Raw genomic sequence first — 1,124,778 nt, 5'->3', positions numbered from 1 at the left:
TGGAAAACAAGCCCACTCCATCCACATGAGAAGAGTGAGGAGTGGAAGTCTTATCTATCATGGGGTTCTGACATGGAACCACAGAGCTAATGAGGCAACTGTCCTCCCCACCACCTTCATTTCTTTTTTTTCTCCTCCAGTCCTCTTTTTCTCAATCCCTCTTTTCTTCTATCCCTTAACTCCTTAAACTTGCCACTACTCTCTGGGGACTTGCTCAGCCCTAACAGGAGTCTATGGTATTAAAAGATTGCTGGCCATTGGCATCAATGGTGACAATATTGGTACAAAGACAGCCTTTTAATGGGCTCAGCCAGGCCTAGTAAGGAGAGAACTAATGGACAGAAACCCCTGACCCAAAGGAGACTGAAGCTACGAATATGCGTGAAGAGAATGGATCTGGTCCCAAAGCTCTGGTGACAACCAGGGGAAATAACTAGGCATGATCCACCTAAGAACTATAGAGGAGAGGGAGAATGGGGAGTGGAGGATCTGAGGGAAGAGGATGGATGGTATAAAACCAAATTGAGAAATTCTAATGTGTAGAGAGGGCCTTTCCTCAAAAGACCTTTTCATGGACAAGATCCCCTGCAGGAGCCATGGAAGCACGTCCCCATGGGCATGGCAATGGCCTTTTTGGAGGGTCCCCAGTAGGGCTGGAGGCTTCCTTCCTCCATTTCTCCCACATTAACCCTTGAGTCAAGCTCCTTAACTCTAATGGAGATAGTGTGGAAGAAGTAAAATATATATGCATATAAATATATTTTTAATTACATATTGTGTCACAGTGACTTTCAGCATACAGTTTACACAAGTCAATCTAAAGCGCTTCCTGGCCGATCTGAATTAACCATTTAAGCCGTTTTCTATATCTAGTTGCTGCTACTTTCACAGACTTGTGAAAAGTGCTTCAGAGATTTAAAATAAGCCTATATTCTGGGGAGCCTTCCTGAGGGAGAATTATCCAGTGAGAACCTCTATAGGCAGGTTGAAGCAATACTCTGCCCAGCCTCAGAGAGCCCTGATCTCCCCACCCTGAGCATGGGGCCGTTCCTGGCCTTCGCCTGGTGAACTGGGGAAGACCCAGTTTGACCTCTGAATGTATTCGAGGGAAACCTTAAACAGAGGAAAACTGGATCTTTTTTCCCCTAAGGCTTCAAATTTCGCACTCAGATGACCACAACTTTCTGAGAACATTTATGAAGCCAAGCCACACCAGCCGCGGTCATCCTATTTAAGCACTTTTCCCAGTGGGCCAGCCAACCCAAGGGTCAGTTTTTATCAGTTTTCCTTCTAGAGAGATGAGGTTGCCTTCCAGCTGTGGCCTGGGGCTGCATGGTTTCAGTCCCTGAGTCCTGAGCTTAACTAGGTGGGAACACTGGAAACCCACTCTTCTGGAATGACTCTCCAGACCATTCAGTCTTCGATGTTTGTCTTGCTGTCAGCTGCTTTGTCGACTTAAAAGTTTGCGCATTGTTCTGTCTACCCGTGTAAATGTAACTGTTAACTGAGGTGGTATTTATTTCTTATTTTATTTTTCTAAGGGATGGAAGGGATTGCTAGTATGTCACTCGCTGATGATCATAACTTGAGAATCTGCAGGAGGCAGAACCCCAGATGACCAAGCCATCGGCCAGGGCCAGGGTGGCAAGGCGGGGTGAGGGGAGTAACCCCTAGGCTGTGGTCAGGGACCAGTATCTGGTACCAGGGGTGGTCACTCTTCTCTCAGGGGCAGGGGGAAGGGGTCGACAGTGGGGAGTGAGACTCCCCTACCTGATCTAAGGTGCACCTTGTTGGGGGGCTGGCCTGGGAGTGCACAGAGGATCAAAGCTCGAGTAGGTTCACAGAGCCCCTTTTTCATGAAGTTAAGGCTTATAAGGACCTCTTCCTTCACATGCACCATTTTTCAGCTGGACCCCAAATACCAGTAGGTTTAATAATTTAAAAAATGAATCCCACCCCCTAGCCCAGTGTGTGTCCCGAAGGAGAAGCCTCTTGGCGATCATTCAAACCCCTTAATGGCTTGGATGAGGACCTCGGGTGAAGCTTGGGGTGCGGGGTCGGGGCAGGAGAGGCAGAGGATGGGCCCCCGGGAGGGAGAGCCAGAGCCTGGGCTGTCAGCGGGGCAGCTCCCAGCACAATTGGACGGGTTCAGTCCCTGGGACAGGGCTTCCAGACAGAAGGTTTGCGTTTCCTCCCGGTCCCTTGGCCTGTGGCTTTCCCCGGAGCAGTGTTCTCGTGCAGACAAGGAGGAGACACTCCTGGGGAAGCTTGTGATTCAAAAGGAAAGGGATGAGCTGCATTGAGGTGCTGGGGGGCGGGGGCAAGCGGTAGGTTCTCCAGCCCTACAAAGACGGATCACCCCCAAAAGACCCGGCCGTTTATTTTTCTTAAGGCGACGTATGCTTAATTTTTTTCAGCGCCCTCCCGGTCGGAGCTTCCTCTCCCCACAAGCTTACACTCAGTCTGGAACCTTCTGCTTGTCCCATCTTGTCGCAGGGCTGGTCACAGGGGGCAGCCTCACCCCGCCGCCTCCAGAGATGCCCCTGGGGAAAGGAGGCAAGGACGCGATGGGGTGGGATGGGGAGGGGAGGGGAGGCTCCGACTGCCCCCTGGAATCATGCACATAAGAGAAGCTAGGGAAGGATAGCATATCTAATTTATTGTGTTGAAGATAACATTTTAATTTAATCATTGATCATATTTGTTAAACTAAAAATTTTTTAAAAGAAAATGCAAGGGTGGGGTGGGGGGTGGGGGAAGCAGTGATATAAGGGCCTGGGAAAGGGCGAATCTTATTGAAGACTGCTGATACTGAGACAAGACAGTGCTGAAACGCTGTATGCTATGAAATACATTATCTGAGTAATAAATGTTTCAACCCTGACATTGCATCATCCCTGTTGAAATGTGCTTCACTTCTGTTTGGAAGGGCTTTGTGGAGGGAGGAGACTGGTGCTGAGCAGTGGTTGCCACAAGCAGCCCAGGGGCAAGGGGGCCGGAGGGCGCCAGGGGGACCACAAGTCCCGCTCTGGACCCTGCCGCCACCGATTCTGACAGAGGGACTTTGGACGAGTCAGTCTCTCTTTGGGCTTCCTTCACTGAAAAATGACAGGTCTCAACTAGAGGATTCCTAAAATCTCTTGGCTCTAGCATTCTATGATTCTGGGTTGTAGGGGGAGGGTCCTAACTAGGACTTTTCTTTGATCACCCCCAAATTTCAGTTTCCAACTTGAAGGAAAGGAAATCTGAAACAAATCTTCATTAAACCCTGCAGAGGGCCTAGTTAGCCCCAAAGGGCCAATGGCATCTACACACAAAAAAACTGATATTGTCTTTGCTGTGGGGATGGGAGATGGGAGGCTGGAGAAAAGATGTCAGACACAAAGGGAAAAAAATGCTTAAATAGGTTGTTTTTCCATCTTTGTGCTCCTAGCACAAAGCCTGTAGATAAATGGTATGTAAGGGTATGGCACCGGCCTTGGAGTCAGGAGTAGCTGGGTTCAAATCCTGTCTCAGACACTTAATAATTACCTAGCTGTGTGGCCTTGGGCAAGCCACTTAACCCCATTTGCCTTGCAAAAAACTAAAAAAAAAAAATGTAAGGGTGAATTTCAGGAAATCAAAATTAAACAATCATTTTTCTCCTTTGAGTGATATCTACAGCTAGACCATTCCCACTCCCCAGATACGGCAGCTCCTGCACTGATCTAGTTCTGAATGGGACAGATGATTTCTACTCCAACCCCCACCTCAAATGAAAAGCACATCTTAAGAGATCAGGACCTCTTGGGATGGAAGGGGAGATGTGCCCATTTATCACTATAGTAAACAGAATTCATTTATCACATAATAGGTAATGCAAAATAGGTAAAATAGCTTTCTGCTAATACCCTGAGTTTTCTTATAGTTTCCTCTCCCCACTGGTGACCAAGAGGAGCAACTAAGATGATGAAAAAGCATAAAATCACAGAATAAATAAATTCTGAAATCATTGCTTAAAACTGAGAATGCACTCTCTTGTGGAAGACTATCTCTTTTTTAAAAAAAGAAAAGTTCATTATTCAGAACTATAAAGATCTGTAATTATTATTGCCCCAAATTATTGCAGCTGCTTTGGGAAAGCAAAGAGATTTCCACAGAAGAAGCAAACCAACCAACGTACTAAAAACAATAGGTCTTTATTATTAGACTCATTTTACCCCTCATGAAGAAAGGCATTTAAACTGGAGACGCCCAAAAGGTCATGAAGAGGGAGAAATGGGAAGAGGAAGCAAAGCTAGGCTAGGGTACACAGTCACTCAACAGAAAAGGATATTACCAAATTTCTATTCCCCAGTCTGTCAAAAAGGAAAGTCTTGGGTAAGATGACCTTGAAGTTAAAATGAAAGAACTACCAGGTCCCTCCTCCCCAGTTTGCTGCAGGTATACCTGTCTGTCTACAGCAAGGGGAAGGGGAAGAGGAATGGAGTCTCACTCAAGTCACCTCTTATTGAGGTTTCTCACTTCCACCATCATAAGCAATTAAATGCCAATTAGTCAAGAAGCTAGAAATTTCCCACAAGGAAAAAAATCCAGAAATAAAGGACTCAGAAAAAAAGAAAGACAGGGGCCAGCTAGGTGGTGAGTGTATAGAGCACCAGCCTGGAGTAAGGAGGACCTGAGTTCAAATTTGACCTCAGACACTTAATAATTACCTAGCCGTGTGGCCTTGGGCAAGCCACTTAACCCCATTGCCTAGCAAAAAAAAAAATGTAAAGAAAGTAAAGACAGGCTGTCAGTCTAAAGAAGGAAGCATCTCTAAAGCTGAGACCTGTGGGGGGGTCAGGGACTGACAAAAACAGGCTCCCTTTCCCATAAAAAAGAAAATGGTTTCTCAAGCCATTTACATCAGGGGAAGTTACTCCACTAATTTATATCAAAACCCTCCACACGTTGATTTATGGTCTGTGTGAAACACTCTGGCCAAAAAAACTTATCACTTTGGGTGCTGAGCTTCTCAGATTTTAATTAGATTCATTCTTAGACAATATGTATGGTGTCTGGCCCTGGATTGACTCACACTTGAAACATTTCCTGTTTAGTAAGATTTGCCTATACTTTTATTTTGCTCCCCAAACAGATTTGAGGAGCCCCCCCCAATACATGACCCATCTCCATACCACAATAAGACATCCTTGGTTGTAAGAAGAGTTAGGAGTCTGGCCTTGGAACTAGTTGCCCACCCTAGGGGCAATCATTACTGAGATAATCCATCCACCTGACCCATTATCCATGATTGGAGTAAGTGATGATAGAATAATAATGACCACTCTTGCTGCCACCAGCTGAAGGTGCCAATTACAGTAGAAGCAATGGGTCGCCTTGATAATTGACACAGAAAAAATGATAATGCTTTTATGATAATGTTATTATAGTCATGTCAGAGTAAGACTATACACTTCTTAGAATGTCTGAATTCAGAGTTTGATAATACATTGGGGAAGTTCTCAGGATTCCATGTCCCTCGAGCCAAAGACACAGCTGAAGTGTAAGGCATTTTGGAGAAGGACATAGTAGTTTAATGGAGATTTTCTGCTGAAATTTGGAAACCTATAGAGATCCTTTGGGGGGGGGGCATTTGAAGTGGCAATGGCAGCACCTGGAAATCTGAACATTTAGGAATGTCCTTTAGAGATGATATGATGGTATACATAGGAAATCCTAGAAATTCAACTAAAAAGCTACATGAAATTAGCAAAGTTGTAGGATACAAAATAAACCCACATAAATCATTAGCATTTCTGTATATTGCCAATAAAGTCCAGTAGCAAGAGAAAGAGAAATTACACTTAAAACAACTGTAAATAATATAATAAACTCTATGAACAAAACTCTAAAATACATTTCACATAAAATCATATCTAAACAATTGAGAAAATATTAATTGGTCAAAAGTGGATAAAGCCAATATAATAAAATTCTACTTAAATTAATCTATTGATTCAGTGCCACATCAATCAATCAAAAAATTATTTTATAGGGCTAGAAATAATAGTAACAAAATTAATCTGGAAGAACAAAAGCTCAAGAATAACAAAGGAATCAATTTTAAAAAATGCCAAAAAAGATCTCATATGCCAAACCAGATCTCACAGTATTTATAAAGTAGTAATCAAAACAATCTGAAAATGGCTAAGAAATAGAGTGGTGAATCTGTGGAATAGATTAGATAAAAATTATATTATCTTAAATGACTATAGTAATTTAGTACACACACACACACACACACACACACCCCAAAGAGCCAAACTTTTGGAAGAAAAATTCATTATTTGACAAAAAAAATACTGGGAAAACTGGAAAATAGTATGACAGAAACTAGTTTTAGACCAACATCTCACAAGAGAAGGTCAATATAGGTACAATATTTACACATAAAGGGTAATAATAATAATAATAAGCAAATTAGGAAAGCATGGAATAATTTATCAGTCAGATTTGTGGATAAAGGAAGAAATTAGGACTGAAGAAGACAGAGAGAGAGTGTTACAAAATATAAAATAGATCATTTTGATATAAAATTTAAAACTTTTTGCACAAACAAAACCAATGAAAAGCAAAAAACTGGAGAGAAATTTTGCAACAAGTATCTCTGATAAAGACTTTATGATAGGGGTGGCTAGGTGGCACAGTGGATAAAGCACCGGCCCTGGAGTCAGGAGTACCTGGGTTCAAATCTGGTCTCAGACACTTAATAATTACCTAGCCGTGTGGCCTTGGGCAAGCCATTTAACCCCATTTGCCTTGTAAAAACCTAAAAAAAAAAAAGACTTTATGATATATACAGATATCTACAGAACTGAATCAAATTTATAAAAAAAAAAAATACAAGTCATTCCCCAAATTATAAATGGTCAAAGGATATGAAGAGACAATTTTCAAAGAATCTTAAAGAGACAAACTGGTTGGAGATACTTTGGTAACAGAATCCTGGCAGTAGATTCACAGGTATATGGTATAGTGGTTAGAGCATTGTGCTTGGAATCAGAATAGACTAAGTTCAAATCTAGCCTCAGATACTAGCTATGTGAACCTGGGTAAGTCACTTAACCCTGTTTACCTCAATTTCTTCTCTAAAGTGATTTGGAGAAAGAAATTGTAAACCACTCCTGTATCTTTGCAAAGAAAATCCCAAATGGCATCATGAAGAGTCAGACATAATTGAACAATAGAACCATAGGACTTATGACTCTTATTCAGGAATCTATCTTTGGAATATTGTGTCCTTTGTATTTCAATCTGAGTAGATGCCACCAAGCACAAATGCTAGCACAATCACACCTGTCTTATCCTAGATTATGTCTCCTCTAAATCAAATAGAATCAACAACCAGAGACTAGAATGGAAATTTTTAACCTTTGGCATATCTTGGACTGTTTTGGCCTATGGTTTGCTTCTCAAGAAAAATAAACATTCACAATTGAAAAAAAATGCTAAATTTCAGTTAGGGATCAGTAAAACCTTTTTATTCCTATCAAAGTCCAAGAAGCCCCTGCAATATTTCAATGAGTCAATCCACTGAGGGTGTGTGAAGCCCCAGGTAAGAATCCCTGTTCTAGAAGTATCTGTGGGTTTCACACAGTACTAGATGCTAAAATACAGAACCATTCCCAAGGAGATTGCAATCTTGCTAGAAGGTGGAACTAAAATATATCCAATATAAAAGAATTAGTATTGTGGATATTGATGAAACATAGCATAGTACATAATGAGCCACAGGGGTAGTCAAAAAGACCCAGGGACAAGTCTCATATCTGGTATGTCTTGTCTGTGTGATCCTGGGCAAGTCACTAACTCTCAATGTTCTGGCCAATTCTCTAAGACTATAAATAAGTGAATAATTTTCATTCTTCTCCCCACAAGTTGTACCTCAAGTTCTGTGAAGTTCCTCTTAGGAATGGGAGTGAAAGAAGAGGTGAAGAGGAAGAAGGACCTTGAATCTCTTCATTTTATTTTGGTTAAATGGTTTGTGGTCTCCCATTGGAAAACCACTCCCAAATAAACTCTCTTGCTCCTATACCCTTCCTTACTTCCCATGTACCTTGATACCTCTGCTAATTCCCTATTCTCTTTCTTCCTTAGCTTCAGCTAACCACAGTAATACATAAATAAACATTTTTTGTCCCTAAGGAAAAAAAATTTGAAGTGTGGTCATCTTCTCTCTAGGGAGAATTACCTCCCCCCCCCCACTTTGTTAAAGGGAAAGTTTCCTCATGGTGGGATTTTCCTAGAGCAATAAAATAACAGATCTAGACTGTGGATCTTGGCTAAAAAAAAAAAGGTTAAAAATTAAGTAACTTTTATTTATCTATAATTTTGCAGGTAGACAAAGCAGATATTATCTGCTTATACAAATAAAAAACTGAGGCTGAGAATTACAGTGAATTAGGTGCTCAACTTTGCATAGCTAACAAATAGTAGGGCTAAAGCTAGAATAATAATAATAATAATAATAATAACCAGTATTTATCTACCACTTTTTAGATTTTCAAAGAGCTTTACAGTTATCTCTGATCTCCAGAATAATTCTTGGAGGTAGGCACTATTATTATCCCCATTTTACAGTTGTGAAAACTGAGGCTAAGAGCTATTGAGTTGCTCAGGGCCATCCAACTAGTAAGAATCTGGGGCAGGATTTGAACTTAGATCTAATACTGTGTTCAGTGTACCACCTGGATCAGTGCACCATCCTTTAGGTTCTGGCTGTTGTGCAGAAGGAAGGAGGACTAGGGCACCCACTATACAGCAAAAAGATCAGTCTGATGTTCACTCAGGATAAATGCAGCCATCTCTGGTTGCCCACTGGGACTTGCAATAGCCAGCTTCCATCAGACTTCAGGGGTGGCTCACCCAGCCAGCAGCAGCTCTAGCCCAAGGAACAATGAGGCGCCACTCTAAAGGCAATTTGGAGAGGCCAGGCTGGAGCCTTGGTGAATTATGATGATCATTCATACTGTGCCGGGAAGAAGTCTCATTGCCAAGCAAAGAGTAGCATTGGAAGTGGCTGGCATAGGCAGGGGACCTGTGTGAAGTAGTCCGAGAGGCTCTGGGCAGCTCCCATGCACTGAAGCATAACTCTGTCACAGTGCCCGGGATACCACCATTACAACTTTATTGCTTTGGGTGAAAGCATTTTCCCTATGAAAAAGCATACCTCCATTATTTTCCCTCCTCCCCAATCCCATTTAATATAAATTAGTTTACCAGATGTTTTCCTCCTTGATGGCCATCTGGAAGCAGAAATATGTTTCATTGTACTCATCCATAGTGACTTTTTATCAGTCTTAAAAACTCTTCCTACCAAAAATCCTTATTTCTTAAAACTTACAAACTTAAAAAAAAACTGATTCCTTCTTCCTGTACCTGCTCATCCCACCTTCATATTCCTCATGCTTCTTCATCATCATCTTGCCCCTTCTCCTAATAAAACATCCTTGAGGGTAGGGACTGTTCCATCCTTACTTCATGTCACCAGCACCTAGAAAAGTACCTATCATGGGCATTTAATGAATATATGTTGACTCACTGAATAAACAAGGGACTTACACTCCACCTGGCTCTGACCACAAGACTGGTTATGTAAGCACAAAGGATATAACAAAAAGATGTGCAAATATAAGCCATAGGATGATGTATGCAGGGCCCTTGGTGATTATCAAAGAGGGTCCAACCCTCTTAATTTACAGATGAGGTAACTGAGGCCACAAAATGTGAAATGATTTTGCACATGACTGTGCAGGAGCTTCCAGATGGAAGCTCAATTCTTCACTCCACATTGTTGCCTTTTTTATTAATCTATCTCTCCATGTGCCTTTTTTTCCTACCCTACCCCCCCAAAAAAAAACCCCCAGAAATTCTGTGTAGAGAAAGATTAGATTTTATTAAGTCACATACAAGAAGTGAAAAGGAAGTAATATTTACCCCAGGAAGGACTAGAGGGGGAACTGGAAATGGAAACATGGGGAGTTGGGGAGGTGGGAGAATTTTCCAAACCATTCTTCAATGAAGTAATTAAAGAGATTCCAGACCCTGGTCTCTATGGTTCTCTCCTTCCCCACATCCCCCAAGGTGACTTCATGAAACTCAGGAGTTTCTACCTCAAGGAAAGAAAAATTAAAAGATCAGAAAATATATTTTGTTTCTTTTTTTTAAGACTTCTAAGATTTTGGGGGTGAAGAGACCTTTTAGCTCTCTTTTTCTGAACGTTCCCTCTCCTGCATGGAAGCAGATCCTAAAACCTGGTCATTAGGGCTGCTTTAGACTTTTCTGTACCCATAGGCAACAAGTCACAAATTCTAGGACCTTTGGGAAGATATAATTAAATTAAATTCTTTTCTGCATGTATTGTCATCTGTGAAGATGTGACATTCGAGAGATAGCATTTTACTAGAATTAAATCCCACATGTAAAGATGTTACATAGACATTGGAATTTGCTCAAGGTTTCATTTAGAGCTTAGAAGTCCCCCCCCCCCGCATTGTCTTTTAATAATATGCATTCAAAGGGGCGGCTAGTTGTCATAGTGGATAAAGCACCGGCCTTGGAGTCAGAAGTACCTGGGTTCAAATCTGGTCTCAGACACTTAATAATTACCTACCTGTGTGGCCTTGGGCAAGCCACTGAACCCCATTTGCCTTGCAAAAAAATAATAATAATATGAATTCAATAAATATTTTAAGGAGAAATGTCTGTGAATTGGAAAATCCTTTATGTGTTGGAGACAATCTATCCCAATGCAATAATGCCAAGGTCATTTGCAGCAGTGTGTACTAGAATGCATTCACAGAAGGACTCTCTGGTTCTGATAGAGAAGATGGAGGGATCTTGGCAACAATGGATGCCCTTTTATAAAGCAACATTAGTATATGTGTGCCTCAAAATACTTCAAATGAACCTTATTAATGCTATCCAAGGTCTAAGGGCTTTCTTCTAACAAAGGACTTTGGCTCTGGGATCCATTGGACTCATCCTGAAGGTGGCTTGATCCCACACTCTTTTCTTCCTTATGGCCTTATCCTAGAGTTCCCGAGAAGTCTCTATTAAAAAAGTATGGGGGCAGGTGCTGCAGTGGATAGAGCACCAGTTCAAATATAACCTCAGACACTTAATAACTAACTGTGTGACCTTGGGCAAGTCACTTAACCCCATTGCCTTGCAAAATAACAAACACAAAAACAAAAAAAAAAAAACCTTAGGTATGGCCTCCCTAAGGGAAGTAAAAGAACATTTCTAGACAAGGAACTCAAAGTCAAAACCAAGTATAGAACAGCTAGTTAATTCTTCCACCAAAAAAGAAATACTCAAAACTTAAAAGACTACTAGGTAAATATGAATAAATACCTAAAAGATAAAATGATAAGCTATCATACCTGTTGCAATCTACTGGGAAAGACAACTTTGTGAGAATGCTGCACAGATTTTTCTCATTCATCTCAACTTTATTTTGAGTCTGAGCAAGTTAAGATGTTCTGGACAGTCAATGGTAATTATGTCGGTGGTCCTCTTCTTCAGAAGTCATCTTTGATGGCCCCCTATAATCACTGCAAGGCTTTGAGCTAGAGCACACATCCATCCCCAGAAAACCACAGGAAATGCCTTGGCCCAGGAAAACAAGGAAAATTCCCCAAATTACCAGAATTATATTAAAATATTTTTTTCTGATTTTCTCCACCCCTATCCCATCTACTCTGTATTTTTATTTATATACCTGAGTTTTTAAACATGTTTATATACATATTGTCTCCCCACTTTGAATGCAAGCTTCCTGAGGGCAAGTATTAATTTTGCTTTGTCTTTGTACTGCCAATGCTTAGCCTGGCACATTGTAAATTATTCATTTATTTAGCACCTACTCAGAGCAGCTAGATGGCACAGTGGGTAGAGTGCAATGGATAGAATACCAGGAGGACTTGAGTTCAAATCTATGTCAGATACTTTATAGCTGTGTGACCTTGGGCAAGTCACTTAACCCTGATTGCCTCACATCCGGGGCCATCTCCACTTGTCTTGATTTCTATCTGACCACTGAACCCAGATGGCTCTGGAGGAAAAAAATGAGGCCAGTGACTTAACACAGCACCCCCTCAGTCAAATGCAGTTCATGTACTTGTCATGGCATCACTTCCTTCCCTGATGTCATAGTTTTCTTTGAACATGAAGGAAAAGGAGCAGGTAGTTGGGACAGTGGATAGAGCACTGACCTTGGAGTCAGGAGGACCTGAGTTCAAATCCAGCCTTAAATACTTAATTGTATGATCTTGGGAAAGTCACTTAACCTCATTTTCTTTAAAAGAAAAGAAAAGGAAAGGACAAACATCACCATACTGGGGATACAAAAGGAGGTAAAAGACAGTCCCTGCCCTACAGAGTTTATAATCTATTGGTAAAATCAGATGGTTGAACTAGATGATCTCAGAAATCTCTTCTAAATTCAGTCCTCTGATCTGATGATCCTACAATTCCCGTTGCATGTGACAGCCCTTCAAATATGTAAAAATAGTTTTCATGCCCCATCCTACTCTCCAAGCCCTGCCTCAAGTCTTCTTTTTTCTAGACTAAATGTCCTCACTTCTTTTAACCAAGCCTCTTATAATATGGTCACCCTGCCATGCTGGATACACTCCAACTAAACAATATCCTTCCTGAAATGTGGTGCCTGGATGTGATATGGGCTGAGTCGAGTGTGACTCTCTCCTCCTTCCTTGTGGTTCTGTCTATGATCACAAAGATTCTCTCACAATGACAGAATCAGGATTAGGCCCCCCAGGTCTTCTCTCCCCTAGTTCAGGACCCTTTCCCTTGTCCCTAACTATTCCCCTCTGAATGAGGCTCACATTCAGCATCCATGAATCCAATGAAACTGCCAACTGTCTCACTTTCACAGTGGTTGAAGCCTGGCATCCTTCTGACCTATGTCTCTCTGTCTCCGTTACTCAGACCAAAGGAAGGCCTGAAAGAGAAGTGGGTTCTCCTGAATAAGGAGGCAAAAATAGCAAATTTTTACAGGGGTTTACCTCCATATATGGAGACGATGAACAACAATAGCCAAGGAGTGAACTGCAGGGCAATGTAGACAATAGGTTTTGAGGTAACCTGGAGATGAACTACAGCTTCCTGGATTTCCTAGATGTGTGGCCAGGTCTGAGAGGGGCTGCAAAATATGATCTTACTGGTTCAAAACTGAAAAGACAGGGTAGTATTGAGGAAAAAAGCACTGGATTGAAAATTAGAGGAAGATATTTAAGTCATTTTTTTTCAGTCATATCTGACTCTTCATGATCTCATTTGAACTTATCTTGGCAATACCAAAATAATTTGCCATTTCTTTCTCCAGTTAATTTTATAGGTGAGAAAACTGAGGGTCACATAGCTGAGGTTGGATTTGAACTCAGATCTTCCTGACTCCAGGTCCATCTAGAGGACAGAAGCCCAAATCTCAGTTCAGTTGGGAAAATCATTTACCTTCCCTGAAGCTTTAGTTTCTTCTTATGTAACATAAGTACAGAGGAGTTAAACATTAGACTATGTGATTTATAAAGTCCCTTCTGGCTCTAAATCTTATTAAATGATTAAATGAAAAATCTAATTTCATTTGAAGAATTTCATTTCCTTTTTCAAGCTATTTCTTGTACATAGGTAGACCTCTCTTGAGCAGCACTGTTTAACCTTCATGTCTCTCCTCTAATAACAGGAATTATATTTGACACTTTAAGATTTGCAGAGCTCTTAACATATATGGTCTTTCTTTCTCAAAACAACACCATGATGTAGGTTCAACAGATATTATCCCTCTGTGGATGAGGAAACAGACTTGGAAAAGTTATATGACTCGTTCAAGGTCGTAGCATCATTAATCTAGACTTGAATACAGATATCATTCAGAGTTGTGGAGAGGATTCTTAAGACTTTAAGAGATCAGAGAAAGGGGAGATCACTGCAGGCTGAAGAAGTCCAAGAAGATTTCTTGTAGAAAGTAGAACTTAGTGAAAATGCTCTTGGAGAACCCCCTTTCCATGCCACTGATGAATCAGGATGGATAATATTTTGTTTAAGAAAATGGTCTCAGAAACATTAATAGGCTTTAAAGAGGACAGGGGAACAAAGACAAGAAGATGAGACTGAGTTTAGTATATGTGGAGGAAAGTGAGGAAATCAGCTTGACCCTAGTAGATGTTTATGGAGGAGAGTGGTGGGCAACAATGGACAGATCAAAGACAGGGAGGTGCAGTAGAGTCAATCTTAGAGTCAGGAAGACCTGGGTTTAGGTCCTGCCTATGACACATACTAGCTGTGTGACCTTGGACAAGTCACTTAACCTCTGAGTGTCCTAGGCAGTTCTCTAGAATGAGCTGTCCCTCTAGGCAGGACCTTATCTCAGGCGTCAGTCAAGACAATTTACATACAGTAATGAAGCATAGGTGTGTCTGAATAAAAAGATAAGGTAGAGACAGAGTTCTGTAGCAAGTCCTGGGGAGTTTAGGTTCAATGGGAAAAGCACTAGCCATCAGAGACCTTTGAACAAAAGAATGACAATGGAAGTTGCCCTTCCTGCTCCCCCCCACTTGTTTCACCACTCCCTCAGGATTTCCTTCAATAGCTCCTCTTTCTCCTCCCATCCTCTCAAGTATGAATGTTTCCCAAGGCTCTTTCCTCTGCCTTCTTTTCTCTCTAGACTCTCTAAATTAGACAGCCCCCTCATCCCTATTTATTCAGTTATCATTTCTATTCAAATAATTCCAAATCTATAGTTCCAGAAGCATGGTAAGATGGAAAGACCACTGACCCTGAGTTCAGAGGGAAGGCATTAGAATTTCTGATCTGATACTATCTGATTTTTACATGTCACTCCACCTTCCTGAGTCTCAGTTTCCTTATCTATAAAACTGAGGAGAGGGGAACTAGGTAGCTTCTGAAATCTCCCAGCTCTACACCTGTGAGTCTATGATCATACTTGACTCTTTCCTGCCCCTCATCCCCTCCTCATCCAAATTAGTTGCCAAGTCCTACTGATCCTAACTCTTCACTCTCTCCCACATCCAACCTCTTCTTTCCATTCACCTAGAAACCATCCTAGCCCTTTAGTGTAACCTTCTAGCTTGTCTCCTTACCTTTAACTTCTCAGCTTTCTCTTTTGTTCTTTATAATTGTATGAATTTGCAGGTCAACCTTGTGTTCATTCCTCCCACTCCATTCTCATCACATATAAAATAACAGGTTTTTTTTTGGCGGGGGGCAATGTCATGAAAAGGGACACTGATAGTGTTTGGCCATCTATATACAAGACCCAAACTACTCTTCTCTTTCTACTTTAAGACAAAAGATAAATATTTCTGCAGCCCATTTCAGGGGAAACAATGAACCAAAGGGTAGAGGAAAGATCACTGGTTTCTCGACTCTGCCTCTAATTTGTGGCATGACTTTCAGCAAATCATTTTCACTTTCTGAGTCTACAAAGTTCCTCCCAGCCTTAATATACTATGGTAGAGTCTTCAGTGAATTTTAAAAAGGCAAAGGAAAACTTTACTAGGTCCTCATCATCCCTGCTACCCAAAAATCCACTGACCATTCTGTTTTTCCTCCATCTACTACAGCTGAAGTCGGGTGATATGCACATAAATCCCTATCTTAGATGTAGAGAAACAGGGGCATAAGGGGTGATGAGATCAGTTGGAGACATTTGTAAATCTTTTGTTTGCATTGGGTTTTTTGTTTGTTTTTTAATTTTTTTAGGTGTTTTTTTCTTTTTTGCAAGGCAAATGGGGCCCAAGGCCACACAGCTAGGCAATTATTAAGTGTCTGAGGTCGGATTTGAACTCAGATACTCCTGATTCCAGGGCCGGTGCTCTATCCACTGCACCACCTAGCTGTCCCTTTTTTGTTTGCATTGTTGAGGGAATCTTCCTCCTTCCTTTATCAACTAATTTAGGCCACACCTGAAGGCCTGACCTTCAATCTGATTTGGATTGCATTGTCTTCTGGTGGGGCAGCCAGAGAATGCAGGCACTGGAAACAACCAAGATCACCCAAAAGAGACCCCTTCACAGGGGGCGGCCAATGGCCATATCTCCACCATCCAGATGAAATTTAGACTTCCCAGGATGGTTTTCAAATACCAAGAAACTGTAGCATGCATAGCAGCCTCACCATCTTCAAAGATGGTGTAAACCACATTGAGAGTAACTGAAAGATTTAAGACCTATATGTGAATTAGGGGGTGTCTACTCTAAACTTGTGAAAACTTAGAGGAATGAATGAATGAGAACAATTTATTCCCACAGTCATGAAGTCAGCTAAAGTTGGTGCTGTGGAGCACTTGGAGGTTGGTTAGGCATTAAAGTGATCCATTGAATCCAAGGTCTTGGCCAGTCATTCTGATTTTTGCGTTGCTATTGGACTTCATTGAAGAGAGTGAGGATAAGATCTTTCTGCAATTCTACCTCACTTAAACCTAATTCACACAGAAGTCAGGACAATGGCATTGATCTTTGAAAATGAAGGATAAACTACTAAAGGAATCATGAAAACATGCTTTGAGGTATTTTAAAAGAAATCAGATGTTATAAAAAAGGAATTTAAATGCTCATACCCTTTGACTCAGATATCCCACAATTACAGAAAGAACAACCCATAAAATATTCATTATTATAGCACTTTTTTTGTGGTAGCAAAGAAAGAAAAAACAAAGTAGATGACCAACTATGAGAGAATAACAAAACATCTTGTGTACATGTACTATTATAAGGGACAATCAATATGAAGAATTCAGAGAAACATTGAAAAAATTTCATTTACTGAGTCACAGAATTGCAAAACTCTAGAGCTTCAAGGGACCATCAAATCTAATCCAAACAGGAATTGAATCATCATCAAAGCATGCCAAAGAACAGGTCATCTAGTACCTCCTTGAAGACTTTACATAAAAGAGATTCTACTCCTCAAAGAAACCCATTCTACTTTTGGATTGCTATAATGATTATGAAGTTTTTTTTTTAGTTTTAGATAAATATTTTATTTGTTTTCCCATTAAATACAGTAGTAGTTTCTACCAATCATTTTCTTTGCAAGGTTTTGAATTTTACAATTTTTCCCCCTCCTCCCAACAGAAGGCAGCAATCTACTAGTCTTTACATTTGTTTTCATGATATGCATGTATCAAAATTGAATGTGTTGAGAGAAAAAACATATCCTTGAGGAAGAAAGAAATTATTAGAGATAGTAAAATTATGTAATACCTAAATTCAATTTTTAAGAATTGAAGATAATAGTCCTTGGTCTTTGTTTAAATTCCACATTTCTCTCTGGGTTCAGATACTATTCTCCATCACAGATTCCCTAAAATTGTCCTTGATTATTGCATTGATGGAGTGAGCAAGTCCATCAAGATTGATCATCACCCCCTTGTTGCTGTTATGGTGTACAATGTTCTTCTGGTTCTGTTCATCTCACTCAGCATCAATTCAAGCAAGTTTTTCCAGGCTTCTCTGAAATCCTGTCCCTCCTGATTTCTAATAGAACAACAGTGTTCCATAACATACATATACCACAGTTTATTCAGCCATTCCCCAATTGATGGACATCCACTTGATTTCCAATTCTTTGCCACCACAAACAGCTGCTATGAATATTTGTGTACATGTAGGGTTTTTACCTTTTTTCATATCTCTTCAGGAAATAGACCCATAGTTTTATTGTTGGAACAAAGGGTATGCACATTTTTATTGCCCTTTGTGTAGCATTCCTAATTGCTCGATTCCAGACCCTGGTCTCTATGGTTCTCTCCTTCCCCACATCCCCCAAGGTGACTTCATGAAACTCAGGAGTTTCTACCTCAAGGAAAGAAAAATTAAAAGATCAGAAAATATATTTTGTTTCTTTTTTTTAAGACTTCTAAGATTTTGGGGGTGAAGAGACCTTTTAGCTCTCTTTTTCTGAACGTTCCCTCTCCTGCATGGAAGCAGATCGTAAAACCTGGTCATTAGGGCTGCTTTAGACTTTTCTGTACCCATAGGCAACAAGTCACAAATTCTAGGACCTTTGGGAAGATATAATTAAATTAAATTCTTTTCTGCATGTGAAGATGTGACATTCGAGAGATAGCATTTTACTAGAATTAAATCCCACATGTAAAGATGTTACATAGACATTGGAATTTGCTCAAGGTTTCATTTAGAGCTTAGAAGTTCCCCCCCCCATTGTCTTTTAATAATATGCATTCAAAGGGGCGGCTAGTTGTCATAGTGGATAAAGCACCGGCCTTGGAGTCAGAAGTACCTGGGTTCAAATCTAGTCTCAGACACTTAATAATTACCTACCTGTGTGGCCTTGGGCAAGCCACTGAACCCCATTTGCCTTGCAAAAAAATAATAATAATATGAATTCAATAAATATTTTAAGGAGAAATGTCTGTGAATTGGAAAATCCTTTATGTGTTGGAGACAATCTATCCCAATGCAATAATGCCAAGGTCATTTGCAACAGTGTGTACTATGAATGCATTCACAGAAGGACTCTCTGGTTCTGATAGAGAAGATGGAGGGATCTTGGCAACAATGGATGCCCTTTTATAAAGCAACATTAGTATATGTGTGCCTCAAAATACTTCAAATCAACCTTATTAATGCTATCCAAGGTCTAAGGGCTTTCTTCTAACAAAGGACTTTGGCTCTGGGATCCATTGGACTCATCCTGAAGGTGGCTTGATCCCACACTCTTTTCTTCCTTATGGCCTTATCCTAGAGTTCCCGAGAAGTCTCTATTAAAAAGATATGGGGGCAGCTAGGTGCTGCAGTGGATAGAGCACCAGTTCAAATATAACCTCAGACACTTAATAACTAACTGTGTGACCTTGGGCAAGTCACTTAACCCCATTGCCTTGCAAAATAACAAACACAAAAACAAAAAAAATCCCTTAGGTATGGCCTCCCTAAGGGAAGTAAAAGAACATTTCTAAACAAGGAACTCAAAGTCAAAACCAAGTATAGAACAGCTAGTTAATTCTTCCACCAAAAAAGAAATACTCAAAACTTAAAAGACTACTAGGTAAATATGAATAAATACCTAAAAGATAAAATGATAAGCTATCATACCTGTTGCAGTCTACTGGGAAAGACAACTTTGTGAGAATGCTGCACAGATTTTTCTCATTCATCTCAACTTTATTTTGAGTCTGAGCAAGTCAAGATGTTCTGGACAGTCAATGGTAATTATGTCGGTGGTCCTCTTCTTCAGAAGTCATCTTTGATGGCCCCCTATAATCACTGCAAGGCTTTGAGCTAGAGCACACATCCATCCCCAGAAAACCACAGGAAATGCCTTGGCCCAGGAAAACAAGGAAAATTCCCCAAATTACCAGAATTATATTAAAATATTTTTTTCTGATTTTCTCCACCCCTATCCCATCTACTCTGTATTTTTATTTATATACCTGAGTTTTTAAACATGTTTATATACATATTGTCTCCCCACTTTGAATGCAAGCTTCCTGAGGGCAAGTATTAATTTTGCTTTGTCTTTGTACTGCCAATGCTTAGCCTGGCACATTGTAAATTATTCATTTATTTAGCACCTACTCAGAGCAGCTAGATGGCACAGTGGGTAGAGTGCAATGGATAGAATACCAGGAGGACTTGAGTTCAAATCTATGTCAGATACTTTATAGCTGTGTGACCTTGGGCAAGTCACTTAACCCTGATTGCCTCACATCCGGGGCCATCTCCACTTGTCTTGATTTCTATCTGACCACTGAACCCAGATGGCTCTGGAGGAAAAAAATGAGGCCAGTGACTTAACACAGCACCCCCTCAGTCAAATGCAGTTCATGTACTTGTCATGGCATCACTTCCTTCCCTGATGTCATAGTTTTCTTTGAACATGAAGGAAAAGGAGCAGGTAGTTGGGACAGTGGATAGAGCACTGACCTTGGAGTCAGGAGGACCTGAGTTCAAATCCAGCCTTAAATACTTAATTGTATGATCTTGGGAAAGTCACTTAACCTCATTTTCTTTAAAAAAGAAAAGAAAAGAAAGGACAAACATCACCATACTGGGGATACAAAAGGAGGTAAAAGACAGTCCCTGCCCTACAGAGTTTATAATCTATTGGTAAAATCAGATGGTTGAACTAGATGATCTCAGAAATCTCTTCTAAATTCAGTCCTCTGATCTGATGATCCTACAATTCCTGTTGCATGTGACAGCCCTTCAAATATGTAAAAATAGTTTTCATGCCCCATCCTACTCTCCAAGCCCTGTCTCAAGTCTTCTTTTTTCTAGACTAAATGTCCTCACTTCTTTTAACCAAGCCTTTTATAATATGGTCGCCCTGCCATGCTGGATACACTCCAACTAAACAATATCCTTCCTGAAATGTGGTGCCTGGATGTGATATGGGCTGAGTCGAGTGTGACTCTCTCCTCCTTCCTTGTGGTTCTGTCTATGATCACAAAGATTCTCTCACAATGACAGAATCAGGATTAGGCCCCCCAGGTCTTCTCTCCCCTAGTTCAGGACCCTTTCCCTTGTCCCTAACTATTCCCCTCTGAATGAGGCTCACATTCAGCATCCATGAATCCAATGAAACTGCCAACTGTCTCACTTTCACAGTGAAGCCTAGCATCCTTCTGACCTATGTCTCTCTGTCTCTGTTACTCAGACCAAAGGAAGGCCTGAAAGAGAAGTGGGTTCTCCTGAATAAGAAGGCAAAAATAGCAAATTTTTACAGGGGTTTACCTCCATATATGGAGATGATGAACAACAATAGCCAAGGAGTGAACTGCAGGGCAATGTAGACAACAGGTTTTGAGGTAACCTGGAGATGAACTACAGCTTCCTGGATTTCCTAGATGTGTGGCCAGGTCTGAGAGGGGCTGCAAAATATGATCTTACTGGTTCAAAACTGAAAAGACAGGGTAGTATGGAGGAAAAAAGCACTGGATTGAAAATTAGAGGAAGATATTTAAGTCATTTTTTTCAGTCATATCTGACTCTTCATGATCTCATTTGAACTTATCTTGGCAATACCAAAATAATTTGCCATTTCTTTCTGCAGTTAATTTTATAGGTGAGAAAACTGAGGGTCACATAGCTGAGGTTGGATTTGAACTCAGATCTTCCTGACTCCAGGTCCATCTAGAGGACAGAAGTCCAAATCTCAGTTCAGTTGGGAAAATCATTTACCTTCCCTGAAGCTTTAGTTTCTTCTTATGTAACATAAGTAGAGAGGAGTTAAACATTAGACTATGTGATTTATAAAGTCCCTTCTGGCTCTAAATCTTATTAAATGATTAAATGAAAAATCTAATTTCATTTGAAGAATTTCATTTCCTTTTTCAAGCTATTTCTTGTACATAGGTAGACCTCTCTTGAGCAGCAGTGTTTAACCTTCATGTCTCTCCTCTAATAACAGGACAGGAATTATATTTGACACTTTAAGATTTGCAGAGCTCTTAACATATATGGTCTTTCTTTCTCAAAACAACACCATGATGTAGGTTCAACAGATATTATCCCTCTGTGGATGAGGAAACAGACTTGGAAAAGTTATATGACTCGTTCAAGGTCGTAGCATCATTAATCTAGACTTGAATACAGATATCATTCAGAGTTGTGGAGAGGATTCTTAAGACTTTAAGAGATCAGAGAAAGGGGAGATCATTGCAGGCTGAAGAAGTCCAAGAAGATTTCTTGTAGAAAGTAGAACTTAGTGAAAATGCTCTTGGAGAACCCCCTTTCCATGCCACTGATGAATCAGGATGGATAATATTTTGTTTAAGAAAATGGTCTCAGAAACATTAATAGGCTTTAAAGAGGACAGGGGAACAAAGACAAGAAGATGAGACTGAGTTTAGTATATGTGGAGGAAAGTGAGAAAATCAGCTTGACCCTAGTAGATGTTTATGGAGGAGAGTGGTGGGCAACAATGGACAGATCAAAGACAGGGGAGGTGCAGTAGAGTCAATCTTAGAGTCAGGAAGACCTGGGTTTAGGTCCTGCCTATGACACATACTAGCTGTGTGACCTTGGACAAGTCACTTAACCTCTGAGTGTCCTAGGCAGTTCTCTAGAATGAGCTGTCCCTCTAGGCAGGACCTTATCTCAGGCGTCAGTCAAGACAATTTACATACAGTAATGAAGCATAGGTGTGTCTGAATAAAAAGATAAGGTAGAGACAGAGTTCTGTAGCAAGTCCTGGGGAGTTTAGGTTCAATGGGAAAAGCACTAGCCATCAGAGACCTTTGAACAAAAGAATGACAATGGAAGTTGCCCTTCCTGCTCCCCCCCACTTGTTTCACCACTCCCTCAGGATTTCCTTCAATAGCTCCTCTTTCTCCTCCCAATCCACTGAGGGTGTGTGAAGCCCCAGGTAAGAATCCCTGTTCTAGAAGTATCTGTGGGTTTCACACAGTACTAGATGCTAAAATACAGAACCATTCCCAAGGAGATTGCAATCTTGCTAGAAGGTGGAACTAAAATATATCCAATATAAAAGAATTAGTATTGTGGATATTGATGAAACATAGCATAGTACATAATGAGCCACAGGGGTAGTCAAAAAGACCCAGGGACAAGTCTCATATCTGGTATGTCTTGTCTGTGTGATCCTGGGCAAGTCACTAACTCTCAATGTTCTGGCCAATTCTCTAAGACTATAAATAAGTGAATAATTTTCATTCTTCTCCCCACAAGTTGTACCTCAAGTTCTGTGAAGTTCCTCTTAGGAATGGGAGTGAAAGAAGAGGTGAAGAGGAAGAAGGACCTTGAATCTCTTCATTTTATTTTGGTTAAATGGTTTGTGGTCTCCCATTGGAAAACCACTCCCAAATAAACTCTCGTGCTCCTATACCCTTCCTTACTTCCCATGTACCTTGATACCTCTGCTAATTCCCTATTCTCTTTCTTCCTTAGCTTCAGCTAACCACAGTAATACATAAATAAACTTTTTTTGTCCCTAAGGAAAAAAAATTTGAAGTGTGGTCATCTTCTCTCTAGGGAGAATTACCCCCCCCCACTTTGTTAAAGGGAAAGTTTCCTCATGGTGGGATTTTCCTAGAGCAATAAAATAACAGATCTAGACTGTGGAGCTTGGCTAAAAAAAAAAGGTTAAAAATTAAGTTACTTTTATTTATCTATAATTTTGCAGGTAGACAAAGCAGATATTATCTGCTTATACAAATAAAAAACTGAGGCTGAGAATTACAGTGAATTAGGTGCTCAACTTTGCATAGCTAACAAATAGTAGGGCTAAAGCTAGAATAATAATAATAATAATAATAATAACCAGTATTTATCTACCACTTTTTAGATTTTCAAAGAGCTTTACAGTTATCTCTGATCTCCAGAATAATTCTTGGAGGTAGGCACTATTATTATCCCCATTTTACAGTTGTGAAAACTGAGGCTAAGAGCTATTGAGTTGCTCAGGGCCATCCAACTAGTAAGAATCTGGGGCAGGATTTGAACTCAGATCTAATACTGTGTTCAGTGTACCACCTGGATCAGTGCACCATCCTTTAGGTTCTGGCTGTTGTGCAGAAGGAAGGAGGACTAGGGCACCCACTATACAGCAAAAAGATCAGTCTGATGTTCACTCAGGATAAATGCAGCCGTCTCTGGTTGCCCACTGGGACTTGCAATAGCCAGCTTCCATCAGACTTCAGGGGTGGCTCACCCAGCCAGCAGCAGCTCTAGCCCAAGGAACAATGAGGCGCCACTCTAAAGGCAATTTGGAGAGGCCAGGCTGGAGCCTTGGTGAATTATGATGATCATTCATACTGTGCCGGGAAGAAGTCTCATTGCCAAGCAAAGAGTAGCATTGGAAGTGGCTGGCATAGGCAGGGGACCTGTGTGAAGTAGTCCGAGAGGCTCTGGGCAGCTCCCATGCACTGAAGCATAACTCTGTCACAGTGCCCGGGATACCACCATTACAACTTTATTGCTTTGGGTGAAAGCATTTTCCCTATGAAAAAGCATACCTCCATTATTTCCCTCCTCCCCAATCCCATTTAATATAAATTAGTTTACCAGATGTTTTCCTCCTTGATGGCCATCTGGAAGCAGAAATATGTTTCATTGTACTCATCCATAGTGACTTTTTATCAGTCTTAAAAACTCTTCCTACCAAAAATCCTTATTTCTTAAAACTTACAAACTTAAAAAAAACCTGATTCCTTCTTCCTGTACCTGCTCATCCCACCTTCATATTCCTCATGCTTCTTCATCATCATCTTGCCCCTTCTCCTAATAAAACATCCTTGAGGGTAGGGACTGTTCCATCCTTACTTCATGTCACCAGCACCTAGAAAAGTACCTATCATGGGCATTTAATGAATATATGTTGACTCACTGAATAAACAAGGGACTTACACTCCACCTGGCTCTGACCACAAGACTGGTTATGTAAGCACAAAGGATATAACAAAAAGATGTGCAAATATAAGCCATAGGATGATGTATGCAGGGCCCTTGGTGATTATCAAAGAGGGTCCAACCCTCTTAATTTACAGATGAGGTAACTGAGGCCACAAAATGTGAAATGATTTTGCACATGACTGTGCAGGAGCTTCCAGATGGAAGCTCAATTCTTCACTCCACATTGTTGCCTTTTTTATTAATCTATCTCTCCATGTGCCTTTTTTTCCTACCCTACCCCCCCCAAAAAAAAACCCCAGAAATTCTGTGTAGAGAAAGATTAGATTTTATTAAGTCACATACAAGAAGTGAAAAGGAAGTAATATTTACCCCAGGAAGGACTAGAGGGGGAACTGGAAATGGAAACATGGGGAGTTGGGGAGGTGGGAGAATTTTCCAAACCATTCTTCAATGAAGTAATTAAAGAGATTCCAGACCCTGGTCTCTATGGTTCTCTCCTTCCCCACATCCCCCAAGGTGACTTCATGAAACTCAGGAGTTTCTACCTCAAGGAAAGAAAAATTAAAAGATCAGAAAATATATTTTGTTTCTTTTTTTTAAGACTTCTAAGATTTTGGGGGTGAAGAGACCTTTTAGCTCTCTTTTTCTGAACGTTCCCTCTCCTGCATGGAAGCAGATCGTAAAACCTGGTCATTAGGGCTGCTTTAGACTTTTCTGTACCCATAGGCAACAAGTCACAAATTCTAGGACCTTTGGGAAGATATAATTAAATTAAATTCTTTTCTGCATGTGAAGATGTGACATTCGAGAGATAGCATTTTACTAGAATTAAATCCCACATGTAAAGATGTTACATAGACATTGGAATTTGCTCAAGGTTTCATTTAGAGCTTAGAAGTTCCCCCCCCCATTGTCTTTTAATAATATGCATTCAAAGGGGCGGCTAGTTGTCATAGTGGATAAAGCACCGGCCTTGGAGTCAGAAGTACCTGGGTTCAAATCTAGTCTCAGACACTTAATAATTACCTACCTGTGTGGCCTTGGGCAAGCCACTGAACCCCATTTGCCTTGCAAAAAAATAATAATAATATGAATTCAATAAATATTTTAAGGAGAAATGTCTGTGAATTGGAAAATCCTTTATGTGTTGGAGACAATCTATCCCAATGCAATAATGCCAAGGTCATTTGCAACAGTGTGTACTATGAATGCATTCACAGAAGGACTCTCTGGTTCTGATAGAGAAGATGGAGGGATCTTGGCAACAATGGATGCCCTTTTATAAAGCAACATTAGTATATGTGTGCCTCAAAATACTTCAAATCAACCTTATTAATGCTATCCAAGGTCTAAGGGCTTTCTTCTAACAAAGGACTTTGGCTCTGGGATCCATTGGACTCATCCTGAAGGTGGCTTGATCCCACACTCTTTTCTTCCTTATGGCCTTATCCTAGAGTTCCCGAGAAGTCTCTATTAAAAAGATATGGGGGCAGCTAGGTGCTGCAGTGGATAGAGCACCAGTTCAAATATAACCTCAGACACTTAATAACTAACTGTGTGACCTTGGGCAAGTCACTTAACCCCATTGCCTTGCAAAATAACAAACACAAAAACAAAAAAAATCCCTTAGGTATGGCCTCCCTAAGGGAAGTAAAAGAACATTTCTAAACAAGGAACTCAAAGTCAAAACCAAGTATAGAACAGCTAGTTAATTCTTCCACCAAAAAAGAAATACTCAAAACTTAAAAGACTACTAGGTAAATATGAATAAATACCTAAAAGATAAAATGATAAGCTATCATACCTGTTGCAGTCTACTGGGAAAGACAACTTTGTGAGAATGCTGCACAGATTTTTCTCATTCATCTCAACTTTATTTTGAGTCTGAGCAAGTCAAGATGTTCTGGACAGTCAATGGTAATTATGTCGGTGGTCCTCTTCTTCAGAAGTCATCTTTGATGGCCCCCTATAATCACTGCAAGGCTTTGAGCTAGAGCACACATCCATCCCCAGAAAACCACAGGAAATGCCTTGGCCCAGGAAAACAAGGAAAATTCCCCAAATTACCAGAATTATATTAAAATATTTTTTTCTGATTTTCTCCACCCCTATCCCATCTACTCTGTATTTTTATTTATATACCTGAGTTTTTAAACATGTTTATATACATATTGTCTCCCCACTTTGAATGCAAGCTTCCTGAGGGCAAGTATTAATTTTGCTTTGTCTTTGTACTGCCAATGCTTAGCCTGGCACATTGTAAATTATTCATTTATTTAGCACCTACTCAGAGCAGCTAGATGGCACAGTGGGTAGAGTGCAATGGATAGAATACCAGGAGGACTTGAGTTCAAATCTATGTCAGATACTTTATAGCTGTGTGACCTTGGGCAAGTCACTTAACCCTGATTGCCTCACATCCGGGGCCATCTCCACTTGTCTTGATTTCTATCTGACCACTGAACCCAGATGGCTCTGGAGGAAAAAAATGAGGCCAGTGACTTAACACAGCACCCCCTCAGTCAAATGCAGTTCATGTACTTGTCATGGCATCACTTCCTTCCCTGATGTCATAGTTTTCTTTGAACATGAAGGAAAAGGAGCAGGTAGTTGGGACAGTGGATAGAGCACTGACCTTGGAGTCAGGAGGACCTGAGTTCAAATCCAGCCTTAAATACTTAATTGTATGATCTTGGGAAAGTCACTTAACCTCATTTTCTTTAAAAAAGAAAAGAAAAGAAAGGACAAACATCACCATACTGGGGATACAAAAGGAGGTAAAAGACAGTCCCTGCCCTACAGAGTTTATAATCTATTGGTAAAATCAGATGGTTGAACTAGATGATCTCAGAAATCTCTTCTAAATTCAGTCCTCTGATCTGATGATCCTACAATTCCTGTTGCATGTGACAGCCCTTCAAATATGTAAAAATAGTTTTCATGCCCCATCCTACTCTCCAAGCCCTGTCTCAAGTCTTCTTTTTTCTAGACTAAATGTCCTCACTTCTTTTAACCAAGCCTTTTATAATATGGTCGCCCTGCCATGCTGGATACACTCCAACTAAACAATATCCTTCCTGAAATGTGGTGCCTGGATGTGATATGGGCTGAGTCGAGTGTGACTCTCTCCTCCTTCCTTGTGGTTCTGTCTATGATCACAAAGATTCTCTCACAATGACAGAATCAGGATTAGGCCCCCCAGGTCTTCTCTCCCCTAGTTCAGGACCCTTTCCCTTGTCCCTAACTATTCCCCTCTGAATGAGGCTCACATTCAGCATCCATGAATCCAATGAAACTGCCAACTGTCTCACTTTCACAGTGAAGCCTAGCATCCTTCTGACCTATGTCTCTCTGTCTCTGTTACTCAGACCAAAGGAAGGCCTGAAAGAGAAGTGGGTTCTCCTGAATAAGAAGGCAAAAATAGCAAATTTTTACAGGGGTTTACCTCCATATATGGAGATGATGAACAACAATAGCCAAGGAGTGAACTGCAGGGCAATGTAGACAACAGGTTTTGAGGTAACCTGGAGATGAACTACAGCTTCCTGGATTTCCTAGATGTGTGGCCAGGTCTGAGAGGGGCTGCAAAATATGATCTTACTGGTTCAAAACTGAAAAGACAGGGTAGTATGGAGGAAAAAAGCACTGGATTGAAAATTAGAGGAAGATATTTAAGTCATTTTTTTCAGTCATATCTGACTCTTCATGATCTCATTTGAACTTATCTTGGCAATTACCAAAATAATTTGCCATTTCTTTCTGCAGTTAATTTTATAGGTGAGAAAACTGAGGGTCACATAGCTGAGGTTGGATTTGAACTCAGATCTTCCTGACTCCAGGTCCATCTAGAGGACAGAAGTCCAAATCTCAGTTCAGTTGGGAAAATCATTTACCTTCCCTGAAGCTTTAGTTTCTTCTTATGTAACATAAGTAGAGAGGAGTTAAACATTAGACTATGTGATTTATAAAGTCCCTTCTGGCTCTAAATCTTATTAAATGATTAAATGAAAAATCTAATTTCATTTGAAGAATTTCATTTCCTTTTTCAAGCTATTTCTTGTACATAGGTAGACCTCTCTTGAGCAGCACTGTTTAACCTTCATGTCTCTCCTCTAATAACAGGACAGGAATTATATTTGACACTTTAAGATTTGCAGAGCTCTTAACATATATGGTCTTTCTTTCTCAAAACAACACCATGATGTAGGTTCAACAGATATTATCCCTCTGTGGATGAGGAAACAGACTTGGAAAAGTTATATGACTCGTTCAAGGTCGTAGCATCATTAATCTAGACTTGAATACAGATATCATTCAGAGTTGTGGAGAGGATTCTTAAGACTTTAAGAGATCAGAGAAAGGGGAGATCACTGCAGGCTGAAGAAGTCCAAGAAGATTTCTTGTAGAAAGTAGAACTTAGTGAAAATGCTCTTGGAGAACCCCCTTTCCATGCCACTGATGAATCAGGATGGATAATATTTTGTTTAAGAAAATGGTCTCAGAAACATTAATAGGCTTTAAAGAGGACAGGGGAACAAAGACAAGAAGATGAGACTGAGTTTAGTATATGTGGAGGAAAGTGAGGAAATCAGCTTGACCCTAGTAGATGTTTATGGAGGAGAGTGGTGGGCAACAATGGACAGATCAAAGACAGGGAGGTGCAGTAGAGTCAATCTTAGAGTCAGGAAGACCTGGGTTTAGGTCCTGCCTATGACACATACTAGCTGTGTGACCTTGGACAAGTCACTTAACCTCTGAGTGTCCTAGGCAGTTCTCTAGAATGAGCTGTCCCTCTAGGCAGGACCTTATCTCAGGCGTCAGTCAAGACAATTTACATACAGTAATGAAGCATAGGTGTGTCTGAATAAAAAGATAAGGTAGAGACAGAGTTCTGTAGCAAGTCCTGGGGAGTTTAGGTTCAATGGGAAAAGCACTAGCCATCAGAGACCTTTGAACAAAAGAATGACAATGGAAGTTGCCCTTCCTGCTCCCCCCCACTTGTTTCACCACTCCCTCAGGATTTCCTTCAATAGCTCCTCTTTCTCCTCCCATCCTCTCAAGTATGAATGTTTCCCAAGGCTCTTTCCTCTGCCTTCTTTTCTCTCTAGACTCTCTAAATTAGACAGCCCCCTCATCCCTATTTATTCAGTTATCATTTCTATTCAAATAATTCCAAATCTATAGATCCAGAAGCATGGTAAGATGGAAAGACCACTGACCCTGAGTTCAGAGGGAAGGCATTAGAATTTCTGATCTGATACTATCTGATTTTTACATGTCACTCCACCTCCCTGAGTCTCAGTTTCCTTATCTATAAAACTGAGGAGAGGGGGACTAGGTAGCTTCTGAAATCTCCCAGCTCTACACCTGTGAGTCTATGATCATACTTGACTCTTTCCTGCCCCTCATCCCCTCCTCATCCAAATTAGTTGCCAAGTCCTACTGATCCTAACTCTTCACTCTCTCCCACATCCAACCTCTTCTTTCCATTCACCTAGAAACCATCCTAGCCCTTTAGTGTAACCTTCTAGCTTGTCTCCTTACCTTTAACTTCTCAGCTTTCTCTTTTGTTCTTTATAATTGTATGAATTTGCAGGTCAACCTTGTGTTCATTCCTCCCACTCCATTCTCATCACATATAAAATAACAGTTTTTTTTGGGGGGGGCAATGTCATGAAAAGGGACACTGATAGTGTTTGGCCATCTATATACAAGACCCAAACTACTCTTCTCTTTCTACTTTAAGACAAAAGATAAATATTTCTGCAGCCCATTTCAGGGGAAACAATGAACCGAAGGGTAGAGGAAAGATCACTGGTTTCTCGACTCTGCCTCTAATTTGTGGCATGACTTTCAGCAAATCATTTTCACTTTCTGAGTCTACAAAGTCCCTCCCAGCCTTAATATACTATGGTAGAGTCTTCAGTGAATTTTAAAAAGGCAAAGGAAAACTTTACTAGGTCCTCATCATCCCTGCTACCCAAAAATCCACTGACCATTCTGTTTTTCCTCCATCTACTACAGCTGAAGTCGGGTGAGATGCACATAAATCCCTATCTTAGATGTAGAGAAACAGGGGCATAAGGGGTGATGAGATCAGTTGGAGACATTTGTAAATCTTTTGTTTGCATTGGGTTTTTTGTTTGTTTTTTAATTTTTTTAGGTGTTTTTTTCTTTTTTGCAAGGCAAATGGGGCCCAAGGCCACACAGCTAGGCAATTATTAAGTGTCTGAGGTCAGATTTGAACTCAGATACTCCTGATTCCAGGGTCGGTGCTCTATCCACTGCACCACCTAGCTGTCCCTTTTTTGTTTGCATTGTTGAGGGAATCTTCCTCCTTCCTTTATCAACTAATTTAGGCCACACCTGAAGGCCTGACCTTCAATCTGATTTGGATTGCATTGTCTTCTGGTGGGGCAGCCAGAGAATGCAGGCACTGGAAACAACCAAGATCACCCAAAAGAGACCCCTTCACAGGGGGCGGCCAATGGCCATATCTCCACCATCCAGATGAAATTTAGACTTCCCAGGATGGTTTTCAAATACCAAGAAACTGTAGCATGCATAGCAGCCTCACCATCTTCAAAGATGGTGTAAACCACATTGAGAGTAACTGAAAGATTTAAGACCTATATGTGAATTAGGGGGTGTCTACTTTAAACTTGTGAAAACTTAGAGGAATGAATGAATGAGAACAATTTATTCCCACAGTCATGAAGTCAGCTAAAGTTGGTGCTGTGGAGCACTTGGAGGTTGGTTAGGCATTAAAGTGATCCATTGAATCCAAGGTCTTGGCCAGTCATTCTGATTTTTGCGTTGCTATTGGACTTCATTGAAGAGAGTGAGGATAAGATCTTTCTGCAATTCTACCTCACTTAAACCTAATTCACACAGAAGTCAGGACAATGGCATTGATCTTTGAAAATGAAGGATAAACTACTAAAGGAATCATGAAAACATGCTTTGAGGTATTTTAAAAGAAATCAGATGTTATAAAAAAGGAATTTAAATGCTCATACCCTTTGACTCAGATATCCCACAATTACAGAAAGAACAACCCATAAAATATTCATTATTATAGCACTTTTTTTGTGGTAGCAAAGAAAGAAAAAACAAAGTAGATGACCAACTATGAGAGAATAACAAAACATCTTGTGTACATGTACTATTATAAGGGACAATCAATATGAAGAATTCAGAGAAACATTGAAAAAATTTCATTTACTGAGTCACAGAATTGCAAAACTCTAGAGCTTCAAGGGACCATCAAATCTAATCCAAACAGGAATTGAATCATCATCAAAGCATGCCAAAGAACAGGTCATCTAGTACCTCCTTGAAGACTTTACATAAAAGAGATTCTACTCCTCAAAGAAACCCATTCTACTTTTGGATTGCTATAATGATTATGAAGTTTTTTTTTTAGTTTTAGATAAATATTTTATTTGTTTTCCCATTAAATACAGTAGTAGTTTCTACCAATCATTTTCTTTGCAAGGTTTTGAATTTTACAATTTTTCCCCCTCCTCCCAACAGAAGGCAGCAATCTACTAGTCTTTACATTTGTTTTCATGATATGCATGTATCAAAATTGAATGTGTTGAGAGAAAAAACATATCCTTGAGGAAGAAAGAAATTATTAGAGATAGTAAAATTATGTAATACCTAAATTCAATTTTTAAGAATTGAAGATAATAGTCCTTGGTCTTTGTTTAAATTCCACATTTCTCTCTGGGTTCAGATACTATTCTCCATCACAGATTCCCTAAAATTGTCCTTGATTATTGCATTGATGGAGTGAGCAAGTCCATCAAGATTGATCATCACCCCCTTGTTGCTGTTATGGTGTACAATGTTCTTCTGGTTCTGTTCATCTCACTCAGCATCAATTCAAGCAAGTTTTTCCAGGCTTCTCTGAAATCCTGTCCCTCCTGATTTCTAATAGAACAACAGTGTTCCATAACATACATATACCACAGTTTATTCAGCCATTCCCCAATTGATGGACATCCACTTGATTTCCAATTCTTTGCCACCACAAACAGCTGCTATGAATATTTGTGTACATGTAGGGTTTTTACCTTTTTTCATATCTCTTCAGGAAATAGACCCAATAGTTTTATTGTTGGAACAAAGGGTATGCACATTTTTATTGCCCTTTGTGTAGCATTCCTAATTGCTCTCCAGAAAGGTTGGATTAATTCACAGCTCCACCAAAAATGAATGCATCAGTGTCCCAGATTTCCCACATTTCCCTCCAACCTTGATCATTATCCTTTCTGGTCATATTGGCCTATCTGGGAGGTGTGAAGTGGTTATCTCAGAGGTGCTTTAATTTGCATTTCTCTAATCAGTAATGATTTAGAGCAATTTTTCATATGACTATAGATAGCTTTGACAGGACATTTTTTCTTAACATCTAGCCTAAATTTATTTCTTGGCAATTTTCAAGTTCTCCTTATTCTACCTTCTGTGCACAAATAAAACAAGCCTAATCCCTCCTCTATCTCTAATCACATCAGTTGTCCACCCAAAAAACCTTTTGTGGTTCTCCATTGCCTATCAAATGTCACACTAACTTCTGTTCCTGGAATTCAAAACCCTCCCCAATCTGGCTCTTACTGATCTTTCTAGCCTTCTATCACTTCATTCCCCTATGTATCCAACATCTAGATAAGCTGAGTTGTTCTCTATCTCCTGTTCTGGCTCACTTGGATCACAAGGTCGAAAAAAGTCACACCACACACCCAGCCTTGCCCACCATTCTCCACCTGTTCCTCTCTTTCTTTAAAACCAGGTGCACCTTCTAATTGAAGTCTATATAGCTAGGTGGTGCAGTGGATGGAGTGCTGGGTCTGGAGCCAAGAAGACTCATCTTCCTAAATTCAAATCCAACACAGACTTATAAGCTTTCTGACCCTAGTCAAGTAACCTAGCCCTGTTGGCCTCAGTTTCCTCATCTGTAAAAATGAGTTAGAGAAGGAAATGGCAAACCACCCCAGGATCTTTGCCAAGAAGACCCCAAATGGGGTCATAAAGAATCAGACACAATGGAGATACCTGAATAATAAAGGAATACAGTGATGAAAAATGACACAGGCCCATAAAATTATTTGGTCCAGTGCTACCAAGGCAACCACAGGTAGGACTCAAAACTCAATAAATCTAGAAACTTTTTACAGATGAATTAATTGTTTGATGAAATATATAGCAGGCTAATTTTTAAGTTGATAATTTTGTATGGTCTGAAAATGATGTTATAAATATCCAAATGACCCTTGGCAGAAAAAAGTTCCCCACCCCTGTGCTATGTAAATGTGAATCACTGTTACTGATTACCAAGATCAAAAATAGGGATCAAGAAAGTGAGCAAAGAGACATGACTTGGACTCAGACAGCAGGAGGTTTGAGCCAGAGATAACAGCAGGAGGTCTAAGTTTTACAAAAGTCAGCTTTATTCAAGCTTTATGCTATATAAGATTAATCCAACTACTAACTCTATACGGTGCTACTAGTGACGGCTCCCACTGCAGTAGTACATGTAATTCCACACAGAAATAATCATTTTTAAGTAGTGGGAAATAGGTGGTAACAGTAGGAAAGATCAATGAAGATGATATGGGCTGAGTACTATTTCTTTGGATAATTGGGAGTGATATGGAGATGGAGATGTCAATTTGGAATAATTGTCTCAGAGGCTAGGCAGGTGGCAGAAACCTTTAATTTATTCCTCTTAGAGAGAATGCTTATTGTAGTTAGGGAGGAAAAGTCAATTGTGAATGGTAGTCTTCAACTAATAAACACTCAGCACTGTTTTCTGAGCAAAGATTTTCAATCTGAGTTCTGTCCTCTCTGATGAGTTATATCCTTTCTCTGTGATTTTTATCTTTTCCCTCACTGTTCGGGGATCCATGATCAGTTTCCACTTTGGTTATTGTGTCTGCCTCTGGCAACTCCATAACATCTACATTTCCTGTTTCTAATACGTTATATCCTTGCAAACAAGATAGCCAAGAATGATTAAAATAAAAAACAACAGACTGAGAAAGAGGGTTTGAGGAATTCACCCATGAGTGAGTTGGTGGCCATCAGGATCAAATCAGGAATATGCTAATTTATCCCTGAAGCCTCTTTGTCTTCTTGCTTTTTGAACATCCCCTCCCCAGTCTAATTCTTTACATTCTTTACACTGTCTTCCTCAAGTCAAACAAACATTTTTTGACCACTTTCTCTATGCCAGTTCAGAGAATTAAAAGAAAGTCAAAAACATCCCCTATCCTCAAGGACCTTTCCATTCTATTTGAGGAGACTATGTAAATAACTAGGTAGATATAAGATATACAAAGAAGGTGGAAGACATTCTGAGAAGAGGATTCAAGATCAAAGGGCAATGTAGACTTGAGTAGTTTCACTGAAGAGATTAAGATTGGGAAGGAAAGAATGTTGTCAGTATAAGGGTGATGTCTGGGAAAGAATCAAGGGTTTAAGGGAATGAAAGTCAAAGGATTTTGGATCTTAAGTCAAAGGGAAAGACAGAATGATAAAGGATTAGGTTCAGATAAAGAAATTTAAGAATTTGTAAATATTGAAATCATGGATAATAGCAAGATAAGGGTATAATAATTGTGTGTAGAAGATGTGGAAAGGAGAAGATTATGAGAATTGAGTAGTTTGAGGAATTAAGAAATCAGGGTATTTGAGGGAGCCTGTAGGTTGAAGTGTCCCACTGTGAGGACAGGGGATGTAAAGGAGAGAAAGACTGTGATCCAAGGAAAGAAATCACTAAGGAAGGAGGATGTCCTGAGGGCTAAAAGATAACAGTCACCAGGATCTGGAGATGATGATCAATTTTAAAAGTACAAACCTCAAAAGAGAAGAGATAACTCAGTGAAGATGGTAGCGGAAGACTAGAAATGGCAAAGGGGAGAAAGGAGTGATCAAGGAGTTGAAAGATATTAGAGAAAGGAATAGCCAGTTCTGGGACATAGGGGTGTTGAGGGAAGTGGTGGCAGTCAAGTCAGTGAGACCATGAAGAGAGAAGAAGTAATGACAGGAAATTTGGAATAATGGGATAGGCATTCTAAAGGGCACAGGTGAAGGATCAGTCAGATCTGGAGTGGGATCTTGGGAGGTGGATAGGACTGAGGGAGCAGCTATTTGGGGATGAGAAACAGGGTCTGTACCATGGAAACCAGGGATTCGGAATCATGGGCATGGGAAATAATTAAAGAGATGGTGGTGTGCTAACCTTTACAGAGTGAGTCTAAACAGAGAGGCAATGGTTGGATGGAAATAAGCCGTTGAGTAAGGCAGGAAATGAACAGTATAGATCCTCCCTTGAGGTTCAATATGGTGACAGGTGGTGATATTTTGTCCCATACAGGCTCCAGAAGGCCTGAATCAGAGCAGACACGAGGAGACAAAGATATGACAACCTGGTCAGGATGCCAGAATGCCATTTGTCCTGAAAAAGGCCTGGGGGCAGGGAGCGGGGGAAGGGAGAAGAAAGAACCAGTTTTATCCCTGGATAATATCTTGATTCTGGAAATGGGCCTGGAAAAGGATGCCATAAAATGGCAGGTGGGCAGCTAGCTGTGATGAAGAAGGGGTTGATAGGAAGCCTGTCCTGTTAGAAACAAAACATCTGACCAATCACCATCTTTTTAGTATGTATTAGTTCAGTGTGATTCCCCTCTAGGGATATTTGCATTTTACAAGAGAAGTCTAGAGAAGGAGGCAGATTCTGGCTCACCATATGGAAAAAGTTCCTAACAATTATAGCTGCCTTCAAAATGGAATGAGCTGCTTCATAAGATAATGGTTCCCCTGTGATTGAAGGGTCTTAAGAGAAGGCAGCAGATGACCCCTCATTAGGGATGTTGTAAGACACTCCTATTCAGGTAAAAATTGATTGGATGAGGTGCCCTCTGAGGTGACTGAAGCTATCACTGTGGGTTTGCAGGCCCTTTGGACAGATTTTTTTCCCCTTTTCATTTGAGTAAGGAGATTTTCTCAGATCCCTTCAAATCACACAGCATAGATGTAATCACTGATTTGCCCCTGAAGGTCAGTCTTATAGTAACCCCATCTCCAATTCATTCAAGATCCCCAGGAACAGAAACAGGTGTTTGTTTTGGGGGGTTGGGGTTATTTTTTTTCCTTTTTTTTTTTAGGTTTTTTGCAAGGCAAATGGGGTTCAGTGGCTTGCCCAAGGCCACACAGCTAGGTAAAGATTAAGTGTCTGAGACCGGATTTGAACCCAGGTACTCCTGACTCCAAGGCCGGTGCTTTATCCACTGTGCCACCTAGCCACCCCCTTACTGCGCCACCTAGCCGCCCCGGGGTTATTTTTTTAAGTTCCTCTAAGAACCCCCTTTTTTTACCCAGTCAAAGCCCTTTTAGCAGTTTGCCCAGAACTTCAGTCATTGCATTTCTGAAGTGATTCAGTGGGGCCAGGGGGATTGATCTTGGACGCTTTCCTTGGTTGCTGCCATATCGATTCTTTCAGTCTCTTTTTTGCTAGGGATATCAGTCTAGTGTGTTCCTGGGATTACTGCATTTTAACCTCTCACCCTAGTCTAGACACACTTCAGTTTCTGCTGTCCCTTTGAAAGGAGAAGATGGAGCCCCTTGTGGTCCCCCGGAGCCGGCCAGATTTCCAGGAACAGATGGTGGGATCGCCTGGCGGCTCCAGCACCGCCAACCTGCCTCCCACCAAACCCGGCTGAGTGAATTATTAAAGAGGCAATTTCCTTTCGACTTTCCAGTAAAATCTCTCCATGTACTGAGATCCCCTGCATTCCTGTCATTGCCCTGGGTAGGGGCACCCACATGGCCTTCAATATAGGCCTGCCCTGCCTGGCCCCTAACACAGAGAAGAGCAGCAGGAAGCTAGAAGCTCTGGGTCTCGGGGAGGAGGGACAAGCATTAACTGGGAGGATCTGGGAGTCCTGGGAATCTCCAAGGGAGGGCTGTGGGTAAAGATATGGTAGAAGGTTAGAAATTGAAGGAGTTTGGGGGAGGCTAGGTGGCCTAGCGGATAAAGCACCGACCTTGGAGTCAGGAGTACCTGAGTTCAAATCTGGCCTCAGACACTTAATAATTACCTAGCTGTGTGGCCTTGGGCAAGCCACTGAACCCCATTTGCCTTGCAAAAACCTAAAAAAAGAAAAAAGAAATTGAAGGAGTTTTAGGAGTTCTCTGGTCCAGCCCTCTAACTTTGCAGATAGGGAAACTGAAGCCCAGAGAGTTAAGGTTGGAATAGAGTATCTCCACATATGGTACAGCAGAAAGATGACTGGATTTGGAATTAAGGCACCTGGGTTTCAATTCCATCTCCACCACAGATTAACGATGGGACTTGGACAAGTTACTACCTCCATGGACCTCAGTTTCCTCATCTGTAAAGTGATGGGATTGGACAAGATTACCTCTGAGATTCCTCAAAGCTCTACTAGTTCATGATTTATCCAGCATCACAGAGTTAAGTGGCAGAACTGTTCTTCATACCCCATAGCATTCTTTCCACTATGCCACATTTTCTGCCATTTGAGAGAATTGAACATTTATTAACAATCTACCATGTGCAATGCATTCTGCTAGGCACAGAGAACAAAGATGAAGCAATTCAGTATTTGTCTTCAAGGTATTTATAATTTACCATTTTCTTGGCAAGGATACTGGAGTGGTTCGCCATTTCCTTCTCCAGCTCATTTTACAGATGAGAAAACTAAGGTAAACAGGATAAAGTGACTTGCCTAGGGTCACAAAAGCTAACAAGATTCCAAGGCTAGATTTGAATTCAGGATTGGCACTCTATACACTTCAAGATTTAGCTGCCCCAGCAATATTTTAACTTGTATTATATTTGAGTGCATAATCAAGGTCCTGAAGCAGAAGAACTAGGAAAAGCAGGGAAGACTTCATGGAGAAGTTGGCAATGTTCCTTCTAGGGATATTTAGAGGATAGTGAAAGCATTGGATCTGGATGTCAGGAGACCTGAAGCTATGAAACCTTAAGCAAATCACTTCTTGAAACCCCTATTTCCTTATCTATAAAAATGTAAATAATAATTCTTGTGCCTCACTTCATAGACTCAGAATAGCAGTAGAAGTGGATGTGAAAGGAATTGTATCTAGACCAATCTCCTCATTTTACTAATGGGAAAACTGAGGCCCAGAAAAGTGAGAATCCAATAAGAGAATGGACATCAAATACTTCATAAAAGTTTTAGTTTTAAATGTTGGCTATAACTCCTCATGCTGTCTCCAGTGTTTCAAGGAAAACTCCATTTTTCATAAAGTCCTTCATCTCCTCTCCCCCCCCAACACCCCCCCAGAAGCCTCTTTGAGAAAAACATTTCACCAATGAACAGTGACATGATTTAAACTCCTTATCTTATTGAGGAGGTTTTTGAATGCAATTGATAATCATTGCATTTTATTTTTCATCTAGTATTTCCTCTTATTTCAGAGGATTTAGGTAATTATACAACCATAATTATTATTATCCTCTGCATGGATTTTGCTGCTTTTTTAAAAAAAATAATGATTTATCATTTTATTTTTTCCTAATTACAAGTAAAAAAATGATTTTTAACATTTTTTACTTTGAATTTCAATTCTCTCTCTCATTTCCCTCCCCTCATTGAAAAAGCAAGCAATTTGAATTAGGTTATACATAGAATACCTCTTTTTTTTTTTAAACATTTACTGCTGGCTACAAGCCTTAGGATTCTTTGTGGCCCTGGGTTCCCAATTTACAATCCTCAAGTCAGCTTAGTCCCTCATTCAAAACTTTGTTCCATGATCCCCTCCCCCAGGGTATCTTTCTTGAATAAGCCCATGCAACTTTAACATACCTCAGTTCTTGTAAAACTTCAGAATGTTATTGAGTCCTAGATTTAGAACTTAATGGAGACCCTAGGAAATAAATACTTGTGACTGACTGATCCAACCCTTACTTTACAAGGGAAGAAACTGAGACCCAGAGGTCACACAACTGTTTGTTGTTGTGGAGTTGTTTCAGTCATGGTGGACTCTTCATGACCCATTTGGAGTTTTCTTGGCAAAGATAATGGAGTGGCTTGCAATTTCCTTCTCCAGCACATAAGAATTAAGTGACTTGCCATGGGTCACATAGCTAGTAGTAGGAGGAGGCTAGATGTGAACTCAGGACTCCAGTTTTGGCACCTTATGCACTATGGGGCCACCTAGCTTCTCCTAGTTCTACACAATTGCAAAATGGTAGAATCAGGACTTGAATTCAGATTTTGAGTCCAACTCTACACATCTTCTCTCATTGCTCTTAAGGGGGTTGGAATAAATAATTTCTAATAATTTATGTAGCTGATCCTGGAGAAAGAAATAGAAGTTGGAATCCCAGAATCTGAATTCATAGTCTAGCTCTGCTATTTGACATTGAAAAAGTTGCACAACTTTTCTGGGTTTCAGTTTCCTCTTCTGTAAGTGAAATGTTTAGACTCTTCAGCCTCTAAAGTCCTTGTCAGCTCTAAACCCTATGAACCTTTCACAGAAGGTAGAATCAATTCTGATTACAAAAAAAATGTAGACCTTTTTTGTACAAAGGAAAAACCAATGCAGCCCAAATTAAAAGAGAAAAGCAGCTAGGTGGCACAGTGATAGGGCATCAGCCCTGGAGCAAGGAGGACTTGAGTACAAATCTGATCTCAGATACTTAATAATTGCTTAACTGTGTGACCTTGGGCAAGTCACTTAACCCTATTATCTTATTTGGGGGGGGGTTGGGGGGGTTTTTGTTTTTTTTTCTATTATCTTAAATAAATAAAATTTAAAATTAAAAGAGAAACAAGTATATAAGGAAAAATCTTTGCAGAAAACTTCTCCAATAAAGGTTCATATTCTAAGATGTATAGAGAACTGGTTAAAAATTATAAGAAAATGAGACATTCCTCAATTGATAAATGGCCAAAAGAGAAGAAATGATAGTTTTCAAAGGAAGAACTCTAAGCTATCAAAAACCATATTTTTGAAATGCCCTAAATCATTAATAATTAGAAAAATGCAAATCAAAATAATTCTGAGGTTCCATCAATCAGACTGACAAAGTTGATGGAAAGGAAAATGACAAAAATGCTAGTGGAGCAACATTGGGCAGGATTTGAAACTTGGTATATATATATATATATATATATATATATATATATATATATATTCTCTTGGAAAGAGTAGTTAGTATTCTTTTCACTAGGTTACAATGACACTTTTAAATATTTTGAAGGTAGGGGACATGATCCAAACTTAGAAGAGGGGAAAACACCATGGGGAATTTGGGGGTCACTCTGCTATTTGTGAAACTGTTAACTGGTTCCTTTATTCTAGCCATCAATCTGGAATCTAACTCAAAAGTTATTAAACTATAATTTTCCTTTGATCCATTGAGACTCCTACTTGATTTTTACTCCTAAAAAAAATTAAAGAGAGAAAAAGGACCTATAGGTATGAAAATATTTATAACAGCTCTTTTCATAAGAGCAAAAAACTAGAAATAAGGAATTCATCAATTTGGGAATGGCTAAACAAGCCATGTATATGAATGGAATGAAATACTATAATGCTGGGAAAAAACAATGTAGTAGATGGTTTCAGAGAAAACTAGGACAACTTCTATGAACTGATACAAAATAAAGTGGGTAGAACTAGAACAATTTTAACAATAACAACTTTCTAAAGACAACTTTGAAAAATATAAGAACTTTCAGTAGCACAATCACTAACCATAACTACTCCAAAGAACTCATGAAGAAAAATCCCACCTCCCTTCTGACAGAGATCCGGAAGATATGTATGTCTATATGTGTGCATTCAGGTATCTATATTACATACACCTATATGTGTGTATATATATTTTGCTCACATATGTGGACATATAGACATATTATATGTGCATGCATATTTGTACATCACCACTGACTGTATTGCTTGATTACATATGTTTGTAATTAGTGTTTATTTTTCTTTCTTTCTCAAGGGGGATTGGGAGGAAGAGGAGAGGGAGATAAGTCAGAGTTTGTTTAATTGAAAAACAAAATTTTGAAGAATCCTATTCTTTCAGCATCTAGGTGAAGTTAGACCTATAAAGTATGGAATAAGATAGCAACATCTGTTGGGGGGAGTCAGGAAGTGTCTCATGGAGGAGGCAGCATCAGCTCCTGTTGGCTTATAAAGTGCTTGAAATAATTATCTGATTTGATCCTCTCAAGGATTGGGGGGGTTGGGGGGGGGAGAAGGGTATCCTCATCTCCTTTTTATAGAAGAAACTGAGAAGACTGAGAAATTAAACTTCTTAATGGTCACCTAATCAGTAAGCATAAAAAAGCAGGATTTGAATCTGAGTCTTCTCAGATTCACTTTATCACTATTCAGGACTCCTCTCTTCCCTGGGAGCATCAGCTGGTGGGCAGGAGGCTCCTGCCTCTACCAAACCCATGTCATCCTCCCTCCAAACTCTATCTCTGCTTTGTGGAGCTCCCCTAATTGCTAACTAGATAAGAATTTCACCTGAATAGGAAGAAATTAGTAGAATGATTTCCTTGAGGGAAAATATTGTTTCGTTTTTTTTTGACATTGTAACCCCAGTATCTAGTACCTAAAGCCTAGTTGACAATGTCTCTGAAATTAAAATGAATATAGTTGGGTTCTTTCTACATCATTCAGAACCTTGCGACATCAGTATCTCCATTCTTACCCAATCCAGTCCAGTCTAGTCTTCTTTGGGCACCTGAGCACAAAGTAGGTATTCCATAAATACTTGTTGGTTGGTGTTTGAATGAAAGTCATGCAAGCCAGAATCCAGAAGACTCCCACCTACCACTCACTGGGAGTTCCACAGGAGCATCTGACCACGCTGTAGATGGTCTCACTCTGAAGGCTGGTCATGGAGGTGTCTAGAGAGGGGAACTTGGTCTCCAAAGACTAAAGAAATCCTGTGGATTACTGCATCCATGAAATGGGAATAGGAATAAACATGTAAACCCTGGGAGTAGCTCCTTGTAATACTTTTCAATCATCAGGACTTCACATTGTAGGCACTCTATCCGGGCAGATAGCAGGCTCTGGCATGCTTTGATAGGCTTCCATTAGATTCTGGTACCAAAAAAGAAATTCATCTCACGGCATCCAACTCTCTGAAGATGGACTTCTCTACCCTCAACTGGATAGGTCTCCAGAAGAGGGGCTGTCCCTTAGGCAAAGTTATTCCAGCTCTGGAGGACCTGCTTGATTTTTACCCCACTGGCACTCCCACATTTTTATGAGACATCAGAGAAGGGCTTCAGTGAAGGATGGTGCAAAGTATCTATATTAATAAACTTGGGAGAGGCAGTCTTGCCTTGATCATAAACTGGTTAAGTGACCCTAAGAAAGTCACTTAATTCCTCAGTGTCTCCAGTCACTCTCTAAGACTGTAAGTTGCAGAGCAGTGTTGCAATCTCTAGACTAAGAGTTCTCTACCAATAAAATCACAGGTCCTATCAAAAAATAAAAATAACAAAGATTATGTACAGTCATACCTTGGAGATATTGTAGGTTCAGTTCCAGACCTCTGCCATAAAGCAAATATCACAATAAAGTGAGTCACATAATTTTTTTGATTTCCCAGTGCATATAAAAGTTATGTTTACATTATGCTGTAGTTTATTGAATGTGCTAGAGTTTTATGTCTAAAAAACAATGTACATACCTTAATTTTAAAAATGCTTTATTGTTTAAAAATGCTAACCACTATCTGAGCCTTCAATGAGTTGAAATCTTTTTTGCTAGTGGAGGGTCCTGCTGGATGTTCATGATTGCTCTCTGATCAGACTAGGTTGTTGAAAGCTGGGTTCTCTGTGACAATAATAAAGTTTGCCTGAATAATTGATTCTTCCTTTCACTTGAACTTTTTTTTTTTTGCAAGGCAGTGGGGTTAAGTGGCTTCCCCAAGGCCACATGGCTAGGTAATTATTAAATGTCTGAGGCAGGATTTGAACTCAGGTACTCCTGACTCCAGGGCCTGTGCTCTATCCACTGCACCACCTAGCCACCCCCACTTGAACTTTTAGAAGTCATTATAAGGTTATTAGCTGGTATATCTCAGGGAATAGAGAGGCCTGAGAGCATTGTGTGTCTGTGTGTGTGCGCGCACGCGCATGAGAGAGAGAGAGAGAGAGAGAGAGAGGCAGAGAGACAGAGAATGGTTGGTCAGGGAAGCAGAACACACACATTTATAGATAAAAAATAATTAGAAAATAATTTGGGGTACCAACTGATACCCCATTTGAGACATTATTTTTTTCATTGGTGATAGAATAGATCTTAGCCAGGAAGTGATCTGCTCTTGACTGCTCATTGGTCCACTGCAACCACATTAAAAATGGATTGGGACACCTCCATGGAACCAAGTGCCTCCCACACACATACATTCAGAAAGAGGAAGCACATGACCCCAAGAAAGGAGGAAACCAGGTGGCCCCCACAAATGACAGCAGCTGAGGAAGTCTTGAGGAACTTGGAACTAAGCATTCTTCATAGAGGAGTTCTGAACAGACCTAACATGAGCTGGAACAACTGAGCAACAAGAAAAAGCTTATGAAGTAGTAATAAATACCTAGCCTTACTCCACATTCCAACTGTGAATTATACAGAATTTGTAGGAATTGTGGAAATAAAATTGACTCTAGAAACCCCTAGTTCTTTCCCCTCACTGAGGGTGGCTGGGCTTCGATTTTATCATAGCACTCTAAGTCAGTTGGGTTATATAGGTACCTAGGGGCTCACTGAAGAATTGCAAACTGGAAAATCATGAGAGAGGCATAGATTCATAGACTTAGATCTGGGAGTAACCTCATAGGGCATCTTGTCTAATTTTAATAAGAGACCTAATCTTATTTTCTAGATAAGGAAATTGAGACACTGAAAAGTTAAGTGACATCCAAATCACATAGTAAATAAATGACAAAAGCAGGATTTGAACCTAGAAGAAGCAGCATTTTGATTCCAAAAACAGTGATCTGCTGGTATCTCAGTAACTCAATCAACTCTCTACTTGGTCTGAGACTTGTCCTATTTAAGTCTTGGAATTCTTGATTATCCAGGAACTGCTCCTCTGTGTTCAGTATTAATCTGCTTATCAAGGAACCCTTCCATCACTCTACTACAGCTAAAATCCCTTAATTCACATTGTTTCTTCCTCTTCTGAGACAACATGTATCTCTCTTTCTCTAGGGTCATATGATTTTCTAATGTAAATTCTTAGATATACAACTGAATTCTGTGTGTAGCCCTTTTCCCTTCTTAATGTTTCTTGTTCTTTTCACTTTCTAGCTCCCATTTTTAATAGCATTTCATTTTTCCAATTATATGCAATTATATTTTAACATTCATTTTTTAGAAAACTTTGAGTTCTAAATTTCTTTCCTCTTCTCTCCCTAGGATGGTAAATAATGTGATATATATGTGGAATTATGTAAAACATATTTTCATATTAGTCATGTTATGAAAGAAGAAATAGAAACAAAAACCATGGGAAAAATTGAAAATATTATGCTTCGATCTTCATTCAGACTCCATCATTTCTTTCTCTGGATGTGGATTACATTTTCCATCATGAGTTCTTTGAAATTATCTTGGATCATCATATTGCTGCTATCCAGCTTCCTTTTTTTTTGAAGGCAAAACAATTTTATTTCCTTTAAATATACTTCATTTCATTGCTCAAGTAGAAAACCAAGAAAAAATAAAATTGGAAAAGATGAAGTACAGGGTAATAATATAATTACACTTTGTTTCCCCACAGTCAAATTATAATTAGTTCTACATTTTGAAAGTAAGGAAAATATTCAACTGGATTTAACATATTTTTAGGTTTAGCCTGTGGTAGAAATTTCATTAACAGATTTCCTTCTGCAATGGTGGCCCCTGCATCTTTGGATCTGAGTGACTCTGGTCTTGCTTTGGCTGAATGAGGGGCCATGAGAGCAAAAATGGCCTTTAGAGGATGATTTTGAGCTCCTAGGACTTGCTATGTGATTTCTCAATTGTAGGTACTTGCATATCCTTGGATGGGTCAGGGAAGATTTGATGACAGATGATTTGGAGGTTTCTGGCTGCTCTGACTAGAATCAGACTTTCTATGGTTAATAGTCTCTATCTGTTGTTTAAGAGGATGCCATCAAAGGAGTGTTGTCAAGGTGAGGAGTGCTAGATAACTTAATCAAGACCACCAGAAAGTCAATGGAAGCAAATCTATCATATTCCCAGACTGTCACCTCCAGTGTTTTCTTCTTGAGTTGCTCTATGGAATTAATTTTACAAATTATGATTCCATTCTGGATTAAGACTTTTTATGAATGTATTTTGTTCTTCTCTTATATTCAGCACTTTTCCCTAGAAGAATATGCACCTTAACCAGAGGATCAAAATAGCCATTGTTGTCTTGAGGCACAAGGTTTCTTGCTTGAAGAATGTGAATGATAAGGTTTCCAAGGCGTTTATCATGGTTGATTTGAAATTGAATTTCTCCAGTAATTGGATGGGAGACAGACTTTGTTGTATAAGTGGGTTTGCTGCTGTGCCTTTTTTTTACTCACAGAGAGTTATTCTGGTTAACCAAGACTAGGAACAGCATTGGATGCAGTTGATGTAGGGCCAAATTGAATATATATATATATATATATATATATATATATATATATATATATATTCCCTTTTCAACAAAGAAAGAATCAATGATGACTGTTGGAGAGAAACTTTTTGGAGTTTGGCTGCCAGCTGCTTTGGATCCACACTGGGGGATTCTGCTTTTTCTATAGCCTTTGGTAGTTCATGTTATTTCAGGTACCAGGGATTCTCAGACTCTAAGAGCATGTTGATAGGCATTCTTACACATATTTTTGCTTCCCCATTTTGTTGACTATGATATTCTGAACTTCTTCATAGATTTTAGGAGTCAGAGGAATTCCATTCATTCTAACACTTGCATTCCTGAAGGATCACCCCCCCCCAAGAGTGGGATGATCTCCCAAAGGAAGATGAGTCCTAGCTCCCAATTTTAAAGTCCTACCTAACCCAAGCATGTGACCTTCTGACACTACCAATGAGTCATTCATTCACCCTTTATGTGGTGCCAGTGGGACAATGAGCATCCAAGCAAAATTTATACTTTGACCTAAGAGATATCAACAAAACCAGAACAAACTCTCACAGAATCCCAGAGATGGAAGAGACCTCCACAGTTCCTTTTAGATCCATCCAATCTAGATCAATATAGGAAAAGAACCTCCACTACAACATATTTCACAAGTGATCCTCCAGCCTCTCCTCAAAGACCTCCATGGAGGAGGATGTCATCACCTCCTGGAAAAATCCTACTTTTGGTCAGGGTCATTGTTTAGAATCTGTTCCTGACAATAATCTTCAATTGGTTTCTTTGTCACTTCTACCCATTCTCCTCTGAGTACAAAACAGACAACCCTTCAAATACTTGAAGATGATGATCTTGCCCTCTCTTAGTCTTCTCCATCCCCAGTTCAATGACCCTATTCTCACATATCCTCACTTTGTATAGGGAGTCAACTTCAATCACAGAATAAAAGACTTACACTTTAACCTTCTCAATCTGGAGCAAACTTCTCTTCCCAGGCACACCCTCTACAAATGTATACAATAAAACTTTTAAAATTCATATAGCATTAGAAATGATAAACAAGCAGATTTCAGAAAAGCTTGGAAAAAATTCCATAAACTGATACAAAGTGAAATAAGCAGAACCAAGAGAACACTGTACACAGTAAGAGCAATATTGTATGATGATCTTTTCAGCAATAAATGATCCAAGACATTTCCAAAGAACTCATGATGGAAAATGCTATCCATATCCAGAGAAAAAACTGGTGAAATCTAAATATAAATTAAAGCATATTATTTTTACTTTATTTTTTCATTCCCCCCTTTTTGATCTGTTTTGTCTTTCAAATTATGACTAAAAAGAAAATGTTTTACATGACTGCACATATATAATCTATATACTTACTGTTTTAGAGAAAAGTGGGGAGAGAGAGAGGGACAGAAAAAATTGGGGAGTCAAATTTTTTTTAAATGAATGTTAAAAATTGTCTTTATGTGTAATTGGAAAAAATAAAATACCAGCAAAGAATCCACATAGCAGCAATCTCTAAACAAAGCTTTATAGTTAATTATAGTCTGAGCTCAGAGATGGAATCACAGATTTGGAGTCTGAGCAAACCTTAGCCAATTTGGGTCTGGTCCTCTTATTTCACAGAGAAGGGAAGGGAAAGAGATTGGTAGCTTTCCCAAGGTCACATGTGGGTAAGGATCAGAATCAAATTCTCTTGAAGCCAGATCTTCTGACTTCAGAGACAGTGGCCTTTCTACAATACCACTCTACTTCCCACAAGTTTCATATTTGGATGGGATAATCAGATGGAGATTTTCAACAAGTAATAGGCAATGGGGTTTTATAGCTCAGTAGAGAAATTAAAGATGGATATAAAGAGCTAAAAGTCATCTACATGGAAATGATCATTGTACACAAAGGAGTTGTTTAGATTATGAGAAAATGTCAATCATTCAATCAGTAAGAATTTATTAAGCATTTACTAAAGATAAATGTGTTGCAGACAGAATAAATAGGAACTAATCAAGAAAGAGAAGGCACTAGCATTAAAAGAGTATGGGAAAAGTTTTTGGGGAAATGATGGGATTTAAATGGTTGCTTAAAGGAAGCCAGGGAATGGGGCGACTAGGTGACACAGTGGATAGAGCACCAGCCCTGGAGTCAGGAGTACCTGAGTTCAAATTCAGCCTCAGACACTTAATAATTGCCTAGCTGTGTGGCTTTGGTCAAGCCACTTAGCCACATTTGCCTTGCAAAAACTTAAAAAAAAAAAAGGAAGCCAGGGAAGTAGAGATAAGAAGGGAAGAGCCTTCCAGGCATGGTGGACAAGTAGTAGGAACACATAAATGTAATGGGCAAAAGATGGATAGTGACACAGTCAAGACCAAGTAGGTACATTTTGACATGTAAGAGGAGAATCAAAACATCAGTGTATGAGGAGACAAGGGAGGGAAGAGTATCTAGGTAGGAGTAGGGGTCAATACTGGTAAAAGCTGCAGAGAAGTCAAAAATTCTAAGACCTGAGAGAAAAACCTATCAGATTTAGGAGTTAAAAGGTCATTTGTAAACTTAGAAAGAGAAGTTTCCACTAAGTGTTGGGTTCTGAGTCAGAATAAGTGCTGGAGATATAGGTAGGATATAAGAAAATAGAGACATTTGACAAAGAACATCATTTTTTTTTAAGTTTGGCTGTGAAATGAAGAGGTAACTAGGATGATAGCTGAGGTAAGAGAAGTATCAGGTGAAGGTTTTTCCAAAAACAGAAGGGACTTGGGAATTTTTATAAATAATTTTCATAAATACAAGATTGAATGTGAAAGAAAGAGAAGTCTTGATCCAGAGGACAAGATCCTAGAGAAGATGGGAAGAGAGGGGATCAAGAAGACTTGGAAAGAGAAAAAACACATAGAGAAGGCTTGACCCTGACAAGAAAACTAGGGACAGTGGAAGTCTTCCTCAGAGACCAAAGCAAAGAAGAGAATGGAGACTCATTTCATTCTCTTCCCTTGCCCCATCCTCAATCAAGGTGGGGGGGGGGAGGATATGTTACAAGTACTTACAAGATTACCACTTCCTTGAATTACCCCAACATATAGGTTATCTCCAAAGCTCATGAAGAAAAATCTCATTCCTCACAATATCTTAATGAAATGGGCTAAGAGACTTACTTTTATGTAGAAAAAAATTCAAGAGAAATAATGCTGACTTTAATTTTTTGCCCAACACAACTGAATCTCTTGAGACTTCACTGATGAGAGTGAAGTTAATGTGATGTCACTAATTAGGACATCAAAGCTGGAAGAGTCCCAAAAGACCATCAGAAGTGCCCAGTGCCTTCATTTTACAGGGAAGAGACTGTGGTCCAGAGGTGAAGAAAATTGTCACTCAGCCAACAGAGCCAAGTCCCATCTCCAGTCACTGTAGGCAACCAGTTCTAGAACAAAAATTATTATCATTATTATCATTATTATTAGTGTTATTAATACCTTAAGTGCCATTTTCAAAGCTTTTTACCTATCCTGAAGAACAACCCTATAAAGGTAGATGAGGCATTTTTTATAATTTACCAGTAAGGAAAAAGGAGCTGAGAAAAGTTAAGAGCCTTGTCAAGGGTCACTTGGTAAATAAATGGGAAGGATTCATAGGATTATAGACTTAGAATGAGAAGGGACTTTAAAGATCATTGAGTCTAACATCTTCCTTTTACAAATGAGGTAACAGACCCTTAGAGAGATTAGGTGACTAGTCCAAAGTCACACAGGTAGTAAGTAGCAGAACCCATTCCACTGTCCCTAGTTTGCTTCAATTTCTAACTAAAATCTCACTTTCTCCAGAAAGCTCCTCCCAATCTCTTTTTAATTCTAGTCCCTTCCCCCTGTCAATTATTTCCTATTTCTCTTGTTTGTAGCTTATATAGCTGTTTCTCTCTAATTAGATGGTAAGTTCTTTGAGAACAGGAAATGTCCTTTGCTTTTCTTTGTAGCCCCAATACTTAACACAGTGCAAAATGTTGAATATTTACTGGCTGACTGCAGATAGACACCAAAAGTGGATGAGCAATCTTGAAAAGAACTCAGCAAGTCTTCACATCACAAATGCTAGTCCTCTTTGAGCACTCCATTACACCTCAACTCTCACCTATAGCTCTAAGAAGCTATAGTATATACAGTGGCTTCATCCTAGTAAAAATATCTTGACAGACAGGTCAAGTTGAGGGTATCAGACAGGCCTAAAACCCCTCAGTGAGTTAGAGGCATGTCTACTCTAAGTATGTGAAGACTTCACCCCAGTAGAATGGGAGATGAGAATAAATTGTTCCAATAGTCATGAAAGCAAGTAGAGCAGGCAAATGGAACATTTAGAGTTGGTCAGGCATCCAAGGTCATCAAGTGCATACTGAGCCATCCCAGTCAACTCAACTTTTGTCTTGCCACTGGACTTCAGTGACTCTGGAAGAAAGAATGAGGCTGATAACTTTGTATTCTGTCTCACCTAAATCCATTTCATGCACAAGTTAAGACATTATGGTCCTCTTCAAAAAAGAAGGAAAAACAAAACTGATGGACTGTGTCCCAGAAGTGAGGGTGATTGTCCATATTGGCTGGATTTCCATCTGCCCCCAATTCATCTCAAAATTACTGAGATATTTGGGAACAGACCTCTCTCTGTTTTCATTTCTCCATTTGGGGGGGAGGGGAGGAAAGATTGGTTCCTGTTTCCTCCCAATCTTAAGAATCTAGGTTGAACCACTGGATATGACTTTGATGATCTGAACTAACAACATGGAGTAAATGGGAGGACTCAATTACACAATTAATTGTTTTTCCTTATTGTTTGGCTCAAACTAATTTGAAATTCTGCAATAGTAGTAAACTTTTCTCCACGTGTGGGTGGCAAGTTATTGAACAATTTAACCCTTGATCCCCCAATAGACATCCCCTAACAGCATGGGCTGTTTTCGGAGAGGAAAAGAAATTATAGAGTAGGATATTTAATCTTTCTCAATATGTTCTCCCCTACTTAGGTCAGATGCCAATGAAGCGAATCATTGAGGGCAAACAATAGGAAGGTTTTGTGGGTTCAGTATAGACCCAGGTCTTTCTACATCCCACAAAATCCTTTAGAGGCCAAATCAAAGATGTATAGCAAAATGGAAGTCACAGGGAGGATGTCTTAGGGACTAAGAGACATCATTTCCCCATAATTCTAAGAAAAAGGCAAACTAATTTACCTTCTCTCCTTCCCCAAACATATTCCCTAGAACAATAGATCCCATTTAGATAGTCTATTTTAAAATTAATAATTGTTTCTAGTTCTTCTATATTTGTTGTTTCCTCTATTAGAATATAAGCTCCTTGAGGGTAGAGGTTATCTTCCTTGTTTCTATTTGTATCTCTTAGTATTAAAAATACCTGTCTACAAATATAAGTATCTCTCCATCTATTAACCTACCTATTCTGTCTAGCTATTCATCTACTTATTACCTATCAATCACTTAACATCTACCTACCTACTAAACTATCTATCTTCCTATGCATCTATCTATCTCACAAAAACCCTGTAACACTGGTAGTGCAAGCATCACCCCCCCTTTTATTTTTCAGTAAATGTAGCCAAAGTTCGGAGATGCTAAGCATACCTCAATACTTACATTCCAGGTTCTACTAATTATTTCCTTTGTGATTTTGGACAGGTGATTTTCCTTTTCTGGACCTTGGTTTTCTCATATGTAAAATGGTGGAATTAAAAGAGAGAATCCCTTAGGGTCCTTATGGTTGTAAATCTTCTGACTTGTTTAGTCATTCAGTTTCTAAGAGGCAGGACCTGGAGTTGAGCCCAAGTCTTTTTGACTCAGATCCAGTGTTCTTCCCTTTGCACCACCCTGCCCCATGAATCACAGGGCCTTCTATCTCATTATTACTGGACATAGCCCTTAACTTGTTTGGATGAATGTCATTTGACAATAAAGGCATTAACACATTTATCCCCCAAACTTTCTCTTAACATGAGAAGCCCTTCAGTGCTGCAATGTAAAATCATTAGACAAATTCTGATTTACAATTCTATTTCTGTGAAACTAGCTTCCTGAAATGTTCTTTCTCCTAATATTGTGTTGATAGAGCCAAAGGTACAATTTTAGCCAAGAATCCAGACTAGTTATATGTTATCATCTGTTTCATGGGTTTCTGTCAAAGGTAGGGGGCCAAATTCCTGACTTCTGTTTTTGTGATAAAGATAACAGAGTAAACAGAAAGTAAACAAAAAGCCCTTGAAGTTCCTAGTAACATGCATAATAATGTATACCCACCCCCAACCTTCACCAACAGAAAATGCTTTTGAACTAACAGATTCCACTTTTAAAACACAAATGTCCTTCTCAAAAGTTAGTCATAGCTTAGTATGAATTACTTTAGTCAGCTAATCATACTATTTTCTTTTCAATAGGCATTGAGGGGAGAGATGCTGTTAATGTAGAGAAAGTCTAAAAGAAGGATTTTTAGCTTTTTTTATATAACAGATCCCTTTGGAAGTCTGATGAAACCTATAGTCTCAGAATAAAGTTTCTAAATATATACATAGGATTACAAAAGAAACCATTTATATTGTAATATAGTTATCAAAATTTTTTTAAAAAACAAGTTTACAGACTCCAAGTAAAGAATCTTAAATCTAAAGTAAGATACACAAGGGGGTGAAAGGACAAAAATTACATCTTAAGAGGCATAACACCTTTGAAGGATCTTTAACCCCCAAAAGAGAAAAGACCAGACCAGAATAGATCAGACTTAAGGAAGATGTGATGGTTGTCTTTAAGTATTTGAAGAATTGTTTGGCCCCAGAGGGCAGAAGTCAGAGTAATATTCAAAATTACCAAAGGGTAGATTTAGTTCAATATTAAGGACAAGTTTCCTAATAGATATTTCAAACCTAAAATTTAAACCAAAGTACCAGAATACTGAATGACAAAGACATCGAGTTCAAAGAATGAAAGATTTCTTAGATATTATTGAATTCCACCCTTTCATTTTACAGAGGCACAAAAAGCCAAATAACTTCCCATAGTCACACAAGTAGCAGAATAAGACCAGAACCCTGGTCACCAATCCGGTGCTCTTTCTACCCCTACCCATAGTCCACTTCAAAGGAGTAGCTGCAGAGTCTTATATTGCAAAGTGGAGAGGGAGAATTAAATAGGAGACTCACCCCAGAGGGACCTTGACAAGGTTTACAAAGCTTTTGCACATATTATGTTTTCCCCCCAACATAAATAGAACTGCCTAGAGAAATCAGTACATTCTTCCCTTGCTCCATTTGAATGAATGAATGAATGAATGAATGAAATGCATAAATTTACAGTAGACAGAGAGAAGATGAGGTGTGTATTTCAGGATCCTAGATAATACTCAGTTTCCTAACTTGTTTTTTACTTCATATTGCTCTCCTTTCTCAACAACCCTGACAAGGTCATTCTCTTCATAAAAGGCTGGAGTCATGATGCTAGAATGCATCAATCAGCTGACATTTGCCAGGTTTCTATTCTATACAGGGTTTTGTGCAAGGAAACCCAGTGTAAATACTTTATACTAAAAAGAAAGACATATTGGGGTTGTTTCTGTAAAAGGGAGTGAAATGTTAGATAAAGTTAAGAATCAGTGTGAGGGGTGTTACCATACTACATCCTTTCCTTCCACATCTGTTGGAAGGCAAAAAGGGCTGAAGTGGCCAAAATGTAAATGCTGATTTTTGGCATCAGGGTCCTGGGCTAAATTGAAGAAGGAGAGTCAGATTCCTCAGGGAGGTGGGGTGGGGGTTATGTGGGCAAACTGAGCACAGATCAAGGTGGGAGAGTGGAGGGTGTGAAGGTGACAGATTCATTGTATGGCTCTGCTAAGATAGAGCTCTCTAACAAAAAAAAAACAGAAGTGAGGAGAGACAGAGACAGAGAGAGAGAGAGAGAGAGAGAGAGAGAATGAGACAGAGAGATTCATGGAGATAAGGACAGGAGGAAGAGAGAGGGAGGGAGGCAGTCTGGCAAGCAGTAGGAAAAGTGAGACAGACAGACAAGTTCACAATCTATTTATGGGGGGAGGGGAAAGAGATCTTTGAAAAAAGATAAGAGAAGGAAGAGTAATTTCTGTCCCTTCTGGGCAAATTATCTGGCATTCTTCCATTCTTTTGGGATCTAATGCCCTCTCCTCCTTCTCCAGTGTTTTCTCACATGTCTCCTTCACTGCAAACTTTCCCTCATTCTCTCTTCTCTGGTCTAAATTTCTTCAGTTCCTTCAACAAACCCACCACCCATTACTGGGTCATTACTACCCCATGCTTCCTAATGCTGCATGCCCTTCCTGCCTCTATTCAAAACTGGTCCTTCTATCTACCAGTCCTGGAGAGTCCTGCTGTCTTCTAAATGACAATAAGTGGTAAGATGTGAATCAGATAGTAAATCCTAGAATCTCAGAGTAAGAAGGGACCTCAGAGACCATCTACTCCAATCTGGTGCTATGAGGAATTCCCAGTTTGGTAATTCCCTCTATCATACCAAATTGCAATCTTAAAGAGTTGCCAAAGGCAGTACTTTACCAGTAGTCACATAGCCATTATGTGTCAGATTTTGTTGTTCATTCATGACTGATTCTTTATGACCCCATTTGGTCACAGATACTGGATTTGTTTGCCATTTCCTTCTTCAGCTCATTTGACAGATGAGGAAACTGAGGCCAACAGGATTAAGTAACTTGCCCAGGGCTACATATTTACTGAGTTTCAATGACCAGATTTAAATTCAGGAAGATGAGTCTTCCTGGCTCCACCTGCCTCCACCAGACTCTGTACAGTATGTCAGAAGCAGGACTTAAACCTAGTTTTTCCTGCCTCTGAGCAGGATTTCTACTCCCTTGTCATATTGCCTCTCACCATATGAATCATTATAAATATAAGGAAAATGCATCTGGCCAAGGCTTTAGGAAGTCCACCTAAGAAGGAGAGTTCTAAGTCAATGGGAACATATTTTACAGCAGACAGCATCATCACTGCTCAAGGCTCATAGACTCCGATGTGAGGTTCCTGGAACCACTCCTAATGCTTAGATATCTAAATGAACTGAACTGCAGCTGCCTTTGAGCTGATCCTCTGGTGGAAACTTCTCCCTCTTTCCTTTCTCACTCTACCCATCACCCAGTCCTGCCATGCAGTCTGAGACCAGAGGAACTAGGGAAGGGGAGGTGGGAAGGGCAGCTTCCCACAACCAGACTTGTGCTTGACTTGGATGAGAAAGAGGAAATGATTAAGAAACCAAGAAAACTGAGAGAAAATAGTACCTGGGGTGGCCACAGGGTGAGCCAAGGGCTTTCAGTTGGTTTGGGGGGGGGTGTGAGAAATCTTATGGAAGCAGGTGCAAGTCCTAAACTGTTAAACCAAAGTACCAGAATACTGAATGACAAAGACATCGAGTTCAAAGAATGAAAGAGTTCTTAGATATTATTGAATTCCACCCTTTCATTTTACAGAGGCACAAAAAGTCAAATAACTTCCCATAGTCACACAAGTAGCAGAATAAGACCAGAACCCTGGTCACCAATCCGATGCTCTTTCTACCCCTACCCATAGTCCACTTCAAAGGAGTAGCTGCAGAGTCTTATATTGCAAAGTGGAGAGGGAGAATTAAATAGGAGACTCACCCCAGAGGGACCTTGACATCTTCTAATGGGAGATGACTTGACTTTTAACCAACCACAAATATTAAAATCACAGAATCTTGACCTGTTGAAGGGTGTGTGTGTGTGTGTGTGTGTGTGTGTGTGAAAGAAAGACAGAGAAAGAGAGACAGAGATAAAGACAGAAAGACAGTCAGAGAGAGAGAAAGATTCTAGCTACTCAATAATTATTCATCTTTCATTGTCCATTTAAAAATTCTGACTCCTCCAGAAAAAAATTCCTAGACTTTCCCTTCTTTTTTTCTCTCCTTTCTGGATATTATTTGCATTCTTCATTTAATACCTATTACATAATAAATATTATCATTCAGCTCTTCATTTGTGTGAATGGCCTATAAGCCATCAAAAAACAGGAGGTTTGAGGTTGAGGAAGAATGAAGATAACAGATAGCTTCAGTATTGTACAGGTACCCCTGGAATCCTAAAAGAGAGAATGAAGGCCTCTAGTGCACTAGAACCATGGAAAGCTATTGACAAGAATCACCCAGGTTGACAACATATAGAGAAGTAGACTTGTGAAGAAAATATCCATATAAGTATAAATAACAAATTCACTAAAGTGTATAAATACATTTTTGTATTTACTGAGTCACAAGCTTCTTGAAGGCATCAATGGAAGCTTCTGCTTCTTTATTCCATCACACACATGCACATACATACTCACACACATGCAAACATACACACAAACACCCCCACATACCCACACTGCTATGTGCTTAGGAAATATTTGTTGAGTGATAGATAGAAATGAGTACATTCCCACCCCAATTAATCACCAAAAGCCTGTTATCTAGATTAAATCAATCAAAAGTAAACTAGATGTGTAGAAGTTCTTAATCAGTTTGAAAGGATCACAGGAACTTTGGGTCTTAAATAAAGAGAAATGGTACTACTGGAAATATCTTGTAATTGTTTAAAGAAAATCAAGTCAGACTTCGTGGGAAAACTAGTTAACAACAAGCTAGTTTGGAGTCAGTCAATTGAGAAAGGACTACAAATTTGGGGAGATGAGGATTCCAGGGTGCACTGCCTCCAAGAGTAGGAGGAGACTATGCTTCCTTCTCTCTTGTCTCCATGTTATTAGGGGTGTATGGAATGTTCAAGGAGGTGTAAAATTTCTGATGTGAGGGTTTGCCAAACCCCTGTCAGGACTACTCATCTATCTTTGGTATCTATTCAACTCTCACCTATGGCTCCAAGAAGTCACAATGTAGCATGTACAGCAGCCATATCTCAGTAAAAACCATCTAGGCAGATGGGTTAAACCAGGTTGAGGGTAATCCATGCCTCAAATGCCTTGGTGGATTAGGGAAATACCTAGTCCAAGCATGTGAAGACTGCCAACAACTCTGAAACTGGCTGAAGCAGGTGTATGAAACCCTTAGAACTTAATCAGGCATCAAAGGCACCAAGGTCATCCTCTGCATTCGGGGCCATCACCAATCATGCTGATTTTTGTCTTGCCACTAAATTTCTGATGACTTTGGAAAAAAGAGTAGGCTAAAGACTTTGAACAACTGCCTCACTTAAATCCAATTCCCTCAAGAATCAAGACATAATCCTATGATGTCAAAGTTCCGCTTTGAAAATGAATGAACAGGGCGGCTAGGTGGTGTAGTGAATAAAGCACCAGCCTTGGAGTCAGGAGTACCTGGGTTCAAATCCGGTCTCAGACACTTAATAATTGCCTAGCTGTGTGGCCCTGGGCAAGTCACTTAACCCCATTTACCTTGCAAAAACCTAAAAAAAAAAAGAATGAACAACAACTGGAGAAATTAGACTAATAGGAAGCAATATCCACCTGGAAAGAGAAAGAAACAAACTGGAGGCAAATAGGTCTCTCAAGAAAAGGCAACTGAGCATCTAGAGACAATGAGTGAGTTATGACTTTGTGTACCTTGAAAGATCAGAACCCCTGCAGGTTCCCTTAGTAGGAATATTCTCTAGAGCTAGTAGCAGGGTTCCTAGGGACCATCCAATGTCAGCAGTTGCAGCAACATCACTCATTAGTGTCTAAGAGTCATTCTAAGGACCCACTAAACATCCTAAGGAAAGGTGGTTTCAGAACTCTGCAAGGGCTTTAACCCATAAAGTTCAATAATTCAATTCAATAAACATTTATTAAGTACCTACCATATTCTTGGCACAATGATAAGCCTAAGGAATACAAATAAGAACAAGAAAAATAGTCCCTGACTTTAGGAGCTTACAATCTAATAGGGGAAGACAACATAAAAAAGGAAGCTGCAAAGTGGCAAAGGATACACCAAATAGTAGGAGTTGGAAAGTAGAGAATGAGCTGAAATCAGGGGAACTTTGTAAGGACTACATAAAGGGACTCCCAGGAACCAGGAGTTTTAACTTATTTCTTTGGCATATGAATTCCTTATACTTCTGCCACACTCTTTTTTTTTTTGGTACCTTATGTTGGAATTCAATTTCCCTAAGGACACTATGTATACAGAAAGTCTGTCCCTATTGGGGATAAAGTAACAACTGTCTTCATGATGTCTACATAAAAATATCTTTTAACAGTTCATTAAATCTAGTTAATAACCAAAGGGAAACATGCCAAAGGGGGTTCAATGAGTGACAACACTAGAAATCTCAGTGACCCTTAGAGTTACTTCTAGAATCCTCAAAAAAAGAGAAGCAGTAGTTGTCCTTAGGGGACCAGGCCAACCAATGCAAGTAGGAGCTAGAGAAGTGACCCTGGAGTAGACTTCATGTATGAAATCAGGCTAGAGGGGAAACCTGAAGGTCAAATAGGATGAGCAAGGCAATAAAGATAAGAGAGACCATTGCAGGCAGGGGTCACAGTATGAACAAAGGTGAAATTAAGGATATTCCATTTGTGGACCACAGAAAAAATTTGCCTGCGTGGAGTTGAGAGTCTGTTAAAGAACAGGGAAAGGCCCATTTCCTTCCTTTCCTGCATTTATGGATCAGTGGGACAACTGATTCTTGCCAATTGCAAACTCTGAAGTCTGCCTATCTGAAAACTACAGCAGATGCTCTAGAGAAAATTCATATTTTATCCAGTTACTTGATATTACTCCTCAGCTTAATTTAGTCTGAGTGTGGGTAAAGAAAGGTTCTGATTTATACTTTAGACTCTCTTTCCCCCATAGAAGAGTTAGAAAATAGCCCATTTACCCCAAATGTGGAAGAAAAGCAACAGGCTTGAAAAATGAACTTCTAAATAATCAGTTTGGGAGTCAATTTTTTTCTGAATCTGCTAATCAGATTGGAATGGAGAGGGGAGCAGAAACCTTTCAGGATTAACTCTAGAGTAGGCATTCTTAACTGTTTCATTTCAATGACCTCTTTGGCAATCTGTGAAGCCTGGGGACCTCTTAGGAAGTTTTAAATGAATAAAATGAAACATATAGGATTACAAAGGAAATTAATTATATTGCAATTTTAAGAAACATTTTTTAGGGATTTTTTTTTTGCAGGGCAAAGGGGGTTAAGTGGTTTGCCCAAGGCCACACAGCTAGGTAATTATTAAGTGACTGAGGTCAAATTTGAACTCAGGTCCTCCTGACTCCAGGGCGGTGCTGTATCCACTCTGCCACCTAGCCATCCCAGAAATATTTTTGTAAACAAATTCACACCCCTTGCTCTAGAGGAGTCTTGTTTCCATAAGACTATTATTTGTGTAAATTATATTAATTTAAACCTGCTAAACTCTTGCTCAATAAATGTTTTTCTGAAATAAATAAATTTATTTTTCATTTTTCCAGCAAAACTGGAAGTACCTGGAAGGCAACGACTCTCCTCTTTCCTTTGTATCATTAACCCCACCCCTTTCAAACCCATCCCCTTCCTTCCTCCTAGGCTCACCACAGGCTTTTCTGTCTAGCACAGAATACCACAGAGTTTCTCAGTTCTCTCAAGGAGCTATCAACCAATAAATAAACATTACAAACTGCCAACGATTTACCAGACACTGGGAGATACAAAAAGAGGCAAAACACAGTCCCTGCCTCAAGGAGTATATAATGGGAGTATGGGCATAAACCAAACAAGAAAAACCCATCTCATGCAAAGTAGACTGTGAAACCATATACTTCAATTAATTATCAAGTGTTCTTTATTGCAATACTTGCAATACAAGAACATGCTGCATTAGACAAGATATGTGATTGTGACTTGAGTTCAGTATTTTCCAGTAACTAATATCTGTAGTTTTAAATATCAACAATGTGAAGTCCTACTACTCCAGCTCTGCTGGGTTTCTCTCTTGGTTCCAGTAGCCCTGCTCATTTCTGCAGTAAGGAGGAGAGAGATTCTGCATCTCTAGAGATCCGGAACACTTTTGGATCCAGGTCCCACTAGGGATTTCTTCCTCCACCACAGGAAGCAGTCAAAATCTCCTCACTTGGTCACAGACAAGTACACTCAGGAACCAATCAAAAGTGAGCAGGTGAAAAAAAAAGTGAGGTGGAGAAAGGGAAAAAACTCAGTTACCTAAGGGACAAAGCAACCCTGCTTGCTCTATCAGCCTGGTTTGGCTTCCCTTAACTTGTCCAACATACAATAATTACATTATGCAACATTATGAAACAGTATTTCATAGAGGCTGCTACTTCTATGAGAACAATGTTTAAAATAGGAGGTGTTTGACCTAGAGATCCAGATACTAAGAAATTCCTAAGGAGGTCATAAAGAAAAGTCCCCTTTACACTAAAATTTCATAATAGTATTTTTATGATAGAAAAAAGGCATTAAAGTAAAGCTCTACCCATCAATTGAGGAATACCCAAGTATACTATGGAAAATATTAATGGAATATTATCATGCAGAAGGAAACAATAAATATAAAGAACTCAGAGAAGTATGGGAAGATTTATATATACTAAGTGGTACAACATGAAGTAAACAGAACAAAAAAAAATGTCTGTCATGATATTTGGAAATGTCATGGAAATGGAAAGAATGGGGAAAAAATGAAGCCAAATATTGTGAAACTATAATGACCAAATTTGCCCCCCCCCAAAATAAAATGTGCTCTGCCTCTTTTCTTTGCACAGGTGGTTATTATGGGTATGGAAAACTACATGTGTGCCAAACAGTTGGTATGATGGTTAGTTTTGCTGAATTGTCTTTTTTCTCTTACTTTGAAATTCTTTGTTGCAAGTAATAATTTGGAAAAGGGGAAATTAGAAAATGAAAATGATATAAAAACAAGACTTTTTTTTAATTTATATTTCAATAGGAGATACATTTCTTGTTGACCAAAATTTAGCTATAAAAGATTAAAATAATTACCTACAGAGGCTTAAACAGAAATGCAAGATTGAACAGAGCTGAGAGGGAGAGCCAGACTAGTCTCTTTTCTAGTAGTTGGACAAAGGATGTTTTATGGGGTTTCTCAACGTTTCAGTGGGGATTGATTAGAATATATTAAAGATATTGTTATGAAACAACAGGGGCTAGCTCAATAGGATACAGGACATGCCTGTATTAGATCAGATATGTGATTCTGACTTGCATTCAATAACTTTAGCCTTGACCAGAGAAGTCTGAAAGTCAGTGACTTCTGTACATCTTCTTTGAGGCCCTCCTCATTTCACTTGCTGCTTGAGGGACAAAAGTTGGTCCGGTTTCAGCAGGAGAGGAGACCTCAGAGTCATCTTATTCCTTCCTTCTCCCTCATCCCCTTTATTCAGTCACTTGCCAAAGTCTTTTTGACATACCCTACCACCTGTTGATCCTTCCTCACCCTAGTAACAGAAGACTTGAAAGTGAAGAAAATGAAATAATATACAACATGAGTGCAATCATGCAAATCAATACCAAAAGGAAGTGAAATACAGAAGAAAGGTAATAGCCAATGTTATTTCCAGAGGACAAATGAGAAAACATATCTCTCTCCTCCTGGACACATGGGCAGGATAGGTACCCAAAGGGGTATATATGTTAACAACACAGTTACCGAGCCAGTAACTTTTGCTTGTTTTCCTTTGTGACAATGGAGGGGTCTATGGTCACTGACTGCTCCCTCCCCCCCCTTTCTCTTGCATACACACACACACACACACACACACACACACACACACACACACACACACACACTGTTACAGTTCTTTCCAGATGGGAGGATGGATGCAATATAGGGAAATTTCTGAAGTATAACAATAGAAATCAATACAACTTTTAAAAGGAAAGAGATAGTTAAATGAGATTATCTCTAGGGTCCCTAACAGCTCCAAGATCTTAAGCTTCTAAAGGAAAACTTTCATCAGGGTGGAGCTGTTAATTACTGGGTGAATGAAGGAAGTATTTTTAAGACCAACAGAGATTTTCTTCTGGTCTTAGGAGATGGTCATAACATAAGCTTGCCTGGAGACAGGGAGCTAGACAAAATGACCTCTGATTCATTTTTTCCCATCATCCCCACCAGATATCATTCTGACCTCCACTACTTCCTCCTCCCACACAAGTGGGCCTGGGAATTACCTGAGGGGAACAGTGGGGCAGGACTGGCTGCAGGTACCCTGAGACAAATATGTAGCTTGTCCAGTGGGGCCACTTTTCCAAGAGAGGGAGTCAATCATTATTTTAAAGCTTCTCTGTAAAGGTTACCATGAAGCTGGGTTACAGGACCAAGGAGACCCTCTGTAACTAGAAGGCCCTGTTCTGGAGCCCAGCCATTAGCCCCAGGAAGAGGCCAAGCTTCTCCATAGTATTGCAAAATCCTATGCTCCCCAATCCCCCCCTCCTTCCCTCCACCAGGATCCAAGCTAAGCTATTTACTTAATTGTGCCCATCTTTCTTAAATGATTATTCAATACAAATTTGTCAGACTTTGGAGCTTGTTCTAGTAAAGAAAGTATTAGAATACTAATGGAAGGAATGTATTCCTTTATCTGGGGTTCTTTGGGAGGAGCACGCGTGGCATGGTAAGAGAGAAAGTCCGCTGATGAATCAAGGTTAGTGACCAGTGGGATGCTAAGTCATAACCAAAATGACTCCACTTGATTAGGAGACAGCATAACATGGGGATAGCCTCAAATTTCTACTATGTGAAAAAGAGTAGGATAAATTTAAATGATCCAACTCTAAATGGAAGGAGCCTATGAAAGATCACTGCTGAATGGAGCAAGCAGGGAGGGAGCCACAGAGGAGGTAGGCCCTAAAATATTCTTTGAATAATGGGAAGATGGAATGGAATGGATGTATGGAGAGAGAGAGGGGAAGGGAAGAGCATAGTAGACAAGAAGAACGGCAAAGTCCAACTTAGGAGGAAATGTGTATGTCATGTCTATGGTACAGTCAATAGACCAGCCTGGGAAAGTAGAATTTTGGTGAGGAAACAGTGGGAGATAAAGCCAGAAAGGAGTCCATTTGGGGGATGAAAAGGGGAGAGGAGAAGGGGGGAAGAATGAGGGAGGAGGAGGGGAAAGTGACAATGGGGGAATGAGGCAAGCTCAATCCCAGTGAAGACTTGGGGTCTTCTCAAAAACTCAGCCCCTTGTCCCCCACCCCAACCCCACAGGCTTCTGAAGCTCCCCACGCTGGGTGGCACCCAGCCCCAACAGGACAGGGCCAGAGGTCTTCCTTCTACTTTGTGAGCTCTGCTCTCTTTGCTTTCATCAAAGGTTCTTGAAGCTCTCTGCAAACACTAATTAGGCTGCCAGCTCCCTCCTGGGATAATTACAGGCTCGGTGCAGCAGCGAGCTGCAGCAGCACCGGAGAGGAGGGGCTTAGATCCAGTATCTGTGATGGACTAGGGAAGCTTGGGCCTCTCAGAAGGAGGTGGAGGGAGGGCCCTGAGCTCCCCTCTCTGGAGAATCACCCTTAAGAGAAAAAAGATCCAAGTCAAATGGGAGGGGGAGGGACTCATTTGGATTTTTGACTGAGAGGAAAGGAGTGCTGCTAGCCGGGTCCGAGCACAGACAAGCCACAGGCAGCACATCTTTTGGGTTGATTTAAATTAAAATTTTGTTTTTACCAAAAAATTATTTTCTCTCACTCCCACCTTCCCCCCATTAGAAAAACAAAACAAAAACCCTTGTTAACACACATTCAATCATATCAATCTAATTCCTACATTTGCCAAGTCCAAAAATGTGTATCTCTGTAGGTAGCATGTCCTATTTGCCCAAGGCAGCTAGGTGGCACAGAGGATAGAGAGATGGGTCTGGATTTAAGATTAGAGTTATAACCTTGTCTCAAACTTAAGTAGCTGTCACTTGGGCAAGTCACTTAACCTTTGCCTCAGTTTTCTCATCTGTAAAATGGAATAATATGACTTCCCTCCCAGGATTGTTAGGAAGATCAAAAGAGATAATAATAGTAAAGTGCTTCACATTGTGGCTGGCACATAGGAGAGGCCATATAAATATAGCCATTATCATTATCATTATCATTATTATTATCATTATCTCTGGAGTCATGGGGCAGGCCAGCTGGGCTTTGGGGAAAAGGATTCTTTTTCCCTTCAGCCTTCACATCTCACTCCATGACTGACTAGCTTCAGTGTATACTGGTGTGAGACTTCTGTGAGTCTGAACTGATGGCCCTGTAGCTGCTGAAACTTCTTACTCCAGGGAGGGGTGTTTTGAGCCAACTGCAGACATCTGGAAAAGAATCCATGGTGTAGCAGAGAAGATAAGCAGCTTCTGCATCAGAAGACTTTACTGAACACCACCTCTGCTGGGAGTTAGACAAGTCATTTAACTCCCTTGGACCTCAATTTCCTTATTTGCAAAATGGAGACAAGTATAGCTATCCTATCAACTACCCAGGGTAGGATGATTATGAAGATGAAATAAAATGCGATGATGTGCTTGAAAATACTTTGCAAACTACAAGCATGATACAAGTCTAAAATAAAATTACCATCATAGTTATCATCTTCATTCAGGAGCAACACTACATCTTATCTTTTGAGTAGAAGTTCAGACCCATCCAGGAAATTTCTGGAGCTTCCAAGAGTTTACGGGGTGGGACTACCTTCCTCCAATTTCTATTTGGTCAAGAGACATCTGAATCCAGGAAAATTTGGAAGTACTTTTCTTGTTGTTATGGAATTGTTTCAGTTATGTCAGATTCTTTGGGACTCCATATGGGGTTTTCTTGGCAAAGATCTTGGGGTTGTTTTCTATTTCCTTCTCCAGCTTTTTACAGTTAAGGAAACTGAGTCAAATTAGTTTAAATACTTGCTCAGGGCTAATAAATGTCTGAGGATGGATTTGAACTAAGGTCATCCTGACTTCAGGGCTTCACTCTATCTACTGCACAGATAGTTTGTCTACAGAGCAAAAGGTAAAGGAAAGCAACAAAAGGGGGACAAGGGGAAAAGTTTTCAAGCCTTGACCAAGACACACAAATGTCTCATCCAGTCTTAAATTTAAGACTCTCTAAGGAGAGAAGTCTAGGAAAAGGCTGAAGATGGGAAAGAAACATCTTCATAAGAGCTTAGATGATTTTAGGCAGGTCCCTTTCCTTTTTGAACCTCAGTTTCCTCATTTGTAAAACAAGAATGTTGAACTAGATGATCCCTAAGGTCTCTTCTAGAACTCATTGAAAGTTGTATGTAAGATGAAAATGCCTCCTAGAGGAGAGGAAGCATTTATCAGGACTGACAGGAAATAGGAAACCCTAACACCTCTCCTACATGAAGCAATGAACCATGGCTCAAGATGCTAGTAGGGGCAACATCTCCCACCTGAACTACCAGACTAAACTCCTAATGAATCATCTTGCCTCAAGTTTCTTCCTTTTCCAATCCATCCACCAGACACCACTTAAAAGCTGCATAACCTAACAAATACCCATTCCTAAAGCACAGACCTAGTACCATCATTCCTTAGCTAATAAAGCTTCAGTGGCTCTCTATTCTGCTATCTCTGAATTAAAGGTAATAGTCCTTGGTCTTTGTTCAAACTCCACAGTTCTTTCTCTGGATACAGATGCTATTCTCCATTGCAGACAGCCCCAAATTGTCCCTGATTGTTGCACTGATGGAATAAGCAAGTCCATCAAGGTTGATCATCACCCCCGTGTTGCTGTTAGGGTGTACAGTGTTTTTCTGGTTCTGCTCATCTCACTCAGCATCAGTTCATGCAAATCCCTCCAGGCTTCCCTGAATTCCCATCCCTCCTGGTTTCTAATAGAACAATAGTGTTCCATGACATACATATACCACAGTCTGCTAAGCCATTCCCCAATTGAAGGACATTTACTTGATTTCCAATTCTTTGTCACCACAAACAGGGCTGCTATGAATATTTTTTTATAAGTGATGTTTTTACCCTTTTTCATCACCTGCTTATCTCTATGTCCTCCATGAAGCCCTTCAAAACCTGATCTCAGACTCTATCTTTCTAGATTTACTGAATGTTACTCCTTTTAATAGGTTATATGGTAGAGCCATAACAGCTTACTTTTACCCCACACATGGCATGCTATCTCCTACTCCTATACCTGAAACATATTCTCTCCTCATCTTTGCCCTGTAGAATCAGCTCAAATGGCCTCTAAAGTATTCCTCATGTATATGAATTATCAGATTCCTACTTTCAGCAGGTCCCCATGAGCGTGAAAGTGTTATCCCCAAATCCAAAGAAGGAAAGCACAAAGAAGAGGAAACATAGGATTGCCAAACTCTGTCAACATCATGATTCAGCAGAAGACCCATGTTGAGAGGGTATCTTTGTAATCTAATCAGTTCTTGTAATCTAGTCAATTCTTGGGGGGGGGGGTAGAAGTCTCTGATTGGAGAATGAGAGTGAAAAGTAGGTTTTTCCAAGACCTCAGAAGAAGCATACATGTCCACTATATCTACTAAAGGTCCTCCATGGACTTCCTTGCATGGAGAATCTTCATCTGCATGGTTTCTGCAACACCCAGATCCTCAAAAACCTACTTCCTCTTTGCCTCCTATATATTCCCCATAATTCAAGGGCCAGCTACCATAGTGATTTTCCTAAAACACAAATCTGACCACATTATTCCTCACTATTTTATAAATTGCAGAGGCTCCCAATTGCCTCTAAGATCAAATATGAAATTCTCTGTTTGGCATTCAAAGCCAATTTAGTAGCCTTCCTCCTACTTTTCCAATCTTCTTATAGCTTACTCCTCACTCTCTGTACTTCGATCCAATGACACTGACCACCTTGGCCAAATGCCATCTCTTGGCTCTGATTTTCTTTGATTGTCCTCCATGCCTGGAATGTTATTTTCCCCCTTTCTCATCTCTGCCTATTGGCTTTCCTGACTTCTGTGAAGTCCCAGCTAAAATCTTATCTTCTATAGGAAGCCTTTCCCAATCCTTGTCCATTTTAATGTCTCAACTCTCTTATTTATTTCTTATTTATCCCATACATAGCTTGGTTGGATATATTTATTTGATTGTTTTCTCCCTCCATTAGATTGTAAAATCCTTAAGGACAGGAACATTTGACTCTTTTTCCTACTCTCTCCCTCCCGGCCCCTCCAGTTTTATCACAGTCTCTGGTACTTGGTAGGCACTTAAAAAATGTTAATTGATTGATAGTTGGGAGGAATAAGATCCCAGACACTAAGCAAGAAACAGCTGCTTTCTATGTCACTGTCAAACATAGTGATGTAATTTTGGTCTTCTTCAATAACAAAGGACAAAAACCAACCAACCCTCACCCCATGGCTCCTTTCCTTCTCTCAGAAAGACAGACACTCAGGACATCTGAGGTTCCTTCCAGATCTAGATCTATGAAACTAGGATCCTGTTTTATCTTGTGCCATGTTTCTTTACTTAGAGTTACCCTTGATTTGTTTATAGAGCAAAAGTTCTAGGGGCAGCTAGGTGGCGCAGTGGATAGAGCCCCGGCCCTGGAGTCAGGAGGACCTGAGTTCAAATCTAACCTCAAACACTTAATAATTACCTAGATGTGTGCCTTGGGCAAGCCACTTAACCCCATTGCCTTGCAAAAATAAAAAGTTCTAGAATCAAGGTTGCCATCGGGTGATGATCAACTACGATAGACTCAATTTATCTCAGCAATACAGTGGTCTGAAACAATGCCAAAAGACTTGTGATGGAAAATGCCATCCACATTCAGAGAATGAACTAGGGAGTCTAAATGCAGATCAAAGTATATAATTTTTACTTTTTTAGATTTTTTCTTTCTTTTGTTTTTTCTTTTGTTCTGATTCTTCTTACACATGACTAATGACTGTAGATTGTAGATTGTACATGATTGTACATGTAGAACCTTAATCAGATTGCTTGTTTTTTCTTGAGGAGGGAAGAGGGAAAAGGAGGCAGAAAAATTTGGAACTCAAAATCTTACAAAAATGAAGTTGAAAATAAAAAATTTTTAAAAAGAACAAAATTGCCTTTAAGTTACCCACTGTATGTATTATAAGTACCTATCATAATTAATTAAGACTATACTTTTTTTCTCTTTTAAAAATTATATTTTATTTTTCCCTGCTTATATGTAAAGATAATTTTAACAAGGATTTCTTAAAATTTCTGAGTTTCAAGTGTTCTCTTTCTCTCTCTCACACACACACATACCTCCCCCCTCTGAAACAGTAATTTGATATAGATTATATGTGTTCATTCATGCAAAACATATTACCATATTTGTCATGTTGTAAAGAATACACAGACCTTAAAGGAGAGACACACATACAAATACAGAAAGTTAAAAAATAGTATTCTTCAAACAGCATTAAGACGCCATCAGTTCTTTCTCTAGAGGTGGATAACATTTTTTTTTTTATCATGGAATTTATCTTTGGAATTGTCTTGGATCATTGCATTGCTGAGAATAGCTAAGTCATTCATAGTTGATCAATTGTACTGTGTTGCTTTTACTATGTACAACGTTCTCCTCGATCTGCTCACTTCACTTTGCATCAGTTAAGATAGATCTTTCCAGGTTTTTCCAAAATCTATCTGCTCATTGTTTCTTATAGCATAGTAATAGCTTCTTATATCAACCACTTATCTGTCTGGGAGCTGCTCTTCTGAAGGAGGAAAAAGGAATTGTTTGAGGAACCTTCTCATAATCATCAAGAATTTTTCACAAAGGCCAATATCATAGAATGTGAAAATGGGAGAACTGAAAATGAAGGGACCTTCATTTAATACAGTGAAGAAACTGAAGTCCAGAAAAGAGCAGCCTGCCTCAGATCCCACAATGGTAGAGATGGGACTTGAACTCATATCTCCTGACTCCCTGTCCTGTCTTCCCTTATTACCCAATCTTCTCTGTCATTTTCCTGTTCAAGGAGCTTTTATGGCTCCTTCTTTGTCTTCTCTCTGGGAGATGCTAGGGTCAGACAAAGCTGATGATGACTGTGCTTTCTGACTCACCAGCCTCCTAGATGACACCCCTCCTTCCAAAGAATACCAGCTCCTTTTAATGCATGACTGTCCTTATTAAAGGAGTAAAATTAGCATTTATAGGGAGAAGCCACCGATCAGCCAAGGAAGCTGACTTTAAGCCAGCAACACCATAGCAACCCTTGTCCATGTAAAGAACACCAGGAAATCCTTGGGGACCTTGATACTGATAACTTTTTCAGCATGTCCTCCTCACCTAACTTTTTGCTCTAGCTTGGCTGGAAGCATTCCTTCCCTTCCCATGCCTCGGTTTCACAATTACACCCTAAAAGGACAAATGATAAACAAAAGCATGGCAGAATCTTGAAAGAAGAGTCAAGAATGTTAAAACTCAAAATGAACTGAGACTAGAGCAGAATGTTGATAACAAGATGGCTTTTGAGTTATCCCAATGGGGAGGGAAGAAGATCAAAGAAGGCATAGTACTGCTGGTAGGTGATCAGGATGAAGGTGATAGATTTTTTTTAGCTAGAAAGGACTTGTTTGAGGGACTATCTAGTGTAGCCTCCTTATTTTGTGGATGAGGAAATAGAGGTCCAGAGAGGAAAATGTGGTTAAGTAGCTTGCCCAAGGCCACACAGCTACAAAATTATTAGCTAAGTAATTATTAAAGTGTCTAAGGCCAGATTTGAACTCAGGTACTCCTGACTCCAGGGCAGGTGCTCTATCCACTGTGCTACCTAGCCACCCTCACTTTTCACTCTTGGAACATTTGATGGAGAAGAGACAGAATGACTCAAATCTTATTTTGATTCAGTTTCTTTTTTTTTTTTATTTTTTCCCTGCCTGAGAAAATGATCCTTGGACTGGAAAAGACATAACAAAAACTGGAAGATATGGTTTCTGAGTCAGTGTTGATGACCTTTAAAAGTCTAAGAATACTGGGAGAGGTACTGCAAGGACTGCAGGATCAATGCTGGCTTGACTTGCAAAAGAAGAATGAGAGGGAAGTCTATAAACTACTAATTGTTGAGCATGACTTTTTTTTTGCCTTCTTTGATTCTTACTACCTTCACATCCTTTAACTAATTACTTCTCTGGGCTTCTGTTATCTCATGTGCAAAGTGAAAGGGTTGGATTAGATGGGCTCCAAAATCCCTCCCAACTCTAAAATTAAGATCCTCTAGAGCTCTGAGTAGTTAGTTGACTTATCCAAGGCCATTTAGCAAACAAATAGCAAGTCTGTACTAGAATTTAGGTCCCTTACCCTTCACTAATGCTTTCCACTCTGTATTTTTATAGTATGATTAAAGGGGCCTATTCTCACCTCTACCCTTCAATAATGATTCCCCCCCCCCCATTAGTTTGTCATGGATGTTTGGAATTTATTCCTTTGGGCTAAAGTTCTGCTCCCTGTTAAAGTATAAATATGCCCTACAGGAAATACCACACTTGGCTTCCACCAATCATTAACATCTTAGCATAAATTAATTTAGTAGAGTTTTTCCAATGCTTTGATAGAATGGGGTTGTTGTTTTTTTAAAGAGAGGATTAGAGAGATGGGTATGAGACATGGGAAACTGCCTGGCAGAAGCAGACATATGTGGTAGGCCCTAGACAGTCAAGACACTACATTGAGGGAGCATAGTATTGGATGGATGGTGAAATGAGGAAGGTGAGAAGGAGCAAAAAGGCTGATGGAGGAGGGGACACTAAAAGTATAATTTGCACTTGTAGTTTTGTTGAGAAATGTCAGCAGCCCTAATGTGAATATAAATGTTTCTATCTTAGAGATAAATGCAAAGAAGGAAAGGGCTGGGTCAACATTGAATAAGAGAAAAAAATAAGATGTAACAGAACCCTAGATTCTCAGAAAATGAATGACAATCAATTACAATTTTGCCTAAAATGATCTGTGACTTCAGTCAGGAGGAAAACTCTTTCCAGGGTGGGGTTTACAAAAACTAGAAAACATAATTTATCAATTGATTGACAAGGCATCTTCTTGAATGCTCAGTAATCCTTTGACTCTTGTCTCTCCCTTATCTCCTACATCCATCCCATCAATTGTCAAGTCCTTTTAATTCTGCTTTTCTCTGTTCCTCTTCTCCACTTGCTCTGCTACCTGCCTGGTTCACACCACTTTGAAAAGCAATCTTCTTGCCTTACAGTTGGTCCCATCGTACCATTCCCCTACTTGGAAACCTTCAAGTAATTCCCTACAGAGCAAACCCAAACCCAAACACCTTGACATTTTTGGCCCTCCCCAGACTGGCTATCTCTTTCCTTTATTTTACTCTACTATACCCAGTTTTCTAACTGACCTAGGCTCCTTTGAGTTCTAACTGAACTCCTTGCCCCACATAAAATCCCCCTCTTTCAAGGAAGAATGAATTCTTGCCTTCTTCATTTCTTCCTGTTGAAATCTTCTTCCTTGATACTCCAAACTATACATTATCTCCTATAGGAAATCCTCCCTCAACCCCTCAGGTGAAAGTGATCTCTCCCTCTTGTAGTTCTTTTAAAATTTTATTCAGATTTCTCCTCTATTCTTATCCCCTTCTACCTTATGACATATTAATATGCATACAGCAGTGATTTTCAAAGGAAGTGACAGTAAGAAATTGCCTACATTTATATGGTACCTACCCATTGTAATCAATGCTCCATATGTACTCTGATTCCTCAGAGTAAAGAAAAATGTTATTCCCTGAATTAAAAAAAACTTGAAAACCTCGAGTGGACATATTACCTACTCTACCCTCCTCAGTCAGTCAGTCAATAAATATTTGCTAAGCATCTACTACAATACAAATACAATAAAGAAAGTCTCTGCCCTCAAGAGGCTTACAATCAGAGAGCTGAAAAGCAGGGGAAGGGCAAGAGGAAGAAAGCTGGTGGGAAATAAAGAGATGGCTGGCCTGGGAGCCTTCTTTAAATGGAGACTTTGGGAGAAATTTTTGACTTTACTCTTCATCCTCCCTTAAAAGCAGAGGTTACTAACAATACTGATGAGGTATGGGTACCAAACTTGATTCACTCTCAAAGGATGACTGTCCTGTGATCTCTTCCAACTACCAGGCCCTTAAGGTCAGGAACCATACTGGGTTTTATCCTACAAGCTTTTAGATTTGGAGCTGGAAGAGACTTTAGAGATCCTTCAAACTTCCTCATTTTCCTGGAGTTGTCCAGGAAGACTGTGGAGACCTGGATCCTAGCATGGTAAGGCCAAAGCTAGCCTAGCAAAGCTTAGTGGTTCCGGGGCAGAGTCCAATTTTCTATCAGAGAAGAAGTGGAGATGATGTCTCAGATAAAGTTGGCATGGCTTGAAATATCAGGTAAGTAACTTGCTTAATGTCACACAGCTGGGAAGCATCTGAGGCAACATTCAAACCTTGGTCTTCCTAACTCCAAGGTTAGCATTCTATCTGCTATACCATGCTGCCTGTCTTATGGCTCTCTTGATTAATTGATTATTGATTGTAAGCAATACCCAACCATGAGACACTGATTTTAGCAGATAAGCCCATATATTGAGTTTACAGAGACTTTTCTCACAACAAATCTTTGGGGGAGGGAATAAAATTTTTATTACATTCATTTATCGATAGGAAAACTAAGACTTAGAGAGATTAAGTGAATGATCACAAAGTTATGAAAGAAAATGTTGGAATTGGGTTTTAGGTCTTTTGACTCCAGGATCATTGCTGTTTCCACTAGGAAAATTGTTTCTACCAGGCTGTCTAGTTTTGAAGAAAGAAAGGAATATTTTTTCCCAATACTAATAATTAAGCATTTTTGTTGGTTTTCTTCTGCCTGCTAGTCTGGGTGAGCATTATAATTTGGTTGCTCTTCAGATAGCTAACTCAGAGCAGATGGGATTGTTTAGAAAGCTCCACCTCCAGCCAGGGTGCCATGGACCCCAAGAGATCAGGCCCTACCCAGGACTGACCAGGGAATAAAGAAGACACGTCTGTTAAAATGGCTGTCTTTATAAGCTCCTGGGATCCTGGATGGGAGATCTAGGGAAAGAAAGAGAGCTGAATGGAATGGGGAAAAAATGGGGAAGCTGCTAGGGAAGTGCAAGCCTGAACTTTAATTCTATGATGTGATGGACAGTGAATTGGATTGTCATTCAGGACCCTCTTTAGAGAGGCTCTAACTAGGGCAAATACAGTTAGGAGTAGGGGATATTGTTAGACCAGTGCCTATCCATAGAAGATGCCTCAAAAATATTTATTGACTGGTAGTGATGGTGATAAAAGCATCTAAATTTAGGATCATTCCAGTGCGTGATTAAGTTGATAAGAGGAACTGGGATGCCAGAGAGTTCATAAAGCGGGTAAGGGAACAGTAATGGAGAAGCAGATTGTGTGGCACAGTGGAAAGAGCATTGGTTCATGAGTGCAAAAACTTGGATTCAAATCCTATCTTGTATTTATGTGACTTTGGTCTCAGATTCTTCAACTGTAAAATTAAGATGTTGAATCTACGAGCTGGGTATTGAAGTTAGTGGGGAAGAGGGACAGTGACCCAAGATGTTCATAAGATATCAACAAGGATTTGGACAGGACAGAATGAACTTCAAAGGAAGAAAAGTAGTTGATGGCAGACAGGGGCTAAGAATGGGTCTCTAAGTGAGCCTAGTAGGGTGAATGGGTGTCCATAGAAGACTAGCACCTCTGGTGCCAAGCCCTTTCCAGGGCTGCTCATCTGCCTTTGGTGCACACTTGGCCCTTAATTCTCACCTGTGGCTCCAAGAAACTGTAACAAGCACAATGGTCACAGCCCATTAAACCATCTTGGCAGATGGGCTAAAGCAGATTGAGGGTAACTCACAGACCTTAAACCTGTTGGTTACTTGGGTGGGATGGGAGGGGGAGAGGGTTGTGACTTCACCAAGCATGAGAAGACTTTCCTCAATGGAATGGGCAAATGAGAACAATTTGTTCTTGTTCCAACAGCCACGAAGGTGATTGAAGCAGGTGCTGTGGAACACTTAGAGCTTGGTCTTGAAGACTCCAAGATCATCCATTGCATCCTGAACCATTACCAGTTGTCCTGACTTTTATCCTAGCACTGGACTTCAATGACTCTGGAAGAGAAAGTGAGGCTGATTACACTGTGTCACTTAAACTCAATTCACTAAGTCAGGACATCACATCATGACAACTGGTTCTCTTCAAAATTGAAACAGGGCAGCTAAGTGATGTAAAGAGAAGGAGCCCTGGACCTGAGGTCAAATCCAGCCTCAGATACATGATACTCTCTAGCTGTGGGATCCTATTGCCCTCCCCAATACACACACACACACACACACATTTTTTTAAATGAAAGATAATTTACAAGTATGACCAGAGCCAACTCCTCCTCCTGACCCTTTGGGTAAAGGAGCAGTCTGTCTGAATGACTGAACCTGCTAAGAGACATAGTATCTTCAAGAGAAATCTAGGTTTTAAGGAACTCAAAAAGATGAAAGGAGTGTGAGAAGCAGAGACCTAGAATCATATATTTCTAGACAGAGAACTGGAAAGAGATCTTGTAGGTCATCTAATTCAACCTCCTCATATTGCAGACGAGTAACCTTGAGATCAAGGACATATAGCTGGTAAACAGAAGAGCCAACATTCAGAGTCAGGACCTCCCTTAATAGAAAAGGATTCCAGAGGATCCAGTGGATTATAGGAGGAAAGGCTAGGACTGAATTTACTATAAGGATGGCTCAGATCTCCAGGCTAGGGACTATATAAGGAACTTGTGATCATTCTGTATAAGTGGGGACCCGAGAAGTACCAGCTTGAAAGCCTTTCAAGGGAGTGGGGCTGGTCAACACTGATGGGGAATGAGGAGTCTGGGGGAAGAATAAGCACAAAGTGGTCCCCAGAGCAGGAAGTTCCCCTCCTCACCTTGGGATTTTCACATTTAGGTCAAAGACTCAGGGCCTGGTACTAAGTTTGTCTTCCTGCAAATTAGGTCACCTCAACAACCTAGTAAGATAAATAGAAAAGATATTATTTATTTTCATTTTATAGATAGGGAAACTGGGTGAATTGACTTCTTCAAGTTCCTATAGGTAAACAGAAGCAAAGCTGAAACTATAAACTGTTCCTTCAAATTTGAAGATATGTGATCTTCCTTACTATTTTAAGCTAAAGGATTCAATGCCCTCTCTCTCCTTGGGTGGCCTGCTATTTCCCCTGTCCATCTGCCTAGTCCCTTGCAGTTATTAGATTCTGATCTTTCCCCAACATTAAAGGCATGTATACTTTCATTCACTGGACAAAAGTCATTAACTGGCCTTTTCCTGAGTCATCATCAAAGGCTGCCACCTGAGATAGGAGGCATTGAAATAACTGCAAATCCCCTGATCTATAGAATAGGGGAAGGAGTAAGGGGAAAAAATGGGACATCTGCCCCATTTGATCAAGGAATTAATGTCTTCTTTTTTCTTTTCTTTTTGTGTTTTCTTTTTTCCATTTACATGTAAAGATAGTTTTGAACATAGCTTATACATGTTCAATCATGATTCCATAGTAGTCATATTATGAAAGGAAACAAAACAAAAGGGAAAAACCATGAGAAAGAAAAAACAAAAAACAAATTTTAAAAAGTGAAAATAATATGCTTTGGTCTGCATTTAGATTCCATAGTTCTTTCTCTGGAAGTGAATGACATTTCCATCTCAAGTCTTTTGGAATTGTCTTTGATCACTGTATTGCTGAAAAGAGCTAAGTCTTTCATAGCTGATCATCACACAATGTTGCAGATACAGTGTGAAATGTTCTCCTGGTTCTGCTCACTTCACTCAGCATCAAATTGATGGCTTCTTCTACTTGAGCGGACCATAGATACTTTTTGTAGTGACAAGAACAGTTCCTCCAAATGGCATTTAGAGTTCTTTCCGTTGACCTGGAGATAGACAAAGGAAGAGTGAGAGTATGGAGGGAAGAATTTGTGCCCCATTTCTATCTTTCTGAGGCAGAGGAAAAAAAGCTAAGTGGCCCAATACCTTGGAAATTCTGCCTAGGGGCATCATGGGAACTGGCCTAGTCCATTCTGGAAGAGACCTCTATCTCTGCTAATTGGCTGTTTTCAGTTTGAAAGCCTGGAGTATTGGCTTCTCTGGGTAATGGTCAACCTAAAGAGAGGGATGTTGAGAACTATAAACCATGAGGGAAAGGAGATCTAAAAATTTCTGCAGTTGTTCCCCTTTGAGGTCAATTGCCTACTTTAGTCAAAACTCAAGCCCATATTTTTAGCCTAGAAAAGACTAAGAAGGGAATGATTCTATCTGTATAATAGGGGGTTGGGGATCTAGTTGTAATGTTACTATCAATACACTGAATTTTCTATCCAGTCACTATCTTTTTTTTTCATTAAAGATATTATTTGAGTTTTACAATTTTCCCCCCAATCTTACTTCCCTCCCCCCACCAGAAAGCACTCTGTCAGTCTTTACTTTGTTTCCATGTTGTACCTTGATCCAAATTGAGTGTGATGAGAGAGAAATCATATCCTTAAGGAAGAAACAAAAAGTATAAGAGATAACAAGATCAGACAATAAGATATCTGCTATTTTTCTAAATTAAAGGGAATAATCCTTGAATTTTGTTCAAACTCCACAGCTCCTTATCTGGATACAGATGACCCTCTCCTTTGCAGACAGCCCCAAATTGTTCCTGATTGTTGCACTGATGGAATGAGCAAGTCCTTCAGGTTTGAACATCACCCTCATGCTGCTGTTAGGGTGGACGATGTTCTTCTGATTCTGCTCATCTCACTCAGCATCAGTTCATGCAAATCCCTCCAGGCTTCCCTTGAATTCCCATCCCTCCTGGTTTCTAATAGAACAATAGTATTCCATGACATACATATACCACAGTTTGCTAAGCCATTCCCCAATTAAAGGACATTTACTTGATTTCCAATTCTTTGCCACCACAAACAGGGCTGCTATAAACAGTCACTATCTTTTATTTTTTTTTTAGGTTTTTGCAAGGCAAATGTGGTTAAGTGGCTTGCCCAAGGCCACACAGCTAGGTAATTATTATGTGTCTGAGACTGGATTTGAACCCAGGTACTCCTGACTCCAGGGCCAGTGCTTTATCCACTATGTCACCTAGCTGCCCCAGTCACTATCTTTTTTGCAGGCCTATCAGTACCTATCCTCCTTGCCCTTTCTGTCTTTCCAAATCTTCCCAGTCTTCCCAACTCTAGCTGACTTCCTCAGGCCTCCATGACACCTTTTCAAAGTAATGATTCATACTGACTTCCCTTTGTTCTTCATTTCTATTGCTTAATATTTTATTATTTATTTATTTATTTTTTGGCAAAGCAATGGGGTTAAGTAGCTTGCCCAAGGGCCACACAACTAGGTAATTATTAAGTGTCTGAGGCTGGATTTGAACTCAGGTTCTCCTGACTCCAGGGCCAGTGCTCTATCCACTATGCCACCTAGCCGCCCCATTTCTATTGCTTAATAAAACATAATGGAATGCAATGAACAAAAATAGTTAGCCCAGAATATAAACCCTCACCTTCCTCCCTTATACAGATATCACATCCAGACACCTTCTTTCTGGTAGCTATCTATCAGTGTTCACTTGAACAAGACTTGGCCAGCATCAAGTGTTTATGGTGAGGCAGAGGGAGAGAGAACCTCCTCCATTCATATTATGTAATTTCCTCTGAACTAGAGAGGGATGGCCTTGAAGAAGAATTATGGCAGGACATCTAGATGAGGGGATGGGGCTCGATGATGGCTTAAGGTCCCTTTCAGCTGTAACAATTTGTTATTCCAGAGCAGAAGTGTCAAACATCCCTTGGTGGGTTCATGGCAGCAGGAGCCAGATTAAATGTAATTGGGATGGGGGCAGCTAGGTGGATCGAACACTGGCCTTGGAGTCAGGAGTACCTGAGTTCAAATCCAGCCTCAGACACTTAATAATTACCTAGTTATGTGGCCTTGGGCAAGCCACTTAACCCCATTGCCTTGCAAAAACTAAAATATATATATATATATATAATTGGGAAATATTTAATAAAATAAAAATACAACAAAATGGTTAAAATTACATTTTAAAATTAAATCAATATATGGTCCACAGGGATTCTTATGTACTTGGCCCTTGTTTCTATTTGAATTTCTGTTCTAGGTGTAAGTGGATTTGATCAGAAGTGCTATACCAGGTAAAAGCCTTGTGAGGGGAAAATGTCAAAACTGGACCTGTGTTCTAGTTCCAGCTACACAAGTGATATTGGCCAACTTGTTTTACCTTCCAACTAGATCCCAGTTCATCCCTTAATAAAAGTAATAATGATGATGCTGATGATGTTATCTTTATTCCCTTGAACTCAAGGGAGTTTAAGATTTATCCTATGACCTTTTTAATATTCAAAAAAGACTCAAAAACAGAGAAGTATGAGGTAACAAGAATAATCATATCAAGGAGGAAGAAAATAAGAAAAAAGGAAGAGAGTATAATAACTCCTATTCCTATAATGCTTTAAGGATTTAGAAAGCATTTTATATAAATTACCCAGTTTAATCTGATTCTCACAATAACTTTGAAAGGTAGACACTATCATTGCTCCAGTTTTACACATAAAGAAAATGAGACTCAGACAGGTCAAGTGACTGTCCAAGAGTCACACAGTTATTAATTATCTGAGGTAGGATTCAAACTCACATCTTCCTGACTACAAAGTCAGTACTCAGTGTACTAGAAACATGAATGGGTTGCAAAGAGATCATTGATAAATATATATATAATTTAATGTTATAGTAATATACCAATTATATTAAATGAATTAAATTATCACATATAACTATATTATATTATGGGTGGCTAGGTGGTGCAGTGGATAGAGTACCAGCCCTGGAGTCAGGAGTACGTGAGTTCAAATCCAGTCTCAGACACTTAATAATTGTGTGGCCTTGGGCAAGCCACTTAACCCCATTGCCTTGCAAAAAAAAAAAAAACCTAAAAAATAAAAAATATATTATATCTTTATTTAATATATTACATTTTATCATTGTATAATATATTATGTGAGATAATTTTATCTATTATATTTTTACATATACTTTATCTTATCTTATCTTATTTAAATTAAATTAAATACATCAAAATATTGATAGCAACACTGTTTGTGGTAAGGAAGAATTGAAACCAAAATAAATGTCCCCTCCCCACCACACACACACACACACACACACACACACACACACACACACACACACACACCAAATTTCTACTACTGTGCTATAAGAAACCATGAATGTCATGAACATAGAGAAGAATGAACAAATGCAAAGTGAAGTAACAGAACAAGAAAACAATTTAAAACACCACACAATGTAAGCAACATAGAACAAGATCTGCAAGATGATAAAAAATGAAAGTTGCAGACTTATAAAGAACAAACTCGGTCCCAAAAAGAAAATATGGGAAGATTCCTCCCCTCACTACTTTGCAGGGAGAGAAGGGTTTGTGGGTATGGAACATTGTGTATGTTGTCAGATATTTGTTCATGCATGGAGCTGTTTTACCAATTTTTCCCTCTTTTTCTTTAAAAAATTTATATGGGATAGCTTTCTGGGAAAGGGGAAAAGGGAGGGATCCTCACTTAGCTCAATTTCTGCTTCTCAACTACCTAAAATTCTTCTTCTGTAAATTTTATAAAATACTTATATTAACTGTGTGACAGAATGTGCAATAAATACTCATGTAAGTTTTTTTTAACTGTACTTTGTAGACAGTTTTTGTACCTTTACTCTTTATGATTATATTTCTTTTGTTTTAGATAGGACTATCTCAGAACCTAAGTTCTCCAATGGCAGGGACCTATCTTGTTACCTTGCATTGCACTAGTGCCATACATATTGCTTGTCCTTCTTTCTCGAAGAAGACCAGGACAAGAGGGAAATGTGACATAACAAGTACATGAATTGGATTTGAGTGAGAAGATGCTGTACTAAGTCACTAGCCTCACTTTCTAGGTTCAGTGAATGTAGGACGATGGTGAAAAGTTGCTTAACATTTGGTGATCAATGTGTTAGAACAAGGACCTGAACACAGATATTCTGCCTCCAAGGCCCAGTGTCACTGTCTAAGACATGGATTCTAAAACCAGAATCCACAGGTTCCCATGTGCTCCATTCAGAGATCTCGGGGGTCCATGTAGCAAGAGCCTTTGGCTCATTTTATAATCTTGTATTTTATTTTTTACACTTAAAACAGTCTGACAAAAGGTTCATAGACTTCACCAGACTGTCAAAAGGATCTAAAACACACAAAAAAAAATAAGAACCATTGATCCAACCATTATGCAAAGATACCAAACCTATCCAACAAATATTTATTAAGGGCCTACTATGTGCAAGTCACTGTTTTAGGTGCTGAGGATAAAATAGCAAGATGAAAAACCACCTTCAAAGGGCTTATATAGTCCACTGGGAGGGTGGGGGGTAGGAGATATATATAAAAAATATAAATATAGCATCATTTGAAGAGAAAATATTAACCATTTGGGGAAGCAAGAAAGGCTTCCCAAAGTTGCACTTGAACTGAGTCTTGAAGGAAGTTAAATTATCTAAGAGTCTGAAGAAAAAAGAAAGTACATTCCAGAGACTGGTGAGAGCCTATACAAAAGACAGAGAGAGGCAGGAGATGGAATGCTGAGTGGTGGGAACAGCAAAAAGAAGCCAGTTTACTGTAATATAGAATTCACAAACAGAATTCTCAAAAATAGGTTGAACAAAGATTTGTGAAGGGCTTTAAAACCAAAGTGAGGCATGTGTTACTTCAGAGGCAAAGGGGGAGTCACTGAAACTTCTTGAGGAACGTAGTGACATGGTCAGATGTACTTTAGGAAGATGACTTTAATAGTTGTTTGGAGGATGGTTGGAGAAAGGAATACTAAGAAAGAGTCCAGTTAGAAAGCTGTAGCAATAATCCATGAGAAAGATGATTAAAAAGTCTTGAACCCTCTCAGTAACTGTGTGATTAGAGTTATCTCAGGGGTTGAATGGACAAGACTTGGTAAGCCTTTTAATAGCTGGTAGCTTCCCTCATCCCTCAACCTAACAGTGGGTGTTCAATAAACATTCTGGTATTGTTTTCATTTTATTGTATTATCTAGTATTGCCATGGCCATATGATTCAGGGGAAATCAGTTCAAAATGTTTAAGGATAAGGAGAAATGAAGAACTGAGAACAGAGGTTAATAAGCCAATTTGCATTTCAGAGAGCAGTGATAACAGACTGATTAATAACTACTCTGAAACTCGAGAGGAAAAGTGAATGATGCCATCAGGAGAAGTTATTTCTAATAATTTACACCTAAGAATCAACGGAGAAGTGGCTAGACAAGTATCAGGGAAAACATTCCTAAGAATTAGAGCGGTCCAAAGTGGCATGGGCTGCCTCAGGAGGCACTCCTGATTTTCAAGAAGACTTTGAATGACCACTTTCAGGGATTTGTGGAGGACACTCCAAACCACACAGGGCTGACTGTGGCAGGGAGTCCCTCCCAGTGCTGAGATTTTATGTTATCAAATATGTGCAAACTTGGGCTGATCTACTCTTATGTGTCAGTCTTAATCTTTAAAATGGGGAGGATGGATTAGATGATCTTTAAGGTCTCTGCTTGCATAGATTGTGAGAGGCAGTGTAACTCAGTGGAGAGACTTGATCACATAATCATGAAGACCCGGGTTCAAGACACACATTGCCTGTGTGACCCTGGTCACCTATCAGTGGCCCTGGCAATTTTATAAGACTATAAACTGCGAAAAAGGTGCAGTTGGGAATCTCTCCACCTGAGAGTTCCCTACCTTAAAGAACTGAGTCCAAGTTTTATCACTCTCAAAAGAATGCAAAGCTTGGGCACCCCGAGCAAGTCATTTCCCCTATAAACCAGAAAGGCTTCGTCCGGGGTGGACTGAATGTGGAGGTGGCCTGGGATGTGGCTGGGTAGGGGCGGCGAAGAGTCCTGCCCGTTGCCCTTGCGGACCCCCCACTTCCTGGGCCGTCGGCCCAGGGCTTGGGCGCTCTCCTACGCTCGTGGGTCAGTACTTTGAGAGCCTGCCCACCGAGCGGCCGCCGGCCATCTGACCTGCCACCTTGGGCTCCCGGTAGGCGCGTCTCCGGGCTCCTGGCAGGCTGCAGCCATCCATCCATCACTGCCACCGCGCGCCCCTCTTCTCCCCGGGGCTAGGGCTGGCGCAGCTCAGACTCACCATCTCTCTCTCCTCTGGCCCAGGGAAGCCCGGCTCAGCCTGTCACATAGATCACCCCAGGAACGCGCCGCCAGACCCGGCCAGAAAGAGGCCGGACTGGAACAAAATGTACAATTTTTTTCCTCTCTCTTCCCCTGGGGGAGGGGGGAGGGGAATGATTAGGCCTGATGCCTAGTTGGGGGTGGGGGGGTGCCGAGGAAAGGGATGCTGGCTACCGTATTTACTAGAATACACGGCGCGGGTCGTTCCCACTCCACCCCCGCCTCTTCTTTCCTCCAAGGAAATACTGAATGAGATTCGTGGCATTCATTTAAATCAGAACCAGCCTTGTCCTAGAGTTAAACAATGGTCAGCAAAGACCATTTTCCCCCTTGCAAAATAAACAGAAGCCTAAGGATTGGGCTTAGAAACCATCTCCAAGGCCCCTTCTAGATACCAATTCCATTGATCCTTGGGTTTAGTGGATTAGGACAACTTTGCCACTCTGGTTATGTGACCTCAGGCAAGTCACTTGACTTCTGTGGTATTTAAAGCTGAAAGATCACTGACCACCTCCCACCCCCTATGCAGAGGGCAAGCAAACTGTAAGAGAGAGATTAAGCTTCTTGTCCAAGATCATGTAGTAGTAGCAGCAGAGAATTGGAGTCAGAAGGCAACTAAGACAAAAAAGCATCTTGTGCAAGGCCTTCTCTGCACCTTCACCAAGAAGGGGGAAAAGACTTTGTATCCAGGGCTTCTGACTCCAACTTAAAAGTTCTTTCCACCATACCAACTTGTAATGCCCCAATCAGAAGAAACCTGGGAGGCCTATGGGCTATTTTATCCAATAAGCAGCTCCTCCACATTGTAGATTCAAACCTTTGCTTGAAAACTTCTAGAAATTTGGATAATCCTCTTTAGGGTTTCTCCCTTAAGAACTTTTTACTATGTGGACCCTAAATATTCTCCTTTACAATTTTCTCCCACTAATTGTTCTTAGTTCTGCCTTTTTATAGCCAAGTAGCAGTATCTCATCTCTATTCCCCATGACAGCTTTTTTAGACTTGAAAACATCACCCCTCCCCCAATCCTTTTTTCCAGGCTAAATATCCCCATTTCCTTCAACCCATTCTATTGCATGAACTCCAAGAACTTAGCTGACCTTGGGTATCCTCTAGCTTATCAATGTCCTTTCTAAAATATGGCATCTAGAATTGACCACCAAAATATTCCGAATAATGCTAGAGAGGGCCCAATATTATTATCACCATCCTAGCCCTGGCCTGCCACCATGCCTCTCTTCATGAATGCAAGCTAGTATTGCATTAGCTTTTTTGACTGCCATATCACCTTGTGGCTCCCTATTGCTGACTGAAGCAGGAGTTTCCTTCCAGTGCTGAGATTTTATATTATTAAAACCTGTGTGCATTTGGACAATCTATTTTTTAGGTGTCAATTTCTTCATCTTTACAAGAAGGGATTTGGATTAGATGATATCTTTAAAGTCTACTTGTATAAACTTCTCCTGTAAGTGGGTCACAAAGTTACTAAGTGACTGAGGAGGGATTTGAAGTCAGGTCTTCTGATTAAACCAGGTACCACTTAGTTTTATATGTATTTTGCATTTATTTATATGTATTTGTCTTGTTTCCTTCAATAGTATGTAAGCTTCTTAAAGACAAGAATCTGTTCATTTTGGGTTTTTATGTCCACAATCTACCTAAGTGCTCAGGGTCATAGTTAAGGGCCTTACTAAATGATTGTAGATTGATTAATGTATCAAACTTCAGTACGCTAAAACTCCCAACTTATTTTTAGATACACTTCTGTCTAGGTATGCCTCTGCCATGTTATACTTTTGAAATTCAGTTAAAAAAACTTCTCTTTTAAGACTTTACATTTAACCTAGACCTTATACTAAATTTCATTATTTGCCTATTATCATCTAAGTGGCACACTGGATAAAGCTATTTTCATGAATTCAAATCCAACCTCAGACATTTACTATTTACTAAGTCACTTAACTCTGCTTGCCTCAGTTTCCTTATCTGAAAAATGACTTGTAATAAGATACCCTGTATCTTTGCTAGGAAAACCCCAAAGGGGCCATAAAGACCAAACCTGTTAAGGTCCTTTTGAAGTTGTATGAGAGAGAGAGAGAGAGAGAGAGAGAGAGAGACAGTGAGATACTTTGGGAAGAGAAATTAATTTAGAGTCAGTGGGCTTGAATCCCAGCTCTGCTACTTGCTATCCTGGTGATCTTGGGCAAGTTACTTAACCATTCCAGACCTCAATTCTCATCATGATCAGGGGTGTAGATTCAGATGGTCTCTAAACCAATAATCCTGTGATTTGTCATCTGATTTATTTTTTTTCCAGTTAATTAATAAAAAAAGTTAAACCCAGATCAAATACAGATCTCTGTGACTCTTTACTGAAGAATTCCCTCTCAGTGGACACCAAACCACTGCAATCTGCTCCAGCTCTAACATTCTATCATTCCAAGTTGAAGATTAATTACCTCCAGATTGTTCTTTTAAATAAATGCCCACTTGGAGATGTTATCAGTTATTCCTGTTTTTTACTGATCAATTGAATTCATTTATCAGATCCTTTTGTCCAGGACCATCCTAGCAAATGGACTTTTGCTGCCTCTTTGGTATAAAGACCGTCACCGAAAAACAATGTATGAATTCCACTATTAAAAAATTAAATAAGCCTGTGAAACCCTGGGCAAATCATTTACCCCTGATTGCCTTAAAAAAAGAAAAAAGTAATGAAATTAAAACCAGGAGGATAATTTATATAATAATATAAAGGAAAATAACATTGAAAACTACTTCAGATCTCTGATCAATCAAGGGTTCGGTCAGGACTTAGAAGGCTAAAGGTGGAGCATCATCTCAGGAGGGAAGTGGTGGGTTAGAACATTCCTGGACCAAGAGGGAAGCTGAAGAAGATCTAACAAGTTGCTATGGTTTCAGCTCAGAAGCGCATGGACAGAAACAAATGACGGTGTGATACTTGAGTTTATCATCTATAATTGCAGCAAGATGACAGAGTTTTGCTGAGAAATCTTGGATGTTCAGGGAATGTAATCCATGGGGACCATTTGTCACTCAAAAGAATTACTGGGACTCCCTGATAAGGAGAAAAGAAAGGATGGGCACTGTTAGCTAAGCAGGCTCTGAGGATGAGAGAATGACCAACAAAAAAATGATTAAAAAAAAAAGATGGAGCCATAAAAGAACTCAAATGGTAATCTTCCCCATGAAAAAAGACATTATTTTACCAAAACCCAACAAAGTTGCCTAGGAGTGAAGGGCATGCCAATTCAGGCAGAGAGGCAATAGAGACACCAAGACTGCAGAGTCAATCCATAGAATTCAGAAATAGCAATATAGGCACATACTCTCAGGCATAGCATTGTACTGATTTATTTTGCTTCACTACACATTTTTTAGCAAAAGAGTTCAAACTGGGAGTTTCAGAGAAGTCATCTGAAATAGATATGTAAAAATAAGAAAAGCACATCAGTAAAACAGTTACTAAAAATATACTCAACTTTCAAACTGTGAGACTTTTTTCTTTTAAAAATATTTTGTAGATTCTGAGCTTACCAAGCATCAAATAAAATGAGCAATTCCAAATACAAAAAAGAACAAATAATACAATTGTACTTGAAATTGTGGGTCTTTATTACATACAGTTCACTTCCTTTTAAGTTTGTAATAAATTAAGTTTATAATAAATTCAGCATGTACCTTTCAAAAGTTGTCCAATTTGAGTTTCTTTCTAGTCTTCCTTCCGTTCTCTGATGCATATTATTTTTTAAAAAATACTTCAATCACTTCCCATTTTTTTTTTGTTTTGTTTTAGGGAGTTAAAAATATCCCTTCTTCCTCTCACCTCACCTCCTCAATTGAAAAAATAAGACTAAAATCCTCATAACAGATTTCCAAATATGCATAGTCTGTCATTACGAAATCCCACATTAGCCATGTTCAAAAACATATGTCTCCTGCACTTTGAGCCCATCATAACCTTTCTGTCAGGAAGTAGGTAACATACTTCCTTCTGTCCTACAAATTCATGATGGGTCGTTTCATTGATCAGAGTTCTTAGATCTTTCAAAATCATCTTTCTTTACAATATTGTGATTGTAGGAATTGTCCTTACAATTCTGCTCATTTTGCTCTTTGTTCATCAGTCAGAAATCATCCCTTCTGTCATTTCTTAGAATGCAATAATATTCCATTAAATTAATGCATGATAATTTGTTTAACCATTCTTGAATTTATGGGCACCACTGTTGTTCTCAGTTCTTTGTCAATACAATAAAGGACCGTTACAAATATTTTTGTACATATGGGTCTTTTTCCTGTTTTTTTTTTTAATTTCTTTGAAGTAAAAGTCTATGAATCAATCAATCAATCAATAAGTATTTATTAAGTTTCCTGTAAGTCCTAACTAAAACCCAATTTCTACAGGAAGATTTCCCCAATCCCTCTTTATTCGAGTGCCTTCCTCTTATTTCTTATTGATCTTCTGCATAGCTAGTTTTGTCTATATTTGTTTGCATGTTGTCTTCCCCATTACATTGTAAATTCCTTTAGGACAGAGACTATCTTTTGCCTCTTTTTGTATCCCCCAGAATTTAGCCCAAGCAACTGTCACATAGTAAGTATTTAATAATTATTTATGGGATTGGGTTGCATTGAATTGGATTAGAGATGATCTCCAAAGTCCAGTTCCAAAATTCTTTACAAATGCATGGATGACTGTCATTTTGCTCCTTAAGGGTCATGATTTCATCTTATATTTTATGATATCTCTGTCAGAATCTAGAATGACATCTTGTAGGAACATTTCCTCAATGGAATTCAGATAATGACTTATTGATTAATTCTTCTTAGTTATCAAACATGTTCTGGCAGCTACTATCAAGTGAATAGTGGTATTTTGGGGAACTAGTCTGCCTGAAGTTTCTCCAGTTACACTATGATCACAGGCAAGGACCTTTGAGGTGTCTGGTCTAATTTTCTCCATATGTGTAAATATGTGTGTGTGTGGTGTATATGTGTATGCATGCATGTATGTATATTTTTGTTTATATTTATATGTATGTGGTCATATTATTTATATATTCACATTTATTCTCTAAGAATATTTATATATTTCTCTCATGTGTATTTGTTTGTGTATGTATATTTGTTTATTTACATATTTATAGTGACGTACATTTATTTTGAAAAGTAAATGATAGATACTGCCATTTTTGTCCAGAATAGAGTTTGCTAGGGCTGGTCCTACAAAAGAGGAGAGTACCTTAGGGATTTGATTTGGTGAGGAAAGAAGGGGTCACATAAAGAGAAAGTGCAGAAAGGAAAAGCTAGTTATCTCTCCCCAGCTCCCACTTCTATCCCAACACAAACTTTGCTGGTTTCCCCATTTTAAGCAGACCAGGAATAAAGTATCCTCTATAATTTCTAGTGTTTTCTCCAGAGTTTTTTAAAATTGAGGCCAGCTTTCTGTTCCCACTGTCCATATCACTTTCTTGTTCCCAGGTGCCATCGTTCCCACCTCACACTCATTTAAATAAGTGGCTACTTTATGTCCCGTAAGGGCAGAGAGGCGATTAAGTGGAAGCAGTGGTGTGGTGAGAAGAGCATTAGATCGTGGATCACAAAGACCTGGGTTCAAATTCTAAATCAGCTCTTTGCTACCTGTGTGAATTTGAGAAATTATTTAACTTGTCTAGGCCTTAGTTTATTCCTCTATAAGGTTAAGGTATTGGACTAAATGACCGCTAAGGGTCTTTTCTAGGTCTAGTCATAGAATCCTATAATGTGGTAGGTACTTTCCATGCCTTAAAACCTCTAAGGTCCAGACAGGCTAATTGGTTATACTCTTTCATAAAGCCTCAGACTGTGCCCCTACCCCTAGCCAGCCAGTCATCTCACATATACGTGTGTGTGTGTGTGTGTGTGTGTGTGTGTGTGTGTGTGTCCTTGCCAATGTGGGAATTTATTTTGTCTGACTGTGCATATTTGTTTCAAAGGCACTGTTTTTCTGTTTATTGAAATTTTTGTTTATTGAAAAAATAAATATTTTTTTCCAATGTGTGTCCTTGTTGATGAGAAGACATATCCACCTTGCACATGAGCACTGATCATACCTGGACCTCTGTTGCCCAATGAAAACCTAACTTTTGACCCCTGCCAAGGCCAGGCAATAATCCAATTTAGGGAATCAAGTGCTAGACCAGTGGGACTAGCCCTGTGAAAATCCATTCTCTCCCTAAGGAGATAAATCAAAGCTGGTACCCTACTGACATGGGTAGTGATGCCATTAGTGTACACAAATGATGGGATTCTCAATATTAATATTGCTATTCCTTATTGGCTCCCTCTGCACTGGAAAGAATTATGGTTTGGTTTTGTTTTTTTTAGGGGTTTTTTTTTTTTAGGTTTTTGCAAGGCAAATGGGGTTAAGTGGCTTGCCCAAGGCCACACAGCTAGGTAATTATTAAGTGTCTGAGGTCAGATTTGAACTCAGGTACTCCTGACTCCAGGGCAGGTACTCTATCCACTGCACCACCTAGCCACCCCCAGTAAATATGGTTTTAACTTTCATATTTAAATAGAAAAGTGTTTTTGGCTGCCCCAGGGTGAAAGGTAGTATATGATGCAGTACGTACTCAATTACAGGCAAGTGCAATTTGATTCACAGTTTCCATTCCAGATCATAGACCCAGATAGAATAGGAAACAATTTCAAAGGTCATTTTACTAATGTGGAAACTGAGGCCTAGAGAGAAATTAAAGAATGTTGGAGACAGAAGAGACCTCAGGGGTCACCTAGTTCAATGCTTTCAGCTTAGATGTGAAAAAATTAAGACCCTGAGAGGTTATAACTTGTGAAAGGTCACACAGGCACCATTTGAATACAGCTCCTCTGATTAAAATTCTCTTTGTCCAGGACCATGCTTTGTCTTTTTTTGCCTTTTTTATCTTTGTCTTTTTATCCCATTGCCTAGCACAGTGCATGAAAAATAATGGGTGCTGGAGAATAATAATTATTATTATTATAATTAACATTTATCTAGTATTTGGCCTATATTAGCTTGAGGGAGCCTAACAGCCCTTTGAGATAGATAATGTTTAGTAGATGAGGAAACTAAGGCAAACAGAAATTAAGTGACTGACCCAGAAGCACAGAGCTTGTAAGTCTGTAAGACAGAATTTGAACTCAGGTCTTTCTGACTCTATATGTCTGTATAGCTGTCTGTGAGTTAGCCACTATGCTAGAAGCTAGGGAAAATGCAAGATAAAACAGTCTCAAGGAGCATCAAGTCTAACAGGAGGCACACTAGTCCAGAAATCAACCTAATACAAAGTAGACATACAAAGTACTCTAAGAACATTTGAAGAGAGAACAAGGAGGAAGCTACAACAGCAACATTTATAATCATACTTGTAAGTTTTCCAAAGCGGTTTACAAGTTATCTCATTTGATCTTCACAAGGAGGTATGTGTTACTATTCCCTCTATTTTACAGATGAGAAAACTGAGGCTAAAGGAGATTAAGCCAGAGTTAAGTGTCTGAAGCAGGATTCACTCGAAATCCTGCTAACTCTACCTACTTATACACCTAGCTGCCCCACTTTTAGCAACAGCAAAAATCCAAATGATTTGTATTAGTTTTGAGGTTGGGAAGGAGGAAGAGGGAAAAAAATTTACTTTTCTGACCATAAACTAGTTGAATATTAATGTAAATATGCATTCTCTTTGTTTATCCTGATGGGGAATAGTAGAGGTGAGAGGGGAGAGTATGGATACACTACAGTAGGACTGAGGTAGATTTAAACTTTACCAGAATGAATACTCAAGAAAAAGAAATTCATAAAGCCCTACAACCCTTAGTATAGAGAATTAAAGGCAGAATGGTGTGCTGGAAAGAGACCTGGGAAGTCAGGAGACCTAGTCCTTGATCCCAGACTCATCCTTCCCTCCCTATTCAACCTTGGATAAGTGACGTCCCCTCTCTGGGCCTCAGTCTTTTCCTCTCAAAGAGGAGTGGTTTGGACTTAGGTGAATGTCAAGGCCTCTTTCAAGGCTAATATTCTTGGGTTCTAAGAAAGATCTTTAATTGTGCTTACAGAGTCTCCCTGGGGCCTCCTACCCTGACTTGGGTCTCCTCCCTGGGACCTATGCTGACCTCTCTTACCCTTCTAAGAGGAGAGGAGGTGGAGGCGGCATTGTCAGCAGCAACAGCAACAGAAACAACTTTCTGGGAAGCACCCCCCCCCACCCGGAACTGAGCCCCAGCAGGCCGAGGAGGCCCTGTCTCCAGCCCATTTCCCTTGAACTGAAGCCAAACAGTCCTTGTGCATTACTCACTGGCTAGGCGGCCCTGGCTGGAGGCCAAGGCAAATATGCCCTCCAGCCTGCCATTCAAGCTGGTCACTGAGTGAATGCAGGTGAAGAAGACATCCCTGGGTCTCTGTGACACACCTCCGCGATCCATCCACCCTTATCTGGGCCATACTCCCCTCCTAGCCAAAGACAACATCCAAGTTCAGGGAATAATTCCTCATCCAGATAACTGGGGCTTGATTCCAGGTCTGGGAGGGGGCAGCTGGCATGAACTGCAGAAGCCCCAAATGTCTTCATCCTGCCATTGCCCCTCCCATAGTGAATATGCTTACAGATCTGGAATGTGAGTTGCTAGGGCAAAGCCGACATTGGTAATTCCCTTCATGGGCTCCCTGCCAAGCCAAAAAGCAATGTTTCCTGCCCAGGACCTTTTAAAGTTCAGTTCAATCCATTCTGAGTGGTCTTTATTAAGGGCCTACTGGGTACCCATTCTTGGGTATTTTGTTGTGATAGCTTCTTGGAGTGGGAGGAACACCCTAGTACGTGGGGACTAGATACTATCTTGTCCAACCTCCTCTGTGAAGTAGGGATCTCCTCTTCTGAAGAAAACCTCATCCAACCTCCACAGGAATACTCCCAACCATGAACTTGGGAGAGAGTGAGTTCTCAGTTCCTAGAAATGCTCAAAGCAAATGCTCATCAGGTGGAGAGGCTATAGCAAGGATTCATCAATTAATTTTTTTTAAATATAAAGTACCTGCTATCTTTCAGTCCCTGTGCTAAGCATTAAAGATGCAAAGAGGAAAAAAAGAACAAGCCTTCTTCTGATAGGAGTTTGTACTAGAAGGCAGTCTGTACTCTAAAGAATCTATAGTTCTTTCTACCTCTACGTTTATTCCCACCTTTGCTCAAGTATAGGGGCTCTGAATTCAGTTGATCATCCACCTTGCTCATGGAGGTTTCTCCATTTGCCACAGTCTTGGTCCAGGGCCTCCACCAAAGGTGCCCTGGTCTTTCCCCTAAAGGACTGGACCCTGAGGATGCAGGAGGGGGAATATATCTTCTATAAAGTCTACAAAGTCCAGTATCCTTCTGGCCTGGGTCTGCAACCTACCTGCAGATTCAGAAGAGTCTTTGAGCAAAGAAGATGAAAATAATGTGTTAGTGAAGCTCCTGGGGCCCTGACCAAAGAAGAAAAGAAAAGAATGAAGAGAATCTCATTGAAGCATGTTTCTGAAATGCACAGAAGAAAGGCCAAAGGGAATCAAGCAAGGTGGACAATTTTGAAAGCTACACTGAATTTATGATCTATGTGCTTAAAAAGGAAAGCAGAACCTACATACTATAGAAGGAAGGATGATTGCAGGCAGAGAGAGGAAAAGTTCGAGCTGATGATTAGACCCTCAAGGGTCAGACTTGGATATTTCATGGAGGTGCCTCTCTGATAAGGAAGGGAAACCATATTCAAAGACCAAGAACTCCCTCAGCATCCGGACCCTCACCAGAAATCCTGTTTACTATCAAATCAGGACACAGGGTAAAAAGGTTCTGGAAAAGGCAGTGAGAAGGATGTTTTTGTACAACGTTCCCCTCATTATAATAAGCATATTGTACAAGTTATGCCATCAGATATATGTCAGGGTTCTCTTCAATTACAAAGGACAGCTACTACTACAACTAGCAATCTCACATACTATTCTCTCTGGTGTACAGTGGATATGGAAGATTTGTTTTGGTTGATAGTCATACAGTTCAAGGGGCAGCTAGGTGGCCCAGTGGATAGAGCTCTAACCCTTGAGTCAGGAGGACTTGAGTTCAAATCCTGTCTCAGCCACTTGACACTTAAAGCTGTGTGACCTTGGGCAAGTCACTTAACCCCACTTATCTCACAAAACAAAAAGAAAAGGAAAGACATAGTTATGAAGTTCAGATCTTTTAAATGGGGAAATTTTTTAAAATCATTTTTGAAAATGGGAGTCGGAGTTTTCGACGAACAGACTTGAAGAGTTGGTACTGAAAGGTATTGCCTTTCCCAGGTCACAGATCCCCCGGGTGATCCCATCAACACAACTCATCCTCCTTGTAGAGGTCTTCATGGCTGCTCTCACAATAGGACATTGCTGGCCTTTCTGCTCCTTCAGTAGTTTGATCCCCATCTTCCTTGAGGACTCTTCTGTTTGCTTCTATTGTCACTCACTTGCTCCACTGGCATGCATTGATGAGGCTCGTGGTGCCCTACCTTCCTCCAGGTTCATACCTCTCCAATAAAGTTCTCAAACATCACAAGTTGTCCCATTGTGACCAGCCTCAGAGACTTTGCACTCTGTCTTGATTTCACATTTGCATATTAGATACTCCCACATACCAATATAGTAGTCAAGTCTCTGGGTCTCTGACTTGTTGGTCCTGGACCAAGGTAGCTCATGATTCTTGTTCAGGGCCGGCTTTGCGGAAGTTTGACTCCTCCCATTTTCATTCCTCCCTTCTAGTACATGGTGGTCATGTTTAGATTCATGCAGGTCTTTGATTAGATGATACAACATTGACTCCTCCAAAAAAAATCTGAGGAGAAGTAGATATGGGAAAGGTCAGGAAAGACAACTGAAGGAACTCCCTCATAAGAGCTAGCATATCATATCACATATCACTTTCAAGCTTGCCAAATGTTTTACATATGTGATCTCATTAGATTCTTAAAACTAAGAGACAGGGCTCATTTAAGGATAAGAAATCCAAGGCACAGAGAGATTAAGTGGCTTGCTTAGAATCACTTAGAATTTGAACCCAGATCTCCCTACTATGCCATCCACTTCTTAGTGACTTGCATCCTTTCTAGTCTGTCTGGAGGTTTCTGTTTTCATTTGAATATTTCCTACCAAGACAGTGTCACATTCTACTCCAGGCCCTCTTCAATGTTGCCTACATCTCATTCCTGCCCATTACCAGTTCAGCATCTGCTGAGGGAAGATGAGACAGCTAGTGACATTGTGGACCTGAAGTCAGGAAATCCTGAGTTCAAATCTGATCTTAGATACTTATTAGTTATGTTATACTGGGCACTGGCATTGAAATTAGAGGTCCTTATTCTGTCCCTTATGGTGACCTTAGATACTCAACTTAATCTCAGAGTCTTGAGTTCCTCATCTATAAATGAAATCAAACTCAGCAATGGAAGTGAAAGTTCTTTGCTACTCTGAAGTCTAGAGAAATGTAATATATTCTAGTACAAAATCACATATATAATTAATGGGAGACCATTAACTTTTTTCCCTGGGAACAAATGAGTCTTTGGCCCCATTTTAATCCTTTGGGACAGGTTGACTTACTTGAGCTCTTCTTTCTCTGTAGTTCACCCTGAAGGAGATAGAAAAAAGAATGAGGGAACTAGAGTCTCAGGATCTGGATTCAGATTCTTCCTCTAATATTTACTGCCAGTGTGACCAATGAAGAAGGTCACTAAACCTTTTTCAAATTCAAGTTCCTCCCCTATGAAATAAGGTGGTTGGATTAGATGAGTGCAAAGTTCTTTTCCATTTCTAAATCTATAATCTACCATGTATCCTGACCTGTTTCTCCAAGGATATAGGAAACCCCTGAGGGCAGATAGGGACCATGTGTTTTGATTGATGTTTGTCCTTTGTTGAAGAAGAGCATGACATCAGGGGAAGTGATGCCATGACAAGCGCATGAATTGGATCAAATGAGTGTGTGCTTTGTTAAGTTACCAGCCTCAGCTAAGTTACCTTACTCCTCCAGAGTCATCTGGATCCAGTGGTCAGATATGAATCAGGACAACTAGAGATGACCCTGGATGCAAGGCAGTAAGAGTTAAGTGACTTGCTGAGAATCACACAACTAGCAAGTGTCAAGTTTCTGAGGTTGGATTCAAACTCCTGTGCTCTATCCACTTGGTTTTACTTTTTAAAATAGTCATCTAGGTATAGGGTTGGATACAGAGAAGACATGAGTAGATAGTGAATGAATGAATGAACAAATGAATGAATGACGATATGAGTTAGCAGAATCTTGAGGAGTCAATAACATCATCCCACTCACAACATTTCCCCTGATTCATCCTCTGGCCTTGGGCAAAATGCTCCACCTCAGTCTTCCCAGCTGGGAAATGGGGACAGTCCCCAGTCCCACCTGACCACAGAAGGACCCTCCCCAGGTATAATTAGATGTTATATGTTATTCACTTTGAACTTCATGGAAGACGGGCCACTTAGTGGGTTGAAAGAACAACAACACAACACCCCATCTTGTAATAAAGTTAACACCCAGTATGACAACCCTACAAACAATAACACTAGGTTAAGAGTCTCCAGTATCTCTCCTGGCCAAAAAAAAAAAAAGCCACCAAAATGCGACATTAAACCAACATCAGACCTGAGTGATGTCAGCCCGGGAGACCTTGTTACATACAAATATCTTTTATTGATTCTCTGCCCACTTCTTTCCCTGATCCTGGGTCCCCATAGTCTTCCCTTTGTGAGGTAGGGCTTGGCAGCTGTACAAGAGCTCAGGAACCACACCCATGGTGTTGTCAAACACCAGAGCACACAAAGTTGCCTGTAGGGGACCCACAATGGGGAAGCCAGAGGTTGGCATGCTGGGGAACAAGCACAGCTGAGGAGTTCTCCCATGGCAGGGTGGGTCTTGGAGCCTCCAGAACTCTATAGAACATCCTCTGTTGAGTCTTGAGTCCATACGATTTTTGCCAACTCCCTATTGATCTAACTGCTCCTAAAAAGAGAAAAACCGATAAACTTAAAGTTTTGTCTTGGTGACAGATGATAGCTTGAAAATATTGTATCATAAAATATCAGAGCCAGAATGGACCTTAGAGATCACCAAATCCAAAGGCTTATCTTACAAACGAGGCACAGTGAGTTGCAATGGGCAGCCCAAGGTCACAAGGTCAATTGACAGTCTGATAGTAAAACTTGTACCCAAACCCAGATGTCTTGACTCTAGGTTCAGTACTCTTTCTTTTAATTTTTTTTTTAGGTTTTTGCAAGGCAGTGGGGTTAAGTGGCTTGTTCAAGGCCACTTAGCTAGGTAATTATTAAGTGTATGAGGCAGGATTTGAACTTAGGTACTCCTGACTTCAGGCCTGGTGCTCTATCCACTGCACCACCTAGCCAACCCTTCTTTCTTTTAAATTTTTGAAAAGTTTTATTTCATTAAAATGTTCCAATTACATTTTGAAAATATTTTAAAATTTCTTTTTTTGTGCCCAGGGCACACTACTAAGTGTCTGAGTTTGGATTTGAACTCGGGTCCTCCTGACTCCAGGACTGGTGCTCTATTCATTGGATCACCTAGTTTCCCTTTAACATTCGTTAAAAAAAATTTTGAATTTCAAATTTTCCTGCCCCTCCCCCATCCTTTGAGAAGACAAGCAATATGATTTCACTAATACATGTGAAATCATACAAAATTTATTTCTATATTAACCATGTTGCAAAAACACACATATACACTCTTCAATCTACACTCAGAGTTCATAAATTCTCTCTCTGGAGGTGGATAACATTTTTTACTGTGTGTCCTTTGGAATTGTCTTGGGTCATTGTCTTGAGCAGAATAATTAAGTCTTTCACAGTTGATCATCATTACAATATTGCTGTTATATGTACAATGTACTGGTTCTGCTCACTTCACTCTGCATCAGTTCAAGTAAATCTTCCCAGACTTTTCTAAAACTATCCCCTCATTGTATTCCAAAACAATCATGTCCCACAACTTTTCAGTCATTCCCTAATTAAGGTCCTCTCCTCAATTCCAGTATTCTTTTCATTTGGAGTATCAGCCTCCTAATTCATAATGCTTTTTTTTTAAATGCCAAGTGGAATTCAGAAAACTGAAAGACCTGTTCCTCTGAGGAAAATGATGGTCAAATATTGAGTCTAGAACTAACAACTCTTTCACTTTCCCCTCTATCAGCTTTAAAAAGCCCACTTGAAAAGAAAGAAAGAAAGTCCATGTGGAATCCAAAGTGCTGGGTTCTAGAACAAATAAGTTTGCTATATATGTACTAAGTTGCTTCTTTGGCCTCAGTTTTGTCAAATAGATATCGAATAATGGAGGCTTCCATATGCAGTCTTCTTTCTCTGTACGTCAACTATGGAAATGTTTAAGTTGAATCAGTGTTTTTCAACATATATCAATAAAAAAAATTTTAAGCTGGAGATAATAATATCTATCCTCTTTCTCTCCTAGGATTGTTGAGGGGCTCAAATAAGCTAATGAAAATAAATTGTGCTGGAACAGATAATGCACCATACACCTGTAAAAGAGTTCTTATTCAAAGGGAGCCTAATTGGAGTCCAATAGAAGCTCCCTCACCCCAACATTGGCCAGAAACATACTTTGGGCCAGTTGCTGTTAACCTTTGACCCACTTGGGAAGCAAAACAGTTTGTTATGAGAGGCAGAGTCATGTGGTAGAAAGAGCCCTGGGCCTGGGATCAGAGCCCGTGTTTGAGTCTTCACTTTACTAGTTGTGTGGCCAGATGTGAGTGTCTTGGATTCTCTCAGTCTCACTTTCTTCCATTATAAAATGTGAGAGATTATACTTTCCATGACACCACTTTACCACCTAAAAAAATCAAAAAAAGATTTTGAAGAGGACAAAAATATTAACTGCATCTCTTATGGTGGCAAAGAATTAGAAACTGAAAGAGATGCCTTCATCAGTTGGGGAATGGATGAACAAACATGGTTTATGAAAGCCATGAGAAATTAAAAAGATAGTTTCAGAAAAATCTGGAAAAATTTTATGAACTGATGTAAAGTGATGTGAGAAGAACCAGTGGAACAACAACATGCTAAAGACAAAAAAATTGAAAAGTGTGAGAATTCTAATTAACCAACCAGTGTTTCCAAAGGACCCCTAAAACATGCTCCACACCTTCAGAGAGCAACGGTGGACTCAGGGTACAAAATGAGACATATATTTTTAGATATGGCCAATATAAAAATTAGTTTTGGTTGATTGCCAATTATTACAATTTCTTTCTTTTTGTTTGTTTGGTTTTTTTTGCAAGGCATTGGGGTTAAAGTGACTTGCCTAAGGTCATGCACCTCCATAATTATTAAGTGTCTGAGGCCAAATTTGAACTCAGGTCTTCCTGGCTCTAGAACCAGTACTCTATCCACTACACCACCTAGCTGCCCCAATAAATTTAATTTTAAAAAAAAAGCCATTTGGAGGTGAGAGGGATAAAAATAGATTTTCATTCATTAAAAAATAAAATATTTTTTAAGGTTTTTTTTTGCAAGGCAAATGGGGTTAAGTGGCTTGCCCAAGGCCACACAGCTAGGTAATTATTAAGTGTCTGAGGTCAAATTTGAACCCAGGTCCTCCTGACTCCAGGGCCAGTGTTCTATCCACTGCGCCACCTAGCCACCCAAAAATAAAATAATTTTTAAAAGAGAAATAATAATTATGCTATTTTATGTAATTGTGATTTTTAAAAAAGTACTTTGCAAACCTTCAAAGACTATAAAAGTGAATTGTACTTCTATGATGTTAAGTCATTTATGTGTTGAGCAAAAAATGCTATGGTATCTCAGGAATGATGAAGCCCTCTCTAGTAAACCTTAAACAAGACAGCATTTACATGGAAGTTACGATTACTCTTTTATTAACAGAAACATACCCAGAGAGTCTATAATAAAATTAATATTCAGACTTCTTAGTGTTTTATTTTACAAAGTGCTTTCTTCATAACCACCTTATGAGATGGTTAATGTATTATTATCTCCCATTTTAACAGGTAAGGAAATTGTCCCAGAGACAATATGCAGTTGCACAATATTGGGGGCAGCTAGGTGGCACAGTGGATAGAACACTGGCCCTGGAATCAGGAGGACCTGAGTTCGAATGAGACCTCAGACACTTAATAATTACCTAGCTGTGTAACCTTAAGCAAGTCACTTAACCCTATTGCCTTGCAAAAAAACAAAACAAAACAAAACACATTATATACACCTGCATACAATCACAAATCCTCAAATATACACAGGCAGGCACATACACATATACAGAAAGCCCATATATCCAAATACACAACCCCAAACTCATATTATTGTACGTAGATTTATTTGTAGATCCCTATTCATTTCCTCATATATTCAAACCCAGATATCTTCTCCATAGGAGGGCCACTGTGTCAGAAAGATATTGCACAAAAAACATCAAACAGATAGCATCCTTTGATAACAGGTGAGGGGGGCATTGTGTTGCCCTTCTAGTGCAGACCTGCCTTCTTTTTTTCTAAAATGACTTATTAATCTGCATTGAGACTGTAACTATGCCATCACCTTATAGAGTCTTGTCAACAAGTTGGAACATGGAGAGGGCTTGCAGAGATGTTCGAAAATGAAAGCTAATCTTTCCCCATGACCACAAAGCATCTCCCCCATTCCATCAGGTTGTGGCTTTTCCCTGTGTCTCTGTTTCTCTTCTGTCTCTTTTCCTTCTTCTTTTCTCCTCTCTTTCATACCATAGTCCCTTTTTCCCCCTTTTGTAAGGGATACCCCTTGAAGCAGAATACAGAACTCCCACTATGCAGACCTCATGAATAAGGGGCTTAATTCCAACAAAGAGTATTCATCAGACAAACTATATCCATCATTAAGCAGTCACATGACACCCCCCCCAAAGGTATCACCCCAGAAGTCAAGGGCAGTATGGTAGCCTTTACAGCTTAAGGGGCAGCTGACTTGGGGGAAAGAAAGCTTTCCTGTGTTTCTTCTCCATTCTTCTTTACATGCTGCTTGTCCCCTGCTCTCAAGAGACACAAATAAGATAGTCAGGATATCAGTCATACTATAAAAACAGATTTGAAGAATTCAAAGAACTTGGGAAGAAGTAAGTAGAGGTGAACAAATTTGGTTCAAAGGATTTTTGTACACAATAGCAACAACTACAAAAAACAAAGACCATTTTAGGCAGCAAGCAAACACAGATGAAAAGCTTTGGACAAGCCTGGGACTGACTTAGGAAAGCCCTCACCCATCATTTTTGTTAACTACTTATATGCCTATACTATCAGTCACAACCAGATCTCGAGTGACTATGCTTTACTCTTTTCAGGGATTATATAGTGGACAGGATTTTTTAGGGGATCCATGAGATCTTGCATGATGTTAAAAATAAAACTTACCAATAAAAACAAAGGTTTATTTTCTTTTGAAAGTGGCCTCATTAGAGTGGGATGGGTTGGGAGAAGTTTGTGGAGAGTGGTTGTCTTTTCTGACCAGGCTTTATCTCTTGCTCCATTAATATTCCCTCCACTGCAGACAAAGTGGACTCCAGACTATTTCCTGAACACACCCTTCTTCCTGTTCTCATCTTTGAGGCTTTGCATTTTTCTCTGGTTGTCCCAGACTCCTTCTTTACATTTATCATAATCCTGTCCACCCAAGTCTCACCTCTACTTCCGTGACCAGCCATTCCGCAACAATTCTTCTTCTGAACCCAAGCCCTTAAATAACTGTAGCTCTCCTGTGTCTGTTGGCTTGTACTATGTGTGTGGTTAAATATTTGTGAACATCCCTTCCTCTTTCCCAAGTAGAAAAAAGTTACTGGAGTGTAAAAACCCTTTCTTAACCTTGGAACTCCCACCAATATTAACTCTTTTGGTGCAGGAGCATGTTATTTTGAAAAAATACATGTTCTTGCCAAGTTTTATTTGGTAATTAGTTTTTTTAGGATCATTTTTAGGATGGTTAGGAAGAAACCAACATAAACTGTAACTAAATTGAACCCTTGTGAAATTCATATTTTGGCCCAAATTTGGCCCAAAATAATCAGCATTGGAACAAAAGAAAAATCTTTTTCAGCACCAAAAGAGTTAATATAGATAGGTTACATAGAATATCAATATTACGTACATAATAGCAATATTATATGCAAGTTACTTAACATAAATAACTTATATATAATATCAATATTATATTCATAATACCTCTATTATATGTAGGCTACTTATTATAAATAACTTACATACATCAATATTATATATATAATATCAACATTACTTAGTGTAAGTAGCTATGTAACAATATCAATAGATATTGAATGAAAAAATGAATGAATTCTATTCATAGGATCATGAAGAACTAAAATGGACCTTAGAGGTTTTCTAGTACAATGCTCTTATTTAAAAATGAAGAAACTGAACTTTGACTAATCCAAGTACTTCAAGCTTTCCTCAGGAACAAGTTAAGGAACCATAAGCGATGCAGTTATTATTAGTGTCTCTGAGCTGATAGAGAAGGTGGTAAGAGTAAAATGGTGGCTGGAGATTTTACTAGGAAATCTTTCCTAACCAGACTCTGTTCTTTCCCTTCTCAGAAGCAGAAGGAAAAATCCTGACTATAGAGTCATAGGACTGGGCTCAAATCTCCACTCTACCACAAAGCATGAAGTTAAGCAAAGATCTCCAGGTTAAAAGATTTGCCTAAGGACACACAGGTAGTAAATGTTCAGAGCTGGGATCTGAATCCAGTTCCTCCGATTCTAGCATGTGTTTTTTCCACTCTTAAACTGCCTCTGAGAGCCCGTCTACTTCCAGGAGCTTATGATTCCCTTTGCCCCCAACTCTATGTAGTTGTTCAGAAGATGTGCCTAGGACTTGGGAATCATTGACTGGAAGGATAAGTCTTGATCATGTCATAGATTTAAAACTTGAAGTTACTTAAAAGGCCCATTGAGAACAACCGTCTGCTTTACAGATGAGGAAGTCAAAATCAGAGAGAGGTGAAGGAACTTATTCAAGAATATATCAATTAAGAAAACAAAAAATATATTGGTTGTCATTGGAAGAGCTAAAATTTAAACTCAGTTCCTTTGGTCTCTAAGCCTTGCCTTCTTCCACTGAATCACCATTTAACCAGGCTTCAAATCAAGTAAATCTGATAAATGGTTATGACTGCTGGTGACTAGGATAACAGATTCTAAACCTGTTCATTATGGAGGAGGGAGAGAGAATGAAGGATAATGACTTACTAGAATTCAAAGTCAGGTTTAAAAAAACCTCCAACTCTAGGACGCTGCAGTCTTTTTTCCTGAATTCTGAGTACAAGCAAGGTGATAACCCCAAAAGGATAATCTGTTGCACTAAAGGGTATTTTTCCCTGTGACTTGTCCTTTCAATACCCCAGGCTACTCTCCCAGGCTATAAATTATAGAGCTTAAGATGTCTCATAGATAAAACTCATTATTCTTCCTCTTCATGCCATCAATGTTTCCAAATTTTCCTGTTGCCGTGGGGAGCATTGCTATCCTCTTCACCTCCCAGAATCATATCTTCAGTGTCATGCTTACCCTCACTCTCCCCAAAATTCAGTCCATTACCAAATCTTGTGATTGCTACTTTCCCCAAATTTCTCATAAATGTCTTTTCTCCCATTCACAAAAGCATCACCTGGTTTCAGAAAAACCTTCGAAGACTTATACTAATTGATGAAAGTGAAGTGAGTAGAACCAGAACATCATACACAATAGTGACATTATAATGATGATCTTAAAAGACTTAGCTACTGTGATCAACATTATGATCCAAGACAATTCCAAAAGACTTGAGATGAAAAATGCTATCTACTACTTCCAAAGAACTGATGAACTCTGAGAGCAAATTGAAGCATATTATTTTTCACTTTATTTTTCTTGCTTTTTTTGCAATATGGATAGTATGGAAATGTTTTGCAAGATTTCATATGTATAATAAAAATCATGGTAACATTGCTTTGCATGTTAAATTTAAGGTGTATATTGGTGGAAATGTCTTGTATGCAATTGGAAGGGCACCACAATGTAGAAAAGAGCTCAAAGAAAAAAAGTAGAGATTTGGGAATCTTCTTCAATGTTAAAATAATAATAGCTAGCATTTACAAAGCACTTTACTTGTATTATTTCATTTGATCCACCCAACAATCATCAATGGTAGGGAGCTATTATTAATCTTCATCTTATAAACAAGGAAACTAAAGCAAACTGACTTGAACTGTGTCATGGCTATTAAGTGTCTGAGAAAGGATTTGAACTCAAGTCTTCTCCATACTAATTAAACTTCTCACATTTAACTAGGGGTCTAATCCTGGACAAATCACTTGACCTCGATGTGCTTGAGAATGTCATGAATGGATTGTCTATTTGTGTTGGAGGAGAGAGTTCCCCACACCAAAGAAAACAAAATTCCTTATAGTAACTCCAACAAAGTAATAACCCAAGTTCCTTCCGTGTCCCTGTTTAATCTTTTATTCTTGTATTTTGGTAGAGACTTGGTTGCTATTATAATTATCTTCTATTGTTAGAGTTTGTGTACACAGTTATTTCTTATGATACAATGCTATTCTAATTAGGTCAATGTACTACAATGTACTCAAATTGTCTCCCAACTGGAGGTCCTCTGAATTTTTTTCCACTTTTTCCAAAAAATACAACCATTTCATGATGAGTTTCCAGAGAAGAACTGATATACTCATAAAGTAAAAGGAATCAGAATTCAAACCAGGAAAGAAGAGGTAGAAGGAGAAAGTAGTAAAAGAGAGTAGTAGAGAATTAAGAGAATCAAAATTTAGTGTAGTAGAGGAAGGGGAAAGTTTAACCAAGGAGATAAAAGCATTAAGCAATTAACACCTTGATGTGAGAGGCAGCTAGGTGGCACAGCGGATAGCACACCGACCCTGGAATCAGGAGGACCTGAATTCAAATCTGATCTCAGACATATAATAATTACCTAGCTGTGGGACCTTGGGCAAGTCACTTAATCCCATTGCCTTAAATTAGTAATAATAAATAAAAAGAAATATAACACCTTAGTGTGAATTAGCATTTTAGCTCTTTATCCAGAGGCCAAGAGGCTCTGGAGAGGGAAAAAGAGGAGGCTGAAGAAAAGGGTATTCAAGGGGTGGCTAGGTGGCACAGTGGGTAAAGCACCAGCCCTGGAGTCAGGAGTACCTGGGTTCAAATCCAGTCTCAGACACTTCATAATTACCTAGCTGTGTGGCCCTGGGCAAGCCACTTAACACCATTTGCCTTGCAAAAAAAACCTAAAAAAAAGAAGAAGAAGAAGAGCATTCAGGAGGAGACATTGTATACAAATTGTCCAACATTCAGTTTTGCCTGGGGCACCTAGTTCAGTAAGTACAAACTCCCACTTGGCAATAAAAACTATTCTGGTCTTTCCTTACTGCCAGAAGCTCACAGAAAGATCATTAATATGTTGCATCTTTGCCACTGCAAATATTCTCATCATCAAGACCTCCAAGTCTGGTCTGGCTTGTGTCTTCTGCAGTCAGACTTAAAATGCAAGAAGGGCCAGTTAAAATGTGGTTCTGGTAACATCTAATGATTCCCCTAATTATAGATACGTAGACTACACCTTCATTTTTTTCAAAACTGATGAACTGGTTCATATAACACTCCAGGTAAGTGTGGAGAAATCAAGACAGAGGCCTCAGGTCACATCAAGTGTCAAGATGAAATCCATTCCTGAGTTGTTTCCTGAGTTTGGGCAATGAAGTTAATCCAACCAGCCCTGAAATGTCCTTTAGAATGACTCTGTTCAACCCTCCCCACTATTCTTCCCACTCCACCACCAGCCCCAACCTGCACACTTAATTATAACACTCATTCTTCTGTTCCAAGTTCAGACTTTAGATAGCAGATGAATTTTTTTTTCTTTCAGTCCCATTCACTCATTTTCTATCCTCCCTAGAAATCTTTGTCTGAGTCTCTGTCTTTATATGTCTTTGTCTCTTTGTCTGTCTCTGTCTATCTCTTTCTCTCTTTCTCTTTCTTCTCCATCTCTCAGTTCTATTAACATTGTGGTAAATATGACTGATAACTGTTTTAAAAGATACTCCTCCCAGAGGTCAAAGTCTTCCTTAGACCATCTTTAGAGGGTACAAGCTCCAAAAGCCACACTGTCCAATATTCTTATCCAGGTGAAAGAAAAACTAATGTGAAGGATAGCATGGAGATTGGAAAAAGTAATTCCATCCTTTTACCTGAGGAAGGAATTATTTTATAAATTTAGATAATGTTTATTTGGTAGGTATATATTTCCTCATAGTATTACTTCTCCATTTAGAGTCTTCAAAGTTTAATACAATTTCTCTGTTTAACTCTTTTTACATTATTTTTGTCTTGCTGTTGTTTTATATGAAATTATAATTGAAAGTCTTGAAATTGATATATGGTAAATTTTTGTTCCATTTCTTCATTTGAATTCTTTATGTATCTTTATTGTTAAAATATATTTCTCATATACAGCAAATGCTAGTGTCTGTTTTTATTGATTCTGCTTTCTCTTTTCTTTTACTTAGGAGTTTAATCTAGTGATATCTGATATTATAATTATTAGATTTGTGTTTTCCTCTATTAAATTCATTCTTCCTTTTTTTTCAATCTAATAACCCTTTATCCTTGTGGTTAATTGTGCTTTAATTAATTTGCTCCCAATCTTCTCTTCTTCCATGGATCTTCCCCCTTCCCACCTCTCATTTCTCTGTTTTATACAAAATTCTTGATTTCAATTAAATTATTAATCTCCTTTCTTTTTTTTTGTTGTTAACCTTTCCCTCTCCCTGTCCAAAAAGGAGCATGGTTCAGAATCCCATATACATCCATCCTCTTAAATTATTTTATAAACCATTTAGTTATGGTCTTGTATTTTAGAAGTGTTCATTTACCTAAAATCCCTCTTTACTTTTTCCCTGTATAGACTACTCTTTTTTTTAAGGTTTTTGCAAGGCAATGGGATTAAGTGGCTTGCCCAAGGTCACACAACTAGGTAATTATTAAGTGTCTAAGGCTGGATTTGAACTCAGGTCCTCTTGACTCCAGGGCTGGTGCTCTATCCACTGCCCACCTAGCTACTGCGGCCCTCCCCCCCATAGACTACTTTTAAAATTTTTGTCCATTCATGGGATAAATTTCTACATGTTCTTTGTCATTCCAAGTCCCTCATACGAGGTAGGGTTTCCAGAAAACAAGATTTGCTCCTTCCACCATCCCATATTAGCAATTAGAGATCTAAATTACCCTTCTTTCCCCCATCTTTTGTTTTGTTCAGTTCTTTAGGAATCATATTCTGTAAGCCTCATTTTTAGAACTATCACTTGAAATCACTATGAAATCAGTTGTGTAGTATGATAGAAATAAGTTGCTTTGTATCCTAAATCAAGGTACTAGGTCCTACTACCTACTAACCAACTCAGAAGGAGTATCCATTCCCTTCTTCTCCGTCCCTCTTGAGTCACTTCTTGAGTCATAGTCCAGTCACCAAAAATAAGAAAAAAGAGATTCTTCCTCCAAAAGTTGAAGGGTCAGGAGCACCAGAGCAGACAATCATTTACTACTCTCCATGGTACTTGAAGTTTAAAAAACATTACTAGTTGAAAATAAGAGAAAAATGGTGACATTTCTGCCTTTGGTCTGGGGATAGAATAGACAGGAGATGGATCTTAGAGCTAGAAGAGACCTGAGAAGTCATCTAACTTAGTCCCTTCACTGTATAGATGAGAAAACTGAAACCCAGAAAGATTAAGCCAGTTCCCCAAAGTCAGTGAAAGAGGTAGGATTCTCCACACCTGAGCCCATGTTCTTTTTGCTATATGGATCTATCCTGTGCTTCTGAAATCATATCCCACAAGCATATAAACTGGTCAAGAGAAGTTTCTTCTGTCTTTCATTCAGATCTGTTCAAGTTGGTTATTTAGCACCAACTTTGCTAGTTGTTGGTGATGCCAAGATGACACATGACAGTTGTGGAGTTTACAACTAGTAAGAAAGTTACAACCTAGGTCACACAGGGGATAGAGAATGGCATTGGAGTCAGGAGGACCTGAGTTCAAAACCAGCCTCTGACACTTGACCCTCACTAGCTGTGCAACCTTGGGCAAATCACTTAACCCTCATTGCCTCAAATCTAAGGCCATCTTCAGTCCTTCTGATTCATATCTGGCCACTAGACCCAGATGCATCTGGAGAAGAAAGTGAGACTGGTGACTTAGCACAGCATCCCCTCACTCAGATCCAATTCATATATGTTTGTCTTGATATAGTCTCCCCTGATGTCATGGTCTTCCTCGAGAATGAAGAACAAAGATGAAGAAGGATGTGTTAGGAACATAGATAACTGGGACACAAATTTAGATATGCTTAAAAGACTTGGGTTTAAAATTTTGGCATATGAATGTAATGCAATGTAATTGTGCAATAAGAAATGATGAACAGGTGGATTTCAAAAAATCCTGGAAAGACTTGTACAAACTGATGCTGACTGAAGTGACTAGAACCAAGAAAACATTGTACATGGTAATAGAAATATTGGGCAATGATCACAAGTGATAGACTTGGCTCTTCTCAGCAATACAGTGACCAAGACAATTCCAAAAGACTCCTAATGAAAAATGCCATCCATATTCAGACAAAGAACTATGGAGTATGAATGCAGATTGAAGTATATAATTTTAACTTTTTTTTAAAATTTGTTTTTTGTGACTTTTTCCTTTTCTGTTTTTTTTTCTTTTACAATATGATTAATGGGGAAATATGTTTCATGTGTAACCTGTATCAGATTGCTTTCTGTCTTGGGGAGGGGTGGGGAGGGAGTGGAGGTAAGGAGAAAAATAATTGGAACTCAAAATCTTGTAAAAAATGAATCTTGAAAACTATCATTACATTTAATTATAATTTTAAATGCTTTTATAAAAATTTAAAAAAGAAGACTTGGATTCAAATCCTAGTTTCACTACCTTTAACAAGTAAATTCTTTTCCTGGGTCTCTTCTTTTAGATGTGAAGGGTTGGAGAGCACTATTATAGACAGTTACTATAACTGAAGAGATCACAGAAAAGCTATTTGAGTTCCTGAAAAGCCAATACTGATTCTGGAGGAGAGATAATAAGATATGCATTTCTCATTTCCTGAGTGAGAGAGACAGTTCTGTTTGGGTATTCCACTGGAGTTCTACTAGGGTAGAATAGTATATGCCATGTGTTGTCAGAACACACATGACCTCAGTGTTCTTTTCTTTTAACTGCTTTTCTTTGTTACCAGGGAAGGCTCAAGAGAGAGAGAAAGAGTGGGATCTCTGGAAATGACTGTATTGTAAAAACAAAAAGCATCAATAAAAACTTAAAAATTTAAATGAGCAGGTTGAAGCTTGTCTCCACGGAAGAGTTGAGAGAATGCACCTCCCTCCTTTCATAGGTGGGGGCTATGGGTGTGGAATGTTACATATACTGTGAGACACATTGATGATGCTTGGGTTGGTTTTGCTGAACTGGTTTCTTTTTTCTTTTCTTTAAATCTTTGTTATAAGTTTCCATAGCATAACCTACATCAGAAAACTTGGTGTCTTTGAAGGGAGGGAGGAAAAAATCCAAACTCAAAATCTTATAAAAATGAATATTAAAATTGTCTTTACATGTAATTGGAAAAAACCATATTTACTTTTTAAATTTTTTAAAAAATAAATGAGGGTGATAGAAAAACAAAAAACATCAGTTAACTTTTTTTAATTTATGTAATTTAAGTGAGAGGGTTAGAATAGATGGTCTCCTTTAAATTCTAATACCCTTCAGTACAGAGAAGCCAAAAAAGAGTAACCTGAAAGACTCAAGGAGTCAGGAGTCATCCTTTCTCTTTCAAAGACCAAAAAAAAAAAGTCCCTTTCCTTCTGACATTACTCAGTTGTAAATAAAGACCACTGATTTTACTTAACCCTCATTCTCCCTGATCTAAGGTCATTACTTTGAGCATTTCTTACTTGTGACTATGAAGCTAAAAAAGTTCTGCATTGGTCCTTATTTTATTACAATCTCCACAGCAAGGTATCACTAGAAGATTTGGAGAACATGGGAGTCCCCAACAAGAGATTATAGATTGCATCAGGAAAAGGGTGATGTGATTCTGCTTTCTGGGAGATCCATGAGACAGTTCTTTGACACAGGAATGTTGGAACTCCTTGGGGCTCTGACCTTATCTCCTCCAATTCTCTGCAGGTCCATTCCAAGAAGATCAGAGTGTAACAAATACTCATCTGCAGGATTATTGCTGCTTTAAATGTTTGTAATAAGAGTTGCAGATTTCTCAGCTGATAGGTGATCAAATAGAATGGGAGAAATAATCATGGAACTATATTGTTGGAGAAAATTCTTGAATTTCAATCTAATCTTTGTACAGATGGGGAAATTGGGACTTAGACCAGAGAAGTAACTTGTCATAACTTTTACTTATTGTAGCTCTAGGGTTTAAACTAGGTTTCCTGATTCCCAACTTTCCACTATAGACTGGAACAAAAGCAATGAGGCAATAAGAAGCAATCACAATTATGATATGATATTATTGAAGGAGTTCACTAAAGGCTGGGCAGAAAGATCCTATATCTAGGTTTAAGAAGACTTAAAGAAGAGTCTTTTGGAGTGTCTTTGGGGTCCCTGGATGTTGAAATAGGAGAATCTCCTCATTTCCTGCTTGTCTTCCAAACAGTAAAAAACCATCAATGTCCAGAAAAGAGAGAAAGAGTAAAAAAAAGAAAAAGAAATAGAGGAACAGGAGAGAAAGAAAGAAAGAAGAAAGGAGGGGGAGAAAGATAGGAAAGAAGAAAAGGAGGAAGAGAAGGAGGGAGGCAAAGAGAAAAAGAAAGAAAGAAAGAAAAAAGAGAAAAAGAAATGAAGAAACTGAAAAAGAAAGAGAGAGGGAAAGAGGACTACTTGTGAGTGAAGATTTCCACAGAATTTGAGCTCCTTGAGTAAAGGGCTTTTTTTTTTCATTTTGTCTTTGTAAGCCAAGACCAGCATGTCTCTCACAGTGAAAATGTAGTAAATATTTGATAATGAATATTAGTTCTCCTATGGGTCATAGACTGCTCCAGAGTAGGGATTCTAGAATAGTTTTATTACAAATGATAATAATAACTCACATTTTCATAGCACTTCAAGGTTTCCAAACATTCCATACATTTGAGCAAGGCTATACAAATGTTCCTACTCCTGTTTTATAATGGTGATGATGATGATGATTCATTTAAAAAGAACATTTTAGGGCTTATAAAGTAGAGTGAAATGGATTGAAAAGAATAATAGATTTGAAGTTCAGGGTTTGAATCTTGGCATTGGACTATCTGTGTGACCTTGGATAAATCACTTTCCTTCTTAGTTTCAGTTTACTAATCTGTATCATGGAAAGATTGACTGCTATGATCTCCCAGGTCTCTCTAATCTTTATATTCTATATCTAAGAGGTTTGGGACATCTTAAATTACATTTTATAGAGGACATTTGACTGGTCAAATAACTGAGCCAGGATTCACCCAATTTCTTGTTCTGTTTCTCAGCAAGGTAATGCTCCCTTCCCAGAAGCACAAAAGGGCACACTTGGAGGGGACAGAAGGGGGGTGGGGGGTGGGGATGAAGAGGGAAGGAAGCCTTGAGTTGTAGGAATCTGAGCTTCCCAGTCTGCCCCCACCCCTGGCTTGTCCCATGCCCAGGGGAGCCCCCTGTCCCCAGGCAGAGTCAGTCTCCAGCACATTCTGGAAACTGGCCTCTCTCCCCTGGGGCAGCCTCCTGGAGGAAGGCACGCCCACGTCGGGCCGGGGAAGGCCTGCTCGGCAGCACCGGCTGGCAGGTCGAGACAGGAAGTGAACAATGCCACATTCAGTCAGCAGTCGCTGGAGGAATCTAGGCAGGGCACATGGCAATTACCCGAATAGGACTCTGGCCAAGCCCAGGGGGCTCCCACCCTGGCCCTGTTTAGGGTGCAGGTGGGATTTTCCCAAGGGACCACTCTGGTTTTAAGGATTCCCAAAAGAAGACTAGAGCCTGGGTCAATTCCTCAGAGTGACTTGCTCTTCAGTTCTGACATCTAGAGACACCTTTATATCTATCTTTTCCATTGTAATTCAATTAAATTCCATTTAGTTCATCTCAACTGACTTCTACCCAATTTAATACAAGTACTGGGAAAAAGGACTGATTGAAATGAGAATCCTACCATTGAACTTAGGATCACAGATGGAGAGAAATGGGATAGGCCTTCTAGTGTATATAGATATAGATCATAGACCTAAGATGGATCTTTGAGGTTGCATCTAGTGTATATTACCCCTTATTTTATAGGTAGGGAAACTGAACCCCCAAGAGCAGCTAGGTGGCACAGTGGATAGATGGCTGATTCTGGAGTTACAAAGACTTATTTTCCTGAGTTCAGATTCATTCTGACACTTACTAGCTGTGTGACCCTGGAAAAGTCACTTCCTCTTTTATCAAAAAAAGATGGAGAAGGAAATGGCAAACTACTCCAGTATCTATGTCAAGAAACCCCAATGAAGTCATGAAGAGTTGGTCAAAACAGAAAAAAATGACTGAATGACTGCGGGACCCAGAAGTTAAGGGAATTTTCCCAGGTCACAAGAAAGATCTGAACCCTGATCCTCTACCTTCAAGTACACTACACTACACTCAACAACCAACCATTTACTGCCTCCTAGTTGGATCTACCGACTCCTGGTTTAAGTTTCTTCACATGTCAAAGGAGGGGATTAATCTAGATGGTCTCTAAAGGTCCTTCCAGGCTAAACATCATAAATAACATGTCATCACAATTCTAAAGTCCTTTCCAGCTTTCAGACTCAGTGACTCTGCTTCTTGTGAGCCGTCTAGCCCCTGTCTGTACAGTCCTCTGTTAAGGGCAACAAGAGAGGGGTTAACAAGACTTAAACTCATGGAACAAAGAACAATACAAGACAGGATGTAACCAAGTGACAAAATGTGCAGGACAGATAATAATGGCTGTGGGAGGGTCAGGATAGGAGCCATCAATGTGGGCTGGAACTCTCTTCATATGAAGAAGGACTTGAGCCAGAGGGCAGAGTTAGAAGGAGAAAGGGGTGGAGGTTACAGGAGGGCAGATATCTGGGAGTAAGGAAAAGTCTTCATAATAATCAGTTATTCAGAAATGGGAATGAACGGCCCTTATTAATGCATTGTGCTCTTAATTGCTGAAGGTCTTCAAGCAGACTGAAGGGCCATTTTCTGGGATGTCAGAAAATGGATTCCTAATAAGATAGCATTTGGAATGAATAATCTGAGGTCCTTTCCAATTTTAAGATTTCATGATTCTATGACGAGTTTAGAATTGAGATGCGCCTGGATATAGGCAAAAGGTGCTATGTGGAGAAAGAGTTCTTCACAATAGGACACAGTGAACTTTGAATAAAGGATCTGGAAGGACAGTCAACACACCTTCCCCATTGTTCTCTGACTCTGTCTCTATCTCTGTCCCTCTGTCCCTCTGTCTGTCTGTCTGTCTGTCTCTCTCTCTCTCTCTCTCTCTCTCTCTCTCTCATACACATACAAAAAAAAAGACTAAGAAAAACGTATGATCAATATTTTTGACTAAAAAAAAAAAAGATAGTAGTAACCTAAACTGTGAATAGAATTGTGCTATTCACAAAAAGCTAGGTTCCAAACTCCTTAGGAACTGGGATAAAAACTCACTATTTCACTTCAGGGAAAACTGTAGAAATAGGTATAGATCAGCACCTAATACCATATTCCAAGATAAACTCCAACTGAATACATGACTGATATATAAAGGGTGACATCATAAGCAAATTAGAAAAGTAAGGAAGAAATTGCCCATTAGATCTCTGCATAGGGGAAAAGTTCATGACTAAACAAGGGACAGAGATGATCAAGTGGATAATTTTGATTACATAAATTTAAAAAGGTTTTATACAAATAAGTTCAATATAGCTAGGATCAGAAGGGAAACATAACTGAGGGGTAGGGGTGGGGGTAAGGGTGTGAATCTTTGTAGTAAATTCCACTGATAATATTTTCATTTACAAGGAATATAAAGTGGTGGTTCAAATTTACAAGAATGAGAGTCACATTTCCCAATTGCTAAAAGGTCAAAGGATATAAACAGATAGATCTCAAAGGAAAGAATCCATATTAAAATGCTCCAAATCACTAAGAGACTCACAAATTAAAGCAATTTTTATTCTACACCCATCAGATTGGTGAAAGAAAGAAAGAAAGAAAAAGAAATAGTGGAAGGACCATGGGATAAGAAGCACATTGATTCATTGCTGTTGGTACTATAAACTGCTCCCATCATTTTGGAGAACAATTCGGAACTCCTCTGTAAAAAGAATAGTGTCAGCCTCCATAACATTTAATATTTTTTGATTCTGTGAAAACCAAGAGAAGCTATATGAGTAGGTAGAATAGAGAACCAGCATTAGAGTCAAAAGGAGTTGGGTTCAAGTACTTCTTTCTGACTCATGCTGGCTATATGACTCTAAGGAAGTCATTTAACTTCTCCAGCTCAAGACCAGTGGTCTCCAACTCAGATAGAAACTGAGGGCCACTAACTAAACCATACATAAGAATCAGTGCCAGCTGAATACTGACTTAGTTTTAAGATGTGATATTATCTGTTTTATTTTATTTTTATTTATTTTGTTAAATTGTTCTCAATTACATTTTAATCTGGCTCAAGTAGCACCCAGGAATGTTATGTACTACCATGTGGCCAATAGCTGGTATATTTGACACCCCTGCTAGGTAACTATCTGAGACTGAGGGTTGCAGAGAAGGTACCCTCATCCAGAGGGATATGAGAATTTGTTTATCCAGGAATTCTCTCTAACAGTGAAATCACACATCCCTATAAAGATCTAAAATAATTCACTGCTGTAATATACTCCTATTGTAAATGCAATAGAAAACTGATTATTTACAGGAATCTTGAAGTGGAATAAATCTCTCTTAATGAAATATTTCCAGAGTAAATCGGTAATTCTTAATTTAACTGTTTTGTTGGGAGAAAGATGATCAAATAATGGAAAGCACATCACATTCAAAATCAGACCAAAGTCAACCCACAACTCCCAACACATAGCTTTGTGATATTGGATAAGTCACTTGTCTCTCTGACCCTCAGTCTCCTCAGCTGTGAAATGGACTTGATGATCCTAAAAGTACTTCCAGATGAGATTGTTATGAGTCTAGGTATGTCCAGATGCTCATATTTCAAATTTGCTTAAAAAGAGGCACACTTGGCTGTGGGAATACATGGTCTGTGAGTAGCCTCTAATTAGACTGCAATTTTCTGCACAGCAGAACCCCCATTCCCCTCTGGCTTTGAAGTCCCACTCACCCAACCCAAGGGTCACCCCAACCCCTGCTGCTGGTTGTCAGCAGATATTCACTGAATTAATCAGAGTGTCTATTCTAGTCCTAACTGGTCTGGGGCTTCCTCCAGTGACCAATTTGTTTTAGATAAATTAATTACAGCATTGGGCAGGGGGAAAAATCAATTTTTAGAAAATCATTACTTTGAAGAGGGGGCTCTTTGGCTAGGGGGTGAATTGCTGAGCTGGCATCTCTGGCTGTCTCTAACCTTGTGAGGAAGCACTGCAGTAAATTAGTCTTCCTCATCTTAGACAACAGGTTCCTCTCCTTTTGCTACGACTAAGGGTCAGGTCTGACAGGAGAATTATTTCATAGTTTATCTCTCTCTCTCTGTCACATACACACACACACACACACACACACACACACACACACACACACACACACACACACACAGAATCTTTAAGCCCTCAGGATTCTCCTAGGTCCCTCTAGAGTAAAGTGTCTGATAAATTCATTCACACCACACCAAAGTGTTAGAGATTTAATATTCTCCTCTTGGGAGAATTGTATTCTCAAAGAAAAAACTCCTAAATTACACATAAGGCAATGCTGAACTCAAAGGAATGAATCATGAAAGCAGGAGGACCTTCCTCTATCTGTAAAATCAAACTAAGTAGGCAGCTGCCTGCTCCATCTATGTGTAAAGCAGAGCATACTCAGGATATATCTATATTTATGTGATGAGGAGAGCCGCTATATCCCAGAACTGTTGCTTGATCAGTCAATCATCAAATATTTTTTGAGCACATACCATATGCTCTATTATTAACCCCTACAGATGGGAGGTGAATAAGAGGCAGGGGAGTGTCAGACAGCTTGCCTGTGTTAAGAAAACTAGTTTGACACCTCCCTAAACATAGCTTGCCCTCTCTCTGCCCCACTGGGAATTCATTTTATGCCAGCTTGTGGCATCTCACTTTTGAAAATAATATATTTATATATATACATACAATATATACATGCATATACATGATGTACGTGTGTATTGTGCATATATATACACATATATAAATATAGCATCTATTTTTATAATGAACTTAATAGTCATAAACAAACACAAACATTTCAATATGCGAAGAAAAATCTACAACCCATGAACTTCTGTTAGATACGGTTTGGTGTGGAAAGGAGGTTAAGTACATATTAAATTTAATAAGATAGTAACAAAATTGATATCAAGCTTGATCGTGGGTTTTGGCAAGCCTCTTTTCTTCCTTACCTTCCTTCCCCTTTTCTGCCCTCTTGTCCTTATAAGAACAAGATGCAAGCTTAGAATGAATGTAAGCTCCAGGAGAGCAGGGACTGTCTCTTTTAACAATTGATTGCTGACTACCTCAAACATAAGCAGGTCTCCAGGAAAGAGGCAATTGATTGATTCTCTTTGTAGGAAATCTCCAACCTTGTGTGGAACTGATGCCTTTAAACAAGGTCCAGATTGAACCGCTTCTCCACTAAAATTCTCTTTTATTCAGTCATCAGATTATGTGGGAGATGGCTTATATTTATTTGTCACCTTTTCTCCCAGGAGTCATATTTTTAGCTGGTTTTTTTTTTGCAAGGCAGTGGGGTTAAGTGACTTACTCAAGGCCACACAGCTAGTAATCATTAAGTGTCTGAGGTCGGATTTGAACTCAGATCCTCCTGACTCCAGGGCCTTTGCTTTATTCACTGCACCACTTAGCTGCCCCCTTCTTTTCTCCTATTAATTAGAAATTCCATAGGTGCAAAGGTCACAACATTAAGACTTTTGCTCCATATGAGCTCAAAAAAGGCTTTTTAATATAATAACAAGAGATTTATATACCCAAATTATTCTAAGGATGGATAATTAAAAAAAAAAACAACTTTTTGCCTTCAAGGAGTTTACATTCTCTTGGGAAGTATCACATGCACAAATTATTAAATATATGCATGAATATATAAGTTTTAACCAGACCTATGATTTAATTGGTGGAATTCCTTCCTATAATGATGATGGACCAGTGCTATGTAACTTTTATTCTACAAACATTTCCAGAGGCACTAAGAGGTTAAGTGACTTCACAAAGGTTCACACAACTAGCATGTGACATAGCCAGGACTTGAACCCAGAATTCCTGACTCTGAGGCCAGTTTTCCTTCTAAAGGGTTATATGATCTTTCTCTACTTTTAACATATATTTATGTATATTAGTTAACATTTTTGAATATTTTATTTTTTATAATTACATGCAAAATTAATTTTAATAATCATTTAAAAATTTTTAAGAGCCAAATTCTTCCCCTCCTTTGATCCAAGACAGTAAGCAATTTGGTATAGGTTATACTGTGCAATTTGGTATGGATTATAAATGTGCAATAAAATAATATATATTAAGCATCTACTATTTTCTAGTCACTGGGTTAGGTGCTTTACAATTATTATCTCACTTGATCCTTACGACAACCTGGGAGGGAAATGCTATTCTTCCCCCATTTTACAGATATTTTGTTCTCATCTACTCCCTTCCACACAAAACCTTTATCTTTATTACAGTGTGATGAGGATCTAGATGATGACGTTTGTCCTTTGTTCCCGAAGAAGACCATGACATCAGGGAGGTGATATCATGACAAGTATGTGAATTGGATTTGAGTGAGGGGGTGCAGTGCTAAGTCACCAGCCTCACGTTCTCCTTCAGAGTCATCTGAATCCAGTGACCAGATGTGGATCAAGATGATGAAGATGGTCTTGGATGCGAGACAATCATGTTTAAGTGAGGTACAGAACTCCAAGTAAAATCAGTTTATAATCAGTGACATGTATAACTCTTAACATAGTAGGTCAGCCTGGCAACTTCAGAAAAGCCAGCAACCCCAATGAGGAGAGGATTCTCCTTATTGACACATAACAAAGAAGAGGTCTTTGTAGAGTTGGAGAAAAAGTGATAGATTGTAGAGTTGGGGCAGGAACATTCACATTCAGTTAAGGAGTAGTAATGGTTTGTTTTTTGTTTTTGTTTCTTTAGGTTTTTGCAAGGCAAATGGGGTTAAGTGGCTTGCCCAAGGTCACACAGCTAGGTAATTATTAAGTGTCTGAGACCGGATTTGAACCCAGGTACTCCTGACTCCAGGGCCAGTGCTTTATCCACTGCACCACCTAGCTGTCCTGTAGTAATGGTTTTATGTAACAGATCACATTTTGAAGTCTTTACCAGGGGATCAAAACTATCAGACATACTATCTTGGAAGAAATACAAATTTCCCTAATTGTATGATGACAGATGAGAATAGATCTTTTGGGGATGGTACCAAGTTAAGTTGTAGGGCTTAAAAAATAGCAAATATATCCTGGAAATATTGCAGGGGCTACCAGTATGATTGATAATAACTTTTCTTGTAATTTTTGCTTTTAACTAACTCAGAGGAAAAGACAAATTCCTGAGCTCAACTCAAGGACATGGAAAAATAATGTCAGGAATCAAAGTGGTATTATTTTAATTTTCTTCACCATAGAGTTGAATTGTCATAATATGAATTTATATAAGTAAGAATTGTCTGAATATAGATTATCCATCTGAAGTTGGAAGGAACTTGAAGATTATCTAATCCAGAGATGTCAAACATAGGATCAACTTTCCCCAATACAACAGAACCAGACTAAAATGTAACTGTAAAATATTTAACAAAATAAATAAATATACAATTGAACATAGATAATGTAAATACATGGCTTCTTAGTCATTGGTGACCACAAAGATCCTTAAATAGGATTTATTGTCTCTATTTCTACTTGAAACTGACCCCACTGATCTGGTCCAAGCCTCTCATTTTAAAAGTATGATGACCTTTAAAATGACCTCTTTAGAGGTCTAGAGAGATAATGATTAAGTAACATGTAAATAAGTAGTAAAAAAGCTTCAAACCCAGGTCTGAATCAGTACTATTTTCACTTCACTATATGCCCCCTTCCAAAATCTTTCTTAGTTTAGTCACTGACACATAGTAATTACTTAATAAATAGTGATCAGTTAGTTGTGAACAGTGGTCATCTACCTTATCTAGAAAACTTCCAATAAAGGGAAACCATTCTACTTTGGGTTTATGTATCTTCCAACCCACTGCAGATTAAATATTCCTTTGTGGAAAAGTATTTTTTAAAAAAATAAACAGAGGATCAACTATAGGAAATTTATCTGACAATGTATACAATATTTTGTTTCTCATATTCCCTTATCTCTTTTTAGACACCTATTAGCCGTGTGATTCTGGGAAAGTCACTTAACTTCATTTGGCCTTGGTTTTCTGAACTGCAAAAGAACAATAATAGCACCTACATGTCAGGGTTGTTGTGAAGTTCAAATGAGATAATATTTGTAAAGTGCTCAACACAGTACCTGGCAAACACTATACAAATATCATCATCATCATAATCATTATTATTTCCAAGGTCCTGGAAACCATGTCTTCTCTTCATGTAGTCCAAAATTATATTAGACATATTGATTGTTAGGTCAGGCTCTTGACTCATATTAAACTTCTAGACCAGCAAAACACTCAGATCTTTCCCCACATAAACCTATGTCAGGCAGGATAGTATTGATACTATCCTACTAATTTTAAAACATATTTATTAAAAAACACATTTATTTTTCAAAAAGTTATATGCAACAAAGATTCATGGTCTCATATATAATGTTCTTTGTAGAAATATACACATTTGTTAAGATCATAATAAAAGAAGGAAAATTTAAAAATAAAAGAATTTTGGAAAAGCTTTTTAAAGCCACCTTTTGCCTAGCAACACACCTCCTGTCATTTATGTGAAATTGACTTTTTAAAAATTAGTATATGATTTTACATTTATCTCTGTTAAACGTCAACTTTTGTCCTAGGTTGTCAAAATCTTGAATTTGGACTAGAACCTATACTTCCCAGTTTCATACTATCTGCAAATGTGATCAGCATGCTATCTGTTCCTTCCTCATCCATCATTGATTAAAAAAAACTCAAAATAAAACATTGAACAATAGTCCAAGGCCAAGAACAAACTCCCAAGACCTTCCACTTCCTTACATAAGCCCATTAACAGTGGTGGGATTCAGCTGGTTTGCACCAGTTTGGCAAAATTGATATCTAATTTTATGCTGAGTTCAGCATACCAGTTGTTAAAATGGCTCTTGAAATCAGGATTCTCTCTAAGGTGGGAGCTGGGCAGCCATTCAATGTGGAAATCACAAATTCACATTTCTTACTCTTTTTTTTAATTTGTTTTTATTTAAGATATTATTTGAGTTTTACAATTTCCACCCCCCATCTTACTTTCTTACTCTTTTTTAATATTCATTTGTGCAATAGAATTTTCTAAGTACTTGTAGTAATGTTCACTCCGTCTATAGCTCGAAAAAATTGATGGAACTATCTAATACATACTTATTCATTTCTTAAAACATCATACCTTTGATGAAATTTACATTTAATTCCCTCATTTTTATTACTTCAGTAAACAAACATATAACATAAAGAGAAAAAGTACCAAACAAGCAGGGAGTGACAAGTTGTCATTTGATTCTGCTTTGTGTTCCACACAAAATTCCCCCCAGGTATTATGAGCGCACTGGTGTTCCCGGAATGGCAAAACCAACAGGAAGCTGAGACACAATGAATCAATAGAAATATAGATTCAAGGGATATCTTATCATCCATTTCAGAAGCCATGGAAGTAGAAGAAAAAGAGTTAGAATAGGTAGAATGAGTTTTGGATCTGCATATGTTCCAACATTGGCTGCTGGGGTCATGTGACTGCTTTCACTCTATAAGGATACATTTGTTTACTGTGACTATAACATAATCTAGTTTTGTGTACCTTTTTAATTGTTCTTATTTGAGTATTGCATGCATGAAATATTAAAGTATCTTCAGTATATATTTTTGTATACTGAAAACGATCATTAGAGCAGAGAACCAGTTGGTTTATTTGAATCCCACCACTGACCATTAATGATGCTTTTTTGGGACTGACTCATGCAACCTATTCTTTACTTATCCAACTGTACTACCATCTAAGCCAAATCTCTTTTTTTTTAGTTTTTTTTTTCTTTTTTGCAAGGCAATGGGTTTAAGTGGCTTGCCCAAGTCCACACAAATAGGTAATTAAGTGTCTGAGGCCGGATTTGAACTCAGGTAATCCTGATTCCAGGGCCAGTGCTCTATCCACTGTGCCACCTAGCCTCCCCTAAGCCAAATCTCTTTATCTTGTCTATAAGTCAAAACTATTAGTGGAGGCACCTAGGTGACTCAGTGGATAGGGTATTGGACATGTCAATCAGTAGACCTGACTGAAAATCTGATCTCAGGTTTTTACTAGCTGAATGACCCTGAGCAAGTCATTTAACCCTGTTTGCCTCTCGTTTTCTCATCTGTAAAATAAACTGGAGAAGGAAATGGCAAAATAGTTGCCAAGAAAATCCCAAATGGAGTCACAAAGATGGAAACAACTGAATGACTGAGCAACAGTACATTTGTATACAGATAACTGTTGCCTGGGTTGTATCATTTGCTTTCTTCTTATATATTGTCTCCTGGGTGTTATGACTCCTCATGACACTATTCTTATTGCCACTATTCTTCTTCCTTTGTTGTATCTACTACTCTCTATGGCATCTGAGTAGACACCACATGAGCAAAATATGTACCTAGGATTCTTCTTGTATTGTCCACTGCCACTTTAATCCCTCTCAATTTCTTAAGTATATAGATAGATAGATAGAGACATATATATGTATATATATATATATATATATATATATATATATATTAGTGTGTGTGTATATGTGTGTGTTTCTTAAACCATTCCTCTAAGCACATACTATCTCTGATTAAGTCCTATAGTTTAAGCAGCTGTATTTCAAAAATTCAAATCCTGTCCTCAAACAACTTCTTCTGAATTAGGTGTTCACTTCCCAGATCTCTTTGTCTTCTAAAATCCTTCCTTCCAATCTGAAGTCAAAATAAAAAAAAAATTACCTATATCCCTAATATTCTCAATTTCTTGTCCAAACCTTCCTAAGTCCTCCTGGATACGTATACCTTATCCCCATAACATTCATCAGCAATGGGTAGTGGTTTAGCAAGTTCTACAATTCTTGGGAGGTTTTTCCCTCACTCTCCATATATATGAAAAGACAGCAGACTTCTGTATTTGTTTTTGTTAGAAAAACTAATATCAGCCTTTTGCAAAAAGTCATTAGTCATCACTACTTTTCTCTTCTCCATATGTTCATCATCTCCAAGATGATCTTTCTAAATGGCACCTCTTTATCCATATCATCACTTCTTGAAATAGTGGGGTGCTCCCTCCTGAGGAAGACTCAAATTCATTTCCTCCAAAATGTTCAATAATTCTTTCCTTTTTTACCCTTTTCTTTAGATAACTTTCTGTTTGACCCTGGCCAAATCATGTGACTGTATCTGGTCTCAGTTTTCTCATTTGCAAAATGAAGGAGCTGGACTCAAATTATCTTTAAGGTCCCTTCCAGCTGTATCTCTGAACCATAATCCAACCCCCTGATATATAGTAGGATTATCTGCCTTTACAAATTCTTTTTCTTTTCTTTTCTTCTTGAAACATGTCCTTCACTCTTTCAAGGAACACTTCATTCTGTTTGATAACCCACATAGGAGAGAGGCATTAATTTAGATCTTTCAGCTTCTTTTGTAGGAGGAAGACCGAGGTACTCCTTGTGCATACTACTTGGCACTTGATACTATCAGAAACATAAATAAATTGCACTTCCCAACAGGACTCTGCTAAATTCTCCTTGCCTTCCATACTTGAAGCAGCCAAGAACCCCAGAGCTCTTTGATTTATATGGATAGTTCCACTAGCTGAATTGCCTAGTCCCAAATGAATGTTAGTTTGCTCAGTTGCCTTTGATCGGCAATTAATACATTCCTATAAAGCCCTAGAGCAAATAGAAATTGGTCTCTGCTTTCTGTCCTCTATGAGGTGGTTTTGAGCAGAAATGCAATGGCCTAGAAGGATTTAGCCATACTTGCTTCTTTTTTCTCTTCCCATGCTCAACTTTAATTATTTATGACCTTACTGATAACACTTTTAACCCAGGACTTTTGCCTTCAAATTCAGCATTCTTTTACAATATACAATGAGAGCAAAGAGGTGGGTAAAGCCAAACCATAGTTTGAAAGATACCTTTTCTTGAAGAATGTTTTCCTTCAGTTACCCACAGAATCTTAGTTAAACTACAGAACCCAAGTCTTTTCTATTTTTTTTAGATTGAGAAATTTTGTTCAAACATATGATACAAAGCATCCAAATCCTCATGATTAAATTCCCCACAATGTAAAATTCCCCCAACAGGTCCGTTTAACAGCATACAAGAGTGATTTGGAACAACAATATATATTCATGGAAGGGTGGGAAGAATGCCATATTTTGGATCAGGGGAGCTGAGTTTGGAACCTGACTACCAAAAATTACCTTTGTACTTGCTTATCACAGGGCTTGGACCATCAAAAACACTTAATAATTGCTTGTTTACTTAATTTGTTTAACTTCCCTGAGTCTCAGATTGCTCAGACATCAAATGAAGAGGTTGGATATCTGAGATCCCTGACACAGAGTGAAACGAGCTCTAAATCTATGATCTGGGGAAGCTTACACTTTAGTGGTTTTCCATTTACTGAAAGAAAGGGAGAGAGAAGTGATTCAAATAGTCCATCATATATGACCCAGTCATTATCAGTACTTGATACTTATCTTAAAGAAGTCAAAGAGAAAAACAAAGATCTAAGCTATATCAAAATATTCATAGAAGCACTGAGGATAGTAAAGAAATAGAAACAAAGTAGAATTGATTATAAAATGACTGAAAAATTATAATATGAATATAATGTAGTTTTATTATATAAAAAGTAAGAAATGATGAATGAGGAATTCAAAAAAGGGGAGATTTATATGAACTGATACAAAACAAAGGATGCAGGAACAAAAGATAGTATACATAATGACATATAATCAGAAAAAAATCAATGAAAAGAAGTTGAACTCTGGAAGTCCCAAGAACGAAAAATTAAATATATTTCATTCTTTATAGCCCAAAAGTATGTGTTGTTTTTTTGGGGGGGATGTTATGAGAATAGACTATTACATGTATTGTGAGACAAGGTGATGGTTGTGATGTTTTCTGCTGAATTGTTTTCCTAAGTTTTAAAAGAGGGTTCAATCAAGTTTGGAGAGAATGGGTATAGATTGTCTTTGTGACAAAAAGATAAAAGACTTCAATAAGATGTGTTTTTAAAAACATTTCCTGGAGGAAAACTAAAATAAAAGAAAGAGTGGGTGTGTTCCTTAAAAGTTAATACCAATGTTTTTGATCTATTTGGTTACCATTTAAAATTATTTTCATTTATATAGTGGTAGTAATTATGTAAATTGTTCTTTTGGTTCCACTTTGTTTATCCTACATCTATTCAAATGTGGTTCATTTGGGTATTTATAATAACCAAAATGATTTATTCATTCCAAGTCATTCTCAAAATATTGGTATTACAGTATACAATGCTCTTTTGGTTCTGTTCATTTTGCTCTTTATAATTTCATGAAAATCTAACACTAGTTTACTAAGATCATCAAGCTCATTGTTTTTTATTTCATCACAATCATATACCATAAGTTGTTTAGCCCTTCCTCAGTTAATGGACATCTCTACAATTTCAGTTCTTTAGTACCACAAAGAGATCTATGCATTTCTTTTCTTTTTTTCCCTAATCATCTTTGGAAATAGATCTGGTTGGGGTATTGTGTGCCAAAGGGTAAAGGCAGTTTGAGAATTCTTTGGGCATAATTTCATATTCCTCTCCAAAATGATTGGATCAATTCTACCAATTCCACATTTTCACCAACAATGAATTAGTGTCTCAATTTTTCCATACCCCCTCCAACATTTGTCACTTTTACCCATTTTATATCATTTTATTATTATAGCTTTCTACTACAATTTGAGATCTGATGATAACCCAATGCACTGTTCCAATTTTTTTTATTCTCCTAGATACTTGATGCCCTTAAATTCCTCCAAATGAGTTTTATTTCTTGTTGCATTAGTACTTTAATGATGTCAGGTGAAAAGGAAGTCCTAGAGGCCTTCCAGTGGACACACCAGAGGATACTAGCAAGAGTTCTACAAAACCATTATGTATAGATAGCTTTTGATTTATAACATTAGAGGAAAATTCTATATTGATGAGATCTCATTTTGTATTTGAATATAAAAACTATTCTCTTGAAAAATGTTTCATATATAGTGTTAAATTTATAAAAATTGATAAATCTGGATAAAATTATTTTTCTTATATTTGAGTGACCTCATCACAAACATTGAATATTAGCAGTCTTTTGAAAAATTATCCTTTATTTAACTCTAACAACTTTGTATTATTGAATCCATTCATTTATCCATTCTATTCAACAAGAACAGAAACAAAACAGTCGCTACTTTCAAAGAGTTTCTAATTTATTCTATTCAGGTAAGACCTCTGTGCATCTTGCTACATTAATTTCAATATATGTACTATATTTTCTCAGTTTTTAAAGTGGTATTTTGCTTTCTATCCCTCTTGATTTTTTTTGCATATTTGTTTTGTATCCTACTATTTTATCAAAATCAGTTTATTAAATTTTCTGTGACTTACTGTGTTAGAGAATTCCCTAAGGTATTGAAAAGTTAAGTGATTTGCCTAAATGACTATTTGGGTCAGAGGGAAGATTAGAATTCAGGTATTCCTAACTCCCTGATCTGGCCTTTGTCCACTATATCCACTATATCACTAGTGAAATAATACATCTACCTTTCTTTCTTTTCTCACACTAAAAAATAAGAATTAAAAAGGATATGATTAGCATTGCTAGCATTTTATCAAATAATACTGGAAACAGTGGTTATCGTTTCAGTTCTAATCTTATTTGGAAGACTTCCAGTGAGTCTTCATTGCAAGTGATTTTAGTTTTAGATATTAGATAAATGTTTTGGGTCACACTGAGTGATTGTTCATTAATTCTAATGTTTTAAACTATTTTAACATAAACAAGGGCTACACTTTACCAAAAGTCTTTTCTGCATATATTGATGTAATCATATGGTATTTGCTAATAATATAGTTTATTTTGCTAATTGTTTTCTTAATGTTGCATCTTCCTGATACAAACTGAAGTTACTGATATTAATAATTTTGAGGGTATGCCAATCTCTTTGCAAATATTTTATTTAATAATTATATTATTGTAAATTAGTGACTTGCGTCTATGGTTCTCTTTCTCTGCTTTACTCCTCCCAGATAAGGGAAGTAGAACCAAACCTGTTTCACAGTAAGAGGTTGATAAAATGCTTTCTTTCCTTATTTTAAAAAATATTTTAACAATTTTATAGCATATATAGCATTCATTTGCTCTTGAGATGTTTGAAAGAATTAATTTCTAAATGTATCAGGATTTATAAACAGTTTTCTTCCATAGAAATTCATTCATGTCTTTGCTTGATATCTCTTTCTGATATTAAGTTATTTGGGCAATCTAATTCTTGTTTTAATTTTATTATTTTTGCTATTTTATATTTTTATAGCTAATCCATTTCATTGACATTTTCAATTCAATTGATTTATAATCCAGGAATACTATTTTCTAATAATTTTATATCCTCTCCATTCTTATGAATTTTCCCTTTTTATTTTGTTAATTTGATTTTCTTTCCTCTTTTTAAAAATCAAATTAACTAATAGTTTGTCAGTATTTTTACCCTTTAAAAAACATCTAGCTATCTCTCTTAAGTAGTCACAATTGTTTTTATTTTTAATTTTATTGTTCTTTTAATTTTCAGGATCTTTTTTTACACTTGTGTGGGTTAATTATCTTGATTTTCTAGGTTTTGTGAAAATTGTAGACTTTGATTCATTAATCCTTTCTCTTGTCAGCTTTCAAAAATATTCCATTGCATGTTTATTTAAAGTGAAATAGTGATTTTTTTTAACAATTTCATAAAACTCCTTCATCCCCACATTATTAAAGGAGATTATTAGGTATATTTTCCAAATCAGAGTTGGGGACACCTTCACTGAGACCTTATTCCTTGAAGCAAATTGAGACACTGAAGTTTTGTTATGTTTGCAAAATGTCCAAAGGGTCAAAATAGAATTTGTTGAAGGAGTAGCTAAGGTCAATAGCAGATACATTTTGATTTGATGAATTTTATAACAATTGGATTTGCCTGACAGTGGGATCAGCTGCCTTCTGAGATCCGAAGATCTCCATTATTAGAAATGTTCAAAAAAGAGAAATGTTATAGTATTATAGAGGGAATTCTTGCATTGGAAGAAAGGTTGAATGAGATGGTCTCTTAGGTCTCTTCCAACTCTTTAGAAGATTCAGCATTTACTGGAAATTTAGAAGAAAAGACTCAGTTTAGATTTGGATACAAGTCTCATCATTCACCCTAGTGTAAATTTCTTGGTTATCAGTCCAAGTTATATTGTTTATGCTTTTTGATGCCTTTGTCACAAATCTGAAGTTTTTCTTCCCTGATCAGTCAGTCAATAAACAATTAGTCAATAAATAATGAATAATACTTTCAGTTTTTCAGTCCATTTAAATTTGAAGGAATCAAAAAGAATTATTAAGAGCCACTTGGTCAGTTCCTGGAGCATCACAGATACTTAATAATAAATGTCTATTGATTGATTTTTTTTAAGGAAAGTGATTGTTGCTCTGGTTTTTACTTATTGGTTAAAATAATGATGATGTTTTATGATTAAGGAATAACATTTTGAGAAATAATACGGCTTGGATCTAATAGGCCAAAGGAGATCTAAGGGGGTTGGGTTCAAAGCCAAGGTCTGATATTATTGGCTTCACTGATCTTCAACAAATCTCTTAAGCCTTTTCAAACCTCAGTCTCCTTAATTGTAAAATAGGGATAAAGATATACAAACTACCCACTTCCCAAGATTGTTGTGAGGAAAACACTTGGTATCAATAAAAGTGCTATGGAAATGTAAGTTATTACTAAATGCAAGGCATTCTGCTGAGGGCTAAATATACAAAAATGAAAAAAAATAAAAAGTGACCCTGTGGCTGCCCTAGAGAAGCTTACCATGTACTGGGGCAGAGTGGGAATATGATGATTATACAAATCAAAGCTGATTAAATTAGAATGTGATGAGGGCTTGAGAAAGAAGAGAGCAGCAACTTCAGGGTCCAAGTTTTATAAAATGTTGACAACCTGGGCTGAGGCTCTAAGGGACAAATATTGATATTCACATAGTGTTTTAATGGCTTTTAAGTCCTTTGTCCTCAACAATGAGATAGCCAGTAAAACTATGATAACTCCCATTTTGCAGATAATGAAAATCAGTTACAGAGAAGGAAATGGAGTTAAGTGGATAGGCAGTCTCAAATCAGGGCGTCCTGTGTTCATATCCTGAGGACATTAATATCTGTTTCCCCAGGCAAATTCCTAAGACAATAAAAGGCAGGACGAAGCTAGTTGGTACAGTGGACAGACACCTTCCAGAGTTCAAATATGGCCTCCAGACACTTACTGTGTGACCTTGGTCAAGTCATTTAACTGTCTTTGCCTCAATTTCCTCATCTGTAAAGGGAAATGATAAACCACTCCTGTATCTTTGGCAAAGAAAACCCCAAATGGGGTCATGAAGACTTGGACTGAAATGACTGAGTAACAGTAACTATGCTGCTGTTAAATAGAGACAGGTTATATCAATTGGACACCACCTCTCTCCCCCCACCCCCATGGAAAGATGAGAGATCAAAGTCCATAGATGTTAAGAGAATTGCCTAAAGTCACACAACAGGACTTGAACCCAGATCCTCTAACTCCAGATCCAGCTCTCTAGATAGAGTGCCAAAAAAATGTCTTTACCTCCCTCCTCCCCAACTTTGAAAGATCTTTGTAAGTCTAGCCAGGATCAAAACCAAAAGAACCTGTTTCTAAAGGTCAGAGAATTGAGATTCGTACATAAAACTTCCTTTCTTAACATAGGCTGAGATACTGTGTGGATATGCTGGATGCCTTTTTCAATTAACAGATCAGAGAACCGGTTTCCAACTGTTGATCACAGATTCCTTTCAGCATCTGTGTTTCAGGGTTCTTCTGATTTTGCTTTTATATTTGCTTCCCCTGCCTTCTCAAGCCCTACAATCAGAATACCTCTGCCTCTGATGTTCCAACTTTTTTGCCTAAGCTCTAAGCATCTCTTTATTCCCTAATAACAATTGACATTCATAGACTTGTTTAATACGGGGCGGCTAGGATAAAGCACCAGCCTTGAAGTCAGGAGTACCTGGGTTCAAATCCGGTCTCAGACACTTAATAATTACCTAGCTGTGTGGCCTTGGGCAAGCCACTTAACCCCATTTGCCTTGCAAAAACCTAAAAAAAAAATTCATAGACTCCTTTAAGATTTGCAAAGCTACACACACACACACAATATTTATACAGGTATGTGCTCAAACACATTTACACTCACTTACATACACAAAAAGCCTTTGGTATTTATATTTATAAAAAGGCATTTGATCTTCACCACATCCCTCCGCAGTATTTTCCTAATCTTGCCAGTGTCAGAATCCCTGGTTTCTTTTAACCCTCCAGTTTCACCTTCTACAGGAAGTCAATTCTTATACCCAGTTGCTAGTGCTTTCCCTATCAAGAAGGAGTGTACAATTACTCTGAATCTATTATGTGGTTATTTCTCTATGTACATGTTCTCCATCTTCATGGAAAGGAAGCTCTCTGAAGGTTGTTTCATTTTTAAATTTTGTATCTCTAGCACATTATAGATACTTAAAAAATTCTTATTGAATGAAGATAGGTTATATTAGTTTTTTCTTACAGATGAAGAAACTGAGGTTCAGAGAGTTTAAGTGATTTACCTAGAGTCACATAGCTAGGGTCTAAGACAGGATTTGAACTCTGGTGTTCCTGATCCCCCCACCCCCCAATACAACACTACTACATCATGCTGCTTCTCTCTAGAGTCCTTGTCTTGGATTGCTGTCAGGGGGAGGGGAGAAGGAAGAGAGGGAGGGAGAAAAATGTATAACTCAAAACTTCACAAAAAGATAGTTGAAAACATTTCAAGTAGTGGGAAAAATAAATACAAACATTTAATTTAAAATATAAAAAAATCTAAAGAGAGCTCTCTTAGGACATAAAATTCCATTTTCTCTCTGATATTTCCTGTAGCACTATAAAATTATGAATATCAATAGAAATAACTAGGTATCTTAACCCTAATCATTATCAATATCAAAGAAAACAAGTTAAATCCCAGTCAACTTCTTTCCAATTGACAATTTGATCCTATGCCTTAAAAATATACATTTGATTTCAATCTGTAAACTTTTCTTTTTCCTTCCTTCTTTTTGTTTTTCTTTTTCTCTACCCAATGGCCTCTTTCCTTTATTTTTAATCCTTCAATTAACGGTACAAGGTTGCCTGTTTATCAAATTTGCAGCTGGGAAAAAAAGAAATGAGCACTCCAGAGAGCAGGATTCAGAAAGATCTTGACTAGAAGCTTGAATATGGGATCAGATCTAATAAGATAACAAGTTCCCCCTTTCACGAGCTCATAGGAAGATAGTCCTAGAGGAAAAGATCCTAAGAGGTCATCTAATCAATCCTCTTCATTCTGCTAATGGTAAAATTGAGCCCAAGGCAGAGCAGCAGGAATGCAGAATCCATGACTCCAGGTATAGCACCCATTCTACATCCCTATATCATGCCCCAAGAACCTGACAGTTATCAAGTAAAGGTTTGATAACTTACTTGGCCTATTATAGAAAATTCTTGTTCAGGTATGGTTTCTTCCTATTCTTCCTATGGTCTGTGAATGGCCTGTGAAGGTTATGATAAATTTGGATGGGTAAAGGTGGAGTAAAGGGAAATAAAGTTGGAAAAGTTGGGGAGAGACTAATGACTGAGAATCTTAATCTAAATATTTCATTCTGAAAGAAATAGGAAATCAGTTTTTGTTGTTGTTTTTTAGTTTTTTTGCAAGGCAAATGGGTTTAAGTGGCTTGCCCAAGGCCACACAGCTAGGTAATTGTGTCCGAGGCCAACTTTGAACTCAGGTACTCCTGACTCCAGGGCCGGTGCTCTATCCACTGTGCTACCTAGCTGCCCCTGTCAAAGGTTTTAAGAACAAGACATAACACCTATGTCTTAAGTAGATATTATATCTAAGAAAATAATTGGAATAGAAAAAAGATCTATTAAGAAACGTTCAGTAGGCTATATGAATGGAAGAAAGGAAGAATTGGAGAAACACTGATAATTAAACATCAGGATTTTGCAACTGATTAGATCTTTTTAGTTTTTGCAAGGCCATGGGGTTAAGTGGCTTGCCCAAGAACACCCGGATTTGAACTCAGGTACACCTGACTCCAAGGCCAGTGCTCTATCTACTTCGACACCTAGCTGCCTCCTGATTAGATCTTTAAGGTTAAAAGAATCAACTATGATTTTCAAGCCTAAGTGACTGAATAGGACAATAGCCATCAATACCAAAGAGGGCTAGGGAAGAGGAAAATTATAGCAGGAAAAGATGAGTTTTAGGCATTAGAGTTTAACCTGTCAGTCACTAAGAGACTGGCAGACATGTCCAGCAGACCACTAGGGATGTCAGGTCTAAGGAAGAGTGCCAGGGTTAGAAATTATGGATCTTGAAGCCATTTGAAGAGATCATTAGTACCAATTAAATTATGCAATGAGAGTTTGGAGAAGAGGGGCAGGGACAGTCTTGTGTGGTCATCTGACCACAAGTTAGTGGTCAGAAAAGCTCTGGTAGTAACAAAGAAACAGCAAAATCAGCTTCAGGGATTTAATCCAAATTAAATGAAGTCAAATATCATCCTCCCTCATTGACAATCATAGGGTAGATTTAAGTACCCTTCCCCTCCAATCATCAAGTTAGTTATTCCACAAATTACTTAGTTTGTCAATAATAGGGGATTTGCATAAATGTGGCCTGGGTTAGAACTTCAAGTTGCTCCTTTGTACCCCAGATACCTGATTGACTAGATGCTTGTAAAAGACTGTTGTGGATAGCTTTCTACTTTGACTGAGGGAGTCAAGAACTGTATTCAAGGGGCAGCTAGGTGGCTCAATAGAGTATCAGCTTTGGAGTCGGGAGGATCTCAGTTCAAATTTGTCTTCAGACACTTGATATGTACCTGTGTGACCTTGGGCAAATCACTTAACCCTATTGCCCCACCAAGACAAAAACCCCCTGTATATACTCCAAATTTGGAGGATGAGCCAACCCAACCTATCATGCCTTGGTCCATTGAACTTGTCTTAAATTTTTATGCCCCTGCCCCCACCCCCAATCTTCCATGTTGCCCAGTTTGGGCCTATGATTCACCTTAATCCCAATCAATGAAAGAGAAGCTGGTACACAACATCAAGTCAAGTGTACATTTTAAAAATTGTTTAATGGAACATAAACTCCTTTAGAAAAACATTCAGCCAGGTGAAAACACCCATAGAAAAAACACCAATCTTGTGTTTATCTTTTTTTAATTTGGCATTTGTTATTTTGCATTTATATTAAAGCAAAGTGCATCTTTATTTTTCTTGTTTATACACATTGCACAATACATAAATAATGATGCTTATAAAACGTCTTTGTATTTACAAGTAATAATATATTTATATATAACATAAAATACATTTTTTTCTTTAATAAATCTCAGTTTTTTTCAGGAGTCCTTTCTCTCTCAACAAGCACTACAATGCTAAAGTTCCAATGAGAATGCTTCTCTTGTTCATTTAAACCTTTGTAGTTAGAAAAATAGCTTATGTTAAGGTCTAAACATGCTCATTGAGCTAAGAACAGTGTAAAAGTATCATACAAGTGTATGAGTTGTAGAAGAAATGAAAACACAGTATTCTGGGACACAAGTGGTACCTTGATAACCGGCTCTGGGTTAAGATGGACCATTGAGGGGCAAGTGGAAGGGGAGGGTAAGTGGTGCAGCAAGGGGGATAGTTTCCATTCCATTCCTTCCCACTTAGGGAGCTTCTCTTTCCCTCGCCTCCCCAATTCACTGGTGTAAACAGTGTGGTTTGGGGAGAAGAGAGGCTGAGTCAAATTTTCCCTGTGGTAGGAACAGTGGGCCTGGGAAAGCGGGCACTTTATAAGCAATACTTTAGGGAAGTCAAATTCACAGAAAAACCAAGATGTCTGAAAATGAGAAAGAAAAAAAAGAAGAAACACTTATGGCAGCAGTGAGCTTGGCAAAAGATTGGGATGACCAGGGCCTAAGTCTTGGTTCTGGTTAAGAATCTTGCTGTGTTTGTTTCCAAGAGACCTGTGTGTGCGTGGACCCTTGGCCTATGACAAGCCAATTAATAAAGAGGGCAAAAGTACCTGGGGAGGGGTCAGGTCAAAGGGCTCTGTCATGGAGGTGGTCTTATTATATGGGAACACCTAACCAACAGATAGAACCGTAATAGGGCACTAACATCCTGACCCCTCAAGCATTTCCAAAGGGCTAAAGAGCAATACACATTGTAGCTGTAGGCTTCTTACTGAAGCTCTTCCTTAAGAAAAATCCCCTCCATCTGTATCACAAAGTGTCCACACTCACCCCTTGCATAATTGTCCCCTTTCTGCCCATACAGATGGGACATGTGAATGGTGATTTGGAATAGGGAAAGTGACTCCCCTCTTTTCTCTTCTGACTCATTGGTCATTTATACCTTTTGTTTGGTGTTGTTGGTTTTTATTCCCCTTTTAAATTCAACTTACTAGGTAGCTCCCTCCCCATTCTTTTTCCCTCCCCCCAAAACCAAATAATTCTTTTCATAAGCTATTTCTTGAGAACAAAACAAACAGAAAACCATAAACAACAATTAAAAAATAAAACAACCAAAGAGTTTACATGAAAAGCAAGCACTCAGAAGGAAAATATTAGCAGCAAAGTAGTTTTAAACGTCATCTAGTCCCCTCCGGTTCCTGTTGCGTTATCGGTTGTTGAATATGACCTCCAACCAGCACGGGCAGCTGCTGATGAACTGCCTTGTGTAACACTGGCCCCAGCCTTTCACGAAGCTGATCTGCACGGTGAAGCCCGTCCACGGCTGTTGCATGAACTCGTGGTCGTTGGGCCGCTGCAAACTGTATGCTTTCTCATAGTCAAAAGCCTTGATGGAAAAACCCGGGAACACCTTGTGCACCAACAACGTCCTGGAGTCGGGGTTGTCCAGTGTGGCCGACTTGATAAAGATGGGGTAACTACTGCGGTTGTATACCCACACACCGTCTACTTCTCTAGTCAACTGGATGCCGCAGCCAATTTTGCTACGGACTTTCTGTACCAGCTGACTCTTGTTGTCCGAATTGAGCTGTCCGAGGCAAAAGCCATTCCCCTGAGGTAGATCATAGAAGATATCCAAGGAGGGCTCTTGGACAGAGTAGAGCCGACCCACTCTTGTTTTCTCCTCCCAATATGCTACCACGCACCAGTGTGACTGATCCCCAGGCTCCCGAAGAAGTTGGGAATCTAGAGAAGGACAAAGAAAATCAGATTTGTTAGAAATGGCTGGGTTTGTGTCTCTCTAATCAAAAGAACATTTAACTGTGAGTATATATCTATCAAAAGTCCCTCTCAGGATAATCTTTGGCCAACAGTTTCTCCAAGTCATCTTTGACTGAGAATTTTGTTTTGGCACTCTTTTCATGGTTCAACTCAATGGGGAAAGTGACTGATACTGTAGACATAAAAGCCAACAAAAAAAATGGGTATCTGCCTTCAGGGAGCTTATACCCCTCATGGGATGATCTTTCATAATAGGGAAACCCTCAAGGACTTTGAGGCACACATACAAAGAGCAACTCATTCACTACTTTCTATATTCCACATTTCTCCCCAGTCCCTTGTGAGAGTGTACTGAATCATGGAAAAGGAAACAACACAGCAGCTCATAAGTAAGTCTCCATCCTTTTCCTGATGAGGACCTCCAAAAGTATTTTTCAGATCCCTAGGGAGAGAGCTAGAGACAAACATCCCCAGTCAAAACCTCCAGATGGATAGGAGACAAGTCCCTCCAAGTTGATCTCCAGACTCTCAGGACTGATGAACAAAATGTAATCCAAAGTCCCTGCCCTTAAACATGGGGGACATGATGAGGCATCATTTCTCTCCACCCTGACAAACTGTCTTCTTTGGTTCTGGACAGACACATACAACTTTGGGAAAATTCTTATTCCGTCAAGAGATATAATAATATCAAGGTCTAAACCCAAATGTAAGCCAGAAGATTTTCCAGAACCAATGTGGCTGGTCAGGACACGGTGCTAGTGAGACAAGAGTGTAATTCACAGACCTAAGGGATTTTCTGTCTTCATCTGACTGAATTTCAGGCATAGACAGATCCACAGAGGTCCTCTAGACCCTAATACAAATAAGGAAACTGAGATGAAGTATAGAGAAGCTAAGTAATTTACCCAAGGTCACAGGTAAGAAGTAGAAGAGCTAGGATATTATAGTTCATCTAGTCCAATCTCCTCACCTTACCAGTAAAAGAACTAAGATTCACATGCTGATAATAAATTACTATTAATGTCATATGCCTCTCATTCAGAACAAATCCAGCCCTGCTGGTAGAGAAACAACTTAAGACAGATATCACTTGTTAAGTGGAAACCAGCAGTTGTTCACAAAAGACAGCACTAGAACTACCTTGGAATGTTTTTTTTAAATCTCTAGCTGTGTGATCTTGGGCAAGTTACTTATAACCCCATTGCCTTAATTTTTTTTAAAATTTAAATCTAGACTAAATGGGACTGAAAGAATATCCTAAGGTCTGGGAGGCCTGGCCGACAGCTCCTGACCAAAAAATGTGCCAGAGAAACTGGTCTTCAAATCCTACAAATCCCCCTCTGGAAGGAGAATGATTGGAAGGTCCAGAAGAGAAGCCTTTCATTCAACATTACAATGTGATAGGTTGCTCTCCCTCCTGTCTAGCTCCTTTCTTCTACCTCTTCCAAGCCCTGCCCCATGGGCTGACATGAAGAAAGCTTCCTGGACCTCTATAAGAAAGCCACCAGTCCAGGAGTGTTTTTGATGCTGGGGTGCATGTTTCTTTAAATAGATGTTTGTGAACATTAAAAAAGGGGGACTCGTCTGGGGTGGCTACAGCTGTAATTTACCTCTCCTCCTCATGCCTGGAGCTGGAGTAATAAATGTAAGGTTTAGACAGAGAACTATAAATCTGACTGAGCTGCAGGAATAGCTGTGGTTTTTAGCAGTAGGGTGGGGACCGGAAGTTTTGTATTTGTTAACAAAAATTGGGAAGGGGGGAGAAGTATAGAGTGTGTGTGTGTGTGTGTGTGTGTGAGAATTGTTCCTTTAACTCTCCCTCCTCCCTTTAGTCTTTTCAAGCAACTGGGAGAGAGATTAACTGATCATCAGCCAGACCAGACGGGGGAAAGAAAAGAAGGGAGTGGGTTCCAGTGCCCACCCCACCACCCTTGAAAAGGACTGTTGCCGGCAGGGTGAGGAGTGTAGTGTAGTTCAGCCCAGTCACCTCCTTCCAACTTTTACAGACATGTTTAGACCTGGGAGCTATTCAGGTCTATAAACTTAAAAAAAAAAAGGCAGCAGCAGCATTTAGCCTTGGATTTCATGAATAAGTAGGTAAGCAAGCTTATACTCCACTAGGCCTCAAAGGGGAAAAGATGGAAAGTTTATTTGCCTCTCTCACGACCCCCAATTCCCCCCTCCCCAACAAAGGAATAAACACAGAGTAGCTGAATTCTCATGACACCAGCTTGTTCCTGAAGAGCATCCATTGGCTAGAGTAGTGAACAGCAACCATCACTCAGCATTCATAGGTTAGTTTTCCCTTGGAAGCCCTGCTTGGTGGGGTGGGGTGGGGTGGGGTGGTACCTTTTGAAATATAAGAACTCAAACTCAGAAAGCCAACTCTGACTGGGAGGTGGGGCCTATGCATGGTAGTTGTGAAGAGAAGCAGAGAGGATTTGAGAGAGACTAAGTTAGAGGATGCAATGATGGGATCCTACATCTTAGACCTAGAAACTGAGAAGACCGGGAAAGGAGTGGAAACAAAGTGAACAGGAAAGAATACACAGCCAGTATATGGGAGAAAATTGTTTCCCCCTTTTGAAGGGTGAATTCTGCCTCCTTTTAGGTTGTTCGCCTTGAAACCTCCCCTTTTCTGAGCCCCACAATACTTTGTTTCATATACTTCTGCCCCACTGAAACCTGGCACCAAATAAACAGCAGGGAAGTAAAAAACCTAGGGAGGGAGAAGGGGGAAAGGCAAGCAAGGTGGAGATGCAGGCTGAGGGGAGAACCCAGGATCAAATTACCTCCAATCTAGTCCTCTGAAACCACCTCAAGGGAAGTTTAGGAAATTGGGGTGGGAGGGAAAGATGTGCCCCAAAAGGGAAAACCAGCTTCCATCTGAAAAAAGGGGAGGGGCCCACAACTACATTTCACCAGTCTGTCAGGTACCTTTTCTCTGAAGTTCTACAGGGCTTATTACACTTTCTGCCTCCCACTAAGAGTGTGTGAGAGTGAGTAAGAGACAGAGAACTCTTAGGACTGAATTTTTCTTTGTAGACTAGCCAGTCCACCCTGCAATTTTCAGCCAGACATACCCCAGGAAAGGGAAGTTTCCCGATTATGTTAATAGTCTAGGCCAAATAAACTGCAGAATGTGGGTTATCTGTCTGTGTTTAGTATAAAGACCTTTAAAGCTAACTCCCTCATGCAAAACACAGGGAGTGGGGGGTTATGGGTGCAGTCGGCTTCCTTCTCACCTGTTCCCTATTAAAGTAGGATCTTGGTAAAGAAGATTGCCTTCTCTGACCTCTCCCCACCCCCAGGAAAAATCCAAATTAAGGACTTGCCCCAGTCCTATCCAAATGTGCTTCTCTATGAAGCAGTTTAGCCATTCTGAAATTCCTTACTTGTATCACCACTGACATTTCTCCCATCATTTACAACTTTAGGGAAACCCAATACAGATCCTGTGTAGCCAATTTCCTGCCTTTCCTGGATCTGAATAGCAATTCCCACAATTTGTTTGATTCCCAGTCATGCTTGATAGTTGAATTAATATAGAATCAGTCCTGAAAAGTAGGATCCCAGCTAAGGTGGAAGCACTATCCTAAGAGATCAGTTCTCCTGCAACAGTCCCCAAAATAGGGATTCGAAAAAAAAGACATGATATGCACCCTGGACATCTGATAAAGGAGTTCCAATAATCCCTCCCTGGAGAAAACCTCAGGGTGATAATCTGGAATATGGACCCCTTCAACTTCACTCCCATTTTATAATCTATTTTATTATTGCTCTAGATACCCAACAGGGAAATCTGGTCATTTTGATTATCTCTTTCAGTTTAGGCCTGCCTCCCAACCAGAAAAAGAGGTGTTGTTACTGTTGTTTTACTGAGGTTGTTTGCTTTAAAACTAGGAAAGAAAAACTATGCTGTTAAAAACAATCAGATGCCTGCTAACAATTTTTCTTTTTTACCACAGTTTAGGGAATTTTTGGAACAACACCAGGAAAATGCTGAATCTGACTGAAATTCCTTAAAGGTGTTTTCTCCCCTTCCCCCCTCCCCCTTGAAACATAAAATCCCCCCTTTACAAGGAAAGGAAGAAGAGGGAAAGGAGGAAGGCTATTTTACCTGTGTTTGCACTAGCATTAGTAACAACCACTTAACAAGTAGCAAGTCGCTTGCTACCACTTACAAAGAGTTATTTAATTGCCCTGGTCATGAATGAACAGACCTTTATAGAAGACCAAAAGTTCATGAATGAATCTCACTTGGGGGTTGTTCAATGACATGGGGTGACCAAACCTCAAGGCCATATTTTAGGTAAGGAAGGAATTTTTCCTTTTTTATTTGATGGTGTGAGGAGGGAAAGATGGGGAGGAGGGTGAGGCCAGAAAAGGAGCCTCTCCCATCACACACTCCCACTAGAAGGGCCACTGTGATGGAAGCTGAGATGCTGGGCAGGGAAATCCTCAAATTATCCAGGCAGGGCTCTCTTTTTCATCATGCCAAAGCATGGGGACATGGCAAAGTGTTGTGGTGAGGGAAGAGTAGGTTCAGAGGCTTCTGTCACCCCAAATCCTCCACTCTGAACACTTGATCCTCTTGAAGGCACTTGATGCTGACTGTCAAAAGACTAGAAGTTCTTTATCTTTTACTGTGTCACTGGGAAAACAGATGAACTCTTTCTCAGAATAATGGTTTTAAAAATACATGAGATTACAAAGGAACCAATTGTATTAAAATATGTTTTGCTTGACTGAACTTATGATACAGGAGTTCTTTTTTCTCTTATGTGGTGGGAGGTGAGATGATGAATAAAAATGAATACATAAATTTTTAAATTAATGTGGTAATTGAATTACCTCCTGAAATCTATCCAAGAAATCCTTGGGTGTCCATGGACCCCAGGTTAAGAACTCCCTCTCTAAAGGTAAATTGTGAGAAATCAGGGGAGAAGAGGAGGACAAGCTAAAGGAGAAATGAGGATGGATGGGAAGAAAAATTCCTAAAAAGTCCAAGTCAAGTCAGCAATCCTTTCTCAATATAATGATTACCATCATATTTCTTTAGAAGTCCTATTCTCTCTAAAGGTTACAGAAGGTTAAAGAGGAAACATTTAGACAGGAAGAGTAAGTAGAAGAGCCAGACTATAGCCCAACCTCCATTTGGCAGTTAGTGTATAGAAGCATGAAACAGTTTCAAGACCATAGCCCTTGCAAGTTGATGTCCAAACGAAGTAGCTCCAGGGTTTACTTAATCAAATATATACAGGAATCACTTAAGTTCATTGATTATTCTACCCTTAACATACACACCAATGCAATATAGTCAACCTCAAAGATTAGTATACCCCCTCCGTCCAAAAAGTTACCTAACATGTCTAGGAATTAGCTACTTTGTTTCATTCAAAATAATCCTGTTATCCATCCAACAAACCAATAACACTTAGAATGTTTGACTTTTAAAATTTTACTCAAAAGCACCATAGAACTAAGTGCAGGGGGAAATATAAAAATGAAGGCAATAAGGTTCCTTCCCTCAGGAAGTTTTCAGTCAAGCAAGAGAGTATATACCAATTACACCATAGCAAGGAAGAATGTAAAATGTTTACCAGTGAGCGGAGGTGGGGAGGAATTGGAAGCATGTAGGAGTGTAAAGAATTTTGGATTTGGATTCAAGAGACCTGAGTTTAGATTCTAATTGTGGGATGTCACTTCTGCTCTCAGCCTGCACATCTATAAAATGATCATTAGGACAACATGAAATGTTAAGGTCCTATTATCCTGTGTTAGAAGTACCAACTTCCAAAAGAAATAATGATAACTCCTTATTTTCATAAAATTCTAAAGACTTAACAAAATGCCCCCCCCCATAATCATTTAAGACAGAGTAATTGAGTGAAGCCCTGAAGTGAAATTACTTTTCTTCAGGTCACTCAATTAGTAACTATTAGAACAAGGATTCAAATCCAGGTCCTCTCCTGTAGACAGCTTCTTCCCATTAAGCCATATTACCCTAAAATAAATTAATATTAACCTAAATATTACAAAAATCTTTTAAGGACTCCAAAGTCATTTTTGATCTTGCTGTGTTTCTCTCAAGAGACATCATCACCAAATGTCACTGTTTTTCAGTATTTCTGTGTGAGGGAAGAAGGCATCCTATGTGGCATAGAATGGGAGAACACAGTTAAATCATACATAAGTCTAGGAGAAACCCCTAAGTGGGGGAGGGCAGGTTATGAGGTTTGCTTTCTTATATGGAATCCTAGAAGAAAGATGATGTAACTCAAACCCCTTTTCTTTTACAGAATCTTAAGGGTCAAAAAAGGTTACACTTATAATAATGTCAATTTACACTATAAAAGCTTAACCCAAGCAAGTCTAATTTTTGGAATCAAAGAAGGAAATGACCCTCCACAATTACTTCCAAAACTTATATTCTCCCTCTTTCTACCCTGCAAAAAGCAACTATAAGAAAATAAAGCTACCTGGGATCTGTCCAGGAACTAGTCTGAAATCAGTCCAAACTCCATTCACTCTGTAGTTGTCAAAGATCATTGATATTTAAAAGTGATGACCCTCAGATGTCCCCAAAGTCCTCAAACAGCGGATTATATGATATGAATTAGTACACTCTACTTATGAAGGCTCGAAAGTAGATTCATGTTTAAAGTTTCCAAGAAAATGGGTTGAAAAATGTTTCCTCCTGTACATCTTTATATGCCCCACAATGCCTAGCAAAATACTAAGTAAACAGACAGTACTTAATATTTGAGGCCTTTAAAGTTGACAACACAGTGCAATAATCGAACCTTGGACTGGCCTTCATTTACCTGTCTTCTTTGTCAAGAACAGGATCCATAGAAACGGTTCTGTTTTTCCTCCTAGGCACCGTTGAAGACAGGTAAGAGAGGTTAATTAACTTCACCAAGATCTGATAGCACAATAGCCAGTGACTTGGAGGAAGTCACTTTCCTTCTCTGGGATTCAATTATCTGGTCTATAAAATAAAGGAATTTGTCTAGATGATCTCTAAGACTTCCCCCTCCTTCCTGCATTAACGTTATAGGATTCTAATTTGTGCTAGATTTGTAATAAAGAATGCTGATTTCATTCATTTTACTACCTTGGCTAAGGAGAGGGGAGGAAAGGAAGGTTTGTTAACTAGCTATTAAAAAAAAAGTTATTAGAGCTAGCAGAGTTCTTGCAATTATTTACCAAAGAAAAGGAGTGGGGTGGGTGAGGAGGGGCCTGGAAGTGGATAGCTATTCACCAGAAAGTCAGACATGTAGCTTTACTGTATTTTAACTTTAAAAAAACAAACTGTAAAAACATGTTTCTCTTCCTTGTCATTCATCATTCCCCGTGAGAGGGTACTAAGAGGAATTCCTATCTCCCAAGTCACTGATCCTATCTACCCCCCCTCAACATTTCCCTGCAACAGATCATCTTTTCATTTGCCAATCTATCACCCTGAAACTTTCATAAGAACAGCCCAAGAAGCTAGCAATGAAACTTTATGATCCAGCCAGCAAGATTAATTCATAAATATGACATAACAGCCAAAAAGTGATGAGTAATCAATTACGAGGGCTAATAATTATTGCCATGTTTTCCCCCACCCCTCGAAACTTTTTAAATGTTCAGCTCAAGGCTAATGTCCTGTAACCACCAATCAAACCCTAACCCCCTCCTTAAAAAACAATACAAAACAGTGCTTTGTAGTCAAAGAATACAATTTAGAGGAAAAAAGGGGGGGAGGGGTGCAAATCAAAACCGCCTGTCTGTCTCCAGTGGTTGGGCTGACTCCGGCTTCCTCTGTCCCAGCATTCAGCCCTCATCAGCCATGCAAATTATAGAGTGTACTGGCTGCTGTCTGAAGGCCGAATTCTGACTTAGCTCAGAGAAAGCCTTAAAGGAAGGGTGGGGACTCCCAAGTCAGCCAAATCCATTCATAATATTTACAGTAAATGGGCCTCCTTGGCTGTTGTTTTGTATGCATCCAGCTTAATTATTTTTTGAAGTCTGAATTTCAAGAATCTTCTCTGTCCTACCAAGGCCATGCCCACCCTCTCTCTCTCAACTTCCCTACCCTGACCCTCCAAAACTAGAGAAACATCTCAAACCTCTTTGGAAAGAGGACTCCACCTTTACACACACCCTCCTCACTCCCTTGTCTCCCTGGTTGTGCACTGCATTTATTTATCTGGCTTTCTGAAGTGGATATAGTCTTGGCTCCCTATCTCTTCCTCTCCTCCCAAGAAAATAACAATCCCACACTGTAGAGACAAGTTCATGTCTTCCAAGCCAGACATTCTCCTTCCCCCCCCAACTACCCACTCACCCAGTGTCTTTTTAGTTCCCATTTCACTGTGGGAACTACTTTTATAGTTCCCACTGCACAGTCCTGATAAAGGGATTACTGAATTCTTTAACTCTGCTTTAAAAATAAATTTTCAAATGCTCTCCAAACAAAAAAAGAAATCCCAGCTCTTCCACCACATGTTGTCTTTCCTCTGGTCTTTTGAAAAAAACTGACAACATACAGGTATGATAGTGACATATTAAGCCTTGTAAAAATTTTCAATAAAAATTGATGTATAATAGAACAGTATTCCAAAGTAGACAGAAGTTCAAGTGCACAGGACAATTTTTTCCTTCATACCTAAATGCTTTCCATATAGCTGTTCTTTTGCTATGCGTCTTTTTAATAAAGCCCTGCACTGCCCTGACCTACAGCTCTCTGAAAGTTATTACAACTTCAAAAAAAAATAGTGCCCTTCCCCCACTGCTATCCCCTACACTCCCCAAAAGAGAGCACAGCTCCAGTTCAATCCTATTTTTTTCTAGAGGATAGAGAAACCATTGGAAGACGTGGAAAAATACAGTGAGAAACAAAAGTCCTTTTCATCCCTCCCCTCCCCCGGCTCCCCTTGTTCCCTAACAATTATGAAAACTGTTTGGATGGGTTGGCATTTTGAACATTTACTGCATTCCAGCCAATAAATTCCATTCCTGAATCTGATGGAAAAGGCGGTCCCCCCTCCTCTTTCCTTCCCTGCCTCCCTCCTTCCCTGTCCTCCCTCCCTCCTCCTCTGCTCACTCCCTGCTTTCATTCCTTCTGTCTTTCTTTACAACCTAATACCCTGTCGACTGGAGGCCAGGGCTGTACTTACAGGGAAAAACAACAGAACGCCAGACTGGAGACAGTATGCAGACTGAGAAAGTTAATCATTACTTCTGTCTGCCTTCATAATCTAATCACTTCTATTCCTAAAACCAAGCTGTCCAGCCAGTTGGGCCCTCCCACCCCTCCACCCCTCCACCCCCAAAAGCACCCATGACCTCCTAAGGACCAGACTCCCTCTGCCCACTCCCACCCCACCCCCTGCCCAAAATGCCCATGACCCTAAATGAATGACAAATAAACGAATACATGCTATGGTCACACACACACACAAGCCCCTTAGACCACCAGAGTTCACCTGCTCTAGTTCCTTATGATGTCCCAATATTGGGGGGGGGGGGGAGACACCCGGGGTTGAGGCAAATTGTACACGTGGATGTCTTGCTTCTGCAGAGAAGCACCATTCCCCTTTCTAACACACTATTTGCCCTATGTCAGTTGTCTCTGTTATTCTGTCACAGGCAGAACTTCATTTCAGTGTCCTCAAACCCATCTGAAATTCATTTCAGGTCAAGATTAAACTTTGTCCAGCATTCCAAATCTATTCACTGAGCTCTGTCCCTCTGGACATTCAGACACACACAATAACTTTGGAAATTAAGAATCACACACACTAGCAGATGCCCTCTGTTGTCATGCCAGGCTTTCCCCAGAAGACTACACTGCTTCTGCCTCTAAGAACTCCAACACTTAATGAACTCTGGACAAAATTTAATGTCAGTTCAAGATAGTCTCAGAAATTCACCTAACAGCTAGTTCTGAAACCAGGTTTTAGAAAAAAGTAAATGAAGGCCCACAAGAGGGAGAAATTACTTCCAGGGTCATACACATGATTCCTCTCCCCCCTCCCCCCAAAAAACTCATAATCAGAAGGAGCTGAGTAGTCACTGTGATTTGGAGCAAAAATGGGGGTATAATTTCCACTTTTACCATGGGGGCAAGTTCTCTGGGTTCCTTAGCTAATAGATCCTGGCCTGCTTAGAGGCTCCAGATGCAGTGCTTTACCCCAAAACTGCCTCTTTCTGCAAAAGCCAAGACTAGAATTGTGGCCTTATCCATCTATCTGTCCCAGTCTCCTCCAAAGTATAGCTCTCTGACTTCCCATGATTCTCAATCATAGAAGACTCAAGTTACTTACAGAAGACTATAAAGGCTCCCTGGTGATGCTATATAGCATCTAGAACTGAGCTCAGTTATTGACATGGGGGGGGGGGCTTTACTTTTTAAAATGTCCTTGATCAATCCCCATGTCAAGGAGCTCTCCTGGGTGATTTCAATGATCTACGATGGAAGGGAAGTTGGGAGCTAGATTGAATCACTGGAAAGGGTTAAGTTATTTTGTATTCAGTTCTTATATGAACACCAAGACCCTTAACCTTTATTATCAAAATATGAAAAGTCAGGATTGAGCAAGGTAAAAAAGAATGAAGTGATTTGAAGTCGGAGGTCTTAGTTCAAACATCCACTCAAATCACCTGTATTATCTTTCTGAGTCAGTCTCCTCTAGATTGTAAAATGAGAAGGTTTGAGTAGATGACCTTTATGATCCCTTCCAACTCTAAATCTATCCAAGATCCTAACCACAAAGCCACCAGGAACCCACAGGCCTTCACGTCTGAGTTGCCTTGGGAAAGAAACTGTCCAATAGGAAACTACCACTCAAAATCGAGTTGGAATCCTCTCTCCCAAATCAACTTCCCTAGTGCCTTTGCCTCTCTATGGGGATTCCAGAGATTGAAAATTCACTGGATGTCATAGAGTTACAGAACTTAAAAGGACAGTAGAAGGTGGGCACAAAAATGAAATACTCGGCTATGGTTATTGGATGTCTTTTTTGTAATATCCCAAATTACAGGTGGGGAGACTATAGATTTGGTAGTAACTTTCAGAAAACTTTCTTGCAATGGAGACCCATAAATCTTAAAGCACAAATTTCATCACCCAAAGAGACTCCAACCAGAGCTGAACACATATGGGGTCCCTAGTTTCTTTCCCGTCTCATGTCTGCACTATCGAGACATAAAATAATACTGTTCCAGATGTTAATGAATATCCAACTGGGCTGTATATTTACTAGGGTGGAGCTTAATACATCAGAGCTTCTCAGATGTACACAAACACTCACTCTTCAGCATTTGGGACTAATTGTTTTAAAAATAATTGTCCCTATCTTCAGTCAATATCAAGATAACCACAGAGACAGAAAGGAAAGAATTGAGAAGCACGCAGAAACTACTGATAGACCTCTATCTACCTATCCTTTTACTTTTATAATAAATATTAATAAGATCTGTTAATGAACCTCTCACTTCAAGGCAGGGAATGAATGAATTTATCACTACATCTGCCCTCAAAGTACAGAGGGACCCTCTTGCACATGTCCTTTCTTGTCCTACAATCCTATTACTGATGTGCCCTCAAAGATTTATTACTTTCAGCTCGAGGTTAGGGGAACTGAACCATTGTCATTCTCATACCCCTCACCCCTCCTCCATATGCTGTACAAAAAAAGCACACCTAAACCCTTAATGGCAAAAAAAGCCATTTGTCCAATTGTCCTTTTTACTGCTAGTCTCTACTTCCTTGGGGCCACACAACACTAACTTGCAGACCAAGCCATGGCATTGGCTAAAGTGACCCAAAAAAGCTGGCTCTATTTTCTCACATTAATTCTCATAACCTCAAATAATGAAGTTGGACAAATTAACCTTGAAGATCTCCTTTAAAGCCCTAAAAGGCCACGACTCCTTGAGAATCTCCATCAGGATACAGAAAGACAACTAGGGAGGTTCTACTGGCTTCTTCTGCCATCGACCTAGCAACTAGACCTCAGAGCTAATCTAGTCCAATCCTCTTATTTAACAAAGAAAGAAACTGAGAGACAAGAGACAGAAAGTGGGTTGCTCAAACTCAAAGGAAGTAACTTTAACAGGAGTCAGTATTTAGACCCAAATTCCATGTCCTTTTCTCTATACCACACACAAATGGATCCACCTGACTCTAGTCCTCATGCCAGAGGGAGCTAAGGTGTCAGAACAGACTTACTAGCTGTGTGACCCTGGACAAGTCACTTAATTTCTCCTAACCATAGTTTCTCCATCTGAAAAATAGGGTTGTTAAAAGCACCTACCTCACAGGATTGTTATGAGGATCAAACAGGATAATAGATGCAGTGCAAACATTTTACAAACTTTTAGAGCCCTAATAAAGACTGTATCTGATTAAGGCAACTTCCCAGACAGACAGCCAAGCACCAGTGCCACAACCACCCCAGGTGGTGCTCACCCCATTCAAGAGTTTAACAGAAGTAGGTGTGGAGAGTGGGAATGAAAGATGCCAAGGTGTTCCTGAGATCTATCTTGCCATCTTCTCAACTAAGTGACTTCCCAAAAGCCTTCTTTCAGCTTGGTCCCATCTTCTATACCCTCACCGTTACCAGATACTAAATAGTGCTTTTAAAGGTACTTTAAGGCTCTCCTTGAACTGTGAAACGGATCCCTGACTGGTCTATGCATGAGAATAAAGAGCAGAGAGCTACCAGCAAGAAGACTTACAGAAACTAAGCCCCTACAACGAAGTAGAGAACAACTGGATTCTCACACTCTGCTCCTACCAGTTTTTTAGGTGGACATTGCCCCTCAGAATGGCCCCCTAGCCCCTGTGCACTTTGGTCACTCACTGCCCTAAATGCCCAAACTAGAACATAGCATTACTTCAAGTTTCCTTTTCAGCTGTAGTACAGCTCTTCTTGATGCCCTGGAAAGTCTCAGGGAACATCAAGGAACTACTGGAAGAAACAGATGCAGTTAGCAGGAAAGAAGCAAAGCTTCAAAAACAAAACAAAACAAAACAAAAACAAACAGGCAAGAAAATGAGGACACAGAACTGAAGAATAGATGGAGGTGAAAAGGGTAAGGGCACGAGTGCAAACTCTTACCTTCCCCTTCCCCCCAATCATTTCTGCAAGTTAAAACCAAGATAATGACACTGGGTGGGGGACCAATTTTGAGGGCTGAGCAGCCAAACCAAAATTAGCTCCCAGCCAAGAGCTGGCTTGGCCTCACCATTCGGGGAAGGAAGCTGGAAAAGTCATGAAAGATTCTTTAGTAAACTAAGAAATAAGGCTGCAGGAACGTTTCAACTGAAGGTGACCCTTCTAGGAAAATATTTTTTAAAATAATAAAAATAACATAAAGTCCTCAAACAGCCTCTTTCTTAAAGAAAATGACCTGAAAGTTCTCGTGGGAGTGAAGGGGAGGGGAAGAGGGAAACAGAAAGCCTTGCTTTCTCTCTGAGACTACCTTTCTCGAATAGCTGCCTTTTTTTTTAAGGTCTTTTCTCATAAAAGGAATGATGCAATTTCCTGTCTTGTCCCAATGTTTCCTGTTAACTTACAAGGTGAAAGTTATCACCCTATATTAAACCACTGTCCTAAATGCAATAGAAAGTCCCTTTCCCCACCTAGGCACAGACCCCCCCAACTCCTCCTACTCCCCCCACTCCCAATGAGACCTGAGACCATTTGTTAGATTTCTAACAAGAGAGTGATTAAAAACACCTATTCCTTTTATACCAAACAACCATGTAGCAGAGGGGAAAAAAAAACCTTTACTACTAACTACTAATCACTATCCCAGGAATGTCCTGCTACTCCCAATGGGAAAAAAAGAAAAGTTAGAAGTAACAGAAAAATAACTTGAGATTTAGGTAAAAATGAAGTGATCAAAAAGCCTTTTTTAAAAAAAAATTTCTCTGGTCTGTTAACTAAATTGAGAGCTGGGCCTCAGTTGTTAATAATACCTTCAAAGCTGAAAATAAGCTAGAAAGGAAGCTACTTTGTGACAGTAGGCAGGCAGCCAGACTACTGTGTTGGTCATTCAATCCAAAAAGAAAGGAGAAAGGGAAAGATGGTCCTGCCAATGATGACCTTCTGGCAGTCTGTTACATTAATACTATTCACCAGGCAGACACAGGGTCACAAGGTAAGAAAGGGGACAGCAGGGATGTGGGGTTCATCTTCTAAAGCCTTTCAGCCCCCAAGAGATGTCAGCATTAATCCCTGGGCCCTTGCTCTGTCCAAAAAGAGGGAGGAGTTGGAGTCACCCTGACTCTGGGACTTTTGAAGATAACCCTTCTATTAACCTTAGTTAATGGTCAATGGAGGACCATCGTCATTGCAGCATAGGCTGAGACAGCAGTGACCTTAAAAACCAGACTGGGCAGAGCCAGGGGGAGGAAAATACATAGAGAACAGAACAAAATCTGGTGAACTTCCCCTGGCAAAAAAGTTAGGTTAGAAAAATAAATCCACAAGAACTTTCCTACTTCTAATGTCTACTATGCATATATCCGAAATCTCCTAAAACACACGACTATCCTGGCTCCTACATTAAGAAGCCACTCTAAGGAAAATCCAACAAAGAAATCATTTTCTATCTTCCTCACCTCCCCCCCACCAAAGGGCAGGTTAATGAATCTCCTTTGAAAGATCATTGCTGTTTATGTTCTCTCCACTAAGGCTAAATGATCATACTTAGTGATTTTTAAAAGAATTATTCCAGCCCAGAAACACTACCCAAAACCCCACCCATTCCAGCATTTTCATTTTTCTTCTTTTCCCCCTTCCCCAACTGTGCTAGGGAATTCTGGGATTCTGGCTGTTTTCAGAGACTGCTCTTTAAGAAGCCCACCCTGCCTCCGAAAGAACTCTGCCAAGAAAAAGGCCTGTGAGGAGGAGGAGGAGGAGGAGGAGGAGTTAGAATGAAGTGTCAGAGGCCAAAAGCTACACAGAAACCTGGCTCCGGCCCAGGATCTCCCCCACTTCACTGGCCTGGCTACATTCTGCCTCAGTCAGATGATGTGTGAGGAGAACTGTGATGCCTCTAGTCTGGCCTGGCAGCTGGGTTTGCTCTAGCCTCTTCAGATGCTGTCATATGGCTGTTAACCCCTGAAAGTCCTACCCTTCTGAAGGGAGAGTTTATCTAACAGACAAGTCTATACTAGGAGAAGGAATCAAATACAATCCTTGCTTCAGTAGGTTAACAAAGAAAAGGCCAAATGGAGTCAACTCTTGCCTGATTTTCTTTTTATCTGTTCATGGGGGCGGGGTGGGGGGGTGGGGTGTCCTGGACTAGTAGACTTTTATGCTCCCATTCAGTTCTAAATTTATGATCAGAACCCTCAAATGCACTCAACTCAGTTACTCTCATCCCAGAAGTTTGTTTGTATATAATTTATCCTCAGTGAAATCATAACCCACTGGTTGTCCCTAACCATCCAAAGGAAAAAAAAATACAAGGAAAGAAATCTAGTTGTATCTCATACCACATCCATGCTAAATTATATTTTCACATATAGCTTAAAATTTCCTGTGATCAGAGAGGGATTTTCTGGATTTTCAATCAATCCTTCTCACTAATCATTTTTGTTTGAATGCTAGGTTTTCAGGGTTAATGAAGCCATGACAGAGATTACCTTCCTTGTGATCTATTTTCAGCTCTCTGTGTATTTTCATATATACACACACACATACACACACACATTTAGTTGTGTGTGTATCTACCAATATCTTATTTCTCCTGGTTTGGCACAGATAACAAAAGGCCTCAAAGGGACTCAAAGGAATGAGACATTCCTATCATGAACACTATTAATGAAATGACAGCCAGAGTACAGAACTTTTGTTCCAAAAAATGAATCAAGGGGAAAAGTGTATGTTCCATTAAAAAAAGTCAGAATATTGCCTAGAATGTGATAAAAAACAGAAGTCTTCCATATAACCCATTAATGATACCTGTCAATATTCAAAATTTGGGAGAGATCTTCCATGTCTACCCCTTTTATATCCTCCTTAAAAATCCACCAGGAACTTGTCATCCAGGTTAACACAGATCTAAGGTCCTAATAAATTTAGCAGTAAAGTGATACACAAGTGAAACACTGGCCAGCCTCCGAATCTTGGAGATTTGAATAGAGGCCATGGCAATTCTCAAATAGTCTCTAAACTTAATTGAGGAATATACCTAGAATTCTTCAAGTAAGAAGCCCCCATTTAACCATTCCCAGATCAAAGGACAGTAAATAATTAATTCCTTGTATTTATATATCACTTTAAAGGATTATAAAAAATGCTTTCTTCCTAACCTCCTGATGGAGATAGACTAACCTAATGTTAGCAAGGGAAATTAAGTCCCTTCTGACACAGGTGGATGCAGACAAGTCTATTTTGAACACATTGTTCCTTAATTAAACAGTGATACAAGTGAGGGCTCCCAGAGAAAAGTCTTTTCATTCCCTGACCACTGAATTTAATGAAGCAGCTTCCTGTGGACTCCAAGGTCCTCCCTCATAAGATGAGGCTTCTATAAGCTGAGTCAAACTCCTAACTTTCCAAATGAATACGGAGAATGTTCTCTGGAGTTTCTTGACTTTTTGAAAGATCACGCACCTCCACTGAGAGATGAGATTTGCCTATACAAATTAGCTCACATTGCTAGAGCAAATTTTGGAACTAAAATCCCACCCCCTCCCTTAAAAAAAATCCCTTTAAAAACATAAGAATCTAAGAAGAAAAACTGACCCTTGTAACAATCTGCCTATCCTAAACTCAGAAGAGGGATACCCCAGATTACTCTGGGGAACATTTTTTGTGGGTGGCAAGCATAAGTTTGCATCCCTCATATGTTACCTTCACAAGCTAGGCAATCTTTCTGTCTAAAAGATCTGTCAAAAATGAAGACCACCTTCCAGAAAGGATTAATGCATTAAAAAAAAAATCTCCCTTTCTCCAAATGGTAACTTGCTCTTCCCTTTTTTGCAATACTGATGACTGTAATTTGGGAAATGAAAGAAAAAAACACAAGTTGAGAGAAAAGGAGAGGATTTTCTTTTGAGGAATCTCAAGATAATCATTATTTTCTAAGAGATGTATCATGAGGGTTAAACTGATTGAGGCTCTATGTCTGTGAGAAGGACCTTAGTAGTAAATTCTATGAGTCCTTAAATTTATCTGGATATTTGAAATACAACTGAGAAGAATTCTTCTCCTTTGAGCATTACCTTTTTAAATCGACACATCCAAAAAAAATGAAATGGCCAGAGCATTGACTGGCAGGTCAATGTGGGCATGGGACTGGTCCTTTGTGAAGACCTCCCAAAGGCATTTCATTTTCACATTCAGCTCTCCACACCCCCCCACACCCCCTTCTCTCCTTCTTCCCTTGCCAAAAGAATCAAGGCCCTGGCTCCGGCCTCCCCGACCTTCCTCCCACCCTGAACTGAGCCCCATTCATTAAGCCTGCTCACGCCTAGGCCAGGAAGGAAAACAGAGCACAGGCATGTGAAAGAGACAGTCAGATTGGTTATTTCAAGGGTGAGGGAGGTGGAGAAGAACACTTAGAGACAACTTTTTACTGCCCTTCCCTCCCTACAAAGCAGTCAATTTCTCCATTAAAACACCCCTTTCCAACCCCCCCATCTCCACCCCGAATCCCTAAGATCCTAGGAGACATTTATAACCAGGCTACTTTCCTCATCATCTGCAGAGAAGACACACCCTGCCCAGTTGGAATGGAAAGACAAACTTCTTAAAAGGAGGAGAGGTTTGGGGTTTTTCTATTTGAAAGCACTCAAAGCCCTGGAGATGGGCCATTCAAACAATCTTTTTGATGAGTTCTGACTACTACAGTTTGTGAAGCTGAGTTTCCCCACCCTCCCCCTTTTTAACCCAATAAGACCCATCTAGAAAGCAGTTTCTGCATCCCCACTACCAGGGGAATTCTCCTCCTTCCAGAGCTGAGAAGTTACATTTGCAGTCCTGACAATGCACCTAATTAATGCTCTATCTTCCTAAGTACAGAAGAAAGGTGGGTCTTGAGTTGGAACTTTGATGCCTTGGGAATTAGTCAATCAAGACCTAAAATTCAAAACAAGTGCTCTTTCATGTGGAAGCCCTCAGCTTTTTGCCTTTGCTTTAAATCCCCCAAACTCCTGGCCCATCCCCCTTCTGAAACCCACAACTCTGGTATCAGCTCCTCATTAAACTAAATGGCTGCAATTACCTTCTCTGAGAAGGGAAAAAAGTGGTTAATGATTGTTTAAAAAAAAGTTTCTTTGCAGGATTGGAGAAATCCTTTGGGAACAAAAAGAGCACCAAACCCTCAGAGAACTGGGATTGCCATAGGCTGGGGGGGGGGGGGGAGAAGAGATGGAAAATATTTGCTGCCACTTTTTTAAGATTAAGCAACCCTCGAGAGCCCCCTTATTAAGAAGGCACTCAACCAGCCAGTTGTGTCATTTCCTGTAGCCAGGGGCCTCCTCCTCCCCCTACCCCCACCCTTTCCTTCAGCAGACTAGACAGACAAGATGTTATCAATAACACAAACCTCTCAAAGAGCCCCCCTTTCAAAAGCTACTACTTACTTCCTTTGCTTATTTCATGTGGTCCTGGGAAATAGGGCCTCCTCCCTGCATATTTCATGATTCAAAAAACAAAATTATCTAACAACATTCTTACTATGCTGCCCCCTCCCCCCTTTATTCTTCCTTGTTCTTCCTCCATTATTGGTCTTTTTGTCTCTGAGGTCCCTCTTCAGTCTTAAAAAACACAGAAGATCCACAAGTTGGATTTTTCTTCTCTCAATCCCTACATAATCTACCACTATCCAATCGGCTTCTCCCCTTTCCCTTCCTTGTTAAACTTCAATTCTCATTAGGGCTTTTGAGTCAATATACTCTTCCCTTAACTCAATTAGGATATATATTACAGGGAAATCAAAACAAACAAGGGTCCCCTGAAAGCTAGCCACACCAACAGTAATTCTTGAAAAGGGGACTTTGGGAAGAAATGTTGCAAGTTGAGTGAAGTAGATACCTTCATCCCTCAATCCTGCCCCATGGCAATAAATAGAGAATAACTGTGTAACAAATCCTGAGACAGGCTGACTTAAAAGGGAAAGAGGCCTTCAAGGATACATACACTAAGTAGATTTTAATTTTCTACACTTGGATATTGAGTAGCCAAGATTCCCTTTAGGAGAAAGGGCTCTCACCATAGAAACACTTGGCAATGCTAGTTCTTGTTTCTGATTATCTTGGCAATTGCTAGCTCTTAGGACAACCAGTTAATTACCTGTCCTCTTCATTTAATCTTACTTTTTTTTTTAAAGAATATCACGGACAGATATATATATATATATATATATATAAAAGTCACCTGTAGAAAAAGCTAAAAGAATTGGTTGTACACACCTGCTAATGAGTTTTTCTCCACATGGATATGGAGAGAGATAAAGATAGAACTCTATAGATTGCCCACGGGCACTCATTCACTTGGGGCTAGGCAGTACAAGCAGCTATTTCCATTTCAGTAACTTTCAGGAGGGCACCAGTCCAACATCCTTTTACTCTACTGGGTTAAATACTCCAAATTCCAGACCACCAGGCAAAATATTTCAAAGGGACCACCAGTCTTTCTAGCCCATTTGCCAAGAACACTGGGCAACTCCTTTGCCCAGCCATCTTTTCTGGACCTAAATTTTAGAATTTTCTTCCTTTACTCCTTTCACTCCGCACAGCAATGGGGATGGCCTACATTTTGCCTTTACCAGACCTCTAAAGTACTAAATCAACAATCACCAACCCTCAATATTGGTTGAGTTCAGGAAACCTATGGCAGAAGGGATCAGGGCAAAAATGACTTCCAAACAAACAAACAAACCCTTCATGACAATCACTGGAGAATCCCAACTTGGGGTCTCAGTTTAAAATAAATATAGAATTGGTCCAATGATCTAAATAATAAAAACCTCATCATTCTTCTGGCAAGAGGAGGCATAAATTGCTATGAGATATCCATCCAACCAGTTAATACGCTTTAACAAAAAATAGTCACAAGTCAGACTAGGAACCAAAAGGCCATCCCATTTGTCTATTTTTTTCCAAGTGGGTCAGGAAATGGCTGGGTAAATAAGGTAACAGGTCTTACCTGAAAGCCCCCCAGGGGCCAGATAATTAGTTCCCCCTGTTTCAGTGGAGGAAGGCACAGCATCTGGACACTCTGCTGCATCAAGAGTGGTAGGAGAGTTGTAAAAAGAAAATAGAAAGAGAGAGAGAGAGAGATTATTATTTTTTTAATCGTTCTCTCAAACAGTGTTAAACAGAGACCATACATTCCAAACTGTTTACTCCAGGAAATGATGCTTATCACTAATTGTCTGCTCCAGGATTGCTGTACATCATGAGACGGACCACATTAGTTTGTCACCCCTGTCTGGGCTCCATGCTACTCAGTTAATCATTAGTCAAGTCATGCAAAATTACAGACTGGCTGGAATCTCTTTTATTACAAGTTCTCCATTGAAGAAATCAAGTCGGCCCAATCTTTTCTTTTGGGGCCAAGGTCAAAGGCAGTTTTGACTGCTTCCCCCTACCCAAACTCTGGGTGTATACTGGTACTCAAATCAATTCCAAACTATGTCTAAATATTAAGTCTCTTTCAAGGGAAAACACTAACTTAGTGTATAGAGTTGGTTACTACTCTTTGGGCCCAAAGTTATACACAGAACTCAAAGCTGCTATATTGGAGCTTCTTGCACACTAGCTTTGCTGTTTAATTTGTCTTCCTTCTATCTGTGTGATGTCTCAGTTTACAAAATCTCTTGAATGGGCTATATATATAATTCATTCAAGCTTTAGATAAAGAAAGTAGCTTTGAATAAAAGGAGAAAATTTCAGTAGGCTGGACAAGTAGATGGACTCAGCATTTCTCAATTGACAAAATTTTAGGAAACAAATTAACAAAAAAAAATAGGAAAAAAAGGTTTATTTCCAAAAATAATCTCTGTACAATACATACTGTAAAGCCCAACTCACGTCTCATATTCCTCATGAAGCCTTCCTTGGACACTCCAGACCTCCCTCCTTCCTTTTTAGTCTCATAACATTTTATCAGATTGTCTTGGCAGTTGTGCTCAATATATTATAGCCTATCTTCCCAGTTAACCTTTCATGCTTTTTGTATCTCAAGTATCCAACACTAACACTTACAATAAACCTTTTGTGTTAATGATGATGCCAAAACTACTTTATACTTCAGGGGAATCTTGGGCAAAGATTACTCTATCACCAAAGAAACAAATATTCCTTAAAAATGCCTACTATGTGAGCTAAAAGCACAAAGCTAGAGCCTGGAGATATATATGCAAAAATTAAAACAGGCCCTGACTTGAAGGAACTGTAATGTTCCCCCCCCAACCCTGGAAAAATAAGATAATCACGTGTAACAAAGGTACAAGTCAACAATGGGGCCAAGTCATGACCAACTCAAAATTCATTTCTTGGTCCCTGAAAATGGGACCAATCCCAACGCCTCAGGAGAAATGCTGTATGTTCACAAGGTAATAGGTGCCTGCTGGTTAGCATAGGCCCCTTCTCAAAAAAATTCATATGCTCCTGCATAAGGTATAATGACATTCCCAACCTGTAGTGCAGACCTCTGGCTAACAAGTATGGTAAGAACATACAAAAAGCCAACCTCCAAGCTCTGCCCTAGGGTTGGGAGTGTCTTGCTAAATGAGAATCCTCCAAGTTAGGAACTGGGCTTTCCTAAGGCTGGTCCTTTTGTTAAGTATAGTTATCTTGAGTTTAAACCACCTCCAGACTAGGAAGACTATACCCTCCCTCCCTCTCCCTCCCTCCCTCAATTATCCAGGGCTATCACAGGACTGTAGGAGTCTCTTCTTGACCCACAACAAAGTTCCTTTTCAAGAATTCTCTCCTAAAAAGCAGGGGGAGAAGAATGTGTGTGTAATCTCATTTTATCAGGGTAAAATATAACTGGTAACAGGAATATACAGTTTAACAGGATACACTTAATCAAATGGAAAACAATAGAGGAGACAGGAAATGAAGTTACTTGTGAAATACTGTATACCCTACACTTTCTAAATGGAGTTTACTATGTTCCAAAGAGACAGACCCTTTTAACCCTTTTCTCTACAGATGCCTCCCTCTACCAAAGACTGTCCCCAAAATTTGTCCAGAAGCTGAACAGATTCCACATCTTCTTTTCTTATTCCATGATAGCATTTGTACTAAAGGCAAACCTAGACATCCCCCCACCCCCACCCCAAAACACTTTAGGGAAGAAGTGGTGCCCTCCAGGGTGTCAACCATGCCTCAGATCAAAGGTAACCAGGCCCTACACTGGCAAACCACAAGGGTTTTTATGAAATAGTATTTTGCACTTAGGCAGCACCTTTGATCTCAGGAAGAGATTTACAAACGTTAATTAGTTCTCCCTACCACCCTGTGAAATAGCCAAGTATACCTGGCTTGACACACCTCCTGAAGTAAACTGAGGCCGCAGTGACTGGCCCAAAGGGCCACCCAGTGAGTCAGGGCAACAAGCTCAGATCTCCAAACTTTCATGGCCCTGTTTCTGCTTGCTAATCAAATCAAAAATGTCACAGTCTCCTTCCTTAGTTATCAGAGGGTCATAGACTCAGAGCTGCACCTGCACAGTACCTCAGAGACTATCTTGTCTTCACCTTGCTGTTTTTCAGTTGTTCAGTCATGTCATGTCCATCTCTTTTGTTACCCAGTATGAGGTTTTCTTGTTAAGATAGTGGAGTGCTTTACCATTGCCTTCTCCAGGGGATTAAAGCAAACATGTTAGGCAACCTGCTCAGAATCACACAGCTAATAAGTATCTGAGGCCAGATTTGAACTCGGGCCTTCCTGACTCCAGGTTCAAAGCTCTACCCCCTGAGTCATCTAGCTATCTTAATCTTCCTCTATATCTCTGTATTTTTGATTACACAAAGGTCCATTGCAAGTTAAGTGATTTGACCATCTTGGAGGATTCTAACCCCAGGACCAGTCACTCTCCCATTGAGTGGGTGCTAGGAATGTTAGGCAGCTTGGAGGAGTTGCCTCCAAAACTCATCCAAAATGGAACTCCCATCTCTGGGTCCAAGTCTCCAAAGAAAAGCATTAACTTGACCTTGCCAGTTACTCAGTTCAGGACCCTCCAAAGCACAATGAAATTCTGAGTCACTCCCACCTTCAAAACAATCAATATTTATCAAGCATTTGAGAGACTGAAGAAAACAGAAGGCATTTCCTTCCACGTGCCTCAACAGATCCTTGGAAATAGCCTGACCTCTCAGGTCAGAGGTCTTCCTCTGGAAGTCAACAGGTCACAAAGGAAAACAGATCTGAGTTGAAGGAGTTCACTAACTAGGCTTCCTTTCCCCCAATGAGTATCAAGGTAGACAATGATGTCTTTTCAATAGACTTTCAAAATCCTAATGAGAGAAGCATAAGTGTGCAGAGTTTCTCTCACAAAATTTCTTGGGGGGGGGGGGGGGCCTGAAGAGAACGTCTAAAGCCCTGCTATGAACAGAAACTCTCAAGCTGCCTGCAGTTCTATGCAGCATGAACCCAAACTAATTAACGGAGTCAAGCCAGAGAGGACTGGGAAGTATCACTGAGCTCTTTCCTGCCTCCTCTCTGATGGCATTCTTCTGATCAGAGAGGATGCTCCATAGAAGGTAGCCTTGGCAAATCATCTCTCCTACTTTGGGGGGGGGGGGGGGGGGGCGGGGCAGTTGCTGAGAAGAGCCCTGACTACTCCTGGTTAGGAAACTTATTCCACAAGAGCAGAAAAATACTTCCAAAACTTACTCTTAGCTTCTCAAAACACTGAGGGGTTAAGTAACTACTTGCTCACACAGTCACACAGACCTGAATCCCTCTAAGCCAGGATTCTCTATCCATGAGACTTAGCCTCTCTCAACTCTCTCATTTTACAGACAAGAAAACTGAGACCAGGTCAGACCAGGGACACATAACTAGTTGATAACAGCGCTGGGACTAAGTATCAATTCTTTCTTCTGGTGTCATAGATTTGAAGCTCATTTCCCTGCAACCAGGGATTAGCAATGAAGGCTGAAACAAAAACCTCAGCCATCAAAACTTCCTAATTCACACATCTCTCTCTACCTCCATCCCAACCATGTCCTTTCAGTCCTTCAGAATTCTGTTAAAGTAAAAGGCAAGAGATACCAACTTGACCTCTCTAGATAGGAGCACACACTCATGACCCTTAGTGCTAGCTCATAAACTTAGTCAAGCCACCTATTAACTCAGTTCTCTCTAGATGGACATGTCCAACTTTCCTTACACCCTCACAACAGACTGGCAGTCAAATAGATTCAAATCCAGCCTCAGTCACTTAATCAGCTTTGTGACCTTAGAGAATCACTTAACCTTTAGCAATCTCAGTTTCTTCTTAAAATGGGATAATAACGCTACTAGCAGGATTGAGATGAAGATCAAATGAGATAACAAATATAGTGCAAACTTTAAAGTTCTAGAATAAATGCCAACTGTGACCATGGGCCAGTGATGATGCATGCCCTAACCCGGGCCAGAAAACTAGGCATGGACAGAAGTTGCGCTGTGCTCTAGGCATTTGTGAATGCAGTCGATCATTTTTTAACTATAGCAATAAAATGGCTTTTTCCCCAACCTTGATGCTTATAGCTCTTCCTAAGAAGTGCCTGTTGCCTTACCCAGGGCCCCAACCCCCCCCCCACATCCTCTTCCCAAGCCTGAGTCTCAGGGGTAGGGACTCTCTTAGTTGTTAAACTGGTTATGATTTTAACAGTTTTCCATTGTAAAACTGTGTTCCTCGTTCTCACCTAGTAACCTAAGACAAACAAATTCAACCTGGGCTTAGAAACTTAAGAGTGTGGGAGAATGAAATTCCCAGGTCAAAGAGATCAGAAATACACAAGGTGTTGATGAAACCAGGGGACAGCCTGGGGCAGGCCCATTCCCCTCCACTTCTGTCTCTGTGTCCCTTCATTCACTCCCCAAGAGCTGTCAGTAAAAGGTCAGTCCAATCCCAGACCGATATGCTTCTCTAATGGCCATTTATGACAGACCCTTTCATTTGAGGCTTCCTCTCCCTCATTGTCACTGCCCCCAAATTCTTAGGAAACAAATGCCCTCTCTTTCCCTCTCTCTCACACTCATACACTTTCCCCTTTTTTTCTGATCAAAATGTTTTGGATGAGTAATCAGTTGTTTTGAGTTTCCGATTGGCAGAGTTGATTATTTCCTATTGGCTGGTCTAGAGAACTTTCCCCCCCTTCGAAGTAGTCCATTCATGTTCTTGTGGCTTGTGTGTTTACACACATTTTGCTACCTAATGTCAACACTTGCTAATGAATAAATGTATCACTCCACTAACTGAAAATGAGGTACTGGCATAGCAAATTGGATGCTTAAATCCTGTTAATAGATTTATCCTAGTCTTTGCAGAATGTCTACATACAGGCAGGCAATCGCTCCCCTTTGCTAAAGGTTTATGCTGGCAGCTGGCCTTCCTTCCTTAGAAGCTTCAAGATTTAGCTTGCCCTTTTGCAAAATGAGAGGGAAAAACACTAGGGTCAGGGGATGACACCGAATTTCATTAATTAAGAAATAGCAAAACCTTATGACCTCAAGAAAAAGTAAGATAAATTAGCAAAGTATCCATAAATCTAAAACTAAGAAGGAAAGAATAAGATTGAGCTAAAAGGAACCCTGAAAGACATCATCTAATGTGGGGATTCCTTAGATTTTTTTTTTCCAGGATCCCTTTGGCAGACTTGGAAAGCTTAGGGACCCCTTCTCTGAATAATGCTTTCAGAGACATCAAATATATAAGCTAACAATGGAACCCAATTCTAACTCTATTAAACTAGTTATCAGAATTATTTTTGAAAACCAGTTGAAGGACTCCAAATAAACAATCATTGATCTAATGATCTAGTCCTCTTTTCACAGATGAGGAGACTGAGGTTCAGAGTGAAGTCACTAGGCAAACGTCCTATAATATCAAATATAAGACATATGCGGGATGAGAATTCTGGTCTGTTAACAGAAAGTCCATAGCTTTTTCCATTATGCCATTTTTCCTGAGGACTCAAAAAATACTCAGGTGTAACCTGTGGCAAGTTGGAGGCTAGTGAATTTCATTTAACTCTTTAAGGATACAGTGCTCAGGGGAGGCTAGGTGGTGAAGTGGATAGAGCATCAGCCCTGGAGTCAGAAGTACCCAAGTTCAAATACAGTCTCAGACACTTAATAATTACCTAGCTGTGTGGCCTTGGGCAAGCCACTTAACCCTATTGCCTTGCAAAAACCCTTAAAAAAAAAAAGGATACAGCGCTCCAAGTTATCTCCTCATTAATGACCATTTATCTGGTATTTTGTAAATCAAAAGCAAAATATCACATGCTTTGTAGGCCATCTATTAGAGGGGAGGAACGCCTCTCTAAGTTGAGGGAGATGGGGAGGAGGAAGCCCATGCTGTGGAATCTGAACTTCAAGAACACTATTCATTAAAGTATTTTCATTCATGACTACGCCTCAGAAAAACTTTTAATTAGAAGTACCATCAGACAAAATGCTTGCTGTGGTGGAGCTGTTTTAATTCCAGATGCTCAGAGGGCACTTCCAGAACTCTAGAGATACCAGTTTACCCAACTCCCACCACTGCCCAGGCTTCAGGTCTAACATGCCCCCTTTTCTCACAAACATAAAAATATGTTTGTCAAGTTTGGTCAAGTAAAAGTTTGAAAAATTCCAATGTCGGGAAAGAGACACAAAGACAATTGTGCAACAATCAATACTTTTAGTCAATTAATCTTTAGAGAGATATGAAGTGGCTCCATGAAACTGGGACTCCTCCCTGATGGTATCCACCATTCTTATTTCCCCTGCACTTCTCTCCTTCTACAATGCCAGTCCTACTTATCTACACACAGGGGCGAGCCTGCTGCCAACCAGAAGTTTATGCAGACAACCGCAACAGAGCTGGTGCCAGCCTCAAATGGGCTTCTGCCCTGGCATCCTGCCATTCAATTATAAAGCAACAGGCATGCAGAGCAAGGCCGAGAAACTTTTATAGCCCCCACTGAGAATTCTTAAGGAAACATGGGAGAAGGCTGACTTATACAGGTGACTAGGGATAGGGAAGCAACACAGGGGAAAGGGAAAGTTTTTTTTGTTCTTTTCCTAAAAACTCCACCGTACTGCAAATCACCTTTTGCAACCTTAGAAAATAAGATTCCCTCTGGTTACCAACCTATATCCATCAAAACGAAAAGAGCCAGAGTTTGTGAAGTTTGGGCCACTGGCATTTTAGTAATTTTCAAATCCTTCTAAAAATCTGTTACCTGTTGACTCCCTTCACACTTTCTGGGCCATATCATAGCTTATGCATTTTTAAACCTTGTGGTCTGGAGCGCAAAAATACTTTTGACAGAATAAAAGCATTGCTATATAAGCCTGAAAAAAAAAACACAACCCAAGTCCCTGAGCCCTAACCAGGTTGCTGGGGAAAAAAACAAACTTCCAAAAATGAGGAGCACATTCTATATCCAATAGGCATAACGACTCCCTGCTGCCTTTACTACACAGCCGGCTTAAGCATTCAATTCCAAAGACAGTAAATGTACTTTAAAAATCATCTACTCACCAGTTGGTTTGAGAAAATCCATTGGGTATCTGGAGTAGGGAGGAGGGGGAGACTCTGGAATTAAAAAAGTAAAGAGAAAATAAGACAGAGCCATGAGAAAAAGAGATAGAAACTTATGATAACAGTGGCATTCTTTTAGCAAAACTGTTTGTCTTAGCTCTGGGGGTTGGAGGCAGGGCCGGGAGGCGGTGATTGCCTTGATATTTTGCTGTCAGATAAACAAAAGAGGCCGCCTGGCGCCAGACTCGCTGCTATCTGCTACTCTGACTGTCTGATCCGGCCTCCCTGGCTCAGCTGAAACACTCCAGCTCTGGAAATCACCACGGATTCAGACTGCTGGATAATCCTCCCGAGCGGCTCATAGAACATTTCACAGAAAAGAGGGAAAGCGAGAAAATCCCTCTTCACTCCCCATCCACCCCATAACCCCACACTCATCTCCTCCCCTAACCACACACCCAAACATAAAGAAAAAAAGGAGAAAAGTTCTATCGATCTGCCTGCCACCGGCTGATCTCCATCTCAGAACCCAGCCACCCAAGAACTCAAAAAAGTTTCAAAGTTCCCAGGAGCTGCGCGAAACTCTGGGACTAGTTCAATGGGAACGGGGTTTTAAATTAGACAGCCCTCCAAGATCAATCTACCAACCAAAGACTCTGTGTGTGTGTGTGTGTGTGTGTGTGTGTGTTGGGGATGGAGCAAATGACAGCTTAGGTTTCCTATATAGAGAGCTTTAAGGAGAATCCTTCTGGACTACAACTGTGAAGGGGCAACAAATGTCATTGATAAAAACCAGAGCCGGTAATTGTCTGGACTCTCCCTTTCTCCTGGAGAAAAGGGGGGGGGGGGAATTGGGATCTTAACGTCCCAGTGTCTGGGGGTTCTTTCTTTAATGCAGGAGAAAAGCTACAGCAGGCTCCGTGGGCAGGTAGCTTTTCTCGAGCTGCTTTAGCAATCCCCCGGGCAGCCCGGCCACATAGTTCAGACTCGACTTTCCTTATTTACTCAGGGTCGGGGGCTTTGGTCCCTCGGAACCCTTCCACTTCTCTTGGAATCCATCAGCCTGCACCCCTGGGACCCGGGCAAGAGGGAAGCAAGGACACTTTCTTGCACCTTTCCCCCGTAGGAGTGTCTTTAATCGTGAACCACACGCAGACCCACGACCAATATTTACACAAGCTCAGACTCGGCGGCCTGAGGAGTGGGGGATAGCAAGGCAGGCAGGGCGCCCCCGGGCTCCCCCGCAGCTCCGCGCGCCCCCACTCTGCGGGCACGCAGGCTCCCCGCGGTGCCGCCCCCCACCCCCGGGCTCTGCCCTCCCCCCGGCCCCTTACCTAGCTCGCAGAGCCGGCTGAGGTGGTGGGGGTTGCAGCAGACCAGCTCCGGGTCGCTCTTCCCGTAGGACTCGCAGCAGCACAGCCTCTTGACTTCGGAGGAGTGCCTGAGGTCGGGCCAGCGGAACACCTTGCAGAGCAGCAAGGGCAGCGAGTAGGCCGGCGGCGGCGGCGGCGGCGGGCCCGGCCCGGGGTCCACTCTGCCGGGCAGCAGCAGGCAGGCGGTGCGGGCGCCCCCGCGGGACTCCACCGCCTGCAGCAGCAGCTCCAGCTGCCGCTCCTTCAGCCTCTTGAGCACCGAGTGCGTGAGCGCCTTCAGCTCGGCCTCCGAGCCCGCGCCGGCGCCCGCCGGAGGGGGGCGGGGGGTGGCGGCGGCGGGGCCCCTTGGCGCCTCGGGCCGGCTTGCCCAGGCAGCAGCCCGCCCCGGCCGCGCCCGCCGCCGCCGCCCCATGCGCCCGGGCCTCGGCCGCCGCGTCCCCCCGCGGCTCCCCGCCGCCGCCGCCGCCGGCGCCCTCCTCCTCGTCCTCCCCGCCGGGCGCGCGGCTCTTCCAGAGACGCCGGACGAGCGCCGATCGTTTGGTCCTGAACATGCGGGACGAGGCGGCGAGGAGGAGAGTCGTTTCCCGGCTAAGGAGCGAACATGACCTCCGCACACCATGAAGGATCCGGGCGCCGAGGTGGGGCGGCGGGCGCGGGCGGCAGCGGCAGCGGCGGCGGCAGCAGGGACGCCCCGTAACATGCGCCAGGCTCCCGGAGCCCGGGGGGAGTGGGGGCGCTGGCGGGGGCCCGCTGCGCGCCGCCCGGCCCGCCCCGCTCCGCCGGCGCCCCGCTCAGCGCTCCGGGCCCGGCGCGGAGGGGGAAGGGGGAGGCGCGGGGGCTCCGCGGGGGCGCTCCTGGCCGCCCCCCCGAGCGGCGGCACCTCCAGCCTCGGCCGCCCGCCGAGCCCGGGAGCCTGGGGGCGGGCGTCGCGGGGCGAGCCGGGGGGGCTCGGGCTCCGCTCGGCGCTATATCCTTAGTGACCGGATCTCCGCGGCTTCCATCCACGCGGGGCTGCGGGGGCCGAGGGGGAGCTCGCCCCGCATGAGGCGCCGGCCCGGGGGCTGCTACCCTCAGCCCGGGCTGTCTCGGAGTTCACAGAAGGAGGACGAGGGGGGCGGTCACCAAGTATCGCCCCAACTGTGGTGGAAACAATGTATCCGCGGGAGAGCAGGCTTCTTCCCCGGGAGCGCCGGCCGCTGCGCCTTCTTGCAGGGGTCCCCGCGCCGTGCGGCGTCTCCGGGCCGCGGACAGCTTCGGGCCGGCGGCTCCACCGCGCTCGGCAGACCGGGAGTCTCGGGAGTTCTCGCTCGGCTCCCGCCTCCTACACCCCCGCCGGAGAAGGGGGGAGCACAAAGAGCCGCCCCCCGCCCCCGCCCCGAGCGCCCCGGCCTCCGCCGGCTCTCCCGGTCCTTCCGAGGCGGATCTTGCAGAAATCGCGCCCCGTCCCCGTCCCCACTTCCTCCAGGCCCCGCGGCTGGCAGGAGGCCGGCGGGAGCACGAGCGGGGCTGAGCGGGGGATGCCCGGGCTGACAGGAGCTGCTCGCGCTGGCAAACGCGTCCGCAGCCGGCCTCCGCCTCCTCCCCGGGAGCTCCTCGCCCAGACTCCGCGCCGGGGCTGCAGACACGCAAGCAGGAGGAGGAGGAGAGGAGGAGGAGGAGGAGGAGGAGAGAAGGAGGAGGAGGAGGAGGAGGAGGAGGAAAGATCAAAAAAAGCTGTGCAGGCCGCCGCTTGTCTGGGCTCGGGGCTCCCCCGAGGGCGGCTGCTTACTTTCCGCCTCCTGCTCTTCTCCCCCGGCCTCTCCGACTTTTATTTTGCTCCCTGCGCGCCGGGCGGCGAGCCGCGAGCGAGGAAGACGCCGGGCTGCCTTCTTCTCCTCCCTTTTTTGCTTTTCCCCTCCTTCGCCCGGGCGGGCGGGCAGGAGGGAGGCGGCGGCGGGATGCCTCTGGCTCCCGGGTCGCGGGCTCGAGCTGCGGGGCTGGCGGCTCCCGCCTCGCCGCACTCGCGGACCCAGCTGCGGAGCCTGGCGGCGTGTGCTTGTATGTCTGTGAGTGTGCGAGTGTACGAGTGTGCGCCTCCTGCACACCCCCGCCCCTCCCCCGCCCCGCCCGCTCCTCCCCGGCTCCCTCCGCTTCGCCGCTTCCACTGCGCAGTGGCGCGCCCGGCTCCGGCCCGCACACGTGACCGTCTAGACACCCTGTCGCTTTAAAAAAAAAAGCGATTGTGTTTCGCAAACAACAGATCGGGTTTCTAAAAGCTATTTCTTTTTCTCCCCCCCCCCCCCACGCTTTCCCTTCCTACTCCCTCCGCCCGAATTCTGGGGAGAAAAAGAAAACTGAGGAGAAGCAAGAGAAAGAAGGGAGGCCGCGAGCAGACTGGCCCACCTAGAGGATCGGTGGCGCTATATATAGATCCTCTGTGAAACGGGGCTGCAGCCAGAGAAGAGAGCCGGGGCACGGCAGGACCGGGGGCGAGCTCGGGGCCCCCATGCTTCCTCTCCGCACCCCCTCCGGCCCACTTCATTCATTCCCGGGCTCCGGAGTCCCGGCCGTGCGACCCGGTGCACGGCTTGCGCAGCGGCCTCCCCAGGGAGGAGGCAAGGGGGAGCTCTGGCCTCTTTCAAGAAGGCATTTGAAACTGGACTGGACTGGAGCCCCAGGAAGTCTACACTGGGGAGGAGCGAGCCGAGCTCTGGCCAAGGGGTGGGGAGCCGGGGGAGAATGTGACCTCGGTCAGCTCTCCCTCTCCCCCACGCTCTTGTGCCGGTGATTACGGGGGAAGTGTGTGTTGTGAACGGCTCTGGAATGTGTTTAGGGTGGTGAGGTGGAGAGTGGGGCTTGGCTACCCCCCGCACGAAGGAGTGGGTGAATGGAGGGAGGGAGGCCCCGCCGGAGGTAGTGAGTGACCGGCAATTTCTGGTTTCCCAAGCAAATAGGTACACACAACGTTGAACCCCAAGAACACAACTTAACCAAAGGCTGAATCGCCTGCTTTGCAATGTAGGACTCTCTAGAAGAAAGGCATGGGGGAGAACATGACCTTAGTGGCATGCATGCATTCACGATGATGGCTTCTCTTAACTATTCTAATGTCGAGGATTCAGGAATTGCGCTTTTTCCATGCTTCCTCAGTATGTCAATTAGCAACATTTATTAAGCGCCTACCATATGCCAGAAATTTCCAACCCGAAGTGCTATTTACTGTCTAGGCAGCCAGCCCTAATAAATGTGTAAGTGGGTGATAAGAGTAGGAACTGAACATTCAGATGATATTTTTTTTTCTTTTGGGACTGGATTTTGATCGTATCTGGGTAGGGAACTTCCTGGAAGGAACTTCCACTTCCAAAACAGATCAGCACCTTCTCTGCAATTTAGAAAGTTGCCTGGGGCACTGGGAGGTTAAGCCACTTTGCCCTGGGTCACACGGAATTCAGAGAATCTTAATAAAATGTTTACATAAGACTTAGGTTCTGGTCTATTCAACAAACATTTGCTACCAGTGCAGTTTGGAGGGGCCCTTTAGGACACAAAGACAAATATTAAAATATTTTCTGCCCTCGATGGATTTATAGTCTTATAATCCAGAGGAGTAAAAGGATGAAGACATGGAGAAGTGAATATTAAATATATATATATATATATATATATATATATATATATATCTACAAGGCAATGTCAGACTGTGAAGGTGTGTAAAAAACTTGGGGAAGGGGATCAGAAAAGATCCTCTCCGATAGTTGATATTTAAAAATTCATATGCAAACATATGTAAGCCTAGTATTTATTGATTTTTAAAAATAAACTATCGTGCTTGATGTATTACATTGGTTTTGAGTTGTATCTGACTCTTCATGACCCCATTTGGGGTTTTCTTGGCAGAGATGCTGGAACAGTTTGTCTTTTACTTCTCCAGCCCATTTTACAGATGAAGAACTGAGGCCAATAGGTCAAGTGTTTTGAGGCCCAGCTAGTAAGTGTCAGATTTGAACTCATAAAGATATCATCTTGAGTCCAAGCCCAGTGCTCTATCCACTGCGCCACCTAGCTGCCTTTTTGACATATACAAGGGTACAAATTGCAATATGAATTTTTAAAAAGTAAATATTCAAAATAGGAGAATTCATCTAATTTAAACAAGAAGTGTGAATTTTAAGTTGTTATTAGAAAGTGGGAATTTTATGTCTCTTTTACTTGACTGTTAACTCCTTGAGGTATTTTAGTGGCTTCAAATTACCTTCAGCATAGAAGGGTGGATGATAGAATGAGATGTGAATGGAAAAACCAAATACTCAAAACACATTATCCTTTTGGGTTGTGTGATCAACCTTTAAACACACATTTCTGAAAGATGGGTTCAAGAACTGGGAACCAATGGAGAAGTATATTAGTCTATAGAATGATCAGCTGCTGATAGAGAACATGTTTCTTTAAGCTTTGTACTTGAAAGTTTTCATGAAAAATAGGAAAGGTACCCTCTTATTCAGGAAAGAAACCTGGATTTGGAATTAAAAGAACTGAATCTGAATCTCAGTTGTGTATCACTTTGTAGAAATAATGTCTTCTCTGAATCTTAGATTTAGATTTTGTACTGTGGCAAGGATTCTACCCTAGACTCTGTTAATACTAACCATAAGAACAATCTGGACCATAATTTTCCCCATCTGAAAACCCCTAAGGTTCTTTCCAACTCTAAATTCTAATGAAATAAATACCTTGGCATGTTTGGGACAACTAGATGGTACAGTTGATGGAGTGTTGGAGGTACAATCAGGAAGATTCATCTTCCCGATTCAAATCTGGCCTCAAACACTTAGAGATGGTATGACCTTGGGCAAGGCACTTAACCCTGTTTGCCTCAGTTTTCTCATCTGTAAAATAATTTGGAAAAGAAAATGGCAAACCATTTCTTTGGCATTTTTGCTGAAAAAACCCGAAATGGGCTTATAAAGAATCAGCCATGACTGAACAACAATAAGTATGTAGGAGTTTTATTCAGAAATCTAAGTTATACACAGAAGAAATGAAAAATGGGCAGGAAGAATCTGGATCCTGACAATTCAGGATCCTACTGATCCCTACTGATATTTACAGGAGATTACTTTAAAATTATTTTTAAAAAGGGTAGGAATACTATTCTGGAGGGTTCACCTTCCAAAGGCAGCCCACTGTGGGGAAAATAACACTATGTTTAGAGTGTACATTTGTTACTGATTAGCTATGACTTGAGCAAGTCAGCTCACCTATTTGGGCCTTGGTTTTCTCATCTATAAAATTAAGACACTGGACTAAATCATTTCCGAGATCTTTTCCCAGTTCTAACTTTTGTGAGACAGAACATCAGATGTTAGGATGGAATTTAATAAATAGAAAACAATGTCCTAGCTCTAACATATTTCTTGGCTAACAAAAAATCTTCAAAAAATGTTTCCTCATTTCAAAAAATTTGGAAAACTGTTAGCTTTTCTTCTAGTAATAAAATATAAGTAGTATATTTGGCAGGCAAGCTTAACAGAAATGATAAAGGTTTAATCTGATGTCATCAAGGTGGCGGAAGTTGAGAGAGTGCTAGTGTCGGAAACAGAAACACTTGAGTTCAAATTATATCCCAAATATTTACCAGTTATGTGACCCCTGGACTAATTATTTAATCTTTTTCAGCCTTAATTTATTCATCTACAAAATGGACATGATAATAACATTTATTTCATAGGGTTGTAGTGAAGATGGGCATATGTGGCATTTGTATATAAATGTGTATATGTCCTATTCTCTTGGGAGTTTTTTTGATTGGTGAGAGAAGGAATTTTTTTCCCTTGCCCATAGGGAACTCCCGATGCAGAAATTCCCACAACCAAAGCAAATCTGAAATATATTGTTTTAGAAAGTTTTCTGGGGAACTAAGGAGATTGTAATAATAGCTTTCTTAGGGGGTCACACAACCAGTGTGCATCATAAGTTGGGGTGGTTGGAGAAAACAATTCTTCCTAAGAGGTAATTTTTGGAGGTCACCAATGTCAAACTGCCTTTCTTTCTAGCTAATACTGTGTTTTAATTCAGACTTTAGATAGCTATTTCATTCTGATCATTGCTTTTCTCTTTCCACTGAACTCACTAAACCAAAACTTTTAAAAGGAGTAGAATTAGAGGGGCAAACATCAACCATTATTCATTCTCCACTCTTTCAACATCAGTGACCCCTCATCTTGATATTAATAGTAAACTTTTTCCAATTCTCCTCTCTGTCTGTCTTTCCTCTCCTTTATGGTTTCTTTGGAAGAACTGGCAAGACAAGAATCTTAAATCAGAACTTTGGGCTTCCCCCCCCTCCATATTATGTAGCCCTTTGGATAAGAGACTAAATAACTGGATTAACAAATCTTAGTAAAGGCAAACAAAGACTTAGATAATAGTGTGAATAGATTAGTGGTATTAAACTTAAAACAAACAAGCAATTTGAGTCTAAGACTGACTACTGGGTTAGGATAGGTCCCTTCTATAGAGAAGAATCTGTTGCTAGTCCATGGAAATGTTCCTTTCTATTCTTTTTCATAAATATAAATAGGAGGGATATGTGTACCTTTCCTGCTTCCTCTAGGCCTTAAAAAAAGGCGCTTGGAAGTCCTGTCCCCCCCCCCCCCCCACTATTATGAATGAATTTGATTCTAATCAGTTGCTGGCAGGGAATATGGAATAAAATATCTCATTTGCAGTTGTTTATTTCCTGTTGTGGCTTCTATTTTCATCTTTTAGTCACTTTGGTGATAGTAATCAAACACTAATCATGGTACAGCCGCAAGTCACAGGGACCAAAATAACTAGCAACAGAGTTATGACAAACAAGGATGGAGTCATCTAAAGAAACTGGCTATTTAATCTCCTATAGTTGAAGAGCCTTGTACTAACCTAGGAAGAATTCTGGCAAAAGTTCTATCCCAGCATTCATGGACTAGGAAGCTCCAGGTTTTTTAGAGGGAAAAGGGAGCAGCTGTTCTGGTGACTGAGTCTTCCCCAAATCCTCCCCTTTAACAGCAGGTTCTGATTCTTAAAATTCTGTTCCCCAAACCTCATGGGAAAGTTTCAACAGAGTGCCTAGAAAGCAAAAAAGGGGAGAAAATGCAGTGGAGCAAATACTGTAATGAAAACTACAGGAGATGTGTACAAAGCAACACATTTTACAGATTTTTATCTCATCTGATCTCTCTGAGGTAGTTACGATAGGCATTATCATCATTTTGCAGATGGGGAAACTGAGAAATAGAAAGACAATAAATAATTTGCCCAAGTTCACACAACTAGTGAGTGTCATAATTTGAAAGCAGTTCTTCCTTGGCCTAATGCTCCTACTATATTATGATCACATAACAACTAAATGTCAGAGGCAGGATTTTAATCCATCTTTCCTAACTCTCTGTCCATTGCAACCAACAAAGAAAGAGTAAAGAATCCTTGCCAAAAAATAATTGCTGAAAAACTACCATTTCATGTAATTCAACTAAATAAAATATATTTTTTTGAAAAAGTAAAGGAAGGTAGAAAGATGGGACTGGTGAGAAGAAATTTGGACATCAGAATCTCAGTAGATAGAAGAGAACTTTTTTTTTTAGGTTTTTACAAGGCAAACGGGGTTAAGTGGCTTGCCCAAGGCCACACAGCTAGGTAATTATTAAGTGTCTGAGACCGGATTTGAACCTAGGTACTCCTGACTCCAGGGCCAGTGTTTTATCCACGACGCCACCCAGCCACCCCAGGAGAGAACTTTTTACAAAAAAAAAAAAAAAAAAGGAAAACTCCTAAACAAAGACTAAAAATAAAATTTTAATACCAAAAACTAGGCAATGGAATTCCAACTCTGTTTGCCTTGCAATAAACAACTTCAAGAGAGTGTAAAAAGTAAGGTTTAGAAGTGGTATCAGCTTTGCATGAACTGATGCTGAGTGAGGTGAGCAGAACCAGAAGTATTTTGTACACCCTAACAGCAACATGGGGGTGATGGACTTGCTCATTCCATCAGTGCAACAATTAGGCACAATTTGGGGGTATCTGCTATGGAGAATACCATCTATATACAGAAAAAGAATTGTGGAGTTTAAACAAAGACCATAGACTATTACCTTTAATTTTAAAAAAACCTATAATCTTATTATATAATTTTGCTATCTCTTATTCTTTATTTTTTTTCTTAGGGATATAATCTCTCTCTCTCTCATCACATCAATTTAGATCTATGTATACTAAGCAAAATGTATACCATGGAAACAATGTAGAGACTAATAGACTTCTGCCTTCTGTGGGGGCAGGGGGGAGGGAGGAAATCAAGATTAGGGGGAAAATTATGAAATTCAAAATAAATAAATTTAAAAAATAAGAAGTGGTATCAGCAACAAAGAAAAGGGGGGAAAAATCTATACTTAAAAATTTAAAGAGGTTAAATTATTTTAAGTTTAAATGAGCCAAAAAAAGTGCTATAAAATATCAACATTTCTTGCACAATCATTCACTGAAAATGTGTGAGTGAGCACTAAGCAATTTTATTCTGGCAATAATACAAATGAAAGTAATCATTTCAGAAAGGAAGACAGCATTACTGAGACTAACATGACTCTCAACATTTCTTGGCTGTCTGCTGAATAAGAACTGAAAGTGAATGAAAAATGTATCTAATCCACAATCAAAAACCAAGAAACACTACAAACCTAGAGTCATCAAATACTTGTGCACCAAAGATATAGTGTAAATCAACCTCAGCTGAACTCTGTTGACAAGGATATGAGGAAGACAAGACTGTAACAAAACTTGCTTTGTGAAATAGTTAAGGAGCTTCTCTTCTAATAGAAGGAACCAGAAAAATAAACTGGAAAAAGAAAATTAAATACAATCTATTTATCCATTTATAAGCATTTTTTAAAGTATTTAATATATGCCACATACCAAAAAGTCAAAAAACAGACCCTGCACCAAGAATTAACATTCAATTAGGAAAAATCACAATACATAAAGTGTTGCTATTGAGTCAATTTTCTCATGATCCCATTTAGGGGTTTCTTGGTAAAGATAATGGAGTGGTTTGTTATTTCCTTCTCATTTTACAGTTAAAGAAACTGAGGAAAAAAGTGACTTACCCAGGGTCACACAGCTGGTGAGTATCTAGAGCCAGATTTGAACTCAGGAAGATTAAGTCTTTCTGACCAAGCCCTGCACTCTATCCAGTGTATCCACCTTAGAGGAGAAGCTCCAGCAACTGGGCGAAAGAAAATAAACCACTACAAGCCATGTGAAAGAGGTGGGCTGAGTCTTGAAGGAAGCCAGAAATTCTAACCAGCAAAAGGAAAGAAGGAAAACAATCTGTGGGTAAGAGGGATAATCAGTGCAAAGTTCATTGAGAAGTTGGATGGATGAATGAATGAATGAATGAATGAAAAACTTAATAGGAGCTAAGCTATGAACTGGATACATAATAGAAAGTTGGAAACAGTCTCTATTCTCAAGTAACTCAAACTATAGTTGGGGTGGGTGACAACATGTATTACAAATTAAATGAAAAGCTTCCATAATTCTTAAGATAGAATGGTGACAAAATAAATAGTATTATATTTACTTTATTTGAAAAAAAATTACTTTGAATTCAAACATCAAAAAAACATCTTTCTATATATACACAGCAAAACACGAAAAGGATTATATAGGAAATCATAATATATTTTTTATACCTCATGGATTTATTTTTTATAGTATTTAGTTTCCAGTTATTTTCAAAACTGTCCTGCTTGCTGAGGCTTCATTCTGAAATTACTTCTGTTCTCTGTACATTTTTTAAAAATGTTTCAAGGCAGCTAGGTGGCGCAGTGAATAGAACACTGGCCCTGGAGACAGGAGGACCTGAATTCAAATTTGACCTCAGATACTTAATAATTACCTAGTTGTGTGAGTTTGGGCAAATCATTTAAGCCCATTGCCTTGCAAAAACTATTAAAAAAAGTTTGAGACCTTTTTTCCCCCTTTTGTTATCATATTGCTAATGCTCCTCATACTCCTCAACTCCCCCCACCCCTTAAAAAAAAGAGAAAAAAAGAAACTCATAAAAATCAGCAGAGTCAAGGAAAATAGATCCATATGTCCATGTTAATAAATAAATGTCTCTGTATGTTGTGTCCATCAATTCTTTGTCTAGAAGAGGGTAATATGTTTTATAACAGGTTCTTTACAAAGACTGGTCAGTCATTACATTAATCAGAGTTCTTAAGTCTTTTTATTTTTTATAATTTAATATAATTTTGCCAATTAACAAAAAAAATTTTCTATCCTTTCTACCTCTTACTAGGAAAAAATAAAGAACAAAACAGTTGCAACAAATATACATAATCAAACAAAACAAATTCTCTCATTGGCCTTATCCAAATACACATTTAGAAAATTAGAGATAATGATATGTATTTTTGTATATTATGTATGTATGTAGATATGTTTTAGCCTACACCCTAAATCTATCTTTTTCCTTTCTAGAGAACAAAAGCATACTTTTTCCATGAAGTCCTCTGGAGTCTTATTTTGTCATTCTTTTGATTAGAGTTTTTAAATCTTTCTAATTTGTTTTTTTTTAACAAAGTTGTTCCCTGATTAAACTGTTATTGTTCATTACATCAAAGATTCTCTGAAATTTTCTCTTTTGTAATTTCTTAGGTCACAGTATTATTCCATTCCATTCATATTCTAGTTTGCACAGCCATTTCCTTAGTTGACAGCATTCTCCTTAAAACCAGGAGGGGGTAACCTTTGAATAGGGAATTAATTTTGTTTAATGGGATTTCTACTGATAATACCATGTCCATTTATGATGTTGAACCATTTGAAAGTGTTATGGACATTTATTGTCTTGGGGAGAAGGGAGAGAAGGGGGGGAGAAAAATTTGAAAATCAAAACCTTATAAAAATGAATATTAAAAACTACACTTATAAGTCATTGAAAAAAAATAAAATACTATTAAGGGAGGGGGAAATTAGTGTCATGGACTTTGTCAGTAAGAACATCTTTTTCCTGGAGAGAAAATTGACCTCAGCTTCCATGGGTTCAATTATCATCTCTAGACAGATGATTTCCAGATCAAGATACCAATCCTGATCTCTTTGGAACTCCAGTCCAACATTAATGCATCATCTCAAATTAGTTATTCTATAGTCATCTTAAATTCTATATATCCAAAAAAGAACTTGTTTTATATATATATATTTTCTCCCAAACCTACTTCTCTTCCAAACTTTTCTATTATTGCCAAAAACATCACAGTCTTTCTAGTAACCCAAGTTAAGAATTTCAATATCATCTTCAACTCCTTCTCATTCATCCCATATATCTCATGAGTTGGCAAAACTTGTAATTTCTTTCTCCAGAGTATCTCTTCCCTAAATTATAATAATAAAAATGATAACTAGCATTTATGACTTCTATTATGTGCTAAACATTTTTCCATAATTTTTTAAAATTTTTATTCTGTCTCATTTAATATGTTTTTCCTTCTTTCTAGCCACAGAATCAAGTTTTCTTTAGGCTTTCATTATCTCTTGTTTAATAATTGCAATAGTCTTCTAATTGGTCTCTCTATCTTAATTTCTTCTCACTCAAATCCATTCGGCATATAATTGCCAAAGTGATTTTCCTTAGCCATAGCGCTTTGACTATGTCATCCTGCCATACTCAAGAAACTCCAATTTGAGCCTATCTCTAAGATCAACTATAAACTCCTCTGTTTGGCATTTAAGGTTCTTTTTTTTTTTCTTTAGAAAGATTTTGTTAATTTTGAGTTTTATAATTTTCCCCCCATTCTTGCTTCCCACCCCCCACAGAAGGCATTCTGTTAGTCTTTACAATGTTTCCATGGTATACATTGATCACAGTTGAATGTGATGAGAGAGAAATCATACCCTTAAGGAAGAAAAATAAAGTATAAGAGATCGCAAAATTATATAATAAGATAACGGGCTTTTCTCCTAAATTAAAGGTAATACTCTTTGGTCTTTGTTCAAGCTCCATAATCCTTTCTGTGGATACAGATGGTATTCTCCATTGCAGATAGCTTAAAATTGTCCCTGGGCATTTAAAGTTCTTGACAACCTGGCTCCTTCCCATCTTTCCTATCTTCTTTACTTTTAACTTTCCTCTACATAGTGTATCCTCTAGACATATTAACTCACATGATTTTGAATTTAACTTCAAATCATAAGGGAGGAAGTCAAAGGTTTTGGAATCAGAGAGTGACATAGTAAGAGCTGTATGCTATGGGACTATCCCTTAGGTAACTGTATGAAGGATTTTATTGACTACTGAATCAATGATTATAAAATATATTCTCATCTAGCATTCCACTAAAATTTGTGAATACAGAAACAAAATCAAAGCAATCCCTACTCTCTAGGAACTTACATTCTTTTGTATTGGAGAGCAACATATACACATGTGAGGTCAAATTATATTCAAAAATAGTTATGAGATTATTTGGCTCATTGTGGCAATTATCGACAGTGAAGCCTTCAGATCAAGCTTTGAAGAAGCTAAGAATTCTAAAAAACTGAGATCTACATTAATGCATTGCTGGTGGAGTTGTGAACTGATCCAACCTTTTTGGAGGGTAATATGGAACTATGCCCAAGTTATGGCACATGAATATTATGGAATATTATTGTATAAGAAATCATAAATGACCAGATTCTATAGAAGCATGGAATGAGTTACAGGATCTGATATAGAGCGAAGGGAGCAGAACCAAGAGAACATTCTGCACCTTAACAACAACATTGTGAAGTGATCAACCCTGATGGATGCAGCTGTTCTCAGTAGTTCAGAGTTAGGATAACCCTATTAGCCTGGCTATGGACAGTGCTATCCCCATTCAGAAAAAGAAAAACCAAACCAAACAAAAAAATCCTTCAGAATCTGATGAACACTATATTCAATTTTTAAAAAATATTTCCTATGTATTTCTTTCCCTTAATCCTAATTCCTCATGCTGTAAACATGTTTAACACATGTATATGTACAATGTTAGCCTGACTATTCAACACTGAGGGGAGAGGATGGGAAGGGAGTGTGGAAGTAATTTTGTAACTTAAAAATATACATAGGCATATGGATGAATGGTGAAAAACTTTCATAATAAGAATTTGGAAAAACAAAATATCAATAATTAAAAAATAAAAATAAAAAGCTGAAATGAGGAAGGACTCCATTCTGGACTCAAAAGAAAACCTTTGCAAAAAATGACATAGAGAAAGGAGATGGAATTTGGTATGACTGGACCGCAGTGAAGAGGATACTCATAACACATTGGACATGCTTTATCTCATTTAATCATCATAATTCTAGGCAGTAGCTATTACTGATATTATTATTCCCATCATACCAATGAAAAAACTGAGACTCAAAGAAATTAAATTATTTACCCATGATCACACAGCAATCACAAAAATATTGAAAGTTTGAATCTTAGAGAAAAATGAATAAAAGTTTGATGATTTGAGATTTGTTTTAACATTTTGGTGGTGAGATTATTTTTCCAATGATGAAGGGGATAGTTTCAGAAACACCTGAGCTCACTCATGTGAACTGATGCAAAATGAAGTGAGTAGAACCAGGAAAACAATCCACATGCTAACTGCAATATTATAAAGATCTACAAAAGACTTCGTTACCAATCAACATAATAAACCATACGATTCCAAAAGGTTCATGATGAAAAATGTTCACCACCCCCAGAGAGAAAACTGATAGGTTCAGAGTACAGACAGAATTTCTTTTCCTCTTTTCTTTCGCTTTATTTCCTTTAAAAAAAATGTAGATAGAGCACTGGCCCTGGAGTCAGGAGAGCCTGAGTTCAAATCCACCCTCAGACATTTAATAATTGTCTAGCTATGTGACCTTGAGCAAATCACTTAACCCCATTGCCTTAAATAAATAAAATTTTAAAAAAAGAATATGGATAAATGTAGAAATTTTTTTGATGACTTCATATTTGTAATCAATTTTGTATTTTTTGCCTTCTCAATGGGTGAGGGAAGGATGAAGTGAGAAAGAGAATTTGAGAAAATAAAAATTGGATGAAAAAATGTTGCCCTTCAAAAAATGTTTTGGAATTTGGTTGAATATGAATCAGAAGTGATGAAACTGATGAAAATTTCTTTATGGGAAGATGGCTAGGTAGTGCAGTAGGGCAACAGACCTGGAGTCAGGTGACTCTGGGAAAATCACTTGATTCCAATTGCCTCTGAAAAGAAAATAAAATTCCTTTTTTTTTTAAATAATATAGACAAACACAGAATAATATATCTATTCATACAGTAACTAATATTATAATGTTGTTATACAATTGCTTCCAACCCTTCATGACCCCATTTGGGATTTACCTGGCACAGATACTGGAGTGGTTTGTCATTTTATCAGGCAATAAAGGATTAAGTGACTTTTCCAGAGTCATACAACTGGGAAGTGTCTGAGATTGATTTTAACTCAGATTTTCCTGACTCCAGATCCAGTATCCTATTCACTGAGCCATCAACTGCCTCATAACAAGTATAGGCAAATGCAATAATGTGTCTTTACTATAATAATAATAATAATCCATTTGAATCCAAAAAATTAGCCTTGAATGTTTAACATAAGATGTTTAGCATGGAACCTCTGAATTTCTTCTCAAAGGCTTAAAGAGAGTTGGATTTGGAGTAAGGATAAGTAGTCTCTAATACTACTTATTTGTCTTTAGGTACTTCATTTAACTTCACTGTATTTCATTTGCTTCAACTCTGAGTGTGTCTGAGTGTGTGTGTCTGGGTGGAAAGAGAGGTGGACTAGATGATTTTGAAAATTATTTCTAGCTCTAAATCTATGAACTGAAGATCAGATCACATGAATTGGAAAGTTATATGATAAGAGTTGGGTGATTTGTACTACATTTCAGAGCTAGACAAGTAGTTGGATCCCTGAAGCTATTACTTTATAGTGTTTTGCTAACAAAGAAGTCAGACATATCAGAGACATAATCATAAATAAGAGAAGCTCACCTTTTGCTTAAATTCTGATTGGTGGGGTAGAAGGGAGGGTTGTATGTGTGTCATAAATAATTAAAATGAGGAAATGCCAATCAATTGGGATGAGACATCTTTATGGAAGACTATTATGCTATAAAAAATGATAAGCAAGCTGATTTCAGGAATACCTGGAAAGACTTACATGAACTGACGCAAAGTGAAATGAGCAGAACCAGAAGAACATTGTACAAAGCAACAACAATGCTGCTTGATGATCAACTGTGCAAGACTTAGCCATTCTCAGCAATATGGTGATCCAAGACAATCCCAAGAGTCATGTTGAAAAGTACTATCTAGAGAAAAAAACCAATGGAGTGTGAATACAGATTGAAGCACACTATTTTCTTTACTTTTCAATGTTTTTTCTTTTGGTTTTTTTCTTCTTCAAACCATGACTAATATGGATAGATGTCTTACATGATTGCACATATATAACATTAAATTACCATTTTAGGTGGAGAAGAAGGAAATGTAGGACTCAAAATTTTTAAAAATTGAATGTTAAAAATTATATTTACCTGCAATTGGGAAAAATAAAATATTTTAAAAAGAAAACACAATCTAATGGAAGAGACAAGCAAACAAATTGTAGAAACAAACTATATACAGGATAAATAGGAAATAATTAACAAGCAGAAGGTAAGAGAATTAAGAGGTGTTGGAAAAAGTTTCCTATAAAAAATGAGATTTTGGTTGGAACTCTAGGAAAGTCAGTATGTGGAATAAGGAAAGAGTATTCCAGAGATGGGGAACAGTCAGAGAAAATGCCCAGTTCTGAGAGAGAGCATCTTATTTGTGGAACAGCAAAGAGGCCAGTGTCACTGGATCACATTTTATGTGGAACAAGGAGGAGAATAAAGTATAAGACTAAGGAAATAGGAAGATGTCAGGGAATTGGTTGTAAAGGTCACTGGATACCAAATAGAGCATTTTGTATTTGAGATACATCTTTCTATCTTATTAAGAGAGACATTAGATTAAATGCAGTCTCAGCCTTGAATCACTCTCACCATTTGCTATCTTTGACCCTACACATGCTGCTGAACAAAAGTGGAGAAAAACATTCAATTGCTCTGATTAGGTCCATTACTAATTTATTATACAACCTTAACTGGGCTCTCACTGCTGCTAGGCAATCCTACTATGCCTCCTTTATCAAATTACTATCCACTCTCCACAGCAGCTTTCAAACTTTTTTCATCTGTATTAAAGCCTCTTGAGGCTCATCATATCCCCCTTTCTCAACTGAGAACCTTGTCTTACATTTTATAGAAAAAATTGAATCCATTTACCACAAGCTACATCTTCTCTCCTCTTCCAATAACACAGATGTCATCTTCCATGATCTCTTCCTTTACTCTTGTCTCACATGAAGTGATCTTACGCCTTACCAAGACTAACCCCTCTACCCACACATTTCATCCTATCTTCTCATTTGTAAAACTAGAGCGGCTAAAGAACTAAATGGCAAGCTACTCCAGTATCAGTTGCCAAGAAAGCACCAAAAGAAGTCACAAAGAGTCAGATGTGAATAAAAAAATGACAGTAGATGAGGTTATCAAAGGGATGTGAGGTGAGGAAAAGGAGAGAATCTTGAGACTAGAGGACTTAAATTCTTTTCCCAGGAAAACTGAGAGGGTTAGGGAAGAAGTCCTAAGGGAGAAAAGAGAAAGTTTGGAAAAGTTAAGTTGGTAGGTAGGATAGAAAATCAATTAGGGAAGAGCAAAAGGATCCCCTTACGCAGGCCAAATACCGCTGAGATTGAATAGCATAAATTTGTAATGGAATAAGTCAGCATGATTTTGTGACTACTTCCAACTTTGTTGAGCAGTACATGAGTAGGAGCAAATGAGATAGATGGTCTAAATAATCCAAGGTTGGAGGTTGCCAAGGTGTGATCAGCAATAAAACCACAGAACTAGGGGTTTGAGAGTAGAGGATAGTATAGAGTTGAAATGGTTTACCATTTGGCTCAAATTGATAAGTGAGGAGAGCATATTCAAAAAAAGAGTAATGACCTGGGTAAAAAATAAATTTAAATTTAGAAGATTTGGAAGTCATGGTGAAAATGAAGTTTGAGTTTAGGAGTAGTAAGAAATAGGGAGAAATGGTATGTTTGTTAAAAGATGATGATCAGAAAAGGAATTTTGAATATTTTGAACTTGGAAATGGAACAGTTGTGGCTGATAGTAAAATATGACTATATTTAATTGAGGCAGAATGAAGTAGTTAATGTAAATTGAGTAGATTAAGGCACTGAGAAGTTAAGGTATTTGAGAGAACAGCAACATATATGTTGAAGTCCTAATATGAGGGCAAGTAATGTGATGAAGAGGCTGTTATCTAGGCACTAAACTTATTGAAAATGAGAAAGAATCTTAGAAATCAATAGCTAATGGTCACCAGGATCTGAATTAGGTGATAAATTTAGATAAGAGTCTCAAAGGAGAAATGATGATGGTAGAAGTGCTTTTTGGGAGCAAGAAATATTCTGACCCCTCCTACTGGGACCAACCATGGAGTCAAGAAATAGAAGATAGAATCAGTATTTCCAATGAAAAGATGACCAGAGACATAGTGTCATCATAGGGATTACAAATTGAGAACAACTAGAAAGCAACAAGGGAGAAGAGGGAAGGGGATTCTTCCTCTTTCCCCCTCAATACCTCTATCCCAAGTGCAGAGGCTAAGGAGTTTTACAGCTCAGTATCTTGTTCAGTAGGAAACAATAGAGAGCAGAGAGACGGGGTAAGAAACTTCAAGAAGCAGAGATTCAGTTATAGATTCAAGAGAGAACTAGCAGGGTGGCTAGGTGGTATAGTGGATAAAGCACCGGCCCTGGAGTCAGGAGTACCCAGGTTGGAATCGGGTCTCAGCCACTTAATAATTACCTAGCTGTGTGGCCTTGGGCAAGCCACTTAACCCCATTTGCCTTGCAAAAACCTAAAAAAAAAAAAAAAAAAAAAAAAGAGAGAGAGAGCCAGAGAGAGAGAGAGAGAGAGAGAAAGAGAGAGAGAGAGAGAGAGAGAGAGAGAGAGAGAGAGAGAGAGAGATGTATCTCTCACACTTTGGAGCTCTAACTTTTGCTCACTCTTCCTATGGGTACTCTATGGCAGAGCACATGCTACATTTAAGGGAAAGAATAGTTTGTTGCCTTTGCACTGAGCTCATTGTGACTTTAGAAGTAATTTTCAGATCTGGAACTAATACTCAATAGTAACCCCTATCCTGACCCCTCCTGATTGGAGAGGGTAGAAATGGAGAGCTCTTCCTAGAACCTTCATTTAAGGAAGGCACTCATATTGGCCACTGATTCATTTCCCAACTAGCTCTACTCCTCCTTTGCCATCATCCTCTCTTTCCTCCCACTCCAGGGTAACTAGGTAAGGTACCCCTAGCTTTTCAGCTTCTTTTTGTACTTTGTGTTCTATCAGTTTTCTCTCTCTTTCTGTATCTATCTCTGTCTGTCCTTTCTCTGTCTTTGTCTCTGTTTCTGTCTCTCTCACTCTTTTTTCTTCTTTCTTTCTCTGTTTCTCATTCTGTCTCTCTGATTCTCTGTGTCTGTCTCTCTCTCTCTCTCTCTGTCTTTTTCCTTTTCTTTCTTTCATATTCTTTTTTTTTATTTTTTGCATTTCTATTTATTTTTTATTTTTTGCAAGGCAATGGGGTTAAGTGGTTTGCCCAAGGCCACACAGCTAGGTAATTATTAAGTGTCTGAAACGGGATTTGAACCCAGGTACTTCTGACTCCAGGGCCCGTGCTTTACTCACTACGCCACCTAGCCGCCCCTCTTTCATATTCTTAGTGATTATCACAATGTCTGGCATCCATCATAGTGTGCACTTGGTAAATGTTTATCTGACTTGCTGGCTCACAACTGGGAGCTCATCAGCTCTCATTTTAGGAATGTAGAGTCATAGTAATTTATCCCTTTTTGGTAAATCACACACTCCGGGAATCTAAGAGTTGAAAGAGACCTCAGAAATCATCTAGTTCAACCTGTACCTGAACAAGAATTCTCTCTATTGCATAATTGACAAGAGATCATCTAGTTTTTGCCTTAAGACCTTCAAGTGAGGGAGAAACCTACTATTTCTCAAGGGAACCCATTTCATTTTGGCTTAGCTCCAATTACTAGAAAGTTTTTCCTTATACCCAGCCTCAATCTTTCTTTCTCCAACTTCCAAAGTTTAAAATCACAGCTATTCAGATACTTGAAGACAATTATACTGGTCTAAATTTTCTCTTCTCTGGGTTAAAAAAAACCCTACCTAGCTTTTTCAATTATTTCTTGAATGCTGTCTTTAGCCCTCTCATCATTCTGTGGTCCTTTTTTAGAGCTGTAGCAATGGCTTTTTTTGCTCTTTCTTTCCCCACTTCACTTACCCAGAAACATGTTCATTTTCATAGGAAGGAGTTTAGGGGTGGGAGGGAATCATAGAACACAGAACTCCATTCTCATGGGCTTACAATTTAGTTTGGAAAACAGGACTTACATTCAGGGGAAGGTTCAATAATAGTTCAAGTTCAAAATGTAGTCAAATGTTAAACTGCATTAATATAGGCATTAAAAGTAAGAATAATGAAAGTGGTTGAGAGTAGTTAGGAAAATATTCAGGGAGGTAGGCATGGTGGCTAGGTGGTGTAGTGAATAGAGTACCAGGTTTGAAGTCAGGAAAATTTATATTCATGAGGTCAAATCTCATCTCAGACACTTACTTACTATGGGACTCTGGGAAAGTTACCTAACCCTGTTTGCCTTAGTTTCTTCATCTGTAAAATGAGCTTGAGAAGAAAATCACAAACCACCCCTGTATTTTTTTCCAAGAAAACCCCAAAAGGGGTCACAAAGAGACATAACTGAATAACAGGATATTGGAAAAATTAAAAGATATAGAAAAGAGTGGAAAAGAGAATAAAGACAAAGGTAGAGGGGACAATCCACAGAATGGAAATGGAGATCCTGGACTCATTCTCACTAACCTCACATATCCAATTTGTTGCCAAATCTTGTTGTTTCTATCTTCACAAAAATTCTTATAAAAGTCTATTTTTCTCCATTCACACAGAAAGAACCCTAGTTCAGGCCCTCATTACCTCTTTCCTAATTGCCACCCTGTCCCTAAAGCTTCTACCCACCACAATTCCTATTTCCACTCAAAGGCCAAAATGATTTTCTTAAGACATCCATGACCCTCTCTGAATATTCCCATGACCCTTACCTTGGGATATTCTTCTGAAAGACCTGTCAGATTCTCTCATTGATGAATTCCTCCATTGGTTTCTATTTTTATTAAGGAATCTAGGCTAGTCAGCCTTCAGGGTTCTATTCCTGGTTTTCAGATTAAAACCAGGTCCAAGTCTTCCCCACCCCAAGTCTTCCCCACCCCTTGTCCCCCCTTCCTTTTGCATGTAGTCTTTCCTCATAAGATGATAAACTCCCTTTGGGTAGAGAGTCACTCTTTTTTTTAGTTTGTGTTTGTATGTTCAGCACTTTTCTCAGTGTCTGAAATACTAAGGGCTCAATAAGTTCCTTCCCACTAATGAACTTCATGACTCTACTATCTCTAGAACCAATTATAAAGTCCTCTGTTTGGCATTTAAAGGATCTTCATGACTTGATCTTTCCTACCCGTCCCCTTATTTTACTCCCCTCCATGAACTTTGTGGTCCAATCCCACTTATCTACTTTCTGATTCTTTCACAGAGTACCTCATCTTTTATCTTTGTATTTTTGCATTGATTGCACTTCATACCTAGAATGTTCTCTCCCTTTGACTTTTAGTTTCCCTCTCTTCCTTCAAAACTAAGCTTAAATCTCACCTTCTGTAAGATTTTTCCTGATCCCCTACCTACCAGTGTCTTCCCCTTTGAGATTGCCTTCATCTTTTGAGTATGTATTTTATATTTAGCTAGTTATTTACAGATTTACATATTATGGGTTGTTGACCTCATTAGAAGGTGAGGAACTATGTTTTCGCCTTTCTTCGTATCCTCTGTATTTAGCATGGGGGACCATCTCCAGTAGTCCTGCCACTGGACCCATATGGCTCTGGAGGAGAGAGTGAAGCTGGTAACATTGCACATTCTTCCTTCACTTAAATCCAATCACTTGCAAGTCATAGTATCACCTCCCAGATATCTCTGTCCTCTTCAAGAGTGAAGGACAAACAACAATGCCCTTAGCATAGTTCCTAGAACTGATTAAACACTTAATAAATACTTTTTGACTGACTGGAATCCAATTAATAAATCATTCTGGAGGAAGCAGGTGATTATCTAGAGTTATCTCTGAACAAATGACCAGCATTCAATGCACTGAGTCCAGAAAAACCACCAAATGCTAGAGAGGTTAGGCCAACATTTTAAACTAATAGGCTCCATGATGATTCCAGTTAACTCACAAATTGTTGGTCATTTACAGCCACTTTAATAGGTTAAGTACTCTTATTTCCATCACATTTTAAGAACTACAAGTTGCTCTCCTCACAATAATCCTGTGAGGGCCAGTAATAAAAATCTTCTTCTGCTCCTGGTCACATAGCTAAGAAAGGGTTGAAGCTAGGAGTCCAGTAGAAGAACAAAAAATATTCACAAACTAAATACTCTTAATACTTCTATTCCCATCCTCCAGTCCTCAGCCTTCTACTCCCCTCCCTCCCCACCTCATCCACAATCTCTAAACTTCTTTGAGCATCAATTTCCTTTGAGTCAAATGCAAATAATATCTTCATATTTACTTCCCCAAACTGTAGCAGGGTTCTGAAGAAAATGTGAGGGAAAGCACTTTGAAAAAAAAGCTTGGCAAATCCAGGTACTGGGGTTCTGGTCTAAGCTAGGTCACTTGACTAGCTATTTAACATATAGTTGTAGAACATGAGACTTGGACCTTAAAGACCTCTCATCTTGAAAATGAGGAAACTCAGAACCAAAGAGGTTTTAGGATTTGTCCAAGGCCAAAGCCCAAGGCTGTGGGAGAGTTAAGGACTAGGCACAATTCCAGATACTCACATGGAAAAAAAGTGAGGTGAACTCTTTTTGCTCTAATACTTTGGATATTTTATGTTATGAATGGGAGGGTATTGCAGGATGTGTCACATGTGTCTCATGGTTAAGTTTAAATCCTGACTCCACTCCTTAGTGGCTCTTTTCCTTTGGTCTAATCTCTTCTCTGGGCTTCAGTTTCCCCAGGCATCAAGTTAAAGTGCGTGAGATATTCTCTAAGCTTTAACAGTTTATGATTTAAACTCTATTCTTTCCTTTTCTCTCTCCTTCTTTATGAAAGTTGAGATGGTTTGAAACCTGTCACCTTTGTTTAAAATTCCACCAAAAAAACCCTCACAACTTTATTATAAAAATTAAGAAAAACTACTTAGGACCAAATTCAGTCCAAGCAAGGATATAGAACAAATTTAAATAACTTCCTCCATTTGAGTCTTCCACAGAAAACAGAGGAGGCAATAGAGGGAGCCAACATTTAGAATGCACATATTTACTTTTGCATCTAAAAGGTCCTTATTCAAAAAAAGAGACTTGGAGCCTAGAGGCTGGGGTTGATACTAATCTCCTCTCCTCTCTTCCTCCCCTAGCAGAGACTCCTACTTTCTTTAGCTGTCTGTAGCCCTGCCAGACTCCAGGATTGGCACATCATTCCACCTCCCTTATCTCCAGCTGTCTGCAAATTTGCCTATCTTTACCTTTGTAGCTTTGCCCCAGTCTGCCACTACCTTGGCTCCACCTGGCTGAAATTCTTCCCCACCCAAACCTTTATCTTCCCCCACTTGGACTGTTATTCTTACCAAGCTTTCCTAGCACCGCCTTCCTTTTTGCTATTTTCATGCCTTTAGGCCCTAAACTGAAAAGAACAACCTATTTAGAGGAGGAAGACTTGGAGTCTCGTATATTGACTATGTAACACTGAAAGTCACTTAACTTCTTTCAGCCTCAGTTCCCTCCTCTGTAACATGGGGATACTATTTGCACTTCCTTGCAGGGTTGTCTTGAGATGATGTAAATTTGCAACTTTAACAGCCACTTAAATGGAAGCATTTTGTGCTCAATAGCAGTACTGGGAAGTTTTCTTCTGGCCCACCAAACCTTTAATGGTGCCAATGTGTGGAGCCAATAGAGGTTTGAAAAATAAAGAAATATGCATGAAGGATCCCATTTTCAGATCATTTCTGTTGGCACTATGTGGCCCAGGGGGACAAAATCTGGAGTTTGTGAACCACAAATTTCATGAATCAAAAAGTGAAAAGATCTAATGCTTTCATTTCACATATAAATGAATGATGGTGAGATGAAGTCATTTCCAATACAAGGTCAAATGACCAGTAAATGACAGAGGTGGAATTTGAATCAAGGTCATTTGACTACAAGCTATCCCAGTCACAGAAAGATCCTGGCCAGTCCATGTTCTACAGATAGATGGTGGGTCAGGAGTCTCATTTTCTCTTCCTTAGAGTTAAAAGTCATTCAATCAACAAGGATTCACTGAATATTTATAAAGTAGATTCTCATATCTACTTAATCCAACTTTAACCTCTCTCTAAGACCCCTAGTCCCACATTTCCAAATGCCTGTTGGACATCTTGAACTGGATGTCCTGTAGACATTTTAAATTCTACATGTCCAAACTGAGCTAATTATCTTCCTAAATTAATTCCCTGTTACTATTGAGGGGACCATCATCTTCCCAGTAAGCCAACCGCACAATCAACTAATTAGCCTGGTCTTTAGTCTTTACTTTCTCACATCTTCTCTCCCCCCATCCCCACCTCATATCCACTCTGTTGCCACAGTCTGTTTACCCTACCTTTCCAACACATCTCTTGTATATGACCTTTTCTCTCCTCTGAATCTCACCACTGTGGTGAGGGTCCTCACCTCATGCCTGAATTACTGTAATAACCTGCTAATCCCTCTCCTGCCTCAAGTCTCTCACCACTCCAATCCACTCAGCTGACAGTTAGTCTAAGCATGGCACCCTCTATTCAATGACCTCCAGTGGGTCCAATATTATATTTTGAATAAAATATAAAACCTTCATTTGACTTTGTTGATTGGTTTACCCTCCTACTCCACACCTTTAAACCTTGTAACCTGGCCCCTTCCTACTTTTCCAGTCTACACATTACTTCCCTCTACTAGATATAGTTGTACCCTTGCTGTTCTTCTATAAGACACTGAGTTTTTTTCTCAAAAAGTTCTCTTTCTTCTCTCTAACTCCTGGCTTCCTTCAAGTCTCAACTAAAATTCGACCAATTACAAAAAGTTTTCCCCACTTCCCCTTAATGTTAGACCTTTCCAATGAGACTACCTCCAGTTTATCCTGTATATATTTTATTTCTATGCAAATTTGTTTGCATTTGTTTGCAAATCTTTCTCTCCTTAGACTGAGAAGTCCTTTGCAAACAAGGATTGTCTTTTGCTTCTCTTGGCCTCCCTAGAACCTAAGCAATAACGTCCTGGACTAAATGCTTATTGACTAGGCTCAATTTGTCTATGATGAGTGACTAACCAGTGTTCCAGTTCTAGGAATGCAAAGATGCAGTCTGGACTCAATTAAGGGGAACACTATGTCCATTCTATTTGTTCTCTCTTTAATTAGCCCTTTTCTGCAAGTGCAAGAGCCAGTCTGACACCAAATCCTCTTGATTCCATTCACAGGCTAACTCCAATCGACCTTTTCAACATTATTTCATATTGTTCATGATATCAAAGGATCATAGGTTTTGAGAAAGGTACTTCCTGGTTCCACTGCCTCATTTTCTCTCTCAATTTCCTCTGGGTCAAATGAGAATAATAATACCTGCATATTTATTTCCCTAAACTGTTGAGAGGTTCCAAAGAGAATGTTTGGGAAAAAAAATGGGCCCTAGTCTTTCAAATCCAAAGGTCAGGGTTCTAGGGAGAAACTGGGCTCTCATCCTTGAATCCCCCACCAACTTGGAGTTTGACTTTGAATAAATCCCAAAGCTTCTTTGGGTCTCAATCTCCTCATTTGCAAGATGAGAGGGTCACTAGATGGTCTTTAAGGTCCAAGCGTCACAATCTTTGACTCTAGCTAAAGAACTAGTAAGTGGCATGGTAAAACATGAGGGAGAACCAGAAAGTAGGCAAGTGTAATTGGACCACAACGTTCATGGGCGGGAGTAATGACTGGTGAGGACATGGAAGCTCTGAAAGGTTTTAAGTAGACTCTAAGGTCAAGAGAACCAAGGTTACACAAATAGTAAATGGCAGAGTTCAATTTAAACTCATTTCTTCTACTACAAATCTATTTCCTTGTTTTCATGGACTCTACAATTCAACCAAAGGAGACTACTAGCATTTCCCTGAACAAAAAATTGCTATTGACTCCAAGGCATTCACCCAAGCTTTCTCCCTAGCCTGGCATTCTCCTCTCACTTGTCCCTTTAAATATCTTGACCTTCACCTTCCTAAGTGAAGCCTTATCCAAGCAGTTGGTTCTCTCCTCCCTCAAATTAATTTCTTTGTCTAATTTCTCTTTGTCTCCTTTTACTTCTCACCTTCTATCATATTTGTGGGATTTTTTTTTACTCTCACCCACCCTAGACTCCAATAGACATAAGCTCCTTGAGGCTAGAACAATTTCATTTTTATATCTTTAGCACTTAACACAATTTCTTGCACATTATAGGTTTAATCAATGTTTGTTGCATTGAATTAAAATTGAAATGGGGGTGGGGTAGCTAGGTGGCACAGTGAGTAGAGCATGGGCCCTGGAGTCAGGAGGACCTGAGTTCAAATCCCATCTCAGACATTTAATATTACCTAGCTGTGACCTTGGGCAAGTCATTTAACCCCATTGCCTTGCAAAGATTAAAAAAAAAATTTGACATGGGCAGCTAGGTGGAAAGGGTGACTGGCCTGGAGTAAGGAAGAGCTAAGCTCAGATCTGGTCTCAGACACTTACTATCTGTGTGATCCTAGGCAAGTCACTTAATTCTATTTGCCTCAGTTTTCTCATCTGTAAAATGAGAAGGAAATGGCAAACCACTTCAATATCTTTGCCAAGAAAACCTTAAATGGGGTCACTAAGATGATTGAAATGACTGAACAACAACAAAAATGGACATTTCTGCCAACTTGCAACTGTTAATTTAGTGTCCCTGCTGCCTACCTAGGAAATCAGTGTATAAAATGCATGGGAAAGAATATCACAAAGAAGTTCATTCATCAAATGAAGCAATATCCTCTGCATCCTAGCCTGCATCCTTAATTCTAGTTCTCTTTCTATTTCCTCATTTTTCTACTCACTCTACTCTAAATCCTTGACTTTCCATTGTCTATCCTCCTTGTTTAGAATTCTCTACTCCACCTCCCTCTTTGACCACTTAAAACTCTGTTTCCATTCCAACTTCTGCAGAAAATCTCCCTTCCTCCACCATCCTTGCCTGCCCTTAGTGTCTTCTCTTTACCCTGTTTATATTTTCTATGTGTCTAGTTATTTTATTGTTCCCCCCTATAAGAATGTGAGTATAGAATGTGAAGATTATTATTAGTTCTGGCTTTCTTTGAAACCTCAATGCTTAGAAAGCTCTGAAGAAATGCTGGCTGAATCATTGACTTGACTAGCATACTTTGACTATCAGACACAAAGCGATAAAAAGAAAAACAAGATTTCCCAAATGGGAAGTGGGTCTTTTCTCTAAAGGACCCAGGTCTAGAAATCAGGAGACCTGGTTTCCAGAACTGACTCTTTTTTGAAGTAACCATGTGATTTGGGAGCATCTCTCTAGGTCTCAGTTATTCATTTTTAAAATGGGAAGAGAAGAAGGATGTCAGAGTCTTTTGGAAAGTATAAAGTGTTATGTAGATACATACTAAGTGTCTTCTCAAATACAGAAGCCAGATGAAATTATCCTTTAGTCTGACCCACAACGAAGCTACTCCATCTCAGAAAGAGATCAGACTTTATAATATTTTGTGCAAATTGTAATTCAGTCAGTGTGGATCATAGACATCTCTAAAGGGTGTATGTCCCCACTTGTGTCCAATGGTCTAGATACCACACTCTGAATTTCAGAAAGATTCAAGATTTCCTTTATCATTTATGTAACAAGACTAATCAGGGAAAGCCTCTGATTTCTGAACTGGGTCATTTACCCATGGAGCTAGCCATCTGTTGTGAACCTTATTGGAAAAGGTGAGGAGACAGCTGACACTTATATAATGCTTTAATTTAATGAAAAATATACATTTATTACCCCAATTGTGTAAAGTACAATGCTATGAAGCTAAAAATAACAACACAATACTTTACACGCATTAGCTCATTTGATTATGGAAGGGCAATGTCCAAGAGGGTGATACCAGTACATAGTTATAGGGATAGAAACAGGAGACTGGACTGGTCATTTATTTTAACAAGGAATTCTTAGATAATCTAACAATTCTGGTTGTCAATCAATTTGTATTGATTAAGCATTTAAGAAGTTCAATAGACCAGGCATTTTGCTAAGAAGGTTGGCATCTTCTCTGCAGTTTATAATCTTAAAAAGTTTCCTGTCTCCCTTCAAGATTAAATCATTTGCTCAAGGTCATACAGCCAGTGATATTTCAGAGGCTAGACTTGAGCCCAGGTCTTGTAGGCTTCTTTGAGATCAGCTCCCTACTGCTGCCTCTCATCCACGGCCATAGCACACAATATTACACAGATATTACACAGATTATCACAGAGATTCAAGACAAAGTGTGTGAATTGTGAAGGGGATGGTTGTTACAAGTAAAGAGTCGGGGAAGGCTCAGCATTTGAGTCAGGGCTTTAAGGATAGGGATGATTCATAGAATCATAAAATTCTAGATCAGGAAGGAACTCTGCCTTTTGCCCTTGACTGGCTCCTACCTCATCCAGTTCTATTTTCAGCTTATCCCACAATTAAATATCTGTGCAAGCTCACCTACTGAATACTTCACAAGATTTGTGGTTTCATCAATGTGGATGCTCTATGTCCACTGGTACCTTGCTCCTCCACATTTTTGTGGATCTTTTCATGATGTGTATATACATTAATATATTCTTACCTACATGAACACACACATACCACACACATATATAATATACAAATATACATGTGTATACATATGTATGTATAGATGTACAATACAATCCAGATCTGTGATTTCATCTGTGAAGGAAATTCCCTCTTATGCACATCAGCAAATAACTATAATTCTGCCACTTATGGTCTTAGACAATTTTCGGGGGAATGTGGAAAAGCCAGGAAATTTGTTCAAGGTTACACAACCAGTTTGTGTCAGAAGCCGAACCTGGACCCAGGTCTTCCTGACTCTGAGTTAACTTTTTATCTACTGTCCCATGCTGAAAAAGAGATAGTATGAAAGTATACATATAAACAAGCATATGTATGCATAGGCACCTACACATTCCATTTACACATATGTGCTCATGTGTACAATACACACAACACCCTAGTTTGTTTATGCATACACATATGATGATGTTTTTGTCCTTTATTCTGAAAGAAGACTATGAAATAAGGAGCTGATACCATGACAAGCCCACGAATTGGATTTGACTGGGAGGATGCTGTGCTAATTGACCAGTCTTACTTTCTCCTCTAGAGTCATCTGGGTCCAGTGGCCAGATATGAATCAGAACTGGAGATGGTCCTGGATGAAGGTAGTTCAGGTTAAGTGACTTGCCCAAAGTCACACAGGCTAATAAGTATCAGGTGTCTGGGGCTGAATTTGAACTCCTATCCTCCCGACTCCAAGGTCAGGGCTCTATCCACAGTGCCATCTGCACATACACACACACTCACACACACACACACACACACACACACACACACACACACACACAGACACCCTATTTTCTAATCAATAAGTGATCAATAGTATCTATGATATGCAGGTATTGGGTTAAGAGTTTGAATGACAAAGACAAAAGTTCTCTTTTGATAACTTATTAGGGGCTTGAAGATCATGGGCATCATGGGATCATAGATTTGAAGCTGGAAGGGAAGTCAGACACCATCTCCAACAACACTTGTTTTAGAAATGATGAAAAGGGGGCTCAATGAGATTTTCTAGTTGAGCCCAAGCATGATTCTACTAAATTGGGAAGGCTTCCATGAGGTCCAGTGATACCTTCTGGGTCTGTGACTTGAAGGCCAGGCTAGTTTGAAGGCCAAAGTAGTTTGTCACCAGTGCATTGGTCCTTTAGGTAACAGAATTTTTTCAACTACAACCACTCATGAAGGGTTGCAGTATGAGAATTACCTACATTGATGAAATCATATATTTTTGAAGTATGAGTCTGAGTACATATAGAAAGGAATGCACCTGGACTCTGACAAACTGGAACTCTGTAGTAATAAGGGGGTTGTGTTTTAAAAGCTTCTTTATAGATACTAATTTTATCAGCCAATAATGCTCTAAAGTCTCTTTCAATGGGATAAACTGAGGTGAATGAACCAAAAAGTTTTTTCATTGAAGTCTTTTAGCAAGTAAAATAATTTTTACTGGTATATTAAGAGGCAGGATGACCTAGTCAAAAGAGTACCAAGTTCAGAGTCAGAATAACCTGGGCTCAGTCAACAAACATTTATTGAGACTTAATTAGTGACAGGTACTATGATAAGCACGAGGGATTAAAAAAAAAAAAGAAAAAAGGAGTTCTTGGTCTCAAGGAGCTCACATTCTAATAGGAGAGGCAACCTGTCAAAATTTTTACCTTCATACAAAATATGTACAGTGTAAATAGGTGATCTTGGAGAAAAGATGCAACCTGGAATGAAAGAATAAATGACCAGGAATGACACCTCCAAAATGTGAGGTGTGAGCAAAATCTGAAAGGGGGGCAGCGGATGCAGGATATAAAGTCCTAAGACTCAGACCATAGACTGTGTTAGAAACAGGGAGGCCAGTGTGACTGGAGTGAATAAAGCAAAATAGACTAGAAAGACAAAGGGCTTTAAATTCCAAAGGAAATGTTTCATATTTAATCTCAGAAATAACTGTTGTTTGCCCTTTGTTCTTGAATCATTGGCATTTATTAAATAAAGGAATGATATGTTAAGATCTATGCTTTAGGAAGATCACTTTTGACAGCTTAATGGAGGAGATACTTGAGGCAGGGAGTCCAAATAGTAGGTATTTCAAGTCCTGTTTCTGAGAACTGTTGCTTGTGTGACCTTGGCCAGGTCATTTCACTTTTTAGTGGTACAGGTAACTCTCCAAAAAATTATGTATCTGCCCCAACAGAAACATTTCCTTCCTTAGAATTGTCTACTCCCAGAAATAGCAGTTCTGAACACTGAAAGGCAACCTGGTATAGTAGAAGAAACCCTGAGAGGCAGGAAAATGAGGTATTCAATTTTAGCTTCTTCTGTAACTATGTGACATTGGGTTATATATATATATATATATATATATATATATATATGTATGTATTTAGGTTTCTGTAAGGCAAATGGGGTTCAGTGGCTTGCCCAAGGGCACACAGTGAGGTAATTATTAAGTGTCTGAGACTGGATTTGAACCCAGGTACTCCTGACTCTAGGGCTGGTGCTTTATCCACTGTGCCACCTAGCTGCCCTGGGCCATATATTTCTTATCTTTTTTTCTGTTTCTCCATCTATAAATGCAGAAGACTTGTAAGTTATGGGATTGGACTTATTTTTAAGGTCTCCTGTGGCTAGAACATTTGCTCTAAAATTTTTTTTTTAACGTAAACTTATCAAGTTGTTTCTTATTGTAGTGTTTTTTTCAATTCACTTTGAGAAGGAAAAAGATATAAAACCACATAATTTTATAAACTATAAGAAATTCCAATCAATTTTATCCCTTTCTGTCCTTTCCCATGCTCTCTATTCCTTTTTCCTTGTCTTAGGGCCTTTACAACTCTAATTTATAGTATCATAGAGTTTTGTGTCTGATGAAGGGATAACCCAATATTTTATTTACCCTTTCCCAGCAAGACACAATCTGGGGAACCAGTCCAGGACTCATCTGATGCGGAGGAGACCTTTGCAAAAGATGACATCAAATAATCCAGGCAACAGCATACATTTATTAGTCACCTGTTACATTCACTGGAGAAACAAAGAAAAAAAGATGTCTCTGCCGGCAAAGAACTTACAGTCTATTGGCAGCGACAGTATGTACACATATAAATACAATATGTAGAAAGTGTACTCAAAGTAAATAAAAAGACATTTAGGACTTTGGAACTGTAATAGCTGAGGAGAGCAGAAAAAAAATCTTATGCAGGTGTCTGAGTGGAGCTTTTGAAGGAAATGGGAACTGTGAGAGTCTGCCTTCCAGTACAGCTGGGGGGGTGGGGGTGGGGGCAGGTGATGTCTATAAGAAACCATAGAAAGGTGCGCCGCAGCTTCTTTTGTTTAGTTGAGAGGCTCCTGCTTTCGCCCTTCTTGCCAATCCGCCCCAAATGAGTCAGTGGGGCTGGGGAATGCGATGCCAGGCCCGAGGTCGGTCATTTGATTTATCTGGTAGAGAATAAAGATATGGTTAGGTGGCTAGGTGACTAACAAAACTGCACACACACACACACACACACACACACACTGTACACACACATGTGCGCACACACACAGTACACACACAGACACACATAATGACAAAGACACATACACACAACGACAGGCACACAAACAATGCAGACACACAGACACACAATGACACAGACACAATGCAGACACACAGACACGCACAATGCAGACAGATACACACAATGCAGACACACAGACACACACAATGACACAGACACACACAATGACACAGACGCACACAATGCAGACACACAGACGCACACAATGCAGACAGCCACACACAATGCAGACACACAGACGCACACAATGCAGACAGACACACACAGACACACACAATGACACAGACGCACACAATGACACACACAGACACACACAATGACACACACAATGACACACACAGACACACACAATGACACAGACGCACACGATGACACAGACGCACACAATGACACACACACAGACACACGCACACAACAACGACAAGGCTGGGGTGGGGGGCAGGAGGCCATGTTGGCTCTCCGCGGGCTCCGCGGGCTCGCGCCGGGGCGGCGGGTGTGCGCGGGCCGCGGGGCACGGGCCCCCCTGGGGTGACTGGCCCCGGTCTCGGAAGCCCCCGCCCCGCCGGGGCCGCGCCCCTCCCCCAGGGGCCATGTGCCCCGCTTCCCCTGGGGAGGGGCCCGAGAGGGGATGGGGCGGCGGGGGCGCGGCCCCGGGCCCCGGGCACGTGCGTGCTTTCCCCGCCGCACCGGGCCACGTGCCCGCGCCGCGTGCGTGTGTGTGCGTGTGTGCGCGCGCACCCCGGGCGCCCCGCGGCGGCAGCCTGTCTGTGACTCAGCGCGGCGGCGCCGGCGGGGCCTCAGCGGAGCGTCCTCAGTGCGCGCGCTCGGCCTGGGCTCGGCTGGGCTCGGCTGGGCTCGGCTGGGCTCGGCTGGGCTCGGGCTCGGGCTGGGCTCGGCTCGGCTCGGCTCGGCTCGGCTCGGCTCGGCTCGGCTCGGCTCGGCTGGGCTCGGGCGCGCGCTCGCGGAGGCCCTGGCAGCGCCGCGTCCCTCCTCCCCGTCTCCCCGGCACGAGGGGGGCGGGCCCTGCCCGGCCCGGAGCCCGGCAACACCCGTGGCCCGTGACCTAAGCCCTAGGGCGGGACAACGAGTCTCCCTGGAACCCCGGGACTTGGGGCTGGGTGCCGGGCCGGCCGGGCCCAGGGGCGGCGGTCCCTGCGGCCCGCCCCCGCCCCGCCGGCCTCACTGCCCCCGCCGCCGCGCGGCCTGCCGCGACCCCCTTCACCGCAGCAGGCCCCCCACTTTCCGTCGGGGCTCCGCAGGGACGCTTGTCTGTCCGCCGAACCCAGGGAGGGAGGGGCGCCGTCCGAGCCGGGAGAGAGCACCCCCGCCGCGGAGCCCCCGCGCCCGCCTGGCAGCGCAGAGAGTGTCCGCCGCTCACCTCCGCTGCCCACATGCGCCCATGCCCCGACCGCTCACCTCCCCTGCCCACATGCGCCTATGCCCCGACCGCTCACCTCCCCTGCCCACATGCGCCTATGCCCCCCGACCGCTCACCTCCCCTGCCCGGATGCGCCTATGCCCCCAGACCGCTCACCTCCCCTGCCCGGATGCGCCTATGCCCCGACCGCTCACCTCCCCTGCCCACATGCGCCCATTCCCCGACCGCTCACCTCCCCTGCCCGGATGCGCCTATGCCCCGACCGCTCACCTCCCCTGCCCACATGCGCCTATGCCCCCCGACCGCTCACCTCCCCTGCCCGGATGCGCCTATGCCCCGACTGCTCACCTCCCCTGCCCGGATGCGCCTATGCCCCCCGACCGCTCACCTCCCCTGCCCGGATGCGCCTATGCCCCGACCGCTCACCTCCCCTGCCCACATGCGCCTATGCCCCCAGACCGCTCACCTCCCCTGCCCGGATGCGCCTATGCCCCGACCGCTCACCTCCCCTGCCCACATGCGCCCATTCCCCGACCGCTCACCTCCCCTGCCCGGATGCTCCTATGCCCCGACTGCTCACCTCCCCTGCCCACATGCGCCTATGCCCCCCGACCGCTCACCTCCCCTGCCCGGATGCGCCTATGCCCCGACCGCTCACCTCCCCTGCCCACATGCGCCTATGCCCCCCGACCGCTCACCTCCCCTGCCCGCATGCGCCTATGCCCCGACCGCTCACCTCCCCTGCCCACATGCGCCTATGCCCCCCGACCGCTCACCTCCCCTGCCCACATGCGCCTATGCCCCGACCGCTCACCTCCCCTGCCCACATGCGCCTATGCCCCGACCGCTCACCTCCCCTGCCCGGATGCGCCTATGCCCCGACCGCTCACCTCCCCTGCCCACATGCGGCCATGCCCCGACCGCTCACCTCCCCTGCCCAGATGCGCCTATGCCCCCCGACCGCTCACCTCCCCTGCCCACATGCGCCTATGCCCCCAGACCGCTCACCTCCCCTGCCCGGATGCGCCTATGCCCCGACCGCTCACCTCCCCTGCCCACATGCGCCCATTCCCCGACCGCTCACCTCCCCTGCCCGGATGCGCCTATGCCCCGACTGCTCACCTCCCCTGCCCACATGCGTCTATGCCCCCCGACCGCTCACCTCCCCTGCCCGGATGCGCCTATGCCCCGACCGCTCACCTCCCCTGCCCACATGCGCCTATGCCCCCCGACCGCTCACCTCCCCTGCCCGGATGCGCCTATGCCCCGACTGCTCACCTCCCCTGCCCACATGCGCCTATGCCCCCCGACCGCTCACCTCCCCTGCCCGGATGCGCCCATGCCCCGACCGCTCACCTCCCCTGCCCACATGCGCCTATGCCCCCCGACCGCTCACCTCCCCTGCCCGGATGCGCCCATGCCCCGACCGCTCACCTCCCCTGCCCACATGCGCCCATGTCCCGACCGCTCACCTCCCCTGCCCACATGCGCCTATGCCCCGACCGCTCACCTCCCCTGCCCGGATGCGCCTATGCCCCGACCGCTCACCTCCCCTGCCCACATGCGCCCATGCCCCGACCGCTCACCTCCCCTGCCCAGATGCGCCTATGCCCCCCGACCGCTCACCTCCCCTGCCCACATGCGCCTATGCCCCCCGACCGCTCACCTCCCCTGCCCACATGCGCCTATGCCCCCAGACCGCTCACCTCCCCTGCCCGGATGCGCCTATGCCCCGACCGCTCACCTCCCCTGCCCACATGCGCCCATTCCCCGACCGCTCACCTCCCCTGCCCGGATGCGCCTATGCCCCGACTGCTCACCTCCCCTGCCCACATGCGCCTATGCCCCCCGACCGCTCACCTCCCCTGCCCACATGCGCCTATGCCCCCAGACCGCTCACCTCCCCTGCCCGGATGCGCCTATGCCCCGACCGCTCACCTCCCCTGCCCACATGCGCCCATTCCCCGACCGCTCACCTCCCCTGCCCGGATGCGCCTATGCCCCGACTGCTCACCTCCCCTGCCCACATGCGCCTATGCCCCCCGACCGCTCTCCTCCCCTGCCCGGATGCGCCTATGCCCCGACCGCTCACCTCCCCTGCCCACATGCGCCTATGCCCCCCGACCGCTCACCTCCCCTGCCCGGATGCGCCCATGCCCCGACCGCTCACCTCCCCTGCCCACATGCGCCCATGCCCCGACCGCTCACCTCCCCTGCCCACATGCGCCCATGTCGCGACCGCTCACCTCCCCTGCCCACATGCGCCTATGCCCCCCGACCGCTCACCTCCCCTGCCCACATGCGCCTATGCCCCCCGACCGCTCACCTCCCCTGCCCACATGCGCCTATGCCCCGACCGCTCACCTCCCCTGCCCACATGCGCCTATTGCCCCTTTGCTTTACAGCTGACTGACCTTCCTGAAGAGCACAGGAGGAGTAGGGTCATGTGATAGTTTATTTTTATAGAATATTTAAATATCACAAATTTATACTTAATGTATTGGCATCATGATTTATTTTAATAGTTTTTACGATTTCCAAAGATTCACATACTTTATTATCTCATTCAATCCTTACAATAAACTTGAGAAGTAGCTGGGACTATTGTCTTCATTTTTGTTCCAGATTCAAGACAGCTTCTCCCACTACACTTACAAAGGAGGCTAAAAGCTTCCTTTATTAGGCAGGAGAAAAAGGCACCCAAGGTCTCTAAGTGGAGAATCAGCCATAGGCTATTCTTCTCTTCTTTTTTTTTATAGGGCAATGGGGTTAAGTGATTTGACCAAGGTCACACAGCTAAGTAAATATTAAATGGATTTGATCTGGATTTGAACTCAGGTCCTCCTGACTCCAGGTCACACGGTGTATTCACTGCACCACTTAGCTGACCCTTTCATTTTTTTTAGAATAGAAGAAAGCAACTGGAAAAAATATGAAAACAACTTCTCTGATGGACTTGTGATGAAGAATTCAATCCACCCAGAGACAGTTAATTGGGTCTGAACACAGACTGAGGTACAATTTTTTTTCTCTTTCTTTCACTTTGTTTTTCTGAGGTTTTTCCATTTTGGGGGAGGGAGGGGGGATTTTGCTCACTCTTACAAGACTATTTTAGTAATGTGTAAATAAAAATAAAAATTGAAAATAATAGAATATTATTTAATAATATTTATTAATAATACTTTTAAAAGATGTTTAAGAATATTTAAGAAATTAAATTTAAGCACATTTAATAAATAATATTTATAAGTATTTAATTATTATTTTAGAATATAGAATAAATAATATTTAAGATAGAAGAAGAACTTGGGGAAAGGCAGTGTTGTAACAGAAAGAACCTTGGAGAGGAGTTCAAGTATGACTTAACTTCTATGTCTACATCAATTTACCTCTGCCCTGGTCACCCTTCTCACTCCCCACAGACATGCTTCAATTGCTAGGGAACAAGTTACCTCCAGATAAGGGTCTGACCATCAGGTGCCAAGGGCTTGCTTATCATTTCTTTGCAAACTACTTCCAAACCTGTGTGACTTATCCCTAAATTTCTTTCCTGAATTCCAGTCCTGTGAGCAAATGCTTACTAAGCATCTCTTCCTGGCCATTCCAGAAATCTCAAACTCCACATCTACAAAACCAACTCTTCCCACTTAAACCTATCTCTTCTCCTAACGTCCCAATTTTCTGCAGAGCACAGTCCTTCCAAACACAAAAGTTCTCAACTAATGTGGCCATCCTTAACTGTGTTATCCATATCTAGTCTCTGTTGATCATCTCTATTTTAATGCATATATCTCTTCTTTGTAATAGGTTTTTGCATTGTCTCCCACCATTAACCTGTGGGCTCCTTGAAATCTGGAATTTTTTTTTTTGCTTCTTTCTAAACAGTCTTCTCCAAATTCCCACATTTGTGCCCACCTGTCCACTCACATGGTTACCACCATGGTGCAGGACTTTTTGTTTGAACAAGAACCTATTGATCTTGAGTTTGGTCTCACCTCTCTCCAGTCCATCCTCTGCACTGATGCCAGACTGATTTTCTTAAAACAGATTTTGCTTTGTTACTCCTACTCAAAAATCCTCTTGGTTCCTTATAGCCTTCAGAGTAAAATACAAAATTCTCATCTCAACATTTATAGTCCTCCATAATCCAACTTCCTCAAGAACTTTCTTTCTTATTATACCCCTTAATAGGACAGCTATGTGGTATAGTCAGGAGGACCTGAGTTCAGATTTGACCTCAGACACTTACTACTTGTGTGAATTTGGGCAACTCTGCTTGCCTTGCATCCAGGGCTATCTCCTGATGCACATCTGGCCATTGGACCCAGATGGTTCTGAAGGAGAAAGTGAAACTGGAGACTTAGCACAGCTCCCCCTCCCTCAAATCCAATTCACATGTTTATCATGGCATCACCTTTCTGATATCATGGTCTTCTTTGAAAATGAAGGACAAATATTAATTAAGATGGTATAGTAGATCAGAATGCAGGGACTATAAAATAGTATAGTGGATAGAATGCAGTATCTGTGACCTTAGGTACTTAATAGCTGTATGTCCCTGGGCAGCTGTGTAATCCTGTCCTTGAAGATCTTCTGTTTCTTCTGGAGAATGGCATGTATGGTATCGCATGGATACAGATAAATGAATATGATATAAAGTAGTATAAAGAAATTTCTAGAGAGGGAGAGTTAATTAATGATATGAAATTTCTGGGAAATGCTAGCAAGATTTTTTAACGTTAACATAAAGGGGTATTATTGTTTTGTCAAATAATCATATCTGACTCTTCATGACCCCATTTAGGGTTTTCTTGGCAAAGATACTGGAGTAGTTTGCCATTTCCTTCTCCAGTTCATTTGCCAGATGAGAAAACTGAGGCAAACAGAGTTAAATGACTTGCCTAAGCTCACACAACTACTTTGTCTGAGGTCAGATTTGAATTCAGAAAGATGTGTTCCTGACTCCAGTCACTGCAATGCTCCATGCATTGTATCATCTAGCTGCTTTACTAAATATGCAGCCTGAGATTTTGGCTACTTTTTTTGTATATCACATTTGTTCAATCTTTGTTGGGCTTATAAGCAACTAATGTCTGTAGAAGTTTTTCTCCCCACATACAAACTTTTCAGCCCTATAACTCTTAACCTGAATATGATTTTCTGAACCTAAATGCAGAAATTTGTATTTATCTTCATGAATTTTTATCTCATTTATAAGTACATCCTTTCCATATTTTGAGATCCTTTAAGATTCTGCTTTTATCATCCAATATATTAGTTCTCTATACAAATTTCATGACACATACAGACTCGTTAAAAATGCCCTCTGTCTTCAATACTTGTTAAATTGTTGACCAGGTCAGGTCAAGGACACAGCCTTGTGGTTCAGTTAGCTTGGACTAAGACTTGTACCAACAGCCAGTTAGCATTTCCTCATCTTGTCCAAGAGTCAATGATGAATAACTTGGTCAAATTACTTGCAGATTACTGAAATCAAAGTACCTTACTTGAAAAGCATTCATCTGATCTATCATTCTTCTTACTCTAAGGGGAAAAAAAAGGAAATTATGTTAATTTGTATAATGGTATATTAGTTGTTTTAGAATTATACTTTAACATTAATTTTATTTTTCTATTTTATTTTTTCCAATTACATGCAAAAATAGTTTTCGACATTCATCCTTTTGCAAGTTCTTGAGTTCCACATTTTTCTACTACCTGCTCTTCCATCCCCCATCACCATGGCAGCAAACAATCTGATGTAAGTTATACATGTATAATCATTAAAATTCATTTTTTAAAATTTAGTTTCAAATTCTCTCCTCTCTACCCCTATCCTCCTTTGAGAAGCAATATAATATAAATTATACATGTGAAATTCTGCAAAACATTTTCCCATACTAGCCATATAAACCAAAAAAGACAAGAAAAATAAAGTGAAAATTATATATTTTTTTGGACTCAGAGTTCTGAACATCAGAAGAACTTAAGGCTTCATCAGTGGAAATGAAATGAAAGATGTACTACCATTTCTTATACTGCTGCACCTAAGGGAACTTTGGTACTTTTTTGAACTAAGGGACTTTTCCATGTCCCTTCCCTGAAACCTTCAATACAGGTGGTCCTCAATTCATTAAGATGAACTTTCTGAGAACAAGAAACTGTCTTCATTCTTCTGTTTCAATGTTTTCAGGTATAGTAAAAGTTTAATAAAAGCTTTTGACCCTTTTGATTCTTTCATTCAACCTACTTAGTGATTAATCTACTTTGTTTCAAAAATCAAATCAGGAAAGTTTGTTGTTAAACATTTGTTCAGTCATGTCCACCTCTTTGTGACCCCATGGATTATATAGCATGCCAGGTCCTTCTATCCTCCACTATCTCCCAAGGTCTTTTCCAAGTTTGTTTGTTGCTTCCACATCACTATCTGTCCATCTCATCCTCTGCCATTCCCTTTTCCTCTTGCCTTCAGTCTTTCCCAACATCAGGGTATTTTTCAATGAGTCCTGTATTCTCATTATCTGAGTAAAGTATTTAAGCTTTAGCTTCAGTATTTGTCCTATTGAATAGTTTGAATTAATGTCTTTAAGTATTGAATTGAATGATTTGATCTTTGAATCTCAAAAGTCTTCTCTAGTATCACATTTTGAAACAGTCAATTCTGTAGCACTCAGTTTTCCTTATAGTCCAACTTTCACAGCCATACATTGCTACTGAAAAAAACCATAGCTTCTGACTATATAGACCTTGGCCAGCAAGGTGATTTCTCTTTTTTTCCCTCTTCGCCATAGTTTTTCTTCCAAGAAGAAAGCTCTTTTAATTTCATGACTGCAGTTGCCATTAAAATGATCTTTGAGCCTAAGAATGTAAAATTTGACACTGCTTTCATTTCTTCTTCTTCCTTTTGCCAGAAATTGATGGGACTACTTGCCATGATTTTAGTTGTGTTTTTTTTAAATGTTAAGGTTCAAGTCAGTTTTTGTACTTTCCTCTTTCACCCTCCTTAAGAGGCTCTATAATTCTTCTTTACTGTCAGGAAAGTGGTATCATCTGCATCGCTGAAATTATTGATATTTCTCCCAGAAATCTTAATTCTGGATTTTGATTTGTCCAGCCTTGTATTTTACATGACATATTCTAAATAAATAAGATATTGTTACCAGTATTGTCATTATCAGTCAGTCAATAAGCACTAAGTTTCAGGCACTGTGCCTGAAAGGATACATATCAAGGCAAAAGACAGGACCCCCAATCTAATGGATGGGTCAACTTAAAAACAATTATACACAAACTATGCACAGAATACATAGAAAATAATCAATAGAGGGAAGGCACTAGAATTAAGAGGCTTTAGGAAACGTTTCCTATAACAGGTGGGATTTAAGTTGGGACCTGAAGACAGGAAAGTCAGGAGGCAGAAATGAAGAGTATTCTAGGCATGGAAAATAGCTAAAGAAACCCATCATCATCATCGTTAATTAAGAGATTCTACCTCATTTGGTCTCTGATACATACTTGTTACGTGATTACAAACTGCGCTCCAGTAAACTCCTTAAAGTGATAAATTGTATTACTATCTGCATTTGATAGTGCGAGTTTCCTCACCTGGGAATGCACGGTCCAGACTGTAAAGGGAAGTGAAAGACAAAGTAACTGGGGGAATTGAGTAGGAAGAGAGAAGATAAAAAAAAAATGGAGAATGAGGTAGACTAGAGAGAGGCCCTAACTTTTTACCTAGTTCCAGTTCTTTTTACCATGACTGATAAACTCTTTAGAAAGATAACTCTGCTCTTAATTATCTGTTTCATGTCTTCATATGGATATCTCTTTACCCATGGAGGAGTGGAGGAAGGGAAAGATCATCAACCATCTTGTCCAAGCTTTTTTTCTGCCCTTGTGTAACTAGGATTATTCTAGTTTACTAAGTGCCTTTATATCCTAGGTGTCTTACTGATTTTGGTTGCCTCAATTTCTTCTGAATACATGAATTTACTATCTATGTATAATTCCATAAGTAACAATATTATTCTCCTCTTTGTTCTTTGTGTCCCATTTTCCCACTTGACAACCTCTTTGACAGTAGTTTGGGTTTGCTTCCAATCCCTCAGGAATTTTTTCTTACTTTCTTCCTGAAATATTTCCTCCATTGAATCTAAGAAGTCTTCATTTTCTCTAAAAGCTGGAAGGAAGAGACATTCCTTAAGGTCTTTCACTCTAGAAGAGAGATCAGCTGGCACCTGTTGTCCATATAATTGATGACCAGCTCACAAAGGAAGACAAATATAAAATATAGTCCTCAGTCATTGAAACAAATCCCTTGATGTTTATACTTCCTGAGTATTAAGATGAATATTTCATTGAAAGTCAGAGGTGCTGTAAGATTTTGGGGATACTTTGTAGCTTGCTGGAAGTTTTACAAGGTACTCTACAAACATTTTTTCACTTGATCCTCACAACATGTGCTATTAGCATTATTATTGACAATTTATAGACAAGGAAACTTTCAAAGTGGTTAAATGACTTAACCATCTTCCAAGGTTTCTTCCTAAAAGAGTTCTTGTTATACTCACATGGACCTTAATTGTTTTTGTCTCTTAGTACTTCATACATTATCTGGCACATAACAGACACTTAATAAATGCTTGTCGATTGATTTGTTATCATCATTCTGGCATTGAGTGATAATTTTAAACTTCCCTAACCTCATCCTTTCTTATGTTCTAATTTACCTCCTGTGAAGTGTATCGAGTATCCCCTCTCAAATTCAGACGCAAAGCAACCAAGAGAATCTCCACCCCTCAGGCACCAATCCATACAATATTAAATAACAAATAATAATCTTTTTACCTGTTTCTTCTTTTCAATGGTTGTTCCTTACTCTTGGAATTCCCTCCTTCCTCATTTCTGCTTCCTGGCTTAATTTTTCTTGCTGTTGAGCTGTTTTCAGTTATGTCAGCTCTTCATGACCCAATTTGGGTTTTCTTGGCAAAGATACTGGAATAGTTTGCCATTTTCCTCTCTAGCTCATTTTACAGATGAGGAAACCAAGACAAACAGCATTAAATGACTTGCTCAGGATCACATGACTTGTAAGAGTCTAAGGTCATATTTGAACTCAGATCCTCCTGACTCTAGACCTGGTGCTTTGTCCCCTGTGCCACCTAGGTGATCATGGTTACATTTAAGTCTTAGCTAAGATCCTGTCTTATGTAAGATGCCATTCCTAATTCTCCCCACCTTCTCAACTAATGCCTCTCCAGGAAGATTATCTTCTCTTTTTCCTCTATTATATTTTGTTTTTACTTAGTTATTTGTCTCTCCCATTAGACTGAGCAACTTGTGGAAAAAGGATGGAATGTTGTCTTTGTATCTTCAGCATTAAGCACATAGTAGGCACTTGACAAATATTTGTGACTTAACTCTACATTCTATGAGGATTCCATTTGGTATTGATCTATCATTTTTAGATTTTAATGGTTATCTAGTTTTACTTTCTTATACTATACATGAAGAAACTGAAAGGTAGTTTACTTAAGGTTATATGACTAGCAGGAGGTCCAGAAGCAAGAAGAATGGGAAGAGTGTGAGGCATGCATTTAGAAAAGACCTAGATTCAAAACCTTTTTATTGCATCTCTTAGTTTTTTGACTGTAGGCAAGTCATTTAACCCTCTGAAACAATTTCCTCATCTATAAATTGAGGATAATAATACTAGTAGCACATTTCACAGAGATGTTGTGAAGATCCAGTGGCAAAGTGCCTTGTAAACTTCCTAGCAAGTCTCAGGGTGTCCCCAAAATATTGGTACAATTCCAAGTTTCAAGAGATTAAAACAGCACAAAGACTTTTGGGACATCCTCTTTGTGCATAAATGTCAGTAATCATTGCCATAACTTCCTACCTTTATCATTAAACCTTTCCTGATTACTCCAGCCTTCTTCTGACTTAAATACTGAGTAGCCTCAAAGGAATCTGCAAAGTATTCTCTCTATTCAATTCTTAAATCTTTCTTTTTTTTAAATCCCAAGGCCTTCCCTTGGCTATAAGAGAGACTGTCTGTGTGTGTGTGTGTGTGTGTGTGTGTGTGTGTGTGTGTGTGCGTGTGTGTGCGCACGCGTACACACATGATCTGTATGAGCTGGGGTCTGTTAGGATGATAGGCACTCATTCCAGGGTGCCGATCTCTGTCTGATATTACTTATATTAGGATAAGAATGATACTGATCTCTCTCTAAGTGGTATGTGTGTGAATAGACCCACTAAAGCTTATAGATTCCATTTTCTTCAGCTTACCCACATTCATCACATCAGCAGATTTAGACAATTTATTTGTGTCGTCTTATATGTTCTTGGTTGCAGAAAATAACAACCCCAAATTCCTACATCCTGAGGATTTTTTGCAACAAGTTATAGCTGGCTGTCTCTCTGGAGTGAGACTATGTGAAAAGTCCTATGCTGGTCTCTGAGAACATAGATCATCTCTTTGGCTTTTCTCTTTCATCTCCAAAGGACACATCAATTGACTAGACTTTCCCTGATCTCTATGGCCTCCCCACCCATGTTTCAGAGCATCTGACTTCTGTCTCCCTGTCTCTTCTCTCCCTCAAAGCTGACTCCTTGTTTTAAGCTACAGTACAAATTCTCCAAGGATACATAAGGAGCATGTCTGAGCCAAGGACTTGAACTGAACCAGTCTGAGTAATGTGCCCAAATCAAAATATTTTTATTTTTTCTGATTCATGAATTGATGAGTCAAGAAGCACCCAATGAAGCTATATGAGCCAGAATCAGATCTATATATTTTTGAAACCAAGAAGACTTGGGTTCAAATTTCACCTCAGAAACTTGCTAACTGTGTGACTCTGGACAAGTCTTATAACTTCTTCTTTTTTTTTTTTAGGTTTTTGCAAGGCAAATGGGGTTAAGTGGCTTGCCCAAGGCCACACAGCTAGGTAATTATTAAGTATCTGAGGCCAGGTTTGAACTCAGGTACTCCTGACTCTAAGGCCGGTGCTTTATCCACTGCACCACCTAGCCGCCCCAAGTCTTTTAACTTCTCCAAAATGAAGTTTCCTCATCTGTAAATATGGGTAATAATCATACCTACCTTACAAAGTTTATTGGAAGATGAAATGAGATGATATAAAGCGGTTTAAAAACCTTAAAAGGCTAAATATCTCTATGTTATTACTACTATTTTTAGAAATAAAATAATCTTTCTTGATTCTATTTGCTTTTTCATTAGTTTTTTTCTCAATATATACTCCTCCCTTTCTTCTTTAGAAGTGAACTTTTCCAGAGCTCAGAATGCAACCAAGAATCAACTACCCAGCAAAACTGAACGTCCTCTTCCAGGGGAAAAGATGGACTTTCAGTCAACCAGGGGAATTTCAAATGTTCCTGTTGAAATGGCCAGAGCTGAACAGAAGGTTTGATCTTCAGGTACAGGACTCAGGTGAAGCATAAAAAGTGGAGGAGAAGGGGAAAATAAGAGGGACTTAATGACAATGAACTGCATGTATTCTTGCATAGAAAAATGATACTGATAATATTCATATGAACCTTCTCAGTTAATAGAGCAGGTAGAAGGAGCTTTTATAGATGAAGCACAGGAGAAAGCTGAATTTGAAGATATAATATATTGTAAAAATGGAGTCAATGGCTAAAAGGGAAATGTAATGGGAGTAAGAGAAAGGAGAGGTGGAATAGGCTAAGATATTTCATATAAGATTTTTTTTATTACAATGCGCTATTTCAATGATATGGAAGGGGGGAAGGCAAGGCGGAATGAGAGAACCTTCCTTCTCATTAGAGGTGGCTAGAAGAGGAAACAGTATATATACTCAATGGGGTATAGACATCTAGGGTAAGAAGGAGGGCGGGACAGGGGGAAGGGGGGATGTGAGGGAGGGAGGAGAGGATGGACCATGGCGGGGAGAGTGGTCAGAGATAACACATTTTCTTTTTTACTTCTTGCAAGGGGCTGGGATTGGATGGCCTATCCGGGACCATAGGGCCAGGTGGATGTTGGGCCTAAGGAGTGGTAAGGGGGCTCAGGGCCTCTTGGCCCCAGAGCTGGGGATCTGTCTGCTGCACCACTCAGTGACCCTACAGCAGAGTCAGAGTGAGAGGAAAGAGAAAATGTAGTACATGGTAGTGGAGAAACACAAAAGGAGGGAGTTGCAATCAGCAATGGCAACGGTGGAAAAATATGGAGGTAACTTTTACAATGGACTTATCACAAAGAATGTGATCCACCCGCCACAGAGTTGGTGGTGTTGGAACACAGACTGAAGCACATTTTTTATTATTATTGTTGTTTTTGGGGGGGTGCAGGGCAAATGGGGCTGGGTGGCCTGCCTGGGGCCACATAGCAGGGTGATCATTGGGTGTCTGAGGCTGGATTTGGACCTGGGTGCTCCTGGCTCAAGGGCCAGTGTTCTGTCTGACACCCAGCCACCCCTACTATTATTACTATTTTATTTTATGTCTTTTTTTTTTCTTTTTTTTTGGTTTTTGCAGGGCAGTGGTGTTGGGGTGGCTTGCATGGTCACATGGCTGGGTGATTGTTGGGTGTACAGGGCCAGATATGGACTTGGGTGCTCTTGGCTCCAGGGCTGTCCACTGCGCCATCTGGCCATACCTACAATTATTACTATTATTTTTTAATTTTAATTTTAATTTTTTTCTCTCCCCTTTATTTTATCACTCAAGTAAATCTATATTTTTTGGGGGGTAGGAGGTATTTGCTCCATCCACTGTGCCACCTGGCTGCCATAATAATAATAATAATAATAATAATAATAATAATAATAATAATAATAAATTTTAATTTAATTTTTCTCTTTATTGCTCATGCGTGTCTATTATTTGGGGGAGGGGTATTATGTTGACTCTTAAACAAGAATATTTTAGTAATATATAAAAAAATCAATTGTGCAAAAATAAGAATAAATAAAAATTTAAAACATTAAAAAAAGAAGTGAACTTTTCCTACCCAAATGAAAATCAAAGGATTTATGAAGGAAGATAATATCTGCTGCCAGAGAAAGAACTGATAAATAGAAGTATGTATAGTGTGGTTTGACATATATTACATATATATATATATATATACATATATATATATATATATACACACACATACATACATACATACATATCTATTTGTGTGTATCTAATGGTAGCCATCTGGGGAGGGTTATAAAAAATGCACAGCAGAGAATAAAAGAAATTGTAGAAGGAAGCATAAAAAGCAGAGTGGCTTTGAAAATGACAAGTAGCACTTATATAGCTTTTCAAAAAAAGTAAAAAGCATGAAATGTAAATTCATGATTTTATAGAGAATTCTCTTTTTGGGATGTGCTGTGTATTATGGAAATTTTTTTGTCTTTATATATTTGAGTTCAAAATGCATAAAAAATTAAAAAAAAAAGAAAAGAAAAAGACTTGAACCCTCCCTTCTATTAAAGATTTTATTTATTTTGAGTTTTACAATTTTTGCCCTAATCTTACTTCCCCCCACCACCACAGAAGGCAATCGGTTAGTCTTTACATTGTTTCCATGGTATACATTGATCCAAATTGAATGTGATGAGAGAGAAATCATATCCTTAAAGAAGAAACATAAAGTATAAGAGATAGCAAGATCAGACAATAAGTTATCAGGTTTTTTTTCTAAATTAAAGGTAATAGTGCTTGGTCTTTGTTCAAACTCCATGGTTCTTTCAATACAGATGGTATTCTCTACTGCAGACAGCCCCAAATTGTCCCTGATTGTTGCACTGATAGAATGAGCAAATCCATCAAGGTTGATCATCACCCCCATGTTGCTGTTAGGGTATACAGTATTTTTCTGGTTCTGCTCATCTCATCAGCATCAGTTCATGCAAATCCCTCCAGGCTTCCCTGAATTCCTGTCCCTCCTGGTTTCTAATAGAACAATAGTTTGCTAAGCCATTCCCCAATCGAAGGACATTTACTTGATTTCCAATTCTTTGCCACCACAAACAGGGCTGCTATGAATATGTTTGTACAAGTGATGTTTTTACCCTTTTTCCTCATCTCTTCAGGGTATAGACCCAGTAGTGGTATTGCTGGATCAAAGGGTATGCTCATTTTTGTTGCCCTTTTGAGCATAGTTCCAAATTTCTCTTCAGAAAGGTTGGATGAGTTCACAGCTCCACCAACAGTGTAATAGTGTTGGGGCGGCTAGGTGGTGCAGTGTATAAAGCACCGACCCTGGAGTCAGGAGTACCTGGGTTCAAATCCGGTCTCAGACACTTAATAATTACCTAGCTGTGTGACCTTGGGCAAGCCACTTAACCCCATTTGCCTTGCAAAAAAAAATACCAACAGTGTAATAGTGTCCCAGATTTCCCACAACCCTTCCAACAATGATCATTATCCTTTCTGGTCATATTGGCCAGTCTAAGAGGTGTGAGGTGGTACCTCAGAGACAGCTCATTATTTTTTTTTTAACTTTTCACTTAAACATTTAAAAAGATCATGACATTAACATATTAAGAGCAACCATTTCCTTATATAAAGAATCATACTAAACTGCAAATACCTACAGCCTATAGTTTGGTTTTTGCTATAACTTAAGATAGAACTTTTGGATGTATTCTTTTTTTTTTTTTTTTAGATTTTTCAAAGCAATAGGGTTAAGTGGCTTGCCCAGGGTCACATGGCTAGGTATTAACTGTCTGAGGTCGGAAGGTACTCCTGACTCAAAGGCCAATGCTCTATTCACTGTGCCACCTAGCCGCCCTTGGATGTGTTCTAATTGTCCATTTATCTGTGATTCTCTTCGTTAAAGAAATGCTCAATGACCTTCCTTATTTTTGTTTTTGGTTGGCATCACTATCATTAGTTTCCCTCAGGTAATACTTTTTATACAAAAATTTTGTTGGAAATGTCTTTATATCCAAAATTTTGATGGAGAGGAATCATACAGAAAGACAGAAAAACATGCCCTATAGTTGGCAAGGATATACAAAATTTGTACTCTCACATCTCAGTACCTGATATACCATATAAAGAAAAAAAAAGAAACAAAGCCTCATTTTTGTGAGGGCAGTTTTGTCTAATGTTGACATTCAGTCATGTATGACTCTTTGTGATCCCGTTTGGCAGAAATACTGGAGTGGTTTAGCATTTCCTTCTGCAGCTCATTTTATAGAGTGGGAAACTGAGGCAAAGAGGGTTAAATGACTTGTCCAGGGTCATGCAGTAAATATCTGAAGCTAGATTTGAACTCCTGGTCTAGCATTCTCCACTGTGCCACCTGGCTGCCCCACTACCTAATAGACAAAATCAAAAGAGATGAGCATACCTACAGAAAACAGAATATATCAAGAAGTCTACAACTCACTTTTGTCTCCAAAAGAAAGATTTTTTTTCCCTTTGGATCAAAATGTAGTGTTCTTTGTTCTCAGGGATTCCTTCTTGGGGAAAAAAAGACAGGGATATGGTTCTGGCATTAGTGATTCCTTGCCTGCCATGATAAATGGATACTGCTAGGCATGGATTAGATGCCCAAAGAATATCTCTGTAGTTATTATTATTGCTCAAACTAGAAGACAGTAGACTGTATTTTCTTGTCCTTGCCTTTTCATATATCTCTGACATACCCCAAAACACTAGCTCCTTCCAATTTAGCATTGAAGGGTATTGTTGAAAGGTACATTGGATTAGAAGAATGGCACCCCATCACTTTAGGGAGCAATGAGGATAAGGAATCCCTATTTGGTTCTGAACAACTTCAAGAATTATAAAATATTAGGAAAGCTAGTTCAGTACCTTCTTTTTATAGATAAGAAATTCAGAACTAGAGGAGAGGGGAGAGGTGAATAGATCCAGATAGGGAGGAACCAGGCTGAAATTCTTAGCCATGTGGTCTGATTCCAAATGTAACTTTGTACTACACTGTGTTGTTTCTTCTCCATGGCTAATTATGCTAGGTTATACTGAGTTTGCATTGCTACTTATCAGTTAATTTTAAATTTTTACTGAAACTCTTTTATATTATTCATTTCCTTGCCTTCTTAACAGAATATGCCATTGGACATACTTTAACCCTCCTTTTATGACTCAGAGTAATCATCCTGAACAGTAATTTCTTTGCCATTCAATAATATAATATAACATAATATAGCTATGATTTCTAGGTATTTTGATATGTATAAAGTCCCTTCCACCATGACCTTCAATTTCCTTATCTGTAGAGATGTACTAGGTGATATCACATGTTCCTTTGCACTCTAATATTATATATTTTAAAAATATTCATAAATATTTCATATTTTACATATATTTACATTTTATATACCCTTTTATTTTGAGGGGAAATAAAAACTTTATTGTAATATGTAAAAACTTCTAGTTATGCCTTTGGGATTAAGAGTCAGTTGGTAAAGATAATAAGACAGTCTATAAAAGGCCCCTTTTGCAATCTTTTCTTTTGCAATCTTCTGCTCCTCTTTGGCCCCCTGTTCTTGAGACTAGCCTGTTAGAACTCTATATGGAGATGGAGAGCAAAGATGGTGGAGTAATAGGAAGCAGAACAAGAAGCTCCAATTCCTGCAAAAAGTTCTAGAAAATAAGTCTGAATAAATCCAATGCAAAAATCTATAACAAGCCTGCTCCCTACCAATGAGGACCTTTAAAGAAATAGAGAATGATTAAGCATTCATGGTTTTTTAAAAAATATTTTATTTATTTATTTTTCCAATTATGCAATAGTAGTTTTTGAGTTTTATTCTTTTCTCCCTTCCTCTTTTTCTTCCTGACAGAAAGCAATCTATTATAAGCTAAGCATTCATGTTGAAAAGATCAAAGATGTACAGAAATTTTGATGTTCAAACACAGGAGTTGAGAGGAAACAAAAAAGGTAAATATAAGCAAAGATAAAGGACTAAACAAGGAAAAATATTACATTCTAATATACAGAGATGATATATGTTCCTTCTGAGCCCTAGCCAGGTCATTGAGGAAGTCTAATTAGAAGAGATTTGGGAACAGTTCTGTTTCTTGATGATCTGAAGAGAAGAATGGAAAAGGAGAAGAGGAAAGCAAAAGGAAAAGAAATAGAAAATTATCATTCAAAAACAGTGTGAAGGGGGGCAGATCCAAGATGGTGACAGGAGAGGATCATGTCTTAGACACTCTCTCATAAAACTTATAAACTAAGGACTCTAACTAAATTTTTGAGAGACAGAACCCACAGAGGGACACAGTGAGGCAGTTCTCCTACTCAAGGTAACCTGGAAAAGAGCAGAAAGGCTCTGCTCCCCCGGGGTTGGAGGGGCACCCGCCAGAGGGGTGGCCGCCAGAGTGAAAGAACTTCAGCCTCCCGGGGGAAGCCCCAGGGCACTGGGAGCCAGGATCATAGCTGCGGGAGGAATTTCCTGACCTACTCCCAGGGAGCACCGGCACAACTTGGGGGAACAGCAAGGGACCTCTGCCAAAGCGAGCACATGAAGCCCAGCCCTCAGAGCACACAGTGAGCAGCATGGACAAGGCAGTCCCAATCCAGGAAACAGAAGCAGGCAGAGCCTGTAAGCAGGAGCCCCCAGGGCATGAGCCCATTGAACCTAGGGAGGGGAGTGAAGAGAGAGAGACTGCAGAGCTCTGTCCACTGCTCCTGGAACAGGACTCTGGGGCTCTGACCACATTCAGATCCTGATCACAGCCTAGGCCCCCCATAGAACAGCAGGGCCCCTCCACCTCAGCCCCTGGCAGAGGGGGGCACAGACCAGGAGGGAGGACAGAGCCTCACACACTGAGACCCTTGTGGGAGTGTCCCAAAAGCTCAGAAAGCACCCCAAAAACAGGCTTAGGCTGAGAAAATGAGCAAGCAGAGAAAAAAGAGGAACACCATTGAGAAATATTTTGCCTATGAACCCAAGAAGGGTCAAAATACTCAGTCTGAAGATAAGGAAGCACAAGCTCCTCCATCTAAAGACTCCAAGAAAAACAGAAATTGGGATCAGGCTATGATAGAGCTAAAAAAAACCTTTGAAAATCAAATGAGGGAGCTAGAAGAAAAACTGGGAAAAGAAAGGAGAGAGAGATGCAGGAAAAATATGAAAATGAAGTCAGTAGCTTAGTCAAGGAAATCCAAAAGAATGCTAAAGAAAATAGCATGCTAAAAACCAGCTTAGGTCAAATGGATAAAACAGTTCAAAAAGTTATTGAGGAGAAGAATGCTTTTAAAAGCAGAATTGGCCAGATGGAAAAAGAGATAAGAAAGCTCTCTGAGGAAAATAAATCCTTCAGACAAAGAATAGAACTCAGGGAAGTTGATGAATTTTACTTCAAAACCAAAAGAATGGAAAATTAGAAGAAAATGTGAAACATCTCATTGAAAAAACAACGGATATGGAAAACAGATTTAGGAAAGATAATTTAAAAATTATTGGAATACCTGAAAATTATGATTAGAAAAAGAGCCTTGACATCATTTTCAAAGAATTACTACAGGAAAATTTCCCTGATATCCTAGAATCAGAGGGCAAAATAGAAATGGAGAGAATCCATCGATCCCCCGGAGAAAGAGATCCCAAAAAACCAACCCCTAGGAATATTATAGCCAAGTTCCAGAACTCCCAAGTCAAAGAGAAAATATTACAAGCAACCAGAAGGGCACAATTCAAATATTGTGGAGCTGCAGTCAGGATCTCACAGGACTTAGCAGCAGCTACATTAAAAGCTTGCAGGGCTTGGAATATCATACACCAGAAGGCAAAAGAGCTTAGAATGCAACCGAGAATCAACTACCCAGCAAAATTGAACGTCCTCTTCCAGGGAAAAAGATGGACTTTCAGTGAACCAGGGAATTTCAAATGTTCCTGTTGGAATGGCCAGAGCTGGACAGAAGGTTTGATCTTCAAATACAAGACTCAGGTGAAGCACTGGGAAAATGAGCAAGCAGAGAAAGAAGAGGAACACCATTGAGAAATATTTTGCCTATGAGCCCAAGAAGGGTCAAAATACTCAGTCTGAAGATGAGAAACACAAGCTCCTGCATCTAAAGACTCCAAGAGAAACAGAAACTGGGATCAGGCTATGACAGAGCTCAAGACTTTGAGATTGGAAGAGAAGGGGAAAATATGAGGGACTTAATGATGATGAACTGCATGTATTCCTGCATAGAAAAATAACACTGATAATACTCATATGAACCCTCTCAATTAACAGAGCAGGTAGAAGGAGATTTTATAGATGAAGCACAGGAGAAAGCTGAATGTGAAGATAAAATATGGTATAAAAATGGAGTTAATAGTAAATAGGGAAATGTAATGGGAGAAAGAAAAAGGAGAGGAGGAATAGGCCAAGATATTTCATATAATAAGATTTTTCTTTATTCCAATGAGCTATTGCAGTGATATGGAAGGGGGGAAGGCAAGGGGGAATGAGGGAATCTTTGCTCTCATCAGAGGTGGCTAGGAGAGGAAACAACATATATACTCAACAGGGTATAGGCATCTGGAGTAAGAAGGAGAGGGGGGGACGGGGAAGGGGGGGATGTGAGTGATGGAGGAGAGGATGGACCATGGGGGGAGAGGGGTCAGATAAAACACATTTTCTTTTTTACTTCTTCAAGGGGCTGGAATTGGATGGCCTGTCCGGGACCATAGGGCCAGGTGGATGCTGGGCCTAAGGGGTGGTATGGGGGCTTGGGGCCTCTTGGCCCCAGGACCAGGGATCTGTCTGCTGAGCCACTCAGCTACCCTACAGCAGAGTCAGAGTGAAAGGAGAGAGAAAATATAGTACATGGTAGTGAAGAAATACGAAAGGAGGGAGTTGCAACCAGCAATGGCAATGGTGGAAAAATATGGAAGTAACTTTTGCGATGGACTTACCATAAAGAATGTGATCCACCCGCAACAGAGTTGTTGGTGTTGGAACAAAGACTCAAGCACATTTTTTATTATTATTATTTGGGGGAGGGTGCAGGGCAAATGGGGCTGGGTGGCCTGCCTGGGGCCACATAGTAGGGTGATCTTTGGGTGTCTGAGGCCGGATTTGGACCCGGGTGCTCATGGCTCAAGGGCCAATGCTCTGTCTGCCACCCAGCCACCCCTACTATTATTGCTATTTTACTTTATTTTGGGTCTTTTTTTTCTTCTTTTTGGTTTTTGCAGGGCACTGGGGGTTGGGTGGCTTGCATGTCACACAGCTGGGTGATTGTTGGGTCTACGGGGCTGGATGTGGGCTCAGATGCTCGTGGCTCCAGGGCTGGTGCTTTGTCCATTGCGCCACCTGGCCATACTTACAATTATTACTATTATTTTTTTTAATTTTAATTTTTTTCTCTCCCCTTTACTTTATCGCCCAAACAAGTCTATATTCATGGGGGGAGGGGTATTTTGTTTATTCTTAAACAAGAATATTCTATTAATGTAAAAAAATTGTACAAAATGAGAATTAAAAAAATTAAATTAAATTAAATTTAAAAAAAAGAAAATGGTTTTGGAGAAATCTGAGCAGATTTGTATCAACTGATTTACAGTGAAGTGGACATAGCCAGGAGAATAATCTATACAATGATGGAATGACCAGCCACCATTCCAAAAAACTCATGATGAAACATGTTCCTCCCTCCTGGCAAAGAAGGGATGGACTCAAGAAGAATGATTGAGACTTTTTTTAGAACTTGGATAATATGGGATTTTCTTTTCCTTGACTACATGTAACAGAGCTTTTATTTTTCTTTATTTCACAAAGTGATTAGGGTTGAGGAGGTTGGTGAAAGAGAAGGTAAATTTTTGTTAACTGAAAAAAATAATTTTTTTTTTAAAAGAGTTCCTGGAGCACTGAGAGATTGAGTATCTTGCCCAGAAAAAGTCCTTATCTTCCTGGCTTAAGGACTGACTCTTCTATTCCCAGGCTGCCTTGTTTATTGTACCAATATGTACACTATTGTGTTTTGCCCTACACTGGGGAAGAAGACCAGGACATCAGGGAGGTGATGCCATGACAGGCACAAGAACTGGATTTGAGTGAGGGGAGGATGGAACTTTGAATACAGTCTCAGACATTACCTGTGTGACTTTGGGCAGGTCACTTAACCCTGATTGCCTTGTATACAGGGCCATCTCCAGTCATCCTGATTCATATCTGACCACTGGACCCAGATGGCTCTGGAGGAGAAAGTGAGGCTGGTGACTTAGTACCACATCCCCTCAACTCAAATCCAATTCTTGTGCTTGTTATGACATCAACTCCCTAATGTTGTGGTCTTCTTCAAAAATAAAGGACAAACATTATTATACTATTGTAAATTCTTCTCACCTAGAAGCCCTCTATCTTTCTCAAATGAGGGAAGAGGTATATTTCATTATCTATTCTCTTGGACCTTCATCAGTTTTCCAGTTACTCAAACACAAATTTTCTTTTAGGAATCTCTTCATTTACATTATTATGGCCCTGTATAATAGGCAGCTGGGTGACCAAGGAGATAGAATGTTGGGCTTGGATTTAGGAAGGCAATTCAAATCCTGTCTCAGACATTTGGTAGTTTGGGCAAGTCAGTTTTTATAAAATGGAGATAATAATAGCACCTACCTAAAAGGGCTGTTGTGAGGGTCAGATAAAAAAATGTATATAAAATAATTTGCAAACTTTAAAATGCCATATAAATGCTAACTACTATTACAATTATTATTATTATTGTTGTTGTAATGTTCTTTTGATTTTGCTTGTTTCCTCTCTGCCTTAGTTCATATAAATCTTTTCTGAGTTCCTCAAATTTATAATTTATTATAATAGTTCACTACATTATCCTAATTCCACAGCTTTTCATCCATTTCCCCCAATCAACCTATACTTTTTATTGCTATAGTCTCTATATATTCTTCACTTCTCTAAGAATGAGTTCTTAAATTCCTTTTCTTTTTTTTTTGGTTTTTCAAGGCAATGGGGTTAAATGATTTCCCCAAGGTCACACAGCTAGTAAGTATTAAGGGTCTGAGGCTGGATTTGAACTCAGGTCCTCCTGACTCCACTCTAAGTTTGAAATTGAGTCTATGTGACTTCAGAAGCTGTTGGGTCATCTTGTTTGTTTAAAACAAACAGCTTCACTAATGAGAAGTTTCCCAATCTCTCACATTTAAAATATTCTTAAAATTTTATTTATATATATTTATACATATATAACCAAATATAAATATGTAAATATATATATATATATATATATGTATATTTAGTTATCTCAGGAACCATTTGATAAGACTCTGAATAGGACAGTATGGTATGCTATATATCAAAGTTTTGGTTTTGGGGTCACCCAATTTTGGTTCAAGTCCCAGATCTAATATCTACTACCCATGTGTCCTTAGGGAAAAGGGGAGAAGGGAAAAAGCTTTTCAAATATTATCTCATTTCATTTTAGGCAAGGTAGTCAGATCATTCAGCTAGTGTGTATAAATGTCTGAGACAGGATTTGAACTTCTGACTCTGATGCTCCATCTACTGGATTATCTAACTGACCTTTATCTCCTTTGATCTTCAAAACCCCCCCCTCTAAGATAGATATTATTATTATTAGTTCATTTTACAGTTGAATATACTGCGACAGAAGTGAAATGAATTACCCAGGGCAAGGGACTGGATTTGAACTCAGATCTATCCTGACTTCAGGACTAATACTCTATCCAGTGTGCCACCTAGCTGCCCCTCTAGGCAAATCATTTAAAGGATCAGGCCTCAATCTCTAAGATGAAAAATGAAGGGGTAGGATTAGTAGGATTCTTGAAGTACCCTTTTAGATCTAATCAAAAGAATTCCCTACACAAAGTTATTTATCATATATATGTATATATATATATATATATATATATATATATATATATATATATATATATATATATATATACTAGTTAGTATAACTGTTATTAAATCTGAAACTGTGATGAACTGATGGTTTTTTCCTCATGGTCCTTCCCTAGAAGAACTAAAAGTTACTGAAGACACAGATACTAGAGTTTTCTAAGCCAGTCTTTTCTGCAATGACTAGAGTATTTCTACTGAAGTGATTGGCACTTTTTGGAGGAGAGATGAGGTAAAAGTGTAAAAGCAAGGGTAAGGACCTAACCCCAAATGGTATTTTAAACAAACAAGATGACCCAACAGCTTCTGGCCTTGACCTAAAATAAATTGGCCTTTATGAGCTTCTCTTTTTCTTCCTCTCTCCCTCTGTTTTTCCCCCTCCAAACCGGAACCTCTACTTAACGATTTTAAATGGTTTTAACTGGTGGTAGGAAGTTGATTGGCCGGGCAGTGAATTCCAAACTGTGTCCATATCCCACTCAGGCCAAGAGTCAATAGAACCTCTCACTGGGCTTCATGTTGCAGAAGGCTGGACAAGTCATGAAATATTTATTTTCTGTGGCTTTGAGCAGCCCTCTGCAGACAGAGTTTTTATTGAATCTGGCCCTAAAATTGCTAGGATTAGGACTTGCTGCTCAGGGAGAAATAAGTTCTCAGAAAATAAGCTGCAATCTCCCAACTCTCCTGGCCTCACCCTCTTTCCCTTCTCTGTCCCTCCCCACGGTGGTTTCCATGTTTTAAAGTTTTCCAGAATTTTGCTTGAACTGAGGAAGAGAGTCATATTTTTTTGCTTTTTTTCCTGGAAAATGCCCACCCAAATCAGCTCTACCATAGAACCAGAGTCCAAAAGTTCTTTCTGGAAAATGGGTTGTAGTGAATTATGGACAGAGTGCCTCAGGATTCTCCCCAACAAATCCAGGCTGGGGCCCTTTGCAGAAGATGTAGTCCCAGCCTTCCAGGAAGATCACTTCTAGGTATTGAAACAACCTTTCCTCCTTTTGGCTTTCACATTCTTACAGAACCTCAGAGCTGGAAAGGATCCTAGAGAATGAAAGGGATTGTATCAGGAGTGAGCACATAACACAGGGATCTTCTTTCAACCAACATGATTTGATCGATCATCTACTTTCTACAAAATTTATGGATTAGGGTTATGAATAAGAAAGTCCTGGAGAGCAAACAACTCATTGGAGGAAACTATAATTCAAAGAAGGAAAAGACAAATGATGTCTCAATTCATTTCACTACAGATATAAGAAGTGTTTTTATATTTTTTATTTAACACCTTAGTCAGGGTTATTGTTATTATTATTATTATTATTATTATTATTTAGGTTTTTGCAAGGCAGTACAGTGAAGTGGCTTGCCCAAGCCCACACAGCTAGGTAATTATTAAGTGTTTGACGGCAGATTCGAACTCAAGTACTCCTGACTCCAGGGCCAGTGCTCTATCTACTGTGTCACCTAGCCATCCCAGGAACAAGAATTATTAAGTGCCTACTACTTTCTAGATTTGCTCTCACAATAACCCTTGGAGAGATGTACTATTATGAACTCTAATTTACAACTGAAGAAACTGAGGCAGACAGGTTAAATGACAGTGCTAGTAAATGTCTGAGAAAAAATTTTAAACTCAAGTCATCTTGAATCCAGGTTCAGGGTGCTATTCACTGTACTACTTAGCTGCCAGAAAAAAAGTAAAAGTGTGAAAACTAGGAGGCAGCAAGGAAATCAGGCTGTAGCCTATGGCATTTGGAGGGGAGGGGGGTTGTACATTTGTATTGAATAATCTCATTCAAGATCAAATTCTTAATTGTTGTCCCTACCCATCACTACCCAAAGTTACATGAGCCCTTACACTAGGAGTACCCACTTGAGCCTCTCATTCGTTCTTTTATTCACCAACACAACCCACCCCTTCTTCTCATAACCCTCCTCCTTCTTCTCCCCCTCCACTCCCCCTTTAAGGTGAGTCTTAATCAGAGAAGGAGTGGGTCTGGTCAAGTAAGAAGGTTTCTCAATTAATTAAGTTGTCAATTAATGAAGATGGCACAAGAAAGAGGGAAGACTGATAGACCCAAAGTCTAGAAACCTGGGTTCTGTTTCTGCTCCTGTAATTAATTAACAAGGTGTATGATCTCACATTCAGTTGATAATCATTTCTAGCCTTCAGTTTCCTTCCTGAAAAACAAGAGATTTGATCAGAGATGATCCTCTAACTTTCAAGCTCTAGGAACTTTTCATCCAAATATTTATTAAGTGAGGCAAAGAAGCTCCCTAAAGGTATAAGACATAGTTTCTGCCTTCAGGTGATGTACAGTCTATTAGAGAAAGATGTAATAGATAAGAACTCATTTATGTAGTGCTTTAATGATTTCTTTACAAAGACTGTGAAGTGGATAGTTCAGGTAGCTTTGTTAACATTTTACAAATGAGGAGACTGAGGCATACAGTGATTCAAAGAATAGCCCAAGATCAAACAATTACTAAGTGACAATACCATGATTCAAAATCAATTTCCTGACTCCAAGATCATGCACACTGGCATGGATTTATTTATAAGAAGTAATACTACTAATAAGTAGTGATTAATAAGTGCTAATTAATAATAATAAGTGCTCAAGAAACTCTGAGGAAGGAGAAATCAGTGTGGACTTCAGGAATAAAGGGAGGCTTCATTGAGATATTAAACTGGTTCTTGGGAAATGGTAGGAGTGATTTATTTTTAAAATATTATCTTAGGCTATTGATTTACAGCTAGAAGGAAGCTAAGAGTCTGTCTAGGCTAGTCTTCTATTTTTACAGCTGAGGCAGGTGGCCCAATAGATAGATCTTTGAACCTGACATCAGGAAGACCTGAGTTCAAATTCAACCTCACTCACTTTAAAGTTATGTGATATTGGGCAAGTAACTAAACTTCCCTACTGTTTCTTCAGTCTGTAAAAGGAAGATTGTAGCAGTACCTAAGCTGTGAGGATAAAAATGAGGTAGTACTTGTAAAGTGTTTTGAAGAGCTATATAAAACAAGCTACAATTAATAGCATGAGGACCTTCAGGTTCAGAAAGTCTTAATAAATTGGCAAGGTCACATAGATGAACCAAGTAGCAGAACTGGACCCTTGGCATTGTTCTTTCAAATGCTGCTTCTATTTCTGTGGGTACTGATCCAGCTCTAGCTCCCACCCTGTCCCAAATTGTATGACGCATCATAATACAGAAAAACAGCAAAGCAATAAAGCATCTAATGAAATGATCTACTGTGTCCATGTATGTGGTGTTCTGTCCTCTGAGGCCTCCATTTCACTGTAAGAGGGGGCAGGGAAGTTTCTTCCTTTTTTTTTTTCAAAATAATTACTGGTTTTTCATTTACTCAGAGTTCTATTCCCTTTTAGTCCCTTTTTGACAGAGTCACTACATACAATGTCTTGCTGTTTAGGCTTTTCTACTTTTTCATCAGTTCCTCCAAATCTTCCCATTCCTCTGAATCAGGAGGAGAAGAGAGAGAATCTCAAATGGGAGCAACAATTTAAGCAAGACCATGGAGGCAAGAAATAAACCATCCCTCTCTGGGGAACAGTGCCAAAACATACTCCAAAAGGAGGTTTTTTCTGAGAGACCCAAAACAAAATGAAAATGTATAGGGTTCAAGGGTACTGTCTAAGCCAAGTGACTTTTTTTTTAGGTTTTTTCAAGGCAATGGGGTTAAGTGGCATGCCCAAGGCCACACAGATAGGTAATTATCTAGTTTCTGAGGTCAGATTTGAACTCAGAGACTCCTGACTCCAGGGCTGGCGCTCTGTCTACTGCACCACCTAGCCACCTCGAGTGACTTTTTAAAAATTATTATATAAATATTTTGTTTTCCAATTATATACAATAATAGTTTCTACCTATCATTTTTGTTAGGTTTTGAATTTTTTTAAGATTTTATTTATTTTGAGTTTTACAATTTTTCCCCACCCTCCCTTCACTTCCCTCTCTCCCTGCCACAGAAGGCAATCTGATAATCTTTATACATTGTTTCCATGCTATACATTGATCAAAATTGAATGTGAGAAAAACTTTTTTTATCATTTATTTAAAAATTTTTTTTTATTTATTTAAGGCAATAGGGTTAAGTATCTTGTTCAAGGTCGCACAGCTAGGCCATATTTGAACTCAGGGTCTCCTGACTCCCAGAAAGTGCTCCATCCACTGCACCACCTAGCTGTTGAGTGACTTGTTAATAGCTTGAAAAATAGGTGACCAACCACCTACCTGACCCTTGGATTTTCAGATTCCTTAAAGAACTGCCATTTCTAGGGGGCTCAGCTTATCTAGGGGTTGTTACTGTTTATATCACAGAGGGAAGGGCTCTGGGTCATGGGTGTCTGCAATAGGCTAGACATCCCTGTACTTTCCTCTTTTGCCCACAGGGACAAATTCCTCAGAGCAGAATGGATAAGATTAGGTCTCAAATTCCTTCCATAGATTCCAGGCCTGGGTAAGAATTGAGATTTAGTAGCTTAGTTTCTCTCCAAAATCTTGACTCCTCAATGCTCAGCCTCCAATTCTTGGGGACTTTATTTCCCTATCACAGACACCATCTGTGCCGTTTTTCTCTAACTTTATAGCTGTAATTAAGACTTGGAAAGCAGAGAGCTGGAGCAACAGGAGCAGTTAACAAACTTGACTTTTGTTGTTACAGTTCTTGTTCTGTCATGTCTGACTCTTTTTGACCCATTTTGGGGTTTCTTGGCAAAGATACTGGAGTGGTTTGCCATTTCCTTCTCCAGCTCATTTGATAGATAAAGAAACTGAGGCAAACACAGGGTGAAGTAACTTGCCCAGGGTCACTCAGTAAGCCTCTGAGGCTTAATTTGAATTTAGCAAGATGAGTCTTACTGCCTTCAGGCCTACCGCTACATTTGCTTTATCACCTAGCTGCTCAAACTTTATTTAGAGATAATCCAAGACTCACTATCCCAACCCAGAAGAGCTTTCGTTAGCCAAAGAACTTTCCAAACTCAATTTCGATTGGGAAAGTGATAGGCTCAGTAGAGAGTTCCTAATCCCAATTAAGTTAGGGAAAGGAACCCAAAAAACATGCTGAGAAACCAGTCCCTAAGAGTCTTACAGTTTCCTACCTCCATTGCTTTGTTCAAGCTGTTCCCTGCCACCCCCCCATCTGTAGTTCCCTTTACCTATTCAAATCCTAACATTCGAGATTTAGCTCTGGTCTACCTTTTCAACTATTTCATATCACACTGATCTCTCCTTTTTCTAATTTCCTGTAGCACTTATTGCCTTATGTCTCAAATATATGTTCTCTCTGCAACAAGTCTGTAAGGGTACAATCCCATCTAATTCATTGGTCAATACTGAAGGGCATTTTTTTTTGTACATGCTAGATGTTTATTCTGTGTTTGCTCATTAAGTGATCAGTTCATTAGATCTGGAATAACTTTAGATAATCCTATTTCTTGTACCTTAAAATGAATTTTTTCCAAATTACAAAAGAAGAAAACAAAATCCTTGTAACAAATATAACTAGTCAGGCAAAACAAATTCCCATGTTGGCGTTGTTCAATATTATTCATCACCTTTCTGCTAGGAGGTCAGTGGAATAAAAAATTATATTGTGAATCCTCCAGGATCATGTCTGATCATTGGATAAACAGAATTGTCTTTCAAAGTTGTTTGTCTTTATGCTATATTATTTAGATTTATTATATTATTATATAATTAATACACACACATTATATAGATTGCTCTCCTGATTCTATATCAGTTCATACAAATCAACCAGGTTTCTCTGAAACTGATGCTTCATCACTTCTCACAGCACAATATTATTCCATCATATAAGTTGGTCAGTCATTCCCAAATTGATGGACATCTCTTTAGTTCCCAGTTCTTTGCTACCACACAGAAAGCTCCTATGATATAGGGAAGGGATTGAAGCAGGGTTAGGGTTAGGAATTTGGATTTCTGTTTTAAATGATGCATTGTGACATGAATTGAGAAGGTGGCCACAGGAAAGATGGTCATAGTGCTGGGGTTGGTCAAAAAGAACCAAGCAGGGAGTCTTGGCTTGGTAGAATTAGACAAACAGTAAAGTTTGGGAAAATCAGCTGCTGGACCACTAGTCAGGCAAGAATCTAATCAAATTCTAACCTATTTTAGAGTACCATGACTATTGAAAGTTGTAGCCAAAGGGAGATCAGAGGTTTATAAGTAAATCTTGCTCCTAAGTAAGAGACAAATGGGGTAACTTCACAAATAAGGGATTTAAAATAGCTACTATAGCCCCACCTCCAGGCAAAGGTAGGACAAATGAAAATCTTTTGAATTGGCTTTATGATGAATTCTTAGAATGAAAACTAGATTGATGGTCTAGGCTCTTGCTCTGTAGCATTATTTTCCACTGTTTGCTGATATGGGGCATCTAGGTGGCCTGGAGTCAGGAAGATTCATCTTCCTGAACTCAAATCTGGCTTCAGTCACTTCCTAGCTAGGTGACCCTGGGCAAGTCACTTTACCTTGTTTGCCTCAGTTTTTCTCATCTGGCAAAAGAGTTGGAGAAGGAAATGGAAAATCATTCCAGTATCTTTGCCTAGAAAACCTCAAATGGACCCTGAAGAGTCAGACACGACTGAACAACAATCATAAAAAGAATAGAATATAACCTTCTGGCTCCTATATCTCAAGGAAGAAAGAACTCATTCCCCTCATTTTATATTTCCTTTATTTTATAGATGAGGAGAAATTAAGCCCAGAGTCGAAAAGCACCTTGGTCAAAGTTACAAAGAAGTAAGATGTATTAGTGATTGGGAACTTCAAATCTTTGGGCTTCTGCCAGAAATTTCATTCTGGTTTTTGTTTGTTTGTTTTTAATTTCTGTCTGTTAAAAGCAGCCTTAAAGGTGTCAACTAAATGACACTATATTGAGCACTGGTTAGAAAGACCAAAATTCAAATCTGATATCAGACACTTAATCAGCTATTGTGACTCTGGGCAAGTCATTTAAACTCTGTCTTCATCAGTTTCTTCATCTGTAAAATGGAATAATAATAGTTGTCCAGATTTATTATGAGGATAAAATGAAGTAATACTTGTAAAGTGGTTTTGCAAATCTTAAAGCACTGTAATTCAGGGGTGGGGAGCCTTTTATCTGCCAAGGACCATTTGGATATTTATAACATTTGAGGGCTATATTAAATCAAACATTTAATTAATTCACCCCTAAAAAACTACTAGATTTATTGAATTTAGAGTTCTGCCTACAGTTGCCAACAACAGACCAATATAACTAGGGCCAGAAGTTCCCTTCCCCTGCATTATGTGAATGTTAGCTGTTATCATTATCATCATTATTATTGTCTGTTAAATAAAAATTTTTCTGTGAGTTTTTTTGCATACAAATTGTGCAACAGAGTATTCACAGATTTAATTTAGTCAGATTAAAGATCTCTGGGTGAGGGTCCTCAGTATTGGGACTGGAGAAGTAACTTTTGCTTAATAACAAAATAGACTTTATCTCATCTCTTCTGGAAGAGATGGATACTATGCCCCAGAGCTAGGAACTGGCTAGCCTAACCCAATGGGGATAAAAAAGTAGGAACATAAAAGAAGTGTAATCTCTCTCAACCCAAGTCTCCAAGAAGAGCAACTTGGAAAATCAGTCATACCCCCTTCCTTTCATAGTTGAGGAGATTGATGTCCAGAAAAGTTTAGTGACTTGTTTAAAGTCACACAGAATCATAGCAAAGCTGGGATTTGTACCTAGATTATTTGATTCCCCAGTAAGCTAGGTGGAAGACCTGAGTTCAAATCCAAATTCAGATACTTTCTAACTGAGTGATCCTGAATAAGTAAGTCACTTTACCCTGTTTGCCTTCATTTCCTCAACAATCAAATGAGCTGGAGAAGGAAATGGCAAACAACTCTAGTATCTTTGCCAAGAAAACCCCAAATGGAGTCACAAAGAACTGAACATAACTGAGAAATTGTGGATGAGTTGGGGTCAACTCAATAATAACGGCAAACATCTTGTGGATAGGAGCCATGTTTTACACTTTTTGTATCCATCCCTCCTCCTCTCAATACTACCTGATGAAGGTGCTGCATATAATAGGTATCTGGCAGTTGAACTAAGAGTCAACCAAGGCATAGTGGAAAGAACTATGATTCTTGGAGTTAGAATCAATTTCTCTATCAAAAAGTATTTATTAAATACTTAATATGGGTTGAACCCTCATTATGACCTAGCTCTTGATCCTGGATAAAATCATAATTTCTCTGAGTCCCATTTCTCCCATTTGTAAAATGGGGATAATAATACTCACACCAAAGAGTGCTATGAAGGAAACAGATGGTAATGAGTTATAGTATATAAACTGTAAAATATGAGCTAATGATTGATTCTTCCTCTCTGATCTCCCTTCCCAACCCTGTGATTCTGCTTCTATGACTTGGACTCCATCACTAAGCCAGGAATGGAAGTCTAAAGAAGCCACTTTTATGAATGAAGCTGCTGAAATTCAAAACGGCCGGTAAGAAGATTCCAGCTATGAGACAAGCTACTGATTGATACTCCAAGGGAAAAAAATGGTCTTTTAAAAACCAAATCCCCCTTCCCGCTCACTGCTTACGGAGCCTTAGCTTTATATCCACACTCACATGTAAGGGGTCCCTTAATTGTCTTTATTGTCCTCCTCCTTCCCCAGAATACATACCCCTTCTTCCTGAGCCACCCTCTGTAAAATGATATTTCTATATTTACTTAAACATCTATTTAAGGAGGAATTCCTCATAATTACTCAGCCACAGATAGATGACACTGTTTGGCTGTGTTTATTTAGTTTCTATTAGTGATTGGCAAAATGTCCATGGGGGCTTTAAAAAGCAGATCGAGATGAATGACTTGTTGATGATAAAATAAAATGTGATGAGCTTTTTAGTCCTCGTGGGAAATGGCATGTCAAGGGGACACACACATCACCATCACCTTCTACCATTTCATGATAAAAATACCAAATCCAATAGTTTCTAACTAAACAAGTTTAAGAAAGCAGGCTTTTTTTCACATTTGGAAAGGACTTCACATGTTTGTACACATATCTGCTTATATATACATGTCTTTCTATAAATTTCACATGTGAACACACAAATAGACTGCTGAGTATAGGGATTAAGAAATATAACAAATGTATTTTCTCTTCAGTGAAAAATTTTAATTGACACTTAGCTTCCAACCCAACAATAAAACTAAAATAGTAACTTACTTGAATAAAAATACTATCCCAGGACCTTCTCTCTTTCTCCACCCCACAAAACTGCAGCTCTTATAGGACATGTCGCGTTTTGACCAAACCCTGTGGGATTGACTAAATTTTTCTGTTGGACTGGAATTTGGTGACCAGCAATAAGGATCTCAAAAAAAAAATGGGTCCTAAAATCTTCTGTGATGAGATTTTCATGTTTTGGCTGCTATCATGGTTATGTTGAAACATAGTTATCATTTTGACTACCTTGAAAGTTCCTTAAGAGGAGAGACCATGTTGTCAAGGTAATTAATTATAGAATTTAGAGGAAGGAAGAACCAAGAAGATTCTAGTCTAATCCCTTTATTTTACAAGTTTCCTTGTGGTTAAATGACTTGCCCAAGATCATAATAGTTATGAATGACAGAGCTAGAACTCAGAAACAAAGTCTGAATCTTTCTACTCTTATTGTTTTCATATTTATCCATTCTCCATTTCTATTCTTTCTTCCCCAGATTACAAAAGAATAGACAAGGATCCTCTTTTCTAAACCCTATCCTGAATCCTCAGCCCTTCACTTTAATCCTTACCTCCCACTTTCAACAAAAACTTCTTATTTGTGGGATATATCATATGAGTTAAGGAATGTAATTTGTTGCTTTTCAATCACATCCAACTCTTCGTGACCTTATTTGGGGTTTTCCTGGCATTCCATTTCCTGGAATGGTTGACTATTTCTTTTTCTGGTTTATTTTACAGGTGAAGAAACTGAGGCAGAGTTAAATGATTTGTCTAGGTTATGACTTCTTAATACCTCCAGAATCAAACATAAAATTCTGTTTGGCTTTTAGAGTCTTTCATAATCCATTCTTTTCCTGTCTTTCCAGTCTTATACTTTACTGCTCCCCATATTCTCTGTGATCCATTGGTGCTGGCTGATTCCATCTTGCCACTCCAACATTTTCCCTGTCTGTCCTCCAGATCTAAAACTCTGTCTGTCTCCTAGTACTTTTCTTGCCTTCTAGTTTCCTTCAATTCTCAGTTAAAATTCCCATCTTCCTCAAGAAGACTTTCCTATCAAAGGGCTCTAGATTTCAGAGAAGCCTGGAAAGATTTTCATGAATTGATCCCATGTGAGATGAGCAGAATCAGAAGAACATTAACACACTAAAAACAACATGGGGTGATGATCATCAGTGCAATAATCAAAGACAATTTTAAAAGACTTGTGATGAAAAATACCATCCAAATCCAAAGAAAAAACTGTGAAGTTTCAGTGAAGACCAAAGCTTATTATCTTCAATTTTTATATGATATCACTTTTCCCCCCTCTCTAATGTTTTCTTCTGTTTGGATCTGATTCTTCTCTCACAAGATGATCAATATGGTTCTTTGTTTAACATGATTATAAATGTAAAGCCTACATCAAATTGCTTTCTGTCAGGGGGAAGGGAGAGGGAAGGGAAGGAGGGAGGAACAATGTAGTATTCAAAACTTTGCAAAAAAAATGATTAGTAAAAACTACTGTTGCATTTGGTTGAAAAAACAAACATTTTTTTTAAAAAGAAATCTTCCTAATCCTCTTTCATTTTAATGCCTTCTCTCTATTTTCCCTAATTTATCATATATATATATATATATATATATATATATATATATATATAATATATATATCTTGTTTACACATAATTGTCTGCATATTGCCTCATCTTTTAGATTGGAAGCACCTTAAAAATATATAAATTTTTTTAAACCCTTCTTAGTATCCCTAGTGCTTAGTATAGGGCCTCCCACACAAAGAATGTGTGTTGAATGCTATCTGACTGGTTGATTCTAGTGATTTCCCTATCACTAAATAATAATCTCTCTTTCAAACCTCACCCTCCTTGATCTATCTGTTCATTTTAGGCCATAAAATGCCCTTTCTTTCTCTATACTCTCTCCTTTAGTTTCTGAGACCTTACATTCTCAATTACTTCTATGCCTTCTGTTTTCCTCATTCTCTTCCCTTTCTTTAAACTAGTGTCCCCTAAGGCAAGTCCTGTGACCCAGGATGCCTCTTTGTAGTGTGGAGGTGACCCTGCCTCCTCAAAGAAGACAAGCTCTGGCAGGTTCTGTCTGGAAAGGCTTTTGTGTATTTAGCCAGTGTGTCCTCTGAGGATCAGGTCAGCCAAGTGAGACTTGGAGAAGCACCTCACTAGGTTGGCCAGGGGATTGATAAATTGATGAATTTTTCAGTCCTAGCAACCCTCAAAGATCATCTATTGAAATTTCAGAGCTTTTAATCTGCCTTTATAAATGCAGTACTCAAACAGATGAAATCAATGCTTTTTTAAATATTGAACTATACAAGTTCCCCAGGGCTCAGTTCTTCCCTCTAGTTTCCTCTCTTCCAAAATTTCTCTTCTTCAGGGATCTCAGTCATTCATGAGGCTTTCATGATCACTTCAATGAATGAGATCCGTAAACTTACATCTCCACTTCTAAAGCTCCAAGTCTTCTGTTCCACCTAGAACCTCCAGGACTACCTTCTGACTATCTAGTTTTTCTGCTTCTGTGGATAGCATCACCAGGCTCAGAACTTCATCTACTCTGCCCAGTCCCTCAGTCAACCCCCTAATTCAATTCCTTGTCAAGTATGACCCATTGTACTTCCATAATAGTTCTTAAATTCATCCAACCTCTCCTTTTCATTTCCATTTCTATCATACTTGTTTAGGATTCTATCACCTCTCCTTTATATTACTGGAATACCTCTTAATTGATCTGCTTCCAGGTTCTACTCTCATCAGTTCATCCTTCACACCACAGCCTAAAGAATCTTCCCAGTGTACTATTTTGAATGTTATGTCACTACTCAGAAACATTCAATGTTTCCTTATTGCCAAATGAATTAAATATAAATTCCTGATTCTGAATTTAAGGACTTTTACAATTTGACTTCAACACATCTTTATAGCCTTTTTAAATATCATTTCACAGACTTTGCCTTTTAACAACCTACATGAGAGAACAGTAGATAAGGATTCAGAAGACCTGGAATCAAATTCCAGTTTTGCCATTTACTGTATGATCTCCATCAGGTTACTTCTCATTTCTAAACCTGTTTCCTCATCTGTAAAATGAAGATGTTGATCTAGATGATCTCTGAGGTCCCTTTTAGTTCTCTGCTTCTGTGATGCACTGATTTTCTAATTCTGTTTTCTCTTCTCACCTAGTCTACTCCCATCTCTGTCTCTTTGCTTATACTGTCCCTCTTTCTAGAATTGGGTTTCCCTATCATATTGGTTGGAATCTTATAATTCATTCAAGGCCCAAATCAAATGCCACTTTTTCCATTGAAGTCTTCCTTCTCCAATTCTTAAAACTAGCTATTCTTTCTCCCCCCCAATTTTTTTTTTAGTTTTTTTTGCAAGGCAAATGGGTTTAAGTGATTTGCCCAAGGCCACACAGCTAGGTAATTATTAAGTGTCTGAGACTGGATTTGAACCCAGGTACTCCTGACTCCAGGGCTGCTGCTCTATCCACTGCGCCATCTAGCTGCCCCGTTTGAAACATTTTTGATGCTTTTTAAACTTCCCAATGAAAGTTTCCTGCCTCCTTCCCCAAAAAGAACCTTCTCTTGCAAAGAAGCGCAGTTAAGCAAATCAATATTTTGAATTTGTCGGACAATATATAACTTATTCATACTTCTCTAATGAGAGGTAGGAGGCATCTGTCTTCTGAAACTAGAACTACCCATTACATTAAGCAAAGATCAAATCTTTCCATGTTGTTTTGAATTGTATGGGGAAAAAGACACTGGCCGAACTCCACCTGATATGCAATGTTTTCTTTTTTTTTTAAGCAATGTTTTCTACAGGCGCATTTGACTAAATGATAAAACTGTAGAAGGGAAAAACATTCACCCAGGGCTTGTTTTACCAAAGAAAGAGAAAAAGTTATGATATGAAGACAAAATATCTCATTATTAAAGGGAATTTTCTTCACAAAGGAAATCACAGCTCTAGAGCTACTTCCCACCCCCAACCTCACCTTTCCTAAAGAACTAGGACATAGATCATATCATTTCCTTTGATCATATGGAGCTTTGTAAAAAAAATAATTATTAAGAGTTAGAACATCAGCACATATTAACTTTTCCATGTACAAAGAAGACCAGAAATAGGGATTGAATGAATCTATTACATGCCACTTAAAAATAGATAATAATATATTTCTATCTATATTGCTTCTATATTCATATAACATTTATTTATATATTAGTACATGTATATATATATATCATATTTTTATTATATATGGTATATGTTTATATACAATGCATATAACTATACATGCATTGTATATAAACATAAAATATATAAACACAGTGGTTCCAAGATAGCCATGCTTGCCTGTTTCCCCAATTGAACTTTCTTCTATTTTAAAAATGTTTCATTGTTGTTGTTGTTGTTGTTGCTGTTTTTAAGTTTTAAATAATGTTTTATTTTTTCTTAAAAGATAAATTTTGATAGGGACATAAAGGAGTCAGGAAGGTTCTGGAACATGGGGCAGTCTGGAAGAAGAGAATGACCTCAGGAAATGGAAACCTCAGAGGGGTGATACATCTAAGGCAGAAAACATTGGAATGAGAGGCAGGAAACCTTGGTTCCAACCTTCAATTTGTCTGTAACTGTGATCACGAGCAAAGTTGATCTTCTTCATCTCCTCTTCTATCATCGAAATCTTCCTCTTCTTCCTCTCCTACAAATCAAACTGGCCTAGTTCCCTAGTCTCTTTTAGGTCTGAGACTGGAGGATTCTTTGAAGGATGACTGGCAGCAGCACAGTCAGAACACATGATCGAAAGCTGGAAAGGGAACACAGGGAGGTGAAAATCACCCTGAAGGTACCCTTGCCTGTGGATCATTTGCTGAGTTTTCCTGCTACCTTGATTTCTTAAGAGGATCTCTTGCCCTAGACCTTTAGATCACCTATAGATTGACCATAGTCATTGCTGATACTATCTGTCCTCTGAGATATGAGTCTTGCTTTCTTTTTTTTCCTTCTCTTAAATAAGAGAGATGATACCTGGTCATCATACTCCATTACCACAAGTCATCTAGGTAGCAATGAATATTTGGTTGGTAGCTGGTAGGTCAGACAGAGTCATCTAGGCTAGTCGAACTCAATCCAACAGTCACTAACTGAATGAAGGGAAGCTGGTGAGGAGGTGATCTGTCCTACATAGTTATGTCTCTCTCCCCCACCTCCACCCAGTATTGACTAGAGAAATTGCCCCCCATCTCATATAATTTTAGAACAGAGCTACTGTTATTGCTACTCATGTTACTGCAGGTTCCATTTTAGCCGTGTAATTGAGAAGGCACTAGACTTGGATTTAGGAAGATCTGGATTCAAGTCCTGCCTCAGAAACTTATTGTGCAATCTCAAGCAAGTCACTTGACCTCTCCTTGTCTGTAAAAGAAGGAGAATGGACTCAACAGCCTTCTAAAGTCCTTTCCAGCTCTAAATCTATGATCTTACATCAGCTCCTCCTCACTACACAGCTGCCTCTATTTCTAGCCAGCTCTAGGGCCATGATGTTCTCTCTCCTCCTGGGGCTCCCATGGCTCCCACCTGGATCTGTGTATATCCAACCTGCTTCTCTTTGGCTGTCTCCTTCTCTTGCTTTTTAAAGGCCTCATCCAAATATAACCCAGGGGCCTTGAATAAATCCTTCATCTTATGGTATTATGGGCTAACCAATACCTAGGTCAAAGAGTGTTCAGAGACTCTCAAAGGGAGTCTGTGAGAATATTTACCCCCTAGTAAAGGGATATATCTTTCAAATTATAAGCAAAGACCAAACTATCAAACCATTCTTCAATCTTTTTTACCTTGTTTTGTAAATAAGATCCAATCCTAAATCAAACTCTTCCTGGGCAGAGTTCTTCCATCTAGATTAGAAAATTATTTTTTCCCCTTCTTTCTATTGTCATATTTCTTTCTAGATCTCATTCTTGCCAGTGTTCTCAGACACCCAACTTAGCACTGTTGGGGGACCCTTGGGACTAAAGAGGTTCCTGGGCTTTGACCTAGGTAGTTTTTGAAGGTCTTTGCTGGCCAATAATTTTAGAATCTGGAGACCAGACCTTTCCTTGCTAAGCAACCATTGAAACAAACAGTTCATTCCAGGGCTTTCCTCTTTTAAGTTGCCTCTGTTGTTTTGGGTGGGGAGTTGTGTCTACAGATAAGCACAGCAAAATTATGACATCACAGCAATTTAAAAAACCCTCCATACCTTTTGCCCCATGTCTCTCCCACAGTACAATATCCAAATCACATTGACAACAATTTCCATTCCTTTTGAAAGCTTCCCACCCTTACTCCCCTTACCCCCATCCCTTCCCCTTAAGATACTTCTCTCAGGAGTTTTGGAAATCTTTTTCTTATTTAAGGTTTCCGTTATAAAGGTATTTGTCATCATGGAATTTGAGCAACACAGTTACCCCTATCAAGGAGCATTTTCTTCTGTAGTTAAAATCTGTACTTTTTGTCTGCCATGTTCCCTGACACGTATAAATATTTGGAGAGTGAGGGACCCTTGAAACCCTCATAAGATTCTGGAGTTGACACTTTTCAAACTTAACCAAACTGTGATTTATTCCCTTGTTATATAGTGCCCTGTCTGATACTCTGTTTGCCTTCAAACTCTGGTTGCTAGGCAACCATCTATCCTATAGGAATTCACAATCATTCTTCTAGTGCCAGACTCATGATTGAATTTCAGACTCAGAGCGCTTAGTAATGTGTAGTGTTACCATCATCGGCATTCACCAAAATAGACAGAAGTACACAGTCAAAAGTAGCTAAGGGAATTGATATCCACATTTGATCTTATTTCCCTAAAATAGCGCCCACCCCTGTTTACAGGGTTGCTCGGAGAGAGTAAGGATGGAAGCCAAGTGCTCACATCTCTCTGCTTCCCAGAATGATACTTCCCTTCTTTGGCATCACCTGAGACACTCTTGGTGAAGGTGACATCAGAATGATGTAATACTCATTGCCTGAGGGTGGGGTGAGGAGGGAGCACTTGTCATAGTCTTGGAATTTTAGGCAGGAAGGGTTCCTGGTGCCAGGAAGTACAAGGCCAAGTTCAGGTGCCTCTGAGAGTTGGAGTCAGAATCTCTGGGATCAGGGAAGCTGGCTGGACCAGGGGACTTGGAAATTAGTGACTCAGATATTCCAACCCACACATATTTTTTACCAGATACCACTGCTAATGACAGCTCTTTCCCTCCCTGCATACACAGTCAATTATCATCCTAAGCACATACTGTGATCAAAGCATTGTTCTAGACAGCATGAGAAATACGAAAAAAAAAGTCCTCATATTCAGTCACCTGATAATTAAGACTTGCTTCTCCATTGAAGCCTTTTCTGATTGATTCTCCCAGTTATCTTTCCTTTCTGGATATCAGTATCCATTTTAACTTCTAGTATCATTTCCTAATTCCTTACTTGGTTGATATTTTTTGGTTTATGGGGATTCTGATCAGAGGCAACTCCTCCTTCCAGATGGATTCACTTTGAACCTGGTTTTTGGCCTCTACTTTCCCTTTGAATCTTAGGTTCTCTTCACAATTAGTCCTAGCTTTAAAAAAAAAATCTGCCAAACTCTTGTGATAGAAGAGAAAGAAAAAATAACCCCTGCCCAAAAGGAACAGAGACTCTGTTTGAAGAGGTATGAAAATGAACTAATTAGAAGACAATAAGAGACAGAATCTGTGGGTGAGATTATAGGGCACTCATCATAAGTGTTACAGGAATTCCAGAGGGGGAAAAATCAGCATCCTCATCATTCTCTCCTTGTCCGTTGTCCAAGTTGTAGGAGATAGGGTAGCGCAACAACTGAGTGAAATAATTTCACCCAAAGTGATGTAAAGCAGGGTCTGTGAGTGCCCTAAAACATCTATGGTAGCTGTAAAGACTTGGCAGAAACCCTAGGAAGATGACCAGGTGGCTGTTGTAATTTTCCTGATTTAGTTAAGCATGCCCATCCAATAGAAAGAAACTGCTTCCATTTATCTAAGGCACAGAGAAGATTGGTCAGAAAGCAGGCTAACTCTATTTTGAAACCATTTCAATGACCCCCAGCTTGTCCTTGAGGAGAATGGAGTGAATGACATTTCTTTGTATTGTGATTCCATGAGAAATCAAAATACATTAGAACAAATCAGACATGCTAATCCCATATCTGCTGAAAGTATTTCATGGCAGCTAAAACTGACTCCTAAGGAAGGGCAGACAACAAGTCTGACAGACAACAACTGACTGAAGACATGAATACTTGCATTGTGAACCAATATTGTATCATAACAATGTAAGAAACATTTCCTGTTACTAATAGGTAAGGACTTCATACTACTTTTTGTCAATTGTACCTTTAACTCCAAGTCATATAACTTATATTCCCAACACTCAGTATAGAGCAATGATTTAAAAACAACAAAACAAAAACTTCATCTCTAAACTTGGATTAGATAAAATCAGAGACAAAACTGAGAAAATATGAAGAGGAAAAAGTTGAAAACTTAAAGTTTCTGACAATTTTTACTTCTGCAAACCCCAGAAATTGCACCTAACAAAATTGATGACAAAATAGCATCAAAATTCTCAAATAACTTGAAAAAGAGATGAGCCTTTTTAAGTAAAATTTCACTAAGTCCTTTCTGAGTTTAACATGAATGATTTCAGTTGGGAAAACTTTACAATGGGTGATTAAAAAGATGGTTAGCAATCATTTAGATAGGAAAGGGATCAAAGCTAAGAGCTGGTATTAGTTCATTAAGAATAGGTCATGCCAGAGTAACCTCATTTCATGTTTTGTCATGACTACTAGACTGGACTAGTAGATGAAGAAAATATCAAGGATATAGTTTACCTAGATTTTAGCAAGACTTTTTAAAAAAGTATCTTATATGATTATTGTGAAAAAAGTAGAAAGATATAGATTAGGCAATCCAACTGGATTCAGAACTGGTCAGAAGGCAGGACTCAGAGTGTAGTTGGTGAATTATACATTTAAAAAAAGTGCTAAGCAGTGCATACTCTCTGACCCAGCAATATCACTCGTTACTAGATCCATGCCTGCAAATAGATTTAAGAAATAAAATATGTAAAAAAATATTTATAGTAGCCCTTTTTTGTGGTGGTAAGGAGTTGGAAACTGAGAGAATGACCATCAACTGGGGGGAATGATTAAACAAATTGTGGTATGTGAAAGTGGAGTATATTGTGCAGAGAAACAGGAAGAATTATAAAATTATAAACAGGAAGAATGATAAATTATAAATTTTTATATATATATATATATATAAATTATATCTAAATTTTTATAAAATTATAAATTATAAAAATTACAAAGAATTATAAACTTCAGAGGGAAGTAGTAAACTAGGAAAATAATATATATTTATAAAAAGACAAAGAACTTTGGAAAAATTTAAGAACTCTGATCTGAGCAATTACCAATCCCTATTCCAGAGACCTGAGGCTGAAACATGCATTCCACTTCCTGATGAAGGAAATATACATTTTTACATCTTTGAAATATGACCAATATTAGAAATCTAGTTTTGCACAGTTACTATCACAATAAAAGATACTTTATAAATTCTTGTTTGCTTAATTGACTTCTTTATACATTTTTATTTAAAGCATTCTGTTTTTCTTTTTCCCCATGAATGAAGAAAAGAGAGAAAGAAAACAAATACTTGTTAATTGCTATAAAATAAAAGTGTTTTAAAAGATAGTGAGTTTAAGACTATGCCTTCCAAGGATTGTTTGACAAGGAATTAGGGATACTTAGCCTGGGAAAGAGAAACTTTGGGGCATTCAAGTATCTAAAAGGCTATATAACATGGAAGAGTAATTAGAAGTTTTCTGCTTGACCCTGAAGGGCAGAAGCAATGGATGGGAGTTACAGAAAGTCAGATTTTTAGCTCCATATGAAAGGGAAAAACTTTCCAATAACTACAGCCATTTAACAACAGCATGGATTACTTAAGGAGAGAGTGGTTTCCCCCTTCCTCAAACCTTACTCAAAAGCTGGATAGCCTTGTTAGGGATTGCTGTTGAGGGAATTTGATGATATTTGTCCTTTATTCTGGAAGAAGACCATGACATCAGGGAGCAGATCAGAGTCAATTACTTCTGGTGCTATGGTTCATGGTTCCTAGATTGCTCTGTTTATTGTCGGTTAATATTGAAGAAAACCATCTGTGAAGGCCTAATATCCTTCTTAAAAAAGAAAGAAAGAAGGAAAGAAATATTCTCAGGTTCCATTTTCTAAACGAGTACATTCTTTTTCATTCTCCTCTTCCCCAGAAAAGCCTGGCAAGGAAGTTTCCTCCCATTCCCGTCAAGGTTCCCAACTGCAAACTGAAGGAAATGGTGCACTACCTTGGTAGCTATGAGCTCTGCTCTTTAGGTCAGCATTCTGCTTTCTGGCTGCAATTCTCTTAGTGGTTTTAGAGAATCTATGGTCTATCTTTTACTCTGCTGCCTAACCTCAATAAAGTGAGCATCCTGTCCAGAAATCCACCTGTATTTGTCCTCTGACTATACTTTTTTTGCCCTCCGAAGGTCAGGACTCTTTGGGAGTCATGTCTAGTCATCTTCATGTAGCTCCTTTTAGGTTCATTCTGTTTCCTTTTCCTCTTCCCTAGGATTTCCCTCTTTTCTCAAAAATGAACTATTTCCTAAGCCCAGGAAGCAATCTTTTGGAAAATGAAATTCTGACCAAGTGGGCTTTTATATCTATTACAAAACCCATTGGTTTTGGCTTGCCACAAATATTGGCTTGTCATCATTTAACACTGTCTTTAAAAAGCCATTAAGCTGCTTTTAAAAATAAGGTTTTGGATTTTTTTTCCCCTTAGGTATGAAACCAGTAGTTAATTCTACATCGAAGGGGGAATTTCAAGGAATAACAGAATCCAGTAACTTATTACTACAAGTACAACCCATAGAGGGGTTCATATTCAAGACTCATTGGGACCTAATTTCTTTGCAAGGCTGCTAATTATCCAGTTCACATTTCACTTCCCCTGACCACAGTGGGATCAGCAGCAAGTGAACTTTTTCCTTTTGGGTGGTCTCTCTTTCTATGTTTTTCCTCTCTTCCTCCTTTCCTCTCTTTCTCTTTTTCCCTCTTTCTCTCTCTCCTACTCCGTTTCTTTCCAATCCTCTTTCTTTCTCTTTCTCCCTCCTCTTTTTCTGTCTCTCTCTCTCTCCTCTTACTTTCTCTTTCTTCCTTCCTTCCTTCCTTCCTTCCTTTCTTTCTTTCTTTCTTTCTTTCTTTCTTTCTTTCTTTCTTTCTCTTTCTTTTTTCTTTCTTTCTCTCTCCCCTCCCTCTATTTCTTTCTTTCTCTCTCTTCCTCCCTATCTCTCCTCCCTTCCTAGTTTCTCTTTCCTTCTTTCTGTTCCGCTCTCCTTTTTTCTTCCTGTTTCTTTCCCTTTCCTCCCTTTTCTTTCTCTCCATTTTTTCTCTATATATTTTTCTTTCCCTCTTTGTCCCCCTCTTTTTCATTCTGCCTCTTTCCTTTCTTCTTTGTCTCTTCCCCATCTCTTTCTCTCTCTCTCTCCCTCTCTCCCTCCTGTCTCTCTCTCTCCTGTCTCTCTCTCCCTCTGTCTCTGTCTCTCTGTTTCTCTGTCTCTCTGTCTCTCTCCTCTCTCTCTTTCTCTGTCTCTCTCCTCTCTCTGTCTCTCTCTGTCTCTCTCTCTCTCTGTTTCTCTCTGTCTCTCTCTCTCTATCTGTCTCTCTCTCTGTCTCTCTCTGTCTCCTCTCTCTCCCTCTGTCTCTGTCTCTGTTTCTCTCTGTCTCTCTGTCTCTCTCCTCTCTTTCTCTGTCTCTCTCTGTCTCTCCTCTCTGTTTCTCTCTGTCTCTATCTGTCTCTCTCCTGTCTCTCTCTCTCTCTGTCTCTCTCTGTCTCTCTCTCTCTCCTGTCCTCCTGTCTCTCTCTCTGTCTCTCTCTCTGTCTCTCTCTCTCTCTGTCTCTCTCTGTCTGTTTCTGTCTCTCTCTCCTGTCTCTCTCTCTGTCTCTCTCTCTCCTGTCTCTCTCTGTCTCTCTCTCTCTCTCTGTCTCTCTCACTCCTGTCTCTCTCTCTGTCTCTCCTGTCTCTCTCTCTGTCTCTCTCTCTCTCTCTGTCTCTGTCTCTCTCTCTGTCTCTCTCTCTCTGTCTGTCTCTGTCTCTTTGTTTCTGTCTCTCTCTCTTGCTCTCTCTCTCTCTGTCTGTCTCTGTCTCTCTCTCCTGTCTCTCTCTCTTGCTCTCACTCTCTCTCTGTCTCTCTCTCCTGTCCTGTCTCTCTCTGTCTGTCTCTGTCTCTTTGTTTCTGTCTCTCTCTTGCTCTCTCTCTCTCTGTCTGTCTCTCTGTTTCTCTCTCTCTCTCCTGTCTCTCTCTCTCTCTCTCTCTCTCTCTCTCTCTCTCTCTCTCTCTCTATATATATATATATATATATATATAATATGTATATATATAACTGTCTCTCTCTCCTGTCTCTCTCTCTGTCTCTGTCTCTCTCTGTCTCTCTCACTCCTGTCTCTCTGTCTCTTTCTCTCTTGTCTCTCTCTCTGTCTCTCTCCTGTCCTCCTGTCTCTCTCTTTGTCTCTCTGTCTCTCTCTCTCTCTCCTTTCCTCCTGTCTCTCTCTCTCTGTCTCTGTCTCTCTGTCTCTCTCTCTCTCTCTCTCTATATATATATATATATAAAACTGTCTCTCTCTCCTGTCTCTCTCTCTCTCTCTCTCTCTCTCTCTCTCTCTCTCTCTCTCCTGTCCTCCTGTCTCTCTCTTTGTCTCTCTGTCTCTCTCTCCTGTCCTCCTGTCTCTCTCTCTGTCTGTCTCTATCTGTTTCTCTCTCTCTCTGTCTCCCTCTGTCTCTGTCTATCTCTCTCTCTGTGTCTATCTCTCTCTCTCCTGTCCTCCTGTCTCTCTCTCTGTTTCTCTCTGTCTCTCTCTCTCATCCTCCTTTCTCTCTCTCTCTGTCTCTGTCTCTGTTTCTGTCTCTCTCTCTCTCTTACTCTCGCTCTCTCTCTGTCTCTCTCTCTCTCTCTCTCTCTCTCTGTCTCTCTCTATCTGTCTCTCTCTGTCTCTCTCTCTCTCCTGTCCTCCTGTCTCTCTCTCTGTCTCTGTCTCTGTTTCTGTCTCTCTCTCTCTCTCTACTCTCGCTCTCTCTCTGTCTCTCTCTCTGTCTCTCTCTCTCCTGTCTCTCTCTGTCTCTCTCTCTCCTGTCTCTCCTGTCTCTCTCTCTCTGTCTCTCTCTCCTGTCTCTCTCTCTCTCTCTGTCTCTGTCTCTCTGTTTCTCTGTCTCTCCTCTCTCTCTCTCTGTCTGTCTCTCTGTCTATCTGTCTGTCTCTCTCTCTCTCTCACCCCCCCCCCCCCCAAGCTTCTGCTGTAGAAATTGCTACCTGGCTGTTCAGATTCCCCAGCCTGGGGAAGATATCAGCTGCCTTACTGTTTTTTGTTTTTACAACTCCATCCCTAGTGAAATGGGAGGACTACGCAGGACTGAGCACTGTTTCAATTTTTTTTACTCATATCATGGGATGCCATGGCCAAATGGATTCAATTCCAAACAAATGACCTGTTGGAGAAAGGTTTCTACTTTTTAGAGAGCAGACAAAAGCTTCAGTCACCATATCCATCCTGGAAGCCTGGTAGAACTTGTCAAAGTTCAGGTTTCAACAGACTTTGAGACCCCAAGGTTGTCTCCATGTCACAATGAGACATCAGTATTAGATTCTGAGCAGCAATACACAATAGATAAATGCCAAGGATTGTCATTTAGGAAAAAGAAGAAATGGGGGAAGGAGGGGGAAGACCAGGATGGAAGGAGAGGGAGGCGCATGGATTTCCTGAACTTGAACTTTCCAAATAATTTGGTTATTCCTGAGCCGTGAAGTGTTATCCTAAGTAATTAAATCTCCCTTGTCCAGATTCCACCCAAAGAGGCACAGTGGGGTGGGTTTAGGGGCAGCCTGCGCAGCTGCAGTCTCAGTGGAGCTTGTGGGTCAGTTCCTTCAGGGGTTCACTAATCAGCCAAATTGCGTAAGGTCCATGGTGACCTCCAGCAGCCCTTGGGAGCCTCTGCTCCCAATAACCAGACCAAAGTTTATTTGACCCTTTACACAGATGCTGTGGCTCCTCTAACTTAACCCAGGATGACCTCTCCTTTTCCTCTTCTCCCCAGGCAGAGGATGAGGCCTTAAGCCAGTCTCTCAAGCAGCTGTAGCCCATAATACACCTGGGAACTTAGAGTCATGGACTTGGAAAGAGGGAACAAATTTATTCTTCCTGCCATGATGTGGCTGACTGTCCCTCTCTCTGACCCACACCTATCATCATAGACATCATCACAAGACACAACTGCACATGCCCCACACATTACCCCCACCGTACCCAATAACCACACATACCTACATCCACTGCACATGCTACAAACACAGAAGTAGGCGACTCTACATGTATTCATACCTGTCCTTCTCTCTTCCCTCACCTCAACAATGTAAAGGCTGGTGAAGAGCCCCAGCATTTGCAGTCATGCCAAAAAATGATTTTGTTCAGTATTCCAGTGACTCCAGGCCCCAGTGGAGAGAGCAGCTAAACCTAGGGAGGTGAAGGAGGGTTGGATGGGCAGAGGGAAGAGGATGGGAGCTGAGGAGGGGAGGGGACCCTCCGAGTGTTCCTCCACATGCTGGTGCCCACCCTCCCTCTCTCTGGACTAAAACAGACCAGGAGGTCTCAGGGACAACCAATTCTGCTGATGTCCAGAGAAGTTCAGAAAGTGGGTGGGGAGGCTCTTGTGTTGCATTGATTGCCTGGAATTGATTGCCTGATTAACATTTTCTAGAGAATACTTGAGGCACAAAGGAAAAGCTTGGACCTGGAAGTCAAGAGACTTGGATTCAAAACCCAGTTTGAATATTTGCTAGATGATTGGGTGTCAAACACAAGGCCACATGGGGCCTGCAATCCTCCCAAGTTCAGCACGAGCCCCAATTAAAGTAGAATTGGGAAATATTTAATAAAGTACAATAAAAGACAACTTTACATTTTAAAACCTAAGTCAGATAGGTACCTGCCAGGATCCTTATGTATCTATTAGGGGCTTCTGTTTCTATTTGGGTTTCACAACACCGACTAATCCTCTGAGTCTTACTTTTCCTCATTTGAAAAATGAGAAGAGGTTGGATTAAGTGGCCTCTAAAATGCTTCAGGCTCTAAATCTTTTCTCAGTCCCCAACTCTGAACTTTCTAAATTTCTATGGTCTCCATCACTTTTCAATCTCAGACACCCACAAGACTGTTCAACCCTTACACTTCATCTCAACTGCAAAATGTTTTACTTCTAAGCTTCTAAATTGCTAAATGTCCTCCTACCTCCCCATAGTTTCACTCTCAGTCATTATTGCCGGCCTGTATTTATTTTAGGCCTTGATTCCTTTGATCCATTCCTGTTTTCCCAGTCCAATACACTCCCTTCCTCCCAGTTTTTCCTTCCTTCTAGACATTGGCCTTGCCCTTGCTCTTTGATCCCTAGACCAGGGGTATCCAGCCTTTTAGCTGTTCTGGGCTGCATTGCTCAACAAAAACTTGTCAAGGGGCATATATAGAATTTAATGTTTATTTATGAGTACAATGTAAACCATATTACCAATGAGTATAATAATAAAATGTAATAAAGTATAATTAAACATTTGCTTTTTTTTTTTTTTTTTTTAGTTTTTGCAAGGCAATGGGATTAAGTGGCTTGCCCAAGGCCACACAGCTAGGTAATTATTAAGTGTCTGAGGCTGGATTTGAACTCAGGTACTCCTGACTCCAAGGCCACCGGTATTCTATCCACTGCACCACCTAGCCACCCCAAACATTTGTTTTTTAAACAAAAATAAGATCAAGTCATTTTTAATGTGAACACTGACTTTTTGATACCAGTGCATCTATATTTGGTTTGATAGAGGTTGTAATGATGCAAAGAATATTTTCAAGATGCTCATGTGAAATTTTTATTCTATATTTACTTTTTATATGCTTCATATGGGAAAAAAAGTTGCTCCCAAATATATATTCTCCCCAAAAGAGACATCATGAACAGGGCATGTTTGTGAAATGATATTTTCCTTCAGGCCAGTACAACTTAAAAGTCCCATAAAGACACTTGAATAAATTTTTCTTTAAGTTGCAACTCTGCAACTCTATACAGCCTATTTGCAAGTTTGCAGGCAATGTGTTGATGTCAACTGAGAATGGAGTAGCAAATTACTGAAATGCAGTTGGTGTTTTCTAAAATCTTGACAAAATAGCAATTAATGCTGCATACAGTAAAGTTGGCTATTGAAATTACAAGTCATGTAATGTTTTCAAATAAAGATCCTAATTCCCATATGCTTATCTTTTGTTTAAAAAAAAAACAAAAAACAACAAAACTGGTGGACTGTGAAGATCACACAATGTTAGTTATGTGAAAAAGTAGAACCAAGTTAGTTAAGGGTTAAGCTGCTCCATGATGTTGCAATGTTGGCTATGCGTTTACCTGTTCCTTCATTTTCCAGTTATCTGATGTGGGGGGGTCAAATAAATGACTTTGAGAGCCCAATCCAGCCTGCAGGTGAAATTGGACACACCTGCCCAATTGAGTAAGATCCACCAACTTCTAGTGCCAAGAATGGGCCTTTAGAATGTCAGTTCCCTGTAGATAGGGTCATCGATTTTTTTTTATCTTTCTTTGTACCCTAGTACTCCACACCCTTCCTAACAAACAGTAAGCATTTAATAGATGTTTTTTGGCTGACTGATTAGTAAGTAATTTGGGAGTTTGGTTTTTTGGCTCATTCTTATGATGTTTGTCCTTCATTCTTTTTTTTTGTTTGTTTGTTTTGGTTTGGTTTTGCAAGGCAATGGGGTTAAGTGACTTTCCCAAGGTCACATGACCAGGTAATTATTAAATGTTTGAGGCCAGATTTGCTCTATCCTCTGTGCCACCTAGCTTTCCCGTCCTTCATTCTTAAAGAAGACCATGACATGAGGAAGATGATGTCTTGACAAGCACATGAATTGGATTTGAGTGGGGGGTGGGGTGGGGGGAACTGTGCTACCTCACCAGTCTTACTTTCTCCTTCAGAACCACCTAGGTCAAGTGGTCAGATATGAATCAGGACCACTGGAGATCTGGTTGTGAAGCATTCAGGGTGAAGTGACTTGCTCAAGGTCACACAGTAAACGTCTGATTTCACATTTGCACTCAGGTCCTCCTGACTACCCACTGTGCCATCTAGGTGACTTGTTCTACTTCACTCTGGAAAATGTTTTAATGCATATTAATACTAGTTATTTTGCTTCTTGTTACCATTATTATTAATATAAGAAATGGAGCAGTTCCTAGTTCCATCAAACCACTGGAGGCTCCAAAGCAATAGATTGGCAAGGTCATGCCTGTGTCTCAGAGAGATTCTTTTGCAGCTGTTTAGAGGATGGATTGGAGAAGGAGGGACTGGAAGAAGGAAGACCCACTTAGGAGGCTATTATTGTGGCTCAGACCAGAGCCTGAAATAGGTGGTGGCTACGTGAATGGAGCAAAGGAGACTGATGCAAGAGACATCTAGTAGTAGACTGGACAGCATTTGGCAACTGAGTGGAGATGGTGGGAGGGAAGGGTCTGAGTGAGGCCACCAAGCAGCTGCATGGCTGTGATTAAGTCACATCACTGCTTTTAGCACCAGGGCCATCTTTGTTAAATGGAATCTTTCTGTGAAGCCCCCACTGAGGGCCCACTCCATCCTTCACCATTTCTGAGTACTGGTACAGCACGAAGCTGTATCTGTTGTTCTTTGTATTTGTCTTTTTTTTTTTTAGGTTTTTTTTAGGTTTTTTGCAAGGCAAACGGGGTTAAGTGGCTTGCCCAAGGCCACACAGCTAGGTAATTATTAAGTGTCTGAGACCAGATTTGAACCCAGGTACTCCTGACTCCAGGGCCGGTGCTTTTTCCACTGTACTACCTAGCAGCCCCCCCCCCCCCCCATTTGTCATTTAGAAGGATTTTTATATTTAGAACTGGGGGAGAACTTAGAGCCAGTTAGGTGATGAAGTAGATAGAGCCTGGAGTCAGAAAGCCCTGAGTTCAATACTTACCAGCTGTGTGATCCTGGCAAGTCACTTTAACCTCCTCTCTGCCTCAGTTTACCCAACTGTAAAATGGGAACCATAACAGCATCTACTTCACAGAGTTGTCATGAGAATCAAATGGGACAATATTGTAAAGCACTTAACACCTCCTTAGAGGCCAACTAGTTCACTCTCTCATTTTATTGAGTTTAATCCAATGCTAAGGCTGAATTAGCCCAAGGGGTCACATTGGTAGTAAATGACTGAGCCAAAATTCAAACCTCCATCCCCTGAGATTCCAAATCCAGTTTTCTTTCCAAGGTGCCATTTGTCAATCATTTATCAATCAATTTTCCTAGACACTAAAGTCCTTGGTACTATATTATAATATTGCAGGGCGGTTATGTGGCGCAGTGGATAGAGCACCGGCCCTGGAGTCAGGAGTATCTGGGTTCAAATCTGGTCCCAGACACTTAATAGTTACCTAGCTGTGTGGCCTTGGGCAAGCCACTTAACCCCGTTTGCCTTGGAAAAAAAATAATAATATTGCTCTAGGAGAGGCAGGATACCATAATGGACTGAGCAATGGATTTGGGGTTAGGAAGACCTGGGTTCAAATCCCACCTCCGACATTTACTTGCCAACATGGACAAATCACTTAACCCCTTTTCACTCATAATTTACTCATTTGTTTAAAAAAACAAAGATGTTGGTAATTGTTATAAATGGCTCGAGAATACTTAGTCCAGAGTGATTAAAATGGTTTTTATTAAGAGATCTTAACAAAATGGCACACCTCTCTTGTGGTGGGAGAGAGGGGAGGGGAAATCCTAACATACAAACTCTTTTATGCACTTTGAAAGACTGTTCCTGCCCCATTCATGCCGATCATAGGTTGGGGTCACAAATCTAATTGATACATTGGTTCATATATGTTTCCTCACCCTGCTTATTATGAGCAAAAACAGATAGATCTCTTTGAGCATGTGCAAAGGTGAAGGTCAAGACTAGGTTACTCTTAACCAGTTAAGGACTAGTTTCTTCTAATCTAGTTTCTCATCTTTGGAATGGGATAGAAGAACTCTCCCAGTTGTGTGATTGACTGGGGCCATTCCCCCCTTTATAATGGATTTCAAAGGGGGCCTTCCTCCTCACCCTGTGAAGACCAACAATGCCCTTCATTCCTCACAGTAATAATAATAATGGCATCTATTTCACAGATTTGTTTCATGGCCAGAATGAGATAATATGTGCCTTGCACTTTCCAAATATTAAGGCAATATATAAATATGACATTTTATTACAGAACTCACAGAATTTGAAATCCAGAAGGGATCTAAGCTGTTAGCTAGTCTAACCAGACCCCAAAAGAATATTTACCTTACTTAATCCTTCTCTGAGGAATGCACCTAACAATTGATCATCATCCAGTCTCGAAACCCACCTCAAGGTTTCCACTTTTTGACAGCTCTTATCATTAAGAAGCCTCATCTGTCATCAAGCTTGAATTAGCTTTTTATACACAAATTCTCATGGATAATAGGTTGTGGGGGAATTTATTCAACATTAATTCAAGAAATCATTCATGTGTGAGAAAAGAAGGGGGTAGGGGCAATAACATGCATTAAAAAGTCTGAAGCTCTGGATTTGAGACCTGGTGCCCAAACTGTGTGATCCTGAGTGAATCAATTCACTTCTTAGGATTATAGACATAGAGCTGGAAAGAACCTATGAGGTCAACTAGTCCAACACCTTCATTTTACAGATAAAGCAACTGAGGCCCAGAAAGGTGAATGTCTGCTATCTCATAGGCACACTGCCCAGAGCCTCAGTTGCCTCATCTGTAAAATAGGACTAAAAGTAATATCACATCAATTCAACTGTGAGGGAAGTCCTTTGTAAGCCTTATAGGACTAAGGAAATATTATTATTCCTGTGCTTGGCCTCTTGGGGAAAGACAATAAGAGGCTTTGGGTCTGGACAATAGTCTCCAGCTCAGACTTCTAGGTCCTTAAAACTATGATTTGCTATCCAGCAGTAAGTAGATTTAGAAGAGCTTAGCTTCTCTCTCCAGATCCCTCTTGGTCTAGGAACCATAATGTGCTGAAATTTTTTCTTTTTAACTCATTCCTACCTAAGGCCGTGATGAATAAGAATGGAATTCTTGTATTCCTAGTCCTCTCCCTGCCCCCACCACCACCAAGAAGCCCCCTTTTGGAATTTCTTTGCTTCTGGTCTACTACCAACCAGACAGCCCTTAGGAAGTGCTACCTACCCACTCATCTCCAGTCACAATCAGTCTGAGTAGAGGTAGATTTAGATTCAAATGGAAATGCATAGATATCAAGTTCTTGAGAATATTGCAGTCTCTCACCAAGGGAAGAGGCTAAAGGGAAATCTTTTGGAGAAGTATGGAGACAACTCTGGGCCTTAGGGCCTTTGATAGAAGAAATCAAACACAATTCAAGTATTTATCTGGGAAAATGCATTGTCTGCACTCCAGTCTGAATACACAGAGGTAGTAGATATACTCACAATCCAGAACTTCTCAGCAGAGAATGTCTAGTGATGTAATGTTGCTGAAAGCTTTGTAAGAACAAGTATCATTCCACTAAAGGGAAAAGAGAAGACACCCCCATGCCATTCTTTTGCAGATATTTTCAGATAATTTTGATGTATAGATAAATTTTTCTGACTTTTTCTTTTTAAAAATATTATTTGTTATATGAGATTGTTCTCTGAAAGGGAAAGGGAGAAATATCCCTGAGATATTGGGAGAAATTTTGATGATATTAAACAATACTTATTTTTCAAGAAAGTCCTTTTAAAGCATAAAAGCACCAGCTAAATACCAGGATTTAATATAAATAATATGAGAAAAAGCATCATCATGGAAAAGAGGGGTCATCTTTTTTTTTAATCACCACTAGCAACAACTTCTGACTACCTGCTACTCACTGGCAGATGGGACATCCCCAGACCAATAGTCCTGCTCCAACCCAGCATCCATTCAAGGAGATGTCTCTTTGTAGAAGTGACCTTCAACTTCAAACCAATTAAAGGCAAGTCAACCTAGCTAAACCAGTGGGAACAGCCTATGATCCTCATTTCTTTCCCAACACTGAACCCCAAAGCTTTGGGAATAACCTGTGCCATCATCTGAGGAATATGAGCTATATCCTACAGGATTCAGACATAAAAAACAATATTATAAGCAAACTAGGAGATCAAGGAATAGTTCACTTGTCAGATCTATGGAAAGGGAAGAGTTTATGTCCAAGGAAGTGATGGAGAACATCATTATAAACAAACTAGATAATTTACATTAAATTAAAAAGCTTTTGCACAGACAAAACCACTGTAACCAAGATCAAAAGAAATGTAGTAAATAGAGAAACACTGTTTACAACTAGTATTTCTGACAAAGGACTCATTTCTAAAATACACAGAGAACTGAGTCAAATTTTTCAAAAAACAAGCCATTCCCCAATTGACAAATGATGAAAGGATATGCCAAGGAAATTAACAGATGAAGAAATCAAAGCTATCCATAGTCATATGAAAATTTGCTCTAAATCACTACTTATTAGAGAAGTGCAAATCAAAGTTTCTCTGAGGTATCACCTCACACCTCTCAGACTGGCCAATATGACCAAAAAGGACAATGATCAATGTTGGAAGGGATGTGGGAAATCTGGGGCACTAATACATTGTTGGTGGAGCTGTGAACTCATCCAACTTTTCTGGAGAGCAATTTGGAATTATGCCCAAAGGGCAATAAAAATGTGCATACCTTTTGATCCACCTGAAGAGATGATGAAAAAGGGTAAAAACATCACTTGTACAAAAATATTCATAGCAGTCCTGTTTGTGGTGGCAAAAAAATTGGAAACTACATGAATGTCCATCATTTGGGGAATGGCCGAATAAATTGTGGCATATGTATGTTATGGAACACTATTGTTCTATTAGAAACCAGGAGGGATGGGAATTCAGGGAAGCCTGGAAGAATGTGCATGAATTGATGCTTAGCCAGAGCCAGAAGAACATTGTACATCCTCACAGCAACATGGGGGTGATGATCAACCTTAATGGACTTGCTCATTCCATCAGGCACAATTTGGGGGTATCTGCAATGGAAGAATACCATCCAGAGAAAGAACTGTGGAATTTGAACAAAGACTATTACCTTTAATTAAAAAAAAACCCATTATCTTATGTAATTTTGCTATCTCTTAAACTTTATTTTTTTCCTTAAAGACATGATTTCTCTCTTATCACATTCAACTGAGATCAATGTATACCATGGAAACAATATAAAGACTAACAGAATGCCTTCTGTGGCGGATGGAGGGAAGGAAGCAAGATTAGGGGGAAAATTGTGAAATTCAAAATAAATAAATAAATAAATTTTAAAAAATTATGAGCTATATACTGTGGAGATGCAGACTGGTACCTGCTATTTCTGCAGGTTCTACAGTTACAGCTATTAGAGACTGGGAAAAGAACGTTCTTGTTTCTCTCAAATAGTTCCTCATCAAAAATTAGAATATTATCAGTAGATAGATCAAATATGTTGAAAAAATAACCTGAAGAAAAAATCAAATATGATATCAGTAGAAATGACATAAAAGAAGATTAATTACATCTGCTAGACTTGTTCCTGAAACCTTCCCTATGTATTGTCTTCTTGATTGGAATGTGAGCTCCTTGAAAGCTTCCATTTCTATCACCAGGGCTTAACACACTCAGTGCCTTTTGTACATGCTTAATAAATTCTCCATTCATTTAATTCAATTCAATATTATTAGCCAGTGTCTTCTACTAAGTATAGGAGGTCCTTAATAAATACTTGTTGAATGACTAAAATGGAAATATGTTTAACATGATTGCACATGTATAACCTATATCAGATTATTGGGGGGGGGGACTAGGGAAGGGAAGGAGATAGAAAAATATGGAACTCAATAACTTACAAAAAGATGAATGTTGAAAACTACCATTGTGTATAATTGCAAAAATAAAATAACATTTAAAAAGAGAAATGGTCATAGTTAAAAAAAAACCCACCAATTTGTTGAGTTAATACAATAATGGAAAGGCTACTGACTGGATTTGGAGTCAGAGACCTGGGTTCAAATTCTGTTTGTCTAAGTTTATAGATTTACAGCTGAAAGGAAACTTGGAGGTCATCAATTTTAATTCCCACTTTTTCCTGAGAGGTTAAGTGCAGCTACCTGGCTCAGATAGAATACTAAGTCTGGAGTCAAGACTTGAGTCCAAATTTGACTTCACACCTTTTCCCTGGACTAGTCACTTAACCCTGTTGGTTTCAGTTTCCTCATCTGTAAAATGAGCTGGAGAAGGAAATGGCAAACCATTCCAGTATCTTTGCCAAGAAAAACCCTAATGGCATCATGAAGAGACAGACAGGACTGAAAGAACTGAACAATTAATGATTTGCCCAGAGTTACACAACTAATAAATGATTCAGCTAGGATTTGGATATGGTTCCTCTGACTTTAAATTCAACTCAAATCCATGCCTTCTTATGATTTGAGATCTCATCAGAGTGGTCAGAAAGATTTGGACAAAATTGCCAACCTTCACCTCTCTGGATCTCAGTTTCCTCACCTGCAAGATAATGAGATGGACTAGATGATCTTTTTCCACTGATTGAACCCCATGAGCCTATACATGAATGAATCAATCTGACATAGAGTTAATAGTTTGTTTGAGGTCTAACAGGGACCCTGGAAGTGAGCTAACAGGTCAGATGATTGTATCAAAGCTTGCTCTTGCATGATTCTTTGCTGTTCAGGCCGGTACTAGCAGAAACTCCTGCTCTCTGGGAAGTTACATTTGTGCTCTAACTTCCCAGAGGGCAGAACTCCTGCTAGTATGGAACAGTACAGAGATCAGGCCTTTCTCAAGTGAATAGATACCCTCTGATTTAATTTTCATTAGTTTGTTGTTCAAAAGCAGACCCATACCAACCCCTAGAGTCATAGTGAGATAAAAGGAAGCTTGGACAGGACCGTATGGAGTGACTCCTCACAGACTGAAGAGTTATTGGGAGAAATCTGCTTTTGAGGCATCAATGTGTTGTTCTTCATTTGGTTCCAGTGCAATGTACAGCATGATGAATGAACATACTTTCCATTGACTGATTAAATAACAATGTCTCACACATACTTATACAACTATTTTTCTAATTTTATCCATTTCCCTTTTCTTGTTTATTGTAAATAGGGCATTCAAAAACAATTCACAAACATTTTAATATATAAAGAAAAATAGAAAAAGAGGAGTCTATATGAAATGCATACTACTAGTTTTCAAATTTCTGTAGAGGCTCTCGTGATGAATGTAGTGCTTATTTTATTGAAGGTATTACTGAAATCATGATATAGAAAGGCAGTTATTCCCACAGGCTCCTATAGGAGGCCTTTCCTGTTCACCCCAGCTGCTACTGCCTCCACCAACTGACCTTGTATTTACTTTGTGTGTACTTTGTATTTCTTTATATGTAACAAGTGCTGTTTCACTTGTTGAACGTAAGCTCCTGAGGGCAGGGATTGCATCAGTTTTGTCTCTGTATTAGCACAGTGCTTAACATTTAGTAATTCCTAAATAAATACTTGCTGAATGATGGATTATGTGTTTTCCTTGTGTACAATATTATAATTCCTATCATATTGGAAACTCTACAAAAAGTCTCTAGATTAAAATTGGGTTGCTGATATTTGACAAATTTGGGAACATACAGAGGATACAGAATACAGAGGATAGGGAAGACACCCATTAATTGATGCAATGAAACCAGGAAAACAATATATACAATTTATTACAAATGTAAAAAGAAGAAATAATAACTACAAACCAACTGAAAACAATTTACAGGATTATAAAGAACTGATTTGGCCCCCAAGAAAAAATATGAGAAGATAATTTTTCCCTTCTCCCCTCTATTCCTTTTGTAGAGGTTTGGGTGCTCATATGCGGGGTATCCATAAAATCACATTTGTTTTTTCTTCCCCATCTAATACTGATTTTTTTCTTCCTCTTTTTCTTTTTTTCTTTTTTTTTAAAATGGTTCTCTGAGGGGCGGCTAGGTGGCATAGTGGAGTACCTGGGTTCAATTCCAGTCTCAGACACTTAACAATTACCTAGCTGTGTGGCCTTGGGCAAGCCACTTAACCCCATTTGCCTTGCAAAGGAAAAAATGGTTCTCTGAGAAGGGGAGATTAAAAGCAGACTGGGGAAATCTAGGTAGCAAAAAACCAAAACCTATTAAGAAAATTATATTAAAAAAAAAGTTGGAAACTACTGACCTAGTCCAACTTCCCTCTCTTTTCCAAATTTTATAGATAAGAAAACTGAAAAAAGAAAAGTGATTTCCTCAAAAGCAGATATCCCATTAGTCTTCAATAGAGACTCTTGGTCAGTGGATAGAAGGCAGGACGTAGAATCAGGAAGATCCATCTTCCTGAGTTCAGATCTGTCTTAAGACACTTACTAGCCCTATGACCCTGGGCAAGTCACTTTACCTCAGTTCCTCTTCTGCAAAAGTGAGTTGAAGAGGACGACTAGGTGACATGGTGGATAGAGCACCAGCCCTGGAGTCAGGAGTACCTGGGTTTAAATCCGGCCTCAGACACTTAATAATTACCTAGCTATGTGGCCTTGGGCAAGCCACTTAACCCCATTTGCTTTGCAAAAAAAAAAAAAGTGAGTTGAAGAAGAAAATGGCAAATCAAGTGATCTGATTTCTTTGCCAAAAAAAGCTCAAATGTGGTCAAGAAGAGTTGGACACAACTTCAAAGCTAAGGACTAGGGAAAAAGTCATTGAATTCCTAGATCAGCCTAGGATCTTTTCTACTATTTCAGGACTTGTAGAGAGAGGTTTGGGGCAATTAAATGCCTCTCAAAGATTTTTAAAACAGCAAGAAAAGAAACTTCCCTCTGCACCATCCCCCAAGAATTCCAAACCACCACAAATCTGATAATCCCTCAAAAAAGCCACAACAGCTGAAAAACCAGCAGCAGCTAGAATCACCCTGGAGTCCTCTGTGAAGGGGAGGTAATAGGGGTTCCTTCCAGGTCTAGGAGCTCTTGTTCCTATGACATTCCAAAAGATCTGACCCTCCCCCCAGAAGAATGTATGCTCCTTGAAGGTAGGGACTATATCCTAATTGTGTTTGTGTGTAGCCAATGCTTGGGTTGGAGTAGGTGCTCATGGTACACTCTTGGAAATATTTCCTGATTCACAAGATGGTAGAATTGGAAATGAAGGAAACCACTGGCCTATATAAAGGAGAGTCTATCAGAGACAAAACTCAGCACAAACTAAGTCCTCTCTAGTTTGTGTTTGTGTGTGTGTGTGTGTGTGTGTGTGTGTGTGTGTGTGTGTGTGTTTGTGTGGGTGGGGGTGATGCTGAGACTAAGATCTAGGATCTATATTAGACGAAGGTGCTTCCAGCTCTTTATGTTATGTTCCCCTCTCACCCAGTCTCTAAGCAACAGCTTCATCTATCAATGGGGGAGAAAGCAGGAGGGAGGGGGAGAAATGATATAGTAATGATATGTTGAGGAAATCTTTACTAAAAATACTAACATCTTCTGAGCATGCCATGTCATAACACGTTCAGACTATTGATCAGTTCAGACCATGCAGATGACTCTCAATGGCTCAGTGGGAAGCTGGTACTAAAGCATTCCTACCTTAATTATTTACCTCTTCCTTTCCTTCTCTGTACCCCACTGAACTTCCTTCTTTCTCCCCTGTTTCTTTTTCCTGACCCTCCAGATTGAAATCCCAGACTTGAAATCCATCTAGTCCACAACTTATGTCAACCAAGTATTTGTTAAGAGCCCAACTGATTTAGCTCTTCCTAAGAATTCAGTGAATGATTCCTGAAGATGTTGAGACCTAAATTCTGCCCTCAAGAGCTTGAAACTGAGTGTTAGACATGGACTAGTATATTTAGGTTCAAATCTTTTCTCAGACAGTCATAGCTGCATGACCCTGACAAGAGGTTTCATCTCAATTTCTATGTAGGAAATAGGACCTGAGTTGTCATTTATTTTTTGTTTTAGGAATTTTTTGAGATATTTTATTTTATTTTTCCTTATTAACATTCATTTTAAAAACTGAGTTCTGAATTCTCTCCCTTCTTCCTATTCTACTCCCCCTCATTGAGAAAGCAAGTTATTTGATGTAGGTCAAATATGTGTAGTCATGTAAAACATTACCATTAAAGTCATGTTGTAACATAGCCTCTTATACCTGCCCCCCCCCACCCTGAAACCTCTGAGTTTTAATTAAAGAAAGACAAGGTGGTACAATGGATAGGTTGAAGCAGTTACAGCAAGGTCTGAATAAGATTCATCTTTGTGTGTTCAAATTCCACCTTAGAAATTTACTGGATAAATCCTGAGTCTCTTAAACCTGTTTGCCTCAGTTTCCTCATCTATAAAATGAGCTGAGAAGTTGGTAGGCTGTTGCTAATTAAAGGTCAGAGTAATGAGGCCTGGTTCTAGGGATCTGTGAGTCACCTGTATATGAGTAACCAAATGCATGGAGTCTGATGGAACCACTAGGAGATAGATGTAAGGAGAGGAGAGGAGCTAGGTCGAAGAAGCCTTGGGATACATCCGAAGTTATGGGATATAGATGATGTAGCCAAAGTGATTGAAGAGTGAAGGTTGGAAAGAGAACCAAGAAAGAGTGATGCCATGAATACATAGAATGAAGAGTATCCAGAAAGTCTATCTCAGTCCTGTCCAATGCTTCACAGAAACCAAGGATGGGAATGGAAAAAAAGATCACTGGAGAGAGATTAATTTAGGTTCATGGGAGCAAGAAAATCACAAGGAAATGGAGAAAGAAATGGGTCTAGGACAGAGTTCTGGCATATAGATCCACAACTAAATCCCCCCAATTTAGAGAATTGAAATGTGACATTTCAGCATCTCCTTTAGAGAATTATTCTACCTGCAGGGATCGGGGGCAAACTGAGACCAGGGTGTCTCCTGGTTTGTAGGGACTTAGACTTTTGTAGGGTGGGGAAGGGTTGGGAGTTAAGGATCTTCATTTACACATTAGACTAGGGGAGTGGGAGAGAAGAGATCAGTCACAAGTTAAACTGTCTAGGACAATTTATAAGATTGTCTCTCCTCTATCTCTCTCTTTGGGCTGGGTCCTTAGACTATGAATAGAAGAGACATGTTAATAGACTTTCCTAGCCTGGGGTGGGGTCTCCAGAGAAGGCGGACAATTTTAGTTGGAGGATTTGTCCAATTCCACAAACTAGAATTGCTTTAGAATGTGAACTCCTTGAAGGCAGGGATTGGTTCACTTTTGTCTTTATCATCTGAACTAGAAAAGTGTTCTCCTACTCAGTAATAAATGTTTGTTGATTGATCTATTGAATAAGGTCTTTGGGCAGGGGGAGAGGGAGGTAAAATGTTTATTGAAAATGCTTGCTTCTATTCTTATTCTGGAAGGAATTTGTTTGGTGAGCAGGAGATTATTTGGGCCTCTTGGCTAGATGGATGAATGCCTTCAGTTCCCTCCCCTAGTTCTTTGGGACCTCAGACACTTAGGTCACCTGGGACTCAAGGTCACTTTTTCTCACCCTGTGGTCCTTGTGTCTGTTTGACCTATATTACAATTTATGAGTCCTTCCCTTTTTGCTCTGGGGTGTGCAGTGGAGGCAATATATTAAATCCCAGAATCTCAGACTTGGAAGGAATCTCTAAGACCACTGAAGGGAGAGGGTGAGGACTCCAACAACTGTGGCCAGTTTTCCACTTGAAGGCCTTCAGTGATGGGATATTCACTACAATGCATTCTACTTGTGGACAACCCTCCCTCTCTACCTCCCAAATATAGAGGATGATGAAGGAGAGCTGAGGATGAGAGATGATGATGAGAAAGTGTTGGGGTGGTGAGACTAGGGATGAAAGTGGAAGATGGGCAGTTGGGGAGGGGGAAGATGGAGAGATACCTGAGAAAAAAGAAGAGAGGTATTAGTGAGCAAGGGGGTGGTGAGCAAAGAAGGAGAAAAGTCTCTTAAGTTTGTAAGAAGGAAGTGGGGGAGTATGAGCTGGGGAGAAGGCAATTGGGATATTGTCCAAAAGAGTGATTCAAAATAGGGGGGCTGCTGGGCAAAAGGTGCTTGTAAAAGTTTAGCCATAACCAGTTCTCTGGGGGGAAAATGAGCCCACAATACAATTTTAAGTTTAATTTGCATTATTAACATTTTTCTCCAGCATTTTCTCAAGTCTAGACTGTCAAGAAAACAATAAATCAAGTCCTGCTGTTTTTTGAGGTGTAAATGCTCACATTGAAAATGTAACATTAGTTTTCCCCCCTGAGGGGGCTGCAGTCCACCTTGGCTATCTCATAGATTCAATTTCCGCATATGTGAATTGGGGTAATAGTTCTTGTCCTTTATATTTCATGGGATGTGGTGAGGAAAAAACTTTAAGATCCTGTAGAAGTGAGTTGATAATACTTTTTTAGCAGTAAGCTATTATTAAGAAGCTTCTCCTTGAGACAGGGACCAGCTTTTAAACACCAGGATTCTTACAGCACTGACAGATGGCTGAGTCATGGAACACAGTAGTCTCTGAACTATGAAAGCTGAGGATCACCCAAAGGTCAATGGAGAGGTTCATGGTGGGTGTAGACAGGTGAACAGGCGAAAAGCCCTTCCAAACAAGGAATGACAAAGGAGATGTAGTGTGACAGGAGAGAAGAATCTGGGCATGAATGTGCTAAAACAGAGAGTTTGGGGGCTCCACGGGCATCTTGGCCATGCAAAGAGAACTCAAGGAAGACCTTCAGTCCTTTGAATGAATCCTCTGAGGCAATTTTCTAGGAGGGAATGGGAAAGGAGAAAGTCAAGGGAGGAGAACATGTTTTTATTAAGCACCTATGATGTAACAGACATTGTGCTATTTCTTTGTTTTTCTAGCATTTTTTTTTCTGTTGTGTCTGTCTGACTCTTCCTGATCCCTTTTGGAGAAGTTTGCCATTTCCTTCTCTATTTTACAGATGAGGAAACTGAGGCAAACCAGATTAAGGGACTTGCCCAGGGTCACACAACCAATAAGTGCCTGAGGGCATAATTAAATTCAGGAATTCTACCTGAATTTATAAAGAGGGTCACTGGATGGACTGTGACCTGTAAAGCTGGAGGGAATGCCTGCATGATGAGATCTCAGATGCTCTGGGGGGGGATCTAAGAAATGATGCTCAAAACCCTAATACAAAGTTCTAGCCTGTCCTTCTAAGTAGTATGAGTAATGATTATATTGGGATCAGGATTTATCAGTTGATCAACCGTCCAGTTTTTATTGAGCATTGAGTATATCTGAGAGGTATAATCTAGAAGATAAAGAAATGGTTTGGAATCAGAAAGATGAGTTCAAATCCTGATTTAGATACATGTGTAACTTCAGGCAAGATGAATAATTTCTCTGTGCCTCAGTTTCTCCATCTGTAAAATAAGGGATTGAATTCAATGGCCTTTAAGCTCTTTCAGCTCTAAATCCATGATTCTTTGACCCAGTCCATGATTCTTAGACAGTGTGTATGTGGGGGGAGGGAGGGTCAGGGGAAGAGAAGAAAGGAAAGAAGGCAGATTAGAAGAGAGAAGTCTAAGATTCTAAGTCTATACTGGTCTTTCCAAGATTGGTTCTAGGTAGAAAGGATCAATAGAAGCATATCTGTGGTCATCAAAAAGTGACTCATGATGGTTTGAGGACTTACAGCTATTGCCTTTCTCCTGGCTCTCTATAAGGTAAGTACTTGGTACAGTGGATAGAGTGCTGGGTCTGAAGCTAGGAAGATCTGAATCAAGTTTACTATCTGTGTGAAGTTGGGCAAATCACTTCACCCTCTTGGTCTCAGTTTCCTCATCTGTAAAATGAGCTGGAAAAGGAAATGGCAATCCACTTCAGTACCTCTGCCAAGAAAACCCCAAATGGGGTCACAAAGAATTGGATGCCAACTGAAAACCTCTAAACAAACGCCCCATGGGCAAGATGAGGCCAGATTTTGGTGTATGAATTGAAGGGAAGAGAATATCTATAAAGACTGCTGCTCCAGCTTTTAAATATGCTTCAAAAGTCTTAAAGTCAAATTTTCAATACTTATTCACAGGCATCTCCTCTTTGCTCAACTGCAGCATGAACCCCCAACCTAATAGAACAGGATATAGGCTCTATTAAGGAATTAATACTTGAGAGCTGACATAGTTGTTTAGTCTGAATGGCTTTTTGTAGTTTCATCAGAATTCCCCAGAGCTGAGCCCTTTCCATCCCCCCCAAAGGGGGAGACCTTTACCCAAATACTTCTTAAGGTGGGGTTGGAGGAATGTGGAGAATGGAGGTATCGGAGGTTGAAGTCTGAATATCTTGGGTCAGTGTTCCAGGAGGGAGGCCTCCGACCTGCCCTTTCCAGCCCTCCTGCCCTCAACCCTGTCCACCCCTCCCCACTTTTGTTCTTTTACAAGTGGGTAAGAGAAGGGAGGGGAAAGTCTAGACAAGTTACAATTAGCAGGCCTAGGAGTGGTAGGGGCCTGCACATTCCATACCTACTGCTAAGCTGACCAGATCCTGGGATGTAGGGGTGGGGGGAAGGGAGGGAGACAGATGGAAAAAGGAGACAAATCTATGGGAAAAAAAAACGAAGGGCCTGCAAATCTTAGATTATAAAAAGGAGGGAGGGGTAGGGAAGCCAGAGGGAGAAAGAGAGATAAAGAGATAGAGATGGAGACAAAGAAACAGAGAGATAGAGACAAGAGTGAAAGAGATAGAGTGAATCCTAGAGCAGAAGGGCCCCTTAGACATCTAGTCCGGTCTGTCCATGTAAAGGGGAAGAAACTAAGGCCCTTAAAGGGGAAATAACTTGCCCAATTCCGGTAGACAGTTGTAGTTCTTCTGATATCCTGTTCAGCACTTCTTCCACAAAGCCAAAAGGCTAAGCAGAAAGTTTATAAGCATTTTTTGCTGTGGGTGAGCATGGTGCCATAGACCACACAGAGAGGCATTGTGGTGTAATGATCAGCATAGGGGACTAGAAACAAGGAGATGCCAGACATGAAACCACTTCATGCCCTTTGGTCTCAGTGGTCTCACTTGTAAATGGAATGATACCTTCTACCCTTCCTCTCAGGACTGAAGGTCACTTGAAATCTATTTCAATCATTTTGGAGACAACCAGTCTGCTATGGAGTCAGGTGGATGACTCTTAGAATCACTCTGAGATAACTCCTTGCCCACAGGGAGTTTATAATCTAGATTGGGGATAGGAGTGTGCAGACCTACATACATTACACAGATAGTGGGATGGATAGAGCACTCAGCCTGGAGCAAGGAAGACTCATCTTCCAGAGTTCAAATCTGGCCCCAGATACTCACTAGCTGTTGACCTTGGACAAGTCACTTAAACCTGTTTGCCTCAGTTTCCTCATCTGTCAAATGAACTGGAGAAGGAAATGTCAAAATATTTCTAGTATCTTTACTGAGAAAATTCCAAATGATGTCAGGAAGAGTCAGACATGACTAAACAACAAAAAAAATATTCAAAGAGCTCCCTAAATAATATAGAAGGAGGATTAGGGCTGGAGGATGGCAGAGAAAGGTAAGACTGGGGTAGTCAGAAAAGGTTTCCTAGGAAAATGAGACCCTAAGGTGGACTGAGCAATGGACAGAGAGAGATGAGAGTATGTTCCAGGCAGAGAGAGAGAGAGAGAGAGAGAGAGAGAGAGAGAGAATGAGAGAGAGAGGCCTGGACAAAGGCTTATAAGTAGGAAAAGGCAGAGAAAGCCACTGTCAGAGGCTGCAGAGCTCTTACAAGGGATCAATTAGAATAAAGACATAAAAGTTAGGTTGGCGCCAGAGTATGGGGGACCTAGAATGTCTTTGACTGGGACATTGAGTAACAATATAGGAAGCATGAAGGATCTGTTATTTTCTTAGCTGGGGGGAATTCCATCTAGATAAGTCTTCCAGAGTTAGCTAGGGGTCATTGATTTGCCCAGGGTTATAAAAGCTAATGTCAGAAGTAGGATTTGAGCCTAGCTCACCATCTAGTATGCTGCCTCTCAAGGTTAAAAATATATATAATTTTATTTAATCTTTTAAAACTATGCCCTCACTAAGTATCCTTTTTGAACCTCAAACAAGCTAGTGAAAGGGGACAGGGACTGCATCACTGTGTTACATATGAGGAAACTGGGACCCAGAGAAGCAAATCAGCTTGTCCAAGATCACACAGCAAGTCAGCGGCTGAATCAAAGCTAGACCTGGCTGCTGAGGCCGACGACTGGCTCAGCATCATTTCCCCTATACAACACTGCCCCCTCTGGTCACTGAAGCCTGCTGAGCCATCCATGCTTAGGCCTCATTCATAGTTTTAAAGATCAATCATTTATGAAAGTGCTTTGTAACTTGCCCTTCTTAGCCTAAGAGAGAAATGGGTATTATTACTTTGTCGTAAGTAGAAATTTCTTCCCATCAAACACTGTCAATCATCCACTCCTCAGACTTGTATCAAGAGCTTATTACACCTAAGCCCTCAACCTAGGATGAGACTTGAACAGAAAAATAACTCCAGAGTTTGCCCTCAGAGAGCTTAAGGTGACTCCAGGGCCAGTGCTCTACCCACCACGCCACCTGGCTGCCCTAAGAACATTTTTAAAAAGATGTCACAGACCAAATGCCTACAACCTCCAAACTATAAAAACAAAAAGCTCTCAAATATAAAAACTAGCAAAGAAATAAAAATAAAAATAGAGAGGGATTCAATGAAATACATATAAGGGAGGCTTTCAGTGAATATCCAGAGAATAAGACTTCTTTCTAATACTTTCATCCAATTACAGAAAACCTCAATTTTATTCATCTACACAATTGTTGACCGAACATTAACTGTGAAAGAATAACAGTAGGATAGATACTGGTTCTTGTTCTATTTCTATCTGAATCCCGCTGAAAAAGATGAGAAGAGTGAGATAATAGTAATAATCTATAGTCACATAATCCCCAAAAGCTTATAAAACATTTTCCTATGAGTACTTTATAAGGTTAATAGGACAAGTAGAATTTCCATTTTACAAACAAGGTTACTGAGACTCAGACTAATTAAGTAACTTGCTCAAAATTATAAAGTCAGTATTGGAGGTAACATGTGAAATCTAGGCTCTCCTATTCCAGGTCTAGCATTTTCCAGCTGCAGGATATCATGTTTTCCTAAAGTTCAACTTTAGCCAACATTTATTTAATGCCTATTAAGTGGTAGGCCCTAGGGTTACAAAGACCAAAATGTCTTCAGGAAATCTACCTTTAAGCCACATAAGCCCTGCCCTTATGAAGCTTACATTTTACTGATGTATATGAATATATATATATATATATATATATATATATATATATATACTATTAGGTAGACAAAGAAGGATATATGGGTATATATAATATTAGGTAGACAAAGAAGGATGGAGAGGAGAAATAAAGTGAATTAGGAATATTTGAGGAGAGAAGATGGACAGTTCTCATCATCTCACTCCTGGACTATTGCAATATTCTGATCTGTCTGTCTCAAGTCTCTCCCCACTCTATTCCATCCTCCTTTCAGTCATTAAAATGATTTTTCTTAAACCAAAGGTCTTATCATGTCATCTCCTTATTCAAAAAACTCCAGGGTCTCCTTCTAGCCTTAAGGCACTGCTGTCTGAGCCCCCAACTACTTCTTTTTTATTTTTATTTTTTTAAGGCAATGCGGTTAAGTGACTTGCTCAAGGTCACACAGCTAGGTAATCATTAAGTGTCTGAGGTATGTTAGAACTCAGATCCTCCTGACTCCAGGGCTGGTGTTCTAGTCACTGCACCACTTAGCTGCCCCCATCCCCAACTACTCCTTATACCTTGCTACCATCCAGTGACACTGGCCTCCTGGCTGTTCTTCAAACCAGATGCTCCATCTTTCAATTCGGAGCATTTTCTCTGCTCTTACCCCTGTCTAGAATCCTTCTTTCCTCTGCTCTAACTATTGACCTCCCTGGTGCTTCCTTTAAGTCTCAATTAAAATTTCATCTTTTATAGGAAGCCTTCCCTAACCCCTCTTAATTCTAGTGCTTTCCCTCCTTTAATTATTTCCTCATTACGCAATAGAGTTTGCTTTGTATGTATCTGTTTACATATTTTGGTGACCCCATTAGATGGCATGCTCCTTGAAGGCAGGAACTGTCTTTTTCTAGTAAGCACTTAATACATGTTTACTGAATTAAGATGAACTGCATTGGCTGTTATTGCACAACTAGAACTAGCCAAGGCGTCCTTTAATAAGGGCCAATTCCAAGAACCTCAGATCTTAGAGATTGCCGAGGCCAGGCCCCACTCTGAAAACTGCCTCTCCCAACTCTTCCTCAGAGAGTCATAGAATCATAAAATGTGAGAGTTGGAAGGGGCCTTAGTCACCCTCTACCCTAAAGACTTTACCAGGAAAACATACCTGATCGAAAGTCCTCCTGCCTACAGGAGGTAAACATGTGAGTATATACAGTATATACAGAGAAAATAGGAGGCAATCTAGAAGGAAAACAGCTAGGTGGTTCAACAGAGGAGTGCCTCCCAGGACTCAGTGAGTCGGAATCTGGCCTCAGACAATTCCTACTGTGTGATTCTGGGCAAGTCATTCCACTCTGTTTGTCTCAGTTTCCTTATCTGTAAAATGAGCTGGAGAAGGAAATGGCAAACCATTCCAGTATATATCTTTTTTTTTAAGGTTTTTGCAAGGCAGTGGGGTTAAGTGGCTTGCCCAAGGCCACACAGCTAGGTAATTATTAAGTGTCTGAGGTCGGATTTGAACTCTGGTACCCAGTATATCCTTTAAGAAAATCCCAAAGGGGCTCATAAAGAATCAAACACGATGTAAACAATGGGACAAAAACAACAATCTCAGGATTAAAGTAGAATTAAAAGGCATTAGAAGCAGGAAGTAGGTATGGGAACCAGAAAAGATCTCCTTTAGGGAGTAGAATTGGAGCTAAGTCTTCAAGACTTAGAGGAAAGATAAGATTCATAGGGAGAAGGGAAAATTATTCCAGTCATGGGGATGAGATGGGACAAAGGGAAGTTGGTGGGTTATACATAAGGAATAGCCAGCATAGTTAAATCATAGAATTCATGTAGGAGTATAAAATGTAGGAAGACTGGAAGAGTTGTAAATGATAAATGTTGTAAAGTCATTTTAATCATGTATGACTCTTTGTGACCCCATTTGGAGTTTTCTTGGCAATAATACTGAAGTGGTTTGCCATTTTCTTCTCTGGATCATTTTATAGATCAGGAAACTGAGGCAAACAGGGTAAAGTGACTTGTCCAGAGTCACATAGGAAGAGAAGTCTTCCTAAATTCAGGCCTAGTGCTCTCTATTCACTTTGCCACCTAGTTACACCCCCCCCCACCCCCAACCCTGCCATGATAAATATAAGATGATAAAATCCATCCTGGTTGTAATAGGGAGTTATTGGAGTTTATGGTCATATTTATTTTTCCTAAAAGAAAATCATTATAGTAAATGAGTGAAGGATGGATTGGAATGGGAAAAGACTTGGTGGGATTTCTGTCAGAAGCTTATTGCAGAAGCCCAGGCAAGAGATGATGAGGATCTGTCCTAGGAGAGTGGCAGTGTATGTTTGTGTGTGTGTGTGTGTGTGTGTGTGTGAATGTGAAGGAGAAATTAGCAAGATTTGGCAACAGATGGGGGAGTTGAAGGTAATATTGAGGGTTTTGAACTTGGGTAAGAAGGAAAATGTTAATATCCTCAATAGGATATTAGGAAGAAGGGAAGATTTAAGGGAAAAATGAAGGAGTTCTACTTTGGACATATGACATTTGAAATGTCTATGGGACATACACTTTGAGACCTCTAAAAGTCAATAGAGATGTGGGTCTACTCTGAATGATCTGCATAAACTTGAGAACTGAACCCAGGGAAGCTGATCCTAAGTGTGACTGTCTAGAGTCACTCCATCTTTTGTCAGCCTTTCCTCCTCAGTCCCTGAATCTTATTTTTCCTATTCATCTTCAAGATTTGGCTCTAATTTCACTTTCCATAAGAAAGCACCTGACTACTTTAGAGAGGCAATTTGCTAGAGAAGGCTAGAAAAAATATGCTAAAAATGAATGGAATGAGCATTTATTAAATTCCTAATATGTACCCGGTCATCTCTAGTTGTTCTGATCCATGTCTTGCCATTGTACCAAGATAGTGCTGGAAGAAAGAATGAGGCTGGTGACTTTGCACAGCCCTCTCTCACTTAAATACAATTCACTTGCGTGTCATGTTATCACCTCTCTGATGTCATGATCTTTTTCAAGAATGAAGGACAGGGGGTGGCTAGGTGGCACAATGGATAGAGCACTGGCCCTGGAGTCCGGAGTACCTGAGTTCAAATCCAGTCTCAGACACTTAATAATTACCTAGGTGTGTGGCCTTGGGCAAGTCACTTAACCCCATTGCCTTGCAAAAAAAAATCTAAAAAAAAGAATAAAGAAAAGAATGAAGGACAATTTACCGAGCTAGAAAAATAGTAACAAAATTCATCTGGAGCAACAAAAGGGTAAGAATAGCAAGGGAACTGATGGAAAAAAATGTAATGGAAAGTGGCCTAGCTCTACCAGATCTAAAACTGTAATATAAAGCAGCAGTCATCAAAACTGCCTGGTACTGGTTAAGAGATAGAGTGATAGACCAGTGGATTAGGATAGGTTCAAAAGAAACTACAGTAAATGACTGCAGCAGTCTACTATTTGACAAACCCAAGGACATCAGCCTCTGGGAGAACTCACTATTTGACAAAAATTGTTGGGAAACCTGGAAAATAGTATGGCAAAAACTAGGCATAGACCCACATCTCACACCCAATACCAAAATCAGGTCAAAGTGGGTATAGGATTTAGACATATATAGAGAGATATTCATAGATAAATTAATAGACCAAAAAATTATCTATCTGATCTATGGGAAAGGGATAAATTTATGACCAAAAAAGAATTAGAGCAGATTATAAACTGCAAAATGAATTATTTTGACTATATTAAATTAAAAAGGGTTGTTTTTTTTTTTAGATTTTGCAAGGCAATGGGGTTAAGTGGCTTGCCCAAGGCCACACAGCTAGGTAATTATTAAGTGTCTGAGGCCGGATTTGAACCCAGGTACTCCTGACTCCAGGGCCAGTGTTCTATCCACTGTGCCACCTAGCCACCCCAATTAAAAAGTTTTTGCCCTAATAAAAATCATTGCTGCCAGAATTAGAAGAAATGCAGAAAGCTGGGAAACAATCTTCACAACCAGGAGTTCTGATAAAAGTCTCATTTCTTTTCTTCTTTTTTTTGCAAGGCATTGGATTTAAGTGGCTTGCCCAAGGCCACACAGCTAGGAAATTATTAAGTGTCTGAGACTGGATTTGAACCCAGATACTCCTGACTCCAGGGCTGGTGCTCTGTCCACTGCGCCACCTAGCTGCCCTAGCTATTTCTTAAAAGTAGGTGTAGAAGGATAAGGAAAAGGGGTTCCTCTTCAACTCAAACCAGAATGAAGGAGAGAATGGGGAAGATATTTGAATATTCTGAGTGGAAAAGGGAAGGGAAATAATTTTTTTTTCTTTTGCAAGGCAATGGGATTAAATGACCAGCCCAAGGTCACACAGCCAGATAATTATTCAGAGTCTGAGGCAGAATTTGAACTCAGGTCTTTCTGACTTCAGGGCTAGTACCCTATCCACTGTGCCACCAGCTGCCTCTGAAATAATTTTCTTTCAGTGAAATATCAAGCTAGGGCCTCTGCAAAGTGGGGATGTGGAGAGATAATGGGAAACTTGAGAAGAGATGAAGTTTGGAACAGCAGCAGGATAGTTGAATTGGCCATGAAAGAGTAGAATTGCCTCCACACAGCAAGGGCCAATTGAGATTAGATAGACCTGATTATCATGATTTTGTGATTTCTTTTGGCTCCCTTTAGCATATATGAATATGAGGAAAGGAGTTGAATGGTGGGAGAAATCTAGTCAGGGTTTCCTGAAGCATGATTGATGATGGACAAAGAAGGAAGACTTGGAGAGTTAAGGAGAGTGTAGAGTTGAATTGGTTCACCAAGGAGCTGAGACTAGTAAGGGAAGAGAGTAATAGATTGTGCATGTGTGGTGGCCTGGGAAAGAACTAAGAGGAGGTGGGAATGAAGAGAGAAGGAAGGGCAGGTTAAGAGCAGCAAGGCATAAGAAGAAAAGTAATATTAAAAGAGAATAATTGAATGAAGTACTTTCAGAGTTCATAAACATGGAAATACAACATTGTGAAGGCAAGGTCAAAGGTAAGTTCAGCTCTCTGAGATAAGTCAATGAAGGAACTGGAAAGTTAGGATATTTCAGATACCATTAATATGTATTTTGAATTTATCTTTATTAATATAAAGGCAAGTTGAGGTGGAGAAAAAAAATTGAAATCAGGTATAGAATTCCCTGAGGATGGGGTGGCTAGGTGGATAGAGCACCAGCGCTGGATTCAGGAGGACCTGAGTTCAAATCTGTCCTAAGACACTTAAAAATAACCTAGCTATGGGACCTTGGACAAATCACTTAACCCCATTGCCTTGTTAAAAAAAAAACAAATAAAATTGCTAGCACCAATAATTTAAAAAAAAAAGAATTCCCTGAAGAAAGAAGTACTATAGGTCTACAGAAGCCTACCAGATCTGAATTGAATGAGGAGACATTTTTATCGGTGAAGTCCCCATTAGTAGAACAGATTCAGATGCCAGAGGTAGAGGGAACCCATGAGAAGCAACCCTCATAAGGGGTGGGTGTGTGTGTGTTTTTGTGTGTGTGTGTGTGTGTGTGTGTGTGTGTGTGGTCAAGAGGAATGAAGTTTCAGATAAAAATCTCTCTTTCTTTCTGCTTTTTTATTTCTCCTGTTTATCATCTTGTCTACTCAAGTGGCTTATCACTAAGCCACCTTGGTCTGGCTCAGAAGGCTTTTGCACACAGCTGCTCAACAGGGTTGATCTCCTGGGAATCTCCTTTGCCTGACTGCCCTACCCATTTTCCACTCTTACACTAGGTGCTGGATGGATAGATGGATGGGTCTTCTGCTTTTTCCAGATGGCATAACTGCCCAGTCTCTTCAAATGATCAAAGAAAGAACTGGGTTTAGATTGACTGGGTACAGCCCATTGCCCCAGGAGCCAAGATTTTCCAAAATTAAATTCTTCTCACAGAGAAGTTAAGCACAAACCCAAAGGAGTGATGTAATTAACAGCAGCTGCCTTTTTCCAAGCTCAGAGTCGTCTGTCTTAAGGTTCACCCAGGTCGTCTTGCCCAACCTAGACGGGGGGCTCAGCACTCATGGTCATAGTACTACTCACCCTGCCTCAGCTACATTGTTAAATGGAGTGACTGAGGGAAAACACAACATTTTCTTCTTCGAGTCTTTGCATTTTAAAAATGAGTAATTTTTCAGTTTTTATTATTCTGTATTTGTTTTCTCTCTTTCCCAATGCCTGTCTTCCCATTGGAAAAAAAGAAAGAAAAATAAAACTTATAATAAGCATAGTTGAGCAAAACAAATTTCCACATAAAGCCAATATTTTTTAAAAAAAGGATGTCTCATTTTATGCCCTTAGTCAATCATATCTCTGTTAAGAAGTGAGTAACTTGGGGCAGCTAGGTGGCACAGTGGATAGAGCACTGACCCTGGAGTCAGGAGTATCTGAGTTCAAATGTGGCCTCAGACACTTAATAATTACCTAGCTGTGTGGCCTTGGGCAAGTCACTTAACCCTATTGCCTAGCAAAAATCTAAAAAAAAAGTGAATAACTTGTGTTATCATCAATCTTTGGATTGGGGTTTGGGGGTTGATCACTGTATCTTTAAAATCTTTGAAAGTCTTTGAAAAGGATAGCAGAGAACTACAAATCTATGCTAAGTGCTTGACCCTGTCAAATCTGCATGGACTCAGGATGGAGGCAATCTCACTTTCCACTTCAATGTCCTGCTTTCTTTTTCTGCTTCTAGTGTTTTTTTCCTGAACACTCCCAGAAATGTTCATGACTTCAGTAACCTTCAGAATCCTGGTAAAGCATTTGAACCTCTCTGACAAAGGTCCAAATTTTCTGATATTAGATTTCATTCAATTCATCCTTCACTCAAAGGAGTGGAGGATGGCAGCAAAGGTAGAGTCTGGAAAGTGGCAATGGAAAACTAAGAGTGTTCTGACATATCCCCCTCTCCAGTGAGGTGGGGAAGGGGTAAGAGAAAGGAAAGCATGAATGAAATGATGTTATGACTCTCATCAGTAGAGTCAGGTCTCCATGAGTGCTAGAGGAAAAAAGGATGAAAAAGGAAGAGATTTAATATTTAAGATGAAGGGAACTTTATTACTTATGGAAGCATTCCAGAGAACATGCTGGAAGGAATGGGAATTTATGAAGTGGGTCATTGAGGAGATAGGATTGAGACGAAAGGGAGTAAGAGAGTGGGTAGTTGGGTTTAGGGAATGGAGCTCTGGGTGAGGTTCAGAACTATTAAAATGGGGAGAGTATAAGGGGGTAGGAGTGTGTGAACTTTTGAGGAATGAGTCTGGGCAGAGCATCAGATACCAATTCAGTATCTGGGGTTTTGATAGATCCCTGTTCTCAAGTCATTTATATTCTCCTGGAGGTGGGGTCCATCTTTAGGTAATTTCAGGGTGATGAAGAAGTATTTATTGACCACTTAGGGAGAGGGAGGAAATCAGCAGAGGCTTTTTTATAGGGAATGACACTGAAGTTGAGCTATCAAGAGTTTCCAAATTGAGGGGAGGGATGAGATGAGAAGGCATACCTTTCAGACCTGGGGAATCATTGAAGCGTCTTGCTCAGGGCATGTTCTGATCAGGTGCTTTGAAATGTCACTTTGGCAACTAAGGGCAAGATTAGCCAGGGAGGTTGATTAAGAAGTTGTTTTCAAATAGTCCAGGCCAGAGGTCTGAATTAGGATGGAGTCTGTGTAACAAATATTTCTTGAGTGCCTACCAAGTAGGTTATAAGAGGGGAATACAAAGAAATATCTTCCCATGGCCCTTGACCTTAAGGAATTTACAGTTTAGTTGGGGAGAGAAGATAGGCAGGCACAGAAAAGATAACCAAAAGATAACAGTGTACTAGACAAGGGGAATGGAGGCATTCCCTGGAGGGAGAGTTAGGGGATGGGATTGGAAAAGCCTCTTGGAGGAAGCAGGGCTTAAGCAGGATCCTGAAAGCTGGTAAAGCCTGAAAGCTAAGTGAGCCTTAGAGTGGTTGAATGGGGGAGGTGAAAGGAGAAGAGGGTGTGTTCAGGTGAGGGGCACAGGATGAGGAACTGTTTGGAGAAAGACTAAATACTCCAGGCTTTCAAAAAAAAAAAAGACGGTTAGAGAAGCACGGAGAGATCAAAATACGGAATTCTGTGGGGATCGATATTTAAACATTAAATTAGAAAGGTAGGTTGGGGAATCTGATTGTGGTAGACATTGAATTCAGTCTTTTTCTATAGGTAATAGGGAAGCCTAAAATCGGGTACCCAGAACTGCCTGTGCCCCAAATGTGATCTGCTCAGGGCCAAAAGTAGAAAGAGCTTCTTAGTCCAATTGTAAATGTGTTGTCCTAAGATCTAGGAGTGAGATGAGTTGTACGATCATTACTAGGTTTACATAAACCAATACTGAGCCCTAGTACAATTATGGGTGGGGTGTGGTAAGTTTTTAACTAGGTTTAGAAAGGCAAAAAGAGAGAAGAGTGGCATGATTAGAGGGGTGGGGAGGTAGAGGAGAGGAGAGTCATCTCAGATAGAAGCTTGGAGGTCAGAAATAGCCAGTGGTCCTGGGCAAGAGAATGATGCTGGGGCCGGGAGGCAGAGGGGTGAGGATGTTTCTGGGTTGGAGCAGAAGGACTGCAGGAAGAGAGTTGGGGTGCCTAGTTCAGCCAGTTCTTTGCAGTTCCCACGCATCTTATGCTTTGGGCTCCATCCCTAGGTTTTCTTTGGGCCCTGGAAGTCCAGCCTCCCATTCATTCTTTTAGAACTACTCATGCTGAAGTCTCTGAATCTCTCAGTCAAGCCCGGGCTCTCCCTGGGCCTTAATGATGATAATGAGGATGATGATGTATTTATAGAGCGTCTTCCTGGTGAGTAGCTCCCAGTCATTCCCAGACATGACCTCACTGCTCTTCACTCTGGCCCCAGAGGCAAAAGGGGTGGAGCAGCCCAGTTTTCCAGAGGAGGAAACTGAGGTCCAGAGAGAGGGAAGGCATTTGCTCAGTAGACACTAATTTATCTGGGTCAAACTGGATTAAAATCTCTGTGGGTTGGGGGGGGTTGGAAGCAGAGTAGTTAGTCTAAGGCCCTTTTCTTCTCATCCCGTGTATTCAGGAAAAATCAGGTCGGGGAAAAAAAAGATGTCCTTGTCCAGTGAAAGTTCATTGAGCCCCTTCCTGAAGACCCCTTCCTGCTACCTACAGGCATAATCTCTCCTTCCGCTCTTGTCTGTGTCCTCACCCTTTAATTTCATCAACATGAAACAGAGAAACCTGAATTAACCCAGGACTAAAGACCTATTCAAGGTCTTGGAATGGGGGCTAGTTAAGGACTTGGTCTTAGTCCTGGAGGAGTTCAGGGAGGGGGTCTGACTCTCGATGCCAAGGGAAAGGGGAGGAATGTTATGACTACACTGAAGGAGGATGGTAAGCAGAAGACTGGGGATATGGTGGGTGACCTAGCAAGGAAGGAAAAGAACTGAGCATTGAAGTTTCTCTGTAGGAGAGCACTTGGTATCATAACATTCAGACATCAGCATTGGACTCACTCCTTTTTTTTTTCTTTTTTTCTTTAATTTATTTAACATATTCTTCTTTACACATTTACACATATTCTTCTTTAAGAGTAAACCTCATACTCCCTCCCCCACAAAAATATAGAACCTCATGAGAAATAAAGTAAAAGGAAGAGAAAAAACTGTTTCAGCCTGTGTTCTGATACCATCAGTTCTGTCTCAGGTGGATCACATTCTTTACCATAAGTGCATCATAGAAGTTACTTCCATATTTTTCCACAGTTGCTGTTGCTGATTGTAATTGCCTCCATCCATTTCTTCCCACTTTCACCTATTATATTTTCTCTCTTCTTTCACTCTGTCCCTCTTCAAAAATGTGCTGTGGGGTAGCTGAGTAATGCAGTGGACGGAGCACTGGCCCTGGGGCCAGGATGCCCCAAGTCTACATCCCACTCCAGGGACCCTTGGTTCCAGACAGGTCACCCAATACCACCACCTTGCAAAAAGTAAAAAAGAAAATGTGTTATATCTGACTATCCCCTCCTATGATCTCCTCTATCACCCCCATTCCCCCCTTCCCTCCCCCATCCCCCTTCTCTCCTTTTTCCTCCAGATGTCTATGCCCTATTGAATGTGCATGCTGTTTCCTCTCTGAATTGGGCTCACTCCTGATCATTATTTCTGGGGCCATGAGGCTGAGCTGGAGCTTCCTTTGAGACCTCTTTCCCTCTCTCCTTGTGTGCATGCATCTTACTCATACTTTCATATCTACTTATACATAATTACTCACATTCATTATTTGCTTAGCATCTTCCCTGTTAGAATGAGAGCTTCTTGGGGGGCAAGAGACCATGTGTTTTGCCTTCCTTTACCTTTCTCTCCCCAGCCCTCAGCATAGTGATTGATTCTTGTTGTTTGTCCAATCGTTTCAGACATGTCTGACTCTTTGTGAGCTATATTGGGTTTTTTTGGCAAAGATCCTGGGTTTGCCATTTCTTCCTCCAGCTCATTTTACAGATGAGGAAACTGAGGAAAAGGTGGTCTAGTGACTTGCCCAGGGTCACAAAAACTACTGAGTGTCTGAACTGGATTTGAACTCAGGAAGAAGAGTCTCTCCGACTTTGAGCCTAGCATGCTGTCTGCTGAGTCACCTTTTGCAGTTCTAGGGATCCAAAATCTTGGTATGCATGGTGGGAGGTGAGGGGTGAGGCCCACGGACTCACATAAAACTGTCTCAGGTCTCATCACATTTCTGCATGGGTATAGAGTTTTATTTTTAAATTATTTTCAGAGCATCATCAGATGAGCTATCTGACAAAAGATGATGGAATGGTTCTCGCCTTACTGACCAGCATAGACCCTTCCATGTTGTGTGACTGGCCTGGCCACAATTTGTGTGTAAGAGGTTGGAGCAGGAAGAAAAGATTTCTTCGGTCTTCTCCATCAGAGCTTTAAATACTCTTAGCTGTCAGGGTGAAGGTGAAAAAAATGGTCATAAGAAAGCTGAGCACCTGAGCCTGAGGTGGATAGCCCTGAGCGTTTAACAGATTTTAATCTCATTTGTTCCTCCCAACAACCCTAAGAGGAAAGTGCTGTTATTATTTCCATTTTACAGTAGAGGAAACTGAGGCAAGCAAAGGCTAAATGTCCTGCCCAAGGTTGCACAGTTTGAAGCTGGATTTAAACTCAGATTTTCTTGACTCTAGGCCCATTGTTCCAGTCACTCTGCCATCTAGCTGCACAGAGACTTAAAACCCAGATCCTTAAATTAAAAAGAAAAATCTGATATTCTACCAACTGAGTTATTTAAGCCCTTGGGAATCCAGTCCTGCCAGTGTGATGGTGGAAGGCCTGGCTTGGCAGGATGGGCAAAGGGAAAGACACAGAGCCCAGTGCCTCCTTCCACAGCCTGGATCTTGGGGAGCCAGCAAGCTTTGCAGCCCAGCCTGTGGGTGAAGTCCTATGGAGGCATGCCCACCTCTGGAATGAGGCAGCTGATTGGACAAGCATTCTCTGATCACTGAGGTGTTGGAGGATATCCTAAAAGGGGATAAAAGCATGAATCCTGTCCTTGAGGAGGTCACAGTCTAGATGGTGGAAAGACAAGATCTGTGCAAACAGAACCTTTAGAGGAAGGGTGTAGAAGGGTCCCTGGATGGGCAGTAGGGAGGCCTGGACCCTAGGTCCCTGCACTGCCCTAGCTCCTTGTGTCCCCATTCCAGGCCTCCCATAAAGTCAGGGGATTGGAGCAGATGAGGAGCTCTGGATCAGGGCCAAGCTCCATGGCAAGGAGAATAAAGAGCTACGATGAGTCAGGCAGGGGAGAAATCAGTGTGGGCTGGCCGTGCACACCAAGGCTTCAGAGAACCAGCCGGTACCCACCCATTCCCCCCACGTGTGTGTGCAGGCCTGCCCTGGAAATGCAGAGTGAAGCAGAGGAAAGCCAGGCCTGCTCCCACATGGGGCCAGAGACAGTCCTGGGGCCCCGACTGGTGGGACCCAGGCAAGCAGACAATGATAGCCAAGATGCCCCCCTGGACCCCGTGGTCTGGGGGCAGGGGCGGAGGAGCTACTAGGCACAGCCCCTCCCCTGCCTGACCCAGAGCTGGCCCAACTTGTCTGCATTCCAGTTATAAATACCAGCTTCCTAGGAGCTCGCTGCTTTGGGCTGGGCTGCTGGGGGAGAACCGGAAAGAGAAGAGACCCCTTGCCCCTTTGTGACTTTCTTTCCTGGAGCAAGAATGGGGTGAATGGACCCTTGGGGTTGGACAGATCAGACTCCTCCCTCCCAGTTCTCAGAACCTGGTCAGAGCTTTTCCCAGGTCCCTGCCCAGGGCTTTGGGTTTTCCTTTGCCACATCCCTGCCAAACCAGCCCTCCTATCCCCCACCCTCCCTTCCCTGCCCAAGCCCTGACCTGTGCTGAAGGTCCACCCCACTCAGAGCAGAGTCCTCTCTGTGGCCCCAACTACTTACAGCTTCCCCAATGTACAGCCTCAGTGACACTAGCTTTCTCTAGGTCAGTTTGGGACCTGGTGCACCATTACTTCATTGAAGTTTGTGATCACTCCAGGTCAGCAAAGAGCTTTCACTTCTGAACTGGAAGTAGAAATATTAAGGCACTTTAAGATTTTAGAAGTATCTCACATATTTTACTTATTCAATCCTTAAAACCATCCCATAAGAAAGGTGCTACTTTTTTTTTTCTTTGTAGAGGAGGAAATTACTGCGGAAAGATATTAAATGGTTTGTTTAGGGTCAAACATCTAGTGTATAGGGAAGGATTTGAATTCAGATCTTCCTGACTCCAAGTTCAGCGTTCTCTCTACTGGCCCAGCTACCCCTACTTTGTGGTATTCTTTTTTTTAAGATTTTTCAAGGCAATGGGGTTATGTGGCTTGCCCAAGGCCACACAGCTACGTAATTATTAAGTGTCTGAGGCTGGATTTGAACTCAGGTACTCCTGACTCCAAGGCTGGTGCTCTATCCACTGTGCCACCTAGCTGCCCCTAGTTTGTGGTATTCTAACCACTAAACCAGAGGTGTTAAGCTGTCCTCTGCCTTCTGAGAACTGCCTAAACAAGACTGAAATATAATTGGAAAATTTTTAATAAAATAAATCAAAATGCAATAAAAATAGATCATGCTAATGTGTGGTTTCTAAGTCAATATGCATAATTTAGGTGACCTGATTTTTATTTGAGTATGACCATACTGCAGTATGCCATGTCTATCCAGCCTATACCTTTAACCTCTCATTCTTTTGGCACTTATCCAATAATACAGGATTGGCAGCTAGGTGGTGCAGTGGGTAGAGCACTGACCTTGAAGTCAGGAGGACCTGACTCAGATACTAGTTATGTGATTTTGGGTGAGTCTCTTAACCCTGATAACCTTGTATCCAGGGTTATCTCCAGTCATCCTAATTCATTTCTGGTCACTGGACCCTAGATGGCTCCAGAGAAGAAAGTGAGGACAATGACAGCACAAATCCTCACTCCAATCCAATTCACTTGCTTTTCATGGCAACATCTCCTGATGTCATGGTTTTCTTAGAGAACAAGGGACAAACATCATCATCATCAACAATAAAGGGCAGTACATTTTATTTTTTCATATCATTTATCAAGTCTCATCATTTATATATTCACATCTCTTCCATCCATCTTCATCTTTCCTTTCCCCATTCTCACAGCTACAACCCCAGTTTATTTGGAGAATTGCCAAAGCCTCCTTTCTGGCATTTCTTTCTCAAGGATCTCCCCACTCCAATTCATCTTCCTCACAGATGACAAAATGATTTTTGTTTTTTAAAATGTCTTCAAAATTTTTTTTAAAGAACAAAATTTTACTTTTCTCCTCTTCTAATCTCCCCACCCCATAGCTATACATAGTTAAACAAAAAAAAATTTTCTGAACAGCTATGTCCCCCAAAAATGTGTCTCCTGCATCTTGAGTCTATCATTACTCTGTGATAGGAAAATAACCTTGGCAGTTTAGTGGAGGATGAATTGGAGTGGAGAGAGACTCAAGGTTGGAAGACTAGTTAGAAAGTTACTTGAAGGGGCAGCTAGGTGGCGCAGTGGATAGAGCACTGGAGTCAGTAGTACCTGAGTTCAAATCCAACCTCAGACACTTAATAATTACCTAGTCCTGTGGCCTTGGGCAAGCCACTTAACCCCATTGCCTTGCAAAAAGAAAGAAAGAAAGAAAGAAACAAACAAACAAACAAACAAACAAACAAAAGAAAGTTACTTAATCAGGGGCAGCTATGTGTTTAGGTGGCCGGTGCTGGGGAGGCCAAAAAAAAGGTCCTTGCTCTCAAGGAGCTCATTGTCTAATGGAAAAGAGAGACGATATGCAAACAACTATGCTTTTGTTATTTGGTTGTTTTGGTTGTGTCCAACTCTTCCTGATCCCATTTAGTTTGTTTTGCCATTTCCTTCTCCATCTTATTTTACAGATGAGGAAACTGAGGTAAACAGGTTTAAATGACTGGTCAAAGTCATACTGCAAGTAAGTATCTGAGTCTAAGACTCAGGGAGGGGAATCTTGCTGCTCTATTCACTACTGTACCGTTGTTGCCCTGAATAGGAGACAAATATATTTCAGAAATGTGAAGATAAAAGATCTGGCCTTGCATCGCATAGATGGGGTGAGTGAAAGGGAGAAGGTGGGAATAAAGCTGAGGTTTCAAATATAAAGCTGCAAACATTCTAAATTTCAGCTCTAAATTCCTAGGATCTATAAGCAAGCCCTTCCATTTTATAGATGAAGAAACAGAAGCTTTGCCCAGGGAGGAAAAGTCTTTTGGATATAGCAAAGCTGTGTTCAAAGTCATAGAAAACCAGTCTTAAGAATCCACGTTCATTTCCTTTACACCACGCTTTTTTCTTTTTAAATTTTATATTTTAGAAATTTTAAACTTAAGAAAAACCAAATGAAATGATCATTTGTATAGAGTTTGCATCATTAGATTGTGGGCTCCTCAGGGCAGGAACTGTCTTTTACTTTTCTTTGTATTTCCAGTCCTTAATACAGGGCCAGTATGTCATGGGTGTTTAATAAATACTTACTGACTGAGTAATAGGACAGAAAAAGATCACTCATGTACCTATAAATCTCTATTACATACAGCCTACTTATCTTTAAAAATATATAATTAATCCCAACGTATCATTTTCAAAACTGTCCATGTCTATAATTCCATCTCTTCTGTTTTTTCTATCCTTCAATCTTTCTATCTACATTTATTCATCCATACATTGTTTATTATTTTATTTTAGATTTTAAATTTATTTTTTCAGTGAAAAAGTTATTTCTTTCCCAGATCTTCCTCTCCAATAAAAATAAGGAAATCAAAAGTAAAACCCTTTTCAGAGCTATACATTGTTAAACAAAACAAATTCCCAAATTTGCTATACCCCCCCCCCCCAATTTTCTCAATCAGCACCCTGACTTCACCACCTATATCACCAGGTAGGTCTAGAATCCTATCTGACCATTGTATTCATTAGAGTTGTTAAGGAGTTTCTTAAAGTTGTCTGAAGCTGAAAATGCTACTATTATATAAATTGCTTTCCTGGTTTTGCTCCCTTCACTCTGTATCAGTTTATACAAGTCTTCTCATCTTATCTGAAACCATCCCTTCATCATTTCTTATGGTTCATAATTAAATTATGGTATTTAATTACATGGGCATACCATAATTTCTTCAGTTATTCTCAAATTAATGAGCACCCCTTTAATTTTCAGGTTAAGACTCTGAAGGAATTGAAAAAGATTAGGAAAGAAGGGACTTAGGAGGGTTAGAGTTCAAATTATAGTACAAATAAATAATGATCAAAATGATTTAGTGCTAATTAAAAAGACCATAGAGGCCAATCGGGGGAACAGAATAGGTACACAAAATCCAGAAACAAATGAACACAGTAGTTTAGGATTTGATAAATCCTAAAACTCAAGTTACGGGGGAGAAAATTCACTATTTAACAAAAACTGCTAGAGAAAGAGGAAAGCAGTTTAGCAGAAATTAGGTATAGGTCAAAATCTTATAATATATGCTAAGATAATCTCCAAATAGATACATGACTTAGAAATAAAGGGTGATATCATTTACAGATTAGAGTAACAAGGAAGAAATTACTTTTAAGATAGATATATGGACCGGAGAAGAATTCATGACCAAACAATCAATAGAGAGGATCACAAAATTATAAAACAGACAATTTGGATTATACAACATTTAAATGTTTTTATACAAACAAAACCAATGTAACTAAAATTAGAAGGAAAATAGTTAACTGGGAGAAATATTGGTAGCGAGTTTCTCTGATAAAGGTCTCATTTTCTTTCTTTCTTTTTTTTGCAAGGCAAGTGGGGTTAAGTGGCTTGCCCAAGGCCACACAGCTAGGTAATTATTAAGTGTTTGAAACCAGATTTGAACCCAGGTACTCCTGACTCCAGGGCCGGCGCTTTATCCACTGCACCACCTAGCTGCCCCTAAAGGTCTCATTTTCAAGATATATAAAGAAATTATTCAAATCCATGTGAGTAAAAGTCATTCTTCAACTGACAAATGGACAAAGGATGGACAGGCCAAGTTCAATAGTTATGATACTAAACAACTGAACAATAACAACATGTTAAGAAATGTTCTATATAACTAATAATTAGACAAATGCAAATTAAGCCAATTTAAACCAACACATTCATCAGAATGGCAAAGATTATGAATAAAGAAAATAACAAATGTTGGTGGAACTGCAGAAAGACAGATATATTAATGCACTGTATTGGTTGAACTGTGAATCAGTCCAGCCATTCTGGAAAGAATTTGGACCTATGGCCTCCAAATTACTAAAGTATTTAGTAATGGTTTGACCCCTTTGACCTATCAATACCACTGCTAGGGTTAAATCCTCAAAGAGATGAAAAAAAAGATTATGTATGTACACTCATAGACACACATGCATATATTCACACACACACACACATGCACGCGCACACACAAACGTATATTTACCTATTCTGTATTTTCTTTGGTTTCACAAAATTTAGAGTCCTTGCCTAACAAGTAACATTTTGGAAGTTCTGCCGATTTGAATTTTTCCAAACTAAATGGCCTTAATAGTCATAACATTGCTTGAAGTTCTCTGATAATAATTGCTTTTAACTTTATATAGTACTTCAAGGTTCATAGTATTAGTTTACTCACTAAATATATGAGTAAACTGAGATTTAGAAATATAAAGTGATTTCTCCAAAGTCACAAAATATGTTTCAGAGGTGGAATTTCAGCCCCCAGGACTCAACTCCTAGGTCTTTTCCTATTATGTTATTCTTCCTCTCTGATTGATCTTAGGGTATAGAATGACAATTAATCAAAAGTATCTTACAGTTTGCTTAGCATGCAATTGAAGGCATTGTAGCTGATGTGAGCTTATTGACTAAGTGTTACCTATATAGGAATTTATTTTTTAAGAAGAGAGCTGGGAGCAGCTAGGTGGTGCAGTGGATAGAGCACTGGCCCTGGTGTCATAAGGACCTGAGTTCCAATTCGATCTCAGACACTTAATAATTACCTAGCTGTTGGGCAAGTTACTTAACCTCATTACCTTAAAAAAAAGAGAAGAGGAGAGCTTACTCATATTTATGCCATTGACAGAGGCCATGTTTATTTCCAAATATTTTCATTCTGTCCCCTATAGATACTGACAACAGCCCTAGTGGAAGCAAGTGTCATTGCTCATAGAGGGGACCATAGAGATAGAACTCAAGTTGATCACCCCAAAAGTAAAATAATCTAGACTAGAAGATAATGGATTGATGACATATCTTAATGCCATCATGTTTTTTTAGAAATCTGTCTAACATATGTATATGTATATGTATATGTATATGTATATGTATATGTATGTGTATGTGTATGTGTATGTGTATGTGTATGTGTATGTGTATATGTATATGTATATGTATATGTATATGTATATGTATATGTATATGTATATGTATATATACACACATAATTTGTTCATTTTTTTTCCCTTAGCATTCACTTTGTTTCCAGTTTTTTTGCTACTACAAAAGGTGCTATTATAAATATTTTTGTCTCTAGAAAATTAATCTAAATATAGTCTAATCATCTCAGTCTATCCCATGCCAGGCTGCCTTTACCTGGACGACTGTCTCCACCCCCACTAGTAACCTAAACCCTGTCCCTAGATTGCTTGGCTCTCATAGGTTAGTTTTTGCCTTACTTTGTAAGGGCAAGAGACCACTTCCCAGATAAATCTATGCCATATTAATACATGCATTCCCTCAAATTTCCTTCAAGGTACCTTTTATGTGTTGTCTTTCTCTTTAGAGGGTAAGTTCCTTTAGGGAGGGACCTTTCTTTTGTTTGTGTTTGTATTTCCAGGGCTTAACACACTGACTGCTTACTAAATGTTTTCTCTCTCTCTCTCTGTCTCTCTCTCTCTCCCTCTTTATCTATCTGTCTTTATTATCTATCATCTGTTTGTCTACCTATCTATCATCTATGTATCTATCTATCTGTGTTTGAGACCTCTACCCTTCCCTTTTTTAACTTCTTTTTTTTTTTTAGGTTTTTTGCAAGGCAAAAGGGGTTAAGTGGCTTGCCCAAGGCCACCCGGCTAGGTAATTATTAAGTGTCTGAGACTGGATTTGAACCCAGGTACTCCTGACTCCAGGGCCGGTGCTTTATCCACTGCGCCACCTAGCTGCCCCCCTTTTTTAACTTCTTTGGCGTTATATATCTAGCAGTGGTCTTGTTTGATCAAAGATTTTTGACCTTTCCCATGACTGCATGAATGGAGACAGGGAGTCCAACTCCTACATACCTATGACAAGCAACAACTTAAAAGTCTCAGCCTGAATAATGACCAAGAAATTCAACAATGGCAGCAGGAGATGACTTCTTTTATTACATAAATGCACAAAGAATTAGTCAGAAGTCATTGGTCAATAGGAAAGGAGGCCACCAGTAAAGTCAGCATCAGCACAATCAAATAAAATTCATAGATTTCTTACTTCTATGACCAGAGATAGGCCTATAAATTTTGATATACAGAGGAAGCAAGAATGGAGGGATCTCCTGAGAAAGTTCTCTGAACCCACAGCAGGAGCCTTGGAGGGCACCAGGAATGACATTGTTTGTTTTCCCATAGCTTCTCCAACACACAAATAGTTTGTATAGAAGCACCTCAAACTCATCTGAGTTATGAGGGGAGGGTGGTTAAGAGGGAATATAATTCATTAATGCACTGTTGGTGAAACTGTATATCCATTGGTATATACATTCTAGAATGCAGTTTGGAACCATGCCCCCAAAATCACTAATCTTTGCACTCCCATTGATACCACAACTAAATCTACACTCCCAAAAATATCAAAGAAAGAAAAAAAGATATAGGTATAAAAATATTTATAGCCACATTTTTTTTGGTAGTGGCAAAGAACTAGGAGTTTCTGTTGATTGGGGAAATGACTGAACAAATTATGGTGCATTCGTCTAATGGAATCCTATTGTATTATAAGAAATGATGAAGAGATGGTTTTACAGAAGCCTGGGAAGACAGAAGAACTGCTGAAAATAAAATGAACAGAACTAGGAGGACAAGTTATACTGTCACCAACACAGAAAAAGAACAACTTGGAAAGAACTGAGAAATCTAAGCAATGCAATGAGCAAGGACAATTCCAGAGGATCCATGCTTGAGAATCCTGGCCTCTTCTTGTAAAAAGTTGATGGACTAAAATGTGTAGAATGAGACTATTTGTGAACAATTTAGGAATTTGCTTTGTTTGACAATGCATATTTGCTTTTGTTTTTTGTTGTTGTTGTTGTTTTTTGCAAGGCAAATGGGGTTAAGTGGCTTGCCCAAGGCCATACAACCAGGTAATTATTAAGTGTCTGAGACCAGATTTGAACCCAGGTACTCCTGACTCCAAGGCCAGTGCTTTATCCACTATGCCACCTAGCCGTCCCCATATTTGTTAAAAGGGCTTTATTTCCTCTCTCTTTTCTAATGAGAGAAGGGGAGGGTGGGATGGAGAGAAAATAAATACTTGTTAGTTGAAAAAATTAACTTTAAAAAGTGGGCTAAAACTAGGGAAGAAATAATTGCAAGGAAATAAACTTTCAGATCTTGAAAGGGACATGGATGGTATAAAATGAAGAAAAGAACCAGAATCTAAGCATAGGAATGGGTGTTCATATAATGGGGAATGACTGAACACATAGTATATGAATGTAATGTAATATTTTTGTGCTGTAGGAAATTGCAGAAGAGATGAATATGGTGGTGTGATCCCTGTAATTCCTGTTACTTGGGAGACTGAGGCTTTGGACTCAAGAGTTCTGAGCTGAAATAGGGCTAATTTCCCAATGTGGGAAACTCTTTGGAGCCACCAGGCTACTTATGGAGGAAGAGATTGTCCCGGTGGGAAATGAACTAAGAGTTCCTGTGCCAATCAGTGATGGGATAGGCTCAGGAATGGCCACTACTCTTCTAGCCTGGGCAAGATGGCAAGATATGAAAACTCAGTCTGAAAAAACTTTAAAAGAATCTTGAGTTAGCAGAACTTGATGTAGAGTAAAGTGAGCAAAATCAGAACAATTTCTACAAGGACATTATTTTGTAAAGCAAAATGACCGAGAAATTTATGTCATCTGACTTAAACCATGTCTCTAGAGGACTATGATGAAATTTGTTACCTACTTCCTGATAGTTGACGCATTCTACATGTAGAATGAGAGGTATATTTTTTAACCTGGCCACTGTGTGGCTTTGTTAGCTTGACTGTTGTTTATTTGTTACAAAAGTTTTTTGTTTTATTTTGTTAATTTTTACTTTTGTTTTTTAATTAGGGGTATTAGAAAGGAACAGGGTTAGCATTAGGGATGCCAAAAAGAGAGAACCAGGGAAACATTTTAAATAATGCACAGAACAAAAGAGAGTTAAGTCTTGCAGGTAAGTGTTGCAGATTACATGTGGGATTTGTGATATATTTCTAAAAAGTGAGTGAAGATTCATAGTTTCATGTCAGTCTCTTTTTATGTTCAGCGTATGTAGAAATGCTCTTTCTTTGGTGATTAAATTCATAGAAAAAATGAAATAAAAGCAAAGTGTATGTATAGTTCAATGATTTTTAAAGTATAATTTGAAATTATTTTCCAGAATAGGACTAATTCACAGCCCTACTAAGGACTTATTAGTGTGACAGTCTTCCCAGCATTTACCATTTTGTTGTATTAATTTGATGGGGGCAGCTAGGTGGCACAGTGGGAAGAAAGCCAGACCTGAAGACAGGAAGACTCATCTTCCTGGGTTCAAACTTAGGTTCAGACAACTACTAGTTATATGACCCATGGCAAGTTATTTAACCCTGATTGCCTCAGTTTTCTCATCTGTCAAATGAGGTGGAGAAGAAACTAATGCTTCATCATTGCCAAGAAAACCCCAAATGACTGTACAGCAACATACCAGTTTGATAGATTTGAGGCAGAAGCACTGCTTTAATTGCTGGCAATTTGAAACATTGTATTTCTGTTTTTTTAGAACTGCTCAATCATATTCTTTGACTACTTATTCATTGTAGAGTGGTTCTCCCTTGTAAATATTTATATCTATTCTTTCTACATTTGGGATATCAGAACTTTATTAGCATCTTTTAATTTCTCTGAACTGGTTTTCCCATTTCTAAAATTGATGTAGCAACTGTCAGGAAAGAAGAGTGACCATGTATGGATCCCTATATATGGAGTGGGGTCATGATTCTGGATAGATGTGTATAGTTCAAAAGACTGGGAAATCTTAAGAAGTAGGCTTACGAGAGAAATCAGAAGAAAATGTCTAGGCTTCACGACATCTGTAGGCACCTTCCTCATGGGCTGTGATAGTTATGATAATTATAATTAGCATTCTTATTATTCCAATAGAGCTAAAGATAATATTCCTAAGGATAGCTAGCTAGATTGAGCCAATGCTTATTAAGTGGATGTGTCAGACCCTATGCCAAGTGTTGGGGATACATTTACTAGTATATGAAGCCAATCCTATCCTCAAGAAGCTTACATTCAAATAGAAGACTCAAAGAATAAAAGAGGACCTGGAAGGTGGGAGAAAGGCTGATGGGGAGGAGGTGAAGTGGAGAGTGAGTGGATGGAGCTGCACTGAATAGGGACTCCCCAGTCAGAAAAAGAGCAAGTCCTGAGGTGGAGACATCTGAAAGGGGTTAAGGCTGCTGCTATCAGGAGGAAGGGAAGTCTGGAGAGGATAATGAGCTGGTAATGACTTCACTTGTACTCACCAATCTCAGTTTTTACTATTCATATTAAAGACATCTATCCAGAACTTCTCCCTTAAGGAGGGGGCAAGGCAGTGAGGTATTGGAAAATGATGAACAAATTCCTTGAGATGTGAGAAGTCCGGAGGAGCGGATAGAATCAGCTTGCCACCCCTCTAGGATCCTCTGCCACCTTCATTTCACCTTGTGCTCCTCTAGCCCTGTCAGGTCTTAAGCCTGGTTCTCCCCTGTTCTTTTACCCATTCCTCATTTACCAAACATTCTTGGAGGGGGTCCCAAAACTATCCAGTGAGGCTGCTCCAACTCAGGTCCTTAGCAACACCCAGAGCTTCAAACCCTACAGTCTTACCTGGGGAGTGTTTAAGGTGAGGTGAGAGGAAGGGAGAATTTCAAGTTGATAGGATGCTGGGAGGGGGGCCACCTTGGGACCCATAGACTGACCAACAACTTGCAGTGTCTTTGGGACAGGAGATGGACAGGGGGCATTCAGATGGCTGCTTGGAGGACGCAGAAGACAGATTTCACAATTTTAGAAAGCACAGAAAGCCGTCCTGGATCTGGGAGGGATGAAAGGGTGTGTGGGAATTAGGAGGTCATGGGCTGGCTCAGGCAGTGTACCCCCATGTCCTTCAGTCACAACCAGCCTAGGTAGGAGGCATCCCCATGTCTCACCCCACCCCACTCCACCCCCAGATTGAAGCCTCCAGGCTATTTGGGTGTGTCTTCCCTCAGCCCCTCCACCCTTTAGCCATTTCTTTTCAGCTCCAGAAAAGAAACAACTGACTTCAAAGTCTTAAATCACATTCCAACCCTCTTTTCTCCCTTTCCTCCCTATTCACCCCCCACCCTCCAGCTGAGGCCACAGCAACCAAAGCTACAGAAAAAAGAAATCCCCAATCTAGCAACACACACACACACACACACACACACACACACACACACACGTACACGCTCCCAACATGTCACCCATTAAAATTCCAGTTTTACAAACTTGTTCTAAAATTGCCCAAAGGAACATGGAATATAATCTGCCTTTGAAGATGTGTACAATTCAGGAATGACCACAGCCCACATCTGGTTTCTGGCTTTCCCTGCTGTGTGGTTAAGGTTGTGCTTTGGGGTCCCTAATTGTTTTCTGTCAATAGTGGGGGAAGGGATGGGGTGCTAGGACATCCCCCATTCTTCATCCCCACCCCATCCCTTTATCCTTCTGCACGGCCAGTCTAACCATCCCAAGGTCTCATTTTCTCCAGCCTATGTCTGGCAGGATTGGCAGGACTGGCAGATTGCTGTAGGACAGAAAGAAGGTTCAACTAAGAACAGATGCGGAGGGGCAGGACTTCTGACTTGGGGGAAAAAATCTGAGGTGATTAGCCTGGGCCCACCCCTTCATGGAATATTAGTCTCCTTTTGCTTTGCTAGCTACCACCCTATCTTCCATCACTAAGGCTTTTGGCCAAAGCATGGAGGACACTTGCCATTCTTCTAAGAAAACAGGAGCCCTCTCCTCTCCTCTTCTCCCAAATGTCCTATAAATACTTTGTGATGATTATATATGATGATAAATAATGCTAAGGGCCACCCATTACTACTTTCATTGCAAAGGGGGAGGGTCTTCTCTTTCCTGAACTTGGAGCTCTGAACTCCAAACTTGGAGGACCCTGATAGTATGGAGTAAGGGGATAGTCCCCAGGTCCTTTGACTTCACTGTAGCTGGGAATAGGAAGTCCTCAGCATTACCTATCATCGTCCTACCTTTATAGGACACTTAGTGTATGCTCAATCTAGGGAGAAGATGAGAGGAGACTCTCTATTTCTTTACCATTTAGGTTACTAGGGATTTGAGAGTGATGACATTTAGGAGCCTCTTCCTTCCATCTTCAGGGAAGGTTGGGAACTCTCCCACTCTTGGCTGAGACTTGGGCCTAATCTCTGTCTTCCCAACTCCCTACAGACTCAGGGTAAATTACCATTTACAGTAAGCAGAACCTGTTTGTTCTTTTCCCTAAGGTATTCCCTCTGAGGATGACTTTTGCTCTCAAGTGATTCAGTCTGTTTGGAAGGACACCATATATACCCAAGAAACAATCTTGGTGGGTGAAAAGAGTGCTCAAATTTGGAGTCATCTGGCTTCAAATCATAATTCTGTTACTTTGACCATTTCAGTGCCTCAGTTCCCTTGTCTGTAAAATGAGACTGGACTGACCTCTGTTCAGTTGTAAATCATATGATTTGAATATAAGATGGAGCCTGAGTGGAAACCACTCTGGAGTAGTGTTTTCCTCCCTTGCTACAGGGCCTTCCTTATCTGCTTTCTCCACCCTAGTGACACCACCTCCAACAAAACAAAAGGAAAAAATAAAACAAAAGAGGGGGAGTAAAAAAGATGTTTGAATGCCAATATGATAAAGTGAGGTAGATTGGCATAGTGAAACCAGCATGGGAATCATTGTGAAGACCTAAAAAGAACTACCTGATGTTCTTGCTGCTGCTGCTACTACTACTACTACTACTACTACTACTACTACTACTACTACTACTACTACTACTACTGGTATACCTTTGGGCAAGTTACTTTTTCTATCTCAGGCTTCTTATTTCCAAGGCAGTTAGGTGGTATAGTGTCTAGTAAACTGGACTTGGACAGTATGACAACTCTGCTTCAAATCCTGCTTCAGGCATTTACTTGCTTTGTGACCCTGGGCAAGTCATTTAACCTGTTTTCCTCAGTTTCTTCAACTTTAAAATAGGAGTTAATAATAGCTCCTACCACATAGGGTTGTTGTGGGGACCAAATGAGATAATATATATGCAACATGCCTTGCAAATTTTAAAGTATAACTCTTAGCTATTACAATTATTAATAAAATGAGTTAGACTAACACCTACTACTGTGATACATCCTAGTTTGTCCAGTGATGCAAAGCACAGAAATCTTCTCATACCATCTGACTTTTGTCCACATTTTCCCATAAATCTTCCACAAGGGGCCAGCCCAATGTGCTGAGAATCTTCCCCTATTTTGGGGGTATGTTTGGGGTCATTAAAAGCACTGGTGACTTTCCAAAAGCAAATTTCTCCCCCCCTCCCCCCATTCTATTCTGGATCTTGTTCATCTACAATAATCTGTCCATACAACTGTTCTGTCTGGACATTAGGCATTCTACATCTATTTGCTTTTTCCTGGGCTAGATAGATTGAGCTCTTTTGATTGATTTGACAATGGAAAACAGCTTTGAAGGGCATGAGTATCTCTCCATTGCAATTTTTGAAGTTGTCTCTGTTGATTCATATCCAAGGAATCATTTATTTATTGCACAGTAGAATGAGAATTCCTTGAAGGTGGTACCCATTTTTCATTTTTGTCTTCTTATCCCCAGCATTTAGAAATATATATATATATATATATATATATATATATATATATAAAGATTTTATTTATTTTGAGTTTTACAATTTTTCCCCTAATCTTACTTCCCTCCCCCACCCCCCCACAGAAGGCAATTTGCCAGTCTTTACATTGTTTCCATGTTGTACATTGATCCAAATTGAGTGTGATGAGAGAGAAATCATCCTTAAGGAAGAAACATAAAGTATAAGAGAAAGCAAGATCAGACAATAAGATATGTTTCTTTTTTTTTTTTTTCTAAATTAAAGGTAATAGTCCTCAGTCTTTGTTCAAACTCCACAGTTGTTTCTCTGGATACAGATGGTATTTTCCATCACAGACAGCCCCAAATTGTCCCTGATTGTTGCACTGATGGAATGAGCAAGTCCATCAAGATTGATTATTAGGGTGTACAGTGTTTTTCTGGTTCTGCTCATCTCACTCAGCAACAGTTCATATAAATCTCTCCAGGCTTCCCTGAATTCCTGTCCCTCCTGGTTTCTAACAGAACAATAGTGTAGAACTATATTTTTTATGTTGGTAAGTCATTCAGTTGCATCTGACTCTTTGTGACTCCATGGACCATATCACATCAATGCTTATTCATGGGGTTTTCTTGGCAAAGATACTGGAGTGATTTGCCATTGGATTAAGGTAAACAGATATTAAATGACTTGCCCAGGGTCACACATTCTTTATGTACTAAGTGCTTAATAAAGGTTTATTGAGGGGCAGCTAGGTGGCACCCGCCCTGGAGTCAATTGTACCTGGCTCAAATCTGGTCTCAGACACTTAATAATTACCTAGCTGTATGGTCTTGGGCAAGCCACTTAACCCCATTTGCCTTGCCAAAAAAAAAAAACAACCTAAAAAAAATAAAGGTTTATTGAATTTAATTGAACACATTCATGAGGGATAACTTAGCCTTTAAAACAGTACTTTGTTCTACTGAATCAAAATGTTAAAAATAATTAATCAATAAAAATTTATTAAGTGACTTCTATGTGCAGGGACTGTGCTAAGCTGGGGGTGGGGGTGCACATACAAAAAAAGGCAAAAAACCAGTCTCTTTGCCTACAAGCAGTTTATAATCTAATGAAGGGAGATAGTATGCAAACTATATATAAAATGGATGAGGGATAGTAAAAGTCAGTAAAAAAAGCAGAGTGAGATCTTTTATTTATTATTTAACTGTAAAGATGGGAAAGGGATTAATTATATCTGTGATTTCACTGGCTCAGGGAACTCCCAGGTGAGGTAACTCCCTCTATCAAAACATGTTAGGGTCTTTTCTGCCCCTGGCAGTCTTAGAGTAGATGTAGCAAACCCATGGATTGCTTATGGCCCACACCACTCCTGACTGTAGCCTGAACCAGAATAAAATGTAATTCCTCTCTGATTTTAATGTGTTGATATATTATTGAAAAAAGAAAAATATATAAACATGTGTGGTTTTTCTAAGTCAAAATGAAGTCCACAGGGATTCTTATGTATGGTTTAGTGGCCCCCATTTTTATTTGAGTTTGATACTGCTGGTGTAGAGCAGTTTCCAAATTGTGCAGTTAGGTACCCTGAAAAATCTCATATAAAAAAATGAATTCTATGCTGTTTCTTTGTAGGCATTAAAATGATAATTTTAGAGGATTTTACTTAAGTTCTGAGAAAATTGTGTCTAAACTGCAGGAATTCTACTACTGTGAAAAACCTGGAAAACAATTGCTCTTGAAGACTGAGTGATTGTGATTTTTCTAAGGTCACAAAATTAGACTATGTCCCAGGCAGGACTTGAACCCAGATTTTCCAGATCAGTCTGTTCACTATACCACCTTGACTCCAGAACAAATGTTCTTAATCTGAGTTTAAAGAACTTGAAAAAAATTTTTTTGTGGGGTAAGGGGATTGTGTTTCAATATTTTCTTTGTAATTCTACATATTTTATGCATTTAAAAGTATTATTTTGAGAAGTTCATTAACTTCCCTAACCTGTCAAAGTAGAGGAGTCCATGACACCCACAGGTTAAGAGCCCTTGGTCTAGGATATCATTTGTTTGCTATTTTTCATCATCAATGATATCTTTTGTGTAGATTATTTTAATAAGGATTTTGTATATGTAGGAAAATTAGTATATGGAAGTTTATTGTTTAGTCATTTTCAGTCATGTCTAACTCTTCATGACCCCATTTGAGGTTTTCTTGGCAGAGATCCTGGAGTGATTTGCCACTCCTTCTCCAGCTCATTTTATAGATGAGGAAACTGAGGCAAAGAGAGTTACATGATTTGCCCAAAGTCACCCAGTTACTGACTGTCTGAGACCAGATTTGAACTCAAAAAAATGAGTCTTCCTGACTTGGTGCTTTGTGCACTGTGGTGCCACCTAGCTTCCTCTCTGGATCTGTAGTTGCTAATATTTTTTTCGGATTGCTTTTTCCAGTAAGAAGAGCATTGGTGATCTGAGTCTCCCTCATTTTTTTGGTTGTTGTTCTCCTTTCTTTTGGATAACTAGTACATAGCCCTCCCCCAATTGCATTGTCTCCAGAACTAAACTTCCTTTATCTATACTATGTCTAGTTTCTTCCCATCTTTGATTCTTTAGTGCCAATTCTAACTTCTCATTTTGCTTCATTGGTATGATTATGATGTTAATCATCCTCTCAATATTGATGAGTCCCAGACCTAGAAATCACAAGTTAGATATCAACAATGATCTATTGGACATTTTGAATTGATATCCTGTTCTAAAACTATCACGTCAAAAACTAAATTAATCTTCCTTTACCCTCTTTCTCAAAATACCTCACTTTCAAACTTGCATATTTTTATTGAGGGAAGAATTGGAATTGATTGCATAACATGGGAGATCCTGGCAAAGAATCATCCAATGTGGTAAGCTCATATCAAAGGAAGGCATTGTGCCCTATGAGAGGCAGAATTGCAGTTGCTCAGAAGAAACATGAGATGGGCAAATTTGAAGACATCTATTCTCTGAATGTACATGTGGATTATTTGGGCTTGATCTGTGGTAAAGACTTCCAAACTTGTAATCATCTGATCAGTCACAGTCAGACATAATGTACATTGACTTCAACATAATAATGTCATTTCAATTCTCTTTGAGAATGAAGGGCAATGACCAACCAACCATTTCTGTCAAGATGACCGTCATTCTTACATTCAATTTCACACTCCTCAGTCTCTCTCACCCCCATAACCAATCTATTGCCAAATCTTATTTTCTCTACCTCTTAATACTTCTTGCATGCATCCTCTTCCTTCCACTCTTACAAACATGACTTCATTATATCTCACCTGGACTATTACAATAGCCTCTTAATTCAGCCTCAAACTAGATTCAATAAATCCCAGAGGTTCCCTATTATTGCACCCCTAAAATTAAAGATAAACAATTTCCTCTTTTTTGGCAGTTAGAATTCTTCACAATCTGAATGTTTTCCTACTGTTCAAGACTCATTATACAACATTTCTCTCTGTTCATGTTATAATGCAGCCAACCTGGCTTTTTCTTTCTGTTCCTCACACTCTGTCCATGCACAGTGATGCAGTGACCATGCATTGGCTGGGTCCCATTATTAATTAGTGGGTGCTCCCTCTTCTACCTCTGCCTTCTGAGACTCTTTCAAGATCCAGCTCAAGTGCTTCCATTTTTATGAAGTCTTTCCTGGTCCCCTCAATAGTGCTAGTCCTCCTCCTGAAAGGTTACTTTGTCTTTGTTTTGTGTATTCGTGTGTGTGTGTGTGTGTGTGTGAACTGTTCCCCCCAGTAGAATGTAAACCTCTTGAGGGCAGGGACTGTTTTATTTTGGGGGGGGTTGGCTCCTCCACAACTAGCATGATGGCTAGCACATAAAAAATACTAATTGTAGCCTAAGTAGAACAGTTTTACTGTCATCCATGGAAAAAGTTGCTATCAAAATCTTTTTTTTTTTTTTACATTTTTGCAAGGCAGATGGGGTTAAGTGGCTTGTCCAAGGCCATGCAGGCTATCATAATCTTTATTAATCTTTTCCATTTTGTTGAAGGGAAGAAATCTCCTTCTTGTCCCTCCATTTTCATTCATAAATGACCTAAGGATGGTTTTTGATCCCTCATCAAGCTTTTTCTAAACTTATTTTTCTCCATCCATTGCCACAGTCATTTTGAGTTATGAACTCTTCATGATCCCATTTAGGATTTTTTTATTTATTCTCATTTTGTACAAATAATGTTTTTTATACATTAATAAAATATTCTTGTTTAAGAGTAAACAAAATACCCCCTTCCCCCCCAAAAAAATATAGACTCGCTTGAGCAATAAAGGGGAGAGAAAAAAATTAAAATTAAAAAAATAATAGTAATAATTGTAGGTATGGCCAGGTGGTGCAATGGATGGAGCACCAGCCCTGGAGCCAGGAGCACCTGAGCCCATATCTGGCCTCATACACCCAACAATCACCCAGCCGTGTGACATGCAAGCCACCCGATCCCCACTGCCCTGCAAAAACCAGAAAAAAAAGACCCAAAATAAAATAAAATAGTAATAATAGTAGGGGCGGCTGGGTGGCAGACAGAGCACTGGCCCTTGATCCAGGAGCACCTGGGTCTGAATCCGGCCTCAGACACCCAATGCTCACCCTGCTAAGAGGCCCCAGGCAGGCCACCCAGCCCCATTTGCCCTGCACCCTCCAAATAATAATAATAAAATAATAATAATAATAATAATAATAATAATAATAATAATAATAATAATAATAAAAAATGTGCTTCAGTCTGTGTTCCAACACCAACAACTCTGTCATGGGTGGATCACATTCTTTATGATAAGTCCATCACAAAAGTTACTTTCATATTTTTCCACCGTTGCCATTGCTGATCACAACTCCCTCCTTTCTTATTTCTCCACTACCATGTACTATATTTTCTCTCTCCTTTCACTCTGACTCTGCTGTAGGGTCGCTGAGTGGCGCAGCAGACAGATCACTGGTCCTGGGGCCAAGAAGCCCTGAGCCCCCATACCACCCCTTAGGCCCTGCATCCACCTGGCCCTATGGTCCAGGACAGGCCATCCAATCCCAACCCCTTGCAAGAAGTAAAAAAGAAAACGTGTTATATCTGACCGCTCTCCCACCATGGTCCATCCTCTCCTCCATCACTCACATCACCCCCTTTTGCCCTGTCCCTCCCCCTCCTTCTTACTCCAGATGCCTATACCCCATTGAGTATATATATGCTGTTTCCTCTCCTAGCCACCTCTGATGAGAGCAAAGATTCCCTCATTCCCCCTTGCCTCCCCCCCTTCCATATCATTGCAATAGCTCATTGTAATAAGGAAAAATCTTATATGAAATATCTTGACCTATTCCCCCTCTCCTTTTACTTTCTCCCATTACATTTCCCTTTTTGCTATTGACTCCATTTTTACACCATATTTTATCTTCAAATTCAGCTTTCTCCTGTGCTTCAACTATAAAAGCTCCCTCTACCTGCTCTATTAACTGAGAAGTTTCATATGAGTATTATCAATGTCATTTTTCTATACAGAAATACATGCAGTTCATCATCATTAAGTCCCTCATATTTTCCCCTTCTCCTCCAAACTCTATGCTTCACCCAAGTCATGTATCTGAAGATCAAACCTTCTGTTCAGCTCTGGCCATTCCAACAGGAACATTTGAAATTCCCCTGGTTCATCGAAAGTCCATCTTTTTCCTTGGAAGAGGACATTCAGTTTTGCTGGGTAGTTGATTCTTGGCTGCATTCTAAGCTCTTTTGCCTTCCAGTATATTATATTCCAAGCCCTATGAGCTTTTAATGTAGTTGCTGCTAAGTCCTGTGTGATCCTGACTGCAGCTCCATAATATTTGAACTGTGTCCTTCTGGCTGCTTGTAATATTTTCTCTTTGACTTGGGAGTTCTAGAACTTGGCTATAATATTCCTAGGGGTTGGTTTTTTGGGATCTCTTTCTTTGGGGGAATCTGTGGATTCTCTCCATTTCTATTTTGCCCTTTGCTTCTAGGATATCGGGGCAATTTTCCTGTAGTAATTCTTTGAAAATGATGTCAAGGCTCTTTTCCTGATCATGACTTTCAGGTATTCCAATAATTTTTAAATTATCTTTCCTAAGTCTGTTTTTCATATCAGTTGTTTTTTCAATGAGATGTTTCACATTTTCTTCTGATTTTTCATTTTTTTTTTTGGTTTTGAAATAATGAGTCCTGATTTTTCGTAAATTCATCAATCTCCCTGAGTTCTATTCTTTGTCTGAAGGATTTGTTTTCCTCAGAGAATTTTCTTATCTCTTTTTCAGTCTAGCCAATTTTGCTTCTTAAGGCATTTTTCTCCTCAACAACTTTTTGAACTGTTTTATCCATTTGACCTAAGCTGGTTTTTAGCATGCTATTTTCTTCAGCATTTTTTTGGATTTGACTAAGCTGCTGACTTCATTTTCATGTTTTTCCTGCATCTCTTTCATTTCTTTTCCTAGTTTTTCTTCTAACTCCCTCATTTGGCTTTCAAAGTCTTTTTTGAGCTCTGTCATAGCCTGATCCCAATTTCTTTTTTTCTTGGGCGTCTTTAGATGCAGGAGCTTGTGCTTCCTCATTTTCAGACTGAGTATATCGATCCTTCTTGGGCTCATATGCAAAATATTTCTCAATGGTGTTCCTCTTTTTTCTCTGCTTGCTCATTTTCCCAGCCTGAGCCTGGTTTTGGGGTGCTTCCTGAGCCTTTGAGACACTCCCACAAGGGTCTCAGTGTGTGAGGCTCTGTCCTCCCTCCTGGTCTGTGAATGACCATATGTGCCCCCCTCTGCCATGGGGCTGCTCTGTGGGGGGCCTAGACTGCGATCAGGATCTGAATTTGTTCAGAACCCCAGAGTCCTGTTCCAGGGGTAGAGGACAGAGCTCTGCACTCTCTCTCTCTTCACTCCCCTCCCTAGGTTCAATGAGCTCATCCCTGGGGGCTTCTGCTCTCTGTATTCCCTGAGGGCCGGGCTTCACATGCTTGCTCTGGCAGAGGTCCCCTGCTGTTCCCCCAAGTTGTGCTCGTTGCTCCCTGGGGCATAGATCAGGAAACTCCCCTGCTGCTGTGAGCCGGGCTCCCAGTGCCCTGGAGCTGCTTCCGGGAGGCTGAAGTTCTTTCGCTCTGGTGGGCCACCCCTCTGGCGGGCCGCCCCTCCAACCCCAGGGGAGCAGAACCTTTCTGCTCTTTTCCAGGTTACCTTGAGTAGGAGAACTGCCTCCCTGGGTCCCTCTGTGGGTTCTGTCTCTAGAAAATTTAGAGTCCTTAGTTTTGAAGATTTATGAGAGAGCGCCTAAGACATGATCTGCTCTTGTTGCCATCTTGGCCCTGCCCCCAAATTCTGCTTTTTTAAAGCATTCTTCTCCTCAATAACTTTTTGAACTGTTTTGCCCTTTTGGCCTAAGCTGGTTTTTAACATGCTATTTTCTTCAACATATTTTTGGATCTTTTTGGCTAAACTGCTGACTTCTTTTTCATGTTTTTCCTGCATCTCTCTCGTTTCTTTTATCTCCCTTACTTGATTTTCAAAATCTTTTTTGAGATCTGTCATAGCCTGAGTCCAATTTCTGTTTTTCTTGGAGTCTTTAGATGTAGAAGCTTGTACTTCCTCATCTTCAGATTGAGTATTTTGATCCTTCTTGGTATCATAGACAATGTATGTCTCTATGGTATTCCTTTTTTTCTCTGTTTACTCATTTCCCCAGCCTGTGCCTGATTTTGGGGTGCTTCTTGAGCTTTTTCATATTATTGGGACACCTCCCCCAATGATTTCAGTGTTTGAAGCTCTGTCTTCCCTCCTGGTCTGTGAATGACCACAAGCGCACCCCTCTGCCATGGGGCTGACTTGGAGTGGGGGGGCCTGCTGTTCTATTGGTGGGCCTAGACTGTGATCAGGATCTGAATGTGGTCAGAGCCCCAGAGTCCTGTTCCAGGTACAGAGGACAAATCCTGGAAGTCTCTTTCCACTCCCCTACCTTTGGTAGGTTGAGCACTCAAGGCTCAGTTGCTTGGGAGCTCCTGCTTACCAGCTCTGCCTACTTCATTTTTCTGGATCTGGGCTGCTGTGGCCACTGCTGCTCACTGAGTGCCCTGAGGGCTGGGCTTCATTTGTTTGCTTGCTCTGGCAGATGCCCCACTACTGATCTTCCAAGTTGTACTTGGTGCTCCCTGGGGTGTAGATCAGGAAACTGGCCCCCCGCCCCCCCATGAGCCATGGTTCCCAGGTGCCCTGGGACTACCTCCTGGAGGCTGAAGTTCCTTCACTCTGGCTCATGGAGCTGAGCCTTTCCACTATTTTCCAGGTTACCTTGGTCTGGAGAGCTGCCTCACTGGATATTTCTGTGGGTTTTGTCTCTTGAAAATTTAGTTAGAGTCATTATTTTGTGAGTTTGGAAATATTATAGAGAGAGTACCTAAGAGAGGCTCTTCTCCTTTCACCATCTTGGCTCCACACCCCAATAGTTAATTTTTTTAGGGTTTTTTTGCAAGGAAAATGGGGTTAAGTGGCTTGCCCAAGGCCACACAGCTAGGTAATTATTAAGTGTCTGAGATCAGATTTGAACTCAGGTATTCTTGACTCCAGGGCCGGTGCTTTATCCACTGTGCCACCTAGCCTCCCCTAGTTAATTAAAAAAAAAAACCTTTCTAATTTAGAGATCTGAGCATTGGGGTGTTGGGTGTGCCCCCTTGAAAGAAAGAACAAACCTCATTGACTTGAACCTATCATTCCACAATCACTTTCTCTGGACTCTCACTGTGCCAGCTTCTGTGGAGAATACTAGGCAATGGATAAGACATGCCTGTTTTTTCACTTACATCCAGTGGTATACTGGAGCAAGCTTGAACCAGCAAGTCAAGAGTGACAAGTAATTGTTCAGTTTTCACTGTGAGCTTTTACACCTTAGAAATTAGTAAAAACTGCAAATCAGGTCTTGATTGTTTTGCTGATTATTTAGACTTAAGAAAGTGATGGAGAGAAAGTTAATACATAGATTAAATTTAAGAGTTATGTCCCCTGTAAAGTTTTTTTTAACCCTCTAGAGATCTGATTGCTAGACATTTACTTGCATTCCTTTACTTACACCCTACCTAAATTTCTTGATAGACCTCTCTGAAGCATTCACACTACAAGACTATATTACCTTACCTCTACCATGAACTTGCTCTGAGTCAAAGGGAGAGCTGGGACACTTATTCCTATCAGTTGGAGGCAATTTGGGGTTAAGTGACTTGCTCAGGGTCACACAGGTAGTGTCTGAGGTCACATTTGAACTCAGGTCCTCCTGACTCCAGAGTTGGTACTCAATAGAACTGTGCCACCTGGTTGCCCCTCCTTTCTATCACCTTGCTGCTCCCTTGGAGTTCCTAATTCTGTTACTTTCCTGGACACTTGTCATCTTCAAGTTTCCATATACCAGTCATCTGTCTAAAAGGACAGAAACTAAAAAAAAAAAAAGTAGGATCAAGGCATAAACCAGGGGAGTAGAATTAGGATAGGACAGAGCAGTAATATTAGTAATAATAATTAGCTTCTATACAGTGCTTTAACATTCACAAATCACTTTACATGTTATTTCAGTTGATTCTGACAACTTTATATAATAGGTTCTATTATTAATATTATTCCTCTTTTAAAGAGGACGAAGTTGGGTCATTAAAGTGCCTTATTTTTTTAATTGCTTTTTTTTATTAAAGATATTGAGTTTTACAATTTCCCCCCCATCTTACTTCCCTCCCCCACCCCCCACAGAAAGCAATCTGTCTGTCTTTACTTTATTTCCATGTTGTACATTGATCCAAATTGAGTGTGATGAGCGAGAAATCATATTCTTAAGGAAGAGACAAGAAGTCTAAGAGGTAACAAGATCAGTCAATAAGATATATGTTTTTTTCCCCCTAAATTAAAGGGAATAGTCCTTGAACTTTGTTCAAACTCCACAGCTCCTTATCTGGATACAGATGGTACTCTCTTTTGCAGACAGCTCAAAATTGTCCCTGATTGCTGCACTGATGGAATGAGCGAGTCCTTCAAGGTTGATCATCGCCCCCATGTTGCTGTTAGGGTGTACAGTGTTTTCCTGGTTCTGCTCATCTCACTCAGCATCAGTTCATACAAATCCCTCCAGGCTTCCCTGAAATCCCGTCCCTCCTGGTTTCTAATAGAACAATAGTGTTCCATGACATACATATACCACAGTTTGTTAAGCCATTCCCCAATTGAAGGACATTTACTTGATTTCTAATTCTTTGCCACCACAAACAGGATTTCTATAAATATTTTTGTACAAGTGATGTTTTTACCCTTTTTCATCATCTCTTCAGGGTATAGACCCAGTAATGATATTGCTGGGTCAAAGGGTATGCACATTTTTGTTGCCCTTTGGGTGTAGTTCCAAATTTCTCTCCAGAAAGGTTGGACGAGTTCATAGCTCCACCAATAGTGCAATAAGTGTTCTAGATTTCCCACAACCCTTCCAACAATGATCATTATCCTTTCTGGTCATATTGGCCAATCTGAGAGGTATGAGGTGGTACCTTAGAGAAGTTTTAATCTGCATTTCTCTAATAATTAATGATTTAGAGCAATTTTTCATATGGCTATGGATTGCTTTGATCTCATCTGTAAATTGCCTTTGCATATCCTTTGACCATTTGTCAATTGGGGAATGGCTTTTTGTTTTAAAAATATGACTCAGTTCTCTGTATATTTTAGAAATGAGTCCTTTGTCAGAATCATTAGTTGTAAAGATTGTTTCCCAGTTTACTACTTTTCTTTTGATTTTGATTACATTGGTTTTATCTGTGCAAAAGCTTTTTAATTTAATGTAATCAAAATCATCTAATTGGTTTTTGGTGATGTTCTCCAACTCTTCCTCAGTCATAATCTGCTCCCCTTTCCATAGGTCTGACAGGTAAACTGGTCCTTGATCTTCTAATTTGCTTATAGTGTTGTTTTTTTTTATGTCTATGTCCTGTAACCATTTGGAACTTAGCTTTGTAAAGGGTATTAGGTGTTGGTCTCATCTACGTTTCTTTCATACTAACTTCCAATTATCCCAGCAGTTTTTATCAAAGCGGGAGTTTTTATCCCACTAGCTGGACTCTTTGGGTTTATCAAACAGCAGATTACTATAATCATCTCCTGCTTTTGCACCTAGTCTATTCCACTGGTCCACCACTCTATTTCTTAGCCAATACCAAACAGTTTTGATGACTGATATTTTATAATATAATTTTAGTTCAGGGAGGGCTAAGCCACCTTCTTTTGCATAAAGTGCCTTGTTCAAGGACACATTGCTATTCAGTGTCTGAAGTATATCTTCCTTTCTCTAGATCTGGCATTCTAGCCACTGTACCACCTGACTGCCTAGGTAAAGAATGGAGGGAAGAGACTGAGATAGTGAAGGAGAGAGAGAGAGGAAAATGAGAGAGGAGGGGAGAAAGTTGTAAGAGAGGAATATGAGAAACAGAAGTGGAGGAAAGAAAAAGGAAGTAGGAAAAATATACAAGGAGAAAATGAAGGAAGAGAGGATGAACAAAGCAAAATGAAAGAGGGGAAACAAATGAGAGAAGATGAAAAAAGAAAGAAAGGGAAGAATGAAAAGAGAAATGAGGGAGAGGAAAATGGAGAATGAAAGAGGAGATGGAGAGGCAGCATGTTGTTGTTAAAGGATAACTGGATATATTTGAAAGAAGACTTTCATTTTAATCTCAATTCTGTTACTTACTACCTATGTGACCTTGGATCATTTACTTCCTTTCTTTGAGTTTGGTAGGGGGTTGAATTAGATGGTCTCTAGGGTTCTTCCCAGACTGAAGTTCTATGAAAGGAGAGGAAAGAACTTGTAGGAAGGTGAGAGCAGAAAAAAAGGGATGAAGGAGTGAGGATATGGAGGAGGGTAGAAAGAAGAGATGGGGGAGAAGAGGGAAAGAGAGAGAAAGGAAATGAGAAGAAAGGAGTAATAAATGGGAAGCAAAAATGGAGATTAGAGAAATGATGGGTATGATAAAGGAGACAACTGGGAGAGAGGAAGATAGGAAGGAAAGAGAGAAGAAAAGGAATGGAGAGGTAAGGGAAGCAATCAGCTGAGAAATGCTCTCTGGGACATGGAGGGGCCCTTCTTAGCTGGCAGTGAGGCTGACCAGTCAGTGACCTGGACAAAGGGTATCCACAGCAAGGAGTGGGCCTGGTGGGGTGTTGGGTGTGTCCCCTTAATGGAAACATGCTGAGCTAAGCGAGTCATTTCTGAGCCAGGAGGAATTGTCAGAGCTGCTCACAGACATGGAATCTAAAGGTACTTGCCAAGGCAGGGTGGTGTGTATGTTTTTGGGGTTTTTCTTTTTTGTGATTAATAAAAAAAAATCTTATGGTGTTGACTTGAGGAGAATGGATCAGTCAGTCAATTGGCTAGCCCTTCCTTGGATCCCAGGCTCTGGCTGCCTCACTGGCTCCAAGGAACTGCTCACAAAGTCCTGCATCATGGGCTTGAATCCCAGAACTGTATGGAAGCTTGACTCCTAGAGGAGGTGATCCCACCCCATGCAAAGGTCCCTTGCCCATGGCTCTGGAAGCAAAGACTGTGGCCAGCCCCGTGGGAGAGCTGGGGCTCTTTACCTCGGACACTGATGCCTACAGACACCTCAGCATCCATCAGAAGGAAATTCAAAACAATTATACTAATAAATTAATATGCACAATGACTATTTTCCCCCTTCCTTTTGAAAACATTTTCCCATCTTTGCAATGCTTCCATTAGGCACAGCAGGGTTCCTTCATTTTATAAATGAGAAAGCTGAATTTCAATGTCCAGATCCCTTGATTAGTAGCCAAATGGAGGTTGTTACCCAGGTTTCCTGGTTTTCTGTACAGGAGAATCCCTGACTGGTCCCCAGCTCTTATGTGTACTTCATTCTTCCCACTTATTCCCACACATTTACCCACTTTCTCTCTCTTGTAAAGAACAAGTATGTCAAGGTTAGGGGATACTCTGGACCTGAGTTCTGTGCTACTGCATCTTGGTCTGAAGTTGGGGTGGATGATGATAATGACCCCCTTCCCAACACACACACACACATACACACACACACACACACACACACACACACACACACACACACACTCCATACACATACACCCCCCCCCCACACACACACACATACACACACACCACACACACATTACTTCATCAGCATCTCAGGGGGAAGTGATTTCCCCCCAGTGACAGTGAGGTACAGAGTTGATCCCTAATCAGTTCCATATCAGTAATTCAGGTCATATCTTCTGGAACAGTGCTCTGTGGCCCATGCTTTAGGAATATTAATTTGTTTCTAAAAGCTGTCAACTCTCAGTCATGATTCCTAAGATTTGTGTCTTTGGCCAAGTGACATCCCAGGCCTTTTTTCCCCTCATCTGAAAGTTGTAGATTTTTAAGGTTCCTTTCCACTACAAATTCTAGGATCCTCAATGATACCAGGAAACTTTATCCTAAATTCATTAATGTTGTATTGCCAGGTCTCTTTGGAGAACTGCATTTCACTGGAGTCCATGTTAAATTGAGTTTGTTCTTTAGGCTTGCACCTATTGAGACAGGTGACTTCTCACTATGCTGTGTGGGTAGGGATACTCTCTTGCTCTACATTGTTGGATGTTTTATTTCAATCTATTTGATCATTCCTTGTTAATCTCTTTTGCTGGATTTTTGTTCAGGTCATACCAGCTCATCATGGGTATCCCACAGGGCTCTAACTTGGGTCCTTTTCTCTTTTCCTCTATACTGTTTATCCAGCTCTAATTCTGGTGGTCTCTGCTGATCTCTACTCTTGAATCTCCAATTGGATGTACCATAGATATCTTAACTAAGTTTATCTAAAACATACCTCATTATCTTCCCTTTCCAAACCCTTATACCTTCCAAACTTACCTATTACTATTGAGGGCATCGTGGTTCTACCAGTCATCTGCTGAGAACTCCTCCTTCCATTCTCATCTCATGTCTCCCAGATCCTTCACCAAAATGAGATGACCTTTTTCTTTGCCAACTTAGGTGTTATCCATGGTTCCTCACTCTCTCTTGCCTCAAATCTAAAGGCAGCGAGGTAATATGACATATAGAGCACTGGACCTGGTGGTTATAATTTCCAGGACTTACAGAACTCACAGGAGTGGTATCCCAGGAAAGGGCAGGAAGCCAGAATTATTCCTTTTCTGAAAGTTCTGAACCATTTTGATCTTTGGTCCAGCCCTGTTCAATGTCTCCAGGCTATTTAAGCCTTGGGTTATTTAACACTTGAGTTTCATAATACTATCCTGCACACAAAGGGGCTACATCAGGTGGATATGGCCCTCTTCTCTTGAGGTTCTTGACTTAGGTTGGAGAATTCATGGTGGGTCATCACTTCCCTTTCCCAGTATTCTGGTGCATGATCCATACTAACAATAGTACCTTCTAACCAGAGCCAAAACTAAGGCATGCTAATCATAGTTTTGCCCCAAGGTGCTGAATTTAGTACACGGACTTTAGAGGGGACTGATGAAACTTGCAGTGTTTTCAGAAGAAATAACATTAGCTTAACAGCTAGTTAGCAAGAACAGTTAAAATAAGACATCAGATGGCTGGTTGGGATCAACTCCTCTCCTGCCCCAAAAGCTTGGTCAGCCCCATCCCAACCTCCCCAGTATCACTGGTTATGTCCTGAGATCTCTTTCTCTCTTTTTCTCCATTAGATGATCTCTCCTACCCACCCACTAAGAATATGCAACTTTCCTCTGACTAAGAGATGCTAGTTATAAATCTGCCATGACAAGTTTCAGAGGGATCCTTTAGTTTCTCTTTCCTCCTCTAGTAGGGCAGCTGGCCCATGCAAGCTATCTCCAGCTATTTCTCAAAGCTGTCTGAATTGGGGTGGGGAAGGGTCTGAGTCAGTTCTTCCTGACAAAGATCTCTATGTCATGAGAAATGGGCTTTCCCCCAAGAGAGAAATCCTTGCATTTTCTCCTATTTCTAGAAAGTTTACTGCTTTGTTCATTTATTTTAGCTTTAGACTTCTCAAAGCACACTTTTATCCATCCTATTTGATCTACCTAACATTCTTGACAAGGGAGATGGAGCAGGTCTCCATTTTACAGTTGAGACTACTTTGGTCTAGAGACTGATTTGCTTGTGACTTTCCCAAGGTCACATAGGTAGTCAGACACAAAGTAAGCCATTCACTGTTGAAATCTAGCAGTGGTCATGGCAAAAGATATCAACCATAAGTCAGAGCAAAAGATATCAACAAAAGCACAGAGTTCTGGTTCAGATGTTCAATTGTTTATTTGATCATGGCCCTGGCCTTTAGCTAGGGATCCACGTCTAACCATCAGGGTCAAGCATGGCTTGCTGGACCCAACAGTGAACGTAAATCCTTTTTCATTTCCAGTCATAAACTAGGCAAGTGGCTGCCAGAGGCTTTATAAAATTTCCTATTTGAGAATTTACAAGTTTGTTTCCATCCTGGGGAAACAGCTGGATTTCCAGAACAACTTTCTCATTAACAAGACAGTGTGCAGAACCTTGGAGGTGCTCTGACAGTACAGAGGAACATTGGTGGGACTCTTCCAAAGGGGGATCTGCCAGTTCACAGTGCTAGCTCCCAACCCAGGCTCTGCTGCCTTCAGAAGAGGCTTGTGAAGCTGAAGTTTGCTGTTCTTTCCTAAATAGCACCCAGTGATAAGTGCCAAGGACCAGAGGAAAAAATGATACTCAAGGGAAATGTGGCTCCTTGTTAATTCAATTAGGAGGGTTTAATAGGTAGATTCACTTTTTTCCTCATCTTGAGATTTTATCTCTTGTAATAAGATCTCATATTCCACATGACAGATAATTTATTTATTTTTTCATTCAATCAACAAATGTTCCTGAAGAAATAAAATACTATGTATAAACAACTATGATGAATCCTATGGAAACAAAGTAGCACAAGATCTGGTCCCTTCCCCCAAATGCTATCAGAAGTGAAGAGTTAGTTTCAGAGAAACCTTGGAAGACTTATATGAATTGATGCAGAGAGAAATTATTCAGAACAATTTATACTGTAACAGTATTGTAAAAACAACTCTGGAAGACTTAAGAATTCTGATCAACCAAGATTCCAGAGGACCACCAATGAGGAAGACTACTTATTTCCTGACAGAAAGGTGATGGACTAAACATGGAAAATGAGACAAACATTTCTGAGGATGGCCAATGTGGCAATTTGTTTTGCTTCATTATGTCAATATATTATAATGATTTTCATTTTTTTTCACTTTGGAGAGGTGAGAGGAAAAAATGCTTAGAATTGAATAAAAGGAAATTTATTCTCTAGTTGGATAGATATGTACTTATCAAAAGTTATTAGACAAAAGTTATTAAATAGAAGAGTTAAATGACAATAAAAACCAATAATGTAAGTATTCTAATGTGATCTATGAGATTCAGGAAAAAATGGGTAGAAACAATGGTGGTCTCTATTTGAGGAGGGAAAAAGTAATCAGGATGAAGTGGTTAGAGAAGACTTTGAACATAATCAAATATATGATTTTTGTTGTTTTTTAAAATTGATATAGTCAGTTATGCTTATAATAGTGAACCAGTTAGGAATTCCTGGTATAAATCTCACCTGATCACAATGTAAGATCTTTGTTAAATATTTGCAATTTCTTTGCTAGTATTTTATTTAATATTCATTAGGGAAATTGACCTATCATTTTGTTGTCTTTGTTTTAGGTTATCAAAACCATATTTGTGTCATAAAGGGAACTTGGTAGGAATCCTTTGTCTATATTTTCAAATAATTTATATAGTATTGGGATGAATTATTCTTTAATGTTTGGTAGAATTTACTTGTGAATCCATTAGTTTCTGGAGATCTTTTCTTAGGAAGCTCTCTGATGGGTTTTTCTAAGATTGGGTAATCTAAGTATTCTATTTTCTTTTCTGTTAATCTGGGTAATTTATATTATTTATATTTATAGTTTTGTAAATATTCATTTGTATCACTTAGATTGTTGTTTTTATTGGCATTTAATTGGGCAAAATAAGTCCTAATAATTGCTTTCATTTCAACTTCATTGGTGGTGTATTCACCCTTTTCATTAGTTCAAAAATTTTTTAAATTTTACTTTTAGTTTAATTACTCTCCTTTGAATTGCAAGATTTTCACTATGGCATTTAATAGGGGATTTTTAATTTGTTCTTTTACTAGTTTTAAAAGATGCATTTTCAGTTCATTGATCTGCTCTTTCTTTTATTGATATATGCTTTTAGAATGTTAACTTTTCCTTTAGTACTGCTTTAGCTGCATCCCAAAGATTTTGTTGTGTTATCTCATTGATGTCATCCTCTTTCCACAAAATTATTGTTTCTATGGTTTGTTCTTTGGATTAGTTTAGGATTAAATTATTTAGATTTATTTAGGTTCTAATCAATTTGGAATCTTGGTTGATCAGAATTCTTAAATCTTCCAGAGTTTTTACAATGCTGTTATAGTATAAATTGTTCTGAATCATTTCTCTCTACATCAATTCATATGTCTTCCAAGGTTTGATTTATTTAGGCCCTAATCAACTTTTAATCTATACTTTTGTGACCCTTTAATAAAATTTTTATTGCAGTAGGGTTTGAAAAGGATGTATTTAATATTTCTGCTTTTCTGTATTTTTTGTGATTTTTTTAATGCCATGATACATGGTCAATGTTTGTGAAACTATCCTGTATAGGCAAGAAAAAGACATTCCTTTCTAATTCCCATTCCATTTTCTCCAGAGGTCAATCATATCTAATTTTTTTAAAAAAAGTTCTATTCATTTTCTTAACTTCATTCTTATTTATTTTAGGGTTAGATTTTTCTAACTCTGAGATGGGAAAGTTGAGGTTCCCCCCAGTATAGCTTTACTATTTCATTTTGTAACTCACTTAACTTTTCCTTTAAGAATTTGGATTCTGTGCCATTTGGTGCATCTGTTTAGTAATGATATTACTTCATTGTTTATTGTGTCTTTTTGGTAAGATGAGCTTCTCTAATTATCTCTTTTAATTAGATCTATTTTTTGTTTTTGTTTTTGCTTTTACTGAGATCAAGATTACTATTCCTATCTTCTTTTAAATCACAGCTGAAACATAATAAATTTTGAGTCAATGTCTTTAAAAAATTTTTTTTTGCAAGGCAATGGGATTAAGTGCATTGTTCACAATCACACACAGTATTAGGTGTCTGAGGCTGGATTTGAATTTAGTTCCTCCTGACTTCAGGGCTGGTGCTCTATCCACTGTACCACCCAGATGCCCCCAGCACCCTTTTTCTTTTAAACTCTGTGTATCTCTCAGTTTCCAATGACTTTCTGGTAAACAACATATTATTGGATTCTCTAACTCAGTTATCCACTTCTGTTTTATTAGTGAAGTCATTCCATTCAATTCATGATTACCAACTGTGCACTTTCTTCCATCTTATTTTTTTCAGCTCATCCTTCTCTCTTTTCACTCTGTCCTTCACCAAAAGTCTATTTGCTTCTGACCATTACTTGCTTTAATAGTCCCTTCTTTTTATCACCGTTTTCCTTTCTATTATTCCTTTCTCCTCCTATTTTCCTGTTGAGTAAGTTAGATTTTTATACCCAATTAAGTGTGTGTATGTCTCCACTTAAGATTTTTTTTTCCTGGATGTCCCCCACGCTTGAAACATTTTCTTTCCTTCATATTGACTCCTGCTCTCCTTGGCTTCCACATCCCAATCCAAATCCCACCTTTTGCAGAAAACTTCCCCAACTCCTCTTCATTCTAGTGTCTCTGTCTCTAATTATTTCCTTTTTATTCTGTATATAGTTTACTTTGTATATTTATTTGCATGTTGTCTCTTTAAAAGCAAGGGCTGTCTTTTGCCTTTTTTTGTATCACTAGTGCTTGATGTGTAGTCACTACTTACGTGTTTATTGATTAGTTAGGTAACAAAAGTCATAGATTGAAGAATAATTTCTGTGACTATTAAGGATGGAGTAGAGGGCTCTTGGAGTAGTAAGGATGAGATAGGGTAGGTTCAGATTATGATGTTAGGGAAAGACAATTGGCAGGGCCTACAACTGGGGACACTTCCATCATTTGTTCTTCCTAGAAGAGTGTAAGTCAGCAGATTTCCAGAGGCCTATGCAAGAACTGATAAAAACATAGCTTGTATCTATTTCAAAGGGTTTTTGGGAGGTTCAAATAAGATTCTGAATGTAATAAATTTTTTACTTTAAAGAGTACCTGCTGTTTGTTGTGATTTTGATTTTTAATAGACTTTTATACAAGAAAGCATAGTTGAGCAGATCACCTTCTCTATGTTCTCAGTTATATGTGTCTATGGCCACCTAGACTGTCAAGAGAATGAATCATAATTTAGGCTCCACTACTTGGCAGCCTCCTAGATTGCAGGTGGTAGCTATGGGGATAGCATCTCCATGAAACCCCAATGGGGGATTGGGAGTGGAGTGTCCCAGGAGTTTGCCTTTTGACTTGTTCTATTACCTTTTTAGTAATGATTTGGATGAGCATGCATGATTCTGCAAATGATAACAAAATTAGTAGGGAAAGAGAACATTTTGGATCAAAGTTGGGAACCCCAAAAGTCCAACAAGCAATAATTGAGAGCTGATTCGAAGATGAAATTAAACATGGATAAAGCTAAATTCCCAATGTTGGTTTAAAAAATTTTTAAAAGTACAAGTACAGAATGGGGAACATCATAGCTAGACAACATGAAAACAAATCAAACCTGGGGGTGCAGATTAAGTTGACTGTAACTCAATGAATTAGTGGGGTGTCAGCAATCAAAAAAGGGATCTCAGGCTGCATGGATTATAGAAACACAGATTCATAGATAGCATCAAGAATCAGAGAGGCAACAATCCCACCATACTTTAATTTGATAGGGTCTCAGTTCATGTGCTGTGATAAGGTTATTGGTATTTGGAAGCCAATTTAGAGGAAATAAAGAGTTTGGTAAGAAGACAGGAGCATTGAAAGAATTAAGGATGTTTCATCTAGAAAAGACTCAGGGGCAACACAATAAGTTTCTTCAATACTTGATGGGCTTTCAAGTGGAAGAGGAATTACAACTTCTTCAGCATGACTCCAAGAAGTTAGAATAAGAAACAATGGGAGGAAGTTGCAAAGAGCAAGATTTAAACTCAATGTAAAGAAAAACTCAGAAAAAAAAGATATTAAGGAGGAAATGAAACCAGTTGCCTATGGAGGGTAATGGGTTTCCCCTCATTTGCTATTTTCATGGAGTCTTATTGTTCAGTCATGTCTGACTCTTTATGACCCCATTTGAGATCTACTTGGAAAAGATACCAGAATGATTTTCCATTTCCTTCTCTAGTTAATTTGACAGATGAGGAAATTAAGGCAACGAGGGTTAAGGGACTTGCCCAGGACCACACAGCTAGTAAGGGTTTTTAATCCATTGTGCTACCTAATTGGCCCTCAAGGAGAATCTAGATTAGAACAATACCTAGTGCAGGGAAGCACCAGAGTGCTAAAATCAGGATAGGTTGTTAGAAGTTTATCAGCACGTTAGAAATGGAATCTCAAGGTTTACTAACACCTCCTTAGTAAGGATAATTAAAATAGGAAACTGCTGCAGAGTGATCAGGTGGCAGAAGCCCAGATGAATCCCTCTTGGGCCTCTAAATGTCTCATGCCACTTCCATGAAGGCTCAAATGGCTAGTTACAGCTCTGCCTGTTGGAAAAATTAGAGTGGGATGCCTTTTCATCTAGGGATAAGAGTAGATAATAAAAACAGCTAATTTTTATAGAGTGTCATGCTATGCCTGTTACAATTATCATATTTAATTCTTACAACAACTTGGGATGGGGTAGCTATTATGATCTGTAGTTAAGTGACTTGCCCAGGGTCATAAGTGTCTGAGGAAGAATTTGAACTCTGATCCTGACTCCAGGCTCAACATTCTAACCATTGTTAGATGGGAGCAAGCTTCCCAACCCAGTAATTAGGTGTAGAAGTGATTCAGCCTCAAAGGGACAAAATAAATCTCAAACCTTCTCCAACCTGCTTGGATTATTGACATTAGCCTTGAAGAATGGCAGATCTGGCTTAAATCTTGCACTAAATGGATTCCAAACATGATCTCCTTCATAAGTTTACTTTTCAGGAAGGAGGTTGAAAAAAGGTTTTTTTCCTCTATTGTGATTTTTCTTCCCTTTAATATTACTTCTTTCTTAAAACTTTTGAAGGGGAAGAGGGTGGGGCAATATTCTCTTTGCCCTGAACTTCCTCATTTCATCTTTTGGAATCTTCTTCCTAGGGCCTCTTGAGTTCCTAGGTTCTGGCCTTTGACTCTCCTGTCAGTCTCGGGCTCCTCAGGAATCCTCACTGCTGATTGGCTTCATTATTCTTCCTCAGTAATATGTATGTACTGTGGGATCAGAGTGAGAAGAGCTGACTACATATATCACAACAGACTTGAACTGCGAACTGAATTTCATTTAATAATTACTAATTGTATCAGGCTGGGGAGGTGAGTTGGTCAAAGCAAAATTTTGTTCTTTTCTTTTAAAAACAAATAAAAAATGCCTTGAACTCTTGTTAGGGAATGAACTGCTGAAAGGGGAAGAAAAGGCAGAAAAATAAATATTATGCCAGAGCACTACATGGAACAAAAACCAGGCTCCATCATCACTTCATTCTCTTGGCCAAAATCAGAAGTAAATAATTTCCACCTGAGCACAAGAGCCCTGCCCAGTGAAAACAGCATAATTTTTATTATCTCCTACTGTGTGTAAATAGTAAGATTTTGACTGCTTCCCCTTCTCACCCTTCCCTATCATGCACTGCAAGTAAATTGGCATGCAAAATGAAGACAGGAGTAATCTGAGTTATTTGTTCGACTCCTCCCCCCCATTTTATTATGAGACAATAAGTCTCTCACACAGTACAGAAAAGGTGCCAAGTGGCCAGCTTTTCAAAGCCCATAGAGGGATGGTGGTGCAGGGGTGAACATGGGTGGAGAAGCCAGGCCGACTCATGCATCTTGGCTCCCATTCTCCACCACCCCTCAAGCTGGCAATATAGTTCTGGTAATTGTCCCTCTTTCCAACTTTAGTTGGAGGTTGTGGACCCAGCTGCGGTGCTGGCCTGCCGAACCCCTCCACTGTGTGGTTAATTAAAAAAGAGAGACAGAAAGAAAATGATTTGTTGGGGCACCAACTTGCTCCTCTCAGGGAACATCGGTTCCCTGAGGCCAGATGGTAGGGGGAGGGGGAAGAGCTTGGCAGCCTGGCTGTGTCTGCTGCCTCCCTTGACTCCCTAGTTTAATGACCAGCAAGGCTACTGAGCTCTGGAGAGCCATGATTTTTTTTGTGCTGAAGCCATTAAGTAACTCTTTCCCTATACTTCACTGAGGGTCCAACTGTCCAAACCAGGTTCTAAGTTTTGGGGGGCAGGAAGGAAAGTTGGGTGGCCTTGCCAACCTTCTCTTCTTGATGTCTCCAACAGGCAAAGGACAAGACTCAAACCACCACACAAAGTCATTCTGCTTGATGCTTTCAAAGCTGTGAACCCTTTTCCAAGTCCAATTTAAATGCAACTTTTACTTGTTGATAATCAATGATTTCCTCTTTCTACAAAAAGAGATCTGCTGTTTCAGTTTTCAGATGGTCTCTTTCCCAAAGCCAGCAATCTAAGGTGAAAGTAGCTAAGAAAATTATTCTGGGTATGCTACATTGAATGTTTTTATACCTTATATGCACCAATACTATGCATGCTTACCTAAAAGAGAGTTTCCATAGGAGCAGGAAAAGGGCTGTGTGTCCTGGGGGGGTACTGGATGACTAGGGAGCTTGAGCCCAAGTTCTGGTGCTGCCATGAACGAGATCAGCATGGCAGGTGTCACTGCCTCTGGATGACAGATCAAAAGAAGGTGAGGCCACCTGCTATAACTTCTGTAGTTGTTGGGAGGCTCAAACTGGGTAAGAGAGAAAAGGGGCTTTGATGGCAGAAAGCTCTATGACTGCCAATTCTCACAATGTTGACCTTCTTTTTAGAATGGGAAGAGACTGAGTTAGAAAAGCTGGTTAGAGGGCTATCTGAAAAAAGTCAGGAGACCCAAGTTCCTCTGGTCCTCTGATCCTGAAGCAAGGAGATGCTGCTCTCAGGAAGATATCAAATAATATCGTTTGAAAAAAAAGTCTCACGTATAATACTACCTGCGTGACATTTTTGCTTTTTTGGTTGAAAGGAACACAGCAAGTTTAAACATCTTCAGAAAGTTTTGGATATTTTTAAGATTTTGGGGGGGTTTTGGGTATTTTTGGGGGTTTGAATATTTTTTACAAGTTATGATGAAACCACATTCCTGTCTACAGTTTTTGAGATGAACAAGCTGCAGATGATGAGAGCTAAAGTCAGATGGTGGTCAACATGCCCACCATGGTCCCCAGTGAAGCTCCTTCCTGAGCATCCCCTCTTTGGCTGAATCAGTGGCTCAGTGTAGGGAGGCAAACAGGAAAGCTTTCTCATCCACCGGAAAGAGAAACACATAGTTTTTGTCTTCAAAAGGATTTGACTATTAGGGCTACCTCCCCTCCCTAAATGCAACAGTCTTCTTAACTTCTCATAGCCCTTTGTTGGGCTCTCTTCTTTGACTTTATCTCCCCCTCATTCATTTGTGCACATGGCCAGGAAAGGGATGGGGATTGCAATGGTTCTCATCTCCATATCCCTGGCCTAGTAGAGTTCCTAACCTAGAGCTTAATCAATGTTCACTGAATGAATTGTATTGATCTTTCCCCTCTTCTTCCCGACTCCCTGAAAGCAACAAAATAAGTTGCTTTCAAAATTAACTCCTTCCCCAATGAGCAATACATAGTTGAACAATTCACAGGAATCACCCTTGGTTTCTACTTTACTTCTAGCTCAGAGAGCAGGGGCAGCTTTAGAGCAAGGAATTATTTCCCTTCTTTGGGAAGATGGCTTGTGTAGAAGTAAAAAAAAAAATACACAAAGCTGGTTAAATAAAAGGAGATCTCCTTGAAAGGTAACCAGATTTATAAGCTTTTCAATTTAATTTCCCTGAATACTTGTTCAGTCAGCTTGTTAACTTGATTTTTTTTTCATTTACCCATTCTTAGCATTAAAACAAAGACATAAACAAAAAAATCCCAACCTCTTCCTCCCCGGCCCCCAAGTCCCTCTGAACCCTTGAACAGCATTAGTATGCTGAATTCATAAAACATCAATTCTCTGGATAAGCTCTAGATTTTCTGTTGAGAAATCAAATTAAAGGTCACATATCATACTTTTATTCTTATTGAGTTTTTTGTCCTTTCCTTTTTTTTTTGTGTCACATTCTATACTTGGTACCCTCCTACTATGTGGTATGAAATTTCAAAGTCAAAAACTATACAAGGTTAGAAAGCTCCATTCTCTGTTTGCCTCAGGTCTAGAGTTTGCACAGATTTGTCTCCTCCAGGAATAGGTAACTAGAAGAGTTGCTTTGCATGGGGGCAGGGGGTGGGGGAGGGAGGGGGGAAGCTGAGCCCAGGCCCTCAGCCTGAATCCATCGTGAATAACTGGATGTCCTGTGGGTTCCAGTATAGGGCAACAGCTGAATTGTACACAAGAGACCAGACGTAGGGGATGAAGAATTCCTCAGGCTGTTCCTCTTCCACATACTTGAACTTCAGTTCTGGAAATTTCTGAAAGTGGAATGAGATAAATGTAATTCCCTGTTACTTGAAATTGAATATTTTCAGTTCCCTCCCCCTGCCAAAAAAAAAAAAAACTGAACCCAAAACACCACAATGACTTAACCCAAAATGAATTAATGCCAAACCTAACATGTTCTCACTATCAGCCAATATATCCTTTCAAACTCTCCACAAATACAAGGACAAAAGTGATGAGAAATAGAATTCATCCCTTTTAGAAGTAAGGTGGTTGTTGTATGTAGGCAGAGTAAGTTGCTGCCCTGGTGAAGTGTTCTGTGGGCAGTATTCTCTATCTGAAAGTGTCTCCTCTACCCTTAGAGAATTATTCCTTAGGATTCTTTTGGTTTTCAAGCAGTATTGATGAAAACGTAAATATTTTCTGGAGAGGTTTAATCACCCTTTGCTAATTTATACAAGATAAAGGCCTGGAGTCAGAAAGACCTCAATTCAAAGTGGCCTCAGACACTGGGCCAATCACTTCACCCTGTTTGCTTCAGTTTCCTCATCCATAAAATGAGTTGGAGAAGGAAATGACATCTCTGACAAGAAAACCCCAAATGGGATCATGAAGACTAGAACACAACTGAAATGACTGAATAAGAACAACAACAAAAGGAAGCCTGTGGGAATAAGGAAGACACAGGACAGGTACCAAAGAGGATGGGGGCATCAGAAAACACAGGGAAATGCCAAAGAAGGGAAAAGATGTGAAAGTTCAAATAAACACTACTGACTATACAATTTAGATCTGGTCCTACCTGGTAGACATGTTATTTAGGGCATAGTTGGCCTGGAGTTGGCAGACTTCCTTAGTCTTGAATGAGGCTGAGAAACTAAAATGCTCAAGAGAAAGTTAGGGTAAATGTGGCAGTAGATCTCCCTATATGACCATGACCCACCACCCATCGAGGTCAGAGGCACACTTGCTGCTACAATTCTGAAGGACTATGAGGGAGGGACTCTGCTTTTCAGGAGGGAGGTAGTGATTACAGTGTTTGCTAGGTGGCTAGAAAGGCTGGAGCTAGTAGAAGAGTGCAAAGATAACTGATGTCCTCATTTTCTGCCAAGCAATTTCCTTGTGAAAAATTCTGCATCTTTCAGTTCCAATCGTCTGACAAGTAAGAATGTGTGAGGTATAGCAGTCCCAAGGTAGCACTTTAGATTTTAGCACCTGATCATGAGTTGGGGCTTTTGGTTTTCTATTTTTACTGCTAACCTACTTCTGCTGAGTCAAAACTAGAGCAGCTGACTTCCCAAGCCTGGGGAAAGTGGGCCTTTTTTGCAAGTGTCTCATATGAAGCCCTCCAGACCTCTGCCTGAAGGTGCAGCTGGGGAGGGGGGCTGTGAGAAGTTCCAGTCAAGGAGAGGAATAGCTCTAGGTCACTTAGGCCCGCTCTAAACTCTGAAAGGTGGTGTGGCTCAGACTGCTCTGAGTGTCTAGGTTGTTCCTGGATAACTTACGCATGGGCCAGTTTTACTCCATTTAACTCTTTGTGGAGAAGGCCTAATTTTTAAAAATACAGCATTAGATACAAAAAGGGGGAAGGGGAAGAGGGAGAAGAGAGGCATTGCTACAGTGCCTACTCTGTGTCAGGCCCTGTGCTCTGACAACCACCTTGAGAGTTAGGTGCTATTGTGATTCTCTTTCTACAGTTGAGGAGAGCCATGTGCCCAGGGTCCATATCTGCCAGGCCCAGCACTCTAGTCACCAGATGCTTACAACACAGAAACCTTCCTCTCTCTCAATCTCTCTCTCTCTTTGTTTTCCTAAGCAATTTTAGTATTTCATTCAAGAAATGTTTCTTGTGTGCCCCAAGAGGAGCTTTGATTGGGTCAGTGATGATATAAAAGATGGGAAGTTGTCTCTTTGAGAAGCTTTCAGTCTTGTAGGGGGAAAAAGAATAGATGAATATAAAATCAGTTAAGAACCATCCAGAGGGGCGGCTAGGTGGCGTAGTGGATAGAGCACTGGCCTTGGAGTCAGGAGTACCTGAGTTCAAATCCGACCTCAGACACTTAATAATCACCTAGCCGTGTGGCCTTGGGCAAGCCACTTAACCCCATTGCCTTGCAAAAACTAAAAAAAAAAAAAAAAAAAAAAAAAAAAGAACCATCTAGAGTAATTAATCTATGAATTAATATAAAATAAAATGATATCAATTATCTACCTAGGTGTAGTGGGCACCTAGAGTAGATCAGACAGAAAAACAACAGCAATCATTTACGTAGGATCTCCTTTGCATGTGCTTGGCATTGCCCTTAGCACTTTTACAATTACTATTTCATTTGATCCTCACAATGATCCTAGGAGGAGGACTGTATGATGAGGAAACTGAAACCAATAGAGGTTAAGTGACTTGCCTAGGGTCATATAGTTAGTGAGTATCTGAGTCTGCCTTTGAACTCATATCCTCCAACTCCAGACCTGGAGCTCTACAACTGCAATCATGGAGCTGCCCATTAGTGTGGGGAGCAGCTGGGCATGGAAGGCTTTTACAGGATTTTGAGTTCTGAGTGAGATCTTAAATGTCTTGCTACAGGTTGCCAAAGAAGGGGACATTCTAAGTAAGAAAAAAAGATGGGTTAAAGATCATCTTCAAGGTTCTCTCCAGTTTTAAATCTATGATCCTATACATGTTGTATGGGACCCTTCAGATGGCTAAGTCTCATATTTAGAGAGTGTCCTTTGTTAAGAGTAATAGGTAGCAGCTGGCTGCTCTGCCCAGGCATGGGACACACTGCTCAGACCTTGGGACTCTAGACCCAGTCTGTGCCCATAGGCTCAGAAACACTCTAGGCCAATTCTCAAATCATATATCAGTAGTGTAAGTGATCAGCTATTTAGTGACAAGCTTTCCTAGAAGTATGGTCAAGATCAGTTGGGGTCTGAGGCAAGAAAAACAGACTCAGAAACAGTCAGGACTCTCTACCATCCTGCTTACTGCCCCTACCATATAAAATCTGCTTCTATAGGAAAATTCCAACCTGTTCAAACTGTTGACACAGACACAACTCAAAGCCACATGGATCACTGGGAGAAGATAAAATGGTAGCTGTTACATTATTTATAAGAACATGGCCCAAACTAGGGATAAACTACCACTTGTGATGTGTAGTGAGACAGAAGAAGAGAGTTGAGGGCTGGTTTTGCCTGTGAATGAAAAGGAGTTACTTCTGGCATCCCTTGAGCTCAGTGCTTGGGTAGCTTTTTGTTGGGTCAACAGCACATTCCTATGACTGGCTGGTTGGCCACTTGGTATTCAGGTTGACTTTTACACTGAGTCCCAAGGGCTTGTTTGTGCTGGAAGGAACAACAAAAAACACAAAAATAAGTATTCAGATACTTCCCTTGTGCAGTTGTCCATGTTAACTTAACACACCAGCTCAACACAAATAATACCTACCTATACAACTTTACTTAAAACCAAAACCAGATGACTCTAGGTATGAGCTTGGAAATTTTAAAGGTGGCCCACACCCAGGAATTCCCTTTGCCCCCACCTCCATTTCCCTTTACAACATCAATATTTGCAAGATCCTGGTCTTTCTTTAACTCAATCAAACAAGTTACAATTAGTTCTTTATTATGAAAGTTAAGTCAAAAGTCAAGATTCTAAAGTTTTAAGAATTACAGTCTTTACTATTCCTTTATAACTAGGCCACCTGTCCATTAAAACCAATTGTTCAGGGATTCTGCATGGTTTCCAGCTTGCCTCCTGAGAGACAGGGATCTGATGTCACCTATCAATTATAGTAGCAGCAGTGTCTCCATTAAAGTCTCCATTCATATCCTGGATTAAGGAATTACAGAGGAAGAAGCCTTAGATATCCACTGGTTCCTTAAACTTTTCAAGTTAGGATAACTTTTTTAGGGTCAAAAAAGTTATAATCAAATTCTTAATTATTACCAGTTATTTAGAATTTTTAAATTTATTTATGGCAATGAGGTTAAGTGGCTTGCCCAAGACCACACAGCTAGGTAATTATTAAGTGTCTGAGGCCACATTTGAACCCAGGTCCTCCTGACTCCAGGGATGGTGCTCTATCCACTGTGTCACCTAGTGGCCCCTATTACCAGTTATTACCAAATTCTGAATAAAATAATAGTAGATATAACCAAAATAAAGAACAATAAAAAAATCTTCAGGGATTCTGTATATGGAGAGGGAAAGCTATTTTCATTTTCCTATGAGGAAAGGTTAATAAGTGTTTCACTTTTCCTCCTGTACCGCGTTCTTCTTGGGAATAGTCAGTGATTTTGTCAGGCAACATGTGTAAGAAAAAAGTACTAAATAGTTTTTCTTTTTCCACTTAGAATATCAGCATTCTACAAATTCATTAATAAATGGCCCAAGAATTTTTCACCACTTCATACTTTCACTGTTCCTAGGATTGTGACTGGAAGCAAAGGTGCTTTTTAAAATAAAATGACTCCTCAAGAAAATGAAAAATCTGTTCTATCCAGTGATATATTGAGGGGGGGATTTTCTCTGAAGGTCTTATTCAAGGATGTGGGAAAATATATCTAAGATTGCTGCACATAGTCTCCAAGAGGTATAAAATGGGGAGCTCAAACAAATTGAAACTGCTTACCCAGAAATTATTTTCAATGAAGGTATGCTAGCTGGGCAGGAAATATTCAATGGTTTGACATGACTTTCACATTCCTTTATGATACTGGGGGAAGTCCTGATGACTAGCTAATTAGAAAATGTTAAATAAAAGTGGGTATGAGTGAAAATACTTTCTGGATCACTAAAGATAGAGAAGCTCTGAAAATAACTTTGCCTTCCAAATATTTGATTTCCCCAGTAAAATGGTGAACAGGGAGGTGAGGCCACCACACCCTTTACTTTGGTTGTGTTTATATCTGAAATAATAATAATAATTTTACCATCCATTGGTGAAATGTGCACAAGACACTTAGCAGCAGCAAGAACTACTTAATAACTACTACACTAATCTGAAAGTAAATTACAATTTCACAATGACCTGTAAACAATTACTTTAGTTTTTTCATTAGGCAGATTCTTTTGTGTTTGGGCAGCAGCTGAAATGGGTAAGACTCACTGACTTTCTTTATATTAGTCATTATTCACCTTCACCTTAATTTTTTAAAAAAAGCATATCCTGGTTTTCATTTGGTTTATCTGCCAATATCCATCTTATGTTGATTTTATTATCAAGTCTTCACACTGATCAATGATGATGTCCCCTTCTGCTTTTCAGTGGTAATTTAATAATCAATTTAGTGATCAAGGAAAGAATGTGAAGCAGTATTCAGAAAAACTGGGGTCATCTCAACTCTTATTAGCTATGTCATTTGGGTGAAGTAATTTTGAACTTTAAAGAATCATTCTTGTCCCTATCTATAAAAATGAGAATAACATTTATATCACATATATGAGCATATTTGGAAAATTTTAAAACATTATTCACCTATGAAGGGCTGATGCAGTGGAAAAAGTGCAGGGTGTGAAGGGTGCAGAACCTAGGTGTGAATACAGTCTTGGATAAATCATAATCTCTGAGTCTCAGTTTCCTCATCTGTGAAATGAAGCAGCTGGAAACAATGACCTCCAAGTTCTAATTCTTAAAATAAACCTATGACCTCTAAGATCTTCTTTAGGTTTAACTTTATGATCCTATGATCTTGAAAGTCAAATTTAATGGTTGTGCTGGGCTGCCAAAATGTTACACCAGTGTAGTCTAAAAAATGAAGTATCAAGTTTCCTATACTTTTCTTCTTTTTTTTCTTTAGGTTTTTTTGCAAGGCAATGAGGTTAAGTGGCTTGCCCAAGGCCACACAGCTAGGTAATTATTAAGTGTCTGAGGCTGGATTTGAACTCAAGTACTCCTGACTCCAGAGCCGGTACTCTATCCACTACGCCACCTAGCTGCCCTTCCTATACTTTTCATAGCAATTAAAGATGCATTTTCTTATTTGGCTGCATTATTTGTACACCCATGAATAAAAGAAAAAAAATGATGGAAATGAATCTGGAAACTTCCTGGCTAAAGATACAGAAACAAGTACTGAAGAAGTTTACTTATATTGTTTAACTGGCTTGCTTGTTTGGTTCCTTCCTTCTTAAAAAGTATCCTTTCCTTTCTTCCTTCATTTAAAAAAAAGTTTGATTTCCACATTCTCTGCCTCCTACCTTCCCCCATCCATTCAGAAGGCAAGCAATATGTTATTAATTATACATGTGAAGTCCATCTCACAACATATTTCCACATTAATCATGCTGTGAAAAAAAAAATCAAGAAACATATAGAAAGTGAAAAAAGTATGCTTTGGTCTGCCCTAAGAGTTTACTGGTTCTCTCACTGGAGAGAATTTTTTATCATTGTTTTTTTGGAATTGTCTTAGATCATTGTATTGATAAGAGTAGTTAAGAATTCAATATTTTATTATGGTTACAACACTGCTGTTACTGCTTACAAGGTTCTCCTGGTTTTCACTTTACTTTGTATCAGTTCATTTATGTTCTTCTAGGTTTTTCTAAAACCATCCTGTTTGTCATTTCTTCTTCTTTTTTTTTTTTAGGTTTTTTGCAAGGCAAATGGGGTTAAAGTGGCTTGCCCAAGGCCACACAGATAGGTAATTATTAAGTGTCTGAGACTGGATGTGAACCCAGGTATTCCTGATTCCAGGCTGGTGCTTTATCCACTGTGCCACCTAGCCGCCCCTGAGTCAACCAGCATTTACTAAGCATTTAGTGTATGTTCGGCCTCTGGAATATAGACAAAATGAAACAAACTCAGCCTATGGAGACCTTATATTCCACTGGACGATATCTCTCCTAACCCCCTACTCCCACATAAATTATAAGCAAATAATACACAGTAACTTCAGGGCTGGTATGGCTATGGTGAAAGCACTAAAAACTCAGAGAACTAGGGGAAAAATACATCTTATGGAAGGTAATACTTTTGAGCTTAGCCTTGAAGGGAGATGGAAAAATGACCTTTAAATATAAATAATAAGCATTCTTCATAAAATTATAGGGTTAGCTAAGAATTTGGGGAAATATGTCAAGACTTTTTCATGTGTCCTGGAGGTTGAAATGCTCAGGGGAATAAAAGAGATAAAAGCACTTAGACATGTATTATCATGTATTTCCCATGAAATCCGCTTATCTGATCATAGCATCATGGCTTTAGAGATCATTTAGTTCAATATTCTACCTCTTTTCATTTTAGAGATGAAGAATCTGAAGTTCAGAGAGTGACTTGCTAAGGTCACACAGTAAGTGGCATTTGAACTAGGCCTTCTGACTCCAGGTCCAGCACTTTCTACCATACTAAATTGACCAAATCGACACCTGCGAAAAGATATTCTTTTTTGTTTTTTTAAGTTTTTTGCAAGGCAATGGGGTTAAGTGGCTCGCCCAAGGCCACACAGCTAGGTGTCTGAGGCCAGATTTGAACTCAGGTACTCCTGACTCCAGGGCTGGTGCTCTGTCCACTGCGCCACCTAGCTGCCCCTCGAAAAGATATTCTTAAGCACATCCAGGGCAGTCTGTATCCTGTAATCACCCCCTCATAACTCCTGACTCCTGGCTTTATTTGAGTGGTGGAGGGATGGGGTGTTGGGAGAGGGAAGGAGGGGTTGGGGATTGAAGAGTTTTGAGTTAACAGTTCCACAGTAGGAATCCTTTCTGTAACCACCCAGCTCCTGCCTGTGCCTCTCTGCTGAGGAAGCTGGTGCCAGCCCTCCATGGTCAGCCTCTGCCTCTCAGAGGCAGGCAGTTGCTCTGCCACTCATCTCAATGAGGAGAGATAACCCATCTCCTGGATTTGGTCTCAAACCAAAGGTAATGACAGCAATCTTGTTGATCTGCTGGCTGGAGCCAGGGGTAATGCCAGAATCTCAAGCTTAGGCCAGAACTTTTTATTAGCTTTAGTGAATCAACCTCCCACAGTGGAATATCCTGACTTCTGTCTCATAGACAAAGCAAAAGTCTGATTTAGTGGTTGGGATTTGGGGATAGAAACAGACCAAAGCCTTTAAAGACTGTCTGTGCTGTCAATCATGGGATTTGAAGAAAACCCACAGGAAGTTCAATGAACAGATGGAGAGCTAAACTGAAATAATTTTATTACCACAAAAGTTCAATGGAGTTTTTTCTCCTTCCACCTAAAGATTATACAGATAGCACTGGAAATTTTAGCAAGTACCTGGCATAGCTCCTGAAAGTTTAACACAATTTAAAATCAAATCACTACGTCACACATTAAAAAAATATTAAAGACCAGATTAAGAGCGTTTATTGACACATTGATGGGTGATCCTCTGTGGTTAGCGGAACCACATAACTAATGGCAGATGGTACTGGTTAGGACTGACTAAATAAATTACTGTAACTAGCATGAGGGGAGTCTTATGACATGTATACAGGTGCTTGCTTAGATGAAAAGTCTAACAGTTGCAAGGTACTGTCAGAAAGATAACAAGATGGATATCAAGATACAACTAATTCTTGGTTATCCAGAGTCCTGTTCTGTCAAATACTCTCCTTGTATTCCTCAGTTGATTATTAGGATCCCTAAGAAGGTTGTGCTTCTAGAGGGAGGAGATCATGAAGGTCAAAATTAGCTGTTGAAGTACTGTTGGACTATCAAAATTTCTATCATATTCATGTAACACTGCCCAAATGCCAAGACTTACCCATATTTACAAAATGGGAGAATTTCTCCAACCTCAGGACAAGTTCAATAATCAATGATATATGACTATATAATGTATGGTGAATATCTTTTGGGAGACAAGGGGTATTCATCACAAAGGCAAGGGCAACTGGGATTTCAGTGGTGGTGATGGTAAAAGGAATGGATATATGAGTGGCACTTCTCATTATTTCATGCCCAATACATAAAACAACTGTTAGTCTTATGTTTTAAATTTAAATTTAAAATTTATTTTAAATAATTTTTTTAATTAACAAAATTTATTCCTCCCCTCCTACCTCTTATTCCTCCATTGGAAAAAAAAGAAAAACAAAATCTTTGTAACAAGGGATTTTTCTTGACAAAAAGAAGAAGAAATTCTCTCATTCATTATGATCCCAAAATGTCTTGTTTTACAATATAAGTTCATCATTTCTCTATCAGAAGGTATATAGCAGTTAGCATAGTTTGATCATACAGAACAATATATTTTTAAATTTATTCTGGCCTGCCTGAAGAGGGGCTGATAAGGTTTTGAAAAGATTTAGCTAAGAAAATGAAAATGGGATTGAAGAGAGGGGTCTTCCATAAGTAAGTGGGTATTAAGTAGTAAAAGAGAACGTCTCTACTCTCATTTATTAAGGAAGATGAAGTGTTCTCAGGATGGAAAGAAGATAAGGTTCAAGAAAAAAATAAAAAATAAAAAATATTCTAAGGGGATAGAAGAATCTAAATCAGTCAGGAGGATCAAGAGATTACCAGCTGGATGAATGTGCCAAGAAGAGGAAGCATAGAATATAGACTTTGGCACACAGGTATTAGGTTCTTCCCAGAGAAGATAATTTGGGTACTTATTTCTAAGTAAGACTTAGATTTTCACATGCCATGCATATACAACCTAGAAAGTAAGGTTGTCTTGTCTTTTGCCAACTTCAGGAAGAAAAGATGGACTCTGGTGGTAAATGATTCTGTTTAGAGATTATTTCACTTGAAAAATTGGAAAATGCGTTTGTTTTCTATATAGGTGCATTTGGAATGTGACAGAGAGCCTCTTGTGGCTTATTAAATCCCAGTACCCATGATCCACTTCTGGATTCAGCTCGTAACAAATGACACCATTGGAAGGAACTTGGAAAGTCTCTGAGCAGTCAACTGAGGAGTAAAATACTGTTTTTACTACTGATGCCAATGAAAGGTAGGGACCTTAAAGGGAATCTAGGTTATGGTCTGTGAATGGCCAGCTAGAAAGATAGTATTAGAGAATGGGAATGGGGATTCTGGACTATACTGTATAATAAAGGAATGATGAGGTTGGGTCAGGGATGGAATACATTTAAATAAAACTGAGAATATTGGCAGATCTGGTAAAAAGGTTATAAAATGAAAACAAATGGAGAAAAGTATCCAGATAATGAAACAAAACCCATTAAGCGTAATATAGAAAGAACAACAAATATGAGACATTGATAAATAAGAGGAGAAAGGAATCATATTTATATGTATTTAATATATATGTATGTTTATGTTTATGTTTGTGTATATCTATGTGTTTGTGTGTGGATATACCCCAATACCTACAGCAAGAGTAATAATGAGAGCTAGATATTTAAGGATATAAATGGAACCTTACAAGCATTGCTCAGACTTGATAGGATGTAGCTAGAAAAAACTAGTGGAAAGGTACACACTGTTCAAAAGGAATAGATAACATCAAAGTGAATTTCTTGTATAGAAGTCCATAGAATTAAAGATAGTAAAACAGAGGTGATGATCAAAGCATTGTGGTGAGTACCAGAGTAAGAAGATACAGAAGATATATATTTATACATATATGCTGTGGGTGTATATTAAAGGTCTTCAGGCCAGCTGGAGGAAATGGATGATGAAATCCTGATGCAAACCACAAACCTGACATGGATGCAGGATATCATGTTGGAAGATTTCAATTATTTGGATATCTGCTGAAATGGACTGCCTATAAATTAGAACTCCTCTTCCTTGTATGTCTTCAAGCAAAGACTGGACAATTACTTGTTGGGTAGGTTATATTGGGATTTTCTTTTGAGTATCAGTTGGGCTACATCACCACTGAAGTTCTTTCCAATTCTAAGGTTCTATGAAGCCCCAGCAGCCTCAGCAAAGTGCATAATATATCTGAAACAGAATCTCTACTAGGATTACTGGACCACAAATTCAGAGTTGGAAGGGAAGTCTGAAATCATGCAGTCCAACTTTCTCATCTTAGAGATGAGAAAAAAAGAGGCCAAGAGAAGTTAAGTGACTTATTCTATGTCCTACAAGTAGTGAGCAGTAGGCCCACTATTCAAATTTTAGCCCTTGATTTCAAATCTAGCATTCTTTTAATAAAATTACTGGAAAATGATATTTCAACTTCTGCTTGAAGATCTCTGGTGAGTAAGAACCCATCAGCTTTTTGGGCAATTCATTTTACCACTAGACTCAAAGTATTCAAAAATTTTTTCTTATATCAAGTCATTTGCCTCTTTGCCACTTCTATTCACTGTCTTGTTATCCCCTCCTTCACATGACAGACTTTCAAATACCTAGAGAGAGTTCTCTGTACCCTTAAATCTTTTATTCTCTGACTAAAACTTTTTAGTATCTTCCTTTCCTTTTTCTGGACATCTAGTTTTTCACTCTTAAGTCATGGCAGTCACAATAGAACACAGTATTCAAGATTGCTATAATCAGGGAAGAGTAGAGAGGGACTACCTTCCTTTTTATTCTTGTAATTTGTAACTTCTACTTTTCTTGGTGTTGCCCAAGAACACAGTTAGCTTTTTTTGATTGCCACATCATGGTGCTGACTCATTGTGAACCTTCAGACCATTAAAACCACACATCTCCTCTCTATCCCCCAGATAAACTGTTCTCTTAACTGTAACTCCTTCATTTTGTACATGGGAAATAGACTTTTGAGCCCAGATATAAGACTACATTTCTCCCTATTAAATTTATCTTCATTGTACAATATCTTCATTCAGTCCAATACACTATTGTCTCAAAAGTTTTTGGGATTCTGACTCTTGTTATCTAAGTGTATTATTCTTTTGAGCTTTGTGTCATCTACAAATTTGATAAGTATGTTACTTATGAAATTATGTACAGATTCTAAGGGGGCTTGCTTGACTCTATCCATAGACCTCCTATCAAATTGACACTGAATTAAAGATTTCTTTGAATCTAGTTATCCAAATAGTAGTAGCTTCAGGGTTCAGTTGATAGAATCAGGACATTTAGTCAGAAGACCTGAGTTCAAATTCAGCTTTAGACACCATGAATGTGTGTATGTGACCCTGAGAAAGTTACTTAACCTTTGTTTGCCTCAGCTTCCTCATCTTAAAAGGAGCTAGACAAAGAAATGGAAAATCATTTCCATATCTTTGCCAAGAAAACCCCAAATGAGGTCATTAGCAGTTGAACATGACTGAACAACAAAAACAGTCCAAACAGTTTTGAATCCATCTAATTGCATTATTGTCTGTTTCACATTTCTCTAACTTTTCCACAAAGATAGCATGAAATAACTTCTCAAATGTTTTTCTAAACTCAAGGCAAACTGTATCAAAAATATTTCCCTGACTTACTAATTTAGTAAACTGGTCAAAAAAAGAAAGGGCTAGTGCAACATGTCTTGTTCTTGATGAAGCTTGGCATTTTACCATCACAGCTTCCTTCTTGACATCTTTACTATTCTTTAAAGAGTCAATTGAAATTTCCCATAGGAACTGAATTCAGGTTTACTGATTATAGTTTATAGATTCTATTTTCTTTTTCCCCTACCCCCTTTTGGGAAAATTGGTTTTTCTGACCTTTTCCAATCCTGTGGTGCCTCTTCTTTACTGTAATCTTTCAAATATCAGTCACAATGGCTTAGTCAGTCAGTCAACAAACATTTATTAATGGCCAGGCCCTGTGCTAAAATGCTGGAGATACAAAAAAAGGCAAAAACACAGGAGGATACCAAATTCAAAAAGTTGCATATACAAGATAGATACAATGCAAATGGAAAGTAATTTCAGAAGGAAGGCACTAGAAGAGGAGAAGGAGGATGAGTGGGAAGCAGAGGAAGGGACTGTGAAAGGCCTCTTGCAGTCATTATTTCTGCCAGTTCTTTCAGTACTTGAGGATGTTGTTTATCTGGGCCAGGTTCTGATCAAAACAATGAGGGTATGAGGACTAGGTGATGTCTAAGTTATTTGTGACAATGGTTTGATGACTCTGAGCTGACCAGTTGTATCCTCTCTCAGCTGTCAGTTATCACTGTCCTGTTCACTTTTTTTTTTTTTTTAGGTTTTTGCAAGGCAATGGGGTTAAGTGGCTTGCCCAAGGCCACACAGCTAGGTAATTATTAAGTGTCTGAGGCCGGATTTGAACCCAGGTAGTCCTGACTCCAAGGCCAGTGCTTTATCCACTATGCCACCTAGCCGCCCCTATCCTGTTCACTTTAAGCAAGTCTTTTCCCTTCTTTGATCCTTCTCATTCCCTCCAGATAATCAAAATCCCACTTTCTGATGTCTTAGCTTTTTTCTTCCAGCTGAGCTCATGGTGGGCATTAATATTCCTAAATCTATTCTTACAGGGCTACACTCTTTTGTTCACCCTCTGACTTTGATCTTTGTTTCCATTTTCTGAATAAACATTCTAAAAAATCTAAATTAATTAGTGAGTTGTGCCTCCACCTTAGTTTCTTCAGCTTACACTTTTTTATTCATCTTTGAAGAAATTATTTCTTTTTGTGTCTTCAGAATTTTATCCCTGAGAATTTTATATCCTTTTGTGGTTTTGCTTGATCATAAATATTTATAAAAGGAGTTTTGTTTTTCTATCTTTCTTAATTGGGGGTGGGGGACAGTCTGAGGAAGAAATGGTGAATTTTTTACTTAGAAAAAAAACTTTAATTTAAAAAACAAAAAGAAAAAAGCAATTATGGGATAATAATATGTTTATGTACTTTATCACACAGCATTTATGACTTGGATCATATAAGAAATTTAAACTTTTAAAATAGAATAATATAATAAGTTTACAAGTTTAAAAAGGGTATGCTAAAAAGTCCTAAGGGCATAAAGAGCAACAAGCTTGGAAATTATTGAATAAGAAGATGTCATAATATTTGTGCTGCCCTAATCAAAGCCTTTGATGCAGTTCCACACTCATGGCTTATTTAAACACTGAAAATATGCAAAACAGATCCCATCATACTGAGAATATTACTGTATTTGATGTCTCCATGGAAAACTGATCTCTATTTAAATTCATTATGATTATTGTTGGTGTTCAGTTATTTCAGTATCTGACTTTATGACCCCATTTGGGGTTTTCTCAGCAAAGATACTGGAGTGGTTTGTTATTTAGGTCTTCAGCTCATTTAATAGATAAGGAACTGGTGCAAACAGGGTGAAATGCTTTGCCCAGGATCATATGCTAAGTAAATGTCTGAGGTCAAATCTGAACCTAGGTAATTATTAAGTGTCTGAGGTCAAATTTGAACTCAGGTCCTCCTGACTCCAGGGACAACACCACCTAGCTGCCCATTACTACCTCTTTTAAATATAACTAAATATGGTCTCCAAATTAAAGAGGTAACTGAACCAAAATATCTTATAAATTATGATATACAAGGATGACATCAAACTTTCAAAAACCATTAAAAAAACCCATTAAATAGCTGCTTCACCTTGTGGATTCTTTCTCCAATAATATCTAAATGTCACTTGAACTAAATAATAGTAAAATTTTTAATACAGATCAGGGAAGAATAGAGACTAAAGGCTTTTGACCTTGAATCTAGAGGTCAAAGTGTGCCAATGGACAAAAGTGACAAAACATAAATAATAATATCTAGTACTTATATAATACTTTAAAGTTTGTAAAGTGCTTTACAAATATAACAACCTTGGGAAGTAGGTGCTATTCTTATTTCCATTTTACAGGTGAGGAAATTGTACAGGGTCACATAGCTAGTAAGTGGATGAAGTTGGACTTGAACTCATATTTTCCTGACTCCAGGTCCAGCAATCTAGCCATCTAAATATTTTGGTCTTTTCCAGTCAAGAAAAGTCAAATAAAAATTAGCAAAGAGAAAATATATATTTGAAAATATAATATATACTGGTTGAATATATTAAAAAACCAATTGGTCTCCTGAAATCAAAGCTTAACGGGAAAAACACATATGATTCCTATTATTCTCTCTGCAACCAGTGTTGGGGAATCCTTTTATTGAGTCCCTAGAAGTTGAGATTGAAATCATGCTTTTATTCATCTACAAAAAGCAGATCTTTTATTCACTTGTTCAATAGGATGTAGACTATTAAATATCTAAGTATAACAGTAGGAGAGTAATCTGTCCTAGCACCATTTTTATCTGAAATTTCCATAGAACTAAGGAAGAACAAGATGATGATGATAATAATTAGCCCTTAAATCAGTTAAGATTCAAGATTGGAATCAAAAGGTTAGTACATTGGAAACATTCATATAAACTTAACCAACAATATGCTGACAAAGAGGCACTCAACAATAGCTAAGTCATACCAATTTGCTCATAAAAATGGAGTTTATGACAATATTTCAGAATCAGTACATTGCCCCCAGAAATTACAGACAGGCTATGCTTAAGGAGCCCAGATCTATTGTTTGATGAGAGTATGCAATGAATAGTTGAAAAGCTGTGAAAAATATCACTGCAGTGTCTAATTAATATAGAAGGAGTATCTAAATATTTTTGAGATATTAGAAAGGCATGATTAGATAGTTAGAAATTATATAGCAGAAGGTCACTATCCTTTATCAGCTAACAGATGACAGATCTCAACACCATATATTCAGACCTCCAAATATTCTTCAGTATTAAACAGAAACTATACTGAAACATTTTTGCCCACAATCACCTGGAAACAATTGCAATCCACATAACAACACTTTAAATTTGATGCTGACATTCTTGAATACTCACAATCTCCAAACTGCATGGAATGAAAAACACAATATAAAAGCTAGTGAATAAAATTAAATTCATGTGGGAAAAAGTTGAAACACATACTGTCTCTATCATCTTGTTTGCTATTGGAGTTGTCCCCAAGGATACTTTCGTGTTTTTTTTTCCTTAGGATTTTGCAAGGCAAATGGGGTTAAGTGGCTTGCCCAAGGTAATTATTAAGTGTCTGAGGCTGGATTTGAACTCAGGTACTCCTGATTCCAGGGCCCATGCTCTATCTACTGCGCCACCTAGCCGCCCCTTGAAGGACTGATTGTTAAGTGGAAACAGGATTAGACAATCTGCATAGTTCTGGAGGGCAGAATTAGGACCAATATGTGGAAGATTCATGAAGGTAGATTTTTACTCAACATAAGGAAAAAGTAAAAAAATTAAAGATATTTAAAAATGGAATAGGTTTAGAGGAGACAGTGATTTCTCTGCCACTGCAGTTAATGACAAATAAGAAAGATGATTAAAATTGTAGAGTAGAAATTATACCTTTTGGTTTTTAACTTTTTTATGTCATGGAAGGCTTTGGCAGTCTAGTGAAATCTATGGATTGCTCATAAGAATATTTTTATATTATATATATATATATATATATATATATATATATATTTTTTTTTTTTTTTTTTTGCAAGGCAAATGGGGCTAAGTGGCTTGCCCAAGGCCACACAGCTAGGTAATTATTGTCTGAGACCGGATTTGAACCCAGGTGCTCCTGACTCCAGGGCAGGTGCTTTATGCACTGCACCACCTAGCTGCCCCTCATATTATATTTTAACTTTATTTTTAGGTTGGGTCGTCTTATCTTATCCAGGCTGGAAATATACTGGCCACTAACAGACCCAGCCCTACTACTGATTGTGACCAGGGCTCAAACTTATTCTGTTTCTCATCAAAACCAGTTTGTATTCTGGTAGTCCCCTGCTACAGGGGCTCTCCCTGTTGGTGCCAGACTTAAGTACTGATTTAGTACTTTGGTGCTGCTATAGCACAGAACTCAGCCCTGGTCCCCCCAGTAACAGATATTTCAGGTGTACTACCATGTTCAGTTTAGAATGTCTTATTAAATGCATAAAAATACAAAGGACAAAAAGGAAGTCAATCATATTGAAATACTGTTATAAAAATATTTTGAAAAAGCAAGTTTATACCCCTGAGGTTAGGAACCCCTAGGCTAGATAATCTGAGGTATCTTATAATTCAGAAATTCTAAAAAGGGTTCTTGATTGTTACTAGGTCAGAAAGAGATAGAGAGTCTGAGATTAGAAGATTCAGATTATCTGTATGTAAGGCAAGCCTAGGTCCAATTTGGGATACTGGTGGGAGGGTTATTTTCATTCCCCCAAATAGGAAAATGAGAAAGACAGAATATAAGGGCAAGGCCTTTCTTTACTAGCAGTTTGTGCAGGAGGCAAGCCAGTGCTGGAAGATTGTGAAAAACTAGGATTTTCAAGGGCACAGATTCTAGATGGGTAAACAATGATCTAAGTAACTAATCAGGAATGAACATTGGGAACATACCAGTAATCCAGGTAGTCATAAAGAGATAAATCTGTAGCCTATGGCTATAACAAGAAATATAGAATGAAAGAGTTCAGAATGGATGAGCACCTTGGGTTCTGAGTCATGGTTAGAATGACTTCTTATTTTGGGTAAAACAAGGCTCTGTGGTTATTAGTAAGGGACAGAGATGGTGAGAAAAACTCCAAAGTATTAATAAGATATTTGTAAAATAATAGGAGACTGAGCACACTTAACCTCACAGAACATTACAGCAAGATTTATACTAATATATAATTGTAAAAGTAAAGGGAAGAACTAGTGCATTTGTTTAAAATATATTCCTGTTATGCTGCTAGTATATATATAGTACCACTAATATTTTGCAATTTAATAATTTTGATCAATGAAATAAAATCATATTGAGTATATTTATAATAATGTTTGGCCTTCATGACATAAGGGAGGTAATACCATGACAAGCACATGAACTTGTATTTGAATGAGGGGGTGCTGTGCTAAGGCACCAGACTCACTTTCTCCTCCAGAGCCATCTGGATCCAGTGGTCAGAAATGAATCAGAATGACTCGAGATGGCCCTGGATGTGAGGCAATCAAGGTTAAGTGACTTGCCCAAGGTCACACAGTTATTAAGTATTTCAGGCCATATTTGAACACATGTCCTGAATTTAGGGACAGCACTCTACCCATTGTGTCATCTCATTGCCCTAGGGTTTATGTATATAAGAATATGAATAATGGACCAGTTTTGGACCATTCTTTGTGGATCAGACTGATGCACAGATTGCAAAGTAAGTTACTTTTTAGTATAATCTTTACAGTTAAGCATTGCCTATAAAGAAAAGAAAATGACTTAGAAACAGAACATTGCACCATAAAACAGTTAAGCCTACATTTGTGCTAGCATCTAGGATATTCACTTTTTTATGGAAACTATATCTTTTAACCATATTAGAAATGTTGGCGTGGGAGTTATGTATGAAATGAAAATCTAGAAGTACATTTGGAACAGTAGAGCTATTTTTCTAAGGGCTGGTGTTCCACTGTGTACAAGGAGTCTTGGATGACTTTACCAGGTGGGGACCTCTGTCTTTACTAATAGAATGTCAAGGAATGTTTGGGGAGAGACAGTACTGGTGATAGATAAGAAGGGTCTTTGCTTTCTTAAAGCCTCCTTTTCTAGCACTTTTAGTAATCAAGTTTGTAGCGTTTCAAGTATGCAGTATGTTCAACCAATTTTGGCAGATGTTAGAGTTTGATTATTCCTTGTTGAGTAATACTAACCTCTTATGTGAACATTCCAGAAGTGCCATTATATTTGGCCTTCTTTTCTGAGAAGACAGAGGAAAGCAGGGGATGTAACGAAATGAGCAATGAATGCAGTGTCAGAAATCCTGGCATTTAGTTCAGACTTTGCCACTGAGTGCAAAAACTTGAGTAAAAATTTACTGCACCTTATAAAACAAATAAAAGCACAATTGGTCGCCCAGTTATATAGTCTCCATCTATTCTGCAGTGATGAAGAGAAGGGGGGGGCAAGCACTTATTAAGCTTCTACTGTGTGCCAGTACTGCCCTAATTACATATTTATCTAATCTTATTTGACACAACAACCTAGGAAGGGTTCTCATTTTATAGTTGAGAAAATGGAGATAAAGTTTAACTAATTTGTCCAGGGCCATGTAGACAGTAGCCTGAGGCCAAGCCCAACACTCTATCCACTGCAAAACCAAACTAGTTACATCTATTGGTGGCAGAGAATGATAGAAATGTCAGTTTTTAGACTTGGCTGTTGTCTTACTCTTAATATAATAATCAGTAAAAGGATATGCTATAATAGAAGCTTAATCATATTGATTAAGAAAGAAGAAAGTTGCTGTTAACTGGTTCATAGATACTCTTTGGAGAAGCAAATAAAGGATTTTTCAGGGTTGATTTTTTATCACTTGGCCAAGGCAACAAGAAACATAATTTCATGGGAAATTTTTTCATCTTGTACTGGTAAGTATTTGCAAAATAACTGCAGCGTACACAACATTGGTTACAGAGGATTAGGAGGTAGAGAAATTCTATGAACAGCTATGTAGAATTCTAGTAAAATCTTCCAAATTAAATCAACATATGCTTTAATACCAGTGACTTCCATGAAAAGGTTGAAAAGTTATGAACAGAAAGATATATAGGGGAAGATTTACATCATGAGTATGGAAAGATGTACTAATTTGTTTTGCAGAAATATACATAATTGTGAAGAATAGCCTCTACTTAGGGAAATGAGGTGGAATGTTAATGGTAGTGATATATACACAAAAATCAGTAATTTTTTTAAATGTACTAAAGAAAACAAAAAATATAGAAGGTGACAAAATTTTGTTATTATTCTGTTAAATTTAACTTATGTAATATGTATATTTATACACATTATATGCATAGACATATATACACTTAAATATATATTATTATATATTATATAACTGTATAGAACAAGTTACAAGGTTTTTATTATTCTTTGTATATTGAACTGTTTGTGTTTGTAGATGGTTAAGTACACATTGTGATTTGCATGAATAATGAATTCTCTCTGAAATGTCCCTTTATTTGAATTCCCACTGTATATTTCCATTGTAATAGAATCAATTATCATATTTTATATAATTATAATTTGAATATTGGAAATTCAAATACATGTGACCACTTCAGAGGATTCATTATTCAGTCACATGAATAGGGATCTAGCAGTAAAAGAGAATCAATTAAAAAAAATTAGGAATGAGATATGTCAGAGAATTTTAGACTACACAGAAGCCTCTTACCTTTATATCATGAATACTTTTCTTCAGAAGAGAGCAAAGATGGCAGAAGAACAGGAGGTAGAGCTGTCTACCACCTCCCCACTACCCCTGCCCCCCCATTCTTCCAAACAGATCTGGAAAATACACCAGACCAAATAATGATGCTAGTGAAGAAAAAGTTATAGTGAATCATTTTTCAAGCCCAGGTCAGCAGAGGGAGACATATATAGGGAGGTCTGTGGATCCTGGGGTCTGGCTGTCTGAACATTTCAGAGTCCAGGGAGAGACTGTGTATCAGGTTGCAAGGAGACCTGAGAGAGAAGGAAGGATACCATGATAGAATGGATGCCATCTGGTAGGTTTGTCACCCACTATCCAGTTCCAGGTCACAGATTCAGGGTGAACTGAAGACGAGAGCTGTCTTCAAGTGTTCTCCACTAAGGATCAGGTCCTTAGTGCTTGGTTATGTACTGACGAGGAAGTTGTTCAGAAGCAAGAAGCAGAACACCACCTAGAAGCCTGAGATCTGACTACTAGCCTAGTCTGTAGCCCATAGAGAAATAATCAGGTTAGAAATCTCAGACCAAAGGGGAGCCTGTCGGTCTATCACCTAGCGTCAGCAGAGGTTTCCAGGGGACTGATAGTAGCTGAATCTAACAGCCTCAACTGTTTCTCTGAGCCAAACCCAGGCCAGGAACTTGCAGGGCTCACCCAAGGGGGCAGCAATCAGACTCTGCTCTGGATCAGACCACCTGGGGAGCACCTACAACTTTTAGGTCCCCTCCTCAGCTGTCACTGTATCTGAGATCCAGAAATAACTTAATACTCTTTTACCAAGAAAGCATCAATTGCATCAGTCCAGACCTTCCCTCCAGAACTGGAGTTTGACTCTTAACATAAAGTCTAAAGTCAGAAAGTAGGTTGGAAGAAGGAACAAATAAAAATAGAATGCCACCATAAAAAGCTATTATGATGACAGTAATGCTTGAACACAAAGCCAGAAAGAAGAGAGACTGACTCAAAAACATTTACAAGCAAAGTCTAAAAAAGAAAACACAGCTTAGGCACAAATTCATCTGTAATTCTTGGAAAAGATGAAGCAAGAGATTAAAAAGAGTTTAAATGTTTTTTTTTGTCAATAAAATTACAATACTAGAGGAAAAAAACTGGAAAAAGAAATGAGTTATGAAAGAATTAGAGAATTAATAACTTGGCACAAGATGTACAGCCCTTGCTCAAGCAACAAATTCCCTGAAAATCTGAATGGACAAACTAGAAGCCAAAGAGTCAACAAAAAATGTAAAAAAGATAAAAAAAATAGAGGGAAAAAAGTAAAGTATCTCACAGCAAAAACAACTAACCTGGACAACAGATTGAGGAGAAAAAAAAATTTGAGTTGCTGAACTGTTTGAACACCATAACAACAACAAAGAAAGAACCCAGATATTATAGTTTTTAAAATTTAAAAGAAAAATGTACTAATCTTTTAAGAACCAGAGGGCAAAGTGGAAATATAAAGAATCTACTAATCATCTCTTGAAAGAAACCCCCAAAAGAAAACTCCTATTAACACTGCAGTCAAAATTCTGAGGTTCTGAATCAAAGAGAAGAGAATTCAAAGTGCTAGACATAGCTCTAAATAATATCACACACAATTATTAAATTTTAACAGTAAGGAAGCAACTTATTAATGTGACAATTAGATTATTCATGTGTTGAAGATAAGCATGAACACAAAGAATAAAAATGATGTCATGCAATTGAAACAATTCAATCTTGTCCTATTCAAATGAGTTACTGAAGATGAAAAATGAGTAATAAAGATGGTAAAAAGGATGTTTATATTGGTTATAATAATTTCACATTGAAAACAGACCAATTTAAGTTAACAGCTATAATATAGAAATCAAAAGAAACTAAAAGGGTGTTAGTCAGCAAATACTTGACTTATTTGTCAGGTGGAGAGACACTGGCAGCCAAAGGCAGAAGTTAATATGCAAAATCTTACAGAGAAGGATGCTGGAAGATTTTGAGCAGCACTGCCTCAAAAAGCACAGGAAAAAAAGCAGTGGAGTATAAAGTCAGCTGAAGGAAAGCTTAGAGAACCAAAGATATTTAAAGAAGAAAAAGGAATGGTAATACAAAGGAGAAATGATTTACAAGAATTTTGATAATGAAATATTTCCCATGAACCATCAAGGACAGTTGAGCCACCATTGAAAATCTAACATTACAGTCCCACAGAGAGAAGGCAGAAATGACACTAAAGAGATCAAAAATGGGGAAGAAAAAGCTGGATCACATCAAGCATAAAAAAGAGAAGATCTATGTTGCATAGATACAATTTTGAGGACACTCAAGGACTGATGTGCAAGTTTTCTGGAGAAGAGGAAGATAACAAAAATGTGGGAAAAATCTCATGTTATTAATACTGGAAAAAAAATACTAAGAATAACACTACCAGCAAATAATCCTACTTTTCCTATCTAAATAAAGTTTTTATATGACCTATTTTCACACACACTGAAGGCATCCTCAGTGAGGGTATTAGTAGCAAGAGAACTTCTGTAGTAGATCACTTTTTACAGTCCTTTAGTAAAGAATACGATTCACTGTGATGGTTGATTTAATAGAATAAAATGATACCCTGAAGATTTATTTCCACCAAGGTGCCTCTCATTCTTTATCAAAATCACTTGACTCCTTGAAATATAATAGGGATAACCTAGCTTTAATAACTCTCTGATCAAGTGAGGCATAAGAGACAAATAATTACCAAGGCTTTCACTACTATTGTAGAATGGAATTAATCAATCAATATACATTTATTAAGTGCTTAGTCTGTACTATACTATGTGCTACAATGACAGATCTAATGCAGAGATCAAATTGAAGGGGGATTCCCTATGAATGATGAGATGCTCTAGATCAGAGATTCTTAAAATGTGTGTATTGGGGGGGAAGAGAGAGAGGGAAGGAAGTGGGAAGAGGATGAGAGAGAAAGGAGAAGGTGTACCCCTCTGACGGCCTGATGAAACTTATAGACTACTTCTGAAAATAATGTTTTAAGTAATCAAAAGAAATGATAAACTGATAGTTGGGGTTAATGAAAAAAAATAATCCCCCCCCCCCAATCCAAGTTCCTGGATCTCAGGTTAAGAACCCCTATTCTCGATTCTCCTGTTAAATGATTACACTGTGCTTGTTTCTCAAGCTCTGAACCACTGAAAAATCATTTGGGAGAGATACCTAAGCATATAAATGGGAAAAACCCAATGGATGAAGACTCTTGCTGAGACTATGACTTGCAGTTTGAAGGATAACTTATGAAGCTTGTATAGATATCTGCCACAGATAGTACAAATGTATAATAAATTTCAAATAGATTTACATGGAAGGAGCAGAGTAGGTTGGACTTGCTTTTAAGAAATTGTAAAGGGTGGGGTGGAGCCAAGATGGCGACAAGAAAGGATCATGTCTTAGGCGCTCTCTCATAAAACTCATAAACTAAGGACTCTAACTAAGTTTTTGAAAGACAGAAGCCACAGAGGGACCCAGCGAGGCTGTTCTCCTATTCAAGTTAACCTGGAAAAGAGCAGAAAGGCTCTGCTCCCCAGGGTCAGAGGGGTGGCCTGCCAGAGCGAAAGAACTTCAGCCTCCCAGAAGCAGCCCCAGGGCGCTGGGAGCCGTGGCTCACAGCAGCAGGGGAGTCTCCTGAGCTACACCCTGGGGAGCACCAGGCACAAAGTGAGGGAACAGTGGGGGACCTCTGTCAGAGGGAGCATGTGGAGCCCAGCCCTCAGAGCACACAGCCAGCAACGTGGTCTTACCCTAGCACAGATCCAGGGAACAGAAGCAGGCGGAGCCCCCAGGGCATGAGCCCATTGAACCTAGGGAGGGGAGTGAAGAGAGAATGCAGAGCTCTGTCCACTGCTCCTGGAACAGGACTCTAGGGCTCAGAACACATTCAGATTCTGATCTAAGTCTAGGCCCCCAACCCATAGAACAGCAGGGCGCCTCCCTCCCCACCTCAGCCCCGTGGCAGAGGGGCCACATATGGTCATTCACAGACCAGGAGGGAGGACAGAGCCTCACACACTGAGACCCTTGTGGGAGTGTCCCAAAAGCTCAGGAAGCACCCCAAAACCAGGCTCAGGCTGGGAAAATGAGCAAGCAGAGAAAAAAGAGGAACACCATTGAGAAATATTTTGCAAATGAGCTCAAGAAGGATCAAAATACTCAGTCTGGAGATGAGGAAGCACAAGCTCCTGCATCTAAAGACTCCCAAGAAAAACAGAAATTGGGCTCAGGCTATGACAGAGCTCAAAAAAAGACTTTGAAAATCAAATGAGGGAGTTAGAAGAAAAACTGGGAAAAGAAAGGAGAGAGATGCAGGAAAAACATGAAAATGAAGTCAGCAGCTTAGTCAAGGAAATCCAAAAAAATGCTGAAGAAAATAGCATGCTAAAAACCAGCTTAGGTCAAATGGATAAAACAGTTCAAAAAAGTTATTGAGGAGAAGAATACTTTAAAAAGCAAAATTGGCCAGATGGAAAAAGAGATAAGAAAACTCTCTGAGGAGAACAAATCCTTCAGACAAAGAATAGAATTCAGGGAGATTGATGAATTTACCAAAAATCAGGAATCAATACTTCAAACCAAAAAATTGAAAAATTAGAAGGAAAATGTGAAATATCTCATTGAAAAAACAACTGATATGGAAAACAGACTTAGGGAAGATAATTTAAAAATTATTGGAATACCTGAAAGTCATGATCAGGAAAAGAGCCTTGACATCATTTTCAAAGAATTACTACAGGAAAATTGCCCTGATATTCTAGAAGCAGAGGGCAAAATAGAAATGGAGAAAATCCACTGATCCCCCAGAGAAAGAGATCCCAAAAAACCAACCCCTAGGAATATTATAGCTAAGTTCCAGAACTCCCAAGTCAAAGAGAAAATATTACAAGCAGCCAGAAGGACACAGTTCAAATATCGTGGAGCTACAATCAGGATCACACAGGACTTAGCAGCAACTACATTGGAAGCTCATAGGGCTTGGAATATAATATACTGGAAGGCAAAAGAGCTTAGAATGCAGCCAAGAATGAACTACCCAGCAAGGCTGAATGTCCTCTTCCAGGGAAAAAGATGGACTTTCAATGAACCAGGGGAATTTCAAATGTTCCTGTTGGAATGGCCAGAGTTGAACAGAAGGTTTGATCTTCAGATACAGGACTCAGGTGAAGCATAGAGTCTGGAGGAGAAGGGGAAAATATGAGGGACTTAATGATGAACTGCATGTATTCCTGTATAGAAAAATGACACTGATAATACTCATATGAACCTTCTCAATTAACAGAGCAGGTAGAAGGAGCTTTTATAGTTGAAGCACAGGAGAAAGCTGAATTTGAAGATAAAATATGGTGTAAAAATGGAGTCAATAGCAAAAAGGGAAATGTAATGGGAGAAAGTAAAAGGAGAGGGGGAATAGGTAAAGATATTTCATATAAGATTTTTCCTTATTACAATGAGCTATTGCAATGATATGGAAGGGGGGGGAGGCAAGGGGGAATGAGGGAATCTTTGCTCTCATCAGAGGTGGCTAGGAGAGGAAACAGCATATATATACTCAATGGGGTATAGGCATCTGGAGTAAGAAGGAGGGGGGGATGGAAGGGGGGGATGTGAATGAAGGAGGAGAGGATGGACCATGGGGGGGATAGTGGTCAGATATAACACATTTTCTTTCTTACTTCTTGCAAGGGGCTGGGATTGGAAGGCCTGTCCTGGACCATAGAGCCAGGTGGATGCTGGGCCTACGGGGTGGTGTGGGGGCTCAGGGCCTCTTGGCCCCAGGACCAGGGATCTGTCTGCTGTGCCACTCAGCTACCCTACAGCAGAGTCAGAGTGAAAGGAGAGAGAAAATATAGTACATGGTAGTGGAGAAATAAGAAAGGAGGGAGTTGTGATCAGCAATGGCAATGGTGGAAAAATATGGAAGTAACTTTTGCGATGGACTTACCATAAAGAATGTGATCCACCCATGACAGAGTTGTTGGTGTTGGAACAAAGACTGAAGCACATTTTTTATTACTATTATTTGGGGGGGGTTCAGGGCAAATGGGGCTGGGTGGTCTGCTTGGAGACGCATAGCAGGGTGATCGTTGGTTGTCTGAGGCCGGATTTGGACCCGGGTACTCCTGGTTTAAGGGCCAATGCTCTGTTCGCCACCCAGCCACCCCTACTATTATTACTATTTTATTTTATTTTGGGTCTTTATTTTTTTTTTGGTTTTTGCTCATGGTTCCAGGGCTGGTGCTCTGTCCATTGCACCACTTGGCCATACCTACAATTATTACTATTATTTTTTTTAAATTTTAATTTTTTTCTCTCCCCTTTACTTTATTGCTCAAGCAAGTCTATATTTATGGGGGATGGGGTATTTTATTTACTCTTAAACAAGAATATTTTATTAATGTAAAAAAACATTATTTGTACAAAATGAGAATAAATATTAAAAAAAATTGTAAAACTCCTTTAGTTGTTTGAAACTTCTCTGAGAAACAAAGGTACAACCTTTTAATGCCAAGACTTTACAGAGCTAAGGGCTTTGAGACATGGGACATAGTAGTTTGTGAAGAAGTTGGTATCATACAAAGAGTAATGGAAAGGTACAGGATGAGTGTGATTTGGCTGCAAAATATGACAAATAAAGAGTTGTCAGGGAAATGCATGGCAAAATGGAAGATGGGATGGTCACTTGGCAAGAGATAGAAGCTAGATAGTCCTAGTATCTCCCTGATGTCCTTGTGGTGTCAGGAGAAAGTAAAGAAGTTCTTAGCCCATTGGATTTACCCTCTATAGTAAACTTGTAGACAGATGTGGACCACAGGCATGCAGGATGGATAGCCATGGATGTCATATCAACTGCATCATTGTAGGAAATGTCTGAATTGGTGCAATCTCAGAACTATGTTGAGTATTTAAATGTGGCTTTCTAGGGTTAAGAAACACAGTTATGAAATTTGGAGAGAAGGAACCTGAACTACACTCCAAATAACTTCATATTTTTTTTTTGCAAGGCAAATGCGGTTAAGTGGCTTGCCCAAGGCCACACAGCTAGGTAATTATTAAGTGTCTGAGACCGGATTTGAACCCAGGTACTTCCTGACTCCAAGTCCGGTGCTTTATCCTCTACGCCACCTAGCTGCCCCTAAATAACTTCATATTTACATAGAACTTTAAGGTTTATAAGGCAGTTTTCTTTTCTGCTTTATTATTATTTGTCAAAGAATAGAATATGATATGGAGTTGGGTCCAACTTGAACCTAATCAAGAGCACTTCCTGAAATACCAAAATAACTATTCCAAGATAATTTTACCTGTGAGGTGTTAAAAAAGAAGATGATGTTCTAGTGTGGAATGAGATAATTTACAATGCCTTTTTTTGGGTCTCTGGCCCCAAGATTTTTGGTATTAATCAGGATTCATTTAATTTCAAATGAAAAACAAAAACAAAAGCTAACAGATCTACCAGGTTGTTGGAATACATATAAGATTACTAAGTTTCTATGGTTTTCTTTTCAAACCTTCCTGGGTAGAAGAACTATTAGTAAATGGAACTTAAATTACCTCAGCCAAGTATTTTGTTAAATCATAGATCAGTCAGCTCTCTTCGGGAAGGGCAGATAATACTCTTTCCAAGGTTTTGTCAGCAATAAATAAGCTGTTACATTGTTTTCTTTTTGATTCCAGAAAGTCTATTTTGTTAAACTGATCCTGGAGGGTGGTTTTATGGTATGTAAAACATCTGTTTGCTATTATTGTGATGGGTTCTTCAGGCTTACAAAACAGATATCAATTGTGAAAGTCTCAACTGCTTGAAGGGCTCAGTGTGGGGCAACATACAGTAAATTCAGCTAGGATTGAGCAAAATGCAATTGTCCATCTCAGAGGACAGCACAGAAAGAAACAGAAAATCAAAGGAGGATGAAAATGGTAGAGTATATCAGAAAAGAAAAGAAAAAAATATGATTAGAATGCAGCTGTGGTTTGAGGAAATGCCTTTTGTTTTTTATATTGATTCAAGAAACATTTATCTTGTTCAATTTACAGTGTCTGTTGCTAAAAGATACATATAGATAATAAAAATTCAGTTCTGGTTTTCAAGGAGTATTCAATCTACTGTAGCCTCCTTTAAGTGGATAATTTGCAACCACTCCTATAATTTCATGTAGACTTTAGATTACAGATTCTTCTCTAATTACATGTCACTTAGGTTGGATACTAGCAAAAAAGCAGCAATATAAGTAACATCTACATTATGGTCTCAAAGAGACTAAATAAATGATATGATTTAGGATAGGGGTTCTTACAAAAGGATTCATGAACTTGGATGGGGAAAAATATATCTTTATTTTCAGTAGCATCTAACTGAAATTTAGCATTCCCTTCAGTGATTAAAAACATTATTCTGAGCAATCTGTAGGCTTCTCCAGGCAGACAATATAGCATTCACATAATGGGGAATATGTATTTGTGTCCTAAACAATACTTCTTCCACTATTTATGATATATTCAAGGCATAATTTGTCAAATCCTCCCTAAATCATCATCTATTTCGAATTAAGAAGACATATACCAGAAAAAGTCTTAATTTTTTATTTAGGAATGGAGTATGAAATTTGTCCCTTGGGGTATACAATCTGAAGTGTTGTATCAGTTCATTAAAAAAAAAAAACTCCCACCAGTCACATTTATGATAAGATGATGCTTAAGTTTTCCATTTAGCTTTGGTCATGTATGCTCAATTGCCTCCAGAATATTTTCACTGGGAATGTTCTACTGGTACCTCAAAATTTAATTGAAATTCATCATATTTCCCCAAATTGGCCATCCTCACTTTTCTTTCTTCTTTTTTTCCCCTGGCACAGGTGCCATACCTGTGAGTCATTTTTTTTAGGTTTTTGCAAGGCAAACAGGGTTAAGTAGCTTGCCCAAGACCACACAGCTAGGTAATTAAGTGTCTGAGACCAGATTTGAACCCAGGTACTCCTGACTCCAGGGCCAGTGCTTTATCCACTACGCCACCTAGCTGCCCCTTAATTGACCTATTCTTGCCTCTTAATTCTCCCCTATCCAGTCATTTTCTCACTCATTCATTTAAAAATTTTTTATTGAGAACCTCTTGTGAGTTCAAATTTGCAGTGTTTCCTCAAAGTAACCCTTTGAAAAAGGTAATTATAGGCTTCACATCCTCATTTTACAGGTGAGGAAACTGAGGTACTCCAAGAAATTTTGCTAGTAAGTTAATGATTTAGTAAAGGGGAAGGGAAAATTTTTATAGCAATTATTACACACTAGGACTGTACTAAGGGCTTCAACAAATATTATTTCATTTGACCCTCACAACAACCCTAGGAGAAAGGTGTTATTATCTTCATTTGATAGTTGAGGGAACTGAAGCAGAGGTGAAGTGACTTGTCCAGACTCCCATAGAAAGGGTTGTATCTACACTGGGACTCCAAGCTAGTTCTCTATCCACTGTACTCTATCCAGCTGCCTCATCAAAGAGACCCTTCATTCGAGCCCAAGTCCCCCAATTGCAAATTTGAAAGCTCTTCCTATTAATCTTAATTCCTTTCACATCAGTGATGAGGCAGGGGGATACAACATAAATGCAGCACAGTTCTTAAGGAGATGACTGTTCAGTTGAAGAGAAAAAGAAATACAACCAAGAATCATTTAAATAATACAGAATATTTCATTAAATTGAACTAAATTTATAAACAAGATAGTTATAAAGACAATCAAGAAACTATAAAAGGTTAGATGATTATAGATTATAATGAACATGGAAAGCTTTGTGGAAGGGTTAGAACTTAAGCGGAGTTTTGAATGTTGAGGCACGTTTAGAATCCCAGAGTAGAGTGGGTGGGAAGGTCCTATTTAGGCACAAGTTGGAACAAGAAAGATGACGAGGGGACAGTGACGAGAACATTTAAGTAGAAAGGAATAACAGACAGGTTAGAGAGAATAAATTTTGGTGTCATCTAGTCATGAAAATATGCATTATATGAAGAGGAAATATTTTTTAAAAAGCAAGAGAAAGAAGAAAAAGAGAAAGAGTAGGTAGGACCAACCTTTGAAGTAGGAGGATAAGAAGCTGAAAGATAAGAGTTTGGGTTACTGAGAGTCTGAGAGAGAAAGAATGATTGAAAGTGTTTCCCACCGAGCAGAAAGATTTCCTACTTATCTCTCCCTAAGGAAAAGGTAGCTCCAAAATGTAGAAAGTTTTATAAACTCTCAAGGAGTGATAAAGTAGGCAGAGAACTGCAGGTATGGCTTTTTGGCGGCTGGAGGCTGGATTGGTACTGTGAACATGACAGTATGGAAGGAGAGGCAGTGGCTGATAGATAGGTGACCTGGATGTATGTATGATAGATATTACAGTTGAGTATGAGCAGAAGAGTCAGTAGGGTCATGAACAGACAGTTGGGTGTGTCCTGATAGGTGAAGGTGAAAATAGGGAAGAACAAAGAATGGAAACCCTCAGTATCTCAGACCTGGCCATCGACTCTTTGCTTTGTGTGACACCATGAATATGGGTATAGGACCAGGTGGCTAATTGGTCCCAATGCCATGCATACCAACATGAAGTGGGCAAAGATAAAACTGGAAGATCAGATTTTTTGCCTTGTGCTTAGCTCAGCATCTGTCACATAATGGATACTCAATAAATGTTTGTGCTTGATTGAATCTAATCTGAATCACAGCTCAGTGTGCTTCTAAGTTTCTAAGAAGGAGAGTGTCTGGTAGGTGGTAGAAGAACATAGTGGGGAGGGGGGCAACTAGGAGGTGGGCTTCTTGCCCATGGATAGTGATGATAGTGTAGTAGAGCTGGGGTGTAACTCCAAGTATTTGGGTACAGACAAGTTTGAGAAGTTTCTGAGAGAAATAGGCTGGTGGCCAAAGGAAACATCAGAAACAAAAGGTTCCTTTTCAAGGTATGTTTGAAGGGACTCTATTGTGATACCTTCTTCTATATAGGTTTTCAGAATTCCACTTTTTCCCAATTCTCTTCCCATTTGATTGCTCCTTCTCTGACTCCTTTGTTGGATCCTCCTGCCCCATAGGTTTCTCTCAGGGTTCTGTCCTGCGTTCCCTTCTTTTCTCCCTCTGTACCATTCATTTAGTGAGCTCATCAGATCCTAAGGATTTAATTATCATCTTTTTTTAAAATTATCATCTTAAAGCAATGATTCTCAGATCTACCTTTCCTGTCCCAACCTCTCAGTTGACCTCCAATCTCATATATTTGCCTTTCAGACATCTTGAACTGGATGTCCAGAAGACATCTTAAACTAAACATGTCCAAAACAGAAGTCTTCATCTTTCTCCTTTTCCTACTTTCCCTATTACTGTGGTGTGCAACACCATCTGCCAATTCCCTCTGACTTGCAATCTAGGAGTCATCCTGAATTCCTCACTATCTCTCAACTCCTCCCTTCCATCTTAATAAACTTTAGTGGCTCCCTAGTGCTTCCAGGAGCTAATATAAAATCCTCTATTTGACATTCCAAATTCTTCATAATTTAGCCCCCTCCTATCTTTCCAGTCTTCTTACACCTTATTTCTCAACACATATTCTTAGATCCAGTGACAATGGTTTCCTGGCTATTGCACGAACAAGACACTTTCTCTTGGCTCTGGCAATTTTCTCTGGCTGTCCACTAAGCCTGCAATGCTTTTACTACTGACCTATCCACTTGTTTCTTTTAAATTCCAACTAAAATGTTGTCTCCCACAACCACCTTCTCTTTTCTTAAACATAATAGCCTATTTCCCTCAATTACATGTTAAAAACAAATTAAAATTTTTTGCAGTTGTGAGTTCTAAATTCCATCCTTCCTTCCCTTTTCCCCACCCCTCCTCCCTGAAAAAGAAAAAATCAGATAATGGTTATACATATACAATCATGTAAAACATTTTCATATTAGTCTTTTTGCACAAGAAAACTTGAGTAAAAGAAAAAGAATGAAAAAGTGAAAAATATCATGCTTTTGTCTACATTAAAAAAATATTAGTTTTTTTCTATGAAGGTAAATAGCATGTTTCATCATTAGTCCTTTGGCATTTTCTTGGGTGATTGTACTGCTGAAAACAGTTATTTACAGGAGGTCTTCATCTTACAACATTGCTGTTACTGTGTGTAACATTCCCCTGATTCTGTTCACTTCATTTTGCAACAGTTCATATAAGTCTTTCCAGGTTTTTCTGAAATTATCTTATCATTTCTTATAGCACAATAATAATCTATCACAATCATATCCCCAGCTTGTTCAGCCAATCCCCAATTGACAGGCATCCTTTATCTGTATAGGTTTGCATGTTATCTCTCTCATTATTGTAAATTCCTTGAGGGTAGAGATTGTAGCACAATGTCTGATATGCAATAGAAACTTAATAAATATTTATGAGTTGACTAAAGGATGAAGGTATTTGAAAAATATATCCTCTGAAATATAAAAGAAATGAAATTTTAGAATTTTATAGGAATTAATTTTTTTTTAAAGAGCTAGAAAGTACTCTAAGGGCAGCTAGTGTAACTCTAGCTTGTTTTTTTTTAACTAAGGATTCTGAGATTAAGAAAAATAAAATGACTTGCCCAAGATCATTCAACTAGTTTGAAGGAAAGCTAGGACTTGAATTCTATTTTTTTTCCTATTCTAACATAGAATTTAGGGCACAAGTGGCAAGGCCTAGACATTTGAGTAGGATAGGAATAGACTATATATTCCCTACACATAGTAGGAACATAAATGTTTGTAGAATTGCATCCTGCATGTCTTTGGCTTTGGGATTTTTTCACCCCAGAAATGGAGAAGGCAAGGTCATTTGATGAGAATAAGTAAATGAAAGCTAAGATGAAGGGGTAGGATTTGAGGAGAGAGGAAAATGCGTACAACAGCTGCTTTGGGGAATATACCAGGAAATCAAAGAATAAAGAATAGTAGGATTTGTGATGAGTGGCAAGAGCACAGAATTGAATACCATTAATATATGATATTTTATACTACAAAATACTGGACCAATCTTTCTAAAATGTTATTTTCATCATAGCACATTGCCTTCTCAAAAAGCTTTCGATTGCTATTCAGACAATATTATCCTGGCTTTTGGGTTCTTTATAATGTCTTCACTTTATTTCCTATTATCGTCCAGCATGAAATGTCTGCTTGTGACTGTCTTCTCTACATACCAAGCTCATTCTTGTGCCACAATTTTTTGATCCATTTTGTTCTCCTTGATTGAAATGTCCTCTCTGCCCATCTTAAAAAAGGCCCAGATCCTGTCCCCCACTTTGTTCTCTAAGGTTACCTGCATTGCTTTAACACACACTGATTTCTTTTTAATACTAATGAATTTGGCAAAAGCTACCGAACATTTAGGGCAACATGATTTTTCTTTTTTTTTTTTGTGCTTCCATCATACCTATTATAAACACTTGTTGAACTGAATCATTTATAACCTCATAAATGAGAACTAGAAAAAAGGGAATAATGTTTAGTAGTGATAACTGTAATTTGTACTGTGGTACAACATAGAGAAGTCATCTAAAATCAGTCCTGATTGGAGAAAGGGGCTAAGAACTTTCTAAATTCATCAGAATGAAAATTACTACACATTTTCAAAAATGATGCTGTGACCACAATCTTACTGTATGCAATAAGAATCTTTTCTATGCTGTGCCTGAATTCAGAATGCTCTTTGGTTTGGGCTTCCAACTGGTTTTAGGAAACCCTGCAATTGTTTTTTACTTAGTTTGCTTAAAAGAGAGCTTCCCCTCACCATGCCATTTATTACAGCTGAATGTCAGGCTGGTTTATTTGCTGCCATTGTTCCCAGCAATTCACATCTATGCCATAATGTGGCAAAAAAAGAATGCAAATTATTTTACATTAATGCAATCCACTGAAGCAGTACATTTGAAGATCTCAAGGGAAAGCATTTCCATTCTCACCCTTAGATAAAATAAATCCATCTAATATGACAGTGGGAAGGTAATACAATTATGATGCCTCTGATGCATCAGATATGAGCTGGCCGAAGAAGGGTTTTCCTCTAGAGTACTGAGCATCAGCTCCTGGGAGGGCATTATACACAATGAATAAACAAACAGCAAAGTAGATGACTAAATGATTAAAAATGGCTCAGTTGGTGCTAATCACTGACCTTGACGGTAGTGTCAGCTGAAACTGACTCAGTGCCTAGATGTTGACATGAGTTGGAGTTAGAAAAATTATGGGGTCCTAGTGTGGAGGTTTGGAGGTTGGGAGGAAGTACAGATAATCACAAAATCACTCTGCTGGCAATAAACCCCCCTAAACTGCTCCCTTTTTGCAGATGCTAACCAAGACAAAACATTAAGTTCCCATGAAATAGGGTGAGCCCTTAAGTATGGCTGTGGTGAGACTGAACATAGACAAAACTATATGCTCTAAATGTAGCTGCTCCAACCTCATTTATCCATTTCCTTTTCCTAGGATGGACACAAATGCTACTCACTAGGATAGCAGCTAGGAGGCATTGTGGATAGAAGATGGGTCTAGACTCAGGGAGATCTGAGTTCAAATCCAGCCTCAGATACTATAGCTGTGTGATCTTGAACAAGTTATTGAACCTCTGCTTGCCTGATTTTCCTCAATTATAAAAAAAAAAGAATGACAGCATCCTTTCGGGGTTGTTGTGAGGATTGAATGAGGATTGAATTTGTCAGTCACTTAGCAGAGTGCTCGGCACATAGTGGATGTCACCGAAATGCTAGCTAGTATTATATGACATAGACCAGTGGTATAATGGACAGAGCGCTGGGCCTGGAGTCAGGAAGACCTGATTTGAAGTCTGGCCTTGAGTACCTCCTAGCTGTGTGACTCCAGGTGAGTTACTTAACTTCTGTATACCTCAGTTTTCTTACCTATAAAGTGGGGGCATTAACCTCATATGCCTTGCAGGCCCATGGTAGGCCCTAGATAAATGCCGATTCCCTTTCCCTCCACCCTAGGAAAACAGATATGACCTTAAACAATGGCTGGGAGATCTATTTTTACTTAGGGACAGAAGGTCAGAAAGGGTGAAGTGAGTTCAGGAGATGTGCAATGATGCTAATGAAGAAGATGTCAGTCTCTATGACAAAGCACCAAAACCTAACCTCCCTGAAGGAAGAACTAGTTCATTTTCCTTTTGGCTTCTCCAGAACCTGAACCCATGTCTGCTCTGAGGAGATGTTAGATACAAGTCAGAATGGACTGAAAGGAGACAGAGCAGTAGGGCCTAGTGGAGATGATACTGGGCTAGGTGAAAGTCTGAGACATTGGACAAATCACCATCTTTATGGGTCTTAGTTTCCTCTTCTGTAAAGTATGAAGGCAACTAGTTAATTCTCTTCCAGTTCTAACATGCTAAGTTTATGAATAGGGGATAAGGCATGGACACTGGGAATTTCATTGACATGGGTCTTTTCCAGATGAGGAAACTCCCAGTGTAGGTGGGCAACTTCTCTACGTCTTTTCATCAAAGAGGGTCAGGCAAGCTGTTCAGAGTCAGACAGTCTTGAACAACTCAGCTTTTTCAACTGTTAGTCCTCTATCTACAAAATCATATTGCTTCTCAAGTTTACAAATACATTTCAGTATTCTCTGATTTCCATAGGCAATATGGGAAAAGGATATTTGACAACAATTACATTAAGGAATCACAAATTAATCATGTTTTAATTGTTGAAGTATATAATACATGCTATCCTACTTGCAAGAACAATCACTTATTTCAAAAAAGCATTCATTATTTCTGTTCTCAAGGTCTATATGTACAAAAAGACAGAAATTTTGCATTCATTATTTATTATGTTTTACAGTTTAAAAATCAGTCTCTTCTAAAACTCTCATTTTGGATCTGTGGAAACCTTAGGTAAATCTTTAATAAGAACTCTCCAGAAAAGATTCATTCCCTCTCACTAGAGATGATGGAGGGCTGGAAGATCTACCTATGAATATTTTGAATAACATCAAGTATCTCAAAATCCTTCCTTCTAACTTCAACCTCTGGGAATTCTCAATTCCCCTCAAGACTCACTCAGTCCAAGAGCAATGTCCTCTAAGAGACATTTCCTCATCTCCTTATTTGTTGGCATGCTTCCTCCTGAAATCATTTTGTGTGTATTTAATTTACTTGTCTCTGTATACGTTGCTTCCATCTAGTAAAATGGAAGCTCCTTGCTGATGTCATGGACTATTTTGTTTTGTTTTTGCATCCTAAGCATAGTAGGTGCTTAATAAATCTTTCCTGAATTAAATAAAAAAAAGGAGAAATTTGACTATACTGATTTAAATTCAATTGGTTTGATATTTTTTATTTTTGATAAATGAGACTTGAAAAAGTCTTACAATTTTGCAAATAAATTAGAATACAAGAACCAAGTCAAAATAAAGTCAGTTAAGAGATGAGAAGTTATACTTTAGTGATTCTAAGACCAGGACCTCACAAAAAAGGAGTAAAATTAAATGCCATGAAAGGCTCTCCTAGTTATTCTAGTTACACTCACCCATTCATCCATCACTTCTCTGGCACTCTCCGTTAACTGAGTCAGGCAAAACAACAAACCTGAATACAGTCTGGGAACCAAAAGACGCAAAGATACAGAGTTCAGAAGAGGAAAGGCAAGAAGATCTGAGGTCACATTTGTTGTTTCCTCAGACAAGCAGAGGCTCTGCCCACTAAGGGACTGAAGGGGAGAAAATTAATATAATCACCACTTTGAGAACCTGGATGAAATTTATCCTTTTGGATTCAAGACGAGAGAAGGCAGAGATATGAACTTATAGAACTTATTGGCCATTCTGTTCATTTAGCACTGATGTGGCACAATTTGTATTGCTACCTAACTTTTCAGACATGTTATTTAACTTTTCAGACACTGCCTCTCCTAATTAAATTTTTAGATCATTGGGAAAAGGGTTTATGTCTTATACCTTTTGGTATTCTCAAAAATCATTTGTTGGTGATGATGAAGTTAGTTCTATGGTTATAAAACCACTGTGTTGAAAATCTGACAATATTTAACTGACACACAAAGAGTAGAATGTGTAGGTGGTGTGGAAAAGAGAAACTGATAGGTCATTATCAGTCTATGGTCAGTATGTTGATTGTGCCTTGTCTAAGTTGTTCCCTGGTAGGTCACGAAGTAGAGCCCATTTTTGTGCCTCACAACTGATGGAAGGCCACCATTAACAAGAAGTAGGAGGTGGTATAAATCCCATCCCCTTCTTTTCCCCCAAAAGCTATTGTTGCTGTTTTTTCAATTTGAAGCATTAGAACTGGAACAAAACATCTGCTAGTTGACATCATTTGAAGACCTGGGGTCACCTGCAAAAACCTTGAGTATTCCAGAAGTAGATGTCTCATACTCTATACTATAAGTTTCTTTATAAAGATTTAAAGTGAAAAGTAACAAAGGACTTATATATTTTATATTTAATAATCTGTTCAATTTTTTCAGAAGACTTATCTAGTTATAAAAGATAACTCAATTAATTATATATCATAAGCATGAAAATTAAACAAAATCTAAATTTACCTTGAAAATTTTACAAAGCATGTAAAAAAGACTTTTTAATGGAAATGGAAATACCCCATTAAAGTCTAGGATTTGGGTTCAGGAAATATTTGAATGATGAATATGCATTCCCATACAAGGTATTTATTCAGAATTGAATGATGTATATATGTCTTTTTTTAAAAACAAAAACAACCCCAAAACAACTCACAAATTGATGTAAAGAAGAAAACAACTAGAATATTACAAGCCTCATCCAAAGAGAAGTATTTTATGATCCTCATGAAAGGAAAGATAATATCTGAGTTTTAAGCTTTTAGAATTAAGATTACTTTTGGACACATAACACTTTCAGAAAAGAAAGGTAGAGAAGGGAGGAAAGGTTGTTTGTTGCAGAAATATTTTATATTACTTCACATAACCATTTTCAATTGTTATTCCATTCTAGTGAAATACAAAACACAGATGAAAAAAGTAAAGCTACAAGGTCCTAACTACTTAGTTTTGTGTTGGAAACCCTCGATAGTATGGTTTCAATCTTTCTTTCTTCAGTCTTATTTTAAACTACTCTTCATGCAGTTTATGATGAAATCTTTGTTACTGTAACAAACAGATATCCTCTTATGCCTTTACTCACTCTATTCCCTGGACTTGGTGCAGAAACAAATAAATCAAGTCAATCAAGCGTGTAGTATGTTCAGGGTCCTTGCTTTTCTCTATGAAATTCTTTTCCTCGCTCACTTCTTAAGGCAACCTCTGAATTCTGATAGTTTTCTATCTCTTCTCTACTTATAACTATATTCTCTTTTGTTTTCTCTCTATATATGTATATTCTGTTTGTATTTTTATATCTCCCCTATTGTCTGTAAAGTTAAGGTAGGGGCTTTATATTGTATTTATTTCTGTTTGCATCTCCTTTATATATATCCATACCTATCCATTGATTTGTTGATATATATATATATATATATATATATATATATATATACATATATATATATATGCACACACATAAAATTGATGTTTAAAATAAATATATTTCATTGACAAAATCGAGGAATAAAAGATCAAACTCTTGAACATCTCCATAGGAAGATGAACTGTTCAACCCATGTGTTATTCTTTCTTTCCTATTTATATTATAACTATTATCAAAGATACTTTAAATTAAAAAAATTACTTTTTTACCATATATTATCACATTACTGGAATGAGTTGAAAGGAATAGGTTGATTCATCTAAGAATGTCCAAAGACCAAACCAAACAGTTTAATCTTGCACCTTTACCCAATTATCCTGGTAGCTGCTGGGTCCAAAGGTCCCACAGGTAGTCAGAGGAGAAAAATGTGGATTTGATATATTCTAGTGCTACAGCATCAAGTAACAAAATTTCTGATAATTGCAAACTATAGACTTGTCTGGTACCACTACATGTGTGTTACTATGTTGAAGATGACCTGAGATATTTGAAAAGCAATGAAATTGAAGGATTCATGGGAAAATAATATTCCTATTAGATTGGCTAAATGTCCTCCCCTCAAAATATTCCCTGACTTGTCCATCATACAGGTCTGATTCTTTCTTTTCCAAAGAATCAACTAAATGTCAACAAAAATTAATTGAGCATTTATGATGTACAAGGCACTATGGGAGATGACTCATAGAGTGTACAAAGAAGCATAAAACATGGTCCTTGACTTCAATGGGCTTCAAACCTCATTGGAGAGAAAAGAAATGATAAAATACATACAGAAAAAAGTCTTTTTTTTAAACTCAAATTTAATAAAACAAGACCCAACTGCAAGTATTCACAAAAACACTTTTATACACACACTTAATAATGGCAGGAATGTGGGTTGGGTGAGTAGAGAACTATGAATTGGCCATCCTCAATTAGATTTTGCTCTACTGCAAATTCATTTGTATCCTAGTTAGTAATGTTATGAAGTTAGCAATATTATGAAGATAAATTAGTTGATATATGGAAAGTACTACTATACCAAATGTTTCTCTCTTATTGGTGAAACTCACTTTAACTTTGGAAAGGATCTTAGTTTATGTTGAATGGGTGTCTGAGATAAAGTACTATGGTTCTGGATACAGGAGAGTAAAAAAAAATCTATTCTTAGTCTGGGGGCCTTCTGCATGTTTTTTTTCTTTTTTTTGATAGCAAGCTCATGGCCTGTAGTTATGACTAGAAACTGACTTTCTAATCATGGTACCCTAGAGGAATAGAGTCAAACTAGTTAGTAAAGTGCACCTGAAGAAAACCCCCCCCAGAAGCATACAGCAGAATCCCCATAGGAAGCAATGATGACACCCAACAGGAATTAGCAGAGGCACTGTGATGCCCAGATGTAAGACTAGTGAGAACGGTGTAAGGAAATTATCAGAAGACACAGTGGTGTTTCTAGCAGGGATATCCTTCCACACATGTGCCCTGATCATATATCTCCTATATCTGTGCCCCTTTGCAAGTATTTTTGACAATTGTGCTCCTGTGCATAATTTGTATGTGTCCAATCTTCTCAATGAATTGTATATATATTCTTTGAAGAATGTGCTTTAGGTTGGGGAGGCAGGACAGAGTGGATAGGTAGGAGGGGAAGGAATGTTTGATTATGGTTTTCCTTATTTTATTACTTCATTAAATGCTTTTGCTTAGAAGCAATTATATCCTCATGCTAATTAGTAAAAATCAACAGTCTGGGAGAGGCTAGTGATCTATGGGGTTGAGTGAAAGTAGTGAACCTATAAAGTCTTTGAACCTATGATAGCTTTTCTGGGGGGATATCATAAGGATTACATTTTTTGGGTTCATTTGAGATATCCATTTTAGATGCCCTAATTTATTGCAGGAATTATGTGGGGAATTTTTTTCTTTTTCTTTAGCCTGTGATTGGACAACAGAGTTTCCTGATGTGTGTATGTCACACATATTTTAGATCAGTCTAGCTATTGTAAAATCATTATTGTGCTAATTTGTATAAAATGCATTGAAGTGTTTTGTTTATCAACACTGTTGAATTGTTGGGAACATTGTGACTGAGTATCATCAGGTTTAGTGTGGCATGGATATTTAGGTATGACAGGCTTGGAGTTCTTTCATTGGAACTGACCTGTTCCAAGGACTAGTGTTTGTGGGAGTAACTGTTAACTGTGCTGGTGATGACATTGTGTGGGTTCTATCATTGGACTAAAAACAAACTGCAGAAATCTAAAGTGTGGGCCAAGGAATACAAGGACAGAAAACCATTAAGCAATCAACAAACATTCATTAAATATCTACTATGCACCAAGTACTTTGTTAGACAATTAGGATACAGAGACAAAAGGGAAAGAGTTCCTATTCTCCAGGAGCTAATATGTCACAAGGAGAGACAATGTATACATATTTTCAAAAGAGATACAAGGCTATTTGGGGACTTAGAGCAGTAGCAGCTTGGGGAGGGAGCTAAAGGCTTCATTCGGAAAGGAGATCTTATTGAATCTTGAAAGGAATTAAGGATGTTAAGAGGCAGAGATGAGGAGGGAGAGAATTTCAGAAATGGCCATAGCCAAGTGCAAAGACATGAACATGGGAAACGGAAGTCTTGTGTCAGAGAAACAATAAGGAGGCTGATTTGACTGTATTCTAGAATATGTGAAGAGGAGTAATGTGATATTATATATATGTTGCTTGAAATGATTCTTTCTAGCATTTCCAAAGGGGCAACTGATAATGAAACAATTTGGGAATAATTTATGAAAACTCTTATGATGATGATGGCCAGAACTTTAAAAGTTGAAACCTTCTAAGTGAGTAGGAGTGAAGATTAAATGAGAAGTTTATTACTAGATGGCATCACCTGGAGCATCTCATGATTAATTTCATCAAACCATGGTACATGGAACAATTAATTCAGATGTAACAGTGATGGCTAAGAATGGGATATATAGGCTATTTATTGTAGGATACTTAATACAGAAAGTACACCACAGTACTTTTTCACTGGGCAACCTCATTCAACAAATGTAGAATACTCTTAGTCCTATCTGGACATGTAACAACATGTGATTCAGAGGTGGTATGAAATTGAGAAAGAGGGATACATGAAATTATTGGGAGAGTTTCAGTGAATCTGCTTATGATGTACACACATTGAAAAAGTCACATTTTGAGGATATATTTGTCCAGGTGCTAGACATTTAATTTCTTATAGTACAAAAAAGCAACTGATGTCATCAATATGAAGTTCTTGATTGCCTCACAGGAGGCAGAGAAGATCTACAATTTTGGGTTAAGGCTGGAGAAGTTGCTTATAGAGTGATCAAGGGAATGAGAAATATGGTTACTAGAAATGTATTGCATTTCAATTTGATAATTTATTGATGATGAGATGCAGTATTCCATATATAAATTGTAGTTCTTGGCTGAGAAGTCAGTTTTCACTGATAAGTTTTATGTCTGGAACTTAATTTTAGGTTTTTTTTTTTTTTTAGGTTTTTGCAAGGCAAATGGGGTTAAGTGGCTTGCCCAAGGCCACACAGCTAGGTAATTATCAAGTGTCTGAGACTGGATTTGAACCCAGGTACTCCTGACTCCAGGGCCGGTGCTTTATCCACTGTGCCACCTAGCTGCCCCTTAATTTTTGGTTTTAATAGAGTATAATTCACTGACATTTTTAAATAGCACTATTGGATGTTGTCTGCCAGACAGATAGCAGCAATAAATGAAAAGTCCAGTGTGCAAAATCATCCTGGGAAGACAAAACCAAATACAGAGGTCCTGTCCCACAAGCTAGTTGGATGATATCCATGGAAAGAGTAATCGGTGAACCCTGTCACAAGGAAATGCAATCTGAGTCTGAGAATGTGCCATCAAGTTTGTTAACTTTATTGCATTAAACCAATTGTTTTGTCTCCTCTTTGGAATATTGGTTAAGAGTGCATGTCATAAACAGATATGAGAAACAATGCAGGCCAAGAAACTTTTGACCTTTGGGAACTCAAGCTTTGTTCCTTAAAGGGCGCCTTACTGTTGGGTTATATTTTGTTTTTTAATAAATTTGTTTATCTATTTTTCCAACTATATGCAAAGGCAGTTTTCAACATTCGTTTTTTGGTAAGGTTTTGAGTTCCACATTTTTCTTCTTCCCTTTCTTCCATCTCTCCTCCTTGCAACTTGATATAGGTCACACGTGTATAACCATGTCAAACATATTTCCATATTAGTCATGTTGTAAAAGAAGAAATGGAATAAAAGGGGTGGGGAACCATGATGGGGGGAAAAACTATAAATGGTAGCTTCCTGTTGAAACAACAATGGAAGCTGGAGCTAGACAATGGAGTGATGTGCCATAATTCATCTTGTATATAGTTACAGGAAGCTATCGATGCTTTTCAATGCATTTTGTTCTATGGTTATGAAAACACTACTGATGATTTTGGCCATTTAGATCAGAAAATACCAGCTAGTAAGGAAAAGATTTTACTGGTTCCAAATGATGGTGTAGATTCACAAGAATTACAAGATTTTTGCAAGATATGTCTTAAGGAAAGGGCTACAGCTCATACTGCCTACTTGAATATAAGTACTAGCAAGCTAGTACTAAAAAGTTAAACAGACTGCAATTTATTGGTGAGTTATTTGACTTCTATGGTGAGGAAGGGAGGAATAATGGAGAGTCAGCTATGTGGATTCTAAAAAGAACCCGGTTACTAGAGCTCTTGCAGAAAGACTATCAGATCTGGATAATATGCTTGGGCATAGGAAGTATGTATTTGGTTGCTGTTCAAACATATTTGGTTACTGTACATTTTTGTGCTATAAATTATCATAGACATTAAAGCTAGTTTTATGTAGTTCACAATTGTATATTAAATATATGGACTGCATTATGTAGTAGGATAGAATTTGTTCATTTATGTTACTTAGGCCCTGTGTTCACAATTGCTCAAGTGTGCCCTTCATCCTCCTTCAGGCTGCAACCTGGACTTTCTCTGCCATGCCCTCAAAAAACTTTTTAATCCTGGAAACTTTAATGTCCTGGACGACCCTTCCGCCCCTGCAGCCTCTCTTTCTTTCTGAGTAGGGCCCCGGGTCAGCCCTGTCTTGTTTCTCTTAAGGCTGCCCTCTGGGTTTCCCTATCATGCAACCATGCTCTAGGCTCCTTTCCCCCACGCAGTTCAGTCTCCTTCACTTTTAGAATGTAATTCCTGGAGGACATGGACTGCCCTTCTGCTGGCACCTGTATGTCCAGTGCTTGGCACACAGCCAGTGTATGTTGACTGACTGACTCTATGAGATTTCTTGGGACTATACACTCTTTATTGGAGGAAGAATATAGGGCAAGAGCAAAGTTTTCTCAGGGTGAAACTACAGCTTAAAGTCAGAGCTGTTGGGGGCGGCTAGGTGGTACAGTGAATAGAGTACCGGCCTTGGAGTCAGGAGTACCTGGGTTCAAATCCAACCTCAGACACTTAATAATTACCTAGCCATGTGGCCTTGGGCAAGCCACTTAACCCCATTGCCTTGAAAAATCTTAAAAAAAAAAGTCAGAGCTGTTGACAACTATGCACAGAGGCAGGAAGTACTTTGCTTCTTAAGTAAGCTGCTTCTTAGCTGGCTGTGATTCAACAATTACACTTGCACTTATTGAGGAGAGGCTTTATAGTCATAGCATTCTGGCAGAAGAGAGCCAAAGGTCCTCCTGAGGAAATGAAGTGCAGAAAATAATATCCAGTATATCTCAGGAGACCCATAGAGTGACATGTAAAAGAGTTCCTACAATCAGGGAGGAGCAGCACAGCCATGATACCTAATAGAAGAAATGGGATGTGACCCCCCAGGAGTGAGACCAGTAGAGAGTAGTGTCCAACTGGGAAGGTCACTTTCTACATAAAGTTAATTCTTCCAGTTATAAGTACTATTTCACTCCTTGAATTGCTTATCTGTATATAGTACCTAATGGAATGCCTTGCATATAATGCTTAATAAAGGTTGGTTGAATTGAAACAACAATGAAAGAAGTTTTCTATAGCAATCTAATCTCAAAATTTATCCCAGGGGAACTACCACATTTGAATGTTAATATCTTAACACCTAGTTATAAGAGAAAGTAGAAATTATACTTATAAGGGAAGGGATTGGGGGGAAAAAGTTATATCTGATCAAATATATCAGATCAGAACAAATTTATGTTGGAGGTAAATGAATTTTGACGATAATTTCAAAATTCTAAAAGACAGGAAGATAACAAAAGAATAGGGGGAAAAAGATATTGATCATGGTACCCCAAACTAAGGTACCTGGGGAAACAGCAGCAATTATTGACTGGCATATCCCTTTTTTTTCTTCACAAAACCTTATGACACTGGTTTTTATATATATTGAAAGTAATTCTTTTTTTTGGGTAAGTCAATGGGGTTAAGTGACTTGCCCAAGGTCACACAACTAAGTAATTAGATCCTCCTGACTCCAGGGCCAGTGCTCTATCCATTGTGCCAACTAACTTCCCTGAGAGTAATTTTTTTTTTAAAGTTTTTGCAAGGCAATGAATGGGGTTAAAGTGGCTTGCCCAAGGCCACTCAGCTAGGTAATTATTAAGTGTCTGAGGCTGGATTTGAATTCAGGTACTCCTGACTCCAGGGCTGGTACTCTATCCACTGCGTCACCTAGCCGCCCCCCTGAGAGTAATTCTTAATGAAGATACCTCTCTTCTGGATTGCCCTTTAATTGAGAATAGGCACTGTGCTCCTGATCTCACAAAATCTTGCCTATTTCCACAATTTCTAGGGCAAATTTCAAGTGCTACCTTTTACATGAAGATATTCTTTATTCCTCTAGATGCAAGTGCCTACTTCTCAAAATAATCCCATATCTATTTTGCATATATGTTATCTGTTCCAGGTAGGCTGTAAGCTCCTTAAAACAAAAGATTGTTTGTTTCTGTCTTTGTATTTCTACATAGCTCTTCACACCTAGCAGGTGCTTAATAAATATTTTTAAAATTATTAAGACTTTAGTTATTTACTGATGGACAAAGTGACCAAGGCTGTGAAATCTCTATGGCAACAGTTTCATTATGGTAGAGAGTGAGGGAAGAGATCAAGGAAATATATATGAATACGCATAAGACAGTCTTAACAGGAAAATTATAGTATTGACATAACATGTCAATTTTTGAAGTATATCAGGGTAGAAATCTCAGTTATTGATTGTCAAGCTCATGAAGATGAGTGTCCATTTATTTCATTTTTTCCTTTTCCACCAATAAATGAGTACTAATGGTCTTGTTCTATTCTCTCTTCCTCCTACTGACTCCAGTCTATTAGGTCTCCATCTTTCTGATATGCTTCCTCCAGCTGGCTGGCCTCTGGGACTGTTTAGCTGACTTCATACTACCTTTATGTTCATTTCAGTAATAGTTGCTGTTGAGAGCAGCTGTCAGTTCTGATTATCTTCCTGTCTCCAGATTAAACATGTTGCCTGGATGACTTCCCACATTTACAGTTCTCTTGCCCCCACTTCTTAAAATGCAAAAGAATTAGAAAAAAAGCCTGGAAAAAAGTTTGCATAATTTCAAAGGAAGATGTTTTACTTAAATTTGAACATTTCAATCTTAGTTTCCCAACCTAGTATTAGAAAATGTTAACAATGACCTAGAAAAAGAAACAGACTGTCACCAATTGTTAACTTTTTTGATCAGAAAACCTAGGAAGTAGTTTCTTAACTATGTTTGGTTCAGGTCATGCCAAGAATGCCCTTAATCAGCCTCTAGACCTTTGGCTCTGTAATCTTTGAGGACTGGGAAATGCATACATTCATTCAGTTCCCTTGAAATAATGATAAAATGTCAATAAATGATGAGCCTTGTGGTTGAGGATGACCAACTACTCATTAAAATGCAAAATGTAAAATGAATTGGCCTTGTACTGTATAGGGTTGGCATAAAAAACAAAGTTTCAACTTCCGATGTATCCAGTACTCAAAAAATATACACCAATGGCTGTATGCATTATTGGCATCTGTACCAGTTCTTAACTTTTTGGAAAGGAAAACAATGTTCTAGGGCTAACAAGTCCTACTTAGAAAGTATGAAGTCCAATGAAAAAAAGTGCAAAAGAAGGTGGTTTAGCCTTACCAGATCTAAAATTATAAAGCAACAGTCATCAAAACTGTCTGGTACTGGCTAAGAAACAGAGTGGTGGACCAGTGGAATAGATTAGGTGCAAAAGCAGGAAATGATTATAGTAATCTATTGTTTGATAAACCCAAAGAGTCCAGCTACTGGGATACAAACTCTCTCTGTAATAAAAACTTTTGGGAAAATTGGAAATTAGCATGGAAGAAACATAGATTAGACCAACACTTCACACCCTACACCAAGATAAGCTCAAAATGGACACAGTATTTAGACATAAAAAAACAATATTATAAACAAACTTGAAGAACAAGGAGTAGTTTACCTGTTAGATCTATGGAAAGGGAAGTAGTTTATGCCCAAGGAAGAGATGGAGAACATGATTAAAAACAAACTAGATAATTGTGATTACATTAAATTAAAAAGCTTTTGCAAAGATAAAAAAACACTGTAACCAAGATCAAAAGAAATGTAGTAAATTGGGAAACAATTTTTGCAACTAGTATTTCTGACAAAGGACTCATTTCTGAAATATAAAGAGAACTGAGTCAAATTTTCAAAAAAACAAGCCATCCTCCAATTGACAAATGATCAAAGGCTATGCAAAGCAATTTACAGCTGAGGAAATAAAAGTGATCCATAGTCATATGAAAAATTGTTCTAAATCATTACTTATTAGAGAAATGCAAATTAAAGCATCTCTGAGGTACCACCTCACACGTCTCAGACTGGCCAATATGACCAGAAAGGACAATGATTAATGTTGGAAGGGATATGGGAAATCTGGGACACTAATACATTGTTGGTGGAGTTGTGAACTCATCCAACCTTATTGGAAAGCAATTTGGAATTATGTCTAAAGGACAACAAAAATGTGCATACCCTTTGACCCAGCAATACCACTACTGGGTCTATACCCTGAAGAGATGAGGAAAAAGGGTAAAAAACATCACTTGTACAAAAATATTCATAGCAGCCCTGTTTGTGGTGGCAAAGAATTGGAAATTAAGTAAATGTCCTTAAATTGGGGAATGGTTTAAACTGTGATATGTGTATGTCATGTAACACCATTGTTCTATTAGAAACCAGGAGGGATGGGAATTCAGGGAAGCCTGGAGGGATTTGCATGAACTTATGCTGAGTGAGATGAGCAGAACCAAAAAAACACTGTACACCCTAACAGCAACATGGGGGTGATGATCAACCTTAATGGACTTGCAATTCATTCCATCAGTGCAACAATCAGGGACAATTTGGGGCTGTCTGCAATGGAGAATACCATCTGTATCCAGAGAAAGAATTGTGGACTTTGAACACAAAGACCAAAGACTATTACCTTCAATTTAGGAAAAAAAAATGTTCTTATGTAATTTTGCTTTCTCTTATACTTTATTTTTCTTCCTTAAGGATATGATTTCTCTCATCACATTCAACTTAGATCAATGTATACCATGGAAACAATGTAAAGACTAACAGAATGCCTTCTATGGGGGGTGGGGGGGAGAAACAAAAAGGGGGAAAAATTGTAAAACTCAAAATAAATAAAAATCTTTCAAAAAATAGTATGAACTTAGTCAGTTTGCTCCTTCAGGTAACAAAGAAAAGAAGGGTTGTCCCATGTTGTAAGATTTGCTCACTGTTGAGTATTTATTGTTTAATAAATATTTATAACTTGCATGCTGGACTATACTAGCTAGGTTCACAAAACCAAAACCAAAATAGGCTTTGCCTACATTCTTCTAATCTATCATGTATTCAGTTCTTATTGTTCTACTAAGTAGAGGAAAAATGAGAAGATGACTGGGGCACAGACTTTCATATTTTATAGATGAGGAAGCTGAGGCTCAGGATGATGACATGAATTTCACAAAGTCTCAAGGGTTAAAAAAGATAGAGCTGGGGGTGGCTAGGTGGTGTAGTGGATAAAGCACTGGCCTTGAAGTCAGGAGTACCTGGGTTCAAATCTGGTTTCAGACACTTAATAATTACCTAGCTGTGTGGCCTTGGGCAAGCCACTTAACCCCATTTGCCTTGCAAAAACCTAAAAAAATAAAATAAAATAAAATAAAATAAAATAAAAAAGATAGAGCTGGAATTTGAATTCCAAGTGTAATTCCAAACCTATCATTCTTTACCTAGCCTCATGCTGCATTGATTAATTGGAATCCTTCACAAGGCATTTTTACTTTGAGGAATGAGATGCAAATTACAGAAAAATTAGCCTTGGACAAGCTATTTATTGCATGAAAACAAAATGTTTATGAAAATAAATATGCAAATCAAATAATTTTTAAAGTGAATTTTCTCTTTGTATTTCCAAATGTAAGGACAACATAGAGGAGGTAAAACCAGCATATTATTTTGTAATCTTCATTCTGAGAATTGATGTAGAAATTAGGGTCAGTTTGCTTTCAAATCCTACTTAAAATTTAAAATCATAAAAGAAAAAACTCTGACAATAGATGCAAAGAAATTTTTAGCCTTTGTTATGCCGTTATATTATGAAGAATCCAAACAAATATTTAAAATCCTAAGTTAAAAAGTACAATTAAAGTTGATTAATAAATTGGATACTGGGTCAAAATTTGAATAAATTTTCAGATGCACAAAGTTCACTTTTTTTTCTTTTTAAAGATTTTATTTATTTTGAGCTTTACAATTTTTCCTCTTACTTTTACTTCCCTTCCCTCACAGAAGGCAATTTGCCAGTCTTGATATTGTTTCCATGGCATACATTGATCCAAATTGAATGTGATGAGAGAGAAATCATATCCTTTAGGGATGAAGCATAAAGTATAAGACATAGCAAGATCAGACAATAAGATACCAGGGTCCCCCCCCCCTAAATTAAAGGTAATAGTCCTTGGTCTTTGTTCAAACTCCTCAGTTCTTTGCCTGGATACAAATGGTATTTTCCATTGCAGAGAGCCCCAAATTGTCCCTAATTGTTGCACTGATGGAATGGGCAAGTCTATCAAGGTTGATCATCACCCCCATGTTGGTGTTAGGGGGTACAATGTTTTTCTGGTTCTGCTCATCTAACTCAGCATCAGTTCATGCAAATCCCTCCAGGCTTCCCTGAATTCCCATCCCTCCTGGCTTCTAATAGAACAATAGAGTTCCACACACCACAGTTTGCTAAGCCATTCCCCAGTTGAATTAATTCCTAATTCTTTGCCACCACAAACAGGGCTGCTATGAATAATTTTGTACAAGTGATGTCTTTACCCCTTTTCATCATCTCTTCAGGGTATAGGCCTAGTAGTGGTATTGCTGTATCAAAGGGTATGCACATTTTTGTTGCCCTTTGGGCATAGTTCTATACTGCTCTCCAGAAAGGTTAGATGAATTCACAGCTCCACCAACAATATATTAAGTGTCCCAGATTTCCCACAACCCTTCCAACAATGATCGTTGTCCTTTCTGGTCATATTGGCCAGTCTGAGAGGTGTAAGGTGGTACCTCAGAGATGCTTTAATTTGCATTTCTCTAATAAGTAATGATTTAGAGCAATTTTTCATATTACTATGGATCACTTTGATCTCCTCATCTGTAAATTGCCTTTGCATATCCTTTGACCATTTGGAATGGTTTATTTTTTTAAATTTGACTCAGTTCTCTGTATATTTTAGAAAATGAGTCCTTTGTCAGAAATACTAGTTGTAAAGAATTTTTCCCAGTTTACTATATCTCTTTTGATCTTGGTTACAGTGATTTTGTCTGTGTAAAAGTGAAATCAATTTACTTTAAATTTTTTAGGAAGACTTTCTGCAATGATGAAAACTCAAATAATTTCTGTTTCAGCTTCTCTGGTCTCTTTACCTGTAAACACAATTTTACTTCTCATATTCTCTCTATATAAATCTTATAATGATTTCTGGTAGCTATTAATTTAAGTCAAATTATGACCAAATATTGAAATATAACAAAACAGGTACCACACCACTGGGGGGGTTTGTGTTGCATGTCTATATATATATATATATATATATATATATATATATATATATATATATATATATATATATGTATATATCCGTGGAAAATGAGTCTTTTCTTAATCTTGTTGACCTGTATCATATAAAATTGGATATGTTTTTGTTTGAAAGTACTGAAGAGTTTAAGGTTTGTTGAAAATAGTGTACAAGTTAGACAAATCAATGCCAGACTAGGCAGACTGATGGAGTTAAAACACAAACCATACAGTGCTGCATAAAATTTTTTCTATCTTAGTAATTTTAAGATGATTTTTTTCATGTTGTACATGATTGCACATGCATAACCTATATCAGATTGCTTAATGTCTCAGGGAGAAGGGATGGAAATGAAATTGAGATAGAAGTTGAAACTTAAAATTTAAAAAAATTGCCAAAAATTGTTTTTACATGTAATTGGGTGCGGGAGGAAAGATATTATTTGAAAAAATATAATACTTTTTCCAGCATATCACTGAAATACAGTCATAAAACTAGTCTGTAATATATGTACAGTTTACTAAAAACAGAAGTCTTGTTTTATCTTTTCTTTTCCACACATTCCTTTTCAAATATTAATTGCTAACTTCTTATTCATGTTCTCTCCCTCTTGATATTATGGGTAATATTTGTAATTCTATTTAAAAAAATTTAAAAAAAGACAAAATAAGGTGCTTTTTATGTGGGACATGGAAGGGTGGAAGCAAGGGGAATCTCAGATGATAAGAATTCATGTTTCAAAGAAATCCACATCATTCAAATTTCTAATACTTTTAACATGAGGCATTTTAGTCATTTTTTAAAAAAAGCAAAATTCAAAATTGCTCCCCACAACAGTTGAACCACTTAGTTTCTGTCTCTCCCAATATTGACCATTTCTATTTTCTGTCATCTCGTCAGTTTGTTGGGTATAAGGTAAAAACTTCAGGGTTGATTTGGTTTGTGTTTCTCTTATCATTAGTGATTTAGAGCATTCCTTCATATGACTGCTAATAGTTTGAAAATTCTTTTGAAAAATATTTATTCCTCTCCTTTGCCCACCTAATCATGACTTTTGGTCTTATATGTGTGTTCCTTATAAATCCTTAATATTGAACTCTTTTTGGAGATGAAACACCAGAATTTCACTTTTGTAAAAAAAATCTAGTTGCATTAATTTTGTTCTTGCAAAAACCTTTCAATTTTATGAAATTTAAATGATCCATTTTGTTTTATATGTTTTCCTCTGTCCCTAGAATTCTCTCTAGAGCAATACTATAAAAGATACTTCTAACCATTTCCCTCCCATTGAAGAAAAACAATGTGGCTTTTTATATCTAAGTTGAATACTTATTTGGTACATATTAGGGTAGAAGATGATGACCTAGACTTAAGTTTTGTTCTAATTTTTATAAATTTTCTTTAGGAATGTTTTTTTTATGAACTTTTATTTTGATAGTACTTAATTACCTGTTTTTCTGTTACTCTTTCAATAATTATTCATACAATATTTATTTCAGGCACAGAAAAAGGAGAGACCACTTTAAGATGGAAGAATGAAGAAATGCTTTATGGATGAGGAGGGGATAATCTTAAATAGGTCATAGGGTAAACTTCTGGAGGCCCTGGAATCACATGTAATTCTCCAGTATGGTATGTGTGATGTTTGAAACAAGGATGAAGGGGAAAAAGTCAGAGACTCAAGTTTCAATTCTAGCTCTGCCATTCACTCCCTACCTATGACTCTGGGTAAGTGACCTCATCTTTCTGGTTCTATTTTATTATTTTGTAATTTGAATTAGATCGGGTCCCTCTGAGTTCTAAGTTATGCTCTTATGATTAAAAAGTTATTGTACCACTGTGAATGCAGAGACATGTGGTACAGTGAAAAAAAGCAAAACCATGACAGCTCATGTCACTCACACTTTTTCTCTTTGGGCTTCTATCCCTCATCTATAAAAATGAGGATAATTGCTCAATCTCACTAGGGTTGTTAAGAAAGCACCATGTAACTATAAATTGCTATTATTACTTTTTAACCCTAATGGAAACATGGAAAATACATTAGAGATTTGAGGAAGGACGGACTTAGTGTTCCTCCTACTTCACTTTGTCACTTTGTCTGAAGAAACTAACAAAAAAGAAAAGAAAAAATTGCCATGGATTGACTTAAATAGCAATTTAACTAAACATGCAAGGGAGTGCCAAGACTTCTCAGAACTACAAATACTACGGATTTCATTATACCACTAGATACTGGCTACCAGAATGAAATATACATGTCATCAGTTTTCCTTAATATGCATATAAGAAAGTTGGGGGGAAAAGGGATATAATGTAACCTACAGTTCAATTAAACACAGGAATGGATAAACAATTACTGAACTCAATTTTTTTTCTTTAACTGCAAAAGGTGAAATTCCCCAAAACTCATGAGAATCAAGTGTTATCAATTACTGACAGACACTAATTATAGTATTAGAGATAGAAGTTGTTAATTCCAATAATTAAATTTGATAATAAAAGTATAAATTAATTGGTTTTTCCTGCATTGAGGATAGCACAGTTATATGAACAATGAATATGGAGTTGGAAGCCACTTATTCCTTACTGACTGTGCTATCTTGAGCAAATGATTTAATCTCTCTGGGCCTCAACTTCTTTAGCAATGAAATGAATAGTATGACTTGGAGAATGATCTTTAAGGTCTCTTCCTTCTAAACTGTCTTAAATACAACAGGCTTCAAATTAGACTAAAATCTTTCTCTCCATCTGCTATTCTTCCTAATTTTCCTGACTCTGCTGATAAATATAATCATTGCTTCAGTAATCTTGACTCAAAACCTGAGTCATCTTCAACTCCTCCCTCTTCCTTACTTCCCTGAGAGCTAGCTCATCAGTTGCTGAGTTTTATCTCTTTAATAGCTTTTATTTTTTCCCTTTCTTCCTTTCCACTCCCAGAGTCCTTCCATGGACTCCCCTTCCCCGGGCCCCTTTTAATTCAAACCCCTTATTTCTGATCTAGACAATCATAGTAGTTTCCTTATTGCTTCCAATCTCTCCAAGCCTTAAACCATACTTCACACCACTAAAAAATAATCTCCTAATGTGCAGATTTGTTTGCATCCTTTCCTTTAGAAATCTTTCAGTGGCTCCTCCCTGTCTACCAAATGAAATCCAAACTTCTTATTCAGTCATTTACAGACTCACAGTCCCTCGGAATAGGAAGGGACTTCAGAGGTCATCTACTCCATTTGTACCTTTACAAAAATCCCCTTAATATGGGTGGCTAGGTGGCGCAGTGATAGAGCACTGGCCCTGGAGTCAGGAGTATCTGAGTTCAAATCCGACCTCAGACACTTGATGATTACCTAGTTGTGTGGCCTTGGGCAAGCCACCTAACCCCACTGTGCCTCAAAACAACAAAAAAATCCCCCTCAATTGTATCCATGGACCCCACAATCAGTTTATTTTATTTTACATGATTCTTATGCATTCAGTGTTTCAGCCAAACTGAGCTACTCATCATTTGATCTTGTCAAGCACTCTGATCCATTTGTGAATTGTGTACTCTAATTATCCTGCCTAGAATAGCCTCCTTCTACATCACCTATGGAAATCCTCTTTCCAGGGAATAGCTCAGATGCTACCTCCTCTACAATGCCTGACTTAGTTCCCCCAGTCAAAAGGGATTCTTCCCTGCCAAGTCAATATCTCATCTTTGTTTCACAAGTTTTCTTAGGCATTTCTCACATTCTTCTGCCTTATGTTTTGCTTATCTACATTCAACCTTTATCCCCTTACTTGTCTGAAAGCTTTTTTGAGAGTCTATCTCATTTTTCATCTTTGTATGTTAAGCATCTAGCATAATACAGATAGTAGGTGCTTAGTAAGTTATAAAATTGAATTACTAGGACCGATTCTCCCATTCTGGCTCCATACGATGAAATGATATATTTGATGAAAAAGTAAAAGTCCCTATATACACAAGCCATACTATTATCATCCAAACTGAGTGTCAGAGAATTGGACTAAATTGAGACTGTTCATTAGTTCCAATTGTGAGCATGTGTCCACAGATATTATAAAAATGATACTAACATAATTTTTATGTCAAGAGAAAATAAAGGAAGTCTCAATCACATTGGGTAAACCTCTTGAGGTGAATGTAAGGGAGCATAGTGCATTTGCACAGGTTGGGGTTTGGATGATTGAAAGGACTGTCCCAAATGATCAGAGGACAGATCCATTTTAGTATCTTGAGTATTCACCTATGCAATTGGAAGCTTAGTTTGAAGATAAATCTTGTGTTGGTGTGTGAATATGAACTTCTATTTAGTGTTTGTTTTAAGATAGTTATAAACTCACTTTGGAAAATTAAATGTGCAAAACATGTGGCTAGGGGACAAAAGAAAACCTCTATAAACAGTGCTAAATGATTTTTATGGGGGGGGAAAGAGTAATTGAATTAGTATCTAATTAACATATATGATAAATACCAAACTGAAATGATCTATCTATAAAAGTGAGGTTTGTCAAAAACTCCAAATATGACTGCTAATTTTTTTTTTTATTTAGGATTTTGCAAGGCAAATGGGGTTAAGTGGCTTGCCCAGGGTCACATAGCTAGGTAATCATTAAGTGTCTGAGGCTGGATTTGAACTCAGGTACTCCTGACTCCAGGGCCGGGCTCTATCCATTGTGCCACCTAGCTGCCCTGACTGCTAATTTCCATGCTAAGTATTTATGTGTTTGTATGTATGTGTGTATATTTATTTATTTTGGTTCTTTTGTCTTTTTTGAACCATAAGCTTCACGAAGACTGGGAAAGCAGGAGTTCCAACAGTCATGTATACATAACAGTGTCTATTAAGTGGTTGCATGATAAATAACATTACTATTCCAATTAAACCTCAACTATCCAGAACCAGAGAAATTAATTGCTCTATATAGCTTTTTGAGTTCAGCCAGAAACCTTTTATTTTTAAACCCAAATTTTTTGTTTCATTTTAATAATTTTAGGTGAGATCTTTTCAAATGCATTATAAACTTTCTTACTTTCTTAACAGAACATACACTATCTTGTGATGTCCTCAGTCTATTTAAATGGGCAGAATTTTGTTTTCCCCTATTCCAAATTATCTCAGACTGTTGAGATGTTTTTATTTGGAGGGGTTTGCCTTTTATAGATTTATTTTGGTCTCTTCCCTCTCTATCAGACAATCATCTATCATGTCTTTCTGACTTTAGTATGCTTTGCTATAGGCAGAAACTTTTTTACTTCTTTTAATCTGTTTAAAGATGTTAGAAGAACAAGTTTATTAGAACTTATGAGGACTGTGCATAAAACGAGTAATTAAGAACTGAGGGGAATGCTAAGGGATGTTCTACAATAAAGTACATGAGTTTTATTGAATTGATTTTTGTGACATATATTCTGGATGTTGAGAGGACTATTTTTGCTTCCTTTCTCCCTCTTGGTTGTGTTCTGGAATATTATATACTATTATTATATTATTATACTTGTCATTTATTAAGGAAAGACATTCCTTGGCCAAATATGGAACTATCCATAATGTTCTGAATCTTTAGGGAAAAATCTAATAGGCTAAAATTAAACTACTGTCTCAGTTCTGCCAGAGGATATCTTAAAAAACTAGTATGAAATATTGTAATTTGTGGGCTTTAGGGTGCTGGTTATGTGACGCAAAGGTAATGATTTACTATTTCCTCATGGGTATAAGTTAAGGTACTTCAAAGTCCTCTCTATCACTGGCTGGCCATTCAATCCTAACTCTCATCATGTGTCAAGATGCCAGCTCTCTTAAAGTTACCTATGAGCAAAATTTGAAGTGAAATGGAGGAAGGATGTTTTGGTAAAGTATTTTGGAAGTTATCACCTTCAAAATGGAAAGGATCATTAAATCTCACCATTCAGCATCTAGCAAATATCCCTGAATACTTGCTGAATGAATGGAAAAGAAATCTAGCTTGCAAATATCTAGTTTTTTAAAAAAAATGTGGATTTTTAGCTGCTAGATTTTGTTAAAATGCTAAAATAATTTACAATGTTCAGATGTCCAAGGGCAATGGGAACACTGTAAATAAAGTGGATTGAGAGCTCATACTTTTTCCTAACATAACCCATTGTGTTCTGATATTCAACACCCACAATATTGTATTTGTTGAATTTTTTTTTTAATAGGACTGTTAATCATGCCACAGTGTATGGTGAAATAGGGGGGAAATATATGCAGAGGGCTGGCATTCAAGTCTGCAGACTTCATTTTCATATGCCATGTAGGTCAGGGTTGGGAAGCAGGACAATGGATATGAAGGCATATCTTTTAGAGCACCTATGAACTATTATTTTTCATGTCTAATAACAGGAAGAATGCTGAATGCTTGGTCTTGATAAGACCTATATTTACTTAATGGAAATATTTGTTGCAAAAAAAAAGGATAATGCAGTCTGTTTGAAAACCTTCATTAGTGGTATATTTCTCATGATCATTTTTTTAAAGACCCTGATTTCACTTCCAGGAATGTGGGTTTTTTTGCTAGACATATACTAAAAGTGAATGGAAGAAAATGAGAGCACCCCAACAGAAAACAGCTACCCACTTCAATCTGTGTAACATTCTGGGACACAATGAAAATCACAGACCCAATTCTTCAAATGCAATTGAAAATCAAAAAAGCTTATCTCCCAGTGATGAATGGTGGAAACAATTTATTCATCTACCTGTTATGAGACCAGTTCATCTCTTCAGAGTTCAGATTCTGAGCAAGGCCACTGGCTGTCACAGGCTAATGGTTGGCTTTGTGATTATAATTTTTTTTTAAAGCAAATAGGAAACATGACATTTAAATGGAATTAGTCCTTAAGAACTAAGAAACCCCAAATACAAGGTCTACAACATTACAGAATAAGAATTTCTTGCAAAAATCAAGAAATCTACAGTTAAGTATTTTAATTGTAATCCACAGATATCTCATAATTCATGAAAAGGAAAGAACAATAATTGTAAGATTACAAAGGATCCTGTTTATAGCATCTTGTCATGAGAACTAATGAAAATTAAATAAGGCTGTTTCTAGTTGCTACTGCTATCAATTAACGGCCTCCACTTCCACACTCCTAATAGCTGCCACATGCAGCCTGGGTTACCTCTGGGCCTGTTAATTCTAAACATAGGAGCTTGCAGCTACAGATTGTACTGAACATTGAGATCTATAACAGAAATGCTTCTCCTGTCATATTTTGTTTTACAAAATGAAATGATTCAGTATGTCAGAATATTTTAGATAATTTAGCCCAGTTCCGTTCCTTAAACATATGAACTAGATTACATACTTTGTAATAATTTAACCTTCCCATACCCAAACATTTTCTGTGTTATTCAACTACACGCTTCTGCTCTTCATCTCTGTTCCTTTTACTTTCAGCATCATTTAAACAATGATCAATGGTAAAAATTACAGGGTTATTTTAGCAACAGACTGGTTCACTTTGTATCACAAGTTTTAGTTTCTATACGAGTAAAATCAATTGAAACTTTAAGAGTTAAAGTTATATCAGACTGAATTTTTTAAAAATGCCCAAAGTTGTTCTTTAGAAGCAATCCTTCCTCTTTTCTTCCATTGCTCAGAACCCTATAAAATATGAGGATTCATTATCAAAGCATGATGAGATGAGTAGCAGTAAAGGGTTAATGTGTCCTTGCTACTCCTGAATTTAGGAACAAACTATATTTCGTCAGAGAGGTTTGGCAACGTGAGAAATCCTGTAACCAATTTCATTTCCTGATAAATGAATGGTCCACAGGGGAAAGTCAGCCAGCGGTTTCGGAACTGTCGAGTGCTTAGACGTTACTGAAAGACTCCTTGAAGGAGCCAGCCTGTCTCTTGCTTATCACTGCTGAGCCAAATAGCACCATGCAAACAGTGGAACTGCCAGATCCCATTTACAGCTTTTCCTGAAGCACAATGTGACAATACTTCACAAACATGTGGTATCTCTTTAAAAAAATGAAACTTCCCTAGTACACCCCTTCTATTATATACTTCAACCCATAGAGCTAGAAACACATGGCTGTTAAAGCTATATTTAGAAAAAAAATCTAACAGTCTTCATCATTTAAACTTAAAAATTATAAAACCTGCCTCAAAATTAGACTTTTTTTTTCAGGTTGGAGAATGTGCTGAATAAAAAATAAATGTAATAAAGGGAATAATAAAGGAGAATCAAAGGTAGAATGTCAACTGGAATGGCCAAACTGTTCATGGAAAGTCAAGATATTTCTAAGGATTTTAATTTAGTGATTCAAACTGAAAAGTAATGAAATAGTCTACTTGAAATGTTAATAGACTAATTGATTGGTGAGATAATTTTATCATTCTAAGATAAGTTATGAAGTACCCATCTACTGGCTAAAGAAAACAATTAGGAACCTCACCTTTAAGTGAGGTTCACGTATCAAGGGCTTCACAACAGTCCTCATTTTTCTTCCATAAAGAACTTTATGTATAGTTTGCTTTTAAAATTAAATACCTTTTATAGACTATCTCTCCCACTTGTTTAATATTTCTTTTGGGACAAAAATCAACAAAAGTTTAAGATTTTAAAATTCAAGATTTCAATTTGTTAAAAAAAAAAGAAAACAGGTCAAAACACACAAAAAGTCACATGACCCCACAAGGGAAGGAAAAAAGGGAAAAAAATAATCTTGAATAATAGCTCCAGGCTCCTCATTATTTAAAAAAAAAAACAACAACAAAACAAACCCTAAACCAGTGAGCTTTTCAAGTGGCTTGAAGGCTTAGATTAGCAGGGAAGGAATCTGCAGTTGATTAGCTACACTCTTACAAACAGATGTCACAGCAACAGTGAGAAAAATGTTGCAGGTTCTAGGGTATACAGGGAAGGAGAACATGAATTTCATCCTCCAAAAATGTTTAAAAGAAAGAAAGGGAGGCAAGCCAGTGAACCATTATGTTTCCCATTTAACTAATAATCTGAATTAATTTCCTTTTCTTCTATGATTTTGGGACTATAAGAAAGATTTTCTTTACTTCGGTTTTTCAATTTTTTGTTAATGGCAAACGAATTTGTTCCTAGGTCTAGATTGAGAGATGATTATGTATTGTATGCTAGAGGTATGGGAGAAGGTGATTAAAATAAAGTTTGGTTCATTAAAGTAAATAATTTGATGAACACAAAGAAAACACATAGAAGGGAGAAGGAATTTCCTAGATGATCTAAAAATCAACTTAATTATGATTGTGGCTAGACACATGAACAAAAAAAAAAGGTAACTGCTTTGGCACAAGGGCTCATCATCTGCTATACCATCTCACAGAAAAGGAGTGAAAAATGGGTTTATGGATATCATGATTATGAACTATAAGGGCTTTCAATCATCCATAATATATAATATACATGTAGTCCTTTTAAATTCAGAAAATTTTCAAGAGATAAAAAATTGTAAAGTTTAATTGTAAAACCAAGGATCATTATCCATGACAGGAGAAAAATATGCTACTAATGTTAATCAGTCTTGTTCATTCAATAAATGGGGTTCATAAAACCTGGGCTGATAACTAAGGATCATCTTCATTCTTTTGTAGCACATAGGATTACAAATGACAACCAAAATAAATAGCCAAAAGAAAATCTGAGGCCATTTATTCATCTTAAGAGTTATGTAAATATCCTTCAAAGCACAAGAATTTCATATACAATCACCTTCTATTTAAGTGAAAAATTCCCCCAATTTCTCTTTAGCACTGGCTCTTTTTAGGAACTTTCTGGGGACTTTGTACTAGAGTAAAGGTAGGAAAAAGAGGAGTGTTGCAGTGAAGAGGCAAAGAGGGTTGTTTAAAGAATGATTTTTTTTTTTTTTTTAGATTTTTGCAAGGCAAATGGGGTTAAGTGGCTTGCCCAAGGCCACACAGCTAGGTAATTATTAAGTGTCTGAGACCAGATTTGAACCCAGGTTCTCCTGACTCCAGGGCTGGTGCTTTATCCACTACACCATCTAGCTGACCCTTAAAGAATGATTATTTAAAGTGATTAAGGAAAAGAACTGACATGACTGGACTCATATAGCTCTGATAAGAGATGCCATTTTGTTTGTGAGGGGAGGAGGCCAAAGTAAATGAAGCAGGATTTCCCTTTGAACTAAAATTCCAAGCAACTATAGGCCAGGCTCAAACAATAGTCTCCCTTCTAGAGGTGGCAGGAGAACAGAGGGTTTAAAAAATTATAAATGGACAATGGATTAAGACCCATGATCCTAAGGGGCTGGACCATTAGATAGTGGAGATATTTATAGAGAGGAAGAACCAGGGAAATTCCCTCTTTTAATTATACTTTTCCTTGGCTCCATAGACACTCTTTAATCACTCAGTCAAGTTTTTGTTGATCAATGTGAGTCAAAACAGTTCCCCTGGCAAGGGTGAATCAGGTTGCTTTTACAGGACAAGAGTATCACTGCCTTAGTCTATGCCATATTTTAGATCTACATACTGCTTTTCCCCTCTCACCTCACCTCAATCCCAATTGCAAACCTTTGCAGAAAAGGCAAACATACCTTACCGAAAAAAAAGAAAAAAGAAAAAAAAGCATAGTAACTTCACTTATGAAAATTGCCTCCCAATGTCTCCATAGAAAGTTTGTTATTTTCTTAAGGTTAAAAAGTGAGTTAAACAGGAGAGCCAAAAAAGAAAAGAATTCCTGGCTAGAATCACTAGAAACTGGCTCTCACAGCCATCATTATGATGAGCTAAATAATTTGTATGCAACTTCATTCTCATTCTGAGGGAAACAGTGCTATGAAATGTAGGAATTTCTACAATGCAGTAAATGCAACCTTTTACTACTTTGAATCTGAGAAACAGGGAAGAGCAATCTAAGTTTTGAGGTGGGGTTGGCAGAAAGGGTTGAGAGACTGTTTACTTTCCTCTGTAAAGAAAAACTTTGATGAAGTGTTCTTTCCAGTTGAAGACATAATTATTATTTTCTACTGGAAAACATTCTGGCTAGTTTACAGTAAGAATATGATATTACATGGGAAGAGTTTAAACTTCAGACACTGCGGAGCTTGCTAACACATATTTTCCTCTGTTAATGGTGTAGTAATGTTTAGACTATGTTTTGATAGGGAGGTGTCAGAAAAGCATTAGTATGTTTTTAACTTCATGCCAGGAAGACACATAAAATGAAAAGTGCTTTTTCCTTTCACTGTTAGATATCACTGTAAATTCCTCTCTGAGTCTCTTTATGTCTTCCCCTTCCCCCTACTATGAAAAATATGCCAGAAGGAAACTCTTAAAACACGTTTCCCTGAAAATATTATCTTGATTCCACAAGCAAATTGTGACTATGATATAAAAGCAAACCCAATGCTGTTTAGATTCGAGACTACAGTTTAATTTAGGAGTTTGGGGAAGCCATTTTAATTTTTTATGTAAAGAATTGCTTTCTGAAATTGGAATGCAATAACTATGAACTGTATGATACTCATATCCTGAAAATACCTGAGGAAAAATGAATTGTACATCCCACTTTTAAAAACTCCTTGAAGGCAATTCATAAATATGGTATTAGTTACAACATTAATTCTCTTTGGGAGCTGCATTGAGAGGTCATGGATGCCATAGGATATACTACTTCTCTTAAACTGGATTGGCTTTGAGAAGAGATAATATGCTAGAATGGAAAGGACATGTTTTGGCACCACAACCTAAAGAAAGCTCAGTTATTGGGGAAGAGGGAAGGAAGTGAGTTGACTGGGTATGAATGATGTGACTTTCAATTTTTGGTTCATGAAATATTATTAGAGTGGTTGAGGAGAGACAAAGAAGAATGCTCTTCAATCCTTTCCATAAACTTTAATTCCCTTTTCAAAATTTCTCAACTCTTTAAACTAAGTGCAAGCTGGCTCTTCAGGTAGTAAAAAATGATCACTTTCTGCACAATTGGGAAGCCCACAAATGTAAACTTCTTCCTCTGGAGGGACTTATTCATTACCACTTCAATTTCTGAATTAAACTTGAGGCCATTTGTTTGGTGCAAATAGCCAAAGTGATTGAAAAAATCCTATCTATTTTCTCCCTTGCTCTTTTTATTCTACAAATAGCTATTGAATAGCAAAAGGTCATGGGATTTGAAGTTTGAGGATTTGTGTTCCCAGTGCTATATGATATTCGTGTGACTTTAGGCAAGTCATATAATTTCTCTATGGACATTATTTTTCTCTCTGGTAACATGAAGGGGCTGGATTAGATAATCTCTGAGGTCCTTTCCATGTGAGCAAGCCCCCTCAAGAAATGTGAAATTAAATAGGAAGCAAGTGATGAGCATCATAGGAGCAAAGATCTTTGGGAGTTAAATCGGGCCTGGGGGATGAGAGAATGCTTCAATGAGGAAATGACATTGGACTTGCAAGTGAGATCTCCAAGGAAGGTAGATTTTTCAACAGAGTTTAGGGTCACTCAGGGATGGGGTCAATATTCTAGGAGGAGGCAACAAAGACCTCAAAGCCATGGAAATGAGGAAGCACAGAGAATGGTAAGCAATGTCTGAGAGACCCAGTTTGACTGGAATGCAGAGCATGATTAAGTGAAGAGTGGAAGAGAAGGAAGAGGTCAGTATTACTCAAATATATTAAGAATCTGAAGGTGGAAAAATAATTTCAAGTCATTACTGTGCCCTGGGTTTGTCAGTTATAACTTGATTTACCTCTCTAGGTAAAAGAGATAAGCTCTGTCCCCTTCCTTTTCTATAAGAAGAGAACACTAGAATTTCAGAATATGGGGGTACTTGCAACATGAGGCAATCAGGACCACAATATAAAAGTGGATTATAAAAGATGAATTGTAGGAAGCATTTTGTGAGTTTTTTAATTTTATTTTTTTAATATACTAGGGGAGTTTACTATTAAATGGAATTTATGGCAAATACTTTTGTCAAGATAATTTATGATATAAATAATTACTGCCTAATTTGCTTTATAAGCTTAAGTCTTGTAGATATTTAAAAGTGATACATTCATAGTGATTTAAAAATTGATATATCATCCAAGAATTAGGAAATTCCCTGAAACTTATGTTCCTATTGCTATTTTTTAAGTCAGATTTAAGTTAAAGAAGTTGTCATTATTTCCAGGTTTTCAAAATAGACTAGGTTTTTGTGAATTTTAGCATATTAGATTATATACTAGTCATAGATGCCTTTCATTTTCCTTAAAAGTATTCAGTCTTTATAAATTCTGTATAGTACCTGTATAGTCTTCATTGCCAGGAAAACGGAAATTATGTTAATTAATTATCTATAACTCACTTCCAGGCATCAACAGTATTTATATTGTTAGTCTGAAAAGACTATGCTTTCAGGGCTTCAGATCCTAAGAAACTAACAAATTTGGTGCCAAGAAACTAGTAACTGACAGAGCCGGATGCTTAAGGGCATCTTTGGTATGATTATTCATTCCACATTTTCCCAGCTGCCCCAGAAATGAAACTTGGTACAAAGAAAGCAGTCATGTACACATTTTCCCTCTGTGAGCTCATTTTTATATATTCCCCCCAAAGACCAGTTTTGTTGCATGTAAAGAGCACATCTGTATTTTAGGTACCAGACTTGAGACTCCTTCAAAGTTTGACATGCTCTGGTAAGCTTCTGGAAGCTTTGGGGAAGTGTGCTTGGTTAAGAACACCCTCATCAAAACCCACAGGAGGTGGGAACTTTGTGGAGTTAGGTGGCCTCAAAGGTTTTGTCTAGTTCTAAATCTTTTACCCTATGGATGGTAGGAACATTTCTCATCTTGAACAAAAAAAGTGTGCAAAAACACTAAGATTCTCTAAATTACAGAGGATATTAATAGGAAAAAATTATAGATTAATGTCATGCTTATAGATCTGCAGGAATCATCAACTTCTAGATCTCAAGGAACCATCACTTATAAAGCTGAAGAAACTACATCTTTAAGATCTGAAGAAATTGTCACCATCTCCAGAAAGGAAAATTCTGACTTCTTTTTCCATGGGGAGCTGGGGTGAAGGGGCAGATTTCTTTCAAAATATATGTTTATAAAAGGTATATATATATATATATATATATATATATATGTATATATACACATATATACATATATTTATAAAGGACTTTCTTTTCTAATTTATGCCTATGGGTTAAAGACTTGGGCTGAGAATTACTTTGTTATTTAGATAAACATACAAATTATCATATTATATCAAACCTTATAACAATGTGTATTTTCTAATTTACAAATATTATAAAATAAATAAATTTTTATTTTAATGTGTTCTAAATAGAATTAGAAGCTAGGTTAGTTTTTCCTTTATTTTCTCCAAATAAAAAGAAAATCTGCACATAGATTATTTTTAAAAATGATTAATATTGACAAACATAATGAATATAAAAGATATTCAAATTGAATGCACTAGGGTGGATATTAAAAATTTTTTTATCAACACTTCTTAAAGTGAATATAACATTACTGTATATTAACTTCAAAGGGTATGCACAAAAGAAGGCCCAAAATCTTGTCTCAAAAGAAACAAACCATGCACAGTATAGAATTAGATTTGGTTGTTCAATACTTCAAATATCAATTTAAAACATCTTGTTGTTGATGAAGTTGATCTAAATTTTAGAAACTTTAGTCACTTTCATCTGAATTCTTCCACAAAGGCATATTTCTATGCCTCATTGTACCATGGAGGTAAGACTGAATTTTCAAAAGGGATGCCAACAGAGTATATGCATATATCCTATCAGGTTCTAACCATGTGGGAAAAGTTTGGAGTATTGTTCCAGTAACATACTGAGTCTTCTTCCTAAGGTCCAGCCTGGTACTAAGTATGGAAAGATTCATCATTAGTAAAGTAAAGTACACTTGATTCTTGTTCATGGCAACATATGAAACAAAGGAAAATTTGAAACCGATCTTTATTTTGAGGTCCCCTTATAGTTTTACAGTGATAGTGGCAATTATGGAAAAGGATGAAGAAAATGCTAAAAATCACTATTTTCATATAGTTTGCAAACAATGTAGCTGTTGGCATTCTAAATGAGGTTAGTTATTTAATGATCTGTTAGTGAACAAACTATTCACAAGGAACTGAATCTATCCAATATTGATAGTGTTGCTCTAAAGTAAGTCAAAAGATAAAAGGAAATTGTAGGGTGGCTTATCAGCTTTTCTTAGTGAGACAAATAAAAGAGTTGGTGATATTTTTTATTGCAAGAAGAAATATAATTTTATGGGCTATTTGGTTATCCAAAAAGTATCCTGATAGGACCAAATCTACACATAGAAAATTCCTACTGGTGATATACGGTGAAAGGGTTGAGGGGTAAATTCTCAAATATTAAAGGAAATGGAAATAACAAAAGTATGGAAAAATTTAGCCTTTATTATGAAGATAAGGCATCTAAGAAAGTATCATTAACTATAGATTGCAAATGTTCCATTTCTATTGTATGCAAAACTTTCAGAAAATATAACTCATAAAGAGTTTCCTTGTTGAAGGCATCAAAAGGGAACAGATAGGCTTTTGTAGGTGATATTACCTTCAAAGAATTGACTGAGTTGATGTCTTTTGACTATAAAAAAGTATTTATTCAATTGTGTCAAAGATAACTCTAAGGGCTCTCTTCCAAGAAGATTTCTCCTATGTTAATATAAAAATTCCTTGAAAGAGTTAAGTCTATGTTTGTCCTTCTCGAAGAAGAACATGATATCAGGGAGATGCCATTATAAGCAAATGAACTGAATTTGAGTTGGGGTGGGGTGGGGGGCTGTGCTAAGTCACCAACCTCACTTTCTGTTCCAGAGTCATCTAGATCCGGTGGCCAGATATGAATAAGGATGACTGGAGATGGTTCTGGATGTGAGGCAATCAGGATTAAGTGACTTGCCCAAGGGCCTTCAGCTAGTTAAGGTGCCAAGTGGATTTGAATTCCCATCCTCCTGACTCCAAGGTCAGTGCTCTAACCACTGCACTATCCTTCTGCCCAGAAAGAGACAAGAGAACTTTGTTAAATGATCTTCTGATTATTAAAACCCAATAGAACATAAAATGTTTGCCGAAGATGTTTGTCACTGGAATGAAGCAAGTCTAGGACAGAAGCATAAGCCCCAAAGTGTTCTTTGTAGATGGTGAGTTCCTCCAGGTTCTCTAGGATACTATGTTGACTATCAATTGCTAGAATGTTACAGAGCACTCAAAATGAGACCCATGATCATTCAAAAGTATTTGAACAAACCATGCACACAGGAAAAACTTAGTAGATGAAGAACACCTATTGTCCACATTAGGGCATTCATTTGGATGGTCACTGAGTTAGGTCTAGCCCTGAAGGGGAGAAAGTGGGCTGGAATATTTTTGGAAAAATGCTAAGTTCTTTAATGTTGAGATTCTCCATGAAACAAAGGTTCATCCAAGCTATTGTGTAGGACTTTAAAAGCCAAACAGAAGTTTGTTTTATTTTAGGGCATGAAATAAGTCACTACATTTGATTAAGTAGTCGAGTCATGTGGTCTGAACTCATGGCTGAAGTACACAGTATAGACTGGTATAATAAGAGGAAAGAGGAGATGAGAGTCTGAATGGAAGTTGGCAGTTACAGAAATGGAAAGAACGGATCTATATAGGAAAGATATTATGAAGGTAGAATTAGCAAAAATTTGGCAAATGATTGGATGTGTAGGGCAAGGAAGAATGAAGAGTCAATTTTAATGCCAAAGTTATGAAACTGATAGACTAGGAGGAGGTTGGTGCCTAATAGAAAATAAAGATGATGTTTGTCATCCTTTGTTCTCGAATACTACAATATCAGGGAGGTGATGCCATAACAAGCACATGAACTAGATTTAAGGGGGGGCTGTGCTAAGTCACCAGTCTTACTTCCTCTTTCAGAGCCATCTAGGTCTAGTGGCCAGATATGAATAAGGATAACTGGAGATGGCCCTGGATGTGAGGCAATCAGGGTTAAGTGACTTGTTTAAAATCACACAGCTAATAAGTGGCAAGTATCTGAAGTCAGGGAAGTTGGAAGAAATGAGGGCTCAGAAGGAAAGATAAGAGTTCAGTTTTGGATAAGTTCACTTCAAAATGCCTTCAGGTAATCCAGTTGGAATGATTAATAGATAACTGGTAAGGGGGACTTCAATTTCTGGGGCTGGATATATTGGTCTTATAGTCATTTACAAATACATTATATGTATGTGTGTATATACATATGTATATGATAGTTAACTATCATATACATACATACACACATACATGTATATGCATATATGATCGTTTACTCCCTGGGAGTAAAAAAGGGGCTTACTCAGGCAAAATGTGAAGAAAGTTTTGTACCAGTTTAAATTTAACACAGAATTGAAGATTTTTTGCTCATTTTCAGTCCTACATTCTTGCACATAATAATTTCTTCATCTAGAGAGTCCTCCCCTTTTTTGTTCATAGTTTTAAAAAATTAATGTTTTTATATAGCATTTAATTCTAAAAAAAATACATATATATATAAAACTCCCCCTCATATCCCACAAGCCTTTCCTAGTAAGAAAAATTTGAAAAGGTGCGAAAAAGGCACTTCCAAAAAAACTAATCAGTGTATGATGGCATTGGATAGTGTATGCAGCAACACAAATCCAGAATTCTGCTCCTTTGAAAAGAAGGGAGGGAAATGGTTCTCTCAGATCTTTTCCTAGTCTCATGGTTCACTTTTTTTAAAAATATTTTTCAAGGCAATGGGATTAAGTGGCTTGCCCAAGGCCACATGGCTAGGTAATTATTAAGTGTCTGAGGCCGGATTTGAACTCAGGTACTCCTGACTCCAAGGCCAGTGCTCTATCCACTGTGCTACCTAGCTGCCCCATGGTTCACTTTTATTTTCTTGTTCTTTCCCTTTACAATTCTGGAGTAACTGTGCATATTGTTGTCTACATTCTACTTTCCTCTGTATGAGTTTAAATGTCCTTCTTTAAAAAAAAATTAACTTTGTTACTGTGGATTTGATTGTCAGCAAAAACACAAACATTGTGACAGAAAAAAGAAGAAAAGGAGATTTCTTTAAATATATGTAGTTTTTTAAAAAAGTGTATATTAAATTTAACAAAGTAGTATCAAAAATTCCCCCATGAACTTTTTGATTTTCTTCTGAGTTTTTTTAATGTTTTATTGATTTTTTTCTTCTTTTGCATCTTTATCACTACTCACTAACTCACTTAGCTTCCATTTTCCATCATTCTTTTTCATTTCTCCAAATTCTAACCATTTTCCAGAATGCTTGGGGACCTTCTTTCCCCTCTGAACTTTTATAGTTCTGTATTTATATCTTACCTGTATCACTCATTTGACACTCAACTCAAGTTATCTTGTATAAGTTATCTTGGTTCATTTTTAATGAGCATGTGATCTGTCTCCCCAAGTAGACTAGTGTTTTACACTAGTAACTGTGACTGTGTCTTACAATTGGCATTTCTGATATATGCCTGACAGAGTCCTATGAAAAGAACAGATACTCAATAATTGTTCATTTTTTTAATTAGGAAAATAGCATTAAACAACCTTTACCAGATAATTGACATAAATTCATTAACTTAGGATTAGAAGGTAGTCTATTCGTTTTTAATGTTTTTCTCTTAGCAACCCCACTTTATACTCTTAAAAATTATTGGAGACTCCACTAAAGAACTTTTGTTTATGTGGGTTTTAATATTTACCATATTAGAAATTAAAACAACCTAGTATGATTATAAAAATAGTTTTTACCTTGAGGATTCCCTGAAAGGGTCTTTGGGATCCTCTGGACCACACTTTGAGAACCATTGACCTAGTTCAACTCTTTCATTTTGAGGATAAGGAAGCTAATATCCACAAGATGTGATGCGTCTTGCTCCAAGCCACAAGAGAGAAAATAATGGAACTGGGATCCAAATCTAAGACTTCTAAGATCGGATTCAACACTGTTTTCAACACACCATGTTTTATCACATATGAGGAAAGAAATGAATCCAGAGGGAAGGATGAATGGATAGTCTATGATGTGAAGGGTTTGGGAAAGCATAGAATGCTGGAACTAGTTGAAACTAAAGGGAAATGAGCTAATAATAATGTTTGAAGACGACCATGACATCAGGTAGGTGATACCATGACAAGCACAAAATTGGATTTGAGTGAGGGGGAGATGCTATACTAAATCACCAGCCTCAGGTTCTCCTCCAGAGCCATCTGGGTCCAGTGGCAAGATATGAATCAGGACACTGGAGATGGCCCTGGATGCCAGGCAATCAGGGCTAAATGACTTGCCCAAGGTCACAGAGCTAGTAAGCAGTAAGTGTCTGAGGTCACACTTGAATTCCAATCATCCTGAATCCAAGGCTAGTGCTCTATCCATTGCACCACCTAGCTACCCTTGGGAAATGAACTATGGCATATAAAGAAAAGGGAAGATGTCTTAGAATGCTATTCTGTCATCATTCACTGAGGTACTTGGGGTTACAAATAAATAAACAAGTAAAAGACATATCAATTTTAAATAGAGATAAGGTCTGCTTAAAGCTTTGGAATTATAAAGTAGGTTGAAAATTTTCCCCTTCCATTTTGGTACAGTATAACTTTGAGTGGCAGGTATTGAAGGCTGAATATTGGAAAGAGACATTAATATTTTAAATGAAGAGGAATAAGAGACATTAGACAAATAGTTGAGAATGGTTTTGGGAACCAAGATTAGATGAGCAATGGCATGAAGGATAAGAAGAGAAACTTCCCACTCCTCCAAAAAGACACTAAGCCAGCAATAAATAATTTTTGAGAGCAAATAATAATACTGAGTTTTTTTAAATTCTTGAAATTTCAACTTAGCTAATTTTTGTGTTTGCTTTGTAGAATTAAACCTTAAAATTTTTTCAGGTGAAAAAAGGATTTTGTATGAAATTGGATGCTGAATTTTTCTGAACATGATGAGTGCATTTGGTCTCTGAACTCAAATAATGCATTTCAGGTAATCAGCTATGTTTGTACCAAATGCAAAAGGGATTATTCACCTAGCTACTTGTCATTGAAAATCAGGAATTAATTTCCAGACATCAAGAGTATCATCTTTCTCACATTCCTAATCCTCAAACCAAATAGATAATTCACTAAAAGGAAGAAAAAGCAACTGTGAACTTCACTAAAAAAGGGAGGAAAGGATGGTGGTAAAGAATCAATGAATTTTGGGGGCCAATTTTCACATATCATAGTGATCTTTAAATTGCTGCTAATAAGCAAAACAGAAGCCTGGATTATGCACTGCTTGTCTGTAATGAAAACAATGCTATCTTTGAGCTGCAGCTTCTACATCAGTACCAGGAAGGCCCACTAGCTTCATCTATTTCCTTCCACAGACTAAAAGAGAAATAAGCAACTTATGATTTCAGTGTCTGTTCTTTATGTCTCTGTTTATGTAGGAAAAACTACCTAGATCTGCCTGTCCAGGCTTTTACAATATAGCAGTAAGAGAAAAATGTTTAAAATGATATTAATTCTATTTATTCTGAACAGCCAAGTTGTTTAACTGTATGGATGGACTTATCCAAAGAGTATATATTACTCCACAGGAAATTATATAAATATTTTGCAGGGTTATGTCAAATAACATTTGATTGAAAAATATTTTATTTGGTTGAAAGTCAGTTACTATGACAGGGTCCTCCAAATCTTTTTGTTTATCTCTCCCAAGTTGGAAGAGTAATTCTTCCATAAATGTGGCTTCCAAATCTCCAACCCAAGTGGCATTTTAAAAGTTCTGGCAAATATACTTTCAGCTCCCACTAGTATACCAATTTCTCATGTGTAAGGAGCAAAAATAATCCTCCCAGAAACCAAAATTGAGGTTGGAAAAGCTTTGAAATTTTCCATGTTTAATTTATGTCCTAAAAAAGAATAAATCAATAAGTCATACCATATTCTAAACTTTCAAATATAGCTTATTAAACAAGCATTTTCATTTTGAAGTTACCTATCTTTTATGTCTATCTTAAATAACAGATGCTACAATATATTCTATAATCTTTTTTTGCCAATATGCTTTAGGTATTTATCAAAAAGATTAAGATGTTGGTATGTTGGAATATTATTAACAGCAGCATGGAATAGTGGGAAGAGTGCTGGGTTTGGGCACAGCAGAGACCTGGATTTCAAATCTCACTGTCAATATTAGAACTAGAAAGACGTTAGAGGTTCATACTCTTCATTTTTTCCACCCAGAAAAGTGAAATGTCTTACTCAAAATGATGCACATAGCATATAGTTAGTAACCGATGACCAGCAGCAGAGCTTAGCAGGGACTCCTTCAATTATACAGCACACTTTCATTCTTTTATTATGTGTTAGGAGCTGTGTTAGCAGTGGGAGAACTGAAATGAGACTAGACAAGCAGGGGAATTCTCTTCCAGGTCCATATCTGACTCTTGGGACTTTTCAACATCTTTACCCCAGTCCTGTTCATCCTGGAGATGCTTTCTCTGTTCTGCTGGCCTTCTCTGATATCTGAGTCTTTGACTCAGGACTGCCATTTTATGAAATGCCTAGGCCATATGAACTCCCTTCTCTCCCAGATCTGCTCCTAATTCCTAAATCTTCTGGTTTTCTTCTCTTCCCTAGCAAACTTAAGCCACAGGGATGCCTTTTTCCCTCCACCCCTTTCAGCTTCCCTTTATGTGTTGTTCTGTCCCAAAAGAATGTGAACTTTTTGAGGGCACAGACTATTATTTTTGCTTGTATTTGTATTCTCAGCTCTTAACATAATACTTGGCACATGGTGAATGCTTAATAACTCATTGTTATCTATGTATGTTATCTGTCTGTGTCTAGGAGGAGGCAATAGTTAACAGTGTCACATGTTAAAGTGAGATCAAGAATGATGAGGAATAGCAAACTCTCTGAGGAAAACAAATCCTTCAGACAAAGAATAGAATTCAGGGAGATTGATGAATTTACCAGAAATCAGGAATCAATACTTCAAAACCAAAAAAATGAAAAATCAGAAGAAAATGTGAAACATCTCATTGAAAAAACAACTGATATGGAAAACAGATTTAGGAAAGATAATTTAAAAATTATTGGAATACCTGAAAGTCATGATCAGGGAAAGAGTCTTGACATCATTTTCAAAGAATTACTACAGGAAAATTGCCCCGATATCCTAGAAGCAAAGGGCAAAATAGAAACGGAGAGAATCCACTGATCCCCTGGAGAAAGAGATCCCAAAAATCTAACCCCTAGGAATATTATAGCGAAGTTCTAGAACTCCCAAGTCAAAGAGAAAATATTACAAGCAGCCAGAAGGACACAATTCAAATATCATGGAGCTGCAGTCAGGATCACACAGGACTTAGCAGCAACTACATTAAAAGCTCGTAGGGCTTGGAATATAATATACCGGAAGGCAAAAGAGCTTGGAATGCAACTGAGAATCTACTACCTAGCAAAATTGAATGTCCTCTTCCAGGGAAAAAGATGGACTTTCAATGAACCAGGGGAATTTCAAATGTTCCTGCTGGAATGCCCAGAGCTGAACAGAAGGTTTGATCTTCAAATACAGGACTGAGGTGAAGCATAGAGATTGGAGAAGGGGAAAATAGGAGGAACTTAATGATGATGAACTGCATGTATTCCTGCATAGAAAAATGACACTGATAATACGCATATGAACCTTCTCAGTTAACAGAGCAGGTAGAAGGAGCTTTTATAGTTGAAGCACAGGAGAAAGCTGAATTTGAAGATAAAATATGGTGTAAAAATGGAATCAATAGCAAAAAGGGAAATGTAATGGGAGAAAGTAAAAGGAGAGGGGGAATAGGTCAAGATATTTCATATAAGATTTTTCCTTATTACAATGAGCTATTGCAGTGATATGGAAGGGGGAAGGCAAGGGGAAATGAGGGAATCTTTGCTCTCATCAGAGGTGGCTAGGAGAGGAAACAGTATATATACTCAATGGGGTATAGACATCTGGAGTAAGAAGGGGGGGACAGGGGGAAGGGGATGATGTGAGTGATGGAGGAGAGGATGAGCCATGTGGGGAGAGTGGTCAGATATAACACATTTTCTTTTTTACTTCTTGCAAGGGGCTGGGATTCGATGGCCTGTCTGGGACCATAGGGCCAGGTGGATGCTGGGCCTAAGGGGTGGTATGGGGGCTCAGGGCCTCTTGGCCCCAGGACCAGGGATCTGTCTGCTGTACCACTCAGCTACCCTACAGCAGAGTCAGAGTGAAAGGAGAGAGAAAGTATAGTACATGGTAGTAGAGAAATACGAAAGGAGGGAGTTGAGATCAGCAATGGCAACATTGGAAAAATATGAAAGTAACTTTTGTGATGGACTTATCATAAAGAATGTGATCCACCTGTGACAGAGTTGTTGGTGTTGGAACAAAGACTGAAGCACATTTTTTATTATTATTATTTTGGGGGGTGCAGGGTAAATGGGGCTGGATGGCCTGCCTGGGGCCACATAGCAGGTTGATCATTGGGTGTCTGAGGCTGGATTTGAACCTGGGTGCTCCTGACTCAAGGGCCAGTGCTCTGTCTGCCACCCAGCCACCCCTACTATTATTACTATTTTATTTTATTTTGGGTTTTTTTTTCTTTTTTTGGTTTTTTGCAGGGCAGTGTGATTGGGATGGCTTGCATGTCACACAGCTGGGTGACTGTTGGGTGTACAGGGCTGAATATGGGCTCCTGGCTCCAGGGCTGGTGCTCTGTCCATTGCGCCACCTGGCCATACCTATAATTATTACTATTGTTTTTTTATTTTAATTTTTTTCTCTCCCCTTTACTTTATTGCTCAAGCGAGTCTATATTTTTTTGGGGGAGGGGGTATTTTGTTTACTCTTAAACAAGAATATTTTATTAATGTATAAAAACATTATTTGTACAAAATGAGAATAAATAAATATTAAATATAAAAAAGAATGATGAGGAATGAGAAAGGTCATTGGATTTGGCAATTGAAAGATCATAAGTAATCTTGGAGAGGGAAAAAGAAAGAAAAAGAATGGAGGCAAAGAATACTGCTTTCTCTAGTAATGTTCTGAAAAGAGAGAAGAGAATATAAGATGGTATCTGAAGGGAATGTTAAGGTAAAGTGAGCATTTTTAAAGGATAAGGAAGATTTGGTCGTGATTGAAGAAGCCAATAGATAGCAAGAGACAAAGGATGAATGTGAGAATGAACTGAAGAAGCCAAATGGGGAGTAGATCAAAGTGCCTAAGAGGATGTCAAAGGGTTCTGAGATAAAGCCTAGGGGAAATCAAGGAGTAAAGGATAGGGCAAAAGAGAGAAAAGGGTGGTATGGGAGCTTGGGACAGAGAAGAGAAAGTTCAAAATAGTAGTTGGGATTGGGAAAAGTGTAAAAATATTACCTTGTGGCAGTGAGAGCCCTCTTGCCTTATGGAAAAGACCCTTCTCGTCCTCGCTTTCCTTCTGTCTGTGATAACCTCCTACTTGCATTTTCTTGTATGTACCTACTTGTGTGTATGCAGTCTGCCCTGTTAGACTGAGCTGCCTGAGGGTAGAGGCTGTTTTTGCCTTTCTTTATATCCCCAGCACTGAGCACTATGACTGGCCTATAGTAAGACCTTAACAAATGCCTGGTGACTGACAGACTAACTGCTCAAACACAAATCTTGGCATAAATGGATCTGAACTATTTTTTTTTCTTTGAAAGCCCTTACCCTCAGCCTGTCTTTGGGTAGTGCAACAGCTCCTTGCTTGATGATTTCCAGGACTCGTTCCACTGACAGCTCGGCTCCAGCCTGTTGCAATCGTGAGCTAAAGAAGGTGATCACCTGGAATGGAAAGCAATATTGCTTAAACAAGTTGATATAGGAAACATCACTTCAGCAAACAGCTCCACATTTAAAGGAAACTGATCTTTGGCTCATAAACCTAAAAGTACAGGCTTTGCCTACAGGGCTAATGATTGCACCCAAGGTCTCCAGATTATTCCAACAATCCATCAATCAATCAATCAATCAATCAATCAATCAACATTTAGTAAGTGCCTACACCTCTGGTTTCTTCTCTTCTTTTCTGTACCTCAATTGTTTGATTTTCTTTATTTCATTTCCCCTAGAAGGTAGAAAGAGAAGCTAACAAACAAATGGGTCATCTTAGTGGCTTAACCAGTAATAGTAAGAAAAGAAGCATTGAATCTAATGGCTACAATTCTGTTTTCAGAAGTGGCTCTGAATTTTATTTTATTTTCATCATCCACTTACATGAATACTTGGAGTTCTATTGTAGAGCAAAACCATGCTATAAGATGCTAACACAGTAGCATCCTCTAGGCTACAATAGCTCTCTGATGTTTTTCAATATGTAACTTAATCCCAAATAATTTTTTTTTTTTAGATTTTCTAAGGCAATGGGGTTAAATGGCTTGCCCAAGGCCACATGGCTAAGTAATTATTAAGTGTCTGAGGCCGCATTTGAACTCAGGTACTCCTGACTCCAAGGCCAGTACTCTATCCACTGCGCCACCTAGCCGCTCCATCCCAAATCATTTTTAAACAAAAGTCTTTAAAAATTACAACTTCAATGTCATTATTATACCTTGGATGTCAATTTTTAGTTCAGGGGAAATCAAAGACTTATCAGTACCGCTTTAGATAATTTAGATAAATTAGATTCTCATGTATGTGTTTATACATAAACAGATTTGAGCTGTTTCAAGTTGAAAGTTTATTTTTAAAAAGTAGCAGCAATAATTTAATTTTTCATAGAAACCCATGTCAAATGATAGACATAATTTCTTTCATATATTTTCTTTTTAAAACTTAAAAAAATCATTCTATTTTGAATATTAATTGTTCACCAGTAATTTTTCCCCAACGTCACTCTAATGGAACAAGTGAACTGCATCCCATAAACTCTGTTAACAGCTTTTGTTCTGGAAAGTCAAGAGACCCAGCTGGAGCCAGGGACCATTAACATAATTATGCCTCACAACTCCACTGCAGTTAGTGAAAACAAAGGCAGCTGATGCCTCGATTACTTTTATCTTAAGCAATTTGCTAGCACTAGCTCCTCTGCAACATGGGAGAGTTGTTTGTTTAGTCCATACAGTGTTGGTCTTTCAATGTGTGCCAGTCTGTATACTGTTTCCCCCCATTTACAATAAGCTCTTTTGGGTATGTTCAGGATCATGTCCATGTCTAGGGCTATGTATTGCTATAAGAGGCACTTGTTTATAATTATAGCTGAAAATAGAAGTATAATATAAATGGAAGATAATAGAATAATAAATACATTATCAAAATGCTATCTTTAAAATATGTAGGATTTCTTAAAAGATTTTAATCACTAGTGTTACAAGTTTATTTTGAATTTAATTTCTCCATATTTTTTTTTAAGGTTTTTGCAAGGCAAATGGGGTTAAGTGGCTTGCTCAAGGCCACACAGCTAGGTCATTATTAAGTGTCTGAGGCCGCATTTGAACTCAGGTACTCCTGACTCCAGGGCCAGTGCTTTATCCACTACGCCACCTAGCCGCCCCAATTTCTCCATATTTTGAAGAACACACATGACATGGAACTACCCATTGCTTTTAGATGAACTGATGAATTTTTCTGGAGAAAAATAAAAAAAAAACCTATTCAAAAATATTCTATACAGAGATTGAAAAGTGAGTAATATTTTTGTCAAATACATATCTTAAAAGTAAAAATTTACATTTTAAAGATTTCTCTATGTTTGAAGCTTTTACATGCAATTTTTTTAGTATCTGATTATAAATTCTTTATTTTCATTTCAGTTGCTGCAATCAAGTATGCCTAATTTTATTTTTAATCTCTTAACTTTTGACAGAATGTTCTTGGGTTCTTTTGAATATTTAGCAACAAAAGGTAGAAAAACTCAGGATAGGTTTACTGTGGAATTCATATGTAGGCAGAAATGACTAAAATTAAATGGGAGAACTACTAAATTTTTGACAATTTTGATTTCATTGGGCTAAAAGATTATTGGCTTCACACTACAAGAAATTTTTATTCCTACCAAGCTATTGCATGTAGATTCAATTTACTTAAATGTAATATAGTCTTAACATTGGATACTATAAGATTCATCTTTTTAAATATATTTTAGGCACATTTTCTAAAAGCTCAAGTTCTGATTTATTTAACTGACATGAACTATGCAGCAAACTCATTAATCTATATTATTTTACTGAATAAGGTTTAGGGTAAGTGCTTCTGATTTTATAAATCAGTCAAAAAATTTCAGATGGAATGAAATTGAGATCAGGCTATATGTCTCTTGCAATCTCATTCATTCAAGGACTTCAGTCTGTTTTCCCCAACCAAACTATATTGTAGACACAGTAATTTTAGTGATGATAACAACAATGCTCTAGCTATTATCATTTGTCATAATAAGCATCAAAACTGTTATAGGACATCAACAACATCCTTCCCCTTAGTCTTCCCCACCCCAATATTTGCACAAGTTTTAGCCAAGAATAGAAAATTTTAAAAGCAAAATCTATGGTTAAAATAAAAATGAATGTTTTTAACATTCTAACTCAAAGCCAACATTTCAAAGGAACATACTTTTCCACAGTGGGTGTTTTACAACCTTCCTCTGCCTACCATATTTCAGAGCAGACCTTGGCTTCAACTCATGAAACTTAAGTACAGTACATTACCTTCAATTATCCTATCGGCTTTGAACAGTAATTGTCCAATGTCATGTTCTGATTAGTCAGTTGGACCTTTTGAGTAATGTCAAAGTCAAGTTTAACCCCCTGTCATGAAACATGTGGATGATGTTCACCAGATCACAGATTTACAGCAATATGAAGCTTTGTGCTTTTCTGGGGAATGAGTACATAAAGGAGTTAGTACATGCCAGGCAAGCCTTCCCTCCTGACTGGTAAAAGATTATTCTCCCAAGAGAGGGTTGGGTATTTTTTAAAAAATAATGGTGGTGGGGGATTAAAAAAAAAAAGAAGAAATACTGGTGAGTTGTATCACTTTTTTCCTTCTTCTGAAGTAGTCAAATATCACTCAACAGAAGTACTGAGCACCAACTAAGTTGCAGCCTCTGCACTGGTATATGGAATTTTAAAGGTAGAAAAAGACAGTTCTTGTCCTCAAGGAGACTACTTCCAGCTATCTAATAGGGTGGGGACTGTTGGGGGGTGCAATGTGGGGAGAGGAATGGGGCACAGAACCCTTTATAAAAATGAAAATGATGAAATACAAAGTAATATGCATAACAGCTAACAGCTGAGCATACTGATGTATACTTTTACATACTATGGCATGTAAGAGATAGTTAAAAGAAATGAGAAATAAGGGTGATTTAGATCTACACATTACAACTAGGATTCAGAGGAAACTCATGAAAAGATGGCAGATAAAAGCTGAATAATATTATTCCTTATTGGCTCACCTTATTGAATGCCAGGCACAAATTTCTTATTTTTCAAAAAATTCTAAAGTTTTTACAAAATTTCTGTTTATATTGCTCAAAATGGCTATGAATTTCAATGTTACCACACTAAAATGGGCCTTTTATTTAATCTTACCCCTAAATTTCTGTGTACGGTTAGCCTGAATTAAGCTAATAGTTTATTTTATATTCTACTTATTATTTTTACTTGAGGTTAGAATGTTTGGAATTTCTATTTTGATTATGACACAAATGGGAACTTCATATTGAGTGAAGAAGAAAAAATAGTGCCTGTCCATTACAGCTTTGTAAATTAAGAGCACTTTACAGAAATTCATCTACATAAGATTACTTAAAGAATCAGTTTGGAAGAAAACAAGATTTCACTAGGGTTAAAATGGGTTAAGATAATTTTGGTAGTAGGAATGGACTCCATGTTTGTTTCATGGGTTGAATATAAAATTCAGAATTGATGCAGAGGACCTAGGCTCAAAACATCTAAGAAAATTTGCAAGAACTAATTGACAACTTAACCCCAAATTAGGCATAATGGATGAAGGCAAGGAAGAACTTTTCTGAATTGTTTCAAGCAAAAAAAAGTCGGATATGTGGAGAACAGATGGTGATAAGGTACAAGTAGGAGACACAGGTAGAACTGACAGAAATGAAGAAAAGATTATAATCTGAAGTATAAGGAAATCGTGATAAATTAAAAAATGGAAATTTAAAAAGTCTTGGTTGTCCAAGAATAAATGTTTTAATTTTTAATTGCAAGAAGCATAGGAAAAAACTCATATTTTTTCCCAAAATGGTAATCTTCAGGGCAGACTAAATAAAGAAGTTTTTTTATATGACTATTTAAGACACCTGGAAATATCAAGAACATGAAGGCTTCAGAGCTTGGGAAAACTATAGAATTCTCCTTCTTATAGTGTTGAGCTGGCATTATGGTCTAATATGAAATAATATATGTAGACCGCAAAATGCTTTGCAAACTTTAAAATATTCTATAAATGTTTTCTGATATTCTAATGAAATTATTTCACAAGAGAGTTGAAAGTACTAATCATCATATATAACCAGTGTAGAGAAGCAAAGATGAAAGTGTTAGAAAAATAAAACAGTATGTTTGTGATCAGAAGAAACCTACCAACTGTGTACATCTCTTGGAGATGAGGCACTGGGTCTGGAATCAAGAAGACCCTAGTTCAGAGCCTACCTTAGACACTTAACCTCTATCTGCATCAGTTTCCTCAATGGTGTAATGGAGACCTCCCAGAATTATTGTGAAGATCAAATGAGATATCTGTAAAGTGTTTAACATAATGCTGGGCACACACTAGGTGCTTAAGAAAGGCATGTTGCTTTTTCCTTTCTTAACTCAACTCTGACTTCGACTCACCATCTTCATCTGAAAATCAGAGAATTTTTGTAATTCTTCTAGTAAATATAATAATCACAACAATAGCATTAGCTAGTGGTTTAAGTTTCCTCCAGTGCTTCCCTGTAGTGTGGCTAGGACAGCCCAGAAGCTGCTGGAAAGGTCCAGGGGATGTCTCAGCCCTGACTAGCTGCTCAGTGTGGAGAGGCTCATGAAGAGGAGGCTGGTCATTTGGTGATAAAGTCTCTGGCTTTGTCAGCCCATAAAACAAGAAAATATACTGGTCTTCATTCTTCTTTATCCCTCTCAATGTAGAGTTTGTGGCAGAAGGTGCTAAATAACATAATTTTTATATTTGCTTTTAGCACTTAACTTAATTGTTGGCACTATAAATATGAGATCATTGTCTGAGGACCAGTGAATGGAAATGACAATATTAATAATAATTTATATAATGCTTTAAGGTTTGTAAAGTACTTTACAAGTATTATTTCAATTAATTTTCACAACAATCCTATGAAATAGGTTCTATTATGTCAATTTTACAGATGAGAAAACCAAGGAAGACCAAGGTTAAATTACCTGCTCTGAGTCATACGTATAGCAAGTAGCTGAAGTTGGATTTGAATTCAGTTTTCCTTGACCTTACGTTTAGCCTTTACCTATCATACCACTTAGATACAACTGAAATAATTGAATTGCATCCATTTTGACATTCTCCATTTAAATAAACCCAGCAAACTAAAGGAAGGTGCAGCTAAAGGGAAGGATGCTCACAAACACTTCTTGGAGAAGCAAATGAAGGCATTGGCAAAACTGATTTTATGGTATGACCAAAGGCAATAGGAAATATCATTTTGTAGAATGTATAGTAATTGTATACTGGAGGCCTCATTCTAAGTATCTACAAAAAAGACCACATGAACACAATTTCAGCTCTCAAAAAATGGTAGTTAAGAAACATTCAAGAGATAATGAAGAGGTGCCTGGTGGGTATGAGTAGGCTGTAGCATGTGATGAAAGAGGAATTTTGTAGGAGCAGTGGTCCAAATGTCATTGTAGGTATGTGTGTGTGTTTATGTATTGTTCTCATGTGAAAACAAGTGATAAGGGATGTGTATCTACAATCAACTGTTTAACTTGATTTCAATTCTCATCATCATCCTGGAAATTTATAGGAAATTCAGCTCAGATATTGCTTCTGCCACACCCTGTCAGTACCCTCAATTCTTCCCCTCTGACTGCAGCTTCTCTTTACAGAGAGTTCAGAATGCCAGTCATCTCTTCCTTTGCCATCAGCTGCTCTGCTTGGTTTTGACTTCATCATCACTATCAACTAACTTTCACATTAACAAGATCAAAGATCCACTTGGGTAAGTTTTACAATCACTTTCTTCACAACAACCCTGAAATTCATAAGAAATATATTTTAAAGGATAGTTTTTATTTTATCATAATAAAGTGATGAAGAAATGGACACCTCAGATTACCTTTCTAAATTAAAAAATTTCAATATCTCCAAGCAGCTAAGTGGTACAGTGAATAGAGCACTTGTGTGACCTTGGGCAAGTCACTTAACCCCACTGCCTTGACAACAAACCCCCCTAAAAAACAATCTTGTATTTCTTTATCACTTTTATTTCTGAATATAGCCCTCTTCCTCCCTTGTGAATTAACCCTTATAATAAAGAATTTTTGAAAAGAGAGGAAAAAAGCAGTTCAGAAAATCCAATCAACATATCAACCAATTCAACATTACATTAAACATTTTTTCGCCCTGGAATCTACAGAGATGATCAGTTCACTCATATTTCTTTTCTTTTCTTTTTGCAAGGCAATGGGGTTAGATGACTTGCCCAAGGTCACACAGCTAGGTAAATTATTAAGTGTCTGAGGCTGCATTTGAACTCGGGTCCTCCTGACTCCAGGGCTGATGCTCTATCCACTGCACTACCTAGCTGTCCCTCATTCATATTTCAAATGAAAAGCTAGAGGTCCTGAAGTGAAGCAACTTTTCTAAAGTCACTCTGTAACTGGTTGGTAAAGTTGAAATTTGAACCCAGCTCTCTCAACTCCTTGTTTGGCAAAGCAAAAGGTACTGACTGCTCTGGATTACACAGCTATTAAGTGATAGAGCTGGGATTACAATTCAGAGTATCCGAGTCCAAGATTATTGCTCTTTTTAACATAGCAATAATAAGTAGTGTGCCTGCTATTGTCCAACACTTCAAAGGACCAAAAATAGAAAAGAACCAGACTCATTGATGGGGTAACTCTTTGTGATTTAGCCTATTAATTCAAAATATACTGACCTTACTTGAGGTCGACATGTTGTAAGTAATGCTTAAATTGTATTAGAAAAATGTCAATGTTATTAATTCCAAAATAAGCTGCAATTTTTTCATCTATATATCCTACTTTGTTTTAAAAAGGACAAAAATTTTCCGGAAATCCTTAAGGACAAAGTGTAATATACATCCTGAGAGTAATTAGTTCACTGGAAGTGAGTTTTAAAATGGTAAAAATTATACAAGTAATTGATCTGCTTTATTTGTTAGCTTTATTATTAATATGACAGCCCAGTGTGAAACCATTTTCAATTTAATAAAATTGATTTAACTCAATGAACAAATTGTTGCTAAAGTACATTAATTTATGAAAAGGATGAGCATTGTTAAAATAATTATTACATCAAAAGAATATTTGTGAAAATGGAAAACTTTCTAATATCCACAAGAATAGTTAATTATTTGTAGCCAAAAGAAAATGTGAAAAATGCAAGCCAAACTATGAAAATTCACAAGCAAGACTTGAACTTTTGAAGTTTAAAACAATTTGAAGGTACTGCCTAGACCACCCTGCACACAATTTCATGGCTTATAATTTTACTTGACCTTTCTCAATCATGAGCTATGAGAAGAGAATTTGGCAAGGTAGTATGAAAGTGAGAAAATGGTTCTGATTGGTAAAGGAAAAAAATTGTTTCAAAAAGACTCTCGCCAAATCACAAAACCAATGGTTTTTCATTTGAAGGGAGGCAAAAAAGGTAGAGATTACTTTTTTTTTATACTATAAACCACAATTGCACAGCACCTTAATGTTGCACTAAGGAAATTTTTTGATTAAAAAAAAAAACAACAAAGAAGGCCGATCAGACTTTGTTAATAATATGAATGAGAGGATATCTATTTGAGACTTATCCACCCTAAAAAATTGGGAGCTGAAAAGCAGTTAAGCTTCATATATAAGCTTCATATGTGCTACAGAGCAATGTGGCTAATGGAAATAAAAATACAGAATCATAGATACTACTGACATCAGACAGCCTTAGCCTGTCTAAGTCCATAATCATTGGTTGGAACAGACAATCCTTGAAGTCCCTTCCAATCCAAAGATATTTGTCACTGAAATGAAGAAAGTCTAAGCAATCCTAAATCCTGTTCTAGTCCTCCTACTTCTTCAGTCTCTTTAGTTGAATCTACTTCTTTCTTCTTCTTCAAGCTCATTATCCTCAAGGTTCAATCTTCTGACCTCTGCCTCTTTTTTACTCTACAATCTCTTTGTTGAGCATGTCATCAACTCCAAAGCCTTCAACTATCTCCATGAAGATAATTTTCAGAGCTCCTCCTCTTTGAGAGAAACAAGTTGCTGTTTCTGACCTCAACAAATTCTCATTTTAGTAAGGCCAACAATAATGCACACAAACTGTAATAATTATACTATTAGAATAGAATACACACTTGGGCAGGCATCAAGCCTGTCTGTCAGAAGAAGTGATGATTTCTGGTCAGCACAGGATTAGGGAGACATCAGGGAATGTTGATGGGAAATAGCAAGTGAGTCAAACCTTGACAGAAGAGAAACAGTCAAGAGGGAGGTGGTGATGAATGGTAAAGAGACTCACTGGGGCTAGAGCATAGAGAGTAACATGAAATCTGGAAAAGAAGGATGCTGACTGATGAAGATAGGAGCCTAATTTTCATGAGCAAAACTGGATCATTCTCTCTCCTTTTTCCCCTCATAGGTAATTATTAAGTGTCTGAGGCTGGAGTTGAACTTAGGTCCTCCTGTCTCCAGGGCTGGTGCTCTTATCCACTACAGCACCTAGCCACCCCAACCATTCTCTGATAATTTTCTATGCTTTCCTGCTTTGCTCATGCCATTTCTTATCCTGCTGAAGTTATTTAAAGACCCATATTTAAAGACCCATTTAAAAAGTCTTACAACATCACAAAGACACAGAAATGGAGTTAATCAAAGATTTATGAACTCTTCAGTTTGAGAAGAATGGAGATTAGGTAGTCCAGCTTCCCATACAATGACTGAACTCCCTGAGAAGTGGAGTCATCTTCTCTACTACAAGTGATGCAGCTAAAGAAGGCAGTCCCTTACATTTTTCTGGAGAGCTCTAAGAGTCAGAAAGTTCTTGTTTACATTGAGAAAGAAGTCTATCCATGTAATTTTGCTCATGGAAGCTACATCCAGTCCTTCTGCATGACACTTCTTCATTCTCATCCTGGGCAAACTTATCCACTGTTATTACTTCAATGATCATTTGTGTGTAGTGGAATAACAAATCAGTATCTCCATCTTCAATCTTTCCTCCTGTCTAAACTTGTCCCTCCCCCTAACTCTTCCAGTTCTACTGATGGAACACTGTCCTCTTGGCCACTAGGTGGTGTAGTGGATAGAGAATTGGGCCTGGGGTCAGGAAGACCTAAATTCAAATACTGCCTCAGACACTAGCAGGGGGCAAGTCCTTTAACCTTTGTCTGTCTCAGTTTCCCTCCACTGTAAAATGGGGGTCTTAGCAGCTCCAACCTCACAAAGTTTGGGTAAGAATCAAATCAAATCAAATAGTATTTGTAAAGTGTTTAACACAGTGCTTAGCACATAATAGGCACTTAAATGCTTGCTTCAAATGCTTAGCTCTCTTGACAATCATTCTAATAGTTCCAAATATTCAAAACCAAATGCATCAAAATTCCTCCAAACCTGTCCCTTCCCCTACCATTTTATGTCTGATGATAGTATTGTCACTTCCAGGTCAACCAGACTTGAAACCTTAATGTCATCTTTGATTTGCTCCCCTTTCTTTCCCCTAACCTCCACCACCAATTCTTTGTCAAGTCTTATATTTTCCTACCTGCATAATCTATTAATTCAACAATGCTATATCAAGTATTCACTTTGTAAAAAGTGTGTAAGGGTTGGTGATACAAGTAAGTACTAAGGTAAGGACACCTGAGGAGGAGAAGCACAAGGGTCCTGGGATCAGAGAAGGCTTTTTGTAAAAGTGACATATGAGTTGAGCCTTAGCCTTTTAATTAGTGGGGATGGTGAACCTCAGCAGTAATGCTCATGATTCCTTTTCCTCATCTTGGGACTAAAGAATTCAATTTATTTTGGTCAATGTTTGGGGAGGAGCTGAAGGACAGCCTTCTCCTCATCACCCACTCCCACCCTGCCTCATTTTGAATGAATGAGACCTTCCTATTCCCTCTTCAGACTGATAGAAACATGCATACAACCAAAATTTTGTCCTAAGAGAAGGTAAACTCTGGGGAGGTAGTGATTCTACTCAATATCATCTTTAGCATCCATAACTCCTCTGACGATTTCTTTCCCCTCAAAGCTAGGAGTGGGCATAGATCTCTCCCTCCCCAGGGCACTAGTGGTTTGGGGCTTAACAAAAATACAGCCAAGCAGGCACACAAGTTAGCCTTTGCTAAGTTCTCCAGAATCCCTTCTTGTGCCCTGGGGTTTCCATAACATTCCATATTATACCCCCTGAGGGGATATAACAGGTCCCTTAGTCAGTCAATGAATGAGTACTTAGGGACTGGGGAGGGGTGAACAAGACTTTAGGGATCAGGAAAGGCTTCCTGGAGGAATTGGTTTCTGAGTTGAGCCTTGAAAGAAGGAAAGCATCCTGAGAAATAGAGATGATGCAGGAACTCATTCCAGAAGCATACAGAGTGATTTGGATGATTGTCTAGAGCTGGGAAAAGGAGGAACACATTTGAAAAAATACTTAGTATGCCAATTTGGTTGGAAGGTAAAATTTGTGATGTGGAGTAATATGAAGTTAAAGAGGAGTCAGATCATAGAAAGCCTTTGCATTTTATCTTCTAGGAAATCAAGCAGTAAAGATTTTTTCAAAGGACGATGACATGGTCAAATTTTAGGGAGCCTTAGGGAGACTGTTTTGCAAAGTGAACTGGAAATGGTAGGTTTTGGGACAGGAAGTCCAACTAAGACTATTACAATATTTCAGGTTTAAAATGAGAAGGATCTAAATTAAGGTTATGTTGCTTGAGTAAAGAGAGAGAAATTAGGGTGAGAGCCATTTAGAAGTAGACTTGAAAAATCTTGACAAGATTAAGTAATGAAAAGGAAGGGAGAGGAAAAGGCCAAAAATGACTCTGGGATTATAAATATGAATAAATGGGAAGACATTGCTACTCTTTTCTAAAAAAATTTTTATTTAAGGCAATGGGTTAAGTGCCTTGCCCAAGGTCACGCAGTTAAGCAATTATTAAGTGTCTGAGGCAGATTTGAACTCAGGTCCTCCTCATTCCAGGGTTGCTGCACCACCTAGCTGCCCTGACAGTGCTACTCTCAACAGAAAAAGGGATTTGGAAAAGGGGCATATTTTGGATAGAACAATTAATTCTGTTCTGGATTTCTTGTGCTTACAGTGCTAGTGGAGTAGCCAGGAAGAGAAATTCAGCAGGGAATTAACTATGTGAAACTTGAGGAGAGGTTATATAGAAATTACATAGAAATTTTTTAATATTTTCACAGAAATGATAAGAAGTGACTGAGGAGTCGTGAGAAATATGGGGGGGGGGTGAACCAAGAAAAATGACCAGAAGACAAGAGAGGTGAATTATCTAGGAGAAAGGGGTACTCAATAGCATTAAAGATTTCACTAAGATCAAGGAAAATAAAGCCTAAGAAAGGCCTTTAGATTTTTCCCTCTGTGATTATCTTTTATTTGTTAATACTATTGTTGGGACTTTTACCCCCAAAAAATGAAAAAGAAAAGATCTTATTATACAAAAATATTTATATAACTTTTTAATGATAACATTTTTTGTTATCATTAGACCTTTTCATCAATTGGGGGAATAGCTAAACAAATTTTGGAATATGATGTAATAGAGTACCATTGTGCCATAATAAATAAAGTTATGGGGTTCAGAAAGTAAAAAAAAAATTTCAGTAGTTGGAAAATACCTTATGAATCATCTATTTAAACTGTCTGTAAACAAGAATTTACTACTAGAACAACATACAACAAGTTGTGATTCAGTTTTTGACTGAAGGCCTCTATTGTGAGGGAACCCATTACCTCCTAAATTCCACTTTTCGATTCTAATTGTTACAAGCTTTTCCTGACATTAAGCCTAGATTTGTCTCTGCAACTTTCAGTCACTGGGTCCAATTTTTGCCCTATGGGACCAAGCTGAACAAGTCTAATCCTTTTCTATATTATAGTCATTCAGATACTCAAGGACAATCATTATATGGCCCCAATCCTTCTCTTCTCCAAGACAGCCATCCCCAGATGCTTGAAGCACAGGTGAAGACATCTATTGAGAAGCAATATGGGAGGAGTGAGCAGTCATTGAAGACTATGAGGTGTTATTTAATAAATGTTGGTTAAAATGGGTACTGTGTAGTACTGAGCACATTGGAAACTTAGTATCTCAGTAGTTTGGAACAGCACATTACAAAAAAGAGTCTAGGACTTCAAGAGTCTTATGGTCACCTGTATTGGTTATTGGCTCATGTTGAACTTGGGATAAAACAAAACAAACTTCTGCACTAGATTGCACACTCTTAAGTTAGGTTTCATCCACTAAGTATTAGAAATGTAATTAAGCATCTAGTTAAATATGGGACTCAGCAAAAAAGTGAAGTATAATCTCAGTCTTCTATATTTTTAGCATTCATTTTTTTTAGATTTTTTCAAGGCAATGGGGTTAAGTGGCTTGCCCAAGGCCACACAGCTAGGTAATTATTAAGTGTCTGAGGTCAGATTTGAACCCAGGTACTCCTGACTCCAAGGCCAGTGCTCTATTCCCTGTGCCACCTAGCCTCCCTCTTTTTTTTTCATTCATTTTATTTACTTTCAGTTCCATATTCTTGCTCTTCTTTTTTCTATTCTAGTTTATTTTTCCCTCCTAATTACAGGCAAAAACAATTTTAACATTTTTTTTTCAAATTTTAAATTCCAAAGTCTCTCCCTCCCTAAGACTTCTTAAATAGATAACCTAAGAATTCTAGACCCACATCATTAACTTCTTATTATATATTTTCAACTAACTGTCCTTTAGGAATCTCAAACTCAGAAGAGAGTTCAGATTTCTTCTTCCAAACTCACCTCTAACATTCCAATTTCTGTCAAAGGCAATAGCACCTCAAGCTCTACTTTCTCTATGCTACCTTTCTGGATTTTTTTAAATATGCTTGAGCACTCCCTCTCAAACTACTTTGGTTGAACTACTGTATATTTATTCTTTATACTCTAACATATGCACTTGTTGACTCCCCTGTTAAAATGTAAAATTCTTTATGAGTAGGGACTATTTCAAGCTTTGCCTGACAGAGAACAACAAATGCTGGTTGACAATTATTCTTTCTGGTTATTCAAGTTAACAACTCAGGGTCATCCTTGACTTGATGATTCTATCAGTCCTGTGCTCAACAAGCTCCAGTGGCTCTCTATTACCTCTCTTATAAAATAAAAAATATTTAGCATTGAAAATCATTCACAAATGACCTCCAGTCTGCTCTTCTAGGCTAGCTCTGTCTATCTTGGCTATCCATCTGCAAATCTGAGGAGCAATATATCTTTTGTGCCTTTATAAAGAAATCATTAAGAATGTAAACCAGCACAGATCCTTGGTATTTAAGTTCCTCCACAATCTGGTAGCTCTTTACCTTTCCAAACTTATCTCCTAGTACTACTTCCAAGATTCCTGCCTTTCACTCCCCTTTCCAGGTCAATAACAACTTTTCTTCCTGGACTTCACATAATACATTTGTTAACAATCCAATGAACTTGCAGTGAACAGTGTTTATTTCTCAGTGCTCTCTAGACTACGGATCTGGTTCTTTCCTCCTACAATGCAAGTTATGATTTTCCCTCTTCCTCCCTCTGTATTCCACTTAAATATGCTAGAGGCCTTCCTTGTTTTCTCTGGTCATATAAAGGAATTCCTCAGGTTGGGCACTTACTGTTTCTTGTAGTCAATTTTTAAACAGTCATAGGGGTTTTTTCCCTATCATATATTTCTCTGTTGACTTTTAAAAAAATTCCTCTTTTTTTTTTGAAATTTTTCATTTATTTTAGGTTGTTGTCAGTTCACATCAACCATATGCTTCTCCAATGCCTTCTATGTTATACTTATTTTCAATTTTTCAAATATTGTTGTGTTGATATCTCATAGACATATACTATTGTATAGGTTGAATACTGATATCCAGAAAATAAGTCTTTGTGGGAAATGCTTGAGGTCAATTTCCTGAAGGCAATCTGTCCTGCTTTCTTTCCTCCTGTTAAATTCTAGACTTTGCCCATTTATACTATCTCAGTCATATCTATTTGATAAGTAAGTTCTGGAGGCAGTCTATCTAAGTACTTTTCATGATCTTGCCACAAGACATTCTTCATTCACTTGTTTTTATTTATCTGGATGGTCAGACCAAATTGATTATGGATCTCTTCTGTATTACTATATAGTTTGATGCATATCATTCATGTCATTCTCAAACAACAACATTTAGACATGTCCATAAGGACAGAAAGTCCATCTTATCTCAAATTTGTGTTTCTCTTGTACCTAAAAGACTGTTTTGCATAGGACTTAAAGCATTTGTTGAATAACCATACTGAATGAATGAAGAGCTCAGGGTACAGGGAAAGTATGTGGAGGCATTATTGTTTGTTGGCCTAATACGCTACTATGGCTAAAATAGGCAACAAAATCTTGAATACAAACAAGAAAACATTATCTAAAATGATGATAAATCTGTACTTGGAACATTGTGGGCAGTTCTGGTCACCACATTTGCCGACTTAATTTTTAAGGCTGACATCAGAGAGCAACTTAAAGTTATGACTGGTAAAAACAAACAGGTTGCATCAACCAAGACTTTAACACAATTATAGCAATGCCACTGCAACTGATAGTTGTCTGGGAACAAAGGAATAAACAATCAAACTTCTCTGCTTAGAAGGGAGTAAGGATTCCTCACATTTTTGAAGTGTTCTTTTCAGTGGAATTAACACTGGACTTCCACGAAAGTAGCATCTACTGAGCCAACAAAGGATGTCTGCATAAAGATGTATGACCATTTATTTACATTTCATGATTCTTGGGTGTGATTTCTTTTTTTTTTCTTTTTTCTTTATTCTTATTTTGTGCAAATGTTTTTAATACATTACTAAAATATTCTTGTTTAAGAGTAAATATAATACCCCTCCCCCCAAGAAAATATAGACCTTCATAAGCGATAAAGGGGAGAGAAAAATTAAAATAAAAAAATAATAATTGTAGGTATGGCCAGGTGGTGCAGTGGATGTAGCACTGGCCCTGGAGACAGGAGCAACTGAGCCCAAATCCGGCCCCAGACACCCAACAATCACCCAGCTGTGTGACCCCATGCAAGCCACCCCAACCTCATTGCCCTACAACCCCCCCCCAAAAGACCCAAAATAAAATAAAACAGTAGTAATAATAATAATAGTAGGGGTGGTTGGGTGTTGGGCGTGATTTCTTGATATTACTTTATAAAATAACAAATTTGAAGAAAGTCAAATTAGCAGTGATTAAAAATTAAGAGCTGAGGGGTTTAGCTGAAAAGATGCCTCAATGGTTTTCCATACGCAGCCTCATAGAATTGAAAGTAATCTCTAGCTAGTCCAAATCATACCTCAAAGGTATCCTCATTATAATAGAACTGAGAAGTATTCATCCAATTTCTGCTTAATGGCCTCCAGTGAGGAGGAATCTACCAATTCCTGAGGCATCTCATTCCCTTTCTGAATAGTTCTAATTGTTAGGAAGGTATCTTGACTTCAAAACTACATTTTTACACTTGCAACTTTCATCCATCGATTTTATTCTCTAGGGTCAAATATTTCTCTTACATAAGCTAGCCCTTCACTTATGTATCCCCGTCCCTCCAACCCTCAAGAGTTCTCTTCTCCACTGTAAATATTCTCAGTTCATTCACCTATCTGCCTATGACACAGACTTATGGTCCTTCACTATCCTAGATGTGTTCCCCTGAAAACTCCATAGTTTAATTATTTTCTTCCTGAACTATGGCTCTCAGAATTGAACAAAATATCCTATTTGTGGTCAACCGGGGAAAGTTTACTTGGACCATCATCCTGCTGTTCCTCAAAACTCTGTCTCTTGATGCAGTCAGGGACTGTATTAACATTTTTAGCTCCCACATGAGATTGCTGAATCCTACTAAGTGTAAAACTCCTTGATCTTTTTTCAGACAAGCTGTTATCTAGGCATGCTTTTTCGTCTTATATGTGTTTGATATTTTGCAACTTAACTATAGGGTCTTACATTTAATTCTGTTGAATTTGTTCTTATCCAACCCTTTGTTTTTAATCTGTCAGAATCTGTTTGTATCCTGACTGTGTGCTGGTCATCTTTTTTAGTGTTGTGTATCCATAATTTAGATAAACATTGTAAGCTTATAATAAGTTCTGCTATCCATCCATCCATCCATCCATCCATCCATCCATCCATCCATCCATCCATCCATCCTCTCTCTCTCTCTCTCTCTCTCTCTCTCTCAATTTCTCCATCTATTATTCCTCATTAATGGGGCCAAGAACAGATCCCTTAAGAATTCCAATGGAAAACTTCTGCTATGGTGATTTTGAACTATTTATGACTATTCTTTGAATCAGGCAATTCAACGAGTTAAGAAAGCATTTAATTATACTAACTTCTAGCCAAAATATACCTTTTATATAATAATGGAATGGTATTAACTTCATCAATTGCTTTATTAAAATCTAGATAAACTGAATTTATAGTATTCTTATAATCTACTAATTTAGTAGCTCTCAAAAAATGAAATAAGGTTAATCTCCCTGTTATTTATGAAGTCATTCTGACTTTGTAATCAATGACTCCTTTTCTAGATTTTTACTAATCATTTCTTTAATAACAATCCTGTAATATGCTCAGGAATTTCAGTCAAGCTCAACTCACTAGTCTATAATATGTAGATTCTGTTCTGTTTTGCTTTTTGAAAATCACATGAGCTCTTCTACAGTCCTATAGCACATTGCCCAAAATACCATTCATCAACTGCATGGCATTTTTTGATTTGTAAAGGTCAAGGCAGATATGAGCATGCCTAAAAATTCTAAGTCCATTCTTAGCCTCCTGTGAAACATTTAAATATAGTTGTATACCAAGTTCTATTTTATTTTTGCTTTATTATTAAGGTGGTCAGCTTATCTCAAATCTATTAATAATATATACACAGAACAGAAATATGAGATTAGGAGAACAAAGAAAAATGTACCAACACTTTTTGATTTAGTTGGTTCCTTACGCATAAAAATGAAACAATCATCTTTAGCACTTAAAGTTTACAAAATAGCATCACATTTTATTTGTAAAACAAATTGTAAGATAAATTTGGAGGTAGTTACTATTATTACTTTCATTTCAAAGATGAGGAAACTGAGGCAGTTACACAGCTAGAAAATCCAGTTTGAACTCAGTTCTTGAATCTAGATTCAATTTTTTATCAGCTGCCTCAGAAAAAAACAAGTTCAGTTGAAATAAAAAATTTGGAGTTTTAATTTTAGTTCACTTTTCCAAAGAAAGATATCATTAACTATAAAACAGTTTTGAGTCTGGAGATTTGCCGATAATGCTATAGAATCTACAGCTAGTTTCGTGTACTATGCAGGAAATAATTTTCTGCAGCAAATACATCATTAGTATTAAAATCTAGAATAAGAGGCTAATTTAGAATCCAAGACTGATTTGAACTAGGGCAAACAAGGGCATAAAAAAGCAAATAGTGCCTGCTTTATTACATTGGATTTAGCTTCCTTGAGCAAAATTTAATTTGTGTTATCTATCTATCTATCTATCTTCTGAACTGATTATAGACAATATACATGTGCATAATTTTGTTTGAACTTATCAATATATATTTTTCAAAACAGTTAAAATAGAATGAATGCTTTATTACTAATTTAGAAATCAAGAAAAGCAGCCTGGTATAGAGGACAGAGAGCTGATCTCAGAGATAAGAAACCTGGGTTCATGCTTAAACTCTGATATATTCTGGCTTTGTGTAATCCTGGACAAGTTAATCTTTCAGTTAATCACAGAAAAGTCTATAAGTTTCAGAGAGAGAGAGGGAGAGAGAGAGAGAGAGAGAGAGAGAGAGAGAGAGAAAGAAAGTTGATCTGCAGTGATAGACAAGCTTCTCACCAAAAACCCAATCAAATCCTACATTTAGTCTTTATGAGGCAGCAACTAAGTAAGGCAGTGGAGAGAGTGCTGGGCCTAAAGTCAGGAAGGCCTGAGTTAAAATCTAGTCTCAGACACTTACCAGAATAGTCATTTAATCTCAGCCTGCTTCACTTTTCTTGACTGTAAAAATGGAGATAATAATAGATCCTACCTCAGAGGTTTGTTGTGACAGCCTGGTGCCTGACACATAGTAGGTATGCTTAACAAACGCTTTGTTTCCTAACCCTAGGCTTAAAAATAGAGCACTATGAGTTGTATGATTCACTTTTTACTTTAAAAAAGAGCAAAATGTGGGTGAAACTAAGAGATCATTCAATCGATATAAGTATTCAAGATAATGTATTTATTTAGACTTGTCCAAGTATTAGAAACAGAATGAATAGTTAATGACTAATTTTAAAATAAGAGGGTTCCTTAATATGAGCAGTAGGAATCACTTTTTACTTCAATAAGTGGTAAAATGTGGGTGGAATTAAAAGATCATTCAGCTGATAAATATATTCATGATGGAGGAAATTTATGATCTAGGATCACAATGCTTCACTTACAATTCTTTTATTATATTAAATGTCATAAACTACATAAGAAAGGCTAGAATTTTGCCAGTAGTTAATCCTATTCAATTAAATGGGGAAAATTATATAATATATATATATATATATATATATATATATATATCTATCTCTTCAGTGTATCTATGTCCAAGAGTTCACTATTGACAGAGGAATTATAATATAATTTGAAAACATAAGATATAGTCCAAGGAGTTGGCATAAGTAACAGCATATGTATATGAATTATGAAAGTAAAGTAAACAAATATAATTTCATTACTAGTTTTTGAGAAATACTGATGGGAAACAATATTTGTGGAAGGGGAAATAACACACTTTTCTCTTTTCCTCTGACTATTGAGACAGAAAAATCTATTCTTGAGTTGTTATTTCTTATGCCATTTCTTTAAATGATGCATACAAGTTTCTTTCTCTTATGTCTCTACAGCTTGGATGGAAAAGCTTTTCAGGGAGTCAATAAAAGTTGGACCTGATTAGGGTTGTTTATTGCATTTCCATATCAGGATCTTGAAATCCTTTAATATGGATAAATAGGATTATTCCTATTTTAGAAACAGAAAACGTTACTCCTGAAAGTGAAGGATCAGAAGCATGGTTTCTGTGTGGACTCAGTACAGGAGATTGTCTAAAAGTCAGAGTTATTTCAGGTTCTTGCTAAGTCAAGGTAAATAATAGTCCTTTATGATGCAGAGAAGAACAGGCTACCTTGGCCATAATATTCATCTTAGCACTTGTCCAAATGCTCTAGAACCCCATTACACAAGTCACATATTGCTAATCTCTTCAATTCACAAAGGTAAGGAAATACCTAACAATCTTAGGATCATTTCCGTGAGGAAAAGAAGTAATTCAAAATAAATTAGATACCTAACTAACATGAGGTGGGAGGAAAGTCTATTAAAAATAGGTCTCTAAAAGTTGAGAAAATTTTCCCTGGACATCAGATTACTTTCAAATCCAAAGAATACTCTTAGGATAGTAATGTTTTTAGGTAAACATATTAATTTATATTTCAGCGATTTTGGTAGACAACAAATGTCTTTGTTGTAAAGCTGTAACATGTTTAACATATTTCTTTCTTTATGGTTCATTTCCCTTGTTACTTACTTTTATTAAAACTGCTGTTTGGTAACCATACGGTTTTCTTACAATTACAGGTCAAGGGCCTGGTCTAATGCCTAATGGACTAACAGTAAAAAAGATTCACTTATTACTATCAAATATAAAACACATTTGGTTCACAAATCCCAAGGTCAATAGAAACCTTTGGGGGAAAATATGTGTTTTCTATAGCTTTTATTACAGTTCTGTATTATCTAACTCAGTGCTTTTCACATGGGAGTGGGGGGACTGTTCTATAGCTCATATGGATAAAAGCAACAACAGAAGATATTATAAAGGAAGACAACCAATGTAAACACAGTAATTTACATGCTGTAGAAGGGCCAGGTAAGATAGAAAAATAAGAAATTTAAATATAAGTAAAAGAAAAAAGAAAAAACCCCAAAAGGGTGAATATGTAGACAGGGCAGGGAAAAAAGATCTAGAAACCATGATTCTACTTGATTGAACTAAAGTGTTATAAGAAAATACATTTTAAGCCTATATCTATATAAGATTGCTTTCTGTGGGGAGGGTTAGGGGGGAGACCAGAGAAAGGGAAAAATTGTATAACTCAAAATGTTGCAAAGAAAAAGATTAGTAGAAACTACTATTGTATGCAGTTGAAAAAACAAATAAAATGTAAAAAAATTTTAAAAAAGATTTTACAGATAAAGGATAAAATACTACATGGTAAAATTTAAATCATTCTTATTTTTCTAGGATTGAAAAGTGACTAGAAAGTAGTTCTGATCAAAGTTTGCTAAGTCAAATCTTCACTGTAGTCCGAAAATATTTAAAAATAACTTCTTGTAAATGACTGTGAGCTCTGTTCATACTTACCAGGTCTATGTTTTGCATTATATCCTGAAATGAAGGGTGAGTTCGAAACTGTTCAAAGAGGTCCCGTTTGTAAAGCAAGGCATATACCAGGTTTGGGTTGTGGTGGAGAGAATTTGTCAGGCAGGAATTGATGATCTCTAACATCATTCGAATAACTTCCTCAATCACATTCAGGTCCTGTGCCTTTGAAAACAAAAGGAAAATATTATAGGTTAAGTGAAGTGGTCTTTAAAATAAAAAGGAATTAGAAAGATTCAGAACAGTTTTTTTATATGTAACAACACTAGAAAGATCATTTAGGAGAAGAATTTAATGACTTCAAGTCCTTTTTTTCAATAAACTTAGTAATTGTGTTGTCAGTTTTGACTTAAAAAAGTAGGCCTATTTCACCTGAACTCAGAATAAAGTAATTAGGGATATCATAAAAATAAGGAAGTTAATTACAGAGTTGTGAGGAAACATAGAAATCATCTAGTTTTCCATTATTTTGTGCATTAGGAAACTGAGTTCAAAAGAGGTTAAGTGATTTTAAAATCATACAACTAGGGGGCAGTTAGGTGGTGCAGTGGTTAGGGCACTGGCCCTGTCAGTTCAAATCCAGTCTCAGACACTTAAAAATTATCTAGTTGTGTGGCCCTGAACAAGTCACTTTTACCCCATTGCTTTGCAAAAACCAAAAAAGAAAAGAAGTAAAGCAAACAAAAAAAATCATACAATTAGATAGTGGCAGAATCCTTAGACTAAGACCCAGGTCTTCTATCTTCTAGAAAAATGCTCTGTATTACTCTGAAGGGATTAAGTCCCTTTTAAGGTAGAAGGAATTATCAGACAAGGCAAAAACAAAAATAGATCTCATTAAAAGGAAGGAAACTACATCTTCTTAAAAGGCATCATAGGCAATGAAGTTATATCATTATCAAAATATATAAGCAACAAGTGGTATAGCATCCAAATTCTTAAGAGTAGAAGCTAAACAAATTGCAGGGAGACATAGACAGCAAAACTCTAATTAGCCTCCCTCTCTCAGAACTAGATAAATTTAACCACAAAATAAAAAAGGAAATTAAGAAGGTGAATAAAATTTTAGAAAACTTCGATATGATAGATTTCTGGAGAAGAGGGAATTGGGATAGAAAAGAATATACCTTTTTCTCCACAGTACATGGCACCTATACCAAAACTGACCATATACTAGGGCATAAAAACCTCACAATCAAATGAGGAAAGGCAGAAGTAGTAAATGCATTCTTTGCACAGCATGATGCAATAAAAATTACATGAAATATAGAGTCATGGAAAGATAAACCAAAAATGAATTGGAAACTAAATAACCTAATTTTTAAAGAAGGAGTGAGTTAAACAACAAATCATAGAAATAATCATTAATTTCACCCATGACAATGGACAGCATTGAGACATTAAACCAAAATTTATGGGATGCAGCCAAAGCAGTTTTTAGGGGAAATTTTAGATCTCTAAATAAAACTAGGAGTTGGTTTTATGGAAAACCTCCCTCAATAATATAGGTAACCCTTTAGTTAATCTGATTAAAGAAAAGGTCACTGGATTTCACAACTGAGAGAACACAATTAAGTTATTGGTGGTAAAAATTGGAAACTGGATGGTAATTGGTTAAGAAGAGAATGAGAGGAGAGAAAATGAGCTATTGTACTGTGGCTATAGCTTAGCCACAAACAGATGAAGGATATGGGGATGGAAGGATCAAGTGAGCGTTTTTTTAAGATGAGGGAAACATGGGCAAATTTGTAGCCAGTAAGGAATAAGAAAATAGATAGGAAAAGATTGAAAAAAAGAGATAAAGAAGGAATGACAGAAGGGGCAATCTGATGAAGGAGAGGGGAAGGAATGGGATTGCTTGGGTAGGTAGAAGAGTTAACCTTGGTAAAGAGTAAGGTCAGTAAGGCTACCTCAGCAAGAAAAAAGTGAAGGAAATCATGATAAAAAGCATGTGAATATTAGAAAATGAAGAAGAGGGGAGAAGAGGGACTGTAAGGTGAGGTAGGGAATGAGATTTGGATGACCTATAGGAGTATAGAATCACTGGGAGATAAAGGATATAATCAGGTGTGAAAATGTTAATCATTGAATTTGGGTGAGGTTCCACTGCAGTTCCCAAAAAATTGGGCTGAAGGCAAGTATAGTATGAGATGGGAGGCACATAGCTAGATGATCAGATGGGGGGGTCCCACTTCACTGCTCTTCTTTCTTCCAAAGGATGGAGATTAAGCAGGAAAGGGCACAGCAGAAGATGAAAGTCAAATCTGCAATGTAGGAGAAGGAAGTCCCATTCTCTACCAACTTTCATCTTCCTTTTCCATCAAGGGATAGGTATTACAAAAGATAGAAGATAGGAAGTCAAAAGGAAGGTTGTTCCTTTTTGCCCTATATATCCTGATCAAGAAATTGGGAAAGTAGCCAGCCTTGTACTGGCACAGAGAGAATTAAGTCACCTTGGAGCAGATTGAGATGTCAAGTCACTTTCCTTAGGGATATGTTGTGCCCCACCAGAAGGAATCAGGCACAAAGTCAGAGGAAGAAACATTAGAGAAGTCAGAAGAATTGAGTTTTTTTTGTCTTCTTGAAAATTCATTTTTTCAAAAGAGATCAGAATTGTCTTTTTTTCCCCTAAATAAGAAAAATGCCCCCCCCCCCCATTAAAACATGTGGAATGCATGTGGAATGTTTACCTGTGGACCCTCGGGAGGATTGCTAAGGAGATGCTTGTTCTTTGTGATTTTTGCCACATCTACTGTGGATTGTTTGTGGGCATTCTGTAGATGAGGTAGCTGGGCGACCCTGGGAAAGGAGCTGGAAAGCGGCTGTGAGGCCTGCCCAAGGTAGCCCCCAGCCTCCCCAAGAGTTCACCCAGCATTCTCCTAACATGCTTTGTTGGCTGACTGATGGGCATCTTTTTTTTTATTTTTTGAGTTTAAATTTTTATTTTATTTTTTAATTCTCATTTTGTACAAATGGTTTTTTTACATTAATAAAATATTCTTGTTTAAGAGTAAACAAAATACCCCTCCCCCATGAATATAGACTTGTATAGACTTGCTTGGGCGATAAAGTAAAGGGGAGAGAAAAAAAATTAAAATTAAAAAAATAATAGTAATTGTAGGTATGGCCAGGTGGCTCAATGGATGAAGCACCAGCCCTGGAGCCACGAGCACCCGAGCCCACATCCAGCCCCGTAGACCCAACAATCACCCAGCCGTGTGACATACAAGCCACACGATCCCCAGTGCCCTGCAAAAAACCAAAAGAAAAAAAAGACCCAAAATAAAATAAAATAGTAATAATAGTAGGGGTGGCTGGGTGGCAGACAGAGCATTGGCCCTTGAGCCAGGAGCACCCAGGTCCAAATCCGGCCTCAGACACCCAAAGATCACCCTGCTATGTGGCCCCAGGGCAGGCCACCCAGCCCCATTTGCCCTGCACCCTCCCCCAAATAATAGTAATAAAAAATGTGCTTCAGTCTTTGTTCCAACACCAACAACTCTGTCGTGGGTGGATCGCATTCTTTATGGGAAGTCCATCGAAAAAGTTGCTTCCATATTTTTCCAGCGTTGCCATTACTGATCGCAACTCCCTCCTTTCTTATTTCTCCACTACCATGTACTATATTTTCTTTCTCCTTTCACTCTGACTCTGCTGTAGGGTCATTGAGTGGCGCAGCAGACAGATCCCTGGCCCTGGGGCCAAGAAGCCCTGAGCCCCCACACCACCCCTTAGGCCCAGAATCCACCTGGCCCTATGGTCCTGGACAGGCCTTCCAATCCCAGCCCCTTGCAAGAAGTAAGAAAGAAAATGTGTTATATCTGACCACTATCCCCCCCATGGTCCATCCTCTCCTCCTTTATTCACATCCCACCCCTTCCCCCTGCTCCCCCCTCCTTCTTACTCCAGATGTCTATATCCCATTGAGTATATATGCTGTTTCTTCTCCTAGCTACCTTTGATAAGAGCAAAGGTTCCCTCATTCCCCCTTGCCTCCCCCCTTCCATATCATTGCAATAGCTCATTGTAATAAAGAAAAAAAACTTATTATATGAAATATCTTGGCCTATTCCCCCTCTCCTTTTTCTTTCTCCCATTATATTTCCCCTTTTTTCTATTGACTCCATTTTTACACCATATTTTATCTTCGAATTCAGCTTTCTCCTGTGCTTCAACTATAAAAGCTCCCTCTACCTGCTCTATTAACTGAGAAGATTGATATGAGTATTATCAGTGTCATTTTTCTATGCAGGAATACATGAAGTTCATCATCATTAAGTCCCTCATATTTTCTCTCTCTCCTCCAATCTCCATGCTTCACCTGAATCTTGTATCTGAAGATCAAATCTTCTGTTCAGCTCTGGCCATTGCAAAAGTAACATTTGAAATTCCCCTGGTTCATTGAAAGTCTATCTTTTTCCCTGGAAGAGGACATTCAGCCTTGCTGGGTAGTTCATTCTTGGCTGCATTCTAAGCTCTTTTGCCTTCTGGTATATTATATTCCAAGCCCTACGAGCTTCCAATGTAGTTGCTGCTAAGTCCTGTGTGATCCTGACTGCAGCTCCACGATATTTGAACTGTGTCCTTCTGGCTGCTTGTAATGTTTTCTCTTTGACTTGGGAGTTCTGGAACGTAGCTATAATATTCCTAGGGGTTGGTTTTTTGGGATCTCTTTCTAGGGGGGATTGGTGGATTCTCTCCATTTCTATTTTGCCCTCTGCTTGTAGAATATCAGGGCAATTTTCCTGTAGTAATTCTTTGAAAATGATGTCAAGGCTCTTTTCCTGATTATGACTTTCAGGTATTCCAATAATTTTTAAATTATCTTTCCTAAGTCTGTTTTCCATATCAGTTGTTTTTTCAATGAGATTTCACATTTTCTTCTAATTTTTCATTTTTTTGAATTCTATTCTTTGTCTGAAGGATTTGTTCTCCTCAGAGGGTTTTCTTTTCTCTTTTTCCATTTGGCCAATTTTGCTTTTTAAAGCATTCTTCCCCTCAATAACTTTTTGAACTGTTTTATCCATTTGACCTAAGCTGGTTTTTAGCATGCTATTTTCCTTCAGCATTTTTTTGGATTTCCTTGACTAAGCTGCTGACTTCATTTTCATGTTTTTCCTGCATCTCTCTCTTTTCTTTTCCCAGTTTTTTTTCCAACTCCCTCATTTGATTTTCAAAGTCTTTTTGGAGCTCTGTCATCGCCTGAGCCCAATTTCTGTTTTTCTTGGAGTCTTTAGATGCAGGAGCTTGTGCTTCCTCATCTTCAGACTGAGTATTTTGATCCTTCTTGGGCTCATATCCAAAATATTTCTCAATGGTTTTCCCTCTTATTTCTCTGCTTGCTCATTTTCCCAGCCTGGGCCTGGTTTTGGGGTGCTTCCTGAGCTTTTGGGACACTCCCACAAGGGTCTCAGTGTGTGAGGCTCTGTCCTCCCTCCTGGTCTGTGAATGACCATAAGTGCCCCCCTCTGCCATGGGGCTAAGGGGGGGTGGGGGCCCTGCTGTTCTGTGGGGGGGCCTAGACTGTGATCAGTGTCTGAATGTGGTCAGAGCCCCAGAGTCCTGTTCCAGGGGCAGAGGACAGAGCTCTGCAAGTCTCTCTTCACTCCCCTACCTAGGTTCAATGGGCTCATGCCCTGGGGGCTCCTGCTTACAGGCTGCGCCTGCTTCTGTTTCCAGATCTGGGCTACAGAAAGACCATGTTGCTGGCTGTGTGCCCTGAGGGCTGGGCTCCACGTGCTCGCTCTGGCAGAGGTCCCCCGCTGTTCCTCCACTTTGTGCCCGGTGCTCCCTGGGGTGCAGCTCAGGAGACTCCCCTGCTGCTGTGAGCCATGGCTCCCAGTGCCCTGGGGCTGCCTCCAGGAGGCTGAAGTTCTTTCGCTCTGGCAGGCCACCCCTCTGACGGCTGCCCCTCCAGCCCTGGGGAGCAGAGCCTTTGTGCTCTTTTCCAGGTTACCTTGAGTAGGAGAACTGCCTCTCTGGGTCCCTTTGTGGGTTCTGTCTCTCGAAAGTTTAGTTAAAGTCCTTAGTTTCAAGTTTTATCCAAGAGCTCCTAAGACTCGACCCCTTCTTGTCGCCATCTTGGCTCTGCCCCCCAGCCAAGAATTGAGTTTTAATCCTACTTATGTCATTTACTAGTTTCATGACCTTAATTAAATCATTGAACCTCTAGTCTAGACATTAGTTTTCTCATCTGTAAAATAAAAGGATGAGATTAAATAATTTTAAAATCTCTCTCAGCTTTAAAATTCTATAGTTCAATGAGTCAATCAACAAATATTTCTTAAGTATATGCTATCCTAAAACAAAGCCAAAACCAAAACAGTCCTTTGCCCTTCAGAAGATAACATTATGTCAGGGAAGCCATGTGTAGAAATATAATAGATATAAGATATATGCAAAATAAATGAGTGGTAATACTTTCTATGCTGGGGGTAGAAATAAAAGCAGCTGGGGAGGAACAGGAAAGGACCCAAAGAGATGGTGCTTGTGCTTCAACACAGAGGGGAGGAAGTAGTTCATTCCAGGTTGGGGGGATAGTTTGTGTCAAGGAGACAGGGTGTCTATGAGGAAGAGAAAGCAGGCTAGTTCAACTAGGAGACAGCTAGGAAAGTTAAAGGGGCCTGGAATGATAGGGATGTAATCAGATTATAAAGGGCTGACCTATGGGGGTTTTAGAATCACTGTATGTAGACTAAATATGAATCTACTTTTAAAACTAAGGATCCACTTGAGTTTTTTGAGCAGAGAGACAAGTTCAGATCTGTGCTTTAGAAATATTACTTTGAGGGGTGGCTAGGTGGTGCAGTGGATAAAGCACCGCCCTGGAGTCAGGAGTACCTGGGTTCAAATCCAATCTCAGACACTTAATAATTACCTAGCTGTGTGGCCTTGGGCAAGCCACTTAAACCTGTTTGCCTTGCAAAAACCTTAAAAAAAAGAGAAAATAAAATATTACCTTGATAGCTGTGTGGAGGACAGATTGGAAAGGTAAAGGACTTGAAGCAAGGAGACCAATTGGGAGTAGTCCTGGTAAAAGGTGAGGGGGCCTAAACAAGGGTAGTAGTTATGTAAATAGAGAAAAAGATATGTAAAAGACAAAATTTGGAGACAAGATCAAAAACAGTTCTCTGGAGATGAGATATAGTCTGAGTCTGAAGAGACAAGGAGGTGAAGTTGGGTGCCAGGGAGGACACTGATGATTTCAACAGAAATGGAATAATTAGGAAGAGCAACTTTGGGAAAGATAATGAGTTTTATTTTATATATTCATATATAAGTTGAGAAGAAAAGAAAATTTTACAATGTGAAATAGAACTATTAATTATCATATGGCAGTAAGTCACAACAATTAGTTTTTTTAAATCTACAGTTTTTAATGGAAGAATTTTTTATGAAATTTCTTTTTTTAAAAAGCACAACTAATCTACTGAGGAAAAACCTTTTAAACAATGTTTAAAACTATTTTAAAGTAAAATTGAATTTTTTTACCAACAGCTGTGGGGATTAAATGCTTTTAATTGGGCCATTACATCTTATTCAATCTCTAAAATAAATTATGCCTAAGTGAAAGGGTTTTCATCAACTTGTGACAATGTCTAATATTGCCTTAATGCTATTTCCTGAATTATAGATGAATTTTTAAAAGTTTTAGACTGCAAGTGGTATAAAACTGATAAGTGCATGAGTGGTTAAAAAAGTTTCATTCAGGGCAGGAAAGGAGGAACATTCTAAAACTTGTTCTTATAACTTTGGTTCAAATCAGATACCACAACATAATTTTTATTAACTTAAAATAATGGGCAGACAGTGCAAAATGAATTATATGAAAGAGCATGATTTTTTTTTAAAGAGAGGTAGGCTATATGGCTTCATTTATTTATTCCTTCCTTCCTTCATTCATTTATTTATTAGTTCACAGGTTCAAGTCCTAGACATACCAGTGTGTGACCATCTCTTCCTCCTTAAAGTGAGACATAAAAATTTTAAAGATAACAGAGTTTACTATTTTTAAGCATGGCATATGTTATAAACTATTAGATAAACAGATATTGGTAAATAAATTAAGAAAGTTCATTTTTCAAAGTTGCTTCTACATTACAAAATAATATTTAATAAATACTAAAGTCCTACAACAAACAGTACACTAATGAATTGTTCAGTCTATAATTTACACTTTGAAAGAATCTTTATCAACCCCTTTATCCGAAGAATTGTGTGATTTCAAACTGTATCCCCTCCTTCAAGAAAAATAATTTTTGAATGTTTATCTTTTTAAAGTATTGTATAATTGTAGAGTGAGCTTTTTAATTTTGTGTATACTTCTTATAGCAGATAGAATTTGCAATGTTTAATTTTACTACATACAAGGAGACTATGGAATATATCAGTCTAGGGCAGAAAAGCCAGGCTTTCAAATTAAATTTACATGCTACCTCTAAATTTCACAAGTTAAGCCTGAGGTACTGTTTTTTTTTGTTTTTTGTTTTTTCAAGGCAATGGGGCTAAGTGATTTGCCCAAGGTAACACAGCTAGGCAATTATTAAGTGTCTGAGGCTGGATTTGAATGCAGGCCCTCCTGACTCCAGGGCTGGTGATCTATCCATTGTGCCACCTAGCTGCCCCCTTGAAGTACTGTTTTTTAACATACATTTTATTCCCCAGGTTATAGCAGCTTTGTGGTGGCAAAGAAATGGAAAGTGAGTGAATATCCATCAATTGGGGAAATGCTGAACAAAATGTGGTATATGTATATTATGGAACACTACTGTTCTATTAGAAACCAGAAGGTAGGGGAATTCAGAGAAGCCTGGAAGGATATGTATGAACTGATGCTGAATGAGATGAGCAGAACCAGAAGAACATTTTACACTAATAGCAACATGGGAGTGATGATTAATCTTAAGGAATATAACTCATTTCATCAGTGCAGCAATCAGGGACAATTATAGGGTATCAGCAATGGAGAATACCATCTGTATTCAAAGAAAGAATTGTGGAGTTTAAACAAAGACCAAAGTCTATTACCTTTAATTTTATGGGTTTTTTTAAGTTTTTGCAAGGCAATGAGGGGTTAAGTGGCTTGCCCAAGGCCATACAGCTAGGTAATTATTAAGTGTCTGAGGTCAAATTTGAACTCAGGTACTCCTGACTTCAGGGCTGGTGCTCTATCCATTGTGTCACCTTGCCACCCCAATTACCTTTAATTTTTTAAAAAAAGTTATCTTAGTTTGCAATTTTGCTAACTCTTATATTTTATTTTTTCTCTTAAGGATATATTTCTCTCTCCACATTCAATTTTGATCAACATATACCATGGAAACAATGTAAAGACTATGAGATTGCCTTCTGTAGGGGGAGGGAAGTGAGATTGGGGGAAAAATTGTAAATTCAAAAATAAAAATAATAAAACTCCTATTTTCAATGAAAAATTGTTGACTTTTCTAGTACATACTAAAAGATATGTATACATACAATATATAAGCATGCATATATTTATTAACAGAAAAAGTCAACAAATTTGTTAGTTAAAAGAATACCTTGGAGGTGGGGAAGAAAGGAAAAGAGGAAAATGGAAAAAAAAAAGACATATGACTTACAAAGTTTAGAAATTAAGCATTGACTTTTTTCAGTATAACTTAATATTTTTTATTAAAGTTAATAAAAACAGAATCAGGCATAGCATTTTAAATTTGACCTGATCCTTCTAAATAAACCAGGTGAAATTATTTATACTGTTTTCATAAAGATAAAATTAGAGCAATACTTTTATTTCCTTGCAAATAGCAACTAAGAGATAAAATAAAACAAGGCCTACATTTTTATTTAAATCAAGAATAAAGACATTGTTGGGAAGGCTACATTATTAATTTTAATACTTTGTTTCATTTTTATCTAGTCTAGGCAATTTTGTATTTTAACATTAGGTATTAGGGACGTACATTTATGCTTGAAGGAGCATAATCTGTAATACAAATTTATATTACCATAGGACTATCAGGGCTTTTGGACACATTAAAAAAAGCATAATGCTTTTGGTAAAATCAAGGATTAAAGTATCAATTTTGTTACCCTCCTTTTAAAACACAGTAACAACTATCAATATGTAAAACTGGTATTTTGACTTCTTCAAATCCCCCCCCCCAGAACTATGAATCAGAATGTTTTCTAGTAAAAGTGAAGATAATGTCAATTTTCTCAATTTTAAATGAGAACATATAAATGTCATAAAATGCTAAAGAAAAATCTACTTACAAATTCTTCTTGAAATAGTTATAAAAAGTTTAAAGTATTAGGGGGGAGAAATAACACAAATATTGGCAGGGAGTTGGAAAATAGCACATCCAGCTAATTGACAACTATCAGTAAAATTATATCAAAGAATTTTCATATTATCTTAAGAATTCCATGATTTTGCATTGCATCCATATTGCACATGAACTCAAAAGTCAGAACCAACTTAAATGAGTTTGCTGGGAGACTTTCATCAGCACCCACAGTATGGAGTTACAACACTGGGAAGAATTCTTGAATCACTGAGATCACAGATCTATTTAAGTATTTAAGCAAATGCCAGTGAAACTGTATAGGGAAAGAATCACAAAATTTAACCCTTCCTTCAAAGGAATATCCATTTCTATGACATATGGTAAAATTTGTCATCCAGCCTTTCCTGAAGACTTCCAAGGTGGATGGGAGGGGGAAATCTATCATCTCCTTCCTATGGCACCCTATTCTAATTTTGGACTCCTTTCCACCTTTTTCCCATTGCTCCTTATTTTGCCCTCTGAAGTCAAACTATTCTGTTTATCTGTCCAACCCCTTTTCCACAGGACAGCACCTCAAATGTATTCAAATTATTATTATGTCTACACTTGATGAAGTTCATGATTTCCAGTCCATTTCTCTTTCTACAATGTGGCAATCCTGGTCAACATTCAAAATGTTTATGCCCTATTAGTTATTGTATATAATTATGCAGATACAATCTGTAAACTTTGTCTACAGTGTCATCAGATGAGCACTAGGTGAGCAATAATATCGTCATTATGGGCAAATGAATTGGGGGGGGATTAGCTAAAGCTAAAAGCATAATGAATAGATTGGCATACTTTTTTTTTCTATTTATTACTCTATTTTTTAAAAGTAAAATTAAACATGGGAACCTTAAAGAATACTATTCAAGAAATGTTTATTAGCTGTTTAGTATTAGAAATATTAAGTACCTGCCATTAGAGTTATTAAGTACTTACTGGAGATACATATATACATACATACATACATACACAACTGATATTCCTTTCCTCCATTTTACTGAAGATTTTGGGGAGGGGAGTGGTAGAGATGGTAATGATCAATAATAATGAGTATACTGTATTTAAAGATAATATATATAAACAACATTTTGCATTACTAAGTGGAAATTTGTGGGAAAATTGTGACCTAGTCACAATAGCCAAACTGATGAAGAACATATTAATAGCTTCCTTGACAATCCTTAACTGTTATTAACAATTAAATTAATGATTTATTCCTGGTTTATGCTCAAGTGTGGCTAGAACTCTCCTTTTAACTCATTATGAATCCTTAAATTGGAGCGTGGAATTAAAATTTTCTTTCAGGTTGTTTTCCTATCTCAGAGATAGAGTCGCCTAATATTACTCTTCCATGAATGAGAGGGAACACACAAAAAAAGAGAAATCAGATAGATAGATCTTGCAACTGATCTAGAAGCTATGACTATCCTTAATTAGCTTTAATACTCTGGGGGTAGGGAGGAGACTGGGAGAAGGGGAAGGAACAAAGTCATATAGTGTATCTCTGAATCATTCTACTCAGGCAAAGAACACTATAATTAATAATGGAAAAGAGATATATACCACTTTAGCTATGTTCATTGTTATTATCTACAGAAATACATGATGAGCATCTGCAAGTCTCAGAAATGGCAGGCTGACTGCCCTGTGCTGAATGTATATGATTTTTTGCTGAACTGGTAGAGTAGAAATCATAAATGGGCTCTCTTAAGCCATCATGGTAGCTTAGAAGATCTGAAGAAACTAGGTTTAAGAAAATACAAATTGTCAGAATTGTGTGGCTAAAGGTTGGGAAGAAGTTGAGAAATGAGGAGAAAGATGTATAAAATTTAAGAAATTCAGAGTGTAAGAAAGAAAAAATGTAGAAGAGAACTTTTTGAATTAAACACTTAGATAATTCTTCAAAGGAAAATATTACCATATATGGTAGTATATATGTATATGATCATCTGTTGACATCAACAGGACCATATGTTTGTGTGAGCATGTGTATGAGTGTGTGTATACACAAACTCTTAGGTGAGAAATGAGACCTTTTTATTTAAAATACTACAGTTTTCCTTTCTGTTTATGTTGCTTCAGTAATAAAAAAGACACTATAGATATAATTTGTCTCTCGGTTTTGATACCTCTAATGGCATTTATTGTTATTGGCACAAATGCACTGTTTCTACATCTTATTCCTAAAAAATAGCTATGCATTGTTTGCTGAAATACTGACTAATTTTATGGAACAAAAAGGGCTGATAGGAATTGAGAAATGCCACTGTTTTTCAGTTCTCATCTTACAAAGTTAATTTAATTTATTAGACCATTTTCAGTTACCAGAGATGAAAGCTGTTTTTAGTCATGTTTGAGTAAAAATTACTATTAAAAGTTATTGGTCTATGAATGAAATTAATTCTTTGATTAAAATAAAGCTGAAAAAAAGGTTCAACCTGTATGTGAGGATTTTGTATATTAAAAAATGAAAGCTCAAACGAATAAACTTCAGTAAAAACTAGTTCAACTACATTTTTTTACCCTATATTGTCATCTGCAGTACTTGTTAGTAAAGGAAATTATACAATCAATCATCATCAAGATGATGGGCTACAGATTTCTATCTGGAGGGCATTTAAGAAAATTTGGTGAGACATCTTAACTGTTAACTAAGGAATACATATATATATATATTTATATTAATAAATTTGCTGACATCAACAGGAACTTTTCTCTTGCAGGTCCTTATAATCTTTCAATATCAAAATATTGATTCCTTGTCTTACCACTTATTATTCTTAGAATAATATCATCCAACCTATATTTTTTAGGAGTTTTATCTAAATACCCTTAGACCCAAAATAGTTTTTTGTGACAACTCTAAAATTTTTAGAGGTCCATTCTAGAAGTTTCTTTGTCATTTTTAGATATAGTTTTTAAATTTATAGAAATAATATTGTTTGCAGTAATACTCATCATTGAGAATGATAAAGTTAGAATTTAAACATATTTTATAGGATATCAGCTTTGTGCTGAATGTTGAGTAGTAACTTCCTTATGTTATTTGTGAGAGTCTATTTAGAAAAATAAAGACAAAGTGAACTTCAACTTAAAATTGAAAAGAAGCAAAATTGTAATGCTCTGTCTAGGACACTTTTAATTGGTAATTGATATGCAAAATTAGATTAACAAGTGTATAACCTGAAGTTACAGCAACATTCCTTCTTCTACAAGGTTTTATTGTCTTCTGATTATTATATATATCTATCTGCCTTGAAAGATACGGATTTCACACAATGAAACATACTGTTTTCTCCATGCTGAGAGAAATAAATCTATGTTTATGGGCTTAATAAGTTAAGTAAACCTTGAATACTAAAGAATTCAATACCTATTTACTTAGTTGGAAGTTAGTATCTTTTTCCAGAATTCAATCTCAAACATTATTTCAGGTACAGATTTCCAAAAGTATGATCCTTGGAATTTAGACATATTTAACCTTTAGGTTGCTTGATAACTAATTGCTGAAAAGAATCGATTTCTATCAAGATCTTACTGTTTCCCGTTTCACAACTCCTTCTGCATGCACACTCATTCTGCCTTGGTTCATTCTTCATCATTTCTTGCCTAGGTGATCTTACAGGCAGATCTGATCATGTGACTCCCCTATTCAATCTATTCCTTCAGAATCAAATATAAACTATTCTGTTTAACTTTGAAAGTTCCAGACAATTTTCACGAATCTATCTTTACAGGCACAAGGAACACTACACTCCCTTTTGGACTTTGTTCCAGTCAAAATAGTCTCCCTCTTCTGTATAAATAGATTCTGCAACTCTCATTTTCTATCTTGATATCTTTGCCTGGAATGTATTCCTTTCTTCCTTCAGTGCCTCTCTCTTCCTCTAAAACAGCTCTTCCTATCGAACTATTTTATGCTTAATTATGTTACACTCACTTTCTATTTATGCTGCATATATTTTTAATATGTGCTTGTCTCTCATTAGAATATAAACTCATTGCAAGTAGGGATTACTTCATTCTTTAGACTCAGTGCCTAGAAGAGTAACTAGCATATAGTAGATCTTAATAAATGCTTGCAAATTGGATGGTTAAGGTACATTTCTATATTTAAAAAAACAACTAATTCAAAGTTATTCAAAGAGTCAGCAGTTATTAATTAAATGCTAGAAGTTATTTTGTCATTCATTTAATGGATTTAATGCAGAATTCTTGATGTATAAGTTACTTCCTATAAGTTGGGTAATGTATAGTAACATTAATAAGACTTAGTGATCTTGGTCAATTGTCACTGTGATATCTGAAAATGTACACAAAAAAGTTAACTTCTTGAGGAGTAATTTATGTGCTGAAGATTTTGGTTCAGTAGGAAAACTAATATAAAAGTTGGCTCCTGCCAGAGATATTTGGACCAAAAAACCCCATAGTAACTCATTAATATTTAATTTATCAAGTTGCAAAAGTATTCCCTTTTCAGTCCTTTTTTCCCCCCAAAGGCAATGGGGTCAAATGACTTGCCCAAGGTCAAACAGCTGGTAAGTGTTAAGTGTCGGAGATCACTTTTGAACTCAGGTCCTCCTGACTCCAGGGCTGGTGCTCCATCCACTCCCACCATCAAGCTGCGACCCCCCCCCCACTTTTCAGTTCTTACATCTTCATGAATGTATCTAGATCAAATAGCCTTTTCAAGAAATTCACTTCCTTTTTTCCTTAGTTTATTTTAGTAGTCAAAAAAGGCTCAAGTCAAAATGATCACATTTTCATATGTTCTTTGATGGCCCTTCTCTACATGCTGGCAATGAAAACCCCATACATTCTATACAAACCTGTAATTTAATATGAAATAGAAAAGTTGGTACTGGCAGAAATACTTTACCTTGTTAACAGCATTCACAATTGCTGTTCTCATTATCTAAACTTCCTTTTCCTCTTTAGAGGGAATTTATATAGTTAAATGATTTCAAATAATTTATTTTTAGGTACTTTAAGAGAAGCATATGTATCTTGTTTGTATTAGCTTTGGGAGGATTCCAAGAGAGTTGTCTAAATTTACTGCATTTTCAGCAAAAAATAAAACCTTCAACAAAATTAATGGGACTTTGCCAAAAAAGGGGGGGGGATTACACAAGAAAGCCCCTTTTAAAGCTAATCCACAAATGGCCTCCAAAGCATTTGGTGCTAGAACTCTGTTATCTGTGGGTTACTAATTTGCTGTCGCATAAACTGCATGGTTTTGTGGCTGTCTTACTCCAAAAACAGACCTATATATCAGTCATGAGGCTGAGCTTCTGTTAGGAAGAGGTTGCTTTATATTTCAGACAATGTCACATTTGCAGAATGAATCCCATTGCTTAATTGAGATAATGAAGGTTGCCTGAATAATGTATATAGGAAAAGGAACTATATCAGATAGAAAGTCTTCTGATTTTTATAAATCTCTACCTGTTCTACCATATTTCTTGTGCCATAAAATATACATCTGTGGAAAGGTCCAAAAATCTGTTCTGTTTTCTTCCTTCCTTCATGTCATTCTGTTTGTGGCTCACCAGACTAAAAAAGAACCCTGAGAAAGTCTGTCTATCTAGATGATAGAAGATGCTATTTCATTATAAGGAGGTATAGTCATTTTTAAAAATTTATTTAAGGCAATGGGGTTAAGTGAGTTGCCCAAGGTCACACAGCTAGGCAATTAATAAGTGTTTGAGTTCACATTTGAACTCAGGTCTTCCTGACTCCAGGGCTGGTGTTCTATCCCCTGTACCACCTAGCTGTCCCAAACTACTCATTTTTTAAGTCTTAAATATTTCACATTCCTCTCAAGACAGTTGGTGAGATTTGTTGTTATTTGTTCAGTCATTTCAGTCATGTTTTTATGACTTCAGACTTTTCATGACCCCATTTGGGGTTTTCTTGGCAAAGATATTGGAAGATGAAGAAACCGAGGCAAACAAGGTTAAGTTATTTGCTCAGGGTCACAGCTACTAAGTGTCTAAGGAGAGATTTGAACTCAGGAAGATGAATCTAAGGTTCCTTCTAGTTCCAAATCCTGATTCTATAAAATGTGCAAACTTCTTTTTTTTTTTTTATCCAAGGAGTTAAATTAGATAATTCATGGTTGAATTTTCAAGATCATGGGAAACTTTCTAAATAGTTTAGATTTTGACACTGAAGAAGTTACAACATTTGCAGCTATAAGCACAATCCTCTTTTTCTATTCTGCTTTGTACATAGAAATGTTCATCTTATTTGGTGGTGGTTAAGAATAAAAAAAATTAAATTAACAAAGTTAAGAAAGAAATTATAAGAGACAGATTCCATAGATATAAAACATATGATAAAGTCTTCTCTTAAACTCAAGGTTATAAAGAATCAAAGAATTTGTAACAGAAATTATGACTGCAATTAATGTGGGAAAACTACAGTTCTTCTAAATGGTCAGAAAACCTCACAGAATTCACACATAGGAATCATCTCTTGAATGCATTTTTAACATGAAATTTTATTTTATAGTCAATGAAAATCTACCTTCTTCAAAAAAAAACCCTAATCCCATTTACAGGCGAGTATAATAAAGCAAGACAAATCATTTTATTGCTCATGTTCACAAAAGATGTAGAAGTATATTTGAAAGAATAAATCTTTTAGAAAAGAAGATAAAAAGAATCATTTTTCCACTCCAGTTGGATGCCCCACACACTGACATTATATAGGTGAAGTCTGCCTAGAAGGGATGGAAGTTCACAAGAATATAATTGTGAAGACACAAAGAGAAAAAATTTTGATGTGGAGAAAAAAAAAAGGTATGTTGTTTTAAGAGACCAGTATATATATAGAGAACTCATTCACCAAGTAACAAAGTATAAATTTTTCTTTAAAAAATGCAAGGAGTGCAAAATAGATTCATAGTTTCCTATTGAAAGCTCTTTTGTGTTCTGTTTTGTATATAGTAATGCTTCTTTTTTTGTGTGTGGAGGTGTTTTCAGTTCAGAATTAAAAAAAATAATAAAGAAATATGCAGAAGATTGAAGAAGAGAGGGTAATGAAGGATGAAAATAAAAGTGTGATAGAGACTCTTCTAAGAAAAATGGTGAAAATATCCCCCACAGTTTAGAGAATTATCACACATAAATTGCAAATCAAACACTCATATTAAATTAATGGAACATCAGCAAGGGAACTCCAAAGCCAATAACAAAAGTCGTCTAAATTCATGCAGTGTGAGAAACAAGTTTGAAAATTAGAGAATAACTGTGTGTCATGTATGCAAAAGGTCAGGAATTTATAGGTCATAGCAAGGAAACTTTTTGGACACTTTCTGGTCCAAAGAAGATGTTATTGGGAGCTCCTACTTCCAAATCATTTTTTTATTTGAAGATTTGAGTTGTGAACCTAATAAATATTAAAGTAAAATAATTACAAATATTTCTATAGTATATTAAGATTTTCAAAGTGTTTTCCCTATATTATATTCTAACCCTCATAACAACTCTGTTGAGATGGATACTATAGGAATTACCCAACTTTTTTACACTAGAACAAAATGAGAATTGCATGAATTGCTCTAAACCATGAGATTATTATGTGTTATAATTTAAACTGTGACCTTTAATTCCAAATCAATTTCTCTCTCCACTATAGCATGAACTCTCCATGTATAAATATCACAAATACTAGGTAAATAATAAACAATAAATAACAAAACAACAATAAATAATATTATTAAATAAACAACATAATAAATAAATTAAAAACAAAGACATTCAAGACTAAAATTGAGGAATTATTGCCTAAAATGTATAAGACCTAAAAATCAGAGGATTTATGAATTACTAATAACTTATACCATTCACAGGAAAGGTTCTTGGGATGAGACTCATAGCTAGGGGCATACCTAAGGAGAAGTGAAAACAGGATATTTTGGTAACAAAACAGAAGGAATGTGTACAGCAAAGTAAATAATAAGAACTAGGTAGAACAAGATAAAGTCATATGATCAGTTTTCAATCTCTTGTGATCTAGTTTCTAACTATTAGTCAGTTCTTCAGCTTGCTATCTCTGTTGACCACATCCCACCTCCTAGCTACTGTCCCTTTTAGGTTTTTAAGACTCTTTTCTGTTCTGACTATGCTCCCACCCATTTTGTGTCTCCTCAGCTGAATCAATATTCACATTTTTACCTCATGAGACATGTACTAGACTTTGTTCCCTTTTTTCCCTAAACAATACTCTTTTCCTTTCCCTTAGTTGCCACAGGTTCAACTGTGAACATTTTGCAGATGACACCCAGCTAGTCCCAGTCTATCTAATAAATCAGTACTGAAACACCAAATGCCTATTGCATTTTGATCTCAAATTAGTTCTAATACAATCATCAAGAGTGATATGCACCAAATAGAACTCATTGTCCCTCTTTCCTTTGCCACCACCTTTCCTCTTTTGATGTTAAATAGTGCTATTTATGTGATACATGAGCAAGTCACTTAAGAACCACTGTCTCAGTTTTCCTCAACTGAAATTGGGGATGACAATAATAGGACCCACCTCCCAGGGTGATTGTGAGGATCAAATGAAATAATATTTACAAAACATTTTGTGAACCTTAAAGCACTGTAAATGTTAGTTATCATCATCATCAGTATCATTATCTTAGTGTTATTATTCCTAAGTTTCCTGTTTCTGGAGAAAACACCACTAGTTTTCCAGTCACTTAGATTCATGTCATAGGTGCAGGATCATAAAGTGTAGAATTATAAAGGAACTTAGAGATCATCAAATCTAACTTCTTTATTTTAAAAATCCAGTTTTATCTTCTCTCCCTCTTACCTCCTTCCCTTTCTCTCAATGGAAAAACAAGGAAAAGAAAATCCATTAAAAATGTACAGTCAAGTAAAACATATTCTTGCATTAGTTATGTAAAAAAGAAAATCTCAACTTGCCCTTTTGAGTCCATATCTCTCTGTGAATCCTCTGGAATTTTATTTTCTTTTTGCTTATGTGAGCTCCTAAATCAGGCTTGGGCACCTTCAAGGGTGAGCTCAAGAACCAATTTCCTCAAGAAATACTTACTTTTCACCCCCAAGTACCCTTTCCTGAAAAAGTTATTTTGTATTTAATAATATTAGCTTTAGTTTAGTTCTTTTATAGCTTTAAACAGTGCTAAGATTTTTACAACACTATAGATAGATAACAAATTGAGTTGTTGGTATACATTTTATTTCTTCCTAAAAAAGTCCAAAACTTTTGGTATACCTACAGAAGTGTACAAAATCTATACTTTTGTAGCTTGGCATGCTATTTCTAACATAATGCTTGACATATAGTAAGTGTTTAAAAATCATTTGCTAAATGAATGAATGAGTGCTGAATCTCTCTTGTTTCACATATAAATATTTTGTTTTCCAATTATATACAATAGTAGTTTCTACCTATCATTTTTTGATAAGGTTTTGAATTTTATACTTTTCCTCCCCCTTTCCTCCCCCCCTCACAGAAGGCAATCTGATAATCTTTACATTATTTCTATGCTATGAACTGATCAAAATTGAATGTATTGAGAGAAAAAAACATATCCTTGAAGAAAAAATAAAATATTATAGATAGCAAAATTATGTAGTATGTAAGACAACTTTTTTTTTTTAAATTGAAGGTAATAATCTTTTGGTCTTTGTTTAAACTCCACAGTTCTCTGTATATAGATGGTATTCTCCATCACAGATACCCTAAAATTGTCCCTGATTACTGCACTGATGGAATGAGCAAGTCTATTAAGGTTGATCATTACCCTCATGTTGCTTTTAGGGTGTACAATGTTCTGGTTCTGCTCATCTCAATCAGCATTAATTCATGTAAGTCTTTCCAGGCTTCTCTGAATTCCCATCCTTCATGGTTTCCAATAGAACACTAGTGATCCATAACATACATATACCACAATTCGTTCAGCCATTTCCCAATTGATGGGCATACCCTCCATTTCTAATTCTTTGCTACCACAAACAGAGCTGCTATGAATATTTTTGTACAAGTGATGTTTTTACTCATTTTCACAATCTCTTCAGGGTATAGACCCAGTAGTGAGATTGCTAGATCAAAGGGTATGGGTGCTGAATCTCTTAGGAAAAAGAGAACTGATATGGTACTTGGAATTATGAATAGAATTTTAAAATCGCAAAGGCAAGCAAAAATGATTAATGTGTAGTATAAGGCAGTGTAGTTCTCAGAGAATTGGATTTGGTTCTCTGTCAGGTGGTCAGGGCTCTGATCTCAGTTCTGCCACAACTGAACTGGGTTATATTGGGTAGATTATTTAACTTCTCTAATCTGAAATTTCCTCTTCTCTCAAATAATGTCCTGGTTAGGTCTATCAGTCTATTACTTTGCAGGTCCAGGATGGAACTGCATCTTGTAATGTTAGCAGAGTCCATTTCAGTGAAGACAGCAAAATAGATGTTAGGAAGAAATGATACATAGTTTGGACCATTTCAATCTCCTATTCAAGTAGTTCTAATGTCTCCTTCTAATATTTGTATAAAATATAAACCTTTATGTATGACATTTAAAGTCTTTCACTATCAGACTCTGGCCTATCTTTCCAGACTTTCCTGCATATTATTGCATGTCATACACTCTGCAGAAATAGGGAAGTCAGGAAAAGGGATGGATTCTTTGGGAAAGATAATGAATCCCTTTTGGACATATTAAGATTAAGATACCTAGCAAAGACTGAACTTCAAAATGTTCAATAGGCACTTGACAATGCGAAATTAGAATTCAGGGGAGATACAAAGACAGGAAATATTGATCTAAGAGTTATCTCTGTAGAGATAACTGAACCCAAGTTAGCTGGTAAGGGTACCAATGTATAAAGAGAAGGTCAGAAGAGGGTCTGACAAAAGTCAGGGGGGGTGAGATAAGGATGTTCTAACAAAGGAGCCTTAAAACGGAGGAAAAGAACCAAAAGAGCAATTCATGAAAATGCAAAGAGAGATTATCCAGGAGGACAGTATGTTGGTGAACATTATCAAATGCTACAGCCTAGGAATAGATGTAGTCTGTTGTCCACTGTAGAGTGGAAGGAGTTTTCTCAACAGGAGTACTCTATATTCATGAAATCCCAAATCTAGACTGTTTCATTTGTTTTAATGAATCCTCCCCCAAATCAGCTAAATGCTAATTTTTAATTAAAACACACATAATTCTTAATGAAGGCAAGAAATTACATTAAGTTGAAAAAAATCTAGTCAATGTAGATGTTGAAATAACAGATGAAAAACTCAAAGCATAAGAGACATTAAGAAGTAATGCAGTATCAAAGCAGCAAAACATATAAAAATGTCTGTTATAGGATAAAAATACAGAAATGACTAAAGATCTCAAATCTTCTAAGAATATAATTAATTTTCTTGCAACTATCCCACAAATTTCATTGAAACAGCTTTAGAGATTCCAATATAACTGAATTGCATGTCCCTCTGTAGAAATATGCCATTCAATAAATTAATATGCTGAGCAAAATTAAAAATATGTTGAACTAAAGGTCAATTCAGATTGTGGTACATTTCAAGGTAAATGCCAAACTTGAAGATTTATAACCCAATTATGGGAAACAAGATGAAAAGCTAACAACTTTTAAGGAATCTTGAACTCTTCCTTTATATATAGACATACCTCATTTTACTGTGCTTTGCATCTATTTGGGTGTATGGGTTTTTTTTAAAGCAAATTGAAGATTTGTGGCAATCTGCATCAAGCAAGTCCACTGGTGCACATATTGTGTCTCTGTGTCACAATTTTTTAATTCTTGCAATGTTTCAAACTTTTTTCATTATTATAATACCTGCTATGGAGATCTGCAATTCATGATCTTTGATGGTACTATTGTGATTATTTTTGGAGCACCATAAACCATACCCATATAAAATAGTGAACTTAATTGATAAATGTCATGTGTGATTTAGCTGTTCCACTGACAGGTTATTTCCCCATCACTCCCTATTCTTAGGCCTCCCTATTCCCCCAAACACAACAACATTGAAGAATATTACATAAATGAATAAAACAGTGGAAGGATTTGAAAGAATTAATTCCAATTTTGAAAGAAATTCTACTGTTGATAAAATGTTATCAAACAGCATCTCATGCCACAGAGAAATCTTTTATGAAAGGAAGAATCAATTTATGCAACAATCTTCATTGCTTTCTTCTTTCAAGAAGTTGATACAGTCATCCCATCCTAACCAGTTAGCAGTTGTCAAAATTGCGGCAATATACTCCACAAGTAAAAAGATTATGATTCATTGAAGGTTCATATGATGGTTAGCACTTTTTTAGTAATAAAGTATTTTTTAATGAAGAATGTATTGTTTTTCTTAAGATATAATACTATTGCACACTTATACTAGATTACATTGTAAACATAGTTTTTATATGTACTGAAAAACAAAAAAAAATTTGTGACTCTTTATTAAGATATTCACTTTATTGTGGTGGTCTGGATTTGAACCTGTTACATTTTTGAGGTAGGCCAGTACATTAAAAAAGCAGTTGATAGTCATCTGGATTGTTATGAAGAAATGCTAAATTGGTATTAAAAACCTTAACAAGTTCTAAAGTAGTGATTTTTTAAAAATTATTTTACAGCAATAACTATATTCTTATAAATGGGTAGTCAAAAAAATCAAGTATTCAAAGAAGGATAAATGACCACTTGTCTCCTTTGCATTTATTCCTTTATTTCCACAGTAAATACAACAAAACTGAGTTTCCTTTCCCACCAAGTTATACATCCAGGTCATTATATCATCTGTTGCTGTTGTCCTGCTCTTGACCAGAACTGGTATTCACCTACTGGAGAGAAGACCTGACCCTTGCATGCCCCTGTGCCTAGGGAACTAAATATAGAATTCAATATTTGGTATTCAAGGACAATAGTTCTTATTATATTTTGTATGCGTGTGTCCTAAAAAACCAGTTTCCTCCCCTCCTCCATTATTGTGAACCTTCCTCTTCACCAACATTGCCACCTTCCTTAATGAAACAAACTCAAATGAATTATGCTAGCTATTTCCTACTAGACAGTACTACAGAATAGTAGGTTTAGAACTAAAAGGGACAGTAGGGGCCATATAATCAAATTGATTATCCAGATGAAGAAAATGAGGTCCCGATAAATTAAATGACTTGCCCAAGATCACAAGGAAAGTGTTGGAGTTGGGATTTGAATGTAGAATATCTGATTCTAAATCCAACATTTTTTCTACTGAACTATACTACCTATCCCATTCCTTTTAATCATTTTCCTTCTGAAAAAAACTGTGAAGAAAACAGTATCATGCTCTGCAAGATCTTAAGATCTTTTTGCATCTGTTTTCCACAATAAGAGAAATGCCTAGAGGGGTATCTTTTAATAGTTCTCTGAAACTCCATGATTCCTTGCAATCTGGTTGGGGGCTTTTACACAAATGATAATGGAAAGTTTAAAAAGATTAAGTCACCACAGCCTATTTTATATGTCAAAATCATGAGATATTTGCCATCTTTTACTTATATTGACTTAATTTACAATGAGGATTTAGTTTTTCAACTATGACCATCTTCCTGCCCTCTGCTACCTTGCTCTGGGACACTATGAAGAATGCTTCATTGGTGAGAGTTTATCCCCCAGATCCATCACAATGCACTTTTTTAAGGGTTTTTTTAGTTGTTTTTTTTTTGCAAGGCAAATGGGGTTAAGTGGCTTACCCAAGGCCACACAGCTAGGTAATCATTAAATGTTTGAGACCAGATTTGAACCCAGGTACTCCTGACTCCAAGGCCAGTGCTTTATCCACTGCGCCACCTAGCCGCCCCTACCACAATGCACTTTGACCATCTTTATACTATACCTGCACAGGCTTCCAATTCTTAGGAATGCAAACTTTCCCACTGGCATTCAAAATATTCCATAATCAGACATTACTTTTTCAGTCATTCTTGTATTATTTATTTTCATGCACTCTGTTTCAGCTAACTCTACTTACTAATGGTTCTCTGAATTAGAAAAGTCATGGCCAACTTTTGATTTCATGCCAAATAATACTTTCTTACCTCTGCTTTTCAGAGGTGGATGTATATGATGTGAGACTTATGTTCTTTTCTCAGTCATGTTGTTCACTTGAACCAAATTCTTTCTTTTAAGTGCTTTTCTCTCACCTGAAATTACTTTGATCAATCTCTCCAGGAGAATGGAAGCTCTTTGAAGGTAGAGAACATTTCACCTTTGTAGGAGAGAACAGAACAGTTTGGAGCAGGAGAATAGGTCTCCCACAGAAAGTGGCAGGAAAGAGAAGGATTCAAAGAGGCAGAGACAAGACAAAAGAACATTCCAGACCTGGTGATAAAGGGCTCATGCAAATTTAGGGAAGCTCTGTCCTAGAAGCTGAAGCTCCAAGAACAAAGCCCTAAGCCCATGAGCTTCTCGTCTTCCAGCAGGCAGCAGAGCCCAGCAGCAAAGACATAGAACTCTGTGGTGTTCACTTTGGGCCAGGCTCTGGGCTGAGCACTTAACAACTATTCTCTCATTTGAACCTCACAAGAAATCTTCCAAGGAAGATCTCTTGTTATTTGCATTTTACAGAAGTGGAAAGGCCAAATGACTTGCTCAGGGTCACAGAACTAACTACAAGAGTTTAAGGCTGCATTTGAACTCAGATCTTTTTGATTTAAGACTGGATGTGAGGAAATGAATTAGACTGTAATATAGAGTTTCAGATAATGAATTTCTGCCTCACATTTATTTTTTATTTTATTATCTACTTAATTTTAATTTAGGTTATCATTAATCAAAGCTGATATGAGGTCCTAATAGAAATGGGAGTTGTCTTCTTTTACCTCCTTACTCCTTTAAACAACTAATCTTATTCCTCTACTTATACTTTATTGGCTAATATATTTTGCTGCTAATATCTTAACTAACAGCAGAGATCAATTATTTATTTTCTTGATATTTTTTCTGCAGTAAAGTACCAAGGAATAATCTTGATGTGAGGATAACCTATTGTAATTAAATATGGAAATGATATAAAGATCATAACTGATCAACCTCAGAGATCCGAGAATTGTTCAAAGCACTCTCATATTTATAACTAATGATCATGATGTTTGTCCTGCATCCTTTTTTATATAAATATTTTATTTTTTTCCAGTTACATACCATGGTAGTTTCTACCAATCATTTTTTTTGCAAAGTTTTGAATTTTACAATTTTTCTCTCTTCCCTCCCTTCCGTCCTCCCCCCCATAGAAGGCAATCTGATTTGTTTTACATTTTGCATCCATGATAAGCATAGATCGTGTTATTAGAGAAGAATCAGATCCAAGAGAAAGAAAGAAAACATTAGAGGTAGCAAAATTACATAATACATAAGACAGCTTTAAAAATTGAAAATAATTAGCTTTGCTCTTTGTTTAAACTCCACAGTTCCTTCTCTGGTTACAGATGATATTCTCCATCCCAAATCCCTGATTGCACTGATGGAATGAGTAAGTCCATCATGGCTGATCATCACCCCCATGTTGCTATTAGTGTGTATAATATTCTTCTGGTCCTGCTTATCTCACTCAGCATCAATTCATGGAAGTCCCTCCAGGCTTGGAAATCCCATTCCTCTGGTTTCTAACAGAACAACAGTTTTCCATCACATACATATACCACAATTTGTTCAGCTATTCCCCAAATGATGAACATTCCCCTCAATTTCCAGTTCTTTGCCACCACAAACAGAGTTGCTATGAATATTTCTGTACATGTGTGATTTTAATCCTTTTTTTGTGATCTCTTTGGACTACACACCCAATAGTAGCATTGCTGGATCAAAGGGTATGAACAATTTTATTGCTCTTTGGGCAGAATACCAAATTTCTCTTCATAAAGGTTGGATCAGTTCACAGCTCCAGCAGTAATGCATTAGTGTCCCAGATTTCCCGTATCCCTTCCAACACTGATCATTGTCATTTCCGGTCATATTTTGTCCTTTTTTTCTTAAAGAAGACCATGGCATCAGGAAGGTGATGCCATGACAAGTATATGAATTGGATTTATTTGAGGGAGGCTGTGCTAAGTCACCAGCCTCACTTTCTCCTCCAGAGTCAGATATGAATCAGGATGACTGGAGATGGCCCTGGATGTGAGGAAATCACAGTAAAGTGACCTGCTCAAGATCACATAGCTAGTAAGAGTCAAGTGTCTGAGACTGGATTCAAACTCCCTTCCTTAGGACTCCAAATGGCACAGCTAAGTGGCATAGTAGATACAGCACTGGTTTTGGAGTCAGGAGGACAGAATATTTACAATTTATTTTCATCTAAATGGCAAACCACAATCATTAGTGAGAAGAAAATACCTCCCATGGATTTAGTCTATGCACACATGTTGTTAAGCAACAACAGTATTTATATCAAGTACCTTGATAATTCTTGAGTTATTCCAGTTTTCTAGTTTTCTTCCCTATCTCTCACTTCAGCCAAATTGCCAAATAGAAAAAAAAACCTTCTGCATAATAGACCTGAGAAGCATATAGATGTACTTCTCCCCACTCCCACTGGTAAATATTCTTTAAGACTTAATGAGTGGTTCTCAGCAATTTTTACAACTTTTTTGATCTCATAATTTTCAAATTTACTTCTCTAGTTTGGTTCTTTCACCCGAGTCCTTGATTTTAATTCAATTCATTAAGAACTTATTAAGTACTTATTATATGCCATTCATTTTCTAAGTTTTGGGGATACAAAGACAAAAATTAAATAGTTCCAGCCCTCAAGGAGAGTATGATTTATTGAAGTAAAATAACACATACAAAGTGAATACAAAATAATTTCTGGAAGGAGAATACTAGTAATGGGAAAGGTAAAGGAAAGGCCTCAAGTAGGAAATGGAGCCTGAGCTCAGCCTTGAAGAAATCCTGAGATAGAGGTATGATGAGGGAGTGCATTCCAGGCATAGGAGACAGAGGGGAATGTTTGTAAAATGGCAAAAAAGTTAGTTTACTTGGAGCCCAGATTATGCGAAGAGAAACAGGGTCTAAAGGTCTAAACAGGTAGATTGGTCTCAGATTTTGATGGGGGTTTCACAAATCAGATGAGGAATTTATTTCTTTGCAAGGCAATGGGGTTAAGTGGCTTGCCCGAGGCCACACAGCTAGGTAATTATTAAGTGTCTGAGGCGGGATTTGAATTCAGGTACTCCTGACTCCAAGACTGGTGCTTTATCCACTACGCCACCTAGCTGCCCGTGAGGAATTTATTCTTTAATGAAAAAAGAAACCACTGAAACTTTTCAAGCAGGGCAGTGATGTGGTCAGACCCCTCACAGGCACATTAATCTGGCCACTAGAAGACAGGAGGGGAGAATTTGGAGATAGGGAGATCAATTAGGGTGATATTGTAGTAACCCAGGTAAAGGGCAAAGAGGACTTGAGTTAGTTAAGGATGAGAGGCAAGATGAAGAAAGATGACAGATGTAATAGAGGGAGAATCCATAAAAGTTGGCTCCTGAGAAATAAAGGAGGTAAAAGAGTTGAGGATGCTTTAAAGGTCATACACTAGGGCAAATATAAGGACTGTGGTCCTCACAAAATAATATAGGAAATCTGGGGACAGGACTTTTTTTTTTAAGCATTATCTTTTAGATATGTTGAGATTGAGATACCTGTGCAACATTTAATTCAATATGTCTAATAAGACTTTTATGATGTAGGATTAGAGTTCCAGGAAAACAGTGGCTGGATATACAGATCTGGCAGCAGTTTGCATCAATGAGACAAATCCTAGAAGCAGAGTGCAGAGAGAAGAGAAAAGGGCTGAAGAAAGAGCTGTTGTGTAGAGCCATAGATAAGGAGTATGGCATGGGGTAGTAACTCAACAAAATACTTCAAGGGGTAGCCAGAAAGGGGAAGAGTAGAGTCAGTGGAGACTCATGTCATGAAAAAGGAACAAGATACTATTTAGGCAGCCAGGGTAGTCAAAGTCTCAAATAATGCGGAGAGGTCAAGAAGTATCAGGACTGAAGAAAAGCCACAGGACTTGCCAATTTAAAGATTGCTGATAACCTTAGAGAGGATTTTCAGTGGAATGATAGGTTAGAAGTCAAGTTGCAAGGGATGGCAAATGCCTACGAGGTGAGAAAGTAGATAATGACTATAAACAACTTTTTTTCCCCTGAGAGTTTGGTTGTGAAAGGGAAGAGGATGATAACCAAATAGCCAAATAGGATGGTAGAATTAGGTGAAGTTTTTTGATAGGTGGGAGAGATAATGGCAATGCTTCTAAAAAGTATAGGAGTCACAGAATAAAGAGAAACTGAAAATTTATAGAGAGTGAAGGAGTGTTGGAAGGAGCCTTCTTATAGAGGGACTGGAGGGGATAGGATCACAGGTCTCAAGAAGAGGGAATGTGGTTTGCAAGAAGGGTCCACACTTCTTCTGGACTGAAGCAAGAGGAATGAATGAGGGATGATATAGAGATGAATTGAAGTACAAAGTTGGAGAGATTCACAGAGTTCAAAAACAATGGTTTCAAACTCCAAATATTTATTTTATACTACTAGCACATGGCATCTTCCTTCATAGTCAACTGTCTAAAAACAAACTTGACTTTTCTCTTGTATTTTATTCATTCTCTAAAGTTTTCAGCTGTCATTGCTGTCACTATTCTCCAAGTCACCCAGACTTGAAACTTTAGAGATGTGTTTGACTCCTTTTTCCTTAATCCCTAGATCCCAGTTGCTCAGAGCCAGTTCTGCTCTTCTCAGAACATTTCAAGCTTTATCACACCATACCTCTTATAAGTTATAGGTTATATTTTCCTGACTGGAAAGATTCCTGGTTTCCTTCAAAACCCATGTTCTGCAAGAAATTTTTCTTGATCCTTCTTAATATTAGTGCTTCACTGTTGATTTTCTTCAATTTATTGTGCATATAGCTTTTTTCTTCATAATTAACTTGCATGTTGTCTCTCCCATTAGACTGAGCTCTTTGAGAGTAGGGATTGCTTTTGCCTCTTTATGTATCCCCAGTGTTTGACTGCTTGCCTTCTCTGACTAGGCTTTCCCTCTCTCAATCCAATCTGAGTATTGTTGCCAGATGTTCCCTAACTATTCCCTATTAGGTTGCAACATCCTTTTAGAGGAGAGAAATGCTGGTCCTGAAGTTGGAAAGGCCGATGTTCCATTCCTGTCCCAAACACTTATTAGCTACATTACTGGAAGCAAGTTATTAAACTATTTTACAGAAGAGGAAAGCTTAGTTTCCTTATTTGTAAAATGAAGGGGGTGAACTCAGTGATGACTAAAATCTTTTCCTCCTTTAAACCTATGATCCTAAGAAGAGATTCATTAAAAGTTTCCATGTTGGAGTCTTGTTACCTGCTATAAGATGAGAGTTAAACTGTCTGCTCCTTAAGAAGTTCAGTCTTAGGTCTCTTTCAGATAATAACAATTCTTTGCACATGTATCTTCAGTTTCTAGTACAGTGCCTAGCACATAAGAAAGACAATAAATTGTTCTTGGATGACTGAGTAAAGTAGAATCAAATGCTGATTTTGGGATAAAATCATGCTTCCTTGGGGGCCTAAAAGTAGGATGGGGACAGCAAAAGACAGTGTTTGACTGTAAGATATGGAAGAAGGGAGATGTAAAGCTAGGAGGAATGAAACTAGAGCTCTTCTCTCTTTAGAAATTACCTGTGATAAAAGTGAAAAAAAGGATGAATGCAGGCTATTCCAAGGGAATAAGTAAAGGCATAAAGTGACAGTGAAGTACAGTATATTAATAATACTAGGCTTGGATCAATAAGACTTGAGTCTTGCCTCAGACACTTGGCCTCTCTGACTCAGGAAGTGCCTAGAGAGCTTCTCTACTGTCACAAACCCATAAATGAGATATGCCGAACCATTAATCAGTTGTTTTCCAGTTACTTTACATTGCTAGAGGTTCTAACTTTAATGTTCCAATTGAATGTTCCAAAGTAAATTCAGAATTGTACATTTTCAGAGAGAAGTTGGCTCACACATTCTACCCAAACTAACTCTTCTTTTCAAGTGTTATTAACAATTTAGAAAATTGTTGGACTAGACTTGGACATTAGCAATGTACCTTATTAAGAAGTCAAACTGAAAATCTTTTGAAGTGGCTACAAATGCAAAATGCCTACAGGTATATCCTTGTAAAGGGCTGCTGATGTGGTTTTATTTCTTTACTAAAACCTTTTCACCTCTCAAAGCACAGCCTTGGCTTAATTACTCTTTTTTTTAATCATCCCAGCCAAGGAATGGCTTGAAAAACAACAAAAAATGGAGAAATTCCAATCTCTCATGTAGCTCACAAAGCAAAATAATAAATAAATAAATAAATACAGATACTAGAGACAAATTTCTGAGTTAACTGACAGCAAAATGAACAAAGGGGGTATTTTTAAATTAAATATTGCTATTTTGACATTCTACCATCCTCTCTTAAGAACAATATAATCAAATTAGAAAGAGGTATGATTCTAGTTACTTTTGAACGGGTTAATAAGATATTAATATTAGTCAAGAGTCAAAGAGAAAAAGTCAGACATCTTTTCCCCCAAATCCAAATAAAAATACTAATATTGATAAATCAATAAGACTTATCAAGCAATTACTTTGTGCCAGGAAGTTTATTGAGTACTGGGGATACAAAGAAGGGGAAAACAGCCACAAAAACAATCCTGACCCTGAGGGTCCTTATAAGTTAATGGAGGAAACAAGATGGAACAAACAGGAACATACAAGATATACACAGATTAGCAAGAAGGGAGCCTTAAAGGAGAGTGCAGCAGGTAGGAGTATCTGCCTCCTGCAGAAAGTGGCATCTGAACTGAAGCATGAAAGCAGTTTGGGATGAGTGAGGCAGAAGGGAGGAGGGAGAACATGCCAGGCTTGGGGGACAGACAATGCAAAGGCACAGATAAGAGGAGTGCTGTGTCAGAAACAGCAAGTAAGCCAGTGCCAATCAACAGATCATAAAGTACAAGAAGGAGAGTAAAATTTGAGATGATTGGAAAGGCAGGATTGGGCTTGGCTGTGAAGAGCTTTCAATACAACCACAGGACTTTATATTTAATCCTGGTGATAACAGGGAGTCAATAAAGTATACTTGGGGAGGGGTGAGTGGGAGAAGGGTGACCTACGTCTCAAGAAATAATGTTGGCAGCTGGATGAAGGCTGGATTAGAGTGAATAGAGTAGAGGAAGGGAGATCAATTAGAAGTCTCCCTTCTACCACTGCACTGATATGGGTGAGAGGTGGTGAGGATGTGTATTAAAGTGGTGCTGTGGAGCCAAAAGAAAGAGATGGACATGAGAGATACTGTGAAGGGTGTGAGGGATGAGAGTCAAGTATGAATGAGGGTTATGAGTCTGGAAGTCAAGGAGGGTGATGGAATAAAAAGTAATCAAATGGAAGAACGGAAAGATAGAGAGGGGGAAAGATAGAGAGTTCTCTTTTGGATTTGCCAAGTTTAAGAAGTTTAAGATGCCTTTGGACTATGCAGCTTGGAATGTCCAACAGGTAACTGGGGATGTTGAATATGTTTATTTTTTTTCTTCTAAAATTTATTTATTTTTACATACATATATAACATGTTCCTTCCCTATTATTCTATTGAAAAAAATAGGGAAATTAAAAGCCTCAGCATAAATACACAGAGTCCAGCGAAACAAATTTCCACATTGGCAATGCCCCAAAATGTATGTACATTTCTGCATTTTACATTCATCACCTCTATAGCAGGAAGCAAGTGGCAGGCTTTATCTTCAGTCTTCTGGATTTATAGTTTATAATTACAATGATCAGACTTCTGAATTGCTTCAAATTTGTTTTTTTTCTATATTAGTTTTCACTCATTTCACTTTGCATTACTTTATAGAGGTCTGTTTCCTCAATCCATCTCATCATTTCTTATGGTGCAACAGTCATTTCATTACATTTATATATTATAATTTATTTAAGAATTCCCAAATAGAAGATAGCTCCTTAGTTTGCAATTTTTGGTTATTTTGAAATGGACTGGTGTGTGTGTGTGTGTGTGTGTGTGTGTGTGTGTGTGTGTGTACACATGATCCATAATTGCCTACTGGACCAGATGGTTCCAGAGGAAAAAATGAGACTGGTGGCTTTGCACTGCTCTCCCTCTACTCCCCCCAATCCAATTCACTTGCATGTCATGGCATCACAGCTCTGATATCATGGTCCTCTTTGAGAATGAGGAACCAAAAACATTTGGAAATATGGGTCCTTTTTCTCTTTCTTTGATCCCTTGGTGAGATAGATATACATATTAGTGGTATAGTTGGGTCACAGGATATACATATTTTTGATACTTTTTGAGAATAATTCCAACTTGCTTTCCAGAATGCCTAAAACAGTTCAGTTCATTATACTACAATAGCAGTGCACAATACTAATACATTAGTGTGGCTGTCTTTCCAGAGACTTTTTAACATTTTTCATTTTCCTCTTTTAGCCTCTAGCAATCTAGAACCTCAAATCTGCTTTAATATATATTCTAATTATTAATGGTCTAGATATTAATAATTATTTATAGTTTATATTTTTTCCTTCAAAAACTGTTATAGCCCTTGATCATATATCCATTGGAGAATGGCAATTTATATAAATTTGAATCAGCTTCTTACACATCTTGGATATTAGATCTTTATCAGAGAATCTTGTTGCAAATTTTCCCCCCATTTAACCTATTTTCCTTCTCATTTTAAATGTATTAGATTTGTTTGTTTAAAAAAATGCTAAATTGATATAGTCAAAATTGTCCTTTTTATCTTTTCCATTAATTATATAGTCATGAATTCTTCCCAGTCCATGCATCTGAAAGGACAATTTTTTCTTGTTCCTCTAATCTGTTTAAGACAAATCCTGGGGCAGCTAGGTGGCGTAGTTGATAAAGCACCGGCCTTGCAGTCAGGAGTACCTGGGTTCAAATCTGGTCTCAGACGCTTAATAATTACCTAGCTGTGTGGCCTTGGGCAAGCCACTTAACCCAATTTGCCTTGCAAAAATCCTAAAAAAAAAAAAAAAAAGACAAATCCTTACATATCTAGGACATGTAACTATTTAGAACTTATTTTGGTATGTGATATGAAATGGTAGTCTAAAGTCAATTTTTGTCAGACTTTACAGGATATATTTCAAATTCAATCTTAAATGAAAGAATCTTTTTTTTTAGCATTTTCCTATAGCAAGCTTGTAAAGACATAGATTTCAATTTTTTTTAAAAAAAAACAAAGTCTTGCAAGTACAGCCAAGAGGGTGGAAAGAAGTACAACTGCGACTACTCCTTGATAAAGAAATCTAAGAAAAAAAATACAGTGAGTCATTTCCCTAAGCCTACTTCAGAATAGGGAAACTGAGGAATCTATGGATACTGAGGATGGGGGAAATGCCAGATGGAGCATTCCAAAGCCAGTTCAGGGCACTGTTGTACATGAGGGCAAGGAGAGTGTCTAGATTCCCTGCAGAGGACTATGATCTTGAATGGGGTACAGTAACAGGGGTCCATTGGCAGACCTGTTATTTGTTACCTAGTTCTGGGTCACAGGTCCATAATGGGATGAGAAGGGAGAATAGTAGGATAGCAGTCCAAGTTAAGGAGCTTTCAGAGTTCTTAGGTTGTATACTGAGCAAGGAACAAGCTCATAACCAAGGAGCAGTTAAACAGAGCTAGGCCTAAATTCTAGACTCAAAACCTTAAGTGTGTAGAAGAATAACTAGGACAAGAGTCCTGAACAAAAGGAGAATACATAGTTGAGTTTGCTTTGAACCAGCAGAGTTTTTCAGTTGACTGACTGAGACTGACTGAGACTTGACAGAGGCAAGTCTACCAGTTCAAGTATACTGTTCAGAGCCAAATCCAGGAGGGGAGCTCAGAGTAGCAGGACAGCAATCAGACCGTGCCTCAGATAAAACCATTTTGTAAGCACTCAAAATCTGTAGATCCCCATATTGAATTGAACCAGAGGGACTGGAATGGTACAATACACAAGAACATTAGCAAGCAATAGTAGTACCCTACAGGACACAAGTTCAACCCAGAAATTCATAGATATTGAACTTACCAAAGCCACAGAGAAAAGAAAAACACAACTTGGGAACAAATTTAACTAAAATTCTTGGAAAAAATAAAGAAATTAAAAAAAAGTTAAAATGTTTGAGTAAATAAGAAAATAAACAAGAAAATTAACAAAAGAGATATAAAACCTTGGGGACAGCTAGGTGGTTCAATGGATAGAGCACCAGTACTGGAGTCAGGAGTACCTGAGTTCAAATCCAGCCTCAGACACTTAATAATTACCTAGTTATGTGGCCTTGGGCAAGCCACTTAACCCCATTGCCTTGCAAAACAAAACAAAACAAAACAAAACAAAATAAAACAAAAAAAAAAAACCCCAAAACCCAAACCCTTACCTAAGCAACAACTTCCTGAAAAATTAAAAGACCAAGTAAAAGATGATTTTATGAGTCATCATAATAAAATAAGGAATAAAATAAGATCAAAGGACTGAAAAAATAGGGGCAGCTAGGCGGTGCAGTGAATAGAGGACTAGTCTTGGAGTCAGGAAGACAGGAGTTCAAATCTGCCCTCAGACACTTAAAGATTACCTAGCTGTGTGACCTTAGGCAAGTCACTTAACCCCACTGCCTTGTTAAAAAAAGAAAGAAAGAAAGAAAGAAAGAAGAAAGAAAGAAAAAATAGAAAATGTAAGTTGTTTCACAACAAAAAACTGTTTTAGAAAACAGAAAAAGTCAGTGAGCAATAACCATTTATAAAGGGTTTACTTTGGGCCACGTACTGTGCCAAGTGCTAGAGATACAAAGAAAGGTAGTCTCTACTCTCTAGTAGCTTACAGTCTAATTGGGAAGACAACATGGAGCAAAGAAAAACCATTTGCAAATTAGATACATAAAGCGTAATCAGAAATAATTGACCAAGAGAAGGCACCAGAACTAAGTGGAATAGGAAAAGGCTTCTTGTAGAAGGCAAGATTTTAGGTGGAATTTGAAGGAAGCGAGGAAAGGTAAGAGGCAGAGATGAGGAGGAGGAAAAGAGCACTCCAGATATGGGGGACAACTAGAGGAAATGCCCAGAGCTAAGAGGAGGGTCTTGTTCAAGGAATGGCAAGAAGGTCAATGTCATGGGTTTGGGGAATAAGGTACAGGAAGACTGGAAAAGTGGTGTGGGTGTGTGGAAGGTTAACAATGGCTCTGAACTTTCAATTAAGGATTTTAAATTTGATCCTGGAGTTGATAAGGAACCATTGCAGGGGCAGCTAGGTGGTACAGTGGATAGAGCACTGGCCCTGGAGTCAGGAGTACCTGAGTTTAAATCTGGCTTCAGATACTTAATAGTTACCTAGCTGTATGGCCTTGGGCAAGCCACTTAACCCCATTTGCCTTGCAAAAACCTAAAAAAAAAAAAAGAAAGGAAAAAAGGAACCATTGTAGTCTGAGGATGTGGGTGACATGGTCAGTTATATACCCTTTAAGCAGGTCACTGTGAACAATTGAGTGGATGATGAAGAGTGAGGAGTAGAGAATGACATATTGTGCCATGATCAGATTATAGTTTTGAAATGTTACACATCCCAATGAGGCTTTTTCTTTGGGCAGGGTTATATGAATTTTCCTGTCATTCAAACAATGAAAAGATGAAAGCCCTATGGGACTTTGGAAAAGTCAAGACTTTGGGTTGTTTATAGTGCTCTTAGGATGAGTGAGTGGGATTCCCTCAATGAAACTCATTCACGGTCTTTGAAGTTTTAAAAATTATAAATGGAAGGACAACTGGGAATCTTTCCAAAAGATCCTACTTGGGTAAACAGTAGGATAGTCACAGGAACCAGGACTTGCAGGCAAAAGCTGAGGAATAAACAGTTTGCAGAACCTTGAACTGAGAAAAAGATAAGAGACTAGGAGGAACTTATTTATTTAGGTAAGGTTGGGTGAGGCAGAGGGGCATTAAGATGTCAAAAAAGTAGTCTGAGTCATTTAAATTAAAGCATCATCAACAACCAGAAAACAGGAATGTGAAACTAATATGGAAAAGAAGGTGAAGGATGTCTGATTTTGCAATTGCAAGTACAGTTTTTGCAAAGTAAGAATTTTATATCTCCAAGATGTAGGTAGACTGACCTTAATGATGTGATAGGTTTAGTGGTTGTAGCTAATTGAAGAATAAAAGGTAGGTTGTAAGTGGGTTTTGAGGCTGCTTAAAGAGTCAAAGAACCAATGTTCCAGGTCAGTTTTGATTCAATCCTAAAAACTACTGAAGTTCATAAATTTTATCTCCCTATACCCAAATCATTTTAGAATTTAACCAAACTGGCTCAATTCCATGATGATCTTATTTCTCTCCCCATCAAAATCATATCCTAAGAATAGATTGACCATACTTGTTATACAGAAAATATTTAAGATAATTATATTTTTACTTTTTTGCTTGCACTAATCTCCTTTAAGTAGCATTTCTCTCCATTATAGTGGTCTTTGATACCAAAATCATCATTCCCATTTGAAATCCTCCCAAATTTTTCTAGAAAATTCAATACCATCTATTTCAGTTCCACTTGAACATATATCTCTCCATTTGCCTGCCCTAAATACATCTTGAATCATCATCCTTATCAAGTCAATATTGGCATGAATTGTCAAGAGAACAATTAAATTCTGTAGATTATTTGAAAAGGCATACTTTCTTTTTTCCTTTTTATGTTATATGTTACATTTTTTTCCAATTACAAAGACAGTTTTCAATATTCATCTTTTTGTAGGATTTTTAGTTCCACATTTTTCTATTTTCTTTCCTCCTCCATCCCCATGACAATGTGTAATCTGATACAGGCTGTACAATAACATTTAACATATTTCCATTTCAGTCATGTTGTGAAAGAAGAATTGGAACTAAAGGGAGGAAAAAAACATGCGAAAGAAAAAACATAAAACAAATTTTAAAAAGTGAACATGGCATGTTTTGCTCTGAATTCAGATCCATAATTTTTTCTCTGTATGTGGATGGCATTTTCCAACAAAAGTCTTTTAGAATTGTCTTTTATCATTGAACTGCTTAAAAATGATCATGTCCAAGTGTTGCTGTTAATGTGTACAATGTTTTTCTGGTTCTGCTCACTTTACTTGGCAACAGTTCTTTCAAGTCCTTCTAAAGTCTAAGGACTTTTCTGAAGTCCAAAGTGCAAATTTTTTAAAAACATTTAGCTACTTAACATCATTGAATTTCACTCTTACGAAAACATCCTAAAAATCAGAAGCTTTGCAGGCAACAGGATCACCAGTCCTACAGATATTGTCACATTTTAAGGAGACAAGGTGAAAACAAACTAGGTCCTGTCCTCAAAGAGCCTTAAGGGAATGACCAAGAAAGAATAGACTAGGAGACAAAGAAGCAGAATGTAATGTAGTAGAAAGAAGAGTATCTCCCCCTCTTTACTGAATCAGAGAATCTTTGATTTTAATTTACTATTTTGGTCTCTTCTCTGATCCTAGTTCCTTTGTCTGTAAAATGTCAAACTAACTGCTCAAGATCCATTCTAGTTCTGATAGTTTGTGATTTTTTTTTAAAAAAATTACTCTAAGAATTTGTTCTAGAGCTACTTCATTTTCATGAACTTAAAAAAGCATATGGACTTGAAAATGAAATATTAGTGGTAAAATTTTGTTAATTTTTAGAGGAAGAAGTAGGGATTGATAGTTTTTTTAGGTTTTTGCAAGGCAATGGGGTTAAGTGGCTTGCCCAAGGCCACATAGCTAGGTACTTAAGTGTCTGAGGCCAGATTTGAACCCAGGTACTCCTGACTTCAGGGCCAGTGCTCTATCCACTATGCCACCTAGCTGCCCCATATAATTTTTTTTTTAGGATTTTTTTTTTTTTTTTGCAAGGCAATGGGGTTAAGTGGCTTGCCCGAGGCTACACAGATAGGTAATAATATTAAGTGTCTGAGGCTGGATTTGAACTCAGGTACTCCTGACTCCAGGGCTGGTGCTCTATGCACTGCGCCACCTAGCTGCCCCCCCATATAGTTTTCTTAAAAGCAAAAATAACCTCTCTCTCTCTCTAACACTCTTTGAGTGTTTGTCAGTATAAATATACAAGGCCAGGCTTAAGTGGAATAGACTGTATGTGTACTACATTACAGAAGAGCAAGGGACCCTTTTATAGTGATTATCATTTGTTTCATAAGCAGCTTATATAGGTCATTTAACTTCAGCTTGACTTTTATGGAAAAAGCATTTCTGGAAAGAAATACACTAAACCCTAAATATTAAGGAAAACCTTTCTAATATTGATTCAGCTTTACTCATATAGCCACCACCTCAATGTAGGGCCCGTCACCTCTTGCCTGCACTATTGCAACAGCATTTTAATGCTTCAAGATTTTCCTCCCCCAATTCCTGTTTGTTCCTTACAGTCTTTCATAACTTGGCCTCTCCTGACTTCTCCCATGGTTGGTATGCTTTCCTTTCTCACCTTTCCTGGGTCCCTCAATTGATAGAGCTTTTCATATAAGGCACTTACGTCTACTTCATATGTGTCTTATATATAGATACATATTTCCATGTTGTTTTCTTCTGGTAGACTGCTGGAAATTTTTCATTTTTATTTCTGTATCCCCAGAGCCTATTACAGTGTCAGGTAGGACACCAAGACTTGAATAAATAAATGGTTATTAATGATTTGATTTTTGGAAAGAAATAAACTATTCTCTAAAGTATGAGAAAATGGCAGCAACTTTTCTTTCTATATATTTAGTTTAGCTTATTACCCAACATTTTGAGTAAACTATATTTTTAGCATTATGACAAAAACTCAAAAAAATGGAATGATTAGAACAATAGAATCATTGAAAGTCTGAGTTAGAAAAGACTTTAGAAATAATCTATTTCAATCTTTATATAAACAATGAGTTCCATCGACAATACTTTCAAGAAACGGCTATTTAGTTTTAAGCTAAAAAAACACTCCAAGTATATGGAACTCCCTACTGCTTGAGGCAGCTCTGATAATTATGAAGCTTTCCATATGCTGAGCTAAAATCTGTCTCCCCACACTGTCTATCCATTGCTCTTAGCCTTGACTATCGGAGTCAATGGGAGCAAACATAATGTGTCTTTCACATGACAATCCTTCAAATACTTGAATTTAGTTATTATGCCACCTCTCCCTTCTAGGCTAAATATGCCAGTTCTATCAACAATTTCTTGTATAATAGAGTTTCAAGTTTTTTCAACTTATTGTCTTCTCTTCTGAAAATGCTCCAACTTGTCAATGAATGTTCTAAAATGTGGTATTCAAAAATGGATTCTCCACGAGTTGTCTGATTGCTTCTGAGTCTCTTTGATCACTGAGAAGAGGCTATAATATCAAGTTGTTCAAAATGATAAAACAATTGTACAAGTAAGAGGAAAGAGCTTTTAATGACTACTGAGCCTTTCAAGAGCTAACTAAAGTCTCTCAGCAGGGTTATTTTTAGCAGATTGAAATATTCATGAGTTAATATCATAAAAGGTCAAAGTAATAGTGTACTCTGAGGTTTCTTACCTCAAAATCTCAGAATAAACAGTACCTAATTAATTCATGTTAAATACAAAGAGCAAGGATTACTAACCACAATATCATTTATATAACATCACCCTTTAAAACATCTTACAAATGTTGAGTCAAGTCTTGTTGGGAGCAATCTAAGAAACACACTAATATTTATGGAACAGTGATATTAAGAAAACTGGAGAATTGGACATGATCTGGGAAAAGTAACTGTCATTTTAGAGTTTATGATATTCTTCAAATTCAGCTTTCTCCTGTGCTTCATCTATAAAATCTCCTTCTACCTGCTCTGTTAATTGAGAAGGTTCATATGAGTATGATCAGTGTCATTTTTCTATACAGGAATATGTGCAGTTCATCATCATTAAGTCCCTCATATTTTCCCCTTCTCCTCCAATCTCTATGCTTCACCTGAGAATAAAATATGGTGTAAAAATGGAGTCAATAGAAAAAAGGGAAATGTAATGGGAGAAAGAAAAAGGAGAGGGGGAATAGGCCAAAATATTTTTTATATAATAAGATTTTTCTTTGTTACAATGTGCTATTGCAATGATATGGAAGGGGGGAAGGCAAGGGGGAATGAGGGAATCTGCTCTCATCAGAGGTGGCTAGGAGAGGAAACAGCATATATACTCAATGGGATAAAGGCATCTGGAGTAAGGGGGGGCAGGGGGAAGGGGTGGGAATGTGAATGAAGGAGTAGAGGATGGACCATGGGGCTGGGATTGGATGGCCTGTCTGGGACCATAGGGCCAGGTGGATGCTGGGCCTAAGGGGTGGTATGGGAGCTCGGGGCCTCTTGGCCCCAGGGCCAGGGATCTGTCTGCTGCACCACTGAGCTACCCTACATCAGAGTCACAGTGAAAGGAGAGAGAAAACATGGTAGTGGAGAAATATGAAAGGAGGGAGTTGCGATCAGCAATGGCAATGGTGGAAAAATATGGAAGTAATTTTTGTGATGGACTTATCATAAAGAATGTGATCCACCCATGACAGAGTTGTTGATGTTGGAACACAGACTGAAGCACATTTTTAATTATTATTATTTTTTTGGGGGGGTGCAGGGCAAATGGGGCTGGATGGCCTGCCTGGGGCCGCATAGCAGGGTGATTGTTGGGTGTCTGAGGCCGGATTGGGACCCGGGTGCTCCTGGCTCAAGGGCCAATGCTCTGTCCGCCACCCAGCCACCCCTACTATTATTACTATTTCATTTTATTTTGGGTCTTTTTTTTCCTTTTTTTGGTTTTTGCAGGGCAGTGGGGTTAGAGTGGCTTGCATGTCACACAGCTGGGTGATTGTTGGGTGTATGGGGCCGGATATGGGCTTGGGTGATCCTGGCTCCAGGGCTGATGCTCCGTCCACTGTGCCACCTGGCTATACCTACAATTATTACTATTATTTTTTTATTTTAATTTTTTCTCTCCCCTTTACTTTATCGTTCAAGTGAGTCTATATTTTTTGGGGGAGGGGGTATTTTGTTTACTCTTAAAAAAGAATATTTTATTAATGTATAAAAAATTATTTGTACAAAATGAGAATAAATATTAAATTAAGGGAAAAAAAATAGAGTTCATGATATTCAAAGAAGACCATGCTGGCCATCATCAGTCAGGTGTACCAAAGCCTTTAGGAGGAGAAAGGATTTTTCTAAAGTACAGAGAAAGGATAGGTATGATTCTATAGCCTGAGATGTTAAAGGGAAAGATGACTGATGAAAGAGATAGCTAAAGATGTAAGTATATAAAAAGCTCTATGAAGTATACGAATAAGGAAGGTAAAGATGTGTTCCTAGGAAGATGGTACTTTGATACTCAAATGGATCTATGATCTCACTAATGTGTTCTCTCTATAGGACTGACTGAAAAGACATTAATATTTTCCTATCCTGTGATTTTTGTGCAGCTTTTCATAAATACTCTATAGAGGATCTCCATGAAGGATCCTATCCACATGTACTCCTCTGGACTTCTTCATCACGGCCCAGAAATCTCTTCATCCTTTAGGAGCATTTCAGTTCTGGAATTCACATCTCTTCAGCACCTTCTGCCTTTGGGGTCCTTCATTCCTGCTGAAGGAGGTAGAGAGCTCCTTCCAAAACCTCCATTTAAAGAGGGTTCCAAGTCAGACATCTCTTCATTTTCTACCCCACTATACTCTTCATATCATGCTCCTGAGATGAGTATTTTTCCACCCCTCAGCTTCCTTTTGTCTTTCCTCACTAGATTGTAAGCTTTTTGACGGCAGGAACTATCTTGTGCCTTTCTTTGTATTTTATTGACTGACTACCCAATGGAAGCCTTCTCCTAGTTTATTTATTTAGTTTTTTGCAGATTTTTTTTCTTTAATATTTTATGGTGAACTGTCCTTCACTACTGTTAAATTACCCCTCTCTCTCCTTTTCTAGTCATAAGTATCTTCAACTGATTGTATGATGCATGATAAAGAACTTAGAGCTACTCAACTTCTATTCTGCTTTCATTTTTCTTGGAGAATTACCTGAATCACATTCTATTTTGTGCTAGCTAGACCATATCTGGAGTATTGCACCTAGGTTTGTACAGTATATACTTTAAGAAGGAAATTGTCACACTTGAGGTTATTCAGAATGGGGTAACCATGCTGTGATGAGTTTGGAAAGCAAAGTATAAAGATAGCTAAGGGAGAACTGAAGCCCAAGACAAGTAAGAAGAGAATAAAAAGTAACTCAGTTGCTTTAAGGAGGGCAAATCTATCAGCCCAGTTGATTAAGTGAAGGAGGGTCAAACTTCAATAGAATCAGGGCCACTAAATCACGATACGGATACCTGTTAGCTGCATACTGACTTGGAAAACCATATTAATATGTGGTTATAATGTTAATACATTATATATGTTCTACTGTATTTTTTTTGCTAAATATTTTCCAATTGCATTTTAATCCTTTTTGGGCTGCACTGGAGAGTGTTACGATGTGAAAGTTGTGTTTGTCATCTTTGCTTTCCTGTGCCTGAAAGTTCAGAAAGAACTTGAAGATATAATTGATTTTTAAGAATTGTGGAAAATAGGAGACTACAGAGTCTTTGATGTGAATAGGGACTGAGGCATTAACCAAGTTCTGTATGAGTCAACAGTATAAAGTGGTTGCCAAAAAAAGATATGGTCTTAGGCTATAATTAACAAAAATGTAGTATCCAACACATAAGACAACACTTCTAATGTTTTTACTGTTAACTCTGTGTTAACTTGTCTACCTCAGGAGTACTGTATCCAGATCTGGACAGATCACACTTTAAGAAGACATTGATAAATGTTATTTCATGGAAGAAAATTTTGTGCTAAATTCTGTGCTGAGTACAGGATTACATGGAGAGGAGTGAGAACCTTCCTGCCCTTAAGAAAATCAAGTTCTGGTTAACTGAGACAACATAAAGAGTTCAAAGAATGGTGACTAGTATAGAGCCTGAAAACTATGTGTTTAAAAAAAAAAGTAGTTGACACAACTGGGAATGTTCTCTTCAAATTGTTGAAGGGTTATTGCCACATGACAAAATGATTAGATTTATCATGTGGTTTCAGAAGTATGAACAAAAGGTGAAAGTCAGGGGGAAAAAATTATGGTTCAATACAGTATTAAGGAAAACCTTGCTAACAAATGAAGCTGCTTAAAAAAAAAACAAATGAACTGCCTTATGAGGTTCAGCTTTTTCCATTATTGTAGGTATTCAAATAGAGATTGATTGGCTAATCCCTGGAATGCTGTAGAGGGTATTCCTAAATTAGCAGGAGGTGATGCTGAATTAGATTACTTCTATTTTTTTATTTTTTTAAATTTATTTTTTATTCTCATTTTGTACAAATGTTTTTCTTTACATTAATAAGATATACTTGTTTACAAGTAAACAAAATACCCCTCCCCCATTGAATATAGATAGACTTGCTTGGGCAAAAAAGTAAAGGGGGGAGAAAAAAATTAAAATAAAAAAATAATAGTAATAATTGTAGGTATGACCAGGTGGCGCAATGGAGGAAGCACCAGCCCTGGAGCCACAAGCACACGAGTCCATATCCAGCCTCGTAAACCCAACAGTCACCCAGCCATGTGACATGCAAGCCACCCGATCCCCACTGCCCTGCAAAAACCAAAATGAAGAAAAAAAAAGACCCAAAATAAAATAAAATAGTAATAATAGTAGGGGTGGCTGGGTGGCAGACAGAGCATTGGCCCTTGAGCCAGGAGCACCTGGGTCCGAATCTGGCCCCAGACACGCAATGATCACCCTGCTATGTGGCCCCAGGCAGGCCACCCAGCCCCACTTGCCTTGCACCCTCCCCCAAATAATAATAACAAAAAATGTGTTTCAGTCTTTGTTCCAACACCATCAACTCTGTCGTGAGTGGATCACATTCTTTATGATAAGTCCATTACAAAAGTTACTTCCATATTTTTCCACCGTTGCCATTGTTGATCGCAACTCCCTCCTTTCATATTTCTCCACTACCATGTTTTCTCTCTCCTTTCACTGTGACTCCAGACAGATCCCTGGCCCTGGGGCCAACAGGCCCCGAGCCCCCATACCACCCCTTAGGCCCAGAATCCACCTGGCCCTATGGTCCTGGGCAGGCCATCCAATCCCAGCCCCTTGCAAGAAGTAAAAAAAGAAAATGTGTTATATCTGACCACTGTCCCGCCATGGTCCATCTTCTCCTCCTCCTTTATTCACATCCCCACCCCTTCCCCCTGCTCCCCCCTCCTTCTTACTCCAGATGTCTATACCCCATTGAGTATATTTGCTGTTTCCTCTCCTAGCTATCTCTGATGAGAGCAAAGGTTCCCTCATTCCCCCTTGCCTCCCCCCTTCTATATCATTGCAATAGCTCAATGTAATAAAAAAAAATCTTATTATGTGAAATAGCTTGTACTATTCCCCCTCTCCTTTTTCTTTCTCCCATTCCATTTCCCTTTTTTTCTTATTGACTCCATTTTACACCATATTTTATCTTCAAATTCAGCTTTCTCCTGTGCTTCAACTATAAAAGCTCCCTCTACCTGCTCTATTAACTGAGATGGTTCATATGAATATTATCAGTATCATTTTTCTATACATGCAGTTCATCCTCATTAAGTCCTTCATATTTCCCCCCTCTCCTCCAATCTCCATGCTTCACCTGAGTCCTGTATCTGAAGATCAAACCTTCTGTTCAGCTCTGGCCATTCCAAAAGGAACCTTTGAAATTCCCCTGGTTCATTAAAAGTCCATCTTTTTCCCTGGAAGAGGACATTCAGCCTTGCTGGGTAGTTCATTCTTGGCTGCATTCTAAGCTCTCTTACCTTCCGGTATATTGTATTCCAAGCCCTACGAGCTTCCAATGTAGCTGCTGCTAAGTCCTGTGTGATCCTGACTGCAGCTCCATGCCTTCTGGCTGCTTGTAATATTTTCTCTTTGACTTGGGAGTTCTGGAACTTGGCTATAATATTCCTGGGGGTTGGTTTTTTGGGATCTCTTTCTAGGGGGGATTGGTGGATTCTCTCCATTTCTATTTTGTCCTCTGCTTCTAGAACATCAGGGCAATTTTCCTGTAGTAATTCTTTGAAAATGATGTCAAGGCTCTTTTCCTGATCATGACTTTCAGGTATTCCAATAATTTTCAAATTATCTTTCCTAAGTCTGTTTTCCATATCAGTTGTTTTTTCAATGAGATATTTCACATTTTCTTCTAATTTTTCATTTTTTTGGTTTTGAAGTATTGATTCCTGATTTCTGGTAAATTCATCAATCTCCCTGAATTCTATTCTTTGTCTGAAGGATTTATTCTCCTCAGAGAGTTTTCTTATCTCTTTTTCCATCTGGCCAATTTTGCTTTTTAAAGCATTCTTCTCCTCAATAACTTTTTGAACTGTTTTATCCATTTGACCTAAGCTGTTTTTTAGCATGCTATTTTCCTTCAGCATTTTTTTGGATTTCCTTGACTAAGCTGCTGACTTCATTTTCATGTTTTTCCTGGATCTCTCTCCTTTCTTTTCCCAGTTTTTCCTTCTAACTCCCTCATTTGATTTTCAAAGTCTTTTTTGAGCTCTATCATAGCCTGATCCCAATTTCTGTTTTTTCTTGGAGTCTTTAGATGCAGGAGCTTGTGCTTCCTCATCTTCAGACTGAGTATGTTGATCCTTCTTGGGTTCATTTGCAAAATATTTCTCAATGGTCTTCCTCATTTCTTTGTTCATTTTTCCAGCCTAAACCTGTTTTTTGGGGGTGCTTCCTGAGCTTTTGGGACACTCCCACAAGGGTCTCAGTGTCTGAGATTCTGTCCTCCCTCCTGGTCTGTGAATGACCATAAGTGCCCCCCTCTGCAACGGGGTTGAGGTGGGGGGGGCCCTGCTATTCTATGGGGGGCCTAGACTGTGATCAGGATCTGAATGTGGTCAGAGCTCCAGAGTCCTGTTCCTGGGGCAGAGGACAGAGCTCTGCAGTCTCTCTCTTCACTCCCCTCCCTCAGCTCAATGGCCTCATGCCCTGTGGGCTCCTGCTTACAGGTTCCGCCTGCTTCTGTTTCCGGGTCTAGGCTGCTGAAAGACCAGGCTGCTGGCTGTGTGCCATGAGGGCTGGGCTCCATGTGCTTGCTCTGACAGAGGTCCCCCGCTGTTCCCCCACTTTGTGCTGGTGCTCCCCGGGGTGCAGCTCAGGAGACTCCCCTGCTGCTGTGAGCTGAGGCTCCCAGTGCCCTGGGGCTGCCTCCGGGAGGCTGAAGTTCTTTGGCTCTGGTGGGCCACTCCTCTTCTGGGCCGCCCCTCCAATCCCGGGGAGCAGAGCCTTTCTGCTCTTTTCCAGGTTACCTTGAGTAGGAGAACTGCCTCACTGGGTCCCTTTGTGGGTTCTGTCTCTCGAAAGTTTAGTTAGAGTCCTTAGTTTATGAGTTTTTATCAGAGCTCCTAAGACTGGATCCCTTCATGTCGCCATCTTGGCTCCGCCCAAAAGCGAATTAGGTTACTTCTAAAGTCTCCTTTTCTATAATAAATTTTTTTTTCAGATTACTAGGGTACAAGAGGCAATTTTAATTATCCACCCAATGTATATGAATTACCTAACACATATCCCTGAGATTCCCTTTTATTCAAAGTAAATCCTAGACATGGGAACAAATGACTTGTTCATATTGACAGGTTATAATATTTTCAGGAGTTTTAATAACTGATTAATGCTTATTGGTCAATTTCAAACATAAAAGAGAAACATGGGAAATAATTGATCTGATTATTTTATGAGCTGGTTATTAACAGTTTTAGCTAATCCACCTACTCATGCTTGGACTTTTGACAGAGAACTCTGTAACAAATGTCCAACTTTTTTTTTAGTTGTTTTTTTTTTTTGCAAGGCAAATGGGGTTAAGTGGCTTGCCCAAGGCCACACAGCTAGGTAATTATTAAGTGTCTAAGACCGGATTTGAATCCAGGTACTCCTGACTCCAGGGCCGGTGCTTTATCCACTGCGCCACCTAGCCACCTAGCCACCCCTCTGTCCAAAGCATTTTGAAGCATAGCTTTAAACAAAAGTTTAAAATCCCCTTTATTATATTTTTCATTTACACTTTCTTTTATGCTTTTTCATTCTCCAAACATGTCTCTACTTTATGCATGCCAGGTGATATCATTCTTTTCCCTTCACTTAAATTGAACCGAAATTCCATTTATTGCAGAAAGTATACAAAAATTAACTTGGAAAGTTTTAACCTGCTCTCCAGGTTAAAAAAATGCATGACTTTTTTTCCAGCAACCCAGAAATAATGAGAGTAAATACTGAAAAGTATATACTAGGATATATTTTGTTTAATCATTTTTGAACTATAAACTTCCAAGAAGAGATTATGGACTTTCCATTTTCTACTCTTCTAAGTACATTATGGTGTTCAATTAAGCACATACATACATACACATAACTAATCAAATTTCACACCATCACCTACATAAATCTTCACAGTACAAATTTCTAAAGAAATTTCCCCAAAGTCTTTTTTTCTTTTCCTGTCATTCCAAACTATTTAATACATATTAGTTTTATTATAGTGATCTAATGTTGAGAATTTATGTAGTATCTATCCTCTTTCTTGATTGGCAAATCATTGTTTAAAGGATACAACTAAAAAATAAGGTGTGGGTAATCTCTCATGATACCATTGCAACCAGATGACATGATTACTTTAGTTAAAATATTAGACAGAGAGATTGGGAATAAAGATTATATTCTTGATTTCACCAAGATATTTAGTAATCTTGGAAAGTCAATAAACTTCTTTGTATTGATTCCCATTTGAAAAACAGGAATAATATCACTTTGTATAAATTAAACTTTGGATCTATTATCACTATACTTTATGGTTTAAAGTTTCTAGATTAGGATCTAAATGAACCAGAAGCAAGAAATTTCCTATAGAATGTCTTTGTCTTTAAATTTAAACATCCCTCCTTAGCCTTTATTCAATTACTTATCCTTTTGACCAGAATCTTCATTTTTGTCCTTCAGGCTATGGTGCAAAGTCCATTTTTTTTAAGTCTGGCTTTCCCCAGTAGACACAGCCATTCTGCTGGCTTTCTATCTTGCTCCTGTACTATTACATTTAATTTGTGTGCTTTTATAACATTGTACTTATGCCCAGAGGCTTTTGAACAATGGGCACACATTCAATAAATCTAAGAAATGACTTGATGTTTGTAAGAGCTTTGAACTCAAAGAGAGAGAAAATTCTACATAAGTAATAACACTAATACTGAGATAAAAGATAAAAAAGAAAAAAACACTTAAATCTTTTTCTAAAGCCTGAAACACACACACACACACACACATGCAAAGTCATCCTTTGTGTTACACAGTACTGTTACACAATACTCATTTCCCTCATTTGTGTTCAGTTCTTAAAATCTTCTCCTCAATATATTTTGAAGGGAAAAAATAACAAACATTTGTAAAGTGAAAACATATTTATGGATGCTTTCAAGGAGTTGAACCATACATGCTTAGCCCCAGTTTATTACCAATGTGACAGTGATTCTAAAATGTATAATAAAAATTTCCACGTCTTGAGACACAAGGAAAACAGGACAAACTATCACGTGCAGTCAGATTTCTTTCCCCCAGTGAGACAAATACCATGAATGATGAGACATATTGGGGCTTCCTACAACTTGAGTAGTTTTAGTCTTGTCTTTTTCACTTGGCTTTGTTAGCACATAAAATATGAACTGGTTATGGTAGCTTAAATGAATTGAAGTGTTCACTTAAGAAGTCTATTATGATTAGTAAAAAAAGCATTTGCATTTTTAAAGAGTTTATCCATCATCATTTCTCACAAGGATTCTGTTTAGTTGGTGATCAGAAACAGAGCCAAAGAAATGTTACCATCTCATGTAAAGTGTATCATGTAAAGGTATCATGTAAGGTTAAAAACCAGAATCTACTCCATATTTCTTCCAGTCAACACACCAACTCAAAATTCAACATCTGTTTTAATCTACTTCCACCAACTGCCTCACTTTTCAAAATATTTCCACTTCAGGCTCATAGCCTCAGCACCATTCTTGACTCCTCACTTTCTCTCTCTCTACATATTCAACCTGTTCTTTCCTATGACTTGAATTCTCTTTCACTTGTGGCACCTTGACCATTATAACCTGCCTGAAATACTCCCATGGCCTTCTGGTTGTTTTCTCCCTAGTCCAATCCATCTTCCACTCAGCTGTCAAAACATTTTTTCCAAAGTATATGTTTGACCATGCCATTCTCCTATTCAGTAAATGACAGTGGATCTTCATTACCTAGAGGATTGGATATAAAATGATTTACTTTACCATTAAAAGTCTTTTATAACCTAGTCATTTCCTGCCTTTCCAGTTCTCAAAATTTTACTCCATGGTCCAGACACTGATTAACTTGTTGTTCCTTACATGAATCTTCATTTCCTGACTCTGCCATTTCAATGACTGAGTTCCCATGCCTAGCATGTTCTCTCTCACCTCTACCCCCTTGACTTTATTTAATACTTGGTTCAATACCACCTTCTGTAGGAGGACCTACTGATCTCCCCACATTTTTCTTGAAAGTGACCTCTCACTGAGATTACCTTCCATTTACACTATATATCTAATCTATATTTTTGGTGTGTTTTATGGTTTATTTTCATATTGTTATTATTATAATCTTGTTGTGGAAATAAACATAAACCCCCTCCCCCCATAAAGATAAACCTCAAAAAAATGAAGGGAGAGAAGAAAAGTGTATTTCAGTCTCTGTTCAGATTCCATTGGCTCTGACTCTGAGATGAGTAGCCTTCTTTATCATAAGTCCATTAGAGAAGCTGCTTCAATATCTTTTCCCACACTCACTATTACTAGCTGTATTTCCCTCCGTTCTAATCCTCCCCATTCCCACTTATTATATTCTCTCTCTTTCACCTTGTCCCTGCTCAGAAGTGTTTTGTATTTGATTACGCTCTCCCACGAGCTTCCCTCTTTATCACCTATACCCTACTGAGTGCGCATGTTATTTCATTGAGTCTTTCTGATGAAAATGAAGGCTCACTCATTCCCCCTTGTCTTCCCCCTTCTACTCCATTGCAAAAGTTTAATATCTTAGCCCATTCTACTTCTCCTTTCCCTTCCTCCCAGTATTTTCCTTTCTCCCCAATGACTCCATTTTTATACTATATTATACTATTAATTTAAACTCCCTCCTGTGTCTTGTCTATATATGCTCCTCCTAACTGCTCTTATAAATGAGCAGGTTCATTTAAGTTATCAATATCTTCTTCTCATGTAGGAATACACACAGTTCACCATCATTAAGTTCCTCATAATTAGTCCTTCTGATTCACCCTTTCTATGCTTCACCTGAGTCCTGTACTTAGAGATCAAACTTTCTGTTCAGCTCTGGTCACTTCAACAGAAAAGTTTGAAAGTGCCCTGTTTTACTGAAAGTCCACCTTTCTCTCTGAAAGTGGATGCTCAATTTTGCTGGGTAGTTGATGCATGGTTATAAACCAAGCTCTTTTGCCTACTGGAATATCATATTCCTACAAGTCCTTAATATAGATGCTGCCAGAACCTGTGTAATCCTAACTGTAGCACCAAAGTAGTTGAATTGTTTCTTTCTGGAAGTTTGTAGTTATTTTCTCTTTGAGTTTGAGTTGGAATTTGGCATTAATATTTTTGGGAGTTTTTCTTTTGGGATCGCTTTCTCTTGGTGATTGGTGGATTCCCTCAATTTCTATTTTAACCTCTGCTTCTAGAATCTGAGGGCAATTTTGCCATATTATTTCTTGAAAGATAAAGCCTAGGCTCTTTTCCTGGTCATGACTTTCAAGGAGCATGATAATTATTAAATTACCTTCCCTGGATCTGTTTTCCAAGTCAGTTGTTTTCCCAATGAGATATTTCACATTTTCTTCTAATTTTTAATTCTTTTGGTTTGTTTTATTGTTTCTTGATTTCTTACAGTCATCAGTCCTTAGCTCCATTCTATATGTGAAGGAGTTATTTTCTTCAGAGAGTTTTTTTTTTTAATTTCTATTACCATCTGACCAACTCTGCTTTTTAAGGTATTCCTCTCCTCAACCTTTTAGGATGCTTTTTCTATTTCACCTGAACAAGTCTTTAACATGTTGTTTTCTTTGGTACTTTTTGTATTTCTTTCACCAAGCTGCTGATTTGGTTTTCATGATTTTTCTGCATCACTCTTTTCATTTTTTCCCTCTACTTCCCTTACTTGCTTTTCAAAGTCTTTTCTGAGCTTGTACATAGCCTGAGCCCATTTTCTATTTCTCTTGGGGGATTTGGATATAGAAGCTTTGACTCTGTCATATTCTGAGTGTGCATTTTGATACTCCATGGGATCAAATAATATTTTTTATTTAAATTTATTTTTATTAAAGATATTATTTGAGCTTTACATTTTCCCCCAATCTTGCTTGCCTCCCCCCTCCCCCCCACAGAGAACACTCTGTCAGTCTTTACTTTGTTTCCATGTTGTACCTTGATCCAAATTGGGCATGATGAGAGAGAAATCATATCCTTAAAGAGAAGTCTAAGAGGTAACAAGATCAGACAATAAGCTATCTGGTTTTTTTTTTCTAAATTAAAGGGAATAGTCCTTGCACTTTGTTCAAACTCCACAGCTCCTTATCTGGATACAGATGGTATTCTCCTTTGCAGACAGCCCAAAATTGTTCCCGATTGTTGCCCTGATGGAATGAGCAAGTCCTTCAAGGTTGAGCATCACTCCCATGTTGCTGTTAGGGTATATGGTGTTTTTCTGGTTCTGCTTATCTCACTCAGCATCAGTTCATGCAAATCCCTCCAGGTTTCCCTGAAATTCTGTCCCTCCTGGTTTCTAATAGAACAATAGTGTTCCATGACATACATATACCACAGTTTGCTAAGCCATTCCCCAATTGAAGGACATTTACTGGATTTCCAATTCTTTGCCACCACAAACAGGGCTGCTATAAATATTTTTGTACAAGTAATATTTTTACTCTTTTTCCTCATCTCTTCAGGGTATAGACCCAGTTGCCCTTTGGGCATAGTTCCAAATAGCTCTCCAGAAGGGTTGGATGAGTTCACAGCTCCACCAACAGTGTAATAGTGTCCCAGATTTCCCACATCCCTTCCAACAATGATCATTATCCTTCCTGGTCATACTGGCCAATCTGAGAGGTGTGAGGTGGTACCTCAGAGAAGCTTTAATTTGCATTTCTCTAATAATTAATGATTTAGAGCATTTTTTCATATGGCTATAGATTACTTTGATCTCCTCATCTGTAAATTGCCTTTGCATATCCTTTGACCATTTGTCAATTGGGGAATGGCTTTTTGTTTTAAAAATACGACTCAGTTCTCTGTATATTTTAGAAATGAGTCTTTTGTCAGAATCATTAGATTGTTTCCCAATTTACTACATTTCTTTTGATCTTGGTTACATTGGTTTTATCTGTGCAAAAACGTTAATTTAATGTAATCCAAATCATCTAATTGGATTTTGGTGATGTTCTCCAACTCTTCAGTCATAAACTGTTCTCCTTTGCATAGATCTGACAGGTAAACTAGTCCTTGACCTTCTAATTTGCTTATAGTATTGTTTTTTTATGTCTATGTCCTGTAACCATTTGGATCTTATCTTGGTAAAGGGTGTGAGGTGTTGGTCTAATCTAAGTTTCTTCCATACTAACTTCCAAATTTCCCAGCAATTTTTATCAAAGAGGGAGTTTTTATCCCAATGGCCAGACTCTTTGGGTTTATCAAACAGCAGCTTACTATAATCATCTCCTGCTTTTACACCTGGTTTATTCCACTGGTCCACTACTCTATTTCTTAACCAATACCAAACAGTTTTGATGACTGATGCTTTATAATATAATTTTAGATAGGGTAGGGCTAAGCCACCTTCTTTTGCACTTTTTTTCATGAAGCTCCAGGCAATTCTTGACTTTTTATTTCTCCATATGAATTTACTTACAATTTTTTCTAACTCATTAAAGTAATTTTTTTGGAATTTTGATTGGTAGGGCACTAAACAGATAGTTTAGTTTTGGTAGAATTGTCATTTTTATTATATTAGCTCTACCTATCCATGAGCAGTTGATATTTGCCCAGTTATTTAAATCTAATTTAATTTGTGTGAGTAGTGTTTTATAATTGTTTTCAAAAAGATTCTGAGTATGTCTTGGCAAATAGACTCCCAAATATTTTATATTGTCTGAGGTTACGTTGAATGGGATTTCTCCTTCTAGCTCTTCCTGCTGTTTCTTGCTAGACATATATAGAAAAGTTGAGGATTTATGATGGTTTATTTTATAACCTGCAACTTTGCTAAAATTGCTAATTGTTTCCAGTAGTTTTTTAGATGATTTCTTGGGATTCTCTTAGGTAGACCATCATGTCATCTGCAAAGAGTGAGAGTTTTGTCTCTTCCTTCTCAATTCTAATTCCTTTAATTTCTTTTTCTTCTCTAATTGCTGCTGCTAACATTTCTAATACAATATTAAATAGTAGTGGTGATAATGTGCATCCTTGTTTCACCCCTGATCTTACTGGTAATGGCTCTAGCCTCTCCCCATTGAATATAATGCTTGTTGATGGGTTTCAGATAGATACTGCTAATTATTTTAAGGAACAGTCCATTTATTCCTACACTCTCTAGTGTTTTTAATAGGATGGATGCTGTATTTTGTCAAAAGCTTTTTCAGCATCTATTGATATGATCATATGATTCCTGATAGGTTTGTTGTTGATATAATTGAGTATACTAACAGTTTTCCTAATATTGAACCAATCCTGCATTCCTGGAATAAATTCTACTTGATCATAATGTATTATCCTAGCGATGACTTGTAATCGTTTTGCTAAGATTTTATTTAGGATTTTTGCATCTATATTCATCAGGGAGATAGGTCTATTATTTCCTTTCTCTGTTTTAACTCTTCCTGGTTTAGGTAACAGTACCATATTGGTTTTGTAGAAAGAGTTAGGCAGAGTTCCATCTTTCCCTATTTTTCCAAAGAGTTTATATAGGATTGGAACCAATTGTTCCTTAAATGTTTGGTAGAATTCACTTGCGAATCTATCAGGCCCTGGAGATTTTTTTTTTAGGGAGTTCAGTAATGGCTTCTTGAATTTCTTTTTCTGAGATAGGGTTGTTTAGGTATTTAATCTCTTCTTCATTTAACCTGGGCAACTTATATTTTTGTAAATATTCATCCATTTCACTTAGATTATCAAATTTATTGGCATAGAGTTGGGCAAAATAATTTTGAATTATTACGTTAATTTCCTCCTCATTGGTGGTGAGTTCACTTTTTTCATTTATGATACTAGCAATTTGGTTTTTGTCTTTTTTTTAATCAAATTGACCAGAGGTTTATCAATTTTATTGTTGTTTTCGTAATACCAACTTTTGGTTTTATTAATTCAATAGTTTTTTTGCTTTCAATTTTATTAATTTCTCCTTTAATTTTTAGAATTTCTAATTTGGTACTTAATTGGGGATTTTTGATTTGCTCTTTCTCTAATTTTTTTAGTTGCATGTTTAGTTCATTGATTTCCTCTTTCTCCAATTTATTCATATAAGCATTCAGAGCTATAATATATCCCCTGAGAGTTGCTTTGAATGAATCCCATAGGTTTTGGTATGTTGTTTCATTATTATCATTATCTAGGATAAAATAGTTAATTCTTTCTATTAATTTGTTTTTTGGTCCACTCATTTTTTAAAATGAGGTTATTCAGTTTCCAATTTGTTCTGGGTCTATATCTCCTTGGCCCTGTATTGCATATAACTTTTATTGCATTGTGATCTGAGAAAGATGTACTCACAATTTCTGCCTTTCTGCAGTTGATCATTAGGTTTTTATGTCCTAGTACATGGTCAATTTTTGTATAAGTTCCATGTACTGCAGAGAAAAAGGTATAATCCTTCCTATCCCCATTCAGTTTCCTCCATAAGTCTACCATATCTAATTTTTCTAACAATCTATTTAACTCCCTAATTTCTTTCTTGTTTGTTTTATGATTCGATTTATCTAGATCTGATAGTGGGAGGTTGAGGTCTCCCACTATTAGAGTTTTGCTGTCTATGTCTTCCTGTAATTCTTTCAGCTTCTCCTCTAAGAATTTGGGTGCTGTCCCACTGGATGCATATGTATTCAATATTGAAATGACTTTATTGTCTATGGTACCTTTTAGGAGGATAAAGTTTCCTTCCTTATCTCTTTTAACACTATTTTTGCTGCTGCTTTGTCTGAGATAAGGATTGCTACTCCTGCTTTTTTTACTTTGGCTGAAGCAAAATATATTTTGCTCCAACCTTTTGCCTTTACTCTATATGTATCTCTCTGCTTCAAGTGAGTTTCTTATAAGCAGCATATTGTAGGATTCTGGTTTTTAATCCACTCTGGTATTTGCTTACGTTTTAAGGGAGAGTTCATCCCATTCACATTCAAGGTTATGATTACTAATTCTTTACTGTCCTCTGTGCTGTCTTCCCTCTGTTTGTATTTTCCCCCTTTCCCCCCTTTTATCCACATTCCCCAATCTTTTGTTTCTGAAAACCACCCCTTCAGTGTTTTTGCCCTCCTATATCACACCCTACCCTTTCTTTCCCCTTTCCCTTTTTTCCCTTTTCCCTTCCCTTCCTTTTGTTATTTCCCCTTATTTTCCCCACTCCCCTTCCCTTTCTCCGACACCCCCCCCCCTTTTCCCCTTTTAATACTTGAAAGGTTAGATGTTTTATAAGTTAACTGAGTATGTGTAGGTTGACTTTAAGTGAAATCTGATGAGAAGAAGATTCAGGTGTTTCTCCTCTGCACCTTTCTTCCCCACTATTACCATAGGTTTTTTGTACCTCTTAGTGTAATGAGATTTACCCCATTCAATCCCCTCCCTCCTCCCGTCTCTTTCCTGTCCCCCTTTTTAGGGTGGTAGTGTTTTTTTTTAAGATCCTTCTGTCTAAGTCATAGAAAATTCTGAGTGTCTGTCCCTTCTAGTTCAGTATATTCTATTGAATAGAGTCAAAATTCCTGAGAATTATTAGAGTCTTTCTCCCAAGTCGGGTTAAAGCCAGTTACATTCCATTGGATAGTAGTCTCATGGATAGGTCAAGAATGTCCATTATTTCTGGTTGGGTGTATTCTCTCTGTTAGATTTACATTTCTCAAGGTTTATGAGATTCTTCTTCTTCTTCTTTTTTTTTTACCCCCATGCTGGGGGTTTAGCCAATTTCAACTTATTGGATTGCATTTTTTTTCTTTTACCCCCCCCCCATTTTTTTACCTTTTCATGTGTCTCTTGAACCTCCTGTTTGACGTCCAAATTTTCTGTTTAGCTCTGGTCTTTTCATCAGAAATTTTTGGAATTCTTCCATTTCGTTAAATGTCCATCTTTTTCCCGGGAAGAGAAGGCTCAGCTTTGCGGGGAAAGTAGATTCTTGGCTGCATTCCAAGCTCCCGTGCTCTTCGAAATATCTTGTTCTAGTCCCTTCGATCCCTTAAAGTTGATGCAGCCAGGTCCTGTGTGATCCTTACTGTGGCTCCTTGATATTTAAATTGTTTCTTTCTGGCTGCTTGCAGGATTTTCTCTTTCATCTGATAGTTCTGGAGTTTGGCCACAACATTCCTTGGTGTTTTCATTTTAGGATCTTTTCCTGGTGGTGATCGATATACTCTTTCAATAACTACTTTGCCCTCCGATTCCATGATATCAGGGTAGTTTTCTATCACTAGATCCTGCAATATTAAGTACAGGCTTTTTTTTTCTCTTCAGTGTTTTCAGGAAGTCCTATAATTTTCAGGTTGCCCCTCCTCGATCTATTCTCAAGGTCAGTGGTTTTGCTTATGAGGTATTTTACATTTGCTTCTATTTTTTCTATTTTTTGATTTTGTTTAACTGACTCTTGCTGTCTCGTGGAGTCATTAGTTTCTGTAGACTCCATTCTTTTTTGGGGGGAGGAGTTTTCTTCATTAACCTTTTGCAACTCCTTTTCCAATTGGTCAATTCTACTTTTGAAAGAGCTTTCCATTTGACCAATTGAGGTTTTGAGAGTATTAATTTCTTTTTGCATTTGCTCGTTTGAGGATCTGAGAGAATTATTCTCATTTTGTAATTGTCCAATTGATGATCTGAGAGATTTATTCTCCTTTTGTGTTTGTCCAATTGTACTTTCTAAGGTATTAATTGTCTCCCCCAAATTTTTAAGCTCCTTCCTTATTTCTTCAAGGAAGTCTTTCTGTGCTGGAGACCAGATTGTATTGTCCTCAGAGGTTCCAGGTCTCTCTGAGTTGGGGTCTTTCCCTTTCAGGAATTTTTCTATGGATCCACCTTTCCGCTGACCCTTCTTCATTATGCTAAGACCTTGAGTTGGGGGGGGGGGCTGGTTCACCTGGGCTTGGGATCGCTAAAGGCTTTACTGAGTGCAGTTTCTCTGGCTGGCCAGTAGGAGGTGCTGGTTGCCCTCTCTGGAGTGTCTGTGACCTTGGTTGGGAGGCCTTCTCCCTTTGCCTGAAGGCAGGAGTTGGAACTGTTGAATTCTTTTGCCTTCAATCAATGGTGGGCTTTACCCTGGCCTGAGGTCATTCCTCAGCTGGGCTGGTTCTTTTGCTCACACACCTGGGCCTGAGGCAGAAGTAATTTGCCTTTGTTTGAGGAGAAGCCTCTGTACAATGGAGCCGTGTCAGAGTTTCTCAGGCCTGAGAAGCCTAGGGATGGTGTCTGCCTTCTCTTGTACCAGAATACTTCCCCCAGCCTGGTCCCGGAGCTCCAGGAGGACAGCACCAACAACAGAGCCTCTGCTTCCCTGCGGACCCAAGCCCCTTTCGTCCAGCCCCACCGCTGATCCAGCAGGTCAGCTCTCGGGCCCTCAGACTCCCAGTTCCAATTTAGCTGTTAATCTGGCTGATCTGGGGCAGATTCTCCCTTGGAGCCCAGACTCACCTGCCCTGATTCGTCCAAGGCTGCTGCAGGGGACAAATTCTGAGGTAGCTGTTCTTCTGGCTTTTCTTTCTAGGTTTTTTGGATCAGATTTCCTTTAAGAGGTTTGTTTCATGTGATAGATGGGGAAGAGATCAGGAGACTTTAGAACTGTGCCTGTCTTCTCTCTGCCATCTTGGCCAGAAGTCAAATAATTTTCTATGGTCAGGTTTTTCTTTTTCAGTTGTTTGCTCGTTTTCTCAGCTTATACCTGATTAATGCACTTCCAAGGTTTTTGAGAAGTTTTGGGGATAATCTACAGGGACCTTAATTCCTTCAAGGTTTTATGAGAGCCCTGACTGTTCTCTTGCCAGTGCTCTGGTCTATAGATGACTACAAGAACTCCCCTCTGCCCTGGAACTCCCCACATTTTCTCAGCAAGTTTGCCTTCTCACTGAGATTACCTTCCATTAAGAAAGAAATGATTTGATGTTTGCAAGAGCTTTGAACTCAGAGAGAAAATTCTATATAAATAAAGATAATGCTAATGATACTGAGATAAAAGATGAAAAAGAAAAAAGACACATTTAAATCTTATTCTAAAGTCTGAAAACACCCCTCTCCCCCATGTACACACAGAGTATGTATGGTAGTAGGGTTCTACGGTAGTAGGAGCTCAGACTGTAACCTGGATCTGAGTGTGGGTAAACAGCAGAGTCCTGCCCCAAGGAAAGCAGAGAGACTTCTGCTGTCTCTCTCCCCACCCCCTTACCATCTGTGGATTGAGTGTTCTCGGAGTGCTGGGTGGCTACCCAGGTTCCCAATGCAAGTTCCCATCAAAGGGCTGCTCTGTCTGGGGCTCCATGCTCACTCTGGTGTGGCAGAGTTCTCTCACCTCCCCTTCAAGTCATCCCCAGCAATCTCTGGTGCAAGAGGTATGGAAACCGCCCCCCTCTGCCATGGACTTAGGAGTCCCTAGAGACCCAACCCTGGGATGTTCCTGGAAGGTTGGAGCTGGTTTGCTCTGGCTTGCTGGGCTGAGACTCTTTCCAACCCTGGTCCTGGTGAAATAGACCTTTCCCATGGATCTTCTAAATTGTCTTGGTCTAAGAAATTGTATTGCTTAATCTTTCTGTGGGTTCTGCCCCTCTAAATTTTGGCAAGTCAAAACTTGATGACTTTTGGAGTTTTGGGGGGACAAGTTTCAGGGAATTCTTGCTTTCACACTGCCATCTTGGCTCTGCCCCAGGACATCTATACTATCTATATCTATATCTAATCTATATCTATATATCTTGAAGTACATTTATTATATATATATATATATATATATGTATCTATATATATCTATATCTTGAAGTACCATAATTTACATATTATCTCCCCTATGAGAATATGAACTTCTTGAGCACAGGAACCATCTTTTTTTTTAAATTTTGTTTTGTCTAAGACAGAATAAGCATTTAATAAATATTTGCTGACTATCTGAATATATATATATATATATACACACACACACACACATATATATATACACACACACACACATACATACACACACACATGACTGTGGGCACAACATGCTGGATGGTCTTGTGCCAATGTCTCACAATCAATTCCAAAGTTCTTCAGAGAGATCTTGAGAATGTCCTTATATTGCTTCTTCTGACCTCCAAGTCAGCTCTTATCTTATATGAATTCTCTATAAAATGATGATGATTGTCCTTCATTCTTGAACAAGACTATGACATCTGGGAAATCATGCCATGATAAAAGCACTTGAATAAGATTTGAATGAGGGAATGCCATATTAAATCACTAGTCTCACTTTTTCTTCCAGAGTCATCCAAGCCAGATATAAATCAGGACAACTGGAGATGGTGCTGGATGTGAGACAATCAGGGTTAAGTGAGTTGCCCAGGATCACACAACTAGTGTCAAGTGTATGAAGCTGGATTCAAACTCCCATCCTTCTGATTATAAGACCAGTACTCTATCCACCGCGCCACCTAGCTGCCCTCCATAAAAAAAAATTTTTTTCAGACAAATGTATGTTTGGCATTGGGGCATTATAGGCAGTTCATTAGAGTTGAACTCACTGCAATGGAGTATGGTTTTTTTTTGGTATTTTCAAGGTAATGGGATTAAGTGACTTGCCCAAGGTTCTACGGTTAAGTATTAAATGTCTGAGGCTGAATTTGATCTCAGGTCCTCCTGACTCCAGGGCAAGTACTCTATTTGCTGTGCCACCTAGCTGTCCCCTCTGCAGCAGAATCTGAATGCCTGTTCAGCTAGAGAAAGGATCGCAATGTCTAATACCTTTTCTTGCCAGCTGAGTTTTAAAATCTTCCTAAGACAATTCAACATGGCAGTGGCTTAATTTTCAGGCATGGTGCTGGTAGACTGTCCAGTTTCACAGGTATATATCAATGAGGTCAGAACAGTGGCTTTCTCTATAGATCTTCAGTTTGGTAGGCAGTCTAATACTTCGTTCCCCTACATTCTTTCAGAGCCTTCCAAATGCTAAGCTAGTTTTGACAATTTGTGTATCATCCTCTTCATCTATGTATATATCCCTGGAAAATAATACTGCAAGTGAACTTACCCAGAACATCCAAGATTTCTACATTTGCTGTACTGAATGGTTGCACATATGGATCAAAGAAGGTATTGTGCTTTATTAACACAGCAGAATTGTTGCTCAAAAGAAATGTAAGTTGTACAAATTTAGAGACATCTTCCTGCCAAAGGATCATATAGAATATTTGTGCTCAAGTTGTGGTAGAGCCTTTCAAGCTCATATTAGTATGATCATACACAGCCAGATACACTGTACATTGGCCCTAATATCGTGGTGTCATTTTAGTTCTCTTTGCACACAAAGGACAAAATTAATATGTGATTTTAGTTCCAAAGTGTTTTATACTATCTCATCTTTTTCTTACAGTTGCCAAGCAGATGTGAATAAAATATCTACATATTGTAGATGGGGAAATTGAAAGAGATGTTTACTGACTTAATTCAAACTCCTAGAATGCAAAATATAGCCAAAACCCTAATAAAAGTGTTCATTTCATGAGAACAGGGAATCTTTCTTTACCTTGTGTGGGTCAAGAGCAACCTATCTGACAGTGAACCAGCTGGAAAAGGAAGTTGTTAAATAAAAGACATAGGATTACAAAAGAAACTAGTTATATTGAGAATTAGTTATTGAAATAAAAAATCCATAGCTTCCAAGAAATTCTATACTAGAAAATGTCTATATTATTGATTTCTTCTGTACAGACTTTTCTATTTTTTATGATTCTTTTTAAAAAAAATTATTTTCATATTACTACAATCATTTTATTGTGAAAGTAAACATAATCTCCTCTCTCCCCCCCAAAGTTAGAGATATCTTAAGAAAAATATAGTGAGGGGGATAAAAGTATACTTCAGTCTATGTTCAGATATCATTGACTCTGTCTGTGGGATGGGTCACATTTTTTATCATAAGTCCATCAGAGAAGTTGCTTCAATAATTTTTTTCCCCCACAGTTGCTATTACTAACTGCATTATCCTCCATTCTATTCTTCCTCACTCCCATTTCTCTTTCCTTTCACCCTGTCCTTCCTCAAAAGTGTATTATAACTGGCTACCCTCTCCCACAATCTTCCCTCACTTCTATCACCTATACCTCCTATCCCCTCCCCCTGTCCCCTTTCTTCCATCCCTTTCACTTAGGGTGGGGCTGCCCAAAATGAGGCCAGCAGGTACAATTTGGTCACTTTGGTCACCCTGCACTACAATTTTATGCAGGGTTCCTGTGGATTTATTAAATGCTTTTAGTAAATGAAGCAGGGCTACTGCAGAACTCTTACTAAAATGGCAAATCAAAATATATTGTCTATTGTTTCAATAAAAACTGTTAAAAGTAAGGTTGGATAACTCTGTTCTAGGGTAAGAGATTCCTATACCCTACTGAGTATGTTATTTTCTCTCTGAGCCACTTCCAATGAGAATGAAGGCTCACTCATTCCCCTTCGCTTCCACTCCATTTCAAAAGCTTTATTCTTGACTCTTTTACATGAAATATCTTAGCCCACTATACCTCTCCTTTCCCTTTTTCCCAGTACATTCCTTTCTCACCAATTAACTCCATTTTTATAATATGCCTTCATATTCGGCACCCTCCTGTGCCTGGTCTATAGATGCTTCTTTGAATTACTCTAATAAATGAGATGATTCATATGAGTTATCAGTATCTTCTTCCCATGCAGAAATACACACATAGTTCAACATCAATGAATCCCCCATAATTTTCCCTTCCCATCCACCCTCTGTGTTTCGTCTGAGTCCCATATAATGAAGATCAAACTTTCTGTTAAGCTTTAGTTGTTTCAACTGGAAAGTTTGAAACTCCCCTATTTCATTGAATGTACATCTTTTCCCCTGAAAGAGGATGTTTGATTTTGCTGGGTAGTTAATTCTTGATTGTAATCCAAATTCTTTTGTCTTCTGGAATATCATATTCCAAGTCCTACAAGCCCTTAATGTAATCATTGCTAAATCCTGTGTAATCCTGACTACAGAGTTATGGTAACTGAATTATTTCTTTCTGGCAGATTGTAGTATTTTCTCTTTGATTTGGGAGTTTTGGAATTTGGCTATAATATTCCTGGGAGGGGGATCTCTTTCAGGAGGTGATCGGTGGTTTTTATTTTACCTTCTGCTTTTTGGATATCAGGACAATTTTGCTGAATTATTTCTTGAAAAATGAAGTCTAGGCTCTTCTTCTGATCATAACCTTCAAGTAGCCTGATAATTTTTAAATAACTTCTCCTGTTTTCTAAGTCAGTTGTTCTTCCAAAGCGAAATTTTACATTTTCTTCTAATTTTTAATTCTTTTGGTTTGTTTTATTGTTTCTTGATTTCTCACAGTCATCAGTCCTTTAGCTCCATTCTACGTGTGAAGGGGCTATTTTCTTCAGAGAGTTTTTTAATCTCCTTTATCATCTGACCAACTCTGTTTTTTAAGGTATTCTTCTCATTGAGCTTTTGGGTTGTTTTTTCTATTTCACCTAAACAACTTTTTAACATGTTATTTTCTTTGGTATTTTTTTTTTTTCATTTCTTTTACCAAGCTGCTGATTTGGTTTTCATGATTTTTCTGCATCACTCTCATTTTTCTTTTCATTTTTTCCTCTACCTCCCTTACTTGCTTTTCAAAGTCTTTTCTGAGCTTGTCCATAGCCTGAGCCTATTTCCTATTTCTCTTGGAGGTTTTGGATACAGAAGCTTCAACTTTGTCATGTTCTGAGAGGGAGCAAAGTAATTTTCTATGGTCAGATTCTTTTCCTTCTGTTGTTTGCTCATTTCCACAACCTATGACCTGACTTTAATGCATTTCTAAAGATTTTGGGGCGGGGTTTGGGACACCCTCCTGGGAACCTCTAGTTCTCTAGTTCAATTCCTTCAAGGTCTTATGAGAGGTTCTGATGCTCTCCTGCCTGTGCTCTGGTCTGTGGATGACCACAAGTACACCACTTTGCCCTGGAACTGTGAGGAGGGTCCCTGTTCTTCTATGGTAGTATGGGCCCCAGACTGCGACCTGGATCTGAGAATCGGCACAGCAGTGGAGCCCTGACTCATGCATAGTAGAGGGACCTTTGCAGTCTCTCCCAATCCCATTACCATTCATGGGCTAAGTGCTTTGGAAAGCAGCTGCTGGGTGGCTCTGCAGGTTCCCAGGGCAAGGCTGCCCTGAGGCCGGTGCTGGCCTGGGCTCTGTGCTCACTCTGGTGGGGCACAGTTTTCCCACTGACCTTCCAAGTTGTTCTTGGCAATTACTGGGTGGGGAGGTCAGGAAACCACTCCTACTGCCATGGACCCATGTGCCCCAGAGACCCAAGTACCCTGCTGGTTGTTTCTGGAAGAATTGCTCCATTGTGGAACAGCTGCAACCTAGGTTTCACTGTGGCTCTTTTCAACCCCAGTCCCGGTGGAATAGACTTTTCCTACAGGTCTACCAAGTTGTCTTGGGCTGGAAAATTGTTTCACTCAGTCTTTCTGTGGGTTCTGACACTGTAGAATTTGATTAGAGTCATAATTTTACAGCATTTGGAGTTTTCTGGGAAAGAGCTTCTGGGAGTTCCTGCCTCCACACAGTCATCTTAGTTCCTTACCCTCAACATTCTTTTTTTGTAAGATATTGAATTTCATATTTTTCTACCTCCCTCACTTCTCTTTCCCCTCTCTTTGAAAGCAAGTAATCTGATATAGGTTTTACATGTACAATCATGTTAAACATATTTCCATATTAGTGATGTTGTTAAAAAAAGAATCAGAACAAAGAGAAAAAAAACATGAGAAGGGGAAAAAAACAGAAAACAGATTTTAAAAAGGGATAGTATGCTTTGGTTTGCATTTAGACTTCATAGTTCTTTCCCTGAATGTAGATGTATTTTCCTTCACAAGTCTTAGAATTGTCTAGAATTGTCATAGTTGATCATTACACAAGAATCATTCTCTCTCTTCACCGATCTCAATTTAGAACAGAGAGCACCACTATTCTTGTCATTGGGATTCATAACCTCAGCCATTCTCAAATATTTTCTGTCTCTCACTAATCATATCCAATAAGTTGCAAAGTGTGGTCAATTTTACCTCATTAATATTTCTCAGTCCATTTCTTTCTTTTTGCAATCATGCAAGCCAATTCTCTAGTTCAAGCCTTCATCTTCACTTTCCTCGACAATGATATTATCTAGCTACATAGTCTTCCTACTTCCAGTTTCTCCTTCCTCCAAACCATACTTCAGCTAGATGGCAAGGCAATCTTCCTAAATCAAAGATCATTTCATAAGATCATAGGTTTACAGGTCATCTAATCCAACCTATTTATTGAAAGCCAAGAACTAGAGGGATTAGGCAATTTGTAGTAGTAAATAGTAAGTAGTAGTAAAGTAGTAAATGGAAGAGCTAGGATTCAGATACAACTTCAAATCCATATCCAAATAGACATGGGAGATGGAATATTATGGATGAGGAATAGCAAGAACAATGTCTCTAATCACAGAGTATGTGATGAAACATAAAGCAAAAGCAAAATGGAAAGTTAGGAAGGAGTCAGGTAGTGATGGGTTTTAAAAATCAAAATTATGTTTGGAGAGAGAGAGAGAGAGAGAGAGAGAGAGAGAGAGAGAGAGAGAGAGAGAGAGAGGTTAGAAATCAACAAACTGGCTATGGGGTCTAAGTATGAATGAGAAGTTGAGTATTAGATCATGACTGCAAATCTTAGTGACTACATGGTGATTTCTTTAAAAGTATAAGGAAAGTACTGGGCTTAAAATCAGGTAGATTCCTAATCATTATCCTGAGTTTAAATATAGCCTCAAACACTTACTAGCTGTGAGATCCTGGACCAGTTACTTATTCCCATTTGCCTCAGTTTCCTCATCAATAAAATGAGCTAGAGAAGAAAATGGCAAACTATTGGGAAATAATAAATGGTGAAAGGGAGAGTCAGACACAAAGAAATGACTAACAAAAAGGAAATGTGGGAAAGGAGAAGATTTTGGGAAATAAGAGTTCAGTTTGAGATATCTATGGAATGTCTAATTTATTATGTTCAGAAGGCAACTGAAGGCACAAGAGAGATCAGGAGAGAAATGAGGGTTACAAATATAGATCTGGGAGTCATCAATGTGAAGATGATAAATGACCTCACAGGAGATGAGATCACCAAACTAGATGGAAGAGAAAAGAGGATTCAGAATAGTCTTGAGGAACACTTACTATTAGTAGGTTTGTTCCTGATTAAAAACCAAGCAAAAGAGACTGAGGAGGAGCAGTCAGATAGGAGGAAGAGAACCAGGATTGGATGGCCAGATAAGGCAGGGAAAAAAATGTTAATTTTTATAAGTTGGAGATTGATCAAGGAGAAGATATTGAGGAAGATATGTGATGATTTGAGATAAAGAGGAGATGGTAGCTTTCAGTGAATAATATACAATTTAATGTGATAATGAAATTCTCAGCTAAGAGTATGGGGAGAGGAAATGGCAGGATGAAAAGATTTGCAGTAGCTGTTATAGTTAGTGGAATAAAAAATGATATAATAAAATAAAAAAAGTCATTAAGGTAGAAAGGGATTGCCTTGTTATGCTGAGGGTTTAGTTGTATACCATGAACTACATATTAGTTCTTAAAGATCAAATGTTCAAAATACAACTCCTTAGGGGTGGCTAGGTGGCGTAGTGGATAAAGCACCGGCCTTGGAGTCAGGAGTACCTGGGTTCAAATCCGGTCTCAGACACTTAATAATTACCTAGCTGTGTGGCCTTGGGCAAGCCACTTAACCCCATTTGCCTTGCAAAAACCTAAAAAAAAAAAAAAATACAACTCCTTGACAGAGAGATTGGGAAAGCAACACAAATTCAATCTCTGGGATCTTCCCTGAGTATTGTTAAAGCAAGATAGCTTTTACAAATCCTTTCTAGATTGTATTTCTCTAAAAAGAGAATCAATCCATAGTAATTAAGTACCTACCATATACAAGGCATAGTGCCAAACTCTGTAGGAAATAAAAAATTTCAGTAAGATACTATCCCTAACCTCAAGTTTGGGGGGTAGGGGAGAGATGAATAAGATACAAATTTAAATAATCAACAAATAACATCAGGCTTGCAGGTCAATTTGTTTTTTATTTTTTTAGGTTTTTTCAAGGCAAATGGGGTTAAAGTGGCTTGCCCAAGGCCACACAGCTAGGTAATTATTAAGTGTCTGAGACCGGATTTGAACCCAGGTACTCTTGACTCCAGGGACAGTGCTCTATCCGCTGTGCCACCTAGCCGCCCCTGGGTCAATTTGTTTTTAATGATTACATGGTGAGTTTTTTTTTTTTGTTGTTTTTGTCTGTTTACAACTTTAAAAGCTATTTATATACAATATGCTATTTTTCTGGAACAATCATTTATTTTACAAAATTTGATACTGATTTCACAAGATTTTGATAGATACTATTTAATTCTTTATCAGAGGACCATTTACCATTTGGTAAAACCTTTTTTTTCTTTATTTTTAAAATTTACTGTGTTTATTTTTTAATACTGTTAATTTTGAATTCCAAATTCTCTACCTCTCTTCAACTCCTCCCTCCACACATTGAGATGACAAGCAATAAGAGACCCATTATACATAAGAAGCATGACTATACATATTTGTAATAGACTTTGTTTTTCTTAACTTCTCAATGGACAGAAAAGAATGAGGAAAAGAATTTGGAACTAAAAGTAAAATAAAATTGAATAAAAAAATAATATTAGGCTAAAACAGTTTTATCCTAAGAATATAAAAGGCATACAAATGTATTGTTTAGTGAGACCAGAAGAGGGAAAAGATCATAACCAAACAAACATGAACCTGGATGAAATGGCATTTGAAGTTGAATTATAAAGGATGAGTAAAAAATTAAGAGGTGGAAGGAGGAAGAAAGGGTGTCAGGCAAGGAGACTGCTATGAATAAATCTATAGAGGGGAGAAAAACTAGGCAACATTTGGGAAACAATGAGTTGTCCAGCTTTGCTTAAGTAATCAATGAAAATTATAATGAGTGTGTACTTTGAGCTAGGCAGGGAGCTAGATACAAAGAAAAAGCAACGAAATATGTGTAAAATGTACAAAAATAAATACAAGATAATTTTTTTGGGATATGTATTTGTATCTGAGAGAATGAGAAGATTCCTAAAGGTAAAATTTTATTTGAGTTTTAAAGGAATTTCTATTTCTGAAGGGCATCAGTGAAGAGGGCAGGTTGTCTTTTTTTTGTGTGTATGTGTGTGTTTGCGTGTGTGTGTGCGTGTGTGTGTGTGTGTGTGTGAGGTTTGCAGGAACAGCCTGTACAAAGGCATGGAGAGAGGAGATAAAGAGTTACAGAATAGTATAATTTTATTAGACCACAGGGTGTTGAGGGGAGAAATGTTTACTAAGGCAGGAGAAATACTTGAAGTCAAGATGCAGAGACTTGAAATATATTAACAAAGGAGTTTAAATTTTGTTTTAGGGATAAAGGGAATATTTTTATAATTCTTTGCACAGGGGAGTTAAATGGTTTAACCTATGCTTTATAAATATCACTTCTGGCAGCTTTGTGAAAGATGGAGTAGACCCATTAGAAGACTGGATGGTTTATTAAGAGGAGATGAGGGTCAGCACCAGTTAAAGATTGTATGGGGTGAGAGAAAAAGATTAATGGAAAGATGTATGAAGGTAGAACCAATAATATTGCAAATGAGTAGAAGTGTGTTGTGTGTATATGATTATAAAGCTGGAAAGAAAGGTAGGGTGCTGTGAGATTGAAGAGGGGCTTGAGAGTGAGAAAAAGGAGTCCTTACCAACTTCAGTTGGTAGGGAATAGAAGAAACTCAACCTTTTAGTAGAGAAGAGCAGATCTCTACATAAGAACAATTATTAATAAGGCAATAGTATAGATTAGCAAAAGGATTAGAACAGAGGGCAGAGGAGTATAGCTTATCCAGGAGGAAACTTGTAATAAATAGTCCAGGAAAATAGTAAAAGCTTATATTAATATGGTGGTAATAGGAAAAAGAGAGGAAGTGACTCTAAAGGAGGAATTCTACATGAGATAAATCAATACTACTTGGTCATTAATTGGATTGAGAGAGATGTGGGAGCAGGCAGAGTCAAAGATAATGCCAATATTTTAAATATAGAATTCTATACTATATTCAATATGTATGTATCAATATGTCAATTTTATCTATGAAACACCATAAAAAACACTTCATTTAACTTTGATGAATCAGCATTTATCATCTTTCAGTAATGATATGCATTTATTAACAGGTCTTGAAATTCTTTTCAGTTGTATTCATAAATTGACCCATAAGGATTCTTGTTCTGAATTGTTCTTTCAGGCATTAGTCAGTGCTCCATGGAATTATCATTTAAAAATGCAGAACTGAATTCTCAAATACAATTTGTAGAAATTAATTAAAGTAAAAATTTTAATCATATAGTAAAGGGTAAGATTACTAGTCTTTTGTATCTCAGTTGGGAAAACTAAAATGAGGGACCATTTATAAAGTATTTGCAGCATTGACTATAATCAACTATAATAATAAGATACCAGCTACAAAAAATTCTTTTCGTTTAAACCACTTTTGTAATACTGCTTTTTAATAACACTCATAATGGCCGAATTAAAGGACCCCAACTGAAATCATTCATCCCACATAAAACAAACATTGCTTTTTCTTCTTAGCTTTGTTTTACAAGTTACATTATTTCCAGATGATGCTCGAGGGGCCTATGGTTTCAAGAATTAGATGCTTAAATAGACAGCTGCTTTCTATTTACCATATAAATCAAGGATAAATCAAAGAAAACTCTAAATAGTAGACCTGATTTGCTTCAATGACGAAATACAAACTGAGGCAAAAAAGAGAAGAAAAGGAGAGAAAAACTTCATCAAGGTACTAGAAAAATGGTATTTTATTAAAGGAAAGGCAATTTGGTGACACTGTAGGACATGAGGTCTTCAAATGACATTAGCTCTACACAGCAGGTAAGAAATTTTTCACTGTAAGAGTAAGAAGCCAAGAAAAATAAGCTTCTGATCAGTGTTTCTCACAAATCCATCACACATTGCTACTGAATTTAATATGCATGGCTTATTTTGTCTGTATTCTTTAAACTTGACTTGGAAAGTTAATTAATCATTGCCAGACTTCAATGCAGAAACATCCTATTTCTTTTTATAAGCTGGAAGAAAGAACATAAAAGTTCTTTCAGCATTTTTAAGATAATTAAAAAGAAAAATCTTGAAGAGAGGGGTCTAAGTCATCTCTGTGATCAGGACTAGTCTAATTCCAGCCCAGGTAAGAAAAAAGAAAGAAATTATATTTCCTGACCTTACAATGAATAAAATGTTTAAGTATTAAGACAAATGTTTTAAACAAATGCACTAAAATATATATGTGTCTCCAAATGAGTACTTTATATACTTAATCTTCAGCACTGGTTTACAAGTAAACTAAGAAAATCAGTCTTAGAGATAATATTTTATTTTTGGTACCTTCCCCAATTTGGCTACCTTAGATTTTAAACCATGTTATTTCTGGCTATTACCAACTTAAAAAAAAGTCAGATTTACCCCAAGAACAAAACTTTGCCAACCTTAAAGATATTTAGTCTTTAAATTTTGTAATTGAGTACTAGATCTGTAGCTTTATCTCTCATTCTCTTTCATGTTGTGTCTTGTGCTTCATTTGAAATAGGCTCATCGTTCCTTTAGTGTCTTTTATTTCAAGATTTAGATGCTTAAATAGACAGCTGGAATGTATCTGGAATGTTCTCCCTATAATGTCTTTGTGTCAAAACTTTTCAGGGTCTAGCTTAAGTACTGTTTTCTTCATAAAGATATAATACTTTCAGACAGAGGGAAGCCTTCTTTCCTCTTAACTTCTATTTAACTTGATGGTAAGTGGTAGCAGCATGGAATTTTGGGTGGATAGTCATTCCTAGAATCGGGAAGACACTGTGTTCAAGATTCACTTCTAAACATATCCTGACTGTGAGACTCATAAGAAGTCATTTAACCAATAATCTCAGTATTTAGACAATTCTCTAAGACTATATAAAATTGCAAAAGAGCTGCTGGAATTCCCAATGCCAATGAAATAAAAGGTTCAGACTGAATTGTTTGTATTCACATTCTACACTGTATTATACTTAACTATTTAATTGTCTTAGCTCTTTAATTGTCTGTATGCTCCTTGAGGGCAGGAATTATGCCTCATTTATTACTTTTTTTCTTATGTGCTCAATATGTTTGCTAATTTAGCTGAGAGTATCTTAAAAATACAACCTTTGTCAATAATTCCAAAAGATAAATTATTAAAACAATTTTTTCCCAAGGCAATGGGGTTAAGTGGCTTGCCCAAGGCACACAGCTAGTTAATTATTAAGTGCCTGAGGTCAAATTTGAACTCAGGTACTCCTGACTCCAGGGCTGGTGATCTATCCACTGTGCCAGCTAGCTGCCCCAAAACAAATTTTTTTTTAAAAGTCAAGATAATATCTTTGGAATACTGTTAACATTCAAGGAATACTATATAGTTAAATAAACATGTCTAAAATAAATATGTGATTATAATTTTGCTTTATATATTTCAAAAAATGAATTAGACTTTTACTAATTCACTGTAAAGACTTCAAAGATGTTTAGATCAACTTTCAAATGGTAGTCTCATTAAAGAATTAAAACATAATTTTAGAAAAGTAAAAAAAGTACTGATATATATGTAGGTACTATTTATTTTAGTGCTGATTAAAAGGGAAGTAATAAACCAATAAATAAAGAAAATTTCTGAAGACTTTTGTCCATTTTAAGAAAAAACTAAAAAAAATTTTAATTATATTCATAAGAAACTTTTATGGATAAGCCTAAAGGATTATGAGGCAAAAAAAGTGGAAGAGTCAATGATAAAAGATGAAGCTAAATAAGTTTCTTTTCACAGAATTAGACTAAAGGAGACAAAAGCACAAACAATCTAGGAAAATTAACAGAACAGGAAAAACCTAGTGGAAAAAAAGAATATATAGCTTTTGTCCCAAAAGTCTTACTGTAATGCCTCATTATGGGTTGGAATTCTCCAACCCTGGGTTCTCCATGGTGAGAAATGACCAAAGAACACCAGTTCTGGCAGATTTTGCCATGGCCCTGGTGAAAGAACTGACCAATTAATTATGGAAAGACACATTACTAGGGGACTGGCCTACTAGTAATGAAATTTTTCTTCTCCACTAAACAAAGAAAAATCTAAAAATGCATGTCAGTCCTGTACAGTCCTCTTTAGTTTCTACAGGGATGATGTCAGAGTGTTGGGAAAGGTGCCAAACAATATTAAGAATTAATACTTTTGGTTGATCAATAAATTTCTATTAGAGTACAAGTACTCTAAAACTGAAATACTAGTCCAATATCAACTAGTGAACATAATGCAGGAGGAGCTGGACCACTGTGGTAAGAATAAGTATATGTAAAAAGATGATCATGAAAAGATTTGTAGTTTATGCTCTAACAGTAGTTGCTTGTTAAAGATGAAGTGATAGAGAAATTTGGTGAAAGACTTGATAAGACCCTCCAGGTAAAATCAACATGTATTTTGATACTTAGTGTCTTCAATAAAAAGGTAGGAAAAAGTGAACATGAAAAAAAATATGAGAAAGTATGTTTCAAAATAAAGTCACCAAAGACTTGTAGATTAAACAGGAGCTTCCTTTGTCTATATCAAGACCTTTCTTCAAAAATGGAATTAATAGGCACAAAACTCAGAAAAAACCAGAAAGAACAAAACTGACTTCATTTTGACAGGATAAGACTTGTTATTGATGTGTTATTTCTGAGAGTTACTTGTCTGTGTACAGTCAGACCCTCAACTCATCAAAGCTAAGATCATAATTTATAAAAAAACAGAGGCGGCTAGGTAGCATAGTGGATAAAGCACAGCCCTGGAGTCAGGAGTACCTGGGTTCAAATCTGGTCTCAAACACTTATTACCTAGCTGTGTGGCCTTGGGCAAGCCACTTAACCCCATTTGCCTTGCAAAAAAAAAATCAAAACCCATAAGTTATAAAAAACAAGATAATAATGAGAAAAGGATATGATGTTTAATTAAATTGATTTTACAGTGAATTTATACAAATTACTTAAATACTAACTGGGAAATGGATAATAACAAATTTATCAGTGCTGGCTATAATAATTCCTTCCAGAAGTGTAATCAATGCAAATTAATGAGATCAAAAGAATTCAATAAGCACATTAGGTAGGCATTTGGATAGATGGAGGCTGTAGTTGGTATTAGGTTTCAAATACTATTATCTGTGCAAGTCACTTAATCTTTCTGGGCCTCAGTTTTCTCATCTATAAAATAGGGATAATAACAGCATCCACCTCCAAGGGGTATTGTGAGAGTCAAATTAAATCATAGATATAAGGCATTTTGAAAACCTTAATGTTTGCATTACATTGCAACAAAACCAATGCAGTCAAAATGATATGGAAAGCAGAAAGTAGGGATAAAGTTTTTAAAGCAAGTTTCTCTGTTCAAGGCCTCATTTCTTAAACATATAAGGAATGGAGTAAAATTAATAAAAATAAGAGCCATTCTTCAGTTGATAAATGTTCAAAGGCTATTTCCTGGAAGTTTTCAGAAGAAATCAAAGCTATCTATGGTCAATGAAAAAAGCTTTTAATGAACAGAGAAATACAAATTCAAACATTGGGTATCTCCTCAGAAAAGGTAAAATGAGAAATGCTTGAGAGTCTATGGAAAAATTAGGACACTAATAGACTGTTGGTGGAGTTGTAAACTGGTCCATTCATTCTAGAGAGTAATTTGGAACTATACCTTAAAGGCAACCAAACTGTACATATCTTTTGATCCAGCAGTGTCATTACTACGTCTGTATTCCCAAGCTATCAAAGAAAAAGAGAAAAGGCCTATTTGTATAAAAACACTTACAGCCAAAATATTTATACTTTTCACAGTGACAAAGAATTGGAAATCGAGGGGATGCTTATTATTTGGGGAAAGCCTGAACAAGTTGTGATGGAATATTACTATGCTCTAGGAAGGAGCAGGATGATCTCAGAAAAACCTGTGAAGACTTATTGAACTGATGTAAAGTGAAGAGAGTAGAACCAGAAGACAACTGCACACAGTGATGTAATGGATGATCCACTGTAACTTAGCAACTCTGATCAATACAGTGATTCAGTACCATTCCAAAGTGTTCATTATTAAAAATGTTATCCACTTCCAGCAAGGGAACTGATAAACTGACTACAAATTAAGTAAATTTTTTTGCTTTCTTTTTATGTTTTAACAAATGAATGTTAAAAACTGTTATTATATAAAATTGGAAATCATAAATTACCACTATTAAAAAAAGGGAAAAAAGATGCAGAATCACTATGTTTTTGCTTTTTGTTTTATGTTTTGCATGATTTCATACATATAATTGATTCTCCATGGATGGTGAAGGCTTAATTAATGCTCAAGTTTGTGGAAGAGTCCCCTGAAAGAAATTTGTAATGCTTCAAAGAAATTTAGCCTGTTCCTACACACAGGAAACACCAAGTGGATGAAAATGTTCTATTATGAAGATTTCAATATACATTTGGGTAGAGTCCATTCCAACAGTGTCTTTTTTAGGGACAGTAGTTATTGACAATAAGCTCTATCCAGAGGAGAAAAGAATGGGTTGAAATAATGTCAGGAAATTGCAAAGCATTTTTACTGATCTCAAGATTCCATAAGAACAAAGGACTATCTTTTTAATATTAATATTTTATTGCTATATGGCAACATTATTGTAGAACATTACTTCCCCTAAAGAACTAAAGATGAGCATCCAACAGAGGACAATGGGGGGGGGAACATAGTAAATGTATTTAGGAAATATAATAAGTATGCTTATATCAATATCTGATGAAGGAATATTTTTTTTTTAGGTTTTTGCAAGACATATGGGGTTAAGTGGCTTGCCCAAGGCCACACAGCTAGGTAATTATTAAGTGTCTGAGACCGGATTTGAACCCAGGTACTCCTGACTCCAAGGCCGGTGCTTTATCCACTATGCCACCTAGCCGCCCCAGGAATAATTTTTAATTTACAAAATCATCTTGTATAAATTTTTGAAAAAAATTAGTAGAGCATGGTGCAACTACATTGTAGTTGAGTTTTCCTCTCAGAAATAAGTTTTCTCAAAGATGACAGATTTCAGTATTAATCTTAATCAGCCTCTGAGATATTCCTGGCATTAATTGCAAAGGAAATATCAAATTAGCATTGAGATTTAAGATAAATCCATTATCATTACTAAGAAAATAACTCAAAGTCCAAAAATTACTATGGGTTAGTAGCATCATATTTACTTTAAAAGTAGCATCATATTTACATTCCCCAAGTGGGAATGGCTGAACAAGTTGTGGTACATAAATGTAATAGAATACTATTGTGCTATAAGAAATGATGGAGCAGATGGATTTCAGAAAATCCTGGAAACACTTGCATGAATTGATGCTGGGTGAAGTGAGCAGAACCATAAGACTGTACATAGTAACAGTAACTATAATAGATTGAGTTTTTCTTAGTAATAGAATGATCTAAGACAACTGCAAAAGACTTGTGATGGAAAATGCCATCTACATCCATAGACAGAACTATGGAATATAGACACAGATCAAAGAAGCACACTATTTCTTTTCAATTTGTTTTTTCTTTGTTGTGGTTTTTCTCTTTTGTTCTGATTCTTTTTTTATAACATGACTGATATGGAAATATATTCAATGATATTTTACATGTATAACTGATATTAGATTGCTTTCTGTCTTGGGGAGGGATGGGAGGCAAAGGAAAGAGGGAGAAAATTTTGGAACTAGTAGTCTCACAAAAATGAATGGTAAAAACTGTTTATAGAAAATTGGAAATCATAAATTACTACTATTAAAAAAAGGGAAAAAAGGTACAGAGCTACTATTTAAGTTAGTAGTAGATTGAGAATGAGTAGTAGTTTGGGGATTCTTGCATACTATTTCCATTTCTTCTATTGATTCTGGGTGAATCAGATCTAGTTATTGAACCAATCTGGGCCAGATTGATTTACTTCTTTTCCTTACTGGAATAGAAAGTATCAAACAGTTTCTGGAGTAATTCAAAGGACCCTTTCTGTCTTCATATGATATAAGGTAATAATACTCATTTTCTTAATTCTAATATTTATTATGAGGCCTGTTGGAACTAGCTGAGGAAAGGTACATTACTGATTTACAATAAAATAACAGTATTATTAAAAAAAAGAACAAGAATGGAGATCCCAAGTTATGTGTGATATAAATTACATAATCTTCAAAGTTAACATTCTATGTAATATATGACCAAATAGGTTAAGAACTAACAATTATAATACACTATGACTTTGGAACACCTTATTCAACACGTTAAAGAGTTAGATAGCACATACAACAAAATTAGGAGGTAGAGTAAACATCATTGTACCTAATGTTAAAGAAGAGAAAACTAAGTGTCAGAGAGTTAGAGACATAGAGATCTTGGTGGCATATGGGAGAGAGTCCTGGATCTGAAATTATAAGCTCTAGATTTGAATACTCTCTCTCTCTTACTTACTACCTTAGGCAAGTCAGTTAACTTCACTAGGTCTCAGTTTGTTCACCTTCAAAATGAAAGGATCAGAGTTGATGGTCTATAAGGTCCCTTTCAGCTTTAAATTTATGGTCCTGTGACTTGCTTCTGGTTGCAGTTAACAATGATACAGCTTGGATTCCAACCCCAGTCTTTAGACTACAAATCCTGTGCTATTCTCTTCTCTTCAGAGTTTTGCTTCAAGATTTACCATGTATTTTCCTCACAGCAATTCTGTGAGGTAAACAGAATAAGATAATACATGTGAAAATGATTTGTAAACTCTAAAGCAATTCTAAGGACAAGGTGATCTGACTTCAAGGAGCTATAATTGAGTCTATATGGACACTCCTTTTGACTGACATGTTTCTGTAGTGACTCTTCTACAATTTGATGAAGAATCTCTGGGAGTTGCTGCGGTCCCCAAATTTATCACTCCATGGCCAATCTGCTAATAAGACTTCCAACTCTGGCTGAGCTGATATTTGGAAGACCACAAAACAACTCTGTCCTTGGGACTTTATGGGAAGCTTTCTTAGATGAGTAAAGCCTACCAGAGCCCATACTTTGCTGGCATGCCTGTGAGAACCTGGGGTTGCTCACATTCTAGGATGAAGCCTCTGATGGTATTACTATAGAAAACACCTTTATTATTCATTCCTGAACTGAAAGCAATCCTATAAGCAACAAAGTATGCTCAAGTTAACCAAAATTTGATTAAGTTCCTAGGGGGATATACTAAAGAACTTGCTTTTTTCTAACTGCTCTTCCTTGCCCCATGCAAAGAGGGGACTAGAATGGAATACCCTTACTAAGCTAGTTTTTACAATATTCAAAATTCAGTTGAGATGACATTTTCTGGTGTCCCCAAAGATACCAGGGCAGACATAACTATACTAAAGTGATGGTATCAATGTTTTTGTAATTTGCTTTATGATTTTTGGATTTTTATTCAACTGACTTGTGAATTATACAGTACAATAGGAATAAAAATTTTATTAAAAAACTAAAACTTTGGGTAGAGTGTTTGTATTACTGTGAAAATGAAAACTTATGCTTTTTTAAAAGCACTTTTTAAAAATTCTTTCCTAATGTACTTCATTCCTGATGCAGAAAATATGCATTCAGGAATCCAAACCCAAATCTTGCTTGAATACCCTTTCATTTTCTTTTCCATATAAAGAAAATAAGACAAGACAAAAAAGGAGTTAAAGGATTCATGGTAAGAAAATAGTATATTGGACACTTCCCTGGTAAGAATTCTGGAAAAAATAATTTATCACAATCAATATTTAAAGAGAATATGAGAATGTGGCTTCAAAAATGAAATCCTCTTATATAGTCTTTGAGTACTGGGATTTATCAATAAAACACTTCATTGACATAGAAAAAAATTTCAGTATTTTTTAAGAACTGAGTTTCCTCTGAGATGGTTAATGTCTTCCTTTCTTACCTTTCAGACAGACAGAGAAACACGGAATGCTTCTTAGAGACTATTGGTAGTCCTGAGCTAATATTGATGATTTTTCTCTTTGAGGAGATGCTGCAGAATTCAAGTTTATAGACTGAAGCAACTCCCATTTACAGTGTATTTTCTGTCCACCACAAAAATAGGAATTTTAATGGCTGATTCAGAATGGAATTTTAAATATTATCTCCAGAAAGCACTTCATGAAAATTTTGTCCTTTTGTTTTTGACCCAGAGAAACTAGTAAGTTTTAAGTAACTCAAAATATGGTAAAATTAAGTTATTTAGTTCAAGCATTTGTCAGAAATTCAAGCTAACTTATTGTCTTTTTATTAATAATTATTTCAGAGTTCTCAGTTTTACAAATGCCCCTTTCTTAGTTGACTAGAGAAACCAAGAGTTTTCATGGCTCCCTGAAAGGGTAATGAATGCTGATGAAGAACCTTCAGGATTTTAGTTTATTCAAGAATTAAACAAAAGAGAAATGGATAAAGTTTGGTATCATCTGTGAAACACAAGAACACTATGATGCTCCAAAAAACTCTAAGTGAAAAGAGAGCAAACACAACATTATCAGGCAAACAAAAGAAGAAATCCAACTTGATATTTTCTTTCCAGTCCCACTCCTGTATTTCCATAGTTTGAAGCTTGCTAGAATGGAGTTATAAAAATATCTTATAGCCAAATCAATTCAGGTATAGAATGAACTGAGAGATGACAATGGTCTGAAAGAACAACTTAGTATATTTGATGCAGTTGCTGAATTCCTACAGAAAACCTTGAAAAAAAGTTTCCATGATTCAGAGGAGAAAGGAGACACATTGGAATCATAAACATAACATCTCAATGGGGTGACACATTATTACCAAAATAAAAAAAAAAAACACAAAGGAAAACTGGACCTAAGCAGGGCATAGATGCACAAACTTTGTTTATCAGCAGCTGGTAACCAGACTGAGTGCTGTTCCCAGTCCCTCTATCTTATCCCCCAAGACACATTACCTAGTATGCATGAGCATTTCAAACAAAGACTTTACAAATCCTTTTTTACATTTACTATAGAGTAGCTAAGTTTGAGTTGTCTTTTTAGTGTTCTCAGATCACTAGTTCCTAAAAGAATATGGTGGGCTTTGTTTGAAGAACTTTCCTGGATACTAGATTTTAAAAATCCTTCCCTAATCAGGGTTAGAACCAAGGCCAGAAGATCCCCCCCCCCCTTTTTTAGAGAGCTTTTTATGAGTTCCAGGTTAAACAAAACTTCCCTCACATGAAACAAGACCTATGGTAACTAGTTCTCAGGGCTAGGACATCAACTTTTGATTTCATAAACTCTCAACTCAACTTACCATTATTTCTCCTACCATCAGGGTCTCCTACATCATTCCTAAAGTTATGTCTATGATAATTATGCTTTAATTCTTCATCTTCAATAACTAATTTTCTTTTAAGATCTTTTAATCCCTTGTAAACAATCTTTGTTCTCCCCAATCAATAAGTTGTTGTTATTCTGTTATGTCACTTGTGTCTGACTCTTTGTAACACCATTTGGGATATTCTTGACAAAGATATTGGATTGGATTGCCATTTTCTTCTCCAATCAATATGATCTTTTGAGTCTTTCAGGTTTTATCATTCTTATCATTAAGAGAGTCTCTGAGACATTGGGTTGTCTTGCCATCATCCAACCCTTTAATTCATTAACTTCTGGGCACATCATCTCCCTTTCTTTTTTGCCATGCCAACTTTTTATGGTCAGATGCCTTTGTTTTGATAATTAAAAAAACCGATAAAAGGAGCATTCATAAATGTATTTTGTTTAAGAAAAAGAGGTTTGGTAATTATATTTTCAGTTATCAACTAAAGACAAATTATATTTTATTAAAGATGGAGCATATTTCCACTTAAAATAACCATATGTCTTCCACTTGATTCATAAATTGTGGGATAAACCTGAATTTGTAATGTTATGGAGGTGGTTATGAGAGGTAAAAAGGGAGGGAGAAAGCAGGATATCATGGGAATTTGCACTTTGTAAATGTTGCCTAATGATGTGTTATGAATAGACTATTTACCTGGGATGTAGATTAGAGAAATAAACCAGACACAGAAATATATTAAAAAATAATATAATCATAATTTAAGCTTACAGATAAATGTCCAGGGAGCCTTGTATTAGCCATAAATACAGCCTGACTGCTCGTAGTCTCTTTATCAGCCCCAGATCTAAGCATCAGGTCTCTGGTTCTGTCCTAGGGGTTTTTCCCAGAATATATTCCTATATCAAACCCATCTTCAATTGTCTATTCTTTTCCAATGGTGTTCCTTACCTGCTCCTCATTGTTGTCTTAGGCCTCCCACACCACACAGGGCTCAAATTGTCACTAGGTAGACATTGAAATTATTGGAAAACAGAAGGATTTGTTTCAATATAACATTATGTTATGTAACAATGTAACATAATCATCTTTCTTCTGCAACAAACCACTGATAATCTGACTGAATTCAATCCTCAATGGTTAGCATATTCCCAATGTGTGATAAATCTCTATAACTTCCTACTTAAACTCCAGTGAAACCTTATCATTTCTAGGAGTCTCTTCCCACTCCAATCCATTTTCCAATTAGCTGTCAAAATGATCTTCCTAAAGTGTAGGTTTGACCATATCTCCTTTTCCTCTCTTCCTCACCCCCAAATTCCAGGGGCTCCTGACTACTTCTAGGATCAAAAATAAAATCTTCTTTTTGACTTTTAAGACTCCTTCCAAACTTCCAGTGTTATGCTTTTACTCCTTTTTCCACATACTCTGACCTTTTTGTTGTCTCTCACTGACAACATTCCACCTCCTGACTCTTCCTTTTCCCAAATGTCTCCCATGCCTACAAGGTTTTCCCTCTTCCACTTAGATACTTGGGCTCCTTCAAGGCTCAGAGTCTATCCCATTCTCGATATAGGGCCTTTCCCCCCTATTCCTTTCCTTCCCTCTTGCCTCTACATGGAGCCTTGAGAGTTAGAGGCTGTTTTTGCCCTTCTCTGTATCCCCAGTGCTTACCGTAGTATTGGGAGGCACCTAAGTGCTTTCTGAATTACTGGTATCCCAAGGCACTTTATACATTAAATGAAATACACAATATTAGCAAGAGAATCAATTTTACAATTATATATTTCATGAGCTCCAGGTTAAGAACCTTTAATTTAGATGGTCAGGAATGAATGAATCCATCTGTAGATGAACATGATTCCTTGACTCCTGCTTTACTCACTTCAAAACTTATTATCACCTCCATTACAGAGCAGGATAGGGAAGAGAAAAAAGGCAATGACTAAAATCCATCCATTTTAAATGTTGATTTCATGACCAGAAGCCCTAATGAGGTCACTGTGAAACACAAAGACACCGCTTGGCACTGCATGGAGAAGGCACTGCCCAGAGACAGTTCACAGTAGTTCTAAGAGATGTTTAATTTCTTTATTTCCCCAAGTGGAGGAAATAAAATGTTAGCATTGTTTTCACCTTATCAAAAGCACAAGGCCATAAGTTCCTTTTTTCTTTTTTTTTGATGGAGGCCAGAAGAATGTTTATATGATATATTAGGGGGAAAAAAAAGTGAGGCTCATACACTTAGAATAGTAAAGAAAATTCTTTCTGCCCTAAGGAATGTTTCTATTTTGTGGTAGTCAATACACATGATTTTTGACACGATTTTATGGGTACTGGTTTTCAAAATTATAATGCTAAATGGTTTAACTTTCTAGTTTAAATTAGAAACTAATAACATGGCAAGAATTTGGTCTAAATTTGAATATTCTGACATTGAACCATGACCTCCTTTAGTAAACTAAAGAAAAAAGTGGCTGAACAAGTTTTAGATAGATACTGTACTATTTTAGGTCATCAATTCTTCTGTTTTCCAGTAAGTCATTTGAACAATTGTACATGGTCAAAATCATGCTATAAACTAAAAGAGAGATGCTATATGCTAAAAAAAGAGATGTGGGGGGAAGTGAGACACCTAGTATAATGCTTAGTGAGACAGAAATCATAGATTCTATGCCATGACCCATTCTTAAAGCATGGTTAAGTTACTAGTTGTTTTGATTTTTTTCATCTGAAAAATCTATAAAAATATCAACAAAAAAGATTGAAAGGCACACTGAAAACATGGATTTTTGAACTGCACATTTTAATTGCTGTGGAATGATATTAAAAAGGACCTTTAACAGATGTTTTGGAATAATTACAGGTGTCACAGAGCTGATCCTTTTTAGGTCTATGACTATCCTCAGACGTTACATTTTTTTAAAAAGCAAAAACAGACATATTGTTCCAGAAACTGATTACTTAAAAAATAATGAAATATACATAACTATGTGCTACCTAGTAACCTACCGAGGCCTTAATATTTTCAACTTTCAAATGAAGGGGTTGGACAGGAGACATTCTCTAAGCTCATAACCCATGTAACTATGAAGGTCATGTATTTTTCTAACAATGTCATTTGAAAACTATGAAATTACTGAATGAAGCCCCATAAGGTTCCTAGTTATGAATTATTGTTGGTTTAGGGTTGTTGGGTGGTGTGGGCTTCTCTCCCCCTTCCTCCCCTCCACCATTTATACATACATTTTTCATTTTTTTTCCTCCAATTTCAGACATGATATCATTCTTTACAAGTTCCTTTATTTGGCTATTGGTGGTTGCTGGGTCATCACAATTTCAAACATTTTTTTAAAGGAAAGAAGATGTTGCCATCTGTTAGTGTAATGTTTAAATGAAAATACTTTAACTCAGTAAGGTAAATACTTACATAATCTGGCAGAGGAACATCATCAGAACTCAGGGAACCTCTCAGGGACTGTGTGGCTTGTTCCAGAACTTTGTTGTGCTTTTTAGATAGCAAAGAAAACAAACTAAAAAAAAAAAAAGATCATATTAAGAAAACTAAAGTTCAAATTATCTAAGTTTCTAGATAAAATTATATTATTTATTTACATGCAATCTTTTAAAATGTATTTGTTGAGGGGCAACTGGGTGGTGTACTGGACAGAACACCAGTCCAGGAGTTCAAATCCAGCCTCAGACACTTGATACTTACTAGCTGTGTGACCTTGGGCCAGTCACTTAACCTCATTGCCTTGCAAAAACAAAACAAAAATGTATTGTCTATTTTTCAGATTTCTGTTAGCTGCATGTTAATACTTTCTATGTAATTAGAAACTAGACATATGTATAAATTATAAGGGCATGACAATGGGGGAAATTATGACATTACAAATTCTATTGCATATTTGGAAAAATATTTTATTGCCAGAGACTTAAAAAGTTATTTTATGTTTGTGTATCAAAATCTACCTACTTAAAATATGCACCAAAACTATATGATACTTTATTTTTCTTTTTTTTTCAAATTACATACAAAGATAGTTTTCAGCATTCAGTTTTGTAAAATTTGTTCCCTCCTAATCATTCCTTCCTATTCCCTAAGATAGCAAGTAATATGATATAGGTTATACCTGTATAATCATGTTATACATCATTTCCATGTTAGTCGTGCTATGTCAGAAGAATCAGAACAAAAAGGGAAAACCACTAGAAAGAAAAGAAGCAACAACTAAGAAACAGAATTTTAAAAAGTGAAAATAGTTTGCTTGAATCTGCATTCAGACTCCAGAGTTCTTTTTCTGGATGTGAATGGCATTTTCCTTCAGAAGTCCTTTAGAATTGTCCCTGGTTACTGTATTGCTGAGATCTAAGTCTATCATATTTGCTTTTCACACAATGTTGTTGTTACTGTGTACAATGTTCTTTTGGTTCTGCTCACTTCACTCAGTTTCCATTCATGTAAGTCTTTCCACATTTTTCTGAAATCCATCTACTCATCATTTCTTTTTCTTCTGGCTTAAAGAAGATGGTAGCTTAATAGCCAAAAAGAACCCTGAATCTATGACTGTTTTTCTAGTAAGTGTATTGGGACTAAACTGAAGAGAGGTATAGGTATATTTACCTTCAAAATCTTAAAAATAAAAATAAAAAAAATTCAATAAATTATTCTCATTTTTTCATTTAAGCAAATATTTGTTCCTTCAATTTAAAAAATATTTATTACTTCTTGACATTTTCCTTTAAAATGCTACTGCGGTTTCACTTAAATTTGAATTTAGTATAAACTCCCAGTTAATTGGAATAATTGAATGTAGTACCAGATTGACTATGACCTATGACCATCCTTAGAAAAAGGCTTTATATGTGATATTATACTAGATGATATATAAATAAAAGCAAAACAGACACATTGCTCTAGAAAATAACATAAAAATCAATAAGTATGAGCTACAGTTTCTAAGGTGATACAGTAATTTTACCACCAAATACATATGGGGTATCAATCATGTATCCAGGAATTCTGGAGCACTGAGATTTAGTAAATAATAAGACATGATTTCTGTTCTGAAAGAATTTATAATTATCCAGAGACAGAAATAACACACTTGAAATAATTTGAAAAGTGTCAAATGGAAGAGGACTGATTAAGAAAGCAGTAAAATACAGGCTCACAAAATTTTAGATTTAAAGCTGGAAGAGACCTTAAAGGTCATATAATACAATAGGGTAAAATTCAAATAGAAATGATTCTAATGAGCTATATATTGACTCAGAAAAACCACAAATTAACATCACCTATGTTGTATTATGTTTATTTATTTTGATAAAACAATTTCCAATTATATTTTAATCTGTTTGGGGTGTACTAGATCAGGGTGACAGGGTATTATATAACCTTGAAAATCAAGTAAGGGGAACTAGAGGAAAATTTGAGATGAGAAATGAGAGTAATGCAGGAAAGTCATGAAAAACAAATCAGCAGGTTGGCGAAAAATACTGAAGAAAATAACATCTTAAAAACCAGACTGGGACAAATGGAAAGAGATCCAAAAAGCCAATGAGGAGAAGAATGTCTTAAAAAAGCAGAATTGGTCAAATAGAAAAGTAAAACAAAAGTTCTCTGAAGAAAATATTTCCTCAAAATATAGAATGGAGCAAAGGGAAGCTGATGACATTGTGAGAAATCAAAAAATAATACAACAAAGCAAAAAGAATGAAAAACTAGTAGATAATGTTAAATATCTCACTGGAAAAACAACTGACCTGGAAGATATATCCAGGAGAGATAATTTAAAAATTATTAGATAACCTTAAAGTCACAATCTAAAAAAGAGCCTAGACATCATCTTTCAAGAAATTATCTAGGAAAACTGCTGTGATATTCTAGAAGCAGAGGGTAAAATAGAAATAGAAAGAATCCACTGATCACCTCCTGAAAAAAATTCCAAAATGAAAATTACCAGGAATATTATAACCAAATTTCAGAGCTCCCAGGTCAAAGAGATAATATTGCAAGCAGTCAGAAAGAAATAATTCAATTATTGTGGAGCCACAAACGGGATAATACAAGATTTAGGAGCTTCTATATTAAGGGATCATAGGACTTGGAATATATTTCAGAAGGCAAAAGAGCTTAGATTACAACCAAGAATCAAGTATCCAGCAAAAATGAAATACTGTTTCAGGGGTAAAGATGAATATTTAATTGAAATAGGGAACTTTCAACTTTCCTGATGAAAGGAACAGAGTTGAACAGAAAAACTGATCTTCAAATACAAGACTCAAGTGAAACATAAGAAAGATAAACAGGAAAGGCAAATCATAAGGGTCTTAATGATGTTGAACTGTTTATATTCCTTCATGGGAAGATGACATTGTCAACTCATATGAACTTTCTCATTTACAAGAGGAGCATACATAGAGAAAGCACAGGTAGGAGTTGAATATGAAGGGATAATATATTAAAAAGATAAGAGTTAATGGGCAAGAGAGGAAATGTCATGGGAGAAAGAGAAAGGGGGAAGGCAGAATGGGATAATCTGTTTCACATCAAAGAGGCAAGAAAAAGTTTTTGCAGTAGAGTGGAAGAGTGGGGAGTTAACTCAAGAGGAAGTGAGTGAGCCTTCCTCTCATTGAAATTGGCTCTGAGAGGGAATAATATATACTCAGTTGGGTATAGAAATCTATTTTGCATTAGAGGAAAACAGGAGGGGAAAGGGTGGAAGAAATGGGAGGGGAGGTGATAAAATGGAGGCAATATTGTGGAAGGCTAGTCAAATGCAAGACACTTTGAGGAGAGACAGGATGAAGGCAGAGAGAATAAAATAAATGGGAGAATAGGATGGAAGGAAATACAAATAGTAACTGTGGGGAAAATATTAAAATTTCTCTGATAAAGGCCTCATTTCTCAAACAACATTTCTCAAACACTGAGTCAAATTTATAAGAAAAAGAAGAGCCATCCCTCAATTGATAAATGATCAAAAGATATGAACAGATGAAATTATCAATGCTACCTATGCCAAAGGGGCTATAAAACCATGCCTACCCTTTGACCTAACAGTGCCACTACTAGGTCCACATTCCAGAAGAGATGAAAAACAGGATGGATGTATAAGAATACCTATAGTACCTTTTTTTCTTGGTAATAAGGAACTAGAGACTGAAGGGATGGTCCATTGGTTGGGGAATGACCAAATAAATTGTTGTATATAATTAAGATGGAATACTATTCTGTTATAAGAAATGATGGATAGGATGCTCTCAGTAAAAAACTTACATGAGCAGATGCAATGGGAAATGTACTTACTAGATACAAAGTAACAGCACTGTTGAAGTATGATCAGAATGACTGACTTTCTTAGTAATGCTGTGTTCCAAGACAACACTGAAGCATTTATGATAAAGAATACTATCCATCTCAAAGATTCAAATATGAGTTGAAGCATGCTTTTTTTCTATGTATTCTTTTTTTTCGGTTTTTGCAAGGCAAATGGGGTTAAGTGGCTTGCCCAAGGCCACTCGTAATTATTGTGTCTGAGACTGGATTTGAACCCAGGTACTCCTGACTCCAAGGCTTTATCCACTATGCCACCTAGCTGCCCCCTCCTATGTATTTCTTGAAGTTCCTCTTTACTTTTCTTTTTCCATGACTATTGTGGTATTGTTTCTCATGACTATACATTTCTAACCTATATCAAATAACTTGTTTTCTCAATAAGGGTTTGGGTGGGGAGGAAGAGAAAAATTCAGAATTCAAGGTTTTAAAAGTGAATGTTGAAATTTGTTTTTGCAAGTAACAGAGGATAAATAAATAAAATATTTTTTCTTTAAAGTATATAACCTAGGGGGCAGCTAGGTGGCATAGTGTATACAGCACTGGCCCTGGAGTCAGGAAGATCTGAGTTCAAATCTGACCTCAGACACTTAATAATTGCCTAGCTGTGTGGACTTGGGCAAGTCACTTGACCCCATTGCCTTAAATAAGCTAAAATAAAAATTAATAAATACATAACCTAATATGGTATTGCTTTAAAAAACATACATAAGAGAAACAAATGTTTGCCATGCAAGATGATTCAACAAATCTTTTGTGATTCTGTGGCCCCAGCCTGAGGAATCAGGAAAAGTCTCATGTAGAAGATAATTCTGAATGAAGCTGGCACCCATGAAGGAGAGGTGAAGGAACTGTTCATTCCAGGTACAAGGGATAGTCCATAGTCAGGTGATACTGAAAGTTTGCTATTTTTCTCTCGCATTTAGAAATTGAGTCTAACTATGTAAAGCCCTAATTAAACAGGTTATTTGTTTGAGTCATCTATGGTCAAACAGCTTTATTATTATAGTCCAACTTTCACAGGGGTAATTGAAATTCATAGTTTAACAAGAGATTTTAGTAAACTGTTTCAATTTCCTTCTCCAACCCTCTGCACCTAGTGCAACTAGAATATGGTAAAACTTCCTTCATTTGTGCTTTTTCTCCTGTTAGTTTCTTTACTTGTCTTCTGGGGTAATAAATTATTTTTCCAAAGGAGAAACAAAATGACTAGGTAATCTACAAAGTGAATTACAGCAAAGTAAATGCGATTGAGCAAAATGCCAACTTTTTGGGTGCTAGTCAAGGATATCATACTGATAGTGCAAAGAGTAAAACTAATGTTTACTGTGTCCCTTTTCTATTATTTCACCACAGTCATTGTAGAAGCATAAGTAGATCATATAAGACTAGTCCATTCAGTATTTTTCACTTTTTCATGGGTTGCTACGTCTCAAGAACTTAATCCCTATTGAGCAGGTGATGCCCAATCAGAAAACCATATGTGTAGAGCTTAGTAGAATCTGCTTGAGTTTGGTGCTCTGCTGGCAAAAATCTTAAGTATGTAGAGTCATTTCCATGTTGGTAAAGCTTCAGATAGTGACTTTTGTGAATGGATTGACCATATGAATATTGACATTCTTGCTATATGTGAAACTAGAAGATGAGGAGGTTGCAGCAAATAACAATCATACAAAATTATATAGTGTTTTTAAACCTTTATATACATTATCTTATTTGCCTCATAACAACCCTTTGTGATAGGCATTAAAGATATTATTATCCTCATTTTAAGGAGGAGGAAAATAAAATACAGAGAAATTTAATGACTTGTTGGTCATACAGTTAGTACCTGGGTACCATTTACTACAACTGCAATTGGCAAAAAATCTAAATCTTCCTCATTCTATACCCAGAATTCTACCCACTCTGTCTCACTGCATTTTTTTATAGAACAGTTCCAAGACCCTAATTTTTAAGGATAGGCACAGTGCCTGCCACCTAATAAATTATAACTGAATGAATTAAAATAAGGGAGTTGATGCAGTTGGCTTCATTCTGTGCAAAAAGACAAAACAAAACATCACTCCATAGGACACTATGTCTTCCAATCTTGTGGTATACATGAAAAACATGAGAAAAAGACATTAAGATAATAGCAATTCATTCAATAATAACCTATTGCAGACATGAATTTCTCTGTCTCTAGGATTTTAACAAGATCCTCCAATGTATAGTGATATCAATGAAAAGGTAGGCAAAGAGGAATATGGTAAAAATATTAGAAAACATGGTTCTGAATTAAAAAGTGAAAGGGGTCAAAGCCTGAACTCTTAAGTCTTTAATCATGTATACGGTCCTGATATAACAGAGTGCTGGATATGGAAGCACTAACCAAGATGATAAAAAATGGTGCTTATTATGTCATAACAAATAGGAAACACTTTGATACCAATGTGGGAATCATTTTGGAAATATTGGTATGTATGTAGTCAGATGAATGACTAGTTAGAATAAAGGTTAAAATCAATATCAAATTTGAAGTGAAGATTAAAATAAGATATTTTAAAACTAATCTGATCTATTCAGATAAACTCCTGATGGCAAATGGATAAAGAAGAAAACACTGACTTTGATTATCACCATTTCCTGCAGTAGTTTAATTGATGAAAAGCAATTGCCAAAAAGGGGAAGTCAAAAGTGCCAAGAAACTGCCTCAGGCAGCAAACACTTTATTGCCAAGTGGCAACACTGGTTTAGAATAGAAACTCATTTGGAAAATATTATGGAGAATGATGCCTCATAAAATAGTAAGGAACTGTAGAAGGAAAAATGAACTTGTAGAAACTTTGGTGTGAGGCACAAATTAAACTACCTCATACCAAGAGCATTTATAGGTGAAAATTGAAGGAGAACAACAAATGAATGAAAAATGGAATAAAAATGCCAACATGTTTGCAGACATATAATTTTACCAATGATGATATGGAATGTTCACATCTGGACCTTAATCCCTGATGTCTTATATGAGGAAGTGGAAATGGCATGTAAGAAAACAAAGTCTGGAAAAGCAGTTAGCCAAACTAAGTACACGGAGAAGAGCTACAGGGGAGAGGCAAGAATTTTAAAAATATTAAGGAATATATTTTCAAGCTATCTAAGAAGGGGGAAATAAATATCAAAAGAATGAAAAATCACAGCCAGTTTAGTTTCTAAAAGGGCAAACTATAAAACTATAAAAACTATAAAATCTTTATGAGAATAATGAGACTGGTATCAAAGAAATTTTTGATGAAAATATGAAAAGAGAACAGATGAGTTGTCACAAATGATTTTCTACAAGATACAACATCATCACAGCTAAACAATTAATAAAATGGTATAAAGACTATAGGATTTTAATGTGATTATTCAGTTGAAAAACATTTTCCAACCCAATCCAATAAGCATATAATAAAATACCTTTGTGCAAAGCACTTGAGATAGAAAATTAAAAGCAGTCTCTGACCAAAAGGAACTTATGTCTGACTTTTTAGACCATGTAAATTTATATGCAAAATAACGTGAGGAGAAAGAGAGGGGAAGCAAGAAAGCCTTCCTATGGGAGGTGGCACACAAACAAAATCTTAAAAGTGAAGTATTAAGAGATGGAAATTGGGGATCATGAGTTTCAAGCATGGAGTCATTCTGTAAAGAGGGAAAAAGGCAAGAGAAAAAGGTAAAATTTAGGGAAGTGCATATAAGTGCATATTTGTTTGAATGCAGAGTATATGATAGAAAATAAAGCCTGGGAAGATAAGCTGGAATCAGATTGGGTAAGACTTTAAATGGCAAGCTGTTCTAGAGGCAATGGAAAACTCTCTACAATAGCAATTATTTGCAAGAGATAAAGAAATTTCAGCTGTCCTTACAGTGTAGAACATAAAAATTCCTAAATGAAATAACAATTCAATGAATTGATAGTAAAGAAAGTTAATTCATCATTTTTAAGACCTTGGCACTCACTCCTCCCCATATACCATGATCTGGCAGCAAATTTATACAAGTGAATCCACAGGTTTATAGTAGAACTCCTCTGATCCTGTCTTCTTGGCTTCTCAGAAATTGGAAAATCAAAGGACACATGCAGCACTTCACTAAATTTGAGGGAAAAAGCCCAGCAATCAAGAAAGATCAGTTCTGTACTCCTAAAAATCATTTCTAGCAAAGACTAAGTCCTGTAAAACTTGAATTGCCCAGTGTGGGAAGAAGCTGAAATGGCTTTGAGACCCAGCCTCCAGAGAGATAGCAATTGTTCTCTCAGAAAGAGAACAATTATCCCAAAGCAGATTTTGATCAATTGGAAAATTTTTTTTTAAAAATTAAAGTTTTTTTTTACAGGTATAAACTGAATGTAGCTAAGATTAGAAGGGAAATAGTTAAGCAGGAAAAAAAAATACTTGGATCATATTTATCTTACAAAGGTCTCATTTCCAAGGTATGTGGGATCAAACTAAAATTAATTGTTAAATTATCAAAGAGTTTGAACAGGAAGTTTTCAAGGGAAGAAATTCCAGCTATCAATAGTCATACAAAAAAAAAAGTCCCATATTATGTAAATGATGTAAAGACTAAAAAACTGCCTATTGTGGGGTGTGAGGGGAGGGAAGCAAGATGGGGGGGAAAAACTGCAAAACTCAAAATAAAACATTTTTAAAATTAAAAAAAAAAGTCCTAAATAACTAGTATTTAAAGAAATGAAATGAAGCAACGTTAAGATTTCACCATATTCTTCACAGACTGACAAACTTAACAAAGAAGAAAACAATGTTGGAGAGCCTATAGGAAAATAGTAAAAGGCATTGGTGAAGACAAGTTAATTATTTTTTTTTTGTTCTTTAAGATTTGATTTATTTTGAGTTTTACATGTTTTCCCCCCTATCTTCCTTCCCTCAGTCTGTTAGTCTTTACAATGTTAACATGGTATACATTGATCTAAGTTGAATGTGATGAGAGAGAAATCATATCTTTAAGGAAGAAAAATCAAATATAAGAGATAGCAGAATTACATAGTGGCCTTTCCCCTGCTAAATTAAATGTAATAGTCTTTGGTCTTTGTTCAAACTCCATGATTTTTTCTCTGGATACAGATAGCATTATTCTCCATTGCAGATACCCCCAAAATTGTCCCTGATTGATACACTGATGGAATGAGGAAGTCCATCAAGCTTGGTCATCACCCCCATGTTGCTATTAGGGTATACAATGTTTTTCTGGTACTGCTCATCTTGCTCAGCATCAGTTCATGCAAATCCTTCCAGGCTTCCCTGAATTCCCATCCCTCCTAGTTTCTAATAGAGCAACAGTATTCCATGACATGCACATACCACAGTTTGTTAAGCCATTACCAAATTGAAGGACAATTAACTTAATTACTTTGCCACCACAAACAAGGCTGCTATGAATATTTCTGTACAAGTGATGTTTTTACCTCTTTTCATAATCTCTTCAGGGTATAGACCCAGTAATGGTATTGCTGGATCAAAGAGTATGAACATTTTTGTTGCCCTTTGGGTGTAATTCCAAATTTCTCTCCAGAAAGGTTGGATGAGTTCACAGTTCTACCAACAATGTTCCAAATTTCCCACATCCCTTCGAACATTGATCATTGTCCTTTCTGGTCATATTGACTAGTATGAGAGGTGTGAGGTGGTATCTCAGAGATAATTTAATTTACATTTCTCTAGTAAGTAATGGTTTAGAGCAATTTTTCATATGACTATGGATCACTTTGATTTCCTTACCTGTAAATTGCCTTTGCATATTCTTTGCATACCATTTATAATTGGGGAATGGCTTTTTTTTTGAAAATTTGACTCAGTTCTCTGTATATTTTAGAAATGAGTCCTTTGCCAGAAATAAAAGTTGCAAAAATTGTTTACCAATTTACTATATTTCTTTTGATTGAAGATATTAATTGCTAAAAATAATTTGGAATTATGACCCCAAGGGCAATAAACTATGCATATCTTTAGATCAAATGATAAGACTGGTGGCATATAAGAAACAAACCAAAGAAAAAGAAAAGTTCTGAAATGTACAAAAATATTTAAATTAGTACTTTTTGTAAAGGCAAAGCATATGAAATGAAAGAGGAACTCATCAATTGGGGAATGGATGAACTATGATTCTTTTTTTTCCTATTTTTAAGGTTTTTACAAGGCAAGTGGGGTTAAGTGGCTTACCCAAGGCCACACAGCTAGTGTTTGAGGCCAGATTTGAACTCAGGTATTCCTGACTTCGGGGCAAGTGCTTTATCCACTGTGCCACCTAGCCACCTTGAACTATGATTCTTAGTGTGGTTTTATGCTTAAATAATTTCAAATGTATAAATGTAATTTTTATAAATCACAGAATATTTACAAGATTAATTATTTAAAAATTTAAAATGTTTTATATTTTACTCAAATTTAACATATCCATCATCTTGTATTTCAATGCACTAGTCAATTTTCAAACATCATAAAAACTTTGAACTTGCTATCCCGTGACTGAAAGGAATGCATTTATAATTCTAGCTGTATATGTGACAGTTTTGACAAGACCTCATAAGGAAAAGTCTAATGGAGATCAAGTAATCAAGATGGCCAAGCAAGAAAATCTTTTCAACTGATCCATCTGAGATCTGAGAAGATATAACACTGAAATTGTTGCACATTTGATGAAATTGATAGAGTCCCCTCTTATTAAAATTAAAAGTTTATTATTCAAAATTAATAAAATGATACATATAGAGAAGCCTTTAAATGATATCTTTTATAACTCTAGACATTTATACTTCTGAAACTAATAAAGTCTAAAATTAGAGAGAGACATTTTTAGACAATCCTGTATGAATGTAATTAGGATTATCACTGTACCATAAAACACGAATAAAGATGTTTTCAGGGAAACCAATGCAAAGTGAAATAAGCAGAACCAGGAGAAAAATTTATATAAAAAATTTATACAGGGGGGCAGAGCCAAGATGGTGACAAGAACGGATTCTTCAAAACTAAGGACTCTTAACTAAATTTTCAAGAGACAGAACCCACAGAGGGACCCAGTGAGGCAGTTCTCCTACTCAAGGTAACATGGAAAAGAGCAGAAAGGCTCTGCTCCCTGGGGTTGGAGGGGCAGCCCGCCATTGGGGTGGCCTGCAAGAGCGAAAGAACTTCAGCCTCCTGGAGGCAGCCCCAAGGAGCTGGGAGCCATGGCTCACAGCAGATGGGGAGTTTCTTGAGCTATGCCCTGGGGAGCAATGGGCACAACTTGGGGAAACAGTAGGGGACCTCTGCCAGAGCAATTATGTGAAGCCCAGCCCTCAGGGCACATAGTGAGCAGCATGGCCAAGACAGTCCAGATCCAGGAAACAGAAGCAGGCAGGCCGGTAAGCAGGAGCCCCCAGGGCATGATCCCATTGAACCTAGGGAGGGGAGTGAAGAGAGACTGTGGAGCTCTGTCCTCTGCCTCTGGAATAGGACTCTGGGGTTCTGACCACATTCAGATCCTGATCGTAGTCTAGGCCCCCCCATAGAACAGCAGGGGCCTCCTCCACCTCAGACCTGTGGCAGAAGGGGGGGCACATACGATCATTCACAAACCAGGAGGGAGGACAGAGCCCCACACACTGAGCTCCTTGTGAGTGTCCCAAAAGCTCAGGAAGCACCCCCAAAAACAGACTTAGGCTGGGAAAATGAGCAAGCAGAGAAAAAAGAGGAACACCATTGAGAAATATTTTGCATGAGCCCAAGAAGGATCAAAACACTCAGTCTGAAGATGAAGAAGCACAAGCTCCCACATCTAAAGACTCCAAGAAAAACAGAAATTGGGCTCAGGCTATGACAGAGCTCAAAAAAGACTTTGAAAATCAAATGAGGGAGTTAGAAGAAAAACTGGGAAAAGAAATGAGAGAGATGCAGGAAAAACATGAAAATGAAGTCAGCAGCCTAGTCAAAGAAATCCAAAGAAATGCTGAAGAAAATAGCATGCTAAAAACCAGCTTAGGTCAAATGGATAAAACAGTTCAAAAAGTTATTGAGGAGAAGAATGCTTTAAAAAGCAGACTTGGTCAGATGGAAAAGGAGATAAGAAAGCTCTCTGAAGAAAACAAATCCTTCAGATGAAGAATGGAGCTCAAGGAAGCTGATGACTTTGCGAGAAATCAGGACTCAATACTTCAAAACCAAAAAAATGAAAAATTAGAAAATGTGAAACATCTCATTGAAAAAACAATTGATATGGAAAACAGATTTAGGAAAGATAATTTAAAAATTATTTGAATATCTCAAAGTCATGATCAGGAAAAGAGCCTTGACATCATTTTCAAAGAATTACTACAGGAAAATTGCCCTGATATCCTAGAAGCAGAGGGCAAAATATAAAGGGAGAGAATCCATCGATTCCCCCCGAGAAAGAGATCCCAAAAAACCAACCCCTAGGAATATTATAGCCAAGTCCAGAACTCCCAAGTCAAAGAGAAAAAATATTACAAGTACCCAGAAGGACAAAATTCAAATATCGTGGAGCTGCAGTCAGGATCACACAGGACGCAGCAGCAACTACATTAAAAGCTTGTAGGGCTCGGAATATAACATACCAGAAGGCAAAAGAGCTTGGAATGCAACTGAGAATCAACTACCCAGAAAAACTGAAATGTCCTCTTACAGGGAAAAAGATGTACTTTCAATGAAACAGGGGAATTTCAAATGTTCCTGTTGGAATGCCCAGAGCTGAACAGAGAAGGTTTGATCTTCAGATACAGGACTCAGGTGAAGCAAAGAGAATGGAGGAGGAGGGGAAAATATGAGGGACTTAATGATGATGAACTGCATGTATAGAAAAATGATATCGATAATATTCATATGAACCTTCTCAGTTAATAGAGCAGGTAGAAGGAGCTTTTATAGTTGAAGCACAGGAGAAAGCTGAATTTGAAGATAAAATATGGTGTAAAAATGGAGTCAATAGAAAAAAGGGAAATGTAATGGGAGAAAGAAAAAGGAGAGGGGGGGGAATAGGCCAAGATACCTCATATAATAAGATTTTTCTTTATTACAGTGAGCTATTGCAATGATATGGAAGGGGGGGAAGGCAAGGGGGAATGAGGGAATCTTCACTCTCATCAGAGGTGGCCAGGAGAGGAAACAGCATATATACTCAGGGGGAAGGGGGGCATGTGAGTGATGGAGGAGAGGATGGACCATGGGGGGAGAGTGGTCAGATATAACACATTTTCTTTTTTACTTCGTGCAAGGGGCTGGGATTGGAAGGCCTGCTCAGGACCATAGGGCCAGGTGGATGCTGGGCCTAAGGGGTGGTATGGGGCTCAGGGCCTCTTGGCCCCAGGGCCAGGGAACTGTCTGCTGCACTACTCTGCTACCCTACAGCAGACCGAGAGAAAATATAGTACATGGTAGTGGAGAAATATGAAAGGAGGGAGTTGCGATCAGCAATGGCAATGGTCGAAAAATATGGAAGTAACTTTTGCCATGGACTTATCATAAAGAATGTGATCCACCTGTGACAGAGTTGTTGGTGTTGGAACACAGACTGAAGCACATTTATTATTATTATTTTTTTTGGGGGGGTGCAGGGTAAATGGGGCTGGATGGCCTGCCTGGGGCTGCATAGCAGGGTGATCGTTGGGTGTCTGAGGCTGGATTCGGACCCAGGTGCCCCTGGCTCAAGGGCCAGTGCTCTGTCCGCCACCCAGCCACCCCTACTATTATTACTATTTTATTTTGGCTTTTTTTTGGGGGTTGGGGGTGGCTTGCATGTCACACAGCTGGGTGTTTGTTGGGTGTACAGGGCCAGATGTGGGCTCGGGTGTTCATGGCTCCAGGGCTGGTGCTCTGTCCATTGCACCACCTGGCCATACCTACAATTATTACTATTAGTATTTTCTCTCCCCTTTACTTTATTGCTCAAGCGAGTCTATATATTTTGGGGGGAGGGGGTATTTTGTTTACTCTTAAACAAGAATATTTTATTAATGTATAAAAAACATTATTTGTACAAAATTAGAATAAATATTAAGTATAAGAAAAAATTATACAAGAAAAGCACTACAAAAACAAATGAACTCAGATCAATACAATGGCCTTCCTTGATTCTATAATTTTACAATGTATCTACACAAAAATACAGTCATTGAGTTTTGTGATTGTTTTCATTGTGAAAACAAGAAACAATAAAAAAAATCAGAAGCATGGAAAAAGTAGAAGAAAATGTGAAATATCTCTTTGAAAAAAAATGACCTAGAAAAAAGATGAAGGAGAGATAATCTAAGATTTATTAAATTAGCTGAAAGCCATGATTAAAAAAAAGAGACTAGATATCATCTTTTAAGAAATTATCGGGGCAGCTAGGTGGTGTAGTGGATAAAGCACTGGCCCTGGAGTCAGGAGTACCTGAGTTCACATCTGGTCTCAGACACTTAAACCTAGCTGTGTGGCCTTGGGCAAGCCACTTAACCCCATTCACCTTGCAAAAACCTAAAAAAAAAAAAAGAAATTATCAAGGAAAACTGCCTTGATATTCTAGAATCAGAGGGTGAAAAAAATGCGAAGAATTTACCAATCACCTTCTTACCAAAAAGAAAACTTTCAGGAACATTATAGTCAAATTTCAGAGTGCTCAGGTCAAGAAGAAAATATTGCAAGTAGTCAAAAAGAAATAATTCAAATATCATGGAACTACAATCAAGATAATACAAGATTAAGCAGCTTCTATATTAAAAGACAAGACAACTTAGAATATGATATCCTGGAGGACAAAGGTGCTAGGATCACAACCAAGAATAACCTTTCCCAGAAAAACTGAATATTTTCCTTCAGTGGGAAAATGGACATTTAATGAAATAGAGATCTTTTAAGCATTTCTAACAAAAGGTCAGAACTGAATAGAAAATCTGATTTTCAGAGATAACCCCAGGGACCTGCACCTTGTATTTACAAGATTCAAGAGAAACATAAAAAGGTAAAATGGTAAAGAGAAACCATAAGGGATTCAATAAGGTTAAACTATTCTTTTTTTTAAATTCAGTTTTATCTAATCTCCCCACCCCCCCAACATTTACATTCAAAAACAAGTTTCAACATTCACTTCCAAAACCTTGAGTTCCAAATTCTCTCCCTTCTTCCACCCCACTCCCCCTCATTGAGAAAGCAAGTTACTTGTTATAGCTTAAATGTGTAATCATGAAAACTATTATTACAATAGTCATGTTGTAAAAGTAAACATAGTATCTCCCCCCCCAAAAAGAGAAAACTCAAGAAAAGCAAAGTGAAGGAAAAGCATGCTTCAGTCTGTATTCAGACACCATCAGCTCTGTCTTTGGGGTGGATAGAATTCTTTATCATAAGCCCTTCAGAGTTCTCTTGGGACAGGATTGCAACCTGCAATATATTCTTTTTTGTTTTTTGGGGGTTTTTTGGCAAGGCAAATGGGGTTAAGTGGTTTGCCCAAGGCCACACAGCTAGTTAATTATTAAGTGTCTGAGACCGGATTTGAACCCAGGTACTCCTGACTCCAGGGCTGGTGCTTTATCCACTGCGCCACCTAGCTGCCCGGATCATCCTGCAATATTGCTGATACTTGATATAAAGTACATTTCCAATTGCATCTGTTATATGTTTTTTTTAATTGAGAGTATTTTTCCCATAACAAAACAGTATTTCATTTCAATCACATACCATAATTTATTCAGACATTTTCCACTGATAAGCATCCCCTTAATCTCCAGGTACCCATCACTTGAAAAGAACTGCTCTAAATATCCCTATACATAGGTTCTTTCCTTCTCTTATTTCATCTCTTCTGAAATATAGCCCTAACAGTGGCTCACCCAGGCCAAAAGGTAAGTATGGTTTTATAGCCCTTTGGATATAGTTCCAAATTGTACAACAGAATTGGTGAATCATTTCACAATTCCTTCAACAATGCATCAATGTCTCAATTTCTTTACATCCCTTCCAACATTCAATATGCTCTCTTTCTGATCTATTAACCAACCCATAGGTATAACGTAGTACCTCAGAATTATTCCAACCCATGTTTCTCCTCTATAGTGAGTCAAGAAATTTTTTTAAAAATGATTTTAATAGATTGCATTGATAACTTCATCTAAAAGCTATACATAGCTATTGATCATTTGTCAATTAGGAAATGGATCTTATTTTTTATAAATTTGACTCAGTTCTTTAGTTTGAGAAATGATAACTTTATCAGAGAAACTTGTTTTAATTTTTCCCCACACTTTCTATCACTAACTGTATTTCCCTTCATCGATTCCCCATCCCCACTTATTCTATTTATTCTCTTTCCTTTCACTCTGTTGCTATTCAAAAGTTCTGCATCTGACAATCTCCTCCCACAATCTTCCCTACCTTCTATCAACCTTCCATGACACTCCCCTCTTTCCCTTTCTCCCAACACTTTCCTCTCCTATTTTCCTCTAAGGTAAGAAAAAATTTTTTATACCCAGTTGAGTGTTTGTTATTTCCTCTTTGAGTCAATTCTGATAAGAGTAAGGCTCACTCACTGCCCCCACATTCCCCCCATTCCACTCCACTGCAAAAGCTTTTTTCTCAGTTCTTTTTCTACCTCTTCCTTCCCTTTCTTTCAGGACATTACTCTTGCCTATTAACTCCATCTTTTTTAAAATATATTATCCCTTCAAATTCAACCTCAAATATCAACCTTGTCGATATATGCATCTTCTAACTGCCCTAATAAATAAGAAAGTTCATATTAGTTATCAGTGTCATCTTCCCATGAAGGAATATAAACAGTTTAACATCATTAAGTCCTTATGGTTTGCATTTCCTTTTTATTTTTCTTATGCTTCACTTGAGTCTTGTGTTTCAAGATCAAATTTCCTGTTTAACTCTTGTCACTTCATCAAGAAAGTTTGAAAGCCCCTTACTTTACTGAATGTCCAACTTTTTCCCTGAAAGAATATATTCAGTTTTGCTGGGTAGTTGATTCTTGGTTGTAATCCAAGCTCTTTTCCATGGTATTTAAATTGTTTCTGGTTGCTTGTAATATTTTTACCTTGATTTGAGAGTTTTGAAGTTTGCTTATAATATTCCTGGTAGTTTTCATTTTGGGATCTCTTTCAGAGGGTGATTGGTGGAGTCTTTCAATTTCTATTTTTATCCTCAGCTTCTAGAATATCACAGCAGTTTTCCTGGATAATTACTAAATTATCTGTCCTGGATTTGTCTTCCATGTCAGTTGTTTTTTCTAATGAGATATTTCACATTGTTTTCTAGTTTTTCATGTTTTTTGGTTTTGTTTTATTGTTTCTTGATTTCTCACAAAGTCATCAGCTTCCCTTTGCTCCAATCTATATTTTGAGGAAATGTTTTCTTCAGAGAACTTTTGTATTTCCTTTCCATTTGTCCAGTTCTGCTTTTTAAGGCATTCTTCTCCTCATTGGCTTTTTGGATATCTTTTTCTATTTGGCCTAGTCTGGTTTTTAAGATGTTATTTTCTTCAGTACTTTTTGGTATCTACTTCACCAAATTGTGTCTCAGTTTTCATGATTTCCCTGCATTATTCCCATTTTTCTTCCCAATTTTTCTTTTAATTCCCTTACTTCATTTTCAAATCTTTTTTGAGATCTTCTATGGCCTGAGATCAATTAATATTTTTCTTGGAGGTGTTGGTTGCAGAAGTTTTGACTTTGTTATCTTCTTTTGAGTGTGTATTTTGATCCTCCATATGAGCAAAGTAATTAATGATGGTCAGATTTTTTTTCTTCTATTGTTTGCTCATTTCCCAGCTTATGACTTGATTGCAGCTCTTTCCAGAGATAGCCCAGGGACCTGCACATTTTCAATTCTTCCAAATTCTTAGGAAAGATTATGGTTACTTTCCTTACCTATGTGCTCTGGTCTGTAGATGGCCACAAGCACTCCTTTCTGCCCCAGGGCTGTGAGAAGAATCCCTACTCCACTGCAGGGAGTAAGCTTTGTTGTGCTTCTGCTCCTTTTTCCTTGAGACAGGGCCCCAGACTGTGACCTGGATCTGATTATGGAAAAGAAACAGAGTCCTGTCTTAGCAATAGTAAAGAGACCTCTCTAATCTCCATGGGCTGAGTGCTCTGGTGGCAGCTGCAAAGAGGCTCCCCAGGCCTGCTGGGTCTGTGCTGGACTGTGCTCCATTTTCACCCTGGTATGGCAGCTTTTTCCTGTTGACCTTCCAAGTTTTCCTTGGCAATCCCTGGGCTGAAAGGTCTGAAAACACCACCATGGATCCAGGAGCCCTGTGGTTCTGAATGGCTGCAGCTGCAGCCCAAGCAGCACTGCTGGTCTTTTCTAACTCCAGTTTAACAGACCTTTCCCATGGATCTTCCCAGTTGTCTTGGGCTGGAAAGTTGTTTCACTCAGTCTATTTGTGGATTCTGTCACTCTAGAATTTGGTTAGAATAATTATTTAAAGGTATTTCGAGAGGTTTGTGGGAGATGTTGTAGGAGTCTTTGCCTTTCAAACTGTTTCTGTTTCTATATGACAAGATGATATTTATAACTTCTAAGAACTTTGTCATTATTAGGACCATTAGAATGAGTATTTATATAGAAAGACAGCATAGATATGGGTTGAATATGATGGAATGATGGCTAAAAAAAGTAAAATTAAGGGATGAGAAAGAGGAATGTATTAGAAGAAGGGAAAGGTAAATTGGGGAAATTATCTCACATAAAAGAGGCACAAAAGAGCTTTTATAGTAGAAGGGAAGAGGAAGAATTTGGGAGACAAGGCTTGAAGCTTGTTCTCATTGCAATTGGCTCAAAAAGGGAATTACAAACATGCTCATTTGGGTATAGAAATTTTACCTACAGGAAATTAGGAGGGTAAGAGAGTAAGAAAATGGGAAGGGAAGATTGGGGGAGATAGTGGTCAGAAGTAAAACACTTTTGAGGATGAAAGAGTAAAAAGGAGAGAGAGAGTAGCATAAACAAAGTAAAAGGAGAAATAAAGTAGCAAGAAAATAGGATGGAGGGAAATAAACATTTAATAGTAATAATTGAGAAAAAAATTTTATAGTAAGTTTTTCCATTAAAGGTTTAAATTTGCAAATAAATAGAGAACTCAATCGAAGCTATCTACAATCATGGGAAAAAATGCTGTAAATCATTATTGACTATAGAAATCTTAGATTGACTAACATGACAGAACAGAAATGACAACTAGAGCCAACATGGGAAAATTGAGACACAAATGTACTGTTGGTAAAATTTTGAACTGATGCCACTATTATGGAGAGCAATCTGGAACTTTGTCCACAGGGCTCTAAAACCATGCATACTCTTGAGTCAGCAATACCATTATTAGGTCTATATGTCAAAGAATTAAAAACAAAAATGAAAAGGACCTTTGCATAAAAACAATATTCATAGCGATTCTTTTTTGGTGGTGGCAAAGAAGTGGAAATTAGAGGGATGTCCATTAATTAGGGAATGTTTGAACAAGCTGTGATAACTAATTGTGTTGGAATACTGTTACAATATAAGAAGTGATGAGCAGGATGCTCTCAGAAAAACCTGGAAAGACTTTCATATGATGTCAAGTGAAATGACCAGTAAAAGAACACTGTACACAGTAATAGTAATATTGCGAATGACTTATTTTCAGCAATATGACTTAAGACTATTCTGAAAGATTTATGAACAATGCTATCCATCCGGAGAAAAGAAGTGATGGAGTCTGAATGTATTTCAAAACATACATTTAAAATTTTATTTTTGTTGTTTTTCATAATATGATTAATACAGAAATATGTTTTGCATGACTGTACATGTAAAAGGTCATTAAGTTGCTTTCTCAGGAAATGGGAAAGGAAGTGAATTTGGAATTCAAAAATTTTTTAAAATGAACAATTAAAAATTGTTTTTAAATGTAACTGGAAAAATAAAATAGTGAATTAAAAAGTATCATGTTAATGTACTTGGTTAGAACTAGCTGAGAGAAGAACCATTTCTTGACATCTGTAAGTAACACTATCACAAAGTGGTTAAACCTCTGGCTTGGAGTCAATTCTAACACTTGGCTAACCAAGGATATAAGCAAATTATTATTTTCTTCAACTGTCAACTTTCTTAGATGTAAAATGGGGTAATAATATTTCTAGAACTTCTTTTTGAGGAAAAGGGTTTCAAAAATTAATATACTATAGAAACATGAGTTATTATCATTATTTCAGTTTAAAAATTAAGTTCCCTCATCACATTAAATTTTATACTATAATATAGATCTAATGAACAAGGTACCCTGCCTTTTAGTTAATAAATAATATTTATTTTTATTCCATTCTTCAAAAACTTTGCAATAAATGTCTTTATCTTTGAGTTTCTTGTCTTCCCTACCACCCACATTTAAGCTAATTGTAGGAGGGGATGCTTCTCTTTTGTCTGTAAAGTGCCTAATACTCACTACTTACATATCATTTCAGTAATAGTTTCATAACATGACAGCTATAATGAAGATAGATTGATTCTAATGTAATTGTTTCAGTTTCAAATATGCCCTTAACTAGTCTGATAAAGGAGAAATTGAAAATGCTATAGCTTGCAGTTACAATATCATTTAAATGGAAACTAGCAATCTGGACAAACATGGAATCCAAGAATTTGATCTGAATAAATAATAAGTAAATATTTATTAAGCTAGAATTATACAGGCCCAATTTTCAAGGGAGAGGCACTTATTTTTCAGTAAAAGTTTTAGACAGTTATCTTAATCACAAGCAATTTCTAAACAAAGTATAGTTGTTTAGACTTTTTTATCCTTCTCAAAACACAGACTTGGAAGACTCAAAAGGCATCCACTGCTCATTTCTGTGAGACACCTATCAATAGTATCTTAATAATGAGTTAATATTACATATATAGCACTTTAATGTTTATAAATTGCTTTAGATAAGCACATCTGATCCTCCCAGTAACCATATAAAGTAGATAATATTACTCCTACCACTCTGGATGAAGTGACTTGTTCAAGGTCATATTGTTATTTAATGATGGATCCAGGACTTGAACCAAACCTGGTCTTCTTCCTCCAAGAGCAGTCCTCTTTTTGCATTGTTATTTCTCTAAGAAGCTATATCATAAGTAAGATGTTTTTTTAAAAAGCAAATGTTCACTAGGGAAAACATGAGTGTTTAAAACATTTCCCTCTATTGATTGTGAATGAAAACTTAGTTTAGTCCACAGAAAACATGACCAAACAAATGATTTCAACAGCTCAGAAAGGGCAGACTTAAGGAACTGATTTGAACTGATTTACCAGTGTCACTCAGTTTCTATATTTCTTTTGTCAGAGTTTTAGTATATGGAATGGAAAGACTGTTAGGCAGGAAATTCAGAAATCCTGAGTTTAATTTTGACTAAGTTAATTAGATATATAAAACCATGAATTACTTAAATCTCTAGATTGCAGTGTTTTCCTTTATAAAAATGGACTAGGCAATGCCTTTAAGCTTTAAACTTTTGTGATTTTACATTTTTATAGGTTTTTTTTTTGCAAGGCAAACGGGGTTAAGTGGCTTGCCCAAGGCCACACAGCTAGGTAATTATTAAGTGTCTGAGGCCGGATTTGAACCCAGGTACTCCTGACTCCAGGGCCAGTGCTCTATCCACTACGCCACCTAGCGGCCCTCAATTTTACATTTTTTTTCTGCATACTTTTAGGCAATTTTCTATATTGCAAATAACTTGCAAATGACCTTTAATAGGGCAACCTAACAATATTGTAACTGAGATTCAGAGATGAAGGAATTTATAATCTTCATCGACACTTAAATGATCATAATCAAACATTTAATAAAACAGTACTGAAATAAAATACAAATTGGAACTCCAATTCCAAATTAAAGATCGAGATAGTGCATATAAGACCCTGAAGGCAGATTCCTGAGATTCAATGGCATTTAAGTGCCATATAAATATTAACTATTATCATTACAACATTTTACTTAAAGCTAGTAAACATCTATTAAGTGCCAATTATGTGCAAGGTGCTGGGAAAAAAGCATAAGAAGAGCTTGGACAAATTGTAGAGTCAAACTTTAAATTTTGTTGTCTAGGCTGAAGGTTTTGAGATAGAGGACTGATATTATGAGATCTACTTTTAATTTATAAATTAATACTATCTTTCAATTTCCCACAAATTATTAAACATCCTCAATTTTTTTCCTTCTCTCCTCTAATTTCTATAAAATTAGATCTTAAAAAAGAGCTGAGGTAAGATAAAAAGCGTTAATAACATATTCACTTGAAATATTATTCTCAAAGGAAAAGACTCCAGTATTTACCAGAAATTACATATCTGATTACTTAGAAGTTATATTTAAATCATTTCATTTTCATTGAAAAGAATGCATAGGGGGCGGCTAGGTGGCGTAGTGGATAGAGCACTGGCCCTGGAGTCAGGAGTACCTGGGTTCAAATCCGGTCTCAGACACTTAATAATTACCTAGCTGTGTGGCCTTGGGCAAGCCACTTAACCCCATTTGCTTTGCAAAAAAAAAAAAAACAAAACAAAAAAAAACACCTAAAAAAAAAAGAATGCATAGCATACTTGGATCAGCCCACTTTTAAACAATTACATGTTATTTAACATAGAATGAATACTTTAGTGAAACTGTAGCTAGGCAGATCTATTTTCCTTTAAACATCAAATGTCTCTGTTGCTACCATCCAAACTAATAAAAACAAATGGAAAAGTCTTAATTTACCCTGAAGAAGGTACCAAACCCAACAATTATTAGTTAATCTTAGAAAAATGGAAAACTGGGCAGTTTAACTAGACTACTGAATCTACTTTGCTTAAAAAAAAATCAATTTGTCTTCAGTTGAGGTGCCTCCTACCAAACAACTTAAATTCCACATTTAACAACATTTATCACTACAACATTGTTCAGGGCTGTTCAAAATGCAGCCTGCAGGGTGATTTTATGAGGCTGGCCTGAGGGTTTACTGCATGCTTTAGTAAAGGAAGTAAAGTTACTGCAGAGCTCTCAGTAAAATGGCAAAATACTGTCTACTACTTCAATAAAAAAAAAAAAATTTAAAATTAAGGTTGGACAGCCTGGTTTACTTATAAATTAAATTGAACAAATAATGTCTTAGTCTGTAGAAGTGCTCAAAGTTGTCAGACACTATCAGTACAAAGTTGAAAAAAAAAAGCTCTGATGTTGCCCTGGAGGACGCTATTCTCTAATAGGGGCAAATATGAACTCGGGTCTTCCGGATTCCACTGCCCCAAGTAATTGCCTCTCACCTGACATCCCCCAATTCCATAATTTAAGGGATTCTGAATTCTTTTTCTTCTGCAAAAATTTCATTCAGATCTTCATTTTCTCCATATCAAATAGAAATGAAATGATTATTCTTCAGTTTAAACATAATCTAACATTCTGCTTGCCATGATATTAACATGTAGAAGGGAGGTTCCATTGGAAGGCAGACAGAAATGGGATTCAAGTAACATCAAACTGAAAATTCCAGCTGAAATACGTTTTTTTTTCAATCTGTGAAGTAAGGATGATAAATGGTTCTCAGTTTTAGAAGGGAAAAGTTTCTACCACTGGAATGTGAGAGGAGGAAGAGAACTATACTGGGAATAATGAAATATCAAAATGGGATGAGAAAAAAATTACTTCAGACTGGGAGTATTTTTTCATTTTCAGAATTTTTACTTAACATCCAGGTCATCCGCAAGAGGTTTAAAATGCTATTCCTTCTCAAAGACCCACAATGCAATAATAACAACACCTCTACATTACTTTTATGAAATGCATGATCTAGTATGGTCCAGAAACATGTTTAATTATTTAAAGCATTTTTAAGTGATACTTTTTCTACTAGAAAAATCATCTATTATTCTTTCATCTTGCCTCACCAATATGCTGTAGATAATACTGTGTAATCAATGATTAGCATTTTTGTGCCACCCCTTTGAATCATCATTTCTGTCTTTTACCTGTTCTATAGTTTTCCCTAAGAACAATATCTACCAGCATTCTTTGTTTTCATATTCTTGCCATATTTTCTCTCTAATCAGAATGCTGGCTCTCTCATCGAAGAAAAAAAGTTCAAACTTCTTTTTCCTCTTTAAATGGCTCCACAATTGTACTCTAATTTATGTGTCTGATCTCAGTTCCTCCTACACCCTGTCCTGTTTCCCATTCTTTTCTTCTAAATGCAGTCTTTGTCTCTCGCCCACTCTTGCCTTAATCTTCTTTCAAGCCACCCCCATCACTTGGAACTGCCTACCAATTCCACCAAACTGTCCTCAGATCACTTTAAAAAGTCACTTTTTTTTCCCCTTTGCAGTCTATCTGACTTATCTTCCACCTGATACCCCATCTTTTTTTATTTATGGATTGACTTCTTAAGACTTAATTTTAAAAATTGAGAACACAAGAACAGTGTTATGAAATTCAACATATTTTATGTCACAACAGAGATGTTAATATAGATAACTTTAAAATAACAAAACTTCTATGTCTATGGGCAAAAAGTATGTTGACGAAACAATATTGAAATTAGACACTCTCCCAAAAGATGCTAGATATGACATGTTTAAAAGGATGCTGAGAAAAGAAGCTGAGAAATGTGTTCTTCACTGTCATACGAAGGATGAGATTCATTATTAGTGTGCAGTCTATCACTACTAGAACAGGAAAGGCAAAAAACAGTAGAGGGAAAAGAGAGTAATATTAGAAACAACTGGATTCACTGCCTCATCTAGTTCAGCCTTTCACAAATTAATTCTATGAATCTTTCAAAATTGCTGTCCTTCAGTTTCTTTATATGTATAATAAGAATTAGAAGGTTTGGAAGTGGGTTAAGATCTTATTTTTAAATATCATAATAGTCAAATTATATAATCTAGATAGAGGTTAATGACTTCTCTGAGGACATGTTAGTAATAAGTTTTAGGGTTAGAACCTAGGTTCTCTGAATGCAAGTAGATTGCTCTTATTACTACCTTTCCAGATGACTATCCTACCAGATATCTGCTACACAATACTGTGAGAATAAAGTAAACAGTTGATCTCTAAGACTGTAATGCTTTTTTAATTCTTGCAAGGCAATGGGGCTAAGTGATTTGCCCAAGGTTATACAGCTAAGTGAGTATTAAGTGTCTGAGTCCTCTTGATTCCAGGGTCAATACTCTATCCATTGTACCATCTAGCTGCCCCATCTTTTTAGAAAAAGTAATAAACCTAAAATCACAACATGATGGTTGTTTTTCAGAATGAGAACATCCAGTGAAATAATACTTTAAAAACTGCATTAATCAGGTAAAGGAGAAGTTAACTTGTCCAAGATATCAAGATAATTGTTACGTATCACTGATTTGTTTGAAATTAAATTCTGGAGTTCAAAGGTGAAACAGTGAAAATCACTATACAATAGAGAATCTTCAAACTCAATTCTCACATATATATTCATTATCTTCTTTATAAAACTTTACCCTCTTCCAAATTTCTATTTGTAGGGAATTTCTCCCTTTAGACTGTGAACTCCTTGGAAGCAGAGACTATTTTTGTCTTTTCTTTTTTTGTATCCTCGGAATTCAGCACAGTGCCTGGCACATTTATCAGGCTCATCAGAAATGTTGGCACCATCATCATTCCGGGTTTCTATCACCTCCACAATAGCTTTGCTTTTTCTCCCCCCCCCCCCATGTATCTGATCAAACTGTAAATCAGGTATTTTCTATCTACAAAATCTCTATACATCTGTCTCTATTTCTAGTTTTACAACTATCACTTTAGTTCAGCCTTGGAATAAGGAGGTTGGGAGTTCAAATCTAGCCTCAGGCACTTGACACTAACTACCTATGTGACTTTGGGCAAATCACTTAACCCTGATGGTCTCGAATTCAGGGCCATCTCCAGATATCCTGACTCATAACTGGCCACTGGACCTAAATGACTGGAGAAGAAAGTGAGTCTGGTGACTTAGCACAGCCCCCCTCCCCCCAAATTCAATTCATGTGCTTCTCTTTGCATCACCTCCCTAATTCTGTGGTCTTCTCTGAGAACGAAGGACAAACATCATCATCTGCATCCTCAGTTGACTTCAACAGCACCCTAACTGGTCCCTCTGCTTCAAATCTCTCCATTCTATTCCAGCATATACAGTGATGTCAATGTAATTTATCTTCAGTGTTGCTTTCCTATTTTGTTTCTGGAATATAATGATGACTTTTTTTTTAGGTTTGTGCAAGGCAAATGGGGTTAAGTGACTTGCCCAAGGCCACACAGCTAGGTAATCATTAAATGTCTGAGGTCATATTTGAACTCAAGTACTCCTGACTCTATCCACTGTGCCACCTAGTTGCCCCCTGTTTCTGGAATAAAAAAAAAAATACTTCATTTTATCTCTGTGATTTGTATTGACCATTTCACATGTCTAGAAAATCCTCCTTTACCTCTGCTCAATATAGTCCCTCTCTTCCTTATAATACACATGTGAAACAATGTCTTCTGCATAAAAGCTCTTCTGGTACTGTAAACTGCAGTGCCCTTGGTCCCAAGCTACCTTTTATTTAACATTTTGCATTCTTTGAAAGAATACACATACATATACATACACATATGTATACACAAACACATACATTCTACTTCTTTCTTCCCTCATTAGAGGGGGAGAAAAAATTCCTACTACTTGAGAGTTTGGAATGCTTTCATTCTTTGTTTTTGAATGCCCATCTTCTTGCATAGAGCCCAGAAGTTAGAATGTCCTTAGTAAATGCTAGTTAAATGATTGATTTGAAACTGGATGATTAAAAATATTAACCATGTAGACTCAAGCCAAACCTAAAAAGACATCTAAATAAGATACTAAAAATAAACAATATATAATAGCATAATATAATATACAATTATATATAGCATAATATAGTATATATGCTATATAATGCACATAAAACATAAGTATTAAATATAATAGTATAATACATCACATAAATAATGAATATATAGCATAATAGTACACTTAAACATGAATAATATAACAAAACAAAAAATGATATTTGGGTGTATATATATATATATATATTTATGTTCAGGACTATTTGAAGAAAATTGTTTTAATTTGAGGGAGAAAATTTTTCTTTTAAAGGAAAAGATTTCAAAAAGACACACATGCAAAATCAGGTTATGATCTGAGAGAGAGAAACGGATTTCAAAGGGTATTTGGTCCAACCTCCTCATTTTAAAATAGAAATAATCCTTAGGAAGGCTGAGAGATTTGTCCAAAATCATACTGGTAATAAGAGCATGAGATAGTATTTGAAGCCCTGTCCTCATACTCAACAACAATTTCTCTTTCCATTGTATTATGCTGTCCCAATTTAATACATTAAAAAATATAAGATTCATATGGTTTCTTAGTCTTAACTGGAAAATGAAATCGTGAAGTCTGTGGTTTTTATTTATGAGAGATATCAAAGCAAAATGAAGTCATTTCACTTTCTGCAAAAATTCATTAATTTATTATCCACTCCTTTTTGATATTTTAATTGAAAAAGTTTTTTATTTTTTCTATGGAAAATTCAAAGAGCTATAAAGCCTTAATAAAGTATTAGCACACTGAAACAAAATAGGTCTGCTGGTTAGTAAAACAATGGATTTTAAAATTTCTTTTTAACTTTTGCAGCTTCTCTTGGTGATTATATAATTTTGGCAGTCCCACAACTTTTTTTTTTTTAGGTTTTTGCAAGGCAAATGGGGTTAAGTGGCTTGCCCAAGGCCACACAGCTAGGTAATTATTTTAGTGTCCAAGACCAGATTTGAACCCAGGTACTCCTGACTCCAGGGCCGGTGCTTTATCCACTGCGCCACCTAGCCACCCCAGTCCCACAACTTTGAGACAGAAATTAAACTGATCTGAGAACATTTGAATGGAAGATGAAAAGGTAGAAGAAAGTATACAGAGTTGGGAGTCTGGTTCTTGCCAAATATGGCTTCCCAAAGCTTTTTACATGGCAGTCAGAAGAAAAATTTATTAGGCTAGAAGGTAAGATTCTCAGAAGAAAAATTTATTGGGCTAGAAGGTAAGATTCTTTTGATGGAAGGGCAATGGGAGCAAGACTGAAAGAGCTTCAAGACTTCAAGAATGTGATCCTTTTTTGGGTGTGATCAGGTAAGCAAGGAAATGTGGATTTTTTTGTTGTTTTTACTTTAGTTTTACTAGAATGAGGAAACTTCTAAATGACACATCTGGAACATAGGACAATTAAACTTTAATGTTGTATCTACTATGCTATATACAAAGGACTCAAACATGAGATATGTGATATAAATCTGTCCTCAAGGAGTTTATGGCATTCTTATGGCAAAGAATGGAAAATAGATATGCATAAAAATATATACAAGCTAAAATTAATAACATAGTTCATGGCTAACATAGTAAGATTTGAGATTTAGAAAGGAAGAAATTATTTTTAGTTACCAAATCAGAGAAGGATTCTTGGGGCCTTGAATGAAGGAAAAGAGTTTGAACAGCATAGGAAGGGAGTCCTTACTACTCAAATGAGATGTTATTCATGGAGTAACAGAAAGAAGGGAGGAGTAGATTGTAAAATGGAGAATAATCAAGTTTTATTAAGAACATATAACAGGGGAGGAGAGTGAAATGAAACTGGGAAGGTTAAGATGTAAACAGTGGGTGGAGTACCTTAAAGGCCAGGCTAATGTAGTCAATATTTTAATTGGTAAACAAATGGTAATTCATTAAAGCCTTTTGGGTAACTAAGTAACATAATTAGATTTATACATTAGAGAGATACTTTCAAATGAAGGATGGATTGGAGAGAACGAGAATCTAAAGATCCCTGAGGGAATGAGTTCTGTTCAATGACTAGGTAATACATCAACGAATCAATCAATAATGTCAATTATGTGCCAGTAACTGTTCTGAGAAAAGTAATGGAAATGTACACATAAAAAATAATTTGATTCTTGACCTCAAGGAGCTGATAATCTATTAGAGAAGATATATCACATTCAAAGTTAAATAAATATGAGGGAGTGAGCCTTACTCTCATCAGAACTGACAGAGAGGAAATAATATACATTAATTGGGTATAGAATTTATCTTACCCTACAGAAAAGTAGGAGGGGAAGAGGATGAGGGAGGGTGTGATAGAAGGATGGCAGATTGTGCAGGATTGTTCTCAGAAGCAAAACATTTTTGGGGAAGGACAGGGTGAAAGGAGAGAAAGAATAGAATAGAATAAACAGGAATGGAGGAGAATAGGATAGAGGAAAATTAGTAGCTACAGTTAATTGTGGGAAAAAAATCTTGAAACAACTTACTCTCATAAAAGTCTCATTCTTAAAAATGGAGAACTGAGTAAAATTTATAAAAAAAGAATCATTTCTCAATTGATAAAAGATCAAAAAATATAAACAGTTTTCAGATGAGGTTTTCAGTGTTATCTATGGACATATTAAAAAAATGTTCTAACTCTACTGATTGGAGAAATGCAAATTAGGACAATTTTGAGGTACTTCCTTATCCAATTGGATTGTCTAGGAGGTTGACAAATGTTGGAAGGGATGTGGGAAAATGAGATATTAATGCACTGTTGGGTGAGTTGTGAAAGGATTCAATCATTCTATAGAGAAATTTGGAAATATGCCCCAAAGGTCTATAAAAGCACACATATATCCTAGCAATGCCACTATTAGATCTATATTCCAGAAGAGATGAAAAAACAAGAAGGAAAAGGATATGTATATATGATATGACATTATGATGGCATGAAATTTTGCTATAGGAAAGGATAAGCATGATACTGACAGTAAAATCTGGAAACATTTATATGAGTGGATGCAATGTGAAATGTACTTTAAACATTTACAAGATGATCACCTGTGAATGACTTAGCTTTTCTCAGCAGTACTGTGACCCAAGACAACTCTGAAGGACTTAAGATAAAGAATACTTTCCATCCCCAGAGAGAGAGAGAGAGAGAGAGAGAGAGAGAGAGAGAGAGAGAGAGAGAGATATAGAGAGAGAGTGTATCATAGGATGATGTCTGAAAACAGACTGAAGCATACTTTTTTTAACTTTATTTTTCTGGAGCTTCCTTTTTTTGGGGGGGTGTATGTTTTTTTCACAAGATTATTATGGAAATTTTTTCAAGATCAGACATTTTAACCTATATCAAATTACTTGCTTTCTCAATGAGAAGGGGGTAGGTGGGAAGAAGGGAGGGAATTCGGAACCTGGAATTTTATATACAATCAGGGAAAAATAAAATAGAGTTAAAAAAAAAACCCAGAAAGTAATATATATATACTTTAACCTTAAAAAGTAAGTAAATATAAGCTAGATAGTTCAGTGGATAGAATGCTGGGTTTGGAGTTAAGAACTGAATTCAAATCCAATTCCAGACATTTATTGTGTAACTCTGTACAAGTCATTTAACCTCATTTGCATTTATTTACTGGAGAAGGAATGGTGAACCACTGTGGTATCTACACCAATAAAATCCCATGGGATCATGAAGAGTAGAATACCAATGAATGACTGCCAAAATAAATAATGATAAGGAGGTAGTATTAATAAGTGAGTGCAATCAGAAAAGATTTCTTGAAAGAGATGGCTCTTGATCTAAGGCTGGAAAGGACAAAAAACAGAATGGGAGGAGGGACAATATTCTATGCCCTGAAGGCAATGAATGGAGAAAGCAGGATGACTGGAGATGGCCCTGGATGTAATAGGAGACTTTGGTCTTTTTAAAAGTCTTGTCTTTGCCAGGTCTAAGTTTGACAGAGGCAATGCTTATTTTGGGATTAAAGTTAGGTAAGAAATGAGGCAAAGAATGTCCTCTTTTACCTAGTCCAAAAAAAAAAGGGATGGAATCTGACTGGAAAAAGATTGAGTTGCTAAAGAAAAGATTTTATATTTTATCCCAAATACTGAAGTTTCTTAAACAACAAATGCTCAGACCTATATTTCAGGAATATTAGTTTGGCAATCACATGAAGATTAATGTAGGGAGGTAAATCTAAAACTGACATGAGAAATGATAAAGGCATAGGGCTAGTGTGGTGGTGCTATGATACAAGGATGGAAGAAGATATGCTATGGAGGTGAAAATGGCAAAATCTGGGGAGTGACTGTCTATGTAAGGAATTGAGAAGGTTTCTTATGTTAACTACCTGGGTGACTAGAATAACACAAGTGCCTATGCCTGGTAAAGAAGATGGATAAAAATCCTTCAAAGAAGTTAAAATAAGCAGGACTTGACACTTAGGAAGAAGAGAATAACAAAAACCAAGGAAATGGCACTATCCCAGAAGAGGGGATGGTGCATACTATTGGAAGCTATAGAAAAGTCAAGGATGAAAAAAAAAGACATTGGATTTAGTAATGAAGTGACGATTGGTATCTTGTGTTCTTAGAGAGAGCCATTTTAGCTAGCCAATGTAAACAAAAAGGAAGTCATACACGCAAAAAATATTTTAGTTGAAGTTATCACTATTATTCCAGTCACTGAGGTTTGAAATCTTGGTATCACCTCCAACTCCTTGGTTTCAGTCACATCACAGGATCTTGCCATTTTGGTCTTCACAACAAACATTAGAAAGGGGATGTGGAGGATGAGGCTGAGGGAAAGAAGAATAACAGATGATCTGAAGTTTTACAATTAAGTGATTGAAATAATCGAAGGTGCATTGGAAAATATTTACCATATATCTTTTTTCCTTTTTCTTTGAGAAGAAAGTGCATTTCCTCATTAGAATGTTAGCTCTTTTAGGTTAGAAACTTTTTTCCTTTAATTATTGTTTTTGTTACATTCACTTCTCATAGAGGAGAAAGGGATGCAAAAGAACAATCATATACCTCATGCTAACAAATAAATTTGATGCTTTCCATGAGGAAGAAGGATCTGGAACTTCTGAGGGATAAAATCCTGCTTGTAACTCTGGGACTTTATCCAGTCATAAAAATTGATCAGTAAGTCAGTATCCAGGAAATGTCAAAGAAGAGAAGAGGAAAGGAAGGGGAATAGTACCTCCTATGTGCCAGACACAATGAAAAAGCCATATTTTTCACAAATATGATCTCCTTTGATCCTTACAATCTTGTGAAATAGGAGTTGTTATTATTTTCATAGCTAAGAAAACTGTCCAAATGGAAGGTTAAGGGGTTTGCACAAGGTCATTCTGGGTGAGCCAAGGTGGGATTTGAACTCAGGTTTCCTGACCTCAGGTTCAGTATTTGCTGAGCCCTTTGTTCAGGGTACCAAAGTAGCTATTTGCAGACCTGATGACAATCATACAAAGGTCTATTTTCTTCCCAGGGCATAAATCCAAAACACAACTAAAAAATTCCCAGACTTGTCAAAGGAATGACTAACGTATATTCCTTATGATTCACAAAGGTACAAATAAGACTGCCAGAAGGATCTCAGTCAGTACTGCCATAGATTGTAATATCTTGGGCAAGGAACTGAAAATCAAAGGGACATAAGTTCTATTTTCCTCACTTGTACATTGAAGACAAGGAATGAAGAAGAGAAAAGCAGACTTTGGATATATAAACAGTCAGTTAAGCAAAAGGCCTCTGAGAATGGGAATTACATTTTTGGATCATAGCTTAAAATAGAAAAATGACAGCTTTTTGGCCAGGGTCTGAATGTCCTTAATAAATTGATAATCTAATCAAAGGCCCTCCCAAATAAAAGGTTTATTTTTTTAAGGTTGGAAAAGTAAAAATTGCTTAAGTTTATGCATCAAAATAGTTCACATAGAGAGTAGTTATAATGAAATATTTCAATTTAAAATAGATGGCAGTTATTCAGGGAACAACTAACCCAACTGAGTTATCTGGAAATTATTAGGAAGCAAAATTCTATGAAAGAAAGACAGAGACTAGCAACAAAACACATGGTCTAAAATACCCAGTGAGCAAGAAAAACTAATGACTTAATACAAGGAGGCAAATTTGACCAAATAGGCATCATTGAGACTTTGTGGGATAAAATTGATGACTGAACTATGAACTATGGATCTGGATGAGCATACTTCATTAATTAAACAAACAAACTAAGATAGAAAAAGCATGGGATGGGACAGGTTAAGAAGATATACTCATATGAGGAAATGTAGTGGGAAAGCACTGTGTCAAGCCTTTTGGTCAATATGGTACCTTGTGGAGGCAGACAGTCCAACTCCCGCATACATAGGCAAAGAGGGAAAAAAAATCTAAAAACTGAATCAGACCTAGTAATGATCAAGAAATCTAATAGGAAACTACAGTGACCTCAGAAGTACAGAAAAAGTCAGCCATCATCTCATAAAGTAAAGGAAAGGGAACCACCAGAAAAATCTAGAGTCAGAGTAGGGAATCAAACTGGCTGCCTCCTGAGACAATCTGTTGGGCCAGAGATACATGTAACCTGTAAGGTTTTTTTCTTTTGAGGCAGCAAGACCAGAGGATACTCCTGAAACATTCTAAGAGTGGTTTGAAATGTATAGAATGGATTTTGGAAGCTAAAGGAAACTGTAGTCAGTGCAGTCATAGTATTGTGGCAAACTGAGGGCTTCCAGGGTCCCTAGGAATTTATGCTGAAACTTCATAGAGGATCCAGTACTCTAAATCACCAAGATCCAGGGAGGGTAGAAACTAACAGATGATTGGGTCAAAGTGAAGCAAGGTTGACCACTATACTCAAAAAGCACAGCAGGAAGCTCAGTGTAGTCCTGGCACAAAATCCCCAGTTCGGAAAGGCTGAGAAGATATGTAAACTGTAGTCAATGATCACTATAAAGGAGTGCTGTAGATTCAGAGATGCCTAAAAATCTAATTTAGAAAGACTGTATTATTCCATAGCAACTAGAAGTAGAAACTCTGAGAAAAATGAATTTTTCACTAGGATTATATAAATATGTTGAAAAAATGAACCAAGAGAGTAAAAAAAACTCAACAAAGGAATAGGAGGGAGAATAAATAGTTTAGAACAAAAAGAGGTAAAGTTTTACTTAAGTAATAGGCTTTTGGAAAATCAAAATAGAACAAATAGAAATCAACAACACAGAAAGAAACACTAGAGAAGAATCAAAAGATTAAAAAAAAGAAAATGGAAGAATTTACTGTTAAAAACAATTGACTTAAAAAAGAAATCAAGAGGGGCAGCTAGGTGGCGCTGGGTCGGCTAGGTGGCGCAGTGGATAAAGCACCGGCCCTGGAGTCAGGAGTACCTGGGTTCAAATCTGGTCTCAGACACTTAATAATTACCTAGCTGTGTGGCCTTGGGCAAGCCACTTAACCCCATTTGCCTTTCAAAAAAAAAAAAAAAAAGAAATCAAGAGTAGATCATTTAAGAAATAGTACTCTTTCTGAAAACCAGATTTTTTTTAAAAAATGTCTTCTTTCTACATTTCAAGAAATCATAAACAAAAACTACCTAGGTCTCTAAGAATCAAAGGATAAAATGGAGATATAATCTATTGCTCATTTTCTAAAGGAAGCACCGAAGGGGGAAAAAAATACTTGCAGGCAGCTAGAAAGGAACTCAAATACTAAGAAATCAATGCCCCAGAAATCTCTTCTCCACCACTTCATTTCATATAATTAAAGTATACCCTCCACTTCTGAGGCTTATCTATTTGATTGGTCAATCCTTCTCATAATGCCCATTTCATCTTTTCCCTCCTTCAAACTCTTGAGTTTTTTCAGCAACCTTTAATAACTCATCTTTCCCATTAGAATGTAGCTCTGAGGGTAGGAATGAGCTTTATCTTTAATGTAGTGCCAGGTACTTAGTGAGTAGATCCTTAATAAATGTTTATTAATTGGTTGCTTTCTGATGAAAAAAATACCATTGGTTGAGTAGAAATAATGAAAAACAAACACAAATGCAAGAAAAATCTAGAAAGTTAAATTTACTTGAGCAATTGGAAGACATATTTAATAAAAAACAGTTCTCCCATTATAATGGGAGAAGGAAAGAAACAAATGTCCTTTCAGAAGTCTTAATGTCTTTCAGAAGTATTGAGGGAGGACCTGGGGTTGGATGTTTTGTACTGAGAGTTTTAAGAGAGGAAAGAGGATGAAGGGAAGAAATGTAAGGTAAGATGCATTCTTTCAATTTCTCTTTCATCCTCTGGTTCCTATTGGGGAATTTTTCCATTGTAATTTCTTGAAAGATGATGCTTCTTTTTCTGATCATGGTTTTCAGGTAATTCTTAAATAAAATTTGCTCAAGTTATTTCCAAGATCAATTGCTTTTCCAAGGAAATATTTCACATTTTCTTCCATATTTTTCAGTCTTTTGGCTTTGTTTTATAGTTTCTTGATGTCTCATGGAGTCATTAGCTTCCAATTGCCCAATTCTAATTTTTTTCCAATTCTAATTTTTAAGGAATTATTTTCTTCAATGAGTTTTTATACCCTCTTCTTTTTCCACTTGGCCAATTCTGCTTTTAAATGGGTTATTTTTTCAGTATTTTTGGTGCCTTTTTATAAACTTGTTTAATTGGCTTTTTTTTATAATTATCTTTCCTTGCTCTTACTTCGTTATGAAATATTCCTTTACTACTCTTATTTGATTTTAAAAATTTATGTTGGGTTTGTGTCTAAATCATATTTTCTTTTGTATTTAAATTCAGAATAATATATATATATATATATAAATATATTTTTATGTATAAAAAGAAGCATTTTGAGGGTGTTTAAGGTGAAGATCAATGGAGAGAGAAACAGAGGTGATTTTGTCATAAAATTATACCAATGAGTATGTAGACAGAAGATTACACTATAAAAAAAAGTCACAATTCATAAAATTCATCTTCCTAAGTTCAAATTTGACTTCAGATACTTGTTAGTTGTGTGACCCTGGACAAGCTTCTTAACCCTGTTTCCCTCAATTTCCTTATCTGTAAAATGAGCTGAAGAAGGAAATGGGAAATCACTCTAGTAGTGTTGCCAAGAAAAGTCCAAATGGGGCCATAAGGAGTCAGATATGATTGAAAAACTTTGGAGAGAGAAGAAAGAATCATGCTTTGGAATCAGATTGTAAATTTGGAAAAGAGTTATGATATTGATGTAGTGGTAGAGGATTCCAATTAGCCAACAATCCAATAATCAATAAGTATTTATGAAGTATCTATTATATGCCAGATTTTGTGCTAAGAGATACAAATAAGAAAAAGAGTTAAATATAAGAAAAAAAACAAAAAGATACAATAAGAAAAAAAAAAGAAAGACAGTTGCTGCCTTCAAGGAGCTTACAATCTAATAACAGAAAACAATACATAAAAGGAAACTGAAAAGTGGGGGAGGCTACATGAAGGTACCCAGTTTAGGGCAATGTTCCTAATCTGAGCAGCTGGTAGGAAACGAAGAGTTGGAAATTCTGAGCCCTCTATAAAGGAAAGTTTTGAAAGTAGGTTTTTTTTTTGTTTTTGTTTTTGCATGCCCTTCAGTCCTCAACTGAGGATTATGAAGAGTATTAAGTGTCAAAGCTCAGAAGATTTTAAAGGCTTGGAGAAGGAGTTAAGAAAGATTGTCAAATCTCAGACTAAAATTCTATAGAAAATTTCAGCCTAGAAGGAAGAGAATTACATTCTCGTGGCTTATTTTGCAGTTTTAGTCATTTATTTTTTAAGCTATAATTTTTAAAAATTCTGACTTTAAGGAACAACAAAAAAAGATACTATTTCCATATTGAAAAGAGAATGTATCAAACCTTGAAATTAGATAAAGGTTTTTTTTTTTTTTTTTTTTTTAGTTTTTTGCAAGACAAAGTATAGCTAGGTAACTATTAAGTGTCTGAAGCCAGATTTGAACTCAGGTATTCCTGACTCCAGGGTCGGTGCTCTATTCACTGCGCCACCTAGCCGCCCCTAGATAGTTTTTTTTTTAGAAAATATTTACTAGGTTAAACATACTACTTTCAAAGCTCTTCTATTTTCTACTACTTCAGAACTTCTTCCATTCTCTTCTGTGCATTTTAAAGATTTTATTTATTTTAAGTTTTTCATTTTCCCCCTAATCTTACTCCCTTCCCCCACCCCCCATAGAAGGCAATTTGCCAGTCTTTACATGGTATACATTGATTCAGATTGAATGTGATGAGAGAGATATCATATCCTTAAGGAAGAAACATAAAGTATAAGAGATAGCAAGATCAGACAATAAGCTATCTTTTTCTAAATTAAAGTTAATAGTCCTCGGTCTTTGTTCGAACTCCACGGCTCTTTCTCTGGATACAGATGGTATTCTCTATTGCAGACAGCCCAAAATTGTCCCTCACTGTTGCACTGATGGAATGAGCGAGTCTATCGAGGTTGATCATCACCCCCATGTTGCTGTTAGGTTGTACAGTGTTTTTCTGGTTCTGCTCATCTCACTCAGCATCAGTTCATACAAATCCCTCCAGGCTTCCTTGAATTCCCATCCCTCCTGGTTTCTAATAGAACAGTAGTGTTCCATGACGTACATATACCACAGTTTGCTAAGCCATTCCTCAATTGAAGGACATTTACTTGATATCCAATTCTTTGCCACCACAAACGGGTGCTATGAATATTTTTGTACTCTTCTGTATATTTTTAAAAAGTACTTCGATGCCTTTCTTTCTTCATGGGTGAGGTATCTTTCAACTCTCAATATTCTACCTCCATTACATCTCTTCTATCAGTTGCCTTTTCTCTATTCATAAGGCCACTGCCCTAAGTTTGAGCTTTCATTACCTCATGCTGGGAGAATTATGATAGTCTTGTAATTGGTCTATAGAACCTACAGAACCATCATCAGCAAATGGGATCAGGTTTTCCTTAATAGGCAAAAAAATCCATTCTTGGGACCTGATTGGATTCAATTTTCCTTGACATAGATTTTTTGGGTCATCTAAGGCACAAAAAGTCCCATCCACGTGAAGTTAAGTTTCCCCTGATTTGGTGGATGTCTGAAGATACTACAGTCATCATATCCTGCTGTGCCTTATGTGTTTTTGTACTGAGACAGGGTAGAAGGGATGGAAGATTAAGTAGGTTGGGAAGGAATAATCTATATTAGTGAAATTACCCCCCCCCCCCCATTCATGTTACATATCCTTGTTCTACTGGGGTTAATTTTGTAAACTATTTAATGACTTACATGTACTTCTTCCCCCCACCAAAACTGAACCTGATCACAATACTCATATCAGGCCCACCCTAAAACCCTCACTGCTTCTTTCTTCTACTTGTTACACTATTCAATCAGTAAATAAGTATTTATTAACTCTTTCAGTTCAGGAGAATGTTATGTTGAAAAATACATGTTTTCTGTAAGTTTTATTTGTTTTTCAGTTGTTTTAGATTCATTTATAGGGTAGATAAGAAAAAACTAACACAAACAACAATTGATCCCTTGTGAAATTTGAATTTTGGCCCAAATTTGGCCCAAAATATTCAGCACTGGGACAAAAGGGAAAAAAATATTCAGCACCGAAAGAATTAAGTGCTGTATCGATGCCAGATATTGTGCTAAGCACTAGAGTTACAACAATTAGTTTTTGCCCTTGAGCTCACAGTCTAGTGGGGGTGATGACAATCTGAATCAAGAATATCTATATACTTCCCTCATAATTTATGTGAAACAAATATGCACAAATGTGTGATATAAAGGATACAGGATACATAGGAAGCATTAGAATGAAGAGGGATTGAGAAAGTGAAATTTGAGGGACCTGGAGCCAGCAGGTGGAGTACTGGAGACATGGGGAGGAGGCCAGCATCAACGGAGCACCCACTGACAAAATTGGTATTCTTAAAACACAGGTCTTAGTGGGTTACTCCTGTTCTGAAAGATATTTCAGTGGCTTCCTTTTGTCTATAGGATAAAACATAAACTCTTCTACTTCACATATAAAACCCTGTGAAATTTGGTTGTATTGGTCTCCTTTGTTGTTCCACGGACTTGACACTCCATAGCTTAAATGCTCGTGCTATCCTCAAGTTGTACATTCTTTCCTCTATCTTCTTGGAATCATCCTTTCGAGGCTCAGCTCAAATATCTTTTTAAATTCACTACCTCTTTTTCCACTTCCTTAGTCCTTCTTGCCCTCTAGTAAGTTGTTAGTACTCTTCTAAATGTTTAGGAAATCGCTTTCCATATATTTTATATTTTACTCATCTTATTTGCTGATCTGCAGACTACAACTTTACACGAGACAATGTGTCTTCATTTATCCATGTCAAATGTGAGATAGGTTTAGGTCAAGGTGCTCATCTTTAGAGGAACCACAAATTGTTAGCATAGAAAGACATAATCTAGTCTCAAGGTATTCATTTGACTAAAATACTAGCAAAAGGAGGGGTGGAGAAAAATAGATGGGAAATATCCTTGATAAAGGTAAACACCAAAAATTTGGGCAATTGTCAGGTCATCTATTATGCAAAGTCTGGTAGCCCAGACATGATTTGTAGTTGACTCAAAATGCGAAGGCAGTATGTATTCTTAGAAAGGGCTGCTTAAGAACTAATGGAAAGTGACATGATTTCTTGTCCTTTTAAACAAAAAACCCCACAAAACCAATTAGATCAAGGGTTTATTGATTCTAGTAAAGTCTGTGAGACTAGAATGTTATAAGTACAGATATTCCTGATTCAGATAATATTTAAAATATCCACCAATATATATTTTTCCAATATTATGTTTTCAGTCAGTTAGTTAATAAGCATTTAAGTGTCTACTATGTGCAAGGAACTATTTTAAGAGCTCAGGATACAATGAAAGGCAATAGGAAATGCTGTCCTTAAGGAGATTACAATCTAATAATCTGAGACTTCACAGTAGAGCTCTAATACTATTAATATAATTAACCAAATTTTGAAAATTACAAAATTTTATTCTATTAAACATGAAGTGGCAACTTCATTTAGTGTATATTATGTGTGTGTGTGTGTGTGTGTGTGTGTGTGTAAAATGATTAGGTTTTTTTTTTACTTTTTGTTTATGGTTTAATCAATTTTTCCTTTGTAGTTTATATATAACCAGAAAGATTTTCACCTGAGAGTACAGTATATGGTTATTATGACCCATTTACAAGATACAATTTGGAAATTTAGAAATACTGAGACTTCTGTAATGCCTTTTTCGTTAACTAAAAAATGAACCTGCCTCCATCAGACACAAACCAATCCTTCTATCCATATTCAAAGTATCAGGTTGTACACAATAGTTCAGAAAGGAAGAATATGGGAATTAAATATAAAAACCTCCTTCAGGTAAAAATAATAAAATATTTACTGCAAACTATCTGTTGGCTTATAGTATATGTTATTAGAAAAAGAATTCAAATGGGAAAAATCACATATGGGTTATAAGCAGGGCAATAAAACTGCCTGAAATATCTTTTAAAATTCAAATCCTAATTATTTTATTTACATAAATAAATTCTTATTTAGATAAAATTAAATATCTTAGAAAATAATATCTTTAGCTAAAATGATACTTCAGAAGGCATTCTTTTTTAAATTTTAGAAGCAGGGCATAATTACTAATCACTAGAATTGAGGAAAGACAAGGAATCTATAAGATTGTTAGTCACCATTACATATTATGTTTTTGTCCCTCCCATTTCTTTCTTGTTTGTTTTTGCTTTTGTGGGGCAATGGGCAATGGCGATTCACTTGTCCAAGGACACTCAGTATCAAGTATCTGAGGCTGGATTTGAACACACTCCAAGGTTGGTGCTCTAACCACTGCACCACCAAGCTAACCCACTTTCACATATCTCTACACAGTGATAAATAAAATAGTAACTCATTGGTTTCCTTAGGGTTTCATAAAAAATCTGGATACAAATGGGCTTTGGAAACAGCTTTTTATTCACTAATTACTCTAAGAAATGTAGCTGCAACATAAGGCAGTCAAATCCTTCACCCAAAATTTAAACCTATTTAAAGACCTCAGCTGTAACATCAATAAACCATTTTCTAAGGCCTGGCAACTTCCCTGGGGAAGTGGCAAGAATTATAGACCTTTATAGTGGAAGATAAGACAATGAAAAAGTATCAAATTTAGACCAAAGTAACTCTTGTGCAGGGGAGAGGAAGGTCTTTTAAGCTTCTGGTTATGTCACCAATACTGAATAGTGTTCATTTAAGTGGACTGGGAACAAAATTACTCAATAAAACCTAACAATTTAGATATCAATACAATGAAAAATTAATGACTATCAATCAGGAATGTCAGACATCTACAGAGCTCAAAAATGTACCATGGTTGTAAAGATAAAATCTTAGCACCAAAGAGTTTGCAAAGAAAACTCTTTCATATTTGTCCTCTTCAATAAGTAGGCTTTAAAAATAACTTCCATAAAATAAGTCCATAGTGCATTTTTAAAATTAATCTTTTATGAACCGAGTTTTAGAAGTATCTAATTTGGTTACTTCAGTCATACAAACTGGCATGGGACCTCTTAGTACATGGTTGATAGTTAAAAATCAATATTAAGACTGAAACCCAAACTCTTAAATGATAATCTCAGATCAAACTTACAATACAGGAGTTTTAAAATTGTTTGACAGAATTTGTGGCTGGATTTAAACAACCAACCAAGCAACCAAAAAAAAAAAAAACCAACCAAACAAAACACAACCAAACCAACTTTTGGGCAAACCTAGTTTTACCTATTCAGAAAAATATGAAGCATTAAAGGGGAAGATTATTTTTTAATTTAAAAAACATTACCAGTTGACATTTACATAGCACCTTTACATTTAGAAAGAATTGTACATATCTTATTTAATTTGATTTATATCTACTTTATGGTCAAGAAAACTGAGGTTAAGAGAATATAGAACCGTTCAAGGTCTTACAGTTAGTGTCAGAGGCAAAGTTGAACCCAGAATTCTGACTCCAAGTTTAGCACTTCTGTAATTGTAAGCACAGAATCTATAAATCTATCAGATTCAACTTTTAGGAAGAACAGTTTGTCATTATGAATTTTTAACTTTTTAGTAGAATAAAAATGCCTTTAAAGAAAAAAGTCTAGTATATTCTAATTCAAGAGATTTCTTTCTTTCTTTCTCTTTCTTTCTTTTTCTTTCTTTCTTTCTTTCTTTCTTTCTTTCTTTCTTTCTTTCTTTCTTTCTTTCTTTCTTTCTTTCTTTCTTTCTTTCATAAAGTAAATTCATGAATCTGAAGCCCTGATGAAAGTCTGGACTTAACAGACAAGGGTTCTGCTTCTGGTTTGCTATGTGACTCCATGTCAACTATTTAATTCTCTCTAGATCAATACCCCATTTTTTTTGGTCAAGTGAACATAAAATGATTTTGCAATAACTTTGGCTTACAACACAAGAACAACTGTGATTCTGTAGTCAAAAGGGAATGGCATTATATATCAGATTTACCTGAAGGGTATTTTAGCTGGGCTGTGCTAGAAAATGGAATATTGGTTTCTGATTTAGTTTTCAGCATTCAATCTTTAAGCTGTAGAAATTAAATCATTGCATAAGTGCATATATACTTACATGGCAAGGCTTGAAGAGTAGGTGAGAAGACATTCTCCCATATATAGTAAATCCCTGCATGTGCAAGACTGTTAGACATTTGATAACCAAGAATATTTCTATAATAAATAGTTATGCAAATCTGCACATCTGATTTGTACACTTATATAAGTGTACAAAATTCCTTGCAAATGATAGCCTCAGGGGAATGGCTAACTCCAACCTGGAGAATTCTTCTCTGCCCATCAAAAATTTCCTATGATGGCAGTCATAATTTTGTGGCAAATTTTTTACTTTTTACATTCTCACCTCTGGGAATCCTAAAGAGTGGACGTTAAAATAAACTGGGACCTTTTATTACTAATACAACTTGGAATATAGGCTATTACCATTTGGCTCCTACTCAGATTTTATATTCTTCTTTCATTAGATTTTATCCGTTTCTTTAGTCTTTACATTTATATGCCGACAATCTGGTGAAACTCTGTTCACAGATTAAAATAACAATTTGCTTGGTAATCTTTTTGTCTTGTTTATAGATTTTATTTTCATTCTGTTTGCTTTTCAAAGATAAATAGTCTAACATAATTTTGTGCACTCTCTGTGTGGATTTCCACAGCAGGCTAAAAGCTTGTTACTGTTTACTTTTTGGTGTTTTTGTTTTGTTTTTGGTTTCTTTCTGGTTGTCTACAGTGACTGCAGGGTTTCCTGATAAATAAATGAGTTACTTTACATAAATACTTCTGAATCTTTCAACTAGTACATGACAGAATAAAACAGAATGGCCTGTAATAAGGTAATATGATGTTTTGGGAAAAGGATTAGTATAAAGTCTGAATTTTCAGTAATAAGGTATTCATATTTGTTTTGCTCTTTTTCATCTATTCCTCTAATACTGAATTCAGTTAAACACTTGGAGTTCTTCCTAAGCTGGATTTTCACTAGTATATTCTTTGTTCTGAAAAAGAATCATGTTTCAAATGACTTACATTCAAAACTATGTTGGTCTTCAAATGAAAAAAAAAAAGGGCTTTAGAAGGTTCATCAAGCCCATAAATCCAATAAAAGAAACTTTTCAATCCTGGTCCAAAGCAAAAAAGGGTAATATATCAGTTAGTTAGATTTCTTCAGGATTTATAAAGATTTAGTTTTATAGTTATGATTTAAATAGGGAGTGAGGGAAGGAACATTTTAGAGCAGTTGAAATTTTGGTTTAGATATTCTATTAGCTAAAGGAGGGTAGTTTAAAGTTATTCTTTATCTTATTCTTTTTAAAACTACTATCTTTATATATTTCTAATCAAACTTCATATGGAAAAAAACTTGTCATTTCTCACAGATTGCCTAAGTTTTCTTCATGAAAGTATCTGAATGTGCCTGAGGTCACTAGATAAGGTGTTATATTTCTAAAATGAATAGTTTAGGATTTAAACCTAATAGGACTATGGGAGGTAGGTCCTCTCTAAGTGTATTTATCCTGACCTAATATATAGTAAATGTAAAAGTGAGGAAATCCTAGGTTAATTACTCTAGTTAATCAAATGTTACTGGACAAGAAATTCAATCTCTAAATTACTTCTCTGCATTTGATCACTATTTGAAATAGGAATTAAAAAAAAGGAAGACTATGACAGGAAGACTATAAATTATCTATCTACTGCTGGTCCAGGGTAGCATGGAAGAAGGAGTTACCAAATAAAGTTCTACTTACATCTTAGTTTGGGACAGCTAGCTGCTATTTGGGACAGCTAGCTGGTGCAGTGGATGGAGCACAGAGCCTTGACTCAGGAAGGCCTGAATTCAAATACAGCCTCAGACACTCACTAGCTGTAAATGACCTTGGGCAAATCTTAGTATGCTCAATTTCTTCAAATGTAAGATAATTCCCTAGGTTGTAAGGATGAAATGAGATAATAATTGGTGATAATAATGAGATAATAATGATAAAATACAAAAATAAGATATTAATACTTAACCCAAAGTCTGGTAGACAGCATACATTATACAAATATTAGATGGTAGCTAATTATTACTCTCATTAATCCTGACTGAATTAAAATACCTAACATAAAAAAACTATCAAATAAGCTTTTATTTCTCCTCTAAAAGAACATAACACTAAATTATGCATATAATTTTAGTGAATTTGTAAAATCTTTGAAAAATGTTTTCATTACAATTCAGAATGACTATTTCTACTCTACTTTATTCCTGTCAGTCTGCCTTCTATCTGACTCTGATTAGCTTATACTATGCCCAACAAGAAGCATTTATTAAGACTGAGCAAAGCAAGTGGAATATGGGAGGGAAAAGAAACTTGATGGCTAGATCACCTAGGGAATATGTAATTCAAAGGAAAACCATAATGGTTTAAGTGGGAAGATACATTTCATTTTATGCTTTTGAAATGGCCCTGAAATCAATAAGTCTCATAGCCACAACAGAATTATTAAGGCAGTATCAAATGAGTGAAAAATTATTATTATGGTTTCAAATAATGTACATAAATGATATTTAAGAATATAGTATAAAGGGCTATCACCCATAAATTTTAAAGAGAAATGTTCAAGATAATTTATTATAAGATTATATACATAGATTGTATAAAATGAGCAAATCTATTGTAATAAAGGAGTAAGAACATTCTTTTTCTTTTTTTAGGTTTTTGCAAGGCAAACGGTGTTAACTGGCTTGCCCAAGGCCACACAGCTAGGTAATTATTAAGTGTCTGAGACTGGATTTGAACCCAGGTACTCCTGACTCCAAGGCTGGTGCTTTATCCACTATGCCACCTAGCTGCCCAGAGTAAGAACATTCTTAAAACCTAAGGTTAAATTTATATATTTATCTAAAATGTTAACTCAGGCTCTATGTAGATGAAGGTCAATAGGTATGTATTGGACTTTCTAAATGATCTGAAGAAAAACTTGCTAAGAATATATATATATATATGTATATGTATATGTATATGTATATGTATATGTATATGTATGAACATTTTAACTCATTTTTTCAAGTATTTTCTTTTCACTGTGACCAACTTTTTGTTATGCTTTTTTGGGGCAAGGTAATGGGGGTTAAGTGACTTGCCCAAGGTCACACAGCTAGGTAACAAGTGTTTGAAGCCAGATCTTAACTCAGGTCCTCCTGACTCCAGGACCAGTGCTTTATTCACTGTGTCACCTCGTTGCCCCCTACTGTGACCAATGGTTTTTATTTGTTGGACTTTATTTATAGCCTCCATAGCCTCTTTTTCTTTATCTAAAAGATATTTTGATATAATTTCCAAAGCAATAATTACATTTATTTTCACAGTGATTAAGTGGAGTACAGTGCAAAAGCTAAGGGTATGGAGGCAGAAGACCTAGCTTCAAGTCTCTGTTTTGCTGTTTACTACCTACGTATATATATGGCTAAGTCAATTAATCTTTCTTGGTCTTTCTGTCAAATAAGGGAGTTAAGATAAAAGGATTTCTAAGATTCTTTACAGTTACAAATTTTACAGCTCTATGATTTCCTCTCTCTCAACCTCCCTCTTTATCTCATGATTCTGCTTTAATGAGAATGGAGTAGGATTTAATGATGCCAACAACTGACTCTGGGCAGCCTTCATTAAACTCAGAAATTCTCACTTCTGTTTACCTTAGAAAAATGACTCTCCCAACAATCAATAGCAAAGCTAACTGAAATTTAGAGATCCTAACAGTTTGAATCCTAATTCAGTTTGAAGCTAGGCTTCTACAGTCTATAAGCAACTGGAAGGTGGAAATAAAATTCAACATTTTCCCTTCAAGTTTCATCCCTTTGATTGAACTTCCTTTGCTGCAGGGATAGGATAACTATTACAATCTCAGCACACTCCTGGCAACTAAAAAATGAGTGACAGTACATGAAAGCCTAAAAGTCCTACAACCCCTATATGGTAGATGTTAAGAAAGAAGCACAAATAAAGAAGGAAAAGAGAATAGATATTCAGTTGGGAATGAATGCTGATTGCTTCTACATTGCTCAACATTCAAGGAACTGAATTTTTTCCTCTGCCAAAAACAACCCTAAGACTGTGTTCCCAGTTTTAAGGCTACTTATGCCTAAGAATAAGTCAACTGTGTCTGTCAAGATGCAAACAGACCTACCAAAGTCTCAGTCTTAAGTTGAAAATGGGTTACTTAAAGTCTGTTAATTTTAAACAATAAAGTTTTGCTTTTACTTATATAGTTAACTCTAGAATGAGAATTCAGTTTGTAGATTGCTCATGGTTGCTAATTCTCTTCTTATTTTTCTACAACTACATATAAATACTTTTACAAGGAGCCTAACACACAACTTTAGTCTTCAGTAATAACTATTGACTTTTTTTTGTTTTTGCAAGGGAATGGGGTTAAGTGACTTGCCCAAGGACACACAGCTAAGTACTTATTAAGTGACTGAGGCCACATTTGAACTCAGGTCCCCCTGACTCCAGGGCTGGTGCTCTATTCACTATGCCACTTAGCTTCCCCCTATTAACTTTTACATCATGCTTAAATATTTACAAAGCATTTTCCTTTAAATATTTACAAAGCACAATTCTGTGAGATAAGTAATAAAAGTATTGATTCCTTGATTTTCTAGATGAGGAAAAGAGAGGTTGCTTACATAAAGTGGAAAACCAGGTTGTAAAGAGTTAAGAAGAAAAAGTAGGGGGCAGCTAGGTGGCATAGTGGATAAAGCACCGGCCTTGGAGTCAGGAGTACCTGGGTTCAAATCTGGTCTCAGACACTTAATAATTACCTAGCTGTGTGGCCTTGGGCAAGCCACTTAACCCCATCTGCCTTGCAAAAAAAAAAAAAAAAAGAAGAAGAAGAAGAAAAAGTAGAAGCAGCTACTTCAGATAGATTGACTTCTAAAGGAGTGTGGCCACAAAGGTCAGAAGATGGCTATCAGGGATGGAAGGATCAAATAAGGATTTTTTAAGAATGGGAATACACATGGGAACATTTGTAGGAAGAGAAGGAACTAGGGGATAGAGAATATTGAAGGTAAATGATAAAGTAGGGATGACATGTTAAAAGAGATGGGGAATGCAAAGGAAAGTGGAGTGATGTAAGATGAGGAAGAAGGGAGAAGAGGGAAATGGCCTCAATTTTTTCTATAAAATATGAGGCAAAGTCATTAGAAAAGGAGAAGGGGGAGGCATGGAAGGTGTCAGGAGGGATGAAGATTTAAAAGAGCCACTTTGGTGAGTGGTGTTATGGGGAGTTAATTAGGGAGGTGTAAAAGTGTTTTCTTGTAGCAATGAGAACCCAGCTGAGATTATGTAACAAATTTGTAATGTACTCTTATTGGCAAGGTTTTGTGATTTTTCTCCATCTTCATTCACCAGCATGTATGATGGAGCACGGGCAGTGAATGGTGGGAGTGATTAGAAACTTGTTAAGGCACAATTGGTGATATGTCAAGGGGTTGAGATAGAGAAAAAATTAGTGCAGAGGTGATGGCCTGGAACAGAACTATGGGATCAAAAGCGAACTGACTGAATGAATAAGAATGTTTGGCTTTGGAAAGCAGAGTGTTTGGTTATAATAGTGAAATAAAATAAAACACTACTGACAGGATAACATTACACTAGGTATACGGGATACTTTGATAGAAGATTTTTGCACTGGTTTGCTATCAGCACAGTTTGCTATCATTCTTTTTAGTTCTTTTTTCTTTTCATTTCTTTTCTTTCTTTTATATTATTACAATAATCTTGTTCTGAAAGTAAACATAAACCCCCTCTCCCTGGTTATTCTTAATAATGTATCACTCCATGGTGGTGGTGTAGTAGATAGAGCTCCAGTCCTGGAGTCAGGAGGACCTGAATTCAAATCTAAACTCAGTCATTTGACACTTCTTAGCTGTATGACCTTGGGCAAATATCTTAATCCTAATTGCCTGGCATACATGGCCATCTCCAGTTGTCCCACTCCATATCTAGTCATTGGACACAGATGGCTTTGGAGGAGAAAGTGACACTGGTGACAACACAGCACCCCCTCACTCAAATTCAATTCATGTGCTTGTCACAGAATCAACTTCCTAATGTCAAGGTCTTTTTTGAGAATGAAGGACAAACATTATTACCACTCCAAGATTTCTGATAAAAAGAGGATATCATGATTGAAATAAAATATCTTGCCAATGGCTTACTATGTTATTTCAATACTATAGTAGTGGGAAAATCTACAAATACTATACACAATGCAGTCCCTTATATAGGTCAAAGAATTTCTGAAAAGAGTAACTGGAGAAAGGGAAAACTAATGTTAATGGGACACTGAAATTATAGAAATGCAGGCTACAAGCTACTGAATGCTTATAATCATTTTGACAATATCCACATTATACAATTTAGTCCTTATTGTTAAATAAGCAAATGATATATTAAAAGAGCTCATAATATAATTAAATGAAACCACAAGCTAGTTTCTTGAGATACTAGGTTGTGAATAGACACAAATGGTATGAACACATCCTTTCCCACCATATTCTCTCCTCTAAATCTCTGTCTTGGATTTAGAACTGCCTGTTACATCAAGAACTTCAAATTAAACATGTACAGAACTGAAATCCTAATCACTCTCCCTAAAGTATTCTTTCTCCAACTTCCTAACTAGTTTGAAGCCTCAGAACTATCTTTGACTCTTCCTTTAAGACTATATGGGTTTCCAGATGGAAAGTACCTCAGAGTTCATCAACTTCAACTTCTTCATTTCACTTCTATAATATCTCTCATCAAGATCTCCTCCTCTCTGTTTAAACTGCCACCCCCCTCGGTCTTCACCACTTCACTGTTAACAATTCTCTAACTAATAGGTTTTCTCTTAGCCCTTTCTTTTACACATCTGATGGAATAATAATTTTTGTGGAAAGGATTATTACTCCTCTCTTTCAACACTCTCATTGCTCTCTGTTGTCTTTAAGAAAATCTACTAATATGGCTGGGCTCTTAGCCTGGGATTATGCTAACTTAATTTTGGGTTTTTTTTGCATAATCTGTTGTTCAGTCATGTTTGACTATTTGTGACCTCAATTGGGGTTTTCTTGGCAAGAACCACTGGTTTGCCATTTTCCTTCTCTAGCTCACTTTACAGATGAAGAAATTGAGGCAAAAAGGGTTAAAGTGACTTATTCAGGATCACACAGCTAGTGTCTGCCACCACATTTGAACTTAGGTCTTCCTTACTCCAAGTCATCCTTATATCCTTATCTAATGAGTCATTTGACTGCCCATAACTGTATTTCAATACGATTAGTTTCCTCTGGAATCTTATATATTTTATTTTATCTTATACTTTTTATATTATTTTGAGAAAGGTTTATAGACTTCATCAAGTTGTCAACGGAATCAATTTCAGAGAAAAATTTAAGAACAACTGTTTTAAAGTCTGGTATTTAAGGGCTTCCCTATTTGGGCTCCTATTTCCCTTTGCCAGACTTATTTCTACGAACATTAACATTCTTGTCAAACTAGATTATTAACTGTTCCTCAAATATGTGCATCTCCTCTTTTCAGGTCTTCATTTCTGGAATGCCTCTCCATCTCTGTTTTTCAGAATCTTTCGCTTCATGTGAGGCTTATTTCACACATATCACCTCTTCAGTGAAGACTTTTTGATAACTCCCCAGCTGAGAGTGTGCACTTCTTGTTTTAAATTCTCCTAGATAATTGTGTTTGGATTTTGTTTTCTATTATTCCTTTGTTCCCCATTTCACCTTACTTTGGATTATATCAAGTTAGGAATGTGATTTTACACACAAACACACACACAGATATATATATATAACATATATATATATATATATGTAGTTTTATATATGTAAATATGTATAAATCCACATTCCTACTCTTTAAACTCAATGGAATACAAGATCCTTGAAAGCAAGTACAGTTATTTAAAACAAAACAAACCTTAACCAGTTTTGAATTGCTATCATCCCAAAATGTGAAAATGACATTTGTTGATAGCAGGCATTCAGTAGAAAGTTGGCTAGTTTCATTACCAAGAAATCCTGGATTCAGGTCCTGCTTCTGACATTATAGCTGTGAAACCTTATTCACTTTAATCACTCAGTACTCTAGGCAACCTTAACTTTAAATTTCAATGGAGGTCTGCTCTATCCTGGCAGAAGGTGCTTCAAGGGTCAGTGTTTTTCACTTAGGTCTTAAGGAATGAAACAAAGAAAAACAAAAATCTTCAGAAGTAAAAACAGAATATTAGACCTTTTCTGAATGTTATACTTTTATTGTCCTCTTTCATTTAACAGTGCCTTCCTGGCTTGAAAAGCAAACAATATATTTCAAAGCTTTTTCATCTTAAACTATTCAGTTTGCCATTGGGCAAACATGAACATTTGTGACATCTGGATTTTTTTTCCAAGATCAGTGAAAATATTTTGTTTTGGGACAATTACAGTTTACCTAATAGGTAGTTTCTTGGTAACTATTTCTGCAAAATAGTATCTAAAAGGTAATTTGATATACTATATTTACTATGAGTCATCAAAATTGCATTTGTTTCCACTTTCCAATTTTAAGTATATGCAACCTAAGTTATTTCAGAATAATATTTTTCAATGATTCAACAATTATATTTAAACACATATCCTGGGAGTAAATTTAATTTTGGGGCCGAATATATTGTAAAACATTTTATATTATTTATCTGTAAGAATGCAAATCTACTGTTTTGCTATAGAACCTAATAGTAGTTTAGACATGTGGAGTCAATAAATACTTGCTTGCTGATGGATAAGAATATAAGCATGATTTTAATGGTGATATAGCACATAACTATTAGCAATTGCTCTAGGATACAACACAGAATAAAATCTTTTAACTCATACACTAAGTCACTTGATTATAGAACTAGGTCTGAAAAAGTATCAATATGACTGTTGAGGTCATCAGATGAGGGAAAATGAAGTTCAGAGATATTACATGATTAGACTGATGAAGTCTGAAACCAAAAGAACAGTGAGGATTCAACTAGATAGGCATGATCTTCTTATCTGTAAAATTTTCTTATCTGTAAAGAGGGAAGCGATAATCTCTAATATTCTTTCCAGTCCCAGATCTATGATCCCACCAATCAGATTGCTCTCAGTTCCCATTTTGCATTTACAAACGTCTGATGTATAGTCTCCTGTCCCTAAAAACTGAACATATTAAAAGACAAACATAATCTATCCCCCAAAACAGTGTCCACACAGACTCTTAGAATGATATGGCTTAATTGCTATCTAGTCCAATTAATTTCATATTTCCCTATTTCTGTTAATGGTGTCATTAAGTTTTTTCTCTTCAGTGAGAAACTTTAGTTATTTTCAATTGCTTACTCTCCTTTGGCTTTTACATCAGTTCCCAATAACTGTCTATTCTCTCAAAATGTCATATGAATCCATTTCTTTTAGTTTTCTAAATAGCATTTTGATCATTTTACTTACCCCCTTCAAAAATTTTACATGATTCAAAATTGCCAAAAGAATGAAGTTTGACCTCCTTAGCTTGGCAATTCAGGCAATCTGCAACCTGACCTTTCAACAGCCTCACCCATGAATTTGCTCTACATAGGCCAAAACAATTTTCTCATTGTTCCAAGATCAACATTTGTTTTTTCCTATCTCTATTCACCTGTATGTGTAAGACTTTCACCTGGAAGGCTCTTCTACTTTAGATTTCTTACAAAAGTTTTTAAGATTAAACTCAAATTCACTTCTGAGATTTCCCTGAGATTAATTTGAAATGATTTTCTCTAGCTCCTATAACCCAATATCTGTATAACACATTATCTTTTTGTGTCTATTTGTCTTATTTCTATTCTCACATTATTAATTTTTTTTTATTTAGGTTTTTGCAAGGCAATGGGGTTAAGTGATTTGCCCAAGGCCATACAGCTAGTTAATTATTAAGTGTCTGAGGCCAGATTTGAACTCAGGTATTCCTGACTCCAGGGCCGGTGCTCTATCTACTGTGCAACCTAGCTGCCCCAAAATATTAGTTTTTAAAGACACATTTTGGGGCAGCTAGGTAGAGTACCAGATAGAGTACTGGCCCTATTTTCAGGAGGACTTGAGTTCAAATCTGCCCTTAGACACTTATTAAACTAGCTATGTGACCTTGGACAAGTCACTTAACCCCACTGCTTTGCAAAAATAAAATAATAAAATAAAATAAAACATACACTTCACTTATTCTTTTTAGTATCTCCATTAGCATGTAGCAGGCATGTGCATCAAACAGAAGATATATAGATTTAAAAAAAATGATGTAGAGGCGGCTAGGTGGCAAGGTGGATAAAGCACCGGCCCTGGATTCAAATCTGGTCTCAGACACTTAATAATTACCTAGCTGTGTGGCCTTGGGCAAGCCACTTAACCCCACTTGCCTTGCAAAAAAAAAAAAATGATGTACTCTAGAAACTCAGTTACATAGAATTGTAAGGTTTAAGACATACTTTCCTTACAATAATCCTGTGAAAAAGGAAATGGAATTATCACTAAACTGAGGCTAAAGGTGGTGACACTAATTGCCTAGAGGCACATGGCAAGTAAGTGGTAAGGCCAGGACCTCAACCTCAAGTTATCTGTCTTTAAACACAAAGTTCTTTCAACTTTACTATACTTTATCCTTGCACATAATAGGTAATCAATAAATATGTGATGAATAGATCATTTTAGCCAGGGCTTCTCGATATGCAACATAGTTAACTCGATGGCTTGCCAAAGGGTTACTGGTGAAGATTTGATCAGTAAATATATAATCCTATTGAAGTACACCAAAAGTGCTAGTGTCAGTGGACAATTTTGTGGACTAGATGGAGAATGGTGATGAGGTTGGGGTATACTAGAAAGGGGAAGGAAACTTTCAAAAAACAGGTGAAAGAATAATTATGGACCAAATCAAATGAATAAGGTTTGGATAGAAAATCTTTTCATACTGAGCTTGAAAAAATTAACAAGGAAGCAAATGAAAGAGAAGTTAATTGACCTAAAGAATAACTAGAAACTCCAAACTGATTTCTAATTAATGAAGGTACAAACTTTTTTGCTTTATCTTTGAAGCCTATCTTTTTTATTAAACAGGTCCCAATGTCTTGATTTTATTTATAACAAACTATCTGTAATGAATTCAGATTCTCAGTCCTTGTGTGTTAGTAAATATTTAACAATTAGCTCTCTAAACCTCACAACTTTTAGAAGAGCTGGTTGGAGAGCATGGCACACTTTTAAGTTAAACTTGAATTATTAAAATTTTCTCCATTACTTTATTAAGTCTAGACAATGAACTTTGATTTGTAACAACTACTAATCTCCAAGATGCAAATGCTCATACTGAAAATTTAACAATCAGGGGCGGCTAGGTGGTGTAGTGGATAGAGCACCGGCCCTAGAGTCAGGAGTACCTGAGTTCAAATCCAAACTCAGACACTTAATAATTACCTAGCCGTGTGGCCTTGGGCAAGCTACTTAACTCCATTTGCTTTACAAAAAACCTAAAAAAGGAAAAAAAAAAAAAAGGAATAGTGACTGTTGGTCTAGGCAGAGAACTGTGGAGAGTAAAAATGCATTTTCCTTTAATAATTAGTTCTATTTCATAATACATAATATTGATATATTTTGTTTTTTACTTTCTGAATATTCTTAACAATAACCAAAAGGCTTTTACATTTTGCTTTTAGAGTCAATAAAGTGAGTCTATGATTGCTCTATTCAGATATTTGGGCTTTTTTCCTTTTTATGGTTATTATTAGAATGTTTCTCAGTTTTAGAGACCATCTCACACCTATGTAACACTGTGCATACAGGATGTTAGTCACTTGCAAATAAATACTAATGTTTTGTTTTTGTCAGATCACACTCGCATTCCAGCTAAGAGTCCAATAAATTGTCTTTAATACAAGCATGGCAAGGAGTGTAATTCTTTATAGAATCATAATTTCTTAGGTGGAAACCGACAAAATTTAGTTTACTGTTCATTTTATAGATAAGAAAACTGAGGATCCTAAGAGTGATTAAGTGACTGGTCTTAACTAACACATCTAGTTATTAGCCGCGCTGAGATGAAAATACAAGTCTCCTGATTTCTGGTCCAGTTTTACTATGTTATCCTGTTTTCTCCCACAGTACCAATTCCAAACATTCTCCATATCTAAGGGAGCATGAAAACTAGCAAGAGACAAAGCAAAGAGACATAATTAAAACAGTTTCAATGCAGAAGAGAGGGAATCTCAAAAAAATGTTAGGGTCACATCTTCTATCCCCAAAACTGAAACACTGAGAGAGGAATGGGAAGCTGGTAGAACTATTCTTAGGGGCTGATCAACAAGGAAGGTTCCCCAAGTAAGTGTCACAGACATATTTACTTGTTAAAGAATTCCCTATTAGATTTCAAATATTATAGAGAGAAGTCATCCTTAAAAGTATTTTCTGAGAATTATTTTTTTTAAGGTTTTTTGCAAGGCAAATGGGGTTAAGTGGCTTGCCCAAGACCACACAGCTAGGTAATTATCAAGTATCTGAAACCAGATTTGAACCCAGGGACTCCTGACTCCAGGGCCAGTGCTTTATCCAGTGTGCCACCTAGCTGCCCCTTTCTGAGAATTATTTAACAGAATTGATTATAAAATAGGCCTATATTAGGCAAAGGAGCACAAGAGAATGAAGGGTTGCCAAGAGTGGGGAAAGTAGTGCTAAAAGGGCACAAGGTAGTAAGCTTGAAAACACTATTCACCTTACATTCTAAGGATCAAACCTTACAGAGCTAGGTAAATGCTATTTATTTTCCTTCTAGGTTTAGCCCTGACTGGCAGTACTCAAGTTAACAAGGCTCAGTAGAGAAGGAAAAAAAAAATCAAGCTTGAGGCAAGAAAAAGAGAGCATTGCCTAGATATCTAGGCCAGAAACAGAAGTCAGCTATGCTGCCTCTGGTGCTGGCTTCTCACCTTCTTTCCTTAACTCTTGTCTCTGCCTTATTTTCCTCATCTCACATTTCTTGGATTCTTTCCAAAGTTATGTACCTCTGTTCCCTCCTCTGCCACAGAAATCTGAAACTGTTAGCACAATCTGAAAGAGACTGTATATTCTGGTCTAGTGCCTAAAAAACAGTGTAATTCTCTTCAATCCTCCTCCTATAAACAAATCTACCAGTTTTACCTCACCCTTACTGGCTTCTCTGAAAATCTGATCACTCCACAAAAGATTAACCAAAAGAAAATATGTTTGCTTATGTCAACATGTTTTTACATATCCATATTTCAAAGTTTGGTATGTTTCTAGATTTTATTAGCCAGTTTTTTCCTAATTAATTTTTCAATAGGTTAGACCATTTGTCTCTTTAGAAAAATGATCAAAATTTACTATGGAGTACCATATATTTTCTTTCTTACAAATTGAAAATTCTGTCCATCTGTATGTCATTTGGTCATTTTTTTTCCTGACTCCCTAAGTTGTTTCTATTTAGATTTATTCAATGGTCTATTGTTATTGTGTTTTTGTTTTGTTTTGTTTTTTTTTTGCTGGAAAAGTCATTTTTATTTTGGAGTATTTTCATGTTCTGGTTAAACATATCCTACAATATTTTCCTCTTGTTACTAAAACATTTGTCAAGGTGGATATTCTATTAAATCATCTATCCAGCTAATAGTATAGGGTGGGTATAATTTCTCCTTTGATTTATAGCAAATGCTTATTAAACAAAGGACAATACTTTAATGCCAAGGTGCTGCAACACTACACTCTTAAGTGTTGCTTTTCTTTGTTATTTGAGTTTAATGGCTTGTTCATGTTTACCACCATCATGACTCCTGATCTAAATTCTTCCATGATATAGTCAAACCATCATTCTTTATTATGAAAATAAAATGAATATGAAATGCAAAAAACCAAAATGACTGTTTCTTCATTCCTATAGAACACATCTGCTGAACTTAAGGGAACAGCACCTTGCTATTAGCTAAGAGGCATGCGCTATGGGTCACATCCATAGTTCAAAATTAGATTGCAAGTGCTTTGTTGTAGAGTTTATTTAAAATGCAGGTAAGTAGCTGCATTTCTATTTTTCTAAGCATAATCAAAGGGCTTCCATATGGTACCAAAGCATGACAATTCTGGGAAATAGATCTGTGCATACACACACACATATATGTGTATATATATTTTATACATTACATTATTGCTGAGACGATGTTGTTCTTTGAATTGTAAAGCACAGTATGAAGTTCTCAGTGCTACACTTTTAGGAATCAAAATCTGAACATCATTCATAAGAATTAAAGAAGTATTAGTTGGACTTAATTTCCAAGTCTCCCACTTTAATCATTTAGTTATCATCTCTTCCCTTAAAAAGCATGCAAAGATTGGTCCCACAGAACATGCAGCATGCAGTCAATGGACAGCAGGGATTAATAACCTGGAAGCATAGGATCTTAGAATGTGAGAGCAAGTTAAAGACAGGAGTTCCTCTCCATTGTCACTGAGGGTCGAGAAGCAATGTTGCAGCGTAGAGCAGTGAGAGTGGGGGAAATACAGTTTGTCCAGGACAGAGACATATCTCCGCAAGTGGCGGCAGGTATAACTGAAAGACAAGGGTGAAGGGAGAAAAACAGAGAGGATATTTCCTTTCAGAAACTAATTAACGTTTTACAACTAGAAAGTTTTTGTGCCACTGGTGGATAATGCTACAAGGAGAAAGTAAGTGGTTTATAAAAAGGAAATAAAGTTAAAATGGCAGGAAAAAAATGGTTGTGATGGTGTTACCATTAAACCAAATGAGCATTTGGGCAAAATTATTGAAGCCATTATCTTCCTCTGGAATTCTAAAAATAAAGTTTTCCATATGGGAAAACTGGCCCATTGAGTAGGAAAGAACCCTGGATGATTAAAAAAACAAACAAACCCTGAAAATTCGGGTTCTGATTCAGGTTCTAGAAGCAAAGCACTTACTTTCAACCTCAGTTTCCTAGTCTATACAATAGAGATTATACTATATTACCCAGAAGGCTACTTGGGACTATCTAGATCAAATGAAATGTTTGTGAAAGGTCTTAGAAAGCCTTGTCTATCTCTTTTCTTCTCTCTCGGCAGGCACATATAATACATAAATACACATGAGATATTAGAAATATTAATTTATTCAGATCAACTTCTGGTTACAAAAACCAATCGAGGAGATTCAAAACCAACTGCATTTTGAATTAGGCTACGTTAGCAATGCAAATATGCTGTCTGACTGATAAGCAGAATAAACAAACATTGAACATTTTAGAAGATCCTCTAGAGACATTTGGTCTTTGAAAACCTTGCTTTGATAATTATGAAAAGCAGTGGAATTCATTTCTACGTGAGTATTATTTTTAAAATCTGCTTATCTCAAAAAACATAGTAGTTCAGTTTTGAAATATGTAAATAGGTAAATTTCCATATATGGACAAAATTTGTGTATTTAAATTAATTTGATTGTATTAATCATTTAAAGAAGTATAAAGGGGAAACATGAGATAAAACAATGTAAAAATGCGGAGTGACCAGTTAAAAATACTTTAAAACAGGATGAAATTGTGCGGCATTAATTACCTCTTTAACATTGAGCTGAAGTTCATTCAACTCTCTGGTCTTGCCTCCTTCCTGGTTTAATATTCTCAGGGCTTTGTAAATAAAGTGCTTCCTGCATTGTTCTTTTGGACTGGGAATTAAGTTCTAAGTGGCCCAAGCTGTTAATGGGCAGAGGAGAGACAGAATGGCTTATCCTGCTTCATTAAAAATCAGTTTAACTCCAAGTTGTATTTTATAAAACTTGAAGGAATACTTGCTTTTTTAGAACTACTTTTCAATCTCATATAATTATTTGCATATATTTATCTGTGCTTAACCCAGTATAGCTGATATTAGAAACAAATTTTAACAAATCTCTCTAATTACTGAGATATTATGCTCATTCCCTAATAAAGTATCGTATAGCATTTCCATTGTTATAATTTGGCTTGATGAGCCTTTTAATTATAGAACTGTCGACCCTAAGATTTTTCTAGAGAATCTTTCTAGGACACTTTTAATCTTCACAACCCAACAATCCTTTCTTATATGAAAATAATAACCTGGAAAAGCAGAATCAGAAGGATGATTAAAGACCTTTAGGAAATACAAGCTATGCTGAAGCTTTTTTTTTAATGGGCTCAATCTAGTATATTCCAACTTTAAGCAAATATCTATTAAACTTCCTAATACTTCAAGTGTTTTTCTTAGAAATATACAAATAAAAATGTTTATAGGCTGATTCATTTTATTAATATTGCATTTCTTATTATTTCAAGAAATGAGGAAAGTGGATAAGATTACCTCTGAATTTCTTTTTGAATCCAAAGCGGTTTTTATGATACTATAGAACTAATATTGTTGATGAACATGGAATGTAATTCATTATGTATGTTTCTTTTGATGTTTTCATTATCATTGGCAACACTAGTGACTCAATCACTAATTCAGGCAAATATGGAAACTAAATTGCCATTCTGAATTTATTCAAAAACCATGGAGACTTGAGAAGCAAAGGAATTAGAGGATAGAAAGAATCCCATGATGAGGATTTAGAATATTTTTGTTTGTCTATGAAGTCATAAGACCAACCACCAAAACAAACAAATAAACAAAAAAAGGAAACTGGATTTAACAAAAAAGTTGATTTATAATGCATATATTAAGTAAAAGAACATCTACATATAGGGAAGTGCCTGAAATTCTAGCATCTCTACCAACTGGAAAGTGGTGAGTTAGATAACATCCAAAAATATCTAGTACAAAACCTGAAAGACAAGTCATCCAGAATGAACTTGAATATCTCCATTGAAAGGAAGGCAGCCAGGGCAGCTAGGTGGTGCAGTGGATAAAGCACCAGTTCTGGAGTCAGGAGTACCTGGGTTCAAATCTGGTCTCAAACATTTATTACCTAGCTGTGTGGCCTTGGGCAAGCCACTTAACCCAATTTGCCTTGCAAACAAACCTAAAAAAAAAAAAAAGAAAAAAAGGAAGGCAGCCCATTCATTTTTTGGATTTGAAAGTTCATATATTCCTTCCATAATTGGTGGCTATTATTTGTATGAGGAACTTCATTTACTGTACCCCCCCCCCCCATTAATGCCAATTTATCTGAAATTTAGCATCATAACAAGTTGTCTGCATTCTCAAAGCTACATGATTTGTCCAGGGCTCATTCTGATGCAGGGAAAAGATGTAGAGAACTGTGAACTAGCAGAAACAAAATTTGTAATCTTAAAGGGTATTAAATCATGTTAAATTGGGTGGAGATCTCCCACTCTTGAGATGTGAACTGACTATCCTGGAAAAGATATAGAGAATTATGAATGTGGCAGAAAGAAAAAATTCTAAAGGCAGTTAAATCTTGTTAAATTGGGTGATGGTTCCCCACTCTTGAGATGTAAATTGATTACCATTGTTTCATTGTTTAATGTAAAATTTGTATCCTGATCTCCTCAGGCTTCAACCCTCTACCTAATTCCAGTTCCAGTAAGGGGGAAAGGGAATTCACCTTTTGCCCTCGGGATAAGGGGCAAGACCATAAAAGTCTGGGTTGGATCTCTGCTGGGGTCAGTAGTTTCTGACTGTTTGGCCTAGTCTACTTTTCTTGACTGTTCTTTTGTCTCTGTCTCTCTCCCTTTATCACTTTTTTATGTGAGGTAACTTCTTTTAATAAATTTTTATTTTCTTTCTACACTTGCTTTCCCAGGTCTGAGTGGTGATTCCTCAGAGGCAGAACCAAACTCAAACAATCTAGTGGCTACAATAAAACTAGTATATATCAGGGGCAGAACTTGAAGTCAGACCTTCTTGCAAGCTGACTATGCCAGCATTCCCTTTCTCTTGGTCAATTCCTCCCAAAACCTCCATTTTAAGGAAAATGTTCCCAGGTTAGCATGTCTTCATTTCTCTCAAGCATTCACGTCTTACTGTAGATGTTCTTTACCATGTCTCTTCTCCCTCCCTCCCCCCAACAACTTCCCTTTTTATTTAAAATTTTTTTTATATTCCTTTTCAACGTTGATCTACCCCCACCCCACCCCAAGATATAAATTGTCTGAAAGTAGTTTTATTTGCTTCGGTATTTGTATTCCCAGAACTTATTACAGGGCCTGTCCAATATTATATACTTAATAAACACTTGCTGACTAGATGTCATAATTTTATCCATGAGGTGAAATGGACTCTCCTTGCTTCCTTTTAACACTGGTTTCAGTTCTACTCTCCAGAGTAATGCAAAATAATCCTACTTCTTTCTCTGTTTATAATTCATCTGTTATCTCAAGACATCTGCCAAATTTTCCTTTAGTTTCCTTTTCTCTAGCTTAAAGAAACATGAGTTTATAAAATCATTCTTAGAAGACAGTCTCTAGACCTCTCATCATCCTTGTTAAGAATGTTATAGTCTATTAATATTTCTTTTAAAACTTGGCATTCTGAAATGAAACAACACCTCAGATGTGGTCTAATGGTTGTACTGAGACAATGACATTTATTATTTATAAATATTATTTATATTTATTATTTATTACATTATTTATTATCTCCCATTATTTTGACATTATACTTCTCTTCATGCAGCCTAGAACTACATTAGTCTGTTAAGCAACTGCATCCCACTCTTTAATTATATTGTGCTGTGGTCGATGCAAACTCTTAGGATCTTTTTTCATGAAATTCTGTCAAATTAGGTGATATACAGTCACATTCTATACTTGTATGACTTATTTCTTTAAAGACTTTGTAGCATGCAATAAATATAAAACACATCAAAGTAATTGTCAGAAGGCCTAAGTTATTAAATTTAGGTTATGTTACTTATTAGTCATATGAATAAATTAAAACTCAAGTTTTTTAATTTCTTTAATCCTCAATTTCCACTTCTATAAAAAAGGAATGATAAGGGTTTTATGAATATGAGTATAATAGAATGAAAGAAAGTAGTAAGAGAATTGTTGAATTCTAGACCAAAGCTATAAGCTTCATCTTGTTGGGTTGGCACCAGCATTTCAATCTGTCCAATCTTTTTCTAATCCTTAGTCTGCAAATTCTATGTGGATAAATTATAGGAGTACATGACAAGAGATGAATAGGTTGAGATGATACAGTTGGGTTGTGATTTGTACCATTAGAAGAGTAGGTTACTTATATATCACTTAAGCAGTTTACTTAAATTTACTTAAGTATTCTGCCATTTTCATAATTATCCCATAATAAAATATCCTCAAATACTTTATATCTTTACAAAAGTTTTGATAAATATATCTAAGTCTTGAATGCAAATGTTAACAGAGTCAAGATTGAATACCATTAGATTATACTGGAAATCTTTCAGATTCAATTTAATAAACATTAATTGAAGCCATCTATGCTCTCTGTAGATTATCATTGTTATTTGTCTAGTGCAATCCAATTCTTTGGACCTCATTTGGCGCATACTTTGGCATGGATATTGGAGTGGTTTGTCATATCCTCCAGCTCAGTTTACAGATGAAGAAACAGAAGCAAACAGGGTTAAGCAATTTGCCCAGGTCATAAAGGTAGGAAATATCCAAGACCAGATTTGAACTCAAGAAGATGAGCCTTCTTGATTCCAGGTCCAGCCCTCTATCCTCTGTGCCACCTAGGTGCCCTCTGAATTTTAAAGTTGTCAACAAAAGTTTTTTTGAATACAAATATTTAGCCAGCTACAAATCCACATAAAAGCACCATAACTCATTTCACAGTTCACTCTTTCATCCACAAAGAAATCATGGAAGACTTTGCTGAATGTTTTTTATCTCTGTTTTTAATCTAAGGTTTTCCCCACAATATTTCCATGAATTAGATATAATTGGGAATGATCATTCCCATTTTACAGATGAAGAATTATGAGGGGAGTTTGTGTTTGTTGCTCAGAGAAATCTGTCAATCAATGATAAAGACTCAGAGTAATGTTATTATATTTACTAAAAATACCTTGTTATGCTTAGGAAAAGGAAAATTTGAATTCATAGGTAAGAATTAAATAAAGGTATAATTTTTTGTAGCAAGTCTTTTGTCATTTAAGGGAAATTTCAGGTCCTATTTCATCATGAAAATTCTTAGGAAGCAGAAAAAGGACTGGTGAAAATAAACTTAGATTTCCCTTCCCCCACACCTCCTCTAATCTCTTTTAAAGTAGTTCCTTCTTTTTGGCACTAATAATAGGCTGGGCACCAAGCCTACCAAAGGAAATCAAGAATACTTAAACAATAGAAACTATACTAAAAAAAAATTGAATCAAGACTTTAAAGGAAAAAAAAAAAGCTATAGCAGAAATTTTAATCTTTATCCAAAATAGAGAAAGTGGATAGAAGTCAAAGTTTCCTTCTGATAAACAGAACAACATGTATCTTAATATAATGAGATTCAATACTAAAGCTCTAAGATGTCAGTTTGACCTTCAGAGCTAATGTCTGGAAAATCAAGAAAATTAAAGCCTGGGAAATCAGTAAATGTGGTCTGGAGTTATCCCATTAAAAACATTTGCTATTTCTTAAGAATGAGACTGTCTTTAAAAGAGAAAAATAAAATCTCCTCCAAGTCTTTTCCTTGAACAAAATTTCCAAGATTATGCAATGTATAGATCTGAAATGTTTTTAAATCTTGTCATTCCCAACTAAATCAGATTATGAAAACATATCCTCTTAAAACAGTACTCAAATCCATTGGGGAAAAAACAAGTTGAAAACAGTGCCTAAGAAGGATCTTAGTATAAGGTTATTTAAATAAAACATTTTGTAATTCTTATTTTATACTAAAATACAGTGAAGTATTTTACTACAGATGTAGTAGATAGTCATGAAGACCTAATTTTTATTTTTTAAGAGTTTTTTTTTGCAAGGCAACGGGGGTTGAGTGACTTGCCCAAGGTCACACAGCTAGGCAATTACTAAGTGTCTGAGGCCAGATTTGAACTCAGGTACTCCTGACCCCAGGGCCAGTGCTCTATCCACTGTGCCACCTAGTCGCCCCTATTGGGTAATAACTCTTATCAGCTGTGCAAACACCACCAAAGTCACTTAACCACCTAGTACCCTAAGTCACAGAGTCAAAACATGTAGCCAGTGGCCCAAACCAGATAAAATGTGATTGTAAATATTAAAATAATTGAAATACAGTAAAATATAAATGATATTGCATTTGAAGACTAAATCAATATTCAGCCCAAAGGGATCTTACTATATAGTTTTATTTGAGTTTGACATCACTGTTTAAGGCAAAGTTCCAAAATGACAGCAACAATTAGCATTTATACAGTATTTTAAAGTTTGCAAAACATTTTACATATATTTTCTCATTTGATTCTCCTACTAGCAATGTGGACTAAGGGCTACAATTATCCCCATTTTAAAGACAAGCTGAAAAGTGCCTAGGGCAAGATTTGAACCACAAATTTCCTCACTCTAGTTATTAAACTGCTATGCTCTAATAGTGTGAGTTATAGAGTTAACATAGGTGAAAGGAGGTCCTCATATTGAAGAAATCACATGTGTAGACTAAAAAAAGTTACTGTAGCAATAAAATAATAATAGGCATCGAAATAAATTTTTTCCTGTCTAAAAAGCTCAAAACCACAATTAAGGATCAATTACTTAGAGGGTGTTGATTACTCAGAGGCTTAGAAAAAGTCATACAAGGACACTAAAGATTTCTCTTAAGAATTTTGAAATGATTGTGCAGCAAGGGAAATAATGGCACAGGACTGGCCAGCATGGTGTACCTTCATAAGAGAGGGTGCTGTTATTTATTAGCAAGGAAGAATTGAAACACATCAATGGAAATGTGAGATGCATAAGTTTAGAGTAACCATCTCAGGTATTCACATGGATATTTGTGCCCAACCTGTGGTAGAGCATTCTGTTTTTATTGGTCTGATCAGTCACAGTCAGAAACACACTATACCTTTTCTCTAACATATGAGGTGTATATATGGTGTCTAGGAGGACTACTACCATATTTCCCCATGTATAAGATGCACCTTAATTTTGGAGCCAGAAATCTCAAAAAAATGTATCACATAAAGTTATTGAACTCCAGTTTTATTCATCATAAAATTCATACAATTCCTCATCACTATCAAAACTCCCATCCATTGGCTTGTCCTCATCTGTGTTTGATGATGAATCACTGTCTTAGGAGAGGTTGTGCCTGCTCTCCTACCTGTGCTCCGGTCTGTGGTTGACCACAAGCCCTCCTTGGGCAAGTCTGGTGTGTGGATGCATGCTCAGTCCATTCCATTTCATTAACCTGAAGCACCTTTTGTGTCCTCCTTTGAAAGCAGTTACTTCTTTTTCATCAGGAATTTTTGCCTCATGCTTGAGTCTTTTTTGTGGACACAAGAATTCCACTTGCCCTTTGTGATCTTCCATCCATCTTTTCAGTTCCCTTTTGAAATCAGGCTATTTGACTCTCATGACCTTCTGCTGTCATTTTTTCAGTAGGTTTCTTCTTCCTGTAGCCAGTCTCAGATTGTTTTCTCAGTTGGAGGAGTACCAAACTGGCATTCAGCAGCATAATTTCTATTTACTTTTGCAAACTGGATCACTTTAAACTTGAATTCAGCACTGTATGAAAATCTTTTCTAAGTCATTTCTGCACAGAATGTGGCAAAATGTAACCTAACATACTGGTAACAAATTTGAAACAATGAGCTCAAAGACAACAAGTGTGAGAAAGCAGGAAATGCAAGTAAAAAAAATCTACAGCTACTGTATATGATGCTCCCAGTTTTTAGATCACACATTTTTCAAAAAAGGATGTATCTTATAGAAGGGGATAGAAGGGACATATGGTACCTCTGGTGTGATGGTTTTCTGAGCCCTTTTCAGGATTGCTCACCCAATTTTGATGTCTCACCTGTGGCTCCAATAAGTTGTAGTATACACTGACTTTCCAGAAGGCTAAAGTAAATTGAGGATAATCCAACAGACCTCAACCCTTTTGGTGAGTTAAGGAGATGAATATCCTAGTCATATGAATGAAGATCTTCCCTGGAATAGGCAGATGAGCAAAAGTTGTTCCAATGGCCAGGAAGGAAGGTAGCTGAAGCAATCAATCCCTGTTGAGTGCTTAAGAGTTTGGTCAGTCACTAAAGACATCAAGGTCATTCACTGCATCCCAAATCATCAATAGGTGCCACTGGACTTCAATGACTTTGAAAAAGGGAGTGAAGCTGATGAGTTTGTCTCACTTTAATCCAATTATGATTAATCATCAACCATGATTTTATTGATTCTCTTTGAAAAGGAAGGACAAACAACAGTAAAGTATATATGATCATGATAGAAAGGGCGCTATTTTTTTGAGTGCGACCTTAGACAAGTCACTTCATTTGTGCTGGCTTTACTTCACTCATTTGTAAAATGAGGGGTTTGGATTAGAGAGCCTAAAATTTTAAGATTATATTCAGAGTAAGAGTAATACAAAAATCTCTATTTCTTACATCTTCCTTCAGCTAGCTTTTTTTTCATTTAATTCTTGAGTAACAGACATAAAAAGTTGTCAAATTTATTTTACACATTTGAGAAAAGTAGATGGTAATTCCATGAATATATATCCATTCCTGATTGGCTCATTTTGTAGTTGAAAACAGTCTTATTATCTACTGACTACTTTTCCCCTGATTTCCCCTGATTTACTTTCTTCTTCAATTTCTTTTCTGAAGTTCACATTCTGGTAAATTATTGTGAATTGACATCTCAGATAAACATGACATAGTAGAGGACAAAGGGGAAATGAAATTCAGACTACTCATTTTCCTTTTTAGAGCTCCTACAAGTTAGAAAAACAAGAGAATGGAATAAAAGAACTAGAGTTGGACCATCTGGCACAAAAATCGATCACTTGCCAAATTTAGCTAAAATATATCATGTATCCAAGACACTGCCCTTGGCACACTATAAGGATAAGCACAGGGAGGACAGCCATGGATGGTTAAATTGATAAACTAATTATCTGACATTTGCATCATTACTGGGATTACCCAAAATGGTGAGATCCCTGACCCATCAAAATATCAAAGAATTACCACTCTCACAGGTTTTTTGGAGAAGCCCAAATGGGAAAATATGTGTGTGAAGTGCTTTTTGGCCTTTTAAAATGATGCCAGTTATTATTACTGCTTCAAGCTTAGCAACAGAAATTGAGGTGCTGAGAGATTAAATGATCTGCCCCTGATCCCATAGCTAGAAATGTCTGTGGGGATCCCAGTCCAATAGTACTGATCAAAAATCAACAACTCTGACCAATAGTCAATGTGGCTTCCCCACATCTCTCTCCCTCCTTCCTTCCCTCTCTTCTCCTTTTCTCTGTGTGTGTGTGTGTGTATGTGTATATGTATTTGAACGTATATGTTTGTATACATACAAATATATATATATATATATATGTATACACACACACACATATACGTGTATATACAAACACAATATCTATGGTTTTCCCCTAATCTAGGTGGCACAGTGGATAGAGCATTGGTATTAGAATCAGGTGGATGGGACTGCTAATTCTACCTCAGACACTTGACACTTAACTGTGTGACCTTGGGCAAGTCACTTAACATTGACTGCCTCACATCTATGGCCATCTTCAGTCATCATGATTCATATCTGGCTAGTAGATCCAGATGGCTCTGTAGGAAAAAGTGAGGCTGGTGATTTAGCACAGCACCCCCTCACTCAAATCCAATTCATATGCTTGTCATGCTATCACCTGATGTCCTAGTCTTCTTTGAGAAGGAAAGACAAAACAACAACAATAAAAATCACAACTCAAATAATACTGTCCAAAATAAAAATTTCATTTTGTGGGATTTGTTATTAGTAAACTCATTTGTGTTTGTGCCTTTTCTCTTTGCAAAAAGTATACACAAGTATAAGTTTAATAATTTTTGAACAGGTATCAAGCTTTTGATTGGCAACTTCCAAGACCAACAACTTCCCTTTTTGGAAATTGAGACAACTCACTTCTAAAATTTTAACATTTCTTTTCTCTATTATTTCATAAAGATTATTAAAAGTGATTCTGTGATCATATTTTCAAGTTCTTCCAATATTCTAGGATGTCATTCAACTATCTTAGATCTTCACCTATTGTGGGCTTCAATTCTCTTAACAAAGAGTGATTTTGCTTTCCTTCTGTCAGCTGTTACCATTACATCATCTGCCACACAGAAATACCAATAGTTATTTCACAAAGATACTTCATAGAATCTTAAAATTGGAAGGCAACTTAGAAATCACTGAGAATTCAGCATAGCAAACCAAAAGTTAGGAGGGTCAAATTACATTCCTCATATTGCTATCCTGTATATAGATTAGGAAGTAAAGAATCTGGGAGTTTGAAGAGATGGCAGACAAAATCTAGTCTAATCTCTTTTTAGCAAAAGGGTACATGCCTCAAAGAGTATGAGTTTTGTGATATAATGCTGTAATCTCTGTTAGAGTTGTATTTTAAAATTTTTCAACAATATTCATTAATTAATTTTATCCATTTCCCTGTTGTCAAATTTATTGGCAAATACTTGGATAAAATAATTCCTAATAATTTCTTTAATTTCATCTTAATTGAGAGGGAATTCATCCTTTTCATTTTTGATACTGGTAACTTGGTATTCTTTTTTAAAATAAAATTAACCATGTGCTTATTTACTTTATTGAAGTTTTCATGAACTAGTTCCTAGTTTTGTTAGTTCAATGGCTTATTTTTTACTTTTAATTTAATTTCTCCTTTGATTTTCAGAATTTCTGACTTGGTGGTGTAAACTGTTTTAAGTTTATAGTTCTTTTAGTTTGAAGTTTAATGTTTTTTTAGTTGCATGCCAAATTCACTGATATGATGTTTCTCTTTTTTTTTGATGTAAGCATTTACAGATATAAATTTTCTCCTAAGTCCTACTTTGACAGAATCCCATAAACTTTGGCATGTGGTCTCATTTTTGTCATTCTCTTTAATAAAATTATTGATTGTTTCTTTAGGGTTAAATTATTTAGTTTCTAATTAATTTTTAATCAATCTTTTCAAGGCCGTTTATTAAATGATTTTTTTTATTCATCATGATCTCAAAAGGATGGATTTAATATTTCTACCTTTTTTGACTGTTAAGTTTATATGGCCTAATATATGGTCAATTTTTGTGTAGGTGCCATGTACTGCTGAGAAAAAAGTTATATTTCTTCCTATTTCAATTTAGTTTTCTCCAGATGTCTATCATATCATATCTAACTTTTCTAAAATTTTATTCACCTTAACTTCTTTCTTATTTATTTTGTGGTAAGATCTAATTCTGACAGAGGAAAGTTGAAATCTTCAATATAACAGTTTTACAATCTATTTCTTCCTGTAACTCATTTAACTTTTCCTTTAATAGATGCTTTATGATTTGATGCATAGCATATATGCATAGTTCTGATATTACTTCATTGTCTATGATATCTTTTAGCAAATTAGTTTTCCTGCTTATCTCCTTTAAATTGATTTTTGCTGTCAGAAATCATGATTGTTATTCCTGCTTTTTTTTTCTTAAGATTTTTCAAGGCAATGGGGTTAAGTGGCTTGCCCAAGGCCACACAGCTAGGTAATCATTAAGTGTCTCAGGTCACATTTGAACTCAGGTACTCCTAACTCCAGGACCCGTGCTCTATCCACTGAGCCACCTAGCCGCCCCTATTCCTGCTTTTTAAATTTTTACTTCAGTTTGGACATAATATATATTGCTATAGCTTCTTTTGTGTGCCTCTCTTCTTCAACTTCAAGTGTGCTTCTTGTAAACAACAGAATGTCAGATTCTAGTTTTTAGTTTGTGCCATTTGCTTGTTTTATAGGTGAGTTCATCCTATTCACATTCACAGTTATGGTTACTAATTTTTTAAAATTTATTTAAGGCAATGGGATTAAGTGACTTGCCCAAGGTCACACAGCCAAGCAATTATTAAGTGACTGATTCCAAATTTGAACTCAGGTCCTCCTGCCCTCCAGAGCCAGTGAGTTGCTCCATGATTACTAATTTTTTATTTCCCTCCATCTTATTCCCCTCATTTAAGATTCTCATTCTCTCTCTCTCTCTCTCTCTCTCTCTCTCTCTCTCTCTCTCTTTCTCTCTCCCCTTCATCCTCCTCAAAAGTGTTTTGCTTCTGTCCACTGCCTCCACCAACCTGTCCTCCCTTCTCTCAGCTGACCACATCTGTTATCTCCTTCCCCTCCTATTTCCCTGTAGGGTAAAATAGATTTCTATATACTGAATGTGTTGAGCCAATTACATTTAGAGTAAGGTTCAAATGCTACTCATCATGCCTCCTTCCCAACCCCTGCATCTTTCCCTCCATTGTAAAACTCTTTCATTTTTTTATGTAAAATAATTTACTCCATATTACTTTTCTTTTTCCCCTTCTCCTAATACATACCCCTTCCTCATCCATTATTTTGTTGAAATCATCCCATCATGATCAACTCACATCCATGCCTTCTGTTGATGTATACACCTGTCTCAAACATGATAGAGTTCATAATAAGCCTTTACTTTGGCTTTTTTATGCATCTCTTGAATTTTGTATTTGAAAATCAAATTATCTATTCAGTTCTAATCTTTTCATCTGAAATACATGAAAATCTTCTATTTTATTGATTATTCATTTTTTTTCTGAAGGACTATACTCAGTTTTGCTATGTAGGAAATTCTTGCTTATAATCCTAACTTCTTTGTCCTCCAGAATATCACAATCCTAGCCTCTGATCATATGATGTAGAAGTTGCTAAATCCTGGTTATCTGCACTGTGACTCCATGTTATTTGAACTGTGTCTCTCTGGCTGCTAGCAATATTTTCTCCTTGACCTAGGGATCGCTTTCAATTTCTATTTTACTCTTTGATTCTAGGACATCACAACAGTTTCTCTTTGATAATTTTTTGAAAGATCATGTTTAGGCTCTTTTTTGAATCATGACTTTTCCAATAATTCTTAAATTATCTTTCCTGGCTCTACTTCCCAGATCAGTTATTTTTCCAATGAGATATTTTACATTTTCTTTTATTTTTTGTTCTTTTGATTTTATTTTTTCTTGATATCTCTTGAAGTCACTAGCTTCTATTTGTCCAATTCTAATTTTTAAGGAATTATTTTCTTTAGTTACCATCTGTACCTTCTTTTTAATTTGGTCAATTCTATTTTAAAAATTAACCCCCCCCATTATATGCAAAAAAAAATAAGATTCAACATTTATTTCCAAAACCTTGAGTTCTAAATTCTTTCCCTTCTTCCACCTCATTCCCCCTTCTTCCACCTCACTGCCCCTCATTGTGAAAATAAGCTACTTGATATAGGTTAAAAATGCATAGTCATGAACAACATTATTACGATAGTCATATTGTAAAAGTAAACATAATCTCCACCACACTCCACAGAAACAAAGTGGGAAAAAAAGTTTGCCTCAGTCTGTATTCAGATACCATCAGTTCTGTCTTTGGGACGGGTAGCATTCTTTCTCAGTCCTTCAGAGTTCTCTTGGGTCAAAGCATTTCTGAGAAAAGGTAAGTTATTCGCACTTGATCATCCTGAAATATTGCATCTGCTCATTTTTTTTTTTTACTGAGAGCATCCCGTTCATCATTTCTCATAACAGAATCCCATTTCATCTCAATCACATATCACAATTTTTTCAATTATTCCTAGCTGGGCATCCCCTCAATCTCCAATCCCTCCCCCATCAGAAGAGAGTTGCTATAAATATCCCCATATATACAGATTCTTTTCTTCCCCATATTTCATTTATTTTGGAATACATATGTAGCAGTGGCCACTAGGTCAAAGGATAGGCTTGATTTAACAACCCTTTGGCCACAGTTCCAAATTGCTCTACAGAAATGTTGAATCATCTTGCAATTCCTCCAATAGTGCACCAATGTCTCCGTTTCCCTATATCCTTTCCTAGATTTATCATGTTCTCCTTCTGTCAATACAATATGTATAAGATAGTACCTTACAATTGTTCCAACCCATATTTCTCCTATCAACAGTGAAGTGGGATATTTAAAAAAAATATTAATAGATTGCATTGCTAGCCTTTTTTGGAAAACTATTAATGTCTCTTGATCATTTATCAGTTGGGGAATGATTCTTATTTTTTATAAATTTGACTCAGTTCACTATGTTAAAGAAATGAGGTCTTTATCAGAGAAACTTGTTTCAATATTTTTCCCGTTCTATTTTTTAAGTTCTTTTTCTTAGTGAATTTTTGTGACTCTTTTTACCAAGCTGTTGATTCTTTTTTTCATTATTGTATCTCTCATTTCTTTCCCCAAATTTTCCTCTATCTCTCATTTGATTTTTTAAAAATCTTTTTTGAATTCTTCCTGGAATTCTTTTTCAGTCTGTGACCAAATCCCATTTTTCTTTGAGGCTCTACATGTAGCTATTCTGATTTGTTGTCTTATTCTGAGTTTGTAGTTTGATTTTATGTTAAAGTTGAACCCTGATCCTAGGGTAGAAAAAGCACCATTCCAAGTATCAGATTCTTTTGCTGCTGTTTTCAGTGCTAGTTCTGGGGTTAGAGGGTGGGGAGGCTGTCTGAAAGTTCTTAAATCTTCTAAGGCAGTATAATATTTTTATTTTTAGGGTTTTTTTGTGTTTTGTTTTGTTTTTTTGCAAAGCAAATGGGGTTAAGTGGCTTGCCCAAGGCTACACAGCTAGGTAAGTGTCTGAGGCTGGATTTGAACTCAGGTATTCCTGACTCCAGGGCCGGTGCTCTATCCACCGTGCCACCTAGCTGCCCCATAAGGTAGTATAATCTAAACAAATGCCTGGGCACTGTTGTCTTGGCCTGTAAAATCATAAAACATATTTTTTTCACCTTAAAAGTAGTCACTGATATTCACAGGACATGAGCATTAGTATACTACTGCTCCTCTTTGTCCTGGGACAACAATCTGGGGTTGTATTGTCTGAGCAATACAACAGATCCTGCTATCAGCAAAAGGTTTCCTGTAATTTTCTCCTCATCAGTTGGTCAACCCCCTTCATCTAGGGGCTGATATCTCCACAAGATGCTACCCCTGTTGTCTCAATTGGATACTCTCAAAGTCTACAACTGGCTTCCAGAGCAGGGCTTTGTATGATGTGCTTCATTCTCACTCCAGTGAAATCTGACCTTGCTGTTTTTAAAGTTGTATGAAGGGGAATTTGGGAGAGTTAAGGAAGTCCCTACCTTTACTCAGACTTCTTGGCTCTGCTCCTCAATACTGGATGATTTTTGAGGAAAAGTAAATAATTTAATTTTAGTTGATTGTGTTGATTTTGAGGTATCTACAAAACATCCAATTTGAGATGTATCATTGGCAGCTGGAGATAAGAATATGGAGGTCAGCAGAAAGGTAAGAGCTAGATAAATAGATATAAGAATTATTTGAAGAGAGATGGATGGATAAAATCATCACTAAGATTTCATAGGTGTGAGTGACAATAAGAGAAACAGGATAGAGAGAGAACAGAAGAGGGCACAGAAAAAAAAGCCCTAGGGGACACCCAACCTCTTTCATTTTTATAACTGAGAATCTATGGTAGAGAGAGAGGGTAAGGGGCTAGGATCATAGAGGTAGTGTTTGGGATAGAATCAATAGCATGCCAATAAAGTTAGAATGCTATGATAAAACTAAGCAAAGCAAATCTGGGATGAATATCAGGAAAATTGTTCTAACAGTGGTGGAACCTCCATTATTTGAGTCATTTAACTCCCTGGCAGTATAAGTCATTTTCCTGGAGTAAAATTCATTACCAACAAAGAATATCCCGGGAATCACCAGCATACAAGGATTACCAGCACACAAGGGCTGGCCTAGACACTGGAAAATTTATCATGGCCCAATGGGGATGAGATGACATAATACAACACTGCCAGGTCTTTTTTTTTTTTTAAATCTATGGACATTCTGTTCAAAAAGAAAAAGAAAAAGAAAAAGAATAAAAGAAGCAATTCAAGCAAGCAAGCAAACAAAACAAAACCCTAATAACAACTCATCATGAATAATGGAACATTTGTGATCATATATTTTTAGTCTTAATCAAAAAATCAGTTCAATATGAAGTCATTTTGATTATAATAAAAGAAATCAATTAAAATGCATAGTATTACATAAGTCTAAACTTAAGTCAAATCTGCGGCATAAGATAACATAGAACAATCATCCTAAACTGGTCATTAAATTTCAGAATATTCTGAAACAAATCACATAAGACAAAAAATGTCATTGATACAATTTTTAAATGAGGAAAATATTTTAGCTAAGTCATGAACTAAAAGGCATTTTATTAAATTATTTTTTGCTTATTCAAAACCTAATTCTGCAATATTCAATAGAATCCAGATAAATTTGGCAAGAAAATGTAAAAATGTACACTATTTCAGATATGGTTTTTGTCTTTATGTTGTTTTATAAATTCCTGAAGTAGAATATTTCTCTTTGCTAGGCTCAAGTACATATATGTCTAGGTAACTGCTGTCTTTTGTGAAGTATCAATATTCATCAAAGTTAGTTGTGGAAATCTTACATGTTCAACATTTTGAGAATAACTAGGACAAAATACTCAGAATTATACTAGCACAAATTAATTTTATAAGTTGTCAGGAGTCTAGATGAAAATAAATCAATAAATATATTTAAGTAGAGTGATAAATAATTGGTAGATAAGAACTCTATTTCCTTCCTTTCCTTTCTCTAACAATCTTTTAGTTTAAATACAATAATCCTAATAGTCCTGTCATCTATGCATGCAATTTTTGGTAGAGAAGTTCAACTCATAGAAAGGAGTCTTTTTTTCATTGAATGCATATAAAGAATATCTTTTGGAGAGAGAGATTATGGAGTATGCAGCAAAACTGTGCATTAAATGATTCCTAATACAAAATTATTTCTAGGGTACAGGGTTTTTTAAAATAATTAAATAAAAATAATTAAGTACATTCTCCTTTCTAAAATAACCAGCTTTGGAAGACAGAAAAATTCAGTTTGACTTCTAACTTCACTTATTTTTTAAATGTGATTTAAAGAAAAAGGAGACTTTAATTTTCAGAGGAAAAATTAAAATGATTATTATGCTAATGATTTCATGAGATGTGATTTAGTTTGCTCAGAAAAAAGTAAAATACAAATAGCAATACATCAGGGATTATAAATGTTTAAATTCATCAATGAATAGTTATAAACAATATCTACCAAAAAACTAAGTTGTAAAGTAATATTTTATAAATTTTTTTTAAACAAAACCGTAGGCTGATTTTGAGCTATAATAAAATTATTCAGGAAAAGTTAAGTTCTGAGCTTCAATTCTTGAAGATATATTCCATACACTTTAAGTCAGAGAGGGTAAACCACATAGGGTCATAAAAAAGAGTAATGCTGCTAAGTATGATTAAATATTTATTTCATATTATATCTGTAAGAGTTAGAAAAATACATACTAGATAAAATGCCTTACAGAGTTAGAACACTTCTATGGTCATTCAAAAAAATAACTGTCCTCAATCAATGAAAATGGGTTGATGTTATCAACCTAGTTCAGTAAAACATCTGCTTTGGGCTTTTTTTTTTGGCAGTGCTCATGAATTTAAGTAGTATTAGGTCTCTAGTATTTCTAATGTAATTTCATTTAGTTTCATTATTCAATCTCACATTATGAGGAAACGCTTTTTCCTTTTTTTTTAAGGGTTTTTTCTTTTCTTTTCTTTTTTCTTTTTTGCAAGGCAATGGAGTTAAGAGACTTGCCCAAGGTCACAAAGCTAGGTAATTATTAAGTGTCTGAGGCTGGATTTGAACTCAGGTACTCCTGACTCCAGGGCCGGTGCTCAATCCACTGTGCCACATAGCCGCCCTGAAAGGTTTTTTCTAATGGCAATCAAAAAATCAATCCACATCAACCCACCACAATTTAAAAAAAAGAAACCTTTTAACTAAAGTGAATTCTTTTCAAATTTGCATTTTTCCCCCTGTATACAGCTGCATCTGTAAAGGTAACATTATAATAATATGGATGACAGGCTCACATCCTTAAATATTCTAATCCCTTATTAGGTAGGTATCATAACAGATGTATTTAGTTCTGTAAACTTGGCTCAAGCAAGGAAATTTTGACTAAAAAAATCATGCTATTATGCCTCTTTTAATTTTCACCAAAAATTCTCTCATTTTTCATCTGAGTGTTCAGAAAACTCATAATTCACTACTTCAAAACAGAACTTAAGTCAGAGATCTGGGAACAAAACCAAATATTTCCACAGTGTTTCCTAAAATGACAGAAACTGTTAACTTCTCAAAAAGAAATTACTTGTACAGCAGTCAGACAAGTAACTGAGAAAAGATTACCACACCCTAAATACCAGTGGCTCATTCTACACAGGTCCATATATTGACCAAAAACAAAAAAAGACTTATCAGAGAAAAGTTACTTCTAGAGGTTCTTAATGGAAGTCAGAGAGGAAAAGGTCAATGACGCACTAAATATTTGATCAAAACATTCAATGTAGTCTCTTTGGTAGCTTGAAGAACATGAGTCAGAATTAATAAGATGGAAAGACTCCATGTTATTAGAAGACATTCTATAGAAGGGAGAGAACAAAATGTTTGCATTATTAAAATAAGAAAAATTGATAAATCAAAATTATAAAGATAAAAAGGCCAAAAGAAAAAATTTTTATATCATATAACTATGCTAGTGAAAGAATATAAGAAAATTAATCATATGTGGTGGGGGACTCCTTATTTGGAAAGCACATTTCTAGATTAGCTTAAGGAAGCTATTAAAAAAGAGTTACTTTTTGGGGCGGCTAGGTGGCCTAGTGGATAAAGCACTGGCCTTGGAGTCAGGAGTACCTGGGTTCAAATCCAGTCTCAGACACTTAATAATTACCTAGCTGTGTGGCCTTAGGAAAGCCACTTAATCCCATTTGCCTTGCAAAAACCTAAATAAATAAATAAAGTTACTTTTTTAATTTATTGAATCCATCCATACTTTGGCTAGGTAATAACAGCAACAGTACCTCAGACTTAAGAGTCTTATAAACACGCTCAAGAATGTTTTAAAAAAAATCTATCTTTCTATATCCCATCATACTCCTACTATACTGATCCCTCTGAAATCTGATTTTTTTCTTCAATATTCTACTGAAATTCTCCAAAGTCACCATTAATCTAAATGTTTCTATAATATTTTCTCAAACTTCATTCTCCTTAATTTTTCTTCCACAACTCAATCTGTTAATCACCTCCTCCACTCCTTAATATTATCTTCACCCTTGGCTTTCCTGACATTGTTTTCCCTTATTCCCTAAGAAACATAGGCCATTTCCATCTGACTTAGATCTGGAATCTTCTGAGTGTATTGTCTGCCTTTTAGAATGTGAATTCATTGAGAGCAGGGGCTGCCTGAATTGTCACCCAGTTAGTAAATGGCTGAAGCCAAATATGAACTCAGGAAGATGAGTCTTCCTAATTCCAAGCCCAGTGCTCTATCCACAGTGCTACCTAATTGTCTTGTTTTGTACATAGTAAATGCTTTATTCTTTATTCCATTAAATTAAGGCCAAATTAAATGAACGTATTTAATTAAATTTAATAAATTAAATTAAGGCTAGAGCCAATCAGATGTCCATATTAAGTCTTGTCTATATGAATGTCAGCAAATGTAGAGAGGGTACCGCCAAGGAGGGCACTAAGGAGGGGCAAACGAGCTTAGTTTGGAAATGGAAAATAAGCTTCTGGGTAGACTAGCAGTAGGGTGAACTCATGAGTGGCCCCACCTTTTTTTTTGCCTGGGCAAAGTAGGGTGACTCAGTCTCTTCTCTCTATCTTCTTCTTCTTGCAATGGGGTTAAGTGGCTTGCCCAAGGCCATACAGCTAGGTAATTATTGTCTAAGGCTGGATTTGATCTCGGGTACTCCTGACTCCAAGGCCGGTGCTCTATCCACTGTGTCACCTAGCCACCCCTTCTCTCTATCTTCTAATAAGGAAAGTAAGACATGAAAGAAGCCAAAGACTTATATACTAAAAAGAAGTTTCAAGGCCATATATATCATGGTAACTTTCTTCATGAAAGAAGTGTGGACTGATTGGATACGATGACCAACAAAAAATATGATAAGAAAAAAGAAAATATTTAGAACTTAACAGATAGTCAATGATTATAATTATAGAGGTAATTTCAGAATCAACTACACAGATAGCTAGTCAAGGCAAAGACTTGTCAATACAAATTTAGAAGACTAAAAATAAGATATTCCATACAGCTAGAGCAATTACAAATTGACCTATTTAAATAAGCTACTGATGGTCAAATATTTTAAAAGCAGACACTGACAACTGACTATAATCATATCCTAAAGAAGTTTAAACCATATAAACCATCATTACAACAAGAATCTGTCACTGCTTCAGTTAGTAAATACCCGTTCTCTTTGCTAAGTGAAGAAATATGGCATATGAAGTTAATAATGATTTAGAATATAAACTCATTAGTAACAGAAGAAAAAATAAGTTTACAGAAAACTTACCAAGAGATTTAGTTAACCCAAATAATCCTGAAAGAACTTAAAGATGAAAACAAAAGGAGGATAGAAAACATGATGACTGTAAAGAACTGGCAGAATTACTATATGAAACTATTCTCTGTATTGGTGATAGTGGTGTTACCATGTTTACAGCTTCATATAATAGTCAAATGTGATTCATAAGAAAGTAGAAATGACATTAAGAAACAAAGAATACATGGACTAAATCAATGGAGTACAAACACAGGAAGCTCATGTTCCTCATTTAGAGTGAACTGAGATATCAATAGTTGAAAGAAAGGAAAAATACTAAGCATCAGAAATACTTGCCAAAACAGTTTATTATCATCATGAAAAATATGAGCCAAAGGTAAGATCCAAAAGAAAGAAATATTACCTATAGATGAAGATGTCCTGCAGATAACTCCTGTGGAAAAATTTTTTGCTGTTGAATCTCTTCAATATAATTCCTTGTGACCTCATTTGGGTTGTCTTGGCTAGATACAGAAGTAGTTTGCCATTTCCTTCTTTAGTTCAGATGAGAAACTGAAGCAAAGTCACACGGCTAGGAAGTATTTGAGGCCAAATTTGAACTTTCTCCATGTACTGCACCACTTATCTGACATATGAACAATCACAATGAGCTAATTGCACCTAGTGTCAGAACAATGAATACCTTTTTAAAGTGAGATCCATAAACACTCAAAGGAATACAGTCTGACTATCTGCACTGGAAAAAAGAATGACTTTTTTCAGATGATGTTATACATTTAGATGGATAGTCCACACATTGGCAAACACCTGCAGGTGGACATTGATCAGGACTCAAATCTGAATACGAAAAGTAAAGCAGGATGAATACATCTGGGAAATTATATGAAACTTTTAATGACCCCAGACTTATCCTTGAAATAAAGGTCCCTATTTTGAATACCAACGTTTTTTGGATTGTTATATGTCTGATAAAGCAATTTACAAGAACTCAGATGACAGTTTAAGGAGCAATGGAGAGATACATAGTTGCCATCAGTAGACAACAGCATATTAACAAATAGTAATTGTACGTACTATAAGGAATCATGAGTGAGCTGACTTCAGAAAAGCCTGCAAATACTCGCATGAACTGATGCTGAGTGAAGTGAGCAGAACATTGTTATTAACAGCATTATTTTGTGATGCTTAACTATGATGGACTTGGCTCCTCTAGGCAATTCAGTAATCAAGGACAATTCTAAAAGACTGCCATCCATATCCAGAGAAAAAACTGAAGAGTCTGAATGCAGACCAAGCATACGAATTTTACTTTTTAAAACTTGTTTCATGTCTTTTTTCCTTTCTCATGTTTTTTTCCTTTAGTTCTGATTCTTCTTTCACAACATGATAAATAAAAATGTTAAACTTATATATATATATATATGTGTGTATATATGTATGCATGTATATGTGTATGTATGTACATATATACATATATGTGCGTGTACAAACCAATATCATATTACTTGGGTGTCATGGGAAACGGGGAAGGAAAACAAGTAGAAAAATATGGACCTCAAAATCTCACACAAAAGATGAATGTTAAAAACTATCTTTACATGCAATTGAAAAAGTAACATTTAAAAAAAAGAAAAAAATATTGTATAGGAAAGGTGATGTATTTTTATCGAGCAATAAAAGAGGATATGGGCCTCATTCATTAAGAGTGAGAGACTAGCAATAGGAAGTCTTGCACTCTAACGGCACCTGTACAATGTTAAAGAGATGGAAGTCTCCAGTATATACTGTGGAATCTTTGGGGAGTATTTATGGGAGGTCACTGACAAAAGTCAAGCAGGATGAGTAGAACAGTTATGACTTTTCTATTTAAGAAAACACAATGATGAGATGAGAATAGAGCTCATTTTTGCTACCTCTGCTCTCATCCAAAATGCAGTCATCTTTGAGGTATGTTTTTATGATTTTTAAAAATTTGTTTAGATCTAGTACCCAGCATGATATGTTATAAGCTGTAGTTAACAAATGTCTGCTGCTGAATTATAACAGCAAAGAAGTACAACTATTAGAATCATAAAATGTCAAAATTTCAGAGAGATTTAGTTTAACTCTTATCCATTATAAGGATTTCATATGCACCATTCCTGGTCAATGGTTCTCTATTGATAGGGAGTCCATTCTCTAGTAGAGAAACTCATTCCTGTTTTGGAGGGTTTAGTTATTCTAGTATTGTTTTGTAATAAACTGAAATTTCCATCTTCCTCTAATTTTCACTTCTTGGTTCTAGTTTTGTCCTATGAAAAAATTCTGTTTATAAAGGGTAGATCTCTGAAAACCTGAAAGCAGTCATCATGATTTTATTTTTTAGTCTTGTATAATTATTCCCATTTCACAAGTTGAAGATTGGAGACCAGCAAGGTTAAGTGCCTTGTACAAGCAAGGTAATTTAGTAACAGAAAAGCTGTCCAGACTTTATCAACCAAACTATGCTATCTTACAGATTCTATACATTCAAAATGCTCCTTACTTAATGACAGGATGTGCTTGAACAATAAAAGCACAGCACAAGGGGCAGCTAAGTGGAGCAGTGGATAGAACACTGGCCTTGGAGTCAGAAGGACCTGAGTTCAAATCCAGCCTCAGACACTTAATAAATGCCTAGCTGTGTGACCTTGGGGAAGTCATTTAACCCCACTGCCTTAAACAAGTAATTTTTTTTTAAAAGCACAGCACAAATTTCTGTGGTGGGCAGCTAGTATCAATGAGTCCTTCAAATCTGAGGTGTTTTTTTGGTGGTTTTAAAGGAGATAGCTATCTTTAAGTAGTCCAAAACACTGTTATGTGAAAGAGGGATCAGACTTGTTTTACTTGGTGCAAGAGGGCAAAACTCGAAACAAAGGGGAGAAGTTGAAGAGGCCAATGAAGACTTGATACACAGAGAAAATCTTTTTGAAGACTGCAGCCCTTCCAAAGTGAATTAGGTTGTCTCAGGAGGCCAGGAGACTGAAGGCCTTGGGTAAAGCTTGGATGAAACCTTTTCTTGGATATAATATAGGAAATTTCTGTTAGGTGCTGGCTGGATTATAAGACCTCTGATTTTTTTTTTTTTTTAGTTTTTGCAAGGCAAATGGGGTAAGTGGCTTGCCCAAGGCCACAGCTAGGTAATTATTAAGTGTCTGAGGTCGGATTTGAACTCAGGTACTCCTGAATCCAGGGCCAGTGCTCTATCCACTGTGCCACCTAGCTGTCCTGAGTTATTTTTAATATCTGAAAATCTACAAGTGAAAAAGCACCTTCTATGCATTATCACTGTTTTTATTTTTTTGAGACAGATATTGCTAACATATTGGAGTCAGAGAGCATCAGAAGTGGAATAAGGCCCTCAGAGAAGAAGCCACTACTTCTGGAGTCCAGAGTCCAGTGATTATTCAGGGATATCTCTTAATTTTGTTCCTTACTACCTTTGTGCTATTTTCTCTGGATAATTACTTTCCTCCCTCTTTCATCTACCAGCTGTGTTACTGATTCTCCCTCTAGTTTATTCCCTCTTGATGACAATTAGAAGATTACACATTACAAATAGTCCAAATCTTTCAACATCACCATATTAATTGTGTAAACAGGTGAAGAATAACAGAGGCTAAAGATAAATATTGTTTAAGCATTGTTTAAATGTAGACCTGGATAGGCTTTAGTCAAGTTCATAAAGAAAGTTGAAGATTGTCTATAATTTAAGTATCACACTTCAACTCATATCTCTTAAGATGCCTCCTGCCAATTGCTGCTTTTATCTGTTTCTCATAATGAAATAACCCTTCTCCTTGCCAAAGCAAAGCTCTTTTTATGTCGAAGGAATCTCACTTCATCCCATCTTCTCCAGGAGATTGGTCCTTCTGTCATCCCTAATCTTTCAGTTATCTTCAATCTCTCCCCATCCAGAGGCTCCTTCCCTACTGCCTACAAACAGGTCTAGAACTCTACTTTAAAAAAAATTAAACAAATAAATTAAATAAAATTGTTTTTGTTTTTTAAAGATACTAACCATCTGTATATTGTTAAATCTAAAAGTTTTTTCTTAGCCCTATTCTGCATTCTGTAGAGCATCTTCTTTTCCTTGATACTCTCTTCTAGATGCTGGGGACAACAATTTGGGATACCTGATTCTCCTCCCAACTACCTAAATACATCTCAGTCTCCTTTGGTGGATCTTCATTGGTGGATCTCTCACTTAAAGTGGGTCTACTGGGGCAGTTAGGTGGCGCAGTGAATAGAGCACTGACCCTGTAATCTGGGGGATCTGAGATCAAATCCGAACTCAGACACTTAATAACTGCCTAGCTGCATAACCTTGGGCAAGTCACTTAACCCCATTCTTTGGAAAAAAACAAAACAAAACAAAAAAAAAAGTGGGTGTTCCACACGGTCCTGGGCCCTATTTTTCATGTCCTCTCTGCTATTTCACAAACTGATCTCAACAGCTCCTTTGGATTACGTGATCATATCTAAGCCAATCAAATCTACTTACCCAGCCCTATCCTGCTTGACATCAAGATTCACAGGTCCTACTAAATATCTCAAAATGTGTGTGTGTATATGTATGTGTGTGTGTGTATGTATATATATATATATATATATATATTCTAGAAATCTCATAATCAATAAGTACAACAACTGAAATCATTATATTTTGCCCCAAATCCTCCCTTCTTCCTAATTTCCCTTTTATTTTGAAGAAGATCACAATCCTCCCAATCACTTAGGCTTGCAACCTAGGTTTCATTCTCAATTTTTCAATCTATTTCACCTTTAGTAACCAATTTGTTGTCACAAACTGTTGATTGTACATTACAATTACAACTCTCTTCTATCCTCTGACAGTGCCATCATCTTGATGCAGTCTTTCATTTTGATGCAGTCCTTCATCACCTCACATCTGGAATATTACAATATTGTTTGCTGGTTGGTCTTCCTGCTACAGTCTTTCCCTATTCCAATCCAACTTCCTCTCAACTGCCAAAGTGATCTTCCTACAATGAAGGTCTGACCATGACATCATTTTTACTCTCCTCAAAAAAATACCTATATCTCCAGTATAAAATATAAAACCTTTTGTTTGGTGTTCAAAACCCTTCAAATCTTGCCTCCTATCTGTCCTTCTAGTATGGTAAATAGCAACAACTAGCATTTTGATAAATTTTAAGCACTTTATAAATATCATCTCATTTATCATCACAATGATCCTGGGAAGTAGTTGCTATGATGATCCTTATTTTCAGATGAGGCTATTGAGGCAAAAAGAAACTAAGTGCTCAGGGTCACAAGTAATAAGGCAAGATTTGAACTGAAGACACTGCTTAAAGATATTGCTGAAATAGTTTAAGGTTATACACTGAACTTCAATGTTCAATTTTTTTTTTTAGGTTTTTGCAAGGCAAATGGGGTTAAGTGGCTTGCCCAAGGCCACACAGTAATTATTGTCAGAAGCCAGATTTGAACTCAGGTACTCCTGACTTCAGGGCCAGTGCTCTATCTACTGCACCACCTAGCCACCCTTCAAATGGTTCTTTGATTTTGATATAGATATTTCCTCAAAGAATTCAGCAAAGATCCTATCAATGCCTCCCTATCTTATGTGAATTTTGTCCCTGTCCTCTCCTCAGCTGTCAATAAGGGTTGAAATAGTAGAAGTCTCCTTCCACTTATACTGAAATTAGGATACTGATGGAGCAGACAGGCTATTAATGGGTTATCCATGGGTCTTCCCTTCCTACTGAAAGCCCAACTTCTCTGTAGATTAGATATTTCCCTGATACTTTTTACCTCTAAATAAGTCTTTGTATACAAGGGATCCTATAATTACAGTGAGGAGGGAGCTTGGAGATCACTGAGTCTCCCATTAAAAATACAAATGTGGAACTTGACACTGAGAAAATTTAATTGACTTGCTGAGGATCACACAATTAATTAGTGGTCAGAGGAAGAACTTGAGCTTAGGTCTTCTTGACTTCAATCACAGTGGTCTATCTATTCTACCCCCTTAAAGGCCTAAATGAGTTATTGTTTGCTTCTTCCTATCAAGCTACTCTACACTGTCCTATAGATAATCCTCAGCTTAGTTCTTTGGAGATTGTAGTGTTATATGACTCATGGTTATGTAACAAGACTGAAAAAAATAGCAGTATTAAAAAAAAAGATAATTATTTGTTTCAGGGAGAAGCTTGGGGTTATTTCAGAGACTCCCCTCTCCCATTTTACAATTTAAATTGCTTTTTAACTCCAATACAACCCTGGGTACATTTTTCATGTCTGTCCAAAATGTAAATATTAATGGATCAGTTTTATAGGTTGTCCATTCAAATAACAACTTAGAGACTTTTTAATATTCTAGGATTTGAAGCACATATTATGTGTCAGCCACTGTGTTAAGCTAGAAGTACAGAGGCCAGAATACTCCCTGTCCTCAAGAAATTCACAATCTTAGTGTGATGTGATCTAGAAAAAGGAGAACTGGGGGTGGGGCTTACTGTCTATAGTAGAAGTTCCTAACCTCATGTTTGTGAACCTATTTAAAAATTACCTTACATTTATATTTCAATTAGAATTTATTTTCTTTGAAATCCTATATATTTCACAGTACACATTTTAAATCATTATTCTAAGAAGGGGTGCACATACTTCAGCAGACTGCTAAAGGGGTCTATAAACCTCCCACTCCCCAAACTGCCCTTTAATTATTTTTAAAGGAGGAAGACAAATACAAATCTGATTTTGAGATTCTAAAAGGAAAGTTTTTATAATTTTTTTTTGGTAATCTAGGGAAGATTCTACCTAAGGAAGAATACAGAATAAAAATCATATAAGTTTTGTTTTTTCCTCTTAGGCAAATAATAAAGGCATTGGAATACTATGTACTATTTATTTTTCTCTAGAAAATTTCATTCTAAATATTTATGAACAGAAGTTTAAATGAATTTTCTTTCTTCAGAAATGATTTCGGACACCCTGTGCTAATGTCTTTCTTTTTTTTAGGTTCTTCTTTTTGCAAGGCAAATGGGGTTAAGTGGCTTGCCCAAGGCCACACAGCTAGGTAATTATTAAGTGTCTGAGGCCAGATTTGAACCTAGGTACTCCTGACTCCAAGGCCAGTGCTTTATCCACTACACCACCTAGCCGCCCCTTGCTAATGACTTTCTTTTCAACAGTTCCTTTAGGATTTTTCATTGGAAGAAATGATGATTTATGTGCAATAATTAATAATTATTCATTTAAAGACTAGACTTTTATAGACAAGTTTATGTTTAAATATTAATCACCTTTAGTGTTGCTGTTGTTTTACATCATTGTCAATTCCCAAAATATTCCAATTATTGTCACTTTCCTCCACCTGATTATTTAAGAGAACCTTCTTTCATAAGTCAGTTAAGTAGAACCATATGACACTGAGATGGCGCTATTCAGAATCTATAGCTTATTGTGTTTCTTATGCATTGAATCATCATAAAACAGATAATTTTTGAAATGTACTAGAAGAGTTTGATTTAAAAAATCCTATTTTAATTTCATAAAGAAAAATTAACTGTTAACTAAAACATAATAATAATAATATAATAATTACAATGACTTTGTAAGAGAAAGGAGGTATGTTTCATTATCTGTCCTTTAACTGCTCAATGAAGTTGAATTTAGTTTAGTTATCACTTAGTGATGTTCTAATTTATATTACTGGTGTCCTATTATTTCTTTGCTTCTTTTTCTTCACTTTTATCAATTTACTATGTGTCTCTGAATTCCTCATATTGTTATTTCTTAAGAATATATTACTATTCCATTATATTCATTTACTATGGATATATATATGTGTGTATATATATATATATACACACATATATATATATATATACATATATATATATATATATGTATATATATATATATATCTCCCCATGGATATCAACTTCATTTCTTCTTTTTTTTTTTGCTACCACAAAAAGTACTACTATGATGAAGATTTTGGTTCATATTTGTTGTTTAACCTCCATGGGCAAAATGGTAGATAAAATTTTGCTAAATAGACAGAAGTGTATTTATAAAAGGAATTTTTTACATACAAGGAAATCTAATTTCTATCTGTGCAAGTTCTACATAAATATACTAATTGACATTTTGGTACAGGATTTTGATGATCCATGTAGAAGGACTCCCCTTTTTTATAAGTTTCAACTTGCCAATTTCTTAAATATGGGGGGGGGAAAGGATGTAGTTTACCATAACTTACTCCCCAAAATTCTAGGTCTCCTTTTGTCTGTAGAGGTCAATTTTCTATGTGTCCATCTCTAAATATAACTTTGTCTATATATTACACATATAGATAAAATATATATATGAATATAAATCCATTTCATTTGTATTAATTTGTTTCTTAGAATAAATTTTCAAAAACTTAACTGAAGAAAGCAGGAGGAACAAAATGAAGGAAAAAGACTAAGGATAGAGGTGGAAAGGGAGGGAGAAAGGAAAGGTGAAAAGAGGTTAAGAAAGTCTAAATTGTTAAAGTGCTTATGTATTAAGAGAATGGTAAGAAATGAAGATGATCATTTAGTTTAGACATATTTTAGTTCTATATGAGATTAAAAATTTTATTTGGTTCATTTTCTTATTTTTCCACCCAGTCTATACATTGGGTCAAACAAAGTTTGAGACATTGCTCAGTAGGAACCCCCACAGATATTTTCAGAACAGAACCAAGGACCATAATTATAACTTCAAATAGTGAGAATTCAAAAACATGTGACCACTTGACAGGATACATTATTTGTACTAATTGGGATCTGGTGGGTAGTACTTTTCTTTTGATATTCTTTAATTTATGCAAGCCCAATGTGAAAAGGTTAGATTTATAGTTAATTCTGTCCTTATAAAACTATAATAGGATTAAAAAAATCAATCTCTTCTAGTACATTTCAAATATGTTTTTCAAAGATTCAATCCACAAATATTTTATGAACTCAACTATTGTACAATTTATAACATTATAGTATATTATAAGGCATGCCAACATTATTCCTATTATTACAATATGATGAAATTGGGAGAGAATCAGCAAAGGGCATAGAAGAATCTACTTTTTTTGGAAAAATATAAGATGTTAAGTCATGAGATCGCATCACTAATTTTCTATGGCATTATGGGATTTTAAGACTATAAAAGATTTAAAGATCACATAATCTAGATCTACTTTTTTGTTGTTGGTTTTGTCCTTTGTTCCTGAAGAAGAACATGACATTAGGGAGGTGATGGCATGATATGCATGTAAATTAGATCTGAGTGAGGGGGCGCTGTGCAAAGTCACTAGCCTCACTTCATCTTCCAATGAGTCTTCTCTTCCAATGACTCAGATTTCTGAGTCCAATGTCAGATATGAATCAGGATTGGAGATGGTCTGGATTTGAGGCAATCAGGATTAAGTGACTCACTTGAAGTCATACAGCTAAGTGTGTCAAGTGGCCAGGTCCCTCTGACTTTGGGGTCAATGGTCTAGCCACTGCTCCACCTTACTTGTTATAAATCTATTTATTTTATGTAGAAAATGGGGTTAAGAGAATTACAAGTATTCTGCCAAGTCTAAAGTGCTATACAAATGTTATTTTTTAGACTATTATTATTATCCAAGGATAGGTAGGGCCAGAACCTACTAATCCTAAAATTTGCCTCCTTGTTCTTTCCACACAATGTTCTATCTAGATTAAAACTGACTGTACCTGGAAATCAGCTTAGTTATCTGAGGTCATGGTAAATGAATTTGGAAAGTCAGTTCCAGAGTTATCACTGGATAGGTGTCAGACCTGGAGCAAACTATACCTCTTTTTCATTTCAACAATTGGGATGATAATAGTTTAAATAGAAGCAGTTTGTGAATTAACAAATAATTGAAAACTGGTTTGACTTTGCTCACTCAGAAAAAAGTTTCAAGAATACTTTCAGCAACATCTTCCTTGACTTTCACATCTAAATCTTTCCAGGAAAGGGGTGAAAAAAAAAAAAGGACTGAACCTCTACAATGTGTTAAAATACATCCAAGACAGTCTCTTCCCACAAGAACTTATATTTTGAACCAAAAAAAAAAATCATCATTGACTTTATAAAAAAAAGATTTTACGATAAATAGTTTTAAACCTAAGAAGGAAAAAGAAAAATATGCCAGGTCTGATAAATTCATTAAATTTAAAAAATCCTTCCTTTCATTTGACCTGGCTACCTACACTGATTCAGAAGATGTCCTCCTACCATCACACCAACTCTTCTTTAATTAAGAATAAATAAAGGAATGATGACAATTAGGGTGCATCTGTGGGCCAGTGGGAACCTTGAACTTGCACAGGTTCTCCCTTCTTTCCTCTCTAGAAGAACAAGTTAAATGCAAGATTTTAGCTGCAAAGAAAGTTTAATTGATATCTGCCAACTAATTAATGCAATTGCCTAATATAAAACAAAACACATGACTTTATTTTGTTCTCCACAGAAAAAATTCCCCAAAGATCTGGAGTTTAACTATAAGCTTCTCACAAGTATAAGGAAGGTTAGGAGTTTTCTCTCTCTCCACCCTCACAACCCCTTATATGGTAGAATCTCCTCCACACATCTATTTTTGGAATAGCTATTGGTTTTGATAATTAAGACTTAGGGATAGACTGGTAGAAATACTGATAAAAAAACTAGATTTTTTTTTTTTTGGTAAATGTGGATAGGAAGCAAAAAAATGTAATTCACATTTACATGATGCTTTGTAATTTTTACGAAGTGATTCCCTCAGAAGGGGAGGCAGTGTATTAGTGGATCCTGGTCTTTGGAGAAAGTTCAAGCTCAGCTTCCAACAAAGTTGCTTGAGGCAAATCCATTTAACTCCTCAGTGCTCATGGCAATTTTCTAGGACCTTCAAATACAGAGAAGAGGCCAAACTCTTCATTCTAGCTCCTTAAACCAAAGAAATTCTAATTATCTCAGCCTTGATTCCTATCCTCTTATGTCACACTAATCCATTGAGCTAGGAAATACAAATATTACTGTTATCATTTTAGAGATGAGAACATAAGGAGGCTTGGTGATTAACGCAGGGTTCTATGGAAGATAGGGGAGGCAAGACACACATAAGCTTTCTGACTCCAAGACCTGGTCATCAAGAAATAGTCACTATGACATTGATATTTTAGGGAAGGTGACTGCTAAATCTATTAATCCCAGTCTAATTTTTCTCCTGAACTACAGACCTGTATCCCTATAATGCTACATCTCCAACCAAAAATTTCTTGTGATACATTTATTACTTCTATGACAAAATACAAACTCCTCAGTCTGGCATTTAAGATTTTCCACATTTGGCTACAACCTATATTTCCAGGCTTATTTCAGATTATCTTCCCTTCATAAAATCTATATTTGAGCCAAACTGGACCACTAGCTCAGAGTATCTAGTCATTTTTCTCTTTGTTACTTTGCATTAACTGTTAGCTATGCCTCCAAAAAATACCTTTTTTCTCATCTATCTTATTCCTTATCTTCAAAAATTCAGCTCAGGTTCCATCTTCTGATAAGGAAACTTTCTTCTTTCCTGTCTCTTGAAAGTACTTCTCCTTAAGCAACTAGAATATGCTGCCTATTTCTATTTTTGTGTTCTTCCTTTTTTAAAAACATACTTAAAGATATCTTAGGTCTGCTGTGCACCCTGATCCTTCCACCATCCAAAAGAAGTTCTAATGATGCAGAGAATCATAAACATAGGGAATATTCAAATTAATTGAAAACAAAATTTTGTAAATCTTCATTGTTCCTCTATAATTTTGCTAAAAGACTGTCTTGACCTCCAGACTGACTTTGGAGACAATCTCATAGGTAAAACAAACTGGATTATGCAGGCACTGAAACAACACCCAAGACTACCCAGGCCAAAATCAGCAGCCTTACACCCCTCCCCAAAAGGCAAACTCTCCTGTGGTGAATTGGGCAACTCCCAAGTCACCTCCTCTTCCCATGGATCCAGAAGGGGGGGATTTAAGGAGATTTCAGGTGAGGTTCACTCTCTTGCTTTCAGATTTCTGCTTAATCTGGCAACTGGCTAGCTAAAACTAATTAACAATCCACCTGGCTTTTTTAAATCTCTAACTCCTCAATCACTTCTTTTGTGTTGTAACTTCTTTTTTTTAAATAAATCTCTATTTTCTTTTTACACCTGCATTCCTGGGTCAAGTAGTGATTCTTCAGTGGAAGTATCAAACTTAATACAACACTAGAGGGCTGGGCCAATTTCTGCAGCTTAGCCCAATGGTTCATATATATGGTATGTGTTTAATAAATGCTTATTTAATTGAAGACAATCACAAAGGCAACCAGCCACAATGGTATATAAAACAACCCCATCTCCAAGGCAAGGTCTTTTTTCATTGTGGCTTGATGCATGGAAATGATGTAAAGAATGATGAATGCAGCAGAAAACAAAATCTATAATTTTAAATGCTGTTAAATCTTGTTAAATGAGTGGAGGTTGCCCTGCTCTTGAGATGTAAACCGACCCCGTGTTGATTGTGTCCAGCATCCCCTGGACACTGTTATTTGTATCTTGTCCCCCGTTTCCCCCTTCACTTCACTTTGACCTAAATGCTGACATGACAGGAAATGACATGTTGAATTTGGGGGTTGAGCACCTTGGGACAAGAAGAACCAGTGTGTAACTTGCCATTGGAAGATACCTGGGCCAAGATGTAAGACCATTCCACCGCCCAAGCACCACCCTCAGTCCAACCTGCCACAGAATGGTATTTAATAGGAATCACAACCCCTTGGAACTCTCTGCTTCTTCCAGGCTCCCATCCAAGGATATTGGGGCTTTCTCATGCTCTTCCTTAATCCACATGAAGCACTCTCACCATACGGCCTGTTGAAACCAAACCTCATGGCTGCCCCCCCCCCAACTTTCTGTCTCCCTCTCCCTCCCTCCCTCCCTCCCTCCCTTCCTCTCTCTCACACTTCACCTGGCCTGTCCTTAAGGTGCTTTCTGCTTTTCTTACTGATTTTGGCCTGTGACCTTGTAACAATATTTTGGCATAATAAAATCCTGAGCAGCTTTAACATCCCAGACAGCTTCGAATTCTTTCACCTTTTTCAGTGGCCTTAAATCTTTTGTCTTCAATCTCTAAATCATTAATAATCAGCAACACTGTGATGATGGTCAACAAAGTACAGTTAAAAGGATTTGGAGACAAAGGACCTAAGTTTGATTCCCAGTTCTATGATTCATTAACTGTGTTACCCTAGACTAATTCCTTTTATATCTCTGGGTCTTGATTTCTTTATCTATAAAATGAGGGGTTTGTACTATATGACTTAGGAAATTCCTTCTGGCCTAAGATATTTGATCCCATGAGACAGAGTTCTCTGGGAGTTTCTGGAATAATATAGAAAAGAAGCAATACAAAGCCACAGAAACCAAAGACTAGATAAGAGAGACTGATTTGAGGTGTTCAAGCATAGGTGTGTATTCATTGATACTCAAAATGTCTGTATTTCAGTTTCTATAGTTCTGCTATAGTTGACTTTAAAGAAAAGATTTCTCTGAACAATAGATATTAACTTATTGGATCATACAACTAAAATGAGTCTTAAAAGACTATCAGGCCCAACTTCCTGATTTTTATAGATGAGTAAAGAGAATAAAACCCCCCATTACGTCACCACATAATTATAAAAAAGCTTCACTTGAGTTCAGAAATGATCATTTAAAAAGATGACCTCTTTCATTTAAAAGGATCAAATTTTCAAAGAAAATTTGCTCTTTTAAAGAAAATATCTGTAATTTCTGACAAATAAGTGACCTTTGCATACTTACACATCTAGCATTTAAAACAAATCTAATGTATAAAATATTTTGGATCAGGGAGCAATACTAATACTATACTACTACTACTACTACTACTACTACTACTACTACTACTACTACTACTACTACTACTACTACTACTAAAAAATAACATTTTTCAGTTTACAAAGTGCCTTCCTCAGGGAAACCATTAGTATAAGTGTTATTATCTCTATTTTACAGGTAATAAAAGTATGGCTCAGAATACTGCTACTATGATTTGCCATGCATTGAACAGCTCGTAATAGACAGGCCTTGAACCTGGATTTACTAAACAAGGACTCATTCCATTAAAAATATAGACCTTTATGAAAAAAATTTAAACGCCTTTCCCCCCAATCAGAATGTCAAAAATTTGAGGGAAAGGATAGTATGTTTGACTTTTTGGTATTTGGGGGGCTTATATATAATATAGTATTAGTGTTTAAAAAATGCTTGTTGACTCACTAATTATGCAATGTTGCCTTCCTAATGGGAATATGAGGATAATATTGACAGGAAAATTTTCTAGGGAGAAGATATATATTTAGGAAAGAATTATCAGCTAGCATCTTCAGTATGGGAGTAGACAGTGAAAAAGATAAGGTAGGAGGAGGGAGAAAAAAATCATTAAAACGATAGCTGTGGTGTCTGTACATTTTGGAGAGCCTCTCTTACTGGAACAGCATGAAGATTTTGGACTTCAATCAACTGTCTTCAATTATTAGGTGCCAAATGAATCAATTTAGTTATCTAAGAAATAACAAAGTATAGAAAAACTAACTTTTCTTTGTAGCTGTCTTTGGGCATATCAATTACATCAAGTTTCTGGAAAATAAGATGAAGATGCTAAGGATAAAGACAAGACTTTTGAAAGAACAAATGTTTACAAGGACAGTCTTTGAAATAGGAAGTAGACTTTTCTTTTTCACTACTACAGCAGATTGAGAAAAGACTAATTGGCAGAAGTTTCCGGAAGGTTTCAGTTATACATTAGGAAGAACTTCCTGGCAGTTAAGAGCTGTACAACAATAAAATATGCTGTCTTATCAGCTAGAGGTGAGGAAGAAGATTAGATCCTTCTCAGGGATGTTTTGATGGGATTTATCCCCTAGGTACAGGTCTAACTAATGAAAAGGTAGCTTATCTCACTGAGATTCTATGATTCAATTTTTTCCCCCCTATATGTTTGCTCAGATCTTGCAAGAGAATAAATTAGTCTATGTCTGAAGAAATATCCAAAGATGCAAATGACTTAGTGTTACAAAGCAAAAAGGCAGATGATTACCTCCTACATTCCTTCCTTCAAATCCTTCATTCATTCCTACAAAAATTGTTTGCTTTTATTCATAGCAGCTATGTTTGTGGTGGCAAAGAATTGGAAATTGAGGGGATTTACATCAATTGTGGAATGGTTTAATAAACTGTGGTATATGTATGTGATGGAACATGAAACCAGAAGGGATGGGAATTCAGGGAAGCCTGCAAGGATTTACATGAACTGATGTTGAGTGAGATGAGAAGAACCAGAAGAACATTGTACATCCTAACAGCAACATGGGAGTGTTGATCAACATTAATGGACTTGCTCAGACCAACAGGGCAACAATCAGGCACAATTTTGGGGTATCTGCGATGGAGAAAGCCATCTGTATCCTAAGAAAGAATTGTGGAGTTTGAACAAAGACCAAAGACCTTTAATTTAAAAAAAAACTGTTCTTATTATGTAATTCTTCTACATCTCATACTTTATGTTTCTTCCTTAAGGATACGATTTCTCTCTCATCACATTCAACTTAGATCAATGCACACCATGGAAACAATGTAAAAACTAACAGAATGGGGCAGCTAGGTGGCAGTGGATAAAGCATGGGCCTTGGAGTCAAGAGTCCCTGGGTTCAAATCCATCTCAGACACTTAATAATTACCTAGCTGTGTGGCCTCGGGCAAGCCACTTAACCCCATTTGCCTTGGGGGGGGGGGGGGAAGCACGATCAGGGGAAAAAATTGTAAAATTCAAAATAAGTAAAATCTTTCAAAAAAATTGTTACTTGGCACCCAGGATGTATATATTTTAGTTCAAGCTCATTAAAAACACTTCTATTAAGAAAAATTTGACTATTATTTTGGAACCCCTGACAAGTACCGAGATGTCTCCTTTAAACAAAGACACTGATAAAATAAATGTCTGTAAATAATACTGAATATTCCACAAGCATTTCACCAAGATATTACTATTTCTCAGTATTATATTCTTCCTGATGGTCCTAAACAGGTGTCTCAGTATGACAGGGAGATAACTTAGTATCCTCAAAGCAGAGACAACTGAATCCCACTTTCAGTCATTTAAACGTGGGTTCCATGGTGGATAATATGCTTAACATCAGAGCACCAGCCTGCTTGAGCTTAATTCATCCCTATGTCACTGGTCAGAATGACTCTTAAGACCTTTCTCCATTATCTGTGATCTATATTGAGGATATCTATACTGAAAAAATAACAGATCCTTGAAGTACTGGAAAAAATATTAAAGATATGAAATTAGATACTTGCCCAGATATGTCAAGGGATAGGGAGACAGTATGGTATAAAAGAAAGAATACTATATATAAGTAAGAAGATAAGTTATAGTTAGTCCAAGCTATCAAACAGCTGGACTTTATATTTGGTAAATTATTTCACCTCTTTGGGTCTCAATTTCTTCATCTGTGAAATAAAGGAGTTAGACACGATGAACTCTAAGGTTCCTTCCAAGTGCAGGATTCTATTACCTATTTTTGAAATTTCAAACTTACTGAGTATATGTTGCAATAACATTTACAAGGTTTCAGTATTCTTGTCATTGATTCTTATGCATTATGAAACATAGGATAAAGAAAAAACTATCTAATTTATTACTTTATATTATAAAAATTTAGTGCTTGGCAAATTAGCTATTTTAAGAATGGCAGATTTACATGTTTACAGTTGGATATAGTTATCATATGTATAGCCTAACAGGACTGAGGTAGAAGATTAATAATTCATGGTTAAAAGCAAAAATTATGTATTATCACTTTCTAACTTGTACCACATTACAAGTCAGTGATAATCTAAAAACTTCTAAACAAATATTTTAACTACAACTATGGAAATAACCACATAAAATATTTTTGTTACTCTAAAAGAGGAAATAATTCAGTAAAAGCACAATACTCTAAAATATGCTAGCCTAAAATAATTTTGAATAAAAAGTAGAGCAGTGAAAAACACTTGAAATTAATCTGATTTTTATAGTTCTTAGATTTCTTATCAATTTACTTAATTAAGGAGGCCTGTTCTGCAGCATGATGCATTTTTGAAAGTTGAGAGAGTTTTAAATTGATCATAATTCAACAGCTGTCTAATTTGTAGCTAAGCTGGAAAGCAAGTTAGACATATTTATATGATGGGAGAGCAGAAACGTCAACATTTAGCTGTCTTCAAAGTACCACTGGATTCAGGAAACACAGGAAGCCAAATTTTTGAAGGCAAAACACTACTTCTTCCCTGGCTGGCCTGCCCACTGCTATGGCAACTTCAAACAGTGATGATCAAAGACCAAAAAAAGCAAAGAAACTGGAACCCCTTTATTGGCTAGGCATTGAGCAACAGTAATTCTGACTTTTTAAAAATGAGTCACTAGTTCAAAAGAAGCAGTTGCATTGCAAAGCCATTGCTCAGAATGCCTCTTTGCCAATCTAAGATAAAACACACTATTATTAAATCTTGCCTTCCACAAAGCATGAAGTCTTCCTCAGGTGTCCTTACTGAAATAGCTGGAAACAGAGCTAGTGGGATAACCTTAGAGCAAGGGATGAAGAATTGTACATCTAAACTTCCATCTCACCATCTGCTTTCTGGTATCTCTCAGGGCACTGATTTCTTTTGCAGGTACATTATATAGACAAAATAAAAAATACAAAATACAAAATACAATGGTACATGATTATAATGGAAAATTTTTCTGACAAACATAATGTTTACAGAGAAGCATGGAAAGACTTATATGAACTGATGCAAAGTGAAGTAAAAAGAGTCAAGAAAAGAACACACACCATGACTACAGCAATATACATGTTTCCATTTACAACAGCAACAAAATAATGTAGGACTAAGTTTTGCCCCAAAGAAAAAAATGGGAAGATCCTTTCTCTGATCTTCTGAAGAAAAGGAGATCTGTGAGTGAGGGATGTGAGACAGAACATCAGACATTTTTAATAGAATTTAATTTTGCTGAACCCTTTTTTTCCTTTCTTCTGCCATACTTTATTTAAAGGGATAACTTCCAGCATGAGAGAAGTAATGGACTGGGAAATACTAATGATGAAAAAATTAAATATTTCAATAAACATTTGTTTTTAAAAAATCACAAACACTAGACAAATATTAGAATAATTAATTTTATGAAGGTTCATTGTTGAGATGAAAAATAGAATTTCAATGTTCAGACCAATAAACAATATTAATGAATCCATTTCTTAGACCTTATTCAATCAGACTCTTATTTTTTCCTAAATGAAAATCCACTCATTGCTTGAGTCTTAAAAAATATTCTGAGGACATGAGGATAAATCAAATTTGCAATTTAAGAAAATAAAAAGACCTATATTCAACAATTCAACTTTGGATATGACCAGTGGGATGGCTAACTTTAACATATTATAGGTATTGATTTAAAGACAGACTGCAAGAGGGATGGGCATATAACTGGCATGTTGAATTGCCCTTAAAATTTGTTTTTGTGGAGAGCATAGAGGAAAAAATATTATTAAGTCAAAAGAAACACAGATAAAGGAATCCCTGTATAATAATGCACCTAATCAACAAAAAATATTCAACTATGTCATTTATATATCACTAGTCAAATCTCACAATAATTTAACAAAATAGCTGAACGCCAAGTCAGAATGGTTAATGATCTGATAGTCTCTTGTAGCACTGCTGTACCTAATGCATTATTTTCACAAATACAATTAACACTACTAAAGTAAAAACCACATACTGTATAACTTACTTCTGGAATGCCTGCTCCAAAAGTAAGCATCTAGATATCACTTTTTTATTTTGTTTTATTATTATTTTATTTTAATAAATGTAAATATAAAGTATATTTATATTTTAGCCTTCTCTTTGTTGCTCTCTTCATCTTCTTGAACTCACTGAAACCTGGCTTCCTCCTGATTACACAGCTTTACTGGTTGCCATAACCAGCACTTGTATTTTCATTCATTTACCCCTCTTATTCATTAGTCATGGTAGGGGAGCTGCATTTCCTCTTATTTGCCACTTCCAAGGACCCTTTGTGAAGGTTTATATTTAATCACTATTTAACCCTAATCAAGATGCTATTGTCTAGAACACTCTTCTCCCTTCCTCACTAAGTTCAATGCCTTGCTCACAGTCTTTCTTTTCTCTCCAAATCTCACAATCATAATATGGGCCTTGAACACAAATATTCTTCCTCCCTCTACTTTTCAAGCTTCTTAGACCTTATGACTTTCCCTCCCTGCAATCCCAGATGCACAGCAAAGACTTCCAAGAAAAGTCCAAATGTGGTTAGACACAACTAAATTATTGAACAGGGTAAATGGGATTCTTTAGGCCCTGAAATGCTAGGTTGTATAAGTGACATGCATTACACTAAGATCCAAGGATTTCAAGAAGACCAATGAATTTGGATAAGAAAAAAAGAGTATCATTATTTACACCAAATATAACTGAAATTTAATACTTACTTTTGTTATAAACATAGGAAATAAACCACAAGGACTTGGTCATCAAAGGAAATCACAGGTATTTCATAACATTCCACAGTTGCTAAATATATCTCAGGATGTCATTTATGCTCATTATTTTTTCCAATCACTGTAGCTATTAAACCTGCTGCTAGAACATATATGTGGTTGCAGTATTCTCATCTACTCACTGTTTTTCAATATAACTGGATTTCTGTGCAATCTTATGTTTTTTATTTTGAGCATTTAAAATAATAAAAATATTACTCTGAGAAGTGACTGGTAGGCTACACTAGATACACAAAGTATAATGACATAGAAAGGCTTAGGACACAGGAAAACTCTTAGGAAAGGGGAGGGGAGTTAATAAAGCAATTACCATATAAAAGGAAATGTGCTTTTTTCCCCCAAATATTATCTCATTTGATCATTACAACATGAAGATACCAACTGAGGCACAGAGAGGTTAAGTAACTTGCCCAGGGTTACAAAGCTAGAAAGCATCTAAGGCTAGATGTGAACTCAGATCTTCCTGCTTCCACATCCAGCACTCCATCCACTAAACAACCTAACTGCTCAATTAACTATAAATCTTTAAATATATGAACGGATTGTTAGATATTTTTAAAATCTCTAAATGTGAGTTAGGATAAAATCATTCAAACATACTTTCCCTCAAACTAGTTTGAAATTCACAAGTATTTCCAAATGTAAGGCTATATAATAACAGAGTTTAAAGAAAGTCAAGAAATAAATTTGCCTTCTAAATAAATTTCAAGATGGTTGATATACAATGAAAATTCATTGTTGATTTTTTTAGGGGAAAAGAAGGAGATGAGAACAGTATTGAATAGAAAGAAATGAGATAAAGAAAGGCAATATCTAGATTATAATGAATAAACTGGCATAACATTATGAATTGGAGTGTTAATGGATCGAAGACTTAAAGAGAACTACAAAAAAATTAAATCATATATTTTTCATCTAAATTTAACTGGGAGTTATGACAAAAAGATTCATAGAGGTTTAAGATGTAGAATGAGTCTGAGAAATTGCTAAAAGAAATTCAACAATCTAGTTCCTAATCAAAGGACTAAAAGTGAGATTTGTAATATCCAGAGAGGTGAAGGGTCAGGAATCATAAAATTGTGAATTCCTTCATTACAGTGTAAGTTCTTTGAAGGCAAAGACTGTCTTTTGCCTCTTCTTATATTCTGAGCATAATAGCACAGTACAGTACCTGGCTCAAAACAGGGTCTTAACAAATGTTTACATAATGATTATTGGTAGAAAAATCATAGTTCTCTCAAAGCAAGTTCTCTATCCTATGAACATTCATCCAATAGCAATTAAATACAAACTATACTGAGAAACTGTAAAGTTTCATGTGATGTTAACCGAAAAGAATTCTTAGTTTTAAGATGAAATTCTACACTTTTACAAAAACTTATTTACCTGATAATTCTCTGGGCAGCATATTGATGAAGTGAACGAAACTGTGCTGACATATTTGCTAAAGCTGCCAAACAATTTGTATGAAGGTACTTGTCCTGTCAGAAAACATAAATGAAAGATGTACTTATATATCTATATATCTATATCTATATCTATATATATATCTATATTTTATAAAATATCTATATTTTATAAAAAAAAGTGAATTATGGAAGAAGTCAGTTCAACTGTGACCACATTTTACATGTCTGTATTGGAAGGATAACTGAATTCATCAGTTGTGCCCATTTCTCTTTGCTAGTCATCTTTTTCACAAAATCATTTCTGCTGAGATCTCAAAGCTGTCTTTAGGACTTCTATAAATGTAGTTGTCTCAAAGTACATACTTTCCTTTTTTTCTTGAAACTTCCCACTTCCTCACCACCCCAAACTTCCCCTCATTAGTCTTTTCCTTCTTTGGGCATTTCATTGCTGACACTTAGTAAAGGCAATGTACCGTTCTCAGTTGATACCCTACACCTTGTAGAAAGAGAGATAGTCTAAGAGTGGAGGATAATCTCTCACCATTCTTCACAAATAAATTTAAATAATATACTATACTATATTCTCTTCTCTAAATTAAAAAATTAATGTTTCACCCCAATTTTGTGTTATATTCTTTTGATCAAATGTCACTGATAAAAGATATTGAAGATGGTTGTTGAATAAAGATACTATATATATAACCATTACCCTTAGGGAAGCAAAGAAATCAGGTAAAACAATGATCATGAGATAATCTTACTTTTTCATATTCTATTTCATGAAAATATCAGCATTTCAAAAATTCTTATTTTACTTGAAAATGCAAAAAGACAAAAAAAATATATCAAAGGAAATTGCTGTAAAAATGCATACCCTTGTTCTTGTCATGTTGTATTGAATGGTTCTTATTACCACCAATATCAGAAGACTACCCAGTGAAATCTCTGTTAAAACCCGTTCTGAATACCAGGTAATATTTTTGAGTATCTGAAAAGAAGGGGGAAAAAAGTAAATATAATGAGATTAGGAAAGAGAGAAAAGTTAACATCCAATTTTCCACTGGTTACTACTTTAGAGATTAGTAAGTTTGTGAACAACATTTGTGGGACTTAGGAGTCTTGAAAATTTTGCTTTCTTGTTCCTATTAAAATAAATGAAGTGAAAAAAGCTGAAAATAAGAGAATATTTCAAGTGAATATATTAAGAATGCCTTGTTTGGATTGAGTTTAAAATTAAATGTTTTTCTTTCCCGTCAAGTGGGGGTTAGTTTAATGTGACTTCTCAGGTTCTTTTTTCTGCTGTTTTCATTTACATACACACACACACACACACACACATACACATACATAGATACACACACACACACACACACATATATGAAATTGCCCCAATCTAGGCTATAATTGATGCATTAAACCCAAGCTCCATTATAAAATCATACAATCAATCATTCATTTACGACACTTCTACAGAAACAACAGTTCCATGCAACATCATTTCACCTAAAGATAGTGCTAGGCAGAGCATGCTTGGATACTCCTTTCTTAAATATGAAGAATTCTTTAATTAAAAAATGTTGGAAAGAACAAGGAGGAAAGATAGTAAGTGACATTAAAACAGGTTCTCAGTTGTAGGAAAAGACTTACAATGTATTAGCAAAATATTTTACCTAAAATAGGGCTTCAAAATATTTTCTCTGGACCAAATCACTTTAAAATCAGCAAGAATATACAGAGGAGGGGCGGCTAGGTGGTGCAGTGGATAGAGCATTGGCCCTGGAGTCAGGAGTACCTGAGTTTAAATCCGGCCTCAGACACTTAATAATTACCTAGCTGTGTGGCCTTGGGCAAGAGGAAAAATACACTGGAAAAATCCCTGGATCATCATTATACATTCCTCCCTCCAAAATATAAGGAATCAATCTATGAGATTTATTTAAATGGAAATGAAAAAATGAAAAGATGTGATCTTTGTCCATTATGCTCACAATGATACTAGCAAAAAGCACTAACATAACGCCCCCCCCCCCCCCCCCGCCCCATTCCCAAGGGAAGAAGTAGATCCATTTGCCTTTGTAACACTCCTTGAAAAGCATGACCTTCTCTACTTAACTGCCACTAATACTACTTTAGGTTTCTTCCCTGTCCTGGAACTTATCAATAATTGAGAAAACCATCTTTCCTCCTTCAGTTTTCCAATCAGCAAGCATATCCCTAAATCCCTATTTCACAAATATCCTAACCCATACTGCCTGTCTCTTTTAGTATACTCTGAAATTCTCATTTCTCCTTCTTGCATTCTTTTTCAATCTATTATCTTTGATGATACTTGGCTACTATCTAAAGTCTTTGCATCACTGGGTTTCACCTACAACACTGGCTATGTCATCTCTCATAACCCTGTGTACAATAGTTCTTCAGGGGAAGTAGAAATATTCCTTACTCCCCATTGTCAGTTCCAGATTCTTCCTTTGCTTCCTTATCTCTGCAAATCTTCCCTTCTGTGAAGGCCACAAAATCAAAATTTTCCATTCAATTCAAATTATGGTAAACATAGTAGATTGACCCCCAGATCATCTTCTCTTCTTTTTTAAGGGGTTCAGTACCTGGGTTCAATATTTTCTGATTATCTCCAATTCCTCACCTTATACTAGAGAGCTACCTTCCTGAAATTCCTTAACCTTTTAATTTTTTTTTAAGGTTTTTGCAAGGCAAATGGAGTTAAGTGGCTTGCCCAAGGCCACACAGCTAGGTAATTATTAAATGTCTGAGACCAAACCTTTTAATTTCTAAGACTTCTTAAATCCCATGTCCCTTTCTCCTCCTCAGACACATACAGTGATGTTCATACATTTGATTTTATCAATACATAATTACCCATATGTATTTCACTTTCCTAATTAGAACTTCCTAGCCCTCCCCAAATCTGTTCATAATCCTCAGTGAAATTTCTACTTCCTCAATCCTAGTTCTTTCTTAGTTTAGTACTCATAACTGTGATGTCACTTTCTTCCCTTTTAAACCTCAACTCAAAAGAAATCCATTTCTGATCTACACTGTCATTTGCGTTTATCTCTTTTTCTATTTGTCCTATTACTATTCTCTTGACAAACTTCAGTCCTAGTTTTCTCCTAATATCTATTACCTCCAGTTGAATCCATAAACTGCTGAATATAGCTGAAGTCTCATTCCAACCTCAACTTTCCTGAGAAGATATTCCAAATTTTCTCTTCTTTCATCAAGTTTTGCACATGTCCACCTCAGCTGGGGACCTTATCTCAATTTTCTGAGAAATTTGGGGCCAGTTGACTTGAGCTCTCTTCCACTTTATTTCCAAAATTCTTTTAACATAATTTCTGCTTTTTCACCCTTTCTCTCAGGCTCTGACAAAGAGGTGACTCTTATTTGCTAAAGTGAGTTCCTCTAGATACATCTATGATGTCATTCCTTGCCATCTTTTCCAGTTGACTTCATCCTCAATTATCCCCTTTTCCATAAATCTTCAACCTTTTAGTATCTTTCCCCCTAAACTCTCCCCTTTTCCAAGTTTCCCTATTGTTGTCAAGAGGACCTATCGCTCTCAAACCTAAGTATTACTCTCAATTTTTCACTCTTATTCACTTATTCAATGTCACACTTGCCAATTCATGATGATTTCATCTTTGTAGTCTCTCTCCTATAAATTTTCTCTTCTGCTAACACCACCCTCATGAGGTACATATATATAGGACCTCATCAATCCATGCTTGGGTTATTGCAATGTCACAAATCTTTCCCAAATCCAATCAATTCTCCATTCAGTTGTCAAAGTGATTTTTTAAAAAGTGTATATCCAACCATTTTACCCCCATACTCTATAAACTCCAAGGGTTCCCTATCACTCTAGGATCAAATATAAAAATTCTTGCATTTTATCTATAATATTCCTGGAAATTTTCAATTTGTTTTTGTTTTCAGTATTTAACCATGGAATTTTTCAATTTCTATTTTGCCATTTGATACTAATGCTATTTGATGATTTCTTGAAATATGATAAGTTTTCTTTTGGCTCATGGCTTTCATGCAGTACAGTGATTCTTAAATTATCTTCCAGGTTAGTTATTTTTTTCTATGAGATATTTCATATTTCCTTTTTTCAGTCTGTTTATTTTGTTTTATTTTTTGATGTCTCATGGAATTATCAGTTTCATTTACCCATGCTAATTTTCATGGGGTTATTATATTCAGCAATGTTTTATAACTTTTATTCCTCAATTGTTCCACTGCTTTGTGATCCCATTTGATTTTCTTGGCAAAGATACTGGAGTGACTTGTCATTTCCTTCTCCATGTACTTTTTTTTAAACCAAGTTATTCCCTTTCCACATATTTCTTCCATAGTTTTTATATGGTTTTTAAAATAATGTTTCTCCTTTTTTTTAACCTTTTAGAAATTTTTGTTGGCCAATCTGCATTTTTTTCTTTGAGGCTTCTCTTGTAGATATTTTCAAATAATTCCCTCTTTCTGTATTTGTGTTTTGAACTTTCCTATCTCCATAGTAGGTATTTATGTCTCATCATTGTGTTGTTCATTCATTCTTCCAACCCACTTCTGATTTTGCAGATTATATTAGTGTTAAGCTCTGCACCCTTCTGGAGGGTATGTCTGGCTAGAGCTCCTGTCCTTGTAGATTCTTCTGCTACTTTCACAGCTCAGACTAGAGGACTGGAAGTTTTCACTATTCCCCAAGTGTTGTGATCTCTTCACTGCCCACTTTCACCAAACTCTGCAAGTTCCTGACCCAGGTCTGGGGTCTCTGTTTATGTGTAGCTGATTTTCAACAGATTAATGATGGACTCAAGTCACTGTTAGCCATTGCAGTGCAGTTAGCTACAAAAATGCTGGCATCCTTTGGTCTTGGCACTCTTGATCTAGTTATTCCACTGCAGGCATATGTACTGGGTTAAAGGTGAAAACTGAATCACTGCTGAGTCGAACAGTTAGGGATAGGGCTCAAGCTTGGTTAACTTGTGACTCCTTCCTGTATGCCCTGAATCTATGACCTGAAAATGGGGAGTAGACAAGAGAGTTGCTAGGTGGCCCCAATTCCTGTACACAGAGCTACCTCAGGGGTTTCCATTTTTACTCCTCTACATATGCCTCTGACACTATCCCTTCCCATCTTCTTTAGAAAATTGTGTGCTTCTTTTTCTCTGTCTCCCTCTCTGTTTTAGTCTCTCTCATTCTTAGAAAAAATTCATCAGAACCTACCATCTTCACTTGCCATCATCCTTGTCTCTCTGTGCTTATCTTAAAAACTCCTTCAAAAATTTGCTTCTACTATATTTTTCCTCATTCTTCATTCTCATTCTTATATAAACTCTATAATCTGATTTCTAACCTCAATTCCCAATTGAAACTATTCTTTCTAAATTGCTACTCAATTTCTGAATCTAATGGCCTTTTCTCCATCACCATATTAGTTTACTTCTCTACAATATTTGACACCATTGATACTGGGATACTGTTGAGGGATGTGAGATGTAAAAACAAGGAAGAAGACTGAGTTAGGTCCTGGATTTTCTTAGTAAAGAATGAGGCAAAGCACTCAAATAAGAGAGTGAGAGAATGATGTGGGAGGCTGGAGAAGAGAAAGTTTGGAACAGTTTATATGTTATAATAGAGAATTAGTGAGGAATTGATAACCTGTCTTCCATTAGTGAGGATACAGTTATGATTAGATACGTAAACTTCTAGTGGACCAAGTCAGAAAAGTTGGGTGACTTCTTCCACCTCTGTTTGGTATCATGTAGGAGTTAAGTTTGGCTGGTAAGCAAAATCCAGGGTCAGGATTTGACAAGGTCTGACTAGCAACAAGACAAACCAGCATGGGATTTGAGAGAAGATAATGTAGAGTTGAAATACTTCACTAGGGGATTGAAATTATGTATCCAGAGTAGGAGAAATAATAATAATGTGTATTCTTCATTTTGGAAGAAGACTGTGACATCAGGAAGGTGATGCGAAGCACATGAATTTGATTTGAGTGAGGGGGTGCTTTGCTAAGTCACCAGCCTCATTTTCTTCTCCAGAGTCTAGTGGTCAGATATGAATTAGGACGACTGGAGATGGTCCTGGATGCGAAGCAATTAGGGTAAAGAGACTAGCCCAAAGTCACACAGCTAGTAAGAGTCAAGTGACTAAGGATGCATTCCAACACCCTGACTGAATCCAAGACTAGAGTTTTATCAACTGCGCCACCTAGCAGTCCCAGGAGGAATAGACTAAGAAAGAAATGAAGGGTAGAAGACTTGGGCATCACTGAGGACAAAGAACACATTTAGTAGAATACAGGTATAAGAGAAGATGGAAAAATAGAGGATGTTACATGACAAAGGAATTTCAGAGTTCTTGAACAGGAAAGTGGGACATTTGTGGGTGATGGATATATTACAAATGTAGCAATCCCTATGAGTAGAGAAGTATGTTACAGGAATTAATTTGATGGGAATTGACTTGACTGAAGAACTGGAAAGTCAAGAGTAGAAAAAAATCAATAGAGAAAGCATTTTTACTTTCTTTTACTTAATTTCATCCTGCTCATCTATTTATCCCACTCATCCAAAACAACTTTCTTTTCAATGTTTATATCCTTTAGGTGGTTCTGTTCTCTTTGAATCACTGTATAAATTGTTTAATCTAATTTGCTGATACTTTGCCTATTGCTAAACAGTCCAAAATAAGCAAGTATTACAATATACGCTGAGAAAAAAGACCAGCTGGTCTGATGGGCTTTCTCTGTATGTTTTCCCACTTATAAAAAAACCAGAGACAATACTATTTGTGATATTTACTAACCAGGCTGCAAAGGGCAGTGATTTGCTGGCCTAGGTACTGAAGAAATATGAGCATTAACTATTAAATGATTGAAAGGTTAGATTAAATTAGATGAAAAATATCACAACTTCCTAGTTCTTTCCTCACTACATACAATAGCTTTCCCTTCATTTGCTTTTCATTGAAAACATGTATTTGTCATCTCATCATGAGGTATTCAGGGAACAGCCCTAATTAAAACAGAAAGTCACATGCTACAAGGTAAGATTTGCCCTATCCAGTCCTGAAAACCACTAAAGAAATGGGAAGAAGCTACAGAAAGAGTATTAGAGGAGATAATAGATAGGGAATTTCAGGTAACTATTTTTCTCTGTCTTAATATCTACCTATAAATATTATGAATATAAAATGTCAAACTGTCCTTTTCTTGCAAGCCACATAAAAATGAAGGCTTCTCATACTTGCCATATATTATGTTGATGAATATACATATATAGGTTGTGTGTGTGTATGTATGTATGTATATATATATATTTATACATATATACACATACATATGTATATATGGTATGACACACCTAAATCTTAGTTTCCCTATTCATATGACTGTCTATTCTGATATTGAGGTGAATTTGCTGTGAAATTCTCTTCAAAAAATTAAATTTTGATAAACTATCACTTAAATGATGAATGAATGAATGATAAAACATTTATTAAGTACTTACTATGCCCAGGAACTATGATAACACTATATATACTAATACCAGAAAGCAATACAATCTTTACCTTCAATAATAAATATTTGAAAGGAGGAAAAAACATAGAGAGGAGCTAGCAGAGGATGGGGAGTAGCAACTTATAGCAGTATGATTTAGAAACTGGCAAGATAAAGTATTGGGTACACTTTAATCTTTGATTCATCATCATATTCATAACTGATATTTCAATGATATTTTTAGGGTTTTTAAGATAACATAAAAATTCTCTGATAGTTAATGGCAGAGAGAAAGTTAGGATCCAAATCATCTGACTGAAGTCATCAGAAGTCATAGGAATCAGAATTAAACTGTGGATAGTTCAAAAAGGGAAAATTAATTATATTCTTTATTTCAAGCATTCTTAGCATTATACCAATTTCCTTTCTTCCTCATTTTGCCCTCTCACAGACTTTTTAAGAGAAAAATGAACAAATTTGAAGAGATGTTCATTCTTCTTTGGTCATTTAATAGTGCTAAGAATCACTTTCATTTATATCTCCTTTGTTTTTTTAAAGTTTTAAATTCTAATCACATAACACCATATGCATTTTCCTTTATGTGTATAAAACACACTAAAATCCCTTTTGTAATGTTATAAAAATCTTTGCTATGGCAGTGCTGACAGTTGAATGAAAAAATCTATTTCCTAATGTAATGAGTGACATAAAGAAATTATTTATGAATTACTCATAGTCATTTGCATGTATTCATTAGTAAGTTTGGACCAAATGCCAAGAATAGAGTCTTATTAAATTCAATAAGAGTTAAGGATTTTGCTAAGTAATCTGCATTAATGCTATAGTGATCTTTTTCCCCCTAACATGGATCTGGGCTTTGTTTCTATCATTTTATATTAGGTACAAACACAATCCTTTAAGATATTTTACAATTATATTAAGTTTAGGTCCCCTTAACACACTACTTAGTTTATTTTTATTTTCTCCTAGCTAAGAACATCAGAATAGGTCTGTGTTCTTAGATTTTTGAAATTTTATATCAAGATTTTACTTCTAAGTTTCACATCTTGAAGTAAATCTCCATCTCTTATTTTCTGGGATTAAGAACAAGAGCCAATGAGCATTAAAAAAATTTTTTTTCAACTGAAATACAAAAGACTCAAAAGAAATGCTTGTGCTCTGGAAGAGCTATAAAGGTGGACTCATCTCTTCTCTTTAGTTCATTGTTTTGGAGCAGAGCACTGAGTTGAGACCCACAGTGCTTGTTATAGTAGATCACAGAGAAGATAGGACTTACTACAAAAGCCTTGTTCTCATATGGATTTTATTTGTTTTGGTGGTGGCGAATGTTTTTTCCCCCAACAGGGGAACCCTTCATCCTGGTTGTCATGCATTCTCTTTAAACTTTTCCCTTGAACTCACTGGAGGGACTGAAATAATCAATGCATTTCCAAAGTAGTTACAATTTACAATACTGTATGAAAATGAGACCATATCAAAAAGCAGTGATGTTTTTTTTTAATTTTTTTTTTTTGCAAGTCAAATGGGGTTAAAGTGGCTTGCCCAAGGCCGCACAGCTAGGTCATTATTAAGTGTCTGAGACCGAATTTGAATCCAGGTACTCCTGACTCCAGGGCCAGTGCTTTATCCATCCCCACCTAACCGCCCCTAGCAATGATCTTTTTAAATAACAGATACCACAGATTGAAGGCAAGTGAAAAGGAGTTATAGGGCTTAGAATTTTGATAGCCCCAGAAGAAATCTACAGAACCTTGGGAACCTGTGTCTTTCCAAAATCTCTATATTAAAAAATTAAAATTACATATTGCAATTACCTTCTCTCTTTTCCCCTTCACCCCTATGTTCCCATTACTTTCTTGCTATTTCAATAAAGAAAAGTAAAGCTTTATTCCAAATTCAGACTCAATCCTGGGATCAGGTAATATAAAATTAAGGTTGTGAGACCATAAACTTTTAATATAAAGCATTACTGAGAGATAGCAACCGTGATTCTATCTAAATTACAGGAATAAAACCTTAAAATAAAATGATATATAGAGAGAAATTAAAATCTTAAATTTCTACCAAAATCTTAAAATAGTTTAAAAAAGTACTACATGGATGTCAGCTTTGATTATTACTATTATTTTATTGTCAACTTTTTCTTATTTAAATTTTTTTTTTTTATTTTATGTAAGGTAATGAATGGGGTTAAGTGATTGGCCCAAGATCACACAGCCAGGCAATTAAGTGTCAGAGGTTGCATTTGGATTCAGGTCCTCCTGACTCCAGGGCTGGTGTTCCATTTACTGTGCCAACTGGTTGCCCCTATTGTCAACTTTTTCCATGCAGAATGGAATATTATTATTATCCTGTTGCTAATTCCTTTAAATTTATCAGTGTTGTGGTATATTGCACACAATAGGATAAAATAACTATTTTCTCAAGCCAAACCAAAGTATTAGGATGGAAGTTCATCCTTTGTATGCTCACTGATACCATCCTCATGCAAATCATTCTCTTCTTACATATTAATTTCATTGGCCAATTCTCTGTAATTTAGTACTTTCCTCATTGGAAGTAGATTAGAGATGATGAATATTATGGATAAGGTAATAAGTACTAAACACAATGTTTTTTAGAATTTTAATAGATCAGAGATCTATCCAGGCAATTGTGGGCGAAACTTTGGTTTGTGATGATAGCATAGTTCCAGAATAGTTTAATGACTGAATTCTCCAAGATATTTTGAAGCCTGTGTGTATAGTTCAATGATTGATATCAGTCCTAAAAAAACAAATTTCAAATATATAATTCTAAACTCAAATTCATCAATCAATCCATAGTATTTACTAAGTAGCTACAATGTGTCAAGCAATGTGCTAATTACTAGGAATATAAATAGTAAGATGAAGCAATATATTCTAATGGAGAGGATAATGGTTACATCTATAGCAATACAAAAACATAGAAATTTGTTATAAAGAAGCTTGGAAAGAAGGACACTAGCAGCTGGAGTGATAAGGGATCACATAAGGGTAGTGCAATGAGCTATATCTTCATGAAAAGGAAAAAAAGTTCTGTAAAACTAAGCAATATCCTTAAAAGAATCTGATAAAATATGCAATCTTCTAAAGCCACAGTAGTCGACCTCTACAAAGAAGTCAGGGAGGGGCATTTTCTTTTCTCTCTTCTAGGACTAAGCCTAATAATAATAATTTCACAGCAAATGATTTCACCTTTTAATCTTTTTCTCATTTATATTTTTGCAGTCACTGGACATCTTGTTACTATTTTTTTACTTCACACTGCAGTTTATACTTCTCTAAATCTTTCATGTAAAACTATTTGTTTAGTCATTCTCTATTCAATGAAATCAAAATTGTTTCTAGTTATCTGCTACAAAAATTTTTAGTGTATTAAGGGCCAGAGAATATATGCCTATCAATAAGATCTTTGAGCCAAAGTATAAGAACATTTTATTTACTTTCTTGCCATAATTCCAAAGTGATTTCAAGAGTGGGTGAACTAATTCAGGGTTCTGATCCTTCTAACTGATTATTTCCATCTGTTTCAATTTTGTACTTTTTGGGATATGAGGGAAGAACTCAGCCTCAGTTATTTTATCTGTTTTTTCATTAATGATGCTGAGTAATTTTTCAAAAAGTTATACATAGTTTGGAAGTATTCTTTAAATATGTTGTCCTGATCCATATCTGACCACTGAACCCAGACAGCTCTGGAGGAGAAAGTGAGGCTGGTGATATAGCTTAGCACCCCCTCACTCAAATCCAATTCACATGCTTGTTATGGCATCACTTCTCTGATGTCTTCTTCAAGAACAAAGGACAAACATCATCATCATCATCATCATCATCATCATCATCATCATCATCATCATCTGGTTAGACCACCAGGGAATAGTATGGCATGTTTTGTTAATTTCTTATGTATTAGCTATCAGACCCTGATTAGAGATAAATGATGAGGTTAATTTACTCATCAAAACTTTCTCTTAAATTCATTATACTGATTTTGATTTTGCAAAAACTGTTCAAAATTATGGGAAAAAATTATCATTTATTTTTGTGATCTCTTTAATCATTTGTTTAAGAATTTTTCCTTTATTTACAGCTGTGATAAGATTTAAACAAGATCTCTTCTAATATACTTAATGGTGTGATCTTTCATATATAGTTTGCAAATCCATTTTTTTTTAGGTTTTTGCAAGGCAAACAGGGTTAAGTGGCTTGCCCAAGGCCACACAGCTAGGTAATTATTAAGTGTCTGAGACTGGATTTGAACCCAGGTACTCCTGACTCCAAGGGCGTGCTTTATCCACTACGCCACCTAGCCGCCCCAAATCCATTTCATATGATTATGATATTGGCTTAAACCTAATTTCTATCAAACTGTTTGCTAATTTTCCATTAGTTCTTTTTTTATTTAAATTTTTTTTTATTTATTTAAGGCAATAGGGTTAAGTGGTTTGCCCAAGGCCACACAGCTAGTTAATTATTATGTGTCTGAGGATGGATTTGAACTCAGGTACTCCTGATTCCAGGGCCAGTGCTCTATCCACTGCACCACCTAGCCGCCCCAACAAACAACTTTTGACAAAAGAAAATTATTCATGTTTAAAATATTATGTAGTACAGATGAATCATTTTTGATATTATAAATGCCTTGCAAAAAGCTAAAAAAAAAAAAGTTGTTTGTTCCTAATGGTGATCCAATCTTGAATTACTTATTTAGATCTAACTTGGATATAATGTACTTATTTTAATCAGATGTTTATATTTAAGTCTTTTTTAAATTTATTTTTATTAAAGATATTATTTGAGTTTTACAATTTTCTCCCCAATCTTGCTTCCCCCCGCCCCCACGGAAAGCACTCTGTCAGTCTTTACTTTGTTTCCATGTTGTACCTTGATCCAAATTGGGTTTGATGAGAGAGAAATCATATCCTTAAAGAAGAGAAGAGAAGTCTAAGAGGCAACAAGATCAGACAATCAGATATCTGTTTTTTTCTAAATTAAAGGGAATAATCCTTGCACTTTGTTCAAACTCCACAGCTCCTTATCTGGTTACAGATGGCACTCTCCTTTGCAGATAGCCCAACATTGTTCCTGATTGTTGCACTGATGGAATGAGCAAGTCCTTCAAGGTTGATCATCACCCCCATGTTGATGTTAGGGTATACAGTGTTTTTCTGGTTCTGCTCATCTCACTCAGCATCAGTTCATGCAAATCCCTCCAGGCTTCCCTGAAATCCCGTCCCTCCTGGTTTCTAATAGAACAATAGTGTTCCAATATTTAAGTCTTTTTAAAAAGTTTATTAGTGATACTGCTTTATAGGTCTTTGCTTTTCTATTCCTTTATTTGGTGATGTGTACAATCAATAATAATCAAGAAAACAGTTTATTAAATTTCTTAATAACTAGAGACTTATAGGATAATAGTTCAAATTTAATAAGGTACCTTAAAATTTATATATTTTACTTATGAAAGCAGCACAGTGGATAGAGCCCTGACCCTGGAGTCAGAAGGACCTGAGTTCAAATCTAACTTCAGATACTTGATAATTAAGAGCTAGGATGTCCTTGGGCAAGTCACTTAACCCTGTTGCCTCACCAAAACAAAAAAATAAAATATATTGTAAACATTATTATTCCCATTTTGAGGCAAAAGGATCATTGATTAAAAATTGGGATCATAAAGTCCATCTGGTAATTTTATAAATGAAGAAATTGGGATTCATAGTTAAGTAGCTTACCCAAGTTTAGACAAGTAATAACACTAAGTCAAAGGAAAGTGGCAGGGATCTAGAGGAATTCAAGATTAATGTTGGGATGACCCCTGACCATAACTAGCTGCATATTTTAAGTACTGTACTCTGGACTCTAACTTCTCCATTCTGTAATATGATGATAACAATATCTATCCTTTAAGGTAGGATCAAATGGGATAACATATGTAAAATGCTTTGCAAACTTTAAAGCTCTATGTAATTGTCAATTATTGTTTATTATTATTGATATTTGAAAGGGTCTAAAAATCAAATCCAAGGTTTATCTAATAGTAGACACTGAAGTTACTGAATTAATTTTAAACTTCTTCCAAAATTAACTCATTTCCTTTGACTTGATCACACCTGTTTTTCTATGCATTTTTATTCTTTAGGCATTGTTTTATTTATGCAATAACTTTTTTTTTTAAACCATTATGGCAATGAAAAAGGTAAAATTCAGCTGCTTTAGGTTATAAGGGCCTGGATAAAGATTTGTATATACTGAGTCATTTCATTTCAGGCAGGATCATGAATGAGCCCAGAGTTGGACAAAGAAAGGGGGTATCAAAGCTCAGTTAAGAAATGACTTGTTTGAAAGCAGGCCTAACCAGGAAGTCTGTGACCTGCTGATGTAGCCTTGTATAACTATAAAGTTTCAGATTTAATCAGAGAATGGAGAACACAAATGAAATAAATCGTGGGGTCCATAAGACCAGACTCCCCGCTAATCCCAAACTAATCTGAAGCAAACAATCTATATTAAAAGTGACTTTTAGATAACAGAGAATATTTAAAAATGCACTTAGTATGACAAGTCTTTAGATTTAAGTCAATGTATTACTGAAGAATCTGATTTTTCCACGTTAAGATTTTTAGATGATAAGTATTTTTGTTAAAATTCTAAGATTTTAGACATCTTATTAATATTCAGCAAGCTGACAAATGTTTTAAAATATACGAAAGTCAAAGTTTGTAAGAAATGTCAATCAAAAAACCAGGATTCTATCTTCAAGAAAAAGTAAGAAGTAAAACAAGTATAATATATTTTCAAAACAAATGTATGAAAAAGTCAATACTCTGTCTATTTACTTTCAAATAGTAGATTTGGGCAAACTTGAAATAGGGAAGAAAGTATGGTTACCTAAAGTGATTTAGTTATAGTGGATGAAGCATGCCTAAATATTAAGATTGACTCCATGTATGAAAACTTAAATTTGATATTTATAGTAGTATTTGATATATTAAATCTATATTACTCCTTTCCTTCTTGCCCTCAATATAAAAGTGAACATGGTACAAATATTTTAAAGTTTGAACAATTATGAACATCTTCTATCCCTACTACTATTAGAGATCTTTTTAATACCTGAACTGTTAGAGACATAATTATAGAAAAGATATTAATATTTAAGTATGTATATATAGATATATATGCACATGTCATACACACAAAATATACATATGAATACATATATATATACATATATACATGAATATAATTGCAAAGAACAACAGGTTAAACTGTCTTTACTTTATCAAATGGAAACTGATTATAAAAAAATAGTTTGTAAATAGGAAAAGGAAACAAATTCTTAAGGTCTGAATAACAACAGCATGATAGACACAGAAAAAAAACACTTAAGATTAGCACATTCGAATAAGAAAAACAAGGACAATAAAACATTGCTCCAGTTTTCTGTCAACATTCTTTGAGGTCCAGATGGCTGCTGCCTACATTGTGGACAATTACTTTACATTACTATATGTTCCACAAAGATGCAGGTCTGGCCAAAAAAGTGTTGTTACTCAAGAGGCAGTAAGGTAAGAACTTTTCTGGCATTATTTCTGCTAAAAGTACAGAAAAGAAAAAAGCAAAAAACCACAGGAAATTATAACTTTGTTAGAAGTTTAGCCAAGGTTAAGGAAGTGGTAGGAAGGAGCAATCAAAAATCTGTATAGCCTAGAAGACTAGGACTGGGCTTGAGCAAAATAAGACTAGAGGAAAGATACAAATTTAACATCTTTAAATCATTACCATTTGGAGTCTAGAATAGACAATAAAGTAGAAGGAATACCATTATAGGCAAAAATAAATAAAAGTATACAAATATATAGATATGGGATATATGTATGTATCTAAGAAATCAAATGAGATCAGTATGCTTATTACACAGAATTTGCCAGCATAAATATGGTCCTAAGGCCTGACTTCCCCAGGTGAGGAAAAGAGAACAATAATAAGATAATATGATAATATCAATAATAAGATAATAAAAAGATTTGATGATATAATACCTTTATTTTTTGGGGGGGGGAGAGCAGAGTAAGGAACTGTATTTGACTCAGCATTTTAATTTTAATTGTTCTCAATTCCTAGTCACAACTAGTGGTGAAAAGTCAAGTACTTAACCATAGCAATTTTAAGGGAGTTGACAAGTTTATTTGACAAAGAAATTTATAGGTATCCGAAATTAATGAAATTCCTTTATTTGTAAAAGTATAAGAAAATTGAAAATAAGCCATGCATGGAGGAAAATGATAAGAAAAGCAAAATTAAAAAGCAGCATCTGAAATCTGACTTGGACTAATAAAGCATAAATATGAAAAAAGATGAGTTTGTCAGAAGCTACTACCTACTTGGTTCCTAATAACTGATGCATTTTATTCAACTGTATTTTCTGTTGTTATCTTTTTACTAAATTGCAAGTATTCTCAGGGAAGAGTAATAATTATTATAAATAATTATTTTAATAACTATAATTAATTATAAATAAAATATGAATAATTATACAATTATAATTTTTAAGAAAAAATAAATATTATTACTACTTGGTCTAGCATCTCTTGAACAGGTTCCCGTTCTCTCCACTTAAAAAGATGCCACTTTGGTGCCAGCCTTTACTCACCTGGACTATCACAATAGTTTTTTTGCAATTCTCCTTTACCGAAGTCTTTCTCCAGTTCAATTTAATCTTCACTTAGCTGCCAAAGTGATTTTTTTTTCTAGAGCACAGATCTAACTACATTGCTTCCTCCTCATTAAACTCAAGTGGCTTCCTATCATTTACAGGATGAAGTATAAAAACCTCTGTTAGGCTTTTCAAGTCCTTTTCTATATAGTTACATCCAATTTGCCCTCCAGAACCTCTATGATCCCTGCCTCCCATGGTTCCTACAACACCTGACTTCATTCCCTTTTACTTGTTTTCTCCTCAGTTCAAAGTACACTCACTACTTTACCTCTGGTTCCTCACTTCCTTGAAGATTGAGTTCTCCCATCTTTGGGAGGAAGTCTTTCAGAGATCTTCCTCTCCTGACTAAAACTTTCCCTCCAAAAGTATCTTTCATTTCCACAGCATAGAATGATTTGCATGTCATATCCCCCATAAGAATGGAAACTCATTAAGAACAGGGACTAGTTTTGCCTTTCCTTCTGTCTTTAGTACTTGGTTGCTCCCTAGCAAGAGTTTTAATAAATTCTTGCTGACTGACAGATCTGGGGTTTCATTAGTATGGCGAACTCTAGATTTGAAAATTCCCTTTACCAATGCAAACTACAAAATTATCAGTGAATTAGAGCCTCAAAAATTTTGCCAGGTGAAGAGAAAGGGGAAGTTCTCATACTTGAGTGTCTGAAACTGGATTTAAACCTAGATCTTCCTGACCCACTCTATATATATTAAACACAATGTTTCACTGAGTACACTGGACTTCAAAAAAGAAAAGTCAGGATGACACAACGAAATTGCATTGCCTACTAAAGATTTGTTCATCAAATTGATGGGGTTTATAAATGAGAAATTATGGGAAATTTTATACTAAGATAAAGAAAAAGAAAAGAGAATAAAGATTTCCTTTTTTTGAAAAATACAGTTGCTGATATCCAGAGAGGTTCTTCTTTTTAGTTATAAGACCTTAACTCAATAAAGTAATCTTACAAATATTATGCAGGATAGTTTATATACATATCAATCATCTAACTACATACATATCCCCCTGTAATATTTTTTCTCCAAAACAATTCTCATAGTTATTACTTACTCAAAGTAACAGTGAGAGAGAAAAACTAGAAAAATCCTTATTCTTCTGTATTTACACTGCACAAATTATTATTTTCTTTAATTGAGAATATATTTGCAAGGCTGCAAGGAACATGTTTCTCGTGGGAAAAAGAAATACTTTATGAAAAATATGGACAAATACTATTTTCTAGGCAAAATGGAAAAGAGGAAGCATGTGGTATGAGAAAGAATGTTGGAGAGATCTGAATTCTTGTCCTGCATTTGTTATTATGTGGGCTTAGAAAAATGACCTTTCTTCACTATTCCTCAGTTTCCTCATTTACAAGATACAAGGGTCAACCAAGATTATTTCTAAGGTCCTATAAATTCCAGATATGAGCACTCTTAGTTTTTATTATCACATCATGTATCAGGTATCTGGTCGATAAACCTTCTGACTTTCCTCTTCTTAGTAAGAAACATATATTAAAAGATACTGGATGAGAATATCCACTGAAGCTCCATGTTATGTCTATTTCCTAGGGGCCAACTCAGTCAATTTTGAAAATATTCAACCCCAACTTGACTACCTAGTAGCTAATTTCTTGACTGCAGCAGCTTCAAAGACTATGAACAAAATAGTTGGAGGGTTGCAATGGGGGGGGGGGCTATAACACTGATTAAATGACAGGTATTTGAAATACTAAAAAGGTATATAAATAATCAATAATTATGGATTCAGGGAGCTAGAAAACCTATTCAATTATAATGCAAATGACTGTGGTAAAGAATGTGGTTTATGCATATAGTTCAAGTCTGTAAAATATCTTCATCTGCCCAATAAACTGAAATGCTGGATATGATAGTGCATGTAAAAATGTTTCCAATTCTTCTAGAAAGAGCTATTACAAAAACCTGAAGAGTGTTATTGTTACTGTTGTTATTATTCAAATCAGCATATTTTCAAGTGCAAGATTTTTTCAAACACATCGAGTTTCTATAAGAATTAGACACTTAGAACCATTTTCAAACTATGAAATAGTGTTCCATTATTACCATAAAACTCCATCATAGAAAACAAAACGAAGTGAATTCAGCATATTCACTTTATATACATGCACAGGGAAAACAAATATATACCTTGAAGACAGTTCAAGAAGGAACGAATAAAAAATTTCAAATATTTTTAATAACAACTGGATCATTAACCAACATGGGAGTCTGAAGGAAACCATAATGTACAATGCAGGTAGAACATGCTTTTCATAAGACTGGCCTGCCCTCTGGTGTTTGTGGGGTCGCCAAAAGGGGAAGCTGACAATGCTGTTTTCATGTAATATCTCCTCTTTGGGAAGAAATCAATCTTAAATTCACCTATGGACTCCAAACAAAAAGATAAATTGGTGGGTCAGGAAATATTTTGTAGTTATAGAACTTCTGGTCTGAATCTTAACTTCTTAGAAGTGAAACTCAAAGTCAACCTCATACCTGGAGTATCTGACAGATACTGGAATCTAGTTAATAAAACCAAAATGCACACACAAAAATAAATAAAAGAAGGTGATATATGTTAGCATATGTTAGAGAAGAGAATAAATACTACAAAGGAATTAAGGAAGGTGAGGAAGGCAACTGGGGAAAGAGAGATGGGAAAAGAAGAGAATGAAGAGAGATGGGTGAAGGAAGGGGGACAGAGAGAAAGAGAGAGAGAGAGAGAGAGAGAGAGAGAGAGAGAGAGAGAGAGAGAGAGAGAGAGAGAGACAAAGGCAGACAGAGACAGACAGAAATTGGGACAGAAAGAGAACATTTGTTTTCCTTATGGTTATTAGGAGACCCTTACAAAGAGTAAAAGGCATGGTAGATAACTTTCCAGGGAGAACTGGATATGTAAAAGTATAAAGCAAACTATAAGGCATATTAAAAGGATGCAGAGTAGAGTACACTGGCTGAAGTCAAAGTTTCATGTACAGTGCTGTAAATTGTTGTAGGGAAAATAAAAAGGGAAAAGCAGGTTAAATCCAGATTAGTAAAAGATTAAGGATGCAAAATCAGGAAATTTGGACCTAACACTGTATATGAAACCAGAGATTACTGATAGGATGAAAGCATATTTTTTTTTTTTAGGTTTTTGCAAGGCAAATGAGGTTAAGTGGCTTGCCCAAGGCCACACAGCTAGGTAATTATTAAGTGTCTAAGACTGGATTTGAACCCAGGTACTCCTGACTCCAGGGTTGGTGCTTTATCCACTGCGCCACCTAGCCACCCCAAATGAAAGTACATTTTAAGATGACTAATCTAGAAGTAGGAAAAAAAACTAACAAAGTATGGATTGAAAGTAGGTTAATAAAGAGGATAACATTTAAGACTGTGTGTGTGTGTGTGTGTGTGTTTGTGTGTGTGTGTGAGAGAGAGTAACTGTACACTCAGAATACATATGTACACATACCTCAGTCCCACCCTAAAGATTCATATGTGACTTCCTATACAGTATCAAGTCCAAATTTCCTAATGTTACATGTGGAGTATGTGTGTCCATGTGTGTTGATACACAGTGCTCAAAAATTCCAATGTATCAGTGCTCTAAATAACGTGGCATTCCTTCCAGCAATGCAGAGTGCAATCTATACATAATTGCTCATATTCATTTAGAATTATAAGGTTAACAATGGAACACTCAGGCTATCCTTTAGTTATCCTATGCTTTTTCACTCATATATTTCTTTAATGGTATCCATCACATCACTTCTCCTTTAGACAACTAATTTACAGTTTATTAGAACCTGCTCAAATCTACCATTTGGTTCTCCATTGCTCTTCTTACCATTTCCAATTTCAATCACTCACCAAACATTTATTGAAAACCTACAGGATAGATTTCTGGCCAAGATGGTGGAGAGAACACAGGCCCTGTGCTAAGGTCTCCTAGTCTTCCCTCATAAATAATAGGAAACAAACCTCTTAACAGAAACTTGATGGACAAAACCCAGAAAAAGAAGCTAGGAGAAGAACATCTATGAACAAGGGATCATGGGTGAGCCAGGGGCAGAGAGCAGAGAGTCAGTGGGGGCAGGGATGGGGTGAGAGCCGACTAACCTAAGATCAGCAGAGACTCTGACTAAGGGATCTGGGATATGAGAACCAACTAAGCCTTGGAGGCTTTGGCTACAATGGACATGCCGATTCCATCAGTGCAATAATTGGGGACAATTTTAGGGTCTCCAAAGAAATAATTGTGGAGTTTAAACAAAGACCAAAGACTATTACCTCTAATTTAATTTTTTTTAAAAAGTATCTTATGTAATTTTGCTATCTCATATTTTTTTCTTAAGGATATGATCTCTGTCTCAACATTCACTTTTGATCAATGTATAGCACGGAAACAATTTAAGACTATCAATCAGACTGCTTTCTGTGGGGATGGGGCATGGGGGGAGGAAAGTGAGATTAGGGGAAAATTGTGAAATTCAAAAATAAACAAATTAATTAAAAAAAATAAAACAGGCAACGGAGCCAAGACAGCGGCTTGAAAGCAGCATTCCCAGGCAACTCCAACCCCCAAACCCCAAAAAACAAACAAAGATGGCTCTAGCCAAAATTTAGAGGGGCAGAACCCACAGAAAGACTGAGTGATACATTTTCCCAGTCCAAGATGACTTAGAAGTTCTGTGGGAAAGCTGTGCTTTATCAGGACCAGGGGTTGGGAAAAAAGCCTCAGCACAGCCCAGCTCAGCCCAGAGATCACCCACAACAGCCTGAAGGGGCAGTAAGAGAACTCTGCTGCACCTGGGTGAGTGTGGAGTGGAGGAGCACCAGCCGCAGAGCCTGCTGCTAGAATTGGGAGAAAGCAGCCTGCACCCCCAGAGACAGTAAGGGAAGTCAGCTGAGATTTCTCTGCTCTCCCTGGGGTAGTACTCTGATGTGAGCCTACACTTAGACCCAGGTTGCAGTTTGGGCTTCCATACTAAGATAGCTGGATCCCACCTTATAGCCCCAGGGCAGAGGGAAGTACTGGGCCATCTACATATCAAAGCATGGGCTAGAGAGCATAAGACCTTGGAGGAATAGAAGTCCCAGTGGGGTGCCCCCCCCAAAAAAAAAACCAACCCCAAAGCCTCGGAAGTGCTGTAAATTAGTTTTGGATTGAAGAAATGAGTAAACAACAGAAAAAGAAGAATCTGACCATAGAGAATTACTTCAGTCCTATGTTAGATCAACACACATACTCAGATGATGGTAAAATCGAAGCTTCCCTATCCAAAACCTCCGAGAGAAATAGAAAATGGGCTCAGACTGTGGATGACCTTAAAAAAAGACTTTGAAAAGCAATTAAGGGAGGTGGAGGAAAAATTGGGCGGAGAAATGAGAGCAATGCAGAAAAATCATGAAAACCAAATCAAAAGCTTGGTGAAAGACATACAAAAAAATACTGAAGAAAATAATATATTAAAAACCAGTTTAGGCCTAATGGAAAAAAGCAAAACAAAAGGCAAATGAGGAGAAGAATGCCTTAAAAAGCAGAACTGACCAGCTGGAAAAGGAGATAAAAAAAGCTCTCTAAAGAAAAAAACTCCTTCAAGTGCAAAATGGAACTAAAGGAAGCTGATGACTTGGCAAGAAAGAAGGAAGAAATAAAATTCTTCCAAAAAAAGCCAAAAATTAGAAGAAAGTGTGAAATATCTCATTGAAAAAACAACTGACTTTGAAAACAGATTCAGAAGAAATAATTTGAAAATCTGAAAGCCACAACCAAGAGAAGAACCTAGACTTCATTTTTTAAGAATTAATATAGCAAAATTCACCTGAGATCCTAGAAGCAGAGGATAAAATAGAAATCAAGGGAATTTACTGGTCACCCCCTAAAAGGGATCCCAAAAGAAAAACTTCCAGGAATATTATAGTCAAATTCCCAAACTCCCAAATCAAAGAGAAAATTCTAAAAACTGCCAGAAACAGACAATTCAACTACCAAGGCTCCATAGTCAGGATTACATATGATCTGGCAGCATCTACATTAAGGGTTCGTAGGGATTGGAGTATGATATTCCAGAAGGCAAAAGATCTTGGTTTATAGCCAAGAATCAACTACCCAGCAAAAGTGAACATCCTCTTTCAGGGGAAAAGATGAACTTTCAATGAAACAGGGGAACTTTCAAACTTTCCTACTGAGATGACCAGAGCTGAACACAAAGTTTGATCTCTAAGTACAGGACACTGGTGAACCATAGAGGGAGTGGAAGAGAGGGACTAACTATGAGGAACTTGATGATGTTAAACTATTTGCATTCCTGCATGGGAAGAAGATATTGGTAACTCATATGAACTTTCTCATTTATAAGAGCTGTTAGAAGGAGTATATATAGACAAGACATAGGAAGGAGTGGAATATAATGGTATGATGTAGTAAAGGGATGGAGTCAATGGGCGATGGGTGAAAGCACTGGAAGGAAGGAAAAGGAGATGAAGAAGCTGAGAGATTTCACATAAAAGCAACAAAAAAAGCTTTTTCAATGGAGGGGAGGTAAGGGGGAATGAGTGAATCTTCATTCTCATCAGAAATGGCTCAGAGAGGAAATGACATACACACTTAATAGGGTGAGGAGATCTGTCTTGCCCTGGAGAAGGATGGGATGAGAGGGAATGGAGGGGAGGGAAAGGGGGAATAGGTGATAGAAGAGAGGGAAGATCGAGGGAGAGGGTACTCATATGTAACACACTTTTGGACAGAACTTGGATGAAAGGGGGGAGAGAGAATAGAATAAATGAGAGTGGGGAAGAATAGAGAGGAGGTACAGCTAATAATAATAGCAACTGAGGGAAAAATATTGAAGCAACTTCTCTGGTGGACTTATGATAAAGAAAGCAACTCACCCCAGAGATAGAGCCACTGGAATCTGAACACAGACTGAAGTGCATTTTTTTTCTCTCTCTATTCTTGAGGTTTCCCATCTTCTTGGGGGGGGGGGGTTATGTTTATTCTTATGTTTACTCTCATAACATTCGATTTACATCAATGTATGGGATGGAAACAATGTAGAGACTGTCAGACAGTCTTTGGGGGGAGGGAGGAGGGGGAAAATTGTAGAATTCAGTCTTGCAAAAAAGATGGGTACATATTACTATTGTATATAACTGGAAAACAAAATGTTAAAATCATAAAAAAAAATAAAAGTTTAACTAAAATAGGAAAAATAAGAAATCCTACAGGATAAGGGACTATGCTAGGAACCATGGGAACAAAGATTAAAAAAAAACAAAAGTAACAATTCTTACACTCAAGGAAGTAACTTTCTTTTATCATTAAAAATATACTTTATTGATACTTTTCTGTAACAGTCCGTCAAGGAGAAAAACAAAACAACTTCATGTCACATCAAACCTAAATCACCAAATATGGTAATTGCATCTAACAACATGCATAATGTCCTGCTCAACAATACTCTGCAGTTATCTTGATACTTCCTGTTATTTGGGAAATATTTTAATTCAGTACTGATCCATAAAATCTTACTATGATTCTCTAAATTCCTCATATCTATCTTTTCTTAGTGAACAATAATAATGTCATGTTCAAACAGAAAAAAATTTTAGGTCATTCCTCAACTGATAGGCACCCATCTGCTACAATTTTCTGCTGCCAGAAAAGGTGCTTTTCTGAAAACTTTGGTATATTTGACTTCTGTTTTTGATCTTCTTGGGACAGATGCTTAGCAATGGGTTAAGGAATTTAGAGAGTTTAGTCACTTAGCTCTATACTCCAATCAGTTTTCTAAAGGTCTAGTCACTTTTCTTGCATTAGTTTGGTTGTCCCAGAATTTCAACAACACTGTATTTCTAAGTCAATCTTCTGACCATTTTAAGGGAGGGGAAAAAAATCATTTTGTCAATGTGTAGATTATGATATGAAATCTGAGTTGTTTCGAATTATTATTAGTGGACTGAGACATTGTGATTTTTCTTTTGAAAATTGTTTTTGTATATTTCCTGCTTCACAGGGTGATGGTTTTTGGAAACATATATACATATATATGTATATGAAATTTATGTAAATTATATGCATGTGGGATGTCAGGCTCTTAACATTAATAAATGATAAAAACATTTTTTCCCACTTGTCGGGTTTTCTTCTTAAACCAACCATCACTGATTGCAATTTGGTATTTGCTTTTAACTATATTCTAGTAAATTTATTTATTTTTAAAATTATGATTTCTTCTCTCCTTTTTTTTAGGTTGATTGAAAATTATTTCTCAAAGTCAAAGTAATAAGAGTCCCTCTAATTTTCCTCTATTTTTTTTTACAATGAGAGCTTTCATGTTTAACAAATTTTAAGCTTACTCTGATGTATATGCTCTACAATATTGGTCTAAACCTTGAGTGTCCAATATTTTAGCTCTTCTGGGCCACATCACCCAATAAAAACTTATCAAGGGTTACATGTATGATTTAATATTTATAAATAACTATAATGTAATCTATAATACCAATGAATATAATAATAAAATGTAATAATGCTGCATGAATGGTTTTTGAGGACTGCAAGTAGCTTGTGGGTCATAAGTTGGACATACCTGGTCTAAAATCTTAGTCTTATATTTTCCAGAGGTTGATGTATTCAAAGTCATTTTAAGATCATGGGTAAAAGAATATCAGTGTGGAAGAGAATCCTCTGCATCAAGCAAAAGCTTGGAAATATTATAAGAACTTAAAAAATAGATAGTAGAATGGATAGCTAGCTGGCATTGGAGTGAGGAAGACCTATGGTCCTACCTCTGACACATTCTAGACAAGTCCCCTTAGCTCTATACTCCAGGCAGCTTTCTAAAGGTCTAATAACTGAGAAACTTTTAATCTGAATAAATAAATGAAGTTACTCATCAGGAGCTCCTTGAAGAAATTAAATCATAGGCCCAGTAGGGATCCCATGCCTTTCATAAGCTTTTAAAAGAAACAAAAAAGAATATTAAACCTTTTTTAATAAAATAATTTAGGCACCTAGGTGGCACAGTGGATAGAGCACCGGCCCTGGAGTCAGGAGGATCTGAGTTCAAATCTGGCATCAGACACTTAATAATTGTCTAGCTATGTGACCTTGGGCAAAGTCTCTTAACCCCACTGCCTTAAATTAAAAAATAAAACAATAAAAATAAATAATTTAGGCATCTAGGTGGCACTGTAGATAAGAGCACTGGACCTGGATTCAGGAGGACCTGAGTTCACATCTGGCCTCAGATACTTGATAATTGCCTAGCTGTGTAACCTTGGGCACATCACTTAACACTATTGCCTAGTAAAACTCCCACCAAAATATGCATCTAACAGGGCCTGGAGTCAAGAAGACTTAGTTTCCTGAGTTCAAATCTGCCTCAAAACTTATTAACTGTGTTACTTTGGAAAAGTCACTTTGCCTCCATTTTCTTATCTGTAAATGAGTTGAGGATTGAAGAAGAAAACCCTAAATGCGTTCACAGAGCCAGGCACAACTGAAAAACTGGAACAAAGTGCTTGATATACTTTAGGTCTATAATATGATAAATTAAGTAGTAGAAGTATAGGAATATGAGTAGAATAGGTTTCAGATGGAGGGGAAAGAGAGATAAAGTTAAAACAAAGAAAAAAAGATGATGGGATAAATAGGGACAGGTATAGATATAGACATGACACTCATGCAAAGTCAGATAGATTTTCATTAATGTGGAAACCTCTTCTATACCAAGAGAGTTGTGATATGACTACCAAAACATTCAAAGTCACATTACAATTTCTTAACCCGAGGTATAAAATGGAAGCATCAGATTTTGGCATTCTCAGTTCCCTGGACAACTATTAGTCAGGGATCACAAAACTGATGGCTACTATTTTTTTGGTTTATTTTTCATACACTACTGATCTTTTTATTCTCTGTGGAATAATCCATAGTCACAGATAATTAATATGAATGCTCAAAATGATATGCAGCTACTAAATCTCCCATTTAACTTCAGTTTCCCCCCCCCTTTTTAAAAAAGATTGAGATGGTTAAACTAGATTTTCTCTAAGATCCTTTCTGATTCCTTCTCCTTAATCCACTATCTCTTATAGACTTTGAGTTTTGATGAAATCATGGGAAGGATTAGGAGTTCTCCATCCCTCAAAGAAAACACAGAATAGCCATACTTTAGGATGAAGTCAGAAGTAAATCTAAATATTTCTAACTGAAAAGCTTCATATCAGGCCATGAAAAAAGTTTCATTAATTGAAAGTTTCTGATTTAATTTTTCAAAACACATCTAAATTATTATGATGAAAGGAAGAAAGAGCATGAGGGAAGAAGGGAAGAGAAGGAAAAAAAGAAGAAAAAAAAGAGGGGAGAGTATATAGGTACTATGTATATATTTTCTATTTATTGGAAAAAATAGAGAATTTAGGTTTAACCTCTACCAAGACGTCCTTACCAAGGAACAACAATGAAGAAAATATTATCAATAAAATATTCTCATTGAATTAAAAAATTTAAACCTTTATTATCTCTATAAAAGAACTGTCATAAATAAAAGTAGATAAAAAATCTAAATTATTATCTTTTTAAGTCTTTTCTCAAATAGGACATGCAAGAAAGGATTTATATTGGTGTCTGCAAATAAGTGTGAGCACTCAAATAGATCATCTGTAAATATTGCGATCTAAGTTAACCAAAAAGTAAGTGAAATTAAGTGGGATGTTAGCTAAGAAATGAAGAAGTCAAAAAATCTAGGAGGTAGGGATGTGGAAGAGAAAATTCCAGACAAGGCAAACTAATGAAAATGTTCAGAACTGGGAAATAGTTTGGCTTATCAGAAGAATAGATAGGAGACCAGTGTCACTGGATAAGTTCACGGAGTAAGATGTAAAGAATACTGGAAAGAAAGGAGGGAGTCAGGTTATGAAGAAATTTAAAAGATAAAGAGATGATTTCATATTTGATTTTGTCAGTGATAGAGAGTCACTGGAATTGACTAAAAATGAGAGGTGACATAATCATACTTATGAATAAGGATTTGACAGCTGAGTGATGGATGGAGAGGAATGGGAATGAAGAGTTGATGAAAGATTGGCCAAGATGTTATTGCAATAATCCAAGCAGAAGGGCATTTACAAGACATGTTACTATGGTACAAACAACAGGACTTAGGGACTTGAGGGAGACATGAGAGAAAGTGTATAACAATTATATTGGAAATTGGATAAATGGAAAGATGGTAGATAGAGAAGATTTGGGGAAGGGGGGTGTATGTTAGGGGAGGGGGAGATAATGAGTTCAGTTTGTGCATATTTGAATTTAAAATGGCTATAGGATACAGTTTGAAGAGTTTGGAGATTTCAGAATGGAAGTTAAAAGCTAGGTTAGAGTTGGGCAAATAGATAGGAGAGATATCTGTAAAGATAACTGAAAGTATTCCAGCTAAGAAGATCACCAAATGAAGTAGTAGAGAGGGAAAAGAGAAGAGGACTAAGGACAAAGGTTGGAAGGTCCAATGGAAAACAGATTTATGAATGAAGGCTGAGACTGGTTCTCCTTGGCCCAGAGGGCCAAAAGATAGAAGACAGAAATGGAAAAATTTAGGCTTGCCATAAGGAAAAGTATCTTAATATTTTCAATTATTTTAAAACAAATTGCCTAGGACAATCATTTCTTCCTCACAAGAAATTCATTCATTTTGGGGATTGTATAAACTCTCCAAGACTGTTTTCCCAGAAATAAAATGATGTGACTCTGTAAAGCATTTAGAGATTCCATTATGATTGCAATTATTCTAAAATATAAAGATAGTTCCATTAACATTCTTCAAGTTTTTAGTTCTTAACAATTCAAAATGTAGCAAGCAATCCTGAGATTCTGCGTATCCTATACTTGAAGGTGGGTAAATAGGCATGCATGAGTGTAGGAAAGAAAAACAGGGAATGGAAAAATCATGTGGATTGAGGTATTGAGGTATTGCATCAAGGTATTGTTCAAGATGAGCTGCCAAGGTTTATTAATTTAAGATACCCAGAAAAAATTTCAAGAAGAGAATATTTCAGGTAACTGAGTGGTGGCAGTGGATAGAACACTGACCCTGGAGTCAGGAATACCTGAGTTCAAATCTTGCCTCAGACAATTATTAATACCTAGCTGCGTGGCCTTGGGCAAGCCACTTAACCCATTGCTGTGTAAAAAAATAAAAAAAATAAAAAGAGGAGGAAGAGAATATTTCCAAGAAATTTGTGAATCATCTATATATACAATTTGGTTTATTACTAACATGCTAAATTTGAAGAAAAATACTTCAGTTTTAGAAATTATTTTAATATCTTAATACAATTAAATATTAGTTATAAAAAAGTTCCCCTAAAGCTTATAGAGACAGAATTTTGTTTCTTCAATTATATTTTTATATTACTATAGAATCTGACATAATTCAGTTTTTATTAAAACTTTTTATTAACTCTTTGTAAACATAGCCAATCTTTGCAAAAAAAAATACTTTCTCTTGCATTTCAAGGTACTGTGGAGTACACAATGAATAATATATAATCTAATTCCAAGATTATAGAATTCTTTTTTTTAAGGTTTTTGCAAGGCAAACGGGGTTAAGTGGCTTGCCCAAGGCCACACAGCTAGGTAATTATTAAGCGTCTGAGACCGGATTTGAACCCAGGTACTCCTGACTCCAGGGCCAGTGCTTTATCCACTATGCCACCTAGCCACCCCTAATTCCAAGATTATAGAATTCTATATTGTGATTTGAATTTGTATACCATAAATTTTCTTAAGTTCAAATACACATACAATTTTCTGCTAGAGTGAATTTTTTTTTCTTCAAAGTCATTTTGGAGAGATTTAGCTTGTCTTTGATAAGTAGTTATCTATATTTAGGAACATTAGCAATTAGCTGTAAATTTTTCAAAAGGACATTTGTTTTCTAACTAAGAAAACAATACTAGATTTAAAAATATTTTTCATATCATTAATATTTCTTTCGTTACAGACAGTTCAGATGTCTAAACCAACATACTTCAATATTTTCTATTTATTTTACTGATTTTACTATTGTCACTCATGGACAATTTAGACAAGAAATTTAGGATAAGTAGCATGTTAGGTCAACATCAAATGGGTCAAACACTTTTACAAATGCTAAACAGTTCTAATAACATTGAAGAAGAGATTAATCATTGTTACTGTTAAACATCACATTGATATTATATGTTTTTACCCACTATTTCAAAAAGACATTCTATTTAATGCTTTGCATCAGTCTCAAAGTAATAAAAGTGTTCTTAATCCTAAATAGTTTTCTATTTACAAATTAACCTAAAATAGTATTCTATTTTACCTAAAATATAGTCTGTTTACAAATTACTCGAAATCCCTCCATCCTCATGTGTATGTGCTTCACATATAGATTTTTCTTCCTTTTTCCACTTCTGAAAGCTCTGAGAAGGAATCAATAATGTAGATAAGATACTCAACAAGAAAGTCTGGCTCTTAAGAGGAAAAGTATTAAAGGATCATAGAATGTAAGAATTGGAAGGAATATACTAGATCATCTGCTCCAACCCCCTTCAATTAAGGGAAGTAATAGCAGCTAATGAGCTAATTATATACCAGGCACTGCACTAGTTGAAAGGGATGTAAGAAAGGCAAAAATATGGTTCCAGCTCTTAATCTTCTATTGGAGAAAGACAGCATGCAAATAACTAGGTAAAGAAAAGAAATATAAAACTAGAAGGCATTTCAGAAGGAAGGTACCAATAGTGAAGAGAAAGGAAGAATTCTTCTTTGGAAAGTTGGATTTGAGTTGTGTTGAAGGAAACTATGGAGAGGTAAGAAGAGAATATTCTAATCCCAGTGGACAGCATAAAGATGAGAGTTGGAGAACTGTGATTGAAAAAGAACAAGGAAGGGTGGCTAGATGGCACAGTGGATAGAGCACCGGCCCTGGAGTCAGGAGTACCTGGGTTCAAATCCAACCTCAGACATTTAATAATTACCTAGCTGTGTGGCCTTGGGCAAGCCACTTAACCCCGTTTGCCTAAAAAAAAAAAAAAAAAAAAAAAAAAGAAAAAAACAAAGAAAAAGAACAAGGAGACCACTGGAACTGAGTTCACAGAATATATGGAAGGGAATAAAGTCTAAGAAGGCTGTAAAGTATTTCTACTTTAAGAAAAGGGGACAGTTTATGAAATTCTTTAAATGTCAAACAGATGATTTTATATTTGATCCTGGCAGTAAAAATAGTTTAATAAGTGGGATAGTAGCAAAAGAATGTAGCTATTACGTATATAGAACCTTGTACATATAGATAATAACTGAACCTATGAAAACAGTTAAGATTTATCAAGTAAGATACTAAAGAGGAAGAAAAGAAGACAGTTCAGAACAGAGCCTGGGGAACTGGGTATTACCTGGATGAAGTTTAGGAAAGGTCATAAGGGTCAAAGGGTAAACTGGATTGAGCAGGTAAGGAAAACCTAATAAGAACGGAGATCTAGTAGAACAGTGCAACAAATGTTAAGAAGGATGACAATAGAGAAGAGATGAAAGGGATGAAGTGATGAGCAGAACCATAGGTGTGAATACTTCCAAATTAAGAATACTTCAATTAGAAACATGGAAAAAGTCAATTCCTTAGTTATATTGCTTTGACTATGGTCTGACAATATTCTTTTTGACCATGCCATATATCTGAATTTGTTAATGAGTGTCATTCTCTAACATAATGTTACTTTTTTTTTTAGGTTTTTGCAAGGCAAATGGGGTTAAGTGGCTTGCCCAAGGCCACACAGCTAGGTAATTATTAAGTGTCTGAGACCGGATTTGAACCCAGGTACTCCTGACTCCAGGGCCGGTGCTTTATCCACTACGCCACCTAGCCGCCCCTCCTAACTCTTTTCTAATACAATCCCTTCCCCTTTCTATATGAACAAAATTCAGTCCACATGCAATGTGGGTTTGGAACTCATGCTCAATCTACTATGTTATGTTGCTTTTCAACAACACTGATTTAATATTCTACTTTCATAGACCAAATCATTAGACACAGAATTAGATACCAACTAATCCAAACTCAACTCCATCCTGAAACCAATAAGGAAATTGTGGTCCAGAGTAGGAAGTGATTGACTTTATCAAGGTCACACAATTAGTGAGAGAACTGGGATCTGATCTCAATTTTTCAAGATTCCACGCTACATTTCAGTTCACATTAAACTCTATACTTTAATACCCTGGAGAGATTTAATGTCTTAAAAATTTTTTTTTCAAATTTCTCAAATAAGCCTATTAAGTGAGACTAACATATAGGTTCAGGAATAAGAACAAATGCAGAATTCTATTAAAAATGAAGAAATCCTAAAACATTATTCTCTGAGCTATAGGAACAATTTCTGATAGATGAGACACAAGAGAAGAGATGATGAAGCTAAATAAATTAGGTTGATCTAAGAAAATGCTAAGGGGCGGCTAGGTGGCGTAGTGGATAAAGCACCGGCCCTGGAGTCAGGAGTACCTGGGTTCAAATCCGGTCTCAGACACTTAATAATTACCTAGCTGTGTGGCCTTGGACAAGCCACTTAAACCTGTTTGCCTTGCAAAAAAAAAAAAAACCTAAAAAAAAAGAAAATGCTAATGAATAGTTTGAATATTCTGAATTATGTAAAAATGTCTTATTGAATTGAAAGAGATAAAGAGAGTTCTCTTAATATTGAACACAACCAAGATGGAGAATAGACATTTTTCTCAGATTCAAGTAACTTTTCCAACAAAGGAAGTATGCTTAATATATAAAGCAATTTGGCACCAAATAGTCAAATGAGGTTAAAAACTCAATGAAGTAACAGCAGATAATCTCTACTTTAAAGAAACTTACTCAGCTACCCTTCCCTCACTGCCCACCAGGGTTCCAATGCCAATGGTACATAAGCTACTCCATCTGCTTACAACAAAAATTCATCTCTATTTCCCTGCTCTTCACAGTAACATAGAAAACCAAAAAACTCTCTGACTACAGTACTCTGTGCCAAAACAATGTTCAGCTAGAGAACTGAAGAACAGAGAAAGAATTCTAGAATGTATGTGGATCCACCAGATCACATAAAAAAGGGCCTAGGATTTAGTGAGGACCAGTTCTGTTCCCCCAGAATTTGCTAGGGGCAGAGAATGAGGCAAGTGAAGCATATAAAATGCCCAGTACCATAGGAGGCTGAGTTGGCTTTGCAATCCTGTCTACAGGAAAGCCTAATGAAAAGAGGAGTCAGAAAGTAAACAATAGGAGAATACATACTTACACACATACATACATACATATATATATATATATATATTTGAAAGACTGAAATTACCAAAGATCTTAAGAGGAAGAAAATTCAATTAAAGATCTCAATTATAAGATAAACAAGGAAAGTATTGACAGAAAAAGAATAGGGTTTCTAGGTCAAATAAACAAGCTCAGATATCTCTGAACCAACAGTGTGAGGCAAAGGAAAATGAATTAACATCTGAGGAAGCAAAGGACCCTGTGGATGACCCTAGAACAACACCATGATATTCCTTAATGGTTTAAAAGAGAAATGAAATACATAGCAGAAATAAATGGCAGAAGAGAAAAATCTGCCAAGTCTTCTTATTAGTTAGTCAATTGGCTAATGAACATTTATTAAGTAACAACTATGTGTCAGTACTATGCTAAGTGCTAGGGATACAGATTAAAAAAAATAAAACCAAAAAAAGCTAGTTTATGCTGTCAAGGAACTCAAAATATGATCAAACAATAAATATTATTAAAGCTCCTACTATATACCAGGCATTGTGGTAAGTAAACAAAAAGCTAAACCATACTCCCTGTCCTCAAGGGGTTCACAATCTGATAGGGGAAACAATAAGCAACCAAATATATACAAATCAGCTATATGTAAGCTAAATAGAATTAAGAGGATTTGGAAAAGGCCTCCTATGGAAGACGAAATTTTAATTAGAACATGAAGGAAGCCAGGGAAGCCAGTAGGTTGGAAGGAGGAAGGAAATTGACCAGTAATGAAAAAACTTATTTACTAATCCCCAAAACAGTGTTATATCTTTTTCAAAGTGACATGTTTTCTACTTTTCATATAAAGCAAGAACAAATTAATGGAAATAATTTCTACCATGTGTTAACTTTACCAAAATGACAAACATAGGTATATGTTCTTGTTGTCTTCTAAAACAGATGGACAAGATCCATCCTACCTACTTGAAATTTGTGCCTCATTGTGCAGCTGGCACAAAAGAGATTTTAAATTAATCAAGCAGAGAGGAGTATCTAGTTAAACAAGAATGCTCAGAAAAGAAACAGAAATTGAAATGTCAGTGATTTTAGTGGGCATTTAAGGATCTTTGCCTTTCCTCCGAAAATCCTTTGCCCGGCTTTCCTAGCATACGTGAATGAACCTGCTATCCATTTAAAACCCTCAAGTGGAAAAAGGAAATGAACTTCAGAAGACAAGTGAACCTAGTGGTAGGGAGCACATTCACTAAAGAAAAATAGTTTTGATAGGAAATTTCTATCAATGGTTAATGCCTAAGGAGACTAGCAACTCATGAATCTAGACAAACATACTGCATTTCCAAGTCAGGTTCCCTAAAAACATCTATCAGGAAGAAACTACTGTGGCCAATGGTTTTGTGGTGACACACTTCTACATTGATTAATTCAATTATTATTTACTGAATGACTGATATGTGCAAAGAACAATGCTATTAAAAATAAAAGATTAATAAAACAGGGATTCTGCACTCTAGGAATTTCTAGTCTAGACAGAAAATATATAGATAAGAAGATAAATAACAATGAGAGGGAATATGAATAAAGTACTGTACAACCAGCATAAAAAATAAAAACTTTCAGATTCTGGAAATACACCCAAAGCAACCATGCCTCACCACTTCATGAATGGATCGATTGAAGCCATCATCTTCTGTCAGGATCAACAAAATAATAAGAGCCATGTACACATGGTGTGAATTCCTTTCTTCAACATGATATAGAATCTCAAGAATTGGTACAACCTGTGGGGGAGAAAAATGATAACAGTTTAATTTCAATGACATTATCTGATAAGTATAATCTTCTTTCTTTATTTTTCCTTTAATATCACAAAATTATTTTTCCTTGGAGACAAGTCACAAAAACCAACCAACATCCCTGAGAACATAGAACCATTTTTCATTATAAACTGAGTTATTTTCCTTAGTACTCAGATTTGTACTCAGATGTGATTTACAGACTATCTTCATTCAAGACTATCTAGATTCCTATACACTAGGTAAACAGAGAACCAGTTTTGCAATCTTTGCTTGCAGTCACAACATATAACTTGGGGCTGTTTGCAACCCTGTGCTTTAGGATCATACACTTGGTTCAAGCTTCTACTTAAGGAGAGTTATCCTATTCTTTCTGATGGTAAGCCAGGGCTGGTTGTCTCCCAATATCATGTCCTATAAGTCTATGGTATGACAATAAGCATTTTAGTACTTCACTTTCTCTCTCCTGTTCCTATAGATGGGGCAGCTAAGAGGCCCAGTGAATAGAATGACTGAATAGAGCCAAGAAGACTCATCTCCCTAGTTCAAATCCAAGTTCAGACACTTAATAGTTGTATGACCCTGAGCAACTCATTTTAGCATATATGTGTGTGTCTGTGTGTGTGTATGTATGTGTGTGTGTATGCCTAGTTTCCTTATTTATAAAATAAGATGGAGAAGGCAAACCATGCCACTATTTTTCCCAACAAAACGCCAAATGGGGTCATTAAGAGTGATGCAAAATTGAACATCAACTTCCTATAGTCATCTCACTTCTGAGTAATTCACAACTGGCTTAGATTGACTCTACACAAAGAGATTTGTTAAGAGTATTAACTCTCTTTAGAATCAAATCTCTTTAGAGTCTATATAGTAATGGTATAGGATTATATAGTAATGGCATAAAAATTTGGCTCCTATGTACAACTGTGAATCTGATTAAAACAATTCCTATCAACTGTGATAATAGGTAAAGATTAGATTACTTAATTATATTGATGACTAGATTGGCAACATTCTGTAGAATTTTGGGTATGTCTAGGCTTTGCCAAAAATAACATCAGTCTGAAACTATCTATTACCCTTCTTAAGGACAGGCTGACCTATTTAATTCTATTTTCTTTTGGATTATTACAGAATTGCTGCATAGCCTTAGTCTACCAAGGAGCTATCAAAATCTAAGAAATTGCCTTCCTATGACAGAATTTTAGATTCTACTTCAAAAGATCCTAGTTTAGTCAATTGTAACAGCTCTCATCCTTTTACGTAATCACCAAGGGACCAAATTCAAATGTCAAGCCATAGAGTTTGTGTGTATCTGGTTTTTGGCTTAGAGAATACAAAAAAGTATAAATTTCATAAAAAAGTTTTAATAGTACTAAAACTCTTGACTTCTATTTTTTTTGACAACATAACTGAAGATGAAAGCCAAGATAGTCTTTTGAAACAATGCCAAGGGCTCAAAAGGATCACATATTTGATTTTTTTTAATTAAAGAAATATTTCAATGAACTCACTTTGTTCTAAGAGGGCTTGCCTTGGCTGAATGTATAGAAGTCCATTTTCACAAGTTTTCAAATAAAAGTTATGGCTTTATTAACATCATAAAAATGACAGGATCACAACAGGGCAGCTAGATGGCACAGTGGATAGAGTACTGGCCTTGGAGTCAGGACAGAAGTTCAAATCTGGCCTCAAATACTTGACACTTACTAGTTGTGTGACCTTAGGCAAGTCATTTACCCTGACTGTCTGGCATCCAGGACCATTTCTAGACATCCTGATTAATATCTGGCCTCTAAACCCAGATGCTCTGGAGGAGAAAGTGAGGCTAGTGACTTAGCACAGCATCCCCTCACTCAAATCCAATCCATGCTGCTGGTCATGGAATCACCTTCCTGATGTCAGGCTTCTTTGAGGATGAAGGACAAATATCATCAAAAGTGATAGGACTACAAGAGCAAATTGCTTCCCACATCTGGTCACTGTGGTTTTATAAATACTTAAACTGGGGCAGCTAAGTGGTGTAGTAGATAGAGCACTGGCCCTGGAGTCTGGAAGACCTGAGTTAAATTCACTGAATAATTACCTAGCTGTGTGACCTTGGGCAAGTCACTTAACTCCATTGCCTTGCAAAAAAAAATACTTAAAATTTTACACTGAGGAATGGGGACCTGGAAAAGGACATTAGTCCTAGCAGTCAAAATGTCACAAACTACACCTCCATTTTGTGCCAACCACAAGTCCAAGGTCCTATTTTTCTGGCTCCAGGAATCAATGAGAATTTCTTAAGCTGGAGCTTCTATTTCCAGAAATAGAAGGTGTGCTATGAATGTTTTACAGTCAATATGGTTGTGTAAAAATCTGAAGTCATTGAGCTTTTCAAGTCTCACTCCTTTCATTTCATCCATTTTTAGCATTACAATGGGCAAAGCATTAAGTTTCTTTTTTGATTCAATTTCTTCATCTTAAAATGGGGACTATATAGTTATCAACTTTACTTCTACTGTGGAGTTTCTATTTGTTCATTTTTACAATTCCTGAAGTTGATTGTTTTAGACAAAATTTGAAACCAAATATACATAAAATATGATTTGCAATTTACATTACCATTCATACAAGATAGTGAATAAGTTTTCTAATATGACTATCGTTTGTAATAAATGAATAGTGATGAAATTTGACGTATTGTTAGGGAATAAAGATATACCTTAAAAAGAATTTTTACCTCACTCTATCAATGGTAGACAAAAGAAAATTTTCAAGTATTTCCTAGTAAATGTTTTTTTTGTTTTTGCTTTTTGTAAGGCAATGGGGTCAAATGACTTGCCCAAGGTCACATAGCAATTAAGTGTCTGAGGCTGGATTTGTCTTCCTGACTCCACAGCTGGTGCTCCATCCACTGCGCTGCCCTGGATGCTGCCTATTATATTTTAATGACAGTATTGAAAGAAATCTACAATAAAAAAATTATCCAAATATTTATTTTTTAATTTTGAAACTTTTGTATCTCCCCACAACTGAATGAATGTGTTAAATTATAACATGGATAAAAGCACAGTTATACTCTAAATGAAAGTACTTTATAGGTTAAGCCTCTCTTTCAATTCTATATGCATTTTAGAATGTACAAGCTTCTAACAGAGGCCAAACCCAAGTTTAGCCATATAAACAGGCTGCTGCCTGTACAACGGGTGCATGTGAGTTTTTTGTGGCACGCCTATTGCGTGAGCCTTTAAAAATGTCGCCCTAGGGGTTTTTTTCTTTTACAAGTTCAAGCTGAAGCTCCTTATAAAGTGTGAACCTTACTGCATCAGCCCAGAACTGCTCCAACTACATCCAACTAAAACAATCTTATTTGAAATTGCTTTATGGTGAACATCCTCAGAGCCCAAGTCATTTCTTAATCCCCAAACTGACATGAACTACAAGAGATGGCAAACTCTTTAAGCAACTAAAAACAATTTTAAAATGTTTCATTTGCTTCTTGTTTCAAAATGACACCAGCAGTGAGAAATTTTCATAAGCCCACTGAATGTATTGAAGTATTAGTTAATACAAGAAATGTTGGAAGTTTTGTTTCAAATTTGTAGAATTTTGAAATGATTTTAATAATTTTAATATATAATCATTTTAATAATCTAAAAAAATCAAAACATTGATAGGATACTGGTATCTGGAGTGCTATATTCTCAATGTTGCTAATGGGGATTTGCAACATAGACCAAGAGGTGTTATTACCTCAATAGCTCAATCTAAAGGAAATCTACTATAAATTATTTTGAAGGCAGATCACTGCCAAATTTATCTTTTTGAGGAAATTTTCATTTTCATATAGCATATTTAGTAAAATCAGGGTAGATCGGTACTTTTTCCCACAGTCCTATTCAAATAGACATTCTGAAAAAGCAGGGTAACAGGAAAGTTTATCATGAGTGAAAGGGTATAGTGTCATCAAAGATATTGATCATAGAAACTTCAGCAGTGAGGACTAAATGAAAAATAGGTAAAACAGAATAAGTGGTATAACATATTTGCTTGCATTCTCATGTATGTTATATGATAATTAACATAAGGAGAACCAAGTAAATAGAAATCCATTTTTTAAAAGGTAGATTTTTCATTATATATATATATATATACATATATATATGTATATATATATATATATACACATACACACACACCTAGTCAGAAAAATAAATCAAATATGTAAGCTTTCCCATCTTAAACAAATGACATTTTGCAAAGATGAATAAAAACATGACTCAAGACTTGCATAATGGGATTCTCTCATGAATCAAAGACAATTCCATAAAACTAAAAGGCCATCCTTTTGCTTCTTGTAAACATCCAAGAATCCAAGACCCATATCCTTAAGTGGGGGGGGGGGGGAAGACAAGTACCAACTCTAAATTATGCCTCTGCCATCTACATATATGAATACTATTCTGCTTTATCAAAACAAAACGAGAGGTGACACCAAGAAAGCAGAAAGGAGGTGTCTCCTGGGAGCTCTCTCTCCCAAACCCTTCTAAACACCTTTAAATAATGACTAAACAAACTCTAGAGTGGCAGAACCCACAAAAAGACTGAATGAAACAATTTTCCACTCTAAGACAACTTGGAAGATCCAAGGGGAGGGACTGATACACTGGGATTAGAAAGGGATACAATGTAGCTTGGGGCTGCAGAGCAAACCAGCTCCAACCACCCAGGAACAGACTGTGGTGCTCCTAGGTTCTGGTTTTGACCATAGGAGGCCCACAGTCTGTTCCTGGGTTCAAGGCAGCAGTGGCAACTTGGAAGGGGAGCGGGAAAACTGCTGCACCAGAGTGAGAGGGGAGATCAGTCCAGTTCAGACCTCAGAGCAGACCCTGCCCAGAGGCCCCAGGAGCAGGACTGGGGAGTCATCCAGCAGCTGTTTCCAGAGTGCTCAGCCAACAGATGGAAAGGGAGTTGGGGAAGATTACAGGGGGTCTCTTTGCTATCCCCGAGGCAGGACTCTTGCTTTGCTCATACTCTGATCCAGGTCATTTCCTGGAGCCTCAGGTTCAGGACAAAGAGCAGAAGACAACAGAACTTACTGTCTGCAGCAGGGCAGAGGGGAATGTTTGTGGTCATCCACAGATCAGAGTACAGACAGGAGAAAAGTTAGAGTCTCTCATAAGACACTGAAGGAACTTGCAGGTCCCTGGGGAGTGTCCCTGAAAACAGTGCATCCTCAACCCTCCACTTTCAACAAAGCTAAAATCAAGTCATAGGCTAGGGAAATGAGCAAACAACAGAAGGGGAAAAAAATCTAACCATAGACAATTACTTTGGTTCTATGGAGGATCAAAAATACACACTCAGAATATAACAAAGTCAAAGCTTCTGCATCCAAAGACTCCTGAAAAATATGAAATGTTTCAGGCTATGGAAGAGCTCAAAAAAAAGATTTTGAAAATCAAGTAAGGGAGGTAGAGGAAAAATTGTAAAGAGAAATAAGAGCAATGCAGGAAATTCATGAAAATCAAGCTAGCAACTTGGTAAAGAATTACCAAAAAATACTGAAGAAAATAACATCTCAAAAACCAGTTTGGGGCAAATGGGAAAGTCTTAAAAAGCAGAACTGGTCAGATGGAAAGGGAGATACAAACAAAGAGTGAGCTCTCTGCAAAAAAAAAAAAAAAATATTCCTTAAAATGTAAAATGGAGCCAAGGGAAGCTGATGATATTGTGAGAAATCAATAAACAATAAAACAAAATCAAAAGAATGAAAAACTAGGAGAAATTGTGAAATATCTCAGTGGAAAAACAATTGACCTGGAAAACAGATCCAGAAGAGATAATTTTAAAATTATTGGACTACCTGAAACTTATGACCAGAAAAAGAGATGAGACTTTATTTTTTTATTCTCATTTTATACAAATATTATTTAATACATTAATAAAATATTCTTGTTTAAGAGTAAATGAAATACCCCCTCCCCCCATAAATATAGACTCACTTTATCTATAAAGTAAAGGGGAGAGAAAAAAATTAAAATTAAAAAAATAATAGTAATAATTGTAGGTATGGCCAGGTGGCACAATGGAAAGAGCACCAGCCCTGGAGCCATGAGCACCTGAGCCCATTTTTTTCAAGAAATTCTCCAGGAAAATTGCCCTGATATCCTAAAAGCAGAGGGAAAACTGAAAATAGAAACTGAAAGAATTCAACAATCACCTAAAACAGATCCCAAAATAACAACTGCCAGGAATATTATAGCCAAATTTCAGAACGTTCAAGTCAAGGAGAAAACATTGCAAGCAACAGAAAGAATTCAAATTCAAATTCTACAGTTAGGATTACACAGGATCTAGAAGCTTCTACATTAAGGGCTTCTAGGGTTTGGAATATAAATTCTGGAAGGCAAAAGAGCTTGGGAGTACCACCAAGAATCAACTACCCAGAAAAACTGAATAGCCACTTTCAGGCGAAAAGAAGGACTTTCAATGAGATAGGGGACTTTCAAACATTCCTGATGAAATGACCAAAGCTGAACAAAAAGTTTGATCTTCAAGTATAGGATTCAGGTGAGGCATAGAGAAGGTGGAGAGGAAAGGCAAATCAGGAGGGATTTAATGTTGTTGAACTACTTGGATTCCTGCATAGGAAGAAGATACTGCTAACTCATATGAACCTTCTCATTTACTAGGATGGTTAGAAGGAGCATATATAGACAAGGCACAGGAAGGAGTTGAATATAAAGGTACAATATATTACAAAGAAGGAGTTAATGGGTGAGAAAGGAATTTATGGGGAGAAAGGGAGAAGCAGAATGGGATAAGATATTTCATGCAAAAGAGGCAAGAAAAAGGTTTTTCAATGGAGTGGAAGAGGGGGAAGGTGAGGGGAATGAGTGAGCTTTACACTCACTGGAAATGGCTGAGAAAGGGAATAACATACAATCACTCAACTGGGTAGAGAAATCTATCTTACCCTAGAGGTAAAAAAGGAGAGGAAAGGGATGGGAGAAAGGACAGGGTGAAAGAAGAGAGAGAATAGAATAAATGGGGGTGGGGTGGGAATGGGATAGAGGTAAATATAGCTAGCTATAACAACTGAGAGGAAAAAATATTGAAACAATTTCTTGATGTACTTATGATAAAGAATGTTATCTATCCCATAGAGTTGATGGTGTCTGAATACAGACTTTAGCATACCTTTTTTTCAATATATTTTTATTGAAGTTCCTCTTTCTTTGTGTGTATGTTGGGGGGGATGTTTACATTTAAAACATGACTTTTGTGGTAATGGGTTTTTTTTAAAAAAAAAAAAAAAAAGAAAAACTACTCAATCACAACCTAATAAATAATGGTAGTTTACATGTTCTACCGCAATTTATTGATTCACAAGTCAAGTTTCCTGGTGGAAAATTTCTAAATATCCTAAATACATGCATGCACACGCACACACACACACATACACACACACACACATACACACACACACACACAGATAATTTTAATTCACTTATATATTGGAAAATGCATTTTTGTTGGATTAAACATTGTTTAATTGGATAACTAAACTCTAGGTACAATTGAGTCCTATCAAGTTTAAATACTCTTGATTAAACAAAAATAGTACCAAGTATATTCATTTAGATAAGACCATGAATGAAGGAATGATTATCTCAAATTCAAAATATAGAAAAGATGTTACAATTATTCTTGTAAATATACCTTCCACATTAAATTGCAAGCTCTCTCTCTATATTTATATGTCATGTCTTTATAACTCCCCTAAATATTTCCTGCTCTGCTCTACTCCCAAAAGTATTTATGAAGGTTGATTCATTTTAAACTGATTCCAAGGTGACCAAAGAGCTTAGATTCATGTTAAGGTTCACAGTGATAACAAGGTAATCAGGAACTAAAAATATGAAGCCAACCGCCTGGACCAGATGGAGTGGTCAATCAGCTTTTCATAAATTACAAAGGTCTGAATTCAGCACTATTAAGTACAACTAATATTCTGATCCAGATCCAGACATCCTAGGATTTAGTTAGACCCAAGTCTCCAGAAGAAGGCAACTATATGAGTGTCCCAGGTAAGTCAATATCAGTGGGCTGATTCTCATGTCCAATGATAATTCCTCACAAGAACCCTAAAATTGGAGTCAAATAACTTTCCCTTCTAGCAGTATCTCAATGTGATTTTAATACCAAGTCACAAACTATTCCTAGTTGGGATAGAGAAAAAGATGTCTTACAGAAATTTCAGATTTAACATGTTGACTCATTATCTTTTACCTAAAACTCACACCTGCCTCAAACTTCTCAACTTCTGAAAAGGACAGCAAGCTTCTTTCAGTCACCCAAGTAATATGACTCAAGCATCATCTTCAACTCCACACTCACCATGTATTCAAAGTCAGTTCTTAATGTTTCTACCTTATCTCAAATATGTCCCCTCCTCTTTATCCATATAGGCAACATCTTTGTTCAAATCATCAAGACCCCTTATTAGAACTACTGCAACAATCTCTTAGTATTCCCATTTCATCGCTTCTCAATTCAATGCATCAGTCACAGATTCTAAAGAGATATTTCCTAAAATAGAGAACTCTTCATATCACTATTTAACTCAATAAAATCCAGGGGCTCACATTAGCCCATAGGAGCAAATAAAAACTCTTTTGTTTGACTTTTAAAGTTCTTCACAAAAATTCATCTATCTACATGCATATGTATGTATATATTTTATAGATAGTGGAGTGGGGAGAACCAGAGACAGATATATACATATACATATACATATACATATACGTACACACACACACACACACACACACACACACACACACACACACACACACACACACACACATATATATGCAGAGAAACAGATACATGGAGAAAGGAGAGAGGGAGAGATGGAAAAGAAAGAATATATATAAAACTGTCTTTCCTAAGAGAAGGTAAACTCCTCAATCATCTACAGGAGGCCTTCTCCAATGCCCTAAGGCTACTTTCCATCTCTTCTGTAAGCATCTTCTATGTAATGTTTTATGTTCCTCTATTAGACTATAAGCTCCTCAAAGTCAAGAGCTGTTCTAATTTTTTTCCTTGTATTGCAAGTGCCTGATACATGAAAGGTGCTTTAAAAAGTGTCTTTTGATACAATGAAATGAATTTGATTTGACTTGCTCACCTAAAATTCTAGCTTTCTAAAAAATGTATAACTAGTGGCTAGACTTTCAGTCAAGGCCACTAACACCATACTAACCCAGAACAGGGAAAAAAGTATTCTTTACCTTCTCAGTTAACATGATAAATGACTTATTTTCCTCATCTATAAGTCAGGGTAAACCAACCATAGTGTCCCTCATAATCTGAAGGTCAAAAAAGGATGATTGATTTGGGTTTACACCTCCAAGGACAAGGTCATATTGTAATCCACACAGTTTTTAGTCGCCATGGCAAAATGGACTATATGCTATTGTTATAGCTCACAAATTAGAATGATGAAATACTTTAGTTAAAGTAATGACTACAAAATCCAAATATATTTTTTCAAGTTAATTCAAACCCATAACCAGACAATCAAGGAATGCAGGTCTCTAATGCAAATGGAAAGAGCTAAAAATCATTATTCAATTCAATTTACACTATTGGCAGCACACTGGATAAATGACACTATAAAAGAAAATCATATTTTTTCCCCATGGTCATTAAATACAATTTGAATTTTGTGTACTTTATAACTCAAACATCTGAAAGTAACAGCATAGACAAAAGGATGAAACAAAAAGATAGGTGCTAAAAAAAGAGAAAACTGCCCCAAACTCTTATTTAAATTTAAAAGTACTTAAATATAGAGTGCCAGACCTGGAAACAGGTAGACCTGAGATCATATCTGGATACAAAAACTTATTGGTTATGTGACCCTAGATAATTCACTTAATCCTTATTTGCTTCACCTTCTTTGTCTATAAAATGGAGATAATAATAGCACTTATCTTCCAGGATTCTTGTGCAGATCAAATGAGATAATCATTGTAAAGTTTTTAACATGGTATCTGACACAAAATGATTATATAAATGTTAATTTTTAATATAACAAACAGTGAAATAGTTAAAAAGATTTTCAATTGAGGGAGGAAGGATTGGCCAGTGGAAACATCTCTACATGAAGATACAAAACCTGAATATGAATCCCAGTTCCACTTATCATATTGATGATTTTGGGAAACTCACTCAATTTTTCTGGCTCCAGTTTCTTCTTCTGTAAAATGAAAGGATTGGAAAAGATGACTTCAAAGGTGTTTTCTATTTCTAAATCTATGATCCTTGATATTAATTATTACCTTCTTAAATATCAGTGCAAAGTAGTCGGCTTAGATTGTTTCAATTCTTTCTGAAAACGGTAAATGGACAGTATAATTTTGTTTTGCAAATAACAGATGTTAAATAAATGTTTGATGAATGAATACTGATATAGTAACGTGGAGCAATGGCATGAACAAGTAGTTAAATAAGTTTTTTGAGTGAGAATAATTAAGAGAGAATCAGTCAACTAATTATCATCAATCAATTAATGGGCAGCCAGGTTAAGCAGTGGACAGAGCACTGGCCCTAGAGTCAGGAGGACATGAGTTCAAATCCAGAACTTAATAATTACCTAGCTATGTGACCTTGGTCAAATCACTTAACCCCATTGCCTTGTGCAGAGAGAGAGAGAGAGAGAGAGAGAGAGAGAGAGAGAGAGAGAGAGAGAGAGAGAGAGAGAGAGAGAGAGAGAGAGAGAAAGAAAATGTGTAAACACATACATACTTTTAGGAGTTTTTGGGGTTTTTTTTTGTTTTTTGCAAGGCAAACGGGGTTAAGTGGCTTGCCCAAGGCCACACAGCTAGGTAATTATTAAGTGTCTGAGACTGGATTTGAACCCAGGTACTCCTGACTCCAGGGCTGGTGTTTTATCCACTATGCCACCTAGCTGCCCCCACATACATACTTTTAATAGTGCACAACAATGGAAGCCAAATTGGAAGAGTAAAAAGAAATAAAGAGTTCTTTCCCAACTCTTTCCCCCACCAAAAAAAAAACAAAAACCCAAAACACCTCCAAAAAAATCTTGAAAATGCACCAAAGCAAATTGTGATCATGAAATCCAAGTAAAGGAAAACAAAGAGAGAGACCTAAGGATGTGATTAAGACAGGAACAAACTGTAAAGAAAATTCTAGTTCAGGGAAAGGTAATACACCACAGCAAGTGGAAGTTCCTGATTCAGCATTAGGGAACTCATGTGTTCAGGAACAGGTGCCAATGGGCAGCTTTGTTGCTCATTACCAAGATCACTAATAGAAGGGGGACTGAAGAGGGGACCAGCATTTACTGGTGCTCGAGGATAAAAATAAATGACTGGTCCTTGATTGTGTACTGAGAAAGATCTGAAGCAAGCAGTTGCTATATGGTTAAAGTTCCACTATTCAAGCAGGATCTCAATTCCAGATTCTAGTTCAGTCTAAAGGCTGCTGGGGAATAAAGGTTGAAATCCAGATTAAAGGGGCTATGTCATTCTGAACCAGCAGGGTTTCCTAGCTGACTTTTGGTGGTTGAATCCCACCAGCAGTAGGTCAGGAGTTAGCAGAGCTCAGATCTGCAGTGGGCCACTAGATTTTGCCTAGGAGAACATGGAAACTTTCTGGAGATTTCCCCAGGCTGACTAGTCTCAGAGATCTTCAAATAACACAATGCTAAATACTGAAAAGAAAGCAGCAGTAGAATCAATCAAGACACTCTTTCATAAGTACGCAAAACACAGCCTTAAAATTAAGTCTGAAATCAGGAAATAGCTAGAAGAATGAGGAATGAAAAACAAAAAAAAAAGAATTCCACTGCCAAGAGTTATGATGATGACAGGGGCAAACGACACAAATCGAAAAGAAAAGGTTGGCCTCAAAACAACTATAAGCAAAGCTTAAAATAAAAACACATTTTGGGCAAAAAGTTGAATCAAAAAATTTGTGAAAGAGAAAAAGTAAATTGTTTTAAGAAGACCTCAAAAGAATTTCACAAATGAAATTGTAAAACAAATTTAAGAAACAAATGAGATGGCAAGGGAAAAAAATTGGAAAAGAAATGAGAACTATGGAAGAAAGAACGACAAAAGTTGCAAAATCTAATTCAAGTAGCAGACACCGAAAATTAGAATGAATGTTGACTCATTGACAAAACCAAAAATATTAAAGCAAAGTCAAAAGATTGAAAAAAAGAATAAAATGTAAGGAATCTTATAGGAAAAACAAAACAACAACAAAACCATGACCTGAAAAAATTTAAGAATCACAGAACTACCTCAAAACCATGATCAAAAATATATCCTGCATGAGATTTCAAGAAAGCATAAAAGTAAACTTTCCAGATCTCTTAGGACAAAGGAGAAAGAGAAAAATCCACTAGTCATTTCCTGAAAAGAAATAGGAAAATGGAAAATTCCAGGATCATTATGGTTAAAAGGCTTACTCAGAAAACCTGAGTACATATTATCTTACAGGGGAAATAAGGATCATTGTGGAAATAGAAGACTTCCAAGCTTCTGGATGAAATGTCTAGAGTTACATAAAAATGATGAATTTCAAATAAAAGAGCTGAGAGAAATATAAAAGGAAAACATGAATGAACAATGACAAAGACCTGAATAAAAATAAACTGTCTATATGCCTTTTTTTTTTACTTTGTCTGTACTCTTGATATGGGAAAATGATATATTTGTCCTCTCTAAACTGTATCATCTGCTGGGGTCAGAAAGTCTAGTTTAACAAGGTCTAGGAGTGGTTCTGATATCATTTGATGGTTTAAAAAAATAATAGAAAGGGAAAAGGAATATACTAGTAGGGAAAGAGAAGTTTAGAGAAAATTATCTCACGTGATTTGGCTAGACAAGGAGAAATCTATACAAACAAAAAGGAAATGATAGGAGAAACTGATAATTAAACCTCACTCTATCTGAACTGGATGAATGAAGAAAGACAACATATACACAGAACTGAATACAGAAATATATTCATTCAATAGAAAAATGGGAGTGAAAGAAAAGGCAGAAGGGAGAATTAGGGGGACAGTAGATTCAGGGAGTTATTAGTCTTAACTAAAATTAATTTTAACTAAGGCTATATAAAATATTTAATTAGTCTTTTGAAGTAGCAAAGAATTGAAAAGTGAGGTAGTACCCATCAGCAGAGGAAAAGATGAACAAATTGCGTGATGGAATACAACCGTGTTGTAAAGAATAAAAAATAAAAAATGATGAAGGGAATAGTTTCAGAGAAATCTGGGAACTTTTTTTGAGGATAGGTAAGAAGGGAAAGCAGAATTTTGCAGATTACAACAATTAACTTAATTTTTAAAAAGAATGCAAGAAATAGGGGGCAGCTAAGTGGTCCAGTTGATAGAGCATGAACCCTGGAATCAGGAGGACCTGAGTTCAAATCTGACCTCAAACACTTAATAAAAACCTAGCTGTGTGACCTTAGGCAAGTCACTTAACCCCATTGCCTTGCAAAAACCAAAAAAAAAAAAAAGAAAAAAAGAATGCAAGAAATAACATGGACTACCATTCAGTGTTATTGGCATTTATTTGAGGAATTTTATGGAATATAAATGATCTTAAGTGGCACAGTAACAAAAACATTATTCATTTTATGGTTTAAAAATGAATTTATATTTAATTAATACACACACACACACACACACACACACACATGTATGTATGTATGTATTATTTGTAAAGGAGCCAGAGTTTGCTTCTGTATAAAAATTTCTGAAATTATAAAATGAGGAAGAGAAGAATTATTTATTAAGCACTTTCTAAGTCTCATATTCTATACTAAGCCCTTTAAAAATATTAACTCCCTTAATCACGAGGAAACTTTACCATATAACTAACTGACAAGGACGTACAGCAAGTATCTGACTGAACTCAAGTCATTCTGATTCCAGATGTAGCATTCTACATTGTGCTCTATCCCACCTGCCTTAAAAAAACTAACTGAAGCAAAGAGAAATCAATGACTTGGCTACACAATTTTCAAGGTGACATAACCAGCAAGTAATGAACGAGTACCAAAATGAACTTGAATAGTCATACTGGTTTTGCTTTCATTCCAACAGCTGTCATTAGAGTATCAAACAAAAAATAAATCAAGGCTTTTTAAATCAGATAAGGATTTAATATAATGAATTCATGCAAACTAGTAGAACGAACTTATATACACAGGACTGATTACAAGCTAAAGGAAGCTTAAGAGAGCTAATATTTTAAATGAGTAATTAATTTTAATAAAATGTCAATAATTTATTCATAGTAATAAAGAAAGAACAATGAAATAAATACCAAATGAAATAAGAAAACTATCAGTCAGTGACTTTAGTGCTATTAGAGGTAACTGAAAGAAAAACCTAGTTCTTTTCTCTTTCTTATCTCTAGATTGTATTCTTTCCTACTGGGGAGGGGAAAAAAATCATGTAACAAATACATTGGCCACAATCGAAAATACACATGTAATTCTGCATCTTGAATCCATCTGTCAGGAAGCAGGTTATGTTTTGGCCAAGATGATGGAGAGAAGTCAGGCACGGTCCTAAGGTCTGGCTTTCCTTCAGAACAAATATGAATCAAGTCTCTTAAAAAGAATTAAAATCCACAAAATCCAGAAAAAGCAAAGGAAAAGGACATTTGGTCTATCTCAGGGGAATATGGATAAGCTGGGGGCAGAGAACAAAGAGCCAGTGTGAGATGGCAGGGTGAGACCTGGGTCTAACCTGAGAACAGCCTTGTAAACTTTGGCTTTTTGAACAGGCAGGAGAGCTCCAGGGAGGTTGGAGGAAGAATTCCAACATGGAGGATAGATATCAATCCAGTCAGCTCTGCTGGCCTGGAAGAACAGGGTCAGGAGCCCCATATCTTCCAATCTAGTGCCCTCTCATCCCTGTGGGAGAAAGGAACTCTTCCCAGAACAAACATGGTAAAATCCCCCCACGCCCCCCACCCCCCCCGGCTTAGGTATGGGTAGCAGATCTCTCTCAGTACTGACTGAATAATATGATTAACTATATAGCCCAAGGACCCAGCACACATTGTTCAAGGATAATCCAGACCCTGCTGCTCCCTAAACCCCCTTCAGATCTAGAGAGAGGGTCACAAATCAAGGTCACAGACACTCCAGAAAAAGACTCTAGCACCCCCAACTAGCCAGTCCACTTGGAGCCACTAAGAGTAAAGCCTCTAAGATTTTCAAAATCAAAGATCTGTGAAACAACCCCTCAACCAACACAAGATCGTAGGAAAATAAAGAAAGGCCAGAGAAAGGAGAGGTCCATTGAAAGTTACTTTGAAGAAAAAGACCCTAACTCAGAGATAGCTAGAACTTCTGATGAGATTATGAAATGGTCTCCAGCCCAGGAAGACTTCTTAAAAAAGATCAGGAAGGAGTTTAAAAATCAATAGGAAAAATTGGGAAAAGAAACCCAAGAGAAAATTAACACCTTGTAAGAGAAAATTAACACTTTGCAACAAGAAAACAAATCCTTGGAAAATAAAATTGCACAAGTGCAAAAACCACAATTAGGCAAATGGAAAAGGAGTTGCAAAAGGTAAATCAAGAAAATTATTTTCTAAAAGAAAGAATGGAATTCAAGGAAACTGATGACGTCATGATACAACAAGAATCTGTTAAACAAAACCAAAAAATCAAAAAAACAGAAGAAAATGTAAAATACCTCATCAGCAAAACTACTGACCTAGAGAACAGATCCAGTAGAGACAACTTAAGAATCACATTGAGGACAAAAAAAGCCCGGCCTCAATATTTCAGGATCTTTTGAAGGAAAACTGCACTGATTCATGGAACTCAGAGGACAAAATAGTTATTAAAAGAATACATCAATCCCTTCCTGAAAGGAATCACAAAATGAAAACACCAAGGAATATTGTGGTCAAATTCCAGAACTATCAGATACAAGAGAAAATCCTGCAAGGAGTCAGAAAGAAACAATTTAGATACCAAGGAACCTCAGAAAGGACTACACAGGACATGGCTGCAACAACATTAAAGGACTGAAGGGCCTGGAATGCGATATTCTGAAGAACAAGGGAGCTTGGAACACAGTGAGGAATTAATTATCTTGAAAAACTGAGCCTTCTCATCCAAGGGAAAAGAAGGACATTTAATGAAATAGGAGAATTCTAACTTTTCCTGATGAAAAGACCAGAGCTAAATAGAAAATTTGGTCTTCAAACAGGAGAATCAAGAGACACATGTAAAGGTAAAAAAGAGGAAAGAAAAAAAATGCTATCCAATAAGATAAAACTGGCTATATCCCACCTGGGAGAATTATTTTCATAATTCTTGAGACTTAAAACTATTAGCAAGAATATGCTTAGTCAGAAGTAATGGACACTCATGACTTGTCTGTGATTCTGATAGAATGATTTAAAAACAATATCTCGATAAAAAGGGGGGCAGTAAAGAGACAGGAGGATGGAGGAGATTGAATGGGGTAAATTACATTACATGAAGAGGTATCAAGTGCCTATTACAAGAGAGGGGAAGAAGGGAGGAGTTGAAAACCACCTGAATCTTACTTTTATCAGATTAAGCCTGAAGTTAACATGTACACACTCAGCTAAGAAACTAATCTTACCTTTCAAGTATTAAAAGGGGAAAGGGGGAGGAGAAGGAAAAGAGGAACTAACAGATGGAAAAAGGGGCAAAGGGAAAGGGGAAAGAAAGGGAAAGGGTGTTGGCTATAAGGGGGCAAACACACCAAAGGTGGTGGTATTCAGAGACAAAATATTGGTGAATATGGATAAATTTAGAAAAGGGGAAACTAAAAACCAAGGGAAGATATCATAGAAGGCAATAAAGAGTTAGTAACTTTGAATGTGAATGGGATGAACTCTCCCAGAAAACATAAGCGAATAGGAGAGTAGATTAAAAACCAGAATCCTACAATATGTTACTTACAAGAAACTCATTTGAAGCAGAGAGATACATAGAAAGGTAAAAGGTTGGTGCAAAATATATTTGCATCAGCTGAAGTGGAAACAGCAGAGGTAGCAATCCTTACCTCAGGCAAAAAAGCTGCAAAAATAGGTATCATTAAAAGAGATAAGGATGGAAATTGCATCTTCCTCAAAGGTAGCATAGACAATGAATCAATTTAAAAACTCCATATGTATGCACCAATTGGTAAAGCATCCAAATTCTTATAGGAGAAGCTGAATGAGTTAAAGGAAGACATAATCAGCAAAACTCTACTGCTGGGAGACCTCAATCTCCCTTTCTCAGATAAAATAAAGAAGAAGGAAGTTAAGGAGAAAAACAGAACATTAGAAAACCTAGACATGAAAGACCTTTGGAGAAAACTGAATCAAGATAGAAAGGAATATACTTTTTTTTCTGCAGTACGTGGCTCTTACACAAAAACTGACTAGGTCTTATAATCAAATGCAGAAAGGCAGAAATAGTGAATACATCCTCAGATCATAATGCAATAAAAATCACATGTAATAGACCGTGGAGAGAAAGACCTAAATTAACTGCACACTAAATAACTTCATTTTAAAGAATGAGTGGATCACACAACAAATTATAGAGAGAATTAATTATTTCATCCCGAGATAATGACAGTAATGAAACAACCTATCAAAACTGATGGGATACAGTCAAGGCAGTTATTAGGGGATATATTATATATTTAACTGCTTACATGAATAAAATAGAGAAAGAGGAAATCATTGAATTAAGCATGTAATTAAAAAAAATTAGAGAAAGAACAAATCAAAACTCCCCCAATTAAATACCAAATTAGAAAATCTAAAAATTAAAAGAGAAATTAATAAAATTGGAAGCAAGAAAACTATTGAACTGAGAAATAAAACCAAGAGTTGGTTTTATGAAAAAAAACAATAGAATTGATAAACCACTGGTTAATCTGATTCAAAAAGAAAAGGAAGCAGATCATTTCTTTTATTACTGATCCTCTATGAGCTTGGCAATTACACTGATATAGGTCTTCTTGGTCTTTCAAAGGTATTTGTCTTTACAATGTTGTTATTGTACAAGTAATTCTCTTGGTTTTGTTCAATTCATCAGTTCAAACAAGTCTTCCCAGGTTTCTCTAAATCCACCCCTTTTTACACAACAATGTTCTAATAAGTTTACGTACCATAATTTCTTTAGTCAAATCTTCATTTTATGGATATGCCCTCAGTTTGTAGTTCTTTTCTATAATAAAAAGTACTTCTAGAAAAATTTTGAGTCTTTTTCTCCTTTGGAATAGAGGTCAAGTAGAAGGGTTTGCTAAAGTGTATGAATAGTTTAGGGACAATTAGAGTAAAGCTCCAAAATGGTTTCCAGAATGACTGAACCTTACCACAGACTTACGAAGACATTTTTTCTTTTCCCCATAATTCCTACAACAATCATTGTTTTTGTTTTCTGTCATTTTTGCTAAATTGACCTCAAAACTTCATTAGTATGTATTTCTTTTTTTTTCCATCTTTAATTTATTTTTTATTCTCATTTTGCACAAATGTTTTTTTACATTAATAAAGTATTCTTGTTTACAAGTAAACAAAATACCCTTCCTCCCCCATGAATATAGATAGACTTGTTTGGGTGAAAAAAGTAAAGGGGAGAGGAAAAAAATTAAAATAAAAAAATAACAATAGTAATAATTGTAGGTATGGCCAGGTGGCACAATGGATGAAGCAACAGCCCTGGAGCCACGAGCACCCGAGTCCACATCCAGCCTCGTAAACCCAACAATCACCCAGCCATGTGACATGCAAGCCACCCGATCCCCACTGCCCTGCAAAAACCAAAAAAAAAAAAAAAAACCAAAAAAAAACAAAAGAAAGGAAAAAAAGACCCAAAATAAAATAAAATAGTAATAATAGTAGGGGTGGCTGGGTGGCAGACAGAGCATTGGCCCTTGAGCCAGGAGCACCTGGGTCCAAATACGGCCCCAGACACCCAAAGATCACCCCGCTATGTGGCCCCAGGCAGGTCATCCAGCCCTACTTGCCCTGCACTTTCCCCCAAATAATCATAACAAAAAATGTGCTTGAGTCTTTGTTCCAACACCAACAACTCTGTCATGGGTGGATCTCATTCTTTATGATAAGTCCATCACAAAAGTTATTTCCATATTTTTCCACCTTTGCCGTTGCTGATCGCAACTCCCTCCTTTCTTATTTCTCCACTACCATGTACTCTATTTTCTCTCTCCTTTCACTATGACTCTGCTGTAGGGTCGCTAAGCGGCACAGCAGACAGATCCCTGGTCCTGGGGCCAAGAAGCCCTGAGCCCCCATACCACTCCTTAGGCCCAGCCCCTTGCAAGAAGTAAGAAAGAAAATGTGTTATTATCTGGCCACTCTCCTGCCATGGTCCATCCTCTCCTCCTTTATTCACATCCCCACCCCTTCCCCCTGCTCCCCCCCCTCCTTCTTACTGCAGATGTCTATACCCCATTGAGTATATATGCTGTTTCCTCTCCTAGCCATCTCTGATGAGAGCAAAGTTTCCCTCATTCCCCCTTGCCTCCCCCCCTTCCATATCATTGCAATAGCTCATTGTAATAAAAAAAAATCTTATGTGAAATATCTTGGACTATTCCCCCTCTCCTTTTTCTTTCTCCCCTTCCATTGCCCTTTTTTCGATTGACTCCATTTTTACAACATATTTTATCTTCAAATTCAGCTTTTTCCTGTGCTTCAACTATAAAAGCTCTCTTTACCTGCTCTATTAACTGAGAAGGTTCATATGAGTATTATCAGTGTCATTTTTCTATGCAGGAATACATGCAGTTCATCCTCATTATGTTCCTTATATTCCCCCCTCTTCTCCAATCTCCATGCTTCACCTGAGTCCTATATCTGAAGATCAAACCTTCTGTTCAGCTCTGGCCATTGCAAAAGGAACCTTTGAAATTCCCCTGGTTCATTGAAAGTCCATCTTTTTCCCTGGAAGAGGACATTCAGCCTTTCTGGGTAGTTCATTCTTGGCTGCATTCTAAGCTCTCTTGCCTTCCGGTATATTGTATTCCAAGCCCTACGAGCTTCCAATGTAGTTGCTGCTAAATCCTGTGTGATCCTGAATGCAGCTCCACGATATTTGAACTGTGTCCTTCTGGCTGCTTGTAATGTTTTCTCTTTGACTTGGGAGTTCTGGAACTTGGCTATAATATTCCTAGGGGTTGGTTTTTTGGGATCTCTTTCTCTGGGGGATCGGTGGATTCTCTCCATTTCTATTTTGCCCTCTGCTTGTAGAATATCAGGGCAATTTTCCTGTAGTAATTCTTTGAAAATGATGTCAAGGCTCTTTTCCTGATCATGACTTTCAGGTATTCCAATAATTTTTAAATTATCTTTCCTAAGTCTGTTTTCCGTATCAGTTGTTTTTTCAATGAGATTTCACATTTTCTTCTAATTTTTCATTTTTTTGGTTTTGAAGTATTGATTCCTGGTTTCTGTTAAATTCATCAATCTCCCTGAATTCTATTCTTTGTCTGAAGGATTTATTCTCCTCAGAGAGTTTTCTTATCTCTTTTTCCATCTGGCCAATTTTGCTTTTTAAAGCATTCTTTGCCTCAATAACTTTTTGAACTGTTCTATCCATTTGACCTAAGCTGGTTTTTAGCATGCTATTTTCTTTAGCATTTTTTTTTTTTGGATTTCCTTGACTAAGCTGCTGACTTCATTTTCATGTTTTTCCTGCATCTCTCTCCTTTCTTTTCCCAGTTTTTCTTCCAACTCCCTCATTTGATTTTCAAAGTCTTTTTTGAGCTCTATCATAGCCTGAGCCCAATTTCTGTTTTTCTTGGAGTCTTTAGATGCAGGAGCTTGTGCTTCCTCATCTTCAGACTGAGTATTTTGGTCCTTCTTGGGCTCATTTGCAAAATATTTCTCAATAGTCTTCTTTTTGTTTCTCTGCTTGCTCATTTTCCCAGCCTGGGCCTGGTTTGGGGTGTTTCTTGAGCTTTTGGGACACTCCCACAAGGGTCTCAGTGTGTGCGGCTCTGTCCTCCCTCCTGGTCTGTGAATGATCATAAGCGCCCCTCTCTGCCAAGGGGCTGATGTGTGGGGGGGGCTGCTGTTTTATGGGGGGGCCTAGACTGTGGTCAGGATATGAATGTGGTCAAAGCCCCAGGGTCCTGTTTCAGGGGCAGAGGACAGAGCTAGGCAGTCTCTCTTCACTCCCCTCCCTCAGCTCCATGGGCTCATGCCCTGGGGGCTCCTGCTTACTGGCTCCACCTGCTTCTGTTTCCTGGATCAGGACTGGGGAAAGAGGATGCTGCTTGCTGTGTGCCCTGAGGGCTGGGCTCCAGGTGCTTGCTCTGGCAGAGGTCCCCCAGCTGTTCCCCCACTTTGTTCCCGGTGCTCCTCGGGGTGCAGCTCAGGAGACTCCCCCGCTGCTGTGAGCTGAGATCCCCAGTGGCCTGGGGCTGCCTCCGGGAGGCTGAGGTTCTTTGGCTCTGGTGGGCCACCCCTCTGGTGGGCCGCCTCTCCAATCCCGGGGAGCAGAGCTTTTCTGCTCTTTTCCAGGTTCCCTTGAGTACGAGAACTGCCTCACTGGGTCCCTTTGTGGGTTCTGTCTCTCGAAAGTTTAGTTAGAGTCCTTAGCTGATGAATTTTATCAGAGAGCTCCTAAGACTCGATCCCTTCTTGTCGCCATCTTGGCTCCGTCCCCCCAGTATGTATTTCTTAATTAAAAATTATTTTTATCATTTCCCTCTAAAGTTGTTAATAGCTGTGAAAATTTATCATTCATATCTTTTAGCCATTTGTCTTTTGGGGAAAGGCTCTTGCTCTTATGTAGTTTGAGGTCTGATTAAAGTATTTTCTTCTTATATTACTTCTCTCTTAAATTCTTGATTTTTTCCTCCTTTAGATGAATATTATTATTATGATTAATATTATTATTGTTATTTTGTACCACTATGAAGCATATAGGTTAAATTCTTGATAGAATAAAAGGAGACCATGAGGATACCAGATCAAAATGCAATTAGGAAGTGTTTAACAAATAAACAGTAATATATTACACAGATGATCATTTGTGGTCTTCTAATGCAATGTATAGAAGGTAGGTATCTAATTCTGTTTGAGTTTGATACCATTACTATAAAATAATCCCTTGGAAGTTGGATTTTTATGGCATTGAATGTGTAAATTAACTCAGGTCCTACTGTCATTTTTATTATAATTTAGTATACAAAATACTGGTATTTAGATCTCCCTTTATTTTTAGATATGAAGATTTTACAATTACACCAATATTTTTCCTGTAAAGGGGAAAGATTCTGAAATATTTTCTATATTTCCAATTATTTTAAAGGAATTTCTCTTTCTACTTCTCAAATAAAAAATTTTAAAAATTAGAAATCCAAATTTTATTGACAATATACAAAATTATTGATTTTTATGAACTTCGTTTATGCACTGCAATTTTGCAATGCAAGTTAGTGTTTACGTTTTAGTCTTCTTAGTAATGTAGTCTAGTATATTTATAAGCTTCTATTGAAGTAACACAATTTTTGTATTCAGATCACTTTCATTTTTCAAAATATTTGTTTCCCCTCACCCTAGAACAGAGAATTAAATATAGAGAGAAAAAAAGAAGAGAAAAAAAAAACTTAAGAAAAACTAACCAATAAATTAATCAATCTCAAAAAATATATGCTCAACTCCATCTCTATCAAAAAGAGGATGCATACATTTATCTCTTATATAGAACCAAGTTTGGGTATTATAACATAATATTTACATGTGAATTGTTTTTAATTCACCTTGATGTGGCCATGTATATATTATTTTTCTAGTTGTGACATTTTTTCTAACATTGAAATGATATTCCATTAAATTCATACAAAGCACTGTTTGTCTAACTATTCCTTAATCAATGGGCATTGATATGCTTGAAATTTTTGCTACTACAAAAAGTGATGGTATACTTTTTGTGGTAGCAAAAAACTGGGAAAAAATGTAGATTTAAATAAATTGGGGCAGCAGAATGGAAGGAAATATTACTATGAATCAAAAAATTATTAAAGTGATGAACATGAAAATACATTAACCAATGCCAAGTGAAGTAAACAGTCAGGAAAACAATATATTCAAATAACTACAATAATACATATGAAAAGAATAACCATCACAAAACAGTTTAAATGCAAAATTATAAAGACAAGCTTGGCACCCAAAGAAGAGATAGTAAAGAGGGAAGAGTTAAGAAGAAGTCCATCAAGGTATTAATAGTGCATATATGGGCGGCTAGGTGGCAAAGTGAGTGGATAGAGCACTGGCCTCGGAGTCAGGAGTACCTAAATTCAAATCGGGCCTCAGACACTTAATAATTACCTAGCTGTGTGGCCTTGGGCAATAACACTTAACCCCATTACCTTGTAAAAACTAAAAAAAAAAAATAGTGCATATAGAATCAGAAGATTTTTTAGATATATTTATTTGCTTTACTTTGAATATGATCTATTGTTCCCTTGAAAAGAAGTCTTTGTTATAAGGAATGGTTCTTTGGGATAGGGAGAAGTGTGATATAAAAGGGGAAATATAAGTGATAAAAAAATAAAATGTCAGTAAATGAAATAAAGAGGAAACAAAAGTTATTTTAAATAAAAAAGTAGTATGACAAGTATTCTGGTGTATATTGAAACTTTTTTACTATCTATGTCCTTGGCACATATGGCTAACAGTCAAAGTAAAAAGACATTTTATTCATTTTTCTTTTTTAGCATAATTTCAAATTTATTTCCAAAATAGCTGGAATATCTCCATACTGGGAGCCAAGTGACGAAGTGGATAGAGCACCAGCCATGGAGTCATGAGTACCTACAGTCAAATCTGGCTTCATACACTTAATAATTACCCAGTTGTGTGATCATGGGCAAGTCACTTAACCCCATATTGTCTTACAAAAAACAAAAAAAACAAATTATTTAAAAATAACTCCAATATTAATATTCTGATTGTGTCATTATTACCAATTTTCTGATACAAAATGATATCTTACAGCAGTATGTTGTTTTTCTTATTACTAATATTTTGGAGCAAATGTTCAGGTGGTAACAATTTTCAATTCTTGTGAGAACTGTTGATTTATATCCATTTATCCATTAGAGAAAGGCACTTGACCATCCACTTATTAATTTTCTATATAATTCTACAAAGATATAGAGTACAAAGAATATTCCTCAATCTGTTGCTTTTTTTCTTATCCTAGTTGTGCTTAATTCATTAACAAAGAAGTTTAAATATTTCAATAAAAACTATTTTATCAATATAAGTCATGGAATTTATTTGATCCCAAGGACAATAAAAGCACCCATATATTTCACTACAAAACATCTTTCTTATATTTAAGCTATATAAATTCAATATTAATACTTCAAAATAATGATAAACCTATTTTGTTGAAAAATAAAATTCAAAACAAATTCAAAAAATACAAGTAAGCAGCATATAGTACAATACTTACAAGATTTTCCATATCTGTACGAGCCAACATATATGTCCTCACATTACTATTTTGATGTAATAACATATATAAAAGAAGAGTTGCTTGATCAGACTTCTGCTGCTCACACAGGGCTGTATATAAACTATTAAAGTTAATCTGGAAAGCATGTGGATTTGAAGAAGGAAAAGCAGTGCTGTCTGAAATATAGAAAACAATACAAAATATATTAAGTAACTATATTAATTTTCTTTGTAATGTTAAAATAATATTTAAGTATATTTTGGTTTTAGGAAAAAATTACTCATATAGGCAAATAGAGACTTTGTTCATTCCACAGATCAACTCAAATGCATATGACATGGATAAAAAAACCTAACATCTTGACAATCTTCTCAGAGAAATCAGGGAAAATTCTGGAGTTGGGATTCAGAAGAGCTAGATGACACCATTTCTGAGATAAGTGACTCTGGGCACATTTCTTGAGTTTACTCTTTCTAACTTTCAGATATTTAGATATTTTTTTTAATATATACAATCTTAGAAAACACTCTTGTACTACCCATCACTAGTAGGCATTTCCTTTTTGTAAAGAAAGTCTTTATAAATGACAAAACTCTTTTTAAATGTGAATTAATTAACCTAACAACTATTAAATTAGATTTCTGAAATTATCCTAAAAAGTCACCATCAGAAACAAACATATAAACAAGAACATAAAGGTTTTCATGTAGGCATTGACTCTGAGAACTAATTTAAAAAGAATTTATTTCTGAAATACAGGATGGAACATTTAAAATTATTTTTCTACTTTTCACTATTCACTTTAAGCCATTTATGAAGATAATGGTTAGAATATTAAACTTTTTGAAGTATAGCTAGCATTAAAAATTAGATTGAAATGGACATGTCTATCATGGGGTTCTTTGACAATAACAATCCATAGTATATCAAGAAGAATCTTAGAAAATTTCTCACTCTTTTGTGAAAGAAAACTTCATTAACCTCAAAGAACTATTCCTCATATTTTCCAAGAAAACTATCTAAGTATTCTATAAAGACATAGATACATATGAAAGTCCATTTGGGATAGTTCCTCTAATTTCAGAAGTGATAATTGCCACACTACTTAATAACTAATTAGCTTATTTTAGAAATCCAAATTGGTTAATTAAGGTGTCAGAGTAGATGACTGGATGTACTTGACTTTCATAAAAAGTCATGATCTTACCTGATTATAACAACTTTACTAGTAGCAAGGAACTTAATATTTTACCATAATTTTTTTTTATTTTTCAAAACATCAAGGGATTTTTAAGCACATAAAGTATGTGATTACTACAAAGAATAGCTTTAACATTTACACCATGTCTTCTGATGTAAAGAGATGTTACCTAAAACAAATTTAATCTTCCAGAGAATAGTCTTATACCTTCCTAGTCTTCCCACAGCATTTTTACCATTTTAATATAATCACTATTTTAAGTGATAAAGATCTTAAACCTTAAGATGTGAAGAAGTAGATGGATTATATTTTGTGAATATTCAAAGGATGCCACTTTAGGATTCCTTAAAAAAATTGTAGGTTGGTGTATACAGGTTCTCATCCAGATAGGTCAATTACCATTCTATCCATTGGCATACCACATTATATTGTGGTAAGCACAGTCACAGGTAATAGAAATGAAAATTTGAACATTGCTTTAATCACCCTGCTGTACTTCCATGACTTCAATTCTTCCATCTGTGTACCTGTTTACAAATGGTAAAGTACTTTATGTCTCTTGTAGCCTCTGGGTCTCAGTTATCTTAAATATTAATTGAGGGAAAGGGAGACCATTGTCTCTAAAGTCCTCACCAGGTTTAGCGTTTTTTTTTTTTTATGAATTAGGATTACTGGTTGATAAATAAATCCAATTTACTTTGATTGAACTAGAAGTTTATAGGGTAAGAAAAATCTTTATCATATTAGGATTGGTTTCTGAGGGCAATACTGTACCTTCAAGGTAGCGTTTTTCTAAAGACCAATATTCTGGTTATGGGACTAGAGAAAAACCATTCTGGTAGAAAGAGAACTTGAAATAATTTTGCCATATATATAATATCAGTTATTTCTTAGATCTTACTTAGACAATATTTTGCAAAGTTTCATGTTGGCTTATAATTGTTTCAATATTAACTGGCATAATAAAAACAAGCTGTCATCAAAAAACATGAAAAACTGAGAAAAGTATTTTAAAAATCTAAACCAAGCAAGAACCAGACCAGAATGTATCTTGGAAGTTTCAATTAATTAGTTGCAAATTTATAAGCCAACTACATAAAAATGAGTCAAAGTGAAAAAATATCTGGTAATGCTATTGAACTTTTGAGAAAGCTAGAAAATGCTAGGTGGTGCAGTGGATACAGCTTCTGTTATTCTAGGAACTTTTAGGCATTTCACCACACAATGAAAAAACCAAATTTTCAAACAAGATAAATACCAAAGCTTAAATCATACAGTCTGTATTAGAACTGTAATAGAATTAGAAGAGAAGAACCGCAGTTCATGTGTTTGAAATGATTTTATGAACAAGGAAAACATTAGGCTGTAAGAAAGGAATTGACTTGTGAAAGATCACACAACTAGTTTGTAGAAAGCTAGAATCAGAACCTCAATATATTGATAGTTCATCTGATGAGCTCTCCACTAAACCACGATGTTATTTGGCTGCCCTTTGAAGAAGAAAAATAGAGAGGTGAGAAACCACACAGCAAAAACTAAGCAGAAAACACAGGGCAATCATATATTAGAAATTCTTTTGAAAACATCATGTCAATAAAGATTTCCTGAAGGTTTCAGTATTTATATTTTTAATGCAGTGTAATAATAATAATAGCAAATTAAGCTAGTCGTTCTTATAACAATGATATTTTTAAAGGGTTCATCATAACAAACCAGAAGTTATTACTAAAGGGGGAATCAGTTTGCTTAGGTTCTCAAAAACATTCTTAGGAATACATGAAATGAAGTCAATATCATAATATGTGCTTTTCTGACAAGACAGAAAAACAATATGGGATAAAACAGTTTAGCAAGAAAATTCTAATACATTTGAAGTGCTACCGATTGTTCTATGTTGGGAAGGAGAATTGTTAAGATTCTCAATTTCATACTGAATGAGACTTAAGATTCCAGGTCAAATACAAAGCAAATATTAAATAATAAAAATAAAATAACATAACCTAAAGCATGAATTTTAGATCATCTGCTATTTTGTATTATCCACATGATTATTTAAATTTATTAGTGGAAATATTCAATGTTGACTTAATGGTACTATTTTTTGAAATTTTCTTTAATTTATTTATAATTACTAAAATGTTCCTGTTTAAGAGTAAACATAAGACCCCTCCCCACAAAAATATAAAACCTCATGAGAAATGAAGTTAAATAAAGAGAAAAAATGCATTTCAGTCTGTGTTCTGATACCATCAGCTTTGACTCAGATTGATCAGATTCTTTATCATAAATCCATCCTAGAAGGTACTTGTATATTTTTCCACAGTTGTTGCTGCTAATTTCCACCCATTCCTTCCCACTATCATCTATTATATTTTATCTCTCCTTTCACCCAGTCCTTCTTCTAAAATGTGCTGTGGGGCAGCCAAGGGGGGCAGAAGACAGAGCACCAGCCCTGGGACTAAGAGGACCCAAACTTACATCCCAGCCCAGGGAACCAGGACCCATCCAGGCTGTGGTCCTGGACAGGACAGCCAATCTTACCACCTTGATAAAAGTAAAAAAGAAAATGTGCTATATCTGACTATCTTCTTCTATGATCTGCCCCTCTCCTCAATCACCCACCTCCCCCTTCCCTTTCCCCTGTTCCCCTTCTCAACGTTTTCTTCTAGATGTCTATATCCTATTGAATGTGTATGCTGTTTCCTCTCTGAGCCATGTCTGATGGGAATGAAGGCTCCCTCATTTCCCCTTTGCCTTCCCCCCCACCTTCCATACCATTGCAAAAGCTACATGAAATATCTTTTACAGGAGATATCTTAGCCTTTGCTACCATTACTTTGTCTTACTCCCAGTACATTTCCCTTTCACCCATTGACTCTATTTTTATAATATATCTTCAAATTCAGCTCTCTCCTGTGCCTCATCTATAAAAGTTCCTTCTACCTACTCTATTACTTTCTATGCAGGAATACATGCAGTTCATCCTCATTAAGTCCCTCATACTTTATGTTTCTCATCCACTCTTTCTATGCTTCACATGTGTCCTGTACTTGAAGATCCAACTTTCTTTTCAGTTCTGGTCATTTCAACAGTAACATTTGGAATTCCCCCTCTCAAAAATTTAGGCAGTCATGATTTTAAGATTTTTGAAATATTCTGGAGAGAGCACCTAAGAGAGGCTGATCCCCTGCTGCTATCTTGGCTCTGCCCCGTGACTTAAAGGTACTATTACACAGAATGCTGTTTTCAGTTTCACTATTACTCAACGGGGTATAAGAATAAATCAAAATATTTAGAATGAATTTAAATAACTAGCAAGTAAAAGAGGTCTATAGTACTACTTCAATAAAGGAGATAAAGTTTAGTAAGTTTTTAATTCTTCTCATTATTATAATGGAATTGCAGAGATAAATCTCCAGTATCAGAAATAAAGATGATGGAGAACAAAGAAAACCAGATAGAGGTCGAAAAGCTTGACAAACCTTGTGTGTTCTTAAAGGACATAATGGCTTGTCTGTAGGGGTTTGGTGTATCAGGAGCATCAGTGAGATTGGCCAGCACAAGCAGTAGCAGAAGGCTCTGACTGGCAAGAGGTGAAGACTGTTCCTGATGAGGTGCTGGTTTACTTCCTACTCCACCCAGGGTGAAGACTGTCCAAAGCCCAGCTAAAAAAGTAAAAGATGGTGTTTTAAGTCAGAACTTACTGAAGAATACAAACATTATACCATTATACCATTCAACAATTTATGTAGAAATATTTATTAAAATTTTATGAACTTCTGGCCCAGATGACAGAGAGAACCCAGATCCTGATCAGTTTCCTGATCTTCCCTCATATATAATATGAAACAAACCTCTTAATAGAAATCTGATAGACAAAAGCCAGAAAGAGAAGCTAGGAAAACAACTTCTACCTCAAGGTCTGTCTTCAGGAACTGGGGGTGAGCTGGGACAGTTAGTGGGGATGTGGGAGGGTGAGAGCTAGACTAACCTAACATCAGCCCCAGAAGCTTTTCCTGTGGGAACTACTCCAAGAAACAACTAGAGAGTGGAGGTTTGGCAGTGGAACTGCCATGTCTGGGGTTTACTGGAAGGGGTGAAGGGCGAATTCCAAACTCTAGCGCCCCCTCCTGGCTGGGTGGAGATATTACACTAAGTAAGCGAACCCGCCACCACCCCCTACTGGCCAGCCCACGTGGAGCTACTAAAGCCAGGGAACAAAGCCTCTAGGGATCCCAACACGAAACCTCTCTGAACCAGCCCCTCCCCAACACAAGGTCTTACAAAAATGAAGAAAGAGAAGTGGAAAGGGGGGTGCATAGAAAAATTCCTAAAAGGAAAAGACCCTAACTCAGAGAGACGTAGAACCTTTGAGGAGATTATGATTTGATCTCCAGCACAGAGAGATTTCCTTGAAGAAATAAGGAGTTTAAAAATCAATATGAACATATGGGAAACAACAAAAAAAAATCATTGGGAAAAAATGGGGAGAGGCAAAGCCAAAATGGCAACAGGAGAGGATAGTCTCTTAGGTGCTCTCTCTCTGATATTTCCAAACTTATAAAATAAGGATTCTAATTAAATTTTCTAGAGAAGGAACCCGCAGAGGAATCCAGCAATTCTCCAGCCCAAGGTAACCTGGAAAATAGCAGACAGGCTCCACTCCACAGGATTAGAGGGGTAGCCCCCAGAGTGAAGGAACTTCAGGCTCCCAGTGGCAGCAGGGGCAGTTTCCTGACCTATACCCCGGAGCACTGGGCTAGAGTCAGAAGGGAAAACCAGCCCTCAGGGCACCCAGTGAGCAGTGGGGCTGGCAGTCAAGGAACTAGAAGCAGGCAGAGCAGGTAAGCAGGAGCCCCCAGGGCATGAGCCCATTAAACCAAGGGAGGGGAGTGAAGAGAGAGAATGCAGAGCCCCATCTCTGGAACATCACTCTGGGGCTCTGAACACATTCAGATCCTGATCTCAGTCTAGGTTCTCCCACAGAAGAGCAGCCACCGCCCCAACTCAGGCCCGTGGCGGGGGGGGGGGGGGGGTGGCGTGGGGTGCATATGTTCATTCACAGACCAGGAGGGAGGACAGAGCCTCACATACTGAGACCCTTGTGGGAGTGTCCCAAAAGTTCAGGAAGCACCCCCAAAACAGGCTCAGGCTGGGAAAATGAGCAAGCAGAGAAACAAGAGGAAGACCATTGAGAAATATTTTGCATATGAGCCCAAGAAGGATCAAAATACTCAGTCTGAAGATGAGGAAGCACAAACTCCTGTATCTAAAGACTCCAAGAAAAAAAGAAATTGGGCTCAGGCCACACAGAGCTCAAAAAAGACTTTCAAAATCAAATGAGGGAGTTAGAAGAAAAACTGGGAAAAGAAAGGAAAGAAATGCAGGAAAAACATGAAAATGAAGTCAGCAGCTTAGTCAAGGAAATCCAAAAAAATGCTGAAGAAAATAGCATGCTAAAAACCAGCTTAGGTCAAATGGATAAAACAGTTCAAAAAGTTATGGAGGAGAAGAATGCTTTAAAAAGCAAAATTGGCCAGATGGAAAAAGAGATAAGAAAACTCTCTGAGGAGAACAAATCCTTCAGACAAAGAATAGAACTCTGGGAGACTGATGAATTTATGAGAAACCAGCAATCAATACTTCAAAACCAAAAGAATGAAAAATTAGAAGAAAATGTGAAACATCTCATTAAAAAAAATCTGACATGGATAACAGACTTAGGAAAGATAATTTAAAAATTATTGGAATACCTGAAAGTCATGATCAGGAAAAGAGCCTTGACATCATCTTCAAAGAATTACTACAGGAAAACTGCCCTGATATTCTAGAAGCAGAGGGCAAAATAGAAATGGAGAGAATCCACCAATCCCCCCATGAAAAGAGATCCCAAAAAACCAACCCCTAGAAATATTATAGTCAAATTCCAGAACTCTCAAGTCAAAGAGAAAATATTACAAGCAGCCAGAGGGACACAGTTCAAATATCATGGAGGTGCAGCCAGGATCACAAAGGACTTAGTAGAAACTACATTGGAAGCTCATAGGGCTTGGAATAGAATATACCGGAAGGCAAATGAGCTTGGAATGCAACTGAGAATCAACTACCCAGCAAGGCTGAATGTCCTCTTCCAGGGAAAAAGATGGATTTTCAATGAACCAGGGGAATTTCAAATGTTCCTGTTGGAATGGCCAGAGCTGAACAGAAGGTTTGATCTTCAGATGCAGGAATCAGGTGAAGCATGGAGATTGGAAGAGAGGGGGAAAATATGAGGGACTTAATGATGATGAACTGCATGTATTCCTGCATAGAAAAATGACACTGATAATACTCATATGAACCTTCTCAGTTAATAGAGCAGGTAGAGGGAGCTTTTATAGTTAAAGCACAGGAGAAAGCTGAATTTGAAGATAAAATATGGTGTAAAAATGGAGTCAAAAGAAAAAAGGGAAATGTAATGGGAGAATGAAAAAGGAGAGGGGGAATAGGGCAAGATATTTCATATAATAAGGTTTTTCTTTACTACAATGAGCTATTGCAATAATATGGAAGGGGGGAAGGCAAGGGGGAATGAGGGACTCTGTTCTCATCAGAGGTGGCTAGGAGAGGAAACAGCATATATACTCAATGGGGTATAGGCATCTGGAGTAAGAAGGAGAGAAGGGGGATGGGGGAAGGGGGGGATGTGAGTGCATGTGGGGAGAGTGGTCAGATATAACATTTTCTTTTTTTACTTCTTGCAAGGGGCTGGGATTGGAAGGCCTGTCCAGGACCATAGGGCCAGGTGGATGCTGCGCCTAAGGGGGTAGTATGGGGGCTCAGGGCCTCTTGGCCCCAGGACCAGGGATCTGTCTGCTGCGCCACTCAGCTACCCTACAGCAGAGTCAGAGTGAAAGGAGAGAGAGAACATATAGCACATGGTAGTGGAGAAGTACGAATGGAGGGAGTTGTGATCAGCAATGGCAATGGTGGAAAAATAAGGAAGTAACTTTTGCAATGGATTTACCATAAAGAATGTGATCCACCTGTGACTGAGTTGTTGGAGTTGGAACAAAGATTGAAGCACATTTTTTACTTTTATTATTTTTTTGGAGGGGTGCAGGGCAAAGGGGGCTGGGTGGCTTGAATGGGGCCTCATAGCAGGATGATCATTGGGTGTCTGAGGCCGGATTGGGACCCAGGTGCTCCTGGCTCAAGGGCCAATGCTCTGTCCACCACCCAGCCACACCTACTATTATTACTATTTTATTTTATTTTGGGTTTTTTTTTTCTTTTTTTGGTTTTTACAGGGCAGTGGGGTTTGGGTGGCTTGCATGTCACATGGCTGGGTGATTGTTGGGTGTACAGGGCTGGATGTGGGCTTGGGTGCTCATGGCTCCAGGGCTGGTGCTCCATCCACTGGGCCACCTGGCCATACCTACAATTATTACTATTATTTTTTTAATCTTAATTTTTTCTCTCGCCTTTGCTTTACTGCTCAAGCAAGTCTATATTTATGGGGGGAGGGGGGTATTTCATTTACTCTTAAACAAGAACATTTTATTAATGTATAAAAACATTATTTATACAAAATGAAAATAAACATTGAAGACTCCAAGAAAAACAGAAATTGAGCTCAGCAAAGATTTTGACAATGAAGTAAAGGAGACAGAAGAAAAATTGGGAAAAGAAATGAGAGAGATGCAGGAAAAACATGAAAAAGAAGTCAGCAGCTTAGTCAAGGAGATCCAAAAAAATGCTAAAGAATATAGCATGTTAAAAACCAGCTTAGGCCAAATACATAAAACAGTTCAAAAACCTATTGAGGAGAAGATGCTTTAAAAAGCAGAATTGGCCAGATGGAAAAAGAGATAAGAAAGCTCTATGAGGAAAACAAATCCTTCAGATCTAGAATAGAATTGAGGGAAGGTGCTGATTTATGAGAAATGAAGGCACAATACTTCAAAACCAAAAGAATGAAAAATTAGAAGAAGATGTGAAACATGTCATGGATAAAAACAACTGATCTAGAAAACAGATTCAGGAAAAATAATTTAAAAATTATTGGGATACCTGAAAGTCATGATCAGGAAAAGAGCCTTGTCATCATTTTCAAAGAATTACTACAGGAAAATTGCCCTGATATCCTAGAATCAGAGGGCAAAATTGAAATTGAGAGAATCCACCAATCTCCCTGAGAAAGAGATCCACAAAAAAAAAAAAAAGCAACCCCCAGGAATATTATAGCCAAGTTCCAGAACTCCCAAGTCCAAGAGAAAATATTACAAGCAGCCAGAAGAACACAACTCAAATATTGTGGAGCTGCAGTCAGGATCACACAGGACTTAGTAGCAACTACATTAAGGGCCTACAGGACTTGGAATATAACATTCCTGAAGGCAAAAGAGCTCAGAATGCAACCAAAAATCAACTATCCAGCAAAACTGAATGTCCTTTTTCAGGGAAAAAGATGGACTTTCAATGAACCAGGGGAATTTCAAATATTCCTGTTGGAATGGCCAGAGCTGAACAGAAGGTTTGATCTTGAAATACAGAATTCAGGTGAAGCATACAGAGTGGAGAACGGTAAAATATGAGGGACTTAATGATGATGAACTGCATGTATTCCTGCATAGAAAAAGGATACTGATAATATTCATTGGAAACTGTTCATTTAATAGAGCAGGTAGAAGGAGTTTTTATAGATGAAGCACAGGAGAGAGATGAATTTGAAGATATATTGTGGTATAAAAATACAGTCAATGGATAAAAGGAAAATGTAATAGGAGTAAGAGAAAGGAGAGGTGGAATAGGCTAAGATATTTCATATACTAAGATTTTTTTTATTACAATGAGCTATTGCAATGATATGAAAGGGGGGAAAATGAGGGGGAATGAGGGAAACTTTGCTCTCATCAGAGGTGGCTAGGAGAGGAAACAGCATATATACTCAATGGGGTAAAGACATCTACAGTAAGAAGGAGAGAAGGGGGACAGGGGGAAGGGTGGGGATGTGAGTGATGGAAGAGAGGGTGGATCGTGGGGGAAGAGTGGTCAGATATAACACATTTACTTTTTTACTTCTTTCAAGGGGCTGAGAATGGATGGCCTGTCTGGGGCCATAGGGCCGGGTGGATGCTGGGACTAAGGGGTGGTATGTGGTCTTGGGGCCTCTTGGCCCCAGGGCCAGGGATCTGTCTGCTGCACCATTCAGCTACCCTACAGTAAATTTATTTAAGAAGAGGGAAAGAGTGTAAGGAGAGAGAAAATATAGTATATGGTAGTGGGGGAGTACAGATGGAGGGAGTTGTGACCAGCAATGGCAACAGTGGAAAAATATGGAAGTAGCTCTTGTGATAGACTTATCATAAAGAATGTAATCCACCCGTGACAAAGCTGGCAGTGTTAGAACACAGACTGAAACACATTTATAATTATTATTGTTATTTTCTTGGAGGGGGTTTCAGGGCAAATGGGGCTGAGTAGCTTACCTTGGGCTGTACAGCTGCGTGACTGTTGGGTGTCTGGGGCTGGATTGGACCCAGGGGCTACTGGCTCAAGGGCTGGTGCTCTATCCACTGCACCACCTGGCCGCCATTATTATTATTTTTTTTATTATCATCATTATTATTATTGTTGTTGTTGTTGTTATTGTTGTTATCACTATTATTATATTTTATTTTGGGTTTTTATTTTGTTTTTTACAGGGCAGTGGAGTTGGGGTGGCTTGGCCAGGGTCATACAGCTGCGTGATTGTTGGGTATCTGGGGCCAGATTTGGGCTTGGGTGCTCCTGGCTCCAGGGCCAGTGCTCTTTCCACTGCACCACCTGGCTGCACCTATTTATTATTACTATTATTATTATTATTAATTTTAATTTTTCTCTTTCCTTTATTGCTCATGTGGGTCTATTTTTTTTTTTTGGAGGAGGGGGTATCTTGTTTACTTTTATTTTTTAAATTGTTTTTTAGGTTTTTTTTTTTTTTGCAAGGCAAACGGGGTTAAATGGCTTGCCCGAGGCCACACAGCTAGGTAATTATTAAGTGTCTGAGACCAGATTTGAACCCTGGTACTCCTGACTCCAGGGCCGGTGCTTTATCCACTATGCCACCTAGCTGCGCCCTCTTGTTTACTTTTAAACAAGAATATTTTAATAACGTATAAAAAATCATTTGTACAAAAATAAGAATAAATAAAAAAATTAAAAAAAAAGAATTACATGAACTAATGCTGAGTGAAGGGAGCAGAACCAAGAGAACATTGTACACTTTAATAACTACATTACAAGTTGATCAACTGTGATGGCTGCAGCTCCTCCCAGCAGTTCAGAGATCTAGGAAAACCCGAAGAGATCTATAACGGACAATACTATCTATATCTAGTAGAAAAAAACCCCAAAACACCACAGAATTTGAATGGATACTATGTTAACTTTTTAAAAACTTCTCTTATGTTTTCCTGCCTCTTCCATTGTTTTCTTTATTTTCCCTTAGCCCTAATTCTTCATATACAAAATGGCTAATAAGTAAATATGTAAAACACAGTACATGTACAACTTTTACCAGACTGTTCACCACACAGAGGAGAGGGGTAGAAAGGGAGGGTGGCAGAAAAATGTGTAAATTATAAATATGCAAGTGGATGAATGTCAGAAGAAAAATGTAACTGGAAAAATAAAATAAAATATTAATTAAAAAATACAATTGGACAAATGCAAAAAAAGAAAATAATCCTCTCCAAACTTCAATTGGTTAAATGGAAAACTCTTTAAAAAAATAGAATTGACCAAATGGAAAAGGAGTTAGAAAAGGTAAATGAAAAAAATTCTTCTCTAAAAAAATGGAGTCTGTGGAAACTAATGACTTTATGAGACAACAAGAATCTGTTAAAATCAAAAAACTGAAAAAATAGAATAAAATGTAAAATACCTCATCAACAAAGCCGCTGACCTCAAGAATATATCAAGGAGAAATAAACAAAGAATTACTGGTCTTCCTGAAAACAATGAAGAGAAAAAAAAAGCCTGGATTCAATATTACAGGACTTAGTAATGGAAAACTGTCCTGATATCATGGAACAAGAGGGCAAAATAGTTACTGAAAGAATACACTGATCCCCTCCGGAAAGGAGATCCCAAAAGGAAAATGCCAAGGAATATTGAGGCAAGTACCAGAACTATCAGATAAAAGATAAAATATTGCAAGTAGCCAGAAAGAAACAATTTAGATACCAAGGAGCCACAGTAAGGATTACACACAGGACCTGGTTGCATCAGCATTAAGGGATATAAGAGCCTGGAATGCAATATTCCAAAAAAGCAAGAGAGCTTGGAATGCAGCCAATAATTCATTATCTGGCAAAACTGAGCCTGCTCTTCTAGGGGCAAAAGATGTACATTTAATGAAAATGGAGATTTCCAATTTTTCCTGATGAAAAGACCAAAGTTTAATAGCAAATTTGGATTTCAAATAGGTGGAGCCAAGATGGCAGTGTGAAGGCAGTATTTCCCACAAATTTGTTCCCCAATAAACTCCAAAAGATGTCAAATGATGACTCTAGCCAAAATTTAGAGGGGCAGAACCCACAGAAAGACTGAGAGATACATTTTCCAAGTTGAAGATAACTTAGAAGTTCCGTGGGAAAGGTGTGTTTTACCAGGACCGGGGGTTGGAAAAAAGCCCCAGTCACAGCTCAGCGCAGCCCAGGGATCACCTGAAACAGTGGTGAGAGAAGGGGCCATAAGAGAACTCTCTTGCACCAGAATGAGTGTGGAGTGAGGAGCAAGGCCTCAGAGCAGACCTGCGTCAAGGACCTGCAGCAGAAATCTGGGGAAACGAGCCTGAACCTGCAAAGCACAGCCCACAGATGGTAAGGGGGGTGAGAGGAGACTGCAAAAACCTCTCTGCTCTCCCTGGGGAAGGATTCTACTGTTTGCACACACACTCAGATCCAGGTTGCAATTTGGCCTTCCATACTAAGCTAGTAGGGTCCCTCCTCACAGCTCCAGGGCAGAGGGCACTGCCTGTCGTCATCTACACATCAAAGCACAGGCAAGAGAACATAAGACCTTGGAGGAATAAACGTCCCAGAGGGGTGTCTAAAACATCCCCCAAAGCCGGGGATCTGTACCAATAAGACTCAAAAACTCAGAAAGCACCCCCAAACCAGGCACAGGCTGGAGGAATGAGAACACAGAGAAAAAGAGGAACACCACTGAGAAATTCTTTGACTATGATCCAAAGAATGATCAAAATACTCAATCTGAAGGAGAAATACAAGTTCCTTGATATAAAGACTCCAAGAAACATAAAAGTTGAGCTCAGGCTATGACAGAGCTAAAAAAGATTTGGAAGAAGATCCAAAAAAATGCTGAAGAAAATAACATCTTAAATACCAGCATAGGTCCAATGGACAAAACAGTTCAAAAAGTTATTGTGGAGAAGAATGCTTTAAAAAAAAGCAGAATTGGCCAGATGGAAAAAGAGATAAGAAAGCTCTCAGAGGAAAACAAATCCTTCAGATCAAGCAAGAATGGAGGTAAAGGAAGCTGATGACTTTAAGAGAAGTCAAGACACAATACTTCAACAATAAAAGAATGAAAAATTAGAAGAAAATGTTAAACATCTCACTGCAAAACAACTGATCTGGAAAATATTCAGGAAAGATAATTTAAAAATTATTGGGATACCTGAAAGTCATGATCAGGAAAAGAAACTTGGCCTCATTTTTAAAGAAATCCTACAGGAAAATTGGCCTGATATCCTAGAAACAGAGGGCAAAATAGAAATTGAGAGAATTCACCGATCTCCAGAGAAAGAGGTCCAAAAAAAAAAAAAAAAAACCAACCCAGAGGAATATTATAGCTAAGTTCCAAGTTCAAAAGAAAATATTACAAACAGCCAGAAGGACACATCAAATATCACAGAGCTTCAGTCAGGATCACACAGGACTTAGCAGAAACTATACATTAGGAGCACATAGGGCATGGAATGTGATATTCCAGAAGGCAAAAGATGTTGGAATGCAACCGAGAATCAACTACTCAGCAAAACTGAGTATCCTCTTTCAGGGGAAAAGATGGATTTTCAATCAAACAGGGGAATTTCAAAGGTTCCCGTTGAAACAACCAGAGATGAACAGAAAGTTTGATCTTCAAATACAGGACTTAGGTGAAGCATAGAGAATGAAGTAGAAGGGTAAATTATGAAGGATTTAATGATGATGAACTGGTGTTCTGCATGGAAAGATGATACTGATAATACTCATATGAACCTTCTCTTTTAACAGAGCAGTTACAAGGATGAAGCACAGGAAAGAGTTGAAGGTGAAGAGATAATATATTGTAAAAATAGAGTCAATGTTGAAAGGGAAATGTACTGGGAGTAAGAGAAAGGAGAGGTAGAATAGGCTATATCTGTATTTCATATAAAAGATATTTCATGTACTTTTTTTGCAATGGTTAGAAGGGGGAAGGCAAGAGGGAATGAGGGAGCCTTATTGCCATCTGAAATGACTGAGAGAGGAAATAGCATACACAGCTCAATAGGGTATAGACATCTAGACTAAAAAGGAGAAAAGGGGGGAAAGGGGGAAGTGGGGGGGAGGGATGTGGGCAATAGAGGAGTGGGTAGTTCATAGGAGAGAATAGTTACATATATAACATTTTCTTTTTTAGTTCTTTCAAGGGGGTGGGATTGGGTGGCCTGTCTGGGATCTCAGGGCCAGGTGGTTGCTGAGTGTAAGGGGTGATATGTGGGCTTGGGGCCAGTGATCAGTCTGCCATGCCACTCACCTACCCTACAGCACATTTTAGAAGAGTGACAGAGTGAAAGGAGAGAGAAAATGTAATATATGGTAGTGGGGAGGAATGGATGGAGGGAATTACAATCAGCAACAGGCAACAGTGGAAAAATATGGAAGTACTTTTTATGATGGACTTATCATAAAGGATGTGATCCACCCAAGACAGAGGTGATGGTATCAGAACACAGACTGAAAAAAACATTTTTTTTCTATTTCCTTTATTTTTCATGAGGATCTATATTTTTTTGGGGGGGGGGTATTATGCTTGCTCTAAAATAAGAGTATTTTAGTAATGTATAAAAAAAATATGACCTGTACAAAACTATTCATAGCAGCTCTGTTCATGGTGGCAAATATTTGGAAATTAAGTAAATTTACTTCAATAGGGGAATGGCTTAACAAAATGTGGTATATGGAAGTGATGGAACACTACTGTTCTGTTAGAAGCGATGAGGGATGGGAATTCAGGGAAGCCTGGAAAGATTTGCATGGACTGATGCTGAGCGAGATGAGCAGAAGAAGAGGAACACTGTGAACCCTAGCAGTAACATGGGGGTGATGATCAAACTTGATGGACTTGCTCATTACATTAGTGAAACAATCAGGCACAAGAGTTAATTTTTCTTCCTTAAAGATATGATTTCTCTCTCATCACATTCAACTTAGATCAATGTATACATTGGAAACAATGTAAAGACTAACAGACTGCCTTCTCTGAGGGGTGGGGGGCGGGAAGTAAGATTAGGGGAAAAATTATAAAAAATTCAAAATAAAAAGATGAAATTGGCTATAACCCTACCTAGGAGAAAGACTTTAATAACTCTCAAGAATTGTAACTCTATTAGAGAGAATTTAATTAGCCAGAAGAAATGGACACTCATGATTTATTCAAGAGACTTATTCAAAAACTACTATCCAATAACATGAAACTGGCTATATCCTTACCTGGGAGAAAGATTTTAATAACTCAATAATTATAATTCTATTAGAGAAAATATACTTAGCCAGAAGTGATGGACACTCATGACCTTTCTGTCACTCAGATAGAATGATTTAAAAACAATATCTCCTTAAAAAAAGAGGATAGTGAAGAGATGGGAGTATGGAGGAGATTGTGGTAAATCACATTACAAAAGAGGTACAAAGGACCTATTACAAAGGGGAAGAAGGGAGGAAGTGATAACTGCCTTAATCTTGCTCTCATAAGGCAGGCTTAAAATTACCACACATATATTCAGTTAAGAAATTTATCTTACCTTTAAAGTGGTAAAAAAGGGAAGGAGGAGGGGGAGGAAAGGGGGAACCAATATAAGGAAGGGAAGGAAGAAGGGGCAAAGGGAAGGCAACAAAAGTGGGGTTGGATAAAGGAGAGCAAACACACTGAAGATGGTGGTATTCAGAAACAAAATACTGGGGAATATGGATAAAGGGAAAAAAGGGGAAAAATATAAAGAGAGGGACAATAAGATGAAGGGCAATAAAGAGTTAGTAATTATAACTTTGAATGTAAATGGGATGAACTCTCCTTTAAAATGTAAGCAAATAGCAGAATGGAATAAAACCTAGAATTCTACAATATGTTGCTTACAAGAAGCTCATTTGAAGCAGAGAGATACATATAGAATAAAAGTAAAAGGTTGGAACAAAATATAGTTTGCTTCAACTAAAGTGAAAAAAGCAGGAGCAATCCTTATCTCATACAAAGCAGTTTCAAAAATAGACAGCATTAAAAGAGATAAGAAAGGAAATTATATTCTCCTAAAAGGCACCATAGACAATAAAGTAATTTCAATAATAAATATATTATGCACCAAGAGGTATATCATCCAAATTCTTAGAGGAAAAGTTGAATGAGTTATAGGAAGATATGGACAGCAAAACTTTCCTAGTGGGATACCTCAACCTCCTGCTCTTGGATTTACATAAATCTAACAATAAAATAAACAAGAAGGAAGTTAAGGAGGTAAATAGATTGTTAGAAAACCTAGACATGATAAGACTTATGGAGCAAATTGATGAGGATAGACATACCTTTCTTTCTTTCTTTCTTTTTTTTGCAAGGCAAATGGGATTAAGTGGCTTGCCCAAGGACACACAGCTAGGTAATTATTAAGTGTCTGAGACCAGATTTGAACCCAGGTCCTCCTGACTCCAGGGCTGGTGCTCTATCCACTGCACCACCTAGCCGCCCCCTATACCTTCTTTTTTGCAGTACATGGCACTTACACAAAAACTGACCATGTACTAGGGCATAAAAACCTAAAACTAAATTACAGAAAAGTAGAAATAGTGAATACATATTTCTCAGATCATAACGCAATAAAACTCACATGCAATATCGGGCTATGGAGATATAGACCCAAAACTAATTGGAAACTAAATAACCTCATTTTTTTTTTTAGGTTTTTGCAAGGCAAATAGGGTTAAGTGGCTTGCCCAAGGACACATGGCTAGGCAATTATTAAGCATCTGAGACTAGATTTGAACCCAGGTACTCCTGACTTCAGGGCCGGTGAATAACCTCATTTTAAAGAATGAGTGGATCAAACAGCAAATAATGGAAAGAATTAATTATTTTATCCAAGATAATGACAATAATGAAACAACATACCAAAAACTATAGGATACACTAAAGGCGGCTGTCAGGGGACACAGGATATCTTTAAATGCTTATATTAATCAATTAGAGAAAGAAGAAATCTATGGACTAAATATGCAACTAAAAAATTAGAGAAAGACCAAATTAAAATCCCCCAGTTAAATAACAAATTAGAAATTTTAAAAATTATAGGAGAAATTAATAAAATTGAAAGCAAGAAAATTATTGAACTAATAAATAAAACCAAGAGCTGGTTTTAGGAAAAAAAACAATAAAATTGATAAACCTCTAGTCAATTTGATTTAAAAGAAGAAGAAAACAAAATTACTAGTATCCTAAATGAAAAAAGAAACTCATCACCAATGAGGAGGAAATTGGATTAAAAATTGGAATTATTTTGCACAATTCTATGCCAATAAATTTGGTAATCTAAATGAAATGTGTGAATATATACAAAAATATAAGTTGCTCAGGTCAAATGAAAAGGAAATTAAATACCTAAATAACCCTATCTCAGAAAAAAGAAATTCAACAAGCCATTATTGAACTACCTAAGAAAAAAATCTCCAGGGCCAGATGGATTCACAAGTGAATTCTATCAAACATTTAAGGAACAACTGGTTCCAATTCTATGTAAACTCTCTGGAATAATAGATGAAGGCAAAACTCTGCCTGTTTCTGTTACACCAATATGGTGCTGATACTTAAACCAGGAAGGGTTAAAACAGAAAGAAAACTATAGACCTAGCTCCCTGATGAGTATAGATGCAAAAATCTTAGCTAAAATCTTAGCGATATGACTACAACAAGTTGTCACTAGGGAAATACATTATGACCAAGTAGGATATATCCCAGGAATGAGGGTTGGTTCAATATTGGGAAAACTGTCAGTATAATTAATTATATCAATAACAAACCTGTCAAAAATCATATGATGATATCAATAAATGCTAAAAAATATTTTGACAAAATATAGCACCCATTCCTACTAAAAACACTAGAATAAATGCATTGTTCCTTAGAATAATAAGCAGTATCTATCTGAAACCATCAACAAGCATTATATGCAATGGGGAATAGGCTAGAGGCATTCTCAATAAGATGAAGAGTGAAACATGGATGCCCATTATCACCACTACTATTCCATATCATATTAGAAATGTTAGCTTCAGCAATTAGAGAAGAAAAAGAAATTGAAAGAATTAGAATAGAGAAGGAAGAGACAAAACTCTTACTCTTTGCAGATGACATGATGGTGTACCTAGAGAATCCCCAAAATATCATCTAAAAACTACTAGAAATGATTAGCAACTTTAGCAAGGTCGCAGGATATAAAATAAACTCTCATAAATCCTCAACATTTCTATATATGGCTAGTAAGATGCAGAAAAAAGAGCTGGAAAGAAAAATCCCACTCAAAGTAACTAAAGACAATATAAAATACCTGGGTGCCTACCTGCCAAGGCAAACTCGGAAACTTTTTGGAAACAATTACAACATTTCTCATGCAAAAAAAAAAGATTCAAATAATTGGACAAATATCAACTGCTCATGGATAGGCCGAGCAAATGTAATAAAAATAACAATTCTACCAAAATTAAACTACTTTTTTAGTGACCTACCAATCAAAATTCCAAAAAAAAATTATTTTAATGAGTTAGAAAAAATTGTAAGTAAATTCATATGGAAAAATAAAAAGTTGAGAATCTCCAGGGATTTAATAAAAAAAGTGCAAAAGAACCAGATCTAAAATTATATTATAAAGCATTAGTCATCAAAACTAGTATTGGCTAAGAAATAGAGTGGTAGATCAGTGGAATAGACTAGGTGCAATAACAGGAAATGATTATCGTAATCTGCTGTTTGATAAACTCAAAGCGTCCAGCTATTGGGATAAAATCTCTCTCTTCAATAAAAACTGTTGGGAAAATTATAAGTTAGTATGGCAGAAATTTGGATTGGACCAATGTCTCACACCCTATACAAAGATAAGATCAAAATGGATACAGGATCTAGAAATAAAAAAAAACAATATTATAAGCAAACTAGGAGATCAAGGAATAGTTTATCTGTCAAATCTATGGAAAGGAAAGCAGTTTATGACCAAGGAAGAGATGAAGAACATCATTAAAAATAGACAATTTTGATTACATTAAATTAAAAAGCTTTTGCACAGACAAAACCACTGTAACCAAGATCAAAAGAAATGTCGTAAATTGGGAAACAATTTTTATGATTACTATTTCTGACAAAAGACTCATTTTGGAAATATACAGAGAACTGAGTCAATTTTTTTTAAAAAAAGACAAGCCATTCCCCAATTGCCAAATGGCCAAAGGATATGCAAAGGCAATTTACAGATGAGGAAATCAAAGCAATCCATAGTCATATGAAAAACTGCTCTAAATCACTTCTTATCAGAGAAATGCAAATTAAAACATCTCTGAGGTACCACCTCATACCTCTCAGACTGGCCAATATGACCAGAAAGGACAATGTTCAATGTTGGAAGGTATGTGGGAAATCTGAGACATTAATATGTTCTTGGAGTAGCTGTGAACTCATCCAACCTTTCTGGAGAGCAATTTGGAATTATGTCCAAAAGGCTACAAAAATGTACATACCCTTTGAACCAGCAATACCACTACTGGGTCCATACCCCCAAGAGATTATGAAAAGGGGCAAAAACATTACTTGTACAAAAAATATCCATAGCAGCTCTGTGGTGGCAAAGAATTGGAAATGGATTGAATGTACATCTATGGTATGTTCAATTAGAAACCAGAAGGGAATCCTGGAAGGATCTGCATGAACTGATGCTGAGTGAGATGTAGCAGAACCAGAAGAACACTGTACACCTTAACAGCAACATGGGAGTGATGATCAACCTTAATGGATTTGCTCAGACTAACAGGGCAACAATCAGGCACAATTTGGGGGTATCTGCGACAGAGAATGCTATCTATATTCTGAGAAAGAATTGTTGAGTTTGAACAATGACCAAAGGCTATTACCTTTATTTTTTTAAAAAAACATATCTTATCATGTAATTCTGCTATATCTCATACTTTATGTTTCTTCCTTAAGGATATGATTTCTCTCTCATCACATTCAACTTAGATCAGTGCATACCATGGAAACAATGTAAAGACTAACAAACTGCTTTCTGTGGGGGGTGGGGGAAGAGAAGCAAAAATTGGGGGGGGGGACTGTAAAACTCAAAGTAAATAGCAATGAGAGAGATGCAGGTAAATCATGAAAACCAAGTCAGCAGCTTGGTGAGGATGATAAAAAAAAAAATGGAGAAAATAACATCTTATTATTTTTTTATTTATTTAAAGCAATGAGGTTGAGAAATTTGCTCAAGATCACAAAGCTAGGCAATTATTAAGTGTCTGAGACTGCATTTGAACTCAGGTCCTCCTAACTCCAGGGCCAGGGCTCTATCCACTGTTCCACCTAGTTGTCCCCAAAAGTAATATCTTAAAAACCAGTTTAAGACAAATGGAAAAATCAATCCAAGATGTCAATGAGGAGAAGAATGCCTTAAAAAAGCAGAACTGGACAGTTGGAAAAGGAGATAATGAAGGTCTCTGAAGAAAATAACTCCTTCAAATGTACAATGGAGCTAAGGAAAACTGATGACTTTGTGAGAAATCAAGAAACAATAAAACAAAATCAAAAGAATGAAAAATTAGAAGAAAATGTGAAATAACTCATGTCAAACAACTGACCTGGAAAATAGATCCAGAAGAAATAATTTAAAAAGTATTGGGCTACCTGAAAGTCATAACCAGGAACAGAGACAATACTTCATTTTTCAATAAATAATCCAGCAAAATTGTCCTGATATCCTAGAAGCAGAGGGTAAAAATAGAAATTGAGGGAATCCACTGATCACTTCCTGAAAGAGATTCCCCATCCCAAAAATCTCCCAGCCAAATTTGAGAACTCCCAAGTCAAAGAAAAAAATACTACAAGAAGTCAGAAACAAACAATTCAAATACCATGGTGCTTCAGCCAGGATTACACAGTGTTTAGCAGTGTCTACATTAAGAACTCCTAAGGACTTGTAATATGATATTCTGAAAGGCAAAAGAGCTTGGATAACAACCAAGAATCAACTACCCAGTAAAACTGAACATCCTCTTCCAGGGAAAAGATGGATATTCACATATAATGGACATTCAAACTTTCTTGCTAAAATGACCAGAGCTGAACAGAAAGTTTGATTTTCAAGTACAAGACTCAGATAAAGCCTAGAGGGTGGACGGGAAAGGGTAATTGTGAGAGATTTAATGATGCTGATCTTAGAGTATTCCTGCATGGAAAGAAGATACTGATAATTCATATAAACTTTCTCATTTATAAGATCAGTTAGAAGGTACATATAGAGACACAACACAGAAGGCAGCTAAGTATAATGGTATAATATATTCAAAATGGAGTCAGTGGGTAAAAAAGGAATGTACTGAGAGCAAGGGAAGGAACAGGTGAATGAGCTAAGATATTTCATGTAAAAGAGTAAAAAAAAGTTTTTACAATGGTGTGGAAGAGGGTAAGGTGAGGGGGAATGAGTGAAGCTTTCATTCTCATCTGAAATAGCTCAAAGAGGAAATAACACATTCAATTGGGTCAAGAAATCTATCTTACCCTGAAGGAAAAAGTAAAAGAAAGGGATGGAAGAAAATGGACAGGGGAGGGGAGAGTCAGTGAACATGACAGAAGAGAGGGAAGATTGTGGGGAAGGGTAGTCAGATTCAATACATTTCTTAGGAGGGACAGGGTGAATGGAGAGACAGAATGGCATAAATGAGAGTGGGAAGGAATAGAATGGAGGGAATACAGTTAACAATAGCACTGTAATTAAAAAAATATTGAAGGAACTTCTATAATGGACTGACTTATGAGGGTTTATGTTTACTTTCAATACAAGATTATTGTAGTAATGTGAAAACAAATAAATAATTAACAAAAATGGAGAAAGAAAACACAAGTACTCCACTAGCCAGCACCACACTATCCATATGCTGAACCATTGATTACAGCAAATGGAGAAATTATGAATACAGTGGATAAGTTCAATTACCTTGGCAGTATACTTTGCAGGGATATAAACATAAATGATGAGGCAGATACACACACACACACACACACACACACACACACACACAATGCCAGAGCTGGTTCAAAAGAAAGTGTGAGAGGGAAGACTTCCTAGCAAACTGAAGATCTACAAGAACTATTGTGCTGGACATTATACCAGGGCAATGCCAAGAAAATGAATCACTTCTACTTGAATTGTCTTAGGAAGATTCTGAAGATCTGGGATCCTTTTTCAAGCTAAAGTGTTAAGCATTCAAATTCTACTCCAGAAGGCAAAATTCCAAAGGAGCCACAGTATTAGATTACCAAACATATTTGCCTAAAAGACTATTTTATAGAAAAATCAGATGGTTAGATGAAGCAATACAAGGACACTCTCAAGGTCTTTCTGAAGGACTTTGGACTTAACTGTGTGACATGGGAGATACTAACAAAAGACAGTTTTTTCTCTGCCTGCATCAAAGAAGGCATTGTGCTCTATGAGAAAAGCAGAACTTCAGTAGCTCTAAAGAAACATGGAATGTGCAAATTTGGAGATGTCTCCACGCCAAATGTTCCCATGGACTACTTGTGCCTGAAATGTTGTAGAGCCTTCAGAGTTCATATTGGTCTGAACAGCCTTATAGTATACACTTTACTTTAACTCCAAGATTGTGTTATCATTTGGGATCTCTTCAAGAACAAAATAAAAGTCAACCAACCAACCAATCAAAGAAGCTGTATAACTTTTCTCACTTGTATATTCCAGCTACTTGGAATATATGTTACTGGGCCTTATCTTCTTTGTAGCTGTCTCAAAGTATCTGGTTTCTCTATCAGTCCTGCAATTGAACCCTCCTCCCTAAATGTTTTATTCCTATTAGAATATGAGTTGTTTGAGAGCAGACACAAACTTGCTTTACAATTTATATTCATGGAGCTTCAAACACAGTAAGTGCTTAATGATTTTCTTTACAAATCAATGTTTTGATTACAAAATGAGTGGAACTAATACAACATTGGTTGTTTCATATAAATTTTTTATGGAGAAATGTTCTGTATGACAGATTTGCAAATGAAGTTTTGTTGTTATGTGTATGTAAGGGACTTCTTAAACATATGGAATACTTGCTAATTATACAAAGCAGCATATTAATTAACTGAACCATCATGGTTGCATTATAATCTTTTAATTCACTTATTGACCATTAATTTCACTCTTTATTGCCCCTTAAAAGCCTTGTCTTCTGACACTTGATTGGAATTTTGCCTTTTCTTTCAAAAGATAGACTCTAGGGCAGCTAGGTGGAGTAGTGGACAGAGAACCAGCCCTGGAGTTGAGAGGACCTGAGTTCAAATCTGGCCTCGGATACGGAACAATTACCAAAATGTATGACATTGGGCAAGTCACTTAACCCCAATGCCTTCAATAAATTCAATTACAAAAAGATACTACACTAATATTTAGAGAAATTCAAATTAAAACAGCTGAGGGATCACCTCAGACCCTTCTTTGGTTAATATGACAGAAAAGGAAAATGACAAAGCAGGAAAATAGGAACTTTTAATACATTATTAGTAAAGATATGAACTTGTTCAACCATTCTGGAGAACAATTTGGCCAAAGGGTCATAAAACTATGTCTCTGACCCAGTAATAGCACTACTAGGTCTGTATCACAAAGAGATGAAAGAAAAGGGAAAAGGACCTATATGTACAAAAATATTTCTAGCAGCTCTTTTTGTAGTGGTAAAGAATTGGAAATTGAAGGGTTTCCCATCAACTGGAAAATGGTTCAACTAGTTGTAGTACAGAATAGTGACAGAACACTTTTGTGATACAAGGAATGATAAAGGGAATGGTTTCAGAAAAACCTGTGAAAACTTATATGGACTGGTACAAAGTAAAGTGAGCTTCTAGAACTAGAAGAACATGTTACCCAGTAACAATGATATTATACAATGATTTATTAAGATATAGCTACAATATAATAAACCATGAAAATTCCAAAGGACTCATGATAAAAAAAAAAATGCTAAGCACCTCCAAAGAGAGAACTGAAGAACTCTGAGTAAAGATGGAAGCATAAATTTTTTCATTTTATTTTTCTTGTTCTTCTCCCACAACATGGCTATTGCGGAAATATTTTGCATGACTTCCTATGTATAACTGGCATCATATTTCTTGTCATCTCAATGGGTTTGGGGGGAAAGGAGGGAGAGAATTTGAAGCTAAAAAGAAAAAAATTCAAATTAGAAAGATTGACTATCCCATTATAATAAGCTCACATTGAGACAGCTCTTTAAGATTAATGAAGTTCTTCATAATCCTATGACAATATAATATTGTAATGATATCCCCTTTGTATATATAAGAGAAAAATAAAATTCAGAGAAATTAAAAGATCTTCTTATGCTAAGTCAAATTAGAATGTATCAGAACTAGGACTTTGTCTCCAATCCAGTGTTCCCTATTGCTGAGAAAACACAAGCCAATTAGATTTCAGCTCCCTTATTTTCTCTACTTCTCAAAAGTTCTTTACTGTGTTCAACTATGCTCTTCTCTTTTCTAAGTTTAGATTGCCATTCTTCTTGACAAGGCCAAACCTTTCTATCTGTCCCACACAACCCATGATCTATTATCTCCTCTAGCACCTTTTCCATAGATCATTTAGTCTATGATCTTCAATCTTCTGACTACAGATATACTCAATAAACAGGAATTTCTTAAATACTTAGTATAAATCAGGCATTGGTATTTTTCTCCTCCAAATCCTGTCACTTCCCCAAATCTTCTTTTAATACTGCAACTTGCTCCCATTCACTGTTAAAACTGCAAGAAAAAACAAACTAGTTTAGAAGTATAACTAACCATTCACCAATTCCACCTTGTAATTTGGTCTCTATCTCTGTCACTATGAAAACTGATCTGTTGGCTTTAGTTTTATTCCTTAAACCCTTTGAATGTGAGATAACATTAGGTATATCTGACTATATCTAATTTCTTGATAGTGGCGCTCTCTCTCTCTCTCTCTCTCTCTCTCAGCTTCTCTGGTCTATTCTTTCCTCAGCTCTTTTAAAGGTTTTAGGTATCACTCAAGTTCTGTCCTTGTTCTCATTCTCTCTATATACACTTTTTTCATGGGCAATGTCATCTACTTTCATTTCAATTATTACCTCTAGTGAGACAAGGCCTGCATTTATAATATCAGTCTAGAATTTTTCACCAGTGACTAAAAAGTGGCCTTGAAGGATGAGAAAGATAATATTGTTTAAATTAGGGAGAGATATGGAATCGTTTCCAGTGAAGGCAGTATACACCAAAACTTGGAGAAAAGATAAGGCAAGTGAGATAGCAAAAGGTGGAAAATAGTATAAAAAGAGTATAAAAGAGTGTAAAGAGTATAAATTAAACAAAGAGCATTAAAATGAAGTAATCTAAGAACTAAAACCATATACTTTAAGGCCATAGTTTAGTTATTAATGGAAAAATTTTGACCCCTCTATATAGAAGTGATTCCTGCAACTGTAAAATTCTCAGTCCTTCACATATTAATCATTTTCTAACTTGCATTATACTTATTTTATAAGATATAAGTATTAGACCCATTCTCCTAGACCTTGATCCTAGGTTATAAGTTCCCTGAAAGCATGAACTATCTATATTTTTGTTGTTTTCATTTTAAATCAATAGCACATTATCCTGGGCACAATAGGCAGCTAACAAATATGAAAGGGAAGGAGAGGTGAGGAGAGAATGGGGGGATGAGGGGAAAAATAAAGATTAAAGGAAAGATGAAGGCTTTATCCAACAAGTTCCTTGGCTATATGCTCTTCTCCCCTCCAACTAAATAATCAGGAAATTAAATTCTGCTTTTCAAAACAAAATACAAACAAAAAAATAATTTGTAACACAGCTCACCTTCATTAGTGTGATTAAGTAAGAACTGACTATGCATTGCTGGACAAATATGGCTGAAAGAACTTATTTTTTTAATGTTAATTTATTATTTTTATCTTTTTTTAAATTCTTTTGAATCTTGATATGTTTATGAATTTTTCTACAGTGCACTGAATCATCCTGATTCCCGAGCATTTTATTTGAAATTCCCATTCTTGTTTTTTCTGGCAAATGCAATTGAGGTATATCTCCTTTCACTGTAGGGGAACATTTGGCAACCTGTCAAAGTTAATGTCCACATCCTACAGGCCTATAGATACAGCCATAATTCTTCAAAAAGAAAAATTCAGGTCTTCATATGATGCAAGTCTCTGATCTCTTACCCAAGAATTCTACTAGAACTACATTTTCCTGTTGGCAAGATTATTTTAAAAAAATAACTGAGGTAACGTTACACTATTTCCCAAAGATTTATAGTTTGGGGCCAAGAAAATTTAAAGTAGTGAATCTTCTATTGTTAGAATAAAAGTTACCCTTCAAATTAAAATAAATTTGGGGTTACAGAAATGAAAGAATGAAAAAGGTTAATCCAATGTTGACTAAGGACTAAAAAATAAAATAATTAAAGAACATTTAACCTTGGAAAAGAAAATGGAAGGATGATTTACAAGAATGATAAAATAGAAAATAGAAACCTAATGAGACAATTATTAAGAACAAATGGGCAGTGGATAGAGTACCAACCCTGGAGTAAGGAGTACCTAAGTTCAAATCTGGCCTACTGCCTTAAAGTTTTAAAAAGAACAAGTAGAAATCTATCATTGAAAGCACAATCTGAATATACAAAAACAAGACTTATGAGAATACTGTAACTGAAAACATATAATTAATCAAATCATTTCTATTAAGACAGATTTTATTCACTCATTCATATAATATTTAGCAACTTCTACTTTATAGGAAATCATGCTATACATTCTGAAAGCTACAAGGATAGACAAGACAATCCATTCACACAGAGCTTATCATGTAGCAAGGAAGATATATGCATTTATAATAGTAAAATATAAAATAGAATGTGAAATTTCAATAATGAGGAAACAAAATGCTATTCCAGTTGTCAGAAATTACAAAGTGGGGTGGCTAGGTGGCGCAGTGTATCCGGAGCACCAGCCCTGGGAGTCAGGATTATCTGAGTTCAAATCCGGCCTCAGACACTTAATAATTACCTAGCTGTGTGGCCCTGGGCAAGCCACTTAACCCCATTTGCCTTGCAAAAAAAAAAAATTACAAAAAGATTTAGTAGGAAGAACAGTATATGAACCAAACTCTGATGGAAAGACATTCTTAGAAGGAATAAGAAGCAGACAAAAAAGACACTAGAAAGGATTTAGCAGACAGGTAGGTAACAGATGTCTTTCTTTTTTGGAGTATCTGTCATCTTTGGAGTAAATGTCATCTTTGCATTTTCTCCACTATGAGCTCACATCATCACATGGCAAAACCGTTTTCCAAAGGTCACTACATCCCAAGTTTCTAAAACTACAGAAGACTTGTCAATTTTATGCAAAACTTTTCATGGAGGTGAGGGTCAGACACTTCTACTAAATTTCCTATTGTACCATTTGTCTGTCTTTACTATCTGTCATCTTACTACTAGTTGTCTCACCCAGGTAGAGCTTATACAACTAAGCACATCTCTCTTTTCTCCTACTGAAAGTCCTTGTCATGTTTCCTTTATTAAAACCCAGTCATATTGTGATTGTTACCACTGAATCACAAAGACCTAAGGAACCCGAGTTCTTCATCTAGTCCAATCAGTATCTAAATAAACCTTTCTAGAGAATGTTCCCAACATCCCCAATATCTGACCTTTGTTTGAAGACCTTTAATGAGGATAATCTACTCCCCTAGAAATACCATTCCATTTTGAGATAATACTTTACTTAGAGAGGTTGTCTCTTTCCTAACCTAAGTGTGTCTCTCTGAAACTTTTACCCATTGCTATAGTTCTGCCAGGGGGAGCCAAAGAGAATATCTCTTCTAGGGCAGTCCTTTGAGTACTTAAAGGTTTCTCTTATCCTGGTCCTGTGACTTACTAGCAGGTGATACTAGGTAAGTTACTTCCCCTTAGAGGAAATCGGTTGGTTGGTTGGTTGGTTCTTGTCCTTCATTATCGAAGAAGAGCAAAATGACATCACTATGTTTGAGAAAAATTAGAGTGTGTCCAACTTTGGCTGATCAAACCAATATGAGCTCAGAATGTTCTACCACAAATTGGGCACAAATAGTCCTTGTGAACACCTGTGGTGGATACTCTAAGTAAATAGATCAAGGGGAATGAAGAATGAAAAAATGAACTGATGATTCAGAGAGTCAATGGTGATCCTTGAAAGGATAATTTGTGATAGAGGTGGAAGTAAGGCTTGTTGTTGTTTAGCTATTTTCATCATGTCTGAAACTTCATGACCCTAGTTGGAATTTTCTGGTCAAAGATACTGGAGTGGTTTTATCATTTACTTCTCCAGTGGATCCAGTCAGGTAAACAGAAGTTAAGTGACTTGCCCTGGTTCACATAGCTAGGAAGTATCTGAAGATGGATTTGAACTTCGGCCTTCTCGAGTCAGGCCTGCTGCTCTTTCTGCTAAACCACCAGCTGCTCTAGCAAATAAGACTTAAAGTAGCTAAAGAAGGAGCAATAGCTTAAGTCAGTAGTAGAATTTAGAAAGGGTAGGAGCTAAGAAATTAAGAAATAAAAAATTGAAATTGAAAGAAGAAATAATATATAAACTAAGGACTTGGAGGATAAAAGAGGGAATAGAATTAGAAATTTTATATAGGAATCCCAAAAATCTGAGCATTATGAAACTTTTAAAGTTCTTCAAGAACAAAAACTCTATTACTCCCTAATTGCAATGATGTTTTATGTCTAGTTTGTTTTAATCAGTTAATAAATATCATAAATGAAAATGAACTAAATGCATGCCTATTTAGACTTCCAAAACCCATAAAATAAAACTAATATCAAGGAGCAGCTAGGTGTGCAGTAGATGGAGCATGGGCTCTGGAGTCAGAAGGACCTGAGTTCAAATCTGACCTCAGTCACTTAATAATTACCTAGCTCTGTGATTGCAAAAACCAAAGGGAGAGAGAGAGACAGACAGACAGAGACAGAAAGAGACAGAGACAGAGAGATAAAAAGAAAAGAGAATAAAAGAAACAAAATAAAAAGAAAGCTATGTAATAAAAATGGGAAACCTCCTAGATTTGTTAATGTTTTTATAACATAAAATATTTATAATTGACTACAAATCTGGAAAACGGCATATTCCAAAATTGCTTGCATATATATATATATTCAAATTAACCTTTCTTTTTTCTTTCTTTTTTTATAACAACAAAAACCTTCTAGTCATAAGGCTGTAAATAACAAAATGTGATAATATTAAAAAATAATCCATTAATTTTTCTATGGATACAGATAGCCAGGATATTCTGGCTAATCACCTCTCACCTTCAGACCAGTCTGACTGATTTTGCCAATATGAGGCTCATTATTGGGAAAATATCAACCTGAAATCCTCATGAGCCTTAGTATTGAATTCATCACTACCTTTTAAACTTTTAATTGTGGTGACGAGTCATTTAATAAGGAAGAATCCTATTTCTTGCTGGGATACACTATTTTGGGATTTCTCTGACTTTTCCAGTGTGCTCTCAGGTCAGATACTTTTCTCACCTCTTTCCTTCCCTCCTTCACACCATTATGTTTTCATAGTTCTTTGGTATGTTAGTTTTAACTTCCCCCATTAGATTGCAAGTTCCTAGAAGAGCAGGGGCTATTTTCTTTTTTTCATATGTCTATCCTCGGGGTTTAGTACATTGTCCAGCACAGAAGAGATACTTAATAAATGCTTACTAACTTTATGATTCTCATTTAGGTTACTGTATAAGTTTTTAGGGTTTGAGGAAATCAGGGCAGTGTAATTTACATACATGTGGGAATATTTTGAAGACTTAAGTACAATATACATATAAATATATATATATTTATATGTGGGGAGAGAGAGAGACAGAGAGAGAGAATCATTTTCCTTTTGAACTCTATATTGGATATCCTCTGAAAGCTGCAAATTGCTGTGAGCCCTTAAGAAAGTACTTGGCACACAGCAGCTGTTTTATAAAAGTTTACTGATTGATTTGTTTAGAAAGCATTCATCTCCCTAGGTAAATCCTTCTCTAGATAGTAATAAATCAGAAGGTTGCAGAACAAAGTGACCTTTAATGTTACATCTATCAAAGTTAGAAGTTCAATGATGTACTCACATGTAGTTTAACTTCATAAACAGCTTCAATTATGACCAGATAACACCAGACAATACCAGAATCTACATATGAAGAATTACTCTTTACCCTTTCTATCACTAAATGGCTATTGGATATCTCCATCTTAATACCTCTGGGATAGCTCTCTAACATGTACAAACAGAATTCTTATTTCCTTCCCAAATCCCTCTCTTCTTGACTACACCAAACTTCTTTCTCCTTTAATTTACCATAGGAAATAAGTTCTACCTTTTCAACACTTCCCCACTCAGTCTCTACCCTGAGATCCTGATAAGCTCTTATCTTGGCTATTGTAATCACTTGCTAAGTTTTTTGCCTACCTCTCTATTTTTCCCTTTGCAATTAATTTCCTAAATAGCTTCCAATATAATACTCCTAAATTGCAGGCCAGACCATACTGTTCTTCTCTATTTTAAAAAATTATAACAAAAATCTTTTAAAATTCCCTATTGCCTCTAGGTATAAATTCCTCTGCCTGTCATTTAAAGTCTTCCACAATCTGGTTCCCACCTACCCTTCCTCTTATTTCAAACTAAGAAATGAGTCCTTTGCATTCCAGTTCAACTATTCCCCGGGGTTCCCATGGATTTCCCTGGATTCTCTGGAGTTCCATGGGTTCCCATGAAACTGTCCTAAGGTCAGGAAAGTTCTCTCTCCTCAATTCAAGTGCAGTTTAGGTACCAGGTACACATGCTTTTCCTGTCTGCTCCCCTTGTTAGCCCTCCCATTATTACTTTGTGATACTTTATATGTGATTTATATTTATTTGTGTACTTGCATTTTGTTTTTGCCTTTGTATATATAGCAAGTTGTAGAATTAGAACTTAAAACATAATTGAACTGAGTTTGATGAGTTGCATAAAGAATTTTTAGAGACAGGAAAGCAGGCTTGTGGGTTTGTAGTTAATTAATATTTTCTTAATCATCTTCTTTTGATGATAATAATGGTCATTTCCCCTTCAGGACTATGGTATCTTTCCCTGTTTCAGATATCTTAAAGATTAATCCACTCATTATCACCAGCTTTAAAAACTGCACGTTTCCAGCAAGAACCTCATCTGTGTACTCTTGATTTAGTTCAGCTGCTCTTTCTCTATTTTCTCACCTGCTATGCCTACTTTATCATGCAGGACACTGAAGAGTTTGGGGTAAAACTACAAAAAAGATGGTTCTGCTATCATCAAGAGATAGTGAGAACAGCTAAAAAGGCTAAGTATTTTTAGCCAGAGGAACTGGGTTCTCTGATATTTCCTACCTATGTGGACTAGGGTAAGTCACTTAATTAAACTCTCTGGGCCTCAGTTTCCTTATCCATAAAAAAGAGGGGATCCTTGTATAACTGTGAGTCTACAAAAAGATTTTATTATGAAACTTTCTGATGGCTTCTAAGTTTCTGCTTTAAATATGTTTAGAATGATCTGGCTTAAAGTCTCTTGCTGAACTTTCTAAAAACTTGTATTTTTCCCTCCACTGCTTTCTTTGCTATTTTATGACATGATACTGCTCATAATATCCCACCATTCCCCTCAATAATATATTACAAAGAAGTTTATAGGCTCAAGCACTGTTGTCTTTGGAAGTCATATTCCTTTCGTTAGCAAGAATATCAAGCTTTTCCTGGCTCAGATGGCTCTTTTAGAATTCTCATTGTGGCAAATGGTTCATATTTGTTAAATTTAGAAAATGATCACAATCTACATTAATGCCTATTCATTTATCCATTGTCCTAATTTCTCAGCTTCTTTAAGAATGTCATGTTCAAGTTGCTTCAATACTTTACCTTCTCACTTTTATTCTTTTTTCTAATTTTGATCATTGCTCTAATAAATTGATGAGATTACAGCTATTTTGGAAATGACTTCCACAATGGTAATAAGTGATTTACAGTCTGGCAAAATATAATCAATTTTTAATCTCATTTGATATCTTTCAACTTTCTTTTTGTGGAAAATATAAATAATATAGAGGCATGAGTTCTTTTGGTACCATATCTGTTGCCAAGACCTATCAACTTTACCTTTATAACACTGCTTGCATACATCTCTTCTCTCTTTTGATACTGCCACCATTCTGGGACAGGTTACATTCTAAAATATCTCACACCTGGACATTTGTTGATTGGTCTACCTGCCAAAAGTTTCTCCTGAAAGGAGTCTATCCCATGCCTGGCTATTACACTGATCATCCTAATTAATCTATCTGACCATATGATATTTTCCTCCCCATCTCTAACTTACTGAAGAAACTCCAGTGGTTCTGTTACCCTCAGGATCAAATATAAAATCCTCTGTAGTTCCAAATCCTTCATAAGATGCCCCTACTGCACACCTTTTTAGTTTTCCTAAACTTTACTCCTTCCACTTTCCCCCATGTAGTCTATGATCTGGTGATACCGGTCTTCTTTCTATTCCTTGAACAAGTCTGGACATTTTCATTATTAATTCCCCAGGCCTAGAATGCTCTCCCTCCTCATCGCCACCTGCTGGCATCCTTCAAATTACCGTTAAAATTCCAAATTGTGCAGAAAGCTCTTCTCAATCCCTTTTAATTCTAATGCTTTGGCTCTTCTGTCTATAGAAATCTTCAATTTATCCTTGATGCCCTTTGTTTGTATACGGTTGTTTGCATTTTGTCTCCTCTGTTAGGTCTGGGAGCTTCTTGAGGACAATGTTGGGCATTTAATAACTTTGCCTATGATAATAAATAATAAATATTTAATGACTTCACTGACTTCATTTAGTCAAGAATTCTTTACTCTCTTGGATTTTTGACTCCTGAACCTTATTTCCCTATATATTTTTTACTTTCTTTCCCTTTTTTTTGCTCTGCATTGAATTAATCACATGTTAAAGAAGACACTGAGTTAATTAAATGTTTGATTTAACTAAATGAATTAACATGCTTCCTTACATTTTAATAAACTTATTCATCTAAAAAGTTCTGAAGTGATTTCAAAAAAGAGGATTTTTCTCCCTTTAGTATTTACTGATAAACCAAGCTACGAATCACCTTGAGCTTCTAGATTTCATATCAATAACATGAATTTATTTAATATACTCAGTCAATGCAAACCAAAACCGTTTAAATTAAGCACATAAAAAAATGATAAAAAAAACAAATTATACAGAGAAAAAATTATACAGAGAATGAATATTCTCTTCAGGGGGCCACTTCTTTTTCTTTATCTCTTAAGTTCCTAAGGCTGTTGTGATCCTATGAGAGAAGGGCTGTGTCTATATATTACTATTAACCAACCAGCTCAAGTTTGACCTGCTACATTCTTTTTCCATTTGGGATGTAGTATAAGTCGAATATGCAAACAGGGCATTTCAATGAATCGTGTATTTTACTATGTAAGTTATCATATGAATGAAAGGAAATCGAGAGGTTCACAATTCACTTTTTTTCTACTAAGTATAAGTTATGGAACTTTAGTTCAGGAATTAATGACTAATTGTTCTCCTTGTCTTTAGTCTTTCTTCTCTTCAATTTACTCTCCACATCTGAAGGCACAGGTCAAACCAAGATATTTCTTGTCCCCAAAAATTCCAGTGGCTCTCCTTCCGGATAAAATTCAGACTCCTCAACCTAGCATTTAAAGCCTCTCCAAGTTACTGATTATTCCTCTCCTCTGCAAACTCTACATCTCAGCCATACTTCCCTACTTGTGGTTCTCTCTCAGTGATATTTTATCCCTCATGTTACTGTCTTCTCACTGTCATTTGTACCTAGAATATACTTTCTCACCTCAACTTCTGAGGTAATTTGAGGGGAAATCAAACACTAAACGGTAGTGGGAATTGAGAAAACAATGACTCCATCTTGTGGTGTAATTCTGGATCTAGTTTCACTTCCTTTTCTATTCAATTAGGGGAATAGCCCAGTTTCTGTCCTGTGAGAAAACTTTATTCGATTATGGGAACTGTAAGAAAAAGCATATTGCATTATTTGAACCTAGTTCTGTGTGACTGGGAAGTCAAACTACCTCTACCTACTACTTTTATGTTGTCCAGTTATTTTTTTCAATCACAAAGGACTCTTTTTGACAACATTTGGGTTTTTCTTGGAAAAGATATTGGAATGATTAGATATTTCTTCTCCAACTAATTTTAAAGATGAGAAAACTGAGGCAAACAGGATTAAATGACTTGCCCAGGGTTATAGAGTTAGTAATTGTCTGAGGCTGGACTTACATTCAGGTCCAGCTGCCTATCCATTAGCTGCCCTAAATGCTGATGTAAGTATCTTTAACTGAGGACCCAAATTGTGTGGAACAGAAACCAGATCAGATCCAAAGATAGAAAGATGAAAGGAGTTTTCTAACAATTACACATCTCAAGCAACCCTTAGGTTTTATCTGAAAACTGATGCCATAATGATTAATTATTGTTTCCAAGTATTTTAAATTTATGGTCACTTGAGGGAGTAGGACACCTCTATTTCTGTTTTCAGGGAATTATATCTACTTGCTCTTCCTCTCCTAACTTGGAAAGTCCCTGATCCTTCCTCCAATTAGAAACTTGATTAATCTTGTAACCTGATTAATGGTGTGTTTTTAATTAATTGGTCTTACCTGATTATTTTTAATGTATAAAAATCTGTCTTCTCCTGCAAGCGAGTCCAGTATTAAAGCTGAGGTGAGGTCTGTTCCTGGTTTGTTGAACAACTTACATGGCAGCGTCCCAAGGATATTTCCTATGGGACTTCCTCCCAACCTTATTACTATATTAAATCTTACTTCCATCTGCCCCCTTAAGCACTCCAGTGCTTTGGTGCTGTGTTAGTCCCAGCTAACAATTCTTTTGCTTCCATTAAAGATCCTAGACTTTAATACTTTGAAAATATTCTTTATTTCAGATTGACAGTTTTTAAAACCATACACAATCATAGGCCAACCTGTCTTTTCAATCTCATCACAATTATTCCCCACCATACAATCTTGGATTCAGACAAACCACTCTTTTCTCTGTATTTCACACTTTACATCTCCCATCTCCATGTTTTGTACTGGGTTATCTCCTGTGCCTGAAATGCACTCCCCTTTTACCTCCACCTCAGAGTACTTTTCTTCCTTTAAAAAAAAGTTCAGGGATCATCTTCTTCATGAATCTTTCTTGATTCTCCCAAGTGCTAACACACTTCTTCCTAAGCTACCTTGTATTTGAACTATTTTAAATATGTTTGTATTTGCTCTCTTTGTATTTACTTTTGTTTTATATGTATTTCTTTCTGCTATTTTAAGCTCACTTTGAGTTAAAATTGTTTCATTCTTTGAACCTGTATTCCCATTGCCTAGAACAATACCAGTTTGTTTTTTTTTTACCATTTCTCAATCAGTGGGAATCTCCTTTGTTTCTAGTTCTCTAAGACCAAAAGGGAAAATATTTATATAGCATGATTGTTCCTTGATAAACTTTAGAATTTAAACTACTTTAAGGTTCCTCTTCAAAGTTCAAAGTGTCACTTCTGACTAAGAAGGCAATCTGAACTAGGGGCAATATATTAAGCAACCACAAATCTGCGCTAGCAAAACGCTGAATTCCATACTAGAATGAATAATGAACAAGAAACCTAATGAGAAAGTATAGTGATTTCTTTTTCTTTAGATGGGCATAAGGGTCATCCAGAAACTCAAGAATATTAAGGTAGAACATCAGCAAATCCAGTAACAGTGCAGGATAGCCTCTCAGTGCCATTAGAGGCAGGCTAAGAATAAGTGTGGCCTGAAAGCTGTCTGAAGAAATGAAGAGCAGAGAATCCTGAGCAAGAGCTGAAATATATGGTTAAAAATACAAAAGGTGAGGACCTTGGAAATCCTAAGGAAAGAGAATTGGAAGGAAAATCAATAGTCTAGAAAAGAAAGTGATAAACCTTGCCCAAGTAATGATTCTGCATATTAGAATAGGATACAAGAAACATTAGAATAAAATTAAAAGATTGAAAAAGAGAATATGCAAGATATGTGATTTCAAAGACAATGGAAAGTAAGGTAAGGAGAAATAACTGAAGAATCATTTGACACTCTAAAAGAATGTTTGAAAAAAAAAGCCTAAATTGATATATCTCAAGAAACCACAGAAGAAAATTACTCCATCCTATTAGAACCAGAGGAAAAGGAAAAACAGAAAAAAATCCATCAATCACCTCTAGGAAAAAATCCTAAAAACAAAAGTTCTGGGGATATTTCACAGGTAAAATTCAAAGTTCCCATATCAAAGAGAAATATACTGCAAATATATAGAAAGATGCAGTTCAAGTAGTAAAGTGTCTCAATGAGGATCACACAAGACTTATAGAGGCAACTTGTAGACAAGAGAATTTAAAACAAAACATTCCAAAAGTCAAATAGATAGAATAGCTATTATCCAATAGATGGGAAATGAATCTTTGATAAAATAAAGGACTTCCTAAGAATTTCTTATGAAAAGACTACAGCTGAATAGGAACTTGAAAATATAATCAAAAAAGAAAAGAGAAGTCTAGGAACAAAAATTTATGTAAACAAATTGAAAGGAGTTATAATGCTAATATACTAATAGGAGAGGTAGAAAGAAGTGTCCTTTCAGGATCATAATTACTTCAAAGGCTATTGAGGGAATTAAATAAACTAAAATGAAGTTATTTAATTTCCAATTAATTCTTGGTTTATCTTTCTATGACCCTTTATTACATGTATTTTTTATTGAATCATGGTATGAGAAGTGTGTATTTCTTATTTCTGCCTTTCTGTGTTTGATTCTCAGGTTTTTTGTGCCCTAGTACATGGTCAAATTTGGTATAGGTGCCATGTACTACCAAGAAAAAGGTATATTCTTTTTTGTCCCCATTAAGTTTTCTCTAGAGGTCTATCATAGCTACGTTTTCTAAGATTTCATTCACCTTAACTAGGAATTAAATAAACTAAATCTTGATTCTGGAAAAGACTGGTCCTGAAACATAATAGGTGCTTAATAAATATTTATTTCCTACCTATTCTGAGGATTTGGAGGGGAAAGTGAATGGAGGGCAATAGGAATAAGATGTGTAGAAAGGAGCAGCAATAAAGTGGGTAGATAAAGAAGGAAGCAATGAGGGACAAAATTCCCTTTTTAAAATACATCAAACTTAACTAGTAATAACAGGGAGAAAGGGAGTGGGTATTGAGAGGAGGTATAATAGAGGGAAGGAATCAGCTGCAAGCAAAACAAACTTCCTGATCCTGAAGAAGGGAGTAGAAAGGAAAAAAAGAAAGGTATTGGAATCAAACAGGATGCCTTAGATTGTTTCTAGGACTATTGGAGAAAGGCTAAAACAAATTGTGAAAGATGAAAGTACTGGAATATTATTGTATCATAAGAAATGGCAAAGTAGATAACTGTACAGAATCCTGGTTACATGAATCAAAGCAAAGAGAAGTAAGGAAAACCAGAACAAGTTATGAACACAGTATTCCAGGAATGTCTGAAGAGCGGGAGAACAATATCAGGGTCAGGGACTGGGGGGGGGGGGGGCAGCCAGAAGAGGTGACACTTGATTTCAACCTTAAAGCAAGATCAGAAATTTGAAAGTCCATCTTTTTTTTTTTTTTTTTTTTTGGTAAGGAAGTGCATTCCAGGCAGGAGGCAAGGAAGACGGAAATGGTCTGCTGACTTTAGGGAAGACAGATATTCCAGTCAAGCTAAAAATAGCAAGTATATCAAGGAAAGTTATGTGAAATAAGGCTGAAAAAGCAAACCAGAACCAGACTAGGGAAGGCCTTAAATTTCAAACAAATAATAACTATAAGAATGTATTAAGAGAAAAGATATGTTAAAGGAGGTTCAAAGTTTAGAAAAAAAGGAATAAACTTCTGACCAGGGAATTGTTCATTGGCAATAGAAGCTTCTAGGGTGTTAGCTATGAGGTTCTCATGACACACAAAGTTACCTCTCACCAGAAACAGGATTGAAACTGGGAAGGTGATAGTTTTCTTAAAGGCATTTTTATTTAAGTGAAGGCAAGCCTGCTGTGAAATGCTCAAAGGATGCATAAAGGAGGGAAAAAACTCAAGTTGTTAAATGACAAGAAGCTGTTCACATCTTAGGAAATGTTTGCCTTTGCTGACTATTGTGCTAGCATGTCAGTCATTGGGGATGGAAGGTGGAGAGAGGGGAGAAGGAGTGTTACTAATGGGCGAGTAGTTATATGCAGAAAAATAGAGAGAAAAATAATGAGGAAACAAGCAGCATGTCAAACAGTAATTCAGGTCATAAGGCTTGGAATTTGGAGTTTAGGAATATGACATGCTTTTTTTTTTTTGAGATGTCATTAAATATAGCCTGTGCTCTACACTCTTCTTTGTAAATCCTGGCAGCTCCCCAATATGGCTAAGAGTGGTGAAGGAGGAAAGGATTTACTGGCTTGGTTTCTCAGTTTAATTGTGCCACTTACTATCTGCACAGTTGTAGACAAGTTTTTTTTTCCTTCTCAGTTTTGTCATTTGTAAATGAAGGTGTTCTTCCAGCTTGTGTACAGCTTTTACCTCCAGGATCAAATAAAAAAAATCTACTATTTTGGAATACTTATTAGACAGAAAGATAGAGAAAAAGAGGAGAGAAAAGAGAGAGAGAGACAGACAGTCAGACAGAGAAAGAAATAGAGAAAGAGAAAAAGAGACAGAGAGAGAAAGGTGGAGGGGAGGGAAGAGACACAGCAACAGGAAGAGACATGTGATAGATAGATGATCTATTACATGATGGTCCCTTTTAAGATTAGGAGAACACAGGAAAGATTTCAAGACAGGAACGTGAGTTACAAGACAACACAATTATAGAAATAAAAGAGAATATTGTCAAAAAATAAACTAATGAATACTTTAATGTAGATAATCCTAATAGTCACACTACTATTTCTCTTAATGAATATTATTCAAGAAGCATGTTCAGTGAATAATACCGAAAAATATATTAATGTAGATATAGGATACAAATTAATTTTGTTTCAAAGGTCAATTTTGAAATACCTAGCCAAATATTAAAATCAGCAAATCTTAAATAGTTTGGCTGGTTAGTTAATTCATAGGGTTTGAAAAAATTGTATAAAAACTAAGAATTAGTATTGTTTTAAAATTCAATATAAATATTCCATGTCTTTTTTTTTTAATTGTGCAAAGACATAGTAATAGTAAAGGTCTCATTACAGGACAGTTTGAAGGAAACTATAAACCAACAAACTTGATGCCTCAATCCTTAAACTAAATGATCTGGCTAAAGAGGTTTGATAGAATTAAATACCAAAATGGAAACTTTTTTGGTTTCTTCAAGTCTTTGATAATGGGCAAAAAGAACCTCACCCTATCAGGCTTAAGGACTGTCCTTTTAATAAAGAGCAAAAGACTAAGAACTTCACAATCAAAATGCCTTGATGAAATCTGCCAGGGAGAGATGAAGAGAGGATGACCTCCTTGGCTGCAGGACAGGGCTGCTAATTAACAGTTGCTCCTTCTGAACCCAATGACAGCCTCCCTCTCCTAGAGTGGTCAGTCAACCTGGGAACAGGCTTAATACTCTGGAAATTATGCCATGGAGTGCATATAAGTTCCTGTTTGTTCAAATTGGGAAAAAAGAATTAAACTCACTTTATGACTCCAGTGGAAATCATCAACATGGCTAAGAGAAAAGCATCTATTCACCTTCATTAACCATCTCTGTCTAAATCAAATTCCAGCCAGCACTCAAATTGGAAAGTTGGGGTTATTTTCTGTTTTGGTCCAGATTTGTGAATTCAGTGGTGTAGGGCACTCCAAGTATGGAAACACCTTCCACCAAGCAAAATGAACAGATGTTAATGTTGAAAGAGTTACAGAAAAGACCCAGAGAATGAGATAGAAGAATAGAAGTTGGAGGTATTTTGGTGAGGCAGTAGGGAGTCATGTCTTCTTCCTTAGTCAGAACAGATGGACATAGAATTTGAAGAAATACAATGTAGAAGTTGGAGAATTAGGAGAATAAAAAAGTGAATTAGGAGAGCTTAGGTTTGAGAGGTAAACATAAGAAAAGGAGAAAGAGGAAAGAACCCATGAAAGAGACTAATAATGAAATTTTTATTTCAAAGATTGGGTGATTTGTAAAGTTTTTAAGCAGTTATTAAATTATAAAGTACCATGAAAAAATTTAGTATGAAGTAAAAAATTAATCACAGTAGTCAGAAGGGCCCATCTTGAGATCATTCAGTTGACTGCTAAAAGGAAAAGGAACAACTCTATAACACTACCAAGCAAGCAAATGATTCTTTGACCTTTGTTTGAGGAGTCCCAATGAGACTGTTTCCCAAAGAAGGTCATTCTATTTTAGATAGCTTTCCCCATACCTGAAGTAAAAATTTGCTCCCCCCTTTCAGCATCTATCCATTGTTTCATATTTTACCTATGAGGCCAAACAGAACATATCTAAACCCTCCTTTACAAGACAGTCTCTAAAATAGACAGTGATCATGTCCCTCATCAAGTATTTTCTTCTCCAGACCAAACATAACCAATTCTTTCAACTAATCCCCATGCCATAAACCTGAGGCCCTTCACGATGCCAGTGCTGTCATCTCTGATTTTCCAGTTTATCACTGTCTTTCATTAAATGTATTATCCAGAACAGAACAAAATATTCCACATGTACTTTTACCAGGACAGCCTACAACAGTTACATTATAGGAAATACACGCAAGAAGGAAACTCCAAAGAGCTTCCATTAATCATTGTAAGGAGACATAGGTCAGAACAGGAAAAAGAGTCATGACTCCATATAAAAAATGCAAACTATGACACTAGTTAGCATATGATTCTACCTAACTTAACCTGGGGTTGGTGCAAGCATGTATAATATATCTCTATTTTGCTGCCTTCCTGGACAACAGGTCACTTATGAGTAAACGGCCTCAATCTAAATGACACTTACTGATAACTAAGCTGCTATGTGACCCCTCATGCCATTCTACTACTGGCATAATTAGAGCAGGATTAAATCCACCAAACTCAAGTATAGAGTCATAAAAATCAAAGAACTTTAGAGTTAAAAGAAAACTTACAGGTGTCCCAAGTAAGCTGAATATTACTATCTTGTGTCATCTTAGAAAAATCAATTAACTCTGCTGGGACTCAGTTTTTCCAACTGTAAAATGAGCTAACTATACTTTAAGGTTTCCACCAACTTTAAATCAATACTATTGTGATCTAATCCATCCATTTTATAGATGAAAACAGTGAGACAGAGGGTTGAACCAATTTGCCCTGAGTATTGTGGCAGAATGAAGACTAGAATTCAAGTCTTATAAAGACCCATTCACAGTAGTTTCTACTACATGACACCATCCTCCCCTTCAAAGAAAAGTCAAAGAGAAACTAAAAAGTCACTATATAAAATAAAGAAGAAAAAAACTTTTGGGATAATTATAGTTTACATTTAAGTAATTTCATTTTACTTTCTAAAGGAATTTTAAGAGATCTTAATCACATCATATACCATAAAACTAAAGTTAAAAATTTTAAAAGTGCCATCTCACTTTAAGATTTCTTGAGTTATAACCTGGAAATTCCCACAGACTAATAAAATTAACAATTTTTGATTCTAAAAACAACATTAAATTTTTTTGGAGCACACTCACTCAGCTTCCTTGCTTTGGGGGCAGGGAAGAGGGTGGGTGATAAAAGAGAGGTATCTTAAGGTAGGCAGTAGTAAGAGGAAAAGCAGACTTCTGAAGAAAGGATAAAAAGAGAGAAAGAAGGATAAATTGAAAAATAGGATGGGGGAAATATACAGAAATTATGACTATGAATGTGAATAGAATGAGTTCACTCATGAAATGAAAGTGGATAGAAAACAGAATCCAACTATATGTTGCTTATAAGAGATACACGTGAAACAGAAAAACAGAGTTAAAATAAGGGTCTGGAGTAGAATCTATTATGTGTCAGCTGAAGTAAAAAAGGTAGGATCAGTAATCATGATCTCAGATAAAAGAAAAAGCAAAACTATATGTAACTAAAAGGAATAATCAGGGAAGTACATTTGTTAAAAAGTAGCAGAAACAATAAAGCAATATCAAAATTTTTTACATCAGGTTTCTCTGACAAAGATCTCATTTCTCAAATATTTATGGAGTTGAGTCTTACCAAATTCAGAGCCATTTCTTATTTGATAAATGGTCTAAGAATATGAACAGTTTTCAAAAAAACACAACTTGCTATAGTCATATGAGAATATGTTCTAGATCACTATTGATTAGAGATATATAAATTAAAAACAGCATACAAATTAAAAACAGCTATGATGGATCATCTCACATGTATCACAAATACTGAGGAGATGAGAGAAAATAGGTACATTAATAAACTGATGGTGGGACAGAGAAAGGGAGGGGGGAAAAATGAGCAATTAACAGAAGGCAGGAAAGGGAAAAGGGAAAAAGGAAAGGGGAAAGAAAGAGGAGGGGTGGATATAGGAGGGCAAACACACTGAAGGGGGGTGGTATTCAGAAACAAAATACTGGGGAATACAGATAAGGGGGTAAAGGGGGAAAAATTACAAACAGAGGGAAGACAGCATAGAGGGCAATAAAGACGTAGTAATTATAACTTTGAATGTGAATGGGATGAATTCTACGTTAGAACTTAAGTAAATAGCAGAGTGGATTAAAAACGAGAATCCTACAATATGCTGCTTAAAAGAAACTCATTTGAAGCAGAGAGATACATATAGAGTAAAGGTAAAAGGTTGGAGCAAAATATATTTTGCTTCAGCTGAAGTGAAAAAAGCCGGGGTAGCAATTCTTATCTCAGACAAAGCAGCAGCAAAAATAGTTATCATTAAAAGAGATAAAGAAGGAAACTATATGCTCCTAAAAGGTACCATAGACAATAATGTGATTTCAATACTGAATATATATGCACCCAATGGGATAGTATCCAGATTCTTAGAGGAGAAGCTGAAATAACTACAAGAAGACATAGACAGCAAAACTCTAATAGTGGGAGACCTCAACCTCCCTCTCTCATATCTAGATAAATTGAATTATAAAATTAAACAAGAAAGAAGTTAAGGAGGAAAATAGATTGTTTAAAAAAACTAGATATGATAGACTTATGGAGGAAATTGAACGGGAATAGAAAGGAATATACCTTTTTCTCTGCGGTATATGGCACTTATACAAAAATTGACCATATAATGGGGCATAAAAACCTAACGATCAAATGTAGAAAGGCAGAAATACTGAATATATCTTTCTCAGATCACAATGCAATAAAAATCATATACAAAATTGGGCCAGGGAGATATAGACCCAGAACTAATTGGAAACTGAATTAACCTCATTTTAAAGAATGAGAGGATCAAAGAACAAATTATAGAAAGAATTAATTATTTTATCCTAGATAATGACAATAATGAAACAATGTACCAAAACCTATGGGATTCACTCAAAGCAGCTGTCAAGGGATATATTATATCTTTAAATGCTTAACATGAATAAATTGAAGAAAGAGGAAATCATTGAACTAAACATGCAACTAAAAAAATTAGAGAGAAAAAACAAATTAACCCCCCCAATTAAATACCAAAATAGAAGTTCTAAAAATTAAAGGAGAAATTAATAAAAGCAAAAGCAAAAAAAGCATTGAATTACTAAATAAAACCAGAAGTTGGTTTTATGGAAAAACCAATAAAATTGATAATCGATTGGTCAATTTCATTTAAAAAAAAAGAAGAAAAACTAATTGCTAGTATCATAAATGGGAAAAGGTCAACTTACCACCAAGAGGAGGAAATTAAAGTAATAATTCAGAATTATTTTGCCCAACTTTATGCCAAAAAATTCAATAATCTAAGTGAAATGGATGAATATTTACAAAAATATAAGTTGCCCAGGTTAAATGAAGAAGAGATTAAACACCTAAACAACCCTATCTCAGAAAAAGAAATTCAACAAGCCTTCATTGAACTCCTTAAGAAAAATTTTCCAGGGCCTGATGGATTCACAAGTGAATTCTACCAAACATTTAAGGAACAATTGGTTACAATTCTATTTAAACTCTTTGGAAAAAGAGGGGAAGATGGAACTCTGCCCAACTCTTTCTATGAAACCAATATGTTGCTGATACCTTAACCAGTAAGAGTTAAAACAGAGAAAGAAAATTATAGACCTATCTCCCTGATGAATATAGATGCAAAAATCTTAAATAAAATCTTAGCAAAACGATTACAACAAGATATCACTACGATAATACATTTTGACCAAGTAGGATTCATCCCAGGAATGCATTCTGGCTCAAAACTGTGAGTATAATCAGTTATATTAACAACAAACCTATCAGAAATTATATGATCATATCAATAGATGCTGAAAAAGCTTTTGACAAAATACAGCACCCATTCCTACTAAAAACACTAGACTGTAAGAATAAATGGACTGTTCCTTAGAATAATAAGCAGTATCTGTCTGAAACCATCAACAAGCATTATATCCAATGGGGACAGGCTAGAGGCATTCCCAAAAAGAACAGGGGTGAAACAAGGGTGCCCATTATCACCACTACTATTCAATATCGTACTAGAAATGTTAGCTTCTGCAATTAAAGAAGAAAAAGAAATTATAGGAATTTAAATTAGGAAGGAAGAAACAAAACTCTCACTCTTTGCAGATGACATAATGATATACCTAGAGAAACCCAAGAAATCATCCAAAAAACTATTGGAAACAATTAACAATTTTAGCGAAGATGCAGGATATAAAATGAACCCTCATAAATCCTCAACTTTTCTATATATGACTAGCAAGATACAGCAGGAAGACCTAGAAAGAAAAATCCCATTCAAAGTCACCTCACACAATATAAAATACCTGGGAGTCTATTTGCCAAGGCAGACTCAGAAACTTTTTGAAAACAATTATAAAACACTTCTCACACAAATTAAATCAGATTTAAATAACTGGGCAAACACCAACTTCTCATGGATAGGTATAGCTAATGTAATAAAAATGACAATTCTATCAAAACTAAAGTACCTGTTTAGTGCCCTACCAATCAAAATTCCAAAAAATTATTTTAAGGAGTTACAAAAAGTTGTAAGTAAATTCATATGGAGAAATAAAAAGTCAAGAATTTCCAGGGATTTAATGAAAAAAGTGCAAAAGAAGGGGACTTAACCCTACCCGATCTAAAATTATATTATAAAGCATCAGCTATCAAAACTGTCTGGTATTGGCTAAGAAATAGAGTGGTGGACCAGTGGAATAGACTAGGTGCAACAGCAGGAAACGATTATAGGAATCTGCTGTTTGATAAACCCAAAGAGTTCAGCTATTGGAATAAAAAATCTCTTTGATAAAAATTTCTGGAAAAACTTGAAGTTAGTATGGAAGAAACTTAGATTAGACCAACACTCACACCCTATACCAAGGTAAGATCCAAATGAATACAGGATTTAGACATAAAAAACAACACTCTAAGCAAATTAGAAGGTCAAGGACTAGTTTACCTGTCAGATCTATGGAAAGGGAAGCAGTTTATGACTAAGGAAGAGATGGAGAACATCACTAAAAACAAACTAGATGATTTCGGTTACATTATTAAAAAGCTTTTCTACAGACAAAAGCACTGTAACCAAGATCAAAAGAAATGTAGTAAACTGGGAAATAATATTTACAACTAATATTTGTGAGAAAGGACTCATTTCTAAAATATACAAAGAACTGAGTCACAGTTTTTTAAAAAAAAAGCCATTCCCCAAATGACAAATGGTCAAAGGATATGCAAAGGCAATTTACAGATGAGATCATAGCAATCCACAGTCATATAAAATATTGCTCTAAATCATTACTTATTAGAGAAATGCAAATTAAAGATTCTCTGAGGTACCACCACATACCTCTCATACTGACCAATATGACTAGAAAGGATAATAATCATTGTTGTAAGGGCTGTGGGAAATCTGGGACACTAATAAACTGTTGGTGGAGCTGTGAACTCATCCAACCTTTATGGAGAGAAATTTGTAACTACACCCAAAGGGCAACAAAAATGCATGTACCCTTTGTCCCAGCAATACCACTACTGGGTCTATACCCTGAAGAGATTATGAAAAAGGGTAAAAACATCACTCGTACAAAATTATTCAAAGCAGCCCTGTTTGTGGTGGCAAAGAATTGGAAATCAAGTAAATGTCCTTCAATTGGGCAATGGCTTAGCAAACTGTGGTATATGTATGTCATGGAACACTATTGTTCTATTAGAAACCAGGAGGGATGGGAATTCAGGGAAGCCTGGAAGGATTTGCATGAACTGATGCTGAGTGAGATGAGCAAAACCAGAAGAACATTGTACATCCTAACAGCAACATGGGGGTGATGATCAACCTTAATGGACTTGCTCATTCCTTCAGTGCAACAACCAGGGACAATTTTGGGCTACCTGCAATGGAGAATACTATCTGTATCCAGGTAAAGAATTGTGGAGTTTGAACAAAATTCAAGGACTATTCCCTTTAATTTAGAAAAAAAATAGATATCTTATGGTCGGATCTTACCTCTTATACATTTTGTTTCTTTCTTAAGGATATAATTGCTCACTCATCACACTCAATGAACAACATGGAAACAAAGTAAAGTCTGACAGATTGCTTTCTATGGGGGTGGGGGGAGGGAAGTAAGATGGGGAAAAAATTGTCAAACTCAAAACTCAGAGAAACAACTGTGGACTTTAAACAAAGACCAAGGACTATTACCTTAAATTTGGGAAAAAACCTGATAGCTTATTGTCTGATCTTGCTATCTCTTATACTTTATGTTTCTTCCTTAAGGATATGATTTCTCTCTCATCACACTCAATTTGGATCAATATATACCATGGAAACAATGTAAAGGCTAACAAATTGCCTTCTGTGGGAGGTGGGGGGAGGGAAGTAAGATTAGGGGAAAGATTGTAAAACTCAAAATAAATAAAATTTTTTAAAAAGTAAACTGATGGTGGACTTGTAAACTAGTCAAATCATTATAGAGACCAATTTTCAACTATGTCTAAAGGGCTATAAAGTTGTGTTTACCCTCTGACCCAACAATATCATACTAGGCCTATACTACAGAGATACAAAAAAAAGAGGGAAAGAGACCTATATATATATATTCCAAAATATTTATAGCAACTCTTTTTTGAGGTAACAAAGAATTGGAAATCTGAGGGGATTTCATCAACTTGAGATACATGATTGTGATAAATTACTCCTGAACTATATAAGTAAAGGGGTGGGGGGGGGGGGGGTAGAGGTTCCAGAAAAAATTTGACAGACATATCTAAACTTAAGTAAAGAGAAGTGAAAAGAACCTGGAAATTATTATGAACAGTAACAAGTTGATTCCTAGGATTCAAGATGAAAAAAAGGGCAGTAAGGAGATAGAACGGATACAATGAATGGTCTGGAGCCAAGAAAATCTGAGTTCAAATTTGAATTACTAACTGTGTGAACCTGGGCAAGTCACTTAACGCTATCTGTAAAATAAGCTAGAGAAGGAAATGGCAAACCAATCTTTGCAAGAAAGCTTTTAACTAGTAAATAAAACCAAAAGTATGTTTTATGAAAAAACTAATAAAATTGATAAACCTCTGGTTAATTTGATTAAAAAAAAAGCAGAAAACCAAATTGCTAGTATCATGAATGAAAAAGGTGAACTCACCACCACATGAGGAGGAAAGTAAAATAACAATTTGGAATTGTTTTGCCCAACTATATGCCAATAAATTTAATAATCTACATGAAATGATGAATATTTACAAAAATATAAGTGGCCCTGGTTAAATGAATGGAAATCAAATACCTAAATAATCCTTTCTCAGAAAAAGAAATTCTTCAAGCCTTAACTGACGTTCATAAGAAAAAAATCTCCAGTCAGATCCAAGATGGAGGCAAGAGAACAGCTAGGGGCTTTCTCAAAAATTATTCCAAAAACCTTAAAATTTTGGCTCTAACTAAATTTTCGAGAGAGAACCCACAGAAAAATCCAGTGAGACAATTCTCCAGCCCAAGGTAACCTGGAAAATTGTTGGGAAGCTCTGTTCTATGGTGTGAAACAAGGATTCCTGTCACCACTACTATTCAATATTGTATTAGAAATGTTAGCTTCAGCAATAAGAAAATAAAAAGAAATTGAAGGAATTAGAATTAGGAAGGAAGAGACAAAACTCTCACTCTTTGCAGATGATATGATGGTATAACTAGAGAATCCTAAAAAATCATCTAAAGAAGTACTACAAATAATTAGCAATTTTAGCAAAGTCACAGGATACAAAATAAACCCTCATAAATCCTCAGCATTTCTATATATTACTAGCAAGATACAGCAGCAAGAGCTAGAAAGAGAAATCCCATTCAAAATAACTTTAAACAGTATAAAATACTTTGGAGTCAAGGCTGCCAAGGCAGACGAACAACTACATAACACTTCTCACAGAAATAAAATCAGATTCAAATAACTGGGCAAATATTAACTGTTCATGGATAGGCCAAGGTAATATAATAAAAATGACAATTCTACCAAAACTAAACTATTTATTTAGTGCCCTACCAATCAAAATTCCAAAACATTACTTTAATGACTTAGAAAAAAATGTATGTTAATTCATATTAAGAAATAAAAAGGCAAGATTTCCAGGGATTTAATGGAAAAAATCCAAAAGAAGGCGATTTAGCATGACCAGATCTAAACTTATATTACAAAGCATCAGTCATCAAAACTGTCTGATATTGGCTAAGAAATAGAGTGGTAGGGAAAAGAGCAGAAAGGCTCTGCTCCCTGGGGTTGGAGGGGTGGCCCGCCAGAGGGGTAGCCCACCAGAGCGAAAGAACTTCAGCCTCCTGGAGGCAGCCGCAGGGTGCTGGGAGCCACGGCTCACAGCAGCAGGGAAGTCTCCTGAGCTGCACTTCAGGGAGCACTGGGCACAAAGTGGGGGAACAGCGGGGGACCTCTGCCAGAGCAAGCACATGGAGCCCAGCCCTCAGGGCACACAGTGAGCATCTTGGTCTTTCGGCAGCCCAGATCCAGAAACAGAAGCAGGTGGAGCCCCTAAGCAGGAGCCTCCAGGGCATGAGCCCATTGATCCTAGGGAGGGGAGTGAAGAGAAAGAGACTGCAGAGCTCTGTACTCTGCCTCTGGAACAGGACTCTGGGGCTCTGAACACATTCAGATCCTGATCACAGTCTAGGGCCCCCCACAGAATAGCACAGTCCACCCCCACCTCAGCCCCATGGCAGAAGGGGGAGCTTATGGTCATTCACAGACCAGGAGGGAGGACAGAGCCTCACACACTGAGACCCTTGTGGGAGTGTCCCAAAAGCTCAGGAAGCACCCCCCAAACCAGGCTCAGGCTGGGAAAATGAGCAAGCAGAGAAAAAAGAGGAACACCATTGAGAAATATTTTGCAAATGAGCCCAAGAAGGACCAAAATACTCAGTCTGAAGATGAGGAAGCACAAGCTCTCTTCAGAGGTGGCTAGGAAAGGAAACAGCATATATACTCAATGGGGTATATGCATCTGGAGTAAGAAGGAGGGGGCAGCAGGGGGAAGGGGTGGGGATGTGAATAAAGGAGAAAAGGATGGACCATGGGGGGGAGAGTGGTCAGATATAACACATTTTCCTCTTTACTTCTTGCAAGGGGCTGGGATTGGAAGGCCTGTCCAGGACCATAGGGCCAGGTGGATTTGGGGCCTAAGGGGTCGTATGGGGGCTCAGGACTTCTTGGCCCCAGGACCAGGGATCTGTCTGCTGCACCACTCAGAGACCCTACAGCAGAGTCAGAGTGAAAGGAGAGAGAAAATATAGAACATAGTAGTGGAGAAATAAGAAAGGAGGGAGTTGCGATCAGCAATGGCAACACTGGAAAAATATGGAAGTAACTTTTGCGATGGACTTACCATAAAGAATGTGATCCACCCATGACAGAGTTGTTGGTGTTGGAACAAAGACTGAAGCACAGTTATTATTATTATTATTATTATTATTATTATTATTATTATTAGGGGGAGGGTGCAGGGCAAATGGGGCTGGGTGGCCTGCCTGGGGCCACATAGCGGGATGATCTTTGGGTGTCTGAGGCTAGATTTAGACCCGGGTGCTCCTGACTCGAGGGCCAATGCTCTGTCTGCCACCCAGCCACCCCTACTATTATTACTATTTTATTTATTTTGGTTCTTTTTTTCTTCTTTTTGGTTTTTGCAGGGCAGTGGGGATCGGGTGGCTTGCATGTCACATGGCTGGGTGACTGTTGGGTCTACGGGGCTGGATGTAGGCTCAGGTGCCTCGTGGCTCCAGGGCTGGTGCTTAATCCATTGCACCACCTGGCCATACCTACAATTATTACTATTATTTTTTTAATTTAATTTTTTTTCTCTCCCCTTTACTTTATCGCCCAAGCAAGTCTGTATTCATGGGGGGAGGGGTATTTTGTTTATTCTTAAACAAGAATATTTTATTAATGTAAAAAAAACATTTGTACAAAATGAGAATTAAAAAAAATAAAATAAAATAAAGTTTAAAAAAAGAAATAGAGTGGTAGATCAGTGGAGAAGACTAGGTGCAAAAGAGATAGCAGGAAATGATTATAGTAATATGCTGTTTAATATACCCAAAGAGTCCAGCTTCTGGATAAAAACTGCTGGGAAAATTTGAAGTTAGTATTTCACCATCAACATGGGGTTGCTGGTCAATCCTGATAGATTTTCTCATTTCATAAGTGCAATAATTAGGGACAATTTGGATTAGACCAACATCTCACTCTCTATACCAAGATAAGATTAAAACGGGTACAGGATTTAGACATAAAAGACAATATTATAAACAAACTAGGAGATCAAAGAATAGTTTACCTGTCAGATCTATGGAAAGGGAAACAGTTTATGACAAAGGAAGAGATGAGAATATCATTAAAAACAAACGTTAATTTTGATTACATTAAATTAAAAAGCTTTTGAATGGACAAAAACCACTGTAAACAAGATCAAAAGAAATGTAGCAAATTGGGAAACCATTTTTACAACTAGTATTTCTGACAAAGGACTCATTTCTAAAATATATATAGAACTGATTCCAATTTATTAAAAAAAAAAAGCCATTCCTCAACTGACAAACGACCAAAGGATATGCTGAGGCAATTTACAGATGAGGAAATCAAAACAATCCATGAAAAATTGCTCTGAATCACTCTTATTAGAGAAATGCAAATTATAGCATCTCTGAAGTACCACCACCACCTCACACCTCTCAGACTGGCCAATATGACCAGAAAAGGCAATGATCAATGATGGAAGGGATGTGGGAAATCTGGGACACTAATGCATTGTTGGTGGAGTTGTGAAGTCATCCAACCTTTCTGGAGAGCAATCTGGAATTATACCCAAAGGTCAATAAAAATGTGCATATGCTTTGATCCAGCAATACTACTACTGGGTCTATACCCTGATGAGATCATGAAAAAGGATAAAAACATCACTTGTACAAAAATATTCATAGTAGCCCTGTTTGTGATGGCAAAGAACTGGAAATTGAGTGAATATCCATCAATTGGGGAATGACTGAACAAATTGTGGTATATGTTATGAAAAACTATTGTTCTGTTAGAACCTAGAAGGGATGGGAATTCAGAGAAGTCTAGAAGGATTTGCAAGAACTGATGTGATGATGAGCAGGATGGGCAGAACCAGAAAAACGTTGTACACCCTAGCCACAACATGGGGTTGATGATCAATCTTGATGGATTTGCTCATTCCATAAGTGTAATAATTAGGGACAATTTTAGGGTATCTGCAATGGAGAATACCATATCTATCCAAAGAAAAATTTGTGGAATTTGAACAATGATCAAAGATTATTACCTTCCATTTTTTCAAAAAGTATCTTATTATGTAATTTTCCTATCTCTTATATTTTATTTTTCCCATAAGAATATGATTTCTCTCTCAACACATTCAATTCTGAACAATGTATATAGCATGGAAACAATGCAAAGACTATCAAGCTGCCTTTTGTGGAGGGTGGGAGGAGCAAGTGAGATGGGGGAAAATTATAAAATTCAAAAAAAATAAACAAAAGGAATGGACAAGAAAGAGGAATACAATAGGGACAGAAGGGAGAGGGAGAATATGCTAAATTATTTCACATGAAAGACCTATTACAGCTGAAGGAAGGAGGGGAATCACTTGAACCTTATTCTCATCAGTAGTGGCTCAAAGAGGGAAATCAGTTGAATAAAGAAATCTATCTTACCCACAGGGAAGTAGGGGGGAGAAGATTAAGTAAAGGGGGAGGGAGGAGGGAGAGTGAATGATCAAAGGGAGAGTAGATTAGGGAAAGTGGGAGACAAGAAAAACACTTTAAAAAAGTACAAACAGAAGGAAAAACAGGATGAGGGGCAAATATATAGCTAGTAATCATAATTTTGAATGTGAATGGGATAAATTCTCCCCAAAAATGAATGTGGAAAGCGGAGTCGATCAAAACCAAGAATTCTACAATATATTGTTTACAAGAAACACACTTGATGTAGAGAGACACACAGTGCTGGAACAGAATCTGTTATGATTCAGTTGAAATAAAAGAAAGAGCAGGGATAACAATCATGATCTTAGACAAAGTAAAAGCAAAAATAGACCTAATTAAAAGTGATGAGGAAGGAAACTGTATCTTGCTAAAAGCTATCATACACAAGGAATCTATAGTAATATTAAACATAAATGCACAAAATGGTTTATAATATTGAAATTTTTAAAGAATTTAAATGAGTTATTGGCATTATGAAACATAAAATAGATAATTTTGATTATATTGAAATAAGAGGGTTTTATATAAACTAATCCTATTCGACCAGGATTAGAAGGAAAACAGAAAGTTGGGAAATAATCTTTAAAGTAAGGGTCTATGACAAAGGGCACATTTCTCAAATATATAGAGAATTGATCAAATTTATAAGAATATAAGCCATTCTCCAATTGATAAATAATCACAGTTATGAACAGGCATTTTCTGATGGAGAAATCAAATCAATCCACAGGTATATATGGAAATGTGCTATAAATCATTTTAATTAGAGAAATATACATTAAAATAACTCAGAGGTACCACCTCACAACTATCTGATTAGCTAATATGACAAAAAAAAGGAAAATGATAAATGTTGGAAAGGATATGGAAAAACTGGGTCATGAATGCACTGTTGATAGATTTGTAAATCGATCCAACCATTCTGGAGAGCAATTTGAAACTATGCACAATCGGTAACCAAATTGTGCTACATACCCCCTTTAATCCAGTAATATCACCATTAGGTCTGTATCCCAGAAAGTTCATAAAAAGGGGAAATAACTTATGAGTGCAAAAATGTGCAACCCTTATTCATGGTGGCAAAATATTAAAAATTGAGGTTATGCTCCTTAACTGGGGAATGAATGGTTGAACATACTGGTATATAAATGGAATAGTATATGCAATAAGAAATAATGCAAACAAAGATTTCAGAAAAACCTGACAAATCTAATACAAACAGGTCCAAAGTGAAATGAGCTGAACCAGGAAAATACTGGAATCAGCAACATTGTATGATGATTGAGTGAAACAATTTTCCAACCCAAGACAAAGTGAATGATCTGTAGGAAATGTCTGCTACACCAGGTTAGAAAGAGCAAGTGTAGGTGGGCTGTGCCAACCAAACTGACTCCAGCCATCCACAGGGCAACTGGGTCCCTGAAAACACCATAGTCTGTGGCAATGGGATGTTTCCAGATCTCTCAGCCTAGGAATTATAAAGGAAAACTTTAAGAGGTCAGTAGTTAAACTCTGTTGCACCATAGTGAGCCTGGAACCCAGTCCAGCACAGATCTCAGTATTGATCTGGCCCAAGAGGCCCAGGAGCAGGCCTGGAGAACCACCCTGCAAGGAGTCACGCAGCAGTTGCTTCCAGAGCATACTACCACAGATGGTAAGGGGATCAGGGAGACCAAAGAGGCCTCTTTGCTTTCTCTGAGGCAGAAATCTGTGGCTTTGCCCCTATTCATATTCAGGTCTCAGTCTAGAGTCCCATACTGACCCTCATCACAACTCTAGGGCAAAGGGTAGTGCTTGTGGTCATCCACAGACCAGAGCACAGGCCAGGGGAAGAACTCAGAGCCTCTAATGAGACCCTGAATGAAGTCCACAACTTAACAGAAGCAGAGCGCCACTTTAACAAAGAGTTAAAATCAAGTCCTCACTTTAACAAAAATGCAGAGAGACACACAGTGCTAGAACAGAATCTGTTCAAGTCATAGGCTGGGGAAATGAACAAATAATAGCAGAAAAAAAAATCTGACCATAGACAATTACTTTGAAGCTATAGAGGATTAAAATACTCACTCAGAAGATAACAAAGGCACAGCTTCTGTATCTAAAGCTTCCAAGAAAAATAAGAATAGGTCTTAGGCTATGGAAGAACTCAAAAAAGATTTTGAAAATTCAAGTAAGGGAAGTTGAGGAAAATTTGGGAATAGAAGTAAGAATGATGCAGGAAATTCATCAAAACCAAGTCAGCAGGGAGGTAAAGGAATTACAAAAAAAAAAAACTGAAGAATATAACATCTTACAAACCAGTTTAGGTAAAATAGAAAAAGCAGTCCAAAAGGTCAATGAGGAGAAGAATACCTTAAAAAGGAGAATTGGCCAGATGGAACAGATGGAAAAGGAGATAATTCCATATATATATATATATATATATATATATATATATATATATATATATACACACACATATATATACATACATACATGTATATATATATGAGCTAAGTGAAACTGATAGTTTTATAAAAAAAATCAAGAAACAATAAAACAAAACCAAGAATGAAAAACTAGAAGAAAATATGAAATATCTCATTAGAAAATCAACTGACCTAGAAAACAGAACCAGGAGAAATAATTTTAAAATTAATTGGGCTACCTGAAGGTCAAAATCATAAAAAGAGTCTAGGCTTCATTTTTCAAGAAATTATCCAGGAAAATTGCCTGTTATCATAAAGTGGGTAAAATAGAAATTGAAGGAATCTACTGAAAGAGAATCCCCCCCCCAACAAAAAACAAGAATATTACCAAATTCCAGAACTCCCAAGTAAAGAAGAAAAATATTACAAGTAGCCAGAAAGAATCAATTCAAATATCGTGAAGCTACAGTCAGAGTAATACAAGATTTAAGGACTTCTAGGACATGCAATACGATATTCTGGAAGGCAAAAGAGCTTAGATTACAACCAAGAATCAACTACCCAGCAAAACTGAACATCTACTTTTAGGGGAAATAATGGCTACTCAATGAAACAGGGAACTTTCAAATGATCCTGTTGAAATGACCAGAGTTGAACAGAAAGTTGATCTTAAAGAACAGGACTCAGGTGAAGCACAGAAAGGGTGACAGGAAGGGCAAATTAAGAAGAATTTGATGATGGTGAACTGCTTTTTTTTAAAGATTTTTCCAAGGCAATGAGGTTAAGTGACTTTCCCAAGGTCACACAGGTAGGTAATTATTAAGGTCTGAGGTCCAATTTGAACTCAAGTCCTCCTGACTCCAGGGCCGGTGAGCTATTCACTGTGCCACCTAGCCACCCTGAACTGCTTATATTCTTGCATGGGATGATGATACTGATTACTCATATAAACCTTCTCATTTATTAGGGCATTTAGAAGGAGCATATATAGATAAGGCACAGTAGGGAGCTGATTGTGAAGCTTTAAGATATTATAAAGGTGGAGTTAATGAACAAGAAAGGAATGTACTGTGAAAAAGGGAAATGCGAAGTAGAATGGACTAAGTTATTTCAAATAAAAGAGGCAAGAAAAAGCTTTTAGCAATGAAATGGAAGGTGGGGGAGGGGGGGAATGAGTAACCCCTAACATACATACTCAATTGGATATAGAAATCTATCTATTTTCACATTACTATTATAGTAATGTGAAAAAAATAAATTAAAAAGTGCTTTTAATAATGAAATGGGGGAAAAATAAATACTATTTTAAAAAAATTATAAACAAATATTGTCAAACTACTGGAAACACTGTCCAAACAATGAATGGCTAAAAAATATGTAAATAAATGCAATAGAATACTATTGCACTATAATATGAATGACAAATATAGAGCTATATAAACTGATGCAGAGTAAACTAGAACAAGGAAAACAATATAGATGATAACTAAAACAAATTCCAAAAAACATATACACACACAGATCAAACATGGCCTAGAGCAAAGATGAGAAAAGGGATTTCCTTCTTTTCCTCCTTATTTGAAAAGGTGGTGCTGTGAGAATATTATATATTCCTTCAAACACATATCATGTGCTGATGGATTTTGCTGAAATGCAATTTTTCTCCTTTTTTTGTAACTTTTATTTGAAGGGATTTTTTTGTTGGTTAAGGGAGAAGCAAATAATATTGAGAAATGAAGAACTATAAATACAAAAGGAATAAATAAAAATAAAACTTAAATTTGCCTCTTACTTTAGGACCATATTTGTTGTGGTTTTCTTGTTTCAGTGATACTCATCTCTTCATGAACCCTTTTGGGGTTTTCTTGGCAAAGTTACTCGACTGGTTTGCCATTTACTTCTCCAGTTCATTTCAAAGATGAGGAAACTGAGGCAGTGTTAAATGACTTGTCCAGGGTCACACAGCTGATAAGTATCCGAGAATGTATTTGAACAAGTCTTCCTGACTCCAGGTCCAGTATTTTATTCACAGTACGATCTACCTGCCCCAATATAGGATTATATATACACTCAAGACTAATATGTCCATTTATTCAAAAAGCCTGAAACTCATTGAGAAAGGAGATAAGATTCTATAGGATAGGAATAATTATGCACTAAAAATTTCTGAAAGACAAAATGTTTTTCAAGTGACCAATATCTCTACAGGGAGTATACTTCATCATAGCATCATAAGATTACAATATACAAAGATATGGTCATATAACTAATTTCAAAATTTTTTGAAGAATCTTTATTGTCCACTAAATAAAGACCAAATTTTTAATTGGATTTCCAGATTCCTCTCAACCTAGTCTTAATTTCCAAATCTCAGCACTATACCTCTAGCAGACATTCGTGGTAAATTTAACACTATCTGATCTCTGTGCATTTCTCTATTTCTAGATATCTTTTCATCTGGTGTTTTCAATTTTGGACATTTAAAAATTCTTTAACACTGTCTTTACATTTAATTGGAAAAAATCAAATACTATTTATTCTTTATCATCCAAGTAAAATGCCATGTCTTCTATTAAATCTTTCCAAATTAATCCCTCCCCTAAGTCAAAACAGTTTACTTCCTTGGACCTCATTTAACACTTTATACCTCTCTTACATTCTAAACACCTTCTTACCACATAATTGTTGTGAAATTATATAATTTGGTATGTGTTTTGTTCTCCCCATAAGATTGTAAATACCAGAGCAGAGACCGCATTTTATCTTTCTATCTTCTATAGAGCCACATAGTGCTTTCCAAATAGTAGTATCTAATAAATTGTTATTGAACTGATGAATTATAAATAGTAGAAAACAAAATGTTATTTTAAGGTTCATTTTAGAAGTATTTTCTAGCATACTCCCACAAAAACTGGTACAATTTTATAACAAATTATTTTAAAATATCATCTGTGATTGTGGCACAAATATTTATAGAAATCAGAATTATGAATTGCAATGTTGTCAAGTTAAATTGTTTTTAAAAAGGTTACTGGGGATAATGTTTTACTCTCCCTTGCTTCACACCAAAACTACTAAAGGATCTATTTGTAGGAGACTTTTTAGCTTTAAGATTTTTTTGTTGCTGAGTACATAAAGGTACTCCTTCCCTTAGAGCCAAATTTTGGTAGTTCTAAAATTCTGATACTTTTGAGGAAATATAAATTGCTTATCTTTTCTTCACTAAAACTCCCAGTCAGTGTAAGTAAGCACAGCAATTGAGAGAGTAATCTTCAAGAGATGCAGATAGAATGTAAATTTTCAGGCACCCATTTCTTTTCCCCAAGTTTTCAAAGTTAAATTAGTCAAATATTTCCTTATTACAAATTTAATTTCAAATATTTCCATGTTAATTTATATCTCATCCCATTCAAGGTAAATGGTAAAATATAAACAGATTTCAAAAGAATTTATATTATTAAATTCATAAAGCTTCTGAGAAAACATCAAAGTTTTTGGGATAGATTCTGCCAACTTTCTAAAGCTGTTGTCTTAAAAAAGAACCATGTCTCTAATAAGACATTCCTAAGGGCCACTGAGAGGATCAGGTTATGTGACCTACATTAGGAATTTGACCAAATAGGCAAATTTTCACTTTCTATCCTATCATTATCTTTTTTTTTAATGTGGTTTTTTTTTTTTGGCAAGGCAATGGGGTTAAATGATTTCACAAGGTCACACAGCTAGGTAATTATTAAGTGTCTGAGGCCAAATTTGAACTCAGGTCCTCCTATCTCCAGGACTGATATTCTATCCACTGTGCCACCTAGCTGTCCCTCTTACATGTGCTTAAAGAAGCACAATCTCATTCAATTGAACAACAGTGGTTGCAAGTTATTTTTAATTTTATCTCTAACTCAGTAAGCAAAATAAGACAATCTATAGAATTTTAAAGGCTGGAAGATCAAATTGATACAGCTAATATAATTCACAGAATTAGAGGAGCCATTGAGCCCCACCCCCATGTGTCAACAGAATACATGGAAAAGTGTTTATCTAATCTTTGCCTGAAGACCTTCAAAGGAAAGAAAACTACTTCTTTAGGCATGATTCTCAGAAGATAGGAAGATTTTCCTTATATTCCTTATATTTCCTTATATTTTCCTTATATTCAACATATTCCATCACTTTCACCATTGCTCCCAGTCATGCACTCTGAGGTCAAGTGGGAGAGTCTAATCACCCCTCTACATGAAAGGCCTTCAAGTACTTAACGACTGTGATCATGTATTTTGTAATCTTCATGTATCTTTTATGTAATCTTTATGTATCTCTGAGCAAAATATCTCTAATTCCTTCAAGTGATCCTTCTGGACATAAATACCAGGGCTATCACTCACTATCCTGGCTTCCATTCTGTGGGCACAATCAAGTTCATCAATGTTTTTCCTTAAATATGGCTACCCAGAATTTACTACAACTAAAGACAAAAGGTGGAAATTCTGCCTCTTAACTTAGCCTGAGCTTGCTTTAATCTTCTTTTCTACCACATTACATGGTTGACTCATAGTGAGATTAGGACTGGTAGAGGGGCACCCTAAAAACCCTTTAACAACAGTGCCTCCCTCTATTGATTACATTCAGTTCATCCTAAAATTCCAAGTTCCCTAAAATCCTAAGACCTTTCTCAGAGAAATTATGACCTAACCATTGCTTGCCCATCTTGTACTTAAACATCAGAAGTGTAAGACTTTACATTTATCCCTTTAAAATTTCATATCTCATTATATTTGATCCAGTGCTCATCCCCATCAAGATGGTTATGGATCCTGCTTTAACTATCAGTGTGCTAATGACCGATGTCAGTTTTGCCTCAATCCAAGTAACCCAGGAAAAGTAACCCAGGGCAAAAAAAAGCATAGATACACTAGGCAACTTTCCAGTGAATCTGCCAAGAAGCCTTAATTACTCACCTAAATTACTCACAGTTAAACACTTCAGATACAAAGAAAGGCAAAAGACAGACTACTGAGAGACAAGAAAAAACAACTACATAATAAAGAGCTACAGAGCAGATTAACTGAACCTAATCAATAAATGATGGCACTACTGTTAAAGGGATTTCTTTGGCTTCCACTCAACTAGTCCTAAGGAACCAACATGACACTATCATTTTGAATTTTTTTTCTTTATTGTTATTTTGTACATATGTTTTTTAATACATTACTAAAATATTCTTGTTTAAGAGTAAGTATAATATGCCCCCCAATATATAGATCTGTATGAGTGATAAAGGGGAGAGAAAAAATTTAATTAATGATGATGATGATGATGATGATAATAATAATAATATTAATAATAATAATTGTAGGTTTGGCCAGGTGGTGCAGTGGATGGAGGACTGGGCCTGGAGCCAGGAGTGCCTGAGCCCAGTTCCAGCCCCAGACACCCAACAATCACTCAGCTGTGTGACCCCGTGCAAGCCACCCCAACCACATTGTTCTGCAAAAACAAACAAAAAAAAGACCCAAAATAAAATAATAATAATAGCAGGGGTGATCAGGTGGCAGGTAGAGCGCTGGCCCTTGAGCCAGGAGCACTCAGGTCCAAGTCTGGTCTCAGACACGCAACAATCACCCAGCTATGTGGGCCCAGGCAGGTCACCCAGTCCCATTTGACCTATAACCCCCCCCCAAAAATCATAATAAAAAAATGTGCTTCAGTCTGTGTTCCAACACCAACAACTCTGTCGTGGGTGGATCACATTCTCTAGGATAAGTCCATCGCAAAAGTTACTTCCATATTTTTCCACCGTTGCCATTGCTGATTGCAATTCCCTCCTTTTGTATTTCTCCACTACCATGTACTATATTTTCTCTCCCCTTTCACTCTGACTCTGCTGTAGGGTAGCTGAGTGGCACAGCAGACAGATCTCCAGCTGGAGCCAAGAGGCCCCAAGCCCACATACCACCCTTTAGGCCCAGCATCCATCCAGTCCTATGGTCCTGGACAGGCCATCCAAACCCAGCTCCTTGCAAGAAGTAAAAAAGAAAATGTGTTATATCTGACCAATTTCCCCCCATGGTCCACCCTCTCCTCCATCACTCACATCCCCCCATTCCCCCGCCCCTGTCCCACTTCTCTCCTTGTTACTACAGATGTCTACACCCCATTGAGTACATATGCTGTTTCCTCTCCTAGCCACCTCTGATGAGAGCAAAGATTCCCTCATTCCCCCTTGCCTCCCCCCTTCCATATCATTGCAATAGCTCATTGTAATAATGAAAAATCTTATTACATTAAATATCTTAGCCTATTCCTCCTCTCCTTTTTCTTTCTCCCATTACATTTTCCTTTTATCTCCTGACTCCATTTTTACACATTTTATCTTCAAATTCAGCTTTCTCCTGTGCTTCAACTATAAAAGCTCCTTCTACCTGCTCTATCAACTGAGAAGGTTCATATGAGTATTATCAGTGTCATTTTTCTATGCAGGAATACATACAGTTCATCCTCATTAAGTCCCTCATATTTTCCCCTTCTCCTCCAATCTCTATGCTTCACCTGAGTCCTGTATTTGAAGATCAAACCTTCTGTTCAGCTCTGGCCATTCCAACAGGAACATTTGAAATTCCCCTGGTTCATTGAAAGTCCATCTTTTTCCCCTGGAAGAGGACATTCAGCCTTGCTGGGTAGTTGATTCTCAGTTGCATTCCAAGCTCCTTTGCCTTCCAGTATATTATATTCCAAGCCCTACGAGCTTCCAATGTAGTTGCTGGTAAGTCCTGTGTGATCCTGACTGCAGCTCCACGATATTTGAACTGTGTCCTTCTGGCTGCTGGTAATATTTTCTCTTTGACTAGGGAGTTCTGGAACTTGACTATAATATTCCTGGGGGCTGTTTTTTTTGGATCTCTTTCTTGGACAGATTGGTGGATGCTCTCCATTTCTATTTTCCCTTCTCCTTCTAGGATATCAGGGCAATTTTCCTGTAGTAATTCTTTGAAAATGATGTCAGGGCTCTTTTCCTGGTCATGACTTTCAGGTATTCCAATAATTTTTAAACTATCTTTCCTAAATCTGTTTTCCATCTGTTTTTTTTTTCAATGAGATGTTTCACATTTTCTTCTAATTTTTCATTCTTTTGGTTTTGAAGTATTGATTCCTGATTTCTGGTAAATTCATCAATCTCCCTGAATTCCATTCTTTGTCTGAAGGATTTGTTTTCCTCAGAGAGCTTTCTTATCTCTTTTTCCATCTGGCCAATTCTGCTTTTTTAAAGCATTTTTCTCCTCAATAACTTTTTTGAACTGTTTTATCTCTTTGACCTATGCTGGTTTTTAACATGTTACTTTCTTCAGCATTTTTTTTGGATCTCCTTGACGAAGCTGCTGACTTCTTTTTCATGTTTGTCCTGCATCTCCCTCTCTCATTTCTTTTCCTAATTTTTCTTCTATCTCCCTCACTTGATTTTCAAAGTCTTTTTTGACCTCTTTGTTCACAGTCCACAATTCCTTCTCTGGATACAGATGGTATTCTTCATTGCAGACAGCCCAAAATTGTCCCTGATTGTTGTACTTGATGGAATGAGCAAGTCTATCAAGGTTGACCATCACCCCCATGTTGTTCTTAGGGTGTACAATGTTTTTCTGGTTCTGTTCATCTTTCTCAGTATCAGTTCATGCAAATCTCTCCAGGCTTCTCTGAATTCCCATCCCTCCTGGTTTCTAATAGAACAACAGTGTTCCATGACATACATATACCACAGTTTGTTAAGCCATTCCCTAACTGTAGGGCATTTACTTGATTTCCAATTCTTTACCACCACAAACAGGGCTGCTAAGAATATTTTTGCACAACTGATGTTTTTGCACTTTTTCAGATCACTTTGATTTTTAATATATTACATTCCTTTTCATAATATACCGGTAACAGGGAAAATGCAAAAATCAGCCAAAGAAAAAAGAACAAAAAAAGGAAAAATTAATATATTTTAGAATTTTGTCAGGAACTAAAGTCAAGATCTGGTCTACAAACTGTGGATCTCATTCCCTCATGTTCTGAAAATCAATAGTTTTCCTAATCCTGCATAAAACCTTGCAAAAACCAAAAACTTAACTTAAAAAAAAAATCAAGTTTTTCCATCCTTTTAACTAAGACAGTAAAATCACTGAAAATGACACTTGCTAGTTTTCAAGGACCTGAGGAAAACAGTTACTTGAGTCAGATACTATGAACTCATTAAGATGGATCATGCTCCCTACTTGTCATTGGCAGCAGTTCCTGTTATTCATTTGTGTTCTGTCCTTTTCAGTTTGAAAATCATTTTCAAAAGAAAAGAACAGCAAAATACAAATAAAAGAGCACTACCTCCTTCCTTTCCACCAGTTATTACTGACCTAACAATCCAAAACAGACTTTTCTTTGACATTCCTCTTGTATTTCTTTTGTTTTAAATTACAATTAAACAATCAGTTTTCTAGTATGTTTCCTTTACAAGTCATAAGTTACTTTAAGATAACTTCTGTATGGTTATATGTTTAAATAGTAATATCTAACATGCTATAGTATGTCATCTTATAATATCTACTAAGAAGCTTACAGAGATCTTTATGAACCACAAATCCACAGGTCACAAACAATGAACCCCAAATACATTTCTTTTTGAGAGTACCACACTACTCTTGGACTTTTATGAGTTTGATTTTTTTTTTTTAAGGAGACCTCTGGTTTGTGTAAGGAGGAATGGGAAGAAGGAGAAGGAAAGTGTTTGGAACAGACTGTGTGAAACATGAGTCAACAAGGGAAATTGTAAATAATCGTGAATTGAATAAAATCACTATCTTTTTAACTTCAGATATTATATATTTTAATCTCTTATCAGCAATTTTAATTGCATTTAATGGTTCAGAACTGTCTTAGCTTGGCCTGAAACTGAATCACTAAATGAGAAATGGTGGAGAGGGTTAAAAGAGGGGACCTTCTCTCTTTTTTTTCCACTCTCTTCCCTCATTAACCATTTCATTTAACAGAAGAGTTATCATACAGTAATAGATAAGAAACACACCAATGAGCAGTTCAAGTCAGTTTGAGAGAGTTCAAGGCATAGTTAAAAAATCAGATACAATCCAAAAAGACATGAATACAAAGATGCTCATAAGCAACATCAAGATACCCTCTCCAGAAAGATAGGGATGCTAGATTGTAGTCACTGAAATGCAGAAGCATATTCAAAGAACGTGCACCCTGGCATCAGAGAAAAGAGCTGATTTTGAAGAAAGAATTAGACCCAACAACTGAGAATTAAGCTATGGAGAACTTTCTCTTAGAAGGAGAGGAAAAACTTCAAGGAGCAGGAGCAACAGAAGCATGAGTTGCCTGGCCACATAAATTCCTCACAAGCTTGCCTGACCAATACTATACTCAGGCTATACACCAATTATCCAGGAATGATGTCTGTGTTTGTGGAAGACTGAGTAGTTTTGAAACTACTATGCCATTGTAGCAACTGGTTTTAGCTTAATCTACCCGTGTTTTTAAAAGACTGCAATAAGAACTCAACAGATGGAATTAATGAATTGGTTTTAGGAAAACAGATGCATAAGGACCCTAGAAATACTTTGTTATCCTTAGTTAAATTCACCAAGGTAAGGTCATTCTGAGCTTTAGCAAAGCTGACATTTCTTTACATCACCATAACAGACCTATGTTCATCCCATTATCTTGTTTCCATTTTCTCTATATCAATAAAAATTTCAGTTAGTCAACAATGATTTTTTCATATGATGATAGATAGCTTTAATTTTATTTTCTGTGAATTGCTTTTGCATATCTTTTACCATTTATGAATTGGGGAAATAGCTTGTATTATTATAAATTTCACTCACTTCTCTAAATATTTTAAAAATGAAACCTTTGTCAGAAATAATAGTTGCAAAAATCATTTCCCAATGTACACTGCCTTCCTCTTAATCATGGCTGCATTGATTTTATTTTTGCTTTTCAATTTAATATAATCAAAATTATCCGTTTTGCCCTCTATCTCTTCTTTAGTCATAAACTGTTCCCCTTTCCATATAGCTTATAGTATTACTTACTCTCCTAATTGGCTTATGATATCACCTTTTATGTCAAAATCCTGTACTAATTTCGACCTTATCTTGGTATAGGATGTGAGATGTTGGTCTATGCCTAGTTTTTGCTATACTATCTTCTAGATTTCTCAGTTTTTGTTGAAGAATGAGTTCTTATCCAAGAAATTGGAAAATTTAGGTTTATCAAACAACAGATTACTATAATTATTAACTACTATTTCTTTTGCACCTAATCTATTCCACTGAGCCATCACTCTATTTCTCAGCCAGTTCCAAAAAGTTCTGATGACTGATATTTTATAATGATTTTATATCTGTTATGGCTAGGTCACATTCTTTTGCATTTTTTTTAAAAATTTAATTCTCATGATATTCTTGACCTTTTGTTGCTCCATATTTTAGTTACTATATTTTCTAGCTCAATGAAGTAATTTTTTTTGGAACTTTGGTATAGCACTGTACAAGTAATTTAATTTAGGCATAATTCTCATTTTCATTATTTTAGCTTAATTTACCCATAAGCAATTGATATTTGTGCAGTTATATAGATTTGATTTTGTGTAAGATGTTTTATAATTGTATTAATATAGTTTCTGAGTCTAACTTGTCAGGCAGACTCCCTATGTTGTCTATGTTCACTTTAAATAGAATTTCTCCTTCTATTTTTGTTGCTAATAATTGTTGTTAGTAATACACACACACACACACACACACACACACACACACACACACACACATGCTGATGATTTGAATGGATTTGTTATATAAACTGCAACTTTGTTAAAATTGTTAATTATTGGGGCGGCTAGGGGGCACAGTGGTTACAGCACCGGCTGTGGAGTCAGGAGGACCTGAGTTCAAGTTCAGCCTCAGGCACTTAATAATTGGCTAGCTGTGTGGCCTTACACAAGCCAGTTTACTCCAATGCCTTGCAAAAACCAAAAAAAAAAAAAAAAATTGTTATTTCAGGTAGTTTTTTAGGTGATTTTCTAGGGTACTATAAGAGTTTTGTTTCTTTATTAGCTATTCTAATTTCTTTTTTCTCATTGTTAAAACTAAAATTTCCAATATGATATTAAATATAGCAGTGATAAGGGCATCCTTGTTACACGTCTGATCTTATTGGGAATGCTTCTAAGTTAGCCTCATTATATATAATGCTTGTTTATGGTTTAGGTAGATATTGCTTATCATTTTAAGGAATATTCCATTTATCCGTATCTCTAGTGTTGTTTTTTTTTAAGAGGGCTTTTTTTTGGGGGGGGGGGGGCAGGCAATGGAGGTTATGTGATTTTCCCCAAAATCACACAGGTAAGTAAATATTAAGTGTGTGAGGCCAGATTTGAGCTCAGGTCCTTCTGACTCTGGTTGGGGTTCTATCCATGCCACCTAGCTATCCCTCTCTATAGGAATGGGTGCTGTATTTTTTCAAAAGTTTTTTCAGCATCTGTTGAAATAATCAGGGCAGCTAGGTGGTATAGTGGATAAAGCACTGGCCTAGGAGTCAGGAGTACCTGGGTTCAAATCAGGTCTCAGACACTTAATAATTACCTAGCTGTATGGCCTTGGGCAAGCCACTTAACCCCATTTGCCTTGCAAAAATCTAAAAAAAAAAAAAGGAATCATGTGAATTCTGTTGGGTTTGTAATTGATATGGTCAATTATGCTGATAGTTTTACTAATACTGAACCAACCCTAAGTTTCTGGTCTAATCCTACCTGGTCATAGTGTATTATTCTAGTGATAACTTGCTGTAATCGCCTTATTTAAAGTGCTTGCATCGATATTCATTAGGGAAATTGGTCTATAATTTTCTTTCTCTCTTTTGACTGACTCTTCCTGGTTTAGGTATCAATGCCATATTGGTATCATAGAAGAAATCTGGCAGAATTCCTTCTTCAATTATATTTTCAGTATATACAAAATTGGCACTAATTGTTGCACGAATGGTAGAATATACTTGTGAATCCATCTGGTCCTGGAGATTAAAGACTTGTTCAATTTTTTTTTCTAAGATGAGGTTATTTAAGTATTTAATTTCTTTCATCCTGGGGAGTTTATATTTTTGCAAATATTCATCCATTTCATTGAGACTGTCAAATTTATTGGCATACAGTGGAGTAAACTGATTCTGAATTATTATTTTAATTTCCTGCTCTTTGGTGGTGCATTCACTTTTTCATTTTTGATAGTGGTAATTTGGTTCTTTTTATTTTTTTTACTCAAACTAACCAAAGCCTTATCTATTTTATTATTTTTTAATAAAATCAACTTTAAGTTAATTTTTTCCTTTGGTTTTTGCAAGGCACTGGGGCTAAGTGACTTGCCTAAGATCATACAGCTGGGTAATTATTGAGTATCTGAGGCTGCATTTGAACTCAGGTCTTTCTGACTCCAGGGCTAGTGTTCTATTCACTGCGCCACCCCAGCTGCCCCCTAAATTTAAATTTTTATTTCAATAGTTTCTAACTTTAAATTTTATTAATTTCTCCTTTAATTTTCAGAATTTCTAATTTGGCATTTAACTGGGGATTTTTAATTTGTTCCTTCTCTAGCTTTTTTAGTTGCATGCCAAATTCATTAATCTCCTCTTTCTCTAATCTATTCATGTAAGCATTTAGAGATATATTTCCCCTAATGGCTGCTTTAGCTATATTGGACAAGTTTTGGCATATTGTCTCCTTATTGTCTTTGTTTTAAATGAAAGTATTATTATTTCTATGATTTGTTGTTTGGCCCACTCTTTCTTTAAAATTAGATAATTCAGCTTCCAATTAATTTTAGGTCTGTCTCTCCATAGCTCTTTATTGCACATGATTTTTATTGCATCATGATCTGAAAAGGATGCATTTAATATTTCTGACTTTCTGCATTTGATTATGAGATTCTTATGCCCTAACATATGGTTAATTATGGTGTAAGTGCCATGTATCATAGAGATAAATAATATTCAAATAATCCTGAAAACTATGAAGAATAATTTTAATCAAATTATAAAAATAAAGTATTCCCTAGTTTCTTAAGTAAAAAAGTATGTAACATAAAAGTCAGAAATACAGAGAGAGGCATGCTTTATTTCCTATCATTATTCAAACAACAGGTTAAACATTTTGGTAAATTATCAGGGTGAATTATTAAATACCTACGAAGAGAGCCTGAGAAGTAGAGATAGCACACAGGTCATGAATTTGAGTGACTGGGAAAATGGTCATTCCCTTGACATTAATAGAGAAATTAGAAAGAGTGGTATGTTTGAAAGGAAAGATAATGCGTTCAATTTTAGAAGTCTATATGACATTCAATTCCAGATGTCCAAAAAGCACTTATAATAGAGAGATAAGAGAATTTCAGTTCTCAGGTTATACAGAAGCCAAGAGATTATCAAAGAAAAGATTCTCAGTAGTATAAATGCTACAGACATCAAAAAGAGTTGGTTTTCCCCCTTGACAAAACACTTAAGTTTTTATCTTTTACCATAAAGCCACATTTCACCATGTGAGCTACTCATGAATTTCAGTAAGTTCACCTTCACTCAAAGATATTTAATTAATGTTGATTCTTTTTTTCCCTCTTTGGTTTTTTGCAAGGTTTAAGTGATGGTTAACTTTTTGTCATTTATTATCATTATCATTATTATTATCATTAAAAGCTAGCATTTATATAGTACTCTAAGGTATGCAAAGAACTTATAAATATTATCTCATTTGATCTTTAGAGAAACCCTGGGAGGCAGGTGCTATCATTATCTCTCTTTCACAGATGAGGAAGAGCAAACACATTAAATGACTTGCTCAGGACCACCCAACTTTTAAGTATCTGAGGCTGGATTTGAATTCAGGTTCCAGACTCCAGAGTCAGTGTTCTGCTGCCCTATCCAAACCAAAACTTCAACCTTTTTCAACTATTTCTTTCTCAGTGTATAATCAATCAGTATTCAGTTTTTAAAAAATACACAAGTCAGAAATATATGCTGACTTCTTTTACCCCCAAATGAAGAGCCTAGCATACATTTTCCAATATTATTATAATAGGGGAAATTCTCTGGAGTAAAGGGGGGGAGAAAAATAATGAGAAAAATTTTACAAAATACTCTCACATATCAAGTATGACATTTTTCTCTTAAAATTTATTCAGGAAAGGAATACAATAAATATAAACTAGGCATTAGTTTCAGTAAAATTATGAACACTGAACAAAAGAAATTCATCTTCAATATACTCAATTGTATTATATAACAGTTAGAGACCATGGTATTAAATGAGTAGATTGATCAAAGAAAAGTTTTAAAATGAGTAAAACTCTTAACATGTAAAATGCTAGAAATTATCCTTTTGCTGATTCTGAATTCATAAAATGATGTTATTCATGTAAGTGGTGGGATAAAGAGAAAATGTGATAATTCTTTCCATTTAAAATCGCTCCAACTTGATGTGTTTCTGGAGTTAATATACCAGGACATCAAATTCCCAACCATTAGAGAGTCAGGACTAGAGGAATAAAAGAATCACTCAATATACAGGAGACCATATTAAATGTGAAAGCTCAGAAGCACAGCAATTCATCCTTCCAATGAATTAATGATGAATCTAAAGAAGCTCTTATATAAAATGTGTCTGAATTATCTTTAAAAGTTTCATATAAGAATTTGATCAATTTTAAGGAAACAAGAGTAAAGTGTTCAATGTACTACATTGATATAAATGAGAAAGGTTGCCCTTTCTGAAGTACAAAAATATTCTCTATTGTAATCAGAAAATTTTTGCATATTTTATCACACCTACACTTTTGAAAGAGATGACAATTTGTAGACTAAAAAGTCCCATATAATTATAATCTCATGATTATAATTGATGGATAATGGTCCATGTTCAATTCTGGCCAGAAACATTTAGGATTTCACACATATGAGATTATTTCCTTCTCAATTCAAGACATATTAATTGCAATTACTCACATACATAATAAATGTACTATGGAAAATATAATTCAAGTAATTTTTTCCTACCCACCATTTTATTTGTTTTTATTTTTTGGTTTTTGCAAGGCAAATGGGGTTAAGTGTCTTGCCCAAGGCCACACAGCTAGGTAATTATTAAGTGTCTGAGACCGGATTTGAACCCAGCTACTCCTGACTCCAGGGCTGGTGCTTTATCCACTGTGCCACTTAGCCGCCCTTGTTTTTATTTTCTACAGAAATCTTCATATAAAAAATTCTTGCAAGCATCAGAATGATGAGATTCAATTTTTATAATTTATCTAGCTCATTATTCTGTGAATTTGGTCCTGGATGTAAGATATTAATTTCAAATTTTCTTAAAATGCTACATTTTGTTAATTATAAAAATCAATTGAATATCTATTAATTTCAAAAGAGACCAGTTAAGGAAGATAAATGACTCAGTATAAAAACATCAAAACTGTAGAACAAATATTTGAAAAGGAAAAAAGCAAATGTGTGCACACATGCCTATATATAACCATACACAGACACATACACAGGCAATCTGTAGATAAGCAGCGGTAAATTAGTATAACTTTAGTCACATATCATATTTTATGTGTAATGTCTCCTATCATTGTGAAAACATTAAAAGAAAATAGTCAAGGTATTTTCTCAAATAAACTGGACACTTATTGAGGGAGACAGGAAAAATACCCCCCAAAACATAGCATAGGCAACAAAAAAAATTTCAATAGTGTATTAAATGTTTATTATATGAATGGCAAGTATATGTAAAACACTTTACCTCAATATAGCTATTACTTTCATAAACAGATTAATAATAGTAGTCAATGTTTATGCTTCAGAAACCTGTGGACTGAGAATAAAGAAAGACAACACTATCAGTGCTGGTTTGGCCATCAAAATGGATGTTGTTTTATGTATAATCGATTCCATTACTCAGAGTAACTATGCCAACATATTTCTTTTCTCATTTCTTAGTATGGGCCCCTTATTCTCTAAAAGTGATCTCAATTTCTGGTTTCCAAATTACCAGTTCCTTCAAGGTCTATCATTTCTTCTTCAGAATTTGTGTCTATTTTCTACCCTCCAATGTTCCTGCCCAAACATCTCAGAACAAACACACAACTGTGCCCTTCTTTCTCTTTATAAAATATTTTAGAGTTGCTTTTTCCCAGCACAGTCATTTCGCAATAAATAACTATTCAACCACTCAGTGGAATCTTCCTTTGTAACAAAAAGTCCAATGAAGGAAAATGAACAGTCATCCAATCATATGTGATAACAACACAAACCACATGGCAAACTCACAGTTCAGACCTCTCTCATGAAGTCATTATTCATCTTATAGGAGCAGATTCAAAATGAAGGGAGTAGAACTAGGAGAAGATTGTACAAAGTAACAGCAATTTGATAATGATAATCAACTACAAAAGGCTTAGCTACTCTGATCAACACAATGATCCACAATTCCAAAAGTCCCAAGATAAAAAAAGAAAACTACTGCCTTTAGATAGAGAACTGAGTGGAGATAAAAAAAAAATTTTCTACTTTATTTTTCCTTGTTTTTTTTTTTACCCAGAGCAATGTGGTTAATGTGGAAATTATGTTTTGCATGACTTCATATGCAAAGTGGTTATCATATTTCTTTTCTTCTCAATGCATGAAGGAAGGAAAAAATTTGGAACTGAAAGTAAAATAAAATAAAATAAAAAGATTATTCATTGCAATTCAGCTGTATTTTAATGCTGTTTTGATTTATACTGTTGAAGTTCATTATGTACTATGTTATTGGTTCTATTTAATATGCTCTATAATAATTAAAAAAAAGACTTTCCTATGGTTCTTTAAATGTCTTATCTTGGGGCGGCTAGGTGGCGTAGCGGATAAAGCACCGGCCCTGGAGTCAGGAGTACCTGGGTTCAAATCCGGTCTCAGACACTTAATAATTACCTAGCTGTGTGGCCTTGGGCAAGCCACTTAACCCTGTTTGCCTTACAAAAAAAAAAAAAAAAACCTAAAAAAAATGTCTTATCTTTTTATGTTTCTCACCATATAAAAATATTCCATCAGAATTTTTTCAAACATAAAGATAACTCAGCAGTGATCTAATCCAAACCACACCTGAAAATAATCCCTATATATATATATATATATATATATATATATATATGGAGATTATTTTGTTATATGGTAAGATAAAGCATTTCTCTAAGATTATTCATTATACATGGACAGCCATGAGTTCAGGGTATTATTCTGACATTTTGATGCAGTCAAATCTGTGCTTTAGAAAACTCACTTCAACAGTTGAGTGAAGATGAATAGGAATGGAGAGAAAATGAACACTGCTTAATGTTCATTCCCAACTCTGTGTGACCCCATTTGGGGTTTTTATGGCAAAGATACTAGAGTGAGTTATCATTCTCTTCCCAAGTTTATTCACAGAAAGGAAACTGAGGTAAACAGGGTTAAGTGACTTGCCAGAGACACACACCTTATAAGTGACTGAAGCAAAATTTCAACTCCTGACTCCAGATCCACCACTCTATCCATCATTCCACCTATATGGCCACCTTGCTTATAGTAGATACTTGATAAATGTTAAATGAACTGGGTTGAAATCTCAGAGTTGTTCCAGATTATATGCAGTTCCAGAAAAAAAAAATCAGTTAAATAATGTCTATTCTAGTTAAAGAGAGAAAAACTAGGGTTCTATTAAAAAGTCACTAATAAATTAACTAGCTGTGTGGCCTTGGGTAAGCCACTTAACCCTGTTTGCCTTGCAAAAACCTAAAAAAAAAAAAATTTAAAAAAGTCACTAATAGGGGCAGCTAAGGTGGCACAGTGGATAGAGTACTGGCCCTGAAGTCAGGAGGAGGACCTGAGTTAAAATCCAGCCTCAGACAAATGCCTAGCTGTGTGACTTTGGACAAGTTACTTGAAATGAAATGAAAAATAAAAAAAAAAATCACTAATAACCGTTAAAAGTTATAAAAGAATGTGTCAAATTATATGTGGTTGAGGGTTTCTTTAAAACTTGCTCTAATTGAATATGATTTCTATATATAAATTAACATTACTATTTAATCTCTACATTTGATCCCTCTGTTAGAAACACAGAGAGGAAAAGCATGGGTCAAACCCCAGTAGAAAATCTTTTTTACTCTGGCAGCAGTAAATTTAACTGTAACTTTCTTTTGCAACCTGCTTTTGTCAATAGCAGGATTTTCTTAAATTGTGTCATAGATTCCTAGAACAATCTGGTGAAATTTAAGGGTTGCTTTCTTAAGATGATGTTTTTAAATATATAAAAAAATTATAAGATTAAAAAAGAAACTATTTATATTGCTACAAAAAGTTATACATAAATATTTAAAATACACATACAATATGTATGTGACAGAACACTATTGTTCTCTTAGAAAGCAGGAGGGATGGGAATTTAGGGAAGCCTGGAGGGATTTGCATGAACTGATGCTGAGCAAGATGAACAGAACCAGAAGAACACTCACCCTAAAAGCAACATGGGGGTGATGAGCAATCTTAATAGACTTCCTCATTCCATCAGGGCAACAATCAGGCACAATTTTAGATTATCTGCAATGGAGAATGCCATCTGTGTCCATGGAAAGAATTGTGGAGTTTGAACAAAAACTAAAGACTAATACCTTTAATTTTTTTTTTAAGTTTTTGCTAGGCAATGGGGTTAAGTAGCTTACCCAAGGCCACACAGCTACAGTAATTATTAAGTGTCTGAGGCCAGATCTGAACTCAGGTACTCCTGACTCCAGGGGTGGTGATCTATCTATTGCACCACATAGCCACCCCCTAATACCTTTAATATAAAAAAAACAACTTATCTTATTATGTAATTTTGCTATCTCTTGTACGTTATTTTTTTTCCCTTAAGGATATGATTTCTCTCTCATCACATTAACTTAGATCAACGTATACCATCAGAAACACTAAAAATCCTTGATCTAGTGAGTTTCAAAATTGACGTTGTCAATTTATCTAATAGTATGCCTATGCCTTGATCACATTTAGAATACCAAAAGCTAAGGTATTATTTATGTACTGTGCTATTCTTGAAAAGATAGACACATATGTACAAAAATATTCATAGCAGATCTTTTTGTAGTGGCAAAGAAGTGGAAATTGAGGGAGATGTCCATCAATTGGGGAATGGTTAAACAAATTGTGGTATGTGATGTACACCATTGTTCTATAAGAAATTATGAGGGGCGGCTAGGTGGCATAGTGGATAAAGCACCGGCCCTGGAGTCAGGAGTACCTGGGTTTAAATCCGGTCTCAGACACTTATTACCTAGCTGTGTGGCCTTGGGCAAGCCACTTAACCCCATTTGCCTTGCAAAAAGCTAAAAAAAAAATTATGAGATGGGATTTCAGAAAAGTCTGGGAAGTCTTGCATGAATTGATACTGAGTGAAATAAGTCAAACCAGAACATTATACTTACAACAATACAGGGTGATGATGAACTATGATGGACTTGGTCATTTCAGCAGCCCAATAATCAAAGACAATTGTAAAAGACCTGTGAGGGAAAATATCATCCACATCCAGAGAAGGACCTGTGCAGTTTAAATGCAGATTATATCTTCAACTTTCAAAAGTTGTCTTATATATTATGTCTTTTTTTTCTCTCTCTAATGTTTTCTTTCTTCCATTTGGATTTGAGTCTTTTCTTATAACATGATCAATATGGATCTTTATTTAGCATGGTTATAAATGTAAAGGTTATATCAGATTGCTATCTGGTGGGAGAGGAGAGAAGGAAGAGACAAGTATGTAAAACCAAAAACTTGCAAAAAAATAATCAGTCAAAACTACCATTGCATTTAGTTGGAAAAACACTAAATAGTTTTTTTTTTTTAAAGTAGAGGGACAAAGGAAAATTCTGGAATTTTGCTTCATGAGATGCCATGATGGCCAAGAATTCATCATCAAGTAGGTGAAATACAGGTGATAAGTATTATATCAGTTACTTTCTATTTTTTATTTTTCTTTTCTTTTTTTTTTTGCAAGGCAATGGGGTCAAGCAGCTTGCCCACAGCTAGGTAATTATTAAAAGTCTGAGGTTGGATTTGAACTCAGGTCCTCCTGATTCCAGGGCTGTTGCTCTATCCACTGTGCCACCTAGCCACCCCCTATTGTATTAGTTACAACTATCCTCAAAGGTCTTTAATCATGGTAGAACCTAGGAAAGTATATGCTCCTCTGACAGGCACTTCAAAAACACAGGAAAATCTTCACACCATAATGAAGCATCACAGTAGTCTTTTGTAGATTTCTGCAAGTACATATATACACATACTTCTATAAATTAATTGTAGCTCTACTTGTAACAGCAATAAATTACAAAAAAAATGTATCCAGTAATTGGGGAATAGTTGAAGAAATTATGGTATATAAATATAATAGAATACTATCAAATCATAAGGAGCAGGAATAGGAACAATTCAGAAGATGATAAAACTTGCATAAAAAGATATAAGGAAGATAAAAAAATCTGAAAAAATGAACAAATTCTAAATACAATGACTAACAATTTAAAGGAAGACAGCACTAAAAGAGAACAAAATTTAAGTCATGTACAAAGTCAGTCATTTAAATCATTTTTCAAAAGTACATTACTAATAACATATAAAATTCAATTTTATAGAATAAAGCATTTCTTGAATTAGAAGCATCTGAAACCATTTATTTTTACTGTACCATGATGTAAATGACTAAGATTTTTTCCTAAAGTCTTGGAAGCCAGAGAAAATTTTAACTCAATTTACAATGGAAATGCTGAAAAGTTCAACAACAGGGGAACAAATCCTCAAGCATGAAGAACAAAATTTTGAAATATTTTTCAACAAAAATATAAATTAAATAATTATGTTTATGATATACTTAATAAAATACAACTGTTCTGTTGAAAGCATTGTTCCATATTTTCAACATTTATTTTTTAAGATCAAATCTTCTTAAAAATCTTATTTGGAGGTGGCTAGGTGGCGTAGTAGATAAAGCACTGGCCTTGGAGTCAGGAGTACCTGGTTTCAAATATGGTCTCAGACACTTAATAATTACCTAGCTGTGTGGCCTTGGGCAAGCCACTTAACCCCATCTGCCTTGCAAAAAAAAAATAAAACCCTAAAAAAAAAAAGTCTTATTCACAGAATAATCTACTTCATTTCTATTAAATACTAAAAATTGTTAAAATACTGGGACCTAATCTTTCTTCTCTGGTTCTGTATTATCTGAGGTATTTTACTTTATATTTTTCTTTTAGCTAAATAAAAATAAAATCTTACAAGAATCTAAAACATAACCATTCTTTTAAAGAAACAATTAAATCTCATGTAACTTAACAATTTTTCTAAGTTGGCATATAATTAAAGTATTAGTGGACTGAGAGCAAAAATAAAAATTATGAAGCTATGAAAGGTTATATATTTGTATGAACTATAAATATGTTGAGTTCATAGAAGCGATAAAAGCAATCTTTCTAGAAATCATGCTATCAATTATAAGCATTTCAGAAAAATCCAACATTAATGGTTCATAAAGGCACAACTCAAACTCTAAGACCTTCACAAATTTCCAAAGGATTCCAAGTATGAATCCAGGAACAAAGAATTTAAGTTATAAGAATCTAATCAGGACTGGGACATAGAACAACTCATGAAGATCCATTTACTAAGAATGGAGGGGGTTATGATCATCATCTGGGGATAGAGAAGCCACACTGACAAAAGCAGAGATCACATCAAGTATAAGTAATTACTATAGTTTTCCCCTGTATAAAATGCTGAATGGAAATGGCTGAATAGTACTTGTTTTGGCAGCACATATACTAAAATTGGAATGATACAGAGAATATTAGCATGGCCCCTGCGCAAGGATGACATGCAAATTTGTGGAGGAAATAGCTGAACAATTACTTGAATATAATGAAATATTATTGTGTTAAAAAATAACAAGCAGGCAGATTTTAGAAAAACATGGAACGATATATGTGAACTCATCCTGAGTGATCAGAATCAGAACATTGTACACAGTAACAATATTGTGTGATCATTGCTCTTCTCAACAATAAAATGAGTGAAGACAATTTCAAAAGCCTCATGAAAGAAAATGCTATCCACATGCAGAGAAAGAAGTGATGAAGTCTAAATACAGGGTCAAAGTATAAAATTTTCACATTTTGTTTTTTCTTGGTTTTTTCCTTTTGTACTGTTTCTTCTTTCACAATATGACTAAGGTGGACATATGTTTTACATGATTGTACAGGTATAACCTATATCAGGTTGCTTGCCAACATGGGTAATGGTGAGGTGAGGGAAGGAGAAAAAAGTGGAATTCAAAATATTACAAAAAAATTGCTGCCGAAAACTGTCTAAATATGTAATTGGAAAAAAAATGAAATATTATTTATCTAAAAAATAATTATGTGTGTTCCACAAAGTTGAAAGTATCACAATTTAAGTGAATCTATTTTCCCCATGTACTCTATTACAAATTTTTACACACACACACACACACACACACACACACCAGACCTGTGATTTTATTACAATAGAAAATTCTCAAGTAAGAACACTCTACCAATGTAGATTGATAGCTTCACTGCAATCTTAAAGCATTGACTAGTCCACAGTTTTAGGATATTTGACACTAAACTAACATGTCAGAGGAAAGCCTTGAATTCAGATCTTAAACACTGGGGTCCAACGAACAGAAGCAACATAGTTATAACATAAAGAACATTGGATCAGGGAGATAAATTCATTCCTAGTAAAAGCAGTTAGTGAGCTGTACTTAAGAGTCATGAATACCTAAGAACAAAATCTTGACTCAGACACTTACTACCTCTGTAACTGAGGAAATCCCGTTAACTTTTCTGTCTCCAAGGTCAATTTGGGCTCTAAATCTATGACAATATTATCCTCTAAGTCAGAAAAACTGAGTTAAAATCACACCTCTGGTACCATTGGTGATCTTAAGAAATCATAAAATACCTGTTAAGAACCCATTATACAATAGGCAGGGAGCTAGATGCTAAGATACACACAGGATCTTAGAAGATATCACACATAAAATTCCCTTTAAAAACTCCTTTGGTTGCATCCTATAAATTTTGGTATGATGACTCACTGTTTTCATTTCCTGGATGAAATGTTTGACTATTTTTATGATTTGTATTTTGAGCAAAGGGAGCAAAACCAAGAGAACATTGTACACATTAACAACATCGTCAGTTGATCAATCTTGATGGATGCTGCTCCTCTCAGAAGTTCAGAGAACTAGTACAACTTTGGAAGATCTGTTATGGACAATGCTATACATATCCAGAGGAAGAAAAACAATACAAAATAAAACCCTTACAGAATCTGAATGAATACCACATTCACTTTTTAAAAATTTCTCTTATGTTTCCCTTTCCTATCTAGTGTTTTTCTTTCTTTTCCCTTAGTCTTAAATCCTCATTAAGAAAATGCCTAATCTGCAACATGTTAAACACAAATGTATATGTACAACATTTGCCGCTGAAGAGAAGAGAATGGGAAGAATGGAAGGAAATTATGTAACATATAAATAGCATATACATGCGGATGAATGTTGAAAAAATGTCATAACATGTAATTGGAAAAATAAAATATCAATTAAAAAAAGTATCACATAACCTCTCTGATTCTTAAGTTTCTCCTCTTGTAAAACAGAGCATAGACTACATAGCCAGGGAAGTCTCTTCCAGCTCTACTTTTATGTATGTATATAGAATATTTATAAGGAACTTACAAACTTCATTATATTTAAATGAAATCAATAAAACTATCTATTAGGGTGAAAGGCACCAAGGATACAAAACTGCCTATCATCAAGGAGTTGACAGTAATGAACAGCAGAGCTAATAACAAAAAGATAGAATAGGTTAAGTGACTTGAGAGTTCCAAAGGAAATGTCTAAGAAATCTAAGGAAAGAAAAATGACTTTTAATTGGAGAAAAGTGATGTCTGGGAAAACTTAATAGAGTGAAAACATTTGAAAGGTGTTGATAAAGAAAAGCTCAGGGAAAGCACAGTTCAAGAGTGAGATTCAATGGGATAAGGACAGAAAGAGGAATAAGAGAAAAGAAATATAATTAGAGGAAGTAAGAATAAGGGAACATGAATAGTCTAATGTCAGTGAAATGGAGAGTGAATGAGAGGAGTATGAATGTGGAAGGATAGATTTGTGATGTAGAGAAGGAAAGAAGAAATGGCTCACTAAAAATCATCTCCAGTCTCTCAGCAAAGTATAAATCAGAGGCCTCAACAAATGGGGAGAAAGAAAGGAGTGGAATGGGAAGAAGCTTGAGGAAAGAAGAGGTTTGGAACAATTTTTGTTACATAGAGAGTGATTCAAACACTGGATTGGATAGAAAACTTAGAAGCAAGAAAAGTTAAGGTTATTAAAATAATCTAAAAGAGATGGTAAAGGTAGAAATTCCTGTTTCATTACTTTCTTCAACTGTAAAGACAAAACAACAAATCAGATATCACTATTCCCATTTCCCATGGAAAATATTTAATGAATTGAATTTAATGATAAAATAGTGACATTATTTTAAGAAAATGATAATCATTTAAGAAATGGCATCATTTAAGAAAATGATAATAATTAAAATTAAATTAAAAATTAAAATGCATATATTAGTTGTTGAAGCTTAAAACTGAACTAAGACTTTTGGGATGCCATGCATTACACATTGTGAAATTGACATAAAGGACAATAGTGCCCTCAACAGAAAAAAAAAAAAGATATAAAAGAAAGGTTCTGGGAGAAAGTCAGTTAAGTTATATTTTGAATATGATGGATTTGAGATTTTTAAGGGACATCCAATTACATGTCCAACTGGCAGCTGGTAATATGGGGAGAGGAATTGAGGCTGGATAAACAGGTTGGAAATATGGACATTGTTGCATACAACCAATAGCTGAAACCATGGGAGCTGAGAAGAGGGCCCAACAGAGAACCTGATATACATATACACAGTCAAGAAGGGTGATCCAGAAAAGGAGATAAGAAGCAGTCAGATAAGTAGCAATAGCAGGAGAAAAGTAACATCATAAAAACTTAAGGTGGAAGGACTAGAAGAAGGTGGTCTACAACATCAAATGCTGCTCGTAGAAGGAAAAGAACTGAGAAAAGGTCATTAAATCTTACAATAAATAGACAATTAGTGAGCTTAAGAAATGTCACTTGATTGATGAGATGTGAAAGATTGAGAAATGAGAGGTAAAAAAACAGATGCCAGGTGAATAAAAGTAAACAGCTTTTTGTTGTTATGACTAGGAGAAAATCCACAGGATGGCAGATTTAGAGGACAGTATTCTTTCACGCTACTTGAGGGAATCTGATTACTCTTAGAGATTTAAAAAAAAAGTAATGAGATGATGATGATGATGGTATTTATATAGTGATTTAAGTCTGCAAAGCACTTTACATGTTATTTCATTCTATCCATGCAAACCACCCTGTGAGGAAGTGATATGACTAGTCATTTCACAGATGAGGAAACTGAAGCTGGGAAATGCTAAATGATTTACCCTAGGTCAGGCAGAATTTGGACTCAACATTGTCCACTGTAGCATCTACCTGAGAAGTGGAGGGACCAATCTTTCCAAAACAAAGGTGCCTGCTATCATTACTTAGAACAAGTAGATGAATAGAGAAGAGAAACATTTCAGTCCATGTTGAATTCTGGCTCCAAGCTTACCCCATCAACTTCCACCATTCACAATACTATACTAAGAGAAGGTTTAAGCTGTTTGGGGAAGATAAGGGGGGAAAAAAAGTCCCCGGGATGAAAAAGCATAGCCAATCATTCATTGAGAAGATGTGGTCCTTTAACTGGGTTTGAAGAGCTGGATCCTTCCCCATTCTTGCCCTGGCTTGAGTGGCCTCACCTCACAACTTCCTCTCTCTGGCCATATCCTACTTAAAAGTGGTGAAGAAAACTTAGCTCTGGGGAAGAATTTTCAATTACCTGGGATAACCTAACTTTTCCAAGATTGTGAGATACCAGAAAGACCCCCTCCTTCATTTTTCTCAATACAACTTCAACTTCATCTTCCTTCACAGACCTTACAATCCAGGTCTTAAACTATAGAAATTTTAAAAATACCGGAGGACAAAGCATGATAGGAAAGAAATGTTCCTCAATTTAAGAGAGACAGATATTTCCAGAAAGGAACAGATTACTAACAGAGGGCAAAGACACAGACTATCTCCCTTCTTCTATTCCCCAGTCATCTCTGAAGGCTCCCCCCATACAATACAGTCAAGGTTAGAGATGGCTTGGCCCTTCATAGATGAATTCTGGCTCTATAGCTGGCTCCTCTCACATTTATTGACTATGAAGGGGACCTATTCCCTGGGTGACATGTCTAGCTCCCAAGATTATAACCTGCCCTTCTTCCTCAGCCCTAAGGAGAACCAAAATTTAGAATTTCCATTCCAAGAATCCCAGTAGCAACCTGGTTTCAACTGTGCTCTCACCTTCCAGGCTTAGACAGGTATCACAGATTCACACAGAACCCAAGTGACATCTGAGTTGCAATTCTCCACCCTAGGGAAAAGTTTCCCAGTCTTAATTCCTAGCCTGATAAAATCAAGTTGGCTCAACCTAGGAAAACAATCTGCCTGATTCCAGATAGAGAATCTGACAACATGGGACAATAAAATCAGACTTTTGTGGCTACAATTAAAGCGATACAGCTAAAATTTTATACCATTATGTATGTTAAGCAAAATTTCTGCTCAAAAATGGCAAAGGAATTGGATTCAGAAGGAAAAGGTTTAAATCCCAGCTCTGCTATATATTAGTTGTACAGTCTTAGGCAAGCCACTTGATTTCTCTAAGGTCTGAACTTTCCATCCATAAAATGAGGAGGTTGGACAAGAGGACTTCTTAAGTTCCTTCCAATGGTCCTATGAGCCTGGCTTTCAAGGCATGAGGTTGAGTTCATTTTTAAATACAAAAAGATGGAAGGGAAATTTCCACTGCAAAAATTAATTGCCATCTTGTTAAACATTAGAGAGAGGACAGGATGTTTTCAGATGAAGTAGTACACATAATTTCAGGAAGGAAGAGAGCACTAATGATGCGGTTATGAAATAGAACAGCAAATATACACAAGACAAGGAGACAAGATATTTCACTGGACTTGCATCAAGCTAGCATTATTCAAATCCATTAGGAAATGTGGTGCAAAGTTGTTGAAATATGAGCAATCATGATGTGCTTATTAAAAAATTAGTTTATTTAAACAACTTTCTGAACAACTCTTAAGACTACATGCAGTGAAAACTTGCTATTCAGATCTCATTCATCTATTGCTCCAATTTACCTATATCTTTTTTTTTCTGAAAACAAGAGCAAGGGGAAAAGGTCAAGAAGAAAAGAGAGGCATCTGAGAGAGAAAAAGCAGCTTGTTCTCCATTTTCACTTCAACCTGTATCTATCCCCATTCCCTGCCCACTCACTGCTTCCAATTGCAATATTCCACTACAGATTCTGACCCTACTCTAGGCAAGGATAGGTAATTGTTTTCAGACTGGTCCAGAGTTATACTACCCAACTCAAAGTCTCAACCTATTCCAGCTCAATTGCTCCAGCCCTAGACTGCTATTAAATCTAAGCAGCTTTAACCAAGACTAAAAGCATCGACCCAGTTAAGTTCGTGGCTACAAAGAGCCAAGAATATAAATGAGATAAGAGAAGGAAGGAGAGGGGAAGGAATAAGGAGTTATGAGCAAAACGCATGCTCATAAGAAGGAGTAATACAGGGAATGTTCTAAACTAGCTGCATTTTGAAATGCTTGGATAACTTTAGTACATGATGTCTTCAAAGAAATTTTCTACTATTTAAATTCTTAAAGGCAATACTATAAATACTAAAAATACCAAACATTAAAAAATAAGCTCTCTCATGAAAGCTAACATCTGCAAAATTATTAAGGATTACTAACACAGGCAAACAATGTTAAAAGAAAAAAACCCAACACAGGAAGCATTATGAGTAATTTTTTTTAAATCAAGCACATTAAAATAATAGACTATAGAAAAAACAGTACATTTCAAATGTAAGAAAACAAGTGATTCAACTTATGAAATTTTTAACTGCAGAATTAGCTCAATTAGGCATGGATAAGAAAACAGTCAAATGAACTAAAAACAGCGATGCTAATTGGCAAGACATCCCACTGGCTGAAATTATGCTGAATTATACAGAGGCCAATGTTAGATCAGAACTTATTTTAACATCTTTTTTAAATGATCTGGAAAAGGGAATAAATATCAACTTAATTTTATAGATTATGCTGAAACCAGAAATTGAATATATTGGCCTGAAAGCTAAAAATAAGAAAGCAGAGGACAACTGAAATACAGGATTGTTTGGAAATTATTCAAAATACAAACTATGAAAAGAAAAGAATGAGAAAAAAATCAATTAACAGGAAAGAACAGCAAAAATTAGTGGGCACAATTGCAAATTAAGAACAGAAGTTTAAACTCTGTCCTTGCCTATCTCAATCTAAAATGGCCTCTCTTTCCATTGATCAGTTCCTGACAGCATTCATTTCTATAGTGTAAAAATTCATTGCTTTGTACACACATAGTAGATACTTAAATGTTTATTGAACTGAACATGCTGAATTGAAATATACAAGAAAATAGAGCTAGGAAGAACAGAAAGACCAGGCTAAGTATTCAAAGAAGAATTGGATGTTACAAGCAATACAATTTTTATTTTACTCATTTTTAAATACTTATTTTAGCATTCCTTTTTATATTTTATTTGTTTTGAATTTCACAATTTTTCACCTAATCTTGATTCCCTCCCCCACCCCAGCCCCACAGAAGGTAGTCTGTTAGTCTTTACATTCTTTCCATGGTATACACTGATCTAAGTTGAATGTGATGAGAGAGAAATCATAACCTAAAGGGAAAAAAAATAAATTATAAGAGATAGCAAAATTATCTAATAAGATAATGGGTTTTTTTTTAAAGTAAAGATAATAGTCTTTGGTCTTTGTTCAAACTCCATAATTCTTTCTCTGGATACAGATGATATTCTTCATCAGAGATACCTCAAAATTGTGCATAATTGTTGTACTGATGGAATGAGCAAGTCCATTAAGGTTGATCATCACCCCCCATCTTGCTGTTAAGGGTATACAACGTTCTTCTGGTTCTGCTCATCTCACTCAGCATCAATTCATTTAGCATTCCTTTTTAAAAACAATTTTGAGTTCCAAATTCTTGTCCTCCCTTCAGTCATGCCCCCACCAATTGAAAAGGTCAGTAATAGGAAATCAATTATACATATGAAGTCATTCAAAACATATTTTCATATTAGCCACGTTTTAAAATAAAAACAGTAAAAAGTAGGGAAAAAAGAAAGTTTAAAAAGTTTGCTTAAATCTGGATCAAGAATTCATCAATTCGTCCTCTTAAGTGGATAGTATTTTTCATCATGGGTCTTTGGAACTGTCTTGGATCACTATTAGTGATCAGAGGAATTAAGTCTTTCACAGCTAATCATGTAAAATATTGCTGTGCACCATATTTTCCTGGTTCTGCTCACATCACTTTACATCAATTAATGTAAGTCTTACATTTCTGAAACCTATCCCCATGATTTCTTATAGCAAATAGTATTTCATCAGAGTCACATATCACAGCTTGTTCAGCTATTCCCCATTAATTCCATAATTAATGGGCATGCTCTTAATTTCCAATTATTTTCCAGCACAAAAAAGTTGCTATAAATATTTTTGTATAAACAGGTGCTTTTCCTCTTTCTTTGATTTCTTTGGGATACATAACTAGCAGTGATATTGCTGAGTCAAAGGGTATATACATTGTGTCATATGCCCTTGGGCATAGTTTCAAATTGATGTTCAGAACAGTTGCACTGGTTCAAAACTCCACTAACAACAGGTCATTAGATTAGAATACTATATTCCCTCCACTATTTATCATTTTCCTTTACTGTCATAGTAGCCAATGTGACAGGTATAGAATGGTACTTTAGAGCACAGAGTAATGAAGTCTAGAAAGACACAGAAAAACTGAGGTGGAGGGAGGGGGGATCACAGACTATAGTAGTACTCCAAAAAAAGGAGACTGAGAGGACAAGAATAATTTCCCATTCTTATGGTTACTATTTTATCTTTTAAAGTTTGTAAGAGAATAAGTTAATTAAAATACATATAAGGAATAAGGATATATCTGTAAACGATGTTTCAGTCTTCCTTATTCAAAGTCATACAATTGATGGCTAGTTATAGAGAGTAAGAGATCTCTCTATTTGCTGATTTTTTAAAAAACTGACTGAATATAGCAAAATTTGGCCTAAAATTTCTCCTCCAACAAAGCATACCATGCTCCACCCTATTACTGCTTCATAAGGCACAATCTGAGAGAAAACTATGTTGAATAATCTTCTACCAAATCAGAATAGTCATAAACCTGGGTGATTATGTCTGTGTCATGGAAGGTGTCCTTCATTAAGTCTAAATGGATTAAAGATTACCTATCAGTTTTTAGGATGCTACTGCAATGACTCCATCAGGAAGAATAGTATATACATTGTTCAATTAAATTCACTCAAAGGAAACTGTTCTAACAACTTATACAAGGAAAGGATGAAGAAATACTTATAGGCCAGAATATAACATACAGGCAGTCCACTGAATTAATCCATCAGTATATCTAGATTAGACAAGCATTGAAGAACAGTGAACTTGGTCTAGAAGCAATAGGAAGAAGAGAACAGAGTAAACTGCATTCACAAAATGATGCAATATTTTCAACAATTCTAAGTTGCTTTTTGATACAACCATTCATCCTTTAAACAAAAGTTATAAATCATGGAATACCACTTTCTGTGAAGTTCAAAATCCAGGGTGATGCAAAGCACACAGGAGAAGTCTAATAAACATAAGCAGCTTACAATAAATTATCAATGATGATTTGCAAGTATGAAGGAGCCATAAGAGATATCATCAAAGAAATTTATGATTAAAAGAGAGGGAGAAGAGACAAAGACTGGTAAAGACAGAAAAAAACAGAGACAGTAAAAAATAATAGACAACTCAAGTGATACACTGCTCTCCAGATAAAGACCTCCAGATCTTTAAGCAGATACACTTTAAGCAGAATCCATTGAGAGGGCACAGACAAGAAACCACAGTTTAAAATAGTATAGAGTTGGGCCAAGATGGTGGAGAGAAGACAGGCACAGTTCTAAAGTCTCCTGATCTCTTCCCCATCTATCACATGAAACAAACCTCTTAAAAGAAATCCGACCCACAAAACCCAGAAAGAAAAGCCAGGAGAAAGAACATCTACCTCAGGATTTGTCTCCTGCAGAAGCTTTGGCTGAATTCAGGAGGTTGAGTCTGGGCTCAAAAGGAAAATCAGCCCCAGATCAGTCAGATTAACAGCTGAATTGGAACCAGGAGTCGGAGGGCCGAAGAGCCGGACCTGTTGGATCAGGGGTGGGGCTAGATGACAGGGGCTTGGGTCCACAGGAAAGCAGAGGCGCTGGTGTTGCTGCTGTCCCCCTGGAGCTTGGGGAGCAGGCTGGGGAGAGAGTCCTGGTGCAGGAGAGCCATCCCTGGGCTCCTCAGGTCTGAGAAACTCTGAGCCCACGCCTCCATTGCACAGAGGCCTCTTCCCAAACAAATGTAAACTACTTCTGCCTCAGGCCCAGGTGTGTGAGCAGAAGAACCAGCCCAGCTGAGGAATCACCTCAGGCCAGGGTAAAGCCCACCACTGCTTGAAGGCAAAAGAATTCAATAACTCCAAATCCTGCCTTCGGGCAAAGGGAGAAGGCCTCACAACCAAGGCCACAGACACTCCAGAGAGGGCAACCAGCACCTCCTACTGGCCAGCCAGAGAAACTGCACTCAGTAAAGCCTTTAGAGATCCCAAGCCCAGGTGAACCAGCCCCCCCCCCTCAAGGTCTTAGCATAACGAAGAAGGGTCAGCAGAAAGGTAGATCCATAGAAAAATTCCTGGAAGGGAAAGACCCCAACTCAGAGAGACCTGGAACCTCTGAGGAGAATACAATCTGGTCTCCAGCACAGAAAGACTTCCTTGAAGAAATAAGGAAGGAGCTTAAAAATTCGGGAGAGACAATTAATATCTTGCAACAAGAAAACAAAACCTCAGAAAGTACAATTGGACAAACACAAAAGGAGAATAAATCTCTCAGATCATCAATTGGACAATTACAAAATGAGAATAATTCTCTCAGATCTTCAAATGAGCAAATGCAAAAAGAAATTAATTCTCTCAAAACCTCAATTGGTCAAATGGAAAGCTCTTTCAAAAGTAGAACTGACCAATTAGAAAAGGAGTTGCAAAAGGTTAATGAAGAAAACTCCTCCCCACAAAAAATAATGGAGTCTACAGAAACTAATGACTCCATGAGACAGCAAGAGTCAGTTAAACAAAATCAAAAAAATAGAAAAAATAGAAGCAAATGTAAAATACCTCGTAAGCAAAACCACTGACCTTGAGAATAGATCCAGGAGGGGCAACCTGAAAATTATAGGACTTCCTGAAAACACTGAAGAGAAAAAAAAAGACTGGACTTAATATTGCAGGATCTAGTGATAGAAAACTACCCTGATATCATGGAATCGGAGGGCAAAGTAGTTATTGAAAGAGTATATCGATCGCCACCAGGAAAAGATCCTAAAATGAAAACACCAAGGAATGTTGTGGCCAAACTCCAGAACTATCAGATGAAAGAGAAAATCCTGCAAGCAGCCAGAAAGAAACAATTTAAATATCAAGGAGCCACAGTAAGGATCACGCAGGACCTGGCTGCATCAACTTTAAGGGACCGAAGGGACTAGAACGAGATATTTCGAAGAGCACGGGAACTTGGAATGCAGCCAAGAATCTACTTTCCTGCAAAGCTGAGCCTTCTCTTCCAGGGAAAAAGATGGACATTTAACGAAATGGAAGAATTCCAAAAATTTCTGACGAAAAGACCAGAGCTAAACAGAAAATTTGGACATCAAACAGGAGGTTCAAGAGACACATGAAAAGGTAAAAAAACGGGGGGGGGGGGGGCAGTAAAAGGAAAAAAATACAATCCAGTAAGTTGAAACTGGCTACATCCCAGCATGGGGGGAAAAAAAGATTCTCATAAACTTTGAGAAATGTAACTCTAACAGAGAGAATACACCTAGCCAGAAATGATGGACATTCATGACCTATCCATGAGACTGCTATCTAATGGGATGAAACTGGCTATAGCTCCACTTGGGAGAAAGACTCTAATAACTCTCAGGAATTTTGACTCTATTTGATAGAAGATACAGAACTAGAAGGGACAGACACTTAGAATTTTCTATGACTTAGATAGAATGGTCTAAAAAAAACCACTACCTCCCTAAAAAAGGGGACAGGAAAGAGACAAGAGGAGGGAGGGGATTGAATGGGGTAAATCTCATTACACTAAGAGGTACAAAAAACCTATGGTAATAGTGGGGAAGAAGGGAGCAGAGGAGAAACACCTGAATCTTCTCATCAGACTTGGCTTAAAGTCAACCTACACATACTCAGTAAACTTATAAAACATCTAACCTTTCAAGTATAAAAAGGGGAAAAGGGGAGGGGGCAGAGAAAGGGAAGGGGAGTGGGGGAAATAAGGGGAAATAACAAAAGGAAGGGAAGGGAAAAGGGAAAAAGGGAAAGGGGAAAGAAATGGTAGGGTGTGATATAGGAGGGCAAATACAATGAAGGGGGTGGTTTTCAGAAACAAAAGACTGGGGAATATGGATAAAAGGGGGAAAGGGGAGAAATACAAACAGAGGGAAGATAGCACAGAGGGCAATAAAGAATTAGTAATCATAACCTTGAATTTGAATGGGATGAACTCTCCCTTAAAATGTAAGCAAATAGCAGAGTGGATTAAAAACCAGAATCCTACAATATGCTGCTTACAAAAAACTCATCTGAAGCAGAGAGATACATATAGAGTAAAGGTAAAAGGTTGGAGCAAAATATATTTTGCTTCAGCTGAAGCAAAAAAAGCATGGGTAGCAATCCTTATCTCAGACAAAGCAGCAGCAAAAACAGATAGCATTAAAAGAGATAAGGAAGGAAACTTTATCCTCCTAAAAGGTACCATAGACAATAAAGTCATTTCAATATTAAATATATATGCACCCAGTGGGAAAGTACCCAAATTCTTAGAGGAGAAACTAAAAGAACTACAGGAAGACACAGACAGCAAAACTCTACTAGGGGGAGACCTCCACCTCCCGCTATCAGATCTAGATAAATCAAATCATAAAACAAACAAGAAAGAAATTAGGGAGGTAAATAGATGGAAAAATTAGATATGGTAGACTTATGGAGGAAACTGAATGGGGATAGAAATGAATATACCTTTTTTCTCTGCAGTACATGGAACTTATACAAAAATTGACCATGTACTAGGACATAAAAACCTAATGATCAACTGCAGATAGGCAGAAATAGTGAATACATCTTTCTCAGATCACAATGCAATAAAAGTCATATGCAATACTGGGCCAAGGAGATATAGACCCAGAACAAATTGGAAACTGAATAACTTCATTTTAAAAAATGAGTGGACCAAAAAACAAATTATAGAAAGAATTAACCATTTTATTCTAGACAATGATAATAATGAAACAACATACCAAAACCTATGGGATTCATTCAAAGCTACTCTCAGGGGATATATTATAGCTCTAAATGCTTATATGAATAAATTGGAGAAAGAGGAAATCAATGAACTAAGTATGCAACTAAAAAAATTAGAGAAAGAACAAATCAAAAATCCCCAATTAAATACCAAATTAGAAATTCTAAAAATTAAAAGAGAAATTAATAAACTTGAAAGCAAAAAAACATTGAATTAATAAATAAAACCAAAAGTTGGTATTATGAAAAAAACAATAAAATTGATAAACCTCTAGTCAATTTGATTTAAAAAAAAGAAGAAAACCAATTTGCTAGTATCATAAATAAAATAGTATAGAAGGGTTGCAACCTGCACAATTAATTGGAAGAGCTAACAGTACTGATTGGGATGACAAATTCCCAGAAGTATTCAATTATAATTATTGAACTGTAACATGTATCCTTTATATCAGGTTATGTTCTTAATCAGCTCATACATTTCTAAGCACATTAAGGTAGAGATAAGGACAAAGGAAGAAAAAAAGGAATGGTATATTACTGATGAGTGGGTTAAGTGGAGGTCTCTCTCAGTCTGAAGAAAAGAACTATCAGTCCCTTCAAAACAGGTCGGGGGGGGGGGGGTGAGTTTCTAAGCCCCCCCCCCCCCAGAGCAATTAGGAAAGTTGTGGTTTTTGCCTATAAAGCTTGGCTGCTAACACTTGTCAGGCGGCCTCCACCCCTGGGTGTCCCCTTTGCACCCTGGGAGGACCGCCCGCTTCTTGAAAGATTCTATTAAATGACATTCTGCTCCGAATTTTGAGAAGCCTCTGAGTAGTCAATTTGAGTAGGGGTCTTCAGTATCCCATACACTGAGAAGAATGATATATTATTTCCTCATCTCAGAACAAGGAGGGCCTTGGTTCTTCAAGTCTTCCAGGCCCTGTGAATGTCTTCCCTTAATCCAGAAAGACTGATATCATATTTAGTTATGTGGGCACCTATGTAATCAATCAAGATGGACCTGAGTAGAGCATAATACCCTGTGGATGGGGCTGTGAATTTGTACAACCATTCTGGAATGTATTTTAGAATATTCCTTTAAAATTATTAAACTTCTCCATACCCTTTCAACTAGATATTATTATTAGGCAAATACCCCAAAGACATAGAGAAGAATTAGGCCAAATGTAGGCAAATACTCATAGCAGTATCTTAGCTGATAGCAAAGAGGTGCTCATTAATTGGAGAGTGGACAAAATAAGGTATAAAGGAATATTAGTGCAGCATAATAAATGAAGAAATGGATTTGTACATAAAATGAAGAGAGCAAAATAAGGAAAACAATTTATATGATAGCTATAGCATTATTTTCAAGTCCTGTATGTAAAATTAAGAATATGGCTTGGTAATCTACAAAAAGCAAAATATAACCTTAGGATTCACTAAAAGGGGAATAGTGACCAGAATGTAGGAAATGATCATTTCACTGGATTCATTTCTGGTCAATCTACATCTGAAAGAAGTATTATGTTCAAATTTGGGTCCATATTTTAAGAAGGTCAAAGAAAGGAATGGAAACAAGATGGTGAGGGAACTCAAGATTAGACCATAAGAGACTCTTCTGAAGGACTGAAAATGCTTAGTTTGGAGAAGAGAAGACTTAAGGGAAGACAAAAACAGTCTTGAAGCAGCTAAATCAGAGGCTGATAAAACATAAACCACAGGACTTAAACCAAGATCTTTTTTTTTAAGTAGCCTAGGAGCTATAAATGGATTTTTTTCATTTTAAAATAAAATTTCATTGCATTTTAAAATAGAAACCCCAATCTTAGCTCACAGTCTGTAAAAAAAAACAAGCTCTGAGGCTAGATTGGTCATTGTTTTGCCCATCCCTGATCTAAAAAGTCTGTCACAAGAAAATAAAAATCGTACTCTTTAAAATTATCTACTGCATATACTTTGTGTGGACATAGTTATTTGCAGAGAATTAGAACTCCTAGAAGGGAGGGACTCTTTTTTGTCTTTCTTTGCAAATTCATTCTCTGCATAGCCCCTCGCACATATTAAGCACTATATAAACACTTAATAACTGACATTTTCTAGGCCTCATAGAAAAGAACAAGAAGAAATGGTTAGGGAATCATAGTACAATTAGGCTTAATATAAGGAAAGATTGCTTGATGCAGCTACTCCAAAGTATGGCAGGCTCTCTTACAAATGAACAGATTCCTGCATACTTGAGATCTTCAGGAAAAAACCAGATAGTCATTTTTTGAAACACATCAAGAAGAAATTGTTCATTGAGTATATGTTAAATTAGATAGCTGCTAAATTTCCTCTTAATGCTAGGATAGTTTTTATTTAAAAATAATAAGTCTCATTTAAATAAACCATTTCATTGAAGAGGTTTTAGACAAAACTCATAGAAATGTAAGTTGATAATTGATATTTACATAATAGCACTTTAATTCAAAAGATTAAACAAATATTTCTCACAATTTCTTACTTGAAAATCTGAGAATGAACTGATTAGCTCATTATTTATTTTATAAATCAATATTAATGAATCTCTTTGCCACTTATTTAAGAAAATGTTGATCATAATACAAAAAAACTGTGCCCTATGTAATTTTTTATTTTGCCTGAAAGCAAGATACAAGTAATTTGATTGTGATGAAATGAAGAAGAGTATCGATTTTCAATGACATTCCTGAAAACCTTTTTATGGGTAAAGAACAGTTCTGGACTATTATCTATTATTAAAATACTTTCAATCAAGCATTTGGCCAAATCTGACCATAGTCTATCTTTACAGCCATCACACTAACAACAGGGTTTTTTTTGTAAATACACTAAACATCTTATTAGATTAATTTGCCAACTCCTAATATAAATGGCTGGGCATTTTATCACTACCATTTTAAAACTATCAAAATACTTATTATTTCAGGCAATGGATTAATGGGCAACTAAAAACAAAAACCTCATTCTCTAGTACTACCACTACTACTATTACTACTTTACTACTACCACTACCACTATTACAACCAAGGTGAAATGATTTGCCACGGGTCATACAACTAGTAAATGTCTGAGGCAGGATTTGAATTTTGATCTTCTTATCGACAACTTAAGCATTTTAATTAGTGTCATCTATCTTCATCAGATAACAAACAACTATTGGAAATCACTTCTTACTCTTATAAACAAAATAATATTATAAACAACAATCACTTGACTCCTTTATTCTAAGAAAAAGCCATTGCTTTGAACTTCAGTTAAACAATTTCCAAAATGAACCTATGAGTTAGATATCGAAGATTTTTGCTTAGAATTAAAAAGCTAAACTTTTTTTTCTCATTTTAACCCTTTCAACAAGTCCTGTCAAAATTCATCCAAAATGAAAAATGATCAGGAATTAAAAAGCCACCTTTTGTCAAAAAATTGCTAATATTAAGAAAACTATTAAATGTTGAGATAGTAATGAATAGTAATAAAGTATCCTTTTGAAGATTCAGTGTTTTAACTATAAACCTATTCTTTTCATGAGTATGTCTATTACTAAATATCAATTCCTGTTTTCTTCATGTAGTTTTTCCCCCCAAAATAGGCACCCCTGAATATACTAAAACTGAGAAACAACTGTCATATAAAATAAATAACTAATACTGCATAACATAACACTAGTAATGATGTAATAATTTCCTCAACTTAATTCTTTAATTGTGAAGAATTCCTATACTGTTATTTGTATGAAACAAAGAATCATTACTGTGGCTTTATAACTGGGTTAGATAGCTGCTAAATATTCCTCATAACAGCAAAGAAAAATGGGTTGTTTAAACGGGGGAAAATCATATATTAGTATTTAATTTTCTAAGAGAGGCAAACAATGAAATATAATGTCTCTCATTAATACTGAAAGTTTAATCCCATTTCAGTTTTGTCTTAAATTAAGAAAAACAATAAAATTTAGTTAAATTCTTTATTTCACCCTTGAAACTTCTTAAGTATTAGAAGGTCTTAAATACCTTGAGTGAGGCTAGGATTTAATAAGAGTCCTAGTAAATGTTATCTATACCATTTCCTTCTTTGCCAATATCCAACAATCTCTTGGGCTAACGATTTTAATTATCTGAGTATGATAAATTAGATGTTTAAATATTTGTTCACATAAAAACAATCAGAATAGTCTTGGAACATCAAACAATAACCATTTATTAAGCATCTACAAGATTGGAAGTACTATGCTAAGGGTTATGGATATAAAACAAAAGGGTACTTCCTGCCCTCAAGAAAATTACAATCTAACGAAGAAGACTACATGGAAAAGAAACTAAGCAAAGCAAGCTATATTCAGGATAAATAAGAAATGATTAGTGTAAGGAAGGAATTAAAATTACAAATGAAGATCATACTATTAAGAAATTTAAAAAGAAGTTGATCAGATACCTCTCAAAGCAATGGTAGAAGACATTTCAAAGCCAATAAGAGAGTAAAGAAAAGAGAGTAAAGAAAAATCTGTACAAATAAAATTAATGTGCTTAGGATATAAAGGAAAGTGGTTGAAAGGAAAAAAGTTGTTGAATCATGTCTCTAAGATAAAGGTTTGTATCTTACATAAATAATTAATAGAGATGCAGATATCTATCTATCTATACACATAAGAACAAAAGTCATTTCTAAATAGGTGGTCAAAAGATATGAATAGTTCTTAGAAGAATAAGATATCATGTAAAAGAATACTCCAAATTACTTAGGGAATTTCAATTCAAAATAATACTGATATTTCACTTTATATCATGTAAACTGACAAAAATGACAATAGTTAATGTTAGGGGGTTGTGGAAAGATAGGGATTCTAGTGCATTATTAATGAACTGTGAATCAGTATAATCATTTTGGATAGGAATTTATAATTATCCAAATAAAATGACTAAAATTTCCATATTCTCTGACCCAGAGAATTTATTATTGAACTTATACTCCAAGGAGATCATTGATAATGAAAAAGTTCCAATACATACCAAAATACTTGGAGCTGCAAGTTTTAGTGACATCAGGGGGATAAGAAATAAAGTAGATGCCTATCAATTGGGAAATGAACAAACAAATTCTGGAACTCAAATCTAATGGAATATTACTATGCTATAAGAAAAGGTAAATATAATAGATATAGAGAATAAAAAGAGCAAGATAAATTTATGGAAAATGAAGGAAGTAGAGCCAAGAACAATACAGATAAATGACAACAAAATGTAAATAGAAACACCAGAAAAAAAAAAAGTAAAGTAACTGTTACAATAGAGCACCATGGTGTTAAAGAGATGAGGTGGTAGGGTCCATAAATGCTGTACACTGCATATAATTCTCAGCTGTTTTCAAAGAGTTGATCAATTAGTTATGCTGATTATTTTTGCTACTCTTTTTCCTGTCTTTTTTAAAAAAATATGGTCTAGCTCTCTGAGAGGAGGAAGGGAGGGATACTGGGGAAAAAATGGTAATATAAAAAGAAAAAAAAGAGAATTTAGTAAAAGAGAAACATGCAGTTCAGTTTTTATTCAATTCGAGTTCCAGTTTAATTATGCATCTGTGAGGCCAATAGTTTGCATACTGATAAACTGATTCAATGGGCTATTGCTCTTTCCCCCATCTGTACAATAACTAGTCTGGACAATAGGCTTTTTCATTCATTTTGGTTTCCAAAATGAACAATTAGTAGAGTAGTATCTGATCTGAGTGAATTATAGTTATCACTGAGGAGATTTTTTAAAATTAGCAGCATTTCATCTTCAAACAAGAAGATCTGAAGAACTTCTTGATTTATAGGGAATTCCATTTCCATTCCACTCCAAGTATAACATCTTTGAAGGACAATGGCTAACATTTCTAGTAAATATATACACATATACACACACAAATATATGTGTGTGTGTATATGTGTATATTTTCTTGTTTTATCAAAGGGACAAATCACCTGAATCACTTTTTGCTTAGTTTTCCATGAACTATCATTAAATTAATGAGCCTGGAAAGAGCCTTAGGTTATTTAGTTCATTTATTCCCTCCTTCTCAACCCTGAGGTATTTTGTAGATAAAAACCAAAAGGTACTTCCCATCCACAAGGAGCTTACAAACTAACAGAGAAGAAAATATGCAAAGCAAGTACTATTCAGGATAAATAAGAAATGATCAAGCTTAGGTTACATTTTATATCATGGAATATTAGACTTAGAAATTTTAAGTTAATCATTATAAAGAGATTAGTGCCTATTCAATTTTAGAACTTAAGAGAAAGAGATGCCACTGCAATATGTTATAATGCTTTTTAAGAGAAATATGCAATCCACAGCAGTCTTCTTCACAAAAAAACTGATAAAAGTTGGTACTTCTAAGAAGTAACTTCCTTTCTCAAACATTTTATTTATTTTTATTAATCTTTAATTTCTTCATTTGAAAACTGTTGTGTGGGATAGATGACCACCAACCCAATCAATTAAACGAGAGGCTTTTCAAGGTAGAAACAGAATGCAGTTTCATTCCATTTCTGTAGAAATAGGGCATCACCTCCAACAGCAAGTCTGGTAGAGTGAGGCGACATGGAAGAAGCAAAACAGATTGTTATACACACTGTGATAAACAAGTATTGACTGCATTCCCCCCATCCTGTTCCCCTCAGGGGCACACAATCTTTCTATCACCCATCAGAGTCTTTCTGCCCAGGAATTCACAGCTGTTGGTAAGGCAAGACACAATTCTTTCTTTACTAACCTGTCCTGTTTTTTTGTTTGTTTTTTTTTTTTGCAAGACTGGGTAAGGTTATCTTTACAGGTGTGTGCTGTAATGGAGAGCTTTTTATGAGGAGCAGAGTAGAGATCACTATGAGTAGATTGCAAATTGCAGAATGAAGAATAATGTATAATGAGCTTTGAAAGATAGCTTGGGGGGCAGCTAAGTGGCATAGTGGATAGAGCACCGGCCCTGAAGTCAGGAGTACCTGAGTTCAAATGCAGCCTCAGACACTTAATAATTGCCTAGCTGTGAGGCCTTGGGCAAGCCACTTAACCCCATTGCCTTGCAAAAAAAACTAAAAAAAAAAAAAAGATAGCTTGGAATCACATTAGGAAGGATTTCAAATGCTCAACAAAGGAAGTTGTTTGTTCTGTTGATAGGGACTCACTGAAAATTTGCACAGAGTAGTGAGTGACATAGATCTGCATTTGAGCAAATTTACTTTGTTGTCTGTATTAAAAAAGAGACCAGAAAGGGAAGGGACCTGAGGCAGGGACACCAAATGGTAGGTTACTACAGCAGAGTAGGTGAGAAGGGTTAACTACTTGAACCTAGTTGAACCTGGTGTTTACTATGAATAGAGGGAAATGGTCATATACAAGGCATGTTTTGGAGGTTATAATAGCAAGATCTGGCAACTAAATTCCTAAGGGGTGAAGGAAAGTGTGAAGTCAAAGATAATAATCAGGTTATGAACCTGGGGAACTGGAAGAATGATAGTGCTTTTTACATAAATAGGAAGGTTTGAGAAGGGTGATTAGCAGGGCATAGATAACAAGTAGCATTTTTAACATGTAGAATTTGAGAGATCTCAAAAATCTGGTATGAAATGCTGCACAGACAGCTGTCTGAGTTTAAATCTCAGAGGGATGGTTTAGAATTGGATTTGTCAGTCTTCTGAAGAGAGATAATAACCCCATGGAAGTTAATGGAGATGCCTAGAGAGTATATAAAGAGAAGAGAGAGGTTCCCAAAGGGTAACAGCATTGGGGATATGAGATAGATGATGATGCAGCAAAGGAAATTTACAAGGAATAACAAATAAATAAGAGAAGCAGAAGGAATAATGTAGAAGTAGGGTCAAAGTATAATGGATTCAGAACTAGGAGGGATTGTTCTCTCAATCTTTCAATACAAAAAAGATAATTTCTACTTACTAAAGATTAAGAACACAAAATTAATTCAATACTGATAAACATAGAGAACATTTATTAAACATCTTCTTTATAATTGAAGCACTATGATTTATTTAGGGAAGATATATACAGATACATGATCTTAAATTGTTTTGTACCTCAATTCAACAATTAAAAATATGCTTAACATTAATCATTATAAATAATGTTAAAGATTTTTTGGAATAGAATTAATTATTTCTAAGGAACATTATATTTGAAAAATAGTAATTGTTATTAATAGATATAATTAAAATTTAAGATATTATAGCTAACACAATTTTCAAACATGGTTTACTTGCAAAATTGAACATCTTAATATCTCATTTCTCACAGTTATACTACTTTGAGATTTCCCTGACTTTTCTACCATTCCCCAGGAATGGGGTATTTGGAAAACCACAACTTCCTAAAAGATACTCTCAGCCTTGATGCTCTATCTACTTAGTGCTCTCCATTTCTCTCTGATTGGAGAGTGAAGTCATGAACTCCAAAACTTCCCTCGGAGCTAAGCGCAAAATATTTCTCCTTTCTTACCCTGCTCAACTACTTCTGTACCATACCTCAACATTGGGCACTTTCTTCACCCTCCCCTCCCTCACTTTCTCAGCTTCCTTTTGTGTATTTTCATTCACTATTAGATCATGAACTCTTGGAGGGCAAGGACTATCATTCAGTTGTTGGTTTTTTTGCACTCAGGATGCTAAACAGTATGTACTTAATAAATACTTATTGACAGATAGAAAGTTATTGGCTGCAAAGAATTGGAAATTTAGGGGATGCCCATTAATTGGGGAATGGCTAAACAAGTTATGGTACATGAATACTATGGAATATTATTGTTCTATAAGAAACAATAAAGGTTTGGACTCTAAAGAAGCATGTTATGACTTACAGGATCTGATGCAGAACAAAGGCAGTAGAGTCAAGAGAACAATTTACACATCAACATTATGAGATGAACAACTGATGGAAGCAACCCCTCTGGGCAGGCCAGAGAGCTAGGACAACTGTATTAGACAGATTATGGACTATATTATCCATAACCAAAACAAAACAAAATACACAAAAAAAACCCCTACTGAATCTGACGAACACTTTATAAAAATTATCTCATGTATCTCTTTCCCTTAATACTAATTCCTTGTGCTAAAAACTACTAATTTGTAAATATGTTTAACAAAATATGTATGTAAAATGCTAACCTGACCATTCCCAACTGAGGGGGGGAGAGAGGGGGGAGGGGAGGGGGGAGGGAAACTTTGTAACTTGGAAATATACATGTACAAATGGATGAAAATTTTTAAAAAAAATCGGAGAATGGCTGAAAAGTTATGATATATGAATGCTATGGAGGACTATTGTTCTACAAAAAAAAAAAGAATGGTTGGACTTTAGAGAAAAATGGAAAGAATTACATGAAATGGTGCTGAGCAAAGGCAGCAAAACTGAGAGAATATTGTTCTCATTAACAACAGTACTGGGAACTGATCAATTATGATGAATACAGCTCCTCTCAGTAGTTTAGAGATGTAGAACCATCCAGAGAGTCCTGTTATAAATAATACCATCTACGTCCAGAGGGAAAACAACAAGAACAAAAACCCATAGAACCTGAATGGATACTATGTTTATTTTTTTAAATAAACTTATGTTTTTCCTTCCTATCACATGGTTATCTTTTTTTTTTCCCTTGGTCCTAATTCCTCACACACAAAATGGCTAATATGTGGGTATACTGAGCATAGATATACATGTACAACTTTCAACTGAATTGTTCTCTGCAAGCGGTGTGGGGAAAGAAAGGAAAGGTGGTGGGGAAAATTTGTAACTTATGAATATATAGGTGGATGAATGCTGAAAGGCTTTCATCACATGTATTTGGAAAAATAAAAAAAAAATACCAGAAATAGATAGATGGATAAATAAATAGGAACAGATGCTCAAAAAAATTAAATTTACTGGCTGTGACACTATTCTAATTAAAGCAACATTTCATCTATCTCATTTATAGATAATCTTAAGAAGTATTCCATAAGTACATATGCAAATAACATATCAGACAAGTCATAGAGTATATTATTAATATAATAAAGTGATAGTTTTCTTCTCTCAATTTTGAATATTGGTTTATCAGTTTTTACTTCTTTCCCCATCCTACTTGCTTCCAACAATCTTCCATCTTCTACACTATAGTCACTAATTTTACAAGGACAAAGACCAGATAACTAAATTGGTCATAAATCAATAAAGCTCAGAAAAATGCCCAAAGTACATTGCTTTAGTGTAGACTTTTTAGAGCTAATCAGAGGACTTTTTGCTTTCTAACAAAGCTGGCAATATGTTTTGAAAGGACTGAGGCTGCTGGAAGACAAAGGATTAGATAACTCTTGTGTTCTTATATTTGCCTTTTTTTCTTAATATGATGGTAAACACAGAGGGGTGGGGTCATGAAATTCAATAAATATAGAAGCTTTTTAAGGATGAAAAAATTAAATGTTTGACCAAATGCTGCCAGTAAATGATGTTATAAATATCCAAATGGCCCTAGGCATTAAAATAATTCCCCACCCCTGATAAACAACATAACCTTCCCAGTTCCAAAATACCTCTGAGAGAAACAAGTCTTCATATACTTAAAAGAGACTTGTTGTCCACTATAAAGACACTAGGAAGGTGAAAGGGAAAAAGAAAGTAGATTTCAAGTTCTTCAGGTTAGACTCCATATTCAGATTAAAGGTCAAAAAAAAAAAAATACCAGATTAAACAAATATGGGACCAAAACATTTTCCAAAACCAAAATAGAAATTATGTGAGGATTTGCTACACTAAGGGATCCAAATTCTATCCTGAAAATTAAACTTTCAACAAAAAATAAGTTCTATAATTTTTTTGTTTTAAAGTATCACAATAATTCTTGTGTGTGTGTGTGTGTGTGTGTGTGTGTGTGTGTGTGTGTGTGTGTGGTTAATTTATTTTCATATTATTTATAGTGAAAGTAAACCTAAACCCCTCCTCCCTCCAAAAAGATAGAGAAACCTCAAGGAAAATGAAGTGATAGAAAAAAAAATGCATACTTCAGTCTGTGTTCAGATTCCACTGACTCTCTTTCTAGGATGAATAGCCTTCTTTATCATAAGTCCACCACAGAAGCTGCTTCAATATCTTTTCACACAGTTGCCATTACTAGTTATATTTCCCTCCATTCTATTCTTCCCAACCCCCATTTATTCTAATCTCTCCCCTTTCAACCTGTCCCTGCTCAGAAGAGTGGTGTATCAGAGTACTTTCTCCCCTGGATCTTCCCTCTCTTCTAACATCTACTCCTCGCTCCAATCCCCTGACCCCTTATCCCATCCCCCTCCCCCTCATCTTTGTCTAGAGTAAGATAGATTTCTGTAACTTACTGTGTATGTTATTTTTTCACTGTGCCATTTCTGATGAGAATGAAGGCTCACTCATTCCCTCTCATCTTACCCCCTTCCATTCCATTGAAAAACTGTTTCTTAACTTTTATATGAAAAAACTTATCCCATTCTGACTCTTTTGTCCCTTCCTCCCAGTACTTTCCTTTATCACCCATTGAGTACATCTTTATACCATATTATACCTCATATGAGTTATCAGAATATTCTTCCCATGCAGGAATACATGCATTTCAACATCATTAAGTTCCTCATAATTAGCCCTTCCCATTCACCCTCTTTATGCTTCACCTGAGTCCTGTACTTTGGAGATCAAACTTTCTGTTCAGTTCGGTCATTTCAACAGTAAAATTTGAAAGTTCCCTGTTTCATTGAATGTCCATCTTTTCCCCTGAAAGAGGATGTTCAGAAAGAGGATGGGTAGTTGATTCTCAATTGTAAACCAAGCTCTTTTGCCTTCCAGAATATCATATTCCAAGCCCTACAAGCCATTAATGTAGATGCTGCCAGATCCTATGTAATCCTGACAGTAGTGCCATGGTAATTGAATTGTATCTTTCTGGCAGCTTGTAATATTTTTTCCTTGACTTGTGAGTTCTAGAATTTGGCATAAATATTCCTGGAGTTTTTCCTCTGGGGTTCTCTTTTATGAGGTATCAGTGGATTTCTTCAATTTCTATTTTACCATGTGTTTCTAGGTTATCAGTACAATTTTCCTAGAGAATTTCTTTAAAAATGAAGACAAGGCTCTTTTCCTTGTCATGACTTACAGGTAGCCCAATAATTTTTAAATTATCTCTCCTGGATCGGTTTTTTCCAGGTCAGTTGTTTTTCCAATGAGACATTTCACATTTTCTTGTAATTTTTCATTCACTCCAATTTTTTCTTCCCAATTCTTCCTCTACCTCCCTTACTTGTTTTTCAAAGACTTTTCTGAGCTTGTCCATAGCCTAAGCCCACTTCTTTCTCTTGGAGGCTTTGTATACAGAAGCTTCAACTTTGTCATCTTCCGAGTATATATTTTGATCCTCCATGGGATCAAAGTAATTTTCTATGGTCATATTCTTCTTTTTCTGTTGTTTGCTCATTTCCTCATCCTATGGTTGATTTACAGCACTTCGAAGACTTTGGGAGGGTTTTTGGGACACTCCACAGGAACCGTAATTCCCCTCCAAGGTCTTATGAGAGGCTCTGACTATTCTCCTAGCCTGTCCTCTGGTCTATGAATGACAAGTACTCCACTCTGCCCTGGAATTGTGAGGAGGATCCTTGCTCTTTTATGGTGGAAGGGGCTCAGACTGCAACCTAGATCTCAGTGTGGGCAAACAGCAGAGTCCGGTCCCAGGGAAAGCAATAAGACTTCTGCAGTTTCCCCAACCCCTTAACATCTGTGGGTTGAGCTCTCTGGACAAAGGTCCCCAACGCAGGGTCTCACCACAATGCTGTTCTGAGGTCTGTGCTGGCCCTCACTCTGATGTAGCAGAGTTCTCTCATCACCCCCTTCATGTCATCCCCAGAGATCTGTGGGCCAAGAGGTGTGGAAACCATCTCTCTATCATGGCCCAAGTGCCCCCAGGAACCCAAGCACCCTGCAAGTTTTTCCTAGAAGACTGGAGTTGGTTTCCTCTAGTCTGGCTGTGATGTGATCTGACTGTGCTGTGGCTTTATCCAACCCCTGGTCCTGGTGTAAAGGAACTTTCCTGTGAATCTTCTAAGTAGTCGTGTACTAGGAAATTATATTGATCAGTCTCTCTGTGGTTCAACCCCTCTAAATTTTGGCTAGAGTCATAATTTGATGGTTTTTGGAGTTTTAGGGGATGAGTTTCCCAGGAATTCCTACCCTTATGTTGCTATCTTGGCACCACCCACATATCCCAATAATTCTACACACATTTTGCATTTCTGCTCTATTTCCTTATATATTAACATATTGTTTCCCCCCTCCATAAAAGATCTGATCATTGAGGACAAGGGCTTTCCCTTGTTTGCTTTCCCAACATCAAACAAAGAATCTGACATATAACAAGCATTTTAAAAATGCTTATTGATCAATTTTATGAAATTTTTAATTAAACTAGGCTGACCTTGAGGTATAATAATACTGAATGGAATCATTCATAGCAGCTCTATTTATGCTGACAAAAATCTGGAAATCGAGTGAATGTCCATCAATTGGGGAATGGCTGAACAAATTATATGTGTGTATGTCTGTGTGTGTGTGTGTGTGTGTGTGTGTGTGTGTGTGTGTGTGTGATAGAGCACTGTTGTTCTATTAGAAATCAGTAGGGATGGGAATTCAGAGGATTTGCATGAACTGATGCTAAGTGAGATGCGCAGGAAGAGAAGACCATTGTTCTTCAATATTTTTCTCTGGAATGGTTGGATTAGTTCACAATTCCACCAACAGTACATTAATTAGATGGTAGAATTTTTTAAAAAATATTTTTACTTATTTATTTATTTATTCTTATTTTATATATTACTAAGATATTCTTGTTTGAGAGTAAACATAAGACCCCCCCAAGAAAATATACACCTATATAAGCAATAAAGTAAAGGGGAGAGAAAAAATTAAAATAAAAAAAAAATAATAATAATAATAATTGTAGGTATGGCCAGGTGGTACAGTGGACGGAGCACCAGCCCTGGAGCCAGGAGCACCCAAGCCCAAATCCGGCTCTGGACACCCAACAGTCACCCAGCTGTGTGACCCCATGCAAGCCACCCCAACCCTATTGACCTACAAAAATCAAAACAACAACAACAAAAAAGATTCAAAATAAAATAAAATAGTAATAATAATAATAGTAGGGGCAGTCAGTTGGCAGACAGATCACTGACCCTTGAGCCAGGGGCACGCAGGTCCAAATCTGGCCTCAGACACCCAACAATCACCCAATTGTACAGCCCCAGGTGGGCCACCCAGTCCCATTTGCCCTGCAACACCCCCCAGAAAATAATAATAATAATAACAACAACAACAACAATAATGATGATGATGATGATGATGATGATGATGATAGTAATAATAAATGTGCTTCAGACTGTGTTCAATACCACCAGCTCTGTTGCAGGTGGATCGCATTCTTTAGGATAAGTCCATCACAAAAGTTACTTCCATATTTTTCCACCGTTGCCATTGCTGATCACAACTCCCTCCATTCATACTTCTCTACTACCATGAACTATATTTTCTCTCTCTCTTTTCACTCTGACTCTGCTGTAGGGTAGCTGAGTGGTACAGCAGACAGATCCCCAGCCCTGGGGCCAAGACGCCCCAAACCCACATACCACCCCTTACCCAGCATCCACCTAGCCCTATGGTCCCGGACAGGCCATCCAATTCCAGCCCCTTGCAAGCAGTAAAAAAGAAAATGTGTTATATCTGACCACTCTCCCCCCATGGTCCATCCTCTCCATCACTCACATTCCCCCCTGTTCCCCCTGTCCTCCTTCTCTCCTTCTTACTACAGATGTCTATACCCCATTGAGTATATATGCTGTTTCCTCTCCTAGCCACCTCTGATGAGAGCAAAGATTCCCTCATTCCCCCTTGCCTTCCCCCCTTCCATATCATTGCAATAGCTCATTGTAATAAAGAAAAACCTTACTATATGAAATATCTTAGCTTATTGCTCCTCTCCTTTTTCTTTCTCCAATTACATTTCCCTTTTATCTATTGACTCCATTTTTACACCACAATATATCTTCAAATTCAGTTTTCTCCTGTGCTTCATCTATAAAAGATCCTTCTACCTGCTCTATTAAATGAGAAGGTTCATATGAGTATTATCAGTGTCAATTTTCTATACAGGAATACATGCAGTTCATCATCATTAAATCCCTCATATTTTCCCCCTTCTCCTCCACTCTCTATGCTTCACCTGAGTCCTGTATTTGAAGATGAAACCTTCTGTTCAGCTCTGGCCATTCCAACAGGAACATTTGAAATTCCCCTGGTTCACTGAAAGTCCATCTTTTTCCCTGGAAGAGGATGTTCAGTTTTGCTGGGTAGTTGATTCTCGGTTACATTTTAAGCTCCTTTGCCTTCCAGAATATTGTATTCCAAGCTCTACAAACTTTTAATGTAGTTGCTACTAAGTCCTGTGTGAACCTGACTGCAGCTCCACAATATTTAAATTGTGTCCTTCTGGCTGCTTATAAAATTTTCTCTTTGACTTGGGAGTTCTGGAACTTGGCTATAATATTCCTGGGGGTTGTTTTTTTTTTTTGGATCTCTTTCTCAGGGAGATCAGTGGATTGCTATTTTGCCCCCTGCTTCTAGGATATCAGGGCAATTTTCCTGTAGTAATTCTTTGAAAATGATGTCATAACTGGTCATGACTTTCAGGTATTCCAATAATTTTTAAATTATCTTTACTAAATCTGTTTTCCATATTAGTTGTTTTTTCAATGAGATGTTTCACATTTTCTTCTAATTTTTCATTCGTTAGCTTTTGAAGAATTGAGTCCTGATTTCTTGTAAAATCAGCAATGTCCCTGAGTTCCATTCTTTGTCTGAAGGATTTGTTTTCCTCAGAGAGTTTTCTTATCTCCTTTTGCATCTGGCCAATTCTGCTTTTTAAAGCAGTCTTCTCCTCAATAACTTTTTGAACTGTTTTATCCATTTGACCTATGCTGGTTTTCAACATGTAATTTATTTCAGCATTTTTTTTGGATCTCCTTGACTAAGCTACTGACTTCATTTTCATGTTTTTCCTGCATCTTTCTCATTTCTTTTCCCAATTTTTCCTCCATCTCCCTCACTTGATTTTCAAAGGCTTTTTTGAGCTCCATCATGGCCTGAGTCTAATTTCTATTTTTCTTGGAGTCTTTAGATGCATGAGCTACATTGTAGTTCCTCATCTTCAGATTGAGTTGTTTTGATCCTTCTTGGGATCACAGGCAAAGTATTTCTCAATGGTTTTCCTCTTTTTACTCTGCTTACTCATTTTCCCAGTGTGAGCCTGGTTTTGGGGTGCTTCCTGAGCTTTTGTCACACCCCCACAAGGATCTCAGTGTGTGAGGCTCTGTCCTCCTTCCTCGTCTGTGAATGACCATAAGCACCCCACTCTGCCATGGGGCTAAGGTGGGGTTGGGGCTCTACTGTTCTGTAGGGGGGGCCCTAGACCGTGATCAGGATCTGAATGTGGTCAGAGCCCCAGAGTCCTGCTCCAGGGACAGAGGACAGAACTGGGCAGTCTCTCTTCACTCCCCTCCCTAGGCTCAGTGTACTCATGCCCTGGGGGCTCCTGCTTACCGGGCTCCGTCTCCTTCTTGTTCCTGGATCTGGACTGCCTTGGCCACACTGCTTGCTATATGCCCTGAGGGCTGGGCTTCACATGCTCTCTCTGGCAGAGGTCCCCCTGCTGTTCCCCCAAGTTGTGCCTGGTGCTCCCCAGAGTGTAAGTCAGGAAACTGCCCCTGCTGCTGTGAGCCACGGCTCCCACCTCCCTGGGGCTGCCTCCAAGTCTAGTGTTCTTAAACACTGCACCACTTATCCACCCTTCTGAGATAACTAAATTCAAAAAAGGGACAAATCTGTTTGTAAATAGTCTTCTTGAAACACAATATTAACTATAGGCAAATGTTCTATTCATTATTTTGACATGTTTAGCTAAAATCATAAATAAAGAAAAAATAATAATAATTATTTTGAGAACTTTATATTCATTCAGTTTCAGACACAATAGAGTTACAAGGAAGGCTTTCCAAATGCACAAATATTCTCATGACTAGAGAAAACACTAGAGAACAGTATGTACATTATTTACTGCAGCATGCAATAAGTCTTGACAAGGACTTACTTGCTACTCCTGATGCAAGGCCATAAAGCAATCCTCCCCCATCTGATTGCTGCTCAAAGATATGGGTACCAGGAGGTGGCCTCTTCTCTTGTCTGATGAAGTTATACAATAAGGTCTTCACAAGTCTGCTGGTATAAGGAAGACTGTAAAAAAAGAACATTTCTACTTTTATCCAATTCAGATGATTTGTGATAAGGAAAGGAAGAGGAATAACTTAAATGTCATTCACAATTACATCATATATAGGATAGGTACATGTTGCTTTGAAATAGAGAGGAATAACTTAAAAGTCATTAACAATTATATCATATTTAGGATAGGTGCATATTGCTTTAAAGTCCAGGTGAGTCACCTACCTAGAGAAATGCTGGGCCCAAACACAAAGCACTATGAGGACTCTACAAGAAGAGTATGGAGCAACAGATAAACTGTCTTGGCTATATGTATTCTTACATGTATGCCTTGCTACTATTGTACTCTTTAAGTTTGCCAACTTATTCACTGACCTTTTGTATATTAGTGAGAGAGTGTACCATAGCATTGAAGGGAGGGGCAGGGGCAGAGTTGGGGAGGAAGGATGTTTTATAGACATTCATTTTACTATGTCATATCACTAAATTAGTTGAGCTGTGTCTACTATCTACTTAAAAGGTAAGGTCATCAAGTAGGGGTTTATGAGCAATAGTTAAATGGACATTCAGAATACCGTAAAACTTATAATGGTCCTTAAGTGACCCAACCCTTGAGTGACAGTTGTTACATAACTCTTAGAAGAGTATTACATTCACTCATAGGCATATGAAATAATTAAGTATAATAAAATTATCCCCAAACTGCTATTGAACTAACTCCTATAAGTCAGGCATAACTCCATTAATTCTAGGGATCAAAAGGAATTTTTTTCAATTACAGGATTAAAGTATAGACCGCCCCCCCAAAATAGTCATAATTAAAATACATGGACATGGTTCATATATACTGAAGTAATGATATTGTAAAATGAATTGACAAAGGAAGAAAAATTACTATATTCAAAAATAGATAATAAAGTGAATCTCAATATTTCAGAAGGCAATGAAAACAGAAATTTAAACTCCATAAACCCAGATCCAAAAACAATTTTAAAGGATCATGAAGTCTCTCTCTCATTGTTTTTTATCAAATCTGAAATTACATCCTCTATGTATGAAAAGAATACAAGGAATGAGATGCTACTACTTTTTTGATTAAATGTTAGCGTATATAACTGACATATAATGGAAATTCTTATTAATATCAAGGTTAAACTCGCTAATTACAGTTTAAATTTATCCATTTTGGGGTGGTCTTATATTTGGTGAAAATGAAGAATCAAATGTTAATATCAGTGAATTCATATTTATTAAATGCTTCCCATATGCCAGGTCAAATGCAGCTTTAGATACTTACTAGTTGTGTGTTTTTGGGCAAGTGACATAACCTCTGCTTGCCTAGAAGATAGCTGAATGGCATAATTGATAGAGCATTGGGCCTGAAATCAGAAGAATTGAATTCAAATCTGGCCTTAGACACTTACTAGCTGAGTGACCTTGGGCAAGTCACATGGCCTCTGTTTGCCTTAATTCACTAGAGAAAGAAAGGGCAAACAACTCCAACATCTGTCAGGAAAACCCCACAGACAGTATAATCTGGAGGGTCTCAATGAATCAGACACAACTGAATGATTAAACAACAATGTGCCAGATAATGTGTAAAGTGATAGGGGGAAAATTAGATATTACAATTTTAAAAATTAAAGTTTAAAATTAAAAGAATCCCTGTCATCCAGGAGTTCCCTCTACCAAGGAACACAAGTATACAAGAACAAATAATATAAATAAAAGTTGGATAGAACACTGGCCCTGAAGTCAGAAGGGTCTGAGTTCAAATCTGATCTCAGATACTTGAGACAGTTCTGTGACCCTGGACAAGTCACTTAATCCATATTGTCTCACAAAAAATATATATAAATAAAATAAATTACATAAAAACTTAATTCTAAGATTAATGGGACTAAGGGGAAGAAATGTGTACCTACAAGAATAAGGAAGGTTGCAAGTAAAAGGGGTTAGCTGAGAAGACTTTTGAAGGAAATAGGAATTTTAAGGCATGGAAATGAAGTAAAAGTACATTCCAGAGATGGTTAGACCCCATATCCATCACAAAGATGAAGAGAGGAGCTGTTATCAGTGAAGAATGAATGAAGCAACTAGCTGGGGTAATAGAAAGAACCCTGGGCTGAGCTGGAAAAAACAGTGACAAAATTCATCTGGAACAATAAAAGGTCAAGAATATTAAGGAAACTGATGTAAAAAATGTAAAGGAAGGTGGCCTAGCTCTCCCAGATCTAAAATTATACTGTTAAGTGGCAGTCATCAAAACTGCCTGGTACTGGTTAAGAAATAAAAGTAATGGATCAGTGGCATAGGATAGTATCAAAATAAACAGTAGTCAATGACTACAGTAACCTATCCTTTGACAAACCCAAAGACATCAACTTGTGAGAAAAGAACTCACTACTTGTAAAAAAAGTTGTTGGGAAAACTGGAAAACAGTATGGTAAAAACTAGGCATAGACCCACATCTCACACCATATACCAAAATACAGTCAAAATGGGAACAGGATTTAGACAAAAAGTGCAACACCATAGACCAATTAACAAACCCAGAAATACTCTTATTTGACAGATCCATAGAAAAGGGAGAGATTTATGACTAAGGAAGAAACAGTGTACATTATAAATTTAAAAATGGGTGGTTTTGACTATATTAAATTTAAACGTTTTTACAATAATAAAACCAACGGAGCCAAAGTTAAAAGGAAAACACAAAGCTGGGAAACAATTCTAGAAGCTAGGAGTTCTCCTAAAGGCCTCATTTCCAAAATATGTAAAGAATTTCATCAAAATTATAAGGTTGCAAAGACATTCCCCAATTGGTAAATGGTCAAAGGATATGAACAGGCAGTTTTCAAATGAAAAAATTAAAAAAAAAAAAAATATATATATATATATATGTATATATGCATATGAAAAACTGCTCCAAATCATTACTGAGTAGAGAACGCAAATTAAAATAACTATGAGGTACTACCTAACACCTATCAGATTGGCTAAGATGACAAAAAGGGAAAATGATCGATGTTAGAGAGGTTGTGGAAGGACTGGGATGTTGGTGAAGTTGTAAACAGATCCAACCTTTCTGGAGAACTATATGGAACTATGCCTAAAGAGCAATAAAACTGATAATACCCTTTGACCCAACAATACTAATAATTGGTCTATATACAGAAGAAATCGTAAAAAATGGTCAAAGTCCCACATTTCAAAAATATTCATAGCAGCTCTTTTTATAGTAGCAAAGAATTAGAAAATGAGGGAATGTTCATTTATTGGGGAATGGCTAACAAGTTATGGTATATGAATATCATGGAGTACCACTGTTTTGTAAGAAATCATTAACTGGAGAAGAATGGAAAGAATTATAGGAACTGATGTTGATAGAGGCAGTTCCTCTCAGGAGTTCAGATACAAGACAACCCTGTCCAGAGGAAGAAAAAATAAAACAAAACAAAAAAAAATCCTACAGAATCTAAATGAATTTTAATGTCCTTCAATTGGGGAATGGGTTAACAAACTGTGGTATAAGTATGTCCTAGAACACTATTGTCCTATTAGAAACTAGAAGGGATGGGAAATTCAGGGAAGTCTGGAAGGATTTGCTCAAACTAATGCTGAGCGAGATGAGCAGAACCAGAAAATCACTGTACACCCTAACAGCAACATGGGTGTGATGATCAACTTTGATAGACTTGCTCATTCCCATCAGTGCAATAGTCAGGGACAATTTTGGGCTATCTGCAATGAAGAATATCATCTGTGTCCAGAGAAGAACTGTGGACTTTGAACAAAGACCAAAGACCTTCAATTTAGGGGGAAAAAACCTGTTATCTTATGTAATTTTGTTATTTCTTATACTTTATTTTTCTTCCTTAAGAATATGATTTCTCAGGGCAGCTAGGTGGTGTAGTGGATAAAGCACTGGCCCTGGAGTCAGGAGTACCTGGGTTCAAATCCAGTCTCAGACACTTAATAATTACCTAGCTGTGTGGCCTTGGGCAACCCCATTTGCCTTGGAAAAAACCTAAAAAAAAAATATGATTTCTCTCTCATTACATTCAACTTAGATCAATGTATACCATGGAAACAATGTAAAGACTAACAGACTGCCTTCTGTGAGGGATGGGGGGAGGGAAATAAGAATAGGGGAAAAATTGTAAAACTCAAAATAAATAAAATCTTTCTAAAAAAAAGAATTTTTACCTTAAAAATGCCTCCTATCCCAAGACCCCCTAATGAGTGACATTCAAGTCATCCATGCTCACTTCTATTCCAAAAGAAATGCAGGAAGAATGGACTAGCAATGAAGCATTTCTGTGGTCACAGAAAGAGCATATAGAACAGTGAGGAGAAGGAGAGGAAATTGAAAATGGGGGAATAGAGAGGAATGAGGCCTTAATCTAGTTTAATCTGGTAGTGGGACGGGGGAATTTGACTAATGAATGCTCATATAGATTAAGAGAGATAGTCTGTGAAAGAAGATGGAGATTTTACACTGTAGAGGAATTTGATGCTTGAAAAGTCTATTTGTCCTATGTTGGGGAGGTTGAACTGGCAGCTGGCAGAGCAAGAGAACAAAAACTCATAGGGGAAATTTTGAGGCAAACGTGAGTGGGAATGGAGTAAGTCACCAGAGGAGAGTGGAGATCAATAGTTGGATCCATAAGCAAAGACTTGTTTGAGAAGGGGACCTACCAAAGGGCAGTGTTTTTTCTGATACCTTAAATAATTGACATTGTTCTGGAAGTGAGGCACAATGAAAAAGGGGAATCCATGGGGCAAGTTCTACAAGGCAGCATCTCTGAAATTGCTTTCAAGGGGGGACACGGAATGAATATTTTGGAAACTTTGATTCCGCAATGAATTTTTATCTCCAGAGAAAAGAGATTAAATAATTATAGAAGTCATGAATCAAAGAACTATGATCTAGATTAGAACAGAGAGGATGATAATGAAGAGAGTGAGAGAAACCATTTATGAAAAGACATGCAAAAATTAAATTTAAAAAACTAATGATAAGGACTACTTAAAGGAAAGGAGAGGATGGGGGAAACCTACTTAATTGAGAGGGAAAAAGGGGGGAAACAGATAAAAAGATAAGGGGAAAGGGAACTAAAAACCAAACTCCCCCCCCCCCAAAAGAGAAAAAGGGTAAAAAACAAGAGATAGGGATGAAGGGTAAGGCAAAGATTGATAGTGGGAATGAGGTAACCTTCAAAAAAAAAAAAAAAGATTAAAGGGGCAGCTAGATTGTGCACCAAACCTGGAATCAGGAGGATCTGAGTTCAAATTCTACTCAGACACTTGATACTTATAAGCTGTATGACTTTGGGCAAATCACTTAACCCCACAATCTTATTTTTAAAAATCCAAAATAAAACAAAACAAAACAAAAGATTAAAGCAACTGGAGTACTATAGTACTTTAACACTATAGTGATTGCAGCAGAAGGGGTCAAAAATCATAACTTTTTAGAAGATAGTATTAGAAAAAGAGGAAAAAATAAAACTTACACAATTAACAAAGTGAAGGGATCAAATAATCCAATAAAAATTAAAAGGGTGACAAATGGAAGAACAAAACAAAACCATACAATCTGTTACTTATATGAATCACTATTTAAAAAAGAGATAAACCCAAAGTAAAATTGAGGGTTAGAAAAAAATCTTCTATGGATCAAGCGAATTTTTAAGTTTTTTTAAATTGCACTTTCTGCTATATGGCAAAACAAAAGCAAACAAAAAAAATTATTATAAGGCACAGAGAGCATGCTAAGCATTGGGGATACAAAGAAAAGCAAGGAATTAGCAGGGGCCAGAAAGAATTAGTCAAGGGTTAAGAGATAAGAAAGGGTGAGAATTCCTGGCACTGTGGACAGTCAGTGACAATGCACAGTCAAAAGATAGAAAGTCATGTTCAACAAACAATAAGGAGACCAGTGTCACTAAATCAACAAGTAGAGTATAAGAAGATTAAAAAGGTAAGAAAGAGGCAGTTTATAAAGGGTTTTTAAAGCCCCCCAAGAGAATTGTATATATTCTGATCCTGAAGGTAATAGGGAGCCATTGCAGTTCATAATGGAGAAGTGATAGATCCATTTTCAAATACGCTACAAAAATTGATCTAATAGTGCTTTCAACATCGTGCCATCTCTAATTTTTCTTCAATGTACACTGTCTGTTCTAGTTTCCCCAAATATTATTAATTCCCTACTAAAGCTACATATTTGCAAATGAGAGAGAACCAATAAAAATTATAGAGAGGAGTCAGAAGGCTGGAGGAGCACATTACAAATAATGGTTTGTAAATAAGTAGTGATGTAAAAAAATTTACACCAGGAAATTTATGCTCAGAAAAAAGAGGAGGGCTAATAATGAATGTACTAGATGCGAAAAAATATTGAAAGATCAAAAAGAAATCCTACAGTGGGCTTGGAGGTTCTCCAAGGAATATTTATGGGAGAACATAAAAAAGAGAATCTGATAGATTGAGAGGAGGTTGCAACCTGGACCAGAGGAGAAGCTATCCATATTGATGAGACTGTGTATCTAATTAAGTATAGTGGAAAGAATGATAGATCTAGAGTCAGAACAGTTATGTTGAAAAGCCAACTAGACCACTCACTGAAGGACAAGTCGCTTAACCTTAACCTTTCTGGGTCTCTTTAAGTAAATGAAAGGGTTAGAAGAGATCAGTGGCTCTCAAACTTTTTGGTCTCAAAACTTCTTTCCACTTAAAAATTAATGAGGAACCCAAAGAACGTTTAAGCGGATTGGACATAAACATACATTTACCCTATAAGTGGGATAAAGTCTGAGATTTCTGCAGTAGGATATTATAGATTAGAAAATAGTTGAACTATGGGCCCCTCCTCCCCTGACAAGCAACTTCTGGGATACTGGTAAAGAGTCAACTGACCCCATCTTATCTGTTGAAGTCCAGATGTACATTTAATTACAGGGGCTGAAGAGACAATCCTGTTTCTGTTTGAATTTTATGCTTTTTTGCTTAGATTGATTTATGCATTTAAGATTGTGAAGACCTACAGAGACCTCTGGCCAGGATGGAGGAGAGAAGACAGATACAGTGCTAAAGGTCTCCTGAACTTCCCTCATATATGATATGAAAACAAACCTCTTAATAAAAATCCAATCTACAAAACCCAGAAAAAAAAAACAGGAGAAGAACATCCACCTCAGGATCTGTCTTCCAAGATCTTGCATGAGCCCTGAGGCAGAGGGTGGAGTCTGCCAGGAGCACTGGATCTGGCAAGACTGGGAGGCTGGATCAGCCTGAGTAGCAGCAGGGCAGGAGCCTGAGGGCCTGAGAGCCTGAGGGTCAGAGAATGGAATTGGCTCTATCAGCTGCTGGGTTAGAGCCTGGTCAGTCATAGGGACTTGGGCCAACTAGGGAGCAGAGGCACTGGTTGTAGCACTAAGGGTCTAGAGCTTGCAGGCAGGGCTGGAGGGAGAGTTCCAGGTCAGGAGTGCTAGAAACATAGGTACCTGGGCTCCTGTGGTCTGGAGGAACTCAGAGTCCATGCCTTCATTTCAGCTGAAGCCTCTTCCCAGAACAAACACAATCACAGCCCACCTTCTGCCCCAGGCTAAGGTGGAGCGGCAGAACCAGATCAGCTATGAATAGGGAGAGTGATTACCTCAGGGTATGGCTCACCATTAATGAAAGATAAAAGCATTCAACAACTTCAACCACTCCCTCCAGGCCAAGGGGGAGGGCCTCAATGAAGGTCACAGACACTCCAGAGAAAACAACCAGCACCCCTACTGGCCAGCTGGAGATACTACACTCAGTGAGCAAAACCTCTAGCACCACCTACTGACCAGCTGGAGAGATTAAATTCAGTGAGTAAAGCCTCTAGGGATCCCAACACCAAACCTCTGTGACCCAGCCCCTCTTCAACACAAGGTTTTAGGATAATGAAGAAAGGCCAGCGAAAAGGAGGATCCATAGAAAAATTCTTGGAAGGAAAAGACACTAACTCAAAGAGACCAGAAACTATAAGGAGAATATAACCTGCTTTCCAGTACAGAAAGATTTCCTTGAAGAAATAAGGAAGGAGTTTAAAAGTCAATTGGAAAATCTGGAAGAGAAAATTAACACCTTGTAACAAGAAAATGATTCTCTCAAAACCTCAACCAGTTAAATGGAAAACTCTTAAAAAAATATAATTGACCAATTGGAAAAAGAGTTGAAAAAGGTAGATGAAGAAAATTCTTCGCTTAAAAAAAGAATGTAGTCTGTGGAAACTAATGATTTCATGAGACACCAAAGAGTCTATTAAACAAAACCAAAAACTTGAAAAAACTAGAAGAAAAATTTAAAATACCTTATCAGCAAAACCACTGACCTTGAGAATAGATAGAGGAGGGGCAACCTGAGAATTGTAGGACTTCCTGAAAACACTGAAGAGAAAAAAAAGCCTGGACTTAATATTACAGGTTTTAGTGATAGAAAACTGCTCTGATATCATGGAACCAGAGGGCAATATAGTTATTGAAATAATACATTGGTCCCCTCCAGAAAGAGATCCTAAAATGAAAACACCAAGGAATGTTGTGGCGAAATTCCAGAACTATCAGATAAAAGAGAAAATCCTGCAAACAGCCAGAAAAAAAAATTTAAATACCTAGGAGTCACAGTAAGGATTGGGTAAGACTTGATTGAATCAAAATTAAGGAATCAAAGGGCCTGGAAGGAGATATTCTGAAGAGCAAAGGAACCTGGAATCCAGCCAAGAATCCACTATCCGGCAAAACTGAGCCTTCTCTTCCAGGGGAAAAGATGGTCATTTAAGGAAATGGGAGACTTCCAGCAATTCCTGATGAAAAGTCCAGAGCTGAACAGAAAATCTGGACATCACACAGGAGGTTCAAGAGACACGTGAAAAGGTTTAAAAAAAAGGGAGGCGGAATAAAGAGAAAAAAAACTGCTATCCAATAAGATGGAACTGGCTATATCCCAGCATGGGGAAAAGATTCTCATAACTCTTGAGAATTGTAACTCTATCAGAGAGAATATACTTAGCCAGAAGTGATGGACACTCATGACTTATCCATGAGACTGCTATTCAATGGGAAGAAACTGGCTATATCCCTATTCTATATCCTTATTTGGGAGAAAGATTCAAATAACTCTCAAGAATTGTAACTCTATTAGAGAGAATATACTTAGCCAGGATTGATTTTCTGTGACTAGGATAGAATGATTTAACAAGATTACCTCCTTAAAATGGGGGACAGAAAGGAGATGGGAGGATGGAGGGGACTGAATGGAGAAAATCTCATTACACAAAGAGGTACAAAAGACGGAACTGTAATAGAGGGGAAGAAGGGAGGAGATGAGAAACACTTGAATCTTCCTCTCATCAGACTTGGCCTGAAGTTAACTTACACACATACTCAGTTAACTTAAGAAACATTTTACCTTTCAAGTATTAAAAGGGGAAAAGGGGAGGGGGGAACGGAGATAGGGAGGGGAGAAAAGGGGAATAGAAGGAAGGAAAGGGAAAAGGGAAAAATAGAAAGGGGAAAGAAAGGAGAGGGGTAGATATAGGAGGGCAAATACATTGAAGGTGGTGATATTCAGAAACAAAATACTGGGGAATATGGATAATGTGAAAAAAGATGAAAAAATAAAATCAGAGGGAAGATAGCATGGAAGGCAACAAAGAGTTAGTAATTATAACTTTGAATGTGAATAGGATGAACTCTCTCTTAAAATGTAAGCAAAAAGCAGAGTGGATTAAAAACTAGAAACCTACAATATGCTGCTTACAAAAAACTCATTTGAAGCAGAGAGAGGAAAACATTTGAAGCAAAATATATTTTGCTTCAACTGAAGTGAAAAAAAGCAGGGGTAGCAATCCTTATCTCAGTCAAAGCAACTGCAAAACCAGATAGCGTTAGAAGTGATAAGGAAGGAAACTATATCCTCTTAAAAAGTGTTATAGAAATAAAGTGATTTCAATACTGAATATGTGTGCACCCAATGAGATAGCATCCAGATTCTTAGAGGAGAAGCTGAAAAAAACTACAGTAAGACATAGACAGCAAAACTCTACTAGTGGGAGACCTCAACCTCCCACTCTCAGATTTAGATAAATCTAATCACAAAATAAACAAGAAAGAAGTTAAGGAGGTAAATAGATTGTTAGAAAAACTAGATATGACAGACTTATGGAGGAAACCAGAGAAAGAATTGTGGAGCTTGAACAAAGACCAAAGACTACTACCTTTAATTTAGAAAAAAAAACCTCACTATCTTTATTATGTAATTTTGCTATCTCTTATACTTTTTTTTTCCCTATAGGATATGATTTCTCTCTCACCACATTCAATTTGGATCAATATATACTACGGAAACAATGTACAGCCTGGCAAATTGCCTTCTATGGGGAGGGGAGTAAGCATGGGGGGGGGGGGGGGGATTGTAAAACTCAAAATAAATTAAAATCTTTGAAAAAGTGTTGATTAAAAAAAAGAAATTAAAAAAAAAAGATTGTGAAGACCATATTCCTCATTGATGAGGATGGGTCAGTGCGGGGGGCTGACAATCACACTAGGATAAATGTGACCCTTGGGTCTTTTGCCTTTTCTCCATCTCTGTGACTGATTGGGGCCCATCTCTCGAGAAATGAATAAAACTTTTTTTTATCATACCTTGAGAGATCTCTGGAATTTATTTAAGTGGCATTCATTCCACACACCTATGAGAAATTAAAACTGATAAAATTTTAAAACATTCATTAATTAGTTTTAAAATAATAATAATAATTCAAAATATATCCCAAACGAACAGATTTCATGAAAAGAGTAGAATTTTTTTACAACACTTCAAGGCTTGGCTTAAAAGAAGTTCATTGTATCCTTATAACCTGCTTCTGCATTCAAGCTATTGCATGATGTTGTTATAGTTGAAATACATGAAGAAAATTTGACTTCAAATAGATAAGTAGTTGGAAAAATGAAGACTATTTTAATAGAAAAATAAGATACTATTATAATGAAATATAATGAAAATAATTTTGACTTCGTAGATGTCCCCAAAGATATGTGGGGACCCAGAGGCATTCACATATCATATTTTTGGAACCAATGGACAAGATAATTTTTAAAGTAAAACTCTAAAATATCTTAGATCTTATGAAGTAATGTCTTACATATAAATAAGACACTATGTTATAAGGAAGAGATAAAAAGATAAAGTAAGATAAAATTCATGACCTGAAATAGTTTCCATCTTGGAAGAATGAAACAGTAGAAGATAATCTACATACATCTACTAGATATCTACTAGAATGTCAAATATAAAATAAATGCAAAAGAAAGGTATCATGAAGCCAGAGGAAAAAGATAAAGTCCAATGATCAGGAAAGGTTTTGTATATGCAAAAGGCTCTGAGTTGAACACTGACTGAAAGAAAAAGCTTCGACTGAAAAGATGAAGCAGAAGAGAAAATAAATCATGTAGAGGAACAAGGGATAGGAAAGAGATACAGACAAAAGGTGGCAGAATGTGATCATCAGACAATAAATAGTTCAGTTTGGTAGGAACACAGTGTGTACATGGAGGGAAGTACTGTGATATTCAAAGACGAATTATTTTGGGCCACTAAAGACTTAAAATCCAACAAATGGTCTGGCTCATCAGAATTAACTTTTTTCCTAAAAATATATTTGCTAAATAAATATAAAACTAATCTAAAACAAATCAGTAAACCATCATCAATTTTTTAAAAGCAATAACTAATGAGTGGTGGAACCAAGATGGCAACAGTTGCATTTCTAAAATAAATAGAGAACTGAGTTATATTTATAAGATTACATTTGCAATAGATAAATGGTCAAGGATATGAACAGGCAGTTTTTACAGCAAGAAATTAAAGCCTGTTATAGTCATTTGAAAAAAAAAATGATGTAACTCACTATTAATTAGAGTAATGCAAATTAAAACAACTCTGAGGTTCTACCACACATCTATCAGATTGGATAATATGACAGAAAAGGGAAATGATAAATGTTAAAGGGAATGTGGAAAAACTGGGACACTAATGCATTGTTAGTCAAGTTGTGAACTGATTCAGCCATTCTGGAAAGCAGTTTGGAATTATGCCCAAAAAGGCAATAAAACCCTTTGACATAATACCCTTTGATCCAGTAATACCACTTTTAGGTCTGTATTCCAAAGAGATTACAAAAAAGAGGAAAAGACATACAAGTTCAAGAAATATTAATTACAACTCTTTTTGAAGAGGTAAAGAATTGTGAACAGAGGTAATACCCATCAAGTGAGAAATGGCTGAACAAGGGGTGACAAAAGAATACAATGGAAAATTATTGTGCTAAATGAAAGGATGAGCAGGTGGATTTCAAAAAAATCTGAAAAGACTTACATAAATTGATGTTGAACCAGAAGGACATTGTATATTTAATAGCAACAATGATGACCTGTGATAGATTTATAACTCTTCTCAGGAATACAACAATCAAAGACAATTCTAAAAGACTTGAGATGGAAAATGTTAATCACATAGAGAAAAGGAACTTTGGAGTTTGAATGAAGATCAAAATACATTATTTTCACTTTAGAAAAATTTGTTTTTTCTTTTCATGACTTTCCTTTTTGTTTTGATTCTTCTTTCCTAGAACGATTAAGGTGGAAATGCTTAAAATGACTAGGCATGTATAAACTATATTATATTCCTTTCTATCTTAGAATAGAGGAGGGAAGGATAGGACGAAGAAAATAAAAATGAATGTTGTCATCAATATGGATCCATGTTTAGCATGATTATAAATGTAGATCCTATATAAGATTGTTTTCTGTCAGAGAAGGGAAGAGAGAAGAGAGGGAGGGAGAAAAATGTAAAATTCAAAACCTTGCAAAAAGAGATTGATAATTATTGTTGTATGAAGTATGTATGTATATAGCACCAAAGTATGTAGTAATATATTTAAATTCTTAAAAAATGAACATTGAAAATTATATTTACAATAATTGGAAAAATAAATAGATGAAATTTTTTCAGAAAGATAGCAAGAGTTTCAAGAGGTAGTACAAGCCTTTCCCCTTCCCCAACTCTCAAACAAACAGATTTAGCAAATAAAAATAACCTGAATAATACAGGAAAATCCAACCAAAAAATGAGTCATTTTCCAAGCCTAAGTCATTATAGAGAAAGAGATGGAGAAGCCTGCAGGCTTCTGGGAATGGAGTCTATATCCAGGAGCCCTATACCTCCTAGAAAGGGCCTATGCACACGAGCAACAGAAAATTACAGAACCACATGAGGAACCATGAAAAGAAGAGTTTTCATCTGACAGTTTTATCATTTACCAACTAGGTTAAAGGTCACAGATCCAGGTCACATTGAACATGAACCCAAGGTTGGCATGCCAGGATAAGAGTAGTCCACAGGCCCCTGTATGTAGATAGGAGTTAGTGCAGAAGCAGCCAGAAGTCATGAGACCCATACCCTAAGTTGCAGAAAGAGTTCTCAAGATTCAACTTCTAGGGGTGGCTAGGTGGCAGTGTGAATAAAACATCGATGCTGGAGTCAGGAGTACCTGAGTTCAAATCTGGCCTCAGACATTTAATAATTACCTAGCTGTGAGCCTTGGGCAAGCCATTTAACCCCATTGCCTTGCAAAAACTAAAAAGATTCAACTTCTAAGCCTTCCTAAAAATGAAGAACTAGGGTAAGAATCCCAGATAAAAAAGAAACCTATAGTTCTATGATTGAATCCAGCTGCATCTACTGTTGCTAATATCCATGTTCAGGTCAGGAGTTTTACAGTTCAGAGCACAGAAAGTCAGGAATCAGACTTTGCTTTAGATTAGACTACTTTGGGAGCCTTTACCTGACCTTGTCATCTAGGAAAAACACAACAATCAATAACCCGTAAAGGAGCAAAACAAAACAAAAATCTTAGCCCAGACATTTTATAAAGAGTCCACAAAGTTGCCCCTAACATCAAGTTTGAAAGCTGGTAAGAGTGAGTAAACAAACCAAAAAAATTACCATAAAAACCTAGAAAAGTGACAGGGAAATTCAGAGGAGAGAATGATTCCAAAATATCAGTAAGCAAAGTCTCAATAAAAAACACAACTCAGGCACAAATTCAACTATAATTCCTGAAAAAGAAGAGAGATGAGTTAAAAAATAAAATTTAAAAAAATCTTAAAGTGTACTAGAATAAAAAAAAAATGAAAAAGAAATGAGACTTATGGAAGAATGAGTGATAAAAGATATGTGATAAAATTCCTGAAAATTAGAATGAGGCAAAGAAAAGGTAATGACTTCATGAGGTAATAAGAAATAATAAAACAGGGGCATCTAGGTGGTGTAGTGGATAAAGCACTGGCCTTGGAGTCAGGAGTACCTGGGTTCAAATCCGGTCTCAGACACTTAATAATTACCTAGTTGTGTGGCCTTGGGCAAGCCACTTAACCCCATTTGCCTTGCAAAAACCTAAAAAGAAATAATAAAATATAGTCAAATGACCGGAAAAAATAGAAGAAAATGTAAAGATTTTATGGTATAAACAACTGACTTAGAAAACAAATTGAGAAGAAAAAAATTTAAGAATCACTGAATTAGCTGAACACTTTGACAAACTTCATACTTCAAGAAATGTTGAAATTAGGGGTAGCTAGGTGGCACAGTGGATAGAGTGCAGGCCCTGGAGTCAGAAGGACCTGAGTTAAAATACGGCCTAGATACTTAATAATTACCTAGCTATGTGACCTTGGGCAAGTCATTTAACCCCACTGCCTTGAAAAGATAAAAAAAAAACAAAAACAAAAGCCAAAACAAACAAAAAATATTGAAACTTCGGAGATATCCTGTAACTAGAGGGCAAAGTAGACACAGAAAGAAACTTGTCATTTCCTAAAGGAAACCCCAAGATGAAAAGTCTAAGGAATATTATAGCCAAAATCAGGAAATTCCAGGTCAAAGAAGAAAATGTTATGAGCAGTTGGTAAGAAAGAATTCAAATACAAAGGAGTCACAATCAAAATCATATATTATTTCACAGTCACTCCATAAAGAACAGAGAGTTTGGAATTTTATTTTACAGAAGGGAAAGGATATAGATTTGTTGGGGAAAGGGAAGGGTGGGAATAAATATTTAAATAATGTCTACTATGTGCCAGGCACTGTGCTAAGCATTTTTATTATCTTACTTGATGCTCACAACAACAGAGGTAGATGCTATTATTATCCCCATTTTGCAGTTAAGAAAAGAAAGACAAAAAAAAAAAGGTTAAGTTACCCAGCTAGCATATGATCAAGGTCAGGTCGAGTGCTCTAAGCACTATGGCACCAACTAACTTCATCTTGTCCTTTAAATTCCAGTTTAAGTCTAAACTTCCCATCAAACTTCCCCTGCCTAGTCCAACCAATATGGATCTCTGATTTTTATTCTAGTGAAAAGAATACTGATATAAAATCAGAGGACCTACATTAAGTGGTGGATCACACAACTGAGGCTATATGTGAATTCAGATCTTTCTGACTTTAGGCCCAATGATCTATCCCCTCAGCCACCTAGCAGGATAATCAAGAATAAATATCCTGCAAAACTGAGTACAGTCCTATAAGAGGGAACATGGATGTTTAGAAAACAGAAGTTCACATTTCTGATGAAATGATGTGAGCTGTATAAAAATATGAATGTGAGAGGATGACCATCAGTTGGAGAATGGCTGAACAAGTTACAGCACAGAAATGATGAATCCTTTCATACTGTAAGAAAAGATGAAGAGGATAATTCCTGAGAAACCTAAGATGACCTGTATGAAGTGATGCAGAATAAAGTGAATATAATCAAACAATTTATAAATAACAATAATATGGTAAACATGAACAACTATGGAAGAGTCAGGGACTGATGAGTTCTAATGCCCAATGACATTTCCAGAGAAATAATGATGTAACATGCTACCCACTTCCTCAAAAAGAAATTAACAACTACAAAATTCTAATTTCAACATAATTAACATATCAAAGAGCCACAAAAATAGTCCACTTCTACATTAGAGGACTGAAGGACTTGGAATATGAAATGCTGGAAGGCAAAAGAGCTTGAATTACAATGAAGAGTCACTTAGCCAAAAAAACTGAGCATAATCTTCTAGGGAAAAGAAGGGCATTCAATGAAATAGGGTACTTTTAAACTTTCCTGTTGAAAGGCCAGAGGTGAAGGGGAAAATTTGACTTACAAATCCAATATTCTAGAAAAGCATAAAAAGGTAAAAAGCAAAGGGAATTCATAGGGGCCTTAATATGGTTAAATTGTTTACATTCCTACAGGGAAAGATGATACTTGTAACTTATAAGAACTTTCTCATTTTTTAGATCATTTAAAAGTATATATAGCCAGAGAAGACAGGTATGAGTTGAATATAAAGGGATGTCATATAAAAAAATATAAAATGAAGAAGTGAGAGAGGAGAAAAAGAAAGGGGATGGTAGAATAGGATGAATTATATGAAGAAGGGAAAAAGTCTTTTCAGTGGAGAGGAAAAAGGAAGGAGGAATGAGTGAAATTTACTCTCATCAGAACTGAATCAAAAAAGAATAACATGCACACTCAATTGGGCATAGAAAACTATCTTACACTTCAGGAAAGTAGGAGGTGATTAGAAGGGAGGGCAGATCAGGTAAAGGGGTAGTCAGAAGCTTGAGAAGGAAACAAGGTAGAGAGAGAGAGACAGACAGACAGACAGACAGACAGACAGACAGACAGACAGCGCAACTAGATGGTCCAGTGAACAGAGCACTGACCCTGGAGTCAGGAGTACCTGAGCCTAGGACACTTAATAAATGCCTAACTGTGTGACCTTGGGCAAGTCACTTAACCCCAATACCTTGCAGCCAAAAAAAAGGAGAGAGAGAGAGAGAGAGAGAGAGAGAGAGAGAGAGAAGAATAAATAGGATAGAGACAAACAGAGCTAAGAAAACTGAGAAAAAAATTTTGAAGCAATTTTCTCTAATAAAAATCTCATTTTTCAAACTTTAAGAGAATAGTCAAATTTAAAAAAAAAAAGTCATTTCCCTAACTGATAAATGACCAAAAGATAAAAGCAGTTTTCAGCTGAACTAATTAAGGCTATCTAAAGCCATGTGAAAAAATGATCTAAATGTAAACAAAAACAATTCTTCAAATTAAAATTACATCATATCTATTAAATTAGCTAAAAGGCCAGAAAACTAAAATGAAAAATGTCAGAAGGAATGTAGGTAGGAAAAAAAAGGAATATGAGACATTAATGCAATACTGGTGGAGTTGTGTACTGATTCAACCATTCTGTAGAGCAATGTGGAACTAGGCCCAAAGGGATGTGGGGGAAAAGGGTTTTTTTGACCTAGTACGAATGCTACTACTCGATCTGTACTCCAAAAGAGATAAAAATCCAAAAGGATAAAAGATAAAAAGATGACTGTGGCATCAGGAAGGTGATGCCATGACAAAGCATATGAATTAGATTTAAGTGACGGGGTGCTGTGCTAGGTCACTAGCCTCACTTTCTCCTCCACAACCATCTGGTCCAGTGACCAGATATAAATCAAGGACAATTGGAGATGGCTCTGGATGTGAGGCAATAAGGGTTAAGTGACTTGCCCAAAGTCACATAACTAGTAAATGTCAAGTGTCTGAGCCCAGATTCAAACTCTGTCCTCCTAAATCCAAGGCCAGTACTCTATCCACTGCATCATCTAGCTGCCTTTGAGTACAAATAGCAACACTGAAAGATGATTAACTATAAATGAGTTTGCTATTTTCAACAATACCATGATTCAAGACAACTCTGAAGGCATTATAGTAAAAAATGCTATCCATGCCCAGAGAAAGAACTGATGGGGGTCTAAATACAGACTGAAGAATATTTTTTACTTTATTTTTCTTGAGTTTTTTAATTTATGTTTTCTCATACAACATGATTATTACAGAAATGCTTTATTTAACTATACGTGCATAACCTATATCAAACTGCTAGTCTTCTCAATAAGGGGGTGGAGGGAGGGAGGGAAGAAGAGAATTTGGAACTCAAAGTTTTAAAAATGAATGTTAAAAATTGCTTTTTACATATAACTGGGAAAAATAAGGCAACAAATAAAAATGTTTAAAAAAAAAGAAGATTGAAACATACCATCGTCCATGCATCAGGTATTTGTGGCTTATGCTTTGTCTCAAAATTTCCTTATGGAAGAGCTGACAAGAAAGGAAAATGACCAGTGTTGACACAGCCTCTAGTGATATTCCATATGTTATATCTCTGTGGAGAAAGAAGATGACAGAATATTGATCATTTTGAAGAATTAATCTCCATTTCTGATTTCTATTTTAATAGAATATTTTATACTTTTCAAATTATATATTGATATATTCTTCAACATTCACACTAAACACTTATTAAGCTCCACTATATGGCAGAAAAAAAAATTCCTGCCCTCAAGGAGTTCATAGTCTAATGGGAGAGACAACAAGAAAGCAAATATATATAAAGTAAATTATATATAGAGCTAAATAGGAAATAACAAAGGAAAGATACTATAAATAAGAGGAGTTCAGAAGGACTTCCTGTAGAAGGTAGACTTTTAGTTGAAAATTAAAAGAAACAAGGAAGGTCACTGGTTAAAGTAAAGGAGGGACCCAATGCCAGATAAGGGGGACACCCAGAGAAAAAGCTAGGAGCCAAGTCATAAAGTGTCTTGTTCATGGAAAATAGTCAGAAGGTCAGTGTCACTGAATCTAAGAGTATGTTGGGGAATAATGTATAAGAAGATTGGAATGATAGGAGGAGGTTAGGTTATGAAGGGCTATGAATGCATAACAGCATTGTATATTTGTTCCTAGAGGCGACAGGAAGCCAGTACTGTGACATGATCAAATTTGTGCTTTAGAAAAATCTCTTTTGAGGCTGAATAAAGATGGAGGAGGGAGAGACTTGAGGTAAGCAGGCCAACCACCAAGATATTGCAATAATCCAGGGGTGAGGTAATGAGGAACTGTGCTAAAGTAGAGGTAGTGTAAGAGGAGAAACAGGACCATTTTGGAGAAATGATGCAAAGGTGAAATAGCCTATATTAATAGCTATCCAAGTACAAATTTAGACAGACTTCAAGAGATAGTGGAGAACAGAAGGAACTGGTTTAAATTCCTGCCATAAGATCAAGAACAGTTGAACACAACTGAGCAACTGATCAACAATGTCAACAAGAATAATATGGGGAGTTAAAGATAATTAGGAATCCAGGACAATTCTTGAGTTATAGGTCTGAGGGACTGGAAATTGAGGTTTCCCTCTACTTAAAAAAGAACCATTTTAGGAGGGAAAATGAGTGCATATTGAATTCATAGACATATTGATGTCTACTATTCAGTTTGAATATCTGAAAAGCAGATGGAGATATGAAATTGAAGGTTGGTAGAGGAATTGGAAGATTTAAAATTCATCAGCAGAGAGAAAACAAATCCATAGAAGCTGTAAAGGACCATGAAGAACCTTGTAGGGCAACAATATTATCACAATCTGGAACAGAATCCAGTCAAGGAGACAGAGAATAAGTCAGATAGGTAAAAGGATAATCAGAAAGAATACTGACCTGAAAAATCTAAGGTGAAGATAGTATCAAGGAGGAGAAAGTGATCAAAAATGTCAAAGGATGCAGAAAGACAGAAAAAGGATAATGAGAATTGAGAAAAGGCCATTGGATATGGCAACTAAGAGAGCATTAGTACTTTTGGAGAAAGCAGTTTCAGTGGAATGGCAAAGTCAAAAGAAGTGAGGAGAGAAAGTGGAGGTACCTGTTGTAGGTTGTCTTTTAGAAGAGTTTAGTACAAAGGGCAGAAGAGAAATAGGAAAAAAAATTAATGCAAATGAAAATAACTTGTGAGGATTTTTCAGAATGGGAGCAACATTGGCATGTTTGTGGCAACAGAGAATGAGTCAGTAGACACAGAGAGATTGAAAATGAATGGCAGAAGACAAGAGAATAGAAAATACTTGAAGAGATAAAGGTGGGGGCGGCTAGGTGGCACAGTGGATAAAGCACCAGCCTTGGAGTCAGGAGAACCTGGGTTCAAATCCAGTCTCAGACACTTAATAATTACCTAGCTGTGTGGCCTTAGGCAAGCCACTTAACCCCATTTGCCTTGCAAAAACCTAAAAAAAGAGAGAGAGAGATAAAGGTGGATTGGTCATGCTAAGGAGCAAGGTCATTTCACCAAATGAATCAGGGATGAAGAAGGAAAGAGTGGTAGAAAACAAATACAATAAATTATGGGGAAGTAGGAAGAAGAAGAATTTAACAGAAAATGGCTTTGATTTTTTTTCCTATAAAATATGAGGTGTGATTCTCAGGTAAGAGAATAGAAGAACAGCTAAGCAATATTTGTAGAGAAATGAAAAGATATGAAAGAGTCACTGTGGAGAGTGGGAAGCATTGTAGCATTGCCTAGAAGCAGTGTGGGCCCAAATGTCATTAATGTAACATAAATTTATAGTGGACTCAGAATGTTTCTGTGATATTTCTCCACTTTCATTCAGGCAGCACATGCATTGTGGGAGAGATCCAAGGCTGAGTTGTAACAGGGCATAATCAATGAAAAGGAGGATATGGGTTCAAGAGAGGAGGGCAGTGTAGACTTGACTTGGTTTACTAAGGAGTCAAGATGAGGAGAAATGAAAAATATTTAGATCAAGGAAGATACCCAGGGAGAGAATAGAGGATCAAGGGATTGAAGGTCACAACGTGAATGAAGAGTAGGGCTATTATATAAGGTGAGGGAGAATGAGAAGTGAAAAGTCAAAAAATTATGGCCAAATAAACAAAATTCAGAATTCTGGAAAGCCAAAGGTGGCAAATTCATGGGTAATAGCAAGATCAAGGTTAAAACCAACCATCTTTATATATGACTTGGTTGGAGTGGAAGAAGTAGTCATAGAAGGAGAGTACGTTGAGGAATTGAGTGGTTAGAGTACCTGAGGGAGAATCAATATGTATGTTTATGAGCCCTGATATAAGAGTAAGATTTAGGGAAGACAGAAAAATTATAAACCAGGTATCAAACTCACTGAGGAAGGGAGAGAAAGACCTAAAGGTTTATAGACAACAGTTACCAGGATTTTGATTGGGTGGCAGATATGAGAAGCATTAACATCAAATAAGAAAGACTCCTGAGTGACAGAGGAAGGAAAAGAACCTAGAAGTGGCAGTGGGAGTGAGTAGTAATAAAACTCCTTTGCCTCAACCTGTGAGACCCAAGAAAAAGGAGTAAAGATTACAACAGACACAGAAAAGGGTGTCCAGAACAGCTACATCAAACGAGGGAACTCAAGTTTCGTTAATAACTAGTAGATGGAAGTGGGTAAGTGAGAGAAGAAAGATTTAAGATGAAGTTTGTTGCCCATGAAACAATAATTCAATGGAAGGGCTAGGTGGAGTTTGGTTGAAACTCTAGGGTAAGAGGGTTGAGATGTAAGTGAATGTGGAATCACATGTGGAGGTGTAGAGGTTTGAATGATAAGTAGTTATGAGTCACTGATTTAGGAAGAGTATGGTCGAGTAAAAGAATTTTCAACTTTGAGTAAAGGGCACTATTCCTCTACCTTCAAAGAAAAAGAGATAGGAAGAGTGAAGTCAAAGGTGGTGTTATTCTTCCTTGTGTTAGAGGTTCTCCATGTTCCAGTTGGGAGGCTGGGCTGGCAGTAGAAGAAGGAAGATATCTTGTACTGGAAAATGAAAGTGGTGACTGTGAAGAGATGGAAAATGCCCAGTCCTATGCTTAGCAGTCTTCTTTCATGGAACACACTGAGCCCAGCAAGAGATGAAAGATTCAGGGTAGCTAGCAGGCACATGGTCTGAGATATTCTCACCTTTTGCCTTATAGTCCTCCACCCCATCCCTCACACCCAAATGACAATGACTCCTAACCTGGTCCTTGAACAAAACATTCCATTCCCAATTTCAGTCATTTTCAATAGGTGGAATGTATGGAATGCTCATCCTCTTCATTTCTTCCTCCTGTTTTTTATGGTCTTCTTCCAAGTTTCAGCTAAATTTTTTTCTCCTACAGGAAGTCTTTTCCTAGCTCTCTTAATTCTAATGACTTCCATTAATCTGAGTACCTTATATTTTTATAACTACCCATTTCACTTAGATTGTCAAATTTATTGGCATACTGTTGGGCAAAATAACTCTGAATTATTTCTTTAATTTCCTCTTCTTTGGTGATAAGATAACCCTTATTTGTTATTAATACTGGAAAATTTAGCTTTCTTGTTTTTTTTGAAAATCAGATTAACTAAAGGTTCATCTATTTTTTCATAAAAGCAACTCTTAGTTTTATGTATTAGTTCAATGGTTTTCTTTCAATTTTATTAATTTCTCCTTTGATTTTTCAGAATTTCTAATTCAGTATATAACTGGGAAATTTTCAGTTTCATTCTAAATCTTTTAGTCTAATGCACAGATCTTCTCTTTCTCTATTTTATTCATATAAGCATTTAGAGATATAAAATTTCCCCTAAAATATGCCATATCCCATATTTTACTGTCTCATTGTTGCCATTGTCTTGGATGAAATTGTTCATTATATGTATGATTTGTTCTTTCACCCATTCATTCTTTAAAATCAGATTATTACATGTAATTTTTATGCATCATGATCTGAAATGCATTCACTTATTGCTTCTGCTTTTCTGTATTTGATTGTGAGATTATTATGCCTCAAGATAGTATCAATTTTGGTATAAGTGCCATATACTGCAAAGAAAAAGATATATTCTATTCTGCATTCAGTTTTCTCCAAAGGCCTATTATATATCTGAGTTTTCTAAGATTTTATTCACTTTCTTAATTTCCATCTCGCTGGGGTTTTTTTGTGGTTAGATTTATCTAATTCTGAGAGAGAGAGAGGTTGAGGTCCATCACTATTTTAGTTTTGCTATCTATGACTCCCTGTAATTTTTTCAGTTTCTCCTCTAGGAATTTGGATGCTATAAAGATCTCATTTCTAAAATGCATAAGAAATTGAATCAAATTGTTAAGGTTAAAAATCATTCTTCGGGAGCAGCTAGGTGGTGGAGTGGATAAAGCACCGGCCCTGGAGTCAGTAATACCTGGGTTCAAATCCAGTCTCAGACACTTAATAATGACCTAGCTGTGTGGCCTTGGACAAGCCACTTAACCTCATTGCCTTGCAAAAAAATCATTCTTCAACTGAAAAATGGTCAAAGGATATGAACAGGCAGTTTCCAAATAAAAAAATTAAAACTATATATAATCATGTAAAAAAAAAGTCCCAGATCATTACTGAGTAGAAAAATGCAAAGAGAAACAACTATGAGGTACCACCTCACATCTATCAGATTGGTTAAGACAAAAAAAAAGGGGGAAAGGATCAATATTGGAGAGTTTGGGGTAAGATTGGGACAATAATGCAATGTTAGTGGAGTTGAGAACTAATGCAGCCATTCTGGAGAGCAATATGGAACTATGCCCAAAGAACAATAAAACCGATAATATCTTTTTACCCCATAATACCAATATAAGGCCTATATCCAGAAAAAAAAATCATAAAAATAGAAAAAGTTTCACAAGTTCCAAAATATTCATAGCAGCTCTTTTTTTTAGTGGAAATGAATTAGAAATTGAAGGAATGCCCATCCATTGGGGTGGCTGAACAAGTTATGGTATATGACTGTTAGAGTACTATTGTGCTATAAGAAACCATGAATAGTCAAAGTCTAGAGACACACAGAGAGAATTATAGGAAATGATGTTGAGCAAAGGGAACAAAATTAAGAGAGAATTGTACACATGAAAAAAATTGTGAATTGATCAACTTTGACAGTTACAGTTCCATCAGGAGTTCAGGGAGCTAGGATAAAGCTGTTATGGACAATGAAATTAACATTCAAACAAAGAAAAATGAAACAAAACAAAAATAAACAAACTACAGAATCTGAATGAACACTATGTTCACTTTATTTTTAAAAATTTCTCATGTTTTTCCTTCCTATCCCATGGTTTCTTTTCCCTTAGTCCGAATTCCTCATATAGAAAATGACTAATAAAAAAACACGCTAAACACAAATGTACATGTATAATGTTCAGCAGACTGTTTAGGTTGAGAGGAGCAGTGTGGGAAGGAAGGATGTAAGAAAATTCTGTAACTTATAAATATGCATGTGGATGAATGTTGAAAAACTTTCATAGCATGTAACTGGAAAAATAAAAGAAAATATCAATAAAAGAAAAAAGAAAAAGGCATATTCTTTTCTACCCAATTAACTTTTCTCCAGGGTTCTATCATAACTGAGTTTTCTGAAATTCTATTCAGCTTCTGAACTTTCTTCTTGCTTATTTTGTGGTTAGATTTATCTAACTCTGTGAGAGAGGTTGAGGTCCCCCACCATTATACTTTTGCTGTCTCTGCTTCTCTGAAATTCATTCAGCTTCTCCTCTAAGAATTTGGATGCTACACTATATGATGAATATATGTTTAATACCAATATTACTTCATTGCTTTTGATGCTTTTAAAGAAGCCATATTTTCTTTCTCTATCCCTTTTAATGAAATCTGTTTTTGCTTTGTCTGAGAACAGAAGTGCTTACCTTGATTATTTTACTTGCACTGAAGCATAAGATATTTTGCTCCAACCTTTTACTTTTATCCTTTATTTATCTCTTTATTTTAAAATAGATACCCAGATTAACAGAAGAGATAATAAAATACTTAAATAACCTCATTTCAGAAAAATAAATTGAAGAAATCATCAATAAAATCCCTAAGGAAAAAATCTCCAGACCTAGATGGACTTACAAGTGAATTCTACCAAACATTTAAGGAATAATTAATTCTAATTTTATATAAACTATTTTTAAAAACAGAAATTGTCAAATTCCTTTTCACACCACTATGTTGCTTATACCTAAACCAGGAAGAGCCAAAACAAAGAAAATTATAGTACAATCTCCTAGATGAACTTTAATTAAAAACATTTTAAATAAAAATTTAGCAAAGAGATTACAACAAATTATCAATAGGATGATACACCATGATCAAGTATAATTTACACCAGTAGACAGAGATGGCTCAAAATAGGAAAACAATCAACATAATTGAACATATCAATAACAAAACTAACAGGAATCATGTGATCATCTCCGCAGATGCAGAAAGTCTTTGACAAAATACAACATCCATTTCTATTTTTAAAAAAACCCAGAAAGTATAGAAATAATAAATGAAGTTTTCCTTAAAATAATATGCATATGGTACCTTTAGAAATAAGAGAAAAAAAGAAACTGAAGGAATCATAATTGGCAATGAAGAAGCAAAACTTTCATTCTTTGCAGATGATATGATGGTATATTTAGAGGATGCTAGAAAATCAACTAAAAACTGTTTGAAACAATTATCAAATTTAGCAAAGTATCAGGATATAAAATAAACTCACATAAACGAGCAGCATTTCTATATATGAACAATAAAGCTCAAGAGCAAGAGATAGAAAAAGAAATTCCATTTAATGTATACAACATAAAACATTTGGGAATCTACCTCCCAAGACAAACTCAGAAAATATAGAAACAAAATTATAAAATATTTTTCACACAAAGCGAGATCTTAAACAACTGGAAATATTTTTCATGCTTAGATTATACTAATTAATAAAAATGACAATTTTACCCAAATTAAATTAAATTACTTACTCAGTGCCATATCAAACAAACTATCCAAAAACTAATTTACAGAGCTAGAAAAAATAGTAATAAAATTCATCTGGAGCAACAAAAGGTCAAGCATATCAAGGAAATTGATGGGGGGGGGATGCACCTAAAGTGGCTTGAATGTACCAAATCTAAAACTATATTATATAATGGCAATCATCAAAACTGTCTGATTAAGGAATAGAGTAAGTAATGTGGACCAATGGATTAGAGTAGGTATATAAGAACAGTAGCAAATGATTATAGAAATCTATTTGATAAAGACACTAGCTTCTGAGATAAGAACTCACTAGTCAATAAAAACTGCTGGGAAAAACTGAAAAATAGTATGGCAAAAACTAAGCAAATACCCACATTCCACATCCTAGACTAATAAAACTAAGGTTGAAGTGGGCACAGAGGAACAGTTAGCTGGCACAGTGGATAGAGCACCGGCCCTGGAGTCAGGAGGACCTGTTCAAATCCTGCCTCAGACACTTAATAATTACCTAGCTCTGTAACCTTGGGCAAGTCACTTAACCCCATTGCCTTTCAAAAAAAAAAAAGAAAAAGAAATGGATGATACAATAAACCAATTAAGAGAACAATAAATACTTTACCTATTGGATATATGGAGAGGAGAGAAGCTTATTACCAAACAAAAAGATAGAGAACCTGATAAACTGCAAAATAGATGATTATGACTATATTAAATTTTAAAAAAATTTGCACAAATAAAACCAATGCAGTCAAGATTAGAAGGAATGTAGAAAGTTGGGAAATCATTTTCACAATTAGTGTTTTTGATGGAGGACTCATTTCTAAACTAGAGAATTAAAGCAAATGACTACAAGTCAAATCCTCAATTAATAAATGGTCAAAGGATAAGAACACGCCATTTTCAGATGAAGAAATTAAAGCTATTTATAGTCATAAAAAATTCTCCAAAACATTATTGATTAGAAAAATGCAAATTAAAAGAACTATGAGGTTCCACCTCATACCCATCAGATTGGCTAAGATGACCAAAAAAAAGGAAAAAACGATCAATTCTGAAGAGAATGTGTGAAAAATTAGAACATTAATGCACTGTTGGTAGAGTTGTGAATTGATTTAGACATTCTGGAGAGCAATTTGGAACTATATACCCGAAGGGCAAAAAAACTGTTCATACTCTTTTACTCAGCAATATAAATACTAGGTCTATATCCCAAAGAAATCATAAAAAAAAAAAAAACAGGAAAAGACACACATTCTAAAATATTTATAGCAGCTCTTTTTGTAGTGGCAATGAATTGGAAAGTGAGTGGATGCCCATCAATTGGGGAATAGCTAAACAGATTATGGTATACAAATGTTATTGAATACTATTGCGCTTTAAGAAATCATGAAATATCAGACTTTAGAGAAGCTGAAGTGGACAGACACGAACTGATGCTGAGTGAGAAGACTGTTTACATTAAAACAACATTGTGAGGTGACCAAATATGATGAATGCAGCTCCTCTCAGCAATTCAGAGAGCTAGGGCAATACTAAGAAACCTGTTGTGGAAAATGCCATCTATGCTCAAAGGAAAAAAAACTCTGGAAATTCCAGAGAACTCCAGAAAATCAACTAAAAACACTACCTTGAAACAATTATCAAATTTAGCAAAGTAGCAGGATATAAAATAAATTCACATAAAGATCACACTTTACAAATTTTTTTTTCCTTTCTTTCTCATGGTTTTTTCTTTCCCCTTAGTTTTTATTCCTTTCTCAAAATGACTAATATAGAAATACATTAAACAAGATTGTAAATATACAATTTAAACAGATTATTTGCTGCCATGGGGATGGGGGGAGGTAAGGGAGGGTGGTAGAAAAATATGGAACTCATAAATTTTGAAATGGATAAATGTTGAAAACTACCTAGGCATGTAACTGGAAAAAGAAAAAAAAATTCAATTGAAAAAATTCTAGGCTTTTCCCTCCATTGGATTTATCCTTCACTTTGCTTTTTTTTTCCTACCAGCTATTTGAATGTTTTTTTCCCATTACATTTTGACCTTTTTTGAGAGCAAAGATATATTTTGCCTTTTCTTGTGTATACTTAGCAATTAGCCCAGTGCCTGTGCTAATTCCAAATTTGTGCTGATATAAAATGTTTACTAACTTACTGATCTATAGAAGAAATACATAAGGTTAATTTGCTGAAGACATTCAACTTCATCTGCATACTGAAGTTTTATATATATATATGTCACTAATAACCTCTAGTTCAATAGTGTGAAACTCAAATATAATCAGAACCCTGACGGCCACCTAATGACTTATAAAATCACAAATAAACGATTTTTTTGTACTTTTAAAAAAGTTCATTTTTTTAAGTATTTTCCAATTATATTTTAATCAGGACACCTATTCTAGCTACAGCCTATTATCAACATTTGTGCTACCTAAAAAGTTCTTTCAATTAGTCTTCCCAATGAGCATAAATCTTATCTTTATCCATTATTGCAATCTTTTTTTTAAGGCAATGGGGTTAAGTGACTTGCCTAAGGTCACACAGCTAGGTAATTATTAATTATCTAAGGCAGATTTAAACTCAAGTCTTCCTGAATTCATGGCTGGTGCTCTATCCACTGAATCTTAATGAGAGTTGTAAATTTTCTATTCAGAGAAATTAAATGTTCTCCCAAAATGTGAAACTTTAAATTTATTCATATTGTTATTTAACTCTAATGGTAGTAGTCTGACATTGAGACAAAGTTTTCAGAAAGTTGCCCAAAAGAGATGAGAGAAAAAGATGATTTAAAGTTGCTTATGAGGGCCTGCCTATTGTTCATTCTTAGTTTTCCAGCTTTCAAATGCTAAGATAATGAGAAAATCCTACTTGATTTTTATTATACTTGAAGTGAATTGCTAAATACTGGACTTCTAGATTTGTAGGCAATTCTTACAACTATTATTTGTTATGGCCCCATTTTGAGGTCCTATTATTAAAAAGTAGAATAATTATAGTGTTTCTAAATGCTAATATTCAGAGGAATTACCATTTTTGAAAACAGATTCTTAAGTCATACTTTATTTCACTGTAAAATGCCAGTGTATTACAAATAATCCACAAGAATATTAGACCTTGGGGTGGCTAGTTGGATAGAGCCACTGGCCCTGGAGTCAGGAGTCCCTGAGTTCAAATCTGGCCTCAGACACTTAATAATTACCTAGCTGTGTGGCCTCGGGCAAGTCACTTAACCCCACTTGCCTTGCAAAAACCTTAAAAAGAAAGAGTATTAGACCTTTAGATTAGAAAACTACTTTCACTTTAATATAAAATATCTCCCTCTTTGCACAGTCCTCAAAAAGCCCATCTTAGGTTTAATAGTTTAAACTACACTAAGGCTGGTGGAATGACCTGTATAAGGCACATCTAATTTAACATGGGCTCTGCATAATTTTGTTGATCAGTCATTTTTGTGTCTGACCCTCATTTGAGATTTTCTTGGCAAAGATACTGGAGTGGTTTGATATATCCTTCACCAGCTCATTTTACAGATGAGAAACTGAGGCAAACAGGTTAAGTGGCCTCCCAGTAAGTATCTGAGGCCATATTTGAAATCAGAAAGATCAGTCTTCCTGACTACAGGCCCAACACATTAGCTACTATCAACTAGCCACCCTTCAAATCATGATATCAAAATCATATTAATTTTACAAATCTTTTTGGTTTCTGTATCTCAAACTAGCACAAAAGAATTTTAAAGCTAGAAAGCACCTAGGATTGACCATCATCTACTAACATTCAATCCCTGATTCCATCCTTTTATTTCTAGTAGACTACCTCAACAGTAAACACATCCATTCCATTCTAATCTTCAATTTCTCACTATCTACTGGTTTCTTTACAGTCTATAAAATGCCACTTAAAAACAAACGAACAAAAATACACCCTCACTGAGGCCAGAAATTATCTTATTCCATCTTTTTTCTCTTCTACTGCCAAATTAAGGGAGTAGATGTAGGTATGGGGGGAGAGGAAAAAGAGAAGAGGAAAAGCTACCTAAAAACCTAGTTTCCACTTCCTCTGCTCTTGTTGGTGTTGTTATTTGTCCTTTATTCTCCAAGAAGACCATGAATATCAGGGAGATGATGCCATGACATGCAAATGAACTGGATTTGAATGAGGGGGATGCTGTGTCAAGTTACCAGCCTCACTTTCTCCTTCAGATACATCTGGGTCCAGTAACCAAATATGAATCAGGATGACTGCAAATGGCCCTGGTTGCAAGGCAATCAAAAATCAGAGTTAAATGACTTGTCCAAGTCACACAGTTAGTATGGGGCAAGTGACTAGGGTCATATTTGAACTTGGTCTTCCTGATCCCAGGCCCAGTAATCTATCCAATAAGTCACCTAACTGCCCTTCAACTATCAAGTATTCTTTTTTTTAAGGTCTTTTGCAAGGCAAATGGGGTAAAGTGGCTTGCCCAAGGCCACACAGCTAGGTAATTATTAAGTGTCTGAGACCAGATTTGAACCCTGGTACTCCTGACTCCAGGGCTGGTGCTTTATCCACTACGCCACCTAGCTGCCCCTACTGCGCCACCTAGCTGCCTCAACTATCAAGTATTCTTATACATACTTTGTTAGTAGTTAGATATGTACATATCTCCCCCATTAAACTATAAAATCTGAGAGAAAAGAATGTTTGCTTTTATGTCTTTGTAAGCCACAAGTCACCCTACCCATTTAGAAAAGGGCCTTGCCATCTACTAGGTACATAAAAATCATTATTGATTGACATAAGTCAAATGATGACATAAGGCTTCCTAATATGAGAACTTTATCACCACTACAGACCTCTCCATGATATATTAGGACAGGTAATAAAATGTTAACAAAAAACATGAAATTTTCCAAAATTTATCAAGTTTCAGTAACACAACTACTAGGCAAAAAAGGGAAACATCCTCATCCTCATTCCTAGTAATGTTAGAGATCATCCAGGGAAGTATTGAGTTTCTCAGAGAGCTACTCAGTCACTGTAGTACTATTTCAAAACAGCAAATAGTGATAATTTTTATTCAATATTGACACTGGCTGAAATTCCAAAATATATTTCAAAATCTATCAATTATACCATGGTTGCTCTGGTGAAATTTCAAAGTTCCTGAATATCAATTCTTTTTATGCAAAATTTTATAAAACGAAAATTCAAAGAATACTTCCTAATTAAGATTGGCAGTCAAAATAAATTCTCTAATTTTTTTTTTTTGGCAAGACAATGTGGTGTTAAGTGACTTAACCAAGGTTACACAGTTAGGTAATAAGTGTCTGAGGCCATATTTGAACTCAGGTCCTGCTCACTCCAAGACTAGTGCTCTATTCACTGAACCATCTAGCTGCCTGCCCCATCTAATTTTTTTAATTGTATTTAACTTGGGGGTTCTGCCTATAGCATGAAAGAATCACCCAACAATAATATGAAAAAAGGCTTAGTGCTGAGAATATAAAATTTCGAACTCTCAGAAGTGTCTGGTTAACAATATTAAGGAGATCATTTCCTAAGATGGTCTCTATTACCTAATGGTGGTAGGTTAAATCCCAGAGAAATAATCTGATACTCTAAAGTGTCTAATCTACCCCCCAAAAAAACTCCCCACCAGTATTAGGACATAATGGACAAAACCTGGAAAACATCATTGTCATTTCTCAGGGATTCAGTACCAAACATACGTACTGATGGCAAATACGTATACTAGCAACTATATAATGTACTAAGTATAGCAACCTAGAAAGATTGAGAAATATCCCAAATATGTATGGACTCCAAAATCATCGACTAAAATAAAAAAAACACAGTTCTTGATGTTCTGACTCATGTTTCTTAATGCAAACTATATACATACATAAATATGTTCATACATAGAGAGAACTATATAGCAATCCTAATTCTGTAGAAGAATACAAAAAGAGCAAGTTATTGAGAACGTGCCACATTTGATTCAAACCACTCAAAAACTCCATTTCCAGAGATACAAAATTGGGAAATAGTACTTGTATATTCACTCACAGAACTGGCTATGAGGGCCAAATGAAATTATATTAACTTTTCCTTCAAATTTAAAGGCACTGAATATAAAGGTAAAATATAGTAAAAAGATAGAATCAATGGGTGACAAAGAAAAGTATTGGGAGGAAGGGAAAGTGGAGGAAGAAGGGACTAAGATGTTCCTCTTAAGAGTCAAGAAAAAAGCTTTACAATGGAATAGAATGAGGAAAGGCGAGGGGAGAATGAGTGAGCCTTCATTCTTATCAGAAATGGCTCAGAGAAGAAATAACATACACAATAGGGTATAGAAATCTATCTTACCCTTGAGAAAAATGAGAGGTAAGGGATGGAATAAGGGGGAAACGGGGGGAGGGAAGAGGGGAACAGGAGAAAGAAGAGAGGGAAGATCGTGGCAGAGGGTACTCAGATACAACAAACTTCTGAATAGGGACAATAGGAAAGAAGAGAGAGAATAAAATAAATGAGAGTGGGAAGGAATAGAATGGAGGGAAATACAGCTTCTGGGAAAAATGTTGAAGCAACTTCTCTGGTGGACTTATAATAAAGAAGGCAACTCATCCCAGAGATAGAACTGTTGGAATCTGAACACAGATTAAAGTAAACTTTTTTTTTCCTCTCTCACTATCCTTGAGGTTTCTCATCTTTCTGGGGGTAGGAGGTTTATGTTTACTCTCACAGCAGAATTATTATAATAATATAAAATAAATAAACCAAAAATGTAAAAAACAAAATACAAGATACCTACATTAACCAAAATAAATAAATAAATAAAGATCGTGAATAAAGAAAAGACTGCTCATTATCATCACTATTATTTGAAATAGTTCTAAAAATGCTAGCTATAGCTATAAGAAAAGAAAAATAAATTGAGGAAATAAACATAAGCAAACAGAAAACAAGATTACTTTTTAAAGGTGATATATATAGGGGTAGCTAGGTGGTGTAGTGGATAAAGCACCGGCCCTGGAGTCAGGAGTACCTGGGTTCAAATCTGGTCTCAGACACTTAATAATTACCTAGCTGTGTGGCCTTGGGCAAGCCACTTAACCCCATTTGCCTTGCAAAAAAAAAGAAAAGAAAAGAAATACTCATGTCAGATCTATGGAAAGAGAAGAAATTTATGACCAAACAAGAAATAGAGAACATTAAAAATTGCAAAATGAATGATTTTGACTACATTAAATTAAAAAAAGGTTTTGCACTAATAACATCAATGCTGACAAGATTAGAAGGAAAACAGAAAGCAGGGAAACAATTTTCACAGCTTGGGGTTCTGATAAAAGTCTCATTTTAAAAATATGTGGAGAATTTCATCAGATTTATAAGATTACAAGTCATTTCCTAATTGATAAATGGTCAAAGGCAGTGCTGAGATTCAAATAAATTAACAAGTGGTTCATCGAATTCAACATAAAATATTCTGGAAAGCGATATGGAACTATGTCCCAAGAGCAATAAAACTGATCATATTCTTTGACCCAGGATTTCCAATACTAGGCCTATATCCAGAAGAAATCTGAAAAAATGGGAAAAGTCCTACATACTCCATAATATTCATAGCAGCTCTTTCTATAGCGGCAAAGAAATGGAAATTGAGGGGATGTTCATCCACTGGGGAATGAATAGCCTAACAAGTTATGGTATGTGAATGTTATAGAGTATTATTGGTCTATTAAAAATCATGAATGGTCAAATTCTGGAAAAGTATTACAGGAAATGATGCTAAGCAAAGGGAACAAAACCAAGAGAACACTGTTACACATTTAAGACAACATTGTGAGATGATCAATTTTGATGGCTGCAGCTCCTCTCAGCTGTTCGGAAACCTAGGAAACCCCTGGGGGACCTGTTAGGGACAATGCTATCCACTCCACATCTAGAAGAAGAATTAAAAAAAAAACAAAAAAAACCACAATACAAAATATGAATAAACACTATGTTCACTTTTTTTTTAATTTCTATTTTTCCTTCCTATTCCATGTTTTTCTTTCTTTTCCCTTAGTCCAATTACTCATATACAAAATGAGTTAATATGTAAATATGTTAAACACAAATGTTCATGTACAAGATTCAGTCTTTCAGTAGATTACCAAAAAGAGTCAACAGGTATAGATTTTTTTGAAAATTCCTTTCAAAATAAGTATAAGAAAATATAAATTAACTGGGAATTTAGTCAAGAAAAAGCAAAAAGAAAAATCTGAAAAATAATCTTTACAGGAGATATAAATAGCTCAGATTTATTAGTTCATAACAATATAATAAAAATGATAATACTGAAATAAATTTACATATAAGTACCAGACCAATCAACCTATCAGAGGATTATTTAATAGAACTAGGGGAGGCAATTCATTTAGAAGAACAAAAGGTAACAAATCTTAAGGAAAATGATAGGAAAAAGTAGCAAGGAAAGGGGTCAAGTAGTATTAGATCTCAAACTATGCCACAAAACAGTATTCATTAAAACTATTTGGTATTGGTTAAAAAGTACCAAATCTTCAATCTGTGGGACAGATAAGGTATACAAGACCTAAAAGTCTTGTGTCTGAGAAAATGGACAATTTTGTTAACACAAAGCTAAAAAGTTCCTGGACAAACCAAATCAGTGCAGTTAGGAGGAAAATGGAGAGACTGAACAAAAGGCCAAAATGCAGTTATGAGTCTGGAACTCAGTGAATACTTAATAAATATTCATTCTTTGTCTCTCTGTCTCTCTCTCTCTCTCTCTCTCTCTCTCTCTCTCTCTCTCTCTCTCTCTCTCTCTCTCTCTCTCTCTCTCTCTCTCTCTCTCTCTCTCTCCATTCTTTATACCTAACTATTCCAGCGAAAATCTGAAAAACTCATAAGAGATGATAATGATTAAAAAAATACTAAGAGAAATTATAATGTCTACTCCAATGTTGCACCAAAAAGTCACCTAGAAGTTTACAGAACAGAAAAAGGAATCATCAGCAAAGCCAGTGATACCCCAGGCTTTAAATAAGCCCAGCCTCCAAAGAGAGGGTTTTAGAAGCCTTGGGGAGAAGTCCTGACTCCAGGCTCCTCCAAGCTCTGAGTTCCCTAGTATACTGTTCTGAGATGCCATTAAGGGCCCTGAAGATCTAGTATTCTGAACCTCAAAGATTCAGGAGGATTTCAAAGTAAAAATTTTAGTAATATCCAAGAAAGCTATAACTCTAACTCCAAAATTGCTTTTTCAGTTCTACTATATATTTGGAAAAGCTCATTTTATTTGGTGTTGTAAAGTTCAGAATAAAACAAAATTAACTATATACTTAACTAACTTCTCTAACACTTTCATAATTATTTGTTATTAATCATATCTAACATTAAGTGCCAAGATTAGTTAAATATCAATTACACAGTCAACTGACAAGCATGAAAATATTTTTGCAACCACAAAAATAGTCTCAGCTAAATACTTTAACAAACACTAACAGATAACAATAGGATATCCAAACAACTGTCTTAATTCAACCTAAAATTCTGGAACAAAACAAATTGAATGGAAGAAGTAATTTAAGAATACATTCAAGTCCAACTTGAGAAAAAAACAGCAACATAAAGAACAACCTGATAAATAATAAGTAATACCTTTCTGTACAAAGACATGAGGAAAACCTTGAATCAAGTGAACCGTTTTCTCTTCCTACACAAGAGTTAGAGAAACATTCATCAGATGCTAGGTCTTTCCCATCACATCTACATATTCTGTCGACCTCAATAAGAAGAATTATCAATATCTATAAAGTCATATGAGACAAAGGATGATCTGCATAACACATCCATTTTCAGTTTTAGTAAGGCCAGAAGCTCTGAAATTCTCTGCCTCAATCATTCCATAATTCAATTTCTCATTTAATTATACAGACTTAGGAATTCAGCAAAAAGTAATTGTCTACAAGTCTTTAAGACAATACTGATTACACCCAGCTAAATTCAGTTTATAAATTGATCAACTACACAAAGCAATTAAGATCAGTTTCTACCCATCTGGACAACATTTATTTAAACAGAAAAGTCTCCAAAATAATAGTCAACTGGTTGGGTTAACTAACATACAGATCAGAATTCCAAATGCTTAGACAAAAACATTGGGCAGAAATCAAAATTTAAAAAATTAACAGATTAAAAATGTTATTGGGTCCCAAAAATCAATTTTACAAGTACAAGATGAGGAAAGAAAAGATAGCATCAAATTAACTGAAAAAGACATAATCATTCTAGTGTACTTCAAGAGGGTTGTGATAGCCCTATAGAGATGCATCTTGGGCTACAATATAATAGCTTTCAGGATAATCTTTCTCTGCACCAGTTAAATCACATATGAAATAATATATTCCATGCTGTCTAGCACAAATGGAGGAATACATGCAGATAGGTTGTTGATAAGGTTTTGTTTAACTATCTTTGCTGTACTTAGCTGAGGGCAGAGGGTGGAAGTGATAGGAATTATATCCAGAAATAATTATGATTTTAAAATAAAAGGCAGCGGGTAGCTAAGTGGCACAGTGGATAAAGCACTGGCCCTAGAGTCAGGAGTACCTGGGTTCAAATCCGGTCTCAGACACTTAATAATTACCTAGCTGTGTGGCCATGGGCAAGCCACTAACCCCATTTGCTTTGCAAAAACCTAAAAAAAAATAAAAAATAAATAAAATAAAATAAAAGGCAGCAAGAAAACCTATTACAAAGAACAAAGAATGGGCAGGATGTGTTAAAGGGAACACAGACGTTTTATAGGGTTGTAATGGGAACTATGGCTAGAAAAGTTGGTTATAGATATACTGTAGTGAACCCTTGAATGCCAAGCAAAGGAGTAAATTCCCTCTAAAGCAGTGACTGAAGTTTCTGATCAATTGAATTTCTTCTATGTTCATCTTCCTATTGTTCCTTTTTTTAAAGCCATTTACATACAAACCCTAAAGAAGGTGTTGGTGTTGTTTTTTGTCCTTCATTCTTGAAGACCATGACATCAGGGAAATGATACCATGACAAGCACATGAATTGAATTTTATTGAGGGATGCTGTGCTAAGTCACCAGCCTCACTTTATTCTTCAGAGTCATCTAAATTCAGTGGTCAGACACAGATCAGGATGACTGGAGAAGACACTAGGGGCAGGCAATCAGGGTTAAGTGACTTGTCCAAGGTCATACAGCTATTAAGTGTCAAGTGTCTGAGGCCATATTTGAATTCAGGTCCTCTTCATTCTAGAGTTGATGTTCTATCCACTGGCCCACCAAGCTGTTCCTAAAGAAGGTAAATAGGTATGAAATGGTCTTATCTCCAAAGATCAAATCTGGTACACAGAAATATTAATACTGAAAGTCAGAGAATAACTAGATTTCATTACAAGAGCAGCTTGCACTACAATATCTACTAAGCAGGAAACCATGCCAATATCACTGAAGTAGAGTGCAAAAGTAAGCCATAACTATGACATATAAGGAAGAATGAGGTAGAGATAGAAGTCTATGATTGGATTCATTCTGATTTCAAGTAAATTATTTGGACAAAAATTAACTTACTATAAATGGATCTTAGCAAAAGTTTATGCATTTTGATTTCCAAAGAATTTCATCAAAATAATTGCTTCAAACAGTTCTTTAGGGAAATTTACAGACAAAAGTCTCATATCTTTGAGACCAAAATACTGATTTCATAATAACACTATCAACAAAGTTAAAACCAAGACTGTACCAATTAAGGTAAAAACTAATGAGAAATCAACCTTAAAGGAAATACAGAAAAATTTCAACCACAAGAATTTAGAGTACTATAAAATAATGCACCAAGGAATGGGAGTTAAGAACACTGGGTTCTTATTCCCCAAATCAGACATATGACCTTGGCCTTTTTATATATCGAGGTCTTAGTTTTCTTATTTAGAAAATAGGAGTGGAGTTACTTAAGATCCCTGACAGTTCTAAAATTCTATGTTCAGTAAAAAATCATGTCAGTGAATGTTAGGTTACTGTTGATTCAGGATGATCAAATTCAATATATAATTGGACTTATATATGTCACAACTAATAAAAGAATAAAGTCAGATCAGACAGTACTTGAAAAAAGGCAAGTTTCAATCACTGCAAGTAGGATGGGTTTAAAATATAAAATTTAAGTCAAAAATTCCTTTTTTATGTCATGTAAAATCTTCAGATTTTTTTATTTCATCAAGACCCAAAATAATGTGAACTTTAAAAAGACTCATTTTGCTTTCACTGCCATATTATTAAAGAACTTTCCACCATCTGGTCTGGAAATACTCTAGGATAAACTTACCACCTCTGAGGCAAAGTTATTAATCTCATGTGAAGAAAAAAAGACAGTCATTGTGACCTTGTACTGCAGCCTGCCCAGGAAGAATAGAACTCTTAGATGAGGACAAAAGCTTTCATGAAACTGGTGTTAGTATTGGCTAAAAAAAGGATTCAACTCCTTTAGAGGGGAAAACATCCTCCTTTGACATGCCAATGAATTAGAGACCTAATTCAAAATGGAATGTAAATTTAAAAAATTGTATAAGTTCAAAGATTATGGTCAAATTCTAGAGAAAATATTGTCATGCCAAAAAATAAATAAATAAAATTAGCTCTATTTAAAAGCTTCAAAAGATCAATGATTTCAATAGTATGAATGCTTCCTCTAACAAAGGCAAATCACAACCTCTCCATACCTGGGAAGGGAAGGAGAGGAGAAAGGAGAGGAGAGTAAAATGTAGGAAGATTGGAAAGGTAGGAAGGGATTAGGTCATGAATATATTTAATTGCCAAACCACATTTTCTATTTGGAAGTAACAGAACCTACTAGAGTTTTTTGAGTAGAGGTGGTGACATAGTCAGGACTTTGCTTAGTTATTTCAGTGATATCTGACTCTCTGTAACCCTATTTTGGAGTTTTCTTGACAAAAATACTAAAATGGTTTGCCATTTCCTTCTCCAGCTCATTTTACAGGTGAGGAAAATTTAGGCAAGCAGAGTTAGGTTACTTACTTGCCCAGGGTCAGAAAATAAGTGTCTAAAAGGAGATTTGAACTGAGGAATAGGAGTCTTTCTGACTCCAAGCCCAGTGCTCTATCCACTGTGCAACTTAGCTATCCCTATAGGGAAGGATTAACTGGATTTTGGGGCATGAAGAAACAGGAAGGCTAATTAAATGGATATTTTATAGGAAAAGGTAAGAAGTAAAGAGGAGTTGAATTATGTTGATATCAGTATCAGCAGAGAAGAATCATATATGAGAGATATTATGACAGCAGAAACAACATACAATTGACTTTGTCCTGGGTAATCAACTTAGATAGATGGTGGTGTTTCCATCTGCCATGGAAAAATTAAGAAGCAGAGAGGGTTTTGAAGAAAACATAATAAGTTGTTTCATACAAGTTAAGTTTGAGATACTTAGGAAATATCTAATTCAAGATGTCTATAATGTAATATAGGATTGAAGCGACTAGGGATAGAAAACGATATAAAATTGAAGTGACTAGGGTTGGGAAACATATTTTAAAAAGCCATCCTTATAGAGACAATAACTGAAATCATAAGGCATTGAGATTACCAAGCATGACAGTATTGAGAAAAAAAAAGAAGAGGATCCCAAAACAAGAGAAATGAGGGACACCTACAGGTTAGTGCTGGACTAATATCCAGCAAAAGAAATGGTCAAATGGAAAGGAGTACCAGCAAAGAATAGCATCATGAAAACATAGAAAGTAAAAGATATTTATGAGATTAAGGTGATCAATGGCATCAAATGTTGCAAAGACATAAAAAAATGGCAAAGATTGAGAAAAGGTCACTAGACTTGGCAATTAATGTTTATCATTGGTAAATTTGGAGAGAGCAGATTTAGCTGAATGATGTGGTCAAAAGAGTTTATGAACGGTTTAGAAGCAAGTGAGCCTAAAAGAAGTAGGGGCAGCTTAGGGTAGAAGGTTTTTTCCCAAGGTGATTGGACAAGAAGGGGAAGGGAGATAGAAGACATGAATGAGCAGGAGTGTAAAATCAAGTGAGTATTTTTCAAGGATTAGAGAAGTATGGGCAAGTTGGAAGGCAGCAGTAAAAAAGGAAGCAAATAGGGAAAGAGAAAATAATGTTGTAAGGAGTTCCAATTCGGTCATTATCTAGTCCACACTGTACTACACTGGACAAATCATTTAGTCACTATTGCAAAACAAAAGAATTAGTCAAAGAAGAGTTAAAAAGTATATGTGTATACTTTACAATATTTCTTAATCTGAAGTGGTATGGTACTAAAAAAAGATTTGTACTGAAAGTCAGAAGATCTGGCTTTATAACTAACTAGCTTTATGAAAGACTTTTAAGTATGAGACATTCTCTGGGCTTCAGTTTTCTCATCTGTAAAATACAAAGACAATGTCAGATGACCTCCAAGTTTCCTTTCTAGCCATCACATTCTAGAAGTCTATAAAATAAGGCATCTTTCTGGTCTGACATACTATGGTCCTATGATTACAACTCTATTATCTGTACAAATACAAATCATAAAATACAAAACTTCCTGAATGAAACTGAAAAAATATATTAAAAGTCATGATTTAATTCATATTTTAGTTGATGATACTTAACATATGCAAGTATGAATAAGCTAAGAAAAATCCTAAGTTTTAATCTTCCCTATTTTTATGAAGAAAAATATGTTATCATTGTGCTTATAAAACTTTCATGCACACATGCTGGGCTATATTTGTCCATATTAAAACATAAGACTCTAATTATATTAGATTTCAAGTAGTAACAGTGTACCTGTTTAAAATTAGAGTAAAATTGCATTTAATTGCAGGGAACTCTCCATTTAAACAAAATAATTTGACAGTTTTAATTATTAAAAATTAAAGCTGTAATTAGCTACAATCTCCAGATTAAGTGCTTGAAACTGTGGGATTCAAAAGCATTTTTGCTGCCACAAAGATTCAAATGATTACATAATTTTTCAATGTGGAGGGGAGTAATAATGGGCTGGTAAGATACACCTCAGTTTCATTCCACTCCATTAGTAACACTGGCTACAAAAATGATTAAATGGGATAAACATCTATCCTATGAATATGGAAATAGATTAAGCTTTCTAATAATAAAACAAAAAATTATTCTAGATAGAAGCAGCATTGTGATAGGTGGATCAGATAGAGAGGACTTGGTGTCAAGAAGACTGTGGTCCAAACCTAGTTCAGAACCTTATTAGTCCTATCCTGCTAAGACAACTCACTGAAACTCACCCAGACTCAGTTGTGTCATGTATAAGATGAGATAGGGGGAGTTTGGGGTGAATGACTAATAAGAGCTCTTTTAGCTCTAAATCATGATCCCACTCAAGTATTTTTGTCTCTATACACTTTAGTAAAAACCTGGTCACAGGGGTGGCTAGGTGGCACAGTGGATAGAGCACCAGCCCTGGAGTCAGGAGTACCCAAGTTCAAATCCAGCCTCAGACAGTAATTACCTAGCTGTGTGGCTTTGAGCAAGCCACTTAACCCTCTTTGCCTTGCAAAAACCTAAAAAAAAGATACAAAACTCACACTGTGTCATTTAGTTAATTAAAACAACATTTTTTAAAATCTAAATACCAAGAAAAACTTAAAAAGTAAAATAAAATGTAATTGGTAATTAGAGAAGTCATCTCATGGATATTTGTTAACAATTTATTACTTATGAACAGCACAAACTGTTAATAATGATTATCAGTAGCAGTAAGAAAATTCTTTAAAGATGAACCCTAAGTAAACTCTCATATCCAGGGGGCAACTGGTCACATTTTCAGGGTTTATCATATAATCCCGGCCAAGTCATTTTACCTTCTTGGCCTCAAAATCCTTATTTATAAAGTAAAATGCTGGATTAGATGGTCTCTTAACCCTTTCTAGCTCTCATACTTTACCATTTTAAAATTTTAGATAAATGGGCAAAGTGGTAATTTCTGTCAAATTCTACTGCTGCAACCAACTTAGGTATGCTCACCCTAAAATCATCATCTAGGGTATTCACTATCCCAGAAAACAGTGAAAGAAGTGACATTCATCAGCTTGATACAACAACCTTTTGCCCTCTCTCCTTGCAAAGGGACATTCAATTTTGATTTTTTTTCAATGTAGAAAAAGAGGTATAATTTTGAATTAGGTACAACACTGCCAAATATTACCTTAACTTCAGTTAAGAAAACCTTCTAATTTTTGAGCCTAACTTTACTCCTATGAAAAAATGAGAGGTCTGAAATTAGATGATAACAAAAGTTCCATCCAGCTTCTAAATCTACAATCCCGTGATCTATGATATTTACTTAGCCAGGTTATCTACAGACCTCCAGAACATACTTCTTCTTTCCTCAGAATTCAATATATAGTTCAAAATTTTTTCTCAACCCTTTCCCTCCACTAAGAAACTTCAACATGAAAATTGATGCTTCCTCAAATACCCTAACTTCCCACTTTCCCAACATGGGCATGACCTATTCCTCCACTCTATATCAGACACACACAAGGATGGTCATAACCTTGGCCTTATCATCATCTACAAAGACATAACTTCCATATTCATGAATTCTGAAATATCTTTATCTGATCACAGTATAGTAGGCATCTACCTCTTCCTCTGCCTTCCAATACAACAAACTCTGTTCCATGTCCTCATCATGACCTCCAATCCCTCTTCCAAATTATTATTCCTCTCCTTTCCCTCCTTTCTCCATCTAGACCTTTTAGTAAACCACTTAAACTCTACAATATCCTCTCCTTAAGTCCTATGGCCCCTTATCATATTGCTGATTGTATTCTGTCAAGTCTCAGCCTCAGAACATTCACAATATTCACTAACCTTAGTTTTTATGCACATGCTGATGAACAAAGGAGCAGAAAATCTTTATAAAACCCTGCTGACTGCATCCACTACAAATTTATAATACATGACCTCAAATGGCTTCTCACTGCAGCAAGACAATCTTTTTACACCTCCCCCAATTAACTATCCTATTCAATAAAGCATTTTCTCCAAACCTTTTTTAAGCCTCCTCAAACCTTCCTTGGCTCCTTTTCCCCACCCCTTCAGCTAAGACCCTTGACCTACATTTTACTGAAAATATTGAAGCCATTCAGCAAGGGGTCTCTCTTTTTCTCCCTCTATTACTACTTCTGGCTTTTACCTTTGTTTCATGAGATAAATTAGCTTCTTTTCTTTATCAAAATTACGTACACAAGTGATCCTATTCCATTCCACCTTTTCCAGAAGATTCCCCCCCTCTAATCAATTAGACTCTCTCTTTTATCTTTAACCTCTCCTCTCTATTAGATGCTTTCCTAGGCTCAACAAACATCCATTCCCCAAAAGTATTTACTTGATCCATCAATTGCTGTCAATTTATTATTCCTTATCTTTTCTGTCTTTTGTGGATAAAACTCATTGTGAAGGTTATCTACAATAGGTGCTTCAACTTCTTTTTTTACTCTCTTCTTAATTCCCTACAGTTAGGCTTTCAACCTCATCATTCATCTGCACCTGTTCCTACTAGTTGATAATCAACACTTAATTGTCACATCCACTTGTTTTTTCTCAAATCTCATCCTTCTTGACCTCTCTGCAACCTCTGAATGGTCAATCATCCTTTTTTTCCCCCTTCCATTGCTTTTCCAAGAACCAGGTCATTATCACTACCCCATGTATCTTCTGCCTTTCTTTTATTCTCAAAACTTAGAACAGTAACTGGCACAAAGTAGTTGTTTAATGAATGTTTACTGAAGGCGGATTTGAACTCAGGTCCTCCAGACTCTAGGGCTGGTGCTCTATTCACTGCACCAGCTACCTGCCCCTTCACAACTCTCTTAAGGCTAAATGCAACTAGATATTTATCAAGTATCAATATGCAGTGTGGTAAAACTCATTGCTAATGATGGGTTTGTGTCAACCTCTTCAGTCTCTTCCAACTTTTTACAGTCTTCATGTATAAGCTATTTATGATTCTTAAGGTTCCTGATCTTCCTCCAAACTCAGAGCTAGCACTACAAATCAGCAATACATATATTTCAGAATTCTCCACATATAAAAATCTAATAAAGACATACAAGTTGAGACTATTTCCTTAATTAAGGAATACATACATATATCATATTTTTAAATTTATGTATATTAAATTAATATGTACATTTGTCATAATTTTAATACTATAAAATTAAACATGTATAAACTGTATCTCTATATTTAAAAAATATTTTAATTCCACCATAAGTATCTTAAAGGAACTCACTGATTTTAAGAAGGACTGTAGTGCATCCTTTCCAATAGCAAAGAATGCATATGCTTTTAAAACAAGATACTCATGAATTAATGGCATTTGGCCAGCACTTTCAGAAAATGAGGTAGAAGACTTAAATGAATTGTTCAGTTAGAAGTAAATTATTCCTTTAGGTTCCAAAGCAAATTTATTTTAATCATGCTCAGTAAAGATCATTCCAATATGAAATATGCCTTTCTGTCTTTGAAAATACTGAATAAAATTCAATCTTTTAATCTTCTAAATCATCACAATGCCTCAATTCCATTTACCACTTAGCCCTGCCAAATTAACCTACCTAAAAGGTCACTTTGCACAAAGTGAATTTCTTTACTGCCTATAAGAGTCTGGTATTCAAAACCAAAATCAACAATCTAGCTCTATTAGAAATAAAATTATCATTTATGAATGGCAGAGATAGCTAGAGTATCAGGTTGAATTCTAACTGTGAAGGGAATAGAACTGTGCAAATTTACCTTGTTGGTGACAAGGTAGGAGAAGTACTAAAAAGCTAAGAGAATGTATAATAATATGATAATTTGGATTACTGCCTCAAGTCAGGATATTAAGAGATTTGCTGAGTAGCTGATAATGAATCTGAGATAGGAAGAAGGATCCAATTAGTTCAGCTGGACAGTTCCCAAATTCAGTGTGTGTGTGTGTGTGTGTGTGTGTGTGTGTGTGTGTGTGTGTGTGTGTGTGTGTGTGTGTGTAACATTTTCATTTAAAATCACAATGCAAGAATAGAAAAAGGCCACTTGACCTTGAGGGAAAGAGAATGGTCCAGCTCAGCCTGGGGTAAGATTAATATAAGAAAGGATAAAAATGCTTAAGGGCCACCTCAAGTTTGGATTGAGGTATTTTAATTTTCTACACAATTTCTAATTATTTTGCCAATTATTTTTGAATTTATATATCTTCTCTTTACCCTTATAAATAAACCCTATATAATAAACTCTAGTAGAATGGAATGTATGACAGGAGACAAATTGGGAAAAGATGCAAATTTGTATTGAGTAAAAAAAACAGGAGATAAGGAAGGGTGATCTCAGTAAAGGAGTCAGGAAAGTGAAAATGGCCTAATGCTTCAATCTAAAATTCAAGAATCAGTAAAATTAAGGAACGAATTTATTTTTGCCTGAATCAAAGGCAAAGTGACCCATGCTAGGTCTGGGAGGATCCAAGAAAGGATGCCTCCACTCTTATCTGTACCATAATGTAACTTATATAAAGAAACACTTAGTTCAGCCAAATTTGTTCTATTACTAAATTAGTAATATGGGAAATTATAAGGTGAATTCCAGGGGAGAAAAATGAATTGTGACAAAGTTAATACATTATGAAATGTCAAGAGAAAAAGAGTTAGAAAAGAGGAAGACACACTTAAAGTGACTACTCAGTGCTCTGCAAATTTCTGAATAGGAAAAACAATAGAATTCTATATAAAAGTCAGATTTCTACAAATTTACAGCTGAAGTGGTACTAACTTCCTCCAAAGAAATTTCCACAGAAATGCCAGGCCTAAGCTTACACGTATGAAAAATGAGAGCACAAAATATAATGTCCAGAGTAGAAATGGAATACAGCCAAACAATAAGATGGTCTCAAAACTGAGGAGAGAGGCATGAAGTTGTCCCAGATTCTCTTTGGGAGAATGAGTCAAAACTGCACAAAAGTTTAACACTCTGTTTCAATTTTATCCTAATAATGCTATTTTATAATAAACCATGGAATACTACTAGTTATGAAAATTATAAGTCTTCCTGCCTTTATTATTCCTCTCTCTGATCCATATTTCACATTGGTACAAAAAAATAGAAAAGTAATGAATTACTATGATTCTGATACTCCAAAATTTTTCAGTGACTTCAATGGCTTGGAAATAATCTAGGAGATAAAATGAAACTGTTGATCTTAGCACTGACTGAAAATAACCATTAATGAAAAAAGATGGAAAATAAGGGGAAAGATAAATAAAAATTAAAAATAAAAAGCTATGAGTGAAAAATAAAAGGTTTTCAAAAACTTCTCTAAATCAATTCACTCCTAGTTAAGGTTAATCATAAAAAAGAAAAGAAAATCAAATTGTATAAATCAAAAAGGAACAAAATAAAGTCACAACACAGAAAAAGGATTACAAGAAACTACCCTACAATTATTTCAGCAAAACAAAGAATTTAAATAAAATTAAAGAAATTATAAATTAAAATTATTAAAACAAGTACTAAGTATAAAATACAATCAAGTATTAGAAAGCAATTTGAACTACTAAAGAAAAGAAATCTCAGTTCAAAAAGAGCCTGAAGGTTTTTTTTTCCCTATCACAAATGAAAGGAAAAATTATCACCTATATTACAAAAACTGCTCTTAAAAATACAAAAGACAGACCTATACCAAACTCTTTTTAAGAGACAACATAGCCATGATATGCAAAACAGTAAATGGAAAAAGTACTAAATATAACCTTCTTTAGAACAGGAGCAATTATTACATTTTTGTCATTTTATTCTGTGTTTTAGCATAATGTTTTGCATATAATAGGTAACTGAGAAAAGTTTGTCAAATTGTTGGGAATGGGGTCAATTTAACTAATGAATACAATAAAAGGGAAAAAAGGAAAAAAATTTAAAACAAACTAACATATATGTCAAAAAAATTAATAATAAACAAACTGGATTATACTAGAGATACCAAGATGGTACAAAATCAGAAAATCTGTAATCAAAAAATTAATCACGTAAATATAAAAAAGTCAAAGGATATTGTCAATGAATTTTAAAGTTTTCTTAAATATTTCATAAGATATAATATCCATTTAAGTTAAAAAAATTTTAAATAAATTAAAATAAGCTTAGCCAGGGAAGAAACTTGCTATGATTTTTTTAAATCTAAAAACAAGAGCTAGTATCATTTATAGTGGAAAAAATGGAGTAATCACGTAATGATAAGTATTAACAAAATGGAAAGTATTTATGGGGAGGAAGATTTATACACACAGAATATGTTATATACCAAAATGATGTCAAAACGACTAGGCAATCTAAACATAAAAAGTTACAACTTAACAAATTATAAGGGATTTAAAAGGTATTTTTAATAATGATGATGAATTCAAAATCTAAGAAAGAACTGATTACTAAAAATATCCCAAAAAAACCAATTAAGTCTGATTATATGAAATTAAACATGGACAAAATTAATTCAGTATTTTTTGTGATAGTAAAAAAGGGGGGTACACATTCAACTTTTTGGGAATAGCTGTACAAACTTAGCATATAATACAACTGAATGTTAATGAACAGTTTTTTTCAGTTATTTTTCAGTCATGTAAAACTTTTGATGACCCTATTTGGTGTTTTCTTGGCAAAGATACTGGAATGGTTTACCATTTTCTTCAGTTCATTTTACAAATGAATAAACTAGGCAACTTGGGGTTAAATGACTTGAATAAGACACTTATGCTATTAAGTGTTTGGGATTGGATTTGAATTCATGAAAATGAGTTCTTGACTCCAGGCCCAGCATTAGCAAATAGTAAGTGATGATGCATTTCAGAAATTCCAAGAAACATACATAAATATATGACTTACTAAATCTATTGGTATTTCTGGTTTTAGACATACTGCTAATACCACTTGAGTAAATGCCAGTATCTTAAATAAATACAGTGCAAGAAAAAAAAAGCAGTAACTAAGAAAGGGAAGTTGCTGCTAAGATCTTAAATATATACAGTGCAAGAAAGAAAGCAGTAACCAAGAAGGTGAGGTTGCTGATGCTCCATATGTAAAGAAAAAGAGAGAGTTGATATAGCATAAGGGATACAGTACTAGACTAGAATTGGGGTTAAGTGGCCCTGGGCAAATCACTTTAACCTGAGTCTCAATTTCTTTCAATTTATCATAGATAAAATTAGGATGATAATGGGACTAACATCACAGATCTATTATGAGGAAATATATGTAGATTATTTTTGCAATATAAAAATGCCATATAACTGTCAGTTTCTACATCACCATCATCTACTATCACTGTTGCTGCTATTACTACTACTACTACTGCTGCTGCTGCTGCCTGCTACTTCTGTTACTGCTAATACTGAAAACACTCAGATTCTCCCATAGACTGATAGTCTCAAAAGTTTTTCCTATTTTTTGATTTTTGACTTCCTAATTTCTTTAACTAGCGAGGAGATAAAGTATTGTCTGTTGCCTCCATTCCCAAATCTCTGTCAAGAAACTGCAAGATTCATCATCAGCCTTCTAGAATTAGTCATTGCACTAATGACAGTTCTTAAATTTTCCGAATTTATTTTTCCTTCCAATGTAGTTGTCAAGTATACATTTCTCTCTTGGTTTTGCTCAATTTGCTCTGTAATAATTCATACAAGTGTTTCTTATCTGAATTCATCCCTTTTGATCATTTTTAGGGTATAATAATGTTCCAATACATTCATATAACTTATTTTTTCATTCATTATCAATTGAAGATGGTAGAACAAAAAACTGAAGAAAAAAGTAGATTAGCTGCTATAAATATTATCCTATGTTCCTTCTTTGATATCTTTTGGGTTTTATATTTACTATTGACAATAATAGGTCAGAGGTTTTACACACACACACACACATATACACACACACATATGTAAAGAAAAAGAGAGAGTTGATAATAGCATAAGGGATACAGTACTAGACTAGAATTGGGGTTAAGTGGCCCTGGGCAAGTCACTATAACTACATATATATATATATATACATATATATATATGTATATATATATATATATACATATATATATATGTATGTATGCATACATAGTTCAGTAACTTTTTAGAGATGCAGTTCCAAAATGATCTTTCCAGATGGTTAGATATTTCATAGCTTGATTAACACAGCATTAATGATTCTATCCTGCAAGAGTTCCTCTAACAATTAAAATTTAACTTTTTTTTGTCATCTCTGGCAATCTAATGAATCTGAGGGAGAATTTCAGAACTGTTTTAATCAGCATTATGGTTACTGATAACTTGGTCTTCTTTTGAAAACCTCTTATTTGTATTTTTTGATGTGCTATGACTTTGTTAAGGAACGGCTCTTATTTTTAACTATCTGAATCAATGGCAAATACATACTAGATATCAGGCAGGTGCTTAAAAGAATTTACTGCAAAGACTTTTTTTTCCTAGTTAAGTGTTTCCCTTATAATCTTGACTGCATTGATTTTACTTATAGAAAAAAAAATCCAAATCATAGATTTAAATTGCTGGGATCCTCTATAACTGTTGGTTAGTCAAGTTACTCAACTAACATTAATTAAATGGCTACTATGTCCCAGAAATTGTGCTAAGCACTGGAGATAAAAAGGCAATAAATAATCTTTGCTCTCAAGGAGTCCTTAATCTAATGGGGGGAAGACACTATGCAAACAACTATGTAAAAACAAGGTATTAGATAAACTGGGTGTAATCTCAGTAAGATTAAGAAGGAGGGACATGGCTTCTGGCAGAGGTAGGACATTAGCTGATACATAAAACAAGTTAGGAAAGTCATCAGCCTCTTCAGAGAAGAAAAGGGAGTCTTTCTCCATACAAATTTATAAAAGGTGTCTCCTTAGTTCTCTTGTTTGTGACATTAATTTCTATAATAAGATAGTATATCCTTTTGGCATTTATTATGGCATATGATATGAGATGTTGATCTCAACTTAATTTCTGCAAAATTGTGACTATTTATATCTTTATTATATATCACTATATTTGAGACAAATTACTGTGGCTGATCAGACCAACACTAGCTCAGAACCTCTATACCACAGGTTAGGCATAAATAGACCATGTGAACCCCTGGGATGGGTACTCTAAACTTACTTGTGTCACATTTCTTTTTGAGTTGCTTCAATTCTGCTTTCCTCATAGAGGGCAGTACACTCACTGATGAGGGCATGCCATGCTGGGTGGTCTTGTGTCAGTGTCCCTCATGTACAATCAATTCTAAAATTCTTCAATGAGACCTTCAGGGTGTCTCAGTATCGCTTCTTTGGACTCCCTTGTAAGCGTTTGCCCTGGGTGAGGTCTCCATAAAATAGCTGTTTTGGCAAGCATACATCTAACATTCTATCACGACCAGTCCATCGAAATTACACTCTTTATAGTAATGGTGGAATGCTAGGCAGTTTCTTTGGAGAAAGGACCTTAGCGTCTAGTATCTTCTCCTGCCTGGTGATCTTCATAATCTTACTAAGACAATTTAAATGGAAGTGATTCAGTTTCCTGACATGGCACCGGTAGACTGTCCAGGTTTCACAGGTATATAGTAAGGAGGTCAGCACAACAATTCTGTAGACCTTCAGGTTGGTAGTCAGTCTAATACCTTTTCTCTCCCACATTTTCTTTCAGAGTCTCCCATACGCTGAGCTAACTCTGGTAATGCGTGTCAATGTCTATCTCCTTAGAAAGGACACTGCCAAGGGAAGTGAACTTGTTCACAAAACTCCTTTTGCTGTTAGAGTGCTTAGGGGTTTTTTTGTTTCATTTTTTTTAAGAAAGATTTTATTTATTTTGAATTTTACAATTTTTCCCTAATCCTGCTTCCCTCCCCCCACCCCCCATAGAAGGCAGTCTGTTAGTCTTTACATTGTTTCCATGATATACATTGATCTAAGTTGAACATGATGAGAGAGAAATCATATCCTTAAGGGAAAAAAAAAATGAAGTTATTACATAATAAAATAATTTTTTTTAAATTAAAGGTAATAATCTTTGTTCAAACTCCACAATTCTTTCTCTGGATACAGATGGTATTCTCCATTGCAGATAGCCCAAAATTGTCCCTGGCTGTTGCACTGATGGAATGAGCAAGTCCATTAAGGTTAACCATCACCCCCATGTTGCTGTTAGGGTAGTACTTAGGTTTTTGAACAACTATGCTACTATGCTTGACTCCTTCTGAGCATTGTGTTTGTAATATCATCCATTGATGAACTTTTCTATTTTTTAAACACCAATTCAAGATAATTTTTATGATTATTTCTTTGAAATCTAATATTGTTAGGCCCCTTTCCTTTCTTCCTATTGGTGAAGATGGATTCACTACTGAACTAAACTGATTGCTGGACAGTAGACTATCTGTTACTAAGAGCATATAATGGATGTATTGACACCATGGGAAAGCCTGCAAGAATTTTGTGCTCTCTATTGATAATGGTGTTCAAGATTCCCTCATAACTTTTACAACATAACTGTAGAACAATTAGACAACAGAGTAGAACTTTGGAGAAATTCCAGGAACACAGTCTATGCATAATTTTTTCTTCATTTTTTTTTCATTCCAAAATGACCTCCTAAAAGTCTTGCTAATATTGAGCAGGGACAAAAAAGCAAAACTGCATGTCAATTAAAGAGAAAGATCAATTAATACATAATATTGCAATAAATTAAATAATTCAATATTTTAATGTTTACATTTTTTTAAATGAACTACAAATTCTCACACAGCCAGATGTCTTCTATTACAAAAACTCAGCTTTAGCCAGACTTTGGGATTTAACCAGTTCTTAGGATTTAACATTCTTGGAACCCCTTCATAAAATAAAATTTGTCTTGGTACATGAAACATAGCTACTCTTTATGTGGCTTATCCATTACAATGACATATGGAATAAAACTGATCAATCAACACCTCAAATGCAAATATAATAAAGGAGGAAAAATAGAAAGGGTTTGATACCTTAAGTAACCAAAAGACAAACCTGCCCAACGCCATTTCTAACTCTTAACTAAACAAAAAACTCTTAACTAAACAAAATCATGCTATTTAGAAAATGTGTGCCAACAATGTACTTCTTAAATATCTTATCATTTAACGGGCAGTGGGAGCAAATTGTAAGAGAAACTATTTCTTTTGGTTTTGTGTTAAAACATTCTATTTATATTAAAGAAAATTATTCCTAGTAACATTAAATTTTGTAATTTATATACTAAATCTAAATGATATACTAGATCTAAATGACATTAAGATGATGTCAGCTTCAAGATCTGAAAATGACATTAAATTATTGTCTATATTATAAAATAAATTTTTTTAAGGTTTTTGCAATGGAACTTTTTTTTTGGGGGGGGGGGTTGCAAGGCAAATGGGATTAAGTGGCTTGCCCAAGGCTGCACAGCTAGGTAATTATTAAGTGTCTGAGGCCAGATTTGAACTCAGGTACTCCTGACTCCTGGCCCACCTAGCTGCCCTATAAAATAACTTTTAAATAATAATGATGATCACAATGTCTTTTGAGGTCTGTAATGATAATAACATAATAATCATCCAAACAATATATATATATATATATATATATATATATATATATATATATATATATATATATATATATATATTCTCCTTCAAAACACACCAAACTAATTCCTAATCAGGAAATTCAAGGGGAAGTATCACTACAAGTAGCTTCCAATCAGATTAGCATAGAGCAATAGACAAGAGAGGTCTGTGGATACTAATAATGTGGTCTGGAGTATCCCACCAAAAGAAATGGCTATGCACCACAGAAAGCAGAGGTTCTGGATCCAGCTTGGAGGGTAATAAACAAATGCTGGGTATAAGAACAAGTACTAACTCTGTTCACTACAGAGTTTGAAATCAGAAATCTCCATCTTACTTGAAGTCATCAAAGGCAGAAAAGAATACACAAAAAGGTGGATACAGAAATATATTTCATTTAATATGGAAACAGAAGGAAACATTTTCAATGTCTGAGAGGAAGGGGGATATTAAAGGAGAGACTTATCCTATACAAAAGAAATGCTAAATAAGCATATACAAAAATATTTATAGCTTTTTGAAATGATAATGAATGAGAATTTGAAAGGAGGGTATCCATCAACTGAAGAACAGCTCAACAAATTATGGAATAGAAATGTGACAGAATACTATTGTGCTATAAGAAAAGATGAAGAGGAAATGACAAATGATAAAATCTGTTTCCTATATCCTGAAAAAAGATGTGTAGGACATTCAGGGAAGAATGAGATATATGTGCATGCATATAATCATACTTGTACACACACACACACACACAAAAACAAAATATATTTGAAATTGTCATTTCGGAAATTTATTTTCCTTGATTACACATGTATTAGGGACTTTTTTTGCTTTCAGAAAAATAAGGCAGATATTGCTAAGGGAAAAAAATTGAACTTAAAAAAGAAGATATAGTTTAAATCTTGAAAGTCTTCCTGGTAATTTTCTTATTATTTATATTACTTTGGAGTATTTTCATGTTGCTTTTTTTCATCTCACATTATTATACAATACTTAATCAGCAGTTAGATGGCAAAGTGATTAGAATGCTGAGTCTAGAGTTAAAAAGACTCATCTTCCTAAATGCAAATCTAGCCTCAGACTCTTGCTAGCTATGTAATCTTGTTGGCAAGTCATTTAACCCTTTTTTGCCTCAGTTTCCTTATTTATAAAACTGGCTAGATAAGGAAATGACAAATCACTCTATCTTTCCAGGAAAATCCCAACTGTGATCACAAAGAGTTGGACATGACTAAAACAATAGCTGAATAACAATAAGTTCTAACTAGTTGAACAAGAATATTTTGAGGGGTAATTTTTCTTTAAAAAAAAATTATTAGAGTAGCTGGGTGGCGCAGTTGATAGGGAACCACCTTGGAATCAGGAAGATCTGAGTTCAAATTTGACCTTAGACAGGTAATACTTACTTAGTTGTATGATCTCAGGCAAATTACTTAATCCCATTGCCTTGCAAAAATTAAAAAAAAAGTTGATGCCTTTTTTTTAAACAATAATTTTCTGGTATTATCATTGCTTCAGTGAACCCTCTTCTCCTAACCAAAATCACAGAAGCAATCATGTTTTGTCAACAATGAGAATGTTTCTCTCCTCCCCAATTTCTCTAATGATAGGAAGTAAATTCTTACTTTGAGCATGTGGCTGTGTTAAGTACTTTAAATGAAAAGATGAATGAAACCCCACATCTCCCTAATAGAATTTACAATCTAAGAGGAAAGAGAAGATTTATAAAAATAATTAGCATATAATGTGCCCAAGAGGCAAGAATGTACAAAGTACTAAAGAAATAAAGAATGGCGCAAAATTATTTCTAATAAAATTTGTAGGGGTCAGAGAAAGCTCCCTGGAAAAGAAAACTGAGTAAAGCCTTGAAGTTAAGACTTCATTAGGAAACGATAAAAGAGGGAAGAAGGAGAGAATGAAATAAGCAAAACACATCATTATGACTGAGAAAGGGAAGGGAACAAAAATTTACTAAGCATCTAATGTGTGCTAGGCACTGTGCTAAGTGCTTTACAATATTATTGACCCTCACAACAATTCTAGGAGGAAGTGCTATTATGGGCAGTTGAAGAATTTGAGACAGAATAAACAAATGACTTGCTCAGAATTGCACACTATATTAAAAAAAGTCCCAAGAAGGACAATATTTTGGTATAAAGGAATGTAAGAAAAGAAAAAAAGGGAGAGCCAGATCAGAGAAAGCTATAAATATTATAATAATGACTTTAAAATGCACTCTAATATGATCAGAACTCTGCTTCCAGAGAATCAATGATATAATAAAGTTGATGTCAGCATATAGCAAGTTTGGCTGTGACTGATCAGTTCAATATAAGCTCAGAAGGATCTACCACACTTTGAACACAAGTAGTTTGTGAACACATTTGGATGGAAATGTCTTTAGCTTTGTGTTACTGTGATTCTGCTTTACTCATGGAGAACAGTGCCTCCTTTGATGTGGGCACACAATGCTGGATAGTACTATACCTGAATCTCCCATGCCTCACAATTGGCATTGAAGTTTTTCAGAGAGACTTTGAGAGTTTCCTTGACCTGCTTCTTCTGACCACCATGTGAGTACTTGCCATGTGTGAGTTCTCAGTAGAATAGTCTTTTAGGTAAACATGGGTTTGGCATTCAGGCTAGGTGACCAGTCCATTAGAGTTACCCTCTCTGCAATATAGTTTGAGTGTCTGGCAGTTCAGCTCGAGAAAAGGCCTCAATGTCTGGTACCTTATCATTCCAGGTGACCTTCAAAATCCTCCTAAGACAATTCAAGTGGAATTTGATCAGATAGCAGCACAACTCTGTAGACCTTCAGTATACTATTCTTTCAGCTGGAAGTAGGATTGGAAGAGGGAGAGACTAAAGGTATGGTTATTATAATAGTTAATAATACTCAAAAAGCACTGATGGCAAGGGGCGGCTAGGTGGCGTAGTAGATAAAGCACCGGCCTTGGAGTTAGGAGTACCTGGGTTCAAATCTGGTCTCAGACACTTAATAATTACCTAGCTGTGTGGCCTTGGGCAAGCCACTTAACCCCATTTGCCTTGCAACCCCCCCCCCCAAAAAAGCACTGATGGCAAGCTCTCATAGAATAGTAATAAAAAGTAGAACTAACTACCATTTAATTTGATCAGAAGCCTCTGGGAAACCAAAAATATTTTGGGGGAGAGAGCAGGAATCCCTACTATATTCATTTCTTCATCATTTATTATGTATCTACCAGTCAGATCTGTAATTAAAACTATTAAATCTTTTACTATTCTATGAGTTAGAGGGGATACAAAAGAAATAGAAGGCCTGAAGTCAGTAAGAGAAGTTCAAATCTAGCCTCAGACTCTAGCTACATTACCCTGGGCAAGTCATTTCACCCAGTTTGCCTTGGTTTCCTCATCTGTAAAATGGACTGGAAAAAGGAAATGGAAAAACCATTCTAGTACCTTTACCAATAAAACCCCAAATGGGGTCATGAAGAGACAGACATGACCAAAAAACGGCTGAACAACAACAAAAGAAGTAGAAATGAGACTATATTCTCTGTCCTTGGAGAGTTTAGACAAAAGGCAAAAGTAATACAATATTTTGTACAGTGTTCTACACACAGTAAGAGCTTAAATGCCAAACTGTGTAGCAAATGTTGTTCTTCTTGTCTTTTTTCACAGGATTTCATGTCCTTCTAGATGAATAAATTTCACAAAAATTAAAATTAGCTTTCAAATTTTTCTATGTATACCAAAACATCATTTCTCTCCAAATATACTTGTAACTATAAAAATCCAGACAATGAAAAATTATAATCTACAATTAATGAAAGGAAAAATTATTAATGAGTAGACAGCTAAATAAATTCATTAAAAGATCACTTTCCAGGGGCGGCTAGGTGGTGTAGTGGATAAAGCACTGGCCCTGGAGTCAGAAGTAGCTGGGTTCAAATCGATCTCAGATACTTAGTAATTTACCTAGCTGTGTGGCCTTGGGCAAGCCACTTAACCCCATTTGCCTTGCAAAAAAAACCTAAAAAAAAAAAAAGATCACTTTCCAATGGTGGTGTTCCCTTCTGTTAGCAGATATTTTCACCTCATTCATTTTGGGGATTTTTTTCATTTTGGGAGCAGAAAGAGTAGGAGAAGGGCAATTCCAAAAACTCCTAAGCAAGAAGGATCATAAGATATAGATCTTTTCTCTCCATAGCCAATCTCTGGACCATAGATCAAAGTCAGTAATATTTTTGTGATAAAGAAGCGTTTATAAATAAATACATAGATGCTAAAACTGAGAGGGAGGGAGGGAGGGAGGGAGGGAGGGAGAGAGAGAGAGAGAGAGAGAGAGACTTTGTTTTTAAAAAAGTCAAATATTTTGGAAAGTATGTAAAAAAGTATGTAAGCTTCTACCACTTCATCTAAAAACTAAACTTTTTATAACTATTTATATAGATGAGACTTTGAACAGCTGTTCACATTCAAAACCAGAGCTTTCTTGAAAAAAAGAAAAATACAAATTGATTCCAAAGTCCAAAAAAAAGTTAAGATAACTTCCTTTTGGGGCGGCTAGGTGGCGCAGTGGATAAAGCACCAACCCTGGAGTCAGGAGTACCTAGGTTCAAATCCAGTCTCAGACACTTAATCATTACCTAGCTGTGTGGCCTTGGGCAAGCCACTTAACCCCATCTGCCTTGCAAAAACCTTTAGGAAAAAAAAAAGATAACTTCCTTTTACAGAATGTACAAGCATAGATTTTTGCAAACTAATTTCTTAAACATATAGTACTAATCACCAACTGCTATGATCCCTTCCAAGAAAATAATGAATAAAGATTTAAATAATTAATAAATAATAAATATTTCTTTAAGTAATTAATAAATAATAAATATTTATTTCACCTTAGTTTCTTTCATCTGTTTTTAAATAACCATTATTCAACCTAATCTTTAATGCAAGTTATAATAATGCTAAATGAATATCAGTAATTAATATAATTAGTAATTAATATAATCAGTAATTAATTTTATAATGACTATAAAATGTTACATAGTCTTGCCTTTAACATGATTATCATTTCAAAAATATGGTCCCTTAGCGATATAACATATTAGACAACTTTCTAACTCATGTGGCAGACTGTAGTGCTAGGAAAACCTAGAGAATGAATTATAAGCAGCAAAGATGTAAGAAATACAACATTCCCCCAACCGATAAACACCAATGGATATGAAAAGGCAATTTTCAGATAAAGAAATTAAAACTATCTATAGTCAAATGAAAAAATGCTCTAAATCTTTTTGCATTAGAGAAATAGAAATTTAAATAACTCTAAATTACCACTTCACACTTATCAAATTGGCTACTATGACTAAAAAGGATAATGATCATTGTTGGAGGGGATATGGGAAAATTGGGACACTAATGTTTTATTGGTAGAGTGTGAAATGATTTAACTTTTCCCAAGAGCAATCTGTAATTTCACCAAAGGACAACAAAACTGTGCATAACCTTTGACCCAGCAATACTACTACTGGGGCTTCTATTCCAAAGGGAAAATAAAAACGGATAAAAAGCTCACATGAAAAAATATTTATAGCAGCTCCTGTCATAGTAGCAAGTAATTGGAAATTGAAGGGATGCCCATCAATTGGGAAATGGTTGAATAAATTATGATATATGAATGTGATGGAACACTATTGTTCTATAAAGAATCATGAGGGAAAGTTCTTCAGAATAGCCTGGAAAGACTTGCATGAACTGATGCAGAGTAAAATGAGCAGAACTAGAACATTATTCATACTAACAGTAACATTGGGTGATGATCAACTATGATATACTTATACATTTCAGCTATATAATAATCAGACAATTCGTAAAAGACTTGTGATAGAAATTATCTTTATCCAGAAAAGGAACTGTGTGGAGTTGAAATGCAGAACAAAATGTACTATCTTCAATTTTTAAAAGCTTTGTCTTTGTTTTCTCTGTTTGGATTTGAGTCTTCTCTCACAACATAATTAATATGGATCTATATTTACCATGGTTATACATGTAAAGCTTATATTAGATTGTTTTTTGTTGGGAGAAGGGAAAGAGGGAGGAGAAAAATGTAAAACTTAAAACCTTGCAAAAAAAAAAAGATTGTTGAAAACTACCATTACATGTAATTGAAAAAATAAAATAAAAAAAAAAAAAGAGGAATTCAAAAACAATTTTACTGCAATGATCAGAACTGGAGCATTTCAGCAACCAAAGTGAATACATTTAATTTCTAGGTCTCAAGTGGGCCTATATGCTGTGCTGATTATCAAATTAACTAGTCTCTAGCAGACAGCTATGCTCATTCAGTATGAACCAGGACATAAGAAATATTAGTGCCACTGACAGAGTTTTCAAGTATTGTCCCTTTCTCCATCTAACCACTTATCCCCTCCACAAATAAGCAAAAGAATTCATGACTTCATCAATTTTGCTTCTCCCATCACCCCATAACCTACTTACCTCACCAATATAATGTGGAAAAAACTGTCTACACAGCATCATTTCCCATCTTTTTCCCTGCTTTGAAATTATTTATTATTATTTTAATATGAACATTTCCACATGTAAAGAATAAAAAACAAGACCAATTATGGAATTGTAAATCTCTATTATATATAGCTTTATTTTTGAAAAGTTTTATTAAATTTAATTCTTCAGTTGTTTTCATGCATTCTATTTCCTTCCAAAAACACAATTGCATATACCAACATGTAACTATGGTCAACACACATTTTAAGCAGAAATAAAAGAATAACTGTCTGATGACACATAAGAAAAAATTTACATAACAGCTTTTTTCCTTCATAGAGAACACAAATAACCTAGAAGCAAAGGATTTTTTAAAATTCAAATAAATATTCCAAAAGGCCAAAATGAATTAAAGTTTGCTATAAATTCTCCAATTTCACTTAGAAACCCGTAATAGGTAAAGCCATACAAAGAAGATGTGGTGGAATGAATACTAGACTGAAATTCGGAAAATCTGTGTTCAAATTCTGCCTATCTGACAAATTTACTAACTGGGTGGCTTCCCTTGATAAGTGGCATCACCTCTTAAGGTCTCTCTCTGCAAGTGAGGAAGGTTATGACAAGAAATTTTCTTTGACAAAATATTCCCTTCCCCCAAATCCTATAGGTTTTCTGGAACCCCATCCTTTTTTGAAGAAACAAAAGATAGTACACCTTACTAAGATACAACAGGTTAATGATGAATATTTGCACAAATTATAATCTATAGATACCCAGACCCAGTTTAAAAGACAAAATAAAAAGACAAATAAAAAGAGAAAGACTTAGCTGACTGAGCAAAGATTTTAAATCAAAGAATTAAGAACTTAGATTGAATATGTAAGAAGAGATTTCTTCCTTGAATTTGGTTTAATTATTTAACATTATTTAAGTTGGAGCCATTACAACTTATATTATACTGTCAAGTATTTACTGAATTATTACAAAATTCATTCAGCCTATAAAATGTGAGTAAAGGTCATTTTTCAGATAGAAAAGAAATAACTCATAGATTTTCCTCTATTCACTAATCGAAATAAAGGTAATTAAAACTCAGTTTCACACACAAGCTAACTATAAGATCACCAAAAAACCACTCAAGTATAACTGTATACCATTATCATTTTTTAAAATTCCTTTAATCACTAAAGCCTAAGGAAGGCATCCTTTCAAGGAAAGTCCTAAACAAGAATATGACAAGCTATTAATGGTCAATAGATAAGTCTTTAGTTATTAGAATTCTATAAAATGTTAAGTAAAAATACATAAATTAATTCATAGTATTGGAAAATATTTGAAGTAAATAAAATGAAGAAAAAGGAGAATTTCTTCACAGTTAACCACAATACGTTAAAGGACTGAATTTAAAAACAACAGAAAAGCAAGTTTGCATCTACCTAAACTAAAATATTTCCTCTAAACAAATATAAAGATTATATCAAATTGCCTTCTGTTGGGGGGGGGGGATTGTAAATTCAAAACCTTACCAAAAAAAGATTGGTGGAAATTACTATTGCATATAATTGGAAAACAAAATATTTATAAAATATTTCCTCTTGATAAAAGATATAGACAATAGAGCATCTTAAAAACAATTTGGAAACATACTAAGAAGACAGAAAAACATAGGATAAAGAAGGATTCAGCAAAATAGAATCCTGTCATGAAAACAGAAGAGCAATGCCTCCTACCCTTCAAAACTTGATACTTAACATACCATGAAATCCCTAGTAATCTCTGCTGAACAATAGTGATTGAATTTAACCTTTAAGATGGTTAGGTTCTTATTATTCTTTCTATATCATTGTTAAGGTTGGTAAAAAAAAAGCTTTATAGAAAATGATTTAAGCTTTCAAAACAAAACAAAAAATATTTTCTTATTCAATAAATTATTAGCTTTTAATTTAAGTGGATACAGTTTGAATAATGCAATGTCACAGACAAATAGATGTTCAGATGTTTAAAAAACAAACCAATTAATTCAAAATTAGTTACATCCCCTAAAATGAGGATTGAAGGAGGCACCACTGTTCCTCTGGCCATCACTCCCCTGACAAAGACCTTCCTGTGGCTCTGGCCAACTTGGAAAGCATTGCAGTTTTGGAGGAGTCCAATGAGCCCAAACTCTGGAGAGTGAATTAAGAGAGCAGAGCAGCAGAGACACCAACGTGGCAAGCTGACATTATTATCCTAGTGTTAATGCTGCTACCAATCATGGCATGCTAATGTGCAGCACAAAGGTCTGAAAGGAAACTGACAGGGCTGTCAACATATGCCACATGCTGGAGCCTGCTGGGCACTGATGATGCCCCGTGATGACTCACTGATAGGGGAGGAAGGAAAACCATTTAAGGTCAAGAAATTCCTAAAGCAATGAGACTATCTCTCATAGCTCTATTTGCTATTGATCATTCCTGGGATGGAACAATTCTGGTAAAGACAATTAAAAAAGCATACCTTGCACAAATAACCTTCACTATAATTGTGCAACTCATGCCTCCAATCACTTGATTGATTGATGTGTTTCTCTTCAATACCAAAGAACTAGTGATAGTAGTAGTAGTAGTAGTAGTAGTAGTAGTAGTAGTAGTAGTAGTAGTAGTAGATAAAAGTGCATTAAAAAGTAAGGGATTGGGGTGCCTAGCTGTGTGGCAAGCCACTTAACTCCATTACCTTGCAAAAACCTAAAAAATAAAAATAAAATGGGAGGGAGGGAGGGAAGGAATCAAACTTCAACATCTTTGGTACACACCTGAGTCCCCCACCTTATTAAAGGTAGCAGAGGGAAGGGCAGAATTATAACTCAACTAGAGACAAAGAATATGACCACACTTCAGTTTTTAATTCCAAAACATGGTGGGAAGGATCAGTCCAAAATCTGGATTTTACAGATTAGGAAACTGAGACCAAGGGAAATTAACCAACCAGAAAGTCACATCGCTAATTAGAGGCAAAGCTAAGATTTTACTGCAGTGTAAGTAACACTGACCCACTATCCCTGCCATGAAAATTCTGGACATAGTATTGTGGGGAAAAGAGATTAAACTTTTAATTAATTGAAGAGAACATCCTCAGAAACAAACTGTAAAATGTCAAATCAATACCATTCAACACTGAAATTTTTTATTGTAAATTATTTTTAAAGAATATACATTTCTGGAGTGGAGTCAAGATGGTGGCATAAGAACAGGCTTTCCCAGGAGCTCTCTCCAAAATATTTTTAAAACCTTAAAATTATATCAAAATTTTTGAGAGACAGAACCCAGAGAAAGATCCAGTGAGGGAAATCTCTAGCCCATGGTAACCTGGAAGATCATGGGAAGGCTCTGGTCCACAGGATTGGAGGAAGCAGCAGCACAGCTAGAATCACTGGGTGGGAGCAAAGGAGCTGCGGCCATTCAAAACAGCCCACAGGGCGCCTGGGTCCCTGGGAGCAGTAGCAGTTTCCTGACCTGCCAACGCAGGGAACACCAAGTACAACTTGAAAAATCAGTGGAGAAACTTCTACCAGAGCGAGTGCAAAGCCCAGGCTAACTTGGCCCTCAGCACAGCCTAGATCCCAGGAAACTGAAGCAGGCCCACAGAGTCACCCAGCTTCTCCCAGAGAGCTCAGCCCACAGAAGGAAAGGGGTGGAGGGAGACTGTCGAGGTTGCTCCTCTGTCCCTGGACAGGACTCTGGTGCTTTGTCCATGTTCAGACCCTGGTCACAGTCTGTGCCACCTTACTACCACAGTGGAGCAGGGACCCTTCCTCACAGCTCCAGGGTAGAGGGGAGGGACTGTGGTCATCCACAGAACAGAACACAGCCCAGGAGAATAGTCAGAAGAATGAACTCTGAGGTCCTTGCAGGGGGTGTCCCAATAACACCCAAAAGCCCAAAACCAAGGCACAGGCAGGGAAATGAATAAACAGAAAAAAAGGAACCTGACCATAGACAATTACTTTGATCCTATGGAGGATCAAAACACTCACTCAGAATATTACAAAGTCCAAGCTTCTGAACCGAAAGTTTCCAAGAAAAATAGGAGTTGGGATCAGGCTATGGCAGAGCTCAAAAACAATTTTGGAAATCAAGTGAGGGAGGTAGAGGAAGAATTGGGAAGAGAAATGAGAGCAATGCAAGGAAAATCATGAAAACCAAGTAGCTTAGTCAAAGAGATCAAAAATACGCTGAAGAAAACATGTTAAAAACCAGTTTAAGTCAAATGGAAAAAGCAATCCAAAAAATTCAATGAGGAGAAGAATGCCTTAAAAAGCAGAACTGACCAGGTGGAAAAGGAGAAAAGAAAGCTCTCTGAAGAAAGCAACTCCTTCAAATGCAAAATAGAGCTAAAGGACTTTGCGAGGAATCCAGAAACAGTAAAACAAAACCAAAAGAATGAAAAACTAGAAGAAAATGTGAAATATCTCATTGAAAAAAACAACTGATTTGGGAAATAGATCCAGAAAAAACAATTTTTAAATTATTGGGCTACCTGAAAGTCATAATCAAGAAAAGAGACTAGACCTCATTTTTAAAGAAATGTCTACAGAAAAATTGTCCTGATATCCTAGAAGTAGAGGGCAAAAATAGAAATTGAGAGAACCCACCGATCTCCCCCAGAAAGAGGTCCAAAAAAAAAAACCCCAGGAATATTAAAGCCAAGTTTCAGAATTACCAAGTTAAAGAAAAATAGCAACTACAATGAAACAATTCAAATATTGTGGAACTACAGTTAGGATCACATGGGATTTAGCAGCATCCACATTAAGGTCTTGAAACATGATATTCTGGAAGACAAAAGAGCTTGGAATGCAACCAAGAATCAACTAACTACCCAGCAAAACTGAACATCCTCTTCCAGGGAAGAGATGGACATTCAGCAAAACAGGAATTTCAAATGTTCTTGTTTAAACACCCAGAGTTGAACAGAAAGTCTGATCTTCAAGTACAGGACTCAGGTGAATCACAGAGAGGGAGGGCAAGAAGGGTAAATTATGAGGGACTTAATGATGATGACGAACTTCATGTATTCCTGCACAGGAAGATGATACAGATAATACTCATATGAAGCTTCTCATTTTATTAGAGCAGTTAGAAGAAGCATAATAGACAAGGCATAGGAGGGAGCTGAATTTGAAGGTATAATATATTATAAAAATTGAGTTAATAGGTAAATAGGAAATGTACTAGGATAAAAGTAAAGGAGAGGTAGAATAGGTTAAGATATTTCATGTAAAAGAGTATGGTATGAGGGGAGGCTAGGTGGCACAGTGGATAAAGCACTGGCCTTGGAATCAGGAGTATCTGAGTTCAAATCCGGTCTCAGACACTTAATAATTACCTATCTGTGTGGCCTTGGGTAAGCCACTTAACCCCATTTGCCTTGCAAAAAAAAAAAAGCTAAAAAAAAGAGTATGGTATGAAGGGGGGGTAGGTGAGGGGGGATGAGGGGAGCCTTCATTCTCATTGGAAATGACTCAAAGAAGAAACAACATACATACTTATATTAAGGGTATTGAAATCTAGAGGAAAAAGAAGGAGAAGAGAATGGGAGAAAGGGGACAGGGAGAAGGGAGGGGAAGGGGATGTAGATTATAGAGAGAGGGTTGATCATGGGAGAGGATTATTAGATATAACATTTTCTTTTTTTATTGTTTGCAAGCGGGTGGGACTGGATGGCCTATCTAGGACCATGGAACTGGATGGTGGGTCTCTAGGGTGGGATGTGGACTTGGGGCCTCCAGGCCCCAAAGCCAGTGCTCTGTCCTTTGCACCACTGACTGACCCATAGCACATTTTTGAAGACGGACAGAGTGAAAGGAGAGAGAAAATATATTAAATGGTAGTGGGGAGGACTGGATGTAGGGAATTACAATCAGCAACAGCAACTGTGGAAAAATATGTAAGTAACGTCTCTGATGGACTTATGATAAAGAATGTGACCCCCCCCAAAGATAGAGCTGATGGTATCTGAACACAGTGAAGCACATTTTTTTCTCTTTCTTTCACTTTATTTATCGTGAAGTTTTTTTTTTATTTTTGTGGGGGGAGGCAGGATTATGTTTACTCTTATAAGACTATTTTAGTAATGTGTAAATAAATAAAAATGGAAATTAAAATTTAAAAATTCATAAATTTAAATAAAATTTAAATTTCTGTGATGGAGATAAAAAATATACCATAGAAATATGAACACAAGGATATTAGATGAAAAAGAAAAATATGAAAATCATTATTTTTATTCTTCTGTTCCACAAAAAAAAGTCTAACACCATAAGGAACACAAGTTGGCAAACTGAGTTCTAAAACTTTTCCAAACTGCCAGCAAGACCTTGGATATCATGCTGGCGCATTACAAAATTATGAGAGTAGTTACAAACAGCACTTCAGGCTTGTAAATTATTTGACATGTTCAATATGTCACGTTAATAATCCATGGTTATTAAAAAAAATTATACTCATCAACTCCTTTGATAAAGTTATAGTCTATGATTTCTTCAGCATTTTAAAATATATGCCCTCATTACCATTTAATTTTATGGCTATGGATTTTTTTCCTGATCAAACATTATTCCTTTAGTGAAGGAACTTTTTAATTGAATTCTACAAGTTTGATTAAACATAAGACTTAATAAAAAAAAAAGGCAGAATTCATAAAAGTGGTTTAACAAAAATGCAGATGACATGAACCTAGGGAGATAGCTTGACATACTGAAAAAACAGTTCTGATACAAAAGATCTTGACCAGTTAGAATTCCGCACCAAATTAAAAAGAATTAAATTTTAAAGATAAATGTGAAGTTCTATACTTAGGATCAAAAAATTCAATCTCAGAAGTACAAGAAAGGAAGATGCAAAAAAAAAAAAATCTGTAGATTTTAGTGGCCTACAAGCTTAAAGAGTCTAATAAATAAATGTGCATGTGTATGTATGTATGTATGTATGTATGAGGTAAATTGATTGCTTTCCAAATGGCATATTGGCACTCCTTGTCATTGTTAGCTTGTGATATACAGAAATCAATTTAGGCAATGGCTTTCACTAATAAGTATAAGCCTAGAGGCATACTGACAAGAAATAAATTATTCTCTAAGACATTTTACATTTATTCAATATGTCCACAACATGATAAGTAAATAATGAGAATATAGAAAAAAACAAATTCATTCTTTGATGCAATTATGCTCATTTTTATTGGTTTTGTTATTGGCAAAATCTTATTCCTCTCACCAAGATAATTTTAAAATATTCAATATTGTAATTAAGGTCTAATTTCTCATTTCAATTTTAATAAAAGCCCATGACTCCTCTGGTCCGCATCCTTTCCAGTGTAGAACCTTATAGAACCTTATATATTTCGTTAAAAAAAAAAGTCAGACCAGACTCTTCTTCTTGCCAAGGCCAAATTTTGAGCAATTTCATTCCATCTCATAATGTTCCAGCAGATTACATCTCAATCTGATTTATCTTCAATCTCTCATCTACTAGATGCTTTCCTACCACCTATAAACACACCTATGCCTCCCTAGCTTCAAAATCTATTCCATTCCTGAAACTACTTATCTTCTCTTTTTTATAGTTAAACTATTTAAGAAGATCTTTAGGGGGCAGCTAGGTGTTGCAATGGATAGAGCACTGGCCCTGGAGTACCTCAATTCAAATCTGGCCTCAGACAATAATTATCTAGCTGTGTGGCCTTGAGCAAGCCACTTAACCCCACTGCCTTACAAAAATCTAAAATGATGATGATGATGATGATGATGATGATGATGATTGCCTAGTTGTGTGACCTTGGGCAAGTCACTCTTAACCCCTTTGCCCTAAATAAATTTTTTTTAAAAAAAAGATGCTTCCATTTCCTTTCCTCTCATTCTCATCTTAACTCTCTGGAGTCTGGATTCCAACTTTATCATGTATCTCTCCAAAGAAACCAATGATCTCTTAAGTCCAAACTTTTCTCAATCCTTATTCTTGACCTTTTTGTATCTTTTGGTGTTAACACCCTTTTGTTCTGCCCCCTAGATTTTCATGATATTATTCTCTAGATTTTCACTGAAAGTGTACTCATGGTGGGGAGGAGGCAATCTAGGTGGTGCAGTGGATAGACCACCAGCTCTGGAGTCAGGAGGACCTGAGTTCAAATCTGACCTCAGAAACTTAATAATTGCCTAGCTGTGTGACCTTGGGCAAGTCACTCTTAGCTCCATTGCCTTAAATAAATAAAAAAACAATTTTTAAATAGTATGTTCACCAATCATGGGTATCCATCAAGATTGTGTTCTGGGTCTTCTTCTCTTGTCCCTTTATGCTATATTACTCAGTGATCTCATCATATCCACTAAGTTTCAACTATGAACTATTACAGCATGCCCAGAAAGGAATTCATTACGTAGAGATGATATAGATATAGATATATCTATATATATAGATATATAGATATATTTAATGTAATTAAAGTGTGCTATATAAACATATTTATACCCATATTGTTATTTGTATATCATATAAATTATACGCAAAAGATATGATAAGCCCTTTTGTATGTAATTATAAATTGATTCTTACATTATATTTATAACTACATATGGGTTCATATGGACATGAGGCATCATAGGGTGTCAAGAAATGGAAGACCCAAGTTAAAACATCATCTCTGACAAACACTGGTTATTTAATATCCCAATTTCCTAAGACTATAAAATTGCCAAGAAAATGTGAATCACCGCCAGGAGGAGCTTCCTCATTAGGAAACTGCTTAAAATCAATGAAAACACAAGCCAGACTAAAAAAGTCATGCCTATCTCCTCATGAGCATAAGTACAATATCAAGATATCTTCATCCATTCACTATTAAATGGTCATCTTTCAAAAGGAAATTTAAGACATTTATACATGCAAGAAAACATGCTAAATTTTATTGTTTCTTTACACTACCCCTTCCCACAAACTGAAGATATCAAATTTATTTTCTTTCCTACATAGGGAAAAAGAAAAGCATGACATATTTCTGGAACAGATGATTTTCACTGAATTTGAAAAAAAGGGGACCTTTGAGACTGCCAAGTTCATCAGTCTACATTTACAAAGAACTAAACAGTGCAGACATATTAAATGCCTTGTCCAGGGCCATATAGATCCTAAATAAAGGATGAAATCTTATCTATAAAATTCCAAATAGAAGGCAGTTTCCAAAACTCTATGTTGTGTATCAATTAGCTAAACTTAGAGGAATTATCATTGAATTATGAAGAAAAGTAGGTAGACAATGAATGGCACTTTCTTGGCAGGTCTGTTACAAGCAATGACGCAGCTGCTACAATCAATTCACCAGATAAAATGACTGTGCAGCAGTCCAACTTTCTCATTCAAGTACTCCACAAAGACCTAGCAAGGGCAAATTCTGCTTGGGAAAACATTATATTGTCATTTCCAGTTGAAAGAAAGAGGTCTGGTGACAAGAATAGGTTCACGTGGGATTACCATACAGCGCTTGAAGTCCAAAGATTGAACTGGAACCTGCAGATGCACACTAAGGCAAGAAGAGGGACAGAATCCAGCATTCTTCAGGGAGTAGAATAAAGTGGCAACAGGCAGCTCTCTCATTGCAATAAGGCTCAGTAACAAGTGCTATTTGAAAGGGTGCCTGTCTCAGGCATGGAGCAGTTATAGGAGTAACTGTGTGGCTGTGATCCTGGGGAGGTCAAGTTTCAAATATGGCACTGAGCATGGTCTGTCCCTCTGGAACTGCACAACTTCCAACAAGTCAACAGTATCTGAGGCCAACAATAGTTTACTAGAGCTCCAACCAGAGGCAGTACCACAGGTGCTTTGTCAAGGTCAAAATCAGAAAAGTTATCTAACAGTAACATGGGGGTGATGATCAACCTTAATGAACTTGCTCATTCCATCAATGAAACCAATCAGGAAAAATTTTGGAGTATCTACAAAGGAGAATACCAACTGTATCCAGAGAAAGTGGAGTTTAAGGAAAGTGGAGTTTAAACAAAGACCAAAAACTATTACCTTTAATTTAAAAAAAAAACCATTATCTTATTATATAACTTTGATATCTCTTACATTTTATTTTTCTTCCTTAAGTAAACGATTTCTCTCTCAACACATTCAACTTAGATCAATGTATACCGTGGAAACAATGTAAAGACTAACAGACTGCTTTCTGTGGAGGGTAGGGGAAGGGAAGTGAGATTAGGGGAAAAATTGTAAAATTCAAAATAAATAAATAATTTTTTTTAAAAAGCAAGAGGGTTACAATCTTCCTTGGCTCACATAACATAGAGATCACTAAAAGTTAGCAGGTTAGTAGCCCCAAAACACCTCTGAAATCGTTGAAGAACATAGCATTCAATATCCCCAAGAAAGAAAGACTCAAGAGAATACAAAAGAGATAAAGAGATAGAAGCAACACTCAGAACCTCATAGATATTGACCTTATAACAAATTCTCAATTGGGGAATAAATGGAGAGGAAAGGCCTCCCCCCAAAAGCTATTATGCTGACATAGGTGCCTCAATCACAAATTCAAAAGAACAAAATAAAACCAAAACATCTATAAGGAAAGCCTAAAAGAAAAGCAAGGCTTGATATGAAAAAATGCTCTAAATCATTAATTATTAGAGAAATGCAAAATAAAGCTTCTCTGAGGTACCACCGCATACCTCTCAGATTGGCCAATATGACCAGGAAGGATAATGATCATTGTTGGAAGGGCTGTGGGAAATCTGGGACACTATTACACTGTTGATGGAACTGTGAACTCATCCAACCCTTCTGGAGAGCTATTTGGAACTATGCCCAAAGGGCAAGAAAAATGTGCATACCCTTTGACCCACCCTGAAGAGATGATGAAAAAGGGTAAAAACATTACTCGTATAAAAATATTTATAGCAGCCATGTTTGTGGTGACAAAGAATTGGAAATCAAGTAAATGTCCTTCAATTGGAGAATGGCTTAGCAAACTGTGGTATATGTATGTCATGGAACACTGCTGTTCTATTAGAAACCAGGAGGGATGGGATTTCAGGGAAGCCTGGAGGGATTTGCACGAACTGATGCTGAGTGAGATGAGCAGAACCAGAAAAACACTGTACACCCTAATAGCAACATGGGAGTGATGATCAACCTTGAAGGACTCGCTTATTCCATCAGTGCAACAATTGGGAACAATTTTGGGCTGTCTGCAAAGGAGAGTGACATCTGTATCCATATAAGGAGCTGTGGAGTTTGAACAAAGTGCAAGGACTATTCCCTTTAATTTAGAAAAAAAAAGATATCTTATTGTCTGATCTTGTTACCTCTTAGACTTCTCTTCTTTAAGGATATGATTTCTCTCTCATCATACCCAATTTGGATCAAGGTACAACATGGAAACAAAGTAAAGACTGACAGAGTGCTTTCTGTGGGGGGGTGGGGGGAGGGAAGCAAGATTGGGGGGAAAATTGCAAAACTCAAATAATATCTTTAATAAAAATAAATTTAAAAAAATAAAATAAAATGTGTCAGGGGAAAAAAAAAAGAAAAGCAAGGCTTAGATACAATTCCTCCCAGAATTCCTGAAAGAAATAAAACAAGAATTTTAAAAGAGTAAGTGAAAAATGATTTTGTGAGTAAAATTCAAGTGCTAAAAAAGAACTAGCAAAGAAATGAGAGCAATATACTAAAGAATTTAGAGAATTAAGATTAGCCCAGGAGGTAACAGCAATAAGACTATGAAAACTAAAATGGATAAAAGGGTAGGAAATGACTAAGATAATAAAAAATATTAAAACCAAGTTAAAACATTGAAAAAAGCTGAAGAATACATATGAATTCATGACAGAAAGAAATGACCTGGAAAAAAGAAGAAATTTAACAATCACTGAAAAGATGTGACCAAAAAAAAAATCACATCATATTTCAAAAAATAATAAAATTGCCCAGATCTCTTAGAAAGGAAAATTCCCAAGAATATCATAGTAAAAACACAAGATCTTGCTAGTCAAAGAAAAATACTGAAAGCAGTCAGAAAAAAAAATCACAACAAAGGAGGCATAGTGAGAAAAATACAGTAAAAAAATAACAATAACTTCATAATAATTATATATTATAATTATATATTATATTACATAATAAATATAAATTATATAATAAAAGTTACAATAACTTTCTCAAAAAAATTAAATATGGGGCTGCTAGGTGGCATAGTGGCTAAAGCACCGGCCCTGGAGTCAGGAGTACCTGGGTTCAAGTCCGGTCTCAGACACTTAGTAATTGCCTAGTTGTGTGGCCTTGGGCAAGCCACTTAACCCCATTTGCCTTGCAAAAACCTAAAAAAAAAAAAAATTAAATATTATCTCTACAAGAGGGGAAATAAAACTTGTAAGAAATAGAGAACTTCCAAGCATTTTTGATGAACAAACTGAAATTCAAATATAGGGGTTAAGAAATATAAAAAGGTTCTAACAAGAAATTAGAGCATATTAATAAACAAGAAGAAGGCAGCTAGATCATTCAGTAGGTCAAGAGCTGCGACTGGAGTCAAGTAGAGATGATTTTTGAATTTAGCCTCAAGCACTCACTAGGTGTGTGACCTGGACAAGGCACTGAAGCTTTCTTAGGTTTAACCCAGTGGAGAAGGAAATAGCAAACCACTCCAATACCTTTGCCAAGAAAACTACAGGCAGTATATTCCACAGAGACACAAAGAGTCAGACACAATCAAATGAATGTAATACAACTAAGGGGAAAGTAATGCATTCAAATAAAAAAAGTGACACAAGTATCTGCTCAGAACCCTCTATTATCAAGGGTCATAGTAGGAGTTAAATGAGAAAGAAAGCTAGAAAGTATCTAAATATGTTTTGATGCTACTTAAAAGTAGTATAGAAAGGAAAGGGAAAGTGCATAAGCTAGTGGGGAAAATATATGAAAAATACTCTCACAAAATTGGAGTGTTCAAGTTGAAGGCTATTCAAACAGGAAGGAAGAGGTGGAGGAGTAAGCAACAACAGAACTTCATCTACATATAAATTATTCAAAAGAGGGTACACTATACGCACACACAAACATACAACGTATGTGTTTATGCACATGCACACCCAAAATTGATACAGGAAAAATTTTTCAAGAGGAAAACAGGAGAGGATGGATAGGAGGAAGGAATGCTGAGCACACTCTTGATTATCAATCTTTTCTTCTTTGTGAAGAAGGGTGAGAAGCAAATAGAGGAAAATATATAGAAGAATAAAGTGGAGGGTAACAAATTAATTTTTTCAAAATTATAAATCTTTGTACAAGTTTTTCTCTTAAATATCTAATTTCAAAAATAAATAGGGAACTAATTCAAATTAAGAGCCATGTGTTAAATGGCCAAAGAACATGAACAAGCTGTTTTCAAAGGAAGAAATACAAGCTATCAATATCCATATGAAAACTGTTCCAAATAACTAATAATTTAAGAAATGTATATTAATGCAACTGAGGTTTTTATCTTGCACCAATCAGACTAACAAAATTGACAAAAATATAACATCTTATGTTGAATGACCTGTGAGGAAGCAGGTAGATTAATACATTGTTGTTGGTGGGGCTGGGAAGTGATACCCATTCTAAAAGATTTACTAGGCTGTAAATATTGTGATTTACTGATGCCAACAAAGACATCAAAGGACTCTTATGAACAGAAACAATTATAGAAGTTCATTTTGTTCTGACAAAAAACTGGAAATTAACAGGGTGCCCATCAATTGGGAATGGCTAAACAAAGTATACTACATACATATAAAAAGAATACATAGTGCTGTAGGAAATGATGAAAATGATAAATCCAGAGTCTTGAGGCTTGGACAAACTGCTATGCAGAGCGAAATATATAGAACCAGGAGGAAACTTTTACAAGAACACTGTAAAGACAAGTAACTCTAAAAGAAAATCAATCAATCTGATCAAAGCAATGATCACCTACAATTCTAAGATACCTATGAAGAAGCATGCCAATTACCTCCTGACAGAGAGGTAGTGGCACAAGGTAGAGAATGAGACATATATGTTTTGGACCTGGCTAATAGGGGAATTTGCTTTGCTAGACTGTGTATTTCTAACAAGGGCTTTAGATTATTTTGGGGTTTTTGTCGTGTGCTTTTTAGAGGAGAAAGAGAACAGATTTTTATAAATTAAAAGTCCTAAAGTAAAATTACCTGGAAATGAATTAAACTCCCAATTAACTATTTAATAAATATTAATTGGGCATTCTCACTATAAAACACAAACTATTAGATACCATAAGACATATACAAGAAAAGGATTATTTCATGTGATAAAGTTTTAAAATCTACTGATAGCATTTTCTGAAAAAGTTTTATTAATGAACAATCCAATCCCTTTGGGATTAAAGATAAATATAACACAATGTTGTTACTGAAGATTTATACCTGTTAAGTGATAAATTTCCTTTAGTTGTAAGGTCGAGCCAAGGCTAACAAATGACCTGGCATCTCCAAGACAAGAAATGATTAACAAAAACTCTAACTCTGCTATCCTCTGATATTATCAAAAGGAAATCCAGTGAAGCCTGGACAATATACTAACCTATCTGCTTCAATGTGTTTAAAGAAAAATAAGGGCCCATATGCCCAGGAGGAGCATAAATATTTCTGGACTATCATCAATCAATGATATTCAGATATGGGTTAAGAAGTTTTTCTGATGACAGACCCCCAAGACACTTATTCTCACCCAAAAAAGTAATTTTTTGCTTAAAAAAAAAAGTAGATCAGCAGTGATTGGGATCAGAATTATTAAGGTAAAGAATTTGATTTTTAATCTTCAAATAACTTATTCTCTCCAAAATTCTTTTTCAAAAAAGGACAAAAGACACTGGATCAACAGCACAACTAATGACTTAACAAATAATGAGAGGAAATGAAATGCAAAATTTAGTCAAGAATTAGTTTAATTTTATTTTAACTCCACTGAATAGTCTAATCTATCAGGTGGGTTGACCAACTATTTGTACATTGTACAGACACTATTAGAAAGCTACTGTGTCAAGACAAAAAAAAAAACAGGATATGGTGGATATATGATTTTGAAAGAGATAAAATTCTGGTTCTATAAACTATAAAATGCTAATAAATTCATCATTTTGAGAATATAAAGAAAACATAAACAAAGCCTGATGATCAGAACTTACAAGAGTGGGATGTCGATGATTAACTTGATCAAGCAGCAAAGCAGTTCTTCTATGAGATCTTCAGAGTCAGCGTCTGGTAAGATAGGATACATCAAGGTTCATCAGAAAACAAAACACAGGTAATGCTCATCTCAAATTCAAATTACTTTTCATTCAAATACAAAATAAGAACTATTACAACTAGAAATGTGCTCACTTTTTAATGAAAGCCAAGTTATGAACCTAGCTGAAACCTATGATCATCCTAAGAATTCAGAAACATAACTTAAATCACCTGGAATCTCCAAAACTTTTATCAATTTTTTTTGGAAGAACACATAAATATATGTAGATTTTGTTTTTAACTTCATTATGCCTCACTATGAATTACACTGGGAAAGTAATCTCATGAGAAAAAAAAAAGGACTAGAAGGGCTATAAGAATTGTGTACAGAAGTTGAATCAAAGAAAAGAGGAGGACCCAGCTTAATTTAGCAGATAGGAAAGAGTATAAACAACACTGACCTCTGCAATGACAAGAAAAAGTTAATATTTAGGTTTAAACAGAAAAGTCTTTCTTTATCAAAGCTACTCAATTTAAAACATATAAATTAACCTAAAAAAGGGGGGGGTGTGTGGCTAGGTGGTGTAGTGGATAAATTACCGGCCCTGGAGTCAGGAGTACCTGGGTTCAAATCCAGTCTCAGACACTTAATAATTACCTAGCTGTGTGGCTTTGGGCAAGCCACTTAACCCCATTTGCCTTACAAAAAAAAAAAACCTAAAAATAAATAAATAAATAAAACATATAAATTAACAAACCTACTCCTGGGGTGGTTTGATATAAATTTCATACTCTGGCTTCCCTTCCAGATCTGAATAGTAATGTTTAAAAATCACTTACTGAGTCCCTAAAGAGGATTTCAAATCAAATAACTTAGCCAGTTTAATAATATTCCACTAGGCAGCAAAGCAATCAGAAAAGTATGTTGACCACCCAAGATTTATTCTGGAAACCCAAAGACTTTGCCTGATTGAGTCTATTCTCCCAAAGAGGGAAAAAAATTCTGATTTTTAAACATAAAAATGGTGACAAGGATTCCCTACTCTGTATTCCAGCATCACTCTAAAGTATGACCTCAGCAATTCATAAACAAAGTTTACAGCTGAGTCAATTAAGCAATGCAATCACAGCTTTGTCAGTTTTTAAAAAAATGATGATGATGGGGGCAACTAGGTGGGGTAGTGGATAAATCACCGGCCCTGGAGTCAGAAGCACCTGGGATCAAATACAATTTCAGACACTTAATAATTACCTAGCTGTGTGGCCTTGGGCAAGCCACTTAACCCCGTTTGCCTTGCAAAACAAAAATGATGATGATGAAATATAGATTTAGTGAAAATGACATGTGGCATTTCAAAGTCAAAAATAAAATGGAAGTTCATGACAAGAATAAGCATTTTCCAAATGAAATTATTAAGGGCTTGCATTTGCTAAAAGAACATTCTTTCATATGAACAAGCAATTTTCAAATAAAGAAATTAAAGCTATCTATATTCAAATGAAAAAATATCCTAAGTCACTATTACAGAAATGCAAATTAAAACAACTATGAGGTACTACATTACCCCTATTAGATTGGCTAATGTGACCAAAAAGGAAAATGATCAATGTTGGAGGGGATGTGGCAAACTGGGATACTAATACCCTACTGGTAGCATTGTGAATTGATCCAACCATTCTGAAGAGCAATTTTGAACTATATCCAAATGGCTATGATACTAGACATACCATGATTCAACAATACTACTACTACTACTACTAGGTCTGTATCCCAAAGAGATCACAAGAAAGGGAAAAAGATCCACTTGTACAAGAATATTCACAGTAGTTCTTTTTATGGTGGCAAAGAATTTGACATTGAGGGGATGCTCATCAATTGGGGAATGGCTGAAAAAGATGTAATATATGAATATAGTGGAATATTATTACTCTATTAGAACATGCAGATTTCAGAAAAACCAGGAAAGGCTTACATGAAGAGATACTGAGTAAAGTTAGCAGAACCAGAAGAGAACACTGCTTTTAAAAACAATCCCGTGTGATGATGAACTATAATAGACTAAGCTTTTCTCAACAATACAGTGATCAGGGGGTGGAGCCAAGATGGTGGCATGAAGGCAGCATTTCCTGGAAATTCCTTCCCCAAAAAACTCCAAAGGCCGTCAAATTATGACTTTTGTCAAAATTTAGAGGGGCAGAACCCACAGAAAGACTGAGTGATACATTTTCCCAGTCCAAGACAACTTAGAAGTTTCGTGGGAAAGGTGTGTTTCACCAGGATCGGGAGTTGGAAAAAGGCCCCAATCTCAGCTCACTGCAGCACAGCCCAGTGCAGCACAGGCCAGGGATCACTGGGAATAGTTTGAAGGACAGTGAGAGAACTCTGCTACACATGGAGTCAGATGCATGGCCAGCAGAAGTTGCAGCAAGAATCAGGAGAAACCAGCCTGCACCTCTAGAGCACAGCCCACAGAGGGTAAGGGAGTCAGGGGAGACTGCAGAAATCTCTCTGTTCTCCCTGGGGCAGGATGCTGCTGTTTGCCCACACTGAGATCCAGGTTGCAGTTTGGCCTTTCATACTAAGATAGCAGGGACCCTCTTCAAAGCTCCAGAGCAGAGGGGAGTGTTGTGGCCATCTACATTATCAAAGCACAGGCAAAAGAGCATAAGACCTTGGAGGAATAAAGGTCCCAGGGGGTGTTCCCCCACCCAAAAAAAAACCCAAAGCCTTAGAAGTGCTGTAAATTAGTCTTGGCCTGAGGAAATGATTAAACAACAGAAAAAGAAGAATCTGACCACAGAGAATTACTGTAGTCCCATGGAAGATCAAAACATACTCAGATGACAAAAAAATCAAAGCTTCCATATTCAAAACCTCCAAGAGAAATAGAAAATGGGCTCAGACTATGGATGAGCTCAAAAAAAGATTTTGAAAAGCAATTAAGGGAGGCAGAGGAAAAATTGAGAGGAGAAATGAAAGCAATGAAGAAAAATCATGAAAACCAAATAAAAAGCCTGGTTTTAAGATATACAAAAAAACACTGAAGAAAATAATATATTAAAAACCAGTCTGGGCCAAATGGAACAAGCAAAACAAAAAGCAAATGAGGTAAAGAATGCCTTAAAAAGCAGAACTGGCCAGCTGGAAAAGAAGATAAAAAAGCTCTCTGAAGAAAACAACTCCTTCAAATGCAGAATGGAACTAAAGGAAGCTGATGACTTTGCAAGAAATCAGGAAGAAATAAAAAAGTCAAAAATTAGAAGAAAATGTGAAATATCACATTGGGAAAAAAAACTGACCTTGAAAACAGATCCAGAAGAGTCAATTTAAAAATTATTGGGCTACCTGAAAGTCATGACCAGGAAAAGAGCCTAGACTTCAATTTTTAAGAAATAATACAGCAAAATTTTCCTGAGATCCTAGAAGCAGAGGGTAAAATAGATAGAAATTGAGGGAATTCTCCAGTCACCTACTGAAAGAGATCCTAAAAAAAAAAACTTCCAGGAATACTATAGCCAGATTCCAAAACTCCCAAGTCAAAGAGAAAATTCTAAAAGCTACCAGAAACAAAGAGGTAAATGAAAATAAAGATGCAATTGTTTTCCCCACATCCAACTGCATGGAACTCCTGAAATCTTTTCATTGACCTTACCTGCTTAATTTTCCTAATGAGAAAACTGATACTTACAGAAGTGAAGTAATTTGCTCAGGATTTTGATATTTCTTGACTCAGAATCTAACACTCTTTTTACATTAAATAGTCAAAAGGGACCTTGACTTGAAAAAGGTGAAAAATTCCTGAGGTAAGCTATCTCTAAAGTCCCTTTTAGCTCCAAATCTATAATCCTACATATAATCCAATAACACTCTTTACTAGGACAGAAAAGCAAGAACTACCCAAAAGTGAGAAATAAAGAAAAAGAAAATGAGAAGAGCAGTCAGAAGAAATAAGTATGTGACAATTTAAGTCAAGCTATAAGCAGTAATTAAGAAGAACATTTATAAAGAAACAGCTAATTGTTATTTTTTTTAAATTTGCATTCAGTAGAATAAATGAGAGTAGGGAGGAATAGAGTAAAAGGAAATACAGCTGGTAATAGCAACTAAAGAAGGCAACTCAACTCAGAGACAGAGCCATTGGAATCTGAACACAGACTGAAGTACACTTTTCTTTCTCTATTACTATTCTTGAGGTTTCTCTTTTTTTGGGGGGGTGGGTTATGTTTACTCTCACAAGAAGATTATTGTAATAATATAAAATAAATAAACTAAAAAAAGGAAAAAAATTGCATTCAGAAAGCCAAACAGCCACTATTGTCCATCACTACATAGAACCATGTGTAAGTAGTGAAAAACACACCAAGAAATAACAGAACTGAATTCCAAAAAATGTTAACAGAGTGTCTGACAAAATCAGAGCACAACTTAATTTTCTTTAAATTAAAACCAAACAGATAGCTGGCTGATGTTCACTATAAACCTGTATTAATAAAATCATGGTATTATGCACTGTAATTCCCAAATTCAATAGTAAAAATAAGAATATACAAGTCATTTTAAAATACTTAAAATTTTAAGTTAATTTTTGTCCAAATGATACAAACAAATTATTCTTTGAAAAAAAAAGTTATACCATATTTTAACTATCTCGGCAAGGAGAATTGATTAGACTTATAGAACTGTGTTCTACGACAACACAAAAAAAAATTCACCAACTACAAAAATAGTTAACTAAAATTTTGTTGTAGTTTTGGAAAAAATGATCCATGATTTAAATGTTAAGAGTCAATTGCATTTTAAACAAAAACCTGTTAGTCTCACAGAGGGGAACTGATGTCATAAGATAGACTGATTATAGTATGGGGCTATTTTTTTAATTGTATATATTTTATAATTTTGTTTTAATTCAATTTATTACATTTCTAAATTCTCTCCAACATTTTTCCTCCTCCCCCATTCATTGTAAAGGTAACAGAATGTATTCACACAAAACAATTGGGGGTGGGGAATAGAAGGAAGGGAGGAAAGGAGGAAGATCCTCAGACAGCATGTTTCATCATGAATTCATTGAATTGTGGTTGGTCATTGTGTTGATCAGAGAATCTAAGTCAAAATTTATCTTTACAATATTGAAGCTATTTTAAAAATTGATATGGAACAGCTAGGTGGCACAGTGGATAGAGCACTGGCCCTTAAGCCAGAAGGATCTGAGTTCAAATCCAGCCCAGACATTTAATAATCATCCAGTTGTATGACCTTGGGCAAGTCACTTAACCACATTGCCTTGCAAAAATCTAAAATAAGAGAAACTTTTCTAGTTATTTTCACATTAGTTCCTACAAGTCCTCTGAGGTTTTTCTGAAACCATCTTGTTCATCACTCCATTAGCTATTCCTGAATTTGAAAGGGATTCCTTTGGTTTCTAATTACTTCTTACCATAAAACAAGCTACTGGAAAAATTTTTGTACATATTTTATCCCAACTTTTACCTCTTTCTTAGAAGATCTATTTTATATAACTGTTCCAATTCTCTGTTTATGGCAATTTTTCATGTGATATTTTTGTTTCTTTCTTGCCTAATACCATGCAATAACAACCCTTCAGCTACTATCTTTCATCTCTAAATCTAGGATTTTAAATCTTATGCAGACTTTTCATTGGGTAAGGAAGGAAATACTACCACAAAAAGGTGAAAAGGAAAAGAAGGGGAAAAAAGGAAAAATAGAAAGAAAATGGAAGAAACAGTCAGTGGTATTGTTTACATGAATAATAAATTAATGACAAAATGAATTGAATTCTATTCCTCACAATAAAACAAAATTTATGTCTTCATTAATTCTTTTTGCGAAGTTTTCCAGTATTGACAGAAAAAAAAGTAGCCAAAGGCAAAATACTGACTTTCTCCAAATACATTAAAAACTCACAAGTTGGGGGACAAAGCCAAAATGGCAGCATGAAGGCAGGAATTCCGAGAAACTCATAACCCCAAAAACTCCAAAGGCCATCAAATTATGACTCTAGACAAAATTTAGAAGGGCAGAATCCACAGAAAGACTGAATGATACAGTTTTCCAGTGCAAGACAATTCAGAATGTCCACAGGAAAGGTCTGTTCCACTGAAACTGGGAATTGGTAAAATTCACAGCACAGCACAGCACAGCACAGCAGGGTCAAGATGAATGCCTGGGTCCATGATAAAGGGGTGGTTTCCAGACCTCTTGGTCCAAAGATCATCAGGGATAGCTGGAAGGAGTGGAAAGAGAACTCTACCACACCAGAGTGAGTGTGGAGCGGAGCTCCAGCCTCAGAGCAGCCCTGCAGTGAGAACCTGGAGCAGGAGTCAGCAGCATCACTCAGCACTTCCAGCACTCTCAGTCCATAAAAGCTAAGGGGGTTGGGGAAGGCAGTAAAGGTCTCTCTGCTCTCCCTGGAGCAGGATTCAGCTGTTTGCCTACACTCAGATGCCGTCTGCAGTCTGGGCCCCTACAACACCACCACAGCCAAACAGGGAGCCTCCTCACAGCTCCAGGGCATAAGGGAGGGCCTGAACACAGGCAAGAGAGGAGTCAGAGCCTCTCACAAGACCTTGGAGGAATTAAAGACCCAGTGGGGTGTCCCAAACCCCCCCCCAAAGCCTGGGAAGTGCAGTAAATCAGTCATATGATGAGGAAATGAACAAATAAAAGAAAAAGAATAATTTGACCATAGTAAATTACTTTGGTCCCAGGGAGGATCAAAATACATACTCAGGGGGGGTGGAGCCAAGATGGCGATATGAAGGGATCGCGTCTTAGGAGCTCTCTGATAAAAACTCATAAGCTAAGGACTCTAACTAAACTTTTGAGAGACAGAACCCACAGAGGGACCCAGTGAGGCAGTTCTCCTACTCAAGGTAACCTGGAAAAGAGCAGAAAGGCTCCGCTCCCCGGGGTCGGAGGAGCAGCCTGCCAGAGGGGTGGCCCGCCAGAGCCAAAGAACTTCAGCCTCCCGGAGGCAGCCCCAGGGCTCTGAGAGCCGCGGCTCACAGCAGCGGGGGAATCTCCTGAGATGCACCCCGGGGAGCACTGGGCACAAAGTTGGGGAACAGCGGGGAACCTCTGCCAGAGAGAGCACGTGGAGCCCAGCCCTCAGGGCACACAGCAAGTAGCTTGGTCTTTCCCCAGCCCAGATCCAGGAAACAGAAGCGGGTGGAGCCCATAACCAGGAGCCCCCAGGGCATGAGCCCATTGAGCTGAGGGAGGGGAGTTAAGAGAAACTGTGAGCTCAGTCCTCTGCCCCTGGAACAGGACTCTGGGGCTCTGACCACATTCAGATCCTGATCCCAATCTAGCCCCCCCCATAGAACAAGAGGGCCCCCCCACCTCGGCCCCCGTGGCAGAGGGGGACGCTTATATTCATTCAAAGACCAGGAGGGAGGACAGAACCTCACACACTGACAGAGTTGATGGTGTTGGAACAAAGACTGAAGCACATTTTTTGTTATTATCATTTGGGGGAGGGTTCAGGGCAAGTGGGGCTGGGTGGCCTGCCTGGGGCCACATAGCAGGGTGATCTTTGGGTGTCTGAGGCCGGATTCGGACCCAGGTGCTCCTGGCTCAAGGGCCAATGCTCTGTCTGCCACCCAGCCACCTCTACTATTATTACTATTTTATTTTATTTTGGGTCTTTTTTTCTCCTTTTTGGTTTTTGCAGGGAAGTGGGGATCAGGTGGCTTACATGTCACATGGCTGGGTGATTATTGGGTTTATGAGGCTAGATATGGACTCGGGTGCTCATGGCTCCAGGGCTGGTGCTTCGTCCATTGCGCCACCTGGCCATACCTACAATTATTACTATTATTTTTTTAATTTTAATTTTTTTTCTCTCCCCTTTACTTTTTTGCCCAAGCAAGTCTATCTATATTCATGGGGGGAGGGGTATTTTGTTTACTTGTAAACAAGTATATTTTGTTAATGTAAAAAAACATTTGTACAAAATGAGAATAAAAAATAAATTTAAAAAAAATACATACTAAGATGACAACAAAATCAAAGCATCTGTATCTAAAACTTCCAGGAGAAATAGAAAATTGGCTCAGGCTATGGATGAGCTCAAAAGAGATTTCTGAAAAGCAATTAGGAAGGTAGAGAAAAAATTGGTAAGAGAAAAGGATGCAGATAAATCATGAAAACCAAGTCAGCAACTTGGTGAAAGAAATGGAATGGAATGGAATGGAATGGAATGGAATGGAATGGAATGGAATGGAATGGAATGGAATGGAATGGAATGGAATGGAATGGAATGGAAAGGAAAGGGCAGGGAAGGGCAGGGAAGGGCAGGAAAGGGAAAGGGAAAGGGAAAGGGAAAGGGAAAGGGAAAGGGAAAGGGAAAGGGAAAGGACATAAGAAAATAACATTAAAAAGCAGTTTAGGCCAAATGGAAAAAGCAACCAAGAAGGCAAATGAAGAGAAGAATGCTTTAAAAAGCAGAATTAGTCAACTAGGAAAGAAGATAAAAAAAAGTTCCCTGAAGAAAATAACTCCTTCAGATGCAGAATAGAACTAAAGGAAGCTGATGACTTTGCAAGAAACCAGGAAGAAATAAAACTGTACCCAAAAAACACAAAAATTAGAAGAAAATGTGAAATATCTCATTGGGGGGGAAACTGACCTTGAAAAACAGATCCAGGAGAGTTCATTTAGAAATTAATTTAAAAATTATTAAAAATGATCAGGAAAAGAACCTAGACTTCATTTTTCAAGAAATAATACAGCAAAATTGTCCTAAGATCCTAGAAGCAGAGAAATAGAAATTGAGGGAATTCACTGGTCACCTCCTGAAAGAGATCCCAAAAGAAAAAACTTCCAGGAATATTATAGCCAAATTCCAAAACTCCCAAGACAAAAAGAAATTATAAAAAGCTGCCAGAAACAATTCAACTACCATGGCTCTACAGTCAGGATTACAGAGGATCTGGCAGCATCCTACATTAATGGTCCACAGGGCTTACAATGTGATATTCCACAAGGCAAAAGATCTTGGTTTACAATAGAGAATCAACTACCCAGCAAAACTAAAAACATCCTCTTTCAGGGGAAAAGATGGACTTTCACTGAAACAGGGAACTTTCCAACTTTCCTATTGAAACAACCAGAGCTGAAAAGAAAAGTCTAATCTCCAAGTAAGGGTTCAGGTGAACCACAGAGGAAGCAAATGAGAAGGACTAATTACGAGAAACTTAATGATGTTAAATTGTTTGTATTCCTACATGGGAAGAAGAAACTGATAAATCATATGAACTTTCTCATTTATAAGAACAGTTAGAAGGAGCATATATAGACAAGGCACAGGAAGGCACTGAATATAATGGTATAATATAGGTAAAAAGATGGAATCAATGGGTGATAAAAGAAGGGAGGAGAGGAAGAGAAAGGAGGGGGAAAGGGGCTAAGATATTTCACATAAGAATCAAGAAAAAGGTTTTACAACAGAGTGGAATGGGGGAAGGCAAGGGGGAATGAGTGAGCCTTCATTCTCATCAGAAATGGCTCAGAGAGGAAATGGCATTTAATACACTTAATAGGGTATAGAAATCTATCTAACCCTCGAGAAAAATGAGAGGAAAGGGATGGGATAAGGGGGAACGGGGGTGGGGGTAGGTGACAGAAGAGAAGGAAGATCATGGAAGAAGGTACTCAGATACAACACCCTTCTGAACAGGGACGGGATGAAAGGAGAGAGAGAGAGAGAGAATGGAATTGATGGGAGTGGAGAGGAATAGAGTGGATGGAAATACAGCTACTGATAGCAACTGTGGGAAAAATATTGAAGCAATTTCTTTGGTGGCTATGATGGGGAAGGCAACTCAGCCCAGAGAAAAAGCCATTGGAATCTGAACACAGATTGAATACACTTTTTTTTCCCTCTCTCACTATTCTTGAAGTTTCTCATCTTTTGGGGGGAAGGGGATTTATGATTACTCTCACAAGATTATTGTAATAATATAAAATAAATTTTTTAAAAAAGTAAAAAGGCATCAGTTAATCAAATACATTTTTTTTAACTTAGAAAAGGGCATTCTTTTTCAAAACTTTGCTCTGGTACACATATTAACCATCTGGACGAACGTGAAATAAAGTCATACTAGAGTCTTAACTGAAAAAAAAACCTCACAAGTTATCGTCTCATTTTTCACTTCCTTTTCAGTGAAAAACTTCTTAAAAAAGGAGTTCACATCCAGTGTTTCCACTTCCTCCCATCTATTTACCCTTCACCACTTAAAATCTTATTTCTATCATTGATGCTCAATTTTAGAAGCTCCTCTATCCAAAGTCAAGAAATGACCCCTTAATGATGAATTTAAAAAATCTTTTTTTCCATTGTTCATCTTTTTTGACTTCTCTGCAGTATGTGACATTCATTTCTTCTGGATACTTTCTCTAATGAATTCCAAGACATCATACAATCCCCTATCATTTGAATTGCACCTTCCTTGATTCCTCATATATTTTTCAACTTCTTAATAAGAATTGTCCTCAAGAATCTGTCCTCAATCCACTTGTCTGTCATCTGTATCTTGATAATCTCATTAACTATCATTTTTATGAAAAATGCTTCCAAAAAATACCTCCAACCCTGACCCAATTTTCAGAATCAAATCTCAATTGCTTCCATCTGAATGTCATAAATGCCATGTCCATTATATTTCTCCCTAAATCCACACCTACTTTTGAATTCGTCGTTTTTGTCAGTGGCACTACTATTTACCTGCCATTCCATGTACTCTCTCTAATCTCTTATATCCAAAGAGTTACTAAGTCCTGCTGATTCTACCTACATGGTATTAATTTAGTTATATCTCACTACATTTAATAAGGCTCTTAATATTACCCACATATACTTAACACAATATTCTCTAAAAATGTTTTCTTTCTCTTTCCAAATCAACCTTCACAGTTTTCAAACTAAACTTCAAAGTATGGCAGTCATTTTTTTCCTTTAACCTGAATGCTACTGTCATACCAATATTCCAATATTTAGTTGTCTTCATATTATTTCTCCATATGAAACCCCTCCAATAGACCCTTAGTGTCTAAAAATAAATTTCAAACTCCTTCAACTGACATTCAAGGGTTTATAATCATATCAGTCTACCTGCCCAGTCTTATTTCATATTATTCCACCTCCTTTAATCTACATTCTAGTCAAATTGAATGAACAGTCATCCTTCTTCCTCCCTCATATCTTCCTACCTTCATGCCTTTGCTTGCATTGTTCCCAGAACTCAGAATACCATACCCACTTCTCCTTCCAACTTGCTGAATTTGTTGATACTTTAACATCCAACTGAAATGCCACTTCCCTGAGGACTTCCTTGATTGTTCACCTTAGATGGTAATGACCTTAATCAAACCAACAGATGATACATTTGCATGCCATGTTCTCCTCCTAAGCTATAAGTTTCTTTGCATTTTCTCCAGCATTTAAAAATTTAAGTTAGGTAACATATCCATCAAACTTTCCCTTTTTTCATTGTTACTTCATGACCACCCATTCTCATAGTCCTCAACATATACTCAGCAGAAACTGATTGGTAAGCTACAGACCAGTCACAGCCAACATTAGGCCTAAGGAATGGAACTAGAGAAGACAGAAAGAAAGAACAGAAAGTGGACTATGGAAGCAGGTATTATAGCTCTATCTACTCCTCAGGTTCATTCATAGTATCACTACAACCCAGCTGATTTTCTCAGATGCTGGCATTATTACTAACTTATTAGATTTTCTTATGATGAAAAAAGAATATAAGCAACAGAAATCAACATTAATAATATGAAAGAATCAACTTCTCTAATTTGTTACTTTTTCTTCCTTGGTATCTTTTCTGAATATCTACATTTTTTTTAAAATCCCATTCTTTCTTTATAGAGTATTCAACTCATTGTCCTCTCCCCAAGGATGTCACCAGGAACATAACTAAAGAAACAGTAACAATCACTGCAATCCCACAGTAAAAGTGGCATAAATTGAGGCAACTGGTGGTACAGCAGTTAAACAGTTAGACCTAGAGTCAAGAAAACCCAAGTCCAAATATAGCCTCACAAAGTTGTCACATAGTTGGTGATTCATAAATGCTTATTTACTTCCACAACTTATTAGTTGTGTGAATACTGACTTCTATTCATCAGTTTCCTCTTATAAAATGGAGATGGTAATAGCATCTACCTCATAGGATTGTTGTGACAATCAAATGAAATTTTATTTGTAAAAAAGCATTTAGCGCAATGGAATCCTATATATTTGATTTCTGGATATCCCTAAGAGATAGATCTACAATTCTCTGCCACATTACAAAGTGAACCAAAAATTCATCATTGCAATATGTAATTGTGACATACAAAAGGCCAATGCCCTTCCCAAAAGAAAAGGATGTCAATATGACACTAGGTGCCTCTGTGATGAAAGATCCACAAGGGTCTATCACTTTACAGAAGCATATAAGTAATCCCAATTTCACATAGAACTTTATGAGAGAAAAATGGAAGTGCTTCTAATAATATATTGTTGACTCCAAAACAATAATGTTTCATCTTTCCCTTCTTGCCTTATGCTCAGAATTGAAAAAGCATCCTTGGAACTTGACTAGTCTTAGGGGAATGGTTAAGTACCTGGGATGAGTGTATACTAGACTTCGAAATCCAGTCTTCTTGACCATACACTATTACATACACTTCTCCACCTTCACTAACTCTAATGCTGCTTCTTTTCCCTTATCCCACAGGGCCCTGAGCCATGCTTCTCTAGCTGCTTCCATTATTGAAGAGGTATACTGGTGACACAACCAATGAAAAACCAGGATCATCTAATATATGATTTTGTTATGGTTGTTGTTCATACATTTTTCAGTCATGTCTGACTTTTCTTGACAAAATTTAGGTTGGGGCTTTTTTGGCAAAGAAACTAGAGTGGCTTTTCATTTCCATCTCCAGGTCATTTTACAGATAATGAAACTGAGGCAGACAAGGTTAAGAGCCTTGCACAAGGTCACACAAGTAACTATCCAAGGCTAGATTTGAACTCAAGAAGAGTTTTCCTCACTCCAAGACCAGCACTCTCCACTGTGTCATCTTGTGCCCATTCATATATATGTATATATAAAATCATCTTAAAATTCTTATTTAAAAATTTAAGGACTCAAGCAAGTATAAGATTTTCATAATGGAGGGATTACTGTTTTTAGTTTTTGTTATTTTAAGATCTGTGTTACATCATTGTTGACCTGGGCAGCTAAGTGATTCAGTGAATAGAACACCAGTCTTCAAAGAAGAAGGATAGGAGTTCAAATCCAGTCTCAGACACTTGACACTTACTAGCTGTTTGACCCTGGGCAAGTCACTTAATCCTGATTATTTTGCATCCCCAATTGTCCTGATTTTTATCTGGCCACCAGGGATGGATCTGGAGGAGAAAGTGAGGCTAGTGACTTAGTACAGCATACCCCCCCCATTCAAATTCAATTCATGACAAGACATCACTTCCCTGATGTCATGATCTTCTAAGTGATGAGACTAATTTTTTTAAACAAACTGCTTAAAAAGTGACAAAGTGTCCTTAAGGGCCACCCCCTACTATTATTACTATTTTATTTTATGTCTTTTTTTTTTTTTTTTTTTTTTTTTTGGTTTATACAGGGCAGTGGGGTTGGAGTGGCTTGCATGTCACACAGCTGGGAGATTGTTGGGTGGACGGGGCCGGATATGGGCTTGGTTGTTCCTGACTGTAGGGCTGGTGCTCCGTCCACTGAGCCACCTGGCCATACTTACAATTATTACTATTATTTTTTAATTTTAATTTTTTTCTCTCCCCTTTACTTTATCACTCAAGTGAGTCTATATTTTTGGGGGGAAGGAGGTCATTTTGTTTACTCTTAAACAAGAATATTTTATTAATGTATTAAAAAACCATTGTACAAAATGATAATAAATATTAAATTAAAAAAAAACAAAAACAAAAATAAATAAATAATGATGGTGCAAAAATGCAATATACTTTGATATCAACATAGTTGATAGTTATCTTCCATCTAATAATTGGTAATAAATTAATATAGTTAACAATTATAAAGTACCTTTCCTCACAATAAAGCAAGCAATGTAGTTAACACTATTTCACAGATGAGGAAACTGGGGTTTGCCTATAGTCATGTAGCTTTTAAGCATCACAACTAAGACTCAAACCTTTATCTCACAATTTCAATTTCAGTACATATTATATACATATACTCTCTCCATAATGCCCCATGACAATGAGATGAGGCTTAAATGACTCTTTAAAAAGCTTTAACTTTTTGAAGAGTTTCTTGTTCATTAGATCTAAATGCCTTGGATAGATACATAAATAAAATACACAAATCAAAACCTACCCTTTGAATTACTACAATAGCTAGCTAAGGAAGTATATTATTAACAACAGAAACCTGAGTTATATTCAGAGGTAACTTAAAAGATCTCAACTCCACTACCTCAGGGTTTATTGGATTTATTTGGAGAGGAGGAAGGGGGGGAAGGCTAAGAGGTCCCTTTTTATGTGAATAGAAAAAAGAGAGAGAAGCAAAAAAAATACCCTTCTTTTTTATTAAGGGCAGATTGGGAAGGGAAGGGGGGGGAGAGAGAGAGAGAGAGAGAGAGAGAGAGAGAGAGAGAGAAGAGGGGGAGAAGGGGAGAAGGGCAGAGAGGGAGAGAGAGAGCCAAATCCATGACATATTTGGTTCCAGTTAAAACAATAAATGTATTTGGGGCCAGGGAAAAGCTTTTGAATTAAGTATTAGAGAAATAATATCTGCTATTAAAAAACTAATAACATCATCTAATGTACTGGACAAACTAGAACTCTCCCTTTGAGGAGGACAACTGAGCTTTGCTTCCTATGACCTCTTCACTTCCAGGGTAGCTTCAAGTTGAAAATGACTGAATTTGGCTGGGTGCCTTCTCAATGCCAGAATCCATATGGTACAAAAGGAGTTGCTCAAAAATATAAAGGATGGAATTCTTGGTCCACAACAGAAATGCAAAGTCACTTCCCCCAGGAAGCATATGTCACCTGGAAACATTTTCATCACAGAAAATACACATAGAACACCTTCCAGCTACCGGAAGATCCCATCATTGTAAATGGGAAGGGAAAAATATTATTATAAACAATTATACTTAAAGTTGCTTTTCCAGCTTTTAACTAACACCTACCTATGTTTAAAAATTTTTTACAAGTTTTACTTCTTGTAAAAGAACTATAAAGATGTACTGACAATAAATTCTCAGATGATATACTTTGAAACTTAGAGTCTTCGGACACTGTCACAATTTAGTAAGCAAATAATTCTGAATAGTCATACAACATTCTTTTCTCCCCTGAAACTCTTGGTTTGGAAATCTAAATCTGGTATTATACCATTCAAAATTCCATTCTAAAGAATAACATAAGTAACCAAAAGAAACTTTTGAATGAATATATTACTTACGGCTTAATTTTATCAAGCAGTGTAAAGAATCTGAAGTTTAAAAAAAATGCATCCATGGCCCTACACACACACACACACACACACACACACACACACACACACAATCAATATCTGAAGAATTTCCATTACAACAAATCTAACAATGGAAGCTGGATGTAGGTGCATTAACTTCTGTATTTGTCAGGCTTTTCTGTAACCATTTATAACATTCTTAGAAACTAACTGCACCCCCTACCTAATGTTGTTTCACCTAATACCCTATTTTTGTAAAACCACCTAGCTTCTTTACTCTAATAAATATAGAAGTAGTTTCACAATTCTTCATAGCTCCCATCAATAATTTTCTATATTTCTGAACTACTGAACCCAAATGTTTTGGTTTGTTTGTTTTTTTTTTTTAAATCAGCTACTAAGCAGTTAGGCAAATATGGGCAAATCATTGACCTCTGTAGGCCTTAGTTTCCTCAGCAGTAAAATGATAAGTCTATTTAAGTGATCTACAGCACCTTTCAATTCTAACATTCCTATTCACTAATACTGATGAGGTTTAACATACATAAAAGGCAAGGGAACAGTTTCTAGTTTTTTTCTGTTTTCATGACACTGTATTTCCTTCACTCTCCTCTAGAATTCATATGATCATTGCTTCTTGGTCTTCTTTGCTGTATTCCTAATCACACCTCCTAACCAAGTTATACCTTGTCTCTTCTTTCTCTATACTCTTTTCTTGATGGCATCATATCTAGTAGGTTTAAGTTTTATATTCTAATAAAATCTATATATCCAGCCTTGTATAAATACATGAATACAACAAACAAATCATGATGCTAGTCTCTGGGATGCTACAGTAGCTACCTAAGAAAGATTAGCTTTAAATAGCATATACTAAGATATGGGGTGGCAAAGTGTGGTGGAAAGAGGACACAGCTCTAGGACAGAGGGGAGTGCCTGTGGTCAACTACATATCAAAGAACAGGCAAGAGAACATAAGACCTTGGAAAAATAAAGGTCCCAGTGGGGTGTCACAAAAAAACCTCAAAGAGGATATTCCAATAGTACTCAAAAACTCAGGAAGCACCCCAAAACCAGGCACTGGCTAGAGAAATGAGTAAACAGAGAAAAAAGAGGAACATTATTGAGAAATTCTTTATCTAAGATCCTAAGGGACCAGCTAGGTGGCACAGTGGATAGAGCACCAGCACTGGAGTCAGGAGTCCCTGAGTTCAAATCCAGCCTCAGACCTATTACCTAGCTGTGTGGCCTTGAGCAAGCCACTTAACCCCACTGCCTTGTATTAAATAAAATAAAATAAAAAAACTGATGAATAAGATTTCAAGAAAGATGAAAATACTCAAATTAAAGAGGAGGAAGTACAAGCTCCTACATCTAAAGACGCCAAGAAAAACAGAAGTTGGGCTCAGGCTATGACAGAGCTCAAAAAAGATTTTGAAAATCAAGTAAGAGAGATAAAAGAAAAATTGGGAAAGGAAATGAGAGAGGGGAGGCTAGAGGGCACAGTGAATAGAATACTGGCCCTGCAGTCAGGAGTTCAAATATGGCCTCAGACACTTAATAATTACCTAGCTGAGTGACCTTGGGCAAGCCACTTAACCCTGTTTGCCCTGCAAAAACCTGAGAGAGAGAGAGAGAGAGAGAGAGAGAGAGAGAGAGGAAATGAGAGAGATTGCAGGAAAAACATGAAAAAGAAGTCAGCAGCTTAGTCAAGGAGATCCAAAAAAAAAAAAAATGCTGAAGAAAATAACATCTTAAAAACCAGCTTAGGTCAAATGGAAAAAACAGTTCAAAAAATTATTGAGGAGATGAATGCTTTAAAAAGCAGAACTGCGGACAGCTAGATGGTACAGTGGATAGAGTACTGGCCCTGGAGTCAGGAGAACCTGAGTTCAAATCTGACCTCAGACACATAATAATTGCCTAGTTGTGTGACCTTGGGCAAGTCACTTAATCCCATGGCCTTAAATAAATAAAAATTTAGGGGCAGCTAGGTGGCATAGTGGAGTCAGGAGTACCTGAGTTCAAATCCGGTCTCAGACACTTAATAATTACCCAGCTGTGTGGCTGTGGGCAAGCCACTTAACCCAAATTGCCTTGCAAAAACCTAAAAAAAAAAAAATAATAATAATAATAATAAATAAATAAATAGATGAAAAGCAGAACTGGTCAGATGGAAAAGAAGAAAAGAAAGCTCACTGAAGAAAACAAATCCTTCAGATTTAGAAAGGAGCTAAAGGAAGCTGATGCCTTTACAAGAAGTCAAGATGCAATACTTCAACACCAAAAGAATGAAAAATTAGAAGAAAATATGAAACATCTCATTGAAAAAACAAGTGATCTAGAAAACAGATTCAGGAAAGATAATTTAAAAATTATTGGGATACCAGAAAGTCATGATCAGGAAAAGAGCTTTGACATCATTTTTAAAGAAATCCTACAGGAAAATTGCCCTGATATCCTAGAAGCAGAGGGCAAAATAGAAATTGAAAGAATCCACAAATCTCCTCCAGAAAGAGATCCAAAAAAACCAACCTCTAGGAATATTACAGCCAAGTTCCAGAACTTCCAAGTCAAAGAGAAAATATTACAAGCAACCAGAAGGACACAATTCAAATATTGTGGAGCTGCAATCAGGCTCACATAGGACTTAGCAGCTACAATATTAAAGGCTCATAGGGCTTGGAATATAATATTCTGGAAGGTAAAAGAGTATGGAATGAAACCATGAAACAATTACCCAGCAAAACTGAGCATACTCTCCTAGGGGGAAAAGATGGACTTTCAATGAAACAGGGGAATTTCAATTGTTCCTGGTGAAACAAACAGAGCTGAACAGAAAGTTTAACCTTCAAATACAGGACTCAAGTGAAGCACAGAGATCAGAGGAGAAGGGTAAAATATGAGGGACTTAATGATGATGAACTGCATGTATTCCTGCATAGAAAAATGATACTGATAATACTCATATGAAAGTTCTTATTTAATAGAGCAGGTAGAAGGAAATTTTATAGATGAAGCACAGGAGAGAGCTGCATTTGAAGATATAATAGACAGTAAAAATGCAATGACTAAAAGGGAAATGCACTAGGAGTAAGAGAAAGGAGAGGTGGAATAGGCTAAAATGTTTCATATAATATAGATAGATAGATAGATAGATAGATAGATAGATAGATAGATTTATCTAAATATATTTTACAATGAGTTTTTACAATGATATAGAAGGGGGAAGGGGAGGGCGAATGAGGGAACCTTCACTCTAATCAAAAATGGCTCAGAGAGGAAACAGCATACACACTCAATAGGGTATAGATATCTAGAGTAAAAAGGAGAAGCCGGGGAAAGGGGAAAAGGGGGGAATGAGGGTGATAGATTATGAAAGGGCTGGAAATCATGCCTTATGAGAGCTGGTCAAAGGAACTGGGTATGTTAGCCTGAAAATGAAAAGAAACATCACAGCTGCTCTCAAGTACATGAAGGGCAACAGGTCATGTGAAAAGAAAATGTTTCTTTTGATTGAGAGCTTAGCACAGTATCTCATACATAGTACCTATCAAGTGCTTTTTGACCCCTTATAGCAAATGCAGGAACAATGGGTGAAAAATGAAATGTGTAAGATTTCCACTTAATGGGAAAAACAATCAAGGCATTCCAAAAGTGGAATGAGCTGCCCCTCACCAGAAATCATCCAAGTTACCAGTCCCTCACACCTTTGATGATGGTTTAATGAATTGCTATGATCAAATATAACTGCAACCTGATGTCCATCTAATGATAAGATTAATAAAAATAGATGTCATTATTATATTAATAAAAATATTTCTTACCATTATAAGCATACCATTCATCTAGTTACAGTGGTCATGCTAATTCTCTCCATATTTTGTAATCATAGAATTCTAGAGCATAAAGAATTTATCTTTTTCTTTAGAGTCAGTATGACAGGGGCAGCTAGGTGGTGCAGTGGATAGAGTACTGGCCCTGGAGTCAGGTGTACCTGAGTTCAAATCTGACCTCAGACATTTAATAATTACCTAGTTGTGTGGTCTTGGGCAAGCCACTTAACTCCATTGCCTTGCAAAAAGAAAAAAAAAAACTAATAGAGTCAGTATGACAGAAGAATCTGAATTTTACTATCTCTAAAATTATCATAAAATTTTCCTAATGTTAATTAATAATAGTTTATATCTATATAGCAATTTAAGGTTTGCAAAGCACTACATTTCCTCATTTAAGACTAACAACAATTCTTTTAATAAAGATGTAATTAATACTCACTTTAATTCATTCACCCTTTTATTAAGCATTTATTAAATCCTTACTATATGCTATACAATGGGGACACAAAGACAAAAACCAAAACAATCTATGCCATCAAGGTATTTACATTAAATAACATAAAAAAGTGAAAGCAAAAATAGATACAAAGTAATTTCCATCAAGTGGGCACTAGTTACTGGTATTAAGTGCCTAAGCTAAACTCTGATTCAAAAAGGCAGGGGTGAGGAAAAGTTCCATTTTAGGGATTGATTATAAAAAGGTAAAGACTGGAGATGAAAGTTTGTGCACAGAGAGCAGAGCGAGAATGTAGGATATGTGAAAGAGAGGACAATAAGCCTGGAAAGGTAATCTAAAAGACAAGTGCAAAGTGCTGTGAGGCCAAACTGAAGAGGTTGCATTTAATCCTAATGACAAGGTAGTGTCATGGGGGTTTCTTGAGCAAAGAGTGATACAAGGCAAGACTGGAAGGAGGGAGACAAATTAAGAAACTGAATTATAGAAATGGCTACATGGATAGGGAGGAAGGGAAAGAGCATTTTGTCTTGGTTTTTTAGATAATAAAACTGAACAATCTAACTACAGTCATATAGCTATTGTGTAAATAGTTTTTGACTCCAAGTACTCTAGCTATTATGCAACACTGATTCTCAAGTCAAGTAAGTTCATTATCTATGGAGCATCAAAAATTTCCCATTTCTCATACTTACTTCAATGCTCAAATACCTATGGCTTCATCACTGTAAAAACTCCAACAACACAACTGGAAATTCTCTGTACTTTTAGTTTATGTTCTTCATCACCAATTTGACCGTGAAGACACATGGCACTTAGCAAGGATCATCTGAAGGCAAAAGGCCTGACTCAGACTCATACTTTATTGAAGTCTCTCCCTCTTGGTAAGATCTGAACATTTGAACTCCTTTGGCACAAAGCTTTAATAAAGTTAAATAAATGTTTGGGAAAAGTCATAGATACAAAGCTCTGTATTTTATACTCATAATATTTCTAACATGTTTTAAAATCTAATACTTATAAAAATTTAATATCATTTTAAAGTGATGTAACTACTCAATAATAGTAGTCTATTATTAACAAAATAAAAAAATTAAACTATCATTTAGCAGATCCCTAAAGAGATTTTTGATCAAAGCCTTTTCTGTCAAATATTGTTTCATATTTTCAGAATATGAAAGCATCATTTTCCAAGAAACCTACCTATGAAATATCTCCAACTCCTTGGGATGAAGATGGGAAATGAAAAGAAAAAGTAACAGAAGATGGAAGAGGAAGAAAAAGAAGTACCTAATCTGATCTCAGACAAGTGGCTTTCATTTCACAAAAGGGAGGAAAATATTCCCTTCTATTTTTCCTGTTGCTAGGCCTTGTACACAGGCATGAATGCTTCTATTTCAATATTAAATCTAGTAATTTATATATATACATATATATGCATAGGGATGCATGTATGAAATTATGAACCAGTCTCACAGAAGAAAAAAAAAATAGGATGCTGACATTCTGAACCCCTTTCAGGGACTTCCAGTGAAGAGGGAGACAGGGATTGATACAAATTCAGAATCCTGCAATCCACAATAGAATTCAAGCTCTCCTTGGTTTGATAGCAATCAATCACATAACCTCCTCATTCAAGGATTTCATTAAACAAACATACATACAAACAATCTCTCTCTCCTCTCCCTACCTAATATATTTAACTTTCAGGAAGGGGGGGGGGGAAACACCATATATTCTACCCCCCCCAAAAAAAATGATGATTTATTGTGATGGGGTACTCCTTAATAAGTGAAATAAAAATAATCGATATTAGCAAGGCCTAAGGAAGATTAGCAATGCTGATATTGTAAAAGAAATGAAATATATAAGAATGCAGATGTTGTAGAGAAAAGAAAAGTAGAATATATTCAGGACTGAATGGATTTTGAGGGAAAAAAAATCTTAACTAGCTTTCCTTCAATCTTATGCTCTCCCTTTTTAACTGACGCCTTGTTTATCCATGTGCTTTCTACCCCTTATAAGGGAATACTTACGATACGTGATTGAAGATTTTTCTTCATAAGTAAAATGAAGCTGCATTTCTTCCTCAGGCATCTGACAGATGAACACTTTCAGCAAACAAGAAATAAGAAACAAAGCATTGTGGGCCTGCCAAATAAAGAGGTGGCTACAAAGAAAAAGAGAAAAAAACCCACAAGAATCAATACTTAATATATGAGCAAAACATCTTACATTTATCCCCTGAATCCTTCTCATCCTGTCAAGTATTGTGCCTGCTCTACTGATGCTTGGGGATTTGTATACCCTTGCTAAATATATGTGTATGTGTATGTATATGTATTATATATTAATTTTAATATAAGGATAAAGATAACTGTTTAATATAAGGGTAAAGATAACTGCTACAGAGAATTATAATTTTTCAATTGATATGAAGTGATATGAGTTTTGAAAAACAATTTAAAGTCAATAAGTTTTTGGTGAGCCCTGAGAGAAAGCTTGCTCTTTTGTTTGATTCTTTAATTGTTTCCTAATGTACAACTTTTCAGCACAGATAATGAATAGGTGAACATACTCAGAATAAACCTAAGTTAGCATCCTGAAATTACAAAGATAGTTCAAGTATCAAAACAAACTCCTACACTGAGAATATTAATAGTTACTTAAATGAGAATTCTGCAATCTGAAGCTAAAAATTTAGAAGTGTTTGGGTGTGTGTTTTTTCAAAGTGTCAGTGAAGTAGTCCCTAATCAGAACCACCAAAAACACATCTGATTAGAATCCAAGCCTAAAGATTACAACTAAGAAGCTAAGATCAAACAATTCATTGATCAGAGAGAAAAAGGTTCTTGACACAAAAGTTAAAAAAAAAAAGGATGCAAAGGAGAGAACAGGGAAAAATAAAAAAGAATATAGCCAATGGCAAAGACAGAAAAAGAAGCAATGATACACAGAAGCAGCAGCAAAGATCAGAAACAAGAGAAAGCTGGCATGCAGCAGAACATGTCAGCAGAAAAAAAAGAGATAAATGCTTTTTTTTAAAAAAAGGACAGGTTAAAAGGTAGGAAGTAGGGGGCAGCTAGGTGGCGTAGTGGATAAAGCACTGGCCTTGGAGTCAGGAGTACCTGGGTTCAAATCCAGTCTCAGACACTTAATAATTACCTAGCTGTGTGACCTTGGGCAAGCCACTCAACCCCATTTGCCTTGCAAAAACATTAAAAAGAAAAGGTAGGAAGTATCACACACACACACAGTAATCTAAGTCTCAAAAGGCACAAAAAAAAAATAAAATGGTAAAACTATAAACAGGAACACTTCTCTTCTCAGAACATTTAGATCTCTCTTCCAAATAGGCTCTTCTCTCTACACTTACTGAAATTCTACTTTTATATCCTGTTCACATGATCTTCTCCAAGAAAGTCTTAGTAGAACTAGGAAAAGTTTATAAAATGAACATAATAACATAAAGAAAATAAACACTGAAAGACTTCTGAACCGTGATCACGTAATAAAATGTCTAATCATGACTTCAGAAGACTGTCTACAATGCAAGAGCAGAATAATGCAAATAATGCAGATGTTGATTTGTTTTGCTTAACTGTATTACTTGTTACAAAGGAAGATGGGGTTGGAGGGAGAAATGAGGGGGGGGGACCATCACAGCAAAGTGACAACATACAAAAAAAAAGAAAAGAAAAAATTGATAAAACATTTAAAAAGATAAGAGAAAAATGTGGTTGACTAAAGGAGTCTATATTTTCAGTTAGTTGACTTTTATTTTTTAAAGAGAAGAAGAGGATTAAAATTCTAACCATAAGCTAGTAAAAATAATCAGTAGGTAGTTGTATGATGCTAAGGATTACTGTATATTTTTCAAAGGATCCATTGCTGGACATGGTCCAGTTGATAAATGGCCTATAATGACAACATCTGCCAATTTCTACTCTCACAGGTAATAGTAAATCAAGTCTTCTTAAGTGTAAAGAGAATAATAGATTATTCATGCATAAGCCAAAGATATCTATGAAACAGAAACGATAAGAAATTTTCATCATCCTGGAGTTCTAATGCTAAATAATTATAATCTCATCTGGATGAAAGGTTAGTTTTGGTAATATTTTTATCATGTTCTTTCCTGCCACTGTTACCTCACTAATTTAACACAAGGGCATCCAAAATATGAAATATTAATATAGAGGAAATTCGACAGAAAATTAATACAGCAGTTATCCATGTATAACCTATATTCGATTACTTGCTGTCAAGGGGAAGGGGTAGGGATTGGGAGGAGATGGTAGGGAGAACTGTGTAATTCAAAACCTTAAAAAAATGAATGCTGAAAATTATCTTTGCATGTAGTTGGAAAAATAGATAAATTTATCAATAAGAAAATTGATACACTATGGAGGCAACCTGTAAGACTTTCATGGTTGCTATAATATTAAAGTTGTAATTTTTAATATTGACTATCTGGAATTCTGGAAAAATTAAACATTCCGCGAAGTTTAGAAAAAACTGCATCTAGATGTCAAATTAGCAGAAATATTTTCTTCTCTTGATTCTGTGAATTTGTAAACTTTGGAGTAAATATTCTCCTCACTCATCAAGCACAAAAAATAATACTTCTCACCTTCTTATTCCAGCAATAAATAAGAGTGAGGCAGGAAGAGGAGTGAGTACAAACTGAAAAGGAGATAACAGTATCCAATTTTTTGGAGTGAGTCAGAAATAATAGGTCAACTCTGAAGTAATATGAATATTCAGTCAAAAACACAGAGATACTTTTTCTTTCCTATTTCTATCAAAGAAGTCAAGATGACCACTTCGGAGAAGCTGAACTGACCTTTAGTTCCACAATGAATTTTACAGAAAAATAGTCAGCAAATCAGGATATGTTTTATTTCAGCTTTTTGAGAAAAAAGAAAATAATCAAAGAACAAGATGACAGATCCATTACCTTCCTGGAATCAGATGCTAAAAACCTTAAATTAAAAACTACAAGATAACTACAGATTGATTTTACCAAGATAATTCTGCCATTAAGACAATTATAAGAAATCAGGGCATATTTTTTTAAGTATTTCCTTCAAAAAGAGTTAAAATATCAGTTTCTAAGAAAAGAATTAGCTAAATTTCAGTTGTAGCAAATATATACTCGTCTGGAAGATATCTTCTCAGTGAGACAACTGAGGGCTTAAGTTATCATTAATAAAGCCTCATTATTTAGTATGAAAACCATATTAATACTTTAAAGTTTCCTTCTATGTCCATTATCAAGTTTTGTCAGTCTTTAGATTTTACAGGATACATACATTTTCTGTATCAAATTAAACAGAAATATTCCCAGACAATACTAATACACTGTTGGTGGAGCTGTGAACTCATCCAACCTTTCTGGAGGGCCATTTGGAATTATGCCCAAAGGGCAACAAAAACGTGCATACCCTTTGATCCAGCAATACCACTACTGGGTCTATACACTAAAGATATCATGAAAAAAAGTAAAAACGTCATTTGAAAAGAATATTCAGGGGCAGCTAGGTGGCACAGTGAATGGAGCACTGGCCTTGGAGTCAGGAGTACCTGGATTCAAATTCGACCTCAGACACTTAATAATTACCGAGCTGTGTGACCTTGGGCAAGCCATTTAACCCCATTGCCTTGAAAAATCTAAAAAAAAAAAAAACACACACACACACACACACACACACACAGCAGCTCTATTTGTGGTGGCAAAGAACTGGAAACTGAGTGAACATCCATCAACTGGGGAATGGCTGAACAAATTGGGGTATATGTATGTTATAGAACACTATTATTCTATTAGAAACCAGGAGGGATGGGAATTTAGAGAAGCCTGGAGGGATTTACATGAACTGATGCTGAGTGAGATGAGCAGAAACAGAAGAATATCATACACCATAACAGCAACATGGGGTTGAAGATCAATCTTAATATACACAACCATTTCACCAGTACAATAATCAGGAACAATTTGGGGGGTATCTGTGACAGAGAATACCATCTGTATCCAGAGAAAGAATTGTGGAATTTAAACAAAGACCAAAAACTATTAACTCGAATTTTTTTTAAAGTTATCGTATTATGTAATTTTGCTATCTCTTATACTTTATTTTTTCCTTAAGGATATTATTTCTCTCTCAAAACATTCAATTTGTATAAATGTATAACATGGAAACAATGTAAAGACTATCAGACTCTCTTCTGTGTGGGGTTGGGGGAAGGAAAGTAAGATTGGGGGAAAATTGCAAAATTCAAAAATAAATAAATTTTTTAAAAAAAAATTTTCAAAAATTAAATATTCCTAGTCAATTTTTTTTTAGGTTTTTGCAAGGCAAATGGGGTTAAGTGGCTTGCCCAAGGCCACACAGCTAGGTAATTATTAAGTGCCTGAGACCAGATTTGAACTCAGGTACTCCTGACTCCAGGGCCGGTGCTTTATCCACTACGCCACCTAGCTGCCCCCAGAAAATATTTTTAAAGTAGGTTAAAATGGAAACCAATAAATAAGGTCACTGACAAAATATGCTTATTTTGAAAAACAAGTATAGGTATGCTTGCAAAATTACAAACCTGCAAATCTCATAAATGTTACTATTAAATCTATTACCTAAAAAGTATGTGTTGGAGGGAGGGGGATACAGCTATATAAACTAAAGAATTAATATGCAGAAAAGATCAAATATTTGAAAAATTACACCTACTACATTTTTTTATTATGTCAACTGATTATATCTTTCTTCATGTACTTTATTGTTCTTTTGTAATAATGGTACAATGCCACTGGATGGGTTAACAAAGAAACAAGTGCAGTCTACTTCAACCAATAAATGAAAACTTTCATATCATTACATTAAATATTAAGGCACTGCATTCTCACTGTGCAACTTACTTCTGACATTCCGCTGAAATTTTTAATTCTTTGGTTCGAGAAAGGAAGACCTTTATGAGTGCTCCAAGGTTGCCTGTTCGAGGATTATTTTCAACTATAAGAGGAAAAAAATTATGTTTTAGGAGTTAAAAACCATTCATTATAATCACAATAGTGTAGTATTTGGATTACGGATTGGCTGTATGATTTAATTGGTTTGAAATTCTTAGCAGTGCAAACTCCTTCTGCTAATGTAGGTTGGTATCTTCACTCCAATTTAAGGTCTTATGGTCTAAAAGCATTCTGAAAGTTTTAAGTGACTTGTTGAAGGACTGTGTGAGAGAGAAGAGACTGAACTCATATCCTTTCATGACTTTCCAAAGTCTAGCCACTAAGGCATGCTGCTGAATTACAAAACTAGGACAGAATCAAGAAGATTTGGTAAAAAGAAATTTCAACTGCCAAGACATCTGCAAAAAGTCTCATTCACCTCAAATCTAAGAATCTATGTTCTTTGTATCTGATAATTTCAACATTGAGAAATTAGAGGAAGCAACAAAACAAACTTCTATTCTAGACATATGTCTAGACAACAAGAAAAATTGACTAGAGCTATGAAAAAATATGGGAAAAGAGTAGAAGATATTAGGGGAAATAACAGGAAAAATCACATGATATTACAGTTTATACTAGTCAATGAAAAGAATGTTGAAAAGTTGAAAATGTATCCTAGTTTCCCCTTGTGAAATCACATTAGTCCCTCCTTGTATAGAAAACAGCACTTGAAAAGTTTAGTAATATGACAAATGTAATCTTTATGACAAGAGATTCCAAAAATGAAAGCTAGATACAGAGGGAAAGGGAATCTAAAAAATGAAATTCTGAAAATGCAATATTAAATGGTTTCAATGAGGGAAAAAAAAGAGCGAACTTCTAAATAAACTAGAATGACTGGATTATCTTTCCAGTGAATTCACAGATTAAAAGAATAAATAGGAAAGATGAGGGGAAAACATAAAGACAAATTTTTAAAAAGTGGCACTAACCTATATAAATATAAAAATGACTAAAACCAAAGGAAAGCTCTAAAAAATGTTACAATAACTAAGGCTTTGTTGGTTTGTTTGTTAAAAAAGGAGGATGGCTAAGAAGGGGGGGGAGAAGAAAGGTGTGCAAGGAACAAGAATAACAGAGACAAAAGTTTAGGACAAAGGAAAATCAATATATGAGAAAAAGAAATTATCTTGAAGCTAGAAAGAATAGAATAAACCTTACATAAGAATTAATCAAATCTTAAGATGGGAAAGGAAAGCGTTTAAGAAATAAGTTCTGATTTCTTGGCTCAGATGAACTCCATCCTGGAATAATGTAAAAAGCTACAGCTATGACCACTGATTGAAGAGTTGCCAATTATATTTGACAAATCCTAAAGAGAGAGAGGAAGTAGTAGCCTGAAAACAAGTGAATAATGTCCCAATTTTCAAACTAGAGAAAAGCACGAAGTTGGAAAAGTATAGACTAGGAAGTAAAATGTAGAATGTTATTAGAGGTGAGATTTGTTAGTCTTTAAGTATAGTAAAGGTTTACAAATATATGGTACTTTAGAGAAACCAAAGTACTTTGATATAATGTATGAAACATAAATTATGATAATTAGATAGCTAACAGTATTAAGTATTGAAACAAATTGAAATAAACAAATTTTCTTTTTAAATGAGTTTATTAGGTAAACAGATCATAGAAACAATTTGACAAAGTCCTTTATACTATCCTTGTGACAAATATGGAGAAATGAACTTTAGGTTTTTGTTGGATAATTTTTAGGACAGAAAAGGATCTTAGAGGTCAGCTAGTCCAACTATCATTTTACAGATGAGGGAACTAAGACACAAAGGGGTTCAGTAACTTACCCAAGATCGCAAAAGTGGGATTCAATTCTGACTCCAAATTCAGCACTCTTTCCACTGAAACACATTGCTCTCCTTATACATAACTAATAATTGTCCCCAAAGGATACTGATTACTGGATAAATATAAACTCCAATCATGTGGCTTCAGAAGATGTAGAAGAAATGTGATTAAGGTTTCTAGTTTACTTCTAATGGACATCATGAACAGAAACACAATATCTAGAACCAATAGGGACATGATGGTACCTTTGGTCTCTAGACTGGTCAGACCATACCTGCAATATTATGTTTAATTCCTGATACCACAATTTAGGAAGAAGAAGGAAAAGTGGTTCCAACTAAAGGAGTGAAAATGAAATGCTAAGGGGTCTGCAACTGTCAGTGCTGATCATGAAGATGAGTAAGAGGGAATAATATAACAGTACTAAAATATTTGGAAAAAATATTTTGCTTCTAAAAAATTCACTTGTTTTATGCAGAAAGTAAAACTAGGAAGAATAGATAAGAGGATGATTTTACCTCAACCTAATGACAACAACAAAAGCTTTCAAGCAGGGGCAGCTAGGTGGCACAGTGGATAGAGCACCGGCCCAGGAGTCAGGAGTACCTGAGTTCAAATCCAGTCTCAAACACTTAATAATTACCTAGCTGTGTGGCCTTGGGCAAGCCACTTAACCCCACTGCCTTGCAAAAACCTTAAAAAAAAAAAGCTTTCAAGTGCTTTGTGTCATTTAAATATCAAGGAGGGGGCAGCTAGGTGGTACATTGCACCAGCCTTGGAATCAGAAGGACCTGAGATCAAATGTGACTTCCAATACTTAAAAATTACTTAGCTGTGTGATATCTTGGGCAAGTCACTTGACCCCACTGCCTTGCCAAAAAAAAAAATCACTGGAAGTTTTTAAACAAAGGCTAAATTCCCATGTGGAAGCCATGGTGAAGAAAAAAATAAGAGCTCTAGGTTAGACTAAAAGATCTCAAAGGCCCTTTATAATTGTACCATCTACACAGGACTATTATGAAGAAAGCACCTTATAAAACAAAATGAAAAAGAATATATCAACAGATATTTATTCAATTAAAATTATTAAAGCACAGGACTTTGAACAAAAATGTAAGCTCTTTTTCTTCACTAAGCACCACTCTTATCTGCCAAGCATTAGAACTACAAAGAGAAGTAAAACAATTTCAGCCCTCAAGAAGCATGTATTTTATCAGTGAAGACAATATGTACACATATTGTTCACTACAAATTTCTTTGCTGTTTTTCAAGACAAGTCTGACACTTCATGATCCCATGAGGGGTGATGAGGGGAAAGCTCTAAAAGAATAAGTCAGCATTCTTTCCACTCCTTCCACAGCACATCAATGCTGTCCATGGGGTTTTCTGGGCAAAGATACTGGAGAAGTTTGCTACTTTCTTCTCCAGTGAATTAAGGTAAACAGAAATTAAGTGACTTGTCTAAGGTCACAAGCTAGTAACTGAGGCCCATTTGAACTAGATCTCTCCAATGAGCCACCCTACAGCCTTTCCTACTTAATCTCAATTAGGCCATCAATGAAATAAGGCAATCTTTTTTATCCCTTCCATAAATGATTCTATATATTTTACACAATGACTATTCAGTAGAAGAACTGGCCTCATACTTTGTTGAGAAAATAAAAACCATTCACCATGAGGTTCCTCTTCTCTACATCTAACAACCCCATGACATTAATCAAGTTCATTCTCTTCTCTTTTATTCCCATCTCTGACAAAAAAAAAATTTAGAACACAAGGAGTACATTTTTAAAAAAAGAACATTCATTAATGTTCTTCTAAACAACTCAGCTACACTAAAAGGACATTATCAAAATTGTTATTTACAGAAATAAGGGCTGGTGAACTAAATACCTGAGAAACAAGATTATCTTATGAATGGGTAACCTAATCTATATCTGAATAATACTATATGCTAAAAGTAGAGATTATCATGAAATAAGATCTGTTCATTAATTGATATTAATTCTCTTACCTAAAGACTTGAAGACTGAGATGGTGGCTTCCTCCAAGAGCTTCAGTTCAGTGCTGGGAAGGAAAGAAGAAAACTGATTGGCTGGAGCATAATAGGTATATCAAGTATTAGATAGACTTTTTAAAATACTCAATTTATGGGACAGCTAGGTGGCGCAGTAGATTAAGCACCAGCCCTGGAGTCAGGAGGACCTGGATTCAAATCCGGTCTCAGACACTTAATAATTAACCTAGCTATGTGGCCTTGGGCAAGCCACTCAACCCATTTGCCTTGCAAAAAACCCCAAATAAATAAATAAATAAATAGATAGATAGATAGATAGATAAATGAATGAATAAATGAATGAATGAATGATACTCAATTTTAAAAAAATTGTCATTTTTATGCAAAGGCAATTCTCTGATGAAGAAATTAAAGCTATCTATAGACACATGAAAAACTGCTCTAAATCACTGCTGATTAGAGAAATGCAAATAAAAGCATCTCTGAGGTACCACCTCATACCCCTTAGATTGGCCAAAATGACCAAAAAGGATAATGCTCAATCTAAGGGGTCTGGGAAATCTGGGACACTAATGAATTGTTGGTGGAATTGGAGTTGTGAATTGATCCAAACTTCCTGGAGAGCAATTTAGAATTATACCTAAGGGGAATAAAAATGACCCTTTGATCCAGCAATATCACTACTGAGTATGTATCCTGAAAAGAGCACAAAAAAGTATAAAAATTCCACAAGTACAAAAATATTCTTAGCAGTTCTATTTATAGTAGCAAAGAACTAGAAATTGGGGGGGGTGTCATCAATCGGGGAACAGCTCAACAAATTGTGGTATATGTATATTATGGAACACTATTGTTCTATAAGAAATCATGAGGGATGGGATTTCAGAAAAGCCTGGAAGGATCTGGATGAATTGATGCCGAGTGAAGTGCACAAAGTCAGAACATTATACACAGTCTTAACAACAACATGGAGTGATGATCAACCTTGATAGACCTACTCATTCCATCAGTGCAATGATCAGGGACAATTTTAGGGGATCTGCAATGGGGAACACCATCTGTATCCAAAGAAAGAATTATAGAGTTTGAATAAAGACCAAAGACTATTATCTTTAATTTTAAAAAAGAAAGTTATCTTATTATGTAAATTTGCTATCTCTTATATTTTATTTTTTTCCTCAAGGATATGATTTCTCTCTTAACACATTCAATTTTGTTCGATTTATAGCATGGAAACAATGTAAAAGTCTTTTAGACTGCATTCTGTTGGGTGGAGGGAGCAAGATTAAAGGAAAAATTGTAAAATTCAAAAAGAATCATGAGGGATGGGATTTCAGAAAAGCCTGGAAGGATTTGTATGAACTGATGCTGAGTGAGATGAACAAAACTAGAACAACTTATACAGCTTATACAACAACATGAGGTGATGATCAATCTTGATGGACCTGCTCACTCTATCAGTGCAATGATCAGGGACAATTTTAGGGGATCTCTGAAGTAAATTATCATCTGTATCCAGAGAAAGAACTAGGGAGTTTAAACAACTAAAGATTGTTTTCTTTAATTTTTTATCATATATATAATGTAATTTTGCTGTCTCCAATGCTCTCTTCATTTTGGATCTGTTGCTTCTTTCAATTCATCCAGTTGTTATCTGTGCATATCATGGGAGCAAATGTAAAGACTATATCAGGGAGAGAAAGGAGAGAAGAAGGAAGGGAGGGAGAAAAAATGTCAAAATTCAAAACCCCTGCAAAATAAAAATGATTATTAGAAATTAACCTTGAATATAACTGGGAAATAAATAAAATATTTATATAAGAAAAAAATTCACTTTACCCAAACAAAATATTTCAAAATTATTTCACAGTATGGAATTAGAACTAGAATGGATAAGCATATAGCCAAAGAAAAAACATTCTTAATATTTTACTTAAAGTCATTATCGACAAATATTGATTAAATAATCACTATGTACAAGTACTAATGGTAAGTATCACTTTCACTTAAGTAACTGTGATCTTATAATAAATAGGAAAGTCTCTACTAACATAAGACTAATGCAAACTACTACTATGTTAACTGGTCTGTATGTATCTTTAGTTAGAAACAAGTTAATTGTCTTTAGAAAAAGAAGGAGAGGAAAGAGAAAGAGTAGGAGAGGGGCAGGAGAAGAAAAGGGAGAGAGGAAAAAACAAAAGGTCACATTCCAAGGTGCGGGGTGGGGGGGTGGCAATGAGAGACAACATTTAAATAATCAGATACATATACAAATGAAACACATGTGCACACACACATGCATGACGTGGACATATACATGCACACACATATATAGAGACACAAAATCAGAGAAGGTAGAAGGTAACCTTTGAGGGAAACAGCACAAACAGTTGGAGAGAGGAGGAAAGGTTTCATTTAGAAAGTAGGATGGCTTGGAGGAAAAAGTGAGGCTGGTTGGTAACTTAGCATTACACCTCCTCACTAAAATCAATTCATGTGGTTGTCATGGCATCATCTTCTTGATGTCATGGTCTTCTTTGAGAACAAAGGAATTTGGGTGGGGCCAAGATGGCAGAGTAAAGGCAGGAACTCCTGCAAACTCCTCCCCAAACCTATCCAAATGCCTTTAAAAAATGACTCTAATCAAATTTGAAAGTGGCAGAACCCACAAAAAAGACTGAATGAAACAATTCTGCAGCCCAAGGCAACTTGGAAAATCTGTCAGAAGGGCCTGTCACACTGAGGTTGGAAAGGGCCCATAGCACACTGTTCTTGAACTAACTGGCTCTAGTCATCTATGAACAGACTGGGTCCCTGGGGGCACCTGGGACCATGGAAGCAGTGGCAGTTTACGGAATGCTCAGTCCAGGGATTGCCAAGGAAAATCTGAAAGGTCATCAGGAAAACTCTACTGTGCCAGAGTGAGAGCTTGCCCTCAGCAAAGATTTGGCTCCCTGAGACCAGGAGCAGGCTTGGGGAAGCATCCAGTAGCAGTTTCTGGATTGTTCAGCCATGGAAGGTAAGAGGATGGGGAAGATTGCAGAGGTCTCAACAATTCCTGAGGCAGGACTCTGTTGCTTTGCCCATACTCAGATCCAGGTTGCAGTCTGGGGCCCTTGTTCCAGCAAGAGCTTACTGCCTGTAACAGAGTGAAGACCCTCATCATGGGTCCAGGGTAGAAAGGTGGACTTATAGTTCACAGACCAGAGAACAGGCCAGGAGAACAGTCAGAGCCTCTCAAAAAACCTTGGAGGAATTGAAAACTTGCAGGTCCCTGGGGAGTGTCCCTGAAAACAGCTGTAAAAATGCTCAAAAATTTGGAACAATGTGTCCTCCATCCTAGAAGGGTTAAAATCAAGTCATAGACTGGGTAAATGAAAAAACAACAGAAAAAAACTCAACCATAGACAATTACTTTGGTCCTATAAAAGATCCAAATACACACTCAGAAGACAAGGTCAGAATTTCTGAATGTAAAGACTCCACAAAAAATATGAATTGGTCTCAGGCTATGGAAGAGATCAAAAGACATTTTGAAAATCAAGTAAGTGACGTAGCAGGAAAATTGGGGGAAAGCGGTAAAATTATGAAAACCAAGTCAGGAGCTTGGTGAAGAAGACACAAAAAAATACTGAAGAAAATAACATCCAAAAACCAATGTGTGTCAAATGGAAAAAAACGGTCGAAAAGGTTAATGAGAAGAATGCTTTAAAAAGCAGAACTGACCAGATGTAAAAGAAGATAGAAAGGTTCTCTGAAGAAAATAATTCCTTAAAATGTAGAATGGAGCTAAAGGAAGTTGATGACTTTGTGAGAAATCAAGAAACAATAAAACAAAATCAAGAGAATGAAAAACTGGAAGAAAATATTTTGTTTTACAATGAGAGATTGGAAAAACAAGTGATCTATAAAAGAGATTCTGGAGAGATAATTCAAAAATGACTGGGCTACCTGAAGGTAATGACCAAGAAAAGAGTTTTTCAAGAAATCTTGAACTCACTAATTGACAAAAATTGTTGGGAAAACTGGAAAATAGTATGGCAAAAATTAGAAATACACTCCATCTCACACCCTATACCAAAAGAAGGACAAAATGGGTGTAGGATTAAAACATAAAGGGCGATGTCAAAAACCAATTAACCAATGAAGAAATACTCTGACACTTCCAGACAAGATGGCAGAGAGAAGATAGGTACTGTACTAAAGTCTCCTGATCTCCCCTTATATATAATATGAAACAAACTACTCAACAGAAATAAAATTGACAAAACACAGAAAGAGAAGCTAGAAGAAGATCATCTACATCAAGGTTTGTCTTCTGGGATCATGGATGAGCTGGGCGCAGAGGGCGAACTCTGCCAGGAGCATAGAACCGGTGAGAGCCTGAGAGAAGGACTAGCCTGATCAGCCATAGGGTGAGAGCTTGAGAGCAGGACTGGACTGATCAGCCACAAAGGCATGAGTCAGCTGGGGAGCAGAAGGATTGGCTGTGGCCCTGACAGTCTGGAGATTACCAGAAGGACTGGAGGCTGAGTTCCATTGCCAGAGAGTTGCAGAAATCAATCCATGGACTCCTCTGCAGGAACTAAGTACTCCATACCTTCATTTCAGCTGAAGCATCTTCCCAGAACAAACACAATTACAGCCCTGCCTGCCCTCCAGGCTCAGATGTGAGCAGAAGAGCTCCATCAGCTGTGAATAGGGAGAGTACGCCTGGGGCGTAACCCACAATTGTTCAGTATTCAGCAGCTTCAATCCCCCCCCCCCCCCCAGGCCAAGGGGAGAGGGTCTCAAATCAAGGTCACAGACACTCCAGAGAAAGCAACCAGCACTCCCTACTGGCCAGCCCACTTGGAGTTACTAAACCTAGTGAATAAAGCCTCTAGGCATCTCAATGCCAAACCTCGGTGAACCAGCCCCTCCCCCAGCACAAGGAAAATGAGGGTCTATAGAAAAATTCCTAGAAGGAAAAGGCCCTAACTCAGAAAGACCTAGAACCTCAGAGGAGAATATGATTTGGTCTTCAGCACAAAAAAGACTTCTTTGAAGAAATCAGGAAGTAGTTTAAAAATCAATTGGAAAATTTGGTAAAGAAAATTAACATTTTACAACAAGAAAATAAATCCAAGAAAAACACAATTAGACAAATGCAAAATGCAATAAAAGTCATATGCAATACTGGGTCAAGGAAATATAGACCCAGAACAAATTGGAAACTGAATAACCTCATTTTAAAAAATGAGTGGACCAAAAAACAAATTATAGGAAGAATTAACCATTTTATCCTAGATAATGATAATAATGAAACAACATACCAAAACCTATGGGATTCATTCAAAGCGACTCTCAGGGGATATGTTATAGCTCTAAATGCTTACATGAAATTCGAAATTATTTTGCCCAACTCTATGCCAATAAATTTGATAATCTAAGTGAAATGGATGAATATTTAAAAAAATATAAGTTGCCCAGGTTAAATGAAGAAGAGATTAAATACCTAAACAACCCTATCTCTGAAAAAGAAATTCAACAAGGCATCATTGAACTCCCTAAAAAAAAACCTCCAGGGCCTAGATTCACAAGTGAATTCTACCAAACATTTAAGGAACAACTGGTTCCAATTCTATATAAACTCTATGGAAAAATAGGGAAAGATGGAACTCTGCCTAACCCTTTCTATGAAACCAATATGGTGCTGTTACCTAAACCAGGAAGAGTTAAAGCAGAGAAAGAAAATTATAGACCTATTTCCCTGATGAATATAGATGCAAAAATCTTAAATTAAAATCTTAGCAAAACGATTACAACAAGTTATCACCAGGATAATACATTATGATCAAATAGGATTTATTCCAGGAATGCAGTGTTGGTTCAATATTAGGAAAACTGTTAGTATACTCAATTATATCAACAACAAACCTATCAGAAATCATATGATCATATCAATAGATATGGAAAAAGCTTTTGACAAAATACAGCATCCATTCCTATTAAAAATACTAGAGAGTGTAGGAATAAATGGACTGTTCCTTAAAATAATTAGCAGTATCTATCTGAAATCATCAACAAGCATTATACTCAATGGGGAGAGGCTAGAGGCATTCCCAATAAGATCAGGGTTGAAACAAGGGTGCCCATTATCACCACTACTATTCAATATTGTATTAGAAATGTTAGCGTCAGTAATTCAAGAAAAGGAAATTGAAGGAATTAGAATTGGGAAGGAAGAGACAACACTGTCACTCTTTGCAGATAACACGATAGTCTACCTAGAGAATCCCAAGAATCCATTCCAAAAAACTACTGGAAACAATTAGCAATTTTAGCAAAGTTGCAGGTTATAAAATAAACCCTCATGAATCTTCAACTTTTCTATATATGTCTAGCAAGATACAGCAGAAAGAGCTAGAAAGAGAAATCCCATTCAAAGTAACCTCAGACAATATAAAATACTTGGGAGTCTATTTGCCAAGACAGACTCAGAATCTTTTTGAAAACAATTATAAAACACTTCTCACATAAATTAAATTAGATTTAAATAACTGGGCAAATATCAACTGTTCATGGATAGGTAGAGTTAATATAATAAAAACGACAATTCTACCAAAACTAAACTATCTGTTTAGTGCCCTACCAATCAAAATTCCAAAAAAATTACTTTAATGAGTTAGGAAAAATTGTAAGTAAATTCATATGGAGAAATAAAAAGTCAAGAATTGCCAGGAGGTTAATGAAAAAAAAGTGCAAAAGAAGATGGCTTAGCCCTGCCTGATCTAAAATTATATTATAAAGCATCAGTCATCAAAACTGTTTGGCATTGGCTAAGAAACAGAGTGGTGGACCAGTGGAATAGACTAGGTGTAAAAGCAGCAGATGATTATAGTAATCTACTGTTTGATAAACCCAGAGTCCAGCCATCGGAATAAAAACTCCCTCTTTGATAAAAACTGCTGGGATAATTGGAAGTTAGTATGGAAGAAACTTAGATTAGACCAACACCTCACACCCTTTACCAAGATAAAATCCAAATGGTTACAGGACTTAGACATAAAAAACAGTACTATAAGCAAATTAGAAGATCAAGGACTAGTTTACCTGTCAGATCTATGGAAAGGGGAGCAGTTTATGACTAAGGAAGAGTTGGAGAACATCACCAAAAACCAATTAGATGATTTTGATTACATTAAATTAAAAAGCTTTTGCACAGATAAAACCAATGTAACCAAGAGCAAAAGAAATGTAGTAAATTGGGAAACAATCTTTACAACTAATGATTCTGACAAAGACATCATTTCTAAAATACACAGAGAATTGAGTCATATTTTTAAAAGAAAAAGCCATTCCCCAATTGACAAATGGTAAAAGGATGTGCAAAGGCAATTTACAGATGAGGAGATCAAAGCAATTCATAGCCATATGAAAAAATGCTTTAAATCATTAATTATTAGAGAAATGCAAATTAAAGCTTCTCTGAGGTACTACCTCATACTTCTCAGATTGGCCAATATGACCAGAAAGGATAATGATCATTGTTGGAAGGGTTGTGGGAAATCTGGGACACTATTACACTGTTGGTGGAGCTTTGAACTCATCCAACCTTTCTGGAGAGCTGTTTGGAACTATGCCCAAAGGGCAACAAAAATGTGCATACCCTCTGACCCAGAAATACCACTACTGGGTCTATATCCTGATGAGATGATGAAAAAAGGTAAAAACATTATTTGTACAAAAATATTTATAGCAGCCCTGTTTGTGGTGGCAAAGTATTGGAAATCCAGTAAATATCCTTCAATTGGGGAATGGCTTAGCAAACTGTGGTATATGTATGTTATGGAACATTATTGTTCTATTAGAAACCAGGAGGGATGGTATTTCAGGGAAGCCTGGAGGATTTGCATGAACTGATGCTGAGTGAGATGAGCAGAACCAGAAAAACACTGTACACCCTAACAGCAACATGGGAGTGATGATCAACCTTGAAGGACTTGCTCATTCCATCAGTGCAACAATCGGGAGCAATCTTGGGCTGTCTGCAAAGGAGAGTGCCATCTGTATCCAGATAAGGAGCTGTGGAGTTTGAAGAAAGTTCAAGCACTATTCCCTTTAATTTAGAAAAAAACAGGTATCTTATTGTCTGATCTTGTTACATCTTAGAATTCTTGTCTCTTCTCTAAGGATATGATTTCTCTCTCATCACACCCAATTTAGATCAAGGTACAACATGGAAACAAAGTAAAGACTGATAGATTGCTTTCCATGGGGGGGGGGGGGGAAGTAAGATTGGGGGGGAAATTGTAAAACTCAAATAATATATTTAATAAAAATTAATATTAAGGAGTTAGTAATCCAGAAAATAGGCGATTATGGGGCCTCATAGTAGGTGATCCTTGGGTGTTTGAGGCCGGATTTGGACCCAGATGCTCCTGGCTCAAGGGCCAGTGCTGTCCACCACACAGTCACCCTTACTATTATTAAAGTTTTATTTTATTTGGGGTCTTTTTTTTTGTTGTTTTTGCAGGTCAGTGGGGTTGGGTTGGCTTGCAGGTCACACAGGTGGGTGATTGTTGGGTGTACGGGGCCGGATGTGGGTTCAGGTACTCCTGGCTCTAGGGCTGGTGCTCTGTCCATTGTGCCACCTGGCCATACTACCTACAATTATTACTATTGTTTTTTATTTTAATTTTAATTTTTTTCTCTCCCCTTTATCGCTCAAGTGAGTCTATATTTTTTGGGGGGGGGGGGTATTTTGTTTACTCTTAAACAAGAATATTTTATTAATGTATAAAACACATTATTTGTACAAAATGAGAATAAATATTAAAGAAAAAAGAAAATAGGCGATTAAAATGATATGGGGACTCAAAATCCAATCTTAGGAAAAAACTAGAAAGGCTTATCTGGAAAAAAGTAGCTTTAATGAGACTTAGTCTCAAATATTTTAATAGTTGCTATATAAAAGAACAATTAGATTTATTCCATATGATTAGAGAAGGAAGAAAAAGGATTAATGCATTTTAGCTACAGATTTCAGTTAGGTGTTGAAAAATGGAATGAGTTGTCTTATGAAAATAAAATTCTTTATCATTAGGCATGTTCAATTCAACATACAGATAATATGGACAAATCATTCAAGTTGTACTTTGATATCCATTAGTGAGATGGAGGTAACCCTGGATTTTGTCAGTTTTGTCAGAAGAGAGCAAGTTTAGTAGGCCTTAGAAAATTGAAAAGGTCTGATGCGACTGAGCTGCATCTCTACTTTGAGATCAGCCCAGCTACAGCTGAAAGGAGCTTATCACTAGAGGACAAAGAGTTCTTCAACCATAGTATTTCATGGGGATAGTCTAATAAGACTATTAGTGGGTGTCAGGGGTTTCAGTAGATGGAATAAGTACCCACTTAGACCAATGAAACCAGATACTCTATGTATTGAAGTAAGTAGATTTCAATACACATAAATTTTCTAAACAGTGGAAATAACTACTATCTGTAATTTTGCTTTTTTGTTCGTTTGTTTTTTGTTCTTCATTCTCAATGAAGACCATGACATCAGGAAGGTGATGCCATGACAAGCCTGTGAATTGGGTTTGAGTGAGGGGGTGCTGTGCTAAGTCACCAGCCTCACTTTTTCCTCCAGAGCCATCTGGGCTGGTGGGCAGATATGAATCTAGACAACTGTAGATGGACCTGGATGAGAGGCAAACAGGGTTAAATGACTTAGTCAAAGTCACACAGCTAGTAAGAGTCAAGTGTCTGAGGTCGGTTCTAGTCTAGTTACCTAGCACAGCATCCCCCTCACTCAAAAATCAGTAGCTATTAGTAAATATAGTACAACTCAAATAGTTCATATTAAATCACAATGAATGTATCACCTATTTTAGAAAATTTTCAGACAATGATTTCAAAATGATGCATACGATTGAGCATTCTATAAACACTTTCCATTCATAAAGTGATTACTTGCAGAACAGCTCACAAAATATCATGACATCATTAGTAATCACATTTATATCATATTCCTCTGGTCAAATTCAACTGATAAATATTATTTATATAAAACCTAATTTGTTTAAATAAAAAAATATTCAGAAAAATATAGCTCTCCTAGCAACTTTTACTTCTTAACTTAATAAAGAAGGAATTATAACATTCACAAAATTGAAAACAATCAGTTCATTCAGTAGTTAAACTGAGAATGCTGACTTTTTTAAAAAGAGAACCATTCATAGGGAAAAATTCAAAAGATAAAAGTCACATAAAATTAATTGTAGCAATGTAAATGCACCAGAGCAGAACCCAGAAGATATCAATAATTTTTAACTTTAAGTTAGACAGTTGCATTCACCTGCTAAAATCTGAGGAAATATAAATAGTAAAAGCTTAAAATTTGAGGAAATTTTGTGTTATTTCCTATATCAACACAATAAAGAAGATGAAATGGGCAGTTACATCTATAAAATTCAGTCATTAAACAATTTTCCCATTCATTCTACCTAATTAATAGTAATGATATTTATACCTTTAAAAAAATCTACAATAATAGTTCTCCAGTAATCTTCAAAAGTAAGACTAAACATAAGAAATAAAATTTACTTCTTAATTTAAGAAAAACAATATAACAAAGATTGGCTCATTTATTTACTCAAATGAAATCATGTTTTATTACTGGTCACTAATTCAAGCAAATCCTATAGTAAAAAAACTAAACTAGAATTAATATCTGTCTTGGAAAGGACTTGGGAGGACTTCACATGGAGCTCAATATATAAAATCGATATATAAATATATTTAGGCCAACAAGGACAAAAATGCACAAGCATTAACAGAACTAACTACCTTTACTAAGATACTTACTAACTACCCTTACTAAGATTACTAAGATAAAGACATAGTTTTTAACTATTTATCTATTTCTTTATCTATTTCTATTCTTAAGGATAAGTTGGAGAGAAGTATTTAGATCATAGATCAATTAGACTAGAATTCAAACTGTCTGACCAGGTTAGACCTAGAGAAAAATCACTAAGAAAGGATGTATCCAAAGCGCTATCTATGCCTGACCAAGTGCTGCTGCTTAACAACTTATCAATTACTTGGTTAATTATTATTTCCACTCAAAACTAATACATAACCAAGTCAGAATTCTGAAAGTTCTTGACAGGCTATAATGTGGAGCCAAATGAAATAAGAAGATATTTAATCAAGATAAATGTATTATCATCATGCACAAGTTCAAAAAAATCAACAAGTGAGGACTGGAGGGAAGAATGATGAGAACACAGCCTGAAGCAAAGTCAAAAAAGCTAATGACATCTTAGGGCTGCACTAAAAGGTACAAGATCTAGGACTAAAGCGCTGTTAGCATCTCTGTATTTGACCTCTGCTCAGTCCACATTTTGATGTTTTATCCTTCATCCTCAAAGAAGACAACATCAGAGAGGCAATGCTATGACAAGCTCATGAATTAGATTTGAGTTAAGGGGTGCTCTCCTAGGTCACCAGTCTCACTTTCCCCTCCAAAGCCACGTGGATTCAATGGCCAGAAAAGGATCAGGATGATTAGATGTGAGGCAATCAGGGTTAAGTGACTTGCCCAAGGTCAGTTGTCCAAGGCTGTATTCAAACTCTCATCCTCCTGACTCCAAGGTCTCCTGACTCAATCCACTGTGCCATGCAACTGCCCAGTCTACATTTCAGGTAAATATTGGAAAGCTAGAAAGTGCTCAGGGGAGGGTAAATAAAATTGTGAAAGATCTAGTGATTATATCCTATGAAGATTTTCAGAAGGGATGTTTAGTGAGATATTTACTTCTCTTCTAGAAAAGTCACTGAGAAAACATGACAGTTGTTTTCAGTCAGAGGTTGGTCTAGCCACTTAAATAATAAAAACAATAGGAAAATTGGAAGTTCCTATGAAAGAAACTTGGATTAGACCAACACCTCACACCCTATACCAAGATAGATCTAAATGGATACAGGATTTATACATTAAAAAACAATATCATAAGCAAACTAGAAGGCCAAGGAAGAGTTTACTTGTCATCTCTATGGAAAGGGAAGTAGTTTATGACCAAGGAAGAGATGGAGAATATCATTAAAAACAAACTAGATAACTGTGATTACATTAAATTAAAAAGCTTTTGCACAAACTACTGTAACCAAGATCATAAGAAATGTAGTAAATTGAGAAACAATTTTTACAACTAGTATTTCTGACAAAGGACTCATTTCTAAAATACACAGAAAACTGAGTCAAATTTTCAAAAAAACAAGCCATTCCCCAATTGACAAATGGTCAAAGGGTATGCAAAGGCAATTTACAGATGAGGAAATCAAAGCAATCCATAGTCATATGAAAAATTGCTCTAAATCAGGACTTATTAGAGAAATGCAAATTAAAGCATCTCTGAGGTACCACCACACACCTCTCAGACTAGCCAATATGACCAGAAAGGACAATGATCAATGTTGCAAGGGAGGTGGGAAATCTGGGTCACTAATACATTGTTGGTGGAGCTCACTGATGTGAACTCATTCAACCTTTCTGGAGAGCCATCTAGAAGTACACCCAAAGAGAAACAAAAATGTGTATACCTTTTGATCCAGCAATACCACTACTGGGTCTATACCCTGAAGAGATTATGAAAAAGGGTAAAAACATCACTTCTACAAAAATATTCATAGCAGCCCTGGTGTGGTGGAAAAGAATTGGAAATCAAGTAAATGTCCTTCAATTGGGGTATACATATGTCATGGAACATTATTGTTCTATTAGAAAACAGCAGGAATGGGAATTCAGGGAAGCCTGAAGGGATTTACATGAATATCAGTTGAGCAAGATAAGCAGAACCAGAAAAACATTGTACACCCTAACAGCAACATGAGGGTGATGATCAACTTTGATGGACTTGCTCATTCCAATTCCACCAGTGCAATAATCAGGGATAATCTGGGACTGTCTGCGGTGGAGAATGCTGTCTGTATCCAGAAAAAGGGTTGTGGAGTTTGAACAAAGACCAAAGACCTTTAATTTGGGGGGGGGGGAAACTTAGCCTATTATGTAATTTTGCCATCACTTATACTTTATTTTTCTTCCTTAAGGATATGATTTCTCTCTCAACACATTCAACTTAGATCAATGTATGACAGGGAAACAATGTAAAGACTAACAGACAGCCTTCTGTGGGGGGTGTGGGGAGGGAACCAAGATTAGGGGGAAAATTGTAAAACTCAAAATAAATAAAATCTTCCTTTTAAAAAAATAAATAAATAATAAGAACAACAATAACATTAAGATAGCATTTTAAGTTTTTCAAAGCACTTTACATATGTTCTCTCATTTGATCTTCCCCACCTCCTTTACATTAGTTATTATGATTCTCATTTTAGCGATGAATAAACTGAGACTAAAAGAAAATCAGTGATTTGCTTAGGGTTACACAGCTAGGAAGCACCATATGAAGGAAGATTCAAACTCAGGTGTTTCTAATTTCTTACCAGCTGCCATTGGCTGACTCAGTACTTAAGATCCTCTGTGTCTGGCAGGATCATCACAAAGAAGAGACAGTGTGATACATGAACAGAAAAAAAAAAAAGATGGAATCCTGCACGTGAGCCTCTAACCCACTCAGTGTTCCAGACAACTCATAATGCCTCTAGTGGTGGGAAAGGTGCCTATATGTACAGAATTAAGGAGTTCCCCATACCAGCCTCATCACGAATTTAGTTCCTATCTCTTTCATGGGAAGGGGGGGGGGCAGTCAGTGTGCAAATCTATGAGCACCTTGCAAAGAAATAAATTTAATTTGATGCAAAGGGAAGAACTCCTTAATGGTAAGAACTAACCAAAATACAATGATCTGTCTCAAAGGAAAGCAGATTCCCCTACACCATATGAATATAACTTCCTAAGGACACAGGGCTTGGCAGTAAGAGAATATGACTGAACCAAAGTCCTGCATTCAAATCATAAGGACCACTTTCTAACTGTGTGTCTGTAGGCAGATACCAACTCCTCAGAGAAGCAGTCCTCATTTATAAAATGAGGCTCAAGGTATTTAAACTAATTACTTCACAGGATAATTCTAAAAATCAAATGTGAAAATGTATGGACGGCACTTTATAAATGCAGATAAAACACTTAACTACATGTATTCTCATATACAAACAAAAGAGAATATGATCTTACATTGATCCAACATTATTTCAAGTGTAAAATAATTCAACAAAAGTCTTATTCATAGTTCTATGCTGACTAAAGTCATGAAATGGATTTCTAATAACAACCTAAAAAAAAAAATAAACCATATAAGGTTTTCATGAAGAACAGATTAAAATATTAAACAAAAATTTTTCCAGTCTGTATGTATTCTAAGGCTACCAACAATACAGTTATCCCCTATGGTTCATCAGAAGGATGAAATAATAAATGCATAATCTGAAATTCTTTTTTAAACTCCTAAATAAGATATAATTTGCACTTTGAGTAGGTGTCATGTGCCAGTCTCCCCCCCCTTTGTGATAATTGAGAACAGCTTGAAAACAAAGGGGTTATTTTTTAAAATACTAGGTAAAAGATTTAATTAAAACAACCAGAAACTACTAAAGACAGATATAAATGGAAATCATTTTAAAGAACCTAAAAGTTTAAAATTATTGAGTAAAAGTGGATCATAATTTGGGGGGAAATAGTGAATATTTCCATTTTAGTATATGTGTGTGTTTATTTGCTATCAGATATATATATATATATATATATATATATATATATTTACCTGATAAATTATATAGTTATTCATTTCCATTCAACTCTGACTTTCATTTCTTAAATAACTAAAAACAAGTCTTCTTGCCTTACAAAAGCACCACCTAGCGTCCAATAAGTTAAATCATATTATAATCCTGTACAAGAGATAGTCAGCCCCAAATTGTCCCTGATTGTTGCACTGATGGAATGAGCAAGTCTATCAAGGTTGATCATCACACCCATGTTGCTGTTGGGGTATACAATGTTTTGCTGGTTCTGCTCATCTCACTCAACTGAGGTTCATGCAAATCCCTCCAGGCTTTCCTGAATTGCCTCCCTCCTGGTTTCTAAGAGAACAATACTGTTCCATGACATACGTATACCACAATTTGCTAAGTCATTCCCCAATTGAAGGACTTGACTTCCAATTCTTTGCCATCACAAACAGGGCTGCTATGAATATTTTTGTACAAGTAATGTTTTTACCCTTTTTCATAATCTCTTCAGGGTAAAGACCCAGTAGTGGTATTACTGGATCAAAGGGTATGCATATTTTTGATGCTCTTTGGGCATAGTTTCAGATGGCTCTCCAGAAAGGTTGGATGAGTTCCTATCAATGAGCTCCACCAACAACGTATTAGTGTCCCAGTAAATAAATGTTTTTAAAAGTCATTTATACACACAGTAGAACGAAAAAAGATGAAATGATGAATTTCCATTTCATACTTGTCTTTGTAAAAAATGTAATAAATTCCTCATGTCCTTCCTAATTGTCCATGCTTCTTTCTGAACATCTGTTTGTTCTCTTCCATTCATGTTTAAAAAAAAATGTCAGTGGTCACCTTGGGGGGGGGGGGGCATGATTATTCCTAACTCCTTTGTTTCCCCAACTGTTGTTGTAAAAGGGGGGGGGGGGGGGGAACCTATCATAAAGAAGCAATGTCTGAGGCAGCTAGGTGGCGCAGTGGATAGAGCACTGGCCCTGGAGTCAGGAGTACCTGAGTTCAAATCCAGCCTCAGACACTTAATAATTACCTAGCTGTGTGGCCTTGGGCAAGCCACTTAACCCCATTGCCTAGCAAAAACTTAAAAAAAAAAAAGAAACCAGAAGCAAAGTCAATCAGAACAAATCCACATAGTGATTGTCTAAAACCATTCATTCTGATCACTATCTCTATGACAGCACTTAAGGCTTTCAAAACTGTTTTTTCCCCTTTTTTTTTTAACTATGTTTCTGTTATTGTAAAAACCATTCTCCTAAGTCCCACTTAACTCTGAATCAGTTCATACTATCCAGGTATTAGGAACTAATCTCCTTTTTCATGTCTCAGGATGCTATAATGTTCCACACTGCATTAATTTACTACAATTTATCCCCCAACTGTCCAAAAGATGGTAATTAATTTCTTTTCTTTACCCCTTTTATTCCCCTTTATGGGGATTAGAGTTTGTTCCACATGCAGCTAATTTCCTTTCTGGCATTACTCTTACAATTTTACATGCAGGGCAGCTAAGTGACACACTGGATAGAGCCCCAGCCCTGTAGTCAGGAATACCTGAGTTCAAATCTGGCCTCAGACACATAATTATTAAGTTAATTATTAACTAGCTGTGTGGCCTTGGGCAAGCCACTTAACCCCATTACCTTGCAAAAAAAACCCCAACAATTTTACATGCATACAGAGAAATCTAAAAGAGTATTGAGGGGGCAGCCAGGTGGCGAAATTGGCTAGAGCACAGGCCTTGGAGTCAGGAGTACCGGGGTTCAAATTTGACCTCAGACAATAATAATTACCTAGCTGTATGGCCTTAAGCAAGCCACTTAACCCCATTGTCTTGCAAAACCTAGTGGGATTATAACTGAATTCAGCCTCCCACATGGTTTCAATGATTCTTCCTTTTTTCCAAAGCAAGAGTTGCAAAGTTTTCACTTCCCCAAGGTCAGGTGGTAACAAAGATTATACAGCACTGTGATGATTGACACCCCCCCCATATGGAAGGATACAGAATTATCTCACTGATGGGATAAAACAAATTATCTCTCTTTGAGAGGGTAAAATTGAATCTGAATAATTATGTAAATAGGACTTGAAAATGCTTTGCACCATTGGCTAGATACTTGCAGAAAGATTGTGAGCCCAGCTATCCATCCAATTGGCAGTGAGTCATGGGTCTTGGGACTGTATTAGGGACTAGGATAAAAGGGGCTTCCATGCCTTGGCACTTTGTACTCCTAGAACTATAATTCACTTTATGAAGGTGTGCTCTCTACTCAAGAAGGAGTAAAAAGGAGTAAATAAACTCCTTTCGGTTCTTCAGTCAGGGCCTTCTGATTATTTGTTTAAGGAGAACCAACAGTGTAACACATGGTTCTGATCGCACCCAGAATACTCGGTCTGTCAGTCAGGAAATTAGCCCTATACTCTAAGTGCTAAGCACTGTACCAAGCACTAGGGAGACTACCAAAAAACAAATTTAAAAAACCAAAAGACAGATCTTGTCCTCAAGAAATTCACAATCTAATGGGAACACAAGCAGCAAACAGATATGAACAAGTTATCTACAAGAAAAATAGGAAATAATTAAAAACTGGAATTAAGAGGTATGTTAGGTCAGATTTTATTTCAGGGCAAAGATGCAGACAAAGAGGATCCCAGTAATAGGAGCTAGGCAGAGAAAATGTCTAGGACTTTGGGATGCAGTGTCTTGTTTGTGGAACATCCAGAAAACCAATATGGTTGGAACTGAGGATTAAAACTAGAACATTCTGAGTTATGTTAATAAACAAAATACTGAACAAGAGAGTTTCTCTGATTCTCCCAGCCTTATAAACTTCACAACAGAAATTATGTATCAAAGACAATAAACCTTCAGTTTTCTCCACGGACTTGGGACACCTAGAATCCAAAAGGTTTAAAAAGAACTGATATCCCTACTGAGTTCGCTCAGCATCATTCCCTAATACCCCATGCTACTGGTCTCCAGGCTATACTTGCCAATTATCACAAGTTCATAGTGAAATCCAATCCCACACTCCCATATCTCCTACCTCTTCCTAGTGCCTTGGAGATCCTCACTTTCAAACTGCAATCTGTGGAAGTCTGAGCAGGCCAGAAGGACAGATGGCCAACTGCCCTCTGCAATGCTCCAAACTACAAAGGTCACTAGAACCACAAAGCTGGTGCCACCATAGCAGGCAATGATCTGTTCTGCAAAAGACCTCTGTAAGAGAGCCAAGGCTAGAGGTAGCTAGGTGGCACAGTGGATAGAGTACCAGGTCTGAAGTCAAGAGTACCTGAGTTCAAATCCAGCCTCAGACACTTAGCTGTGTGGCCTTGGGCAAGTCACTTAACCCCATTACTTTGCAAAAATAAATAAAGATGAGAGTAAGAAAAGTTTTAAAACTGAAGGAGTTACAGACTAGCCAATATGACCAGAAAGGACAATGATCAATGTTAGAAGGGATGTGGGAAATCTGGGACCCTATTATATTGCTGGTGGAGCTGTGAACTCATCCAACCTTTCTGGAGAGCAATTTGGAATTATGCCCAAAGGGCAACAAAAATGTGCATACCCTTTGATATAGCAATACCACTACTGGGTCTATACCCTGAAGAGATGATGAAAAAGGGTAAAAACATCACTTTGTACAAAAATAATCATAGCAGTCCTATCTGTGGTGGCAAAGAATTGGAAATTAAGTAACTGTCCTTCAAATGGGGAATGGCTTAACAAACTGTGCCATATGGATGTCCTGGAATACTATTGATCTATTAGAAACCAGGAGGGATGGGAATTCAGGGAAGCCTGGAGGGATTTGCATGAGCTGATGCTGAGTGAGATGAGCAGAACCAGAAAAACATTGCACACTCTAACAGCAGCATGGGGGGGGTGATGATCAACCTTGATGGACTCACTCATTCCAACAGTGCTACAATGAGGGACAATTTGGGGCTGTCTGCAATGGAGAATATCATCTGTATCCAGAAAAAGAATTGTGGAGTTTGAACAAAGACCAAAGACAATTACCTTAAATTAAAAAAAAAAAAACCATCATCTTATTATGTAACTTTGCTATCTCTTATACTTTATTTTTCTTCCTTAAGGATATGATTTTTCTTTCATCACATTCAACTGAGATCAATGTATACTATGGAAACAATGTAAAGACTAACAGAATACCTTCTGTGGGAGTGGGGGGAAGGAAGCAAGATTGGGGGAAAATTGTAAAACTCAAAATAAATAAAGTCTTTCTTTAAAAAAACTGGAGTTAATTTAAGGTTTAATATATGTAAACTTAAATTAATTTGGGTCAATTATTAGTAAATCTAGAGATGCTTAAAATACAATCCAATCTGAATATTTAAAAGATTTCTAATTGATCAAATAAAGTAAATCTCATTAACAAGTCAATCTGATATTTCTTAACAACTTTCCAAACCAACTTGTTGAATTGTTTCAGGTGTATCTGACTTTCTGTGACCCCATCTGGAATTTTCAAGACAAAGATAATGCAGTGGTTTGCCACTTCCTTCTCCAGTTCATTTTACAAAAGAGTAATTAAGACAGAGTTAAATGACTTGCCCAGCTTCACTCAATGTCTAAATTCTCTCCCTTCTTTCCATCCTTTTCCTATATACTAAAATGTTATATTTTTCAGTATTTTTGGTATTCCCTTCACTAATTTGCTGACTTGATTTTCATGATTTTCCTGCTTCACTCTCATTTCTCTTCCCAATTTTTCCTCTATCTCCCTTACTTGAATTTCAAAATCTTTTTTGAGCTCTTCTAGCCTGAGACCAATTCATATATTTCTTGGGAGTCTTTGGATGAAGAACTTTGACTTTGTTACTTTTTTCTGCGTGTATTTTTGATCTCCATAGGACCAAAGTAATTGTATTTTTTTCTTCTGTTGCTTGCTCATTTCCCCAGCCTATGACTTGATTGATGTTAACTTTTTTTGCTAAGAATTCTGCTTTCAGGGTGGAGGATTCACTGTCCCAAGCTTTTGAGAGTTTTTGCAGCTGTTTAGAGGGATAATCCGCCCCCCCTTCTCCCTTAGGACCTACAAGTTTTCAATTTCTCCAAAGAGTTATGGGAGGTTATGGGCTATGGGCTTCTCTCCTAGCCTATGCTCTGATCTGTGGGGTGACCAGAAGTACTTCTTTTTGCTCTAGAGCTGTGAGAAGAGTCCCTGCTCTGCTGCAGGTATTAAGTTCTGTTGTACTTCAAATCCTTTTCCTGAGACTGCCCCAGAAAGTGACCCAGATCTGAGTATGGACAAAGTACAGAGTCCTGCCTCAAGGATAGCAATAAGACTTCAGCAATTCCCCCACCCCCTTACTGTCCCTGGGCTGAGCACTCTAGAAGCAGCAGCAAGTTGGCTCTCTATCAGGTGGTTCCCCAGGCTATCCCCTGGGGCCAGGTCTACTCTGAACTGGACTGGTCTCCCCTCTCACCCTGCTGTAGCTAAGTTCTCCTGCTTATATTCCCAATTGTCCTTGGCAATCTCTAGGCTAAAAGTCTGGAAACCTCCACAGCTGCCACAGACCCAGGGGTTCTGTGGTCTTTCCCTGGTTGGCAGGAACCAGTTTGCCTCAGTATAGCCTAGGCTGAGATGCAGCCATTTCTAACCCTGGCATAACAGTCCCTTCCCAGGAATCTTCTGAATTGTCTTGGGCTAGAAAATTGCATCACCCAGTTTTCTGGGGGTTCAAGTCATTATTATTTAAACATATGTAGAGTGGTTTGGGAGAGAGAGCTAGGGAATCCCTGTCTTTACTCTGCCATCTTGGCTATGCCCCCTACCATCCACAGAAAAGGCAAACAATGACATTAATTATACATGTGAAATCATGCAAAACATTTTCACAGTGGTCATATTTCAAAAGAAATTAAGAAAAATAATTTCAATTTGTACTCAGAGTTCATCTGTTTTCTCTCTAGAGGTAGACAGCATTTTTTGGTTTTTGCAAGGCAATGGGGCTAAGTGATTTGCCCAATTATTAAGTAGTTATTAAGTCTGAGGCTGGATTTGAACTCAGGTCCTCCTGACTCCAGAACCAGTGCTCTATCCACTGCTCCACCTAGCTGCACCTAGACAGCACTTTTTCATCAAGAGTGCTTTGGAAGTGTCTTGGATCATTGTACTGAAGCCAGCTCTTTCACAGCTGATCATTATTACAGCACTGCTGTTACTAGGCACAATGATTTCCCGGTTCTTATTTTGCTTTGTATCAGTTCATAAAAGACTTGCCATGTTTTTCTAAAACCATCCCATCATTTGTTATTGTACTATAATATTCCTTCAATATCATATGCCACAATTGCTCAGTCATTCTTTAGTTGATGAGCATTCCTCAATTTCAAATTCTTCACCACTATAAAAGAGCTGCTCTGTACATTTCTATACTTATATATATCCTGTTTCCTTTTTTTTTTTCCTAATCTCTTTGGGATACAGACCTAGTAGTGATGCATATTGCTGGGTCAAAGGGCTCGCATTGTTTGAAAGTTCTTTGACCTTTGTTCCAAATTGTTCTCCACAAGGGGATCAATTCACTACTGTACCAGCAGTTCATTAGGGTACCTATTTTTTTCTCATTCCCTCCAACATTTGTAATTTCTTTATATTTATAAATGTATGTGGATAAATAGGCACATATGCATACATTTTTTCCTCAATTACATTTTAAAATAATTTTAATTTTTTTTAAGTTTTGAGTTCCAAATTCTATCCCCCCCCCAAAATGATAAGCAATCAGATAAAGGTTATATACCATTGTAATTATGTAACACATTTCCATATTAGTCATTTTGTACAAAAAGATTCAAAAAAAATGAAAAAGAATGAAAGAAAAAACATAAAACATAACATGCTCCAGTCTGTATTCAAACAATATCAGTTCTTTTTCTAGAATCAGCATGCTTCCTTAGTTCTAGATTGGTCACCACTGTCTTGGATCATTATATTGCTGGGAATAGCAAGGTCATTCACAGCTCTTCATCAAACAATACTGCTGTTATTGTATACAACATTGTCCTGGCTCTGTTCACCTCACATTGCATCTGTTCATGGAAGTCTTTCCAGGTTTTTCTAAAGTCATTCTGTTTCATTTCTCATAGCACAATAATATTTCATTACAATCATATTATCACACTTTGTTTATAGTCATTCCCCAAATGATGGACATCCCTTCAATTTCCAATTCTTATCTGTTATTTTGTATAAATAGGTCCTTTTCCCTTGTTTTGGAAGTCTTTGGGACATAAAATCTAGCAGTGGTATTGCTCAAAGACTATACACAATTTTAAGTCCTTTGGGCACATTTTCAAATTGCTCCCACAACTTCACCAACAGTGCATTAGTGTCTCAGTTTTCCAACATCCATCATTTCTCTTTTTTTGTCATATTACAATTGCTTTATATTGCATCTGTCTAATCAAAGAGCATTGTTTCATATATACCATACATAGCACTGATTTCTTCTCAAAATTTCCAATTCATATCCTTTATCATTTATCAATTGAGGAATGGCTCTTATTTTTATAAATTCGTCTCAGTTATACATTCAGTATGTATTTGAGAAATGAAGCCTTCAAAAAAACTTGATGCAAAAAAAGTCTGATATTACTTCATTATCTCTGGTATCTTTTAGCATAATGTAGTTTCTCTGATTAGTCCTTTTAATTAGGTATATTTTTGCTTTCACTGAGTCTGAGTTCATGATTGCTACCCCTGCCCTTTTTACTTCAACTGAAGCATATTAGATTCTGTTCCAGTCCTTTATATTACCTGTGGGTATGTCTGTTTCAAGTGTGTCCTTGTAAACAACATATTACTGGATTCTGATTTCAAATCCATTCTACTGGGTTTTTTGTTTGTTTTAGGTTTTTGCAAGGCAAATGGTGTTAAATGGTTTGCCCAAGGCCACACAGCTAGATAATTATTAAGTGTCTGAGGCCAGATCTTAACTCAGGTACTCCTGACTCTGGGCAGATGTCCTATCCACTGTGCTACCTAGCCGCCCCTCTGCTATCTGTTTTTGATTACTTTGTGCACTCACCCATTTACGTAGTTATGATTATGTATTTCCCTCCATTTCATTTTCTCCGATTTGTCCTCTTTTTATCCTGTTCTTCAAAAGTCTATTTTGTTTCTAACCACTGCCTCTCTTAATCCTCTGTCCCTTTTCTCTTATTTCCTTCTTCTCCAATTTCTCTTTTGGATAAATTACATTTCCAGATACAAACGAATGTGAATAAATATTCTTCACTCTTTGAAGCAATTCTGATGAGAGGAAGATTTAAGCATTGACTACCATGCTCTATCTCCATTTTCCTCTTCACTGTAAAATCCCTTCTTAATGCACCTCTTTCATGTGAAAAAAATTTTCTCATTTTTCCTTTCATCACCCTTCTCCATCTGCATCCCTCTTTCTCACACCTCTGTTTGATTGGGTTTTTTTGAGATCATTTCAACATCATCAATTCACACCTGTGCTTTCGGTCTATGCAGACTCTTTAACTGTTCTAATAATGACAAAGGTTTTAGGAGTTACTCATTATCATCTTCCCATGTAAGATTACAATTTAACTCTATTGATTCCATTATGATTACTCTTTTCTTTTTCTCATTTTTTTATGCTTCTCTTTAATCTTAAGCTTCAAAGTCAAATTTTCTATTCAGTTCCTGTCTTTTCATCAGAAATGTTTACAATTTTTTCATTTTATTTCATTAAAAAACCAATTTTTACCCTGAAAGATAATACTCAATTTTGCTAGAAGTAATTCTTCGTTGTAATCCTAGCTCTTCTGCCTTCCAGAATATTATGTTCTAAGCCCTCCATTCTTTTAACATGAAAGCCACTAAATATTGTATGATCCTGACCGATGGCTCCCCAATATTAGAATTGTTTCTTTCTGACCACTTTAAATATTTTCTCTTTGATCTCTAAGCTCTGAATTGGCCTAAATATTCCTGGGAGTTTTCATTTGGGGATCTCTTTCAGGTAGGTGATTGGTTGATTTTTCAACTTTTATTTTACCTGCTGCATTTAAGATATCAGAGCAGTTTTCCTTTATAATTTCTTGAAATATGCTGATCTTTTTTAGATCATAACTTACACATAGTACAACTATTCTTAAATTATCTCTCCTCAATATATTTATCAGGGACAATTGGTTTTTTCTATATTTTATATTTTCATTCTTATGCTTTGTTTTATTGATTCTTGAGTCTAATGAAGGCATTAGCTTCCACTTCACTCTAATTTTTAAGTAATTATTTTATTCAACGAGTCTTTTTAACCTCTTTTTTTTTCAACTGGTCAATTATGCTTTTTTAAGGAGTTCTCTTCAGTGGATTTTTGTGCCTCTTTTATCCTTTGGGAAAATCTTTATTAAAATGCCATTTTCTTCATTATTTTTTTGTGCTTCTTTTACCAAACTGTTAATAATATTCTCTCTCTCTCTCTCTTTAGGTTTTTGCTAGGTAATGGGGTTAAGTGGCTTGCCAAGGCCACCCAGCTAGGTAATCACTAAGTGTCTGAGACCGGATTTGAACCCAGGTTCTCCTGACTCCAGGGCCGAAGTTCTATCCGCTGCGCCACCTAGCCGCCCCCTAGTAATTCTCTCTTAATAATTTTCTTGCATCAATCTCATTTCTTTTCCCAACTTTTTCTCTACCACTCATCATTTTCTTTAACTCTTCCAGGAATTCTTGTTTAGGTTCAATTAGCATTTTTCTTTGGAGCTATATTTTTTGTAGCTCTTTTCATACTGTTATCTTCTGAATTTATATCTTGGTCTTCTCTGCCACCTAGTAGTTTTTTTAAGGTCAAATTCTCTTTTTAATTGTTGTTTGCTCATTTTTCCAACATATTTCCTGAGCTCTGCTCACCTTAGGTAGGGAAGCACTGTCCCAAGCTTCAGATCTTTTTCTTGCTGATATTTTCAGAGCTAGTAGTAGTGGTCTACAAGTTTGTGGTGCTTCTGTGGTGATGATATCTGGAGAGAGAGATATGGTCATTGCTCTCCTGGTCTTTACCCAGAAAGGGCCCTTGTTCTCTTGAAGCTGCACATGCTAGTGCTCTTCTTTGCCTTGGAATTGTAACCAGGACTCCCTTGGTACTAACCTCCATCCTGAATTGTAACCCAGAATGAAGCATGAGCAATATAGTTATCAATCAGCACATTGCACCAAGTGCCAACAAAGAGTTCCCTGTGATCTTTCTGAGTAGTTGTCTGACCCCTTTTCTGTTTCTGGGCTGAGAGCTCCCAAAGTTATTACTGCTGCTGTTGCTGCCACTGCATGAGTCCAGAGAGGGTCCATTCCAATGCCAAAGACTTCTCCTATCATCTTAAGTTTTCTTAGGCTGGAAAAAAGTCTCACCCTGGGCTTTTGTTGGCTTAGTCTCTCCAAAATTTCATTTGAGATATTATTTTAAAGTTGTTTGGAGAGGACTGTAGGGAGAGTTCAGCTAGGTAGCTGCCCCTAATTAACCTGGTAATTACTTTCTAGATAAAATCTTATGTTCCCATTCCAACCTCTCAACTACCAAGGTGATTTTCTCAACTGTGGATCTGACCATGTTGTCTCCTTGTTTCAGGAACTCCAGACATTCCTTATTAACTCCAGGAAAAAAAATATAAATTCTTCTGTTTGACACTTAAAGAGCTTTTTCATCTGACCTCTTTCTGTTCTCACACTTTACTTTCTCCCACACATTCTGGCTACAATGGTCTTCTTGCAAAAGATCAAATACAACACATACTCCTCTCTATTTCTACTGACTGTTCCACTTATCTCAAATGCTCTCCCCTCCCCCACCTCCATAGTTATACCTCTTAAGTTTTTCTGGCTTCCTTCCAGACCCAGACTATCTACTAGAGCCCTCTGCAGGTACTTCCAGTTGTTAATGTCTTTCAGGTTATCTTCATCTACCCTAAAAATATATCATATACAACCAGTTATTTATATGTTATTTCCACCTTCAGAAAATGAGTTTCTTGAGGATTCTGTGCATTTTGTATCCAAAGGACTTAGCACAGAACCTGGCACATAGTAGTCCCTTAATATATGCTTGTTGACTAAATTCCAACCAGACATGGAATTATATAACTCTGATAGAAATCAATGAAGAGAAAATACAATAAGAGAAAACAGATCAACTTTCTAGCCAACATGAATAATATATTCAAATACAAAATATAATAATACATTCAAAACATGGTTGAAGAATTCCCATTCAAAAATAATAGACACAACAATATTAGTCAATTGAAATTAGGGCAGCTAGATGGTGCAGTGGACAGAGCACTGGCCTTGGAGTCAGGAGAACAGGAGTTCGAATCCAGCCTCCATACTAGCTGTATGACTTTGGGCAAGTCACTTAACCCTGATTTCTTCACCTCCAGAGTCATCTCCAGTAGTCCTAATTCCTATCTGGTCACTGGACCCAGAAGGCTCTGGAGGAGAAAGTGGGTCTGGTGACTTTTTCACAGCTCCCCTTCACTCAAATCCAATTCATATGCTTGTCATGGCATCACCTCCCTGATGTCATGTCTTCTTAGAGAATGAAGGATAACCATTATTATCCAATTGAAATTATATTTGTATTATCTTATCCATGATATCTACATATCAAGGAATTCAAAACAATCTTATCATAGATAAGATAAACTAATACAGAAGGATAATTAAAATTGTAGGCAGTTGTAATTACCCAATTTATGTATCTTCTAAAAGTACTCATAAGTAAAAGTATTTTTAAAAAAAGAATAATTCTATAAGCACTAAAAATAACTTCTTTAGGATATTTGTAGCTTTTTCAGCTCATTCTACTTTACTCACAAAATGAAGAAATCTTGTCAAGAGCAATTACACAACAAATATTTGTGTTAAGTATTTATTCTCATGGAAAACTGTGTTAAATCCAGGACTTGAATTCTGCCTTTACTTCCTATGGAACACTGAGCAAGTCTTTTACCTCACTGAGCCTCAGTTTCTTATAAACTAAGGGAGTTTGATTAGATGATCCTCTACAAACCTTCCAGATCTATGTGAACATGCAATTGCACTTCCTAGGGACAAAGAAAAGTTCACAATTCTAAGAACTTAAAAGTCTTTTCAAAGAGTTGGAAGGGTCTCCAAGATCCAAGCCATACTCAAAATCCAATCTCTACTTAAATATTAACAACTTCTAAAATGTCAAGCAAAGTGAATCATACAGCTTTTATTTAAAGATTTCCAGTAGCTGAGACCTTACTACATACTCAAGGAGAATTCAAAATCATTATGTCCTAAAAATCTTTCTCCAGAAACCTTCTCCACCAAACTTACCTATTTTTATAAAGGGCACCACCATTCTTCCAGTCTCTTAGGTTCACATAGTCAGAATTTTCCCTCAATTCTTCCTGTAGAATTCAAGGAAGCCTGGAAGGATTTGCATGAACTGATGCGGATCAAGATGAGCAGAACCAGAAAAACATTGTATAACCCTAACAACAACATGGGGCGATGATCAACCTTGATGGACTTGCTCATTGCATCAGTACAACAACCAGGGACAATTTTGTCTATCTGCAATGGAAAATACCATCTGTATCCAGAGAAAGAATTGTGGAGTTTGAACAAGACCAAAGACTATACTTTCAATTTAGGAAAAAAACCATTATCTTATTATGTAACTTTGCTATCTCTTATACTTTATTTTTCTTCCTTAAGGATATGATTTTTCTCTCATCACATTCAACTGAGATCAATGTATACCATGGAAACAATGTAAAGACTAACAGACTGCCTTCTGTGGGTGGTGGGGGGAGGGAAGCAAGAATGGGGGGAAAATTCTAAAAAACAAAAAAAGAAAGCCTTTTCAGATTCCTCAATTGCCAATGTCCTCCCTCCCCAACTATTTTGTATCCAACTTATATTGGTTTTGAATCTCTACTGTATATGCACATTTAATCTTTTTATCTTTACATATGTAAATATGTAAATAAATAAATGTTTCAAGAGTGAGGGCACTTTTGGGTATTTTAGTCTTTGTATTAGAACTTAGCTAAAGCCTAATACATAGTAGGCACTTAATAAATACTTGTGGATTCACTGATTGATTACTAGGGCAACCCATTCCACTTTTGGTTATCAACAAATATTATGAACTTTTTCCTTATCCTGAGCCAAAATCTTCCTTCCTTTCTTTAACTTCCAGTTATCAGTACTAATTCAGACTCCTGAGGCCAAGTAAAATAAATCTAATAAACCTCCCACACATCTGGCTTTCAAAATCTGAAGTCAAGCTATCATGTTCCCTATATTTTCTCTTTTACCAATTAAATAACTGGTCCTTTCATGTAATCTTTATATGGTTTGTTTCCAAGTTAATTTACCATCATGGTCACCTTTTGGGATATAAATTCTAGCCTGACAATTTCCATCCTGAAATGCCTATCAAGTTACTAGAATGGACAGAATATAATTTCATGGAGTTCAAGTATAGCAAAATATATGAATAGGGTTATGATCCTCCCTTATTTGGGAACTATATCTCTAGTCATTTGATTTAAGATAACATTAAGTACTGCAGTAACAATATAGCATTGATCATTAATACTGGGCTTACAATTCATTAAAACCTTCAGATTCCTTTCATATGCATTAAAATCTAGCCACATATTCTCCCATATTTCTCTTGTGCAGACTTAAAACCTACATGCTTATCCCTCTTCAATTCCATCTTCTATTCGCCCCAGTATTCTATAATCTGAGATCTCTTTGGACTGTGATTTTGTTCAGCTAACATTAACTTTCCCTTCTAGATTCCTGTCATCTTCCAATTTCAAATGCAATATATAGTATGCCTTGCTCCAAGTTACTGATAAAAATGCTGATCAGAAGAGTTAATGACATTCAACTTGAATTAATCATTAATGGGTCTTTATCATGAAGCAATGTCAAGCTCAAAATCATGCTTAAAAGAATTCACCTTCTTCCTTTTCTGGAAAAATCAGGATAATGCTTACTATTTTCCCATAGTTCAGAGCAATCACATCCAACATTTCCTTCATAATGCTGTAGTGCAAGTCAGACAACTGAATTTATTGAGGACCCCTACAAGTTCTTGCCATAATTTTGCTCATCCTGATTTCCAAATCCCTGTTAACTACTTTTGTCCTTTCCTTTTTAATTTGAAAATAACTTTCTAGTCCCACATGTTCCAAAATATTTATAGCAGCTCTTTTTGTAGTGATAAAGAATTGGAAATTGAAGGGACGCCCATCAATTGGGGAATTTTGTGACAATATATGATGTTATGGAGTGCTATTGTTCTACAAGAAAACATGAATGGTTGGACTCTAGAGAAGCATTGAAAGAATTACAGGAACTGATGCTGAGTGAAAGGAGTGAAACCAAGAAAACATTGTAGACATCAACAACAACATTGTGAATTGGTCAACTTAGATGGATGCAGCTCCTTTCAGCAGTTCAGAGAGCTTGGACAACTCTGGGAAACCTTTTATGGTTAATGGTATCCACATCCAAAGGAAGAAAACAAAATAAAACAAAAAAGGAACCAAAAAAGAAAAACAACAAACTACAGAATCTGAATGAACACTAGGTTCACTTTTTAAAAATTTTACTTTATGTTTTTCTTTCCTATCCTAGGGTATCTTTCTTTTTCCTGTCACAATTCCTCATACTGAAAATGACTAATATATAAACATGTTAAACACAATTGTACATGTATTATGTTCACTGGACTGAACACTGAGGAGAAGGGGAGTGGGAAGGGAGGGTGGAAGGAAATTATGTGACATAAATATGCATGTGGATAAATGTTGAAAAACTTTTATAACATGTAATTGAAAATTTAAATAAAATGCCAACTTAAAAAAGAAAATAATTTTCCTTGATAGGAAAAACAAATAAAATAGTTCTACCTTCTCTCTGTCTCTATCATTACTCTGTATTTAACCTCAATATTGCCTTTGTTGTGAAAACTGGGATTGGGCCTGGACCTCTGATTTCCTTGGTATATGAACCACTGGATGACAAAATTCCTTCTACCAGTATGGGTCAACTTAGTACATTCTCAGAAATTTGTAGCTTTCAAGAGAGGCTGAGCACACTGAGAAACAAACTGAATAAGCTGCCCAAGGTCATTCATTCAGCTAGTACATGCCAGAAGCAAAAACTGAACTCAACTTCCTGGCTTTTTGGCCAGCTCTCTATTCACTCTATACCCTGCTGCCTCTCAAGCTTAATTAGTTAAGAAATATTTAAAATGGGGGTGGCACTGCATGTATTCCTGCATAGAAAAATGAAACTGATAAATACTCATATGAACCTTCTCAGTTAATAGAGCAGATAGAGGGAGCTTTTATAGTTGAAGGAGAAAGGAGAAAGCTGAATTCGAAGATAAAATATGGTGTAAAAATGGAGTCAATAGAAAAAAAAAGGGAAATATAATGGGAGAAAGAAAAAGGAGAGGGGGAATAGGCCAAGATATTTCATATAATAAGATTTTTTTATTACAATGAGCTATTGCAATGATATGGAAGGGGGGAGGCAAGGGGGAATGAGGGAACCTTTGCTCTCATCAGAGGTGGCTAGGAGAGGAAACAGCAAATATACTCAATGGGGTATAGACAACTGGAGTAAGAAGGAGGGGGGAGCAGGGGGAAGGGGTGGGGATGTGAATAAAGAGAAGAGGATGGACCATGGGGGGAGAATGGTCAGATATAACACATTTTCTTTTTTTACTTCTTGCAAGGGGCTGGGATTGGAAGGCCTGCCCAGGACCATAGGGCCAGGTGGATTCTGGGCCTAAGGGGTGGTATGGGGGCTCAGGGCCTCTTGGCCCCAGGACCAGGGATCTGTCTGCTGAGCTACTCAGTGACCCTACAGCAGAGTCAGAGTGAAAGGAGAAAGAAAATAGAGTACATGGTAGTGGAGAAGGGAGTTGTGATCAGCAATGGCAACATTGGAAAAATATGGAAGTAACTTTTGCAATGGACTTAATCATAAAGAATGTGATCCACCCATGACAGAGTTGTTGGTGTTGGAACAAAGACTGAAGCACGTTTTTTATTATTATTATTTGGGGGAGGGTACAGGGTAAATGGGGCTGGGTGGCCTGACTGGGGTCACATAGCAGGGTGATCTCTGGGTGTCTGAGGCCAGATTTAGACCCGGGTGTTCCTGGCTCAAGGGCCAATGCTCTGTCTGCCACCCAGCCACCCCTACTATTATTACTATTTTATTTTATTCTGGGTCTTTTTTTTTCTTTTCTTTTTGGTTTTTGCAGGGCAGTGGGGATCAGGTGGCTTGCATGTCACATGGCTGGGTGATTGTTGGGTCTACGGGGCTGGATGTGAGCTCGGGTGCTCATGGCTCCACGGCTGGTGCTTCGTTCATTGCCCCACCTGGCCATACCTACAATTATTACTATTATTTTTTTTTAATCTTAATTTTTTTCTCTCCCCTTTATCACCCAAGAAAAGTCTGTATTCATTGGGGGGAGGGGTATTTTGTTTACTGTTAAACAAGAATATTTTATTAATGTAAAAAAAAATTTGTACAAAATGAGAATTAAAAAAAGAAAAGAAAAGAAAAAAAAGTTATTGTAGAAACGGAGCATTGACCCTGGAAACAGCAAGATCCTCAATCAAATTCAGTCTCGAATCCTAGCTATGTGATCCTGGACAAGTCACCTAACCCTAGTTGCAATACTTTTTTTTTTCCAGAGAGTTGGTTGTTAAAAATTTACCAGGGGGCGGCTAGGTGGCGTAGTGAATAAAGCACCGGCCTTGGAGTCAGGAATACCTGGGTTCAAATCCGGTCTCAGACACTTAATAATTACCTAGCTATGTGGCCTTGGGCAAGCCACTTAACTCCATTTACCTTGCAAAAACCTAAAAATAAAAATTTACCAATATATTCCTGGGGATATTAGAAGTCATCTAATCATGTAATGGAGGTCACTAGGTGATTCAGTGGATACAGCATCAGACTTGTATTCTGGAAGACCTAAGGTTAAATGCATCCTTAATCCAATGAAGAAGGAAATGATAATATATTCCATAAGGGTGCCAAGAAGACCCCACAGACAGTATTGTTTTGCTATGATCCACAAGCTCACAAAGAGTTGGATACAACTGAACAACCACAATTCCAGATATAGAATTAGAGCTAAAAAGTAATTGTGACATTATCTACTTCAACCCTCTGATTTTACAGATGCGGAAACTGAAACTCAACAAACACACAAATGGCATATGTAATGAAACCAGAATTTCAACTCAAGTCTTTTGGCTTCAGATCCAGAAGTTTCTTAACTGTACCATACTGCTTATTTCATCTACTTCCTATTGTGACTAGGACCAAGCAAATAGGGATTGCTGCCTGAAAGGGAAAACTGCGTCTATGACCAAACAATCCACAATATGTATGAAGTGCCTACTATATGTGAGGCCCTGGGCTAGACTCGGAGGACGCAAATACAAAGAACAAATTCTCTTAAGGAGCTGACAGTCAGATAGCAGAAACAAGAAATATATGTGTATTATGTATATGTACATTTATGTGTATTAAATATATATATATGCAACATAAATATAAAATTAACAAATATAAAAAAAATAAAAAAATAAAATGGGGGTGGCTAGGTGGCGCAGTGGATACAGCACTGGCCTTGGAGTCAGGAGTACCTGAGTTCAAATCCGGCCTCAGACACTTAATAATTACTTAGCTGTGTGGCCTTGGGCAAGCCACTTAACCCCTTGCCTTGCAAAAAAAAAAAGCTAAAAAAAAAGAAAAAATTTTTTTTAATAGTTTAATATCTTTTGCGTAAGAAAATACATAATAAAGGAGATATATAATACACTTTAGAAATTAGAAATATCTCCATTAAAATGAATAATGCTTAGATAGTTGAGAGTTGTGAGCTTCAGGGATCTACAAAACTTCTATACATGTCTTTTAAAAATCTAAGTTCAATAAGACTAAATGTAAAAACCAATCCTGTGGGTCAAAGAATAGAAAATAAAAAGTAAAATACAAATTTTTTTCTTCTCAACAGAGGAATGTGGTGTACATTGAATATTGTATATATACTATTGGACAGTCATTGTGTCAGCAGTTTTGCTTAAATGTTTTCCTTTATTATAGAGGGGGGACTTCTGCAGGAATATGTCTGGTGCAAAAAACCAAAGGCAGCAACTTTTAGACAGGCAAGTAAAATAAAATTTGAATTTCCAATGACCTGCCTCCCCTTTCTCCTCTTCATTAAAATCATCTATGTTTATTTATGTCTTTCATTCTTGTAAAATCTCAGGCATGTGAATTTACCTATGACCTTTTGAAATTCACTCTGATAAAATCTAAAGTACACATCAGACTATGAATCAAAATATGACAGTTGACCCCTCCCTATTCTATCATGAACTCTTAAGATAGCACGGTCAATTCTTTCCAAAGTTCTTACAGTTTCCACTTCACCAGTTAATTATTCCTTATTAGTAACAATCAGGTCCAGAATACCATTTCCCATTATTGTCTCCACTATCTTCTGACAAATTAAAAATTTAATAGATGCTCTGGCATTAACCAAGAGAGATCTTTAGATATACAAATACTTGAATAAGGTATCATTTTTATGCTAGGATGTTTGACTTGGCATAATGGATCTCAAAATTGGCAATGTCTACTACAATTTTAAAATAACAGTTTCTAGTAACCACTAAGAATATAATCTCAAATCAAAATTCTTTGAACATTACTGGTTATAAGTCTCACAAAGTTTTACGTATGTTAAAATCATGCATTTTGCTCATTTCAAAGAATCCCTTACCATTTCAATCTGGCTAAAGAAGGTTAAAGGAATGTCTATACACAAAGTGTTAGAAACAATAAAAATATATTGATAGCACAATATAACAATGACTGAAATGACTGCTTAAAATGAGAACCTTAAATAATCAAGAGCAGCAATATGTTAACTTTGCTTATGAAAATGAGGAAGTATATAGTAAATATATTTTAGAAATATTTTTATTAAAAAGAACAATGTATAGGTTCTAAAAAGGATGTGATTTTCAGGTAACTAATATTAATAAATGGATAATAACTCATTCTCTGTCGATGCTAATACATAGTCAATGAACTAAAAATATTCAATTTAAAATAATACAGAAATACAAGAACACTGCCATTTGTAACAATCATTAATGTATAAATAATTAAGGCTTTGGACACAAATAGAATCCACAAAATAGAATCACTATATGAAATAATCTGAGCTCCTTAAATAATAGCATAAACTACGTGGTGTTATTATTATTATTACTATTATTATTATTATATTTTCAAAGTAAGTAATGTCTTCTTACTGCAGCAATGAGCTAATCTAATGATCTAGAATACAAAGCTAATTTATTAAAATTACACTGTAAAGAAATCATACAGAAAAAAAAACTACCCAAAGCCCAGAAGAACTATGGTATTAAATCTAAAAGAATTTTAGAAGGCACTAAACCTCAGTATTGTTAAGGTTCCATGAAAGAGTGTGTGTGTGTGTGTGTGTGTGTGTGTGTACACACACACTCTGTGAGGATGAATGGATGAGCAAACGTTCTCTGGAACTAGTTAACTAGGGAACTATAAGATAGAACAGACAGGTCTCTGACAAACAAGCATTTGTTAGGCTTGTATTAAGAAGGAATTTGCAAAGATGACATCCTCATTTCTAATATGGTACCAACCAGTCTAAGTATTTTGTCATGTATATAATTGTTATAATTAAGAGATTCACTTCTAAAAGCAAAAGTACGCTGCTATTCAAACTATTCTTACTGGGGCAAGTGGAAAACACTTAATCTATTAATGTTCTCAGGAGCAGCTTGGTGGCACAGTGGATGGAGCACCAATCCTGGAGTCAGGAGGACCTGAGTTCAAACTTGGCTGTGTGACCCCACTGCCTTGCAAAAACCAAAACCAAAAAAAAAAGAAACAAAAAAATATTTGCATATATGTATATATATATATATTATATATATGAACTATTTATTTTATAATTCTGTCTTAATAGGTAAAGACTGAGGCCTAGTGGCTAGAAGGTTGCACTTGAATTCAGAAAGCTCTTGTCTTCACATCCATTACAACATATGAACCTCGAAGGTTTTCTCTTATATCTGACCTACATTTAAAATAGTGACTGGTACATAGAAAGCATTCAATAAATACCTGTTGACTTACTAGCTTCAAATTTTGCCTTGGACTTTTTTTTTTCAATTGATACTTTATTTTATTTTTCCTATTATATAATATAAAAGTTTTTCGGGGTGGCTAGGCGTCGTAGCAGATAAAGCACCGGCCTTGGAGTCAGGAGTACCTGGGTTCAAATCCAGTCTCAGACACTTAATAATTACCTAGCTGTGTGGCCTTGGGCAAGCCACTTAACCCCATTTGCCTTGCAAAAACCTAAAAAAATAAAAAAATAAAAAATAAAAATGTTTTTCAACATTCATTCACATGTATATGCAAATTTTTAAATCACATAATTTCCTTCCACCCTCCCTTCCCAATGCCCTCTTCTCACTGGCAAACAGTCAGGTGAATATTATACATACACATATATGTTAACCATGTTTACAGATTATTCATTTCTGGTATTCAGAATTAGGATTAAGGGGAAAAGAAAGAAAACCATGAAAAAGGAAGGAAATACATACAAAAAAAAATTTTTAAGTGAATGTAATATTCATTTAGATTCTGTATTTTTCTATTGGTTTGATTTTATTTTGTTTTTCTTCCTCTAGATGGCGATATCATTGTCCATATCTGGTCCCCTAGGAGTTGTCCTAGCTCTCTGAACTGCTAAAGAAGAGTTGCATCCATCATTGTTGATCAGCTCACAATTTTGTTGCTAATGTGTACATTGTTCTCTTGGTTCTGCTTCACTCAGCATCAGTTTCTGCAATTTGTTCCATACTTCTCTAGGGTCCAACCATTTGTGGTTTCTTTTAGAATAACAGAACTCCACAACATTCAGATACCATAATTTGTTCAGTCATTCCCCAATTGATGTTGCCTTAGACTTTTACTGGCTGAAAAATCAACTTCACTTCTATAAGCCTCATGTAAATCCCAAAAGACTTATCTGCTAAATCATTAAGAATGACAGAGCTCTCAACCCCACTAAATGGGAGGAAGGCTTTCCACATGTCAGATGAGATCCAGAAAATTGTGCTCTAACAAATATTGCTATTGCCCACTACTTCAGGTCAGAAATGTACCAAAAACTCTTAGAAATATTATCTAATCTGAAGTAGGTGTTATTGCTTTTTCCACTTTACAGTTGAGGAAACTAAGGCAAACAGAGATGAAGTTATTTGCCCAGGGTCATACAGTTAGTAAATATCTCATACTAGATTTGAACTCAGGTCTTAAGTCTTTGGTGATCTAGCAATTGCATCTCTCAGCAGTTGCTTTATAAAGTTGTCTCATAAAAGATTGAATAATTCACTTTGAAACAACTCAGTACAGTATTATTTTCCTGATATGAAACTAGAATATATGCTGTTATTTCCAGATTCTAAACATTTATTTATTTATTTTGATTTATTATTAATTTTATTATTTATGTATTTGCTTAATTATACTTTAATGAAACTTTCAAGATCAACCATGGAAATTAATTTCAAGTCAAACTATGATGCTATAAGTATATAAACAAAAACACAACTGTGATCTCTTCAGAAACCAAAGCAAAAAAAGGTCAATATTTTTAGCTCATTTGTTTGTTAGGTCACATTTGCTAGGTTTGTTAGGTAATTATTAAGTGTTTGAGGCTGCATTTGAACTCAGGTCCTCCTGACTCTAGGGTTGGTGTTCTATATCCACTTCGCCACCTAGCTGCCCCATCAATAATAATTCTTAGCAAAAAATAAAAATTTATTCTTGATTAAAAGTCAATACTGAATAAATGGGATATAAATGATTATAGTCTAACAACATTTAAAAATCTCCATTTTTTTTAAAGTTCTATAACTGAAAAATGAGAGAAACATATTATTCTGGCCAATTACTGCTGCAATCTTTGTTCTGTCTCTCTCTTCACAGCCTCACTGTTTATAACACAAGCACTTGCTACACCAGGTCACACAAACCTGTCCTATCAGGACTGCATTGTCCTAACACCTAAACTCATCCCTGCAGTGTCAAGGTAAAGGAACTTTAATAGTGAGCCCAAAACCCCTTAGCTATCCCATTCTGACCACCTTTATTTTTCTAGTACATGATATCCAAAACAATTTAGAGGCCATGATTTCTAGATACTGTAGTATTCAACTGTTTGGCTGACAGTAAGTCTGATCCCCAGTAATTTTCCAAATAAATGTTTCACCAAGTTCAGACAAGGTCATGAGAATCAGCCTAATAATATACATAGTGTTCCCAAAGTCTTTGTATGGTTTTAAACTAACTTGTTTAAGTTTTAAGCTTTGTAGTTTAAAAGTTCACAAAGGCTTTTAGGACACCATGTATTTACAAAATTAGCCATTAAAGAAGTTAAAGTCTTCTTTCCTCATCCAATTACAATGTTCATATATCCTACAACCTCTAGAAATCAAGGAAATCTGGCAAATCATCTCTAATACATTTCAGATCTAAGTCCTTTAGGAAAACTTTGTTTGCATCTTTGGTTGCAGCTCTTCTCATATCACAAGTGGCCATGAGCTATATATTAGAGATCCATCTCAAATGACAAGCTTGAAGACTTCCACTATGGCCAAATTCCAGCCCTCAGCCTCAGTAGCCTATAAAGAATATCTTTCAGAATAGCTAAGGCTTATATGGAAGTTCTTTTTACCCTTCCCAAGTTTGAACAATGATTCACAAGCAAGGAAAAAAAATCATACTTTTAGCACAGCGTTGTATAGCCCATTAAACTGGGGCTGAAATGATTTACTCCATGTACTTATGAATCCTTATGATCCTTCTCATATATACAAATGGATATGTTTGCTTCTTAAATTCTGGAATCCATAGTGCCACCCTTCCTTTTGGGGAATTTGAATTAATTTACAATATTTACATACAAAAATATAACATTATAATTGAGGTCACTTTCCCTATGCTGGGACCTTTTCTTATTAGAATTTTATTCTCTACTCCCCTACAGAATATGAATTAGTATTCATATGTAGAATTCCAGAGGAAACTCCTATGAGCAACTGAATATTTTGTATTCTAACTTAAGAAAATAAACTAACATTCTCCTGGCAACTCAAAGGTTTTTTTTTTCCCCTCCAATATAGGAAGGCTCTTGTCCATATTAATTGTTTACTAATCTGTATACCTATGTGGCTTTGTTTTCTTTCTTTTGCTTCACAGATAAGTGTCCAAATGTTCCCAAATAGCCCCATAGTTGCTGAGATCACATATTCCTTATTAGCTTGCCCTGAAGGGGAAAAGGGGGGAAAGAAAAGAAGTATACTAATTCCATCATATCTCCCCAAAAAGGACATCTAGGTGACACAGTGGAAAGAGCATTGACTGTAGTCAGGAAGAATGGAGTTCAAATCCAGCCTCAGACACTTGCCATTTATTAGCTGTGTCATCTTGGCCAAGTTACTTAACCCTGACTGCCTTGAATCCAAGGCCATCTCCAGTCATCCCAATTGGCCACTGGATCCAGATGGCTTTGGAGGAGTAAGTGAGGCTGGTGATTTAACACTTCACTCCCTCACTCAAATCCGATTCATGTGCCTCTCATGATATCACCTCCCTCTAAGGTCATGGTCTTCTTCAAGAATGAAGGACAAAATAAATAAATGAATGAAATAAATTTATTTATTTTTTTAAAAAAAGAAAAAGACAATGAAGGACAATTAACAACAATTTCACTGAAAATAAGACCTAGAATATTTTTTCCAAATGCTAGAAATATAAGTCCTACTCCAAAAATTAGCCCCAGTTAAAAGCGCTGGCCAAATGGATGCATTTAAATGTCCATGGCAACATACAACAGACATACTGAATTATAAAACAGCAATGTTAATTCTATAATTAAATATAAATAATATTATTGACATTAATCCTTAAAATAAATGATAATATAAATTAATATATAATAAATAAATTAATTAATTAAAATTATTTGTAAATACCCAAGTGAGAGCCTTTGGACAAGAGGTAAATGCTTATGCAAACAGAAAAACTTCAAACTTATTGTTGAATGACCAATCTGAGTACAAACACAATGAATATCGTGCACTTGATAATAATGTCCCCACCTCTACTCATCACTAAGGGCAAAAAAGATAAGATTAAACATGTTTCAGGCATTTATGTTCTTGAAACTGCACACAAGCAGTGATCAGGAAGGGGGTCAATTTAATGCTGCCACTTGTTTTGCAGGATGGTCAAAGAAGTAAGTTTCAGCCAGCACTCACCTTGCTAAAGACTTCTCTTGCAAAGAAAAGAATAGATTAAATAATGATTCTAGCAGGAATTAGTGCCTATCTCTAGTCTCTTGATACTGCAATAAACAAGTCATTCAAGGGTCATTTGCATATGGAAATCAATGAATACATTGAAAATAGAATGGAGGAGCAATTAGGTGGCCCAGTGGATAGAGCATGGTCCTAGAGTCAGGAGGACCTGAGTTCAATCCCAGTCTCAGACATTTAATAATTACCTAGTTGTGTGACCTTGGGCAATTCACTTAACGCTATTGTCTTACAAAAATCTTAAAAAAAAACAGAATGGAGAGAAATCAGCATGGAAAACTCTGTGAAGGCTATTCTGCAAGAAGTGACCAAGGTGAAGAATTCATGGGATAAAATCACTGACAGTTACGTTGTCACTGTACTATGAGCAAGCTACATGGACAGCTATTGCTCTTAATAAGAGATTGGGAGTCAATGGTACAATAGAAAATGGAGCCGCAAGAAAGCAGACCAAATTGGGGATTTGGAGAGTTATGACAATGCTCTAGAAGAAGATGACATGATTGTATATGAATAAATATAGATTTTGATAATTGTTTCACATGGAAAAAATCAAAAAAGATAACCCTTGAAAATAAACCCTAATGCATTTTTTGGAGCAAAAATTAATCTAAGACCCAGTATAAATAGAAATAGAAATAGAAGATAACTGAGAAGACTATTCTGGTACTTTGGGGAAAAGAGGGAGCACTCCCTCTAACAGATATCATAGAGAGTCAACTGGCTAAGGAGTGAATGTAAATAGCAACTGTTTCTGTTTTGGCCAGAAATCCAGAAGGTCTTCCCTTCCATACCGCTTTCTTTTTTTTTTTTGGACTATGTTAAAGATGTTCTCTGCCTCATTTCTTTCTTGCCTAGCCTTAATCACTCAATGGGCATTGCCTCAGTCAAACTCAGTCAAACCTAGCTTAAAAAGGTCCAAGGATTATCCTGATCCATATCTGGCCACTAGACTCTGACAACCTTAGAGGAAAAAAGAGACTGATGACTTTGCACAGTCCTCCCTACTTAAATACCATTCACTTGCATGTCATGGCATCGCATCCCTGATGTCATGGTACTCTTGAAGAAGGAAGGACAAAAAAACAATCAGAGATAGAACTTTTCTATATAAAAAAGTGAACTGGGGAAGCCCTCTGCAGAGCTGCCACACTCAAGTTGAACACTAGTTTACAAGACCATGTTCATTCTCTACTTTCCCTCATTAGCCCTTCTGAAGTCTTCGTTGGTGATAGAGGAGATGTTTAATAAAATTCTTTTGGACACCTAAGACTTAACATGAGTTTTTTCCATCTTTCCCTAATATATACAGTGAATTAAAGAAGACTTTGCTGCCAAATGAAGAAATGAAACGAGGAAGAGAAACTAATCAACTCTGATTTCAAGACTCACAATGACCACAGAATTTGAATGAACACTGTGTTCACTTTTTAGTATTTTTTTTAGGTTTTTGCAAGGCAAATGGGGTTAAGTGACTTGCCCAAGGCCACACAGCTAGGTAATTATTAAGAGTCTGATGCTAGATTTGAACTCGAGTACTCCTGACTCCAGGGCTGGTGCTCTATCCACTGCAAGACCTAGCCGCCCCTCTATGTTCACTTTTTTAAAATTTCTCTTATTTTTTCCCTATTCCATGATTCTCTTTCTTTTCCCTTAGTTCTATTTTCTCACACACAAAATGACTAACATGGAAACATTTTACACACAAATGTACATACACAGTGTTCACTAGACAGTTCCCTGCTGAGGGGAAAGGAGGGTAGAAGAAAATTGCGTAACATAAATATGCAAGTGAATGAATGCTGAAAAACTTTTATAACATGTAATTGGAAAAATAAAATAAAATGAATAAAAAAAGATACATCATGACAGTCATCATTCAAACCTCAGCAATCAACAGTCCTAATTCAGACAATATCTGCTTCTAAATCTTAGCAAACAGTCACTTCTTTTCTTTCAATCCTATCAATTTAAAGTGACACTAAAGTAAAAGTAACTTTCCTTTTTCCTCAGCATAATGAAGTCTCTTCTCATTAGAGTGGATACCAAATAGAAAAGAGCAAATGATAATATAAAATGTGAGAAATCAAAGAAGCAGAATTTTACCATTTAGTTTACTTTCACATAAAAAACAAAATACAATTTTAAGTTAAAATAATTTTACATGAGTAATGTACATTTAAGTTAAATTATCACAGAAACTTTTACAAGCTCAAATGAAATGATTTCAAATTGTAATTTTCAAGATCTATTAACACTATTCCAAAGATGACCAAAGAAAATATAACCCACTGATCTAAATTTTCAGAACTTAAGAAACATCTTACCTGTTATTTGGTGTAGTAAAGGAAAAAGAAAGAAGCTGATTCCAGAATGGGTCATTCTCAGAGATAGACTCTGTTCCAGATAATCTTTTTAAATATTCATTTTCTGAAAGGTCACTAATGCTGCTGCTGTTTGCTCCCATCTTTTTATCTGGTAGATAAATATGTCTTAAACCTTCATTTCTTCAAGAAAACCTGCAAATTTAGAAAAGAGAATTTTAAACCTACTTAAAAACTATCATAATTAACTCACTCAGAAAATGCATTAAAATTTCTAAAGTAAAATTATATCTAAGATAAGAGAGATAAAATAAGAAACTAGTTATTAAAATTCTAAAACCTTTCCTAAACAAGAGCAATAAGAGAGCATTGCAGAACAGAGATCAGAGTGATTCTACATGCACTACAGATAGAATTTCATTGTCCAAAGAATAATTTCTATACAGCAGTTTTGTGAATGTGAAGTTTTGTGAATGCCAATGAATGATTCCTCTATGAAAAAAGATTCTTTGTAATAAAGGAAACCATATTTCAAAACAACTAACAAAAAATAAGTTCGTAACACATGGAATTAAGGAAATCTAAGTACAAATAATGTAAAGGAAGAAAACATACAGTACTGGTTGTGTGAAACCATTATGGATGGTGAATGGAGGCTATCCTTTAGGGCCTGGCTCAGCAAAGAATAAGATTACTTCCTAAAGTCTCAATTCCCTTCATCCTTCAGTAAGGAAGGGAGATGGCACTTCCCTCTCAGTCTCCTAGCTACTCTTTTCAGACTCCCTTTTCCCTCTCCCTCATATGTACCTCATTTTTCCTTTCCTTTCTCAAGAAGATTGAGCTTGCCTTACCTAGAGGTGAGGTAAAAATGCCAGTTGAACTGGATTGAATTTTCCTTTGGAAGGTGATCAAAGGACACTGATGGTACAGTTATTGGAAAAACAAATAATAAGGTTTGTACAACTGGCCAGTAGTACCCAATAAGGGATTTCACCCTATTCTAAAGGGTTAAGGAAACTAGAACTAAAACTGAGATGGAGGATAAATGATATGTTTCAGTTGTATGGGGCGGCTAGGTGGCGCAGTGGATAAAAGCACCAGCCCTGGAGTCAGGAGTACCTGGGTTCAAATCCAGTCTCAGACACTTAATAATTACCTAGCTGTGTGGCCTTGGGCAAGCCACTTAACCCCCAGTTGCCTTGCAAAAAAAACCCTTAAAAATAATAATAATAATAATATGTTTCAGTTGTACTATTCAATCAGAAATCATTACTACTTCCTAAATAAAAGAAAACAAATGTGAAGGAGATACAGCAATATCTTGGGTTTTTTTATTAAGTCACATCTGTGCTTTAGTTTGCATAATTCCCCTTCTCTGACCTCCTAGAATGCTGAACAGTGTCCCTAGAATGTATTCAATTATTAACTATAAATAAGAAATAATATACAATAATTATCTGTACTTGTGACATAGCACAACCATAATGCTGAATTTTTTTATATATCACTGAATATTTGGATGATTCCTAGTTTAATTTAATTTTGGATGATTCCATTGCAAAACTAATATGAAACCATACCATTCCCCATCTATTTACAAATATAACCAATGCAAAAAAGTTAATTTCATTATCCCACTGATGAGGACAGGTAAAGAAGAGGCACCATTGATCAAAAGTCATAGACAGGGGCAGCTAGGTGGACGCAGTGCATAAAACATTGGCTCTGGAGTCAGGAGGATCTGAGTTCAAATGTGACCTCAGATATTTAATAGTTACTTAGCTCTGTGACCATGGACAAGTCACTTAACCCCATTGCCTTGCAAAAAAAAATGCCATACATCAACTTCCTTAAGTCCCTGAGGAGACAATAAGATACCCCTTATTCACTGCCACATGGCTTCCCAAAGATGGTCCAAGGTTGAGTGAGCGTGTGTGTGTGTGAGAGAGAGACAGACAGACAGACAGACAGACAGACAGACAGACAGACGCAGACAGATAGACACCCTTCTTTGGCTGTCTTGTGAAACCTATGGACCCCTCCTCAGAATGTTTTTAAATGCATAATGATTTGTTTTTGGTTTTTTTGTCCTTCATCCTAGAAGAAGACCATGACATTAGGGAGGTGATGCCATGACAAGCACATGAATTGGATCTGAATGAGAGCTTGTTGTGCTAAGTCACCAGCCCTACTTTCTCCCCCAGTCATCTGAATTCTGTGGCCAGGTATGAACCAAGATGACTGGAGTTGGTCCTGGATGTGAGACAATTAAGGTTAAGTGACTTGCCCAAAAATCACACAGCTAGGAAGAGTCAAATATCTGAGGCTGGACTCAAATTCCCATCCTCCTGACTCCAAGGCCACTGCTCTATCCACTGCACCAATAAGATTATAAAAGAAATCAATTAATCAATTAGCACTGGCCCTGGAGTCAGGAGTACCTGAGTTCAAATCCAGCCTCAGACGCTTAATAATTACCTAGCTGTGTGGCCTTGGGCAAGCCACTTAACCCCATTACCTTGAAAAAAAACAGACTAAATGATAAACATCTTCATAAAGTAGAACAAGCTGAACTCAGTGTTTACAAGTCTTGGCCAGCAGAGGACAAACTAGTAACCTTTAGTGACCACTGAATTATTCTGATCAATAAACCTTTTTTAAAGCAATTACAAATCATATTTTATAAGAACTTGATCAGAAATTTTTCTCAAGTTAAAAATAACAATATATTTATGAGAAAGATGACAAAATTATTCCAATGTCATCATCAACATCGTCATCAACCTCACTGTACATTATCCTCTTCCAGATTCCTAAGGTCCAGTCAAAATGGTCTTTCCCTCATGTAGCCCTAAATCCTCTCTTTCTATGCCTTATTTTAACTAGCCATTCCCCATTCTTGGAATATTCTCCCTCATTACCTCTTTCTCACAAATTTACTCTATTTCTTTAAGATACAATTCAAACATTACCTGAGTTTATGGTAATATTTTCATTATCCTCCCACCTGCTAGTGTCCCTCCCAAACGAACCTGTATTTAATTCCTTGGGTACTCAAGGAAATACTTTTTGTTTCCTCCTATAGAATGAAAGCTCCCTTAGACAAGGAATTGTTTCATTCTTTGTAACCAACCCCCAGAACCTAGGAAAGAAAGTATTTGATACATGGTAGGTACTTAATAAATGCTTCTGAGTGCCTTGGTTTAAGTAAAGTTATGTTCTCAGATGATAAAGAGTATCAGGTTCCAAACTGTGGTGTATATATAATATGGAAGACTATTATTCTATTAGAAACCAGGAGGGACAGGAATTCAGAGAAGTCTAGAAGGATTTGCATGAACTGATGCTGAGAGAGATGAGCAGAACCAGAATAATATTATACACCTTAACAACAACATGGGGTGATGATCAACCTTGATGGACCTGCTCACTCCATCAGTGCAATGATCAGGGACAATTTTAGGGGATCTGTGATGGAGAATGCCATCTGGATCCAAAGAAATAATTGTGGAGTTTAAACAAAAGACAAAGACTATATTGCCTTTAATTTAAAAAAAAAAGTTAGCTTATTATGTAATTTTGCTATCTCTTATATTTTATTTTTTCCTTAAGGATATGACTTCTCTCTCAACATATTCAATTTTAACCAATGTACAGCATGGAAACAATATAAAGACTATCAGACTAAGTTCTATGGGGGATGGGGGAGGGAAGCAAGATTAGGGGGAAAATTGTAAAATTCAAAAAGAAAGAAAGAAAATCAGGTTCCATAAAATTCTGGAAGCATACTTTCTACAATACATGATCACAAGTTAGAAGTTTAAGAAATCACAGACAATTTACCACTTTGGATGCATTTTTCATTCCCTTTTTTTGTAGTCTCAATGCCATCCAACCTAGCTCAGGCAGTCATTAACTAACTCTACTATAACAAACTCCTAATTGTCTTCTTCCCATTTACATCTGCATTCTGTCAAGCTATCCTACAGAACACTGACAGACTGATCTTCTTGTTGCATAACTCTAATTACATCACTTTCCTACTCAAAAATAAACAGTGGGTCTCCATTCCCTCATATCTACATGAAGCTTTCTGCAATCTGTGCTGTAAATGGCATTATAAATCTGATCAAGTCAAAATAATGGATTTTACTCTTGAAATAATCAGATGTCTCTATTCACCAACTCATCTCCTTAAAAAGAATGACCTGGAATTCAAACCAAGGTGTTCTGACTCCAAATCCGGGTAATATATAACATAAATAAATTAATCTCTCAGAAAGCTGTGGACAAACTTGTCAGAGTCAAATAAATGTCAGTTCCTATAAATTCATTTTTTTTGTCATTTCTTTTTCCAAATTTATTCCATTGACCTTTGACATTGTCTTCAAACATTTTTCAAAAGCCTCTCAACTTTGCTAGTAATTGGTAAATAAACAAAAAAATGAATGAATGGATGGATGGATAGACAGATAAATAAGTAAGAGCCCCTCAACTTCTAATGCAATATGCATAAAAATGTTTTAAACTTTTTATGATGTCAGAAATTGTTTCACCCATCTGGTAATTTTCTTTATTTGATTTGATTTGATTTTAATTTTCAAATTCTCTCTCATTCCATCCCTTCCCCCATCTAATTCAAAAGTCAATATACTCTCCATGATATATAATAATAATAATAATAATGATAATAATAATAATATCTGTCCTTAAATTTTGAAGTAGACCAAAACATCAGGGAGTTGAAGCCATGACAACCACATGGATTGAATTTCAGTGAGGGGGGCTGTGCTAAGTCACCAGCCTCACTTTCTCTTGCAGAGCCATCTGGGTCCAGTGACCAGATATGAATCAGGATGATTGGAGATGGCCCTGGATTTGGGGCAATCAGGGTTAAGTGACTTCCTCAAGGTCACACAGCTAGCAAGAATCAAGTGTCTAAAGTCAAATTCAAACTCCCATCCTCCTGTCTCCAAGGCTCTATCCACTGCCCTTAATCCATCACTTATATGAAGTCAGACAAAATATATTTCCATATTAGTCATGTTCAAAAAAAAAAAGAAAACATGTTTTAACTGTACTCTGAATTCATCAGTTCTTTATCAGGAGGTGGACAAGCTTTTCTCATCTCGAGCCCTTTGGAATTGTGATGGGTCATTGTGTTAATCATAGTTACTAAATCTTTCACAGATGATTATCATTATAATATCTCTGTTGACTATATAAATTGTTCTCCTAGTTCTACTCAATTCACTTTGGATCAGTTCATATGAATTTCCCAGGTATTTCCTGAAACCAGACCCTTCACCATTTCTTAGAGCACAATACTGTTCTACATCCCATAACTTCTTTAGCCACTCTCTAACTGAAAGGCAATCCTCTCAATTTCCAATTCTTTGCCATCACAAAAAAAGTCACTATAAATATGGTGATATATATAGATATAGATATAGATATAGATATAGATATAGATATCTATATAGATAGATATAGATATAGATATAGATATAGATATAGATATAGATATAGATATAGATATAGATATAGATATAGATATAGATATATATGGGTCCTTTTCATTTTTCTTTGTTCTCTTGGGGATACAAACCTAGGTCAAATGGTATGCAGTTTTTTTAGCTTTGAAGGCAGAGTCCCAAATTGTTCTCGAGAAAGGATGGACTAGTTCACAACTCTACCAATAGTGTATTTGTGCATTTATTTTCCTATATTCCCTCCAGCCTGACATTTTCCTTTTCTGTCATTTTGGTCAAGTCAGTGATAAGAGTTGGTACCTCAGAGTTGTTTTACTTTACAATTCACTAATTATTAATGACTTTGAGCATTTTTTCATATAACTTTTGATAGCTTTATTTCTTCTATCAAAATTGTTCATATTTCTTGGTCATTCGTTGAGAAATAGCTATTTTTATAAATTTGTTTCAGATCCCTCTAAATACATTAAAAATGAGATGTTTATCAGAGAAATTTACTGCAAAATTTTTTCCATTTTCCCACTTTTCATCATATTTTGCTGCATTTATTGTGTTTGTGATAAATTATGGGACAAGTCTACATATTTTACCTTCCATGAGCATCTAGTCATGAACACTTCCCCTTTAAATAGATTTGACAGATAATTTCTTCTGTGTGATCCTAATATACTTACAATATCACCCTTAATATTTAAATAATATGCCCCTTTTTTGAGTATGTACCTTCAATATATATTTATTTATAAAGTATATACATGTAATACTGTGCAAATAATTAGATTTTACAGAATGTAAAAATAGAAATTCAAAAATAATGAAACAAATATAAATAATATTTGATCTTAGATTCAATAGGAAGCCATCAGAATTTACTGTTTGAAAAACGGACATAATCAGACCTAGGCTTTAACAAAATCACTGACAGTTATATGAAGAATAGATGAGATTGGGGAGAGACTTGTGGCATGGAAACTAATTAGAAGGTTACAGAGGTTATCAGATGAAAGAATACTCTAATTCACTAATAGGAGAAATGAATATCAAAACAACACAGAGGTTTTCACTTGACACCTTGTAAATTTGTCAAAAAAACAAAAAACGGCAACAGTGTTGGAGAGATTGTAGAATGATAGGCACATAATAAATTGTTCATACAGCTGTGCAATGGTATAATTATTTTGGAACTCAATTTGGAATTATGCAAGTGACTAAAATGTCTATGCCCTTTGAATGAGAGTCTCTATTACTTTTACTAGCTTATACTAAGTCATGAATAAAAAGAAAATACCATACACAGCAAAATATTTATAGCAGCACTTTTTGCTGAAACAAAGAACTGAAAATAAAGTAGATGCTCATCAATTAGGGAATAGGTAAATTAACTGTGGGACATTAATGCAATAGAATATTACTCTATTAAAAAGAATAAATTAGAATTCAATTAATTTAAATTTAATTAATTAATTAAATAGAATATTACTCTATTAAAAGGGAGTGATGAGTGTGATAAATACAAAGGAAAAAAGCTATATAAACTGATATAGAACAAAATAAGCAGAGCAAAGAAAACAATATACACAATAACAACAACAATGTAAAGAGAAAAAACCATTACAATACTAGAAAATCAAAAGTGAATACAAAAATTTATGAAGATCAAACAGAACTCAAATGAAAAAAATGAGAGGACACCCCCCCCAACCCACTCCTTCATCAAGATCCATAGGTGTTATCCAGTGCACAGAGGGCATATAAAAACTTATCAAAAATAAAAAGGCTATGATAAAAAGTCCAGGTAAAAAGAGCTAAGGGTGAGTATTTGTGGGAGTGGAAAGAAGAGCAAATATGTAAGAGAATTACCCATTGAGAAAAATGAAAAAATCAAGTAACTGATTGGATATGTGGAATGAGAGAGGAGTTGAGGATGCATCAACACAGAAAGCCATTAAGAGTGAACAAGGGAGTGTAGGAAGGGAGTAAAGTTGGGGTGCCGAGCCAAGATGGTGACAGGAGAAGAGACTCTCTTAGGTGCTTTCTCTCAAAACTCTAAAATTATGACTCTAACTAAACTTTCGAGACTGAACACACAGAGGGATCCAGTGAGGCAGATCTCCAGTCCAAGGTAACCTGGAAAATAGTGGAAAGGCTCTGCTCCACGGGGTTAGAGGGGCAGCCGGCTAGAGGAAAGGAACTTTAGCCTCCTGGAGGCAGCCCCAGGGCGCCTGGGAACCGCAGCTCATGGCAGCAAGGACAGCTTCCTGAACTACACCCCAGGGAGCACCAGGCACAACTTGGGGGATCAGCATGGGGGGGGGAACCTATGCCAATCCAGCACATGAAGCCCAGTCCTCAGGGCACTCAGCAAGCAGCATGGCCAGAACAGCCCAGATCCAGGAACCAGAATCAGGCAGAGCCAGTAAGCAGGAGCCCCCAGGGCATGAGTGCTGAGCCTAGGGAGGGGAGTGGAAAGAGACTGCCCAGCTCTGTCCTCTGTCCCTGGAACAGGACTCTGGGATTCTGACCACATTCAGATCCTGACTGCAGCCTAGGGCCCCCCAATAGAACAGCAGGGCCCCCCCCACCTCAGCCCCATGGCAGAGGGGTGTGCTTGTGGTCATTCACAGACAAGGAGGAAAGACTGAGCCTCATACACGGAGATCCTTGTGAGAGGTGGGGTGCCCCAATAATACTCAAAAGCTCAGGAAGCACCCCAAGACCAGACACATGCTGGGGGAATGAGTAAAAAAGGAACACCATTGATAAATACTTTGTCTATGATCCCAAGAAGGCTCAAAACACTCAATCTGAAGATGAGGAAGTACAAGCTCCTGCATCTAAAGACTCCAAGAAAATCAGAAATTGGGCTCAGCAGAGATTTTTAAAATCAATTAAGGGAAATAGAAGAAAAATTGGGAAAAGAAATGAGAGAGATGCAGGAAAAACATGAAAAAGAAATCAGCAGCTTAGTAAAGGAGATCCAAAAAAATGCTGAAAAAAATAACATGTTAAAAACCAGCATAGGCCAAATGAATAAAACAGTTCAAAAAGTTATTGAGGAGAAGAATGCTTTAAAAAGCTGAATTGGCCAGATGGAAAAGAGATAAGAAAGCTGAGGAAAACAAATCCTTCAGATCTAGAATGGAGCTAAAGGAAGCTGCTGACTTTACAAGAAGTCAAGAAACAATACTTCAAAACCAAAAGAATGAAAAATTAGAAGAAAATGTGAAACATCTCATTAAAAAAACAACTGATCTAGAAAACAGATTCAGGAAAGGTAATTTAAAAATTATTGGAATACCTGAAAGTCATGATCAGGAAAAGAGCCTTGACCTCATTTTAAAAGAATTCCTACAGGAAAATTGCCCAGATATCCTAGAAGCAGAGGGCAAGATAGAAATGGAGAGAATCCACTGATCCCCCTGAGAAAGAGATCCAAAAAAAAAAAAACCAGCCTCCAGGAACATTATAGCCAAGATCCAGAACTCCCAAGTCAAAGAGAAAATATTAAAAGCAGCCAGAAGGACACAATTCAAATATCGTGAAGCTACAGTCAGGATCACACAGGATTAAGCAGCAACTACATTAAGGGCTTGTGGGGCTTGGAATAGAATATTCTGGAAAGCAAAAGAGCTCAGAATGCAACTGAGAATCAACTACCCAGCAAAACTGAATGTCCTCTTCCAGGGAAAAAGATGGACTTTCAATGAACCAGGGGAATTTCAAATGTTCCTGTTAAAATGGCCAGAGCTGAACAGAAAGTTTGATCTTCAAATACAGGATTCAGGTGAAGCATAGACAGTGGAGGAGAAGGGGAAAATATGAGGGACTTAATGATGATGAATTATATGTATTCCTGCATAGAAAAATGATACTGATAATACTTACATGAACTTTCTCATTGAATAGGGTAGGTAGAAGGAGCTTTTACAGATGAAGCACAGGAGAGAGCTGAATTTGAAAAAAAATGGAGTCAATGGCTAAAAGGGAAATGTAATGGGAGTAAGAGAAAGGAGAGGTGGAATAGGCTAAGATACTACATATAATAAGATTTTATTACAATGGGCTATTGCAATGATATGGAACGGGGGGAAGGTGAGGGGGAATGAGGGAACCTTCACTCTCATCAGAGGTGGCTAGGAGAGGAAACAGCATATATACTCAATGGGGTATAGACATCTAGAGTAAGAAGGAGAGAAGAAGGACAGGGGGAAGGGGGGGATGTGAGTGATGGAGGAGAGGGTGGACCATGGGGGTAGAGTGGTCAGATATAACACATTTTCTTTTTTACTTCTTGCAAGGGGCTGGGATTGGATGGCCTATCCCGGATGACAAAGCCAGGTGGTTGCTGGGCCTTAGGGGTGGTATGTGGGCTCAGGGCCTCTTGCACCCAGGGCCGGTGATCAGTCTGCTGTGGCACTCAACTACCCTACAGCACATTTAAGACGAGGGACAGAGTGAAAGGAGAGACAAAATATAGTATATGGTAGTGCGGAAGTATGAATGGAGGGAGTTGTGATCAGCAATGGCAATGGCGGAAAAATATGGAAGTAACTTTTGTGATGAACTCATCATAAAGAATGTGATCCACCCACAACAGAGCTGGTGATGTTGGAACACAGTCTGAAGCACATTTTTATAATTATTATAATTATTTGGGGGGGGGGGGGATTCAGGGCAAATGAGGTTGGGTGGCTTGCCCAGGGCCACACAGCTGGGTGGTTGTTGAGTGTCTGAAGCTGGATTTGGATTTGAGTCCAGGTGCTCCGGGCTCCAGGGCTGGTGCTCTGTGCCACTGTGCCACCTAGCCACCACCACCACCGCCATCACCGCCATCATCATCATCATCATCATCATCATTTTAACTTTAAATTTAATTTTTCTTCTTTATTGCTCAAGAAGGTCTATTTTTTGGAGGGGTATTATGTTTACTCTTAAACAAGAATATTTTAGTAATGTATAAAAAACATCATTTGTACACACAAAAAAAAGAAAAATCACCAATAAAAAGAAAAAAAAAAGAAGGGAGTAAAGTTTGAGACTGAAAAATTAGGAAGTAGAAAATTGTAAAGAGGTAGAGGCCAAAGGATCCTGCAGGTTATAAGGAGCCCCTAGACTTTACTGAAAGAGGTAGGGAAGGAAATCACAGGGCCAGATCTGTACTTTAGAAAAGTTACTTGAGGCAGCTAGGTGACAAAGTTGATAGAGCACCGGCCCTGGAGTCAGGAGTACCTGAGTTCAAATCCGGCCTCAGACACTTAATAATTACCTAGCTGTGTGGCCTTGGGCAAGCCACTTAACCCTATTTGCCTTGCAAAAAAAAAGTTACTTATTTCTTCTGGAAACAGAAGAGACCCAAGACAGAGAGTCCAATTAGTAAAATATTGCAATAGGAAAGAGTTATGAAATAAGATCCTGAACTAAAATTCTTCCTTGTGAGTAGAAAGAAGAGGGCAGATGTGAAAGATATTATATAAAGAGAATTTATAAGATTTAGCAAGTGATTAGACATGCTGGGTAAGTGACAGAGTCTAGAATAACAACGAAGCTGCATACAAGAATGAATGAGGGAGAATGGTGGTGTGCTGGAGAGTCATAAGCAAGTTCTGAAGAGAGAGCGGGAGAAAACTACAGATTAACTTTGTCCCACCTAAAACTTACAAGAGGAAAGGAGGAAGAATTTTGCCAGCATAGTTACTGAGAATGCCTGAGTCATGGTTAGATTCTAACTTCCCTGGAGTGCTGACTGCTGGGCATATAGAAGGCCAAGAGTGGTACAGAGCAGGGTTTAGCAATGATTAGTGAAGGGGGTGGTAGCCCCCCTGGAGACAAGTCCATGCTTGGCTCCTGAAAAAAGGGTCCTAATTGATTAGGATCATACTCTAGACCCCATGCAACAGATCACCCAGCTAAGGCATAGAAAGTATAAAAAGTCCACAATCACAAAGCTTATGTGTCAGAGACATGATCTGAGTCTAAGTGATTCTAACCTGAAGGCCAGGACCTCTCTACACTATGCTACACTTCAGCCTCCAGACAACTGATATATAGATATAGATATAGCAAATATATAACAGCAGAATCATTTTGTGTGCTACATGTAAATTCTCTTATAATGGACAAGGTAGTACATTTCTACTTCTTTTACAAGAATTTAACTTTACTTACTTATAGCAAAAAAAATTACTGAAAACTTAAATATATCTTAAATATTTATGATATATTATCAATCTAACATATCACTGATCAAGAGCATAATCCTCAATTATAATATGGTTTCTTTAGAAAATACAACCCAGGGGCGGCTAGGTGACATAGTGGATAGAGCACCGGCCCTGGAGTCAGGAGTACCTGAGTTCAAATCCGGCCTCAGACACTTAATAATTACCTAGCTGTGTGGCCTAGGGCAAGCCACTTCACCCCATTAGCCTTGCAAAAAAAACCTTAAAAAAAAAGAGAGAGACTATAACCCACTTTACAAAACAGTTTCAGGAACACAAGGTTGTCAGGGCCTTAAGTCAGAGAAAACCTAAATTCAAATCCAGCCTCAGAACCTTCCTACCTGCATGACCCTGAGCAAGTCACTTAAAACTCTACCTCACTAAGTTTCCTCACTGGTAGTAGTCTCCCAGGACTACTGTGAAGATCAAAGGAGATAACAAATGCAAAGTCTGGCACTGTATAAATGTCGCTGTTGTTCGATCATTTCAGTCATGGCCAACTCTTCTTGACCCCATTTAGGGTTTTCTTGACAAAGATACTGGAATGGTCTCCCATTTCCTTTTCCAGCTCATTTTACAAATGGGGAAACTGAAGTAAAGGGTGAAGTGATTTGCCCAGGGTCACATAGCTAGGAAGTGTCTGAGGCTAGACCTGACCTTGGGAAGAAGGCTTCTCCTGACTCCACACCTGGAACTCTTTTCACTATGGCACCACCTAGGTACCCCTCATAAATGTTAGTTGTTATTATTGCTTTTATTGCTATTATTATAAGCAAAGACTAACTATATATAATTGATGACATGCAAACAGAAAGAATAATTAGCAAAGCATCCTTAGCAAAGTTATAACAAAATGAATAATTTCAATACCCCAAAGTAATCAACTATAGAAGTAAATGGTAGAAGAAGGAAAGGGATTAGTTTCTGTTCTATGTGCCAATGTTTATGACAGTAGGTGTTCTCAAATAAATACTCTATTACATTAGAGACAAGAATCACAGAACCTCAGATCTGGAAGAAGCTTTAAATATCTAGTCCAATTCTCCCCATCTCACACACATTTTAAACTTATCCATATCATCTTTATTGTGGTATCTCTGACCTGAAGGAGGCTATCCTCCAACTCTACCTTGATACAAAGTGACTTTTAAGTATCTACCTGATGTGTGACCATCAGAGATGCACTAGATAAATCTTGGTGACTGATAGAGAAGCAACACCATAAACAGGGTGAGCATTAGACTTAAAAGACAGAACTCAGACTCCCAGCTCTATAACTTACTACAACTTATCTGGGCTTCAGTTTATCAATTCTAAAGGGTTGCTTAACATGAAAGACTTAAGAACTCTGATCAAAGCAATTCCAAAGGGCTAATTGATGAAGCATGTTACCCAGCCCACTTCCAGACAGGTGATAAACTCAAGAGTGAAATCTGAGAAACATCTTTTTTGGAGATGGATAATGGGAGAATTTGTTTTGCTTAACTGCATATTTATTATAAAAGCTTTTCTTTTTTTTTTCCAATGGGGTAGACTGGAAGGGAAAGAGACTTTGTTAAGTTAAAAAAATAAACTTTTAAAAGGAGACTTACTTCAGAACTATTATGAGACCCAAAAGAGAAATGTATAAACTATAAGGTACTATACAATTGCAAGGCTCTATTATGATAAATTATTTTTCAAATAAACTGAAAACTAGAAGTACAGGACTCACTCTTTAAACTTAAGCAGTATATAACAATACTACTTCTCAGTTTCTCTCACTTCTGCCTGTAAAAGGTATTGACTTTTCTTCACTTGGAGGCTTGAGTAACCACTAAGATAGTTAAATGTATTTTATTACCCTAACCTCACCCACTTTTAAAATTTCAAATATCTGCACTGAAGCAGTTTCCAAATAAATTCTTTAATGGATCTGATATTTTTCATCCTAGTCAAACCTTCTCAAACAAGATACCTACATCACTGGAAGCCTTGTAACAAACCTTTTAAAATTCTATAGACACCTGTAAAGCACACTGACTGTCCATTGGTTATTCCCAGCTCTTGCTACATGACCAGTCCACCTCCTTTTCCAACTAAACGATACTAATTATGTCACACATGCTGTTTCCTCTTCCTCAGGCCCCTGAGAGAACAGGAAAATCTTTGAAGTAAGAAAATGTTTAATTTTTGTCTTTCTATTCCCAGTCTAGCATAGTCCCTGGTATAATTGCAGGTTATTTAATACTAAATTTATTATTTCTGTTACTGGAACAACTATTCTCCAAGTCACACAGATTCAAACCAATCTTTTCTTTTTCACTCTGCTATTATTACAGCATTCATTCAGTAATCCTGTTGATTGTTTTTATGAACTGATCTAACTATTCGGAACAACAATTTGGAATTATGGTAAGGATGTGTGAACAAAATGTTCAGATGTTTTGACACAAAGATCCCATTAAGCCCAAGGATGATAAAAAAAATAAAATATTTATAGTAGTACTTTTTTGTAGCAGAAAACAGCTAGAAAGAATGTAGATATCCATCATTATAAAGAATGGCTAAACAAATTTTGGTAAATGAAAGTTTGGTACATAAAGAATATTAGTACACTGTTGGAAATAAATGAATATGATGAAGACAAAAAAGCTACAAAAAACTTATATTAATGAATAAAAATTTAAGTGAGCAAAAAGGGAAAGGCAATATATACAATGACTACAAGCTAAATAGAAAAAAAAATCTAAACTTAGTGCCATCATGTGAGAATATACCTTCATCCGTTCTTTCCAGAGGATGACCTTCCAAATATAAGTGTAGAATTCTGAATAGAATGTTATATTTGGTTGAGTAACTTATACAACAATATTGTAAGAAAAAAAAAATCTAAACTTAGTGCCATGATGTGAGAATATACCTTCATCCGTTCTTTCCAGAGGATGACCTTCCAAATATAAGTGTAGAATTCTGAATAGAATGTTATATTTGGTTGAGTAACTTATACAACAATATTGTACAGACACATAGCTTTGGGGGCAGCTAGGTGGCACAGTGGATAGAGCACCGGCGCTGGCACTGGAGTCAGGAGTACCTGAGTTCAAATCCAGTCTCAGAAATTTAATAATTACCTAGCTGTGTGGCCTTGGGCAAGCCACTTAACCCCACTGCCTTGCAAAAAAACCTTAAAAAAAAAACAGACACACAGCTTTGAAAAACTCAGAAACTCTGATAAACACCATTCAAAATTTCAGAAGATTAAAAATGAAACATGTTACCCATCTCCTGATAATAAGCTGAGAGTCAGAGTCCAAAATGAAATACATGTGTTTATGTGTATATGTGTATACGTGTATATGTCAGAACTTTCTACAGATGAGAAAAAATCTATAAAATATACATATAGATATATATGTATACACAAATGTGCATGTGTATATATTTCATTCTGGATTCTAAGTCTCTTACTTCACTATTAGGAGATAGGTAACATGTTCCATCATTCTTAAATCATTAATCCAAATAAATATGTGTATACATGTGTACACATGTAAATTTTATTTATGTGTGTGTGTGTGTGTGTGTATATATATATATATATATATATATATATATTCTTTCTAGACATAGTCAACATGGAAATAGTTTTACTTGATTATGGATATTTATTACAGGAGTTTCATTTTTGTTCATTTTTTTGTTTTCATTCTCAACTGGACAGAAGAAAAACCAGGTTTTTGCTCATTGCAAAAATGAACTATATGCAACAATCAGGGACAATTTGGGGCTGTCTGCAATGGAGAATATCATCTGCATCCAGAGAAGCTACTGTGGAGTTTGAACAAAGACCAAGGACTATTACCTTAAATTTAGAAAACAAAAAACTGATATCTTATTGTCTGATCTTGCTATCTCTTATACTTTATGTTTCTTCCTTAAGGATATGATTTCTCTCTCATCATACTCAATTTGGATCAATGTATACCATGGAAACAATGTAAAGACTGACAAACTGCCTTCTGTGGGGGGCCAGGGGAGGGAAGTAAGATTAGGGGAAAAATTGTAAAACTCAAAATAACTAAAATCTTTAAAAAGGGGGGTGGGGCAGCTAGGTGGCACAGTGGATAGAGCACCGACCCCGGAGTTAGGAGTACGTGAGTTCAAATATGGCCTCAGATATTTAATAATTACCTAGCTGTGTGGCCTTGGGCAAGCCACTTAACCCCATTGCTTTGCAAAAAAAAACAAAACCCTAAAAAAAAAAAGAAAAAATGAACTATAATTAAAAAAAGAAAGATCGGTGGAGAGCCAAGATTGCAGAACAGAGGCAGGAATTCCCAGAAGTTCTCCCCAAGATCACTTCAAATGCCTCAAAAGTATGACTCTAGCTAAATTATATATCTATTTATGCATACATAGATATAGATATATAATAACTTCTACAGCTGAGCATAAAACTTATCTATACATATTTATGTTTATGGATATATTCCATTCTAGAATCTAAGTCTCTCATCTATCAGAAGGTGGGCAACTTGATTCAATATTTACCAAAAAATAAAAAAGAAAGAAAAAAAGTTCCTTTTTAATATCCTTTCCCAAATTTGAGGAACATAGCAACTTCAGCCCTTTACTATTTTTGGAAGGTTTTTTGCAAAGTAATAGGGTTAAATGACTTGCCCAAGGTCACATAACTAAGAAAGTATTAAGTATCTGAAGACACATTTAAACTCAGGTCCTCCTGATTCCAGGGTCGGTTCTCTACCCACTGCACCACCGAGCTACTCCTTGCCTTTTACATATTTCATTTTTTTTTAAATCTTACAAATAGAGTTTATTGATCCCAAAATTTCAGTGACAATGAAATAGCTTCAGCCAAACATTTAAGAAAAAAAAAAGAAAAAACTAATTAACAAGTTTCTAAAACTCCTGTCAATCTCATGAAGAAATGAATAGCCCCACTATTGTTGTTGCTGTCTGCCCTTCCTTTGTTCTTGAAGATAACCATAACATCAGAGAGGTAATATCCTGACATGCAAGTGAATTATATTTAAGTGAAGGAGGGCTGTGCAAAGTCACCAGTCTCATTTTCTCCTCCAGAGCCAGAATAGCTACAGTTCTTCTGCCAAACACATAGATGAAAAAATGATCATTAGATTTTATTAGTTGAACTGTGCAATGACTAACTATGATTGACTTGGCTCTTCTCAGCAATACAATGATCCAAGATAATTCCAAGAGTCATAATGGAAAATACTATCCACATGGCTGCTAGGTGGCGCAGTGGATGAGCACCAGCCACATCTTTACATGTAACTGGAAAAATGAAATACTATTTTTGAAAAAAAAAATTATTGGTTGAATGTATTATTTTTTCAGAAGAGTAGCAGGACTTTGTGGCCAAAATTTAATTCCTGGCTATGCCATGGACCTATTATTCACCCTCTCTGTGCCTCAAAAATACAACTAATACCAGATAGAAAAAGGTAAGAATCTGAGTAATTTGAAATTAAGGAATAATAAATTCAGGACACTCTTTTAACTTTTCTATGAGCCTAGTGAGTAAAAAGTCATCAGTCTGAATACAGCACAATGTTAAGAGTACAGAAAAATGGATACAGACTTTTAGTTCACTGATTTTTTTTTTTTACCTCTGGAATAACCCTAATGCTTCAATGAACAAGCAGCACTAGGAAAAAACTTTAACAGACCCAGTTAATCAAACATTTAAGTTTCACTTTCCTAACAACTAGAGTAGACCACAGAGGAAATGGGGAATGGAATTCACCAATCTGAAACTTCAATTGAACAGTAGCATAAAGTAGATCAAGAAGAACATAAAATGGATTAATGAAGTCTCCAAAGATATATCTACTTATTTCTAAATGACATATTTTAAAAATTAATATTCCTTAGTTTAAAGTCAAACAGTGAGATTAGGCACTGAGATAAGAGTGATTTTTACTGATCCATTTCATTTTCTGTAAATTTAAACTGCATTAAATTAGTCCTGAAATTATTTGAAGTTTGACTTCATCATGTATCCATATCAAGTTGACAGGATCTCTTGTCTTTTAAGAGAATCCTTTAAGAAAATCTGAGGACTTTTAAATGCTGAAATGAAAACTTTAATTTCACTTTTACAGTCTACTTTCCACAAAGTACTGAACTTGAACATCTTCTCCAGCCTAGAAAGCCAGAAATCGATTTGCATGCCCCCCCCAAAAAAAAAACACATTTCAGTTCTGTATTTGTAAATTTTGGCTTATCTACTTACATTTTACTCCATATAGTGGCATCTTCTAAGTATTTCCAACCACTCTTTGCAGACTGCAAATAGAGATAACTAACTACAGAACTGTCCTTGAAAGCCTAAGATTGAAATCCATTTTAATTTCCATTTTCCTAAACTTTATTTTATAACTCACTAGGGAATTATATAGAAGTCTCCCTATAACATGATTCTTCTTAAAAGATAAAATACAATAAAAGGTAGGATGATTTTTTTTAAATGCTGATTTTCCAAGGAGTTCTACTCTCATGGCTTCAAACAATCAATTTTATTTACTGACTTAAAGAACTTTTCTCTCCAGCCTTCATCTCTCTCCAGCTCAAATCACAAATATTACCTACCTTTAACTTACTAATGAATTGTTACTTCTCTTCAAAATCAACACTTCTAAAACAATACCCAAAATCTTCTCTCCCAAACAACAAAGAAAACATTGTGAAAGTACCTCTATTTATAGTAATATACCATCTTTCTCTCAGTCATCTTGGCTTAAAACTTTAGAATTATCTTTAATATTTCTTTCCTCTCTATTACTCCCAGAGCCACTGAATTGATTTATCCTGCAAAATGTCTCTTAAAGTCACTTGTTCTTTTAATACCCACTAGTACTAACCTATTCCAATCCCTTGTGTCATGCCTGAATTTCTACAATGGTCTTCTAATAGCATTTCTGGTCTCTAATCTCTCATACTTGACACTACTATAAGGTGGATCTTCCTAAACGATCCCCTGCAACACTTTCCTCTGTTCAAAAATGTTCAATGGATCTATGCTTTATAAGATAAAACTCGAATTCTTTATTCAAGGCTTACCTGACCTTTCCAACCTACCTCCCACTATTATCCTGCAACAACTTCAATCTAAACAACTGGTCTACTAATTAACAGGGCAGTTAAGTGTTGCAGGGGACAGAGCACCAGTCCTGAAGTCCTGAGGACCTGAGTTCAAATGAGTACTCAGACGATTAACTAGTAATGTAACTGGGGCAAGTCACTTAGCTCTAGTGGTAAAATAAGGGGAAGAAAGAAATGGTAAACAACCCAATTACAACTACCTATTATCATTCAAATATTTTAGATTCAATTCCACCCTATCCATTATGTCACCTGGGTACCCACATCTCATGTACATAAGATAAATAAAATGAAAATAATCTAAAGAGGAAAACTGCAGTAACAACTGGGTAAGACTAAAACATTTGTGGGAAGGTTTGAGAGTTAGATCCTAGGAGGTACCTAGCATACCAGTATCTCATATGATTAAAGAAAAATCAGGGCAGAATTTGTGGAGGATCTTAAAGTGACAACCTAAGGAATTTATTTTATCCAAAATACACCCCAAAATACAGAAGATGCTTAAATAGAGGGTGATATTCAATTCAATCAGCATTTATTAAGTGCCTATTGTATATAAGACACTGTTCTAAATGGTGATGTACAAAGAAGAAATACTCTATCTTCAAAGAATAGAGACAGGAATTTATATCCTATAGAGGAATTCAGTGGTTTAAAACAAATTTTAAAATACAGTTTAACTTGAGGAGGAAAAATACCTCTGCAACAAAAGTGAACCTGAGCTGAACCATGAAAAGTAGCTAAGGACTCTACTATAGAGGAAGTAAATTCCAGGTCTTAGAGGAAACCTGCATGTGACATATGAAAAGCAAAGTTCAGTAAACAGCAACTTTGCCAGTTTGGATGCCATGGAGAATGCATAAATAGGAGTAAAAAAAAAGTTGGGTTTTAAATGCCAACCTAAAGAGTTTATATTTTATCCTACAGGCAAGGAAAGGACTACCATTTCTCAAGTTGGAGAGTGATATGATCATAGTTGTGCTTAAGGAAGATCATTTTGAAGTGGAGAGGTGAAGAGAGATTAATCAGGGATCTATCACAATAGAAAGAAGGGGTACTAAGGGCCTAGACTAGGGTGGTGGTAATGTAACTAGGGAGAAGGGTACATGAGAGATATTCTAGAGGAGGGAGAAGGCTGTGAAAGAAAATGAAAAGCTGATTAGGACTTAAACAGCAGTATTTGTTAAGTACCTACTGTGGACCAGAATGATCCGAGGCCCTAGTACACAGATGCATCCAGGCACTAATACAAATGATATAATCTGACCTGTAATATAATCAGATTTAAGAGTATCTGCATGAATTATGTGTAGAATCGATTAAGACATGAGGCAGGCAGACCAATTAGGAGGCTACTGCAATAGTCCCAAATGAGAGGAGATAAGGAACTGTATAAACATATCAGCAAAGACTGGAGAGAAGGTATTGGATGTGAGAAAAGTTGTGGTGGTGGAACCAATAAGACTTGCTCACTGATTATGTGTGGAAAGTGACAACGATCAGATAAGAACAATAATAACAACAATAATAAATCAGATGTTTAAAGTTTTAAGCTTTAAAAAGCACTTTAACTATATAAAATTATTGGATCCTAATCCTATGAGGCATACTGCTACAGGTATTATTACTCCTGTTTTAGAAATAGGAAACTGTCATTCAGTTAAAGTTAAGTGATTTGCCCAGAGGCACACAGCTAAGCCAATTTCAAACCTAGGTCCCTCTCATAACTTCAAGAAAAGGGAAGTTTCAAATCTAAGTGACTTTAAAGAGAATAGTATCAGTAAAAGAATTAGGAAAGGTTTCAGGAGGAATGGCTTTAGAAGAAAAGATTATTAGTTCTGTATTAGACATTCTGAGGTAGAAATATCCAGAAAGGAAATATATAACAGCTCAGAGGCTCAGTCCAAGTCTCACTTTCTAAAAGAGGTTTTATTCAATCCCCTTTCTTCCCACTTCTAAAATCTTCCCACTTCCATTTATAGTATATCATATGTAGTCAATAATACAAAAGAAAAGTTCACTAAAGTGAAATCAAATTGAGCAATTTGGAAAAGTTGATAACTACTAAGATCAAATATTATAACTATCTATATATTTCTAGATTCTCTAATAAATGCTTTTACTGATCAAATAGGAAGAATCAGTAGAGGGGGCAGGAAATGAAATGATACAAGGAAAAAGTAAAACAAGCAGTCAAATGGACAAAGGAAGAACTAGAAAAAAGAAGTCTGGTAGCTAAGGGGAAAAAAAAGAGTATTCAGGAAAAGGAGGTGGTCAAGAGTCAAAATCAAATGGACCGGTTTTGTTATGCATATTTTTAGCAAACAGTAAGTATATTGGAGATTACAGATTTCTGTTTCTAGATCTTATTTCATTTTTCTTTGAATATTTGTTTTTACTGATAACTGAAGGATTTTTTTTTTAATTTTAAAAATGCTTTACTTAAGAATATGCTTTCTTTTAAGGACCAATTCCAATCCTACCTCTACCATGAAGCCTTTTCCTGATCATTCTAGTTCACTAGGATTTCTTTTCCAGATCATGTTTACCTCACCAATAGGTGAGAGAAACCCTTAACTTTTCAGCATCTCAGGTAATTAGTCCACTTCACTATATCCTAGAGATGACTCTGATGACAATTCAAAAATCAAGGAGAGGTTGGAGCAGCTAGGTGGCAAGTGGATGGAGTACCCACCTTGGAGGCTGGAGGACCTGCGTATCAAAGACACTTTATAGTTACCATATTTCCCCATGTATAAGACACTCCCATGTATAAGATACATCTTAATTTTGAGGCCTGAAATTTGAAAAAAAATGTATTACATAAAGTTATTGAATTCATGTTTTATTCACCATACAATTCATACAACTTCTCATCACTGTCAAAACTCCCATTTATTAGCTTGTCCTTATCTGTGTCTGATGAAGAATCAATGTCTTAAGAGAAGTTCTGCCTGCTCCACTGCCTGTATTCTGGTCAACCACAAGCACATCCTGGGCAAGTCTGGTGCATGGACACATTAGTCCATTCTGTTTCATGAACCTGAAGTACCAATTGTGTCCTCCTTTGAAAATAGTCACTTCTTTTTCATCAGTAATTCCTCTTGTCTCCTGCTGAACCATCTTTGTGGACACAGGAATCCCACTTGCCCTTTGATCTTCAATCCATCTCTTCAGTTCCTTCTCTAGATCAGACCATTTGGCTAATTTGCCTCTCATGGCCTTCTGCTGTGGGGTTTTCAGTAGGGTTTCTTCTTCCCAAAGCCAGTCTCAGATGGTCTTCTCAGTAGGAGGAGGACCAAAATGAAGTTCAGGAGGACAATGTCCATTCACTTTTGCAAACTGGATCACTTTGAATTTGAATTCAGCACTGTGCGAAAATCTTTTCTGAGCCATTTCTGGCTATAACATAGCAAAAGGTAACCTAATATACCAGGAACAAATGCAAAACAATGAGAGCAAAGACAACAAGCACGAGAAAGCAGGGAAAACAAGTAAAAAAATATACAAACACTGTATAAGACACTCCCAGTTTTTAGACCCCAAATTTTTTGAAAAAGAGTGCATCTTATACGTGGGAAAATATGTATGTAACCCTGGACAAGTCACTTTAACCCCACTATCTTGCCAAAAAAAAAAAAATCAAGAGTGGAGACAAAAAAAGATGGTCAATTTTTAAATCACTTTAAAGGGGAATGAATATAATTTCTGAAGTTATAAATCAATTTAAAGCCAACAATTATAAAGGTACTAAAATAACCCAATTTGTAAACACATATAAGATTTTTTTCTTTTGTCTGACATGACACTTGGTTTTTTTAATATTTTATTTGTTTTCCAATTGCATGCAATAGTAGTTTCTACCTATCATTTTTATAAGGTTTTGAATTTTATACTTATTCCCCCCCACCCTCCCTTCCCTACCCCCCCCCACCGAAGGCAATCTGATAATCTTTACATTGTTTCCATGGTATACATTGATTGAAATTGAATGTGTTGAGAGAGATATCATATCCTTGAGGAGAAAATAAAATATTAGAGATAGCAAAATTATGTAGTACACATAGACATTTTTTTAAAAATTGAAGACAAAAGGGTGGCTAGATAATGCAGTGGATAGAGCACTGGCCCTGGAGTCAGGAGTACCTGAGTTCAAATCCGGCCTCAGACACTTAATAGTTACCTAGCTGTGTGGCCTTGGGCAAGCCACTTAACCCCACTGCCTAGCAAAAAATAAATAAAATAAAATAAAATTGAAGGTAATAGACTTTGGTCTTTGTTTAAATTCCACAGTTCTTTCTCTTGATACAGATGGTATTCTCAGGTACTCTAAAATTGTCCCTGATTATTGCATTAATGGAATGAACAAGTCCATTAAGGCTGATCATCACTCCATGTTGCTGTTAGGGAATACAATGTTCTTCTGGCTCTGCTCCTCTCACCCAACATCAGTTCATGCAAGTCTTTCCAGGCTTCTCTGAAATCCCATTCCTCTTGGTTTCTAATAGAAACAACATAACATACATATACCATAATTTGTAAAGTCATTCCCCAATTGATGGACATTCACTCGATTTCCAGTTCTTTGCTTCCACAAACAGGGCTGCTATGAATATTTTTGACATGACACTTATAATCCACAAATCAGTGACAAATAATCTGGACCTCACAAACCAGACATTAAGTAAAAAATCATATCCATAGAATGAAGACTAATGCTTCAGTAACAAGTCAGGGAATACATATCAAGAGGTGCTCCTCCTTTGTATAGTGTTGAATTCAAGTTCAAAGTGATCCAGTTTACAAGAGATATTTCTTCTTTTACCTAGAGGATGGAATTAAGCATACTTTCAAGTATGTAAATGGCTCCAAATTGGGAAGTTATTAACATCTTTTAGGAAACAGGACAAGAATTCAAGATGACCTTGACAAATTAAATGTTTTCTATGAAAAGCAGAATGACCAAAAAAAAAAAAAGACATTCTATAGCAATTCATGCAAAGGTATTTTTTTTTTATGGGAGATAGGCATGATTCAACAAGTTTTGATAGGGGGGAGAGAGAAGGATTTAGGGGAACAACTATGATATTGGGATTCATATATCCATTCAACAAGAAATTATTTAGTGTTTCCAATTTGTACAGCATGGTGGGAGGGGAGAGGGGAAATGAAGGAAATATAAAACATATATATATTATGAAATCATGAAAAGTAGTAAAAAAAGAAATTTTAAGCCTTACTTATTAAATCTTAAATAAACTTAATAATACATGTTATTTATAAATAAATATAAATAAGTTAAATAAAACTGAATAAGTAATGCTCAAAACTTTGCTAAGACTTTTGGAACATCCTCTATAAATAAAGGTCAAAAAAAGGGAAATTAACAATAACCTCAGAGGATGGGTTGTTCACTATAGCTTGAAGTAATCTAATGACCTTATAGAAAAAAGTAGGGTACAAGTTGCCTTTTGAAATAATGGATAGATTTTGGAAGGGAGGGGAAGGTAATAAGTCTTTATTAAGCACCAGTGAGTGCCAGCACTGCACTATGTACTTTACAGACATGATCTCACTGAGTTTCACAACAACTCTGGGAGGTAGATGCTTTATTATCCCCGTTTTCAGATGAGGAAACTGAGGCAATGGTGGCATGACTTATCCTAGGTCACCTAGTTAGGTTGAGTTTGAACTCAGTCTTCCCAATCCCAGACCAGGTTCTTTCTCCACTAGGCTACCTTACCTCTAGGCAAAGAAAACCATCCTAAGACAGAATACCCAGAGCACTGTTCCATTTAGAAGCACACAGCTCTCATCTAGGCACTCTTCAGGTGGGCTCTCTGTCTGGTGGTCTGCTACCAGTCCCATGACAGTTCCTGACATACACATTTTCTCAGACACTCTCCCCAACCTTTAAAGATCCAGTTCTCTTATGACAAGATACTTCACTGCCCCTCACTGCCCTTAGGTTCTCTTTTCATCCTAGGATGAAGGATAAATATCACCTCTGTACTTTCTCACAACTCACAATCTCCCACTTGCACCCTCTCCCATTTCTAGGTTCTTCTGGGGACTGGCAGGAGAGGGGCAGAGGGATGGAGTATTGGCTGGTAAGAGCAAGACTGAGTGAGGGTCACCATCCTCTGCTGTGACTCTACCCTACCATAAGTGGCTCACAAAAATAAAGGTGCATGAACTGATGCTGAATGAGATGACCAGAAAAACACTGTATACCCTAACAGCAACATGGGAGTGATGATCAACCTTGAAGGACTTGCTCATTCCATCAGTGCAACAATCAGGAGCAATTTTGGGCTGTCTGCAACGGAGAGTACCATCTGTATCCAGTTAAGGAGTTGGAAGAAAGTTCAAGGACTATTCCCTTTAATTTAGAAAAAAAGCCATATCTTATTGTCTGATCTTGTTACCTCTTAGACTTGTCTCTTCTCTAAGGATATGATTTCTCTCTCATCACACCCAATTTGGATCAAGGTACAACATGGAAACAAACTAAAGACTGACAGATTGCTTTGGGGGGGGGGGGGGAGTAAGATTGGAGGGAAAATTGTAAAACTCAAATAATATGTTTAATAAAATTAACAAAAAAATAAAAAAATAAAGGTGAATGGTTCACAAAGAAATCACATATATCACAATGGAAGTAAAGGTCACTATGTACCAGATATAGGATCCCAAGGTCTTCCAGAATTCTTTGGGAATTCTTCCACAGTCCAGGTCCTCCCTGCTCTTTCCTCTAGCCTTCTGGCATCTCTCCAGGGTCTCTTCCTAAAGTCTCCTCCCCAACCAACTCATGCCTACCTAAGGTGCCAGAATGTATATTTACAGCTCTGCCTAAAAGAAAGGAAAACAAGCAAAATCTTAGGTTAATCAAATGAGGAAGATGGGTTAGAAGGTCTCTGAAAAGCATGTTTACTTTTACAAGAGTTAAGGAGGAGATAAGGTAGGTATGGAGAGGTCAGATTATAAAGATCCTTGAAAGTCTCCATTGGCTTCAAGACAGCCATGTGATGAAACCAATGTTTTAGGAAGATTAGCCTGATAGCTCTACTTAGAGGAGTGACTAAAGTGATGACAGCCAGGAAGAACAGAGAAGGAACAGAAGTACAAGATATTTTAATGGAAGAATTAGAAGCAGCAAACACTGAAACAAAAAAACTCAGGGTAAAAACTTCCTGATGAAAAGATAAGTCCTGAAATTGACTCCTGAAACTATAAAGAACTGAGTTCCTGAAGATTTTTAAGATTAAGACAGACAAGTGACACTAAATAGAAAGTGCAGGTTTATCAGACAGAAGAGCAAAGAACTAGATGACCTTTTAAGAATCTTGTCACCTTTAAGAGTAAATGAATATTCTCCATGCCCAATAAAGCAAAAGAAGCTGATTGATGTTCATCATTCCACTCGGCTTTTCAGGACCAAAGTAATCCTCAAGTATGGGTCAGTTTGGGAAACTTGAAGAAGTTAATGTCTCATCTCATTCTGTTTGAAAGGGCATTCCTACTGTAACTACACAAGTTATCTTATCATTCCTATCTCATCTCTGGTAGAGAGCAACCCAGGAATTTTTGAGAATGTATAACACATGTATTAATGCTAGATATAAAATCAAAATTTATAAATTCCAGAGTTTTCCTCATTCTTTTTCTCTAAAACATATTACAAAATGAAAACTGCTTTTCCTAGCTTTGGCAATTCCCATTATCTATTACTCAAATTAAAAGATGACACTTTCATTACAAAACAGGAATGAAAGAAATATCATCCACAATATTTATCTCTAAACGCATCTGTAGAAAAATGAACATGAAACGCCATATACAATTAGTCTAAGATAGAAAGGAACAACCAAAGCACCCAACTACTTGTATTTCATGACAATATGTGACAGTTCTGTTTCACACCCAAGACTACTTAAAAAAAGTGATTCAGAGCTCTTGACCTCAGAGGCTATGGAGACAAAGAATATGAAGCAATAAGGCTGGCAAGAGCAACTAGAGGGGCCGGGAAATGATTCAATGAAACCTTTTTCTTCTTTTAAAGCAGAAAATGTGTAGTACGCGGGATGCCCGTGCCCGGTTCGGCCAGCTCCGAGTTTACGGGCTGCCGCGGTCCTCGGGGCTTCGCGGTTTGCCGCGGTTCGGGCGGGACCACCTTTTCCACGCTGTCCTCGGCACAAGCCTCCGCCGACCCCCCGGGCAGGCGCCGCGCCAAAGGCTGCCCCCCAACTTTCCGCCGCCGTCACCCCCTCCTCGGCTCCCCCACGGCCGCGCGCGGCCGCCCCGCGGCTCCCTCATGGCCCCCCGCGCCCGGGCCTCCCCGGCGCGCCCCGCTCGGCGGCGGCTCCCGGACCCCCTCGGCGGGCCTGCTCACCTGACTCGGCCCGGCTCCACCACGGAGGCTGGGGCCGCCGCCGGCCCAGGAAGCGCGCGCCCGCTCAGTCCTCCATCTTTCCACGTCGCCCGGCTCCCTCTGGCCGCCCGCCCAGTCGCCGGCGTCCGGCCGCCCGGGCCCTCTCCCGCTGCGCCTCGGCCTCGGCTCGGAGAAGGGGGCGGGCCCGGCGCGGGGACGCGGCGGCGCCGACCAACGGCCGGCGAGCCCGGGAGGCGGGGCTTGCGGAGGCGCGGCGAGCGCGCGCACGTCGGCGAGGCGCCGCTCTCCGCGCCCCGGAGCATGCTGGGAAGTGGAGTCCGCTCGGGGAGACAGCGACACGTGCGGGCGCCCGGCACTGCCTCCCGCGCGCTGCCAAATATTTAGCATCCGGTTCTGGGCGGGCCGCGTGCTGACCACGAGCTTTTCAGTTTATGCCGCATTACTCACATCTCTCCGTCCTTTTCTTAAGGCCGGGTAGTCACAGGGCAATAAATCAAGCCTCTGTTTGTAGTCTGAACGCTCACCGGGAGAAGCCGGTGGGAACAGAAGGACGAAGTTTCTGCAAACGGAAAGAGGATGGATATGAGATGCACAAGAAACCCGAGGCCTACAGAAATTTGTTTTTGTTTTGTTTTGTTTTGTTTTAGGTTTTTGCAAGGCAATGGGGCAAGTGGCTTGCCCAAGGCCGCACAGCTAGGTCATTATTAAGTGTCTGAGACCGGATTGGAACCCAGGTACTCCTGACTCCAAGGCCGGTGCTTTATGCACTTTGCCACCTAGCCGCCCCACTAATTCTAATTTTTAAGGAGTTATTTTCTTCAGTGAAATTTTGTGCCACTTTTACCACAATTTTCCTGTGTAGCTCTTTTTCCTCTACCTCCCTTATTTGATCATTTTCCCCCTATTTTTTTAAAAAACCTTTTTCTTTAGCTCTTTTAGAAATGATTTTTTTTTAGTTTTATTTTTTTTATTTTTATTTTTTTGCAAGGCAATGGGGCAAGTGGCTTGCCCAAGGCCACACAGCTAGGTCATTATTAAGTGTCTGAGATTGAATTTGAACTCAGGTCCTCCTGACTCCAGGGTCGGTGCTCTATCCACTGCGCCACCTAGCCGCCCCTATGGCAATATGTTTTGCTCCACTAGAGAGACAATTTTCTCTTTGGAAATGCTAGATAATAATTCTGGATAATAAAAAAAAAATTTCAAATCCCAGTGTAGACTCCTGTGTGTTTGGCACCAGGTCACACTTTTCTAGCCTGTTTCTTCATCAATGAAATTAAGGTTGTAGTATCTCATTCATAGAATTATTGTGAGAATCAAATAAGGTCATTTGTGTAAAGCGTTTCAAAATCTTAAAGTACTGTATAAGTTTGTTAGGGTTTTTTTTGCAAGGCAATGGGGTTAAGTGACTTTCCCAAGGCCGCACAGCTAGGTCATTATTAAGTGAGGCTGGTGCTCTATCCACTGCGCCACCTAGACACCCCCACTGTATAAATTTAAACCATTATTATAACTATCATTTTCCAGACTCCCCAAAGAGCAGATCAGAGCTCTTACCTCCAACTACTCTTTGGCTGCTCCATCTGGAGGTTCTGGGCTGATGTTGAATCAGGAGATCTGAGCTATAATTAGAAAATCCATCCTGCCAACCTATATCAAATTATATACATGATTTCTGAGATAGTTATATATTCCTTATTTTAATACTTTCAGGTATCTCTCTACTTTCCAGTATTGAGAAATGTTATTTGTCTTAGTTCTTGCTTATTTAGGGTTAGACTCTGCCTCCACCTTTTAAATTTTAATTTTAGTTAATTTTTAAAATAAATGTATTATTATTGTTTTATATTATAGTATTATGTTATATAATACTTATTATTAATCTAATTTAATTGCCTGATTAAATTTATCTGATTTTTAGTTGATTTTAAATAATCAAATTTTGGTTTTAATTTTAAATTATATACATTGTTTCTACTTATGCCATCCAAAACAAACAAAGTAAACTGGATTTGAAAAACACAATTTGGAATCTCAGCTCTGCTAGTAAGAATTGTGATTGGTATAGGGGCAGCTAGGTGGTGCAGTGGATACAACACCAGCCCTGGAATCAGGAGTACCTGAGTTCAAATGGGACCTTGGGCAAGCCACTTAACCCTATTGCCTTGCAAAAACCTAAAAAAAAAAAAAAAAAAAAAATTGTGTTTGGTGATTATATATGTACAATATCAGATTGTTCTCTGCCTTTGGGGGGGGACAGAGAGAGTAGGAGAAAAATGTGGAACTTAAAAGTTTGCAAAAAGATGAATGTTGAAAACTATCTTTGCACATAATTGGAAAAAATAAAAGTAAATAAATTTTTTAATTAAAGATTTTATTTATGTAAATAAATTTTTAAAAAAGAATTATGATTGGGAAATCATTTCATATCCACTTAGTTTCCTCATCTCTAAAACGAGATTGAACTAGATGATCTCTAAAGTCTCTAACAACTCTATCCTTTGATTCCATTTCTTCTAATGGACTCAAAATCTTGCAGCACACTAGAAGGAAGTTTAGAGATGATCTAGTCCAAATGAAGACCAAAGCTGGATCTAGAATAAGGAATTACTTGCTGGGAGCAATTTGAAAATTCCTCTCAGCCATTCCTTTGACTTAAAGAACTTAAAGCCCTAGTCAATATGCAACAGTATTACCTAAGCCTTAGAATAACAGATTAGATCATCAATAAATACTTATTAAGCTCCTAATGTTTAAAACATTGTGCTAAATGATGGGGATACAAAGAAAGACAAAAGACAGTCCTGACCCTCAAAGAGCTCCCAGTCTGACAAAGGAGATGGCACATAAAAAAGTGAAAAACTAAGATGGAGAGAGAAAAGGAAGGTATTTAACATGATAAAATTCTATGCCAGATAGGAAATTATGAAGTGACTGCCCTGACCCCTCTTAGAGGATCTCAGAAAAGTTCTTTGATGTCCATTCTACCTTGTCTAATCAGAGGAAGGAAATGGTGCCAGGGGCAATGGGTACTAAGGTGGTATAGACAGGTCTAATATCACCTATAATATCTTAGCTCTAGTTGCTTAATAAAATAATCTAACCACTTATTCCAGTAGGGCCCTGAATACTTTGGGTTGAAGAACCTCTGGAGTTGGGCTAGGGTAGAACCTCTGAAAGAAAAGCCTTGAGGTATAGTTATGGCAGTTGGCAGATCTAGGAAGCAGATTGCCTTCCCGAGATGTTGATTAGAGAGAGATGTATGTTCTTAAAACAAGCTCCATTGAGTGTCAGAGCATCAATGCTAAGCATCTTCTATGAATTAGCTCTGTTTACAAAGATCCTTTCTATAGAATTTAGTACATGCAAACAGACACACACACACACATACACACACACACACACACACACACACACACACACACACACCTCTTTGTGCCATCTGTGAGCAAAGTACTGTGCTAGGTGCTAAAATCAAGGATGAAGACATCCTCCCTACAACTTCAACAAATATTTAAGTTGGAGGTTGAGTCTTATGATCAAATCAAGGTCTCAGCAGGTGGAGTTGAAGACTACTGACCCACCGGCTCCTTAATATGTCTACTCCTCATTGATTGTTCCCCAATCTTAGTTGATTGTCTGCCAGGGACACCCATTTTTCCAAAGGTATTTAATCATTCAATGATCTCCATGGTCTTTTGTCTTTCGTTACAGAGAAAAACCATTTACCATCAATTTGTTGATTATTTGCCAACTCTGTCTCTTAAACTTTTCATTGGTATCTTTGTAGAAAACTGTTTCAGTGGAGTGACAGGGCCAGAAGCCAAAATGTAAGGGGTTAAGAAGAGAGTGAAAAGAGAAGGTGGAGATATTTATTGGGATGATAATGCTTAGTCATTTTTCAATCATGTCCCACAGTTTGTGATCCCATTTAGGTTTCTCTTGGAAAAAAATACTAGAGCAGTTTGCCGTTTCTTCCTTCAACATATTTTACAGATGAGGAAATTGAGGTCATCAGGGTTAAGTGATTTGCCCAGGGTTACACAGCTAATAAGTATCTGAAATAGGATTTGAATGATTTTTGCATGATTTTCTCTACCTTGTTCAGTAAAGATAATGAATGATGGAAGCAATCTAAGGCTGAGGCTTGACTGAGAATAATCTTGGATATAATAAGGTGAGTCAAGAAAGGAGGACAGGACAGGAAAAAGTTAAATTGGTTCACCTAGAAATCGACATCAGAAAAAAAAGAGAGTGGCTGCTAGTGCAAGGGGAAATGGTCGAGGAAAGAATTGAGGGAGTCATGATCAGAGGTCATGATGTGGGTGAAGAGTTCCTTATAAGGGAAAGAAGAAGTGAAAAGTCAATAGATTATGGTTAGAAAAGGAAATTTTGTACTTTTTAAATATACAGGTGACACATTTGTGGGTTATGGCATGATCAAGTGTCTGATCATCTTTGCATGTAGCTGAGGTGGGATAGAGAAGTAACTCATGGGAAATGAGCTGAGAAGCTAGGATGTTTGAAGAATAGTCAAAATATATGTCGGAATCTCCTAAAATGAGGACAAGATTTGGGAAGGAAAGAAAAATTGTGAGCCATGCAATGAAGTCATTAAGGAAGGGAGTGACTTGGGAGTTTATGGACAACAGCTACTAGGATTTTAATTGGATAGTAGATATGAACAGTATGACTCTCAAAAGGAAAAGAGGTTGCTGAGTGATGGAGATAGGAGAGAAACTAGAAGGGTTAGTAGGGGACAAAAAGTAATTCAACCCCCCTATCTCAACCAAAGAGAAAAATGAGTGAAGGATAGCTAGAGGGGCAGTGTCATAAAAGGAATCCTTTTTCAGTAACGAATTAGTAGATGGATAGAGTGGCAGAGGAAAAGATTAAGGATGAAGGGAAGGGGCAGCAAGGTAGCACAATGGAGGAAGTACCAGCTTTGGGGTCAGGAAGACCTGAGTTCAAATCTGCCTACAGACACTTAATAATTACCTAGCTGTGTGTGAACTTAAGTCACTTAACCCCACTGCCTTTAAAAAAAAAAGGATAAAGGGAAATTTGTTGCCTATGGAACAGATAATCCAGAGGACACAGAAGACAGGCTGAGAGATATTTGTTGGAAATTTAAAGTGGAAAGGTTGAGAAGAATGGGAATAAGGAATTGGATGATGGGAGTTGGGGAATCGAGTTTGGAGGATTGTCTACAAGGGTTCAGAATCACTGGGCTGTGAAGCAAATGTCAAAAATGTTTCTTAGAGAGTGGAAGCCACCACTCTTTCGAACAAAGGTTAGAGATCAGACTGGAGGTCAGTGTAGCCTAAGTCGGTCAGATATTTAGATGGAATGTCTTCATTCACCATTCCCCTTTTACTCCAAAGAGTGAAGATTAGGCAGGAAAGGGGTACAGCAGAAAAATTCTCCTTCTCTTCCCTCATAGGATAAGCACAACCAGAGATAGAAAATTGAAGTCAAAAACTTCGAAACTAAGGACTCTAACTAAACTTTCAAGATACAGAACCCACAAAGGGACCCAGCGAGGCAGTTCTCCTACTCAAGGTAACCTGGAAAAGAGCAGAAAGGCTCTGCTCCCCCAGGGTTGGAGAGGCCGCCCACCAGAGGGATGGCGAGACAGAGCGAAAGAACTTCAGCCTCCCGGAGGCAACCCCAGGGTGCTGGGAGCCACAGCTCACAGCAGCAGGGGGGTTCCCTGAGCTACGCCCCGGGGAGCACCGGGCACAAAGTGGGGGAACAGCGGGGGACCTCTGCCAGATAGAGCACATGGAGCCCAGCCCTCAGGGCACACAGCCAGCAGCTTGGTCTTTCTTAGGCAGTCCAGATCTGGAAACAGAAGCAGGCAGAGCCCATAAGCAGGAGCCCCCAGGGCATGAGCCCATTGAGCTGAGGGAGGGGAGTGAAGAGAGACTGCAGAGCTCTGTCCTCTGCTCCTGGAACAGGACTCTGGAGCTCTGACCACATTCAGATCCTGATCCCAGTCTAGACCCCCCCCCATAGAGCAACAGGGCCCCCACCTCAGCCCCGTGGCATTCACAGACCAGGAGGAAGGACAGAGCCTCACACACTGAGACCCTTGTGGGAGTGTCCCAAAAGCTCAGGAAGCACCCCAAAACCAGGCCCAGGCTGAGAAAATGGGCAAGCAAAGAAATAAGAGGAGCACCATTGAGAAATATTTTGCAAATGAGCCCAAGAAAGATCAAAATACTCAGTCTGAAGATGAGGAAGCACAAGCTCCTGCATCTAAAGACTCCAAGAAAAACAGAAAGTGGGCTCAGGCTATGACAGAGCTCAAAAAAGACTTTGAAAATCAAATGAGGGAGTTAGAAGAAAAACTGGGAAAAGAAAGGAGAGAGAGAGATGCAGGAAAAACATGAAAATGAAGTCAGCAGCTTAGTCAAGGAAAACCAAAAAAATGCTGAAGAAAATAGCATGCTAAAAACCAGCTTAGGTCAAATGGATAAAACAGTTCAAAAAGTTACTGGCCAGATGGAAAAAGAGATAAGAAAACTCTCTGAGGAGAACAAATCCTTCAGACAAAGAATAGAATTCAGGGAGATGGATGAATTTACCAGAAATCAGAAATCAATACTTCAAAACCAAAAAAATGAAAAATTAGAAGAAAATAAGAAATATCTCATTGAAGAAACAACTGATATGGAAAACAGACTTAGGAAAGATAATTTAAAAATTATTGGAATACCTGAAAGTCATGATCAGGAAAAGAGCCTTGACATCATTTTCAAAGAATTACTACAGGAAAATTGCCCTGATATTCTAGAAGCAGAGGGCAAAATAGAAATGGAGAGAATCCCCCCGAGAAAGAGATCCCAAAAAACCAACCCCTGGGAATATTATAGTCAAGTTCCAGAACTCCCAAGTCAAAGAGAAAATATTACAAGCAGCCAGAAGGACACAGTGCAAATATCGTGGAGCTGCAGTCAGGATCACACAGGACTTAGCAGCAGCTACAATGGAAGCGCTTAGGGCTTGGAATACAATATACCGGAAGGCAAAAGAGCTTAGAATGCAGCCAAGAATGAACTACCCAGCAAGGCTGAATGTCCTCTTCCAGGGAAAAAGATGGACTTTCAATGAACCAGGGGAATTTCAAATGTTCCTGTTGGAATGGCCAGAGCTGAACAGAAGGTTTGATCTTCAGATACAGGGGTCAGGTGAAGCATAGAAGTGGAGGAGAAGGGTAAAATATGAGGGACTTAATGATGATGATGATGAACTGCAAGTATTCCTGCATAGAAAAATGACACTGATAATACTCATATGAACTTTCTCAGTTAATAGAGCAGGTAGAGGGAGCTTTTATAATTGAAGCACAGGAGAAAGCTGAATTCAAAGATAAAATATGGTGTAAAAATGGAGTCAATAGAAAAAAGGGAAATGTAATGGGAGAAAGAAAAAGGAGAGGGGGGAATAGGCCAAGATATTTCATATAATAAGATTTTTCTTTTTTTCCAATGAGCTATTGCAATGATATGGAAGGGGGAAGGCAAGGGGGAATGAGGGAACCTTTGCTCTCATCAGAGGTGGCTAGGAGAGGAAACAGCAAATATACTCAATGGGGTATAGACATCTGGAGTAAGAAGGAGTGGGGAGCAGAGGGAAGAAGGGGATGTGAATAAAGGAGGAGAGGATGGATCATGGCGGGGGAGAGTGGTCAGATATAACACATTTTCTTTTATACTTTTTGCAAGGGGCTGGGATTGGAAGGCCTGTCCAGGACCATAGGGCCAGGTGGATGCTGGGCCTAAGGGGTGGTATGGGGGCTCAGGGCCTCCAGGACCAGGGATCTGTCTGCTGCACCACTCAGCTACCCTACAGCAGAGTCAGAGTGAAAGAAGAGAGAAAATATAGTACATGGTAGTGGAGAAATATGAAAGGAGGGAGTTGCCATCAGCAATGGCAATGTTGGAAAAATATGGAAGTAATTTTTGCGATGGACTTACCATAAAGAATGTGATCCACCCATGACGAAGTTGTTGGTGTTGGAACAAAGACTGAAGCACATTTATTATTATTATTATTATTATTATGGGGAGGGTGTAGGGCAAATGGGGCTGGGTGGCCTGCCTGGAGACACATAGCAGGGTGATCCTTGGGTGTCTGAGGCCGGATTTGGACCCGGGTGGTCCTGGCTCAAGAGCTAATGCTCTGTCCACCACCCAGCCATCCCTACTATTATTACTATTTTATTTTATTTTGGGTCTTTTTTTTTCTTCTTTTTGGTTTTTGCAGGGCAGTGGGGATCGGGTGGCTTGCATGTCACACAGCTGGGTGATTGTTGGGTCTAGGGGGCTGGATGTGAGCTCGGGTGCTCGTGGCTCCAGGGCTGGTGCTTTGTCCATTGTGCCACCTGGCCATACCTACAATTATTACTATTTTTGGAGAGCAGTGGGGATCCGGTGGCTTGCATGTCACATGGCTGGGTGATTGTTGGGTCTACGGGGCTGGATGTGGGCTCAGGTGCTCCTGGCTCCAGGGCTGGTGCTTCGTCCATTGCGCCACCTGGCCATACCTACAATTATTACTATTATTTTTTTAATTTTAATTTTTTTCTCCCCTTTACTTTATCGCTCAAGCAAGTCTATATTTATGGAGGAGGGGGTATTTCATTTATTCTTAAACAAGAATATTTTATTAATGTAAAAAAAACACATTTGTACAAAATGAGAATTAAAAAAAATTAAAAAAAAAGAAAATTGAAGTCAAAGGGTAGTTTGTTCTTTTTATACCAGAGGTTCTCTGCACCCCAGTTGGGAGATCTGTCTAGTAGCAGAAGGTGCTGAATAGATGGAAATCATTGCTATGAAACAATGGAAAGGTACTGGGGGGCAGCTAGGTGGTGTAGTGGATAAAACACTGGCCCTGGAGTCAGGAGCACCTGGGTTCAAATCCGGTCTCAGACACTTAATAATGACCTAGCTGTGTGGCCTTGGGCAAGCCACGTTTAACCCCTTTGCCTTGCAAAAAAAAAAAAAAAGGTCACTGGGGAAGATGGAATTCACCTCATGGAATCAAGCCCTCACTGCCTCAGAGGACATCCTGAGCTTCCAAGAGATGGAAGGCAAAAAGCATGCTGTCACTCTTAAACCCACCTCTCACCTGAGAAGGCCAGCTAGATAAGAGTAGCAATAAGTGGTAGACTTACTATGGCCAAAGTTTCATTCCAGGTGAGGAATTATGAACCTCATTAGCTGCCAAACTCATTTAACTTCTGTCTCCTCCAATACCCAGAGGGAAGGAAGTAAAATGAGGAGAAGCTAATTCTGTTCCTGCAAAGTCATTGTCTTCTTCTTATCTAAAGTATTATCCACTCCATGTTCCATTCCCCCAACCCCAATTGCTCAAGGTCCTTTATTTTCTTTTTATTATTTTTACTTCTGTTTTTAATTTATGGAATTTCCTAGAATTACCAGAACATAGTATAATTTTAAAAGAAAATAATTGCACATGAAACTGCAGCTCTATGATGTACAATTTGTTATTTTTAAATATATAATAAAATTATCATGTAAATTTTTTCCTTTTCTTTCCCCCACCCTAGAGATGGACACCATTAAATATACACATATGTACATATACATATATATTTCTATATCTACCATGTAAAATCCTTCTATACATACTTCTATTTGCCAGTTCATTCTCTGGATGTAGAATCTTCTATTTGTAGTTAATTTGATATTTTTTTAATTTATTTTTTAGGTTTTTGCAAGGCAAATGTGGTTAAGTGACTTGCCCAAGGCCACACAGCTAGGTAATTATTAAGTATCTGAGGTCATATTTGAACTCGGGTACTCCTGACTCCAGGGCAGGTGCTCTATCCACTGTGCCACCTAGGGGCTCCTCATGAATAGTTTTTTAAAATAGCTGCTATTTCTCCTAAACATTTAAAATATAGTTATCATAGTTTTATATGCTACTCAAGAGGAAAGGAACAGTGGCACAAGGAATCCAACAATAGTTATATTATGTTTTGAAAGCCTGTGATATTTTTAGAGGGCTAACTTTAAAATTAGTTTGCATTCCCTCAATATTCATCAACTGATTACAAGGGAAAGCAAGGAAGAAAGCTACTGGGTCATAGGTAGCAATGTTTAACTATGGGGAGGGGTGGGGAAGGGTAAGGACTGAGGAATGAAAGGGAACAGAAATATACACATGAAACACTTTTAAATTTAATCTTCATTGTTAACTTTTTTCCAAATCACGTTCTCAAATCCAGACTAACAACAAAATAGATGTTGATCTGGTTTTGTAGCATTTGCTAATTCCAAAGTGTAAATGCTTATAATTCTCTGACTAGCCAGTTTGAACTGACATCAGCATACCTCTGATTATAAGAAGTCAGCCAAAGATGAAAAACTCTGAACCAAACAGCATGATATAGTTTAAAGAGCAAAGCATTGGGAGTCAGTATATGGATTGACTCTCTTGCTGCAGTTGTTCATTCTTCATTTTTTTTTTTAGGTTTTTTTGCAAGGCAAATGGGGTTAAGTGGCTTGCCCAAGGCCACACAGCTAGGTAATTATTAAGTGTCTGAGACCACATTCTTCATTTTTGAAGAGGACCAATGCCATCAAAGGGTCATATCTTGACTTCTGTGTGAATTAGATTTAAGGGAGTCAGAGTTGCACAAAGTTGTCAACCTCATTTTCTCTTCCAGTGTCATCAAAATCCAGAGGCAAGACAAAAGTCTAGATGACTGGTGATTGCCCTGGATGAAATGGATAACTTTGGTCTCTTTGATGCTTGACCAATGGATGTTGGAACAAATTATTCTCATCTATCCATTCTGAAGGGGTAAGTCTTCACATGCTTGGGCTCTGCAATTACTATCTGTGGTACCATGGCATCGAGACTCAATTTGGCATCAGATGGTATAGGCTGGAATCCTGACTCAGAATCCTGGCTTACCTATTTAATATTTATATGACCTTGACAAGTCATTTAACTTTTCTTGATTTCAGTTTCCTCATCTTTAATTCAAGAGGTCCCTTCCAGAATTAAGTCTATGACCACTATGATAAGTTGCTTCACCTCTAGAGAAAAGAACTCCATTTTCTCATCTGTATATTGAGGGGATTGGACAATATGACCGAAAAAGTTCCTTCCACCTCTAAGTCTTTTATCTCATAGCTCTCCCTACAGAATCTTGAGGGTTTATTGCTTCAAATCTTTAGTCCAAGTAACTAAGCTTTTTCACTATCCTCTTTACCTTGGGTTATTGACAGAGAGAGTCAGATGCAAAATTAGATTTTTGTCTCTGCTTTTGACTCTACCATCCATTTGGCTCATCCTGAACCCTTCCCTAAGCAAAGGAGCCTGCTCCCAAACCCCAGAGTGAGGAGATTTCCAATGATAAATGATGAGAATTAACCTACTGGAGACTATCTTGATCAGAATTTGTATCAGCATCTACACACTATATGACTGCATCTCACAAAATTCAAATTTCCTCTGGTAATCAAGAATCAACAGAGCTGCCACCTATAGTGCTCATGTAGTGTATTAAATGTCACTTTGACTTCATGTCCTTTAGAAAGGGGTTCAAGGATCCAGTAACTGACCAGTTAAATCAATTTGCCAAACTTGGGAAGGAAATAAAAATATAGCAAGTTACAGAATGGGGTTATTCCATTACTTGTCATTCAAATAGAATGTTAGTAAGAGCTTACATTTATATAGTTCTTCATATTTTATTTTTTTTATGTTTTTTTGCAAGGCAAATGGGGTTAAGTGGCTTGCCCAAGGCCACACAGCTAGGTAATTATTAAGTTTCTGAGACCGGATTTGAACTCAGGTACTCCTGACTCCAGGGCTGGTGCTCTATCCACTGCGCCACCTAACCGCCCCAAGTTCTTCATATTTTAAAAGCACTTTTGAATATGTAACTGGATATCAGCCAATGGGAGTTCCATCATGCTGCCAATCTGGAAACCTCTTTACAAAAAGATATAATGATGTATAATAGAAGGTCCAAGTTCCCCAATTCAAAGCATCAGCAGATATTTTGTTTTTTCATCCACTCACCTGTATTAAAGAAGGGTTTTTTTGGTTGGTTGTTGAATCAGATCTGAGAAACAAGCAAAAACCTCTCACAAAGGCAGCACCCACCTTTGCTACATAATTCCAATAGAATGATCTCAAATCTGTTAAGAACTCATTCCCTGCCAAAGCTCCACATGCCACATTAAATCAGGTCTCCAATCTATCAATGAAGCAGTAGTAGAAGTAGGTATGGAAAACATGTTGATTCTATTGCTTGATTATTTTATTTGTTAGGGCAGTTAGACGGTACAATGGATAGAGTGCCAAGTCTAACCTCAAACACTTACTAGCTGTATGACCCTGGGCAAGTCATTTAGCCTTTCTTTCCCTCAGTTTCTCATCTATAAAATGAAAGAAGGAAATGGCAAACCACTCTAGTCTTTGCCAAGAAAAAACCCCAACTGGGGTCATGAACAGTCAGACATGACTGAAAAAACAACTGGACAAATGCTACAAGACTAGCCCAGTTGACTGGGCCTTACAAGGCTGTCTCCCCACATGACTGTATTCTGTGACCCAATAATGTGGTTAGTAACAGGGTCCTTGCAAGAGTAATTCTAACTTCTCAGTAGAGGAAACTGATTCCTCATTCTCTCATTTTTTGGTTTATTTGCCCTACTACCCAGGGAAAGTAGCTAACTCTGCAATATTAATAGGGCACAATATCTAAGAGGGTTCTAAGAAGGGAAGAATATAAGGTCTGATGTACAAACATGAGCAATACATGAAAGGGGCAACTAGGTGGCAGAGTGGATAGAGCACCAGCCCTGGGATCAGGAGGACCTGCGTTCAAATCCAGAGACTCAGACACTTAATAATTACCTAGCTGTGTGACCTTGGGCAAGTCACTTAACCCCATTGTCTTGCAAAAAAAATTTGAAAGAAATTATTTTTCTTCCAAGATAGAAAAAAGAATATTTAACATAAAAATTAGAATAGAATTGATTACTTGTAACTACAATTCTATTGGAAGACTATTTAGATATGCCTTATCAAAGAATAGTTTGACAATTCTGCTAGTCATCCTACCTCTGTGAAGAAAGCCTTTTATAATTTATTATACCTAGATGGGTATTTATGACATATTAAAAATCAATACATCAAAAAGCTTCTGTCAAGGGTGTATGGGATGTTCAGGGAAGACTAGTATCCCTGGTGTCAGGGCTGTTCATCTACCTTTAGCCTAAACCTGTCACCCATTTCTCACTTATGACTCCAAAAAACTTTAGCATGAGCATCAGTCACATCCCAATAAACCCATCTTGGCAGATGGGCTAAGATGAGGTTAAAGATAACTAATAGACTCCAACCCAGTAATGTGTTAAGGAGGTTTATCTATCCCAACCATGTGAAGGCTTTCCCTAGAAGAATGGACATATGAAAACAATTTGTTCCAAAGGCCATGAAGAAAGCACTATATATAGAGAGAATCACTCAGAGCTTGGTTAGGTATTTAAGATGCCAAGGTCATCCACTGTATTCTAGGCCATCTCTAGTCTTTTTTTGACTTTTGCTGTTAGATTTTGATGACTCTGGAAAGAGAGGGAAGTTGATGACCTCACTTAAATCCAACTCATGAGTAAATCAAAATATCACTCCATAATGTTATTAATTCTCTTAAAAAATTAAGGATGTAATGTACTACCCTGTACTACCCTGCAAAATTCAACATATATTGCCAGAGGAAAAGATGAATGTTCAATGAAATATAGGACTTCCAGAATTTCCTGACACAAAGACCAGAACTGAACTGAGAATTCAATTGCCAAATACATGACTAAAGAGTTACATTAAAAAAAAAAGGTAAATGAAAAGAGGAAGGGAAAAAAACAAAACAAAACAAATGCTGGTCAACACAAATTGTAGACAACCCTAAAAGTGAAGTTATAACACTTCTAATTCTTTAGGACTTTACTTCTCTAAGGATAATTAGAGAGTAGAATATAATTGAAGAGAATGAAGCTAAAGGATAAAGGTTAATTGGATCTTATATCTCCATTGTAGGGGTCCAAGATCATATCACTAAGCTTGAGACAAAAAGCAAAGCCCTGAAGAAAAGTAGGGGTATTAACCGAAAATTTAGGTGTCTCATTATACTTTGACTCACTTTAATCACAAGGTGCTAAGCACCTTGTTGAATGAGGGCATCATAAACTATGAAGACCTGAGTTAGTGTCTCCTTAACTTACAATCATTTGTAAAGGTCTCAGGTGGGACCAGCAGAGTCTCTCAGTACTTAGAGATAGATCTTCAAGATTCTTAGAGTTAATTAGATCAAGGTTTGACTTAACTTGTGCTTCACTTAACAATGGGTTAAGTACCCTGGGTTGGAAAGGAGGGGGTAAAGTGGCAGAGAGAAGAGCCATTGCTGTACTTAACAAGGTGTTAAGTACCATGAGTGGGGAGGGGGGTAGGTAAAGTGTGAAAGAAAATAGGCCTCATGCACAAATCAAGAAATGATTTGGTTTTGGATGATACTTTGGCTCCTGAAGAAGATTGTGTGTACTAAAAAGATCCTTGAAAAGGGAGTAAGGTAAAAAACTATTATAATTATAATTTGACGCAATTTGAATCAATGCTGCTTATCAAGCAATCAAGTAAACAATCTTTGATATCTTAATAACAATAGGAGCTTATCAAGCAATCAAATAATCAAAGTATGATTGATGATACCTGATTAATAATATTAGAGTGATAAATAACACCAAGGGAAGATGCACAAAGATTTATAATTTTAGAGGGAAAGGAGGGAGAATGTGAATGCTGAGTAAATTTTATTCAATAGATTTAGCACAGTGAAGGAATAAGATACAATCTTACCTGGGTTTAAAAAAATTAATTTGGGGGCAGCTAGGTGGCGTGGTGGATAAAGCACCAGCCTTGGAGTCAGGAGTACCTGGGTTCAAATCTGACCTCAGACACTTAATAATTACCTAGCTGTGTGGCCTTGGGCAAGCCACTTAACCCCGTTTTGCCTTGCAAAAACCTAAAAAAAAAAAAAAAAAATCTAATTTAATCTCTAAAGGGAAGGACTAGACTGGGAAAAGGAAAGATAAGGGAAGAAGGGACTGATAAAAGGGAAGGGAAGATATAAGTGAAAATAAACTGAAAGTGAACTTTTTAAAAGAAAAGTCAAAGGGGAAAGGTAGTAAAATTTTGGTGAAGAAAAATAAAAGAAGAGGAAAGAAATGAATATAAATGGAGAAAGATAGCATGGAGGGAAATACAGGGAAATTTTTTTTTTAGTTTTTTTTTTCAAGGCAAAACGGGGTTAAGTGGCTTGGCCAAGGCCACACAGCTAGGTAATTATTAAGTGTCTGAGACCAGATTTGAACCCAGGTACTCCTGACTCCAGGGCCGGTGCTGTATCCACTGCCCCACCTAGCTGCCCCATATACAGGGAAATCTTAACTATAAATATGAATGGGATGAACTGTCCCATAAAATGGAAGCAGATAGCAGAATGGATTAAAAAGCAGAATTCTATAATATGTTGTTTACAAGAAACACATTTGAAGCAAAGAGATACACACAGGATAAAGGTAAAAGGTTGGAGCAAAATATATTATGCCTCAGTTGAAGTAAAAAAAAATCTGGAGTAAGAAGCAGCTAGATAGCGCAGTGGATACAGCACCAACCCTGAAGTCAGGAGGACCTGAATTCAAATTCAGCCTCAGATACATAACAATAATTGCCTAGCTGTGTGACCTTGGGTAAGTCACTTAACCCCACTGCCTTACAAAAACCAATAAAGAAATCTGAGGTAGATCCTAATCTCAGATAAAGTAAAAGCAAAAATCAATCTCATTAAAAGGGATAAGTAAGGAAACTACATCATCTTCTTAAAAGGCATCATTGGTCATAAAGCTATATCATTACCAAACATATCTGTACCTAGTGGTATAACCTCCAGATTCCTAAAGGAAAAGCTGAGTGAATTACAAGGAGACAGAGACAGCAAAACTTTAATAATGGGAGACCTCAATCTCCTTCTGCCAAAAATGGATAAATCTAACAACAAAAAGGAAGTTAAGAAAGTGAATGAAATCTTAGAAAACTTAGATATGATAGACCTCTGGAGAAAATTTAATAGGGTTAGAAAAGAATATACCTTTTTCTCAGCAGTACATGGTATCTCCACCAAAAGTGACCATCTACTAGGGCTCCAAAACCTAATAATCAAATGCAGAAAGGCAGAAATAATAAATACACACTTCTCATGGTGCAATAAAAATTACATTATAAAGGGTCAGAAAGATAAACCAAAAACTAATTGGAAATTAAATAAGTTAACCTTGAATAATGGGTGGATCAAACAGCAAATATTAGAAATAATCAATAATTATATCCAAAAAAAATGATAATAACAAGACATCAAACCAAAATTTATGGGATGCAGTTCATGAAGTTTTGAGGGGAAACTTTATATCTCTAAATGCCTATATGAATAAAATAGAGAAAGAGGAGATCAATGAATTGGGTATGCAACTAAAAAAGGTATGGGGAAAAAAAGTTAAACATCCCCAATTAAATATCAAATTAGAAATTCTGAAAATCAAGGGAGAGATTAATAAAATTGAATGCAAGTAAACCATTGATCTAATAAATAAAACTAATGGTTGTTTTTATGAAAAAGCCAATAAAATAGACAAACCTTTGGTTAATCTAATTTTAAAAAAAAGAAAGAAGATAACCAAATTACCAGAATTAAAAATGAAAAGGGTGATCTAACCACCAATGAGGAGGAAATTAAAGAGATAATTTGGAGCCACTTTGCTGAACTGTATGCCAATAAATTGGATAATTTGAGTGAAATAGATGAATATTTACAAAAATATAAACTGCCCAGATTAACAGGAGAGGAAATAAATTATTTAAATAACCCCATTTCAGAAAAAGAAATTGAAGAAACCATCAATAAACTCCCTAAGAAAAAGTCTCCAGGTCCAGATGGATTTACAAGTGAATTCTACCAAACATTTAAGGAGCAATTAATTCCTATTCTTCATAAACTTTTCTTTTTTAGGTTTTTGCAAGGCAAATGGGGTTAAGTGGCTTGCCCAAGGCCACACAGCTAGGTAATTATTAAGTGCCTGAGGTCAGATTTGAACTCAGGCACTCCTGATTCCAGGGCTGGTGCTCTATCCACTGTGCCACCTAGACACCCCTCTTCATAAACTATTTTAAGAAAATAGAAGAGGAAGGAGTTCTGCTAAACTTCTTTTATAGTACCAACATGGTGCTGATACCTAAACCAGGAAGAACCAAAACAGACAAAAGAAAATTTTAGATCAATCTCCCTAATGAATATTGATGCAAAAATCTTAAATAAAATTTTAGCAATGAGACTACAGCAAGTTATTATCAGAATAATACACCATGATCAGTTTGGATTTATACTATGCAGGCAGGAATGGTTCAATATTAGGAAAACACTCAACATAATTATACATATCAATAGTAAAATCAATACAAATCATATGATTATATCAATAGATGCTGAAAAAGCCTTTGATAAAATACTTCCATTCCTTTTAAAAACACTAGAATGTTTGGGAATAAATGGAATTTTCCTTAAAATAATAAATAGTATCTATATAAAACCATCAACAAAAATTATATTTAATGGGAATAAACTTGGAGCATTTCTAATAAAATCAGGGATGAAATAAGGATGTCCATTATCACCATTACTATTCAATATAGTATTAGAAATGCTAGCAATAGCAATAAGAGAAGAAAAAGTAATTGAAGGAATCAGAATAGGCAATGAGGAAGCAAAACTTTCACTCTTTGCAGATGATATGATGGTATACCTAGAGAACCGGAGAAAATCATCCAAAAAACTCCTTGAAACAATTAACAAATTCAGCAAAGTAGCAGGATATAAAATAAACCCACATAAATCATCAGCATTTCTATTTATCAACAACAAAGCCCAAGAGCAAGCGATAGAGAAATTCCATTTAAAATAACTGTAGACAATATTAAATACTGAGGAATCTATCTCCCAAGACAAACTCAGAAACTATATGAACACAATTATAAAGCTCTCTCCTCACCCAAATAAAGTCAGATCTAAATAAATGGAAATTTGTCAAATGCCATGGCTAGGTCAAGCTAATATAATAAAAATGATAATTCTACTCAAATTAAATGACTTATTCAGTGCCATATCAATCAAACTACCAAATAACTACTTTACCAAACTAGAAAAAATAGTAACAAAATTCATCTGGAGCAACAAAAGGACAAGAATAGCAAGGGAACTGATGGAAAAAAAATGTAAAGGAAGGTGGCCTAGCTCTATCAGATCTAAAACTATACTATAAAGCAGCAGTCATCAAAACTGCCTGGTACTGGTTAAGAAAAAGAGTAATGGATCAGTGGATTAGGATAGGTTCAAAAGAAACTGCAGTAAATGACTACAGCAATCTACTATTTGGCAAACTCAAAAACGTCAACCTCTGGGATAAGAGCTCACTATTTGACAAAAATTGTTGGTAAAACTGGAAAAAAGTATGGCAAAAACTAGGCATAGATCCACATATCACACTCTATACCAAAATAAGGTCAAAATGGGTACAGGATTTAGATATAGAGAGCGGTACCATAGATAAATTAATAGACCAAAAAATACTCTATCTATCTGATCTATGGAAAAGGGATAAATTTATGACTGAACAAGCATTATTAGAGCACAATATAAACTGCAAGATGAATGATTTTGACTATATTAAATTAAAAGGTTTTTGCACTAATAAAATCAATGCTGCCAAAATTAGAAGAAAAGCAGAAAGCTGGGAAACAATCTTCACAACCAGGAGTTCTCTTAAAGGTCTCATTTCTAAAATATATATAGAGAATTGTATCAAATTTATAAGGTCAAAGTCATTCCCCAATTGATAAATGAAAAAAAGGATATGAACAGACAGTTTTCAAATGAAATTAAAGCTATATATAATCATATGAAAACATGCTCCAAATCACTATTGATTAAAGAAATGTAAATTAAAACAACAATGAGATATCTTCTCACACCTATTAGATTAGCCCAGATGAGAAAAAGGGAAGATTCTGGTGGAGTTATGAACAGATCTATCATTTCTGTAAAGCAATATGGAACTATGCCCAAAGAACAATAAAACTGTTCATATTCTTTGACCCAGCAATTCCAATTCTAGGAATATACCCAGAAAAAATTGTAAAAAAATGGGAAAAGTCCTACATGTTCCAAAAATATTCATAGCAGCTCTTTTTGTAGTGGCAAAGAATTGGAAATTGAGGGAATGGATAAACATAGTACACGAATACTATGGAAAATTATTGTTCTATAAAAAACCATAAATGGTCGGACTCTAGAGAAGCATAGAATGACTTAGAGGATCTGATGCTGAGCAAAGGGTGTGAAGCCAAGAGAAAGATGTACACATCAACAACATTATGAAGGGTGGCTAGGTGGCGCAGTGGATAAAGCACCGGCCTTGGAGTCAGGAGTACCTGGGTTCAAATCCGGTCTCAGACACTTAATAATTACCTAGCTGTGTGGCCTGGGCAAGCCACTTAACCCCATTTGCCTTGCAAAAACAAACAACAAAAAAAACCCATTATGAGATGAACAACCTTGATGGAAGCAACTTCTCTCGACAGTCTAGAGAGCAAGGACAACTGTATTTGACTGGTTATGGACTGTATTATCCCCAACCAGAGGAAAAAAAACAAAACAAAACAAAACAGATAGAAAAAAAACACCCCTGCCAAATCTGATGAATACTTTATAAAAAGTATCTCTTATGTATCTCTTTCCCTTAATCCTAATTCCTTACGTCAAAAATATTAATTTGTAAATATATTTAACAAAATATGTATATGAAATGATAACCTGACTGTACCCTGCTGAGCATGTACAAATGGTTGAAAATAAATAAACAAAATTTTTAAAAATTGAGGATGAACAACAACCAGGTGAGAGATACTTGCTAAATTCTGGGAATGCAAAGAAAAACAAAATCTCTCCTTCACTAAAGGAGCTCCCATTCTAATGAGGGAGATAATATGTAAATATACTGATGGGAAATAAAGGATACAAAGTATTCTTAAAAGAAAGGCACCAAAAGCTGGAGGGAGGAGCAGAAACACCTGCAAAAGATGAGCTTCATGGTGAGTGTTGAATGAAAAGAAGGAAGCTAGTACTGACAGGTTAAGTGGGAAAGCATTCAAAGCTGGAAGCCTTGAGTGGGGGTTGGTAAGGGACACCAGTCCAAAGACATATATTTAGTAGAAAAAATATACCATGTTTAGCAGTAAAGTGCATGAAAGAGAAAAAAGTAGGAAGGAGCCAGGTTTTGAAGAGTTCTAAGTTCCAAACAAAAAACTTCATTTGAGGTTGGAGATAGTAGGAAACCTTTGAAGTTCATTGGGTACAGTTGTGATATGGTCAGAATTGCATTTTAGGAATAGCAATTTAACAGTTTATTGGAAAATAGACTAGAGTAGGGAAACCTACTGTACTGTGGCTACTGTCCTCCTTCACTGACTTGTCCCATAATCAGTATCTCTGACATCCCTTCCTAAATCAAAAGTTAAATAATTTCCACTCCACCGTTATGTAGAAGAGAGAAAACTTGAAATGATAACTATATGAGCCTAAAATGGAAAAGTAGATATTCTTAAGGTGAAGTTTCAGTTCCAAATCCTTATGATCCATGACTGACCTCTAAGAGACTAAAGTGAAGGGCCAGTACTACTTAGACCAGTTATGAAAATTATAAACTTGTTTTAATTTAATATTTTATTTTCTCACCCTCTCAATTACATGTAAAAACAATTTTAAACATTCCTCTAAAAATTTTTTTTTGAGTTCCAGATTCTCTCCCTTCCTCTTTTCCCTCCCTTTCCCCTCATTGAGAAGTTTTATATAGGCTATACATGTGCAGTCATGCAAAACATATATCTATATAGTCAGGTTGTAAAAGAAAACAAAGTCAAATAAAATAAGAAAAAAAGAAAAAGTAACCTTTAATCTGAATTCAGACTCCAACAGTTCTTCAGAGATGGATGGCCTTTTTCATCATAATAATAATAATCATTGTAGATCATTGCATTGCTGTCATTCACAGTTGATCATTATACAGTTTTGCTGTTATACATATATATGTGTGTGTGTATTTTGCATCAGTTCATGTAAGTCTTTTCAGGTGAAAATCACAAACATTTTTCTTCTTCCCAATTTTACAACCCACCAGAAACTTTGAGTCTTCATTGTTGGAAGCCAGGGGTCTCTAAGCTGCTTGACACAGTCGAGGCAAGAAGACTCAAGGTGGCCACACCACCTGATGGAACAACATTTCCTTCATATATATATATATGTATATATATATATATATATATATATATATATATATATATGGATTCCATGTGTACCAATATTTGTAGGACTAATATTGATTGCAAAACTTACTCATCCTAATAGTGGAATGACTATAAAGGAAGGATTCCAGAGAAATCCCTTAAATAAAACAGATTGTGAACTCTGTCCAAATTTAACAGGACTGCCTCCCCCTAAGGCATACAAAAGGTTCCAACATTATGAAATCTCTGGAAAACCAACACTGAGAATTCCAAGGAGATGCCAGAATATATACAGGGAAAACAGATACAAGATGGGTTAGGTGGAATTCCTGGGAAATCAACAGTTTTGCCCCCCTTACCATACACAGGAATATATGATAAAGATGGCATAAGAATAGTTAGTACAGGTGACCAATATGTGAACTTTAACAGCCTTGGTTTATTAGGAAAGAATAAAAAAGTCACAGAAATTGTGGTTTCTACCAACAAGGGCTGAAAGGAAATTGGTTATTGAAGGAGTCAACAGATGGGTGGCCAAACACAACTACCCTTACTATAGGTTGTCAAGGGAGCATATTGAAAAACATTACATATACAGAAACATAAAAAAACATTCCATTAAATGAATTGCTTAATTAATAACTTTAAATGAATTAATAATTTTACAATGCAGCAACAAACCAGGTAGCAGACAGGTTGAGGTCATCACAGTCTGAGCAGGGATAAAAATTAATTAACTACATGACTGATAACCAAACTTGTAACCATATGAACTACATGATCAAACTTGTAACCACATGAAATATGTGATTGATAATGAAAATTTTAAACTTTTGTAACCAAGGAAATGATCTTAGCTTGCTTGCTTGATGCTTATGTGATTCTGAGACTATAAAAATAAATCTGAGCAGCAGTCAGTCAATCTACTTCTTCTGCCTTCAAACCCTTGCATTGACACAACTCCTTTAGCCGACTCTATCCCTCCTGTCAGGTTCCAAGGACCCCTGGGAGGCTGGACCCCCACACTTCATAATGATAGCAATAATCTAATATCATAAAATGAATTTTCTGACATTAAAAATAAAAATCATTTCCCAAGTATGAGGTATCTTATTGCACATAATCTGTACATAATAAAGGCAAGAATACAATTATGCTGGAGGAAAACAATAATTTACTGGGTCTAATTTTGTTCTTATGCCTTTTCTTCCTCTCATTTATTTGCAAAAGATTCTTAAGAGTTAAAAAACTGAGAGCCTCTCAAAACCAGAGTACCCATGACAATTTGCTGGAAGAGCAGCATCCAAAGATGCTGACTGATAAAGTTTTTGTTTTGTTGTTTTCTGGACTGAAACTTCAATATGTCTCACATGGAAATGGGATAAATGATTTATCTGGGATTCTACAGCCAGTAGGTATATGTAATGGAACCTTCTCTTTGGAATATATTCAAATTGCCTAACATAGAGGCACCTTAGGGACTTGTACTGAGCATGGTCACTCCTAAAATAAAGACACTCTGTCTCCTGTTATGTGTATGTGTGACCTCTTTTATTTGACTACCTAACAGAACAGGTTGCATCTTTAAAACTGTAGAAATGTAGCCCTTTTCTCACATTTCTTTTGTGAAAAACTATTTCTAAATCTTGTTCTTCTCATAAAAAAAACCTAGCTTGTAATTAAGGTTTATATGTGTGAATGTTAGGTCTCAAGGTCTATGTCTCTCCAGTTATAAATCTGAAGACTGTGTCTGTCTGTGTGATCCTCCTCTAATTACATTTATAGGTTGACTTTCCCAGTTGTGTAAACAATTGAGTAAAGACCATTCTGAGAAAGCAGGAAATTGATCTGGTTAATTCTATAAGAGATTTTAATAAATTCTTATACTTATGAAATTTTGGAAAGGGAAAAATCCCAATGTTTTATATAACATATTTGATAACAATAGATCTAGTCAAAGAAGACACTAGTCCTGCTACTGTTTGAATCTTTATCAGTTCTGACATAGAAGTGGATCATAAAGTAATCAATGATAACTTCAAAATCAACAATACCATCAAAAGTTTATAACTCAGGGGAGCTAAAGTGGCATAGTGGATAATTGGAAACAAGAGGACCCAAGTTCAAATCCCACCTTGGACACTTAATAATTACCCAATTATGTGACCTTGGGCAAATCACTTCACCCCATTGCCTTGCAAAAATAAAAAAAAGTTCATGACTCTGTCTTTTCTATAAGCTCTGAGGACATCATCTTTAATAATGTCTTTCACCAAAATTTCATGTAAAAACTAACTTCTTGTCATTTCGTTTTTAGCCCTAATTAATAGAGGTTGACATTTTCTGGCTCATGTTCATCCACAACATGGGCACCATAAACTGGATCTTTTATTCCAACTTGGAGAAATGAGTCTGGGGTTTGTTTCATTTTTTCTTCACAGCCAGAGACCTCTACCAGACCAGAAATTCAAACCCTCTTGACTTTGGAGACAAGACTTCAGGCAGGATGATGTAGACATCTAGACCTGCAGAGAAATACTGAGACTCTAGGGTTCTTGACATTCAGCCCAAGGTTTGGGATGAGGAGGTGATGCTGTTAGACTGGACTGTGTTGTAGAGGAACTGAATTAAATCTATGAACCTAATCCCCTTCAAATTCCTGGAGTATGAGATAATACAAAAGGAGAGCAGCCTCCCTCCTCCCTCCCACATGTTAAAGGAATACATTTGTATATTTGTGATTATAACTTTGAAATAAATATTTCTTTGTAAAAGTTAATCCATGGGACAGCTAGGTGGTGCAGTGGATACAGCACTGGCCCTGGAATCAGGAGCACCTGAATTCAAATCTGACCTCAGACATTTGATAATTACCTAGCTGTGTGGCCTTGTGCAAACCACTTAACCCCATTGTCTTGCAAAAACCTAAAAAAAAAAAAAAAAAAAAAGTTAATCCAACTGGGATATAGGAATTGACAGAATGCTATTTCCCAGGGCAGGAGTCATTGGTAGTGGGGTTTAAATGCTCCTTTACCCCTTTAAGGTCATTGGACACTCCTGAAGGGAGGAAAAATGCAGTCTACCTAGCCTTTCAAGATATTTTGCAATTGTTCCACATGAACAGGAAGACCTGAACCTCATGGGGTCAACCTGACTCTCAAGTCAGAAATTTAGCAATGGGAAATTTAGCAGGGAATCAAAAGAAATTTCTAACCTTAAGTCAAGATCAGTGCAATGACACGCAGCTGAAACAGCTCCCCCAGTTACTCAGTGTGATTTCATCTGACCCCAGTTATACTATCTTGGAGAAGGATTTAATCAAATCAGTAGCTTGTTGGAGCAAAGTACAATGCCTCCATTTCCCTTTCTTTGCTTCTTTTGACCTTCAACAACTTCTTGGCTTCTGCATCAGAACTCTTCCACTTTATCTCCCTATCAGCTCCAAACGCCCCAGGGTGCTCTTCAAAGTAAGGAAAGAGGTACAGATTAAGAAAGAGGTATAGATTAAAGGGTCTTGAATATTTTGAAATATATCAGATCCTTTTTTCCTCTCTTTGACTTCCTTGGGTTATATAATAATCAGTGAGAACCAGAGGATCAAAGGTTATGAACAGTTTAATGATTTTTCTCACATAATTCCAAAATGCTTTCCAATCATTTCATATATCCACCAACACCTTAGTGATTTGTTTTCTTCCTACAGCTCAACCAACCCTAACAATTTCTGTATTTTGTCATCTTGGCCAATTTTTTACTACCCTCTCATTTTTACAGATAAGGAAATACATTTGAACAAAGAGAATCCCCACCCTTTCCTGATCCTTTGGACTTTGATCATTTCCACTTTTATTTTCAATATCTCTTTTGTCTCCTAGCTGCTGCCTCTCTACCCAAACATTCCCCTACCAATTGATTGATAAGCATTTATTAAACTTTTCTAACACCAGACACTAAGTGATTAGGATACAAAGACAATAGTAAAACAATCTCTGCCCTCAAAGAGCTTACTTTCATGGGAGAGAAATGTGTAAATATAAAAGCGTAACATTTCTAGGCTCTGAATTTACTCTTCTAACTCCCCATCATATTGGCAGGTCTGATCCCCAAAACAAAGCTCTTTCTTCCTCTGTGGTATCTAGGGATATCTCTGATGGCAGGGGATGCCTTATGTTACCATCACTCACATACTCATACCAGTTATTATTTCTTCAAGATCAGCTTATTTGTATAATATGGTTATTGTATAAATAACTTGTAACTCACTGCAATCCTTCTATAAGTTTGACTGACATCTTCTTGAAATCACTGATTACTAGTTAGCTCAATAAACTTTCACATAGAGGTGTGTGTTAAAAAGGTAGCAAGAATAAAATTATTAAAACATCCCCCTCTAAACTGGGGCACAGACTTGCTTCCATGAATCAATCAATCCCTAAGGAGAGTTGGCTCAAATATATAATTGTCATTTCTACAACAAACTTCCTCTGTGGAGGGGCAGCTAGGTGGCACAGTGGATAGAACACTGGCCCTGGAGTCAGGAGTACCTGAGTTCAAATCCGACCTCAGACACTTAATAATTACCTAGCTGTATGACCTTGGGCATGTCACTTAACCCCATTGCCTTGCAAAAATAAAAAAAAAAGTTCCTCTCTGGGTTCAGCATAACCTATGGATGAGTCATTCACTTGTTTTTGAAGCATGGTATCTTGGTAGGTCATTCCATTGATTGATCAGGTGAAAAAAGGGTCATCCCTGAGGCCTGGCTCCTCACATCCCTTCTCTACTTCTTCATCAGCCACTCTTCAGACTCTTGAAACCTGGTACTAATTATTGTATACTGTAACTATCTTGGTGTCCTAAACTCTAACTCAGCTGTAATATCCATGAGGTTTCCATGAGTTGTAATCTTCATCTTATCCAAACTTCATTTTCTCTCTAGTACCTAATTCAAGTTCTATGCATATAGTATATACTTAGTTAATTTTTGTTGAAATGTAATTGTACTTCATCCCCACCACTAAACTTTCTCCAAAACAACAAATGACCTTCAAATTGACAAATCCATTAACTTCATCTTTTGTACATATTTGCATCATTTGACACTGTGAAACAGGACAACTTTCTTGAGATACTCTTATCCATTGCTTGCTTTGCCACTGATCTCTGTTAGAATTATTCCTTCCTTTCTACCAAATCCTGTGTCTATCTGATCCTACTTTTTGTGTCTCCAATAATTCCTCTACTTCCTTCTATCTTGTAAACAAAATCAGCCCCCAAGTCTCTATTCTAGATCTTCTCTTTTTTTCTTTATCCCCTTACCCTTAAAATTCTCATAGAATCAGAATGACCGAACGAATTGTGATATATGAATTTGATAGGATACAATTGTTCTAAAAAAATCACTAGCAGGTGGATTTCAGAAAAACCTTGAAAAAAGTTACTTGAACTAATGCTAAGTGAAGTGAGCAGAACCAGGATAATATTGGGCACATTAATAGCAGCACTGTGTGGTGATCAACTATGATACTTAGTTGTTCTCAGTAGTACAATGATCAAAGACAGTTCTTAAAGAGTTGTTTGTAATGGAAAGTGCCATCCACATTCAGAGAAAGAACTATGGAGTCTAAATGCAGATCAAAGCATACTATTTTCACTTTTTAAAAATTGATTTTATGTTTTTCCCCCTTTTGATTCTTCTTTTACATGACTAACATGAAAATATGTTAAACATAATTACACATATAACATATAACATCAGATTACTAGCTGTAATGGGGAGGGAAGGGATGGGAGGAAGGTGGAAAAATGTGGAATTTAAAATCTTACTAAAAAATGAATGTTGAAAACTAAAATTCTCACAAAATCATCCTTACCTAAATAGAAAGGCCTTATTTCCTTTTAGAATAGAGACTGGAGGAGGGAAATTATTACAAAAGTCTAAGACAAAAGTGATGAGTGATGAGTTTTGCAGCATTCTGTCCAAAAATGGCTAAGAAAAAATTTTCTTCCACTGCTGAATTCAAATTCAAAGAGATCCAGTTTGCAAAAGTGAATGGAAATCGTATTGCTGAACATAAATTTGGTCTTCTTCCAATTGAGAAAACAATCCCAGACTGGCTATGGGAAGAAGAAACCCAACTGAAAACCCCACAGCAGAAGAAGGCCATGAGAGGTAAGTCAGCCAAATGGCCTGATCTAAAGAGGAAACTGAAGAGATGGATTGAACAAAGGGCAGGTGGAATTCCTGTGTCCACCAAGATGGTTCAGCAGGAGGCCAGAAGAATTGCTGATGAAGTAACTGATTTCAAAGGACACAATTGGTGCTTCAAGTTCATGAAACAGAATGACTAAGTATGCATTCACACACCAGACTTGACCAAAAGATGCCTGAAAACTATGAGCAGAAGGTCCTTGAATTTCGTGATGAATAAAACTTGAGTTCAATAGCTGTGTGTAATATTTTTTAAAAAATATTAGGCCCCAAAATTAAAGTACTTCTTATATATGGGAGTGTCTTATACACGAGGGAATTCAGTATTCCTTGCTTCTCTAAACATTGATGCTGAACTGTCTGCAGAACCCCATGTAGACTGAACTCCAAAGCTGCTAGTATGTCTGTTGTCTTGCTCTCCTGAGCCTAAAACTCACAAATTCATAAGTTCAGGATTAATCCCTTTCATCTAAAAAAACAAAACACAAAAACCAAGGCAAACCTATTGATCTTGGATGGAGAATAGGTCTGAAACCCTTCCATTCAGAAATATGTCTAAAGTGGATGCTGTCAAAGAAGAATCAAACCAAGAAAAGAATTCAACCAACAGTGAGAAGTCAAGACTGAGTGGGGCCTTTTGAAATCTCTGCTTTGCATCTATTACCAATAGAAGAATCTACCACTCATTATATAGCTAGGAGTTATACTGAACATCTATGCATGCCCCCAAATCTCTGCAAGGCCTTCCCTACCAATCACTTGACAAGCTTTTATTGAGCTCCCATTACTCGTGGAAGAGGGTTCCCTCCCTCCCTCCCCTTCTTTCATGTGGAGAATTGTATCAATAGTATGCTGTGCATGCTCTTGGTGGCCAAACTTGCTGAGAAGTCTCCCACTGAATTTATATAGTCCTTTGAGATTTATAAACTATTTCCCTCCAGATACTCAGTACATGTCAAAAGCAGGGCTTAAAGTCTTAATATCTTAGGGCAGCTAAGTGGCACAGTGGATAGAGCACTGGCCTTGGAGTCAGGAGGACCTGAGTTCAAATCCAGCCTCAGACACTTAAAAATTACCTAGCTGTGTGGCCTTGGGAAAGCCACTTAACCCTGTTTGCCTTACCAAAAAAAAAAAAAACCCTTAAAAAAAGCAAAACAGAATTAGGTTAACATTCACTTTTATTGATATCTCCAGTAAAAAGAGTTCCTTATCCTAAAGAATTTCAAAGCAATGGAGAGACCTGGAGATCTCTTGATGAGATTAAGAAAACAATCCTGTGTTCTATTTACAGTTAGGGAGTTCTAAGTATCCATTTCAGTTTGACCTTACTCATCAAACTCTTTTTTTAAGAGACCCTGAAAAATAACTTAGAACAGCAAAACTCACTGTTAACATTTCTCAAGTTTAAGATCTTATGTAGATAGTTAGAAAAAAATCTTATTTGATCCCCAAAATAACCCCACGTGGAAGTAAGCTAAGGCATATTCCCCTCATGTCTTGGCCTTTTCCTCTTTGGAAAATAATTTTTTTACTTTAAAAATATTTTTACTAAAGTATCCTTGTCTAAAATTTTGGTCCCAAATCTTATCTGTACTTAGCCAAATTCAAAGGAAAATAATGGTTTAATTTAAAACCCCAACTAGAATTCTCATCAAAGACTTGAACAGTTCTTTTAACAGAAGATTCAAGTACAGAAAGAGATTTCACTAAAATGTGAACACTGATCTTGTTTGTGGTGACCAAACTAGGAGAGGAAATATCTCAGCCTAGGGTGAAAGGGAACCCCTAAGAGGGGAGGTATCCTTTTGACAGCCAAAGGAGTCTGTACTTTGTTTTATCCTAGACTAACCTGAGGGAGGTAATCTTTTATGTTATAGCCTAGACCTGGTTTTCCCAGACTTCATTTCCAATACCAAGAGTGTTCTATTTGGTAAGTCAAACCTAAAATAGAGCTTTGTCCCCTGATTTTGACAGTCCTATGGAATTTGCCTTTTATTTCCTGAATGCCATAAATTGTAAAGAAAAATGGGTTGGGTCAATTAGAATTTAAACAGGGAAGAAGAAACTCTCTACTTTGAATGTCTCTAAAAGAAAAACTACCTAGAATTTAACCAATAAATTTGTCTTTGACAAATGAGCATAAACAGCAGAAAACTAAATTTTTCTTCCCTATGTCTCAGGTAGACCTTAGTGCTAGAACATTTTGCATTTTACCAACAAGGGAAGGGCAAAAGCATTTATATAGTGCACCCTAGGTTCCAGGCTTGGCACAATAGTAGACAAGATAAATGCTGCTATTATTCCCCATTTCACAATTAAGAAAACGGAGACAAAAGTTAAGTGAAAAAACCAGCATCATAAATCTATTAAGGGTCTGAGATCAGCTCTAAACTCTGATGTGTGCTTTATCAACTGCACCTCTAAGCTACTTCAAGAAGCCTCAGAGAAATTAAGTAACAATAATAATAATAATAATAGCTAATTTTTTAACAGTGCTTTGAGTTTAACAAAGTACTTTGTAGACATTATCTTATGTCAACTCTCAACTTTCTAAAACATTTTTTTTCCCAATTACATTGGAAAAGATACTTTTCAATATTCATTTTTATAAGATTTTGATTTCCACATTTTTCTCTCTCCTAATGACAGGGAATTATATAGATATATATTATATAGTCACAACAACTTTTTGAGCTATCATTATTACAAGCTTACAGATAAGAAAACTGAGGATGAAAAATGAAGTGACTTGTCCAGGGTTGAATAGAACTTAAGTATCACAACTAGGTTGGAATCTTTTAATCTCTTGGTCAGAAGTTTCTCCAATATGGGGCAAATGATATTATTTTGCTCCTAATCAATTGAATTCCCATCCATCCTCAGCCTCATTCAGTGGATAAAGTCAAAGAAAATGAAAGATGGTAGATGAGACAAAGACTCATAGCAGATGTCACCTTTGACATTAATGTGATAGGAATAATACTACCCAAAAACTGTACTAAGTCAGAACCTACTCTTCCCAGAGAATGAGGTGGTATAGGGGAAAATATGTCACTGAGGTATTAGTGTTTAACATTAAAGGAAAGATATCTAATGTCTAGAGCTGTAGCTTTAGAGAGAAAAACACAACCCCTCAGGAATCTCCCAAGAACCTTGAGGGGAAAAAGTAGTGTCCTGCCTCTGTTTACTATATAGTATATGAAGAGTTGTAGCTACCTATGTAATACAAATTTAATTTAGACATGAAATGTGTTAAGTAATGTTTTACAATGTGTTGTGTATATTATGTGTAATTGATGTATATTTGCCATGAATGGTACTCTGTGATGATTACCTGAAAGCTAGCTTAATCATCTTCATTCTTGTTAAGTGCATTATTTTGATGTTGTGATGAACAATTTCATGTATCAAGTGTAAACAACTAATTTTTCAAGGAATGGAAAAATTCTTGTCCCCTAGAAGGAACGTAGCATTTCTTTACCCACTTCTTTACTTTGATTATAGTTGAAATGGTTGCCTGAAGGATACCAAAAGTCATTAATATAATCCGATCCAAGGATCATCATGGCAGTGACTGCATCTGAAATGACAATCTTACCTGCTCTGAAGGGAAACATGAAAACCTCACAAAAAAAGAAGTACAAGCAGTGAGAATGAGTGGAGAAAACAGGAAAATTATTGTTGCTGCGGCTACAGATACCTTGACCCTATTAAGATACTCCTATGTCTACACAGCATACCTTACTCAGGATCAGGTCATCAGAAAGAACCACCATTGTCAAGGAAAATTTTCCCTACTTGCCTTCTTCATCTCCTGGTCCCCTGGCACCACAGCTTCTCAAAACCCATTTTATCTAACCTAAAGACTTTTTCTAGCTGTCCCAACATTTAACTCTTAGGACTTCTACTTTTTGATTTACACTGCAAATGAATTTTCTTTTTTTATTATTATTATTGACTTCATTGATCACAATATGAACTCCTTGAGAATCAAACTGCTTTCTCTCTTTATATCCTCAATGTTTTGTATAGTTCTTTTTTTTGCTAGGTTTCCTAATAAATGATTTTTCATTCATTTCATTAGGATTATTTACCATGTCTTTTCTTTTTAAATCAAATTAAATTTATTTAAATATAATAAATATAAAATAAATAAATATAATATAATAACTTCTCTCTTTCCCACCTTTTACCTTCATTCTCCTTCCATATTGAAAAAGAAAGAGAACTAAGGGCCGGTACTCTATCTGGTACTCTACCTAGCTGCCCCAAAATGTGTCTTTAAAAACTAATAATGTGGGGCACCTAGGTGGCACAGTGGATAGAGCACTGACCCTAGAGTCAGGAGGACCTGAGCTCAAATGTGACCTTAGACACTTAATTACCTAGCTGCTTGACCTTGGGCAAGTCACTTAACCCAATTGCCTTGCAAAAACTAAAAAAACAAACTAAAACCCTTATAACAAATATGTATAATCAAACAAAAGAAATTCCTGCATTGGCTGTATCTAAAAATTATATGTCTACTCTGGGCCCTTTATCTCTTTGTCAGGAGAAAGGCAACATGTTTTTATCATTATTTCTCTGAAATTATGATTGGTCATTGCATTGATCACAGTTTTTAAGTCTCGCAAATATTTTTTTATCATATAAATTATTCTCTGGGTTCTTCTGTTCATTTTACTTTGCATTAGTTCATATAATTCTTCTCAAATTTCCCTGTAACAGTCCTCTTTAACATTTCTTATAGAATAAGATATTCCATTATATTCATAAGCCAACATTTGTTTAGTCATTCCTCAGTTGATGGGCATTCCTCATTTTCTAGATCTTTCTAACCACAAAAAGTACTGCTATAATATTTTTGTACTGAGGTATCCTTTTCTCTACTCTCTTTGCTATTTCAACTTGGTAGTGATATCATTGGGTTAAGAAATATAAACAATTTAATGAATTTGGAGGCACAGTTCCAATTTTTTTTTCCAAAATGACTGTCATGCAATTTTTTAAAATAAAGTTTTATTAAGATCTTTTGGGTTGGAGAATGTAGCTAGGTGGTATAATGGATAGAGTGCAGGGCCTGCATGTTCCTGAGTTCAAATCTGGCCTCAGAAATTTACTGAGTATGATCTAGGCAAGTCACTTATCCCTGTTTACTTCTTCTATAATATGAACTAGAGAAGGAAATAGCAAACCACTCTCTCATATCTTTGCCAAGAAAACCTCAATTGATGTCACAAAATGTTATACATGACCAAAAATAACTGAACGACAACAAATTTGGGTTTTTATCACCAAAATGTTCTCTGATATTTCTCCCCATGCCCATCTCAGAGACCCATCCCATTTAATAAATTATATTTTAAAGAAAAAAAAGGAAGAGAAAATCAGCAATATAATAAAAAAAAAAATCTCTGCAGCTTACCACAGTTATGGAGCTCCCACCTCTGTGAAGGACCAAGGGAGTTGTTATTTTCTTAATTCACTTCTATTTAGCCACCCTTGTTCTTTATAAATTTGCCACATACTTTTTTTTTAGTTTGTTTTTTTTTTGCAAGGAAAATGGGGTTAAGTGGCTTGCCCAAGGCCACCCAGCTAGGTAATTATTAAGTGTCTGAGGTTGGATTTGAACCCAGGTACTGCTGACTCCAGGGCTGGTGCTCTATCCACTGTGCCACCTAGCCGCCCCACATATACTCCTTTGATTTGTCATTCTTTCTTTTTATATTGTTGTAGCTATTTTGTGTGTATATATATATATATATATATATATATATATATATATATATCCTCTACTTATTTTATTCTGTATTAATTCATATAAAGTTTTCTATCCTTCTCTGTATTTATCATATTCCCAATATTTGGACATCCATTTTATTTCCAATTCTTAAAGTCCTGCAATAAATGTTTTAGTGTATATGGAGATTTTCTTCTAATTAATCCTTGGGGTATAAAACTACTGTTTTCCTCTAAAGCACACACATCACCCCTAAATCCTGAGATTACCAGATAGAGATTGAGACAAATCAAGTAATTTTATTGATACATATTATCATAGCTGACCAAAAGCCATGCATCTGACTCTTCTATTATTTAGTAATCATGTTAAAAGTAAGCAAGAAGATTGCAAAGGAGAAACCTAGAAGTCACTCAACCTATCCAAAAAGGTATAGGATAAAGGGAGCATATCAGTTACTTGCAAAATGTCTCAGAAAATTCATTAAAAGCTCTATCCTGAGACCATGTGCTAAATCAGGGGAAGCTAGCTAGGCCTTATTACAATGTAAGGTCCCTTTGGTCCCTTTAACTGCCTGTGATCTATAGGCCGCAGGGCAAGACTCAAATATCCCCAAGACCTACAAAATATCACGTGTTGCCAATAAGTTTGGAATGATTTGGATATGTTAATGAACTATTGGACAGAGAAATATGCATTGTAATTACTCATCTGTACCTTCTGTTCAGATATCTTAGCCTACCCCATCCTATTGTGTAAGTTATTGAGATGAAGTCAATGAACCTTCTTGAAATCCTATCAGCAAAAAAAAAAAAAAAAAAAAAATGGTCCCTGGCCTAGCCTGAAAGGATTAAGTTTTTGAGTAGCTGCCCCTCCTCAACAGATCTCTCATTACCTGGTCTCTGATCTCGGAGCTACCCACTCCCACCTCCATCTCCCTTTGGCTCCTTAAAAGCTCACTCACTCCTCAGCTGACTGACTTGTCTTCCTTGAGGCCAGCCCACTCTTAGGGAGCATTGATTACCCATGTAATTTCTTTTGCTCCTGTACATTTTCTTACAATTCCACCTTTCCTGGCAGCTTATGTCATTGATGTTGCTTCTATGTTTCCTAACTGCTCAACCTTTCATGGTGGTTTTGGATGCTTGGATTGTCTAAGCTGCTTAGGAATTGGTGTTTTCCTGCCCTTTAGTCTTTCTTTCCCCATAGCTTATGTTAATCACAGTAATTTGTCCCTTGGGTCAGTCAGTCTCTTACATGAATTCTTTTTTTCTGGTTTTAGTAAGGCAATGGGTTAAGTGACTTGCCCAAGATCACACAGCTAGGTAATTAAGTGCCTGAGGTATGATTTGAACTCGGGTCCTCCTGACTCCAGTGCTGGTGCTCTATCCACTGTGCCACCTAGCTGCTCCTCTTACATAAATTCTTTCATGTTATATTAAAACCTTTAGCAGGTTACATTCCCCCTTCCCCCAGTAATACACTCACCCCAGATGGCATATATGAGTTAGTATATCTCACCAAAACCCTACAAAATGAGACCTCACCCTCTTGCCCAACCCCAGTATTCCATATCTATCTAGGGCCAAGTTGCCTAAGGGGTCCCAATGCCAATGGTTGGTTACATAGATGACTTTCTGTGACTCTCCCTCTGCCTATTCTCTTCCCTACATTGCCTGCTTTGCCTATTTCCATGATTTCAGTCTCTCTGTTCCTCAGTTCTGGGCATTGTTTTTGTGTCTTATTAAAGTGTTAATGAAACAATAATCTAAACTTACTGTTATTGTCTTTCCTTGCAAATATCAGAACTGGTATAACTGTCCCCACTCAACCTAGGGAGACCCCTTATTCAGTTAATAATTCCATAAATTAATTTGAAATTCACAAGGAAGATATTAAACTAATTCATACTGACTTGGATTGTCCAACCAAAAAAAAAAATGAGTCAGTAGCTTTCTGTAGAGAGAGTTAATCAAGCTGGAAAAACCTGTTTTGGGCTATGGCCTTGGGCAAATTTCTTTTTATTGTCTTCTACCCTGCAGCAGGTTCCACCCTCTTCCCTATTAAACTGCAGTGAGAGATATTCAATAAGAAAAAAGTCATTCCCTTGGGGAAACTTGATAGGAGAGCTAGAGAAGAGGGGTTGCTCTCATTCTAGGACCCCCATTAGGCTGCAAGTTTCTTAGGGGCAGACACTAGTGAGCTTTTGCCTCTGTATCATGTTACTTGGTAGGCATTTAACAAATGTTTGTTGATTGATCCGATGAGCCTTTGAGAGCCTCATATAACTAAGATATTAACTCAAGAGTAGGTTCTAATCTAAATTAGAAGAGCGAGTTTCATTATGACCATTCCCTCCCTATTTGGGTACAGAGAATCCACAGCAGAAATGGTACTGGGGTGCTTGTTTCTGTTATGGGGCTTGTCTTCAGTTTCGAATACTGGAGGTGATCCTCCTGGGACCTGGGAGATCAGCCATGGTGACCTTAGATGGTCTGGTAAGGGAAGCTTTGAAAAGTCAAGGTACCTGGAACTTGAGTCCCATGTGCAGTTTATACTAGGATTGTATTCTATAGGAACTGAGCTAAACTATTAACTTAATATTCTCTTTCCCTTAAGGCAGAATGGAGAAGAGGGATTGTGCCCCCACCTGTGGGTGTTGGGAAAGTAAATTTATATATTTCTGACTATACCTTCAGAAGTAAATATTCCAGGGGCAGTTAGATGACAAAGTGGATAGAGCACTGAGCGCTGGAGTTAGGCATTAAAATTTGGCCTCAGACATTTAATACTTAACTCACTTAACTGTGTGACCTTGGGTAAGTCACTTAACCCCATTACCTTACCAAACAAAAAAGAAGTAAATATTCCTTTGTAGAAAGCTATAAATTAAGCTATTATTGTTGTTAGTCTGTACCTTTGACAAAAGGGTTTAGTGATTAGTCAATGGGATTTTATTTGAAAATTGAAGAACCATTGAAGTCAATAACAGAGATCAAAATGGACTAAATGAAAGCAGACCACCCAACTTCCACCTACTTACCTATTATTATATGTTAGATACTGTGCTAAGTGCTAAGAGTAAAAAAAAAAGGCAAAAGACAATCCTTGTTTTCAAGGAGCATACAATATAATGGAAGAGAAAGCCTATAAACAAATATTTGCAAATTGAGCTAAATAAAGGATAAATAGTAAATAATTAGAAGAGGGGAGGCACTGAAAATAAGAAGCATTAGGGGAAGGTTTCTTGTAGGAGGAATTTTTGTTGAGACCTAAAGGAAGTTAAAAAAGATTAGCAGTCAAATTTGAAGAGGGAGAGCATTCCAGGTATGAGGGAGAGCCTGAGAAAATGCCCAGAACTGAGAGATAAATTATCTTTTTTTTTTGTGGAACTGCCAGGAAGCTAGAGGATGGAAGCTGAAAAGGAAGGAAGTGAGGAAGTAGAGGACAGGAGTGTGGAATGGGATTTGGATTATAACCTTCAGGAGTTCAGAGTCACTGGAATGTGAAGGGTTTGACCAGATTTGAGAATGTTTATCATTGAGTGTGGGGAGCCAAACTCTCAAAGAAAAGGCACAGAAGGAGAAGGGAGACTGGAGACTGAAGGGAGGGTTGCTATTCTTTGCTCTGGAGTTTTTTTTCCATATCCTAGTTGGGATATTGAGCTGGCAGAAGGAGGTAGAAGATGCCTTGTGCTGGCATAAATACAAGTGCTTCTTTGGAGGAAGCTGCCCAAGCAACCTTTCTCTGGGACAAATTGAACTGAGTACACCTATGGACTGAGGCCTTTTCATCTGTGGAGACAACAGGTACTCATGCAAAACTCTGGACTTGTAAGACCCTGAGTCTCAAAATCTGTGAACTTTAGCCTGAATGCCTGTAAGATCCTATGAACTGTTGCCTAAATTCTGCCCCTGCTTGGTCAGCTTGCTGAGTTTCTGCCAGATCAGCTCCTGAAGATTCTGCCTGGTCAGCCCTCAGACCATGCAGCAGGGGGGCTTCCAATAAGAACACACTACACCATTTCAAGACAATCTGCAGGCAGATGCTTGAAACTCCCCTACCAAACCATATATAAGGTCTCTCCTCACTTTACTCGGGGTTCCAGGATCCTAGTCCTGACCTAGGACGGAACCCTAGCTCGAGCTAGTTTAATAAACCCTTGCTATTGCATCTCCATCGTGTCGAGTACCTCTGTTCTGTAATTGGGGACATTTCTCAGACCTTAACAGACTTACACCAGAGAAAATAATGATCAAGAAAATCAAAAGAAGTAAAGTTGGAGACATATGTGAGTGGTCCCCAGCCCCCCAGGACTTTTTTTCTGTCCAAGCAGTCTCCTGATGCCACCTTTCAACTATGGCCACTGCTGAGACAGCACTCATGCTCCAGACGAAGCAGCTCTGCCCCACTGAGACATACTTCCCCATAAAGGCTGTGCACAATGACCAGCTCAGCCTCTTCCACTTAACTGGGCCATGCTGAGAGTCAACTACCATGTCACAAATACTAGTTGCTTCCCGTTCATCAAGTACCACTACTCCAAGATTCTCTAGTAGGATCCCAGCCAGCAGAACCAGTTCTTCACAGGTTTCAAAGTAATTAACTTTATTGCATGAACTGAGTTCTTAGTTATTTGACAGAATCAAAGATTACACATGCCAGTTATGGGTCAGTAATCATTTAAATTCTAAATTATACAAAGGAATGAAGAACTAAAATTATACTTTGAAGAACACAACTGCTGGGAGGTTTTCTCATATATATTTTATATATATATATATATATATATATATATATATTTTATATATATGTAATATTTATTTTTGATCATTTAAAATAAACCTTTTTAGAGAAAAAAATAAATTTAATGAGAAATCATAGTAAGAAATTTCTTCGATATCAGAACTGCCATGGTTGGCCAGGAGTATATGTAATCTGCAAGACTCTGAAGACAAAAAAGCAGAAGAAAACCTCAGAGTAGTCAGAATACCTACTAAAGTTCTGTCTTGAGATAGCAGAAAGAAGCCTGAAGATTGAAGGCTTCAAACTTTAAAGATTCAGGACTTTTGGGAAACTGAAGTCAGTTTACAGTTACAGAGGGAGCCCTGGACAAGGCCAGGTCAACTCCCACCCCCAAAAGAAGTTACACTGAGAGATTTTGTGGTCTCTCTTCTGTTCCATTGGCCCAAGCCTTCATCAATTGTTTCCCTCTGTTTATGTTGTTCAATCATTTTTCAGTCATGTCTGACTTCTCCTAACCTCATTTAAGGTTTTCTTGGCAAAGATACTAAAATGGTTTGTCATTTCCTTCTCCAGCTCATTTTACAGATGAAGAAACTGAGTCAAACAGGATTAAGTGACCAGCATCTGAGACCAGATTTGAACTCAAATTTTCCTGACTTCAGGCTTAGCATTCTATTTTTTTTTTTTTTGCAAGGCAATGGGGTTAAGTGGCTTGCCCAAGGCCACACAGCTAGGTAATTATTATGTATCTGAGGCTGAATTTGAATTCAGGTACTCCTGACTCCAGGGTCAGTGCTCTATCCACTGCACCACCAAGCTGCCCCAGCATTCTATTTACTATGCTACCTAGATGTCTCCTTCCCTTTTTGGGGAGACCACTGATTATCACCCTAGGTTCATTTAATCACTTAACATCAGACTAACTTTTGCAAAGGAATATTTGTTCCAAAAGTATAATAAAAACAAACACATACAAATTTCCCAACATCTTGGGGAATCATCAGTCTCCCTAGACATCAACTTGACCTCTATGGATAGGCAGGTCATATCTTAATATTAGTTTTATCAGCTTCAAAGGTCCTCTGGACTAGCATTCCACTTCATTCTTCATGCCTGCCCTGTTGGATTGGATTCATTATCTAGCCTGGCTCCATGCTCCCATTGGCTCAAGGTCCCAAAGTCAGGTATTCTACTGCTATATCTAAAGTTGAAAAGGGACAAATGAATAAGACCACTGTGTAGGACCACAGAGACTAGCATGAGAAAGGTTGGTTTTTGGTGTTCCCCTTTACTGCATGTTTTCATTTGCTGTGAATGAATGATTCGTTAACCTTTGTTAGCTAAAAGAACAAACCCCACAACCTGAAATTGTTGTAGGTGCCATAGTAGGTAGAGCACTGGCCCTGGATTCAGGAGGACCTGAGTTCAAATTCGACCTCAGACACTTAATAATTACCTAGCGAGTCACTTAACCCCACTGCCTTAAAAAATGAATAAAATTTTTTAAAAAAGAAAGACTCTTATTAGATCATTTGGCAAAGGAGATAACCAGCAAAAAAAAAAAAAACTATGACTACCTTCTGAATCTTTGTGGGGTTACATTATATAAAGTTCAGAAAAAAGCATAAGAACATTCAGTTGATTGACAGTAGTTTCAAGAGAAGGGCAAGATTGAGATGGAAAATATCAGATAAGCTAAATACTCAAATTTGAGGAACCCCAAAACACAAGGTTAGATGGATCTAAAACAAGACCTCAGTGAGGTCTAAGCTTTCCCTGCAGCCTTTCAATTTCCCCAGAATTCTGAGTTTGGTCAGTCTGAGCTCTATTGTAAGCTTTGGGTTAGATAGCTAACATAAATCTAGCCACATAAATCTAGGTTCAAATAATATTAATAAAAGATAAATAATAAATTATTCTTTCCACAATTCCCTTCTTTTAAAGCTCAATATTTTCATAAACAAAGAACTGAGTTAAGATCTCAAAGGACATTCATTAAAATAACTCAATGGAGACATCTTCCTTACAACCTATCTTGTCAGAGCTTGACAGACTGCCTTTATAGAAGAGGAGGGGCCATTTTAGTGATGAATTTTACACAAAACAAGGAGATTTCTCAGATATTGAAAGCAACAGTGGAGAAAAATGCGCATGACAACAATTGGAACAAACTTAGTTAAACAGAATCATAGTCTCATTTATTCCTTAAAGAGATAAATCTTGAGGGCAGGTGCAGGTGCAGTGGACAGAACACCAACTTTGGTGTCAGGAGAACCTGAGTTCAAATGTGACCTTAAATACTTGACACCTACTCATTTGTGACCTTTGGCAAATCATTTAACCTTGATTGCCTCATATCCACAGCCATCTCCAATCATCCAGCTTCATATCTGACCACTGGATCCAGATGACTCTGTAGAAGAAAATGAGGCTGGTGACTTAGCACAGTCTCCCTCACTCAAATCCAATTCATGTGCTTGTCATAGCATCACCTCCCTGATGCCATCTTTTTCTTCTTCAAGAAAAGAAGACAAACATCATAAAAGAGACATCTTATTAAACAGATTCTACAGGTAAACTAAATCAGTTTACAGATTAAACTACATTTATGGGCTGACTGAGAAGGGAGATTTATATATCAATGAATAGACCAAGTAAACTTCCATGTCATGGAAATTATTTCTTATATAGTTAGCTAGGGGAATAACTAAATGATTTTGGGAAACTCAAACTTCCCTTTGACTTTTACCTGAGAACTATTAATTAACATTATTATTCTCTAAATCAGGTTTTTGTCAGGTAAGGTTAATATAAACAAAAACTAAACTTTCAATTAAGGAAAAAATCTCATGAGAAAAGGCCCTGAACCCAGAACAACAAATAAAAATGAATTTGAATATACTCCTTTTGCAGCCAAACATAAGTACCCTGAAATATTAAAACTAAAGTAATAATAATTGTCATTGATATTAAATAACATAGTCTCCTTATTCCTGATAATCTACTCCCAAGATCCATTTAGTCGGTATATTTCTTCTCGAGTTCTATCTGGAAACATCTTTCTTTGGCAATTCTGGAATAGGTTTCATTCTCAGGGAAGTGTTGCAGAGATTTACTTCTCTGATTCTATTTCTAAGTCACTCACAGAGTTTCATTAAGGAATTCTGCTAATATATAAAACCAGCTCAAACTTTGTGGAACTAATCCTTTAAACAACAGAACTATTAGAAGATCATCAGATTAGGAACCTATCTTTCACCTGGAAGTTCAGAGACTTTGAATTTTTACACATCTCTTACTCTTTCTAGCTTTATTTTTAGCTTACCTGATATAGACAATGCCATCTATAGGTTGAAGGAAGAATCTTAAAAAGAATCCATGAGGACATAATTTATAAAATGAGCCCTTCTGTCTCTTAATATTATCAGAGACTTCAAAGCAGGTAAAACATATGATTTAAAATTTTCTTTATGCAATTATTAACAATTTTAAATGTAAAATTTTTAATTCAATTTGAGAACTTGTTACTGAAACACACTCAATTGCCTATAATGTATATCCCTTTAGAAACATTTGAAAGCCAAATATCCACATACACTCACACAGATATATGGGTATATTCTAGTTCATTGAGAAAAAGTTTAATCTTACTACTTTCTCAAAGTGAAGTTTAAATGTAAAATGTAAAACTTTTACATTTTTATCTTCCCCTCTTTTTGAGAATATATATTATCTTTATATCATCCTGAAAGAAGACATTTTAAGAACTCAGTTTTATGTATGAATATATAACTATTAGCAAAGGGATGACAAGCCTAAAAACTTATTTACCTAGTTGCTTAGAATCTGGAGTTGGTCATGAATTCAGATTAAAAACAGTAAATTTTTTCATACTTGTAACCTGTGACAATAACTCAAAGATGTTTTCATCTTAAAAAAAACTGCAATGTACCTTCTCTTACCATAAAAATTTGCTATGAAAGAAAAAAGGAAGGACATGGTTATGACAATATCAAGACTGTCCTTTCAAGGGTATAGACTGACCTGACATAAGCATAACAGGAAAACTTCCTAGCTCTGTTTGTTTTCAGGTAAGAGTCAGTTAATCTTTTATTTTGGAACAGTCAATCATGTAGTAAATTTCCATATTATTCACATAGCCAGGCTCAGAATTAAACAGATAAGAGAATTTCCTGTTCAGAAAGGACTTAGTTCAATGGAGATATTGAGTCAAGAGGTTTCTACCTTTGCAGAAGTAAAATCAACCTCTTAATTTTCTCAGACATAGACATTCATTTATGGGGTTCTCACATTCTCACTCTATTTGGATAATTCATGGCAGTTTCATGGAATGGTGGATTATTGGCATAATGCTAATTCAGACAATCATACCTGAAATCAAAACTCAGAATAATATCATTATATTCCTAATCACATTTTAGGAATAGGCAATTATTATTTTTCTCATGTTGCAATAATAGTCAATAAGGACATTGTTATCATTGACTTTATTCTCAAAGAAGACCAATGATACCAAGAGGGTGATGTCTTTACTTGCAAATGAATTTGGATTTAAGTGAGGTAGGGCTATGTAAAGTCATCAGCCTCACTCTCTCCTCTGGGGTTATGAGTCCAGTGGCAAGACATAATTCAGGACAACCCCTAGATGTAATGGGAGACAAAAATATAAACTGAGAAAGAACACTTTGAAACAAATCCTCACACCAGAGAGATACCAGAAACTCCAATGATGTTTTCACTCTCCAAGTGAAACTCCACTTCTCTCCAGTGAGAGAAACTCCTCTGATCCTACCCATTTTGACTCCATTTTTACACCATATTTTATCTTCAAATTCAGCTTTCTCCTGTACTTCAACTATAAAAGCTCCCTCTACCTGCTCTATTAACTGAGATGGTTCATATGAATATTATCAGTATCATTTTTCTATACATGCAGTTCATCCTCATTGAGTCCCTCATATTTCCCCCCTCTCCTCCAATCTCCATGCTTCACCTGAGTCCTGTATCTGAAGATCAAACCTTCTGTTCAGCTCTGGCCATTCCAAAAGGAACCTTTGAAATTCCCCTGGTTCATTGAAAGTCCATCTTTTTTCCTTGGAATAGGACATTCAGCCTTGCTGGGTAGTTCATTCTTGGCTGCATTCTAAGCTCTTTTGCCTTCTGGTATATTGTATTCCAAGCCCTACAAGCTTCCAATGTAGTTGCTGCTAAGTCCTGTGTGATCCTGACTGCAGCTCCACGATATTTGAACTGTGTCCTTCTGGCTGCTTGTAATATTTTCTCTTTGACTTGGGAGTTCTGGAACTTGGCTATAATATTCCTAGAGGTTGGTTTTTTGGGATCTCTTTCTTGGGGGGATCGATGGATTCTCTCCTTTTCTATTTTGCCCTCTGCTTCTAGAATATCAGGGAAATTTTCCTGTAGTAATTCTTTGAAAATGATGTCAAGGCTCTTTTCCTGATCATGACTTTCAGGTATTCCAATAATTTTCAAATTATCTTTCCTAAGTCTGTTTTCCATATCAGTTGTTTTTTCAATGAGATATTTCACATTTTCTTCTAATTTTTCATTTTTTTGGTTTTTGAAGTATTGATTCCTGATTTCTGGTAAATTCATCCATCTCCCTAAATTCTATTCTTTGTCTGAAGGATTTATTCTCCTCAGAGAGTTTTCTTATCTCTTTTTCCATCTGGCCAATTTTGCTTTTTAAAGCATTCTTCTCCTCAATAACTTTTTGAACTGTTTTATCCATTTGACCTAAGCTGGTTTTTAGCATGCTATTTTCTTCAGCATTTTTTTGGATTTCCTTGACTAAGCTGCTGACTTCATTTTCATGTTTTTCCTGCATCTCTCTCCTTTCTTTTCCCAGTTTTTCTTCCAACTCCCTCATTTGATTTTCAAAGTCTTTTTTGAGCTCTATCATAGCCTGAGCCCACTTTCTGTTTTTCTTGGAGTCTTTAGATGTAGGAGCTTGTGCTTCATCATCTTCAGACTGAGTATTTTGATCCTTCTTGGGCTCATTTGCAAAATATTTCTCAATGGTGCTCCTCTTATTTCTCTGCTTGCCCATTTTCTCAGCCTGGGCCTGGTTTTGGGGTGCTTCCTGAGCTTTTGGGACACTCCCACAAAGGTCTCAGTGTGTGAGGCTCTGTCCTCCCTCCTGGTCTGTGAATGAACATAAGCGCTCCCCCTCTGCTACGGGCTGAGGTGGGGGGGCCCTGTTGTTCTATGGGGGGGCCTAGACTGGGATCAGGATCTGAATATGGTCAGAGCCCCAGAGTCCTGTTCCAGAGGCAGAGGACAGAGCTTGGCAGTCTCTCTCTCTCTTCACTCCCCTCCCTCAGCTCAATGGGCTCATGCCCTGGGGGCTCCTGCTCTGTTTCTGGCTCTGGGCTGCTGAAAGACCAAGCTGCTGGCTGTGTGCCCTGAGGGCTGGGCTCCACGTGCTCGCTCTGGCAGAGGTCCCCTGCTGTTCCCCCACTTTGTGCCCAGTGCTCCTCGGGGTGCAGCTCAGGAGACTCCCCCGCTGCTGTGAGCCGCAGCTCCCAGCGCCCTGGGTCTGCCTCCGGTAGGCTGAAGTTCTTTGGCTCCGGTGGGCCACCCCTCTGGCAGGCCACCCCTCCAACCCCGGGGAGCAGAGCCTTTCTGCTCTTTTCCAGGTTACCTTGAGTAGGAGAACTGCCTCACTGGGTCCCTTTGTGGGTTCTGTCTCTCGAAAGTTTAGTTAGAGTCCTTAGTTTATGAGTTTTTATCAGAGAGCTACTAAGACTCGATCCCTTCATGTCGCCATCTTGGCTCCGCCCCCTCATCTCCTTTTTTCAATGACATCAAAAAACCTTTTTTCCAAAAACTCTAGACCTTTTTTTACTTCATGTTACTCTTCATTCACATCAACACAGAGCACAGGAACTCCCATTAAAGATTTGCCCAATTCTCCTCTTCTCCACTTCGACTTCCCTTGCATTTCTTTTTCCTTCCAGTAGACTTTCGAACCCTCTGAACTTCAAAATGGCATCTTTTTTAACATTTTAATTCCACACTTTGCTTTATTTTTGCAACTTTTTGTAAGTCTATCTCATGTTTTTCCAACAGTATTCTAGTCTGATAATCCACTGACTCTCTCCTAGACAGATTTTCTTATATAATACCAATTCATTACTAAACCTTACTTCTTGAATTATATATATATATATACATATATATATATATATTCTATTTCAATTTAGCTGATTTCACTACTAATTTACCTAAACAATTAAATGTATTGATTTATTTCATATTAGTTCTATTTATTTTCTAGTCAATGAAATTGCTCTCTACTAAAACTATATATTTATCACCCTCCAGGTAGGGGAGAGAGTAATAGAGACCTGTTCATTTGCAAATAATCTTAATCTTAGTCACAAACTTTCCCCCAAATCCACCAAGATATTTTAGCAGTTCCAAAAACTTTTAAATCATAATGCTGAAATTTACAGTCAAGATATTACATTTCAGTTACAATTTTAGTCTCTAGTTTCTAATTCCTTAAGTTTCTACAAGTCAAAGAATTTCCTCTCTTTTCTTGTTTTTCTTTTAACTCTGCAAATCTCTAACCTGGTCAGGGTTATTAAAACAGAGGAAAAGAAGGCAACTTGCAATTCTTTCTTCCTCTTCCACACTGAAAATCCAATCAAAAGATCCATGGAAGTAAGTCCCTGCTTAATAATACAGATGGTTAGGAGAACTGTTGTTTTAGGTCTGCAATTTCATTTATCTTCCCCATCCTTCTAAGCTCCTTTTTTTTTTAGTTTTTTTTTTTTTGCAAAGCAAACGGGGTTAGGTGGCTTGCCCAAGGCCACACAGCTAGGTAATTATTAAGTTTCTGAGACCAGATTTGAACCCAGGTACCCCTGACTCCCAGGCTGGTGCTTTATCCACTATGCCACCTAGCTGCCCCTCTAAGCTCCTTTAAAAAAAAATTTTTTTTTGGTTGCAAGGCTGTGGGATTAAGTGACTTGCCCAAGGTCATACAATTAGGTACTTATTAAGTGTCTGAGGCCAAATTTGAACTCAAGTCCTTCTGACTCCAGGACTGGTGCTCTAACCTAGCTACCCCTAAGCTCCCTTTCTTTATGGGTGACTGGGTATCCCTCTTCAAAATTCTTCAAGATCAATATGACTTAGGGGCAGCTAGGTGGTGCAGTGGATAGAGCACCCGTCCTGGAGTCAGGAGTACCTGAGTTCAGATCTGGCCTCAGACACTTAATAATTACCTAGCTGTGTGGCCTTGGGCAAGTCACTTAACCCCATTGCCTAGTTAAAAAAAAGATCAATATGACAGTGTATACTGGAGAACTTTTTTGGAAGAAGAAAACCTGATCCAATCTCACTTCACTGCTTACCAAATTTGAGTTTTCTTCATTAACCTAGTTTTATCCCAAGTGAATGAGTATCGAACAGAGTTCCTCAAACAGCTCACCAAGGCACGAGGCACAGATATCTGAGGCACAGATATCTAATGATCAGATACCTGATCCCTTCTCAGAAGGTCATGAGGTTTAATTGTCAGATCTTGCTTTTGAGACCTGGATCACAACACATTTTCATCAGGGATACTGGGGCATCTATGAGGCAGTCACAGACCAGGTATCATGGGAGGGTTCAGGAAAAATACAGGGGGAGACAGAGATTTTAATTTTAATTTTAATAATTTAATAATTTAATTTTAACCAGATTTTAGCCAATCACTGCTGCTTATCAAACTTGTATTTGATCAAACCAAGTAGATTATTTGTTTGTGGAATAGCGCAGTCTGGACTAATTTTAACCCCACCCAAATCTTTTCCTGGATTAAGGTAAAATACTATCTTAAATTTTCTGGATATTTAACCTGAATTCAGGGCCTTGTGGATGTCTCACCTGAACCTTAGGGGACTCATCAAGTTCTCATCACATCCAGTTTATTCTGTGTTGGTCAGGTCTTGTTCATGCTCAGTCCTAAAATCACAGACTTACTTAACCTCCAAAGTCTTGGAGAGCCTTTGGGTAATCACCAGCGAATCCCATTGCTGCCACCATAATTATTAATTATGAGAATAAACCCCAAATATGAAATGGTTACAGAAAGAATTTTATTTGGTCTTTTGGGAAAGGAGAGAATCGAAAAAATGGCTCTCTTCCTGATCTTTGTCGGGTTTCATTATATGACATTCAGACAAGGACATAAGGATATTGACCCTCCATAGGCAGTAGGTCATTTCCAGAGTAGGGTAATTTTGGATGTATTTATGCAAAATAAACATTAAAAGAATCAAATTTCAGAAATCCAAAGCAGAGGCTTTGGGGTGAACCTGAAACAAGACCCAGGTGAGATCTAAGAATTCACTGCAGTCTGGGAGTTCTGAAGTTGATAAGCCTGACCTCTACTGTAAGCTTTGGGTTAGACAATTTCTAGACACATAAAGCTAGGTTCAAACAATATTAATAAAAGATAAGTGATAAAGTATTCTTCCAAGATCCTTTAGTGCAAATGCTGGGAAGAAAGAAACTGTCTGTCCAATCATACAGTTTTCTTTTTTTTTTTGCAAGGCAATGGGGTTAAGTGGCTTACCCAAGGCCACACAGCTAGGTAATTATTTTCTGAGGCCAGACTTGAACTCAGGTACTCCTGACTCCAGGGCTAGTGCTCTATCCACTGCCCCACCTAGCTGCCCCTCCAATCATATAGTTTTAAGGATGCAGTCAATTCTGGATACTTAGCTTCAGCACAAAGGGATGTTCCCAATATTAGACCAATACAAAATTTCCATATATATATATATACCTGTTCTTTTATCTCCCAGAAGCATTTAATTCATTCCTTTCATGTGAATGGCATCATTTTAGGTGGTCTGAGCATGTGCCAAAACAATTACAGAAATTTTATTGTATCTTAAGAAATGGAGAAAAGAGACAATTCAGAGAATTCTAGGTAGTACGAACTGAGGCAGAATGAAGTGAACAGATGTAGGAGAAATTTAGACAAGGACAGAACCACAGTAAAGAAAAACTTTGAAAGATTTAAAGAACTTTGATTAACACAATACCCAACCATGTCTCTGGAAGATCTTTGAGGAATCATATTACCCACCTTCTAATAGAGAAATGATAGAACAAGATTCAGTGACATACCCTTTTGGACATAATTACTGTTGCTTGACTATGTTTATTTGTTACAATGGTTTCTATTTTTTCTTTCTGTTTTTGATTGAAGTGGAGGGATGAAAGGCAGAAAATTAGCAATAATGATGTAAAATAAAGATGCCACTATAAAAAAAATTGAAACATGAAAGAGATCAAGAATAATTTCATAAGGAAGCATAGACAAGGACTGTTTTGAAAATAATATATAGAATTTATCATGTATATTTAATTTTTTTTTTAGGTTTTTACAAGGGAAATAGGGTTAAGTGGCTTTCCCAAGACCACACAGCTAGGTCTGAGGCTGGATTTGAACTCAGGTACTCCTGACTCCAGGGCTGGTGCTCTATCCACTATGCCACCTAGCCTCCCCATATCATATATCTATTCAAAAGATAAACAGTATTAAATGGAGATACACAATTTTAAAAAGAATCCTTTTTTCTACTGTATACTTAGAAATATTCTTTTGTGTCTGTGTTTAAGTTCAGATTAAAGAATAATGAGATAATAATTGTAACAGCATTTAAAGAGTACTTTACAAGTATACCCCAGAAGGTGCTATTATTATTCTGATTTTATTTTATTTTTTTGCAAGGCAATGTGGTTAAGTGACTTGTCCAAGGTCACACAAGCTAGGTAATTATCAAGTGTCTGAGACTGAATTTGAACTCAGTTCCTCCAGACTCCAGGACCAGTGCTCTATCCACTGTGCCACCTAGCTATCCCTATTATTCTGATTTTACAGGTGAGGAAACTAAAACTAAAAGAGGTTAAGTGACTTGCTCAGGGAAACTCACTGTGTCTGATATCAAATTTGAATTGGTCTTCCTTTCTCGAGATCTATTATGCAAACTGCCCCTAAATAAATAAAATAAACAATATAAAAACAAATAAAAATAGCAAAATGGTTAAAGATAAGGCAGAAATTAATAAGAAAGTACAGGATTTTCCAACTATCAACAGTATTTTGTGTAGGTTGCCATGGTCAGTCTGAGAACCCAGGAATTTTAGCTCCAGGGAATCAGGAAGGCTCAATATTAGAGGAGTCAGTTCTTTTCATTCTAGACTCCGAGCAACTTGCTCTCAAGGGGACTAATAATTTTCCAAAGGTGCTGACTCATCTAGGTTTGGGGAAAGGAAGGAGAGGAAGACCAAGGACTTCTTAATGAGCTAAGAGACTTAACAAAGCTCTGGGAATATATCATGTAAACATTAACTAATTACCTGGGAAAATGAATCTCTCTCATCAGGGCTTAATCAGCAAAAAGGACCCAAAATGTCCTTATAATTTACCAAGACAGAACTCAATTATAGAAAATATGAGCAAAGTAAAATAAGAGTTGGTTAGCATTGGGGCTTTTCAGAAGTCAGCAAAATAATTACTCTAAAAATAGGTGAATGGGCAATTTCATGAGAAACCTCAGAAAATCCTGGAAACAATTTCCTCCAGAAAGAAAAAAACACATATATAATTCTATGAAACCATGAACAAAACATGATGGGAAGGAACTAGGTGGAGCTCCTGGCAGCCCTCTAATTTTTATTCCATTCTTCTTTCAAGTATGCTTTTTCCACAGCATACTTTCAATCAACTGCCACCTTGGAAGTCTTCTTTATGTTCTTTGGAAACAAGTTCATTCTATTCTCACATAAATATTTTGCCAAACCAGCTATGAATTTTTAAAGCTGCAAGATCCAAGTATATGTGACATCAATGAAACTCTTTCCTGACAAACAAAATTACATTAAACTGATGTGAGGAGAGTTTTTTTTAAATAAAAATCATTTATTTTATTATTTTTTATTAAAGATATTATTTGAGTTTTACAATTTCCCCCCCTAATCTTACTTCCCTCCCCCCACCCTCCCACAGAAAGCAATCTGTCAGTCTTTACTTTGTTTCCATGTTGTACCTTGATTCAAATTGAGTGTGATGAGAGAGAAATCATATCCTTAAGGAAGAGATAAAAAGTCTAAGAGATAACAAGATCAGACAATAAGATATCTGATTTTTTTCCTAAATTAAAGGGAATAGTCCTTGAACTTTGTTCAAACTCCACAGTTCTTTCTCTGGATACAGATAGCACTCTCCTTTGCAGACAGCCCCAAATTGTCCCTGATTGTTGCACTGATGGAATGAGCAAGTCCTTCAAGGTTGATCATCACCCCCATGTTGCTGTTAGGGTGTACAGTGTTTTTCTGGTTTTGCCCATCTCACTCAGCATCAGTTCATGCAAATCCTTCCAGGCTTCCCTGAATTCCTATCCCTCCTGGTTTCTAATAGAACAATAGTGTTCTATTGCATACATATACCACAGTTTGCTAAGCCATTCCCCAATTGAAGGACATTCATTTACTTGATTTCCAATTCTTTGCCACCACAAACAGGGCTGCTATGAATACTTTTGTACAAGTGATGTTTTTACCCTTTTTCATCATCTCTTCAGGGTATAGACCCAGTAGTGGTATTGCTGGATCAAAGGGCATGCTCATTTTTGTTGTCCTTTGGGCTTAATTCCAAATTTCTCTCCAGAAAGGTTGGATGAGCTCACAGCTGTGAGGAGAGTTTTAAGATCACTTTACTCAAAGATATTTCAAATAATTTACAATTTACTTGAGTTTTCTAGTCAAAAATGCATCTTTAGATGCATCTGGATGAAGTGTGTTATAGAAGAACACTGAGGTCTTTAAGCAAAGGTCAGATGATCTCTTGACAAATATGATGTAGAGGATATTGTTCTTTGGCTATTATATGGACTGGATGACCCCCTTTTTTAATGGGGTTAATCTGTTATATTTATGCTGCATGTTAATTTTAAGCTTATTTTCGAGCATGTATAAAATATTAGTCTAAACTTAATTTCTGTCAAATTGTTTTCCTAGCTGCATTCATCAGATAAGGAATTTATTTCCAAGTTTTTTTTTGTCTTCTCAGATTATAAATACTGGTTTACTGAGTTCAAATTTTTCTGATCCTTATTTACTCTGTTTCACCAACCTTTCTTTTTTCTATTTTTAATTATCAAATAGTTTTGATGATTGCTGATATATAGAGAGATCTGGATGTGCTATATATCTCCCTCATTCCTAGTTTTTTCTATTTTTTCTTTTGGTCTGTCAGTTCTAATTTTGGTTATAATAGTCCTGAGAGTTTTCATTTTGGTGTTTCAGGAGGTGAACAATGTATTTTTCTATTTTTCACTTTTACCTCTGGTTCTAATATGGAAATTCTTTTCTTTCTCCCTAATTGAGGGATTCTCCTACTTACCACAGAAACTATCACAAATCTCTTCATTTTTCCTCAAGTCTCACACCTTTTCATCCTAGTACTCAATAACTTCTTTACTGAGAAATTTGAGGCTATTCCCTTGTCTCTTATCTTTCCCATTCTATTGTTTTCTTCTATTTCTTTGCATTGCTCATTTCAGAAAATCTTATATCTCCTTGTTATTCTCTGGAATTGTAGATTAATTGGGTGTTATCTTTCCCTTTCTCCTTTCCCTTTCCTTCTTTCCTCAGCTCTCTGGAAAGTCTCATCCAAGTCATTTTACTTTCTTGCTCTTTTCTTCCTAATGTTTACTGCTGTTGCTTCCTATACAATATTGTGAACCTATTTCCATACCTCTTCAGGCGTTCTCTCCACCAGATCTTATCCCTTAAATTTATTCATCACATCACTTTATATTCATAGGGGAGTAATCTGCAGAAGGAAGAGTATGGGATCAAAAGCACATGAAGGGGGCAGCTAGGTGGTGCAGTGAATAGAGCACTGGCCCTGGAGTCAGGAGTACCTGAGTTCAAATCTGGCCTCAGAAAATAATTATCTAGCTGTGTGGCCTTGGGCAAGCCACTTAACCCCATTGCCTTGCAAACCTTAAAAAAAAAAGCACATGAAGAAAGGTTGACATTAGCAGGAAGAATTGCCTCATTAACAAACACTATTGGAAAAACGAGAGATGAGTTTAATCAAAGGTTTATTTCAAAATTTTTTTAACATTTTTATTTAAAGTTTTGAGTTCCAGAGTTTAAAGTTTTGAGTTCCTCCCACCAGACCTCTCCTCCCCTTTCCCTGAGATAGTAAGCAATCAAATATAGGTTATATATGTGCAATTATATAAAATATTTTATAGGTCATTTTATACAAAAAGGCTCAAATAAAAGAAAAAATGAAAGTAACAATAGCATGCTTCAGTCTGTATTCAATCAATATCAGTTCTCTCTAGAGGTGAATAGTATGTTTGCTTCATCACTAGTCCTTTGAGATTGTGTTGGATCATTGTATTGCTCAGAATAGCTTAAGTCATTCACAATTCATTGAACAATATTGTCATTACTGTGTATGGTTCTCTTGATTCTGTTCACTTCAACATGCATCATGGAAGTCTTTCTAGGTTTTGCTGAAATCATTCTGTTTGTTATTTCTCATAGCACAACCATTAATCATTCACCCATTGATAGGCAATTTTTTTTGAATTTGTCTTAGCTAACACAAAGAGAGATGCTTTGAATATTTTTGGCTATATAGGTTCTTTTTCTTTTTTGCACGTCTTTTGGGATATAGACCCAGTAGTGGTATTGCTGGACTTTAGAACCCTTTGGGCACAATTCCAAATAGCTCTCCAAAATGGTTGGATCAGTTCACACTATCACCAACAAAGCATTAATGTCCCAGTTTTGACTAGAGTTGTTGTTCATTCTCTGCTAGCAGAGAGGCAAGATAATGATGCAGGTATGGTCACTCCTATGAATGATTGCTGAAGAACAGAAACACTGGAAGAAGAGTTGCTTGGGGTGGTGGCGGTGAGAATCCTTTAAGGTGTGCTATGAGAGTACATAGGAATGGGATAGTATTTTCTTTTTTCTATTTTCTCCTTCCCCTAGTTTGTTGAAAGTTTTCTTTCCAGATGCCCCTGATCTTGTTTCTGCTAATGGACTCAGCATCAGTTAAGCTGCATAACCTTTTGAGGGAGAGAGTGAACTACTGCTGTTCCACTCTAAAGATGGTGAATACCTAATGATTTTGTACCCTGTAAAATGTCATTTTGATACTAAACATTTGATGTCAAGATATTCTTAAATTGAACAGTTATTTAATGGCTATTTTTGGAAGATATAATGAAGAGATTTATTCTGGATCAAATGTATAATATCATAAAATTAGTAAAAATTTGATGTGAGGCTCTATAATCAGGAGGACCTGAGTTCCAATCTGACCTGAGATACTTGACACTTGATACCTTGAACATTGGCCCCAAGCAAGTCACTTAACTCCATTGCCTCATGGCCCCCTCAAAAATTGACATCTGGTGACAAAAAAGGAAAAACAATCAATGAAAAGATTCTGGGAGGATTGGGACATTAATGCATTGTTCGTAGAGTTGTGAACTAATGCAACCAATCTGGAGACCAATAGGGAACTATGCCCAAAGAGCAATAAAACTGATCATACCCTTTAGCCCAGTAATATCAAAACTAGGCCTATCTCCAGAAGAAATCATAAAAAATGGGAAAGTCTCACATGTCCCAAAATATTTATAGCAGTTCTTTTTTGTAAGGGCAAAGAATTGGAAATTGAGGGGATGCCTGTCATTTGGGGAATGAATGAACAAATAATGGTATATGAATGTTATGGAGTACTATTCTATAAGAAACTATGGATGGTTGGACTCTGGGAAGCCAGGAATGAATTACACAAACTGATGCTGAGTGAAGGGAGAAGAACCAAGAGAACATTGTACACATTAACAATAACACTGTGAGTTGAACAACTTGATGAATATAGCTTTTCTCAGTAGTTCAGAGTTAGGATTACCCTAAGATAAATATTAGTCCTTTATTCTCGAAGACAACCATGACATCAGGGAGGTGATGCCATGACAACACATGAATTGGATTTGAATGAGGGGGTGCTGTGCTAAGTCACCAGTCTCACTTTCTTCTCCAGTCATCTGGGTCCAGTGGCCAGATATGAATCAGGACAACTGGAGGAGATGGCCCTGGATATGAGGCAATCATTGAAGTAACTTGCCTAAGGTCACACAGTTAGTGTCAGAGGCTAGATCTGGACTCCCATCCTCCTGATTTCAAGACCAGTACTCTATCCACCATGCCATCTAACTGCCCTGGACAACCTTGGAAGATTTGTTATGGACAATGCTATCCACATCTAGAGGAAGAAAAACAAAACCAAAAAACCCCACAGAATATGAATGAACACTACATTCACTTTTTATTTTTTCTTTCCTATTTCATGGTTTTCTTTCTTTTCCCTTAGTCCTAATTCCTTATAGAAAAAAATTACTAATTTGTAAACATATTAAACACAAATGTTTATGTACAATATTCACCAGTCTGCCACTTTGGGGAGGAGATGGGAGAGGAGGGTGGAAGGAAATTATGTAACTTATAAATATGCATATGCATGTGGATGAATGTGGAAAAATTTTTATAACATGTAATTGGAAAAATAAAATATCAATTGGGAAAAAACTGACATCTGGAAATAATGGTTTATAGATAACTTTCTGATGAATGGCCTATCAGAGAATCTGAGAGTTAGAAGGGAATTCAAAGAGCATCTAGTCCAATCCATATCTAAACTACAATCTCCTCCGAATCATACCTAGCAAGTAGTCATCAAACTTTTGGCTGAAAAAGTTTGAAAGTTGGTATTGAGGAGGAAACACACCCACTCTCCCTCAGGGTAACCCTTCCTACTTTTAATTATTATGAAATTGTTCCTTATACCAAGCCTGACTTTGCTCATTTTTTCTGCTCACTGCAATTCTTTTTTTTTTTTTTTTTTAGATTTTGCAAGGCAATGGGGTTAAGTAGCTTGCCAAAGGCCACATGGCTAGGTAATTATTAAGTGTCTGAGGTCGGATTTGAACCCAGTCACTCCTGACTCCAGGGCCGGTGCTTTATCCACTGCACCACCTAGCTGCCCCTCACTGCAATTCTTTTACCTAGGGTTAAGCAGAATAAATCTATTCTTTGTTCACATGAATACCTGGAGACATTCAAACATTTCAAAACTAATGTTAAGTATCCATTAAGTCTTCCATTCATTATATACCTTGAGTTCCTAATAAGGTTGTGGACCAAGACATGAAAGCTTCCAATTGTATCCTCTTGTGATGCAGGGATTCCAAAAAGCCAAGGTAATCAGCCCAAGTTTTATTAGGGTATTTATTTACTGTCTACCTGCAGCAGTAGCACCTTGTCATGGACTTATAAGTTCATGCAGAAGCATTGTTCTTGCTATTTAAGTGTTTTTACTTAATCTGCTTGAGGAAGGAATCGGGTAAAACATGCAGGATAAACAGATTATCAGTGATTGGAGTAGCAGGTTACATAAATGTTCAATCAAGGTGGAGTTGACTGCTAGTCACAAATTATTCTTGATTTAGCAAGAATATTTATGAATTTTTTGTTTTCTAATTAACGTTCATTTTAGCCCATAATACTCCTAACTGTACCTATGATCTATTCAACCTATCTAAATGTGAGGATTTCCACCATCCTGGTTGCTTTCCTATAGAGTAGAAGCTCACTAGCTTTAAAAAAATTTTTTTTTTAAATTTTTAGGTTTTTTTTTTTGGAAAGGCAATAGGGTTAAGTGACTTGCCCAAGGTCACATAGCTAGGAACTTTTTAAGTGTCTGAGGTCGCATTTGAATTCAGGTCCTCCTGACTCCAGGGCTGAGCTCACTAGCTTTTAATTGTTCTTCCTGAAATGTGGTATTCGGAACAAGAAATCAGAGTTCAGATGTAATCTGCCAAAACCTAATGGAGAGATGTTTTTATTTTTGTTTTTGTTAATGCAGTGCTGAGTCTTATTAAAATTGCAATTCACTAAAACTCAAACCTAATTGTAGAGGTGTGAATTTAGGATAATCAATTTTCAGCTTGTAAAGACTAACAGCTAACAGAAACAATGGACTTGTCTCTGAGTAGTGGATAGTCTGTGACAGTTTACAACAGCGCTGAGTCATAGAGGGAAAGGGACTTGGGCGGGTTCCTCATCTTAGAATATAGGTTCTTCCCCACCCCCATAAAGCCCAGTAGTGCTCTTGACAAATATTCCAAGTCAAAAGTGAGAGAGATTATGTCTAAGTAACAGCCCAGAATAGCAGAGATGCTATATGCAGAGCAAGTCTTCTTTATATCCTGTAAGAAATGAAAGTTAATTGGAAAATTTCCCATTGTAGCTACATAATTTTGTTCAGATAATTTCTTTTTTTCTTAAGATTAAAATTATCTTTTTGTATCTTCAGAATTTCATTCTTGAGATTTCAAGTTCCTCTGTTCCTCTTAGGTTAACTACCCTCCAAGGAACATCAGTTCAGATCCTATTCTTTTTTTTTAATTCTTTTCTTCCCATTTAGGACATACATCAGACTGTTCTAGGCTTTCCTCTCCTCTATCACAAATTCTAAGATGTAGTGGTCAGTTACTTTCGCCCAAGGTACTAACCTTTTCTCCCCAGCAGTTATTTCCTCAAAAACTGTATTCTTAAATGAGGTTTGCTATTTTGGTTCAACATTTAAATTTTCATTAAATGTCTATAATTAAATAATTAAATGTCTGAGATACTCTCTACTGTGTTTGTTGAACTGATTAGTTATTTACAAAACTGAGAACGATATTACATCAGTAAATCTGAAATAGTTGAAATGTAATAGTCAACGACCAGAGAACTTGTTCTTTACTTATGTGATATATAATTGCCTACGGATAGGTTTCGGGTGTTTTTGTCCCCTAAAGGAAGCTTACTGCTATTCTCTTACTGTTCCTTTCCTTCTTTCCAAATGCTAAGTGAAGGTTCTAATAAGGATTATTTCCTTCTCTGTAATTAGTCAAGACAAATCGACAAGCTGATGCTTTGCAGGTGATCTAGAAGCCTGCAAGTGGATTTAGTGACTATCTCTAGGAACTTAATAAAGAGAAAAATATTTAATCCAACTCTGCTATATGATGCAAGAAAAATTTTCATTTTACAAGCTAGCTAAACAAACTTCATGGGAAGAGAGAAGTGTTAAATTCTATGTTTCAATGAGAATTTTATTAAATTTCTCAGAAATATATTATGAAACAGAAGTTTATAATCATACTAGATATCTATATAAAGGATGTCTCTGCATTTTAGAATTTCCTGGAAGATTTATGGCCATTCAAAAGTATTTAGCTAAACTATTCACATGGAAAAACCCAAGTAGATGAAAAATGTCTCTTGTTTAGTTTGATATTTAATTAAATGGAAAAACCAACGGCACTTGTTCATTTGTGTGTGTTACAAACACACACACACAGAAATGAACACTGTCCTCAAATTTTTACCAAAGTCAAAAGACCTTTATTTTAATATGAATATTTTTTTGTTTTATATTGAATCCTGGAACATTGGAGTCTCTGAAAAATTAAAAATGAATATAATCAGAAAGCAATGGAAAAAGTACATGGTTGGTATGAGGAGGCAGAAACACATTAACAAGTAATTTTGAAGAGCTGGTATAAAGCATGTCATTAGGAAATACTATGATTGTAAAAGAAGATGGGCTAATTGTGTGGCTACAGTAAGAGATACCTAGCTAATATGTGCTCTGTTGGTTCCCTCATAATGTCATATGAAAGTGGAGAGGGCCTCTGATACAATGCCCTCAGGGATCCAATTTGAAAAAAACAAGTCATACAGGATAGGGAGACATGGATGGGATGTAAGCTACATCACTGGCAGCAATATCCACATCAATGAGATCAAAGATCCATCTGAATTTAATGTTTCCTTTCTTAAAGCAGTCTCTCATTCATCTACATTATTTTAATCTCAAAATATGAAGACTCAATCAAGTACTATATATCTCACTACTCTCTTCACAGGTAAGCTGGATAACAATTCCTTTTTTATTAATTTTTTCTTTTGCAAGGCAATGGGGGTTAAGTGACTTGCCTAAGGCTACACAGCTAGGTAATTATTGTCTGAGGCTGGATTTGAACTCAGGTCCTCCTGACTCCAGGGCCATTTGCTCTATCCACTGGATCAACTAGCTGACCCTCTTTTTTTTATTCTTCATGTTATTGTTACAGTTCACAGAAAAAAAACTAGCATTCCCCCAGGTGCACTTTCATAATAAAACTTTTTATTATCTGAAATTATTTCAAACTATATTTTAAGAGAATTCTATTGAGCTAGCTAAAATAAAATAAAACTGAATAGAATTGTGGTTCAATTTACATGAATGTGAGGGTTTTGAGGATTTATTATAAATACTGAAAGAGAAATGCAAAGTATTATTAAAGTGAATTTCTATTTATTTGTATTGTTCAAATAAGTTAACCTAAAATAGAAACTTTAGGTTATTTTCAGTAAGAGATGAGAACTATTTCATTAAGGAAAAAGAACAGTAATGAGGTAATTAAATATAATTTAAACATTTAGGTAGAAATACTATGTATATTAGGGAGATCTCTAAAATATCTACCCCATATCTGGTCTCAGAGAAAAGTATGAAAGACAATATCAGAGTAGTTGCTGCATATCATCAGTTCCCTTTTTAAAGCAAGGCCATCCTTTGGACAAACTGCTTTAATCTATCTTTTTGGTGCAGTTTTCTGTTGGTACTGGTGTAGAGATTCCATTTGTGTCTGCATTCTGTGAAAAGAAACAGTAGTATGAATTTATTACAGCAATAACATTTGTTCAGGAGGTTCCTTTAAAAATAAGTTAGAGCTGTAAATCTGAACAAAATTTTATTTCCAAAGACTTATAAACCAACTTAAAATCATATGTGCTAATGTATGATTAGTATTATTTATAAGCATATATGCATTTGTGTACTAGAAAATAAGATCCAGAAATAATTTAATCATTTCAATCAAGAAAATTGTTTTTTAATCTTTATCATTCTTTTCCTCAGCTCATTCACCAGATTACCACATAGAAAAATTATTTTAGTATCACCTCTTTTACTTTCCACTAAACAACTAGGAATAAATGTAACTAACTCTCCATCTGTGCATGGCATTTCTATGGAAATCAGCAGACAAGTGATTAAAAAAAATGCATATTGTTTATTCAAAAGCTATCTCTCAAAAACAACTCCTGAATAAGGAAATGTTAAGCTTTTTTAAATGCCCAATTTCCACTTTTTTGGTAGATATTTTACAAAGAAAAAGAACTGATTTCAAAACATTACTGAAGTTTTGGGTAGTTAAAGAAAACTTCTAAACCTTGCCCTAAAACAAGGTGCAAAAGCCATTCATTTTTGGTTACTTGCTCTACCTGTCATTTGGATATTATTACATTTTTACCTTATAGTTGTCTTTGTTTTGTTTCTCAATAGAGTTTTCTTTTAGACATTTTTTAGGCCATAGACGACTAACAAAAGGTGAGATTAGATGATATACATATGGTTCCAGGAATTTTTTGTAGACCCAAAGGAGGACAGGAATGACGATACAAGGAATGCACACCATTGCCTCAGGCTTGATTGCTTTGAACTGAAATATAAAAAAGTGCAAATGTGGTTTGTTACGAAGTTATGACATGATTAGACTTTTAGATTTGTACTTTTTTATTTGTTTGCTTCGGAGGCAATTGAGATTAAGGGATTTGTCCAGGTCACATTGTGTCTAAGGTCACATTTGACTCTAGGGCTGGTTTTCTATTCACTGCACCACCTAACTGCCTCTGATTTGTACTTTTGGAGGAAAAAGATTAGATAAAGCTAAAAATCAATTTTGCTAAAAACAAGAACTCAATGTGCCAATAAAATAAAGTACCCTGTTATTTGGAATGATTATGGATTATCCTGTTAAGTTCTGTTTTATCAAGAATTTCCATAAATGCAATATATACAGAAACAGATATTATTGATGCTATCAAAGACCTTTTGAGATTACCTAATGAAATCTTTATTTTACAAATGAAAAAAACTGAGATTCAAAGTTAGATGATCTGACCACAATCACATGCGTAAGAAAGAGCTAAGCTTTAAACCAATGTCTTATTGAGGAACAAATCTAACATACTACTTATTATTCCAAGTTCAGGAAACTGAAGTCCAAAGAGATTAATGATTCATTCATTTTTTACAAATGTGGATAAAATCAAACATTATCAATAGGATTTTATATTTTGCTTTTTTTATTAAGTAATACTTGGTTCAAGTAATATAGTCAAGACTTCTGATTTAGAAAAATCAATTTGGCAGTTCTAAGGAAGGTGGATTGGTAAGGAGAGGGACCTGAGACTGAGGAATGAATTAAGAAACTATTGTATAGCCCTGGAGTAAGGAGGGCCTGAGTTCAAATCCAACCTCAGACACCCAATAATTGTCTAGCTGTGTGACCTTGGGCAAATCACTTAACCCCACTGCCTTAATAAATAAAATCTAAAAGAAAAATTTTAAAAAAGAAATTACTGTATCTTCTTAGAATGCCTAGGGAAATATTAATGCATTTGAATTAATTTTTTTGTGTGGTAATGTAATTACAACTTTTCAATAAGCTAACCTGTAACACTAACACTAACCAATAGCAGACCATAATTCTGAATTTGGAAACTTCTACACAAAGAAATTTTAGTTTTCTGGTTTTTTTTAATTCCTTACATAAGATTTGGGAAGTTCTGCCAAAATTTTTAAAATTTCAAAACTGTGGCTAAGAAAGCATTAAATGTCAAACATTAAACATTTATTTCATTTTTGTAAGCAAATGCAATGATACTATAACTATATGATCACTGATTGATTACACATAAGAGTAGACTTGAGTTTTAAAAATATTACAGGAAAATTAAAATCAAACTTGATATATGAATGTTTGAATTTCTGAAAGGAAAAATGAGGGAGTGATTATTTTATTAAATGTATTGGTCTCTTTATAAAGAATTCATAAGAAAATTATTTTGCCTTAGTAATTTAAGATAGTTCAATTTATACACAATTTTAAAGATACAGAACTTTGTATGTTATCTTCAGAACACTTCTCTTCTTTGTTAAATCCTCAATTGTTCCCTATAAATGTGTAACCTTTGGAAAGCCATTGAATTCTCAGTTTCCTCATCTATGAAATGAGGTTAGATTAGATGATCTCTAAGGTTCCTTGATTTACCTGAAATACTCTAGTCAGACAATGCTTCAAATTATTTCTGCCTTTTAAGTTTCTTAAAACAAAATGAGTAGTTTGAAATTAGTATTAATAGAGAGCACTGCAGTGTGGCTCTTCTCTAAAAATAATGTAAATATATTATATTTCAATTTTTGATTTGAAACATTTGAAAAATCTTTTAGAAACTAGAAACAGTACCTTTCTCTAAGCAAGGTTTTCCTAACTTTTTATTAATGAATGCCAAGAACCCACATCAAAAAAAAAAAACTTCACAGGGAAGTAAAATTTAAAAAACTTAAGTTTTTTGTGGATATGAAATATTAAAAATCACTTGATTTTTAATTAAGAAATAGGAATAAACACAATAGATTATTTTCTTTCTTCTTAAAAATGAGCTTATTAAAAGAATGAGGGTATGTGTCCTTTAACTATACAGGTAACTCAAAAAAATAGCAAAATATAGTTGAAAGTCCTGGATATGAAGTCAGAGGTCCAACTCCAACACTTACAACCTGTTACACCTTGGAAAAGTAGCTTTAACCACTCTGTGACTCAGTTTCCTCACCTGTAAAATAGAGGAAATGAACTCAAAGTCTTCAAGTCTAAATCCTTGACTCAATTAAAAATCCCATGCTATAATTAGATTAGTACAGAACTTAATTTGCATTCTCACAGCCAGATAAATATGGTGGAAGGAAGTCTAGGAATATGAGAAAGTAGGGAGCAGGGGAGGTGAGAATGGGAGCTGGGGAGAATGAAAAAATCTATAGGACAACGTAGAACTGACTATACAACAGGGAATTTGGCTGTTGTAAATGGAACTTATTGAGCTATAGGCCACTTAAGTTAAGAGCTGCTTCAGAAAGATTAATACCATGTAGAAATAGGAAGTACATGAAGACAGAGCTAAAAGGAATCTTGGAGGCCACTTAGTCTACCCCTTCATTTTACCATTGAGAAAACTGAGGCCCAGAAAAATTAAGGTGCTCACTCAGTTTTCTCAATGGTAATATACTGGATAATTTCACTCAACTGTTCTCTATTTCTTTTTTATGATGGATGCCTCTCTAAGTAGAAGACAGAGAAATATATTTGAAAAAGGTGATAAGCACGTGTGTATGCATGTGTGTGTGTGTATATATATATATACATATATATATATGTACACCAACAAATGATAGCTATAAATTTTTTTTTTTTAATTTAAGGCAATGGGGTTAAGTCACTTGCTCAAGGTCACACAGCCAGGCAATTAAATGTCTAAGGCTGGATTTGAACTCAGGTTCTCCTGACTCCAGGGCTGGTGCTCTATCCACCGTGCCACCTAGCTGCCCCATAGCTATAAAACTTTTAAAGGTAAAACTATAGCTGTACATCATAGTTTTGTAAAAATTTAAAAAAGTGTTTAGTTAGGTAGAGGACTGAAAAAAAACTGGCTTTATGTTTTGTCAAATATTCAATGGTACCAAATGGGTTCATACTCTGGGAGCAGGAGGGCAGGAAAGGAAGAATACTAAATCTCAAAAGCTTGGTTAGGAATTGTATAGAAGGCAGAGGTAGAGAGAAGCGGTAGAGGATTTTAAACATAAAGTACTTTATAATTTGCATAATAAAATGAGAAAAATTTTGTCCTCTACCACTATCTCCATAATTTGAATGTGTTTCCAGAAAATTCAAAAATGATGCAATTTTAGGAACTCGCAGTTGGTGAAAGGAAATACATTTACTTCCAAGTAACATTGGTCAAAATCATAGTTATAGATTTCTCTTATGTGACAGGAGAGGTAGAATCCTAACTAGGTGGACACTTCTAAACTTAGTAAAAAAGCACTTTGTCCAGCACCCCAACCTTGTAAACAGAATAAAACAAGATGGAAAAAGCTATATTCCTATAAAAAGTTAAGGAAAGGGGGCAACTAGGTGGCAGGGTGGACAGAACACTTGTCCCGGACTCAGGAGGAACTGAGTTCAAATGCAGTCTCTGATAGTTAATATTTATTTAGCTTAGTTGTGTGACTTTTGGCAAGTCACTTAACCCTATTTCCTTGCAAAAACAAAAAACAAGGGGCGGCTAAGTGGTGCAGTGGATAAAGCACAGGCCCTGGAGTCAGGAGTGCCTGAGTTCAAATCCGGCCTCAGACACTTAATAATTACCTAGCTGTGTGGCCTTGGGCAAGCCACTTAACCCCATTTGCCTTGCAAAAACCTAAAAAAAAAAATAAAATAAAAAAAAAACCCCAAAACGTTAAGGTGTTGCTTATCTACCTGGTATAATGTCAAAGATCATTCAAAAAAAGATGACGAGAAAAATAGATTGGAGTTGAGTGAAATCTTTCTGGTTTATACTTGTGATTTTATAAAATCTTAGAGTCAAAACTTCTTCTGAGTACAGAATTCCAAATCTATCAAAGTTTTAAATACATAATGACAGCATGGAATATTGGAAAGTGTCAAATTTTTCAGAGAAACTGGATTCAAATTTTATTTCTGATTTTAAATCTGTGTGAGCTCAAGTAAGTCAAGAGACACAGATCTCTCTGGGCTTAGCTTCCAAACCTGTAAAATGAGGTGATTATGCTAAATGAAAAACTATGCATAAGTAAAAATATATAGATAGATGTGGTCCAATGGAAATAATACTGGATCAGAAGACCTAGATTTGAATACAGATCACTAGTTAAACAAGATTTTAAGCAAGTCATTTAATATCATTGTACTTCAGTCTTATCTGTTAAATAGGGATTAGAACTGTTATGTTCTACCTTTTAAAGGTTGTTCATGGAATATGAAGTACTAAAAAAAATCAGCTGTTTTTATTACTTAAAAATTACTTTCCTCTAGCACCTTAAGTATTTAAATTTTTGAGACTTATAGATTATATATTGGAATTGGAAATGTATGGCTACTTGAAAATTGGAATGGAAGATTTTAATTTTGCTATTTAAAAAATGTCCAAATATTAGTAAAGTGGTATTTAAAATTATAGACTTTATAAGCTAGATCCTTTTATTTTGTTAAAGAATATATTAAAGGTGTTGGGTGATAATGCTACAAAACTGCAAGGTCTTTGATTTTTACATTGGATTTGCATGTACTATTCTTTTAAAACTGACATTTATTCTGATAGAAAATATACTCCACCCTGTCCTGGTGAATAAAAAATAAAATTGGTTGTCCATAGGATCTGTTTGAGCTCAGCCTTTACCAAGGGATTATAGGTACTCTCAGTTCCTCAATAGTATCCTTCCCACAAACTGGAATTAATACTTGCACTACTCATCCTAAAGGACTGTTGTGAGGAAAAATACGTTAAAATTATAAATATATTAAAATGTAAGCCATTAGGACTACTAGAGATAGAATGAAAGATGACCTGGTGAAAGACATGACAGTAGACTAATTGAGGAGGAAGGAGATGGGGAAGGATAGAGAGTCAAAGGACGGGGGAGGGTGTTGAAGTTATAGGGTTCAGGTGGACAATTAGGGGGTCCTTGAGAGATAGAGGGAAGAAGTGGTAAAGTAAAGCAATGATGGGGAAAAGTAACAATGGTAGATAAGGGGGAACGAGCCAAATGCCCCAGGGCAGGAAGACAAGTGGCGGGCGGGGGGTGGGGGGGTGGGGCGTTGGAGGGATGAGCAGGGCGGCGCGGAGATGCCAGGCGGAGGATGCGGAGATGCCAGGCGGAGGACGCGGAGGGTCGGGTCGTGGTGGGGGAACAGTTAAGATGGAGTCAAAGGGCCTCCACGCCAGCCAGGCGGAGCTGGCTGCTCCCCGGCCCCCGGGGCCTTGGAGGGCGCAGGGCCCGGACACGGCTGAGGCCGAGCCCCGCCCGCGCATCGCCGCCGGGCTCCAGGAATGGCACCACCTCTCTCCTTTCCCACCCGGCGTGACCCACAAGATCCCCGACCCCGGCCCCTGACGCACCGGCCCACGGACCCACCGACAGACCGACCGAACCGCGGACCCAGCCCCGTTCACCCGGGAGACGGAAAAGCCGGAAAGAAGCGCCCGCACTTCCGGGACGGCAGCTGGGCCAATGGGGAGGCGGGAGGGAGAGGCCTGTCAGGGGCGGCGCCCGCCCCGCCCCGTCACGTGAGCCGGGACTGTCCGGTCTCCCTCCGTCGCCTAGGCGACGTTCCGGGAACCGAAACGCTCAGAACGCCCATCCCGGGCGCCAGGGGCGGCCCCGGAGGAGCGCGTGGGCCGCGCAGCAGGCTCCCGCGGCTGCGCACTCGTGGCCCGTCCCGCCTCAGGCCTTCTAACCTTACCAGCCAGCGTTTCCCTCTACGTTCCTCCGCAGGCGTCGGGAGACGCGCAACTTCGGGGCTGGGCGGAGGCTTACTCCCCGGGATGGCCGTTATTCAGTCCGGCCCCTGTGGGAAGGGTGGCGAGCGGCGGCCTGCCCCTCCCCGCGACGCAGGGCCCCTCCTGCTTCCAGAAGCAGTAATGTGGATGAAATCGCCAGCTCCCGGGGGGCCGGACCCGAGCACCCTTTCCGGAATGACCCTCCTTACACTAGCATTCCAAGAACTTAACTCAGTCAGGCATTTGTCCTGTTGATCAAGGTATAAGTAAATAAACCACTAGTGTTTTGTTATACACATGAGTTTCAAAGTCATCTTAGGCTTTGATGATCATCCACCCCTTAAGCTTTTAGCTTTGGCTATTAATCTCCAACCATGTACTGTTAACCTCTGGACTGTAATCCACCATTCTAAGTACGCACCAAGGAACCTGGGAGTAATATTCAAGTCTTTAAGGTAGAAACATATATAGCCTTTCTAACTATCTTCCTACCAAGCCAAATAGCAGTTGTGGAACAGCATTGTCAGGACCAGAGGGAGTTCAAATGTAGCCAGGCCCTTGTGACCTTGGACATGTCACTTAATCCTAATTACCTCCTTGCATCCTGGGTCAGCTCAGTCATCCTAATCATTACTTGGCCGTTGGACCCAGATGGCTCCAGAGGACAAAGATTGGTGATTTAATACAGAACCCTCAGATTTAATTATCTGCCCATCCTGAAATCACCTCCCTGATATCATGATCTTGTGTGAATGATACCAGAACAAACCTGGAAGTATTCCCAATTTACCAGTTTTATTGGGTTATGGCTGATGTTTCTGCTACAGCTTTCTGAAACTACAGGTGTCAGATAAACTCCAAAGGTCGACAAGCAGCCTTTTGAAAAGGCTCTGAAAGCCTTACTTGAATGCACCATTAATCCTGATAAGGGGTTGACATCCAGTCAAAAAGGAGAAATGTTATTACCACAAGAGGAAAGATTTTAAGGAAAAAGGTTCCCCAGTATTTTTCCTGACTTCCTTCTATCAGTAAAAAATCTGGATATGCATCCATCATCTCAAGTGCATTATTTTATAGATTATGTACATATTCATGGGATCATAGGATTTAAGAGCTGAATTCTTCATCTCCAATGAAGGAATGCATTTCATAACACTCCTAGCTGATGTGTTGTGCCAAATACTAAATTTGCTATTCTACTCCCACTTTGATGTTGCACATGCAACAATAATCCCTATTTAATACTAAATCCAACACACATTCTCATATTATTCACTCCCACTTTCCCATAGTTAGTGAAGAGTATATACAATCAATAGCAAAGGATGACTACACACAGCAGAACATTTGCACCAACTATATTGATGACTGAAGTGGCCATTCATTTCAATTTTCAGTCCAAAACCCAGAGACTATCTCCAGCTATTTATAGTAAAGAATAGAAAAGTACAAGGTCAACCAATTCCTATTGTCATGATCTTCCCACAATAAAATAGGGTCAAGCTCAAACTCTAGTATATCTAGTCATTAATAGTGAGTAAATAACAAACATCAAGTTAAAAGGCAGAAGACATGAACAACACATTGGTGTTAAGGAGAAACACTTTAAAAATACTTAAAACACATTTACGGTAACAATTTTTTTCATTTCACTTTTATTTGCACTCTAATGCCATATTTACTCTCGTGCCATAAGCTTTTGTTTCTTCAGTTTCTTCTGGGATATCTGAGGAGAAAAAAAAACATTTTTTAAAAATAACTATCACATAATTGCATTTCCCTATAAAAACTGTCTTCATTCCACTATGTTCTAGCGAAATAAAAATTTTACTTTTCATATATCAGAAACTAAATGACATTTTGATGCATTGGAAAGTTTAAGAATGAAATCAAGGGTTGCTCAGAATGCGAGTTTTTTTCATGGTTATTCCAAAGGTGTCCTAAGATTGTCATCATGGCAACCACAATTTAAACAGTGATATAAAAATCTATTTTCTTCACCTTTTTCTTTTGAGCAACTTCCTCTTCTGGTTTAGGAACAATTTGTTCCTTTTCAGTAAGTATCATCTCAATATGGCAAGGAGAACTCATGTATGGGTTGATTCGGCCATGAGCCCTGTAGGTACGACGTCTCATTTTGGGAGCCTTGTTAACCTGGATATGCTCAATGACAAGAGAATCCACATCTAAACCCTATATGGGGAAAAAATTAAAAAGTAGGGTTAGTGCCTTGAATAAAAAACGCAATTAAACATAAAATTAGCCCTGATGCTCAAAATCAAACAGGCCACAAGAACCATGATTAAAATTCATCATTTAACCAAGCTTATGTCAACTACTTGTGTTATAGGAGACAAATTTAACCTCAGGGACTCAGGCTTTACATTTGTAAAATGTGGGAACCTCAGATTAGACTGATCCCTTCTAGAAACTAATGTTACCATGTCACTTGATAGCTCAGATAATGATTATTTTCATTGTTTAATCCAAAGGTGTCCTAAGAGAGTCATCACTGCCATCAAATATATTTCTGCCTTAAATCATGACTTAACTAAGTTTATAGTATTCTTTTGGTATAAATATTATTTTAGCTTACCTTTAATTCAGCGTTGCTTTCTGCGTTTTTAAGCATATGTAGCAAGAACTCAGCACTCTTTTTTGGCCAACGACCCTGTGTCCAACCCCACTGCTTAGCCTGGAAATTGGGGGGAAAAGATTATACACACACATACATATGAAGATAATCATTTGTATTCTAATCAGGACATTTTTCTGAAAATGACAAATCTGTCCACTTTCCAGAAAATTGGATTTGTAAGTTGCTCAGAACAGATTTCTTTTCATGATTAATCCAAAGGTGTCCTAAGATCATCACATCACAGCAACCAAGTAATGCCTAAACCAAAGAAAGCAAACCTTACTTTTCTAACTTATTCTAAGAAATTCATTCTTTAAAAGTATTTTTAGACAGACATTTCCAAATAAATCAAGAATTCTGACCTGGGCACACCTGCCAACACCACCATTATATCGACGGAATGGAACACATTGTTTCTTCAATGTGACATCTTTCAAATACTTGGTAGCTTTTCGGATGTGCATGCCCTTGATGGCTTGAGCTGTTTCACGGGTGTTCTGTAAAAAGTTATATTTTAGCTGTCAAGTCTAGAAAGAGGATTACTACCCCCCCCCCACAACAAATATTCTTTGATCCAGCAACACTGGCTTACTGGTTGTTTTAATAACAAGTCATTATCTCTTAGGCCTGTGTTTTTCCCCTGGTTGTTCCCATGCCTGAAATTGGGTGTTCTTCCTCCCTAGTTTCCTTTAAACCCAAATTAAATCCTAACTTCTACTGGAAGCCTTCCCTAGCTCCTTAATTTCAGTGCTTCTATCTTATAACACTTAATAATAATTACCTAGCTGTGTGGCCTTGGGCAAGCCACTTAACCCCACTGCCTTGAAAAATCTAAACCAAACAACAAAACTTAGCCTTCCCCTTATTTCTTATCTCAGCATTTTTCAACATTTTGTTTAATATTAATGTAGGATGCAGTAGATTCACTGGGAACTCACTATATGCTGCTCAGTGTTATTTTTATTTTCATAGTTAATCCAAAGGTGTCCTAAGAAAAGTCATCATTGCAGCTTTAAGTACAACAGCTCTGATTCTAAGAAATATAAAAAGATTATGTTTGGAATTCAAATCAGGATTTATTTTCACATACCTTGAAGTGGACCCGGAGATTTGAACCCCTTGACTTGCATGCTAAAAATAAAAAGAAATAGATTAGAAGAGGGCATTTTATTGTGGTTTATAAATTTCAATAAAAACAAAACACTTTAACCAAAAAAAGTATCCTATGTTTACTTACATTTTGTGGGGTTCTCTGGATCAAGAGAATACCTCACCATTTTAAATGATTACCTAGGGAAAAAAACCACAATTCAGTATTCTTTTCTTGGCATATATCTTACATGGCTCATAAATAAGCACCTGGTAAATATACTATGGGATGAGGAATCACATGACATTTTTCTAATGTCATTTACTTATTTGTCTAATAGTCAAATGAATTTGTGTAAACACACTGAAACACTAAATGAAGCAGCTGCTCAGAACGCAATTGTTTTCATGGTTAATCCAAAGGTGTCCTAAGAGTGGTCATCACTGCAGCCACCTATTCTAAAGTAAATAAAAGAAACCTCCTAAGCTTTAAAATTGCCCTAATATTCCCATCAAACACAAATCTTAGACGTGCCCTTAGATTTAGAGTTGGGAGTAATTTTGGGCAGCTGGATGACCCATTGGATGGCCTGGAGTTGGACTCAGGCTCCTGCATTCAAATCTGGCCTCGGACACAAAGGTTTTGTGATCCCGCTTGCCTCAGTTTCCTCATCTGTAAACTGAGCTGGAAAAGGAAATGCCACATCATTCAGTATCTTTGCAAAAGAAACCCCAAACGGGGTCGTGAAAATGTAGTCCAACCAAACTGGAAGCTTGCAGCTAGTCAGCCGGAAGGGCAGGCTGCAAACAGAAAGACGACAACATCCTGCAATAATCAGCATCAAGTCTGTAACGGCCGGGCCCGGTCCTTCGGGCTGGATTCCAACTCGGCCCAGGAACACTGGCTCCTCTCGGCCTCCCTCCTGGCCCAACGCGGCCTCAGCACGGTATCTCCGCCAAGGGCCTCCCTTTCCTGCCTCCCCCTTCCCTCCGCGAGGCGACGCACGCCAGGCCCGGGGCTGAAGCGCTGCCTTGCTCCACGGGGCGGGCGGGCGGACCCCTGCGGCGTCCCGGGGCCGGGCGGGCCGGGGCCGGGGGTGACGGAGCGCGCGGTCCGCTCCTCCGGAACCAAAGCCATCGGGAAGCAAATGGGCGACCCAGAAGGAAGTCTCGGGTTTACCCTTCACCGAGGCCTTCGGGCCGGCTAGACTGAGGGGCCGATGGGGCCGATGCCCCGCGGATTGCGGACGTGGCCCCAAACGGCGCTTCACTCACCCAGGACGGCTCAAGGGAAGAGGAAGAGCAAAGGATCTCGGGATACTTGATGAAAACTCCGGCGTCTCGCGAGACTTCTAGTTCCCGGGACCAGAGGATTGGAGGCGGGGGAGGAAGGGGCGGGGAAAGAGGCGGGGCGGGGCCGGCAAGAGAAAGGAAGGGGAGAGTGTTTGTAAAAGTCCTGGGAGGGATTCTCTTAAAATTACCCTTAAACACACACACGCACACACACAGACACACACACACACAGACACACACACACACACAAACAGACTCACACACATAGACACAGACACACACGATACACACAGTCACAGAGACTCACACACATAGACACACATGACACGCACACAACAGCACACACACAACACAGACACACACGACACGCACACACACAGACACAAGGCACACACAGACACACAGAGACTCACACATAGACACACACAACACACACTGGCACACACACACCAGAAAACTGAAAAATTGAAGGGATGGGGGTTATTGATTGGTGTTGATATGTTTTTTGTTTTTTTTAAGATTCTTGTTGAAAACATTAAAAAAATTTTAAATCTAGAATTTATTTTAAAAAGGTGCAGGACACTGATGTTTTTAGGAATTGAAAAAAAACTATTTAGCACTTTCTTGTAAGGAAGAACCCAAGCACTTCCTTGGGTTCAAGATCTGACAGATTTCCTGAGAAATCTTAGATAAAAAAAAACCCCTCTTATTCTCAATAATCTTTGTTTTTGTTTTATTTAATGCATTTTCTAACATCATCCACTATGTACACGCATATACTTTCTCACATATATACACATACGTGTATGTGTATATGTGTATATACACACACACACATACATGCATGCATACATACATACACACACAACACAGATTGAAGGAGTCTCTGAGCAAAATCACTCAGGTCAGCCAAAGAGAAGAATCCCTGATCTCACCCAAAGGGAAATTCCCCATTATGTCTAGTGTAAAATTGGGGATAGGGACATGATGAAGATTGCTGCTTCATCTCATGTCAGTTTTTTCTCCCTTAAGCAACATGAAGTGGTATTGGCATTGTGCCACCCACAGAGTAGGCACTTAATAAATTATGTTTCTTGAATTATTCTGAGCAGGGGTCCCCATAGGCTTCACCAGACTAGGAATGGAATCCTTGACACAAAAAGATTAAAGACCTTCCCTCTGGGGGACTTGCTTTGAGTGCAGATATTGAAGTCTGGGTCCAAGTTCTCCAACTGGCATATACTTAATGCTTAACTCTATACAAGGACCTCAGGTACACAGTTGTGGAATGTATGCTTTGCTGTGAGTGGGGGGAGAGAAAGGTTGAAAGAGATGGAGAAATAGATAAGATTTTAGAGACATTTAAAGTAAAGCAAAAAACATTCTGAACAACAAAAGAGGCAATAATTAAAAGATAAAATTTTATGATGGTTCAGTTATTATTTAGTTTTATGACCAAAGGATTTGAATAAGAATAAAAAGTAAAGATATAAGTAAATGTAGGCATTTTTTATGTTTAAACTAATCTTATATTTCTCAGGGAAAGGTTTATAGTTATACAACATAGAACCACCTGTATTTATGGTCTTCTTTGCAATTTGATCTCATCATTCTTGACAGTTCTATGCTAAAACCTCATCAGTGCCCTGGTCAAATGGATAAGTGGAAAAGCAAGAGGGTCACTGGTGATGGTGGTAGGAGGTGGGGAGGAGTGTCATTTGACTATGGGGCAAGAATGTTTAAATGTTTTTATCTTGTTAATTATCAACAATCCCATTATCTAGAAAATAAAATTTACCTCCACCATTAATGTATTTATACAGAAAAAAGTTAGCCATTCCATTTTAAATAAAAAAAATTCAAATTTGTTTCATTTGGAGAGTGCCTCTTCCTTATAATCACTTTTATATAATGTAACCCAAGTCTTAGAAACTGAAAATATCCAGGACCTTTCTGGACCTCCCTTCTGCACATTCTTCCCTTTTAGACTTTGGCCTTTGACTGCCACCTCATTGCTCCATTCTTCTTTCTTTGAACCTGCTCATCTTCAGAATGTCTGATTTGGGGAAGCTATATTTAAGTCACACACACACACACACACACACACACACACACACACACACACACACACACACACACACACACGGGAATACCTTGCTGGTGGAATTGAAAGGCTGGAATGGAATACTATCCTTGGATAGCTCTCTGCTGTCCTCTGCTGACTCTGGTAAAAAACACTGACTCCTTGTATTCTGGACCTGGAATAAAAGCTTTACTTTTCTAGCCTGGGTTGCAACTGACTCCATTGACGAGTTAGTATTCAATCTGGGTCCTGAAGAATTGATAAGATTCAAATAATCATAGCAGCACTATTTGTGGTAGCTGGTAACAAAGAATTGGAACCAAAGAGGCACTCCTTAATTGCAAGAATGGATGAAAAAACCATGCTCTAAAAATTTCATTGTAACCAGAGCTCCAAAATTCATTGGTATGGATTCTTTCCTCATTAATGGAGGGGTGAGAAGAAGCTGGTGAGAGCCAGAGAAAAGAAAGATCTAGTCTCCAGTCTTATCAGACTCTTCAGTCTCTTTAGGGTGTTTTGGATTCCACATTTGAGAGGGAAGATGGATAATGCCAATCCCACTTCATGTTGCTTAAGGGAGAAAAAGCTGACATGAGATGAACCAGCAATCTTCATCATGTCCCTATCCCCAGTTTCTTACACTAGACACATTGGGGAACTTCCTTTTGGGTGAGATCAGGGACTTTTCTTCTTGGCTGACCTGAGTGATTTTACTCTCCCAATAGGAGACTCCTTCAATCTGCGTGGTTATGTGTGTGTGTTTATGTGTATACATATATATATATGTATATATATATATATATATATATATATATATATATTTATATGAAAGTATATGCATGTACATATACTTTCTTGGGTTTCTGTTTTGTCATTGACTTAAATAAATACTTTTATTTTTGCTCTGTGTAATCATTGTGGAATTATTAATTTGTGGGAAGGAAGTAAAGCTTTGGATAATAGAGTTTTCTCAGTAAGAAAAAGCAATAGTTTAGCTTGAACCAAAAATTATGTCCCCTTGACTAATAATATTTAAGGAAAAAGATAGATAATAATTCTAGTCCATTAAAACACTGACCATCTGCTCTTGGGTTTGAAACCCTTGGAGAAAGGTGAGAGGAAGAGCCACTAGAGATGTATCTGTTCACTCACTCAATCAATAAACATTAAGTGCTAAGTACTGCATACAAAAAGAGGCCTCTAGGTGCTTACAATAGAAAGTTGGAGACAACATAAAAACTAATATATACACAAAGTAAGTTATAGAGGAAATCATATAAATGGGATAGATAGAATTAATTTAAAGAGGGAAAGCACTGGAAATAGGTGGCTAAGTGAATACAGTACTAGATCTGGAGTCAGGAAAATTTGAGTTCAAATACATCCTTAGACATATACTAGCTTTGTGACCCTAGGCAAGTCACAGTTTATTCATCTGTAAAATGAGCTGAAGAAGGAAATAACAAACCACTCTATTATCTTTACCAAGAAAGCTTCTGAATGATGTCACGAAGAGTTGCATGTGACTGAAACAACTAAACAACGAACTGGAATTAAGAAGAGTTAGGGAAAATGTCCTGTAGAAGGCAAGATTTTAGTTGGGACTTAAAAGAAGCCAGGAGATGGGGTGGCTAGGTGGTGTAGTGGATAAAGCAGCAGCCTTGGAGTCAGGAGTACCTGGGTTCAAATCTGGTCTCAGACATTTAATAATTACCTAGCTGTGTGGCCTTGGGCAAGCCACTTAATCCCATTGCCTTGCAAAAACCTTAAAAAAAAAAAGAAGCCAAGAGAACAAAACAAGGAATGGGACATAGCCTAGAGATAGTGTCTTGTTCATATAACAACCAGGAGGCTAGTGTCATTATATCAGAGTATGTGGTAGGAAAGAAGGTACAAAAAGATTGGAAAAATAGAAGGGGGCTAGGTTAGAAAGTGTTGAGTCCCTTTCTGGACTCCCTCAATCTTTCCCCAGGTGAGCTTCGAAGGGGCAGGAGACAAGGAAGACAAGGATGACAAATTGTCCAACATCCCCAAGTACTCCGAGGTCTCCATTTATTTGCTAAAATACAAGTGCTTAAATACCTCTCCAGTCTTTAATCCATTCCTACTCCCATGGCACTTAGTAAAATAAGACTCTAGTGCTCAAGGACACCAGGTGATGATAGTTTACAGTGTTCCCACATACAACAATCCCTAACATATCCCCCTTCTTGTCTTTTTTTGAAACAAAATTATTACATAATGAATGCCACATAAGTTGTAAACAAGCAATAGTAAAAACCAATATTCCCAAATTCTTTGAAATACATTTTATCCCCAACTTACAAACAAAGATTACAAAATCTTTTTTTGCCAACAAAAAACCTTTCAAAACAATCAAATTCAAAACCCAAACTAAAAGGAGTAACATTTAACTTTACCTATTTCAGTGTTTAGATACTAACACAAACACAGAAACTCTCTTGCATCACATTTACCCAGCTGAGACTGATAACCTGGCCAGTACCAGCTCTCAGAATATAGAAACATTTTCCCACCTCTCCAGGCCAGTAGAGAGATGTAAGATGTTTAAATACACATATACACACATAACATACCAAAATATTAGCCATAAGCACAGGCTTCCTTCAAAAGACAAAATCTAAATTCCCGAAATCCCAGAAAAAAAATCTTCTTCCCCTTTTCTCTTAACTAATTGAACTATGAAGCTTCCAGATCAATAGCCTAAGAACAACATTTGCCCAACCCCCTGCTCCTCCTCAAACCAGGAAGAAGGCACAGGGGTCCCTTTATTTCTAGAATAAGTTTCTGGAGGGGTCTTGTCCTTGTAGCAAAGCCTGCATTCCATCTGAGACATAAGCTTGAGTTTCAAAGTTTCACAAAGGAAGCTTTCCCTTCTCCCTCCCTCCTCTCTCTGCATGAGGTGGGAATGGCAGAGAATGAGAGAGCATTTGAAATTACTTAAGATGTCAACAACTGTATAATTTGGCATTGTTGCATTCTCTGACCAATGGTTAGTACCATAACAATCTGTCCAATAGCATGTGATATTTTTGTTCTCAACACAGGAGTGCAGTTAGTGTTCAATTCACAGCCCTCTGCTGCCAGAGCAATGGCTGAGGTGTGCCTGGCTGTAGGCTGGAAAGTGAAACCCGTTGTGGCTTCTGGCATGAACTTCGTTGTAAGCGTCAGGGTCTGCGTCAAAGTCTGCGTCAGGGTCTGTTGGCAACAAAGAGATGTCTCTGAAGTTGACTGCAGATTTAGGCGTTTGGATCATGCTTAACATGCATAGAGCAGTCAGGCTGGCACCTGAGGCCATAAAGAACAGCATGCAGGTCCGCTGCATCTAGTTCATGATGCTGGTACTTGGTGGCAGACTGCTGTTTGAGGAAGAAACTTTGTCTCCTGTGGCACTGCATTGGAGACTCCACTTCTGGCTGACTCCTCAGTGCTGAATACTATTTGTCTTCTCACTTTTGCTTTACAATTCTTTGTTGCAACTTAAAATCAGCCCCTGATAATATCAACCTGTTACCTTTTCTGGAGTCCTCTGCTCTGAGATCTTGCCCAGTTCTCTTGCTTGTATCTGCTGTGTCCTTATCCTGGACTTCACTCAGAATACTCTGCCTTCTTGTCCCTGTACGGGTGCCATATGCTGAGTGCCTTTCTGGACTCCCTCAATCTTTCTCCAGGCCAGCTTTGAAGGGGCAGGAGACAAGGAAGACAAGGATGACAAATTCTCCAAGATCTTCAAGTACTCCAAGGTCTCCATTTATTTGCCAGAATACAAGTGCTTAAATACCTCTCAGTCTCTAATCCATTTCCACTTCCATGGCACTTAGTAAAATAAGGCTCTGATGCTCAAGGATACCAGGTGATGATAGCTTACAATGCTCCCACACACAACAGTCCCTGATAAGAAAGAACTTTGAAAATGCCAGAGCATTTTGAATTTTCTCCTTGAGAAAGTAGAGAGTCACTGGAATTTACTAAGCAGAGTGTCAGTCTGACTGGACCTGTGTTAGTGTTGCTGCTGGGATTTGGGGTAACCAGATAAGGATAGAAATTGAGATTGAGAAATTAGGGTCACTGAAAGATGAATGGATTTGCGAGCTCCCTGGGAATTTAACATTCAATTTTTTTTTTTAGAATTTTTATTTAAAGGGCATTGGGGTTAAGTAACTTGCCCAAGGTCACATAGCTAGGCAATTATTAAGTATCTGAGGCTGGATTTGAACTTAAGTCCTCTTGATTCCAGGACCAGTGCTCTATCCCCTGTGCCACCTAGTTGCCCATGGAATTTAAAACTCTCAAGATTTTATTATGAAATATAGCAAAGTAAATAGTTTAAAAAAACCTTTTCATCCTGAAGGGTCCACAAACACTTCAGGACAGGGTGAACAACAAAAGGCTAGGAAGGTTGCATGGGAGACAGAGACAGATAGAAAGAGATAAGAAGAGACAGAGATAAAGTACAATCAAGCTGACTGGACCAGCAGGCTGATTGGGCTGAACACGGTCCAGCACAGGTTTTATAGCCTTGCTCATTATCTGGGCACTGAGGACAAAAGGGGAAATCCCTTCCTCTTTACTGAATGAAGCCATGTAGAAGGCTGGAAGATGGGGATTAGGAATTAGGAGGAAGAATAAAAATTTTACATTTAACAATGAAACGATAGGAGTTGATTTACATCTCAGGAACAGACAGCTTACATCTCAGGAACTGAAAGCCTTCCACATTTCAACAAAATTTAACTGTATGATAGATTACAAAATTTTTTTTTTTTTAGAATTTGTTTCTAGGGATGGCTAGGTGGCGCAGTGGATAAAACACTGGCCCTGGAGTCAGGAGTACCTGGGTTCAAATCTGGTCTCAGACACTTGATAATTACCTACCTGTGTGGCCTTGGGCAAGCCACTTAACCCCATTTGCCTTACAAAAACCTTAAAAAAAGAATTTGTTTCTAATTATAAATTTCCTATATTCATAATTCTCTGCAAAATTTTCATCTTTTCCCCCCAACTTTTCCAAGGTTCATAACCTGGGAATATTTAAAATTTTGATTCTTCAAATGAAGACTGATTTCCCTCTGATGCACTCTGATGCTTTTTCATCATTTTGTCCTTAAAAGGGATTCAGTAAAATAGTGGGGAGTCAAATCTTTGTCCTTGTGGTAATTTCTTTTTTCCCTTTTGCTGAACATTAATCTATTCTCAGGATTTATGGTGCATTCAGGAAGACCACAACTGTCCTGGGGACTTGCAGAACCTTTTCAAAAGACAGCTTGTCCATCTTTGGTATTTATCTGGCACCTACAGTTCCAGGAAGCTGTAGCAGGAACAGCAGCCACATCCCAATAAAACATTGGTTAGTTATGGAATAGAGAGACCAGGTGCTTCAAGCTTGTTCTGATATCATCCACACAAGGTCATGCATTATTACATCCTGGGCTATCACAAATTTTCTTTAATTTTGGGTTGCTACTGAACTTCAGTGACTGGAAAAGACACATCAGAAAGGAGTGAACAATAACAATAGCAACAAAGTCACCCCATGCTATACCCATTAAGTTGCCTTAAAGGTAGGATTTTTACCTCTAATTCTTCCAACCTTCACCCGTTTGGGTAAAAGAAGCCTTTTCCCTCCCAAATTTTTCTAGGGTAAATCTAAGTAAGACTCAAGCTTAAGTTTTAGGATGATTTGTGAAAATGAAACTGTTAGATGATAACTGATAAAGAAGTCAATTATAGAGTCCTATGGTAGGATCCCTTAGGGCCATATTCCCCAGCCTGCACTTTGATTTCAAGTAATGACATGTCCACAGACAGAGGAATCAAATTGATTTATAAAAAAAACAGAGTCAATCTTATAAACCTACCATCAGCAATATGGGGGACTAGCAGAGGTATACTAATAAATTAACAACAAACTTTCCAAAAATGTGTGTGTGTGTGGCAGAACAGTTTAAATTTAATTTACATCATTAATAGTCCCCCCTGCATCACTTAAGTCTATAACCAGCAAAAAAATAAAGGAAATACTTATTTTGTAGGTTTGCTGATTTTCAAGGTGCAAATGTACATATTGAAAATTTAGCAAATTTAGCTTGGTTCTCACCAAGCAATTCAAACTGGCACCAACAAACCCCTGAATAGGACAGGTTGGTTTTTGTTTGTCTTTATATTTATTTTTTAAGTTCCCCCTAAACAAATGGAAAGAGGAGAAAGTAGTTGACTTTCAGCTGCTACACTTCACAACTCGGTGTGTATATATACGGGGATAGGGGACTGGAGAAACATCTACTATTGCTTTCTTGTGATATTCCTTCTGTGGATACTGGGTACCTCAAAGAGGAAATCATATGTTTTTTATCCTTTTGAACAGTCTTTGTCTGGATTATCCATCACTGAAATCTTGATCCCTACTCTTCTCATGTCACAGTGCCCCCCTCCCATAGCATTCAGATTCTCTGATGCCAATCCTTCTAACTCAGATCCAATGGAATGTTTTCTCTGTCAACTACCTGGCAAATTGTGAGGGCAGGGAACTAAGCATTGGTTAACCACAACCTAGAAAGCATCTTGTAAAGTGTCTTTTTTTGTCTTTTCCTTGATGCAGTAAGTGCATCAAGTGTTCTCCTGACTCCTTGCTTGGCTCTGACCACCCCGCCCCATCTTCTGTTTTTGTGGGTTTTTTTGGGCAAGACAATATAGTTAAGTGACTTGCCCAAGGTCACACAAGTAGTAAGTGTCATGTGTCTGAGGCTAGATTCAAACTCAAGTCCTCCTGACTCCAGGGCTGGTGTTCTATCCACTGTACTACTTAGCTACCCTGTTTCTCTATTTTTACATGATTCCAGGCTCCCATTCTTTGATACCTTTTTGATTTGGATTTCTGGTTGCCCAGTTTTGACATATGAATGACTAGCTACGTCTTAACCTTTGATTTCTAAATACTCCTGGAACACTAACTTTGATTTGCTTTCTCCCCACACCTTATTCCCTAAAATTTTCTTTACTTTCCTTCTAAATTTCTAACCCTGTCTCTTGCATGCTACCATTGCCTAGAACCCTCTAAAACAGGACAAAAATGAAATTTTAGGAAGTTTTCTGATGGGAATGCAGAATATATTGGAGGGACCAGAGACAGGAGGCAGAGAGAAATAAGCTAGGAGATTGTTGCAATAATCCAGGCCTGGATAATGAAGGTCTGGACTGGGGTGATGGCATTAGAAATGTAATAGAAAAACTCCCTTGGGCATTTAAAATAAGATTTGATTTATAAAAACATGATTTCCACACAACTATTTTGTACTCTTTAATGGTGACCACTCATGTTTCACTCTCTTTGAGTATCTCCAGGGATCAATTAAAAAAAATGGTCAGACCCTACCTTTCACAGTGTTTCTTCCAACAACTATAAAGGTCAAGGAGGACTCCTCCAGGAATTAAATATGCTGTCCAAACAACAGTTCTCAGTTGAGGTTATAAATCCCTTTCAGGAAAGTACTTGTCTTCTTGTACTGCCACAGTGGTATTATGCTGTATAAATTAGCTAACATATATGGATTAGTCTGACCGCCCCAGATACTGCATTTCTGTTGAGATTTTTGGATGAATATTCATTATGGTTTTTCCTCTTTTCCTCTTTGTCCTCTTCCTCTGTCTCTTTCCCTGATCTATTTTTCTGTCCCCATCCTTCATGCAACAAGCAACTTCTTCCATGAGTAAGTCTGTGAGTGAGGCTAGCTTCCAGTGATCTAAGGAATAAGGACAGGAAAGACTTCATCTCTTGTAGAGAATTTGACTCTTCAAACACCCTTTTGAATTTAGAGCAATTCCTTTCATTAGAGTTTTTCCCCCCCTTAGAGGAAAAAAAAAACACATGAGTTTTCATGATTACATAAATAACAATCTATTCTTTCTGGGACTGATGTCTGGGGAAGGGGAGAAGCTGAGTTGCTATTTTGTTGTGACTAAAGAAAATGTGCTAACTATAAAATTGTTCTTCTCCCTCTACCCTATTTTTCCTGCCCTTGGAATCCTCTAAACAGGTGAAACGTGTGTGGGATTAGAAGGAGCCTTCAAGGTCACACATCCAACTTCTCCACTAGATAGTGGAGAAATCTCATCCACAATACCTCTGACTGGTCACCCTGTTGCTCTTTTGGTCTCTCAGTAGCTGAGAGTTCACAACTTAACAAGGAAGCTCCTCCCACTTTTGGACAGTGCCAAGGGACAGGAGACAGGAATCATGTAGAAATTAAAGGTCAGAATGGAGCATGGGATCTGAACTGAGCTAGCAAGTACAAAGATAGCTAACATATGGGAAAAAATGTTATGTATGTTGTTCCTGCCTATTGGTCCTAGTTCTTTCTTCTGTAGTCAAACAGAAAAAACCTATTCCCTCTGCCACAGGACAGACTTTCACAAGTTTGAGGGCAACATTAAATTAATTGTAATAATCTCCAGAATCACCAGGCTAAACATCCCAGCTTCCTTCACTATTCCTTAAGGTAATAACTGCTCTCCTTTCAGATTCACAATGCTGTTTTCTCCCAGCAGTCCAATGAGGTTTATAGAACAAGGAATAATCTACATTTTTGCAGAAGAGAAAATTGAATCTCAAAGAAATGAAAGGACTTACATACCCCTGAAGATCAGTCAGACTTGGCCCCTCTCTCTTTGAAGACAGTATAGAGGAAAGGCACACTTTCATAAAAGAGATAGAATGACTGAGGAGTTTACAAAGTCTAACCAATAGGTAACAAATAAACTTTGGACTATCTCCAGTCATTTTGATTCATATACCCAGATAGCTCCTGAGGAGAAAGTGAGGTTGATGACTTTGCACAAACTTCCCTCACTTAAATTAAATTCATTTGCATGTCATGGCATCCCTGATGGCATGGCCTTCTTCAAGAATGACAGATAGACTTTTCTAAACTCCAGGTCCAGCTCTATATATCTTGAGCTAGCTAGTTGCCTCTAGACTTATGTTATTATGAGTAACATTTTAATGAAAAATAACTATACTTTTCAAATTAAAAACTTTAGTTGAGGAGGTGGCATTGTTTTACATATTTCTGCAATTTTTTTTTTTTAGGATTTTGCAAGGCAAATGGGATTAAGGGACTTGCCCAAGGCCACACAGCTAGGTAATTATTAAGTGCTTGAGGTCAGATTTGAACTCAGGTACTCCTGACTCCAGGGCTGGTGCTCTATCCACTGTGCCACCTAGCTGCCCCATATTTCTGCAATTAAAAAAATATCTTGCTGAATGGCCATCTACTACCATGTGATATTGTTTTGATTGATCTATGAAGAAAATCTGACTTCTCATTGATATGTAGTTGACAAAATAGAAATATATTAATAGACAAATGACATTTTAGTATTATTATTATGAAAATGATTTTGCTCTCATAGACCCCAGTAATGGTTCTGGAAACTACCAAATGTCATTGGAATAGATTTTGAGAACTGTTGCTCAGTATTTTATTCCTAGCAAGTGGTCATCTGATCTCTACCTGAATATCTTCAGTAAGAGGGGACTCACTAATTCTCAACAATTAGAGTTGTTTACATGTGGAATGTTCTATCTTGGGAAGTAGTTAGCATGATTTTGCCAACAATCATGTTCACTACAAGCACACACAAAATAGGAAATTGAAAAGAAGGATGAAATACAGATGAAACAATATTTGATCTTAGAGTTAATAGGGAGCTACTGGAATTTAAAGAGGAGAGGAGGGACATGGGTAGACCTGTACATTAGGAAAATCTCTCTGTCAATTGTTTGTGGTTAGTGGACCAGGGAATAGTGTCAGGAAGACTTATGTTCAAATATGACCTCAAACCCTTACTAGCTGTATGACCCTGGGCAAGTCACAACTCCCTTTGCCTCAGTTTCCTCATCTGTAAAATGAACTAGAGAAGGAAATGGCAAACCACTCCACTTTGCAAAAAAAAACCCAAATGGACTCACAAAGAATCAGACAGAACTGAACAACAAAACTGTTTGGAGGATATATTGGAGTGGAGAGGTATTTGTGGCAGAACCAATTAGGAAGCTAATGCAGGAATTCAATTGAGAGATGATAACCTGAACTAGGCTGATGGCTACATGAATAAAGAAAAGAAAATAGATGAAGGGGACAGATGTGGAGGAAGAACCAATAAAATTTGTCAACTGATTGGCAATGCAGTTATGGACTTGCAGAACAGGAGTAGAAGATCCCTCTGAGGCCAAGGGATCCTTGGTGAATGGAAAAATCATGGTACTCTTGACAATAACAGAAAAGTTGTAAATATAAGTAGGCTGAACATCACCCCATGTTGTTAAGGTGTAAAATGTTGCTCTGGTTCTGCCCCTCTCACTCAGCATCAATTCATCAAGTTTTTCCAGGCTTCTCTGAAATTGGTGAGAATATTTCTATAAACAATATCTGATTTCCAGATCACAGTCCATCATCCATGTCTGGTTATCTTGTTCCTCTCAAAATGAGAAGGAGAGGAGGTAGGATTTTTATACCTATTCACTGTATCTGAGAGTAGTGTCCTGCAATAGGCATGAGGAAATTTGATACACAAGGGACAGTGAAGAATTTTTTCCCAAATGAACCCTGTGACTGCTATGGGTATTGGTTAGTTTAGATTATAACTTTCTTATGGAACCAACTCCTGGCTCAGAAGGGGACAGGTTGGGAACTTGCACAGTAGATGGAGAGAGAGAGAGAGTGGGCAAGTGTTATTGGTGGTAGGTAAAGTTGATATTGATGATGAGCCCTACAACTGGTTATTATAGTGAGTATAAGATGAGACCATCTTCCTATCCTCCTATATTATCTGATCACATGCTGCCTGAAGTCCTGGCTCTGCTTGCCTCCACTTTGGAGACTGCTGAATTAGATTACCTCAGAGGTTTTCTCCAACTTGGAATTTCTGTGAAAAATTTATCCGTGGAAGGGAAGAATAAGCAAGATGAGATAATCATGTAATTTTCTTTGACTTTGGGAAATTCCTGGGAAAACAAATCCACCATCTCCCTCTGTTTTCTCAGCCCTAGAGATCACATATTGGTAAATTTTTATACATGAATGTACTTTAAAGATAATAATCATCAGCAAGCATTTATTAAGCTTTTGCTATATGCTATAATGGGGACAATTCTAAGTGGTATCCTACAAATAGGATAATACATAAAACTATTTGTTAAATATTTAATAAAATCATGACATTTTATCAACAGACTTTTTTTCCGACTACAGTCATGCGCTCATCAGAAGGTGCCAAGGTCTGTGTAGAAGCCAACTTCAGGCACAATTTCTTTTCTTTTTCTTTTTTTTAATTTTTTTTCACAATTTCTTTTAAAATTCTTATCCTTCTAGGTAAGGACTAGAAGGATTGATTAAACTATATCTTGGATAAAGATTTGAAATGGAGAGAAACCTACCCAGGCTTACTTAGGACCAAACCAAATAACCAAATTTAAAATGTGACTAACTTTCTTTTCTATTTCTCATTTCACTTCCTTATTCATCCACATCTGCCACCCCCAGCCTAACTTCATGGGAATTAATGATTTGCCTTACTACTTTTAGTTTTGCATTTTCTGAATATCTTATTTTCTGATTATCTGTCTGTTCATTACTATCTATCTATCTATCTATCTATCTATCTATCTATCTATCTATCTATCATCTATCTCCTCTCTGTTCAAGTTTATTTGTGGGCTAACTCTGTCCACCTTTCCTAGGCTGCTTTTTACCCCACCCCTTGTACTGCTCTGTGGATGTACATAAAAGAAATGAAAGGTATCAAATCTTCAACAAGACTCAACTGAAACACCATTTTCTACAAGAAACCTTCAGCTGCTAGGAGGAGAAAGTGGGGCTGGTAATTTAGCACAGCACCCCCTCACTCAAATCTAATTCCTGTGCCTTTCATGACATCACCTCCCTGATGTCATAGACTTCTTCAAAACCAAAGGACAAACATCATCATCATCACCATCATCACCATCATCACCATCATCATCATCATCATCATCATCATCATCATCATCATCCATTTTCATATCATGTAAAAGAATCAGAACTAAAGGAAAAAAACATGATAAAGAAAGAAAAAACATAAAACAAATTTGAGAAAGTGAACATATTTGCTTTGCTCTGCATTCAGACTCCATAGTTTTTCCCCTCTGAATGTGGATGGCATTTTCCATCACAGGTCTTTTGGAATTGTCTTTGATCACTTAACTGCTGAGAGGAGCTGAGTACACCATAGATGATTATCTCACAATGCTGCTGTTATTACATACGATGTTCTGATTCTGCTCACCTCACTTAGCATCAAGTCATGCTAGTCTCTTGCAAAGAAAAGCCCCAAAGGGGTAGGGAAAAGTTACATGTGATTGAAAAATGACTGAACAATGACAACAATGACAAAAAAGCAAGCTATTTAAAACCCCCAGGTCATTAGTGAGAATGACTTCTGTGTTCACTGTCAAGGTCTTATCCTGAAATTCTTTTTACAAAGTCTTTAGTTCTGTTCTTGCAAAATGTCCAGATTCCTTCCCCTTGGTGCTTAGTTGGCCCCTTAAACTAGTGTTGATGATCCTTCTTCTATTTCTTCTTTTCTGATTGATTTCTTGGCTTTGTCTTTCCTTCTTTGTTCTTTTTCTCTTCACATTCCTTTTCTTTTGGAAATCCTTGCTATTTCCCTATAGAGTCAATATTCTCCCTGGGGGTGTTTGTGACTGTTATTTTATTAGTCACAACTAGTCTTGAGATTATTTTTGTTGATTAATAGCACTTTATTCATTTTTTCTCCTTTTTGTCAAATACCTTTCAGCAGTAGTTTCTTTTCCAGACCTTGTGATATCTAAAACCTTAGAATGTCCTCCTCACTAATCAGTACTTTTGTCTGCTCTTTTTTCCTTTCACTACTTTAATAGGACAGTTTTAGTGACTGTCTCTCCTTCTTCTCTTCCAGTTGGTATTCATTTTGTTTCTTTTCCTGAGAAATTTTGATCTTCTCCAAATCTTTACATTAACAGAAATATGTATAATTTTGAGGGGGAAGGGGAGTTTGATTTAAAATTTTTTTAATCTTCCAATCTATAAACTACATTTTTCTGTATGAAATCCTGTTACTTTGTTAATAGTCACTCCAAGAAAGAAATGTACATTGTTAAGTATTTAAATTTTCTATCTTTATTATTTGGCTGCTTCCCACATTCCTTTAAAAATTTTTTTTTATTTATTTGCCTTAAGGCAATGGGGATAAGTGACTTGTCCAAGGTCACACAGCTAAGCAATTATTAAATGTCTGAAGCCGAATTTGAACTCAGGTCCTCCTGACCTCAGGGCCAGTGTGCCACCTAGTTGCTCTGCTTCCCACATTTCTTATCTAAACCCAGTTTCTTCTGTTAGTGTTCTTGCAGGTCAGGTGCTTTCTTACATTTAGGGTGACCAAGGACATCATACAATTTGGCTTCAGGGTCACCTCAAAGTTAGATGGTTCACCTCCTGACTCTGCCTTTTGAATACCTACATAGCCTTATGACAAATATCATAACCTTTCTGTTTTTCTTATTTAGTTGTTTTCAGTTATGTACAACTCTTCATGATACCATTTGAGGTTTTCTTGGTAGATATTGAAGTGATTGGCCATTTCCTTCTCTACCTCATTTTATAAATGATGAAACTGAGGCCAACAAGGTTAAGTGGCTTTCCCAGGGTCACACAGCTAGTGTTCTTGGCCAGATTTGAATTTAGGAAGATGAATCTTCCTGACTCCAGGCCCAGTACTATGTTCACTGTGCCACTTTGCTGATCCATAACCTTAGTTGGGTCTTAGTTTTATTGTTTCTAAAATGAAAGACTAGATAATCTCTGTGACCCCAGATTGATCTATGCCTGGAATACTTCCCCTCCAACACATCCTCCCCATTCTTTCTCATAGAAGCTTTCTCTTCTGTTAAAATACATCTCAGGCATCACCTTCTGCATGAAGTCTTTCTTGACTCTTGTAAATGACACTGTTCTCTATCCCAAACCACCTTTTATTTAACTAAATGGTATATATCTATACATACAAATATATGTATTAGCTTTATATTTATGCTTTATGCATTTTCTATGCTCTTGTTGTCTTTCCCATAGGAATGGAAACTCCTGATGAGGAGGGATTATTTCATTTTTTATACTTGTATCCCCAGTGTCCAGCACACTAACTGACCCAAAGTGGGCCTTTAATAAATATTTATTGACTTATTGACCATGAACCTCAGAGACCATCTGCTGCAATACATATAAAATGAAGAATACCCTTTATGACATCACCAACAAGTAGTCATCCAATCTCTTCCAGAAGATCTCTCTTGGAAGACCTGTTCACTTTTGATCATTCTAATTTAAAAAAAATTTTTTTTTAAAGTTTTAACTTGCTTCTCTACATCTCCCACTCATTGGTCTCAGTTTTGTGTCCAGAATGAGCTCCATTCTTCAGATGGCAACTCTGCAAATATCTGAAGATGACTATCATTTTTTTATTATTTAAATTTTTCCCTTTATTTTTTCCTCAAGTTCATGCAAAGAAAGCTTTCAACATTCATTCTTTTGCAAGGTTTTGAGTTCTTCATTTTTTTCTACCACCCTTTCTTCCTTCTCCCCTCCCCATGGTAGCAAACAATCTGATATAGATTGTACATGTACAATCATATTTAAACATATTTTCAACATTAGTCATGTTATGAATGAAGATTAGAACTTAGGAAGGGAAAAAATCATGAGAAAGAAAGAAAAAACATAAATGAAGTTTTAAAAAGTGAACATAATATGCAATATACTGCATTCATAATCCATAATTTTTTCTTTTTATAGTTATGGCATTTTCCATAGCAGGTCTCTCAGGATTGGATGATTGGCATTTTTATCACTAAGTCAGAAGGTCTTAACATTTTTATGTCCTGGACTCCTTTGTCAATCTGGGTAAGCTTGTGGATGTTTTTTATCAAAATAATACTTGAAAATACATAGAACAAAATACATTGGATTATGCAGGACACTAATTATATTGAAACATGGTATAATACAATGCAATTATATTGAAATACAATGTCCTCTTGTGGAGAAGGCACTGGGCTTTATCACAACTGTCAGTCAAAAACCCCACATAGGGTAGGCAAACCAGCCTAACTGAAGCAGCAGGTCTGTCTGAGGGAGAAGCAGCACTTGTCAGACAAGTCAAACCACTATAATCTCTTTGATCACAATCTCCCCTCAGTCCCTGATGGAAATGGCTCAGGACCTTGAACTCAGGATCCTTTTAAATAGTAATGTTCCTCATTCTGTGCTCTCAGACATCATCCTAGGGAACACTCCTTTGGACACAAAACTGGCAATGTATCCTGCAGAGGCTACAGTCGCATCTATTGAAGACTCAGAAAAGAAAGCTCTTGCCAATCCAATCCTTGACAACATTAATTGGTCTAACATCAGAAACTGATAATGATTTCAAAATGGAAATGAAATTAATGCCATTTCCATCCACCTTGTTGTTGTATCCTATGGCTAGGGAATTTTTCTATCTGACCTGTAGCTGAAACCTTCCTTATGTGTCTACCATTAGAAGCTAAGCTTTTTGAGAGCAGGGAATGCCTTACTTTTTTATTTGTATTCTCATCATGTTGTACATAGTAACTGCTTAATAAGTTCTTCATTAATATTCATTTGTATATACATATATATAAATATATCCATATATATCCATATATTTTGATAACTGTATATACATATGTGTGTGTGTGCATACACACTCATATACACCATCTAAGTTTATGAGGTGCCATCTTTTGCATGTTTAGTTTGCTTCAATTTTCTCTTCTTTCTTTTTTTATTATATTTCTTTTTATTTTTGTACAAATGATGTTTTTTATGCATTATTAAAATATTCTTGTTTAAGAGTAAACATAATACCTCCCCCCCCAAATATAGACCCTCATGAGCAATAAAGTTAAGGAAAGAGAAAAAAATTAAAATTAAAATTAAAAAAAATTAATGGGGCAGCTAGGTGGCACAGTGGTCAGAGTACTGGCCCTGGAGTTAGGAGCACCTGAATTCAAATCTGGCCCTAGACACCCTGCAATCACCCAGATGTGTGACCCTGGGCAAGCCACCCCAACCCCATTGTCCTGCAAAAACCAAAAAACTAATAATAATAGTAACAACAACAACAACAACAACAACAACAACAACAACAACAACAACAATAATAATAATAATAATAATAATAATAATAATGAATGTACTTCAATCTGTGTTCCAGCATCACCAGCTCTGTTGCTGGTGGATCACATTCTTTATGATAAGTCCATCACAAAAGTTACCTCCATATTTTTCCATTGTTGCCATTGCTGATCACAACTCCCTCCATTCATACTTCCCTACTACCATACACTATATTTTTTCTCTACTTTCACTCTGTCTCTTTTCTTAAATGTGCTGTAGGGTAGCTCAGTGGTGCAGCAGACTGATCACTGGCCCTTGGGCCAAGAGGCCCTGAGCCCACATACCACCCCTAAGGTCCCAGCAACCACCCAGCCCTGTGGTCCCAGACAGGCCATCCAATCCCAGTCCCTTGCAAGAAGTATAAGAGAAAATGTGTTATATTTGACCACTCTCCCCCATGGTCCACCCTTTCCTCCATCACTCACATCCCTGCCTTCCTTCTGTCCCCCTTCTCTCCTTCTTACTCTAGATGTCTATACCCCATTGAGTATATATGCTTTTTCCTCTCCTAGCCACCTCTGATGAGAGCAAAGGTTCCCTCATTACCTTTCACCTTCCCCCCTTCCATATCATTGCAATAGCTCATTGTAATAAAAAAAATCTTGTTATATGAAATATCTTAACCTAGTCCACCTCTCCTTTCTCTTACTCCCATTACATTTCCCTTTTAGCCATTGACTCCATTTTTACAATATATTATATCTTCAAATTCAGCTCTCTCCTGTGCTTCATCTATAAAAGCTCCTTCAAAACTTGGTCTATTAAATGAGAAGTTTCTGATGAATATTATCAATATCATTTTTCTATGCAGGAATACATGTAGTTCATCATCATTAAGTCCCTCATATTTTACCCTTCTCCTCCACTCTCTATGCTTCACCTGAGTCCTGTATTTGAAGATCAAACTTTCTGTTCAGCTCTGGCCATTTTAACAGGAACATTTGAAATTCCCTTGGTTCATTGAAAATACATTTTTTTTCCTTGGAAGAGGATGTTCAGTTTTGCTGGTTACTTGATTCTTGGTTGCATTCCAAGCTCTTTTGCCTTCTGAAATATTATATTCTAAGTCCTATGAGCCCTTAATATAGTTGCTGCTAAGTAGTGTGTGATCCTGACTGCAGCTCCATGATATTTGAATTGTATCCTTCTGGCTGCTTGTAATATTTTCTCTTTGACTTGGGAGTTCTGGAACTTGGCTATAATATTCCTGGGGGTTGTTTTTTTAAAAATCTCTTTCTGAGGGAGATAGGTGGATTCTTTCAGTTTCTATTTTTGCCCTCTGCTTCTAGGATATCAGGGCAATTTTCCTGTAGGAATTCTTTAAAAATGAGGTCAAGGCTCTTTTTCCTGATCATGACTATCAGGTATCCCAATGATTTTTAAATTATCTTTCCTGAACCTGTTTTTCAGATCAGTTGCTTTTTCAATGAGATGTTTCACATTTTCTAATTTTTCATTCTTTTGGTTTTGAAGTATTATGTCTTGACTTCTCATAAAATCAGCAACTTCCTTTAGCTCCATTCTAGATCTGAAGGATTTGTTTTCCTCAGAGAGCTTTCTTATCTCTTTTTCCATCTGGCCCATTCTGATTTTTAAAGCATTCTTCTCCTCAATAACTTTTTGAACTGTTTTATCCATTTGACCTAAGCTGGCTTTTAACATGTTATTTTCTTCAGCATTTTTTTGGATCTCCTTAACTAAGCTGATGACTTCTTTTTCATGTTTTCCCTGCATCTCTCTCATTTCTTTTCCCAATTTTTCTTCTATCTCCCTTACTTGATTTTCAAAATCTCTTTTAAGCTCTATCATAGCCTGAGCCCAATTTCCATTTTTCTTGCAGTCTTTAGATGCAGGAGCTTGTACTTCCTCATCTTCAGATTGAGTATTTTGCTCCTTTTTGGGATCATAAACAATGTATTTCTCAATGGTGTTCCTCTTTTTTCTGTTTACTCATTTCCCCAGCCTGTGCCTGGTCTTGGGGTGTTTCCTGAGCCTTTGAGTATTATTGGGACACCCCCCACAAGCATCTCAGTGTGTGAGGCTCTGTCTTCTGTCCTGGTCTGTGAATGACCACAAGTTCACCCCTCTGCCACAGGGCTGAGGTGGGGGGGCCCTGCTGTTCTCTGGGGGTCCTAGACTGCAATCAGATCTGAATGTGGTCAGAGACCCAGAGTCCTGTTCCAGGGACAGAGGACAAATCTCAGAAGTCTCTCTCCACTCCCCTACCTTTGGTAGGCTGAGCACTCAAAGCTCAGTTGCCTGGGGGCTCCTGCTTACCAGCTCTGCCTGCTTCCGTTTCCTGGATCTGGGCTGCCAAGGCCATGCTGCTCACTGAGTGCCCTGAGGGCTGGGCTTCACATGCTCACTTTGGTAGAGGCCCCCCCCCCCCCATCTTCCAAGTTGTGCCGGTGCTCCCCGGGGTTTAGGTGAGGAAACTGCCCCAGCTGCTTCAAGCCCCCAGGTACCCTGGGGCTGCCTCTGAGAAGCTGAAGTTCCTTCACTGTGGTGGACAGCCCCTCTAACCCCATGGAGTGGAGCCTTTTCACTATTTTCCAGGTAACTTTGGACTGGAGAATTGTCTCACTCGATTTCTCTGTGGGTTCTGTCCCTCAAAAATTTAGTTAGAGTCATTATTTTATGATATTTGAAATATATAGAGAGAGCCTCTCTCCTATCACCATCTTGGCTCTGCTCATCTTCCTCTTCTTTCTAAATTGCTACTTTTTTCTGAGGGAAAAATTATCTTCCCTGTTTCAATTCTATTATTGAGGAAATCCATAATAGTTTAATGACAGAATCCCTTGTTTAGAATACACATGATTAGACATCATTAGGGCTTTTTAAAAATTTATTTTTATTAAAGATATTATTTGAGTTTTACAATTTTCCCCCAATCTTGCTCCCCGCCCCCCCCCCCCCAGATAGCACTCTGTCAGTCTTTACTTTGTTTCCATGTTGTACCTTGATCCAAATTGGGTGTGATGAGAGAGAAATCATATCCTTAAAGAGAAGAGAATTCTAAGATGTAACAAGATCAGACAATAAGATATCTGTTTTTTTCTAAATTAAAGGGAATAGTCCTTGTTCAAACTCCACAGCTCCTTATCTGGATACAGGTGGCACTCTCCTTTGCAGACAGCCCAAAATTGTTCCCGATTGTTGCACTGATGGAATGAGCAAGTCCTTCAAGGTTGAACATCACTCCCATGTTGCTGTTAGGGTGTACAGTGTTTTTCTGGTTCTGCTCATCTCACTCAGCATCAGTTCATGCAAATCTCTCCAGGTTTCCCTGAAATCCCATTCCTCTTGGTTTCTAATAGAACAATAGTGTTCCATGACATACATATACCGCAGTTTGCTAAGCCATTCCCCAATTGAAGGACATTTACTGGATTTCCAATTCTTTGCCACCACAAACAGGGCTGCTATAAATATTTTTGTACAAGTAATGTTTTTACCTTTTTTTCCTCATCTCTTCAGGGTATAGACCCAGTAGTAGTATTGCTGGGTCAAAGGCTATGCACATTTTTGTTGCCTTTTAGGCATAGTTCCAAATAGCTCTCCAGAAGGGTTGGATGAGTTCACAGCTCCACCAACAGTGTAATAGTGTCCCGGATTTACCACATCCCTTCCAAAAATGATCATCATCCTTCCTGGTCATACTGGCCAATCTGAGAGGTGTGAAGTGGTACCTCAGAGAAGCTTTAATTTACATTTCTCTAATAATTAATGATGCAGAGCATTTTTTCATATGGCTATGGATTGCTTTGATCTCATCTGTAAATTGCCTTTGCATATCCTTTGACCATTTGTCAATTGGGAATGGCTTTTTGTTTTAAAAATATGACTCAGTTCTCTGTATATTTTAGAAATGAGTCCTTTGTCAGAATCATTAGTTGTAAAGATTGTTTCCCAATTTACTACATTTCTTTTGATCTTGGTTACAGTGGTTTTATCTGTGCAAAAGCTTTTTAATTTAATTGAAATCATCTAATTGGTTTTTTGGTGATGTTCTCCAACTCTTCCTTAGTCATAAACTGTTCCTCTTTCCATAGATCTGACAGGTAGACTAGTCCTTGATCTTCTAATTTGCTTATGGTATTGTTTTTTATGTCTATGTCCTGTAACCATTTGGATGTTATCTTGGTAAAGGGTGTGAGGTGTTGGTCTAATCTAAGTTTCTTCCATACTAACTTCCAATTATCCCAGCAGTTTTTATCAAAGAGAGAGTTTTTATCCCAATGGCCGGACTCTTTGGGTTTATCAAACAGCAGATTACTATAATCATCTCCTGCTTTTACACCTAGTCTATTCCACTGGTCTACCACTCTATTTCTTAGCCAATACCAAACAGTTTTGATGACTGATGCTTTATAATATAATTTTAGATCAGGTAGGGCTAAGCCACCTTCATTTGCACTTTTTTCATTAAGCTCCTGGCAATTCTTGACTTTTTATTTCTCCATATGAATTTACTTACAATTTTTTCTAACTCATTAAAGTAATTTTTTGGAATTTTGATTGGTAGGGCACTAAACAGATAGTTTAGTTTTGGTAGAATTGTCATTTTTATTATATTAGCTCTCCCTATCCATGAGCAGTTGATATTTGCCCAGTTATTTAAATCTAATTTAATTTGTGTGAGAAGTGTTTTATAATTGTTTTCAAAAAGATTCTGAGTCTGTCTTGGCAAATAGACTCTCAAATATTTTACACTGTCTGAGGTTACTTTGAATGGGATTTCTTTTTCTAGCTCTTCCTGCTGTTTCTTGCTAGACATATATAGAAAATTTGAGGATTTATGAGGGTTTATTTTATAACCTGCAACTTTGCTAAAATTGCTAATTGTTTCCAGTAGTTTTTTAGTTGATTTCTTGGGATTCTCTAGGTAGACCATCATGTCACTGCTAAGAATGAGAGTCTTGTCTCTTCCTTCCCAATTCTAATTCCTTCAATTTCATTTTCTTCTCTAATTGCTGATGCTAACATTTTTTTTAGGTTTTTGCAAGGCAAATGGTGTTAAGTGACTTGCCCAAGGCCACACAGCTAGGTAATTATTAAATGTCTGAGACCGGATTTGAACCCAGGTACTCCTGACTCCAAGGCTGGTGCTTTATCCACTAAGCCACCTAGCTGCCCCAAGATAATGAGTCCAGAATTTGTTTTCTTTTCTGATTTAAACATTTTTTTTTGCAAGGCAAACGGGGTTAAGTGGCTTGCCCAAGCCCACACAGCTAGGTAATTATTAAGTGTCTGAGATCTGATTTGAACTCAGGTACTCCTGACTCCAGAGCCAGTGCTTTATTCACTGCGCCACCTAGCTGCCCCTTAACATTTCTAATATAATATTGAATAGTAGTGGTGATAATGGGCACCCTTGTTTCACCCATGATCTTATTGGGAATGCCTCTAGCCTCTCCCCATTGAATATAATGCTTGTTGATGGTTTCAGATAGCTACTGCTAATTATTTTAAGGAACAGTCCATTTATTCCTACACTCTCTAGTGTTTTTAATAGGAATGGATGCTGTATTTTGTCAAGAGCTTTTTCAGCATCTATTGATATGATCATATGATTTCTGATAGGTTTCTTGTTGATATAATTGAGTATACTAACAGTTTTCCTAATATTGAACCAACCCTGCATTCCTGGTATAAATCCTACTTGATCACAATGTATTATCCTAGTGATGACTTGTTGTAGTTGTTTTGTTAAGATTTTATTTAGGATTTTTACATCTATATTCATCAGGGAAATAGGTCTATAATTTTCTTTCTCTGTTTTAACTCTTCCTGGTTTAGGTAACAGTACCATATTGGTTTCATAGAAAGAGTTAGGCAGAGTTCCATCTTTCTCTATTTTCCCAAAGAGTTTATATAGGATTGGAACCAATTGTTCCTTAAATGTTTGGTAGAATTCACTTGTGAATCCATCAGGCCCTGGAGATTTTTTTTAGGGAGTTCAATAATGGCTTGTTGAATTTCTTTTTCTGAGATAGGGTTGTTTAGGTATTTAATCTCTTCTTCATTTAACCTGGGCAACATTAGGGCTTTTTTACTAAGGTATCCATCCCATGGATCCCTGATCAGTTGGGAGATGGAGAGTATTTTGGGTCAAGGTAATGAGTTCAGTTTTAGATATGTTGAGTTGAAAATATCTATAGGATGTTGAATTCAAGATATTCAATTGACAAAACTGAAAGTCAGGACTGAATCTAAAGAATCAATAGACATGATTGTGGAATCCATGTGAGCTAATGAGATTGTAGTAGATGAGAATTGGGGTCTCCAATAGAGATTGAGAGGCCTTGAATAATGAATGAATTCTGCTCAGGATTTATTAGAGATTGTTGTAAAGTATTCACATTAAAACCTTTTTCTCCTTCCAGAGAAGGGACAGGCATTTTGAGGACAGAAATGAATAACAAAAGCCTAGGTGAGCTTGCTTGGTGGACAGAGACAGAGAGAGATAAAGAGAGAGAAAGAGAGACAGCCAGGGAGAGCTGACTGGGCCAGGGAGTACGCTGACAGGGAGTTTAAGTCAGGTGTTTATAGTCCTGCCCATTATCTGGGTAATTAGGGCAAAGGAGAAAATCCCTCACCCCTTATATGACTGAAACCAGGTCAAAAGGTTGGAAGCTGGGGGTTAGGAATGAGGAGACCCAACAAATTTTACATTTAATAATGGAATAATAAGAATCAATTTATATCTCATGAGCATTTTAGAGATTTTTTTTTTAGGTTTTTGCAAGGCAGTGGGGCTAAGTGACTTGCCCAAGGCCACACAGTTAGGTAGTTATTAAGTATCTGATGCCAGATTTGAACTCAGGTACTCCTGATTCCAGGATGCTGCTCTATCCACTGTGCCACCTAACTGCCCCTCATGAGCATTTTATAACTTTTTTATACTTTAACAAAATTTAACACTATTAAAGATTACAAAATTTGTTTCTCATTACATATTTCCTATATTCATAATTCTCTGCATTAAGATCACCAAGTGAAATAAGACAGAGGTGGGGAGAGAAGAGGACCAAGAGAAGAACTTTGAATGGTTAATAGATATATGTGAACAAACATGCAGGTTCTAGGGAAGAGACCCCCATGTCACCAAGAGGCTGCTGCTGGGAGACTAATGCCAGGACTAGTGGGAAAGGAAAGAAAATATACCATCCTGAACTTTTCTAGTTTAATTACTTTCATTAATAATTGTTTCTATGTTTCTAGCAGAGTGAAAGTGCTATCAAAATGTAAATGCAAAAAATTGAACAATTTATTAAAATTTATTATTTAAAATTTTTATTCACTGTAAGTATTGGTGGGCAAAGCCCTGATCCTTTTTGCTCTAGCTAGGGCACTGATTCAAGGTCAGAACAAGCTTTGGAAACATAGGGAAGACCAGAACCTGATCTAGTCAGTGACTTGGGAAACTTGGAAAATTTTCAGATATATCACATAGAAATAACAAAACTACCATTTAGTACATTTTAGTTTACAATGTTCTTAATTTTTCTTTTTCAAATAAGAAAACCATGGTTAATCTCTCCCCCCGCCCAACATATAGTGTAAACACTTTGAGTTCAGAAGTCTTTTATTTTTTATCTTTATATCCTCAGCAGTTACCATGGTGCCTTACATATAATAGGTGCTTAATACATCTTGTCGAATCTAGTTAACATAATATAGTTTCATATAAACAGTTGTTCAGAGTAAGTCTCAAGTATTCCACTCCTCTCATAATATCATAGAAAAACATGATCAGAAAGATTTCCTTTCTTCTCCCAGACTTTGCTCTCTGCAAATTGCATTTCTTGGGGCTCAGAAGGGCTGAGGATCAGCTCAATGAGACAGAACTACAGGTTGATCCATAATTTCCTGATTACCCATGATGAAAGTTCAGAAAAACAAATCCCAAACCTTTTAACTGAATCATCTTCAAGAAAAGCAAGACCTCAATTACCATTTTTCAAATTCCTTTGGGAGGACTCTTGCCTTCTATCCCATGCTGAGGACTCATTGTACACACTTAATGTTGCTCTTTTGATTGATTGTACCAGATGCTGAAAATAATGACTACTACTTGTAAGGAAAGATAGGTGCACATCATTGAAGGCAGGGAAGTTTCTGTAGAAATATCACCACCATTCCCTTCTGTAACTGGTTTACTGAACAATGAGAGGCAAAGGGATAGCTGTCTCTTTTGATTGGTTGCCTGACAGGCTCCTTATTTCTTAGTGGAGATCTGAATATTTCTCAGGTTGTAGTCCTCATTGTCTCTGTTGACTACTCAGATGGTCAGTATGTGACCTTATAAATAACATATTAGCTCCTTTTATAATCCAAAGGTGTGAAATGCCAGGATACAGATTGTCCTGGGAGAACATGGTGCTAGTATATGATAGATAAGGGGATAGTTTAGGCTGGCTAAAGTATCTGAATGTGTTCATCCCAGTAATAAGGAAAAGATCTTCCTTTTCTATGTTTCTTTGTTTAGAATCATTGCTATCTGAGTGACTCCCTGGGAGTGGAAGTTTGATATTCTGTTACCTTTATGTGTCTATCTTTACTTCTTTTTTAAAATTTACTAACATATTTTGTTTTTCATTATATTTATTTCCTATTCTTCTCCTGTTACAGAATAAAAAAGAAAGAAGAAAAGATAGTTTTTAATTAAAAAATTTTAATAAATCTTTCCCAATTAATAGGCATTTTAAATTTATCAGTCTCTGCCATCCCCCCTCTGCAATAAACAAACTAACAAAGACAAAACAAAAATATGTATATACAGCTTCATAGTCTTTAAAACAAACTCCCACATTAGCCAAGCCTGAGAATGTGTTTCTTTTTGCTTTTTAAATTTCTTGCTTTTCTGTTAGAAGATGGGAATCATATTTCATCTTTATTCTTTTGGACTTGTGGCTTATCATTGCATTGATCAGATTCCGAATTCTCTTGTTTTTTTAATGATGTTGTTATACACGTATAAATTGTTCTCCTAATTCTGTCCATAGTACTTTTTGATCCATCTAGCTCTTCTTAGTTTCCTCTGACACTGGAACAAAAATATTCCATTACTATTCTTTTTTTTCACTTTTCTTTTTTCTTATAATTTGTTAATTTATTTTTGAATTTTACAATTTCCCCCCTAATCTTGCTTCCCTACCCCCACTCCCACAGAAGACTATCTGTTAGTCTTTACATTGTTTCCATGCTATACACCAATCTAAGTTGAATGTGTTGAGAAAGAAATCATATACTTAAGGAAAAAAATAAAAAACAAGATATAGCAAAATTACATAATAATATTTTTTTAAAGTAAATTAAAGGTAATAGTCTTTGGTCTGTTCAAAATCCACAATTCTTTCTCTCCATTACCTTTCTAGGCCACAATTCTCTTTAGTTTTCCCACCTTGTTTCCAATTTGTGACTGCTATGTGCTAGAAATGTTGTTCACATTTGTTGCAGTTGTTCAGGCATTTTTCAGTTGTGTTTAACTCTTTATGACCCTATTGGAGTTTTCTTGGCAAAGAGACTGAAATGGTTTGCCTTTCCTTCTCCAGTTCGTTTTACAGATGAGAAAACGGGGAAGTGACTTGCCCAGGATCACACAGATAGTGTGTGAGTCAGGATTTGAAGTCTGAAGTCTTCCTGACTCCACGCTCAGCATTCCATCCATTGTGCCAACTTAGCTGTCCTTCTATTCTATTTTATTTTATTTTGCAAATATAAGTGACTCCAATAACTGTTTAGTAAAATCAATCAAGACATCAGTGATGTCTGACAGTATGGACAAAATTTCACCTCCAGATTTACCCACCATTGAATTTATTTAGAAGGAAGTTAAATTTTCCTTCTCTGGGGCCCAGCTTGGTCTTTAAAAACTACAGAGTACTGTATCATCTGTTTTCACTTTTTCTGTTTACATTGTAGTAATCATTGTGCATATTATTTTCCTGGTTATACTTTACTCTCTATCACTTCAGTTAAGTCTTCCTATGCCTCATATTCATTATTTCTTACATTTCTCTGCCTCATTTCTAAACTAGACTTAGAGTCTTCATTTACAAAGACATAAAACAGCATACATTTAAATAAGTGATTTTTTTGGTTTTCAAAGCTTTATCTAATTTGATCCTCACAACTAACTTATGATCTCGTTGTTATAATTATCCCCATTTTTCAGATGAGGAATCAGAGGCTAAGAGAGGTTAAGGGTCACAGAGCTAGTAAGTGACTGAGGATAGATTCAAGATGTTAGCAAGTGCTTTGGAAAAACAACTCCTTCACCATTAGACATCTTTGGGAGACTCTTGGGAATAACTCTTATGAAAAGTTCAGGATCAGAGGCAATTTTATAGCCATGAAACTGGAACCAGGTTTAGAGGATATGAACCAATGCATTAAACCTGGTCTCTATATTGGTTATCCTATCATGGCAGTGGTAAGCTATTTAATTCTCCATGTATAACATAGGCTTCAGCTGTATCTAGGCACTCTCTGATGAAATGGAACAATCATTTGGCAGTAACTGCAGTTATAAGCTGTAATAAAAACTCATACGTGACAAATTTGCAGGCCTCAACTTTCCAATTTGGAAAAACTGAAATATGATATGAAAACTAAAGAATATTTCTGCTTATTTTTAACCATTCTTGGGGTGGAGAACAAGGGGTAAAATGTGGTGCCACATCATATTTGAGCCAAAGTTGAGTAATGAATTTTCAGACTGATTACTGGGATGGAATCTCCTACTCTCTTTCTTTTGATGGGCTCCAAACATATCAAATGTTTGATATGATTTTAAACTATCATATCATATGAATAAATTGTGTCTATTTCCCTAGCACTGGATTCTCCAAATCCAGGGACACCATGAAATAAGCTTAAGATGAATATGAACTATCAAAACAACTTTTATAAGATTTATTCATTTATTCATTAAAACACTCATTCATTCAAGAGGAACTTACTAGGTGCAAGTCATTTTATTAGATAGCAAAGGAAATGTTTAAAACTCAGTTTTTGAACTCTAGAATCTTAATATAATTAGGAAGATAATATTTACACATTTTATAAAAGGAACTATTTATGACATTAGATAAAATGAATAGATAATTAGACTCTAGAATTTCAGGGAAAGAAGGAATCTCTGTGGATTGGGGTAGTCAGAAAGGGCCCCTTAAATTGGACCTATTCTCTCCAGATAAGGTCCTTATCATTTAAACTTCTTCTCTGGGTAATTAATTTCAAGTTTCTCTTTTTCATCAACCCATTCTCTATGCTATGAAATTAGAGCCTAGTTGAGAATATATGAAACAATATGTAATAACTTAATATCTGTGTAATCCCATCAGCAGTTCTACAAATGCTGCATTCATTATCTTACAAAGATTTCCTAATACCTACCATGTTAATTTTGAATCCCTCCTTCAGACTTACAAGGTAACTATTTGAATGACAGTCTAATTTTGTCCAGTGTCTTTAAAGATATGTTGTGGAACACAAAATTTGTGCTACCATTCCCCTGTATTCTAATTCATTAAAATATATTCATCGTTTGGAGTTCACCAACCAAATAAGATGTAATAAAAATCACCATGTGACCTTTTTAAAGGATCAAACTGATTTCTTTAGCATGTGCTCTCTTCTCTAGACAGGTCAATGCCCTGATACCCTGATGCCTCATTTTCACTCCTTCTCTTGTGTTTTAATTCATGCTTTTCTTTTATCTGCCCTGTGTCTAAGATACTCAACTTTTTATCTCTGCCAACACACACAGGTATAGAGAAGCAGTCAGTTAAGGGAGGAAGCAACTTCCAAAAGCAGGATCTCTAGCCACAAAGCAAGGAGCCAGCTGTGGACATGAGACTCAGGTTTGGGAGTCATGACCCAGGCTGCCCAGTTGAAAAACTTACCAGAGGAGAACTTTGTCAGGACTCTGTAAAGAAAAAAGTCTTAGAGCCCTGGAGTCAGGAGAACCTGAGTTCAAATACAGCCTCAGAAACTTAATAATTCCTAGGTGTATGACCTTGCGCAAGTCACTTAACCTCATTGCCTTATAAACCCCTCCCTCCCCCCCACTAAAAAAAAAAAAGAAAGAAAGGTCTTCAAGGCCTTGTACTACTGACTTTGTGTTTCATTTTCCACCTGTGTTCCTATGTGAGTATCTCACTACAAAATACCATTTTATCTTCTGCCTACTCTTTCCAAGGACAGTATGTATACTTGGTGTGCCCCAGCAATATGAGTTTACTGATACTGTTTTTTTCTCTGCCATCTTGGCCTTTGCTAAAAGCTAATAGTGTCTACTATCTGATTTTTTAAAACTGTTTGATAGTTGTTGTTTTAGGAGTAATCACTCATAAGGTACCCTAGAATCTCAAGGCAATAGCCAACCTCTGGGGACTAACTTGTGAATGTTAGTGCAAGTAGTCCAAAATTAGAGATATTTATTGAAGGACATGTAAGTCTATAGAGAATAAATAGAGATTTTTGGTCACAAAACTTGAAGTTGTAGACCAAATTAAGCATATCTAGCCCTGAACTTTAGTTTCCTACAACCTGAGGTATGCTGTGGTCATCCTAATATCAGATGTATGTAGTGACACTATTGGGTGAAACTTGTTCCATACTCAGTCAACCTATTGCTGCCTTCAAATGAAACATTTTTGTCTTCCAAAAGAGGGAGTCATTGAAAAAATATTGTCAGTGTTCTTTTTGTGGATAGTCTTATGTAAGGTGTCTCAGGAGGAAGTAAGAGACTTGAAGAAACTGGTGTGATGTTATATATTTATTTCTTGTCTGGAAGAGTTCTGCAGGAGCTGAAAATGATGAATGACAAGCAACTGTGGTTTCAGAAGGGTTGATGGCAGCTTAATTCTTACTTCTTGGTAAAGAGGCACAGAAAGAGGCAGACTGCTACAAGCAATTCATTTTTATTGATTTGTTTTACTTGCTTTTTCTTATAAGTTTCAAGGGAGGATTTTTAGGGGAGGGGGAACAAGTTAGTGGGTAGTGATAAAAAAAGAAGAAATGAAAAGAATGTAAAGGAAACATTAAGAAAATATAGAGAAAAGAGGAGAAAGAAGTTCTGAAGGGAATACAGATAAACTAGACAGTTTTATTACTATCCTGTTAAATTTAGTATATGTCTATAAAAACCAAATGAAAAAGTTCATATCTTCATAACTAAAATGTTTACGTTTATTGTTTGCTTATTTCTTAAAAAAAAGGAAACTTGGATTTTAAAAACTAGCATAAACCTGCTCCAATGCCAGTTATGACCTCAAACTTTCTAAGACAGTGCAAGGGTTACTTATCTGTGGCTTTCTCCAGGTATGAGAGAGAAATGAAATAATATCCCTAATAACATCCAAATATATGAAATAATATCCATTCACTTGCTCAAATTAATTTCATATGATATGACCTTTATGTGCCCACAGATAGACAATACTCTGTTAGTTTCTGGGGAGGCTCAACTTGAAAAGGACTAAGGCAAAAAGGCTTAAAGCTATCCATGGCAGATTGATTACTCCAATGTTCTTTTAAAGTTGTTACTTGAAGGGGTAGGCATGTTTGAAGTTATCCTGTAGATTTTGGTGTGGGGAATACTGAAGGACTGAAAGTGTGTGGAAGCAGAGAAATCAATTAGATGTGTGTGCAAGTAGCACTTGTGATTTGTGACTGTGTATCTCAGAGTGTGTGTGTGTGTGTGTGTGTGTGTGTGTGTATTTATGCAATCATGAGCATTCCCAAATGTTTCCAAGTTGTTTTTTCTATGTTATTGCAAATTTATTAATTTTTCTTCTGGTTCTGTTCATTTTACTGATTCAGTTCCTAGAAGGTTTCTTCTCAAGTTTCTCACAAATCATTCATTTTATCATTTTTAATGGTGCTATAATACTCCATTACATTCTTACACCATCATTTTTTATTTTTGGCCATTCCTCAATTGATCAGCATTCCCCTTTTCCCCAGTTTTTTGCTACTTCAGAAAGAACTGCTATATTTTTGTGCATGAGTCTCTTTTTTTTTCTTTCTTTGATCTTTTAAGGGTAAAGTCCTAATAGTGGTATCACTGAATCAGAGGGTATGTACTATCTAGTGACTCTTTGGACTTAGTTTCAAATGCCTGCCCAGAATGGTTTAATTAAATCACAGCACTTCTGACAGAATACACCTCCTGTGGCCTTTTATCATCTCAAATTTATAGGCATTCCTATGTCTCAAGTTCTTTATGTTGAAGGAGGGGAAAATATCAATACTGTACTCCACATTTCAAGCAAAAATCTACCAGATATAATTTTATTTAACTTAATTTTTTGCCCCCTCCTAAATCTAGGCCATTCTGGCTTAGAGAAAGAAATGTCCAAATGACTGTCCTTAGACATCTCTCTAGATCAAGACAATTCAAGGTAACATTTAGAGGAGGAGGAAAAATCTCTTAATTTGTTAAAACACAATATATGGTTAACTTTCCAGAACAGTAATCACTATTCAAATCCTTTCTAGATCACTCCATTTCCTCTCTCCACCTAAAATATTGAATAATTTTATATACATACCTATCTGTAGCTAATGGCAGCCATCTCTGGGGGAAGGGGGGGGTGGAGGGAAGGAAAAAAAGAAAAAAGAAAGAAATTTACATGATAACTTTATTATATTTTTAAAAAGAATAACAAGTTGATAATATACATTGAACTTCATGTCATGTACAATCATCTTTTTCATTATATTATAAACTATGTTATGGAAATGCTTGTTTTATTCCATAAATTAAAAATAAAATAAATAAATGTGAAAAAAGGGAAATCCTCCTTTGAACTATTGATGTTGCAATTACTTTTGAATAACAAGGTAAGTCCCTTGGGTAGGTCACAGGTCAATCACTTTTTGATTTAATTGATATAAGTAGACAAATCTGACAATAAAATTTTAAACTATGGGTTTTTAAAAACAATGGATTTTTTTAATTGGAGGAATAGTTATTTATTAATATTTTAAAAGAAACAGATGAGGAAATTGAGACCCAGAGACTGAGTGATTTTTCTAAGATCAAAAGACTAGGTAGTAGCAGAATCCAGTTCAGTGTTTGCTCTACTCTACCTTTCTGGTGAGGGAGGAGCCCTGTATAAGGGTTGGGCATATAGGGGAAGGGGAAGAGTATTTTTAAAAATTTAATTAATTAATTTATTTTGAATTTTACAATTCTCCCCCAATATCACTTCCTTCCCTCTACCCCCCACAGAAGGCAGTCTGTTAGTCTTTACATTGTTTCCATGATGTACATTGATTTAAGGGAAAAAAAGTAAAACATAAGAGATAGCAAAATTTCAAAATAAGATTTTTTTTAAATTAAAGGAATAATCTTTGATCTTTGTCCAAACTCAACAATTTTTTCCTCTGGATGCAGATGGCATTCTCCATTGCAGATACCCTAAAACTGTGTCTGATTGTTGCACTGATGGAATGAGTAAGTCCATTAAGATTGATCATCACCCCCATGTTGCTGTTAGGGTGTACAGTGTGGTAGAGTATTTGAAGGAAGGGGAGATTGAAAAACAATACAGTTTGTCTCAGGTTACTTCTCCTTCTCCTCCTCCTCCTCCTCCTCTCTGTCTTTTCTCCCCCACTTCTTTCCCCACTTTCTTCTCCTTCTCCTCTTCCCCCTCAATTTCATTCTGCAAAAGTCCTCAATACTATTTCAAAATATTTGTCTTGAAAAACAGGAAGCAAAGCTGGTACACTGGCATAAAGGATTTGGAATCAGAAGATATAGACTTAAATTGCATTTATGTCATTTACAACCTGTGTGATCTTGGCTAAATCACTTGGACTTGACCCTTAAGTGTCTTCCAGCTCTAATATTGATTGTGACTAGAAGTGAAAGCAGCAGGATAGTGGGATGTAGCTTTGGAAGCCAGTAGGTGGCACTCCTTAGCATAGTTATGAGGTGACTGGCTCTGTGGCTACAATTCGATGTCCTGTAGGTTGACATATGAAAAGAATCTCCAGGAATCTATTTCATTCTCTGTCAAAGTAAAATTTGGTTTAATCAAAGTATGTGCTTGTCATACACTGTAGTGATGACTGTTGAAGCTTTCCATGCTTCATAAAGCAATTATGTAAAAATGATTATTTTTGTAACCCACTTGTCAGCTTTAAGGAGGACATTTTGACCCTCATGAAATTTTAAGAAAATTTGAAAGGTTTTTTTTTAAGTACTTGAGAAGAAGCTCTCCACTCTTGCTTGTGGTAACTGAACACTACTGGACAAAGTCACATTATTGGAACTGATTGGGGGATGAGGGTAGGAGCTATGTTCAGAAATGGCTGATGGAAATATAAAAGGTATTTTAAAAGAAAGTCATATTTCTTAGGATGTCTCTGAATTCATAGGGTTACAAATCTGTGGCAGATGAGAAAACATGCAAACAACTTTGTACAAATAAGCTATATGCAAGATATTGAAAATTAAAAAGCAGAAAGCAGACACTAGAATTTGGGGGATAGGGAAAGGCTTATGTGGAAGGTGGGATTTTAATTGAAACTTGAAGAAAGCCTGGAGACTGAGATGAGGAAGGAGAGAGTTTCACACTCAAGGAACAGCAAGAGAAAATATCTGGAATTGGGAGATGGGAGGGTCTTATTTAAAGAAGAGCAAGGAGGCCAGTGTCACTAGGTTGGAAATCATGTTGGGGCTGAGGAAAGATAGACTGTAAGATGTAAGAAGATGGAAAGGTGCAGTAAGCTGGGAATAAGGACATGACTGACATTTTACATGTTTGATTTCTTACCAGAATCTTTTTCTTTTTGATATCTGGAAGAAATATTAGAATATCAAACATCTTCTGTTTACATGGTGCAAGCCAAAAGGGCAGGAAGAGATTCAAGAGTGCAAAAAGACTGGAGAACTGCAGATTACAATGATGGGATGTCTCTTCTCTCTTGTTCTGGACAACTTTGTCCTGTCCCTCATTTGGGCTCAACACAATGATCGCTACCACTTTGAAAAGAGTCCCATACCAATGGACTTTGGGGCTTAGGTTGCAACTCAAGACCGAAGTCATCATCTTGACTTACAGTGTCTATGTTTTATTTATAATTTAATTTGAGAAATAATTTGGTGAAGTGGAAAGAAAACAGTTCTAAGTGTCAGGAAACCTAGATTCTAAGCTTGCCTTTTCCATTCATCTGACTGTATGATTTTGCATAAATTGCTTTATTACTCTGAATTTTAATTTCATAATTTGTCAAATGAGATAATAATACATTTACTATCTTCTTCAGAATTTTTGTGAGACAAACACCTTACAATTTAGCTAAAACTGTTTTGGCTTCTTAATGTAAAACCTGGGACACCCAGAATAGCTATACCATCTCTCTTTGTCTGTCTGAGCAACTCAAAAATATTTGTTGGATTGATATGACTAGCATTAGTGGGGCAGTGTTCTCTTCCTTTAGACCTTTCTATTTCCTTAAGTTCAGATAACCATCTTAGTTTCATATTAATCCCTACTGGATAGGTTTATGTGAAAGATGGAATTTTAACTGGGACAACTAAGACTAGAACAGGACCAGCTCTGGGAAGGTGTTTAAATAGTGAGAGAATGAATATATTAAAGGATGAAGTCTTTGGCTCCTAATTCTAGCTACAATGTTAGACTGAGTTCCTACTGAATTCTCACTGAGTTCTCTTCAGGGAGCCCAGGAAACTGATTTCTTCTGATTCCCAATTCCCACTGAACTCTCCCTTTCTCTAACTGCCCTCTGCTTTCTGCAGTCCAGTCTGAGTGAGTTCTGTTTCGATGTATTGTTTCTTGACCTCAGATCAAATTTGTCTCCCTCCAGGATGGAACCTTTTCTTTTTTCCCCCGCTATAACTGTCACCAATTAGCAGTCGTCTTTTATCATATTCCACAGTCATTTAGCATAGATACACAAGAAGACACTGCATAATCACACTGGAGAGATCTCCCACAAGGAAACTTCTGGGGTGGAGAGAATTCATTACACACCCCATTGGTGTTGTGTAAACATAAACCTTGTCTGGTAGCTCTGGGAGGTGGCTGCTCTAATTTTTTAGGGTCCTTATTTGGCAGGTCAACACTTGGCTCAGAGAAGATTCTGGCCGCCTTCCTCTGTGGCTGGGTACCAGACTATGGCAGCTGCAATGGGTGGTTTGACAATAGAGGGTTAATGGGGCCAGGAGAAAGGCAGCATTGGACATAAATAAACTAATGGGAATCTAATTTGGAAACTCATGGTTGTGACTAAATTAGTCTCCAGAAGCAAGATGTGCTTGCCGAATAGCACTGCTTCTACAAACCATCTTACCCCCAGATCATCTGAATATGGATATACTGGAAGAGGGATGGTGACAAGGGACAGAAGGGAATGCTTTGGAAGGGCACAAAGGTCATCAATTAATTCAGTCACTCACTCATTGTGAGTTGATTACCATTTTTTGACTATTATAAGTTAAATTTTCTTTCTTTTCTTTCTCTCTCTCTCTTTCTCTTTCTTTCTCTCTCTTTCTTTCTTTCTTTCTTTCTTTCTTTCTTTCTTTCTTTCTTTCTTTCTTTCTTTCTTTCTTTCTTTCTTTCTTTCTTTCTTTCTATCCTACAGTGGTTTTAGGTGTTAGTTAACTCAGAGGAGTTTTATAAGATGACACAGTAGAAAGAGCACTGGACTTGGTGCTGGGAGATCTCAGGCTAACTAACTCTGGGGTCTTCTTACAAACTGAGAATGAAATCAGTTAAAACTCTTCACATTCTGGAATTGTAATTTCTTCATGGGTGAAATGAGGATAATCAATCTTGCATAATATATCCAAAGGTTGTTATGTGGAAAGTGCCTTATAAAGTGCTATCTGAATATATAAGCTATTAGTATTTCACAATTGAGGGGAGTCATGTTGAAATCCCCTTGTTCACTTACCTGCCTTCACTGATATCTAGCACAAAAAAGCCTATAAAATTAAACTATCCTGTCCCAGCTTATATAACTTTACTCTCAACAATTGTGATAGAGCTATGCAGGGGCTTAGTTTATTTCGTGTCAAGGTTACTTTTAGTCTGGACACCATTTTCTTCCAACTTCCTTGTCTTTTTTTTCTGGAATCATATACCTGCAGAGTTTTATGACTAATGTCTGCAACCTTGACAGTCAATTCTCATCTCCCTGTGATGGGAAATAGGAAAGTAGTCAGTTGTGCCTGAGAAAGAACCTGCTCCAACCCTATAAAACTCTGGCCCTCACCAAGAAGCAGAGTGTCAGTGAGCAAGCTAATGGTCTCCTTTTTTGCCCTGCTTCTATCTTTCTTTTTTGTCTCCTCTTCTCACTTCCTTTCCCTGGGTGTATGAGTGCTTAAGCCTTCACTGGCCATGTGATTCTTTTCTGAAATCTCCTTTAAGAATCCAAATTACAGCAATGGACAGGGGAAAGCAATCTAGGAAGGAAGAGATTATAATATTCATCTGGAAGTAAAAAGGGATTCTAAAGAGACACATATCAGAATCAGCTAGTCAACTGGGATTCAAATGGTGAGAGACTTTTCTTCTGTCTTGAAGTACCTCATCATCTGGGGGGGGGGGGCTAAAGTAAGATTTCTGTTCTTATGAGACAGATTTTTTTTTTTTTTGCTTTTGCAAGGTAATGGGGTTAAGTGGCTTGCCCAAATTCACACAGCTAGGTAATTATTAAGTGTTTGAGACCAGATTTGAACTCAGATCCTCCTGACTACAGGGCTGGTGCTCTATCCACTGAGTCATCTAGCTGCCCCCCCCTCCATGAGACAGATCTTATGTGATGTCAGTGGATTATTGAAGCTATATTTTTTTTAGGTTTTTACAAGGCAAATGGGGTTAAGTGGCTTTTCCAAGGCCACACAGCTAGGTACTTATTAAGTGTCTGAGACCAGATTTGAACCCAGGTCCTTCTGACTCCAGGGTCAGTGCTTTATCCACTGCGCCACCTAGCCACCCCTATTGAAGCTATTTCTCACCAGCATCCACTAGTCATTGTGCAGAGTGTTAAACTTTACAAATTCTTTCTTTGAAAGGTCAGGAACTGATGAGTTGGTTTCTGTGGGTTATGCTTCTAGCACATCCCCCATCTCACTCTACCTGTTCTCTTGCTGAGTCCTATCTTCAACCTATCCTGCCATTCCTGTGATACTGTTGTTGTTGTTCATTCATTTCAGTTGTATCTGACCCTGTTTAAGGTTTTCTTGGTGAAGATGCTATTGTGGTTTGCCATTTCCTTTTCTAGTTCATTTTACAGTTGAGAAAACTGAGGCAAATAGAATTAAGTAACTTGCTCATGGTCACATCTGAGGATTGGATTTTAACTCAGATCTTCCTGACTAGTATTCTATCTAATGGACCACTTTGTTGGCCCCCTCTACACTGCTTTCCTGCTTGAGGAGTCCCCAAAGTCAAATAAATAGCTCAGGAACTATCTCAGAGGATGAACAGTTAGGGCTCCTGTATATTCCCTGCCATTTCTTGATTCCATCTTTTTGTAAGCTTATGCACAGTCTGTATGGATGACCAAGGAGGGGCATGGAGTACCGGTTTGTTACAGTATCCTGCTAGAATTTCTGACTTCCAGTTTTGAGGAAGAAGCTGGATGATGCCAACCCCACTTCAAGTTGCTGAAGGGAAGATAAGGCTCTGGGAAGAGAGCATGTGAGAGGAACTGTCAATCTCCATCATGTCCCTACCCCTAGTTATTAGAGATTATATTATATTAGAGCTTTCAGGGAATATCTCCTTGGTTGAGCTGAGTCACCTCATTTCCCATGGGAAACTGCTTCACTTTTTGTTTGGTATTTATTCTTTTATAACTATTTTCTCTGATTCTGTTTTGTTATTGACTTAAATAAATGGGTTTCTTTGCTACCAAAATAGATAAATAAACTTCATAAGAGAATCAGCAGTCCTTGGAGGATATTATCACTTTGAGGACAGTGCTATACCATCAATAGTGCAATTTGGGGAGTTTAGATTTTCTGTTGTGAAGTAAATTTATCTGGGCTATAACAGGGTCCTGGAGGACAGAGACTTCTGGCACCTCACCCACCCAGGTCTCTAGGATTCATGAGCCTGACAGATAAGATGGTCCCTTCTAAATCCTGGAATGGAGGAGAGAACTGAAATCTTGTGAGAGCTGAGAAATGTGTTTAACAATGCTTAGGGGTTGTTATTAGTACCTCTGAAAAATGGTGCCAAAAGGAGAAGGATGAAAGAGGCTCAGGTAGTATTTGTGCAACTAGAAAAATGAAAAAAGAAGAAAAGAGCTACAGTGGGAGAGTGCTTCATGCCAATACCAGTTCTGTTACCCTGATCATCAGTTCAAATAAGGAAAGATTTAGTCCACAGTATTTATGAACCTTTTCAGACACAGAAAGTTCTGTTCAGGTTGAGGAGGTTAACCTGTTAGGAATTTGTCATATTGCAGGACTGAGAGAGGAGGGAGGTGAGGGAAGATGAAAAGCAGGAAAGACTGTTTTTGTAGGAAAATTTCCCCCTCACTCCTCAATGAGGTGAGTTTGGTTTTAAAAGGCAGTAATTTATTGTACTTGTACAGGGAGTAGTTAGAAGAACTAGGAAGCTGGCAGAAGATTGGTGAGTATAGCATTGAGATGTTGCAAGCAGGTCTGGATACCTGTGGATAAAGAGAAGTGATGTTCTCCATCAGTGTGTAATTGGGTGTGTGATATGGGAACAGAAAGAGGAGCACGGCAGCTGGGAGTCCTTAATTTACAGGGGTTGTGGAATCATTTTCCTATATGACCACTATAGTGTTGTGGTTTTGGCAATTGGATTTGTGACCTGGTGATTGCCATCCCTACAAAAAGAAGACAGTATAGAATGAATGAAGATGAACACAATATGGTTTTTAAAATCATGAACAGAGCTTGCTTCAAGGCTTGTTTTTAAAGGAGAATGCTTGGAGATAGGGATATTAGGCAACCGAGCAATGCTGATCCCGTTTGTAGATTTGGTGGTGACACTAGTCAGACAATATGAATTTGTTGAACACCTATTATGTATCAAGTACTGTGCTAAACAGTGGGAATTCAAAGAAAGGCAAAATACAGCAGTTTGGGTTAAGATGAAAGAGTATGCCAGATTAATACACCAGGAGAAACATAAGACAACAGAATGAGACATGACTAATGTGAAAATTTCATTTGCTTGATTGCATATTTGTTACATTTCTTTTTCTGTTTTCTTTGGTGGGGAGAATGTGAGGAGAAAAAATAGATTTCTGTTAATTAAACATTTTAATAAAAAAATCCATATAAAAATCCATATAAAATCCGTATAAAAAGCAAGAACTGTTATAGGTAAACACAATTATTCACAAGATTTCAGTCATATCACTTCAATCTAGCTGAAGTGTTAAAGCATTTTTTAAGCAGTTGGAGGGTACAGGAAAAAAAAAGAAAATGAAACAGTATACTTCAGAAAACATATACATACACATATATACACACATGTCAAATTCATTCAATGACTTTCACAGTATATTTTCCCAGGGCCTGTCGCCAAACTTACTGAAGAATCCATGTCCTTTTTAAGATAGAAAGTTTATTTTGTTAGGAACTGAGTTGTGAATGTCAAGAACTGTGTGGATCTCAGTGTTATCTCTGGTGCAGAGATGTTGTTGTTTGTCCTTTGTTCTTGAAGGAGAACTTGACTTCAGGGAGGTGATGCCATTGTTGCTGAGGAAAATGTGCAGGTTAAAGGTTCAGGGGGAACATGAAAAAATTCATGTAAAAGACCAACACTGGGGGTGGCTAGGTGGTGCAGTGGATAGAGCACTGGCACTGGAGTCAGGAGAATCTGAGTTCAAATGTGACCTCAGACACTTAATAATTACTGAGCTATGTGACCTTGGGCAAGCCACTTAACCCCATTGCCTTACAAAAACCAAAAAATGGCCAACTGACACAGAAGTAATTTTTGGGACAAAAATATTTAATTAAGTATTTCTATGAGCTAAAGGGAAAGAGAGATAAGGGGCAGCAAACCACTGATCCTGAAGCAGAGAAAGAAGCTAAAGGAAAGAACAAACTACACCTAAATTGACATGAGAGGTTGAGCAGTGTGAGGAATGAAGGGCATTGTTGGTTTTCACAGGGTGTGAAGGGGGGCCCCTTTGAAATCCATTACAAAGGGGGAATGGTCCCAGTCAGTCACAAAACTGGGAGAGTTCTCCTAATCCCATTCCAAAAATTCTCATTTTCTCTGGATTAGAAGAAACTAGTCCTTTGCAAATGCTCAAAGAGATCTATCTGTTCTTGCTCATTAGTATAATGAGCAGGGTAGGGAAATATATAGGAACCAATGCATCAACTAGATTTGTGACCCTAGCTTATAGTTGGCAGGAAGGGGCAGGAACAAAGTCTTTCAAAGTGCATGTTGGGGATTTCTCCACCCCTCTCTCCCACCATGAGAGAGGTGTGCCATTTTGTTAAGATATCTTAATAAAAACCATTTTAATCACTCTGGACTAAGTATTCTCGAGCCATTTATAACAATTTGGGGCTCCTTTGGGATACTAACATAAATCTCTTTTCCTGGTATTTTCCAGGAAGAACACAAGAAAATAATTCATGTAAATGGCTTGATTTCAAGCCCACTTTCTTGGTGTTCTTTGCTGGGGAAATATCTCAGAGATTCCTGGGAAGATTGGCCCGGGTTTGGAACCAAGAGTGATTAAAATGATCTGGAAATAGAATCACAGTAAAGGGGCAATTTCCAGGGTGGCATAGATGGCCAGAACCACCCTGGACTGGCTGAGAAGTCCTCCATGTGGGAGAGCTATGCCAAAGGAGAGGCCAGAGGATGTAAGGGTGCCCCAAGGAGGGGGATTTGGGTTCCCTCTCCAGGAATTTCCCCAAAATCTTAAAGGGGGAAGGTTGCCTCCAGGTTTGGGGGGGCAAGGAAGCCACATGGTTGCTAGCTGGAAGCCAAGGAAGCCAGAAGGAAGACGACTGGATCCAGTGCTATGTGTGTGAGTTTGAATGTTCCCTTGGGAGTGTGTGTATTTGTTCTATGTCCTGTCTTTTGTAAGTGTCTGTTTTAAGCATTTCTGGGTCTGAGGACCCAGCTTAAATTTTGAGAGAGGGATAGCTGGAGTTGGGCCCAGGAGTTTCAGAAGGTGGGGGAGAAGGAAGTATGGTACAGTGGCCCCCACGTAAAAATCAGCCCTTCCCTCACTGAACCCGTGGTAGCTGTGCTAGGTGTGCAGAGTTAAAGAGAAAGGAGGGGGATTCCTAAAGAGAAAAAGCTGTGGTTTGGGGAGAGTTTAGAAGAGTTTAAGAGAAGAAAGAACCTTTAAGGGAAAGATTGAGAAGTTATAGGAGAGATTTTTTTTTAACCTTATCAGTGTTTGGGAAAGATCCCATGCTTTCTCCCTGGGGTGGGGGAAGGGGGTGGTGGGTTGCATACGTGCTGGTCTTGATCCCATCTGACCTCTTGTTCAGATTTGAACCCTAGGTTGAGTCTACCTAAGTGCCCCACCCGTGGAGGGGTGGGGGGATAGACAGGAAACTTCACATGCTTAAGCCTTAAAGGGAAAGAGACCCCTCCACAGGTGGGATATATGATTGGGAAAGAAAAAAATATAAGATCCTGGGGTTAAGAGACTCCTTTATTGAAAGGAAATCATGTTTAATGAATATCTTTTGGCCATGTGGCCTGAGTGATGACTTATTATTTTTAAAGTTTCTGAACTAGAGTTTTGGAAAGCACACTGAGGGTTTTAAAAGAAGGATACTAGCGTTATAACATTCTGACAAAATTTGTACAGAATGGGAGGAATTACATAACCTAGATTGTTAAATTAGTTTGGGATTAAACTATTTTAATGCTATTGTAACTTTTGCAAGGAGTTAAGTGGTTTGGGATTTTAAACTTTATTATAACACCTTTGGGTTAAAGAAAAGTGGTATTGTGTTACTAAGAAGAGAAATACCTAGGGTATCAGGGATGTTTACTGATTTCTTTTGGGAAAAGCTCTTTGGTTTTAATGTTAAGTTTAATAATGCTAACAATTGTATTTTTATTTTGGATAGAGCTTTTGGAATGTGAGTGCTGGATTCTCTGTGTAAGGTACTCTAAAGTTTTTATCAAACTAAACAGCTGGAAAGTTTAGTTGTAATTACATTGGTTTAAATGTATCATGTATGGGATTGGATCCTGAGAATTTGGGTAAAGAGACAAAAGTGTAAAGATCATGGGATATTCATTTTGCTCTTGTTCTAAGGGAAATGAGATGTTTAAATAGGAATCTTATGATTAATGTATATTAACAATATATGTTTAATTTTAAAGAAGTCAAGAATGTGGACTTCTCTCTTGGTAACTGCTGACAGCTGATTGGGGGGGCTCTGAACAAATTGCAATTGTGGACCCTATTGTAAGGTAACTTACTGATGAATAAGATGTGTTTATCAGTTATGTGATAGTCCTTTGTAACTGCAAAGAGATTATATTTGCAATATTTAGTTAGCTATTGTGAATATGTTATTTAAATACTGTATTGTTAAAGCCTTGGATAAATGTGATTGCTTTGAAGGGCAATAAGGAAAATATGAAAAAGTATGTATGACCCTTTCTGGTATAGGTCTATGGGTTTATGAATAATGTAATAATGGAAGGATTGCTTTGTATAATCTAGTAATTTGTGTGTTACTCTTATTGCCGTTCTGTTATATTGAAATTAGTAATGCATGTTGGAAATTTAAAGCTACCTAAGGTGTTCTAATGGTTTTAAAGAATTCTGGGGGTGGCTAGGTGGTGCAGTGGGTAGAGCACTGGCCCTGGAGTCAGGAGTACCTGAGTTCAAATCTGGCCTCAGACACTTAATAATTACCTATCTATGTGGCCTTGGCAAGCCACTTAACCCCATTGCCTTGCAAAAAAAAAACTAGAAAAAAAGAATTCTGAAAAGTAATTCATATGCTAGGGGGCAGCTAGGTGGTGCAGTGGATAGAGTAGTGGAGCACCGGATGGAGCACCAGCCCTGGAGTCAGGGGACTTGAGTTCAAATCAGGCCTCACTTAATGTTTATCTAGCTGTGTGATCTTGGACAAATCACTTAACCCCAATTGCCTTGCCAAAAATAACCATTTGTATGTTGAGGATGGCTAGTAGGTGAACAAGTTTATGTATAGAAGTTTCTAGCTATGTATGTGAATTGAGAATATTTTGAATCTATATATGTATATCCCAAAGCAGTGGTTGTTTGCTTTGAAGTAAAAGCATGTGATATGAGGATAAACACAAAATAATTTGAGATTTTTTCTGTGCAATCTCCTGGACAAAGGAGGCATTTATTTGTGGTAAGATACAACAGGCTAGGAGGAGGTTTCTTTAGCCAAGGGGAATCTGATATGCCACCTTTATATAGAGATGGAGTAGATATGATTTAAGACAAAGGGATATCTCTAGTAAGAAGTAGGAGATGAGGCCTGTAGGGCCAGTCATAGTTATAAAGACACAGGAAGGATACTCAGAACTTTAGGTAGGGGTTTCATTAATTGGGACTACATTAAGATTAAAATTGGAAATTAGTGAATTGTATTCACTGAAAGTTTTAATTAGGTAAGACATATATTTTAGATCACAGGACTTTTAATTAATTTTCTCTTATGTCAGATACCAGGATGGTCAACAAAAGGAAAAGCTACTGGGTATAAATGTCATGTTCTTGAAGCCAAGGAAGACAATGGGCTAAAGATAGTAGGTGACAGGGATCTGCAGCCAAAGTGGTGGCTTCTCAGTATGGCTGGGGTTGGACACCTTTGACTTGATTTTCCCAAAATGACATTTGAGTAATGTCTCAGAATAAATCTGGCCTAAGACATTTGACTTACCCATGTGACCTGCCTGGACACTGACATTCAATACTTATATCTATAAAGGAATTTTCCTTTAATGTCCTGGATCTTTATAATTAGTTACTAAGTAAACCAGAAAAAGAAGTGTTAGGTAAATTGAATCTAATAGCCAGAGTTGGGTTAGATTTTGACACCTGCTATCAGCTACATCTTAAGGTGTGAAGTAAGTTTCTTTAGTTTTTGTGTTAGAGAGTATATTTAGGTAAGAAGAACAGGAAATTCTTATTATAATTACAGTTTCAAGTTCTAGTTTAAGGAAAGGAGTGTGAGTTAGATAAGTATAACAGGAAAAGGAAAATGTGGGAATGTTTGGGGGGAAAATTCATTTTGGTTAAGGATGTTTGAATCATTATTGTAATGAGAGCAAAGGTTAAAATTGTTTTATTTTAAACTTAGAACAAAGATGACCATTGAATGTATGTGTTACAAGCTTGAGTCAATGTGATAATTCTCATTGGGAGTTTGTTTATGTAGCAAAACTAATGGAAGTTTGTGTTAAAAGTGAAGTATGTTTGTCAATTGGCAATAAGGCAAAATGTAAATTGTAATAAGCTCCAGAATCTCATTGTTTTGTGTTAGAAACATGTGTTTTGATCTGAATAAGATGTTAATCAGTTTCTCTGCCATAAGACAAAGTCTCAACTAGTCACCAGAGCTGAAGAGGACTTTTTTGGAACAGATTCAGAAGATGCTGAAGGACATTGGATGCCTCCAAGGGAGAAGAGAAGGAGAAGAGAGGAGAAACCCTAGACCAGTTCATCTCCACCATCTCTCACCTATGTGTACATTGTTTATCTGTAACTTCCCCTTGACTCTGTAAGTGTGACACCCCTACTTATGCCCTTCCCCTTATGGAAAGGAGGAGAGGGAGGAAGGGTAAAAAATGTTCCCCATTGAGAGAGAAAGAGGGAGATTATTGGGTGGCATTATTATATCTACATGAGTCTGTATATCTTATCTAGGAAGTGAGTCCTATCTCTAATTTAGACAATGGGGCATTAGTAAAGGTGGGAGGGGAATCTAGATGACAGAAGTCCATGACCAGTCTTTTGGTGTGGCTAACTATTGGATTTGTGATAGTTCACAGCAATTTTAGAATTGGCCTTGGGTGATGGTACACCTAAGTCTGGCCTAGATTCTCAGTCCCTGGTCAGAGGTGCACGGTGGCGCAGGATTCTGATCCAGAGGAGAGAGACACTGGTGGCATGTGACTGAGTCAGTTGGGGTGACTATTGTTTATAACTGACTGGCCAGGATATTTGCCTGGGGAGTAGAAAATGTCTGGATATGTCCAGAAGCAGGGCACATATATTCAGGACTGTACAACTTAGAGATAGGTGGCCTCAGATTCATGTGAGATTAATGATGGTACCTGGATCCCTTGTAAAAGATGCACAAACTGGAGCATTTGTTAAGGGAAACTGATTATGAGTTAGTATGGACTTGCAAGGAAAGTATTAAAATGGCCATTTGTAAGAAAAATAATTTAAGGAATATTCCTAGGTAAGGTACATGGCTCTAATAATGAAGAGGTAAAAATATTGATAGAAAAAATCAGTAGTGCTTTTGAGGATGAGGATTATGAATTAATTTGAGGAAGACAATGCTGGTGAAGTGTGAAGACCAAGTAATTATTTAAAAGAAAAGGGGGGAGTTGTGAGGAATGAAAGGCATTGTTGATCTTCACAGGGTGTGGAAGGGGGCCCCCTTTGAAATCCATTACAAAGTGGGAAATGGCCTCAGTTATTCAAAAAACTGGGAGAGTTCTCCTAATCCCATTCAAAAAATGACAAACTAGATTAGAAGATACTAGTCCTTAACTGATCAAGAGTAACCTAGTCTTTACCTTCACCTTTGCATATGCTCGAAGAGATCTATCTGTTCTTGCTCATTAGTATAATGAGCAGGGTGGGGAAACATATAGGAACCAATGCAGCAATTAGATTTGTGACCTCAGCCTATGGTTGGCAGGAAGGGGCAGGAACAAAGGCTTTCAAAGTGCATAAAAGAGCTTGTAGATTGGGATTTCCCCACTCCTCTCTCCCACCATGAGAGAGGTGTACCATTTTGTTAAGATAGCTTAATAAAAACCATTTTAATCACTCTGGACTAAGTATTCTTGAGCCATTTATAACAAGCAGTAAGGAAAGGTATGGGAGAGAGAGAATAGCTACATGGAGAGTTACACTCCCCAAGGAGGGAGCAAGCAGGAGATGGGTAGAAATGAAGAGGGTATTTAGGGTATGACACTCCCCAGTGGGCTAGCTTCACAGGAAGATGAGCAACTCAACTGAGGAGAGAGTGATCTTTTAAGGAGGAACAGAGAGAGAAACAGGTGGGGTGGGTAGCTCAGAGAGAAGAGATGAGGTAATGAGAGACTTGTTGATAAGAGATATGTTGATGTGAGAGATTTATTCTCCTTTTGTATTTGTCCAGTTGTATTTTCTAAGGATTTGTTTTCTTGTTGCAAAGTATTAATTGTCTCTCCCAAATTTTCTAGTTGATTTTTAAGCTCCTTCCTTATTTCTTCAAGGAAGTCTTTCTGTGCTGAAGACCAGATCATATTCTCCTCAGAGGTTCTAGGTCTTTCTGAGTTAGGGTCTTTCCCTTCCAAGAATTTTTTTATGGATCCACCTTTCCCCTGACCCTTCTTCATTTTGTTAAGACCTTTAGTTGTGGGGGGGGCTGGTTCACAGGGGCTTGGGATTGCTAAAGGCTTTAGTCACTGAATGCAATTTCTTTGGCTGGCCAGTAGGAGATTCTGGTTGCTTTCTCTGGAGTTTCTGTGACCTTGATTGAGGCCTTCTCCCTTTGCTTGAAGGGAGGAGTTGGAGCTATTGAATTCTTTTGCCTTCGATCAATGGTGTTCTTTACCCAGGCCTGAGGTCATTCCTCTCTAGATTGTCAGAGGGGCTGGTTCTTCTGCTCACACACCTGTGCCTGAGGCAGAAGTAGTCTGCTATTGTTTGTTCCAGGAAGAGGCCTCAGCTTTAATGGAGGCATGGACTCAGAGTTCCTCAGACCCGAGGAGCCCAGGGATGGTGTCCACAGCTCTCCTGCACTGGAACTCTCCCCCCAGCCCTGTCTGCAAGCTCCCCTGGGACGGCACGAACACCAGTGCCTCTGCTCCCCAGTTGACTTAAGCCCCTGTCATCCAGCCCCACCACTGATCCAGCAGGTCTGGCTCTCGAGCCCTCAGACTCCTGGCTCCAATTCAGCTGCTAATCTGGCTGATCTGGGGCTGATCCACCTTCTGAGCCCAGACTCACCCACCAGAATTCATCCAGTGCTGCTGCAGGAGACAAATCCTGAGGTAGATGTTCTTTCTCCTGGCTTTTCTTTCTGGGTTTTGTGGGTCAGATTTCTGCTAAGAGGTTTATTTCATATGATAGATGGGGAAAGATCAGGAGACTTTAGAACTGTGCCTGTCTTCTCTCCGCCATCTTGGCCGGATGTCAAGAGATATGTTGATGAGGGGCAGTAGCTTAAAAAGCAGAGGTGAGGTAATTAGGGATATGTAGATAAGGGGTGGTAGGTCCCAGACAGAGTCAGGCTCAAATCTATTGTTTTATTGATAGAGCATTGTTTTGTGCCTAGGGTCAAGGATTTAGGAGTCCTTGCCAGGGAAGGGCAAGGTAAGTAACTAAAATTTCATTGACTTTAACTCATTAATGGAATGGGGGGGGAAGGGTCACAGTTAATATGCAGAGGCAACAGATTATAGAACACATATTACTATAGAACGTAATTCTCTAAACATTTCCCCTATTTCATCATATTCCAATTGAATTTGAGTGAGGTTACTGTGCTTTGTCAACAATCTCACTTTCTCCTCTGAAGCAATCTGGGTCCAGTGGTCAGATACGAATCCAAATGATTGAAGATGGCCCTGGATGCCAGGCAATTGAGGTTAAATGACTTACCCAAGGTCACACAGTTAGTGATGAGTGTCTAAGGTAAAATTTGAACTCAGGTCCTTCTGACTCCAGGACCACTGTTCTCATCACAATACCACCTAGCTGATAGATGCAAAGTACTAGCAGTGGCTCAGATGGACTGGAGGGAAGGTCAGTCTGCAGATAATAGGTCTTTAAGATGTACAAATTCAGCATACTCCTCATAACAGGAGATTGTTCTGTGTTTTATACTTAGCACCAGTTATCTATGTCCCAGATCTTCTAATGATAGCAAATTGGTCAGTGAATAGTAATCGAATATTTATTATATCTACAGAATTATTCTAGGTAGGGGAGAAAATGGGAAGGGAGATATAAAAATAACATAAGACCTGAATTCTTTCTTCAAGCAGAGATAGTTGCGAACAAAAAGATCACAGTGAAAGAAAAAAGATAATTTAATAAAGATCCCAGTGTGGTCTTAAGTGTGGGTATGTATGATAGCATTCCATGATATCTAAGGTCCCTTCCTCTCTAAATCCTGATACCCTTTGATTATTCTGTAGATAGTGCAGATTGAATTTTTTGATAGTGTAGATTGATTTTTTTTGTCTTCTTGGAGTCCTGTGCCATGTGTAATTTTACTGAAGCCCCATCTTGCTATAGTGCCCCTCTTTTGGTATTCCAACCTCAGGTGCCTTTCCCTCCTTCATTCTTCTGTTCTATACCTCTATGGTTTACTTAGAGTACAGCCTTCCTAGGTGTTATTCCATCCTCTGTACTTTTGTCTTTTCCCCACATAAACTGTCCTCTTTCCCAGACTCTCTTGATCTATCTTGTGCTACTTCCTAACATTGACAGTTGGTTAATGTGATAAATGAATCCATGATAACTTCCTCTTCTCTCCTAGGTATCACAAAAGCATTTTTAATAGGAATCTGCTGGACATTATGTCTTTATTTGAGAAAGTGAAAAGATTTAAGACATCTTGGCCATTAGGAACTTAGGACCAATTTGGAGGAGAGGACTGTTGCATAACATAATGCCCCAGAGAAGACTATCTATACCCAGAGGCATGCCTGGATGTCACAAGCTCCTGCAGAAGGCCCATTGACCTACTGTCTCCTCACCCACAGCCAATGCATCCCAGTAATAAAGATCAGGATGACAACAGTAACTAGTCCCATGTGGAAACTTCCTCTGAAAACTTCATGCAGCTTCATGAACTTTGAAAATAAGGAGGCTGAGACAAAGACAGCTTCTTGAGGCCACTAGCCAATAGCTTTGAAGGTCAGACCTGCCTTTCTCTTCACTGTTGGAGTTGCATAAGCTATGAGATACTGTGTCCTATATGTGAGGGTGTCACCTGATGTGGAGCTTCTGACTTTTTGGAGACCACAGACTAACGAAATGAAGGGGAGTACCTGTATCCCATTAACTTCCACTCCTAGAAGACAAACCTTGTGGTACCAAAAAGTCAACTTGTACAGCTGAAAGGTGGCCAACTTTTACTAATCTTAATTTTTTCCTTTTTCTTGTTATTTATATTTTTGATTTACATTTTTATTTATTTACACATTAATAAAATAGTCTTGTTTTAAGAATAAACATAATTTCCCCTTCCCCTACGAAGACAAAACCCCCATGAGAAATAAAGTGAAAGAAAGAGAAAAAAATATGCTTCAGATACCATCAGCTCTGTCTCTGAGTGGATCACATTCTTTATCATGTCTATCAGAGAAGTTACTTCCATATTTTTCCACAGTTGGTGTTGCTGATTGTAATTCCCTCTACCCATTCCTCCCCATTCCAATTTATTATAATTTCTCTCTCCTTTCACTCTATCAGTCTTCAAAAGTGTGCTATGGGGCAGCCAAATGGGCAGTGGACAGAGTATTGGCCCTTCGGCCAGGAGGTCCCAAACTTACATCCCACCCCAGAAACCCAGCAACCACTCAACTGTTTGGTCCCAGACAGGCCACCTAATCACACCTCCTTGCAAAAAGTAAAAAAAAAATTGTTGTATCTGATTACCCTCTCTTATGATCTACCCTCTCCTTTATCACCTATATCCCCCCCTCTTCTCTGCCTGTCCCCTTTCTCCCATTCCATTCCTCTCCTTTTTCCTCTAGCTATCCATTCCCTATTAGGTATGTATGTTGTTTCCTCTCAGATAAGAATGAAGGCTCACTCATTCCTGCTCACCTTCCTCCTTCCACTTCATTGCAAAAGCTTTTTTTTGACTCTTTTATGTGAAATATCTTAGCCTATCCCACCTCTCCTTTCCTTTTCTCCCAGTACATTTTTTTCACCCATTGACTCCATCTTTACAATATATTATTCCTTCAAATTCAGCTCCTTTCTGTGCCTTGACTAAATATGCTCTAATGAATGAGAAGGTTCATATGAATATTATCAGTATCATCTTCCCATGCAGGAATACATGCAGTTCATCATCATTAAATCCCTCATAATTTAGCCTTCTCCTCCACCCTCTCTATGCTTCACCTGAGTCCTATACTTGAAGGTCCAACTCTCTGTTCAAGTCTGGTCATTTCAACAAGAACATTTGAAATTCCCCTATTTCACTGAATGTCTATCTTTTCCCCTTGAAGAGGATATTCAATTTTGCTGGGTAGTTGATTCTCGGTTGTATCACAAGCTCTTTTGCCTTTCAGAATATTATATTTCAAGCTCTATGAGTCCTTAATGTAGCTGCTGCAAAGTCCTGTGTGATCCTGACAGTAGTGCCACGATATTTGAATTGTTTTGTTCTGGTTGCTTGCAACATTTTCTCTTTGACTTGGGAGTTGTGGAATTTAGTTCTAATGTTCCTGGGTTTTTTTAAATCTCTTTCAGGAGGAGATCAGTGGATTCTTTCAGTTTCTATTTTTTCCTCTGCTTCTAGGATATCAGGACAATTTTCCTGTAGAAATTCTTTAAAAATGAAGTCAAGGCTCTTTTCCTGCTGACTTTCAGGTAGCCCAATAATTTTTAAATTGTCTCTTCTAGATCTGTTCTCCAGGTCAGTTATTTTTTCCAATGAGATATTTCACATTTTCTTATAGTTTTTCATTCTATTGGCATTGTTTTATTGTTTCTTGATTCCTTGCAAAGTCATCAGCTTTCTTTAACTCTATTCTACATTTGAAGGATTTGTTTTCCTCAGAGAGCTTTTTTATCTCCTTTTCCATTACAATTCTGCTTTTTAAGGTATTCTTCTCCTTAACTTTTTGGACTGCTTTTTCCATTTGATCTAAACTGGTTATTAACATGTTGTTTTCTTCAGCATTTTTTGGATCTCCTTGACTAAGCTTTTGACTTGGCTTTCATGTTTTTCCTGCATCTCTCTCCTTTCTCTTTCCAATTTTTCATTTACCTCCTGTACTTGATTTTCAAAGTCTTTTTTTGAGCTCTTCCATTAGCCTGAGCCCAATTACTATTTTTTTTGGAGGCTTTGGATACAGAAGCTTGGACTTTGCCATCATCTGAGTGTGTTTTTTGATCCTTCATGGGACTAAAGTAATTGTCTAAGGTCAGGTTGCTTTTTTCTGTTACTCATTTCCACAGCCTGTGCCCTGGTTTTGGGGTGCTTCCCAAGCTTTTGAGTGTTATTTGGACACCCCTGCAAGGAATTCAGTTCCTTCAAAGTCTTATGAGTCTCTGACTACTCTCCTGGTCTGTGCTTTGGTTTGTGGATGACCACAAGCACACCCCTCTGCCCCGGAGCTGTGAAGAGGGTCCCTGTTCCATTATGACAGTATGGGGGCCCAGACTATGACTGAATATGGACAAAGCACCAAAGTCCTATCCCAGCAGAGAGACCTTGACAGTCTCCCCCCACCCCTTACCTTCTGTGGGTTGAGCGCTCTGGAAGCAGCTGCCAGGGATTTCCCTACTGGACTACTCTGTGGGCCCACTTCCATTTCCTGGGATCTGGCTGTGTTGACACCCATGGCTATTCTGAGGGCATGCTGGCCTGGGCTTTGTGGTCACTCTGGCAGATGTTTCCCCACTGATCTTCCAAATTGTGCTTGGTGTTTCCTGGGTTGTCAGGTCAGGAAGTGCTTCTGCTGCTGGGAGTCAGGGCTCCCAGGGACCCAGGAGCCCTGTAGGCTGTTCCCAGAAGGTTGGAGCTCCTTCACTCCCATCCAGTGGTACTAGCTACGCTGTGCTAAAATAGTTTCTTTAAAAAAAATTACCATTACTTTGTTTGTTGACTCTGGACAAAGTAACACAAGATGGAGCCAAAGTTCAAGTAGTTTCATATAGTAGAACAGACATTTGTCTTGGAATAGTGTTCAAGTCTCAACTACAGACCACAGGCAAGTCACTTAAACTCTATGACCCAAAGCTAACTCCTCTCTGATTTCTGTGAGGTGGATGAGACTAGACCTAATTCTGGCATGAAAATAATAATAGCATCTTTTTCCTGAGGTTGTTGTGAGAATCAAATGTCATCATAATTATTGAGCACATAGAACAGTCCCTGGTACATAGCAAGCACTATTTAAATGTTATTCAACTTACTGTATTGTAGTTTTATATGGGTGCTGTATTTTATTTAGTGCTTATCTGTATTTTTATGCTATTAAATTACATGGTCATTAATTGTTATTTGTATTCAGGTCTAGAAATCAGAACTTTGGAATTGAGAGAGGGGAAGTAAACCCACAGAGATTAGAAATTTCTCCCAGTTCACACAGATAGGGACCAGCTGATTAGAAAGAAAGTTTTCAGAATTTTGGTTAAACACTGAATATAGTTATATTCATTAGATTGTTTAAGATGGAGTATGGGCATTGGTGAGGCTTAAGGGTTTGGTTGGAACCACTCTACTCTATTTTAACCTTGATATCTTAATTGAGAACACATCTCAATCAACCAATCACAGTTAGGCCTTAGACTAAGTGCTAAAAAAATATTTGAATTAGAATTTGTGTTTTGGGGACTAGGTTGAGAAAATCTGATGCCCAGGGATCAAATGATCAAATATCAATTTAAATAATTAAATTTATTGAATTTACTTTGTTAATTAAACTATCAATTGCATCGAGAAGGTTTGAATTTCTGAAATTGAAAAGAGTGGCTTACTATCACATTCCCTGAGGAGGGACAACCTGGAGGAAAGGAAGGGACTTGGTTTCAACATTTCAGCACCTTTGCTCCTACCCCCCATCCTTTTTGACCAGAGGAGTATCTCAAAAGTTTCAAAGGAAGGAGATATAGGATCTCCCATCTTTTATTCAGTCACCTAGCCATATCCTTTAATCAGCTAATGGCAGACACATTTGGAGTTAAAAACACAGATTCATGAAATTTAAAGAACATATGAGCACCAATAGAAAGAGGAAAGACTTCCAGAAAGCCAGAGCTTCCCTTTGCCACATATGTTCTCCAAGTTCAAACCCATTTTCCCTGGACTTCATTTGTATTTGTGGAACAGTCTGTCATGGTCTTTTAGGGTATGTTTTGTAACAATTATTCACATTATTTCTCAGACATATTTTGAGATTCATTCCAAGCTATCACAATAAAGTGAATATCTCATTAAAACAAGTCACATGGATTTTTTGGTTTTCAGTGCATCTAAAAGTTATATTTACACTGTACTATAGTCTATATAATGTGTAATAGTATTATGTCTAAAAAACCACACCTTAATTAAAAAATATTGCTAAAAAATGCTAACCATTATTTAAGTCTTCAATGAATCATAATCGTTTTGTTGGTGGAGGGTCTTGCCTAAATGTCAATGACTTGACTGATTAAAGTGATACTTGCTGAAGGCTGGAGTGACGGTGGGCAATTTCTTAAAAATAGGACAACAATGAACTTCATAGTATTATTGATTGACTCTTCCTTTTACTTGAACACTATAAAAGTCATTGTAGGATTATTAATATGCTTAATTAATAATAAATTTATATAACATTGTTGTATCTCAGGGAATGGGGGGTTCTGAGAAGAGGGAGAAAAGAGACAGGGGTATAAATGGATGGTAGACCATTCAGAACACAACACTTCATATATGGTGCATTTCTTGGAGCACCAAAACAAATGCAAGAGTAACTTCAAAAAATCACTGCTCACAAATCGCCATAAAAGATATAATGATGAAAAAGTTTAAAAATCTTGAAAATTATCAAAATTTGACACAGAGATGCCATGTGAGCACATGCTGTTGGAAAAATAGTGTTGCTAGGTTTGCTCAATAAAAGGTTGTCACAAACCTTCAATTTTTAAGAAATGTGATACCTTCAAAGTGCAAAAAAGTGAAGCACAATGAGCAAGGCATACCTGTATTATTTTAGTAAAGATGCCCTTTCCAAAACTACTTTAGATGGTTGTCCAAATTGACTCTTAACTGATAATTGTGGAGAAAAGCATATCCTTGACAGATCCAGATGTATAAAGCCTTCTTTGATGGATGATCCCATGCCAATATTTGACATGACTCACAGTCGATACTAAGATTCTTCAGAGAGAAATTGAGATTGTCTTTGTACTACTTTTTCTGACCACCTTGTATGAGTTTTTCATAAAATAGTCTTTTGGGTAAGCCTGTATTTGGCATTCAAATTACATTGCCATCCCATTAGAGTTATGTTCTTGCAATAGAGCACAATACACTAGGGGAGAAGAAGGTATTGTAGTGTTTAGACCTAAAAGGAATTTTAGTGAACATTTTATCCTTCCCACTTACTTTGCCAGTTAGGAAATTGAGGCTCACAGATGCAAACCAACTTGTTCAAGATCATATAGCTAATAAATACTAAAACTGGGATTCAAGATCAATCCAGTGCTCCTTCTTTGATCTTCCTAAAACATAATTTTGATCCTGGAACTCCCCTATTGAAAATCATTAGTGGATTCTCATTACCTACAGGATAATGCCCAAGTTTCATTAGTATGACATTCAAAGTCCACCACAATATGGCACTCTCCAATCTTATCTCTCTCCACACCCTTCACTATCTTTGTTGTTTCACCTACAAAATGAGGGAGGTAGATAAGATAATAGCTAAGGTGATTTCTAGGGTATGTACTTTAGTACCTATCCCAAGTTGTCTTTCATGTGGGTGCCTCTATCTTGGGTGATCTGGGCATGTTCCTAACACTGGTTCCAGAAGGAAAAAGAAATTGAGAAAGTTGGTGTTTCTTTACATGTAACTGTTTTGACTGAATTGTTGACTGATCTAGGAAAAACAGAAATTAGATGAACTCCTTACTTGGTATTTTGGATGACCTGAATTTTAAGTAGGTCCTGTGCAGACAATCCTAGACAGACAAAGCAGAAAGATAATCCTGATAGTATGATAGTTGGAATCCTCCTCCCTGTAGAGAAAGACAACAATTTATTGTTTCTTATTTCTTCTTATTTCTTCTCTGAGACACAATTGGATTCACAAAAAAGTAGAGGAGAAAGGATAGGGAGAAGAGGAGGAAAAAGGGAGAGATAGTTTGAGGTAGAAAATGAAAGCTATGAGTGTACATTGAGGTAGTTCTATAGAGAGTGAGAAGTGCTTCTGACCAGAGACTGGTTCTGGGTTTAGGCAGTAGGGAGATAGATCACAGTTCAAATTCTCTTCTTCAACTCTTCTTTTCTCTCACCCTCACTCTTTCCTTAGCCTATACTCATATACCCCACCTTCCTGGTCTTATAACTCAGCATCACACAAAATCTACCCTTTGTCTCGCAGATTACAAAACAGTTCTCCAGGTTTGTTGTTGAAAAAGTTGGCCTGGGGATCTTACCAATGCCCTTACTAGCTGACTTTCCTTTGGGGGGGGGATTATTTGGTTATTTCTGTCTCTTCCCATCCCCCACTTCTCAGAGGGACCTCCTTCCCTTGAACTATGAAGAGTTTTTTCCCATCTCCTTTTCCATCCTTCTGCTATTGTATAATTTTCAAATCTCTTTTTTTTATGGTAGGGCTGCTAGGCCACAATCAAAATCTCTCTCTCTACAAATAAGATGCTAAAATCTCCCCCCATCCCTAAAAATCAAACTGCCTCCTATTTCAAATCTACCTCTTCTTTGAAGATACCCAGTCTTTTTCCTTATAAACAAGTTCATAAGGTCATATCATACATTCAAATACCACCCCCCAAAACCCTTTAATTCAAACATAGAATAAATGATCTAATTGGGCACCTAAACATACCCTTCCCAGATCATTATCTTATCCTGGGAGAGGGACTTGAATAGTTCAATGAAACCATGAGCTATGCCATGCAGAATTATGTAGACCAAAATGAACAGGTCATAATGGAAGGTTCTGACAAAAGATGATCCACTGGAGGAGAAATTGGCAAACCATGCATGGACAGTATGGTCTGTGGAATCATGAAGGGTTGGACATGGATGAACAAGTGATCAACAAATCTTTTCTTTTGTTAACTACAACCCATACTACTTGGTAGTAAGGCAGCTCAAAATCTATTTTGTTGAAACTTTCAATGTGGTAATAAAATTCAGAAGACTTGGGTTTGAGTCTATGAGCTATGTGATTCTTGAACAAATTGCTAAACTTCTTGATCCTTACTTTCCCCAATTATAAAACTTATACTTTTTGCTTTCAAGATTTGTTGTGAGACAATCTCTATAAATATTAAAGTGCTAGATAAATATAATAATGAGTTTAACCACAGGGTGGTAAAGATACTTTGTTACTCTCCTGAGCCTGTTCAAAAATATGTATCATAAGCTGAGTATTTCTACCCTCACCCTTTCACTTTTCATATTTCCCTCTAAACAAAAAGAATGAAGAAGTACAGACTCTTTTATGGTTCTCAGAGAGTTGATGGATATTCTTTATCTCACCTCAAATCTAGGCATTCCAGGAAATACAGTTTGACTTTAATTACCCATAGTTGAACTCCCTTTGATCAGTCAGAGAAGTGTTAGCTTGGATTTGACTCATTCTTCAAGTAGAGGCAGTATTTCAATGAAGAGGTAGAAATTTTGGAATAACTTTGGACCTGAGCCTCTTGGCACAAGGGACAAACCTAAGAGTAGAATTGAATTGGGAAAAGACAAAAGCTATTCTCATTCTGTAGTCTTATATCACAAGAATGAATCTTGACCTCCTCTGGCTACAGTCAGGTCCTACTAATGAATCAAGGAAAGGTGAATCTGTTGTGCAGTCCCAACAAGGAGAAGCAGACTCTCATGTATCCTGTAATTTCTCTCCCTGACCTTGAGTATAACTTCTCTCTGACATGACTGAATTACATCACTTGCTGTGATCAACAACTCCTTTATCTCTATTCAGTCCAAAGCCCCCAATCTTGTCTGTAGTAGTGGGGTAGGCATCTGTATGGAAAGACAATACTTGGTATTGTAATTTATCTCAGTTTGTGCTTTATCTCCCTACTATACTGTAAACTCCATAAAAGCAGGGATCCTGACTTAAAAAGTATGTTTATGGGGTGGCCAGGTGGCGCAGTAGATAAAGAAGTAGCCCTGGAGTCAGGAGTACCTGGGTTTAAATCCAGTCTCAGACACTTAATTACCTAGCTGTGTGGCCTTGGGCAAGCCACTTAACCCCATTTGCCTTGCAAAAACATTCAAAAAAGAAAAAATAAAGTATATTTATTAGACACATAAGTATATAGTCAAGGTTTGCCTTACCTGTCAAAGACATTATTGTGGAAACTTGATGGATCAGCTATTTAGTCAGGGGTCAGGTAGGCACCATACAGATTATCCAATTTCTTGTGATTTGCTCTTGACTTTGAATGAACTTCCAAGAACAAACTGGGGTGAAGGGTGGTCATAATTCATAATGAGAGCATTCATGATGTAAAGATTGGGGGGTCTAGATTAAACTTCAGTCAGAGCTGGATCTTGAACTGTTAGAATAGATAGGTGAACTCTTGGTGGAGTTTCGAACTAATACAGACATTCTAGAGGAACTATGCCCAAAGAGCAATGAAATGGATCATACCCTTTGACTCAGCAATACCAATACTAGTTCTATATCCAGATGGGGAAAATCCCACATGTTACAAAATATTTAGGGCAGCTCTTTTTTTGTAGTGGCAAGGAATTGGAAATTGAGGGAATGCCCATCTATTGGAGAATGACTAAACAAGTTATGGTATATGAATGTTATAGAGTCCTGTTATAAGAAACCATGAATGGCTGAACTCTGGAGAAGCTTGGAAAGAGTTACATGAACTGATCCTGAGCAAAGAGAGCAGAACCAAGAGAACATTGTACATCTTAACAATAGCAAAATGGATGCAGCTCCTCTCAGCAGTTCAGAGATCTAGGACAACCCTGGGAGATCTATTATAGATAATGCCATCCACATCCAGATGGGGAAAAAACCCCCCAAACCCACAGAATATGAATGAATGCTATGTTAACTTTTTTGATTTTTTTTGCATTTATTTGTTTTTCCTTTAATTTATTTACACATTACTAAAATATTCCTGTTTAAGAGTTAACCATGATACCCCCTCCCCCACAAAAATATAAAACTTCATGATAAATAAAGTAAAAGAAAGAAGAAAAATGTGTTTCAGTCTGTGTTCTGATACTAACAGCTCTGTCTCCAATGGATCACTTTCTTTATCATAAGTCTATCATAGTAGTTACTGCCATATTTTTCCACAGTTGCTGTTGCTGATTGTAATTCCCTCCATCCATTCCTCCCCACTACCATCTATTATATTTTCTCTCTCATTTCACTCTGTCCCTCTTCAAAAATGTGCTATGGGGCAGTCAAGTGGTGCAGTGGACAGAGAGGCCCAAAACCTATATCCCACCCCAGAGACCCAGCAACCACCTGGCCCCATGGTCCCAGACAGGCCACTCAATCCCACTACCTTGCAAAAAGTAAAAAAGTAAAACAAGAAAATGGGTTATATCTTACTATCCTCTCTTATGAGTTACCCTCTCCTTTATCACCCAAATGCCCCCTCCCATCGCCCTGTCCCCCCTTCTCTCCTTTGTTCTCTAGATGACTCTAGCCTATTGAGTGTGTATTCTGTTTCCTCTCTGAGCCATTTCAGATGAGAATGAAGGTTCCCTCATTCCTCCTTGCCTTCCTTCTCCTTCCATACCATTGCCAAAGCTCCATGAAATATCTTTTATATGAAATATCTTAGCCTATTTCACCTCTCCTTTCTCCCACTCCCTATCAACATTGACTCCATGTTTACAATATATTATCTCTTCAAATTCTGCTCTCTTCTGTGCTTCATCTATAAAAGCTCCTCCTACTTGCTCTATTAAAAGAGAAGGTTCATATGAGTATTATCAGTATTATCTTTTCATGCAGGAATACAACAGTTCATCTTCATTAACTCCCTCATAATTTACCCTTCTCCACTCTCTATGCTTCACCTGTCCTGTATTTGAAGATCAAACTTTCTGTTCAGTTCTGGTCATTTCAAAAGGAACATTTGAAATTCTCCTTTCATTGAGAGTCCATCTTTTCCCCTGGAAGAGGACATTCAGTTTTGCTGGGTAGTTGATTCTCAGTTGCATTCCAAGCTCTTTCGTCTTCCAGAATATTATATTCCAAGCCCTACAAGCCCTTAGTGTAGATGCTGCTAAGTCCTATGCAATCCTGACTGTAGCTCCATGATATTTGAATTGTGTCCTTCTGGCTGCTTGTAATATTTTCTCTTTGACTTTGGAGCTCTGGAACTTGGCCATAATATTCCTCAGGGTTGTTTTTTTTGGACTTCTCTGGGGGAGATAGGTATATTCTCTCAATTTCTATTTTGCCCTCTGCTTCTAGGATATCAGAGTAATTTTCCTGTAGAAATTCTTTAAAAATGAGGTCAAGGCTCTTTTCCTGATCATGACTTTCAGGTATCCCAATAATTTTTAAAATATCTTTCCTGAATCTGTTTTCTAGATCAGTTGTTTTTTTCAATCAGATATTTCACATTTTCTTCTAATTTTTTGATCCTTTGGTGTTGAACTATTGTATCTTGATTTCTCACAAAGTCATCAGCTTCCTTTAGCTCCATTCTAGATCTGAAGGATTTGTTTTCCTCAGAGAGCTTTCTTATCTCTTTTTCTATCTGGCCAATTCTGCTTTTTAAAGAATTCTTCTCCTCAATAACTTTTTGAACTGTTTTATCCATTTGACCTAAGCTGGTTTTTTTTTTTTTTTAGATTTTGGCAAGGCAAATGGGGTTAAGTGGATTGCCCAAGGCCACACAGCTAGGTAATTATTAAATGTCTGAGACAGGATTTGAACCCAGGTACTCCTGACTCCAGGGCCGGTGCTTTATCCACTGCACCACCTAGCTGCCCCTAAGCTGGTTTTTAACATGTTATTTTCTTTAGCAATTTTTGGGAGCTCCTTGACCAAGCTGCTGACTTCATTTTCATCTTTTTCCTGCATCTTTCTCATTTCTTTTCCCATTTTTTCCTTCTATCTCCCTCACTTGATTTTCAAAATCTTTTTTGAGCTCTGAAATAGCCTGAACCCAACTTCTGTTTTGCTTTGAGTCTTTAGAGGCAGAAGCTTGGACTTTCTCATCTTCAGATTGAGTAATTTGGTCCTCCATGGGACCAAACTAATTGTCTATGGTCAGGTTTCTTTTTTTTTCTCTTTACTCATATCCTCAGTCTATGTCTGCTTTTGTGGTGCTTCCTAAGCTTTTGAGTATTATTGGGACACACGCCCCCCCACCCCCACACCAAGGACCTCCGTGTGTGAGGCTCTGACTGTCTGACTGCTCTCCTGGTCTGTGAATGATCACAAGCTCACCCCTCTGCCATGGGGCTGTGGGGGAGGACGGTCCATGCTCTGTGGGGGGCCTAGACCACCGACCAGGGTTGAATGTGGTAAAAGCCCCAGAGTCCTATTCCAGGGACAGAGGACAGACCTTGGCAGTCTCCCTCCACTCCCTTACTTTTGGTGGGCTGAGCACTCAGGGTGCAGTTGCCTGGAGGCTTCTGTTGGATGGCTCCATGGGCCTACTTCCATTTCCTGCATCTGGGCTGCTATGGCTGTGCTGAGTGCCGCAACCGCACTGAGGGTCGGCTTTGCACTTGCTCTGGCAGAAGTCTCCCTGCTGATCTTCCAAGTTGTGCTTGGTGCTCCCTGTGGTGCAAGTCAGGAAACTGTTTCTGCTGCTGGGAGACCACATTCCCAGGCACCCTGGGGCTGTTCCGGGGAGGCTGAAGTTTCTTTTCTCAGCACAGTACCACCTCTCTAACCCCATGGAACAGAGTTTTTCCAGGTTATCTTGGACTAGAAAATTGTCTTACTGAATTTTTCAGTGGGTTCTGTCTCTCAAAAATTTATTTAGAGTCATAATTTTAATGTTTTTGAAATATTTTGTAGAGAGCACATAAGGAGAGGCTCTTTTCCTGCTGCCATCTTGGCTCCACCCCATGTTAACTTTTTAAAAATTTTTCCTAATGTTTTTTCCTTCTTATCCTGTGGTTTTCTTTCTTTTTCCCCTTAGTTCTAGTTCCTCATACATAAAATGATTTATATGCAGCCACACTAAACACAAATGTACATGTACAATGCTCACTAGACTGTTTGCTGCTGAGGGGAGGCAGGGGGTCAGGGAAGAGAGGATAGAAGAAAATTGTGTAACATAAATAATCAAGTGTATGGATGCTGAAAAACTTTGATAACATGTTATTGGAAAAATAAGATAAAATATCAATAAAACAAATACACAGTTACGTTATAGCCAGTGATTATTGCCCAGGCTTTAATAGAGATTCTAAAATCTGTTGAATTAAGAAGAGCAGAAGGGGTCAGGAACAAACTGATGAAACTGCAAACTGTCTGGCATGACCACTGGCAAATTAGAATATAGGAAGTGGCTAGTAGACCCAGAGACCAGTGAACAAAATCAATACATTTGACACATTTTTTTTTCTCTTCTCTCCATCTCCTGAGTGAGAAATCATTTTTCCATTTGCAAAAAAAATCATTTTTCACCTTTTCTACTTCTTATTCACAGGAGATAGAGTGTTGTGGAGAAAAAAACATTTTTGGGTGAGTTATTTTGGAATTGCTTATCATTTTTGTGAAATTTAAGCTGTTGTAAAAGCCTGATGACCATCAATCTACATTGTTTGCTTGTTGATTGCATGAAGGAAGAATGAAAGGTGTATTCAAGTGAGGAAATCTAGGAAACAGATGCATGAAATGTGGAAGAGGGTGTTTTGATAAAGATGAATGAAGGGAGACAAGTAATTTTGTCATTGAAATAAACTACAGACTACTAGACAGAAAGAGGATGTGGATGAAGAGTTTGGAAAAACAGATAACACACCTGGTAAACAAGCATAACATATCTGAGATATCTTGATACCTGCTAGATCTCTCCATGTGCCAAAAGCAAGAGATTCTAATAATTTCTTGAATTATCTTTGTAAAATTTATTTATTCATACTTTATTTTATTTTTTCCCAGTTACACGTAAAAACAAGTTTTTTATATTTATTCTCTTTTTGTACAAATAATGTTTTTTTATACATTAATAAAATATTCTTGTTTAAGAGGAAACAGAATACCCCCTCCCCCCACAAAATATAGACTTGCTTGAGCAATAAAGTAAAGGGGAGAGAAAAAAATTAAAATTAAAAAAACATAGTAATAATTGTAGGTATGGCCAGGTGGTGTAATGGACGGAGCCCCAGCCCTGGAGCCAGGAGCACCCGAGCGCATATCTGGCCCCATACACCCAATGATCACCCAGCCATGTGACATGCAAGCCACCCCAACCCCAATGCCCTGCAAAAACCAAAAAAAGAAAAAAAAGACCCAAAATAAAATAAAATAGTAATAATAGTAGGGGTGGCTGGGTGGCAGACAGAGCATTGGCCCTTGAGCCAGGAGCACCCGGTTCTGAATCCGGCCTCAGACACCCAAATATTACCCTGCTATAGAGCTCCAGGCAGGCCACCCAGCCCCATTTGCCCTGCACCCCCCTAATAATAATAATAATAATAATAATAATAATAATAATAATAATAATAATAATGAAAATGTGCTTCAGTCTTTGTTCCAACACGAACAACTCTGTTGCAGGTGGATCACATTATTTATGGTAAGTCCATTGCAAAATTTACTTCCATATTTTTCCACCATTGCCATTGCTGATTACAACTCCCTCCTTTCGTATTTCTCCACTACCATGTACTATATTTTCTCTCTCCTTTCACTCTGACTCTGCTGTAGGGTAGCTAAGTGGCACAGCAGACAGATCCCTGGTCCTGGGCCCTAGAGGCCCCGAGCCCCCCCCGCCACCCCTTAGACCCAGCATCCACCTGGCCCTATGGTCCCGGATAGGACATCCAATTCCAGCCCCTTGCTAGAAGTAAAAAGGAAAATGTGTTATATCTGACCACTCTCTCCCCACATGGTCCGTCCTCTCCTCCTTTATTCACATCCCCACCCCTTCCCCATGCTCCCCCCCTCCTTCTTACTCCAGATGTCTATACCCCATTGAGTACATATGCTGTTTCCTCTCCTAGCCACCTCTGAGGAGAGCAAAGATTTCCTCATTCCCCCTTGCCTTCCCCCCCTTCAATATCATTGCAATAGCTTATTGTAATAAAGAAAAAACTTATTATATGAGATATCTTGGCCTATTCCCCCTCTCCTTTTTTCTTTCTCCCATCACATTTCCCTTTTTTCTGTTGACTCCATTTTACACCATATTTTATCTTCAAATTCAGCTTTCTCCTGTGCTTCAACTATAAAAGCTCCTTCTACCTGCTCTATTAACTGAGAAGGTTCATATGAGTATTATCAGTGTCATTTTTCTATGCAGGAATACATGAGTTCATCATCATCAAGTCCCTCATATTTTCCCCTTCTCCAAACTCTATGCTTCACCCGAGTCCTGTATCTGAAGATCAAACCTTCTGTTCAGCTCTGGCCATTCCAACAGGAACATTTGAAATTCCTCTGGTTCACTGAAAGCCCATCTTTTTCCCTGAAAGAGGACATTCAGCATTGCTGGGTAGTTGATTCTCGGTTGCATTCTAAGCTCTTTTGCCTTCTGGTATATTATATTCCAAGCCCTATGAGCTTCCAATGTAGTTGCTGCTAAGTCCTGTGAGATCCTGACTGCAGCTCCATGATATTTGAACTGTGTCCTTCTGGCTGCTTGTAATATTTTCTCTTTGACTTGGGAGTTCTGGAACTTGGCTATAATATTCCTAGGGGTGAGTTTTTTCAGATCTCTTTCTCAGGGGGATAGGTGGATTCTCTCCACTTCTATTTTCCCCTCTGCTTCTAGAACATCAGGGCAATTTTCCTGTAGTAATTCTTTGAAAATGATGTCAAGGCTCTTTTTCTGATCATGACTTTCAGGTATTCTAATAATTTTTAAATTATCTTTCCTAAGTCTGTTTTCTATATCAGTTGTTTTTTCAATGAAATGTTTCACATTTTCTTCTAATTTTTTATTTTTTTAGTTTTGAAGTAATGAATCCTGGTTTCTCATAAATTCATCAATCTCCCCGAGTTCCATTCTTTTTCTGAAGGATTTGTTCTCCTCAGAGAGTTTTCTTATCTCTTTTTTCCATCTGGTCAATTTTGCTTTTTAAAGCATTCTTCTCCTCAATAACTTTTTGAACTGTTTTATCCATTTGACCTACGCTGGTTTTTAGCATGCTATTTTCTTCAGCATTTTTTTGGATTTCCTTGACTAGGCTGCTGACTTCATTTTCATGTTTTTCCTGCATCTCTCTCCTTTCTTTTCCCAGTTTTTCTTCCAACTCCCTCATTTGATTTTCAGAGTCTTTTTTGAGCTCTGTCATAGCCTGATCCCAATTTCTGTTTTTCTTGGAGTCTTTAGATGCAGGAGCTTGTGCTTCCTCATTTTCAGACTGAGTATTTTGATCCTTTTTGGGCTTATATGGAAAATATTTCTCAATGGTCTTCCTCTTGTTTCCATGCTTGCTCATTTTCCCAGCCTGAGCCTGGTTTTGGGGTGGTTCCTGAGCTTTTGGGACACTCCCACAAGGATCTCAGTGCAGGAGGCTCTGTCTCCCTCCTGGTCTGTAAATGACCATATGTGCCCCTGCTGTTCTGTGGGGGGCCTAGACTGTGATCAGGATCTGAATGTGGTCAGAGCCCTAGAGTCCTGTTCCAGGGGCAGAGGACAGAGCTGGGCAGTCTCTCTCTCTTCACTCCTTTCCCCTGGTTCAATGGGTTCATGCCCTGGGGACTCCTGCTTACTGGCTCTGTCTGCTTCTGTTCCTGGATCTGGGCTTTTGAAAGACCATGTTGCTTGCTGTGTGCCCTGAGGGCTGGGCTTCACATGCTCGCTCTGGCAGAGGTCCCCTGCTGTTCCCCCACTTTGTGCCCGGTGCTCCCCCGGGGTGTAGCTCCGGAGACTCCCCCGGCTGCTGTGAGCTGCGGCTCCTGGGGCTGCCTCCAGGAGTCTGAAGTTCTTTCACTCTGGTGGGCCATCCCTCTGGCAGGCCTCCCCTCCAACTGGGGGAGCAGAGCCTTTCTGCTCTTTTCCAGGTTACCTTGCATAGGAGAACTGCCTCACTGGGTCCCTCTGTGGGTTATGTCTCTTGAAGGTTTAGTTAGAGTCCTTAGTTTTGAAGTTTTATGAGAGAGCTTCTAAGACACGTTGCTCTCTTGTCATCATCTTGGCTCCGCCCCCCAAAAACAAGTTTTAATATTCATTTTTTACACTTTGAGTTTCAAATTTTCTCCCTTCTTTCCATCCCACTCCCTATCAATGAGAACATAAGTTATTTGATATAGGTTAAAAATGTGTAGTCATGCAAACATCACCATAAAAGTCATGTTATGAAAGTAAACAAAGCCTCTCTCTTGCCCACAAAAAAGAGAAACCTTATGAAAAATGAAATAAAAAAGTATGTTTAATATGTATTGAGACACATCAGCTCTGTCTTTGCAGATAGCTAATACTCTTTATTTTAAGTCTTTCAGAGTTGTCTTGTGTCACATCATTGCTGAAAAAAGGAAAGTCATTTACAGTTGATCATCCTTCAATGCTTACTTTTAATATAGTATATTTCCTATTGTTCATGTTGCAGATTTAATTGAGAGCCTCCTGCTCATCATTTCTTCTAGCAGAATAGTATTTCATCATAATCATGTATCACAATTTGTTTAGCCATTTCCCAATTGATAGACATTCCCTCAATTTCCTTGCCATATGAAAGAGCTTCTATAAATATCCTTATACATATAGTTCCTTTTTCTTCCTGTTTTTTCATATCTTCTGGAATATAGACCTGGTAGTGGCATTGGTCAAAGGATAGGCATGATTTTATAGCCCTCTGAGTATAGTTCCAAATTACTCTACAGAACCGTTGAATCATTTTACAATTCCTCCAATAGTTTATTAATGTCTCATTTTCCTTACATTCCTTCCAGCAGTTCTCATTTTTCTCTTTTTGTCCTATTAGTCAATCTAATTGGTATAAGGTAGTACCTCAGAATTGTTCTCCAATTGTTTTTCCAATATGTTAGGATATATTTTTAATATGGCCATAGATATCATTGAAAATCTTACCTAGAATATGTTCATATATTTTGATCATTAACAATTGGGAAATAGGCTCTTTTTTTATAAATTTGACTCAGTTCTCTATGTTTGAGAAATGAGGTCTTTATCAGAGAAATTTGGTACAATATTTTTTTCCCTACAGATACTATTGCTAGCTCTATTCCCCCCATCCTATTCCCCCACCCCCATTTATTCTATTCTCTCTCATCCTGTCCTTCCTCAATAGGGTTTTGCATCTGACTATCCCCTCCCACAATCTTCCCTCCCTTCTATCATCTCCCCCATTCTTCCCATCCTCTTTCCCTTCTTCTTCCCTCTCTGAGCCAATTTTGATGAGAGTAAAGTTCACATACTCCCTCTCAACTTCTCCCCTCTCCCATTCCATTACAAAAGCTTTTTCTTACCTCTTTCATGTGAAATAACTTTTTCTATTCTACTTCCCCTTTTCTCTTTCTCTTAGTACATTCCTCTCTTACTCCTTAACTTCATCTTTTTTTTAATATATTGTCCTTTCAAATTCAATTCCCACCTATTCCTTGTCTATTTATGATCCTTCTGACTGCCCTAATAAATAAGAAAGTTCATATGAGCTATCAGTATCATCTTCCCATGCAGGAATATAAGTGGTTCAACATCATTTAGTCTCTTTTGATTTCCCTTTTCTGTTTACTTTTCTATGATTCACTTGAGTCTCATATTTGAAGATCATATTTTCTGTTCAACTTTGGTCTTTTCAACAGGAAAGTTTGAAAGTATCTTATTTCATTGAATGTCCATCTTTCCCCTAAAAGAATATGTTCAGTTTTTCTGGTAGTTGATTTTTGGTTGTAATTCAGATTCTTTTGCCTTTTGGAATGTCATATTATAAACTCTATAATTCCTTACTATAGAAGCTGCTAAACCTTGTGTTATCTTGACTATGGCTTCAGGATTGTTTCTTTTTCTTTGACTTGGGGACTTTGACTATAATATTCCTGAGAATTTTCATTTTATGATATCTTTTAGGAGGTGATGGATGATTCTTTCAATTTCTACTTTACTCTTTCCTTCTAGATGATCAGGGTTATTTTCCTTGATAATTTCTTGAAAGATTATGTCAAAGTTCTTTTTTTGATCATGGCTTTCAGGTAGTGCAATAAATTTCAAATGATCTCTTCTGGATATACTTTCCAGGTCAGGCATTTTTCCAATGAAATATTTCACATTTTCTTCTAGTTTTCATTCTTTTGGTTTTGTTTTATTTTTTCTTGATTTCTTACAAATACATCAGCTTCCCTTTACTCAATTCTATATTTTAAGGAATTATTTTCCTCAATAATTTTTTGCATCTCATTTTCCATTTGACCAATTATTCCTTTTTTTGGCATTATTCTCTTCATTGGCTGGGACCTCTTGTGTCTCTGGGAATCCAGGAAGCCACATAAATAAAGCTATAGACCACCAGGAAACTGTGTCAAGGAAGGTACAACTTTAGCTTTTCCCCATCCCCTTGGTCAGTAAAGTATAAACTTTGTTCTACTTTCCTAACTCATTTTGGAAGAAAGGGGAGAAGGGGAGAGAGAGAGAGAGAGAGAGAGAGAGAGAGAGAGAGAGAGAGAGAGAGAGAGAGAGAGAGAGAGAGAGAACCCTTGTAGATATGGATCTTACTGCAGCAGCTAATAAACAAATACAAAACTGTGACATGCTACTATAAGATCAAGAATCCTAAAACTTAAAATGAACTGAGTCTGGCAAGCAAAGGTAAGGAAAACAAAAGAGTTTTTAAAAACTATATTGAGAGTAATAGAAGGATGAAAGAAAGATTGTTTGAGATGGATAGACTGTGATCATTGACAACAGAGGGAAGAGAGAGCTGCTTCATCCTTATTTTCTCAGCAAAGAAAAAATGTTTTTGGGTTCGACATATCAGAAGAACAATGAACAATAGGCCATTGCTTAAAATATACAAGGAGATATAAATAGATCACCTGGCTTGAAGTAACCTACAGAACTGGTGAATGTTATTGATAACATACATATCATCAATAAAATTTGAAATATTGTGAAGAATGAAAGTTATGCCCTTGCCAACCAATTTTTCATTACCTTGTGTCCTACTTTGTATCTTTTTCTAATTGTTGCATTGTATATTTGACCATGGATTGCCATGGTCAAAAAACATATCAACTAATGACACACCTACTGATAGTGGTGATTAATATGATCTATGAAGAATCAAAATTGAAGGGAAGGGACATTTGAGGATATGGTCATGTACTCCATTTGGAAAATGGAAAATTTATAGAATGTAAAATACTCTACTGTAAGAACTCCAGTATTATTTTTGGGTCCCCAGTACTGTACTTTTTTTGGCCATTGTTTTATCTTTGTTCACTGTGTATTCCTTGTATTTGAGGAGAGATTGTTCTTTCAGGTCTGAAACAAATGAACCCTTGAAATTAATAACTTTTTTTGTTTTTTTTTGCAAGGCAAATGGGGTTAAGTGGCTTGCCCAAGGCCACATGCCTAGGTAATTAAGTGTCTGAGACCGGATTTGAACCCAGGTACTCCTGACTCCAGGGCCGATGCTTTATCCACTGCACCACCTAGCCGTCCCTAATAACTTTCTTTTAAAAATTATTTAATTAATTTTCCACCTACATGCAAAGATAGTTTTTTCCAACATTCCATGCTAAGATAGTTTTCAAAAATAATTTTTTGGTAAGATTTGTGTTTCCCATTTTTTTCTCCCTCCTTTTCTTCCTTTCCCTTCTCCTTGATAGAGAGCAACCTAATATATATATATATATATATATATATATATATATATATAAATATATACATATATATATAATATACTTAGCATAATTATGATAAACATATTTGCATATTAATCACAAAAAGAAAAAAGATTCATGAGGGGGAAAAACAAAATATAAGACAAATTTTAAAAATTGAAATTAGCAAACTTTGGTCTGCATCCACTGCATAGTTCCTTCTCTGGATGTGGATAATAATTTTCTTTCATAAATCCTTTGATTATTGTACTGCTGAGATAAGCAAATTCATCATAGTTGATCATAAAGTTGTTGTTAATGTGTACAATGTTCTTTTGATTCTTCTCACTTCATTCAGCCTCAGTTCATGCAAGTCTTTCCAGGCTTTTCTGAAGCCTTGTCCCTCATTATTTCTTATGGAACAATAGTACTCCATCACATTCATATACCACATTTTATTCAGCCAGTCCCCAATTGATGGGCATCCTCTCAATTTCCAGTTCTTTGACACTGTAAAAGAGCTGCTATAAATATTTTTGTACTTTTGGGTTTTTTCCCTTTCTTGTAATCTCCTTGGAAAACAGATCTAGCAGTGGTATTGTTGGATTAAAAGGTAGACAAAATTTTATTGCCCTTTTATCATAGTTCCAAATTGCTTTCCAGAAAGGTTGGAGTAGTTCACAACTCTACCAACAATGCACCAGTGTCTCAGTATTCCCAACATTGATCATTTTTTCTTTTTTTGTCATTTTATTCAATCTGATAGATGTGAAGTGGTACCTCAGAGTTGTTTTAATTTTGCATTTTTCTAATCAATAATAATTTGGAGCATTTTTTCACATGATTGTAGATAGCTTTAATTTCTTCATCTGAGAATTGTCTACTCATATTGTTTGACCATTTATCAATTGGGAAATGACATATTTGCATAACTTTGACTAAATTCTCTCTATATTTTAGAAATGAGTCCTTTATCAGAAGCACTAGTTGTAAAAATTGTTTCCTTTTAATCTTGGTTGCATTGATTTTATTTATGTAAAACCTTTTTTAGTTGAATGCAATAAAAATTATACATTTTGTATTTTATTTTATTTTAGTTTTTTTTCAAGGTAATGGGGTTAAGGGATATGCCCAAGCTAGGTAATTTTAAGTGTCTGAGGTTGAATTGAACTCAGGTCTTCCTGACTCCAGGGCTGGTATTCTATCCACTGAGCCACCTAGCTGCCCCTCATTTTGTATTTTGTAATATTCTTTATCTCTTCCTTTCTCCATAGATCTGAGAGAAAACCTGTTCCTTGTTCTCTTAACTGGTTTATGGCATTTCTTTTTATATCTAAATTCTATAACTTTTCTTGACCTTGACTTTTTCTTGGTACTGTACTATTTTTACTATTTTTCTTGGTACTGTACTATTTTTCAGTTTTTCCCAGCAGTTTTTTGTTAAAGAGTGAATTCTTATCCCAGACACTGGAGTCTTTGGATTTCTGTAGTCATTTGCTTCTGTATCTTTTGTATCTAATCTATTCCACTGATCTACCACTCTATTTCTTAGTCAATACCAAATAGTTTTGATGACTTCTGCTTTATAATATAATTTTAGTTCTGTTATGGTTAGGCCATCTTCTTTTGCATTTTTATTAGTTCCCTGATATTCCTGATTTTTTGTTCCTCTTTATGAATTTCAATACTATTTTTCCTAGCTCAATAAAATAATTTTTTGGTAGTTTGATTAGTATGACACTGAATAAATAATTTAATTTAGGTAGAATTATCAGAATCCATATTGTTGAAAGGGAATATTTGTATCAATGATATCACAATTATTGATCAAATGAAAATCTTAAAGATCCCTAAAATATATATTGTCTCACTCAAATTAGTATGTAAAGCTCTTTAAGGAAAACAAATAAGTCTTAGCTATCACATAGTAGCTACTCAATCCACTGCTAGTTAGCCTGAATTAAATCCATTTGTCTGTTTTCTCAAGGACTAATAATGTTGGACTGGACTTCTCTCCAAAGTCATGTTGGATGGCATTCTTGTATCCATCAGGCATCCTTCTATAGCTTCTCTTGAATCAGTTTACCCATAGAAGAATTTGGCAAAAAACACTCAGACTCTTTCTATTTCCTTTTCTTCACAGATCACTCACCAAGTTTTAGGCGCTGAATTAGACTTTCTGGTCAGGGTCAAAGTAGAACAGAGAGAAGGTATAGTATTGACCTTGAGGAGCTTATAGTCATGTAAAGTCCAGACAAGCAAGTGGACAACATACCATACAGACAAGATGGTTCAATCAAAATTTTGAACTTGACCACATTTCCCTTGGATACTTTCTTCTCTCTTTTTAAACAACTTCTATTCTAAATAACTTCCTTGCTCTCTGTTGGTTGTCAATTTATTCCTGGACAGGGGTGAATTTTGAATGGGGGCGGTTTATTGTCCCCTTCATGGAGTATTTGTCTCTAAGTGGCAAATTTCAAAGAAGTAAAGTCATAATGATCAGGAATAAAAAAAAATTCAGGCAATGTGTCATTTATATGAACAGGGGGTCACAGTAAAACCTTTCCTCTTCACCCTGCCTCCCCTCCCACAATTATACTTGGTTCATAGATTATAGTTTAGCAATAGAAGAGATTTTCTAGTTCAAAGTTCTTTTATTTTACAGGTAAGGTAAGGAAAGGTAGTAAAAGCATTTATGAAATCCTAAATATGTGTTAACCGCTATATTAAATGTTAAGAATACAAATACAAATAAAAAGAAACAGTCCTTGCTTTCAGAAAACTTACATATAAAGGAGTATGCATAAATACTAATACTAAATACTAATAAATAATCAGGGTAGGAGGTGGAAGAAGTGGAGGCATGGTATTGACGTTCAGAAAACTAAAAGCACAGCTGGGAGGGAAATGAGGGTTGACTAAACCAGGTATCTCTCCAAAATAGAGACCCCAGGAGGAATTCAGCTATGGTAAAAGAGGGTCAGCATAACAGAAGAATGTTCCAGGGTATTAAGACCATGAGGATTGATGGATATTCAGAAAAAAGAGTTCCCAGGGCCTCTAGGGTGAGACTGAAGCTGAAGCATGATGTTGAAGTATAAAAATAAGAAGACTGGATTACAACTTGTCCAAAGACCCACAGGTAGTAATTATTAGAAATGGGACTTCAAAAAGGAGAAGATAATTGAACAAGAGAATTAGGTGGCAGTCTTCAAGTATTTAAAGTGTTCTCTTGTGGAAAAAGGAATTAAATTTGTTATACTTGGTCCCAGAAATTGGAATGTAAAGCCTCTGGAAGAAGTTTTAGAGGAGATTTAGACTCAAGGGAAGGAAAAGTTCCCCATCCATTAGGGCTGTCAAAAGTGAAATAGGCTGCCTGGAGAGGCAATGGACTTTCCAGTAGTCCTTCAAGAGAATATTTACTTTGGGGAAGCTAGGTGGCAAAGTGGATAGAGCATATAGAGCACCCATCCTGCAGTTAGGAGTACCAGCCAAATCTGGTTTTAGACATTGACTTACTGTGTGACTCTGTGCAACTCATTTAGTACTGATTGCCTCACAAAACCAAGTTTAGAAAAAAGAGGTTTACTTGCTGGATGTGTTGGTTAGTCACTACTGTTCTAGAGAGCCCTAGATGGCCTGTGAGCTCCCTCCCACCTCTGTGATTTTATGTGGTTGGGGGCTTTGGCTCCTAAGTCAATACTCTTTACATGAGGCCACACTTTCTCCAATAATGCACCGTATTTCCCCATGTGTAAGACACCTTAATTTGGGGGCTGAAATTTGAAAAGAAATGTATTATATAAAGTTATTGAACTCAAGTTTTATTCATCATAAAATTCAGACACCTTCTCATCAGTGTCAAAACTCCCATCCATTAACTTGTATATATCTGTGGTGATGACAAAGTACTGTCTTAGGAGAGGCTCTGACTACTCTGTGCTCTGGTCTGTGGTTGACCACAAATACTCCCTGGCAAGTCTGGTGTGTGGATGCAAGCTTAGTCCATTTCTGTTTCATGAACCTGAAGCACCATTTGTGTCTTCCTTTGAAAGCAGTCACTTATTTTTCATCAGCAATTCTTCTTGCCTCATGCTGAACCATTTTCCTAGAGTACTTAAAAATAATTTCAACTGAGCAATTGAAGGCTAGATAATATTAGTGTTTGTGTGTATGTATGTGATATTAACTGAAGTTTTATAGGAATCTTTTTTTTTTAGATTTTTGCAAGGCAATGGGGTTAAGTGGCTTTCCCAAGGCCATGAATCTAGGTAGTTATTAAGTGTTTGAGGTCAGATTTGAACTCAGTTACTCCTGACCCCAGGGCCAGTGCTCTATCCACTGTGCCACTTAGCTGCCCTATAGGAATCTTTTAAACATTATAATCATTTCATGCTATTGCCCTCTATCCCCTCATACAAGTGTAAACCTTCACTTTTCACAAAGGAAAATAGTTAAGCAAAACCAATTGACACAATAATCATATCTGACTATATACTTGCACATGTTTTAAAAAACCCCAGCTTTGGTCTTATTCCCACTTGTTCTTTACCCTCAACATGTCAGTATAGTCTTTGGAATCAGAACTGCCAGGTCCTGTTTTTTTCTCTCTTACTACTGTCATGATCCTAGGAAAATCATCTCATCTGCTGGAATCTCAGTTTCCTCACTTATTAGAAGGGAGCTGGACAGGTAGCCTGTGAAGTTTACCCTTTCGACTTGAAATCTGTGACCAGGAGGTTCCAGATTTGGGGTTCTAGGTTAAAGAATAAAACTTCTAGCAATTAGAGTTGGTAATAATCCTTTGAATTTTGTTTCTTAAACTCAAGAATTTGGCTAACCAGGTTGCTAAAGGAGAAACTATGAATATGTCTTAGAATGCCAAAGTTTTGCGTAGTTCTCATCAATGGTTATTGAACTTTGGTTAAGATGGTCCAGGATAACGATGCTATAAAACAAACAAAACATGATACTCTGGTCTGAACTCATTTTTGAGGGTTTTTTTGAAGTTGTGGTTTATTTTTTTCTTGAAATATATTCCCTGGATTTCATCTCTTCTGTAACTTAAGTCAGCATCTGTCTGAAAACCTCCCAGATATTCTTGTTTTGTTTATTGCTGCCCAATCATTTTTTATGAATTACTTGGCTTACTTCAGATATTTCCTAGCAGAGGTGGTAGAGCTTAAGGCTATGGGTCATAAGAGATTAGAAAGAGAATTCCACTTTATTGTCCCCAAAGAGATAGGAAATTCCCTCAAATCACCTATTTAATCCAAAAGTTTAGCTCCAGATGTGGATAAGTAGAAGACTAATTTGCGTGGAAAACTAGAATTTTAATTGAAAGACTGCATGAACTCCAGTGGATGTCTCCTTAACTTTTCCCTTTTTGAAAGAGTAACATTCTAGTTCCTGCAGACTTGGCACATCTTGTTTGTCATTGATTTTGTTGGAGGTGATGCCCAGACAGGGTCTGATTTGCTATTACCATGAAGATAAGAATCAAATATTATTTAAACTTTATCTCCTTTAGAACACTGCTCTTCAAGTGGAAGGTGCTAAGGTAACAATAAATACCACAGTTGGCTCTGGAGTTGGCAGGATATCTTCTTTCAGTAAGGGGACCCATTAGACTGAATTCACATGGGGGGAGGTTTGGTTCTGGGGGGACTTGCCTGTAAAGAGAGAGAGTTTAGATACTTTTTCTCTGTCTCTTTTTATCCTATTCTGGATCTATAGGGAAAGTTATTTAAAGATTAGATTTGGGGGGCAGCTAAGTGGTGCAATGGATAGAATACCAGAATACCTTCCCTAGAGTCAGGAGGACCTGAATTCAAATCTGGCCTAAGACACTTAATAATTGCCTAGCTGTGTGACCTTGGTTAAGTCACTTTCAATTCAATTGCTTTAAATAAATAAAAAAATTTTAAAAATTGAAAAAAAATTTGGTTAGAGTCTAGGTCACTAAAAAAGACACTATATAATGTAGATCAGATATAGGTCAGTTATTTATCTTCCACTCAAAAATAAATTCTTAATATACAAAGATTCATATACACATTAACAAATACTTAATATATGATACTTTAACCCATATGTCCTATTAGAATTTCCTAGAATATTGATAAAGTATTGAAACAGCTATTTCACTTTTACCTTGGCACTATATTGTTCAACAACTCCTTCAAAGTCCATATCTTCTAGGCATCCAGGGCATGGTTCTTCTTCTCTGAGAAGAGTTCAGTAAGCCCCAACAGAGACACCTAGGAGCCCCTGACCATGGTAACTCATGAGATTGTTTCCTTGGCAGGAAACATCCATTGCGGCATCACTATTTGACATCTGGCCAGTGAAATAAACACAATCTGAAAAGGCATTTGGAGGCTCAAGGTTCAGTTTTACACTCACCCAGGCAGCATTATATCCCTTACCATAGTCACTGGGAAGAGGGAGAGGAAAAGAAAATCTCTGTCTCCCTCTAGAAGGAGGGAGGCTCTTCAGAGTGCATATGGGAAGAGAGAATGATTGAGGGCAGATAGTAATAACTCTTCTTGGCTCAGTGACCATTCTCCTTTGATTCAGCACCTTCCCATCTCCCTCTATCATAGGGACCAAAAGATTTGTTCTCCATCATCATGTCCTGGATATCCTGGGAACATGTGCTCCAGAAATTAACCTGGAGAATTCAGCTCCAGTGCTTCAATGGCATTACCCCTATTATATCAATAAATTAATTTTTGTTGAATGAATTTTTACTCTTTGCGTCTGTTAAACTTGGTGTGGCTTGTTCCAGCTGCAATCACCATGAAGAAGCCCAGACCCTAACCCCTGCTCCTTTCAGGCAATCAGTATCTCAGCTAGATCCAAGAACAAGTCAGCCTCTGAGATCCAAGAGTAAAATCACTCTGTTCCTCAAGGTCTGTCTCAAATATTGCTACTTCATCTGAGACCTCTTTGACCACCCCTTAACCCATGGGGATTTATTCCTCCTTTGTCCACCTGTGACTTTCTGCCCTATCTAGATTGATTTCTAATGGGCATTTTGATTGATCATATACTCCCTCCCTCATGGTTTTATCTTTTATGTATGACATATATATCTTCCCTTCTAGATTGTCATCTCCTTGAGTTGAGATTGTATTTTATACTTTTTTGATACCTTTGTATCTTTGTTTATTTTATTTTATATCTTTGTTTCTTTTTTGTTGATACCTTTTGTGGCAACACCTCTTTTATCTTCAGATATATACTCCACTACCCCTTGAGTCAATCCTTCTAAAGAAAAAGTAAAAAAGAGAGAAGATAAACAGGAAGAATAATAATCTTATCAGCTGAATCTGGAAACATATATATATATATATTTATATAATTTCACAAACATTGTTATCTTACCAAGATGTATTCATTTTCTTATCTCTTCCTTAGGACAGGTTAAGTCACCTCAATTCCATAGCATTCAATTTCCTTTGTTTATTCTTTATATATTTTATTATAATATATGTTTATTATTTATATATTGCTATACTTGTGTATATTATTTTCCTAGTTCTTACTTCATTTATCCTCCCATTCTACTCTGAATTTCTTCATATTTGATATACATTAATATTTCACTGGGAAAGCTAAGTGGCACCATGGTTAGAACTCAGAGTCTGGAATCAGTAAGACTCATCTTCATGACTCCTGACCTCAGATAGTAGCTATATGACTCTGGGCAAGTCACTTAACTTGTTTACTTTCAGTTTCATCATCTGTAAAATGAGCTGGAAAAGGAGTTGGCAAACCATTTTAGTATCTTTGCCAAGAAAACTCCAAATGAGGTCACAAAGAGTTGGATGTGAAATGACCTCACAAGAAATATTCACATACCATAATTTGTTTGATCATTCCCCAGAGGATGATAATCACTATGTTTCCAGTTTATTGCCATCAAAAAGGTGCTGCTATAAACATTTTGGTATATGTGGCTCTCTTAGTCTTTGGCTTTCTTGAGGTATAAGCCTTAGGGCATCTTAGTCACATTTTTTTTTTTAAGATTTTTGCAAGGCAATGGGGTTTAGTGGCTTGCCCAAGGCTACACGGCTAGGTAATTATTAAGTGTTTGAGACCGGATTTGAACCCAGGTACTCCTGACTCCAGGGCCGGTGCTTTATCCACTGTGCCACCTAGCCGCCGCTCCACTGCGCCACCTAGCCGCCCCATCTTAGTCACTTTCTCAGAATGATTGCACTAACTCACAATGCCACCAACAGTACAGAGTAGGCCTATAATAAACATTTTTTGATTGGCCAATTAAGACATACATAAAATCTACCCATCCTTTGGCTCCAGTTCTAGTTCTATATCCTTCAAAGAGCCTCCACCACCTATTCTAGCTCACAATGATCCCCTTTTGTGTTGCAAAGTTAATACTAATCAACTGTATGACTTGGTGTGCAAAAAACTCTAATAAGACCTTAAGTTGAATTGGTAGAACCAGGGAAACATCAAACAATATATGGAGCACTGAGTTCACTTCTGGGCACTTTCTTTTAGGAAGGACACTGATAAATCTAGACTGTATAGGGCCTTGACCTAGAAGGATTCACTGAAAGAATTTGAGATGTGTCCATTGATGAAGAGAAGACTGAATGGTTGGGTGAGGGTAGAAGGGGCAGGGCTGAAAGTACTTCAGAACTTGAAGGACTTCATGTAGAAGTATAGCAATATATAATTCTTTGGTCTCAGAGAGGCAGAATTTGGAGAAATAAACAGATGTTTCAGAGATGAAATGAAATGGACTTTCTTTACTTATAGTAGGGTGCCTTTAATAAGAGGTTTCCAAATGAAGACTGAATAATCAATTGATAAGAATGATATAGAAAAAATTCTTAGCTATGGGTTAGATTATGTGAACTTCAGGGCCCCTATTATTCTGTGAAACCCACTATCTAAACCACATGATCTAACATTTGCTTACATAATATCTAGTATCATTTTCTGTTTCATCAATGACAATCTTGATTCCCTATAAGCTTTTCCAGAGCAGATATGACATGTATATTTGTATTCGCTTGTATAGCATAAGATTAGTTAGGGATTGAGGTTAAATCTTATGTAGTTTTGAAACCATGGTAGGATTTGAGTACAGGTTTTCTCCCAAATTGATATCACACTTATTTGCCCACAATCTCTACCCTAGTTCATAATTCACCTAACCCATTAGTTGCCTAATATCATTAAATTGACACTTACATAATCCATCTTGTGTACAGTTGGCACTCTGTGTTGTTGATTTATTAAGGCAAAAATCCAAAGGTGATCAAACTGAGGGCAATCTATGTCAGATGAACCTCTGTAGAAGGATATGTTTTCTGCAGAAAAGTATGTTGCTGTAATTAAAAGTAGAACGTCTTCCCAGCAAATTTAGAGCGTTTTTACAATGTGAAGACACAAGGTGGGGCTCTAAGCAACTGGCAAGAAAAAGCTTCATATGCTGTAGTCTAAAAGACCTTTTCAGCCTCCATTTTCATGCTCAGTTCAGTCAGGAATTTATAGGGTTTCAGCAACTTGTTTTGTCTCTTCTTAGTGGTATTTAAAAAGTCATCTAGACTGTCTGATGCTCAGTTTTTTCTTTTGTAAAATGAAGCTGTACGTTTAGATGATCTTTAAGATTTCTCTAGCTCAGGGCTTTCTAACCTGGGGTACAAGGTACTTATCAAGAGAATATGGATAATATTTTGTAAATAATTATATTATTCTATTGAAGTTAATCTCTTTAATTTTATTTCTTATGCACATATGCATGATCATTTAAAATATTTCTTTTCATATTGTTTAGAGTTACCTGAAGGTTTATCAAAATCCAAGATTTATGGGGACCCAAAGAGATCTGGCTCTGCTCAAGTGCAAATCTGTCATTTAATGAAAAATGCCTTTGAGTGTAGTGGAAAGATCTGGAGTAAAAGGACTCCAGATTTGGATTTTTGGTGCTGTTACTGAACAGCCCATGTGATCTTGAATAAATTATCCCCTTTTCCTTGGCTTTAATTTTTCCATCTATAAAATGAGGGAATCAGATTAGAGGATCTCTAATTTCCCTTCAAGGTTTAAAGTTTATGTTTGTACCCACAGATTATGCTAAAATAACCTTTACCTTGATGCTAATATAAGTAATAAAGATAACTTTTAAAAGAAGGTTTGGACTTCTGAAGATGAAACTGAACAGGGTAAAGAAGAAAAAAAAGAAAGAAAAAACTTTCAGGAATGAGAGAAGAGTGAATGTAGTAGAGGAATTGGAAAACCAATACCAAAATGGTACCCTTTAGAACAGACATCAAACATCTATGCATGTGGACCATGATACTCTGCACATGTGGTGCAGATCATATTATAATGTATTTGAAGAATATTTTTTTTTAGGTTTTTGCAAGGCAGACGGGGTTAAGTGGCTTGCCCAAGGCCACACAGCTAGGTAATTATTAAGTGTCTGAGACCAGATTTGAACCCAGGTACTCCTGACTCCAGGGCCAGTGCTTTATCCACTACACCACCTAGCCACCCCTTATTTGGAGAATATTTAACAAAAATACTACAAAATAATATTAATGTGTGGTTTTCTAATTCAGTATATATCCATAGTGATGCTTATGTACAGTTTAGTGGTCTCCCCCTCCCTTTTCCATTTTTATCCGAGGTTGACACCATTGCTTTAGAGCTTCAATAAAGCATTGTAACAGTGGTTCAATCCCTGCATTCAAAATTGAATAGAATGTCACAGTTTTCCTTGTTATTTATATGCTCATTTATTCACTTATTTATTTTAAGCATACCTTAAGCATCTTTTGAGTTCCAAATTCTCTCTCAATCCTCCCTCATCAATTTAGAAGAAATATGGTATCAATTATCCATGTAATGTCATTCAAAACTTATTTCCATCACAGTTTTGACTCCATAACTAGTCTATAAGCTTTTCCCATTGAGGTTAAATCTTATGTGTTTTTGAACCTGTGGTAGGATTTGAGTACAGGTTTTCTCCCAAATTGATCTCACGCTTATTTGCCCCCCAATTTAAAGCAAGAAACACACAGAAAAGTGATAAGTCTGCTTCATTCTGCAGTTAGAATCCCTCAGCTCTCTTTCTCTGAAGGTGGATAACATTTTTCATTATGAGTTCTTTGAAATTTTCTTGGATAATCAAATTGATTGGTCTTTCCTTTTTCATAATCTTTTTGATATTGCTACCATATACATTGTTCTCTTAGTTCTGCTCATTTCATATGAATGAGTTCCTAGGTTTTCCAAAACCATTCCCTTCATCATTTTTTTTAGTTTTTTTTTTTTTTTGTAAGGCAAATGGGGTTAAGTGGCTTGCCCAAGGCCACACAGCTAGGCAATTATTAAGTGTCTGAGGCTGGATTTGAACCCAGGTACTCCTAACTCCAGGACTGGTGCTCCATCCACTGTGCCACCTAGCTGCCCCCCTTTCATCATTTCTTTTTTTTTTAGTTTTTTTTTTTTTTGCAAGGCAGTGGGGTTAAATGGTTTGCCCAAGGCCACACAGCTAGGTAATTATTAAGTGTCTGAGACCAGATTTGAACCCAGGTACTCCTGACTCTAGGGCTGGTGCTTTATCCACTGCGCCACCTAGCCACCCGCCCTTCATCATTTCTTAAGGCACAAAATAACATTTGTGTAACATAATTTCTTTATCCATTCCCCATTTGATAAGCTTCTATATTGCATTTCCAACTCTTTGCCACACACAAAAAGAACTTCTATAGTTATTTTTGTACATTTAGGTCCTTTTCCTTTATTTGATCTCTTTGGGATAAGAGATCCAGAAATGGTATTGCAAAGTCAAAGGGCATGCACAGTTTTATAGTCTTTTTTGGGCATAACTCCAAATTGTTTTCCAGAATGGTTAAACCAGTTTACAACTCCATCAGCAGTTTATTAGTGTACTTAATTTTTCTCTTAGCCCATCTGATAGATGTGAAGTGGTGCCTCAGAATTGTTTAAATTTGCCCTTCTCCAATTAGTGATTTAGAGCATTTTTATAACTATTATCAATCGTTATCAAAAATTATCAACTTTGATTTCTTCTTCTGAAAGCTTCCTATTCATATTTCTTGACACTTATCAATTGGAGAACAGAGGATCACTGTTTCATGAGTTGCTATAAGTTTCAGGTTACCAGAGCTAAGGGTATTTTATCACTGCCAACCCTGTGTATGCAATAGGACAAAAACAGTGTGGTGTGATCAATAATGCATCTTTTTCATTTGGAAAATTTTTCCTTAACATTTGAAAATAAGTTGTGGACCCCACACGCTACACACATGAACACACCCGGGGCCACACACAATTTCTTCTCTCTTTTCTCCTCTGGATCTCCCTTTCTCTTTCCCTATTTTCTTATCTTTTTTCTCCTTTGCCTTCTCCCGCCCCCCCCCCCCCCTCTTGCGCTCTTTCCCCTCATTCCTTCTATTCCTTTCTTCCAATTCTCAGGAAAATCAAGACCTGGAGTCGGGTAGGAACCCTGGAAGCTCTGGACTGGAGGGGAGCCTAGGGCACATTGCTGCCAGGCGGGTGGAATGACTAGTGGCACAGCGAATAGAGACTGACTTTGGAGTAAGGAGGACAGGCGTTCGGATTCAGCCTCAGACATTTGAGACGTGTTAGCTGTGTGACCTTGGGCAACTCTTAACCCCGACTGCCTCTCGTCCAGGGTCATCTCCCGTTGTCTTGATTCATATTTGACCATTGGAACCAGATGGCTCTGGCGGAGAAAGTGAGGCTGGTGACTTAACACAGCACCCCCCACTCAAATCCACCTCCCTTGTTTGTCATGGCATCACCTCGCTGATATGGTCTTGGAGAAGGAAGGACAAAAACATCACCAAGGGGACTGGGGGGTGGGGGTGGGGTGCGGACAGTGGAAGAGACTCGCACTCCACCAGGTAGGCAGAGGGGGTCTTGGCGTGTTATTTCTTTTCTTTACACCCCCTCCCAGACTCACCCCTGCTCTCAGGCTAGCTTCAGAAGCCTGCTTGCGAGAGGTTACTCGCGGTCACAGTAGTTTTGTTCTGACTCTGCACGTTTATTTTCCCGGCACCCTTCTCCCTATTGGGTGAGAAAGGTGACAGTTTTCTCTAGCTTCTCTCCCGGCTGTCCAAAAGATGACTTTTCTCTTTCTTTTTTAAAACTAGATTTAAGCCGAAGAATCCTCTCTTGGTCGGTCCCTCTCGGCAGAATCTGAGGGTCCGAAGTCCAGTCAAGAAGCCGGTGGAGCTGTTTTCTCCGAGTCAGAAGCCCGGGGAGAGAAGGAAGAGGGAGAGAGAAGATAGAATAGAGAAAAATCAGGGGAAGAACGGAAAAGACCCTCAAGAGGGAAGGAGAGGCAGGGGGGGGGGGGGGAAGAAAGGAAATGAGAGAATGAGAGAGAGGGGCGATCCTGAGGAGGTTGAGAGCGATGCGTGTGTGCGTGCTTGCGGGGTGGGCAATTTGCTCTGGGACTTTTTCACGTCCTAGGCTTTGGAGTTGCCCCCAAATGGTCCAGTGTGACACGTTTTCTCTCTCTCTCTCTCTCTCTCTCTCTCTCTCTCTCTCTCTCTCCTCTCTCTCTCTCTCTCCCTCTCCCTCTCTCCCTCTCCTCCCCTCTCTCTCCCTCTCTCCCTCTCTCCCTCTCCTCCCTCTCTCCCTCTCTCCCTCTCTCCCCTCTCTCCCTCTCTCTCTCTTTCTTTAGCTGCAAGCGTCCTGCACTGCCTTACAACCTCTACTGAGGGCTGTGGGAGAGACTTGATTTGTTGGGAGCAGACCTCGAATGATCTCCACTTCCCCCTCCCCCAGTCTGTCTGGCTAACAGATCGACCCGGTCAACTCCAGCTCGCTCTCTTTGTCCCTTATCGATCTCTCTGTCACCTGCAAGTGGAAGGAACCCCTGGGGGTGGGGGGGTGGGAGGGGGGAGAGGAGAGGAAAAGAAATCCTATCGGCAAGTAGTGGTTCCATTCATTCTCTCCCTCTACCGCACCCCAGGATCCGGCGGGGAGGGCGAGGGAAAACTTTGTGGGACTCAGACCCAGGAGAGGGAAAAGCTTTGGGAAGCAGAGGAGAAAGGTGACTTATCTTATTTCTGAAGTGAAGGAAAGCAATGTTTCTTGGAAACTAAATGAGAACTCAATGAGGTTTCTTTCCCAGAGGGATAATCTTTAGGAGATTATGAACCCAGAGGATTCCCCTTGGTGGTCGAGAGGGTGTGTGTGTGTGTGTGTGTGTGTGTGTGTGTGTGTGTGTGTGTGTGTGGTGTGTGTGTGTGTGTGTGTGTGGTGTGTGTGTGTGTTTGTGAGCGCGTGGGGTACCCATCTCAGTCTGGTCCAGCCGGAGTCCGTCAGAAGGTGGGTGTGCGGCTCTTTCATTCAAACTTTGGCGAGTTTCTGCCCTCGAGTTGGAGAAGGTGTGGACCAATCAGCGCTCGAGACTCCGAATAAATTAGGCAAATTACCATCTGGCGATGGGTCAGATGACTCGGATACTTTTAAAAACTACAACTTCTCTTACCCCAACCTCCTTCCTTGACAGCAAGGCATTCCCCTTGGCCACTGAGGTGGAGGCTAAGGTTCAAGCTTTATTACTGTCACACACACATACACACACCACACACACACACACACACACACACACACACACACACACACACTACACACACACCACACACACACACACACACACAAATACACACACCCCCTTATTGCCCTATATTCTCCTCTTTTTTTTTTCCCACGAATTTCTTGACTTTTACTTCATCTTCTCCCGGAGGAAGAAAAGTGCAGCTAAGGCTAGCAAAACGATTTCCTTCCTTCGCAAGAAGATCTAGCCCTATCTTTCTCCCCCCCTCTCCTTAGCGGGAGGGGAGGCGACGTGGGGGAAAGCGATGAGAAACTTCATTTCTCTGCTTTGCCTCTGGAGTCTCTATTGTTCTGTTGCCGCGGGAAACACAGACTCGGATGGTCCAGAGGGGAGCCTGAAAGGTAATGCTCATTTATTTTCATTTTTTCTTTCTGGTTCCTTCCCCACAATGCACTCCCCTTAGCTTCTCTTTCTCCCTCGCGGGCTTTTCTCATTCTTCTTAATTGCTCTCTGTATCCACTTGTTCTTTGGATTTTGTTTAGCTATCCCCAGGGCATCATTCCATCGCGTGGCAATGAAAAGACAACTGAGGCCAATCTCTTCTCACCTCAGTCCCAGAGCTTTTAAAAATTACACTTTCATTTTAACAAGCGTTCCTTCTGCCAAATTGCCAGTAACTTGCCTTGCCTTTAATTTTTTTTTTTCTGGTCATCGATTCTTTAGGATTAAAGGGGAGAGCAGAGTTTAGTTGCACTCGCTGGTTTATTTTCATCTGGCATAGGTTCTTGGAAAGATGGGAGGAGGGAGAATATCGTTTTCCCTATTCTAAGAAAGTTTACTTTCCTCTGGCTAGCCTAGCACATGATTTGGGAGTTTGGAGCAGCAACTATATTCAGAGGAATTGCTTGGCTAGTCAGTGATGCACGAGCATCATCTCTGTTTTTAACTCTTCTTCCTCCCGTTCCTATGCCTCTTCCCCTTCTCTACAATTTTGTCCAGTATAGCTCCTGGAGTTTTTATGTAGAAAGTGCTCAATTTATTAAGAGGGCAGCAAATACCTTTGAACTTTCTAAGTCAATTTGGTGAGGGAACTCCCCAAAGTCACCTAACTAGTTGGAACTTTATGACTGCTCCAGTTTAAAGGAGTTAACAGGAAATGGCCTTGGGACCCATGAACTTTAAATTTTTAAAAAATAATTACATTTTAGTATAACTGGTTTCCCTTGTATTTCTATATATTTTGTTTTATTCTTTTAAAAATACTATTCTGAGAAAGGATCCATAGGTTTCATCAGACTGACAGAAGGGTCTTTGTCACATAAAGAGTTAAAACTAATGTTTTAAGAGAGACTTGGGATAAGGAGTTGGGAGATTGGAAATGATATAAATGCAGTTCTGTGGCAATTAAATAATATATAATTTTTTTGGACTTTCAAAGCTTGTTTATGGAGCTGTGTGACTTTAAAACAAGTCACTTGACCTTTCTGGGCTTCAATTCTCCATCTTTAAAATAAAAAAATAGTTTAGGTAAGACAATAACTAAATTCTCTTTCAGCCTTAACATTCTAGTAATTTGAGGATATATTGGTCACAGGGGATAAAGAAAAGCAAATTAAATTTTGCTCATGTGTTCATAGATACACACCTATATCCTGTGGTTAATTCCTTTTCCTTTTCAGGAATATTTTGCTCTCCCCTTCTTGGTCTTTCCAAATTCCTCCCTTTCTTCTTCATTCCCCCCCCCCCCCCACCAATCTGGATTAGGTTAGTGAAGGTACTGAACAGCTAATATTTCCTATCCATTGAGGCTTGCTTCTTAATCTAGTGATATCTAAACTGAAATCTTTTCTAGGGCAAAGATGATGTCTTCTTGTGTACTCTTCACACAGAACCTAGCATAGTACAATAGAGTTCAGAGCATTGTGCTAAAAATTCCTTTAGGAACCTTCTCCCTTTTTCCTTCTGGTTTGCTGTTTCCTTTCCCTACTTCCCACTCTCATTCCTTTTAAATCTGAATCTATCTTTTTTAACTGTGTTGTGTTATCTTATGCTTTGTATGTTATGACAGCTTTCCAGACTGTTCTCAAGATAATTTTCTGGGAAACCCAAGATATGACTGAGTGAGGGCAACACAGGACCCAACAGCAGTTCTTGTTTTAAAAAACAAAACCAAAAAACAAACAGGCATTACTGGCACTGACAGAGTCATAGGAAAGACTCACTTCCAGAGTTTGATACTATGGGGATGTTTGCTGGGACTGAAAAGAACTGTTTTGATGAGTTTATGACTCAGTCTATCTTCTATCAGTCTCTTTGCAACATTTTAATTTTCTCTGAAGGGGGAAATGAGAGGAAAGGAATAAAGAGATTGGTTTTTAAGTCTCTCTCTCTATGTATTTGGTGGGGAAGTAGAGAAGAAAGAAGAAAGATCAAGTGAGGGTGAAGGAGGTAGAGAGAGAAAAGAGGAAGGATGGAGAGAGAGAAAGGGAGGGAGAGAAATCAAGGATAGAGAGAGGGGAGAAGAGGGAGGAGAGATCAAGAGAGAAGAGACTATAGTATCTTTTGGATATCACAACACTGGCAAAGTGTTTTTATTGGTCCATTCTATCTGTGAAACAATCTGGTGAAGAGGGTAGTATATTGTAATTTTCAGGGGCAACCATTTGGAAGAGTGCTGGACAGAAAAACAACAACAAACTACTCCAAATCAGCAGATCCTGCTTTATTTCCTTGTTCTGCTGTTTACTCCTGTAGCAAGAAAGTTCCTTTGTCCAGCAAAGTGTCTTGTAAATAGTAGACAATGAATACTTGCTTGAATTTGAACTGAATTTCAGCTGTGTCACTTTGGGCAAATCATTGAAACTCAAAGCCTCAGTTTCTATATTGCTAAAATGGAGCGTATCCTATAACTGTTTTCCCTGCTTTACAAACTTATTGTGAGGATCAAAAATATATGATAAGCACTTTGAAATTAGAAAGCATCATGCAAATGTTGGTTATCATTATTGCTTGACAGATGAAAAACATGAGACCAGGGAGCTAAAGCAACATGTCAGTAGAACCCTGACATGTCAATAATAGTCAACTATGTTCCATTGTCCACAGATAGAAACTTAACTGAGCACCCCCAGTCCAATACAGTGCACCCTCCTGTCAAGCCCTCAGTTCGGTTTAATGTCAGAACTTCCAAGAACCCAGACCATGAAGGCTGCTATCTCTCCAGGGGCCATGACCAACACTTAAAAGATTGTGGTTTCAACACAACAGCAAAAACCTTTTTCATCATCCATGGATGGACGGTGAGCTTCTAGGGGGAGGGAACTTGATAGTTTTACGGGGTATCTGGTTTCCTTTGTGCTGTCCAATTAAAATGAACATCTAGGCTTCTGGTCCTCCCTCCCCCCCCCACTCTCAATTCCCCCTCCCCCTCCCCCAACCTTCTTGCTTACTGTTTGCATTCCAGGCATCGTGAAGAATGAGTTCAGACAGTGAGTTGAAGGAGCTGGATTCCAGCTGCAGTCTTTGGTGGTGGATGGCAGGCTATACCCCTGGCACATACTAGGCTTACCCATGGATCTCCTCAAAGCAGCAGCAGTGGAGCCCAACCACCACTTAAGAAGTTCTTTAGTTATATTTAATTACATTGATCAACCACTGCCTCCCAACTTCCCTCTTTGTATGTCGAGTTGGCTGGAGTCACTTGACTGACTCTGAATCTGAAGAGGAGCCAGAAGAGTTGGCTGGGATGGGGGGGGGGGAGAAAAGGAAGGAGAATTGGGGCCATAAAGGGAGGGGGTGAGGAAGCTGCTGGCTCTGTGCTCTTTTCCACAGAGAGATGGGTTGATTCAAAATTGGTGAAGTTCTTAGGGTCATACTATCAGAGCAACATGTGCTGAAAGACCCACTCATAAGCCTTCAACAAAAAGGGATTTAACCTGGAGCTTCAGACACTTTAGATGAGTGAGGGGTTAGGTTATCTCTAAGTCACGTTCTAGTTCTAATAGTTTATGATTCTATGACTAGGGAGGTTATTCATTCATAAAACAACCATCTGCACTAAAAATTCTATGATAAAATAGTAGATTTTTAAAAAATAACTTGCAAAAATATTTTCTTCAAGTAAAATGAAGAATTGAACAGATTAAGTATTGAGTAAGTATTAAGTAGTTCTAATTTAAGATTTGCATAACATTTTATAAATATTAGTTTGTTTGCTCCTCCCAACAAACACGGCAGGAAGATGTTATTAATAATCACATTTTACAGAAGAGAAAATTGAGACAAAAATGTTAATTGATCATACAGATCGTGTCTGAGGCCAGGTTTTAACTCAGGTCTTCCAGGTTCAGGACTAGCTGTACCATTACACTGAACAAACATCATCCCTTTCCACAAATAATAATCTAATCACACAAGTAATTAAAAAAAACTAATCAAAAAAATGATTGCCAATGGTTATAACTCTAGTGGTCTCCATTCTATTTATCATGAATTTTGTTATTGTTTCATGTTGTCCTCCATTAAAGGGTCAAAGTCTATGAGTGCCTAAGCTCTTTGAAATTAGGGACAGTTGTTTTTGTGTTGGCACCCCTTCTATCTAGTACAGTGCTTGTCACTTGGGAGATAATAAATGCTAATAGAATCACTTTGAATATTTTTCTTTTCCCCGTTTTCTACTAGTTGAGTAGGGTTCTGATAGTGCCAATTGAAGAAGATGAGGAAGAAAAACCCTTGTAGAGTTGCATATTCATATAACCTATAAAATGTTAATAAGAAATTCATCTATTTCACTCTGGTTGATGGGAGTTTTGACATCAATCACTAAGTGACAGGAGGGAGGTGCTAGGATCTCTCCCTCCTTCTTGACCAGAACTGACCCCATGCAGAAATGCAGGCATTTTTCTAACAGGTGAGATTTGAGGAATATAGAGAGACTGCCTACCTAAAAAATAGTTAGCATTTTTCTGTTTTTAATTTTATTTTTTCCAATTACCTATAAAGATAGTTTTTAAGATTCATTTTTGTATAATTTTGTGTATCACATTTTTCTCCTTTCCTTCCTTCCCTCTCCATTTCTCAAGACAATAAGTAATCTGATATAGGTTTTACGTGTTAGACATTTTTCCATATTAGTCATGTTGAGAAAGAAGAATCAGGACAAAAAAGAAAAAACCCTGAGAAAGAAAAAAATAAAAAAGTATATTTTGGTCTGCAAACAGACTTCATAGTTCTTTCTCTTGATTTAAATGGCATTTTCCAACACAAGTCTTTCAGAATTGTCTTTTATCACTGCATTGCTGAGAAGAGCTAAGTCTATCATAGTTGATCACTACACAGTGTTGCTGTTACTATGTACAATGTTTTCTTGGTTCTATACTTTACTCAGCTTTATTCATGTATTTCCAGATTTTTCTAAAATATTCCTGCTCATGATTTTGTACAGAGCTATAGAATTCCATTACATTCCTATACCACAACTTGTTAATCTATTCCCCAATTGATGGGCATACTTTCAGTTTCCAATTCTTTGTCATCACAAAAATAATGGCTAGTATTATTATAGCTCTTTAGGATTTCCCATTTTTTTTTTGGTTTTTGCAAGGCAATGGGGTTAAGTAACTTGCCCAAGGTCACACAGCTAGGTAATTCCCCAATAGAGTTCAGGTGCTCTATCCATTGCACCACCTAGCTGCCTCTTCTCAATTTTTTTTTTTGCAAATTTTGTAAATACATTAATTCATTTGATCCTTACACTAACTCCGTGAAATAGGTGCTATCATTATTCCCTCTTTACAGTTGAGGAAATGGAGTTTGAGAGAAGGTTCATGAGTCAAATACCTAGCTAATATCAGCTCCCATGCTGGGTTTCTCTGAAATTCAATATCATCAAATAAACATTTATTAAATGTCTACTCTTTGCTAGGAGATACACAATTTAGATAAGTGGTCCCAGCCCTCACAGACCTCAGAGATGGAGAATTCACAAGGCAAATCAAAATGCAAACAATTCTCAATTTACCAAGAATTTGATATCTCATTAAAGGTTGTAAGTTGCTTGTGTGGAGTGGGAAATATGGAAATACAGTAAGAAACAGTAATGATATTCCCAGGCCACTTCACAAAAATCCATAATGAACTGGAAATAACTTTAATTTATAACATTGCTTTTTTTTTTTAAGGAAAATATATTCTACACTTAACCAAGGAATGTCATTACTCTATTTCCCCTGTCCCAGCTATGGGAACAAAGACTCCCCCCAGTTTCTTTCTGCCTCCAGTAGAAGGTGACCTAGACAATAGTAACTTGTTATTTCTCCACTTTTGCATAAGAGAAAGTACCTCTCTACATTATTATCAGGGAAGGGAACTCTTTAGGTCATCTGCTCCCAGATGACTAGGACTCAGACTATTTTGAATGAGCTATTCAAAAGGTGAGGACTGGGACTAAAAGAACTTTAAGAAATTATCCCTCATTGACAATTTAATATGGATTAATTTCTGAGATTGGGAGAAATCCGTGATGGGGATAGAGAAGCAGTCAGGCCTGTGGACAGATTAAGACCTACCTCTTTCACATAATGTCTGTATAACCCTGAGCAAAACATTAAGTTCTTAGTACCTCATACAACTCAAAAAAATGATAAATTACAGGGGAAGCAAAAAATTTGTTTTGTAAATGGAGTTTCCTGGGTGGGAGCTCCACTATACCAATGATATCACAGGTCCAGCCCAATTTCTGAGATTTGATACAGCATTGAAGCAAAACCCTGAGAGACTGAAACATTGGAAAGTGCTTTAAAAAAACTTAAAATTTTTTTATTTTCAACTCAAAAATTCTCCCTCCTACTAGCCACTCCCCTGTCCACTGAGAAAGAAAAAAAAGAAATTTACATGATAACGTTTATAAATAATGGATTCACAATTTTATATGCCATCATCTTTTAAAAATTTCTGTGTTATTGAAATATTTTTTATTTAATAAATTGAAATTAAAAAAAATAAAATGTAAAGAGAGAAAAAGAAGACACCATTATATGTTTGAGATCATGTAAAATATTTCTATGTTAGCTAGGTACCTCTCCCATTCCTGCCCTAAAAACAAGAAAAAAATATGCTTTAATCTTAAAATCTTAATTTATCATTTCTCAATCTGGAGATGGATAGCATGTTTTATATTGAGTCTTTTGGAGCTGACATGGAGCATTGTAATGATTAGAGTTAAAAAATCATCTTTCACAGTTCATTATCTTTATAATTTTGCCATTACTCTATAGATAATTCTCCTGGTTCTACTTATTTCACTTTGCATCAGGTCATAAAAGTCTTCCTAGGTTTTTCTGACACCATCCTCTTCATTTTTTTTTGGCAAGGCAATGAGGTTAAGTGGCTTGCCCAAGGTCACACAGCTAGGCAATTATTAAATGTCTGAGGTCAGATTTGAACTCAGGTACTCCTGACTCCAGGGTCCGGCTCTATCCACTGCACCACTTAGCTGCCCCATTTTTTTTTTTTTTTTTTAGATTTTTGCAAGGCAATGGGGTTAAGTGGCTTGCCCAAGGCCACACAGTTAGTTAATTATTAAGTATCTGAGGCTGGATTTGAATTCAGGTACTCCTGACTCCAGGGCCAGTGCTCTATCTACTACTCCACCTAGCCACCCTCCCTTCATTATTTTTTACAGCACAATAGTATCCCAACACATTCATATGCCATAACTTCTTTAGCCATTCCCCAATGAACAGGCATCCCTTCAGTTTCCAATATTTTACTACCTACCAAAAAAAGGAACTGCTATAAATATTAATACATATATATGGATACTTTTCCTTTGTATTTAATCTTCTTAGGAGTATAGATCTAAGGGTTATTTTTTATTGGGTTATTATATTTCTGGGTTAAAGGTTATACACAGCTTTATAGCCCTCTGGTTTGTTCTAAATTGTTCTCCAGATGGTTAGACCAGTTCACAACTCTACCAACTGAACTTATTTTCCCACAACCCTTTCAGCATTTGTTATTTTCCTTTTCTGTCATCTTAGTCAATCTGATAGGTATGAGGTGGTACCTCAGAATTGTTTTATTTTGCATTCTCTAATTATTAGTGATTTAGAGCATTTTTATGTGACTTTGATTTAGCTTTTATTTCTTCTTTTGAAGAAACCTTTGACATCTATCAATTGGGGAATGACTCTAATTTTTATTAATTTGACTCAATTAAGGACAGGAAAGTTTTTTTAAAACCAAGAAATATTAAACATTTCCTTTTTAATTTTTCCAATTACATGGCAAAGATAATTTTCAACATCCATCCTTTTGAAAATTTTTGAGTTCCACATTTTTCTACCCACCTCCCTTCCCTTCCCCCTTCCCATGGCAGCAGACAATTTGATATAGATTGTACATGTACAATTGTTTTTAATATATTTCCATATTGGTTTTGTGAAAGAAGAATTAGAACTAAGGGGGGAAACCCATGAGGAAGAAAGAAAGAAAATAAAAGAAGTTTTAAAAAAATGAATACAGTATGCTTTGATCTACCTTCAGAATATAGTTTCTTCAATGTGAAGACTGACAAATTGACTTCTGTGTGGGGGGTGGTGGGGAGGGAAATAAGATTGGGGGAAAATTGTAAAACTGAAAATAAATAAAATCATTTTAAAAAATAAAAAATAAAGAAGAATATAGTTTCTTCTCTGGATGTGGATAGCATTTTCCTTAGATCTCTTAGCATTGTCCTGTGATTACTAAATTTCTGAGAGAATTGCTTCCATTGTCTCACAGTTGTTAATATGTCCTGGACAGGACATGTTTTGATGAAAGGGAATTCTTCATCCTCCCAAACATTTTGCTTGGAATTGACCCTGTTACTGATTTATTCAGTAAAGATTTCTAGGTCTAATGTGTATATGAATGCAGGGGAATATGTTTTTATGTTAAATTACTATCTTTGTTCTCATAGTCTAAGTCATGACATGTTTAACTTGAAGGTAATCTGTTTGAAGGATTCAGGGCAATCTTTAGTTTCTGATGTTGAGAGACGCTCTCAAGACTTAAAGGGAAAATAACTTCACTCTGTTATCTTTTTTTTGCAGATGAGTGGCATGTTTGAGAATTGGTTGTCTAAGCTCGTGTCAGCCCTACAAATGAGAGAGCAAGATGCTAATGTAGTGGTGGTGGACTGGCTCCCACTGGCCCATCAACTCTATACAGATGCTGTCAACAACACCCGGGAAGTGGGTTCTAAAATTGCCAAGATGCTGGATTGGCTGCAGGTAATATTGGAGGAGGAAGCATATGTTCTAAAATTGGAAGAAACCATGTTTCTGTTACAGTGAATTCCAAGGATCCAACAAAGTTCTTTAAGTTGGAATTGTAGAATCAAACACCATTTGGAGTGAACCAAGTCATTCACTTAATAAGGAGGAAATCTTTTATTGGTACGAAAGAGAAGTCAATGTATTTGCCAAGAGAGGATACGACTTGTAATATGTAAAAAGAATGTGGTAGAAATTTAAAAATCATAGGACCTGCTCTTTCGTTTGCTAACTGTTTAGTCTTGGGTAAGTAATTCATTACTCAGGGCAGCTAGATGGCACAATGGATAGAATGCCAACTTCAAACCAACCATGTTATCCTGGGCAAGTCACTCTACTGTATTTGCCTCAGTTTCCTCACCAGCAAAATGAACTTGAAAAAGAAATGGCAAAATAACTCTAGTATCTTTGCTCATGTGAAGTCATTGGACATACTGAAAAATGACTGAATAACCACAGAAGTCTTTTTAAAAAGTCAGATTAGATGGTAAATAAGGTTTCTAAGACTTGATCCTGAAATATTTGTTGATTGTATAAACCCATATTTTAGTCCAATGTAGTAGGTTTAATGCAAAGAATAAGAAGATCCATTGTCTTAGAGTTAGAAAGGACCTTAGAGGTCATTGAATTCATCTTCTTAATTTTATAGATGAGAAAACTGAGGCGTAGGGAAGTTAAGCAACTTCCCCATAGTCCTATAGCCAATGTCAGGTGTGGGATTTGGATCCAAAGCCTTCCTGACTCCAAGTTTAGTTACTCTGTCTGTGATATCAGAAGAAATGGAGTAGGCGAGAATTGGGGTTGGAGAAGGCAGACAGTTGAGGGAAAAATTCTGCCACTGAGCCATTAGGGAGGAGACTGATCAGTAGTTTCAGATATTCTATTCCATTTTCATTTCCATTCAATTCAGTAGGTATTTTACTAAGTATCTCTTATGAATTTGGCAATGTGTTTAGGTAATGGAAATTTCAAAGATAAAAGTGAAACAATCCCTATTCTCTAAAGATAGCCACAGTGTGCTATGCTTCCTTACAAACTGGAGTGACCAAGAGGTATAGACAAATGATCGATTGATCCTGCTGGAAGTTTCTAGCTAGGCTCTTCCTTAGAATTCTTGAATTGAAATTGAAGTCATGAGCCCCCACAATCCCTCATTCCCATGAACTTGAGGATCTTAAGCTAACATGTCAAATGCTTGTGGATCCCAGAAAGAGTAGTCCTTCTCTTAAGAATCAATTAGGACATAGCTTGACCAGTGGTCCTGACTGACCTCTTCAGACTCAGAAACCTAAGTTTCTAATGACTATGCTTTTGTGACTTCAGGAGAAAGAACATTTTTCTCTTGAGAATGTTCACTTGATTGGCTACAGTCTTGGAGCTCATGTTGCTGGATATGCTGGAAACTTTGTTCAGGGGACCATAGGCAGGATCACAGGTAAGTGCTACTTCTGTAAATTCTTGTAAACCCTTCAATTCCTTATTCTTATTTCAAACTTTTTAATCTTTCTATTGCCTACACTTTTCCAAAGAGAAATAATCTTCAACTGCTTTGATTTAGTATTAGAATATGGGAGCTAGGAGACATCAAAAGGTCATCTTGCTCATCCCATCGCTTTGCAGATGAGAAAAGCTGAGGCCCATAAAGATTAAATGACTTGTCCAAGTTCACTCAGCTAGTTAATGAAGTTTTTTTAGGACTTCGGTCTTCTGGTTCTCTGTCCAATTCCCTTTTCAAATTCTTGTTTTATGGAAAGAATTCTAATTTTTGATTCTGTCATTTATCATTGCTTTTGCCACCAAAATGCTTCAAAGAGAGATTAATTTTAGGAATCTAATGATAAAGTAAAACACAGAAGTACCAGGATTTTTCTGGATTCTGGGTGACTTTTCATATCCTTGTGCACCAGTTTTCTCATCTGCAAATAGGACATAATAATCTGTTTTGTGGGTATGGGATAAGATCAGATAAAATAGAGAACCTAATATATCCCTGAAGGATAGAATAGGAATTGTCCTTAGAAATAGTTTAATGCTTCCAGGTCTAGGAGATGATTTATTCAGGGGAATGTTTAGTTTGATTAAATAAACATTAAGTGTGTACTATGTACAAGACACTTTACTAGTTGTCAGGGCTGTAAAAAAAATTAGACAGTTCTTGCCCTCAAGGGTTTTATATTTTATCCTACAAATAAATGAATGAATGAATGAACAAATGACTAAATAAATAAATTAATTAATAATAAATTCTAGAAATATTTGGGTTCCAGGAACCATGAGTACCTGGGAAGATGAGCTGGACTTTGGAACTGGGGTGTCTCCTGCAAGAGTTGGTGCTTGAGGGGGCAGCTAAGGTGGCAAAGTGGATAGAGCACCGCCCTAGAGTCAGGAGGATCTGAGTTCAAATTTGATCTCAGACACTAAGTAATTGCCTGGGTGCGTGACCTTGGGCAAGTCATTTAACCCTATTGCCTTAAATAAATAAAAAATTAAAAAAAAGAGTTGATGCTTGATCCCTGAGACTGAAGTGAGGAGAGAGTTTAATCTCCAGCGTTAGGAACAGCCTGTGCAAAAGTGATAGAGATGAGAAAAAGCATGACAGGTTTGGGGAATAGCTAAAAGGCCAATCTGGCTGGAGCTTAAAGAGTTCATGAGAGGGAATAACACAGTTAGTAAATGATAGAATTGTAGTCAACAAACACTCAAGGGATCCCAAAGTCCAGTTCAGAGTTCTTTCCTTAACATCTTGCTATCTCATTATAAAGCGTGATTTGAGGAGTGAAAGCATTTTGTTAATTTAATGCAGTTTTAAGAAATTGTCGAGCTTGATTCTTCTTCTTTGAGGAATTGTGATTTTCTACTGTGGCTGAGCTCAGGCCCCTCTTGAACTCAAGCAACAACCAATGGTCGTACAGAACTATGTTTCCTGGGTGATATGTGGTTTGGAAAAAAAACAGGCAAAACAGTGTCTGATCCCTGAATAAAATAGAAGGCTTAATCTTTTGTCAGCTTTATCTGGGACTCCCCTTTGAGGGCAAGAAAGAGAAGGAAGTGTCACTTTAAATTGTGTAGATGATTTTTGTAATTAAAATAATCTGGTTTATGTTGGATGGCCATGGTCATTCAGATGTAAATTGAATGGCACAACTAATGAGGCCTTCCTCATTCTGAATCTCATGAGTACAATATGAAGACTGGATTGAGTTTTATTCTTGAAAGTTTAGTTGTGCCTTAATTTGAATTTGGTTATTGAGTAATCATTAACCTTCATGGTATAGTGGATTTGGAATCAGAGAATTTGGGTTTTAAGCAAATTCTCTGACTGTAAGTCAGTTCACATTTCTTCACCTTCTCCCTAACCCCCCTCCCCCCTCACCTGTGTCCCTATCTGTAAGATTTTCCTTTCTTCATTTTTCTCCTTTTAAGGCACATATCCTAGGAAAAGGTGTGAGATGCTGCTGCTTGTCTGTCCTTACTGAGCCCCCCCCCCCACCCCATCCCGCTGCAGTATGCCCATCTCTAACTTTCTTAGTCTCTTTGTCAGGTGGGAAACATATGCTATCTCCCTTACTAGACTGTAAATTCTCTATTTTGCATTCCTTTTCAGTTTTACACCCTCTGATCTGCTACTTGCAAGGGACTGTATTAGGGGTTTAGTAAATATTAATTGAAAGAAACAGGAAAAATTCACACTGACGGACGAATTTGTTACCCTTCCCATGGCTTTACCTTTTAAGTGAAGACCATGGTCTGAACATTGTGCTTAATCCAGAGGAATGACCCCTAATAATGGTATTTCAGGTATCACAAAGTTTTTATTGGTTGGGACCTTGAAGTTCATAGGAATACAGGATCATAGCTATAGAACTAACAGGGACTCTGTAGGTCATTGAGTGCACCTGCTTTGCAGATGCAGCAACCACCCTAGAGAATTGAAGTGACTTGCCCCATATCTCAGAAGTAGGCAGAACAAGGATTTGCACTCTGAACCTCTGAGTCCAAATCAGCTCCATTATTGACTTTATACACCTTGATTAAAGCTACATCATTAATGGAAAAAGCTGGGACTTGAAACAATTGATAAGCATGTATTAGGAGTAACAGGACATTGGTCTTGGAGTCAGCAAGGTCTGTGTTCAGATACTTACTGACACTGGGCAAGTCACTTACCTTCTGTCCTTTTCAGTGTCTTCAACTGTAAAATGAAGGAGTTGGAGTCTAAGGTCCCTTCCAGCTCTAAATATATCTCCAATGATCCAGGTACTGGGCTAAGTCCCGTCCTTACAAAGAAAAAGCCAAGTAGTTTCTGTCTTCTTGAAGTTTATATTCCAAAGAGGATTCTTTAGCCTAAGATATTTTCCTAGACTAAAGACTTCTTTAACTTTTATTCACCAACACAGCTTCTGAAAATAAACATGGTACCATATAAATAAAAATTGGAGTATTTAAGATACATGCAGAGTAGATGGAAAAGCAATCTTAAAGTGAAAGGCTTATAGGGGATTGATTTACCATCCATTGCTCATCTCAACTATCCCATACAAAGAAACCAATCACTGGGAATGGAATAAGATGGGGCCTTCCTGGCAACCCTTACATCCCACCACCTGTGCAAAAGGATTTCCCCTTCCCTCCTTCCCCCCATCTCTTAGATGAGGCATTTGATTCAACACAATTTGTGGAGAACTGTCTCGTTCACCAAGAGATGGGAAGCATGATCTTGTTCCGGGCTTTGCCTTTATTGTCCAGACTCACACGGATCTGCTAATTAACCCTGTTTCTGGAGCAAAGCAGTTCCCTACTAGGGCACTCTCAGGCCTATTGTCTGAGGGGCTCCCCTGCTGAATAAACTGCATGTGGTTGGAGCGCCATGCCAGCAGTTTTTAAATGCTGGCTCACAGGAGGCCCACTGTGCTGCCCGTGTGCAGAAGTCTGGACTTATTGTGGGGGGGCAGGAAACCCAACCAAATGAAAACAAATCATTGCAGTGATCCAGGATCAGGAAAGACTATGGGGCCTCTCTGTTCAAGGCATCACCCTTCTCCTGGCCAAGACCAAACCCCAAACCAAAGGGTGTCAACCTCAAAATTAGGAATCTGTATTTTTTGCTTGCTTGAGTGGCAGCTACTGACACATATCATTTCCCTTTTTGTTCTGCCCCATAGAGTGGGCAGAATGCTAATGAGTACATTATACAGAGAGCTAGGATCTACCCCTTGCTGGATGTTAGAGATAGGCAACTAACAGGGAGAAAGCTTGGCACAGACTCAGCAAGGACGGGAGTCTTTTCTTTTTTTCAGAGAGGCAGTTGTAGATGTTGTCCAGGCTGCCTTCCTCTATCATATCAGTTGCTAAAATTTCTATAGGGGTATTGACATCTCTCCTACACCTTTTTCCATCTCATGGATTTCCTCTGTGTTGTATGCATGCATGAAAAATGATCAAGATGGGAAAGAGGACTTTAAGATGGTACCATGTTTGTTTTCAGAAGCTGGTGTTAGTGAATAAAGGTTAGAAAAGTTTTTTAGTCTAGGGAGATATTTGAAAAAGAATGTGCTTTAGTGGAAAAACCTTAACTTTGGAGTGAGATATCCTTGGTTCAAATCTCAACTGTGTTCTTTTCTAGCTGTGTGATGTTGTGTAAGTATGTTAATTTTCCAGCATCTCAGTTTCCTAATCTGTGTAAAATGATGGGGTGGTCATCTCTAAGATTTATTTTTTTGTCTTAATGGTATTTTATTTTTTCCAATTACATGTAAACATAGTTTTCAACATTCACATTATTAGATTTTGAGTTCCAAATTTTTCCTCCATCTCTCTGTTCCCTCCCCCTCCCCAAGACAGCAAGCATGCATATACATGTTAAACATATCTCCATATTAGCCTTGTTGTGAAAGAAGAATCAGAACAAAAGGAAAATCCACAAGAAAGCAAAACAATTTTTTTTTAAAAAGCTGGAAATAGTAAGCTTCCATCTGCATTCAGACTCTATAGTTCCTTCTCTGGGTAACATTTTCTATCATATGTCTTTTAGAACTGTCTTTGATCACTATATTGCTGAGAAGAGTTAAGGGTATCATAGTTGATCATTACACATCGTTGCTGTGGTTCTGTTCACTTTACTCAGCATCAGTTCATGTAAATCTTTCCAGGTTTTTCTGAAATTCTCCTGTTCATCATTTTCTGAAAGAACAATAGTAATTCATCACTTTTATATACCACAACTTGTTCAGCCTTTATCTAAGTGATGGACATGCCCTCAATTTGCAATTATTTGTTGCCACACACACACACACACACACACACACACACACACACACACACACACACACAAACTGCTATTGTGGATTCATCTCCTTTTTTATGATCTCTTTGTGATAGGATCTATAGGATCAAAAGGGATGCACAATTTTATAGTTCTTTGGGCACAGTTAAAATTCATTTTATATCTAAGTCTATGATGTCAATGTTATATTAGGCCAGTGTTTTCTGTGTTTGACCTTGAGTAAATTACTCTTTCTGGGCCTCAATGGTAAAAAAGGATTTGATTAGATGTTTTTTCAAGCCCCTTTTAGTCCTGGATTCTTTGATCTTTGTTCCTCTTAATTTGTCTCACTTGGGTTTCTTGGAGAACCTTTTCCTAAGATTATAATCTTATTTTGAATCTGGTATTTGACCTGATCTTCTTTGTTGTGCTTCTCTTTTTTGGGAGGAGGTAGGGCATGGACTTCCTTTGAAGGGAGAATATATTGAGCTTTCAGTGTTTCAAACATTCATTCATGAGCCTGCAGGTCCACAAATGTGTCGTTACATTAACAGTGTGGGGACATAGCCTGTCTGTCTAGGCTACTCCCAGAAATCCCAGCAGTCTAACTACTGGACTACAAAGTCCCATCAGTCCCCTCACATTCCTCTAGCTCAGCTTAGTTTCCATGGCACTCTCTGTTTGGTGGGTACATTTGTTCAGACCAAGAAAAGAACCCTTTTCTTCTGTTGGTGGCATAGGAGAAACGTTCTCTCCCTTTTTTCTTTGGGGGGGGCAGAGTAGAAGGCAATGGGGGGGGCTTCTCTGGGCCCACCCCATAGTCCATTGAATTCTTTTTTTTCTTCTAAAAGGAGATGCTAAGAGGTGTTCATTATAAAGAGCATCTGGTTATTCTCTGAATGAGAATCTGTCTTGCTCTTGTTTCTTGTCTTACTTTTCAGAGGCAATAGGTAGAGAGTTATCCCCAAGCATCTTAGCTTCCTTTTATATATCTGTTTTCCATGAATTTGATTAAACCTGTTCAGAAGCTATTTCTGATTTTTACCTTTTATCACCACTTAAAGGTGATAAATTTCAAACATGTATTATCCACTATGTAAAGCAAGGTCACACAAATATGTCCTTAATATGAGAGAACAGTTTTCTCCTTATCAGATAAGGAGTTTTGGCTGTATCAGAATGGCCTATTATCATCCCCCACTTGACCCTTATGAGAGGAAGGATTTTCTACCACTGGGTAGGTACCATGTTCAGCACTAGTACAAAAGATTCTTGGTAGGATGATAAGGCAGAAACAACAATACCTGGGACTTTCCATAGGTCTTCAGGGCAGAGATGCAGAAATATAGTCACATCAGGGAAACTTCCTGGGGAATTCAGACAATATAGCTAATACCTTCCCCCTGATTTTACCTCTCTTCATCTACTCTAGACAACATTAAATTTCTTGTTGTGTACCTGTTATTTTTATTGTTCTCTTATTAGAATGTGAGGTCAGGGACCATGTTTTTTTCTATGCTTTGAATCTTCATTAGCATAACCTTTCTTATGGTGTTGTTTATCCATTTCCCAGTTATGTCCCAATTTGGGATTTCTTGGCAAAGATACTGGTGGTTTTCCCATTTCATTTTCCACATCATTATACAGATGAGAAAACTGAGGCAAACAGGGGTAAGTGACTTGCCCAGGGTCACACACCTAGTAAGTGTCTGAGGACAAATTTCAAACTTCAAAAGTTGAGTCTCCCCAGTGGCCTGGGCCACTCTACCCACTTAATCACCTAGCTGCCCTGTCTGTAACATAGTAAATCCTTAATAAAGGTTTGTTGATTGACTATTCCTGATCTGAGTCCAGAAGACTGACTTGAATGGATCACATACCATAATTGACTAAAAGTTAAATTGATCAGGCTATTTGTCAACAGTGGAAACAATTTTTATTAATTCCTTTTTTTTAGGTTCTTGCAAGGCAAATGGGGTTAAGTGGCTTTCCCAAGGCCACACAGCTAGGTAATTATTAAATGTCTGAGACCGGATTTGAATTCAGGTACTCCTGACTCCAGGGCCGGTGCTTTATCCACTATACCACCTAGCCACCTCCTAATTCCTTTTTTTTAATTTTAAATTTATTTATTTTTATTTTTGTACAAATGTTGTTTACACATTACTAAAATATTCTTGTTTAAGAGTAAACATAATACCCCTCCCCCCCAAATGTAGACCCTCATGAGCAATAAAGTAAGGGAAAGAAAAAAAATTAAAATTAAAATAAAAACATAATAATAGGGGTGGCCAGGTGGCACAGTGATCGGAGCACCAGCCCTGGATCCAGGAGCACCTGAGCCCAAATCTGGCCCCAGGCACCCAACAATCACCCAGTTGTGTGGCCCTGGGCAATCCACCCCAAACCCTTTGCCCTGCAAAAAAAAAAAAAAACCAAACCAAAATAAAATAAAATATAATAATAATAATAATAATAATAATAATAATAATAATAATAATGATAATAGGGGTGGCTAGGTGGTGCAGTGGACAGAGCACCAGCCCTGGAGCCTGGTGTACCTGGGTCCAAATCTGGCCTCAGACATCCAACAATCACCCAACTGTGAGGCCCCGGGCAAGCCACCCAACCCCATTTGCCCTGCAATCCACCCTTCCACAATAATAATAATAATAATAATAATAATAATAATAATAATAATAATAATAATAACAACAATAATAATAATATAACCACAATAATAATAAAATAAATAAATGTGCTTCAGTCTGTGTTCCAAGAACTCCAGCTCTGTTGCAGTTGGATCACAATCTTTAGGATAAGTCTGTCATGAAAGCTACTTCCATATTTTTCCACTGTTGCCATTGGTGATTGCAACTCCCTCCATTCTTACTTTCCCATTACCATATACTATATTTTCTCTCTCCTTTCACTCTGTCCCTCTTCTTAAATGTGCTTTAGGGTAGCTGAGTGGCACAGCAGACTGATCACCGGCCCTGGGGCCAAGAGGTCCCGAACTCACATACCACCCCTTAGGCCCAGCAACCACCCAGCCTGTGGTCCTGGACAGGCCATCCAATCCCAGCCCCTTGCAAGAAGTAAAAGAGAAAATGTGTTATATCTGACCACTCTTCCCCATGGTCCATCCTCTCCTCCATCACTCACATCCCCCACTTCCCCCTGTCCCCCTTTTCTCCTTCTTACTCTAGATGTCTATACCCCATTGAGTATATATGCTGTTTCCTCTCCTAGCCACCTATGATGAGAGCGAAGTTTCCCTCATTCCCTTGCACCTTTCCCCCTTACATATCATTGCAATAGCTTAATGTAATAAAAAAATCTTGTTATATGAAATATCTTAGCCTATTCCACCTCTCCTTTATCTTACTTCCATTGCATTTTCCTTTTAGCCACTGACTCTATTTTTACAATATATTATATCTTCAAATTCAGCTCTTTCCTGTGCTTCATCTATAAAAGCTCCTTCTACCTACTCTATTAAATGAGAAGTGTCTCATGAGTATTATCAGTATCATTTTTCTATGCAGGAATACATATAATTCATCATCATTAAGTCCCTCATATTTTACCCTTCTCTACTCTCTCTGCTTCACCTGAATCCTGTATTTGAAGATCAAACTTTCTGTTCAACTCTGACCATTTCAATAGGAACATTTGAAATTCCCCTGGTTCATTGAAAATCCATCTTTTTCCCTGGAAGAGGAAAAAGAGTTTTGCTGGGTAGTTGATTCTCAGTTGCATTCCAAGCTTTTTTGCCTTCTGGATTCCAAGCCCTATGAACCTTTAATGTAGTTGCTGCTAAGTCCTGTGTGATCCTGATTGCAGCTCCATGATATTTGAATTGTGTCCTTCTGGTTGCTTGTAATATTTTCTCTTTGACTTGGGAGTTCTGGAACTTGGCTATAATATTCTTGGGGGGTTGGTTTTTTTTTTTTTATTTTGGATCTCTTTCCAGGGGAGATCGGTGGATTCTCTCAATTTCTATTTTGGCCTCTGCTTATAGGATATCTGGGAAATTTTCCTGTAGGAATTCTTTAAAAATGATGTCAAGGCTCTTTTCCTGATCATGACTTTCAGGTATCCCAATAATTTTTAAATTATCTTTCCTGAATCTGTTTTCCAGATCAGTTGTCTTTTCTTTTTTTTCTTTAAAAAAATTTTTTTTGCAAGTGAAATGGGGTTAAGTGACTTGCCAAAGGCTACAAAGCTAGGTAATTATTAAGTGTCTGAGGCTGGATTTGAACCCAGGTACTCCTGACTCCAGGACCAGTGCTGTATCCACTGCGCCACCTAACTGCCCCATTTAGTTGTTTTTTAAATGAGATGTTTCACATTTTCTTCTAATTTTTCATTCTTTTGGTTTTGAAGTATTGTGTCTTGATTTCTCATAAAGTCAGCAGCTTCCCTCAGTTTCATTCTACATCTGAAGGATTTGTTTTCCTCAGAGAGCTTTCTTATTTCTTTTTCCATCTGGCCAATTCTGCTTTTTAAAGCATTCTTCTCCTCAATAACTTTTTGAACTGTTTTATCCATTTGACCTATGCTGATTTTTAAGATGTTATTTTCTTCAGCATTTTTTGGATCTCCCTGACTAAGCTGCTGACCTCTTTTTCATGTTTTCCTGCATCTCTCTCATTTCCTTTCCCAATTTTTCTTCTATCTCCCTTACTTGATTTTTAAAATCTTTTTTTTTTGAGCTTTGTCACAGACTTAGCCCAATTTCCATTTTTCTTGCAGTCTTTAGATGCTGGAGCTTGTACTTCCTCATCTTCAGATTGAGTATTTTGATCCTTCTTGGGATCATAGAGAATGTATTCCTCAATAGTGTTCTTCTTTTTTCCCCTCTGTTTACTCATTTCCCCAGCCTGTGCTGGGTTTTGGAGTGCTTCCTTAGCTTTTGAGTATTATTGGGAGACCCACCCCCAAGGATCTCTGTGTGTGAAGGTCTCTCTTCTCCCCGTCTATGAATGACCATAAGCACACCCCTCTGCTGCAGGGCTGAGGTGGGGGGGGTCCTGCTGTTCTATGGGGGGCCTAGACTGCGATCAAGATCTGAATGTGGTCAGAGCCCCAGAGTCCTGTTCATGGTGCAGAGGACAGACCTTGGAAGTCTCTCTCCACTCCCTTACCTAGGCTGAGTACTCAAGGCTCCATTGCTTGGGGGCTCCTGCTTACTGGCTCTGCCTCTTCCGGTTCTTGGATCTGGGCTTCCAAGGCCACGTTACATTGCTCGCTGAATGCCCTGACAGCTGGGCTTCATGTGCTTGCTCTGGCAGAGGGCTCCCCACCTAGTGATCTTCCAAGTTGTGCCTGGTGCTCCACAGGGTGTAGATCAAGAAACTGCCCCCACTGCTGCTACTGTGGCTCCCAGGTGCCCTGGGCCTGCCTTCAGGAGGCTGAAGTTCGTTCACTCTGGCGGGCAATCCCTCTAACTCTGTGGATTGGAGCCTTTCCTCTATTTTCCAGGTTACCTTGGGCTGGAGAACTGCCTTAATGGATCCCTCTGTGAGTTCTATCTCTCGAAAATTTAGTTAGAGTCCTTATTTTATGAGTTTTGAAATATTAGAGAGAGAGAACACCTAAGAGAGCCTCTTCTCCTGTTGCCATCTTGGGTCCATCCCCAATTCTTATTACTTCTTAAATGACTCAGCTGATTCTGACTTTATTAGAAACATAGGTGAGTTATTCTTTTCTTGATATACCAGTGTATCTTTCTTGAGGCATGCTAATCTGCTAATTTGCACTGCTCAGAGTATTGTAAATGGAAATGAATCTTGTCTCCTTAGTCTGTAGAAAGTTAGGAGACAGAGAAGGCATCCATTTATGTGAGGGATTGTGGATTATTAAGATACTGCTTCTCAGACTGTCTTCTTTTGGTCTGCATCCAACTCTCTTCCAAGGGGAAGATTAACTACATCCTACTTCAGACAACTGAATTTGGGGACACTGGCTCACATTGTTGCTCTATAATTTAAATCCCCCTAAAAGGAACTTGAGAAACATGATGTAGCAGTGGCCAAGTAGAAAAGGTCCTGATTAGGAGGCAGGAGACCCAGTTTTTAATTCTGATTCTACAGTGAGTCCATTCGTTCAACAAACATTTATTAAACATGAACTATTTGTAAGGCACTCTGCTTATAAGAGCTGAGGATAATTGAGAGATGAAAATGAAAGGGTCCTTGACCTCATGGAGTTTACATTCTACTTGGAAGGGAGAGGGAGAGTAAGTACAAAATAATTCCACTAGAGTGAGTGCTGACAATTTGGGAGGGAGGGAGAAAGGGTGAAGAGGAGGTCAGGAAAGATTGGAGCATGTAAATAGTGCTTTTATGAATGCTAGAGATCTTTGGGGTGGAGGAGAAGAGGCATTTCAGAATTAGTGAGACACTCTGTAAAGTACTTTTTGATGGCAGCAGTGATGGATCAGATATATTTTTGTCATTGCTGAATCTACTTGCTAATAACTGGCAACAGCTTTTAGTTACACTACTTGAAGCTTAGTACATGGGCTTTTATGAAATCATTGAGTTGATGAGATGTAGGACTGAAATGAACATTGCTGACTAGGCTGAAGTTTTCCTCTTATATAAAGCATTGTTGCTTTTCTTCCTCCATCTAGGTTTGGATCCTGCCGGCCCCATGTTTGAAGGAACAGACATCCATAAGCGGCTCTCTCCAGATGATGCAGACTTTGTGGATGTCCTCCATACGTACACTCGTTCCTTTGGCTTGAGTATTGGCATCCAGATGCCAGTGGGACACATTGATATTTATCCCAATGGGGGTGACTATCAGCCAGGATGTGGACTGAATGATGTTTTAGGATCAATTGCCTATGGAAGTGAGTTTCTTTGCCCACTCTCCCCTCCCATTCCATTTCATTATATTCAAAGGCTCAACTTTAGGGATCACATATCCTGGATAAGACTACTTGATAAGACTTCTCATTCAGTCATACCCTGGCTTGGCCCTAGTCCCAGCTCCTCTGGCTATATTCTTCATGCTGCCAATTATATCTGTTTTATCATGAACCCACTTGGTTTCCTCTGCCATGCCTTGTTTGAAATGGCTCGCTATTTTGCAAGCCTGTTAATGGTTGGGATGCCTCATCATGCCTGCTGTGTATGTACAACTTTTGTTCTCATAGTTAATTTATTAACTGCTTTAATTATTCTGTAATGAAAATAAATGATTTCTCTGTTTTAATTAGTCTTTTGGAAAACAGAACTAGTCCATGGACAGATTAGGGTGAGCTGAATTTACTCTTGAAATTCCTGAAGATGCTTATCATCAGAGGGACTGACCCCCAGGGGCTGACTTTGGCCAAGTCTCTCTGTTGAGTTGAACTAAATATCTTTAAGGTTCATCCCAGTTCTTAGATCAACCCAGAGGCTGAATTTTTGTTATTGTTGTTTTTGTTGTCCCCAAAATTCATGATACTCAAATATAAATGGAGGGATCACGGCTCACATAGCTGGAGGGAGCACCTCTCTGGGATCATTCATGGATGCATGAAGCCTTGGGGTGGGGCCAAGATGGCAGAGTAAAGGCAGATTTGTTTGAAGTCTTGACCTTAATGGTGCTCAGGTTCCCCCTCCCCCTTTTCCTCACTCTTTTCTCTCTTTCATCTTTCCCTTAGCAATTACAGAAGTGGTGAAATGTGAGCATGAACGGGCTGTGCATCTCTTTGTGGACTCCCTGGTGAACCAGGACAAGCAGAGCTTTGCCTTCCAGTGCACAGATTCCAATCGTTTCAAGAAAGGTATCTGTTTGAGCTGCCGGAAAAACCGATGCAACAGCATTGGCTATAATGCCAAGAAAATCCGACACAAAAGAAACAGCAAGATGTATTTAAAGACCCGAGCTGGCATGCCTTTCAAAGGTAGTCCAACTTCTCACTTGTCAGTCTTACTGTGTGGTTTAGTGTTCAAGTTCAGATAATTCAATGTGATAAATCATTCTACTCTGAGCCAGCCACTCCGATTTAGAACTCTAAATGCACATCATTATGATACAGCTGGAGCTTTAAGGAAAATTGGGGCTATTAAGTTAAACTCCTATAAATTGAATTACATTTTAAACAATATCAGTGAGCATTATGGAAGGAACAGGGGTATCTTAAATCAGGAGACTTGGGTTTAGATACAGGTACTTACAACCTGTGTGATCTTTGCTGAGTTTCTCTTCTCCTCTTCTATCTGTAATGATAGAGATGAACTGAATATCTTTAAGGTTTCCCCTTCCTTCATTTTCTGTCAACCAGTAGCTGAGTGGTTTTAGAATCAATGGGGGTAGATGGATAAGTCGATAGATCAATAGATAATTACTTTTTCAAAGAAGGCACAAATTCTAAATGGGTCCTTTCTGTCAGAAAGACATCCAATCAAGGGAGTTTGTCTTCTTCCTTCTCTATCTTCCTCCTTCTTTATTCTAGAGCCTTAAACTGTAGAGAGAAAAAAATCACCTTTAGTGACTTTATCATGGACTTGACTCCTGGTCTACTCCATGGATTATAATTTTTGTCATTGCTACACCCACTTGCTAATAACTGACAATGGCTTTTAAATACACTACCTGCCACTAAGTACATGGGCTTTTATGAAACCATTGAGTTGATGAAATGTAGGACTGCAATGAATATTGCTGACCAGGTTGATGTTTCCATCTTATATAAAGCATTGTTGCTTTTCTTCCTCCATCTAGGTCTCAAATGTTCATGTACTGATAGTTGCCCCATTGTTTTCAGTTGCTAATGGTCATAGGTTTTTAGCTTAATTTTTAAAATAACACTAATGCTATGACTGACTTGAGAGAGAAGAAAATCTCATTTCTTTTATGGGAGCACACACCCAAGTTCAGCCCAGGCTAAGTAGGCATTTTTCTATTACAGGTAGCTAAGGCTAGTGGATTCAAATGGTTTGACAATAGCGTTAATGAGGTATTTTAGTATAGTGGAAAGATTCATGCATTTGCTTTTAGGAGACCTGAGTTTGATTCCTGGCTCCACCACTCATATAAGCTTGGGCAGGTCAATAAACCTCAATGAACTTTAGTCTCTTTTGTAATTGCATATTGCTATTATTGGCAATAAGTCCAAGGTCATACCTTTGATCCATGGATTTATCTGTTTCTTTTGTTGTGTCCTAAGGTCACAGACAATATCCATGTTGTGAGAGGAGAGTCATCTTTGAAGGCAACATACTTTTTTTTGGTCAAAAGGGGACAAGACAGAATGTGGATGACTCAATCAGGACCCTCACTATGACTGTGGGTTTTGGATAGTGTTGTCATTATGTAAGAAGGATAGTGAACATTTGAAAGAGTTGTAATTTCATCAGTTTGGGGAAATCTTGATGTGGAAACTTTCTTTACCTTCAAAGACACTAATCCATCCATGACTTAGTGGATAATCCCAGGAAGTTGCTTGAGTACAAAGAAATTAGATGATTCATCCTAGCTAGTAAGAATCAAGGGAGGTATTTGAATTCAGTTTTTTTTTGGATTGCAAGCCCAGCATTTTATTCCACTATGCTGCATTGTGTCAATAAAATGCATATGTCAGAAACTTTTGCCACAATGCTGCCTCCCACAAATGGCAGCTTCAGACCACAAATATATGAAACTACCATGCCACTGAGTTGCATCTTTTAATTGATTTAAGGTTTTTGACTCAGTTCATTTTGTAACACGTTTGTACTTTGACCCATTGGCAAAGGAATCAAATCCATCAATGTCAATATACAACTAAGCAGCTTGGCAAAAACATAAGAATGTGTTTGGTCTAGAAATAGAAAACTGAGGTTCATTTCTTGACTTTGCTCCTGATTACCTGGATGTGACTTTGGAAAAGTTGTTTTTCCTTTTTAGACCTCAGGCTTCTCCTGTGTTAATTGAGGGTATTGGATCAGATTATCTCTAAGGTCTTTTCTAACTGTTCAGTCTCAAAATTCCATTTAGTGAATGCTTAATCTTGTCCAGGCATTTGTACCAATAGGTTGATAAAACTAAAGGAATAAAACTGTCTGGGTGGAAATGCTGGCATCATTAAGCAGTTGAGAAAGGGCATTTTTCTGGTATCCTAGAATTCACATTATATAGGTGGTTGCCTATTTTGTCCATGATCTTGGACTTAAAGAAACTATTGTAGAAGAATGTGTTCATCCTCTATAGTGTCAAACTTTAAAAGTTAGTAATATCCCCTAAGTTTTCAGTTTTCCCCAGTAACTTTTATAGAGTTATCAAACATTAATTTATTCAAACTCTTCTCAACTGATAGGATTATAGGATCACAGATCTGGAGATGAAAGGACCTCAGAATCTATTTTATCCATTTTACAGTTAAGCAAACTGAGGTTTAGAAATCTGAATCAACTTTTCCAAGGTCCCATAGGTAATACTTCACCTATATAGAATTTGAACCCAGGTCTTCTGATTCCAAACTAAATACTCTTTCCAAGGTACCACACTGCCTCCATTTTTAACCTATTTTGACTCTCAGGATTATGGTTTCCATAATATATTTCCCTGAATACATAAACTAAAGCAACCTTCTCTTTATCCTAGAAAAAGGTCTTGATAATGCCATGCTGACAAAGAGGAAGGGGAAAAGCCAGATTTCATAGGATCAGGGTGATCTAAAGGCCCTGCCCACGACTGATTGCTTTTGTTACCTGGCCTAGATATTGAATTTTGGTCTTTTGTCAATTGATTTCCAAATTTTAGTTTGCCAAGTCACTCTTTTAGTGCCAGTTCAGTGGTACCGGGAAACCGCAAGCAAGGCCTTGTAAATGTCTATGCTCTTCTTGTATCTACAGTTTACCATTATCAGTTGAAAATCCATGTCTTCAGCTACAAGGCAATGGGAGAAACACAACCTTCATTTTATGTTACACTTTATGGCACCAACACGGATTCCCAGTCTCTTCCTCTAGAAATGTAAGTCATACTCTACCTTTCTTGTGGTCTTAATCAAGCATCGTGAGGAATCTTGGAGAAGGGGAGAAGGGATGGAGAGGTGGTTGTCTGTATACATACATACATACATACACACACACACACACACACACACATTTATCTATATAGGAGTTGGTGCTAGGTAGTTCAAATCAGTCTTAATTCTTACATAGATCTAGAATTAGAAGGGACCGCAGAGGCATCTAGGTTAAGGCCATTGTTGAGATAAGGAAACTGAGGCCTAGGGAGATTAAGTAACTTGTCCAACACATATAATTCATAAAAGTCTGAAATGGATTTGAACTTGTGTTCTTCACTTGTAGATTCTTGGCCTCAGACCTCATCTAGAAGAATCCCATTTCAGAATTGACCTTCTAGCCCATCCATTACAAACTGAGCAGAAATTTTCCTCCCCAGAATTCTTGATGTATGGTCATCTAAACTTCTACTTAATGATTTTTAATGAAAGATCTTTTGTTACTTCTTTTTATTCTGGAACACTATGCTATTCTAAGTGCTCCTAAGATCACTCTGGCTTTATTGACTGCCATGTCTCATTGCTGACTCAGTTTGACCATAGTCTTTTTTCATATATACTCAGATCTAGCCTCAGTCCCCCATGCTCTTGATTTTTCTTATTGTTGTTTTCAATTGAGTCTCATTCTTTAGGAACCCCTTTGACTAAGATGTTGGCATGGTTTGCCATTTCTTTTTTCAGCTTATTTTTTTTATAGATGAGGAAAATGAGATAAATAGAGTTAAGTGAGGGTCTTGTAGTTAGTAAGCGTACAAGGCCAGGTTTGAACTCTTCCTGACTCCAGGACCAGGGTTCTATCTACTGTGTCACCTCGTCCCAATTTTTCTTACCCAAGTATATTAGATGCAGTCTACTGTTCAGAACTCTCAAAAACTTATGGGATCTTGACTCAGCCACCCAATGTGTTAACCCTCTCTCCTAGATTTGTTATTTGCAGGTTTGATAAGCATACCATTAATGACTTCTACCAAGTTATTGATAAAAGTGTTAGTGAAAGATCATGAATTTTAGAAACCCTGACTACTCCATTTAGTAACCTCTCATTAAGCTGATATTTGAATCTATGGTTCACAAATTCAAATTTTGTTTTCATGTACTACCCTCCTAACCAGTTCAGTTTTTCTCTTTGGAAACTCCTGCTTTCAGCCAGCAAGAGTGATGATAATCTTTCCTTCCTCCATTCTTAATCTCCTGGGGGCAGGAAAATAAGAAGTTCAAAGAAACTCTTAGAATATTAGATTTGAAAGAGACCTCATAGATCATCTAGTCCAGGAGTTCTTTGCCTGGGATCAATTAGCTTGTTTTTATTTTTTAAGTTTACATGTTTATTAATTAATATTATTTGTTGTATTATAGTACAAAAAACCAGATAGTAAAATATTGATACTTAACATTTTATGTTGCACTGTTTTGAAACCTCAGAAAAAATGCCTCTCTTTCTCAAAATTAAAAGAATAATTTGTTGCAGATATAAAAAATTATGTTGTTAGAAAATGAAATCCAGGGGAACTTACATTTCAAATGAATTAAGTTGTTTTAAATGCTAACTATGTTTCAGTATAATTGGTTCCCATCATAATCTCATGCATTTTGTTTTACACATTTAAAAACAGTATTCAAGAAAGGAATCCATAGGTTTTACCAGACTATCCATTGATACAAAGTTAAGAATCTCTACCCTAGTCCAATTCCTTTGTTTTCCAATTTTTCTTCAGAAGAAACTGAAATCCAGGAAGAGGGATGGGAGGTAAAAGTTTATTAACTTTTGTTGGGAAAGATGAAAAATTCTTTACAAATATTATGCCATTTGATACTCAAACAACTCTGCAAGGAAGCTATTATTCCCATTTTATGATTGAGGAAACTAAGGCAGACTGAGGTCAAGTGATTTACCTAGGGTCATACAGTTAATAAGTATCTGAAGTCAAATTTGAATTCTGGTCATCTTGACTCCTGTCCCAGTGCTCTACTTACTGTTTCTCCTAGCAATGATTTTATCATAGTTATAGAATCGAGCTGAGAAATCAACAGGTCCAACCTCAAGCGCATGCGTGTGTGTGTGTGTGTGTGTGTGTGTGTGTGTGTGTGTGTGCATTAGAAAGAAAGCACAGTAGAATGGAGAGGGTTCTAGGCATAGATTGTAAAAGCCTGTGAAAACTTTGTCGCTGATTTGTGTGACAAGTCATTCTATCTCTCTGAATCTCAGTTCCCCTAATAATGGGGAAAATATTTCTTCCACAACATTAGTGTAGGGCTTAAGTGAAGTAGTACATCTAAAAACATTTTGCAGACTTTTAAAGCATTATGTAGACACCAACTATTTTTTTAGTTTTACTATTATCTTCTCATAATCAGTGGGAAGAGGGCATGAAAAATTAGGACCCAGTGAGTGCCATAGACAGAATGCTTTTTTTCTTGCTCCACAGAGTGGAGCAGATATACTTAAATGCCACGAACACCTTCCTGGTGTATACAGAAGAAGACATGGGTGATCTCTTGAAGATCAAACTCTCCTGGGAGGGCACAGCTCAAACCTGGTACAACCTGTGGAGAGAACTTCGAAGCTACCTGTCAAAACCCAACTCTGTGAGGGAGCTTCACATTAGGCGCATCCGGGTCAAATCTGGGGAAACTCAACAGAAGTAAGTCACCGGCCAGCCTTTCTCCTGTAAGAGCATTAATGTCTCTTGTGTCCCTCACTCCTTTTGAATCCATTCTCCCTCACCCTTTATGAATCTCTCCAGCACCTGGTAAAATAGCCATTATCTCCCCCAAAATATTTTTTCCTGGGAAAGGGCTCACTTTATGAAACAAAGCAACTTCACCAGCCAAGGGTGTGAATTTCAGTCACTTTTAGGCTGGTGAATCCTTACAATTATGAAAATCCAGGATGTGGTGGGTTATTTCTTCCACTATTGCCTTGACCAGAATTAAAGTCCTGTACATTGTGTGTTGATGGATCTCTGCTTGCTCCAGGAAGATGTCTTTGATGGACATGGCTTCCTCCCAGTAGTATCTGATTTAAAAAGCATCATACCTTTCCCCTGAGTGCTCTGGATTGGGATGCTGCTTTCATCTTCAATCTCTGACACATCCAACTCCAACTTTGCCTATTTTCAGGGGAGCCAGACCCCCTATGGAAAGGGTCAGATGGGTGGAGAAACCCTCATAGATTTCTGGTCAGCAGGTGCTGTGCTGCCTCTTCTTAGGAACTGATTACCCTTCTCTCAGACTGGTTTGAAGGAACCAAGTTCTTGTATAACACCTCATAATGCTTTGCTGCTTTGATCAAACGAGTAGTTTCATTTAAAAAATTCTAACCATTTTTTTTTTGGTGTATGTCTAGAGACCTAGAATTAGAGGGGAGAACTTTTTTTATGGTTAACTCTTCAGAGCGTTAGAGATACCTTAGGAGAGTTGAAAGCAACCCTCTGTAGGTCTTCTATGTTATGTTATGCTCTTTGTATTCACAGACCCTAAGTGATCTCAGAGATCAGGGGAGAGGAGAATCTACCTGTACTGACTGCACTGGTTAGAAAGGGCTTCTTGGAGGAATCAGAACAAGAGCTTGGTCTTAGAGGATATGTAAGATTTGGATGGGCAAATAGGCAATGGCAAAGTATTCTGGGAAGAGGGAACATTTTGTACAAAATGCAGAGACAGGAATGAGTATGATCTATTCATGTACCTGTGAAGATCCTTGCCTCATTAGATTGAAGGGTACATTTTGGGGAAAACTGAAATATAAGATTATATTGAGAGTGGGGTCACATTATGAAAGGTTTTCAAAACTTAGGCATTTTGATGCAATTTGTCCTTTGTTCTAGAAGAGGATCAATGGCAACAGGAAGGTGGTGTCTTGACTTGCGAGTGAATTGGATTTAAGTGAGGCAAGGCTGTGCAAAGTCTAGTCACACTCTCTCCTGAGGGGTCATCTGGGTTCAGTGGCAAGATATATGTTAGGAGAGCTAGAGTTGACCCCAAATGCAATGGCAGACCTTGATTTTTTTCCATTTTGATGCAATAGGGAATTACTGAATGCTTTTTTTTTGGGGGGGGGAGAAGGTGAATAATATGGATTTCTAGACTTTTAGAGCTATTTGTAACCTGAGGGAAATTGAGTTCTAACTGCTCATTTTGCAGATGAGGAAACTGAAGCCCAGAGAGGGAAAGGTCAGGGTCATATGGTTAGATAGTTAATACTTAATTACTAGATTGGTGGCTTTGTCTCTTTTTCTCTTCTTTTTTCTTTGTTTTCTCCCTCTTTGTGTCTCTTTGTTCTCTCCCTCCTTTTCCTCTGACCATCTACTACTGGTAAATCCTCTCTGCTTGATGTTGTTTTTCTTATTAGGTAGCTAGTGGTAGCACAGTTTTGGGTTTTTGTTTTCAGCTCTTTTCTTCTTTTTTGTTCAGATTGACTTTTTGTGCTGAAGATCCTGAGCAAACTAGAATCTCTCCTGGCAAAGAACTCTGGTTTACCAAGTGCCTAGATGGTTGGAGAATAAAAAATCAGACCAGGTACGATAGCTCTCCTCACTGTCCCATCTGCTGCCCTTGTTCCTTGGGTATTTACTATAAGGACTCTGTCTTTGGGGTCTGGAATTAACCTCAGAGGCCATCTAATCCAGCCCCCTCAAATGACTGATGAGAAAAAGATGAAGCCCAAAATGAAGACCATATGCAGTGACTTGCCCTAGGTCACACAGCTGGCATCATAATTGGGATTTTCATTCTGGCCCTCTGTCTCTATAGCCAGTACTTTCCCACTGGACCAGGATCACAGGATTTTTTTTTTTTTAGTTTAAAATTATCTATTAAGTGGAAATTTAAAATTAAGTGGCAAGATTAAGGCTACTTTCAAATATGATTTACAGTATGATAATTACAATTTCTTCTATTCACATTGTAATTTTAATTTTAAAAGTACTGTTATATTTACATTATATACTTCTTTATTTGACCCTCAAGCAGCCTGCCTTATGGGACAGGTAGAGCAGGTGGTACCATCTTTATTTTATAGTTTTGAATAAGCTATATATATATATATATAAATGATTTAATATATTTTATCAATATAAGTATATATACATAAACTGGGCAGCTATGAGGGGCAGTGGATATATTGCAGAGTCTGGAGTCATGAAGACCTGGGGGCAAATTTAGTCTCAGAAAATAACTAGTTGTGTGACCCTAGAAGGAAATAACTCTGTTATCTTTGCCAAAAATACCACAAATATGATCATGGAGAGCCAGACAAGACTGAAAAATGAAAACAAAATACATAAATTCATAAAAATAATTAATAACCTAATAAAGATACAATAGTCTAATAAATATAAATCAATATATACTATATTTTATAGTTAGGGGGATTCACATTCAAGCGAATTTAATGACCTCATGCATGAGTTGAAGCCTGTCATCAGTCTTCTGACTCTTTTCCTTAGAGTTCTTTCCTCCACTTTCTACTGTGTCCTTATCTACTAAGAGGAAAATGATTTATAGATCTCTTCCCAGTTTTTGGGAAGGTATGCATTTAGTGGAGTGAGTGAATGTGTATGTAGGTGTGTGTATGGGTTGTTGTGAAGAAGATTTTTAAAATGGCAATCTTGAACTAGCAAATCATGACCCTAGAGACTGCCAGATCAAATTATCAATTTTCTTTTTCATCTTTAATTCTAATTGACACTAGTTTTTCATTCCCATCTTCCTTTGAGATGAACAGCACCTAATCTAAAGTTTCAAGCTTCCTTTGTAAAACAGAAAACCACAGGATGTTAGAGCTGGAGGGGTCTTTGAATATCAGCTCCTTCCTATTACAAGGGAAGTAACTGAGGATAGGAGAGATTTGTTGGTGGCAGAGTAGGGACCATGACCTACTGTCCTAATGATTTCCACTCCAGTGCTCTTTCTATTCTCCTACAGTGTAGTTATTAGCAAATGTCAGTATTTTTTGAATGTAATACCCACTTGGGGGCTTGGGGTGATTCTATGAAAGATAACCCTAAAGTCTTTTTCTTAATAGTTGCTTAGCACTCTCTCTTCCCCTTCAAAAACAAAACTAGGGAGCCATCTATGAAAATATTTTCCTCTATGAATATGGGGAGAATATATTGGGAAAGAGAGAAAAAAACTCTGAATGAAGAGTCAGGAATCAGGAGACCTTTGTGAAAGACTCCACACCACCAATAATTTACTCTGTCTCTATTTGCTTTCCTGGAGTGTTTATGTCTTCAGCTCCAAAATAAAAGTGGCGATACCTATTTCTACTTTCCTCACAGGACTAGGAGAATGTAACAGGCTTGCCCTAAGTGGGCTTGGTAGATGAGCTGTTACATTTTTGTGATGCTTGTACATGGATATTTATGCCTCTTATTCATGCATGTGCAAGGCAATGGGTTAAGTCTTGCCCAAGGTCACATAGCTAGGTAATTGTTAAGTGTCTGAGGTCAAATTTGAACCCAGATCCTACTGATTCCAGGGTTGGGACTTTATACATTGTGCCACCTAGCTGCCCCAGATGCCTTTTGGTTAAGGGAAAAAAGAAGGATGTTATTAAGTGTTGGTAGGAGCTAATCAGAATTCACATGACTCTTTCAAATGGTACATTATATAGTAGGAATGAACAGTCCCAGAATGTTTGCTATTGTCTCATGCTCTTCTGACCCTCTCTTTTCAGTTCAACCATGGATCTGCTCTAAGGGTCTTTTGGAAGTCATAGCCCTAGAGATCCACTGTCATCCAGCTATGTGGAGAAAGTTACTGCTGAGGATCTCCCCTGAGGAAAGGATCTCCTCTTGGCTGCTAACAGAAGGGCAGCTGATGATTTGGCTCAGGTCCCCTTTTCCCATGACTGTTGTAATGGCAAGCAAGAGGGGAACTCTTCCATTACTGCAACTACCACTGCTCCTTAGGCTAGCACTAACCCTAACTAAATGCTCAGTGGACCCTGAGTGGAGGCTGAGTCCCAGTTTGCCTAAAGCTTAATGTTTGTATGCTTCTCAGTGTTGGCTTGGAGTTTCTGGAGAATATTCATCTACGTTTTTAGTCAAAAGGAAATAGCCATTGTAAAGTGACCCTTAATGGATGGACACAGTAAAAGACACATACACTCATTCACACCAAGGATTCTCTGGTTGGTGGTCTTTAATGTAAGGGCCACTTCAGAAAAAAATTTTTCTGATATGTTGGGACACATGAGAAAAGTTCTGTGCTTTCACATAAAGGAAAACAAATCACAGGCAGAGGGTGATGCTTAGGGGTTCTGGGCAGCTTTTGGTTGCACTCTTCTTATTTGCCATATTTGAGAAGTCCATTTGGCACATTGCTCTTATAGTGTCCAAAGGATCATTCACTTGCTTATCCAACAGATATTTATTGAGAGAATACCAAGAGTTGGTTGCATGACATTGAAAGAGCCACTTCCTCTGAACCTTGGTTTTCTCATCTGAAAATAAGTGGAATAGATTTAGATGAGCCAATAAGACCCTTTCTAGCACTGGCATTCAGCGACTGTAAGAGATGGAAATATGTATAAGACATGTACTCTGGAGGCCTTGAGTAGTCGCTTTATACCACCTATAGCAAATAATGTATTGACATACTAATTGCCATCAAGGCTACTCTATTAATTTTTTTATATACTAGAAAATATAGCAGGTTAAATTTTTCACCATTCAAGGGTATGGAAGAAACTCTATTTAATAAGCATAGTTATATATGCAAAAGTCAACACAGTCAAGGAAACTTGAATCTAGGAGCTACAGATTGGGCTTATTTTAATCTTGATTTTATTTTGCACTTGAGATTTCTACTCCAAAGATTTTGTATTTCCAAATGTGCCTCACTAGTGCAGAATTTCCTAGAAAAAATGATACATCTGTAATAAGACATCTTTGAGTATATATTTCTTTGTCATTTTCATACTTTTTAAAGAACAGCACCACATATGACTTTATTTGATTCTTACAAGAGCTGGAAGGAGCAACCACTCTTTCCCTCATTTTACAGATGAAGGAGCTAAGATTCAGAGAAGTTGCTGGTGTCATATAATTTGATGGTGGTACCAGTATTACAGCCTGGTGATCCTGGCCTATCATCCAAGGCTTCTGTCTCCATACCTTAAGTTAAGATTTGAGATGAATTGTGAAGTCTTTCCCTTCTGAAATACTCCAAATGTTATAGATAAACAGAGAGATACTTGCAGAGAGACACACACAAGACAGAGAGAGACAGGAGATATACTGAATGGGATTGGAAATGTTTTCTTTGGGTTCTAGTTATAAAGAACAGTGGGTTATCTTACATAATGCCCAAAGTACACAGGCTTTCAGAGACCCCTTACAGTCAACTCTTTATCCCTGATGGGTTTCCAATTTGTATGTCTCTATATTGTTAGGCTTTATGTCTATTCTCCAACCAAAGTCAAGCTTACACTCCAAGCTGTTCATCTTGCTTGGTAGGCTTTGGGTAATGGAACTTTCAAGCTGATTTCCAGGAATAGGATCCCCACAGGTCATGTATTTATGCAGTTGGTTTAAAGCCTTATTTGTATATAATGATGTTTTGTATGCTGCCTAGAACACTATTTATTTCTCAGATGTATATATTGTACAAAGAAGAGATAGACGTTTTGGGTTAATTAGTTTTGCTTTAAGACTAACATATTTGGTAATTTTTTTTATAAAGTTCTACAGGAAAATAATAAAACCTTATTTGACTCTGAAAAACCCATTGATTCTCTTTTAAAAGTCCAAAATGAATTATGGTTTCTACACCCAACTATGAGTTGCTGTGAAGGGTATTTTAATCAAAATTGTCTTTAAGTATATGAATTATGACATTCATTGAAGGTTTCACTAATGGATGAACCAGATATTGCTGTTTGTTTCCTTTGAAGATAGAACAAAAGGACAAAAGGCTTGAATTTACAGGAAGCCTTAGGTAAGATGTAAGGAAGGACTTGACCAAGTTTTTGTACACTCAAAGAAACACTGAAAGAAACTGAAAGAAAATCTCTTTCCAAGGAGACCCTTAAACTGGGGAATCAGTAACCCATTTTTTCACTGATTTGGGTTTGTTTTTTTGTCCTGGGACATCATAGGGAAGATCATGAAATACATATATGATATCCCTTTTTGGCAAGTCTCACTCAATTTCCAGGACCTCTCTCAAGCTTCCAAGATATTAATTGTGTAATATCAGCATATTTCATTTTTGAATATTATAATAATTCAGACTTCTCTAGCATGGGGGGGGCTAAAACTTTTTACATGAATTTTCCAGATCCTGGGTGGCATGCTTCTAAAGTATTGTGGAAGGGATAACTATATATAAAATCTCCAAGGCAGCTAGATGACTGAGTGGATAGAATGCCAGCCTGGAGTCAGGGAGTTCAGATGCTGTAGGCATCTACCAGCTATGTGACCCTGACAAAATTACTTTAACCCTGTTTGCCTTAATTCACTAAAGAAGGAAATGGCTTCAGTATCTTTGTCAAGAAAATTCCATGGATAGTTTTGGCATGCTATGATCTGCACAAAAGTCACAAAAAATTGGACACAATTGAACAAAAACAAGTATTGGTTTTAATTTAAAATCCCCTTCTGTACTCTTTCCCAATGGAAATGTTGGGTGATTGCCCAATTTATACCCTTTAAATCTTGACTGAATGATTTTTTTTCCTCCTTAGAAATGTAAGTTCTAGAAAGTAACCTTTCCCCCAATTAAACCTACTTTATCCCCATCAAAAATACTTATTTTCTTCAAAACATCAGGACATTTAGCTGCCATACAGTCATCTTCTCTGGCCATCTCCTCTGAACCAGCTACCTCTCCAGTAAACTTAACATTATGCAAATGAATTTTATCTTTTAAGCTATCAAACAAGCCAACACTTGCAGTAAAAGTTTCTTTACTGTATACTTCATTTCCATATTTTTCCATTGTCTTAAATAAACTTGAAATTTTTGTCTAAATGTCTGCTCTGCTAAGAGGAATGCATTTTTAGTTGCAATATTATACAGTTAAAAAGACACTCCATTTCTATCATTGTAATTCACCTCAATTAAGTTGTTTGCAATCCTCCAAAGGCTGATGCAATCTTGTCTTTGTCTCTTAATTTAATCTTCATGTTTTATCATATTCCATAAAATGATTTCAGGTATTCCAACATCTCCTATTTTAGAGTTGCTATGACCATGTTCATGCCATGTTGAAATAAATTGAAAGGACTACAATACTGGATTAAAAGCATTACTGATTTTAGCCAATGCCTCAGGTCATCCAAATATCCAGGTTCACTGAGTGAGAATGTGAGCATGCAAATTTGCTGAGATGAGGATAAAGGTCTCTGTAATTACCAGAGTATATATGAAGATTTAAAGAAAGAGAAGATTGTTAAAGTTATATTGCTAAAAGATTTTAATGACATTAATATGAAATCATTATTTATGTATGATTCTATATAGGTATGATATTTAGTAATTGTTTAATTTTAAAATTTTGTTTTCTATCATTATTTGTCATAAATTTGTGCCTGAAATTCTTTTTTCCCCTCTTCTGCTATTTTATTACATCAATAGACAGATATAAATTTATTTTAATATTTTTCATTGCATATTTCTCCTGGACTGGAATCAATGACCACATTTTACATTTTCTTATGACATCAAGTAGTGGGATTCTTTATTCAAACTAATCAGGACTTATTTGTATATCTAAACCAAGTTTGCTATCTTTAACCAAAAACATATTCTTTCTTTTGATGTCACTATTTCTGTCACAGGGTAGCCACTGGCTACTTGAGTTCAGTTCTGCCTATGAGGAATC

At 37.2% G+C, this 1,124,778-nt stretch overlaps 5 protein-coding genes, 1 long non-coding RNA gene, 5 other non-coding genes and 1 pseudogene across 14 annotated transcripts; 2 read left to right on the top strand and 10 right to left on the bottom strand.

The window, feature by feature from the left end:
• Positions 1-129,254: 129,254 nt before the first annotated feature.
• SMAD7 (SMAD family member 7) lies at positions 129,255-163,216 on the bottom strand. The gene is given in 5 exon segments (XM_074207581.1): positions 129,255-133,454; positions 153,659-153,733; positions 161,207-161,260; positions 162,541-162,889; positions 162,891-163,216. Coding segments are annotated over 5 exon segments (1,257 nt in total). The 5' UTR covers positions 163,131-163,216; the 3' UTR covers positions 129,255-132,915.
• A 56,104-nt stretch (positions 163,217-219,320) lies between these two features.
• LOC141502506 (uncharacterized) lies at positions 219,321-259,859 on the bottom strand. Its single transcript, XR_012472559.1, has 2 exons — positions 259,800-259,859; positions 219,321-219,524 (listed from the first exon to the last, which is right to left on the bottom strand). It is a non-coding gene; the product is annotated as an uncharacterized LOC141502506 (long non-coding RNA).
• A 52,410-nt stretch (positions 259,860-312,269) lies between these two features.
• Positions 312,270-931,763, bottom strand: DYM (dymeclin). Of its 3 annotated transcripts, XM_074206163.1 has the most exons (18): positions 931,545-931,763; positions 904,318-904,509; positions 862,729-862,781; positions 858,825-858,918; positions 853,945-854,078; positions 832,063-832,135; positions 776,125-776,250; positions 757,812-757,954; positions 654,890-655,072; positions 650,204-650,382; positions 625,529-625,654; positions 592,165-592,278; positions 591,268-591,362; positions 549,009-549,173; positions 492,181-492,283; positions 409,311-409,493; positions 388,147-388,260; positions 312,270-312,681 (listed from the first exon to the last, which is right to left on the bottom strand). In XM_074206163.1, exons 2-18 carry the CDS (start codon positions 904,455-904,457, stop codon positions 312,532-312,534), a joined length of 2,175 nt encoding a protein of 724 aa, XP_074062264.1. In that variant the 5' UTR covers positions 904,458-904,509; positions 931,545-931,763; the 3' UTR covers positions 312,270-312,531. The 3 variants fall into 3 exon arrangements, with proteins under 3 accessions (XP_074062264.1, XP_074062262.1, XP_074062263.1); XM_074206161.1 differs by lacking the exon at positions 549,009-549,173 and having other exon boundaries at positions 931,545-931,761; XM_074206162.1 differs by lacking the exons at positions 549,009-549,173; positions 853,945-854,078; positions 858,825-858,918 and having other exon boundaries at positions 931,545-931,761.
• Positions 727,719-727,832, top strand: LOC141503664 (U6 spliceosomal RNA; annotated as a pseudogene).
• Positions 931,764-988,985: 57,222 nt separating the features above from the next.
• Positions 988,986-997,021, bottom strand: CXH18orf32 (chromosome X C18orf32 homolog). Of its 2 annotated transcripts, none has more exons than XM_074199491.1 (3): positions 996,915-997,021; positions 991,174-991,362; positions 988,986-990,514 (listed from the first exon to the last, which is right to left on the bottom strand). In XM_074199491.1, the coding sequence occupies exons 2-3, from the start codon at positions 991,336-991,338 to the stop codon at positions 990,449-990,451; spliced, it is 231 nt and encodes a 76-aa protein (XP_074055592.1). In that variant the 5' UTR covers positions 991,339-991,362; positions 996,915-997,021; the 3' UTR covers positions 988,986-990,448. The 2 variants fall into 2 exon arrangements, with proteins under 2 accessions (XP_074055592.1, XP_074055591.1); XM_074199490.1 differs by having other exon boundaries at positions 996,899-997,006.
• Positions 997,022-998,904: 1,883 nt separating this feature from the next.
• On the bottom strand, positions 998,905-1,001,874 carry RPL17 (ribosomal protein L17). The gene is made up of 6 exons (XM_074199489.1): positions 1,001,155-1,001,874; positions 1,001,008-1,001,048; positions 1,000,280-1,000,414; positions 999,876-999,974; positions 999,281-999,472; positions 998,905-999,005 (listed from the first exon to the last, which is right to left on the bottom strand). Exons 1-6 carry the CDS (start codon positions 1,001,192-1,001,194, stop codon positions 998,958-998,960), a joined length of 555 nt encoding a protein of 184 aa, XP_074055590.1. The 5' UTR covers positions 1,001,195-1,001,874; the 3' UTR covers positions 998,905-998,957.
• LOC141503802 (small nucleolar RNA SNORD58) lies at positions 999,175-999,240 on the bottom strand. The gene has a single exon (XR_012473107.1). It is a non-coding gene; the product is annotated as a small nucleolar RNA SNORD58 (small nucleolar RNA).
• Positions 999,732-999,797, bottom strand: LOC141503804 (small nucleolar RNA SNORD58). Its single transcript, XR_012473109.1, has one exon. It is a non-coding gene; the product is annotated as a small nucleolar RNA SNORD58 (small nucleolar RNA).
• Positions 1,000,098-1,000,164, bottom strand: LOC141503805 (small nucleolar RNA SNORD58). Its single transcript, XR_012473110.1, has one exon. It is a non-coding gene; the product is annotated as a small nucleolar RNA SNORD58 (small nucleolar RNA).
• LOC141503803 (small nucleolar RNA SNORD58) lies at positions 1,000,861-1,000,927 on the bottom strand. The gene has a single exon (XR_012473108.1). It is a non-coding gene; the product is annotated as a small nucleolar RNA SNORD58 (small nucleolar RNA).
• On the bottom strand, positions 1,001,391-1,001,456 carry LOC141503801 (small nucleolar RNA SNORD58). Its single transcript, XR_012473106.1, has one exon. It is a non-coding gene; the product is annotated as a small nucleolar RNA SNORD58 (small nucleolar RNA).
• Positions 1,001,875-1,086,843: 84,969 nt separating the features above from the next.
• LOC141497454 (endothelial lipase-like) lies at positions 1,086,844-1,124,358 on the top strand. The gene is made up of 10 exons (XM_074200105.1): positions 1,086,844-1,087,762; positions 1,090,467-1,090,660; positions 1,096,454-1,096,633; positions 1,097,999-1,098,110; positions 1,109,578-1,109,799; positions 1,110,598-1,110,840; positions 1,113,773-1,113,893; positions 1,116,375-1,116,590; positions 1,118,362-1,118,466; positions 1,120,628-1,124,358. Exons 1-10 carry the CDS (start codon positions 1,087,666-1,087,668, stop codon positions 1,120,647-1,120,649), a joined length of 1,512 nt encoding a protein of 503 aa, XP_074056206.1. The 5' UTR covers positions 1,086,844-1,087,665; the 3' UTR covers positions 1,120,650-1,124,358.
• Positions 1,124,359-1,124,778: the final 420 nt, after the last annotated feature.

The sequence above is a fragment of the Macrotis lagotis genome, chromosome X, assembly GCF_037893015.1.
Source record: "Macrotis lagotis isolate mMagLag1 chromosome X, bilby.v1.9.chrom.fasta, whole genome shotgun sequence".
NCBI classification, from domain to species: domain Eukaryota; kingdom Metazoa; phylum Chordata; class Mammalia; order Peramelemorphia; family Peramelidae; genus Macrotis; species Macrotis lagotis.
The sequence above is the reverse complement of the archived record's forward strand: the minus strand, read 5'-3'. Positions and strand labels throughout refer to the sequence as shown.

What these genes read in the sequence shown, in the direction of transcription:
- RPL17 (XM_074199489.1), bottom strand. Translation starts at nt 1,001,194, where the DNA reads ATGGTGAGGTATTCTCTTGATCCAGAGAACCCCACAAAAT. An exon ending in AAAGCAACGCTGAATTAAAG is followed by an intron (nt 999,473 to 999,875) that starts GTAAGCTAAAAT and finishes TTCCCCATATAG; the next exon opens with GGTTTAGATGTGGATTCTCT. An exon ending in AAGTTGCTCAAAAGAAAAAG is followed by an intron (nt 999,006 to 999,280) that starts GTGAAGAAAATA and finishes TTTTCTCCTCAG; the next exon opens with ATATCCCAGAAGAAACTGAA.
- LOC141497454 (XM_074200105.1), top strand. Translation starts at nt 1,087,666, where the DNA reads ATGAGAAACTTCATTTCTCTGCTTTGCCTCTGGAGTCTCTATTGTTCT. An exon ending in AGATGCTGGATTGGCTGCAG is followed by an intron (nt 1,096,634 to 1,097,998) that starts GTAATATTGGAG and finishes TTGTGACTTCAG; the next exon opens with GAGAAAGAACATTTTTCTCT. An exon ending in AGCTGGCATGCCTTTCAAAG is followed by an intron (nt 1,110,841 to 1,113,772) that starts GTAGTCCAACTT and finishes TTGTATCTACAG; the next exon opens with TTTACCATTATCAGTTGAAA.
- DYM (XM_074206163.1), bottom strand. Translation starts at nt 904,457, where the DNA reads ATGGGAGCAAACAGCAGCAGCATTAGTGACCTTTCAGAAAATGAATAT. An exon ending in ATTTCAGCGGAATGTCAGAA is followed by an intron (nt 854,079 to 858,824) that starts GTAAGTTGCACA and finishes TTTTCTTTGTAG; the next exon opens with CCACCTCTTTATTTGGCAGG. An exon ending in ATCATCGACATCCCACTCTT is followed by an intron (nt 776,251 to 832,062) that starts GTAAGTTCTGAT and finishes CTTTCTCCACAG; the next exon opens with AGATATAACATATGGAATAT.
- CXH18orf32 (XM_074199491.1), bottom strand. Translation starts at nt 991,338, where the DNA reads ATGGTGTGCATTCCTTGTATCGTCATTCCTGTCCTCCTTTGGGTCTAC. An exon ending in AAAACAAAGACAACTATAAG is followed by an intron (nt 990,515 to 991,173) that starts GTAAAAATGTAA and finishes TTCTTTTCACAG; the next exon opens with AATGCAGACACAAATGGAAT.